The 1,153,433-nt window shown below is 44.5% G+C and overlaps 1 protein-coding gene across 1 annotated transcript; it reads left to right on the forward strand.

Moving 5' to 3' along the window:
• Positions 1-12,954: 12,954 nt before the first annotated feature.
• fstl5 (follistatin-like 5) lies at positions 12,955-737,520 on the forward strand. The gene is made up of 15 exons (XM_067992568.1): positions 12,955-13,304; positions 40,329-40,467; positions 65,755-65,788; positions 209,816-210,064; positions 374,544-374,740; positions 402,704-402,824; positions 564,409-564,575; positions 577,438-577,558; positions 593,064-593,225; positions 595,089-595,223; positions 640,826-640,944; positions 650,422-650,571; positions 668,203-668,310; positions 670,806-670,930; positions 735,576-737,520. Exons 2-15 carry the CDS (start codon positions 40,339-40,341, stop codon positions 736,276-736,278), a joined length of 2,520 nt encoding a protein of 839 aa, XP_067848669.1. The 5' UTR covers positions 12,955-13,304; positions 40,329-40,338; the 3' UTR covers positions 736,279-737,520.
• Positions 737,521-1,153,433: the final 415,913 nt, after the last annotated feature.

The following is a 1,153,433-nucleotide window of genomic DNA, read 5'->3' on the forward strand; positions in this document are numbered from 1 at the left end:
TATGTAAAGGTGGGAGAAGTAACTGAATGGGATGCCCCAGGGACCACTACTGTTTATAATTTATGTAAATGACTTTGATTCAGACATCAATACAAGGTGGTCAATTTTGCAGCTGGTACCAAACTAGGAGGGGCAGTAGAATCAGAGAAGACAGCTCAGAAATTACAGAATGAGTTGGACAAGAAACGTCAGTGAGCAGAACGATGGCAGGTGAAATTTAATTCAGACAACTGCAAATTACTGCACAGAGGAATAAAAAATAGTCGACACACACGGTGTTGAAATACCTAAGAATGAAGCTGGAAGAGACCTAGGAGTCCGAGTGGACTCAACACTAAACCTGCCCAACTGAAGCAGAGCAGCAATCAACAAAGTCAATAGAATGTTGAAAAATGTGGATAAAACAGTAGTTAGGCAGTAAGACAGAGGAAGTCATGTTCAAACTGTACAGTGCTCTGGTTGGACCATATCTTGAATATGCATCCAATTTTGGTGGCGCCTGATTCCTAGTGTCAAAGATCTGGGTTATGAGAAAAGACTGGAGAGACAAGAACTTTTCAGCCTGGAAAGGAGACATCTGAGAAATGATCTGACGGAGGTGTATAAGATAGTTAAAGGAATGAAAAAGTGAATCTTGAATATTACTTTAAATTAAATTGTGACAGTTGGACAAGGGGACACAGGTTCAAACTAGTAAAAGATAAATTTAGGATGATACAATCAAATTCCTCTTCACATAAGGTACGGAATGGATTTCCAGATTGAAGAGTGGGGGAAAAAACCTGAGAAATATTTAAGAAACAATTGGATGCTGCAATGGGGAAACTTTAGGATCTACCTGGATGGATGAAATTAGAAAGTTGAATGGCCTTTCTCATCCATAACTATCTTGTGATCTCATGGGTGGCTGAGATACAAAATTATAATACATTAAAAAATAACTGCAGCTAATATTCTAGGATGCTGAATGTGAAATTTATGAGGCTATAGAATTAAACACGTCATGCTCTGTTGGCCTGATTGACAGCAGATGAATGTGTCTGTTCTTAGTACGCAATTAGTTTAAAATAAATCTGCCCTATCTGCATGTTACAGAACATTTACATATGTAATTGTACATGCTTATTAAAAGGCTACAGTGAAATCAAGCTGTGAAGAAATGTTCTTACGTTATTTGTGCAGTTCAAATCACTGTTCCTTGGTGATCCAAAAAATAACAATGTTTGTTCCTTCAATTTTGTAGCCTCATAACATCATGAATGAAATATTGTTGTGTTTAAATTATAATCTACAAACTAATGTAAGAGAGGGATCATTCATAAAATATTATATTTGGGCATCCAGGGCTACTATATTGGAAGGAACTGAAACAGTGGGCATGATTTTTATTTGGAGCTGGGATGAGAGCAGCTGGGTAGATTTTCACGTGGGAAACCCGAAAGTGAAGTGAGTGTGTCAAAATCTGCGATCGCAACTCAATTGAAGGCAATTATTTTTGCTTTTGGGTTTCCCATGCATCAGCCAGCTAGATTGACAGGCTGGTTGCCTGTCAGGAGGGAGTGCAGTCGGGGATCGGAGAGGAGGGAGGGAGGGAGGGAGAGATCGCGGCCGTGGGGGGGTGGGCGGTGGAGATCGAGGGAGGGATCTTCAGATTGAGTCCAGACTCTTCAAATCAAGGCCGGGATCTTCAGATCAAGACTGGGATCTTCAGATCGAGGCTGGGATCTTCAGATTGAGGCCGGGATCTTCAAATCAAGGCCGGGATCTTCAGATCAAGGTCAGGATCTTCAAATCGAGGCTGGGATCTTCAGATTGAGGTTAGTATCTTCAAATCGAGGTCGGGATCTTCAAATCAAGGCAGGGATCTTCAGATTGAAGCCGGGATCTTCAGATCAAGGTCAGGCTCTTCAAATCAAGGTTGGGATCTTCAGATCGAGGCCAGGATCTTCAGATCGAGGACAGGATCTTCAGATCGAGGCCGGGATCTTCAGATCGAGGACAGGATCTTCAGATCGAGGCCGGGATCTTCAGATCGAGGCCGGGATCTTCAAATCAAGGTCAAGATCTTCAAATCAAGGTCAAGATCTTCAGATCGAGGTTGGGATCTTCAGATCGAGGTCAGGATCTTCAAATCAAGGTCGAGATCTTCAGATCAAGGTTGGGATCTTCAGATCGAGGTCAGGATCTTCAGTTGCAGATTGGACCCTGCAGCCGGGGACCGGAGAGGAGGGAGGGAGAAATCATGGGCCGTAAAGGACATGGGGAGGGGGAGCATGGAGGTCATTGGGGGGAGAGTGGAGGTCATTTGGGGGGAGCGTGGAGGACTTCGGATGCCGGGACGAGATTGGGGGAATGGATCTGATGCCAGGAGGAGATTGGAGGGGTGGCAGTGGAGGTCATCATTGGGGTGGGGGTGGGGGGAACCATGGAGAAGATTGCGGGCCAGAGATGATCAGCTCGGCAGAAGACTGGAGGTCGGGAGGAGTCAAGGAGTCATAGGTCTGGAGGAGCCGGTGGTCGGGAGGAGTCGGAAGTAAGGAGGGGATCTCCATCTGGGGTGTCTCCATTGGAGGGGGGGCTGCTGATCGTGGGGATCCGATTGCAGCAGGTAAGCTTGACGGGCCTGGAGGAAACATTCCTGCTCCTCCTGGCCCACAAGCAGTGCAATAAAGGTACCTGCTAAAGCAGCCCTTCTCACCTCTTTTCACCTGGCGAGATTCATGAGCCCTGGGAAAGCCAAACTGGAGCCGTAAAATTTAAAGCTGAGTAACATTAAACAAAAAAAACCCCACCTTAACTAACTCAAGTATGTAAATTGCCCCTTTAACGATCTGCACCCGGCATTAATTGGGGACGCAACGCCCGGGATTTGGCTGCGCACGCATCCAAACATGTCCACATTAAACCCGGAAGTCGGTGTGTTGGAGGCGGGTTGCAGTCGCGCTGGAAAAAGCTGAAATTTGAACCTCCCACCCACCCCCAACACACCCATTCTTGGGGATTAAAATTATCCCCAGTGCCCCAAGGCTTGCAATAGCAGTGGTTGATCAGGGTACTGAAAATGAGACACTATAGAATTTGCGCTCCCATGGGTTCTTTCCACAGTTTGATATATTTTTCCTAGGGATTGATGGACATATTGGCCTCATTTGTCAGTACCTCAGAGTTCTCACCTGCAGGTGAAATGGCATTGTATAATCCAATTATATCAACAGCTGGCCCTTTATGTGGTAGACTAATGCAAGCAGTCAAGACCAGTTTGATTAATGCCATGCAATGTTTAAAATGATTATATTTATCATGACAGTGGAGCTGAAATTTTTACAGGATTGCATTGCTTATGCATAATGCACAAGGAGCAATTTAACTGCAAGGAAGTCACAAAACAGTTTATAACATAAAAGGGGAAATTTTCCTCAGCCTTCACCCAGGCCTAAGCACAATCGAGGTGAAATTCAACGACCGCGGGGTTTCCCAGTTTCCCTACCTCTACCACCTTACTAGTGCCCCAAATTGGGGCACTAGGAAGACAAAAATTTGCTCCATTGTGCGTTTATTACATGGTATTGTGGGAGTGTTAGTGGTATTTTCAGGTCGAATTCCATATCTGTATGGAAAGTGCAAAGTGTGGCCTTGCTCATTTAAACATTAACTTAATTTTATCTCTTAAATATTTTCAAAAAACAGAATTCAGATGATAGGAAAGATGTTCCAGGATGTAGGTAGGGCAGAGCTAGGTTACAGGTACATTGTGTAGCAGTAGTGGGGAGTGGGGAGGGTCATGCAGTTGGACAATGCAGAGAGGTTGATCGTGGAGTGTGGAAGCACTGGGAGAGGGATGGTGTAGTGTGGTAATGGTGTAGTGGTCTTGAAATGTTGGAGGACTGGAATGTTGGTGATAGGGCATGGCAGCATTGGGGCGGGGGGGGGGTGGGTATGGGAGTATTGAGAGTAGACCCTGGGCGGTGGGAACAATGGGAAAGGTTTTATGGGCTGCTGCTGAGAAAAGTGCAATGGTAGGGGCAGGTTGTCAGTGGCGAGTGTGGGAAAAGGCATGGCTGCTTAGTGTTAGGTGGGCAATTAAAGGGAGCAGGGGGCAGAAAGAAATGGCACTAAGAGTGAGGGTGATAGCAGAGATGAGATGAGTGAAGGAGAATCTTTCTTCTCCCTGCCCCAGGAAGTTTAAAAAACGAAATAGATTTCCAGCAGTAAACAGAAAAACCTTTATTATTTAAATGGCAAACAGTGCTTATAGAAATGTTGCTTGCTGTTTAAATAACTGAGAGTCCCAGTTAATATAGGGAAATCCTTTATGGAATACACCTCCACATAAAGAAAAGCCACTTTTCCAGTAGTGACTGAGCACCAGTTTTAAGTTGCATAAGCAATTTTAGCACTTTTGAAAGCTTTCGCTGTTTTGAAAGTGCTAAAAGTGTTTAACCAACTTAAAGCCATTTCTTGGGCAAAACTGCGAATGCAGTTTTTCTATATACAGAGTTAGAATTCCGTAAAAAGGCTTCCCCACACGAGCTAGGGAACCCTCTGTTATTTCTTGGTACTGGTACTGGAGACCAGGAACTGAGACCTTGGATGAAGCATAAAGGTTGGAGATCTAGTTGGGGCGTCAGCTGCAAGGATTATTTGGTGGGGGGTTAGAGCGACAGCGGGGCTGGTAATAAAGAGAGCTGGGAGAGGCAACAGACCAAGTAGAGTACAGCATTACTCACCACCCACCTTGGAGATAGTAGCTGGGAAGATACAATCGATAGTATACTTACCATAGTTTAGGTATGATAGACAGGTATGACAGAAATAGTGTGATAGAAAAAGTGTGATGAAAGTAGACATGGCAGGAAAGTGTCACAGGAAGTTTGTACATTCATAAAACTTTTAAGGGAAGATTTTCTTGGGCTTGTGCCTAGATGCACTGGACGACCTGGGCACAGCGAATATTGGAAAATCGAGTGTATCAGAGTGCATACGTGTAAAGTAACCTACCAATTTTCCTTTCTTTAATTTAAATGGAAGGATTGCTTTATAGGTGTGTGCTCCAACCTGCCCAGTTTTTCAGTATTTCCTGCACTCAGGTGATCCAGTGCACCTGAGTGCAGGCCCAGACAAATCTTCCCTTTAATATAGATGATTGACAATAAATGAAACATTGTATAGAATGTACAAGCAATACAGATAGAGGGGCAATATAATCCTCACCACCCTGAAAATTATTTCCAAGCTCTTCTGAAGTTTGGAAAAATCCTATCAATAAAGATATCCATATTGTATAAAAATCAAAAAAATATAGTTTATTAACAATGCTTTTTTCATAATGATATGACAACATTGCCTACAACTGCTAATTCATTTTTAATTCCTGCAATAAAAAACAAATTATGTTAGATTGAATTAATTAAAGTGAGCTAACGCACTCTAAGAAATGGTTTGGATCATGGAAGAACCAAAACACACCTTTAGGTCTGCAATGACAGATTAACCTGCTTAAAATGTAATTTATATTAATTCTTTGTCACCCAAAGTAGCCCAAAATGGCTGTGCATTCTCATTAAAATTACATTAGATTTACTATTTTTAAAACTTGCTCAGGACAAGTGTACTATATAGAACAATGATTTCCCTGAAAAATGCCAATTTCGCAAAATTTAATCTCAGTATATTGTTTATTTCATTGGTATTTGTTGAAAATGAATTCCCATCTATTCTTTGGTATATGTGATCTATTGAAATATTTTATTAAAGATTTAATTCAACTGAACAGATTTCTAAAATATAAATCATCCTCCAATATCATCATAATTTTAATTTGGCTTATTTTTGGTTGACATATTAAACAATATGTACTTTAGCATAGTTAACATGCAATGGCAGTAGAAAGGCAGCAAATTAAGATTTTGGTGGATAAACTGCTAAAGATATTTATTTTATGTCTTGTAGCCTTGAAGAAAGATCAGCAGTAAAAAAAAACATATGCTGATGAAAAAATAGAAGCTGCACATCCTGAATACTTGAAGGCCATTTCACTGAGGTTAAGAAATTATTAGTTTTAAAATATTGTTGAAACACACTGTTGAACAACACAGCATAGAAATTATCTTGTCAGTAATTTTGTCAGCCTTTGTGATCCTTTGAAAATTACCCCAGCATACATGAGTTTTTCTTTCTGAAAACATGTTCTGAAAAAAAATGTAAACTGGGAACATTTAAAAGCGTTGACTCATCATGCTAAATAAATAAATACTTTGTAAGACAGAAACTACATGTGGTCAATTCCTCAGTGTTCAACGCGATGGCAATGGAGCTGGATTTTTGTAATAACAGTGTTTTTTGAAGAATTTCAAAGAAGCAATCTGGACAAGATCTTTGAAGCTGGCTAAAACCAGTTATTATGAAAATTATGGTGCGTTCACTGTCTTCCATCATACTAGGTACTCCAAGATCAGGCCATGTATTTTCGGTCCTGAAAAATGGTAAATAGATATTTCTTGGATTGGCAAGATATAGCTAGTGGAGTACCTCGGTGGTTTATTTTGGGGTCTCTCTTATTCTTGAATTATATAAATGTGACCATAGAGGAAAAAATATCAAAATTTGTTGATTATACTAAATTAGGGGCATGGCAAAATGTGATGAAGAATGCAGGAGACTACAGGAGGACATTTATAGGTCAAGGAACTGCACAGATATATTGCAAATGCCATTAATGAGGGTAAACATATAGTACATTTTGAGAAAAAACTGAGAATGGAAATATGCTCCAAATTGTTTAATATTCAATTGAGTGGAGGAACAGAGATCCTACCTGCCAAGCTAACACCATTGTGCAGCACCATCACCACAAGGACTGCAGCAGTTCAAGAAGAAGGCCCACCACCACATTCTCAGAAAATTTGGGGGTCCTCCACATGCTGAGAACAAATTTTTAAAAACTTAGAAAAATAGCAAAAGCTAACCAATGATATAGACTCCAAAAAACTGACTAGTCCCAAACCACTTTGAATATAAGCCCAATATGTGTGAAAATAAGTAATTACACTGAAAGTGCAGTGGGCCATAAGCTTTAATTTAAGCTGTGAGTATATTCAACATTCCTTTCCTCCTATTGGAGCAAAAAAATAGAAGTATATGAAAGCTTTAAGAGGGATACAATTGTTGAACACACAAGATTTGTTTTCCAGGGCATGCCCCCACCCCCCCCCCCCCCCAACCCCTGCCAGAAAACTTCAATCTTTAACACTTTATTGGTACTTTTTCCAATATTTTAGATTCTATAATCAACGTGGGCATCGATTTTTTTTAAATCTAAAAATAAGGAACCATTTCTCAAGCTTACTGAAGAATACTCCCTAATTGTCATTTGGGAATTCATTTCTTCATTTCTATGTTAAAATTTCTTTCTCCCATTGTCAGCAGATAACCTGGAGAAAAAAGATTGGTTAATTTCCAGTTTTGAAAAAAAAATTCCCCACTAGCAGATAGGGGATTTGAATCTCATTTTATTGATAATAGTCAGGGCTGCAAATTCAAAATTGTATACAATCCTTCCAAATGTAGCCTCTCTGCCCAGCAACAGCCGGTGATGCATTTTCAGGAGGGTGCCATATACGCTCCCTCAGAAAATTTGATTTGTTGCATTCTGGTTAATTTTAAACATTTTTTTCTTCATGATTGATGGATATTAGGCACTCTTGCCCTGTTACCAAAACAGTTCACAGAGATGCTCTTTCCCTACAACCAACCCCTACAGTTTACAGAGGTACTCTTCCTGTCCCGACCTCATTCATTCACAGAGGTACTCTCCCCCTCCAACACTCAACCTATTCACAGAGATACTCTCATCACCAATCCCACCAGTTTACAGAGGTACTCTCCCCCTCCAACACTCAATCTATTCACAGAGATACTCTCATCACCAATCCCACCAGTTTACAGAGACACTCTCCCCCTCCAACACTCAACCTATTCACAGAGATACTCTCATCACCAATCCCACCAGTTTACAGAGGTACTCTCCCCCTCCAACACTCAACCTATTCACAGAGATACTCTCATCACCAATCCCACCAGTTTACAGAGACACTCTCCCCCTCCAACACTCAATCTATTCACAGAGATACTCTCATCACCAATCCCACCAGTTTACAGAGACACTCTCCCCCTCCAACACTCAACCTATTCACAGAGATACTCTCATCACCAATCCCACCAGTTTACAGAGGTACTCTCCCCCTCCAACACCAACCAGTTCACAGAGATACTCTCATCACCAATCCCACCAGTTTACAGAGACACTCTCCCCCTCCAACACTCAATCTATTCACAGAGATACTCTCATCACCAATCCCACCAGTTCAAAGAGACACTGTCCCCCTCTGGCAGTCCCCCTGAGTATCTAACCATTTTCTCGTACCAATTCCACCAGTTCATGCTAATACTTGCTTCTCCTTCTTCCACCTCAACTCATGCTACAGCACGGAAATGGCCATAATCAAAGTCACAAATTACATTCTCTGTGACTATGACCATGGTGCGCTATCCCTCCTCATCCTTCTTGGCTTGTCTGCAGCCTTTGACACGATTGACAACACCATGCTCCTCCAAAGCCTCTCCTCCATTGTCTAGCTTAGTGGGACTGTCATCGCCTGGTTCCAATCTTATCTATCCAGTCATAGCCAGAGAATCTCCTGTAATAGCCTCCCTTCTCGCTTCTACACCATTACTTCCAGAGTCCATCGAGGATGGATCTTTGCCCCCTTCCTACTCTATTTCTCATCTCCATGCTGCCCCTCAGTGACATCATCCAAAGACATGGGACATGATTTTGACTCCGAGTCGGGAAGGGGGTGGGAGTGTCAAATTGCGGACGGGAAACCCGGAAGTACGGATTACCTGGATGTCCTTACGATTGTGATGTAAGGACGTCTTTTATTTTTTTTTGCCAGTTTGCCGTCCGACTAACCGGCCTGATTGACAGGCTGGTCTCAGTTGGATGGGAGACCAGCGAGGGAGAGGACATGTTCAGGCAAGTCTTCAGGTAAGTCTCTGTGTGTATGGAAGGGGGGGGGGGGTGGGCATGGGTTGACATGGGTAGACATGGGTGGGCATGGATAGGCAAGGGTTAGCATGGGGCATGGGTTGGCATGGGGGTCACGGGGGGAGTCAGTCAAAGGGGGGAGGGATCAAGGGTCAGTCATGGGGGGATGTCGGGATCGGCGGTCATCACGGGGGCCGGCAATTGTTAGGGGGGTATCTGGGGTCATTGCGGGGGTCCGCAATTGCTGGGGGGGTCGGGGATCATTGCGGGGGTCCACGTTCATTGGTGGGGGGGTCAGGAGTTATCACAGGGGTCCACGATCATTGTGGGGGGATCGAGGGTTGGTGGCGGGGGTCCGCGTTCATTGGGGGGATGGGGATCAGGGGTGCGGGTCCGCGATCGTTGGTGGGGGGGGGGGTCGCTGCAGGTTGGCTTGTTGGGCCTGGGGGAAGCATTCCTGCTCCTCTGGGCCCACAAGTTGTGTCTAGAAAGGCACCTACATGCTGTTTCGGGCCTTCCCGGCTCCTTTCACGTGGCGTGAAAGAGAAGGCCCGGGAATTCCGGTCTCATGGGTTTGATATCGGAAACTGCAAAATGAAGGCCCACAGCCTCCTTCAAAGGTTTTAATGCCCAACCCGCTTTCAGAGGAATCACCCTCTGCTGTCACTGTAAGAGAACAGAAGGCAATATTAAGCATCATCACAGATGTGTCATGTTGCAATGCGTATACTGAAGTGTTGAACATGCCAATCGTTGTTAATATCAATTCATGTTGTGTGTGATGAATGTTAAAGTTGTGTGACCAGACATTTGTGGGGGGCCAGTCTTGGCATCCCAACGGACAGGCTTTCGAGGGTGCGGCTGATCTGCAGGGCCCCCTGCTCCACGTCTGTGAGGACCATTATTTGTTGTGGCCCACCTCCAGTCCTCGCCCTCTCGTGTGCGTTTTGTGTTCTCCTCCTAGAAGGGGAGAAAGTACAGACATGTGAGTGAGTGATGTTGAAGTGGTCATCCGATGAATGCATTGGTTTGACCATGAAAGAGATGCATTGGAGGGTGAGTATGAGACAGAGACATCACATTGGATGAGGATTGGGGTGAGTGGTAGTGATGGGGTGACTAATGCGGAGGTGAGGAAGTGCTGAGGAAGTGCTGAGGAAGTGCACGTTAGTTGAGGATGAGGCTTAAATGGGTGTGAGGAGTGATGTGATGGGATAGTCTTGGCAGTGTAGAATGAGTTGGGGGGGTGGGGGGTTATGTGCACTACAGAATGCAGGAGAATCAGTAAGTTGCAGGAGAATCAGTAAGTGTACTCACTTTTGCTGACCTAGTTAGGTCAATGAAATGCTTCCTGCACTGGACCCAGGTGCGGCAGATGTTGCTACTGCTCGTGACCTCATCTGTCACCTTGAGCCAGGCCTTCTTGGTGGCAGAGGCAGGGCGCTTCCTCCTGTCGGCTGGGTAAAATAGTTTCCTCCTCCTCCTCACCCTGGCCAGTAGCAGCTGAAGTGAGGCATCACTGAATCTTGGAGCAGCCTTGCCCCTGTGCTGCTCCATTGGGTCTTCTTCCCATTTGCTCCAGCAAAACCCGTTGGAGCAATGGCCCTTTAAATCTAGACACTCCAGCTGACAGCCTGTTGTGTGGGTGCTCAGTCCACCCACTGTGCAGTTTTTGGACGGCAAACCCAGAAGCCATGTAACGGGCCACCAATTAACTTGCAGACGCATAGGAAACAGTAAGATTTTTGCAGTCGGGTGGTCGAGAGGGTGGTGGTGAGCTGCCTTCTTGAACTGCTGCAGTCCTTGTGGTGAAGGTTCTCCCACAGTGCTGTTAGGTAGGGAGTTCCAGGATTTTGAACCAAGCGATATATTTCCAAGTCGAGATGGTGTGTGACTTGGTGGGGAACGTGCAGTTGGTGTTGTTCCCATGTGCCAGCTGCCCTTGTCCCTCTCGATGGTAGAGGTCGCGGGTTTGGGAGGTGCTGTCGAAGAAGCCTTTGCGAGTTGCTGCAGTGCATCCTGTAGATGGTACACACTGCAGCCACAGTGTGCCGGTGGTGAAGGGAGTGAATGTTTCGGGTGGTGGATGGGGTACTGATCATGCTAGTCCAGGAGATCACATTGGCCCTGCTTTATGCTACAGGATACCTACCTATTGTACGAGGTGATCTCCGCCCCAGCCAGAAATAGGACCAGCTCTCTCTTGAAGGAATACAGTGAATCAGCATTCACCATATGAGCCAACAACCTGTTCCAGAGGTCCACTATTCTCTGGGAAAAGAAGAACCGCCTGCTTCTCTATAAAGACCCAGTTCGTTGAGCTTATCTGTGTAACTAAGGTGTTTCAACTGGGAATTAATCTTGTGGCCCTCCTCTGCACCCTTTCCAAAGCCCCAATATCCCCCACCACATGAGGAGACCGAAACTAGGCACATTATTCTAACTGCAGCTGAACCAAGGGTTTGTACAAGCACAAAATGGTACGTTTTGTTTTGTAGTAAATTGTCTTGAGGATACACCCTAGAACCCTATTCATTTTGGCTATAGCTTCACGGCATTGGTCATGAACCTTTAGAAACTGATGCACCAAAACATCCAGATCTCCTTCTTTCACCACTGGTTTTAATTCTTTTCCCTTTCGGTGTATGTATGTTTAACATTTGACCTGCCCATGTGCATAACACAACATTTTTTAAGTTAAATGTAATTTGCCAATCACGAGCCCAATCACCCAGCACATCAAAATTTGCTTGCAGTAGTCGAACATCCTCTACAGTCTTAACTCTCTCACATATATTGGTATTGTCTGCAAACTTGCAGATCATTCCCCCAACACCTACATCTAGATCATCAATGAAAGTAGTAAATAGCAAAGGTCCTAACACCGATCCCTGCAGAACACTGCTGGTAACTGGTCTACAAGCAGATCCAAATCCATTAACAATCAATGTCTGCCTATGGGCATTCAACCAATTCCCAATTCACCACATCAGATTATCACTAATTCCACATGATTCTATCTCGTAGAAAAGTCTCTTATGTGGTACCTTATCAAAAGCTTTCTGAAAGTCCAGGTAAATAGTGTCTACCATTTAATGCTGTCAGTTACACATCACCTTCAGGTTTGGTTATCTATGGTTATCAAGGTTGACAAAACATTAGAGAGGCCTTTGGAAAATCCATGATTGGCCAGTGGTACCCTGACGGCCTACCCCCCGCCCCCCCCCCCATACAATTTATTTTAAGTTCTTCTGCGTCCCAACAAGCAAAAGTGTCAAACTTGCGAGACATCTACTCTAGTTACAGGTTGCACCTTGTTGTTATACATGTAATACAAATTTGAAAATAGTGGTTTGAACTATTTACGGTGCACTTAAAGTGGGAGTTGTCATTTTGAAGAGGAAAAGAGGCACACTCATTACGATGGCGTGACAGTGACATTGTGAGCAAGGAATTGTGATAACGTTTCCACAAACCCGTGATCTAATGTAAGTCATGCAGTCTCAGAAGACATGAGCAAAGCTTTTTGTGTAACTTTTCAGGGCTCAGACATTATGCCATTTATTGTAGTTATTCAGTCAGCTCTAGCAAAATCATAGTAAGGATAAATGTTTTACGGTAAAAATGTGCCTACTTTAAGTGCATTTGTGTATGTGTATGATTTTGTGTTTGATAGGAAACCCTTCACACGCAATTGCCAGCCTGCAGGGCTCGGGTGGATGGACTCGGTGGAGAGGTCGCCTCGCCCCCGCCCCCCCGCCCCGCAGCAGGTGTAAGCGGAGCTCTGGGGACGCTATTGGCCGGGCTGCTGACTGTATGTAAATGAAGGATGGCGGGGCGGCGCGGCATCGCCGGGTGCCGGTGAGCGGCGCTGGGAGCTGTTCATTCACTCAGTGCTAGTTGTGCAAAAAAAAGCGCACAGAGAACTGAGGAGGAGCGCGTCCGTCTGCCTGAGCTCAGTGCACAGCCAGAGTGCACCGAACAGCAGGGATCAGCCAAGCCCTCTCCGACGCAACCAAACACACATTTCCAATACGGGATTATTACTACCATTCAGCAACCTTTACCTCCATTCCGGTTTCTTTCCCTTATTGACACGCTGAGCTTTCCCCCCTCCTCCCCACCTTGTTTTTAGCTAATTTTGTTTTAGGTTTGAGAAAGAAATTGAGTTCCCGCGTCTTTCTCTGTTTATTTTGAGGTGCTTGCGCTGAAAGCATAAATTGCATTGCTTCCCAACACCGCGGAGTGTGTCAAACAGGTAAGAAGATATATATATATATATATATAGGGGGAGGGGAGGGAGTACTAACTACTGAAGGTGAGATGTATTTGTCTGTTCGTGAACTGTTACATGAACGCAGTCTTTTTAAAGTACCCAGGCCTACAGATTTCGAAGAAAGAAGAAATAAAAGCAGCTAATGCTGAAAATACACAGGCGATCAACTGGCATCTGTAAAGAGAAAATACAGGTTTCAGATTGGGTAGTAGTTAAATTGAATAAATGCAGTGTTGTAACTACTGAAAAAAGCTTGCGAGTACTGTACTGTGGAAAGTAACAGCAGTGATGCCGTTGGTATAATTGAAATCTGTTCTTGTCACGTTGTGTAAGACTTATAGACCAATTTAAAAGAGATAAATCTGGGCAATTCGCGCAGCATTAGACTTGGGAAGAATACATTCTGCAGGTGTTGAGAGTTTGCCCGAGGCGGGCTCTTATGTACATTTAGAACCGATTTCAGATCGCGTGTTAATTGCTGTTCGGCGAAGGACAAGAGGATGTAAATTCTGGAAGATAGTTTGAAGCTTTTAATGGGCGCTTTCTCCTTGAATCATTGCAAGGTGCCCCAGAGTCAACAGCTGTCATTGAAACATTTCAGATTCAAGGCAATTCCGATTTTTTTTTTCCCCTCTCTGCTTTGGTTGCGCTCCGTTAAAAAATGGAGAAGTCTTAACTTGCACGGCATTGTAAGCGGTTGCAAATGCAGACAGTTGGCAGTGGGTTGATGCAGGGCAGCGTTTGGCAGCTGTGGGGAGCCTGGCTGTGTTATTGAGCGCTCTGGTGTGGGATGAAGTTCAGCCTAAATTTACATGTGAATCAGTTGAGCTTTTTATCCATTGACCCGATCTATCGAGAGAATATATTAAAAACCGACAAAGTGTCAGACTTTTCAATCTCCTTTGATGAGATTTACCATAACTCCCGCCGGTAATCCCCCTGGCTGTCACTTTACCCCATTTGGAGGTGGTTGCCGGGGGAATGTTCCTATTATTCGATATTTTTGCTTACAAATGAAGTACCTCAGCAATGTAACGCTTCAAAGTCATTTTTTAAAATTGCGATAATTATATAACAATGCGAAAGTTATTTTTTGAAGTAATTCATATGGAATATTAAAAGCTCCATCTCGAGGTTGTGCCAAAGACATGCTATAGTTACATCTACTTTAGTGCTCAGTGCTTAAAGAGTTTTACCTTTGGGGAGGGAATGCTTGCGAATCAAAATCGGTTGTTATGAACAAGGGGTATGCTTCTAACCAATGCGATCCAATCGGAACTTGTGTAAACAGGATTTGTTTTGTTAGCCATAAACCATTAGTGTTTCTGAAACAGTAAACTCCCATATCAGATCATTGACTAGGAATCGCCGATTTTTTTTACAAAAGATATATAAAACTGGAAATACCAACAATGTTCAGAATCACATTTATGTGCAGCGCGCTGTCCCCATGCCAAGTCCGATGTGGTGTGTGTGGGGGGGGGGGGGGAGGGGGAATGTGTGTGAGTGGGGGGGTCTGTGGGGGGAGGGGGGATGTGTGTGAGGGGTGGGTGTGGGGGGAGGGGGATGTGTGTGAGGGGTGGGTGTGGGGGGAGGGGGATGTGTGTGAGGGGTGGGTCTGTGGGGGAGGGGGGATGTGTGTGAGTGGTGGGTCTGTGGGGGAGGGGGGATGTGTGTGAGTGGGGGGGAGGGGGGGTGTGTGAGTGGTGGGTCTGTGGGGGGAGGGGGGATGTGTGTGGGGGGTGGGTGTGGGGGGAGGGGGATGTGTGTGAGGGGTGGGTCTGTGGGGGAGGGGGGATGTGTGTGAGTGGGGGGGAGGGGGGGTGTGTGAGTGGTGGGTCTGTGGGGGGAGGGGGGATGTGTGTGGGGGGTGGGTGTGGGGGGAGGGGGATGTGTGTGAGGGGTGGGTGTGGGGGGAGGGGGATGTGTGTGAGTGGTGGGTCTGTGGGGGGGAGGGGGGATGTGTGTGAGGGGTGGGTGTGGGGGGAGGGGGGATGTGTGTGAGGGGTGGGTGTGGGGGGGAGGGGGGATGTGTGTGAGGGGTGGGTGTGGGGGGAGGGGGATGTGTGTGAGGGGTGGGTGTGGGGGGAGGGGGATGTGTGTGAGGGGTGGGTGTGGGGGGGAGGGGGGATGTGTGTGAGGGGTGGGTGTGGGGGGAGGGGGGATGTGTGTGAGGGGTGGGTGTGGGGGGGAGGGGGGATGTGTGTGAGGGGTGGGTGTGGGGGGAAGGGGGATGTGTGTGAGGGGTGGGTGTGGGGGGAGGGGGATGTGTGTGAGGGGTGGGTGTGTGGGGGGAGGGGGATGTGTGTGAGGGGTGGGTGTGGGGGGAGGGGGATGTGTGTGAGGGGTGGGTCTGTGGGGGGAGGGGGGATGTGTGTGAGGGGTGGGTGTGGGGGGGAGGGGGATGTGTGTGAGGGGTGGGTGTGTGGGGGGAGGGGGATGTGTGTGAGGGGTGGGTGTGGGGGGAGGGGGATGTGTGTGAGGGGTGGGTGTGGGGGGAGGGGGGATGTGTGTGAGGGGTGGGTGTGGGGGGAGGGTGGATGTGTGTGAGGGGTGGGTCTGTGGGGGGAGGGGGGATGTGTGTGAGGGGTGGGTGTGGGGGGGAGGGGGATGTGTGTGAGTGGTGGGTGTGTGGGGAGAGGGGGATGTGTGTGAGTGGTGGGTGTGTGGGGGGAGGGGGGATGTGTGTGAGGGGTGGGTGTGGGGGGAGGGGGGATGTGTGTGAGGGGTGGGTGTGTGGGGGGAGGGGGGATGTGTGTGAGTGGTGGGTCTGTGGGGGGAGGGGGGATGTGTGTGAGGGGTGGGTGTGGGGGGAGGGGGGATCTGTGTGAGGGGTGGGTGTGTGGGGGGAGGGGGGATGTGTGTGAGTGGTGGGTCTGTGGGGGGAGGGGGGATGTGTGTGAGGGGTGGGTGTGGGGGGAGGGGGGATCTGTGTGAGGGGTGGGTGTGGGGGGGAGGGGGATGTGTGTGAGGGGTGGGTGTGTGGGGGGAGGGGGATGTGTGTGAGGGGTGGGTGTGGGGGGAGGGGGGATGTGTGTGAGGGGTGGGTGTGTGGGGGGAGGGGGATGTGTGTGAGGGGTGGGTGTGGGGGGAGGGGGGATGTGTGTGAGGGGTGGGTGTGGGGAGGAGGGGGGATGTGTGTGAGGGGTGGGTGTGGGGGGGAGGGGGGATGTGTGTGAGGGGTGGGTGTGGGGGGAGGGGGGATGTGTGTGAGTGGTGGGTCTGTTGGGTGGGGGGATGTGTGTGAGTGGTGGGTCTGTGGGGGGAGGGGGATGTGTGTGAGTGGTGGGTATGTGGGGGAGGGGGGATGTGTGTGAGTGGTGGGTCTGTGGGGGGAGGGGGATGTGTGTGAGGGGTGGGTGTGGGGGGAGGGGGATGTGTGTGAGTGGTGGGTATGTGGGGGAGGGGGGATGTGTGTGAGTGGTGGGTGTGGGGGGGAGGGGGGATGTGTGTGAGGGGTGGGTGTGGGGGGGGAGGGGGGATGTGTGTGAGGGGTGGGTGTGGGGGGAGGGGGGATGTGTGTGAGGGGTGGGTGTGGGGGGAGGGGGGATGTGTGTGAGTGGTGGGTCTGTGGGGGAGGGGGGATGTGTGTGAGTGGTGGGTCTGTGGGGGGAGGGGGATGTGTGTGAGTGGTGGGTATGTGGGGGAGGGGGGATGTGTGTGAGTGGTGGGTGTGTGGGGGGAGGGGGATGTGTGTGAGTGGTGGGTCTGTGGGGGGAGGGGGATGTGTGTGAGGGGTGGGTGTGTGGGGGAGGGGGATGTGTGTGAGGGGTGGGTGTGGGGGGAGGGGGAATGTGTGTGAGGGGTGGGTCTGTGGGGGGAGGGGGATGTGTGTGAGTGGTGGGTTTGTGGGGGGAGGGGGATGTGTGTGAGTGGTGGGTGTGTGGGGGGAGGGGGAATGTGTGTGAGGGGTGGGTGTGGGGGGGAGGGGGGATGTGTGTGAGGGGTGGGTGTGGGGGGAGGGGGAATGTGTGTGAGTGGTGGGTCTGTGGGGGGAGGGGGGATGTGTGTGAGTGGTGGGTGTGGGGGGGAGGGGGGATGTGTGTGAGGGGTGGGTGTGGGGGGGAGGGGGGATGTGTGTGAGGGGTGGGTGTGGGGGGAGGGGGATGTGTGTGAGTGGTGGGTCTGTGGGGGGAGGGGGATGTGTGTGAGTGATGGGTGTGGGGGGGAGGGGGAATGTGTGTGAGGGGTGGGTGTGGGGGGGAGGGGGGATGTGTGTGAGGGGTGGGTGTGGGGGGGAGGGGGGATGTGTGTGAGGGGTGGGTGTGGGGGGGAGGGGGGATGTGTGTGAGTGGTGGGTGTGGGGGGAGGGGGAATGTGTGTGAGTGGTGGGTCTGTGGGGGGAGGGGGATGTGTGTGAGTGATGGGTGTGGGGGGGAGGGGGAATGTGTGTGAGGGGTGGGTGTGGGGGGGAGGGGGGATGTGTGTGAGGGGTGGGTGTGGGGGGGAGGGGGGATGTGTGTGAGTGGTGGGTGTGGGGGGAGGGGGAATGTGTGTGAGTGGTGGGTCTGTGGGGGAGGGGGGATGTGTGTGAGTGGGGGGAGGGGGGATGTGTGTGGGGGGAGGGTGGGGTGTGTGTGTGTGGGGGGGGAGGGGGGATGTGTGTGAGTGGGGGGGAGGGGGGATGTGTGTGAGTGGGGGGAGGGGGGATGTGTGAGAGTTGGGGGGAGGGGGATGTGTGTGAGTGGGGGGGAGGGGGGATGTGTGTGAGTTGGGGGGGAGGGGGGATGTGTGTGTGGGGGGCAGGGGGGATGTGTGTGTGTGGGGGGAGGGTGGGGTGTGTGTGTGTGGGGGGGGAGGGAGTATGTGTGTGAGTTGGGGGGAGGGTGGGGGGATGTGTGTGAGTTGGGGGGGAGGGGGGATGTGTGTGAGTTGGGGGGGAGGGGGGATGTGTGTGAGTTGGGGGGGAGGGGGGATGTGTGTGAGTTGGGGGGAGGGTGGGGGGATGTGTGTGAGTTGGGGGGGAGGGGGGATGTGTGTGAGTTGGGGGGGAGGGGGGATGTGTGTGAGTTGGGGGGGAGGGGGGATGTGTGTGAGTTGGGGGGAGGGGGGATGTGTGTGAGTTGGGGGGGAGGGGGGATGGTGGTGGTTTTGGAGGATATTACTGGAGGTTATGATTGGGGTGTTTTTCTTTTGATATTGCCGATTACCCATCGATGGTGAAGTTACCCTAATTAGCTTGAAGATTTTCTTGGATTGAAACAGAATTTCAGTCCGCAGTCCCATTAAACGTGATTAATCAGTTATCATGCACAGTTTGAATTGTCTGACGTGTCACAGAATAATATGTTGTTAGTAGCTTCAGACCGTTCAAAGAACTCTGGTGATTTTATATGATTTTATATTGCAACTTAAATAATTTTATATCTCAAGTGTGAATTATGAATTGCCTCGAAAAAATAAACCAAAAATACATTTTTAAAATATGTTATGTGAGAATTTCAGAGGTAGGCGTGGAAACTCAGTTTGGCTTTAATGGCGCGGCCGTAAATTTCCACATTTTTTTACTAATCTGCAATGCCACTTGTTCTATTCAGACCATTTGAAAATGTTAAAACAAATGACAATATTTGACCACCAAAAAGTAAACCGCATCTGTTTTGTCTTTACTTATGAATTAAGAAGTGATTTAAGTAGAAATCTAGTCATATACTTGCAGTATAGTAATCGCACTGGTATAACTAGCTTTTTAAAATGAGCTTTCATGTTTGCTTTTGATTTTATTTTTGCAAAGAACTTAATACAGAGAATAAAAGATGAGTTGGAGTGTATTACATTCCCAGCCACCTATTATTATAATAAAAAGAAAAAAAAATGTAAATGTTAAAAATTGAAGCAAAACAGAAATGTTGGAAATACACAAAAAGGTTCATCAGCATCTTTAAAGAGAAAAATAGGTTAACGTTTAAGGTGTAGATGCTTAGAAGAAAGATATCTACTAATTTGCTTAATATGTTGATCATTCCCATTTGAGTTTGTATTTTGTGTAACCATTCCTATTTCTTGCCACTGACAACTTTATGTCTCCATTATGGTCACTCAGTTTGCCATGTCAATTCAGATTGCATGACAGAAGGAGGGAATTTTACTGAAAAATATGTGTGATCTTCTCATGTGACAGGAAGAGACCATTTTTTTTCTGAAAATGATTACATTGTCTCTTTCAGTAGAGTCACTGTGCTGTATATTGTGTAAATATTGACTGCAGTGAAGGACTGTGGCGATACACTGTTGACCTGAGGGTTTCACAAAGTGATTAACAGTGTTACAATGTCAGAGGCAAAAGGCTGAAGGCATTGATGCACAGTCAAGGTCACTTTTGTAACCCGTGGAGCAATGGCTTACCTTAGAGTGTTCTAATGGTATTTATTTTATTATATTGTTGAATTTAAATTTAAAATTAAAAAAATTAGCAGAGAACAAGGGCCAACAGATACAGAAAATGCGAAGAACGCAGGCTTCTGCAGTAACAATCCATGGGAGGATTATGCTCCAAAATTAAAGTGTTATTATTTGTGATGAATATTCAATAGTGTGCTATGCTGGAAGCTGCCTCCACCATCTCCCCAGAAATACATCAATAGTTAAGCACAGGCTAAAGATTATGTTTTTTCCACACTATTGGGAATAATTTCTGTTATAATGCCTGCTGACATCACTTACTGTATACTATTGCTCAGTAATAATATAAATAAATAGGAAATAGTGACAGCTATCAAACCAGTTGGGATTACCATTTCATAGAATAATGGGTAGCTCAGATGAAATTTAAATAGCATATATTAGAATCAATAACCCAGATCAGAGAGTGTCCCCAAGATAGTACCTAATTGAAAGGATCACATGACACTATAAATGATGAGTGGAAAGTTCAAGTACTTTCTAACAGCCATCTGAGGAGATAAAGCCTGGAAATATTACTTCTTGATATAGGCTATTATTCACAATACACACTGTTTCAGCTTTACGTGGAAAATTCTTCTTTCTGCTCAGTTTTTGTAGCAGCTATTTCACAGTGTATGCCAACTCTCATGTACTTGATGCATGATATTTACCCAAGAGGATTATAGGTTTATCAAGAAGTAATCTGCAACTGATTACCAGGAAATTGTTTGCCAGTAATAAATCAGTGTTTATGTCATCTGTTGCAAAACATTTCTTGTATGGTTTAAAATAAATGTTTTCTCCTGTATTTGTTAAATATAGATTTTTTAAAAATCAGAAATTTCTATCATGAACTAAAGTTGCTGGATGTTTAATGTGTTTTTCAGTGGTACAGATGATACTGTGAAAGCAATGTTTTCAGTTCTACAAATGCAATATAAATAGATCTGTAAATGGACAATGGACTGGTTTGTTAATCTAATTTATCAGTATTTATCAATATAATTTTTCTTCTTAGGCCACTAATCTTCTGTTATGTGATTTATTGTAAAGATGTATATGTTTGAAAGAAGCTTAAAATGCAGACAGATAAGGGCTTGCCTACTGCCCACAGTGCTTAAGGTCAATACATGCTGATTTTAAAGGATAGAAAGGTTAGCTCTAATGGGCTGAGATTCAACAGTTGACATGGTTGTGTGCGTGAAATCTCTCGGGAACTGAGAAACCAGCAGCAACAAGATCAGTTAACAAGACTACTAGAATGGCATTGATGTAAAGTGTATAGTCACATCTGACAGACCTAGACAGACCTATACATTGATAGATACAGGGAATATAGGTTTTGTAATACCTGCAGTGGTACTTTCTTTAAAGCAGGATCATGCTTATTGTAGATGTTGTCTGAATGTTTTGCACTGGCAAAGTATAAGATGCTGAACCGTTTATCTGTGCCATTAAGAAAATCTGTCAATACATTATGCTGGCTTTATGTCATTTGTTTTTGCACAGACTGTGTTTCTAATCTTGTAAACTGAAACCAATGCTGAAATTAGGCTCTTGAAATATTAGTGTATGAATGCTTAATGTGTTCATATGAAATTCTTTGGTTTCTATTTTCACAGAGGCATTAACCCATCTATTTTAAATGGGTTAGTGCTTTTGAGATGTTGAGCTTAAGATACACTGACAATTTCCTCTGTGTGCTCGGTGTAGTGAAATTTTAAACATGTTTACAAAGAACGCACTTATGTTTTTGCTCTACTTAGTGCACAGACAAAATGTTCCCCCATTCCTGATGCAGAGTATTGACAGCTTTACCTTGCTTCTAGCCATGCAATGTCTGAGAGTGTGTAATGTTTACTCCAGGTGTAAAGAATATAAAAATGTTTAATTACTCAATGTTGCCATCTTTCGTGTTTATGAGTACAAATGTTGCTACAAAAATTAAGCAGCAACCCATAAATCTACTTGTTATGGAAAATAATTATTGAAAAAATATAGGCCTGAATTTTCTGCCCATACCATCAGCAGATTTTTCGGTGAATCTGGGATGGGCTGGGCTGGAAAACTGCTCGTGAATGTGTTCCACCTTACTTTGTATTCATCCCATTTCCTTCTCCTGGGGCCTAGCACTGTGTACAATATGCCCACCCATATATGGACAGTTTATTGTAACAAGGTGCAAATTAGGGAAATACACCCACTGACATATTTCCCATGAATTGTGTCTTTAAAATGCTGGGTACAAGGATGTCTGTCATCCCAGGTGTTCAACATTGTAATGGCAGCGGAGGGGGTCAAAGATTTTTGTTTGCTGCTAGGGCCTGTGCAGTTGCGCACAAGGTGATGGATTGCACAGGCTGAAGAGCAGACCCAAAAATTTTAAAACATATTTGGTCCTTTTGCAGGCAACATAGAGGCTGTCTGTACCACTATGCTGTGGCAGGCTTCGAAGGCCTGCCACAATAAAACCCCACCCTAATCTGGAATGACTCCTCAGCAGAGTGCAGGGAGCTCACCTCCAATACTTAAATGACCCTGGGCTTGAAATTCAGCTAGGATCAAGGATGGATCTCTAGACAAAAATCCTGCTCTGCTGGAGATGCACATCAGTGGAACAGCAGGGGAAAATCCAGGAAAATTAATGGTTGTATCAAACAGAGTTTAAATTTATCTTAGATTAACCCAAACTTATTTTTTTATTGCATTTGCTTATTGTTACTCACATATATTTTGTATATTAGTCCCTTCTTTTTTCATTCTTTACTCCTATCCTCTGCTTAAGGTAGTGACTCTTAGGGTGGTTCTATGGACACTAGCTGCCTCTGGTACCTTTCCCTAATGATCATTCTCATTGTGTGATCCCAGATACTGAAAGGCTGTTTGGCTGTTTGACTATGGGAAATGTCACAGCTGAGCTTAATCATTCTCATCTGACGTCCACACATGCACACTTAGATTGAACAGAGATGAGCAGTGGGAACCCTGGCTGATTCATATCCCCATCCTAACTCAGGGGCACTCAGGCCATGTGTAATGCCATTTGCTGTTGCCTTAGTTGAAATCAGCTAACTCAACATGAGCCATGGATTGTAATCTGACTGACTCTTGGCTCACACTATCAGCACACTTACCACAGGTAGAATGTTCCTTTATTTAAGATTTTTTCCCAATGTGTAGTCACTATTATGCCTGTGGCTTTCATTTCAGCCGTAATTCTATGATTTTCTTTTCTTTCTTCCCACTCACACAGGTTTTCTAGTTTCTTTTCATCACTGAAATCAAGTTTTGTCTCTGACTTGCCCACATCTGTTGTTTACTTTTATCTTGTAGGATGTCAAGTGACATAATTGGAATAAATCTGTTTAGTAATGTATTGTGTTCATACTATATATCTGTATAACTTTTATTTTACTAAAATTGTTCCTTATGTTTTGCATTAAAACTGCTGAAAAGCTTATTTCCATTAGCCTCACCGTTATTTTGACAGCAAATTCTGGCCCAGAATTTTTAATGTAAAAAATTAGCTGCTCTGCCATGACATTGCACATGCAGAGTCAAGACCAATGTTAGTCTTCAAGTGAAGTGGAGTTAGAGGGCAGGGGATAATTGGAACAAGGCACACACGTAATTCAGTCCCATTTTTAAAAGCTTACATTATGTCCTTATATTTGTATCTACATTTTAAATTCCTATGTCCCCATTTATAATGGAAACTGCCTATGTAAACATGCTATAAGTGCACCCTCCATCAGCGGTGGCACTGCACTGAAGTGTAACTTTGACAAGGGTACAAGATCAGACACACTGTCAGATTTTCCTTTTCATTAACATCACCCCCATTCTTTCTAACCTATCTCTGCTGTCTTTATTTTTGTGCTTCTCTCTCTGTCTCTCATTTTTTTGTTCTGTATTTCTCTTTATCCTCTTCTGCTTCTCTCCCCTTAACTCTTTGTTCTTCTCTTTCTGTTTTTTTGTGGTGGTGAGTGGTAGGATGTTGTGTGGCAGAGAAAAGAGACATCAACAGCTGCAGGACACTTCCCATACCCTCCCCAATCATTTATGCTTCCCCACTCCCTCACTCCCATTGTGTCCCCTACCCCTTTGCCCTCCTACAATTGCTGGCTGCGCTCAGGGAAACCAACACTACAGAACGTATGCAACAAAAAAAATAAGTTACTTACCTGGATGTAGAGCAGGGAGGAGCAAGAATGCTCCTCCTGACCCCGCATTAAACCCACCTCCAGATCGCTGCTGGTCCCGTCCCCGAGATACCCGATCTCAAGGCTCCCTGGCCTCGACCCCCAATCTCCCTCCTCCTCGGCCATGACCTCCATGCTTCCTGATCTCTCTCACTTCCCGGCCTCCACTTCCAGGCTCCACGACTCCCAATCTCCTTCCCCTTGGCCCTGAGATCCCTGACCTAGTCCCTGATCCTGTGGGCTGCTGCCGGCTGATGCTTCCACCCCCCAGCTACCGATCGCTACCCCCCCTGAGGCCCACGATCCCCCCAAGGCCCGATGCCCCCCCCCCAAGGCCCGTAGTCCCCCCGCTCCCAAGACCCTCAATCCCCTCAAAGATGCACGATCTCCCCCGAGACCCATGACCCCTCTTTCGAGGCCATCACTTACCTGTGGGTTGCTGCCGTGTTAGCAGCGGCCTGAACTTCCATCATTTACTTTCTGAGTCTCCCCCCGCAGTGTTGTTCATATGGAAATGAATGGTGCTGCGAGAGGAAGCTACCACTCGTGTGCAGGGTAAGCAACCCTCGAGGATGTAGGCCAAGGTATTTATCATAGCTCCCCCATTGAAATCAATGCCATTTTCCTGCATTTAAGCCAGTTTTCATGCCATTGTCACTTAGACCTAAAAATAATGGCCTATGTGACCTGGCAGCAGTGTGATAATGACTTTATAATGCAATCACTGAATCATACTTTTACTTTTAAATGACGCTAAAAATAATTTTGAACTGCTAAAGAATTTGTTTCCTTTCAGAGTACCAATGATCTCAGAGCCAAAGATATAGCAAAGAAAGATGTGTCAGCAAAATACTTGAAGCTCAAGCAATGAAATTTTGTTATTCTGGGTAAAAATAAACATCCATAAAACACCAGAGAGTCATTTTCACCAACTGCTGTGCGTTTATCAGCCCTTTTAAAGTTCAAACTAAAACTAGCTTCAGAGAACATCATTTAACGGCTGTTCTGTATAAGCTTGCTTTTTTTTTAAAAACCCAGATTTAAATAGACCTTACTGCACCAATGAAATTTGCAATCACTCAGTGAATATAAAGTCAAATAGATGAAAGGCAGCACTACCAAGGCTCAACATTCCTGCTTTTATATTTTTTTCTATAATTGTAAAAAGTGAAGCAGCTTAATGAAAATTACAATCCAAAGTAGCTTTTAAAAAAAAATGAACCTGGTGATCAATTCGTTCAACTTCTAATGTAAACCTGTAGATTCTGGTTCTGCTTCAATATAATTCTGCATACGTAATTTTTTTAAAAAATCAAGTGCATATGAAGAGAAATGAAGATGGTTGTTATCGGTTCTCTTCCGTAAAACTAAATCCCCTTATTGACCATTGGCTGCGCCTCTTCTGATTCGCCACTATCCTTGCTGTGGCGTATTCAAATACGTTTTCCAGTAAAATTTGGCATCAATTTACCACTGGAGGATCAGGGCGCACAATGTTCTAACTAATGGCGTTCGTCGCCAAAATCGCTGTGCAGGAAAATCTGGCCCAATACCCGTCAACCTCCCAAAGCATTGCACATGGGGAATCAAGACAAAATGTAGTCTTCAGATGAAGCGCAGATGGATGATAGGGAATCACTGGATGAAGCCAAGCAGACATAATTTAGTCCCCATTTTAAAGTCATAAATTCTATCCTTAATTTTGTATTTCCGTAATAAATTTCTATGTCCACATTTATAATGGAAACTCTTTACGTAAACTTGTCACGCTGTAATTATACATTTTTCTTTCTCTCAACCCCCTTCTCTCTCTCAATCACCTTTCACCCTCTCAACCCCCATTTTCTCTCTCAATCCTATTTCTATCTCTCAATCCACCTTCTCTGTCTGAAACATATCTCTCTCACTCAACCTATGCTCTCTCTCAACTCCTATCTATCTCTTAACCTCCTCCATCTATCTTCTCTTTTAAACCCATTCTCTACCTCTTTCTTTCAACCCTCCCTCTCTTATTACCTTACTCACTCTGAAACCCTCTTTCTCTCAACCTCCTCACTCTCTTTCATCCCCCTCTGTCTCTCATGCTCTCGCTCCACCACTCTCTCTTCCAAACTCCTCTCTGTCCCTTGTCCCCCTCTCTCAACCCTCCCTCTCAACCCTACTCTCTACCCCTTCTCTCCACTCCTCCCCTTCTGTCCTCCCTTCATATCAGTTTTCCTCAAAGAGGCTTTGTTTGCTTTCAAAATCCAACTTCTGAAAAAAAATTGACCGTACATAGGCAAAACCTATAATAAATGTGGATGTAGAAATTTATAAAAGAAGAAAAGATGCAAAAACGTGACAACAGGAAGTCAAGTAGTACAGACAGGAAGCGTATACAGACGTGCGGTTTTTAATATGGATGTATAGATACATGTATAGTTAGTTCATAATTTTCTATTGGAAAGAAGGTTTCTCCAAGGCTGGGGTAATGCACTGAAGGAGAGTCTGCATGTCTGACATTAGTCTCTTTAGTTTTCAAAATTATTTATTAGATTCGAGCAGAACAGTAGGACCAACACTATCTTCCCATTAATTAAATAAAAGTTCATAATATCACTAAATATATTTATTTTAAAAATTATTGTGTATTTCTCAGAATTTTGGCATATAGCACTGTTCATAATTCCAAATTCAGGTCACCAGTTGTTTATTTTGAGTTCTGAAGGTAAATAATCTGGTCACTGGGGTATCTAGAATTATTGGCACATAATAGTAGCAGTTTTCATTTATTAACATCAAAAATATAGCTGGAAGAGTCACGATTCTCAGTAAAACAAATTGTAGGTGGTCCAGTACATATTCTCCTTTCATTAGAATTACATCTGAAGCTATTTAGCAGCCCACTTGAACCTAAAATGTTCTTCAGCAGGAAGAACATCATGTGGTGTAGGTCTCATTTGAGTATGATTACATGTTTCTTGTGATAGTGTTTGTGGTGGAGAATTAATGATAGAAAGATAAATCATCTAGTGTGATGCTTACTGTAAAATAAAAATTCAACAGAATTTTTAAAAACTGCACAATGAGAAACTGACATACAATGGGGTAGTAAAAGTTCATTGTATGTTAGCCTCTATTGTAAGAGGGTTGGAGCATAAGAATAAGGAGGTCTTGCTGCAATTATATAGGGCTCTGGTGAGACCACACCTGGAGTACTGTGTACAGTTTGGTCTCCTTACCCGAGGAAGGATATACTGGCTTTGGAGGGGATGCAATGAAGGTTCACCACATTGATTTCTGGGATGAGAGGGTTGTCCTATGAGGAGAGATTGAGTAGAATGGGCCTATATTCACTGGAGTTTAGAAGAATGAGAGGTGATTTCATTAAAACGTATAAAATTCTTAGAGGGCTTGACAGGGTAGATGCTGAGAGGCTGTTTGTCTTGGCTGGAGAGTCTAGAGCTAAGGGTTATAGTCTCAAGATAAATGGTCGCCATTTAGGACACAGACGAGGAAAAGTTTTTTCACTCAGAGGGTTGTGAATCTTTGGAATTCTCTACCCCAGAGGGCTGTGGATGCTCAGTCATTGAGTAGTCAAGGCTGAGATCGATAGATTATTGGACACTAAGAGAATCAAGGGATATGGGGATAGGGCGGGAAAGTGGAGTGGAGGTCGAAGATCAGCCATGATCTTATTGAATGGCGGAGCAGACTTGAGGGGCCGTATGGCCTACTCCTGTTCCTAGTTCTTAAGTTCTTATGCTGAAGTTTCTGCAGTTAGTATTAGTGAGTGGTTTAGTCAGTAATTAATTAGTACAATTAAACTTGTTATTTATGCTTTAATGATGGCACAGTAGAGAAGTGCACTGTCTGGTATGGTACTGAGCCACACATGTACAATTTTGTTGCTAGCATAGAGATCCTCTAATAGGGTCACCCACTCAACTATGTTAATTGTATGATTTATATCAGTTAGTGTTAATTGTATTCAGGTGTGGATATCAATTGGGGACTCTCTTGTATCCTTTTCATAGGAGAGCTTAGCTAGGGTGTGGTGTGTCTGTAAGGGGAATCTATGTGAATAAAGGCTTGGAAGCAACTAAAGACCAGGCTCTAGTATTCTATCCATCACCACATGGCTATCCAATTTTAACAAACTAAGCTACTTTGGTGGTGCCAATTATGGGGAATCGCCTATGTATTCTGACATGGCTCCATTACACGGAGGAGTGGCGAACAACTTCAAACGGGCTTGAGTGCCGCTCAGGAGTTTTTTTTTCAAAAAATATACTTTATTCATAAAATTTGCAGCAGTACATACAATACAGTTGTCATATCCCTTTCCAAACGTACACAGTACAGATTATACAATTTGCAGGTTACGTCAAGTACAGTTCAATGAACACATTGGACATAATTACAGCTCATGACACTCTAGGGTGTCTCATTGCATCATACTCAACACGGATTATTGCTTACAGATTCATTTCAGGTCCATTTCAGATTTATTACAGGTACATTACAGCAATTTGAATTTTACATTCTGCCCGAGGGGGTTTTTCCCTGATTGCAGCCCCTCGGTTTACAATGGCGGGAAGGCTCTAAACGGTTGCATTTCCCCACAGAGCCTTTGCGGCGGCCGCACCCATCCTCAGTGCGTCCCTCAGCACGTAGTCCTGGACCTTGGAATGTGCCAGTCTGCAACACTCGGTCGAGGACAGCTCCTTGTGCTGGAAAACCAGCAAGTTTCGGGCAGACCAAAGGGCGTCTTTCACCTAGTTGATGGTCTTCCAGCAGCAGCTGATGTCCGTCTCAGTGTGCGTCCCCGGGAACAGCCCATAGAGCACAGAATCCTGTGTTACGGAACTGCTCGGGACGAACCTGGACAGATACCACTGCATCTCTCTCCAGACCTTCTTTGCAAAGGCACATTCCAGAAGGAGATGGGTGACGGTCTCGTCTCCACCGCAGCCTCCTCTGGGACAGCGCGCGGTGGCGCTGAGAGCCCGGGAGTGCATGAAGGATCTGACGGGAAGGGCCCTTCTCACCACCAGCCAAGCTAGGTCTTGGTGCTTGTTTGAAAGCTCTGGCGATGAGGCGTTCTGCCAAATGACATTGACAGTCTGCTCGGGGAACCAACCGACAGGATCCACCATCTCCTTTTCTCGCAGGGTCTCGAGGACGTTACGTGCGGACCACTTGCTGATCGCCTTGTGGTCAAAGGTGTTTTTCTGCACAAACCTTTCCACGAAGGACAGGTGGGGCGGAACGGTCCAACTGGACGGAGCGTTCTGTGGCAGCGTGGCCAGGCCCATCCTTCTCAACACCGGGGACAGGTAGAACCTCAGCACGTAGTGACACTTTGTGTTTGCGTACTGAGGGTCTATGCACAGCTTGATGCAGCCGCACACAAAGGTGGCCATCAGGATGAGGGCCACGTTGGGCACGCCTTTCCCCCCTTTCTCTGGAGATTTGTACATCGTGACCCTGCGGACACGGTCCATTTTTGATCTCCATACAAAGTGGAAGATGGCTCGGGTGACTGTCGCGGCGCAGGAGCGAGGTATGGGCCAGACCTGCGCCACGTACAGCAACACCGAGAGCACCTCGCACCTGATGACCAGGTTCTTGCCCACGATCGAGAGAGATCGTCGATCCCACAGTCCCAGTTTCTGCTTAACCTTGGAAATACGCTCCTCCCAGTTTTTGGTGCACGCCCCGGCCCCCCCGAACCAGATCCCCAGCCCCTTCAGGTAATCCGACCTGACGGTGAAGGGGACAAAGGATCGGTCTGTCCAGTTCCCAAAGAACATGGCCTCACTCTTGCTACGATTTACCCTGGCCCCCGAGGCCAGTTCGAACTGGTCGCAGATGCTCATCAATCTGCGGACCGAGAGCTGATCCGAGCAAAAGACGGCGAAGTCATCCATGTACAGGGAGGCCTTGACCTGAGTGCCTCCGCTGCCTGGGATCGTCACCCCTCTTATGCCCGCATCCCTCCTGATGGACTCGGCAAAGGGTTCGATGAGTGCCGCCCAGGAGTTCCTCAACCCTGGGAATCATGCTCCAGGTTCAAATACTTGTATTCCCAGCTTGAAGCACAGTTTCCCACTATCAGCTTCCTGACTTGCTCTCAGGTCACAGTGGGGTATGTCCTCCACTGCAATATACTAGTTCCAGGATGCTCCCTGCAAATAGGCATCATCTGAATAGCCAAGCAGGGAGGGACATCCTACTCAACTGTCTCTATTTCAACAGTAAGTTTGATTGATCTAAGAAACATTTAATTTTTCCTTTTTCTTCAATAAAGAAGGAATATTTTGAATGTCAACTTGTGTGTCAGATTGGCTCAGTTTGAGTCAGAAAGTTGTGGGTTCCAAGCCCCACACCAGGAATTGAGCACATGATCTGGGCCAGTGGTTTTCATATTTTGTATATATTGGATCCCCAGTAAATATTAGCAGATTCCCAGGACACCCTGCCCCAATTTCCAAAATACAGTGTTAGCTACCTGAGGAAAATAGTGCATCACTTGAAGATTTAAAAAATATATATCATTATTGTACAGCAACAGAAATAATATGCTGGTGAATCAACAAACACAGAAAAATAAGGAATTCAGAATTTTTGAGCCATATGCTTTCAGTACGCGTATGCCCAGCCCCAGACAGACATAAATCTGATGATGTCATGGATCTCTTGGGATCTCCTTCCTGACCCCAGTTTGAAAACCTATGATCCAAGATGACACTCTAGTGCTGTATTCAGGGAATGCTGTATTATCAGAGGTGCCATTCTTTGGATGAGGCATTAAACTGCAGATATGTGTAAAAGGAGTGTGCCTAAGGTGGACAAAGCTTCTTTGCAGCTGCAGCTGCCACTTCTTCTGTTTGACCATGTTGGTTGACATGTCCTTTAAGAAAGGAAACCTGCAGTCCTTACCCGGTCTAGCCTATAAGTGACTTCAGTCCCACACCAAAGTGGTTGACTCTTAATTGTCCTCTGGAGTGGCCTCGTAAGCCACTCATTTATAGCTAGGGATGAGCAATAAATTCTGGTCTTGCCAGCAATGTCCACATCCTGAGAATGAATTTATAAAAAAGGCGGTTCAGGGTATTCTTCAGAAGGTGTAAAATTAGCTGCAGTGAAATCAGTGTGGGGCACTTGGGTTGGACATGCATGCGGAGCTGAAAGGTAGCACATTCAATTGGGACAGGCTCTGCAAAAATTTAGGGTCAATCTCACTTTAAGTCCAAAAATACAGTACCAGTACTGGGTTTGAAATTGACGTTACATCACAGCACCACCTACAAGTGTAACATGTACTGCCCCAAAATGCTGACATGTTGATTTTCCCATTGACAGAGCCCTGCATAGGCGTTCTCAATGCATTTTGAAGTGGAATATTGCAACCCGCTCAGTGATTGTAATATGTGATAGTTAGTGGCTAGAAGATTCCAAGGTCCATGCTCTGCTGCATGAAGTGTGGTGATTTGCCAGCCACCCATGGCTATTGATGTAGATCATGCCCCATGTTATGGGGCGGATTCATTTCTGTACTCAAGGAATGCAGCCCATACCTGTGTGGGTGCATCAGAGTTGTCCACACCATTGTGCTGGTGGAACGCAGCGTGGCACCCAACCTGTACAATAGGAGACTCCGAAGTCCGAAAAGGACCGATAAAGAAAACAAATTTTCCACTGCTTCTAAGGGAGAAAAACAGCATGTTGTTAAAGATAATTGATCTCTCAGCTAGAGTGGGATCTGTCGGGTCTAGGGAGAGCATAGTTTGTGGAAATCCCGGGGTAGTTTGGGGACTCTCCCAGACATGCCCCAAAATAGTCCTTCTGCCCATCCTCCCAAACAGAACTTAGATGGCTTTTTACATAGGCAGAAACCCTATGGATCTGGGTAGTGCATCAAATTGCACCCCTGTGTGATCAATCTGCCCAGTCTACTCCTTCCCTGACCCCTTGAATTTCGGGCCAATGATTGTTTTGTAAAGACTAGCAGATCATCTTATAATAAGCAGCAGAATTGTATTCCAGCACAATCTGTAACCTCATGGCCTGGCATGTTCCTCACTCTACCATTACCAACAAGCCAGGGAATCAACCCTGGTTCAATGAGGAGTGTAGAAGAGCATGCCAGGAGCAGCACCAGGCGTACCTAAAAATGAGGTGCCAACCTGGTGAAGCTACAACACAGGACTACATGCGTGCTAAACAGCGGAAGCAACATGCTATAGACAGAGCTAAGCGATTCCACAACAAACGGATCAGATCAAAACTCTGCAGTCCTGCCACACTCAGTCATGAATGGTGGTGGACAATTAAACAACTAACGGGAGGAGGAGGCTCTGTAAACATCCCCATCCTCAATGATGGCGGAGTCCAGCACGTGAGTGCAAAAGACAAGGCTGAATTGTTTGCAACCGTCTTCAGCCAGAAGTGCCGAGTGGATGATTCATCTCAGCATCCTCCCGATATCCCCACCATCACAGAAACCAGTCTTCAGCCAATTCGATTCACTCCACGTGATATCAAGAAACGGCTGAGTGCACTGGATACAGCAAAGGCTATGGGCCCCAACAACATCCCGCTGTAGTGCTGAAGACTTGTGCTCCAGAACTAGCCGCACCTCTAGCCAAACTGTTCCAATACAGCTACAACACTGGCATCTACCCGACAATGTGGAAAATTGCCCAGGTATGTCCTGACAACAAAAAGCAGGGCAAATCCAATCCGGCCAATTACCGCCCCATTACTCTTAATCATCAGCATAGTGATGGAAGGTGTCGTCGACAGTGCTATCAAGCGGCACTTACTCACCAATAACCTGCTCACCGATGCTCAGTTTGGGTTCTGTCAGGACCACTCAGCTCCAGACCTCATTACAACCTTGGTCCAAACATGGACAAAAGAGCTGAATTCCAGAGGTGAGGTGAGAGTGACTGCCCTTGACATCAAGGCAGCATTTGACCGAGTGTGGCACCAAGGAGTCCTAGTAAAATTGAAGTCAATGGGAATCAGAGGGAAAACTCTCCAGTGGGTGGAATCATACCTAGCACAAAAGAAGATGGTAGTGGTTATTGGAGGCCAATCATCTCAGCCCCAGGACATTGCTGCAGGACAATGGCAGCAAACACATGGGAACAACACCACCTGAACATTCCCCTGCAAGTCTCACACCATCCCGAATTGGAAATATATCGCCGTTCCTTCATCATCGCTGGGTCAAAATTCTGGAACTCCCTACCTAACAGCACTGTGGGAGTACCTTCAACACATGGACTGCAGCGGTTCAAGAAGGCAGCTCACCACCACCTTCTCAATGGCAATTAGGGATGGGCAATAAATGCTGGCCTTGCCAACGACGCCCACATCCCATGAACGAATAAAAAAAAAGTAAGTCGCAAGTATTATAAGAACAAGGTTGTTATGCCAAGTGACCTTACCAGGGACACTAACTTATCAGCATTGAGTGCAGGCCAGGGACCTGAGGACACTTAGAAGGGGGCCATGGGTCTGGCAGTACTGGGATGGTACTCTTGCCAGCTCACCTCCAACCTCGCCCTCTCCTACTGGTTCTCTTGTCCAGTTGCCTATTAAAGTATAACGTCTTTTCTTGAGAACTCGGGGTGATCCTCCCCCAATTGTCCTTTTGTGGTGTTAGTTGTACACTGTTGATTACTTTGGAGGGAGAGAAGACAATATTACAGGTTGTATGAGTGTTATGGAGACTTGCCTCATATGAGATCATGCATGGCATGATGATAAGAGGTGAAGATGCCTTTGTCCCTTTAAATGAAATGTCCTTGAAGACTAGTAGAAGTCCTTGTGGCTGGCAAAGTGATTTGAAAGAGTGGTTTTGAGTGTACTTCAGACAGTCTTTCTTGTCCCTCACTTCAGCCAGATGCACTGGAAAATCTGGGGGGTCTTCCAGCTGTTAACACCCCCAAGGCTATTGCTACTTCTGTCATCTTGCTGAAAAATGATGCCCTTTAAATGGCTGAAAGGCTGCATCAGAACTGTAATTTCCCTCCGTTCCAGTGAAGGATGGTTTTCTGATCTCCAAACAGTCCTGCGTGCTTAATAAGGATTGGGGAAGTAGATTGCGGTGGGTTAGTGACAATATTGCATTAGCGGGTGTTCAGAGCACCCACCGCAAACCCTCTTACGGGAGTAGAATGCAAGCCTAGAAATTTAAGTTGCTAAGTTAAATAGTGACTAAAATTTTTTTTTGAAAAACCATTTTGAGTGACTTGATTGATTTATTAACAAACCATGCTATCAGTATAGGAAAATTGAGTGTGAAATATGGACGTGGAAACTTACAGTGGGAAAGTTTGATTTAAATAAAGTATGACTGAAAACTGTGACAATAAGTAGGCAGGAAATGCATGCTGATATGGAAGGGGTGAAATTTGTTTTCAGCAGTAGTACAAAACGGTTGATAGCGAATCGGTAGCACGTTTTGCACTCTGTCGGATTTATCGGCCATTTTGTGCTTTTGCCCAAGACAAATTTCACATATTGGCACAGGTGCCTGCGGAACACATTCAAATAAATGTGACTTTGACCTGACCGCAGAAACTCTGTGGAGGTCAGGAGCTGACTATCAGAAGTCTGCTGAACTTCCAGGAACGTGACTAGCCTGAGAGTTTTTGGGCCCATTGACTTTGTGTTTATTGTGAGAGATATTTTTGACACCTTCAGACTTATCATATATGGAATATGTTCTGAAATATTTCTGTTTATAACACTAGTGAAATGAAATGCATAATTCTTTTTCAAAATGTGATTTTGATGGGGCATCTTCAAATCACTGATGGCACATTAATACTTCCCATAACATTCTGTGAGGAGGTCTCACCTCTCTGAAGAAGTAGTTATGTCTTTATCTGTTGGAGGTATATTTATGTACTTGTTGAAGTGAGGGTTGTTAATACAGACTGGAACATTTAATCATTGTGATTGTATCAAAACTCTTAGATAACAGGTGTAACATGCGAAAGATGAGGGGCGCTAATTTGGGCCGTGTCGTGCCCGTTGTTTCGGCGCTGCAAGGCCTTTCCGACATCCAAGATGGCGTCTTGGATGCGCACGCATGTTTTCTGCGTGATGTGCATGTAAAGTAGGGAGAAAATGGCTGCAATCAGTGTGCAACGCTGATTTAAAGTGATACACACCATTTTCGACTTTAACGCTCAACTCAACGCACAGTCTTATCCCCAACCATCTGAATGTGCCTTACAGTGCCTGAAGGACCCCCCACCAGCGCTATTTAAAGGGCCATGCAGGTGTTGCAGGTTAGTTGCTGGATTATTGCTTCTGGCTGCTGGATGAGTAGGAAGTGTTTTTTGAAGCTCCCTATACTTATTGAGAGTTCCTACACTACTTTTGAGAATGCTTTGGCAGGTATTGCCTTATGGATCGGAAAGTTACAATCCTGGTGGAACAACATTCCTGCCAACCGTGGGCGGTCTGCTAGGGCTCCCGCTGGGCATTGAGCATGAATGAGAGCATGCAGAGAGGCCATGCCCAGCAGGTCAAGCTGCAAGGAGACGGAGGACGAGGAGACTGAGCAGGAGGCCCTACCCATTGAGGGCCTTCCGGGATCAATTCTCTTACCTCAATATGACCAAGGAGGATTGCATCCGACGTCTGAGGTTCACCAAGGAAGCCGTCACCGAGATCTGTCAACTGGTGCGGCCACAACTGCAGCCCCAGAGCAGGTCAAGGACAGCATTGCCTGTGGCTGTGAAGGTGCAACATCTCGCAGTATGCAGAGCACTGCTGCAAAAGGGAAGTCACAGACCCACTGTACCACATGAGAAACAGGTTCATCACCTTCCCTCTCAACAGAGACAATCAGAACGAGCGAGCACGGGGTTCGCCCGCATTGCCGGCTTCCCCATGGTGCAGGGGGCCATGGACTGCACACATACTGCCCTGCTTGCCCTGCACATCAACTCGGCTGTCGTCATCAACCAAAAAGGGCTTCCACTCCCTCAACGTGCAGCTGGTGTGTGACCACACGCATCACATCTTGGAGGTCGATGCCCGCCACCCTGGGAGCAGTCACGATGCCTTCGTCATGCGGCAGTCCAACGTGCCAGCTGTCTTTCACCCGAATTGGCAAGTCAAAGGCTGGCTACTGGGTGACAACGGCTATCCCCTTACGACGTGGCTCATGACACTGGTCAGGAATCCATGCATATGTGCACAGCAGGTCTATAATGAGAGCCATGCTGCCACACGCAACATCGTGGAGCACACCATAGGTCTTCTCAAACAACGCTTCCGCCTAGACGGGTCTGGAGGAGCCCTGCAGTACTCCCCTGAGCGGGTGGGCAGATTTGTGGTGGTCTTCTGCATGCTGCACAACCTCGCCATCATGAGGGACCAGCCTTTACCACCAATGAATGCAGAAGATCCTGAGCCGGAGGTGGAGGAAGAAGAGGCTGAGGAGGAAGAGGCTGAGGAGCAGGAGGAGGAAGAGGCTGAGGAGGAGCAGGAGGAGGGGTTGGAGCCGGAAGAGGAGGTGGAGGAAGACGCAAGGGTGCAGCAGGAACCATACGCCTTGTCTGCAAGGGCTGTGGCTGCTCACCTGATCCGTGCCCGCTATCAATAATTGGAACTACATCCCCCAACTCCCCACCTTTCCCCTCCCACAAGACAATCAAATCACCCTCCATCTGATTACACATTGGTGTCCCTCTCAGCTCATTGTATAAATAAAAACCACCATCAAATGCAAATATAACAGAACTATTTACCCTTGTGCATTCCCTTCGTGCCTGTTGTTCATGTGTCTTTCCCTATCCTAGTGCTCCTACGAGGTGCTTCCCCAGTGGCTGGAGCATGGGCGGTGGGAGGCTGCTGGCCTTCAATGGAGGAACGGCCAGATGGCCTTGGAGGGTGACTTCGAGCAGCTCTGGGTCTGGAGGGCCCGGCTTCAGACTGCACCATCTCAGCATGGGCTGAAGCAGTCTGGCCTGGCTGGCCGAGAGGCAACAACAGGGGCATTGGCAGAATGGCAGGGGTGGGAGCAGGAATGCTGTGGTCCTGAGAGAGGACAGCAGGTCCGACTGCCATGGCGCCACTGCCACTCTCCCGGGTCGGTGCCTCAGCAATCCTGGTGATCAGCTGGAGAACAGATTGCTGGAGTGCTGTGATGCCCTGGAAGCCCTGTTCCACAGTGGTCCCCAGAGCCACGATAGCAGCAGTCTGAGTTTCCAAGGCAGCAGTCTGAGCTCCAAATGCAGCTGTCAGACCTTGGATGACAGATGCTGCAATGGATGCTGTGACATCAGTCATCAGACGCTGCATCATGGTGGGTTCCACAGGTGCGCTGATGGAGGTGACCACCCGTTCCATGTTGGAAAGGATGGACTCCAAGCTCTGCGCAAAGCCCTGTGCCAAGCTGGAGCTGGACTCCTCCATGCCCCTTCTCATTGTGCGCAGGCTTTCTGGCAGTTTTTCCAGTGCCCCAAGCATTTGTTGGTGAACGCCCATCAGCCATCTTCTGTAGCCTGGCCCATTGAAGTCCTCATCTGACTCCTCTGCAGCAGAACTAATGAGCGACTTCGCCCTCCGGCGAGCTGGTACCTGTGGTATCCGTTCCCCCCGCCCCGGCTCCTGCGCACTTGTGCTCGGTGTCTCACCACGTGCAGATCCCTCCTCTAACCTAACATCTAAAGGACGCGCAGTGTCAGTCTCTGAGCTGGTGGAAGCAAGTGTCAGATCGAGTGATGGTGTGGCTTCAGTGTCCTCCTCCTCCTCCTCCTCCTCCTCCTCCTCCTCAGGTGCTGCCACGTGTTCTTGGGTATCTGCAATGACAAAGAGAAACAGGTTGAGCTGTGAAGTGGGGAGAGGAGCAAATAAGAGGTGTGTGCTGATAGCATGCGCAGCTCGTGAGTCCGAAAAGATTATGGGAGGAGGGAGATGTGGAAAAGGAGAAGGAACATTAGATATACAGAGACCCCCTTCACCAGGACCTCCAGCGCGGCACGTTGTGACAGCTACAGTGACGGCCCGCCCAATGATCCGCAGCACCGTCTCCTCTGGGGGGGTGAGGACGTGCAGACATGCCCGTCCAGCCTCAGGTCTCTCCTGCTGCTGGGTGTTATATGCCACCTTCTCCTGCAAAACAGAGGACAGTGTGTCAGTGGGTGTCCTGCAAGGTGTGTGGGTGATGTGCCTGTCATGGTCGAATAGCTGCCAGTTTGTGTGACTTGTGAGTGGTGGTTGTGTGGCCTGCAAGTGTGGTACTATGTGCAGGTGAGATGCAGCATTGCTTATGGATGGGCAGTTTGTTGGTGCGTGGGTGACGGGAGGTGTCGTGCATAGAGTATTGGTACAGTTGATAGGATGTGCCACTTGACACTTGCATTCACTCACCTTGACCACTCAAGTCAAATCATTAAACTTCTTCCGGCACTGCACCCACGTGCATGGTGGAATGCTCCTAGCATTCAGCTCCTGTGCCAGGATGGACCCTTATCCAATTTTTCCCCCGGAGAGTGTAGCTCTGCTCCAATAATGCGCCTTAATCCCAGAACAACAGCCTCTACTGAGCGACTGTAGCACTTCAGTTCTCATTTTAGCCATTTTTGTAATCTACAAGATTGACAATTTGGTGTTGAATTATAGGTTGGAATTTGCTATAGGCTTGTGTACAGTAAGGCCTGGATCAAGACTGCCCTAGTTAATGTCACTTAGAAGATTTTCAACAAATCAGTTTGAGCTCTTTTCAACTTACCACCTGGTCATAAAACTGGCATTGCGGAATTGCCGGCCAATATCGAAACTGCCCGATTATACTTTCCACTGATTTCGAGTGGTTTACAATAATGAGTGGCTGATCCGTGAAGCCAGTTTTACGCCTGGACAGCAAGTTGAAAGTTTACCCCTGTTGACCTGTTGAATATAGAAACCGAATAAGGGATTTCTTCCCTGTTACTGATGTTTACTAATATAGCAATAATGCTAACATTTAATTTTTACCTATTGTATGTTACTTTCTCATCCTTTTTCTCCTCTTGAATGAGGGGGGAGTCAAATGATACATTTTCGGATTAATGTCATTATAGCTAAGTAATGCAAAACAAACAATGTAAAAAAACTGACCCTCTGATTTTCTGTTCCTGTGGAGAAATGACCTGTTTTCACACTTTGCCTCCCCTAAGATTGGGACTTTAGGTGGTAATCTGGAATAGAAATCGGACGTGTTCTATAATGGGCGGGTAATCCACTCCACCAGATTATCACCCATGTGGCTGTAAGTATTAAAAAATCAAAAGTTCAAAGACTTAATACCTTAATGTATGAGTGTCTGGAATATTAGGATATGGATTTGAGCTAAAATTATTCACACACTAAGGGGTAAATATTCGTATTCACACATGAGTGGTAATTTTGTGGGATGGATTGCCCGCCCATTATTGAACCTGTCTGATTTTCATTGCAGATTGCCGCCTGTGTGGTGAAGATGGAAATATACCCCTAGTGTGTGAATGATTTTAGCTCAAATCTATATCTTAATATTTCAGACACCACTGCTGAGCCGTTGGATTATCGATTTTTTTAAATACCTACAGCCCCAGTAAATCATGGAGCTGGAAAATTAAAGCAGCTGTATGAAAAAATCTTGAAATGCCTTTGAAGTTGAGTTTTTATTTGAGTCCTGATGGTGGAACACCTGAAACATCATACACTAATCTTTTCACCTCACAGATGCTGACTGTTCTACTGTGTACTTCCAGCGTTTTCTGTTCAGTTGCTGGTACTGTGGGATTATAGGACTATATAATCTCAGTTACCATAGTTGAATAAATTATGCAAATTAGGTACTGCAGAATAACACAAATTTAACCTTCATTGTGGTTTAAAATCACCAAAATGAAGTGCATATATTAGTACAATTGTTATAATAATTTCCATGATGTGGAGATGCCGGTGATGGACTGGGGTGTACAAATGTAAGGAATCTTACAACATCAGGTTATAGTCCAACAGTTTTATTTGAAAATCACAAGCTTTCGGAGGCTTTCTCCTTCGTCACACTCACCTGACGAAGGAGAAAGCCTCCGAAAGCTTGTGATTTTCAAATAAAACTGTTGGACTATAACCTGGTGTTGTAAGATTCCTTACAATAATAATTTCCAGCAGTGGACAGTGAATTAACAAATGTGTTTTGAATAAAGCAGAGACAATTTAAGGGACTGATACAGAATCTCTGCTTAATTATAATCCTGATGTGAAATTAAGAAATTAAAGTCAGACAGTTATTGTCCACATTTATTCCATAGAGCCTACTTTAATTACATTGTTGCTGATGTTTTAGATAGATGGTAACTTCATATCTGATTTTTGTGATCAAACTGTTTGAACGAATTGAATGGCTCATATTGATTCCCTTTTCTCATGGCAGGCATAGACCAATGATGACACTAGAGTGGTGGTCAGCACTTTTGTTGCTTAGCATTGTCTTCCTGAACACAGAGGGGTGGCCGACCAAAGAAGGATATGGGCCAAAACACTATCCACCATTAGTGCGATTGCGACATAAGGTATTGGCTGCATTCTGTTTATAGTAATCCTTCAAATGTACATTTTCCAGGCCAAAGTAAGCATATTATTTTAATTCCAAAAGAATATAAATATATCCTGAACTGATGATATTATTTCCCATCTTGTAGTAAATTAAGCTTTAATATCATAAACTGCACAATGGAGTAAATTGCACCTTAGTACAATAAGATAATAGATTGACATCCTTCTCATGTTTGCAGTAGCCATGGAACTCTACAAATGGTATTGATTCATTAAAAGGAGCAATTTTTCCATTATATTTTTAATTTAAAAGAAGGAAAGTTTGAGCAGGGCCCCTTTGCCACACCATGTATCATTTATACATTTATTTTCAAAGTATAGTACAGGCATCTAGTGGTTGTTTAATATTCATCTGAAGGAAAGCTATGGAATACATTGGACCAGAAATGGTGGGAGATTTTTTTTACTAAGTGCAATCACTTTGTAGCTGGCATGCTTGGCTTTGGTTCTTAAAAACAAATTCAACATGTCTATAAGTACTAATGCCAGTCATGGCTGCATGGGGGTAAATCCCATATACAAAAGCACACATACAAACTACAAAAACACGGAGGCCAGAAATATATATCCAACACCACACATTTACAAACATATGCAAGAAACAAAAAGGCGAGAAAAGATCAACATTAATGCCCATCTGATGGTGCAACCTCGTGCACAATACTCCACAACTGCTGAAGGAGGCAAAATTTTAGCAAATTTCCAAAGGCAATTATACCTGACTGTCCCAGTTGTCGGATTAAAGGGATTCTGCACTTATGGTACAGACATGGCCCGAAAGACATCAGAATTGTGAAGCTTCATTTTTCAACTTGAATGCACGAAACGGCTGTAGTTGTTTCATAAACTCACTTAAAGAGCTATTGGTTCTGAGAGGGGAGTGGTTTTGGGTCAATGGTTCAATGGTTTGAGGGCCTTTTTCTGATTAATTATCTGAGTTCAGAGTGCAGACTGACTGCATAATAAAATTAAATACTGAAAGGAACCACAAAGTACCAACCTTGTGTAGTATTGAATCCACTATAAGAAAGTGATAGAAACTGTGAACAGAACCAGGAACAGGAAGTGTGACAGTGTCAACAAGTTTAGTAAGACTATAAACAAATGGAATTGGTGTTTGAATAGTTATCCACAGAACAGCAATCAGCAGCTATGTTTTAATCAAATGCCTCTAGTCTCTAGAATTCCCTTCATAACCTACAAACAAATGAAAATGATGGTCAGGAAAATACCTACTGTACCATCCAGCCTGTCCCATACGGTTGTGATGCATCACAATACATACACTCCCCACCCCTCCCGGAGCCATGTAATCTCCTGGGAGAGGCGAAAAGACAGATAAATCCTAGGCCAATTAGGGGGAAAATAACTGGAAAATTCCTCTACGACTCTCTTAGCAATTGAAACTAGTCCAGGAGATCATATTGGTCCTGATTTATGTAACAGGATATCTACCTCTTGTATGAGGTAATCTCCACCCCAGCCAGAAACAGGTCTAGCTCTCGCTTGATGGAATACAATGAATCAGCGTTCATCACACGAGCCGTCAACCTGTTCCACAGGTCCACTATTCTCTGGTAAAAGAAGAACCGCCAGCATCCAACCTAGTTCTACTCTTACATAACTTATAAGCGTGACCCCTAACCTATTCAGTTGAAATAATTGGTCTACATAAACACAATCTAGTCCCTTCATTATTTCATAAACATTGATTAAATCATCCCTGAGTCTACGCTTCTCTAAAGTCTAGAGACCCAGCTCATTGAGCTTATTGGGGTAACTAATGTGTTTTAGACTGGGAATTAATCTTGGGGCCCTCCTCAGCATCCTTCCCAAAGCCTCAATATCTCCTACCATGTGAGGAGACCAAAATTGAACACAGTATTCTAACTGAGGCCTATCCAAGGTCTTGTACAATCCTAGTCTCAATTTTGAAAAAATTGCTGCTTGACAGGCCTAACTATTATGCTAGGGCTGAAGGAATACGATTCATGGGGGGGGAGGGGGGATCTCTATAAAGCGTAGGAAGCAAGCAGGAAACAAAGTGAATTATGGAAAGAAATGAGGAGATGGAAAATTACAGCAGGCAAAAAGTAGTAGTTTTCCAATAACGGAAGAAGCTAATTGTCAGAAGAATGGCATCAGTAACAAGGTCTTACATTAGCATAAATGGATGGAAGTGCCAAGGCTGAGGAAAGAGCACCCAATTGTTGAGCAGTAGAAACGTTTTGCTGCTCTCTCCCACTTAGAAACCCTTTAAGTTACCCCTCCCGATGAACTCACGAGCAAGATTTCGGCTCCATCCATCCTGATCAAGGTCATGGACCCCCCCCCCAAACCCCGAGCAAGATTTTGGCCCCCTTCTCCCTGAAGAACAAGATTTCGACTTTTTCCTTCTCCCACTCACTTGTAGAGGATATATCGGGACCCCCCCACTCCACTCCACAAAATGTAGAAGAAACAGACACAGATTGAGTCCAAGTAGCCTGCGAATACTACGAATCCCTGAAGCTCCAGTGGTAGTCCCACCATCTGAACAAAATAATCAGCAAAGTAAGATAGAAAACAAAACCAAAAGCTTCCATCCCCCATGTGATAAGCAAGTACCCCCACCTCCCCTTTCAGACCTAGACAGACCCAGGCTGATGTCCTACCCCCTGATCTCTCTCCCCCACAGCCCCAAACCCCAAACTCCTTCCCCCCAGCCCCCGATCTCCCATGCTCCCGACCCTCGTCCCCCGTGACTATAGGCCCCCCGACCCGATCCCACCTTGCCAGGGCCCCCATATCACAATTACCTGAGGGCCGCTGTGATAAACATAAGAGCATAAGAAATAGGAGCAGGAGTAGGCCAATCGGCCCTTCGAGCCTGCTCCGCCATTCAATAAGATCATGGCTGATCTGATCCTAACCTCAAATCTAAATTCATGTCCAATTTCCTGCCCGCTCCCCGTAAGCCCTAATTCCCTTTACTTGTAGGAAACTGTCTATTTCTGCTTTGAATTTATTCAATGATGTAGCTTCCACAGCTTCCTGGGGCAGCAAATTCCACAGACCTACTACCCTCTGAGTGAAGAAGTTTCCCCTCATCTCAGTTTTGAAAGAGCAGCCCCTTATTCTGAGACTATGCCCCCTAGTTCTAATTTCACCCATCCTTGGGAACATCCTCACCGCATCCACCCGATCAAGCCCCTTCACAATCTTATATGTTTCAATAAGATCGCCTCTCATTCTTCTGAACTCCAATGAGGAGAGTCCCAATCTACTCAACCTCTCCTCATATGTCCGCCCCCTCATCCCCGGAATTAACCGAGTGAACCTTCTTTGTACTGCCTCGAGAGCAAGTATGTCTTTTCTTAAGTATGGACACCAAAACTGTATGCAGTATTCCAGGTGCGGTCTCACCAATACCCTATATAACTGCAGCAATACCTCCCTGTTTTTATATTCTATCCCCCTAGCAATAAACGCCAACATTCCGTTGGCCTTCTTGATCACCTGCTGCACCTGCATACTAACTTTTTGATTTTCTTGCACTAGGACCCCCAGATCCCTTTGTACTGCAGTACTTTCCAGTCTCTTGCCATCAAGATAATAACTTGCTCTCTGGTTTTTCCTGCCAAAGTGCATAACCTCACATTTTCCAATATTTTATTGCATCTACCAAATCTCCGCCCACTCACCCAGCCTGTCTATATCCCCCTGCAGGTTTTTTATGTCCTCCTCACTCTCTACTTTCCCTCCCATCTTTGTGATAGTAGCAGCGGCCTGATTTTTCACCACTCCTCTCTAGTCTTTGCTGGCGGGCTGTTGTGCCATGCTGACTCTATTACAATGAGGTTCAAGGCCCAATTTCAGGAGCGCCTCAGACCTCACCATTCTGGCATATGGTATTCACCCTGCATATTTGAATTTCTTAGCAACTGAGTAGAAATAGAAAATTAGAGTAAATCAAAATTATTTAGTAAACAGTAACTAAAAAAGAATATCTACTGGGTTAACTATATATATAGATATGGCAAGATCAGAATCTGAAGTGATGTGTACGGCATGCATGATGTGGACCTGCCTGGACTTATATACCATGCAGGATGAATATATATGTATGAAATATATGAAGGTTGCACTTGAGCAGATAGATGTATAGCTTGAGAGTTAACGACACACACTCAGCAATATTCGGGAGGGAGCAAGTTTTCTGGAATTGAGGTCTTTAAAATGATAAAGGAATTCAATAAGGTAGATACAGAGAAACTATTTACCTGGTGGGGGAATCCAGGTGGTCTCTGCCTCCCTGTGGCAATGCATTGCATGCTACAACAACCATCTAAGTAAAGAAATTTCTCTTAACCTCTCTTAGTCTCATATTCATAACTTTGAATTTATAGGTCCTCATCACTGACTCCCCAATAGTCTTTCCCTAGTCACTCTTCATAATTTTAAAAACTTTTATTAATTCTCCTCATAGTCATCTCTGTCCTCGTAACTATAGTTTCCTATTCCTGGCCTCATCTTGGTGAATTTATGCCGTAAACTCTATGTTTTTCTATAATTAGACACCCAAAGTGGCACACAGTACTCTAACTGTGACTTAACCAATGTTTTGTATAAATTCATCATCACGAGTGCTAAATTGGGCCGTGTAGCGCCCGTTGTTTCGGCGTAACATTGCCCAATTTAGCGCCCGTGATGATGAACTTATACAAAACATCCGACATCCAAGATGGCGTCTTGGATACGCATGCACGTTTCCAGCGTGATGTGCGCCGGACGCCGTTTTGGTATAGGAATTAGTGCAGGTGCAGATAACGAACGCTGGAATCATGAAAAGTAGGGAGAAAATGGCTTCAATCAGTGTGCAACGCTGATTGATAACATTTTGGAACTTAATGCTCAACTCAACGCACAGTCTTAACTCTGACCATCTGAACGTGTCTTAGAGTGCCTGGAGGACCCCCCCACCAGCACTATTTAAAGGGATCATGCAGGATTTACAGGTTAGTGGCTGGATTATTGCTTCTGGCTGCTGCGACATTTATAACTGTTTCTGGAGGTCTCCTAGACTTGAATACTAGGACATGGGGACACAGCCTAACATTTAGAGCCCGGGCGTGCAGGAGTGAAGTTAGGAAATGCTTCTTCATGTAAAGGGTGGGAGACGTTTGGAACGCTCTTCTGCAGACAGCAGTTGATGTTAGCTCACTTGTGAATGTTAAATCTGAGATTGATAGATTTCTGTGAACCAAGGGATATATGGCTAAGGCGGGTATATGGAGGTCCACCATGATCTCACTGAATGGTGGAACAGGCTCGAGGGGCTAAATGCCACTGCCAGTTGCTGCCTCCTGATATGCGCCACCTTCTCCTACAAGAAAGCGGGACATGTGTCTGGGTGATGTGCCTGTCATGGTTGAATAGCTGTGTGTTGTGGGTGGGCGACTTGAAACAGTGGTAATGTGTAAGGGTGAGAGGAAGCATCTGATTGGAAGAGTTGTGTACTGATGGAAAGAGTTTGTTGGTATGTGGGGGATGGGGGTGTAGTGCGTGGTGCAGTTGGTAGGAGACACCACTTGGCAGTTGAGCTCACTCACCTTGACCACTCATGTCAAAGCATTGAACTTCTTCCTGCACTGCATTCATGTTCATGATGCTGTGCGCCTGGCATTGACTTCGTCCCCCGCTGCCTCCTACTGCCTTTTGGATGTATGTCTGGAGGGCCTTTTGCGCCCCCCCGCCCCCCCCGGGGGGGCGTGGATATAGGAGGTCCCTCCTTCTGTCCACCTCTTGTACCAAGGTCTCTAGTGCATCAGCAGAGAACCTTGGTGCATGCGCTTCTGCAGGCCTGGTACCAACTTAGATCGGCAGATTGGTGAGGTCTGGCGTGCAGATTGGAGGATGTGGGATTTAGTAGTGCGCAACCTTTATTCAATGTTTTAACATAACTCATCAGTGTGTAAACATAGGGAATGGGACCTGCATCTGTGTTTTACGTGTGCGATGCCTGATCTCCATTCAGACTCCGTGCAGACAGTAGACTGTTATTTTCAGCAAATAACAGGAACCAGCTACCTTTAAGAGAGTTCTAAGAAACATCCTCCCTTTAAGGATTGAGCCCCCCTCGGTGGTGGAAAGTGCGAGTTGCATTGATTCCACGTGCAAGGCCTGGAAAGGAAGGCTGATTGCAGGTGAGTCCACGGGCCGGCTGAAATTTGCATCCTGCCTGCACAAGGGTCATTGGGCGTGGGGTAATACCACATCACGCTACCTACGCCCAAAAACGGCCACTATCCAATTTTTTCCCCCCTTTTTGGACACTATATCCCGATCAATAAAACCCAAAATTCTATTCTGCTAACCTGTTTATGTTTTGAAGTTTTTTTACAGTCCTCCTCGCTGATTGCCACTCATAACTGTAACCTCTTCATATCTAATATGTTTTACAGTACTACAGGAAAGTTTTAAACATTGGAAAAGATTTGCCGACACGTTATTATTGGACAGATTCCTCCACACTTAAAATTGCACAAGTTGGTAAAAGTAAACAGAACAAATATTTCAATAATCCTGAAATAGCTTACTTTTAAGTACATTGGTCTTTACATTAACATATGGCCATGTCCCCCAGTGCCTTGGTAGATAAATGATGTGCTGAACCATACAGACCAGGAAGTCCCAGTTTTAATCCCCAGTCTGTAAGGAGTTGGTGGCAGTTGGGGCATTACTGTTGGCCCCAAGGTGAAGGAGGGTAAAATCAGCCTGGATTCCTGCTCTTGACTGCTAGCCCACAACCACATGTGTGTAGGCACCAGGTGAGGACACGATTGGACTTGGCTATAGTTGAATGGACCACTGACACTCACTGTCCAGGCCTACACATGGAGGATGGCCACTAGTGAGAGGTACTGCAGGGCTGTCAGCACCAGTGGAACCATACCCCAGCAAGAGTCAGAATCCTCAGGAGGGGACAAAAATGGGGGGGGAAAATGAGCAACGTCAGGTAAATAGCACGCATACGTATTGAAAGATAAGAACTGTGCCATTTAATGATCTTTTCTGTCGAGCAGGTGTTCCACTGAAACATCCCAGTAGATCTTAGTCTGGATTGTGGCCAGTAAATGGAAAAGAATCTGTAAGGTTTATTGGGACAATCGTCATCTCCTGAGGTATAACTAGATTATAAAGAAATAACCACGGAGAGTGCTTAGCAATCATAGTTGAAAGTAAATGATTTAGTGAAATGAGGTCCCAGGGATTTAGAGATAAGATTAAGACAGAAGCTGCTTGTCAGCTTCTTTCATCTGCTGCACTGATCAGCTCAGATGGGCCTCACTGCTGCAGTGTTTATCTCCCAGAGGAGCTATGAGCAACTGCCACACATAGTGCAGGTCCCATCATATCACTCTGTACTATTGCAGAATCTGTCTTTGTCTTCTGCTTCATAAGCATTCTGACAAGAAACTCTCTTGATCTAGGTCACGGGAAGATTTCTATCTCACATTTATATTTTGAGCTTGGTGTTCACAGCACACAGAGAGAGGGACACAATTATTCTGATAACATTGAAAAATAAAGTCATAACAGTGTAGTTGTATATTGTCTGTTTTCCTGTTATATAAATTAAATTACACACTATAATTTGTACAGTAACCTTTTCTTTGTTTCATTGATATTGTGATTTGACTTTGACCATTGAGTGCCATGCATAATTGCTTCTTATTGTTCTGGGGGGAACCATGGAATACATTTTTACTTGCCTCAGGAATCTTTAGCCTGCCCCTGGGATCTTCGCAGAGAATCTGATCTGTGGTAGTCTGGAGCAAGGTCTTTGCGCCAATCATCCACATGCGCCCCTCTTCTGGGGAGCTGAGCATGTGTTGGCAGTGGAAGAATGACGACAGAGGCCAGGAACACCATCTCCTACCTCATTATCATAGCTACACAGCCCTGAATGCTCTGCATTCTGTGGTTTGGCGCCTCAGTTATTCTGCTGTACATCGTACTCCTGAAATAAATTCCACTGGCTCCTCTCCATGTAGATAGAAAGAGGGAACAAATTAAGGAAATCAAAAGCAGCAACCAAAAAGAAACAAGACCTGGAGAAGATGCGGAAAATGAAAAACAGGGAAATACAAATATAAAATGGCAAAAAAGAAACAGGGAAACAGCAGAATATCATAAGGAAAAGGACTGTATAAAGAAAGAAGAAAACAAAAGTGCATAAAGAAATATAAAACATTCAATTTAATTGTGATGATACTTTTGGAGGTAGCTTTTGAAAATTTGAGCCAAAAGTTTTTACTTCACAGGTTTTTTATTTTTAGGAAAGCGGATGGGGATTTTGTTTTGCTACGTATAATTAACTGACCTAAGGCTCACACGTATGCTATATCTGCAATTACTTTTTGAGGTTTGAATTTCTGATGGCTTTTGTTATTTCCATTTACGTGTGCGATGCAGTTTTTAGCATCCAGTGGAGTTTAGGTGCTTTCGAAAAATTAGATCAGAGTACAGACCTGTCATGGTTCATTTTAAAATGAGATTCAGGAACATCTGCCAGGAGTGAGTGTTTCATCATCATCTTGTTCACTATCGAAGGGCTTTGGCAAATTGCACCTCTGTATGGCCTGTATAATCTCTTCTTATTCTTTGTATTAATACAGCAACCAAACGACTGTATTAAAACAGAAAACAGCTTTTGAGTGAACACTTCAAATTTTTACATAAGGGAAGGAACAGAATAAAGGTGTAAGATGAGTTTGGTATCATAGGAGAAAAAGATATTAGCACATTAGTTTCACTCAGAGATAAAATAGGCCCTGAAATTCCACATGGCTATTTGCCTCAATGTTGCTGTGCTGAGCCAGGACTTCTGCCCTACGATCCACTCCAGCATTGACCTTGCCATAAATCGCGGGTTCAGCTCATTTGCATACCACTGAATTTAGCTGAACGCAACTCTGTGTAACACGGGAATATTTTATTGGAGTGTTTGAAAATTTAAAGTGCAGCCTTTAAAAAGCCCAGGATGGCTTAAAATTTCAGCAGCAGGCTGGGGCAGGAGCAGTAAGAATTCAACTGTTTGCAAGACTGAGTGACTGTCAGGTAGCTCTAATAGATGACTAATAAGAACTTAGGAACAGGAATAGGCCATTCAGCCCCTCAAGCCTGTTCCACCACGTGAGATTTTGTAGCACTTTTAAAAAAAGACATCTTCTGCTGAAGAAACCGTCAGAGGCATCGAAAAAAGGGCCCAATGCATTGGATGGAGGCAGAAAAGGCCCTTGGCTCCCCTGGGAGGAAACCCCAGAGAAGTGTTGCACGAGCCATGTGGAGGGAGGTTCTCCGAACCTGGATGCCAACCGCGAGCAGGATGAGGCGAAACCGAGGGCCAGAAAGAGGGAAAACTGTGGGGAAGTGATTCGCAGCAGAAAACCAGAGTTGGGAGGAACTCTGATTCTACCAGTAACTCACCGAAATTGCCGAAAACCATTAGTAATACCGGTAACACAACCAACAGTAATACAATATCTCACTGATAGTCTATATGTAACTGGTAGTAATTGATATAACGCCCGATATTTAGTAGTAATCATATAACCCGCTGATATTCATCCTATAAGTACAGTCGGAATTCCCCCTGTTCTGCACAAGGTGTGGTCAGGTTCCCCAGTCAATCCAATTTTAACAGACCCCATTTCTCTCCCTATCTTCTTGGGCTCTAGTTTGGAGTTAGGTTCTGTGTGAAGATGACAACTTTGAACTGGGAACCTCAGTCAGAGCTGATCTGTACTTGGACTTCACACATCAAAACCGGCCATCACAAACCAACCTGAACCAAAGAGCAGTGTTTGGGGCACTTCTCACAGGGCACATCGTCCTAAACTCAGCTCAGCACTAACATTTCTAAATCAATTCCTGGGCTTGGACTCAATAAAGGATAGTTTTCATAGAATGATAGAAATTACAGCACAGGAGGAGGCTAATTTGTCCCTGGTGCCTGTGCCAGTACTGGCACTCTCACCTGTAACCTCATTCCCCCCAGATCTTTTATATTCCTCCTTTTCAAATACTTATCCCTTTTAATGAAGTTCTAGTCTCTGTCACCATAGCTACTTGTGATGAAGCATCCCATGGTTTCACAGCCCTCAGTTCACAACTTTCCTTCTCCTTTCCCCGTAGGTTCTTCCAGTGAGAATCCTCATTCTCCCTCATCTAGTTTCTCATTCGTCCACCAGTGAAACTACCTTTCACTGTTTACCGAGAGTAAAGTCCCCAAGTTTCATTCACCTCTTTACTGGGCTCTCTGCTCTCAACACCAAGCCTCCCTTTCCCCTGTCCGAGCCCCAATTCCCTGACCAGGAAGGTAGGGCCAGGAGGGTAGGGTTGCCAACCCTCCCAGATTGCTCAGGGGTCTCCCAGAATGGGGCATGAATCTCCCAAACTCCAATCTATGAGAGATCTGTGCCCCATTCTGGGAGACTCCTGAGCAATCTGGGTGGGATAGCATCCCTATCCGTCTATCCCATAAGGAAACAATTAAAATTTTAAAAACCTGCCTTGCTGGGCCTCTTCTGGCCTGATGATGTCATCGGTGCCTGATTTGCATATTTAAAGAGGACCTCGCCAACTTAGGGTGGGTGTCTTTGCCGACTGCAATTTAAAATTTTCGTCTCTTTCTTGTCTGGACTATGTTTCACTTTTTTGACCTTCCTCAGCTAAATTAGGTTATTTACCCTGGACAGACAGCTCCTACTCCTTTAGGATCACAGGGGTAGTAATTAGTCTCAGCTTGTTTTTGGGCCCAAACTCGGCCCTCCTTGAGCATCATGCGCCTAAACAGAGAGGCCCAAGGCCGGCCCGAAATTGGGCCTCAGGCCTCATCTAAATATTCCAGGCGAGCTACCGGTGCCTATCACACCTCCACAGACAACTTGCACTTCTCCAGGATTGAATTATATTTTTAAAAAAAGGATTTTCATACATGTTATTATCACGTATATTATGCTTACTGCTAGCAGCTGAGATTGTATTATTGGAATAGCTCATGGAGCTCTTGAGTGGGTATTTTGATTTTTGTGTTGAGAAATATACTTTTCTGAATTGTTCTACATGCACTTGCAAAGCCAACGTCCAGATTTAGGTTTCCACTGTATCTGCAGTATTGGGCTCGATATTACCAGGGCGGCGGGTTCGCGGCGAGGGGTGTATTGGGCGCGTGGGTAACGCACCCGGTGAAATCAGTCTGCCCCGCGCGCAATCGCAGGCTGATTGGATCCACTTACCTGGTCCTCCGGGTTCCCCGCTGCTGATCTGCGCGTCGGGCGGACTGCGCATGCGCAGTAAGCTCTGTCAGCTGGAGGTGCCCTATTTAAAGGGGCAGTCCTCCACTGACTGATGCTGCAAGAAATAGGAAAAATTACAGCATGGAGCAGCCCAGGGGGAAGGCTGCTCCCAGGTTTAATGATGCCTCACTCCAGGTCCTACTGGATGGGGTGAGGAGGAGGGGGAGGACAAAGATCTTCCCCCCGGCGGGCGGGAGGAAGCGGCCTGCCTCTGCCACCAAGAAGGCCTGGCTCAAGGTGACAGAGGAGGTCACCTGCACCACCAACATATCGCCCACCTGCATACAGTGCAGGAGGCGCTCCAATGACCTCAGTAGGTCAGCCAAAGTGAGTACACGTAGTCCTTCCCCTACACTCCGTCTGCCGCATCACTGCCTCCACCACACATCTCCTTCAGCACTGCCAACACTACTCTGTCACATCACCCCTCACACCCACTCAAACCTCATCCTCATCTTACCTGCACCTACTCACCTCGCCAGTACTCATCCCGCCACTACCACTCAACCCAATCCTCATACAATCTCATGGCTCTATCCCATACTCACCCTCTCGTGCATCTCTCTCATGGCCAGCCTCACTCAACCTGCCACCACCTGTGCTGCAGCCACAGGGCATGCATCACATATGTGCAGTAGGCAGCGTAAGGCAAATGTGTCGTGAGCATGAAGGGGATGCACAAGGGTGTTTCAGGGTTTGCCATGGGTGTTACCTATATTGAATTTCTGAACAACCCACATTACATAATATATTGGCAACACTACTGCCATGTCTTCGCGAATCCTCTCTGGTTTGTGCAATAATGCCCGCTCCTGAGGATCACTGTGAGGACCCACAACTGATGCCACCCATTGTGTCACTGCAGAGTGGGTGTAGGTGTATTTGCAGGGCTCTTCTGCGCAGACGACTGAGAGACATCGGCGATGTCCCCGGTTGCACCCTGGAAGGATGCGGAGGAGAGGTTGTTGAGGGCAGCGGTGACTTTGACAGCGACAGGTAAGAAGATGGTGCTCGGGCCAGCCAGGAGCAGCTCGGCATGAAAGAGGCTGCAGATGTCCACGACTACATGTCGAGTGAATCTAAGCCTCCGTGTGCACTGCTGCTCAGAGAGGTCCAGGAGGCTGAGCCTCGGTCTGTGGAACCTGTGGCGAGGGTAGTGCCCTCTGCGACGCATCTCTCTGTGGTAGCCCTCCCTCCTGCTGTACAGGTGGATGTGTCACAGTACTCTGTGGTCGAGCTCCACCTGTCAGAGGTGGACGGCGTGGATGGCGAGGCTGGTGATGCTGTTCGCCCTCCGAGGGGGTCATGACTGCAGCTACGGCAGCCCCCATTCGCAAGATGTACATCTGAGGGGGTCCGCAAGGTAGGTACATGTCTCCGGACCCCGGGGTAAGTGTGCAGGTTGGTGACTTTGACTGTCAGGAGGAGGGTGGTGGAGGCCAAACTTTGTCGCAAGTGACAGAGTGGCCTCCTGCAATGGGTGAGGGTCTCCCCCTCCCACCTGTCAAATGGACCTTTGCAGCTGCCACAGGCTGACAGCTGCAACATGTCCATTTGACGTGGGAGTGTTTCCCCCAGTGTGGGAAACAGTCCCAGTTTGTTCTAAAATCCCACATAATCCCTTAATCAGGTCAGTTAATGACCTGAAATACCTAAATAAATATTGTCAAGTGGCATCCCGCTGGCTTTAATTGCCTGCGGGATTCCCACCAACGGGGGCTGCGCGCGCACGCCGGCGCGTCAGCGGGGAACCCGGAAGTTGCCGTGTTTGGGGCGGGCTCCGGTCCAGCTCCGGGATTCTCCGATTTTGGAGCCTCCCCGCCAGGAACGCACCCGATAGCGGGTGCTAAAATAGAGCCCAATATCTCTCTCACACACACTGTACTTTATCTAAGGAAGGATATACTTGCCTTCGAGGCGGTGAGAGGGTTGTCCTATGAGGCAAGGTTGAGTCGAATGGGCCTATACTCTCTGGAGTTTAGAAGAATGATAGGTGATCTCATTGAAACATATAAGATTATGAGGGGGCTTGACAGGATAGATGTGGACAGGTTGTTTCTCATGGCTGGAGAGTCTAGAACAAGGGGAATAGTCACAGGATAAGGGGTCGGCCATTTAAGACTGAGATGAGGAGGAATTTTTTCACTCAGAGGGTTGTGAATGTTTGGAATTCTCTACCCCAGAGGGCTGTGGATGTTGAGTTGTTGAATATATTCAAGGCTGAGATAGACAGATTTGTGGACTCTAGTGGAAGCAAGGGAAATGGGGATCAGGCAGGAAAGTGGAGTTGAGGTCGAAGATCAGCCGTGATCTGATTGAATGGCAGAGCAGGCTCGAGGTGCCAGGTGGCCTACTCCTGCTCCTATTTCTTATGTTCTTATGGTCTTAGTAGAAAATCAAATTTTCAGAGACTCTGCTCCTGGTCTACAGTCCAGCTCTTTAGGAGAGAATTGGGTATGGAGGCCATGGTGCTTGATTCATGGCAGTTCCGATTTTGACCTGCATACCCAATCTTCACTCTCATTGAGTGAGATTCTGCACTGCCTGCTCATCTGTAAGGATGCTAGTCGTGTGGCAAGTTACTCAGCTGAGCATTAAAGGGATTTAGTTCTCACAGAAATCAGGAAGGGATTCCTCATCAAGGGAATGAGTGGGAGGAGGAATTCATTATTCAGTGAAGGGGTGGAAAGGAAATTGGAGTTGCAGTGGAACATCGGAACAGGAGTAGGCCATTCAGCCCCTTGAGTCTGTTCCACCATTCAATAAGATCATGGCTGATCCGTATCCTAACTTCATTTACCTGCACTGCCCCATATTCCTGAACAGCCTTGACGAGCAAAAATCTATCAATCTCCGATTTAAAATGATTAATTGAGCTAGCATCTACTGCTTCTTGTGGGAGAGAGTTCCACACTTCTACCACTCTTTGCGTGAAGACGCATTTCCTAACTTCCCTCCTGAATGGCCTTGTTCTGATTTTAAGGTTATGTTCCCCTTGTCCTAGACTCCCCCACCAGCGGAAAAAGTTTCTGTCTATCTACCCTATCAATTCCTTTCAAAATCCTAAAAACCTCAATCAAATGACCCCCAAACCTTGTAAACAGGGAATACAAGCCTAGTTTATGCAATCTCTGCCCATATTTAACCCTTGGAGCCCTGGCAACATTCTGGTGAATCTACACTGCACTCCTTCCAAGGCCAATACATCCTTTCTAAGGTGCGGGGCCCAGAACCGTACACAGTACTCCAGGTGTGGTCTAACCAGGGCTTTGTATAGCTGTAGCAAAACTTCCTGCCCTTTATATCCTAACCCTTATGATATAAAGGCTAACATTCCATTAGCCTTTTTGATTGTTTTTTTGTACCCGAACAGTACATTTCAGTGATCTGTGTACATGGGTCCCTAAATCTCTTTGGACCTCCACAGTTCCTAGCTTTTCACCATTTAAAAAATACTTGAATCGATCCCTTTTTGGTCCAAAATGGATGACCTCACACTTAACATCCGTTGAAATCCATCTGCCACAGTTTTGCCCACTCACTTAATCTATCAATGTCTCTTTGTAATTTTATGCTCTTGTCTACACTCCTCACTATGCCACCAATCTGTGTCATCGACACATTTGCTTATATTGCTCTCTATTGTTTTATCTAAGTCATTAATAAATATAGTGAATAGTTGAGGCCCCAGCACAGATCCTTGTGGGACATCACTAGTCACTTCCTTCCAATTCGAGTACAAACCCATTGGGCATGATTTAAACAGGGTGGCGGGAAGTCAGCGGTGGGGTGAATAGATGCATGAGAAACCCAGAAAAATTTTCTGCGCGTCAGTTCGAGTGATCGTGACTAAATTGAAGGTTCTTAATGTTACTTCCGGGTTTCACGTCTCCAAGCTGCGTAGCAGCGTACTGCACACCCGAATGACGTGCTGTGAACTAGAGTATTTAAAGGGCCATTGCAACCATGGATTTTGAAGGAAAAAGGAGGAAACTTCAGATATGCAACATCACAGGTCTAAGGCTGTACCCCGTTTTAGTGACTCCTCTCTTGAGTTGCTACTGGTCGGTGTGAGGAGCAGGAGGGAGATACTATACCTGGCTGACTGGAGGAAGCGCCCTGCTTCTGCCACCAAGAAGTCATGGCTGGAGGTGGCGGAGGAGTTTAGCACCAGGAGCATGGTGACAAGGTCATGGGTCAAGGTAATGCGGGAAGCGCTTTAATGACCTAACCAGGTCAGGAAAAGTAAGTACAGTTACTAATTCACCTACATCCTGTGGTGTACATTACCCCACTCTCACTCTATTTTGCCAAGTGTGCTCCATCACATCACTCCTCACACCACAGTGGTCTCATTATCAACTTACCTTCACTTTCTGTGCACTTCCTCACCTCCCCATTTATGAACCCACCACTCCCACTCAGCCCAATCCTGATGCAATGTGATGAATCTGTCTGATACTCACCCTCTAATGCATCTGTTTTATTGTCAGCCTCACCCAAAGCAATACATCCATCGGGTGAACACGTCACCTTCAGTCGTTCACATGTCTGTTCTTTCTTTCCTTGTAGGAGAAGAGAGCGCAAAATATACGGGAGAGTAGGACTGGAGGTGGGGCCACCACCAATAGTGGCCCTGACAGAGGCAGAGGAGGAGGCGTGGAGCTCAGCCGCATGATTGAATGCCGGGCTTTCAGCTGTGTGGAGACTGGCACCCCATAAACGTCTGGTGACAGAATTTTAACATCCTTCACACACGTCATCAGTTGATGTTATCAATGACTGACCTGTTGCACACCTCAGTATGCTCATTGCAAACTAACTTCTGTGAGGACTTTTTAATATTGCTTTATGTCCTCTTCCGGGACCTTCACGGGTGGATGACGAGGCATGTGCCATGGAAGAAGGTGGCTCCTCAGAGGAGCTCAATTCCTTTGAGGGTGCACCATCACATCACATGCAGCCATGCACCAGTGGTGGGTCCTGTTAGGCAGCGAGTTGGTTTGTCACCTGGTGATTCACCACTCACAAGTGAGCACAAGCAGACACTGGTGGCAGGGGCAGCTGTGGAGAGTCCGTGTCGGGGGGTCGTACTCGCCTTCAAGCTCTGCTCTGCTGGACCCAGACGATGAGCCCTGGGGGACATCATTGAGCGTGAGAATGATCGAGGTACAGCTCCACCTTTGCGAGGTAATGGAAAAGGTGTCACGCACACTCTCCACAATAGCGGAGAGGATAGAGGAGTCCAACTCCATCGCAAGTGGAATGGTGGCGCAGGTAAGTGTGGGAATGTCTTTGATGGAGAAAATGGCAACCTCCACTGAGCTTCAAGCATGGCTTTCAAATGAGTCCATGCAGGCCCTGAAAACGGCCGTGTGGCTTTGGATTCCAACATGTCTGCCGCCTTAAACAGGCAGACAGAAACTTTACATCTCCTCACCAGCCTGCTGGCCAGCAGAGTGGTAGGAGTGATGTTGCACCGGCCTGGGAGAGGGATGATGGCGAAAGGTGACATGGAAGTGGGCACTTCACTCAAAGCGCTTCCACGTCTCACCCATCGCCACTTCCTCAACCAGTACCCGCATTGCTGCCTCCTCTCCCAATGGCCAAGCCTGCCCTTGCACAGGTGCAAGTGGAGCAGTCTTTGGTGGCGCCCTTACGGGCTCCAAAACCCAGAGGTTGTAGGTCAAAAGGGCAGGGACCTGAGCAACCTGCCACTACCTCTGCTGAGGCCACAGGGGAAGCACCACGTAGAAGCACATTTGACTGAGTGTAGCACCAAGGAACCCTAGTAAAATTGAGGTCAGTGGGAATCGGGGAAAACTCTCGTGTGGCTGGAGTCATACTTAGCACAAAGGAAGATGGTAGTGGTTGTTGGAGGCCAATCATCTCAGCCCCAGGACATTGCTGCAGGGGTTCCTCAGGGCAGTGTCCTAGGCCCAACCATCTTTAACTGCTTCATCAATGACCTTCCTTCCATCATAAGTCAGAAATGGGGATGTTCGCTGATGATTGCACAGCGTTCAGTTCCATTCGCAACTCCTCAGATAATGATGCAGTCAGTGCCCGCATGCAGCAAGACCCGGACAACATCCAGGCTTGGGCTGATAAGTGGCAAGTAACATTCGCACCAGACAAGTGCCAGACAATGACCATCTCCAACAAGAGAGAGTCTAACCACCTCCCCTTGACATTCAACGGCATTACCATCGCCGAATCCCCCACCATCAACATCCTGGGGGTCACCACTGACCAGAAACTTAACTGGATCAGGCACATAAATACTGCGGCTACAAGAGCAGGTCAGAGGCTGGGTATTCTGCGGCGAGTGACTCACCTCCTGACTCCCCAAAGTCTTTCCACCATCTACAAGGCACAAGTCAGGAGTGTGATTGAATACTCTGTACTTGCCTGGATGAGTGCAGCTCCAACAACACTCAAGAAGCTCGACACCATCCAGGACAAATCAGCCCACTTGATTGGCACCCCATCCACCACCCTAAACATTCACTCCCTTCACCACTGGCGCACTGTGGCTGCAGTGTGTACCATCTACAGGATGCACTGCAGCAACTCGCCAAGGCTTCTTCGACAGCACCTCCCAAACCCGCGACCTCTACCATGTAGAAGGACCAGGACAGCAGGCACATGGGAACAACACCACCTGCACGTTCCCCACCAAGTCACACACCATCCCAACTTGGAAATATATCGCCGTTCCTTTGTCGTCACTGGATCAAAATCCTGGAACTCCCTTCCTAACAGCACTGTGGGAGAACCTTCACCACACGGACTGCAGTGGTTCAAGAAGGCAGCTCACCACCACCTTGTCAAGGGCAATTAGGGATGGGCAATAGATGCTGGCCTTGCCAGCGATACCCACATCCCATGAATGAATAAAAAAAGGAAAAGAAAGGCTAAGGTTTTGTAATCACCAGGGGTGTCTGACGGAATGTCATGTTTTTTATTTATATTTGTTTTTTGTTAAATACACATTAATTGTTTTAATTCTCACTACCACAGCAATATCTTGCCCATTTTTGAGTCCCTTTTGTGAAGTTTCATCATGTATGCCAAAACATGACGCCACTCATTGGGTACATTTGCATTGGTGTATGTGTGGTTGAAGGTCCTGTGTCGGTGGTGGTGGTTGTTCCAGGCGGTCTGAGTAGTTCACTATCTTCAGTTTGTAGATCTCATTATGAGAACCTTTTAGACATGAGTGACTCCCTGGCATCACGAGCAGCCATGTGCGTCGCTGCTCTGGCGATGGGTTCCCCATCTTTGTCCTCCTCCTCGTTGTTTTCTTGAATATTGCTGGCAGATGCGGATGCTTCATGAGCTCATTCGAGCTCCTCCACCTGTAACCCTCTCTGCTGAGCGATATTGTGCAGGACGCAACACACGACTATTATTCCGCAAACTCTCGCTTCTGAATACTGAAGGCCTCCCCCAGATCGATACAGGCACCTGAAGCTCATCTTCATCATTCCTATGGCTTGTTCAATGACAGATCTGATGGTGATGTGACTGTTGTTGTACTGCTGCTCTCTCACAGGTGTCATGAGACATGTCTGCAGGGGGTATCCCTTGTCTCCAAGGAGCCAGCCCTTAAGTCTGTCTTGTGTGTGGAAGAGCGCCGGGATGTTGGCCTCGCACAAAATGAAGGAATCATGGCAGCTGCCAGAGAATCTGGCACACACCTGCAGGAACCTCCACTGGTGGTTGCAAACCAGCTGCGCATTGATGGAGTGATAGCCCTTTTGGTTGATGAGCAGTCCTGGCTCATGTGTAGGTCCTCGGATTACTATGTGTGTGCAATCAAATGTGCCCTGCACCAGTGGGAAACCAGCCAGAGAGTGGAAACCCACTGCCCTCTCAGTCTGGTTGATGTCATCGATGGGGGAAGTTGACATCGTTGGATGCCCTGGCAATCAAGCCATCCGTGACCTGTTGTATACACTTATGTGCAAACGCCTGAGAGACCCTGGAAATGTAACCAGTGGCGCCCTGGAAGGATCCAGAGGAGAAGAAATTGAGGGCAGTGGTGACTTTAACTGCGCTGGGCATTGCGTGGCCACCAGGCCCAGCCGGGAGCAGCTCTGCATGAAGGAGCCTGCAGGTGTCTGCACCCATCTGATGACTCATTCTGAGCCTGCGTAGGCACTGCTCCTCAGAGAGGTCCAGAAAGCTCAGCCTCTGTACACCCTCTCACGTGGGTAGTTCCTCCTGCGACCTCGACCCATTCATTGGTCCCCTCTCCGCTCTTCTGCAGGTCCTCGTGGCGCACCTCTGTCTTGTGGAGCTGCAACTCCAAGAACTTTAAAAAAAAGGGGAGAAAAGGATAGACTGAGTAATTATAGGCCAGTCAGTCTAACCTCGGTGGTGGGCAAATTATTGGAATCAATTCTGAGGGACAGCATAAATCGTCATTTAGAAAGGCACGGGTTAATCAAGGACAGACAACATGGATTTGTTAAGGGAAGGTTGTGTCTGACTAACTTGATTGAATTTTTTGAGGAGGTAACAAGGATGGCAGATGAGGGTAACACATTTGATGTAGTCTACATGGATTTTCGCAAGGTTTATCTCAAGATCCCTCATGGCAGACTGGTCAAAAAAGTAAAAGCCCATGGGATCCAAGGGAAAGTGGCAAGTTGGATCCAAAATTGGCTCAGTGACAGGAAGCAAAGGGTAATGGCCGACGGGTGTTTTTGTGACTGGAGGCTGTTTCCAGGGGGGTTCCGCAAGGCTCAGTACTAGGTCCCTTGCTTTTTGTGGTATGTCTTAATGATTTGGACTTGAATGTAGGGGTCATGATCAAGAAGTTTGCAGATGATACAAAAATTGGTGTTGTTTTCTTTGGAACAAAGGAGACTGAGGGGAGATTTAATTGAGGTTTATAACGTTATGAGGGACCTAGATAGAGTAGATAGGGAGGACCTATTTCCCTTAGCGGAGGTGTCAGTGACCAGGGGTAATTGGTCAAAGGATTAGAGGGGAGCTGAGGAGAATTTTTTTCACCCAGAGGGTGGTGGGGGTCTGGAACTCACTGCCTGAAAGAGTGGTAGAGGCAGAAACCCTCAACTCATTTAAAAAGTACTTTGATGTGCACTTGAAGCGCTGTCACCTACAGGGCTATGGACCAAGTGCTGGAAAGTGGGATTAAGCTGGATCGCTCTTTTCGACCGGCACGGACATGATGGGCCAGATGGCCTTCTTCTGTGCCGTAACTTTCTATGATTCTATAACTGCACGCTGTGCCTGCCACGGATGTCGATGTGCCTCCTCCTGAGATGTACTCTTGAATAGATCCATTGCGCCCCCCGTCCTGATATTGTCAGTTTGAGGGGGTCCAAGAATTCTGAGTGTGAACAAAGAAATCTCAGTCTAAGCACAAAGAACTCCCAGCCAAAGGTTTGTCTGAGAGAACTGATTGCCCTGCTGCAAAAACTCACCTTTTATTCACATGTGTTAATCACTGGTTTAAAGGTCCAAATGAGGGTCGGCTGAAACTCGCCTCTGTTTCCATGGTGTTTTTCAAAGGCCAAGGGAGACACGTTCAGGGAAAGTTAAAATCATTTGTGGAACTCAATACACAAAACATTAATCCCCTTAACTGGTTTAAATGCCTAAATTGGCCCTTTAAATATCAGCCAGCACTTCCGGGTGTCAGAAGCGCACGCACATCCAAATGCGTCTGGGTCGAACTGTGTTGGGCATGTTGGAGCCGGGATGTGGTTCTGCTCCGATTACTTAGAATTTTCACTGTCCACCTGCGCCCAACCCACCCGTTCTTGGGGGTGAAAATTACCCCTATTATCCCAACTCTCTGTCTTCTACCGCCTATCCAATCTCTTAACCAGGTCAATAATTTGTCTTCAATTCCATGAGCTTTAATTTTAGCTAACAGTCTCTTATGTGGAACTTTATCGAATACCTTCTGGAAGTGCATATAAACTATGTCTCCTGCTTGCTATACTTACTTCCTCAGAAAATTCAATTAGGTTCATCAGATATGACCTACCCGTTACAAATCCATGTTGACTCTCTCTAATCAGCTTAAATTTCTCTAAGTGCTCAGTCACTCTGTCCTTAATTACAGATACCAAAGCTTCGCCACAACATATGTTAAACTAACAGGTTTATAATTTCCTGTTTTTTCTCTCTCTCTCATCTTGCTTAAATAATGGAGTTACATTTGCAATTTTCCGATCTAAGGGGACAATTCCTGAATCGAGAGAGCTTTGGAAGATATGGCTAAAGTATCTGCAATTTTTAAACCTATTTTAAAAGCCTAGGGAGGAAATCATCAAGTCCTGGGGATTTGTCAGTCTTTAGTGCCATTATTTTTTCTCACACTGTTTTCTTGCTAACGTTAACTTTAGTGAGTTCCAGTCCTTGATTCATTATTTGTTTCCCTGGAATGTCAGGGAATATCTTCTTCCTCTACTATGCAGACTGCCACAAAATAATTATTCAACAAGTCTGCCATTTCCCAATATTGCCCGTATCTGTCCATTTTCAAAGGGCCTACATTACCCTTGACTACCCTTTTTCTTCTAATATAATTGTAAACACTTTTTGTGTTAACCTTGATATCCCTCGCAAGTTGCACCTTTGTATGCTCTTTCCTTTAGTTTTATGTTATTTCTCACCTCTTTTGTAGACCATGGCTGTTCTATTTGGTAAGTAGAGCTCTTGCCCCTTAGGGGTATATACTGGTCCTGTATTAAGCTAAAGGCTTTTTTGAACACCTCCCACTGTTCATCTGTTGTTTTACCCAATAACAGTTTTGACTAGTTTGCTGTCGTCAGTCTTTGTCTCATCCCGTTAAAGTTAGCCTTACCAAAATTTAGTAATTGTGTTACGATTCACTTTTTCAAACCTAACATTGAATTCGATCATTTGATCACTGTTAGATAAATGTTTCCTTACTGTTAGATTATTAACTAAGTTTAACTGACTACCCTTAACTAAATTCTCTATGGCCTGCCCTCTTGTTGGTTCTCGAACATTTTGCTCCAGAAAACTATCTTGAACGCAGTCAAGAAATTCATTATCTTTCTGACTTGAGCTACTCTGCTCTTCCCAATCTATATGAAAATTAAAGTCTCCCATTAAAACAACTCTGCTTTTGCTACAAGTGTCTTTAATCTCTGAATTAATACATTCTGCCTGTTCATTGCTGCTATCAGGAGGTCTGTAGACAACTCCCATTACAGTTTTAAGTCCTGTCTTATTCCTCAATTCTAACCATAGAGTCTCCGCTGATTGCTTTCCCTTACCTATATCCTCTCTTACTAATGTTGTAATAGTATCTTTAATCAATAAGGCTACCCCATTTCCTTTTCCTCGAACAAGACTCTGCGCTGAGAGCAGAGTCTATGAAAATTTATTCTCATTGCCATAGTTATTTCTGTGTTTCCAGTATCTCCATTATTATTCCGAATCTGAGATTCCCTGAAGTCTTTTTCCATCTCTAAGATCACCCCTTCTCCATTCATAATTTTGAAATTCACCCATCACCCTAATTCAGCCTGATGTCAGCTTGAACTCTCCATGATCTCATTCTTTCTCTGGAGAGTCCTTCCCTTTGCTGTCTGTTTATATCTGTAACAATGTCAGTCCTACAGCAAGTTACTCAGCTGTGTAACTTGTAACTGACTAGAGATGGTCTTTCAAGAGAAGTGGTTTCTTTTTACAAGCTGCAATCTGAATAATTAATTGGCTTCTGAAATTGTTTGCTAGTCACTATAAAAGGTGAATTTTAAAGCATAAGTGTTTCTTAGAATCATACATCACAGAAGGAAGCCATTTGGCCTATTGTGTCTGTGCTGGCTCTTTGAAAGGGCTATCCGATTAGTTCCACTCCTCTGTTCTTTCCCCATAGCCCTGCAAATTTTTCCTTTTCAAGTTTCTATCAGAATACATGTTTGAAAATCAAACTGTGTAAGGGAACTGAATTAACATCATTAGACATACAGTGGATGATTTTCCTTTGTATTACTGCCTGAATACAAGCAGTCCTGGGGTAGAGAATCAAGGAAAATGGAGTAGGTAAGCCTCCTGAAAAATCCTTGACCCTTAAATTGTTGTCTGAGATTTTCCTCCATCTCCTCCACTTCCGTTGACAGCCTCCCGCCCATCGCCCACCTTGCTATATGTAAATAACAATGGGGGATGGGTAGCAGGGCTTAGGACTCTGGTGGATTTCTCTCTGTTTCTGCCTGTGCGCCACCAATGAAAGGGATAGCCAGAAAGGAAGAGGCAACAGAGAAACTGTAGCGACAGGGCGACTGTAGTGACAGGAAGACTGTAGCATCAGGAGCCAGGCAGCACTAATGGGGAGGCCAGCAGAATCGATGTTTTTATCACTTCAGATGCTTCCTGCTCCTGCTATTAAAGATTGCTTGCAGCAGGATTAGAATTCACTTTGGTTCTTTTGCACTTGTTGGCCAGGCAGTTGAACGCCAATACCTTTGAGTTCCTCCAGCAAGGGTAGTGCTGCGGCAGCATAGCAGTTCCCTCCCCCATAGTGGCGAATCCCAATGCAGAGTCCACCCTAGGTAATTAATTGACCCCACCCAGGGAAATGGCATGGGGCCATATCATGGTCGGACCAGTGGCACCACTTTTGACGGTTACCTTGCTCTTGATGAAAACGTCCCCCTCTCCTCACAATCATTAATATGGGGTGCTTCAGTGATTTTGGAGTTTGCCAATTCAAGTGTGCATGTTAAATCAACTCCCTCACACTGTTGAGGTCAGCCACTCAACCAAGCCAATTTCTCTCAATGATGCCATTAGTATAGTTTCTTAAACAAAAATATTCAAAGAATTAACTGGAAGACTGGAATGAAACATGAATTTTTAGCAAGGGACACCAATGATAGTTGTAATGGTATTTTATTCCCACCCTCAAATATCAGTTCAGTTCATCGGCTCTAATTTGATAAGTTAGAAAATTCTGTTGAGATGCACCTCCTCAGAGCAGCACAGTACCTTTTCATGTTGGTTTGTAATGCAATGGAAATGACAACTGGATGTGCTTTAGTTCATGCAGTCCTTCCAGGTGAAGGAGGAGTTTTGCAGATTGGGAAAAACCACTGGGAGGCTTAAGAAAGGGTGTTAAATTGTTCTTAAGACTGCTGATAGATTCAGGGAAATTTCTGTCTCAGTAATAATATGGGAATACAGTTACTAAACCATTAGACGTAGCTCTATTACTGCAGTATTAATCCTGCAGAACCAAAATAAACACTAATAGCACAATTTTAAATAAAACTTTTAAAATGTCTTCAATTTAGCCTGATCTGTATTTCCTTTTTCCTTCTAAATTCTCTTCTTCCCTATTCTTTATCAGTCCTACTTCTTATCATTTAAAACTTAATTTAATTCTTTTTCCAACTAGTGGAAATCTATTTTATCTGTTTTAACTTTTTCTTCCTTATTGTTTTAAAATTTGAAATCATTTGCCTAGCATATCAGTTTTGGAAGGGGAAACAACTTTGAAAAAATGTCATTTCCTTGGACCGAGTGTGACTTGAAAAGTTGGTTTCACTCCCAATTAAATGACAAAAATCTCAAGACTGATCAAATCATGTGGTGGATACAAGCAGGTCAATCTTTGATGTGTTTGTATGTGTTCAAACAGGAAGGAGGTGTTAACCAATGAGTATTCTAAAGTTTAACTATACATTTCTAACATGCAACAAAAATAAATGTAAAATGTAAAAGCTCTATATCCCTTCACAGTAGAAATTCCTTTTCATTTTTATATCCAGTAAGTAACATAAATAAATTAATAACTCCACAACTTGTAAAAAAAAATTTCACTTAATATACTTCCATTTATTTGTGCTATTTTTCTCTAATATTTTATTTTCTGTTTTATTACAGCAAGATGGAAGCTCAGAGAGCATAAGACTAAAAGGTAAGTCGTCAATTTACTCCTGAATTTCTGGATTTTAGTGACTTGTAAGCAGATTGAAATTTATGTATAAAATAGCTTCTTTGGCATCTGTGTGCTTCTTTTTCACTGCTGGAGGAAACAATTTTTGTTTCTAGGGAAATACTGATAATGGAATCACATCTGTTTCACTGTACAACAATAATGAAATCAATGTAAACGAAAATCAACCGGGTTTTATAACGGGCGGGAAATCCACTCTGCGAGTTTACTGCCTAAGCGGTGAAAGTGAAAATTACCCCCATTAGAGCATGTGGGAGTCTGTCCACTCTCAGATCTCAGATCTGAAGAATTACCATGTTAAAATTGTTCAATGAATACTTAAGTAATTCAGTATAGTTCAGTAGTTTCTGCTTTGGGCGCAATCGGGAAATCACAAATGTAAAATCTTCCATGAACCAGTGCAATTGGGCAGCGAAATATAATGTAATTGTTCCTTTTTTTTCCACTGAAAAGTATTCCATGATGTATTTAAGATTGATAAGTTGGTGCAATTTTACTAATACAGCTGAAAATGGATTTATCAGCAAAAATAAGCATTTTTAATAAGGGTGTCCAGTCCTCCACATGTGAGTAATCTGATTTAAAATCACTGAAAATGACTTTAAAGAACTATACTGAACCATTTAATAATGTCATTGGTATACGCTGGTCAGTTTCTTAGTAAAATAAATATTTTTTGATATGAAAAAGCTTTTAAAACACGCCTACTAGTGCCTGTACATCTAAGAAAATGCACACAATTTGAAGAGCCTTCCCGAACCAGCGCGATCGGCAGAATCTTGCAATTTCGACCTGGGAGCATGGCCAGTTTTGTGGGCAGGGCCTGAATCGGGTGAATTAAATCTTGAAAAATCTAAAAAATCACAGAAAATATGAATGTAAGTAGTTTTGGGCATAGCTCACTTACATTCATAATTCCCCAATCTTTTGTACTGGTTTGGCCAATTCCACCCAGATTGCACTGATATAACTAGTGGAAACAAACGGAAGCTTGACCCCCTTGTTTTTCTAAAATGGTGTTCTTCGATGGCACCTTGAGAGTTGCCTGTTTTTGTGAAGGGGATATAGCAAATTCCTGGCTGTTTTGTAGATGCCACTTCAAATCAAGTTGCCTGATCTCTGTTTAATTAGATTCACAACACCTGTTTTTCAGTTCCCTTCTTGCTATACCGCTATATACATCAAGGCTAATCAAGGACTCTGTGGGTTTATTTCTCATGTAAAAGCTTTTCATTGGGGACATGCGATCCAAGTTGTTTAAAATACTGCAGACAACTACTAAAGCTTTGTGAAATATTATAATCCAGATAAAATTTGCTGTTTGTTTTCATATTGATTTTGTTAATCCTATTTCTTAATAAACTTGACCTAGGAACTTTCTTTAAGTTCCTTAAAGAATTTACTGCAATTTTACAAATACAGTTAAAGTGCTTTAAAGAACTAAAAGCTGGTTCCCAGATTACGGTAATATATCCTTTCTGGGAGCAAGGGCACCTGGTAAGTAACAGTTTTTGTGGCACTGCACTGGGAAGTGTCGCTTAGTTGTCGCTTATATTGCATTTGCTGTCATGTAGTTGAAAAGCATTTCCCCATCTATTAAGCTCGAAAAGAAAAAAACATGTAGCTCCTGGCACTCACAGTGATTGCAAATCTGGAAATCGAGGACTGGCTTTCCATGATTTTCTGATCATTAACTCAAAATGGAGAACGCAAGGCAATCAGAAAAAACATACAATACTGGTGGCAATTTCTGGCAGGACTGAAACATTATTCAACTTTTCAGAGAGATTCTGAATAAAAGTCCTCAATTTAAATGTATTTATTTATGTAGAACTGTTTACTAACATAAGAAACTGTTGCAAAGATATTTTGTAAAGAAAGAAAGATTTAATTTAGTTAAAACATTTTTAAAGTTTTATATTTCTTGGTCCTCACTATTATTGTGCTGTCAATCCACAATGGAAATCGATGGAAGAGTGCCTATTTAATATCTTAGGCAAAGAACTGGTTCCACCCCCCCCCTCCCCCTACAAGACATGCAAAGATTTATTTATTTATGTACTTGTGGTATGTGAGAGAAACAAATTTATTTTCTACACCAGCTGTAGTGGGCAAAGAAGACACTATCGAGTTAATTTCCTGAGGGTCCTTACCTGCTGGTAGCACATAACAGAAAATCACAAATGTGAAGTTGCAATTTTCCAATATGTCACTGCCAGCATGCAAGGGTTTCTACTGCCAGTGTATACTTGGAAAATGACTTCCTATTTATTTCCCAGACACCAATTAAAAAACAGATACAATTTACAGCACAATAACAGGCCATTTGGCCCAACTAGTCTATGCCAGTGTTTAGGCTCCACAAGAGCCTCCACCCACCCACTTACTTCACTCTCTCTGACCACATCTCTTACAAATTGCTTTTCAAATTCATTCCATGGTGATGTGTTCCCTTGTCACTCTCACACCTCAGCAGACTTTATCTCCCATTGTAACAACACGACCTCCAAGTAAAGCCACTTGTAAGAAAATACGATTGCTCCGAATATAAATGAAGGATCCTGCTACTGAATATTTTTTCCAGGTTTATGTAAAATGTATACCATACATGTGATTGTATAAATTGTATGCAAAATTATTAGATTCCTGCCAGTGAGATGAATACATTTATTATTTTGTATCATAACATGATAATTTATTCACTTACTTTGATAACTTTCAATTGTCATTACCAATTCTACAAAGGAAAATGGATGGTTTTAGAAAGAATGAATAGCTAACCATTTATTTAACAGAACTGAAATTTGCCTTAAATCATGAAGAACTGAGTCCCAAAGTCATTGACAGTTGACAGTTGAATACGGTGCAGTTTCACTCAGCATAAAATGAGTCATTATTTGTTTGGAAAAAATGTGAACAATTTATCGATACAGATTTTTACTGGCAGATAGTTGGAGTGTAAAATATGTCTTTATTGTGTAGCATTAAGTGATTTTCAACAGCAAAATTAGCTCTAAGGAAAATCTAGTCTGAGGAATTAAACATCTAACTGTATGGTGGTTTGTTAAATCAATGGCAAAATGATTTTTTAAATTTTGATACCAAGTTTTTGAAATGAATAAAAGTAGTGGGGAATGGGCCTCTCACAATGGTTCAGAGGATGAATAAACTGCATGGTCTGGTACTGAGTCATACAGACCAGAATGGTAACAGATTTAATCCCTGATCTTTGCAAAGTAGTTATTCTCAGCCGTGGGGGACATTACAATTTACTTCAGTGCCTGTAGGTTAGGGAGTCTGAGCTCCCATTCATGATTGCGATCCAGTAATCCCTGCTGGAAAGGTCATCTGCAGATGATGATGGGAATAGGCTCAGCAGACTGTGTCCCTGACTCTGCCCCGCCCCCCCCCCCCCCAACCTCTCTCCACACATCATGGTCAAATAGCCTGCTGATGCTTATTGTTTAGGCTCACACATAAAAAGTGGCCACAGAGGGAAAGAAGAAAGAACGTGCATTTATATAGCACTTTTCCCATCCTCAGGACATCCCAAAGGACTTCACAGCACTTTTGAAGTGTAGCCACTGTTATAATGTAGGCAAACATAGTCGCCAATTTACACGCAGCAAGGTTCCACAAATAGCGGTAAGATAAATAACCAGATAATGTATTTTTTGTGGTATTTGTTGAGGGATAAATGTTGACCAGGACTTTAGGAGAACTCCCCTCCTCTTCTTCAAATAGTCTCTTGGGATCGTTTGTGTCCATCTGAGAGGACAGACATGGGGCTCGATTTTTGGACGTCTGAGCGGGTGGGTTCGTGGCGGGGGGGCACCGAAAATCGGGGATTCCCGGGGCGGGTCCAGAGCCTGGCACCAACCCGCCCATTTCTGGGTTCCCCAGTGACGCGCTTAGATGCACGCACAGCCCCCGCATGCGGGACTCCCGCCGGCAATTAAAGCCAGCGGGATCCCACTTAAGGCAATTAATGTGATAGTTCAGGTCGTTAGCAGACCTGATTTGTAGGATATTTTAGGAGGGGTGGGATTTTCAAGTCAACTGGGACCGTTTCCCGTACTGGGGGAAACACTCCCAGTTGAAATGGACGTGTTGCAGCCATCAGCCTGTGGCAGCTTCAAAGGTCCATTTGACAGTTGTGGGGGGAGACCCTCACTCATTGCAGGAGGCCACTCTGTCACTTTGGACAAAGTTTAGCCTCCACCATCCTCCTCCTAACAACAAAATTCACCAACTTGCACACTTACCCCGGTGTCCAGGCACATTTACCTACCTTGCGGACCCCCTCAAAGGTACAGCTTCTGGATGGGGGCCGCCGTAGCTTCAGTCATGACCTCCTCGGAGGACGAACAGCATCACCAGCCTCTCCGGCCATGCCGTCCATCTCTGACACGTGGAGCTCCACAACAGAGCGCTGTGACACATCCACCTGCACAGCAGGAGGGAGGGCAACCGCAGAGAGAGATGCGTCGCAGAGGGCACTACCCTCGCCACAGGGTCCACAGACCGAGGCTCAGCTTCCTGGACCTCTCTGAGCAGCAATGCACACGGAGGCTCAGAGTCATTCGACGTGTAGTCATGGACATCTGCAGCCTCCTTCATGCCGAGCTGCTCCCGGCTGGCCCGAGCACCATCTTCTTACCTGTCACTGTCAAAATCACCACTGCCCTCAACAACTTCTCCTCCGCATCCTTCTAGGGTGCCACCGGGGACATCGCCGACGTCTCTCAGTCGTCTGCACAAAAGAGCCCTGCAAATACACCTACACCCACTCTGCAGTGACACAATGGGTGTCATCAGTTGTGGGTCTTCATGGTGATCCTCAGGAAAGGGCATTATTGCACAAACCAGACAAGATTTTCTGGTTTGTGCAGTAGTGGTGATATCAATTTTTAATGATTTTTTGCAAAACAAAGGAAAATAAATCAAACATGACATTTTGTCTTTCACCCTTGTACATCCCCTTTGTGCTCACAAATCCTTCGCCATACGTTTACGGGAACCCCTACATGGTGCTACCCCTGTGGCTTCAGCAGAGGTAGTGGCAGGTTGCTCTTGTCCATGCCCTGACCGATGAGATGCTTTGGGCCGACGCCCTCTGGGTTTCAGTGCCCGTGAGGGCCCCTCCAAAGACTGCCCCACCTGCACCTGTGCAGGGGCAGACTTGACCACCTGGAGAGGGGGCAGCATTGTGGGTACTGGTTGAGAGGGGGGCAACGAGTGAGACGTGGGAGCGCTTTGAGTGGCGTCCCCACTTCCATGTCCCCTTTCACCATCATCCCTCTCCTGGCCCAGGCCCACATCACTCCTTCCACCCTGCTGGACGACAGTTTGGAGGACCTGTGCGAAGCCTTGGAAGGCCAGTTGTAAGGTATCTGTCAGCCTGTTTAAGGCGGCAGAATGTTGCTCACCCTGAATCCGAACGGCCGTTGTCAGGGCCTGAATGGGCTCATTGTTGAGCCGTGCTTGATGCTCGATGGAGGCTAGCCTTTCCTCCATCGCAGATATTCTGGCACCTACCCGCAACACTATCTCAGAGATGCCTTCACGTCCCTGTGACAGTATTCCACTCATGCAGGAGTTGGACTCCTCCATCCTCTGCGCGATTGTGGAGAGTGCGCGTGGCAACTGTTCCAGTACCTTTTTTTTTATTCGTTCATGGGTGTGGGCGTTGCTGGCGAGGCCAGCATTTATTGCCCATCCCTAATTGCCCTTGAGAAGGTGGTGGTGAGCCACCTTCTTGAACCGCTGTAGTGTGCTGCTGCCCCTCGATGACTTTCCTTTTCACGGCTGGCCCCCAGGGTTCAGCATCTGGGTCCAGCTGAGCAGCCCCTGGAGAAGAGTGCTCCCACTGACAGGGACTCTCCACGGCTGCCCCTGCCACCAGGGCCTGCTTGGACTCACGTGCGTGGTGACTCACCATGTGCAAGCCCAACTAAGTGAGGACGGGGACCCACCTTGGCGTGCGTATCTGTGCTGGTGGATGGTTGGCTCAGATGTGACGATGCACCCTCAGAGGCCGGCAGGTCCTCTGAGGAATCGCCCTCCGCAGTCACGGTGGTCGCAGATGGCCCTGCAAGAGAACAGAAAGCAATATTAAGCATGTGGACAGATGTTGAGGTGCTGTAGATGCCAAGTGATGCTAAGATCATTCGCTATCATGAGTGCTGAGTGTTAGCTTTCTGTCACCAGCCTCGACATCCGCCACGGACAGGCACTCCAGCGTCCAGCTTATTTCGAGTGCCTGCTGCTCTGCATCTGTAAAGGCCACCTGGTGTGGCGGGCCCCCTCCGGTCCTTGCCCTCTCCCGGGCATTCTGGCATCTCTTCTCCTATCAAGGGAAAACACATAGGAGTGATTGAGTGATGGTTGCATGTGACCTGCTGCATACATTGGTGTGGGTGGGGGTGAGCTTGAGGGAGATGGATGGGAGGGTGCATGTGAAACGTAGGCATGAGATTGTATGAGGATTGGGTTGCGTGGTAGTGTTCAAATGGGAACTGGGGCGTTTAGTACGTACAGGCAAGGTGAGGATGATAGTTGAGTGGATGTGAGGAGTGATGCGAGAGCGTTGTGGTGGCAGTGCAGTAGGAGTTGTATGGTGGTGGAGGTGATGTGGAAGACGAAGTGTGAGAGAATGCGTAAGTATACTCACTTTGGCTGACCTGATTAGGTCATTAAATCTCTTCCTGCACTGCACCCAGGTTCTGGACACATTGCCGCTGCTGGTGACCTCCTCGGCCACCTCCAGCCAGGCCTTCTTGGTGATGGAGGGAGGACACTTCCTCCCATCCAATAGGAAAAAGATTTCCCTCCTCCTCCTCATCCCATCGAGTAGCACCTGGAGTGAGGAGTCAGAGAACCTTGGAGCAGCCTTGCCTCTGGCCTGCTCCATGATCCTAAATTGGTTCTTTGCTGCAGGAGGAACATTGGAGGACTGCCCCTTTAAATAGGGCTCCTCCTGCTGACAGCCTGTGATGCGGGTGCGCAGTGCGCCCGCTGCGCAGGTCTAGAACGGGAAACCCGGAAGCCAAGGTGCCTTCAATTAGGCTGCGATTGCCTGTGGAACACCCCGAATTCACTGGGCGCGTTACCCACATGCCCAGTCGACCCCCTGCTGCCAACCCGCCTCCCTCCTAATATCGAGCCCATCATATCGGTTTAAAATTTCATTCAAAAGTCGGTACCTCCGTTGGTGCTGCACTTTCTCCACAGCATTGAAGTGTCAGCATAGATTTTGCTCAATCCTCTACTTCTAAGGTGAAGGTTTTACTAATGAGCCAAGGCTGATACTTGTACTGGAAAACTGTTGGTACCTTTTGATTCATACCTTGGGAGGAGTCAGTCAGATGATATTTTTAATAGATTCAGGCTATAGGATGAAAAAAGCCTCCTTATAATCCTAAAATCAAACTTATATTGGGCGTTAGGAACTAAAAGTTTTATATTCTTCTTTTTTCCTCCTCCAGATTTGAAAATTATTCTTCGTCTTCTGTGTTCTTTCAGTTTCCTCTATTTTATAACTAGCCTTGTGGAAATGTGTGAGATTTTTAGGGATTTACTTTCCTAGTTTTCTCTTCTCTTCTCTGGGAAAAAAAATCTTCCATTCAGCACCTTTCCCATGTTCCTTAATTAGTTTTTTCTCAATGATATGCTTTCATCTATTAAATATTTACCAAACTGTATAAATGCTTGACCAGCGCTTGATACTAAGGAACTTGAGCACTTTTTACTAGAATAGAGAAGATTAAGAGGACGTCTATTAGAGATGTTCAAAATTATGAAAAAGTTTGCTAAGTAAATAAGGAAACATTATTTCTAATGATTGAAGAGTCAGTAACGAGAGGGCATATGTTTAAAATCATCACCAAAAGAACAAAGAGGGAGGTTAGAAGAAGTTTCTTTTTATGTGGAGAACTACTAGGACATGAAATAATTTACCAGAGTGGTGCAAACAGAGTCCATAATAGCTTTTGAAAAGGAGCTGGATAAATATTGAAAAGAGTCAAATTTAAAAGAGTATGGAGATGGGACATGGGAATAGGACTAAAGAGATGACATAGGCATAATGGGCTGAATGGCCTGTAAAATACAGATTCTATGATTATTGTATTAATTTATACAGTATGTATTTCCTCCACAGTCCCAGTCTTTTAATTTTAAGGTTTCAGTCTTTGTTCACTGGTAACACTCTAGCCTCTGAGTCAGAAGGTCAAGGGTTCAAGTCTTATTCCAGAGAGTTGAGCACATCATCTAGGCTGACACTTGAGTGCGGTGCTGAGGGAGTGCTGCATTGTTGCAGGTGCCACCTTTCAGATAAGACATTAAACGAAGGTCCCATCTGTCCTCTCAGGTGGATGTAAAAGATCCAATGGCACTCTTCAAAGAGGAGCAGGGACTTCTCCCAGTGTCCTAGCTAACATTTATCTCTCAACCAACACCATCAAAAATAAATTATCTGGTCATTTATCTTGTTGCTGTTTGTGGGACCTTGCTGTGCACAAATCATCAGCTGTGTTTTTCTGTATTACAACAGTGACTACACTTCAAAAGTACTTTATTGGCAGTAAAGTGCTTTGAGATGTCCTCACATTGTAAAAAGGCTTTACAGGCTGATATTTTCTGCAGATTTTGTAAATTTCCAGCCTGTAGATAGTATAAATTACAAAATGTCACTAAAGATGACTATCGGTACGAGTATATCTACACTTTGGCCCTGATTTTATCTCCCCCTACCTGGCGGAAACCAGGTGGCAGTGGCAGTTACCACTCTTTTCTCACCCCGATCTGACCTCCTGCAATTTTAAATTGCAGACACCAAGGACACCCGCTCTAAGCCGATGGGGTCCTCCTTAGATAGCAGATCAGGTTCCGATGATGTCATCGGGGCCTGATCTGTTATTTTAACTGTAGGCCTGAGCGGGGGAGATATGATGGCTTCCCTATCAGTCCAAACATTCTGGGAGCTGGATCGTAGACCAGAAGAGGCCCAGGTAAGTAAGATTTAAAACTTTTTTTTAGGTTTCCTTGTAGGACAGGAAGAGCAGGAATGCTGCTGTAGACCTCACAAGTAAACCGTGGTCCTCCCTTGCCCTGGCATTCCCCATCTAACCAGATCTCTAACGCCCCCCTCCATCTCTATTTACTTGACTGCCGGGGACCGTTCCAGCGGGTCCCCGGTGGCAGTCTCCTGCCGCCCGAATTTCTGATCCCACCTGCTAGCCATGAAGTGATTTCAGCTGGGTTCGGCGGGAGTCAAAGTATTGTAATGGAGATGAGGTCCAGGAATTAAAACCTCTCTGGACCTCGATATGGAAGCTTGTTGCTCGCCCCGCACAGAGCAATCCCGCCCGTGATAAAATCGGGGCCTTTATTTTCATTGGCATCAATACCAATTTTCTAAAGTACTGTTCTGACTTTGTGTGAATATTTCAGTATGGCCCAGTTGGTAACACTGTCACCTCTCAGCAGGTTGCGGGTTTAAGCTGAATTCTAGTACGTGAAGACATAATCTAGGCTGATAATTAATTGCAGTACTGAGGAAAGGTCAGATGAACAGTCCTACCAATGAGTTGTTAAATGGAAGCCCTGTCTGCTTGTTCAAGTGGTTAAAAATCCCAGTACACAATTTCAAAGAAGAGCAGGGTGTGCTCTTGGCGTCCTGGCCAACATTCCTCCCTCAGTAAAGACCACCAAAATAGATTGGGGTAGATTTTGACTTTGTGCGATAGTGTAAAACGGGTTGGCAGCCCATTTTATATCTCTCCTGATTTTTATTTCCATTGACTTTGTTGACTAACCCATTGAGTGGTCATTCATTTTATCACCGTTTGTGGGATTTTGCTGCATGCAAAATGGCTGCCACTTTTGCCTGTGCAACAACAGTGACTTCACTTCTTAAAATTCATTCTACGTGAAGCTCTTTGGGATATGGGATACTTCAGAGAGATGTGATAAGCTGCTATATAAATGCAAGTCTTTCTTTTAAAGACTGAACATACTACTGTGTCTGCTTGGAGAACTAATTCCAGAGTCTTAGAGCAGACATATCATTGTTGTAACTATAGGTTTTATTGTTCGTTTCACTTATTTCATTTGTATGTTTATCATTTGTTTGGTGGAAGAATACAAACAGAGGCTCCTAGCATTTCATCACTGCTGTGAATGAACTCCTGAATTGAACAGAGCTGCATAATTCTCTGAAAGTCCGAGTGCAGGTAGATGAAGCTATAAAAAAAAAGGCCAACAATATTTCGGGTTTGACGAGTAGAGACATAGGGGGTTAAATTGGATAATCCCTGAAAATCAGCACGGGGATCATGTTACGCGATTAACTCGCGCCCGTTCACAGCGATGTAGGCAACACGTTACATTGGTGCTGCCCGCTGTTTTAAATGATTGCTGTGTGTAGCCAGCTCTACCTGCGCTGTTGATTGGCTGCACGCATCAGTGGGGGGCTCTGATATTGCGAGTGGCTCGCCCTTCTTAAAGGCGGAATGCACTCCTTAAAGGGGAGGTGCATGGTGGCTGCAGGAAGTGGTGGGAGTCGTTTCAAAACTGAATCTATGCTGTGATACTTTGAAGAACGGCTGCACCTGGGAGGGAACGTGCAGCAAGGTTCTCTAATGATGCACTGGAGGCCTAGGTGCAAGAGGTGGAGAGAAGGAGGGGCATCCTGTATCCACAGGGGGTAGGAAGCCCTCCAGTCATATGCTCAAGAGGCAGTGGGAGGAAGTAGCGGAGGAGGTAAATGCCAGGAGCATAGCTCCAAGAACGTGGATGCAGTGCAGGAAGAAGTTCAGTGATTTAACACGAGTTGTCAAAGTGAGTGAGTTCAAGCTTCAAGTGACATATTGTACCAACTGTAACACTTGCCTCATCCACTGGTCAATTCACTACACCCCCATCATCCAATAATCTTTTTCAGTCAGTACTCAACCGTTCATATCATATGCTTTATCTCACCCTCACACACTTAGCACTGTTGCAAGCTTCACACCCACAACTCACAGTTCACACACACTGGTAGCTATTCAACCATAACAGCCACATCACCGAAACATCTTGCAGGACACTCACTGGCACACTTCCCTCTTTCTTGCAGGAGAAGGTGGTGCATTACAGGAAGCAGCAAGTGGCAGTGGATCCATGGAACACGAACCTGCTACCCTCTCTCAGAATGACAGCATTCCTGTCCCAACCCTGCCATTGCACCAGTGCCGTTACTGTTGCTTGTCAGCCAGCCAGCCCACTCCTTGTAGAGTATTGAAACTTTATCAAAGTACAGGAAACCTCCAAAAACACTTACAAATGCACAAGTAGCCAGAAGAAATAAACCTGTAACTACTTCATTATCCCTTTAAATAGCGCGGATGGGGGGGTCCTTCTTGCCTTTAAGTCATGCTCAGCTGTGCGAGGTTAAGACAGTGCGTTGGATGGAGTGTGGAGTTCCAAAATAGCAGCATTGCCTTCAAATCAGCGTCGCACACTGATTCGTGTCATATTCTCCCTACTCTGCATGCTGCTGGTGCGCGCGCAAACCCCTTTACTAAGACAATGTCCTGAGCACTTCCCATCAGAAGAGTACACGTGCAACTTGGATCCCATTTTTGAGTTTTAGAACGGGTGCTACACGACTCAATTTCACCTCCATAGAGTACAAGTGCAAAGAGGAAATGATAAATTCGTACAAGGCAATGGTTAGGCCATAGTTAGTACCATGTGCATCCCATAACTGAAAGCCATAGAGAGCATACAGCATAGATTCATCTCCATAGATTCACAGCATAGATTCACAGAACGGTACGAAGGATGGTAAACCATAGTTATAAGGACAGACTTGGTACACTGGGACCATGTCCACTGGAGCAGAAAAGTCTAGGAGATGATTTAATAGAGGATTTTGAAATTATGAAGGGATTTGATAGGGTGAATAGGGAAAGGTTATTTCCTCTGATTGGGAAGTCAGTGATGAATTGTCATAATTTAAAATTGTCATTAAGCGAGAGAGGAGAAATTTATTTGTGCAGAATTGTTAGCGCACGGAATGCTTTGTCACAGGCAGTAGTTGAAGTAGAAACCATTACATCTTTTAAGGGAAAATCTCCACTGGGTTCACTCTCTTCTGCAAATACAGCCCACTACTCTCGAGAGCAAAGATAACTCCATTCACCTTTTCTCTATGACTGGCCAACTCCTTAAACCCCTTCCCCTCCCCACCTCTAACAGTAAGTGCAAAAAGCTTACGGATTTCTTTATCACCAAGGTAGAGAGCGTCTGTTCACCTGCCTCTTCTCCTTCCCCCTTCCCCTTGCTCACTAAGCCAATCTTACAGTCCCCCTCCACTATAGCCCTGAGCTCCTGTCTCTTTCTGTCTCTTTAATTTCTCCCCCATCTCCCCAATGTCCGCTCCATGCTCATTTCATCCATGAGGCCTACCTCCTGCTCCCTTAAACATATTCCCACTGAACCCCTATCTACATAACTTAACTCACTTTTCCCACGATCGAATAAACGGTTCCCTCTTCTCATGTACTATGCCCCTCCCTTTCAAAACCCCTGCCATCACTCACTCCTCAAAAAACGCTATGTTGACACTTCTGCCCTCACTAGCTACCATCCCCAGCTCCAGCCACCTTTTCCTCTCCATGGTCCTTGAACATGGTGTTGCCTCCCAGATCTGTAACCATCTCTTTCACGACTCCAATGAGGTTTCTGCCCTTCTGCCAGGACCAAAATTATCCTAATCAAAGTCAGGAATGACATTCCCCATGACTAAGACAATGGTGCATTATCCCTCCTCATCCTCCTCGACCTATCTACAGCCTTCAACACAGTCGATGTACCATCCTCCTCCAATGTCTCCTATGTTGTCCAACTTGGTGGGAATGCCTTCACTTGGTTCCACTCTTAACTATCCTACCATAGCCAGAACATCTCCAGCAACTGATTATCTTCCAATCCTTGCACCATTACCTCCGGATTCCCCCCAAGCCTCCTCCTCTCTTTTTTATATACTCATTCATGGAATGTGGGCATCGCTGGCAATGCCAGCATTTATTGCTCATCCCTAATTGCCCTTGAGAAGGTGGTGGTGAGCCGCCTTCTTGAACCGCTGCAGTCAGTGTGGTGAAGATTCTTCCACAGTGCTGTTAGGTAGGGAATTCCAGGATTTTGACCCAGCGACGATGAAGGGACAGCGAAATATTTTCAAGTCGGGATGGTGTGTGATTTGGAGGGGAACATGCAGGTGGTGTTGTTCCCATGTGCCTGCTGCGCTTGTCCTTCTAGGTGGTAGAGGTCGTGGGTTTGGGAGGTGCTGTCGAAGAAGCCTTGGCGAGTTGTTGCAGTGCATCGTGTTAGATGGTACACATTGCAGCCACAAGGGAGTGAATGTTTAAGGTGATGGATAGGGTGCCAATCAAGAGGACTGCTTTGTCCTGGATGATGTCGAGCTTCTTCAGTGTTGTTGGAGCTGCACTCATCCAGGCAAGTGGAGAGTATTCCATCACACTCCTGACTTGTGCCTTGTAGATGGTGGAAAGGCTTTGGGGAACAGGAGGTGAGTCACTCGCCGCAGAATACCCAGCCTCTGACCTGCTCTTGTAGCCACAGTATTTATATGGCTGGTCCAGTTAAGTTTCTGGTCAATGGTGACCCCCAGGATGTTGATGGTGAGGGATTTGGCGATGGTAATGCCATTGAAAGTCAAGGGAAGGTTGTTAGACACTCTCTTGTTGGAGGTGGTCATTTCCTGGCACTTGTGTGGCGCGAATGTTACTTGCCACTTATCAGCCCAAGCCTGAATGTTGTCCATGTCTTGCTGCATGTGGGCACAGACTGCTTTATTATCTGAGGGGTTGCAAATAGAACTGAACACTGTGCAGCCATCAGCGAACATCCCCATTTCTGACCTTATGATGGAGGGAAGGTCGTTGATGAAGCAGCTGAAGATGGTTGGGCCTAGGACACTACCCTGAGGCGCTCCTGCAGCAATGTCCTGGGGCTGAGATGATTGGCTCACCTCACCTCTGGAATTCAGCTCTTTTGTCCATGTTTGGACCAAGGCTGTAATGAGGTCTGGAGCCAAGTGGTCCTGGCGGAACCCAAACTGAGCATCGGTGAGCAGGTTATTGGTGAGTAGCACTGATTGCTTGATAGCACTGTCGATGACACCCACAGTCAGTTTGCTAATGATTGAGAGTAGAGAGTAATTGGCCGGATTGGATTTGTCCTGCTTTTCGTGGACAGAACATACCTGGGCAATTTTCCACATTGTCGGGTAGGTGCCAGTGTTGTAGCTGTACTGGAACTGCTTAGCTAGAGATGCGGCTAGTTCTGGAGCACCAGTCTTCAGCACTACAGCCAGGATGTTGTATCCAGTGCATTTAGCCTTTTCTTGATATCACGTGGAGTGAATAAAATTGGCTGAAGACTGGCTTCTGTGATGGTGGGGATCTTGGAAGGAGGCCGAGATGAATCATCCACTCAGCACTTCTGGCTGAAGATGGTTTCAAACTTCCTCATTTACATCTGGCCCTTGATGACATCATCTGCATTCATTGGGTGAGTTTCCATATGTTTGTCAATGATGGGCAGCTCTGTCTCTCCACCAGCTTTCTCGACCCCTTCACTGCCTTTGTGCTGTCGGACTAGTTGTCCAACAATTTTTTCCAGCTAAAATTGGGAAGACTGAAGCCATCAATTTTGGCCTTCTGCAATGACTCCATCCCCCTCCCAGGCCACCATCTCAGGTTGAACCAGACTGTTTGTAACTTCGGTATCCTATTTAAACATGCGAGGCACCGCATATCTGACTCCATATCTTCTCCATCACAAAAACTGCCAATTTCACTTGTGTAATATCGCCCAACTCCACCATACCTCAGCCATCCGTTGAAATTATCAAATATATCTTTATCATCTCTAAACTTTACTCCCATGCTCTCTTGGCCGGCTTCCCATCTATTCTAGGAAGTTTAATGACATAACCTTCCACCACCTACCACCCCGCCCCATCATCACACCACACCGCCTTCCCACAGCAATTGCAAATTGAACTGACTCTTTGTTACCCGATTGGATAATTCTTGACTGTTAGTAAAACAGCCTTTTTTTCCCATCTCTGATTTCTTTATGTGCCCCTATCATTTTTCTCCCGGCTTGCTCGCAGCAATGCCCAGAAGATTAATCTTCAATTCCTGAAGACTCCAGGACAATCTGAGGGTTTGCTACCCTACTCCCCCGCCACTGTACTCTCTGATCCTCTGAGATTGGTCTCTTGTGTTTTCTCTCCTCTCTTTGTGACATCATTTCTTTATATGCCCCTATGATTTTTCTCCCGGGTTGGTTGCAGTGGTCCCACACTGTGGAATTTCTTCCCTAAGCCCCTCAACCTCTCCACTTCCATTTCCTCCTTTAAGATGCTCCTTAAACTCAACTGGACCACCCACATAAATGCCATGGTTACTAGAGCAAGTCAGAGGCTGGTTATTTTGCAACGAGTGGCTCGCTTTCTGTCTTGCCAAAGCCTCTTCACTACCGACAAGGCACAAGTCTTGAGTGTGATGGAATACTCTCCACTTGCTTGAATGAGTGCAGCTGCAACAACACTCAAGAAGCTCGAAACCATTCAAGACAGAGCAGTGCACAGGATTGGCACCTCATCCACTGGCCTAAACATCTCCACCTCCAATTCTGATGTACCATGGCTACATGATGCATTGCAGCAACTCGCCAAGGCTCCTTCGGCAGCATCTCCCAAACCTGTAACCTCTACAACCTAGAAGGACATGGGCTGCAAGTGTATGGGAACATTATCACCTCCAGGTCCCCGTCCAAGTCAGACACTATCCTGAGTTGGACACATATCGTTTTACCATCATCGTTGCTGGGTCAAAATCGTGGAACTCCCTACGTAACAGCACTGTGGGAGCAACTTCACAATAACAATAACAACTTGCATTTATATAGTGCCTTTAATGTAGTAAAACATCCCAAGGCATTTCACAGGAGCGTTATCAAACAAAATTTGACACCAAGCCACATAAGCAGATATTAGGACAGGTAACCAAAACCTTAGCCAAAGAGGTAGGTTTTAAGGAGTGTCTTAAAGGAGGAGTGAGAGGTAGAGAGGCGGAGAGGGCTAGGGAGGGAATTCCATAGCATTGAACCTAGGCAGCTGAAGGCATGGCCGCCAATGGAGGTGCGATTAAAATTGGAGATGCGCAAGAGGCCAGAATTGGAGGAGCACAGAGATCTTGCAAGGTTGTAGGGCTGGAGGAGGTCACAAAGATAGGGAGGGGCAAGGCCAGGGAGGGATTTGAAAACAAGAATGAGAATTCACCACACAGACTGCAGCAGTTCAAGCAGAAGGCCTAAAATTACCTTCTCAGGGCAACTAGGGATGGGCAATAAATGCCGGCCTTGCCAGTGATGCCCGCATCTTGAGACTGAATTAAAAAAAGCCCACCTCTTTGGCCAAGCTTGCCAAGCTTTTGATCACCCCTGTAACCTCTCCTTTGGCTCTGCGTTTGTATTTCTCCCACCTCTGTGAAGCACCTTGGGATGTTTTTCTACATTAAAGGTGCAGTATAATTGCAAGTTGTTATTATTGTTGGAGATGATGAAATGAAATTTAGTTTGACTAAAAGCTGCCTCACTAATTTTAATCAACTTATACTGAAGCCCTTTAAACTGACTAGGTGCAAACGGAGTCTTTCATTTTTCAAAGATATGTGTGTTTACAGTGATGTACATGTGTTTTTGTCATATAAATAAGCCCCAGGATGCACAAACACGATATGATGCTTTGTAAAATATAAAAATACATTTGGGGGAAAAATTCGATAACGGTCGCTGTCGGGCGGGGGATGCGCTAGTAACCCGGCGCCCAATGGACCTTACACAGGCAGCACGTGAACTTCGTGCTGCCTGCTACTTACCATGATATCTCCGTCCAGCCAGCACAACCCTCGCTGCTGCGAGGCTGCACGAAGAATGAGGCAGTTGGAAATGGGGCGTGCACAGCGCACGTCATCAGCAGCCTGTTGCTCTTAAAGGTGCAGGTGCACATTTCAATTGGCAGGTACGGAGGTTACTTGGAGGAGGGAAAGATGGCCACGAGAATAGCAGGACCGGCACGAGAGAGGGCTCCATGCTTCTCTGATGATGCTCTGGAGGCTCTGGTGGATGGCGTGGATGAAAGGAGGGCCAACATGTACTGCAGGATGGCCGGAGACCCTCCAGACTACAGCTGCGCAGGCATTGGCAGGCTGTGGCGCAAGAAGTAAACGCCAGGAGCATTGCTGCATGCATGTGGGTGCAGTGCCGAAAGAAGTTCAATGATTTGACACGAGCGGTCAAGGTGAGTGAATGCAAGTGTCAAGTGGCACATCCTATCAACTGCACCCCTGCTCCATGCAACACACTCCCCGTCACAGACCTACCAACAAACACTGCCCATCCATACGCAATGCTTCACTCAGCATGCTGCATCTCACCTGCATATAGTACCACACTTGCAGGCCACACAACCACCACTCACAAGTCACACAAACTGGCTGCTATTCGACCATGACAGGCACATCACCCACACACCTTGCAGGACTCTCACTGACACACTGTCCTCTGTCTTGCAGGAGAAGGTGGTGCATAACAGCCGGCAGCAGGAGGGACCTGAGGGTGGACGGGCACGTTTGCACGTCCTCACCCCCCTAGAGGAGACAGTGCTTAGGATGATTGGACGTGCCATCACTGCAGTCGTCACAACATGCCACATTGGAGATCTCGATGAAGGGGGTCTCTGTATATCTAACGGTCCTTCTTTTTTTCCATATCTTCCTCCTCCCATAATCTTTTCTGACTCACGTGCTGCAGATGCTGTCAGCACGCACGTCTTACTTGCTCCTCTCCCCACTCCACAACTCAAACTGTTTCCCTTTGTCATTGCAGATACCCCAGAACACGTGGCGGCACCGACCGAGGAGGAGGAGGAGGACACTGAAGCCACACCATCACTCGATCTGACACTTGCTTCCACCAGCTCAGAGACTGACACTGCGCGTCCTTTAGATGTTAGGTTAGAGGAGGGATCTGCACGTGGTGAGACACCGAGCACAAGTGCACAGGAGCCGGGACGGGGGGAACGGATACCACAGGTGCCAGCTCGCCGGAGGGCGAAGTCGCTCACTAGTTCTGCTACAGAAGAGTCAAATAAGGACTTCGATGGGCCAGGTTACAGAAGACGGCTGATGGGCGTACACCAACAAATGCTTGGGGCACTGGAAAACCTGCCAGAAAGCCTGCGTACAATGAGAAGGGGCATGGAGGAGTCCAGCTCCAACAGGGCTTTGCGCAGAGCTTGGAGCCCATCCTTTCCAACATGGAACGGGTGGTCACCTCCATCAGCACACCTGTGGAACCCACCATGATGCAGCGTCTGATGGCCGATGTTACGGCATCCATTGCAGCATCTGCCATCCAAGGTCTGACTGCTGCATTTGGAGCTCAGACTGCTGCCTTGGAATCTCAGACTGCTGCTATCGTGGGTCTGGGGTCCACTGTGGAACAGGGCTTCCAGGGCATCACAGCACTCCAGCAATCCGTTCTCCAGCTGATCACCAGGATTGCTGAGGCGCCGCCCCGGGAGAGTGGCAGTGGCGCCATGGCAGTCGGACCTGCTGTCCTCTCTCAGGACCACAGCCTTCCTGCTCCCACCCCTGCCACTCCGCCATTGCCCCTGTTGTTGCCGCTCGGCCAGCCAGGCCAGACTGCTGCAGCCCATGCTGAGATGGTGCAGTCTGAAGCCAGGTCCTCCCGGCCCAGAGCTGCTCGAGGTCGTCCTCCAAGGCCATCTGGCCGTTCCTCCATTGAAGGCCAGCAGCCACCCATCACCCACATACCAGCCACTGGGGAAGCACCTCGTAGGAGCACTAGGATAGGTAAAGGCAAACGAACAACAGGCACGAAGGGAATGCACAAGGGTGAATAGTTCTGTTATGTTTGCATAATTTCATTTATTAATCCATAAATTAGAGTTTGATTTTGCATTTGGTGGTGGTTTTTATTCATGCAATGAGCTGAGAGGGACACCAATGTGTAATCAGATGGAGGGTGATTTTATTGTCTTGTGGGAGGGGAAAGGTGGGGAATGTAGGACTGTTGGTGAGTTGGAGGATGTAGTTCAAATTATTGATAGCAGGCACGGATCAGGCGAGCACTCAGAGCCCTTGCAGACAAGGCTTGTGGTTCCTGCTGCACCCTTGTGTCTTCCTCCACTTCTCCTTCCGGCTCCACCCCCTCCTCCTCCTCCTCCTCCTCAGGCTCTTCCTCCTCCTGCTTCTCCGCCTGTTCCTCCTCAGCCTTCTCCTCCTCCATCTCTGGCTCAGGGTCTTCTCCAATCATTGGTGGCAAAGGCTTGTCCCTCATGATAGCGAGGTTGTGCAGCATGCAGCAGATTCAATGTGTGTGGTCGCACACCAGCTGCACATTGAGGGAGTGGAAGCCCTTTCGGTTGACGAAGACAGCCGAGTTGATGCGTACAGTCAATGGCACTCTGCACCACGGGGAAGCCAACAACGCGGGTGAACCCCCGTGCTCGCTCGTTCTGCTTGTCTCCGTTGAGAGGGAAGGTGATGAACCTGTTCCTCATCTGGTACAGTGTGTCTGTGACCTCCCTTATGCAGCAGTGCACTGCATACTGCGAGATGTTGCACGTGTCGCCAGCAGAGGCCTGAAATGCTCTTGAGCCGTAGAAATTCAGTGCCACAGTGACCTTCACAGCCACAGGCAATGCTGTCCTCGCCCTGCTCTGAGGCTGCAGTTGTGGTCGCACCAGTTAACAGATCTCAGTGATGGCTTCCTTGGTGAACCTCAGGCAATCCTCCTTGGTCATGTTGAGGTAAGAGAATTGGACCCGGAAGGCCCTCATTGGGTAGGGCCTCCTGCTCAGTGCCCTGCGCCTCCTCGTCCTCCGTCTCCTCGCAGCTTGACCAGCTATGTGTGGCCTCTCTGCATGCTCCCAGTCGTGCTCAATGCCCAGCGGGAGCCCGAGCAGACCACCCATGGTTGGTAGGAATGTTGTTCCATCAGGGTTGTAACTGGCCGACCCATAAGGCAGTACCTCAAAAGCACTCTCAAATGTAGTCTAGGAGCGCTCAGTAAGAATAGGGAGCTTCAAAAAACACTTCCTACTCCACCAGCAGCCAGAAGCAATAATTCAGCAACTAACCTGCAACACCGACATGGCCCCTTTAAAAAGCGCTGGTAGGGGGTCCTTCAGGCACTGTAAGGCACATTCAGATGGTTGGGGTTAAGACTGTGCGTTGAGTTGAGCGTTAAGATCCAAAATAGTGTCTATCACTTTAAAATCAGTGTTTCAATTGCACATATTTTCTCCATACTTTACATGCTTCCAGCATTCGGTATTTGCGCCTGCGCTAACACCTATACCAAGATGGCATCTGGCGCATGTCACACTGGAAACGTGCGTGCGCATCCAAGACGCCATCTTGGATGTAGAGAGGCCATGCTACACAGCCCAATTTAGTGCCCATTAAGAGAGCGTTAAGTGTGTGATGGCAGCAGTGGTTTTGGGGGAATGCGTTAACTGATGACATTTTAAGCTTTTTTTATGAAAAGTGTTTAAATTGATCTCTTTAATTGCAGACTACAAATAGAAATAAACGTACTGCATACTAAAAATAATACTCTTAAATATTATTTTCATATGGCCATTCTTTTTGCAAAATAATTTGTTTGAAGTAATTTCTTTCTTTGGATCTGTGATTCTAACTTTAATGTTCAATAAATTTTAAATTGTGCTCATTTCTGCAAACTTTTCTTTTTTATTTTTGATCCATTGCTGGGCTTTCATCCTGTAATCTTTTATTTTTTGGCCACTGCAGGAAAGTGTTATGAATGAATGCATGCCATCAAAATCACTGCTGATATCAAACACATTACACTCTCCTAATGGACTTTACAAACCTTACAGAAGGCTTTATGGAGAGTTGATCTCATTAGTGTCCAAGTATCCTATCTGCTGTATTTTTCATATCAGTCTTTTCATTCTGTGGAAATACGTGAAGTTTCTTCTGTATCATATGCCCCCAAATTTCCATTGTTGTGCTGGAAGTGTACTGTGTAAATGTACACGTGCTCATTCACACACATGGAAGTGTACTGTGTAAATGTACACATGCTCATTCACACACATGGAAGTGTACTGTGTAAATGTACACATGCTCATTCACACACACGGAAGTGTACTGTGTAAATGTACACGTGCTCATTCACACACACGGAAGTGTACTGTGTAAATGTACACGTGCTCATTCACACACACGGAAGTGTACTGTGTAAATGTACACATGCTCATTCACACACATGAAAGTGTACTGTGTAAATGTACACATGCTCATTCACACACATGGAAGTGTACTGTGTAAATGTACACATGCTCATTCACACACATGGAAGTGTACTGTGTAAATGTACACATGCTCATTCACACACATGGAAGTGTACTGTGTAAATGTACACATGCTCATTCACACACACGGAAGTGTACTGTGTAAATGTACACGTGCTCATTCACACACATGGAAGTGTACTGTGTAAATGTACACATGCTCATTCACACACATGGAAGTGTACTGTGTAAATGTACACATGCTCATTCACACACATGGAAGTGTACTGTGTAAATGTACACATGCTCATTCACACACACGGAAGTGTACTGTGTAAATGTACACGTGCTCATTCACACACATGGAAGTGTACTGTGTAAATGTACACGTGCTCATTCACACACATGGAAGTGTACTGTGTAAATGTACACATGCTCATTCACACACATTGACGTGTACTGTGTAAATGTATTTTGGCAGGCCTTTGTCGTCTACCCCTAACTCTGTCCCACATGCACACACACACACACACACACACACACACTCCTTATTAGCACACACACATACTCCTCATTAGTGCACACACCCCTCATTACCACAAACACAATCCTCATAATACACACACCCCTCATTACCACAAACACAATCGTCATAACACACACCCCTCATTAACACACACACACACACTCTCCTCATTAACACACACACATTGTCCTCATTAACACACACACACAATCCCTCCTCATTAATGCACACACACGCTCCTTATTAACACACACACACAATCCTCATGAACACACACACTCCTCATTAACACACACACACAATCCCTCCTCATTAATGTACACACACGCTCCTTATTAACACACACACACAATCCTCATTAACACACACACTCCTCATTAACGCACACACACAATCCCTCATTAATCCACACACACACTCCTCATTAACACACATTCTCTCCTCATTAACACACACACACTCCTCATTAGCACACACACACAAACACAACTCATTAGTACACACACACACACACTCCTGATTAGTACACACACACACACACACACACTCTTGATTAGCACACACACACACACACACACACGCACACACTCTTGATTAGCACACACACACACACACACACGCACACACTCTTGATTAGCACACACACACACACACACACGCACACACTCTTGATTAGCACACACACACACACACACACACACACACATATACTCCTCATCAGCGCACACTGGGAATCTGTGGCATAAACTCTTGAGAGCAGGTTGACCAGCATAGAAAAATTGGAAATCACAGCATGGTAGGACAGCCTCCTCCAACTCAATGACTGCAAATAGGCACCTTCGTCTGTGTGCAAATGAAAGCCACCATTTTGATTATATATTGTTCCTGCTGCTGCAGAGAGCAAGTTGTAATTGTAGACATTGGTGCAGCTCAGGAAGATTGGCATTCAGATTTGCACCTATTTTTTCCTTTTCATCTAATAAAGGGAAACGGAACGTGTAGTATTAGTTATTTTTGTATTTAATAGAAAGGATGTTAAATTCAAATGAGAGAATTGTACAGCATGTATGCTGGTTTGCAGGTGACCATTTATGATTTGTCAGGTATTAGTTAATTAGCATTTAGATTTTTTTAGACAGATATTCAGATAGAAGATTAAAATAAAATATTTCTTACTGATTTTACAGACATGAATGGATTGTGATTCTATTAAAATTTCCTGCTTGAGGCAAGACAGAAACCTGCCGGTTAGATGGTCCAAAGTAACCGTTTGCTCCCCTGTCATTCACCAGTACTCATCAGATCACATCTAAAAGCCTAAAGGACTTTGATGTCAGGAAATGAATTTCTTCTGTAAATGGACAGATGTTAAACATATATTTTTGGCATAGACATTATTGGGTCTAAATTGGGCCATGTAGCGCCCGTTGTGTAGGCGCAATGCGGACTCCTAAGGACCCAAAATGGCATCCGGAATGCACGTGCACACTTCTGGCGTGATGTGCGCCAGACGCCATATTGGTAAAGGCCTTTGCGCACCCGTAGATATCGAACGCTGGCAGCGTATTAAATAGGGAGAAAATGCGGTAGATCAGTGTGTGACGCTGATTTAAAGGGATAAATGCGATTTTGGAACTCAACGCTAGATTAGTTGCTGGATTATTGCTTCTGGCTGCCGATGCATTTGTACCTTTCTTTAGAGGCCTCCTATACTTGAATACTAGGACTGAGGGACATAGCCTAAAAATTAGAGCCAGGACTTGCAGGAGTGAAGTTAGGAAACGCTTCTACACGCAAAGGGTGGTAGAAGTTTGGAATGTTGTTCCGCAAACGGCAGTTGATGCTAGCTCAATTGTTAATTTTAAATCTGAGATTGATAGATTTTTGTTAACCAAAGGTATTAAGGGATACCATGATCTCATTGAATGGTGGAACAGGCTCGAGGGGCTAAATGGCCTACTCCTGTTCCTATCTTCTTATGTTCCTTTAATAAAGTTTCAATACTCTACAGGGAGTGAGCTGGCCAGCTGACAGGCAACAGCAAGGGCACTGGTGGAGAGGCAGGGGTGGGACAGGAATGCTGTTATCCTGAGAGAGGACAGCAGGTTCATGTTCCATGGAGCCACTGCCACTTGCTGCCTCCAGTTATGCGCCACCTTCTCCTGCAAGTAAGTGGGACGTGTATCGGTGAGTGTCCTGCAAGATGTTTGGGTGATGTGGCTGTCATGGTTGAATAGCTTCCAGTTTGTGTGACCTGTGAGTTGTGGGTGTGCGGCTTGCAACAGTGGTAATGTGTGAGGGTGAGAAGAAGTGTCTGATGAGAAGAATCGAGTACTGATTGAAAGAGTTTGTTGGTAGGTGGGTGATGGGGTGTGTAGTGTGTGGAGCAGTGGATGTGGCTAATGGGGCAGTTGGTAGGAGATGCCACTTGACAGTTGACCTCACTCACCTTGACCACTTGTGTCAAAGCATTGAACTTCTTCCTGCACTGCATCCATGCGCTTGGCATTGACTTCGTCCCCTAGTGCCTTCCACTGCCTCAGGAGCATATGTCTGGAGGTCCCCCCCACCCCTGCGGATATAGGATCCCCCTCGTTTTGTCCACCTCTTGCACCAAGGCCTCTAGTGCATCAGCAGAGAACCTTGGTGCACGCTCACTCACATGCCTGATACAAACTCAGATCGGCAGATTGGTGGGGTCTGGTGTGCAGATTGGAGGATGTGGGATTTAGTAGTGTGCAACCTTTATTCAATGTTTTAACATAATTCAACAGTTTGTAAACATAGGGATGGGACCTGCAGTTTTGTTTTACGTGTGCGATGTCTGATCTCTGTTCAGACTCTGTGCGGACCCGTATCTTATATTTTGCAAATATCAGAATCCCGCAAACATTGAGCAGCCCAGTTGTTGCTCAGTAAAAATTCCAGAGGTCCCATCATCACCATGCTGCACTATATTGCAGCACAGATTCACTTCCCAATTGACTTCAACCACTTTCTTCAGCCACAGTGCACCTCCCCTTTAGGAGGTGCAGGCTGTCTTTTAGTGGTGCTGGCCACTCGCGATATCTGGGCCCCCTGCTGGTGAGCAGTCACTCAATAGTGCAGATAGAGCTGGCTGGATGCAGCAATCAGGTAAATCACCAGGCAGCACGGAATGTTACGTGCTGCCTGCATCTCAACGACTGGGTGAGGGTTAATCGCACGCCGTGACCCCCGAGCTCGGTTTTGGGGGTTATCCAATATAACCCCCTATGTTTTTTTGTGTTAGAACACTTCAGGCAAAATTTTGAATTAAAAAAAAAATCTCAATGCTGAAGTGCATACAGTATTTCAATGCTGTATTTGGTAGCACTGCAGATGTATGCTACATGCAGGATAACAGGAAGCTGGCAATGAAATACAAGACAGTAACTGAATTGAGAAGTTTAGGTGACATCATGAAACAAGCTATTTATTACTGAAGCTTGCTTGAGTTCCTTATGGAAGGATTGGAGACAGAGGGAGAGACTCACTGAACGATCGGAAGCAAAAGGAAAAATTCACTGAAGGCTTGGAGAGAGGGAAACCCACTAAAAAAAGGACAGCTTCTGTTGAATTTGTGAACCTTATTTTGTGAAGTGCTTTGGTGTTTGGTGAGATTGTTGATCCAATGAAGTTTTGCTTTTGTGAGCTAACAGTTGGTGAATTAGTTATTGTAATATTTATTGTCACATTAAGGTACCAATTATACTGAGTGTAACAATTTTTTGATCCGTCTGGTACCCAGCACCTAGGGTAAGGGGGGAGGTCTTTTGTTTACAACCAGGACATGTCTTTTCTAATCTCTGTTCTGCCTGTGTAACCCAATTTCCCTTTGTGTCCATTCCCATGCGCATTTTGGATACCACTCTGGACCTGGGCCCATTACTTCTATCTCCTTTTTCTTTTCTTGGTCCCTCTTGGGCCCTTCTCGACTGTCTCCTTTTCCTTCTGTCACCTAGCCATGCCATCTTCCATTGCTCCCCTCTCAGGTACTTTAGCCCCCCCAATCCCTACCCCAACCCATCACTACTCTGCTTTTCTACTCTACTGCCAATATGCCAGGATTGAATACCCCATGAATAAGCCCACAGCTACCCTTTGTGCTTCTTTTGGCATTCACGGAAGGGCCCATGGAGGTTTCTGTTTCTGCCTCCATCCTCCTTTTTATTGACCTTCTTGCCTACTGTGGCTAACCTCACTAACCTCCTTCTTGTCCCGTTCACTCCACCCATCTCTACCCCCTTGGATTCAATCACCGCGCTCTCCGCAATTCCCTCTAAAATGTATGTTCACTTGAGAACAAGTCCTATGCAGCTCAACCTTCCAGATGTCTCCCTTCTTTATCTCCCACCTCACAGTACAATGGTCTTGCTTTTAAGCTTCGGTAAAAGGTCATTATGTCACCCCTCTCATGACCTTCACTCTTTGTTTTACATTAGGTGTTATTAGCTCAACATACCAAGACTCAAAAAGGCTCCAGGGCATGATTTCAAGACATAACACAAACTATCTGATCTATTTATTTGTGTAGACAAGAATAAACATATAGATGTATCCATGAGAAGATTGGAACTATCCAAGGCTACTTTATATGATAATTATTTCCTTACAAATATTGTCTGTCAGCTACATTTGCAGGTTTTTTAATTCTAAGATTTAACTACAGATAATATAAAATGAAACTTAATATAAATTATTATTTTGTATAAAATAGTTTCTCTTACTATTTCTCAATCTTAATCTCTTAAAAATGTCACCTTCTTCCAAATCTCTTGCTTCTTCTTTGAAATTCTTCTTGCCTGTTCCCCCCTAAGTCACTTGCAGCTGCACTTTCAAACTTCCACAATACTTCTGAAGCCATCTGTTTCCTCAACAACTTCCTTACATCCAATTTTGATGCCCTTGTCTTCAGCAAAGTTTTTACTTTCTCCCATCCTGGTCATTCCCCTTGGTTTGACCCCCATCTTCACTCTCTCAAGTCCAAGGGGGTACAGACTTGTGCGTATGGCACACAACTGCTTTAGGCATTCATCACGCAATCTGGCTGGACCACACAAAGTACAGTTGAGCCTCGCTCTCCTCTGCCAGAACTAACCACGATTCCAGGATCATCCTGGCGGGCAAAGATAACTCCTGGCTTCTTTTCTCAATTACCAGCCATCTCCTTAAAGTCCTCTTCTCTGCCTCCTCCACCCTCACCTCCAACAACAAGTGCGAGAAGCTCCTGGACTTCTTTGTCACTACAATTGAGACAATCCATTCAGCTACCTCAGCTGTTTCCCCAGGCTCGCCCTTGCCCTAGCCTTGAATCTGCGTCTCTTTCTAGTTTCTCTCCTATCTCCCCTCATACCCTCCCTGAACTTATCTTGTCCATGAGACCCACCTCATGCTCCCTTCACCCCTTTGGCACTAAACTGCTAACCACCCAAATTACGTTCCTGGCCCCCATGCTGGCTGACATTGTAAATGGTTCTCTCTCCTCGTGTACTCACTCTTCTCAGGTACGGTTACCCTACCTTTCAAAACCATGATCATCACTCCCTTCCTCAAAAAAACCCACCGTCGACCACTCTGTCCATGCAAACTACTTCCCATCTCCAATATCCCTTTCCTTTCCAAAGTCTTTGAACATGCTTTGCCCTTCTCTCCTGTAACTCTATATTTGAAGCTTTCTAATCAGGTTTCCACCCCTGCCCCAGCACTGAAACAGCTCTAACCAAAATCACAAATGACAAATGACATCTTCTGTAATGGTGACCATTGTGCATTGTCCCTTCTTGACCTCTCTCCAGACATGCTTGACCACACCATCCTCTTCTAACACATCTCCTCCATTGTCCAGTTCAGTGAGATTGCCCTCACTTGGTTCCACTCTTATCTGTCTGATCATAGCCAGAGCAATGGCTTCTCTTCCCACCCCTGCACCAATACCTCCAGAGTCCACCAAGGACCTGTTTTTGGCCCCCTACTCTTCCGCATCTACAAGCTACCCCTTGGCAATATCATCCACAGACATGGGATCAGCTTCCTCATGTACACTGATGACATCCAGCTTTACCTCTCCACCACTTGTCTTAATTCTTCCATTGCCCCTGTGTTGTCAGATTGCTTGTCTTACATCCAGTCTTTGATAAGTCGCAATTTTCCCTAACTAAACATTGGGAAGACTGAAATAATCATTTTCGGCCATAAGTTCTGTATCTTTGCCACCATTTCCAACCCCCTTCTGGCCATTGTCCTAGAATGAGTAAGGCTGCTTGCAACTTCAGTGAGATTCTGACCCATATCCTCTCCATCACAGAGTCCTACATGCACTTCTGTAACCTTGCTTACCTCCACCCCTATGTAAGCCCATCTGCAGCTGAGACCCTCATCCATGCTTTGTCTGCTCCAAACTCAACTATTCCAATGCTATCCTGCCCGACCTCCTATCCTCCACCCTCTGTAAGCTTCAGCTCATCTAAAACTCTACTGTGCGTATTCTATCTTGCACCTATCACCTATGTTCTCGATGACCTACTTGTCCCCTAGCCCCTCAGATTTAAATTTCTTATCCTTGTGTTTAAATCCCATCACAGCCTTGCTCCGCCCTATCTCTGTAACCTCCACCAGCCCTAGAAACCCTCATCCTCCTGAATTCTCCGTTCTTCTGACTCTGGCCTCTTGTGCATCACCCCCGCCCCGTCCCCCATCCCCCCAAGTCCCTCCACCATTGGTGGTTGTGCCTTCAGTCACCGAGGCCTCAGACTCTGGAATTCGCTCCTTCAATCCCATCTTCTCCTCAACTCCCTCTCCTGTTTTAAGACCCCCCTTAAAACCCATTTCTTTGACCAAGCTTTTAGTCACCCTTCCTACTAACTCTTTCTTTGTCTATGATGTGGAGATGCCGGGATGGACTGGGGTTGACAATTGTAAACAATTTTACAACACCAAGTTATAGTCCAGCAATTTTATTTTAAATTCACAAGCTTTCAGAGGCTTCCTCCTTCCTCAGGTGAATGTTGTGGAAATGAGGAAGGAGGAAGCCTCCGAAAGCTTGTGAATTTAAAATAAAATTGCTGGACTATAACTTGGTGTTGTAAAATTGTTTACAATTTTCTTTGTCTAGGCATCCATTTTTGAATGATTAGGCCTCGGACAAGTGCCTTGGGATGATTTTCTACATTAAAGCTGCTAAATAAATGCATGTTTATGTTGTTAACACGTTCTACTTGAAGAAGAATCAACTTTGCTAAGTACCATTTCAACACCTCTCGGAAGATATAGATGGTTGTGCATGCCTCCAGCTCCTGTAGAAACCAGAGAAGACACCTTGAGGCGCTTGAAAATCTGGAAATAACTGGTTTGTGCCAGATGATATTTTAGTCTATAATACAGAGGAACAAAGTAATGATTCGAACCGAGAAGCCATGTTGAAGCAACGCCAGCAAAATGTTATCAAACTGAGCGAGGGTAAAATAAAGTTCAAGGAACAAGAAGTGAAATATATGGGTCATCAACTCATCAAAGATAGAATAAAACTAGTTCCTGCTAAAGTTGAAACATTGCTTAAAACATCTTCTCCTTCTGATGGAAAAGTGATCTGGAGGATTCTTGCCATGACTAATTATCTGCACCAATTTGCTGTAAAAGTTATCAGAGGTAACTTCTCCTCTTTCTGATTGACTGGAGAAAGAAGACTTTAATTGGGACTGATGTGGAGACATAGAATCATAGAATCATAGAATGGTTACAGCACAGAAGAAGGCCATTCAGTTCATCAAGCCCACGCCAGCTTTTTGTAAGAGCAATCCAGTTAGTCCCATTCCCTTAGCCCTGCAATTTTTCTCCCGTCACATATTTATCCAATTCCATTTTGAAAACCATGATTGAATCTGCTTCCACCATCCTTTCAGGCACCGTATTTCACATAACTATTTGCTGTGTAAAAAAGTTTTTCCTCATGTCTCCTTTAGTTCTTTTGCCAGTCACCTTAAATCTGTGTCCTCTGGTTCTTGACCCTTCAGCCAATGGGAAAAGTTTCTCTTTATTTACTTTATCTAAACACTTAATGATTTTGAACACGATAGAACCATGAGACGTGTTTGGGTGTGAGAAGTGTCTGGATCACTTTTCAAGCATCACTACTAAAATATTTTGACATCAGTAAGGATGTAGTTCTGTGATATGACACATCTGTAAGAGAGTGTGCCTCAGGTGTGAAGGTCAACCTATGGTTTATGCCTGTAGAGGGGGTGAAATTCAACTTTGGCTGGGTGCAAAATGGATGGTAGTGGATCTGTTTTACACACTGCCCGATTTTCCTTTCCACTGACTTTAATACAAAGCAAGTTGGGCAGAGTGTATAATGGGTGGACGATCCACTACTGCCTGTTTTGCACCTCTGCCAAAGTTGAATTTCACCCTCAAATCTCCAACTGAAACAGAGATAAATTATGTTCAGATTGAAAAAGAACTTTTAGCCATTCTTTTTGGTTTGCAGAAATTTGAGCAATATGATCTTAGAAAAAACATTGCCGTGGAAGGTGATCACAAACTGCTTGAAGCACCTAAAAGGCTTGAAATAATGATATTACATGTTCAAGAAGATAAATTTAATGTTTTTTACAAGTGAGGCAAGGACATATTTCTTGCTGCCATGCTGAACAGAATATATCCAGCTCACATGACCAGAAATGTTGACAACGAGGAAGTCATGCTGATTGTTGCATGTTTGGAAACAGAAAAAGAGATAGAAAACAGCAAGGTATTGCAGTACTTTCTAAGGATGGAATGACGGACATTCAATCAGCTATTAGAGTAGGTTAAGATTTCAAATTGTTGAAAATAATGGCCCAAAAATTTAGATAAGAACGGTGAGCCCATCGGCGCTCACCATTGTTAGCCAAGGAGCAAGTTCCGGCGTTCGCACATCCGCAGAGAAACGCAGAAATCCAGAACTTGCACTTCCTGGTTTGCCAGCGATATGACAGCTTCGAATTAAAGGTATATCGCCGGCTGAAATCAGTGAAATCATTGAACAATGCCAACTTGCTCATCTGCCCAGCTGGAAAGGAACTAATATTGCCACAAAACAGGTACACTTAAAAATACCAGGTCTATACTAAGTTTTAATAGTTCGATAAGTCTTAATGACTGCCAAACAACTAAAAATTAACTTTTAAAAATGCGGAGTCTCTTTACTCTTATTTTAATAGTTTCTGGTCGTTAAAAATAAAGTTAAATTAAAAAATTTAAAATTTGTTTTTTTACTTTTCCCTTCTGTCTCCTTTATTTAATTCGATTATTTTGTACCCTCTTTTTTTCGCTATCTATAACTGTTTTTACAATGATTTTAATGTTGTACCTTTCACTTCTTGGATTTTACGTTCCAGTTTGTAGAAACAGTTTTGCAGCTTGTCAAATCCGACTGGTCAAGGGAAGAGAGTGATCCCCTTGCTTCTCCTATGGGTCCTAGCTCTGCTGGAGCTAATGCTGGGCTCTTCTCCTCTTCCTATTAAAGGAAGTACACGTAGTTAGTGGGTTAGTATAAATCTGTGGAGCGACGAGCACTGTTGGTTTACTGCTCCGAGCAATTTCTGGACCATTACTCAGCAAAGGATGGCCTGACTCAAGAGAAGTGTCATTACAATTGCTTTGTATTTCATTATTAGAGATGAACACAGCACCCAGGATGAATTAATATTTAAAAGGAGATTGAGCGGTTTTACCTTTCTGTAAGAGAGAAGAGATGAAGCACTGAGTTCAATCAAACCGCATCAGATTCCAAGGTTGCCTTTAGAGACCTAGAGAAATGATTTATTGGTCTGTGATGTATGAGGACTACTTTAAAGAACACTGGTTAGGCTACTCAACGCTTGGTACATGAAGCATGCTCTGCCCATTTGCACCTGAATTTACAGTGAGGGCCCCATAACTGGTGTAGGATTCCAAATTGCATACTTAAGCAGCGTTATACCTGTTTTAGATGGGTGGGCTGCTCCTCCATTTACATGGCATCACGGAGGCCTTAAGCTTTAATGGGGCAGCCAAGAAGCCCATCCGATTTTCAACTGCTGGCCACCCATTTTTCAGGTGCAAAATGGGCAACTCTGAGTTTGAATTTCTCCTCCTTAGCCTAATATTGGTTATAGATGAGGAAGACCAGAAGAAATAGGTGAAGAGTGAATAGACATTGTAAGAGGCACAGGCCCAATTCGTACCTCCTCCATGAAGTATGACAGAGCTGTCTTTGAAGACCTGTGCTACAGGAGATTGAGGCTCTGCAGGAAACAATGATTGAACTATGCTAATTCCTGCAGCTAGATCTGGAGATGCAGTCAAGCAACAGCCACTCCCACCCCCCCCCAAAAATGTTAATGTAAGTGAAACAGACGGCCATAAAACCCCTCCCAAAAGTTTTTAGGCAGGAATTGGCCTGCTGCTCGTTCTACCTACAGAAACAAGCTTATGAGAGAACCCGATGACTAGGCCTGCTGAAGGAAAGCCTTTTTCTGCTTCCCTCAATTGGTTGGGTGAGATTGTGCATTTTTTCTGTACCTGGGCTGAAGTTGGTTAGGGAAGGAAATATCTATGTTGTTATAAATAAAGCTTGTTGAGTTGTTTTAGGAAAATCCACATTGACTTGCATTATTTGCATTGCACTCTTAAATTCTGAACCTTGTGTGAAGCTGGCTCTAACTGTATCCCTAATAAATAAACTTCCCGTCCTTACATGTATCGCAACATCAAATAGTTGACAGCTGCCTTGTTCCAACACCATAACACTTTCATCAATCTCAGCATGGATAATCAGCAGTAACCGTAGAGGCATGCTCAGGGCCATTGTGGTTTCCCCACAGTTCAAGACACAACAGATTGCACACATATGGGCATCTGAGCCCCAGCACATTATGCATGATTATATCCCAGGAGAAAGGGATTCTGTACAGGCATATAGTCTGTGAGCATGCATGCTTCCCTAGCAATTCATGTGTCAACTTGGCTCAGTGGTCATACTCTTGCTTATGAGCCTGAAAGCTGTGGGCTCAAGTTCCATTCTGAGCATATAATCTGGGCTGACACTTCAGCACACTGATTGGAGTGCTGCATTGCTGGACGTCCCATTTTTCGCATGGACGTAAAAGATCCCATGGGACTAGTCAAAGAACAGCAGGGGAGTTCTTCCAGTGTCCTGGCCAACATTTATCCCTCAACCAATATCTCCAAAACCAATTAACTTGTCATTTACCTCATTGCTGTTTGTGGGTCTTTGCTGTGTGCAAACTCAGTGATGCATTTGCCGATATAACAACAGTGGCTACACTTCCAAAGTAATTTGTTGACTGTGAAGTATTTTGGGATTTCCTGGGGCACTATATAAATGCAAGCTTTTTTCTTTCTTACATCTTGAGGCCAAGCATTGTTCCACAACTGTTTCCAAGAAGAGGACAGGTTGGTAGTCTAGGTCCTAGAGGATTCAGCTTTACTGTGCAACCATGGCTGGTGACAAATCCTAGAACAAGTACAATGAGGCTTATGTTGGATTATAGAGCAAGCCCTTGGTGTTTTGATACAATGCTTTCACAGAATAATGGCAGTGTCCTGTGACTTCAGAACATGGCAATTAAAAGAGGCATAGTCAAAAATGTTGAAGAGCAAGTGAAGATGAAAGTGTCATCTCCAGCAGAAGTGCTAGTATTTGGTGGGGGAGAGATTAGTGGTTCAGGGTCTGGTCAATGAGATCTTCAGCTGATTCATAGACATTCTCCTTTCAACAGGGAGATGAGTTACTTTTTCCTCTATCTAAAATATTGAGCCAAACCTTGCTGGAAAAATAACAATGTGTTAATGCCGCACGCCGTTATTAATGCTCAACTCGGCCAGCAAGTTCAGGGGATTAAGAGCTATGCCGTCAATTGTGAATCTCCAGAACTTGCTGGTTGATTTACGCCACTCCGCTGTTTGCTTCACAATAGTGATAATTTCAATATTATACTAAAGAAAGAAATATCTTGCATTATATAGCACCTTTCCTGACCGAAGGATGCCCCAAAATGCTTTGCAATTAATGAAGTACATTTGAAGTGTAGTAACTGTTGTAATGTAGGAAATGTGGCAGCCAATTTTTATACAGCAAGGTCCAAGTAATGAAACATCAACAAAATAAATGTCAAATGTTCTGTATTTAATGTTCTGCGTTTAATATCACCTCTGATAAACAGCACCTTTGACAGTTCAGCAGTCCCTCAGTATTACACTCAAGAATCGAGAATATGTGTTCAAATCTCTAGAGTGGGGCTTGAAGCTGTGATTTTCTGACTCAGAGGCAAGTGTTACCATTGAGCTAAGGTTGACACTACTTGAATACAATAACACTTTCTCATGCATCATAGTTGGTACAGCATGGGAGGAGGCCATTCAGCCCATCGTGCCTGTGCCGGCTCTTTGACAGAGCTATCCAATTAGTCCCATTTCCCTGCTTTTTCCCCATAGCTCTGTAAATTTTCCCCTTCAAGTCTTTATCCAATTCCCTTTTGAAAGTTACTATTGAATCTGCTTCCACCACCCTTTCAGGTGCATTCCAGACCATTACAACTTACTGCTTAAAAAAATGTTTCCTCTTGTCGCCTCTGGCTCTTTTGCCGATCACCTTAAATCTGTGTCCTCTGGTTACCAACCCTTCTGCCACTGGAAACAATTTCTCCTTATTTACTCTGTCAAAACCGTTAATGATTTTGAACACCTCTATCAAATCTCCCCTTAACGAGAACTGCTCTGCTCTAAGGAGAACAACCCCAGCTTCTCCAGTCTCTCCACATAACTGAAGTCCCACATCCCTGGTACCATTCTAGTCAATCTTTTCTGCACCCTTTCTAAGGCCTTTATAGCCGTCCTAATGTGTGGTGCCCAGAATTGAACATAATACTCCAGCTGAGGCCTAACCAGTGTTTTATAAAGGTTTAGCATAACTTCCTTGCTTTTGTACTCTATGCCTCTATTAATGAATTGTAAACAATTTTACAACACCAAGTTATAGTCCAACAAATTTATTTTAAATTAAATTCCACAAGCTTTCGGAGGCTTCCTCCTTCGTCGGGCGGATGGTGGAAATGATATTTTCGAATCCTTCGCATTTGAAAAACATAGAACAATGCCTGGTGATTACTGCCCGTTGCCAAGGCAATCACAGTGAGCAGACAGAAAGGTGTCATCTAAAAGGCCACTGAATATACACCCCCCCAAAAAAAAAGAGAGAGAAGGAAGACAGTCAATGACCCGTTATATTAAAAACAGATAACATTTGTTCGCTGGTGGGGTTACGTGTAGTGTGACATGAACCCAAGATCCCGGTTGAGGCCGTCCTCATGGGTGCGGAACTTGGCTATTAATTTCTGCTCGACGATTTTGCGTTGTCGTGTGTCTCGAAGGCCGCCTTGGAGTATGCTTACCCGAAGGTCGGTGGCTGAATGTCCATGACTGCTGAAGTGTTCCCCGACAGGGAGAGAACCCTCCTGTTTGGCGATTGTTGCGCGGTGTCCGTTCATCCGTTGTCGCAGCGTCTGCATGGTCTCTGCAGACGCTGCGACAACGGATGAACGGACACCGCGCAACAATCGCCAAACAGGAAGGTTCTCTCCCTGTCGGGGAACACTTCAGCAGTCATGGACATTCAGCCACCGACCTTCGGGTAAGCATACTCCAAGGCGGCCTTCGAGACACACGACAACGCAAAATCGTCGAGCAGAAATTAATAGCCAAGTTCCGCACCCATGAGGACGGCCTCAACCGGGATCTTGGGTTCATGTCACACTACACGTAACCCCACCAGCGAACAAATGTTATCTGTTTTTAATATAACGGGTCATTGACTGTCTTCCTTCTCTCTTTTTTTTTGGGGGGGTGTATATTCAGTGGCCTTTTAGATGACACCTTTCTGTCTGCTCACTGTGATTGCCTTGGCAACGGGCAGTAATCACCAGGCATTGTTCTATGTTTTTCAAATGCGAAGGATTCGAAAATATCATTTCCACCATCCGCCCGACGAAGGAGGAAGCCTCCGAAAGCTTGTGGAATTTAATTTAAAATAAATTTGTTGGACTATAACTTGGTGTTGTAAAATTGTTTACAATTGTCAACCCCAGTCCATCACCGGCATCTCCACATCATGTCTATTAATGAAGTCCAGGATCCCATGTACTTTTTTAACAGCCTTCTCAGGTTGTCTTGCCACCTTCAAAGATTTGTATATGTGCACCCCCAAGTCTCTCTGTTCCTGCACCCCCTTTAAAATTGTACCATTTAATTTATATTGCCTCTCCTCATTCTTCGCAAAATGCATCACTTCACACTTCTCTGTGTTAAATTTCATCTGCCATGTGTCTGTCCACTTCATTAGTTTGTCTATGTCCTCCTGAAGTCTGTTACTATCCTCCACATTGTTTGCTACATTTCCGAATTTAGTTTCATCTGCAAACATTGAAATTATACCCTATATACCCAAGTCCATGTCATTAATATATATCAAAAAGAGCAGTGGTCCTAATATTGATCTCTGGGGAACAACATTGTATACTTCCCTCCATTCTGAAAAACAACCGTTCACCACTACTATCTGTTTTCTATCCCCTAGTCAATTTTGTATCCATGCTGTCACTGTCCCTTTAATCCCATGGGCTTTCATTTTGCTAACAAGTCTATTATGTGGTAATTTATCAAATACCTTTTGAAAGTCCATATACACATCAACCGCAATACCCTTATCAACCCTATCTGTTATTTCATCAAAGAACTCAATCAAGTTAGTCAAACACGATTTTCCTTTAACAAATCCATGCTAACTTTAATTTATTAGCCCATACATTTCCAAGTGCCAATTTATTTTGTCCCGGATTATTGTCTCTAAAAGTTTCCCACCACTGACGTTAGGCTGACTGGCCTGTAATTGCCGGGTTTATCCCTCCTCTTTTTTGAACATGTATGTAACTTTTGCAATCCTCCAGTCCTCCAGCACCATCCCCATATCTAAGGTAATGTAGTCTAAGTAAATTAATATCTCTGATATTCATACATTCCTTTTTTCCCTCTTTTTCCTTAATGAAAGTATTACCACCACTATCTCAACGTGAGATATTTCCCTATTTTCCAGACTATTTAGATGACACAGTCAAACTCTTTCACTACCTTAGACCCCCACACATCTGAAATCTTTCTCTCTTCCTGTCTTATTGCATGTTCCATCTCCTACAATATAATGTCCCTCTGCATGTCTCGTCCTAACTCAGCCAACTTTTCAGTTAACTTTGTCACCGTCTTGCTCTGAACGTAACTGTTCAAAGATTCTCGAAACCAGTGTCTTCAGTCAAGCAAGATAGTGTTGACTTCAGATTCTTCTTCCATTCGACAGAAAAAAGGGGATTTTTGTTGGTGATATTTGTTGGTGACATTTTCAAAATAGCCAGGAGTGAGAATTTCTCTGGAAACATTTAAGTACCTTGCTAAAGATTACCTGTTCTTTCTAATGAAACCATAAGAACTTTTTTTAGAATACATTTACGATTCTGCTACACATAGTGATTAGAGGATTTTTTTAAAAGAAGCAACTTGCATTTCATTACATCGCTCAGAAATGGCACAAACTCAACATTCACCTGAACTACGGGAACAGACAGGGCCTTGGTTTAAGCAGGTGATTTTAAAATCCCATAACTCCAGTGCAGAGCTGCATTTGCAGGGAGTGCAGATCAGAAAATTTTGGCTATGATGTTATAATCCTATCTCCAATCTGTACTTCTTCAGAGCAATGATCTGTGTTGGGATCATGGATTGTAGAATTACCCCTAACATCTCATCGAAAGGATAATGCAGCATTCTGTCAGTACTACCCTGAAATATTAGCCGAGATAATGTTCTCAAATCCTGCAATAGGACTTGAACCCACAAACTTCTAACTCAGAGGCAAGATTGTTACCAACTGAGCCAAACTAACACGATTAGGTCAAGGTGGTTTGCCAAAATGTATGTTATATAATGAAACAATTACAGAATTAATAAGATTGTGTTGAAAGTGTCAGGATTAAGTGTTTCAGTCTGAAAATCAGAAAGTTGATAAAACTGACAAAGAGACTAGTAAAAGTATAACAGGAATATTGAATAAACTCAGAAGGCGCCTTTTGATATAATGTGAGAACCACTGCTTGAGGTGATAGTGAATACTTTATTGCAGTCTGAATTGCATGCATCATTCATCAACATGCGCTTTCCAATAATTTAGTGTAAAAGCAAATGCTGTCACTCAAAAGAAGACACAGTAAATTATTGTTATTAGCTGTTGTATGTTGCAGTGAACTATTTTAATGTGTTGATTTAAATATAGTAAACGTTACAGCTGTAATTACAATATAATTAACTGTGATAGATGTTAGGATAGTGTGAGAGGGAGAGAGAGATAAGCTAAAGAGGGCTAATTCTATATACTAGGTGAGTAACATTCTATGGAGTTGCATTAATCGAAGCATAATTGAAAGTTTATCAATATATTTACATAATACAAGAAGAGAACCAGGGCCCACAATGACACGATAGAATAAATCTATGGCAGTTCAGATTTTTTTTTAATTGTCTGGATGGAAGCACTGGATAAAAGCCTGCAGCAACGTAAAGTAGCAGCAGATTCCTGGAGGTACAGCAAGCATTGGTGGGTGTTGTGATATATGTTCTCTCCTCCAGCTTTTGTCAGAATGGTCATTGTAGTGATTTCTTACCACATGATTCCTTGTGCTTTCTCAAGACTTCATAATGGCTTCCACCTTATGGCTCTGGTGGCTCGCAAAGAAGGCCTCGGGAACATGGTGACAGAAAGAGGCGAGCGCAGAATTCTTCAAATACTGATGTGCAGATCCTCCTCAATTAAAATCAGACAGAGGAGAGACCATCTGCTAGGCTCGCAAGGAAAAAGGCCACCCAAAGCAGCCACCAGAGCCATGTGGTGGGAGATGGAAGTGGCGATATCGATTCAGCTGCTCGTTATACATCTCTCCCGATTTTCATTTCCATCAATGGTGGCTGAATCGATATCGCCCATTTTACACTATCACCCAAAGTCAAAATTACCTCCAACCCTTTCGCCCCCAGAACTGCGGACTAGTGCTGCAAGAAGTTTATTGAGCCACCAAGATAAGAGAATTGCAACCATCCCATTTTTACTTTGTAACATGGAACCTTCTTCACTGTTCACACTCACCTCCTAAAAGGAATGATAGGTCTTCATTCGCAGTGCACTGTGGTTCAATGGCTTTCTAACTCTGGTTCTGGATGGAACCATTAGATCTGCCATCCCACTGATCAGTAGCCACCCAGAACCAAGGCCCAGTACCCGTGGCATGGTTGGAGTGACTCATTTAATGCTTGTGCAAATGATGGAATGTGACGTTTATTGTTTTCATCCAATGTGTTGTGACTGGTTGAACTTTGTGTACTATTCCACTTTTAAAAGTTCTGTTTATCTTCTCTAATTTTTTTTTTATTCGTTCACGGGATGTGGGCGTCGCTGGCGAGGCCAGCATTTATTGTCCATCCCTAATTGCCCTCGAGAAGGTGGTGGTGAGCCGTCTTCTTGAACCGCTACAGTCCGTGTGGTGACGGTTCTCCCACATTGCTGTTAGGAAGGGAGTTCCAGGATTTTGACCCAGCGACAATGAAGGAATGGCGATATATTTCCAAGTCGGAATGGTGTGTGACTTGGAGGGGAACGTGCAGGTGGTGTTGTTCCCATGTGCCTGCTGCTCTTGTCCTTCTAGATGATAGAAGTCGCGGGTTTGGGAGCTGCTGTCGAAGAAGCCTTGGCGAGTTGCTGCAGTGCATCCTGTGGATGGTACACACTGCAGCCACAGTGCGCCGGTGGTGAAGGGAGTGAATGTTTAGGGTGGTGGATGGGGTGCCAATCAAGCGGGCTGCTTTATCTTGGATGGTGTCGAGCTTCTTGAGTGTTGTTGGAGCTGCACTCATCCAAGCAAGTGGAGAGTATTCCATCACACTCCTGACTTGTGCCTTGTAGTTGGTGGAAAGGCTTTGGGGAATCAGGAGGCGAGTCTCTCGCTGCAGAATACCCAGCCTCTGACCTGTTCTTGTAGCCACAGTATTTATATGGCTGGTCCAGATAAGTTTCTGGTCGATGGTGACCCCCAGGATGTTGATGGTGGGGGATTCGGCGATGGTAATGCCGTTGAATGTCAAGTGGAGGTGGTTAGACTCTCTCTTGTTGGAGATGGTCATTGTCTGGCACTTATCTGGCGCGAATGTTACTTGCCACTTATGAGCCCAAGCCTGGATGTTGTCCAGGTCTTGCTGCATGCGGGCTCGGACTGCTTCATTATTTGAGGGGTTGCAAATGGAACTGAACACTGTGCAGTCATCAGCGAACATCCCCATTTCTGACCTTATGATGGAGGGAAGGTCATTGATGAAGCAGCTGAAGATGGTTGGGCCTAGGACACTGCCCTGAGGAATTCCTGCAGCAATGTCCTGGGGCTGAGATGAGTGGCCTCCAACAACCACTACCATCTTCGTTTGTGCTAGGTATGACTCAAGCCACTGGAGAGTTTTCCCCCTGATTCCCATTGACTTCAATTTTACTAGGGCTCCTTGGTGCCACACTCGGTCAAATGCTGCCTTGATTTCAAGGGCAGTCACTCTCACCTCACCTCTGGAATTCAGCTCTTTTGTCCATGTTTGGACCAAGGCTGTAATGAGGTCTGGAGCCGAGTGGTCCTGGCGGAACCCAAACTGAGCATCGGTGAGCAGGTTATTGGTGAGTAAGTGCCACTTGATAGCACTGTCGACGACACCTTCCATCCCTTTGCTGATGATTGAGAGTAGACTGATGGGGCGGTAATTGGCCGGATTGGATTTGTCCTGCTTTTTCTGGACAGGACATACCTGGGCAATTTTCCACAGTGTCGGGTAGATGCCAGTATTGTAGCTGTCCTGGAACAGCTTGGCTAGAGGCGCAGCTAGTTCTGGAGCACAAGTCTTCAGCACTACAGCCGGGATGTTGTCGGGGCCCATAGCCTTTGCTGTATCCAGTGCACTCAGCCGTTTCTTGATATCACGTGGAGTGAATCGAATTGGCCGAAGACTGGCTTCCGTGATGGTGGGGATATCGGGAGGAGGCCGAGATGGATCAATCACTCGGCACTTCTGGCTGAAGATGGTTGCAAACGCTTCAGTCTTGTCTTTTGCACTCACGTGCTGGACTCCGCCGTCATTGAGGATGGGGATGTTTGCAGAGCCTCCTCCTCCCGTTAGTTGTTTAATTGTCCACCACCATTAAATTAAGCAATTAGTACATTGCTTAATTTAAAACATTCCCCCCTTCCCCCCCCCCAGTTTTTCCTCTCATTTCCTGAAAGTGCTGTCTTTTGCTGGGATACATGGGTGCTGTCAGTTTTGTACTATCTTTCTTCTAAGCTGAGCTTTGAGATGGACAGTTGGCAGGCGATTTGACATGATGCTGTTGTTTCTCAGAAAAGCAGCATTTACCAGATTGCCGGCTTAGCCCCTTGGAGGCCTACTCCAAGAACACATAGAAGGTGGGGCCAGGCTGCCCAGGCAGTTGCACAAGAAATACAGCCCACAGCGGCTCTTTCCCAGGACTCAGCGCTTATGAGACGAAGACTACCTCAATCCAAAGAGACTCTTGTACCCAAGCAACGGCCAGACAAACCTTGTGACACTGGGTCTCAGGTGGTACCCAGATGCAGCACCAGGATAGATATTAGAAAAGTACGTCAAGCCACCCAGATGAAACATGGTGATAAGAAGAAGGTTTGATCGCTTACTGTAAAATTAAAATGATGTTGCACATTGATTTAGCTTTGCAACTTGATAATATTGTGACTTGGGAGGTTTGTTCGGGGTGACGTATCATTTCTGTTGATGAATGCCAGAAAGATGATGTTGTACTTGGAATGACTGGAATTAGCAACAAAGTAGTGGAATTGTAGTGATAACATATTACAAAGACTTTCACATTGATCTGAGGAGAAAATATTACCAATGATTTTCCTACAAATGCTCCTGGCAGCAAACATCGAAGAGTCTTCTGTGTACTAATTCTCATGACAATGACCTCCAGGTTCATCAGCATCCTCAGTATCTGGGCCCACCTACAACTGCCATTCCCATGGACAGTCCTTTCTCAATTGCAAAGTTGTGAAGGACACAACAAGCAGCCATGATGCACAAGACCTTGTGGAAAGCATGGAGCAGAGCCCCTCCTGATCTATCAAGGCAGAGAAACCTTGCCTTCAGAACCCTAAGGTCCTCGCAATGACCACTCTAGTTGATGAAAGGGCCTTGTTGTAGGGAGGTTTTACTGATGAGTTTTTCACTTGAAATGGCCTCTTGAACCATGGAAGCAAGGGCTACACCTTGTCTCCCAGAAACCATCCCAACACTCCATTGTCTTCCCTAAATAGAGTTGGGAGGCTGGATTTCCTTGTGGTATACATGTCATGAAAACTCCGTGCAAATTTGGCATTGACATATGGGTCTCCTTGTAGCTGGTCACAGATAATTTTAATATTGAGTAAGTGGAATGCCTTTCCATTCAGGAATCCACAATAGGAGACCGCAGTGCAATGTGAGTGCCATCAATTTCTCCCTGAACTTTGGGTAAACTAGCAGTATGATAGAACTGAATATATGGGTCTTGCTACTGCTGAGAAATCATCCCAAAATGGATGAATTTCTTGGCCCTGTTGAATGTGATATTGGTGACTTGGCATAAATAAGAGTGCACTGCACCTTGGCTTCTGTTTTATAAATCTCAGATTGCAACGTGGAAGACACCTGTAACATAAGAGTTGAGAGCTGTGCTTACTTTGCCAGCGATGATCAAAGCTGGCAAACTAAAGACAAGGCTGAAGCATTTGCAACCATCTTCAGCCAGAATTGCCGAGTGGATGATCCATCTCGGCCTCCTCCCGCTATCCCCACCATCACAGAAGCCAGTCTTCGGCCAATTCGATTCATTCCACGCCTGAGTGCACTGGATACAACAAAGGCTATGGGCCCCGAAAACATCCCGGCTGTGGTGCTGAAGACTTGTGCTCCAGAACTAGCTGCGCCTCTAGCCAAGCTGTTCCAGTACAGCTACAACACTGGCATCTACCCAACAATGTGAAAAATTGCCCCAGGTATGTCCTGTCCAGAAAAAGCAGGACAAATCCAATCCGGCCAATTACCGCCCCATCAGTCTACTCTCAATCATCAGCAAAGAGATGGAAGGTGTCGTCGACAGTGCTATCAAGCGGCACTTACTCACCAATAACCTGCTCACCGATGCTCAGTTTGGGTTCTGCCAGGACCACTCGGCTCCAGACCTCATTACAGCCTTGGTCCAAATATGGACAAAAGAGCTGAATTCCAGAGGTGAGGTGAGAGTGACTGCCCTTGACATCAAGGCAGCATTTGACCGAGTGTGGCACCAAGGAGCCCTAGTAAAATGCAAGTCAATAGGAATCAGGGGGAAAACTCTCCAGTGGCTGGAGTCATACCTAGCACAAAGGAAGATGGTAGTGGTTGTTGGAGGCCAATCATCTCAGCCCCATGGCATTGCTGCAGGAGTTCCTCAGGGCAGTGTCCTAGGCCCAACCATCTTCAGCTGCTTCATCAATGACCTTCCCTCCATCATAAGGTCAGAAATGGGGATGTTCGCTGATGATTGCACAGTGTTCAGTTCCATTCACAACCCCTCAGATAATGAAGCAGTCCGAGCCTGCATGCAGCAAAACCTAGACAACATCCAGGCTTGGGCTCATAAGTGGCAAGTAACATTCGCGCCAGATAAGTGCCAGGCAATGACCATCTCCAATAATAGAGAGTCTAACCACCTCCCCTTGACATTCAACGGCATTACCATCGCCGAATCCCCCACCATCAACATCCTGGGGGTCACCATCGACCAGAAACTTATCTGGACCAGCCATATAAATACTGTGGCTACAAGAACAGGTCAGAGGCTGGGTATTCTGCAGCGAGAGACTCGCCTCCTGACTCCCCAAAGCCTTTCCACCAACTACAAGGCACAAGTCAGGAGTGTGATGAAATACTCTCCACTTGCCTGGATGAGTGCAGCTCCAACAACACTCAAGAAGCTCGACACCATCCAGGACAAGACAGCCCACTTGATTGGCACCCCATCCACCACCCTAAACATTCACTCCCTTCACCACTGGCGCACTGTGGCTGCAGTGTGTAGCATCCACAGGATGCACTGCAGCAACTCACCAAGGCTTCTTCGACAGCATCTCCCAAACCCGCGACCTCTACCACCTAGAAAGACAAGAGCAGCAGGCACATGGGAACAACACCACCTGCACGTTCCCCTCCAAGTCACACACCATCCCGACTTGGAAATATATCGCTGTTCCTTCATCGTCGCTGGGTCAAAATTCTGGAACTCCCTTCCTAACAGCACTGTGGGAGAACCTTCACCACACGGGCTGCAGCGGTTCAAGAAGACGGCTCACCACCACCTTCTCAAGGGCAGTTAGGGATGGGCAATAAATGCTGGCCTCGCCAGCGCGCCCACATCCCATGAACGAATAAAAAAAATAATCTGGGCTGCAGGTTGTCATTCAAAAGGTGGCATAACTTGTTCAGGGCTTCCTCAGTTAAGCAGTCATCGAAGGCTGAGCTCCTCACTTTGTCCCTCATAATATCTGGGTGCCTATATACACATTGTGGACGGTAATAGCAGGTTGGCCTCATCCTCCTTTGATGCGGACTCTCTCTCCTTTGTTCCCATCTGTTCTCCTATTCATCCTCCTCGTCCTCCTCGTTTAGAATAGCAAGCAATGGAACCCCATCGGGAAATCTGTGCTCCTCTGTGTAATGCCTTACTTTGGGCTTAATTCTGTCAGTTTGAAGCACACCTTAGTAAGTCCCCACAACAGGAATTCAGTTCCTCAAAATTGCAGGCAAATGTGAGTTTTGAGAAAAAGTATTCAATGTTGAAAATATCCTTAAATGGTTCACTTCTGCCGGTCAGGTCAGCTGTTGAGAAGGCTTCATTTCATTTATCTGCGTCTAACTTAGCCTGGTGGAAATGCTATCCAATGGAAGCGTATATCCTGGGAACTCTGACTCCCGAAACCAACCAACTAATTTCCAAGTGTGCACCAGTGAAGGGGTGGGATTAGCAACTGGCACCTCCCACTGGACTAGGGGATCTAGAAACAGGATGAACAATGGTGGAAATGGGTCCTGCTGAGAATTATCATCCTTCTAATTGTGTTATGTTGCCATTGCGCTCCTAACCCACTACTGAAAATGTGGATTTTTGGGCCCAGGAAGTTGACGTAAACTGTTAACCTGTGGCGCTAAAACGACATACAGAGGAAATTAAACTCCCAGTGTTCACAAATGCATTTTCTAGCTTGCGACACTGAATAAGAGTTTGGATTGGGCACTGTGGCTGATTTTTCCACTCCCTGGCTTAGACGTGCTGCTACTGATTGTAATACATCAACAGCTGCAGCTCACATCAACTAACTTAGCCCAGACCAGGAATTCAACCTGGGACTTTCTATTCTCTATGGCTTAGTACTACACCAACTGGCTCCTTTACCCAATAGGCTATCATAATGCATTTTTGAATTTCCATGTAATATTCAACTGCTACTCTTTTAGATTCTATTCCGAGGGTAGGATATATTGAGATAAAATAAACTGACATGTTCATATCAATTTATGCTATTTCACTAAAAATGTATTTCATAAGATACTATATAAATGCAAGTTCTTTCTTTCTTTGCAGAGCCATTGTCATGGCTATCCTCATATGGTTGATAAGCACACCAGAAAGTTACCAGAGGTGTCCATTCCTATTAGTGTTTGCATAATAATGAAGGACTAATAGTAAAGTGATAGTGCAAATTAAAGCCTGATAAGATTCCTGCCATGTACAATTATAGTAAAACTGCTTTAAAAGCATCCGTTTTATTTCTGTAGGTCAAAGTAAGAAGACATGGTAGCACATTATCATAAAGGGTGGATCCAGCTGTCTTATGTGATTAATCTTAATCTACTGTATGTCTCAGGTGATTGCTGTGCCAACAGTTTTGACCTCTGTGAGCTGGAGCAATTCTGATATATTTAAACTGGTGCTGTCTTTACAGCAGCTAGATATTTACCTGTTTTAATACTTACAGTTGCTGAAATGAAGGTTCTTTCTCTAACGTCCAATTATCCCACATTCTGGAAACAGAATATAGTTTGGACCATACACTTAGATTGAGTTACACTGAGTCTACAGCGCAGAAACAGGCCATTCGGCCCAACTGGCCTATGCTAGCATTTATGCTCCACATGAGCCTCCTCCCTCTCTACTTCATCTACCCCTATCAGCATATCCTTCTATTCCTTTCTCCTTCATGAGCTTCTCTAGCTTCTCCTTAAATGCTTCTATGCTATTTGCCTCAACTACCCCTTATGGTAGCGCGAAACACAAGAGGAGGCCCTAGGATGCTAGGGACCCACCAAAAAGATTAGTCATATCGAATCATCATAGAATCGTTACAGCACAGTAGGAAGCCATTCGGCCCATCGAGCCTATGCCGAGTCTTTGTAAGAGCAATCCAGTTAGTCCCATTCCCCCGCTCTTTCCTTGTAGCCCTGTATATTTTTTCCCTTCAAATATTTATCCAATTCCTTTTTGAAAGCCACGTTTGAATCTGCTTCCACACCCTTTAGGCAGCGCATTCCACATCATAACTACTCGCTGCGTAAAATGTTTTTCCTCATGTCGCCTTTGGTTCTTTTGCCAAACACCTTAAATCTGTGTCCTCTGGTTCTCGACCCTTCCGCCAATGGGAACAGTTTGTCTTTATTTACTTTATCTCAACCCTTCATGATTTTGAACACTTCTATCAAATCTCCTCTCAACCTTCTCTTCTCTAAGGAGAACAACCTCAACTTCTTCAGTCCATCCACGTAACTGAAGTCCCCCATCCCTGGAACCATTCTAGTAAATCTTTTCTGTACCCCCTCGAAGGCCTTCACATCTTTTCTAAAATGCGGTGCCCAGCACTGGACACAATACTCCAGTTGTGGCCGAAACAGTGTTTTGTAACTTCCTTGCTTTTGTACTCTATGCCTCTATTTATAAAGCCCAGGATCCCGTATGCTTTTTCAACCGCTTTCTTAACCTGTCCTGCCACCTTCAACAACCTGTGCAAATATACTCCCAGGTCTCTCTGTTCCTGCACCCCCTTTTGAATTGTACCATTTAGTTTATATTGCCTCTCCTCGTTCTTCCTGCCAAAATCTATCACTTCGCACTTCTCTGCATTAAATTTCATCTGCCATGCGTCCACCCATTTTACCAATCTGTCTATGTCCTCCTGAAGTCTATTGCTATCCTCCTCACTGTTTACTACACTTCCAAGTTTTGTGTTATCTGCAAATTTTGAAATTATGCCCTGTACTTCCAAGTCCAAGTCATTAATATATATCAAAAAAAGCAGTGGTCCTAGTACTGACCCCTGTGGAACACCACTGTACACCTCCCTCCAGTCTGACAAACAACCGTTCACTGCTACTCTCTGTTTCCTGTCAATTAGCCAATTTCGAATCCAAGCTGCCACTGCCCTTTTTATTCCATGGGCTTCAATTTTGCTGACAAGCCTATTATGCGGCACTTTATCAAACACCTTTTGTAGGTCCATATACACAACATCAACCGCATTGCCCTCATCAACTCTCTCTGTTACCTCATCAAAAAACTCAATCAAGTTAGTTAAACATGATTTGTCTTTAACAAATCCGTGCTGGCTTTCCCTAATTAATCCACACTTGTCCAAGTGACTAATAATTTTGTCCCTGATTATCATTTCTAAAAGCTTCCTCACCACCGACATTAAACTGACTGGCCTGTAGTTGCCAGGTTTATCCTTTTGCCCTTTTTTGAACAAGGGTGTAACATTTGCAATTCTCCAATCCTCTGGCACCACCCCCGTATCTAAGGAGGATTGGAAGATTATAACCAGCACCTCTACAATTTCCACCCTTACTTCCCCCAGCAATCTAGGATGCATCCCATCCAGACTGGGTGACTTATCTACTTTAAGTACAGCCAGCCTTTCTAGTACCTCCTCTTTATCAAATTTCACCCCATCCAGTATCTCAGCTACCTCACCTTTTACTTTGGCAGCATCTTCTTCCTTGGTAAAGGCAGATGCAAAGTACTCATTTAGTACCTCAGCCATTCCCTCTGCCTCCATGCGTGGACCTCCTTTTTGGTCCCTACTCAGCCCTACCCCTCCTCTTACGACCTGTTTACTATTTATATGCCCATAGAAGACTTTTGGATTCCCTTTTATGTTAGCTGCCAGTCTATTCTCATACTCTCTCTTTTCCCCTCATTTCCTTTTTCACTTCTCCTCTGTACTTTCTATATTCAACCTGGTTCTAACTTGTATTATCAACCTGACATCTGTCATACGCCCCCTTTTTCTGCTTCATTTTACTTTCTATCTCTTTCGTCAGCCAGGGAGCTCTGGCTTTGGTTGCCCTACCTTTCCCCCTCATGGGAGTATAGCTAGACCATACCCAAACTATCTCCTCTTTAAAGGCTGCCCATTGTTCGATTTACCCGGGCCAGATCTGTTCTCAACCCACTTAAATTGGCCCTCCTCCAATTAAGTATTTTTACTCTAGATTGCACCTTGTCCTTTTCTATAACTAATCTAAACCTTATGATACCATAATCACTAATCCCTAAATTATCCCCCTTTGTTACTTGCTCCACTTAACCCACCTCATTCCCCAGATCCAGTAATAGCTCCTTCCTCATTGGGCTGGAAACATACTGATCAAGAAAGTTCTCCTCAACACACTTCAAAAATTCCTCCCCCCTCTTTGCCCTTTAAACTATTACTATCCCAGCCCATATTAGGATAGTTGAAGTCCCCCATTGTCACTACTCTATAGTTCTTGCACCTCTCTGTAATTTCCCTGCAAATTTGCTGCCCTATACCCTTCCCACTAGATGGTGGCCTGTAGAATACACCTCGTGGCACCTCTATAGTTTCTTAATTCTAACCAAATAGATTCTGTCCTTGACCCTTCAAGGACATCCTCTCTCTCTAGCACTGCAGTATCCTCCTTAATCAATACTGCCACCTCCTTTTTTTCCTTCCCTATCTTCCCTGAACACCTTGTATCCAGGAATATTTAGTATCCATTCCTGCCCTTTTTTGAGCCAGGTCTCCGTTATCGCCACTACATCATATTCCCATATGGCTATTTGCGCCTGTAGCTCACCAATCTTATTTACCACACTTCGTGAGTTTACACACATGCACTCCGTACCTATCTTAGACCTTCTTGTATTCTCTCTCAGCCTGATCCCACCCAATACTGTATTATTTTTTACTCTATTGCTTTCTGTCTCACCCAATCCTCAGTGCACCTTGTTTCTCCTTTCTAATACTACATCCTGGTGCCCATCCCCCTGCCAATATAGTCTGCCAATATGAGTCTGCTATCCAGCCTGATATCTCTATTTGCCTACCTGGGTTTTATACTCTATGTAACAAAACACTGTACAGAATATTCTGTTTAAAATCACACTTTGTCCTAAAATTCTATGGGGGACTGATCCAAATTTTAAAAAAATAACACATTTTTCCTGATCTTTAGGAGTCTCGGGTGTTACCCTCTCCTGGACACCCCAACCCGGTGGTGTCCACTTGTATCAATCTGTAGTCCTCATCTCCCTCAGCGCTCAACGTTCTGGCCTCCAGTCCTATACCATGTCCCACCTGAGCACCACCAATTCCCTGTTGTCCCAGGGAATGTTCCAGTATATCATTGGTCTTGCATGGAGCTAGTGGAGGTTCTGTCTCTTGCAAGGCTGATTAGAAAATCCCCAAAACTGGTCTCTGCTGTTTTCTGGTGGGTTCTGCTGGAGTTACCATAGCATTGCACATGATAATGATTGTACTTCTAGTTTTATATTTAATCGTCATAATTGTACATCCTAACACTTTTGCAACAGCCTCATGAAACTAATCCTGAATCTTCAAGGATTCATGAACTACAAGCCCTCTTTCTTCCACTCAGTAGTATTGAGCACCCAGCCCTGCATGGTGTGTACATTCTTGGAATTGTCCCTGCCAAAATGCACCATGCTGTACTTGTCTATATTGAAAAACATCTGCCAGAAGCTGGCTCATTACCCCATTGTGTATAGATCCAACTGCAGACAATTTATTTCATTTAGGGTCCTAACTTTGGCATGTTTCTTCATCTCACCCATAACCTTGTATACTGTACCCTTGATATCTTCATCCAGATCGTTAAACTGATCCCTGTGTGACTCCACCAGTGATTGGCCCCACTCAGAAGTATTGCCATTAATAACTACCTTCTGCCTACATGAATGCAACAAATTCATTCTCCAATCCAACATCTGTCTACCAATCCCACAAGGCACAGACTTACTTAGTAGGCTTTTTGAAAATCTAGATATACATGCTGGGAATCTCCTCAGGGGTTCTCCTGATTGGTCACCAGAACTTCAGTGGAAGACCGGCTGAAATCCCAGATGAACCAAGGTTATCAATGATTCTCCGCCGAAGTTATGGTGGCTGAACTGGAAAACCGCCGAGGAAATTCCTGGCGACAATACGTACTGGGCTTCTACCATCCACCAGCTTTGGAACTTCCTCAAAAAATTCAATCAAGTTTCTGAGACAGGACCTACTTTTCCAGAAGCCATGCTGCGGTTCCCTAATAGGCCCATGCTCTTTCAAGATGATCGTACAACACATTTCTAATAACTTCTTCGAGCAACTTGCGGACAACTGAAGTCAAACCAACTGGTCTGTAGATTCTTGGTTCTGACTCACTACCTTTTTTAAATATAAGAACATAAGAAACAGAAACAGGAGTAGGCCATATGGCCCCTTGAGCCTGCTCCACCATTCAGTAAGATCATTGCTGATCTTTGACCTCAACTCCACTTTCCCACCCTATCCCCATATCCCTTGATTCCCTTAGAGTCCAAAAATCTATCGATCTCAGTCTTGAATATTGACTGAGTATCCACAGCCCTCTAGGGTAGAGAATTCCAAAGATTCACAACCCTCTGGGTGAAGAAATTTCTCCTCATCTCTGTCCTAAGACCTCTTATCCTGAGACTATGACCTCTAGTTCTAGACTCTCTAGCCAGGGGAAACAGCCTCTCAGCAACTACCCTGTCAAGCCCTCTCAGAATCTTACATGTTTCAATGAGATCACTTCTAATTCTTCTAAACTCCAGAGAGTATAGGCCCATTCCACAAAATCTCTCCTCAGAGGACAATTCTCTCATCCCAGGAATCAATCCGGTGAACCTTTGTTGCACCGCCTCTAAGGCATGAATATCCTTCCTTAGATCAGAAGATCAATACTGTACACAGTACTCCAGATTTGGTCTCACCAAAGCCCTGCACAATTGCAGCAAGATTTCCTTACTCTTATACTCCAACCTCCTTGCAATAAAGGCCAAAATACCATTTGCCTTCTAATTGCTTGCTGTACCTGCATGTTAACTTTCTGTGTTTCATGTACAACATAGAAACATAGAAAATAGGAGCAAGAGTAGGCCATTCGGCCCTTCGGGCCCGCTCCGCCATTCAAAATGTTCATAGCCAATCGTCTAACTCAGTACCCTGTTCCCGCTTTTTCCCCATATCCCTTGATCCCTTTAGCATTAAGAATTATATCTATCTCCTTCTTGAATACATCTAATGACTTGGCCTCCACTGCCTTCTGTGGTAGAGAATTCCATTGGTTCACCACCCTCTGAGTGAAGAAATTTCTCCTAATTTCGGTTCTAAATGGCATACCCCGTATCCTGAGACTGTGACCCCTGGTTCTGGACTCCCCAGCCATCGGGAACATCCTCCCTGCATCTAGTCTGTCTAGTCCTGTTAGAATTTTTTTTGTTTTGATGAGATCACCTCTCATTTTCTAAACTCTAGTGAATATAGGCCTAGTCGACCCAATCTCTCCTCATACATCAGTCCTGCCATCCCTGGAATCAGTCTGGTAAACCTTCATTGCACTCCCTCCATGGCAAGGACATCCTTCCTCAGATAAGGAGACCAGAACTGCACACAATACTCCAGATGTGGTCTCACTGAGGCCCTGTACAACTGCAGTAAGACATCACTGTTCCTGTACTCAAATCCTCTTGCAATGAAGGCCAACATACCATTCGCCTTCCTAACTGCTTGCTGCACCTGAATCATCGACTGGTGTATAAGGACACCGAGATCTCATTGCACCTCCCCTTTTCCCAATTTATCACCATTCAGATAATAATCTGCCTTTCTTTTTACAACCAAAGTGGATAACCTCACATTTATCCATGTTATACTGCATCTGCCATATTCTTGCCCACTCACCCAACTTGTCTAAATCACATTGGAGTCTCTTTGCATCCTCCTCACAGCTCACATTCCACCCCAGCTTTGTGTCGTCTGCAAACTTGCAAATGTTACAACGACACACGAGTCCCTCTGAACACCAACATTTTATAGTTTCTCACCATTTAAAAAGTATTCTGTTTCTCTGTTCTTCATACCAAATGAATAACCTCACATTTCCCAGATTATACTCCATCTGCCATTTTCTCGCCTACTCATTTAACCTATCTATATCCCTTTACAGACTCCTTGGGGCTGATTTTCGGATGGCCAAGCGGGTGCGTTGGGGGCGGAGGGGCTCCTAAAATGGCGGAAACCCGGAGTGGGTTCGGAGCAATTAAAGCCGGCGGGATGCTACTTTACATAGTTATTTAGATAGTTGAGGTACTTGACAGAACTCACTGAGTGGAGATTTTGGCAGGGGTGCAATTTTGAAGGATCCTCAATGTGTTTCCCGTGCTGCGGGAAACACTCCCTGTTGGAGCAGACGTGTTTCAGCCAGCAGCCAGTGGGAGATGCAAAGGATTATTTGACAGGTGGGGAGAAAACCTCATTTATTGCAGCAGGGCACTCTGTCACTTCAGACAAAGTTTTGGCTGCAAGACCTTTGTTTTTCCACTCAAAATTCTTAATTGATACCCTAAACTCTGCTGTGCAAACACATTTACCTACTTTGTGGACCCCCTCAAACTCACACTGTCAGGATGTGGGGCGCCATGGCTGCATTCATCACTTCATCCGAGGACGAGCAACATTACCAGCCTCGCCAGGCACGCCGTCCACCTCCGCCACGTGGAGCTCCACAACACAGTGCTGCGCCACAGGCACCTGCACAACAGCAGGGAGGGCAACAACAGAGAGAGCGACATCGCAGGAGGCACTACCCTCACCACAGGGTCTACGGACCGAGGCTCAGCTTCCTGGACCTCTCTGAGGAGCAGTGCATACGGAGCCTCAGAGTCAGTCGCCAGGTAGTCGCGGACATCGGCAGCCTCCTTCATGCCGAGCTGCTCCTGGCTGTCTCCGTATCGTTCCAGGGGGCCACCAGGGACATCGCCGGGGTCTCTCAGTCGTCTGTACACAAGTGCATAAGGCAGGTCACTGACAGCTTGTTTCGCAGGGCCTCGCACGATATCAACTTCCCGAAGGATGACCTCAGCCGGACGGAGAGGGCAGTGGGATTCCACGCTGTGGCTGGCTTCCCACGGGTGCAGGGTGTAATCAATTGCACCCATATAGCAATACGAGCACCTCCACACGAGCCAGGATTGTTCATCACCAGGAAGGGCTATCATTCCATCAACACTCAGCTCATCTGTGACCACCGCAAGAGATTCCTCCACGTGTGCGCCAGATACCCTGGCAGCTGCCACAATTCCTTCATCCTCCGGGAGTCCAACATCCCGTCCCTCTTCCAAGCACCGAACACCCTTAAGGGCTGGCTCCTCGGGGACAAGGGATACCCCCTGCACAACATGGCACAACAGAGAGGGATGCTGCTGGAGGAGGCCCCATCCACATTTGCAACCCATTTTGAGGAGGGGGACGAGGAGGAGGAGGACAAGGACGAGGAGGAGGAGGCAGAGGAGGAGGAGCAACCCATGGTCAGAACAGCGGCTCACCTGGCTGCTCGTGAGGCCAGGGAGTCACTGATGTGTGAACGGTTCTCCTAACATCAGACAGTGTGAAGAGTCCAGTCCTCACCACCTGGACAGAGGAGCGGCCACACCAGCCCCGTCCCCGGCCCCTGCAGAAAATAGTCGTGCAACTACACATACACCCACTGTAGAGTGACCCAATGGGTGGCATCAAGTGTGGGTGGTCAAGGTGAACCTCATGAAAGGGACCCATTACACAAGCCAGTCAAGAATGGCCAAGACGTGGCAGTAATGGTGACAACAATTTTATTTAATGTGCCATGAACAAAAATCAAATATAAATAAAAAACATGACAAACTGTCAAACACCCTTGTGCATCCCCTTTGTCCTCACAAAACCTTCGCCTTATGCTTACGAGTACTTCTACTTGGTGCTTCCCCTGTGGCTGCAGCAGAGGTAGTGGCAGGTTGCTCGTGTTCATGCCCTGACCGATTAGATGCTTTGGGCCCACGCCCTCTTGGTTTTGGAGCCCGTGAGGGCCTCTCCAAAGACTGCTCCACCTACACTTGTGCAGGGGCAGACTCGGCCACCTGGAGAGGAGGCAGCATTGCGGGTACTGGTTGAGAGAGGGGCAACGGGTGAGATGTGGGGGCGCTTTGAATGCTGTCCCCACTTCCATGTCCCCTTTCGCCATCATCCCTCTCCTGGGCCAGGCCCACATCACTCCTACCACCCTGCTGGACGACAGTTTGGAGGACATGTGTGAAGGCTTGTAAGGCCAGTGCCAAAGTATCTGCCTGCCTGTTTAAGGTGGCAGAAAGTTGCTCACCCTGCGTCTGAAGGGCCGTTGTCAGGGCCTCAGTGTACTCATTGGTGAGCTGTGCTTGAAGCTCCATGGAGGCTAGTCTTCCTTCCATTGCAGACATTCCTGTACTTATCCGCGACACTATCTCAGAGATCCCCTCACGTCCCTGTGACAGTATCTCAGAGATTCCATCTTGTACCTGTGCCACCATTCTACTCATGCAGGAGTTGGACTCCTCCATCCTCTGTGCGATTGTGGAGAGTGCGCGTGGCACCTGTTCCAGCACCTCGCAAATGTGCTGCTGCCCCTTGATCATTCTCCTTTTAAAGGATGGCCCCCAGGGTTCAGCATCTGTGTCCAGCTGAGCAGAGCCTGGAGAAGAGTGCTCCCACCGATGCGGACTCTCCACAGCTGCCCCTGCCACCAGTGTCTGCTTGTGCTCACATGCATGTGGTGACTCACCATGTGCAACCCCAACTTACTGCGGACAGGGACCCACCGAGGTGTGTGTATCTGCGCTGGTAGATGGCTTGCTCAGATGTGACGGTTCCCCCTCAGAGGCCAGCAGGTCCTCTGAGGAATCGCCCTCTGCCGTCACGGCGGTCGCTGAAGGCCCTGTAAGAGAACAGAAGGCAGTATTAAGCATGATGACAGATGTTGAGGTGCTGAAGGTGGCAAGGTATGTTAACATCATTTGCTATTGTGAGTGCTGAATGTTAAAGTTCTGTCACCAGCCGTTTGTTGGGTGGCAGTCTCGGTGTTCCCGTCGGACAGGCACTCGAGGGTGCGGCTTAGTTCCAGAACCTCCTGCTCCGCGTCCGTGAGGATGACCAGATGTTGTGGCCCCTCTCCGGTCTTCGCCCTCTCCCGTGCATTCGTGAGGCGTGAGTGAGGGATGGTGACGTGGCCAACCGCTGAATGCATTGGTTTGGTTGAGGCTGACCGTGAAAGAGATGCATTAGAGGATGAGCATGAGACAGAGCCATGAGATTGAATGAGGATTGGGTTGAGTGGTAGTGGTGGGATGAGTTCTGGGGAGGTGAGTAAGTGCAGGTAAGTTGAGGCTGAGGTTTGAGTGGGTGTGAGGAGTGATGTGATGGAGTAGTGTTGGCAGTGCAGAAGGAGTTGTGGGGTGGGGGCGGTGATGTGGCAGACGGAATTTAGGAGAATGAGTAAGTGTACTCACTTTGGCTGACCTAGTTAGGTCACTGAAGCATTTCCTGCACTGATCCATGTGCAGGAGACGTTGCTGCTCCTCCTCTGCCACCTCGGGCCAGGCCTTCTTGGTGGTGGAGGCAGGCCATTTCGTCCCGTCTGCTGGGTAGAAAATATCCCTCCTCCTCCTCATCCCATCCAGTAGGACCTGGAATGAGGCATCGGTAAATCTGAGAGCAGCCTTTCCCCTGGTCTGCTCCATTTTTTACTTTTGGTTGTTTGCTGCAGGAGCAGCATTGCAGGACTGCCCCTTTAAATAGGGCTCCTCCAGCTGACAGCCCATAATGCAGGTGCGCAGTCCGCCTGCTGCACAGTTTGACGACAGGAAACCCGGAAGCCACGGTAAGTGGCTTCAATTTACCTGCGATCGTGTGGGGAACGGACGGATTTTACTGGGCGGGTTACCCACGCGCCCAGTCGCCCCCCCCGGCTGCCAGCCCGCCTCCCTGGTAATATCGGGGTTTGTGTCCTCCTCACAGCTTATTTTCCCACCTAGCTTTGTATCGTCAGCAAAGTTGGATACATTAGACTCGGTCCCTTCATCTAAGTCATTAATATAGATTGTAAATAGCTGAGGCCCAAGCACTGATCCTTGCGGCACCCCACTAGTTACACCCTGCCAAACTGAAAATGACCCGTTTCTTCCAACTCTCTGTTTTCTGTCCGTTAACCAATTCTCTATCCACGTTAATGTATTACCCCCAACCCCATGAGCCCTTATCTTGTGAAACAACCTTTTGTGCGGCGCCTTATCGAATGCCTTTTGAAAATCCAAATATTGGCACCACCTGGGCCTCCCTTCATTCCCTGGGAACAATCCTAGACAATGTGAGCCACTGGTTCACATTATACAGCCACCATTTCTTTCAGCATCATAGAGTGAATACCTTTAGGGCGAGTAGCCTGATGTTAGCAAGGACTATTTCTGCATGCATTTCCATATATTCAATTTTAACATCAACTCTGTGCTGCAGCATTGGTAACTCAGAATAATCTTCAGTAATGAAGACTGATGCAAAGTAGCAATTTAAAACCTCAGCCATATCCTAGCTAAATCTGCCCTGCAGAATCGCTCAATGGCCCTACACAGTGTTTAATGGTCCTCTGATTCGTAACATAGCTGAAGAAAACCTTCCTAGCACTACCACACCTATCCACTATCCATTTCTCCATTGCCCTTTTAGCCAATCTGACAGCAGATTTTGATGCCCTCGGCTGCGTCCGATATCTAACCCTACTCTCGAGAGTTATTCACCTTGTACCTGGTAAAATATTTCCAATTTAGTACAATTTGTCTTTTGACATCACCATTTAGAGATCCTGGTGTTTTATTTACCATGTGCTCTTCTTTTGACCTGAAGGAAATAGATGACTTCTTTTTGTAAAAAATTGGATTTAAATTATTCAATTTTTTATCAATGCTGCAATTATCCCTGCCTAGTAGGATCCCACAGTCAACTTTACTGAAGCTGTAAATTTTCGTAAATTCAATCCTCTTATAATCTGACACTATTATCACATTTTCAGCAGCATTAGTGCTTGGCTGATCAAGTTGAATCTAATAACATTAAGGTCACTGTTGCCCAGGTGTTCTGCCACATGGATATTTGATACCGCATCTGGGTCACTACTGAAAATTAGGTCCAGTACACAATTTCCCTTCGTAGCTTTTCTAACATTTACAAATATTTCAGTCCTACTCCCATGTTTAGGACGTGCAAGATACAAATCATATCCCACTTGTAAGACTGATCTTGGATCACGCACAGCTTTGTTGTTTCTGAGATATCAGGTTAGCTTAGCAATAGGTTATAAATGGTATTCCACAACTCTTATCATGCATCTTTTACTTACAATTTTTTCAGCTGCTATGATAAAGTCCAGTTTCTGTGGGCGATTGATGATGCCTTTCATATTCAACTTTTATTGGCTATTGAAACTTTTGCTTAACAGTACTCTAATTGTATGGTTTTACTTTAAGGATGCTTTCATACACATACTTAAGTATGAAAACTTTAGTAACTAACTCTAGTTTCATATTGTCAGATATAGAAGTACTGGGCGGGTGGGCAGTTAAAATGTCCCTGGCCACTTACCCGCCGAAAAGCCGCACAGATCCAGTCATTTCTTATTTTAATGGATGCTTTTGGATAGGCGGCTAAGCTGCCCATCCAAAGCCAGCAGGGTCCTAATTCACATAAGCTAATTGGAGTCCGATGATGTCATTGGGCCCTGACAGCAATTTTAACTTCGGCCAGAATGAGAAATGTGAAGGCCAACGTCAAGAGAGTTGGGAAGCTGAAGAGGCTCTCTGGGTAAGTTTTTTTCATTTTTCTGTCTCCCACCCTGTCACGAGACTTGGCGGAGCCCTTTTCCCCACAGTTAACCTGAGTGCCGGTGGGCGGCCAAATGTCATCCGATTTTCCACAGACTGGCAGCTGCTACCCACCCACTTCCCTCCATTTCCAGGTGGGAGTAGATCATTGGTATGTTCATGAGGCTTGGTGGTTAAAATCATTGTGGTCTTACACTGCAACCCACGGGTGGGAAACTAACTAAAACCACCAGTTTTCCACCAGAAACCTGCTAACGGTTAAAATCCCCTCCATTGTACTTTTCTCTGTACAAATCTATACATGTATGCCTAGGATATGTTAAATATTAAAGAAATATTAATCACGGAAGTATGAAATAATTCATACCTAGACTACTGAAATCAGACGGGACCTGACATTACAGCTTGTACTATAATTACACTCATTTGCCCATAAATTGAGGTGCCCAGGGATAGTATTAACAGCTTAGTTTAAAAAAGCCATGTCATTGGAGTAATTAATCACTAAAGGAGATTTTTTATTAAAAAGCTTCCTTTGTACTTTTTAATGTTTTAAAAGAAGAGGATCAATTGAAGCAATTTTGGACATATAAAATTAAACAAACTTCCAGCAGGTACTCTGCTAGAATCAAATAGTTTAAACCTGTTCCTGCTGTGGCCAATCACAATGCAACAAATATTACAGGATATTCTGGTAAAAGGGCTAGTTTAGGAAATCAGTTTAAACCCAGTGCAACTATCCATTATTGAATTAACAAAGTAAGTACTTTAAGAAGAAGTAATGTTAGGATTTCCTATTTCTCATCTGCATGCTGCCCCTCGGCGGCATCATCCGAAAACACGATGTCAGGGTCTATATTGTACGCTGACGACACCCAGCTCTACCTCACCACTACCTCTCTCGACCCCGCCACTGTGTCTGATTTGTCACACTGCTTGTCTGACATCCAGTACTGGATGAGCAGAAATTTCCTCCAACTAAATATTGGGAAGACCAAAGCCATTGTCTTTGGTCCCTGCCACAAACTCTGTTGCCTAACCACCAACTCCATCCCTCTCCCTGGCCACTGTCTGAGGCTGGACCAGACGCTTTGCAATCTTGGCATCCTATTTGACTCAGAGACGAGCATCTGACCACATATTCGCTCCAACACTACCTACTTCCACTTCCGTAATATCGCCCGTCTCCGCCCCGTCTCAGCTCATCTGCTGCTGAAGCCCTCATTCATGCCTCTGTTACCTCTAGATTTAACTATTCCAATGCTCTCCTTGCCGGCCTCCCATCTTCTACCCTCCATAAACTTGAGCTCATCCAAAACTCTGCTGCCTGTATCTTAACTCGCACCAAGTCCCATTCACCTATCACCCCTGTGCTCGCTGACCTACATTCGCTCCCGGTCCGGCAATGCCTCGATTTTAAAACTCTCATCCTTGTTTTCAAATCCCTCCATGGACTCGCACCTTCCTATCTCTGTAATCTCCTCCAGCCCTGCAACCCTCTGAGATCTCTGTGCTCCTCCAATTCTGGCCTATTGCGCATCCCCGATTTTAATCGTTCCACCATTGGCAGCCGTGCCTTCAACTGCCTAGGCCCTGAGCTCTAGAATTCTCCCCTAAACGTTTCCGCCTCTCTAATTCTCTCTCTCCTTTAGGATGCTCCTTAAAACCTACCACTTTGACCAAGCTTTTGGTCACCTATCCTAATATCTCTTTATGTGGCTCGGTGACAAATTTTGTTTGATAATGCTTCTGTGAAGTGCCTTGGGACATTTTACTATGTTAAAGGTGCTATGTAAATGCAAGTTGTTGTTGTTGATTTTAATTGGTAAATAGTGAATCAAGGATTTTGGCCCCGATTTTAATTAGTGGAAACCGAGTAGGAGGGTAGTTAAAATAAGGTGAGTCACTTTCCCCCACTGATCCTACTTCCTCCCGCCGTGTCTCAATATTAACCTGTTCTTTTGAGCAGGTGAGCAGCGTACCCGCAGGAAGGAAGTGGGTTCCTACTTTAAATATGCAGATGGGTTCCAATGATGTCATCAGGACTCAATCTGCAATTTCAAGCTGAGACCTGAGCTGGAGGGGAGGGGGCTGGGGTGGGGGGTGGGTATGTGGGGGGTGGGCGGGGTGGTTGGACAGTTTTGGCTCCCCTGTCAGGCAAAACCTGCCTGGAGCTGGCTCTTGGGCCAGAAGAGGCCCAGAAGGCAACTTTTAAAGTTATATTTCAGGTTTCCTTGTTGGACATGAGGGGCAGGAGTGCTCCTCTGGGCCTCACAAGGAAGCCTTGGGCCTCCCTTGTCTCGGGCTCCCACACTCCTGGTCATGGCTAGATGCTTGCGCCCCCCCCTCCCCTCCACCTCCTGATACCTTCCGACAGCCTTCTCCCCCTCCTGACCCCTTCCGTTGGCCAGGTAGACATTCTGGCCTGGTGGCCTTGCCGGGTTCATCGTCCACTGCTGGGCGCTCCATACCTTTCTCACCTCTCCGGTAACATTGAGGATTTTGTCTCTTTCTAGTAAGTTTTTGTTTAGTGCAGTGCTAAGCACGTGTAATAGGTATCCCAATTATCTAAGTATATTTTGCCTAAATATGGTCTTATGGAACTCAGCTGGCAAGTTCTAAATAGTATTATCAACTGATATAAAGATTAAAGATGAATGCCTGGAATATCTGCAGGGCTTCCCCTGATCTCCCGTGGTAACTTTGGTAGAAGATCAGCGGAAACCCTGAAGGAAAGAGTAAATGGGGTTTACGCTGATCATCAGCCGACATTATGGCAGATGATTGAGAGAATTCCCATGGAAATTCTCCTGTGAGTTAATTATATTACTCATGGGCACATAAAGATCATAAGGTTGATTTTCCTGGCTGTGCACTTGGGGAACCTATTATTCCCTGGGTGCAAATATCAGGAAAAAGGGATCAGGATGGCTCTCTCTGCCCCTTTTTATGCTTCCCTAAAATTTCTGGGTGACAGAGCAATTAAATGAGGCATAGGAGAGGGAAGGGGTTTTGGCCTCCCATCTCATTTGGCGAAAGCATCCATAACTGGGTGCCCTGAAAAGATGGTGCCATGTTCTGCCCCTGAACTCTCACCAACTGGAAGGTCCACAGGGTCTCAAGGAAAGGCCGAAGAATTTTAGTTTAATGCATATTTTTCATTTTTAGCCCCACCCACTCCCCCAAGAAGGCTCAACCTCAAATGGAACCTTTGCTGCCGATCTTCATCAGTAGCCAGAAAGTTTCAATCATTGAGGCCTGAGAGGCAGTTGCAGACCGCTCTGCTTTGCAACTGCCTCTGATTTTCCAAAGCTGTGACTGACACAACCACTGCCAGGGCTCCCATGCCATTCAAATAGCTTGGGACAGGAAATACAGGTGATTCTAGTTCATTGCCTGTGGAAAATTTGACTCTCAAGTTACTGCCAATTAGAACGTAAGACTTTAAATTGGAATTAGAAAAAGCTATTCAGCCCATCCACTTAGGTCCTCATGCAGGATTGACAGAGACAATTTCTTCTCCACAAATTCCTTTAAGTTTCAGCTTTGCAACCATACTCCCGCCGGAACCAAAGACAATGATTTCCCGCAGCTGCTTGGCGGGTCATGGGAATAACGCCGTCGGATCGCTCGGTGTCAAGCTTGTATCATTATACATCCTGTTGTATCGGGAAATAGTTCTCCTTTCAAATGGTTCAGTTGCGCTTGCCTTCAGTGAATTAAGGGCAATCGATTTTATTAGTTAGCAACTGCAGGTGCAAAGAAGTCAATTTTCAAGGTGTAAATATAAAGAAAACTGCAAATTCTGAACATCTACAATAAAAACAGATAATATTGGAAATACACAGCAGGTCAGTCAGCATCTGTAAAGAGACAGGATAAAAAAAGAAAAAACTTACATTTATATAGTGCCTTTCATATTCTTAGGGCATTGCAAAGTGCTTTACAGCCATTGAAGTATTTTTGAAGTGCAGTCACTGTTGTTATTTAGGCAACACAGCAAGCCATTTGCACACAGCAAGATACCGCAAACAGCAAATGAAATGGTTAACCTGCTTTTTGATGATGCTGACTGAGGGATAAATGTTGGCCAAGTCAACTTTGCTGCTTTTCATCAAATAACGCCATGGGTTTCTTTATGTGCACCTGAACAGGCAGATGGGGCCTCAATTTAATGTCTTATCCTAAAAACTGCATCTCCAATAATCCAGTACTCCTTCCATACTGCACTGAAACACCAGCCTGGAGTATGTGCTCAAGTCCTGAGGTAGCCTTGGACCCAAATAGGGTGAAATTGGTCTTTGCCACTAGTGTGCAACGGGTTTATAGTGAATCGACAACCCGTTTTACATCGCGCCAGATTTTCTTTTCCATTGAAGTCAGTTGAAAAGAAAATTGGACACAGTTTAAAATGGGCTACCTATTCGCTATGAACCTGTTTCGCACTACTGGCGAAGATCACTTTCACCCCCAAGACAAGAATGAAAATTTACCACAATTGCTTTTAATTCCCCCAGTTTATTTCCCACACTCTGAGCATTGCAATACATGCGCTTTATCTTTTAATTATTTGTTTAACGCTACACATTTCCCCTTGATTTTTTTGTCCAAGCTCACATCTCATTTCTTTATCTCAATCCTTTCCCTGGTTTCAGCTGATTGATTTGATTTTCCTCCTCTGCTCCCTGTATTCCTTCTGCATGCTATCCTTTTTGATAAATTCTTCATTTGTATATTAACCTAATTTAATTCTACTTTCTCTTTCTGATTGTTTTTATTTCCCCTGCTCCCACTTCCTTCTTAGTTTAAAGGATTCTCCGCTTCTCTATTTATCCATTTTGCCAGTTCATTAGCTCCCTTCCAGCTCAGATGTAGTCCATTCTTGTAGAACGGCTCCTATCTTCCCCTGAACTAGTGCTAATGCCCCATAAAATGGCAATTGTGGACAAACACTGTAACCACGTGTTGAGTTGTCTAAACCGCCTATCCATCCTTATTCTTGTACGTGGCTGGGGGAGTAATCTGGAGATTATCACACTTGAGCTCCTAAACCTGCTTCCTTATCTGCCAAACTCCTCTTGCAGGATTTCAGGCCTTTTGTTTTCTATATCGTTGGATTCCACATAGACAAGGTGAATGGCTGCTCTCTCTCCCTTTCCCTAATCTATTCCAGTCTTCCCAAAATGTCCCTTATCCTAGCACCTGAGAGGTAACAAAAAATCCTGTACTGTTGGTCTGGAGTACAAAAGATAACGTCCACCCCTTTAACTATTGAGTCTCCTGTTCCTACTGCATTCATAACTGAATTGCTAAACTCCAACACCCCCCCCCCACCCCCCCGCCGCCCTCCCACCACTGCCACCCTTGAGCCATCTCATGTCTTCGGAGCCATTGTCATCCCTTTTGATGGTTCTTCCCAGAGCCCTCACCCTCCCCACAGGAAGCAGAGGTGACTATCCACAGGTCAGGGAAAGCGAGTAGGGACAGGCTAAAGCAGAAATGCCCAATGCCAATTATCATCTTCAGCAAGTTTCAAAATTTTTTGTTAAGTTAAAGTTAAGTTTTAAGTTAATATGCATTATCTACTTTTCATTTCAATTAAGTTACTCTTGTTCTTCCTTCCTCTTTTGCTCTGAATTCCCACTCTAGCCAAATGTCCGTTTTGGAAGTACTGTATTTACACTGTTCCCACCTCACTCTGTTACCAGCTCACTCCATGGTACATGCTCCATTCAAACTTGGAACGCAGAAAAGTTGAGATACTAGAGGTAATTTTCACCTAATTCACTGTGTGGGAAATGAGTGGGTGTAGGTCAACCGCCCGTTTTACATCCTGCCCGATTTTACTCTCCGTTGAAGTCATTAGAGAGTAAAATCGGACTGGGGGTAAAACAGACGGCTGACCCGAAGCCATCAGCTTCCTGCCGAGCGAGTTAGGTTAAAATTACCCCCACCATTTTGTTTTACTGATGTTTGATTCCTAAAAAGTATAAGATAAGATAAATATGCTGCGCACCAAGGGGTCGATTTTAATTTTAGGTGCATAATGGGCAGTTGGCAGGCACTCACCACCCACCCATTGTTACCACCATGAGGCCACAGCCATGTTGAGGCCTGAGCCTCATTTACATGCTGCCGGTGAACTGCGGGCACCAAACTGGCTCTCCAAGGTAGCTCGCCGGTTGGGGAGGGCGGGAAACCGGTCCGATCTTACTCCAGCCAAGAGTCGGAGCCTGGGAGTGGAAGGCAATCCCGTGGGGAAGGGGCATGCACTGGCCGGCAGTGGGTTGGAGTGTGATACACTGTATTTGCATTCTAGGAAGGAAATCATAAACATTTTTAATATTTCCCTATACTTGATTATTGAGCTGCATATCTCTCCTTTTTCTTTCCAGCAGTTAAAACGGAAATATTTAAATCCAGGTTTACTTTATCACATATGAATGGGGGAACAGTGGTAAATAGCTGTTATGTTAAAATTCGCCGTGATTAAGCACGTACCTTTCACACAAAAGAAAACAGGGCTGACATTAGTCTGCCAAAATTCCCACATGATTTTAATATTAACCTCACTGTATATCTGAAGAATATATTCAGCACATAACTGCCTGTTTAACAACTATATATAGGTCCTGTAAGGACAATATTTACTGTATGTGAGATATTAATGGAGATTTTCCTGGTCTGCACCCAGGCGCAATGGTTCACCTGGGCAGAGTGAAAATGGGAAAATCGGGCGGGTTATAGCACAGGCCTGTAAAGAAACCTGCCTAATTCTCTTCCATTTAAATTAACGGGTTGCATTCCGACTCCCTCGATTGTCCGATACTTACTGTGCCCATACAATCCAGTGTGCCTGGGCACAGATCTCCTCAAATAATGTGTATAATATACATTTATTAAAAATCAGTTATTGAAAATAGTAAAACAGTGAGTTTTAATAAGCAATGTGATAAAACTGAGGCCCTGAAAGTGAAGCCTGCTAAAAATGTGGGCCCTGAATTTAATGCTAATTTTTACAATGGTAGTATCTGCAAATACTTCAACAAAATAGGACAAAAAAGGGGCGACAAAATTGGTTGACTGTTGAATTAATCAAAATATCACACACTAATATTCTTTGATTTTATACTCACTGGTGTGCTTTTCAGAAAGAGGCAATTTAAACATTACCAACAGACTCATAGATTCATTATTATTTTTTCTTGGCTATATGAAGGCTATATAAACTAAAACGATGGTGAGGGAGGGGCTTCAGGTAAGGGTAAATTTATAAATCTAAAGAGAAAAGTCAAGACATAAAGCACTGTAGCGATTTGGATAAAGAAGAACAGAGTGTGTCAGGAAGGGACAGAGAGTTTAATGGTAATCTTGCATCAGTGAATAAGGTCAAATCAGAAAAAAATAGTAAAAAGTTAAAATTAAAGTTGCTTTATTTGAATGCATGAAGCTTTTGTAACAAGGTAGATGAATTAATGGCACAAGTAGAGATAAATGGTTTTGATCTACTAGCCATTACTGAGATGTGGTTGCAAGGTGACCAAGGTTGGGAACTAAATATTCCAGGGTACTTGAAGGAGGTGGGACAGCCCTGATAATAAAGGATGACATAAAGGCAGTAGTGAGAAGGGATCTTGGCTCAGATGATCAGGAAATAGAATCAGTATAGGTGGAGATAAGAAATAATAAGGGGCAGAAAACACTGGTGGGAGTAGTTTATAGGCCCCCAACAGTAGTTATATTGTTGGACAGAGTATTAATCAAGAAATAAGAGGAGCTTGTACCAAAGGTAATGCAATAATCATGGGGGACATTAATCTTCACATAGACTGGGCAAATCAAATTGGCAAAAGTAGTTTAGAAGACGAGTTCATGGAATGCATTCAAGACAGTTTCCTAGAAAAATACGTCGCCCCACCACCTTTTTAGTTTATATAGCCTTCATATAGCCAAGAAAAATAATCACGGAACAGACTATTTTAGACCTTGTCTTGTGTAATGAGAGAAAGTTAATTAGTAATCGCATAGTAAGGGATCCTCTGGGCAGAGTGATCATAATATGATAGAATTTCACCTTGAGTTTGAGAGTGACGTACTTAAGTCCGAAACTAGAGCCTTAAACTTAAACAAAGCCAATTACGTAGGTATGAAGGGCGAGTTGGCTAAAGTTGATTGAGAAATTAGATTAAAAGATGTGACGGTAGATAAGCAATGGCGAACATTTAAAGAAATATTTCATAATTCTCAACGTCGATACATTCCATTGAGGAATAAAAACTCCACGGGAAAAGAGGCTTATAATGTTGCGAGAAGAGTGGTAAGCCTCAGGATTGGGAGCGTTTTAGAAACAAGCAAAGGGTGACCAAAAAATTGATAAAGAGCGAGAAAATAGAATATGAGAGTGAACTAGCAAGAAATATAAAAACAGATTGTAAGAGCTTCTACAAGCATGTAAAAAGGAAGAGAGTAGCGAAAGTAAACATAGGTTTCTTAGAGGCTGAGACCAAATTATAATGGGGAATAAGGAAATGGCAGAGACGGAAAACAAATATTTTGTATTTGTCTTCACAGTAGAAGATGCAAAAAACTTACCAGAAATAGTGGGGAACCAAGGGTCGAATGAGAGTGAGGAACAGTATCTCTGTTATCTAAGCCCATCATGATTTTGACCACTTCTATTAAATCTCCTCTGAACCTTCTCTCCTCGAAGGAGAACAATTCCCGCTTCTCCAGTCTATCCACGTGGTTGAAGCCCCTCATCCCTGGAACCATTCTGGTAAATCTTTTCTGCACCCTCTCTAAGGCCTTCACATCCTTCATAAAGTGCGATGCGCAGAATTTTTTTTTTTTATTCGTTCACGGGATGTGGGCGTCGCTGGCAAGGCCGGCATTTATTGCCCATCCCTAATTGCCCTCGAGAAGGTGGTGGTGAGCCGCCTTCTTGAACCGCTGCAGTCCGTGTGGTGACGGTTCTCCCACAGTGCTGTTAGGAAGGGAGTTCCAGGATTTTGACCCAGCGACAATGAAGGAACGGCGATATATTTCTAAGTCGGGATGGTGTGTGACTTGGAGGGGAACGTGCAGGTGGTGTTGTTCCCATGCGCCTGCTGCCCTTGTCCTTCTAGGTGGTAGAGGTCGCGGGTTTGGGAGGTGCTGTCGAAGAAGCCTTGGCGAGTTGCTGCAGTGCATCCTGTGGATGGTGCACACTGCAGCCACAGTGCGCCGGTGGTGAAGGGAGTGAATGTTTAGGGTGGTGGATGGGGTGCCAATCAAGCGGGCTGCTTTATCTTGGATGGTGTCGAGCTTCTTGAGTGTTGTTGGAGCTGCACTCATCCAGGCAAGTGGAGAGTATTCCATCACACTCCTGACTTGTGCCTTGTAGATGGTGGAAAGGCTTTGGGGAGTCAGGAGGTGAGTCACTCGCCACAGAATACCCAGCCTCTGACCTGCTCTTGTAGCCACAGTATTTATGTGGCTGGTCCAGTTAAGTTTCTGGTCAATGGTGACGCCCAGGATGTTGATGGTGGGGGATTCGGCGATGGTAATGCCGTTGAATGTCAAGTGGAGGTGGTTAGACTCTCTCTTGTTGGAGATGGTCATTGCCTGGCACTTATCTGGCACGAATGTTACTTGCCACTTATGAGCCCAAGCCTGGATGTTGTCCAGGTCTTGCTGCATGCAGGTTCGGACTGCTTCATTATCTGAGGGGTTGCGAATGGAACTGAACACTGTGCAGTCATCAGCGAACATCCCCATTTCTGACGTTATGATGGAGGGAAGGTCATTGATGAAGCAGCTGAAGATGGTTGGGCCTAGGACACTGCCCTGAGGAACTCCTGCAGCAATGCCCTGGGGCTGAGATGATTGGCCTCCAACAACCACTACCATCTTCCTTTGTGCGAGGTATGACTCCAGCCACTGGAGAGTTTTCCCCCTGATTCCCATTGACTTCAATTTTACTAGGGCTCCTTGGTGCCACACTCGGTCAAATGCTGCCTTGATGTCAAGGGCAGTCACTCTCACCTCACCTCTGGAATTCAGCTCTTTTGTCCATGTTTGGACCAAGGCTGTAATGAGGTCTGGAGCCGAGTGGTCCTGGCGGAACCCAAACTGAGCATCGGTGAGCAGGTTATTGGTGAGTAAGTGCCACTTGATAGCACTGTCGACGACACCTTCCATCACTTTGCTGATGATTGAGAGTAGACTGATGGGGCGGTAATTGGCCGGATTGGATTTGTCCTGCTTTTTGTGGACAGGACATACCTGGGCAATTTTCCACAGTGTCGGGTAGATGCCAGTATTGTAGCTGTCCTGGAACAGCTTGGCTGGAGGCGCAGCTAGTTCTGGAGCACAAGTCTTCAGCACAACAGCCGGGATGTTGTCGGGGCCCATAGCCTTTGCTGTATCCAGTGCACTCAGCCGTTTCTTGATATCACGTGGAGTGAATCGAATTGGCCGAAGACTGGCTTCCGTGATGGTGGGGATATCGGGAGGAGGCCGAGATGGATTATCCACTCGGCACTTCTGGCTGAAGATGGTTGCAAACGCTTCAGCCTTGTCTTTTGCACTCACGTGCTGGACTCCGCCATCATTGAGAATGGGGATGTTTGCAGAGCCTCCTCCTCCCGTTAGTTGTTTAATTTTCCACCACCATTCACGACTCGATGTGGCAGGACTGCAGAGCTTTGATCTGATCCGTTGGTTGTGGAATCGCTTAGCTCTGTCTATAGCATGTTGCTTCCGCTGTTTAGCATGCATGTAGTCCTGAGTTGTAGCTTCACCAGGTTGGCACCTCATTTTCGGTACGCCTGGTGCTGCTCCTGGCATGCTCTTCTACACTCCTCATTGAACCAGGGTTGATCCCCTGGCTTGTTGGTAATGGTAGAGTGAGGAATATGCCGGGCCATGAGGTTACAGATTGTGCTGGAATACAATTCTGCTGCTGCTGATGGCCCACAGCGCCTCATGGATGCCCAGTTTTGAGCTGCTAGATCTGTTCTGAATCTATCCCATTTAGCACGGTGGTAGTGCCACACAACACGTTGGATGGTGTCCTCAGTGCCAAGACGGGATTTCATCTCCATGAGGACTGTGCGGTGTTCACTCCTACCAATACTGTCATGGACAGATGCATTTGCGACAGGTAGATTGGTGAGGACGAGGTCAAGTAAGTTTTTCCCTCGTGTTGGTTCGCTCACCACCTGCCGCAGGCCCAGTCTAGCAGCTATGTCCTTCAGGACTCGGCCAGCTCGGTCAGTAGTGGTGCTACCGAGCCACTAGAGTCATAGAGTCATAGAGTCATAGAGTCATACAGCACGGATAGAGGCCCTTCGGCCCATCGTGTCCGCGCCGGCCATCAGCCCTGTCTACTCTAATCCCATATTCCAGCATTTGGTCCGTAGCCTTGTATGCTATGGCATTTCAAGTGCTCATCCAAATGCTTCTTGAATGTTGTGAGGGTTCCTGCCTCCACAACCCTTTCAGGCAGTGAGTTCCAGACTCCAACCACCCTCTGGGTGAAAAAGTTCTTTCTCAAATCCCCTCTAAACCTCCCGCCTTTTACCTTGAATCTATGTCCCCTTGTTATAGAACCCTCAACGAAGGGAAAAAGCTCCTTAGTATCCATACTATCTGTGCCCCTCATAATTTTGTACACCTCAATCATGTCCCCCCTCAGCCTCCTCTGCTCCAAGGAAAACAAACCCAATCTCTTGGTGATGGACATTGAAGTCCCCCACCCAGAGTACATTTTGTGCCCTTGCTACCCTCAGTGCTTCCTCCAAGTGGTGTTCAACATGGAGGAGGACTGATTCATCAGCTGAGGGAGGACGGTAGGTGGTAATCAGCAGGAGGTTTCCTTGCCCATGTTTGCCCTGATGCCATGAGATTTCATGGGGTCCAGAGTCAATGTTGAGGACTCCCAGGGCCACTCCCTCCTGACTGTATATCACTGTACCGCCACCTCTGGTGGGTCTGTCCTGCCGGTGGGACAGGACATACCCAGGGATGGTGATGGAAGAGTCTGGGACGTTGGCTGAAAGATATGATTCTGTGAGTATGGCTATGTCAGGCTGTTGCTTGACTCGTCTGTGGGACAGCTCTCCCAATTTTGGCACAAGTCCCCAGATGTTAGTAAGGAGGACCTTGGTGTTTTGCCGTTGTCATGTCCGGTGCCTCGTGGTCCGATGCCGGGTGGTCCGTCCAGTTTTATTCTTATTATGACGACTTTTCGTAGTGAGATTTTACAACTGAGTGGCTTGCTAGGCCATTTCAGAGGGCAATTAAGAATCAACCACATTGCTGTGGGTCTGGAGTCACATATAGGCCAGACCGGGTAAGGGCGGCAGGCTTCCTTCCCTAAAGGACATTAGTGAACCAGATGGGTTTTTACGACAATCCGGTAGTTTCATGGCCATCATTGCTGATACTAGAATTTAAATTCGCCAGCTGCCGTGGCGGGATTTGAACTCATGACTCTGGATTTTCGTCCAGGCCTCTGGATTACTAGCCCAGTAACATAACCACTATGCTACCGTACCCTACACAACATTCCAGTTGTGGCTGAACCAGTGTTTTCTAAAGGTTCAACATAACTTCCTTCTTTTGTTCCCTGTGCCTCTGTTTATTGAGCCCAGGATCCCGTATGCTTTTTTAACCCCTTTCTCAACCTTTGAAGATTTGTGCATGTACACTCCCAGGTCTCTCTGATCCTGCACTCCCTTTAGATTTGTACCATTTAGTTTATATTGCGTCTCCTCGTTCTTCCTGCCAAAATATATCACTTCGCACTTCTCTGCATTAAATTTCTTTTGGCATGCGTCCGTCCATTCCACCAGCCTGTCCATGTCCTCTTGAATTCTATCACTATCGTCCTCACTGTTTACGACACTTCCAAGTTTTGTGTCATCTGCAAATTTTGAAATTGTGCCTTGTACATCCAAGTCCAAGTCATTAATATATATCAAAAAAAGCAGCGGTCCTAGTACTGACCTCTCGGGGACACCACTGTGTACCTTCCTCCAGTCCGAAAAACAACCGTTCACCACTACTCTCTGTTTCCTGTCAATTAGCCAATTTCATATCCATGCTGCCACTACTCCCTTTATATCATGGGCTTCAATTTTGCTGACAAGCTTGTTATGTGGCACTTTATCAAATGCCTTTTGTAAGTCCATATACACAACGTCAACTGCATTGCCCTCTCTGTTACCTCATCGAAAAACTCAATCAAGTTAGTTGAACACGATTTGCCTTTAACAAATCCGTGCTGGCTTTCCTTTATTAATCCACACTTGTCCAAGTGACTATTAATTTTGTCCCGGATTGTCGTTTGCAAAAGCTTCCTTATCACCGACGTTAAACTGACTCGCCTATAGTTGCTGGGTTTATCCTTACACCCTTTTTTGAACAAGGGTGTAACATTTGTAATTCTCCAGTCCTCTGACACCACCCCCATATCTAAGGAGGATTGGAAGATTATGGTCAGCACCTCTACAATTTCCACCCTTACTTCCCTCAGCAACCTTGGATACATCCCATCCAGACCGGGTGACTTTTTTTAGTGGTTCATGGGATGTGGGCGTCGCTGGCAAGGCTAGCATTTATTTCCCATCTCTAATTGCTCTTGAGAAGGTGGTGATGAGCTGCCTTCTTGAACCGCTGCAGTCCGTGTGGTGAAGATTTTCCCACTGTGCTGTTAGGTGGGGAGTTCCAGGATTTTGACCCAGCGACGATGAAGGAACGGTGATATACTTCCAAGTTGGATGGTGTGTGACTTGGAGGGGAACGTGCAGGTGGTGGTGATACAATGTGCCTGCTGCCCTTGTCCTTCTTGGTGGTAGAGGTCGCGGATTTGGGAGGTGCCGTCGAAGAAGCCTTGGCAAGTTGCTGCAGTGCATCTTGTGGATGGTACACACTGCAGCCACGTTGCGCCGGTGGTGAAGGGAGTGAATATTTAGGGTGGTGGATGGGGTGCCAATCAAGCGGGCTGCCTTGCCCTGGATGGTGTCGAGCTTCTTGAGTGTTGTTGGAGCTGCACTCATCCAGGCAAATGGAGAGTATTCCATCACACTCCTGACTTGTGCCTTGTAGATGGTGGAAAGGCTTTGGGGAGCCAGGAGGTGAGTCACTCACCACAGAATACCCATCCTCTGACCTGCTCTTGTAACCACAGTATTTATATGGCTGGTCCATTGAAGTTTCAGGTCAATGGTGACCCCCAGGATGTTGATGATGGGAGATTTGGCGATGGTAATGCCGGTGAATGTCAAGGGGAGATGGTTAGACTCTCTCTTGTTGGAGATGGTCATTGCCTGGCACTTGTTTGGCGCGAATATTACTTGCCACTTATCAGCCCAAGCCTGGATGTTGTCCAGGTCTTGCTGCATGCGGGCACGAATTGCTTCATTATCTGAGGGGTTGCGAATGCAACTGAACACTGTGCAATCATCAGCGAACATCCCCATTTCTGACCTTATGATGGAGGGAGGGTCATTGATGAAGCAGCTGAAGATGGTTAGGCCTAGGACACTGCCATGGGGAACGCCTGCAGCAGTGTCCTGGGGCTGAGATGATTGGCCTCCAACAACCACTACCATCTTTCTTTGTGCTAGGTATGACTCCAGCCATTTACTTATAAAGTTTAAGCATAGCCAGCCTTTCCAGCACTTCCTTTTTATAACACCGCTATCCTAGAACAGAGGGAGAGAGAAAACAGAGAACTCCAGCCTGTTAGCCTGACACAGTCATCGTAAAAATGCTGGAATCCATTATTAAGGATGTAGTAACGGGGCACTTAGAAAATCATGGTATGATTAGGGAGAGTCAGCATGGTTTTATGAAAGGGAAATCGTGTTTGACAAATCTATTAGAATTTTTTGAGGATATAACTAGCAGGGTAAATAAAGGGAAACCAGCGGACGTAGACTATTTGGATTTTCAAAAGGCATTCGATAAGGTGCCACATAAAAGGTTGTCACACAAGATAAGGGCTCATGGGGTTGGGGGTAATATATTAACGTGGATAGGGGGTTGGTTAACGGACAGAAAACAGAGAGTTGGAATAAACAGGTCTTTTTCTGGTTGGCAGTCTGTAACTAGTAGGGTGCTGCAAGGATCAGTGCTTGGGCCTCAGCTATTGACAATCTATATTAAGGACTTCGATGAAGGGACCGAGTGTAATGTATCCAAGCTTGCTGATACAAAGCTAGGTGGGAAAGTAAGCTGTGAGGAGGACACAGAGGGGGTATTTTTAAACCCCAAGAATGGGTGGGTTGGAGGCGGGTGGGAGTTGAAAATAGTTGTTCTTTTGGGTCGCAACCTCAAAGTTTTTGGTCTTTGCATTCCTAGTGGGAAGCTTGTACTTTTATGCGCCGACGTTAAACCCGGAAATAAAGCTGGGTTGTGGTCGCGACCCAAAAAACAACTATTTTCAACTCCCATCCGCGCCCAACCCACCCGTTCTTGGGGTTTAAAATCACCCCCAAGGAGTCTTCAAAGGGATATAGAGAGGTTAAGTCAATGGGCAAGAATTTGGCAGATGGAGTATAATTTGAGGAAATGTGAGGTTATTCACTTTGGTTGAAAGAATAGAAAAACAGAATATTTTTAAAATGTTACAAACTATTAAATGTTGGTGTTCAGAGGGATTTGGGTGTCCTCGTACATGAAACACAGAAAGTTAACATGCAGGTACAGCAAGCAATTAGGAAGGTAAATGGCATATTGGGTGTTGGAGTACAAGAGTGAGGAAGTCTTGCTGCAATTCTACAGGGCTTTGGTGAGACCACACCGAGAGCACTGTGTAGAGTTTTGGTCTCCTTACCTAAGGAAGGATATACTTGCCTCAGAGGCAGTGCAACAAAGGTTCACTAGATTGATTCCTGGGATGAGAGGGTTGTCCCATGAGGAGAGGTTGATTAGAATGGGCTTTTACTTTCTGGAGTCTGGAAGAATGAGAGGTGATCTCATTGAAACATATAAGATTCTGAGAGGGCTTGACAGTGTAGATGCTGAGAGGCTGTTTTCTCTGGCTGGAGAGTCTAGAACAAGGGGGCAAAGTCTAAGGATAGAGTGTCGGCCATTTAGGACTGAGATGAGGAGAAATCTCTTCATTCTGGGGGTTGCCAATCTTTGGAATTCTCTACCCCAGAGGGCTGTGAATGCTCAGTCGTTGAGTATATTCAAGGCTGAGATCGATAGATTTTTGGCCTCTAGGGGAATCAATGGGTATGGGGATTGGGTGGGAAAGTGGAGTTGAGGTCAAAGATCAGCCTCGAGGTGCTATGGCCAACTCCTGCTCCTATTTCTTATGTTCTTATGTTCTTAAACAATGTGTTTGGGGAACATATTTGCTCAAGCTAGGTTAGCCTAGCTTACAATGTTTATGGGAGGATTTTAACCCCCCTACGATAGGCGGGACATTGTTGGTGGGGGGTGATTAAATTTTTATAAAATGGGAAACTCGACCCCAACCCGCAGCAAACGCGCCTACTTCCGGTTTATCCAGGCCGGGTTTGGGGTCGGCTGTGTAACCCGTTCTGGAGAGGCAGGTCGGTAATTATAATATTTAAACGATGCTCTGTGCCTCAGATTTTGTCAGCGATTTGGCTGCTGGTCGAGTTTCCCAGGGCTCGGGAAACCCGGCAGCTAAAGGGCGCCGGGAGTTGCCAGATCGAGCAGGTAAGCACTTTTCCAGCACTGCTTGTGGCCCAGGAGGTGCAGGAGTGCTTCCCCTGGCCCCCCAAGCTCATCTTATGCTGCGACCTGCCTCCCCGCGCTCGACCGACCGTCCCTGCGATATCTTCCCCCCTGCACCTTTGTTCAGCCACTATTTGTGGCCCAAACAAGTGAAGGTGTGCATTGATGCTGCCAGTTGGTATAGAGAAGATGAAGTGTTTCCTGCACCAAACAGAAAGTGGCTTTGTGCTTCATACCAGAACTGTGGTGAGCCGGTGATGGTGTTTCTGGATTTTATTGGGTTTAACCCTAATTTTGGAAATCTCCTTTCAGGGGCAATTATAGGGTTTAATCAGGTATAGCCCTACAATCAGAAGACTATACTGTTTACTTAAATAATATGATTACTCTGCAAAGTATAACAAGGACTCCAAAGTCCTTGAAAGTGTTCTCACCTCCCAAATCCGTCTTTCCAACAACTAAATCTCTCCAATGAGGTTTTTTGCTGAACTCACACCACTGGAACGGTCCTAATCAAATGCACACATGACATCCTCGGTGACTGTGACCATGGTGCACATTCCCTCCTCGTCCTCCTCAACCTCTCTACAGCCTTTGACACGTTCACACCATCTTTATTAAACGTCTCTGCTTTGCTATCCAGCTCAGTGGGACAAATCTTGCTTGGTTCTACTCTTGCTTATCCAATAGTAGCCAAAGCATCTCCATCAATGATTTCTCTTCCTGCCCCTGCACTGTTACCTCTGGAGTTCCCCATGGATCATCCTTGGCCCCTCTCCTCTTCCTCATCTACACGCTGCCCCTTGGCAACATCATCTGCAGACATGGGGTCAACTTCTACACTGTAAACTGATGACACCCTGCTCTACCTCTCCACCACCTCTCTTGACACCTCTATTGTTTCTGTGTTGTCAAACTGCTTGTCCAATATCCAGTCTTGGAAGAGTCCTTCTTCAGTTAAACATTGGGAAGAATGGAGCCATCATCTTTGGGTCCTGTCACAAACTCAGTACTCTGGCCACTGATTGCATCCCCTCACCACCGTCACTGCCTTCTCTTGAACCCGACTGTTCACAGCCTTGGCATCCTGTTCAACTCCGAGGTGAGTCTCTGACCCCATATTCCTTCCATCACAAAGACTGTTTATTTCTTCCTCCATAATATCACCCACCTCCGCCAATACCTCAGCCCATTTTCTGCATGTGGGACCCTCGTCCATGACTTGGTCATCTCCAGACTCAACTATTCCAATGCTCTCCTGTGCATTCCCTGCCCTCTTCACCCTCACCATTGGCAGCCATGCCTTCGGCCACCGATGCCCTGCACTCTGGAAATCCCCCCCTAAACATCTCCGTCTCTCCATCTCCTCTTTTAAGACCTTCTTAAGACCCATCTCTTTGACCAAATTTTTAGTCATCCTCCTAATATCTCCTCCCTTGGCTTAGTGCCCATTTTTGTCCAATTGCGCTTCTGTGAAGTGCCTTGGGATGTTTTTCTACATTAAAAGAGCTATATAAATATAATTTGTTGTTGTTTTTAGATTTCATCAGTTAGTATTTATGACCGAACACTCACTATTTCTTTCATTGGCATTGAAATTGTGTAAGGATCAGCATCTGAACACTCATGTTCACATTAAATTCCTTTGGGCGCTGCTTTAATGGCTGTATTAAACCATTTAAAATAAATAACAATGCTTCTGTTAAAACAGTAGACAAAGGAATTCAATACAAATGTGTTGAACATTCTTATGCTAACCTTTGTACATTGTAATTTCAAGGCCTTTGTGTCCAGGGAGAGGTTTAACTGCGGATGATCACATCAACTTTGAAAGCAGACTAGTGTAGTTGATGGACTATATTCTAGGATGTAGATTTTTTTTCATTTGGTCCTTAGCAACGAATATTATGTTCAGTGTTTATGACTGGGTTACAAACAAAACTGTTCTGGTATTTTGACTAAAGAGGAGGAGCTGGAAACAGTTGGTTCTTGCAATGTGACAGTCAGATCTAAAGTTAGTTTGTAAAAGCTGCTTTTATACCAGTTTAGTGCTTTAGTACTACCACAGACTCCCAACATGCAGGCCTTGCTTAACCAGCAACAACATCAAAGGAAACTTGCTGTATTGGCTAAGCCGGGCATGCAGCAAGACCCATTAAAAATGTGTCTTCCCAGTCACTGGTTTTAGTGTGTTGCTGCCATGTACATGAGACTCACATGTCAGGAGTAGATGGCACTATTATGGTACCAAGCTAATATAAAAGCAACTAAATATTAAGCCTTCAGCAGCTCAGCACCAAAATTAGTATGTTCACTCTAGTGTTTCTGCAGACTAAAGAAAATGCAGGCCAAGTAGACATTTCTTACTGGAAGAGTGATGCAAGCTAAAGTCGTGTCCCCTGGAGTGAAGAACATCCCAGAAGACAACTACAATAGGTGGAGAATGTGCAATACACTATTGAGAAGGGACATATTAATTGAGTTTCTAAATTAGAAGAAATCACATCCGGTCAAAAGTTTGTCAATTTGCGATGTTTGGATTCATTTGGTATTTAGAAAACTCAGGGTAGTTGGTTCCAATTAATGCACCTTTGTATATTTGAACATAGTTCTGATTCAGTAAAATTGAAGCTACAATATAAAAAGACCAAAAGGGAATTTATATTTTTGAATATTTGAAAGGATCTGTTTCAAAGTAGAAATTGGTTTGTTTTCGGGTCCAAAATAGGTGACGCACTGCAAACGTGCGCCAGAAGCCAGAGGCCTCATTTTAATAGTAGAAGTGAGCTGCTGGCACCTGTAGAGCCTCCAGGGGCAGCTTGCCTGATGGCAGGAATCGGGAGGAGTGCTCTTGCTCCTCTCGGCAACACAGGAAGGTATATATATATAAAAAGATACCTCCTTGTAGCAGCCGCTTGTAAGGTAGCAGCAACCTAACTAAAACCTGAGCGGAGTAGAGCATGCTTGGCGCCTGCTTCGCTCATCGTTGACAACCTTTACAGACTGGCTCTTAACCAGCCATTAGAACCTTCATTATCATATGCATAGGGCCTAACAGTTGTTTAAGGCGGCCGCCTGGGATTCTTGAAATCATCTGAGGCCAATATGTACATATTTCATGCAGCTTGGGGCGCAGGTTATAGGCCTGCGAAATTGATCATTTTTGCCCCTGTTTTTCACCCAGAAAACAGGTGCAACGAGGAGCAATTTTTACCCCTATGGTTTCAATTTGGTTTCACCAGAGAATAATACAACAAAAGAACCACTAACAAAAGGATCTTATGAGAAAAGTAAAAAATATGTTTCACATGTGATAAGTACTTAATTACAGATTTTTTTTTGGTGGGGGGAGGGTTCCCTGCTGTTAATAACTGAAAACAGCACAACTATCAACAAAAAGTTGATTTTACACAGGGCAGAGGTTACTGCCAGACACTTCTCCTCTCTAGCATTGGTGCTGGAGTTATTGTTAGTATTCGGCAAAGAAAGAGGGCCAATTAAAAAATGCTTTTACTTAACTGAACCATGTTCAAGTGGTTTAATAATATGTGCCAGATGTACCCAACTTACTCTATAGGAACGACTCACCAACAATGAGAAGTTGTGCACACACGAGATTTCTGCGTGCGGGGTTGCTCCAAAGTCAGGAGTGGGACTCGGATGTTATTGCAAATACATGAACCTTACACTTCAGCAGTTAGTGCAAAGTTATTTTTGTGACTTTGCCAGCCTGGTTGTGCAGCTTCTCTATTTTCAGGGGAACATGGCTAGCAATGCCAAAACCATTGCTGGACCCCAGAATGTGGACCAAATGCTAAATACTATCGACAGCAAATATAAATAGCACACAGCTTGATTGGCACCCCATCCGCAACCTTAATCATTCACTCCCTCCGCCACCGGCGCACTGTGGCTGCAGTGTGTACCATCCACAAGATGCACTGCAGCAACTCCCCAAGGCTTCTTCGACAGCACCTCCCAAACCCGCAACCTCTACCACCTAGAAGGACAAGGGCAGCAGGCACATGGGAACAACACCACCTGCACGTTCCCCTCCAAGTCACACACCATCCCGAGCTGGAAATACATCGATGTTCCTTCAATGTCGCTGGGTCAAAATCCTGGAACTCCCTTCCTAACAGTTCTGTCGGAGAACCTTCACCACACGGACTGCAGCAGTTCAAGAAGGCAGCTCACCACCACCTTCTCAAGGGCAATTAGGGATGGACAATAAATTCTGGCCTTGCCTGCAACGCCCACATCCCATGAACGAATAAAAAAAACATCAGCAGCTGATTGCATCCGGATCCCATTTTAGGACCAGGCCTCGCTTTGGGCTTTGCTGACCTCCTGTCGAAGGATACAAATGGAAATGCTCTTCCAGGAGTATCTAATTGCCACTGTGACACTGGCATTTTCCCTGCATTAATGTCGTGAATGTGGCGGCATACAATGAGTTATACTTGTACCTGAGGCACTTCTCACTGTTTACATGTCAGCAGGACTGGGCTCCAGCTGTGCACTTCAATGATAATAACCAATGTACAAAATCAGGTGAAACAGAGGAAAAATTGGGCTGCACCTAGCTAACATACATGCCCATTATATACTGGCAGCAGTTGAATAAAATGGCCATCTCAACGCATAAAATTTGTGGACTGTACTTTTATGTACTTTAATCTATTTTGCAGCAAAATCATACAATAGTACTTCCCTCCAGCACTGCTAGTGGTAGACACATGAATATCCACCCACAAATCCAACCTGTGTCTCATCAACACTGTGATAAAGCTATCATTACACATGTACTGTAATTAGCTTAACTGAGCAGAAGTGGAAGTGCAGTCAAATTTCACACACAGTGAGGCAAATAAATCTTAAAGTAGACTACACAAGAATATTAATGAGCACCCACAGATGTTACAGAACTATGATACTAAAAATAATTACTTGAAGTGGAAAAATATATGACCTTTTTGTACGCTGCTTATTACTGGGATGTATATTTCCCATGGTGTATACTTGTTTCAGAAATGCTTGGGTACTTATCTTTTGGGACATCTTAAGGAATGAATGTAACTGTTAATTTTTTTCTTATTCCTATGGCAAAAAAGCTGATGTCTTATTCCAAAAGCCCATTTCCTTCATTCTTTCTATTCTACCATTTGTCTGTATATAATATATATATACAAAATCTTGAAAAATTGGTCAAATATATATCGGTCCACTGTGTTCTGCTCTAGGGCAGGTCGTAACTGAAAACAACAACAACAACTAACATTTATTTAAAGTAGTAAAATGTCCCAAGGTTCTTCACAGGGGAGCTATCAGACAAAATTTGACACCGAGCCGCATAAAGAGATATTAGGATAGATGGCCAAAAGTTTGGTCAAAGAGGTGGGGTTTTAAGGAACGACTTAAAGAAGGAGAGAGAGGTAGAGACGCAAAGAGTTTTAGAGAGCGAATTCCAAAACTTATTGCCTAGGCAGCTGAAGGCAAGGCCGCCTATGGTGGAGCGCAGGAAATCGGGGATGCACAAGAGTCCAGAATTGGAGGAGCGCAGAGATCGCGGAGGGTTTTAAAGCTGGAGGAGGTTACAGAGATAGGGAGGGGCAAGGCCATGGATTTGAACACAAGGATGAGATGCTGGACTACGAACCAATGCAAGGGGTGATGGGTGAGCAGGACTTGGTGCGCATTAGGATACGGGCAGCAGAGTTTTGGATGAGCTCAAGTTTACGGAGGGTGGTAGGTGGGAGGCCGGCCAGGAAAGCACTGGAATAGCCGAATCTAGAGGTAACAAAGGCATGGATGAGGGTTTCAGCAGCTGATGGGCTGAGGCGGGGCGGAGATGGGTAATATTGCGAAGGTGGAAGTAGGCGGTCTTGGTGATGGAGAGAATATGGGGTCGGAAGCTCAGCTCAGGGTCAGATAGGACACCAATGTTGCAAATAGTATGGTTCAGCCTCAGACAACGGTCAGGTAGAGAGATGGAGTCAGTGGCTAGGGAACGGAGTATGTGGCGGGGGACTGAATTTAACGGCAGGACCTCATTATAATTTTTTAATTCCGTTTTCTGCCTGGCAACCGGCCAGATTGACAGACTGGTCAGCTGTCGCATTGGAAAGCCTGCGGTCGAAGGCCGCAGCTGGGGACTGTTGGGGATGATCCCCTGCAATCGGCAAAGATCGCATGGCATGGTGGTGGGGGAGGGTTGGACCAGCAATCGGGAGGGAAGGAAGGATCACAGACTAAAGGGGGGGTCAGCAAAGATCGGGCATCATAAGAAGTGATTGGCAGATTGTGGGGCAGGAAGCTTGGGATCGCGGAGTTGGTGGGGTGCGGGGGGTTGGCCGATCGAAGCGACGAGGAGAGGCCGCGATTGGCAGAAGGTTTGCTTGAGGATCCGGGGAAGCACTCCTGCTCCTCCTGCCTCACAAGCAGTGCTATAAAAAGTACTTTCCTGCTTGATCCCACTGTTCCCATCTCCATTTAGCTGCCGAGTTTCCCGAGCCCTGTTTAAATCAGGTTCCCAAATGCACCTTGGGAGCCTGATTTAAATATTGGGGCAGAAATCACTCCCAAAATAATGATGAGCTCGACAGCGCTCTCCGTTGTTAGTGTCAAAATGGAGGTGCAAGTTCGCACATGCACAATGAAACGCAGAAATCCGGAACTTGCTCCTAGTGGTTCGCCAGCAATAGGACAGATTCGAATTAAAGGGACATCGCCCGCTACAATCAGGGAAATCATTGAAAAAATGCAAACTTGCTTATTTGCCCAGCTTGAAAGTAACGAATTACGCCACCAAACAGGTACGCTTAAAAATACAGGTCTAAACTAAGTTTTAACAGCGCAGTTAGTCTAAATGACTGCCAAACAACTAAAAATTAACTTTTTAAAATGTGGAGTCACAATACTCCTTATTTCAACAGTTTTTTTTTACTTTTCCCTTCTGTCTTTTTTATTTAATTCAATTATTTCTTACCCTCTCATTTTTCGCTGTCTATAACTTTTTACATTGAATTAAAATGTTGAACCTTTCACTTCCTGGTTTAACGTTGGAAGCCTGCAGAGACTGTGAACGTAACTGTCAAAAATGCTGCAATCTGATTGGTTGAGGGGAGAGATCGATCCTCCCACTTCTCCCAGGGTCCAAGCTTCGTCTGAACTCAAGCTGGACGTCAATCTATTACTCAGAGCAGGCGCCACTTGCCAGGGCTGTCTGGAGTGGGGCTCAAACCCTTCACTATATACACACACACAAAACTGAAAATATAGACAGGCCATAAAACAACCATCGCGGGTGTGAAGGTCAGCACTTTTTTCTACACTGGGATTCTGTTGCCCTGTCAAACACTTGAGTAATCTGATCCTGCTTCCATCAGCAAAAGTCAATATTTGCATTCTGTTAAATATGCATGCTATTAAGTGCTGGGAGAAAGGCTACTGTGATACCTAAAATTGCAATAAGTCACCCTGAATGAATGTTTTCTGTTTGTATTCACCAAGTGTAATGCTTTAAATCCTCTAGTGATACTAAGAAAACAGTGAAAATGGCATTATTGATGCATGCTACCCAGCTCAATTGGACAAGTTTCGCATTTGAATCGGCATCAACTAATACAGAGATTTACATCAGGTGCTGTCGAAAGCAAACATGAGAGGAATTCTTCAGAGCTTAAACACAAGCTGCATTATCAGTGACTCTTTTCAGAAAAAGCCCAAATCCTGCAACTCAGTGTAATATGTTCCTATGTTCCTAATAGATCCGTAGTAGAGGAATCTGAATTAACACCATCAGGGATTAATTCTGATAATACCAACATTTCTTACCCCAAGTCTATGTTAGGCTTGGGATTCATGATAAAACCCACCCCTCCCCCACATCTGAAAATAAGTTTTTTCTTATCAGTTTGCCAAATTAATAAGCAACTGGCGAGGAACTTGAAAAGAGAGGGGGAGGATCCAGTTGTCGTGGTCCATGTCGGCACCAATGACATAAGGGAATACCAAGCTAGGAACTAAATTAAAATGCAGGACCTCATAGGAGGTAACCTCAGGTTTACTACTCGAGCCATGTGCTAATTGGCATAGAGATAGGCAGATCAGAAAGGTGAATGTGTGGCTGAAAGAGTGGTGTGGGAAGGAGGGGTTCCATTTCATGGGTCTCTGGCACCAGTACTGAGACAGGAAAGAGCTGTACCACTGGGACAGGCTCCACCTGAACTGGAATGGGACCAGAGTCCTAATGGATAGGATAAATAGGGTGATGCATAAGGCTTTAAACTAGCAAGATGGGGGGAGGGATCTGATAACAATAACAACAGGTTAAAGATAAAAGAAACAGGAGATGAGCGTAAAGGTCAGACCAGAGTAAGGAATAAAGATAATAAACAGTCAAGGAACAGATACGGTTATAAAACAGAAGTATAAAAGAGCTGTTAAAAATAAAGTAAAAGGAACAACTATTAAAGATGAATTAAACTGCCTGTACAGCAATGTACACAGCGTCCAAAATAAAACAGGGGAACTGGAGGCAATAATCCGTAGCGATGAATCGGATGTAGTAGGAATAACTGAAACATGGCTACATAAAGAACAGGACTGGCAACTAAATATTGTAGGTTATAACATAATTAGAAAGGATAGGGAAGGAAGAGAGTGGGGTGGAGTAGCTGTACTAATTAGAGATAACAGAATGACAGTAGAAAAATGGGACATAACTAACAGAAGGATAGAAACAGAATCCATATGGATTGAAATAAAAGAAAAGAAGGGATTGATCATGCTAATAGGTATAGTACTGACCACCTAATAGTGGAAAAAGGTGGGGGAAGAAATATGTAAGCAAATATGTGAAATGAGTAAAGGACATAGAATAATAATCATGGGAGGTTTTAACTATCCCTAAATAAAGTGCCAAGAAGAGGTAAGTAAAGAGGTACAGGGAATGGAGTTTTTACAATGTGTGCAGGACTCCTTTCTTACCCAGCATGTAAAAAACTCAACAAGAGAGGAAGCACTGCTGGATCTAGTAATGGGAAATGAACCAGAACAGATAAAAGAAGTGTAGGGGAACATCTAGGCAATAGTGATCATGACATAAAAAGATTTAAGATAAAAATTGAGAAGGACATAAGCAAGACAAAGATCAAAGTAACAAATTGGAAAAAAGCTGATTTTCAGGGGTTGAGAATGGAACTAGGGAAAATAAACTGGGAAAATTACTGACAAAAAAAGAAATAGTACCGCAGTGGGAATCATTTTAAATGGTGATCAATAGAGTCCAGGAGAAATACATCCCACTAAAAAGCAAGAACAAATTAGCCAGTAATGACACACCATGGATGAATAAAGAAATAAGGACAAATTTGAAACTAAAGAAAAAGGCATACACTAAGTACATAGACAACAAAGGAGAGGATGACAAAAGGGAATACGAAAAGGTGAGGAAAGAAGTTAAAAAAACAATTAGGAAGGCAAAGAGAAACTACAAAATTAAATTATTAAGGAATATAAAAAGAAATAGTAAAGTATTCCACAGACACATAAACAACAAAAGAAAAATCAGGATAGGGACAGGCCACTAAGGGAAGCACAAGATAAACTCACAAGTAATGACAGAAAAATGGCAGAAATATTAAATATTTACCAGGAGACTAATAGGGTAGGCGTGACATTAGAAGAAGAAATCAAAAAAGATATAATGACATTTAATATAGAAATGGGGGGGATAATTGATAAACTAATCAAACTTAGAGAGGTTAAAACCCATGGTGCGGATGGATTGCATCCGCGCATATTATAAGAAGTTAGGGAAGAGATAGCAGAGACGCTATTAACATATATATAAAAATTCATTAGAAAAGGGAATAGTGCCAGAGGACTGGCGGGCAGGTAATGTAATTCCTATATTTAAAAAGGGAGATAGAACCAGCCCAGGGAACTATGGACCAATTAGCTTAACATCAGTGGTAGGAAAGATAATGGAATCCTTACTCAAAGGTGTAATAGAGAAATATCTAGAAACCGAAAATATAATAAAGAATAGTCATCATGGATTTCAAAAGGGAAAGTCATGCTTGACCAACCTTACTGAATTCTTTGAAGAAGTAACAGAAAGGGTAGACGGGGTAATGTGGTAGATATAATATATTTGGATTTTCAAAAGGCCTTTGATAGTAGGCACATAATTACGGTCAGAGCATGTGGAGTCAGGGGACAGGTAGCAGAATGGATAGCAAGCTGGCTCCAAAACAGAAAACAGAGAGTAGGGGTTAAAGATAGTTACTCAGACTGGTAAAGTGGTGTTCCACAAGGATCAGTGCTGAGACCATTGTTGTTCACCATTTACATAAATTATTTGGACTCGGGAATCGAAACTACAATTTCAAAATTTGCGGACGACACCAAATTAAGGGTATTATTAATACCAAGGAGGACTGCGACAAATTACGGGAAGACATTAATAAACTTACAGAATGGGTGTGTAATTGGCAAATGAATTTCAATATCGATAAGTGTGAGGTATTACAGTTTGGTAGGAAGAATAAGAGGGCCACATATTGCTTGGATAATATGAGTCTAAATGGGGTAGAGGAGCAGAGGGATCTGGGGGTACAGATACACAAATCACTAAATGTAGCGACGCAGGGTAATAAGGCCATAAAAAATGTAAATAAAGCACTGGGGTTCATTTCTAGTGCCACCATCACAACAGATGCGGCCTCACCTGCTGTGATTTCCAGCATTTTCTGTTTTTAGTTCAGATTTCCAGCATCTGCAGGATTTTGCTTTGACAGCATTCTCTGAAGTGGGAATGCAATATGGGAATTATCGCTGATCAGTAATGGTAGAAAGAGAATTCAGTTCCCCAGGCTGGCAGGAGGGATTCCATTGAACTGAACCAGTTTTCTCCACAAATCATAATTAATTGGAGGTTGTACATTCTGTCAAATGCTCTCTTGTAGTTGTGACTATATTGTTTAATTAAAACATTGTCAGGATTTATTACATCAATCATATAATTACTGTAATCGTCATTTGGTCACAGCACAATTTTATAAACTTAATTTATAGGGGCCAACTTTAACTCAGCACAATCGGTATTAATGGGCCTGTATTGGCCTCAGAACTGGGTTGGTAGACTCACCGCCCCTTTAACGCCGACTCTGGACGCCGCCTTTCTACAGGGGTCTACCACTGAGCGGACGAAGCACTCGCCAACCAGTGATAGGTCCTTTTAATATGCAAATCAGGGTCCTACGATATGTATAGGACCCCAGTGCCTATTTAGGATAAAACTGGGGTTCATGAGAGAACCAACACCCCACATTCGCCTTGATCAAAAAATAGATTTTCAACTAAGACTGGGATAATCCTGCAGTAAAAAGACTATAAAGTTAAAAATGAAAGGTTAATGTTTGTGCAGACAATCCTCCCATGTGTACCTATTGTTTTCAATTATATATGTTTTTAGATGCTGTTTAGAACTATTTATTTACTCCAGATGACTTTAACTGACCATAATAAATTATGCATTAGTGAGTTATTTCAAAATAAGCCTTACAGGTGTGATGAATTAATTTGTGGACTGTAGTTTACCTTTACTCTGGAATTATTTTTATTGTTTATAAGTCTCTTCAAAGGGCATAATTGTCTCACTAAGTAGAGTAATTTCTTGAAACCTTCAAAAACTCTTGTTGCCCTCGCTTTCCTGATGGTGCAAATTGCAGTCTGCTTAGCCATACAGACCAGCTTTGATTACTGGACTACGCTAAGCTGATCCCAGTTGGGGTCGCCATAGAGAAACAACAAATGATTCGGGAAAAGACAATGGTCCCCACTGAAAAGTGAGTGCATGTTGATTTCCAATGAGAACTAGTCGGGCTCAGCTGGCGACCCCCACCTCCTCCATTGCCAAATAGCCCACTGAAGACTCACTGGAGGCAAAATTTACGGCAGTAGCGCAAAACGGGCTCTTAGCGAATCGGCAGCCCATTTTATACCATGTCCAATTTTCCTTCCCACTCCCATTGTCTAATCGCACACATGAAAGGCGAGATACCACTACATAGATAAGGTACTGGAGGAAATATTGGACCTGTATTAAGCATGAGTCATAGCCTTTAGAAGAGGATCAGTCCCAGTATTATCCTGAATACATCAAACTACTCAGAAAATGACAATCATAATGAGGAGAAAGACTTTGGGCTCGATTTTAAAAGGGGACTGCGGGTGCATTGGGGGCGGTGGGGGAGGACAGCGAAGAAAATCATGATTTTCAGGAGCGGGCAGAAACCCCGGCTCCAACATGCCTAAGAATGCGTATGACCCAGAGTCATCTGGGTGCACGCGCCATTCCCGAACCTGAAAGTCAGGCTGGCAATTAAAGCCAGCAGGACGATATTTAAACAAGCAATTCAAGTACTTAAAGTACTTAAAGTACTTGAAATGTACATAAGTCTAATTAAGAGTGAAGGCAAACGATTTGTGAAACAAGCCATGGGGAATGAGTCGTGTTTCAGCCTGTCGCCATTTGGACATTTAAATCCCTGTTTGGCAGATGGGGATAAAAGATATTGCAGCAGGGCACTTAATTCTCTCAGGAAAAAAACTTTTGTCTGGGAGATCTTTGTGTTTAGATTGAAAATTCTTGGTTTCCACTCAGAATTGTTCTGTTTACACATATTTACCAACTTTTCAGACCCCCTCAAACTGACACCATCAGGATGGGGGGGCGCGATGGCTGCATTCACCACTACATCCGAGGACGAGCAACATCACCATCCTCGCCAGACACAGCGTGCACTTCCGCCACTTGTAGCTGCACAACACAGTGCTGTGCCACAGGCACCTGTACAAGAGCACAGAGGGGAACAACAGAGGGAGTGACGTCGCAGGAGGCACTACCCTCGTCAGAGGGTCTGCAGACCGAGGCTTAGCTTCCTGGACCTCTCTGAGGAGCAGTGCATATGGAGGCTGAGAGTGAGTCGCCAAGTGGTCACAGATATCTGCAGCCTCCTTCATGCTGAGCTGCTCCCGTCTTGGCCTGGCGGCATCTCCTTTCCCGTTGCAGTTAAAGTGACCACTGCCCTCAACTTCTTCACCTCCGGATCATTCCAAGGTGCCATCAGTGACCTCGCCAGGGTCTCTCTGTCGTCTGCCCACAAGTGCATAAGGCAGGTCACCGACGGCTTATTTCACAGAGCCTCACAATATGTCAACTTCCCCATGGACGACCTCAGCCAGACGGAGAGGGCAGTGGGATTCCACTCTGTGGCTGGCTTCCCACGTGTGCAATCAATTGCACGCGTATAGCAATCCGAGCACCTCCACATGAGCCAGGACTGTTCATCACCAGGAAGGGCTATCACTCAATCAACACTCAGCTCGTTTGTGACCACCGCAAAAGATTTCTTCACGTGTGCGCCAGATTCCCTGGCAGCTGCCATGATTCGTTCATTCAGAGGGAATCCAACATCCCGGGCCTCTTCCACGCACCAAACAGCCTTAAGGGCTGGCTCCTCGGGGACAAGGGATACCCCCTGCATACGTGGCTCATGTCACCTCTGAGGAACCCCATCAATGAGCAACAGCGTGGATACAATGACAGCCACATCGCCATCAGGCCTATAATTGAACATGCGATAGGACTGCTGAAGATGCAATTTCTGTGCCTCGATCGTTCTGGGGGAGCGCTTCGATACGCACTAGCGAGAGTGGGTTCTCAATATAGTAGTGTGTTGTGTCCTGCACACCATCGCGCAACAGAGAGGGCCTTGCCCTCATCCACCATCCACATCTGTCATCCACGTTGAGGAGGAGCAGGACGCGGAGGAGGAGGAGGAGGAGGAATCCATGGGCAGAGCAGTGGCTCAGCTGGCTGCTCGTGAGGCCAGGGTGTCATTCATATGTGAACAGTTCTCGTAAGATCAGGAAGTGAGAAGAGTCCAGTCCTCACACCACCTGGAAAGACCTGCGCCAAAACCAGCACCCCCCCCCCCCCCCCACTCCCCCCTGCACAAAACAGTCCTGCAACTACAGATACACCCACTGTAAAGTGACCCACTGGGTGGCATCAAGTGTCGTCTTTTATGATGAAGCACATGAAAGGGCGCTATCACAAAGCCAGTCAAGAATGAGCAAAACGTGGCAGTAGTGGTGACAATCATAACATTTAATGTGACTTTAACAAAAACCAAATACAAATGAAAAACATGACAGTCTGTCAGACACCCTTGTGTATCCCCTTCATGATAACAAATCCTTAGCCTTTCTCTTCCTACCGCTTCTACGTGGTGCATCCCCTGTGGCTGCAGCAGAGATAGTGGCAGGTTGCTCATGTCCATGGCCAGACTGCTTAGATGCTTTCAGCCTACGCCCTCTGGGTTTTGGAGCCCGTTAGGGCTCCTCCAAAGACTGCTCCACCTGCACCTGTGCAGGGGCAGATTCGGCCACCTGGAGAGGAGGCAGCATTGCGGCTACTGGTTGAGAGGGGTCAACGGGTGAGACGTGGGAGCGCTTTGAGTGGCCTCTCCACTTCCATGTCCCCTTTCGCCATCATTCCTCCCCTGGGCCTGGCCCACATCACTCTTACCACTCTGCTGGAGAACAGTTTGGAGAACATATGTGATGCCTTGGAAGCCTAGTTGTAAAGTTTCTGTCTGCCTGTTTAAGGCGGCAGAATGTTGTTCACTGTGAGTCCGAAGAGCCATTGTCAGGGCCTGAATAGATTCATTTGTAAGCCATGCTTGAAGCTCAATGGAGGCTAGCCTTCTCTCCATCGCAGATGTTCCTGCACTTACCTGCGACACTATCTCAGACATTTCCGCAGTTACCTGCGACACTATCCCAGACATTTCAGCCCCTGCCACCAGTCTCTGCTCATGCTTACTTGTGTGTGGTGACTCACTAGGTGCCAACCCAAATAACTGACTACTAGGACCCACCGAGGTGCGCTGGTGGACGGCTCGTTAAGATGTGACAGTGCGCCCTCAGAGACTGGCAGCTCCTCTGAGGAATCGCCCTCTCCCGTTACTGTGGTCATTGAACCGCCTGTAAGAGAACAGAAAGCAATATTAAGCACCATCACAGATGTGTCATTTTGCGATGAGCATACTGAGGTGTTGAACATGCCAAGCATTGTTAACATCAATTCATGCTGTTTGTGATGAATGTTAAAGTTGTGTCACCAGACGTTTGTGGGGCCTGTCTCGGCATCCCCGAAGGAGAGCCACTCGAGGGTGTGGCTGATCTCCAGGGCACCCTGCTCCACATCTGTGAGGACCACCATTTGTTGTGGCCCCCCTCCAGTCCTCGCCCTCTCGTGTGCATTTTGCGCTCTCTTCTCTTAGAAGGGGAGAAAGTACAGACGTATGAGTGAGTGATGGTGAGGTGACCAACTTTTTTTTTTATTCGTTCACGGGATGTGGGCGTCGCTGGCAAGGCCGGCATTTATTGCCCATCCCTAATTGCCCTCGAGAAGGTGGTGGTGAGCCGCCTTCTTGAACCGCTGCAGTCCGTGTGGTGACGGTTCTACCACAGTGCTGTTAGGAAGGGAGTTCCAGGATTTTGACCCAGCGACAATGAAGGAACGGCGATATATTTCCAAGTCGGGATGGTGTGTGACTTGGAGGGGAACGTGCAGGTGGTGTTGTTCCCATGCGCCTGCTGCCCTTGTCCTTCTAGGTGGTAGAGGTCGCGGGTTTGGGAGGTGCTGTCGAAGAAGCCTTGGCGAGTTGCTGCAGTGCATCCTGTGGATGGTGCACACTGCAGCCACAGTGCGCCGGTGGTGAAGGGAGTGAATGTTTAGGGTGGTGGATGGGGTGCCAATCAAGCGGGCTGCTTTATCTTGGATGGTGTCGAGCTTCTTGAGTGTTGTTGGAGCTGCACTCATCCAGGCAAGTGGAGAGTATTCCATCACACTCCTGACTTGTGCCTTGTAGATGGTGGAAAGGCTTTGGGGAGTCAGGAGGTGAGTCACTCGCCGCAGAATACCCAGCCTCTGACCTGCTCTCGTAGCCACAGTATTTATATGGCTGGTCCAGTTAAGTTTCTGGTCAAAGGTGACCCCCAGGATGTTGATGGTGGGGGATTCGGCGATGGTAATGCCGTTGAATGTCAAGGGGAGGTGGTCAGACTCTCTCTTGTTGGAGATGGTCATTGCCTGGCACTTATCTGGCGCGAACGTTACTTGCCACTTATCAGCCCAAGCCTGGATGTTGTCCAGGTCTTGCTGCATGCAGGCTCGGACTGCTTCATTATCTGAGGGGTTGCGAATGGAACTGAACACTGTGCAGTCATCAGCGAACATCCCCATTTCTGACCTTATGATGGAGGGAAGGTCATTGATGAAGCAGCTGAAGATGGTTGGGCCTAGGACACTGCCCTGAGGAACTCCTGCAGCAATGCCCTGGGGCTGAGATGATTGGCCTCCAACAACCACTACCATCTTCCTTTGTGCTAGGTATGACTCCAGCCACTGGAGAGTTTTCCCCCTGATTCCCATTGACTTCAATTTTACTAGGGCTCCTTGGTGCCACACTCGGTCAAATGCTGCCTTGATGTCAAGGGCAGTCACTCTCACCTCACCTCTGGAATTCAGCTCTTTTGTCCATGTTTGGACCAAGGCTGTAATGAGGTCTGGAGCCGAGTGGTCCTGACGGAACCCAAACTGAGCATCGGTGAGCAGGTTATTGGTGAGTAAGTGCCGCTTGATAGCACTGTCGATGACACCTTCCATCACTTTGCTGATGATTGAGAGTAGACTGATGGGGTGGTAATTGGCCGGATTGGATTTGTCCTGCTTTTTGTGGACAGGACATACCTGGGCAATTTTCCACATTGTCGGGTGGATGCCAGTGTTGTAGCTGTACTGGAACAGCTTGGCTAGAGGCGCAGCTAGTTCTGGAGCACAAGTCTTCAGCACTACAGCTGGGATGTTGTCAGGGCCCATAGCCTTTGCTGTATCCAGTGCACTCAGCCGTTTCTTGATATCACGTGGAGTGAATCGAATTGGCCGAAGACTGGCTTCCGTGATGGTGGGGATATCGGGAGGAGGCTGAGATGGATTATCCACTCGGCACTTCTGGCTGAATGCATTGCTTTGGGTGAGGCTGACCGTGAAAGAGGTGCATCAGAGGGTGAGTATGAGACAGAGCCATGACATTGGATGAGGATTGGGGTGAGTGTTAGTGGTGGGGTGACTAATGGGGAGGTGAGGAAGTGCTGAGGAAATGCAGTAAGTTGATAATGAGAATTAAGTGGCGTGTGGAGTGATGTGATGGAGTAGTCATGGCAATGCAGAATGAGTTGGGTGTGGGTGAGGATGATATGCACCATGGAATGCAGGAGAATCAGTAAGTGTACTCACTTTTGCTGACCTAGTTACGTCATTGAAATGCTCCCTGCACTGGACCCAGGTGTGGGATATGTTGCTGCTGCATGGTGACCTCCTGTGCCACCTCGAGCCAGGCCTTCTTGGTGGCAGAGGCAGGGCACTTCCTCCTATCAGCCGGGTAAAATAGTTCCCTCCTCCTCCTCACCCCGTGTGAAGTGAGGCATCGCTGAATCTTGGAGCAGCCTTGCACCTGGCTGCTCCATTGGGTCTTCTTGCTCTTTGCACCAGAAAAATCCATTGGAGCAATAGCCCTTTAAACCCAGATGCTCCAGCTGACAGCCTTCATGCAGGTGCACAGTCCACCCACTGCGTAGCTTTCGGTCGGCAAACCCGGAAACAAGATTAAGAAGCACCCATTAAGTTGCGATTGTGTGGGGAACGGTAAGTTTTTATTATTCGGGTTTGCCGAGCGCCCATTGAACCCCCCGCTGCCATCCCGCCGCCCTTTTAAAATCAAGCCCTTTATCACTGAAAAGAAATCCAAGTTTCAGGTGGAATTTATGGATATAAGAGCCGAAAATCCATGAAATATCCATGCATGCTGCCATAAGTTGATGAGTCAGCGGGAGGGTCCTTAATTTGATTAGGATGGTGGGTGCTATCACCCCAAGGAAGCCATCTGGGGCGCTCACTCGCCCAAGTCTGAAAATTGCAGTAGAACAGTGGCCTTCAGGGAAGAGAGGGGAGTGACAGAAAGAATTATCTAGTAGCCCCATTGGTCCCCTTTGCAAGAGGGCTGCATTTGATTATTTTTAAAAATCTCATCCTTTGTTTTCGGCGATCCCGTCCTTATTCTTGACCTGGAACCCCCTTTGGTGGCCTGGTCTCACCCATCCTGTTCCTATTGACTAAGAGACCAGGAACACAGAAACTCCTACTGTTGGGATACCACAACCGCTCTTACATCTCCATACAAGAACTGTGGATATCCCGATGTGAGGCCGGGATTCAGCATATCCTATTTCCGGCGCATCCGGCATACTCTCACTGGAATTACGTCAAGACTGCGTTGGAAGAGATGTCGATTTTCAGCCTCATAGGCAGTTGATATAGAGGTTTACGAGTTAAGTTATCTTCTCTCTTCCACAGTACATTGAATCAGGATCTGAAAATCCAAGTGAAGGTGAATGATGTCATGCTTACATGACATTGCCTACATCAGAAGTAATGAAATACTTAACAAACTTCTTCAAAAAAAGAGAAGCAAAGCAAGATGTCTTTCCTTTTTCCAGATTCATATTTCAAAAATCACAAAATGCAAATTGAAGAATTATTAGTTTTACTTTGCTGGCTGAGTACATTTATGTATGATGTGCTGGGGATTTGGTCCATAGTATTAATGATGGAGAGGAAGGACATCAGTGGATGATTGAATACTTCATAGATCACCTACTTTTTGAGTGTGTCCAACTGGAGGAACTGAAGATGATATGATCATTGACAGGCTTGGTACATGTACAGAAGGAGATGATGTTTGTTCAGGATTGTTAAGGATAGAGATTAAAATGTATCAGAAAATGGAGGTTTGTGATAAATGTCAGGTTCATAATTCAGTAGAGAACGAAACTGAATACAAAAAGTTCAGGAGAGAACTGCAAAAGGAAATATGAGGGGCAAAGTGAGTGTATGAGAATAGATTAGCAGGTAACATAAAATGGAACGCAAAATTCATTTATAAACCTATAAATAGTAAAAGGATAGTCAATGGAAGGATGGGGCTGATTAGAGACAAAACAGGGGATCTTGTCGAGGCAGAGGGCATGGCTGATGGCTGAGGTACTAAATGAGTACTTTGCACCATTCTTCACTAAACAAAAGGATGCTGCCAATATCACAGTAAAGGAGGAGATAGCAGAGAAATTGGATACGATAAAAATAGATAAAGGGAAGATACTTAAATGGTTGGCAGCGCTCAAAGTAGAAAAGTCACTTGTCCAGCTGGGATGCATTTTAGATTACTGAGGGAAGTAAGGGTGAAAATTACAGAGGCTCTGGCCACAATCTTCCAATCCTCCTTAGATATGGTGGTGTTGCCAAAGGATTGGAGGATTGCAAATGTTACACCTCTGTTCAAAAAAGGGGAGAGGGATAAACCCGGCAACTGCAGACCAGCCAGCCTAATGTCAGTGGTGGGGAAACTTTTAGAGACAGTCTGGGTCAAAATTAATTGGCACTTGGAAAAATATGGGTTAATAAAAGCCAGCATGGGTTAATGAAAGCCAGCATGGATTTGTTAAATGCAAATCGTGTTTGACTAACTTGATTGAGTTCTTTGAAGTAACGGAGAGGGTTGACGAGGGTAGTGCGGTTGATGTTGCGCATATTGACTTTCAAAATGCCTTTGATAAAGTACCACATAACAGACTTGTTAGCAAAATTGATGCCCATGAGAGTAAAGGGGCAGTGTCTGTGTCGATACGAAATTGGCTAAGGGACAGAAAGCAGAGGGTAGTGGTAAACGGTTGTTTTTCAGACTGAAGGGAAGTGTGCAGTGGCATCCCCCAGGGGTCGGTGTTAGGTCCACTGCTCTTTTTGATATATATTAATGACCTGGACTAGGGTATACAGGGTATAATTTCAAAATTTGCCGATGACACAAAACTCAGAAATGTAGTAAACAATGTGGAGGATAGTAACAGACTTCAGGAGGACATAGACAGACTGGTGAAATGGGCAGACACATGGCAGATGAAATTTAACGCACAGAAATGTGAAGTTGGCAGGAAGAATGAGGAGAGGCAATGTAACCTAAATGGTACAATTTTATAGGGGGTGCAGAAACTGAGAGACCTGGGAGTATATGTACACAAATCTTTGAAGGTGGCAGGACAAGTTGAGAAGGCTGTTAAAAAGGCTAACGGGATCCTGGGCTTTATAAATAGGGGCATAGAGTGCAAAAGCAAGAAAGCTATGCTAAACCTTCATAAAACACTGGTTAGGGCCCAGCTGGAGTATTGTGTCCAATTCTGGGCACCACATTTTAGGAAGGATGTCAAGACCTTAGAGATGGTGCAGAGGAGATTTACTGGAATGGTATCAGCGATGAAAGACTTAATTTACGTGGAGAGACTAGAGAAACTGGGGTTGTTCTCCTTAGAGCAGAGAATGTTAAGGAGATTTGATAGACATTTTCAAAATCATGAATGGTTCTGATGGAGTAAATAAGAAGAAACTGTTTCCAGTGGCAGAAGGGTTGGTAACCAGAGGACACAGCTTTGAGGTAATTAGCAAAAGAACCACAAGTGAGATGAGGAGTCATTTTTTTACACAGAGAATTGTTATGATCTGGAATGCACTGCCTGAAAGAATGGTGGAAGCAGATTCAATTATAACTTTCAAAAGAGAATTGGATGAATATTTGAAGGTGAAAAATTTGCAGGGCTATTGGGGAAAGAGCAGGGGAGTGGGATTGATTGGATAGCTCTTTCAAAGAGCTGGCACAGGCACGATGGGCCAAATGGAACTTGGAATGGACTTGGAAATATATCACCGTTCCTTCATCGTCGCTGGGGCAAAATCCTGGAACTCCCTTCCTAACAGCACTGTGGGAGAACCTTCACCACACGGACTGCAGTGATTCAAGAAGGCGGCTCACCACCACCTTCTCAAGGGCAATTAGGGATGGGCAATAAATGCTGGCCTCGCCAGCGACGCCCACATCCCATGAACGAATTTTTAAAAAAATGGCCTCCTTCTGTGCTCTATGATTCTATGATTTCACTACAGCATTGAAGATAAACCACAGAAGTAGAAAATTGAAGAGGGAAAGTCCTGAGAACAGCACTTCCTGGTTTGACTTTATAGAGGAAAGTGAGTATTGGAAGGAACATGCCACAGTTGGAACATTCTGGATGCATTCTTATAGCTGCAGCAACTGAACAGATTGCGTTTAAAAATATATCCGTAAAATAATCCTATCAGCGGCCTCCAAACAAGTTAATGGGATAGAAATTAGACCTTGTTGCGCTTATTTTATGAAATTGGGTCGGACAATTTTTTAGGCGCCCCTGGCAACTGTCTAAAACATATGTATATGAGGGTCCTAATGCTTGTTTTAGGACCCCCTCTGATAAATTGGGCAGCACAGATCGAAGATGGTGCCGGGCCTGTTCTACTGAGGATTCTTCTGCAGGCGGCCTAAACAAAAGGTCAGATTAAAAAAATATAATTTTAAACAACGATCTTGTGGAGCAAGGAGGAGCAGGAGTCCTCCCCTGACTCCAACTCCACAATATCCCAATCGCCCCCTTTCTTTCCGTTGCCACTCCAACCCTCCTCCCAGGGCTTACCTTTGGGCTGCTGCTGGTGAGCCAAGTGGCCCAAAATTGATCTATTTAAATGGGCGACATGCCTGTGAATGAGCGACTGGCACCAGCAAATCATCCAAATAATGTTAATGAGGCCCAAGGCCTGCAAGGAGCTGCTCCAAGCCCTGCAAGGAATCCTTGGGCCTCCCTCAGCCCCGGCCTTCCCTCTTCCTCCCACCACTGGCAGCTTTTTGGAGACCCTCCTCCCAGCACTAACCAAATGCCAGGGTCCGTTCCCTTGGGCTCCTGGTGGTGTTGGCCACCTGCCCGATTTCCTGCTCCCACCTGTCGGCTCTGATGTCATTCACTCCGTGTTTGGATGGGAGACAGTGCAAAAACAATTAAATGAGATGTGGGAGTTAAAATTGCCCAGGCTGAGGAGTCCGTGGAGGACTCCCAACTGTCCCACACTCAGCCCGCCCTGAACGCACCCGAGTTAAAATCGGGGTTATCAGCAGATTCACAGACATGCTAAATAATGTAAAGTTTTAGAACGGGTTTTTCTTATTTCTTATTGTTTAGACTAAAAGTAACAAATTTGTTATGCCCGAAGGGTTTTTATTGTGCTTGGCTCTATTTCATAACTTGGTAAATTGTCTTGCAAGGCAATGTACCACGTGAAAATATTCTTTTACATGCGGCACTTCTCTGCAGTAACTAAAAACTGGATTTAATTAATTTTATGCTCCACATCTGCATTTTCTAGCAGTGGTTAATGGGTCTTCTTTCCTCTGCTGAACCTATTGAATCTGTTATGTTCTCTAATCAGGCAGCTATTTACAGTTGGTTTGGCCAGAATTTCAAAGGCATGTTTAAGATGGATTTCTACTGCTGAATTTCAGGTCTTTGGGTAGGTCATTAGGGTATACTAGAATTTATTTAATTAATGGTGGCTACATCTAATCCATTGAAAGTGAACTAGGAAACTAATGTTTCCCACTTTTATTTCCTTATTAAGTGATACTATGAGCTCGATTTTCGGATGTCCGAGCCGGCGGGTTCATGGGGGGGAGGCTCCGAAAATCGGGGATTCCCAGGGCGGGTCCGGAGCCCGGCTCCAACCCGCCCACTTCCGGGTTCCCCAGTGACACGCTTAGATGCGCACGCATCCCCCGCATGCGGGACTCCCACTGGCAATTAAAGCCGGTGGGATCCCACTTAAACCATTAAGTAGATAGTTCAGGTTGTTTGCAGACCTGATTTGTAGGATATTTTAGGAGGGAATGGGACTTTCAACTCAACTGAGACTGTTTCCCGTACTGGGGGAAACACTCCCAGTTGAAATGGACATGTTGCAGCCATCAGCCTGTGGCAGCTGCAAAGGTCCATTTGACAGGTGGGGGGGGAGACCCTCACTCATTGCAGGAGGCCATTCTGTCACTTTGGACAAAGTTTGGCCTCCCCCACCCTCCTCCTAACAATAAAATTCACCAACTTGCACACTTACCCCGGTGTCCAGACACATTTACCTACCTTGCGGACCCCCTCAAATGTACATCTTCTGGATGGGGGCCGCCATAGCTGCAGTCATGACCTCCTCGGAGGACGAACAGCATCACCAGCCTCGCCAGCCACGCAGTCCACCTCTGACACGTGGAGCTCCACAACACAGTGCTGTGACACATCCACCTGCACAGCAGGAGGGAGGGCAATGGCAGAGAGAGATGCGTCGCAGAAGGCACTACCCTCGTCACAGGGTCTACAGACCGAGGCTCAGCTTCCTTGACCTCTCTAAGCAGCAGTGCACACGGAGGCTCAGAGTCACTCGACATGTATTCGTGGAAATCTGCAGCCTCCTTCATGCTGAGCTGCTCCCGGCTGGCCCGAGCACCATCTTCTTACCTGTCGCTGTCAAAGTCACCACTGCCCTCAACAACTTCTTCTCTGCATCCTTCCAGGGTGCCACCGGGGACATCGCCAATGTCTCTCAGTCGTCTGCACAACAGAGCCCTGCAAATACACCTACACCCACTCTGCAGTGACACAAAGGGTGGCATCAGGTGTGGGTCTTCATGGTGATCCTCAGGAAAGGGCATTATTGCACAAACCAGACAAGATTTGCAAAGACGTGGCAGTAGTGGTGCCAATATAATATGTGATGTGAGTTGATCAGAAATCAAATATAAGAAAAAACCATGACAAACCCTCAAACGCCCTTGTGCATCCCCTTCATGCTCACGACACATTTGCCTTACGCTTCCTACTACATATATGTGATGAATGCCCTGTGGCTGCAGCACAGGTAGTGGCAGTTTGAGTGAGGCTGGCCGTGAAAGAGCTGCATGAAGGGATGATTATGAGACGGACCCATGAGATTGTATGAGGATTGGGTTGAGTGGTAGTGGTGGGATGAGTATTGGCGAGGTGAGTAAGTGCAGATAAGATGAGGATGAACTTTGAGTGGGTGTGAGGAGTGATGTGATAGAGTAGTGTTGGCAGTGCAGAAGGAGATATGGAGTGGGGTGGTGATGTGGCAGACGGAGTGTAGGGGAACGTGTAAGTGTACTCACTTCGGCTGACCTACTTAGGTCATTGAAGCGCCTCCTGCACTGTATGCAGATGCGTGATACGTTGGTGGTGCTGGTGACCTCTGCCACCTCGAGCCAGGCCTTCGTGGTGGCAGAGGCAGGCCACTTCCTCCTGTCTGCCAGGGAGAAGATCTCTGTCCTCCTCCTCCTCACCCCATCCATTAGGACCTGGAGTGAGGCATCATTAAACCTGTGGTCCCCCTGGGCTGCTCCATGCTGTAATTTTGGCTCCTTTCTGCAGCATCAGTCAGTGGAAGACTGCACCTTTAAATAGGGCTCCTCCAGCTGACAGCCTATGATGCGGGTGCGCAGTCTGCCCGCTGAGCAGCTTTCCAGCGCGAAACTCGGAAGCCAAGTTAAGTGCCTTCAATTAGGCTGCGATCGCGTGCGTAACACCCCGAACTCACTGGGCGCGTCACCCACGCGCCCAGTCGACCCCCCACTGCCAGCCCGCTTCCCTCTTAATATCGAGCCCTATATGTAGTTGATGGCAGCTGCACTAAACTATTTGGTTTCTTTACATAGGGCAATCATCCATTTTCATTATTTTCTCAAAAGTACAAAACTACTCTGAGGAGGAGGGGTTAATGTTCAATTAAAACGTTTTTTACACCTACAAATAAAACTAAAATTTTATAATTTTTCTTTATGCATTGTAAATATACCAATATTAAATGTTGCAGACAGAAAAGAAAACCAAACTCTAAGTACAATGGGCACAGAACACTCAAAGGTTTCTACTGAAACCACACTGCAACTTGAGTTCAGGTAAACACCACATAGAGGAATTTTAACTCTTCCCCCGCGCCCCCCCTCCCTCCCGCCACCATCTTCCCCTCATCCCACCTGGCAGAAATCGGGCAGGGGCAGTTAAAATTGACCGGGCAAATTGCCCGTTCTGTCTCTGATCCAGTGCGATTTTAAAATGCCTGATTTTTCAGGCGTATGAGGCACCTGCCTGAGACAGTACATTTATGCAAATTGGGGTCCCATTATGTCAATAGGACCCTGACGCCATCTTAACCAAGAAGTCAGAGGAGCTGCCCTGACAGAAAGAACCTGGTCAGACCACTGAAGAGGCCCTGTCAGGTAAGATTAAAACTTTCCTTTGCGGAAAGAGAAGTGTAGGCTTCCCCTGCCCTCACTTCCCTCACTTTCTGAACTGCTGACCACTCCAGAAACCCCGTCATTCCTGTCCCCACACATACCTTGGGCTTGGAGAGGCCGCCCAACTTCCTGGCACTTGCTGCTGACTTACCAGCTGTTTTGGTTGGGAAATCGACCAGGGGCATGTTACTGAGGCCTCGCTGTTAAAATCGGCTGGGCCTCCCGCTGCTGCTTCCAGACTTGCCAGCCGCTCAATGGGCAGCTTTCCCATCCTGGAGTTAAAGTTCCCACCTATATAATCATAAGCACCTGTGACAGTCTAGCGGTTAAGTACTGATACCTCTTTGTATAACAGCCTGCTAATGGTACCGAGATATGTGGTTTGGCAATGAATAAAGGAGAGATTGATAACATTCAGAGGGATCCAGATCAGTTAGCTAAGGAATAGCTAAATGGATGTTATTGTAGATAATATAAGGTATGGAGAAACGTGAAATATAATAACACAATTGCTGGATTTCCATTAGCCAAGGTAGATAGAGAAAAGGATTTTTAATTTAATAATTTAACATCCACTGAAAGTATTGGATCAACGTGAAGCTGTCATCAACAGGGTTAATTGAATTCTAGGCTGCATCTTGAGAATCCTTGATAATAAGTCAAAGCAGGTTATATTAATCCTGTATAACTTATTGGTATGGCCATATCTGGCAAATTGTAAACAGTTACAAATACCTTACTTTCAAAGGGTTATCAATCCAATCGAAAGACTTCAAAAAGTAATGAGGTTGACTATGAGAGATTAACAGCTAAAGTTCTTCTCACTGGACAAAGGAAAATGGCTTTGATGGATGTAAGCAAGTTACTTAATTATGAGTGATGACAAAACTAAAGTATTAGCAAACCTTGAACGAGGTTAAAAGATTTTTTTCCATACAGCATAGTGGACATATGTGGGACGATTTTTCACTCCCTCTCTGCCTGATTGCAGGTATTTCTGGGGAGCCAATCCTGCCAATTTCCATCCATTCTGGAATTTTCTGCTGGAATTAAATGAATGTCAAATACGTCTACTCAATTTTGGGTAGTTGATAATGATGGCGTGATATCATACATGACAATTCCCACCACTGTCACTACAGTGGTGCTGGATGTGTTCGAAATTGTAACGCATGCCCAAAGGAATTCAATCTGCTGCAGGCGGATCAATTGAACTTCTGCACCCTGCAAAATGTTTGATTTTTTTTAAGAACTGGTCAGTCTCTTCGGCCCGTTCAGTTGGCAGCATGCCCTGCTCTCCTGCTTCAGGCGCCCACAACCTGCAGCAGCAATTTACACCCGGATTTTAACTTCCCCTGCCTGGTGGAAACCTGCCGGGTGTGTGGGGGACAGTTAAAATGAGGGCAGCGACTTAACCTCTCTGATCCCACTGAGTTACTTCCGTCTCAGAGTGTACAGATACAGAAACACCTCTAATTTGCATCATATTTTTTGGTTGCATTGCTAGCAAAAACCATGGGCATGATTTTGACTCGGAGCCGGGGTGTTGGGGGGGGATGACTTTTGGGCACGAAGCCGGAAGTAAAGTTGGCGGGTCGGAATGTGCGCTCACAACCTAATTGAATGATAAAAATTTTACTTCTGGGTTTCGCACCCAGCAGCCAGCCTAAATGACAGACTGGCTGGCCATTGGGCAGGAAGGCGTGCAGTAGCAGGCTGCAGCTGAGGCTAGGAGGGAGGGAGAGATTGTGGGCCCTGGAGAACATCGGGAGAGTGGGCCGTGGTGAAGATCGGGAGGGGGACATGGAGAAGATCGGGGTGGAGGTCATGGAGAAGAAAGGTGGGAGGCGGGCTGTGGGGAAGATTGGTGGGGGGGCGGCCGTGGAGAGGATCTAGGAGGGCCCATGGAGGGCACCAGGAGAGGAGTTTGTGATTGAAGGAAGGGAAGGGCCTCGGACATCGTAAGGGGGGTCGGACATGGAAGGGGGATGTCAGACATCGGGAGGTTGGTCATGGGGGTGGTGTTGGACACCGGGGGGGGAGGGTTGAACATGGGGGGGATCGGACGTGGGAAGGCGTATGACATCAGTGGGTGGTCAGCCGACTGGGGATGGGCGGGGGGGGGAGGTTCTGATCGCGGCAGATAAGCTTGTTGGGCCTGGAGGAAACACTGCTGCTCCTCCTGGCCCACAAGCAGTGCAATAAAGCCACTTGCCTTATGATCTGGCCCATCTCACCTCCTTTTCACTGGCAAGGTTCAGAAGGCCCGGCAATACCGCACTGGGGAAGTTAAATTTGATGTTGTGTTAAAATCAATTTTAAAAAAAGGTAGTTGGCCGTTTCTAATGACCTTAATTGCCCCGCCGGCACCAATTGGTGATTCGGCTCCGCACATGCATCCAAACCCGTCCATGTTAAACCCAGAAGTTGGCGCATTGGAGCCGGGTTGCGGTCGCGATCCAAAAAACGACAATTTTACCTCCCACCCGACTCCAACCCACCGTTCTTGGGAGTTAAAATTCCCCCCATTTGTCAGTAAATTAGATATCATCAAATTCAAGAAGTTGTGAGCTTTATATCACATTTCACAGTAATAAATGCTCATCTTTGTTTTAAAAATAACTCACTATTTGTTTCGTGGAAAAATATAGCTGATTACACTCTCAGTGTATTGTCACAGATTTATGTATTAGCCCTCGTCAGAATCCTTGAAAAGTATCCAATCATTTTTCTCTGCAAACCTATAGGTAATTAAAGTGCAACAGAAGCAAGTCAGCCAAGAAGATAAAAATAGAAATTGTTCTAGATTAATTTTACAGGATAAGTTTTCTCTTTAATTTTGACTGTTATGTCAAAAGTACAGTTTAGTTATGCGTGAATAACTTTCTCCATTCCTTGTGATAGGAAGAATTGCTTGAATGTACAGTAAATGTCATATGTTTAACGTGTTTCATAATTAAAATCAATGTTCCAGCAATGCAGCAACACACCGGGAATGTATTATTTCTTTATGATTTAGTATTAAAGATGTACATTTTATAAAAGTAATTCTATTCAGGTGTCCAGTTAATGGAATGAGTATGGAGGTTAAACAGTAGGGGATGTGGAATAGCTAGTTTATTTCGTTACTGAGGAGCATATCATAGTTTATGAGACACAAAGGCACCAATGAATTTTAAAATCTTTATTAGTGGAATAAAATGATAATTCCACTGCTCCCCATTGTATATCTGTTTACATGATAGAAAAGTATACTAAGGGTGTTTTTCCTTTGGGATTTTCAATTCTTTGAGGTAAATGTAATACTTTCCATGATCTCATTTGAAGCACGTCTCCTCTGTGGCTTAATTGTACACCATTCCATGTCTGATCATGGTGTAGGGACAGTGGGTTGGAGATGCATGGTTTGTTTTTTAGCAGATGAGCAAAATTAATTATGGGATTCATTTTCTTTACAACTGTTTCAGCAATTTTTTAAATAGTTATTGCAAACCAGAGCCAAATATTTTGAAGTATTCTTTCCACAAAATCATTGATTGGGAAAATAAGTTCCTGTCAGTTAAATGCCAGGAGTTATTCTTAATACTACACTGAGGTGGCCATTGTTATCTTCTCTGAAAGACCCAAAAGAGAGCCAGAAGGTTTACCTGATTTGCCACTGAGATGTTATTTGATGTCCACTTTGCAGCTCATGGTCCCAGCAAGATGCCAAATGTAATCTTTGGTGCTTCTTATGTGATATAAATAGTTGTCCATGTAAACGCTGGTTGTCAAAAATTGTCAAATTTATGCTGGTTTTATTTTTTAACTAAATACCAGCCCATAGTATGTACTATAAGGGGGAAAGACGTATGGCTTTGTTCTTGTGAATTAGATTCTAGTTAGCTTAAAATGTGCTAAGTGTAACTCTCTGGTTCTGTGTTTGTGCATTAAAGCAATATTACTTTGTAATCTAGCTTTTCAATGTAGAATTAGGAATTATTTTTTGAAGTTTGCATTGAAGTCAGATAAAATTCACCTGTCTTGTTTTGTATTGATAATACCTGAGTGATAAGCACGGAAGTGGCCTGGTGTTGGTTTCCATGCAATGTGCACTTAACTTCTCATAAGCATTTCATAGAATTGTCTTCATAATCATAGAATAATGTGTTCAATATTTTAAAAATCTAAGCCATTGGGATACATTTTCACCTTCACCATGTGGCTGGTAATCTGGAGGAGTGGATCACTCGCCCGTTATTTAACCTGCCTGATTTTCAATCCATTGATATCAATAAAAAAATCGGGCAGGTTCTACAATGGGCGGGCGGTCTCCTCCACCAGATTGCCGCCCATGTGGTGAAGACATGAAATGTATTCTGTTACTTCTTTGTTCACAATTGATTGTTGGTTCTCTCTTGTAAGAGAAAGTATCCTTACAAGAGAACAATCTACACAGTCTGGACATTCTCTTTCTCATTGTGAGCCTGTTAGAAGGCAGAAGCTCCGTAATGAATCCCTGTACTACATGATTCACAGTAAAGGAACCATATCAGAACAAAAGACATTGCGAGCATAGAGCTTATTGGAGTGTTCAGTCCCAAAATTCCTGGAGCCCACTCTGTTGTCACATGACCTTTGCCACCAGTCTGCTGCAGCCCTGACCCCAAATCTTGGGATTGGGGTCATTTGCCCGGAGTGGGTATCATATATAGTGCTCACTTGGTGTCTGCCCTGTTAGGTGCAAGGCATTTGTCAGCAACACTTTGCCGCTCCTTCGGTGTTAGCCGGTCCAGCTGCAGACTTTGAAAATAATTACAAATTGAAATTGACCGCTTTTCTCTTGATAATTAGTCACTTGGCAATTGAGTGCTGTTTGGAAACCAGGAATTACCACTTTTTAGTGCCCCACTTCCGCCAGGATCTGATCCCTGATGAGCAAATATACCTGTGTATCATGACAGGTGCACTTTGTGTTGGGGGCACAGGAGGTGGAACTGAAGATGACGTCATCCCACCAGTCTCGCATGGAGGAGGTGGGCACAAGAAGCATCTGCCCTCACTTCTGGCAGAATTTCACAACGGTAAACAAAAGAGATAGAGGTCCGACGGTACTGGGTCCTACCCGCCCGGTTTACGCCTGTCCCAACGACAAGAATTTTGGGCCTTTTATTCTTACTTGAAGGTTGAAAAAGGTAACAATTCCTTATTTTCTAGAGATGGAATGTTTCAAAGCGCTCTGCCACTAGTAGGGCCTTGCACACAGTGCAGATTATCGGAAAATTGCGGATGCACTGCCAGTGATTCTCCACCCATTGACATTAATGGACAGTAAACCAGTAAACAATTTTCCAATAAGCTACCTAATGTTTTTGGATGATGTCACCTTCAGTTCCACCTCCTGTGCCCCAACACAAAGTGCACCTGCGTTTGAAGCTCCACTGATTGCACCCTAGGGGCTGAAAATCCATGGATCATCAGGGGCATTCCTGCCTTAACTCTGATGGAAGTGTGCCGGAAGGACTGGAAATTAATCAAGGACTCGGATATGGTAGATAAGACCTTACACGGGAATTCCTGCTTGGTTTTGCGGGCTGGGACTTTTGCTTGTCCCAAGGCCAGTAGCATAGGAAGGGCAGGGCCTGAGGTCGAGACTCCCAATATTGGGAGTTACTGCATTCCTGACTTATTAGAGGACTGATTGATCATCAGCAGTTGCACAACTTATGCATGTTAGGCTGCCGATTGATAATTATGTGGGGCCACTTGGGGCCCAGGCCTGGATTATGGCCAGGTCCCCAAAGACAAGGCAACATTTTTTTTTGACACTTTTGAGGGGATCAAGGGGCACTTCACAATTCTTTACTCCTGCCAATGGCACTTCTGTTCTTGTCAAAGAATAACTGGAGTATTGTCAATTTTTAGTCGAAATATCCATCATTTCATTTTATTTTGTCACGTACACTAAGACAATGATGTATATTTTGACAGGAAGAGCATAGATATATCAACTGTACAGAATAGATTTTTGGGCTATGTATAGCTGTGGAGCTTACAATAGTAGTGAATGCATTAAGATAATAGTTTTATCAGTCTTAATCTAAATCAGGCAGGAAACACCTCAGATATTCACTGATCATGTCTTGCAATATTTAATTCTCCAATGTTCTGTTATTAGTTTGGCAATACGATGCAGATTCAAGACTTGGGTCAGAGTTCACCTCTGGCTGCAGTCGGACAACAATATATTCTACGAGATCTTTTCTGGGCTTCAGTTTGAATGTTCTCAGCAAAAGACTGCGCTAGTGTTGAGTGACCCGATGAGCTACGGTGGGGCTAGGCAGTATTGGTTATGAATGATGCCCTGTACCAAAAAACCTTAGGCTATATTTCATGCTTAATGGAAGAAAAGTTTCCCTTTATTATCCCCTCCAATTTAATGGCCATGAGTTAAAATGTCAGTAGGCGGCCATTTTCCTTTATTTTTAATCAATTCTCAATTCCTCGGTGCTAATGGCCAAATATCAGCCACTCTGGATACACCTCTCATAATACCAGTTTCACACTTCCAAGCAGCTAACAAACTGGTTAATCTGCAGAAATAGTGAAACGTTCCTTTACCACCTGGGGAGTGATAGGATTGAGAAAAACTGGTGAGGTGTTCGCAGAAAATTTTAAGAAAACTACATTTGCTGCCAAGGCCATGGAGATTCTAATATAAAGCATCACATGGAGACAGTGTACTCACAATGATAAATTAATGGATTTCCTGACTGTTAAATAACCCTTCTATCCATCAGATGCAAATAATGGACATGTATTGAAGTGTTTGCTGTAGTAGATTAAAAAACATCAGCATTATTTATTGAAATTGGAGATTTGTTTCAGTGCAAAGATGCAGCTTTATCCATTGTAGCTGTTAAAATTATTTTTAAATGAATGCAGCTTTATTCAGTACATTAGTTAACATTTTCATTCTTAAATTGCCAATGTGATATTTTAAATATATATACAATTGAAGATTGTTGCTAATATATCAGAATGGAGCAGATAATATTTGACCAATAATTTACAGTGATATCTGTGCAAAGTGTGGTTGTTTATTAGTATTTATGGGTAGCATGCCCCTTTTTAATTTTATAAAATCCAGCCATCAAATGAAAGTTTGGAGCTGTAACTGAGAGTTAATCAGGATTTCCAGTAGAATCACAAAAGTGTGTGTGATTTAATAAAATATTTTTCCTATCATAAAATTGTAAAGTATTTGGGATGCTAACCATACCAGAAAATCAAATACATTTGTCTATTTCTTTCTTATTAGCAGTACAGGTTCTTCCCCCACCCACTTTAGTGTTCTTGCTTCCTTTTCTGAACATACAGACATATATCAGGTCACGGCACCGTGGACTCCAGGAAGTAGATTTACAACTACATAACCTGTGCGGTAGTCTGGCTGAGCTTATCGCCCACCTGTTGTATAATCTCCTGATTTTCAGATTACCACCCAGGTGGTGAAGATGAAAATTTACCTGCTCATCTCTAAAACAAATGACCAAGAGAAGAGAAAGCAAAGAGGAATTAATCTGGAGATTCTGAAGGAGCAAAGATAATCAGAGTAGATTTTGAAGGACCAAGATGGGTGAAGAACTGAATAATTGCAAGTGAAGAAGAGTCAGAGGATTGCAGAGCTGGAGAATCTGGGAGCAAAAAAAAACATATAAATCTGTAGAATAACTGAGAAATTGTTACAAAATGAAATAGTAATATAAAGGAAAGGATAGAGTTGTGAATGGTTGTATAAGACGACAACAAGAAAAGCTATTTCACTTTACACGTTAGGGCTCGATTTTAAAATTCTCATCCTTGTTTTCAAATCTCGCCATGGCCTCGCCTCTCCCTATCTCTGTAACCTCCTCCAACCCTACAACCCTCCAACATCTCTGCGCTCCTCCAATTCCGGCCTCTTGCACATCCCCAATTTTAATCGCTCCACCATTGGTGGCTGTGCCTTCAGCTGCCTAGGCCCGAAGCTTTGGGATTCCCTCCCCAAAACCTCTCCGCCTCTCTACCTCTCTCTCCTCCTTTAAGATGCTCCTTAGAATCTATCTCTTTGACCAAGCATTTGGTCACCTGTCCTACGATCTCCTTATGTGGCTCAGTGTCAAATTTTGTTTGATAACGCTCCTATGAGTGTCTTTTGATTTTTTACTACAGTAAAGGCGCTATATGAATGCAAGTTGTTATTGTTGTAGGTGTAAACCACCAGGAACAGTAAGTATTTACCTCAAGGTAACATTTTTTTTTGAGAGGTGAGGCTAATTCATTGTTTAAATGATTTAGCTTCCATGAAACCGTAGAACTTCAATTTTAGCTACCAAGCTGTGAAGTGGGCTCGTTGAGTGACATAAGGAAAGGTGATACCTTTGGAACCTGCCCTCTTCTTACCATTGCTGTCAGTTCAAGTGATCTGTTTCCAGTCTTAGCTAAGTATTTACTGAAGGTAAATCTCCAGGAGTAGTCCACTCTGAAAACTCAGCTGATCATTTACCATGTTTGCTGCTACACGACATTGCTGCTGCAGGAAACCTTTCCAGTGCACATTTTCCTCTTGCTCCCAGTTTTGGGTTGAAGTTTAAAATCTGATGAGTCAGACGGTATTGGAGATGTGGTGGTATCCTATCAATGGATATTGGATACAGCTCTGGTTTTAAGATCTTGTTAATATTAATCTAACTTTACTGATTTTTAGAGCAGTAGTAGCTTTATTATGTAAGGCCCTGAAATTCCAGGGTCCCAAGCCTACTGCTGAAAGTGCAGCAGATTGGGGCCACCATCCACCGACAATTAAAGCCTTAGACTCCATCCCAAATTCTCGGGATGAAGAAACTTAAATAGGACAGCTGGCCTGCACCTGAAGGGGCATAACAGAGGCACCCATCCTGACTGACTTGAGAAAAATCTACCTGATGGTGCAGCTAGAGGCCCTGACTGGAACAAAGAGAAATAGCGTTTTCAAAAAAATTTCCCCCAAAGCGGCATGTTCAATAATTTGGGATTAATTAGCTTCGCCAGTGAACCATTTGGGTGCTTTCGAGGGCCTAATAATGGACCTACATCAGTTCTCAGTCTAGCGAAAGTGAATTGCCAGGGTAACCCAGTAAATGCTCTAGACACCCCCCCAAAGTTGTCAGTCGATTTAGGTAGGGCAGGCAGAAGACTTCTAACTGGAATTTGGTCATAGGATGCACAGGGTAGAAACCTGACAGACCTGGATTCCCACCCCCTAATTTGCAGACTCTCTTGAGTGTGAGCTGGCCCATTTCTGCTCTCCCACACCTCGAGAATTTCAGGGCCTAAGTGTGTACAGAAAACTTCACTCTCCATAACATCATGGTTGATTCAGCCAAAAGATATTGATCAGATTAAAGCCAGGTTGTTTATATTAGCTTAGAAGCAGGGCAAACAGTATCTGAAAGAAATGATCTTTGGAAGCTTCATTTAAACTTTATAGATCTAGACTATTAGCTCACCTTTCTTGGCACAAAATAACGTGCATGGAAAATTCATGGCACTAATGTGACCACGCAGTGAATTTAATAATGGATGAAGTAACAAAGATTGAGAAACAGAGTTAACGTTTCAGGTTGATGACCTTTTATTAGAAGTAGAAGTTGAAGATTTAACAGTTCTTAAGCAAGTATAGAGCCAGGCAAATAGGGGGAGGGAGGGGAGGGGAGGAAAGAACAAAAGGGAAGGTCTCTGATAGGGTGGAGGGCAGGAGTGATTAAATGACAAAAGCAATGATGGTGCAAGGCAAGGAGGGCGGTAATGGGACAAGTAAATGAACAAAAGATGGGTCTAGAGGAGCTGTAAATGGCAACATCAGAACCATTAACAGCACCTGCTGTCCGAAAAAATGGGAGCAGTAGTTATGATCTGAAGTTATTGAAATCAATGTTGAGAGCAGAAGATTGTAAAATGCCTAATCGAAAGATGAGGTGCTGTTCCTCGAGCTTCCATCAAGCTTCATTGGAACAGTGTAATAGGCCGAGGACAGAGAGGTCAAAGTGGGAGTGGAATGGCAAGCAACCAGAAGGTCAGGGTCACGCTTGCGGACTGAGTGGAGGTGTTCAGCAAAGCGATCACCCAATCTGCATTTGGTCTTCCCAATGCAGAGGAGACTGCATCATGAGCAGCGAATACAGTATACTAAATTAAAAGAAGTACAAGTAAATTGCTGTTTCACCTTGAAGGAGTGTTTGGGGTCCTGGATGGTGGGAAGGGAGGAGGTGAAAGGGCAGTGGTTGCATCTCCTGTGCTCACATAGGAAGTTGCTGTGGGGAGGAGACCGGATGTTGGGGATAATGGAAGAGTGGACCAGGGTGTCATAAGAACATAAGAAATAGGAGCAGGAGTAGGCCAATCGGCCCCTCGAGCCTGCTCCGCCATTCAATAAGATCATGGCTGATCTGATCCTAACCTCAAATCTAAATTCATGTCCAATGTCCTGCCCGCTCCCCGTAACCCCTAATTCCCTTTACTTCTAGGAAACTGTCTATTTCTGTTTTAAATTTATTTAATGATGTGGCTTCCACAGCTTCCTGGGGCAGCAAATTCCACAGACCTACCACCCTCTGAGTGAAGAAGTTTCTCCTCATCTCAGTTTTGAAAGAGCAGCCCCTTATTCTAAGATTATGCCCCCTAGTTCTAGTTTTACCCATCCTTGGGAACATCCTTTCCGCATCCACCCGATCAAGCCCCTTCACAATCTTATATGTTTCAATAAGATCGTCTCTCATTCTTCTGAACTCCAATGAGTAGAGTCCCAATCTACTCAACCTCTCCTCATATGTCCGCCCCCTCATCCCCGGAATTAACCAAGTGAACCTTCTTTGTACTGCCTCGAGAGCAAGTATGTCTTTTCTTAAGTATGGAGACCAAAACAGTATGCAGTATTCCAGGTGCGGTCTCACCAATACCTTATATAACTGCAGCAATACCTCCCTGTTTTTATATTCTATCCCCCTAGCAATAAAAGCCAACATTCCGTCGGCCTTCTTGATCACCTGCTGCACCTGCATACTTTGATTTTCAAATACTTTGATTTTCTTGCACGAGGACCCCCAGATCCCTTTGTACTGCAGTACTTTCCAGTTTCTCGGAGGGAACGGTCCCTTCAGAATGCTGAAAGGGGAGGGGAAGATGTGTTTGGTGGTAGGATCACGGTGGAGGTGGTGGAAATGGCGGAGGATGATACGTTGAATGTGGAGGCTGGTGGGGTGGAAGGTGAGGACAAGGGGGACCCTATCATGGTTCTGGGAAGGCGGGGAAGGGGTGAGAGCAGAAGTGCGGGAAATGGGATGAGCGCTGTCAAGGGCTCTGTCAACCACAGTGCAGAGGAATCCTTGGTTAAGGAAAAAGAAAGACCTATCAGAAGCACTGGTGTGGAAGATCACTGTGCATCATCAGAACAGGTGCAACAGAGATGAGAAACTGGGAGAAGGGAATAGATGGAGGAAGCAGGGTGGGAGGAAGTGTAATCAAGGTAGCTGTGGGAGTCGGTGGGCTTATAGTAAATATTGGTTGACAGCCTATCCCCAGAAATGGAGACTGAGAAGTCGAGGATGGGAAGAGCTGGAGATGAATCATGTGAAGGCAAGGGAAGGGTAGAAATTGGAAGCAAAGTTGATTACATTTTCCAGTTCGGGGCGAGAGCAGCAAATGGCACCGATACAGTCATCAATCGGAAAAAGAGGGGACCTGAATAGGACTGGAACAAAGAATATTCCATGCATCCCACAAAAAGGTAGGCATAGCTAGGATCCACACGGGTTCTCATAGCGACACCTTTTAATTGGAGGAAGTGAGTGGAGTGAACGGAGAAGTTATTCAATGTAAGAACAAGTTCAACCAGGCGGTGGAGGAGGATGGTGGTGGTTGGGGACTGGTTGGGTTTCCATTGAAGGAAGAAGTGGAGGGCCTGCAGTCCATCCTGGTGAAGGATGGAGGTGTAAAGGGACTGGACGTCCATGGTGAAAAGGAGACGGTTAGTGCTGGTGAACTGGAAACTGTTAAAGTGGTGGAGGGCGCCGGAAGAGGCGCGGATGTAGGTCGGAAGAGACTGGAAAAGGGAAGGAAAAATAGAGTTGAGATAGGAAGAACTAAGTTCCGTGGGGCGAGAACAGGCTGAAACGATGGGTCTACAGTCTTATCAGCCGTCTGCGGCATCTGGTAACAATGCATGTAACAACCTACCAAATCTCATGGGATCCAAGGTGAGGTAGCCAATTGGATACAAAGTTGGCTTGACAACAGAAGACAGAGGGTGGTTGTAGAGGGTTGTTTTTCAAACTGGATGCCTGTGTCCAGCGGTGTGCCTCAGGGATCGGTGCTGGGTCCGCTGTTATTTGTTTTTTATATTAATGATTTGGATGAGAATTTAGGAGGCATGGTTAGTAAGTTTGCAGATGACACCAAGATTGGTGGCATTGTGGACAGTGAAGAAGGTTATCTAGGATTGCAACGGGATCTTGATAAATTGGGCCAGTGGGCGGATGAATGGCAGATGGAGTTTAATTTAGATAAATGTGAGGTGATGCATTTTGGTAGATCGAATCGGGCCAGGACCTACTCCGTTAATGGTAGGGCGTTGGGGAGAGTTATAGAACAAAGAGATCTAGGAGTACAGATTCATAGCTCCTTGAAAGTGGAGTCACAGGTGGATAGGGTGGTGAAGAAGGCATTCAGCATGCTTGGTTTCATTGGTCAGAACATTAAATACAGGAGTTGGGATGTCTTGTTGAAGTTGTACAAGACATTAGTAAGGCCACACTTGGAATACTGTGTACAGTTCTGGTCACCCTATTATAGAAAGGATATTATTAAACTAGAAAGAGTGCAGAAAAGATTTACTAGGATGCTAGCGGGACTTGATGGTTTGACTTATAGGGAGAGGTTGGATAGACTGAGACTTTTTTCCCTGGAGAGTAGGAGGTTTAGGGGTGATCTTATTATCATAGAATCATAGAAGTTACAACATGGAAACAGGCCCTTCGGCCCAACATGTCCATGTCGCCCAGTTTATACCACTAAGCTAGTCCCAATTTCCTGCACTTGGCCCATATCCCTCGAAACCCATCTTACCCATGTAACTGTCCAAATGCTTTTTAAAAGACAAAATTGAACCCGCCTCTACTACTGCCTCTGGCAGCTCGTTCCAGACACTCACCACCCTTTGAGTGAAAAAATTGCCCCTCTGGACCCTTTTGTATCTCTCCCCTCTCACCTTAAATCTATGCCCCCTCGTTATAGACTCCCCTACCTTTGGGAAAAGATTTTGACTATCTACCGTATCTATGCCCCTCATTATTTTATAGACTTCTATAAGATCACCCCTAAACCTCCTACTCTCCAGGGAAAAAAGTCCCAGTCTGTCTAACCTCTCCCTATAAGTCAAACCATCAAGTCCCGGTAGCATCCTAGTAAATCTTTTCTGCACTCTTTCTAGTTTAATAATATCCTTTCTATAATAGGGTGACCAGAACTGTACACAGTACTCCAAGTGTGGCCTCACCAATGCCCTGTACAACTTCAACAAGACATCCCAACTCCTGCATTCAATGTTCTGACCAATGAAACCAAGCATGCCGAATGCCTTCTTCACCACCCTATCCACCTATGACTCCACTTTCAAGGAGCTATGAACCTGTACTCCTAGATCTCTTTGTTCTATAACTCTCCCCAACGCCCTACCATTAATGGAGTAGGTCCTGGCCCGATTCGATCTACCAAAATGCATCACCTCACATTTATCTAAATTAAACTCCATCTGCCATTCATCTGCCCACTGGCCCAATTTATCAAGATCCCGTTGCAATCCAAGATAACCTTCTTCACTGTCCACGATGCCACCAATCTTGGTGTCATCTGCAAACTTACTAACCATGCCTCCTAAGTTCTCATCCAAATCATTAATATAAATAACAAATAACAGCGGACCCAGCACCGATCCCTGAGGCACACCGCTGGAGACAGGCATCCAGTTTGAAAAACAACCCTCTACAACCACCCTCTGTCTTCTGTCGTCAAGCCAATTTTGTATCCAATTGGCTACCTCACCTTGGATCCCATGAGATTTAACCTTATGTAACAACCTACCATGCGGTACCTTGTCAAAGGCTTTGCTGAAGTCCATGTAGACCACGTCTACTGCACAGCCCTCATCTATCTTCTTGGTTACCCCTTCAAAAAACTCAATCAAATTCGTGAGACATGATTTTCCTCTCACAAAACCATGCTGACTGTTCCTAATTAGTCCCTGCCTCTCCAGATGCCTGTAGATCCTGTCCCTCAGAATACCCTCTAACAACTTACCCACTACAGGTGTCAGGCTCACCGGTCTGTAGTTCCCAGGCTTTTCCCTGCCGCCCTTCTTAAACAAAGGCACAACATTTGCTACCCTCCAATCTTCAGGCACCTCACCTGTAGCGGTGGATGATTCAAATATCTCTGCTAGGGGACCCGCAATTTCCTCCCTAACCTCCCATAACGTCCTGGGATACATTTCATCAGGTCCCGGAGATTTATCTACCTTGATGCGCGTTAAGACTTCCAGCACCTCCCTCTTTGTAATATGTACACTCCTCAAGACATCACTATTTATTTCCCCAAGTTCCCTAACATCCATGCCTTTCTCAACCGTAAATACCGATGTGAAATATTCATTCAGGATCTCACCCATCTCTTGTGGTTCCGCACATAGATGACCTTGTTGATCCTTAAGAGGCCCTACTCTCTCCCTAGTTACTCTTTTGCCCTTTATGTATTTGTAGAAGCTCTTTGGATTCTCCTTTGCCTTATCTGCCAAAGCAATCTCATGTCCCCTTTTTGCCCTCCTGATTTATCTCTTAACTCTACTCCGGCAATCTCTATACTCTTCAAGGGATCCACTTGATCCCAGCTGCCTATGCATGTCATATGCCTCCTTCTTCTTTTTGACTAGGGCCTCAATCTCCCGAGTAATCCAAGGTTCCCTACTTCTACCAGCCTTGCCCTTCACTTTATAAGGAATGTGCTTACCCTGAACCCTGGTTAACACACTTTTGAAAGCCTCCCACTTACCAGACGTCCCTTTGCCTGCCAACAGACTCTCCCAATCAACTTCTGAAAGTTCCTGTCTAATACCATCAAAATTGGCCTTTCCCCAATTTAGAATTTTAACTTTTGGGCCAGACCTATCCTTCTCCATAGCTATCTTAAAACTAATGGAATTATGATCACTGGTCCCAAAGTGATCCCTCACTAACACTTCTGTCACCTGCCCTTCCTTATTTCCCAAGAGGAGGTCAAGTTTTGCCCCCTCTCTAGTCGGGCCATCCACATACTGAATGAGAAATTCCTCCTGAATACACTCAACAAATTTCTCTCCATCCAAGCCCCTAATGCTATGGCTGTCCCAGTCAATGTTGGGAAAGTTAAAGTCCCCTACTATTACCACCCTATTTTTCTTGCAGCTGTCTGTAATCTCCTTACATATTTGCTCCTCAATTTCCCGTTGACTATTTGGGGGTCTGTAGTACAATCCTATCAAAGTGATCTCTCCCTTCTTATTTTTCAGTTCTACCCATATAGACTCAGTGGGCGAACCCTCGGATATATCCCCTCTCACTACTGCCGTGATGTTCTCCCTAATCAAGAAAGCAACTCCCCCTCCTCTCTTACCTCCTGCTCTATCTTTCCTATAGCATCTGTACGCTGGAACATTGAGCTGCCAGTCCTGCCCCTCCCTTAGCCATGTTTCAGTAATAGCTATAACATCCCAGTCCCATGTACCCATCCATGCCCTGAGTTCATCTGCCTTGCCCATCAGACTTCTTGCATTGAAATAAATGCAGTTTAATCTAGACTTCCCTTGGTCTTTGCCCTGCTTTCTCAGACCATCTGTCCGGTCATGTTCTGTACACTCTCCCTTCCTGCCTTTTGTTTCTGTCACCACTTTATTTCCCACTGACTTCCTGCATCGGTTCCCATCCCCCTGCCATATTAGTTTAAACCCTCCCCAACAGCACTAGAAAACACTCCCCCTGGGACATTGGTTCCAGTCCTGCCCAGATGCAGACCGTCCAATTTGTACTGGTCCCACCTCCCCCAGAACCGGTTCCAATGTCCCAGGAATTTGAATCCCTCCCTCTTGCACCATCTCTCAAGCCACGTATTCTTCCTAGCTATCCTGTCATTCCTACTCTGACTAGCCCGTGGCACTGGTAGCAATCCTGAGATTACTACCCTTGAGGTCCTACTCTTTAGTTTAACTCCTAACTCCCTAAATTCAGCTTGTAGGACCTCATCCTGTTTTTTACCTATATCGTTGGTGCCTATATGCACCACGACAACTGGCTGTTCACCCTCCCCCTCCAGAATGTCCTGAAGCCTCTCCGAGACATCCTTGACCCTTGCACCAGGGAGGCAACATACCATCCTGGAGTCTCGGTTGCGTCCGCAGAAACGCCTGTCTATTCCCCTTACAATCGAGTCCCCTATCACTTTAGCTCTGCCACTCTTTTTCCTGCCCTCCTGTGCAGCAGAGCCAGCCACGGTGCCATGAACCTGGCCACTGCCACCTTCCCCTGGTGAGCCATCTCCCCCAACAGTATCCAAAACGGTATACCTGTTTTGGAGGGAGATGACCGCAGGGGACCCCTGCACTGCCTTCCTACTCTTCCTCTGTCTGTTGGTCACCCATTCACTATCTCCCTCAGTAATTTTTATCTGCGGTGTGACCAACTCACTGAACGTGCTATCCACGACTTTCTCAGCATCGTGGATGCTCCAAAGTGAGTCCATCCGCAGCTCCAGAGCCGTCAAGCGGTCAAACAATAGCTGCAGCTGGACACACTTCCCGCAGGTGAAGGAATCAGGGATACAGGAAGGATCCCTGAATTCCCACATCCCACAAGAGGAACATGACACGGCTGTGGGATCTCCTGCCATGACTTAACCCTTAAGTTAGCTCGTCCCAATTGCCTGCACTTGGCCCATATCCCTCTATACCCATCTTACCCATGTAACTGTCCAAATGCGATTTGAGAACCTCTCATTCACTACTCACCTGACGAAGGAGATAATCTCCGAAAGCTTGTGATTTTAAAATAAAATTGTTGGACTATAACCTGGTGTTGTAAGATTCCTTACATTTGTCCACCCCAGTCCATCACTGGCATCTCCACATCATGACTAGCCACTAAGGCTTTTATTCCATTCTGGCAATCATGTGATTTAAAGAGAAAATGTAAGAATCAACTCTAGGGACGTAATTTTAACCCCCAAGAACAGGTGGGCTGGGGGCGGGTGCAGTGAAAATAACAAGATTTTGGAGCGGGACCTCAGCCCGGCTCCAATATGCCCACTTCCCGGTTTGAACCAGACGTGTTTGTATGCGCGTGTGCAACAGACACCTGAAAGCCCCGCTGACACTTAAAGCTGGTGGGCCGATATTTAAAGGGCCAATTAACACTGTTGAACTACTTAAGGCGATTAAATCTTTGTGTATTGAGCCAGACAAACCATTTTAACTTTCCCAGAATGTATCTCCTGTGGCCTCTGAATCACATGGAAATGAAGGCGAGTTGCAGCCGACCCTCATTTGGACCTTTAAACCAGTGATAGACACTTGTGAAGAAATGGTGAGCTTTGCAGAAGAGCACTCAGCTCTCTCAGACAAACCTTTGGCTGGGAATTCGTTGTGTTTAGACTGAGATTTCTTTGTTCAGACTGAGAATTTTTGTATTCAGACAAATTTACCTACATTCTGGATCCCTTCAAACTGACAACGTCTGGATGGGGGACACAATGGATCTATTCCACAGTACATCTGAGGAGGAGACATATCGCCATCCGTGGCAGACACAACGCTCAGTTCTTGGAGTTGCAGATTACACAAGACTGAGGTGCACCACAAAGACCTGGAGAAGAGCAGAGGGGACCAATTGAGGGGCCGAGGTTGCAGGAGGCACTACCCATGTGAGAGGGTGTACAGATGGAAGCTGAGCTTCCTGGACCTCTCTGAGGAGCAGTGCCTACGCAGGCTCAGATTGAGTTGTGAAGTGGTTGCAGACATCTGGAGGCTCTTTCATGCAGAGCTGCTCCCGGCTGGGCCTGGTGGCCACGCTTTGCCTGTCGCAATTAAAGTCACCACTGCCCTCAATTTCTTTGCCTCCGGATTCTTCCAGGGCGTTATCGGTGACATCTCCAGGGTCTCTCAGTTCTGTGCATATAAATGTATATGACAGGTGACGGATGGCTTGTTTGCCAGGGTAGTGAGAGGGCAGTGAGTTTCAACTCTCTGGCTGGCTTCCCATGGGTGCAGGGTGCAATTCATTGCACGCATATAGCAATCCGAGGACCACCACATGAGCCAGGACTGTTCATCAACCGATAGGGATATCACTCCATCAATGCACAGCTGGTTTGCGACCACCGGAGGAGATTTCTGCAGGTGTGTGCCAAATTCCCTGGCAGCTGCCACGATTCCTTCATTTTACGCAAATCCAACATCCCAGCCCTCTTCCACGCACAAGTAAGGGCTGGCTCCTTGGAGACAAGGGGTCCCCCTGCATACGTGGCTCATGACATCTGTGAGAAACCCCACCAACGAGGCACAGCAGCGATACAACGACAGTCACATCACCACCAGGTCTGTCGATCAACAAGCCATAGAAATGTTGAAGATATGCTTCAGGAGCCTGGATCGATCTGGGGGAGCCCTTCAGTACTCACCAATGTGGGTGTGCAGAATAATAGTCGTGTGTTGCGTCCTGCACAACATCGCTCAGCAGAGAGGGTTACAGGTGGAGGAGCTCGAATGCATCATGAAGCATCTGCATCTGCCAGCAACATTGAAGAAGATGATGATGAGAGGAGGAGGAGGAGGAGGACAAAGATGGGGAACCATATGGCTGCTCGTGATGCCAGGTAGTCACTCATATTTAATAGATTCTCATAAAGAGATCTGCAAACTGAAAATAGTGAACTACTCAGGCCGCCTAGAACAACAACCACCACCAATACACCCATTGTACACATGCCTAATGGGTGGTATCAAGTCTTGGCATTCATGATGAAGCACATGAAAGGGTGATTTCACAAGAGGGACTCAAGAATGGGCAAGATGTGGCAGTGGTGGTGATAATTATAACATTTAATGTGCATTTAACAAAAAACAAATATAAATGAAAAACATGACATTCTGTCAGATACCCTTACTCATACCCTTGGTCAATTACAAAACCTTAGCATTTCTCCTCATACCGCTTCTAAGTGATTCATCCCCTGTGGCTTCACCAGAGGTAGTCCAGGGTGCTCAGATTCATGCCCTGACTGATAAGATGCTTTTGGCCTACGACCTCTGGGTTTTGGAGCCCATGAGGGCCCTGCCAAAGACTGCTACACCTGCACCTGTGCAGACGCAGACTCGGCCATTGGGAGAGGAGGCAGCATTGAGGGTACTGGTTGAGGGGGGGGGCAACGGGTGAGACGTGGGTGCACTTTGAGTGGAGTCCCCACTTCCATGTCCCCTTTCGCCATCATCCCACTGCCGAGGAATTGAGCTCCTCTGAGGAATCGCCTTCTTCCATGACACTGGCCTCCTCATCAATCTGTGAAGGCTCTGGAAGAGAACATAAAGTGATATTAAAAAATCATCACAAATGTTAGTTTCAAATGAGCATATTGAGGTACGCAACAGGTCAATCATTGATAACACCAATTCATGATGTGTGTGAAGGATGTTAAAGTTCTGTCACTAGCCGTCCACGAGTTGCCAGTCTCGCCATCTCCAACAGCCAGGCATTCAACAATGCGATCGACTGATGTTCAACGCCTCCTTCTCCACATCTGTCAGGGATACTATTTGTGGTGGGACTCCTCCAGTCCTACTCCTCTCCTGTATATTTCATGCTCTCTTCTCCTACAAGGGGAGAAAGAACAGACATGTGAGTGAGTGAGGGTGATGTAGTCACCCGATGGATGCATTGCTTTGGGTGAGGTTGACAATGAAAGAGATGCATCAGAGGGTGAATATCAGACAGATTCATCACATTGCATCAGGATTGGGGTGAATCGCAGTGGTGGGTTCACAATTGGGAAGGTGAGGAAGTGCACAGAAAGTGAAGGTAAGTTGATGATGCGACTTAAGTGGGTGTGAGGAGTGATGTGATGGAGTAGGCTTGGCAAGACAGAGTGGGGGAGGGGCGGTATTGTACACCACAAGATGTAGGTGAATCAGTAACTGTACTCACTTTTCCTGACCTGGTTAGGTCATTAAATCGCTTCCTGCTTTGTACCCACGACCTTGCGACCGTGCTCCTGCTGCTGATCTCCTCTGCCACCTCCAGCCACGCCTTCTTGGTGGCAGAAGCAGGGCGCTTCCTCCTGTCAGCCGGGAAGCAGACTTCCCTCCTGCTCCTGATACCAGCCAGTAGCAACTCAAGGGAGGAGTCGCTAAAACGGGGTGCTGCCTTTGACCTAAGATGCTGCATTTTTCAATTTTCCTCATTTCTCCTTCAAAATCCATTGTTGTAATGGCCCTTTAAATACTCCAGTAGATAGCGTGTCATTCGGGTGTGCAGTACGCCCGCTGCGCAGCTTGGATACACGAAACCCGGAAATAAAATTAAGGGCCTTCAATTTAGTCACGATCGCTTGAGCCGATGCACAGAAAAGTTTTCCGGGTTTCCCACGTGACTACTCACCCATCCGCTGACTTCCCGCTGCAATGTTAAAATCATGCCCCATGTTTCAACAGACAAACAGAATCACAGAGAAGTTCCTGCATTTCTGTGGCGGAGTCTGAAAAAGAAAGTATCTTGTGCACAGTGCAGGAATGTTTGCATTTATATATAAAATAAGCTGCGAACAGCTTCATAAAATAGTTTATGCACACCATTGGTTTTATCATTATGGTAGGAGGTGATTTTTTTCAATTTATACAGTTGAAATTGTGATCACTACAAACTTAAGGAGAAATTTAACTTTGCCAATTGATGGGAAAGGAGTGGAGGAGCAGTTGCAATAGAGCAGCTCCATTTCCCAACCCTTTCTGGGATTTTAACACCGCTGGTTTTGGCGGTGAATAAGCCTCCTGTCGGACTCCGCCGGGAGCCTCATTAATAAATGACTTACATGGGAGACCAATAGCATTTTAACTCTCTCCTGAGTGTGGCACCCATCATGGCCACCCCGTCAGGTGAACCTGTCGGGAAGCTAGCGAGGCTGCTAAGGTAAGTAAAACAACTAACTTTTCTTTGTGGGGCCCGGAGGAGCAGGAGCGTATCTCCAGGCCCCATGAAGAAAGTCTGGGCCTCTGCTGGCCTCAGGTTCCCCCACCCTCCCCAGCCGTGAGATCCTGCAAACAACCCCACCACGCCCCCAGACTTACCTTGCTGCCGATGGCCTTCTTCCGATGATGGCGGGTGGCCTTCCGGCTGTTGGTTTTTGTCCTTTCCCACCGGCCAGCTGCCGCTTTCCACCAGAAACAGCCAAACAGCTGACCGGCGGGATTCACATGAGGTCCGGCAGTTCAAATCTGCCGACGTCCAACTCACACTTGTAGGGGTTTGGTGTCCGCTACCGCTGGGAGTCAAGATGGGCCTTACAATGTGTTTGTACTACGTTCCTGTGTGCATTATTATTACACAGGCATTATTCCTCCCACCTACTTGTGTGTTTATCAAAAAAAAAAAAAAAATGCAACTGACTGCAATAGTAATTTCTCTTCGACACTTGAGTGGGTTTAACAGCATCTCTGATGTCAGTACTGCTGTTTGAGATCCAATAAACTGCATGTGTCCACTGGTATTAATCTGCCAGTTTTTTTTCCCTGGGTTCAGATTGTGGATAAGAACCCACAAAACTCAATATCTGGATTGGAATAAAAGGTGTTGTTTGTTCTTCAAGATCAGAATCTCTGGAAATGAACTAGTTGGTTGGAAATGAAAACAATAGACTGCGATGCATCATCCAGTATATATGTAAATAAATAAGAACTGGCTAGAGAGCAAAGACAGAAGGAGACAGCAACGGTGGATTCTCTGTTGGAAACAAGATGAGATAATAAGGTGTGATGAAGCCGGTGGAAGCACATAAGCCACCAAAGTAATGATAAGAATTTTTTGAGATTTATTTGCTAAGATTATTGTAATTAACTGATCTTTTCAGCCAGTGTGTCCAATTATAATAAAGGAAACAAATCACGAAAGGTTAGCATACTGAGGAACTACTGGAGTGTTAGAGTGTGACATTGTTGGACGGCCTCTGCTGGGATGGATGCCCCAGGCTATTAATAACAGTAACAGTGCACATTTAGGCCAGATAGAGTGATGGCATCTATCAGAAATCAGCCCTGAAAACTCAGAAGCAAGGATTCAATAACTTCACTAATGAGCCGGTGAGCCAATAGAGTTTTTTGATTAAGAAGATAAAATAAAGGGAGCCGATTTTTCCCCTCACTGCCACCTCCCGCTTCTCCCGTACATTTGGGCACAAATCAGGCAGAACACACCTGAACCTTTCTGTGTTCGTGGCTAGAAACGAGAGGCCTGTAGCAGTAGTAAGCGCTGCCAGCAACTGTGCCTTCTGGGTGACGTTCAGTCAACGGCAGCCAGAAGGTCTCCAGCTCCAAAGATTCCATGGGATACCTAGAAAAGAAAGGCCTTTTCGATCATCCCTGGCCTTATTATCTCGGTTCCTCCGATCTCAAAATCTAAGACCCACTTCTTTTGGGTGAACCTCCATTTGGGTGCTTATCCGGTGTTACGACCGGAAAGTGAGGTTGGAAGGCATGTTACGTCTCAAGTCACAAGCTAACTTGCTGTCAGAATAATTTTTGATGGTTAGAATCATTGATCTACTGAACAAGTTGCCACTTAGTGCATTAAGCCCTGACACAGTTAAATCATTCATAAGAGAATTGGATCAATTCCTGATTTAGCAGAGAGTGAAAGTTTGACATAGGGTTTGGCATAGGTTTTAAGGAAAGGTCATGTTCATATCCAGATGTGGCGCCTGGATAATGGAACAAGATTGATGCCTATTTCTTCTGCTGAGTTCTTATAACTACAGATTGTATCAGGGGTTGGTGCTGGGTCCCCAACTCTTTACAATCTATATTAACGATTTGGAGGAGGGGACCGAGAGTAACATATCAAAGTTTGCAGATGATACAAAGATGGGAGGGAAAGTAGAGAGTGAGGAGGACATAAAAAACCTACAAGGGGATATAGACAGGCTGGGTGAGTGGGCGGAGATTTGGCAGATGCAATACAATATTGGAAAATGTGAGGTTATGCACTTTGGCAGGAAAAATCAGAGAGCAAGTTATTATCTTAATGGCGAGAAACTGGAAAGTACTGCAGTACAAAGGGGGTCCTAGTGCAAGAAAATCAAAAAGTTAGTATGCAGGTGCAGCAGGTGATCAAGAAGGCCAACGGAATGTTGGCTTTTATTGCTAGGGGGATAGAATATAAAAACAGGGAGGTATTGCTGCAGTTATATAAGGTATTGGTGAGACCGCACCTGGAATACTGCATACAGTTTTGGTGTCCATACTTAAGAAAAGACATACTTGCTCTCGAGGCAGTACAAAGAAGGTTCACTCGGTTAATCCCGGGGATGAGGGGGTAGACATATGAGGAGAGGTTGAGTAGATTGGGACTCTACTCATTGGAGTTCAGAAGAATGAGAGGCGATCTTATTGAAACATATAAGATTGTGAAGGGGCTTGATCGGGTGGATGCGGTAAGGATGTTCCCAAGGATGGGTGAAACTAGAACTAGGGGGCATAATCTTAGAATAAGGGGCTGCTCTTTCAAAACTGAGATGAGGAGAAACTTCTTCACTCAGAGGGTAGTAGGTCTGTGGAATTTGCTGCCCCAGGAAGCTGTGGAAGCTACATCATTAAATAAATTTAAAACAGAAATAGACAGTTTCCTAGAAGTAAAGGGAATTAGGGGTTACGGGGAGCGGGCAGGAAATTGGACATGAATTTAGATTTGAGGTTAGGATCAGATCAGCCATGATCTTATTGAATGGCGGAGCAGGCTCGAGGGGCCGATTGGCCTACTCCTGCTCCTATTTCTTATGTTCTTATGTTCTTATCAGAAACCTTTCATCCAGACACTCTCAAAATACCTGACTCATCACATTCCGCTCGTAATTTGCATTTCTGGGAGGATATTAAAACCCTGCGATATTTTATTTTCTATTCTGCTGTGAAACAAATTTATTTCAGTATCTCAATGAAAATAATAATGGAGTCTGCTTTCAGACTGTTGAGTGGAAGGTGGCCAGACGGAGAAGTCTACGTATCAAGATGCATGCACTTCCTGCTGAGGTGCGAGTGATATGTTCTCCTACACACACCACCTGTCAGTAAGCTAACCTTCAGATTGCCAACAGGTTTAGGGATATGCGTTTCTTCTTGGCCAATTAGTTTTATCTGTTTTCATATTGTGATACTAAAGGGTAGATTTATTAATTTGTGCTCCCGGTGACCATCCAGAATGGAAAATCCTGTGGAGCCTGACTGACCTCCGTGCCCAAACTCTTGATATGTGAGGCATTGCGCCAGGAGCACAAATTCATAAAATTTCGCTTTAAAAACAGTGGCGGCTGGTGACCTTTTGACAGCTGAGGCACAGATATACAAGCCTCACAAAGCCAGCATATTACCATGGTAATGGCCCCTTCCTGTGGAATCCTGCCGCCAACCTTAATTTTTAAAAATTTTATATTATAACAGAATATATTTTGAAGGAGTTCAAGTAAAGGCATTACTCAAAGGATGAATGAAAGAACTGTTCTCTTTGGATTCTCTTAATGTTAATTAAAGACAGTGTTATGTGCAGAAAGGTATAAATTGACAGAGGGGCCAGAACAACGGTATTAGATTCTGGCAACAAAATCCCATCCAATTTCATTGGCCATAATCCAACTCTGTGGCTCCGATTTTGGCAATTACCAATGAACGTGCAGTGTAAAAGGTAGTTCTGCACATCTGCATGCCCATAGCAACATCGACTTGCACACTCACACACAACATTTTAGGTGAGGCAGGGCCTCATTTGCCTCACCTGACGAGCTGCCTCTATTTAAAAATAAGCGTTATAATTGATGATGAACCTCTCAAACATCAGAGATGCTGTGATAATCTTAATCAACACCCAAAACACAATTTTGCATTAAAAGTATGGATCCCATCCTTTTCCCCAAAAAAGCTGTTGAGGCTAGGTTAGTTGAAAACTTAAAAACTGAGATTGATAGATTTTTTTTGGGCAAGAATAATAACGGTTATGGAACCAAGGCAGATAGATGGAGTTAAGATACAGATCAGCCATAATCTAATTGAATGGCGGAACAGGCTCGAGGGGCTGAATGGCCTGCTCCTGTTCCTATGTTCATATAATGTCTTGGAGGCGTTGACTTTTTGTACAAGTATGTCGTGTTTCTCCTTCTGCTATCATTGATTTTCAAAAAATACTGGCCCTGAAATTCCAAGGGGGGGAGTTCTACCAATCTCCTGCGGTAACTCTGATGGGAGACTGGTGGAACCCCCAGGGAAAGGCGTGCGCAGCCGTTTTCATAATGTACATATTTCCCTGGGGTTACCGCTAGTTTCCTGCTAGAGTTATCGTGGGAGACCAGTGGAGCGCCTGCGGAATTTCAGGCTCACTTTCCTTAGGCATTCTTGCCATAAATTGCACATGCTCTAATGTTTCAGTGGGTTAAGTTCCTGTGTAATTAAGGGTTCATAGGCTGCCTGTTGTGCATTCTTGATGTTGCATGCAATCAACCAGCAATTGCGTAATAAAGGGTGTTCTTTTATGGTTGTTAATGCTTTGTTTGCTCCAAAAAAGTAATTTCTAGCTGTATGTTTTTTAAAATTCATTCATGGGATGTGGGCGTCGCTGGCAAGGCCATCATTTATTGCCCATCCCTAATTGCCCTTGAGAAGGTGGTGGTGAGCCGCCTTCTTGAACTGCCTGCAGTCCTTGTGGTGAAGGTTCTCCCACATCGCTGTTAGGTAGGGAGTTCCAGGATTTTGACCCAGCGATGATGAAGGATCAGCGATATATTTCCAAGTCAGGATGGTGTGTGACTTGGAGGGGAACAGGCAGGTGGTGGTGTTCCCATGCGCCTGCTGCCCTTGTCCTTCTAGGTGGTAGAGGTCATGGGTTTGGGAGGTGCTGTCGAAGAAGCCTTGGCGAGTTGCTGCATTGAATCCTGTGGATGGTACACACTGCAGCCACAGTGCGTCGGTGTTGGAGGGAGTGAATGTTTAAGGTGGTGGATGGGGTGCCAATCAAGCGGGCTGCTTTGTCCTGGATGGTGTCGAGCTTCTTGAGTGTTGTTGGAGCTGCACTCATCCAGGCAAGTGGAGAGTATTCCATCACACTCCTGACTTGTGCCTTGTAGATGGTGGAAAGGCTTTGGGGAGTCAGGAGTTGAGTCACCCACCAAAGAGAACGTAAAAACATAAGAAATTGGAGCAGGAGTAGCTCATTTGGCCTCTCGAGCCTGCTCCGCCATTCAGTCAGATCATGGCTGATCTTCAACCTCAACTCCATTTTCCTGCCCGATCCCCAAATCCCTTGATTCCCCTACAGTCCAAAAATCTGTCTATCTGAGCTTTGAATATACTCAACGACTCAGCATCCACAGCCTTCTAGGGTAGAGAATTCCAAAGATTCACAACCCTCTGAGTGAAGAAATGCCTCCTCATCTCAATCTTAAATGGCCGACCATTAATCCTGCAACTGTGCCCTCTATTTCTAGACTCTCCAGCCAGGGCAAACAACCTCTCAGTCTCTACCCTGTCAAGCCCCCTCAGAATCTGATATGTTTCAATGAGATCACCTCTCATTCTTCTAAATTCCAGAGGGTATAGGCCCATTCTACTCAACCTCTCCTCATAGGACAAACCTCTCATCCCAGGAATTAATCTAGTGAACTTTTGTTGCACCGCCTCTAAGACAAGTATATCCTTCCTTAGATAAGGAGACCAAAACTGTAAGCAATACTCCAGGTGAGGTCTCACCAAAGCCCTGTACTATAGTAGCAAGGCTTACTTACTCTTGTACTCCAATCCCCTTGCAATAAAGGCCAACATGCCTTTTGCTTTCCTAATTGCTTGCCGTACCTGCATGCTAACTTTTTGTGTTTTTTGTACCAGGAATCCCAAATATCTCTGGATGCCAATATTTAATAGTTTCTCACCATTTAAAAAAATATTCTATTTTTCTATTCTTCCTACCAAAGTGTATAACCTCACATTTCTCCACATTATACTCCATCTGGTACCTTCATGCCCACTCACTTAACCTGTCTATATCCCTTTGCAGACTCTTTGTGTCCTCCTCACAGCTAATGCATCCAAGTCTTTAAATAGATTGTAAAAAGCTGAGACCCAAGCACCAATCCTTGCGGCACCTCACTAGTTACATCCTGCCAACCTGAAAATATCCTGTTTATCCCTACTCTGTTTTCTGTCCGTTAACTAATCCTCTATCCATGCTAATGTGTTATCCCCCAACCCCATGATCCCTTACCTTGCATAACAACCTTTTACATGGCACCTTATCGAATGTCATTTGAAAATCCAAATATACTACATCCACTGGTTTTCCTTTATTTACACTGCTAATTACATCCTCAAAAAACTCTAATAAATTTGTCAAACACGATTTCCCTTTCATAAAACCATGTTGACTCTGCCTAATAATTTTATGATGTTCTAAGTTACCACTTCCTTAATAATGGATTCCAGCATTTTCCCAATGACTGATGTCAGGCTAAGTGGCCTGTAGTTCCCGGTTTTCTTTCTCCCTCCTTTCTTGAATAGCGGGGTTACATTTACTACCTTCCAATCCACTGGGACCATTCTTGAATCTAGGGAATTTGTTGAGTATATTAAAATATTTCTTTAAAGGAGTACCCAGCCTCTGACCTGCTCTTGTAGCCACAGTATTTATGTGGCTGATCCAGTTATGTTTCTGGTCAGTGGTGACTCCTAGGATGTTGATGGTGGGGAATTAGGCGATTGTAATGCCATTGAATGTCAAGGGGAGGTGGTTAGACTCTCGCTTGTTGGAGATGGTCATTGCCTGGCACTTGTGTGGCGTGAATGTTACTTGCCACTTATCAGCCCAAGCCTGGATGTTGTCCAGGTCTTGTTGTATGCGGGCACGGACTGCTTCATTATCTGAGGGGTTGCGAATGGAACTGAACACTGTGCAATCATCAGCGAATGTCCCCACTTCTGACCTTATGATGGAGGGAAGGTCATTGATGAAGCAGCTGAAGATGGTTAGGCCTAGGACACTGTCCTGAGGAACTCCTGCAGCGATGTTCTGAGGCTGAGATGATTGGCCTCCAACAACAACTACCATCTTTCTTTGTGCTGGTTGTGTCTCTCAATCTTTCTGTATAACTCCATTAATGATGTATTCAATTTCTATTTCTTACCTTTTTTAAAGCCCCGGTTTTGCAATAAGACGGTAGCTAAATCAAAAGCAGAATACTGCGGATGCTGGGGGTAGCTAACATGTATTGGGTTAGAGGTGGATCAGGCAGGGAAAAGAGGACTGCTAGAACAAACATGGGTGAGGAACTGAGGCCAGTAGGGGTTTGGTGCATGAGAGGCAGTGGGTGGAGGGATTTTTAGGGATGGCAACATTGAAAGGGGGTGGGCCATTCAGCCCCTCAAGTCTGTTCTGCCATTCAGTTAGATCATGGCTGATTTGTACCTCAACTCCATTCACTCGCCTTTGCTCCATATCCCTTGATAGCCTTACTTAACAAAAATCTATCGATCTCAGTCTCAGAAAATTTCAATTGACCCAGCATCCACAGCCTTTTGGGGAGAGAGTTCCAGATTTCCACTATCCTTGTGTGAAAATGTACTTCCCGATTTCACTCCTAAATGTCCTAGCTCTAATTTTAAAATTATGTTCCCCCACCAGAGGAAATATTTTCCCTGAATCTACCCTATTGAATTCCTTTATCATTTTAAAGACCTTGATTAGATCATCCCTCAACCGTCTAAACTCAAGGGAATGCAAACCAAGTTTCTGCAACCTGTCCCCATAACTTACCCCTTAAGGCCTTGTATTATTCTTGTGATTCTGCACTATACCCCCTCCAAGACTATTCATTTTTCTTGAGGTTCGGTACTCAAAACTGAACACAATGCTTCAGATGGGGTCTGACCAAGGACCTGTACAACTGAAGCATCACTTCCTTAATTTTGTAATACATCCACCTTGAGATAAAGGCTAGCATTGCATTAGTTTTTTGATCAGCTCATATTTGACCAAGTGCTCAGACACTCTATGGTTGATTTTAACTCCTCCCACCTGGCAGAAACCTGCCCCAGGCTTCCCCCACCTGACAGAGTTTCACCTTCTGGAGCTCCGACATTGCACTGGGGATCGTTCTCCTGTGTCTCTGTTGGTGGCCTTCTGCCGGGCAGCCGTTTCCAGCTGTGGAGGGTCAGATGGCCTCCTGTCTTTCTCAGCCCCAGGCCGCACTGATCCTTCTCATATTTAAAATTGCCCGTATAAAAATCAAAAATAGGTGGGCTCCTCATTAGCCCACCAATACGACCCTGATGCAATTTTCAGGCTCCGCCCATTGGTACTTCATAAAAACAAGTAAGATAAACTTTTAAAATGATTTTTATGGACCGACAAATAGACCCACCCGTGATGTCAATCCCCTGGAATTGCTTTCCTCTTTTAACTTATCTGCACCAACTGAGCTCCATGCTGGAACCACGGGATATTTTGTCCGTTCCGATAGGTGATCTGCTCGAAACCGGTGATCAACTTATCGATGGTATGGAAATGAGGCCCGACCATGAGAGTTGGTCGGGACTTGGAACAATTCCATCTGAAGGGTGGCTGGCTTGCACTTCTCACCTCCAGCCTGACGGAATCATGAAAATCCACCCCAGTTTATATTTGTAGAGGAGCTGCAACTTTTGAGCAATCTGAACTGTTAGGTACTTGAAGTCCAAGGCAGTAAAGGAGAAAGAAAGAATTGCATTTATTTAGTGCCTTTCATGACCTCAGGACACCCCAAAGTGCTTTACAGCCAATAAAGTACTTTTGAAGTGTAGTCACTGTTGTAATGTAGGAAACACGGAGCCAATTTGCACACAGTGAGGTCCCACAAACAACAATGTGATAATGATCAGATTACCTGTTTTAGTGATGTTAGTTGAGGGATAAATATTGTCCAGGACACTGAGAAGAACTCCCCTGCTCTTCCACAAATAGTGCCATGAGATCTTTTACGTCCACCTGAGGGGGCATACGAGGCCTAGGTTTAACATCTTACCTGAAAGACAGCACCTCCAACAGTGCAGCACTCCCTCAGTATTGCGTTGGAGTGTCAGCCTAAATTTTGTGCTCAAGTCTCTGGAGTGGGACTATGAACCTACAACCTTTTGACTCAGAGGCACGAGTGCTACCAACTGAGCCACAGCTGACACTACAAGAAGGAAGTTTTAATACCCAGAAAAACAAGAGTGGTATTCTTGACTTTAGTTGAGGGTGTAAAACGGGCAATATTGATTCAGCCGCCCATTATATACCTCTCCTGATTTCCATTTCTATTGAAGGCAATGGGCTATCACTCAATGCCAAAATTATCCTCAAGGGGCCATAATTTCTGCCTTTGTATAACCAACTTTGCATCTTGACAGTTACTGTACTGCTTGACACAGGCCATGGCACTGGGAGGAAAACAAATAGTTTGGACACATACATATAATAAATTTTGTGCTTCTAATCTGCAACCTTGATTCCGTATATATATGAGTTGGCTTGTCACAGAAATTTTGTAATTGGGCAGTCCTGCTGCAATCCTCCAGATAAGTCAAAGGACTGAAAGATTGCTCTGTTGGTGATCACCAAAGATCTAGGCAGGAGTAAGGTCGAAACAGAGATGAAGGGATCACAGAACTCCAACTTCAATAGGACTCCTCTAAAAAACACATGCTAACATAATCTCCCAAGAAGTGGAAAAGTATTTTGACTATCACTGTGCAATCACATTAGTATGTATCCGATGTATGAAACTAAAAAAAAAAATCAACATTAATGGATTACCTTCCACCAATAAATCCATCCTATCCAGGTAAATTAATTTCATTAAATTATTCTTGACTTTAGTTGATAGTGTAAAACAGGCGAGGTACAGGTAAAATCTTTGCTTGAATTTTCTAAATGCTTCAACAGGAATATTAGTATGCATGAGGCCACTGCAGCAGTCTTCATATTATTGAGAATCCATTTTTCCAAGTGTTGGGATGGTATCCATGGCCAACATGTTTTCTTTTCCTTAATCTAATCATTTTTGAAAGTAACTGCAAGCAAGCTGACATTTTGGGGAAAACTTTCCTCTGCAATCCTGCCTGCTCCCCACTGCTGCACACTCCTTCCCCTCCCGCCATATGCAATTGTGGCCTGAGGTCCTACCTGATTCCCCTACTTCCTGCCACACCTACTGCTCTCCCCAGGGCTGCCATGTGGAGGTGGCAGTAAGCCCCAGAAGCAGTGTTCAATACCCAACTGGAGAGAGATGGTCTTTTGGCAGCCTTCTTTCCCTCCAGCCGGTCCTAGAGATTTAACCTACTGACGGCATTGGTCCCAGCCAAGATCACCTGTTTTAGTGGATGAGGGATAAATATTGGCCAGGACACAGGGGAGAACTCCCCTGCTCTTCTACGAATAGTGCCATGAGATCTTTTACGTCCACCTGATGACGGGAATCCCATCAGGAGCCTGTTGTGCATGTCTAATGAGCCCCAGTCCAGCAAAATGGACTGGGACTGGGATGGACATGAGAGCCAAGTGGAAGTTCTGCCTGCCAAAACTCTGCCTCAAAGAGGAAAATCCAGGCCTTTCTCTCTACCTCTTTCATTTCTAGACAGTTGAGGATTGTGATCTCTCTAACCATCTTGTGCCCATTTTGTAATAGAACCTTGTTCAGCTAACCTCCACCTAACTAAAGAATATGACCCAACCACTAAGTTTTTTGTCTTTGTACGGTGCTGACTAGATCTTCCTAAAAATAATCTTCATACCTATGTCGGCATTGCACATATGATTTTCCTTGGAGATATTCAACAACTTACTACATATCTTGAACTCAAAAGCAAGGAGCCAACTTCCATCAGCCAAATGCTTGGCAATAGTGAATATAAGTACTTTGATTAGCTTACTATCTTGCTCATTTTGCCAACAGTGTTCAAGAATGTACAATTATCATCTTTAAGATTTGTAAGATTTGGTTGTCTGCCATGATAATGGAGCTTAAATATTTGAAGCTATATTTGGTTAAATCATCATTTTTTATTTTGACAAGGTTTTACAGTTTGTAGACAAGCACGTATTTAGTCTTCTTCCACGCTGCAATTTTTGTTGGTTTTGTGCACTGTTGTCAACGGGTCATGGCATTTTCCTTTGATTCAGCCATGGGTACAGTGTAATTAGAAAATCTTACATTTGTCAGCAGCCTATCACTGTTATTGATCTCACTTAGGTGCTTGACTGTTGCCATGTGCATAATGTGTTCCAGGAACAAACTGAAGCAAAGGGAGGCAACCCTGCCACACATCAGCTGCTAGTCTGAACCAATCTGTCAGTTTGTCATCGATCTTCACTGCACTCTCTGTTCCCTTATTGATATTCTGGATGATGTTGATAAGCTTAACTGGGACATTAAAGTGTTATAAAGTTCTGAAGAGATCTCTGTGCAAAGCCTAATCAAATGCTTTTATATGGTCAATGCAAACATTAAGCAACTCTTTGACTTTTCACTAGACGAATTTGTCAGTTGATCGCAGAATAAGAACACCTGCTGAACAGTGTTTCAACTTGGTCTACAGACAGCTTGTTTTTCTGATTGTTGGAAATCAGTGCACGGTTTGAATCAACTGTCAGCAACCTCCGAGAATATCTCACTGTGTGATTGATAAAACTTATTATTCGCTGGTCTTCACATTCTTGTGTACTGAATTTTCTTTGAGGAGAACTTTATCTCTCGGTATCTTCTGAGAAATATTATGCATGATATCAAAAAAGCATTTCATCTCCCTCCATGGAAGTCCCCCCTTGTATGCCAGAGAAACATTGGATACCAGCAATAAAGCTGGTGTCCCTTGCACGCAGTGTTGCTAAAATAATAATGATGGAAAATGGGATGTCTGATGTCGCACCCTCATTACCGCACAATTTGGATTATGCCCGCCTATCGATTTCTTGCCCTGCCCACCCAACATCTGCCTGAAATCAGGCTGATTGGAAGTGGAAAATCACAGCTTTTATGTGCAAGTGAGAGTGAAGTTTTAAATGTTCCTTTATGTTCGGGTGTTCTTTTTGTGTGGAGGCCGAGGGATAAATTAAATGAAAAGAAATGGGCTCGATTTTGGCGTCGGGTTTCGGGCGGGTTTCCAGCGGGGGGGGCCCGGAAAATCCCGATATCCGGTCACGTGACCGGATCGCGACGAAATCCCGGCCACTTCCGGGTACCGCGCTGATGTGCGGGGCTGCGCGCGCAAGCCCCGCTGGTGGGAATCCCGCAGGCAATTAAAGCCAGCGGGGTTCCACTTGAGAGTACTTACCTTGCTTGTTGAGGTCAGTTAATGAGCTGAATCAGCTGTCAAAAGAGGAAGTGTGGGATTTTTGGTTCAAGGCAGTGCGCTTCACACACTGGGGGAAACAGTCTCTGTCCAACCAGGCGTGTTACAGCCAGCAGCCTGTGGCAGTTGCCAAGGTGCACTCCACGGGGGACAGCCCTCACCCACGCAGGAGGCCACCGCGTCACATAGGGCAACCCCTGCCCCACACCACCCCCCGCCAAGCCAGAGGACAGACCGACATGAAACCGCAGCCCCAGTCCGAGGAACCACCCACCTACCCTGCACAACCCCTCAGACCAACACCTGCCAGATGGGTGGTGTGTGGACACCCTCGGAGGACGAAGAGCATGACCAGCCCCAGCAGCCTCACAGTCCACGCCGTCCGCCGCAGAGACGTGGATCCCCCCAACACGGTGTTGTTGCACGCCCACCTGCACAGCAGGAGGGAGGGCTACCGCAGAGAGAGACGCATCGCAGAGGGCACTAGCCTCGCCACAGGGTCCACAGACCGAGGCGCAGCTCCCCGGACCTCTCCGAGCAGCAGTGCACAGGGAGGCGCAGATTCGCTCGACATCTAGTCGTGGAGATCTGCAGCCTCTTTCATGCCGAGCTGCTCCTGGCTGGCCCCAGCACCAACTGCTTACCTGTCGCTGGCAAAGTCACCACTGCCCTCCACACCTTCTCCTCCGCATCCTTCCAGGGTGCAGCCGGCTACACCGCCGATGTCTCTCAGTGGTCTGCGCGGACGAGCCCTGCAAATACACCTGCACCTACTCTGCAGTAACACGATGGGTGGCATCAGTGGTGGGTCCTCATAGTGATACCCAGGAGCGGGCATTATTGGACACAACGGACAGGATTCGCGGAGACATGGCAGTGGTGGTGTCAATATCATGTGTGCTGTTTGTTGCTCTGAAATTCAATATGGGTAACACCCATGACAAACCCTCAGACACCCTTGTGCACCCCCTTCATGCTGACGAGACGTTTGTCTTACGCTGCCTACTGCACATATGTGATGCATGCCCTGTGGCTGCAGCACAGGTGGTGACAGGTTGAGTGAGGCTGGCCGTGAGGGAGATGCACGAGAGGGTGAGTATGGGATGGAGCCATGAGATTGTATGAGGATTGGGTTGCGTGTTAGTGGAGGGGTGAGTACTGGCGAGGTGAGTAGGTGGAGGTAAGATGAGGATGGGGTGTGAGTGGGTATGAAGGGTGATGTGACAGAATAGTGTTGGCGGTGCCGAAGGAGATGTGGGGTGGGGGCAGTGTTGTGGCAGATGGAGTGTAGGGGAAAGACTACGTGTTCTCACTGCGGCTGACCTACTGCGGTCATTGGACCGCCTCCTGCACTGTATGCAGGTGGGCGATATGTTGGTGGCGCAGGTGACCCCCTCTGCCACCTCGAGCCAGGCCTTCTTTGTGGCAGAGGCAGACCGCTTCCTCCCGCCCGCCGGGGGGAAGATCTGTGTCCTCCCCCTCCTCTTCACCCCATCTGATGATACCTGGGGTGAGGCATCATTAAACTGGGAGCAGCCTTCCCCCTGGGCTGCTCCATGCTGCAATTTGTCCCATTGGTTGCAGCATCTGTCAGTGGAGGACTGCCCCTTTAACTAGAGAGCCTCCAGCTGACAGATCGTACTGCGCATGCGCAGCCCGACCGACGCGCAGGCCAGCGCCGTGGACCCCGGAGGAGCAGTTAATTGATTCCTATTAGTGTGTTGCCTGCTACGATCGCGCGGGCAACCCACTAATTTCGCCGAGCGTGTTGACCACGCTCCCGGAGGACCACCCGCTGGGAACCCGCAGGCCTGATAAATTCGAGCCCAATGTGTTTAATGACTTCCTGTTAACTATGGATAAAATTCTTCCTTACACTTCTCTGCTGCACCCTATCTTATTTTTATTGAGTTTTCAAGATTGTTAGTGAAAGCACTAATAATTTTGGAAGCGCACATTGAAGCAAATATGTGAGAAGCTGAATTTGACGCACCTTAGCCACTTAACAAGGTACCGCAGATTGCATTCTGTTTGTTGGAAAACAAGAGTTATGTGGGTTGTGATTTGGGCATTGATTGTGTTATGAAACATTTTTAAAAGGAGCAGCAATTAGTAAGCCAGCAACTGCAAACAAAAACATCAAACTAACAAAATAGGGAACAATACAGAGAACAAACAAAATCTGAAAAAAGTGAGTCGTGACTAAATTAAACAGATTTGATTTTGTAGCTGCTGGTAGCTGATTGGTTTTACCACCAAATTGCTGAAGAGTTGGTCCTAACCGTAACACTGTGGGTGAAATTCCTCTGTGCAGTAGAGCCAACGCAGGTACTAAATGGACAATTTTATGAATACATGTTCTTGACGCAGAACCTTGCATTGCCAAAGGCACATATCAAGACTTTGTGAGCATGCTCCCCCATGATTTTCTGTCTATTATGGATTTTGGAATGTTACCCTTAAGTGTACATTAATACGTACTCATTTTGTGCATTAGCAGTAAGGGAGCAATTTTTGCTCATGTTTTTAAAATTATTCAGAGGAATAATCTGGCTTAACACACAACAGCACATAGACCCAGTTCAGTTTTAAAGTTTTTAAGAAACTTGTTAAAAGCTTATTAAGGACCAGTTAATGGCAAATATGCAAGTTTACTGCTGGTTCCCCTGAAGCATAACTGGCGCTAATGACAATTACATTGAATTTGGGCAGTGAAGAGATTCAGCAGAGGTCCAGTGTGGAACACAGCAGGAGATATTGAATGGACTAATTTAACTGTTTCAGTCCATACACCAGCAGTGGGTCATCAGCTTGTCTTACTTTGCTGGACATGTTACAGGAGGAAAAGGAGAAGGGGCAGCAAAGGAGGAGCAAGTAGACAAACAACAGTTACCATGATCTCACTGAAACTGAAAGTACTGTGTGAGGAAGCTACAACTCACCAAGGAAGCTTGAGATGAATTGTGCCATCTCCTGGAACCAGATCTGCAGCAAGGAGTAACATCAGCACTATTGTGCCGGTACTGCTAAAAGTGACAATGGCACTCAACTTTTTTGCCACATGGTTCTTCAAGGCAAAATCAGGAGATTGGTAGGGGTCAACCAGTTTGAGGTTCACCGTTGCATTACCTAGGTCACAGGTGCCTTGTTTTGACACGCTGGTGACTGCATTCAATTCAGCATTAGATCACAGCAGGGAGGCACACAGGATTTCATGAAAGATGTGGCGTTTCCAGCTTACAGGACACCATCACTGCATCTATGTGGCAGTTGAACTACCCGTGCAACATTCCATTGCATTTGGTAACAGAAGAGATACCAGCCCAAATGGTCTGCATGTACTGGCAAAGAATATGCATGTTATTGCAAGATTTCAAGCAAATAAAAACAGAAAATGCTGGAAAACGCTCAGCAGGTCAGGCAGCATCTGTGGAGAGAGTGTGACCTGCTGAGTGTTTTTCAGCATTTTCTGTTTTTATTTCAGATTTCCAGCATCCACAGTGTTTTGCTTTTGTTCAAGATCTCAAGCAAGTACTTACAATGCCCATATCTAAGGGCAGCAAGGATTTTCCACTCATTCCAGTGTGACAGCAATTTGAACAGATGGCTCCTTGGAGGTATGGATTACTTGCTTGAAACATGATTCATGACGCCATTGTGAATCCCCATCCCTCTATGCTCAGCCCTCAGCAAAAAGTCTACTATGCAAAGCATACGGAACAGGCAACAACTTCACTGAGTAGACATTTAGCATGTTGAAACGACAGTTCTAATATTTGAACCATTCGCACAGAACTCCACAATATGCCCAGGAGAGAATTGGCAGAATGATAATGGTGTGCTTCATGTTGCTCAGCATAGCCAGAGAAAGAGTCACCCTCCTGTTTATGGATAAAGATCAGCAACAACCAATAGCACAGGAGAGAAGAGGGGGAAAATGATGACACAGGCAAGATGGGCCGAATGGCCTCCTTCTGTGCTGTAACATACTATGATACTATGAAGTTAGCCATTCCGCTGTGCTTTTGCCCGCTTAACGCTGCCGGAGACTGATTCTTCATTTCAGTCACTGGTCTGCTTGAGCACAGAACACTGCACTGCATAACATCTCTGAATTCTTCCCTAGTGTGCTATTAGGCACATGAATAATTGGCCTCTTTTGTATCTTGGAATCTGGACCTCAGAGCCTCAGTGTCATCAGCAGAAGCTTTCTTGAGGATGCTCCAATCCATGCCTGAGCTCTCGCCTGCAGGTGACATTGATGCTGATCAATGGCAGTCTGCGGAGCAGGGAGTCACTGCTGCATTACCACCCAACTGCAGGCTACTGCAGCTGGCATACTTCCAGCACGGTCAACAAGGTCACAAATGACTGGTGCACATGCTCTTGCTTATGAAGAATCCTCCATTGAAGACCAGAGAGATCTCCTGATATTTTGGCTGATATTCCTTCCTCAATCAACACCACCAAAGACAGATTAACTGGTCATTCATCTCATTGCTGTTTGTGGCATCTTTCTGTACTAAACCTGGTATTCACATTTGGCTACATGACAACAGTCACTGCATTTCAAAAGTAACTGAACTTATGTGAAATACTTTGAGACATTGAGAGATAAGGGATTATACAAATGCCTATGGCATTGGGCCTGCCCCACTCAGGATTTTTCAGCGGCCACTGCGGCTGGCAACTAAAGGTAAGTGTTTTGAAATAAACTTTTTAAAAAACTTTCATGTGGAGACAGAAGGAGCAAGAATGCTCCCTGACTCCACAGATCACCACCCCTCCTCCCCCACCCCATTGCTCATTCCAACTCCCCTTCACAGAACTTATCTTTGGGCCACTGCCAGAGATGCAAGCGGCCCGATATTCTTCTAAGTAAATGCATGAGCTGCCTGTGGAGGCGCGACATGTGTGGGCAGCTCACGCAAAATATTTTGATGAGGCCTGAGGCTGGCCTTTGACTCCCCATTGGGGTGAGCGCTGTATGCACAGTGCCAATTCTGGGGCCAAAAATGGGCCCAAACAAATTTTCACCCCGTGTCTTCTGCTGATGGCACTAAGAAGCAGCACGTAGATGAGGAAGAGGAGAGGTCCAAGGATAGATACTTGGGTGACTCCAGAGATAATGGTGCGGGCTGGGAAGAAAAGCCATTGCTGGAGTTTCTCTAGCTATGGTTGAATAGGTAAGAGTGGAAGCAAGCAAGGGCACTCCCAATGAGCAGGACAACAGAGGAGAGATGTTAGATGTTGGAGGAGGATGGTGTGGCGGACCATATCAAGGACTGCAGAGAGGTCAAACAGGATGAAGAGAGACAACACACCATGGTCACATTCACAGAGAATGTCGCTGATGACTTTGACTAGGGCCATTTCAGTGCCGAGGTGGTGCTGGAAACCTGATGGCTGAGGTTCAGGCATGGAGTTGCAGGAAAGATGGTCACGGGTTTGGAAGGCCACAAGTTCAAGGACTTTGAACAGGAAAGGGAGGTTGGAGATGGGGCAGTGGTTTGCAAGGACAGAATGATTGAGGGTGAATTTTTTGAGGATGGGGTGCTGACGGCAGTCTTGAAAAGGACTGGGACAGTATCTGAGGAGAGGGAATCATTTACAATGCAACTAGTATGGGGGCCAGCTGCAGAAGTATTGTGGCTAATGGAAGTTGGCAGCTTGAAAGTGCAATTGTAAGTGACTTGGTGCATGTTGGGGTACACCTGTCTGTCCAGCACTAGGGTAGGAGAGTGGAGCAAAGAGAATCAGACCCAACAGCCTTCTTTTTCATGCTGGCTCTTCTTTTAATCTTTGACTTTATTTCCTGGTACTATGCACATTTATATTTTTTCTATTTTTTATATTTTATCATTGCAGGGTGTTTGTGGTTAATGATCTGACTGGTACTAGTGGTTCTTCTGTGGTATTGTAAAAAATTTAAATTGTGATGTCCCCTCAGATTCCCTCATTGAACCCCACTCCTGTGTTCTCATGGACCCCTTACTGTACCCCATAAATGCTTCACTCTCGCCAGAGATCGATCAGTGTTCTCCCATTGACCTTCCATGCGGGGCTCTCACTTTGTCTCCATTGACCTTTCATTGTTCTCCGTAAATCCCTTACTGTCCCCCACAGACATGCCCAGAGCTTGGTGTGCTCAAGCTGTTACCAGGCTCTTGTGCGACATGATTGTTGGAGTTTTCTTATCTGGATGAACTAGCTGACCTTGCAGATGTTCTGTAGGCTCACAATCATCTTCCTGAGCAATATTGTGAACTAGAGGTGGGCAGCGGTACCTGTGGCACTGAACACAGTGAGTGAATTAGTTACTGGGGCCTAGGCTCCGAGCCTCAGATAGTTTGTATCGTGTGGCCACCAGCAGCGTGCAAGAAAACTGGCTTGGCAGGCGTACAAATAAAATTGGTTGAAAATATATCTGGAGTTACACCCCGAGGTAAGCACAGTGCACAACTGGACGAGCAATAGTCGCATTCTATTCTGATTGTCAGACCTGATTGGTCCTTGCTAACCATGTGAATGATAATACCACGTTGTTAGCACAAGTTAACCAGAAAAGAAAGAGGTACCCTACATTGTTACATTCAGACAGTCCTACAGACACAGAATTTTTTATTTGTAAGATGACTTAATAGACTGAAGGTAACATTTTGATTCTGAATTGGTTTGTGGAGAGATAGCTTGGCCTACATTTCTAGCTCTTGATTTGAACGGTCCTACCTATCATTAATACGTAAGGGTAGATTTTCTGAGTCCTCACACATGGAGAGATACCTTTAAAATCAGTGGACAGAAAATGGACCCATCATTTTACAGTGCATGCTCGCAGTGTGTGAAGTACTGTGCTCTATGTGGGAACTCAAAAAGTCTACCCTGTCAACAATTACAATAAGGGGGAAAGGAAAACTGTTGCAATTTTACCAGTTTTTTCCCTAAGACTGGAATTACAAAGCTAATAAAACAGGATAAAATTGCTTCAGTTTTGGGCACCACACCTCAGGAAAGATATATTGTCCTTGGTGGGGGTGCAGCACAGATTCACCAGAATGCTACCGGAATTTAAAGGGTTAACTTGTGAGGGCAGGTTGCATAAAGTTGGCTTGTACTCCCTTGAGTTTAGAAGATTGAGGGGTTATCTATTTGAAGTGTTTAAACTGATAAATGGATTTGATAGGATAGATACAGAAAAGCTATTTCCTTTGGTTGGGGAATACAGAAGGGGGCATAACCATAAATTTAGAGCTAGGCCAGTTAGGAGTGAAATCAGGAAGCCCTTTTTCACACAAAGGTTAGTGAAAATTGAAAACTCTCCCTCAGAAGATGCTGGGTCAATTGAAACTTTGAAGACTGAGATTGATACATTTTTGTTAGATACGGGTATCAAGGGATATAGAGCAAAGGCGGATAAATGGAGTTGAGATACAGATCAGCCATGATTTGAATGAATGGTGGGATGGGCTTGAGGGACTGAATTACTTGCTCTTGTTCCTATGTGCCTCATTATTCTACTCTTTTCAGCCTTGGTATGCTGCATCATATTGGCCGTAGCAATTTACCTTGCTTTCTCAGCATTTTTCAAAAAAATCAGCATGCCCAAAATTGCGGTGTTCCAATTTTAATTGAGGATTGTAATAAATTTTGTTCACTGGAGTTTCCTGAGAAAATAATGAATACTACACAGTTTGCTTTGAAGTTTATATACAATGGCACACAGAAATCATTCGCATGATGTTTTTTCTCTGCTTACCACCATGTGCTGTGGAACATCTGTTTGGACTGACAAGTAGCACCGGCACTGTTGCACTTTCTAGGCTTCAATCTGTCAGTTTGTTACTCACACTCACACTTTAACTTTAAGTGCTAACAACCTGGCTTACGATGGAGATGAATTTTATTGTTTGAAAATATCAGCGCGGAATATGGTGCGTCGCAAGGCTCCGAACCAAAACTGTTTGTTTTTCTACTTAATGTACTCTTTTGCACAACCATTGTTATCAGCGTCATGTTTGATGTTTACAAAACAAAGATTTAGGTATATCAGTGTGGCGGCTGCAAAACAAAATCAACTTTAATGTGTGCTAAAACCTTCCTGAGGACGGATTATAGATCACAAAGTACAGAATTGTCTGGATTCCATGTACATAATGTTTTGTAACAACATGCAAGAGACTATTGGAAAGCAATGTGTATTTTTTCATTCATGATCAAGACTTCCAATACTTCTATAAATCGTGTTTCTTCTGTGCAGGGAATAGAGATCAGTGAAATACTGTTCATAAAGAGATAGCAGGACTGATTTTATCTGTCTCTGCCCAGTGTTAACGGGGCGGTAGAAGCCTGAAAATGGCCTAGGGTCACTTGCCGCTCTGTTTATGCTGTCGCTCTGGCTGCTGCCATCTTGGGTAGGGTACTGAGAAGGGCAGCCAGAGGGCCCACCTGTTTCAGCTGGGAGGCCACTTTTAATATGCTGTACATTGGATCCTGAGTGCAATTGTGAGGTACAAATGGATGGAGCGTGTGGCACCTTAAGAAACTTTCATCTTTTGTTTTTGTGGGGCCAGGAGGAGCATTCCTGTACCTATTTGTCCCACAAAAATATTCCAGCCCGACTGCTGGACCATGTGCGTTTCCCCCCGGGTTACCTCCATACCCCCCACCACCCCCCCACAGGCTCCAACTGTCCACCAGTTTCGCAAATAAATTAGATTATGGGATTGTGCAGAAAAGACTGAAAAGGTTTGTGTTTAACGATAATACAGCATAATGATAGTGGTTGTTGCTATGTTGCTAGTCAATGTTAAATTGGCATTACAAGTGTGTGGTGCAGTAGGTTAGAATATAATCCATTCCTCTCAAGATTCTAAATCAGAATGGGATGAAAGTCTATGGGGGTAATTTTGACTTTGGGTGATAGTGTAAAACGGGCGATATCAATTCAGCCGCGAGTTAATACAACTTTCCCAATGGAAATGAAAATTAGGAGAGACGATTAACGGGCAGTTAAATCAATATCGTCCATTTTACACTATCGCCCAAAGTCAAAATTACTCCCTATCAGTCTAAAGGCACCATGTGAAATAACCAGGCAGCTTCAAGATATTTTCTAGTAGGCTGAGATCCATATCATCAAATTACTTACAGTCCTGAACTAATTGGTGCTAAATTGCCAAATTTGCTCAGGATAGGTGTAAGAATGGCTGGTGTGGGAAATGGAAGTTTATACTGATGCAGTGGAAGACACTCTTCTGAGGTATGGTTACAGGACATTCTAATGGCAAAGCAGTGGGAGCTGTAATTTGCATCTAGCATTTGTGTGAATGTTTGATGATGACATTGGGTGCCAAAGTAGAATTGTGGTCCATTCTTTAGCAGCAGCATTCATGCACAAAAATAGACGCTGTGGAAGTCATTTACAACATGCAATAAATATAATCGGTGATAGCACGGCATATAAAAGTCTATATATGAACATCACAGCAAATTCTGTTAACAAAAGGAGCTGCAGTCTGAAAAATGCTGCTTACTAAACTAATGAGAAGGAGAACATAGAAAAACGGACATGCTTGAGGACAGAAATTTACAATCTCTTAAAAATTTTTAGCTTTGTCTTTAAATGAATGCTTTTGATTGAGCTGCAGTTTGCAGAAATATATCAAAATATTGTGATTTTTATCATGATTAACTGAAGCTGCAAAGTGCGAAAACTGCTTTCTATGTTGCAGTTAGCTGTGTGTGTCAAGAACAAAATTATATTAATTGATCAACTGCTTACTGCATATGGCCCGAGGTGATGTAACATATAATTGCATTTTCCACATCATACAAACCCCAAAGATAATGACAAATCTGGTTCTTGTTACTTTTCAGCATACTATGGTCAGGATGGCCATTTTGGACCCTGCGAGAACAAGTATTGTGGGCTTGGCCGGCACTGTATTGCCAACAAGGAGACAGGACAAGCGGACTGTGCGTGCATGGAGCGCTGCAAGCCCAATTACAAGCCCGTGTGTGGCTCTGACGGTGAACTTTATGAAAACCACTGTGAACTTCATCGTGCCGCCTGCTTGAAGAAACAAAAAATTTCAATTGTCCATAATGAAGACTGCTTTTTCAAAGGTAAGAATCGAAATAATTAAATTGCGAGGTCATATTCCTTCTTTCATTTGAACAAAAAATTCCCCTTATGGCCTTTGATTTCAGTGGGTTTCAGAGATGAACAGTGAGAGTCAGAAGAAAAATCTGGTAATTAAAATAAATGAAAATGAATTAATTGTGAAGTGCTGTATGAAAATAATCGTTTATTTTTGTAAGATTGTATGAACATTTTCCGGGCCATGTTTCTGTATGTTTTGGCTTAGAGGAATTGTGAAGATTGCATTTATTATGAATGATAACCAATAAATTGGGTCACACAATGCAAAAGTGAATTAACAGATAATTTTATAGTTAGCTTATATAAGTATAGTATTTACTACATTGCATAGATAAACATAAACAACTTTGCTTTTTTGCCTGTGATTGGAAATAGATGTGAGATCTTAATTTCCTAAATTATTCATAAGGACCTTTAAAGTCAGTTTTTATTGTTAATTTAGTGTTAAAAATCCAGAAAAAAAAATAATTCTTGGGGTCCAAAAAAATTGGACCTAAAAAGCCAGGTAAATTCAGAATTTAAAAAAAAAATTTGAGCATCGCTAAACAAGAAAACAGTAAGTACAGTCAAACTAAATGACACCCCACAATTTTTTACACAATTCAAGAGTACCACATTTATGGGACTCACCATCAGACTCTCACTTAACCCCCAGATGTACTCCTGGCTAGCCTCCCATACTCCACCCACCGTGCACTTAATCCAAAACTCTGTTGCCTGTATCCCATTCCTCATCAAATGTCCCTCGCCCATCACTCCTGTCCTTGCTGGTCTGCATTAGCCCCCAGTCCCTCAATGCCACAAGCTTAAAATTCTCATCCTAGTGTTTAAATCCCTTCTTGGTCTCTCCCCCATACCCCCTTACCTCCTTCAGCCCAAGAACTTTCCATTCCTCTGACTATAGTCTCTTGTGGTGCTCCTCTTCCCTTTGCCCCACCATTGGTGATCATGCCTTCTGCCATCTAGAATCCATGCTCTCAAATTCCCTTCCCAAACCCCTCCACCTCGGCATCTCCCTCCTTTTTTAAGAACCTCCTGAAAAACCACCTCTTTGACCAAGCTTTTGGTCACCCCTGCCAGTAATTTCTTCTTGGGATCTGAGTCCATTTTTTTGATTACGCCTCTGTGAAGTGCATTAGGGTGGTTTTCCATGTTAAAGAACACTATATAAAGGCAAGTTATTGTTGTAGGTACTTTTTTTTAAAGTAAATGTAAAAAACTGAAGAACCTGCGCCTGAAGTTACATAGGCCATGATCCCAGTGGTTGCACCATAATTGTGCCCCTGGTATCCTCCCACCCTGACCTTCACTGGTGTTTTAAGGGGGCAGAGGAAGGTCGCCTCATTTTCATGGGGCCGGCAGGTGCAAGCCCTTCTTGAGATGCATCATTGGCACCCATCTGCCCCATGCCAGTGGAAATTTGGCTTGTCGTCCGCCTACGGGGAGTGGTTTTTCCCAGTCCGCTTCCGCCCCCCCCATCCCCGACGTTGGCAATGTTCAGAATGGCCCACAACCAGGGGGGCTAGTTCAGAATAAATTTTAAAAAGTTTTTTTCCCTCTTTGGGGTACAAGTCGCTTGTCAGGCCTGGATGCCAACATTGCTGCCCACGTGTGCTCTTAGAGAGGCTTGTATGACTCCTCTTGGACTGTACCAGGTCCCCAGTGAGCCCCAAGAACAGGAACTCCGAATTAGGGATTCCCTTCCCTGGCCCCTTCCTGGCCCATCATTTTCCAGATGGAAGGTCAGCCCCTTAAAAGGCAACCAGGAAATAACCATAACGACGAAGGCCCGACATAACCTGGTCTCCCTAATTTCCTTTCGGGTTTTGCCAGTCTCCCACTGAAGTTTTGGTGGAGGACCGTTAGAATCCCCCGTGGAATTTCAGGACCGCTATGTTTATTGTTTTGCCTTCAGCCACTCATTTGCCACTATGCTGGTAGGATAATAAAAACTGTTGGACATTATGCACAGGGGAACAGTTGCAATCTTGCTTTAGTAAACAATGCATATGACCTTGTATGACCTGAGCCAGTCTTTGATTGATGATCTCAGTCTTCTGGGGATTATCAGTGTGGTAACCGTGTCAATGCACTGGTGTCCTTACTTCATACTTAACTAGAAATGAAAGACTGACAATTGCTGTAGTAAATGCGATTTCCGTCGATCTTCCATCGAAGATATGGCGGCTGATCGGCAGAACCTCCAACGAAATTCTCGGTGATAGAACTCACAGCAGTACCTAAAAATGATCCAAATCCTCTTAAAAAAATCCAAATTGCATGGCCTTTATTTCTTTTCCTGGCGATGATTGGGTCCAGAGATGCATGCACATCATGTCAGTGACCTCAGCATGGTACGTACTGTACACAACATGACATCACAGATGTTCATTCACACATATCTCCAGACCAGTTTTTTCGCAAGAAAACAATGGGAAATTTTAGGGGTTGGGGTTTATCTCTTATTCGGGAGGAAATCTTTCTTTTTAACAATTTACCACCCAAAACAATCTGCAAATTTGTCAGTGGAAATTGGTAAAATCTGATTTTAAAGATCCCTAGGTATTTAAAAAAAATGTATACAATGTCAACTCAGTTATGTGGATGTTGAGTTTTATTTTAATATTTCATATTATTCAAGTAAACTAAACACTGTGAAATGATATTTCAACTTTTCTCTTTAAAAAAACACAAACGCGCATCTTTTTGTTGTCTGTAGCTCTTTCAGTTTTACTGTGGCGAAGATAAAGCCTTGCAGCTGACCTCGTAGCGACTCTTCCCAATTATTACTTCAATGCTGCAAACCTACTAGGTCCTTTGGTACTTAGAATAGAGAGCAGCTGCAATCTGCACACACCAGATGCCAATAGAGTTTACCAATTCCTTATTTCTCAACCCTAACAAATCACATCTGGGAGTTAAGATGATCGGCAGATTATCAGATAATCGTGTGTCAAAATAAGTAGGGAGTTGCCTATGTATTCTATCTTTGCTTTCCGTATTTTTGATTTTAATTTATTTGCCACATGAACAAACAATAGTTGGATTGCTATACATTTTTCACTATAGTCTTCAATTCTCAGACTATTGAGGTAGATTTTTATCCTCACTGCTCACTCTTTAATGGGCCTGCCTGATTTTTATTCCAATGGAACAAAAATCAGGCAGGTTTTATAATGGGTGGCTTTGCCAGATTACCACCCAGGTGGTGAAGACAAAAATCTACCAATTGTTTTCATGCAGCTACAGGAGTTGCTGTTCTGTAACTGTACTATGTGTCTTATAGGCTGCTCATATTTTTAAATCATCAAAACCCATAATCTTGATGATCTGCTTTCACTAATAATTTACATAGTGTATGTCACAATGAAAAGGTCATTGATGATTATTAGTTTATAGATGGAACAATCAAAGGTCACGACTTACCTCATTATGTTGCTTATTATGTGCTGATATCTGTGAAAACCCATTTCTTTGATGATGAATCTAATTGATTAACTACAATAGGGGTGATTTTCTGATTTTGTACTTCTAGTGAGGTTCCCTGCCAGGATTGTGAAGATAGAAAATTACCCCTAATAAACAAACTTATGATAAATGCAAGAAAAAAATCTATATATAAACTGAAGTATTCATAAAATAGAGGTATGACTTATAGCTTCTAACCTGATTTTACCGTAGACAGTGGATGATGACTAAACATTATTAATCATATGTAGTAACCTGGAGTTGTTGTTTGGTCATTCACCAATTTAGTTGGATTTACCTTTAGCAGAGACGGAAGGCACTAACATTTAGTTAATGTCACTGCTTTGCCTGATGCCAATACAGCTTAATGTTTACTCAGTGGGAGGTATCCTTCATGTAGCAAAACACATTGGGGTAGAAATTGCTCAAAGCGGTGAACCAACATTCCTTGCTGCTCCATAGATTTATACTAACCCACAAACTTACCGTGGTCTTTTTTGCGAGCACTTCCTCGAATAGGAAGCAGAGAAGAGCTCAGCGTCAGTTCAGATGAAACTAGGACCCTGGGAGAAGTGAGAGGATCAATCTCTCCCCTTGACCAATCAGATTGCAACATTTGTGACTGCTGCGTTCACTGTCTCTGCAGGCTTGGAGTGTTAAACCAGCAAGTGAAAGGTACAACATTTTAAATCAATACAAAAACAGTTGTAGACAGTGAAAAAAGACGGTAAGAAATAATTGAATTAAATAAAAAGACAGAAGGAAAAGTAAAAAAAATGTTTAATTTTTCAATCTTTTTTAATGTCCAAAAACTATTAAAATAAGGATTAATGAGCCTCCACATTTTTGAAAGTTAATTTTTAGTTGCTTGTTAGTCATTAAGACCTAACCGCGCTGTTCAAACTTAGTTTAGACCTGTATTTTTAAGTGTACCTGTTTGATGGTGTAATTAGTTACTTTCTTGCTGGGCAGATAAGTAAGAGCGCTGTTGAGCTCTCCGTTATTTCGCGAGCAATTTCTGTCCCATTATCGTACTCCCACCGTAACACAGCGAAAAGATGATAGATCTTGCTACTGTGGTGCATTGTCCAACAACCCTGGGAATATGGTCCCATTCCACCACTGTAAAACTGCGATCCCAGTGTCCTGAGGCACTTAGCGATGCCAGGCTCCCCAAGCAGAATCTAAAAGCAGTGGGGTCTCACTAAGACCTGTTTTAAGCAGGTCTTCCACATCACTGGTCTTAATGAGTTTTACATACGGCTTGCCGCCAGCTTCGTGAGACCTATGCCTGGGGAACCCAGCGTCACTAATGCTATATAAGAGCATGTGCTGTGGAAGGGGAGTACCATGCCTGCAGTCTTCCTCAATCCTCAGACTGCTCCTGAATCCATTAGTGTTGACTGTAACATTCAGTTGAAACTTTCTATTCCACATAATATAGAGATTAAAAGATGAAAGAAGAGATTTTCTTCTATGGGCATTGGCTGCTTACTTATGAGGAAGCAGTGCCACTGAAAGCGTGCCATAATGTGATTGGGATGCAAGTGAGGAACCATCCAATGTCACAGTTAGTCAGGCATTCATCTGCCTTAATGGTGCTATTGTTTCTGTTGTCCCAGTTTCCTTTGGAAATAGCAGCCTCCATATGCACCCGTAAAATGAGATTTGTTATCTCTATCTGTAGGTGCATGGGTATCGGAGAACCTCCAATGCAGCCAATGCCTAACCTTCCAGGCATCTCTCACTAGATCTCTTCTTCTTTCAAATACCTCAGATAGGTAGATTCCCATTGGGAAACCCATAGGTGCCAGTAATAGTGCCGAGGGTAAAAAAAAAATAATCAAAACAACTGTCACAAAAGCACCCGCAGAAAGGAAACAAAAAAAAAGAAAAGCAGGTTAAAATAACCTAAAAATATTTACCTTAACATTACTACGTCCTTCAAATGAACATTTATCTAATTCTCAGTCCCATAGAATCCTGAACACCTAGTTTTCAAAAGCATAATTATGAATGTCATGAATGCATGAACATTTCAAAATGATGTGCAGGGTATCACTTCCCACATTTTAATATTTTAATAAAGCTCCTGAAATGCACTTCAAACATGAATGGATGGAGACCCAGAATTATGAATCGACAACCTCTTTTGCCTGCCTGTTACAGCCCTTGAACTGATGCATACACGGTGTAATGGACTTGAAAATCACCTCCTGACTTTCACAAAATGTCCACGCATAAAACATCAACCCACCTCTTCACTTTTCAGATGTTGATGGACCTGTTGTGTATATGCAGCATTTTGTGTTTTTATTTCAGATCTCTAGCGCCTCCATTTTTTTTATTTGACTGGAAAGAAAAATTATATTAAAAAATAAGGCACACCATTCCATTTCATATATATCTTTATAAAAGCTATGAATACCATATACACTGTTAGAGCCAACTCCTTTGTTAAGGACATTGTCAAGAATTTTGTTATTCCTGATGCAATCATTCTGTAGAAATTAGGGCTGATTTTCCGCATTCATTGGGAACCTCACCTGCCCACACATATTGAGTAATTGTGAGCATACTGCCCTGATTTTCCTATCCATTGAAGTTAATGAACAAAAATTGTGGACAACATGCCCCGATTTCCCGATATGTGCAGCCAGAATCCACGCCGACAGCATAAACTCAGAAAATCAGCTCTTGTATGGCATTCTCCTGAACATTTTGAAACACCAAGAGACTACCCTTGGATAAGGAAACATCACCTAGATCGTGTGATGTTGGTACTTCTGTTTAACGGAGTTTGTAAGAGACTGTGGTTTGAGGAGTCACAAGAGTCTTACATTATTTTCATCACAATGCTTTCACTCTTAAAGTAATGTGATGCATTTCATTGTGATTTACATCATCATGTTGTCTGTTTAGAAACAAAATGAAAATAACATTTTCAAGAAGGTAGTGTCCCTTTAAGTGTTAGAAAATCGGCACTAAATAGAGCTTCGGGTGAAAAAAATTGTTATTTATTCCAAATGGTTAATAAATGGGTAACCTGCAGTAATCTTGTGCATACTTCAGCTTGGTCATATTCTGAATGCCCTTCCCTGTTTTTCATGGACAAATGGCTTATTGAAAAACAAGCAAAAAAGAATCAATTTGATGTGCTAGGATAGCTTGCCAAATGATTGTGGCTCAGAGTCGTCCTTTCTGCTGATTTCTGTGTCAAGATGTTTCAGGTTCAAGGATATCACTGATTTGAGTTACAGTGTGCAGTTTGTTCCATGGTTTCCTGTTGATATATAATTTCAGATGCCAATTGGTAATGCTAATGAAATTTAAAGAGGCCTGTGTTCAATCTGAAGATAATTTTTTTAAAGGTTATAATTTCAAAGAAAATTCTTTGTACTGCATCACCATCAGAATGGGAGTTTAGTTATTCTGTGGTGCTCCCATCTGGAAGCTGATGGTCAAATTAAATCTTCTATTTGGATTCAAGATTGATTAAGTAGTGGTCAATAGACGATTTCTCTTACATCTCTCAGCAAAGTTACAATCAACTTACTGCCAGTGAATATATATATTATACGTATATAACCAAGAAACAACAGCAGCTTTGCAACCCATTACCAATGAAAAGAAAGTGTACAATAAAAGCAAGTTCTAGCATTTAAGGCAGCATTGTGGTTATATTCTACAACAATAATTTGCATTTATATAGCACTTTTAACGTAGAAAAACATCTCAAAGTGCTTCAGAGGAGTGTAATCAGACAAAAATTCAGATCAAGCCAAAAACAGAAATATTAGGACAGTTGACTAAAAGCTTGGTCAGATAGGTAAGTTTTAAGAGTGTATTAAAGGAGGACAGAAAGATAGAGAGATGGAGAGGCAGAGAGGTTTTTGGAGGGAATTCCAGAGCTTAGGGCCTAGATGGCTGAAAGCATAGCTGCCAAGGGTGGGACAAAGGGCGGGGAGATGCACAAGAGGCCAGAGTTGGAGGAACACAGGAGTTTTCAGAAACAGGAATTAGAGAGAACGTGGGAAATGTTGGAGAGGTAGAGCTGGGTGTCATCAACGTACATGTAGATCCTGACGTCATGTCTTCAGATGATGTCACTGAGGGGAAACCTGTAGATGAGAAATAGGACGGGGCTAAGGATAGATCCTTGGGAGGCTCCAGAGGTGATGATGTGAGGGCGGGAAGAGAAGCCATTGCAAGAGATTCTCTGGCTATGAGTAGGTAGGTTAGAGTGGATCCAGGTGAGGGCAGTCCTACTGAGCTGGACAACAGAAGAGAGGCATTTGAGGAGGATGATGTGGTCAACTGTGTCAAAGGCTGCAGTCAGGTTGAGAAGGATGAGGAGAGATAATGCACCATGGTCACAGTCACAGAGGATATAATTTGTGACTTCGATTAGGGCTGTTTCAGTACTGAGGGAAAGGTGGAAATCTCTTTGGAGGGAGTTGCAGGAAAGATAGGGATGGATTTGGGAGGTGACAACGTGTTCAAGGACTTTGGAGAGGAAAGGAAGGTTGGAGATGGGGCAGTAGTTAGCAAGGATAGAGGGGTTAAGGGTAGGTTGTTTGAGGAGGGGGGTGATGTTGGATATTTGGAAGGGACCGGGCAAGTACCCGAGGAGAGGATAACCCTCCATACTATCAGCTAGCATGGAGGTCAGCAAGGGAAGTTGGGTGGTCAGCAGTTTAGTGGGAATCGGGTCAAGCGAGCAGGAGGTGGATCACATGGACAAGATGAGCTTGGAAAGAGAGATAGGAGCGAAACTGGAGAAAGGTGTGAGTTCAGGGATAGGGCACGGGGGAAGCTTGGCTTGGTGGGAAGGGGAAAGGAGGGATGCGGCAGTGGCAGCTGAATGGATGGTCTCAATCTAACTTACTAAATAGAAATCCTGTTCAATACCAAAGCCAATTACATTCCAGGAGAGATTTTTTTCACACAAATATTGTCAGTGGGTTTTAAAGCTACATTTATGTGGCCTCTGGACAAATATGTAGTTCTGTAAATAAGCAGACAGCGAGGATACCAAGTATTTATCTACAGATATCTGTGAAAGCCTCCCTTTCTTATATTAAAGCTTCTCAGAATCTAGTTGAGGTATGCTTAGCTTCAGATCAAATTGCAGAATTTAGTTCTGTGTATTCCCTTTGCAGAATTACTAATTCGGGCGCAACACTTAAATCTGCACACAGACCTTAAATTGTTCAATTTTCCTTAATGACAGCAGCACATGTTAGAAGGTTAATCTGCTGCACATTAAAGATTCAGTCATCTGTTAATTGTAGAACAGCCTGGTGTGATGACATCATCACTTCAGCAACTACACAGGAGCCCATGCCTTGCAGCAGCTAGTATTGAAAGGAAAATTAGCTATTGAAAACAATAGTGAAGCAAGCATCCCAATAGCTGAGAAGATACATGATCCTGTCACATGGGAAACACTGCATTGTATGATGTTAAAGAAATCAGATGTGGTAATGTCACCAAATTATTCACTCAGTCTAAGAAAAAATATTTTAAAAGGATTGAAAATCATTTATTTTTTTGAATACAGCATATGAGGCAATACTCTTGAGTTTGGCTACTTCACTGTTTATGAATTATGTGGTCAGACTCATTTGTGAAAATTTTAAAGATCTATAGGCCTGTAACTTTGTTGATCACCATCAACAACTTACATTTCTATGGTGCGCATTATGTACAGGATCTTAGGGAGGCTTTTGAAGGTAAGCAGTCGGTGGCAAGGTGAAGATGCTGATGGAATCTCAGAAGTGAGGGCCAACATGGTTGAAGGAGCACCCAGAGCTGGTGGAGTGTAGCGGACATCATCGCCATAAAATCAAATTGGAAACTATGATTTAGGGATAGTGCTGTTTGGCAAATTTTCTTTTTTCATCTCTGGTTTCTGATCTGTGTTCATTGCATCCTGACTGGTAACTTTAAACCATTTGAAAGCACATATATTTCACAGCCAACCTTAGCAAGTTTTATTTATAATTAACCCTGCCCTCATCCACCACATAAGTATAACAGAAGCCTCTCAGATGGAGCAAAAATTCTGTCTGAGACCCAACCATGTGTAAATAGCATTTTCATTTGGTGCAAGAAAGAGAAAGTAATTTGAAAATAGTTTTTGTATTGTGACATAAACTACTGAAGTCTAAAGTCGGATGTTATAATTTCAGTGTCACTGGATGTTATTTATCAAATATAATATGTACACAGCAATGCCTGCTTTTCGGAAGGGGTTTTCTAGCAGCCGTTTATGTCATTTTTCCGGTGAATCAAACTTACGACAGGAGATTGGGACAACCCTTGAGGAGATTCAGGGCCCAGCAGCCACAGTTCCTCAACTTCAGGTGGTTTTCACTTCTCACCAAAATCCTGGCTGTTACTGCTGAAATTCACCCTGTGGAGGAAGCCTGGTTATGAATGTCAGTCAGGAATGAGACTCAACCTCGGGGTCTAACATTACAGCTGCTGAGCTACTGCTCATAATTTACTCTTTGTCACAAAGAGTCCAATCAGTGATTAAGAAGAAATTAAATCTAACTGCTGTAAGGTTTTAGATGATCAGTTCAAGTCATTAGTATTAAGATAACTGTTCATGTGTCACTGTAAAACAATTATGGAAATGTTAAAAGTCCTGTTGTACATCAATGCACAAGAGAAAATATCCTTCACTTACAACTAATTTAATCACGTTTTATATGTTCATAATAAATTAAAATAAACATCAATTAAACATGTCCTGGGTTTTAAAGTTGCATTTCAGTTTATTCAAAATGGTGAACTACTATCAGGAGGAGATTTCAAGCACTGTTAGATTTCCTGAGGGCTGGTACTGATACTGCCCATGGAAGTACCTGTGGAATGGACCTGTATGGTTTCTTGACTAAGGAAGAGAGTGAGATAGGGGTTAGCAACTTGAGGCACTGCATAGGGAAAATGAAAGGAAGGGAGGGGAAAAGTTTTTTGTGTTTTTTCTATTTCTGTCTAAGTACATTTTTTCCACAGTATTTTTGTTTTGGTGCTGATGGAATGCTTTCACCTCAACTGATGATTTTCCCATTCACTTCAATAAACTTAAATGGTTAAAACAGATCATCTCTTGTTTTTTGACAGATTTACACAGCACACAGAGGATAAAATTCTGTTTATCTTTAGGGCATCAGGTTGAGGATTTCAGTGTAAGCAAGCACTAAAAAATCTATTCTTTGGTGATATGAAATTTATAAGTCATACCTACACGTAGGTTTTCATGACCCACAGAGCGGGGGCCATGATTTATGTATCAGTGGCAGTGATCTTTTGTCACTCAACTACCCGGTGTATTTGTGGCAGCATGGAACTTTTACACTCGTTTTTAACTCTGGCAAATTTTAACCAGTGCCTGGCGTATTTTTGCATCAGCTTATCAGAATTACAGAAGTAACACCTACTGCTTTGAATTTAATGGTGTACAGTGCCATATACTGAGCATTGATACTGTTCATTGAGAAAAGTACCTGAGACCCAAAGTAAGGGGATGGGGGCTGGAAAGTCTCTGGTGTAGCAGTAGGATATAAAATCCACTGCGGCTTAAAGGGGCAATGGCAGCACTGGAGGAACCAGAAAACGAGTGCCAAACTTCATGGAGGTCCTCGTAACGGAGATACAGAGCAGGAGGGCTGGTCCATTTGGGGTTGGAGACTTGAAACCTGTCAAGAATGTGGTATGCACTCATTGGAGGGAAGTGGCTGTGACAGTGAGTGGCACCTCCTTGAACTCCAAGACTTCAGTGCAGTGAAAAAATAAGTTTAACAACCTCACCAGAGCAGCTGCTCCCTCTGACCTTTCTTTGCAGTCTCTTTATGAGTGTGGTCCTCCTTCATTCATTACCCTCACAGTGCCAGAGAAGTCATAGCTGAAAGTGGAATCTAACAATGGGGAACTTAAAGGGGCAATTGGGAGCAGAGTCTCCATTGAAGTGAGCCCCTGGCTCCCAAACCTGGGAACTAAAGGAAGGATGCTGGATCAGCACCAGACATACAGAGGCACTGAAGATCATCTTAGTGTACCTGAGACAGATGGCTGGGGTAATAGTGAAGTCCAATGTCTTGGTTAATGCCAATATCTGAGAAATGTAAGGAATCTTACAACACCAGGTTATAGTCCCAACAATTTTATTTTAAAATCACAAGCTTTCGGAGATTATCTCCTTCGTCACTCACTACTCACCTGATGAAGGAGATAATCTCCGAAAGCTTGTGATTTTAAAATAAAATTGTTGGACTATAACCTGGTGTTGTAAGATTCCTTACATTTGTCCACCCCAGTCCATCACCGGCATCTCCACATAATATCTGAGAAGGATTTGATACAATGCAATGCGACCTAGAGTTGGTTGTGGCACCACAGATATCTGCCTCCATTCCCCAGACAGAAAGGCCACCAAACCAATCACTGCATCCAGAGTGGACACTCTGACCACTGGCCTTCAGGCTTGGGGGGCTGTTTGGAGAGAACAATGGAAAGCAGCTTCCAAGAGCTTCATGTCAACATCTCTCGGGATCTGTAGATATCTAATTAATACCTCCAGATCTGCTCTCTCACTGATCAGTGGTCACTCAGATTCTAGACCCAGCACAAATGGTGTGGCTGGATCCACCTTCATGATGCCATCCTTTTCCCAGATGACAGCTCAAGTGACCTTTTAGCCAGTTCCCTCAATGCTTGCTCCTCTTGATATCAGGATACAGGACCAGGCTGCCCGTGCATCTGTAAAGAAACAAAGAACTTGCATTTACATAGCACCTTTCATGATCTAAGTAGATCCCAAACACTTTACAACCAATTAAGTACTTTAGAAGTGCAGTCAATGTTGTAATGTTGGAAACGATGCAGCCAATTTTATGCACAGCAAGGTCCCACAAACAGCAATGTGATAACGACCAGATAATCTGCTTTTTTTTTAAGTTGTTGATTGAGGGATAAATATTGGTTAGGACACTGGGAAGTACTCTCCTGCACTTCTTCAAAATAGTGCCATGGAATCTTTTACGTCCACCAGAGAGAGTAAACGGGGCCTCAGTTTAGTGTCTCATCGAAAAGACGATAGTGGTGATACAACATGCTAAAGAATTGTTCCAGGATTCAGAAGCCCTGAGGCAAGGACCATTGCAGTCCCAAGAAGCTCATGACACTAGAATTACCAACAGAATTGTCAAACATCACACCATTAGACTACATGGTTCCAAATTTCCCTGGGAGTTCATTGGACTTCCACCATAACTTGGACAAGAGTCCAGTAGAATCCACTAGAAAAGGTCAGGAACTTAGCTGTGCTGGGTCACCATCGATTCTGAGATTTTTTTGGTTATCTTCATAAGAGGCCAAGCCTCCACCTGACCTTTACAAGGCATTGTGGCCAGGGGACTGTACCGGGGAGGTGGAAACTCCTGGGGGCAGAGACTCCCTGCACCAGGAGTTTCCACCTCCCCAGTACAGTCAGAACTGATGTAGGACTGCACGCTGGTACACCTAGTGTAATGAGGCCTACCAGCATCCAATGGGCACTGTTGGGCCTCACCAGGGAGTAGAAGATCCAGGCAAGGATTGGGGTGTGGACCCTGAAGAAAGCACTTTTTTATCCAGAATCTGAATCACCCCTTACACAGGAATCAAAGGGGAGATGGCTGGGGTTGCCAGTAGCTAAAGAGGTCAGGGCATCTCTTCCAATGGCAGGCAGGTGGGGGATTTTCTGGCTACATGGGGCAGGTGGGCGCTGGACATGTGCCTGTAGTGGAACGAGCACCCACCGGCTCCATGCAAGTTAGATGTCCTTCCGCTTACCCTGCAAAGTCCAGCAACATCAGTGCTGGAAAGCATTGGCGGGCACGATTCCAGCTTAACTACCAGGATCGCCTCCCTTGGATTTTAGGGGCCATGTGTTTATTCAGTAAATTCAAAGTGGAAGCTGTCATTCGAATAGATAGCTAAAAGGGATAAAAAGCATTTCAAATAGGAGCTGAACAACAGTCAGGCTAAAGTTAATTTTAGTAGCGCTGATGTGAAATTGTGTTACTGCTACAGTCTCCAGCATTAATGATGTTTACCATGTGCCATTGTATTATCTCCCCTATAAAGATGTCACATGATTTTTGCAATGTGCCACTGGGGAAGGGTCGGGGGTTATTTTAATGCTATCGTTAAAATGGCAGAAGTTTACATTTAAAAAATTTTTTTTAGAGATGCAATGTGGATTGTCCCATCATGTTTGAGGTGCCATGGTAGTAATGACGTACCACCATTCTCAGTTTAGAATATAATGCTCAGTAAAATATCTATTCCTGTCCCTGTTCCTGAGCAGGCTGCTCTTGTCCAGATGCTCATTTGTTTGTCAGACACAGGAGCTATCAGGGTTGAAGTTCCTCTACAACATGTCCTGCAATAGACCAAAGTCATTATTGTAGCATTTGTTTATGTAAGCCTACTCTGAAAAAGGTCAAATCCATATTATAGAGTAGAAATCACATTGTGCGATATTATTAACAAAATAACACATTGATATGAAATTCCTTTGTCTGCTATTTTAAAAGGTTAACCCATTTGTTTTATTGCATTCATCACTAATATAACACAGCATGAATTCAACTCAAATAATCTTCCCTGATGGACTATTTGTTCCTAAGGCTGAAATAATCTCACTGGAAACATCACTGCTGGAGTGTTGGACCTCTGCTACACTGTTGGAGAATGAGTTTGCACTCTGTGAATGACAGTAACAAATTCTTGGAATTAGTCACACTTCCTGAAAACTTAACATCACTGGGGGGAATAAACGGGAGACTCAGATGTACTGATAACACATATTAATAATACACAGAGAGAAGTAACAGTTACAGTGTGTAATATTTATTCATAGGAATGCTGAATGCTCTTTGTAGCTTTCAAAATATTCTGGTTTCATGTTTTGCAATTTTTTATTTCCAATATAAAACAGAATTTCTGGGGTATAGTAAGTTCGAATATTGTTTTTTTACCTCTGGGACTGAGTTTGAATGAAGGCTGGAAAAATGTCACTTCTCTCTGCTGGTTATAAGGGTTCTGAATAAAATGAGCTTTGACAGTCTCAATCCTTTTCCTAGTGGGCATGACACTCAAAAGAAAACTGCCCATAATTCAGCGCTAATTAGCACTGAATTGTCAGTCCCTCTATGAATAGCCACAACAATGACTGGTGTGAGTTATGGAAATGTCACATTGGTGCAGTTGGAGGTGGTCTTGCGGTTACCGTTAAGGTACATTGTTGTGGCAAAGTACTGAGACTTTCACTGTTGATCCAGCTTGTGTGATGCCTGACCTGGGACTGCCTTAATGCTGGCACTAATAGGTGCTGTGCAGCAACTTGCATTCATATAGTGCCTTTAGCATAGAAAAAGGTCCCAAAGTGCTTCAAAGAGGAGAAAACTAGCAGGCAGAAAGGTCAGGGGAGGTGACTGAAAGCTTGATCAAAGAGATGAGTTTTGAGAAGACTTTTAAAGGCGGGAAAAGAGTTGGAGGAGTTTGATGAGGGAGTTCAAAGGATAGTATTTAACTATAGTGAATAAGGGAATAAGGAATAAGGAAAATTTGTCTAAATAAATAAATATAAAAGGAGAGGAAATTGGAAACACGGTCATGAAACGCTGAACAATTCAGTATATTTAAACTCAACAGGACAAATCTTCAACTTGCCACTCAGGCATTAAACTGGAAATGAGAATCGAGCAGTTTCTATAACGAGCAGACAACTAATGATGCCATTTTTACACCTTGGCGACAAGTTGAAAATCTGCCCCAAAGTTTTAGATTATTCTTTATCTTTTTAATTTTTGTGCACATCTGTCCTGGTTATCTGAAAAACGTGAAAGAAATGTAGCAACAAACTTGAAAGGAATACTGATGTATTTGAATATTCAGATAGGGAAGATATACCTTCTGCATCTAAGTACCAGCGAGCTTGCAAAGCTTTATATTAAACTGTAGTGCAGTCAAACTAAACAGTATAGAGGCTGTTGTAACAGCTGTCGCCAACAAATGTTCACTCCAACATAAGGTCGTAGCTTTATTTTTTGTCTTATCAGACACACAGGAAATCAGTGACCACTTGTTTTATATATTTTTAAACTGATTCAGTCACAGCACAACTCAAAACCTTGAATTTCCTGTTAAACACTCATTTTTAATGTATAACTAACTGTTGGCATATGATCATGTGAAATAGGTAAAACTACAAAGGGAAAAATGATTTTCATGTAAAGTACATTAAGCATTGTACGTGCACTCTGTACAGCCCTTATATTGTATGCTATCATCCAAAACCTCAGCACAGCATGTACATCTATGATACAAAAAACGAAAATGCTAGAAATACTCAGCAAATCAGGCAGCATCTGTGGAGAAAGGAACAGAGTTAGCGTTTCAGGTCGATGGTGAACCTGAAAGGTTAACTCTGTTCCTTTCTCCACAGATGATGCCTGACTTGCTGAGTATTTCCAGCATTTTCTGTTTTTATTTCAGATTTCCGGCATCCGTAGTATTTTGCTTTTGATGTACATCAATGATCTGTGTTGGTTTCACATTTTTACATAAAAGAAGCTACACGTGCAGGACAGGGTTTGGAACTTTAAGGATCGCTGGTTAGGCTACTCAGTGTGGGTGGAGTGTCTGTTAAAAGAGGACGAAGTTCCCGCAACAATGTGCCCTGAAATTTGAAGTGGCTTTGATGAAGTCTTGGATCAAGCATTTTGCTGTTTGCATCATATAGGAGGCAGAAAGGTACCCAATTCCTTTCTGCCAGCCAGTCGTCCTACCTGTTGTTGCCCCATTCCCTCCCCATCGACTCTTCAGTTCTTCTTTGGCAAAGGCAGTGGAGGAGAGGTAAGTGTGGGAATATTTAAATGTAGTGGGACAATCAAAGGATGGATGGCTTACTTCCTGGCTAGTGGGGAGAGGGGGGAGAAAAACTTTGCTGTGCCAGTTTGTGGGGCAAGAATTTGGCTGTTGGCTTCGCTGCCCCATTTTCTATGAGGTACCACTGGACAGTTTGCCAGAGGAAAATCCAGCCCACTGTGTCTATTTCTTTTATAATAACATTTCTTATATTTATCAGGTATATCATGATTGTCCAACCAGCGGTTAATTTTCTTCTCTTTCATTGTTTAAGTGATAGAGGGCTTTAAAATTATGAAGGGGTTTGATAAGGTAGACGGAGAGAAGATATACCTTCTGCATCTAAGTACCAGCGAGCTTGCAAAGCTTTATATTAAACTGTAGTGAGGGAGACCAAAGATAGGGGCCATAAATATAAGATAGTCACGAATAAATCCAGTAGGGAATTCAGAGAAACTTCTTTACCCAGAGAGTGGTTAGAATGTGGAACTTGCTACCACAAGGAGTAGTTGAGGTGAATAGCATAGATGCATTTAAGGTGAAGCGAGATAAACACATGGGGAGAAAGGAATAGAAGGATTACAGCCTTGGTCCAAACATGGACAAAAGAGCTGAATTCCAGAGGTGAGGTGAGAGTGACTGCCCTTGACATCAAGGCAGCATTTGACCGAGTGTGGCACCAAGGAGCCCTAGTAAAATTAAAGTCAATGGGAATCAGGGGGAAAACTCTCCAGTGGCTGGAGTCATACCTAGCACAAAGGAAGATGGTAGTGGTTGTTGGAGGCCAATCATCTCAGCCCCAGGGCATTGCTGCAGGAGTTCCTCAGGGCAGTGTCCTAGGCCCAACCATCTTAAGCTGCTTCATCAATGACCTTCCCTCCATCATAAGGTCAGAAATGGGGATGTTCGCTGATGATTGCACAGTGTTCAGTTCCATTCGCAACCCCTCAAATAATGAAGCAGTCCGAATCCGCATGCAGCAAGAACTGGACAACATCCAGGCTTGGGCTCATAAGTGGCAAGTAACATTCGCGCCAGACAAGTGCCAGGCAATGACCATCTCCAACAAAAGAGAGTCTAACCACCTCCCCTTGACATTCAACGGCATTACCATCGCCGAATCCCCCACCATCAACATCCTGGGGGTCACCATTGACCAGAAACTTAACTGGACTAGCCATATAAATACTGTGGCTACAAGAGCAGGTCAGAGGCTGGGTATTCTGCGGCGAGTGACTCACCTCCTGACTCCCCAAAGCCTTTCCACCATCGACAAGGCACAAGTCAGGAGTGTGATGGAATACTCTCCACTTGCTTGGATGAGTGCAGCTCCAACAACACTCAAGAAGCTCGACACCATCCAGGACAAAGCAGCCCGCTTGATTGGCATTCCACCCACCACCCTAAACATTCACTCCCTTCACCACCGGCACACCGTGGCTGCAGTGTGTACCATCCACAGGATGCAGTGCAGCAACTCGCCAAGGCTTCTTTGATAGCACTTCCCAATCCCGCGACCTCTACCACCTAGAAGTACAAGGGCGACAGGCACATGGGAACAACACCACCTGCACGTTCCCCTCCAAGTCACACACCATCCCGACTTGGAAATATATCGCCGTTCCTTCATCGTCGCTGGGTCAAAATCCTGGAACTCCCTTCCTAACAGCACTGTGGGAGAACCGTCACCACACGGACTGCAGCGGTTCAAGAAGGCAGCTCACCACCACCTTCTCGAGGGCAATTAGGGATGGGCAATAAATGCTGGCCTCGCCAGCGACGCCCACATCCCATGAATGAATAATAAAAAAAAATATGTTGATAGGGCTAGACGATGTAGGGTTGGAGGAGGCTCGTGTGGAGCATAAACACTGGCATGGACCAGTTTGGCTGAATGCCCTGATTGGTGCTGTACATTCAATGTAAATCTATGTTTACTGTCTCTTTTTCTTCTTTCTAAGTGGGATGCAGGGAAAATAAAAGTAGACAGAACGACCAAAGAGCAATGGTATTAATGGAAGAGGTCAATAAACATATAAAAAAGAATTTAGGAGAAGGGAAAATATGCCAAAGGAATAAAGGGAGTGGAGGAAGAAATCCAAATTGATCAGTTATAAGCAAGGGAAAAACAGATAAAGGAATGAGGTGTTAGCTTGGATAAAAAACATCAACGGAACAGGATTAGCATTAAATACAAACTATAAAAAGATATTGTGCATATATAGCAATGCTCAGAGTGTGGGAAATAAATAGGCAAAATTAGAAACAGTTATATCACAGGAATATATGGCCAGAACTTTCCACTTTGGCAGGGGTGTAAAACAGGCAATATTGGATCGGTTGCCCATTATATACCCCATCCGATTTTCTGTTCCATTGAAGTCAATGGAAAGGAAAATCAGGCCAGGTGTATAACAGGCGGCCGATCTGCTACTGCCCGTTTTGAGCCCCAGGTGAAGTTGAAAGCTCCGCCCATAGATTTAATAGCATTCACAAAAACTGGGTTGCAAACTGGGTAGACGTGGAAAATAATTGTATGGGTTACTAATCCTATTTTTAGGAGGGACAGAATACGTAAGAAAGGAGGAGGTGTGGCAATATTGGTGAAGGAGGGAATACATCATGCTGTAGAGAGGATGGATGTACACAAAAAAGAGGCTCAGTCAGAGTCAGTATGGTTCGAGATAAAAGATAAAAGAGGACTTTTACATTTGTGGGTTTGTTTTTTATTCATTCATGGGATGTCATTGTCGCAGGAAAAGCTAGCATTTATCGCCCATCACTAATTGCCCCTGAGAAGGTGGTGGTGAGCAGCCTTCTTAAACCGCTGCAGTCCGTGTGGTGAAGGTTCTCCCACAGTGCTGTTTGGAAGGGAATTCCAGGATTTTGACCCAGTGACGATAAAGGAACGGCGACATATTTCCAAGTCGGAATGTTGTGTGACTTGGAGGGGAACATGCAGGTGGTGTTGTTCCCATGCGCCTGCTGCTCTTGTCCTTCTAGGTGGTAGAGGTCGCGGGTTTGGGAGGTGCTGTTGATGAAGCCTTGGCGAGGTGCTGCAGTGCATCTTGTGTGCCAGTGGTGGAGGGAGTGAATGTCTAGGGTGGTGGATGGGGTGCCAATCAAGTGGGCTGCTTTGTACAATAGACCCCCTAATTGTGGGAGTGAAATGGAAGAGGAAATCTGGAGACAAATCAGGGTGAAGAGAAGGAATAACAAAATTATTGTTCTAGGAGATTTTACTATCCACTCATTGATTGGTACAGAGGGGGGAAAAAGAGAAAAGGGAATGCAATTCCTAAAATGTGTGCAGGACCCCTTTCCTTAAGCAGTATCCCTACATGGGGATTTCTAGATCTAGTTATGAGTAATGAAATAGATCAGATAGATGAATTAAATGTGGCTGAGCACCTTGGGAGTAATGACCATAATATGATGAGATTTAAGGACCAAATAGAAAAGGAAAAAATTACTACATAAACATGGGTATCAGATTGCTATAGGGCTGATGTTAGATAGATTGGGGCCTAGAAATTGGTTTGTGCCAACCTGCTGATCCCTGCGCCAGATCGGGTAGGCCTGAGCCACACCCGATATTGGGACTCGGGCCTCATTTACATGGGACCGGCGAGCTGCAGCCACCTGCTGGGCCTACTCAGGCAGCTCGCCAGCGAAGAGGATTTCAATTTTGGGCTGCTGCGTTACGGGCATTTTTTTAAATTACCCTTTTGGTGGTGTCATCCTGTGGTCCCTTTAAGGTCCGCTGGTTAGGCTACATGGAGCCCAATTTTGCAAATGGGGCCTCAAGGTGGCGTTTGGCCCCCTATTTGCCCCCTATGATGATAATCCATTATTTTTGGAGTTACAAGTGTGATACTAATTCATTTTATCTGCTTGTTTCCTTTGATTTCTTTATTACAGTCCAGCTTCTATTTAAAGTCTCTATAATGATACTTGTGTTATATTGACTTATTTCACACAGTTTAATTAGTTGCCACTGTAATAATTCTGAAGAAGACAACAGAGACAGTACAGTTCCAATGCTCTTCTGGCTGGCCTCCCATCTTCCACCCTCCATAAACTTCAGCTCATCCAAAACCCTGCTGCCCGTATCTTAACTCACAACAAGTCCCGTTCACCCATCACCCCTGTGCTCGTTGACCTACACTGGCTCCCGGTCCGGCAACACCTCAATTTTAAAATTCTCATCCTTTTTTTCAAATCCCTCCGTGGCTTCGCCCCTCCCTATCCCTCCTCCAGCCCTACAATCCTCTGAGATTGCTGCGATCCTCAAATTCTGGCCTCTTGTGCATCCCCAATTTTAATCGCTCCACCTTTGGAGGTCGGCCTTCAGCTGCCTAGGCCCTAAGCTCTGGAATTTCCTCCCTAAACCTCTCTGCCTCTTTAAACCTATCTCTTTAACCAAGCTTTTGGTCATCTGTCTTAATATGTGGCTTGGTGTCATATTTTATTTGATAACCCTCCTGGGAAGCGTCTTGGGACGTTTTACTACGTTAAAGGCACTATATAAATGCAAGTTGTTGTTGTTGTTTGTTATGTAGAAAGATAAGGTACAAGCATTAAAATGTTATGCGACATTATTTAATGTGTTTGCTCAATAACATTGTTTGTTCAAACCCAATGGAGGCCATATTGGAAAATAATCCCGACCTGAGGCCTGTGACTTGCCATCATATTTAACAGTTTGTATTTATGTCCCTAAGGTGTCCAAATAATGCAAGACCTTCATGTTAATTGGTCAGTGTGACCCTCTACAGACATAGGTTATCATAGTTGTATCATTGGAAATAGTGCCAGCCACTTCGATAGCCTTTGCGGAAATAAATGTAGAGGCTTATCAGCAATGTGTCTCCTACTTTTAAACAAGCTGCAGTCATAGGGGACAACCAATGTGGTAAAGAATGTTTATCTCTGTACCTGATGTCATACGATATACCCTCAGGGAAAGTGCTTCCATAATTTTGGAACCAGGATTAGAATGCAGAGAAGACAGCTGCAGAAACACATTGTACAAGGTTAAATGGTTTTTGTCTTGATGTTAATGGATAGAATGGACTTGCATTTCTATTAGGAAAATGCAAACTTTGGTTGTAATTTGATAGGAGCTGGCATGAATGGCATGTAAAGTAGCAATGGCACGTGTCTTTTCTGCCAGGAGTTTTGGTAAAGTGCATTAAGGGTGGTTAGTATTTTATGTTCAGGATTTTCTTGCATTCATACTAATATCCTCTCTATGAATGAAACAAAAATTGCTCACCATGGAACTACGTAAGATGAGTCGCATTAACATATGTGTTCATTTTGGATTGGGTTAACAATTTCCTCATTTGAGCTGCAAATATTAAATGGATATTTGTACATGTTAAACAATTGACTCTTCTGAAGGCGCCCTCTGCCATGACTCTTTTATCTTGTGGTTAATATTTACATTCCATTCAAAGATACGTCATAACCTACAGTCTAATTTTTATAAACCTTTTGGAAAAATATGTAACTCAAATTATAGTATAGTATATTTGGAACTGTAATAAATTATAGTAAGACTTTGATACCTTTAGTCTACACATAGAATTACATTATGTTATCATTTAATGCAACATCTGATATAAAATTAAATAATAATAGGTTGAGTCTATTCTTTATGTGTCACCTAAAGTGCAACCTTCTTAAAACATGTTGTATGAAGTTCCACTATGCAAAGCAATTGGAGATTGGCACTACAGCAAACGTCTCAAGGAACTGATCGCACTCAAATCGTCAAGATAACTCACATAAGACTAATGCCTTACTGTGAAGAATTTGAGCCCTGATTGCTAAATTATGTTCTCTTTTCAAAATATACACATTGCCATGATTACACATTGTGCCATTTAAACCAGACAGTTGCACATTTGACAGCAAATTTTAGATTTTGAAATATTGTTTGGTGCAGCTACTTTAACCATAGCAGCATTTTTCTGCTTAGTAATATTGTGGTCTGCATTACTACATAGGTGACATTCATCTCACCTGTTAGATGGTATTCAGATAATATGAGTATAATGACGATGTTATTGAACTCTTGAGTTCCTTGTGTCATGGGCTTTAGTAACCCTCAGATATCCTGCAAAATAGATACATTCTTTGGAACTGTGTGGACATTAGCACAACTGAGAAGTACCACAATGATTTTCTTAATAATTGCATGTTATTTTTCTCAAAATGTTTCCCAATGACTTGTTATTAAACAGCCATGGAAATTTGCTGCTAATTTATTGGGACTGATTTCCCTTCAGCTGGCACTTATGTATTTTGCACTCTGCATTTCCATTTTTCTGCGTGAAAGGAAAATGAAGGAAAGAACTTGCTTTATTTAGCGCCTTTTACAACATTAGGGCTTTACAGCAAATTATGTACTTTTGAAGTGTAGCCACTGTCGTAATATAGAGAAGCACGGCAGCCAGTTTACGCACAGCAAGGTCCCACAAACAGCAATGAGATAATGACCAGATAATCTGTTTTTAGTGATAAATGTTGGCCGGGACATCAGCAGAATGCTCCTGCTCGTCTTCGAAAAGTGTCATGGGATCTTTTACGTCTACCTGAGAGGGCAGACTTTGCTTTATGTCTCATCCGAAAGAAATGTGGAACGAGAAATAAAAATTGCATTGTATTGTCAGCATTGTGCACTTACTGAAAAAATAATAGCTAGATGTTTTATTTTGTGTGTGTGTCTTCGTTGACACACTGCCTGATGTATGTCATATAAAGAAAATATAAGGACAAAAATCCCTTCTGGTGCACACCTGCTGTAACTACAGGTGTGAGAGAAAATATGCCAGAAGGGCTATAAGTTAGGCCAGGACCCAGATGTGCCAGGTCCTGGCCTAACGTTGAACTTCCTGCAAGCCTTATAAGGGGCAGAATCTCCGTCCACCTCTTACAAGACCAGCGGCATCAAGTGATGGGGCAGGAACGAGGACTCCCTACATTCGAAGTTGAGACTTCAGCTCTCAGAGGGACCTGGTGTATCATCAGTGGCAGTATACCAGATGGTATGTCAGTCATAGCAGGCTGCTAAATAGTGGCAGTGTGCCCCACCTGGGGTCTCAGATAGGATTGTAACCTGGACCCCCGAAGACAAAGTGGACAGTTTTTAAACAAATTATTTAAATGTGGCCCTTGTACAATGAGGGCCGTTTGGAGTAGTTCAAAATTCTTTCTGGGGGCACCGGTATCACTCCCTGGACTGGCAAGTTGCGCTGCACTTTGTAGTCTGTGGAGCAGGTGATCACCTTAGATATGCCCTTAAGGGCGTGGTGCTGGCACGCACTATTAGGATTTCAATAAAGGGACTAACCCCCCGTCCCTGTGAATTTTGGCAGCGTCATAGGCTGAAGTCGGAGGTGGGCGCATTCCGACATTAATTCCGGGAAGTGCCCCTCTGCAAATTTTCAGCCCCTATCTTTATTAGGCAGGACAAAGTATTATTCCTCTCTGTTGATTGAATACTCATAAAATAATACAAATTAGATTCTAACATGTTACTGGTGCACTGGAAATAGCATCTCACACCCACATCAAGAATAATTAGATCATTTTCACCCATATTTACAAAGCAAGTAAAAAAGTATAATTAAAATACTAGTATTAAAGCTGTTGAAATGTTAATTAAATTACAAAAAGGTCACAAGATAAGATAGATAGTATGAGGAGCTAGGACCCCCTAATTTACAACCAAGTAATGTTAACACATTGATTTTTCCCCACTCTCTTCCCAGTGAGATGCAAATCTTGTACATTACTGCTAATGACAAAGTGGGAGAATAGGGTGCATCATTTTTCAAACAGCTCAATTGCATTTGCGCTGTAAAATGTAGTGTGAACAAGATTCTGCAGCACTGTATAGAAAGCAGAATCCTCCCAGTGAATATGATTAAACTGAATCTGACACCAGACTGGGTCATACTTTCATGATGTTGCATTGGTTGAAGAAAAATCGGACGATCTTCATTCCTCATGGGGAGGTAGCATAACAAAGTTACAGGGTGATGAGAGGAAGGGAGCACTGAGGTCTTGGAGGCATGAGAAAGCACTTTAAATTAAAGTTAAGTTAAATTACGTTAAAATACGCAGCACAGTGGGTTCATTCTCTAGGCTAAAGAAGAACTGCACATATTGAGAAGAGGAAGCAACAGGGACTGGTTTCACTGTGAAGCCAGTTTTCAGCTTGACACGTTGGACCGAATTGATCCAATGAGCTCCTTAAGACCTTATGCAGACACTTACAAGCAACAGAGCTCAGCATGACAATTGACACTTGTTCAGAAAATGCCTCTTAGTGAGACAACCCAGTCTACTTCTTGGTGTGAAGACCTTACTGTTTAACCCTTAGAGCACTAGCGACTCGAGGGAATTCCAGGCTTCTTAGGACAGGTTTTATTTTAATAGAAAGATTTTGGCTCACACCAAGATAACAACAAAAACAATAATTTGTATTTATATAGCACCTTTAACATAATAAAACGTCCCAAGGCATTTCACAGGAACATTATCAAACAAAATTTGACACCAAGCTACATAAGGAGATATTAGGACAGGTGACCAACAGCATAGTCAAAGAGGTAGGTTATAAGGAGCATCTTAAAGGAGGAGAAAGAGGTAGACAGGCACTGACATAGACTCTAATGTTATAGTAATAATGCTTTGGGGGAGATTTTGAGGTCTCCTGCCCAGCAGAATTGGGGTGGTAGTGCCTCAAAAATCACAGGGAAGAACTTATTTCCCCATTGGCCCTCGGATCTTTTACCTGAGCCACTGGAAGAGGGAAACAGGATCTTGGTTTAACACCTCGTCCAAACAATGGAATCTCAGAGATTACAGCACTGCCACAGTACTTTACTGAAGTGTCAGCCTCGATCAGTAGTAATAATAAGCAGCAATAGTTATGAAAAAAATAACGCCCGGATGTCACTTTTTGCCAGGCAGCTTGTGAGGGATTTCAACACAAGGATGAGAATTTTAAATTTGAGACCGGGAGCCAATGTCGGTCTGCGAGGACGGGGATGATGGGCGAGCAGGACTTGGTGCATGATAAGATATGGGCTGCAGAGTTTTGGATGAGCTGAAGTTTATGCAGGGTGGAAAATGGGGTACCAGCCAAGAGATCATTGAAATAGTCAAATCTGGAGGTGACAAAGGCATGGATGTGGATTTCAGCGACAAATGCGCCTAGTTAGAGATGAAGGCGGCTGATGTTACGGAAGTGGAAGGAGGCGATGTTTACGATGGAGAGGATATGGAGCTGACCGCTCAGCTTGAAGTTGAACAGTCTGGTTCAGCCTGAGAGAGTAGCCAGGGAGGAGAATGGAATCGGTGGCAAGGGTGGAGTTTGTGAAGGGGGCCAAATGCAAGGGCTCTGGTCTTCCAAACATTTAACTGGAGGAAATTGCGATTTATTTTACATTTTAAAAAATTAGAAAATTTAAAATATCCTTTATTTTCAGATGTGAACCCTGATTTAACAGAATGAGTGAAAACATAGAAATCTAAACCTCAGAGGCACCAATGAGCTTTAAAGGTTTTTATGAGAATAAATATTTAATCCATATGACCTAAAACAGCACACTGGAGGGCTAGCACTAATATCATTGGACACTTCCTACATAACAACAGTGGCTACACTTCAAAGTACCTCATTGACTGTAAAGCACCTTGGAGCATCCTGAGGTCATGAAAGGCGTTATATTAAATGCAAGTTGTTTCTTTCTTCTGATGCACGTGCAGAGGTCTGAAAGGTCACTCTTGCACGCAGGCCCAAAAACATAGCGAAGAAAGGCTTAGTGGAAGAAAGCAAGCTTCAGAAAAGGAGCAAAATTGAAGCCCCAAATCTATAAGAGAATTTAGACCTTTAGGAACAAAACTTTAGGGAAAACGCTCCAGTGGCTGGAGTCATACCTAGCACAAAGGAAGATGGTAGTGGTTGTTGGAGGCCAATCATCTCAGCCCCAGGACATTGCTGCATGAGTTCCTCAGGGCAGTGTCCTAGGCCTAACCATCTTCAGCTGCTTCATCAATGACCCTCCCTCCATCATAAGGTCAGAAATGGGGATGTTCGCTGATGATTGCACAGTGTTCAGTTGCATTCGCAACCCCTCAGATAATGAAGCAATTCGTGCCCGCATGCAGCAAGACCTGGACAACATCCAGGCTTGGGCTGATAAGTGGCAAGTAACATTCGTGCCAGACAAGAGCCAGGCAATGACCATCTCCAACAAGAGAGAGTCTAACCTCCTCCCCTTGAATTCAACGGCATTACCATCGCCGAATCCCCCACCATCAACATCCTGGGGTCGCGATTGACCAGAAACTTAACTGGACCAGCCATATAAATACTGTGGCTACAAGAGTAGGTCAGAGGCTGGGTATTCTGCGGCAAATAACTCACCTCCTGACCCCCCCAAAGCCTTTCCAGCATCTACAAGACACAAATCAGGAGTGTGATGTAATACTCTCCACTTGCCTGGATGAGTACAGCTCCAACAGCACTCAAGAAGCTTGTCACAATCCAGGACAAAGCAGCTCGCTTGATTGGCACCCCATCCACCACCCTAAACATTCACTCCCTTCACCACCGGCACACTGTGGCTGCAGTGTGTACCATCCACAGGATGCACTGCAGCAACTCGCCAAGGCTTCTTCGACAGCACCTCCCAAACCCACGACCTCTACCACCTAAAAGGACAAGGGCAGCAGGCACATGGGAATAACACCACCTGCACGTTCCCCTCCAAGTCACACACCATCCCGACTTGGAAATATATCGCCATTCCTTCATCGTCGTTGGGTCAAAATCGTGGAACTCCCTACCTAACAGCACCGTGGGAGAACCTTCACCACACGGACTGCAGCGGTTCAAGAAGGCGGCTCACCACCACCTTCTCAAGGGCAATTAGGGATGGGCAATAAATGCTGGCCTCGCCAGCGACGCCCACATCCCGTGAACAAATTTAAAAAAACTTACTGGTTAGATTTTCAAATGGGAAATGGGCAAATTTATGGATAAGTTTAAATACTTTTGTTAATTATTTAAGTTTCATGCGTTTTTTATATTCTAAATGTTATTTTTTGGCTCCATATGGTTGGCTGATTAAGAAAAGAACATGGCTGCTAAAGAAATCAAATACAAAGTTTGAGCGATTTAATCTTTTTTGTGGTAGTTGCTGATACTAGATTTGGAATTTGAAAGAAAAAAGCATCTTAATTGCTTTTATTGTATTTTCTGGTTGTTGGTTGCTGACTTTTCCTACCTGTCTAATGACAGGCAGATATTTGTGCAAGTCAGCAAAATTAACTGACCAAATATTGTTTTTTTAGGTCATTCATTAAAATATGAGAGATAATTTCTTATGTAATGCACATATTTAACATATGACTTGCCATAGGCAAGACTTTAATTATATAGATAATACAAAACAATGCGTGCTGGATCGATAGTCATTTTAAACTCAGTAGGAAAAAGATTGTCCGAGTGAGAAAATTAAAAGTTCAAATGATAGTTGATTTACTATGAATGATCAACATATATAGCGTGCATTGTAATACAATACACTAATGTGCAGACACGTATAATTACAAACATTCAGGAAGGCTAACTATAGGATGATTAACATGAAGTAAAGTATGCACTACAGTAAGATAATTCATGTTAATTTGACATAACCATTTGATGAAATTTCACATCTAACTGTACAGAACAGAAATTTAGTTCAAGACATTGGAGTTTAATCAGCATAGATTTGCTGCAAGGTACAATTAGATTTTGGAGACTGATGAAGCAAAATTGTTCTGATTGCTGAATTGACCATATATGATTTTCATGAAAATTAGCTATTTCAAAGGGATGATAAATGCTGTCAAAAAATGACAATGACACATTGTCATACTGGAGACAAACAGAAATGACAGGAACTGTATTCCTTGACAGTGTTGTCAGGTTTGACCTGGACAATGTAATTTTAATGTGGGGTGACTCAATGTACTCATCAATTAACAAGAAAATAAAGGGGGCAGAATGACCTTGCATTTAGGCTTGGAAATGCAACCCTTTTGGAATTCTGGCTGTCTGTAAAATCACAGCATGTGGTAGAGCATAATTAGCTGGACTGTAGTGCACTCATTCATGAATATTTCTAGGAAAGTAGTGGGTCTTTCTTATGCAGAAGCCATCAGGGATAGGAAGCATTATTAGATGATAAAAAAGGAAGAATAAATTTTATGTTTTTTAAGGTTATTTGAAAAAGCGCTATATCTAACGAGCATTATTAAAATAATACGGTGCTATTTTAAAGACGTATCAATCTGAGCTGTGTTAGTCAAATGTAGTACATTGGCTTCTTCATGATTCAAATATAGATACTACCCTTCAGGACCACAGAGGTCCTTTAGTTAGTTGAGTCTGAGGAAGGAAGTTTTATAGCCCAGAAAGCTACAGTCTACACCATGTAATATATCTTAAACCTTATAAATATGTCAAAGAAACAACTGTATTGTTTTAAAGATGACAGAAAAGAGGATGGCACTGATGCACAGCATCAATGTTCTGCTCGAAACTACCACTTATTAGTGTGAGATGCAGATTAGATTCCTCCACTGTACTGAGTTCCTGATCTCATCTGTGCTCCTATGAAGAGGTGCCAAGTGGAGAACAAGTGCCTTCTCACATCTGGGGAGGAATGATATCATTAACCTCCCAGCAGGCTGCTTAAAGTGACTTTGATAAAAATCTTATAATAGTTAGCCCTTTTGTCCTTTTAGCTAGTCAATGCATGGCCCAGGGAGCCAAAGACTACTGGGGAGGAATTTAATGTTCCTTATAGTAGAGGATCAACAGATAGTGGTGCCAGTGAGGTGCCAGTGAGGAAGTCCAAGATAGAAAACTCACACAGTTGAAAAGAGAAGTCTTCAGGGAGATCTAATTGAGGTTTTCCAGATCATGAAGGGCACTGCCAAAACTGATTGAAGCAAATTGTACACTATTATGAAGGGTTCCAATATGAGGAAGAACAAGTTTAAAATTTCGAAGATAGGAGTAAGAGAGAAGTCAGTATAACATTTTCAGTCCATGAGCTGTGGAGTATACTATCATGGAAGGCTATTGAAGCTGATGGCATAAATGGGTTCAAGAGACAGATGCCCTTTCTGCAGAGAGAAGGGATTGAGGGATCTGATGAGAACATGGGTAGGTGGGGTTCATGTATCCAGAAGGGAAGGGCTTGTTGGGCTTAATGTTCCTAAAAAAATGTAAGGGTAGGTTTCCCTCTATCCTGCTTCCAAATAGTCAATTATGGGTGCATGCATAGAAAAAAAACGGCACTAGTGTTCTTCCCCTTTCTGCACCTGAATAACACTAACCCTGGACTTTCTGTGTGGCATTTCTGGTGTTTGTACCTACAGAGGGCACAGCATTGTAAATGACATGCAATTGGTGCCAAATGAGTCAGCACCAGATTTCCTCTAAAACTGCCAGCTGCAAATCAGAGGCCAATTGCCCCAGTAAAACCCTGGCACTACCGCTGCCTGAGCTACCCGTTTTGCTGCTACTTGTCTTAAAGTGACAGGCAGATATTCCAAAAAAGGGCTTCATCTTTGGTTTTCTGCATTTAAATGGTTTTGCTGCTGCAGGACTTGTTGCTGAATACAACTAGGCCCTGATTTTAGAATTAAGTAGCGAGTGCGTTGGGAGCGAGGGGGCTCCGAAAATTGGGGAAATCTTGAGCAGCTTTGGAACCCGGCTCCAACCCGCAGACATCCGGGTTCCCTACTGACACGTCTGGGTGTGCGCGCGCCTCACGAATGCGGAAGTCCCGCTGGCAATTAAAGCCGGTGGGATGATACTTAAGAGAGTTATTTAGATACTTGAAGTACTTAATTTTGAGCACATTGAGGCAGGGACCCGATTTTCAAACATTCTCAGCGTGTTTCCTGTGCTGTTGGAAACACTCCATGTTCTACCATGTTTCAGCCAGCAGCCAGTTGGACATTCAAATACTTGTTTGACAGATGGGGATAAAAGGTGAGTTATTGCAGCAGGGCACTCAGTACTTTCAGAGAAACTTTTGGCTGGGAGACCTTTGTGTTTTCACTGAAAATTCTTAGTTTCCACTCAGAATTCTTCTGTTCACACATACTTACCAACTTTTCGGACCACTTCATACTGACACCATCAGGATGGGGAGACCCCATGGCTGCATTCACCACTACATCCGAGGACGAGCAACATCACCAGCCTCGCCAGGCATGGCGTGCACTTCCACCACTTGCAGCTCCACAACACAGTGCTGCGCCACAGGGACCTGCACAAGAGCACAGTGGGGAACAAGGGAGAGAGCGACGTCGCAGGAGACACTACCTTGCCACAGGGTCTACAGACTGAGGCTCAGCTTCCTGGACCGTTCTGAGGAGCAGTGTATACGGAGGCTTAGAGTGGTTGCAGACATCTGCAGCCTCCTTCATGCCAAGCTGCTTCCGGCTGAGCCGAGCGGCATCTCATTACCCGTTGCAGCTAAAGTCACCACGGCCCTCAACTTCTTCGCCTCCGGATCATTCCAGGGTGCCACTGTTGACATCGCTGGGGTCTGTCAGTCTTCTGCACACAAGTGCATAAGGTGGGTCACGGACGGCTTGTTTCGCAGGGCCTCGCACTATGTCAACTTCCCCATGGATGACCTCAGCCAGACAGAGAGGGCAATGGGATTCCACTCTGTGGCTGGCTTCTCACGGTGCAGGGTGTAATCAATTGCACCCATATAGCAATACGAGCACCTTCACATGAGCCAGGACTGTTCATCAACAGGAAGGGCTATCACTCCATCAACACTCAGCTCATTTATGACCACTGCAAAAGATTCTTTCACGTGTGCGTCAGATTCCCTGGCAGCTGCCACGATTCCTTTATTCTGAGGGAATCCAACATCCCGCCCCTCTTCCACGCATCGAACACCCGTAAGGGCTGGCTCCTCGGGGACAAGGGATACCCCGTGCACATGTGGTTCATGACACCTCTCAGGAACCCCATCACCGAGCAACAGCGTCGATATAACTACAGCCATATCGCCACCAAGTCTACAATTGAGCATGCTATAGGGCTGCTCAAGATGCGCTCAGGTGCCTTGATCATTCTGGGGGAGTGCTTCAATACGCACCAGACAGAGTGGGACGCATTATAGTCGTGTGCTGTGCCCTGCACAACATGGCACAACAGAGAGGGGTGCCGCTTGAGGAGGCCCCATCCACATCTGCCATCCACATTGAGGAGGAGGAGGAGGGGGAGGAGGAGGAACTCATGGGCAGAGCAGCGGCTCACCTGGCTGCTCGTGAGGCCAGGGAGTCACTGATATGCGAACGGTTCTCCCAACATCAGAAAGTGTGAAGAGTCCAGTCCTCACACCACCTGGAAAGAGCAGCGCCCACACCAGGCCGCCCACCCCTCCCTGCACAAAACAGTCCTGTAACTACACATAGACCCACTGTAAAGTGACCCAATGGGCAGCATCAAATATCATCATTCATGGTGAAGCTCGTGAAAGGGCCCTGTCACAAAGCCAATCAAGAATGAGCAAGATGTGGCAGTAGTGGTTACAATCATAACATTTAATGTGAGTTTAACTAAAACCAAATATAAATGAAAAACGTGACAGTCTGTCAGATACCCTTGTGCATCCCCTTTTTGCACACAAATCCTTAGGCTTCCTCTTCCTACCCTTTCTACGTGGTGCATCCCCTGTGGCTGCAGCAGAGGTAGTGGCAGGTTGCTCATCTTCATGCCCTGACTGCTTAGATGCTTTCAGCCTGCGCCATCTGGGTTTTGGAGCCCATGAGGGCCCCTCCAAAGACGGCTCCACCTGCACCTGTGCAGGGGCAGACTTGGCCACCTGGAGAGGAGGCAGCATTGTGGGTACTAGTTGAGAGGGGGGCAATGGGTGAGATGTGGGAGCGCTTTGAGTGACGTCCCCACTTCCATGTCCCCTTTTGCCATCATCCCTCTCCTGGACCAGGCCCACATCACTTCTACCACTCTGCTGCAGAACAGTTTGGAGGACATGTATGAGGCCTTGGAAGCACAGTTATAAAGTATCTGTCAGCCTGTTTAAGGCGGCAGAATGTTATTCACCCTGAGGCCATTGTTAGGGCCTGAATGGATTCATTTGTGAGCCGTGCTTGAAGCTTAACAGAGGCTAGCCTTCTCTCCATCGCAGACATTCCTGCAGTTACCTGCGACACTAATTCAGACACTTGCTCACGTCCCTGTGACAGTATCTCAGAGATTCCCTCCCGTACCTGTGCCACCATTCCATTCATGCAGGAGTTGGTACTCCTCCATTCTCTGCGCAATTGTGGAGAGTGCATGTGGCACCTGTTCCAGTACCTCGCAAATGTGCTGCTGTCCCTCCAGCATTCTCCTTTTAAAGGATGGCCCCCGGGGTTCAGCATCTGCGTCCAGCTGAGCAGAGCCTGGAGAGGAGTGCTCCCACCGACACGGACTCTCCACAGCTGCCCCTGCCACCAGTGTCTGCTCGTGCTCATTTGTGTGTGGTGACTCACCGGGTGCCAACCCAACTAACTCACTACTAGGATCCACTGAGGGGTGAGTATCTACACTGGTGGATGGCTCACCAAGATGTGACAGTGCATCCTCAGAGTCCGGCAGGTCTTTTGAGGATTCGCCCTCCGCTGTCACTTCGGTCGTTGAAGGGCCTGTAAGAGAACAGAAGGCAATATTAAGCATCATCACAAATGTGTCATGTTGCGATGAGCATACTGAGGTGTTGAAGATGGCAAGGCATGTTAACATCAATTCATATTGTGTGTGATGAATGTTAAAAGTTGTGTCACCAGACGATTGTGAGGTGCCAGTCTCGCCATCCCCGACGGACAGGCACTCGAGGGTGCGGCTGATTTCCAGCGCCTCCTGCTCCGCGTCTGTGAGGACCAGTATTTGTTGTGGTTCCCCTCCAGCCCTCGCCGTCTCATGTGCATTTTGCGCTGTCTTCTCTAGAAGGGGAGAAAGAACAGATGTGTGAGTGAGTGATGGTGAAGTGGCCAACCGATTAATGCATTGGTTTGGGTGAGGCTGACCATGAAAGAGATGCATCAGAGGGTAAATATGAGACAGAGACATCACATTGGATCAGGATTGGGGTGAGTGGTAGTGGTGGGGTGAGTAATGGGGAGGTGAGGAAGTGCAGGTAAGTTGAGGATGAGCCTTAAGTGGGCGTGAGAAGTGATGTGATGGAGTAGTCTTAGCAATGCAAAATGAGTTGGGGGTGGGGGGCGGTGATGTGGAACACGGAATGTAGGAGATAAGTGTACTCACTTTTGCTGACCTAGTTAGGTCATTGAACCGCTTCCTGCACTGGATCCAGGTGCGGGAGATGTTGCTGCTGCTGCTGACCTCATCAGCCACCTCGAGCCAGGCCTTCTTGGTCGCAGAAGCAGGGCACTTCCTCCCGTCTGCGGGCTAAAAGACTTCCCTCCTCCTCCTCACCCCGTCCAGTAGCTGCTGCAGTGAGGCATCGCTGAACCTTGGAGCAGCCTTGAACCTGTGCTGCTGGATTGTGATTTCTGGGTCTTTGTTCCAGCAAAAGCCTTTGGAGCACTGGCTCCTTAAATAGAGCTCCTCCAGCTGACAGCCTGAGATGCGGGTGTGCAGTCCTCCCACTGCACAGTTTTCGGACAGAAAACTCGGAAGCCACGTTAAGTGGCACCAATTCACTTGCGATTGCGTGGGAAATGGACATATTTTATTAGTCGGGTTACCCACGCGCCCATTCACCCCCCCCCCCCCCCCCGCTGCCATCCTGCCTCCATTCTAAAATCAGGGCCCTAGTCTCAAACATAGTGATGTCTCCACATTCTCCTGAGGAAGGAGGAAGCCTCCGAAAGCTTGTGGATTTTAAAATAAAATTGTTGGACTGTAACTTGGTGTAGTAAAATTGTTTACAATTGTCAACCCCAGTCCATCACCGGCATCTCCACATCATAGTGATGGGGGCCATGTTTAGTACTATGTTCCTCCCTCCCCCTTTGTGATATGGTTTACTTGAAGGCAAATGAGGAGCAGCAACTACAAGCCCCCTTGGCAGCTACTGAGGAAATTTGCCTGCCTTTTCCTGAGCCACTAACAACAGTTTCCCTACCACAGACCAAGAATCATTCCTCCCTGTGATAGTACAAGTGTTCCATCCTGTCTTGAATAAAAAGAGAGGTCTCACAGTCAGACCAGTGCTCTTCTATTGCTGCACTGCTATTCTTCACTCCCACACTTGTTTTCTCTTTTTCTCCACATTCAAAATGCTGTCAATCCTGCCTGTTAGAGCAGCACAAGCATATTCACTAGGGAAGCTACGTTAAAATGAACAACATGCAAATTTCAGCTTCTGTCTGACAGAAATGGATTTCTATACTTTCAATTATTCAGAAGTAGCTGGCGTGATAAAACCCATGCTTTCATAAATACTCAAATGCACATAACTCAATCTGTTTCTCTCATGGGGCTTCTACTATACCTGTCCCTTAAATGCTGCTGCCTTTAAAGATCAAGAATTGCCAGCATTTCCTCTTCCCTTCCTGTGTCTGTATCATTATTAGAGCAAAGTCGATTTCCCTCTGTCCCTCTATAGTCGATTCCCCTGTTGATTTAGTAGAAAGCTGTTAATCCACCATTTCTAAATGAGACCTGATAGGAGGTTTGGGTGCTGAAGTGAAGGTGCTGACAGAATATCCTTCAGGTATGCTCCACTGCACCGGAGGAATGCTGGGAGAGTAAAATCAGCCCACTAATGATCTGAGGTAAGGAGTGGTAACGGTGATCGATTCTCAGCCAAAAGCTACTCTAATTTGGAGAAATCCATGTTGAAAAAATTCAATGTGTAACGCAATCAACATTTTCCACTCTTTTGCCTTCAAGAAAGAATAGAAAAAATTATTTGTTTCCTGAATTGATTTATTGCGGAATGAAACAAAACATTAAAAGGGTTATAGAATTAAATTGGCACATTGGGGATTGAAAGATCAAAGCAGGGGCATCCCTGAGTTGTACAACAGTGGCAGATGTTGATTAGAGATTAAAATGAAAAAGAAGAGAGAAATGTCAAAATAGTGAATAAAATGGGGACAAAGCCACTTGGAAAGACTAGCTAATAACCGTAATGATTTTATTTTAACTGGCTACATAATTCATTACACTTAATACTTTGTGAAATTCAACATGCAATTACATTTTAAATAGTTCATAAAAACATATATTTAGTGAAGTAATGGATCTGTACTGTATACACTACATTAGAGAAACACTACATTCATTGTGATTTTTTTAAATATATATTTGCTCTTGGGATGTGGGCAATGCTGGCAAAACCGCATTTTTTTCTGGATATTTTATTTTTGGTTGAGGATATTCTAAATAACTATTTTTGACTGACCAGAGGGTAGCTTATAGCTTTGCCATAAAACAATGCACGGGGGACAGATTTTCTTGTTCCCTAGCTTGGTTGCATTGCATTACTTGGGCACACACATCGACAAATCAGGCAGGGAGGGTTGCATGCCCTTGAGGGAGGTTGCTCGATTTTCCATCCAGCATTCCTCAGGTGCAAAAGAACATACCTGAAGGGTGTTCTGCCAGTATCTTCACTTCAGCACCCAAATACATGAGGGCTGTCTGGTTGAGTAATATCTCTTTCCCTCGCATACTGTGAGGGATCACCGGGCCTCCATTTAGCACCAGCCCAGCTGCCTTGACTGTGTAGAAGTTCACAACGTGGAGAATCACAGTGGCGAATACTTGTTCTACGAATTCATGAGGCGACACATTGAAGGCTCAGTTTTTTTTAACCAAGAAAAGCCAATTTCTTAAAAAATAGGTTTTAGGGTACATGAAGCAGTATTATGTCAGGACAATGTGCTGTAATACTGTGATGAATTCCAATTTTGTGGAAGGTGATATTTGGCATACAAAGGGAAGAAGGATCCATACTCCGGGTGAGAGAGAAGCACAGTTTTAACTTGAGGTATACAATGGGTGGGTGGCAGGGGGAGTGCCCTCGCCAGCTACCCATTGTTACCGTTGTAAGGCCTGATCCATTTTAAGGCCAGGGCCTCATTTATATGCAGCCGGTGAGTTGTGGGCACCATGCAAGCGACTCACTGCAGCTTGCTGGTTGTGGGAGAGTGGGATGTCGGCCAGCTCCCACGCTGTGCTGACCAACAGTCAGAGCATGGGAAGGTGATTCCTGGGAAGACCTCACATGGGCTGGCAGGGGGCCAGAATTTCTTCGTGGGCCCAGGAGAAGCATTCCAACTCCTCCTTCCCCCACCAAAAAAAGTTAAATTTCCTGGGCTGGTTTTGAAGCAGCCTCCAGCATTTCCTTTAAGGACCTCTGGTTAGGCCACTCAATGCCTGATACAAATGTACATCATGGAACCCCGATCTGAAATAAGCTGGAACTCTGGCCACCGCCATCTTGGGGAGGGCCCTGCATTGTCAATCAGTTTTTTTTTTATTCGTTCATGGGATGTGGGCGTCGCTGGCGAGGCCAGCATTTATTGCCCATCCCTAATTGCCCTTGAGAAGGTGGTGGTGAGCCGCCTTTTTGAACCGCTGCAGTCCGTGTGGTGAAGGTTCTCCCACAATGCTGTTAGGAAGGGAGTTCTAGGATTTTGACCCAGCGACGATGAAGGAACGGCGATATATTTCCAAGTCAGGATAGCGTGTGACTTGGAGGGGAACGTGCAGGTGGTGTTGTTCCCATGTGCCTGCTGCCCTTGTCCTTCTAGGTGGTAGAGATCGCGGGTTTGGAAGGTGCTGTCGATGAAGCCTTGGCGAGTTGCTGCAGTGCATCCTGTGGATGGTACACACTGCAGCCACAGTGCGTCGGTGGTGAAGGGAGTGAATGTTTAGGGTGGTGGATGGGGTGCCAATCAAGCGGGCTGCTTTGTCCTGGATGGTGTCGAGCTTCTTGAGTGTTGTTGGAGCTGCACTCATCCAGGCAAGTGGAGAGTATTCCATCACACTCCTGACTTGTGCCTTGTAGATGGTGGAAAGGCTTTGGGGAGTCAGGAGGTGAGTCACTCGCCACAGAATACCCAGCCTCTGACCTGCTTTTGTAGCCACAGTATTTCTCTGGCTGGTCCAGTTCAGTTTCTGGTCAATGGTGACCCCAGGATGTTGATGGTGGGGGATTCGGCGATGGTAATGCCGTTGAATGTCAAGGGGAGGTGGTTAGACTCCCTCTTGATGGAGATGGTCATTGCCTGGCACTTGTCTTGCATGAATGTTACTTGTCACTTATCAGCCCAAGCCTGAATGTTGTCCAGGTCTTGCTGCATGCGGGCACGGACTGCTTCATTATCTGCGGGGTTGTGAATGGAACTGAACACTGTGCAATCATCAGCGAACATCCCCATTTCTGACCTTATGATCAAGGGAAGGTCATTGATGAAGCAGCTGAAGATGGTTGGGCCTAGGACACTGCCCTGAGGAACTCCTGCAGCAATGTCCTGGGGCTGAGATGATTGACCTCCAACAACCTCTACCATCTTCCTTTGTGCTAGGTATGACTCCAGCCACTGGACAGTTTTCCCCCTGATTCCCATTGACTTCAATTTTACTAGAGCTCCTTGGTGCCACACTCGGTCAAATGCTGCCGTGATGTCAAGGGCAATTCCATAAGTTGGGGAAAACCAGGGGTCAAGCGTATAAATTATGCATGGGCAGTAACAGGTTAGATGTCAGGCAGTTCTTCTTTTCCCAGAGAATCGTAGGCCTGTGGAACGAGTTGTCAGCTTGTGTGGTGAATGGTGATTCACTGTATACCTTTATGAGAGAGCTGGTTCAGTTCCTGGCTGGGGCGGAAATCATGTCATACAAGAGGTAGGTGCAAGTAATACAAGTTACGGTCAATGTCGTATCCTGGACCAGATATGATCGCCTATGGGTATCGTAGAGAATTTTTTTCCCCTAATTTGCCATGGGTTTTTTATCTGATTTTTCATTTCTCCCAGGCGATTACATGGCACGTAGTGAATAGGGAGTGTTTTAGTCGTGATGCGTAAGGCATCACAACTATATGGGACAGTTGGTCAGAGTCAGAGGAATGGAGTGTTTGGGAGAAGGGGGGAGGGAGTTGTTGACTGGAGGAGTTTACAGAGAGAGGGAGAGGTGAGGCCATAAAGCGTTTTAAACCCAAAGATGAGAATTTTAAATTTGGGGCCCAATGTGGGTTGTACTCCACACACATCACGAGGGTTCCCTGCACTGCTTTCCCATTGTTTCTAACTTGAAAACCGTATATAGTGTTAACCTGAACACTCACTAGAACAAACTCTCACAAAAATCAAACCTCTTACTCACCTCACACAAGTATTAATTTTACCGGGAAAAAAAATCCTGTGCAATGGCACCTCAAGGCTGAACTCCCTCTGAGACTGAACTCTCGCTGAGACTAACCTCCACACTCTTCTGACATTTCACACTCCACTGGCCACGCGCAGCTTGAGGTCGAACTCTCACTACTCGGTTCCAATTTATACTGTTGAAATTTACACAAAAGCCCAACTGGCACAGGAAAAGCTGCCGATCAGAGAACAGCAGATCTCATTTTTTTTCTAACCAATTAATTACGTATTACCACCTCATACCGGCTCATAGTATTGAACAGATAAAATGAAGCAAATTAAAATAAATTTAAACTCAAAATACGTTAAAATATATTAATGAAAAGTTCAATACTTCAGTCTCAAATACTCCCACTGAGGCTGAACTCCACACTTTTTTGGCCTTTCATACTCCACTGGACTTTCACAGCTCAATATTGAATAGCTGAAGACTAAAGACGATGAATACTAATTCAGTTTAAGGATTCAAAGTTTCTGATTTATTAGAAAGTAAGGATGTGGACTTGGGTTGGTATGGGAAAAAGACGTTTTAACAGTCAAATCTTGTTCAGAAACAAGATCTAGATGATAGGACATGGTGGATGGGCTGAATGGGATCATAGCGTTGTGATTAGAACAGTTTTCCCTTATTCCTTCTTTCTTTTCTTGTTTTGAAATGATGCATCATTCACTTTAATATTTTCAGCTTCTCGAAAATACATATCTATGGTATGTCAGAGCATGTACCTATATTGTATATAGCTACTTTCAGTTGCACTAGTGTCTTCCTGGTTGCTGAAAAAATTATGTCATCAAATATGGTATTCTTTTCTACAATAAAATATTGATTGATATATTAAGCACACATATTACACATTACATTTTCACATTGGTCTAATAAAAGTTATTATCGTGAATACTGTGTACTCAACTTTTCAATTAGATAGCACTGTTTATTGATTTTATATGTATTACATGTGTGATTCAATTAGACTTCTATATAACAAACTGTCCAAGTCAGTTCATAGGCAATTCTGAATATCAAGCTGAAAAAAGTAGACATAAGTGGGGAGAAATTTAACTCATGACAGCCTATTTTGCACCTGAAAAACAGGGGCCAGCAGTTCAAAATTGGGGAGGCACCTCGGCCACCCCTTTGATGCACAAGGCCCATCTGATGTGATATTCGTGTGGGCCTGTAAATGGGTGAGCGGCCTGGCCACCTGAAACAGGCGCAAGACTGCTTAAATATGCAAATAGGGTTCCTATTGAATGGAATCTTTTTGTAATTTAGTCTAAGTGCATTCAAAGAGAATGTGTTTCTGATTTCACTACATGTAATAGCCAGAGCAGTATTTCTCCCATGTTTGGTACTTTTGGCAATCTAGTCTATACATTACGTCCAGAAAACAAAAGATTTTTTAGAATAAAAATAGAAACACTTCCCCCATGATACATACCTTACAAACTTTGTATATGGAAATTTTAATTTATGTTGTTTGTAAATACAATATTATTACTTGTCACGGATTACAAATTAACATGGTCAGATGGTGAAACAAATATGTCTTGTAGTAAAATATCACAATTTTATTTGATTGAATTTGGTCTTATGAATATCATGATATGCACTCAAAGACTTATAATGAAGTGGTTCTGATATTGAAATACATAACTTACTGTCAAGACTTAAAAGACAGAAGAACAATGGAATAGTTTCAGCACATGATCGGGAGAGGTAAGATTCACAGTTTATCATCAAACTTTTGTAAACTGATGTAGAATCGCCTCATTTAATTAAAGATGGAAGATTAAAATATGCTGAAGTCAAGATATTTTAATATCTTAATATTAGTTGGCACTGTATTCCTATAAATAGGCATCAGTTTTAATCCATGGAATGATTGCATCAATGAGCAGAATACCTTTCAGCAGTTGTTTACTACTTCTAAAAGTAATTGTGCAGCATAATATACATTTGTTAGGCATATCTTGCAAAAAGTGAATACTGGCTATTTTTTTTCTATTTTTCATCTTTTGTTTTCCTTTGTACACTGTCTTATACATTGTCTTCCAACTATGAAGCCATGATGGGAGATAAACTTCTACTTGACTGCTTTACAATTGGCTGGCAATTTTCCCCACCCCAACGTTATTCTAGCTCTTGAAGCCCAGTCTAAAACAAATGAAACTCAATTCAGTTTGAGTGACAAGCAGCTCTACTAAGTGACCATGCAATCTTCTGCTGGGCAGTCAGGCGGACCTACCAATTCGAATAATGGGCTGCAATTGAAAGGAATGGCACTTTTAAGTAAATATGAAATAGGAAGTTATTTTTCACAATAGAGAAAGCAAGTTGTGCAGCTTCAGAGACCAATGAAAAGCTATGTGGATGATAAATAACTCCTTTAAAGTTGAATATATAGAGCCGATTTTCTTGATCCTTGACCTGAGGAATGCACAGTTCCCCAAGGGGGGAGGGGTGGGTGGGCAGAAATTGTCATGTGCCTACTATAGTAGGTGCAGGCCTCTCTGAGGCATTTAACGGAGGTGTGAGGTGGTGCTCTTGACCTCCTATCTCATTTTCCGGATTGTAAGCACACTGGGCGCCTCAGCACAGGGGTGCTCTAAAACATGATGCTGCGACCCGCCACTGAACCCCTGCCATCTTTGGGGGTGACGTGGGATTCAAAATCTGCCCCCCGAACCTCGGTCCAGAAGGTCCAGATCTTTGAGGCTTGACACGCAGCTGCAATCCTAAGAGCCCTGCAACTGTATCTCAGTTTCCTGTCTCTTCTGCAACTACTAGGACCTGTCAGGGGTGGGCCAGCTCCAGGGTTGCCTCCCCGGTCATGTATATGGCCCAGGGCAGGAAATCTCAGCACTTTTAGGCCTGGACAGAAGCAGTACACTTTGGGGAGGTGGGGGGGATAGAGGGGAAATCTCCCGTTAAGAATTTTAAGTACAGCCAAGGTACAGTAAAAGTTGAGTCAATCTCATTCTCATTCCATGGAGAAAACATAACTACAGTACTTTTTGGAAGAACTCAGTCACTAGGCATGTTCATACACTCACAAGCACACCAATTGCTTGATATGTGGTATGCAAGAGTGTCTTTTACCTCAGTAATCCTCTTGAATCTCACACTTTCTTGTATATTTTTTCTGTCTATTTTTAGTTAATCAGTGTCACTGTTATGGTGCACACCACGACCTTCAAGAGGCAAATACTACGACTTGATAATTTTATACACAATTTTGGATTCTGATGATGGTCAGAATTGTGCTTTGGTTTGTTTTCTTTACCTTTCTTTTCAATGCATTGTTCAGTGCTCAGAGCAGTGATCTGTTAGTTCAGTGTTTTGTGGCATGTATTGAATTATCCAGACTTCGCATTTCGTAAAGTCCCCAGTGCTTTGAGCAATGACCTTATGGACTCTGAGCATGATCTTTTATGTGGTTTATTGAAATGGTATTCCCAAGTAAACTGATACAAGACACGTACCCAAGACCCTTTTGGTTCTATTTCCAGTGTAATAGGGATGAGCAAAAGGTTCAAATTTGACAGACACTTTTAAGGGAGGGAGGTGGTTACTGACAGCTGCTCTTTCTTTTTGCTGACATCTTCAAATAGGACTGCATCGACTAAAATAACTGTATTTCATAACATTTGTATTTTTTTGGGTTCAGCAGATAAGGATTTGGTAGCCTTCCATAAAGAAAAAAAAATTGCCAAAATCTTCAGTGCAGCACTATCTCATCAATAGCAGCACTACTTCAGCACGGAAAGGAATTAGTGGGAAGCACTTCTTTTTAAAAAAATCTTGTTTAACATGGGAATGAAGAACATAAGATACTTTTTGAAACCGCTCAGCCCTCATAAAACATGATGTGGAGATGCCGGTGATGGACTGGGGTTGACAATTGTAAACAATTTTACAACACCAAGTTATAGTCCAACAAATTTATTTTAAATTCCACAAGCTTTCGGAGACTTCCTCCTTCCTCAGGTGAATGGTGTGGAAATGAAATTTTCGAATCCTTCGCATTTGAAAATCACAGAACAATGCCTGGTGATTACTGCCCGTTGCCAGGCATTGTTCTGTGATTTTCAAATGCGAAGGATTCGAAAATTTCATTTCCACACCATTCACCTGAGGAAGGAGGAAGCCTCCGAAAGCTTGTGGAATTTAAAATAAATTTGTTGGACTATAACTTGGTGTTGTAAAATTGTTTACAACTCATAAAACATGGAATGGAATATGTTCAATTAAACTGCAAGGCTTTACTAGAGTTGTTATCTGTTGAATTCCATTCTTTTCGGCGCTCAAAGTTCTTGATATTTTGATGAGATAGTGCTGCACTGAAGATTTTGGCAATTTTTGGTCATTTGGACCTTTGAGGTCGTGCACCTATCTTTGCTGGAGGTGGAAACATTCTTTTTTTTACAGAGAATTACATAGGATGTACAGCACACAAATGGGCCTTTCGGCCCAATATTTCCATGCTGGTGTTTATGCTGCACACATGCCTCCTCCCTCCCTACTTCATCTAACCCTATCAGCATATCCTTCTATTCCTTTCTCCCCATGTGTTTATCTAGCTTCCTCTTAAATGCATCGATGCTAGTCACCTCAACTACTCCTTGTGGTACTGAGTTCCACATTCGAATCACTCTCTGGATAAAGAAGTTTCTCCTAAATTCCCAATTGGATTTATTAGTGACTATCTTATATTTATGGCCACTAGTTCTGGTCTCCCTCGCAAATGGATACATGTAATCTACGTCTACCCTATCAAACCCTTTCATAATCTTAAAGACCTCTATCTGGTCACCCCTCAGATTTCTCTTTCTAGAGAAAAGACCCCCAGCCTGCTCAAACTTTCCTGACAGGTATAACCTCTCAGTTCTGGTACCATCCGAGTTCTCCAGTGCCTCTATAATCCTTTTTTATAATAAGGAGAGCAGAACTGTTCACAGTACTCCAAGTGTGGTCTAACCAAGGTTCTGTACAAGTTCAACATAACTTCTCTGCTTTTCAATTCTATCCATCCAGAAATGAACCCCAGTGCTTGGTTTGCATTTTTTATGGCCTTATTAACCTGCATCACTACTTTTAGTGATTTGTGTATCTGTACCCCCAGATCCCTCTGAACCTCTATCCCATTTATACTCTTAGGCCCCGATATTACCAGGGAGGCGGGTTGGCAGCGAGGGGGTGACTGGGCGCGTGGATAACCCGCCCAAAAAAATCCGTCCGTTCCCCACGTGATCGCGGGTAAATTGAAGCCACTTAATCTGGCTTCCGGGTTTCCCGTCAGAAACCTGTGCAGCGGGCGGACTGCGCACCCGCATCACAGGCTGTCAGCTGGAGGAGCCCTATTTAAAGGGGCACTCCTCCAATGACTGATCCTGCAGCAAAGAACCACACAGCACCATGGAGCAGCCCAGGGGAAAGGCTGCCCCCAGGTTTCATGATGCCTCACTCCAGGTCTTACTGGATGGGGTGAGGAGGAGGTGGGAGATTTTCTACCTGGCGGACGGTAGGAAATGGCCTGCCTCTGCCACCAAGAAGGCGTGGCTCGAGGTGGCAGAGGAGGTCAGCAGCAGCAGCAACGTCTCCTGCACCTGGAAACAGTGCAGGAAGTTCTTCAATGACCTAACTAGGTCAGCCAAAGTGAGTACACTTACTCATTCTCCTACACACTGTCTTCCACATCACCACCCCCACTCGACAACTCCTTCTGCACTGCCAACATTACTCTATCACATCACTCCTCACACCCACTCAAAGCTCATCCTCAACTTACCTGCACTTACTCACCTCCCCAGTACTTATCTCATCACTACCACTCAACCCAATCCTCATACAATGTCATGGTTCTGTCTCATACTCACCCTCTGATGCATCTCTTTCACGGTCAGCCGCACCTAAACCAATGCATTCAGCGGTTGGCCACGTCACCATCCCTCACTCTTATAGGAGAAGAGAGCCCAGAATGCACGGGAGAGTGCAAAGACCGGAGGGGGCCCGCAACATCAGGTCGTCCTCACGACGCAGAGCAGGAGGCTCTCGAATTGAGCCGCATCCTCGAGTGTCTGTCCGTCGGGGATGCCGAGACTGCCACCCGACAAATGGTCGGTGACAGAATTTTAACATTCAGCACACATAATAGCAAATGATGTTAACATGCCTTGGCATCTTCACCACCTCAACATCTGTCATCATGCTTACTATTGCCTTCTGTTCTCTTACAGGGCCTTCAGCGACCGCCGTGATGGCGGAGGGCGATTCCTCAGAGGACCTGCCGATCTCTGAGGGGGCACCGTCACATCTGAGCAAGCCATCCACCAGCGCAGATGCACACATCTCGGTGGGTCCCCGTCCTCAATTAGTTGGGGTTGCACGTGGTGAGTCACACATGTGAGCACGAGCAGACACTGGTGGCAGGGACAGCAGTGGAGAGTCCGCCTTGGTGGGAGCACTCTTCTCCAGGCTCTGCTCAGCTGGACACAGATGCTGAACCCTGGGGGCCATCCTTTAAAAGGAGAATGATCGAGGGGCAGCAACACATTTGCGAGGTGCTGGAACAGGTGCCACGCGCACTCTCCACAATCGCGCAGAGGATGGAGGAGTCCAACTCCTGCATGAGTGGAATGGTGGCACAGGTACAGGAAGGGATCTCCGAGATACTGTCACAGGGACGTGAGGGCATCTCTGAGATAGTGTCGTGGGTAAGTGCGTGAATGTCTGCGATATGGAGGGAAGGCTAACCTCCATGGAGCTTCAAGCACGGCTCACCAATGAGTCTACTGAGGCCCTGACAACGGACCTTCGGACTCAGGGTGAGCAACTTTCTGCCGCCTTAATCAGGCACTAGCACTGTCCTTAAAAGGCTTCACACATGTCCTCCAAACTGTTGTTCAGCAGGGTGGTAGGAGTGATGTGGGCCTGGCCCAGGAGAGGGATGATGGCGAAAGGGGACATGGAAGTGGGGATGCCACTCAAAGTGCTCCCACGTCTCACCCGTTGCCCCCCTCTCAACCAGTACCCACAATGCTGCCTCCGCTTCAGGTGGTCGAGTCTGCCCCTGCACAGCTGCAGGTGGAGCAGTCTTTGGAGGGGCCCTCACGGGCCCCGAAATCCAGAGGGCGTCGGCCCAAAGCATCTAATCGGTCAGGGCATGAACAAGACCAACCTGCCACTACCTCTGCTGCAGCCACAGGGGAAGCACCACGTAGGAGTAGTAGGAAGCGTAAGGCAAAGGTTTTGTGAGAACAAAGGGGATGCACAAGGGTGTTTGACGCTTTGTCATGTTTTTTATTTATATTTGATTTTTGTTCAACTCACATCAAATATTATATTGTCACTATTACTGCCACGTCTTGGCCATTCTTGACTGGCTTGTGCAATAAGTCTCTTTCATGAGGTTCACCATGAACACCCACACTTGATGCCACCCACTGGGTCACCCTACAGTGGTTGTATGTGTAGTTGCAGGACTGTTTTGTGCAGGTGCCTGTGGCGCAGCACTGTGTTGTGGAGCTCCACGTGGCGGAGGCGGACGCGTGCCTCGTGAGGCTGTTGATGCTGCTTGTCCTCGGATGAAGTGATGAATGCAGCCATTGCGCCCCACCCCCCCATCCTGACAGTGTGAGTTTGAGGGGGTCCACAAAGTAGGTAAATGTGTTTGCACAGCAGAATTTAGGGTATAAATTAATAATTTGAGTGGAAAGACAAAGGTTTTGCAGCCAAAACTTTGTCTGAAGTGACAGAGTGCCCTGCTGCAATAAGTGAGGTTTTCCCCCCAACTGTCAAAAAATCCTTTGCATCTCCCACTGGCTGCTGGCTGAAACACGTCTGCTCCAACAGGGAGTGTTTCCCACAACACGGGAAACACGCTGAGGATCCTTCAAAATTGCACCCCTGCAAAAATCTCCAGTCAATGAGGTCTGTCAAGTACCTCAACTACCTAAATAAGTATCTAAATTATCATCCCGCCGGCTTTAATTGCCGGTGGGAGTCCCGCATGCGGGAGCTGCGCGCGCACCCGAACGCATCATTGGGGAACCTGGAAGTGAGCAGGTTGGAGCCGGGCTCTGAACCCGCTCTGGGATTCCACCATTTTAGGAGCCCCCCCGCCCCCAATGCACCCGCTCGGCCATCCGAAAATCGGCCCCTTATTATCCAAGCCGTATGTGGCCCCTTATTCTTCCTACCAAAATGTAATACTTTACACTTTTATTGAAATTCATTTGCCAATTACATGCCCATTCTGCAAGTTTATTAATGTCTTTCTGTATTTTGTCGCAGTCCTCCTCAGTATTAACTATACCCCCCAATTTGGTGTTGTCCGCAAATTTTGAAATTGTACTTCGAATTCCCGAGTGCAAATCGTTTATGTAAATGGTGAACAACAGTGATCCCAGCACCGATCCTTGTGGAACACCACTTCCCCCCTTTTGCCAGTCTGAGTAACTACCTTTAACCCCTACTCTCTGTTTTCTGTTTAGTAGCCAGCTTGCCAGCCATTCTGCTACTTATCCCCTGACTCCACATGCTCTGATCTTAGTCATGAGTCTACAATGTGATACCTTATCGAAGGCCTTTAGAAAATCCAAATATATTACATCTACTGCATAACCCTTGACCACCCTTTCTGTTACTTCTTCTAAGAATTCAGTAAAGTTGGTAAAGCATGACCTTGCCTTTTGAAATCTGTGCTGATTATTATATTTTCAATTTCTAGATGTTTTTCTATTACATCTTTGATTAAGGATTCCATTATTTTGCCTACCAGCGACGATAAGCTAATTGGTTTATAATTGGTTGTATCTCCCTTTTTAAATATAGCAATCACATTAGCTGTCTGCCAGTCTTCTAGCACTATTCCCTTTTTAATGAATTGTAATATATCTATAATAGTGCCTCTACTATCACTTCCCTAGCTTCTTTTAATATGCGCGGATGCAATCCATCTGGAACAGGGGTTTTATCCTCTCTAAGTTTGATTAATTTATCAATTATCTCCCTCCTTTCTATCTTAAATGTCCTTGTGTCTTTTTTGATCTCTTCTTCTAATGTCATGCCCACCATATTAGTCTTCCTGGTAAATACTGAGGCAAAGTAATTATTTAATATTTCTGCCATTTCGCGGTCATTACCTGTGAGTTCACCGTGTGTATCCCTTAGTGGCCCTATCCCTGGACTGATTCTTCTTTTGTTATTTATGTGTCTGTAGAATACTTTACTATTTCTTTTTATATTCCTTGATAATTTATTTTCGTCATTTCTCTTTGCTTTCCTAATTGTTTTTTAACTTCTTTCCTAACCTTTTCGTATTCCCTTTTGTCATCCTCTCCTTTGTTGTATATGTACTTAGTGTATGCATTTTTCTTTAGTTTCAACTTTGTCCTTATTTCTTTATTCATCCATGGTGTATCATTACTGGCGAGTTTGTTGTTGCTTTTTAGTGGGATATATTTCTCCTGGACTCTATTGATCACCGTTTTAAATGTTTCCCACTGCTGTTCTATTTCTTTGTTTGTCAGTAAATTTTTCCAGTTTATTTTCCCTAGTTCCAGTCATTCTCATCCCCTGAAAATCAGCTTTTTTCCAATTTATTACTTTGGTCTTTGTCTTGCTTATGTCCTTCTCAATGTTTATCTTCAACCGTATTATATTGTGATTGCTTTTTGTGTTTTAACAGTGCTCTACAGGTCAATCTTGGTAGTTGTCATCCTACATATTGTTGTCAATGGTGTGGTTTCTTACAGCATATTCTTGTTGTCAACTCATTCGATTGTTCCCAATGCAAAGTCAGTGGGGCCGATTTTGATGTGTCCGCTTTCTTTGGGCAGGCGGCGGATGCAGCGAGTTCGCCAACCACCCAGTAGAAGTGTTCGGAGGTCCGAACCATTTTCATTGTTCCGCCTCATTTGAATTCTGTCCGCGAGCTCCTCAGCAGCTTGCTGATCAGAAAGGGTGGGAAATCCCACAGCTTCTCCGCAGAGCCAGTCCAGATAGGTTAAAGGTAAGGAAGGTGATCATGGGGGAGGGCATTGGGGGGGGGTCAATTTTTATGTGGTCAGGAGGAGTAGCAGGCCCTTTAAGGATCAGTGATTAGGCTCCTCTGTGTGAATCTCCACGCATTGGCACTTTAAAATTGCACCAAGGTCCTATTGATACCACATGACACCGATTTGCTTGGGATAATAAGGCTTCTGCCTGTTTCCAGTGGGAACTTGGGTCGTCAATTTCAAAGCCAAAATGGTGGCGGTCCAGATGTCAGTGGGAATGGGGCAATAACTTGTGCACCCCTATTTTCAGCAGGTACCTGCTCTGTTTCTGCCCAAAAACAGGGATGTAAATCGTCACCCACTGTATTTTCATGTTGGCAGTTTTTGCTGGTTTATGGAAACTAGAATCATAGAATCATAGAATCATAGAAGTTTACAACATGGAAACAGGCCCTTCGGCCCAACATGTCCATGTCGCCCAGTTTATACCACTAAGCTAGTCCCAATTGCCTGCACTTGGCCCATATCCCTCTATACCCATCTTACCCATGTAACTGTCCAAATGCTTTTTAAAAGACAAAATTGTACCCGCCTCTACTACTGCCTCTGGCAGCTCATTCCAGACACTCACCACCCTTTGAGTGAAAGAATTGCCCCTCTGGACCCTTTTGTATCTCTCCCCACTCACCTTCAATCTATGCCCCCTCGTTATAGACTCCCCTACCTTTGGGAAAAGATTTTGACTATCTACCTTATCTATGCCCCTCATTATTTTATAGACTTCTATAAGATCACCCCTTAACCTCCTACTCTCCAGGGAAAAAAGTCCTAGTCTATCTAACCTCTCCCTATAAGTCAAACCATCAAGTCCCGCTAGCATCCTACTAAATCTTTTCTGCACTCTTTCTAGTTTAATAATATTCTTTCTATAATAGGGTGACCAGAACTGTACACAGTATTCCAAGTGTGGCCTTACTAATGTCTTGTACAACTTCAACAAGACATCCCAACTCCTGTATTCAATGTTCTGACCAATGAAACCAAGCATGCTGAATGCCTTCTTCACCACCCTATCCACCTGTGACTCCACTTTCAAGGAGTTATGAACCTGTACTTCTAGATCTCTTTGTTCTATAACTCTCCCCACGCCCTACCATTAATGGAGTAGGTCCTGGTCTGATTCGATCTACCAAAATGCATCACCTCACATTTATCTAAATTAAACTCCATCTGCCATTCATCGGCCCACTGGCCCAATTTATCAAGATCCCGTTGCAATCCTAGATAACCTTCTTCACTGTCCACAATGCCACCAATCTTGGTGTCATCTGCAAACTTACTAACCATTCCTCCTAAATTCTCATCCAAATCATTAATATAAATAACAAATAACAGCGGACCCAGCAGCAATCCCTGAGGCACACCGCTGGTCACAGGCCTCCAGTCTGAAAAACAACCCTCTACAACCACCCTCTGTCTTCTGTCGTCAAGCCAATTTTGTATCCAATTGGCTACCCCACCTTGGATCCCGTGAGATTTAACCTTACGTAACAACCTACCATGCGGTACCTTGTCAAAGGCTTTTCTAAAGTCCATGTAGACCACGTCTACTGCACAGCCCTCATCTATTAGACATTACCTCGACATTACCTAAACTCAGGATTCCTCGTGGCAATGTGCCAAAACATAAAACTACTCAAAATTCATCACAGATGAGCATTCAATTGATGATACCTGTGAGGCAGTCCTTATTGATGGCTGGTGTGGGAAATGGTGTTGGGGGTGGGGGGGAATAACACTAATTCAGCACAGGTGTTTTTCAGAGGTTGAAGGAATGGAAGGAGCAGAATAGAAGGAGCTTTATTCTGTATGTTGCCCTGCTGAGTCTGACCTGGGACCGCTTGACGCTGACAGTTGGTGCAGACAGTCAAAGAGCCATCTCTTCTTTGCCATTGATATTGCTCATTTTAATCGTACAGAAATCCCCAAGAAACATGAATTATTTAAAGAAAGTTCCCAAACTGGAGGAACCCTTTTAAGTCAGTCTGTTATACTTTCGTCCATATAGTTAAAAGACCCTTCGTCTTATGTTTGAATTTTAAAAATGTTTTGGTGCTTGGTCAAAACACATGCAGCATTTTTTGTTCTCAATGAAAATGTTTAAATTTTGCTCAGCTGGTGCATGAGAGGTGTTATGGATACTGAAAGTTCAAATTCTTATTTATAAATAGCAGAAACAATAGACTGACTTTCAATCGGTCAGCCTAGAAAAGGTTTAAAATGGTTACATCTAGAATAACAACAGTTTCATTGAAATAAATGTTTTAACATGGGAAATCCCCGCTGAACCAATCACACAGCTGATATTCATGTCACAACGCGACAGTCAGCTGGCGACATTTGGAGCTGAGCCTTCTTGAGAGGCCATCACTTTGATGAGCTCCATGTTATGATAGTGATCTGAAAGATTTATTACAGCAATGTGAAAATGTTGACCTTGGTATTATGGAGTCAGAAAAAAAGTACAGGGAATTTTAATTTAAAAAAAAATCAGTGTCCTAGTGTAACCTGTTGAAACACACAGATTTAATTTTTCATTTTTACAGATGAAGAGTGCCTTGCTGTACTGTCAAAAATTCTTTCATGTCTTTGGGACAAAAAGGAGCAATGTGGTTTAGCTTGATATTTGTTTGTCAAAATCTGTAGACTGCCCATATAAATATCTGAAGCATTGTGCTAAATTTCTGTCAGAATATTTCAATGTGATAAAGTGAGCCAGAGTATTGTATAACCAGAGTATGGGTTTGAAATGTCTTTTTCCTTGGAGTTCTGAGCCTGAATGAAGTATAGGCTAAGATTTCCCCTCTGCATGGGCTTTCCTGCTTGTCCGCTGCGAACTTCACAGGAGAAGCCGCAGAAATCCCCAAAAAATGGCTTAAATGGTATTTATGCCTTTTTTTTCTGGGGTCTCTGCGACTCTTCCGCCAAAGTTACACCGAATGATCGGGAGATGTCCTGCGGAAATTCACCCCCACAGTGCATTAGCAAGCTGATTCTTGAAGCAAAGGGTAGTTTTTCCCTGCAAAAGAAACCATCAGTGTTAGCAGCTTCATAGTATGACTATTAAAGTGTCATATCATGTGAGCCCTGAGACTATGCCGTGGGACATTGGACACTTAATTTTAGTACAAAGTATTTATTCTAAGTGGATTAATGCTGCTGCTAAAAAAACATGGGAAGGAATTTCAGACAAACACATTAGGTATTCATGCACTCATATCCCAAGGCATAATTTCAGGACTGTTCTGTACAAGTTCCACCTCAGTGATTAATTTTCTTCTTGTCTAGTATGGGAGACAGACTTGTACGCTGTTGTGCATTGTTCACCAGTACTTTTTGTACTGCACAATGAAGAGAATATTTCACTCTGCAAATTGGCTCTACAGATTTAATATTAGCATAATTGCTTGGATTTGTATTGTATACCATGAATGCACTTCTAGGATGGAAATTTTGTAGTGCTCCAATGGGAGCCCTCATGGTATCATGCCTCACTCTTTCCTGAGGAGGCCGTAACCCTCTTTCATTACCAGAATTGGATGGAGTGCTGGGCACAGCTAGATGAAGAAAAAGCATTTTATTGTGACACAGAAAAGCAGGTTATTAATCAGTGAAACCAAGCTACATCCCATGCTGAAAGCAATCTTATCAGCATCTAATTAGGCTTGTTCCAGTAAGCTCCACACTGCATAAGGAATCAAATAAATACTTCTGTTGCATACACAATAACCTCTTATATGACTTACAGACACCACTTGTAGCTGAGACTGCACATCGTTGAACCTGGCAACAATAACACTTACAGCTGTTGCCTCAAACTCATTCTCTTACTACTTGGTATTGATGAGCAAACCAAAGAGTGAAAAAGAGAAAGAGAGAACTCCGATGTCAATTCTTAAATATGAGGCCTGAGAGGGAAAGAGTGAATTTTAAAATTCTAATGCAATTATACTAGGTAGAGCAAGCACTATCAGGACAGACCCTTCCTCTTCCCCCCCCCCCCCTCACCCTCCAAGCTGGCTTCTTGCTCCCCCCAGTACCTTCCCCAAGTCCATTGCCATAGCAATTGAAGGGTGAAGGGGACTCAGAAGTGAAAATTCGATACTTTGTTGACTCAGGTGTCTTGGATCCAAAAACAATACGGGGGTGAAATTGGTCTTCAGTGATAGCGCAAGATGGGCAGCTGGTTATACACTGCTCGATTTTCTTTTCCAGTGGACGACAAGTATTTTTGAAGTGTAGTCACTGTTGTAATGTAGGAGACGCGGCAGGCAATTTGTGCACAGCAAGGTGCCGCAAAACAGCAACGTGATAATGACCAGATAATTTGTTTTAGTGATGTTGGTTGAGGGATAAATATTGGCCAGGACACCAGAGATCACTCCCCTGCTCTTCTTCAAAATAGTGCCATGGGATCTTTTACGTCCATCTGAGAGGGCAGACGGGGCGTCAGTTTAATATTTCATTCAAAAGATGGCACCTCCGACAGTGCAGCGCTCCCTCAATACTGCACTGGAGTGTCAACTTAGATTTTGTGCTCAAGTCCCTGGAATGGGACTTGAACCCACAGCTTGCTGACTCAGAGATGTGAGTGCTTCCACTAAGTCAAGGCTGATACCTAGTTAATGGTCAATCATGTCGGAGTGGGACTGGATTCACAAATTGGCCAGACCGGGTAAGGACAGCAGGTTTCCTTCCCCAAAGGACATTAGTCAACCAGTTGGGTTTTTAGGACAATCTGACAGCTTCACAGTCATTTTTACTGATACCAACCTTTTTAAATGAATGCAAATTCTCAACCTGCCATGGTGGGATTTGAACTCACATTTTCTGGATTATTAGTCCAGGCCTCTGGATGACTAGTCCAATAATGTAACTACAACGCAATCACACCCATAATTGACAACTGTGCCATTTTGAAATATTGGGGTTAATTTTAACTGTGGACACCTAGCAAAAATTTGGTGATGGCGGCCTGAAAATTGTGTTGGGTCACTTATAGTCCTGTTTACGTTAGTGCTGTCCATCTTGGTAGGGGTTTTAGATGATAAGCTAGATTGTCCACCTGTTTCAGCAGAAGACCACTTTTAATATACAAATAGGGGTCTTAAGATGTAAATATGGCCCCAATTGCAATTTTGAGGTACAAATGGACATAGTCTGTGCTGCAACGCTGCACCCATTTGTAGTGGCCTTGGTAGGTCAAGCCAGTGGTCCTTAAAGGGACCGTTGAAGGCTGCACAAAAAACCTCCAGAAGAAATTTTCGTCTTTTACTTTAGTGGGGCCAGGAGGAGCAGAAATACCTTCCTCAGCCTCCTTCAGGCCCGGAATGTCCCCAGCTCCATGTAGAAGCCGACTGGCTTTCCATCCTTTCGAACCAGGGAGCTCCACGGGAAGAGCCAGATTGGCATGCACAGAATGCCGGATTCATCCAAATGAGGCCTGTGCTTCAAAATGGCTCAGACTTCATGGCAACAAAAGCAGACATGCTCCACCTGCTGACTGCCTGTAGCACCAAATGTTAAAATCGGCCCCACTATGTTTCTTCAAATCTTGAAATTTATCCCATTGTCCAAGCTATTACAACAGTACTGTAAAGGGAACCAAAAATATATGCAGTAATGTGCCTGCTGAATATGCTAGACTATCACCAGAAAATCAAATGTTGTTATAGAATGTGTTTTATTTTGCAGTTGGGGGCTGTACATTAGTGTTTTGTTTTAGGATTTTTTTTCTCTCCCTCAATACACAGAAAGAAGCAGATCCGCTGAACCACTGCAGCTTCATTCAAATTCATAGAAATGCTACTGAGCACAACAGTGGCATTAATTACTTGGCCTTAATACATCGGCTTTAACCAATTACCATGCTACCAACATATTTGAAAGTGCCTGTGTGCTGCTTTTTTAAGTCTGAAATTACTATGCTTCTGTGGTGTTGGCTGCATTGTTATTGAGCACTGACATTTGCTGCTTTTCTTGAGCCCACTTACATTACTAGCTGGCCACATTTATAGTCACCTTGCCAATCATCACTCTCTCACACTGAGTGTTTGATTTGAATACCAATCTGCAATTTACAGTTGCTAGTCAGCTTGAGACTGCAATCGTAGAACACTGTTCAAATAGCTTTGTGATGGTACTTTGTATATGTTTTTGGAACCATGATGTAAGTTATATAATATTTTAACACCATTGGCAAGCAGAAACAAAATCCTATTCTCTTCCCATTGATAATTTGCAGATTTTAAACTTAACAGTCTACTGCACTCAGAAACGACAAGGACATCTGTTTCCATCAAATGTCACCCTAAGGATTTTTTCTTATGGTGTAAGGAATTCTTCCTAGTAGTATGGACAAAATTGCAAAGTGTTGGCTTAGGGAAGGAATGAGAAAAAGATCATGAAAGGAGGTTTTTATTTATTATTTAAGAATACATTTCTTCTTTTTCTCCCCATGATTTTTTTCTCCACTGATCTCCTTTGATCAAACCACATCTGTTAGGAAAGGCTGAGTGAGTGACTTTCTCCTGGTTTTCCACCAGTTATGCGTTGGCTAACATTCAGGTTGTGCATCAGATGCTACAATCTTCTGCTGCACCACCTTTAGACTACAATGTAGCCTGAACCAGTTTGAGACCAGTACCTGCGTTAGAGCAATGGACAGCCAGTAAAGCTGAGCTATGCTGCTACTCCAACATCTCCCTGGTCTGTCAAGCATTCTGGTTAGGCATGCACGAGCACAACCTTGCTCATCAGCATTCAAAGCTGGTTGCAGTTTCAATAATAACTCTTCTAATGTCAGCCCTTTGCTAACATTAAAAAGTTAAGGATGGAGTTTAAAAGTTTGCTTTACACTGCTTGCAGGAATACTCCAATCTGACAAAGATGAAGTGACGCAAGCCTACCTCTGCAACATGGCTTTGTAATGCGTGCCAAACTGCAGTACGCCATCAGTTTAGTAACTACACTCCCCAGTATAACTATGCTATAGTTTTTGCATCAGTGCGACCTGAAAACTGCATTGTATTGAGACAAAAGCTGTAATGTAACTGAGTCAAATTAACTTGGCGATTACTAAAGACTGGAAATCCTGAATGTTGTTCCTTAGAAGGAGAACATAAGAAATAGGAGCAGGAGTAGGCCATATGGTCCCTCGAGCCTGCTCCACCGTTCAATAAGATCATGGCTGATTTTCTACCTCAACTCCACTTTCCCGCCCTATCCCCATATCTTTTGATTCCCTTAGTATCCAAATATCCATCAATCTCAGTCTTGAAGACTGAGCATCCACAGCCCTCTAGGCTAGAGAATTCCAAAGATTCACAACCATAAGTGAAGAAATTTCTCCTCAGCTCAGTCTTAAATGGCCGACCCCATTGAGACTATGGTCACTAGTTCTAGACTCTCCAGCTAGGGGAAACAACCTCACTGCATCTACCATGTCAAAAACAGATAGCAAGAGTTTCTACAGTTATATAAAAAGAAAAAGGGTGGCTAAGGCAAATGTAGGTCCCTTAGAGGATGAGACTGGGAAATTAATGGTGGGAAACATGGAGATGGCAAAAATGCTGAACAAATATTTTGTTTCAGTCTTTACGGTAGAGGACACTAAGAATATCCCAACACTGGACAAACAGGGGGCTCTAGGGGGGGAGGAGCTAAATACGATTAAAATCACTAAGGAATTGGTACTCAGTAAATTAATGGGACTCAAGGCGGATAAATCCCCTGGACCTGAGGGAAGTGGCAGTAGGGATTGTGGATGCTTTGGTAATAATTTTCCAAAATTCTCTGGACTCGGCAAAGGTCCCGGCAGATTGGAAAACTGCCAATGTAACACCCTTATTCAAAAAGGGTAGTAGGCAGAAGGCTGGAAATTATAGACCAGTTAGCTTAACATCTGTGGTGGGTAAAATTTTGGAGTCTGTTATTAAGGAGACAGTAGCAGAACATTTGGATAAACATAATTTAATAGGACAAAGTCAGCATGGCTTTACAAAGGGGAAGTCGTGTCTGACAAATTTGCTTGAGTTCTTTGAGGATATAACGTACAGGGTGGATAAAGGGGAACCAGTGGATGTAGTGTATTTGGACTTCCAGAAGGCATTCGACAAGGTGCCACATAAAAGATTATTGCTCAAGATAAAGAATCACTGGATTGGGGGTAATATTCTGGCATGGGTGGAGGATTGGTTATCTAACAGGAAGCAGAGAGTTGGGATAAATGGTACATTCTCGGACTGGCAACCTGTAGCCAGTGGTGTTCCGCAGGGGTCGGTGCTGGGTCCCCAACTCTTTACAATCTATATTAACGATTTGGAGGAGGGGACCGAGTGTAACATATCAAAGTTTGCAGATGATACAAAGATGGGAGGGAAAGTAGAGAGTGAGGAGGACATAAAAAACCTACAAGGGTATATAGACAGGCTGGGTGAGTGGGTGGAGATTTGGCAGATGCAATACAATATTGGAAAATGTGAGGTTATGCACTTTGGCAGGAAAAATCGGAGAGCAAGTTATTATCTTAATGGCGAGAAACTGGAAAGTACTGCAGTACAAAGGGATCTGGGGGTCCTAGTGCAAGAAAATCAAAAGGTTAGTTTGCAGGTGCAGCAGGTGATCAAGAAGGCCAACGGAATGTTGGCTTTTATTGCTAGGGGGATAGAATATAAAAACAGGGAGGTATTGCTGCAGTTATATAAGGTATTGGTGAGACCGCACCTGGAATACTGCATACAGTTTTGGTCTCCATACTTAAGAAAAGACATACTTGCTCTCGAGGCAGTACAAAGAAGGTTCACTCGGTTAATCCCGGGGATGAGGGGGTGGACATATGAGGAGAGGTTGAGTAGATTGGGACTCTACTCATTGGAGTTCAGAAGAATGAGAGGCGATCTTATTGAAACATATAAGATTGTGAAGGGGCTTGATCGGGTGGATGCGGTAAGGATGTTCCCAAGGATGGGTGAAACTAGAACTAGGGGGCATAATCTTAGAATAAGGGGCTGCCCTTTCAAAACTGAGATGAGGAGAAACGTCTTCACTCAGAGGGTGGTAGGTCTGTGGAATTTGCTGCCCCAGGAAGCTGTGGAAGCTACATCATTAAATAAATTTAAAACAGAAATAGACAGTTTCCTAGAAGTAAAGGGAATTAGGGGTTACGGGGAGCGGGCAGGAAATTGGACATGAATTTAGATTTGAGGTTAGGATCAGATCAGCCATGATCTTATTGAATGGCAGAGCAGGCTCGAGGGGCCGATTGGCCTACTCCTGCTCCTATTTCTTATGTTCTTATGTTTCTGTAAGCCTTCTAAGAATTTTATACATTTTAATGAGATCACCTCTCATTCTTCTAAACTCCAGAGAATATAGGCCCATTCTACTCAATCTCTCCACTTTATCGAATGCCTTTTGAAAATCCAAATATACCACATCCACTGGTTCCCCCCTTATCTACCCTGATAGTTACACCCTCAAAAAATTCTTAATAGATTTGTCAAACACGATTTCCCTTTCATAAAACTGTGTTGACTCTGCCTAATCATATCATAATTTTCTAAGTGCCCTGTTACTATGCCCTAAATAATAGAATCGAGCATTTTCCCTACAACTGATGTTAGGCTAACTGGCCTTTGTTTAAATTTAAGACCTAGTTTCGGACTTAACTACATCACTCCTGCGCCAAGCCTGGATGAAATGTGTCCCGGGCTGCTAAGAGAAGCAAGGGAGGAAATAGCAGACGCTCTGACCATCATTTTCCAATCCTCCACAGCTACAGGCGTGGTGCTGGAAGATTGGAAGACTGCTAATGTTGTACCGTTGTTTAAAAAGAGAGAAAGAAATAGACCGAGTAATTATCAGCCAGTCAGTCCAACCTCGGTGGTGGGTAAATTATTGGAATCGATTCTGAGGGACAGCATAAATCGTCATTTAGAAAGGCACGGGTTAATCAAGGACAGTCAGCAAGGATTTGTTAAGAGAAGATCTTATCTGACTAACTTGATTGAATTTTTTGAGCAAGTAACAAGGAGGGTTGATGAGGGTAATGCATTTGATGTAGTCTACATGGATTTTGGCAAGGCTTTTGACAAGTTCCCACATGGTAGACTGGTCAAAAAAGTAAAAGCCCATGGAATCCAAGGGAAAGTGATTAGTTGGATCCAAAATTGGCTCAGTGGCAGGAAGCAAAGGGTAATGATTGATGGGGGGTTTGGGACTGGAAGGCTGTTTCCAGTGGGGTCCCACAAGGCTCACTACTAGGTCCCTTGCTTTTGGACTTGAATGTGGGGGGCTTGATCAAGAAGTTTGCAGATGATACAAAAATTGGCCGTGTGATTGATAGTGAGGAGGAAAGATGCAGTCTGCAGGAAGATATCAATGGACTGGTCAGGTGAACAGGAAAGTGGCAAATGGAATTCAATCCAGAGAAGTGTGAGGTAATGCATTTGGGGAGGACAAACAAGGCAAGGGAGTACACAATAAATGGGAGGCTACTGAGAGATGTAGAGGAACAAAGGAATCTTGGAGTACATGTCCACAGATCCCTGAAGGTAGTAGGGCAGGTAGATAAGGTGGTTAAAAAGGCATACAGGATACTTTCCTTTATTAGCCGAGGCATAGAATATAAGTGCAAGGAATCTTACAACACCAGGTTATAGTCCAACTGTTTTATTTGAAAATCACAAGCTTTCGGAGGCTTTCTCCTTCGTCAGGTGAGTGTGGGATTCGGATTCCATGGAATCCGAATCCCACACTCACCTGACGAAGGAGAAAGCCTCCGAAAGCTTGTGATTTTCAAATAAAACAGTTGGACTATAACCTGGTGTTGTAAGATTCCTTACATTTGTCAACCCCAGTCCATCACCGGCATCTCCACATCATAGAATATAAGAGCAGGGAGGTTATGCTACAACTGTATAAAACATTGGTTAGGCCACAGCTTGAGTACTGCATACAGTTCTGGTCACCACATTGTAGGAAAGATGTGATTGCACTCGAGAGGGTACAGAGGAGATTTACGAGGATGTTGCCAGGGCTTGAGAATTTTAGCTATGAGAAAAAATTGGATAGGCTGGGGTTGTTTACTTTGGAACAATGGAGGCTGAGGGGATATTTAATTGAGGTATATAAAATTATGACGGGATTAGATAGACTGGATAGGAAGGACCTATTTCCCTTAGCAGAGGGGTCAGTGACCAGGTGGCATAGATTTGAAGCAATTGTTAGAAGGATTAGAGGGGAGCTGAGGAGAATTTTTTTCACCCAGAGGGTGGTGGGGGGTTCTGGAAATCATTGCCTGAAAGGGTGATAGAGGCAGAAACCCTCAACTCATTTAAAAAGTACTTGGATGTGCACTTGAAGTACCGTAACCTACAGGGCTACAGACCAAGTGCTGGAAAGTGGGATTAAGCTGGATAGCTCTTTTTCGGCTGGCATGGACACGATGGGCCGAACGGCATGGCTTCCTTCTGTGCCATAACCTTCCATGATCACTCTCAAAGTTAATATGAAATTCTATCATATTATGATCACTGCCCCAGAGGATCCTTAACTATAAGATTACTATTTAACCCTGTCTCATTATACAATACTAGATTTAAAAAACCCGTTCCCTAGTTGGTTCCTCGACATATTGTTCTAGAAAACTGTCTCTAATGCATTCCATGAACTCACCCTCCAAATTACTTTTGCCAATTTTGTTTGCCCAGTCTATATGAAGATTAAAGTCCCCCATGATTATTGCATTACCCTTGTTACATGCTCCTCTAATTTCCTGATTTATACTCTGTCCAACACTATAACTACTGTTAGGGGACCTCGTGTTTCCTGCCCCTTGTTATTTTTTTAGCTTCACCCATACTGAGAATGCACAGCTCTCAACATCTTCATTTTTTTAAAGTCAGTAACTGGTGCTCGGTCGCATTCCATTATTTTTACAGTTCACATGATTGTCACTAACAAGGAACTAACGTAATGGAAGTTTTGCATGTGACTAACTTGATTACATATGTATGTAGCAACTTAAATATAGCCAAAACCATGCTGCCATAGCACTGTGAAAAACTAGAATGCAATGCATAATGTCATTGTCATTCTAGCATAAAAGACTGGTGAACTTGTCAATTACTGTTATACCTCAGATGGGATCCAATCCAACAGGAGTCAGCTGCTCAAGATATACTGTGATTTTTGCAGTCGTCACGGTTTTTAGATAGTAGGGGCTGTTCTACGTGGCCTCCTAAGAACCCAAAATGGCGTCTGGAATGCATGCGCATGTGACGTGTGCCGGACGCCATCTTGGTAAAGGCATTTGCGCACACGCAGATAATGAACGCCGGCAGCATGTAAAGTAAAGAGAATATGCGTTAGATCAGTGTGCAATGCTGATTTAAGGGGAAAAGGGACAGATACGATTTTGGAACTCAACGCTCCAGCAAACGCATTGTCTCAACCACGCACAGCTGAATAGGTCATAGACGGCCTGGAGGACTCCCCACCAGCGCTATTTAAAGGTATCGTGCAGATGTTGCAGATTAGTTGCTGGATTATTGCTTCTGGCTGTTGATGCATTCGTATGAGTTTGTTCAAGCTTCCTATACTTGGTGAAAGTTGCAATAGTAGAGAAAGTGGTCTGGCAGGTCCTGCATGATTATTGGTGGCATTTACAACAGTGTGCTGAACAAGATTTTTGGCACCCATGGGTGGTCTGCTCGGGCTCCTGCTGGGCATTGAACATGGCTAGGAGCATGCAGAGAGGCCAAGCAGATCAGGTCAAGCTGCGAGGAGAGGGAGGCGGAAGAGGAGGAGGAGGCGCAGGGCACTGAGCAGGAGGACATATCCTTCAGGGATCAATTCTCTTACCTCAACCTGAGCGAAGATCAGTGCATCCGACGGCTATGGTTCACGAAAAAGATCATGACGGAGATGTGTCAACTGCTGCAGCCACAACTGCAGCCTCAGAGCAGGGCAAGGACAGCATTGCCTGTGGCAGTCAAGGTAACCGTGGCACTGAACTTTTATGGCTCTGGATCCTTTCAGGTCGCTGCTGGTGATAAGGGAGGTCAATGAGGCACTGTACGAGCTGCGCAACAGATTCACAATGTTCCCGCTTGATAGAGAGAAGCAGAATGAGCGAGCGCAAGGGTTTGCTCGCATTGCGGGATTCCCCATTGTGCAGGGTGCTATTGACTGCGTGCATATTGCCATGTGTTCTCCACATCTGAACTGGGCCATATTCATGAACAGAAAGGGATTCCACTCCCTCAATGTGGAGCTGGTGTGCAACCACTTGCAGCGCATCATGCAGGTCAATGCGCACTATCCTGGCAGCAGTCATGATTCCTTCATCCTGCGGCAGTCCCCTATTCTATCTATATTTCAACCAGCGCGGCAAGTCAAAGGCTGGCTACTGGGCAACAAGGGTTATCCCCTCATGAAATAGCTCAAGAACGCACGCACACGTGCAGAGCAGGCCTATAATGAGAGCCAGGCGGCTACACGAAACATCATCAAGCACACCATAGGTGTCCTAAAGCAACGCTTCCACTGCCTGGGCCATTCTGGAGGAGCCCTGCAGTACTCAGCTGAGTGGGTGTCAAGATTTGTCATTGTATGCTTGAGGCTACACAACCTCGCCCTTATGGGAGGACAGCCCTTGCCACCACCTAACCAGCAAGACCCTGAGCCAGAGGCAGAGGAAGTGGAGGAAGAGGTGGAGGAGGAAGTGGAGGAAGAGGCAAGGAGGCAACAAGGTGCACAGGCCCTGTCTGCCAGAGCTCTGCGTGCTCACCTTATTAATGAGCGAAATCAGTAACCTGGATAACACCTCCCAAGTCACCAACAGTCCTACACTCCTCACCTTTCCTCTCCCACATGACCATCAACCGCCCTCCCTATGATTACACATTGCTTCCTCCCGCAGCTCATCGGTTAAATAAACACCACCACCAACTGCGACTTCAAATACAAATTTATAAACTTACTCATGAAATCATGTATACAGCATTACACTATTCATCCTTGTGCATTCCCTTAGTGCCTGTCGTTCGTGTGCCTTTACCTTTCCTTGTGCTTCTACGAGGTGCATCACCAGTGACTGGAGCATGGGTGGTAGAAGGCTGTTTACCTTCAATTGAGTGCAGATGGCCGTGGACGACAACCTTGAGCAGCTCTGGGCCTGGGAGGGCCCGGCTTCAGACTGCACCATCTTGGCCTGGCTGACTGTCAGGCAACAGCAAAGGCATTGGTGGAGTGGCAGGGGTGGGAGCAAGAATGCTGTCATCCTGAGAGAGGAAAGCAGGTTCTACTGCCATGGCGCCACTACCACTCGCATGGGGCAGCGCTTCAGCAATCCTGGTGATCAGCTGGAGAACAGATTGCTGGAGTGTTCTGAGGCCTTGGAAGCTCTGTTCCAAAGTGGTACCCAGAGCAACAACGCAGCAGTCTGAACTTCTAAAGCAGCAGTCTGAGCTCCAAATGAAGCATGCAGACCTTTGATGGCATCTGCTTGTGCTGCAGTGGAAGCTGTTTGTGCTACATTGGAAGCTGAGACACTGGTCATCAGAAGCTGCATCACGGTGGGTTCCACAGGTGCGCTGATAGAGGTGACCACCCGTTCCATGTTGAAAAGGATGGGCTCCAAGCTCTGCGCAAAGCCCTGTGCCAAGTTGGAGCTGGACTCCTCCATGCCCTTCTCATTGTGCGCAGGCTTTCTGGCAGTCTTTCCAGTGCCCCAAGCATTTGGTGGTTTACACCCATCAGCCATCTTCTGTAGCCTGGCCCTTCGAAGTCCTCATCTGACTCCCCTGTGGCAGAACTAATGAGCGACCTCGCCCTCCGGCAAGCTGGCACTTGTGGTATCCGTTCCCCCTACCCGGCTCCTGCACACTTGTCCTTGGTGTCTCACTACTTGCAGATCCCTCTTCTATCCTAGCCTATACGCTATGCGCACTGTCAGTATCTGTGCTGGTAGATGCGAGTGTCAGATCGAGTGACGGTGAGGCTTCTTTGTCACTCTCTTCCTCCTCCTCCCCCTCGGACGGTGCCGACTCCAGTTTTTGGGTATCTGCAATGACAAAGGGAGACGGGTTGAGTTATGGAACGGGGAGAGGAGGAAGTACCATCTGCAGCACGTGAGTCAGAAAAGGTTGTGGGATGAGGAAAATGTGGGAAACAAGAAGGAGGATTAGGTATGCAGAGACCCTCATCGTCGATACCTCTGGCACTGCCAGTGGCCATGGCCACAGTGATGGCCCGCCCAATGATCCCCAGCACAGTCTCCTCCATGGGGGTGAGGACGTGTAGGCGCGCCTGTCCTTCCCCGGGTCTTTCCTGCTGCTTGTTATTATGCGCCACCTTCTCCTGCAGGAAAGAGGGAAGTGTGTCAGTGAGTGTCCTGCAAGATGTTTGGGCGATGTGCCTGTCATGGTGTATGTGACCTGTGAGTTGTAGGTGTGTGGATTGCAAGAGTGGTACTATGTGAGGGTCAGATGCAGCATCAGAAGTGTAGCATTGCGTACGGATAGGAAACGTTTGTTGGTAGGTGGGTGACAGGAGGTGTTGTGTGTGGAGCAGTGGTGCAGTTGGTAGGATGTGCTACTTGACACTTGCATTCACTCACCTTGACTACTCGTGTCAAATCATTGAACTTTTTCCTGCATTGCGTCCACGTGCATGGTGCAATGCTCCTGGCTTTCATCTCCAGGGCCACTTCCTCACACTGCCTCTGCAGCTGGTGTCTGGAGGACCTCCTGCCAACCTGCGGGTACAGGATAGCGCACCATGCGTCCACCTCGTCCACCAAGGCCTCTAGTGCGTCACCGGAGAACCTCGGCGCACGCTCCCTCTCAGTTCCAGCCTTTCTGCTTGTCTTCCTCCACCAATTGCATTGACAGTGCAACTCCCCTTTAAGAGGTGCAAGCTGCCTTTAAGTATTGCTAGTCATGCCCCATATTGGGCCCCCTGCTGGTGCGTGCATTTATTCAACATCGCAGCTAGCGCTGACTGCTCACAGCAATCATGGAGATGAGCCAGCAGCATGAATCGCACCTGCTGCCTGCATCTCAATGACTGGGCGCAGGTTAATCGCGCACCGCACCTGGATTCGGGGGTTATCAAATTTAACACCCTAGAAGTTTAAGACTACTCTCGCATATACCTATCAAGTTATAAATAGCACATCAGGCTCAATTCCTGTTCAAGCAAACTAAGCGCAACTGTCCAGAAACACTATTACAGTGAATCACGCATAGAAAGCGTTCAGATTACTTTGTACAGAAACTGGTATAGAAGGCTTCAAATATAATTGTGCTACTGAGTTGTAAGATAAGATTGTAAATCTATGTTACATATCTGTAATTACTAATCGATCTCCAAAACATTGCAAGTCAGAGAATGTGATCACTCTCTTACCTGTCACTGCTGTCTTCATGTAGCTGTTTCACTCTCTCTTTTGCTTTCGTCTATCTCTTCTGCTGCTCGCCCCTGAACTCTTTTTGCTTCTCTCCCTCACTTCTTATGTATTCCTCTCTGTCTTTTTCCTTTGGGGGGAGGGTTGTTGTGGTGGAGCAAGGAGCCACCAATGGCTGAAGGCTGCATTTTACAGTTTAGGGTTGTGGGGGAAATGTGGCTCTCTGCAGATTCCTTCCCATTTCTTCCCCATTCACTCATGCTTTCCCTATTTGCTTGCTCCTAACTCATCTCCCACTCTTCACCATCCCACTTCTCCTTCCCCTTCCTTTCACTCCCCAAAGCCTTTCCACCATCTACAAGGCACAAGTCAGGAGTGTGATGGAATACTCTCCACTTGCCTGGATGAGTGCAGCTCCAACAACACTCAAGAAGCTCGACACCATCCAAGATAAAGCAGCCCGCTTGATTGGCACCCCATCCACCACCCTAAACATTCACTCCCTTCACCACCGGCGCACTGTGGCTGCAGTGTGTACCATCCACAGGATGCACTGCAGCAACTCGCCAAGGCTTCTTCGACAGCACCTCCCAAACCCGCGACCTCTACCACCTAGAAGGACAAGAGCAGCAGGCACATGGGAACAACACCACCTGCACGTTCCCCTCCAAGTCACACACCATCCCGACTTGGAAATATATCGCCGTTCCTTCATTGTCGCTGGGACAAAATCCTGGAACTCCCTTCCTAACAGCACTGTGGGAGAACCGTCACCACATGGACTGCAGCGGTTCAAGAAGGCGGCTCACCACCACCTTCTCAAGGGCAATTAGGGATGGGCAATAAATGCTGGCCTTGCCAGCGATGCCCACATCCTGCGAACTAATAAAAAAAAATTCTCATCACTACCTCTACCTCTTTTCCTTTGAACTACCCACTGAACACTGTAACTTACCCTCCCTCTTGCTCTGCTGTCACTCACCTCACCCTTAACCCCTACTCCCATTCAATCTCTCCAACAATGTGTGGTGAGAAGCCAGAGGCACCCTCATCCTTAACCACTTTCCCTCATCCCTTCCCATTCCTACCCTCCCTTCCCACTCTCCCCTCAAATAAGCTTTATTTGCTTTCAAAATTCAGCTTGTTTTTTTAATAAATCAAATTAGAATGAGAAAAGAAACTGTCTGTCTTTCTCACTATTCATGTCTTTGTCTCTTCCTGTGTCTCATAGGTGTTAGAAATATGAAATTTGTCTCACAGATATAAGCTATTAGCATTGAACTTGTCTAAAAATCAACAAAACACAGATGAAAAAAACAGTTGGCTTCAAAATTCAACTAGATATTTTGAAAATTGAAGTAACATAACCATGAAGAATGATTCACTTTACCTCACTCTCTCAGCTCTCTCTCTGAGCCCAGTCTTTATCTATCTCTCTCTCTCTCCTCTCTCACCCCTCTCACTCTGTCTCACCACAATCTTCCTCTCAGATGTAAACAATAATTAGCATTGACCTTTTCTAACTGTCAGCAAAACATAGATGAGATAATTGTTAGATTCTCAATTAAACTGTTGTTTTTTCACCTTTCCTCTCTGCCTCTCTCTTTCCTCCAGCTTAATACTTTTTCTGAGGTTTACAGAACCTACAGAAGATGTGCATTCAGAATACTGTCATTTCTTCTCTCTCTCTCACACACACACACACACAGTTCTGTTGTTTTTCAAACATCCAATATACATTTTACCTCATAGCTATTGAAATGTGTCCTCTTGCTTTTCTAAATTATTTGAAGAAAGGTTACTGAGTAGAAAGTGATAAAAACTAAAGAAGAATATTCCATGAGTATACCTGACTTCATGGTACTGACACATCTTGGGAAATTAGTCACACTGCACATGCTCAGACTGCACAATGCAAATTGAGTTCACAGAGTCACAGCTCTGGGCTAAACTGAGAGAGGCAGAGGCCTTCACGTAAATCTTTAATGAAAGTATTAAAAGATGCAAAACACAATTCAGTGGATAAATTCAATCATGGACAAATTTAATCATGTTATTGTGAAATATGCAATTTTTTAATGTTGTTTTAATCCTTAATGTGAACATTAAAAAGCCATTTTTCACTGCGCCTGCAGAGTGAAAACTGGGTTGTAGCACACCAAAAATCATTGTGCTGAACTTACTGCCCCGTAACCATTCCTGACATGCCTGCCCCTATTTCCAACCGGACCTCGAAGTGGACGGTTAGAGCGCCCGTCTGTTTCAGATGAGCGCTGCAATAAGGTATGTACATCCTATGATGTACATAGGATCCCGATGTAATTTTCAGGTACCAGTAGGTGGAGCATGTGCTGTGCACTCTCCACACATTGGTTCTTGGCACAGAATGGCCTAACCAGCAGTCCTTAAAGGGACCGCTGCAGCCTGCTCAAAAAGCTGCAAGGGTAAGTTTTTTTAAAAATATGTTTGTGGGGCCAGGAGAAACATAAATGCCCACCCAAAATCTTCCCAACTGCTTCATGTCCCTCTGCTATGATTGTCCCATCCCCTTTAACCTCTAACTTCCTGCTCGGCTTTGCAGAGTAGCCACCGGATTCCCTCCCCCTCCCTGACAGACCATTAAAATGCCTCAGGCCTGTGGTGGAGGCTATCTGGTGGGCGGTGCGATCACTCCACCTGAAGTCCACCCAAACTTATAATCAGCACCGTTTGAGCAATCTGCAGGAACCCAATGGCCATATTGTGCGTGTACAGGGTGATAAAATGATATAATATAGCAGCCATTGTGTGTCACACAGTGTGACACCTTTTACATTGAAGCGAACTATCACAGCATCACCTATAGGAGTTTCAGGTACTTATAAGAAGTTTTCAATAAAAATCAAAACACACAACCCACATACTGAGTTATATATAAAACAGATGTATTTGTTTATAACAATATTGTTTCTCTCAGGATTGTTTAGAGAGCTGCTTAATTGGTTTGATCAGAACAAGTACTGTACAGTGTTAAGATATGGTGAGACTTTGTGGTAATTTTCTGAGTGGGAGCTGGCAATGGGAAACCTGACCCGCCACCTGCACATCCTTGGAAATTTACCCCCACGTCCTGTTAAATTAGCATACAGTAAACACAAAGCGGGGTCTCACTGTGTACAATATCTAGACGCTGTATATACTTGATTGAATAACACACAACAAACAAAGTCACAAGTCTTTTATGTATAAAATACAAAGTGTGCCTAGGAACACAGAAATGCACAGTACCAGAAAAGACCATTGAAGTCCACATGGCTGGTCCCAAAAGCATTTAGGGAAGCACACAGATGGAGGAAACTTTCATCCTATCTGTATTAGCAGGATTTGAGCTCTATTCTCAGAAGTGAACATTTTTTTTCTAATCCATTGCACCATTCAGTTCCCATCCTCTGTTTTCCATTTGTATCATATCTCTGTTCAGCGTTTTCTTTAAAACAGGAATTTTAACCAAAAAAATATGAACTGAATCACATAGTTGGTGGATTATTTGGTGTTGCAGTATGATGAAATGACAGCATCATGGTGTCAATTAAGGTATGGAGGTCACAGGAGAACAGCCAGTCTTCTGGGATCTTGGTGGTTATGTTGGTCCTACTAGAAGGGTCTTAAAGTGTTCCAGAAAGTGAATGACTTCTTTGTGGCAGAGCTGGTGCTTGTGAATTGTTAATCATTTACTAGTAACAGGTGTTTTTAAGGGAATGTAAATTATCCATTTCCATAATTGGATTGTAATTCATCCCATAAAGAGAATTGTATCCAGCAGACATTGTTGGTCCCAGAGAAAGAATCATTATCGGGAGTGGAAGTTCCCATTCGCTATGTGTGTTTTATTCCCCCTTTGAGGAATAGAAAAGAATCATAGAAAACAAGTATGTTGTGAGTAAATGTTACTCTTTGATAAGGGATAATTTTTGCAACCTGAAGAGGATTTTACACCACTGGTGAACAGTTTATTTTTTGGTAACCTGTTATTTTGAAAGAAGTTGTGGTGCACTTTTACTCAAGTGCTAACTGAACTTTAATTCAATATTTCCAACCACAAAAATAACTGTTAGAAATTACAGTCCTGTGCACAATTTTACTTGAAATATGATTACAGAATGCAGATGGCTTTGCTGCTATTTATGTTTGTAGTGTCTAATCAGCAGATTCTATGAAATTTCCTGTTTTCATATATGCTACATCCAAATGGCAGTTTGTGGCCAAGGGGACCTTGCACCGTAAGCTTGACTTAAGTGAAATCCCGTCACAATCAACTGAGGTCCATCAACTGCCACAATAAATCATAGACCTTTTTAACATAACCCGTCAATATTTCAAAATTAATCAGATAATGGTTTTTGTTCAATTTATTTTTAAACTAAATGGGACCATTTTAAAAGTGGTGTTTTCCTGAAGGATAATTGATCATTGTCAAAATGGTACATTTTTAATATGTTTTTGTTTCCTGCATTCATCAATTGAATTTAGAATGGAGTTCCACAGCAAACTCTTGATTCTGTCCCTCTAGTCTAATGATTTATATTACAATGCAATAGCTCATCAGTCAGTCAGATTTAGGATATTGGCAGGTCAAAGTTGCATTAATAGCTAACAAATTATGAAAGTGATTTATATAGTGCATCAAGTAGTTTGTTTCATGTCATTTAAAAAAAATTGTTCTCAGGATGTGGGCATTGCTGGCAAGGCCGGAATTTAGTGTCCACCCCTAGTTGTCCTGAGAAGCTGGTGGTGGGCCTTTTCCTTGAACCTTGAATCTGCAATTCTTTTTAGCGGTTTCATACAATTGAGTGGCTTGCTAGGCCACTTCACAGGGCAGTTAAGAGATAATATTGTCGTGTTTCTCTGCACTTATTTTGGAGACTGTTCAAATAGTGGCCAAAGCGCAATATTTTGTTTTCAACTCACAACTATCAACACAACTGTTTTTTTTAAGTTTAATAGATCCAAAGTGTGCAAAACTACATATGCACTTTCAATGTGAAATGTCTGTCACTAAGGAAATCGAAGATTTCATTTTTTCTATTGTTGCTAAATTCAATTGGAAGGTTTGGATGATGACTACCCATATACACTCTTAATGATTTGCTATTATTCAAACTTCTTGGCACCAGAGAGAGTTTTCCTACTATGACACTGCCATTTGGCTTTTTAAAAACAATCTTCAGTGCTCATAAATAAAAATAAAAAAACTGCAAATGCTGGAAATCTGAAATAAAAACAGATGATGCTAGAAACACTCAGCAGATCAGTCAGCATCCATGAAGCAAACCCTTCATCAGAATTGGAATGCTCATAGATACTTTTGATGTGGAGATGCCGGTGATGGACTGGGGTTGACAATTGTAAACAATTTTACAACACCAAGTTATAGTCCAGCAATTTTATTTTAAATTCACAAGCTTTCGGAGGCTACCTCCTTCCTCAGGTGAACGATGTGAAAACTCTTCTATTTTTCACATCGTTCACCTGAGGAAGGAGGTAGCCTCCGAAAGCTTGTGAATTTAAAATAAAATTGCTGGACTATAACTTGGTGTTGTAAAATTGTTTACCATAGATACTTTGTTCAGGAACACAAGTGTCTATTCTCAGTGGCACAAAACCAGACATTCCAACTTGGATGGGAGTGACTCCAAAAGAAGCTGTTCACATAATTTTGACATATTTGAAATAGACTGGAACAGAATGCTAGTTAAGCCTTTGAGAATCCTGTTCGTGCTTTGCTACTAATTAATCCACAACATATGCAAATGATTCAGTGTATGTCTGAATCCATTTATTCACTGTATCTGGAAAAGTTCAGCAAGTGAGGCAGCACCTGTGGAGAAAGAAACAGAGTTAACGTTTCAGGTCAAAGACCTTTGATCTGAAATGTTAACTCTGTTTCTTTCTCCACAGATGCTGCCTCACTTGCTGAGCTTTTCCAGCATTTTCTGTTTTTATTTCAGATTTCCAGCATCCACGGTATTTAGCTTTTTATTCATTGTCTCTGTCTGACTCATCCACGTGGGGTCTTTACTTGCAGCGATGAACAAGACAGTGCTGGGTATTACTTTCCAGCCTAAGTCTTCTCTCTCTCAATTCTTTCCTCTCCAAACTCTTCTCACAACTGAACTATTTCCCAGCCTTTTATTCTTACAGGCTGGGAGTTATTGCTGATTGAAGGCAATTAAGGTCAGTGATTTCTTAAAGCTATACCACCTTTTATATAACTTCCTAAAGTGGTATCCCTATCTCGGATTAACATCCTACAACTTGCATATCGTCCCTCTCTCACTCTGTTACACTATCTGTCTATCTGCCTATCGATCTATCTGAATTGTGACTAACCACCTACTGCAAATAAAAAGAAAAATAACTGCAATTGCTGGAAATTTGAAATGAAAACAGAACATGCTAGAAACACACAGCAAGTCTGACAGCATTGGTAAAGAGAAAGCATTTTGAATATATACTCTTCTATTTTGGATAAAAACTCTTCTATTTTGGATAAAAACTCTTCTATTTTGGATAAAAACTCTTCTATTTTGGATATATACTCTTCTATTTTGTATATAAACTCTTTTATTTTGAATATATACTCTTCTATTTTGGATATATATTCTTCTATTTTGGATATAAACTCTTCTATTTTGGATATATACTCTTCTATTTTGGATATATACTCTTCTATTTTGAATATATACTCCTTTATTTTGGATATATACTCTTCTATTTTGGATATATACTCTTCTATTTTGGATATAAACTCTTCTATTTTGGATAAAAACTCTTTTATTTTGGATATATACTCTTTTATTTTGGATATATACTCTTCTATTTTGGATATATACTCTTCTATTTTGGATATAAACTCTTCTATTTTGGATAAAAACTCTTCTATTTTGAATATATACTCTTCTATTTTGAATATATACTCTTCTATTTTGGATATAAACTCTTCTATTTTGAATATATACTCTTCTATTTTGGATATAAACTCTTCTATTTTGGATATATACTCTTCTATTTTGGATATATATTCTTCTTTCCATTCAGAAGAAGGGTGTGAACCCAAAATGTTAACCTGTGTGCTCAGTTTAAAGATGCGGATGGACCTGCTGTGTGTTTCTAGCATGTTCTGTTTTTATCTATCCATCTAAAATTCTTTCCTTTAGCACGTGTACATGGGGCAAAGCAAAGAGTCACACACCAAAATGTCACACATCTACAATGTCCATCATACTTGCACCTGATTAACTCAAGTTTCATATTCATAAAAAAAACAAAAAAATCACAGTTGACTGAACAAAGATTACTGTATCAAATAAGATTGGACAAATAGGAAAAAATATCAATGAGCAACCACCAAAGAGCTGAAAAGCAAGCAGTCAAATTGTTCAAAATGTTTTTCAAATTGTTTTTGGTGGCCAGTTGCATTCCTCACTCAGACCAATATGTGCAGCTAAAAATAACAAACAAACACAAAGATCATACAATCCTGAAAAAATGAAATCACTGAACCTACCTATAGAGTTAGTCACTTAAAATTAGAAATGCTTCCACAAAATCTCCTCAACACAATCCTGCTCCTAGGGTTTCGGACTTGAGTTCTATGGCATACCCAGAGTTTATAAACTTCAAGTGGGCCCTGGGTAGAGGGGAGCTGTACCTTCAACTTACAAATTCAGTGCCTGAGAGACAGAAGTACATTGTAGGAGTTGTAGTTAACACTGCTTTTCCATTGAACTAGACTACTCAGAAACCATCATGGCAATCTGAGTCACATGACTAGCTGGCAGAAAATTAGAACAAGACAACCATGCAGCAATATTTTTTCAAAATTTTTAAACGTTAAAGCCATTAGATAAAAATTCTGAGCTAAAGCTGCTGTTTGGGTGAGGATTTTTTCATACCAATGAGGAGGAATGATGATTGTTTTAGGACCACAAGGGAATGTTTAATATGGACTTTCATGTTGGGAAAAGTCTCCCTGGTGCAGTGCTATGCCAACTAAGGATGGGCAAGAAATGCCAGCCTCGGCAGCAAAGCTCACATCCCGAGATGAGTAATAAAACAAATTGACTGTTAATATTCCTTACATTATAACAGTGACTACATTTCAAATGTACTTCACTGGTTGTGGACTGTTTTGGGATGTCCTGAAAATGTGAAGTGTGCTTATATAAATGCATGTTCTTTCTTGTTCCTTTTACTTTGGATGAAAGGATGTAATAATTTTAAATTTCATCCAGATCCTTGCATCATACCATTTCCTTACCCTGTCCCCCCCAAGCCTTTCATACCCTAGCTGTCCCCCCAGTGGTCAAACCTCTTTTGAACTTTAACAATTAAAGTTCCCCTGAAGCCTTCCCAGGTCACACATCCCCAGCTCCCCCTGCCACACACTCTCCTACTCCCACAACCTAGTCCCTCCAAGTTTTCCACTCTATCTAGTTACTCCCAGATAGCCTCTCCCCTGCAACAGATTAACTCCAACTCATTGCGAACAACACCAGAAGAGATTCATGAGTTATAGTAAACCAATGAAAACATACTACAAACGGAGAACGTAGATTATGGCCTAAACTTTCCACAAAACTGCCGGGTACGAGGTATCTCACCTGCCGTAAGTGCATATTGGAAAATCGTAGGTGTGCTGCTGTTGTGTACTCAGAAAATGTAAGGCTGTAACTATAGTGCTACATTATTTTACTCAGCCTTCATTAGAAGAAACTGCCTGTGTTTTAGAATATTTTAGCGGTCATTAATGGTACTGTGCACAACTGTCAGGGCGTCATTTATCTGCAGTGAAATTGACTTAACAGGTTGCTATTAGAGTGTAAAATGTTCTAGCAATTCTTAATGTGCTCACTTATTTTGAATAGTATGGTGTTATTTCCATTATCAAAAAATACACGTGAATTCCATCAACATCTTGGGAGCAATAATTCTAATTAATGAAAGGAATTATGCTTGGCAAATCCATACATTTAACACCCAATCAATAAGTTTCCAGAAACCTTTCTTAGAAATACTAAATAAAACAAATTGCTTTCAGTTGGGAGTTACATTATAGATTGTTGTTAAAGTAAATTATTCTGCCTAATGACTTGTTCAAAACTCTATTGCCGATTTCCTAGCCCTCACCAAGTCCCTCTCATCCATCACCCCTATCCTTGTTTATCTATATTATTTCCCAGTATCTCAGTGCCTCAAATTTAAAATTCTCATTCTCATGTTTAAATCCCTCCATGGTCTCACCCCTTTCTATTTCTGTGACCTCCACCAGTACGACAACTCTCCCAAACTCACTGTTCGTCTAACTCAGACCTCTTGTTCATTTTCCTTTCGTTTGCCTCACCATTGGGGGTGTGCCTTCAGCCACCTAGGCCCCAACTTCTGGAATATCCTCCATCTCTCTCTCCTCCTTTAAGACACTCCTTGAAACCCACTTCTTTTAGTCACCAATCCATATCTCTCCTTCTGTGGATCAGAATCCATTTTCCTTATGTTTCTGTGAAGCACCTCAGGACATTTTTTTACATTAAAGGCACTATATAAATGCAAGTTGTTAAGACAGAAAGAACACATTTACATATACATATATAGCACATTTCATAACCTCAGGATGTCCCAAAGCATTTCATAGTCAAAGAAGTACTTTTGCAGCGCAAGAATTTAAAACAGCCAATTCAAATTTTTCATGCTTCTGGGGGCTGTTCCATCAACTGCCATGGCTGCTGGAGTGCAAGAAATTTCAATTGACCAATTTTAGTGTACATATATTGCTACTGCCAAGAGTCCCACTATCCTCAATGCTTTGAGTCCAGGGGTTAAAGGTCAGGATAATCGGCCCCACTGTACCCAGGAGAATGCAGCGCCATGATATCTCTTACAATAATGAAAAATAATTCTTCAGAGACTTTTATAGAATTCTGGCTACACTTCTGATCATATGCCAATAAAATCTGCAATGGGTTCACACAAGTCATAAATTCCCTTTTATAATCCTTAATAAAAATAAACGTCATTATTTCTGACATGGAAAAGAAACAAAAAGTAAATTAAATATTTTTCATGCCACTTTCAATTTCTGTCTGTTTAATTTGACAGATGTTATGGTCCAGGCAGCATGTGATATAAGCAGTAGAATGCTGATCTCCCAAATTTGTAGTAGTGTAGTTTAGTCAATGTTACTCAGATATGCCTGCGATTGTATCATCAGTTCATAGCAGCCAGACCACTACACTACCATGAACTCTTTGTTCAGGCAACTTGATCCAAATCAATGATCCAAATCAACAAAGGGGAAAAACAGATCTAAGGCACGGAATTTCACAGGATTGCTGCTCACAACATTTTTTGTACATTGTAATTATGTTGAAGAGGAACAATAACAGAAGCTGAAAATAACATGTTGGGTATGTCCTGATCACATGCCAGTAAAACTAAAATGGGCTCAAAGATTACAAGTCACACAGTGCAATTGCTTTGATGAAACTGGAAAACCAGTTATAGCTTTACAGAAAGAGCGGGGACAGATTTAACAATCAGGAGTTCATTGTGCTTGTTACTTGTGCCACAAGCCACCACAAACGATTCTTTAATCGTTCCTCTCTCTTAGCTATCCTGGGGAGTCTGAGAACACTTCTGAATATGTCCTGTATTGAGGAGCCTCGCCCACTGGCCGCATATATCATATGGCAGGAAGGTGGTTTCCAAATATGTGCAGCTGGCTTTCTGTCACTTGAGCAAAGAAAGGGCCCACTTCCCTCTGTCTTGCTCCCAAATAGCAACCAAACAATGATTGCAGTGGGTGCTAAGCCTTTCTTTCCATTTTGCTTCTGAATGGTACAGTATGGATTTTCTGGTGTCTGCACCTGACAGTGGCTGAAGAGGGCATAGCAATGTAAATTACATGCAAATGAATGTCAGAGTTGTCTGGACTCAAAACTTCCTTTTGATAGCACTGGGTGCAGTTCAGGGACAATCTGCAGCCAGAAAAGCATGATTCCAGAGCTCCCATATAGTCGTTATCTGTGTTAAGGGACGGGCTGGTATTGCCACAAAAGGTCTTTATTTTTGGTTTCTTGCACTTTAAAAATGTTTTTTGCTGCTTCTGTACTTGTTGCAGAATGCTGCTTATTGTTTTACATATAGTGATGCAGGCAATGTTTAGTATTGTGCCCCTTGGCCCAGAAATTGCTGGAATGGCGCATCTAACGGTGAACAACGTGAATTGGACTTTTTTTCTCACTCTTCAGATCGCACTGTATTTGCGCCGTAAATTGTTGGGATTGCGAATTGATAACAGGTCATCTGGGACCTCCTCAATGTCATGCCCAATGATCTATCTCCTTAACTGATGAAACAAAAGGATAAAGAATCAGAACGAATGACAGAGAAGAAAATAGGTTAAATTTGAGTCAAATTAGAGACAGAAAGAGAGGGAAAGAAAGTGATTGGATTAAGAGAGAGAGAAAAGAGACAGAAAGGAAAAGTAAGGAAAAAATTAATAAGAACAAGCAGAAAAAGAGAACATTGTAATGCAGTGGTGTTTGAGAATTGCTGTATTGGTCGTTGAGAAGTTAATAATGAGTGAATGGCAGGGTAGATGTGCGAAATGTACAAACATTCTTACTCACAACGATGCCAACCTCTTTATCAGCTCTTTCCAAGGCAAATTGTAGGATCATCCGGACTGCTGCTTTGGGTGCTGCTGCCATCCCAGCCATGGCACAGCAGAAGAACAAACTCATTCACAGGGGGCGGAACCTTTAAGTAAACGCAAAAACCACTGTCATGCAAATCACAGCTTCTGACACATATATATTAATTGAAAAACTTAACCATTCTTCATCAGATAGTGTCCAAAGAGAAAAGTTTGAAAACCATTGGTCTGATCCAACCAGCACAGGCTGTTTTATTTTTAACTTGATTCCTGAGCGTGTTGGGTCCTCTGCATCCTCTTGTTTTCCAAACGGGGTTTCTCACTCAGTCCTGCTCTAATGACCCCGTCAGTGTGGCCAGGCATCAATCGTAGCTGTGCTGTAGAGATTTGAGGGCCGATCTTCCTCTCCACCGATCTTCCTTGGCACCAGTACAGTTAAAGTACTGTTACAGTCCCGTGAGAGAGCCAGAGGATTTTTTTGCAGGTAATGGAGTAAGGATTAAGGATTATTATGATCATGTTTCTAGAAAAAAATTAATGAATGCATCAACTCAATAAAAGTTACAAACTGATTATAATGGTACATCTTCATGAAGTAAAGATATTGTTGAGATTAACCTGTATCCCAGTTTTGTGGGTGTCTGTCACATACCTCTTACCTCAAGTGAAAACATTAGGGTCAATTTTCCTTTGCATTACATCCATGTTATCTATTTTTGGGGTGTAATCGAGAGGAAGAAGGGCCAGACATCTCTTGAAACCTGGTCTCTCCCTCATTTGCACTTCAGATGAACTTCCTGTCACAGGTAGGTCAGAGGCGAATCATAACACTTAACACAGGTATTCCAATCAATATTATATTTAAAACTAGAGGTGATGAAATTGGGGCCTGCACATTGATACCCGCTGCTGCCTCAGCTTACAACTCCTCTACAGAATCCCCGCACACCAGCTGAGCACAGATACCATGAGGGGCATGCCTCCTCCAGATTCATTATTGATTAGCGCTTCTTGTGCCTTGACAGGCCAGAGTGCTTCCTACAGCACAAAGCCAGCAAAGTGTCTTCGATCATCATCTGCTTCATATTTCATAACATCGCAATTGAAAGAGGCATCCATGTGGAACAGCTGCAGCACAACCCCTCAGAAGAGCAGCTGGAGGACAAGGTTAAGAGGCCTGAGAAATAGGAGGAACACACAACACAAACACCTTTGGCAGCTGCAAGAGCCATTTGGCAGACCTTGATACAGGACAACTTTCTCACAAGAACCCTTATCTTTTCGGGGCCTCTTTGCATCCTCCCATCCTCTGCAATGAATCAAAATTTCCAGTAAATGCATACGCACACTGCTTATCTGTCAGCTACACCACAACCTTTCGCTGTTCGTTTGTTTTGCAGCCTGACAAATGATACTTAAGGGGTGATTTTAACCCTGCCCACCCAGCAGAAACTGGGCAGCCAGTTAAAATCGCCAATGGGACTTACCCGCCAAGATCCTGTAGCCTTCCTACAGTTTCTGATTTTAACCTGCTCTTCTGAACAAAAGAGAGGGTCGCCTGCCATAAACTGGCAGAGTCCTTCTTTAAATATGCAGATCAGACTCTGATCACATCATTGGTGCTCGATTGCAATTTTAACTAGAAGCCTGCATGGCGTAACCATTGTGGTTTTCCCACAGGCCAAAGTAGCGGGAAGTGGAGTTGGGGCTAGAAGAGGCCCAAAAAGGTAAGTGTTTTTACTGTTTTTAACTTTTCATGTGGGACCAGGAGGCTCCGGGCCTAACAGAGAAAGTTTAGGCCTCCCCTGCCGCAGACTTCTTCCCTCCTCTGACCGAGAGGCCCCCCCGAACCCCCTCCCAGCCACTTCCTTGAGTCTCGGGGACTGTTCCTTCAGTTGCCAGCAGCAGTCTCCTACCAGCTGATATTTCACTTCTACCCCCGGCCAGCTGCCGCTTCCTGCTGAGTTTGGACAGCAAACTGATGGGACCTATGCAGATGAGGCCCGGGAGTCAAAATCTCCTGGGCCTGACTTTGCCAAAGTTGGAACGGTCTGTCGCCTGGATCGCCCCCCACCTGTCGCCTTGAGTTAAAATCGGGGCTTCAGTGTACATGCTGCAAAGAATGCACCACCATCATTTATTATACAATATGGATGAAGTGCCTCTGAAACAGGTGCCTGTCACCATGGTCATTCCCCTTCCTATTGTTTCTGTTGTGTTCGACTACCTAATCTGGTGTTTCTTCTCAGAGGTGGGAGCCTGTGCAATGGCTGGCAGTTGCCTGTCTGTGAGTGGCTCCTTGGATCTAGATGGTTCTTAAACTCTGTGAGTATGGTTCCAAGATAGGATTGCTTCACGCTGCTGCTCTTTCATTGGGGCCCTGTCTGCTTTCTGGCACCTGTGAAAACATTGGAGGGAGATAGGGGACAGGCATGGTATTGTCATCATGAGAGATAACAACATCATCCATTGTCAGGTCTGGCCTGCTCCTGCTCTCCATGCCAGCGTGTGCACTGATCTGTGGGCCAACGGAACATGTGGCAAGCCACTATTAGAGTCTCTCTGCATTCAATCAGACATACGAGAGGGGTAAACTGGCAGAGTATACAGATGTCTCTGGAACTGCCACTCTTTCTGTGGCTGACTACTAGCTCTTGATCCTGCCCATTAGAACCCCGTACTTGGTGCCATATGTCAAAAGCTCCCAGGCTAGTTCTCCCTTGATTCCGACATTCTCTCGTGATTGGAATGTATCCTTCTTTTGTAATCTGGGTCCCAGAGATCAGGATCCCCACCCTGCTCAGCTGTGTATGGAAATGACCTCACCTTCTGGCTAGGAACTTGCTCCTGGACCACCTCCATCTGCTCTTGCACACGTGCTCTGTAGATTATCTAGTGTGCTAAATCTTCCAGGGTTGATGGATCTGTGCTGGTGTAGGGCAGAGTGGATTGAGTGAAGGGGTTTTGTGTGATTTGCTTGGAGAGTCCATTTCTGCAGACGCAGAGGAAATGTGTCAGCAAGATGTCCTCATAAGAACATGTTGCCAAGCAAGCCTTGCCAAAGAGCTGACATAGAACTGCTGGTCTGTGAAAGCTTTCATGTCAGTGATTGTATCACTGAATAAGATGGGAAGTAAAGGAAGGATAAGTTCTGTTTAAACCCTAACTTTCTGGTTCTCTATCACCTGCTACCTCGTCTATATCCCTTCCTTGGATTTGGAAGGGTCTGTTTCTCAAAAAGGATCAAAGGATTCTAAGTGGTAGGGTCACCTTTAGTAGTCATCTTTTCCTAATTGATATGTGATGCACTCTGCTACAAAAGCAAAAGCATGCATTACTTAGCTGCCATTGGCAGCAGATTCTAATGGCACTCGTGTCAGGTGCTATCCGTAAGTATTGTAAAGACAGAAAGGTGTAGCATGCAGGTGCTAGTCATGGAAGAAGTTGGTATCTGATTGTCCTTTGCAGCTTTCTGCTGAAGAGAGAATCTTGAAAGTGCACAGTGCTGTGTAATGGGTTCACTGGAGAGAAACTGATGGAATATAAGAAGGAAGAGCTTGTGCTAATAACAGTTGGTACAATGCATAAATATAAGATGATATTACAGGTGCCAATCCTGCCCCCCCCAACCCCACCCCCCCGTCCCCCGGTGAGGCTGTTGAATTTTTACCAGCCCCGCAGTCATGTCATCTGAGCAGTGGTGCTGGCACCAGTGCTGTCCACCATCTCTTGTCATGCTATTTGCTCCATGACTTAGAGACTGTTGCAAGTTTGGGTCTTATCTTAAAAACTATCTCGAGTGCAGAGGTGCCAGTTACTCCAGTAAGTGGCCTGAACAGTTTAAGCTGAGTGTGTGCCCATATTACCGACCATCTAATTATATGATAATGTAAACAGAGGTATAACAATAGTATCCCCTTGTTATCTGAACTGAATATTCATGTCTTTTGTACATGTCCCCACATGCACCTCTCCAAACTTGTTGAAGGCAGACTGAGAAAACATTCGATAAAATGAGGCCAAGTATGAATTATTAAGCTACTTTGTTTCATAGCAAGTGAATGTAAAAAATAACGGCTATGTTCAGATTCACTTTGTTCAATCAATACAAATTATCTTTGTTATAATGCAAAATAATGTATTCGCTACATTTCCACACATCAGTGGCTCATCTTGTCTTAAACAAAATAACTTATGACTGCCCTCCTGTAGTCGAACCTTCTGAGTCTCGTGAAAGTTTGCCTTCTCAGCATTCTGTTTAGAAAACCTGATTGAGTGTTACTGTCCTTATTTTTATCTTCATGTGTTCATAACTAGAGTGGAAAGCTTATGTCATACAACCTTTGCCGAGCCCCCAACAAAATGAGTATGAGATAAGAACATAAGAAATAGGGGCAGGAATAGGCCATACGGCCCCTCAAGCCTGCTCCGTCATTCAGTAAGATCATGGCTGATCTTCAACCTCAACTCCACCTCCTGCCCGATTTGCATACCCCATTGATTCCCTTAGTGTCCAAAAATCTATTGATCTCAGCCGTGAATATATTCAACGACTGAGCATCCACAGCCCACGAGTAATTGAAACAGTCTAACAAATTGCTTATTGTTTTCATTTTTTGGAGGAATAAACTTCAATGCTTAGTTCTTTAGCATTTTAACTACCCTTTGTCTTTGCCTTTTTTAAAACTTGTGTGAACATTAGCTTTAAAACCCAGGGCTTTAAATTCACCTTTGGTGGTAGTGTAAAATAGGCGGTAGTGAATCAGCAGCCCATTTTGCACTCTGCCCAATTTTAGTAAATCAGGCGGGGTGCAGAACGAACTGCCGATTCATTATTGCTTATTTTGTGCTACTTCCCACAATGACTTTATACCTCCTAATGTTTAAATTAATACTTTTTTCCAAATCCTTTCTGTGGAAAAATGGTCAAAAATCCTTAAATGTGACAGAGACCCTATGGCCATGCTGGGGAAATAGAAAATCTCCTGAGATTCACTCCCTGCAGTAAGATTTTGATGAATGTCATTCTGCATGCAGAGGGCTCTGCTTCTTTCTGAACTGCTGCCAGACATCGCAGCCAACCACAAACAGTGCACCTCGAAGCTGAAACAGACCTTTAAAGCCTGTAGCAGTACACAAACTCTTCCTCCCAGGCATTACATACACCCGATCTCAGGCATTACGTAAGCCCAACCCCAGGCATTACGTACGCCCAAACCCAGGCATTACGTACGCCCGACCCCAGGCATTACGTACGCCCGATCCCAGGCATTACGTATGCCCAATCCCAGGCATTACGTACGCTCAATCCCAGGCATTACGTACGCCCAACCCCAGGCATTACGTACGCCCAATCCCAGGAATTACGTATGCCCAATCCCAGGCATTACGTACGCTCAATCCCAGGCATTACGTACGCCCAACCCCAGGCATTACGTACGCTCAATCCCAGGCATTACGTACGCCCAAACCCAGGCATTACGTACGCCCAATCCCAGGAATTACGTACGCCCAATCCCAGGCATTACGTACGCCCAACCCCAGGCATTACGTACGCCCAACCCCAGGAATTACGTACGCCCAACCCCAGGCATTACGTACGCCCAATCCCAGGCATTACGGATGCCCAACGCCAGGCATTACCTACGCCCAATCCCAGGCATTACGGATGCCCAACGCCAGGCATTGCAGATGCCCACAAAATGCAAGTGATCTAAACCAGGAAATACGAGTGGGGTGATGTCCATTGAAGTTGGTCACACTAGGCCAATGCACTGCCTGAGTTGAATTCAGGTAGAGAGAAGGAGGAAAATCAGTCTCATTATCATTTTGACAGGTCTCTTGCCAAATTAATCCAACTTCATGGCCAGCTGGAGGTTTTGTAGTGGATCATGACATCAGTAATGAGGACGCTGTTAAACCTTTGTTAACTCTTTCTCTGGAGCTTTAATAACGTTGCCAATTTTAGTAAAGCAAGAGCATCATGTGACGTGAAATTCTTGCACTATATTATTTTCACTTTGCATTATTTATTCTTTCAGTGCGATTACAGATGCGCAAACATTGCAACAAGCGTCATATGATTTGTGATATTTTGAGGCTCCAAAAATTGTTCTCGCTTGGTTGGAAAAATAATTTCAAACATTGAATCACAGACATGGTAGCTTTTTCTAAAAGTTGTTCTCATTCTGAGCTAATTGAGAGTTGTGTAAATGACTGACTCCAGACTATTCAGAAAGCCAGCTTTTGTCCAATATGTTTTACTACTGTTGCTGCCAGCTAATTATGGAGAAGAGGTACCAGGAGAAAAGTGATTTTGTTTTATCACTAGACATCAAAAAGCAGTGAGATGCACATAACTGACTGATGCCAACTACATTTTTTGCACATAGGAATTTAGACAGAAATACTCAATGCTGAAATGCCCTTTCAATGTTTGGCCATAGTGGAGCTTCTGATAGCACATTTGTTTTGAGAGCTAGCACTGCTTGATTATGTTGCCAGTATTCTCCAATTCATTTAGATGTCTATCTGCCCAAGGTTAAAAATGGGTGGATACCAAAATAAGTTGTAGGGTTTAATGTCTTATCTCCCCTATATATGATGAGGCCCGAAATGTATTCAATCTCAATGCTGTATGGTTTTTAAAGTGTTTGTACATCATTTACAGGAACTGAAGGCTCTCTTAATTTGATTCCTTTCTAAGTAGTAATTTGCAGATCAGCAGTTTTGAATACCATGGAGAAAGTAATTTGCTGAGTAATATCTTCTGATAATGTTTACATCAGTGTTCAGCAGAAATTCAGCAGCCCAGCAAGACTTTAATATAGTTAATTTGGTGAATGTAGCGCACAAAAGAACGACTAGGAACAAAAATGTTAAAACTGCAGTTTACCACAGGTTTCAGATTACCAAATGCTTTTTAGTTAGTATTGTCGTTGGCTTATCCTGCTGCTCTGCTACATAGGGTTGCCAACTCTGGTTGGATGTATTCCTGGAGGTTTGACCATGTGACATTATATCATATGACAGTTAATTGTGCATCATTTGATCATGTGGTATCTGCTTGCCTACAGTTTGCAAATGTTATTGCATTTACCTAATAAAGGTTGGGTCCCCTGTCTTTGCTTGCTTTTTTGCACTAGCAGCTGTCACGTAAGAAGTTTAGAGAATAGGGAGACTGCCCGTGAGCAGGTGAAGAAAGCATAGAGGCACGTACCATGAACGCAAAGTGCAATTCATCTTCCCTTTCGGGAGATTCCCGGAAAATCTGGGAGGGTTGTCAACCCTACTGAAGTGTCAACGTTCACTGTCCAGGCGCACACACAGAGGATAGGCATTAGATTAAGATACTAGGAGGAATGGTTGGCGCATGTGGGTCAGCATGTTTAAGAGGGGAAAACATTTCCAAGGGATGGGGGTAATAGTCAACAAGAATTTGTGTCTCTGATGTTATCAGTGCAAAGACAAACCCCTGCCACCAACTGAGATTAAATACACATTCAGTATATTTAAGAAATTATACACATGCACACACATGTGTAGAAAAGATGCAGTGAAAGGGGGGAAGCAAATGGAAAAAGCAACTGATTGGAATAGAAAAGATGCCACAAATACTTACTTAGAACCACTACTGCTGCAGCCAAAATATGAACAGCTATTATTTGGGAAGTTTTCTGTCCACTGATCACACAGGCTTCAGTGTAGCCTAACCTGCTACAGGATATCTTTCCCCGTTCAGTGCCTATTGGCCTGTATGCCTGCCTATCAAAGCTCTGTCTCTTAATGGTGCACTGGTGTTATCCATCAACGCGACTTACCTATTTTCTCCTGAGTTGCTCACAGCAATGCTCTGGAGATTAAGCTGTCATTTCGGGAGACTCCTGGACAATCTGGGAGGGTTAGCAACCTAGCTGCTACCTTATTTGCTTTTTACAAAGAGGTATCAATCAAGGTCAGAGCACAGTTTCCTTGGCACAAGAAGGTTGAACAATAGACACAGAACATTTGAATGAGTTTAAACCTCCCTCCCACTACAACTCTGAAATATCTCCCCACAGACTTGTAGTAACACTGGTGAAAATACATTAAAAATATACATTTTACCACACATTCCTTTAGGCTTGCAGCATCAAAAATACCAGAGACACCAGCTACACAAAACTATCTTCTCCATGTGTTGAAGCTAAACATACAAAGGCATATATGGAAGTTTGTTTGTTTTCAAGTGACAGATTATTATGATTTTACTTTGTTCAACTGGAACAAAATTCTAATTTGTTAAACAAGTCAAATTTTGGTGTAATTCTCAATGATTTGGACTTGCAGTTTGGTTTAATGCTCACTCCTACTGCAGAGTGAGAAGTGTTGTATGCAGGGAAGTAAAAAGGGGTAACATGAGGATAAATAAATAAAGTAAAATAAACAACCTAATAGTTAGTTGGCTTTCTTTAATAATTGTTAAGTGTACAAATGTCATCTTGGACCTGAGGCCTCGAAATTCGATAATGCTGCACCCATTTTACAGGCATAAAATGAGCACCAAAGCATCCAATGTGGGGGGCGACATGCGTGGGCACATTCCCCGCCGAAAGTGCGGCCCCGCAATATTGATATCAAAAGAGGCCTACAGGGCCCATGCCTAAAATAAGCGTTAGGCCGTTTGCATATGCAAATGAGGTACCTAACCTCTGTTTGATGTCTCCTTTACCAAACATGCTTTATCATATTCACAGATGGCACCGGGTTCGCTGCATTCAGGAAAACCAAGTCTACATGCGGCCTAACCAGCTGTCCTGAAAGGGACGGCTGCAGGCCGACACCAAAAAGAACCACTGGTTAGGCCACATTGACCCCTCTCCCAATCGCCGCCTCGACCCCACCTCATGATCACACCCCCTCTCCCAAATTCAAATGTTCTTCATTCGCGAGCTGCCTAAGATCACCCAGCAGGTGACCTGAAGGGGCAGCCTCACAATCTTCAATGCCCAGTTTTCACATGGGATCTTACTTCCGGTCAGAATCCTGGAAAAAAATGATGGAAGAACCGTTTTGACATCCCTCCCAAGTCCTTTACATACTATACAAATGTAACCCCACTATTTAAAAAAGGAGGGAGAGAAAAAACAGGGAATTACAGACCAGTTAGCCTAACATCAGTAGTGGGGAAAATGCTAGAGTCTATTATAAAGGATGTGAAAACAGAACACTAGGAGGGCATTAACGTGATTGGAAAAAGTCAGCATGGGTTTATGAAAGGGAAATCATGCTTAACAAATCTACTGGAGTTTTTTGAGGATGTAACTAGTAGAATAGATGGGGGAGAACCAGTGGATGTGGTGTACTTGGATTTTCAGAAGGCTTTTGATAAGGTCCCACACAAGAGGTTAGTGTGCAAAATTAAAGCACATGGGATTGGGAATATACTGGCATGGATTGAGAATTGGTTGACAGACAGGAAACAGAGAGTAGGAATAAACAGGCCTTTTTCCGGGTGGCAGTCAGTGACTAGTGGGGTACCGCAGGGATCAGTGCTTGGGCCCCAGCTATTGACAATATATATCAATGATTTGGATGAGGGAATGGAATGTAACATTTCCAAGTTTGCAGATGACACAAAGCTGGGGTGGAATGTGAGCTGTGAGGAGGATGCAAAGAGGCTCCAATGTGATTTAGACAAGTTGGGTGAGTGGGCAAGAACATGGCAGATGCAGTATAACGTGGATAAATGTGAGGTTATCCACTTTGATTGTAAAAACAGAAAGACAGATTATTATCTGAATGGTGATAGATTGGGAAAAGGGGAGGTGCAACGAGACCTGGGTGTCCTTGTACACCAGTTGCTGAAAGCGAGCATTCAGGTGCAGCAAGCAGTTAGGAAGGCGAATGGTATGTTGGCGTTCATTGCAAGAGGATTTGAGTACAGGAGCAGGGATGTCTTACTGCAGTTGTACAGGGCCTCGGTGAGACCACATCTGGAGTATTGTGTGCAGTTTTGTTCTCCTTATCTGAGGAATGATGTCCTTGCCATGGAGGGAGTGCAACAAAGGTTTACCAGACTGATTCCTGGGATGGCAGGATTAACGTATGAGGAGAGATTGGGTCGCCTAGGCCTCTATTCACTCGAGTTTAGAAGAATGAGAGGTGATCTCATCGAAACATATAAAATTCTAACAGGACTAGACAGACTAGATGCAGGGAGGATGTTCCCGATGGCTGGGGAGTCCAGAACCAGGGGTCACAGTCTCAGGATACGGGGTATGCCATTTAGAATGAGATGAGGAGAAATTTCTTCACTCAGAGGGTGGTGAACCTGTGAAATTCTCTACCACTGAAGGCAGTGGAGGCCAAGTCATTAAATATATTCAAGAAGGATATAGATATATTTCTTAATGCTAGAGGGATCAAGGGATATGGGGAAAAAGCGGGAACAGGGTACTGAGTTAGATGATCAGCCATGATCATTTTGAATGGCGGAGCAGGCCCGAAGGGCCGAATGGCCTACTCTTGCTCCTATTTTCTATGTTTCTCTATTTCTATTTTCCTGCCCACACTGTTTGTGTCCCAGGAAATGCTCACAGGCCGGGTGGACAACTAGTGTTAATGGGTTTCCAATTCTATTTCCTCTCCTTAATACCCCAGAAACTGGGTCACACAGGGCATTTTGGTAGAAGTAAATCAACCCTCTAGATTCTGTAATATGAAACACTTGGAGAAGTATGAATTAGTTGGGACCAATTAGTGCAGATTTCTAAAAGGCAAGTCGTGCTTGACCAATTTTATACAATTCTTTGAAGAAGTAACAGATAGGATAGATAAAGAGAATGTAGTGGATTTGGCTTATACAGATTTTCAAAAAACATTTGATAAGGTGCCACATAACAAACTTACGGCAAAGATAATGGTACATGGATTTAAGGGGAATGTGACCACGTGATTAAAAAATGGTTGGAGGGCAGAAAGCGAAGAGTAGGGATAAAAAGAAGTTTCTCAGAAAAAAACAACATGCCCTTATATAACGCCTTTTATAACCTCAGGATGTCCCAAAGCGCTTTACAGCCAATGAAGTAATTTTGAAGTGTAGTCACTGTTGTAATGTAGGAAACGTGGCAGCCAATTTGCACACAGCAAGGTCCCACAAACAGAAATGTGATAATGACCAGATAATCTGGTTCATTTTGTGGTGTTGGTTGAGAGATAAATATTGGCCAGGACACCAGGGTGGACTCCCCTGCTCATCTTCCAAATAGTGCCATGGGATCTTTTATGGCCACTTGAGAGGGCAGACAGGACCTCGGTTTAATGTCTCATCTGAAAGACGGCACCTCCAACAGTGCAGCACTCTCATGGGACTTGAACCCACAACCTTCTAACCTCAGAGGTGAGAGTGCTACCAACTGAACCACTGCTGATTCCCCAGACTAGAATGATGTCCTGAGTGATGTTCCACAGGGATCTGTTTTCTGGTCCCGCTTATTTACTGTATACAAAAATGATCTGAAATCACAAACTGAGAGAACCATGTCGAAATTTGCTAACGATGTCAAATTGGGAGTTAATTGTGACCAGGACTGTAAAAGACTGGAGGAGGGATAGATAGGCTAGCAGCATGGGCAGTTCAGTATTTAGAAATGTGAAGAAATATATTTTGAAAGTAAGAAAAAACAAAGGAAGTATACCTGAAATTGTAAGATTTTTATATTTCGTAGAGGAGCAGAGAGACGTTTGTGCTCAGATGCGCAAGTCATTAAAAGTGCCAGCGCAAGTAGATAAGGCCATAAAAGGGGCAGATGGATTCCTTGGTTTTGTATCCAAAGGCATAGAATAGAAAAGAAAAAAGGTAATGTTGAACTTTTACAAGACCTTAGGTGACAGTTGGAGTATTAGAAATGGTTTTGGAACCTCCAAGATATATCAAATAGAAAAAGTGCAGCATGGATTCAATTGAAGGTTATTGCGGGTGAGAGGTTATGGTTATGATTGGAGACTTGAGATGTTCAGGCTTGTTTCACTCGAGCGAGAAGGTTAAGGAGTGCCCTGATAGAGGTCTTCAGGACTTTAAAGGGTTATGGTCAGGTAAATAGTATATCTTGCTTCCACTGATCGCAAGATGCTAATGAAAGGATTCAAATTTAAGGTAAGCACACAAAAGGGGAAGTTAGAAAAGGTTTTTTTTACACTGAGGTTGGAATGTGGAAATCTTTGCCATGAGCTGTGAATAGTAAGAAGTACAGCAAGGCCACTTTAAAATAGTCCATAGATAAATCTAATTTTCCTTAAAAGTGCTTACCATGTGTGTGCCTTTTAAAATATGTATATGGAAAATGTATCTCTTATGTACAACAGCTGAACTGTTTTGCAGAGAATATTTTGATATCAAAAACACTATGCAATATTTGCTAACTTTCTTTAACATATTATGCCACAGCATTCAATTTATCCATTACAATCAATGGCAGAAAAAAAATGCTTGGGTTTTGTATTATCATCATAAATACATTCATGAATATTTCTTCTGGTCAGTATTTCTAGTGAAATCCTAAAGACATTAAAAGAATATGTTTGTGATTTCATTGGGTATACAGACTAGAGGAAATCTTCACAAACACATCTATGATGTTGCTAGAGCAGTTCTTCTCTCAATATTATTTAATGCTATAATGTATTGAGTTTATTTTCTTTAACTTTTTTCCTACACATTTCTCACAAATCAATAATAAGTGAATGTGAAATACAAATAGAGGCAATAAATAGGCAATTGTGCAGGTTAACCTTAAAGAATTGATTTTACAAGTAACGTTTGATGTAACATCCAAACATCAAACCAGCAGAATCCGTGTGTTATGTGTTGAAGAACAACTAAAAGAATCAATTTTCATGATGTTTCCAGCAAGATGGATATGCTGGAATGAAAATCAGCGATTCAGAGACCTGAAATCCTCTTTGCCAGCAAGCTCCCTGGGGACGCCCAGCAGACATCCGCAGCTCGCTGGTCTCATGTAAATGAGGCCCGAAGCCCAATATCGGGTGTGCCTCGGGCCTACCCGTCCCATCACAGGAATTGTTCCCATCGCCCAGTTCATGCTGGTAGGCTGGCAAACCAAGTTCTAGGCCACCATCTTTAGGAGGGAACATAAGAACATAAGAAATAGGAGCAGGAGTAGGCCATACAGCCCCTCGAGCCTGCTCCACCATTCAATAAGATCATGACTGATCTTCAACCTCAACTCCACTTTTCTGCCCGATCCCCATATTCCTTGATTTCCCTAGAGTCCAAAAATCTATCTATCTCAGCCTTGATCATGGGAAGGGAGGAATGGGAACGAAAAATGGGAAAAAAATCATCTGAAATGGTGTTGCTGCTTACTAGTGATCACAAAAGTTAGCCCAGCTCAAGAAGTACTTGTTTTCAAAATTACACCCATTCTCCCAGTACCAAAATTATGTTATGGATCCGATGATCTCATTTGTAAACCTGAAGAGTTGTGGTGCAAGATTTTTTTGAAGGGCAATATATTTGCCTTAAAATCAACTTAAATTCTGTTCGACATCCTCACTAGAAACAGAATTTGAGGGTAAACCATAAAATATTTTAAATGTGAAGTGTTTTTACCCTCAAACATCAATTAATATTACCGGATATATAACTTGATTGCTACAGCAAGATGCCAAGCGTACTATTGGTTAGTAAAATCAGCCTATTTTCTTTTAGAAAACAAGGAAAACTAAACTTGCATTTAAAAAATCAATCTCCAGTACAATATACAAAATCATTATTTATACAATGACAGTACTAAAATCCTTGGTACTTACAGTACTTAACAGATTTATGATGTCAGACATTTTTTTATATCAGATCAGTAGCTACAGGGTATTTGTTACAAACTGAGCATTGCAAACCTATCTAAAGGCTTCAATCAGCAGAACATGTGATTTGTGAGGTTAATTTTACAACGTAAACTAATGCAGTGCGTTGGATCTCTGGGGTCTGTACAACCAAGGAAAAAAAATCAAATTCCTGTTGTATAGTAGTTGTATAGTAGCTGTAGTTGTAAATTCATCAATCCTCGAAGATTTCAAATCTAACCCTGTCAGTAAATTACAGAAATGTCAGATACAGACATGGTTGAGATGATTTTCCATCGTTATGTATCATATTACTAGATGCATTAGAGTGATGTCTTAGGTCAGCACCTTGGTAATGGCTCATATTACTCATTTCAAACTGTAGGACACTGCATAACAATAAAAGATGAAGTGCCTAATAACAAAAGAGGAGGTATACAAAGATAACATAAGTGAAGGGCTGAATTTGATATTTGACATGGTTTTTCATGTCTTATGCACATAATTTCTGACAGAGAAAAATATGATTTCATCTTGAAGAAACTTACCTTGAGGCTCCAAAAAAAGAATATGGTGGGAGGTCCAAGTGCAGTGACAACTCTTGAATGGCTCCCACACAACAAGAAAAACTGCTACAATGGTGCAAGGAATGGAAGAGAATCTGCTTGATCAAAAAATGAAGACTTGTATTAATATAGCACCTTACTGTTTGCCTTGTGTTCATGTACAATAAATTACTTTGAACTTCAGTGACTGCTAGGAAATGCAGCAGCCATTTTGCACACAAGATCCCACAAACAGCAATGAGATGAATGCCTGGTTAATCTGTTTTTGGTGGTGTTGATTGAGGAAGGAATAATGGCCAGAATAGTGGGAGAGTGCCTTGCTCATCTTGGAATAGTACCATGGAATTTCAACATCATCTTGACACCAGCTGAAGAATGCTACCTCAAACAATGCAACACTCCCTGAAATAATACACAAGAGTAGTAGCCTAAATGATGTGCTCACATACTGGAGGCTTGAATCTATAACCATCTGACTCAGAGGTGAGGGCACTATCTCTTTTTTAAACAAAATTAAACTAAGGTGGTATCCTCGGTTTGGGAGGGAAAAATCAGCCAAGGTTCTTGCTCTTGATCACTGCCTAACACCTCTGTTGGAAAATGCATGTATGTAGCTGTCAGATAAGGATATGATTGTGTTTAGGTATTATGCCCTCAATAGCTTGTCAACACACTATCTCGGCTCACACATGAAGAATGGCCATTAGCACAAGGTACTGGACTGTGTTTAGTGTCCATAGACTAATTCCACAGCACTTTAGGAGAAAAGGGAATAACATTCCCGGAGCTTTCTCCCTAAACCCCTCCACCTTGCTGCTTCTCTCTCTGCCTTTATAAGCCTTCTCTAAATCCAACCTTTCAATCATGCTTTCAATCATGTAACTTATTTTTTTTATTACTGTTTGATGTTTGTTCCTCCACTGTGAAACAAAGAAAATCCTGCCCAAGATAAACAGAAAAGCTTAAGAGATTAAAAACAGCCTCAGCTACTAATTCCAAAACACATGGGCCCCGATATTAATACAGAGCCGGAATCTGAGCGGAGGGGTGGGTGATAGCGTGTGTGAAATGCGCATAACGCGATTGTCACCTCAGTGCTTTCAAGGGCCAGTGCACAGATGAAATTTAGAGGAGTTGGGTGAATTGGATTTGAGATTTATCAGTAGAAGTGGAATCAGGAAGGGAAAATGTGTGCCCCGATTTAATGAGGCGTCCCTTGCCATGCTGGTGGTTGTAGAAAGGGCTAGGAAGGAGGTGCTGTTCCCTAGTAATGGGATAAAAAACCTGCTAACATGGCGAAGAATGCATGACTAAAGGTGGCTGAAGAGGTGAGCAGCAGGAGTGTTGTGATGAGAATATGGGTCCAGTGCAGAAAGCCTTTTAATTACCTAATCAGGTCAGGAAAGGTGCGCAAAGATGCAGATTCACCGACATCCTGTGGTGCACCTTTTTTTATTCGTTCATGGTATGTGGGCGTTGCTGGCAAGGTCAGCATTTATTGCCCATTCCTAATTGCCCTTGAGAAGGTGGTGGTGAGCCGCCTTCTTGAACCACTGCAGTCCGTGTGGTGAAGGTTCTCCCACAGTGCTGTTAGGAAGGTAGTTCCAGGATTTTGACCCAGCGCCGATGAAGGAACGGCGATATATTTCCAAGTCGGGATGATGTGTGACTTGGAGGGGAACGTGCAGGTGGTGTTGTTCACATGTGCCTGCTGCCCTGGTCCTTCTAGGTGGTTGAGGTCGCGGGTTTGGGAAGTGCTGTCGAAGAAGCCTTGGTGAGTTGCTGCAGTGCATCTTGTAGCTGGTACAAACTGCAGCCACGGTGAACCAGTGGTGAATGGAGTGAATGTTTAGGGTGGTGGATGGGGTGCCAATCAAGCGGGCTGCCTGGATGGTGTTGAGCTTCTTGAGTGTTGTTTGAGCTGCACTTATCCAGGCAAGTGGAGAGTATTCCATCACACTCCTAATTTGTGCCTTGTAGATGGTGGAACGGCTTTGGGGAGTCAGGAGGTTAGTCACTCACCACAGAATACCCAGCCTCTGACCTGCTCTTGTAGCCACAGTATTTATATGGCTGGTCCAGTTAAGTTTCTGGTCAATGGTGACCCACAGGGATGTTGATGGTGGGGGATTCGGCGATGGTAATGCCGTTGAATGTCAAGGGGAGGTGGTTAGACTCTCTCTTGTTGGAGATGGTCATTGCCTGGCACTTTTGTTGCGCAAATGTTACTTGCCACTTATCAGCCCAAGCCTGGATGTTGTCCAGATCTTGCTGCATGCGGGCACGGACTGCTTCATTATCTGAGGGGTTGCAAATGGAACTGAACACCGTGCAATCACCAGCGAACACTCGGTCAAATGCTGCCTTGATGTCAAGAGCAGTCACTCTCAACTCACCTCTGGAATTCAGCTCTTTTGTCCATATTTGGACCAAGGCTGTAATGAGGTCTGGAGCCAAGTGGTCCTGGCGGAACCCAAAATGAGCATCGGCGTGCAGGTTATTGGTGAGTAAGTGCTGCTTGATAGCACTGTCGACGACACCTTCCATCACTTTGCTATTGATTGAGAGTAGACTGATGGGCGGTAATTGGCCAGATTGGATTTGTCCTTTTTGTGGACAGGACATACCTGGGCAATTTTCCACCTTGCCGGATAGATGCCAGTGTTGTTGATGTACTGGAACTGCTTGGCTAGAGGCGCGGCTAGTTCTGGAGCACAAGTCTTCAGCACTTCAGCCGGGGTGTTGTCGGGGCCCATAGCCTTTGCTGTATCCAGTGCACTCAGCCATTTCTTGATATTATGTGGAGTGAATCGAATTGGTTGAAGACTGGCTTCTGTGATGGTGGGGATATCGGGAGGAGGCTGAGACAGATCATCTACTCGGCACTTCTGGCTGAAGATGTTTGCAAACGCTTCAGCCTTGTCTTTTGCACTCACGTGCTGGACTCTGCCACCATTGAGGATGGGGATGTTTACAGAGCCTCCTCCTCCCGTTAGTGGTTTAATTGCCCCCCACCATTCACGACTGGATGTGGCAGGACTGCAGAGCTTTGATCTGATCCGTTGTTTGTGGAATTGCTTAGCTCTGTCTATAGCATGTTGCTTCTGCTGTTTAGCATGCATGTAGTCCTGTGTTGTAGCTTCACCAGGTTGGCACCTCATTTTTAGGTACGCCTGGCATGCTCTTCTACACTAGTCATTAAACCAGGGTTGATCCCGTAGCTTGTTGGTAATGGTAGAGTGAGGAATATGCCGGGTCATGAGGTCTACTCTGTCTTGTCAAGCGTACTCCATTCACATCACTCCTCACACCCACTTACGTTTCAGCATCACCCATAGTTCTGTTTAAATGCACTTCCTCACCTCCCCCTTCCTCCATCCACCACTGCCACTCACCACAATCCTTAAGTAATATGATCCCACCTCAGTCAGCTCCCCCAGTTCTCAACACATGCCAGCGACTCACGTGGTACATATGCCTGGTAGTCACCCTCACTGAATGCACAGCATCCATCAGATGCACACATGCCTTAATGACACTCATGGAGCTGTCGTGCCCCTTTGCAGGAGAAAAAAGCCTAAAATATGAGGGAGAGGGAGAGGACCGGAGGTGGACCACCACAGATTGTGGAGTTAACAACTGCAGAGCAAGAGGCCCTGGAGATAAGCGGGATGTCTGCGACCAGCTGACGTGACAACCTCAGCCTTTGGAAGCACTGCTCTTCCGAGCGGCCAAGGAAGCTGAGCCTCTGTCTGTAGACCCTGTTAGGTGGGTGGTGCCTCCTGTGACCTCGACCCCTCTGTTGCTCCCCTCTCTCTTGTCCACCTGCAGCTCCCTCCACAACAGGCCCTTGCTGCTGATGATGCTGATTGTCTTCCTTGTCCGAAGTCCAATCAAAAGCAGCCATGACACCACCCATCAATGATCTTCTCTGTGTGAACTCCTCCAAACTCTATAAGTAAGCCTCTCACAACAAGAACTCACAACATACCATTTCCCAGAGGGAATTGAGCAAGCAGCTGTGAGCACTGAGCCTTTACTCATATCGGGACTCCTGACCTTTAACCAACCCCATAAAGTTCCGTTCAATCTGGCCTCCGTTTCACTGGCAAGTTTCCCAAACCCCAGGAAACGTGTGCAGGAGGCGTTAATTTCAAATCTTTGCCAAGATCTTGTGAAAGGAGCCACATTTAAATATGATAATGACGGCCCCGCCTCTCCAGTTGCTCGGAAGCCCCGATATCCGCCATGGTAAAAACAGAAATGGGCGTGTGCGCAGTGGGTTACGGTCGGGTTTCACCAATCTGACGATTTAAACCCCCCCCCCCCCCAACGACAAGCGGGAGAGGGTCGGGGGCGGGGGGCGGAGTTAAACCATCAAAGTCGCAAAACCCCATATTGACCCCATGGAATAATTTCATAAATTTGCACTCCCAATGCAGAGCTCTACCCACTAAGAGTATGTAATGGGAATTCGGGTGTGTGTTGCCAATAATTTTCTGTCCATTAAAGCAAATAGATGGAAAATTATTGGATGGAATTCCTGATCAGCGCTACTGGTGGGCTAAACATCATGCCAGGTATGCAAATTTGTAAAGTTACTATTATCAGGGCTTATACTTGTTAATATTTCCCCAAGCCAGTGTAAACGTTTCCATTTCTAGAACTAGCCTCATAGTTTAGATACAAACATTGGGGGTGATTTTAGGGGGCAATTGCGGGGGCAGGGGTGCTCCAAAAATCACGGAAATCCCGTTCGGGTTCAGAAGCCGGCTCCAACCCGCCGACTTCTGAGTTTCCCAGGGACCCACCTGTGTGCGCACGGGCAACCCGAAAACGGAAGTCCAGCCAGCAATTAATGCCGGCGGGATGACAGTTTAAAAGCCAAATGTACCTCATTGAGGTACTTAAGGCACTTTACTTGTGACAGATGAAGTGATTAGAACAATTTTTAACTTACCTGGGCGGCTTGACCACTGCTTCTGATTCATGCCTGGTGAGAAACCAGACGTAAACGGCTGGATCAGGGAATAAGAAACTAAATAAATTAAATAAAAAAAACATAGACGGAAGTGAAAACACAAAATGAACCTACCTTTGCACCCTGCTCCGATGTCCAATGTCTCCCTCTCCGATGTCCCCCTCTTCATCCCCCGATGTCCCCCTCTTCACCCCCCGATGTCCTCCCGATGTCCCCCTCTTCATCCCCCGATGTCCCCCTCTTCACCCCCCGATGTCCTCCCGATGTCCCCCTCTTCAACCCCCGAAGTCCCCCTCTTCACCCCCCCGATGTCCCCCTCTTCACCCCCATGATGTCCTCCCGATGTCCCACTCCACCCCCCGATGTCCTCCCGAAGTCCCCCTCTTCACCCCCCCGATGTCCCCCTCTTCACCCCCATGATGTCCTCCCGATGTCCCACTCCACCCCCCGATGTCCTCCCGGTCTTCCCCCGATCTTCCACTCTCCCCCCCCCCGATCTTCCGTTCCAGCGCGGATGATGTCTCGCTCTCTCTCTTTCTCGCCCCCCCCCCACCCCCCGCGTTGCAGCTCCTGACGGCAGCCAGCCTGTCAATCAGGCTGACTGCCGAGCGGGAAACCCGGAGAGGACGTTAATCATCAGCAATCAACATGCAATCATGTCGGAAACGGTAAGTTTTGTTCATGTGGGTTTGCCACGTGCAACTTCATCCCCCGCTGCCAACCCGCCACCATTGTAAAATCACCCCCATTATAATATGAAACACATGCATTATATGATGAAATTAATATATCACACCCAGAAACATGCACATACAAAACAATGAAAGGCATAGAATATATAGTGAGATTAATTATTCTGATATTGCAATGTTGAAAGTAGAAAAATGTGAATTTTAAAGAGGAGATCTCTGAGGGGACTATCCCAGTTCTACTTGAGGTTGCACTGAAGATCAACATAAAAGGACTTTACAACTTGGCAACCAAAAGCATTTCTGTTCTAACTTTCATAGAAGTTTCTCTAAATTAAGAATCACAGTGCATTACTAAGCACTTGCGTAGGTAAAAAGAATAACCTTGTAAGTTTGTTATGCAAAATTTGATCTCTGCAGAACTTACTCATTTTTATGACTAGAATTCCCAAACCCAAACATTTGCTACACCTCTTAATCAGTCTGGATTCTGACAAATTTTGCATTGTACATGGTTTGTGGGTATGTGTGTCATCCACCAGTGGGGTCCATGCACTGCTGCATCTGCCTGTTAATAAATTAAGTGTTTACGTTTTGGTTCATAAATATGAGATACTTTATTTCCCAGATTGAAGTAATACATTTTGGCATTTAAATCATGCTGTAGGATAAAAGGTAAAATTGATTAATGCCTTTGTCTGAAATTCCTGTTTAAAATAAGTGGGTTACCATCTCTGCTAAAATAGTGGAGAGAGGAATTTCATTCATAGGGTGTTTATTTTTAACTGCTGGATGCTTGTCTGGGAAGCAATCCTGCCAGACAGAACAATCTCCGCACTCAAGATAATCTTATCTCACTCTGTTCCAGATCACAGGTTTGAATGATGTCACTGTGAAGCAGATCTTTTTGAATGTCAGTGCCACACAAGTGTCTATATATACCGCTGCACACAACTCTGATTGTGTAAGTTAGCTGGTGGGCTAACAGGGATTTGGGGACGCTGCAAGTAAAACGCTGGTTTGATTTATTAAATGCTAGGCAAAGCCCCTGTCGTGATATCAACATTCTGTGTTGTATTTGCACTGTACCTGCTGACACAAATACCAACAGCATTTGTGGAGTGATGCAAGTGGAGGAGCCACGGTTACTGTGCCCGTTTACATCGTTGTGGAGCGTGGACTGGAGAAGTTCCACATAAATGCACAGAAACACATGCATAGAGCATTATTTACCAATCTCTCTGACTGTCAGTGAATTTTGCCAGACAAGAGAGCTGGTGAGTCAGGAAACCATCTTCATCACTAAAAATAGAATAGGATACCACCTTAACATAATTTATAAAAAAAGTTAAATGTAACCTTTGGTGGAATTTATACTCAGCTCGTGCAGAGCTAAAATGATGCTCTTCAAGGTCATTTTTAAGGTGATCTTGTTTGCTCTGAAATCTTTTGACATCGCCAGCTTTATGCTGAAATAAAAGATGTAACACTGGTCCTGAGGAAGGGTCTTCAGGCCTGAAATGTCAGCTGACTGACTTCTGTTTCTCAACAGATGTTGCCTGACCTGCTGAGTATTTACAGCTTTTTCTATTGATCTTTACTGGTTTAAAACTGTTTACTGGTTTAGCTATGGTGCCTGCAAAACAAAAAAGGATTTTTGGCCTGAAATCGGTCCTTCCCTGGGTTTCCTTTGTAAATCAAATTTACCGTGTTTTTTTTTCTAGGGCAGAGCATGAAAGAAAAATATAAATGCATCAGTGCAGATTTCATGACTCCAGGCACACAGCATGCAGCCCCATTAACCTGGATGTTTGTGATCAGGGCTTTAATAATTGGTGACAGGACTTTCTTCTCAACTTGTCTGTGATGCAGCTGACAGCTGTGCTCTCATTTTTCTGCCTGATTGGATTCTAGACCTAGATGTTTTTTTTCCCCTCCCCACAATGTAGCTTGTTCATGTGGACATTCTCCACATTTGAGCCTCGTCACTGGCTCTCAACATGCCATTGGACTTTGTCTGTGTGTGTATCTGTGTGTGTGTGTCTGTGTTTGTGTGTGTATATCTGTGTGTGTATGTGTGTAGCAGAAACGCAGGTGAGTCTGATCGTGTCCTCCCCTGACACTAGCGGTACCAACTAATGCAGCACAGAATCTGGGATCAAATCTGGAACCTTCTTGGTCTGTATGGCTCCGTTTCACAATGGGCAGAAAACCTACCAAATGAGCTCTTCAGTGAGCTTCAGCAATGCAGTGTACTGACTACAATATTCTTAGGGCCATATTTTCTGTTGTGTGTTATTTTTTACAAAAAATGATGCCAGTACATTGGCGAGCAAGATTAATAGAAAGTTAGAATGGGCTCTTCTTTTGTTTTTACTACTACACTACTCCCATACTTAAAATTTGTTCACGGAAATTAGTAGGGAAACATTTGCTTATTAAGGGACTGTAAAGTCTTTGTTAAAGATCAATTGCAAGATACTGGAGCAGAATAGTGCAAGGAGGAAAAGAAAAGAATATTAAGTTCAGAATTCACATGCAGACTTATAAGTTTTTTGTAAGAAGAAAGGCAAGATTTTAATAACTATATAGTTTTCATCTAAAGTAAAGCTTACATTTTCTGATTGGAGCGTCTCTCCAGCAGGCTGGGACTTCCAGCTGTCAAGGAGATGTGCCCCTGACTCTGGTCGATTTTCCAGCCCCAGGTCAATTTTAAATTCATTCTCAGGATGTGGTATTGCTGACAAGGCCGGCATTTATTGTCCATCCCCAGTTGCCCTTGAGAAGGTGGTGGTGGGCCTTCTTCTTGAACCACTGCAGTCCATGTGGTGAAGGTGTTCTCACAATGCAGTTAGGCAGGGAGTTCCAGGATTTTGACCCAGCGACGATGAAGGAACGACGATATATGTCCAAGTCAGGATGGTGTGTGACTTGGAGTTTAAGATGATGGAGATGGGCTACGTGACCTCCGCCAGAGAGTTGTGCTGCACATAGGCCGAAAAATTGCTGTGGCACGCTTCGAAAGCCTACCATAGTGGGAGGAAGCAGGCACCATCCGAACTGCCTGAAAAATTTCAAAAAATGTATACTCTCTTCCTGGAACCTGTGCATGGCCACACTCTGAGAGTGCGTTGCACGAGTCCCTCTGCTCAAACAAAAAGCTCTGAGGTTCGCCTCTGCTGACCTTTGAATGCTGGATGCCAGGGATGAACAGCTCTTGTATCCAATGTTAAAAATGGGAAACTGGAAGGAAATACGTTTTCAGCCACTCACCTACATATGATCATGCAGATTTTTCACTGCAGGCCCAGACTTCGGCAAATGAAAGAGAGTCGGAAAGTAGCGGACGTGTCCCTGACCACTTTTCCAGCTCCAACCATCCAAGATGCCGGAAAACTAATGAGATGGTGGGGGCGGTGAAATTGGTCTTCGTCAGTAGCATGAAACGCGCTCACAGCAAATCAGCAACCCGTTTAACACGGTACCCGATTGCCTTTTCTACTGAAGTCATTGGAGACCAATTTCATCCTAGGGAGTCTAGGTCTCGGAGCACTCCTACTCCTCCAGCTCCACAGGAATGTTTCTTAAAAAAAATGTTCTTCAAAATCTACCTGTGGTTGGCAGCCATCAGGGCCGCTGAAGATTCCTGAGACAAATTTCTAAAAGGGGTCCTCAACAGGCATTATTTACTTATTCAAGAGGCCTAACACCTGTTTTAGGATCTGCCCAGTACCTAAAAAATGGGCCCCACAAACTTAGCAGTGGATACCAACGCCTGTGCATCTTGGGCACTGGTCATCCCACTGCAAAATTGGCGTCCGTTTTACTCCCGAAAAACGGACGCAACGCATACCAATTTCTACCACACTGTGTCCAAGCTGAAGTTGCATCCACCAGGATCCTCAGGTACTAACATGTATGAACTCAATTGCTAAATTTAAATCTGAGATAGATAGCTTTTTGGCAATCAAAGGTATTAAGGGATATGGGCCTAAGGCGGGTATATGGAGTTAGATCACAGATCAGCCATGATCTTATCAAATGGCGGAGCTGGCACGAGGGGCTGAATGGCCTACTCCTGTTCCTATGTTCCTATGTAACTACTAGGATAAATGTCTCTTGCATCTTTCAATCAGTAACTTTTGAAATCTGTGAAGCCATAATGCTGCACTGTCACATCTTAATGGTTAGCCCATTGTTCAAAATGGTAAGTACACCACACTAGACACCCAGGTGAGTTTGCCAATACCATACCACTTGTGAAAGTCCCAGAACAGACTCTCCAAGGTTGTTCCCTATCATACCATTCAACACAGCACTGATGAAGACATTGAAAAGGATGGATTACAATGCACAGCTTTGTCTCACATCTCTTTCGAGAGAGAAGTTGAATTAATCTCTCATCTACTGTTGCAGAGATCTTGGAGCTGGAGTACATACTTGGAATAAAGTTCAAAATTTGGCAATATAATTCCAAAGCTTTCAGCTTCTTCATGAGGCCATATAAGGCACTGAGTTGAAAGTCTTAGAAAAGTTAATGCAAAGCAAAGTAAGTGGTTTTCTCTTGAGCCTCAGGACACCATATAATCTTAGAAGAGCCACAATACATTCCACACGGATACGAAATCCAGCCTATTCTTTTTTGATTATTTCACGGGCTCCAAAGCATCTATCGTGTGTACTGTGACAACCCAAAGAACCACTTTAAGAGCCACTGATGTCAGCAAGATTCCAAGGTGGCTTTGGGCTCACTAGGATACCCATTCTTGTCGATATAAACGTCAACTGTGCTCTGGATCATCCAGAGTATGCATGCCTTAAGCAAAACTCTATCGCTCCGAAGGGTAGCTCAAAGGTATGGCACGGTTCTTAAAGATTAATACCATTGTTCCCAAAGAGCAGTTTTTGGGAATTTAGCTTGAATGCCATCCATTGTTGCTGCCTTACATTAAACAGGAATGCAGTGTGAAGTCACTTATTCCCATTGAACTAGAACATTAAGGCCTTCTATTTGTACATTGCACTCCACTGCCCCTTGCAGTCTCCATACAAATGGGTCTTTATTGCACAACCTATTGAATCAGACACCAACTTAGTATAGTGTTTTCTCCAGACCCCAATAATGTCCTCAAGGGTTTGTTGGAGAGCACCTGTCTTGGCAGCCCCCCAAAGGAACACTTTTGAACATGATTGATTGCAGATTTTAGTCAACAGAATAATGATTTAGGTTCATTTTTGTATAATTGTGTGGCCTTGCAGATGAATGCAATCTACTGATTCTGCTTCATCTCGCTAATAACCTTCCTGGCCTCCTTACCTTTTCAGTAATGTCCTAGGATCAATCTTCATGCAAGATAATGGGATCTACCCAGCATTACCTGTGCAATAAGTCCGTTGTGCTGGTGACTAATTGTCCTCTGTCTTGTGATGACCTCTGTCTTTTGCAAATAAGTGACGCAGAAAAGTCTTTAATATGTGGATCAGTCTCTCTGCTTCCAGGCACTGGATTAATTGTAATCTGGCAAATGCACCTGAGTGTGTAATCATAATTTGGGACAAAAATCTAAATTATATATAATTCTACCAGAGTAGAGAAATTAAAACTTAATTCAATGATTTGAACATAATTATGTTATTTAATTTTTTTTTGATGTTAAAAGATTAAAATTCAATTTGCATTTTGCATCTGTTATATATTTTTGTTCAAATTATATGTCAAGCCCATCTTTTTTGATCAACCCAACTACTCACGACCTCACCAGATCCCTCACTCCTTTTCTCTCAACCCTACCTATTTACTTTCTCAGTTTATTCCTCATTCCATTCTGTCTCCAGAAATATATCTATTTACCTCATGAACCTATTTATTTCGTTTCCTTCAATCCGGGAACTTATTCCAAAAGTCAAAAAAGTCCATCTGACTTCTCTTTGTAAAGTTTTAAAAAACTTATCCACATTCCAGAGACCAGATAACAGGATCAATTTTCCAACTTTGGGTTGTTGGCAGGGAGCAGTGCAGAGTGTAAATTGGACACCTGAATTTCCAATATACGCTTCTGGTGTGTGAGGCTCCCCACCAACACAGCAAAGTCAGAAAATTACCCCAAGAGCTATTGAGAAATAAATCTAGATGAGGAGAGTGCTGATACATCTAATAAAATCAACTATCTCTTTTGGATAGAAAGTAATTTTAAAATGTTAGTGCTCTACGGGTGATTTTGTTATCCAGCGCTCCCACAAGGGAGTGGCAATCGCAGGAAGTGAATCTCAGGACATCGCAGACACACCTTAAAATTAAGTTCCACTCCTTGCAAACACCATTTGCCTCTGGGCATGGCCGATTGTGGAATCACTCTTAATGTTCTTTTACTTCCAGCCCCAGGTGATGGGATGAAAGTCTCCTCCCTCTGCTGGCTGTAACAATGATAGAAGAAATTACTTTAAGCACTTTCTTCCCAGCTCCTGGTGGGTGTGGGGATATCTGTAATGTAACACTAGCTAGCCCTAAACTGACAATATCACTGAGATGCCACCACGATGGCAGACATGGAAATTGAAAATGTTATCCTGGTGCATTGGGCTGCTTTTCTGTGGTTCAGGTGAAGGCAAACTATTAGGGCAAAGCAGGGGGAGCGAGATTCTGTGTCAAATTTTGTTATATTTACCCTGCGAATACTCTGGATGCCGATATTGAAGAGTGCTTAGTTTCCCAGCATTAACATTCTTTCACTTCGTTCATTACGATGAACACAAAAATGCAAAGAAGGAAACTTGTCTGGAATAAATCTGTATTTAATCTCAGTAAGCAAAGAATCATGTTATTCTTGCAATATCACCAAATTGCATATCAAGACCAGCTACTTTACTTCAAATCAGGTTTGATTGTACTTAAGTAAGTTTCAAGACTTATGACAGGCCATACAGATGCTCTTGATTTTTAATTGAAGGTGGCGGGGGAGAGGGAATGCTGAGATAGCCAGCAAGGCCAGTGTCAGCAGTATAAAATAGCAAGTTTATTAACACTACTGTTATCTGGTGTTAGGATTTTTAGATCCTGTTAATTAAATCATTATATCAGCGTTGCTATAAGGGCTAATCTCTTCATCTGTGCTCCCAGCGGGGAAGCCATACTCAAAGGCAAGGTCGGAGATAGGGCTAATGTGGCTAATTCAAATATGCTTCACAAAATTGATTTGTAATATTTTAAATGAAATGAAAAGTATAATTGAAACAAAAAGCAAAATGCTGCAGATGTTGGAAATCTGAAATAAAAAACAGAAAATGCTAGAAATGCACAGCAGATCAGGCAGCATCTGTGGAGAGAGGAAGGTAGAATTAACAGCCCAGAATTACCTGGGAACTTGCACCTCTGGAATGGCACATCTTTGGGTTTGTTTTACGCCATAAATGTCTCAGGAAATTATGGTGTAAGTGAATTACGCCATTATTTGTGCCGTTCCATACCTTCCTGGGTCTTTTGTGCCACTCCGCCAAAACCCTCACTAAAACTATGCAAAATTGATCATCATACCTCTGCACCACCCGCCCCCCCCCCCAATTAAGTCAGTGCGATTGCACATTTCCTGGGATTTAAGCTGATTTTCTAACCGTAGCCACTTAGACTCAAAAATAATGGCATAGGTGAATGTGTTTAAATTCACGAGTTCAAAATAATTGATTCAAGTAAAATTAGATCTTTGCTCTTTCTTGATATTTTTAATTCTTAACTAAAACCCATCAAAACACTTCTTAGTATATTATGTGTGCAGATGTCATTGATGAAAGTAAGAGTGGGGGAGAAATCTGTTTAGGCTAATATTTGGGCCCAAAATGTTTGGCACACTCGCAGCTTGCAACTGAAGCCACAAGCTCATTCGAAATTGGACCTTGGTCTTACTCCGAATAAATCTGGTGAGCCGTGGGCGCCTGATGCGACTCCTGAGATAGCTCACCGGTTTCCTCTGAATCAATTTGGGCTGCTATGACACCGGCAGCAGACCTCAAGTAGAACCTGGGAGGCTGGGAGGCAAATGGGAAGAGGACCAGCGAGACCGGCAGCGGCCTGCAGTAGTGGGACGAATTGTATAATTCTTTCAAAGAGCCGGCACAGGCACGATGGGCCAAATGGTCTCCTTCTGTGCTGTGGGATTCTTTGATTCTAGTGCTGTGGAGCCTGAATGAGCAGTCCTGCCCCTCTTGGGTCCACATGAATGAAAGTTAAAAGGAAAAATCATACTTTTATGTTGGCAGCCTCCAGCAGCCTCTTTAAGGACCATTGGTTGGCCACAGAAGGAATTGGAAAAACTAAGCAGAGCATGCCTGGTGCATGGTCCACTCAGTTTCTGACCATTTTCGCAGAGGGGTCCTCAAACAGGCATTAGGCTTCTTGTTAGCAAATTCAAGGGGCCTAACGTCTGTTTAAGGCAGCTGCAAAGTCGAAATTGGACCATTTGTCCTTGTTTCACACCTGAAAAATGGGCAAAATTGTTTAATCTGAGACTTTTTAGGTAGCTTAAATTACAAATGTTATCTTTTAAATAAATTGTTAAAAAAGAAAATCGATAACTTAGAATATTGCTTAAAACTGAATACAACAGCTGAGTGTTTCCATAACTCAAACAGTTCTCTGCAAGTGATCAAGTGATTGATACATATATTAATGACTTGGACTTGGGTGTATAGGGCACAATTTCACACAAAACTTGGGAGTGTAGTAAACAGTGAGGAGGATAGTAATAACCTCCAAGAGGACATAGACAGGCTGGTGGAATAGGCGGACACATGGCAGATGAAATTTAACGCAGAGAAGTAAGAAGCGACACATTTTGGCAGGAAGACCGAGGAGTGGCAATATAAACTAAAGGGTACAATTCTAAAACGGTTGTTGGAACAGAGAGACATGGGGGTATATGTGTCCAAATCTTTGAAGGTGGCAGGACAGATTGAGAAAGCGGTTAAAAAGCATACGGGATCCTGGGCTTTATTAATAGAGGTATAGAGTACAAAAGCAAGGAAGTTATGTTGAACCTTTATGAAACACTGGTTCGGCCACAACTGGAGTATTGTGTCCAATTCTGGGCATCGCACTTTAGGAAGGATATGAAGGCGTTAGAGAGGGTGCAGACAAGATTTACTGGAATGGTTCCAGGGATGAGGGACTTCAGTTACATGGATAGACTGGAGAAGCTGGGGTTGTTCTCCTTAGAGCAAAGGAGGTTAAGAGAAGATTTGATAGAAGTGTTCAAAATCAAGAAGGGATTAGAAAAGGTAAATAAAGAAAAACTACAAACTACAAACTAAAATAAAAGCTCATGGTGTAGGGGGTAACATATTAGCAGGTTTAAAGGATTGGTTAGCTAACAGGAAACAGAGAGTAGACATAAATGGGTCATTTTCAGTTTGGCAAGATGTAACGAGTGGAGTGCCGCAGGGATCAGTGCTTGGGCCTCAACTATTTACAATCTATATCAATGACTTGGATGAAGGGACTGAATTTGCTAAATTTGCTGATGACACAAAGGTAGGTAGAAGCTTAAGTTGTGAAGAGGACATAAGAAGTCTGCAAAGGGATATAGATAGGTTAAGTGAGTGGGCAAAAATTTGGCAGATGGAGTATAATGTGGGAAAATGTGAACTTGCCCACTTTGGCAGGAGGAATAGAAAAGCAGTATATTATTTAAATGGAGAGAGATTGCAGAACTCTGAGGTACAGAGGGATCTGGGTGTCCTCGTCCATGAATCACAAAACGTTAGTATGCAGGTACAGCAAGTGATTAGGAAGGCAAATGGAATGTTGTCATTTATTGCAAGGGGAATGGAATATAAAAGTAGAGATGTTTTGCTACAGTTGTACAGGGTATTGGTGAGACCACATCTAGAATACTGTGTGTAGTTTTGCTTTCCTTATTTAAGAAAGGACATAATTGCTTTAGAGGCGGTTCAGAGAAGGTTCATGCGACTGATTCCTGGGAGGAGGGGGTTATCTTATGAGGAAAGGTTGGACAAGTTGGGCCTGTATACACTGGAGTTTAGAAGAATGAGAGGTGATCTTATTGAAATATATAAGATCCTGAAGGGACTAGAAGGATGCTGAGAGGATGTTTCCCCTTGTGGGAGATATTAGAATTAGGAGCCACAGTTGAAAAATAAGAAATCTCCCATTTAAGACGGAGATGAGGAGAAATTTTTTCTCTCAGAGGGTCGTGAGTCTGTGGAACTCCCTTCCCCAGGGTCATTGAATATTTTAAAGGCTGAGTTAGATGGATTCCTGATTAACAAGGGAGTCAAAGGTTACAGTAGGTAGACAGGAAAGTAGGGTTGAGTTCACAATCAGATCAGCCATGATCTTATCAAATGGCAGAGCAGGCTCAAGGGGCCAAATGGCCTAGTCCTGCTCTTAATTCGTATGTTCCTATGTAAGCTGTTCCCATTGGCGGAAGGGCTGAGATCCAGAGGGCACAGACTTAAGGTGATTGGGAAAAGAACCAAAGGCAACATGAGGAAATACTTTTTTATGCGGCGAGTACTTATGATCTGGAATGCACTGCCTGATAGGATGGTGGAAGCAGATTCAATCGTGGCTTTCAAAAAGGAATTGGATAAATACTTGAAGGGAAAAAATTTGCAAGGCTACGGGGAAAGAGCAGGGGAATGGGACAAACTGGATTACCCTTACTAAGGGCCGGCACGGGCTCAATGGGCTGAATGGCCTCCTTCTATGCTGTAACCATTCTACGATTCCATGATTCTAAGTTCAGAATAGTGCAAGGATTTGAAATTCAGAATTCTATGACTCAGATCATGTCAACATTGATCTGTTTAATTGATGAATATGGGGTGAGGAAGGCATTGGCTACGCTGCTTCTGAGGTCTCTGATTCACCATTACCCTCGCTGGAGCAAATTCAGATTACTTTTCCAGGAAAGTTTGGAGTATGTTCATAACGGGAAGATGGGGACACGGAATGGGGTAATTTACAGCACAAGTCACAGATCGTGCCATTTCAGGAAATTCTGGGTCAACGTTTCAGGTCGATGTCCTTTCATCAGAACAGTGGCCCAGAACTTGCTGGTAAAATAACGGCATGTTAAATGTGCATGCCATTACATGTGTGTAAAAAATCTAGCAATTTGTTGGCGTGGAAGAGATACGCCATGAGCTGCGAATCGCCACAGATTGCTGGTTCGATTTGCACCGCTTCGTCGTTAGCCTTGCACAAACAGGAGCTCGCCATTAACCTCCCCATGAGTGTCAAGAATTTGCTGGATTTGTGCTGTAAATACGAATTAAACCCGCCACAGAAAGTTAGGGCTGGTAATTCAGGGCGTAAGGACCCTTTAAATGAGGAGATTTATGTTCTGGCTTTGCCACTCAACCTCGGAGGCCCAGAAAGGGAACAATTGAAGCTATGGAATCTCACTCCTGCATGTAGTAAATTTTTCCGAGAGGTTGTTTAAATTTTAAATTTTAAATTTTAATTCTTTTCTTACTTTTCCATTCTCTCTTTTTCTCTCTCTCTCTCTTAATCCACTGTCTTTCTTTCCCTCTCTTCATTTCTCTTTCTGTATCCAATTGACATAGAAACATAGAAAATTTACGGCACAGGAAGCCATTCGGCCCATTGTGTCCATGCCGGTCGAACTAGCCTAATCCCAGTTTCCAGCACTTTCCGTAGCCTTGTAGTTTATGGAAATTCAAGTGCACATCCAAGTACTTTTTAAATGCGATGAGGGTTTCTGCCTCTACCACCCTTTCAGGCAGTGAGTTCCAGACCCCCACCACCCTCTGGGTGACAACATTTTTCCTCAGCTCCCCTCTAATCCTTCTACCAATTACTTAAAATCTATGCCCCCTGGTTATTGACCTCTCTGCTAGGGGAAATAGGTCTCCCTGCCCACTCTATCTAGGCCCCTCATAATTTTATACACCTCAATTAAAAAACCCCTCAGCCTCCTCTGCTCCAAAGAAAAACAATCCCAGCCTATCCAATCTTTCCTTGTAGCTAAAATTCTCCAGCCCTGGCAATATCCTCGTAAATCTCCTCTGTACCCTCTCTAGTGCATCACATCTTTCCTGTAATGTGGTGACCAGAAATGTACGCAGTACTCAACCTGTGGCCTAACTAATGTTTTATACAGTTCTAGCAAAGCCTCCCTGCTCTTATATTCAATGTCTCAGCTAATAAAGGAAAGTATCCCATATGCCTTCTTAACCACTTTATCTACCTGTCCTGCTACCTTCAGGGATCTGTGGACATGCACTCCAAGGTCCCTCTCTTCCATTACACCTCTCAGTATCCTCCCATTTATTGTGTATTCCCTTGCCTTGTTTGACCTCCCCAAATGCATTGTCTCTTACTTCTCCCAATTGAATTCCATTTGCCACTTTTCTGCCAACCTGACCAGTCCATTGATATCTTTCTGCAGTATATTGCTTTCCCCCTCACTATCAACCACACAGCCAATTTTTGTATCATCTGCAAACTTCTTAATCATGCCCCCTACATTTAAGTCTAAATTATTAATATAGACACAAAAAGCAAGAGACCTAGTACTGAGCCTTGCGAGACCCCACAGGAAACAGCCTTCCAGTCACAAAAACACCTGTCGACCCTTACCCTTTGCTTCCTGCCACTGAGCCAATTTTGGATCCAATTTGCCACTTTTCCATGGATCCCATGGGCTTTTACTTTTTTGACCAGTCTGCCATGTGGGACTTTATCAAAAGCCTTACTAAAATCCATGTAGACTACATCAAATGCACAGCCCTCATCAACCCTCCTCAAAACATTCAATCAAGTTAGTCAGACACAACCTTCCCTTGACAAATCGATGTTAACTGTCCTTGATTAATCCGTGCCTTTCTAAATGACGGTTTATACTGACCCTCAGAATTGATTCCAATAATTTGCCCACTACTGAGGTTAGACTGACTGGCCTGTAATTACAAGATCTATCCTTATCTCTCTTTTTAAACAACGGTACAATGTTAGCAGTCTTCCAATCCTCCGGCACCAGGCCTGTAGCCAGGGAGGATCGGAAAATGATGGTCAGAGCCTCCGTTATTTCCTCCCTTGCTTCTTTTAACAGCCTGGGATACATTTCATTCGGGCTGCTGATTTATCTACTTTTAAAGATGCTAAACCCCTTAATATTTCGTCTCTCACTATTTTTATCCCATCCAATATTTCACACTCCTCCTCCTTAACTACAATGTCTGCATCATCCCCCTCTTTTGTGAAGACCGACACAAAGCATTAAGAATCTTACCCACATCTTCCACCTCTACACATAGGTTATCTTTTTGGTCTCTAATAGGCCCAACTCTTTCCTTAGTTATCCTTTTGCTCTTTATGTATTTATAAAACATTTTTGTGTTTTCCTTAATTTTACTAGCTAATATTTTTTCATGCCCTCTCCTTGCTTTCCTAATTTCCTTTTTAATTTCACTCCTGCGCTTTCCATACTCTTCTAGGCATTGTGCAGTATTGAGCTCTTGGTGTCTGAATTTGACTAATTCGCTCTATTTCCTTCTCTGTCATTCACTCTTTCTTTCTCGATCCTTAAATTTCATTGGTTAAGGAGATAGACTATTTTTCCCGTCGTTCACTAAGGTCCCAGATGTCCAGTTATCAGCTCGCACTTCCAGCAATTTGCATCGCAAGAAGAATTGGAGGGGAAGGTGAGGAAAATATCCAACTCACGGCACTCACCATGAGATACCCAGCTCCAACAAATTCTGGGCTAAAAAAATTGAAGAGCAATACTAAACTCATGGTTGTACGGAAAGCAGAATTGACAATCAGTTTGACTGAAGGACTCAATCTGTGGATGCTTTCTTCAATCAACATGACAGTCTTTAAATTAGGATTCAACATACTCCTGTGAATCCATTATTATTTAAATATAGTCTCCAAATAGTGTGCAGTTTCATTTTAGCATTTGTTATCTCTAGTTTCGCACTCAAAATTTGGACAAATTCTTGTGAAATCTTGACAGTTACTCTGGTATCTGAGAAATGCCTTCTGGAAGACTGGAAGCAAGTCACAGCAAACTGGTAGAACAAGGACAAAGAATTAATTCTGTTCAAATTCTATAATTTGGATTTTTTTTTCCCCTTCATATTTCACAACATTTCGTCTGCAATGTGCCTTCTGGTAGTCTGACAACAGACGGAGTGCCAAGTTTGATAAATAGATTCCACTCTCAATTATGACAGTTTACATCTTTTTTCACAAAAAGGTCTATTCACAGTAACAGCAGTAAGCATTGCTTAGCATAAGCTGCAAGCAGTTGGCAGTGTGCTGAGGCAGGTGACAAAATGTAGGCAAGACGCTTTGTGGTAATCCATTTTTGATGAAAATTTTGACGATTTACTTATGAATCAAGCCAAAACCTAATGCTTTGTACCTGCTGAAATGGATGTAAATTTCTGAAATACAAAACAGTAAAATGTATCATTGATGTTATTATGTGTTTGTTTTAGTTGTCTTTGTTGTTTTAGTCCCCATTTTGAAAAAAAAAGCTATTTTTTAAAATCTCTGCTCAAATCATAATTCTTCAATGTTCAAATATATCTTACTGCTGCAAAATGAACTGGTCTCCATTTTTCCTATACTCCTTATGTGGAAGCACCTAACTTTATTTGGTTTCTCTCCCACTGTGTTAGAAATCCTACTTGTGAGCCCAGATCCTGAACAGATAGGTGGCAGCTACAGTTTGATGTGGAAAAATGCGAAGTTATACATTTGGGGATAAAAATTATAGAAAGCAATTTAGCACCTTAAATGATAGGACTTTAAATGGAGTGGAGTAACAGAGGGGACTTGATGTGTAAACAGGTCAATAAAGGTGGCAGTGATATCAGATAAGACCAGAAGGAAGGTCAACATAATCTGTGGTTTTGTACCTAGAGGCATAGGGGTAGAAATTTGTCAGGGCCTATTTAGTTAAACTGCACCAGGAGTCCTTTTATTGGTCGGACATTTGGCACAGTGAGCACCTACATTTCCGAAATTGACCTCTGGGCAAAGTGCAAAATTGGAAAATTACCCCCATTTTAGGAAGGATATAAAAGTGAAGGAAAAGCTGCAGGATGGATTCACTCGGGTGTTACCAGGTATGAGACATTACAGAGATTTGACAAGTTAGGGCTTTTTTCACTAGAGCTAAGGGGTGAGTTTTTCAAGATTATGAAGAATTAGGATCAGATGACTAGTGGTAGATTAGTGATAGGGTTCATTAATTAATTTAAAAGGGAATTAAATAGTTGCTTGAAAAAAAGGAACATTGAAAGGCAGGAGGAGTAAACAGAAGAGTGGGATTAGACAAGGTGGCTCATGTGGATAAAAATACTGGTGTGGACTTTATGGGCCAAATGGGCAGTTTCTGTGCTGTAACATTCTATGATTCAATCATTCTAACATTCTTGATCATGGACCAAAATGCACCATTGAGTCACTTTCAATGTGTACAGTTTCTTCTAAGTGCAACATGATTGGGAATTACAAAGAAGAATTTGTTTTACTGACATACGTATTTTTCTTTCCATTTTTCTCCAGTTTTTTTTATCCCTTTTCTCCTCCACTGAAAGTGTTGGATCCCTCACTGGGATACCACTTCACAGGTGGCAGCTGCCCTGTGGGTAATTTGCCCAGGAGACGATTATTCCTGACCGTGAATGCCAGCAGGCTATCCAAATGTAGTGGCCAATCCTGCCGAGCCCATCTTCATTCTCAACTGGCCACCAGATATACACACTTCCAGGAAGGGTCACTACATTTCAATCTAGAGTGGGAATGCTGGCCGATTTTCATTTACTGACCCTGGGACCTGATCTGTATTGCTCAGAGATTTTATCTCTGAGTGAGTAGAATGGTTAAGTGGTAAATGTTAACCCTTTTTTTGAGTTTGTAAAACATGGGCATAGGTTTTTTTTGACTGGCAGTTTGTTTCTCGCCTTACATTCTGATTATCATACTGGGCCTCTAGCCTTGTATGTCAACTTCTGATGTGCGACATTAGGAACAGTTTATTGCTCTTCCAATCATTTTGTGTTAATTAGATGTAAGGTGGCAGTAGATGCCTCCAACTCCAGATTGTCTGATTCTAGTAATGGAATGATGTTTAAGGCTGGAGTGTTATCTTCAGTGAGGCAGGACTCCAAGCATGCTGATTCCTGGCAATCAGGGATAAGATTTAATTTTAAAAAGTACTTACATTTATCTACTGGACCGATGTCTGGTCTGACGCTTACCACTGGGGATATGCATTGTTTAAAGCATTGGAACACACCGGTGGTTACTTTAAACATGTACATCCCAAACATATCCCTGAGATTGGAAACAAGGGCGTCAATTCCACAATGGGCCCCCACAAACATTATACACTGTATAATTTTCCATTATGATATACTGCCAAAATGTAAATGTCAAATACGGTGCAAGTATGGAAAAGACAGTGTTCTACGTAGAGTGTGTGAAGCGCCTTGGGACATTTTATTATATTAAAGATGCTATATAAATGCAAGTAGTTGTTGTTGTTGTTAGTCTTCTTCTTCTCCCAGAAACTCCTCTGCTTTATTAGACTAGCAAGGTTTGCAGTTGGCAGGCATATGACTAAAAATTGTTATGGTGGCATAGAAATGTGTGGCAAGTTACAAAAAAATTGACTTCCGTCTGCAGAAGAACTTCTGTTAAAAAAGGACGTGTGCATTTGAACCCTGAAATGTTTAAACTGGGCCAGCTGTGGATCACTTCAGGTTCCAAATTTGGCCCAAAGTTATGCCTCCCAGATACTAACATAGTATCTTTACTCCCGAAGGAGTACTAGTATGTGACGTTTACACTAGTGGAGATAGGAACCTTTCCATTTTTTTTAATGGTGCAAAAATGAAATATGGGCTAGAATTTCCCACTTTGGCAGAATCAGTCTGGAGACCTGCCTTGAATGATGCAAAATGGTTGCTGCAGGCACATTACAATGTAGCATAGCTGATGTCATAGAATCATAGAAAGGTTACAGCATGGGAGGAGGCCATTCGGCCCATTGAGTCCATGCCGGCTCTATGCAAGAGCAATCCGGCTCGTCCCATTCTCCCACCCTATCCCCATAGTTCTGCAATTTTTTTCCTTTCAAGTACTTATTCAGTTCCATTTTGAAAGCCATGATTGAATCTGCCTCCACCACCCTCTCTGCTAGTGCATTCCAGATCCTAACCACTCGCTGTGTAAAAAAGATTTTCCTCATGTTACCTTTGGTTCTTTTGCCAATCACCTTAAATCTGTGTCCTCTGGTTCTTGACCTTTCCGCCATTTGGAACAATTTCTCTCTATCTACTCTGTCTAGACCCTTCATGATTTTGAACACCTCTATCAAATCTCCTCTCAATTTTCTCTGTTCCAAGGAGAACAACCCCAGCTTCTCCAGTCTATCAATGTAACTAAAGTCCCTCATCCCTGGAATCATTCTCGTAAATCTTTTCTGCAATCTCTCTAAGGCCTTCACATCTTTCCTAAAGTGCGGTGCCCAGAACTGGACACAATACTCCAGTTGTGGCTGAACCAGTGTTTTATAAAGGTTCATCATGACTTCCTTGCTTTTGTACCCTATGCCTCTATTTATAAAGCCCAGGATCCCATAGGCTTTTTCAACCACTTTCTCAACCTGCCCAGCCACCTTCAAATATTTGGACACATATACCCCCAGGTCTCTCTGTTCCTGTACCCTTTTTAGAATTGTGCCCTTTAGTTTATATTGCCTCTCCTCGTTCTTCCTACTGAAATGTATCACTTTGCATTTGCCACGTGTCCGCCCATTCCACCAGCCTGTCTATATCCTCTTGAAGTCTATCACTTTCCTCCTCACTGCTCACTACACTTCCAAGTTTTGCTCATCTGCAAATTTTGAAATTGTGCCCTGTACACCAAGTCCAAGTTATTAATATGTATCAAGAAAAGCAGTGGTCCTAGTACCGACCCCTGGGGAACACTACTGTACACCTCCCTCCAGTCCGAGAAACTACTGCTCTCTGTTTCCTGTTTCTTAGCCAATTTTGTATCCATGCTGCTATTGCCCCTTTTATTCCATGGGCTTCAGTCTTGATGACAAGCTTATTATGTGGCACTTTATCAAAGGCCTTTTGAAAGTCCATATTCATCATATCAACCACATTGCCCTCATCGACCCTCTCTGTTACCTCATCAAAAAACTCAATCAAGTTAGTTAAACACGATTTGCCTTTAACAAATCAGTGCTGGCTTTCCCTAATGAATCCACACTTGTCCAAGTGACTGATAATTCTGTCCCGGATTATCGTTTCTAAAAGTTTCCCCACCACTGAGGTTTCCCCACCTGACTGGCCTGTAGTTGCTGGGTTTATCCTTACACCCTTTTTTGAACAAGGGTGTAACATTTGCAATTCTCCAGTGCTCTGGCACCACCCCCGTATCTAACGACGTTTGGAAAATTATAGCTGGTACGTCCGCTATTTCCACCCTTCCTTCCCTCAGCAACCTAGGATGCATCCCATCCGGACTAGGTGACTTATCTACTTCAAGTACAGCCAGCCTTTCTTGTACCTTCTCTTTATCAATTTTTAGCCCATCCAGTATCTCAACTATATCTTCCTTTACTGAGACTCTGACTGCATCTTCTTCCTTGGTAAAAACAGATGCAAAGTACTCATTTAGTACCTCGGCCATGCCCTCTGCCTCCATGAGTAGAACTCCTTTTTGGTGCCTAATCGGCCCTACCCCTCGTCTTACTACCCGTTTACTGTTTACAGGCCTATAGATGACGTTTGGATTCCCTTTTATGTTGGCCGCCAGTCTATTCTCATACTCTCTCTTTGCGCCTTTTATTTCCTTTTTCACTTCTCTGAACTTTTTATATTCAGCCTGGTTCTCAACTTGTGTTATCATCCTCACATCTGTCATATGCCCCTTTTTTCTGCTTCATCTTACTCTCTATCTCTTTTGTCATCCAGGGAGCCGTGGTTTTAGTTACTCTACCTTTCTTACTCGTGGGAATGTACGTAGACTGTGCCTGAACCATCTCCACCTTAAAGACAGCCCATTGTTCTATCACAGTTTTGCCTGCCAATCTTTGATTCCAAATCACCCAAATCAGATCTGTTCTCATCCCACTGAAATGGCCCTCCTCCAATTGAGTATTTTTACTTTAGAGTGGTCCATGTCTTTTTCCATATCTATTCTAAACCTTATGATATTATGATCGCTGTTCCCTAAATGTCCCCCCACTGACACTTGCTCCACTTGGCCCACCTCATTCTCCAGAACCAAGTCCAGCGATGCCTCCTTCCTTGTTGGGCCAGAAATGTACTGGTCAAGAAAGTTCTCCTAAACACACTTCAAAAATTCCTCCCCCTCTTTGCCCCTTATATTATTACTATCCCTGTCTACATTAGTTGAAGTCCCCCGTTATCACAACTCTATGGCTTTTGCACCTCTCTGTAATTTCCCAGCAAATTTGCTCCTCTATATCCTTCCCGCTAGTTGGTGGCCAGTAATGTAATGGCATCTCTATTGTTTCTTAACTCTAACCAAATTGATTATGTCCTTGACCCCTCCAGAACATACTCTCTCTCCAGCACTGCAACATTCTCCTTAATCAATACTGCCATCCCCCCTCCCTTCTTTCCTTCCCTATCTTTCCTGAACACCTTGTATTCAGGAATATTTAGTACCCAATCCTGCCCTTTTTTGAGCCAGGTCTTCGTTATTGTCACAACATCATATTCCCATGTGGCTAATTCAGCCTGCAGCTCTCCAACCTTATTTACCGTGCTGTGTGCGTTTACACAAATGCACTGTAAACCTATCTTAGACTTTCTTGTACTCTCTCTTAGTCTGATCCCACCTAATACTTATTACTATTTCTTACTCTAGTGCTATCTTTCTCTCCCAATCCTTTGTGCACCTTGTTTCTCCTTTCCAATGCTACATCCTGGTGCTCACCCCCCTGCCAAATTAGTTTAAATCCCCCCTACAGCACGAGTGAATTTCCCCAGAGGACATTGGTCAAAGCTCCGTTGAGGTGCAACACGTCCGGCCTTTACAGGTCCCACCTCCCCCAGAACTGGTCTCAATGCCCCAGGAATCGAAAGCCCTCCCTCCTGCACCATCTCTCCAGCCACGCATTCATCTCCTCTATCCTCCTATTTCTAGACTTGCTAGCGTGTGGCACTGGGAGTAATCCAGAGATTACTACCTTTGAGGTCCTGCTTCTTAATCCCTTTCCTAACTCCTTAAAATTTGCCTGCAGGACCTCATCCCTCTTTCTATCTATGTCGTTGGTCCTCCAGCACTGGCTGTTAAACAAATGTTGCCTCCAATCCACTCCAACCCAAAGTGTGCAGCATCCACCCGAACTATGGGCCTCTCCAGTCAGTGGGTGCCCAATATGACTCCCTAGTGGTGCAGATGCCTGCTGGCTGTATTAAAATGAGGCGACAACCCTTGATTCTGCCTACTCTGGCAGGTTCAGGAGCAGGTTCAGGTCAACGCTTATGCGAGGATGTTGCTGGCGGCGGGGAACCTGGCCTGACATCATCGCATATCAGGAAATCGCAGGCAATTTTCATTCTTTCTTTCAGTCTGTCCTCTGTATCTCAACTTTAGCTCAATTGGTAGCATGCTCAGCTCTGAGGCAGAAGGTCGTGGGTTCCATTGTCTGTCTATCATTGCAGGAAAATTACTAAAAGTGGAATAAAAACATGAACATTGTGAAAATGCACAAAAGTTGGGTTAAAGAAAGTAGGTTACGCTTTTTTGACCCTTCATCAAACTTTGCACCAGCAGTTCTGGCTCAGTGGTAGCACTCTTGCCTCGTGAGTCAAAAGGTAAAGGGTTCAAATCCCACTCCAGAGACTTGAGCACAAAATCCAGGCTGCCAATGTTGGAGATGCCATTTTTCACATGAGACATTAAACCGAGGCTCTGTTTGCCCTCTCAGGTGGATGTAAAAGATCCCATGGCACTATTTGAAGAAAAGCTGCGGAGTTCTTGCTGGTGTCCTGGCCAATTTTTATCTCTCAACCAACATCACTAAAACAGATTATTTAGTCATTATCTCATTGCTGTTTCTGTGATCTTGCTGTTTGGAAATTGGCTGCTGCATTTCCTACATTACAACAGTGGCTACACTTCAAAAGTACTTCATTGGCTGTAAAACGCTTTGAACATAAGAACACAAGAAATAGGAGCAGGAGTAGGCCATATGGCCCCTCGAGCCTGCACCGCCATTCAATAAGATCATGGCTGATCTTCTACCTCAACTCCACTTTCCCACCCTATCCTCTTGGGACGTCCTGAAGTCATGAAAGGTGCTATACAAATGCAAGTCTTTTTTTTCTTTCTTTGATGACAGGTTATGCTCCTCAAGTTAATGTGTTGTTCTCTTTCAAGTGCTGAATGACCTGTAGTGAATTTCCAGCATCTTCTGTTTTAATTTTAAATTTCCAGCATTAGTAGGTTTTTTTATCACTAGTAATTATTTAATTGTCTGAATGACAAAAGCCTGGTAATCACTGAAAGTAAGAATCTGTACAGTATTACTGCCTATCATTACTGTGTGGCTGACAGACAAGTGTACTAGCAGTGATAAGATCATTTGAGCAGAAAAAACATTGGTTTAGTTTGTAATGTGGCAAAGGAAATCCATCTGTCAACTGTAACTTGCAGGCATTCATCATCAAATCTGCAGACTTAGTATCAGCCTCGACTGTAGTTACAGAATGAAGAGAAACAGATATGAAGAATCTAGAACCAATGCATAATTGTGCTAGTTATAATGTCTGTGCAAATAATATATATTTGTATTTCTGCAGCATTGCCTACCTTTGCCTTTACCTCACCTAAACTTTAAAAACCCTTACCCATGCTTTTTTGACCTCCAGGCTTGACCTCTTTGATGCTTTCCTCACCGGCCTTCCTGACTCCTCACGATAAAAATTACAAGTCATTCGGAACTGTGCCACCCACATCCAGTCTGGCACTAAGTCCTGCTTGCCTATTACCCTTGTCCTCGGTGACCTCCACTGGCTTCCCATCCACCAACATATTAAATTCAAAATCCTCTTCCTTGTTTACAAAACCTTGTATGGCCTAGCTCTGCCGTACCTCTGTAACCTCATTCAGCCCTACGCATCAGACAGTCTCTCTGGTCTTCTGATGTTGCCCTCCTGTGAATAGCCCACCCCCCTCTGCTACACCTTTGGTGGTAGAGACTTCAACCATCTTGGCCCAACACTCTGGAACTCTCTGCCTAAACCTCTCTACCTTTCTCCCCATTTTTAACTGTGCTCTCAAAACTTATCTCTTTGCCCACACCTTCTGTTACCTCGCCAACCCTTCTGTTGCTGGGAATCTGGTTTTCCTCTAAAGTGCCTTCACTATTTAAAGGCGTATTTTAATTGCATTTTTTTGGTGATGGTGCTAATGTCATCCTACCTGGACACTACCTCACTTGGCATGAAGCAGCATCTAAGTTTACTCTAACCTGCAACCATTCGTCACCAGCTATTGAATGCGTAATATACTCAATTGTAGTCACAGAATCATCCAGGTATGATGGACTTAACATTAATGGATAATCACTGACATTTGCTTTCCCACCCCCACACCAAACAATGTTGTGCTAGCATTAAAAAAATTGTATTATCTTACTGTTGAGTGATTTCTGTTTAACTTAGTATGTGGATGTAGAAATCATCAAAACACAAACAGACACAATTAATGTGATAATGCTGTGAGGTTAGTTTGGCAAAATATATTATATTATAATTAATTAACTCAGGTATTGTGTACTACTGTCTGGTAAATATTTGACAAGGGGTTCATGAATTGTTTATTAAGAGGTTAGAATTATTCAATTTTAATTTAGTTGTTTATAATTTGAATAATTATAGCTTCATCTATGTCAGTAACAAATACTATGAACTATCTTTTAATGTCACTATATATATATATATATATATATATATATATGTACACACACAATGCATGTGCTATGTAAGAATCGTTGATTAGTCGCACATTAACTCTGGCTTAAATGCCTTAATGTAATTTTACATTTGGTGTTTGTTGGGGTAGTTTTCCAATCTCATCCTCCCATCAAGTCAGAGTATTATCCCTTATATACAGATCTTTATCTTTGACAGTTGCAGGCTAAGATTTACAAATGAATCCACTTCACAACACTACTAAACAAACTAACTTGCTTGCTTTATGAATGAATTCCCTATGGCTAGTAATTCTATCTACTGTACAGTAAGGATTTACCATACTCTTCTGCACATTTTTTATTTTTGTGACTTTGCTACTTCCTCTATATATTTGCTTATTTTACTGAGGAGTTGTTTACTTTTGTGTGTATTTTTTTCCAGTGAATGTCCCTAATTTTTTAAACCCTCAGTTTACGTGTTTTTCTGCACAGTATAGCCACAGCAAAACAGTAGACCATTTTGGATTCACTTTTTTAGTTATCCTTTTCCTCCAATATCATATTCCCATTCCATATGTCTTCACACATCATTACTACCCCTGAAGTTAATACGTGCATAGGTGGGCTAGTTGGACCAAAGGTCCTGCTTGAAGCTGTTACTATGTTACTGTGTAACCAACAGCGTGGGTAGACATCATGTTCCTAGTATTAATGTAGCTGACTGTTAGGACACATGTAAGAATGTTACATTTGACCATGCCTTCAATTTTACCTTTTTGTCTTTGGGGTAGGAGCATCTCATCTCTGCTCAGTGCCTCCTAATGTTGCAATATGAAGACCCATACTCATATATTCCAACCATTTGCATTTGACATGACAATCAGTGTTTCATAGACACTCAGGGCATGATTTTAACCCCAAGCCGGAAAGGGGGCCAGGGTCGGGGGGGGGGGGGTGTCAAATTGCGGACGGGAAACCGGGAAGTACGGATTTTCCAAACGTCCTTACGATTTTGACATACGGGCATCTTTTATTTTTTTTTGTTGGTTTGCCGTCCGACTGACCGGCCTGATTGAGAGGACGTGAGAAAGTAAGTCTTTGATTGTATGGGGTGGGGGGGGCATGGGTGGATATAGGCATGGATGGGCATGGGGGCATGGCTGGGCGTGGGGCTACTGATGGACATGCATGGGTATGGGGGCACCTATGGACATGGGTGGGCATGGGGGAACTGACTGGGGGGGGGTGGGGGTCAGTCATGGGGGGAGGAATCGGTAGTCAGTCATGGTGGGAGGGTCAGGATCGGGGGTCATCGATCATTGAAGGGGGGTTGGAGATCGGGGGGGGGAATCCGTGATCGTTGTGGGGGGTTTGGAGATGGGTGGGTGGGTCCACGATCGTTGGGGGGAGGGTCATTGCAGATAGGCTTGTTGGGCCTGGGGGAAGCACTTCTGCTCCTCCAAGCCCACAAGCTGTGCCAGAAAGAATCCTGGCCCTCAGGGGTTGAAATTGCAAAATCTGTAAAAATGGAGGCCCGCAGCCTCCTTGAAACAGTCGCCTGCTCCTCGTCTCGTCCCAATGAAAACCAGAAATGGGTGGGTTGGAGGTGTCTGAAATGGGTGCGATTTTCAATGCCCCCCCATCCCCAACCCACCCGCTTTTCTATGTTAAAATCATGCCCTCAGTCTTATCTCATTAAACTTAACAATACCCTTCAAATTATGTTTGTCTGTACGGATGCCTGCTTCAACCGATGTGGATGATGCAGAATGCTGAGATATACATAACAATCCTGCAGTTAGCAATTTCTTTTTATCTTGGTCTTGTGGCCTTATATATATATATATATATATATATATTTAAAAAAACAGATGGGAGAACCGTCACCACACGGACTGCAGCGGTTCAAGAAGGCGGCTCACCACCACCTTCTCAAGGGCAATTAGGGATGGGCAATAAATGCCGGCCTCGCCAGCGATGCCCACATCCCATGAACGAATAAAAAAAAACATGATAATCACTATATGTTATGCATATTGTTGTTCAAATGACAGTACCTGCTGCGTTTCACAACAGAATACAAGCAAAGCTTTGAATTTGATGACCATGAAAACCATTGCTATGTGTGGTTGTATCATTATACAAATCGGGAGTGTTATTGCCTCCACAAATGTTAGATTAATCCAGCCCCTGTATGACATCCTAACCTATGAAGTCTGTAATGGGCTTCTCATAGCAGGTAATGGGTTCAGTCTATGCCACAAGCCAGCATAGTGACATCTGTTGAAGGCCAACTTTTTCTGCGAAGAAATGAACAGTGTGCATTTCTTAAGGTGTAATTTTGCAGAAAAAAAGCAAGTATTTACATACTACCAGGCATAATAAAATTAAATACGGATTATCTTGCTAGCTGAAGGTAGATGAGTAGAGTGAGTACCTTTGCTCAATCAGTTCTGGTCTGTGTATTAGTATAATTGGTGAACAATCTTTGTCACTGCTATTTCCTTATCACATCGCTTAGAACTGTCTCAAAACACTTTATCTGCAATGAATGATGTTGAAGTGCAGTGGTGTAGGCACTGCATATTATGGAACTGCTGGTAAGTTTGCCTGTCCTTTCTAGCCTGTTGTAATACTGCAAAAACAACCTTATTGCCACTCTTTTGTGCTTCATTTACATCAAAGTACTGGCTACATTCAGGTTAATAATACCTTGTGTGAAACTATTCATACAAACATAGTTGACATCTGTAACCTCTTCACATAGGCATTGATACCGTTGCTGGGTCATTGGAACTCATACCCAGTATAGCAGTGTAAAATAATTGACAGTCGTACTCAACAATAACAGTGTGAAGTAATTGATAGCAAATCTTGATGCTTACCTTGGCACTTTTCTTTGAATTGGGTACCTTATTCCTCATATCCCTCCAACTGCAGAAGATTATTGAAACTGTGTCGTTCTCCCACATAATTGTCTCCCTTGCCTGCTAGACACTTTGTTTAGCTTTGAGATTCAGGTGGAGTCCCAAGATATGACAGAGGTTTTGAATGGATACTTTGCGTCAGTCTTCACTACAGATAACAATGCTGAGTTACCAATGATACATCGTAGGATTGTTGCTACAGTTGAAAATGTCAAAGTGGATATGGACATAGTCCTGGCTAGAGTAAATGATCTCAAAACAGATTAGGCTGCTGGCCCTGACATCCTTCACTCGAAGGTGCTCAAAGAAATGGGGGCTGTGCTCTACAAGCTCCTTGCTCATATATTTAACAGCTCGCCGGGGGTTGGAGATTGTTTCCATTTACTGAAGAGAGGCCCATGTGCTGCCTATATTTAAAAACGGTAGTAAGTCAGAACCAGAAAATTATAGGTTTATTAGATTTAACTTTGATTTTAAAATTCTAATCTTGTTTTCAAATCCCTCCATGGCTTCACTCCTCCCTATCTCTGTAACCTCCTCCAGCCCTACAGCCCTCTGAGATCTCTGTGCTCCTCCAATTCTTGCTTCTAGTGCATCTACAATTATAATTGCTCCACCTTTGGTGGCCGTGTCTTCAGCTGCCTAGGCCCTAAGCTCTGGAATTTCCTCCCTAAACGTATCTGCCTCACTACCTCTCTCTCCTTTAAGACCCTCTTCAAAACCTACCTCTTTGACCAAGCATTTGGTCACCTGTCCTGATATCTCCTGATGTGGCTCAGTATCAAATTTTGTTTGGTGATCGCTGCTGTGAAATGTCTTGGGACATTTTACTACATTAAAGATGCTATATAAATGCAAGTTGTTATTGTTATAGGCAAGTGGCTAGACAGGATTATTAAAGATGCACTATATGACCATCTTGACAGAGAAGAGGTTATTACAGCGTCTCAACATGGCTTCTAGAAAAGAAGGTCATGTTGTGCCAACCTGGTTGAATCTTTTGAGGAAGTCTAGATTGGTTGGTGTAGGTAGTCCAGTTAACATTGTGGGGCCTAAATTCAACATTGTTGTGCCTGCTTTACAGGTGTGATATTGCAGCATTGTGGAATCATCTGTCATATTCTGACATATCCTTGTTCCAAGTTATCAGAGATAGCATTATCAGAGATCTATGAATGAATAAGGGTCAATTTTCTGAGTATGCATAATTCTATGCTCTCTGTGAGGAGCCACATTCAATAGGAGCATGGGTCTGAGAATTTGGAGTACAGTATTGTACCATATCTTCAGCCTGGCTCCCTGCGAGCATGGAGTCTACATTGAAAAGGTGGGTTCATGGAATCACTGCTATGTACAATCTACAATTGTAAACAATTTTACAACACCAAGTTATAGTCCAGCAATTTTATTTTAAATTCACAAGCTTTCGGAGACTTCCTCCTTCCTCAGGTAAATGTTCATTAAATGTAAGGAACATTTACCTGAGGAAGGAGGAAGTCTCCGAAAGCTTGTGAATTTAAAATAAAATTGCTGGACTATAACTTGGTGTTGTAAAATTGTTTACAATTGTCAACCCCAGTCCATCACCGACATCTCCACATCATGACTACAATCTACAAGATTGGCCTTTTTTGTCACTGTCTTCTTTTCTTGAGAATAGGAGTAAAGTTGGAATATATCCCTGAATTCACTCATTGCAACAGTAAAAGGGCATGCAAATAGTACATAAACATTTCAAGAAGCAGATTCATCATACTTAACCATAATTGGTTGTTTTTCTGCGGAACAGCAATTTTTAGAAATCACTCTCATCTGTCAGAGACCCTGTGCTAAGCACTTAATCACTTCAAGAATTCTAATGAGTTAAAGTAAGAAGAATGAGAAGATACATTTTATAGATAAGCAGTCTGTCTCAGACTTGTCCATGAAGGAGCCTTGTCAATACAAAAAATGTTAATAGCTTCGATACGTGGGAATGATCTATCGGTAACTGCTTAACAATACTCACCACCACTTTTCTGCAGATCACCCCACATATTCCACATAAAAAAAAACATATTTGCATATTCTCAGTACCCTTTTGAAAAAAGTGCAAGAAACACATTTAAATGAACAAGCCATTAGGATCTCTTGCAGCATGTCTACTCATTATTGGCATCAGTGGGGACTTGTCTGCCTCAAGACTCAACTCAGTTTATCTTTACTTCTTCTGTCTGTGTTGAATATATTATTTTGATTAGCAGGAATATTCCAGTGGGGATAAACACTTGAATAAAATAATATGAGTGGCCAAATACTCAGGCTATTTTGAAGTCCAGTCTTAAAATATGACGTGCCAGTAAGAACTCTCATACTGTACGCCCATTCAACAGCAACTTACATTTATGTAATGTTATATAGTGCTCTTCATGTGAAAAGACATCTCAAAGCACTTACAAGGGGAAGGATGGACACTGAGCAGGAAATGAAAGAATTTTAAGGGTGGGAAGACTGAAGACAATATATCTATATGCTAGTGTTCATTAAGATCAATTTTGGAGAGCCAAGTTAAACATCAAAACGAAGTGCACAATGATACTTTCTCTTTTAATCTTTTAAATCATTCATTCTTTAACTTTTTTGGTCTATTTCCTTAGGTTTTAAGGTTCTAATTTTCTTTTCTCCTTCTTTTCCTTTAATTCTTCTGGTTTACTAAAGTTGGTGTTCTATTTTTCTTTTCATACACATATATAATTATGCAGTACCTTTCACAGCTGCAGGTCATTTCAAAGAACAGACAATTAATTACTTCTGAAATGTAATCACTGTTGTTTGGCAATTGTGGCAGCCAGTTTGTGATTGGCAACATCCCACAAGCAGAAAATAAAGTGAATGACCAGCTAATCTGCTTTGGTAGTGTTAGCTACGGGAGGAATATTGCCGAGGACACCACAAGAACTCCCCTGCTCTTCGAATAGTGCCATAAGATCTTTTAAGTCCATCTGAGCAGAGCAGACGGGGCCTCCGATAATGCAGCACTCTCTAAGTATGATAGTGAGGTGCTATTCGAGATTAAGAAGGTGAATTTCTGCAGGGGTTTTCCTGCTCTTGTGCTGTAACTTTGGCGGAAACCCCGGAAGTTCTGGTGGGTGGGAGAATCCCCGCAGAAATTGACCACTACAGCCTCAAATCCTGGAGTGGGGCAGGAGTGGTACCTCTGAGCCAAATGGGCAGAAAATCACAGACAATTTTCTGAAATCACTGATCATGAAATCACTTTTATAGGGCGCTGTCCCTTCCTCAGATGAGAAGCAGGAACGGGCGACAGCTAATTGGCAGCCCGTTTCACACCCTATACTCTTCTCCATTGAAGTGCATGAAAATGATGAAAATACACAGCAAGTGCATCAGCATCTGGAAAGATGGATCAACATTTCCGGGTGTAGAACCTTCATTACTACTATATGCTCTCGGGCCTGCTGCATATTTCCAGCACTTCCTATTTTTATTTCAAATTTCCAGCATTTGCAATTTTTTCTTCATACCTCTTAGCAAAAAAATAAGTTGAGTGTAATGCGGTGTTTCTGCTTTATAATCAGATCTACTTTCTCAATATGAGGTGATTCCACGGTCCTGCACTTACTGGGATTGAATCTTGGGAAATCGTGGGTGCGCAGCCTACGAGTTCCCGAGCTTCACTCCATCCGAGTGACAGTGCTCGCAGGAAGCACCAGAGCAGCAAATATAGGAAAATACAGCAAATTAGTTTTCTGATATTATTAATAAGTTTAGTAACTGAATTTTTATCCTTTTGTAAAAGTGTTTCAGTTGTTGGTCTGGTAACAGGAAGTCATTTCTGATGCAGTTGAGTGTTCCAGCAAAAACATCTCCAGTTAGGATCTTCAGATTAGAATTTCTGACTTCTGTTTCAGCCAGCTGAGTTGGTCACACTACACTGAACTTGAAGTATAGCTGTGTTGAGGTAGAAAAACCAGAAAAGACAGCAAATGGTAAAAGATCTGATTTGGTTATTGACCGGGTTCTGTAGCGTTCTGCATGTAAATAGTTTCAACAGAACAACGCTGGAGGTACTAAAGTGAAACTAGCAAGAATTGCAGGTTATACCTCTAGATCCTGAATATTATCATGAAAAAAAGAAAGAAAGAAACACTTACATTTATATAGCACCTTTCACAACCTCAGGACATCCCAAAGCGCTTTACAGCCAATTAAGTACTTTTGAAGTGTAGTCACTGTAGTAATGAAAGGAATCATGCGCACAGCAAGCTCTCACAAACAGCAATGAAATAAATGACCACATCATCTGTTGGTTGAGGGATAAATATTGATCAGGTCACCGGGGAAAACTCCACTGCTCTTCTTCGAATAGTGCTATGGGATCTTTTACGTCCACCCTGAGAGGGCCTCGGTTTAATGTCTCATCCAAAAGACAGCCCCACCAACATTGCAGCACTCTCTCAGTGCTGCACTGAAGTGTCACCCTAAATTATGTGCTCAAGTCTCTGGAGTGGGACTATAAACCCACAACCTTCTAACTCAGAAACAGGAGTGCTACCACTGAGCCACGGTTGACACTGTAGATACTGACAATTAATATACCTATGATTTGGAACTCTGAGAAAGAAAAGAGCAATTTGGAAGTTGTGCAATTGATTCAGACCTTCCTGCAGTTGAAGTATTTTTTTAAAACAAGCCTTCCATAAAATCATCTGAGCAACAGTTTATTAGATTGTCCTGACTCGCGTAGGCTTTGGCCGTTGATTACAAAAGCTGTTGCATGCCTGTTGTGCTTTCTAAATCTAGTGAAATCTTGGCATTGTCCATTGTTTTTGATGAATACTGGCATTGGATATTTCAAAGAGGAATTTCATGTTATTTTTTAAATAAGGATTACTTTGTTACAATGAATATTGGTAGTTGAATGCTCAGAAAGAATATCAGGGAGAAACTAGCACATGGAAGTTCCAACATTGGATCTCAAAAAAGAATTGATTAAAATGGATAACCACTTGAAGCAGTAACAGGTGGCATATCAACGTGATTCATGACTAACATTTACAACAGATAGCGCACAAATGTTAAGTACATAGAAATTGTTCTATTCTAATACTATCGTGTGGTCTCCTACTGATTCAGTGGCTGTCTGGATTCCATGTTATAACTAGATCATACATTAAATCGCAGCATGCTGTGATGTACACCCTTTTACTTACTGTAGATCCCTGATGGCCTCACTCATTATAACTTCAATGTATAATCGATTTGTGCCTTGTTTGGTCACATATACAGATGTACTGTTTCAAATGTATCATGCTATTATCCATCACAGGATACCCTTAAAACAAAAAGCAATATAATTTTGCGTTTTTTTTATATTTAGTTTTCACAAAATCCTCTATTATCCAAGGTTACTTACAGTAACAACAGGAACAAGCAGACCAGTAATCTTTCACGTCTGTTGTCCTATATATCACACATTGCCAGGGACAAGAGGTCAAGCTACAAATGGGCTGCAGCTCCTTCAGTTAAAGCCATTCTAAAATAATTGTCTTGACCGGGGAATTAGATTATTTAATAATCTTATTTACTATCTATTACTAAATAAGGTGCTTTAAAAAGCAAACAAACCAAAACAAATTTGATTTTTATAATATGCAGGATCAATTTCTTATTATAGGTTAAAAAATAAGATTCGGTGTAATAAAAAGCTGAGATTCCCAGAAAGTTTTCTGAAACAAAATCATGACCGAGTCAATTTAATCTCAATAACCCTATTTATATAAAATTGCTAGTGAGCGACTAGTTCATTATTGGCTATGCTGTCACTTAATTTTTCCTGAGATAGTGGTTGGATTGTGAAATGTTATGCTGCAGTGGCATAAGTAGAATTATTCTCTAGCTAAATGAGTATCTTAGGGAACATTACTGTATTAACAAAACAACACAGCAGGATTACTCGTATATTGATGAGGGGCATTTTAATCTAAATAATTGCTAGCCATATATTTGATTGGCCAACAAACTGTTTGTCATATATAAACAGAAAAAAAATTGTATTCTGATTGAAAGCATTAGAAAGTAATTGTGGTGAAAGGCCATAACTTATATTTACTGCGTACAGCCACTCATGCACTGAGCACAAAAATACCCGAACAGCTGCCAGAAATCCTCTCCCCCTATACTGATGAGGCAAGTGAACAAGTTCATTCTCATCAAATATCCTCTATTTCATCAGTGCTTTATTCAGCTGAAAAGCATCCTGTTGTCTTGTTTCATACGAGAGCTGTAACACTGAATTACCATGAAGATGCAAAAGTACTGTAGTTAGCAATCCTTCCTTTTGCTGAGGGAGTGCGCTTCAAGGCCAGAATCGCAATCCTGAAGCAGACAAAAGTTGCAGTGTGCACTATCAAAATATTAAATTATCAACTATCGAATAATATATGGGGACCACGCAAGGCTTTATAGATATGATGAAACAATACTGAATTGCCTGTTATCAATTATCTAATTCAACAGGGGTGAGAAGGAAGAAGACTGCTTTCCTGCTGTGATGCAACAGGGTTTTTAAAAATTATATCAGATTCCCATTAATTTTTTTGCCATAGGAAACAAGACTGCTATCTTGTCACCTACTAGGTGTTCTTCATGCTTTGCACTTTTGAATAATAGTCATTGTACTTCTGTCTCTGAATTGATTACATATTAAATCCAACAAGAGTTACAGTGCGTGAACCTTTGTATCAAGGGTAGATTTTATAAATTTGTTTTTTTTCAAAAGATTTGATCTCAGAATTTGGGTAGTGCTGCCAAGGTCACATTAATTGCCCATCCCCAGTTGCCCTGAGAAGTTTGTACAACTGAGTGGCTTGCTAGGCCACTTCAAGGAGCATTAAGAATCAACCACATAGTCTGGGACTAGAGTCATGTGTAAGCCAAACTAGGCAGATGTGGTAGGTTGGGTTTCTAACAGCTTTCATGGTCATTGTTTTCCATCTGTGCCAGCTCACAAATTACCAGGTTTATTCAATTCCACCGCTCTTATTATGGGAAAACTTGAACTCATAACCTCTGTGTTGTTAGTCTGTTAGGACTTGCATTTATACTTTCTTAGCCATCATAACAATTATACTACCATATGCTTTGCCAATGGGGAGTGCATGTTGGGAATTCAAGCACAGGAGTCAGCATGATGTGAATTGTGGGCCCGTTGACCTTGTGCCCGAATTTCTGATACGCCTTTCCAAAATTCTGCGGGGCCCACTGACCTCTGTGCTCAAATTCCTGATATGTGATCCCAGCAGGTGAATTTTGAAAAATCCACTCTTTAAAATATAGATCATAGTCGAGTGGCAATAATTGTTGTCAAGTTGATTTAATTATTTTCTGCCATCATTTGGAAATCTTCGCGATGGAAGCTTTGATTAACTTTTTAGAACTTAGTGCTCAAAGATACTCAGTGAAAACCATATGGAATCACTTTCTGTTTAGAACGTCACTGAAGAAAAACACTTAGATCTCGACTGATGGAAGAACAGATTCACTTCTTAGTTGCTCTGTCTGTTTGTTTATTGTGTTTAATCTTTTTTATATAAGCTACTAGAGTCAGTGCTCATCTGAGCTTTCTTCTCCTGTTCTTTCTAAGCTCCAAAAGTACTATTCTACATACTCTTCCTCTTATTGGCACCTCAACTGAGTTCAAATTTGGACTCACTGCAAGATCTCTAGGTGTCAGCCTTGGCACACTGGTACCACTTTAGTCTCTGAATCAGAAGATTCAAGCCCCATTTCATAGACTTGAGCACATAATTAAGGCTAACCCTTCATGCAGTGCTTTTGGATGAGACGTTAACAAGTCTGCTGCTTAGGTAGCCATATAAGATCCCATGGTACTATTTGCAGAAAAGCAGGGGAGTTCTCCTGGTATCCTGGCTAGCATTTACCCCTCAACCAACATCACCAAAAACAGATTACCTGGTCATTTATCTCACTGCTGTTTGTGGGACCTTAATGTGTGCAAATTGGCTGCCGTGTTTGTCTGCACTGCCACGTTGACTACACTTCAAATGTATTTCATTGGCTGTATGGTGCTTTGGCCGTCCTAAGACCTGAATGTTGCTACATAAACACAAGAACTTTCTTTTCCTGTTCTAACTCCCAGAGTATCAGAGCTGTGAACTCCTTACCTCCCTCAGTCTTTGCTTTGAGGTACAAGCTTGACATCACAGTATTACTACTTTCTGATCTATCCCATCTGTCCTTTTACTGTTTTCAACTTTTATTTTCTGCATTATGAGCCCTGTCTCTTCGCCATGGATTTTCAGATTTAAACATTGTAACAATACACTTTTAGTGAAGACAAAAAAGTCTTGTTTTTTAATTCAGAATTATTGGTGAATGTTTGCACTATGAACCTCTGAGGGTCCATTTTATAAATATGCTCTACTATTAATTTTAAATGGAAGGAAAGTTGTGGCACCACACCCACAATTTCCTGATATGTGCATCTGGTGGGTGAGGTTCTCCGCCAGTAACGCACATTAATAAAATTAGATCTCTAGCATTGCTTTTAAGAAGTGTTTTTTTTGTATAACATGTTGCATATTATTTTTGGTAAATGCAATGCGGTATAAATGCCATGGCATCAGCAATGGGAGCTGTGGTGGTATTAAAGAACGGGACTTCTGGTGTACACTGTCAAAGAGTTGAAAGGACACTGAGAATTAGTAATGCCTTAGCTTGGAGCATTAATATGTCATTGTTTGGCGTATTAGTGAAAACAGGCTTTTCACAGAAGCAGAGAGCACCAGGTAAATTATTGTGATAGGAGGGAGTATATGTTTGTGCACGTAATAGAATGAAGCCATATTTATGGTAAAGATGAGCTTTGGCAGAAAAAATGGATCAAAAGAAATAAAGGGATTGTGCAAGGAACCAGCTGAGAATTAATCATTCTATGATTTGGCACTCACCTGTTTGATAACAAATTGTAATTATTTTGAAAAAATAAATATGCCTATGATATTTACCAGTGATTATTTACTATTTCCAGCATTCTCCTTGGATCCAATGACCCATAAGTGTAAAGAACCCTGAACTACTTTCAGTACAGTGGGACCCACTTGATTACATAGCATCTGGACTTGAAAATTGGATATAATTATTTGGGCAAGTCGATTAAAAAAAAAGATGATAAACAAATTGAATAAAATGACTAACAAATTGAGCCACATATTGCTGTTTCCCAATGGTTTTTTTCATCAATGCAAATTAGCATCACTGGAGAAATTCTCATTCATACTGTAGGCAGTTGAATTGACAGTGATTGAAACTATTCAAATGAAAGGCTGCAGAAGATATTGATGCATATAAACAGATCATATAGATAAATATGTGGTTATGGTGAGCTGGAAATGAATCAGTTTCAGAGATTTATATGCAGTATGTAATGTATGCTAGGTGGGACCAATTACAAGCACTTTCACAATGTGATAAAGAGTTCACTAATTGTCCTCAGTTACAAGGACAGCCATGGATAGTCATAGAGCTAGCATTGTCACTTATAGATACAATACCTGCTGAAACTTTGGTGACAAAAATGAAGTACTTTTGTTTAGTTTTGGTTTGATGGCTGTCACTTTAAATTCATTCACGACCCAAGGGCTCCAAATTGTCGCAGGGTCAATTGAGCACGTGCAGGAGGTGGGACTTATCTATTAGAGTAACCTTAGACAGAAAAACGGAAAAATCTAGAGTAAGAATTCCTGATTTTAACCTAACCCTCCCAGCGAGAACCGTCTGGTTTTGGGTCGAATGCCTGATTTACGCCTGATTCTGTTAACTTCAATAGAGCATGAAATAGGGTGGGATGTAAATTTTTGCCAGGGAGACAGTAGAAAGGATATAAAGACATAACAATGCTCCTCCACCTTTATATCTGTATGTGTGCGTGAGACAGTGGGGTCGATGTTAACCTCCCCCCCCCCACCGACAACGGGTGGGAGAGGGTCAGTGAGGTGGGAATATTAAAAGCTTTAAGTCTCATAACGCGACCCCAACCTGCCATGTACTTGCCTGCTGCTGTTTTTAAGGCAGTGATTTGCATGCTATGTCTGTGTCCTACTCACAAGAGGCGGGACACTTCATTATAATATTTAAATCAGGTTCTCACAGTGCAGTTGGGAGCTTGATTTAAATTTAACGCTGGCCGGCTGGGTTTCCCAGGGCTCAGGAAGCCCAGCAACTAAATGGAGATGAGAACAGCCGGATCAAGCAGGTAAGTGTTTTCTAGCGCTGCTAGTGAGCCAGGAGGAGCAGGAGTGCATTCCCTGGACCCTCAAGCAATCCTTCAGCCGACCCCACCCCCTCCAAACTGACGATCCCAAGCCTTATGCCCCGCGATCTGCCGAACCCACCCCTTCTGCCCCACAATCTGCCAACACCCCACTTATGCCCCGCGATCCCTCCCTCCCTCCCAATTGCCATTCTGCCCCCCTGCCTCCTCATGCCCCGCGATCTTTGCCAATTGCTGGGGACCGTCCCCAATGACCCCAACTGTGGCCTTCTACCGCAGGCTTTCTCGCCCGGCAGCCAGCCAGCCTTCAATTTGGCTCGCTGCCAGGAGGGAAATGGGATTAAAAAATGATAATGTGGTCCTGCCATTAAATTCAGCAGGACCTCCCCATGCCCGGGATTTGTGGGTTTCCTGCCTCTCCGTAAATATCAGGGCCCGTGTCTTACTTTCCTGCCCCCTTCTGTCCAGAAAGAAATGCGTTATACTAAGAATTGGATTGAAACTGCCCAAACTAATTTCACGTAGAACCCTTAGAGGTAGCAAACACAGGAGACATTCATCAAGATCTAGAGGTGAAGGACTAATGTCTAACCCACTAGGCCACCCAGTTCTCCACTTGTTTACCTTCGTCTACGTTAAAATAGCACAAACAGGAAATCGTGTGAACAATAATACATGGGATAAAAACAGGAAATTCACCTCATAAAAGCTTAGTTTTCTCTTTGCCAAAATGAAGCAGTCCGAGCCCGCATGCAGCAAGACCTGGACAACATCCAGGCTTGGGCTCATAAGTGGCAAGTAACATTCGCACCAGACAAGTGCCAGGCAATGAACATCTCCAACAAGAGAGGGTCTAACCACCTCCCCTTGACATTCAATGGCATTACCATAGCCGAATCTTCCACCATCAACATCCTGGGGGTCACCATTGACCAGAAACTTAACTGGACCAGCCATATAAATACTGTGGCTACAAGAGCAGGTCAGAGGCTGGGTATTCTGCGGTGAGTGACTCACCTCCTGACTCCCCAAAGCCTTTCCACCATCTACAAGGCACAAGTCAGGAGTGTGATGGAATACTCTCCACTTGCCTGGATGAGTGCAGCTCCAACAACACTCAAGAAGCTCGACACCATCCAGGACAAAGCAGCCCGCTTGATTGGCACCCCATCCACCACCCTAAACATTCACTCCCTTCACCACCGGCGCACTGTGGCTGCAGTGTGTACCATCCACAGGATGCACTGCAGCAACTCGCCAAGGCTTCTTCGACAGCACCTCCCAAACCCATGACCTCTACCACCGAGAAGGACAAGGGCAGCAGGCACATGGGGACAACACCACCTGCACGTTCCCCTCCAAGTCACACACCATCCTGACTTGGAACTATATCGCCGTTCCTTCATGGTCGCTGGGTAAAAATCCTGGAACTCCCTTCCTAACAGCACTGTGGGAGAACCTTCACCACACGGACTGCAGCGGTTCAAGAAGGCGGCTCACCACCACCTTCTCAAGGGCAATCAGGGATGGGCAATAAATGCCGGCCTCGCCAGCGACGCCCACATCCCATTAACGAATAAAAAAAAGACTACTATTTCTAAAAGAACAAAGTAAAAAGTAACACACCAAACACAATCCAGTGCACCATTGCCACATTAGTTTATTTAATTGATCAGCATTAGCCGAATGTTAAATCCTATTTTGCTATGCTATTGCTAATTCTGACAATTATATGACCCTCTGGCACTGCACATGCATCACTCTGAATTATGGATGTGTATGGAGTATATGCAACATTTTTGCACTGGGAAATGGATCTTACTCCAAGGCTTGAGCCATAAGTGAAGAGATGGTATGAAGTTGATAGTGTGGTCCTGGTGCTCATGGGACATTGTACAGTAATACAAAGTCATCTTATTCACATTTCTTTACAGTGCTCCCAGTGTTTTGTGCATGACATTCTGAGATAGTTCCATGTGGGCTGGATTTTCAGCACCAGGTGCTGGTAAAATGCTGGTGGAGCATTCAAGGGACTCTTAATTGGGAGGGGGAAGGGCGAATTATATCATGAAGGACAGCGCCAGCAGCAAATGAGACTTTTAAGGCCGAGGGCAATCAATTGATGATAAGCTGGGCTTATTGGAAGATAACAGCCACCCAGGTACCCAACCCTCCCAGAATGACCGGGAGTCTCCCGAAATGGGGCATAGGTCTCCAGGGCGCTGCCTCTAGCAGCCCAGGAGAGCATTGGATTTTTATGGAGATTATTTAAGTGGCATTCATCGCTTTAAATTTCCCATTGCAGAGCATCTCGGGCCCCAGTTGGGAATTAGAGTTGTTGACATTCAAGGGAGGGTCTGAAATCGGGGGTGGGTGGGGGGGCTCTGAAATTGTGGGGTCCCCAGCATTAAGGGGCCCTCTGAAATTGGGAGGGGGGCTCTGAAATCGGGGGTGGTGCTCTGTAATTAGGGGGGCCTCAAATCAGGGGGGGCCTCAAATCGGGGGGGGGGCCTCTGAAATCGGGGAGAGGGGAGAGATGAAGATTGGGGAACGAGGGCTTGGGGAGCAAAGGAGAAAGGGAAGATTAGGGGACTAGGGGTCGGGAGATTTGGGCTCAACCAGGGGGTGGGAGAGAATAGGGTGGGGGTGGCCACCATCACTGTCTGCAGAGCTAGGAGCAGCAGTAACAACATGGAGTGGGAGCAGCACTCAGAGAGGAGCAGCCAGCAAAGTAGAAGGTCCAAGGGGGAAGGGAGGAAGTTTCTTGAACGGAGAGCTATTAGACCGTGGGACCCTTCACCACATGTGGCTATTGAGGCAGAGACTAAAATTTAAAAGGAAAGGGAAGGGGATAAATATCTGAAAAGGAGGAATATAAAAGGACCTGGGGATGTTACTGAAGAGGATGCCAGCACCGGTGGCTGAAGGCCTCCTCCTGTATCATTGTGTCATAATAGGTGCAGCACAGGAGGAGGCTATTCGGCCCATCATGCCTGTGCCGGCTCTTTGAAAGAGCTATCCAATTAGTCCCATTCCCCTGCAATTTCCCCATAGCCCTGTAAATTTTTTCCCTTCAAGTATTTATCCAATTTCCTTTTGAAAGTTACTAGTGGATCTGCTTCCACCACCCTTTCAGGCAGTGCATTCCAGATCATTACAACTCGCTGCGTAAAAAAATGTTTCCTCATGTCGCCTCTGGCTCTTTTGCCTATCACCTTAAATCTGTGTCCTCTGGTTACCGACCCTTCTGCCACTTGAAACGGTTTCTCCTTATTTGCTCTATCAAAACCATTCATTATTTTGAACACCTCTATCAAATCTCCTCTTGACCTTCCCTGCCCTAAGGAGAACAACCCCAGCTTCTCCAGTCTCCGTACATAACTGAAGTCCCTCATCCTTGGTACCATTCTTTTAAATCTCTTCTGCACCCTCTCTGAGGCTTTGACATCTTTCCTAAAGTGTGATGCCTAGAATTGAACAGAATACTCCAGCTGAGATCTAACCAGTGTTTTATAAAGGTTTAGCATAACTTCCTTGCTTTTGTACTGTTTGCCTCTATTAATAAAACCCAGGATCCCATATGATTATTTAACAGCCTTCTCAACTTGTTCTACCATCTTCAAAGATTTGTATACATACACCTCCAGGTCTCTCTGTTCCTGCACTCCCTTTAAAATTGTACCATTTAGTTTATATTGTCTCTCCTAATTCTTCCTATCGAAATGTATCACTTCGCACTTCTCTGCATTAAATTTGATCTGCCATGTGTCTGCCCATTTCACCAGTCTGTCTATGTCCTCCTGAAGTCTGTTACTATCCTCCACATTGTTTACTACGTTTTCGAGTTTTGTGTCATCTGCAAACTTTGAAATTATATCCTCTATACCCAAGTCCAGTTGATTAATATATATCAAAAAGAACAGTCCTAATGCTGACCCCTGGGGAACACCACTGTATATTTCTCTCCAGTCTGAAAAACAACCGTTAATCATTACTCTCTGCTTTCTGTCCCTTAGCCAATTTTGTACCCAAGCTGCCACTGTCCCTTTAATCAATTCTATTATGTGGTACTTTATCAAATGCCTTTTCAAAGTCCATATACACAACATCAATCACACTACCCTCATCAACCCTCTCCGTTACTTCATCAAAGAATTCAATCAAGTTAGTCAAACAGGATTTTCCTTTAACAAATCCTTTATTAGTCCACACTTTTCCAAGTGCAATTTAATTTTGTCCCTGATTATAGTCTCTAAAAGCTTCCCCACCATCGACGTTAGGCTGACTGGCCTGTAATTGCCAGGCTTATCACTCTCTCCTTTTTGAACAGGAGTGTAACATATGCAATCCTCCAGTCCTCCGCACCATCCGCATATCTAAGGAGGATTGGAAGATTGCGCCCAGAGCCACCGCAAACTCCACCCTTACTTCCCTCAGTAACCTAGTATGCATCCCACCTGGACTGGGTGACTTTTCTATTTTGAGTACTGCCAATCTTTTAAGTACGTCCTCTTCATCTATTTTTATCCTATCCAATATTGCTACCACCTCCTCCTTTACTGCGCAGTGCTGTAATTTCTCGGTTTCACCTGCTCACGGGTGGCCTCGTGGTTCTTGGAACTTCTCACATAACAGCTGCTGCCGCAAAACCACAAGCAAAAATACTCAAGTACAGGGGACCCAACCTTTATAAGGTAAATGCAATAACATTTGTAATAGTTATGTGATCAGGCATCACATGGTCAGATGTCATGTGGTCAGAACATCATGTGATCAAACTCTAGGAATGCCTCCAGCCAGAGTTGGCAGCCCTACAGCCACCCTGGAAAAAAATCAAAAATTTAAAATGTCTGCTTTGCAGCATCCATTTGCAATGGGCACTGATCAAGTGGAGCACTTCTTAAGCAATCCAGTCTCATGTTGGGGAGCCTGTGTCATTTGCATTAGAAAGGGCTCTTAGTGAGCCTTGCACACATTCACTGTGCAAGCTCAATGCACTGACTACATAGTCAGCACGATTTTTAGGATGTGGACTAGGCCTTGGAGTTGAACATGTGAAAATGCAAAGCACAGCAACTCTGCAGTTATTTTCAGCTATAACACATACTTAAATAAAACATGTATTAGTTCCCGTGATATCTGGTGCTGCTTACTTCAGTACTCCAAGGTCCTCTTTCCAGCTGAATTTGAAGACACAAGAAGCCATGGAAGTATTAATGTCATTCATAGACCGCTTGAGTTTCATAGTTAGGGTGTATCAGATCATTACAAGCATCAGATTCAATGCCAACCCTCTGATAGGTATTGGATCAGTCACAAAATACTAATGGACAATTATTAACAATATTCCAATCGCTCAGGATTTTTCTTTCTAGAATTCAGTGGCAAATCTAATCAATGCAGACAAGTGCAAATTGACTTGCTTTTCTGCTGCTTACATAGGTATTCAAGACAGATTATGTTCTAGATCCAGTCTTTTTCAAATTAAACAGAACAGATGGCCAACCTATACTGAAAAATGCACCTAAGTTTTATTGTCCATGATGCCACAATGCTGAGAGGTTTTCAAAAAGAAGTTTGCTTTTCTGAGGCATGAAGTTACAGTCTTACAAAGAGACAGATAAAATACCAATCTACAGAGACAAAATACCAATCGTTAAGAGCGAGTTTGAAATGACCTTCTAACGGGACATTGATATGGTTCAATTTAAAGTAGAATAATTTCCTGCCTACACTTTCATGGTATTGTTTGAATTGATTCCAAAATAGTCATTTGGAAAATGTTGTTAGTGTAAAGCATGCAGTGGTCTCTTCATTGACATTTATTCATTTTCTTCTCGGATGCAAAATAAAAATGTCCTGAACTCCCCAGTGGTTTTAGTAAATAAATGTATCACATAACCTGGTGCTGAACTGTACTAACCAGGAAAACAACCAGGTTAATCTCTGGTCTGTGCTCAATTTGCTTATCTCAGCCAGCCCAATGGGCAGGGTTCTGTAATTCACCTCAGTGTCTCAAGGTTAGAGTTGGGGAAAAGATGAGGCAGGCTTCATGCTACTGCTTACTATTCAATACTTGCCATCTGCTGGAAAGCGCACGTGTATGAATGTCAGTTAACGCTAGGATCTTGCTCAACCGTGACAGCCCTGTGATTGAATAGCCCACTAATGCTCACTATCCAGGCTCACACGTGAAGAATGGTAATGTGGGCAAGGTAAAGGAGGGCTGCTTACACCTGTTGAACCGTACACCAATATGAGTCACTGCTTTCAAGAGAGGAGGGGAGAAAGTGAAAAAATACAAAACCCTTTAGAAAATTACTAGCAATGGTCCAAATTTCCTATGCTCCTATACATATTTGTGGTGATGCAGTCCATTCACCCACCCACTAGTTACCCCCCCCTAACATTATCCCACTTCCTGGGTTTAGGGACATTTAAATGGTCTACACTATTTACAGCGCATCTAGAGTGCCTGCTTCAGGTGGGGTAAGAAAACTTGCTGCAGCATAAATGGGCTCTGCCATCGATTGCAGTGGGGAAACTGGCCTTTTAAATTTTAAATCCCATCCTTAAGGATCTAGCAAAGCTGAATGCCAGTAATGCACAGGTGTTCCTTGCACCCAACTTTGCTAGGGAGCAAGTAACAGAAAATTCATTGTGTGATGTATTTTTCTCATTTGCATATCATCATAATACCTCCGCCCGTATGTAGGTGGGTACATTACACGACCACCTTATAGAATCATACGTCAGGAATTTCCTTTGGACTTCGCCCGCTCTGCTGACGTAGCTTTGGCAGAAACCCTGTTTACCTGTGCAGATGGGATTTCTGCCGAACCTCTGCCACAATTTACGTATTACACAGAATGTACGGTACAGAAACAAGCCATTCAGACGAACTGGTCCACACAAGCCTCCTCCCAACCCCTCTTCATCTAACTCTATCAGCATAACCTTCTATTCCTTTCTCCCCATGTGGTTATCTAGCTTCCCCTTAAATGCATCTATGCTTTTCGCCTCAACTACTCCTTGTGGTAGCGAGTTCCACATTCTAACCACTCTCTGGATAAAGCAGTTTCACCTGAATTGTCTGTTGGATTTATTAGTGACTATCTTATATTTATGGCCCCTAGTTTTGGTCTCCCCCACAAGTGGAATTTTTAACCCCCTCATGATGGGCGAGAGAGAGTCGAGGGGGAGGTGGGTTAAATGACTAAAAATAGGAAACCTGACCGCCAACGCGCCTATTTCCGATTTGACCGCAGCGGGTTGGGGGGCGGCCGAGTAACCCGGTCGGGAGAGACAAGTCGGTAATTATAATATGTTAATGAGGCTGCGTTCCTCAGTTTTGGGCAGCTATTTAAATTTAACGGCCCCAATCCCCTGTCCTTTCTCCGTACCCTTTCCATTTTCTTTTACTTTTTCAAGTATTTATCCACTTTCCTTTTAAAATCCATTCTGAGTTCTTCTTCCACCATTGTTTCTGGTCGGACATTATATATTCAGTGGTGGAATCAGTACCCATTGTAAATGGAAATTTTGATTGCCAGAAAAAGGCGTAATTAGGTTCCTCAAAACACCATCCCCACCCAGATTATGTTTTTTTTACACCCCAAAGGCAAGAGGAAATTTAAGGGCTCGGGAAACTCGACAGCTGAAGGGAGGCGAGAACTGCCAGATCCAGCAGGTAAATGCTTTTCCAGCACTGCTTGTGGGTCAGGAGGAGCAGAAATGCTTCCCCATGGCCCCTCAGGCAAACCTGCAGGGACCTGCCTCCCTCCCCATGATCTCTCCCTCCCCGTGATCGTCCTAACCCCCTCAGCAATGTCTCCCCCAAGCGATGTCTGCCCCCCCTCGATCTCTCCCACCCTTCTCGCTGCTGTGCTCCAAGCATCCTCCCCACCCACTGACCCCCGATCTGTTTGATTGCCGAGGACCATCTCCCGCTGTGGCGTTCCTTCCTACCCAGCAGCGTTCAGCCTCTCAATTGGGCCGGCTGCCGGGCGGGAAACGGAGTAAAAATATTCTAATGAGGTCCCGCCGTTAAATTCGGAAGGACGTCAGCCTTCCTGCTATTTCCGGATTTTCCGGCTGCTGACATGCGGCCCCGCTCCCTCCCCGTCTCCAATTAAACATCAGGGCCATCTTCCCAAAGTCTACACTGTCGAACCTCTTCAGAATTTTTAACTTGAGCGGCGGTGGAACTCCAGGGAAGTTCACCCCCGTAGAAATTTACAGCGCAAAAGGAGGCCATTTCACCTGTGCTGGCAGGCTCGTAGAAAGAGCTATCCACTTAGCCCCATTCCCCTGCCCTTTCTCCGCACCCTTTCCATTTTCCTTTTCTTTTTAAATATTTATCCACTTTCCTTTTAAAATCCATTCTAGGCTCTGCTTCCACCACTGTTTCATATTCAGTGATGGAAACAGAACCCATTATAAATTGAAATGTTGATTGCCAGAAAAAGGCATAACCAGGTCCCCCAAAACACCATTCCCACCCTGATTATGTTTTTTTAACACCAAAAAGCAAGAGGAAATTTGTGACCCCTAGTTCAAGTAAATATGTTGCATGCTCAAGGGCAATTAGGGATGGGCAATAAATGCTGGCCTTGCCAGCGACGCCCACATCCCATGAACGAATTAAAAAATGTGTAGGACACACTATGCAAAGTAAATGTAAATAATCTCTGCTGAATATCGATGTGCAAACTAAGTTCCACCTGAAGATGATGTCATATATATATATATATAAATGAGGTCTCACTGCTGCTGAAATATTGACTACATGCAGCTTCCTGTTTTTATTATTGAGCTGACCGAGGAATGCATTGGATGGGTCTGTGATTAGTCAAGCACAGTAATTCAGGGATGCAAGAAAAGCTTGGATCAGTGATTATGTGTTAATGTTTCCTTTGGCCTTTAATTATGGTCTGACATAGTGATTTGATGCAACAGTGGACCTTTTGTCTACAGTGAAAGGTTGAGATCGCTCATGATGTGCGCAATAATTACGTGAATCACAGTCCCCTGCAATCCACTAGCTATCTGGCACCACTTACTGCAGACAAGCCTTTTGTAGCATTCATTATTTCCTTTTAAAAGACAGAATAAAATCTAGAGATCTGCTCATTGAAGACAGAATTGCACAATTATTATTCACAAAGAACATGCATTGACTTTCAAATTAATAAGTTAGTCTGCCTGTGCCAAACACATGAATTACAAATATCGAGCTACTGTACGTGCATTTTCAAAAAAAAATAATTAATACAGGTGGGAGGGAAGGACTTTTACTTATAATGCAGATTATAGAGTAGGTTTTCCGCTGCCTGCGGAATCGTCTTATAAACACTTGTGTGACATCTCACCATTTGCGAGGACTCGGAAAATTTACCCTTCAATGTCTTGAGGCACATGCGGCTGGAATTTCTGTAGGGGTTCTCTCTTGGAAGATTGTTGGAACTCCTGGTGAAATGCCATAAACAGCTGCTTATGGCAGGAGATCGAGAGAGTCCGGCCGAAATTCAGGGCCATGGAATGTCAGTGTTTGAAATGTTGTAGGATTACGATCTTTTGCCAAGTCGGAAACCCGATGGGGGCGAGATAAGGGTGGGTCACAGGGTTAACATCATGGCTTACATTCTAAAGTTTGCTTTCACGATGATAAAAATATTGAACGCCGCAATAACCTCAGTATTAAATTCCTCCACTTCATTTGAATGCAGAAGTAAGAGGGAAAAAAATGACATTTTAAAAACAAAACTCTTGAGGCAGATTTTCCTCTTTCCAGCATGGACATTAAATCATTGCTTGGTTGGAGCACATAGAGGAAAGTCAGGCGTGGGGGGGATTGCACACCTGTAAAAAGGCTGCCCGATTTTCCATCCATTTAAATGAATGAATCAAAAATCAGGTGGGCTCTCTTACAAGATCTTTCCCATACAATTTTCCTCTCTGTGTCAGCTATGGCTCAGTGGTAACATTGTTGCCTTTGAGTCAGAAGAAAATGGGTTCAAGTTCATCTCCAAAGACTTGAGCACGTAACCTAGGCTGACACTTCAGTGCTATACTGAGGGAGTGCTGCACTGTCGGAGGTGCCGTTCTTTTGGATGAGATATTAAACCGAGGCCCCGTCTGCCCTCTCAGATGGACTTTAAAGATCCCATGGCACTATTTCGAAGAAGAGCAGGGGAGTTCTTCCTGGTGTCCTGGCCAATATTTGTCCCTCAACTAACACCTATAACAGATTATCTACCATTATCACATTGCTGTTTTTGGGACCTTGCTGTGCGCAAATTGGCTACCGTGTTTCCTACATTACAATAGTGACTACACTTCAAAAGTACTTAATCAAAAGCAAAATACAGCGGATGCTGGAAATGTGAAATAAGTACTCAAAACTACTTAATTTGCTGTAAAGTGCTTTGGGACGTCCTGAGGTTGTGAAAGGCATTATGTAAATGCAAGTCTTTCTTTCTGTGCCCCACCCATGCAATTATTTAATGTCCAAGCACCAAAGAAGAAAATTTTTCCTTTGTTGTACAGTTTACATCTGAAACATTTCTGGGCAGCTCACTCAAAGACTGTCCAGTCCAATACTGTCCAGTCCTAATCTAACAGTGCACAATGCTGGGTTCCTGGTGGATCAAAATGAACTAAGTTCGTCAAACAGTTCCCCTTTGTAATGTCACGAGTGCTTCACTCCACTCCCCCAACATTAGCTCTTCAGCTCTCTTTTCTGTATCGCTTACCCTTGCTATTGGCAAACAAGAAACATTCTTATTAATGATATCATCTCTGCACAAGTCAATGTCCACCAACCTCATTACTGAGTTCCCTATTAGGGTAGCTGTTTCCTGCTCTTCCATAACCTGAACCAATTTGCCCTTTGATGTCACCATTACATTTACTTTTTCTCATTTTGGGTATCTAATCTGATCCACCAGATAAGCACTAGTGGCATTGCAAATAGGGACAAATTACATGGTGGTCTGAAGAATTAAAACCTTAATATAAAGGTATGGTGAGTCAGTTTAAAAATGTACGGCAAAGAGTGTAACAGTGGTGCAGTTTGGGTGCTTCTAGTATGTCTGTAGGAATGATTAGAATGAGTTACATGAATGTTTGTTAAGATTGTGTGTAGCTGCCCCAACACTCAGAGTCGTAAATGCACTGAGCCTTATAGACCTGTAGTTTTCAAACTTTTCTTTGGGGAGAAGCAGTGGACTTTATCTTACGTTGTTATTAATTGGTAGGGAGCGATCCTCCCTCTTGTCCATCCCAAAACAAAAAAAAATCTGATCAAAACTAGGACAATAACAGTCAGGTTACTTTCAAGCATGTTGTGTTAATTACATTTGAAAGTCAGTTGCATGGAATAATCCTCACACTTTCAGAAAAAATAACAATTAGATCTGGGGGTAAAGGAGTATTTGGTAAAGCTCCAAATTCACCTTACAACCAACTAGATCTCCCTCTTAATCATCCTAAAGCAGTTTTACTTTAAAGCTGTTATTGTATCAGCAATTAGAGACTGAGGTTGTACCAATTTCCACGTATGTGTAACAGGGTGCACCAAACCTTGAATTCACATAATTTAGTTTCCTCTCAGATTGTTTGAAAATGAGGAACTGTGCACATTTATGTTGTGTCGGCTGGAGTGGGAGTCTGGTCAACCTTGAAATTGGCATGAATCCGCCCCCCTCCTTTCCCTCAGCCAGTAGACTGAGACGGATAATAACGTCAGTGTGTCTATGGCTACACATGTTAAGCATTCCAGTTTCACACAAAACTTGGAGCGAAACTGTGTATGTACAGGCACAGATGTTCAGGCATACACACTGGTGCTAGTATATGTGAGTGAAGCATTGCTGTTTAAATGCCACTTCAGTCACCTCTGGACAGTATTTTTATACAGTCCAATAGCAGAATTGAAGAATTACCAGTACTAATATCGGGGATAATAACTGAAGGGAGTACATTTGTTATTTACCTTTTTGCACAATAGAGTTCAAATTAAGTTATACTTTTCATGCTGAATTTTCCACTGTCCTCCCATTTGAATTTAGGTTAAATAAGAATAGATTCATGCATACTGTTTTTTTACACTTCCCCAGTACTGAGTACATACTAAGGGGATTCTGAGCAGGGAACTGTGGAATATAGAATTCCACAGATGAGAAATTATGCCATAAGTGAGTTATCGAGGTCTTCCCACACGTGGAATAAATTCACAATTTCCCATTGATGTAAATACAGAAAAAATGAAAAAAAGTCTTGCACTAATGAGGGCTATCAAAGTGTGTAGGGTGCTTTAATATTTCTGAACTGTTTGTTACCTCTATATTGAATGATTGTCGGTCCATAGACAATCCTCTAAGTAGGGATGAAGAATTTAATTTACAGCATTGAGTTATGGAGTTATAGTGAGATTTCAACATTGTGACTTAATATGAAAACAAAAACAGTTAAGTACTTTAAAGTAAAGCCATTCTACAGAATTTATCTACAGGATTTTAATTGTGTGTAGTAGGATGAAGACCAATTTAAAATATTTAGTTTTCTTTATCTGAGTCAGACACTGAGTGAGCCATGCCTTTTCAAGAAGTTCCCATTCACTAAGAAACAGCTAAAAACAGCATGTGCATGAAGTTGAAATATGGGAGATGATTTTCACCTTCCAACTGCTCATTTGAAAAACGGACGTTTGTCAGTTGAAAATCGGACGGGATTGGGGGCACGTCTTGAGGTTCAAGACCTGCCTGATGAAATTTTCAAACAGGCCTGTAAATGTGTATGCAACTTGCCCACCTGCTTAAATATGTAAATTAAGTTTCTAAGCTGGCTGTCTGACTCTATTTGCAATTTTCAGGTACAAATGGGCGGAGTGTGCACCACTCATACTCTGCCCATTTGTAGCAGGCGGTGGGTGACCTGACCAGTGGTCCTTTAAGGGAAATAACCTGGTAGCTGCTCAAAAGAAAGCCCTGAATTTTTTTGGAAAAATTTTTGTGGGGCCAGGAGGTGCAAGAGTGCTCCTCGGCTCCAGAAAAATACTACAGCCTGCTCTTACCCTGTGCTGGACTTCTCCCCCAGGATTGGATCACCCCCACCTCCCCCGCAAAGGCCCGGCCTGCCGGCTGGCTCATCATGGGAGTTGGCTAATTTCCCACCCTCCCATATCTAGCGAGTTGCAGCGGGTTGTCCAATTGATTCCTGCTGCTCATTGGCGCCATTCGAATGAGGCCTCAACCAAAATGATTCAGGCCTGCTGATGCCGTCTTTGGGCAGATGCCTTGGCCAATCTGCTAATTTCACCCTTGATTTGGGCCAAAGATAAATTCCTCTCCCCATGAAGTTTCCAATACCATCTGATGGTTCTGAGATGTGGAGAAGAACTATTTTAATAAGTTACCATCAAAAAAATGTTGGTTTGATGCATGGTTTATGATAGAGAGAATTAAACTATAGGATTAGCTTTGGATTGCTCCAGCAAAGAGTTGCCATGGACATGATGGGCCAAATGGCTTCTTTCTGTGCTGTAAGCATAGATGGTTCTGTAGATTGCATTTAATTGACATTATACTTAATAAAATGGTACCTGTGCAGTACTAACTATTTTATTCTTTAATTTCTCTGTTAGAGATACTATCAGTACTGCCAGTGCTATATTCATAGAAAGTAAAATCACTACTGAAGAATATCAGAAACTTATTATATTGTCCTGTGTCCTGAACATTTGTCAAGATAGCTTTGGTTTCTAACTGTACATGATGAAGTAATTAATTTCTCTTGTCAGTCAACAAAGACTTAAAATTTGAAATTCTGAAAAGTTTAGATGCATTTATTATATTAGATAAAAAGGTGTAATTAAACTCTACTTTATCATGATGCTGGATATCTTTAATATTCCAAATGGAATGGAAATTACATTTTCATTTTTTCAAAATCACATAAGGCAAGATAACAAAAAAAAATCATCTTTTTTAGGACTGTGGTAATGCAATGCATTAGATAATCAAGTATTACAGTTTTCCAAGGCATTTATTGCACTGTATACACTTTTGCCATTTCCATTACTGAATGCTTATTTTAGATGCAACAAGTTGATTGACTGAATAATTTCTATTTTCCATTAAGTTAGGTAGAGTGTACTACAGTATAAAGCATACTGTACCTATGAAACTCAGTTGAGAGTTCGGATGATATCCTAAAATATGCAAGATAGAGAAACCTGAGCAATTCATGTTTCTGATCTGATCTGAACCATGAGATTAGATTATTGTTGTAAATTCAAATTTACGAGTGTTCGCTGCGGGAAGGATGCCTCACCCACCTGCGCCGTATATCAGAGATTCAGATGTGGCTGCCCACGGTTTTCCATCCATTCATTTTAATGGTCAGGCGATCATGAACAGAGGTGGTAAAATCTATAAAATAAAGAAAGACTTGCATTATATAGCGTCTTTCACGATCTCAGGACGCCCCAAAGCGCTTTACAAGCAATGAAGTACTTTTGAAGCGTAGTCACTGTTGCAATGTAGGAGACGTGGCAGTCAATTTGCACACAGCAAGGTCCCACAAATAGCAATGTGATGATGACCAGATAACCTGTTTTAGTGATGTTGGTTGAGGAGGGATAAATGTTGGCCAGGACACCGGGGAGAACTCCCGTACTCTTCTTCGAAAAATAGTGCCATGGGATCTTTTATGTTCGCCTGAGAAGGCAGACGGGGCCTCGATTTAATGTCTCATCTGAAAGATGTGCCTCCAACAATGCATCACTCCGTCAGTACTACACTGGAGTGTCAGCCTAGATTATGTGCTCAAGTCTCTGGAGTGGGACCTAAACTCAACCTACTGACTCAGAGGTGAGAGCGCTACCACTGAGCCACAGCTGACACCTGAAATGTACTGTCAGCACTCAAGGTTCCCTGCCGGCAGCAAGGACTCGTTAAATTGCTCCTTTGGTGTCATTTTCAACTTAGGTTTTTAGATGACAAAACATGTTACAAGAAAAATGTATCATTCCATTTTTGCAGTGCAGGTATTCTTCCATTGTTTTGGAAGACTATGTATGGGGAGTTAGTTGCTTTAAAGTTATCATAATGAGATTGATGGGCTGTGTCATGAAGAACCGCAACAAGTGTCACTTTTTAGTAACTCACGACTTACAGTATTCCCAATTACTATTGGTAATTACTTTTGATAGTGAAGTTATCGTTAATTAATTAGCATGCGTATATTATAGTGTTCTATGGGCCAGATGCCATGCTGAAATTCCCTCTAGTATTCTGGTAATGCTCTGAAGTCTCAGCTTCAAAATAATACTTCATGTGTGCCAATGGGGCATTTTCTATCCTCTTACCCTTAACCTGAGCCTGTCAGATTCTGCTTAAAAAGTTGTTGATTTAAAATAGTTGTTTCAATATCAAAACTTATACCTATGAAGGACTTGGTGGTTTTGACTGTGGCCTTTCACCTCTGAATCCTAGATTCAGAACTAACTCAACCTGATAGAATGAAAGTCTGCTGTATCTAGTGTCTGTAAGGTTCCTATGTGAAATGAGTTTGAGTCTCAAACCAATTCCTAGTAGGTACGAACCCACAACAGAAAACTGTCTAATTTGCAACTAAATTGGAAATCAGACTGTTTCAATATTTCACTACTGGTTACAGAAAAACAAAGTAGGTTGTCGACCCATCTCTTTGACGGAGAATAGTGTGTGACACAGAAAAGACTAAAAGTGAGGAAGAGAAAAGTTCAAATGTAAAGGGACAAAAAAAATCTGAAGAAATCAAGCATAATAAAAGCATAATTCTTGTAATGTGTGACAGGCGCCCTCAAAGCTTTTATATAGGTGCATGTAAAAGCAGAATAGAGTTGTTAATTTTAATATTTAGAGGGCTTGACAGGGTAGATGCTGAGAAACTGTTTCCCCTGGCTGGAGAGTCTAGAACTAGGGGTCATAGTCTTAAGATAAGAGGGCAGCCATTTCGGACCGAGATGAGGAAAAATTTCTTCACTCAGAGCATTGTGAATCTTTGGCATTCTCTATCCCAGAGGGCTGTGGACGCTCAGTCGTTCAGTATATTCAAGACTGAGATTGATGGATATTTAGACACTAAGGGAATCAAAGGATATGGGGATAGGACGGGAAAGTGGAGTTAAGGTAGAAGATCAGCCATGATCTTATTGAATGGCGCAGCGTGCTCGAGGGGCCGTATGGCCTACTCCTGCTTCTACTTCTTATGTTCTTATGTAATCATATTTATTCTAAAGTTATGCCAACAAGGTGTTATATTTACCTCCTTTCTTTAAAAATCAGTGAATTGTAGATTAATAACCAGCTACCAAAATCAAAATCAAAGGAACCCGAAGTTTTCAAAGTGCTTCCTGAGAATTTTATTAGCCGAGATTAAAAACTAGCAATCAATCATGACGCACCCATAATGATGATTTATTAGTATTTCTGAAGTATCTAACAAGCCACTTAATACAGTATCAGTGTTAGAGTTTGTATTGGTGTAGTCCTACTGTGCACAATTTTGGAGGGAAATGTTGCAGTGACAGAAGTAAAAGCCCCTTTTACCCACTAAGCCCTGTATGTGCTGGGAAACACTAACAGAGAAGCACAAGCACATTTTGGGTGAGGGAGAACCGTTTCCAAGTTTACAAAAAGGGTAATAAGCTGACATTCTGTCACTGAAAAGTGAATTTGGTGTCAGATACCAAGAGGACATCGCTGGAAGTTTGGCAGAGATTGCATGAATATTACAAAAAGGAGCAATGTGAGACATATATGGACATGAGTAAAGTGGTAGTTGTTAAAGATATATGAGACAGAGAGAGAGCGAGAGAGGAATTCGCATTACAGCCATCTGAGAGATCATCTGTATTCTAGAAACACATCCACTATCATCCCTATCACCTGCTGCCAAATCCACAAGGTCTTGTATTAACTGGGACAAAGGCAGAAATAATGGGCAGAGCTCTCAACTTCGGCAGGGGGGTAAAATGGGAAGCAGCAGATCGGCCAACCACTATACACCCCACCCAATTTTCCTTTCTCATCCGTTACTGCCCGTTTTATGCCCCTTCCACAGTTGAACGCTCTGGTGAATGTATCTGATCAACAGCACTCTGGATATCTTGCTGTTGCTCAATATTAATATGTTGAGGACCAGCCCACTCGCCTCTGTGTCCACCTGCTGGCACCACTGTTCAATGATATATTTCTTCCTATTACATGGTTTTCTATCTGTTACATATGCTAAGGATCCCATTACTATTCACATCAAGGAGGCCTATGAGTGATGTAATTTATCAGGCACAAATTGTAAATAAATGAAAAGAATCAATTGACAATAGTCTCTTTTAGCCATGTAAACAACCTTTCTGTATGATCATATGCCACTTGTCTCAGGAGCAGAAATCAAACTTTACCAAGTGAGGATATTTCCTAATATCTAAAAATATTTGTAAAGTATGGGAAATGCTCTTATTCTATTCTCCTGTACACAGTTGTAAGATCACTTTTCGACGATGATTAATGACAGCAATAAACGTTAGGTTCATCCCTATTCAATCACACAATATTACTTTCTCTCAGGAGTTCAACAATTGTTAATCATAGAAACCTTTGCTTTGAATTTCTGAGGGTTTTCCTATTTACGTTGTTCACCCGGGGTTTCCATGGATCTTCTCCCGAAGTTACAGCGGTTGACCTGGAGAACCCTAGTGGAAATTTAATCCCCTGATCCCTAAAGATATATGGCCAGAGGAAGAGAAGCATCACAGTAATTTTTAGTATGATGTAGCAATGCGTACAACCGGAGAGTGGAATGTTCTTGACTAGAGGTGGTTGGACACTCGTGTTTATCTGTGGTACAGTGGTATAATGTGGAGAAATTCAGCACCAGAACCTGAAAATAATTCAGAAAGCCATTCTTTTTGAACCTTTGAGGCTGTATGAAACATGCTGTGCATTTATCTGTAAAAGGTTTGTTCTACAGAGATATGGAATAGAAAGTGAGAATTCAGTAAAGAATGTGAAACAAGCACAGTTACTTAATTGCTTAATCTTCTGTCTTGTCTTTCTGATTAGTAAATCCATATAGAGTTTCAGTTGATTTTTCAATGCATGTCATGTGCATTGCACTAAATTTGTATCAGGCATGAACCATCACTAGGATACATCTGTAGATTAATGTTTAATATATTGCTTTCATATCTTAAATGTTTTATCATCTGAAACAGTTTAGGGATGCTTGGGGCAAAAAGTTATTCCCAATCTAGTTCATCTAAACAAAGATTTTTTCATCCCTCTTCTGCCTGAGGACTTCCCTGAGAACATACTTTTCTTCCTTCTATCCTGCTGAAAGATTGTTATGAATCTTATAACCCATCCATTTGCACCTAAACCAGTTTCTCTACTTGCCACCTCAGATTACTTCCACCTACCCAGAACACAGACCACTGACTTAAAATGGGTTGGAACATAAAATTATTTTTTCCCACAAGATACTGTAAATTATTTAAAACAAGAGAGATGTAGAATGACACAAACTGGTGATACATTGATGTTGTCATACCTACTCTACTATTTTTAATGTAACACAGTAACAAAAAAAAGAAAATTTTAAACTGGTGTGTCTCCTGCAGAAGAACCTTTCATGGCAGCCATCTGACAGCACTGAAGCTAATTTACGAAGCAGGCTGATCAAAGATCTGAGCTTACCTGAAAATTCCTGAATAATATCCAAAATAGCCAATAATTTAGACGCTTCCACGAAGGAAACAGAACAAGCTAAGGAAGAATTATGTTCCTTATCAGCCGAAAAGTATGTTGAATGCCTGCCTTTCACTATATGCAACCTGATAAAATGCAGTCTCAGGAAGTGTAAGTTTCAAAATCAAATGAGGTAGAAATTGGATCTCGTTGTACATGTTTTATGGGTTTAAAACAGGAACAATGAGGGACAATTTTGGCACCTACAGGACACCTGAAACATGTCCTACCGGATATTGAGTCGGGCCATTTTTCAGGCGTCCCTGGCTGTCGCCTAAACAGGCGTTAGGCCCCTCACGTATGTAAGTGAGGGGACTAATGCCTGTTTTAGGACCTATTCTCAAACTGACCATTGCCAAACTACACATTTCAGGCCCGAAAAATGGGCCTAAAGGAATTTACGCCCCAATGTTTTTGAAACTTCCATTTCCTTAGAAATGCAGCTTCATGGGTAGAAATGAAAGCAAAGTAGACAATGTTGCTGAACTTGGAATAATGATCCTCAAGGAGCCAACGAGTTGGTGATCTGTCAGGAAAATGAGACAGGATGGCCTGCTACACCCCATCCTACCTCGTTATCACGATTGTTCCTTATGTAGATGGAGCCACTCTACCTGCTGTCAGGATTTCCAGTGAAATCCCTGAGCAACGCAAATGAGATAGAGACCTGGTGTCATGGGTCTGCACACAATTTCTCCCCCCTTGGTTTGCACCCAGGAACTGAGCATTCTCTGAGCACACAGCTGAGGAAAATTAGCCTTACTATTTCCTAAGCATAGATGGTTGTCTACTTGCTACTGGGTGAGCCTGTAGTTGATTGAATGAAACCTTTACTTTGGCAGTCTGATGTCAACAAAATGTTTTCTGACATCCAACCATGTCTTCCTGAGCAAAGAGATTGCATTCAGCTGCTCGGTGACCTCATCTCACATCTTGTGATGTGGTGTGGGATTGGAATAGGATTGACAGTGATCCCAAAAATGGCTGTTCTCTTCAGTGCATCATTTACAATTAGATCCACCTTCTGTTTTGTAAAACGTGACTTGCTTAGTGTATTCTGTAAGTTAGCTATTTATCACAACTGTGGATGTCAGTTTTACCACTCGGAAACATGTGCTGGTCAGAGGCGTTATTATCAGTTTGTAAAATTGGTTAAAACGATGTCAAACCATTTTCTGGTTTGCCAATTTAATTTAATGTTTGGCATTAAAGGAGAAAATGTAGGCTTACGTTACCTTTTTGAAGATGCAGATGAATCTGAAGCAAACATCTGTTCACTGGGAAAATTTATCACCAAATGTAGCTTGTCATCCTGAAGGATGATAACTGCTCCCAGTACTCCCTGTTGGACTTTTTGAAGTTGTAGCTTTACTGATGCCTGTTATAGTGTATACATACTGTGCATGTCATTTTTAGCTGGTTTACAGTGAAACCTATTTAGAATGACTATCATTAGAACTTCACTCAGCTGCTGTTCATGGATTTCTGTGCAGTAACCTCTATGTATATATTGTGATGAAGTGTATATCCACTGCCGATATTACAGGGCACTTGGATCTTGGGGAGTGGAATGTGGCAGCCATCTGGGCTACAAATAGTGGTTATAGGTGTCCCTGATTAAGGACCATCATGATGGAGAGACATAGGTTCCATCAGTCACTGATGAGTTTGGAGAATTGTATTTTGTTTGGTGAATTTTTTTTTATTTGTTCATGGAATGTGGGCGTCGCTGGCGAGGCCAGCATTTATTGCCCTTCCCTTAATTGCCCTTTGAGAAGGTGGTGAGGCCACCTTCTTAACAACCGAATGGCTTGCTACGCTATCTCAGAGGGCGATTAAGAATCAACCACATTGCTGTGGGTCTGGAGTCACATATAGGCCAGACCGGGTAAGGACAGCAGGTTTCCTTCCCTAAAGGACATTAGTGAACCAGATGGGTTTTTACGACAATCCGATAGTTGCATGGCCACCATTACTGATACTAGTTTTTTTTTATTCCAGATTTTATTTAATTAATTGAATTTAAATTCCCCAGCTGCTATGGTGGGATTTGAATTCACGACTCCGGATTACTAGTCCAGTAACATAACCACTATGCTACCGTACCCATATAATCTACCAATAAAAGTGTGTAGGAGCGCTGAATTTCCTTCAGTTGACTGGATTGAATCGGTTTCAGGAACACAAAGGGGTAATACAAGTGCTCGCCACCCTGAGACAAGGGGCACTTGATCACAATATTAACCAGAATTCATATCTAAGTGAGAAGCATGTAATGTTCCCTTATTTCCAAACAATGGTAGGGAGCTACTTTGGGAGTCAGGGAAAGGAGCATAGCTGGTTTTGAGGTCTATGTCAAATTTACCCTTTTCTGCTGAGCTGTTGGCACAAAGATAGCCAACATTGCAGTGAGTTGAATGCCTGCAATTTTGTGGGGTCATTTCTATAATTATTCATAACTGCCTGTGTAGCTTTGGCCGCGTTGCACAGGTACTAGCAAAAAGGGAGGAGAAAAGCCATATTCTGCTCAATAAAGGAGGGAGAGAGAAAACAGGGAACTACAGGCCAGTTAGCCTGACATCAGTAGTCGGGAAAATGCTGGAATCCATTATTAAGGATGTGGTAACAGGGTACTTTAGAAAATCATAATATGATTAGGCAGAGTCAACATGGTTTTATGAAAGGGAAATCTTGTTTGACAAATCTATTAGAATTTTTTGAGGATGTAATTAGCAGGGTAGATAAAGGGGAACCAGTGGATGTGGTATATTTGGATTTTCAAAAGGCGTTCGATAAGGTGCCACACAAAAGGTTGTTACACAAGATCAGGGCTCAAGGGGTCGGGGGTAATATATTAGCATGGATCGAGGATTGGTTAACGGACAGAAAACAGGGAGTAGGAATAAACGGGTCATTTTCAGGTTGGCAGGCTGTAACTAGTGGGGTGCCGCAAGGATCAGTATTTTAATGACTTAGATGAAGGGACCGAGTGCAATGTATCCAAGTTTGCCGACGATACAAAGCTAGGTGGGAATTAAGCTGTGAGGAGGACACAAAGGGCTCAATTTTCAAATGGCAGTGGAATGGCAGCGGTGGGGGGAGGGGGGGTCAGTGGGCGCGCAGCAAACCCGGATAATAAAATCTTACCGCTCCCCATGCGATCGCGAGGTAATTGATGCTCATTAATCTTGTTTCTGGGTTTTGTGCCCAGCAGCCAGCCTGATTGACAGACTGGCTACCGACAAGAGCTGCAACGCCGAGGTAGGGGGGAGAGAAAGAGAGAGAGAGAGACGTCATCCTGCTCTGGAACAGAGAGTGGGTGGGGGGGACAAAGATCGGGAGGGGGTCAAAGATCGGGGGGAATAAAGGTGGGGGGCACAAAGATCGGGGTTGGACATTGGACATCATCGGGGGAACATCGGGAAACAACAGAGGGAGAGACATTGGAGATGAGACATCGGGGAGTGAGACATTGGGGAGTGAGACACCGGACATTGGAGCAGGGGGGTGTAGGTGAGATCGTTTGAAAGGTAGGTTTATTTATTTTTTTAATTTTGTGAAATGTTATTTTATTTAATTTATTTTGTTTATTTTTGCCTGATCCGGCCCTTCATGTCTGGTTTCACCCAGCGTGAATCTGAAGCCGTGGGAAAGCAGCCCAGGTAAGTTGAAAATCGTTGTAACTACCTATTATGTAACAAAGCACCTTAAGTACCTCAATGAGGTACATTTGCTTCTTTAATTATCAGCCCACCGGCTTTAATTGCCGGCGGGACTTCTGGATTCCAGAACTGCACGCACACAGATGTGTCTGAGTGAGATGCTGAAGTCGGCGAGTTGGAGCCGGCTTCCTTACCCGCTCGGGATTTTCCCGATTTTTGATGCCCCGTCACCAACGCACCCAGACTTCAATTTGAAAATCGAGCCCAAAGAGTCTGCAAAGGGATATAGGCAGGTTAAGTGGAGTGGGCAAGAAGGTGGCAGATGGAGTATAATGTGAGGAAATGTAAGGTTATTCATTTTGGTTGGAAGAATAGAAAAACAGATTTTTTTTTTAATATAATGTGAACTATTAAAAGTTGGTGTTCAGAGGGATTTGGGTATCCTTGTAAATGAAACACAGAAAGTTAACGTGCAGGTACAGCAAGCAATTAGGAAGGCAAATAGTATGTTGGCCTTTATTGTAAGGGGATTGGAGTACAAGAGTAAGGAAGTCTTGCTGCAATTCTACAGGGCTTTGGTGAGACCACATCTGGAGTACTGGGTACAGTTTTGGTCTCTTTACCTAAGGAAGGATATACTTTCCTTAGAGGCAGTGCAACAAAGGTTCACTAGATTGATTCCTGGGATGAGAGGGTTGTCCTATGAGGAGAGATTGAGTAGAATGGGCCTGTACTCTCTGGATTTAGAAGAATGAGAGGTGATCTCCTTGAAACATAGAAGATTCTGAGACGGCTTGAAAGGGCAGATGCTGAGAGGCTGTTTCCTCTGGCTGGAGAGTCTAGAACTAGGGATCATAGTCTCAGGCTAAGGGTTTGGCCATTTAGGACTGAGCTGAGGAGAAATTTCTTCACTCAGAGGGTTATGAATCTTTGGAATCCTCTACCCTAGAGGGCTGTGGGTGCTCAGATGTTGAGTATATTCAAGCCTGTGATCGATAGATTATTGGAGAGTCAAGAGATATGGGGTCAGGCGGGAAAATGGAGTGGAGTTCGAAGATCAGTCAGGTGACGAAGGGGATAATCTCCGAAAGCTTGTGATTTTAAAATAAAATTGTTGGACTATAACCTGGTGTTGTAAGATTCCTTACATTTGTCCACCCCAGTCCATCACCGGCATCTCCACATCATAAAATAATGTGTATGTGGTTTTCAGAGCATACACGTGGTGCTTTAATTCTGAAGCAATCAAATGTGACACAGGTGACTGGCCAGATGAACCGCAATGCTTTGTTCCAGTTGTGTGCATTCCAGTATTTTTATTATATAGCTTCATCACAGCTTATCTGTCTTTTGGATGAGACATTAAAGGCAGGATCAATCTGCCCTTTCAGCTGGGTGTTAATATGCCATTGCATTATTGGAAGAAGAGAATGGAGTTCTCCTAGTGCTTTGGCAAAATTCCTTCATCAACCAATACCAACAAAAACAGTTCAACTGATAAGTGGTTATTCATCTCATTTTCTGTTTGTGGGACTTCCTGTGCATAACTTGGTGCAGTTTGTAACTGCATAACAACAGTGACTGTACTTCAAAAGTAATTTACTGTTTGTGAAGCATTTTGGGATGTCCTGATAATTTGATAAGCCACTACTTAAATACAAGCTTGCTCTGTCATCTTAACATAGAAACATAGAAAATAGGAGGAAGAGTAGTCCATTCGGCCTTTTGGGCCTGCTCCGTCATTCAAAATGATCATGGCTGATTGTCTAACTCAGTACCCTGTTCCCGCTTTTTTCCCATATCCCTTGATTCCTCTAGCATTAAGAAATATATTTATCTCCTTCTTGAATATATTTAATGACTTGGCCTCCACTGCCTTCTGTGGTAGAGAATTCCACAGGTTCACCACCCTCTGAGTGAAGAAATTTCTCCTCATTTCGGTTATAAATGGCATACCCCGTATCCTGAGACTGTGACCCCTGGTTCTGGACTCCCCAGCCACCGGGAACATCCTCCGTCTAGTCCTGTTAGAATTTTATATGTTTCGATGAGATCACCTCTCATTCTTCTAAACTCTAGTGAATATAGGCCTAGTCGACCCAATCTCTCCTCATACATCAGTCCTGCCATCCCAGGAATCAGTAAACCTTCATTGCACTCCTTCTTCAAAGAAAGGATAAATTCTGGCTCTTAGGTGATATGGACTGGAACTTTCAATTTCAGCGGAAGTGTAAAATGGGCGACATTGGATTGGCTGCCCGTTATATGACACATGATTTTTTTTCCATTGAAGTAAATGCTCTATTGATAGAGTAAATGAGAAGAAACTGTTTCCACTGGCAGGAGGGTCGGTAACCAGGGACACAGATTTAAGATAATTAGCAAAAGAATTAGGGGGAGATGAGGAGAAATTTCTTTACACGGCGAGTTGTTATGATCTGGAATGCACGGCCAGAAAGGATGGTGGAAGCAGATTTAATAATAATTTTCAAAAGGCAATTGGATAAATACTTGAGGGGAAAAAATTTGCAGGGCTATGTGGAAAGAGCAGGGGAGTGGGACTAATTGGATAGCTCTTTCAAAGTGCCGGCCCGAATGAACTCCATCTGAACAGTATCATTCTATGATTGTCTTCTATAAGTCAATGGAAAGGAAAATCGGGTAGGATGTATAATGGGCGGCTAATTCGATATCACTTGTTCTACACCCCCACCGAAATTGAAAGTTATGCCCATGGGCTATTTGCTTCAACCATGGTCGATGACACCTATGCATAACTCCTTTACCCATCACAGCACATGAGTAACAATGCACATAGGTAGACCAGAGCTTTCATTGTGTAGATATTTGGAGGTTCAGATGTCTGAACTGGTTGTGCAGCGGGGGTGAGGGTTTGAATTTATTCCCAAGAAGGATGACAAATGATAATGTTGCACGATGCACAGTATTGTTATAGAGTGAAGTCTCTTCATGGACTTGGCTTTTGAATATTGAAATAATTTATTTCTGCCGATGAGGCAAGAATACTGTCATCTAGAAAGAGATCTACAGATGACGGAGGGATGGTAACTCCGATTTCTTAAATCCAGGTTTTAATTTTATTCAATGGAATAAGAGATGTGGAATTTAAGAGATTAGGAAGTAACTGTAGACAGGTCTCACCTTAACATTAGGGTGAGCAAGTGGCTGCCTTGTGGAAGGGGCCACAGAAAAAAAAGTAATTTTCATGAGTGATGTTCCACAGTAGGCATTGTCCGATGCCGGATAATCTTGGGTGTCGGAATATGCATCTGAACATTTCAAAACCCATCTGTAAAATATATTTTATTTTCATCACTGGAAGTTATCTGGATGTTATGTAATTCCTTATGGTGGGGTATACATCTCTTTACTTGTGGACTGGGGTGGGTAGGCTTCTGAGTTCTTTAATAATTTTAACAGTATAGGGTTAGCTTTTCATGTATGTTTCTGATTCTTATTGATCGAATGGTGTGGTAACTGGTGGTCTATGAGTAGAGATACATGCATGATTCCAGGTGGTCTACAGAAATTCACGTACTTGTCCAGAAAAATTGAGATAATGCGTTAGCTTAACAAACATCCAAACTTATGTGCTAATTCTCCGAAATGCTTGCTCCTGGTGCAAAGTCCTAGCCAGGGCACATGGTGAGAATTCAACCATGTGTTTTTCATGATTTTCCATGCATTAAATTTATGGAGAATAATTACTATATATATTTGTGTGTAGAGACTAGAAATTTATGTCCATGTTTGGAGATAAGAGCGGTGATGTGGGCATGTTATACTAGATTCATGAGCCCCGATATTTACGGTGAGGCCAGGAGGGAGCGGGGGTGACTGCCAACGGCCGGGAAACCTGGAAATACAAGAAACGCAGAGGTCCTGCTGAATTTAACGGCAGGACCTCATTTCATTTTTTTTTCCCCGTTTCCCGCTCGGCAGCCAGCCAGATTGAGAGGCTGGTCACTGCCGGGTGGGAATGCTTGCGGTACAAGGCCGTAGCCGGGGACCGGTGAGGTGGGAGGAGGTCGGAGGTGGGGAGAGATCAGGGGGTGGGGGGAGCGAAGATATCGCAGGGGGGAAGGAGATCCTGGGGGGGGGAAGAGATCGCAGAGGGAGAGATCGCGGGAAGGGACTGGAGATCGCTGGGTGGAGGCATCGCGGGGAGGGGATCTGGAGAGCGCAGGGACGGCGTCTGGAGATTGCGGGGAGGGGGTCGGCCGATTGCGGGGAGAGTGGCAGATCACGGCAGGTTAACTTAGGGGGCCAGGGGGAAGCACTTCTGCTCTTCCTGGCTCACAAGCACTGCTGGAAAGGCACTTACCTGCTGGACTCGGCAGTTCTCACCTCTCTTTAGCTGCTGGGTTCTTTGAGCCCTGGGAAACCCAGCCCGCAGCCGTTAATTCTACATGGTTGCTAAAATCTGAGGCACGCAGCCTCATTAACATATTAAAATTACTGACCCGCCTCTCAAGAGAAGGTTACTCACCCGACCCCCAACCTGCCCCGTTTAAACCGAAAGTAGGCGCGTTTGCGGCGGTTTGGGATAGGGTTTCACATTTTTAAGAATTTAACTTTCCTCCTCCTCCTGTCCCCATCCCATCCACCCTGCAGGGTTAAGATCCCCACCCCCACGGGTCTATTGTTAACCCCAACGGGTTTCGAGCAGGCGAGAGGCGAAAGGCGGGGCGAATGCAGAACGAACTCATAGGCCTAAGTTTGAGTCTCGGGTATTTTAACTATTGGGCCACAGCTGCAGACCACTGGTCAGCGGCCCACTCGAAAAGGGTGGAAAGTTCAGGCTGCCAGTGGCCGGTGTCTGGCACCAAAAAGGCAGGTCAGCAAGCAGGTAAGTCGCGGGGAGTGAGTCCGGAGCAGGGAAAGCTGCTCCTCCTGGTACCACAAAGGAAAGTTTTCCACTTACCTTGATGGGTCTCTTTGTCCTTCCTTTAGCTGCCAATCTTCTTCACCTGACGGGAAGGCATGGCTGCTTTCCTACTCAGGCCCTGATTAAAATCCAATTGGAGTCCCACTGACGTAATGATTTGCATAAATTTGAGGCTCTTGCCTGCTTTTGGCGGGTGCCTCAGCCACTTAACTGCAGTGAGCAGTTAAAACGGTGGCCGGGGAGATTCCAGTGTGAACGGGGGTGTTAAATTAGAATGCTCCATTTTAAGGGCCCCCCATCCCATTCCCACTGGGCATGGAGTGGGGTGGTGGCGGGGGGCAGGGGGCGGGGTGGGGGGGGTAAAGAGTGACCCCTCATATCTTCCCTCAGCTATTGGTCCTGGCAGGTTTTCCTCGTACTGAAGTAGTTTCACTGAAGATAGTGGTGCTACTAGCATTACCAAGCTGTTGCTCTGCTCCACCAGCGCTGCGACATTTAGCTGCAACTTTTTCTCCTGACTCCCACTGCTTATTTAATATGAAAGATAGAACAGCAGGATATCAAATTGAGAGAAGATTTACGATTAAAAGTAGAAGCCAGGACTTAAGCTGGGAGGGAGAGTTGCCTTTTAAAAGTCAAAACGCTGCAAGAGTTGAGCTGACAACGTGCTGATTGAAATGGGAAAGAATAGACAGAAAATGCATTTGTGGTGACATAGTGAGGATTTTGGTGGAAAGAAGCTTTGTAATATTGGCCCTCTTACACAAGAATCATTAGTGGAATTTTGCATATGGATCACCTTATGCACACGCACATATGATGCATGTAACGTATAGAGCTTTAGCAAGCGTATTAGCATCTTATAGAAAACTGTACCAGAAAATTTCATGTTTAACACCTCAGAAGCAGATCAGTATTCCATTACCAGGTTAGGCAGATCACTGATTTGATAGCTTCTTATTATTCAATATCAGTAACCACTACCATCTCTTGGGTGGGGAATTTTCCAAATGCAAGTTCTTACATTTGGCGTGACCGATTAGAGACATTAGCTGAACATTATTCATTTAATTGTAGCTCTATAAATCAGTGTAATGTGGTCTTCCAAAAAATACAAGAATACAGCTGTTTATTTGAAAGAAAAAAAAACGGGTGAGTGATTTTCAACAGAATTGATGCATGGAAGTTCACCTATCTCACTGACACATTAAGGAAGATAAATGCAACTTTACCCTGTTTTGAAGTACTTGAAGGAAATTGAATCTATCATCCATGCTGGCAGAAAATGAATTCTTCCGTACTTTCTTGGTGGATGTGCTTGAAGAAGCTGCTTTGATTATTTTGACAGAATAGAATTGGTGACAGCATGCCAAGAAATATCCAAAGACAGATTCTATGATAGCTTCGATACAATTGCTAGAAATGCATGTTTTGTAGGTGCTCAATGTGACTATGAAATGAACCTAGTCATATAGTTCTGATAGTGTAATCGGCCATCATTCTGGAGGCTTAAGAGTAGATTTTCCCATTTGTTACTTCTGATAAAAGAGCATAAAGTGGGAGTAACTGGTCACAGAAATAGGCGGAGATATGTTATGTGGGATTTCTGCCCATTTAGTGCCCCATCCAATTTTGGATTGAATTTTGTACTGGCACCAGAAGCGCCTGCCAGTTTGGAAAGTAGGAATTGCTAGGCAAAAAAAGGCCAAGGTCCATCTCGTTCACCTTCTGCCATCCTGGTAGTTGCATGATATAATGTTAATGGAGTTATTGACTTATCATAGCAATCAATCTCTATCAATTAGGCTACAACAGACCCAGATGTGATGCAAGGAAAACTCCCTGTGGTGAAGAGCTTTAGGGATAATAGTTCAAAGTCACCTGTTTCTCCCAAGCATGCTAGACTTATCATGTCATGTCTCAAATTACTCGTATACTACATCCCAAAATGTTCTTTTCTGAAAGAAACCTATCTAATTTGCATTTGAATGAATCAATACATTTGCAGTTTGTTAAATTAAACGTAATTACTATTAAATCTGCTACCACTACCTTTTCAGGTGGTGCATTCCAGATCATAACAACTCGCTATGTAAAAAAATGTCTCCTCATCAACCCCCTGGTTCTTTAGACATCCACACAGTTTCCCAGTATTCACTATTATAGAGCTCTCCGTTATCCACCCACTTATATAAAATTGGCATCCAGGGCTGCTGTGTACTGTGCTGTTTAAGAATGTGAATTTAAAGAGCCCTCTAGTAAGTTTTGTAGTAACACCTTGGGCTATTTCTGAACCTTTCTTTTTGCTTTTTTATTTCTTTCTTTCCTATTCCCATTTATTTTGTCAGGAGGCTTTATGCTAAGTGTTTTGATACTACCATTTTTTTGATATGTCCACAATACTGGTATAAGAGGAAGAAGATGAGGAGCAATGAAGGGATACCAGGCAGATTAGGCTGCACCAGAAGTGGACTCCATCTATCCTTCATTACCCTCAAAGCTGCAAAGCAGAATCTTGAAGAAATTTGTGAGAATCTATACCAAAAATGATATCAATGCAGTTTATCTGAATAAAAATGTCTCACCTTTGAAATATCTACAAGCACTTCGGGGACTTGTATTAATAATAATTGTTTTAAAAAATTGATCTGGTTGCAGAACAGATGTGATATTCATTGGTCATTGCTGCAAACAACTCAGGCTGAAATTCTTGTTTGCATTATTTTAGCGCGCTGGCTAACACACTTGCATTGAATTCCTTGTACATTATTTTAGTGCGCTGGCTAACACACTTGCATTGAATTCCTTGTACATTATTTTAGTGCGCTGGCTAACACACTTGCATTGAATTCCTTGTACATTATTTTAGTGCACTGGTTAACACACTTGCATTGAATTCCTTGTACATTATTTTAGTGCGCTGGCTAACACACTTGCATTGAATTCCTTGTACATTATTTTAGTGCACTGGTTAACACACTTGCATTGAATTCCTTGTACATTATTTTAGTGCACTGGTTAACACACTTGCATTGAATTCCTTGTACATTATTTTAGCGCGCTGGCTAACTTACTTGCATTGAATTCCTTGTACATTATTTTAGCGCGCTGGCTAACTTACTTGCATTGAATTCCTTGTACATTATTTTAGCGCGCTGGCTAACTTACTTGCATTGAATTCGTTGTACATTATTTTAGTGCACTGGTTAACACACTTGCATTGAATTCCTTGTACATTATTTTAGCGCGCTGGCTAACTTACTTGCATTGAATTCCTTGTACATTATTTTAGTGCACTGGTTAACACACTTGCATTGAATTCCTTGTACATTATTTTAGCGCGCTGGCTAACTTACTTGCATTGAATTCCTTGTACATTATTTTAGCGCGCTGGCTAACTTACTTGCATTGAATTCCTTGTACATTATTTTAGCGCGCTGGCTAACTTACTTGCATTGAATTCCTTGTACATTATTTTAGTGCACTGGTTAACACACTTGCATTGAATTCCTTGTACATTATTTTAGTGCGCTGGCTAACACACTTGCATTGAATTCCTTGTGCATTATTTTAGCACACTGGTTAACACACTCTCATCGAATTCCCATATGCATTATTTTAAGTTACTAACCTAAGCTTTTTAAAAGTTTCAACCTTTTATGTGTCATGTGAGAATTCTTTTTATATCATACCAAAACATCCTGATCGTCGGCATAGCTTTTAGTAGCTGTTGTGATTTTTATTTTGAATTGGTGATGTCCTTTGCAACCCACCATCTCTAATCTCCTGTCTCTTCTTGTTCCAGGTGACAAGTGCAAATTGATTGAATACAGCAAACTGAAAAACATGCTTCTGGACCTCCAGAATCAAAAATACATCCGACAACGAAATAAAAAAGAAAATGAAGACAAAATGTCTCTCAAGAAGTTTCTGGTGGATAACATGTTTGAATATTTCGATTCAAATGATGATGGGCTTGTAGACAGCAATGAACTGGCTCAGGTGGGTGGAAGAATCCATGAGAATGAAATCAATAATGGGTGTTGTGAATTCTTACTTTCAAGTGTAAATTCAAACAATTATAGCAGAAACTAGAGATTGTTCTCTTTATAGCTCTGTTATAAGTTTACTGGTTCAAAAGAACTCAATCTGACTCCCAACCGAGTGGTGAATCCCAGCAGTAAAATCTTACAGTCCCCACCACTTACACTGCCCATGCGAATCATGGTCAGCTGGGTATATCGGGCAGATAGCGCTAACCATTTGCCAGTAGCATAGGAGTCAATTACAAAGGCACTACTTAAAGCATGTTAAGCGCACCAGCTTTTTAAGGCAGTTCAGTAAGTTCTTAGCACCTCATTAACATATTTGTGTTTAAATCACTCTGTGGCAATTCTGTTTCTGTGTCTGTTTTGAGTCCATGATCTCTCTTATTGTTAACAATCACCCGTTCTGAACTAGAACATGGTTCAGTTACCGATAACAACTGCAGAGATTCGAGAAATCCTATCCCTCCTGCATTTCCTGCAGTTTACCAGCTCCCAATTCTTCAATCAGTAATTTAGGAACATTGGAAAACCCTCTTGGTTTAAATCCTGGACAAACTACCTTTTGATCCCTTTCCACGTTAAGTTTTGTTAGCAATAACCATGGGTACGGAATTGGAATTAATTCAGCCATTTGCTTCCTTCTCTGTTCCCGTTCTCTCTCAGTGTGTCTAAAAGACGATACACTGTCCGCCGCTTGTAGCAGGCTAATCGCATGGACTATAACTGCCATCCATCAGTTATTTTGGTCTCTATAACCCAAAAGTTTTATCTTGTTGCCATAAACACACTCCCCAAAAATCAGCTAGCAGTCAAAGCTGGCTGTACTGGGCACCTCTGGAACTATTCAGATTACTATTCACTATTACTATTCAGAATGTGGGTCTATTAATATAAGTACAATTGAGAATTATTGAAAGATTAAGCACATGATTTTAGCTGGGAGCTGGGAACCCAGCCCACCCCTAGATATTCACCTGGGGAACCCGGAAGCCAAATGAGAGTTGCAATTTGCCATCACAACTCAATTCCAGATGAGTTTTTGTGCTTCTGTGTTTCCAACGCACCAGGCAGCCAGAGTGACAGGATGGCTGCCTGGTGGAAGGGAAAGGAGCCGTAAATCAGAGAGGGGGATGGGAGGGAGAGAGAGAGATCGTGGGCCCTGAAACAAATCGGAGGTGGGGGGAGCTGGGTGGACGTGGACAACATGGGGTGGGCCTTGAAACATCGAAACATAGAAAATAGGAGCAAGAGTAGGCCATTCGGCCCTTTGGGCCTGCTCCGCCATTCAAGATGATCATGGATGATCGTCGAACTCAGTACCCTGTTCCCGCTTTTTCCCCATATCCCTTGATCCCTTTAGCATTAAGAAATATATCTATCTCCTTCTTCAATACATCTAATGACTTGGTCTCCACTGCCTTCTATGGTAGAGAATTCTACAGGTTCACCACCCTCTGAGTGAAGAAATTTCTCCTCATCTCGGTTCTAAATGGCATACCCCGTATCCTGAGACTGTGACCCCTGGTTCTGGACTCCCCAGCCATCGGGAACATCCTCCCTGCATCTAGTCTGTCTAGTCCTGTTAGAATTTTATATGTTTCGATGAGATCACCTCTCATTCTTCTAAACTCTATTGTATATAGGCCTTGTCGACCCAATCTCTCCTCGTACGTCAGTCCTGCCATCCCAGGAATCAGTCTGGTAAACCTTCGTTGCACTCCCTCCATGGCAAGGACATCCTTCCTCAGAAAAAGACTCCAAAACTGCACACAATATTCCAGATGTGGCCTCACCAAGGCCCTGTATAACTGCAGTATGACATCCGTGCTCCTGTACTCAAATCCTCTTGCAATGAAGGCCAACATACCATTCGCCTTCCTATCTGCTTGCTGCACCTGAATGCTTGCATTCAGCGACTGGTGTACAAGGACACCCAGGTCTCGTTGCACCTCCCCTTTTCCCAATCTATCACCATTCAGATAATAACCTGTCTTTCTGTTTTTACAACCAAAGTGGATAACCTCACATTTATCCACATTATACTGCATCTGCCATGTTCTTGCCCACTCATCCAACTTGTCCAAATCACATTGGAGCCTCTTTGCATCCTCCTCACAGCTCACATTCCACTCCAGCTTTGTGTCATCTGCAAACTTGGAAATGTTACATTTAGTTCCCTCATCCAAATCATTGATATATATTGTGAATAGCTGGGGCCCAAGCACTGATCCCTGCGCTACCCCACTAGTCACTGCCTGCCACCCGGAAAAAGACCTGTTTATTCCTACTCTCTGTTCCCTGTCTGTCAACCAATTCTCAATCCATGCCAGTATATCCCCCCCAATCCCATGTGCTTTAATTTTGCACACTAACCTCTTGTGTGGGACCTTATCAAAAGCCTTCTGAAAATCCAAATACACCACATTCACTGGTTCTCCCCTATCTTTTCTACTAGTTACATCCTCAAAAAACTCCAGTAGATTTATTAAGCATGATTTCCCTTTCATAAACCCATGCTGACTTTGTCCAATTCTGTTAATGTCCTCCAAGTGTTCTGTTATCACATCTTTTACAATAGACTAGCATTTTCCCCACTACTGATGTTAGTCTAACTGGTCTGTAATTCCCTGTTTTTTCTCTCCCTTTTTTAAATAGTGGGGTTACATTTGCCACCCTCCAATCTGTAGGAACTGTTCCAGAGTCTATAGAATTTTGGAAGATGATGACCAATGCATCCACTATTTCCAGGGCCACTTCCTTTAGTACACTGGGATGTAGATTATCAGGCCCTGGGGATTTGTCAGCCTTTAGCCCCATTAATTTTCCTAGCACTATTTTTTTACTAATACTGGTTTCCTTCAGTTCCTCCCTCTCACTAGACCCTTGGTTCCCTAACATTTCTGGCAGGTTATTTGTGTCCTCCTTTGTGAAGACAGAACCAAAGTATGTGTTTAATTGCTCTGCCATTTCTTTGTTCCCCATTATAATTTTCCCCATTTCTGACTGTAAGGGACCTACATTTGTCTTCACTAATCTTTTTCTCTTGACATATTTATAGAAGCTTTAACAGTCAGTTTTTATGTTCCCTGCTAGTTTACTCTCATACTCTATTTTTCCCCTCTTAATCAATCTCTTTGTCCTCCTTTGCTGAATTCTGAACTGCTCCCAATCCTCAGGCTTGCTGCTTTTTCTGGCAATTTTATATGCCTCCTCTTTGGATCTAATACCATCCCTAATTTCTTTTGTAAGCCATGGTTGAGCCACCTTTCCCGTTTTATTTTTGCTCCAGACAGGAATGTATAATTGTTGTAATTCCTGCACACGTTCTTTAAATATTAGCCATTGCCTATCCACCGTCATCCCTTTTAGTAAAGTTTCCCAATCTATCATAGCACCAGATACTTTCGTAATTTCCTTTATTTAGATTCAGGACCCTAGTTTCGGATTCAACTACTTCATTCTCTATCTTAATGAGGAATTCTATCATGTTATGGTCGCTCTTCCCTAAGGGACCCCGCACAACAAGATTGTTAATTAATCCTTTCTCATTGCACAATACCCAGTCTGGGATCGCCTGTTCTCTCGTTGGTTCCTCAATGCATTGGTCTGGAAAACCATCATGTACACACTCCAGGAGTTCCTTCCCCACAGTATTATTGCTAATTTGGTTTGACCAATCTATATGTAGATTAAAGTCACCCATGATTATAATTGTACCCTTTTTGCATGCGTCTCTAACTTCCTGTTTAATGCCCTCCTCTACATCTCCACTACTGTTTGGGGGCCTATAGAGAACCCCCAACAACGTTTTCTGCCCCTTGGTGTTTGTTAGCTCCAACCATACAGATTCCACATCGTGATTTTCCGAGCCAATATCCTTCCTCACTTTTGCATTGATTTCTTCCTTTACTAACAACACTACCCCACCTCCTTTCCCTTTTTGCCTGTCCTTCCTAAATATTGAATCCCCCTGGATGTTCAGTTCCCATCCATGGTCACCCTTCAGCCATGTCTTCGTAATCACAACTATATCATAACCGTTAATATCTCTCTGCGCTGTTAATTCATCCACCTTATTGCGAATTCTCCGCACATTTAGACACAATGACTTTTTAAAATTGCTAGTCATCTTAGTTTTATTTTGCGCTATGGCCCTATTTGTTTTTTGCCCTTGTTTTCTCTGCCTTCCACAATTGCTTCTTCCCTTTCTGTCTTTTGTTTGTATCCTTGTTTCGCCCTCCTCTGTCTCCCTGGCAGGTTCCCATCCCCCTGCCATTCTAGTTTAAACCTTCCCCTTGAAGATCAGTGGGTCCAGTATTTGGGGGGGGTGGAGGGCGGGGGGTCCAGCATCGGAAGATCGGGGGTCCAGCATAGGGTGGTGGGGTTTCCAGCATCGGAAGATTGGGGCGTGCACCATTATGGGGGGGTCCAGCATTGGAAGATTGGGTGTGTCCAGCATCGGGGGAGGGGTTCCAGCATTGGAGGGGGGTGGCGGGTCGGCCAATCGCAGAGTCATGTCGCGCCAGGTGAGCTTGTTGGGCCTGGAAGAAGCACTCCTGCTCCTCCTGGTCCACAAGCAGTGCATTGAAGGCACTCACCTCATGGATTCGGTCCTTCCCACCTACTTTCACCTGATGTGAATTGGAAGCAATGGGAAACCCCAACATAGAAACATAGAAACATAGAAAATAGGAGCAGGAGTAGGCCATTCGGCCCTTCAAGCCTGCTCCACCATTCAGTATGATCATGGCTGATTCTCTATCTCAATACCATATTCCTGCTCTCTCCCCATACCCCTTGATGCGTTTTGTGTCTAGAAATCTATCCAGCTCCTTCTTAAATATATTCAGTGATTTGGCCTCCACAGCCCTTTATGGCAGAGAATTCCACAGGTTCACCACCCTCTGAGTGAAGAAATTTCTCCTCATCTCAGTCCTAAATGTCCTACCCCGTATCCTGAGACTGTGACCCCTCGTTCTGGACCCCCCAGCCAGGGGAAACATCCTCCCTGTATCCAGTCTGTCTAGCCCTGTCAGAATTTTATACATTTCAATGAGATCCCCTCTCATTCTTTTAAACTCGAGTGAATACAGGCCTAGTCGACACAATCTCTCCTCATACGACAGTCCTGCCATCCCAGGAATCAGTCTGGTGAACCTTCGCTGCACTCCCTCTATGGCACACAATACTCCAGGTGTGGTCTCACCAAGGCCCTGTATAACTGCAGTAAGACATCTTTGCTCCTGTACTCAAATCCTCTTACAATGAAGGCAAACATACCATTTGCCTTCCTAACTGCTTGCTGCATCTGCATGTTTGCTTTCAGTGACTGGTGTACAAGGACACCCAGGTCCCTTTGTACATCAACCTTTCCCAATCTATCGCCATTTAAATAATCCTCTGCCTTTCTGTTTTTCCTTCCGAAATGGATAACTTCACATTAATCCATGTTGTACTGCATCTGCCATGTATTTGCCCACTCACTCAACTTGTCTAAATCGTCTTGAAGCCACTTTGCATCCTCCTCACAACTCACAATCTCACCTAGTTTTGTGTCGTCAGCAAACTTGGAAATATTACATTTGGTTCCCTCATCCAAATCATTGATATATATTGTGAATTGCTGGGGCCCAAGCACTGATCCCTGCGGTACCCCACTAGTCACCGCCTGCCACCCCGTAAAAGACCCATTTATTCCTACTCTCTGTTTCCTGTCTGTTAACCAATTTTGAATTCTGAAAGAGTGGTGGAAGCAGATTCAATAGTAACTTTCAAAATGGAATTGGATAAATACTTGAAGGGGAAACATTTGCAGGGCTATGGGGAAACGAGCAGTGGAGAGGGACAAATTGGATAGCTTTTTCAAAGAGCCGGCACAGGCACGATGGGCCAAATGGCCTCCTTTTGTGCTGTATCATTCTAAGAGTTGGTATTGAAAACCCCAAGAAGAAAAAATAGTACAGCATTGTGTTTCAAATAGTGCCAATTGGATGTAGATCGGTTCTAGGCGCTAGAGTCATTCAACATTTGCATCTTTTAACCGTGAATCATGAGAATATTGTGATGATTGAGGATGCATCAGGACTCATAAAACAATCTATAATGGTTAAGTACCAGGAGAGGGGAAGTTAATAAGCATTCTGAACTTTCAAACTGACCCCACCTACACAGTTATCAGCTAGGAAACTACCTCTAGCTGCAAAAGAACTTGTTAAGGAGAATATTAATGAGCTTGTCGATAGGACATTTCTGGCACCGGTTCGTGTCCCAACTGAATGGATATCTTCAACGATGGTGGTAATTAAAGGTATGTACAATCTACAGGGAGAAATACAGCAACTCACCAAGGTTACTTTGACAGCACCTCTCTATCCTGCAACCTTTACCACCGAGAAGAACAAAACCGCAATGTTGTGGAATCCATCATCTCCAAATTCCACTCCAAGTCACACACCATAGAATCATAGAAAGGTTACAGCATGGAAGGAGGCCATTCGGCCCAGTGAGTCCACGCCAACTCTATGCCAGAGCAATCCAGCTAGTCCCACTAGCATTTTCCCTACTACTGATGTTAGGCTAACCGATCTGTAGTTCCCTGTTTTCTCTCTCCCTCCTTTTTTACACAGGTAAGGTTAAAGTTGTTTTACTTTTGTAATACACAAAAAATTAAGTACATCAACTATTTCAGTGAGGTACATTTCCCCTTTAAGTATTGGCCCGCTGGCTTTAAGTGGGGGGGGCAGGACTTCCAGGTGTCTGTTGTGCGCGCATCCAAACGTGTCTGGGTCAAACCCGGAAGTGGGTGAGTTGGAGCCGATGCGGTCCCGCTCCAAAAAGCTATTGTTTTAACCTCCCGCCTGTCCCTAACCTTCCCGTTCTTGGGAGTTAAAATTACCCTGGGAGAGTCTACTTTTATAGCTTTTTCTTGTTCCAGCACAATATTGGTGCGGATGATGTAGAGATTGTGTAAGTGTTCTCAAAATATAATGGAGCGAAAGTTCCTCAGCTGTCTAGCGGAATCCCACAACAGCTGCACACTCTACCAGAACCCGGATACACTGCGTCCCAGCCTTACGTGGAGGTTTTTGTGGAGCCTTGTAAGGCGCGAACCCTCTTAGATCAGGAGGGAGGCCAGGCTGGTGCGTGTGCATCGGAGATACATGGCACTTTCCTGCCAGTACCTCCCACATCTTAGGATACACTTTGACCTGCATTTCCCTGAGGAGCAGTTGCAGCTTGATGAAGATGCAGCAAACAATTTTTTCTTGGCTGGAAGACACATTAGTGCCACACTAAGAAAGCAGTCCTTCTCTTGACTACCATATCTGGATGCTGCATAATGTTCCTGCGTAGATCTTCCCTGCTTCCCACGAGTATGACATCATCTACATATCCTTTCCTGTGTGCATCAATTGACACATTTCCCATTCATACCACCTCATCAAAGCCACTACCAAACTTTCCGACGAACACTGTCTGCATGTAGAACAATTTAGTGCTATGAAAATTTGAATCAAAACTCATAGTTTGTATGTGCCCAGCACTTCTTACCACCATCCCTGGTGCCAGTGTGTGGCATGTGAATTCTTAACCCTAATCTAATGTTCCTAGGAGCTACCTGAGTGGTATAAGAGTGTGAGGTGGCTGGCTGCTGTATGTCCTTATGAACCTCTTGGGACTGAGGTGGCCCTTGTCTCACAGCACCCAAGCCCTGAGCTGAACCTGCTACAGCCTGCATGGGCAGCCTGGCCCTGTGCACTTTCAGCCATGTGTACAAGCATCTGAGGAGGCTGGCTGGAGGATCCGCATATGCTGCAATTGAGAGAGAGTAGCACCTTTGTGCCCATTCCTGCCATGCTACTAGTACTGGGCACTGCCTTTATTTGGCTATTGACCTGCCGGAAAGCAGAACTAGTGGTACTAATGACATTAGTGAAGCCCTTTGAGGTTCATGTCTGTAAGCCAGCCTTAATTACTTAGAAGTCAGAAGAGATAACTCTGTCTAATGTTGTGCCCCAGGCTCTGTGGTAGCAATTTGACCATCTGTGGGGCGAAGCATACACTGTCCATATGGCATCTGTTGATAGGGCTTCTGCTGTAGATCTCCCTGGAGCTGCCACTCACCAGGATGGACTGCCATTCCACAGAGCTATCTATCGTGTACTGCACATGCTGGTAGTGGACACCCCTTGGCTTGCCATCTGCAGCACACTGTCTGACATGGCTCTCACTGCCTGAACATATGATTGATGCTTTGCAAGCATCCTCCTTCAAAACCAGTACCCGAGAGATCTGGATCTTCAGGCTCTTCAACTAAGGGGCAACATCTCTTGGCTCTCCGGTCAGCAATGTCTTCCTCCTCGTCTTCCACCCCCAACTGCTTCTCTTAGAAGAAAGAAATGATTTGCATTTATATAGTGCCATTCACGATCTTAGGAAACCCCAAAGCACTTCACAGCCAATAAATTACTTTTGAAGTGTAGTCACTGTTGCAATGTAGGGAAAGACGACAACCAATTTATGCACAGCAAGGTCCCACAAACAGCAATGAGATAAATGACCAATTAAACTGTTTTAATGACGTTGGTTGAGGGATAAATATTGGCCAGGAAACCGGGAGAACTCCTCAGATCTTCTTCGAATAGTACCATGGGATCTTTTACATCTGCCTGAGAATCATAGAATCATAGAATGGTTACAGCATGGAAGGAGGCCATTTGGCCCATTGAGTCCATGCCAGCTCTCTGCAAGAGCTATCCAGCTAGCCCCACTCCACTGCCCTTTCCCTGTAGCCCTGCAAATTTTTTTCCTGTCAAGTACTTATCCAATTGGCTTTTGAAAGCCATGATTGAATCTGCCTCCACCACTCTTTCAGGCAGTGCATTCCAAATTATAACCACTCGGCGTGTAAAAAAGTTTTTCCTCATGTCACCTTTGGTTCTTTTGCCAATCACCTTAAATCTATGTCCTCTGATCCTGTCCACCACTGGGAACAGTTTCTCTCTATCTACTCTGTCTAGACCCTTTATGATTTTGAATACCTCTTTCAAGGCTCCTCTCAACCTTCTCTGCTCTAAGGAGAATAACCCCAGCTTCTCCAGTCTATTCACGTAACTGAAGTCCTTCATTCCTGGAACCAATCTAGTAAATCTCTTCTGCACCCTCTCTAAGGCCTTCATATCCTTCCGAAAGTGCAGTGCCCAGAATTGGACACAATACTCCATTTGTGGCCGAACCAGTGTTTTATAAAGGTTCATCGTGACCTCCTTGCTTTTGTACTCTATGCCTCTATTTATAAAACCCAGCTTCCCATATGCTTTTTTAACCGCTTTCTAACCTGCCCTGCCACCTTCAACGATTTGTGCACAAATACCCCCAGAACTTCCTGAACCACTTTTAGAATTGTACCGTTTAGATTATATTGCCTCTCCTCGTTCTTCCTGCCAAAATGTATCACTTTGCACTTCTCTGCGTTAAATTTCATCTGCCATGTGCCTGCCCATTCCATCAGCCTGTCCACGTCCTCTTGAAGTCTATCATCCTCCTCACTGTTTACTACACTTCCAAGTTTTGTGTCATCTGCAAATTTTGAAACTGTGCTCTGTACACCCAAGTCCAAGTCACTAATATATATCAAGAAAAGCAGTGGTCCTAGTACCGACCCCTGGGATACACTCCCTCCAGTCCGATAAACAACCGTTCACCACTACTCTCTGTTTCCTGTCACTTAGCCAATTTTGTATCCATGCTGCCACTGCCCCTTTTATTCCATAGGCTTCAACCTTGATGACAAGCCTATTATGTGGCACTTTATTAAATGCCTTTTGGAAGTCCATATACAGTACATCAACCGTCTTGCCCTCATCAACCCGTTCTGTTACTTCATGAAAAAACTCAAATCAAGTTAGTTAAACACGATTTGCCTTTAACAAATCCGTCTTGGCTTTCCTTAATTAATCCACACTTGTTCAAGTGACTGTTAATTTTGTCCCGGATTATTGTTTCTAAAAGTTTCCCCACCACCGAGGTTAAACTGACTGGCCTGTAGCTGCTGGGTTTATCCTTACACCCTTTTTTGAACATGGATGTGACATTCGCAATTCTCCAGTCCTCTGGCACCTCCCCCCGTATCTAAGGATGATTGGAAGATTATGGCCAGTACCTCCGCAATTTCCACCCTGACTTCCCACAGCTACCTAGGATGCATCCCATCCAGACCAGGTGACTTATCTACTTTAAGTACAGCTAGCCTTTTAAACCTCCTCTTTAGCAATTTTTAGCCCATCCAGTATCTCAACTACCTCTTCTTTTACAGTGACTTTGGCAGCATCTTCTTCCTTGGTAAAGACAGATGCAAAGTACTCATTTAGTACCTCAGTCGTGCCCTCCGCCTCCATGCGTAATCTCTGTTTTGTCCTTAATCGGTCCCACCCCTCCTCTTACTACCCGTTTACTGTTTATATACCTATAGAAGACTTTTGGATTCCCTTTTATGTTGGCCGCCAGTCTATTCTCATACCCGCTCTTTGCCCCTCTTATTTTCTTTTTCACTTCTCCTCTGAACTTTCTATATTCAGCCTGGTTCTCCTTTGTATTATCAACCTGACATCTGTCATACGCCTCCCTTTTTCTGCTTCATCCTACTATCTATTTCTTTCATCATCCAGGGAGCTCTGGCTTTAGTTGCCCTACCTCTCCCACTCAGGAGGATGTACCTAGACTATACCCGAACCATCTCCTCTTTAAAGGCCAGTTCAATTACAGTTTTGCCTGCCAATTTTTGATGCCAATTTACCCGTGCCTGATCCGTTCTCATCCCATTGAAATTAGCCCTCCTCCAATTTAGTGTTTTTACTCTTGAATGCTACTTGTCCTTTTCCATAACTAATCTAAACCTTATGATACTGTAATCGCTATTCCCTAAATGTTCCCCCATTGACACTTGCTCCACTTGGCCCGCCTCATTCCCCAGAAGCAGCTCCAGCAATGCCTCCTTCCTCGTTGGGCTGGAAACGTACAGGTCAAAGAAGTTCTCCTGAACACACTTCAAAAATTCGCCCCCATCTTTACCCTTTACTCTATTACTATCCCAGTCTATTTTAGGATAGTTGAAGTCCCCCATTATCAGTACACTATGGCTCTTGCACCTTTCTGTCATTTCCCTGCAAATTTGTTCCTCTATATCCTTCCCACAAGTTGGTGGCCAATAGTTTAATGGCAATTCTATTGTTTCTTAACTCTAACCAAATAGATTCTGTCCATGACCCCTCCAGGACATCCTCTCTCTCCAGCACTGCAATATTCTCCTTAATCAATATTGCCATCCCCCCTCCTTTCTTCCCTTCCCTATCTTTCCTGAACATCTTGTATCCAGGAATATTTAGGACCCAATCCTGCCCTTTTTTGAGCCAGGTCTCCGTTATCGCCATGACATCATATTCCCATGTGGCTAATTGTGCCTGCAGTTCATCAACCTTATTTACTACGTTTCGTGCGTTTACACACATGCACTGTAAACCTATCGTAGACCTTCTTGTATTCTCTCTTAGTCTGATCCCACCTAATACCATGCTATTTCTTACTCTAGTGCTATCTGTCTCTCCCAATCCTTTGTGCACCTTGTTTCTCCTTTCCAATGCTACATCCTGGTGCCCATCCCCCTGCCAAATTAGTTTAAACCCTCCCCCACAGCACTAGTGAACCTCCCGGCAAGGACATAGGTCCCAGCACTGTTGCAGAGCAACCCGTACAGGTCCCACTTCCCCCAGAATTGGTCCCAATGCCCCAGGAATCTAAAGCCCTTCTTCTGACACCATCTCACCAGCCATACATTCATCTGCTCCATCCTCCTACTTCTATACTCACTAGCACGTGGCACCGGGAGTAATCCGGAGATTGCTACCTTTGAGGTCCTGCTTATTGATCTCTTTCCTATCTCCTTAAAATCTGCCTGCAGGACCTCATCCCTTTTTCTACCTATGTCATTGGTACTGATATGGACCACGCCTTCTGGTTGTTCACCCTCCCCCCTCAGAATGTTCTACAGCCGCTCAGTGACATCCTTGAACCTGGCACCAGAGAGGCAACATATCATCCTGGACTCATGTCTGCGGCCACAGAAACGCCTGTCTGTTCCCCTAACTATTGAATCCCCGATCACTATTGCTTATTGCTCTCCTGACCTTTCTACCGCCCACCTCCACCCCGTACAGATGGGCCATCCATGGTGCTGTGGACTTGGCTCTGGCTGCACTCCGCAGAGGAACCCTCTCCTTCGCTAGTATTCAGAACTGAATACTGGTTAGAGAGCGAGATGCACTCAGGGGACTCCTGCACTACCTGTCTGGTCCTCCTTGTCTGTCTGGCAGTCACCCAGTCCCTCTCTGCCTGCACTCTCTTAATCTGCGGGTGACCACCTCCTGAAACGTGCTATCCGCGTAGCTCTCAGCCTCGCGGATGCACTGCAGTGACGCCAGCTGTTGCTCAAGCTCCGAAACCCGGAGCTCGAGCTCCTCCAGCTGACAACACTTCCTGCACCTGTGGTTGTCCAGCACATAGGAAGCGGCCTGGAATTCCCACGTAGCACAGGATATGCATTTGGTGGGACTGAGGTGCACGGTCATGCCTCGATTTATTTATGAGCGACTAAACTTACCAGAAATAAACTCAAGACTTGTCCTATTTCTGGACGAAAAAAAAATTCACCAATCAGCTCCTTCCCGTGTGCTGATGTCACTTCAGGTGTTTTTTATCGACTTCGCCCCCCCCTCCCCCCGACTCCTCTTTATCCTCAGTCCCCGCTCCCCGCTCCGTGCTCCCCGCTCCGTGCTCCGTGCTCCCCGCTCCGTGCTCCCCGCTCCGTGCTCCCCGCTCCCCGCTCCGTGCTCCCCGCTCCGTGCTCCCCGCTCCCCGCTCCGTGCTCCCCGCTCCCCGCTCCGTGCTCCCCGCTCCGTGCTCCCCGCTCCATGCTCCCCGCTCCGTGCTCCGTGCTCCCCGCTCCCCGCTCCCCGCTCCGTGCTCCGTGCTCCCCACTCCGTGCTCCCCGCTCCCCGCTCCCCGCTCCCCGCTCCGTGCTCCCCGCTCCGTGCTCCGTGCTCCCCGCTCCGTGCTCCCCGCTCCCCGCTCCCCGCTCCGTGCTCCCCGCTCCGTGCTCCCCGCTCCGTGCTCCCCGCTCCGTGCTCCCCGCTCCGTGCTCCCCGCTCCGTGCTCCCCGCTCCCCGCTCCGTGCTCCCCACTCCGTGCTCCGTGCTCCGTGCTCCCCGCTCCCCGCTCCGTGCTCCCCACTCCGTGCTCCCCGCTCCGTGCTCCCCGCTCCGTGCTCCCCGCTCCGTGCTCCCCGCTCCCCGCTCCGTGCTCCCCACTCCGTGCTCCCCGCTCCGTGCTCCCCGCTCCGTGCTCCCCACTCCGTGCTCCCCGCTCCGTGCTCCCCGCTCCGTGCTCCCCGCTCCGTGCTCCCCGCTCCGTGCTCCGTGCTCCCCGCTCCGTGCTCCCCGCTCCCCGCTCCGTGCTCCCCACTCCGTGCTCCCCGCTCCGTGCTCCGTGCTCCGTGCTCCCCACTCCGTGCTCCCCGCTCCCCGCTCCGTGCTCCCCGCTCCGTGCTCCCCGCTCCGTGCTCCCCGCTCCGTGCTCCGTGCTCCGTGCTCCCCGCTCCGTGCTCCCCGCTCCCCGCTCCCCGCTCCGTGCTCCCCGCTCCCCGCTCCGTGCTCCCCGCTCCGTGCTCCGTGCTCCCCGCTCCGTGCTCCGTGCTCCCCGCTCCGTGCTCCCCGCTCCGTGCTCCGTGCTTCCCGCTCCGTGCTCCGTTCTCCCCGCTCCGTGCTCCCCGCTCCGTGCTCCGTGCTCCGTGCTCCCCGCTCCCCGCTCCGTGCTCCGTGCTCTGTGCTCCGTGCTCTGTGCTCCGTGCTCCGTGCTCCCCGCTCCGTGCTCCGTGCTCCGTGCTCCGTGCTCCCCGCTCCGTGCTCCCCGCTCCGTGCTCCGTGCTCCGTGCTCCGTGCTCCGTGCTCTGTGCTCCGTGCTCTGTGCTCCGTGCTCCGTGCTCTGTGCTCCGTGCTCCCCGCTCCCCGCTCCGTGCTCCCCGCTCCGTGCTCCCCGCTCCGTGCTCCCCGCTCCGTGCTCCGTGCTCCGTGCTCCCCGCTCCGTGCTCCCCGCTCCCCGCTCCCCGCTCCGTGCTCCCCGCTCCCCGCTCCGTGCTCCCCGCTCCGTGCTCCGTGCTCCCCGCTCCGTGCTCCCCGCTCCGTGCTCCCCGCTCCGTGCTCCCCGCTCCGTGCTCCCCGCTCCGTGCTCCGTGCTCCGTGCTCCCCGCTCCGTGCTCCCCGCTCCCCGCTCCCCGCTCCGTGCTCCCCGCTCCCCGCTCCGTGCTCCCCGCTCCGTGCTCCGTGCTCCCCGCTCCGTGCTCCCCGCTCCGTGCTCCCCGCTCCGTGCTCCCCGCTCCGTGCTCCGTGCTCCCCGCTCCGTGCTCCCCGCTCCGTGCTCCATGCTCCCCGCTCCGTGCTCCGTGCTCTGTGCTCCGTGCTCTGTGCTCCGTGCTCCGTGCTCCGTGCTCCCCGCTCCCCGCTCCGTGCTCCGTGCTCTGTGCTCCGTGCTCTGTGCTCCGTGCTCTGTGCTCCCCGCTCCGTGCTCCGTGCTCCCCAGTCCGTGCGCCCCGCTCCGTGCTCCCCGCTCCGTGCTCCCCGCTCCGTGCTCCGTGCTCCCCAGTCCGTGCGCCCCGCTCCGTGCGCCCCGCTCCGTGCTCCCCGCTCCGTGCTCCCTGCTCCGTGCTCCCCGCTCCGTGCTCCGTGCTCCCCGCTCCGTGCTCCCCGCTCTGTGCTCCCCGCTCCGTGCTCCGTGCTCCCCGCTCCGTGCTCCCCGCTCTGTGCTCCCCGCTCCGTGCTCCGTGCTCCCCAGTCCGTGCGCCCCGCTCCGTGCTCCCCGCTCCGTGCTCCCTGCTCCGTGCTCCCCGCTCCGTGCTCCGTGCTCCCTGCTCCGTGCTCCCCGCTCTGTGCTCCCCGCTCCGTGCTCCGTGCTCCCCGCTCCGTGCTCCCCGCTCCGTGCTTCCCGCTCCGTGCTCCCTGCTCCGTGCTCCCCGCTCCCCGCTCCGTGCTCCGTGCTCCCCGCTCCGTGCTCCCCGCTCCGTGCTCCGTGCTCCGTGCTTCCCGCTCCGTGCTCCGTGCTCCCCGCTCCCTGCTCCCCGCTCCGTGCTCCCCGCTCCGTGCTCCGTGCTCCGTGCTCCCCGCTCCCCGCTCCATGCTCCCCGCTCCGTGCTCCCCGCTCCGTGCTCCCCGCTCCGTGCTCCCCGCTCCGTGCTCCGTGCTCCGTGCTCCGTGCTCCCCGCTCCGTGCTCCGTGCTCCCCGCTCCGTGCTCCCCGCTCCGTGCTCCGTGCTCCCCGCTCCGTGCTCCCCGCTCCGTGCTCCGTGCTCCCCGCTCCGTGCTCCCCGCTCCGTGCTCCCCGCTCCCCGCTCCGTGCTCCGTGCTCCCCGCTCCGTGCTCCGTGCTCCGTGCTCCCCGCTCCGTGCTCCGTGCTCCCCGCTCTGTGCTCCCCGCTCCGTGCTCCGTGCTCCCCAGTCCGTGCGCCCCGCTCCGTGCTCCCCGCTCCGTGCTCCCCGCTCCGTGCTCCATGCTCCCCGCTCCGTGCTCCGTGCTCCCCGCTCCGTGCTCCGTGCTCCGTGCTCCCCGCTCCGTGCTCCGTGCTCCCCAATCCGTGCGCCCCGCTCCGTGCTCCCCGCTCCGTGCTCCCTGCTCCGTGCTCCCCGCTCCGTGCTCCGTGCTCCCCGCTCCGTGCTCCCCGCTCTGTGCACCCCGCTCCGTGCTCCGTGCTCCCCGCTCCGTGCTCCCCGCTCTGTGCTCCCCGCTCCGTGCTCCGTGCTCCCCGCTCCGTGCTCCCCGCTCTGTGCTCCCCGCTCCGTGCTCCGTGCTCCCCGCTCCGTGCTCCGTGCTCCCCGCTCCGTGCTCCCCACTCCGTGCTCCGTGCTCCCCGCTCTGTGCTCCCCGCTCCGTGCTCCGTGCTCCCCGCTCCGTGCTCCCCGCTCCGTGCTCCCCGCTCCGTGCTCCCCGCTCCGTGCTCCCCACTCCGTGCTCCCCGCTCCGTGCTCCGTGCTCCCCACTCCGTGCTCCCCGCTCCGTGCTCCCCGCTCCGTGCTCCGTGGTCCGTGCTCCCCACTCCGTGCTCCCCGCTCCGTGCTCCGTGCTCCGTGCTCCCCGCTCCGTGCTCCCCGCTCCGTGCTCCGTGCTCCCCGCTCCGTGCTCCCCGCTCCGTGCTCCGTGCTCCCCGCTCCCCCCCACTCCTCTTTATCCTCGGTCCCCGCTCCCCACTCCGTGCTCCCCACTCCGTGCTCCCCACTCCGTTCTCCCCACTCCGTTCTCCCCACTCCGTGCTCCCCGCTCCTCCCAACTCCTCTTTATCCTCGGTCCCCGCTCCCCACTCCGTGCTCCCCACTCCGTGCTCCCCGCCCCCCCCTCACTCCTCTTTATCCTCGGTCCCCGCTCCCCACTCCGTGCTCCCCACTCCGTGCTCCCCGCCCCCCCCTCACTCCTCTTTATCCTCGGTCCCCGCTCCCCACTCCGTGCTCCCCACTCCGTGCTCCCCGCCCCCCCCTCACTCCTCTTTATCCTCGCTCTCCGCTCCCCACTCCGTGCTCCCCGCTCCCCCTGGCTCCCTGCTCCCCGCTCCCCCACCCGCTCCTCGTTTTCCCCGCTCCCCACTCCCTGCCCCCCGCTCCGTGCTCCCTGCCCCCCGCTCCTCGTTATCCCCGCTCCCCACTCCCTGCTCCCCGCTCCGTGCTCCCCGCCCCCTCCGCTCCTCATTATCCCCGCTCCTCGCTTCCTGCTCCCCACTCCGTGCTCCCCGCTCCCTGCCCCCCCACTCCTCTTTATCCTCGGTCTCCCCTCCCCACTCCCTGCTCTCCGCTCCCTGTCGCTCGTCTTTATCCTCGGACCCCGCTCCCCACTCCGTGCTCCCCACTCCGTGCTCCCCACTCCGTGCTCCCCGCTCCCCGCTCCGTGCTCCCCGCTCCTTGCTCCCCACTCCATGCTCCCCGCTCCCCACTCCGTGCTCCCCACTCCGTGCTCCCCGCTCCCCACTCCGTGCTCCCCGCTCCCCGCACCCCCGTTCCTCTTTATCCTCGGTCCCCGCTCCCCACTCCTTGCTCCCCGCTCCTCCTTATCCTCGGTCCCCGTTCCCCACTCCCCGTCGCTCCTCTTTATCCCCACTCCCTGTTCCCCACTCCCTGTTCCTCGCCCCTCCTCTTGATCCCCTCTCCCCACTGCCCGTTCCCCGCTGCCCACTCCTCGCTCCCCATCGCTCCTCTTTATCCCCACTCCCCGTCGCTCCTCTTTATCCCCGTTCTCCGCTCCCTGCACCCCACTCCCTATTCCCCGCCGCTCCTCTTTATCCCCGTTCCCTGCTCCCCACTCCCCGCTCCCCGTCGCTCCTCTTTATTCCTGCTCCCTGTTTCCTGTTCCCTGTTCCCCGTCGCTCCTCTTTATCCCCACTCCCTGTTCCCCGCTCCCCACTCCCCGCTCCCCGCTCCCCACTCCCCATTCCCCGCCGCTCCTCTTTATCCCCGTTCCCCGCTCCCCGCTCCCCACTCCTGGTTCCCCGCTCCCCGTCGTTCCTCTTTATCCCTGCTCCCCGTGGCCCACTCCCCGCTCTCTGCTCCTGCCCCCCGCCGGTCCTCTTTTTCCCCGCTCTCCACTCTCTTCTCCCGCCGCCTGCTGTCCGCTCCCTGTCCTCTGCTCTCGCCCCCCGCCACTCCTCTATCCCCGCTCCCTGCTCTCTGCTTTAGCCCCAGCAGCTCCTTTTTATCCCTGCCATGGGCGCTCTGCTCTCGCCTCCGCTTTCGCACTGGTCTGGGTCCTCTAGCCCCCGCTGCTCCTCTTTATCTCCGCTCTCTGCTCTCGCCGCTGCTCTTGCGCTGGTCTGGGCCCTCTCGCCCCCCCCACCACTCCCCCCACCCCGTACCTCGTTATCTCCGATCTCCGTCTCCACTCTAGCCCCCGCTGCTCCTCTTTATCTCTGCTCTCTGCTCTCGCGCTAGTCTGGGGCCTCTCACCCCCACTGCTCCTCTTTATCCCCACTCTCTGCTCTCTGCTCTTGCGATCGCTCTTGCGCTGGTCTAAAGAGAGATGGGACCTTGATTTGACTTTGCATCCAAAAGGCGGCACCTCTAGAAGTGCATTACTCTCTCAGTACTGCACTCAGCCGAGATTATATGCTTAAGTTCATGAGTGGAGCTTGAACCCACAACCTTGTAAATCAGAGGTGAGATTGGTATCACTGATCCAAGGCTGACGTGATCCATAGATTTTATCTAGCACCATTAATGTAGTGCATTTATGCTGCAGTTAATACAAGCAAATTTCTATAATAGGGCAAAGTGGAGCTCTGCAAATGTATGTTTGAGCTGAAGCACAGAGCTCTGTTCACTAGCCCTCATCTGTTCATGAATCTTTGAAAATCAGCAAAGCGCTGACTCTCCTGTGAGCTCCTTTCTATCATTAAAAACTTAGCGGGCATGAAATTTCTCCATACATTAATTGTGGCAAAAAGGTTGATGCGGGTACAAAGTGACATTTGCCATTTGTACTCACAACAGCTTTTGTTGTTAACTTACCAACCAGAAGAATTTCAGCCATCTGCAAGGCACAAGTCAGGAGTGTGATGGAATACTCTCCACCTGCCCGGGTGGGTACAGCTCCAACACCACTCAAAAAGTTCGACACCATCCAGGACAAAGCAATCCACTTGATCAGCACCCCATCCACCACCTTAAACATCCACATCCTCCACCACCGGCGCACAGTGACTGCAGTGTGTACTATATAGAGGATGCACTGCCACAATTCACCAAAGCTTCTTCGGCAGCACCTCCCAAATCTGTGACCCCTACTGCCTAGAAAGACCAGGGCAGCAGGTGGATGGGAACATCATGATCTCCAAGTCACACACCATCCTTATTTGGAAATACATCACTTCATCGTTGCTGGGTGAAAATCCTGGAACTCCCTACCTAACAGCATTGTGGGAGTACCTTCACCACATGGACTGCAGCGGTTCAAGATTCTTAAGGGCATCAAGGGATGGGCAATAAATGCTGGCCTTGCCCCAGATTGCACCTCCTTTCACCCGGCACGCCAGCCTGGTGGATCCCAGACTGGGGCTGAGAAACCTCCCAGCCCAGAAATCCTCAGTCCGTAGCCATGCTCCCTCTGACATGGATGACCTTGTTTCGGGTGGGCTGAGGTTCCACCCCAAGGCCCCGCGGATACTGTCTGTAAAGGCCAGTGTATCCAGGCCCTGGCGTATTTCCCGAGGCTTCTGCCACTCTCACGCGTAACATACAGAGGGAGTGTGCCAGAAAGCCTGCAGAACTCAGGGCCAGTAAGTTTAGCTTTGTGATCTTTCATCCACTCAGTTTAACAATCCACCTGTGACATGCTCTGGCTTTTGGGGGTTAGCGACAATGCCTATGCTATTTAGATGAGAAATAAGCGGTGATACATGAAGTTTTTATGAAATCGAGCTGCTAACAGGTCTCAGTTTACTCACACGTTTTCTCTAGTCATGTCTTTAACCATTTTCTTGTTAACTTCTAAACCTCCAACCATGAAATGTTCTTATAATAGGATAGATTATCTTTTATGAATGCTATTAGCAGGGCAGTGTTCTGTGAAGAACTTTATACAGTTTCTCTGTTCTGATCCACATGTAAAAAAATTCCACAGTCTGTGGATAGGAAGGAATGCAAGACTGAACATAATGAAAATACTAAGGAGCTCAAGGGCTTTCAACGGCTCTGATCTATGTAGGCGATGCTTTAGAGACCCTATCTTCGCCTGGTTTATTTGAATTTGTCCTTTGATACCAACTATCTGATCTTTCTATTGTGTTGGCTCAACAAAAGTTTAATTGATTTTTTTTCTCATTTAAAAAAAAACTGAGTTCAAAGTAAACAATTTGTCAAAGTGAGACAAGATTTTAAAATGTTAATGGTTTTCACATCAAATGGTCTCATATTGTTTTTATTGCAGTCACCTTTATTTCTTCTTTTTAAAAGCACAAAACTAGTGAGTCTGATTTCTCGAAGCAAACCGTAGTAATCTGTTGCTAGTGGGTACTGTGCATATATATTTAGCAATGACTCAATTCATTAAAAAATCACAGCAGAAAGTCTTTTATTACCTAACAACAGCATTAGTGAAAAAGTCAATGTGTAACCTCTGACAATATATTTATTATTTGATTCACGTAATATGTAGCATTAATTTGCACTAGTATCCAGCAAGTATTGTATTTGATCTAAATGATTCGTATAGGGCAATTCTTGCCAGTTGTCTACTAATGATTAACAGTATCTGTAACGACCAATTATACTTACATTTATAGCACTATTTGACTGTGGGTTCCCTATACAGCCTATTGGAAAATGCATCCATTACTCCTGTCAGATCGTTGAATGCTGATGTTAATCACAGCTAGATGCTCAATGCTGGTAGTAACAGTGCATGTGTGAAAATGCTGTTCTGTTGAGATATACAACTAAAGCATCCATCTCGTAAAATGCAATCCACTGGTCACAATTAAAGGAATATTTCAGATTGCAAAAGAAAGTATCTTTGTGAGGAAATAGTAATCAGAATAATGTTTCTCATTTCATCCAATGGTATAAATGTTTTCTTTTACCAGTCAACTGCCATAAACCTTAGTGAGAATGCCATTTTTCTCGTTATCCAGCATGTTGATAATGATGGGCCATTGTCTTTGAGAACCTGGCAATTTCACTGGTTCTAATCTAATGACAGAACACATCTCTGTTATTGGATAGATTATCAAAGACATTTTCTGTTTAACAAAAGCTATTGAATCATTTTATCAAAATTGCTAGTAGTGTACAGGGTACAAGAAATATACAAAAATGTAATTTAAACAAGAATTGTACAAACAATTGTACTACAATTCATTTATATGCATAATTTTGAACATTTATATATTCTGATGGTAATTTACATACGTATTGAATCTATGTTTATGACCACTAAATCCTGATGCAGCATTTATGATTTACTAAGTCATTTTTGTTTCATAGTCTGTATTAAACAGAGATGATATTGTGTTTGAAAATAAAATATCTCTTCACATTTTAAGATTATAAATCTTGATGAAATAGTTTTGGGCTTAATCCAGTCCGTAAAAGTGGATTTACTAAATAATAATTAATGTCTCCAACTTAATAAAATCCATCTCTGGATTTACTAATGAATTAAATTAGATCTGCATACTTATTGACCACATTTACATTTGCCTTTGCTGTTGATAAATTGCTTCTTAGGAACACAGGAACAGGAGTAGGCCATTTAGCCCCTTGAGCCTGTTCCGCCATTCAGTGAGATCATGGCTGATCTGTAACCTAACTCCATATACCTTAGCCTCTTATCCCTTAATACTTATGGTTAACAAAAATCTATCAATCTCAGATTTAAAATTAACAATTGAGCTAGCATCAACTGCCATTTGCGGACGAGAGTTCCAAACTTCTACCACCCTTTGCGTGTCGAAGTGTTTCTGAATTTCATTCCTGAAGTCCTGGCTCTAATTTTTAGTGTATGTCCCCGAGTCTTAGACTGCCAACCAGCGGAAATAGTTTCTCTCTATCTACCCTATCAGTTCCCCTTAATACTTTGAAAACTTCAATCAAATCACCCCATAATCTTGTAAATTTCAAGTAATACAACCCTAGTTTGTTTAATTTCTCCTCGTAATTTAACCCTTGGAGTCCAGGTATCATTCTAGTAATCTGCATTGCGCTCCCTCCAATGCCAGTATATCTTTGCTAAGGTGTGGTGCCTAGAACTGAACACAGAGCTTTGTGTAGCTCTGGCATAACCTCTACCCCCTTGTATTCTAGTCCTCTAGATATAAAGGCCAGCATTCCGTTAGCCTTTTTGATTATTTTCTGTACCTTTCCATGACATTTTAATGATCTATGTACATGGACCCCTAAGTCTCTTTGGACCTCCACTGTTTTGAGCTTTTCACCATTTGGCAAGTACTCTGATCTATCCTTTTTAGACCCAAAGTGGATGAACTCACACTTGCCTACATTTGCCACAGTTTTGTCCATTCACTTAATCTATTAATATCTCTCTATAATTTTATGCTTCCAACTACACTGCTTACAATGCTGCCTATCTTTGTGTCATCAGCAAACTTGGATATGTGGCTCTCTATCCCATCATCTAAGTCATTAATAAATACAATGAATAGTTGAGGCCCCAACACAGATCCCTGTGGAACACCACTACATAAGAACGTAAGAAATAGGAGTAGAAGTAGGCCAGACGACCCCTTGAGCCTGCTCCGCCATTCAATAAGATCATGGCTGATCTTCGAACATAACTCCATTTTCCCGCTCAGTCCCCATATCCCTTGATTCCCTTAGAGTCCAAAAATCTATGGATCTCATTCTTGAATATACTCAATGACTGAGCATCCACAGACCTCTGGGGTAGAGAATTCCAAAGTTTCACAACCCTCTGAGTGAATAAATTCCTCTTCATCTCAGTCCTAAATATCCGACCCCTTATCCTGCGACTATGTCCCCTAGTTCTAGACTCTCCAGCCAGGGGAAACAGCCTCTCAGCATCTACCCTGTCAAGCTCTCTCAGAATAAGAACATAAGAACATAAGAAATTGGAGCAGGAGTAGGCCAATCGGCCCCTCGAGCTTGCTCCGCCATTCAATAAGATCATGGCTGATCTGATCCCAACCACAAATCTAAAGAACACAAGAAGTCGGAGCAGGACCCGGCCACATAGCCCCTGGGCCCTCTCCGCCACCCACAGGGCATTGACCGATCCGAACTCAGCTTCATGTCCAATTTCCTGCCCGCTCCCCATAACCCCTAATTCCCTTTACTTCTAGGAAACTGTCTATTTCTGTTTTAAATTTATCTAATGATGTAGCTTCCACAGCTTCCTGGGGCAGCAAATTCCACAGACCGACCACCCTCTGAGTGAAGAAGTTTCTCCTCATCTCAGTTTTGAAAGAGCAGCCCCTTATTCTAAGATTATGCCCCCTAGTTCTAGTTTCACCCATCTTTGGGAACATCCTTACTGCATCCACCCGATCAAGACCCTTCACAATCTTATATGTTTCTATAAGATCGCCTCTCATTCTTCTGAACTCCAATGAGTAGAGTCCCAATCTACTCAACCTCTCCTCATATGTCCGCCCCCTCATCCCCGGGATTAACCGAGTGAACCTTCTTTGTACTGCCTCGAGAGCAAGTATGTCTTTTCTTAAGTATGAAGACCAAAACTGTATGCAGTATTCCAGGTGCGGTCTCACCAATACCTTATATAACTGCAGCAATCTTTTATGTTTCTATGAGATCAGCTCTCATTCTTCTAAACTCCAGAGAGTACAGGCCCATTCTATTCAATCTCTACTCATAGGACAACCCTCTCATCCCAGGATCAATCCAGTGAATCTTCATTGCACCACCTCTAAGGCAAGTATATCCTTCCTTAGGTAAGGAGACCAAAACTGTGCACAGTACTTCAGGTGTGGACTCATCAAAACCCTGTACAATTGCAGCAAGACTTCCTTATTCTTGTACTCCAATCCCCTTGCTATAAAGGCCAACATATCATTTGCCTTCCTAATTACTCGCTGTACCTGCTTGTTAACTTTCTGTATTTTGTGTACAAGGACACCCAAATCCCTCTGAACACCAAAATTTAATAGTTTCTCAACATTTAAAAAATATTCTGTTTTTCTATTCTCCCTACCAAAGTGAATAACCTCACATTCCCCCACATTATACTCCAACTGCCCCCTTCTTGCCCACTCATTTAACCTGTCTGTATCCCTTTGCAGACTCTTTGCATCCTCTTCACAGCATACTTTCCCACCTAGCTTTGTATCATCAGCAAACTTGGATACATGAAACTCAGTCCCTTCATCTAAGCCATTAATACAGATTGTAAATAGCTGAGGCCCACTAGTCCTTGCGGCACCCCACTAGTTACAGCCTGCTAACCTGAAAATGACCCGTTTACTCCTTCTCTCTGTTTTCTGTCCGTTAACCAATCCTCTATCCATACTAAAATATCACCCCCAACCCCATATATCTCCCCCAACCCCATGAGCTCTTATCTTGTGTAACAACCTTTTGTGTGGCACATTATCGAATGCCTTTTGGAAATCCAAATACACTACATCCACTGGTTCCCCTTTATCTACCCTGCTAGTTACATCCTCAAAAAAACTCCAGTAGATTTGTCAAATACGTTTTCCCTTTCATAAAACCATGCTGGCTCTGCCTAATCATATTATGATTTTCTAAGTGCCCCATTACCAAGTCCTTAATAATAGATTCCAGCATTTTCCCGACTACTGATGTCAGGCTAATAGGCCTGTAGTTCCCTGTTTTCTCTCTCCCTCCTTTCTCGAATAGCGGGGTTACATTTGCTACCTTCCAATCTACTGGGACTGCTCTAGAATCTAGGGAATTTTGGAAGATCATAACCAATGCATGCACTATCTCTGCAGCCACCTCTTTTAGAACCCTTGGATGTAGGCCATCAGGTCCAGGGGATTTGTTGGCTTTTAGTCCCATTAATTTCAACAGCACTTTTTCTTTGCTAATATTAACGACATTAAGTTACTCAGACTCATTAGACCCTTGGTTCCCCACTATTTCTGGTATGTTTTTTGAGTCTACTACTGTGAAGACAGATACAAAATATTTGTTTAACGGCTCTGCCATATCCTTATTCCCCATTATAATTTCTCCTGTCTCTAAGGGACCCACATTTACTTTTGCTACTCTCTTCCTTTTTACATACTTGTAGAACCTCTTACAATCTGTTTTTATATTTCTTGCTGGTTTACTCTCATTCTATTTTCTCCCTCTTTATCAATTTTTTGGTCTTCTTTTGTTGAGTTCTAAAACTCTCCCAATTCTTAGCCTTACTATTCTTTTTGCCAGCATTATAAGCCTCTTCTTTTAACCTAATACTATCCTTAACAACTTTAGTTAGCCACGGATGGATCACTTTTCCCGTGGAGTTTTTAGTCCTCAGTGGAATGTATATTCGTTGAGAATTATGAAATATTTCTTTAAATGTTTGCCATTACTTATCTACCATCATAACTTTTAATCTAATTTCCCAATCAACCTTAGCCAACTTGCCCTCATTCCTATGTAATTGGCTTTGTTTAAGTTTAAGATTCTAGTTTTGGACTTAAAAACATTACTCTCGAACTCAATATGAAATTCCATCACATTATGATCACTTATCCACAGAGGATCCTTCACTATGAGATTACTAATTAACCCTGTCTCATTACACAAGACAAGTTCTAAAATAACCTGTTCCCGGGTTGGTTCCACGACATGTTGTTCTGCCTTGAATGCATTCCATGAACTCGCCCTCCGAACTACTTTTGCCAATTTGATTTGCCCAGTCTATATGAAGATTAACGTCCCCCATGGTTACTGCATTACCTTTGTTACAAACTCCTCTTATTTCTTGATTAATACTGTGTCCAACAGTATAATTACTGTTTGGCGGCCTATAAACTACTCCCACCAGCGTTTTCTTCCCCTTGTTATTTCTTATTTCCACCCATAATGATTCTATTTCCTGATTTCCAAGCCAAGATCCTTTCTCACTACTGCCTTTATGACATGCTTTACTATGGCCTTTTCCATTTTGACTGTCTTTTTGAAAAGTCAAGTACCCTGGAATATTTAGTTGTCAACCTTGGACACCTTGCAACGACGTCTTAGTAATGGCTACTAGATCAAACCCATTTATCTTTATTTGTGCCATTAATTTGTCTACCTTGTTACAAATGCTTCTTGCATTGAGATAATGCGCCTTTAATTTTAACTTTTTACTATTTTTCCCTGATTTGACCTTATTCACTGATGTACTACTATCGTTAAACTCTCTGTCCCTTCCTGTTACACTGCTTATCTTTTCCTTAATCGCTACACTGCTCTATTATCTTGACATTTCTCTTTAGATTAATAAATTTACCCTTACCTGAACCCTCCCTCCTACTTTTTAGTTTAAAGTCCTTTCTACCGCCCTAGACATTCGATTCGCTAGGACACTGGTCCCAGCCTGGTTTAAGTGGAGCCCATCCCAACGGAACAACTCTCTCTTTTCCCAGTATTGGTGCCAGTGCCCTATGAATTGAAACCCCTGTCTCCCACACCATTCTTTGAGGCCTGCATTTAACTCTCTGATCTGTTTGACCCCTGTGCCAATTTGCACATGGCTCAGATAATCATCCAGAAATTATTACCTTTGAGGTTCTGCCAGTCACACCTGCCAATTTGAATACCTAGCCATTATCCCTATTCTCTGTCTCTTGCTGCTCAGCCAATTCCTAACCAGGTCAATAATTTGCCCTCAGTTCCATGAGCTTCAACATTAGCTAACAGACTCTTATAAGAGACTTTATCAAATGTCTTCTGGAAGTCCATATAAACAACATCCATAGACATTCCCTTGTCCACTATTTTAGTCATCCCTTCAAAAAGTTCAATCAGGTTTGTCAGGCATACCCAACCTTTTACAAATCCATGCTGGCTCTCTCTGTTCAGCTGAATATTTTCAAGGTGTTCAGTCACTCTATCCTTAATTATAGACTCTAGTAATTTCTCGACAACAGATGTTAGGCTAACTGTCTGTAATTCCTTGGTTTCCCTCCCTCACCCTTCTAACAATTATATTAATTAATCAGCAACTATGAATATGATTTTGTAAATAATCTCATTCATCAATAAAGTTGATACAATTCATTAACAAACCACTAGTAGACATCGGATTATCAATCTGTATTTATTAAATCTAAAAAATAGTTATGCCAGAAATAAGTATCACACTCAACTCAGCTGTTACGCTTCTATTTTTCCCAAAGATTTAAATAACCAGGTGACCCTGTCTAGGCTTGTTCAGAAAGAGTGACTGTTTGGATGACTAGAGAGTTGCTGGTGCGTAAAAAAATCAAACTCAAGCATCAAGTGCGTTCAGGAGCAGTGAGGGAAGAAAATCAGAGGAAAAAGAATAAACAGCATTCATTATTCAATGTTTTTTGCAAGGAGAAATAATTTTATAAAGATGTATAAGTGTAAAAAATATGAACAGTTTTAACTACAATTTAGCATGTTTATATTTTAGGGAGTTTATATATTAAAACAGCAGTATTTGTTTAGCAAATAACAACTAAATATTAATAAACATAAAATATAAATTTCAATGAAATCATTATATTTTTGTTTTAACTTGTAAGGGATTCCAAAAATGTACCTTGGGATATTTATAACTGGGGTATAAATGCACTCCAGCCTACTGGGGTCTATCGGAGAGTTTTAGTGATAGGATTGTGAGTCGAACAGATTACTTTTAAGAAGAAAGAAAATAACAGTTGATAATGTTAATATAATAAAATCTGATGGTGATAGAAGGGGTGTAAAAGGAGACTTGTAAACTGACTGCGTCAATGAAAAATTACATGTCCAACAAAATGACTGCAGTAAAAAGAACATAGGTCTTATATGTAATAGAAGTAATTTAAAAACTTGGATGTGATATCTAGAGCCAAGGCAAAATGATTGTCTGTAAGAAAGTAACACAGATAGCATTACAGGGAGCTGGCAGAGCTGAATAGCAAATGTATGTTTCTTATGTTGAAGCTCCCTTAAATGATATTTGTCTGACTTTCTCAATGTCTTTTTCCCTGCTTCCAGAAATTACACTGACTACTTCATAGTCAATATTGCAGTAGAGTTGCATTTCTGCAATTTAAAAAAAAATGTGTTTCTTCCTTCTACAGTAATTTTGCATTCTGTGGGAATATGTGACTTACTCAGCTTGTAGCTTTTATGTGACGATAAGTAATAAGTCACTGTATTTTTGCTTTGCCAGGTGATTAAACAGGATAGGCTTGGAAAGGATCTCTCTCAGTGCTCATTATTTGATCTGCTGAAATATGATGACTACAATAGCGACAAGCATCTGACACAGGAGGAGTTCTACAGAGCATTTCGTAAGTTTAAAATTTTTTGGCTATCTTAGATGATCAGAATAAGTGTAAGTGAATGCTTATTACTTAACTAGATGCATTGTTTAGCCTACAGTGCAACACCCATGAGATATGGTTGTCACAGCAATATTTTCATTTCACATTAAAACGTGAAGCATGAGCTTTTTCCTTTATCCACATATCATGCCAATCAACAAACATTTCCCCAGTAAGCACTCTGTCAGCACTGAGCAGGAGGACTCAACTTACCAATTAACAGTATTCAAGCAGTCACAGCAGTGACAACAACGGGTCTTTGTTTGTTTTGTTGCTTTGGGATACTATCACAAGACTGATTCAGCGATCCCAGCTAATTCATACACTGGCAGAATGATGAGCTGGCCTTGCTGTGAGGCCAGTTATGAATATTATTTCTAAACACTCTCAAGCAGTTTGAGCCTTGCACAGGGAGTGAGATGAAGAGGGTCACAAAGTATTACAAGCTTGCTGAAAGGGCTGTAGTACAAAATTACAGGGATGCGGCTACTTAACGGTAAGTGGCTCATATTGAGATGAAAAATGTTGAAGGCTTTTTAAAGGCTCATAAACAATTTTGAAGGCACTCTAAAGAGAAGAAGTGATGGACGAGAATGAAAGAACAGAAAATCCAAAATGGAAGTACGAGACTGAGTATGTAGGCAAGTGGTGGAGCTGTGCTGCCTTCAATCCTGACCCCTGTGTGATGATTGGCAAAGTGATGTGAAGCTGCAGGAGGTAGGTACAAAGAGAGTTGCCCTATTTGGAACTTGAGGATACTCTCCCTAGAGGATACCAGTACAGCATGTCTAGCAGGAGGTGGCAGCCAGGCTGAAAGCTGTGTACAGTACCTGCACTATCCAGTAACAGGTGCAGGTGAAGGCAGCACACATCAAGGAACCTGATAAGGTAAGACAACCCAACAGTACCATGTGCCAGGTAGATTGCAAAAGATTTTATGCCACAAGTGTTGCCTATCAACCTATTCCAATTTACTGCTTACCAATGCTAGGCGTCACACAACCTTGTAGCCTTGTCATTGTACCTCATGCATGCCCATACTTCAGTAAGACACGTAGTCAATGAAACGTAAACGTGAGTTCCTAAGAGGCAGAGACAGGAGCAATTATAATGGAGAATAAGGAAATGTTTTGTATTTGTCTTCACAGTAGAAGTCACAAAAAAACACACCGGAAATAACGGGGAACCAAGGGTCTAATGAGAGTGAGGAACTTAAAGTAATTAATATTAGTAAAGGAAAAGTACTGGAGAAATTAATGGGACTAAAAGCTGACAAATCCCCTGGACTTGATGGACTACACCCTAGGGTTCTTTAAAAGGTGGCTGCAGAGACAGTGGATGCATTGATGTTGATCTTCCAGAATTCCCTAGATTCTAGAACGGTCCCTGTGGATTGGAAGGTAGCGAATGTAACCCCACTACTGAAGAAAGGAGGGAGAGAGAATACAGGGAACTATAGGCCAGTTAGCCTGACATCGGTAGTAGGGAAAATGCTAGAATCTATTATTAAGGACATAGTAACAGGGCACTTAGGAAATCATAATATGATGAGACAGAGTCAACACCATTTTATGAAAGGGAAATTGTGTTTGACAAATCTATGAGAGTTTATTGAGGATGTAACTAGCAGGGTAGATAAGGGGGAACGAGTGGATGTAGTATATTTGGATTTTCAAAAGGCATTCGATAAGATGCCACACAGGAGGTTGTTACACAAGATTAGGGTCCATGGGATTGGGGGTAATATATTAGCATAGATTGAGGATTGGTTAATGGATAGAAAACAGAGAGTAGGAATAAACGGGTCATTTTCAGGTTAGCAGGTTGTAACTAGTGGGATGCCGCAAGGATCAGTGCTTGGGCTTCAGCTGTTTACAATATATATCAATGACTTAGATGAGGGGACTGAGTGTAATGTATCCAAGTTTGCTGATGATGCAAAGCTAGGTGGGAAAATAAGCTGTGAGGAGGACACAAAGAGTCTGCAAAGGGATATAGACAGGTTAAGTGAGTGGGCGAATGGTATATAATTTGGGGAAATGTGAAATTATCCACTTTAGTAGGAAGAATAGAAAAGCAGAATATTTTTTAAAAGTTGAAAGACTAAGAAATGTTGGTATTCAGAGGGATTTGTGTGTCCTTGTACATGAACCACAGAAAGTTAACATGAGGGTACAGCAAGCAATTAGGTAGGCAAATGGTATGATAGTCTTTATTGCAAGGGGGTTGGAGTATAAGAGTGAGGATGTCCTGCTGCAATTATATAGGGCTCTGGTGAGATCACACCTGGAATACTGTGTACAGTTTTGGCCTCCTTACCGAAGGAAGGATATACTTCCCTTAGAGGCGGTGCAATGAAGGTTCACTAGATTGATTCCTGGGATGAGAGCTTTGTCCTATGAGGAGAGATTGAGTAGGATGGGCCTATATCCAATGGAGTATAGAAGAATGAGAGGTGATCTCATTGAAACAGATAAAATTCTGAGTGAGCTTGACAGGGTAGATGCTGAGAGGCTGTTTCCCCTGGCTGGAGAGTCTAGAACTAGTGGTCACTGTCTCAAGTTAAGGGGTCGGCCATTTAGGACCGAGATGAAGAAAAAATTCTTCACTTAGAGGGTTGTGAATCTTTTGGAATTCTCTACTTCAGAGGGCTGTGGATGCTCAGTCATTGAGTATATTCAAGACTGAGATCAATAGATTTTTGGACACTGAGGGAATCAAGGGACATGGGGATAGGGCAGGAAAGTGGAGTTGAGGTAGAAGATCAGCCATGATCTTATTGAATGGTGGAGCAGGCTCGAGGGGCCGTATGGCCTACTCCTGCTCTTATTACTTATGTTCTTATGTTTTTATGAAACATAAAGCTGAAAGTCTTGTCTCACTCACATCTTCCATGGATTTCACACATCAAAGCATTGAAACACAAACCTCGTCACTTACTGATACCAGGATGGGCTTCAGGTTGGACACATGACACTCATCAGTGGTCCAGCACATTGGACAATGCACCAGTGCAATGACATTAGGTAGCTACATCATGCTATGCTATTTGATTGGAAAGGAAACAAACAGTCACCTATTTGATCCATCTATGGATAGCAAATTAGCTGATATTGCAGTGCTAGACACTTTGGATCAAAAAAGGATAGAACAGGGTACTTTCTAAATGGTAAAAAGTTAAAAACAGTGGATGTCCAAAGGGACCTAGGGGTTCAGGTACATAGATCATTGAAGTGTCATGAACAGATGCAGAAAATAATCAAGAAGGCTAATGGAATGCTGGTCTTTTTATCGAGAGGACTAGAGTACAAGGGGGCAGAAGTTATGCTGCAGCTATACAAAACCCCAGTTAGACCACACCTGGAGTACTGTGAGCAGTTCTGGGCACTACACCTTCAGAAGGACATATTGGCCTTGGAGGGAGTGCAGCGTAGGTTTACTAGAATGATATCTGGACTTCAAGGGTTAAGTTACGAGGAGAGATTACACAAATTGGGGTTGTATTCTCTGGAGTTTCGAAGGTTAAGGGGTGATCTGATCGAAGTTTATAAGATATTAAGGAGAACGGATAGGGTGGATAGAGAGAAACTATTTCCGCTGGTTGGGGATTCTAGGAGTAGGGGGCACAGTCTAAAAATTAGAGCAAGACCTTTCAGGAGTGAGATTAGAAAACATTTCTGCTCGGCTCCTCTCAGCTGAGAGGAGCCGAGCGGAGGGAGCGTCCGATAAAAGGCGGGATTTCAGAGCGCTGAGAACAGCTGAGAGGAGCCGAGCCGAGCGGAGGGAGCGTCCGATTAAAGGCGGGATTTCAGAGCGCTGAGAACAGCTGAGAGGAGCCGAGCCGAGCGGAGGGAGCGTCCGATAAAAGGCGGGATTTCAGAGCGCTGAGAACAGCTGAGAGGAGCCGAGCCGAGCGGAGGGAGCGTCCGATTAAAGGCGGGATTTCAGAGCGCTGAGAACAGCTGAGAGGAGCCGAGCCGAGCGGAGGGAGCGTCCGATAAAAGGCGGGATTTCAGAGCGCTGAGAACAGCTGAGAGGAGCCGAGCCGAGCGGAGGGAGCGTCCGATAAAAGGCGGGATTTCAGAGCGCTGAGAACAGCTGAGAGGAGCCGAGCCGAGCGGAGGGAGCGTCCGATAAAAGGCGGGATTTCAGAGCGCTGAGAACAGCTGAGAGGAGCCGAGCGGAGGGAGCGTCCGATAAAAGGCGGGATTTCAGAGCGCTGAGAACAGCTGAGAGGAGCCGAGCCGAGCGGAGGGAGCGTCCGATTAAAGGCGGGATTTCAGAGCGCTGAGAACAGCTGAGAGGAGCCGAGCCGAGCGGAGCTGCGACCGAGTTCGAAGTGACGTCAGGAATCAGATCGGGACGCGACACAGGGGAGGCACCTGATTGGTGAGTAGGTTCAGGTGAGTATTTCTCCTTATCTACAGTAACTGAAGTAAAAGGAAAGGGAAGGTCTGCAGGTCTTATAGGAAGTAGCGTTTATTTTTTAGTGAATCAAGGTCCCTAGTGTAGTTAACATTCTCTAAATTGAGAACAATTTAAAGGAGTAAACTCCTTAAAGGGAGTGGTAAGTAGTTTTTCTTTCCTTTTTTTTTCTCTTGACATTGTAGTTGTTCTTAAGCTAATTTAAGGGTTAAGTCATGGCAGGAGATCCCAGCGCCGTGTCATGTTCCTCTTGTGGGATGTGGGAATTCAGGGCTCCTTCCTGTATCCCTGATTCCTTCACCTGCGGGAAGTGTGTCCAGCTGCAGCTATTGTTTGACCGCTTGACGGCTCTGGAGCTGCGGATGGACTCACTTTGGAGCATCCGCGATGCTGAGAAAGTCGTGGATAGCACGTTCAGTGAGTTGGTCACACCGCAGATAAAAATTACTGAGGGAGATAGTGAATGGGTGACCAACAGACAGAGGAAGAGTAGGAAGGCAGTGCAGGGGTCCCCTGCGGTCATCTCCCTCCAAAACAGGTATACCGTTTTGGATACTGTTGGCGGAGATGGCTCACCAGGGGAAGGTGGCAGTGGCCAGGTTCATGGCACCGTGGCTGGCTCTGCTGCACAGGAGGGCAGGAAAAAGAGTGGCAGAGCTATAGTGATAGGGGACTTGATTGTAAGGGGAATAGACAGGCGTTTCTGCGGACGCAACCGAGACTCCAGGATGGTATGTTGCCTCCCTGGTGCAAGGGTCAAGGATGTCTCGGAGCGGCTGCAGGACATTCTGGAGGGGGAGGGTGAACAGCCAGTTGTCGTGGTGCATATAGGCACCAACGATATAGGTAAAAAACAGGATGAGGTCCTACAAGCTGAATTTAGGGAGTTAGGAGTTAAACTAAAGAGTAGGACCTCAAAGGTAGTAATCTCAGGATTGCTACCAGTGCCACGGGTTAGTCAGAGTAGGAATGACAGGATAGCTAAGATGAATACGTGGCTTGAGAGATGGTGCAAGCTGGAGGGATTCAAATTCCTGGGCCATTGGAACCGGTTCTGGGGGAGGTGGGACCAGTACAAATTGGACGGTCTGCATCTGGGCAGGACTGGAACCAATGTCCTAGGGGGAGTGTTTGCCAGTGCTGTTGGGGAGGGTTTAAACTAATGTGGCAGGGGGATGGGAACCGATGCAGGAAGTCAGTGGGAAATAAAGTGGTGACAGAAACAAAAGGCAGTAAGGGAGAGTGTACAGAACATGACCGGACAGATGGTCTGAGAAAGCAGGGCAAAGACCAAGGGAAGTCTAGATTAAACTGCATTTATTTCAATGCAAGAAGTCTGATGGGCAAGGCAGATGAACTCAGGGCATGGATGGGTACATGGGACTGGGATGTTATAGCTATTACTGAAACATGGCTAAGGGAGGGGCAGGACTGGCAGCTCAATGTTCCAGGGTACAGATGCTATAGGAAAGATAGAGCAGGAGGTAAGAGAGGAGGGGGAGTTGCGTTCTTGATTAGGGAGAACATCACGGCAGTAGTGAGAGGGGATATATCCGAGGGTTCGCCCACTGAGTCCATATGGGTAGAACTGAAAAATAAGAAGGGAGAGATCACTTTGATAGGATTGTACTACAGACCCCCAAATAGTCAACGGGAAATTGAGGAGCAAATATGTAAGGAGATTACAGACAGCTGCAAGAAAAATAGGGTGGTAATAGTAGGGGACTTTAACTTTCCCAACATTGACTGGGACAGCCATAGCATTAGGGGCTTGGATGGAGAGAAATTTGTTGAGTGTATTCAGGAGGAATTTCTCATTCAGTATGTGGATGGCCCGACTAGAGAGGGGGCAAAACTTGACCTCCTCTTGGGAAATAAGGAAGGGCAGGTGACAGAAGTGTTAGTGAGGGATCACTTTGGGACCAGTGATCATAATTCCATTAGTTTTAAGATAGCTATGGAGAAGGATAGGTCTGGCCCAAAAGTTAAAATTCTAAATTGGGGAAAGGCCAATTTTGATGGTATTAGACAGGAACTTTCAGAAGTTGATTGGGAGAGTCTGTTGGCAGGCAAAGGGACGTCTGGTAAGTGGGAGGCTTTCAAAAGTGTGTTAACCAGGGTTCAGGGTAAGCACATTCCTTATAAAGTGAAGGGCAAGGCTGGTAGAAGTAGGGAACCTTGGATGACTCGGGAGATTGAGGCACTAGTCAAAAATAAGAAGGAGGCATATGACATGCATAGGCAGCTGGGATCAAGTGGATCCCTTGAAGAGTATAGAGATTGCCGGAGTAGAGTTAAGAGAGAAATCAGGAGGGCAAAAAGGGGATATGAGATTGCTTTGGCAGATCAGGCAAAGGTGAATCCAAAGAGCTTCTACAAATACATAAAGGGCAAAAGGGTAACTCGGGAGAGAGTAGGGCCTCTTAAGGATCAACAAGGTCATCTATGTGCGGAACCACAAGAGATGGGTGAGATCCTGAATGAATATTTCACATCGGTATTTACGGTTGAGAAAGGCATGGATGTTAGGGAACTTGGGGAAATAAATAGTGATGTCTTGAGGAGTGTACATATTACAGAGAGGGAGGTGCTGGAAGTCTTAACGCGCATCAAGGTAGATAAATCTCCGGGACCTGATGAAATGTATCCCAGGACGTTATGGGAGGTTAGGGAGGAAATTGCGGGTCCCCTAGCAGAGATATTTGAATCATCCACCGCTACAGGTGAGGTGCCTGAAGATTGGAGGGTAGCAAATGTTGTGCCTTTGTTTAAGAAGGGCGGCAGGGAAAAGCCTGGGAACTACAGACCAGTGAGCCTGACATCTGTAGTGGGTAAGTTGTTAGAGGGTATTCTGAGGGACAGAATCTACAGGCATTTGGAGAGGCAGGGACTAATTAAGAACAGTCAGCATGGTTTTGTGAGAGGAAAATCATGTCTCACGAATTTGATTGAGTTTTTTGAAGGGGTAACCAAGAAGATAGATGAGGGCTGTGCAGTAGACGTGGTCTACATGGACTTCAGCAAAGCATTTGACAAGGTACCGCATGGTAGGTTGTTACATAAGGTTAAATCTCATGGGATCCAAGGTGAGGTAGCCAATTGGATACAAAATTGGCTTGACGACAGAAGACAGAGGGTGGTTGTCGAGGGTTGTTTTTCAAACTGGATGCCTGTGTCCAGCGGTGTGCCTCAGGGATCGGTGCTGGGTCCGCTGTTATTTGTTATTTATATTAATGATTTGGATGAGAATTTAGGAGGCATGGTTAGTAAGTTTGCAGATGACACCAAGATTGGTGGCATTGTGGACAGTGAAGAAGGTTATCTAGGATTGCAACGGGATCTTGATAAATTGGGCCAGTGGGCCGATGAATGGCAGATGGAGTTTAATTTAGATAAATGTGAGGTGATGCATTTTGGTAGATCAAATCGGGCCAGGACCTACTCCGTTAATGGTAGGGCGTTGGGGAGAGTTATAGAACAAAGAGATCTAGGAGTACAGATTCATAGCTCCTTGAAAGTGGAGTCACAGGTGGATAGGGTGGTGAAGAAGGCATTCAGCATGCTTGGTTTCATTGGTCAGAACATTGAATGCAGGAGTTGGGATGTCTTGTTGAAGTTGTACAGGGCATTGGTGAGGCCACACTTGGAGTACTGTGTACAGTTCTGGTCACCCTATTATAGAAAGGATATTATTAAACTAGAAAGAGTGCAGAAAAGATTTACTAGGATGCTACCGGGACTTGATGGTTTGACTTACAGGGAGAGGTTAGACAGACTGGGACTTTATTCCCTGGAGAGTAGGAGGTTAAGGGGTGATCTTATAGAAGTCTATAAAATAATGAGGGGCATAGATAAGGTCGATAGTCAAAATCTGTTCCCAAAGGTAGGGGAGTCTATAACGAGGGGGCACAGATTTAAGGTGAGAGGGGAGAGATACAAAAGGATCCAGAGGGGCAATTTTTTCACTCAAAGGGTGGTGAGTGTCTGGAACGAGCTGCCAGAGGCAGTAGTAGAGGCGGGTACAATTTTGTCTTTTAAAAAGCATTTGGACAGTTACATGGGGAAGATGGGTATCGAGGGATATGGGCCAAGTGCAGGCAATTGGGACTAGCTTAGTGGTATAAACTGGGCGATATGGACATGTTGGGCCGAAGGGCCTGTTTCCATGTTGTAACTTCTATGATTCTATGATTCTATAACTCTCTTCCGCAAACGGCAATTGATACGAGCTCAATTGCTAAATTTAAATGTGAGATAGATAGCTTTTTGGCAACCAAAGGTATTAAGGGATATGGGAAAAGGCGGGTATATGGAATTAGATCACAGATCAACCATGATCTTATCAAATGGCGGAGCAGGCACGAGGGGCTGAATGGCCTACTCCTGTTCCTATGTTCCTATGTTCCTAGCCAGGAATAAACCACAGGCAGAACAGTTGAGGGCAGCCAGCTCTTTTCAAAGCCCAAGCTTCTCCATTCTTTCCTCATAATTCAGTTCTGTGACATTTGGGATCAGCTTTGTGGCTTTTCATTGTATTACTTTTAGCACTTGAATATTTCCCTTGTGTCTCCATGAGCAAACCTGGAAACAATATTCAAGGTGAGATCTGACCAGAGAGCTATAAGGTTTCAGCATACCATACTCCAGCTTATGCTCTCGTGACTTAGCAACTTAGGAGAACTTGCTTTGTTGATTGCACAGCGATTAGACATATTAACCCCTGAGTCTGCTAACCCCCCCAGATGGTTTTGAACATCCCTTATCTAATTCAATACCATTCAGACAGAACTTATATAATTTTCATAAGAATGGCTGGAACAGAATGTTACCTTTGGGAGATATGACGCATACCCTTGTGTTTATAAAGTAATGTATTGTTAAAATTACAATAGCACATTATATACTGCCAGTGCTTTTTAGATGATCGGTCTGAACCTTTAATAGATTTTGCATTCCTTTCTATTTTTGATTTATGCTCAATGCATATAGGAACAGTACAAAATAGGGAGTTTGCATTATCATCTCAGTCACATTTCTTGTCTCTCTCTGAACTGTCCTCCTTTGTTCCTCCTAAACTGCAAATATGCCATCCTTTACCATATTCCTCTTACAATCTCACTGTGTTGAAATCAAGAGTTGTCATATTGTCTCCCACTCTAATTCATTCCTTCACAAGGCCTTATAACTGTTGGGCCTATAAATTTGACCGTGCAGCATGCATTTTGCGGGTGCTAACTGGCCTACTAAGTCCCCGATATTTAAGCTCGCACATTTCCAGCGCCGCACGCCATATTGGGAAAGAAAAACAAATAGGCGTCCAGGCAGCATGCCTGAAACAGGCGTTAGGCAACTTTACATATGCAAATAAGGCACCTAACGCCTGTTTGAGGCCACCACTTCAAGACTGATATGCCCTGATGCAGCCAGCGCTGGCTGCATTCAGTAAAACCAGACCTTGGGACCGCCTGCGACCTGCAAGGTAAGTCTTTCAGGTTACTTACCTGAATGTGGAGCCCAGAGGTGCAGGACTGTTTCTCCTGACCCAACATTTTACGAAAGCCGGCTGCTGCTCCCTCCCTACCCGCCCCCCCTCACTCCAACAATTGCCACCGCTTCTGCCCCCCGCTCCCCCCACAGCCCCAGCCTTCCCTCCAAACCCCGATCCTCTGTCCCCTGGCCTACTCCTACACGATAAGAGTTTATCCCCAACCTAACAAGTATTGCTGTGGTACTTTTGAGTATTTCTTCTCTGATACTTTCAAACATTTTAGCCATTAATGGCTTTCTTACTGAAAATTCAATGTTCAAGAGTTTAGATTCGGAATCTTGCGTTGCCAAAATGAAGATACTTTCCTCTTTTCTTGCAGATTGTTCCATTTAGGGTCATTTTCGTCTTTACTTGAAAAGAGATAATACTTAATTTCCTTATAATTTGACGGAAGGTGTGGCTGTAAAATTTGCAATTTATGATAATGCATTTTTGTTCGTAGTAATGAAAGATTAGCAGCCTGTTGCCATCAGTAATGATACTTTAATGGTTCTCAAACAGCTAATGAGCCTTTAACCAAATAAAATTATCGAAGTTCATTAATGCAGCCAGAGTGTGGGCATTTTCTTTTTGAAAATTGCTCACGGGCTACGGAGCAAAGCGAGATTTAGCAATCAGGACCTACATGGGCTGGTGAACTGTGAGTTGCGGAAATGCAATGGCAATTTTGGTAGTGATGACAACAGCCATGAACTTGAAGACCCGGTGGAAGATGTGAATAAATTCCATGATTTAAAATAAAGGATTAAGGTAAGATACTATTATAACTGCACTGTAAAAGACATACAAAAGAGATGAAGGAAAGTGGTAGTTGATAAAGTGGCATGCAAAAAATACTGTATGAACACAGACCAATGTTAACAGAGTGCAACAACTCAGATAATAGAGGTGAAAATAGCAAGGTTGTGCAAAATAAATGACACATTCCATGGTGACAAGGAGAATGTACCGAAAGAAAATATTTCCATGGCCAAATCATCAAGGAGGCCAAAAACCCTCAGACCTATTCCGCTGCCATAGGAGCACTCCTGACCCTTCTGGCATATACGGGGCCAGAGCAGGGTGAGCCATTTTAAATATTTCTCGTGGGTGTCGGCGGCAGTATTTTCACATCTTGTGTTCCTGCTGGAGAGGGAGGAGGAAGATGTACCACTGGCAGGCCATCCAACGTGTTGTGTGGCACTACCACCATGCTAAATGGGAGATATTCAGAACTGATCTAACAGCTCAAAACTGGGCATCCAGGAGGCGCTGTGGGCCATCAGCAGCAGCAGATTTGTATTCCAGCACAATCTGTAACCTCATGGCCCGGCATATTCCTCACTCTACCATTACCAACAAGCCAGGGGATCAACCCTGGTTCAATGAGGAGTGCAGAAGAGCATGCCAGGAACAGCACCAGGCATACCTCAAATTGAGATGCCAACCTGGTGAAGCTACAACTCAGGACCACATGCACGCTAAACAGCGGAAGCAACATGCTATAGACAGAGCTAAGCGATTTCACAACCAACAGATCAGATCAAAGCTCTGCAGTCCTGCCACATCCAGTCGTGAATGGTGGTGGACAATTAAACAACTAACGGGAGGAGGATGCTCTGTAAACATCCTCATCCTCAATGATGGCAGAGTCCAGCACATGAGTGCAAAAGACAAGGCTGAAACGTTTGCAACCATCTTCAGCCAGAATTGCTGAGTAGATGATCCATCTCGGCCTCCTCCCATTATCCCCACCAACACAGAAGCCAGTCTTTATCCAATTCAATTCACTCCACGTGATATCAAGAAACAGCTGAGTGCACTGGATACAACAAAGGCTATGGGCCCCGACAACATCCCGGCTGTAGTGCTGAAGTCTTGTGCTCCAGAACTAGCCGCGCCTCCAGCCAAATTGTTCCAGTACAGCAACAACACTGGCATCTACCCGACAATGTGGAAAATTGCCCAGGTATGTCCTGTCCACAAAAAGCAGGACAAATCCAATCCGGCCAATTACCGTCCCATCAGTCTAACCTCAATCATCAGCAAAGTGATGGCAGGTGTCGTTGACAGTGCTATCAAGCAGCACTTACTCACCAATAACCTGCTCACTGATGCTCAGTTTGGGCTCCGCCAGGACCACTCGGCTCCAGACCTCATTACAGCCTTGGTCCAAACATGGACAAAAGAGCTGAATTCCAGAGGTGAGGTGAGAGTGACTGCCCTTGATATCAAGGCAGCATTTGACTGAGTGTGGCACCAAGGAGCCCTAGTAAAATTGAAGCCAATGGGAATCAGGGGGAAAACTCTCCAGTGGCTGGAGTCATACCTAGCACAAAGGAAGATGGTAGTGGTTGTTGGAGGCCAATCATCTCAGCCCCAGGACATTGCTGCAGCAGTTCCTCAGGGCAGTGTCCTAGGCCCGCCATCTTCAGCTGCTTCATCAATGACCTTCTCTCCATCATAAGGTCAGAAATGGGGATGTTTGCAACCCCTCAGATAATGAAGCAGTCCGAGCCCGCATGCAGCAAGACCTGGACATCATCCAGGCTTGGGCTGATAAGTGGCAGGTAACATTCGCCAGACAATTGCCAGGCAATGACCAGGTCAGAGGCTGGATATTCTGCGGCGAGTGACTCACCTCCTGACTCCCCAAAGTCTTTCCACCATCTACAAGGCACAAGTCAGGAGTGTGATGGAATACTCGCCACTTGCCTGGATGAGTGCAGCTCCAGCAACATTCAAGAAGCTCGACACCGTCCAGGACAAAGCTTCCCCATCCACCACCCTAAACATTCACTCCCTCCACCACCGGCGCACAGTGGCTGAAGTGTGTACCATCCACAGGATGCACTGCAGCAACTCGCCAAGGCTTCTTCGACAGCACCTCCCAAACCCACGACCTCTACCACCTAGAAGGACAAGGGCAACAGGCACATGGGAACAACATCACCTGCACGTTCCCCTCCAAGTCACACACCATCCCGAATTGGAAATATATCCCCGTTCCATAATCGTCGCTGGGTCAAAATCCTGGAACTCCCTACCTAACAGCACTGTGGGAGAACCTTCACCACACGGGCTGCAGCGGTTCAAGAAGGCAGATCACCACTACCTTCTCAAGGGCAATTAGGGATGGGCAATAAATGCTGGCCAGCGGGAGAGGTGTTGAAATCGTCAGTATGAGACTGGGTGTTGGAACAGTCAGTATGAGACTGGGTGTTGGAACAGTCAGTTTGAGAATGAGTGTTGGAACAGTCAGTATGAGACTGGGAGCGACAGTCAGAATGGGACTGGGAATTGTAACAGTCCGTGTGAGATGGGGGATTTGGAACAGTCAGTATGTGACTGGGAGTTGGAACAGTCAGTATGAGACTGGGTGTTGGAACAGTCAGTATGTGACTGGGAGTTGGAACAGTCAGTATGAGACTGGGTGTTGGAACAGTCGGTATGAGACTGGGCCTTGGAACAGTCGGTATGAGACTGGGCGTTGGAACAGTCGGTATGAGACTGGGTGTTGGAACAGTCAGAATAAACTGGGTGTTGGAACAGTCGGTATGAGACTGGGTGTTGGAACACTCAGTATGAAATGGGGGATTTGGAATAGTCGGTATGAGACTGGGTGTTGGAACAGTCAGAATGAGACTGAGGTGTTGGAACAGTCAGTATGAGACTGGGTGTTGGAACAGTCAGAATGAGACTGAGGTGTTGGAACAGTCAGTATGAGACTGGGTGTTGGAACAGTCAGAATGAGACTGAGGTGTTGGAACAGTCAGTATGAGACTGGGTGTTGGAACAGTCAGTATGTGACTGGGAGTTGGAACAGTCAGTATGTGACTGGGAGTTGGAACAGTCAGTATGTGACTGGGAGTTGGAACGGTCAGTATGTGACTGGGTGTTGGAACAGTCAGTATGTGACTGGGAGTTGGAACAGTCAGTATGTGACTGGGAGTTGGAACAATCCGTATGAGATGGGGTGTTGGAAAAGTCAATATGAGACTTGTTTTTTTACTTGTTCATGGGATGTGGGTGTTGCTGTTGTCCATGTCTTGGTGCATGCGGGCACGGACTGCTTCATTATCTGAGGGGTTGCGAATGGAACTGAACACTGTGCAATCATCAGCGAACAGCCCCATTTCTGACCTTATGATGGGGGGCAGGTCATTGATGAAGCAGCTGGGAGAATCTTCACCACACGGGCTGCAGCGGTTCAAGTAGGCGGATCACCACTACTTTCTTGAGGGCAATTAGGGATGGGCAATAAATGCTGGCCTCGCCAGCGACGCCCACATCCCATGAACGATTTTAAAAAATGAGACGGGAGAGGTGTTAAAATAGTCAGTATGAGATTGGGTGTTGGAACAGTCAGTTTGAGAATGAATGTTGGAACAGTCAGTATGAGACTGGGAGCGACAGTCAGAATGGGACTGCCCTGAGGAACTCCTGCAGTAATGTCCTGGGGCTGAGATGTTTGGCCTCCAACAACCACTACCATCTTCCTTTGTGCTAGGTATGACTCCAGCCACTGAAGAGCTTTCCCCCTGATTCCCATTGACTTCAATTTTGCTAGGGCTCCTTGATGTCGCACTCGGTCAAATGCTGCCTCGATGTCAAGGGCAGTCACTCTCACCTCACCTCTAGAATTCATCTCTTTTGTCCATGTTTGGACTAAGGCTGTAATGAGTTCTGGAACCGAGTGGTCCTGGCACAACTCAAACTGAGAGTTGGAATAGTCAGTATGAGACTGGGTGTTGGAACAGTCAGTATGAGATGGGGAATTTGGAATAGTCAGTATGAGGCTGAGGGTTTTAACAGTCAGTATGAGACTCGGATTTGGAACAGTCAGTTTCAGACTGGGTGTTTGAACAGTCAGTATGTGACTGAGTGTTGGAACAGTCAGTATGAGACTGGGTGTTGGAACAGTCACCGTGAGACTGGGTGTTGGAACAGTCAGTATGAGACTGGGTGTTGGAACAGTCGGTATGAGACTGGGTGTCGGAACAATCGGTATGGGACTGGGTGTTGGAACAGTCAGTATGAGACTGGGTGTTGGAACAGTCGGAATGGGACTGGGTGTTGGAACAGTCAGTATGAGACTGGGTGTTGGAACAGTCGGTATGAGACTGGGTGTTGGAACAGTCAGTATGAGACTGGGTGTTGGAACAGTCGGAATGGGACTGAGTGTTGGAACAGTCAGTATGAGACTGGGTGTTGGAACAGTCGGTATGAGACTGGGTGTTGGAACAGTCGGTATGAAACAGGGTGTTGGAACAGTCGGTATGAGACTGGGTGTTGGAACAGTCGGTATAAACTGGGTGTTGGAACAGTCGGTATGAGACTGGGTGTTGGAACACTCAGTATGAAATGGGGGATTTGGAATAGTCGGTATGAGACTGGGGCGTTGGAACAGTCGGTATGAGACTGTGCGTTGGAACAGTCGGTATGAGACTGTGCGTTGGAACAGTCGGTATGAGACTGGGCCTTGGAACAGTCGGTATGAGACTGGGCCTTGGAACAGTCGGTATGAGACTGGGCGTTGGAACAGTCGGTATGAGACTGGGTGTTGGAACAGTCAGAATAAACTGGGTGTTGGAACAGTCGGTATGAGACTGGGTGTTGGAACACTCAGTATGAAATGGGGGATTTGGAATAGTCGGTATGAGACTGGGTGTTGGAACAGTCAGAATGAGACTGGGTGTTGGAACAGTCAGAATGAGACTGGGTGTTGGAACAGTCAGAATGAGACTGAGGTGTTGGAACAGTCAGTATGAGACTGGGTGTTGGAACAGTCAGAATGAGACTGAGGTGTTGGAACAGTCAGTATGAGACTGGGTGTTGGAACAGTCAGAATGAGACTGAGGTGTTGGAACAGTCAGTATGAGACTGGGTGTTGGAACAGTCAGTATGAGACTGGGTGTTGGAACAGTCAGAATGAGACTGAGGTGTTGGAACAGTCAGTATGAGACTGGGTGTTGGAACAGTCAGTATGAGACTGGGTGTTGGAACAGTCAGAATGAGACTGGGTGTTGGAACAGTCAGAATGAGACTGGATGTTGGAACAGTCAGTATGAGACTGGGTGTTGGAACAGTCAGAATGAGACTGAGGTGTTGGAACAGTCAGTATGAGACTGGGTGTTGGAACAGTCAGAATGAGACTGAGGTGTTGGAACAGTCAGTATGAGACTGGGTGTTGGAACAGTCAGTATGAGACTGGGTGTTGGAACAGTCAGAATGAGACTGAGGTGTTGGAACAGTCAGTATGAGACTGGGTGTTGGAACAGTCAGTATGAGACTGGGTGTTGGAACAGTCAGAATGAGACTGGGTATTGGAACAGTCAGAATGAGACTGGGTGTTGGAACAGTCTGTGATTTTGATCTGTTGCTGGATTCACCTCTTTGAATCTACTGACGCAGTGACATTTAATCATTTTCAATACTGCGTCCTTATTGGTGGATTGTTGTCTGCTGAGTGCATGATTCTGCAAAGGTGTGATTAACCATAGTTGTGCCATGTACTGGGTATCCTGGAGAAGAATATCCATCTTACCTTCTCCTTCAGACAGCTGTGTCACATTTACTGAAACATCATGGGGATGAAATTGCTTTCCGGCATTAGTGTGAAACGGGCGATTGTGAATTGGACCCCGTTTTACACCTTTCCTGATTTTCTTTTCCATGAAAGTAAATCGGGTGCGGTGTAAATCGGAATGCCGATTCGTGATCGGACATTTTGCACTAACACCAAAGACTAATTTCACCCCCCATGTCCATCTCTCTTCCCTCATCTAGGAATCTTGAGCTCATTATTTTTACTTAAGAGGGAGCTTCCAGTGATACACTGATGGAATGATGGTCCTTCCTTTTAGAGATGCCATTGGATTGTTATGCTTGAATGGCTTTGTGCATACAGTCAATGATGCCATGTACCTAGGGGAAGCCCACCATTTTGGGAAAACTTTAGCTGTTTCTGCTTCAGATGTTACTGGCCACTGATGAAATGTTTGTCGGTGGATGCATACTGAAGCAGGACTTGGAATGGTGTATGGCAGAGCTGCTGACTCCTGCGATGTTCCCTGTGGATGCCTAGAAGGACCCAGTGGCAGTGGTGACTTTTATTGTTCCTATTAGTGTCATGTGGTGGTAGGCTGTCCATGAAAATCTTCTTGGAGCAGATGGCAGAGCTTAATCATGGCCTCCTGGCTGAGCCTGAACCTTGTTATGCACCAACCTTCCATGCTGCCATTGTAGCTGAGTCTGCTGTTTGGGTTACTACCTACTGCGAGTTGTTTGCATCCTATGCCCTCTGTGTTCCTTGGCCATCCTCTTCTCCTCCTTCTCCTGCTGCACTGCATGATACCTGGGAATGGCTGCTGTACTCTTGTCCAGGGGCAGAAATCTCTATTATTCACATCAAAGAAAGGAAAATATGGTCCTCAACGGTGCCACATGTTGAACTGAAAATGGGAGGGGTATAAAACCATCTCAACAGTGGAACAGTCAATTCAGAAAAAGAAAGTAAGAAACCTGATAATAAAAGGGAATATATATTACATTAAATCTGTGCGGGTCAAATCTATCTTAGGTGATCGCACAAAGCGAGACAAATTTCACCCCCTTTGAATGTTTTATTTTCCAAACTTAAAAATGGAACCATAGGTAATTTAGGCTGGCAATTCATTTGGTACAGGCATACATGGTCAGATAAATTTATTCCCAAAAATATGTATTCTGTTTGTTTAAGATACCATTAGGGGTACAGAATCTTCAGGCGAGACAGAGGGGGAGGTATAAGAGGAGGGGGGGTCGCAATATTAATTAAAGAATCAATTACTGCCATAAGGAGGGATGATATATTAGCAGGTTCCTCTAATGAGGCCATATGGGTGGAGCTTAAAAACAAAAAGGGGGCAAGCACTTTGATGGGAGTGTACTATAGGCCCCCAAACAGTGAGGGGGAGATAGAGGAACAGATATGTAGGCAAATCTCAGAAAATTGTGCAAATAATAGGGTAATAATAGTGGGGGATTTCAACTTCCCCAATATTAACTGGGATACTCAGAGTGTAAAAGGCTTAGAGGGTACAAAATTCTTAACGTGCATCCAGGAGAGCTTTTTGAGCCAGCATGTAGAAAGTCCTACAAGAGAGGGGACGGTACTGGACCTAATTCTAGGGAATGTGGCCGGCCAAGTGGAAGAAGTGCTAGTAGGTGAGCACTTTGGTGACAGTGACCATAATTCGGTGAGATTTAAGGTGGTCATGGAAAAGGACAGGGAGGGGCCGGAAATAAAGGTTCTAAATTGGGGGAAGGCCGATTTTAATAGGATAAGGCAGGATCTGGCCAAAATGGACTGGGATCAGCTGCTTGTAGGAAAATCCGCATCGGAGCAATGGGAGTCTTTCAGAAGGGAGATTGAGACCATACAATGGCAACATGTTCCCGTAAAGGTCAAGGGTGGTTCCAAGAACTCCAGGGAACCTTGGATGTCAGGGGATATACGAGAATGGATTAGGAAAAAAAGGAGGGCTTTTGGCAGATACAAAAGGCTAAAGATGGAGGAAGCCCTAGAGGAGTACAAAAAGTGCAGGGGGATACTTAAAAAAGAAATCAGGAGATCAAGGAGGGGCCATGAAATAACACTGGCGAGCAAAATAAAGGAAAATCCTAAGATGTTTTATAAGTATATTAAGGGTAAGAGGATGACTAGGGAAAAAATAGGGCCCATTAGGGACAAAAATGGCAATCTGTGTGTGGAGCTGGCAGATGTAGGAGGGGTTCTAAATGAATTTTTTGCATCTGTTTTCACTATGGAGAAGGACGATGTAGACATAGAAATACGGCAGGGGGACTGTGATATACTCGAACATATTAACATCGAGCGGGAGGAGGTATTGGCGGTTTTAGCAGGCCTAAAAATGGATAAATCCCCAGGCCCGGACGAAATGTATCCCAGGCTACTGTGTGAGGCAAAGGAGGAGATTGCGGGGGCTCTAACACATATATTCAGAACCTCTCTGGCCACAGGGGATGTGCCAGAGGACTGGAGAACCGCTAATGTAGTACCATTATTCAAGAAGGGGAGTAGGGAAAAACCGGGGAACTACAGGCCAGTGAGCCTAACATCAGTGGTAGGAAAATTATTGGAAAAAATTCTGAAGGACAAAATTAGTCTCCACTTGGAGAAGCAAGGATTAATCAGGGATAGTCAACATGGCTTTGTCAAGGGAAGATCATGTCTGACTAATTTGATTGAATTTTTTGAGGGGGTGACTAGGCGTGTGGATGAGGGTAACGCAGTGGATGTGGTATACATGGATTTCAGTAAGGCCTTCGATAAAGTCCCCCACAGGAGACTGGTCAAGAAGGTACGAGCCCATGGAATCCAGGGTGCCTTGGCACTTTGGATACAAAACTGGCTGAGTGGCAGAAGGCAGAGGGTGATGGTCGAAGGTTGTTTTTGTGACTGGAAGCCTGTGGCCAGTGGGGTACCACAGGGATCGGTGCTGGGTCCCTTGCTGTTTGTGGTCTACATTAACGACTTGGATATGAATGTAAAAGGTATGATGAGTAAGTTCGCTGATGATACAAAAATTGGTAGGGTGGTAAATAGCGAGGAGGATAGCCTCAGTCTGCAGGACGATATAGATGGGTTGGTCAGATGGGCGGAACAGTGGCAAATGGAATTTAACCCGAAAAAGTGCGAAGTGATGCACTTTGGAGGGACTAACAAGGCAAGGGAATACACAATGAATGGGAGGACCCTAGGCAAGACAGAGGGTCAGAGGGATCTTGGTGTGCAAGTTCACAGATCCCTGAAGGCGGCGGAACAGGTAGATAAGGTGGTAAAGAAGGCATATGGGATACTTGCCTTTATTAGCCGAGGCATAGAATATAAGAGCAAGGAGGTTATGATGGAGCTGTATAAAACACTGGTTAGGCCACAGCTGGAGTACTGTGTGCAGTTCTGGTCGCCACACTACAGGAAGGATGTGATCGCTTTGGAGAGGGTGCAGAGGAGATTCACCAGGATGTTACCAGGGCTGGAGCGCTTCAGCTATGATGAGAGACTGGGAAGATTGGGTTTGTTTTCCTTGGAGCAGAGGAGGCTGAGGGGGGACATGATTGAGGTGTACAAAATTATGAGGGGCACAGATAGGATGGATACTAAGGAGCTTTTTCCCTTCGTTGAGGGTTCTATAACAAGGGGGCATAGATTCAAGGTAAAAGGCGGGAGGTTTAGAGGGGATTTGAGAAAGAACTTTTTCACCCAGAGGGTGGTTGGAGTCTGGAACTCACTGCCTGAAAGGGTTGTGGAGGCAGGAACCCTCACAACATTCAAGAAGCATTTGGATGAGCACTTGAAATGCCATAGCATACAAGGCTACGGACCAAATGCTGGAATATGGGATTCGATTAGACAGGGCTTGATGGCCGGCATGGACACGATGGGCCGAAGGGCCTCTATCCGTGCTGTATAACTCTATGACTCTATGACTATGAGAATTGGGAAATACAAGTCAAATTACAATATAGTATGGTTTCCCACAACAAGATACTTTAGCTGGAAGGAAACAGAGAGTAAGTGCATGTCTTCTTTATTAGTAAGAAAAACTTTGGAACTAAGGCAATCAATCATATTACAATCTGTATACTGGATTAGCAGAATCACTGATTATTTTATATTTTTCATGCAGTTCCCCAGAACAAAATAATGATCGATCACATTTTTAAAAATCTCATTGATTTTTGATTTTGTTACTCGCTATTCCCTCATGGTTTTATAATGTGTCCATTTTCTAAGTCTGCTAGGTGTAGATAGAAATATAAAACTAATTGTGCAATTATACCCTGCTGCCATTAGTACTTTCTTCAATTCAACAATATTAAATCTGGGCTTCAAAGGTGACATTCATTCATCTAGCCTCTCTAATTAACTCATTGTAAGTGCTGATAAGTGACATCTGTTTTTATCTTAACAATACATATGCCACTGGTTTCCAGTACATGAATGTCTGTTTTTTGATTGCTGATTCCTCTTTGATTTGAATTGTTTAATTAAACAAGCAGGAGCAATTTGCTCCTCATGCATTATGCAAAAATGAATAATATTTATTACTCTCATCTTCCTTTCAAATGATCATGTTCTCCACCCCCCCTCCACGTCATATACAAAGGAGGTCCATGTGCAGATAAAATATGCTTGAAGGAAGCTTAATTGTGCCAACTCTTGGGCAAAATTTGAAAACTCAGAAAGCATAGCTACAGTGATTTAAAAGTGTAATAACGTCTTTTGAATGGAATCACTAGCCCCACATTTCCCATTTTGCTTTTAATTGGAAAGAAAAATAGATGTGTGTATCCTACAGCTATTTTTATTGTGTACAAATAAAAAAAAAGTTGGCCAAGTGCATACCATTTTGATTTCAATTTCCTTAGTACATCCTTGGCAGTGTGTCCACCTGTATAAAACCGCACAGAATTCGAATTACCCGTAAAATGTGAATATAATTAGAATGGAGAAACATCCCATTAAACTCACATGCTCAATTCCTAATTGATCTTCCTACAAAAGCAGTCCTCCCATTTAGCACAATTTCCTTTGCTGTTTCCCCCTTCTTTTGAACTGCTTTCACTCCGAACTCCTCCAACCCTTCTAACACTGAAAAGTAGCAAAATATGTATTTTGAATATAAGCTCTTAGCCCAAATCTAACAAAAAATGGTGAGGCCAGTGTTCCTGAGTAGTTCTGCCACTACACTGGCATAACCTGGGTGGGCAGGAAGAAGGTTGTGCAGGAAGCTGTTCTGCTGGCACCCTGCCACCTGATGCCACTTTCAAGATTTCTTGCTGGAAGTGATCTCAGGCATGTAATGTGTCAGCGCAAATATGGGTGGGCTCATTATATTAGGATGCAAGTAATGGGATAAAGTCCTACTACATATTACCCATTATTTGCACCCTGGCAATGCTGGGTGCCTGGAACCCTGATGTCCAGGGTTGTTATGAGGCACGGCAGAGGGGAGGTTAAAATTTAAATGGCCATTTTCACTAAACCAATCAATCGCAGGGCCATCAATTGCTTTGGTTAGGGAGAGACATTTTTGAACCTTTTAAAAAAATAATAATTTTCTTCAGCCAACACCGCTAGCCTTGCTACACTGCAGCAAGGTACTGCAGCAATTTACCTCCCTCATACCTAAGATAGGTACCCATAAATTGTCCCAGCACCTTCCCGTAATATGTAAATAACCCTGATCCTGCGAAATAGGCTGGGGTCAGGCGCTCAGGCAAAGGATGGGCAGAAATCCCACCCTGCTGAAGATCTGACACCATTGCGCCAAAGGGAAAAATCGCCCTAGTTTCCATTTTGACAATATGGATCACATGTTTTGTTAATGTGGTTAATAGTGGTTACTTGCAATTGAGGCAGCGACCAGACAGATTTAGACAAAACTGTTTACTTAACCGTGGTGATTACTTGTAAGTTTTGTAACATTCCTTGAAACTCATATATTTGGCTGTTACTCAGAAGTAGCTCACTGAGAAGTTTTAGTAACTCCTCATTCAGTTGTCGTTTGTAAATAGAAACTGGTGGGAGGTAGGTATTATTTCATGGTCCGCATGGTTTGTAGTCATAGGGATACATTGTCATCCTGTCACTGCTGGGAGTCCTCCTTAAGTCACTTTTAATCCATACCTAGAATTCCTCACTCTCTTTGAATTAGCAATAGTCTAACTGATATCAGACCTTCCCAATCTTGATGCTTCTCTCTTTCTAGTAGAAAATAGCTATTGCAAAAGTCATTTACAATCTGAAGTTTCATCTAACAATGATGGAGGATGCATTGCTTCAAGACATTTTGTATTTGTCTGTGGGGGAAAAAATCAATGCAATCTTTCCCAAGACACAATCTGGTGAAAAATAATAGTATCACTCACTGAATATCAAAAGAAGATTGTTGACCTTCATACTAAGTTAAGTGCCCCAGCCTTCAGTATGCAAGCCAAACTTTTGTAGATCTTTTTAATTGATTCAATTAAATTAACTTTCTTTGCCCTGTAAATATTTTACCAAATATAGTAGACAATAGAGGGGCCATTTGATCTAAATGAAACTATAGACACTTAATGATTGCTAATCATTTAAATGATAATATGTGATTGAGAGTAGAATCCCAAATGAAAGAAATAGAAATTGGAAGAACATTCCCTGCCACAGTACATACACAGATAATAGTTAAAACTGCTAGATTTGAACACCTTTAATGCCTTTATTGTGACGACACTATCAAGTAAAGTACATTCAAACAATAATTTTAAATATTATACCACATATGATAAGGGAACACGCATGCATGTAAATGGTGGTGGGGTGGGGCCTGGGTCCCCAATGGATTCTTCTTTCTGGCCTACTTACTGCCGCTTCCAGTACTTTTTGTTGCAGTTTAGCACTGCTGTGTTCGTTAACATAGGATAAGAAATTTATTGTTGCTCAATGGGGTGGTAAATTTAAATAATTTCCAACTTATATCTGATTGAATTTCTTAGCTTACCATTGGTGATAAATCAAAATGTTTTACAATGGGACAAGCAGTATTTACGGCTGAGCAGCCCATGTATTCGCTAAAATTTACTTAACTATTTAAAACTATCTTAATGCTCAACAGTTCACAAATACTCAATGGCCCTGAATTTCCTTTGGGTTAGGTGGAATTTCCTTTGGAGTGCCACTCTAAAAGGAGCATGAGAGGAGAGGCAGGGGAGGAAATGAGGTGAGACCTGGTAATGTGGGTCTGTACCTAGAAGATCACGACCCAGGAATTTCCTCTGGGTCTTGATTCCCTCAGCAAAATCATCCCTCTTATAAAGGGGATCGATTTCTACTTGAAGCTGAACTTACCGGCTTATTCTGAAAGCGGCTAACCAGTACTGCATTCCCCATACATCCTCCGTGAGCAGACGCTCAATATGCACTGATAGTTACCTGGGTGCCTGCCAGGAATATTTAAATTGCCTGACCCCGGTAACTCTAGAAGGGTCAGAATTGGAGGTTACTGGCAGAGTGTGATTCGCATTCCACCATAGTTACGATGGCCGATTGGGATTTAGGATTTCATCCCCAATATCTTTAAGCAACAGATGGATAATTAGCTGTCCGTGATCTTAATTAGGAAGTTAAAAACTAGAAAACAGAATAGGTTGGAAAGAAGTTACGGAACAAGGAAGGGAAGAAGACTAGATGAAGTAAAAAAAATCATACAGGAAGAATTAGAAACAAAGGATACTTGGGAAAAAAATTGGAATGGTCAGCAAAGACAAAAATAAATTATTGTTCTTGGTATCAATTGTAGTAGCAGCTTATCAAAGTATAAGTAAGAACCCTTAATAATTATACAGCAGTTTTACGGTAGACATTAGAGAGTATTTAAATAGTTAATTGATTTCTTCTCATTGGTACTCAGAATGAAGGCTGAATTTGTGAAATTTTGAATGGCATCTTTACAGTTTTGCTAAATGTGGGGAAGAGTCTTGAGATCTGAAAATTTGCCAACATATTTCCATTATTTAAAAAAAATGGTTAAGGGACCTATTGGGAAACGATACACTTCGCTAAGTTTAACATTGGTTATGGGGAAAATCTTTGAAATAATTTTGAGGGATTAATTGATTGAACGCTTGGAAAAGCATAACTTGTTAAATGACAGTCGAGAAGGGGAGATCATGCTACACTAATAACTTGCTGAAGTTATTCAAAGATTTTGGCCCGGAAATTGCTCACAAAATAACGGCGATGCTAACAGGGCTCACCGTTATTTCAGGGCAAATGGAAGAGCGCACATGTGCAGTCAAATGCAGAAATCCAGAAATTTGCCATTTGCCCTGCTCATTTGAAAGCGAGAAGGACAGCTCGCCAGCTGAATGCATGGACCAGCTAGAAACAAACTAACCTCTCTATAAAAAAGCTTTGCTGATTTTTTAGGTCTAAACTAACTTTTAACGGCATGGTAAGTCCTAATGACCGCCAAACAATCTCTTTGGCACTGAAAATTAACTTTTAAAAACGTGGAGTCTCATTTCTTCCGATTTTATTTGTTGTTGGACATTTATTAAAAAAAAAATGTTTAATTTAATTTTTAAAAACTTTTTCTGTCTGTCTCTTTTATCTCTTTTAATTTGTTATTTCTTGCCCTCTCTTTATTTTGCTTTCTTTAACTGATTTTACATTGAATTTACTGGTTCTGAATCTGCGCAGCTTGTCAAGGATGCTTCAAGCTAATTAGTTGAAGGGAGAGAGAGATCTTTTCCCCCAGGGGAGGATGCTGCACTTTTTGCAGCTCACCATTAGAGGAAGTTCCCGCACTAAAGCCCGTGAATAGTTTGTGGGTGAATTGATAACTAACGAACAGCAGGCGATGTTCGCTTGCCACTTAGCGCAATTTTCAGGCCAGTACTGACATGGTGAACAAAGATGATGGGGAAAAAGGTCGAGCTGGGAAGAGAGCAGGGCGGGGGTGGGATGGGGGATCTCGAAAGTATGGGTTTCCCGGATGTCCTTACGATTTTGACGTAAGGACGTCTTTCAGTTTTTTGCAGTAGGTTTCCTGCCCGACCGCCAGCCAGATTGACAGGCTGGCTGTCAGTCGGACGGGAGAGCAGCCAGCAGATAAGTCTTAGATTGGTGAGGGTGGAGGAGGTCGGGGGAGTGTTGGTCAATGGAGGAGATCGGACAGTGGGGTTGGCGGTCATCAAGGTTGGGCATCAGGGTCGGTCATCAAGGGCTCAGTCATGGGGGGGTCAGACATCGTGGGGGGGGTCAGTCATCAGGAATTTAACCATGGGGGTGTCGGAGCTCGTGAGTGGGGGGTCGGAGCTCATGGGAGGGGTCGATGATCATGGGGGGTGGTGGGGGTTGGTGATCGTGGGGTGCTCGGAGATCGTGGGGGTGTCGGAGATCGTGGGCGTGGTCAGAGTTTGTTGGGGGGGTGGTGGTCAGACATGGGGAGGGGGTCGGCCAAACCTGTGTATGGGATCATGGCAGGTAGGCTTGTTGGGCCGAGAGGAAACACTCCTGCTCTTCCTGGTCCACAAGCAGTGCAATAAAGGCACTTACCTGTTGATCCGGGCCTTCTCACCTCCTCTCACATGGTGTGAAGCAGAAGGCCTGGGAATCCCGACCCCCAAGAGTTAAAAACAAAATAACTGTCAAGATGGAGGCCCGCAGCCTCCTTAAAAGATTTCACTGACTGATCCGCCTCCCGAGAGCGGGTTGCTCGCTCGTCCCTCGACCCACCTCCGTTAAAACTGGAAGTGGGCGGGTTGGTGTCGGATTTTACTTTTTTATAATTTTTACCATCCCACCCGCCCCAACCCACCCATTCTTGGGGTTAAAATTTACCCCAGTCTAGTTAATATTTTATACTTGGTTTTCCTAAGGCTTTCAACAAGGTTACACATTGGCAATTAATAACTAAGGAGCCACAGAACAGGAGCTAAAGCATTATAGCTCCTTCGGTCAGTTTTCAAATTTGGCAGTCGTCAAACGCAGGCTTATCAATACACTCTTGGCAGAACTGACAGGTTTACTTCTGAAACTGAAAAATAGATGTTCAAAATTACGAGGGACTTTGATAAGGTAAAAAGGGAAAGGCTATTTCCACAAATCATTAAGTTCTTTTTAGGATTCTAAAGGGACTAGATAATGCAGCTATTTTACCTTGTCTAGAAGAGTAGAATCAGAGGACCACAGCCTGTGCTTGAAGGGGAGTAAATTCAAAACTAATCTGCGGAAACAATGGCCCCAATATTTACGGGGAGATGGGGAGGCCCAAAACGGCTGAAGAACCTGGCATGGTCGAGGAAGTGGAGGTCCTGCCGAACTTAACGGCAGGTCCTCATTATCATTTTTTCTTCCCTGGACGGTCCCTGGCAATAAGGAGGAGGGAAGGTCAGTGTTCGATGCTTGGCGGGGTGGGGTGTGGGTGGGTGGTGAGGTCAGTCGCAATTGCGGCATGGGGAAGTTGGCGATCGGGGCTGAGTGGTGGTGGGATCGGTCGCGATCAACTGGAGGGAGAGAAAGACTATCGGGGCTGGAAGGAGTGAAGTCGGCGATCACAGCAGGGTGGGAGAGAGAGAATGTGGTCAGCTGAATGGAGACCGAAGGCTTCCGTGAGGGGCCGGGGAGAACATTTTTTTGAGCAGCTGGCAGCTCCCGCCTCCCTTCCACAGCTGAGTTTCCCGACCCCTGGGAAACCCGTGCAACATCTGTAAAATTGAAATTGGCTGCCACAAAACCCCCTGCCGTAAAAATGGCAACGGGCGCGGGCACGGTGGGTTAGGGCCTCGTTCCCCGTTTTTCCATTTTTAACCCCCCACTAACCCTTTCCTGCCCGCCGTGAGGAGGTTAATATTGAGGCTAATATTTCAGTGAACAAGTGGTCAATCTATAGAACAAACTCCTCAGGGAGACAATGGAAGCAGTTAGTATTGATTAATTCAAATTGGAAATTTGATAGATTTATTTCAGAAAATAACATTTTGGAATACAGTATATGAGTAATTTGAGACATGACATGTGGTAAGTGTGGTATGTGCTTGGGATGAAAAAGGTGACTTTGGACCTATGATTTCCAAAGCTCTCCACTACTGCGATTTTCCTCGTGTTATTTCTGGGTCTGCTGTGCACTAATTGATAGAGATTGATTGCTATGATTAGTCAACAACTCCATAATCATTGCATGATGTGACTATCAGGATGGTATGAGGCGAACTAGATGGACGGTGGTCTTTTTGCATCAGCAAATCCTATGGTTCCTATCAACTAAAAGGCATAAATTTAAAATTTAAAATCATCACCAAAAGAATGAAGCGAGAAGTTAGGAGATTTTTTTTTCTACTGAGGGTTGTTAGGACATGGAATGCCCTAGCAGAAATAGAGGTGAAAGTATAATTCATAATAGCTTTAAAAGCGAAGTGGATAAATATTTGAAAAAGAAAAAAATGAAAAGGGTGTTGGGAAAGGGCAGGTGAACGCAACCAAGTGGGTACTCTTTCAGAGAGCCAACAACGGGGCGATGGGCCAAATGGCCTCTTCCGTCTGTAAAATTCCATGATTTTACATAGGAGTGGATTACAAAACCATGAGTGCACAATCCAAAAGAGAAAAGGGGCAATTATCTTCGTCAAAAATTCATGCAACAAGGGGGTAAATTTTCATCTTCACCACCTCGGCAGTAATCTGGCGAAGTGGATCTCCTGCCCGTTATAGAACCTGTCTCGTTTTCATTTAATTGATTTCAATGGGTGGATGATCCAATCCACCAGATTACCAACCAGACGTTGAAGGCAAACATTTATCCCAAGGTCTTACAAAGGTGAAAATAGATCACAGGATGGCTCCTTAGCATGCAATCAACACGACTTGGTTTACAAATTAGAGCCTACACCTGGGGGAGATGAAAATGGGGTCCGATGACTTGTAATCTTTGAATATATAAAATCTTAACAAAGTTCATGTGAAGGACTGGCAATTTTTTATCTCATGCAGGCTTACAAGTGAACGTTATATTGTTACTTGGCTTGCACACAACAGTGGAAATTGCTCACAAGCCCACTTGTAAACTATTTCATCATGCAGGCTGTATGGAAATAGTCTAATGCAAAATTTGACAGGTTAGATGCTCAGAGATTGTTTCCCCTGCTAGAGAGTCTAGAACTAGGGGGCATAGTCGCAGGATAAGGGGTCGGTCATTCAAGACTGAGATGAGGAGGAATTTCTTCACGCAAAGGGTTGTGAATCTTTGGAATTCTCTACCCCAGAGGGCTGTGGATGCTGAGTCATTGAATATATTCAAGGCTGAGATGGATAGATTTTTGGACTCTAGGGGAATCAAGGGATATGGGGATTGGGCGGGAATGTGGAGTTGAGGTTGAAGATCAGCCATGATCTGATTGCATGGTGGAGCAGGCTCGAGGGGCCGTATGGGCTACTCCTGTTCCTATTTCTTATGTTCTTAAAATGATTCAGAAGTTATGTATGCTTCAGACTTGTGAAATAGCCACCACAATTCAGTGATAAGTGAGATATTCGATAATGCTTTATTTTATAATTAATTACTGCAACCATAGTGAAATTCCCAATTTAGTATTTCTGCCTTTCAAATTGTTCATGTTTCATCACCGATTAAGAAGTGAGTTCAGTAAGTGAGGAATAAATTAATGTCTCTGAATGTTTCAAGGCTATAGAGCTCTTAGGTTTTGAAAATTATAATAGCAGTGTCAGAAATAACTTTACAAATACAGAGACCAACCAACCTGAAAGTCACAGGCATAAAATATGCAGTGCCTTTGTCAGTATTCATAACTTGATCAAAATAAATAATCAAATACTCCCTGATCTGAAGCACCAGGAATACTATGGATAATTGGGGGCAATTTTCAACTGTTGGCCCCCTGTTTCTCACCTGAAAAACAGTTGAAAATCAGGAGGGGGGAGCAGCACCATGGCTGCCCAAGGCCCACTTGATTGCATTATAGGTGGGCCTGTAAAGGGGCAAGCAGCACACCCACCTGTTCCTGGTGGGAAGTTACTTAAATATACTGGATGTGGAACCCCATTTGCAGTTTTCAGGTACAAATAGGCTAATTGTGCATCACGCACGCTCCACCCATTTGTGCCAGTTGTTGAGCGGCTTAGCTAGCTGTCATTAAAGGGACTGCTGGAGGCTGCTCATAAAAAGTCCAAGGAAACTTTTGCTTCTCCTCCCTCCACAGAAATACTAATACAAGCCCTTGCTCAACCCCCACCAAGAATGGCTCCTCCCCCCCCCCCCCCCACTCCAGAACTATGCTGCCAAGTCGTTCAGCATGTCAGCTGGCTGATTTCCTACCTTCCCACAACTGTCCGCTTGGCGCTTGCAGCTTGCCAGTGGCAACCAAAAGAGGCCCAAACCCAAAAATGTTTCAGGCCTCCATTAGCTGGCTTCGGGTGGGCGGCATGACTGATCTGCCAACTTCACACTTGTTTCGGGTTGAAGGCTAAAATCGGCCTACGGCATGTCTCCCCAAGAGGAGTTAATACTGAAGAACACTTCCGTTGCCTTGGTTACTATCAGGGTGATGTTGAAGAACTTGTGAAATCTGTAAATTTTTATATCATAGTATCTCAGGAGGTACAGCACAGGAGGAGACCATTTAGCCCATCATGCCTGTGCCGGCATTTTGAAAGAGCTATCCAATTAGTCCCATTTCCCTGTTCTTTCCCCATAGCCCTGTAATTTTTTTCCCTTCAAGTAGCTGTCCAATTCCCTTTTGAAAGTTACCATTGAATCTGCTTCCACCACCCCTTCAGACACTGCATTACAACTTCTACGTAAAAAAATGTTTCCTCATGTCGCCTCTGGCTCTTTTGCCAATCACCTTAATTCTGTGTCCTCTGGTTACCGACCCTCCTGCCACTGGAAACAATTTCTCCTTATTTACTGTATCAAAACCCTTCATGATCTTGAACACCTCTAATAAATCTCTCCTTAACCCGCTCTGTTTTCGTGAGAACAACCCCAGCTTCTCCAGTCTCTCCGCGTAATTGAAGTCCCTCATCCCTGGTATCATTCTAGTAAATCTCTTCTGCACCCTCTCTATGGCCTTGACATCCTTCCTAAAATGTGGTGCCCAGAATTAAACATAATACTCCAGCTGAGGCCTAACCAGTGTTTTATTAAGGTTTAGCATAACTTCCTTGCTTTTGTATTCTATGCCTCAATTAATAAAGTCCAGGATCCCATATGCTTTTTTAATAGCCTCCTCAACTTGTCCTGCCACTTTCAAAGATTTGTGTATGTTCACCCCCAGGTCGCTCTGTTCCTGCACCCCCTTTAAAATTGTATCATTTAGTTTATGTTGCCTCGCCTCATTCTTCCTTCCAAAATGCATTACTTCACACCTCTCTGCATTAAATTTGATCTGCCATGTGTCTGCCCATTTCACCAGTCTGTCTATATCCTCCTGAAGTCTGTTACTATCCTCCACATTATTTATTATATTTCTGAGTTTCGTGTCATCTGCAGACTTTGAAATTATGCCCTCTATATCCAAGTCCAGGTCATTAGTATATATCAAAAGGACTCACCTGACGAAGGAGGAAGCCTCCGAAAGCTTGTGATTTTAAACAAAGCTGTTGGACTATAACCTGGTGTTGTAAGACTCCTTACATATATCAAAAAGAGCAGCGGTCCTAATACTGACCCCTGGGAAACACCACTGTATAATTCCCTCCAGTCTGAAAAACAACCACTCACCACTACTCTCTGTTTCTATCTCCTAGCCAATTTTGTATCCACACTGCCACTGCCCCTTTAATCCCATGTGCTTTAATTTTGCTAACACGTCAATTTTGTGGTAATTTATCAAATGCCTTTTGAAAATCCATATACACAACATCAACTGCACTACCCTCATCAACCATCTCCGTTACTTCATCAAAGAACTCAATCAAGTTAGTCAAATACGATTTTCCCTTAACAAATCCATGCTGACTTTCATTTATTAGCCCATACTTTTCCAAGTGCCGATTAATTTTGTCCCAGATTATTGTCTCTAAGAGTTTCCCCACTCCGACGTTAGGCTGACTGGCCTGTAATTGCCGGGTTTATCCCTCTCCCCTTTTTTGAACAGGGGTGTAACATTTACAATCCTCCGGTCCTCTGGCACGTCCCCATATCAAAGGAGGATTGCGAAATTGTGGCCAGAGCCTCCATAATTTCCACCCTTACTTCCCTCAATAACCTAGGATGCATTCCATCTGGACCGGGTAACCTTTCTACTTTGAGTACTGCCAGTCTTTTAAGTACTTTCAATAATTTATTTTTATCCTATCCAATATCGCTACCTCCTCCTCCTTTACTGCCAATATCACTACTACATCCTCCTTTATATTTATCCGTGGTCTAATGTAAGCAAGAAATCTGTTGTACAGTGATTGACAGTATTTGTAACTCAGTTACTGACTGTTAAGTGGGCGGCCTCATGGGTGTGAATTGTTTTTCACTTGAAACTATTTGAAAATATTAACCTTGTGGGAGTGAAATTATCACTGACACCCTTAAAATTAATTCTTCTTTTCATTTTTTACTTCACTATATATCATATACAAGTGAAATAAAAAATAAGGCAGGCAAATTTTAATCATTAGCTTTAAAAAAAATTTGCAGGATAAAATGTGCAAACGGATAATTAGGTACAAACTCTGTTCTTGTCATTATTCCAAATCCTGTCAGAATAATTTTTGTTTGTCAAAGATATTGATAAGAAGTCAAATTTTAAACATGCCAGAAAATTAATTTAAAGCCTTTTTAAATGCTCAACATTCAGCTTGACTGGTTTTTACATTTAAAGTTCCAAACTAACAACATGAAATTTTTGCTGAAGATAAAAGTATACGTGCTTTTTTAAAAAATGAGCATAGAAAGTAAAAGTCAGTCTAAATATGTACCGTTCGGAAAATGAAACAAATATTTAATGAAAATAGTTATATGTTGAAGTACAGTCATCCAAAAGCTGTTGGCTGCTTGTGATTGTGTCTATTATTTTCATTTAGTCGTTAAAAAAAAGGAAAATTCCATAACGACGGTGAGTCAAGCATTTGTCAAATATCCAGAACATGAGGAAGGTTATGGTAACACCACTTGTGCCAGTTTGTTTTTTGGAAAGTTACTGTTTTGTCTTCTTTATTATGGGTCAAACCAATGGCTGACAAATCTAGCTGGACTTAGGAAGCTAGATAATTGTTGCCACTTTAGTACTGTAAAATATTGATTTCCTGCAAATACTCATAGGCAACCTTACAAGAAATCAGACAAATTTACAGGCAATTTGCAACCATAGGATTATGAAATAAGTTATTTGCCCAATACTTATAATAATGAGTTTCCGTCCATGTGCACCATTCACTGGATGGTAATACTATAGGAGTAAACTACATGGGGTAGAGTTTCTGCTTATTTCCATTAGTTTTGCGCCCAGATTCCAGGGCAATCGTCCGAAACAGCACATAAGAACGGGGAGTTTTAAATGTGAGTTGCATCCAAAGCCACTTACTTTAGGGTTTTCTGCCATCTTTTATGTTGGTTTAAGATTCAATTCAGGCGGATCAGGCTCCACCCACAAAACTGCCCACACCCCCAGGTCGACATTGATTCCACCGATTGCGATGGTCAGGGAAGGATCTTCAAATTGTGCTCATTATCTTAGGTACACAGGCATTAATAGGCACGTTTTAAAAGTTTTTACATATCAAAAAGTATTTAATTTGCTAAGAAACTGACTAGTGTATGCCAATGAAACTAGTAAATGGTTCAGTATAGTTTTTTTAAGTCATTTTCAGGGATTTGAAATCAGGTGGAGGACCAGACATTCTTATTAAAAATGCTTATTTTCTGTGAAAAAAACAATTTTCAGCTGTATTAATAAAATTGCACCAGGTTACCACTCTTAATTACATCAATTAATGTTTTTTAATACAAAGGAAAAAAAACGATTACGTTCTATTACGCTGCCCGATTGCGCTGGTTCGTGGAAGATTTTACATTTGTGATTGTACAAATGCATTTTAGCCGAAACTTGAACTGTAACCTAACTAGTGCAATTTCAAACGCATTTTAGGCACAATTTCTCGATTGCGCTCAAAACAGAAACTCTACCCCAATATATATAATTTTATAACCCCGGGAACTGAGTAATTCGTATTATATAACAAGATATATTCTGTATTGAATGTCCCATAACATGACATAAAATGTAAACTGAAAATGGCAGGACCCACGATGCAGTAGCTTCATAATTGCATTTAAAACAGGTTAGAAAACCTTTGGCCTTGAAATTACGTTGTAATTAGATGGTATAAAAGCACGTATCACAGTTGTTTGAAATTCCTTTCTGCTTTTTCAATGAAGGTAATATTGATTTTAGACAGGCTAATGCCTCCACTAAATTAACAGAGAGAAATTTCAGATGAACATATTAAGCATCTGTGTGTTAATACCCCACAGAATAATTTCAGGACGTTTATGTTTTATTAACTTTTGGGAGCTCCAGCCATATTAATATCCACTGGAAATGATGCATGAATATGTGTAAATAATGACAATAGTACATTTCAGCTGAGGAGAGCTAGACTGTTTTATAAGATACTGAGCCGGAATTTCCTCATAGCTGTTCCTGCTCCGCTACCGTAACTTCACTGGAAGTGCAGCGGAAAGCCCATTTACATGCATAAACTAGGTTCCACCACACCTCCAGCAGAGTTACAGCAGCGGAATGGGAGTGGGTCCGAGGAAATTCTGGCCAATGTCTTTTTTTAATCCTGCTTTTATTCTTAATACCACCAGCCAACTGCTAATAAAAGAACAGTCTAAAATGGTTATACAGTTACTAATACTATATTTTATAAATTTAGATTTAAAATTAAAATTAAATCTATGTAGTGCACTTAATCTAGAATGTAGATGTGTAGGTTCAGTAACTGGTTAAGCAAATACTGCAGCATACTGTAATATAATCAAAATCACTTCTTGCATTTATTTCTGAATCTGACAAGTCAGTTCATTTTTCCTATATAAAACATTCATTTAGAAATGTACTGTTCAGCATAGAAGAATGCAGTAAAATGTAAGAATCCTTTGATTAAATTACATATTTGTAACTCTGTCCTCTCTATGATTTTGTTAGTCCATCAGCACAGTTGAATAAGTGGACTACAGATTTTGACTGTTCATTTCTAATTTTTTTCTCCCACTTGCCACCTCCATGTGGTTGTCAAGCGGGCGGCCAGCCGGCGGAGCTTGCAGGCCAGCTGCTTGATAGTGCCGGCAGGAGGCCTGGTCCATTTTGAGGGCCAGGCCTCCTTAAAATACTGCCGGCGAGCATTGAGTGGAAAACAAGCATCCCATTGGATCAAGCCCGCCGCAACATCTGGGTCTGGAAAAAGGTAGGTCTGGGGAGGAGTCTTAGCAAGGGGGAAAACAGTGCAGCCGTGGCCCAGAGGCTCAGAAAAATAAATAAAAACTTACCCTCTTTGGCGGGACAGCCAGCTGAAATGTCGCATGCTTCGTCCAGTTGAGTCCTAAAATAGCAATTGGGGACCTATGTACAATACAGGACCCTGACTTTCATGTTAAAATGGCATACAGCCTGACTCAGGCGGCACTCCATCGGTCAGCGGTAGGTACTTGGGAAGGTAGCGCTGGCGGGAACGGGCCGTAAGTCATACCCCGCCATTTTCGGATGCGACTGCCATGTTTTCACCTGGCCTCAAAATCTCCCCCATGGTCTTCTAGCCAGGAGAGTCAGACAGCATGGATGTGAAATTCTGATGGCTGCTATTAATGTCAATCTGAGATGGAGGTGGAAATCAAATAAGCTGAGATGAGTGATGTCCGATTTCCCCTCTACTATAGAATATTTCAGTTTCAAGGCTGTCACTAAATACAGTTAGTAGTTTTTTGAATATTCCAGCTGACCGATTCCCCACATGTCCTCAGTCACCACAGGTTTCATTGGTGATGCATTATTGAAATATGGGTTCTGAATCCATTCTTCTGTTCTTGTGACATCTCACCTAGCTTTTAAGTATCACTTTATGGCCCATTAGAAGACGTCAAAAGCAGTTTAACTTTCAAGGACATGGCTAATGAACCAAGTGTTGGATGTTTTTGTAAATGTATTCACTCTTTAGGCACCCAATGCGTTATTCCTTCAGCAAGTGAAAAAGTAGGCCACCCATTCTTAGACATCTGCCAAGAATTCTTTTAAATCAGATTCCAGGGGCTGCAGGACTGTGCTCTATGGGGACTCGTCCTCTAATTTTCCCTCGTTCCTATTTGAAAGTGACGATTTAAAAGACACGATTGGCCAAATGACCTCCTTCTGTGCTGTAAATTTCTATGGATTCTATGATCATCTTCCACTCAGCAGTTCCTGATAACATGGTTTGGTTTGGGCCTCTCCTACCAGGGAAATCCCAAGTACAACCCTGCATCTTATCATTTTGTGCCACAGCAAATGTGGTCTAATATTTAACTTTTAAAAGTCATTTTCATGACAGCTCTTGTTAACACCTTATGCTGTATTTATTATCATAGCTGTGCTCGAATAAAACAAACGCATATAATGCAATTACATTCATATGATGTGCAGACCTGGGGCATGAAATTGCAACCTTGTGGTTAAGAGTGAAACGTATAAAGGCGCAGGGGCAGAAATTAGCCCTGTGCGGTAGCACAAAACGGGCGGAATCACGTGGGCTGCCTGTTATAGGCCCCACCCGATATTCAATTCCATAAAAGTCTATGGACCAGTATATTAGGCGCGGCTTTTCAGGGGGCGCTGATTCCGTTATACCCGTCTTGCACTAGCGCCCAAGCCGAGTTTCTACCCCAGAATGTCTGTTGTGCTGCATTGATTTACCAACACAGAGGAGGGGAGTATTAACTTTGGGCGATAATGTAAAAGGGATGATATTGATTCAGCCGCCTGTTATGCACATCTCCCGATTTTCATTTCCAAAGTCAACGGAAATGAAAATCGGAAGAGATGTATAACCTGCGATATCAATATTGCCCAATGTCAAGATTACCCCCAATATGTGACGGAGTGGCAGGTTATCAATTTATACTGCTTATTTCTGATCTCAGCTGAGCCACAGGAGAAGGCAGTAGCAGTAGAAAAGTACATGGGTGATTCTGCTCCCAGTGGGGAAAGTGCACCTGCAGGGAGCATGGGTTGGAGATACAGCTATAACATCGTAGCCCCGATTCTCCAACCCGAGATCCCTGTGAGTGCAGCTGCCCACTGGGATCACAGGAGCAAGGATGGCAAGCCAGCATAGGCTGTTTTTGCACATTTCCAGCAGACAATTGCAAGTCAGTACATTACTGATAGCAGTCTAAATGTAGATTGCCTGAGTACCTTTTAAATTGGTGAATGGTATATGACATTGATACGGAAGGGATGTAGGAAAGAAGAGAAAAACAAACATTGATGAAAGGGTAATTCAATGTCTGCAGCTACTTTGAAAAAAACTCAAGAGTTGATAGTACAAAAAGCTCCTCTGAAATGAAATTGAAATGAATTGTGGCATACTCAGTGGAATCTCTGGTAGACTTAAAAATATGTAGCACAAAACTCTGACTGAGTTGGTATTCTGACTCAAGATATATGAACTGAACATATTGTCAACAGCTTTAGGAATTTGACTGCCATGGTACAGTAATTCAGTGCAGTTGAAATTAATATTTATTAGCTACAATTTATTATGGGCACCTATGTGGTCTGTCACCCTTACCAATATTCTGTCCTTATACTCAGCTACAAAGATAGCTGCACTAAATAGCTACTCTTTTAAAGTTGACTTGTTGCCAGAATAATACCATACCTGACCTAGATATGCATCAGTGCAGTCCCCTGCAAACATTTTATTGAGCAACAAATTAATGTGTTGCCACTTATGGGGGAGTCCAAAACTAGGGGCCATAAATATAAGACAGTCACTAATAAATCCAATAAGGAATTCAGGAGAAACGTGTTTACTCAGAGAGTGATTAGAATGTGGAACTTGCTACCGTATGGAGTAATTGAGGCAAATAGCATAGATGCATTTCAGTGGAAGCTTGATAAATACATGAGGGAGAAAGGAACAGAAGGATATGTTGATAGGATGAGATGAAGTAAGGTGGGAGGAGGCTCGTGTGGAGCATAAACACTGCCATAGACCTGTTGGGCCGAATGGCTGGCTTCTGTGCTGTAAGTACTATGTAATACTATGGAATCCTATGTAAATAAGCAGTGAATACCTGGACATCATTTCGAATTACATTAAACAGAAATCACATCAGTAAGAATTTTCATGTTTTGCTTACTAGAGTCTAAGGTTTTCTTTATTTGTCTGAAGCATTTTAACTCATTATTAGCCAAATTCAATTACAAATTCAAAATGGTTGAAACCAAAATAATCAGATTTGTTGCCAGAAGTTTTACTGATATTATTTATACATTTCCTAATTACTCTTGTATCATTTTGAAGCCTGACCCTTGTTCATACTGTGAAAGTGTTCCTGGACCTTACTGAATGTATGAGAACTTAGGATGACCTGAAGACATCCAAGCACACATGGTCATTTTAACTTTTGGCAATAGTGTAAAATGGGCAATATTGGCTCAGCCACCCATTATACACCTGTTCTGATTTTCCTTTCCGTTGGCAGGAAATTGGACATGAATTTAGATTTGAGGTTAGGATTGACGAACCGGATTCTTTCCCCTCAGTCTGGTTCAGCAAGAACTGATTCGAGTACACCGTAAAGTTCAACACAACTTTAATAGCAGATCTTAGTCTGTAGCTTCAATTCAGATTCCTGAGAGAATCCGAACGATTCTAACAGAATAAGGAGACAAAGACAAAGACAAAAACTCATACCTTTATACAGATCGATAGGGGTTGGAACATCATTAACACAAGAGTCAACACCAATCATAAGCCGGGCACAGGTTGCCATGCGGGGTTACATTATTTCCGGCCAATCATAGATAATCCATGTGCTGACCATGTTGCTGTTAGACATCAAAGGGGATACTTCCTCACCTTCCAACTTGGAATGTTCTTCCCTGTTCCTTCTGTTCCTTATCTCCCAACCTGGAATGTCTTTCAACTTTGGCTAAGCTCGTTACCTATATTGATCTGCCATAAACATGGAGACATTCAGACCAGTCCTTGAATCACATCAAAGACCTATCACTGATAAGACAATGCAGGCCTGCTGACTAAGCAAACATATGGCCCAGCAGGAGGGCCAGGCCACCTGTATCAATCTCAGTTACTAACTAATTAACCCTTTCTAACCATTTTGCATTCTGCTTCTTTGCCACGTAGGCATTTTAATATTTTACCGAAAACTGACCACGTAGGGATTCTCATTATCAGATCAGCCATGATCTTATTGAATGGCGGAGCAGGCTTGAGGGGCCGATTGGCCTACTCCTGCTCCTATTTCTTATGTTCTTATGTTCTTATGTTCAACGGAAAAGAAAATCGGGCGAGGTGTAAAACAATTCAATATCTCCCGTTTTACAGTATTACCACAATTATCACTCCCCCACCCACTCAATCATCTCATTTTCATTGGCCACCACTTTGTCGCTACAAAACTGCTACTGTTTGAACAACCACAAAAAGGACCCAATAGGCAAACGTACAACTATAAATAAAATATGCAGTGGCAGCTCATTGAGTTTGAATAACCCATCACAACTCACTTGTGCATTTGCTGGGAGTGGATTGTCAGTTCAAGTTGCTGCGATTACACTTCAAAAATGGCTGTGAAGCACTTTGGGATGCCCTTCTACATAAGATGCTACATAAAGGCAAGTTCTTTCTATTATACCATTGATTTGCTGCTACGGATTCTATATTACTGTTGACCTGACTTTGGATTCAGCTGAAAGACTCTTCTGCCATATATGATGGGTAGCTGCCACAAAAAGAAAGTTCACTTATTTCACAAAGGTTGTGAAGCTTATTTTCAGTAGGAGTGGGATTCACAGTTCTTGAAAACCCTGGATGATTTCATTTCAAGACTAACTAGTAATGATTATGTCACAGAGCATATTTCACTGCATCCGTCATTTTGAATGGCATGCCTGTTTCAACTAAACAGCAGCTATAATAAATCTCATCTTTACCACATAAACCTCTGAAGAATATCAAAGAGAAGGGCCCTTATTATGAGACACAAGAGAGCTTCCCATATTTAAAACTTCAAAGTGTTCCCCTCTAATCCCTTGCTGTTATCATCTTATGACAGGGAATTAAGCATGAAGACAGTAACGAATGCCAGCTGGGAAGTCTGCAGCAAGTATTTCAAATGTAAAACTTTCACACAAAACCCTAGAGCTCATCTAAGAGTAAAATAGTGCTTATGTATTTAATTCTCAATTAGGAATGGTGGCCTGTCACATCTGAATGAGGCGGCATACATGGCATTAAGGAAATATTAATGCACCCCTACATTAATGCATAGTAAAACTAACTGTAATAAAAATAAATGTTAATGAATATCTTCACATGTTGTACACAGAGGATACTGAATTGCCTGGTAGTAATCTAATTGCAGTTCAAATAATGCTATGAGCTGTGAGAGGAAAATGTGAAGAAGCTCCAATATCACAGTCTGTCTCTCCCTGATTGCACTCTTTCTTTGTTCTGATCTCTCTCTTGCTTATCTCTCTGCGTGCTTATGTCTCTCTGTGATTTCTTCTGCCCATCTGTCTTTCCCGTAATCTCTGATACCCACCTTCCCTTCTCTTTCATTGTCCTCCATATCATCAATATCATTTTCTATCTCTCTGATGTCTCTGCTTGTTTGTCCCACATTCTCTCTGTGCTGTCTGCCCCTCCATGGTGTCTCCCATCCAATTTTCCCTGAGCTTTTACCCCATCGTATCATTAATTTTCTGTCTCTTTTTCTCCTCCTGTCTCTGTTTCCCCTATCACCCTCGCTTTCTTTCTCACCTCTCATTCCTTGGCCCTATCTTTCCCCTTGTTTCTCTCCCCCATCTCTTTCCAGTCTGTCCCTCTTACTGTGTCTCATGCCCCTCATGTCACCTGTGTCTCCCTCCCCCCCCACCTTCCTTATCTCTCCAACCCCCCTCCCTTTAATACATTTCTCACGCCGAAACTCCTTCCATGCCAACCACTCTCTGCAACAGGCCAGCGTCTGCCTAATATCTCTGTTTCCATAGCACAAGCAGGCCAGAATGACCAGAGGAGGTGACAGTAAAAAAAAATGTAAATGACCAATACAGGCAAACGAAGAGGAAGACAGGGGTGACAAGGGGCAGGAAATAGTCAGGAGCAGAGCCCTGCATTAGGTGGTGGAAACAATGATTGGGAGCGCTGCGAAGATTGTGGGGCAATGGAGGCAACAACAGCAGGACCAGGAGTGGCAGGGAAAGGCCGGGAGAGGAGGGGAGAGCTGAGATGGATGCACGAGCAGGGCCTTGGGCAGTGCAATTAGGAGCAGTTACAAAGCTGTATTAGTTGAATATTTCAGGTATCATCACTTATTTTCTGCACTTTATTTAGTTTATCAATGCTACATCTGTAGTCTCACTTATTTTTCCAAAGGGACTGTTCCATCACTCTGGTATAACCTTGTCCCATTATTGAGGTACAAGTGTAATTCCACTGCTTCTGTGATACAGGTCTTCCCTCATCCTATTTGAGTATCTTACTCTGACCCCACTATTCCCACCTCAGCATCTTTAACCTCTGGGAAAGAGTGATCATAATATGATAGAATTTCATATTGAATTTGAGAGTGACGTACTTAAGTCAGAAACGAGAGTCTTAAACTTAAATAACTCCAATTACATAGGTATGAGGGGTAAGTTGACCAAGGTAGATCTGGAAATTCGATTAAAGGGTATGATGGTTGATAAGCAATGGCAAACATTCAAAGAAATATTTCAATATTCTCAACAAATACACATTCCATTGAGAAATAAAAACTCCACGGGAAAAGTGATACATCTATGGCTAACTAAAGAAGTTAAGGATAGTATTAGATTAAAAGAAGAGGCTTATAATGTTGCCAAGAAGAGTAGTAAGCCTGAGGATTGGGAGAGTTTTATAAACCAGCAAAGGATGACCAAGAAATTGATATAAAGGGAGAAAATAGAATATGAAAGCAAACTTGCAAGAAATATAAAAACAGATTGTAAGAGCTTCTATAAATATGTAAAAAGGAAGAGAGTGGCAAAAGTAAACGTTGGTCTCTTAGGGGCTGAGACAGGAGAAATTATAAAGGGGAATAAGGAAATGGCAGAGACATTAAACAAATATTTTGTATCTGTCTTCACAGTAGAAGATGCAAAAAGCATACCAAAAATAGTGGGGAACCAAGGGGCTAATGAGAGTGATTAATATCAGTGATAATAATAATATCAATAACAATAAAGCAATTAATATCAGTAGAGAAAAACTACCTGAGAAACTAATGGAACTAAAAGCCGACAAATCCCCTGGACCTGCTGGCCTACATCCTAGGGTTCTAAAAGAGGTGGCTGCAGAGATAGTGGATGCATTGGTTATGATCTTCAAAAATTCCCTAGATTCTAGAACGGTCCCAGCGGATTGGAAGGTATCAAATGTAACACTACTATACAAGAAAGGAGGGAGAGAGAAAACCAGGAACTACAGGCCAGTTAGCCTGACATCAGTCTCTCCCTCCTTGCTGGAATCCATTATTAAGGAAGTGGTAACAGGGCGATTGGAACATCATAATATGATTAGGCAGACTCAACATGGTTTTATGAAAGGGAAATCGTTTTGACAAATTTATTAGAGTTTTTTGAGGATGTAACTCGCAGGGTAGATAAAGGGGAACCAGTGGATATAGTATATTTGGATCTTCAAAAGGCATTCGATAAGGTGCCTCATAAAACGTTGTTATGCAAGATAAGGTCTCAAGGGGTCGGGGATAATATATTAGCATGGATAGAGGATTGGTTAACGGACAGAAAACAGAGAGTAGGGATAAACAGGTCATTTTCAGGTTGGCAAGCTGTAACTGGTGGGGTATTGTAAGGATCAGTACTTGGGCCTCAGTTATTTACAATCCATATTAATGACTTAGATGAAGGGACCGAGTGCAATGTATCCAAGTTTGCTGACGATACAAAGCTAGGTGGGAAAGTAAGCTGTGAGGCAGACACAAAGAGTCTGCAAAGGGATATAGACAGGTGAGTGGACATGAAGGTAGCAGATGGAGTATAATGTGGGGAAATGTGAGGTTATTCACTTTGGTAGGAAGAATAGAAAAACAGAATTTTTTGAAATGGTGAGAAACTATTAAATGTTGGTGGCAGCATGGATACATAATTGGCTAAGTGAGAGGAAACAGAGAGTAGTGGTGAACAGTTGTTTCTTGCACTGGAGGAAGGTATACAGTGGTGTTCCCTAGGGGTCAGTACTAGGACCACTGCTTTTCTTGATATATATTAATGACTTGGACCCGGGTGTACAGGGCACAACTTCAAAATTTGCAGATGACATAAAACTTAGAAGTGTAGTGAACAGTGAGGAGGATACTGATAGATTTCAAGAGGACATAGACAGGCTGGTAAAAAGAGATGAAATGCGGCAGATGAAATTTGAAGCAGAGAAGTGCAAAGTGATACATTTTGGTAGGAAGAATGAGGAGAGGCAATGTAAACTAAAGGGTACAATTCTAAAGGGGGTGCAGGAACAGAGAGAAACCTGGGGGTATATGTGCACAAATCGCTGGCAGGGCAGGTTGAGAAAGCAGTTAAAAAAGCATACGGGATCCAGGGCTTTATAAATGGAGCCATAGAGTTTTTTGTTAATTCATTCATGGGATGTGGGCGTCGCTGGCAAGGCCAGCATTTATTGCCCATCCCTAATTGCCCTTGAGAAGGTGGTGATGAGCCGCCTTCTTGAACAGCTGCAGTCCGTGTGGTAAAGGTTCTCCCACAGTGCTTTTAGGTAGGGAATTCCAGGATGTTGACCCAGCGACGATGAAGGAACGGCGATATATTTCCATGTCAGGATGCTGTGTGACTTGGAGGGGAACGTGCAGGTGGTATTGTTCCCATGTTCCCTTTGTCCTTCTAGGTGGTAGAGGTCGCGGGTTTGAGAGGTGCTGTTGAAGAAGCCTTGGCGAGTTGCTGCAGTACATCCTGTGTATGGTACACACTGCAGCCACAGTGCGCCGGTGGTGAAGGGAATGAATGTTTAGGGTGGTGGATGGGGTGCCAGTCAAGCGGGCTGCTTTGTCCTGGATGGTGTCGAGCTTCTTGAGTGTTGTTGGAGCTGCACTCATCCAGGCAAGTGGAGAGTATTCTATCACACTCCTGACTTGTGCCTTGTAGATGGTGGAATGGCTTTGGGAAGTCAGGAGGTGAGTCACTCACCGCAGAATACCCAGCCTCTGAACTGCACTTGTAGCCACAGTATTTATATGGCTGGTCCAGTTAAGTTTCTGATCAATGGTGACCCTCAGGATGTTGATGGTGGTGGATTCGGCGATGGTAATGTCGTTGAATATCAAGGGGCGGTGGTTAGACTCTCTCTTGTTGGAGATGGTCATTGCCTGGCACTTGTCTGGCGTGAATGTTACTTGCCACATATCAGCCCAAGTCTGGATGTTGTCCAGGTCTTGCTGCATGCGGGCACGGACTGCTTCATTATCTGAGGGGTTGCGAATGGAAGTGAACACTGTGCAATCATCAGTGAACATCCCCATTTCTGACCTTATGATGGAGGGAAAGTCATTGATGAAGCAGCTGAAGATGGTTTTGCCTAGGACACTGCCCTGAGGAACTCCTGCAGCGATGTCCTGGGACTGAGATGATTGGTCTCCAACAACCACTGCCATCTTCCTTTGTGCTAGGTATTACCCCAGCCACTGGCGAGTTTTCCCCCGATTCCCATTGACTTCAATTTTACCAGGGCTCCTTGGTGCCACACTCAATCAAATGCTGTCTTGATGTCAAAGGCAGTCACTCTCACCTCATCTCTTGAATTCAGTTCTTTTGTCCATGTTTGGACCAAGGCTGTAACGAGGTCAGGAGCCGAGTGGCCCAAACTGAGCATCAGTGAGCAGCTTATTGATGAGTAAGTGCCGCTTGATAGCACTGTCGACGACACTTTCCATCACTTTGCTGATGATTGAGAGTAGACTGATGGGCTGGTAATTGACCGGATTGGATTTGTCCTGCTTTTTGTGGACAGGACATACCTGGGCAATTTTCTACATTGTCAAGTCGATGCCAGTGTTGTGGCTGTACTGGAACAGTTTGGCTAGAGGCGCGGCTAGTTCTGGAGCACAATTCTTCAGCACTACAGCCAGGATGTTGTCGGGGCCCATAGCCTTTGCTGTATCCAGTGCACTCAGCCGTTTCTTGATATCACGTGGAGTACAAAAGTAAGGAAGTCATTATAAAAAACATGTTCGACCACATCTGGTGTATTGTGTCCAATTCTGGGCACTGCACTTTTCGAAGGATGTGAAGGCTTAACGAGGGTGCAGAAATGATTTACTCGAATGGTTCCATAGATGAGGGATAGACGTGGATAGATGGGAGAAACTGGGTTTGTTCTCCTTAGAACAGAGATGGTTGAGAGGAGATTTGATGGGGGTGTTCAGAATCATGAGGGGTCTAGACAAAGTAGATCGAGAGAAGCTGTTCCCATTGGCAGAAGGGTCGAGAGCCACTGGACACTGATTTAAGGTGATTGGTAAAAGAACCAAAGGTGACATGAGGAATAACTTTTTTTCACAGCGAGTGGTTAGGATCTGGAATGCACTGTGTGAAAAGGTGCAGACAGATTCAATCGTGGCTTTCAAAAGGGAATTGGACAAGTACTTGAAGGGAAAGTATTTGCAGGGCTACGGGGAAAGGGGCGGGAGAGTGGGACTAGCTGAATTGCTCTTGCAGAGAGCCGGCACAGGCTCGATGGGCCAAATGGCCTCCTTCTGTGCTGTAACCATTCTATAATTCTATCTTGGTGTGGGGCAGGCTTGAAGGACCAACTGGTCTTGTCCTGCGCATCAAATTTGTTTGTATGTATGGTCTAAATAAAATCAGGCTTTTGAAAATACAGATCTTCTTTTGCAAAGTAAATTTTTGTCAAAACTAGCTGAACAAGTTCCTTTTTTCAAATATAAACATACAAGTTTTACCCAATCTCCCACTGTAGCTTCGACACAAGTTCGGTGAAAACCCCGGAGAAGTCGCGGCAAGACATCGGGAGAATATCCACAGAAATTACTGATGACAATGTATACTATTAGTAAAATAAATAAGTAGTGTTTCATTAAAAATAAACTACTGAGTAATATTATACTATATACTATGGGTTATAAGATTCTGCGTAAATTGCCAGCAAACTACCATTCCTCACAGTTCCAAATATAATCAATATAATATATTAAAGGGCTTGTTTTCATCTCTAGCCCTCCCGGTACAGAGCTTTATTTTAATGGGCAGAAAATGATGAAGCTGCAAATCAGGCTTGAGCCCAAATTCTCAATATTTTCTCCCAGCGCGACAGCTCTGCACCTAGAGCAGTAAAAAAAAATTGTCCTTAAAATGCTTGCATTTAAGTATATACTTGCTATACTTTTAGGTGTTAGCTGTGGCTATGATGGTAGCATCCTCACCTCTGAGTTAGAAAGTTGTGGGTTCATAGGCCCACTCTAGGGACTTGAGCATGAAATCTAGGCTCATACTCCAGTGCATTATTAAGGGAGTGCTGTACTGTCAGCGGTGCCATCTTTTCGGTGAAGTATTAAGTCAAGGCCCTGTCTGCCTTCTCAGGTGGACATAAAAGATCCCATGGCACTATTTGCAAGAGTTCTCTCCCTGGAGTGCTGGCCAATATTTATCCCTCAACCAACATCTAAAACAGATTATTTGGTCATTTGCCGCATTGCTGTTCGTGGGACCCTGCTGTGTGCAAATTAGCTGCTGTGTTTCCTACAGTACAATGATGACTGCACTTTATAAATAAATCATTGGCTGTAAAGTGCTTTGAATGTCCTGAGGTCATGAAAGGAGCTCTATAAATGCAAGTCCTTCTTTCTTTTTTTCCTGTCATGCTTTTTCCATCATGTCTGTCTACAATACCAGCCTCTCATGCTTATCTATTTATTATACTGGCCTCTTATCGAGTATCATCAACCTGCCGATTTGTAGTTTGTGCTGTTCTTCATAGCACCCGAGGCTGGTAAAAATCTTGTTTAAAGTACATACTGCACTTCTTAAGTCAGAAAATACTGTATAAACATACTATACGCTTTTAACAAGTAACAGCTCAGTACTGGGAAACCACTGTCCTAAAAGTTTGGGGGATGGAATTGATATATGTCTTCATTCTCTGCACTTTTCCCCCCAAAAGTACTGACGGGCCCTAACCCCTCAATATTATCATATGCCAAGCTCCCAACAATGATTCCAGAGCCCACCCACCACCCCCCAAACCCCTTAATGTTCTTGCACACCAAAAACACTCTCCCTGTCCTCTAGACGAAGGTCCACAGTACTCTGGCACCCTCTGATCACCACCCCCTGCTCCCAGATCCAGGCATCCCTTCAGTTAATGTTCCCGGACTTCTGCACAACCCTCCCAGTCATACCAAATGCTATTACCCCCTACTCCAATGCTCCCAGACTCCAGCACCCAGTTGACTGCCAAACCACACATCCACCTCTCATCGCTCCTCTACGACACCTTTTCCAATACTCTCAAACACTGGAAATCCCACTCGTCAATGTTCCCATCCTTCTGTACCCAGTACTACACACAACAATCATACTCCCCAATACTTCCACACACCAATATGCCCCACTCTTAAGGTTGCCACTTTTTGGTTTGCTAAAATAAGGACAGGACGTTCTTTAATAAGGTTTGTGAGGCTAAATATTCAACTTAACAAAGCAATATTAAATAATAGAATTTTCATTCTAGCCTCCTAAACTGCAATATGTGTAGTGGCTAGAGTACTCTTTTTAGAGGTGTATTTTTTGTTACTTTTTGCTGCTTGCAAAAAGTCCTTTCTTCCAAGGATGAATTCAGGGAACTCACTGCATTATTACTTGAAGTTGACTTTAACATAACTTGTCCTTGACAAGGTCAGTTGTTATCTTATTTCTCTCGTCCATCAATAGATTCTTCATCATGGAGAACACCCTTTCCACTGGAATGTTGCTCACAAGCACAGCTAGCACATGCCCCCCTAACTTCTGAAGAGCTGGACACTTGCGGTTGGGGAAGAAATTGACCCACTTGTGATCCATTAATTCTATGTCCTTGAGCTTTGGCATTACTTCACGCAGGACACAGAATTCTTTGTACAATGCTTCTCCATCTAGGTCTAGTACATTTGTGAGTTGAGTGCAAAGACCAAGGGCTGCAAAGTGTTTGAGCGAACTTTTATCGAAAGGGAACCATTTCTCCAAGTAGTCAATACTCCTCTTGTAGACCTTCAATGCATCTGACTTAAATGCAGTTTGAAGAGCGATTGGCAACTTCTTCAAATTCTAGTTCACTTTGAAACCCAAGAAGTTGTCTCACAGCCTGTTCTTTAAATTAGCTCCATCACCCTGTATACACTGTGACTTATGTTGCGTCACTTTCAAGATCTTTGATTGTTGTGTGAAAAGCATTCACGTAGCTGTGTAAATAGCATTCAGCAAGACATAGATCTCCATCGCTTGACAGCTCATGTTCAGATCAACGATGATGTCCCATATCAGTGCTTGGGTATTATCTTGTGAAATGAAGTACACTTTCATGGCTTTCCAGCATTTCAAAAGTCTCTTGGTAGCCACCTCACTGGATATGTTGCAGAAGATCTCTATATTCTTCCTCCATGAATTCAAAACATTCCTTGAGTTCTTTCACTTTCTTAGCAGAGCTTGAAAACTCGTTATAAATCTCGATTGTCAAACTTTCCACATCGTACTTCATCAGCTTACATCCATGCTTGGCTGGTTGATGGGCACATGGGCATTGCAGTTTGCTCGGAGCATGTTAGGATGTGATGCTTTCAAGTTGCAAAATACAGAATGATCTTACCCATAATTAACTGACGCATTTTCAGCCGCAAAGGCTCTAAGTTTTCCATCTTCAAGCCATTGTCATCTAAAATTGTGCATGTTTTGTTGCTTATAGCATCAGCTGTATCTTCAGAGTCTTTGTCAAAATCTAGCAAACCCTCTCTAACACTACTGGAAGTGGAAAAATATTGTACAACCAGTGGCCCTCATTTGTGGTTAAGGAAAATGGCTTACTGTTTTTGAGATGGTCCAACAGCGGCTCAACCGAATAGGGTGACAAAACATTTTCCATGAAGCTCTCACATTTTGCCCTCCCACAGTGAAATTTTGACTCAACTGAATCTGAAAGTACTTTAGCAGTCAGCTGCATCCTGCAATCAAGCAACGAGCAACTGTGATGATGCATGGTACTTCAGCAGCAATGACACTGGTCCCCTCAGGAATGTCTTTGGTTATGAAATAATTAGCCAAATTGCTGCTGAAATTCTTTGCTCTCATTGACATTTAATATATCTATGTATTTTTGTGCTTTCGCATAGCACCAACACCTTCATTTTTAATAGAAAAAGACATTGGATGTGTGGTGCATCGAGCCATTATGTGTTGCAATTCACTCTCCAAATTCAGGCTCTGATAGCCACTTATTCCTAAAGGAACAGGCCCTTTTCTGTTTCATCTTTTGAGGGTTTCAGACATTTTCTTTCCCTTTATGCTCAAGTGTTTCGGTGTTTTCTCCTCACTTGTGGTCATGTAACGTTAAATAACACTGTACCAAAAGGTGCCGTGCAGGACATTACTTTTCCAACATATTAACTATTAGTATTAATATCACTATTAGTATTATTTCAGGACCAGGGCCTCCCCCTACACACACAAAGGCTTTGTTAATATTAAACTTTATATTAATTTGCAACTCAAATTTAACTAATGTTTAATTGCTGAGGCATTACCAGCCTGCCTGGTATTATATAATGGTTTTTTTTAATGCCCAATTTATCAGTAAATAAACATCTCTCTTTCTCTCTCTCATAATACTTCCGTGCCCACGTATAATTTTGATATGCATATGCAAGAACATTCTAGTACCAATGAGAAAACAGGTGATAATGACAAATGAGAAATGAATTGACGTTATTCTTTAACAGCGCCCCTAACAGCAGGAATGTGCTTGAATGGGTAGTGTTTGCGGGCCATCTTCAATCTTGTAAGAAATGTCAAAACTATCACACACCAAGTTGCCAAATCTATCTATTTTATCCGAAAAACCGCAACTGAAACTGAAAGTCAGGATAAATGAGTCCCTACAAGGCTCGATCGGGACATGGGACTCAAGGCTCAAAGTCGGGACTGTTCAGATGAAATCAGGATGGGTGGCAACCCTGCCCACTCCAGCAGTCCCACACCTGAAGACTACCCTCCCAGCACTGCCGCACCCCAGTACTTCCACCATCACTTCCATATCACAAACTTTGCACTCCTGGTAGTTCCAATACCCAGGGTCTGCCCCCAGTACTCCCAGACCTAAGGACATCCTCCGTAAAAGGTCCCACTAACAGTAATGAGATAAATGGCCAATTAGACTGTTTTTGGTGTTATTGGTTACCAGGATAAATGTTGGCCAGCACACCAGGAGAACTCTCTAATTCAAGTACTACTATGGGATCTTTCATGTCCACCTGAATGGGCAGATTTCACATCCCATCTGAAAGTTGCCACCTCCAGAAATGCAATGTTTTCTCTATGCTTCATTGAAATGTCAGCCTAGATTATGGCTCAAGAGTCCCTGGAGTGGGTCAGAGGCGAGAGTGCTAACACTGATCAATGGGGAATCCAGTAGCGTATAAAAAATTACTGTACCTATTGTGTTTCATTTTAATATTTTATTTACTAATGAATGCAAATATTTGTCATTCTTTATGATGAGTTAGTGTACTGATCCGTGTTGCATGGACTGAAACAATATTACAACTGAAAATAGAATTGCATGATTATGTTAATGTGGGTATTCACACCATAAGAATATAAGAAAGAATGGAATAAGAAAAAGCCATTTTGACTGTTAAACCTGATACTTCCACACTATATGTAGAGTCTGTTCTATTATGGAAACTATCTAACCAGTTTAATCTACTGAGGAAAAGTTTCTCACTGCCCCTCAAAAATGGATCAAGCAAGACTTCAAAATAACCTTCATACATTATATCATACATCTTGCTTCTGATTTCATACATCTTTGACCAGTTGCATTCCCTGGCATGACTTTGCCAATCTCCCAGCAGCTCAGGAACCATTTTATTCCACACAGCATTTGATCATTTCTATCTGTATCTCCCATTCGTAACTGGATATTTATCAGGTTCCTTTTAAACAAATTAATCAACACAGCATTGCTATGTTGAGAAAAATTGCTATTAATCTCAAATCATGTTTTTATATTCATATCCTCTAGTTTTGCACTCATAATCCAAGTGAAACAGCATACTTGCATCTACATTATTCATTGCTCTCAACCTTTTAAAACCTGGATTATAACCCTCTTCAATCATTTGCCTCACAAAAAGTTCTGTAAGTCTCTATTTATAACTTGAAGAGGGGAGAATTTCCTCTCTATGTGTAGGGAAATCACAAATGCATTATTTATAACCCTCAAGTCCTGGAATTATTCCTTTGCTCTTCTCTGATTCCAAAACTGCACACAATATTCCACAATGGCCAAGAATTTCCTCGGACCTGCTCCCACTCCTCTGCCGTAAATGGGATTTCCACTGCACTTCCGGCAAATGAAGGCGGCGGAGCGGGAGGAGCTCCTGGTAATTATTCATAAATCTATTTTTGTAGCATATTATCAGATATAGCTCATGAATACATTTTAAATGGAGTTAAAGTAAAAGGATTGCGCAATTTACAAATGTGCTTCCACAACACAGTGCACATCAGTCTCATCAATGAATTCAAATTAACAAGCAAGCTAGGGTGCACAAGTTGTAAAAATGCTTTGAGATGCAGCTTCTGAGTTAAGCGAGATAATATTTCTGTGCCTCTGGTGATAGATAAGGTTCACAATGAAATTGTTTCTGGCAGTTCCGGTTTGGTCTCCAGTGTGGATGAAGCCAGAACACAGACTGACTCTAATTCATACGTCTCCTCTCTCAGATGTCTTGAGTTGAAATTATATGGAAATGGAAAAATCTGCCTATTACAATAGAGAGTGCTCTTCAGAGGTTTCAGTTTGGTGCAAGTACCATGGCCCTATAACTTATTTAGGAATACAGAGTACTTAATGTTGTCACCAGGTGCCAATGTGGGAAAAGTATTTACAGTACTGTCAAAACCCTCCAGAATGAGAAAAGTAACAAATCAAGTGGCAGTTGTTCTTTGTTACCTTCTGGTTTCCATTGAGCGTGAAGCAACTAATGTTACTTTTTTCTCTTATCTCAAGGGCATAGAGGTGAAGGAGAATTCGTTTGCAGGGTCTTTGAGGTAGTCTTGAGGAATTCACTACTTTTGTATTCGATTAATTTTTATTTACTGGATTTAATAGTAGAATTATAGTCTGCTGCAAGATACCAGGATTGACTGAAACATACAGTATTGTCGACATCAGTATTAAACTTGGTATGGGAATATAACTGCTCAGCAAGAAAGCACCATCTTGAAATGTACTGAAAGATTAATCCCCTAATTTCTGAGGCATTTGTTACTTCCTACTTACCTATAAATAAGACACAGATTCAATTGGAAAGGTTTCACTAGTATTGCTATGTTATCAACAGATTAACGTATTTGTTATTTCCATAATGAAGTTCACAAATTGCGTGCATACATTGCAAGATGAATTCAGTGGTGTGATTATTATCCTAATATGACAATAACATTATACTATCCATTATGAATACAGTCAGTCTCCTATCAGCCGATTTGATTGGAATCACTCTACGATCAAAATGAACTGTAGACTGTAAAGGGCTGTTAGGTATAGAAGATCGCCTCCTTAATGAGAAGGGTTAAAAATCTTCACTGGCCAAGGCAGCACCCAGCTGAGCAGAATGGAGAAGGGACTATGGGTTGCCACAGCAACTCTCAAATCCACTGTAGCAGAGGATTGTAGTTCATTAATGAAAATCTGCTTTTCTACTCACTGACCTAGTGCTTACAGCACACCCTGGACAGCCAATTTAAGGCACCATCTGTCGGCAGAAAACCCCAGCTGAGGCTGTGTGCATTTTAAGGGCAAAACTATTTTGCCTAGTAAATGTGTGCTTCACAAATTTGTCACCACAAGTTGCAGACAGTGATGTGGTTTTTTGTGGACCTGGGTTCACTAACCTAACTGTTATCATTGGATTCTAGCCAGAGGTTGTACTTTTGGGTCTTCTTTGCCTGTAATTTTGTTACAAATCCATATATTGTAATAATTTAGATTGGCTGAAGTAGGACAGTCACCTTGTTGTAAAACAAGCTGAAGGAGTTCAAATCCTGCAAGATTGGAGCCGAATGATTTCAATAGTATGTGTTTGATATGAAGAAGACTTTAACGCACAGAAATCTGAAATGAAAGCCCCGTTTTTAACCTAACCCACCCGGCAAGAATGGGGTAACAGCGGGTTGGATGTCCAATTTACTTCAATAGAGCGGAAAATTGGACGGCGTGTCAATCAGTCATCTGGCCTGAAGCTGCCCCGTTCTCGTCAGGTGATTTAGGTTAAAATTGGCACTTAGGTTAAAAATAATTTCCTGAGATGTGCTCCCTACAGTGCTGCTCCCCGCTAAGAGCACCGGATTGTGAAATTATCCATATATTGAAGATCTGAGCGTTAATCTTCACCTATTAGCTAAATCTGTTATTGAGGAAAAGATGGGGAGAGGAGGAAGAAATCATAAGGGGATTCAGTGAGTGGTTGTGAACCTATCTACATAATTTTTAGGAACTCTCCCGTCCCTTCTGCATTCTTTCCAACCGCCTATGTTTCACGCAAAGAACATTTTGAATTCGGTGTCTGCATACGCAGCCAAAACACAGCATTGCTCCCAGTTCCTCTCTTCAGTTCTGCTCCCAGCTTCTATCTCCTGTTGCTGCTGCTCTGAATGATTGAGTGCTGCTGCATTGTGGACAAGAAATCTCTTGAGATCAGGTGGCACTGCTGAAAAGGGAATCAAGGACAGTGCTGGAGAGGTGGGGGCTGTGAGCATGCTGAATGAGAGGGGAGGAGGAGAAGAAGAAAGAATGGGAAGTGCATCACATTTTCAACCCCCAAACCACTTATTTGGTAACAAATCTTCTTTTACATGAATAGATGGAAAAGGTTAATTAAATATTTTGTTTTATTCTTAGCAATTTAATTCTACCTCAGAAAGTCTCTGATAAGTTTTGCTTTGCTCAACAACTTAAATTTTATTTCCTTATACCATTTTCTATCAATTCCTCTTCCTGCAGCTTCTCTTTTGCCATTCAATCAAGTTTCCAGGACAGATCAGCTGTTTGATTTTCTGAAACATTTTTTTTTCTAATTTGCCTTACTCTTCAGTTGTCCTTAGTAACAGGTCGTTTCTCTGTTTACCTTTAGTTTAATATCTGGGCTTGTACTTTGTATGCAGCTCAGCATCTGCCTCCTGTTAAATAGTGACATTTTGTGGTGGTATACAAGGTTTCATTATAATAAGGTCAAAGTAACTGAATAGTTTATGGGATACCATCTCTGGCTTAGAAAAATTGAAAAGCATATTTTCATTTTAAGATCAATATGTTATGAAGAAAACCATAAAGGTCGCAAATCTGTATTTATAACAGAAGATAGGCATGGCACGATTTTGAAAGTTCTGTGGAATGCCCAAAGATTTATTTTTGTGACTGTTTCAAGTAAAACCAACAAGATTGTGCCCATTTGTATACAAACTAGTGAGAATTAATTACTTGTTGTTTAGCCATTATATCATAAACCCTATTTAAATCTTATTGTACAGTCCTTTTATGAGCAAAGCTTAAACTGATACATATATTGCCTCCATCAGAACAAGTCCTGTAACTAATTCGTACACACAGTACATCCAATTGTTACATTTTCCACATGATTATCATAATGGATGAAAAATTTGAAAAAGAGAAACATAAAAATGATATTTTAACAACTATCATTTAACAAGTTTATGGGGTAAATTGTCATCTTCGTCACCCAGGTGGTAATCTGGCAGAACAGATTCCCCACCCGTTTTACAACCTGCACATGATTTATTCCATTAAAATTGATGGAATAAAAATCGGGCAGGTCCTATAGCGGGCGGGCGATCCATTCTGTCAAATTACTACCCAGGTAGTGAAGACAAATGTAACGGATTGTCTGTAAAGGACAATTGTGCCAGAAAGTTGGTGGGTGGCAACTGTGGATCCCCTCTTCAAAAAAAGGAGACAACGATAAATTCAGGAAACTATAGGCCAGTTAGTCTTACTTCACATGTTCGTAAACTACTGGAGTCTATAATACTGGATGAAATTACAAAGCACTTGGAAAAATATGAGGCAATCAAGTGACACTCATCAGATCGGTCAGCGTCTATGATGTAAATGGGACCTCGATTGTCATTTTAGGTTGGAACTGCGACTAGTTCCACAGACGATGGAACCAAAGAAGCCAGCTAAAGGTAAGTGTCAAAATAATTTTGTGGGAGCAAGGGTGCTCTTCTTGGGCCCACAAAAATAATCTGGGCCACTGCTGCCCTGAGACCCCCAACCTCTGCGATCGCGACCCTGCCCACCCCCCAACCCCGCAACTTACCTTGCTTGTGGCTGCCGGGCCCCAATTTTGAGGCCTCAATTTGCAAGCTGCCCTGGGACGCCTGTCTGGCGTCCTTCAGCTCGCCTGCCAGATTTAAATCTCGGGGGCCTCTTCGCTGCCAGAATGGGCTGCTGACCAGTGTGCTTCATCGGTCAATCGCGCAAAAGTCAAAATAGATCCCAGCAAGTGAATGTATGATCAGAATCAAAACTCATTCACTTCATTTAAGTTGTGAGCATCTGGTTCTGATTGGCCCTAAGCTTAAAATGAGTGAGTTTTCCCTCACTAAACTGGACTCCTTCTCAGACCTAACAGGATTGACAATACATCTGCCCCTTTGACTACTTTCTGGCTGCAGGAAGTGGGAAGGCTGTCTCCACAATTTCTTCCCCATTCAGTGATTCGCCAGCGGACAATCAACCAAACTGCTTGGCTCATTAACACATGGATCTTCTTTTTTTGTCTCAGTGGCTTCAGCATATGGCTACAAACTTGCGTGAACTCACTTTAAATTTAAAACAAAATATTCAAACATAACTCATTCTCAAATCCTCTTTGTGGAAAATTGGTCAAAAATCCTGAAACCTGACAAGGGAGTAATATAAAAAAAATGTTGATGATACCAAACTGAGGGGTAAGGAGCAGGGGAGGAATGGTAAATTGTGATGAGAATTGTAAAATGACTGTGAGGGGACATCGATAGGTTAACAGAATGGAGGTAGCTGATGCAGTTTAATGTAAAAAAAATGTAAAGTAATACATTTTGGAAGTAAGAGGGAAAATGGAGTGGAAGAGCGGAGGACCCCTGGTGTATAGATAGATGGGTCATTAATGATGCCAGCACAGGTAGCTAAAGCTCTAATAAAAGCAAACAGCATCCTTAGTTTTGTATCTTGAGGCACAGGATACAAGAACAAGACTTTAGTTAAGCCCAAATTGGAGTAATGTGTGCGGTTTTGAGCACCTCATTACAGAAAGGATATAAAGGCAGTGGAAAAGGGTGCAGTGTATAGACTTAAGAAGGTAGAGATTTTTCATTTTAATTGAGGAAGTTAAGAGATAATGGGCGCTAAATTGGGCCGTGTAGCGCCCGTTGTTTCGGCGCTACGCGGCCTCTCGAACATCCAAGATAGCATCTTGGCTGCGCATGCACGTTTCCAGTGTGACGTGCGCCGGACGCGATCTTGGTATAGGAGTTAGCACAGGCGCAAATACCGAACACCGGAAGCATGTAAAGTAGGGAGAAAATGCATGCAATCAGTGTGCAACACTGATTTAAAGTGATGGACAACATTTTGGACCTTAACGCTCAACTCAACGCACAGTCTTAACCATGCACACCTGAACGTGTCTTAGAGCGCCTAAAGGACCCCCCACCAGCACTATTTAAAGGGACCATGCAGGATTTACAGGTTAGTTGCTGGATTATTGTTTCTGGCTGCTGGTGGAATAGGAAGTGTTTTTTGAAGCTCCCTATTCTTACTGAGAGTTCCGAGACTACATTTGAGAGTGGTTTGGCAGGTACTGCCTTACAGTTTGGAAAGTTACATCCGTGGTTGAACAACATTCCTGGCAACCGTGGGCGGTCTGCTAGGGCTCCCGCTGAGCATTGAGTATGACCTGGAGCATGCAGAGAGGCCACGCATAGCAGGTCAAGCTGTGAGGATAGGGAGGACGAGGAGGCACAGGGCACTGAGCGGGAGGCCGTATCCAATGAGGGCCTTCCGGGACCAATTCTCTTACCTCAACTTGACCCTGAAGAGGATTGCATCTGACGCCTGAGGTTCACCAAGGAAGCCGTGAACGAGATCTGTCAACTGGTGCAGCCACAACTGCAGCTGCAGCCTCAGAGCAGGTCAAGGATAGCATTGCCTGTGGCTGTGAAGGTCACCATGGCGCTGAATTTCTACGGCTCAGGATCGTGTCAGGCCTCTGCCGGCGACATGTGCAACATCTTGCATGAACATGTACCAGATGAGGAACATGTTCATCACCTTCCCTCTCAACGGAGACAAGCAGAATGAGCGAGCATCGGGGTTCACTCACATTGCTGGCTTCCCCATAGTGCAGGGTGCCATTGACTGCACGCACATTGCCCTGCGTGCCTCGCATATCAACTCGGCCGTCTTTGCCAACCGAAAGGGCTTCCACTCCCTGAACGTGCAGCTAGTGTACGACTACTCGCATCGAATCATGGAGGTCGATGCCCGTTATCCTGGGAGCAGTCACGACGCCTTCGTTATGCAGCAGTACCAGCTACCTTTCACCCAACTCGGCAAGTCAAAGGCTGGCTACTCCCAATTTTAATTTCCATGAAGTCAATGGAAAGGAAAATCGGGAAAGATGTATAACGGGTGGCTGAATTGATATCACCCATTTTACACTGTCGCCCAAAGTTAAAATTGCCCCCCATATTCCTTCAAACTTCACCCAATGAACTGGAGGAGATAAGAGATGTAAGCGTGGGGGAACATCTAAGCAATAGCGATCAAAACCTAATAAGGATTAAAATAATGATTGAGAAAGACATAAGTAAGACAAAGACCAAAGTAATAGATTAGACAAAAGCTAATTTTGAGGGGATGAAAATGGAACCAGGGAAGGTAAACTGCAAAAAAAAATTGACAGACAAAGGGATATGGAGATTGTATTGGAGGACTAGAGGATTAGAAATGTTACACCCCTGTTCAAAAAAGGGGAGAGGGATAAACCCAGCAATTACAGGCCAGCCTAACATCAGTGGTGGGGAAACCTTTAGAGACAATAATCTGGGACAAAATTAATTGGCACTTGGAAAAGTATGAGCTAATAAATGAAAGTCAGCATGGATTTGTTAAAGGAAAATCATATTTGACTAACTTGATTGAGTTCTTTGATGAAGTAACAGAGAGCGTTGATGAGGGTAATGTGGTTTATGTTGTGTATATGGACTTTCAAAAGGCGTTTGATAAAGTACCACACAATAGACTTGTTAGCAAAATTAAATCTCATGGGATTGAAGGGACAGTGGCAGCATGGGTACAAAATTGGCTAGGGGACAGAAAGCAGAGAGTAGTGTGAACGGTTGTTTTTCAGACTGGAAGGAATTATACAGTGGTGTTCCCCAGGGGTCAGTATTAGGACCATTGCTCTTTTTTATATATATTAATGACCTGGACTTGGATATGGAGGGTATTATTTCAAAGTTTGCAGATGACACAAAGCTCGGAAATGTAGTAAACAATGTGGAGGATAGTAACAGACTTCAGGAGGACATAGACAGACTGGTGAAATGGGCAGACACATGGCAAATGAAATTTAATGCAGAGAAGTGTGAAGTGATGCATTTTAGTAGGAAGAATGAGGAGAGGCAATATAAATTGAATGGTACAATTTTAAAGGGGGTGCAGGAACAGAGAGACCTGGGGTTGCACATAACAAATCTTTGAAGGTGACAGGTCAAGTTGAGAAGGCTGATACATAAACATTTGGGATCCTGGGGTTTATTAATAGAGGCAAAGAGTACAAAAGCAAAGAAATTATGCTAAACCTTTATAAAACACTGGTTAGGCCGTAGCTGGAGTATTTTGTTCAGTTCCGGGCAGCACACTTTAAGATCGATATCAAGGCCTTAGAGAGGATGCAGAGGAGATTTACTAGAATGGTACCATGGATGAGGGACTTCAGTTAATTGAAGAGACTGGAAAAGCTGGGATTGTTCTCCTTAGAACAGAGAAGGTTAAGGGAAGATTTGATAGAGGTGTTCAAAATCATGAATGGTTTTTACAGAGTAAATAAGGAGAAACTGTTTCCAGCGGCCGAATGACTGGTAACCAGAGGACACAGATTTAAGGTGTTCAGCAAAAGAGCCAGAGGCGACATGAGGAAACATGTTTTTACACAGTGAGTTGTAAAGATCTGGAATGCACTACCTAAAAGGATGGTGGATTCAATAGTAACTTTCAAAAGAGAATTGGACAGATACTTGAAGGGAAAAAGTTTGCAGGGCTATGGGGAAGGAACAGGGGTGTGGGAGTAATTAGGTAGTCCTTTCAAAGGCACGATGGGCCAAATGGCCTTCTCCAGTGCTGTACCTACTATGATACTATGAACAGCGGTGTGAAATATTTAAAATTGTGATCAGAAGTGTCCAGGAGAAATATATCCCTCTAGAAAACAAGAACAAACTAGCCAATAATAAAAGACCATGGATGAACAAAGAGATAAGGGTAAAATTGAAACTAAAGAAAAAGGCATACTCTAAGTACATAGACAATAAAGAAGAGGATGACAAAAGGGAATACAAAGAGGTTAGGAAAGAATTCAAAAAAAGGATAAGGAAAGCAAAGGGAACTACGAAATTAAATTATCAAGGAATATAAAAAGAAATAGTAAAGTATTCTACAGACACATAAATAACAAAAGAAAAATCAGGATAGGGATAGGGCCACTAAGGGATACACACGGTAAACTCACAGGTAATGACAGTGAAATGACAGAAATATTGAACAGTTACTTTGCCTCAGTATTTACCAGGGAGACTAAGAAGGTGGGCATGACATTAGAAGAGGAGATCAAAAAAGATATAAATCACCTTTTATTGGCTCATGAAATTAAAATCATGTTACCTTAGATGCACATGAACTAGATGAAAACATTTTTGAAATATTACAGTCGGCTTCTAGATATACCTTTTCTGTATCATAGATAACTCTTCTAGAACCTGGTCATTATTATGTTTTTTGAAGTCTTACTGTCGATGATATAAAAAATATTCAGTAACCTCTATAGAGTAACCAAAGATGTGCAAAGGAGGCCTTGCATGCTGTTGACTTTACAATACATCATCTCCAGAATTAGAGGCATTGCTGATTTGTGCATCACTGTGCATTGATATGCCTATTATTGATTAAGAATGCAATATTATTGCTTCTTCTAAACTGCAAATATATTGTAGTAACCAGAAAGGAACAGTATATTCTATTCAAATCCACCTGCCTCACAGAGCCATCCAAAGTTCAAAAGGGGATTACTGTCTAAAATCTACACACTTAGCAGTTCCGAGTGATTTTCTAATTAATTTCCAGAATTTAGGAGACCTGACATCATTATGGGTCATGTTAAAGCATAACAAGACATATTTCTACAGTAAAATCCAATAGAAAATCCTTTCATGTTTAGGGTCAGGAGATGGTAATGCAGAATGATGTTAAATTTGAAGGAAGTGCACAATACACTCATGCTTTGGATAAAATGCTTGTTTTGCCTAAGCAAGGGAGTCAGCTTCATGTTCATAGTATTTTGAAAAGGTAATTGCGCTAGTCACATTTTAAAAGATGCTGATATTGCATAACTTTTGTTCTTTGCTTGGATGACATGATTTTTAACTCTGTTCTGTGAAAAAAAATATAGAAGCTGCATTTTAAAATTGTAAACTCGAATATGACAAGCTCAATATGATTTTTTTTTATTTGTTCATGGGTTCTGGGCGTCGCTGGCAAGGCCAGCATTTATTGCCCATCTCTAATTGCCCTTGAGAAGGTGGTGGTGAGCTGCCTTCTTGAACCGCTGCAGTCCATGTGGTGAAGGTTCTCCCACAGTGCTGTTAGGAAGGGAGTTCCAGGATTTTGACCCAGTGACGACGAAGGAACGGTGATATATTTCCAAGTTCCGGATGGTGTGTGACTTGGAGGAAAACGTGCAGGTGGTGTTGCTCCCACGTGCCTGCTGCCCATGGGAGCAGGCAGATGGGAGCAACGGGTCACAGGTTTCGGAGGTGCCGTCAAAGAAGCCTTGACGAGTTGCTGCAGTGCATCCTGTGGATGGTACACACTGCAGTCACAGTGTTGGAGGGAGTGAATGTTTAGGGTGGTGGATGGGGTGCCAATCAAGCAGGCTGCTTTGTCCTGGATGGTGTCAAGCTAGTTGAGTGTTGTAGGAGCTGCACTCATCCAGGCAAGTGGAGAGTATTCCATCACACTTCTGACTTGTGCCTTGTAGATGGTGGAAAGGCTTTGGGGAGTCAGGAGGTGAGTCACTCACTGCAGAATACCCAGCCTCTGACCTGCTCTTATAGCCACAGTATTTATGTGGCTGGTTCAGTTAAGTTTCTGGTCAGTGGTGACCCCCAGGATGTTGGTGGGGGATTCGACGATGGTATTGCTGTTGAATGTCAAGGGGAGGTGGTTAGACTCTCTCTTGTTGGAGATGGTCATTGCCTTGCACTTGTCTGGCGCGAATGTTACTTGCCACTTATCGGCCCAAGCCTGGATGTTGTCCAGGTCTTGGTGCATGCGGGCACGGACTGCTTCATTATCTGAGGGGTTGCGAATGGAACTGAACACTGTGCAATCATCAGTGAACATCCCCATTTCTGACCTTATGATGGAGGGTAGGTCATTGATGAAGCAGCTGAAGATGGTTGAGCCTCGGACACTGCCCTGAGGAACTCCTGCAGTAATGCCCTGGGGCTGAGATGTTCGGCCTCCATCAACCACTACCATCTTCCTTTGTGCTGGGTATGACTCCAGCCACTGGAGAGTTTTCCCCCAATTCCCATTGACTTCAATTTTACTAGGGCTCCTTGGTGCCACACTCGGTCAAATGCTGCCTTGATGTCAAGGGCAATCACTCTCACCTCACCTCTGGAATTCAGCTCTTTAGTCCATGTTTGGACCAAGGCTGTAATGAGGTCTGGAGCCGAGTGGTCCTGACGGAACCCAAACTGAGCATCGGTGAGCAGGTTATTGATGAGTAAGTGCCGCTTGATAGCACTGTCGACGACACCTTCCATCACTTTGCTGGTGATTGAGAGTAGACTGATGGGGTGGTAATTGGCCGGATTGGATTTGTCCTGCTTTTTGTGGACAGGACATACCTGGGCAATTTTCCACATTGTCAGGTAGATGCCAGTGTTGTAGCTGTTATGGAACAGTTTGGCTAGAGGCGCAGCTAGTTCTGGAGCACAAGTCTTTAGCACTACAGCTGGGATGTTGTCAGGGCCCATGACCTTTGCTGTATCCAGTGCACTCAGCCGTTTCTTGATATCACGTGGAGTGAATCGAATTGGCTGAAGACTGTCTTTTGTGATGGTGGGGATATCGGGAGGAGGCTGAGACGGATCATCCACTCGGCACTTCTGGCTGAAGATGGTTGCAAAGGCTTCAGCCTTGTCTTTTGCACTCACGTGCTGGACTCTGCCATCATTGAGGTTGGGGATGTTTACAGAGCTTCCTCCTCCCGTTAGTTGCTTAACCGTCCACCACCATTCACGACTGGATGTGGCAGGACTGCAGAACTTTGATGTGATCCGTTGGTTGTGGAAACGCTTAGCTCTGTCTATAGTATGTTGCTTCCGCTGTTTAGCATGCATATAGTCCTGCATTGTAGCTTCACCAGGTTGTCACCTCATTTTTAATTACACCTGGTGCTGCTCCTGGCATGCTCTTCTACACTCCTCATTGAACCAGGATTGATCGCCTGGCTTGTGGCTAATGGTAGAGTGAGGAATATGCCAGGCCATGAGGTTACAGATTGTGCTCGAATACCATTCTGCTGCTGCTGATGGCCCACAGCACCTCATGGATGCCCAGTTTTGAGCTGCTAGATCTGTTCTGAATCTATCCCATTTGGCACGGTGGTAGTGCCACACAACATGCTGGATGGTGTCCACAGTGCGAAGACGGGACTTCGTCTCCACAAGGACTGTGCGGTGGTCACTCATAGAATCATAGAATCATAGAAGTTACAACATGGAAACAGGCCCTTCGGCCCAACATGTCCATGTCGCCCAGTTTATACCACTAAGCTAGTCCCAATTGCCTGCACTTGGCCCATATCCCTCTATACCCATCTTACCCATGTAACTGTCCAAATGCTTTTTAAAAGACAAAATTGTACCCGCCTCTACTACTGCCTCTGGCAGCTCGTTCCAGACACTCACCACCCTTTGAGTGAAAGAATTGCCCCTCTGGACCCTTTTGTATCTCTCCCCTCTCACCTTAAATCTATGCCCCCTCGTTATAGACTCCCCTACCTTTGGGAAAAGATTTTGACTATCGACCTTATCTATGCCCTTCATTATTTTATAGACTTCTATAAGATCACCCCTTAACCTCCTACTCTCCAGGGAAAAAAGTCTCAGTCTGTCTAACCTCTCCCTGTAAGTCAAACCATCAAGTCCCGGTAGCATCCTAGTAAATCTTTTCTGCACTCTTTCTAGTTTAATAATATCCTTTCTATAATAGGGTGACCAGAACTGTACACAGTACTCCAAGTGTGGCCTCACCAATGCCCTGTACAACTTCAACAAGACATCCCAACTCCTGCATTCAATGTTCTGACCAATGAAACCAAGCATGCCGAATGCCTTCTTCACCACCCTATCCACCTGTGACTCCACTTTCAAGGAGCTATGAATTTGTACTCCTAGATCTCTTTGTTCTATAACTCTCCCCAACGCCCTACCATTTACGGAGTAGGTCCTGGCCCGATTCGATCTACCAAAATGCATCACCTCACATTTATCTAAATTAAACTCCATCTGCCATTCATCGGCCCACTGGCCCAATTGATCAAGATCCCGTTGCAATCCCAGATAACCTTCTTCACTGTCCACAATGCCACCAATCTTGGTGTCATCTGCAAACTTACTAACCATGCCTCCTAAATTCTCATCCAAATCATTAATATAAATAACAAATAACAGCGGACCCAGCACCGATCCCTGAGGCACACCGCTGGACACAGGCCTCCAGTTTGAAAAACAACCCTCGACAACCACTGTCGTCAAGCCAATTTTGTATCCAATTGGCTACCTCACCTTGGATCCCATGAGATTTAACCTTATGTAACAACCTACCATGCGGTACCTTGTCAAATGCTTTGCTGAAGTCCATGTAGACCACGTCTACTGCACAGCCCTCATCTATCTTCTTGGTTACCCCTTCAAAAAACTCAATCAAATTCGTGAGACATGATTTTCCTCTCACAAAACCATGCTGACTGTTCCTAATTAGTCCCTGCCTCTCCAAATGCCTGTAGATCCTGTCCCTCAGAATACCCTCTAACAACTTACCCACTACAGATGTCAGGCTCACCGGTCTGTAGTTCCCAGGCTTTTCCCTGCCGCCCTTCTTAAACAAAGGCACAACATTTGCTACCCTCCAATCTTCAGGCACCTCACCTGTAGCGGTGGATGATTCAAATATCTCTGCTAGGGGACCCGCAATTTCCTCCCTAACCTCCCATAACGTCCTGGGATACATTTCATCAGGTCCCGGAGATTTATCTACCTTGATGCGCGTTAAGACTTCCAGCACCTCCCTCTCTGTAATATGTACACTCCTCAAGACATCACTATTTATTTCCCCAAGTTCCCTAACATCCATGCCTTTCTCAACCGTAAATACCGATGTGAAATATTCATTCAGGATCTCACCCATCTCTTGTGATACCAATACTGTTATGGACAGATGCATCTGCGACAGTTAGATTGGTGAGGACAAGGTCAAGTAGGTTTTTCCCTCGTGTTGGTTTGCTCATCACCTGCCGCATGCCCAGTCTGGCAGCTATGTCCTTCAGGACTCGGCCAGCTCGGTCAGTAGCGGTGCTACCGAGCCACTCTTGGTGATGGACATTGAAGTCCCCCACCCAGAGTATATTCTGTGCCCTTGCTTCCCTCAGTGCTTCCTCCAAGTGGTGTTCAACATGGAGGAGGACTAATTGATCAGCTGAGGGAGGACGGTAGGTGGTAATCAGCAGGAGGTTTCCTTGCCCATGTTTGACCTGATGCCATGAGATTTCATACGGTCCGGAGTCAATGTTGAGGACTCCCAGGGCCACTTCCTCCTGACTGTATATCACTGTACCGCCACCTCTGGTGGGTCTGTCCTGCCGGTGGGACAGGTCATACCCAGGGATGGTGATGGAAGAGTCTGGGTCGTTGGCTGAAAGGTATGATTCTGTGAGTATGGCTATGTCAGGCTGTTGCTTGACTAGTCTGTGGGACAGCTCTCCCAATTTTTGCACAAGTCCCCAGATGTTAGTGAGGAGGACTTTGCAGGGTCGACTGGGCTTAGTTTGCCTTTGTCGTGTCCGGTGCCTAGTTTTCCGATGCCAGGTGGTCCGTTCGGTTTTATTCTTATTATGACTTTTTGTAGCGAGATTGTACAACTGACTGGCTTGCTCGGCCATTTCAGAGGGCAATTAAAATCAACCACATTGCTGTGGGTCTGGAGTCACATATAGGCCAGACCGGGTAAGGACAGCAGGTTTCCTTCCCTAAAGGACATTCGTGAACCAGATGGGTTTTTACGACAATCCGGTAGTTTCATGGCCACCATTACTGATACTAGTATTTTAATTCCAGATTTTTTATTTAATTAATTGAATTTAAATTCCCCAGCTGCCGTGGCGGGATTTCAACTCATGACTCCAGATTATTAGTCCAGGCCTCAGGATTACTAGTCCAGTAACATAACCAATTTCAGAAAATGACGTTTGCTGAGCTTAACTGCATAACATTATATAAGTCATTAAAATTATATTAAACATCACATTCAAGCTATTATGTATATATACAGTAGTAAAGCTTATTTGTCTTGCTCATAATGGTTTCTAACACTGAGTGCTACTGGTTACTCGGAATGTTTTCACTTCCAATTTCTACCCATCCCTTGAAGGTACTGATTTGCCCTCCAGTACTTTGCATAAGTGGCCATTCTGCATGTGTGAACCTGGGTAGTGAATGTCACCACGCTATTTGTTCAGAGGGTTTATCAGAGCCAATTTGGATCCTGTTTTCACTCGAAGTACACACACAGGCACACTTTTCAGTGGGTTGACAATCTGCAGAAGAAAGACACTTGCATTTAAAAAGCGCCTTGGTATGTAGCTCCGAACCATCTCAAAGTGCTTCATGTACAATTAAATACTTTGAAATGCAGTGTCTTTTGTTATGTAGGCAAACTTTGTAATCATTTTTCACACAGCAAGATTGCAAAAATATGGTGAATGACACCAGGAGATCTTTTTGCTCTTTCCCAAATAGTGTCATGGGATCTTTAAGATCAACCTGTTCAAACAGACATTGCTTCTGTTCAACCTCTAACAACAACAACAACTTGCATTTATATAGCGCCTTTAATGTCGTAAAACGTCCCAAGGTGCTTTGCAGGAGCGTAATCAAACAAAATTTGACACTGAGCCACATAAGGGGATATTAGGACAGTGAGGTCAAAGAGGTAGGTTTTAAAGAACGTCTTAAAGGAGGAGAGAGAGGCGGAGAGGTTTAGGGAGGGAATTCTAGAGCTTAGGGCCTACGCAGCTGAAGGCACGGCCACCAAAGGTGGAGTGATAAAAAACCGTGGATGCGCAAGAGGCCAGAATTGGAGGAGCGCAGAGATAACAGTGCAGCATTCCCTTGGTACTGCGCTGGTGTGCCAGTTTAGATTATGACCACAGAATCCTTGTATGGGATTCAAACTCACAATCTTTTGGCTCAGAGGTAAGAGTGCTATGATCCTTTACTGGTTATTTCCCACTCCTTAGCCCGGGGCATTGAAGTGAATTGTGGCAGTTCCACACTTAACAACGCATTTCTCAATTGAGCCACCAGGGGCATGTTGCTTGGAATTGTAAATATAAATGGATTCAAATTTGTCAGTTTGCAATTTATTCAGCCAAATCCAGATTTGGATTCAGTCCAGATATGAATGCATTTGCCTCTAAAAAAATGTTACCCTACATGAACAGTGGAAAATGTTTCAAATTATTTGTTTAAATTGGCCGTATTAAAGCAGAGCTTCGGCCAATGAGACCCCAAATCAGGAATTTGAGTATGGAAGTCAGCGGGGTTTACAGATTTTCACTCCATTAATTCCTTACCTGTACTTCAGGTAATTCAGGACTATAACTTGGTGTTGTAAAATTGTTTACAATTGTCAACCCCAGTCCATCACCGGCATCTCCACATCAGTACTTCAGGTAGGCACAGCTCCATGCTGGAAACACAAATTCATAACAATTACTCCTTTTATATTTCACATGTTACTGCTGTTGCCAGATGGAAATGAGACACCAGCAAGTGTTCTTTTGTATTGCTTTTCTTTTTCAGCACTTCCAGTCATCTATCTGACTTCAACAAAAGCAAAATACTGCGGATGCTGGAAATCTGAAATAAAAACAGAAAATGTAGGAAACTCTCAGCAGGTCAGGCAGCATCTGTGGGGAGAGAAATAGAGTTAAGGCCCTGATATTTACGGGGAAGCGGGGAGGGTGTGGGAGAGCTTGGTAGCGCAGGGTAAACCCGGCAAAGCCAGGGACACAGAACTAATTTCTGATCAAGAGAGGGAGCAAGAGATCAGGGCTTATGGGAGGGAGGTCGCCAAATGCGGCAGGGGGAGAGAGAGACCGTGATTGGCAGAGGGGAAGCTGAAGGCTTCCTTGAGGGGCCGGGGGGAGCACTCCTGCTCCTCCTGGCCCAAAAGGAGTGCTGTAAAAAACACTTACCTTCTTTAGCCGTCAGCTCCACCTCCCTTTTACTGCCGGGTTTCCCAAGACCTGGGAAACCCGTCCAGCAACTGTTAAATTTAAATCAGGCTCCCAATTGCTCTGTGGGAGCCTGATTTAAATATGTTGATGTAGTGCCCGCCTCTCCAAGGCTTTCAAAGCCGTTCTGATGAAACATTATCAACCTGAAACGATAAAACTATGTTATTTTCTCCACAGATGCTGCCTGACTTGCTGAGTGTTTTCTAGCATTTTCTGTTTTCATCCATCTGACTTCAGAGGTTTCTACAATGACTTTGTCTCCGAGATGTTTTTCTCTGTGTTGATCTGGTGTTTGACCATCTATGCGATCCATTATTTTATTGGCATAAAGGTCAATCTGGCCAAGGCATCCACTTTCCTAATTATCTAGTGAGGATCTACCTGCTCACCCTTTGTCCACTAGTAGTACTTTTATATGGATTGTGGACATAAATATAGACCATTTGAATTTCTGATCTGAAGTTCAAACCGATCTGTATGCCCACTCTTCATAATTGCTATGCTGTTTGCTTCAGTATTAGATGCGGCTTTGTGCAGTATTTTAGAGAAGAAGGTAAACAATTATGAATATATTATTGGCCAAGTTGAACTGTTCTAAAAGATGAACCAAAAACTGAAGCCTCGCAAAGGTTAGATGTTTTGATAGAACCAAGACAGATCTGTACTTTCTCCAAAACAAAAGCAAAATATATGGATGCTGAAAATCTTAAATAAAAACAGAAAATGCTGGAGAAGCTCAGCAGGTCAGGCAGCATCTGTGGAGAAAGAAATAAAGTTAACGTTTCAGGTTGATGACCTTTCATCAGAACGGCTCTGATAAAAGATCATTGACTGGAAACGTTAACTCTGGAAAGTACCGCATTGCGTAGGGAGATTTCATGCCACCAATGTCAGACAGCCAATGCATGCTTCTGCTTTTCTAAGAGAAGGCGTGTGGCACGTAATAGGAACCTGAGCTGCATTACGAGTGGAGAGGACCCTCCAAATTCAGGGATGGGACTTGGGTGGAGAAGCAGGAGCTATGGCCCCAGCTTAGGGTTTTCATTGCACATATCACTCCTTTAAACAACATTCTTTTCAGTTACACTATCAATGACATCCAAACTTCCATAGACCGAGCTGCTCTATGCCAGCTGTTGGTGGGCTTACTTGACAATAAATTATTTTGTGGACATCTGGCTAACACTTTTCCTCTTTCTCTGTGTGGAGGTATGGCAGGAGAAGCCGTTGATCCTCATGGATATGGTAGAGTAGTGCTGATATTACTCGACTAGTAATCCAGAGGCCTGGATTAATTATCTGCCACAGCAGCTGGGGAATTAAAATTCAATTAATTAAATAAAATCTGGAATTAAAAAAAAATGAGTATCAGTAATAATGGTGGCCATGAAACTACCGGATTGTCTAAACAGCGGAAGCAACATGCTATAGAAAGAGCTAAGCAATTCCACAACAAACGGATCAGATCAAAGCTCTGCAGTCCTGCCATATCCAGTCGTGAATGATGGTGGACAATTAAACAACTAATGGGAGGAGGAGGCTCTGAAGACATCCCCATCCCCATCCTCAATGATGGCAGAGTCCAGCACGTGAGTGAAAAAGACAAGGCTGAAGCGTTTGCAACCATCTCAGCCTCCTCCCGATATCCCCACCATCACAGAAGCCAGTCTTCAGCCAATTCGATTCACTCCACGTGAGATCAAGAAACGGCTGAGTGAACTGGATACAGCAAAGTCTATGGGCCCTGACAACATCCCGGCTGTAGTGTTGAAGACTTGTGTTCCAGAACTAGCTGCGCCTCCAGCCAAGCTGTTCCAATACTGGCATCTACCCGACAATGTGGAAAATTGCCCAGGTATGTCCTGTCCACAAAAAGCAGGACAAATCCAATCCAGCCAATTACCGCCCCATCAGTCTACTCTCAATCATCAGCAAAGTGATGGAAGGTGGCGTCGACAGTGCTATCAAGCGGCACTTACTCACCAATAACCTGCTCACCGATGCTCAGTTTGGGTTCCGCCAGGACCACTCAGCTCCAGACCTCATTACAGCCTTGGTCCAAACATGGACAAAAGAGCTGAATTCCAGAGGTGAGGTGAGAGTGACTGCCCTTGACATCAAGGCAGCATTTGACCGAATGTGGCACCAAGGAGCCCTAGTAAAATTGAAGTCAATGAGAATCAGGGGGAAAACTTTCCAGTGGCTGGAGTCATACCCAGCACAAAGGAAGATGGTAGTGGTTGTTGGAGGCCAGTCATCTCAGCCCCAGGGCATTACTGCAGGAGTTCCTCAGGGCAGTGTCCTAGGCCCAACCATCTTCAGCTGCTTCATCAATGACCTTCCCTCCATCATAAGGTCAGAAATGGGGATGTTCGCTGATGATTGCACAGTGCTCAGTTCCATTCGCAACCCCTCAGATAATGAAGCAGTCTGTGCCCGTATGCAGCAAGACCTGGAAAACATCCAGGCTTGGGCTGATAAGTGGCAAGTAACATTCGCGCCAGACAAGTGCAAGGCAATGACCATCTCCAACAAGAGAGAGTCTAACCACCTACCCTTGACATTCAACAGCAATAACATCGCCGAATCCCCCACCATCAACATCCTAGGGGTCACTATTGACCAGAAACTTAACTGGATCAGCCATATAAATACAGTGGCAACAAGAGCAGGTCAGAGGCTGGGTATTCTGCAGCGAGTGACTCAACTCCTGACTCCCCAAAGCCTTTCCACTATCTACAAGGCACAAGTCAGGAGTGTGATGGAATACTCTCCATTTGCCTGGATGAGTGCAGCTCCAACAACACTCAAGAAGTTCGACACCATCCAGGACAAAGCAGCCCACTTGATTGGCACCCCATCCACCACCCTAAACATTCACTCCCTTCACCACCGGCGCACTGTGGCTGCAGTGTGTACCATCCACAGGATGCACTGCAGCAACTCGCCAAGGCTTCTTCGACAGCACTTCCCAAACCCGCGACCTCTACCACTTAGAAGGACAAGGGCAGCAGGCACATGGGAACAACACCACCTGCACGTTCCCCTCCAAGTCACACACCATCCCGACTTGGAAATATATTACCGTTCCTTCATTGTCGCTGGGTCAAAATCCTGGAATTCCCTTCCTAACAGCACTGTGGGAGAACCTTCACCACACGGACTGCAGCGGTTCAAGAAGGCAGCTTACCACCACCTTCTCAAAGGCAATCAGGGATGGGCAATAAATGCCGGGCTCGCCAGCAACGCCCACATCCCATGAAAGAATAAATAAAATGTCCTTTAGGGAAGGAAACCTGCCGTCCTTACCCGGTCTGACCTATACGTGACTCCAGTCTCACAGCAATGTGGTTGATTCTTAATCACCCTCTGAAATGGCCTACCAAGCCACTCAGTTGTACAATCTCGCTACAAAAGTCACAATAAGAATCATACCAGTTGGACCACCCACCATCGGACCACTAGGCACAAACCAAGTCTGCAAAGTCCTCCTCACTAACAGCTGGGGACTTGTGCCAAAATTGGGAGAGCTGTCCCACAGACTAGTCAAGCCACAGCCTGATATAGCCACACTCACAGAATCATACCTTTTAGTCCCAGACTCTTCCATCATCATCCCTGGGTATGTCCTGTCCCATCGGCAGGACAGATCAACCAGAGGTGGCGGTACAGTGATATACAGTCAGGAGGGAGTGGCCCTGGGAGTCCTCAACATTGACTCCAGATCTCATGGCATCAGGTCAAACATGGGCAAGGAAACCTCCTGCTGATGAATCAGTCCTCCTCCATGTTGAGCACCACTTGGAGGAAGCACTGGGGGGGGGACTTCAATGTCCATCACCAAGAGTGGCGTGGTAGCACCACTGCTGGCCGAGTCCTGAAGGACATAGCTGCCAGACTGGGCCTGCGGCACGTGGTGAGTGAACTAACATGAGGGGAAAAACCTACTTGACCTCGTCCTCACCAATCTACCTGTCGCAGATGCCTCTGTCCATGACAGTATTGGTAGGAGTGACCACCGCACAGTCCTTGTGGAGACGAAGTCCTGTCCTCACACTGAGGACAGCACCCATCGTGTTGTGTGGCACTACCACCGTGCTAAATGGGATATATTCAGATCTAACAGCTCAAAACTGGGCATTCATGAGGCGCTGTGGGCCATCAGCAGCAGCAGAATTGTATTCCAGCACAATCTGCAACCTCATGGCCCGGCATATTCCTCACTCTACCATTACCAACAAGCCAGAGGATCAACCCTGGTTCAATGAGGAGTGCAAAAGAGCATGCCAGGAGCAGCACCAGTCGTACCTAAAAATGAGGTGCCAACCTGGTGAAGCTACAACACAGGACTCCATGCTAAACAGTGGAAGCAACATGCCATAGACAGAGCTAAGTGTTTCCACAACCAATGGATCAGATCAAAGCTCTGCAGTCCTGCCACATCCAGTCGTGAATGGTGGTGGACAATTAAACAACTAATGCGAGGAGGAAGCTCTGTAAACATCCCCATCCTCAATGATGGCAGAATCCAGCACGAGTGCAAAAGACAAAGCTGAAGCGTTTGCAACCATCTTCAGCCAGAAGTGCCGAGTGGATGATCCATCTCAGCCTCCTCCCGTTATCCCCACCATCACAGAAGCCAGTCTTCAGCCAATTCGATTCACTCCATGTGATATCATGAAACGGCTGAGTGCACTGGATACAGCAAAGGCTATGAGCCCCGACAACATCCCCGCTGTAGTGCTGAAGACTTGTGCTCCAGAACTAGTCATGCTTCTAGCATCACTGTTCCAGTACTACTACAACACTGGCATCTACCCGACAATGTGAAAAATTGCCCAGTTATGTCCTGTCCATAAAAACCAGGACAAATCCAATCCAGCCAATTACCGCCCCATCGGTCTACTCTCAATCATCAGCAAAGTGATGGAAGGTGTGGTCGACAGTGCTATCAAGCAGCACTTACTCACCAATAACCTGCTCACCAATGCTCAGTTTGGGTTCCGCCAGGACCATTCGACTCCAGACCTCATTACAGCCTTGGTCCAAACATGGACTAAAGAGCTGAATTCCCGAGGTGAGGTGAGAGTGACTGCCTTTGATATCAAGGCAGCATATGACCAAGTGTGACATCAAGGAGCCCTAGTAAAATTGAAGTCAATGGGAATCAGGGGGAAAACTCTCCAGTGGCTGGAGTCATACCTAGCACAAAGGAAGATGGTAGTGGTTGTTGGAGGCCAATCATCTCAGCCCCAGGACATCGCTGCAGGAGTTCCTCAGGGCAGTGTCCTAGGCCCAACCATCTTCAGCTGCTTCATCAATGACCTTCCCTCAATTATAAGGTCAGAAATGGGGATGTTCGCTGATGATTGCAGTGTTCAGTTCCATTCGCAACCCCTCAAATAATGAAGCAGTCCGTGCCCGCATGCAGCAAGACCTGGACAACATCCAGGTTTGGGCTGATAAGTGGCAAGTAACTTTCGCGCCAGATAAGTGCCAGGCAATGACCATCTCCAACATGAGAGAGTCTAACCATCTCCCCTTGACATTCAATGGCATTACCATCGCCGAATCCCCCACCATCAACATTCTGGGGTTCACCATTGATCAGAAACTTAACTGGACCAGCCACATAAATACTGTGGCTACAAGAGCAGGTCAGAGGCGGGGTATTCTGTGGCGAGTGACTCACCTCCTGACTCCCCAAAGCCTTTCCATCATCTACAAGGCACAAGTCAGAAGTGTGATGGAATACTCTCCACTTGCCTGGATGAGTGCGGCTCCAACAACACTCAAGAAGTTCGACCCCATCCAGGACAAAGCAGCCTGCTTGATTGGCACCCCATCCACCACCCTAAACATTCACTCCTTTCACCACCGGCGCACAGTGGCTGCAGTGTGTGCTATCTACAGGATGCACTGCAGCAACTCGCCAGGGTTTCTTCAACAGCACCTCCCAGTCCCGCGCCCTCTATCACCTAGAAGTACAAGGGCGACAGGCAAATGGGAACAACACCACCTGCATGTTCCCCTCCAAGTCACACACCATCCCGACTTGGAAATATATCACCGTTCCTTCATTGTCACTTGAGTCAAAGTCCTGGAACTCCCTACCTAACTGCACTGTGGGAGAACCTTCACCATACGGACTGCAGTGGCTCCAGAAGTCGGCTCACCACCACCTTCTCATGGGCAATTAGGGATGGGCAATAAATGCTGGCCTTGCTAGTGATGTCCACATCCTATGAACGAATATAAAAAAAAATTTGGAATCTCCTAGCACCTGAAATGACACCCCAGCGCTCAATCCCACTGAACCTAGCACCAGCACAGGTCCATTCACCCTAGGGAGACTTAGTCAGTTTGAGGACAGAACAAATTGGTCCAGGAGGAGCAAGAAGAATCAGGCTGGAGGGGTGACCAGAGGTGAGGTATTCTGGACAGTTAACATGCCTTTAATATTCCTTTTTCCCAATTTGCAACACTGAAATATCAAGAGGTCTATCCAGTTGTAATATACATATATGCATTTTTTCATGCAGTGTCATTTTATATATGATGTTGTACAGCCATTTACTAGTCTATGTGGCAAATAATTATTAAAATGCTATATATCTAGTATTAATGTTAAATATCTGCCATAATATTTTGTTAAAAAATTAGTTACTTGGAGCTTGCCTTGAATACAGTTTTGGTAAAATACTTCGTAATTGGTAAATGGTTGCCCTAGATTTTTTTTTAATGTTTCTACGTGAGTTATTTGCAAGTCATTATACAATGACTGTTTACAAAATACATTCCAATATCTTTCTCCGACCCCCATTTTATACCACTAAAGATTTCTGAAAATATTACCAGGCAGCTGCTGTTATGAATAAAAAATCTCCCCAAGGCCTGTACATTTATTTTTATGTGTTCTACAGGTTATTTGCATGCCTATAGGCATGTAAGAATTTTGACACTGCTGCATAAGTGAATTCCCTGGATAATGCAAGTGTCTGATGACTTAAATTTTTGAAGTCCAATAGTTCTCTTGATTGCCATTCTAACTACCCTCTTGTGACTGTTCTAGAAGAGGTCAAAGTAATTTTAATCCATTTTGTTTGAAGTCTGTGAGTAGTAACAGAATACACTGCTGAAAATAATATACAGCAACAAGTTATGACAGAACTGTGAGGAATGAGTCCAGAGATATATGCCTAAATATGTCTGAGCACTCTTTTTGTGTTGAAGCTCGGTAAAGATCCCTCAATTTCATGACTATAATGCATGATGATTACAAATTTGAAATAAGAATAGAAGTCAGAGATACATTTGTTCGGCAGTAACCCTTTTGGAGGCTGTCCATTCGTTGAAAGGTTCCTCAGTGAATGTCCTTGGCATCTGGGCAACAAAATGTCAGACTTTATCCATCATAATTACAGTTACATGATGACCAAGCAGTCATGTACATATTTGTTCATATGATCTGTGGCCTTTACATTTAGTAATTTTCATGCTGATTTATCACAATGGACTAAATGACAATCTAGCCATTAAGACTAGTTTTGGCAATATTGATGCCAATTTGCAAATTCCAACATCAACTTAACATGACAATAAATCTTCCACGCTGGTGCAGCAAAAATATCAATGCAACCATTTTTGGGGTGGGCAACAGATCCAATTAACTTTAGTAATGCTGCAAATTCTAAACAGTTGCATGGTTCACACTGCTGGCACCAGGCCTTAAACTATCGCAGCAAACCAAAACATCTGTGGCCGTGGTAATTGTTACAACTGCAGCGCCCATCATTCTCTGAGGAGACAGGATGCAAGGGAATCTTTCTGCACATAAAGGTCTTCCCTATAAAAAGGTTCAATATGTCCCACACATCGGGTATGATTTTAACCTGGAAAAATGGGCGGGTTGGGGATGGGTGGGCAGTAACAATTGCAAAAATCTAAAACCCACCTCCAACCTACCTCCAACTCACCCATTTCTGGTTTTCAGGGGGGTGGGGTGAGGGGCGGGCAACCAACCCGCTCTCAGGAGGCGGGTCGGATATTAAAAGCTTTCAAGATGGCTGCTGGCCTCCATTTTCAATTGTAAACAATTTTACAACACCAAGTTATAGTCCAGCAATTTTATTTTAAATCCACATCATGACTCCATTTTCAAAGCTTTATTGATTTTAGCCCCTGGGTGCCGGGATCCCCGGCCTTCTAATTCACACCATGTGAGAGGAGGGGAGAAGGCCCAAAACTGCAGGTAAGTGCCTGTATTGCACAGGTGGTGGGCCTATAGGAGCTGGAGTGCTTCCCCCAAGCCCAACAAGCATTCCTGCAGCGACCCCCCCTCCACGATCTGCGACCCCCCCATGATCTCCGACCCCCCCACGATCTCCGACCCCCCCATGATCTTTGACCCTGCGATGACCCCCGACCCCGACGCCTCTGATGACTGACCCCCCCCCGTGACTGACTCCCTCCCCATGACTGACAGCCCCCCCGATGACTGATGACTGACCTTTCCTCATGACTGAGCCCCCGCCCCCCCCCCCGGTGACCGTGACCTCCGACCCCCCCACCCCCTATCTAACACTTACCTGATCACGTCCTCTTCCTTCCTTTCCTCCCGTCTGACTGAGAGCCAGCCTGCCAATCAGGCTGGCCTATTGGGTGGGAAACCGGAAAAAAAAACAACGACCTTACGTCAAAATCGTAAGAACGTCCGGGAAACCCGTACTTCCAGGTTTTCCGTCAGAAATTCCACTCCCCCCCGCCCCCTTCGTGGCTTCGGACCAAAATCATGCCCATCATATCCAAACCAATCAGATAACGATGCTCACTGAAGTTGAAGCTCTCGAGGGAGGCCTTGTCAGACGGAGGTGTGATGCTAGGAGCTGACTCAAAATGAACATAAGTGACTCCAACTGCCTATGTCTGTGAAAGTGACAGCAGTCATTAATTTTCTGGATACTGGGTCTTTCCAATCACCTGGAGGTGATTCACATGGTATTGGATATGTCCACCTGTATAGACAAAGTAACTGATGCACTGTTCTGAAAGACTGGAAAGCTCATTCATTTTCACAAAGTGCAGAGAAACAGTTAAAGGGACAGAAGCAATTTTATGCCTTTGCTGGGCTTCACTAGAGTATTGGGTATGGTTGACTGTATGGGGATATATGAAATAACACTGTATATCATCATAAGGTTTCCATTCCCCACTGCATGTGCTCCATGATATCCAGAAAAGTTCCCAGTAGTAAGTACACAAAACCCAGGGTCAAAATAGGATGTTGTTGTCCTTAGCCAGTCATGTTATTTACATCGAATTACATAGAATGGACAGCACAGAAACAGGCCAGTCAGCCCAACTGAACTGAAGAAGGGTGGGAGGAGGCTTCGCACAAGCCTCCTCCCACCCCTCTTCATTTAACCCTGTCAGCATATCCTTCTATTCCTTTCTCCCTCATGTTTATCTAGCTTCCCCTTAAATGTATCTATGCTAGTCACCTCAACTACTGCTTGTGGTAGCGAGTTCCACATTCTAACCATTCTCTGGGAAAAGAAATTTCTCCTAAATTCCCGATTGAATTTATTAATGACTATCTTATAGTTATGGTCCCTGGTTTAGGTCTGTCCCCAGTTGATTAGGACTAGCAACTGCAAGGAAGGTTTGTAGGGATCACGGCTATAGTGTAAATCCATAACTAATGATCTCATTACATCTGGTTAGAAAATAGACAATAAAGGAGTTTGGCAGTGCTTAATGGTATATACTTCAATGCAAGGAGTCGAGTGAATAAGGCAGATGAGCTGAGGGCACAGACAGACACGTGGAAGTATGATATCTTAATATTACTGAAACATGGCTTAAAGAGGGGCAGGAATGGCAGCTCAACATTCCTGGTTACAGGGTTTTCAGACGAGATAGAGAGGGGGATAAAAAAGGAGGGGGTGGTGGCAATATTGGTTAAAGAAACAATTACAGCTGTGAGGAGGGATGATATGATCGAAGGATCATCAAATGAGGCCATATAGGTTGGACTGAAGAATAAAAAAAAGGGGCAATCACACTACTGGGAGTGTACTATAGACCCCCAAACAGTCAGAGGGATTTAGAAGAGCAAATATGTAGGCAAATTTCTGAGAAGTGCAAAAACAATAGGGCAGTAATAGTAGGGGATTTCAACTACCCGAATATTGGGCCCGATGTTAGCAGGGCTGCGGGTTCTCGGCGGGGGGGCTATCGGGCGCGTGGGTAACGCGCCCGGTGAAATTAGTGGGTTTCCCGCGCGATCGTAGCAGACAAACCACTAATGGTATCCACTTACCTGCTCCTCCGGGATCCCCAATGCTGATCTGCGCGTTGGGCGGGCTGCGCATGCGCAGTAAGATCTGTCAGCTGGAGGCCCTCTATTTAAAGGGGCAGTCGTCCACTGACAGATGCTGCAACCAATAGCAAAAATCACAGCATGGAGCAGCCCAGGGGAAAGGCTGCTCCCAGTGAAATGATGCCTCACTCCAGGTATCAATACATGGGGTGAGGAGGAGGGGGAGGACAGAGATCTTCCACCCGGCGGGCGGGAGGAAGCGGCCCGCCTCTGCCACCAGGAAGGCCTGGCTCGAGGTGGCAGAGGAGGTCATCAGCACCACCAACATATCGCCCACCTGCATACAGTGCAGGAGGCGCTCCAATGACCTAAATAGGTCAGCCAAAGTGAGTACACGTAGACTTTTCCCGACACTCCGTCTGCCACAGCACTGCCCCCACCCCACATCTCCTTCGGCACTGCCAACACCACCCTGTCACATCACCCCTCACACCCACACAAACCTCATCCTCATCTTACCTGCACCTACTCACCTCGCCAGTACTCATCCCGCCACTACCACTCAACCCAATCCTCATACAATCTCATGGCTCTATCTCATACTCACCCTCTCATGCATCTCTTTCACGGTCAGCCTCACTCAACCTGCCACTACCTGTGCTGCAGCCACAGGGCATGCATCACATATGTGCAGTAGGCAGCGTAAGGCAAACGTGTCGTGAGCATGAAGGGGATGCACAAGGGTGTTTGAGGGTTCGTCATGGGTGTTACTTATATGGAATTTCAGAACAACTCACATTACACATTATATTGGCACCACTACTGCCATGTCTTCGCGGATCCTGTCTGGTTTGTGCAATAATGCCCGTTCCTGAGGATCACTATGAGGACCCACCACTGATGCCACCCATTGTGTCACTGCAGAGTGGGTGTAGGTGTATTTGCAGGGCTCTTTTGCGCAGACGACTGAGAGACATCGGCGATGTCCCCGGTGGCACCCTGGAAGGATGCGGAGGAAAGGTTGTTGAGGGCAGTGGTGACTTTGACAACGACAGGTAAGAAGATGGTGCTCGGGCCAGCCGGGAGCAGCTTTGCATAAAGGAGGCTGCAGATGTCCACGACTACATGTCGAGTGACTCTGAGCCTCTGTGTGCACTGCTGCTCAGAGAGGTCCAGGAAGCTGAGCCTCGGTCTGTGGACCCTGTGCGGAGGGTAGTGCCCTCTGCGACGCATCTCTCTCTGCGGTAGCCCTCCCTCCTGCTGTGCAGGTGGATGTGTCACAGCACTCTGTTGTGGAGCTCCACGTGTCAGAGGTGGACGGCGTGGATGGCGAGGCTGGTGATGCTGTTCGCCCTCCGAGGAGGTCATGACTGCAGCTACGGCGGCCCCCATCCGCAAGATGTACATCTGAGGGGGTCCGCAAGGTAGGTACATGTGTCTGGACACCGGGGTAAGTGTGCAAGTTGGTGAATTTTCTTGTCAGGAGGAGGGTGGTGGAGGCCAAACTTTGTCCCAAGTGACAGAGTGGCCTCCTGCAATGAGTGAGGGTCTCCCCCGCCACCTGTCAAATGGACCTTTGCAGCTGCCACAGGCTGATGGCTGCAACAGGTCCATTTGAACTGGGAGTATTTCCCCCAGTATGGGAAACAGTCCCAGTTTGCTCTAAAATCCCACCCCTCCTCACATAATCCCTTAATCAGGTCAGTTAATGACCTGAAATACCTAAATAAATACTTTCAATTGGCATCCCGCTGGCTTTAATTGCCTGCAGGATTCCCACCAGCGGGGGCTGCGCGCGCACACCGGCGCGTGAGCGGGGAACCCGGAAGTGCGCGGGTTCGAGGCGGGCTCCGGTCCCGCTCCGGGATTTCACGATTTTCGGGGCCCCCCCGCCAGGAACGCACCCGATAGCGGGTGCTTAAATGCTGCCCCATAATTCAGTTAGATTTAACATAGTTATGGAAAAGGACAAAGATAGAACAGGAGTAAACGTTTTCAACTGGAAAGAGGCCAATTTTACTGAGCTGAGAAGTGATTTAGCAAAAGTGGACTGGAAACAGCTACTTGAAGGTAAATTAGTGTCAGAGCAGTGGGAGGCATTCAAGGGAGAGATTGTAAGGTTTCAGAACAAACATGTCCCCACAAACAAAAACAGTGGGACTGCCAAATCAAGAGTCCCCTGGATGACAAGGAGCTTACAGGGTAAGAGACAGCAAAAAAGGGAAGCTTTCGTCAGTTACTGAGAGCTCAATACTGGCAGAAAGCCTAGAGGAGTATAAAAAGTGCAGGGGTGAAATTGAAAAGGAAATTAGGAAAAGCAAAGAGAGGGCATGAAAAAATACTGGCAAGTAAAATCTAGGAAAACCCAAAGATGTTTTATAAATACATAAAGAACAAGAGGATAACTAAGGAAAGAGTAGAGCCTATTAGAGACCAAAAAGGTAACCTATGTGTGGAGGCGGAAGATGTGGCTAAGGTTCTTAATGAATACTCTGCATCTGTCTTCACAAAAGAGGGGACGATGCAGAGATTGTAGTTAAGGAAGTGGAGTGTAAAATATTGGATGGGATAAACATAGTGAGAGAGAAAATATTATAGGGTTTAGCATCTTTGAAAGTAGATAAATCGCCACGCCCGGATGAAATGTATCCCAGGCTGTTAAAAGAAGCAAGGGAGGAAATAGCAGAGGCTCTGACCATCATTTTCCAATCCTCACTGGAGACAGGCATGGTGCCGGAGGATTGGAGGATGCTAATGTTGTACTGTTGTTTAAAAATGGAGAAAGAGCTCGACCAAGTAATTATAGGCCAGTCAGTCTAACCTCAGTGGTGGGCAAATTATTGGAATCAATTCTGATGGACAGCATAAATCGTCATTTAGAAAGGCACGGGTTAATCAAGGACAGTCAGCGTGGATTTGTTAAGGAACTAACTTGATTGAATTTTTTGAGGAGGTAACAAAGAGTGTCGATGAGGGTAACAGGTTTGATGTAGTCTACATGGATTTTAGCAAGACTTTTGACAAGATCCCACGTGGCAGACTGGTCAAAAAAGTAAAAGCCCATGGGATCCAGGGGCAAATAGCTAATTGGCTCAGTGGCAGGAAGCAAAGGGTAATGGTCAACGGGTGTTTTGTGACTGGAAGGCTGTTTCCAGTGGGGTTCCACAGGGCTCAGTACTAGGTCCCTTGCTTTTTGCGATATATATTAATGATTTGAACTTAAATGTAGGGGGCTTGATTAAGAAGTTTGCAGATGACACAAAAATTGGCCGAGTGGTTGATAGTGAGGAGGAAAGCTGTAGACTGCAGGAAGATATCAATGGACTGGTCAGGTGGGCAGAAAAGTGGTAAATGGAATTCAATCCGGAGAAGTGTGAGGTAATGCATTTGGGGAGGGCAAACAAGGCAAGGGAATACACAATAAATGGGAGGATACTGAGAGGTATAGAGGAACAAAGGGACCTTGGAGTACATGTCCACAGATCACTGAAGGTAGCAGGACAGGTAGATAAGGTGGTTAAAAAGGCATACGGATACTTTCCTTTATTAGCCGAGGCATAGAATATAAGAGCAGAGAGGTTATGCTGGAACTGTATAAAACATTGGTTAGGCCACAGCTTGAGTACTGTGTACCGTTCTGGTCACCATATTACAGGAAAGATGTGATTGCACTAGAGAGGGTACAGAGGAGATTTATGAGGATCTTGCCAGGGCTGGAGAATTTTAGCCATGAGAAAAGATTGGATAGGCTGGGGTTATTTTCTTTGGAACAAAGGTGGCTGAGGGGAGATTTAATTGAGATGTATAAAATTATGACTGGACTAGATAGAGTGGATAGGAAGAACCTATTCCCCTTAGCAGAGGGGTCAGTGACCAAGGGGCATAGATTTAAAGTAATTGGTAGAAAGATTAGAGGGGAGCTGAGGAGAATGTTTTTCACCCAGAAGGTGGTGGGGGTCTGGAACTCACTGCCTGAAAGGGTGATAAGAGGCAGAAGCTCTCAATTCATTTAAAAAGTACTTGGATGTGCACTTGAAGTGCCATAACCTACAGGGCTACGGAGCGAGTGCTAGAAAGTAGGATTAAGCTGGATAGCTCTTTTTCAGCAGGCATGGACACGATTGGCTGAATTGCCTCTTTCTGTGCCGTAACTTTCTATGATTCTATGATTCTATAACCCACAGTGGCCAGCAGAACACAAGCACAATCAGTAATATCACATTTATAACAGTAGCTTCCTGATGTTCAGTATACTGCCTGTTGTAGAACTGAGTGATACAGACCAGAAAGCTCCCAAGTTTGATCGCCTGTCTATGCTGTTGGCTCATCTCATTAGAATGCAGTAAGGGTGCTTACAGTTGGCCTCAGCATCCCAGCTGGGAAGTAGAAAAATCAGCCATGGTTCCCACTCTTGATTGCTATCTAGAACAACATGCATGCTTGGATATGGGTTAGGACAGGATCAGGATCTGGCCTGATGCTTCTTCAGTAAAGTATCAAAACATAGGCAATTGCATAGGCCTGTATTCCAGCTTAAGCCTTTAACAGAGGAGGGAAGTAAATTGGAGGAGAATTTTATTTGTATCAATTTTTTCTTACAATTACTAATTTCACCCCTGAATTTCTACAGATACACTCCAGACTTCCTGCTATAACTTCAAAGGGATATCAGCCAATCCCCTCCCCTGCCCCCTCGCCCCGCCATGGAGAAATGTTGTGAAGGGCTGAAAGAACCATTTAGGACATTCCCATGGGGTACCACTGATCACCCACCCACCCCCCAAAATTACAGCAGGAGATCAGAGGAATCCCCACGGAGATTCAGGGCTTTTATTTTTAACCTGCAACACACAGATGTAAAAAAGAACTTTGTCATGAAAAACCTCCGTTAAAATTTGGTTTCATTCTGAAAATATTGGGCCTGATTTTAGCAGGCCTGCGGGTTTCTGGCGGGTTGGGTTTCGGGTGCGTGGCCTCCGCGCCCGGTGAAATTAGTGGGTTGCCCGCGCGATCGTAGCAGGCAACACACTAATTGGAATCACTTACCTGCTCCTCCGGGCTCCGCGCTGCTGGTCTGTGCGTCGGGCGGGCTGCGCATGCGCAGTACGATCTGTCAGCTGGAGGCTCTCTACTTAAAGGGGCAGTCCTCCACTGACAGATGCTGCAACCAATGGAACAAATTGCAGCATGGAGCAGCCCAGGGGGAAGGCTGCTCCCAGTTTAATGATGCCTCACCCCAGGTATCATCAGATGGGGTGAGGAGGAGGGGGAGGACAGAGATCTTCCACCCGGCGGGCGGGAGGAAGCGGCCTGCCTCTGCCACCAAGAAGGCCTGGCTCGAGGTGGCAGAGGGGGTCACCTGCACCACCAACATATCGCCCACCTGCATACAGTGCAGGAGGCGCTCCAATGACCTCAGTAGGTCAGCCACAATGAGAACACGTAGTCTTTCCCCTATACTCCGTCTGCCACAACACTGCCCCCACCCCACATCTCCTTCGGCACCGCCAACACTACTCTGTCACATCACCCCTCATACCCACTCAAACCCCATCCTCATCTTACCTGCACCTACTCACCTCGCCAGTACTCACCCGCCACTAACACGCAACCCAATCCTCATACAATCTCATGGCTCTATCCCATACTCACCCTCTCGTGCATCTCTCTCACGGCCAGCCTCACTCAACCTGCCACCACCTGTGCTGCAGCCACAGGGCATGCATCGCACATGTGCAGTAGGCAGCGTACGGTAAACGTGTCGTGAGCATGAAGGGGATGCACAAGGGTGTTTGAGGGTTTGCCATGGGTGTTACCTATATTGAATTTCAGAGCAACAAACATCACACATTATATTGGCACCACCACTGCCATGTCTCCGCGAATCCTGTCTGTTGTGTCCAATAATGCCCGCTCCTGGGTATCACTATGAGGACCCACCACTGATGCCACCCATTGTGTTACTGCAGAGTAGGTGCAGGTGTATTTGCAGGGCTCTTCCGCGCAGACGACTGAGAGACATCGGCGGTGTACCCGGCTGCACCCTGGAAGGATGCGGAGGAGAAGTTGTGGAGGGCAGTGGTGACTTTGGCAGCGACAGGTAAGCTGATGGTGCTGGGGCCATCCAGGAGCAGCTCGGCATGAAAGAGCCTGCAGATCTCCACGACTACATGTCGAGTGAATCTGCGCCTCCATGTGCACTGCTGCTCAGAGAGGTCCGGGGAGCTGCGCCTCGGTCTGTGGACCCTGTGCGGAGGGTAGTGCCCTCTGCGACGCGTCTCTCTCTGCGGTAGCCCTCCCTCCTGCTGTACAGGTGGATGTGTCACAGCACTCTGTTGTGGAGCTCCACGTGTCAGAGGTGGACGGCGTGGACTGCGAGGCTGCTGGGGCTGGTCATGCTGTTCGTCCTCCGAGGATGTCAACACACCACCCATCTGGCAGGTGTTGGTCTGAGGGGTTGTGCAGGGTAGGTAGGTGGTTCCTCGCACTGGGGCTGCGGTTTCACGTCGGTCTGTCCTCTGGCTTGGCGGGGGGTGGTGGAGGGCAGGGGTTGCCCTACGTGACGCGGTGGCCTCCTGCGTGGTTGAGGGCTCTCCCACCCGCTCTGGAGTGCACCTTGGCAGCTGCCACAGGCTGCTGGCTGGAACACGACCGGTTGAAGGGAGACTGTTTCCCTCAGTGTGTGAAACTCACTGCCTTGAAGCTAAAATCCCACACTTCCTGTTTTGACAGCTGCTTCAGCTCATTTAATGACCTCAACAAGCAAGGTAAGTACAGTCAAGTGGAACCCCGCTGGCTTTAATTGCCTGCGGGATTCCCACCAGCGGGGCCTGCGCACACAGCCCCGCACGTCAGCGCGGCTCCCGGAAGTGGCCGGGATCTCGGCGCGATCCGGTCACGTGACTGGATGTCGGGATTTTCGGGGCCCCCCCTGCTGGAAACCCGCAGGAAACCCGACGCTAAAATCGAGCCCATTGAACCTGTATTTTTTACATTAAATCTGTTGACTAAGATAGTATACTTTCTTCCCAGATTAGCCTGTTGTGAATGACACGATCTTTATACATTAAGTTTCTTCCTCTGTTAGAGTCTCCAGAGTCCTCACAAAATGGTACGTCTGTGATACAACTAATTGTGAAGTAAATTGAGAAGAAGCTCTGTAATTTAAAGTCACGTTTCTAGTCAAATACATTGAATTCTTTTAAATAGCTTAAGTTAATTTGCAACTGATAAGTGTGTGACATTTTGTCAGTGCTGCAAATGAAAATTGGCTGTAGCAACTTTTCTTCAACATACTGTATTATAGCTTTTCCATTCATTTGGTAGGTTTAGCTGAGTGATATTGATTGACCTTTAAGAGAGAGAAACAATCACTTTTTTTTCCTTCTACAAGACCATTGGCTGTTGTAAGCCACATTCATTAAAGTGTGTTGTCATTTCAGAGAGGGAACAATGAGGCACACATTTTAATGAAATGACATTGCAGGCAAGTGAGGATTTCACAATGCATTTATGTTTTCAAAATGCATTGATCTTTTCATAACACACTAATGTTTTCACACACAAATTACTTCATCTCATTGTGAATTACACCATTGTGTTAGTTCTCTGTTGGTAAACTGTGCTAGGAACTTTTCAACAGCTGTGATTTCCCCTTGAAACTTGGTACAAGTGAGAATGACAGATGATTAGCAACATACCAATCGAAAACCTGTTTACACTTTTCAATATCTGTCAGTATTGTGCTGTGCTTCTGTTGATGGATGTTATAATTTTATGGAGACACAAAACCTGAATACGCAGTTGCTGTAAATGTCAGAGTTTTTTTTTGGCCCCTGTCCTTCCCTGTGGGCTATTGATTTGAGTCGTGATAACCTGTGACAGATCATTTACCCATGAAAATAGTCAGGCTTATTGTTCTTGTAGTCAGCGCCCCATGGTCTCCTGTGGTTTGATGGATGGAAATAAGAGATTTGGAGATTTACCAAGACAATGACAATTTCTGCTTCAAACAGAACCCATTGGCTCTGTTTAGAGATTAAAGGTTAATTGACAAAATATATCACCCTATGCAATGAAATGTAAATCTAAAAACATGGACACCTTAAGTTATTGCTGATTTTCTTTTTGCATATATTACCCAAAACATCAAAATAATCAAAAACAAATACGCTGAAAAAAATTACTGTGTTACATTATTATCTATCTATTTAATATTAAATTCAGTATGTGAGGTTCACGTTTCATTGAGAACTCATTATGGCATGTTCAGTGCATCTAATTTCCCAGGATGCATTAGTACTGTTCAATCAGCTGTACTGCTGGGGTGTTTTTCTTTAGCTCCTAGCACTTTCTGCCATTAGCTTTTCTTCCAATAATTTTGAAAATAAAGAAGGCAAATTTCAAAAGATATACTGAGATAAAATTTAAGCAATCTTACAACACCAGGTTATAACCTGACTATAACCTGGTGTTGTAAGATTCCTTACATTTGTCCACCCCAGTCCATCACTGGCATCTCCACATCGAGATAAAATTTATAATGAGTGTTTTTTTTTAAAAAAGAGACCATCTGCATGAGTAAGAAAAAAAAATGGGAGTAGATTTTCAACTTGTCACCTGGGTGTAAAACTGGAGAGACCACTCGTTATAGAAACCACCTGATTTTCATTTCCCCAATGTTTGACTGATATGAACATTTTTAAATGTATACAAAGGTATACCCTTAACACATGAACAGCATAGGACCTAATATGTACACTTAGCACTTTAATTTTATTAGCTCTTTTTTCAGTAGAGAAAGAACAGTCAGCTTGTTTATCTCTTGTTTGGAAAGAATTATATTTTTATGTATATATTAAAAATGATCCAGCACCAGTTTCACAAATTGTGACATCAAGCATCCACCAGAACACCCAGGAACTGATATGAATCAAAAATTGGGACAGATGCCACTCGTATCTTCAAGATTCCCTTTTGAGCCATGAAGACTCATTGTAGCATCCGCCAAGATATCCCACAAATTAGTCCATGGTGCGAGATGTTAGTAGTGCTTTAGACGAGTATGCCAATAACAGAATCAATTGTGAAAAGAAGTGCTAGAATTCTTTCAGAAATGCCGAGAACAAACACTCCAAAACTGGCCCTTATAAACCCATCCAGCATGTGATTGATGAAGACATTGAATCAGATCCATGACAATGAACAGCCTTGCCTCACTCCTATTTTGAGAGCGATAGGGTGAATGAGTATCAATTTGATTTGTCCTCAGATTTTGAAGCAGTGTACACACATATTTGGCCATATACTTCCAGCTTCATCATAGGGACCACATGAAAGACTTACAAAAATCAATGAAAGCAATTCAAATGTAAGTCAAATAAGCAGATTTGCACTGAGTCCTGCAACATTTTGCAATTTTGTCAATGGAAAGTAAAATCGGGCGGGATGTAAAACACGGGTTAAAACTACCCCCAAACTTATATTTTTTAGCCCACTGTGCAATAAATTTCATATAACCTCAAAATTACTCCCAATATTTGTATTATGATTTTTCTTTTCATTTTGGTGAATGTTTGTTAAGACCATGGAGTGTGAATTATAATATTGGTGGGTGATATCCTTTTGTAATAAAAAAAAGACTATAACCTAGCAAATATCCTCAACACTGATATTATTTAGTGGACAAAGGAGAAAACTATGTTTTTATATTTAACAGCTCTTTAACCTTTTTATTGTCTTGACCCAACATGATAACTTTTTCTCTTTCCCCTGATGTGGTTAGATATGCAGACTGACATTTGAATTGGGATTTATGAATACCTGTGCTTTGTTTATACTGTTTCTTTGGCCATAGTTTAGTTTAGTCTTCAAATACAATATTGCACTGTAGTAGTTGATATATACAATCTAAAGATACAAAATTTGTCATCTCAGAATATATTGAATTAGATACAGTCCCTGTGGAAGGGAAAGGGAGATTTGGTACACGGAGATGAAATCAACTGTAGGATGAAACCAGGCAGGTATGGGACTAGTGGCCCTTCTCATCCAGGATAGATAAACATGTAGGGGTCAAAAACCTTTGAGGGAGTACGCCCACCATAAGTGATGGGATGCTGCCACTGGTGGTCTCCAGCATTGACCCTGCCGCCATTTCCAGCATTGGGGGGGGAGTCACCACATTTACTGGCAGAACAGGCTCGAGGGGCTGAATGGCCTACTCCTGTTTGTATCTTCCTAAATCCTATATTTTGGGTACGTCCCCACACCAAGAGGAGCATCTGGGGCTCTCGCCACTTCCAACAGGCCGGAAGAAACAATGATTGCTCTTGTGCCCAGAAATATAGAAATGCTCCCAGCAGCCTCCTTTGCCAGGGGACTGCATTTAGTTTTTTAAAAAAAATAAATCCATTCACTTTTCCTTTGGGGATCCAGGCCATGTTCCTGCCTGGACCTCCTAGGTGGAGCCTACATGTGCATTTTGGCAGGCCGATATTCTTCTTCTCACTGTGCATCAGCTGCTATTCCTAACCAATCTGCTCCTCGGCTGGAAATGTGGGAACTCCCAGCATAGCGAGTCCCTGCCCTCACCCTTGCCCCCTCCTATGCCACTGGAGTTCAAGGGGCAGGAGGAGGCTTCACCTCTTGCAAGGCCCTGCAGAATCCCTGACATCACACCGGGGACTTGATATTTCTGGGTCCTGGCTTTTTTCCCAGCCCTTCTGTCACACTCCTGTTGGGATTGCAGGGGAAGTGTGACAGAAGGGCTGAGGATTTTCATCCCCTCACACTACTGCAAAGAGACAATAAATTGATTTGATCTGTTTTAACAGAAACTGCAAAAAAATAACTTTGTTGCCAGTGTATTAGCACAGAATTGCCTCTCTTATATTGCTTTTAGCTCCTGTGTGAATGGATTACTTACCTCCCTTCGGTCCACCATCGGTGGCTATGCCTTCAGCACGCCATGGAATTTCTATCCTCATCTTCTCTGCCTTACCACCTCCCTCCTTTAAGACCTCCTTAAAACCCACTCCTTTGACTGAGCTCTTGCTGATCCCTTCTAATCTTTCTGTTTTTAATCATGCATCTGTGAAGCGCTTTGGGATGTTTTTCTATATTAAAAGTACTACATTAATACAAGTTGTTGTTGTTGTTACTTGTAGATAATGGCCCTGGAATTTTGCAGGGGTTTTCCTGGTCTCCTGCCATAACTTTGGTGGGAGACCAGAGAATGGTGTAAACAGCTGATAATAGCCATTTATGCCATTACTTTAGGGGTTCTGCCGGTTTCCCACATAAGTTACAATGCGAAACTGGGAGAGCCTCTATGGAATTTCAGAGCCAATGAGGGTAACTTGACTTAATTTTGATAGGAGTAATGGTGTCATAGATTTATGCCAAAAGTGAGGGAAAAATCCTCCATCAGACAGTCAAAGTGACACTGTAACTGAAACCTCCAGTAATTATCGAGGACTCTGCTGTCAGACATTTTGGGAGATCACCAGCAGGTCAGAATTCAGTCATTATTGCTGATAGGAACAGCTTTGGAGGGATTTTGATGTTGTTTAGAACAGTGTAGATTTGTGAAAATGCAGAAACTATAAAATGCAACACAAGAAAGAAGAAAGAAAGAGAGAGAGAAAGAAAGAAACAACAAACTTGCATTTAGATATCAACTTTCAAATCCTCAGGAAGTCCCAAAGCACATTACAGCCAATTAATAATGTTTTGAAGTGCAGTCACTGTTGTTATGTAGACAAATACATCAGATAATTTGCATACAGTAAAGTCCCATAAATATCAATGAGATAAATGAGCAGTTAATGTATTTTTAGTGGTGTTGGTTGAGCAGTCAAAATTTTTTTTGATTTGTTCATGGGATGTGGGTGTCGCTGGCAAGGCCAGGATTTATTGCCCATCCCTAATTGCCCTTGAGAAGGTGGTGGTGAGCCGCCTTCTTAAACCGCTGCAGTCCGTGTAGGTGAAGGTTCTCCCACAGTGATGTTAGATAGGCAGTTACAGGATTTGACGCCGTGACGATGAAGGAATGGTAATATATTTCCAAGTTGGGATGGTGTGTGACTTGGAGGGTAACGTGCAGGTGGTGTTGTTCCCATGCGCCTGCTGCCCTTGTCCTTCTAGGTGGTAGAGGTCGCGGGTTTGGGAGGTGCTGTCGAAGAAGCCTTGGCGAGTTGCTGCAGTGCATCCTGTGGATGGTACACACTGCAGCCACAGTGCACCGGTGGTGAAGGGAGTGAATGTTTAGGGTGGTGGATGGGGTGCTAATCAAGCGGGCTGCTTTGTCCTGGGTGATGTCGAGCTTCTTGAGTATTGTTGGAGCTGCACTCATCCAGGCAAGTGGAGAGTATTCCATCACACTCCTGACTTGTGCCTTGTAGATGGTGGAAAGTCTTTGGGGAGTCAGGAGGTGAGGCACTCGCCGTAGAATACCCAGCCTCTGACCTGCTCTTGTAGCCGCAGCACGTGTGTGGATGGTCCAGTTAAGTTTCCAGTCAATGGTGATCCCCAGGATGTTGATGGTGGGGGATTTGGCGATGGTAATGCCGTTGAATGTCAAGAGGAGGTGGTTAGCCGCTCTCTTGTTGGAGATGGTCATTGCCTGGCACTTGTCTGGCGCGAATGTTACTTGCCACTTATCAGTCCCAGCCTGGATGTTGTCCAGGTCTTGCTGCATGCGGGCTCGGACTGCTTCATTATCTGCGTGGCTGCGAATGGAACTGAACACTGTGCAATCATCAGCGAACATCCCCATTTCTGACCTTATGATGGAGGGAAGGTTATTGATGAAGTAGAAGATGATTTTGCCTAGGACACTGCCTTGAGGAACTCCTGCAGCAATGTCCTGGGGCTGAGATGATTGGCCTCCAACAACCACTACCATCTTCCTTTGTGCTAGGTATGACTCCAGCCACTGGAGAGTTTTCCCCCTGATTCCCATTGACTTCAAGTTTACAAGAGCTCCTTGGTGCCACACTCGGTCAAATGTTGCCTTGATGTCAAAGGCAGTCACTCTCACCTCACCTCTGGAATTCAGCTTTTTTGTCCATGTTTGGACCAAGGCTGTAATGAGGTCTGGAGCTGAGTGATCCTGGCGAAATCCAAACTGAACATCAGTGAGCAGGTTATTGGTGAGTAAGTGCCGCTTGATAGCACTGTCGACGACACCTTCCATCACTTTGCTGATGATTGAGAGTAGACTGATGGGCGGTAATTGGCCGGATTAGATTTGTCTTGCTTTTTGTGGACAGGACATACCTGGGCAATTTTTCACATTGTCGGGTAGATGCCATTGTTGTAGCTGTACTGGAACAGTTTGGCTAGAGGTGCAGCTAGTTCTGGAGCACAAGCCTTCAGGACTACAGCCGGGATGTTGTCGGGGCCCATAGCCTTTGTTGTATCCAGTGCACTTAGCCGTTTCTTGATATCACATGGAGTGAATCGAATTGGCTGAAGACTGACTGCTGTGATGGTCGCGATATCGAGAGCACTTCTGGCTGAAGATGGTTGCAAACTCTTCAGCCTTGTCTTTTGCACTCACTTGCTGGGCTCTGCCATCATTGAGGATAGAGATGTTCTCGGAGCCTCCTCCTCCCATAATTTGTTTAATTGTCCACCACCATTCACAACTGGATGTGGCAGGACAGAAGAGCTTTGATCTGATCCATTGGTTGTGGAATCGCTTACCTCTATCTATAGCATGTTGCTTCCGCTGTTTAGCATGCATGTAGACCTGTGTTGTAGCTTCACCAGGTTGGCACCTCATTTTTAGGTATGCCTGGAGCTGCTCCTGGCATGCTCTTCCACACTCCTCAATGAACCAGGGTTGATTCCCTGGCTTGTTGGTAATGGTAGAGTGAGGAATAGGCCAGGTTACAGGTTATCTGAGGTTACAGATTGTACTGCAATACAATTCTGCTGCTGCTGATGGCCTACAGCACCTCATGGTTGCGCAGTTTTGGCCAGGTCACCAGGCGAACTCCCCTGCATCTAAAATTAATTACACTCGGTGTTGTTGAAGGAGCAGAGCTTTATTTTAGCAACAGAATAATATATTCTACATTACGTAGTACAATATATTCCTTATCAAACAGTGTATCATCCGACCAACATAAGCAATGTCACGGAATATCTACTAACAACGTAATAAAAATGATACATTTAGTGTACATTTCTTGTCCATCACACTTCAAGCATAACGTTTCAAAAACAAATAAAGAAACAAAGGCAAACATTTAAAATATACAAAGTGACCCAAAAATTGAAATTACCTGAATTGACACAATAGTTAAAATGTCTGTGACCCTTCAATGACCTCACCAATTACACTTAGAAATGAACGCCAATGTTCCGAACTGTAGCCAGAAGTATAATTGAACTCTGACCTCATCCAGTGTTTACTTAACAGCAATTAAACTTTGTAGCAAAGTTTGTAAAAGCAAACAGTTTCACCTAAGCAGCTAAAATAATACATTATTACATGTTATTTTAAGATGTGGAAATAAACTTATGATGAACTAAATGAAGACAGAATCAAACATACCTTTAAAATGAATAGCAAATAAAAAAGATTTAGCCCTTGAAATTGTATTATGTGGATGTTAGCACATGAACATTTATTGTGTTTACGTGAAATTTACATGAAAAAGAAGCTTTTTTAAGAGTGGCACGAACCCATTTAAAGCTAAGTGTTCACCATACTAATACTTCCTCAGTATAAATTCAAGGACTTGGATCTCTCAAGTTTATAATAGGGAAGTTAACAACAGTGCAACCATAAAATGCAATCTTTCCTAAGCCAAAAGTGTCATGGGAGGTAAGCCAGTATATACACAGAACAAAATGTTTCACAAATTTCAGGACCTAGTAATCCTGACTGCTTTTAAGAGTTCTTCAGAATAACAGCAATATATCAGGCCAATATGTGAACGCAGAGTTCAGAGGTTTACCCTTTAGATACTGAATTTCCTTTCATCTGTGAAGCACATCAATACTTTTTCCAAGATTGCAGCATGACACTCTGTAAAAACTATAATATTGAGTGTTAAATCAGTAAAAGTTTAGTGTCGTCATATCGTAGAGAACCGCGAGTGTTGCTGATTAGTCCATAAAAAGAAAGGCTTGCATTTATATAGTATTTATCATACCGCATGATACCATGGTTCCCATAGATGCCTTCAAGAATATATAAGGCAATCATTTTTTAATATTGTACTTTTATTTTTAGCATTCCATCACTTTTAGCGAATTTCCCCATTTAAAATAAAGTCTTCTGCACTCTGGTCCCAGCTCATTCTGCCTTTATTCCTGGCTTGACTTTGAACTGGGCTTCTCTGCCCAGTCAGATACCAGTGCAATTTGCCACCATCCTGGCCACCTGACCTGAATGGCTCCATGATATAGCTTCCCAGTACAAAGCTTCCAACCCAACTTTACTTCTCTCATTGCATGTTCACACTCTTCCCAATACTGCGATCGCGAGGTCAAGCAGTGTGTGAGATTTTGCAGTGGGTCTTCATTGACTTGACAATTCGATTTCTGTGCTCTTGCATATGGAGAAATGCATGGAAAATGTGAAATGCAAAAGGAGAGGGCTTGTCACTTTTAAATTACCAAAGATCCAATATTCCATGCAGAAAAGAAATTGCGAAAAAAACTTGTGAATCTGAACGTGTTTGTGAGTGTCAATTTATTTGATTGAACATGTTTGTGTGAACGTTGGTTTGTGAGTGTATGTGTGAATGTGTTTCTGTGCGTGTGAGTGTTCCGACCTTCTGTTTCCTCCTGTCTTACATTCTCTTCCAACCCAGACCCAGTCTCTGGGCCCCGACTTCCTTCGCACAGAGAAATTAGATCATTCCTGCAATATAACGGGGATGCCGATCTAGGGCTCGATTTTCGGGTGAAGGAGCAGGTGCGTTGTGGGTGGGGGGCTCCGAAAATCGCTGACATTCCAAGCGGGTTCGGAGCCCAGCTCCAACCCGTCGACTTCCGGGTGCCCCAGTTACGCGTCCAGGCGCGTGCGCGCCTCCCGAATGCGGAAGTCACATAGGCAATTAAAGCCGGCCGGATGATAATTTACATAGTTTGTCAGCTAGTTGAAGTACTTAAACTACTTGATTGACTCGACATTTTGGCAGGGGTGCAATTTCGAAGCATCCTCAGTGTGTTTCCCGTGCTGTGGGAAACACTCCCTGTTGCAACAGACGTGTTTCAGCCAGCAGCCGGTGGGAGATACAAAGGATTATTTGACAGGTGGGGAGAAAATGTCATTTATTGCAGCAGGGCACTCTGTCACTTCAGACAAAGTCTTGGCTGCAGGACCTTTGTGTTTTCACTCAAAATTCTTACTTTCCACCCAAAATTCTGCTTTTCGAACATATTTAACTACTTTGTGGACCCCCTCAAACTCACACCGTCAGGATGGGGGGCGCCATGGCTGCATTCATCACTTCATCCGAGGACGAGCATAATCACCAGCCCCACCAGGCACGGTGTCCATCTCCGCCACGTGAAGCTCCACAACACAGTGCTGCGCCACAGGAACCTGCACAAAAGCACAGATGGCAACAACAGAGAGAACAACGTCGCAAAAGGCACTACCTTCACAACAGGGTCCACAGACCGAGGCTCAGCTTCCTGGACCTCTCTGAGGAGCAGTGCATACGGAGGCTCAGAGTCAGTCGCCAGGTAGACGTAGACATCTGCAGCCTCCTTCATGCCGAGCTGCTCCCGGCTGGGCCGAGCAGCATCTCCTTACCTGTCGCTGTCAAAGTCACTACTGTCCTCAACTTCTTTGCCTCCAGATCATTCCAGAGTGTCACTGGGGACATCACGGGGTCTCTCAGTCATCTGCACACAAGTGCATAAGGCAGGTCACCGACAGCTTGTTTTGCAGGGCCTCACACATCAACATCCCCATGGACAACCTCAGCCAGACGGAGAGGGCAGTGGGATTCCACGCTGTGGCTGGCTTCCCACAGGTGCCGGGTGTAATTGATTGCACCCATATAGCAATACGAGCACCTCCACACGAGCCAGGACTGTTCATCAACAGGAAGGGCTATCACTCCATCAACACTCAACTCGTTTGTGACCACCGCAAGAGATTCCTTCACATGTGCGCCAGATACCCTGGCAGCTGCCACGATTCCTTCATCCTCCGGGAGTCCAACATCCCGTCCCTCTTCCACACACCCAACACCCGCAAGGGCTGGCTCCTCGGGGACAAGGGATACCCCCCCGGTACACGTGGCTCATGACACCTCTGAGGAACCCCACCACTGAGCAACAGCGTCAATAGAACGACAGCCAGATCGCTACCCGGTCTACAATTGAGCATGCTATAGGGCTGCTCAAGATGCGCTCAGGTGCCTTGGTCATTCTGGGGGAGTGCTTCAATACACACCAGACAGATTGGGACGCATTATAGTCGTGTGTTGTGCCCTACACAGCATGGCACAACAGAGAGGGGTGCCACTTGAGGAGGCCCCATCCACATGTGCCATCCACATTGAGGAGGAGGAGGCAGAGGAGGAGGAGGAGGAGCAAACCATAGGCAGAACAGCGGCTCATCTGGCTGCTCGTGAGGCCAGGGAGTCACTGATATGTGAAGGGTTCTCCTAACATCAGACAGTGTGAAGACTCCAGTCCTCACCATCTGGATAGAGCAGCGCCCACACCAGCCCCCCCCCCTCCCCCTGCACAAAACAGTCCTGCAACTACACATACACCCACTGTAGAGTGATCCAATAGGTGGCATCAAGTGTGGGCGTTCATGGTGAACCTCATGAAAGGGCCTTATTACAGAAGCCAGTCAAGACAGGCCAAGACGTGGCAGTAGTCATGACAATAATAATATTTAATGTAAGTTTAACAAAAATCAAATATAAATAAAAAACATGACCAACCGTCAAACACCCTTGTGCATCCCCTTCGTGCTTACAAAACCTTTGCCTTTCTCTTCCGACTACTTCCCTGTGGCTGCAGCAGAGGTAGTGGCAGGTTGCTCTTCTTCATGCCCTGGCCGATTAGATGCTTTGTGCCTACGCCCTCTGGGTTTTGGCACCGTGAGGTCCCCTCCAAAGACTGCTCCACCTGCACCTGTGCAGGGGCAGACTGGGCTACCTGGAGAGAAGGCATTGCAGGTACTGGTTGAGAGGGGGGCAACGGGTGAGAGGATGGGAGGACTTTGAGCAGGGAGAGAGAGGAAAGCATAACAGGAAGGGACAGAAGGTATGGAGTAATAGGTAAAGTGTTAAAAAAGGAAAAAGCAGGAACTAAGCATCACAAAACAGATTTGAAAGTTCTTTATCTGAATGCACGTAGCATTCGTAACAAAATGGACGAGTTAACGGCACAAATAACTACGTATGGGTATGATCTTGTGGCCATTACAGAAACATGGCTGCAGGGTGACAACGACTGGGAATTAAATATGCCAGGGTATTTAACAATCAGGAAGGACAGGCAGGAAGGAAGGGGAGGTGGGGTGGCTATGTTAATAAAGGAAGGAATCACTGTAATACAGATAAATGATATTGGGACAAAGCATCAAGATAATGAAACAGTTTGGGTGGAGATAAGGAATAATAAGGGGAAAAAAACATTAGTGGGCGTAGTATATAGGCCTCCTAATAGTTGCAACTCTGCTGGAAGAAGTATTAATCAGGAAATAGTCGGGGCATGTAATAAGGGAACAGCTATAATTATGGGGGACTTTAATTATCATATTAACTGGACAAATCAAATTGGGCAGAGCTGCCTTGAGGATGAGTTCATTGAGTGCATCAGGGATGGATTTCTTGAGCAGTATGTAACTGATCCTACAAGGGGGCAGGCAACCTTGGACCTGGTCCTGTGTAATGAGTCAGGATTAATTAATAATGTCCTAGTTAAGGATCCCCTTGGAACGAGCGACCACAACATGGTTGAATTCCATATCCAATTAGAGGGTGAGAAGGTTGATTCTCAAACAAGCGTACTGAGCTTGAATAAAGGAGACTATGATGGTATGAGAGCGGAATTGATTAAAGTGGACTGGGAAAATAGATTAAAGGGTAAGACGGTACATGAGCAGTGGTGTTCATTTAGGGAGTTATTTTACAACTTTCAAAATAAATATATTCCACTGAGGAAAAAAGGGTGTAAAAGAAATGACAGCCATCCGTGGCTAAGTAAAGAAATCAAGGATAGTATCCGACTAAAAACAAGGACATATAAGGTAGCCAAACTTAGTGGGAGGATAGAAGATTGGGAATTCTTCAAAAGACAGCAAAAAGTAACTAAAGGATTGATTAAGAAAGGGAAGTTAGATTATGAAAAGAAATTAGCAAAAAATATAAAAACAGATAGCAAGAGTTTCTATAGTTATATAAAAAGAAAAAGGGTGGCTAAGGCAAACGTAGGTCCCTTAGAGGATGAGACCGGGAAATTAATGGTGGGAAACATGGAGATGGCAAAAATGCTGAACAAATATTTTGTTTCAGTCTTTACAGTAGAGGACACTAAGAATATCCCAACACTGGACAAACAGGGGACTCTACGGGGGGAGGAGCTAAATACGATTAAAATCACTCAGGAGATGGTACTCAGTAAAATAATGGGACTCAAAGCGGATAAATCCCCTGGACCTGATGGCTTCCATCCTAGGGTCTTGAGGGAAGTGGCAGTAGGGATTGTGGATGCTTTGGTGATAGTTTTCCAAAATTCCCTGGACTCAGGAGAGGTCCCGGCAGATTGGAAAACTGCTAATGTAACACCGTTATTTAAAAAGGGTAGTAGGCAGAAGGCTGGAAATTATAGGCCAGTTAGCTTAACATCTGTGGTGGGTAAAATTTTGGAGTCTATTATGAAGGAGACAGTAACGGAACATTTAGATAAGCATAATTTAATAGGACAAAGTCAGCATGGCTTTATGAAGGGGAAGTCATGTCTGACAAATTTGCTTGAGTTCTTCGAGGATATAACGTATAGGGTGGATAAAGGGGAACCAGTGGACATAGTATATTTAGACTTCCAGAAGGCATTCGACAAGGTGCCACATAAAAGATTATTGCTCAAGATAAAAAATCACGGGATTGGGGGTAACATTCTGGCATGGGTGGAGGATTGGTTATCGAACAGGAAGCAGAGAGTTGGGATAAATGGTTCATTTTCGGACTGGCAACCAATAACCAGTGGTGTTCCACAGGGGTCGGTGCTGGGTCCCCAACTCTTTACAATCTATATTAACGATTTGGAGGAGGGGACCGAGTGCAACATATCAAAATTTGCAGATGATACAAAGATGGGAGGGAAAGTAGAGAGTGAGGAGGACATAAAAAACCTGCAGGGGAATATAGACAAGCTGGGTGAGTGGGCGGAGATTTGGCAGATGCAATATAATATTGGAAAATGTGAGGTTATGCACTTTGGCAGGAAAAATCAGAGAGCAAGTTATTTTCTTAATGGCGAGAGACTGGAAAGTACTGCAGTACAAAGGGATCTGGGGGTCCTAGTGCAAGAAAATCAAAAAGTTGGTATGCAGGTGCAGCAGGTGATCAAGAAAGCCAACAGAATGTAGGCTTTTATTGCTAGGGGGATAGAATATAAAAACAGGGAGGTATTGCTGCAGTTATATAGGGTATTGGTGAGACCGCACCTGGAATACTGCATACAGTTTTGGTCTCCATACTTAAGAAAAGACATACTTGCTCTCGAGGCAGTACAAAGAAGGTTCACTCGGTTAATCCCGGGGATGAGGGGGCGGACATATGAGGAGAGGTTGAGTCGATTGGGACTCTACTCATTGGAGTTCAGAAGAATGAGGGGCGATCTTATTGAAACATATAAGATTGTGAAGGGGCTTGATCGGGTGGATGCAGTAAGGATGTTCCCAAAGATGGGTGAAACTAGAACTAGGGGGCATAATCTTAGAATAAGGGGCTGCTCTTTCAAAACTGAGATGAGGAGAAACTTCTTCACTCAGAGGGTGGTAGGTCTGTGGAATTTGCTGCCCCAGGAAGCTGTGGAAGCTACATCATTAGATAAATTTAAAACAGAAATAGACAGTTTTCTAGAAGTAAAGGGAATTAGGGATTACGGGGAGCGGGCAGGAAATTGGACATGAAGCTGAGTTCGGATCGGTCAATGCCCTGTGGGTGGCGGAGAGGGCCCAGGGGCTGTGTGGCCGGGTCCTGCTCCTACTTCTTGTGTTCTTTAGATTTGTGGTTGGGATCAGATCAGCCAGGATCTTATTGAATGGCGGAGCAGGCTCGAGGGGCCGATTGGCCTACTCCTGCTCCAATTTCTTATGTTCTTATGAGTGGCGTCCCCACTTCCATGTCCCTTGTCGTCATCATCTCTCCCCTGGGCCAGGCCCACACCACTCCTACCACTCTGCTGGACGACAGTTTAGAGGACATGTGTGAAGCCTTATAAGGCCAGTGTTAGTGTATCTGCCTGCCTGTTTAAGGCGGCACAATGTTGTTCACCCTGAGTCCGAACGACCGTTGTCAGGGCCTGAATGGACTAATTTGTGAGCCGTGCTTGAAGCTTAATGAAGGCTAGCCTTCCCTCCATCACAGACATTCCCACATTTGCCTGCGACAGTTTGTCAGAGTTGCCGTCACGTCCCTGTGACACTATCTCAGAGATTCCCCCCTGTACCTGTGCCACCATTTCACTCATGCAGGAGTTGGACTCCTCCATCCTCTGCACTACTGTGGAGAGTGCACGTGGCACCTGTTCCAGCACCTTGCAAATGCGATGCTGCCCCTCCTTTTAAAGGCTGACCACCAGGGTTCAGCATCTGTATCCAGCTGAGCAGAGCCTGGAGAGGTGTGCTCCCACCGACACGGACTCTCCACAGCTGCCCCTGCCACCATGTGCGACCCCAACTAACTGCGGACAGGGACTCACCAAGGTGTGTGTATCTGCGCTGGTGGATGGCTCGCTCAGATGTGACGGTGCACGCTCAGAGACTGGTAGGTCCTCTGAGGAATTGCCCTCTGCACTCTCAGCGGTTGCTGAAGGCCCTGTAAGAGAACAGAAGGCAATATTAAGCGTCATCACAGATGTGTCGTATTGCGATGAGCATATTGAGGTGCTGAAGATGGCGAGGCATGTTAACATCAATTCATATTGTGTGCGCTGAATGTTAAAGTTCTGTCACTCGCCGTTTGTCGGGTGCCAGTCTCAGCGTCCCCGACGGACGGGACCTCGAGGGTGCAGCTCAGCTCCAGCACCTCCTGCTCCGTGTCTGTGAGGACGACGATCTGTTGCGGTCCCCCTCCGGTCCTCGCCTTCTCCCGTGCATTCTGGGCTCTCTTCTCCTATAAGGGGAGAAAGTACAGACGCGTGAGTGAGTGATGGTGACATGGCCAACCAATGAATGCATTGGTTTGGGTGCGGCTGACCATGAAAGAGATGCATCAGAGAGTGAGTACGAGACAGAGCCATGACATTGTATGAGGATTGGGTTGAGTGGTAGTGGTCGGGTGACTAATGGGGAGGTGAGGAAATGCTGAGGAAGTGCAGGTAAGTTGAGGATGAGCCTTAAATGGGTGTGAGGAGTGATGTGATAGAGTAGTGTTGGCAGTGCAGAATGAGTTGGAGGGTGGGGGCAGTGATGTGGAAGACGGAATGTAGGAGAATGAGTAAGTGTACTCACTTTGGCTGACCTAGTTAGGTAATTGAAGCGCTTCCTGCACTGGATCCAGGTGCGGGAGATGTTGCTGCTGCTGGTGACTCTGTCTGCAACCTCGAGCCAGGCCTTCTTGGTGGCAGAGGCAGGCCACTTCCTCCTGTCCGCTGGGTAGAAGACGTCCCTCCTCCTCCTTACCCCATCCAGTAGCACCTGGAGTGAGGCATCGCTATATCTAGGAGCAGCCTTTCCCCTCTGTTGCCCTCTGTTGCTCCATTGTGCTGTATGGGTGTTTGCTCCAGGAGCAGCCATTGGAGGACTGCCCCTTTAAATAGAGCTCCTCCAGTTGACAGCCTATGATGCGGGTGTGCAGTCCGCCCGCTGCGCAGCTTTCGGACGGCAAATCCAGAAGCCACGTTTAGTGGTTCCAATTGACCCGCGATCGGGAGGGCAACGGTCAGATTTTATTGGGTTGGTTACCATTGCGCCCAATCGCCCCCCGCCTCCCCGCTAATATTGGGGCCCTCGTCTCAGATCCCTGTGGTAGGTGAGCAGAAAAGGAGAGAAACACGTACATGTATGTACAGAGAGAAAGAGAGAGACTTACAGAGAGATGGGAACAGAAACTGTGTAAGATGCATGCTAAGAGATAGCAGGGAACATACAGGAGAGAGGTGGCAAAGGAAAGGAAAAGTTTACAAAAAGAGACAAAAGGAATGAGAAAAAGAGTCACAAGCAGAGAAAGCGGGGCCGATGTTTCCTCTGTGTGGTTTATGGTCGGCTGGCCAGTGGAGTACACCAATCGGCCGCCCAGTAGTACAACGGTAGGCCCTTTCTTTTTTGAGGGCCGAGTTTCATTAACATAGAGCCAGTGGATTATGGATAGAAAATGAGTGACCTGGTGGTAGGGGGCCAATTCCTAGCCACCAGAATATTGGGCAATCTGGCCAGCTTCTGCACTCAGAAAAAGGTGGGCCTGGAGCAGGTTCGTTCTTGGGAGGCGAGGACCCAGTTCAGCAGTGGCCTTGGTTTTTTTTTATGACACTCAGAGGAGCACTCCTGCTCCCCCCAGACTCACAAGAATAAATTAAAGCTGGGCTCCTCTTCGGCTAGACCACTAGCTCTGCTCAGTTGAGACTTAAAATAGCAGTCAGGGTCCTATATAGATCATAGTATCCAGATTTGCTTATTAAAATGGCCTACCACCTGCCTCAGGTGGGCAGTCCGGCCGTCCAGCGGTAGGCTCTTCGGAAGATAGCGTTAGCCACATCGTCGGTGGGCACGGGGCGGTAAATTGTACCCCACCGTTTTTGGGGTGCTACTGTCCCATTTCCACCCGGTGTGCAGCTGGAAAATCTCCCCCAATGTATGAGAGCCAAACATACAAAGAGAGAGGGAGTGTGATAGAAAGAATGAAAAATAAACAGAAAGAGAGAGAAAGAATTAGAGAGCACGAGTGAGTTGATAAGCAGTTACAGGATGAGGGAAGCATAATTCTTTTTGCCTGTGAGCAACATCCAGAATTTAATCAAGTATTTTATGTAGAAAGGAATGAGAGAAAGTTGTAAAACAAAACAAATATTTTTAGTAACAATTTATGAAAATAAGGTTTGATTTTCAGTCCCAGCACAGATGATTAGGAGTCAGCCATGGCTCAGTTGGTAGCACTCTCTCCTCAGAGTCAGAAGGTTGAGAGTTTAAGTCCTCACTCCAGAGATTTGAACACAAAAGTCTAGGCTGGCATTCCATTACTGAGGGAGTGCTGCGCTGTCAGAGTGCTGTCTTTCGGATGAGACATTAAACCGTGGTCCCATCTTCCCTCTCAGGTGGACATAAAACATCCCAAGGCACTATTTGGAAGAAGAGCAGGGGAGTTGTCCCCAGTGTCCTGGCCAATATTTACCCCTCAACCAACATCTTTAAAATAGATTATCAAGTCATTATCACATTGCTGTTTATGGAAGCTTGCTGTGCACAAATTGGCTGCTGCATTTCCTACATTACAACAGTGACTACACTTCAAAAGTACTTAAAACATAGATATAGAAAATAGGAGCAAGAGTAGGCCATTCGGCCCTTCGGCCCTGCTCCGCCATTCAAAATGATCATGGCTCAGTACTCAGTACTCTGTTCCCGCTTTTTCCCCATATCCCTTGATCCCTTTAGCATTAAGAAATATATTTATCTCCTTCTTGAATACATCTAATGACTTGGCCTACACTGTCTTCTGTGGTAGAGAATTCCATTGGTTCACCACCCTCTGAGTGAAGAAATTTCTTCTCATCTTGGTTCTTAATGGCATACCCCGTATCCTGAGACTGTGACCCCTGGTTCTGGACTCCCCAGCCATCGGGAACATCCTCCCTGCATCTAGTCTGTCTAGTCCTGTTAGAATTTTATAGGTTTTGATGAGATCACCTCTCATTCTTCTAAACCCAAGTGAATATAGGCCTCGTCGACCCAATCTCTCCTCATACGAAAGTCCTGCCATCCCAGGAATCAGTCTGGTAAACCTTTGTTGCACTCCCTCCATGGCAAGGACATACTTCCTCAGATAAGGAGACCAAAACTGCACACAATACTCCAGATGTGGTCTCACCAAGGCCCTGTATAACTGCAGTATGACATCCCTGCTCCAGTACTCAAATCCTCTTGCAATGAAGGCCAACATACCATTCGCCTTCCTAACTGCTTGCTGCACCTGAATGCTCGCTTTCAGCGACTGGTGTGCAAGGACACCCAGGTCTCATTGCACCTCCCCTTTTCCCAATCTATCACCATTCAGATAATAATCTGCCTTTCTGTTTTTACAACCAAAGTGGATAACCTCACATTTATCCACGTTATACTGCATCTGCCATGTTCTTGCCCACTCACCCAACTTGACTAAATCACATTGGAGTCTCTTTGCATCCTCCTCACAGCTCACATTCCACCCCAGCTTTGTGTCATCTGCAAACTTGGAAATGTTACATTTAGTTCCCTCATCCAAATCATTTACATATATTGTGAGTAGCTGGGGCCTAAGCACTGATCCCACAAGTCACTGCCTGCCACCTGGAAAAAGACCCGTTTATTCCTACTCTCTCTTTCCTGTCTATCAACCAATTCTCAATCCATGCCAGTATATTCCCCCCAATCTATGTATTGTAATTTTGCACACTAACCTCTTGTGTGGGACTTTATGAAAAGCCTTTTGAAAATCCAAATACACCACATCCACTGGTTCTCCCCTATCTATTCTACTAGTTACAGTCTCAAAAAACTCCAGTAGATTTGTTAAGCATGATTTTCCTTTCATAAACCTATGCTGTCTTTGTCCAATCCTGTTAATACCTTCCAAGTGTTCTGTTATCACATCTTTTATAATAGACTCTAGCATTTTCCCCACTACTGATGTTAGGCTAACTGGTCTGTAATTCCCTGTTGTTTTTCTCTCCCTCCTTTTTTAAATAGTGGGGTTACATTTGCCACCATCCAATCTGTAGAAACTGTTCCAGAGTCTATAGAATTTTGGAAGGTGGAATTCCTGCACACGTTCTTTAAATATTCGCCATTGCCTATCCACCGTCATCCCTTTTAGTAAAGTTCCCCAATCTATCATAGCCTAATCGCACCTCATACTTTCGTAATTTCCTTTATTTAGATTCAGGACCCTAGTTTCGGATTCAACTACTTCACTCTCCATCTTAATAAGGAATTCTATCATGTTGTGATCGCTCTTCCCTAAGGGACCCCGCACAACAAGATTGTTAATTAACCCGTTCTCATTACATAATACCCAGTCTAAGATTGCCTGTTCTCTAGTTGGTTCCTCAATGTATTGGTCTAGAAAACCATCACGTACACACTCCAGGAATTCCTCCCCCACAGTATTATTGCTAATTTGGTTTGACCAATCTATATGTATATTAAAGTCATCCATGATTATAGTTGTACCCTTCTTGCATCCATCTCTAATTTCCTGTTTAATGCCCTCCCCTACATCTCCACTACTGTTTGGGGGCCTATAGACAACCCCCACCAATGCATCCACTGTTTCCAGGGCTACTTCCTTTAGTACTCTGGGATGTAGATCAGGCCCTGGGGATTTGTCAGCCTTTAGCCCCATTAATTTCCCTAGCACTTTTTTTTTACTAATACTGGTTTCCTTCAGTTCCTCCCTCTCACTAGACCCTTGGTTCCCTAACATTTCTGGCAGGTTATTTGTGTCCTCCTTTGTGAAGTCAGAACCAAAGTATTTGTTTAATTGTTCTGCCACTTCTTTGTTCCCCATTATAATTTCCCCCATTTCTGACTGTAAGTGACCTATATTTGTCTTCAGTAATCTTTTTCTCTTGACATATTTATAGAAGCTTTTACAGTCAGTTTTTATGTTCCCTGCTAGTTTACTCTCGTACTCTATTTTTCCCCTCTTAATCAATCTTTTTGTCCTCCTTTGCTGAATTCTGAACTGCTCCTAATCCTCAGGCTTGCCGCTTTTTCTGACAATTTTATATGTCTCCTCTTTGGATCTAATACCATCCCTGATTTCTTTTGTAAGCCACGGTTGAGCCACCTTTCCAATTTTATTTTTGCGCCAGACAGGAATGAATAATTGTTGTGATTCCTGCACACGTTCTTTAAATATTCGCCATTGCCTATCCACCGTCATCCCTTTTAGTAAAGTTCCCCAATCTATCATAGCCTAATCGCACCTCATACTTTCGTAATTTCCTTTATTTAGATTCAGGACCCTAGTTTCGGATTCAACTACTTCACTCTCCATCTTAATAAGGAATTCTATCATGTTGTGATCGCTCTTCCCTAAGGGACCCCGCACAACAAGATTGTTAATTAATCCTTTCTCATTACACAATACCCAGTCTAAGATTGCCTGTTCTCTAGTTGGTTCCTCAATGTATTGGTCTAGAAAACCATCACGTACACACTCCAGGAATTCCTCCCCTACAGTATTATTGCTAATTTGGTTTGACCAATCTATATGTATATTAAAGTCATCCATGATTATAGTTGTACCCTTCTTGCATGCGTCTCTAATTTCCTGTTTAATGCCCTCCCCTACATCTCCACTACTGTTTGGGGGCCTATAGACAACCCCCACCAACATTTTCTGCCCCTTGGTGTTTCTTAGCTCCACCCATACAGATTTCACATCGTGATTTTCCGAGCCAATATCCTTCCTCGCTATTGCATTGATTTCCTCCTTTAGTAACAACACTACCCAGCCTCCTTTCCCTTTTTGCTTGTCCTTCCTAAATATTGAATACCCCGGATGTTCAGTTCCTATCCTTGGTCACCCTGCAGCCATGTCTCCGCAATCGCAACGCTATCATTACCGTTAATATCTACCTGTGCTGTATAGCGCTTTGGGTGGCCTGAGGTTGTGAAAGGTGCTATATGAATGCAAGTCTTTCTTTCTTTACTTTCAACCATGAAACAGTGTATTTGGGTGACACCCAACCCCCTTCCTTAATCTTACACCAACTGGCTGACTGCCGAATCCTCTGTAGCTTGCACTTAGATATCTTGTGGCTCCTTGAACTCTCAAAAGTTTGTACTGGAAGAGCGTCTTTTTCACGTTCCTGCTTTTTCTCCTTTGTTCCTGTTCTGCTGTTTCTGTAAGTACTTCAGTTACAGTTGGCTTTTCAGTGGCTTACTGAACAATAATGGGCTACTTTTTAGGGATTTCTAAAAACAAGTAATCTTGTGAGTTATTAAAAATTGTCCATGAAAAAAATTAACCAAAAATATAATTTAAAAAATCAAAAATATTTTTAAAAATCTGTAAGAAAAATAATGTGTTGTAAAATTTTGGGGGAAAAATACAATGGCTGTGCTCCTTTAAGTGCTATATCACAACGCTTCCGTTAAATTAATTCAAAACGGATTTTGATCACAAAAGAACTGGGAAAAATCCTGGAAATTGTGGCAGGTGTAATTTAAATGCTTTTATGTAAATTAGGGCACTTAATGAGGCATAATTTGTGGAAGCAATCTGAAGCATAAATGCAGGCAGCTGGAATGTCACAGGAAGAGGGATTTGGTTGAGAAACAGACCTGAGGCCTACTTGCCCAGTTTTCCAATCCCTATTTTACAATTCCTCAGCAGCACAACAATCAAGGAACATGGGCAATTTATATCCTATAATATATAATATCTATTCTGTGGATTGTTGTCAGGAATTTCTGTTTGGGAAAATAGATGCTCCTGATTGTAAGCAAAATGCATTAACTTCTGTATCAGAGGTGACAGCAGACGGAAGTCCTCTACAGTCTTCGCAATAGTGCTGGATTTTAGGAGTTCGAATAGTGCAGCTTCTAAATGAAAGCTTCTGTTGCACATTTCACATTTTAAGGTTTCAAACACAGCACTATTGAAAAGTTTATGGGCAGAATCTCAGTTTGCCAAGTGTCAGTGGACACTGTTGCTATTGGTTACAGTTTACGCTGTTCAGAGTTGTTAACAGAACTGCTGCCTTTCCCACTGTCAGTGTAACATGAATGCACCTTTAACTGTTATTCAGAAATGCCCTATTGTCCTCAAAAAGTAGTGCAGTCAAGCTTATTTGTGTTCAAGACAGAAGTAGTTTTTAAGCCAACAGCTTAAATACAATCAGATAACATGCACGGAATGTAAAGTAATCCTGTTATTAGAGTTAAAATAATGATCAGCAGCATAAATTATTGACAAGATACCGATAACTAATGGCTGCTGTGGCGCGATTTGCTGGTGTAATAATAGAATCTAATGAATCTCTTGAGATATTTTACTTAAGGAAGAAAGAAATTTGTGCATCTGTGATCATTAAAGTAACCAATGATATAGCAGCTTTATTAAATAAAATTACAGCATGTGGTAGTATCATCAAATATTTAATCACATTGTAATTAAATATGGTTTAAATATAAATTGCTTCCATAAAAAAAAAATCAACAACATTTAATAAAATATTATGTTTGGTTGTGTATTGGATTATCAACCAATCAGTGGTTAGCTGTTTATTACATAAATTACTTGAAATATACATGTACCATTAAAACTGAGCGATCGTAAAACATCCTGTTAATTAATGTTAACAGTTTAATTTGCAACCTGATTTTATGTCTCTGTCATATCTCAGGATATTTTTTACTGTTTTTCCGCAGGAAGGATTTGAAATTAAGAGTTACTCTTAATGTTGCCACGTATAAGCAAAATGTTATCTTAGAAGTTTCAAAAAAGGTCTTTAGATGAAAGGTGGTTAATATGTCAAATGGAAGTTGTTTACCCCAGAGACTAAATTATAAAGCAATTAATTAGCTTGTCTTGTAATCAAAGAACATCACACCCACGGGGGTGGGGGGGGGGGTGTGATTTAGCCCATTTTACACTATCATCCAAAGTCAAAATTACCCCAATTGCGTTTGAAAATCTTTGGTCTCTGTCTGTGAAGAGAGCAATAAAAAGAGAGAACAAGCAGAGAAGTTTCTTGGAACAGGAAGGCTGCAAGGGCAGCCAGCTTTTTAAACAGAGCTGTGCAAAGGTTTGGAAAGTCAGAAATGCTGGAGGATGCAAAATCCAAATGATTCTCCGGGTTCTACAGTCAAGGGAGGCTTGTACAGTACGTGTGAGTGGGGTGGAGGAAGTGCAGCTGGTCAAATGTACCCAAGGGCTCAGGGAAAGACAGACAAGAAGCTCAGGCCTCACCTTACAGACTGAACTTGTCCTGGGAGAGTTTTGAGTCACACAGAGGAACACAGCTGTTTGGGAAGCAGGTCTGCATTACACCTCATGCAGGAGTAAACAACCTTCTCAGGGAGTAGAACTGGGGGAGCACATCTTCATCACTTGGGCGGTAATCTGGTGGAGCGCATCGCCTGCCCATTGTACTACACATCCAAGTTTCTTTGCACTGAAATCAATGAAATGAAAATTGGACGGGTTCTATGAACAGGCAGGCAATCCGCTCTGCCAGATTACTGCTCAGGCTATGAAGACGAAAATCTACCCCAACATGTATTGTACAGAGAGTAGAAAACATATTTAAAAACAATTTTGATTGAAGGGTAAATGATGCTTAAGATATATGGGGGGGTCATTTTGACTTTGTGTGATAGTGTAAAATGGATAACAGTGAATCAGCAGCTCGTTTTACCTCTCTCCTGATTTTTATTTGCATTGACTTCAGCTGAAATAAAAATTGGGAGAGATGTAAAACGAGCTGGCGATTCGCTATCACCCGTTTTACATTATCGCACAAAGTCAAAATTACGCCCTTGGAGTTAATCATGTAACATCAGTGCATACCATTAAGTAATAGGACTCATTTTGAAAACATAAACACGATTTCAGTGTTACTATAGCTATGGGAGTTCTTGTAGTCAATATGAAAATCAGGTCCTAGGAACAGGAAAGTAGCAAATCCTGTTAATCTGTCAGACTTTGGACAATCATTTCCTCTGCCTGCTGCCGGGAAGCTGGTGATACATTATGGAATCTTTGGGAAAATAAGGAATTCCACAATTATAAAATCTGAGCTGCTCCAAGACTAGGCAATTGGGTAGGACCAGGAAGAAAACAGAGGCAAAGAGGGATTGAGGTGTGGAGAAAGGAAAGAGAGGTACAAGCATGAAGATTGGCAATGCACACGGGGTGCTTTATCTTTGTTGAAAAATTTCAATATATAACTTGCATAAAATGCATTTTGGACTTTGTACCCCTGGAATAGGGAATGGAAAAATCAGCCAGGCTTCCTGCTTCCAATCGTTAGCCAGTGATGCCTATTGGAAAGTGTGCTTGTAATAGACAGGTAAGAAGAGAACTGGCCTTAAATGGGATGATCGCCACAATCCGACAGTCCATTAACACCCGTTGTGTACACTCATCAGTGAAGAATGACTAGGTGGGCAGTGTACCAGAGGGCAACCAGTGTCCATACCCCAGCAAGAACCAGTGCTTTCACAAGAGGAAAGAGAAAATGGCCAAAAAGTGATTGTGTGGCTAAAGGAGAGATACAAATTGAAGATATTACCACATTTGGAGTGCTTAAATCTTACAAAAAGGGACTCCAGATTCCAAATGCTTCTATAACTGGCGTGTTGTCTTGGAGTTAGATTTTAAGTAGGAATGGCTTGCATTGCCTTACAGTTGCCCTTGTCCAGGAATTCTAATCAATGGCATATGCACTACTATTAAAGCTACTTAAAAAACTTATCCTCATAGGATGGAGGTATTGAGAAATCCACAAGCCTCAAATCACAAGGTATGCAGCGTCTCCCTTTTGTGGGCATTTGGGATCACCACTCTGGACATTCAGGTTTCAATAGATATCTCCGTTGCATTAGAAACTCTTTCTTTCCTTTATTTGATAAGGGGGTCTTCATAGGTTGTTCCCAGCCACTGAGAAGAGATCAAAGAATTACACCTTACAGAAAGTGCACTGACTTGGAAAACTTGAAGAAAGGGAACAAAACAATTTTTTAAAATTATGGTGAGGCTAAGGCTTCAAACAAGGCTCAGCGGGAGCTCTCATAAGTCACGAGGGGTTCTGGTGCACCTTAGTTCTCTACTTATATTACAACATTCCTTTTCTCCTCTCTTAAGTTGCCTGATAAGATTAGCGTGCCCTGTATCTGCCCAGAAACATAAACAGGTTACTATGAGCAAATTATCTCTCCTAATGTAGAGTCCTGAAATATCTAAAACCAGACAACTGTGAAGCTTATGTTATATAAGTGTCATGCTTGGCTCAGTGTTAACAGTCTCGTCCCTAAGTCAGAATGTCATGGGTTCAAGCCTCACTCTGGGACTTGAGCACATAATCTAGGCTGACACTTCAATGCAGTACTGAAGGAGTGCTGCATTGTCGAAGGTGCCATCTTTCAGTTGAGATGTTAAGCAGAGGCCCTTCCTGTCCTCACAGGTGAACATAAAAGCCCCCATGACACTACTTGAAGACAAATAGGGGGGTGTTCTCATCGTGTCCTGGCCAACATTTATCCCTCAACCAACGGCACTAAAACAGATTATCTGGTCATTTGTCTCATTGCTGCTTGTGGGACCTTGCTTGTGAGCAATTTGGCTGCTGCATTTGCCTAAATAACAACAGTGATTACACTTCAAAAGTAATTAATTGGATGGGATGTCCTGATGACGTGAAAGGCACTAAATAAACATAAGCTCGTTCTTCTACCAGCTGGAGACCTTGAGTTGTCAGCTAAAAATACTGATAAATTTGTCGAACCTAAATTAGTACAGCTGTAATGTAGTGCTTGAAGCATGATTTCTACTTCAGGTATTGAATGGCATTTTTCTAAGTGCTAGGGGGAAGAAATAACCACAATAGTAGGATAGGAAATCAGTGATGAGACTTAAATAGTGTGAAATAATCTTATCGACTCATTGTAGAAATAAGCAGGGTATGAGAGAGAAGCAGATTAGTGTTGTACATTGGATGTAGTAGGTAATCTAAAAATATGCCTGATGTACATTTTCTATCTCTGTAAATACGACTCTATGCATTTATCTATTTATTACACCTGTTTTGACAATGCTTCAGTGTAGAACACAAGGTTGATGCCAAAACAAAACATGGTTTAAGGGAATACAAAAAGTTCACAGTGCACAGCTATCATAACCCCTTTGGGGACAAATCATCCTAGTGTGATGTATGTGCCAAACCACTTAAACACAGCAAGCTACCCAATTACTACACTGTCAAACATTATTTTCCTATGGTACTCATGAGGATATACTGGTAAGAGCCAAAATTCGAGCCAGAATTCAGAGTTAATATGAAGCTGAATGGTACAGTGTGGTAAGGTTACATTTGCATTTCTCCAGGGAAAAATTCAGACCAACAATATTCTTAAGACTGAGTAAATTTTCCCCCGATAGCAATCTTAATCATTGAGATGTGATTTGGTACAGGGTTATTTTGAGTTGAACCAAACGGAGGCAGATTTGCTTTAGAATATGTCGGTGCTAAATGAGGCCATGTAGTGCCCGTTGTTTCAATACTACACGGCCTCTCCAACATCCAAGATTGCGCTTTGGCGTCACACGCACGTTTCCAGTGTGACGTGCACCGGATGCCATCTTGATATAGGAATTAGCGCAGACGCAAATACCAAATGCTGCAATCATGTAAAGTAGGGAGAAAATGGATACAATCAGTGTGCAACACTGATTTAAAGTGATAGACACCATTTTGGCACTTAACGCTCAACTCAACGCACAGTCTTAATCCCGACCATCTGAAGGTGATTTCAAGTGCCTGGAGGACCCCCCACAGCACTATTTAAAGGGACCATGCAAGATTTACAGGTTAGTGGCTGGATTATTGCTTCTGGCTGTCGAGACATTTGTAACTGTTTTTGGAGGTCTCTTATACTTCAATACTAGGACGCGGGGACATAGCCTAACATTTGAAGCCAGGACGTGCAGGAGTGAAGTTAGGTAATGCTTGTACATGCAAAGGGTGGGAGAAGTTTGGAACGCTGTTCTGCAAACAGCAGTTGATGTTAGCTCAATTGTGAATTCTAAATCTGAGTGATAGATTTTTGTGAACCAAGGGTATTAAGGGTTATGGGGCTAAGGCGGGTATATGGAGTTAGGTCACAGGTCCACCATGAACTCAGTGAATGGCGGAACAGGCTCGAGAGGCTAAATGCCACTGTCACCTGCTGCCTCCTGATATGTGCCACCTTCTCCTGCAAGAAAGCGGGACATGTGTCTCAGTGATGTGCCAATCATGGTTAAATAGCTGCCAATGTGTGTGGCCTGTGAGTTGTGGGTGTGCGGCTTGCAACAGTAGTAATGTGTAAGGGTGAGAAGAAGCATCTGATTGGAAGAGTTGAGTACTAATGGAAAGAGTTTGTTGGTATGTGGGTGATGGGGGTGTAGTGCGTGGAGCAGTGGATGCGGCTAGTGGTGTAGTTGATAGGAGATGCCACTTGACAGTTGACCCCACTCAAGTCAAAGCATTGAACTTCTTTCTGCACTGCATCCATGTTCATGATGCTGTGCGCCTGGCATTGACTTCATCCCCCGCTGCCTCCCACTGCCTTTTGGGTATATGTCTGGGGGGCCTCTTCCCCACCCCCCCCTGCGGATATAGGATGTCCCTCCTTCTGTCCAACCCTTGCACCAGGGCCTCTAGTGCATTAGCAGAGAACCTTGGTGCACGCATTCTCGCAGGCCTGGTACAAACTCAGATCGCCAGATTGGTGAGGTCTTGCATGCAGATCGGAGGATGTGGGTTTTAGTACTGCGCAACCTTTATTCAATGTTTTAACATAACTCATCAGCTTGTAAACATAGGGACAGGAGCTGCATCTTTGTCTTATGTGTGCATTTCTGATCTCAGTTTAGACTTCGTGCAGACAGCAGACTATTATTTTCAGCAAATAACAGGTACCACCTGCCTTTAAGAGATTTTTAAGAGTCAGCCTGCCTTTAAGAGATTGGGGCTCCCCCTGCTGGTGGAAAGTGCAAATTGCATTGAATCCTCATTCAATGCTGATTTGGAACAATGCTTGCATGTAAGTCTTCAGGCCTGACGAAAGTCTCGTCCTGCCTGCACAGGGGCCATTGGGTGCGGGGTAATATCGGATCACGCAACTCCCGCCCAATAATAGAACCTATCCAATTTTTTTCCCCCTGCATCTTTAATATTTTCCATGAGCCAAAAGTTGGTACTGTGACATGTTTATTCTATAATAATTAAAAATGTTTGCTAGTTGAATAACATGACTGCAGGTAATCTTACTTTAAATGTATTGGGAGGCATATTAAAGTGTACTCTGGTGAAAGGACATACGTTACAGTCACCACAAATAGGGGCCTCAGATTATCTGCATGCCATTTCCTATATGCTTTAAGGCATGTGCATTAAAATGTCAACTCATGCAAATGTGGATGCACATTTGTTTGTTTTCACTTTCTACTGCACTCGTAGATGAGCTTCATAAAAACCACCACTGGTTCCCTACCAAAATATTTTTGCCTGTTGTTTCTGGTTACATTGCGCTATAATTTCAGACCTGAATTATGCTGCTGGGTGTTTACTATAAGCCACCAAATAGTTGGAAGGAGATAGAGGAGCAAATTTGCAGGTAAATTTCAGAAAGATGCATGAATTGTGGAGTGGTGATAATGGGGGATTTCAATTATCCTAATATAGACTGGGAAAATAACAGTGTAAAGAGCAAAGAGAGGGAGGAATTCCTGTAATGTGTACAAGAGAACTTTCTTGATCAGTATGTTTCCAGCCCAATGAGGAAGGAAGCAGTGCTAGATCTGGTTCTGGGGAATGAAGTGGGGCAGGTGGAGCATGTTTCAGTGGGGAAGCATTTGGGAAACAGTGATCACAATGTCATTAGGTTTAGAGTAGTTATGGAAAAAGACAAGGAACAGTCAAAGGTGAAAATACTCAACTGGAGGAGGGCTAATTTCAGTGAGTTGAAAGGGGATCTGGCCCAGGTGGATTGGAATCAAAGATTGGCAGGTAAAACAGTAAATAAGCAATGGGAGGCCTTCAAAGAGAAGATAGTTCAGGTATAGACTAGACACATTCCCATGAGAGGGAAAGGAAGGGCATCCAAAGCTAGAGCTCCCTGGATGACTAAAGATATAGAGATTAAAATGAAACAGAAAAAGGGGGCTTATGATAAATGATAAATAATACAGTGGAGAACCAAACTGAATACAAAAATACAGAGGAGAACTGAAAAAGGAAATAAGAGGGGCAAGGAGAGTGTATGAGAATAGATTAGCAGGTAACATAAAAGGGAATGCAAAAGTCTTTCATAAACATATAAACAGTAAAACGGTAGTCAACGGAAGGGTGGGGCCGATTAGGGACCAAATAAGGTAATCTTCTTTTGGAGGCAGAGGCCATGACTGGTGTACAAAATGAGTACTTTGCATCTGTCTTCACTAAAGAAGAGGATACTGCCAATGTCACAGTAAAGGAGGAGGTAGTAGATAAATTGGAGAGGATAAAAATTAAAGAGGTGGTACTTAAAAGGTTGGCAGCACTCAAAGTAGAAAAGTCACCCAGTCCAGATGGGATGCATCCTAGGTTGCTGAGGGAAGTAAAGGTGGAAATAATGGAGGCTCTGGCCACAATTTTCTAATCCTCCTTAGATATGGGAGTGGTGCCAGTGAACTGGAGGATTGCAAATGTTGCACCCCTTTCAAAAAAGGGAGAGAGATGAACCTGGCAGCTACAGGCCAGTCAACCTAGTATCGATACTAAAGATACTTTTAGACTATAATCTGAGACAAAATCAATTGTCACTTGGAAAATTATGGGTTAATAAACGACAGCCAGTATGGATTTGTTAAAGGCAATCATGTTTGACTAACTTGATTGAGTTCTTTGATGAAGTAATTAAGAGAGTTCCTGAAGGTAGTGCGGTTGTTGTGTATATGGACTTTCAAAAGACGTTTGATAACCTACCACTTGTTAGAAAAATTGAAGCCTATGGGATTAAAGGGGCAGTGGCAGTATGGATGCAAAATTGGCTAAGAGACAGAAGGTACTGGTGAAAGGTTGTTTTTCAGATTGGAGGGAAGTATATAGTGGTGCCCCCCAGAGCTACCCTGCTTTTCTTCCAGTAATGGCATGGAATCTTTTACATTCATCTGAGAGGGCAGACAGGACCTCATTTTTTTGTCTCATCTGACAGATAGCACCTCCGACAGTGCAACATTCCCTCATTACTGCACTAGAGTGTCAACCTTAATTATGTGCTCAAGTCTCTGGAGTGAGACTTGAACCCACAATAAGCGAGAGTGCTACCTCTCAGCCAAGGCCGAGTAAAGTTCTGCCTGAAATTTCATTAAGTGACAGAAGTTTGTTTTAACAGCCCAGAACATGAAGCTGAATTGTTACTTTGCTGCTGTACTTTCTGAAAAAAATAAGGATAATCATAGTTTACATCAGCTATCAGGTGAAATGGGTTTGAATGAGAATTAGGATAAAACCTGATTGATCACCCCAATGGATACTGGTTTTATCACAATAGCATCTTGAAGATTAATAATCTTCCATAGGAAAGAAGGGTTATTATTAATGCACAGCTTGTTACTGCAGTATTTATATTTTGAACTTTTGCTGTGATGTTTAGAAGCAGAAAGGTAAAGATGAATTAATATCACTTACAGCACAAGCAAAGCTTTAACTACAGAGGCAGTTTGTTCCTTATGACCTGTTTCAGTTGAAGACCAAACTTTTGATGATGATCATGTGCAAATACTCACATTCAAACCTTTGAGTTATAATCTCTAATCAGAAACAGTTTTTGGCTCCTTATAGATTTAATCTAAACAATAACCTGCTATTGAGTTATTTCCTAGCCTTGTATAGCAATGCTGAATGGAGACACAATGGGGCAGAAATTGATCTAGACCCGTTTTCGGGCCTGAAATAGGCTGGGAGCCCCAGAGTCCTGAGGTTCACCTGAAATTTGCCCTTGGGTCTCATCAGCATATTGCCACTGAGCTGCAGATGCCAATCGGGTTTGGTCCGTCAATGAGGGAGGTTGTGGGGAGGGGAGAAGATTGGGAAGTGGTGATTGCAGGCTGGCCGCGGCCCTCAGCAATGCTGTGAAATTGAGAGGGGCATGCCTGCTCCCTCTGGCTCCACATAAAGGTAAGTTTAAAAGAAATGTACTTACCTTTTTAGTGGCAGCCTCCAGCAGTCCCTTTAAGGACCGCTGGTTAAGCCGTATTACGATCCAAAACATTGAGGGGAGCGCCTACTTTGCTCCGTGACGACGAATTTTATGGAAAGGTTCCTAAACAGGCATTAAGCTTCTCATTAACAAATTCAAGGAGCTCCGGGGATGCCTGAATATCACCCAGCCCATTATGGGGTCAATTGTATTGGCATTTCTCCACGAAATTGGTCCATTTGCCCCCGATTTTTGCCCAAAAAACAGGAATAACGAGGAACAAATTCTCCCCCAATGTATAAGAAAAATCATTAGGTGAGTGGTATTCTGGAGATCAAATGCTATAATACTGCTCAAAAATAGCTGTTAGTATAAAGCTTTGTAATGGTATTCATTTGTCTATGGAAACAATGTGAAATCAGTCAAATCTTAAAACACCATCTTAATCAATGTGTAGTTAATAATTCTGTTGGCTATTTGGGCTAACAGTCAATCCATATTGTGCTGTTAGTTTAACTTGAAGGTACTTAATGTAGGATTTGCTCACTATTAGTTTACTCCAAGAGTAAATTTGTATTTTGCAATTTGTAGGGAATTTCCTTTCTTTGTATGTAAACTGGGAAACATGACTTCATTAGAGAACGTGATACTTTGCAAATATAGGAGATAACTTGGAATTGCTCTGAATATCCACATGCTGGAAAGAGCAGAATAGTATTTGTAATTGCTGCAAAATAAACAACCAGCAAGAAGTTACAAATACACTTCATCACTGGTATGCTGTCCACAACTTCAAAGATAATTTTCATAAAAAGATTATAATTTTTGAAGTTTACCAGGTGATTGTAAACCTGTAATACACAAATCCATCTAGAACATAACCAGTTATTCTACACTGTTTCTCTGGTTGCTTCCTGTACTCCGTTCTATATCTAATCTTAGCTGTTAATTGTTGTTCACCACAGGTCTTCCTGAGTTGAATGTTACCAAAGTGAATGAAAGACTTTCAACATTTTAATGAAGCAATACTTGGCTTCTGATATTGGAAGCTCCTTCCTTCATTTTAGAAGTTCTTAATAGTGAGAAGAAGGTAATCCATTAAATACATTCATCTGTATCACAACTTAAAATCTCATTCCCGCAATCAAATTCAGACAGAATTGGAAAAAATAATGACAGGCAGTAGCACACGCATAATTGGAGCTGACAGTTTTCTATTTTATTTTTTTAACTGCTTCATTCCAACTAATATTTGGGACTAAGCAATACGAATAATAAAAAAAGCACATTTTTTATTTCATGCATGATATAGTGATTAGTGTTACATGAAAGGGAAAAGTTACTACACCCTACTGCAACACTAATTATTCAGAATAATGACCAAGAAACACAGCCTAGAAAAATAGATTGAAATAAAAGGGCTCAGCATAAAGGGCCCAAAGGGCTGATATCGTGGTATGAGTGCTAGGATGCGACCGCTCATAATCTCCAGCACTGACCTCACAAAAGCTCCTGGGGTCAAGGGATGGCACTTAATTTGAATAAAGCAGGCAGGCATTTGCATCACGAGGAGCACATCTTGGGCAACAGCTTCCCTGGGAGGCTGCAAACTTTCTAAGGGGACTAAGAAAAAGTCAAAAGTTGCTGACATCTTCCGAGGTCCAGACCATGTCCCAGGCCTAAACCCCAAGGCGGGCTATGTCTACAGTTGATTGTACTGGTATGCCTGGTCCCACTCAGCGTAACGGCTTGCTCTCTTCCAACAGGTTAGGGATGCAGGAACTCCCAACCTGGGTATCTCTGGCCCTCGCCATTCACTCTCATACGCAGCTGACGGAGGCTCACCCCCTAGTTATGCCTCACAGAAGCTCCTGGGAAGTCAAGGACCTGGTGAATCTGGTTCTCAGCCTAATTCGTGGCACTTCTAGCTCAGTTCCACCAGAGTTAAGATGGGAAGGGCTACAGATTTTCAGCCCCATAGTGTGTGGTAATTTGTTATTATATCATGTATGAAAATGAATTCTAATTCGCGACGTTTATTTAACATGCCAAACCTGCACTTTTAATGCAGTGAATCATGACACGACATTATCAGGTATCCACATGACCTGTGCACTGAGGTGAGTATTCCCCGTGTAAAGGAACGTGCTTGATTAACAGGACATTACCTAAAATCACTATAACCAAAAGACTTGTTTCAGAATGTGAGCAAGAGCAGGAGGGAGCAGTGCCATTTAACAGATTAGTCATCCAAGAAAAACACGCTTGACCCACATTTTACAGATGGAAGATTGGGCTCAGAGACACAACACATGGTGGAGGGGACATGGATCTGGCAGAAGGAAGGACTCAGATATGAGAAACATCAAAGGCAAAGGGAAGGTATCAGAAGTATAAAGGAGCAGTTAACAAAGTATAAGGTTAACAAAGGCATCAGAGCATAGAGTAATTGAAGGAGAGGGAGAGGGAATTGACCAAAAAGATGTGAGAGGATCAGCGTTGGAGACGGAGGAGGAGAAACTAACGAGGATAAAACTTAACTGCAACAGGGGGACAAACGGGCGGTAGTAGATCGGCCACCTGTTATATATCCTGCCCAGTTTTCCTTTCCAATGACTTCATCCACCCACCAAAGTTGAATTTTACCCCCAATCAGTCAATACCGTTCATTATCCATTTTTTACCCAATGAGTAAGAACCCACAGCACAGATGCTGACTTATGTTATTGTGCCAGCCAGAGGGTACTTGCATAATGATCCTAGATGGTATTGCATTGAGAGGTATTAATTAAAGAATTCTGCCAGGAACTTGGGTATGTAAATTTGTTGAGCTCTTGTTCCAATGGCACGTGCTCAGCAAAGTTAACATTGAGCTCTCTATATTTCATAAAGGTATTAGTCCTGACTTTTGAATTATTAATGTGAATGTGAAAAAGTTTACACCACTGGCACCACTTCTTATCTGCCCCCACCACTACCACTATTCCTGTATCTTATTGCACAGGTAAAGCAAAAAGTTACATTTCGGTGCCATTAAAAGCCTCAAATATCTTCTGCATTATCTTTGAGAATCATGCACCCAAGCACCCATCAGAACATTAGGAAAGTAGTGACTTTGCAACCTAAGCTGTTAGTGTGGTTTCTCAATTGAACAAAAAGTTGAAAGAAATCTCCAGTTGTAATACATAAAGTATATTTTATAAATGTTGATTGCAGTTGAAGACTATGTGGTAAACTGTTGGCTTTGAAGTTTCAGAAATAACTGAGATTGCGCAAGTAAACACTTGAGGTGGTGATTTTAACTCTATCTGCCTGGTGGGAACTTATCAACCATCTTCTTCTCCACAGTATTTTTTTAAATTTAAGGTCATAGCAATAATAAAAAAACAATATGACTGTTTCCAGGCTGTAAGATAAATTTTGCCATTTGAGTTGCACCGGCACACTGTGACTGCAGTGTGTACTATCTATAGGATGCACTGCAGCAACTCGCCAAGGCTTCTTCGACAGCACCTCCCAAACCCGCGATCTCTACCACCTAGAAGGACAAGGGCAGCAGGCACATGGGAACAACACCACCTGCACGTTCCCCTCCAAGTCACACACCATCCTAACTTGGGCATATATCGCTGTTCCTTCATCGCCGCTGGGTCAAAATCCTGGAACTCCCTACCTAACTGCACTGTGGGAGAACCGTCACCACACGGACTGCAGCGGTTCAAGGAGAAGGCCCACCATCAGCTTTTCAGGGCAGCTAGGGATGGACAATAAATGCTGGCATTGCCAGCGATGCCCACATTCTGAGAATGAATAAAATAAAAGAGATCTTGGGGTTAATTCACTTACTGCTCCATTCCTTTTCAGTTCCCACCATTTTAGTTAGGGCCTCTGAATGGGCAGCCCAGGTGCCTACCCGATTCAGGTGAGAGCCTATTTAAATACGCTGATTGGGGTCCTATTATGTTTTTCCTACATCACGCATCATACATTGATTGTAAGAGCAGACATTCAATTTGCTCTGAGGCCATTGCCTTTCTCACTCTTCAATCAGTGGTCAGAAGGTATGTGAGAGAGGGCTAAGTTGTCACCACCACTGATATCCTATCTGGCCTTGTAGAGAAAGTTCCTCCAATACTCAACTGGAAATCAGGGAACTCACCACGAGGGAAGAATTACCCTGGTCACTATGTGTCCCAATATTATCAATGAATTCAAAAAGAACGTGTTTATAGCTTTCCTACACATTTTGACCAAACTAACTCTATACACTCCCCTTCCCCATGTGAGCAGAGATTTGAATCTACCACCCCACAGTGCAACGGTTGGTATACCAACAAAATGTATTACTGGGGCTTCCAGAGTCTTACTCTTGGCCACTCTTCATCAGCAACCAATGGTGGGGATGTATTAAAATCAAATGGTAATTTGACAGTACAGTAACTCCTGCTGTATGTGTGTCTCTATGCTACACTAAAATATCTTGGGAGATATTTTGCCAATTTTATGCCAGCTTTGGCTAGGTGTTAGCCTGGTCTAGTTGGTGCCATTCTTGCCTCTGAATTAGAAGGTTGTGGGTTCAAGCCCTGCATCAGGATTTAGGTATACTCCAGTGAAATACCATGTGCATTCTCAGAAATACCATACTTCAGATGTAGTCTAACCAGGGCTTTGTATAGCTATAGCAAAACTTCCTCCCCTTTCTATTCTAGCCCCCTTGATAGAAAGGCTAACATTCCTTAAGCCTTTTTGATTATTTTTTGTACCTCACCACTACATTTTAGTGATGACTTACATGGACCCCTAAATCTCTTTGGATCTCCACAGTTCCTAGTTTTTCACCATATAAAAAATACGCGGATCTATCCTTTTATGGTCCAAAATGGACGACCTGTGTTGAAATCCATCCACCTTTCTGACTTGAGCTACTCTGCTCTTCCCAATCTATATGAAAATTAAAGTCTTCCATTAAAACAACTCTGCTTTTGCTTCAAGCCTCTCTAATCTCTGAATTAATACATTCTGTCACTTCATTGCTGTTATCAGGAGGCCTGTGAACAACTCCCATTACAGTTTTAAGTCCTCTCTTATCCCTCAATTCTAACCATAGAGTCTCTGCTGATTGCTTTCCCTTACCTATATCCTCTCTTGTTAATGTTGTAATAGTATCTCTAACTAATAAGGCTATCCCTCCTTCTCCTCTTCCAGTTTCCTTATCCTTTCTAAAAACCTTATAACCTGGAATATTTAACTCCCAATCATGATCAGCTTGTAGCCATGCCTCAGCAATGACCACATGTCATACCCTCTAAGCTCTATTTGAACCTATAATTCGCTCAATTTATTTCTTATTCTCCATGCGTTAGTATATAAAACTCTTATTTGGGCAAGAGACCCTAACCTGTCCTTCTGCCCTGATGCTGTCTTTCTCACACCATTTAACTTAATACGTTTCTTATTTATCACTCGTGTTGTAATTACTTTAGTTATTTTAGTATTCCCTTCACCTGGAGTATCTATGTCACTGTTTGTGACCTGGACTCTGCCCTTATCCCTTTTTTAAAATCTTTAAACTATCATTTTTACTATTGTTTCTGACAGAGCTCTCCCCTGCATTCATTAGTTTAAAGTCCTTTTTACCACCCTATTTATCCTTTCCGCTAGGACCTCGGTCCCAGCCCTGTTCGGGTGCAGCCTGTCCCAACAATATAGCTCCCTCCTGTCCCAGTACGTGTGCCAGTGTCCCATGACATCGAACTCCTCCTTCCCACACCACTCCAAGAGAGACAGATGGATAGGTGAATAGAATTGCCAAAAGAAACTGAGGAGCAGCATGCAACGGGAAAAGATGAGTTGCTACATCATTATTGGAAGGGGCATACAATAAGGGGAATTGCGTAGATCAGATTGTATAAAGTGAGTCCCGCTAAGCGGCAGGCGGTGTCCAACCTAAGGAAGCAGCCTGTATCTCCAAAAGATGGCCAATTCTTTTTTTATTAAAAGGTTCTTGTAACAGACACCTTTCCTATGGGACCAAAGAGGGAAATAGATGGGATCTCCGGCTGAGTTCTTGTGCCCAGATAGCTGGCAGGTGCCATTGTTTCCGGCAGCACGGGACAGGTGAGTGCCTGGGAGTGTCTGTAGTGGCGTGGGTGCTCACTGACTCCATGCAAATGAGATGTCTTCTTGCCAACCTCACAAACTCAGATGGGGTCAGCACTGGAGGGCAGCGATGGGTGCAATCTGCAAGTAAATGCCGGGATCTCAGCCTGTGATTTTCAGGGCCCCCCCCCATCCTTATCATCCAACTTATCATGATCAGTGCCACGGGAGATCGGCTAGTATTGCTCATTTTTGCATGAGGAGGCAGTCCTTTTATTGTGATTAGCTTGGCTTAACTTTGATTCTGAGGACAAAGCAGATCCTTGGCTCAGCCACGAACATCTCTGATTTTCCAATTTCTCTCCTCACCAGCAAATAATGAAGTAACATTGAAGAAATTGACGGTCCTGATTATCTCACTGGACTGCCTTGAGGAGAATCCTGGGTGCAAGCACCCTGTAATGAGAGACAAACAAAAGAGATGCAAGAAGAAAATGACAAATTTAAAACATTAGGGGGTGAAATTGGTCTCGGGTGGTTGTGCAAAACAGGTGATAGCGAATCAGCCACCCATTTTACGCCCCATCCGATACTGACTTCAATGGATAAGAAAATCAGGCGGAGTGTAAAACAGGCTGCTGATTCGCCGTCGCCCATTTTGTGCCCATTTGGCCCAAGACCAATCTCACCCACAATACTCTTTTTTATACAGCTCTCTGCTTCACGCAATTCTGAAAATGTCTTGGAATTGCCATTTTTTATAGTGACAGAAAATTGACTTTGGAATGTGAAATTTCATACATTGCCAGAATGCCCGTTCTGATTTTAGACTGAGATTATGGTCATTTATAAACTTTTTCTTTACTTTGCTTATAAAATGTTATGACAATTGAATAAGTTTAACCCTAAGTGGAATGGTTTTTTCTATTATTTATTTTCTTTCACCCACAAAGCAACAGTTTAATTGCTTTTCCTTATCTCTGACACATTTAAGTGCTTTAACTTTATTAAGGTGCACTTTCACATTAAGGCAGTAATTTGTTAGAATTATTCCCAAGTGTTTAATAGGAATCATTTGGGAGGTATGAGTTATGCTGTAAGTTGTTTGAGCAGCATCAAATAGTACAAGTGCAGTCTGCTCTTTAGCAGTGGAGCTGTTTAAAATACTGAGCGGAGTGGATAATGTGGATGCAAGCAATTTATTTAATTCGGATGGTGGGCATGGAATTAGAGGACATGGTATAAAACTAACATGCCTGAAGCAAGATTTGAGTTTAGAAGAATTTCTTTTTCCCCACTGAGTTGTGGAAAATTGGAATAGATTCCTAGATAAAACAAGTAATGTTCTATTGATTAATGGAATTAAAAGGAAAGAACTGAATGACTATCCAGTTAGGAATGGGATGAGGATTATAAGGATAAGTACAGATAAAGATGTCAAAGGAACATGATGGCTTCTGAGCTTCTGGACCCAGTGGAAATAACATGCCAATGAAGGCAAATGATTTAGGACATATATGTGGGATGTAAGGTTGAATAGAAATTCTGGAATTTTGTTCAACTCACTGTTGAAGAGGGGACAGAAACTATGAAGATCCTTATTCAGGAGCTGAAATGGGTTGGGTAAAGTTTATGACAGAGCCCATTTCTCCCCTGTAGTTGTTTTTTTCTCTCTGCTTTTCTTTCACTGTTCCATATATTTTTTTAAAAATTACTTATTCATTCATGGGATGTGGGCGTCACTGGCAAAGCCGGCATTTATTGCCCATCCCTAATTGCCCTTGAGAAGGTGGTGGTGAGTCACCTTCTTGAACCGCCGTAGTCCGTGTGGTGAAGGTTCTCCCACAGTGCTGTTAGGTAGGGAATTCCAGGATTTTGACCCAGCGATGATGAAGAAACGGCGATATATTTCCAAATCAGGATGGTGTGTGACTTGGAGGGGAATGTGCAGGTGGTGGTGTTCCCATGTGCCTGCTGTCCTTGTCCTTCTAGGTGGTAGAGGTCATAGGTTTGGGAGGTGCTGTCGATGCTGCACTCATTCAGGCAAGTGGAGAGTATTCCATCACACTCCTGATTTGTGCCTTGTAGATGGAGGAAAGGCTTTGGGGAGTCAGGAGGTGAGTCACTCACCGCAGAATACCCAACCCCTGACCTGCTCTTGTAGCCACAGTATTTATGTGGGTGGTCCAGTTAAGTTTCTGGTCAATGGTGACCCCCAGAATGTTGTTGGTGGGGGATTGGGAGTGGTAATGTTGTTGAATGTCATGGGGATGTGGTTAGACTCTCACTTGTTGGAGACCATTGTTCAACGTGGTTTTATGAAAGTAAACTAGCACGAAACATAAAAATTCATAGTGAATCTTTTATTTCCTTCTGTAAAAACGAAGGAGTACTTTGAACAAAAAGTGCTCCCCCAGACTTTCCTGTCACTTTAAGTAGTTTATGCAATTGCCTTTTGCTTAGTTTCCTTTTAGAGCACAAATATTTGTAGTAGTTCATTCTTCTGCAAGCATAATTTTCAATCAATTTTGTGCCACCAATTGCATTTTATTCTATTCTGAGCAATGTTCCTGCACGACTTTCTCACACAGTCTTGCTCTTATGTCTCTTCTGTCTTTGTCATTCCTTCTCCACTGTTGAGCTCTTTTTCCAGTCTCTATGTTTGTCACTGGTCTCAGGAGAGAGACAATCAGAAAGAAAAGAAACAGAGAAGCAGAGGATAGAGAAAATTATTTAGGATACATATTGGTATCTGCTGCTGGCCCTGTATATTTCATTTATTTTTCAGTAAACAAGAAGTGCTGTTGAGTATCATCTATGTTAATGCTAGTCTCCATTTTTATCTCTATTATTTGCCGCCTTTTTGCCAGATATAGTTTCCCCACCTAGACTCCTATTGCCAACATCCATTGCACTCTTTTTTAGATGCACTAGTAGCAGTTAAACTGATACTTCATTTAAAAGCACATAAGAACTTTAACCTCATAGTCCCTTGTACACATACACAGACTGCAATAAAACAGCTATGTAAGTACAACAAATTCCCCCAAATCGTAGAAAAATACAAAGGAGTGCATGGTTCAATTTCAAAATAATAATTTTTTATTTTTACAGCAGACATTATTTAGACCAGTCAGAAACATCTGCCTTTAAATAAGAAAACATAAATAGGACTGATTTTCCTGTCATCGACCTCCCCCCCCCACCTCACCGCGGCCTCCTTCACCTGGACACTAGTTCAGTGTAGCACACCTGAAGTGCATTCCATCTGAGCTAACCTGAGCCTGTCTATATTTGTGGTTTCAAGTCATTAGCCTAAGCCCAACATAACTAAGGTGCAGGTGCACCTCTTGGCAGGGACTTTTGCTTGGTAGAGGGGGCAGAAATGCAACCACTGCAGCAGATCTCACAATCCTACTGCAGCAGTAATGGCCGCTGTTGTAGAGGCTTTCTGACTGCTCTCCAAAAACAGCAGCCAGAAGGCTTCCAGTCCCAATTTCTGTCCGGGGAAGAAAAACACACTTATCTTGTGTACCTGAAAATTTCACTGGGATCTTATGCAGGTCATAGGATCATGATTTGCATGCCTTAATGAGGCACCCGATTAAAACAGGTGGACATACTGGTCTCCCATTTCCAGCAGATTCCCTAGTGGTCTAGAGGTTGAGATTTGGCACTTTCACCGCCATGGCCTAAGTTCAATTTCCAATCAGGGGGCTTGACAGGGTAGATGCTGAGAGGTTGTTTCCCCTGGCTGGAGAGTCTAGAACTAGGGGGGCATAGTCTCAGGATAAGGGTTGTCCATTTAAGACTGAGATGAGGAGGAATTTCTTCACTCAGAGGGTTGTGAATCTTTGGAATTCTCTACCCCAGAGGGCTGTGGAACCCAGTTGTTGTGTATATTCAAGACTGAGATCGATAGATTTTTGGACTCGAGGGGAATCAAGGGATATGGTGATCGGGCGGGAAAGTGGAGCTGAGATCGAAGATCAGCCATAACCTGATTGAATAGTGGAGCAGCCTCGAGGGGCCGTATGGCCTACTCATGCTCCTATTTCTTATGCTCTTAGGACCAGTTGGGTACAGGAATGTGGTGATAAGATCAACACCATGTTTTTTGTAGCACTACCGCCCTGTTCCCACTGGCGGAGACGGTGCAACTTGATGCCCTAGTCTTTGATAGTTAGCGTCAGCAGGCTGTTTGACTGCGGGGACATAATAGTCAGACCCTGTCCTCACCAAGTATCGACACACGTGTACTTCCAAAAGGAGTCACTGGACGCCAATGGGAACCAGCAGGCCTATTTTCCCTTCCCTACTAGAGTTACGCTAAAGCAAATTGGAGCACCCCTATTGCTGCCCCAAGTAAGATCAACAAACAGTGCAGAACAGTGTGAACCTGTGACCTAACTACTCTGTAGACCTAATCTTCTTATTGGCTAAGTGTGCTAAGCCATTGGGGAGCCTTCAAGTTATTATTCTGCAGGGGCCAAAAGTCTGCAGCTTTTCCAGTGCACCCCTGCCATGACAAAGAGGGCCGAAGGGGCAGTTTTCTTTCTTTCTGGCTCCCTTCCCCATCTTCCCCCCCAATAACTGATGAACTAATCCACAGTATGCAGCCATCTTCAGCGGGTGGGCAGTGTGGATGCACTGCTAATAGCATGGATGCCCACCCTCATATTTAAAATAAGAGGCCTCCTCCGATCCTGCAAATTTGGTAGGGTCAGTGCCGGGTGCATTTCGGTACTTACGACAGGATGCTTGGCCTGCAGATTTTCAGGCCCACTTTATTTAAGGAAGAATTAGTTAGCTACCTATGAGAGTGGGCACTTGAAGGGTATCAGTTTTTGAGACCAGGCAGATAACTTGCATAGTCTCTTCTGATCCTGTACCTTCCTATGTTCTTATTATTTACCATAGCTTGCCAGAGTTCTTTTCAGTATTCGTTCTTTATATTCATTCTTTTAATATTTAAGCTGTGTCTTTTTCTTCTCTTCCTTTTATGGTTGTTTATTTCAATCTAATGCCATCAATTCCATAGTCCTTCAAGCAGCTCAGGTAGAAGGACTGATGATCAGCATTCACGGTGGTGCTATTGTGTACATTCAAGGTCTTTAACCCATCTTGTATCAGTAATAATCAAATCTGGCCAGACATGATTCTTGTATTTTGTGTGTTCCTACTTTGAAGAAACTAGACCTTAATTTTTAAAAAAACAGGGTTAGGGAAATGTTCCTATTTTTGGTCCAGGCAAGATGACTTAATAGTGTTGATTTTAACTTCAAGTGGATAATGGGCAGGTGGTGGGTGGAGGTGACACAGGTGGGCACCCCAGTACTGCTCGCTGGTTGTGGGAGGAAGGGGAGAGGTGATCCCAGGAGTGCCTTGGATGGGCTGGCAGTGGGCTGGAATTTTTCTGTGGGTCCAAGAGAAGCATTCCTGCACCTCTTGGCCCTACTAAAAAATGAATTCAATATTTCCTGGGCTGTTTTCTGAGTTGCCTCCAGCAGTCCCTTTAAGGACCACTGATTAGGCCGCTCACTGCCTGGTACAAATAGGTGGAGCATGTGCAATCCATTGTACCTCAAAATTGAAATCGACATCATTGTAGGACCCCAATTTGCATATTACAAATGGCTTCCCACCTGAAACAGGCAGATACTCCAGCTCCCCATTTCAGAACCTACTCAAGATGGCAGTGGCCAGAACACCAGCGTAAACAGGGCAGTGATCCAAAGTCATTTTTGGGCGGAGCGAGTTAAAATTGGCTCTAATCTCTTTGACTCTACATCAAGTGAAATTTATTTTCAATCCATCTGATGGGGCATAAGTAACATGTTGTTTTTTGGTGTTATGGTTTGGAGTATTGTGGTAAGATATCTTTTTGCAAGACAATTCTGTCTGCTAGCCCACTCCCCAATTAATTTACCAGAGATTTCAGGTATTAAACTCGTCTAACTGTATATAAGGAAGTATTGTTATTTAAGTACAAATAAGCAAATGTTTAACACCTCTCCTCAAACTATTTTGATGGGATTGAGTCTGCTCAATTTGTCATAACTTGAATAATTCATTGTAAGACAGAACATCTTCACAATGACTGAAGAAAACAAATGTAACCTTGGCAGTCTAACAGTTTTAGACAAGACGAGGAATGTTCTTTAATTTTCTCAGGTAAAACGATAAAATTCATGGCCCAGAATTTCCTGCAACGGTGAGATTGGCAATGTACACTGTCAATTTTTTTGTTTTGCTTGCCGATCTTGCCATTGCTAACTTAATCCAAAATTTCCTGAGAAAGTAATTAGAAAATGTAGCAGCGAGCATAGCGGCGAATCAGAAGTGACGCAGCCAATGCTCAATTTAAAAACTTATTGTTATTTAGTATTTGTTAGATGAAACTCTCTGCCACAGTTCTGAACCAGAGTATCAGCTCGCAATAATGTGATCCTACCGTCAGACAGTTATCTAAATAAATGGTAAGATAGGAATCGAACAAAGAGTATAATATAAACCTCTTTACAAGTTCTACAGCTAAGGCTGTTGTCCTCTTATGAAAATTTGTATACTTTTACCCATTCCAATATGTAAGTGAGTTATTATAACACAAAGTACAAAATAAGTGATTTATTTTCCAGCAATAGTGCTAGAATATTCTCCTTGAATTATATGCAACCATGTTAAATGGAAGGGTAAGAGTGCTTCGATATCAACCGTCTTTATTTTAACAATACAGTATAATTATGCTACCAATACTAGTTCAACTAGCCACTGCCTTCTTAAAATAACATAATGGAGTAATATCACAGGGAATTATTGTCTTTCATCAAAAGTATGACCACTAATAAGAAGTTCTGACACTGCTGGTTAAACGTCACTAAACACTGTATAAGGATCATGGGGAACAAAATACAAGCAGATTTTTTAAAAAGGTATCTGTAGCTATTTTCCAAAAGTGCTAGAAATTTTGTGTTGCCTGCAAGTATGTTTTCAAATAATCCAAATAAATACAGCACTATCATGCATTCAGAAACTTCCATGAACAGTTTTTGAAAGCATTGTTGCCATTAAATACAGTTTAGTGTACTTCAGGACAAGGATATTAACCAGTCAGCTTTAAAATTCTAGGTAAGAATCAGAAAGTAGCAGATTAAAGTAAGGATGAGAGTGTTTGCCATTCATAAAAACAACAACTTGCATTTATATAGCGCCTTCAACATAGTAAAACATCCCAAGGCACTTCACAGGGGCGTTTTTAACTTACCTGGGCGGCTTGTCCACCGCTTCTGATTCACGCCTGGTGAAGCCAGCCATGAAGGGCCGGATCAGGGAAAAAGAAACTAAATAAAATAAATAAGAAACCATGCAAGGAAGTGAAAACACCAAAAGCATCTACCTTTGAAACCTGCTCCGATGTCCGATGTCTCCCGCTCCGATGTCCCCCTCTTCACCCTCCCGATGTACCCCCGACGTCCCCCTCTTCACCCTCCCAATCTTCTCCCGATGTCCCCCTCTTCACCCTCCCGATGTCCCCCCAATCTTCCCCAATGTCCCCCCGATCTTCCCCTCTCCCCCCCGATCACCCCCTCTCCCCCCGATCTTCTCCTCTCCCCCCACCCGATCTTCCCCTCTCCCCCCTGATCTTCCCCTCTCCGCCCCGATCATTGCCTCTCCCCCCCCCGATCTTCCTCTCCCCCCCCCAATCTTCCCCTCTCCACCCCCGATCATCCCCCTCCCCCTGATCTTCCGCTCTCCCCCTCCGATCTTCCCTTCTTCCCCTCGATCATCGCCTCTCTCCCCCGATCTTCCCCTCTCCCCCCGATCACCCCCTACCCCCCCGATCTTCCCCTCTCTCCTGATCTTCCCCTCTCCCCAATCATCCCCCTCCCCCCGATCTTCCCCACTCCCCCCCGATCTTCCCCACTCCCACCCCGATCTTCCCCTCTCCCCTCCGATCTTCCCCCCCCCCCCCCCGATCTTCCCCTCTCCCCTCCACCCCCACCACGGTCTTCCATTCCAGCGCTGGATGACGTCTGGCTTTCTCTCTTTCTCGCCCCCCTCCCCTGCCTCGCGTTGCAGCTCCTGATGGCAACCAGCCTGTCAATCAGGCTAGCTGCCGGGTGTGAAACCCGGAGAGGACATTAACCACAATCAATCAACATGCGATCGCAGAGGAAATGGTAAGTTTGGTTCATGTGGGTTTGCGATGTGTCCAATCTCCCCCGCCCCCCCCCCCCCGCTGCTATCCCGCCTCCCCGCTAATATCAGGGCCTTCAAGTGAAGTCTTAATGCATTTGTATATCCATCCACTGTTTATCTAGAATATTGTTGGAACATCACTAATTCACGAAAGTTCCTGATCCAGTCTATACACTCTTTCCATTATTTTGGCATTTTTATTACGGCAGCATGTTTCTGGCACATTTAGATCACCCAGTTTTTCTATTTTTTAAACTTAAAAAGATGACTTGAATTGGAAGTGTTTCATCTTTTGAAGCAATGATGAAAATTAATTTTTCATTAATGACAATTATTCACTTTTTAACTTCCATTTAGCTCTTAATGTGACTTTAAGCAATTGAATATCATTGATTTTAATGGGAGGCAGAGCTATGTTAATTAACTCTTCACTGTTTTGGCAAGGGAAATGGCAGAGCAGCTCAAAAGTCCCAGGAAATAATGTATTACTTACATCATGTCATAATTCGCCGTGATGCCATCGGGACCCGATCAGCAATTTTAGTTGGAGGCTTCAGCGGAGAAAGATTGATGGCTTCCCCATCAGGCCTAACCTGCCGGGAGTTGGGTCCTGGGCCAGAAGAGGCTCAGCAGGAAAATTCAAAAAAATTTAATTTTAAGTTTCCTTGTGGGCCAAGTGGAGCACAAGTGCTCCTCTGGACCTCCTTGTCCCTGGCTCGCCCCTCTCCCTGATCACCTCCAGACCACCCATCCCCCACCACCACCATTGTCCCCTCTATGCTGCGTGCATGTTATGTGCCATGCACGTCATATTCCATCCGCGCACCACACCAGTGCTCTCTGGTGGAGATGTTGCTGAGGTGATGTCAGCTACTTTGCAGCAAGGGCGGGAGTTAAAGTTAGGTTGGACGGGAACATTGTACTGCGGATGTCGGCGTCGAGTGATACAGCTGCTCAGACATCGGTGTCCACAAATAGATAGTGTAACAGTTTTTATATATATATATATATTAATTGAGAAAATAGTGTAATGGTGTAATAGTTTGCCGGGGGCTTTGGGAAAATAGTGTAATAGTTGGATGGGAACGTTGTACTGCAGATGTCGGCGTCTAGTGCGCGTCAGTAGTACAGCTGCTCAGAGTCTGGCCTCCACAAATAGTATACTATCCGATGGATGGATATATATATATATATATTCATTGGACAAATAGTGTAAATGTCTACATATATATATTAAAGAAATAGTGTAACAGTTTATATATAGAAGAAATAGTGTAAAAGTTTATATATATATATATATATACATATACATATACATTTCCATCCCTTCATGATATAATTGATTTGAGTTTCCAATCAGAAAACTTCAGCTCACGAGGATTCAGTAAAGATTCAGTGAGGAGATGCATTCAATTAAATGAAAGCTTTTCACCTCTAGTGCGAATTGTGGAGAACTGTTACTTTTGTCTAAAGACAAACATATTTGAAGCATTGGTAGCAAATAACATTGGAGGGAGTCTACGGTTAGTGCAATTAACAGTTTGTATCACCATCCTATTCGACGTTAGCTTCTGAAGTAAACTACAAATGAACCCAAATTACCTGGCATATTGTAATAGTCATTATCAGTTTTCATATTTCATATTTACAAATTAAGTAATTCTGACACAGATCATGTGTAATACTGTAATTAAAGATCCTTCTACAATTGTGCTAAAATAAACTTTCCAATCCCATTGGTACATTGTAATCAAAACAGTGAAGTTGATTTAAATTGTTTTATACAACTTCTATCAAAAAGCCCTCAGTTGCCTCTAGGATTGTCTCTTTTTATCTTTGTCCATTGCCTCCCTCAGTTCAGGTTCTTCATGACCAAACTGCTCCCTGCCTTACATAGAGGCAGCCAAAACTAATGAGACCTGCACGATGTACAGTTGTAATGCAATAATTTTTTAAACCCTGCTGAGGATTCAATGGGGGAGGGGAGCTTTAATTAAACTTTTCCCTATCCCCAAATTCGCACTGACTGATTTGACAGCTGTTTTGTATTTCTGACTCAATTTAAAAATTCTGATTGCACACGATTTATTTCTGTTTGAATCAGAGTCATTAAGCTGATTCAACAAAAAGCTGATTGGAATCGTTCCCATCAGATAATTTTTAATGAAATATAACGAAACTGGTCTGCTCAATCCGAGTGCAACTTAACAAACCCATTTCATAAATTATATAAATTTATCAGCCGATATAAACATCGGTGCACAAACCCAACTTCATTCCGTACATGGCTGAAAAAAATTAGAGGGAGCATTGCCCCCCCACCACTCTGAAATTTACCACAGATTTCAGGTATTAAACTTGTCTGACGAGAGCTCACATACACCGTACCAGCACCACCCCCCCCTTTAAATTGGGGCCCATGTTTCACCAGGACACTCACACTTCCCCAAAAGTGACCCAGTAATCATTATTCACCTGGTAACCTTGATGTTCCATTGACAGGTGTATCGCAATTGCAGCTGTGTTAGTAATTTTATTTAATTTTAATCTGAAAAATGTCTGGCCCGAATGCAGAGATAAAGTTGTATTGGTGAGACCGCACCTGGAATACTGCATACAGTTTTGGTGTCCATACTTAAGAAAAGACATACTTGCTCTCGAGGCAGTACAAAGAAGGTTCACTCGGTTAATCCCGGGGATGAGGGGGCGGACATATGAGGAGAGGTTGAGTAGATTGGGACTCTACTCATTGGAGTTCAGAAGAATGAGAGGCGATCTTATTGAAACATATAAGATTGTGAAGGGGCTTGATCGGGTGGATGCGGTAAGGATGTTCCCAAGGATGGGTGAAACTAGAACTAGGGGGCATAATCTTAGAATAAGGGGCTGCTCTTTCAAAACTGAGATGAGGAGAAACTTCTTCACTCAGAGGGTAGTAGGTCTGTGGAATTTGCTGCCCCAGGAAGCTGTGGAAGCTACATCATTAAATAAATTTAAAACAGAAATAGACAGTTTCCAAGAAGTAAAGGGAATTAGGGGTTACGGGGAGCGGGCAGGAAATTGAACATGAATTTAGATTTGTGGTTGGGATCAGATCAGCCATGATCTTATTGAATGGCGGAGCAGGCTCGAGGGGCCGATTGGCCTACTCCTGCTCCTATTTCTTATGTTCTTATGTTAAAGGATATGGTTTAACAATCCAAAGGAACCAGGGTCTAATCTGTTTTGTTTCATGAACACACTGGCTCTCTTAGCACAATTAATTATGGCCAAAGGCTCTTTTTGAAGCTGCAATGCATTCACAACAGGTAAAGAATGGATTGAAATAATTCAGGGATTAATAGTAAGCCTCTTGGATTGATTTATATATATACCCTAACAAAATACATCTTATTAGCAACACAAGAATTGTTGATCCTACACTAAACAGGGGACTAATGTAATAAAGCAATGCCTCAGCTAGCATTATAAATACATCTTCTGTTCCGGTATATCAAATGAAATTTAAAATCTCCTTAATATTGGAAACCTGGGAGCAACTTTTGATTCGGGTTACCATTTTCAGCTGCTTCATCAATGACCTTCCCTCCATCATAAGGTCAGAAATGGGGATAATTGCTGATGATTGCACAGGGTTCAGTTTCATTCACAACCTCTCAGATAATGAAGCAGTCCGAGCCCGCATGCAGCAAGACCTGGACAACATCCAGGCTTGGGCTGATGTGGCAAGTAACATTTGCGCCAGACAAGTGCCAGGCATTGACCATCTACAACAAGAGAGCATCTAACTATCTCCCCTTGACATTCAACGGCATTACCATTGCCGAATCCCCCACCATCAACATCCTGGGGTTCACCATTGTCCAGAAACTTAACTGGACCAGCCACATAAATACTGTGGCTACAAGAGCTGGGTGTTGTGTGGTGAGGGACTCACCTCCTGACTCCCTAAAGCCTTTCCACCATCTACAAGGCACAAGTCAGGAGTGTGATGGAATACTCTCCGCTTGCCTGGATGAGTGCAGCTCCAACAACACTCAAGAAGCTCAACACCATCCAGGACAAAGCAGCCCGCTTGATTGGCACCCCATCCTAAACATTCACTCCCTTCACCACCGGCGCATCGTGGCTGCAGTGTGTACCATCTACAGGATGCACTGCAACAACTCGCCAAGGCTTCTTCGACAGCACCTCCAAACCCACAACCTCTACCACCTAGAAGGACAAGAGCAGCAGGCACATGGGAACAACACCACCTGCACGTTCCCCTCCAAGTCACACACCATCCTGTCTTGGAAATATATCGCCGTTCCTTCATCGTCGGTGGGTCAAAATCCTGGTACTCCCTCCCTAACAGCACTGTGGAAGAACCTTCACCACACAGATTGCAGCGGTTCAAGAAGGCGGCTCACCACCACCTTCTCAAGGGCAATTAGAGATGGGCAATAAATGCTGGCCTTGCCAGCGACGCCCACATCCCATGAACAAATTTTTTAAAATCGCATTGCACGCCCAATGTCGCCGGTGGGACGCCTGATCGATTTTGGCGATCGGCCTCCATTATTATGAAATCAGCAAGTTGCTAATACTAAACGAGCGCTGACAGGCAGCTCACCAATCAGATAATCCACCAGCTCCACCATGGAGCAGAGCCAACAGGGACACCTTAAGTGTCAGCCTTGGCTCAGTGCAAGAACTGATTCCTCTGAGTCAGAAGGTTGTTGGTTCAAGTCCCACTCCAGAAACTTGAGTGCCAAATCTAGGCTGACACTTCTGTGCCGTACTGAGGGAGTGCTGCACAGTTGGAGATGCTGTCTTTTTGGATTATATGATAAACCGATGCCCCATCTACCCTCTTAAGTGGATGTAAAGATCCCATGGCACCATTTCGAAGAAGAGCAGAGGAGTTCTCCCTGGTGTTCTGAAAAATATTTATCCCTCAACCAACATCACTAAAACAGATTATCTGGTCATTATCACAATCCTGTTTGTGGACCTTGATATGCACCAATTGGCAACAGTGACTACACTTTACAAAGTGTATCATTAGCTGTAAAGTGCTTTGGGATGTCCTGAGATCGTGAAAGACGCTATATAAATAAAAATTCTTTCTTTTTAGTATCTAGTGAAGCATTGTGCTGGCAGCAGAACATGGCAGTTTCTGTTCTTATCGGCACGCTAAGCACTTCTTAAACAATATAAAGTCAGTTCACCAGCTCAGTGCTGGAAAACCAGATTTCTAAAGTATTCAAACTCCTGCAGGGAAGCATGAATGAAGAGTGATAACCTCCATTCTCCTGTGAGTTTATTTAGTGAGTGGCTAACTCAAACAGAGCAGTAAAGTCATGGGTTTAATCCCCAGTCTGTGCTAAATTAGCTAATCTCAATTTGGAACCTGGTGTGCATATATGGCTATTAGTTGAGGTCAGTCAGGCTTGGCTTTGATGCACCGTCTTGTCGAATAGCCTGTCAACACTCACTATCAAGTTTCACAAATGAATAAAGGTAATTTAGGAGAGGTACAGGAGTGCAACTGGCATCTGTGCGACATTACCCGACCAATAGGCTAGATCTTGCTGGAAAATTAACTGCCTGTTAACGACACACGCCATTATTAATGTGCAAATCAGTCAGCAAGTTCAGGGGATTAAGAGATACACCATGAGTTGAGAATTTCCAGAAATTGCTGGTCGATTTATGCTATTCTGCCGTTTGCTTCACCCTTGGCCTCCCCGTTATTTTTAAGAACTTGTTGGATTTGCATATTAAACTTGCCACAGAATGGTAAGTCTGGTAATTAAGAGCGTAAGTACCCTTTTAACGAAGTGTTAATTGATAATGCAGTGCCAAGCAACCTCTCTGGCCCAGAATGGGATTGATTTAAAGTGTACAATCTCATTGCTGCATGTAGTCAATTGTTGTTAGTGATTTTAAAAATGTCAAATTTTAAATTTCTACATTTTTTTTCTTACATTTCCTTTCTGTCTCTTTTTTCTCTCTCTCTTAGTCCAATTTTTCTTTATTTTCTCTTTATTTCTCTTTCTGTACCTGATTTGACTCTAATTCACCTTATTTCCTATTCCGTCATTCTTCTATTTCTTTCTCAATCCTTGAATCTCATTAGTTAAGGAGATACATTGTTGGTCCCAGATGCCCCATTGCCCTCGCCATGCCATTATCAGCTTGTACTTCCAACAAGTTACGGCGCAAACATTTTTGAGCTGAAGGGTGCAGGAAAAAGTCTAATTAATAACACACGCTGGTAGATTCCCTGCTTCAGCAAATTCCGGCCCAATGAGATCAACACCTTCAGGAGAAATGTGGAAGAATGAAGATATGCAGTAGTTAATGATGTGTTATTGCATCAATTCTATGAAATACTTTTTATATCCTGAAATTACATCATATTTGAGAAGAGATGGCATGCTGGATAAAACAATAATATCACAAGAATCAATTTGCAATCTCTGTAACAGCTGATATTTATCCTTGGTGTGATATAGTACAAGTAGAATTAATTATGAAGATCCGCAGGATATAAACCATATTCTGTTATGCTTTATCATCCATCTCCTGTTGGTAGTCCAGTCTGTGAGTTAAATTTTTGTTATTCAGTGTCTCACGTGAACATTATTTATTTATCTCTGGGGATAGGAGACATTCCTGTGCAGCCTCGGTAAATTCAAAAGTTTTCATAATTTGTAGTTGAAGTTTTTACCCGATTGGAACAGTAAAGAATGATACTTTAAAATCAGCGGTTTGGAAACTAATCGAGAGGATACTAGGTTGTGGTATAGCCCTATAATATCACTGATCACATTAATTTATTGAAGGGCGGGAAATGTGCGGCTGTTCCAGCGGAAGTCTGTCGGAACAGTCAGGAACTAGGCAATGACCTGGAAATGCCTAGGCACAGCTGGAACTGGGCACAGGTTTGTGCAGAAGATTCTGTGAAGGCTTTTTTGGGGGCAGATCCTCTGTCTATCCCAAACATGGCCATTGGCATAAGGGAGGGTGTGGGGTTGAGATCAGGGACTCCCTACATCAGAAGTTCCTGAGCCACACGCTGGGTCTTTGTGGGACCCAGCGTGTGGTCAGTGAAGGTTGTGTTCTGGTGAAGATTTGGGGTCTATTATTTTTCCTCTGAATTTTTTAATTGGCCCCCTTAGAAAGGATAGCATGACGGAGCAGTTATGAAATAGTTTCTGGGATGGGGAGGGGCCCAATGCCGCTCTTTCTGTGTGAGCTTTGACAGTGACAGTTGGCAGGCGATTGGACCATTGAACTTAAAACCAAGTCTGATCCTGCCCTCACCTGCTCCCCACACACGGAAGTAGAGTTTTCGCTTTGGGTGCAATCAAGAAATTGGTTAGATTACATTTCAAGTTTCCGCTCAAGTTTATTTGCATAATCACAAGTGTAAAATCTTCCAGGGCAGCGTAATAGAACGTAATCGTTTCTTTTTTTAAACATATTCCTTGATCTATTTAAGAGTGGTAACCTGATGCAGTTTTATTAATACAGCTGAAAATCAGTTTATCAACAAAAATAAGAACCCTTTTTAATAAGGGTGTCCAGTCCTCCACCTGTGACTAACCTGATTTAAAATCGCTCAAAATGACTTAAAAAAACTATACTGAACCTTTTAATAGTTTCATTGGTGTAAACTAGTCAGTTTCTTAGTAAATTAAAAAGTTTTTGATATGAAAAAACTTTTAAAACATACCTACTAGTGCCTATGCACCTACAAAAATGAGCACAATTTGAAGAGCCTTCCTGAACCAGTGCAATTGGTGGAATCTCGCAATTTTGACCTGGGGCTGTGGCCAGTTTTATGGTCAGGCCCTGATCCAGGCAAATTGAATCATGAACCAACATAAAAGATCACAGAAAACATGAATGTGAGTAGTTTTGGGTGTAGCTCACTTATGCTTAAAATTCCCCAATCTTTTGCGCTGGTTTGGCAGATTCCACCCGGATTGCACTGATTTAACTAACGGAAACAAATGGAAACTCAACCCCACGAACTTTCTAGCAGGAGTCACTGAATAGTGGTGATAGTGTTCAAGAGTCAGAGGTCCCCCCCTCCTTAGCCAAAGGACACTGAGGCCACAGTTGAAATGACTGAGACCAGCAGTCAAGCTGGGTCTATATGGCTCAGTTCCACACTGGCCAGTACATTTCCCAGTTGAGTCATCAGTGAAGTCTCACCTCCATAGTTAAAAATATAAATAAAATTCATAATATACACCAGTAATTTCCATGGGGTTTTCCCAATCTCCTGCTGTAACTTTAGTAGATGATTGATGGAAACCCCAGAGAAACAGTGTAAACGATAGAAAATCGGGAGAACCTCTGCGGAAATTCTCACCCAATATATGTGTGCGTGTGTAGATATCTTTATGTATATATTTAGTTTTTTATATAGATATACACATATAATTTATGTCATGCTTGCGATGGAAAAAGAAGGAAGGAACTTGTACTTATATGGCATCTTATCACATCCTCAGGACACCCCAAACACTGTTACAATTGGATAGCCATGTGGTGAAAGATAGAACACTAAAGTCTGGTCTTTAGTTGTTTCCAAGCCTTTGTTCACAGAGATTCCCCTTACACACACCCCACACCCAAGATAAGCTCTCATAGAAAAAGGATACATGAGTCTCCACTTGATACCTACCACCTGAATACAATTAACACTCATTGAATGAAATCATACAATGAACAAACACAGGAGCTAATTTGCATACAGCAAGGACCCACTATCAGGAAATGAGATAAATGACCAGGTAATCTGTTTTGATGGTTTGATTGAGGGATGAATATTAGCTTGGGGCTGATCAATGGACAATTGATCATGGGAAAAACCACTTGGTTTTGCACTATACTATTGACGCTACAGCAAGCACGACACTGTGGAAAGTAAGGGGGAGACCACTGTAGAAAGTAAAGGGAGTAAAAAAAATCTTTTAGAATCTTATAAATAACTGAGACAAGGAAAGGTTTTGGGCAGGGAGAAAGGCAGGCAAACAAATAAATACATTACTTACATCGTGAGCATAGTCATTGTGGAATATGGAGCAAAAAAAATTAGAATGTAAATAACTAAGATAAAGAGGTTTTCAGGAGGGAAGAGCAAAGCTACTTCAACCTTCAGCACGTTTTGTGAAATTATAAGTAAACTGTGGGGTAGATTTTCAACTTGCCACCTGCAAATCTGGCAGTTTATAAAACGGGTGGCAGGTTCACGCCCAGGCAGCAAGTTGAAAATCTACTCCACAAAATATCATATTTGTAAATCACTGGGGTCGAATTTCCCTGGCTGTTCCAGCAGACCCCTCCATAACTCCACCAGGATTCCGGTGGAACAGCTTGGAAGTGGGTCAGAACTGGGATACACCAGATTCCGATACAAACTAGCATCTCCTGCTTCGTCTCTGCCTGCCCCGCCCCTAACACAGACTGTGACGGGGTGTGGACTCCATACTTACAGGTTTCCGCTACTCCGGCGCACATGAGACCTGGGGCTCGATTTTCGCACCCCCGATCGGGTGCGTTCGTGGCGGGGGGGCTGCGAAAATCGGGGATTCCCGGGGCGGGTCGGGAGCCCGGATCCAACCAGCCCCATTTCCGGGTTCCCCACTGACACGCTCACATGCGCGCGCAGCCCCCACGTGTGGGATTCCCACTGGCAATTAAAGCCGGCGGGGTGCCTCTTAAAGTACTTAAACAGGTACGACAGGGTGTTTACAGACCTGATTGACCTGTTATTTTAGCAGGGATGGGATTTTGCAACTGACTGAGACTGTTTCCTTTACTAGGGGAAACACTCCCAGTTCAAATGGATGTGTTGCAGCCACCAGCCTGTGGCAGCTGCAAAGGTCCATTTGACAGGTTGGGTGGGGGGAGACCCTCACTCATTGCAGGAGGCCACTCTGTCATTTTGGACAAAGTTTGGCCTCCACCACCCTCCTCCTAACAACAAAATTCACCAACTTGCACACTTACCCCGGGGTCCAGACACATTTACCTACCTTGCGGACCCCCTCAGATGTACATCTTCCGGATGGGGGCTGCCGTAGCTGCAGTCATGACCTCCTCGGAGGACAAACAGCATCACCAGTCTCGCCGGCCACGCCGTCCACCTCTGACACGTGGAGCTCCACAACACCGTGCTGTGACACATCCACCTGCAAAGCAGGAGGAAGGGCTACCTCAGAGAGAGATGCATCGCAGAGGGCACTACCCTCGCCACAGGGTCCACAGACCGAGGCTCAGCTTCCTGGACCTCTCTGAACAGCAGTGCACACAGAGGCTCAGAGTCACTCGTCATGTAGTCGTGGACATCTGCAGCCTCCTTCATGCCAAGCTGCTCCCGGCTGGCCCGAGCACCATCACCACTGCCCTCAACAACTTCTCCTCCGCATCCTTCCAGGGTGTCACCGGGTACATCGCCGACGTCTCTCAGTCGTCTACACAAAAGAGCCCTGCAAATACACCTACACCCACTCTGCAGTGACACAATGTCAGTTGTGGGTCTTCATTATGATCCTCAGGAAAGGGCATTATTGCACAAACCAGACAAGATTCACAAAGACGTGGCAGTAGTGGTGCCAATATAATGTGAGTTGATCAGAAATTAAATAGAAGTAAAAACCATGACAAACCCTCAAACACCCTTGTGCATCCCCTTCATGCTCACGACACGTTTGCCTTACGCTTCCTACTGCACATATGTGATGCATGCCCTGTGGCTGCAGCACAGGTAGTGGCAGGTTGAGTGAGGCTGACCGTGAAAGAGATGCATGAGAGGGTGAGTATGAGATAGAGGCATGAGATTGTATGAGGATTGGGTTGAGTGGTAGTGGTGGGATGAGTACTGGCAAGGTGAGTAAGTGCAGGTAAGATGAGGATGAGGTTTGAGTGGGTGTGAGGGGTGATGTGACAGAGTAGTGTTGGCTGTGCAGAAGGAGATGTGGGGTGGGGGCGGTGATGTGGCAGACGGAGTGTAGGGGAATGAGTAAGTGTACTCACTTTGGCTGACCAACTTAGGTCATTGGAGCGCCTCCTGCACTGTATGCAGGTGCATGATATGTTGGTGGTGCAGGTGACCTCCTCTGCCACCTCGAGCCAGGCCTTCTTGGTGGCAGAGGCAGGCCACTTCCTCCTGCCCGCCGGGGGGAAGATCTCTATCCTCCCCTCCTCCTCACCCCATCCAATAAGAGCTGGAGTGAGGCATCATTAACCTGGGAGCAGCCTTCACCCTGGGCTGCTCCATGCTGTAATCTTTCCTATTTCTTGCAGCATTAGTCAGTGGAGGACTGTCCCTTTAAATAGGGCTCCTCCAGCTGACAGACCTTAATGCGCATGCGCAGTCCGCCCGATGCGCAGCTTAGCAGCGGGGAACCCGGAAGAACAAGTAAGTGGATCCAATCAGCCTGCAATTGCGTGCGGATCAGACTGATTTCACCCGGTGCATTACCCACGCGCCCAATCTACCCCCCCGCCGCGAACCCGCCGCCATGGTAATATCAGGCCCCTGGTGTGTGTCTGGAGGCTGGGATCCCCAGTGAGATGAAGTGTACAGGCTTCGAGAAGAGCACAAGTAAGTCTCACTGGGTAGGTCCAGACCAGGAAACATTGATAATGGAAAAAAAATTAGAAAATAAATTCTAGTGTCAGCCTCTCTGGGGGTAGGGCGAGGGGCGGGGCAACACCTCTCCTCAAGATAGCAGGTAGATGTCAACAGTGTAAGGCCAGCAGGCACCCAAGATACATCCATAGTGGTGCGGTCTCCGACCGGCCCCATGAAAATCAAGTGCCCTCCCACTGACCCCACATAATCTGGCAGGATCAACGCTGGAGGACGCCAGTGGGTGCAGCCCAGGTAACTGCTGGGATACCATCCTGTGTATATTTGGGTGCTCTGTCAGTAAGCAAGGTGTGTAAAATTTTTACCTCAAGTCATTTGAGTGGCATATCATTCAGTAAATTGACTGTATCGCAGCAATGAGTGAATCGCTGTTGCCTTTACCTGCAGCAAGACCATAGTAAACATCAGAAACTGCACAGCAGGGTGCAGACTACCCATGAGCAATATCACAGGAGTTCTTTTAGTTATGTTTAGCAAATACAGAATAGAAAGTTATTCCAAGTACTGATACGAACATACGAATTAAGAGCTGGAGTAGGCCATTCGGCCCCTTGAGCCTGCTGTGCCATTTGATAAAATCATGGCTGATCTGATTGTGACCTCAACCCTTCTTTCCCATCTACCTAGTATAACCTTTGACTCCTTTGTTAATCGAACTCAGCGTTAAAAATATTTAATGACCCTGCCTCCACCGCTCTCTGGGGAAGGGAGTTCCACAGACTCACGACCCTCTGAGAGAAAAAATTTCTCCTCATCTCCGTCTTAAATGGGAGACCCTTATTTTTAAACTGTGGCCCCTAGTTCCCCACAAGCAATTATGTCCTTTCTTAAATGAGGAGACCAAAACTACACACAGTATTCTAGAAGTGGTCTCACCGATGTCCTGTACAACTGTAGCAAAACATCTCTACTTTTATATTCCATTCACCTTGCAATAAATGACAACATTCCATTTGCCTTCCTAATCACTTGCTGTACCTGCATACTAACTTTTTGTGATTCATGTACTTGGACACCCAGATCCCTCTGTACCTCAGAGTTCTGCAATCTCTCTCCATTTAAATAATATACTGCTTTTCTATTCCTCCTGCCAAAGTGGACAAGTTCACATTTTCCCACATTATACTCCATCTGCCAAATTTTTGCCCACTCACTTAACCTATCTATATCCCTTTGCAGACTTCTTATGTCCTCTTCACAACTTACTTTCCTAAGACGGCGGGTTCGCGGCGGGGGGTAGATTGGGCGCGTGGGTAATGCACTGGGTGAAATCAGTCTGCTTCGCGCGCAATTACAGTCTGATTGGATCCACTTACCTGTTCTTCCGGGTTCCCCACTGCTGAGCTGCACGTCGGGCGGACTGCGCATGCGCATTAAGGTCTGTCAGCTGGAGGAGCCCTATTTAAAGGGACAGTCCTCCACTGACAAATGCTGCAAGAAATAGGAAAGATTACAGCATGGAGCAGCCCAGTGTAAAGGCTGCTCCCAGGTTAATGATGCCTCACTCCAGCTCTTATTGGATGGGGTGAGGAGGAGGGGAGGATAGAGATCTTCCCCCCGGCGGGCAGGAGGAAGTGGCCTGCCTCTGCCACCAAGAAGGCCTGGCTCGAGGTGGCAGAGGAGGTCACCTGCACCTTTGTTTCATAAGCAAATTTAGCAACCATACATTCGGTCCCTTCATCCAAGTCATTGATATAGATTGTAAATAGTTGAGGCCCAAGCACTGATCCCTGTGGCACTCCACTTGTTACATCTTGCCAATCTGAAAATGACCCATGTATGCCTACTCTCTGTTTCCTGTTAGCTAACCAATCCTTTATCTCTTTAAAGGGTTCAGATATCATCACTAATTGTGAGATTGAAGCTCAAGGAGTTTATAACAGTAATCTGAGATGAGATCAGGCTTCAAATCGTTGCTATGTAGGTGCTAATTTTATAGTTATGTATACTTTGGAGTGTGGGGTGCCATTACTCTGTTTGGGCCTGTTTTTTAACCAGCTGCAAATATCAAATACCAGTGCACTCTGTACCATTAATACATGAATAATTTAGAATTGTGATGCTATTGCTGAGCATTATATAGATGTAAATTGTTGTTGTATGTTGTGTTTATTGGCAGTTTTACTTTTCTACATAGGTAGCTTGCCTTACTGAAAATTCATTATTTTACCATAATGTGACAAATGGAATGTATAAAACTCAGCAATTGAAAACTTTCATCGTCTTTGTTAAAACAACTTAACTTTTGAGACTTCAATCATTTTCCTCACTCATCATCTCAACGGTGAAAAGCACTTCCAAACTTAAGTTGAGTGAGTATCCTAGAACCAAGCAGCTTTTGGTCTTTTGTTACAGAGAACAAGTTTTAAATATTTATCTTAGTTGCCTTTCACTTGTCTTCAGGTGGTTTGAAGACTTTAAGGTTGCCTTTTAATCAATTTAGTGAATGAAAGCCGGTATACTATTGGCATAAACATGCTGCCATCTGCATCATTCAAAATATAGTAAATGTACAAAATGGAAGGATCTGAACATTGTGAAGTATTATTTTAATATATATATTTAAAACAGATAACTTCTGAAGTGAAGTGTAGCATAAGTAAATCAAGAGGAAATTTTAGTAATTAGGTTAAGCAGGTTGTTTTCCAACTTGAAGTACTCCTAAGAGGACAGGTTGTGAGATATTGAGTTTCATCCCACATTTATATAAGCTAAGAAATATGGGGGCAATTGTTATTATTATGAAAATCTTACTTCAAGCAGGGAAATGGATAAAGTGCATGGGAATGTCAAATTACAAAACACAATGAAGCAAAAGAATTCTCGCTGGAGGTTAGGAAAATCTAACATCTCACTAGTTTGACCTACATACATAACAACATAAAAATGCATGGAGTGGGAAGGCCTTCCTTCCACACACTATGGACAATGTGCCTTGTTATTTCCACACACCATGTACTATCTGCCCTATCATAGCTTTGCAGTTCATTTAATCCCCCAAGACAATGTTCAATGAAAAACTCCCTAACCCCTAAAGATAATTGAACAAAACTCCTGAATAACTATCTAACCTTACAACATCCATTATTCATCCCTGGCCAATTTCTTTCTCAAGATGACATTTCCAACAGTTCCATAGCATGGTAGCATCACGTTCCATAAGGTGATTGATTATTTTTATCTATTTGTCCTTAAAATCATCAGTATTTATCCAACTCTTTGCCAGAGGAGTTCTTCACTGTAGCATTAATTACTTTTTTTGCAGGAAGAGAGAAAGGGGGAGAAAAACATACAGCTATAGCGCAAAATGGGCATTAGCGAATCGGCAGCCCGTTTTACACCCCGCCGCCCGATTTTCTTTTCCATTGACTTCATCATTTTGCGCTACCACCCAAGACCAATTTCACCCCCAAATAGTCAGAATCTGTTCCACATATCCACTGCACTCTGGGGGCAAAAGGTCTAATCTGAAGTCCCATTTGAGGCTTGTCAATTTATACTCAACAACTTCAGTTAATTGATCCATTTGTATTCACATTATCTATTCTTCTTGGAATCATAGAATCATAGAAAATTTACAGCACAGGAGGAGGCCATTCGGCCCATTGTGTCCGCGCTGGCCGAAAATGAGCCACCCAGCCTAATCCCACTTTCCAGCACTTGGTCCGTAGCCTTGTAGGTCACGGCACTTCAGGTGCATATCTAGGTACTTCTTAAATGAGTTGAGGGTTTCTGCCTCTACCACCCTTTCAGGCAGTGAGTTCCAGACCCCCAACACCCTGTGGGTGATTTTTTTTTCTCAGCTCCCCTCTAATCCTTCTACCAATCACTTTAAATTTTCTGCCCCCTAGTTATTGACCCCTCTGCTAAGGGAAATAAGTCCTTCCTATCCACTCTATCTAGGCCCCTAATAATTTTGTACACCTCAATCAAATCACCCCTCAGCCTCCTCTGTTCCAAAGAGAACAACCCCAGCCTATCAAATCTTTACTCATAACTAAAATTCTCCAGTCCTGGCAACATCCTCGTAAATCTCCTTTGTACCCTCTCCAGTGCAATTACATCCTTTCTGTAATGTGGTGACCAGAACTGTACAGAGTACTCAAGCTGTGGCCTAACCAGTGTTTTATACAGTTCCAGCAAAACCTCCCTTTTTTTATTTGTTCATGGGATGAGGGCGTCGCTGGCAAGGCCAGCATTTATTGCCCATCAATAATTGCCCTTGAGAAAGTGGTGGTGAGCCACATTTTGAACCGCTGCAGTCCGTGTGGTGAAGGTTCTCCCACAGTGCTGTCAGGTAGGGAGTTCCAGGATTTTGACCCAGCGACGATGAAGGAATGGCGATATATTTCCAAGTTGGGATGGTGTGTAACTTGGAGGGGAAGTTGCAGGTGGTGGTGTTCCCATGTGCCTGCTGCCCTTGTCCTTCTAGGTGGTAGAGGTCGCGGGTTCGGGAGGTGCTGTCGAAGAAGCCCTGGCGAGTTACTGCAGTGCATCCTGTGGATGGTATACACTGCAACACAGTGCGCCGGTGGTGAAGGGAGTGAATGTTTACGGTGGTGAATGGGGTGCCAATCAAGCGGGCTGCTTTGTCCTGGATGGTGTCGAGCTTCTTGAGTGTTGTTGGAGCTGCACTCATCCAGGCAAGTGGAGAATTCCATCACACTCTTGACTTGTGCATTGTAGATGGTGGAAAAGCTTTGGGGAGTCAGGAGGTGAGTCACTCGCCACAGAATACCCAGCCTCTGACCTGCTCTCGTAGCCACAGTATTTATATGGCTGGTCCAGTTAAGTTTCTGGTCAATGGTGACCCCCAGGATGTTGATGGTGGGGGATTCGGCGATGGTAATGCCGTTGAATGTCAAGGGGAGGTGGTTAGACTCTCTCGTGTTGGAGATGGTCATTGCCTGACACTTGTCTAGCGCGAATATTACTTGCCACTCGTCAGCCCAAGCCTGGATGTTGTCCAGGTCTTGCTGCATGCGGGCACGGACTGCTTCATTATCTGAGGGGTTGTGAATGGAACTGTTCCCTGCTCTTATATTCTATGCCTCGTCTAATAAAGGAAAGTATTCCATATGCCTTCTTAGCCGCCTTACCTACCTGTCCTGCTACCTTCAGGGATCTGTGGACATGCACTCCAAGGTTCCTCACTTCCTCTACACTTTTCAGTATCCTCTCATTTATTGTGTACTCCCTTGCCTTGTTTGCCCTCCCCAAATGCATTATCTCACACTTCCCTGGATTGAATTCCATTTGCCACTTTTCTGCCCACCTGACCAGTCCATTGATATCTTCCTGCAGTCTACAGCTTTCCTCCTCGCTATCAACCACTCGGCCAATTTTTGTATCATCTGCAAACTTCTTAATCATGCCCCCTACAGTTAAGTCCAAATCATTACTATATTTCACAAAAAGCAAGGGATCAAGTACTGAGCCCTGCGGAACCCCACTGGAAACAGCCTTCCAGTCTCAAAAGCACCCATCGACCATTCCCTTTGCTTCCTGCCACTGAGCCAATTTTGGATCCAACTTGTCACTCTCCCTTGGATCCCATGGGCTTGTACTTTTTTGACCCATGTGGGACCTTGTCAAAAGGCTTGCTAAAATCCATGTCGACTACATCAAATGCGCTACCCTCATCGACTCTCCTTGTTACCTCCTCAAAAAATTCAGTGAAGTTAGTCAGATACGACCTTCCCTTAACAAATCCATGCTGACTGAACTTGATTAATCCATGCCTTTCTAAATGATTGTTTAACCTGTCCCTCAGAATTGATTCCAATAATTTGCCCACCATCGAGGTTAGGCTGACTGGCCTGTAATTAATCGGTCTATCTCTTTCTCCCTTTTTAAGCAATGGTACAACATTAGCATCCTCCGATCCTCCAGCACCATGCCTGTAGCCAGGGAGGATTGGAAAATGATGGTCAGATCCTCCGCTATTTCCTCCCTTGCTTCTTTTAACAGCCTAGGATACATTTCATCCGGGCCTGGCGATTTATCTACTTTCAAAGATGCTAATCCCCTTAATACTTCCTCTGTCACTAAGTTTATCCCAACCAATATTTCATACTTCTCCTCCTTAACTACAATGTCTGCATCGTCCCCCTCTTTTGTGAAGACAGGCTCAAAGTATTCATTAAGAACCATACCCACGTCTTCCGCCTCCACACAGTTACCTTTTTGGTCTCTAATAGGCCCTACTCTTGCCTTAGTTATCCTCTTGCTCTTAATGTATTTATAAAACATCTTTGGGTTTTCCGGATTTTACTTGCCAATATTTTTCATGCCCACTCTTTGCTTTCCTAATTTCCTTTTTAATTTCACCCCTGCACTTTATACTCCTCTAGGCTTTCTGTAGTATTGAGCTCTCGGTGTCTGACATAAGCTTCCCTTTTTCTGCCTTATCTTAGCCTGTATGCTCCTTGACATCCAGGGGGCTCTAGATTTGAGAGTCCCACCCTTTTCCTTTGTGGGAACATGTTTACTCTGAACCTCTTGAATCTTCCCCTTGAATGCCTCCCACTGCTTTGACATTGATTTGCCTTCAACTCACTGTTTCCAGTCCACTTTTGCTAAATCACTCCTTGGCTCAGTAAAACTGGCCTTTCCCCAGTTTAGAACTTTTACTCTTGTTCTGTCTTTGTCCTTTTCCATAACTATGCTAAAACTAACTGAATTATGATCACTACCACCAAAATGATCTCCCACTGATACTCCTTCCACCTGCCCAGCCTCATTTCCGAAAACTAAATCCAAAACTGCTCCCTTTCTTTTACGTACTGGCTAAAAAAGTTATCCTGAATGCAGTGTAAGAAATTTGCGCCCTCTATACCCTTCACACTTTTTTTATTATTAACTAACAGTTAATAGTAGGGTAGTTGAAATCCCCTTCTATTACTGCCCTACTGTTTTTGCACTTCTCAGAAATGTGCCTACATATTTGCTCTTCTATCTCCCTCTGACTGTTTGGGGGTCCATAGTACATTCCCAGTAGTGTGACTGCTCCTTTTTTTGTTCCTTAGCTCAACCCATATGGCCTTATTTGATGATCCTTCTAACATATCATCCCTCCTCACAACTGTAATTGTTTCTTTAACCAAAATTGCCACCCTCCCTCCTTTTTTATCCCGTTTTCTATCTCGTCTGAAATCCCTGTAACCAGGAACATTAAATTGCCGTTCCTGCCCCTTTTTAAGCCATGTTTCTGTAATAGCTAAGATATCGTACTGCCACATGTCTATCTGTGCCCTCAGTTCATCTGCCTTATTCACTATACTCCTTGCATTGAGGTATATACCTTTAAGCACTGCCAAACTCCCTTGCTGTTTATTTTCTAACCTTTGTTTTCTCTGCTTCCTAAGTCACTTACTAATTTTCTGCCTTCTATCTCCAGTTCTGATTCTGTCCCATCTGAATCTACACAGGTTCCCATCCCCCTGCCAAGCTAGTTTAACCCTCCCCAGCGGCACTAGCAAACCTTCCCACAAGGATATTGGTCCCGGCCCTGTTGAGGTGCAACCCATCCGGCTTGTACAGGTTCCACCTCCCCTAGAACCGGTTCCAATGCCCCAGGTATCTAAAGCCCTCCCTCCTGCACCATCTCTCCACCCACGCATTCATCTGCTCTATCCTCCCATTTCTATACTCACTAACGCGTGGCACCGGGAGTAATCCTTGTGTAATCCTTTTAAGACATCTCTTGATGTCTTAGAAACGTGGATCATGTCATATCCAAATCTTTTTTTCTTCAACAAAAACAAATTCAGTTTCATAATTCTTTCCTCACAATTTAGAAACCGTCAAGTTTGCTCCAACTGTTGGCTCACCTTTCGAGCTATAGTTAGCACCTGAGTGGCCCTCAAGTACTAACTTAACTACAGTCCATAACTACTGGCCTACTTAAAACTGGATCCTTCATTAAGGGTGCCATTCGCATGTCTAGGTTATAGGTCACCGGCCATGATTCCTCTGGCTGTTCACCCAGCTTTTGAGCTATGGTTCACACCTCATAGAATGATACAGCACAAACCCATCGTGCCTGAGCTAGGTCTTTGAAAGAGCTATCCGATTAGTCCCATTCCCCTGCCCTTTCCCCATAGCCCTGCAAATTTTTCCTCTTTAAGTATTTATCCAATTCCATTTTGAAAGTTATTACTGAATTTGTTTCCACCACATTTCAGGCAGTGCAATCCAAATCGTAACGACTTGCTACGTAAAAAACTTTCTCCTCATCTCGCCTTTGGTTCTTTTGCCAATTACCTTAAATCTGTGTCTTCCGGTTACCGATCCTTCTGCCACTGGAAACAGTTTCTCCTTATTTACCATATCAAAATCCTTCATGATTTTGAAAACTTCTATCAAATCTCTTCTTAACCTCCTCTGCTGTAAAGAGAACAGCTCAAGCTTCTCCAGTCTCTCCACATAACTGAAGTCCCTCGTCCCTGGTACCACTCTCGTAAACTTCTTCTGCACCCTCTCTAAGGCCTTGACATCCTTCCTAAAGTGTGGTGCCCAGATATGGACACAATAATCCAGCTATGGCCTATCCAGTGATTAATAAATTGACTAATTTATTCGAGTTCTTTGAGGAAGTAACAAGCAACGTGAATAAAGGGGATCCTCTGAATGTGATGTATTTGGATTTACGTAAGGCATTTGACAAGGTGCCACATCAAAGGCTACTACACAAAATAAGAGCTCATGGTGTCGGGTGAAACATAATAGCACGGTTAAAGAATTGGTTAGCTGACAGGAAAAATATAGTAGGCATAAATGGGTCATTTTCAGGTTGTCAAGATGTAATGAGTGGAGTGCCGCAGGGATTAGTGCTTGAGCCTCAACTATTTACAATCTATATCAATGACTTGGATGAAGGGACCGAATGTATGGTTGCTAAATTTGCTGATGATGCAAAGGTAGGTAGGAAAGTAAGTTGTGGAGAGAACATAAGGGGCTCGATTTTCCCGCGAAATTGCGGGTGTGATGGGGGCGGGGGGGGGGGGGGGGCTCCGAAAATCGGGGAAATCCCGTTCAGGTTCGGAAGCCGGCTCCAACCCGCCGACTTCCGAGTTCCCCACGGACGCACCTGTGTGCGCGCGGGCGTCCCGAATCCGGAGTCCCGCCGGCAATTAAAGCCAGCGGGATGATAGTTAAAGAGTCAAATGTACCTCATTGAGGTACTAAAGGCACTTTCCTTGTGACAGATTAGGTAGTTGGAACGATTTTGAACTTACCTGGATGGCTTTCCCATGGCTTCTGATTCACCAGGTATGAAGGGCCGGATCAGGCAAAAAGAAACAAAATGAATTAAATAAAAAATCATTGCACAAAGTTAAAACACAAAATCAACCTACCTTTCCGCCCTGCTCCGATGTCTTCTTCTCCGATCTCCCCCTCTTCACCGCCCCCCCAATGATCCCCCAATCTCCCCCTCTTCATCCCCTCGATGTCCCCCCCGATCTCCTCCTCTTCACCCGTCCCGATCTTCCACTCTCCCCCGCCCCCCCCCCCCACCCCCGATCTTCCATTCCAGCACCGGATGACGTCTCGCGCTCTCTCTTTCTCCCCCCACCCCCGCCCCCTCGTGTTGCAGCTCCTGACAGCAGCCAGCCTTTTAATCAGGCTGGCAGCCGGGCGCAAAACCCAGAGAGCACGTTAATCACCATCAATTACGATGCGATCACGTCGGAAACGGTAAGTCTTATTTTTGCGGGTTTGCCATGCGCATATTCACCCCGTGCTGCCAACCCGCCACCATTGCAAGACTGAGCCCAGGGAGTCTGCAAAGGGATATAGATAGGTTAAGTGAGTGGGCAAAAATTTGTCATATGGGGTATAATGTGGGAAAATGTGAACTTGTTCACTGGCAGGAGGAATACAGAGGAATGGAGAGAGATTGCAGAACTCTGAGGTACAGAGGGATTTGGGTGTCCTAGTACATGAATCACAAAAGGTTATTATGCAGTTACAGCAAGTGATTAGGAAGGCAAGTGGAATGTTGTCATTTATTGCAAGGCGAATGGAATATAAAAGTAGAAATGTTTTGCTATAGGGCATTGGTGAGACCACATCTGGAATACTGTGTGCAGTTTTGGTTTTATTTAAGAAAGGACATAATTATTTTAGAGGTGGTTCAGAGAAGGTTCACTCGACTGATTCCTGGGATGAGGGGGTTATCTTATGAGGAAAGGTTGGACAAGTTGTGCCTGTATACATTGGAGTTTAGAAGACTGAGAGGGGATCTTATTAAAACATATAAGATCCTGAGGGGACTAGAAGGGGTAGATGCTGAGAGGATGTTTTCCCTTGCGGGAGAGACTAGAACTTGGGGCCACAATTTAAAAATAAGGGGTCTCCCATTTAAGACGGAGACGAGGAGAACTTTTTTCTCTCTGAGGGTCGTGAACGGTGGAGGCAGAGACATTGAATATTTTTAAGGCTGAGTTAGATAGATTCCTGATTAACAAGGGAGTCAAAGGTTATAGTAGGTAGATGGGAAAGTAGGGTTGAGGTCACAATCAGATCAGCCATGATCTTATCAAATGGCAGAGCAGGCTCAAGGGGTCCAATGGCCTACTCCTGCTCTTAGCAACCTAGGATGCATCCCATCCGGATCAGGCGACTTTTATACTTTGAGAACTCCCAACCTTTGAAGTACCTCCTCTTTATCTATTTTTATCCTATCCAATTTCTCTACTACCTCCTTTACTGTGATATTTGCAGCATCCTCTTCTTTAGTCAATTCTCATAAACTCTCTTTGCCCTTTTTATTTCCTTTTTCAGATCTCCTCTGTACTTTCTGTATTCAACTTGGTTCTCTTCTGTATTATGAACCTGACATTTATCATAAGCCTCTTTTTTCTGTTTCAGTTTAATCTCTTCCCTTTAATCATCCAGGGAGCTTTAGCTTTGGATTCCCTTCCTATCCCCCTCATGGGAATGTGTCTAGTCTGTACCTGAACTGTCGCCACTTTAAAGGCCTCCCATTGCTCATTTACTGTTTTACCTCGATGACCCTTGAGTACCAAACTGACCTACTTCTATGATTCTATAAGTGCAGGCAATTGGGACTAGGTTAGTGGTATAAACTGGGCGACATGGACATGTTGGGCCGAAGGGCCTGTTTCCATGTTGTAAACTTCTATGATTCTATAACGCAACCATCGTTGTCCTACTTTTCTGTCTTGCAGTGCCATGCTTTGGTCAAGGTGGCACAGCCAGTCCTCCAGTCATTCATACTTTTCATTATTCCTGTAACATCTTGATGAAATGATTGGGTTTTTATTGGAATCCCCAAACACCTGCAACTTTCTTTTTTCTCCAGTCCAAACCATGATGGTAATTCACTGAATAGCTTTTTTGCCAACCGAGCAGTTTCCATTGATGAAAGCTAAAATTCTGCTTGTGAAGGCTGAGCCATAATGCTGGGTCAGTTCCAAGTTCTTTGGTGAATTTGGTCAATGAGGTTGGATAGCCCAGGAAGGTTAGCTGCTCTGGCCTACTTCAATCAGCTCAGCAAAGCTGATTTGACATTGGGACAAGCTGAAGTGAGCATTCCTTCCTTTGGCTGCAAAAATGCAACTGGTAATCAGCAATGAGTCTTCCTTTGTTTATTCTGGAAGGGGGGAAGGGTGGTGGGAGGGATGTTAAATCTTGTATGGGTGGTGAGCTTCCTGCCTCAACAATGGTATATGGTAAACATAGCAGTTATTACACAGAGGCCAAAGGGCATGTTTTGTAAATCAGGGTAAGTTGGCATTATTTACCACCTGCTCTTAATTTCTTGTTGTAGGAATATGGCCAACTGTGAGCAGCCCATAACAGTACTCTCAGCATTTAATTTTGCAATTTATAATAAATAAGCAGAAATAAACAGTTGGAGTCTAGTCCTGTAAACAGCAGGACTCTAGCGACATGTTTTTTTTGAAATCCGGACTTCTCTTTTTTAAAAAAATAATATATCCAGCTCGAACCTACTGCCTTGGCCATGTGATAGCACCCACCTTACCTGCTGGTGGGAGGTATGCTCTCTGATTTTTGGAGGCAGTGAATTTAAAGAGCCAATTCTCCTGCTCCCCCTCCCCCCCAATCCCATCCCCCCCCAAGCCTGTGCTCCATGTCCAATGTTAAAATTGGATAACCATGTGGTGAAGGATAGAATACTAGAACCTGATCTTTAGTTACTTCCAAGCTTTTAGTCACAGAGTTTCCTCTTGCACACTCTTCACACCCCTGCCAAATGGAGATCCCAATTGAAGTTTAAAGTTTTGAGGAAGGGACCTAAAAATGTCCCCGGGAGCCTATGAATCTTCCCATCAACAGGGGTTCAGGGGCAGGCCACAGCGTCATCCTTTGTGGGTTGTGGCACCCAGCAAATATAAAAGGACAGAAAATGAGGCGGAAGGTCAGGAACGTCCCTCCACCTCATTACAATTGCACCTACCTCAAGTGCCACACTCCAGGAAACCCCGTAAATCCTGGGGGCAGCGTCAAAGGGGCAAATACTCGGTGATCCGAGCTTCTGCCCTTTTTTCCTGTCCCTTGCGCTTGGGAAACTGAGCGTTCCCCAGGTCAGGGGCCAGAAAAATCTGCCCTTAAAATAAATATTTTAAAAATAGTTCCCATCAGCCAGGGAGAAATACTGCAGGTAAAGACCATGACTGATTCCTACTATGAGTAAGGCCTTGTGCTTGCCCAAAAGGAAATACATCCCTATGTTTTAAAGAAAATTAACTTCCATTGGAGGCAGGATTTTTGCATCCAAGTTTCTGTGGAGAGTCACTGCTTATGTGGTGTATAGTTATTGCTCATGTCATCACATTGTAGCTTTGCAAATTGTTTCCCTGTTGTGAACATATCTTGTGATATGGTTCGCACAATTTTACAGCAACCATTTCATCATCATGAAGTTGAAATTGTGCTGTGCAATATTGAGATTAGTAGAGCATTAGTATAATAAAAGTCCTTGTGTACTATTTTAACAAAGGCATTAACCCTATAATGTTTTAAATTAAACGATTTAATAGCAATGTAGAAAATGTACTTACCCTAAGTCTTTTTAAAACACAGACTTTGCAGTTGCTTACTTCCCAGTGAGGAACAGTTTGAAGGTTAATCTGCTACACCCACTTTGTTACATTCATATAATAGCAAAATACAAACATATTTTGGTTTCTATTTACTGATAGAAAGCTTTTACCAAAGTGAATAGAAAACATAGAAAATAGGAGCAGGAGTAGGCCATTCAGCCCTTCGAGTCTGCTCCGCCATTCAATATGATCATGGCTGATCCTTTATCTCAATACCATATTCCCATTCTCTCCCCATACCCCTTGATGCCTTTTGTGTCTAGAAATCTGTCTAGCTCCTTCTTAAATATATTACTATTTATGATGGAAGTTTTCACAATTTTAAAATCAACATCTCCATTATAAGTAAAAAGCAAAATACTGCAGGTGGCAATTTGAACCATGAACAGAAAATGCTGTAAGTCAGAATGAGAGAGCTCTGGGATTATAGCAGTGGCTGGCTTCCCTTGTCTCCAGGGCATAATAGACTGCACTCATTTAGCTATCAGGACACCAGAGGACGAGCCACCATATTTTGTCAATAGGAAGGGCTTCCACTCCATCAATGTTCTACTGCTTTGCGATCACTGCCAGTGGATAATGCAAGTCTGCACCAATTTTGCTGGCAGCTGTCATGACGTCTTCATTCTGCAACACTCATCCATCCCCCCCACTTTTCCACCAATCGAGGAATGGCAGAGGATAGCTGCTAGGGGACAAGGAATCCCCCCTGCACACATGGCTGATGACACCCTTCCGCAATCTGAACAACACTGGTATAATGAGAGCCATGTGACCACCAGAAACATACCATTGGCACTTTGAAGCAACTGTTCAGGTGCCTTAATCGCTCTGGGTCCTCCCTACAATATGGCCCAGACAAAGTGGGCCACGTCATTCTCAAGTGTTCAACACTCCCACACATCTGTAGGAGAGCAGACTGCAGAAGGTGAGTGATTCCTTCAAAGCCCTTATCTATTCAGTCCACTAATCTGTCCAAGGTGGACACCTGTCTCTCCAAGCTGGAGCCCAGATCCTTCATGACAGCGCTTAAGTTTCCAGCAAAGCTGCAAAGTCTAACGTTGACGTTAAACTTGCTTTGCCTTTGGAAGTTGCAGTGTGATTTTAGATGACGCCTTAGGCTGGACTTTCCTCTCCGTGGCAGTGTTCTGGGAGAGCGGGACTTCCGCCTGCCCTTCCGACACAGTCGCAACCTTGATCCATATTCCTGGGTTGGGGGGTCATGAACCTCCATAGAAATTCCAGATTCTTATCTTTATAAGTAAATTAATCATTGTGTCCCATGAATAACAGGCAATTTTTTTTTTATTCGTTCACGGGATGTGGGCGTCGCTGGCGAGGCCGGCTTTTATTGCCCATCCCTAATTGCCCTTGAGAAGGTGGTGGTGAGCCGCCTTCTTGAACCGCTGCAGTCCGTGTGGTGACGGTTCTCCCACAGTGCTGTTAGGAAGGGAGTTCCAGGATTTTGACCCAGCGACAATGAAGGAACGACGATATATTTCCAAGTCGGGATGGTGTGTGACTTGGAGGGGAACGTGCAGGTGGTGTTGTTCCCATGTACCTGCTGCTCTAGTCCTTCTAGGTGGTAGAGGTCGCGGGTTTGGGAGGTGCTGTCGAAGAAGCCTTGGCGAGTTGCTGCAGTGCATCCTGTGGATGGTGCACACTGCAGCCACAGTGCGCCGGTGGTGAAGGGAGTGAATGTTTAGGGTGGTGGATGGGGTGCCAATCAAGCGGGCTGCTTTATCTTGGATGGTGTCGAGCTTCTTGAGTGTTGTTGGAGCTGCACTCATCCAGGCAAGTGGAGAGTATTCCATCACACTCCTGACTTGTGCCTTGTAGATGGTGGAAAGGCTTTGGGGAGTCAGGAGGTGAGTCACTCGCCACAGAATACCCAGCCTCTGACCTGCTCTAGTAGCGACAGTATTTATATGGCTGGTCCAGTTAAGTTTCTGGTCAATGGTGACCCCCAGGATGTTGATGGTGGGGGATTCGGCGATGGCAATGCCGTTGAATGTCAAGGGGAGGTGGTTAGACTCTCTTGTTGGAGATGGTCATTGCCTGGCACTTATCTGGCGCGAAAGTTACTTGCCACTTATGAGCCCAAGCCTGGATGTTGTCCAGGTCTTGCTGCATGCGGGCTCGGACTGCTTCATTATTTGAGGGGTTGCGAATGGAACTGAACACTGTGCAGTCATCAGCGAACATCCCCATTTCTGACCTTATGATGGAGGGAAGGTCATCGATGAAGCAGCTGAAGATGGTTGGGCCTAGGACACTGCCCTGAGGAACTCCTGCAGCAGTGTCCTGGGGCTGAGATGATTGGCCTCCAACAACCACTACCATCTTCCTTTGTGCTAGGTATGACTCCAGCCACTGGAGAGTTTTCCCCCTGATTCCCATTGACTTCAATTTTACGAGGGCTCCTTGGTGCCACACTCGGTCAAATGCTGCCTTGATGTCAAGGGCAGTCACTCTCACCTCACCTCTGGAATTCAGCTCTTTTGTCCATGTTTGGACCAGGGCTGTAATGAGGTCTGGAGCCGAGTGGTCCTGGCGGAACCCAAACTGAGCATCGGTGAGCAGGTTATTGGTGAGTAAGTGCCGCTTGATAGCACTGTCAACGACACCTTCCATCACTTTGCTGATGATTGAGAGCAGACTGATGGGGCGGTAATTGGTCGGATTGGATTTGTCCTGCTTTTTGTGGACAGGACATACCTGGGCAATTTTCCACATTGTCGGGTAGATGCCAGTGTTGTAGCTGTACTGGAACAGCTTGGCTCGAGGCGCAGCTAGTTCTGGTGCACACGTCTTCAGCACTACAGCTGGGATGTTGTCGGGGCCCATAGCCTTTGCTGTATCCAGTGCACTCAGCCGTTTCTTGATATCACATGGAGTGAATCGAATTGGCCGAAGACTGGCTTCCGTGATGGTGGGGATATCGGGAGGAGGCTGAGATGGATCATCCACTCGGCACTTCTGGCTGAAGATGGTTGCAAATGCTTCAGCCTTGTCTTTTGCACTCACGTGCTGGACTCCGCCATCATTGAGAATGGGGATGTTTGCAGAGCCTCCTCCTCCCGTTAGTTGTTTAATTGTCCACCACCATTCACGACTGGATGTGGCAGGACTGCAGAGCTTTGATCTGATCCGTTGGTTGTGGAATCGCTTAGCTCTGTCTATAGCATGTTGCTTCCGCTGTTTAGCATGCATGTAGTCCTGAGTTGTAGCTTCACCAGGTTGGCACCTCATTTTTAGGTACGCCTGGTGCTGCTCCTGGCATGCTCTTCTACACTCCTCATTGAACCAGGGTTGATCCCCTGGCTTGTTGGTAATGGTAGAGTGAGGAATATGCCGGGCCATGAGGTTACAGATTGTGCTCGAATACCATTCTGCTGCTGCTGATGGCCCACAGCGCCTCATGGATGCCCAGTTTTGAGCTGCTAGATCTGTTCTGAATCTATCCCATTTAGCACGGTGGTAGTGCCACACAACACGTTGGATGGTATCCTCAGGGTGAAGACGGGACTTCATCTCCACGAGGACTGTGCGGTGGTCACTCCTACCAATACTGTCATGGACAGATGCATTTGCGACAGGTAGATTGGTGAGGACGAGGTCAAGTAAGTTTTTCCCTCGTGTTGGTTCGCTCACCACCTGCCGCAGGCCCAGTCTAGCAGCTATGTCCTTCAGGACTCGGACAGCTCGGTCAGTGGTGGTGCTACCGAGCTATTCTTGGTGATGGACATTGAAGTCCCCCACCCAGAGTACATTTTGTGCCCTTGCTACCCTCAGTGCTTCCTCCAAGTGGTGCTCAACATGGAGGAGGACTGATTCATCAGCTGAGGGAGGGCGGTAGGTGGTGATCAGCAGGAGGTTTCCTTGCCCATGTTTGACCTGATGCCATGAGATTTCATGGGGTCTAGAGTCAATGTTGAGGACTCCCAGGGCCACTCCCTCCTAACTGTGTGTCACTGTACCGCCACCTCTGGTGGGCCTGTCCTGCCGGTGGGACAGGACATACCCAGGGATGGTGATGGAAGACTCTGGGACGTTAGCTGAAAGGTATGATTCTGTGAGTATGGCTATGTCAGGCTGTTGCTTGACTAGTCTGTGGGTCAGCTCTCCCAATTTTGGCACAAGTCCCCAGATGTTAGTAAGGAGGACCTTGCAGGGTCGACTGGGCGTGGTGTTTTGGCGTTGTCGTGTCCGGTGCCTAGTGATCCGATGCCAGGTGGTCCGTCCGGCTTTATTCTTATTATGACTTTTCGTAGCGAGATTTTACAACTGAGTGGCTTGCTGGGCCATTTCAGAGGGCAATTAAGAATCAACCACATTGCTGTGGGTCTGGAGTCACATGTAGGCCAGACTGGGTAAGGACAGTAGGTTTCCTTCCCTAAAGGACATTGGTGAACCAGATGGGTTTTTATGACAATCCTGTAGTTTCATGGCCATCATTACTGATACTAGTATTTTAATTCCAGATTTTTATTTAATTAATTGAATTTAATTAATTAATTGAATTTAAATTCGCCAGCTGCCGTTGCGGGATTTGAACTCATGACTCTGCATTTTAGTCCAGGCCTCTGGATTACTAGTCCAGTAACATAACCACTATGCTACCGTACCCATAGCATATCTGTGATAACCTTATCTTTGTTTTTACGTTTAATATTTTCAATATTTTTGATTAATGATTTGGTGAACTAAGCATAGTAAATGTTTCGTCCGATTCAGTCTCTCTCCAAGCTCAGGCTCTGGGCTCCAGCTTGGAGAGACAGGTGTCCACCTTGGACAGATTAGTGGACTGAATCGATAAGGGCTTTGAAGGAGTCACTCACCTTCTGCAGTCTGCTCTCCTCAGACTTGGCTCAGTTGGTCGCATTTTTGTCTCTAAGACAGAAGATTATGGGTTCAAGTGTCAATCTAAAACTTGAATACATAATCTAGGTTGGCACTTCAGTGTGCTGATGAAGAAGTGCTATTGTTTTGGAAGATCTGCCCTTTGGATGAGATGTTAAACTGAAGCCTTGTTCTGGTGGTTTAGCTGAATGTTAAAGATTTTATGGCACTATTCAAAGAAGAGTCGGATTCCTCCTGGGTAACATTCCTCCGTCTGCAAATATGGCCATAAAAAGATTAACTGGATATTCACCTCATTGCTGTTTGTGGGACCTTACTGTATGCAAAATGGCTGCTATGTCTACCCATAGGATTGCATCGGTAGTGTGAAGTGCTTTATGATATTTATGAGATGTAATTCTTTCTTCTTTAATGTATAAAAAAGAACAGGTTGATCTTTTGGTTTTAAGAATGAATGCAGAGAATTAAGGTGTGAATAAATGGATTTTTGATTATCTGATGCTATTTTCTACTACAACTGTCTAAAAGCAAGAATGTGAAAAAGTTAATTTGAAAACATTAAGTTTGTTTGGGACAAATGAATGCACAGTAACTTATGTCAAAATATTTTGCTTAGTGTATTTGAATATATAATGTGCTTATTAAAATGAATTTTTACATTAGCAGCATCAACTCACCAGCAAAATTAATTAACCTGCTGATTTCATACTTTTTTACTATTACAAAGTTACATTTTTTACAAAATGATATATTACTTTACATAATTAAATTATTTTAGCAATATATTATGTTGAGAGTGGGAATATAACTAAGTTACATTGCTAGTGGGATATATCTGGAATTTGCTGCAATTCTAAATATTTAACTGTGCTGGAAATACATGTGACAAGTAATTTTACCACTCCTTCACAGCTCAAAGTAAATCTGTATCAAAAGTAAAATGTTTTCACAAATGGTATTCGTCTATCAAAATGAAGAAAATGCCAAAGTGACCTTTTCTTCAAGTATTTAAAAGTTTCCTGCAATCTTTTTAAAGGTCTTTTTGATGTGTTATTGCAGTGGAACGTTTTAATTGTATGGACAGAGAATGTTAATTAATCTCATAAATAATATCACTGTTCCAGAGGTGGTTCAGCTGAGCCTGGCAGAAGATCAGAAAGTGAGTATCACCACGGCAACAGTGGGACAGAGTGCAGTCCTAACATGTTCAATTCAGGGAATCCTGAGGCCCCCAATAATTTGGAAACGTAACAACATTATCCTCAACAATTTGGATCTGGAAGATATCAGTGTAAGTAATAACTTCTTCTGTGGTAAATGTTTCTGTACTTTGTCTGTCAAACTTTGAATTTTCATTGCAAATTGTACTGCCCATTCAATCACAATTGTCTAACCAAGGAAAAGATTTCCTCTGTGCGCTATTGGGCCAATTTTACAAATGCATGTTCCTGGCACATTCCCCACAATTTTACACCCATTAATGGATGATTTGGTAATGTAGGTTCCCAGCAAGTGAGGCCCCCTGCTGGGAGTACAATTATGTAAAATCGGTATTTATGTGAAACAAAATTGTAAATCTGTTCTTTATAAATGGGTCTGCAATTTAATTACAGAGAAGATCTTCCCCTCAATTTAGATAAGTTGCTCATTTTTCCATGACCATTACAAATATGAAAAATACAATGTGGATTTGGCATGTCTTTTCCATCTTCTTGTTATATACAAGGTTATGATTGTAAATAACGTCACAAACGATTTCTCTAAAAAATATGAAGGATAAAAATTCTGGCTTTTAGAAATAGTTCCGCTAGTATGAAGTGGGTGAATGACAGCCAAAATTTGGCGTCCTAATGAGTCGCTGGGTGTTCCTTCCAATAAAGCACCATCTGAAATCATAGACCTGGTTGTTCCTTGCTCAAATGTGTGAGAGCCTCAATAGATATTCAAAAACTATGCAAATTATGACCAAATGTACAAAATTCCAGAGTTTAGGATACACACCAGTTATGCCCAGAGCATACCTATTGAATTAAGAACCAGTTATGTTCTTATCTGGATGCAAGATATTTCTTAAAGTTGGACTGCTCCAAACTGTTGAATTGAAATTGAAAGTTATGGGGGTTTAATTTTATTCAGTGCTACCCTATTACTAGATTTCATAGAAAATAATGAAGCAGTCCAAAGAGGGGATGCCAGGGAAATCAAATTGAACCCCAGTCACACTGCCCACAACCACCATAACCCGAGTATTCATCTCTATAGGACCACACATAGTAACCTGACAGTGTCGGAGGAGAACTGCCTTTGCAGGAAGGCAGTTACAGAGCTGTTACAAACAGACCTACATTGGCCGTTGGTCAATCAAGTCAGTACTGCCCTCAATATTTATCATCTGGCAACTTCCAGTGCACTACAGGGGACATCTGCAATATTAGCCTATTGCTGTAAATGAATATATCAAACAGGTCATTGATGTATTGTTTAGCTGAACAGGAAGTATAGTATGATAGAGCTGCCCAATTTCATCTCATTGCTAGGTTTTCCAAAGTGCAAGAGGCTGTTAATGAAAGCCACATGGCCATCAGTGGCCCTCGATATCTTTCCTTTGCTTACATGAACTGAAACTGGTTCCACTTGATCAGTGTACAGTTATAAACAATTTTACAACACCAAGTTATAGTCCAGTCCATCACCGGCATCTCCACATCGTGTACAGTTAGTCAGTGACGATCAACATCAGATCATGCAGGTCAATGCATATTTTCTAGGCAGCAGTCACAATGCTTTCATTCTAAGGCAATCATCTGAGCTGCCCTTATTTGAAGGCATAGGTGGACGGAAAGGGTAGCTCCTCCCACTGAAGGCTACTCTCTTCAAGCATAATGTGGGAAATTTTAACCCCTCCCCCCCCACCCAGTAGCAACTAGGCAGGCAGGCAGTTAGCAGAAGAGGCCCTGAAAGTAAGTTTATTTATCCTTTGTTTCCTTGTGGGGCCTGGCCCACATCCACTTATCTTGGTGCTGGAGGCCTTTCTTTCGGGTCGCCGATGGCGGCCACCTGCCACCCGAAATCCCACTCCCGCCCGCTGGCCAGGTAGTGCTTCCTATCAGGTTCAGGTGGGAGAGTAACACCAATCATGAGGTCCGGGAATCAAAATCTCCTGGGCCTCACTCTGCTCAGGGCCAGACAGCTTTCCGCCCACCACGGCCCCCAACTGTACCCTTCCTGCTCTTCATTAAAATCACCACTCCAGCAATGGCCATAAGCTGAGTGCAAATACAACAAGCCATCAGGATCATCATAGAGCATACCATTGGGATCTTGAAGCAGCATTTCGCATTCCTTGACAGATCAAGGAGTACCTAGCTTACAAGAGCGACTGATGCCACTGAATCCGAGAATGTATCTGCAGCAGACCTAAATTTATAACAGTTCAAGGAATAAAGTGGTGCCGCACATATTCCATACAGCCATTAGTCATTCCTGTAAGTCGACATGGTTAAGATTTCTAAATGGTGTAACCAATGTGAAATAAAAGCTCTAACTCAGTCTAGGGTTTCAGATAATAAACTGAGTTCAATTCTCAATCTACAAAATTATCTCAGTTAGTACATGGGCTGAAATGAGATGGGCTAAAAATTTATGCTTTTTCTGGATTAGTCTAAGCCATGATGTCATCTCACCAGGTTAGGGTAGATTAGACAATGCATCTATCACCTATAAACAGGTATAGTGGAACCACTACATCAGCCCTGTTAATTTAAGTCAAAAGGAATTTAATATTGATAAAAATTTTGTATTAAAATATCAGAATATATCAGGCCATGTTATGCTCGGACAGGAAATACTGGCGTTCCTGGGCCTGTAAAAGTGCCAGAGCAGAGGAGGCCAGGAAAATTGGCCCTTATTGGAGATGTAGCTTGTGCCATAGCAACCATCACCCCCTTCTTCCCCATTACATAGAATCCTTTTCATCTATTTTTAAATAAATAGGAGAAAGAGTTCATTAAACCATTTGATCGTCGCAAGTGATTTTACCAACTGAGCACTTTAGGGTCACTAACAAGTGTACTTGTGGTGGGTTATTTTAACCTAACCCATCCGGGATCAGGTCAGCCATTGGAACTTCACAAGAAACAGAATTTTGCAGTGGAGCTCTTAAAAAGAAGACAAAGATAACCAAATCTGTATGATGGTCTGGTGAGTGAGAAGTTTTGGTGTGATTGACAAGGACTCCAGCCAATTGGAAGAAACCACTGTAGCAACAATGTGGCCCCAATGTAGTTATTCAAATTAAATTTAGAGTGAGCCTACTAGTCCCCATCTGGATAAGCCTCATGGCCCAGCTGTGGGGCATGCACTACAGTTTGAGAACCGCAGTGAAAAATCATTCACTACACCTGTTAATAGACGGTCCAGAAACAGTTTTAAAATTCATTTTAGGTAAAACACGTTTTTATTACATAGTTAAGAATTTTGAGTTTTGTATTTAGATTATATTTGTATTCTGCTTTGTTACATTTAAGAATGTCAAATTTATTCTTAAATCCAGATTAATGACAGCAAATTATAATAATGGATTTTGCGACCTTACATTCCCTCCAACACATTGTTCATCTGATAAGTATTTTCAGAAGCAAATCTGTATTCTCTTTCATTCCCAAATACACCCGAGGTATTTGATCATTTGATTAACAGGAAAGATTTCCTTTAGATCTCACAGTTCAATCAAGACTACAAAATGTATTATGGAAGGAAAAAGAAAAAAAAACCTACTCACACATTTAGGTTGTAAATTGTAATTTAACCATTTAAATTTGTAATAATTGTCTTGTGATTGTGATAACTCACTATCTCACCTTCTTAATGTTTCAATCATTTCACTAATAATCTCTTGTGGCCATTTGAATGTTGAAAACCCTGGGGGAAGAATTGCTCTGTTTGCTGTGTGTGACAACTTCCTAAATGCATTCAAAACTAATACATTATGATTTCACTATAAAGAATGACCGCAGCAATTCTTCTCCTCTATTTTGTTGTTGATAGTGAAACAAGAATTGCTCTTCGATGGTTAAAAAAATGTTTGATTGTCATTTAATTATAAAATGTAGAGAGCATACCAGTTTATTAGAAACAACTACTAGATGAGACTGAGTAGCAATATGCTGAAGTTTAGAATAGGAACATAGGAACAAGAGTAGGCCATTCAGCACCTCGCGCCTGTTCCACCATTCAACGAGATCATGGCTGATCTAGGTCCTAACTCCATGCACTTGGTTCCATATCCCTAATACCCTTGACTAGCAAAAATCTATTGATCTCCGATTTAAAATTATTAATTGAGCTAGCATCTACTGCTTTTTGTGGGAGAGAGTTCCACAATACTACCAACCTTTGTGTGAAGAAGTGTTTCCTAACTTCTCTCCTGAATGGCCTGGCTCTGATTTTAAGGTTATGACTCCTTGTCCTAGACACCCCCACCAGCTGAAAAGATTTCTCTCTATCTACCCTATCATCGAGTTACATCGAAAGTACAGCTCAGAAACAGGCCATTCGGCCGAACTGTTCATTGCCGACGTTTATGCTCCACTCAAACCTCCTTCCTCCCTATTTCATCTAATCCTATCAGGATATCCTTCTATTCCTTTCTCCCTCATGTGCTTATCTAGCTTCCCCTTAAATGCATCTATGCTATTTGCCTCAACTTCTCCTTATGGTAGCGAGTTCCACATTCTTACCACTCTTTGGGTAAAAAAGTTTCTCCTGAATTCCCTATTGGATTTATTAGTGACTTTTATATTTCTGACCTCTAATTTTGGACTCCCCCACAAGTGGAAACATTTTCTCTACATCTACCCTATCAAACCCTATCATTGTCTTAAAGACCTCTAACAGGTCACCCCTCGGCCTTCTCTTTTCTTGGGAAAAGAGCCCCAGCCTGTTCAGCCTTTCCTGATCAGGATATCCTCTCAGTTCTGGTATTATCCTTGTGAATCTTTTTTGCACCCTCTCCCATTCCTCTATATCCTTTCTATAACATGGAGACCAGAACTGTATCAATTCCTTTCAAAATCCTAAAAACTTCAATCAAATCACCCTTAACCGTCTATATTCCAGGGAATGCAAGTCTACTTTATGTAATCTCTCCAGTGAGTAGCTCCAGTTTACATTAATTTAGTACTCTATATCAAATGTAGCAAATTTCAGGTCGTGTATTGGAATGCTATTGCGATCACGAGATCAAATCACAACTGCCAATCATACACGATGAACGTTTAATTGGCACAGGTATGTTTGTAATAAACTATGCAAACGCTCAATATACGGGATCTCTGGTTCAAACTCAGTCAGACTGTGTCTGACAGAAGGAGTTTTGACCACATTTTATAGTGATCTTATCATTTTGATGAATTTTTGAGCCAGTCTCAAGGCTACCACCATTCTGGAGGAAAATAGAAAAGAAAGGTGGGTAATAATAATTCAAATCCAATGGTGTGATAAGGATAAATGTGCGAATAAACAGTATTCTTATAGCGATAGTTATTGACACTAGCACTTATGGAAAAAAAATGTTTCAGTTGGCACCTTTCCAACTAGTTATCGAAATAACATTCTTATCCAGCAAAAACCACAGGCTGTACATGTATTAACATATAAACAGTCTGTGAAGCTATCCACAAAGGATTTGCGGATTTCCACAGACTGCCACTTCAGAAAATTTCCTGGGGGTAATCACTATTTCTGAAATTAAAGGATACATCTACCCCCATGAGCAGTCTGCTGCTGGCTTTCTAAAAGTATTTGCTGGTGAACGTATTGTTTTTACAAGTACCGCAGGGCCGTGACATTACAGCAGGGAAGAGCGTTCCTGACCTCCAATGACTAGTGCATTTTGTTCTCTCAGTCTGTTGATTATGTCAAGGAATAATTAGCTGTGTTACAGTGGGAGAATCATACTTTGCAGTCTCAGAGATAATTGTGTATTGATCGTGTTAATTTTAAGATTTAGAGGATCTAAAGGAGTAATGCTGAGTTTCTGACAAAACACAGAAAAAGGTTGGTGAAAAGAACGGAAGCATGGGGTACTTAAGGAAGTGATGGCAGAGTGGAGGGGAGCAGTACTGAGCGGTGTGCCCCAGAATTGGTGCCAGGACCCTACTGTTAGTAATTTACATCGGTGGCTCAGGTTGAAAACCTCAATTCAATTTGGTCAAATTCGAAGTTGACTCTAGGTTGGAGGGTGCAGGTAAATGTGATAGGCAGCCAAAGACCTAAAAAAAAGCCTTGATAAATTTACTGTTAGTTGACAAAGTACATAAGTAATGTCTTAACCAGCACTGGTATCATCATATTGCAGGAAAATTATCTACAATTTCATACAATTACAAAGAGAATGCAGTTTTTGAACTCCTGAATGAAAGAGGGTTGATTTTCTTCCTCCTCTTCCTCCCTCCTGCATCGGATGCTAGACAAGTACAGTGTCCAGGAGGTGCACTGCATCTTTGAAGATCACAGATTGCCCGGATGTCCTGCTCCCGGTCACTAGCACGGTCCGGCAGCACTGCAAGTGCAGCCCCATGCCCTGGCAGGGCCTTGCGCTAGAACCCGAGGGCAGAATTGGCCCCAGGCCTCGTGGCCTTCAGGCTGCCGCTGCTCCAAGGCCTGAAGATACTGTTAAAAGTTCAAGAATAACATCTCACCTGTTGTCAATTTCCTGTTTAGATTGTCCACGGGCCCCTTTCAGAACAAGCCCCACTGCCAGTTTTTCTGGGACACTCCTACGTTCCTATATAAACCCCCCCCCCCCCACCTCATTAATATCTGGATGCTGGGCCTGTACCTATTGCAGGAACAGACCTAGTAACACCCATAGAAGGAAGCCTTGCAAATCCCATAAAAGGTCTCCATTCGCTTTCCCTCTTTGCAGTGCTTGTCAACTGAGCAAATGGGGCACTCTCTCCTGACAACAAATTTCGGAGAAAACAGTTACATGTCGATTGTCGGGCAGGGGAATCTTTAATAGAATTCTCTGTTAACAGAATAAGGCCTATGGGATTTTCGACTTCACCGCCTGGGTAATAAGCATCTCCTGGGTGAAACGCAGGAAGGGAAATCCAGCAGCAAGGATCATGTGCCCGTAACTGAACCCACTGGATTTTCCTTCCATTAGAATTCGATTGCGATCCACCCCGACAGATTTTCCTTTCTGACTCGGCCCCAACAGTGCTTAACGCCCACACAGTAAAATCAAAAATCTATCCCATTGTTGGCCATGTCTGTAAAAACCTGAGCGATTTCTGTGTTAGTAGAAGGTGCCTTAGACAAATAAGCATTCACTTCAGAATCACCAATGGAAGAAGAGACTAAAAGCAGCCACTTATTGTCACATTTATTGACAGAAACCATTTGACTCAATTGTTCAAGTATAGTGTTGCCATCATGAAGCACTACTAAAACTCTGAAAACACTGCTGCAGGCAGTTAACTAAAGTGGCTCTGTCATCGTACATTGGCACTTCACCAGAGTTGAAAGTTACAATAGGCACCCTTTATGGAGATGTGTATTTGTTCCTTTTCTGTATTGCTGCTCACTTAGTAAGTGATATGTGAATCCAAACTAAAAGTTGATTTTCAGCTTTCCTTCCTATTCAGTAATGCCTGACATGCCCAGTTAAATTTTCACTGGCATAAACTTTGCAGGTTATATAAGTTCTCTTGAAAACAGCTTCCAGAATAGCTCTTGATGCTCACTGAAATTACAGTAGTGGTTGGCTTGACAGTAAACATTGAAAAAACAAGACATATCTTCAATGTGACAAAGAATTGACAGTCTGCAGTGAAGCAGTTTAAAAAGCTGACACCTCTTGTAACAGACCAGCAATTGCCTCACTTAAAATGACAGAGACGTAGACTGCTTACTTGGATAGTGTTCCAGAGCCAAATAGAATCTAGAAATTAAAATCTTTCCTTCAATGCAAAGGTCATCTACAAAACTTCCTGCAGTTCAGTTTTGCTCTGTGACAGAGAGCTGAGTCTTCACACAAAAGCTCAACTAATCAAATATGCAGTCATGCCTTTTTAGATCATATAAGAGCAGGGGTTCTGACCACTTCACCAACAAGATCGTGGTCTAGAGTTTTGGGCTCGCAGCACCTGCTTTTCGGGCACGAACTGGCGTACTAAGCTCGCAATATGGTGGGCAGGAAGCATGGCCACATTTTTGGCTGGAAGTGTCCCACTCATCATAATGGATAAGGTAAATGTGCTGGCGACAGGAACACATGTCAGGAACATTTAAACGCCAGTTTTAATTTATTTAAATTAGGGTCTGCGTGTCTTGCACGACCCTTTTTCGATTTTCGAACGCGCCAGCACTTCACTCACTGTGTGCTGAACTCCCGGCTTCCGATCCCCCCCGACTCGGCGACCGATCCCCTCGAGCCGGCTACCACTCTCCCCTGGCCACCGATCGTTCCCCCCGGCCTGAAGCTCGATCTCTCCCGGCGACCACCGGCCACCGATCGCTCCCATCTGGCCCGAGGCCCAATCACCCACCCTTCCTCACATGCCAGAGGGCTTCTGCATTGCCAGCAACAAGCCAATCTTCAATGGCGATTCACCGGCTGCTCTAGGCAGAACGCCAGCTCCATGGAAATGAGGTCCGATGCCCAATATCGGGGGTGCCTCGGACCTGACCAGTCAAACACAACGATTGTACCCTCCGCCCCCGCACATCCAAAAATGGGCGCACCTGAATTTCATGGCCATATATTCGTGCCAGTTTTATTAGGTTAGGAATATTCTCAGAAAACCTGCGGAAAAGGCAGTTAACACATGTATCTTTCTAAACTACCCATGGGAGACAATGACAGGGGAGTTTCAATCTACTTTATCCTCAATGGCAATGAGATTATGATTCAACGGGAGTAATTTTAACTCTGGGCGATAGTGTAAAGTGGGCGATATCGAAGTAGCTGCCCAGAAGACACCGCGGCCGATTTTCCTTTCCATTGAAGTCAATGTAAAGGGAGAATCGGGCAGGGGTAATAATGGCCGACCAATTCGATATTGGCCACTTTACACTATCGCCCGAAGTTAAAAATTACCAATGCGTTCTCCAGAATGAAAACAATGGAGACACTTGGTGGCTGCTGTTAGCTGCCTGAGGAACTTGAAAATCTTACATCTGCTTCCACTCCAAACCATCAGAAGTATCCAGTGAACAGATTTCCAAAGTCTTTAATAGTCTCAAATTTTAAAAGAGCTGCATATATAGGTTTTCTACTACTCCTGCTATAACACTTTCCATCACAGCCCCCTGCTATAACTTTCCTCCTTCAGTCACCTCGACCAGGTAGTCTGAGCTACAAACCCTTCCATGACTCTTGTCAATACTAATTCTCGATCAGTTGTTCCTCTGTGAGGTCGATTTATGTGCAAGATGGGATGTTAGCCTTGAACAGGCCAAATCCCCTATCAAGGTCAGATTGGTTTGAATGTCAACTGAGACTGGTCTCAACTGGCATGAAGCAAACCAATATGATTACTGCTGTTTCCAATAGAGCTACTCATTGGCCTGTAACTCATTGATGGTCTGTAACTGATTGATTTAGGTGACCCGAAAATTAGAACATCAAATATCTCCTAACCAAGTTGGAGATTTTTCCATACCTGAGGAGCTTATAATTTTAAGTTGTAGAGGTTAAAAAAAAGTGTGAAAGCTGGAAAAATGAAGTAAAACTGAAAATGCAGTGAGTATCCACAGCAGCTCGATCAGCACCTGAAAGAGAAAGTTAGGTTCCCATTTCAAGTCAGTATGTGTATAAGAAAATAAAGAGAGATATTAAGGCTTGGATTTTTGTCCTCTCACCATTTGTGAGTCGGGGGGTCGGGGGGGGGGGACTTCCACTTGACGGCCAAACCCCACTGTGACCCCAATCACTTTTCCTGGATCGGGGCCGAATACAAATGCAGGACAGTCTTATTTCTACTTTTCAGAGGCAGCCCGTCACTGCCGGAGTATAATGTTGTGGTGCTGCAGCGGGGCACTTGCTGCAGCAGCTCAAACGACAGATGGAGGTCTACGCCTGGATAATCCTCTGGGAATCCAACCATTCTTGGAAATTCCAACAGTGGTGCACCAAGGAAAATGGGAGGGGGGAACCTTGGAACTTTCAGCTAATTTCCTTTCCTTCCTGCCCCTGAACCACCGATGCACCGGAAGATGAGAAGACGGTGGGAGTGGAAAACCAGGAGGCGATGGGAGTGAACTGGGATAGTGGGAGGCCAAATGGCTAAGAGATTATCCTCCCCTCTGTCTCCCTAACCCTGCAAATGGCTCTGCCACAGATACTGAGCTCGTTAAAAGCCTTTTCTATATTTCATTCAAGGTTATTTAAGGAGCTTCAGTCCCCTTTAATGTTGGCCCGACCCATTTCCTATGCTGCAGCTCTGCAACTGTTTTCCTCCTCTGCAGAGAAGGGATCCTGCTGAAAGCTCACTTTGCAAATGTAATTGACGTGATGCAGGAAATTGGGTTGGGGTCTTGGTTGGGTTAAGCCTGCGAGAGGACATCTAGCTCTGACACATTTCTGGTGGGAAGAGGAAAATCCAGACCCAGAAGTTGAAATTTTCTAACTTCGGTTAATAGTCCATTACATCCATTAACCTCCTTGTGAAAACAATTAGTAGATATGAACTCAGGTAAAAGTGAGGCTAAAAACAGGCAAACAAAGAGTTCCCCAGGAACCTGATGGTTTCCACTCCAGGGTATTAAAAGAAATAGGTGAGGAAATTGCAGGTGCACTAATCATAATTTTCCAAAGCTCTCTAGATTCAAGAATTCTGCCTTTGGCTTGGAAAATTGCAAATGTTACTCCATTATTTAAGAAGGGAGGGAGAAACCAGCATACTTCACACATGTCAGTTTAACATAAATTGTGGGGAAATTACTGGGATCTATCATTAGAGACAGTGGCTGAACATTGGACAACAACAACAACAACTTGTATTTATATAGCACGTTTAACATAGTAAAACGTCCCAAGGCACTTCACAGGAGTGCTATCAGAAAAAATTTGACATCGAGCCACATAAGGAGATATTAGGACAGGTGACCAAAAGCTTGGTCAAAAAGGTAGGAGAGAAAGGTAGAGAGGCAGAGAGGCTATGGGAGGGAATTCCAGAGCATTGGGCCTAGATAGCTGAAGGCACGGCCGCCAATGTAGGGGCGAAGGAAATTGGGGATGCATAAGAAGCCAGAATTGGAGGAATGCAGAGTTCTTGGAGGGTTGTAGGGCAGAAGGAAGTTACAGAGATAGGGAGGGGCAAGGCCATGGAGGGATTTGAACACAAGAATGAGAATTTTAAGTATGAGTCATTGTTGGACCAGGAGCCAATGTAGGTCTGTGAGCACAGGGGTGATGGGTGAGCAGAACTAAGTGTGAGTCAGGGTACAGGCAGCAGAGTTTTGGATGAGCTGAAGTTTACGGATGGTGAAATATGGGAGGCCGGCCAGCAGAGCATTGGAAAAGTTGAGTCTGGACAGGTATCAGTTGATCAAAGATTTGTGAAGGGTAGGTTATGCCTGACTAACCTAGTTGAATTTTTTGAGGAACATGTTAGCTAGGGGAGTGTCTGTGGATGTTGTCTATCTGGACTTCCAGAAGGCATTTGGTAAGGTTCTACACAAGAGATTATTAGTAAAAATGAGATTTTTTTTTTAATGGTGAGTTTCTAGGAAATGTGGTTGAGCAGAGGGATTCAGGAGATCTGCACAAATCACTTAAATCTAGTGCACAAGTACAAAAATTAATCAAAAAGATTAATGGAATGTTGGCCTTTATCTCAAGGGGATTGTAATTCAAAAGTGAGGAAATGATGCTTCAGTTGTACAGAGTCTTGGTCAGACCCCATTTGGAGTACTGCGTTCAGTTTTGGGCATCGAGCCTCAGGAACGGTATACTGGCCTTGGAAGAAGTACAGCGCAGATACGCCAGAATTATACCAGGGCTTAAAGGGTTAAATTATGAGGACAGGATGCATAAACATGACTTGTATTCCCTTGAGTTTAAAAGGTTGAGAGGGAATCTAATCGAGGTACTTAACATAATTAGGGGATTTGATAGGGTAGATACAGAGAAACTATTTCCAGAACAAGCTGACATAATCTTAAAATTAGAGCTAGGCCATTTAGGAGTAAAATTAGGAAGCACTTTTTCACACAAACGGTAGTGGATATGTTGATTTTTCCCCCCCCAAAAGGCAGGGATGCTGGGTATTAGGTAAGGGTATCAAGGGATATGGAGCAAAGGTGGCTAAATGAAGTTGAAGTATAGATCAACCATGATTTAATAGGATGGCGGGACAGGCTCAAGGGGCTGAATGGCCTACTCATGTTCCTATGTTTCTATGTTCCAAATATTACATAAAAGTCTACAATCCTTATTGGCATACTTCAGATATGTACTGAAAGGAAAAGAAAATGGAGAAAAAAAAATATTCTTTAAAAGTGATTTTGTTATGAAATTAAATCCTTGTTAGTGAATGGCGGGGTAGTTACTTTTTCTTCACGATTTCTATTGATCTGAACAATAGATTTATATATTTCTTCTGCTGACGGCCTTGGACCTAGAAACTGTTTTAAAAAGAAAATCAAATAACAATAAAATAAAATATTTTTTTCCATGCCTGTGAATGATTTGCATCAAATACTGTCAGGCATTCACAGCTCTTTTGTTCTCTTCTGCATGTCTGTTCCAGTGATATATTTTTACCATACTGACCATTAAATATTTACTGCTCCTACTTGTCCTTTAAAATTGAAATGGAAATGATTACTGGTCTCATAGCAGCATTTATGAAAGCAGTAAAAGTATAGCATTGTTGAGCCTTTCTCAAAACTCTTTGGATTGTGTCGTTACCATTTTATTGTTATAATGAAAATAATTGCCCACGATATGTTGTTTAACTGTGATTTGCATGCTTAATAATAAAATCTCATGTGGTATTTTTCAAGTAACGTCACATCAAATTATATTAGTATTTTGCAGGGTTTTATTTGGTTTTACAAATATATGTACTATTGTAAAGGGTAAAAATGTGATGTTCATTTTAATTAAATAATTTCCATGAAAACTCTGATTTTACCCACAGGATTTTGGAGATGATGGCTCACTGTATATAACCAAGGTAATGACAACTCACATGGGAAACTATAGCTGTCATGCAGATGGCTATGAAAAGCTCTACCAGACTCATATCCTGCAAGTGAATGGTAAATATAATCTATCATTATAATTGCTAACAACTATTTCACATCCCATGGTATTACTCATAATTTTCTTTGAAATGTGCTTCTTTCTTCCTGTCTCTTTGTTTGTTTTGTACTCTCTTTTCTTTCTGTCTCCTTTTCTCCATTTTTCTGCTTGTCTTCCCCCTTTTCATTTTGCTCCATACAAAGGTTTAGTCAAGAGATGTTGGGGCCTAGAGCTGCAGCTGGCAGTCTGGAGCAGTGGAGCAAGGTTGGGGACAGGTTTTAATTGTGGTGGTATTAAGAACGATCATGGTTGCCGTATGCTATGGAAATTTTTTTTGGTAGAATGTGATTGGTCACTTTTATGACTGAACCAGTCAGAAATGTGTGTGGGGGAGGCAATTTTCAACTGCTGGATGCCTAATTCTCACCAGAAAAACAGACAGTATGCAGTTGAAAATCGACGAGGGGGCACCTCAGCCACCCCTTCATGCCTCATTTATAGTTTTGCCTGATGCAATTTTCAGGCAAACTTATAAATGAGTGAGGAGCCCGCCCACCTGTTTCCGGTGGAAGGTTGCTTAAATGTGCAAATCGTGGTCCTACGCCGGTTGTAGGACCCCGGCGTAGGACCACCCATTTATAGAATCATAGAGTCATACAGCACAGAAGGAGGACATTCGGCCCATCATGTCTGTGACGGCTCTTTGAAAGAGCTATCCAATTAATCCCACTCCCCCACTCTTTCCCCATAGCCCTGCAAATTTCTCCTTTTCATGTATATATCCAATTCCCTTTTGAAAGTTATTACTGAATCTGCTTCGATTTTCAGGTAGTGCATTCCAGATCATAACAACTCGCTGCGTAAAAAAAGTTCTCCTCATCTCCCCTTTGGCTTTTTTGCCATTTGCACCTGTCGTTGAGTAGTGTAACCAGCTGTCCTTAAAGAGATCACTGGAGGCCGCTCCAAAAATTTTCAATTATTATTTTCATGGAGCCCACAAAAAACTCTGACACATGCGAGGCCCCAGGATTGCCCTCACCCCACCCCGGACCTGACCTGCCAGCCAGCTCAGCATGGGAGCCGACCGATTTCCCGCTCTCCCACAACTGGCAAACGGCACCCACAGCTTACTGGTTCAGGCCTCCCCCCGTTGGCTTTAGGAGGGTGGCACGGCCGCTCCACTGACTTTGTGCCCATTTTGGAAGGAAGTCAAAGATCACCCATGTGGTTCTGGGATCTGAATGGTTGAAATGATGGTGATCTCTTGGATCTGATAGGTTGAAGTTCTGGGATGTGATTGGTCTAGAATCGTACATTTCTATATTGTTATAGGCAAAAATAACCCATTCAATTAAAGAGATTAAATTCTATTTACTGTATTAAAAATCTACTCTCAAATATTGGTTACTGCCTTTTTATTGATGCAACCATATATATGTCACAGCTGAATGTAGCCTCATGTAGTGCTTTGTTACCATCCTCTACTGATCATAACATGATCCTTTCACTAGCTTTGTATTTGAATAATTTAATTAATCGAATCTTTGAACGAAACCTTTTATTTGAAGACTGCATTGACATCGAAATCTGGTTATATTAAAAAGAATATGAAAGTTCCCATTTTGCAGACAATTCTGATTCCTGTTCTCTCAGAGAAACCTCTAATAACGATGAACTGAAATATGTTCTTTTTTTACTTCTGTCACATATGCATTTAGTTATTCTGTACATTTTTCTTTTGTACAATCACTAATCCCAGACACTTGTTGTGATTTGTCTCATTTAATCACAATATCTGTTCATTTATATTCCAAATGGTTCAGTTGTATTTCATTTTAAAAATATAATTATATTGAAAAATATATATATATATATAAAATGGAAATCATATTCCACCATGAATATCACAAAATTCTAAATAGCTTTGGCAAAATAATTAACACAAATTCTGAGCAACGAATGAACATTTCAAAGGCACAGGAAGTGGCCAGTAACCAGAGGTCAGTGTAATTATTTTTTGGAGTAATTAGACTGAGCCAACAGACAAGAGAAATGTACTTTAATGTGATTAATGAGGAGAGTATTCATCATTAAAATGAAAGGCAATTGTAGTGTGAATAATATTAATGGGAAATAAAGAAGACAAATACTTTCATTAAAAGCTCCAAACTAAATCGCAGTCTCAGTTATAGATAATGAACCCTTGTTTGGAGCTGCTTTATTACACAGGATCTCTGACATAAACAATTAATTTAAGTAAAGTAATGACCTACAGCAACATGTCCTCAAATTGATTGAATACCATAAACTAAATGTCCGGACTGAAACAATGGCCCAATATTGCAGGTCCCAAAAATATACTTGAATATGATTTTCAAAACATGCACTTCTATAGAAAATGTATCTTGCACATTTTGAAAAATGTTTTTCACAGTTTACTTAATTGGGTTAGTTTAAAAGTTTTTTTTTCTACAAGTTCACAGTTATTTTTCACTATTTATGGATGACCGAGGATGAGATTGACAAATTGTAACCGCACGTGCAGGCACACAGTAGCCACAGTTCTATTATCTTCTGGAACTAACATAAAGGGAAAAGCATTTGTCCCTGATTTGCAATCCAGTATAAAACTTGTTCTTTCCATTTTCATATTAATTTGTGTCACAGCGCAGAGTGTATACATTTTATTCCAGCACTGTTTGTCCTACTTGGCAATGTCTTTACTATGTTTACAAAAACTCTGTGAGGAAATGAGTCAGCTTCTGCAGCAAGTAAGTACATGGATCAGTTTTCCCACAATTTTAGTTATGTCTATAAAAGTTGAATTTATTTCAAGAATAAATGTTTGCCATTATTATTGGGCTCTTCTCCCATTTGGTTAGGCACACACTAAAGTACTTTTTGAATTTTGCTGTTCCCATGTTATATTTGCATTTTTTCACATCTCCACTTAGCAGTTAACAACTTCTTGTTGTACATTATTATTACTGCTGAAATGAGGTGCCACACATTGTAATAATAGCAGCAAGCTGATACTTCTAACATGATGGGGTAAATTTTAAAACCCAAGAGTGGGTGGGTTGGGAGCGGGTGGGGAATAAAAACACTTTGTTTTCAGAGCGGGACCGCATCCCACCTCTAACACGCCTGCTTCTGGGTTTAACCCAGACAGGTTTGTGTACGTGTGGAGAGCAGATACCAAGAAGTCCCGCCCCCACTTAAATCCAGTGGGCTGATACTTAAAAGCGCAATGTACCTCATTGAGATTCTTGAGGTAGTTAATATTTTGTGTATTGGAATAATAAAACAACTTTAACCTTACCTGTTCAGGTTTCCCATCGCTTCCCATTCATAGAGTCATAGAGTTATACAGCACGGATAGAGGCCCTTTGGCCCATCGTGTCCGCGCCGGCCATCAGCCCTGTCTACTCTAATCCCATATTCCAGCATTTGGTCCGTAGCCTTGTATGCTATGGCATTTCAAGTGCTCATCCAAATGCTTCTTGAATGTTGTGAGGGTTCCTGCCTCCACAACCCTTTCAGGCAGTGAGTTCCAGACTCCAACCACCCTCTGGGTGAAAAAGTTCTTTCTCAAATCCCCTCTAAACCTCCCGCCTTTTACCTTGAATCTATGTCCCCTTGTTATAGAAACCTCAACGAAGGGAAAAAGCTCCTGAGTATCCATCCTATCTGTGCCCCTCATAATTTTGTACACCTCAGTCATGTCCCCCCTCAGCCTCCTCTGCTCCAAGGAAAACAAACCCAATCTTCCCAGTCTCTCTTCATAGCTGAAGCGCTCCAGCCCTGGTAACATCCTGGTGAATCTCCTCTGCACCCTCTCCAAAGCGATCACATCCTTCCTGTAGTGTGGCGACCAGAACTGCACACAGTACTCCAGCTGTGGCCTAACCAGTGTTTTATACAGCTCCATCATAACCTCCTTGCTCTTATATATAGCCTCCGAAAGCTTGTGAATTTAAAATAAAATTGCTGGACTATAACTTGGTGTTGTAAAATTGTTTACACTTATATTCTATGCCTCGGCTAATAAAGGCAAGTATCCCATATGCCTTCTTTACCACCTTATCTACCTGTTCCGCCGCCTTCAGGGATCTGTGAACTTGCACACCAAGATCCCTCTGACCCTCTGTCTTGCCTAGGGTCCTCCCATTCATTGTGTATTCCCTTGCCTTGTTAGTCCCTCCAAGGTGCATCACCTCGCACTTTTCCGGGTTAAATTCCATTTGCCACTGTTCCGCCCATCTGACCAACCCATCTATATCGTCCTGCAGACTAAGGCTATCCTCCTCGCTATTTACCACCCTACCAATTTTTGTATCATCAGCGAACTTACTGATCATACCTTTTACATTCATATCCAAGTCATTAATGTAGACCACAAACAGCAAGGGACCCAGCACCGATCCCTGTGGTACCCCACTGGCCACAGGCTTCCAGTCACAAAAACAACCTTCGACCATCACCCTCTGCCTTCTGCCACTAAGCCAGTTTTGTATCCAAAGTGCCAAGGCACATCCCCTGTGGCCAGAGAGGTTCTGAATATATGTGTCAGAGCCCCCGCAATCTCCTCCTTTGCCTCACACAGTAGCCTGGGATACATTTCGTCCGGGCCTGGGGATTTATCCATTTTTAGGCCTGCTAAAACCGCCAATACCTCCTCCCGCTCGATGTTAATATGTTCGAGTATATCACAGTCCCCCTGCCGTATTTCTATGTCTACATCGTCCTTCTCCATAGTGAAAACAGATGCAAAAAATTCATTTAGAACCACTCCTACATCTGCCAGCTCCACACACAGATTGCCATTTTTGTCCCTAATGGGCCCTATTTTTTCCCTAGTCATCCTCTTACACTTAATATACTTATAAAACATCTTAGGATTTTCCTTTATTTTGCTCGCCAGTGTTATTTCATGGCCCCTCCTTGATCTCCTAATTTCTTTTTTAAGTATCCCCCTGCACTTTTTGTACTCCTCCAGGGCTTCCTCCGTCTTTAGCCTTTTGTATCTGCCAAAAGCCCTCCTTTTTTTCCTAATCCATTCTCGTATATCCCCTGACATCCAAGGTTCCCTGGAGTTCTTGGAACCACCCTTGACCTTTACGGGAACATGTTGCCATTGTATGGTCTCAATCTCCTTTCTGAAAGACTCCCATTGCTCCGATGCGGATTTTCCTACAAGCAGCTGATCCCAGTCCATTTTGGCCAGATCCTGCCTTATCCTATTAAAATCGGCCTTCCCCCAATTTAGAACCTTTATTTCCGGCCCCTCCCTGTCCTTTTCCATGACCACCTTAAATCTCACCAAATTATGGTCACTCTCACCAAAGTGCTCACCTACTAGCACTTCTTCCACTTGGCCGGCCACATTCCCTAGAATTAGGTCCAGTACCACCCCCTCTCTGTTCCTCTGCCCCCCGATCTGTTCCTCAACCCCCCGATCTGTTCCTCTACCCCCCATCTGTTCCTCTGCCCCCCCGATCTGTTCCTCAACCCCCCGATCTGTTCCTCTACCCCCCGATCTGTTCCTCTACCCCCCATCTGTTCCTCTGCCCCCCCGATCTGTTCCTCAACCCCCCGATCTGTTCCTCTATCCCCCGATCTGTTCCTCTACCCCCCGATCTGTTCCTCTACCCCCCGATCTGTTCCTCTACCCCCGATCTGTTCCTCTGCCCCCCGATCTATTCCTCTACCCCCCGATCTGTTCCTCTACCCCCCCGATCTGTTCCTCAACCCCCCGATCTGTTCCTCTACCCCCCGATCTGTTCCTCAACCCCCCGATCTGTTCCTCTGCCCCCACGATCTGTTCCTCTGCCCCCCCGATCTGTTCCTCAACCCCCCGATCTGTTCCTCTACCCCCCGATCTGTTCCTCAACCCCCCGATCTGTTCCTCTACCCCCCTCTACCCCCCATCTGTTCCTCTACCCCCCATCTGTTCCTCTGCCCCCCCGATCTGTTCCTCAACCCCCCGATCTGTTCCTCTACCGCCCGATCTGTTCCTCTACCGCCCGATCTGTTCCTCTGCCCCCCGATCTGTTCCTCTGCCCCCCGATCTATTCCTCTACCCCCCGATCTGTTCCTCTACCCCCCGATCTGTTCCTCTATCCCCCCATCTGTTCCTCTACTCCCGGATCTGTTCCTCTGCCCCCCCGATCTGTTCCTCTACCCCCCCGATCTGTTCCTCTACCCCCCGATCTGTTCCTCTATCCCCCCCCCCGATCTGTTCCTCTACCCCCCGATCTGTTCCTCTACCCCCCGATCTGTTCCTCTGCCCCCCCCGATCTGTTCCTCTGCCCCCCGATCTGTTCCTCTACCCCCCATCTGTTCCTCTATCCCCCCATCTGTTCCTCTACTCCCGGATCTGTTCCTCTGCCCCCCGATCTGTTCCTCTACCCCCCCGATCTGTTCCTCTACCCCCCGATCTGTTCCTCTGCCCCCCGATCTGTTCCTCTACCCCCCGATCTGTTCCTCTGCCCCCCGATCTGTTCCTCTACCCCCCGATCTGTTCCTCTATCCCCCCATCTGTTCCTCTACTCCCGGATCTGTTCCTCTGCCCCCCCGATCTGTTCCTCTACCCCCCCGATCTGTTCCTCTACCCCCCGATCTGTTCCTCTATCCCCCCCCCCGATCTGTTCCTCTACCCCCCGATCTGTTCCTCTGCCCCCCGATCTGTTCCTCTACCCCCCGATCTGTTCCTCTATCCCCCCATCTGTTCCTCTACTCCCGGATCTGTTCCTCTGCCCCCCCGATCTGTTCCTCTACCCCCCCGATCTGTTCCTCTACCCCCCGATCTGTTCCTCTATCCCCCCCCCCGATCTGTTCCTCTACCCCCCGATCTGTTCCTCTACCCCCCGATCTGTTCCTCTGCCCCCCCCGATCTGTTCCTCTGCCCCCCGATCTGTTCCTCTACCCCCCGATCTGTTCCTCTACCCCCCCTCGATCTGTTCCTCTACCCCCCGATCTGTTCCTCTACCCCCCGATCTGTTCCTCTACCCCCCGATCTGTTCCTCTACCCCCCCATCTGTTCCTCTACTCCCCGATCTGTTCCTCTACCCCCCCTCGATCTGTTCCTCTACCCCCCAATCTGTTCCTCTACCCCCCGATCTGTTCCTCTACCCCCCGATCTGTTCCTCTACCCCCCCATCTGTTCCTCTACCCCCCCCATCTGTTCCTCTACCCCCCGATCTGTTCCTCTACTCCCCGATCTGTTCCTCTACTCCCCGATCTGTTCCTCTACCCCCCCCATCTGTTCCTCTACCCCCCGATCTGTTCCTCTACTCCCCGATCTGTTCCTCTACCCCCCGATCTGTTCCTCTACCCCCCCGATCTGTTCCTCTACCCCCCCGATCTGTTCCTCTGCCCCCCGATCTGTTCCTCTACCCCCCGATCTGTTCCTCTGCCCCCCCGATCTGTTCCTCTACTCCCCGATCTGTTCCTCTGTCCCCCCATCTGTTCCTCTACCCCCCGATCTGTTCCTCTATCCCCCCCCCCGATCTGTTCCTCTGCCCCCCGATCTGTTCCTCTATCCCCCCCCCGATCTGTTCCTCTACCCCCCGATCTGTTCCTCTACTCCCCGATCTGTTCCTCTATCCCCCCCCCGATCTGTTCCTCTACCCCCCGATCTGTTCCTCTGCCCCCCGATCTGTTCCTCTGCCCCCCCCCCGATCTGTTCCTCTACCCCCCGATCTGTTCCTCTATCCCCCCCCCCGATCTGTTCCTCTACCCCCCGATCTGTTCCTCTGCCCCTCCCCGATCTGTTCCTCTACCCCCCGATCTGTTCCTCTGCCCCTCCCCGATCTGTTCCTCTACCCCCCGATCTGTTCCTCTGCCCCTCCCCGATCTGTTCCTCTACCCCCCGATCTGTTCCTCTGCCCCTCCCCGATCTGTTCCTCTACCCCCCGATCTGTTCCTCTGCCCCCCCCCCCCCCGATCTATTCCTCTGCCCCTCCCTGATCAGTTCCTCTACCCCCCGATCAGTTCCTCTGCACCCCCCTGATCTGTTCCTCTGCCCCCCGATCTGTTCCTCTGCCCCCCGATCTGTTCATCTACCCCCCGATCTGTTCATCTACCCCCCGATCTGTTCCTCTACCCCCCGATCTGTTCATCTACCCCCCGATCTGTTCATCTACCCCCGATCAGTTCCTCTACCACCCCCGATCTGTTCCTCTACCCCCCGATCTGTTCCTCTGCCCCCCCCCGATCTGTTCCTCTGCCCCTCCCTGATCAGTTCCTCTACCCCCCCATCTGTTCCTCTACCCCCCAATCTGTTCCTTGGCCCCCCCTGATCTGTTCCTTGACCCCCCCCCCGATCTGTTCCTTGGCCCCCCCCCCAATCTTCTCCCCGGCCCATGACCCCTCCTTCCCTCCCTCCGACCCCCGGCTGTGGCCTGCTGCAGCAGGCCTTCCTGCCTGACAGCTAGCCGGCCTGTCAATCAGGCTGACTGCCAGGCGCGAAACCCAGAAATGCAATTGATTGGCGATTGTGACCCACCCACTTACCTTCTGGGTTTCGCACTTGGAAATCTTTCCCCCCCCCCCGGCTCCCTTCCCGGCTCGCTGTTAAAATTTACCCAAATGTGTCTGACTGAGAGTTACTTTGTGCTTAGGCAAAAAAAATAGCAACACAGTTGAGAGCAGTGGTTATGTATCATGGTAGTGAAAATTAAGATTGAATGGCACCTCCTCAACATCACCAGCTCCTGAGGCCTTTCTACTCCTGTGGTTCCTGATCACCAGGCCATCTCTTGACCACTTCTTTGTATCCCTCACCACCCATATCCCCCTACCCTATTTCAATTGTTCACCGATTCAGACTGGCTTCCTGTCCAACCCTGAAATGAGCTTCTAACCCCATATTCTCTCTGTCACATAGACCTCTGACTCCCAATATCACCCTCCCTCCATCCTTACCTCTGCCTATCTGGTGCTGAAACCCTCATCAATGCTTTAGTCACCTCCAAATGTCACGATTCCAATGCTCTCCTGGCTGGCCTCCCATCCTCCACTCTCTGTAAACTTCATCTCACCAAAACTGTGCTTCCCGTATCCTATCCCTCACCATGTCCCATGTACCTATGACCTCCAGTCTTGCTGACCTACATTTGGCTCCCAATCTCCCAATGCCTTAAATTTAAAATTCTTATCCTTGTGTTTAAATACATTCATGGCCCTTCCCTCACTCTGTAACATCCTCCCCACAACAAAATTCTCCTTTCCTTTGACTCCAACCTCTTGTGCATTCCCCTTCCCTTCTCCCCACAATTGGTGGCTGTGCCTTCAACCACCCAGGCCCCATACTCTGGAATTCCCACCCTAAACCCCTCTTCCTCTTCTCTATCCTCCTCCCTCTCATCCTTTAAGACCCTTCTCAAAGCCCACCTCTTTGACCAAGTACCATTTTGGGATGTTTCTGGAGCTAGTGCCTGATGCCCCAGTCCTCCTTGTTGCCATGCTGGTACCACTGCTGATTCTTCATTGATATTTTCACCCTTTTACTCGTCTATGCAATCTTGACCATCAACCTGCGCTCTGAGGCCTCTATTTAGTGTGAAGTAATGGGTCATGCTGCAAACTACAATTATTCTGGAATTATTGGAGGGAGAATTGTATTGTAAGGTCACCTCTGCCGTGCTTCAAGATACCAGTGACATGATTGATCATTCTGGTTGCAGCCTGAGCTTTGTTATACCTGCACCCTGCTTCTGTCCATGGTTAGCACGAGTGTCCTGAGCTATGTCTACATTCTGTAGCCTTGATCTCCCTGCAGGTGTCCTTCCACTCTTCATTTTCCTTTAAATAAGAGTGTCACAAATGATTGTCTGAAAATGAATGCGTTGTAAGAGCTTCTGGGGAAGCAAGCAGTGGGCTGTATGATTTTATGATGGTCACGCATACTATGTTCACAATACAATTTAAAATAAAATCCCTTACCATTCATATAGGGCACAACGTTGTTCACAGGGACTTAAAAGACAACATAGGTGCAATTGATAAACCTCTGAACCCTGGAAAAGCCAGCAGACTTATACATTGGGGTGCCCTATCATGCTGCAGCTGGTAGCAGTTGGTCATCAGTAATGAAAATTATGTAGTCCTTGGCTGCTGAATAAAGCATTTGTGACCTCTTTGATACTTCTGTGGACAGCAAAATGTCTAAGACTGTAGATGTTCTCTGTGCCAGCTTGGAAGAAGGTGTGAACTCCACTGGCACTGCGTACGTGGGTGTTCTTAAAGGAAATGGCTCTAACATTGCATCTCCGGTAAATCTCAACTTCCTAAGGCAACCCTGTACTGACATTACCAAATAGAACGGTGAAACTTGACAGCAAACCTTGCATGCCACTTGACATCTTTGGCATCCCTCTCCTGACCTTGCTGTTCCTGGTCCTGTACATTGCTGATAAAGCACTGAATACAATCCCCATTATGTCATGTACTTAAAGTTTCTATTAAAATATACAGCAGTTTAACTTTAACTGAAGACTCCAGGTCACAGACTTCACCTTCAGCAGCAATACCAGTTATGTATGAGGACTCTCAAAGCTTCATATTATCTTTGGAATGTAGGGCGTTTCATCCAACTTAACAAGCTACTTGCCAGCAACAACTAACAACTATTTTGCAGATGTTTCGAGCACTACAGTGCTTAGAATAAAATTGCAGTCATGAAAAATTTCCTATGATGTGAGAAACAGGTAGGAGCTAACTGGCACACCTGTTTTTACTGGTCCATAATGCTTTGTAGTAATTTCTCAACACTGCATTAGTGTTGAAAAATTAAAGCACCAGAGAAAAAAACATCAACCAATATTTATTCCACGGGGTTGATTTTGCAAGTTCCTGCTGCCAGCTACATTCTGCCATTGTGTCCTCAATCTGTCCTCTCCCTGCCCCTCCCGCTCCCCCTCTCCCTCCCCAAGATCAGAGCTACATTTACCTCCTAACCAATGGGTGGAAAATCCAGCCTCAAAATATAGTAACTCAGTACAACTAGCTGCTCAGCAAATAACCGATAAAGCTCTCTCAGCCAAGCCAAATGTGTTTCAGTGACCAGCACACTGGGGCTGGAACTCAGAACATCCTGACTGCAAGTCAAGTCATTGTCCACTCAAGTTGCTAATTTTAACAAAAGTCAAATCAATTTAGGTTGTGAAAAAAAAACCTTCGTCTTTCTGTGACCTTCATTTGTACAAAGCTTGTTCATTACAGGGACCTGCCATCTGAATTATAATTAAAGATAAAATCTCCAATTAATTAGTTAAAAAACTAATTAGTTATCGTTTGCAAATGTCACCTTCCAATTGATTTCCAATGTAAAAATGTCAGCTGAGGTTGAATATGTCACTGTTCTGTCAATACTAATTCCTGACGAAGGAGAACTGCAAACTGATAATCATATAATGAAGTTATTGTAGTGTTCGTTCCTTAAGCATACTTATGGAGATGATGCCCTATTTTATTTTGTTGAAATTAGCTTTTAATTGGTTATAAAATTAAATTGAATTGCATAGTGCCGACAGTTAACGGTATAGACTCATTTTTGGTAGATTTCAAACATTCTGCTCATTATTGCTTGATTTCTGATCTTTTTTTGCCAAATTTTGTAAAGCACATTTCCAAAATAAAATATAACTTATGAACCAATATTTCTGTGTTCTTTAACATGACGTAGACTTGACTAATGAGTTGTGGAGTGTCAGAGGAAAGTGTTGGTGGTTAATTCATCTCCATTTAAGGCTGCTTCTAATATTCCTGCCCTTGAAAAAGGAGTGGAAAAGATTAGTGAAAAGTGAGAAAAAAATAATTTAACTTGTTAAGGACGTTGTTACAGGTCTTTAGTGGTAAGCCCATGCAGCATTCCACAGCTGAGAAGTGAGTATTTTCTTCCTCATCAACCCTGTCATTAGTGAGTTTAATAAAGCAGACAATTTCAAAGTATCACCACAGCAATGAGAGAAGTCAATAGTACAAAGAAGTTTTCCACTCAAGAGCACTGATGCAGCAGCTGTTAATGGGCATATTGCAGTGGAGTAGGAACAGGATACGGCAGTCCAGGAACACAGTGGGCATAAGAAGCTCACAGCAGGTGCCCCATGCTACGACAGAGTCAGCCACCTGGACTGACAGAGGAGCCGTACCCGATGGGGCTCAGGTCGATCATCTGGGCTATGAATGAGGTGTACCACCTGGTTCACAAACACTTACAGGGATAGTCAACCATCCATACTACACTAACAGTAGCAGAGAAGATTACAGTTGCCCTCAACTTTTATACCATGGAGACTTTCCAGCCTTCTGCAAACGCCATCTGAGGAGTCACCCGCTTTGCCAAGTACCACACCATTATAGAGGTGCCTGAAGCCCTGTATAATCATACCCTCTGTTACATATACCTCAGCCAGCATGAGCCACAGATTAGCTATTGCAGTGAGTTGTACAGGTGTACTAGAGCTCATTGCTCTGGAGATTCTTCTTTTCTTTCGAACGTGTTTATGATCATGGAACTATTATTTATCATCCTGTTCTTGCATAATAAAAACAAATGACAAGTTGATTTTCCGAATGCATACACTAGAGCGGAGCCTTGCCTGCCAGGAGTGCATTTTGAGAAATTGATGAGGGCATTCCCCATGCTTTTCTATACATTACGGTCGAGAAATCATGGGTTGATGTGTTGTGAAAGGTTTGGATAAGAACAACATGAACGATTCGGGGACGTGGGGGTTTAAGTTGTGAAGTTAGATTTACAGAACTGAACTTGTTTACATTGGTGAAAAGCTCTGCTCTGTGCCAGTTGTGCCCTTCGCAGGCCTATGTGTATTTATAGGTAATAGGAGAAATGTTAGCAAATGCTATAAAATATATACTTGCTCTCGAGGCAGTACAAAGAAGGTTCACTCGGTTAATCCCGGGGATGAGGGGGCGGTTGAGTAGATTGGGACTCTACTCAATGGAGTTCAGAAGAATGAGAGGCGATCTTATTGAAACATATAAGATTGTGAAGGGGCTTGATCGGGTGGATGCGGTAAGGATGTTCCCAAGGATGGGTGAAACTAGAACTAGGGGGCATAATCTTAGAATAAGGGGCTGCTCTTTCAAAACTGAGATGAGGAGAAACTTCTTCACTCAGAGGGTAGTAGGTCTGTGGAATTTGCTGCCCCAGGAAGCTGTGGAAGCCACATCATTAAATAAATTTAAAACAGAAATAGACAGTTTCCTAGAAGTAAAGGGAATTAGGGGTTACGGGGAGCGGGCAGGAAATTGGACATGAATTTAGATTTGAGGTTAGGATCAGGTCAGCCATCATCTTATTGAATGGCGGAGCAGGCTCGAGGGGCCGATTGGCCTACTCCTGCTCCTATTTCTTATGTTCTTATGTTCTTATATACTCAAAAGTACATTCACCTTAGAATTGTAGTACTGTTTTGAAAACATTGGAGTTTTAAGTGAAATAGTGATTCAGTGAGAATAGAGTAAGTAGAAATAAAACAAAACTATGTTCAACAAGGTAAAATACGTAAGAGCAACAGGAGATGAGGTGGCTGGTTAGGAATAGAGAAAGAAGAGAGCGGAGGAAGAGGAGATGAGAGAGTGATGGAGCAGATAGGAAAGAAGTACTTAGGTACTCGTGAAACTCCTATGCATTGCTCACAGTGATTTGGTGAATACGCTGTCATTTGTAGGATATGCTATTTTATAACGGCAAGAGCATTATATAGGAACATGTTGCGCAATGTATTATTTTGTTGCTACTGTGTATCCCTGTAAAGCCATAAGCTCTAATTGCTGTAAATAAAGACCTTCTGAGGTCTATAACAGGCTTGTCTTTTCCCCAAAGTCAGAAGAGCCAACAGGAAACAGCTGATTTTATTTCTCTTTTTTTAAAGATTATTTTGCATCTGTAACAAAACATGACACTTTGAAGTGTCCTCAAGTAAATTCTTCGGCCTGTTCAGATAAATAGATAGGGTAAAATTTCTACTAGCTCACTCCTTGCCTGCCAGGAATTTGTGGGCTGCACCCTTGCAATTTGCCAAGGGTGCAGCCCACAAATTTGTGGGCTCCACGCAACGAACGCAAAACTCTGTCTAGTTCGCCAAACTTGCTTCTGCAATTTCTGCAGCGGTTCTCCAGCAGAACGCCCAGAAATATGGCCATTTATGCCTTTTCTCCAGGGTCTCACTGATCTCCTGTCGAAACTACAGCCGGTGGTAATCATTTCTTGCTTCATAAAGCGTGAGTAAATCTGAACTTATCACTGATTGCAATTGTCCACCTTCTCATTGGTTTTATTTATCAAAAAATTTCAAAAAGACAAATACAACAAAACCTCGATCTGGACCCAGAGTAGACCATCTCAACTTGTTTCATATTAACCTGTACGTCATACAAGAGGTAGGTACCATGTAATGTATGTCGTGGACATAGTGATCTCTTGAACTAGTTTTGATCACCTTGGAAGGGGGGGAGGGAGGTTGGAGAGGAATCTTCCAGATTATTTTTCCCTCCCTAAGTGGCCTTGGGTTTTCCCTCTTTTTTATCTCTCCCAGAAGATTACATGAACCTGGGCATGTAGGGAATGTCTTGGCCGTGATGCATAAGACATCATGACTGTATGGGACTGGCTAGAGGGACCAACTGGTCTTTTCCTGTCTGGCATTTTCATATGTTCGTAATTCCTTTTCAGTCATGGATTCTGGTAGCAGTTTACTTTCTATATATATGTATGGCTCACGGATTCAGAGATCTTGGGATAGAAATTGTTATGTGTTAACGGGCACTGAACAGGCGCAAAGCAAATTTAACAATCTGAGCAAGCATTGGTCCCACTGCCAAATACTGCAGCGGTTCAAGAAGGTGGCTCACCACCACCTTCTCAAGGGCAACTAGGGATGGGCAATAAATGCCGGCCTCACCAGCGACGCCCACATCCCATGAACGAATAAAAAAAAATACATGGTGCCCATTTTTTTGGAATCGTGAGTAGACGTCTAAAACAGGCGTTAGGCTCCTTGAGTATGTTAATTAGAAGCCTAATGCCTGCAAAGGGACCCCTTTGAGAAATTAGTCACCGATGAGCGGGGCTTTAGCGGCCCCTGCGCTGCCAACCAAAGGTAAATACTTAGAATTTTAATTTTATGAAACACCTTCCTGTGGAGCCAAGAGAAGCAGGAGTGCTTCTCCGACTCCACAAGAGTCGTAATCATCCCCCTGCCGTAGTTCACTCCAACCACCTCCCCACCCCGGGACTTACCGTTGCTGGCAAGCCTTTTGGCCCGAAATTGACGTCTCTCGTCAAGCGAACTGCTGGTGGAGGCATGACCAGCACTGGCAGCTCGCCCCAATTATTCCGATGAAAATGGGCCCAGACTAATTTCTACCCCCTTGTGCATTACATTTTCACCATAATACCTCCATCCTCAATGGAGGTTGCAATAATTATCTTGATGTTGCCTTAGAATTTCTGCAGTACACTGACGTGTTATTTTTCTACTTCACATGCAGTTCCTCCAGTTATTAGGGTGTATCCAGAGAGTCAGGCTCGAGAACCAGGGGTGACTGCCAGTCTCAGGTGTCATGCTGAAGGCATTCCGAATCCCTTGATCACATGGTTGAAAAATGGCATTGATATTGTGCCCAAACTATCAAAACAGCTTACTCTGCAAGGTAATATGTTACATGTATCTATGAATATACTACAGAGACGTCTTTGTGCCAATCGATGTACAAAATATTTTGTTCTTGTAAATGTTGAAGAGATAGCTTAGTCTAGTACAGGTAACTGGAATCTTAAAAACATAATATAAAGCATACGATGCTGACTTAGAATATGTAAAATAGAAAATCTTGCGCTTAACTGTTGGCTTTTGTATATTGATCCAACAGAGAATTACAGTACAGTTTCATCTGCCTCCTTTTGTTGCTTGTTTGTTAAAAATTACAAAATTTTGAAGAGTCCCCATCCCACTTATGTCGATGGCCTTGTAGGGTCTCCACCCCAAAAAGGTCACCCTGGAAACTAAGCCTCACAGCCAGGGCTCGAAATATCTGGGTTCCGGCCAAGTTTGTGTCTGTTCTGTTGGACTCCTGCCGAACACACAAGAGTCCCCTGTAACGGTCGAGCAATTCCAGGGCCCCTTTCTCTTCCATACCCCATATGTTTCTGTCTCTGTCTCTCACTTTGTTACTTTTCTACAGGTTGGGTTTCCTCTCATTCTCACCACTTTCTTTTTCTATCCCTGTTCTTCTCCACTGCTTTGCATTTCATTTCTATTTTATGGAACTACCCGATGAAAATGATGGGACATACAAACATAGATAGATTTCATCCCCCAAAAAACTGACCTTTTCTCCCAAGAACCCATCATATGAATACACTTGTTATTTCTCCTCCACACAACATAGGATACTGTTTTAAAAAAATGTTGCATCCAAAAGAAACTAATTTTATAGCATCAACTTGTACCAAACATTATAACATGGAGTAATAGAAAGTGGGTTCACTCTGCTGATTATCCCAGAGGATGAACTCCAGATTTCAGCCATGCCACTGATCAGTTTCACGTTCAGCTTCCGTGTCCCCCTGCCCAGATAAGGCCCCCCAAAACTACCAGCAAAGACCAGGTGTGTGCACATCCAAGTCACGGCCTATATCCTGGGCCATCCACTGGACTCCGACTGAAGTTACGGTGGGAGTGGTTGAAAGGCCAACACATCCTCAGGGCCATATTTTCTTCTGTGTGTAAAGTTAAAGAAAAATTCTCATACTAAATTTCCATTCATCTATGATACTTTGGTAAAATAATTTTCTTTTAACTTTACACACAGAGGAAAATATCCTGGTATATTGTCCACTATTCTCTGCCTGCCCTGCCCCTTCAAAAAGTTTAAATGTTTCTATTACTATAATATTCATTTTAAAGAATGTAATGGGGGAAATAGGATAGTGAGTGATTTTCAGGTCATTTGGGTTAGTTGTTGATTTAATGTCCCAGGATATGAGTTTGGTTCATATGGTAACTTATCACTGAATCAGAGGTTTGTAGGTTCAAGCCCCACTCAAGGACTTGAGCACACAATCTAAGCAATCATGCCAATGTGCTGTGGTGTGAAGTGCTATAAGACATTAATAAATGAGACATTAAACCAAGGCCCTGTCTTTCTGTTCAGAGGGTCTGAAAAGTCTCAAAGCATGAATGAGAGAAGAGCAGGGAATCCTTCTAGTATCCTAGACAACAATCCTCCCTCAACTGATACTATCAGAAAAAATAAACAGATTAATTGATCGTTTATCTTGTGGGGCTGTGGGATCATGGAGTGTACACAACAGCTGCTGCAATTATCTACATAATAACAGTCGCTGCACCTGAAAATATTTCATTCTATGTCAAGTGTTTTGGAATATTTCTGCGATGTGATAAAGTGCAGCATTAATAAATACAAGTGTTCTTTTCTTAATCTGCTTGCCCATTTTCTATGATGGAAATGGTGAAAAAAAAGGGGATTTAACAAAATTATTTGTATTTTTAGCAAATGGAAGTGGAGTGCATATTAGTAATGTTCGCTATGAAGATACTGGAGCTTATACTTGCATTGCCAAGAATGATGCAGGAGTGGATGAAGATATCTCATCTCTTTTCGTGGAAGATTCAGCCAGAAAGACACGTATGTTAAACCTTTGGGAACATTTTTATCATTTGCTTGTTTTTTTTAATCAGCATGAATTTTGAATGCTTCCAAGAATGTGAAAGGATGCTGCGATACATGAGGTTCTTGCACAAAGTGAAGAGGAAAATCTGACCCTTATTCTGAAATATTAATATTATGAAGAAAGTTGACTCCTTGGAAAGTTTTACATGTGTTCATACAATGTTCCTATGAATAAAGACCTTTCATCTTGTCTTTGCAGGCCAAATGAGATTAATTAAGAGAAACATCATTTGAGAAATATATGTGATGTCAAGTTGGCTTTAAAATGTATTTATGTTCATTCGCTCAAAACAAAATGCAGAAGAAAACTCAAGAAGAACTCTATATTTAGGAGACTTTAAAATTGTTCGTTTACTAAAACAGTTACTATGAAAACCATAGGGTAAATTTTAATCCGCAAGAACGGGTAGGTTGGGAGCGGGTGGGGAGTAAAAATTCTCCATTTTCAGAACGGGTCCACATCCTGGCTCCTTCCAGGTTTGACCGCACACATGCTTCTGAAACCCGGAAGTCCTGCTGGCACTTAAAGCCGGCGGGACGATATTTAAAGGGCCAATTGAGGTACTTAAAGTGCTTAAACCTGTTAACTTTTTGTTTATTGACCTACACAAGCCATTTTAACTGCTCTTGAACGTGTCTCCCATGACCTCTGAAACAGGCCATGGAAACGGAGGCAAGTTGCAGCCGACCCTCATTTGGACCTTTAAACCAGTGATTGACACGTGAATAAAAGGTGAGTTTTTGCTGCAGGGCACTCAGTTCTCTCAGACAAACCTTTGGCTGGGAGTTCTTTGTGTTTAGACTGAGAGTTCTTTGTTCTCACTGAGAATTCTTGTGTTCAGACATATTTACCTACATTTTGGACCCCCTCAAACTGATAACATCTGGATGGGGGGGAGGGCGCAATGGATTTAATCAACAATACATCATCATCCGCGGCAGGCACAGTGTGCAGTTCTGTGAGGTGTAGGTACACGAGACAGAGGTGCGCCACAAGAACCTGCAGAAAAACAGAGAGGGGACCAACGGAGGGGCCAACATTGCAGGAGACACTACCCATGTGAGTGGGTCTACAGGCAGAGGCACAGCTTCCTGGACCTCTCTAAGGAGCAGTGTCTACGCAGGCTCAGATTGTGTTGCGAACTGGTTGCAGACATCTGCAGGCTCCTTCATGCAGAGCTGCTCCCAGCTGGGCCTGGTGGCCATGCAATGCCTATCGCAGTTAACGTTACCACTGCCCTCAATTTCTTTGCCTCTGGATCCTTCCAGGGTGCCACCAGTGACATCGCCAGGATCTTTCAGTCATCTGCACATAAGTGTATACGACAGGTCACAGGTGGCTGGTTTACCAGGGCATCCAACTACGTCAACTTCCCCTGTGATGACATCAGCCAGACTGAGAGGGCAGTGGGTTTCAACTCTCTGGCTGGTTTCCCATGGGTACAGGGCGCAATTGATTGCACATACATAGCAATCCAAGCACGTCCACATGAGCCAGGACTGTTCATCAACAGAAAGGGATATCACTCCATCAATGCGCAGCTGGTTTGCGACCACTGGAAAAGGTTTCTGCAGGTGTGTGCCAAATTCCCTAGTAGCTGCTATGATTCCTTCATTTTGCATGAATCTAACATCCTGGCCCTCTTCCACACACAAGACGAACTTAAGGGCTGTCTCCTTGGAGTCAAGGGATACCCACTGCAGACGTGGCTCATGACGCCTGTGAGAAGCCCCACCAACGAGGCACAGCAGCAGTACAATGGCTGTCCACATCATCACCAGGTCTGTCACTGAACAAGCCATTGGAGTGCTGAAGATGCGCTTCAGGTGCCTGGATCAATGTGGGGGAGCCCTTCAGTACTCACCCATAGTGCAGAATAATAGTCATGTGTTGCATCCCGTACAACATCACTCAAAAGAGAGGGTTACAGGTGGAGGAGCTCGAATGCGTTCATGAAGCATCCTCATCTGAAGGCAACATTGAAGAAGACAAAGAGGAGGAGGAGGAGGGGGACAAAGATGGGCAACCCATTGGCAGAGCAGCGGCATACATGGCTGCTCGTGACACCAGGGAGTCACTTTTATCTGATAGATTCTCATAAGGAGATCTGCAAATTGAAGATGGTGAACTACTCGGACTGCCTGGAACAACCACCACCACCACCACCAGCCACCCTCCTCCGCTTGCACAAAACAGTCCTCCAACCACACATACACCCATTGTAAATGTGCCCAATGGGTGGCATGAAGTCGTGGCATTGATGATGAAGCAAATGAAAGGGCGCTTTCACAAAAGGGACTCAAGAATGGATAAGATGTGGTAGTGGTGGTAGAATCATAGAAAATTTACGGCACAGAAGGAGACCATTCAGTCCATCATGTCCATGCCGGCCAAAAATGAGCCACCCAGCCTAATCCTACTTTCCAGCACTTGGTCTGTAGCCTTGTAGGTTACTGCACTTCAGCTGCACATCTAGGTACTTTTTAAATGTGGTGAGGGTTTCTGCCTCTACCACCCTTTCAGGCAGTGAGTTCCAGACCCCCACCACCTTCTGGGTGAAAACATTTTCCTCAGCTCCCCTCTAATCCTTCTACCAATCACTTTAAATCTATGCCCCCTAGTATTGACCTCTCTGCTAAGGGAAATAGGTCCTTCCTATCCACTCTATCTCGACCCTTTATAATTTTGTACACCTCAATTAAATCTCCCCTCAGCTCCCTCTGTTCCAAAGAGAACAACCCCAGCCTATCCAAGCTTTCCTCATAGATAAAATTCTCCAGTCCTGGCAACATCCTTGTAAATCTCCTCTGTACCATTTCTAGTGCAATTACATCCTTTCTGTAATGTGGTGACCAGAACTGTACGCAGTACTCAAACTGTGGCTTAACTAATGTTTTATACAGTTCCAGCATAACCTTCCTGCTCTGATATTCTATGCCTCGGCTAATAAAAGAAAGTATTCCACATGCCTTCTTAACCACCTTATCTACCTGTCCTGCTACCTTTAGGGATCTGTGGACGTGCGCTCCAAGGTCCCTCACTTCCTCTACACCTTTCAGTATCCTCCCATTTATTGTGTATTCCCTTGCCTTGTTTGCCCTCCCCAAATGCATTACCTCACACTTCTCCGGATTGAATTCCATTTGACACTTTTCTGCCCACCTGACCAGTCCATTGATATCTTCCTGCAGTCTACAGCTTTCCTCCTCACTATCAACCACTCAGCCAATTTTTGTATCATCTGCATACTTCTTAATCATTCCCCCTACATTTAAGTGAAAATCATTAATATATATCACAAAAAGCAAGGACCTAGTACTGAGCCCTGCGGAACCCCACTGGAAACAGCCTACCAGTCGCATAAACACCAGTCAACCATTACCCTTTGCTTCCTGCCAGTGAGCCAATTTTGGATCCAACTTGCCACTCTCCCTTGGATCCCTTGGGCTTGTACTTTTTTGACCAGTCTGCCACATGGGACCTTGTCAAAAGCCTTGCTAAAATAAATGTAGACTGCATCAAATGCACTACCCTCATCGACTGTCCTAGTTATCTCCTCAAAAAATTCAATCAAGTGAGTCAGACACGACCTTCCGTTAACAAATCCATGCTGACTGTCTTTGATTACTCTGAGCCTTTCGAAGTGATGGTTTATCCTGTCCCTCAGAATTGATTCCAATAACTTGCCCACCACCAAGGTGGTGACAATTATAACATTTAACGTGAATGTAAGCAAAAACAAATATAAATGAAAAGCATGACATTTAGTCAGACATTTAGTCAGATGATTACAAAACCTTCGCCTTCCTCTTCCTACTGCTTCTGTGGTGCATCCCCTGTGACTTGAGCAGAGGTAGTGGTAGGTTGCTCAGGTCCCTGCACTGACTGCTGAGATGCTCTCGGCCTACGCCCTCTGGGTTTTAGAGCCTGTGAGGGCCCCAACAAAGACTGCTCCACCTGCACCTGTGCAGGGGCAGACTTGGCCATCGGGAGAGGAGGCAGCTTTGTGGGTACTGGTTGAGGGGGAGGCAACGAGTGAGACATGGGAACGCTTTGAGTGGTGTCCCCACTTCCATACCCTTTTGCCATCATCCCTCTCCAGGGCCACAGTCACATCACTCCTACCACTCTGATGGACAACAGCTTGGAGCACATCTCTGAAGCATTGTAAGGCCATGGCTAAAGTATCTGTCTGCCTGTTTAAGATGGGAGAAAAGTTGGCATCCTGAGTCCGCACGGACGTTGGGATGGCCTGAATGGATTCATTTGTGAGCTACACTTGAAGCTCAGTGGAGGCTGCCATTCTTTCCATCGCAGACATTCCCACACTTTGCTGCACCACCATTCCACCATGCTCCATCCTCTCTGCTATTGTGGAATCATAGAATCATAAAAAGATTACAGCACGGAAGAAGGCCATTTGGCCCATTGAGTCCGCGCCGGCTCTATGCAAGAGCAATCCAGCTAGTCCCACTCCCCTGCCCTTTCCCCGTAGCCCTGCAAATTTTTTCCTTTCAAGTACTTATCCAATTCCCTTTTGAAGGCCATGATTGAATCTGTCTCCACCAACCCTTCAGGCAGTGCACTCCAGATCCTAACCAGTCACTCTGGAAAAAAGTTTTTCCTCATGTCAAAGAACCTTTGGTTCTTTTGCCAATGGGAACAGTTTCTCTCTATCTACTCTGTCTAGACCCTTCATGATTTTGAATACCTCTATCAAATCTCCTCACAACCATCTCTGTTCCAAGGAGAACAACCCCAGCTTCTCCAGTCTATCCACGTAACTTAAGTCCCTTATCCCTGGAATCATTCTAGTAAATCTCTTCTGCACCCTCTCTAAGGCCTTCACATCTTTCCTGAAGTGTGGTGCCCAGAACTGGACACAATACTCCAGTTGTGGTCAAACCAGTGTTTTATAAAGATTCATCATGACTTCCATACTTTTGTACTCTATTCCTCAATTTATAAAGCCCAGGATCCCGTATGCTTTTTTAACCACTTTCTCAACCTGCCCTGCCACCTTCAATGATTTGTGCACATATACCCCCAGATCTCTCTGTTCCTGTACCCCTTTTAGAGTTGTGCCCTCTAGTTTATATTGCCTCTCCTCGTTCTTCCTACCGAAATGTATCACTTCACATTTTGCTGCGTTAAATTTCATCTGCCATGTGTCCGCCCATGCCACCAGCCTGTCTATATCCTCTTGAAGTCTATCACTATCCTCCTCACTGTTTACTACCCTTCCAAGTTTTGTGTCGTCTGTATATTTTGAAATTGTGCCCTGTACACCCAAGCCCAAGTCATTAATATAAATCAAGAAAAGCAGTGGTCCCAGCGCCGACCCCTGGGGAACACCACTGTACACCTCCCTCCAGTCCGAAAAACAACCGTTCACCACTACTCTCTGTTTCCTGTCACTTAGTCAATTCTGCATCCATGTTGCTACTGCCCCCTTTTATGGAGAGTGTGCGTGGCATGTCTTCTAGTATCTTGCAAAGGTGCAGCTGTGCCTCTTTCATTCTCCTTCTCAACGATGGCCCCCAGGGTTCAGCATCTGCATCCAGCTGAGCAGAGCTTGGAGAGGAGTGCGCCCCCCCGACGTGGGCTCTCCACATATGCCCCTGCCACTAGTCTGGTCATGTTCACTTGTGAGTTGATGCATCACCTGGTGACTACCCAACTAACTATCTAACAGGACCCACCAAGATATGAGTATCTGCGCTGGTGCATGGCTGGATATGATGTGACGATGCGCCCTCAGAGGAATGGAGCTCCTCTGAGAAATCGCCTTCTTCCATGGCGCTTGCTACCTCATCAATCCATGAAGGCCCTGGAAGAGAGCATAAAGCAATATTAAGAATCATCGTAGAAGTTAGTTTGCAATGAGCATACTGAGGTGTGCAACAGGTCAATCATTGATAATATCAATTCATGATGTGTGTGAAGAATGTTAAAGTTCTGTCACCAGACGTTTGCAGGTGCCAGACCTGGCATCTCCGACGGCCAGACATTCGACTGTGCGGCTCAGCTCCAAGGCCTCCTCCTCCGCCTCTGTCAGGGGCACTATTTGTGGTGGCCCTCCCCCAGTCCTACTCCTCTCCCGCGCATTTTGCACTCTCTTCTACAAGGGAAGAAAGAACATTGTGAGTGAGGGTGATGTGGTCACCTGATGGATGCATTGCTTTGGGTGTAGGCTACCAATGAAAGAGATGCATCAGAGGGTGAGTATCAGACAGATTCATCACATTGCATCAGGACTGGGTTGAGTGGGAGTGGTGGGTTCACAAATGGGGATCTGAGGAAATGCACAGAAAGTGAAGGTAAGTTGATAATGAGACTTAAGTGGGTGGGAAAAGTGATGGCTTGACAGGACAGAGTGAGAGAGGGGGTAATGTACACCACAGGATGTAGGTGAATCAGTAACTGTACTAACTTTTCCTGACCTGGTTAGGTCCTTAAAACACTTCCTGCACTGCACCCACAGCCTTGAGAAGGTGCTCCTGCTGCTCAGCTCTTCTGCTACCTCTCATGTGCGTATTGACCCCCCCACACCCCCGCTGAGTTAATGTTAAATGTTAATGTGAAAATTTTTCCCCATATTATAATTGTGTCATATATATCACTTTTTTACATTTAAAAAAAATTGTTTTACCCTTGAGTATTCACTAATTGCAGTTCATCTCAGCATCAAACAATGGGGATGTTCGCTGATGATTGCACAGTGTTCAGTTCCATTCACAACCCCTCAGGTAATGAAGCAGTCTGTGCCCACATGCAGCAAGACCTGGACAACATCCAGGCTTGGGCTGATAAGTGGCAAGTAACATTCACGCCACACAAGTGCCAGGCAATGACCATCTCCAACAAGAGAGAGTCTAACCACCTCCCCTTGACATTCAACGGCATTACCATCGCCGAATCCCCCACCATCAACATCCTGGGAGTCACCATTGACCAGAAACTTAACTGGACCAGCCACATAAATACTGTAGCTACAAGAGCAGGTCAGAGGCTGGGTATTCTGTGGCGAGTGACTCACCTCCTGACTCCCCAAAGCCTTTCCACCATCTACAAGGCACAAGTTAGGAGTGTGATGGAATACTCTCCACTTGCCTGGATGAGTGCAGCTCCAACAACACTCAAGAAGCTGGACACCATCTAGGACAAAGCAGCCTGCTTGATTGGCACCCCATCCACCACCCTAAACATTCACTCCCTTCACCACCGGCGCACAGTAGCTGCAGTGTGTACCATCCACAGGATGCCCTGCAGCAGTTCGCCAAAGCTTCTTTGACATCACCTCCCAAACCCCCGATCTCTACCACCTAGAAGGACAAGGGCAGCAGGCACATGGGAACAACACCACCTGCACATTCCCCTCCAAGTCACACACCATCCCGACTTGGAAATATATCGCCGTTCCTTCAACGTCGCTGGGTCAAAATCTTGGAACTCCCTACCTTATAGCACTGTGGGAGAACCTTCACCACACGGACTGCAGTGGTTCAAGAAGGCGGCTCACCACCACCTTCTCAAGGGCAATTATTGATGGGCAATAAATGCTGGCCTCGCCAGCGATGCCCACATCCCATGAACAAATAAAAAAAAACTATGTGTAAAATTTAAAGAGAAATAATTTTACTGAACTATGAAAGGTTTATAATGACACTTCAGTTAGTTTTTAACTTTGCACAAAGAGCAAAATATATCACGAGTTCTTCATTCTTAAAGTAAAAGGGCAATGGTTTCAAGCAATTGAGTGATAAACTGAATTACCAAGCAAGCCTGTTACTTCAGATACCTGGATCTGAATATAATACAGACCAGTGGGATTCAAGTCTTTCTCTGGGCCAATTTTCAGTGGGGCAGTAGCAGTGTGAGTTAAAACCTTCTCACCCACTGCTCCAGAAATGAGCCACGGAGTATTTTAATTCCTGGGCCTCATTTAAATCGTGCTGGCTGACCACACCTGTTCTGGCCGGGAAATCAGCAAAAACTGACAGAAATTCACGCGCCAGGAAGCCGCGCACAGAAACCAGCCACTCCTGCTCCTCCTGACCCCACAAGGAAAGTAAAAAAAAAAGACCTTTTTGGGCCTCTTCTGGCCATGATTCTGTTCTCCGCTGGGTTGGTCAGGCGGGAAACACACTGGCTTCCCGCTTAGGCAGCCGAGTTAAAATTGCAGTCTGGACCCGACATTCATATGTGGAAAAGGACCCCGCCAGCTTTGGGCAGGTGGCCTTGTGCCTGCTCAGTTGACCAGGTTAAAATCAGGAACCGTCAACTTCTAGCGGCTCCAGGATGCGTAAGTAACCTCGGAGATTTTAACTGCCTACCAGCTTGGTTTCCGCCGGGCGGGTAGAGTTAAAATCGCACCCTTTGGTTTTTGATGGCTGTAAATGGGATGCTGCTGCTTTGTGCAAAGCAGCCCATTATTTGCTACTAAATGTCACTCAGTTATAAGTTTCAGCAAGTCCGCTGGGATGACTGGTGTTGCAAGTTGGCATGTCATATTGCTTCAATAGTAGGAGGTGCCCTTCGCTGGTTGAAGCACATTGTTGAGTAGAAAAAGCTTTACATTGACATTCCTCACCTTGACAATCATTAAAAGTAACCAAATATTTAAAATAAATAAAAGTCAGTGTTTTTTTCAGTAATGGTGAAGGACCAGAAATTCAAACTTACAGCCTGGCGGACTGTATATTGTGGACAGATAGAGCCATCATGTCAAATCCAATTTAGGTTGTAAATATCAGGAAATAGAAAAATCAGATTGTTTTGTTATATGTGCATCACCATGAGACAGTGGGCCTTTCAGGAATGTTGTTTATGATATTTTATAGTCTTGTTTGTGGGTTTCACAAAATGTATCTCCTTAAACAATGAAATTTAAGGATTGAGAAAGAAACAGAGGAACGACTGAGATAAAGAGTGAATTGAGTCAAATCAGGTACAGAAAGAGAAATAAAGTGAGGGAAAGAAAGATTGGATTAAGAGAAAGACAAAAGAGACAGAAAGGAAAAGTAAGAAAAAACTGTAAAAATTTATAATTGGACATTTTAAAAATCTCTAAGAACAATTTACCACCTGAAGGCTGCACCTGCATGTTTGCTTTCAGTGACTGGTGTACAAGGACACCCAGGTCCCTTTGTACATCAACATTTCCCAATCTATTACCATTTAAATAATACTCTGCCTTTCTGTTTTTCCTTCCGAAATGGATAACTTCACATTTATTCACATTATACTGCATCTGCCATGTATTTGCCCACTCACTCAACTTGTCTAAATCGCCTTGAAGCCTCCTTGCATCCTCCTCACAACTCACGATCCCACCTAGTTTTGTGTCATCAGCAAACTTGGAAATATTACATTTGGTTCCCTCATCCAAATCATTGATATATATTGTGAATAGCTGGTGCCCAAGCACTGATCCCTGCGGTACTCCACTAGTCACCACCTCCCACCCCGAGAAAGACCCATTTATTCCTACTCTCTGTTTCCTGTCTGTTAAGCAGTTTTCAATCAATGCCAGTATATTACCCCCAATCTCATGTGCTTTAATTTTGCACACTAACCTCTTATGTGGGACTTTATCAAAGGCCTTCTGAAAATCCAAATAAACTACATCCACTAGTTCTCCCTTATCTATTCTACCAATTACATTCTCAAAAAACTCCAGTAGGTTTGTCAAACACAATTTCCCTTTCATAAATCCGTGTTGACTTTGCCTAATCCCGTTGATATTTTCTAAGTGTCCTGTTATCACATCCTTTATAATAGACTCTAGCATTTTCCCTACTACTGATGTTAGACTAACTGGTCTGTAGTTCCCTGTTTTCTCTCTCCCTCCTCTGGAGGTGGGGTTACATTTGCCACCCTCCAATCTGCAGGAACTGTTCTATAATCTATAGAATTTTGGAAGATGCAACCAATGCATCCACTATTTCCATGGTTACCTCTTTTAGTACTAAAAATGTTTTTCGCTATTAATTACTAGACTTAGCTTTCTGTGGTGAGTTTAATGGGCAATTAATGTGTAAATCCAGCAGATTTGGGGAGGCTAAGGGGGAGATGCCGTTTGTGCGAAGCAAACGGTGGAGCGACATAAATTGACCAGTAAGCTCTGGAGATTTGCAACTCATGCTGTATCTCTGAATCCCTTGAATTTGGTGGCTGATTTGCAAATGAATAACAGCGTGCGTCGTTAATGAGCCGTTATTTTTCAAGCATGATCTGGCCCAATGCTAATGTATTATATATACCTATACAATACCTTGAGAATGTGGAGTTATTTGGATTGAGAGGTTATCATTCACTGTTTTGCCAAATGATGACTAAAGGGATCTGATATATCTTTAGAATTCTTCTAGGTTGAGTAAATAAACAAGAAAAAATAAACACTTAAGAACTTCCTTCAGGATCCTTGTTACAGCAACTTTAATTTGTTAATACCTTAACAAACATTTTTTTAATCATTTATTTTTTGTTAAAAATGGATGAAATTTGCTGTCTTAATTGTGTCCACAGAGCTAAGCCAGTTCAATATTCATTACATAGTCCAAAATTAGTTAAAGGGATATGAGGAAAGGGCAGGGAAATAGGATTAGAGTAGATAGCTCCAGTTAAAGAGCTGACACCAGCCCTGTGGCCTCCTTCTGTGCTATATATACCTATACAATACCAAAGGTATTAAGGGATATGGACCAAAGGCAGGTATATGGAGTTAGATCACAGATCAGCCTTGATCTTATCAAATGGCAGAGCAGGCACGAGGGGCTGAATGGCCTACTCCTGTTCCTATGTTCCTATCATTTCTTCAGTTCTGTGAAGGTGATGGAAATTTTTGTTGCCTCAATAACAAATTTACTTGTTGATTTCCCACCAACCCTCAATTTGCGAGCTGCTATGAATGCATGGGCAGCTTACCGCAATTATTTATTAAGGCCCAACCGTCAAAATGGTTCAGGTCTCCGAATTGTTTCATCAGGCGGTTGGTGGGTTCCCTCCCAATAAAGAGAGTCATATCAAAATTGGTTCCCATGTCCTTATAAAACTGTATGCGTGTATAGTTTGACATCAAAGATTTTGTTCAAATTTATGAAGTTAATCCACGTTAGCAACAGGCAAGTGTTATAAATACAAACACTATAAATGGGAGTCGATAAAAATAAAATCAATAGAATTCATTCAAAGCTTTTATGTTGTAAAACATAAAGACCGAGATTGAGTTTATTGCGAGCATAAACAACTAATTCACCTCCGTGACAATTATCGGTTCAGTACATGTGAAGGCATATTTTCCTCTTATCGTGCTTGGCCATAAAGGTTTGCCTGAGCAAATTTGGAGGAAATTTGGGCGGGAAGGCTCATAATGGAGTCCACTTGATTTTTTTTAACTTAAATGGACTGCAGATTGGGCAGGCTCCATTACAGGTATGCAAAGCTCCCCATCTGATTTTCCTCTGTGCGCCATGCCCAAGCAATCCTTTATGTCGAAGTGCAGCAAGAAGGTTAACTATCTGTGATGTTACCCAGTGAGGTTTGCTTGGGGGCCAGCATAGAAAAATTGTACTGTGATAAGAACAGTATTAGACAGTTGTTTTTGTTTGAAATTGTTTGTACATATAGATGCCCCATTCTGAGCACTGACCTCTTGGGGCTGGTTTTCATTGTAGGCGGACATTAGGCGGTTGGTGGCATAATGATTGGGACGCCCACCTAATGTCATCGGCAAGAGGCCTGAACTATTGTCATGGCCAGGCCTCAGTTAATTTGATAGTCGAGCTGTCTGTATGTTTCCAGTGCGGGCAGGCAGCTCACTCATGGATTGAAGGTGAGGGGGAATCCAGAAGCTTGTGGCTTCTCCACGGTGCAGAACCAGCAGGGTCATGTTGGTGGGGTGGGCAAGTGATAGTGGACAGATCAACAAAAACATAATTGCAGAGCCTTACCTGCAGTGCCTCCAGATGTCCCTTTAAGAACCACTGGTTAGGCTGCTCTTCGCACAGTTGTACTCGGCGTGACTGTCGCAACATTCGCTCTGCCCAGTGGAAGCCCAAAATTGCATCAGGATCCTCTGTTCATCAATTTGCACATATTAAGTAGGCTGCCAGAGACAGGCGGTAGCCTTATTAGCCCGTGCAAATCGGAGTCCAACGGCGTCAATAGCACTCCCATGAAATTTTGAAGTACCATGGGGCAGAATGGGCACCACGCATGCTCCACCCATTGGCAGTTAGTGTTGAGCAGCCCAACCAGTGTTCCTTAAAGGGACCGCTGCAGGCCACTCAGAAAAATGGGAGAAAAAAGGTTTGTAATGCTCCTTCTGGCCCCATGAAATTTCATCTCCCCCGATGCCCGACTCTCCAAATGCCTCCCCCGGAATCACTTCCAACCCCCCCCCCCCCCGCTCTCCCGGACTGGCTGAGCTCCATGGTGGAGCTGCCAGATTTCCAGCTACCTCTAATCAATGACCTGTTCTAAATATGTGGGCAGTTCGCTGACAGAATATCAATGAGGTCCAGCCATTAATATTGGTCAGGTCCCAGACCACTTTTATCGGGCGAGCGGGGGGCTCACTCTTGCCTTTGTCATTCTTGATGACCAATGGAAGCAGTTGCATGAAAATTTACCCCTAAAGTTATGAGAAGAGACTTTAGAGACCGGACTGTTTCCACTGGAGCAGTGAAGGCTAAGAAGAGATTTAATAGAGGTTTCTTAAAATTATGAAAGGTTTTGATAAGGTGAATAAGGAAAGACTATTTCCGGTGGTTGGGGAGTCAGTGATGAGTCATCAATATAAAATGGTAAATTTAAAATCAATTTTCAAAAGGCTTTTGATAAGATGCCACACAAGAGGCTGTTACACAAGATTAGAGCTTATGTGATGGGGGTAATATATTAGCATGGATTGAGGATTGGTTAATGGATAGAAAACAGAGAGTAGGAATAAACAGGTCATTTTCGGGTTGGCAGGTTGTAACTAGTGGGATGCCATAAGGATCAGTGCTTGGGCCTCAGTTGTTTACAATATATATCAATGACTTAGATGAGGGGATCGAGTGTAATGTATCCAAGTTTGCTGACGATACAAAGCTAAGTGGGAAAGTAAGCTGTGAGGAGGACACAAAGAGGCTGCAAAGGGATATAGACAGGTTAAGTGAGTGGGTGAAAAGATGGCAGATGGAGTATAATGTGGAAAAATGTGAAATTATTCACTTTGGTAGGAAGAATAGAAAAGCAGAATATTTTTTAAAAGGTGAAAGACTAAGAAATGTTGGTATTCAGAGGAATTTGTGTGTCCTTGTACACGAATCACAGAAAGTTAACATGCAGGTACAGCAAGCAATTAGGAAGGCAAACGGTATGTTAGCCTTTATTGAAAGAGGGTTGGAGTATAAGAGTAAGGAGGTCTTGCTGCAATTATATAGGGCTCTGGTGAGACCACACCTGGAGTACTGTGTTCAGTTTTGTTCTCCTTACCTAAGGAAGGATATACTTGCCTTAGAGGTGGTGCAACGAAGGTTCACTAGATTGATTCCTGGGATAAGAGTGTTGTCCTATGAGGAGAGATTGAGTAGAATGGGCCTATATTCTCTGGAGTTTAGAAGGATGAGAGGTGATCTCTTTGAAATGTATAAAATTCTTAGAGGGCTTGACAGGTTAAATTCTGAAACGCTGTTTCCCCTGGCTGGAGAGTTTAGACCTAGGGGTCATAGTCTCAAGATAAGGGGTCGGCCATTTAGGACCGAGATGAGGAAAAATTTCTTCACTTAGAGGGTTGTGAATCTTTGGAATTCTCTACCCCAGAGGACTGTGGATGCTCAGTTGTTGAGTATATTCAAGACTGAGATCGATAGATTTTTGGACTGGAAGGGAATCAAGGGTTATGGGCACTCTTCTCTCTAAGCTGTGCGCATGCGTGGTCGCGCAGCAGTCTGTTGCTTGCTGCGCACTTATTCCATCCGCGCACCCAACCTGGGCCACGAGGTGAGATCATCAGTCACGTCCAGGTGACTATAAATAAATGATCTTGTGCGTCTGGTGGATCTTCATATCCGGTGGAGCGGATGCACTGGAGTTTGGAATTGGTGCATGCCCTGGTCATCCTTGTGCTTTGTGTCTGCGGCTGCTCCTGGATCTGCTGCTCGTGCTCAGATCCGGCTCTGGCTCTGTATGCTCCCGTGACCGTGGAGAATCAGTTTGAGGTGGGTGTTTGGGGGTCAGGGGTGGGTGTCCCGGTTGTCGGGTGTGTAAACATCGAGGTCCTGTAGATCAAGATCCTTTCAGGTTCAATTCCCTCTCTGGCTGAGTTATCCAATAGTGGGGACACTACATTTACCTTCCATGTTACTGGACTAGGGAGGGGAGAAAGGTTCCGTATTTGCTCCAGACTTAAATCCAGTGATCCCTCTTGGAACGTGTATGTGCATTCAGATATGTTCATTTCTGAATTTCATCTGCGTTTGCCCCATGATCAAATAGTCATCGGCAAACACAGCACTGCGTAGGCCAGACCAGGGATTGGACCTCGGACCTAGTATGCATGGTTTGATTCCACGGCAGGAATGCAAATTAATAACTCAGCCATCGCTATACCCCATTTGTGCCATGTATCGGTGGCACTGGTGAAGTTGGAAGCACCAACAAGGCGAATGTTTCCAGTTGTATCTCAGGTGGCAGGGCCACCTCTGCCTGCAGCATTAACAAAAGTACACAGCCTTCACTGCCCCGGCTCATGTGTGAAGAATGGTCATTTGGATGAGGTACCAGAGGACAGCTAACACTCTCAGAGCTGGGCCTCGTTGTAAGTCACTAACTGAAGAAGAATAAAGGGAGAAAGGGCAATAAGTGGCAGATTGGCAGATTCCACAAGCAGGAGAACAGTGTGCGTCTGGATGCTTAGTTGTAAAGGTTTAGGTTTTAGCAATGGTGGTAGCAGTGGTTGTTTGCTTCCATCACAGTTAGGGGACATAATCACTGCTGAAACAATGACATTTGAATGTGTTGAAAAGCATCAGTAACTTCTGTACTGTGGTCTCAATAGGCAGATTCTGAGGTCAATTGGAGGCTAATTATTGAGGGAAGTTTCAGTACATTAGCAGAAAATCCCAGGCTCCTGCCCTTGAGAAGAGATAAGGTAATGATGGTCAGAAAACTTAGAAACATAGAAAATAGGAGCAAGAGTAGGCAATTCGGCCCTTCGGGCCTGCTCCGCCGTTCAAAATGATCATGGCTGATCGTCTAACTCAGTACCCTGTTCCTGCTTTTTCCCCATATCCCTTGATCCCTTTAACATTAAGAAATATATCTATCTCCTTCTTGAATACATCTAATGACTTGACCTCCACTGCCTTCTGTGGTAGAGAATTTCACAGGTTCACCACCTTCTGAGTGAAGAAATTTCTCCTCATCTCGGTTCTAAATGGCATACCCCGTATCCTGAGACTGTGACCCCTGGTTCTAGACTCCCCAGCCGTCGGGAACATCCTCCCTGCATCTAGTCTGTCTAGTCCTGTTAGAATTTTATATGTTTGGAAATGAAGGAAATGACTGGCTTTTCTCTTATACTTTTGACATAGCAAATGTGATGTCTGAAGTGTGACATCTCAAGTGTGACGCATTCATGCTAGATCCAAGACACATACTGTATATCAGGCACAGAGAAATTACTGATCTCATGAAAATAATGAACTCCAAGGCACATGTGTATCAGAATAGTTAACACGCCAATAGCCGTTTTAGTGGACAATTTCACCTTGTGCTTGAACAACCCCTGGCTTGGTAAAACCCCAGTGTACTTGCACCTCATTGCCTCATTATTTTTCAAATGTTTTATTTGCCAGTTCTGCCCCATTTAGACTGAGCTGAACCATCAAACCATATAGCTGCTCCACATGACTCTAACAGAGACACAGCCTTTATTTACACAATAGAAACATCCGAACCAGAGACAGTCACCCTCCTCATCATCTGGCCTGTCGTCTACAGACTCTGGGTCTCAATTAAGATGTCCCACTTCCTCTGGTGGCAGTGTTTACTTCTAAAATTTCTACAACCAGTTTTGTTTAATTAAAAATCCTTGACAGCTTGCCTTGTTGCAATTATCCATTATTTTGTACGTTTGTTCTGTTTGTTATATACCCCGAATAATGTTTTCTAAAAAGAAGTTCTATTCAGAGTAGTGATATTTTACGGTGGCGCACACACCCTTTATATTGGTGCACAAACCCAAATTCATCCCGCACATGGACGAAAAAAATTAGAGGGAACATTGGTTATGGAGATACGGCGGGAAAGTGGAGTTGAGGTCGAAGATCAGCCATGATCTTCTTGATGGTGGAGCAGGCTAGAGGGGCCGTATGGGCTACTCCTGCCCCTATTTCTTATGTTCTTATATTCTTATGTAAATAACAGAGTGAGTGAGGTTAGGACAAATTTCTTTATGCACAGAACTGTTGGAGCATGGAATACTTTGTGACAGGGAGCTGAGACCACTGCATTTTTTTAAGGGATGAGTAGATAAATGTTTGAAGCAGAGGAAGACTCAGGGCTATGGGATTAATTTAGGATTGTTTTAGCAAAAAGCCAGCACAGATAAAATGAGTTAAATGATTTTCTGTGTTGTATGCGGAATTTTAATTCCCAAGCCAGAAACTGGCAGGATATGCCAGCCGCCTTCTTGGAAGCTGCAGTGGGAGGCCCAGTCCATTTTACTGGTCTCATTAACATTTTGCCAGAGGCAGCTGACCGGCATTGGGCCTATGAGAATCAGGTGACCCAGAGGCTGGCAATCTGGTAAGTCATGGCCAGTTTGGAAGTGGAGGGAATTTGGAGTCCTATCTAAAGGTGGAATTTTAACTACCTTTGCCCGACAGAATCCGGCTGGAGTGGGAGTTAAATTTGATACACTTGCCTGCTTCTTTCCTGTCCCACGGTTATTTTCATAGGTGGCCGAGGCAGCTGCCTGACTCAGGCGGATGTTTCATAAATATTTGCAAATTGGGGTCGTATCACTTAGATAGGACCCTGAAGCTATTTTAACTGCCTGCTGTGTGGGGTGCCTGCCACAAATACCCCGCTCAATAAAACTCTGAGGAAATTCCCGGCCCATATTCCCAGTCTAACCATCAATTTAATTCTATGGCTCTCTTCACCATTGAAATTTAATAATATGATTTGCCAGGATCTTTTTCTATAAAACTATGCACAATGTGAAACCATTTTATATGTTTATGTGTGGGTGGATGGGGAGGAGGTTGAAATATTACAAACCAGCTGGGTACTCATCACTCATGTATCAGACACCACACATAGGACAACTGTTTTATAATAAGCTGACGCAAAGGTATTATTTGTATATTTCTATGCAGTGAAATACATTTGTAGTTATGTTTCCGAGGTACAAAGTTGCAAAGAGTTCTGAATCAAATAATTCAGAAATATTTGTATTTTTTGAACACTTATCTTGATCTAGAGTTGAAGCAGCATTGGTATGCAATGAAGTATCCACTTTGAATTAATGACATGGAAACCATAGAACTTATAAACTTCTTTCTTTATTTTATACAACATATTTATTGGAATTTTCCATTCGCAATAAATCAAAATAGAACCAAATACATTAGCACAAAAAAGTGAAACAGACTCTTGGATAAGCCAGACTATAGCCAATCAAAGCCCCTTTTTTGAAGTTCATCGCACATCTAAAATTGATGGTGGGAATCAGTAAGAAGAAGATAAAAGATTAGTGAATGATCTTAAATTTTGTTTTAAAGTTAGAAAAGGGTTTTAGAAAGGATAGATCAGATAGGGAAAAAAGCAAATTTCAAGTTAAAAATAGGACAGAACATGGTGAAATCCCACCGTGTGATATTAGCACACAGATGTTTCAGATGTTGGTATGGGAGATCAGGGGGATTTGGTGCTTGCCTCGCCCCACCCACCTGCTCCATTCCCACTCTGGGTTAAAATAAGGCTATAGCCTCTGCTTCAATCATTAACTCCAGTAGTGCATTCCATAATCTTGCAACCCTCTATATAAAAAAAGGTTTCTCCTGCCTCTGTCCAAAATGTCTTACATTTAATCTTATATCTATACCTCCTCATTCTAGACTTCTCAACCACTGGAAACAGTCTGGAGGTGAATTTCTGCCAAGGTTCTCCCACTCAGAAGTTATAGTGGTCAAACAGGAGAACCTCCTGTTCCTGTAAATTCACCACCTTTGTTTCTATCTACTCTGTCCTATCCCTTTATAATTTTGAACCTCTCCATCACCGTGCAATCTTCCCTGTTCTAACAAAAACAGCCCTCATTTTTCAAGTCCTTCTTCGTATTTGTATTTCCTCATACCAGGTAGCATCCTAGTGAATCTGCACTGTCCCCTCTCTGTTGGCTCAAAATCCTCCCTACAGTGTGGAGCCCAAAATGACACAAAGTGCTCCAAATGTGGTCCAACTAAGTTTTTACACAGATTCCCCATTATGTCTCCACTTTTATATTATATACCTCTTGCCATAAACCCAGTATTCCATTAGCTTTTTTATGGTCTTATCCACTTGAGGTGCTGCTTTAAATGCCTTGTGAACCTCAGCGTCCAAATCCCTCAGCTGTATCACTTCATCCAGTCTTCCCCCATTCAAAGCATTTTTTTACCAAAATGTACCACTTCACATTTACTGACACTCAATTCTTTTTGCCCATTCTACCATCTTATCCATAAACCATTACAGCTTTCTTAGGTCCTCGGAATTATTTACTATGTCTGACTCAGTTACTCACTGAACCACTGACAGAGTCTTAGAATGCCATATTCAGCAATGGTTTATTCAAATAATGTGTAATATTAGTTTGAGCTGGCGTATGGAGGAAAGGAATTATTATTTTACACAAGTGAATTACCTTCTATGTGGGCTGCAAATTATCACTCATACCACAGCATAATTTCCCCCTTTACTTTTTGTTCTGTGTCATACTGTACCTGTGAATAATCACTGCTCTTCCATTTTTACCCATGTACGAGTGAAAGGACAGACAACTTTTTGCGATTCACTTTTTGGGACTCACAGTATGACATGTACAAAGTTTTCTGTGGCTGCCCTAATAAATCAGTGGCTAAATGTACCTGATGTGCTTTTGAGCTACAGAGCTCAGGAAAGTCCCAGCAACAGAATTTAGGAAAAGCTCAAGTTTATGGAGGGTGGTGGATAGAAGGGCAATAAGGAGAGCGTGAGAGTCCGGAGTCGACAAAGGCATGTAGAAGGGTTTCAGCGGTTGAGGGGCTGACGCGGGCAATGTTGCGGAGTTGGACATTAGCAGGATGGATGATGGAAAGGATTTCTTTGGACCTGCTAGTAGTCAGCAAGCTTTTGAGCAATCAATTCTTACTGAAATTTTTATTTTGCCTGACAAATCTTATATAATTTCCTAGACATTAAGCTACACTGAGAAGCTAGAACTAGTTTGTGACTTTGATCTCAAGCCATTAATTCCTCTAATAGGAGGAGCAACTTCCATGAAAATATTGATTGTGTCCTTGAAATTTCTGTAAAATATTGATTTATTGCAATGTTGTGACTGAATTTATATTACTATTTCATCAAGCAAATATGTTCCCTATTCATTAACTAAATTGAATTGTGCAGCCAATACTCTCGTCCTAATAGCCTGTTCTTTGGACCCACTGAAAAAACAAATTTAAACTCAGGAATGTAACATGAAATGAAACAAAGCAATTCAGCCAATAAAGTCCGCTGTAACATGGGACGTGTGTTTTATCCAATCCATTAATGTCTTGAGCAAAGGTTATGCAACATTTCTCTCAAAGTTAAATCAAGCAAGACTCCAGAACATCTGTCCAATATTATATCCAACATTAGCAATCCTTCTCTGCTTGCCTTCCTTGAGTTGACATTTCCATTACACCAGCAGCTCAGAATCCATCATGTTGTTATATTTCTCTCCATAGCTAATTTTTAGTGAGAAAACTACGGTGGGGGCGTAACACTGGGGTATTGGATCGGCTGTCCGTTATACTGACTTCAGTGGAAAGGAAGATCGAGCAGAGTGTATAACGGGCGGCCAATCTTATACCGCTAATTTTGCAACCCTGCCAAAGTTGAAAGTCCTGTCCATAGACTATGTCCCACGTAGCCTCCAGTTACCTCTGTCCGTACTAATCCATATGAGCCTCTATCCCATTCCTGACTGGCTGTTTCTTAAAGCTGTTAATCTCACAGCCTTAGCTGCTTTATCTGGGAGTTCATTCCACATACTCATGACTCTGTGGGAAAAAGAGTTCCTTTCAATTTGAAGCCTTGTTTGAGACTTGCTAATGTCATACTCATGTCCTTTGCTTCTGGGATCAGAGTCCAGGTTAAATAGCCTGCTTGAATCTATATTAACTGTGCCTCTCAGGATTTTAAATGTCTGGATCATTTTCCCTCTCAGTCAGCTTTCTTTCTTCCAATGAAAACCAGTTTACTTCTATGAGACTCTTACTAGCAAGAGGTGGGTTATACAGAGGGTTATTTTTATACAGACTCGCTATCAGTCAGGAGCCAGAACAATGTACATTATAGTGGTAATTTTCTGACTTCATGCTGCTGGTGGGGAGCCTCATCTGACAGGACTGCATATCAGAAATTTGTATGTACGGTGTGCACACAGTTCTGTGATCATTCATTTTAATGTTGGAAAATCATGTGCAATGCACACTTGAATTTCAGATCTGCACAAATGACAGGCCTGGCTCCCCACTAGCAGTGAAAAGTTGTAAAACTGCCCCTTATACCTGAAGTAATTGCTTTTTTATCTCTTCTTGGGATGTGGGCAACACTGGCAAGACAACATTTATTGCCTATCACTGGTTGCCCTGTGGGCATCAACAGTCAATCACATATTATGGGACTGGAATTACATGTTGTCCAATTGGGTAGGGGAGCAGGTCCTTGCTTGAAACACATTAATGAACCTGTTGGGTGTTTACGACAATCTGGCAGCTTTCATGGTTATTTTCTGGTGCTAGCCCACAATTACCGGATTTATTGAATTCATTTTCAACAACTTGCAATGGTGGAATTTGTATATCAGAAAGTGCTCTGGTAATGTTCTATTGTAAATGAAAGTTCAATTTAATACAGTAAAATATTTATATAAGCAGATAGAACCATAGAAGTTTACATCACAGGAGGCCATTCAGCTCATCGTGTCTGTGCTGGCTCTTTGTTAGAGCAATCCAAATCAATTCCCACTAGACCTGTATCTTCCTCTGCTTCAAATATTTATCCACTTTTCCCTTAAAAACATGCATTGGTCTCTGCTTCAATGGGGCATATTTTCCAACTCCTGTACCTGGGACTATTGGATCACAGTGAACACTGGTAAAGAAGGAGAACACCTCTGTAAGGGAGCCCACCTGATATTCTACTGAGTTAAATTAACAAACGGAAAATCACTCCTCCCCACCAGTTTTCCTGTATTCACTCCACCCAGGAAGAAGAAAATTTGCCCAAATTATTCCCTGTTGTGAAGTACTCCATGCTCGAACAACCCACTGTATGAAGACAGTTCTCCTAAACTCTCTTCTCACTCTCATAGTAACTATTTTAAATTGATGACTCCCCTCTGACTCTCGAGAGGAAATAGTCTTTTCTGAATTCATCCGATCAAAGCACTTCTTAATTTTAAAAACCTCTATTAAATATCCTCTTAGTCTTCTCTGCTCCAGTAACTAAATCTAGCATGATGCATTTGTCAAAGTTTGACTTATTCATAAAACCTGAAAGTCATTTGGCCATTAAAGCTCCAGGGCATGATTTTAGCCCCTAAGATCGGGAGGGTTGGGGGCAGGGGGGCAATGAAAATCAATGATTTTCAGAGCGGGAACGGGTCCCAGCTCCTAGCCACCGACTTTCGCGTTCGACCCAGACGCATCTGAGTGTACGCACATTTGAGGAAACCAGAAGTCCCACCGGCAATTAAAGCCGGCCGGCTGATATTTAAAGTGACAATTACGAAAACTAGTTAAGGGGTTTAACTTTTAGTGTATTGAGGCAGGGAAACAATTTTAACTCTGCCTCAATGTGTTTCCCATGGCCTCTAAAAGACGCCATGGAAACAGAGGAGAGTTGCAGCCAGCAGGCATTTGGACCTTTAAACTATTAATTGACATGTGAAGAAAAGGTAAATTTTTCCAGCAGGGCAATCAGTTCTCTCATACAAACTTTTGGCTGGGAGTTCTTTGTGTTTAGACTGAGATTTCTTTGTTCAGACTCAGAATTCTTGCGTTCACACGTATTTACCTAAATTTTGGACCCCCACAAAGTGACACCATCAGGATGGGGAGAGTAATGGATTTATTCAGCAGTACTTCTGAGAAGGAGGCACATCACCATCCGCAGCAGGCACAGCTTGCAGTTCTGGGAGTTGGAGCTGCACAAGACATAGGTGCACCACAAAGATCTGCAGAAGAGTAGAGAGGGACCGAGGTCGCAGGAGGTACTACCCACGTGAGAGGGTGTACAGGGAGAGGCTGAGCTTCCTGGACCTCTCTGAGGAGCAGTGCCTATGAAGGCTTAGATTGAGCCACCAGGTGGTCGCAGACATCTGCAGGCTCCTTCATGCAGAGCTTCTCCCAACTGGGCCTGGTGGCCATGCATTGCCCGTCACAGTTAAAGTCACCACTGCCCTCAATTTCTTCGTCTCCAGATCCTTCCAGGGTACCACCGGTGATATCACCAGGGTTTCTCAGTTGTCTGCACGTAAGTGTATACAACAGGTCACAGATGGCTTGTTTGCCAGGGCATCCGACTACCTCAGCTTCCCCCATCGACGACATCAGCCAGACTGAGAGGGCAGTGGGTTTCCACTCTCTGACTGGCTTCCCACGGGTACAGGGTGCAATTGATTGCACTCACATACAATTCCGAAGATCTGCACATGAGCCTTGACTGTTCATCAACCAAAAGGGATATCACTCCATCAATGCGCAGCTGATTTGAAACCACTGGAAGAGGTTTCTGCAGGTGTGTGCCAAATTCCCTGGCAGCTGCCATGATTCTTTCACTCTACGCGAATCCAGCATCCCAGCCCTCTTCCACGCACAAAATAGTTAAGGGCTGACTCCTTGGAGACAAGGGATACCCCTTGCAGACGTAGCTCTTGACACCCCTGAGAAACCCCACCAGCGAGGCACAGTAGCGGTACAACAACAGCCACATTACCACCAGGTCTGTCATTGAACACACCATAGGACTGCTCAAGATGCGATTCAGGTGCCTGAATCGATCTGGGGCAGCCCAACAGTGCGCACCAGCAAAAGCGTGTAGAATAATAGTCGTCTGTCGCGTCCTACATAACATCGCTCAACAAAGAGGGTTACCGGTGGCTGAGGTCCCATGCGTTCACGAAGCATCCGCATCTTCCATCAACGTTGAGGAGGAGGAGGAGGATGGGCAACCCATCGGCAGAGCAGCGGCTCACCTGGCTGCTCGTGATGCCGGGGAGTCACTCATATCTGATAGATTCTCATAAGTAGATCTGCAAAGTGAAGATAGTCAAGTTCTCAGACCACCTGCAAGGACCGCCACCAACACCAGCCCACCCACCAGGTTGCACAAAACATTCCCACAACCACACATGCACCCATTGTAAATGCACCCAATGGGTGGTATCAAGTTTTGGCGTTCATGATGAAGCACATGCAAGGGCGCTTTCACTAAAAGGGACTCAAGAATAGACAAGACGTGGCAGTGGTGGTGAGAATTATAACATGTAATGTGAATGTAAGAAAAAACAAATATAAATGAAAAACATGACATTCCGCCAGACACCCTTGTGCATACTCTTGGTGATTACAAAACTTCAGCCTTCCTCTTTCTATCACTTCTACGTGGTGCATCCCCTGTGGCTTCAGCAGATGTAGTGGCAGGTTGCTCAGGTTCATGCCCTGACTGCTTAGATGGTCTTGGAGCCCGTGAGGACCCCTCCAAAGACTGCTCCACCTACACCTGTGCAGGGCTGACTCTGCCATCTGGAGAGGAGGCAGCATTGCGGGTACTGGTTGAGAGGGGAGCAACGGGTGAGACGTGGGAACACTTTGAGTGGAGTCCCCCTTTTGCCATCATCCATCTCTTGGGCCAGGCCCACATCACTCCTACCACTCTGCAGGACGAAAGCTTGGAGGACAAGTGTGATGCCTTGTAAGGGCACTTCTAATGTATGTCAGCCTGTTTAAGGTGGCAGAATGTTGTTCACCCTGAGTCCGCACGGCCGTTGCCAGGGCCTGAATGGACTCATTTGTGACCTGTGCATGAAGCACCGTGGAGGCTGTCATTCTCTCCATCGCAGACATTCCCACACGTACCTCCGCCAGCAGTCCACCAATGCTGGAGCTGGACTCTTCCATCCTCTGCGCTAATGTGGAGAGTGTGTGTGGCACCTCTTCCAGTATGTCACAAAGGTGCTGCTGTACTTCGATCATTCTCCTTTTCAACAATAGCCCCCAGGGTTCAGCATCTGTATCCGGCTGAGCAGAGCTTGTAGAGGAGTGCACCCCCGATGCGGACTCTCCACAGCTGCCCCTGTCACCAGTGTCTTCTCGTGCTCACTTGTGCGTGGTGACTCACCAGGTGACAACCCAACTAACTCTCTACTAGGACCCACCAAGGTGTGAGTATCTGCGTTGGTGCATGGCTCATTAAGATGTGATGGTGCACCCTCAGAGGCAGGGAGCTCCTCTGAGGAATCGCCCTCATCCTCTTCTTCACTCCTTGAAAGGCCTGGAAGAGAATATACAGCAATATTAAGAATCATCACAAAAGTAATGTTGCATTGAGCATACTGAGGTGCGCAACAGGTCATTCATGAATAACATCAATTCACATTGTGTGTGATGGATGTTAAAATTCTGTCACTGGACCTTTGTGGGATGCCAGTCCCAACATCCCCAATGGCCAGGCACTCCACCATTTGACTGAGTTACAAGGCCTCCTCCTCCGCCTCTGTGAGGGCCACTATTTGTGCTGGCCCCCCTCCAGTCCTCGTCCTCTTGCTTGCATTTTGCGCTGTCTTCTCCTACAAGGGGAGGAGGTACAGACGTGTGAGTGAGTGAGGATGACGGTGTCACCCGATGGATGCATGGCTTTTGGTGAGACTGACAATGAAAGAGATGCATCAGAGGGTGACCATCAGATGGATCACATTGCATCAGGATTGGGATGAGTGGGAGTGCTGGATGCACAAATGGGGAGGTGAGGAAGTGCACAGAAAGTGAAGGTAAGTTGACGATAAACCTTAGTGGGTGTGAGGAGTGATGCGATGGAGTAGGGCAGAGTGTGAGTCGGGGGGCGATGTGCAGCACAGAATGCAGGTGAATCAGTAACTGTGCTCACTTTTCTGGACTTGGTTAGGTCATTGAAGTGCTTCCTACACTGTACCCAAGTCCGGGAGATGTTGCCATTGTTGGTCACCTCCTCTGCCACCTCGAGCCAGGCCTTCTTGGTGGCAGAGGCAGGGCGCTTCCTCGTGTCTGCCGGGTATAGTGTGTCCCTCCTCCTCCTCACCCCGGCCAGTAGCACCTCAAGTGAGGAGTCACTGAACCTGAGTGCTGGCTTGTTCCTCTGCTGCTCCATGTCATTCAATTTCTTCTTTCTCCCACAAAAGCCATTCTTGCAATGGCCCTTTAAATAATCCAGCTCCCAGCACGTCATTCGGATGTGCAGTGCGCCTGCTGCACAGCTTGGAGACACAAAACCCGGAAGCCACATTAATGGTCTTCAATTACGTCGCGATCACTCGAGAAAAGGTAGGAAATTCTTTTTGCGTTTCCCACGAGCCCATTGATCTCCGCCCCCCGCTGCTGACATCCCACCGCCATGCTAAAATTCAAACTCTCCCATTATAGTGTCCAACTGCAGTTTGAGCATTCCAATGCAAAATATTCCAAATATCTTTCACTCTTTGAGTAAAGAAGTTCTTTGTAATTGTTTTTAATTTATTTTTCACCAATTGTCCTCTAGTTCTTGTCTCTGGGCTTACTTTAAAGTAATATTCTGATTTTCACATGATGTATAAGTGATTAATATTTTAATATTTTATATACCTCAATGATATTTCCACTTCACCTTCTTTCTAGTCTGTCGAGCTCAAGTTTTCCTAATCTTTCCTCATATCTCATCCCGTTTTCCCTTGAGATCAGGCTTGCTGTTCTTCTCTGTACTTTCTCCAAATGTATGTATGTGCTTTTTCTTGTTAAAATATTCCTTATACTGTAGTGAAAATTGATTTTTAGGTAAGCATTTAAGTCAAGTTTCATGGTTTATTGATACAAACTTTCCTCTGCGGTGTTGCATTGAGGCATTTGAGATTCTGATTTTTTTTTAGCACTCAACTTTTTCAATTTTCTTTTCCTCGCTCCGTTGACAGTAATTTACCTCAGTGCCACCTTCCTCCTATAGGGAGAAGGGCTAAATAGGCCAAGGCACAATTGAAGCAGTTGAAGAATCTGTATCATAGGAGTTAGAAGGATACTAATAGTGGGATCTAGCAGAGAAGAGATAAACTAAATATAAAGGGACCTAGATAGGTTGGAAAGGTGGGCAAATTAGTTGCAAATTGCATTTAATCTGGACAATTACAAGATCGTGAGACTGGGGAAGAGAAATAAACTGTGGTGGAGGTAGAAATGGGTCCATATTGTGCTCATTTTCTTCTTAGTCTTTTTTTCCTTTTAGAGTTTAATATATACAGCACTCAAGCAACCAGTTTCCCATCGTATATGTGACTTATTCCAGAGAGCAGCTATTTCTGAAATGGTGCATCAATGATCTATCCCTTGAAAACAGATAAACCGTATTGTGCTACCATTCACCCAGAACATTGTATGTTTTGGGGCTAGTGCTTAAAGCATGATGTGCGGTTTTCTTGCCATTAAGTAGATATATTTCTAATGCGGTGCCTTCTGCCTGCTGTCACAGGTTGTTCATATAACAAGCAGTAATGTGATCAGATTGCTGCTGGCTTGACAGGTTTATACTTATCATGAGCAAGTAGCCATCTCTTGCTTGGAACTTCAAATATAACTAAAAGCATTCAGAGTGTGATTTATTGCCTGCATTTCTCCCGACTGCTTCATGCACCTTTAATGGAATCAGTCTGTCTCATTTCTTACTTTATGTGCCTATTTACCTAATTCTTCTACGGCAATGGATGTTGCTGTTTTTAGGGTCCAGAGAAGAAACCACCAAATAAGAATACTTGTCGAATGAAACAATTTTCAACCTCTTCAAACATGGGTTCAGTCCATAATCTTTTTCCTTTCAGTCAGCTTCATTTCTGTATAGCAAGACGCATCGTGAAAATGAATGTTGTTTCTAGTATATGAAAGGTGGCAAGAATTGTGACTTCAGCATAGTTGTGTAAAAATGCAATTGGCAAGTAAGTGAACAGTTTTAAAACACAGAAAGACAGTGTTAGGGTGGTGCAGAGATGGACACTTTGCTTTTCTAAACATCAAAAATTAAAAATAACAAATCCTCAATCTCTACCTAGATTTCCAAAAGAGATATATTTTTCTCTTATATAATAGTGAGCCATTGCAAGGCTTTTGATGCCACTTCTCCACAGGCATTTGAAAATCTCCCCACTTTCTGATAGAAAGGATTTGTTCACACAGAGGAGGTAATTTTGACTTTGGGCGATAGTATAAAACGGGCGGTATCAGATCAGCCGCCTGTTATACATCTCTCCCAATTTTCATTTCCACAATAGCAGTATGTTTCCACAACCTCACACTGTACCTAAATGTATCCCACGCTAGTAATTCTACATTTTTCAGGACTACAGCTGCACTTGTGTAATTGTAAGCTCCTGGTTTCAGACTCGTCATCAAGGGAGATCAGGCACTTCCCTATGAGAAGGAAAGTAAAATCAGAGATCAAGTCATTCTGGGTCACTCTGATGCACCTCACTGTAGTAGACAGAAGCCTTGGAGCAGATGGATTGTCCATATTCTTAGTCAGGAAAGCAGAGTCGAGATTTTTTTTTGGAAAATCAAAAATGAATAAATAAATAAGAACATAGGAACAGGAATAGGCCATTCAGCCCCTCGAGCCTGTCCCGCCAGCCAATTAGATCATGACCGATCTGTATCTTAACTCCATCTACCTGCCTTGGTTCCATAACCCTTAATGCCCTTGCCTAGCAAAAATCTATCAATCTTACTTTTGATAACTTTAATAACATAATATAACTTTTTTTTTCTGTAAGCATTATGTGAGAAGTATAGACTTCAGGTGAAGCAGGGTTAGAGGTTGGGGCATAATTGCACCAGGATCTGCAGATGTAATTTAGTCCCCACTTTAAAGTCATACATTTTAACTTTAGAAACATAGAAGATAGGAGCAGGAGTAGGCCATTCGGCCCTTCAAGCCTGCTCCACCATTCAATATGATCATGGCTGATCCTCTATCTCAATACGTAATGAACTAGATTTAGTTAATAATGAGTAATGAACCAGATTTAGTTAATGGCTTAACTGTGCGTGAACATCTGTCCAATAGTGATCATAACATGATCGAGTTCAATGCAGTGTTTGAAAGGGAAAAAAGTGAGTCAGCTGCTAAGATTCTAGACTTGGGCAAGGCCGACTTCAATGGGATGAGAAAGAGACTGTCCACAGTAAACTGGGCAAATCTGTTAATGGGTAAAACGACTGATGATCAGTGGGAAATGTTTAAAGAAACATTTAACGTGATACAGAATCGGTTTATACCCCTGAGGGGCAAGAACTCTACTTGCCTAAAAAAACAGCCACGGACAACTAAAGAGGTAAGGGACAGTATAAGAAAGGGCATGCAAAAAGGCAAAAAATGGCACAGATCCTGGCGAATGGGAAAGATACAAAGATCAACAAAAGGTCACAAAACAGATAGTAGGAGCTACAAAAAGAGAGTATGAAAAGAAACTCGCAAGGGATATCAAAACCGATACGAAGAACTTTTATAGTTATATTAGGAAAAAGAGGGTGGTCAGGAGCAGTGTTGGCCCCTTAAAAACTGAAAGTGGGGATATTGTCATTGACAATGGGGAAATGGCGGACATGTTGAACAATTACTTTGCGTCAGTATTTACAGTCGAAAAAGAGGATAGCATGCTGGAAATCCGAAGAAAACTAATATTGAATCGGGGACAGGGACTCGATAAAATTAACATAAGTAAAGCAAAAGTAATGAAGAAAATAACAGCACTAAAGAGTGACAAATTCCCAGGACCAGATGGTTTCCATCCTAGGGTTTTAAAGGAGGTAGGTGAGCACATTGCCGATGCCTTAACTATAATCTTTCAAAGTTCTCTAGATTCAGGAACTGTCCCTCTAGATTGGAAAATTGCACATGTCACTCCGCTTTTTAAGAAAGGAGAGAGAAGGAAACCAAGGAATTATAGACCAGTTAGCCTAACATCTGTTGTGGGGAAAATGCTGGAGTCTATAATTAAGGGTAGGGTGACTGAACACCTCGAGAATTTTCAGTTAATCAGAGAGAGCCAGCATGGATTTGTGAAAGGTAGGTTGTGCCTGACAAACCTGATTGAATTTTTTGAAGAGGTGACTAAAGTAGTGGACAGGGGAATGTCAATGGATGTTATTTATACAGACTTCCAGAAGGCATTTGATAAGGTCCCACATAAGAGACTGTTAGCTAAGATAGAAGCCCATGGAATCGAGGGAAAAGTACGGACTTGGTTAGAAAGTTGGCTGAGCGAAAGGCGACAGAGAGTAGAGATAATGGGTAGGATGTGACTAGTGGAGCCCCGCAGGGATCTGTCTTGGGGCCTCAATTATTCACAATATTTATTAACGACTTAGATGAAGGCATAGAAAGTAGCATATCTAAGTTTGTTGATGACACAAAGATTGGTGGCATTATAAGCAGTGTAGATGAAAACATAAAATTACAAAACGAAATTGATAGATTAGCTGAATGGACAAAACTGTGGCAAATGGAATTCAATGTAGACAAGTGTGAGGTCATCCACTTTGGATCAAAAAAGGATAGAACAGGGTACTTCCTAAATGGTAAAAAATTAAAAAAGTGGATGTCAAAAGGGACTTAGGGGTTCAGGTACATCGATCATTGAAGTGTCATGAATAGGTACAGAAAATAATCAATACGGCTAATGGAATGCTGGCCTTTATATCTAGAGGACTAGAGTACAAGGGGGCAGAAGTTATGCTGCAGCTATACAAAACCCTGGTTAGACCGCACCTGGAGTACTGTGAGCAGTTCTGGGCACCGCACCTTCGGAAGGACATATTGGCCTTGCAGCGTAGGCTTACTAGAATGATACCCGGACTTCAAGGGTTAAGTTACAAGGAGAGATTACACAAATTGGGGTTGTATTCTCTGGAGTTTCGAAGGTTAAGGGGTGATCTGATCGAAGTTTATAAGATATTAAGGGGAACAGATAGGGTGGATCGAGAGAAACTATTTCCGCTGTTTGGGGATTCTAGGAGTAGGGGGCACAGTCTAAAAATTAGAGCCAGACCTTTCAGGAGCAAGATTAGAAAACATTTCTACACACAAAGGGTGGTAGAAGTTTGGAACTCTCTTCCGCAAACGGAAATTGATACTAGCTCAATTGCTAAATTTAAATGTGAGATGGATAGCTTTTTGGCAACCAAAGGTATTAAGGGATATGGGCCAAAGGCAGGTATATGTGGTTAGATCACAGATCAGCCATGATCTTATCAAATGGCAGAGCAGGCACGAGGGGCTGAATGGCCTACTCCTGTTCCTATGTTCCTATGTTCTTATGTTCCTAATACCATATTCCCTCTCTCTCCCCATACACCTTTTGTGTCTAGAAATCTATCTAGCTCCTTAAATATATTCAGTGAATTGGCCTCCACAGCCTTCTGTGGTAGAGAATTCCACAGATTCACCACCCTCTGAGTGAAGAAATTTCTCCTCATCTCAGTCCTAAATGTCCTACCCTGTTTCCTGAGACTGTGATCCCCTCGTTCTGAACCCCCCCAGCCAGGGGAAACGTCCTCCCTGCATCCAGTCTGTCTAGTCCTGTCAGAATTTTATACGTTTCAATGAGATCCCCTCTCATTCTTCTAAACTCGAGTGAATACAGGCCGATTCGACCCAATCTCTCCTCATACGACAGTCCTGCCATCCCAGGAATCAGTCTGGTGAACCTTCGCTGCACTCCCTCTATGGCAAGTATATCCTTTCTTAGGTAAGGAGACCAAAACTGCACACAATATTCCAGGTGTGGTCTCACCAAGGCCCTGAATAACTGCAGTAAGACATCCTTGCTCCTGTACTGAAACCCTCTTGCAATGAAGGCCAACATACCATTTGCCTTCCTAACTGCTTGCTGCACCTGCATGTTTGCTTTCAGTGACTGGTGTACAAGGACACCCAGGTCCCTTTGTACATCAACATTTCCCAATCTATCACCATTTAAGTAATACTCTGCCTTTCTGTTTTTCCTTCCGAAGTGGATAACTTCACATTTATCCACATTATACTGTATCTGCCATGTATTTGCCCACTCACTTTTCCAAATCGCCTTGAAGCCTCTTTGCATCCTCCTCACAACTCACGATCCCACCTAGTTTTGTGTCATCAGCAAACTTGGAAATATTACATTTGGTTCCCTCATCCAAATCATTGATATATATTGTGAAAAGCTGGGGCCCAAGCACTGATCCTTATTGTACCCCACTAGTCACTGCCTGCCGCCCCGAAAAGGACCCATTTATTCCTACTCTCTGTTTCTCTAAAAACTTTATTTTTGAATCTCCATTATAAATATCCTGGGGACGATTTTTGTCTCAATCCACCCCATTTATGCCTGTTCTTGATGTCTCCCTCCAATTGTGTGCCAGGTTATCCTGCAAGAAAGGTGGGAGTGGGTTCATTTGTGCCCCTGAAGATGTGTGAAGCTGAGAGGAAGAAGCAGCATGTGTGGGTAAAGGGAGAAATTCGTTGTGAGGGCCACAGCAGATAATGAATGTGTGACTACAAGCAGACACAGGTGTAGTAAAGTGTTGGTGATTGGAGGAGAGGCTTGTGAAGGGTGAAGGTAGGGTGGCGGGGGAGGGGGAGGAGGGAGCTATGCTAGTGCTTGGGCTAAAGTCTGTTTTTTACAAGGCTGAATAGTGAGTAAGAGAAATGTGAAGAGGAGTCTTCCTTTAGGCAATCCTGGTAAGGTCATTAAATGTTTTCCTGCATTGCAACCAGGTCAAGGGAACTATGTTCCTGGCATTCATCTGTCCAGCCATCTCTTTCTACTGTTGATGGCTAACTTGCAGGGGCATCTTTCGCTCACATCAAGCAAAGAGGACCTCCTCCCTGGTCCTCATTTGCTCCACTATAACCTCCATGGCAGAATCTGAAAATCGGGGAGAACTAATTGTAGTCATTCTCAGTAACGCACTGTTTATTCACCACCATTGAAAATTCCACCACCCCTTTAAGAGTTGTAGGTTGCCTTTAGGAAGCTGCAGGCCCGCCAGATTTCCCACTCTCCCAAATGGTTAACTACCTATAAGCAGTGCGATTAGCACTGGCAGTTTGCCTCCAATATTTAATTCAGGCCTGATCATAAGAATCGATTGGGACTCCCACTGGTGTCATCCCACTGATGCTTCATCTATTGCCCACCCTATTTGCAGCACAAATGAAAGTTGGCCTCCCTATGTCCACATTTAAGATGGAAAGTGCCTATGTAAACTTGTCACACTGTAATTACTTCCTTCTGCCAATGGGGCACTACAGCACAGCACTCCACATGGGGGAAGGGTGGAATTATAGTCCTGACAGAAAGTGTGCAGAGGTATAAGATTTTTTAATAAGATGTACATCATCATACATGATGAGTTAACTCACTTGGCAGCAAGCATACATTGGAAGGTAGCAGGCTCACTGACGTTCAATTTTCTATCTTTCAATGGCTAGAAAATTGTGGCGTCCCTCAGGAGTGCTGTGGAGCTCCCAGAGGAGCACTATTGCCCCTCTTGGCTCCACATGAAGACAAAATATAGGAAAAAGTACCTGTCTGTTGCTGGCCACTGATTAGTTCGCAGCCAATGCTGGAAAACCTGAGCACACCAGGCCCGCTGCCCAAATTCTGGAAAAGGTCCTTAAATGGGTGTAATGCCCCTTATTGACATATGCAAGGGGCCATGCGTTTGTTTAAGATGGCCGCCCAAAATACTGGAATATAGTCCAAGGCCAATATGGCCAATATGGCATCAGACTTATTTCAGGCATCCTAAGGGCACAGGACATAGCCTCCCAAAAATAGTCCTTTTTGCCTCCTTTTCTGCCTGAAAAACAGGGCAACAAGGACCAATTTCTCTCCCAGCAAATCATAAGCAATACTATATTCTCCTTAAACTAAAAATGTTACCTTGCATTTGTCTTTGTCCCTTCTATCTATGTATTAATGACTGTTATAATCATGATACATGACTTCTTGACAAATGCTATTTGAACTCTGCTGATATCTCTTCAAATCTTTGGGATCTCTGCTGCTGCTGTATCAAGTTATTTTTTGCATGGCAGTATCTGGACGTACATTCACAGAATCCATTTTTGAGATATTGATCCAACAGACATCAGGATGCTATCAGTCTGTTCCTGCTAATGTGGCAGTGATGATAAAATGCACTGTAGTTCTGGAGTTTCCCACCTGGTTTAAGTCACCCGGCAGTCAAATCAGCAGGTAGAAAACCTTTTGTTGAAAATAAATTAATATTTTGAAAAACTTGTTTCCAAAATTCCAAATTTGGAATTCATTCTATATCATTTAGAAGCTATTGCCATCATTTGCCATGCATCTCCATTGTATACTGGAGTGTTGTGAGGACATGTGATATACCTAAATGGAGTCATGTATTTGCTCTGAACCATTTTAGTAGCATTATGATTAGGCTGCTACCCTCAAGTGAGTAATTGTCAACAGAAAATTAAACCATTTCAAGTGTCAGTTTGGTTCAGTGCACTCTCACCTCTAAGTCAGATGGTTGTTTCTTTTAGCTCCACTCCAGGTCTTCAGTACATAATCTATTGTAAACAATTTTACAACACCAAGTTATAGTCCAGCAATTTTATTTTAAATTCACAAGCTTTCGGAGGCTTCCTCCTTCGTCAGGTAAATGTTCAGGAGCTCCTTGAAGTCTACGCATTTATACATCACAGAACAATACATGGTGTTTACAGACTGCCCCTGCAACTGCCCGTTGCCAAGGCAATCACCGTGTTCAGACAGAGAGGTGTCACCTGCAGAACCCCCGAATACACATTCAACAAAAAAACAAACAGGAAAAAAAACAGAGAGAGGCAGAAACATCCGGAAGGCAGAGAAAGCCAGCAAATGACCCATTATATTAAAAATAGATAACATTTGTTCACTGGTGGGGTAACGTGTAGCGTGACATGAACCCAAGATCCCGGTTGAGGCCGTCCTCATGGGTGCGGAACTTGGCTATCAATTTCTGCTCGACGATTTTGCGTTGTCGTGTGTCTCGAAGGCCGCCTTGGAGTACGCTTACCCGAAGGTCGGTGGATGAATGTCCATGACTGCTGAAGTGTTCCCCGACTGGGAGGGAACCCTCCTGTTTGGCGATTGTTGCGTGGTGTCCGTTCATCCGTTGTCGCAGCGTCTGCATGGTCTCGCCAATGTACCATGCTCTGGGGCATCCTTTCCTGCAACGTATGAGGTAGACAACGTTGGCCGAGTCACAGGAGTATGAACCATGCACCTGGTGGGTGGTGTCCTCTCGTGTGATGGTGGTATCTGTGTCGATGATCTGGCATGTCTTGCAGAGGTTACCGTGGCAGGGTTGTGTGGTGTCGTGGACGCTGTTCTCTTGAAAGCTAGGTAATTTGCTGCGAACGATGGTCTGTTTGAGGTTGGGTGGCTGTTTAAAGGCGAGTAGTGGAGGTGTGGGGATGGCCATAGCGAGGTGTTTGTCCTCATTGATGACATGTTGAAGGCTGCGGAGAACATGGCGTAGTTTCTCCGCTCCGGGGAAGTACTGGACGACAAAGGGTACTCTGTTGGTTGCGTCCCGTGTTGGTCTCCTGAGGAGGTCTATGCGATTTTTTGCTGTGGCCCGTTGGAACTGTCGATCGATGAGTCGAGCGTCATATCCCGTTCTTACTAGGGCGTCTTTCAGCGTCTGTAGGTGTCCATCGCGTTCCTCCTCGTCTGAGCAGACCCTGTGTATTCGCAGGGCCTGTCCATAGGGGATGGCCTCTTTGACGTGGTTAGGGTGGAAGCTGGAAAAGTGGAGCATCGTGAGGTTGTCCATGGGCTTGCGGTAGAGTGAGGTGCTGAGGTGCCCGTCTTTGATGGAGATTCGTGTGTCCAAGAAAGAAACTGATTCTGAGGAGTAGTCCATGGTGAGCTTGATGGTGGGATGGAACTTGTTGATGTTATCGTGTAGTCTCTTTAGTGATTCCTTGCCGTGGGTCCATAGAAAGAAAATGTCGTCGATGTATCTGGTGTATAGTGTTGGTTGGAGGTCTTGTGCAGTGAAGAAGTCCTGCTCGAACTTGTGCATGAAAATGTTGGCGTATTGGGGTGCGAATTTGGTCCCCATGGCTGTTCCGTGTGTTTGGGTAAAGAACTGGTTATCGAAGGTGAAGACATTGTGATCCAGGATGAAGCGGATGAGTTGTAGGATGGCTTCCGGAGATTGGCTGTTGTTGGTGTTGAGTATTGATGCTGTCGCAGCGATGCCGTCATCGTGGGGGATACTGGTGTATAGTGCCGAGACGTCCATCGTGGTGAGAAGTGTTCCTGTTTCAACTGGTCCGTGGGTACTGAGTTTTTGTAGGAAGTCTGTAGTGTCGCGACAGAAGCTGGGGGTTCCCTGTACGATGGGTTTCAGGATGCCCTCGATGTATCCAGAGAGGTTCTCACACAGGGTTCCGTTGCCTGATACGATGGGACGTCCGGGTGTGTTGGCTTTGTGTATCTTTGGGAGGCAGTAGAAGTCTCCCACGCGGGGATCACGTGGAATGAGAGTGCGTAGGATGCTTTGAAGGTCTGGATCGAAGGTCTTGATCAGTTTGTTGAGCTGGTGGGTGTGTTCTTTGGTCGGATCTGCGGGTAACCGTCTGTAGTGTTCCTGGTTGTCCAGTTGTCGGTATGCTTCTTTGCAATAGTCTGTTCTGTTCTGTATGACTATGGCTCCTCCTTTGTCCGCTGGTTTGATGACGATGTTGCGGTTGGTCTTGAGAGCGTTGATGGCGTTGCGTTGTGCTCGGGTGATATTCTGGACTGTCTTCTGAGTGCGGCTGATGAATCTGGCATTGACGCATTTCCTGACAGCTTGAGCATACATGTCCAGCTGAGGGCAGCGACCCTCCGGAGGAGTCCAGTTTGACTCTTTCCTCTTCGGTTGCTGTACCGCGGATCCCTCTGTCTGCTGTTCCGGATCGTCGATTGTCTCATTGGGTTCGCTGCTGAAATCTTGGGGTTTGTGGTAGAATTCCCGGAGCCTCATTCTCCTGATGAATTCCTCTGTGTCCGCCGCGAGACTAGTGGGATCCATTTTGGTAGTGGGGCAGAAATTGAGCCCTCGGCTGAGAACTTCGATTTCGTCTGCTTGAAGGGTGTGGTCGGATAAATTGACAATAGACTTCCCTGTGGTTGCAACCACAGGGAAGTCTATTGTCAATTTATCCGATCTATCAAGTGGCTTGATTTTTTTTTCCTGTTTGTTTTTTTGTTGAATGTGTATTCGTGGGTTCTGCAGGTGACACCTCTCTGTCTGAACACGGTGATTGCCTTGGCAACGGGCAGTTGCAGGGGCAGTCTGTAAACACCATGTATTGTTCTGTGATGTATAAATGCGTAGACTTCAAGGAGCTCCTGAACATTTACCTGACGAAGGAGGAAGCCTCCGAAAGCTTGTGAATTTAAAATAAAATTGCTGGACTATAACTTGGTGTTGTAAAATTGTTTACAATTGTCAACCCCAGTCCATCACCGGCATCTCCACATCATGACTACCATCGACACGTACATAATCTAGGCTGACACTTTGATGCAGTACTGTGAGAATTGTCGGATGTGCCAACTTCCAAATCAGATGTTAAACCTAGGGCCTGTCTGCCAGTTCAGGTGGATGTTAATGATCCCCTGACACTATCTCGAGAAGAGCAGGGCGTTTTCCTAGTGTTCTGGCCAACATTCATCCCTCAAACAACACCACCAAAACAGATTAATTGGTCATTGATCTCATTTGCTATTTGTGGGATCTTGCAGTGTGCACTTTGGCTACATTTGAAAAAGTAATTCATTGGTTATATTGAAATCAATGGAGTGAAAATCGGGTGAGTAGTCCGTTCTGCCACGTGGTGAAGACAGAAACCTACCCCATGGTTTCTACATCATCCACACCTCGATTCTCTTTGATGTAGTACTGATTAGAGTTGCTTTAGTTTGTGTATTAGACCTAAGGCTATGTTAAGAACAAGCCCTATACAAACAGGGGTGAAGAAAATCAACTGACCAAAAGTGGCTTGATTTTTTTTAAACAGACAGTTCTCTAAGTGAAATAAAAACAGAAAATACTGGAAACGCTCAGCAGGTCAGGCAGCATTTGTGGAGAGAGTATTGCTGAGTGTTTCTAGCATTTTCTGTTTTCATTTCAGCTTCCACAGTATTTTGCTTTTGTTTTGGTTCTCTGAGTGGTGTAGGATGAGGATAATATCTTATTTGTAAGCAGAGGTTAAACTTCTTCCAAAAATGAATTAGAATTGGAATTTATAATTTGCCATTAGGGATGAGAAAGAATCAGCCAGGATTCCAACTTTTGGATACTATCCACCAATCATTGCTGAAAAGTCCATGGGGGGTCATTTTCACTATTGGCGGGGGCGGGGGGGTGGGGGGGGGGGGGTGGAAAACTGGCAGTCGTGGATCAGCCACTCTATACATGACACCTGCTTTTCCTTTCCACTGATTTCAATCGGGCAGAGTGTATAACAGGTGGCCGATCCACCCGTATCATTTCTCCGCCCCTACCAAAAGTAAAATTATCCCCCATGTGTGGACATTATGGGCTCGATTTTTGCACCCCCGAGCGGGTGCGTTCGTGGCGGGGGGCCTGCGAAGATCGGGGATGCCTGGGGCGGGCCCCCAGTGTCGCGCTGACTTGTGCATGCAGCCCCCGCATGCGGGACTCACGCCGGCAATTAAAGCTGGCGGGGTGCCACTTAAGGTCGTTTACAGACCTGATTAACATGATATTTTAGGAGGGGTGGGATTTTCCAAACAACTGAGACTGTTTCCCGTACTGGGGGAAACACTCCCAGTTGAAATGGACGTGTTGCAGCCACCAGCCTGTGGCAGCTGCAAAGGTCCATTTGACAGGTGTGGGGGGGGGTGGTGTGGAGACCCTCACTCATTGCAGGTGGCCACCCTGTCACTTGGGACAAAGTTTGGCCTCCACCACCCTCCTCCTAACAATAAAATTCACCAACTTGCACACTTACCCCGGTGCCCAGACACATTTACCTACCTTGTGGACCCCCTCAGATGTACATCTTCCGGATGGGGGCCGCCGTAGCTGCAGTCATGACCTCCTCGGAGGACGAACAGCATCACCAGCCTCGCCGGCCAAGCCGTCCACCTCTGACACGTGGAGCTCCACAACACAGTGCTGTGACACATCCACCTGCGCAGCAGGACAGAGGGCAACGGCACAGAGAGATGCATCGCAGAGGTCACTACCCTCGCCGCAGGGTCCACAGGCCGAGGCTCAGCTTCCTGGACCTCTCCGAGCAGCAGTGCACTTGGAGGCTCAGAGTCACTCGACATGTAGTCGTGGACATCTGCAGCCTCCTTCATGCCGAGCTGCTCCTGGCTGGCCCGAGCACCATTTTCTTACCTGTCGCTGTCAAAGTCACCACTGCCCTCAACAACTTCTCCTCCGCATCCTTCCAGAGTGCCACCAGAGACATCGCCGACGTCGCTCAGTCATCTGCACAAAAGGGCCCTGCAAATACACCTACACCCACTCTGCAGTGACAGAATGGGTGTCATCAGTTGTGGGTCTTCATTGTGATCCTCAGGAAAGGGCATTATTGCACAAACCAGACAAGATTCGTAAAGACATGGCAGTAGTGGTGACAATATAATATGTAACGTGAGTTGGTCAGAAATTCAATATAAGTAAAAACCATGACAAACCCTCAAACACCCTTGTGCATCCCCTTCATGCTCACGACATGTTTACCTTACGCTTCCTACTGCACATATGTGATGCATGCCCTGTGGCTGCAGCACAGGTAGTGGCAGGTTGAGTGAGGCTGACCGTGAAAGAGATGCACGAGAGGGTGAGTATGAGATATAGCCATGAGATTGTATGAGGATTGGGTTGAGTGGTAGTGGTGGGATGAGTACTGGCGAGGTGAGTAAGTGCAGGTAAGATGAGGATGAGCTTTGAGTGGGTGTGAGGAGTGATGTGATAGAGTAGTGTTGGCAGTGCAGAAGGAGATGTGGGGTGGGGGCGGTGATGTGGCAGACGGAGTGTAGGGGAATGAGTAAGTGTACTCACTTCGGCTGACCTATTTAGGTCATTGAAGCGTCTCCTGCACTGTATGCAGGTGCGTGATATGTTGGTGGTGCAGGTGACCTCCTCTGCCACCTCGAGCCAGGCCTCCTTGGTGGCAGAGGCAGGCCACTTCCTCCCGCCCGCTGGGGGGAAGATCTCTGTCCTCCCCCTCCTCCTCACCCCATCCAATAATACCTGGAGTGAGGCATCATTAAACCTGGGAGCAGCCTTCCCTCTGGGCTGCTCCATGCTGTAATTTTTCCTATTTTCTGCAGCATCAGTCAGTGGGGGACTGCCCTTTTAAATAGGGCACCTCCAGCTGACAGCCTATGCTGCGCATGCGCAGTCCGCCCGCTGCGCAGATTTCCAGTGCGAAACCCAGAAGCACAGGTAAGTGGCTTCAATTAGCTTGCGATTGCATGCGGAGCACCCTGATTTCACTGGGCGCGTTACCCACGCGCCCAGTCGACCCCCCACTGCCCTCCTAATATCGGGCCCTATGAGTCCAATATTATTCTTTTCAACTGACAAAAGTAGAAAAGCTTGCTTTCCAATATCAGCAATCAGTGATGAAATTGTGGGGACATACAGGATTTAAATGTGCAGTGTGTGCAAATGTAATTTCTTGTTGGCATTGAAAAATTAGCAGCCAATCACAATACACATTCAGTTATGATCCTTCAGCACCCTCAGACACCTGAGGCAGTTAACCACCATAAATGACGTAAGGATTAATAATCCAGATGCAGAGTGTGCAATTGTTCGAAAAAATTTCCAGCTGACTAAAGGACAATTTATTGATGAGGCCCTGGAAGTGCCACTACACACCGTAATTTCATGGCAGAAGTACACTTCCGGCAGGAGGGGATTTGGCCCCAAGCATACAAGAAAGGCATAAAAGGTGCCAATACGTGACAGATGGAGTTGACACCGCTTTTGCCATTCAGAAGTCCCAGCAGGGCATCCAGAAGAAGGTGCATCAACAAGATAAGGTGTAAATATTATTGTAAAGCAGCAGCACAAGACATATCGGCATAGAAAGAAAATCAACAGTTGTAAAAGATATACACAAAAAACAAACTGTACTTTCGAGGGAAAATGTTGGCAGGGATTTAACAAGTAAGGTATTACATGTAAGGATAGCAGCATTATGCAAATTACATTATACATACCATGGTGCGAGAGTGAACGCTACTGATGTAAATTATGTGCTTCGTATGCCCTCTATACTCCTTTCCTCCTCCTTTCCACTGCAATATACCAACCAGTGGTGGCTATACCTAAGCTCTTGGGAGGCAACACTTCTGTAACACTCATTTCTTTCAGTACTGTGGGATACTTTGAAATATTCCCCTTTGTTAAGATCTGACTGACTTGGAGTAAAATATTCACTTTTCAGTGTGACTGTACAGCTGCACAATCCGGCAAGAGTACATCATCTAAAAAGGCCTTAACTAATTAAATTGGCCTTTTTGCTAACCTTTTTTGAAATTCTTTTTTGAGAGTATGAATGATTAGAGCCCATTACCCATTGGCACTTTCTCTCAACATACCAGCACAGTTTATTCATAGCTACCTTTTTTCTGAGAGTAGCAAATATAAGAATTGTGTGCCCTGGGTGAACTGGAATAGATTCAGCCGCGATGCCCTTTCATAATTCTCTAGTGGGAGTAATTTTATCTCTAGCATATCAACATTCCTTGTGAGGGTTATGCATAAAGAATGGACATTTAGATGAGATACAAATAAGCTTCTAATGCCCATGGACTTGTATCCTAGCCTGAGTTTCCACCTTCAGGAACGCAAGGGGTAAAACTGAGGATAAAATCAGGAAGATTTGAAAATTAAACCATCATTTCACCTTCCATTTGTAATTGAAATTTGTCTAATAGAGAGGCGATATTATTTGTATCAAACCAGGGCCGGAGAAAGTGTGTAAACAATTTGTATGACACAGCAATAAATAAGTAATTATTAAAATATTATCTGCTAGATTTGGGTGGGAGTCTTGGTGGACATGTAGGGGGTCATTTTCAATTTGAACACATATCGGACAGACAGAGGGCAGGGTCCCTGCTCCGCCCATTAGATGTAGTTAGCAGGAGGCCCAATCAATTTTCATGGTCGGGCCTCACTAACATTCAATTGGCAAGCTGCCAGGACTAATCACACTCCTTATAGGCAAATGTAAGGATTGCACAACACCAGGTTATAGTCCAACAGTGTTGGACTATAACCTGGTGTTGTGCAAGTCCTTACATTTGCCCACCCCAGTCCATCACCGGCATCTCCACATCATGGCTCCTTATAGGCAGCTTGCTTAGTGGGAGGGAGGGAAATCCATTGTGCAGTCGATTTTGATGGGCCTGCAACACCACCTTAAAGAGGAGGGGTGGAAGTGTTGGGTCTGAAAGGGAACAGAGATTTTTAGCAGCAGGAAAAATGTTGCAGCTCCTACAGCACCAAGGAGATCAAATATTGGAAGCCATTAAGGCTCAAAACACCCAAGCGACTGCAGTAAAAATGATTGCCAGACCTGCTTGCAGCTTTCTCTTACTGCAGCTAAAAATCCCCTGAAATACCAATGGTTTGTGGGTGGCTTCATGAACTAGAGATAGCAAGACAGATAAAGACAAAAATGGCATTGAGGTCTCAACTGTTTCATTTGATTCCGATTTGCATATGTTAACCTGTTTCCAGCAGGAGATCTGGCCATCGACATTGAGGTCCACTCAAAAATCAGAACGAGCAGACAGCCCCCAGTAAGTCAGTCAGTCAATTCTCCGAGCAATTTTGGTCGCACTTCTGCCCTGCTTTTAGGCATAAACGGAGCAAAAGAAAGATGAAAATCGACCCCCTAGTAATCAATATTAGGACATGATGTGATATCAGAATTGATTCAGTGGAACCTGTGTATGTCTGGAGTCCCTAAGACACTGCAGAAGTATTTTTTTGGATGCATAGAAGAGTATGAATTATTTGCAAACTGTAATTTAGATATAGCAAATGTTAATTTATTGCATATTACTTCTAAATGCATTCAAAGCCATTGATGTGTCCAGACCAGAGAATGTTGCAAATTACTTACAGTACACATCTACAACGAACTTTCAATCTTCCCATTATCATAGAAGTCTAATCTGTTGGAATTAATTCATGGAGAAATTAAAGAATAAGTTACCTGGCCTTTCATTTAGTTAGAGGATAAATATTTGGTTCTGTTGAGGGCTGTGGATGCTGAGTCATTGAGTATATTCAAGGCTGAGATCGATAGCTTTGATGGCTCCATCCTTGCTTGTTTTTCATCATTCTTGGCCTCACTATCACATCTGATCTCAAATAGAACTCCCACTTCTTGCCCATTGCTTGAGAAGCTGTGTTTTCTCTTTCTTGTCAAATACTTCCTTTCCTTCAACATCTCTTAACCCTCTCTAAAGTCTGTCCATCCAAGATTCAAATACAGCTGTAGTATTTGGAGAGGCTCTTTTATTAATAATCTTGTAATATTTTGGACTCCAGGGGAATCAAGGGAGATGGGGATCGGGCAGGAAAGGAGTTGAGGTCGATGGTCAGCCATGATCTTATTGAATGGCGGAGCAGGCTCGAGGGGCCGTATGGCCTACTCCTGCTCCTATTTCTTATGTTCTTATGTTGAATGCTCATCCTGCCAGAGTATGAAAATGATTAACATTACGGTGTTTTGCAAGTCATGAGACAGCATAATAATTAATGCTCTTAAAATTACTTGTATTATTGTCAGTACAATAAACTGTGAACTGTTACAGAATGAGAATAGCCAATGCTCCTCTACAGACATTTAACACAACGTCGCCATCTGGCCAGAGCATCATGTGGCACCTTTAAGCTAGTTTCATCAACTGCTATTTATTTAGCTGGATATGGTGGGCAAATAAACCTGTTGCCAGAGCCCAGAATATTAGTTTAACTCCAAACTTAAACACACAGCCAGTTTAGTCCATTTACTCTGAAGTATTTTTTAAATGAATGATCTATCTTTTCACTGCAGTAATTATAACTACAAATGTAATTAGTATTTCATTTCATTTGTCATTTAATTTATCAGCAAATTCCACCTATTTCATATTCTAATCTGAGGGAGATTACTGCAAGTAATTTCTGTGGGGGTGTGCCCAATGTCCAGTCATAACTTTGGCATTAAATCAGCAGAAACCCCATAGAAACGGTGTAGAGATCTTTACACCGTTTCTGCAGGGTTTCCGATGATCTTCTGCCAAAGTTACGTCGGAAGTTTGGGGAATTCTGTGGAAATTCTACCCCCTTGTTTTTTTTAATTTTTTGATGACACATTTTTCTTTACACCGCTCACAAATATAACCAGAAACTATTATCTTTGATGGCTCCATCCTTGCTTGTTTTTCATCATTCTTGGCCTCACTATCACATCTGATCTCAAATAGAACTCCCACTTCTTGCCCATTGCTTGAGAAGCTGTGTTTTCTCTTTCATGTCAAATACTTCCTTTCCTTCAACATCTCTTAACCCTCTCTAAAGTCTGTCCATCCAAGACTCAAATACAGCTGCTGTATTTGGAGAGGCTCTTTTATTAATAAAAAGCATGAGCAGGTGTTACTTTACTGTTAAAGGTAACTTACTGCAGTCAGCTGTAAACTGCTCATGGTATATTCAGCATCTATTCAGCATCTCCATCAACTAAGATTGACATTCCATATTTAATACATGGGAAGAACTTGGGGGTAGATCAGTGATCTATCACTCCATGGCACTGCACACACTGTGCCATTAAACTAACCATGATTCAGGTGCTTTAAGTTACATTTGCAACAACATTGTTGTAATTCAGATTTAATGTTGGCTAGCATAATTTTGGACCACTTTACAATATTCACAGATGATTCAACTTTCCTCAAAGAAATTGCAGGAAATGTGTTCGCATGTGGATAAAAGTTTTTGTGCTTTTGATCTTGTAATATTTTGAACAAAGTTCTTAGCAAGTTAGCAAAAGGGTAATGATAGATCTTCTTAAATTGTAACCATTCTCAAAGAGCCGTGATATTGAAAACAAAAACTATCATTTTTATCTGCTCTCTAGTGGCTTGAACTGTGGAATCTCAGCATCCTTTTTATTCTTTTTGAATTGTTTCCGCTGTTAGAAATGTATTGCAACTTCTTGTGAGAACTTCTTGCATGATTTCTTTTTGTATTTCTTATTAAAAGTTATCTTTGATATCTAATACTGTCATTTGTGGCATTTTGGCTTGTTCTTGAAATTAATATTTTTGCAGCTGTTTAATCATATTCTGGCTCTCTCTGTTTTCTTGATGCTGCAGTTGCAAACATACTGTGGCGAGAGGAAGGTACTGAAGCAAGTTCTTGTCTTGTTATGATTATGTACTTGTCATCTTTCTATTACTGGAGGATTTGTTAAAAATTTATTTATCATTAAAACTATTGTTATGAATGTTTTCTGCATCCAAACTTTTAAAGAAAATACTGTTAGTAAATAGTAAAATGCTCTTGGTACTTTTTTAGTAGCAAGTACATAACTGATGGTCATTAAAAGCAGAAGACCTGTAAAATTCTCAGGAGAATTTTTAATTTTTTTCAGCAGTTCTATATTTATTGTTCACCTAGGTCAGATTTAACCATTGTAAAGGCTATATATTGTACATGTTTCAAATGTAGTTTTCAATTAATCTTTAAACTAGTTTTATTTTTTTAAATGAAAGAAATGCACAGTAGGTCAGCCAGCCTCTGAAAGAGAATGTTCAGTTAATCTGGTAGGACCTTCATCAAAATGGTTCTGTTGGAGGTGCCATCTGAAATATTAACCAACCTTTCTCTTTCACATGCTGACTGACTTGCAATGCATTTGCAGCATTATTTGTTCTGATTTCAACTTCCTGCACTTGCCGTGTTTCCTTTTATCTCTTCAAACTTGCCTTCTTTGTTTTGTTTTTTGCTAGGATTGGGAGTAGGAAACATGTTCTATATATTTTATGAGGATGGAATCAAAGTGATTCAGCCAATAGAATGTGAGATTCAGAGACATATTAAACCTTCAGAGAAAATCCTAGGATATCAGGTGAGCACACTTGTGTAATTGCAGTCATTTTTGTTGATTTATTTGTATAGTACAAAAGGCAGTTGACAAAATGAGGGGATACCACCAGTTCTTGTAACTAATCATAACCCTGTTACAGATTACACCACAATATATGTTTGCTGTGTCTTCAAAAAATATCTACTGTGCCATGAAATGACTGTAATCGATATCTTCAAAATAACCACTTTCTAATGTTAGTCCCTTCTTGTTATAAGACTGTTTTTGCTAGGATGGTCCAGCAGCTGCAATGCTTTATTCTTTTCATAAATAGTCCTTTCAAAGTGATGTTTCCCGAAGCAAGAACTAAGTCACAATGTAAGTTTTAAAATTATATTCTATGGACTGGACTAATAAGATCGTTAAAATTCAGTTCCAAGACTGGACATTTTTAAAAATTCATTCTCAGGATGTGGCATCGTTGGCAGGACCAGCATTTATTGCCCATCTATAGTTGCCCTGAGAAGGTGGTTGTGGGCCATCTTCTTGAACCGCTGCCATTCTTGATATAACTGATTGGCATCCCAGGCCACTTCAAAGGGGGGTTAAAATTCAGTTGGTGTGGGACTGGAGTCACATATAGGCCAGACCGGGTAAGGACAGCAGGTTTCCTTCCCTAAAGGACACCAGTTAATCAGTTGGGTTTTTACGACAATCCGACAGATTCATGGGGCCCGATGTTAGCAGGGCTGTGGGTTCTCGGCGGGGGGGGCTATCGCGCCCGGTGAAATTAGTCAGCTCCCCGCGCGATTGTAGCATACAATCCACTAATTGGATTCACTTACCTGGTCCTCCGGGTTCCCCACTGCTGATCTGCGCGTCGGGCGGGCTGCGCATGCGCAGTAAGGTCTGTCAGCTGGAGGCGCTCTATTTAAAGGGGCAGTCCTCCACTGACAGATGCTGCAACAAACAGAAAAAAATCACAGCATGGAGCAGCCCAGGGGGAAGGCTGCTCCCAGTTTAATGATGCCTCACTCCAGGTATCAATACATGGGGTGAGGAGGAGGGGGAGGACAGAGATCTTCCTCCCGGCGGGCGGGAGGAAGCGACCTGCCTCTGCCACCAGGAAGGCCTGGCTCGAGGTGGCAGAGGAGGTCACCAGCACCACCAACATATTGCGCACCTGCATACAGTGCAGGAGGCGCTCCAATGACCTCAGTAGGTCAGCTGAAGTGAGTATACTTACTCTGCCCCCTACACTCCGTCTGCCACATCACCGCCCCCCAACCCACATCTCCTTCTGCACTGCCAACACTACTCTGTCACATCACCCCTCACACCCATTCAAACCTCATCCTCATCTTACCTGCACCTACTCACCTCGCCAGTACTCATCCCACCACTACCACTCAACCCAATCCTCATGCAATCTCATGGCTCTATCTCATACTCACCCTCTCGTGCATCTCTTTCACAGTCAGCCTCACTCAACCTGCCACTACCTGTGCTGCAGCCACAGGGCATGCATCACATATGTGCAGTAGGAAGCGTAAGGCAAATGTGTCGTGAGCATGAAGGGGATGCACAAGGGTGTTTGAGGGTTTGTCATGGTTGTTACTTATATTGAATTTCTGACCAACTCACATTACATATTATATTGGCACCACTACTGCCACGTCTTTGCGAATCTTGTCTGGTCTGTGCAATAATGCCCTTCCCTGAGGATCACAATGAAGACCCACAACTGATGCCACCCATTGTGTCACTGCAGAGTGGGTGTAGGTGTATTTCCAGGGCTCTTTTGTGCAGACGGCTGGGAGACATCGGCGATGTCCCCGGTTGCACCCTGGAAGGATGCAGAGGAGAGGTTGTTGAGGGCAGTGGTGACTTTGACAGCGACAGGCAAGAAGATGGTGCTCAGGCCAGCCGGGAGCAGCTTGGCATGAAGGAGGCTGCAGATGTCCACGACTACATGTCGAGTGACTCTGAGCCTCCGTGTGCACTGCTGCTCAGAGAGGTCCAGGAAGCTGAGCCTCGGTCTGTGGACCCTGTGGCGAGGGTAGTGCCCTCTGCGACGCATCTCTCTCTGCGGTAGCCCTCCCTCCTGCCGTGCAGGTGGATGTGTCACAGCACTGTGTTGTGGAGCTCCACGTGTCAGAGGTGGACGGCGTGGCCGGCGAGGCTGGTGATGCTGCTTGCCCTCCGAGGAGGTCATGACTGCAGCTACGGCGGCCCCCATCTGGAAGATGTACATTTGAGGGGGTCCGCAAAGTAGGTACATGTGTCTGGACACCGGGGTAAGTGTGCAAGTTGGTGAATTTGATTGTCAGGAGGAGGGTGGTGGAGGCCAAACTTTGTCCCAAGTGACAGAGTGGCCTCCTGCAATGAGTGAGGGTCTCCCCCCCCCCCACCCCCCCACCTGTCAAATGGACCTTTGCAGCTGCCACAGGCCGATGGCTGCAACACGTCCATTTGAACTTGGAGTGTTTCCCCCAGTGTGGGAAACAGTCCCAGGTTGCTGTAAAATCCCACCCCTCCTCACATAATCCCTTAATCAGGTCAGTTAATGACCTGAAATACCTAAATAAATACTTTCAAGTGGCATCCCGCCAGCTTTAATTGCCTGCGGGATTCCCACCAGCGGGGGCTGCACGCGCACGCCGACGGGTCAGCGGGGAACCCGGAAGTGCGCGGGTTCGGAGCGGGCTCAGGTCCCGCTCCGGGATTCTCCGATTTTCGGAGCCCCCCCGCCAGGAACGCACCCGATAGCGGGTGCTAAAATGACGCCCATTGCCACTTTTACTAATACCAACATTTTATTTCCAGATATTTTTTAAACTGAGTTCAAATTCTCAAACTGCCATGGTGGCATTTGAACTCACGCTCTCTGGATTATTAGTCCTGTAATATAATCACTGCAGTATCATACCCACTTCCAGAAATATTGTCATCTTGCACATCCTGCAAACTATTGACAAATTCTCGTTTCACTGTTTCAAACAGTTGCTTGACGATTATGTTGACTTGTACATCCTGGGTTGTCTATTGAGCATGTTTTTCTTGTTATCACAGATGTGTGCTTTGAGTATGAATTTTTCCAAGTCATAAGGGGCACCATATGGTTTGGCTTTTATAATCAAATCATCCTGCATGCTTCCAATCATCTGCTGTGATGTTTTTCCCATGCAAAAAACAATACAACGCTGATGATTTGATATTGGTAATTGCTAGTACTATAAACTGAATGTAGTGCTGTGATGCTGAATTTTTTAAGCTTTAAGCATGGAGTTTCAAAACAGTTAGGAGCCTGCTGTACCACACAGCTAGTAATGGTTTGATGCTGAACGTTTTAATCTTTAAGCATGGAGTTTAAAAACACTCAGGGCCTGGTGTGCCATCTTGACATTTCTATGAGAAAAAGAGTTGATTGTCTTGCTCGAATTTTTCAAGCATTTGAAATTTCACCAGCTGTCAGGGGCTGGTGAGCAGGGAAGCATGCACACATTTTGGAAGGGGTGCAGGCAAGGGCTACATGATTGATCCCAGAACTTAAGGGAATGGCATACGAGGAAAGATTGACTACCCTGGGTCTTTTCTCTCTTGAAAAAAGACTGAGAGAGGATATGATAGAGGTGTTTAAAATTATGAAAGATTTGGACAAATTGGGCTCGATTTTGCAGTGGTGGCAGGTTGGCAACGGGGTGGGGTATGAAGGTACGCGTGGCAAACCCAAAACTTACCATTTCCGACGCAATCACATGGTGATTGCTGATGATTAACTTCCTCTCCGGCTTTCGCGTCTGGCAGCTAGCCTGATTGACAGGCTGGCTGCCATCAGGAGCTACAACGTGAGGAGGGTGGGGGGAGAAAGAGAGAGAGCGAGACGTCATCCGGCGCTGGACTGGAAGACTAGGGTGGGGGGAGAGAGGAAAAGATCGGGGTGGGGGAGAAGGAAAGATCAGGGGGGAGGGGAAGATCGGGGGGGGAGAGGGGAAGATCCAGGGGGGGAGAGGGGAAGATCCAGGGGAAGAGAGGGGAAGATCGGGAGTACATCGGGGAAGATCAGGAGGACGTTGGGGGAAGATCGGGAGGGCACGAGGGAAGATCGGGGGGATCAGGGGGGTGAAGCGGGAGACATCGGACATCGGAGCAGGGTGCAAAGGTAGGTTCATTTAGTGTTTTCAATTCCGTCTATGGTTTTTTATTTAATTTATTTAGTTTCTTGTTCCCTGATCCGACCCTTTACGCCTGGTTTTACCAGGCGTGAATCAGAAGCAGTGGGCAAGCCACCCAGGTAAGTTAAAAATCGTTCTATGTACTTAATCTGTCACAGATAAAGCGCCTTAGGTGAGGTACATTTGGCTCTTTAACTGTCATCCCGCTGGCTTTAACACACCAACACACCCGCAATTGCCTCCTAAAATCACCCCCATTGGATCCAAGTAAGCTTTTCTGCCTTGTACAGAATTTAAGCACAAGGTATCATATTTACAAATTAAGGATAACAGAAGAAAATTGGAAAAGCAGGAGGAATCTTTTACAAAAAAGGCGGTAAGTATGTGGAACAGATTGCCGGTACGGGTGGTGGCACAACAAGCCTTAATGGATTTAAAGAAGGAACTAGACAGGTTCTTGTCAATAAATGTCCACAAAAAGCAGGACAAATCCAATCTGGCCAATTACCGCCCCATCAGTCTACTCTCAATCATCAGCAAAGTGATGGAAGGTGTCATCGACAGTGCTATCAAGCGGCACTGACTCACCAATAACCTGCTCACCGATGCTCAGTTTGGGTTCCGCCAGGACCACTCGGCTCCAGACCTCATTACAGCCTTGGTCCAAACATGGACAAAAGAGCTAAATTCCAGAGGTGAGGTGAGAGTGACTGCCCTTGACATCAAGGCAGCATTTGACCGAGTGTGGCACCAAGGAGCCCAAGTAAAATGGAAGTCAATGGGAATCAGGGGGAAAACCCTCCAGTGGCTGGAGTCATACCTAGCACAAAGGAAGATGGTAGTGGTTGTTGGAGGCCAATCATCTCAGCCCCAGGACATTGCTGCAGGAGTTCTTCAGGGCAGTGTCCTAGGCCCAACCATCTTCAGCTGCTTCATCAATGAACTTCCCTCCATCATAAGGTCAGAAATGGGGATGTCCGCTGATGATTGCGCAGTGTCCAGTTCCATTCGCAACCCCTTAAATAATGAAGCAGTCCGAGCCCGCATGCAGCAAGACCTGGACAACATCCAGTTTTGGGCTCATAAGTGGCAAGTAACATTTGCGCCAGACAAGTGCCAGGCAATGACCATCTCCAACAAGAGAGAGTCTAACCACCTCCCCTTGATATTCAACGGCATTACCATCGCCGAATCCCCCACCAGCGACACCCTGGGGGTCACCATTGACCAGAAACTTAACTGGACCAGCCATATAAATACTTTGGCTACAAGAGCAGGTCAGAGGCTGGGTATTCTGCGGCGAGTGACTCACCTCCTGACTTCCCAAAGCCTTTCTACCATCTACAAGGCACAAGTCAGGAGTGTGATGGAATACTCTCCACTTGCCTGGATGAGTGCAGCTCCAACAACACTCAAGAAGCTCGACACCATCCAGGACAAAGCAGCCTGCTTGATTGGCACCCCATCCACCACCCTAAACATTCATTCCCTTCACCACCGGCTGCAGTGTGTACCATCCACAGGATGCGGTGCAGCAACTTGCCAAGCTTTCTTCGACAGCACCTCCCAAACCCGCGACCTCTACCACCTAGAAGGACAAGAGCATCAGGCACATGGGAACAACACCACCTGCACGTTCCCCTCCAAGTCACACACCATCCCGACTTGGAAATATATTGCCGTTCCTTCATCGTCGCTGGGTCAAAATCCTGGAACTCCCTTCCTAACAGCACTGTGGGAGAACCTTCACCACACAGACTGCAGTGGTTCAAGAAGGCGGCTCACCACCACCTTCTCAAGGGCAATTAGGGATGGGCAATAAATGCTGGCTTTGCCCACGACGCCCACATCCCATGAATGAATAAAAAAAATGGTATTCAAGATTATTAGAAATGTACCGAGGAAATATTGTGGATAGGTGGGCTAGATGGACCAAAGATCCATCTAGCCCACCCAAACTGGAAGACTGGGGTGGGGTAAAGGGGAAGATTGGGGAGGGGTGAGGGGAATATTTGGAGGACCAAAATGTATGCATGTCTGCTCATGCATGTTTGGGTTTCCACTTTTCCAGATTCAGAATGATGCAAATAAGCAGTATAACCCTATTGCCAATTCACACCACTCTCAGAAATGTCCCTGATACTGCACCACTTGGAGAATTACTTCCTGCTGCTACATTTCTTATTCTCTTGATGTAACATGATTTTCATTGTGCATAGTTTATGGAATACATTTTCTAAGATTGATTTTTTTTAGATTAATATGCCACTGTGTGTCTCACATTTTCAAACTTTACTTGTGGTCATAACTTCACTAAGATTTATGGCACAATTTATATTTTACAATCTTATAAATGTTCTACAGTTTAAAAAGAAAAATCACTTGAAATGATTGAGGACACCTTTCCAAACTGCAGAATAAGAAATGGATTTGACAGTATCTCCCCCATATTATTAAGATGGCAACTGTGCAATTTTTCCCTGGTAGATAACTATTGACCGTGTAACTCGGATAACACATAGAACCTTTGCAAGAATCAGAAAACCTTTTGGATAATGCCTTTACTTAACTTTAAATATAAATTCAATTTTGATGCGTTGTCAGATTGTATCATGGTGCATTCTGTGATCTTTGTACATTTGATGTTTTGGAATTCATGCTTGCGCTTGTTCATTGTATCGTGTTTTCTCTTTAGTGACTTCATATTTAGTACGACAGTTATCTACTATTTGTTGGGTTCTTTAGGTCCAAGCTCTATCAGGAATAGAACTGCACAACTGATTCACGGGTGTTTAGCAATGAATTGAAAATGTTACTGGACTGATGGCATACAAAATTACTGACTTTAAAAAGAAAGAATAGGAATGATTGAAATCAAATATTGTTGTGTTGGGGTTATGAGACATACAAACCAGAAAAGTCTCAGGTTAAGTCACTGGCTTTGCTTATTTAGCCAGTGGCAATTGTATAATTTTCCAAGTGCACAGGTATAGACATCAGGGGGAGAATTTCGGCAGGGTTCTCCCAATCATTGTAATTTTGGCAGAAGATTAATGGAAACCCATATTAGCCATTTATGTCTTTATCTTGGAGTTTTCACTTCAACCCCCCCCCACCACCAACCATGGAAATTCCAGGCATAGAATACAATAGATTGGGCCCAGTTGTGATGCCCCCAACAGTCAAGCAGCCATTCAATACTTGCTGTGCAAGTTGGCTTAGGAAGAGTGTCTGCTTGGGCGTGGGCCGCCAGTAATCATGGAATTATACCCCACCATGAGCCACTACCCCCAGGAAAAGTGTGGTAATGGGATAAAAATGGGGAAAGGGCTTTTGAAAAATTTATAAAAGATTCAGGATATTACTACATTGTATACCTATAGATAATTGTACAGGGATGTGCATAGCATTCACATCAATAAGTATTGCAAAAGTGCATTCTTCATGCAGTTGTGTAAATGTCATTGTCTTATTGTGTTATTTTTGAGGTAGTAATGGATTTTGCCCTTGGCTGTGATGGAAAGGGTTTACAGATTTAATCTTAACAAAGCTCCACCAATCCACCTTTGAATATATAAAATAAGGCTCCAGATCCACCACCATGTGCTTTCAAAACATGTTGGTCTGATTTAATAAGGCTTCTTAAAGACATCTCAGCTGTTTCCTAAGGAAAATGTGTTAGTTTATTTTATTATTTTGATTATGCATACTTGGCGTTTAGATGTCCATCTCTTTAACCAACTTTGAGCTCTAAGGCTTTAGTATTGATATAGCACCGCAATGTATCAATTAAAAATATTTTTGGTAATGGTAACACCAATATTGAACATGAATATTAATAAACTGGTCTCAGTGTTAGATTATTCATTGGTAAAAAAATCAGAATATGGTGGAAATACACACTCTGGTGAACATTTGGTTGGGACCCTTCAATCAGAACTGATTTCATTTTTCTTTTTATCTCCACTATTAAATTATTCAACGTCCTCTCTGTTCTCCAGTGTTAATTATACGAAGAATAAGTAAACTCAAATCAATGCTCAGACTTTTTACACTATTTCTGCTGGTTTTATGATGCTAATGCATTAGCTGAGTGAGATAAAGAAAATTATACTAAGCTTTTCTAACTGGTTGACTAAACAAATGGTGGTACATTAGTCAATATATTTTCCTTATGTTGTTTAACTTTTTTGTGGTGTGCTTTCATTTCAAGCCACCATTTGCATTTAGCACTTAAAGTAGTAATGCTTCTTCTGCCTGAGAACATTGAAAATATTAATGGATCAATAACCCTGCCATGTAATTTCTTTCTACTGTGCATAAATATTGCACTTGTATCCTAGCAGGGTAATTTCAAACAACAACAATGTGGCTGAAAAAGAAATTCCTGCGTTTAGGATCAATTTTCAGCAGAATATAAAAATAAAAATGCAGGACACTAACTACATAGAATTACATAGAATTTACAGCACAGAAACAGGCCATTTGGCCCAACTGGTCTATGCCGGTGTTTAAGCTCCACACAAGCCTCCTCCCTCTCTTTTTCATCTAACTCAACCAAAAATGTAAACATACATTAAATAAGAGTAAAGATTTAAAGATCTAATTTTCAACTTAGTACATCAAATTCAAAATATAATTATATAAAAGTTAAGAAAATGTTTCAATTTAATCTACCCAGTTTTAAAATAAAACACCCAGAAAACCTTGACTGATAGCAAAGATCAGAATTTTTAGTCAATCCTTCGCCAGTAGATTATTAAAAGTCTTTGGTAATACAGATAGTTTTACATTTAAAAATATATATTGCTCCATTAATTATTAGAAAGAAAGAAAGAACTTGCACTTATATAGCGCCTTTCACAACCTCAGGACGTCTCAAAGCTCTTTACAGTTAATGAAGTACTTTTGAAGTGTAATCACTATTGTAATGTAGGCAACACAGCAGCGAATTTGCACACAGCAATATCCCACAAACAGCAATGAGATAATGACTAGATAATCTGTTTTAGTGTTGTTGTTTATGACTAAACTTAACAGAATTATGACCCAGCTTTGACCCCTCCCCCCGTAGGTTGTTAACAATTTAAATTAGAATACAAACGGTTTGTTAGTTTAACACGCATTAAATATGATATAAATTTTACAGTCATAAAATCTGCCCTCTTGGAAGAGCATAAAAATGTACCTGCTACCGTTTCTCTGCTGTCCAAGCACTTTCTAAACCTTATTATTTATTGTGTTTACCTTGATTTTCATGCAATCACATAGAAACTGAACCTAATTTCACCTCACAGCAGCATCATTTGGTTACTGATGATTTTTTCCCCGCATTGTTGCTTAGGATGAAGTCTGCCCCAAAGCTGAGGGTGAAGCAGTCCAGCGGTGCATTTGGGCAACTGCCGTGAACATCAAAGACAAGTACATCTATGTGACACAGCCAAACCTGAACAGAGTGCTGATTGTTGATATTCAGTCCCAGAAAGCAGTGCAGGTCTTTATTACTTCTTTTACATTGTTCGGTTAGTTAAGCTAAGCCATGGTGAATAAAAGTTGTTTTTGGCCTTTAAAACGTAAACATGGTTTACTTTACAGTACACATGTTTGCATAAAAATTAGTTGGATTAATTAATTATTTTTTCCCACCTGATTGGAAATTAATTATATTGATTTTGATAATCTTTAATTTAAAGGCTTTATAAAATGTAAGGTCGACGAACAACTTGGAATGTCACGTAAAGATGTCTTTTGAGTTTACCAAATAAGGTGTATGAATTTGCTTTTTCATATAAAATATTTGCAGAAACATACTGTAAATTTATAATGCTTAGTTTTGCATAATAATTATATTAATTAGTTTGCGTAGACACAATATTCTGTTGACAACTGCATTGCTTAAAAAATGCAAAAGGTATTATAATGAACTTTAACTTTCTTTTTATTTTTTTATTCCCTTTGAGGTATATTTAGTTTAAATACTGAGTGCTAATGATATCAGGGGGTTGAAATTCCCTTGTGCTTACTTTTAATGCATTTGGGTCAAATTCCTGTGTTTGCTAGTCTAACAAAGTTGTACAACCCATTTATTTTAAGTAGGTTAATAACATCATTAAAATAGCACTGTCACTTTTCAGGATTTCTGAATATGCCGCTTTGGGAGGATCTTGGTGTAATTTATGTTAAAAATTCTACTATTCAGTTAGATGTACCTCCCAAGAGGTTAAATTCACAGAACAGCAGAACTAGGAAATGTAGATTTGGATCCAGAGTGCTTGAGACAATGGGATTTAGTTTAGATATCCCATTGAGCTTCCAGACCCTTTGTCATTACCGTGACACATTCATTTGAACCCAGCATGAGTGTCTGCTGAGAATATACTTTTGGGAAGGAGGTAGCCAGTTTGTATGGCAGGCCTTCTGGCGAATCGCTAAGCAGGGAAGATTTTGGGGGGTCAGCCCATCCACTTCCTGTGATCAGAAGAGACAAAAAGGGGAGAAAAATCCATGTACGGGGTAAGTGAGTCCAGTTATAGAAAAGGAGCTTGGCCTAGCAATGGTGAACCCACTCATCTTAAATTCAGGACCGGTCAGAACCAGAAGGCTGTCCAGGAAAAGTTAAGTTAGCCCACCATGAAACATTTTTTAAAATTCATTTTCAGGATGTGGACGTTGCTGGCAATGCCAACAATAATTGCTCATCCCTAGTTGCCCTTGAGAAGGTGGTGGGCCTTCTTCTTGAACAGCTGCAGTCCTTGTGGTGAAGCTGCTGCCACAATACTGTTAGGTAGGGAGTTTGACCCAGCAACGATGAAGGAACGGCGATGATATGTCCAAGTCAGAATGGTGTGTGACATCTAACCTAGTTCTATGTTATGTAACTTTTACACATGTCCCCTGCTTCTCTCTAACCTATCTAAGCCAAATAGCTATCTACACGGACACAGCCAACTCGCATCATTATTTTAAATACCTCAATCAAATCTCCTCGAAGTCTACGTGAAAACACCCACCTCTCTAAACCTATTGTGATAACTAAGGACTTTTAAATTAGAGATAATTCTAGTGGCTCTCTTTGAACCTTTTCCAGGGCCTCTATTATTCACCATGTGACGGGACCAAAACTGGACACAGTACTCTAAATGAGGCCTAACCAAGACGTTGTACAAGGACACTATAGTGCTTTTTGTTTTCTATTGGATCGTCTTTGCAGCATATTCCAATATTCTAGCCTTTAACTATAGCCTCGCATCACTGGTTGTGAACTTTTAGAGACACATGCACTGTGATACCAAGGTCTCTTTCCTGCACAGTAGACTTTAGTTTGGAGTCCTGCATGGTATGCACATGCTTTGCATTAGCCCTACCCACATTATCTATATTAAATGTCATCTGCCAGGAGTGTATCCACTCCTCCATTGCATCTAGATCTGACTGCAGTCTTATTTTTTCTGTTCCGAGGTTCTAATACCAACACAAATCTTTGTGTCATCTGCAAACTAGCTAACAATTCCCGCAATGCCTTCATCCAGATCATTAATATCAATATTGAAGAGCAAAGATCCTAACACCAAACCCTGCGGGATTCCACTCATAACCAGTCTCCACACAGAACCACTACCAGGGGTGATGAGGAGAATTTTTATCACAATGCAAATGTTGTAATCTGGAATGCACTGCCTCTAAGGGTGGCCAAATGTAAGGAATCTTACAACACCAGGTTATAGTCCAACAGTTTTATTTGAAAATCACAAGCTTTCGGAGGCTTTCTCCTTCGTCAGGTGAAGTGCGGGATTCCTTGAACGTTACCGCATTTATATTCAGAGAACAATACCTGGTGATTACAGATAATCTTTCCAACTGCCCGTTAAACTAAACCCCCTGCCACTTTAAACTAAAGTGGCAGGGGGTTGGGAACCTGAGCAGGGAGAGAGAGGAAAGCGTAACAGGAAGGGACAGAAGGTATGGAGTAATAGGTAAAGTGTTAAAAAAGGAAAAAGCAGGAACTAAGCGTCACAAAACAGATTTGAAAGTTCTTTATCTGAATGCACGTAGCATTCGTAATAAAATGGACGAGTTAACGGCACAAATAACTACGTATGGGTATGATCTTGTGGCCATTACAGAAACATGGCTGCAGGGTGACAACGACTGGGAATTAAATATGCCAGGGTATTTAACAATCAGGAAGGACAGGCAGGAAGGAAGGGGAGGTGGGGTGGCTATGTTAATAAAGGAAGGAATCACTGTAATACAGAGAAATGATATTGGGACAAAGCATCAAGATAATGAAACAGTTTGGGTGGAGATAAGGAATAATAAGGGAAAAAAAACATTAGTGGGCGTAGTATATAGGCCTCCTAATAGTTGCAACTCTGCTGGAAGAAGTATTAATCAGGAGATAGTCGGGGCATGTAATAAGGGAACAGCCATAATTATGGGGGATTTTAATTATCATATTAACTGGACAAATCAAATTGGGCAGAGCAGCCTTGAGGACGAGTTCATTGAGTGCATCAGGGATGGATTTCTTGAGCAGTATGTAACTGATCCTACAAGGGGGCAGGCAACCTTGGACCTGGTCCTGTGTAATGAGTCAGGATTAATTAATAATGTCCTAGTTAAGGATCCCCTTGGAACGAGCGACCACAACATGGTTGAATTCCATATCCAATTAGAGGGTGAGAAGGTTGATTCTCAAACAAGCGTACTGAGCTTGAATAAAGGAGACTATGATGGTATGAGAGCGGAATTGATTAAAGTGGACTGGGAAAATAGATTAAAGGGTAAGACGGTACATGAGCAGTGGTGTTCATTTAGGGAGTTATTTTACAACTTTCAAAATAAATATATTCCACTGAGGAAAAAAGGGTGTAAAAGAAATGACAGCCATCCGTGGCTAAGTAAAGAAATCAAGGATAGTATCCGACTAAAAACAAGGACATATAAGGTAGCCAAACTTAGTGGGAGGATAGAAGATTGGGAATTCTTCAAAAGACAGCAAAAAGTAACTAAAGGATTGATTAAGAAAGGGAAGTTAGATTATGAAAAGAAATTAGCAAAAAATATAAAAACAGATAGCAAGAGTTTCTATAGTTATATAAAAAGAAAAAGGGTGGCTAAGGCAAACATAGGTCCCTTAGAGGATGAGACCGGGAAATTAATGGTGGGAAACATGGAGATGGCAAAAATGCTGAACAAATATTTTGTTTCAGTCTTTACAGTAGAGGACACTAAGAATATCCCAACACTGGACAAACAGGGGACTCTCGGGGGGGAGGAGCTAAATACGATTAAAATCACTCAGGAGATGGTACTCAGTAAAATAATGGGACTCAAAGCGGATAAATCCCCTGGACCTGATGGCTTCCATCCTAGGGTCTTGAGGGAAGTGGCAGTAGGGATTGTGGATGCTTTGGTGATAGTTTTCCAAAATTCCCTGGACTCAGGAGAGGTCCCGGCAGATTGGAAAACTGCTAATGTAACACCGTTATTTAAAAAGGGTAGTAGGCAGAAGGCTGGAAATTATAGGCCAGTTAGCTTAACATCTGTGGTGGGTAAAATTTTGGAGTCTATTATTAAGGAGACAGTAACGGAACATTTAGATAAGCATAATTTAATAGGACAAAGTCAGCATGGCTTTATGAAGGGGAAGTCATGTCTGACAAATTTGCTTGAGTTCTTCGAGGATATAACGTATAGGGTGGATAAAGGGGAACCAGTGGACATAGTGTATTTAGACTTCCAGAAGGCATTCGACAAGGTGCCACATAAAAGATTATTACTTAAGATAAAAAATCACGGGATTGGGGGTAATATTCTGGCATGGGTGGAGGATTGGTTATCGAACAGGAAGCAGAGAGTTGGGATAAATGGTTCATTTTCGGACTGGCAACCAGTAACCAGTGGTGTTCCACAGGGGTCGGTGCTGGGTCCCCAACTCTTTACAATCTATATTAACGATTTGGAGGAGGGGACCGAGTGCAACATATCAAAATTTGCAGATGATACAAAGATGGGAGGGAAAGTAGAGAGTGAGGAGGACATAAAAAACCTGCAAGGGGATATAGACAGGCTGGGTGAGTGGGCGGAGATTTGGCAGATGCAATATAATATTGGAAAATGTGAGGTTATGCACTTTGGCAGGAAAAATCAGAGAGCAAGTTATTTTCTTAATGGCGAGAGACTGGAAAGTACTGCAGTACAAAGGGATCTGGGGGTCCTAGTGCAAGAAAATCAAAAAGTTGGTATGCAGGTGCAGCAGGTGATCAAGAAAGCCAACGGAATGTTGGCTTTTATTGCTAGGGGGATAGAATATAAAAACAAGGAGGTATTGCTGCAGTTATATAAGGTATTGGTAAGACCGCACCTGGAATACTGCATACAGTTTTGGTCTCCATACTTAAGAAAAGACATACTTGCTCTCGAGGCAGTACAAAGAAGGTTCACTCGGTTAATCCCGGGGATGAGGGGGCGGACATATGAGGAGAGGTTGAGTAGATTGGGACTCTACTCATTGGAGTTCAGAAGAATGAGAGGCGATCTTATTGAAACATATAAGATTGTGAAGGGGCTTGATCGGGTGGATGCAGTAAGGATGTTCCCAAAGATGGGTGAAACTAGAACTAGGGGGCATAATCTTAGAATAAGGGGCTGCTCTTTCAAAACTGAGATGAGGAGAAACTTCTTCACTCAGAGGGTGGTAGGTCTGTGGAATTTGCTGCCCCAGGAAGCTGTGGAAGCTACATCATTAGATAAATTTAAAACAGAAATAGACAGTTTCCTAGAAGTAAAGGGAATTAGGGGTTATGGGGAGCGGGCAGGAAATTGGACATGAAGCTGAGTTCGGATCGGTCAATGCCCTGTGGGTGGCGGAGAGGGCCCAGGGGCTATGTGGCCGGGTCCTGCTCTGACTTCTTGTGTTCTTTAGATTTGTGGTTGGGATCAGATCAGCCATGATCTTATTGAATGGCGGAGCAGGCTCGAGGGGCCGATTGGCCTACTCCTGCTCCAATTTCTTATGTTCTTATGTTCTTATGCCCGTTGTCAAGGCAATCAAAGTGTTCAGACAGAGAGACTTTACATACAGGACCACCGAATATACAAACGGCCAGAACAAAAGACAGAGAGAGAAACATCCGAAAGGAAGAGAAAGAGAGAGAATGACCCGTTGTATTAAAAACAGATAACTTTTTTTCGCTGGTGGGGTTATCTGTTTTTAATACAATGGGTCATTCTCTCTCTTTCTCTTCCTTTCGGATGTTTCTCTCTCTCTCTCTCTGTCTTTTGTTCTGGCCGATTGTATATTCGGTGGTCCTGTATGTGAAGTCTCTCTGTCTGAACACTTTGATTGCCTTGACAACGGGCAGTTGGAAAGATTATCTGTAATCACCAGGCATTGTTCTCTGACTATAAATGCGGTAACGTTCAAGGAATCCCACACTTCACCTGACGAAGGAGAAAGCCTCCGAAAGCTTGTGATTTTCAAATAAAACTGTTGGACTATAACCTGGTGTAGTAAGATTCCTTACATTTGTCAAACCCAGTCCATCACCGGCATCTCCACATCATGTAAGGGTGGTGGAAGCAGATTCAATAGTAACTTTCAAAAGGGAATCGGATAAATACTTGAAAAGGAAAACTTTGCATGGAAAGAGCAAGGGAATGGGACTAATTAGATACCTCTTTCAAAGAGCCGGCACAGCCACAATGGGCTGAATGGCCTCCTTCTGTGCTGGATGGTTCTATGATTCTATGATTGTTACCAACCCTCTACCTATGAGAATGCAGCCAATTCTTTATCCATCCCATGATCTGCCTTCATTTCCAACAGGACCCTACCTTATAGTTAACTTATTGTGTGGCACTTTGTCAAACTGGGTTACCTTCATCCACCCACCTAGTAACCTTCTCAGAAAATTCAACCAGAAGCCATGTTGAGAGTCACTAATAACCTTCTGTCCAGGTGGTCATACAAAGTGAGGTAGAGTTTCCGCTTTAGGCGTAATCGGCAATTGGGCACAAATTGTGCCTGAAAATTACACCGGCTGGATCACATTTCAAGTTTCCGCAAAAATGCATTTGCATAATCACAAACATAAAATCTTCCTTGATCCAGCGCAATCCGGCAGCTTAACATAGCGTAATCATTTATCTTTTTCTCTTCGCAATAAAAATATTCACTGATGTATTTAAGCTGTTTTTAAGAGTGGTAACCTAGTGCAGTCTTATTAATACAGCTGAAAATGGTTTATCTCAAGAAATTAGCATTTTTAATAAGAATGAATTGTCCTCCACCTGTAAATAACCTGATTTTAAATCACTGAAAATGACTCATAAAACTATGCTGAACCATTTACTGCTTTCATTGGTGTACACCAGTCAGTTTCTTTGTACATATTTCTTAATATGTAAAAACATTTAAAATGTGCCTACTAGTGTCTGTGCGCCTAAGAAAACTAGTTTAATTTGAAGACCCTCCTTGAGCGGCTACAGGCGGGCACAATCGGCAGAAACTCGCCATCCTCATTATTTCGTTCAGGGGGCGTGGCCAGTTTTGTGGGCGAGGCCGGCTTCACCGCAATGATTTTTGAACCAGCGCAAAAGATTGCGGAAACTCGAATTACGCTGGACGTATACATAGAAATCACTTGATCTGTTGCGCTGATTTGACCGGATTGCACTGATAAGCACAATCTGGCGGAAATTCTACCCCAGTATCTCTAATGATCCCTTCTAGTAAATTGCCTCTGACCAAAGTCAAGCTAATGCGGCCATAATTTCCCAGTTCTGACTCACTGCTCTTTCTGAATATTGGTACAATATTAGCCTCCCACCAGTCCATTAGATGAATCCCTCACCCTAATTAGCTGTTTAACAAAAATATAAGCAAGTCATTTAGCACAGCTCCTATCTCTTGGACCACCATTGGGTGAATGCCATCATGACCTGCAGCCCTGTTTAATTTGAGGTCCCTTATTTTTTCCAGGAAACATCCATTTTGACATTTACAACTTTAGTGCCAACTGTACATTGCATTAATGGCAACTGAACATAGTCTAATGGAGTCAAGACTGATGCAAAGTAGCCATTTAAAACCTCTGCCATATGCTGTGTGTTCATCTGAATCTGCCCTGAGGAGTCCTTTAATGGCCCTCTACAGTCCTTTATCGTCCTCTGGCTCCTAACAGTTGTCCATTATTTCCTTCTCTATTTTCACCACTCTGATAGCAGCTTCTGTTATCAAATGGCATCCTCTGTGACTGTGACCATGATGTACTATCCCTCTTATTTTAACCTCTCTGCAGCCTTTGACATGGTCGGCCATACCTTCCTACTCTAATACCTCTCCTTCATTGTCCAGCTTTGTAGGACTGTCCTCGCTTACCTATGCAATCATAGCCACAGCATCTCCAGCAATGGCTTCTCTTCCTGCTCCCACACCATTACCTCTGAAGTCCCCAAGGATTTATCCTTGACCCCCTCCTATTCCTCATCTATATGTTGCCCCTTGATGACATCATCCAAAGACGTGGCATCAGGTTCCACATGTACCCCGACGACAACCAGCTCTATCTCTCCATCACCTTCCTTGACCCGTCCATTGCCTCTGTGTTGTCAGACTGTTTGTCTAACATCCAGTCCTGGATGAGCCGTAATTTCCTCCAGTTAAGCGTTGGCAAGACTGAAGTCATCACCTTCAGCCCCTGCCACAAATTCCATACCTTCACCACTGATTCCATCCCCCTGACTGGCCACTGTTTCAGGTTGAGCCAGACTGTTCACAACCTCGGCATTCTACTTGACGCCTACCAAAATTTCCTACCCGTATCCTCTCCATCGCAAAGATCACCTACCTCCACCTCCAGAACATCGGCCGTCTCTGCCCCTGCCTCAGCCCGTCTGCTGCCGAAACCTTCATCCGTGCTGCTGTGACCTCCAGACTCAACTATTCCAATACTCTCCTGGCCAGCCTCCCATCCTCCTCCCTCCATAAACTTCAGCTCATCCAAAACCCTGCTGCTCTTATCCTATCCCACACCAAGTTCCGCTCACCTATCACTCCAGTGCACGATAATTTACATGGCTCTCAGTCCACCAATGCCTCAAATTTAAAATTCTCATTTTTTTAAAAATCCCTTTATGGCCCTGCCCCTCTCTATCTTCACCCCCATTTTATTTTAGTCTGTATAAATATTTTAACTTAAGTCTAACATGACCTACTTTGGCTTTGTTCTATTATGCACCCCTCTTTTGACTCTAGGAACATACATGGCTTCCTTTTGCATCAGAATGGTTTTAAAGATACTCCACTTCTCTTCTATGTTTGTAATTTCCCCTTCCAATCCACTGATTCAAGTGCTTTGCCATTTTTGCAAATTTTAGCCCTACTAAAATCTGGAACCAGCATTAAATTCTTGGCAACTTTTGTTTAACTGATGAAATTGAATCAAATTATGTTGTGGTCATTGTTGCCCAGGTGTTCCCCAAATAGCCATCAGTATCACTACTAAAAAGAAAATCAAACCCCCGATTACCCCTAGTTACTTCACTAACATGTTGTATTAGAAATCAGTAATTTATAATGTCTACAGATCTTTCAGCTGACCTGCACTCACAGCTGGATGGCTCACCATTGGACTATTAAATGCCAAGGAAATTAAAATCCCCCGTTATACACACATTTCCCAATTCAAATGCTTTAGTAACTTGTGTCCAGAGTGCCTCAGCACAATGAGACCATTGACCGAATGTAGGTTAGTGTTTCACGGTTTAACATAGGTTTTCTTATTCATAAAGAAAAGGTTCCAAGTTCAGTAAGTGAGTTTTGATTGTAACAGTCACTTTGTACATTTACTTGCTGTCTGTAAAATAAAGCAGCTTAACAATTCATGCCTGGCCTCATCTCACTAAAGTGTTTTCAGTCCACGTACTGAAAGGTTGAAAAGGTGCATGTGAGGGCACATGTGAAAGAACCAATATCAAGTTCTGATCAAAAGGAGATACTGTTGTTACATCCCCAGGCTATGCAATGATAGATCTTGGGCAGTATGGGAACACATGAACTGACCAGCACCGCTGAACCTGAGTATCTATCTAAGGCTAGCAAAAAATTTGTAACAAGCACACAGGAATTTAATATGAATGTGTTAATCAGTGTGCAAAAATTAGCACACAGAAAAATTTCAACTCCCAGGAGAACTAGCTTTCAAGAGTTTCTGAACTGGACTCTGTGAGCGAGTTGAATTGATTTCAACAGAAGTAAAGTAAACAACATGGGGTGTTCCCACGACTGCGGCATTATAATTGTCCATGTTAATTCAGCTCACTTGCTCTGTTGGGATCAGTAAATCATCTAAGTTAGCTTCCCAATGTTGCCATTAGCAACAGTTATCCCCACCATCACGGAAGCCAGTCTTCGGCCAATTCGATTCACTCCACGTGATATCAAGAAACAGCTGAGTGCACTGGATACAGCAAAGGCTATGGGCCCCGACAACATCCCAGCTGTAGTGCTGAAGACTTGTGCTCCAGAACTAGCTGCGCCTCTCGCCAAGCTGTTCCAGTACAGCTACAACACTGGCATCCACCCGACAATGTGGAAAATTGCCCAGGTATGTCCTGTCCACAAAAAGCAGGACAAATCCAATCCGGCCAATTACCGCCCCATCAGTCTACTCTCAATCATCAGCAAAGTGATGGAAGGTGTCGTCGACAGTGCTATCAAGCGGCACTTACTCACCAATAACCTGCTCACCGATGCTCAGTTTGGGTTCCGCCAGGACCACTCGGCTCCAGACCTCATTACAGCCTTGGTCCAAACATGGACAAAAGAGCTGAATTCCAGAGGTGAGGTGAGAGTGACTGCCCTTGACATCAAGGCAGCATTTGACCGAGTGTGGCACCAAGGAGCCCTAGTAAAATTGAAGTCCATGGGAATCAGGGGGAAAACTCTCCAGTGGCTGGAGTCATACCTAGCACAAAGGAAGATGGTAGTGGTTGTTGGAGGCCAAGCATCTCAGCCCCAGGGCATTGCTGCAGGAGTTCCTCAGGGCAGTGTCCTAGGCCCAACCATCTTCAGCTGCTTCATCAATGACCTTCCCTCCATCATAAGGTCAGAAATGGGGATGTTCGCTGATGACTGCACAGTGTTCAGTTCCATTCGCAACCCCTCAGATAATGAAGCAGTCCGAGCCCGCATGCAGCAAGACCTGGACAACATCCAGGCTTGGGCTGATAAGTGGCAAGTAACATTCGCGCCAGATAAGTGCCAGGCAATGACCATCTCCAACAAGAGAGAGTCCAACCACCTCCCCTTGACATTCAACGGCATTACCATCGCCGAATCCCCCACCATCAACATCCTGGGAGTCACCATTGACCAGAAACTTAACTGGACCAGCCATATAAATACTGTGGCTACGAGAGCAGGTCAGAGGCTGGGTATTCTGCGGCGAGTGACTCACCTCCTGACTCCCCAAAGCCTTTCCACCATCTACAAGGCACAAGTCAGGAGTGTGATGGAATACTCTCCACTTGCCTGGATGAGTGCAGCTCCAACAACACTCAAGAAGCTCGACACCATCCAAGATAAAGCAGCCCGCTTGATTGGCACCCCATCCACCACCCTAAACATTCACTCCCTTCACCACCGGCGCACTGTGGCTGCAGTGTGCACCATCCACAGGATGCACTGCAGCAACTCGCCAAGGCTTCTTCGACAGCACCTCCCAAACCCGCGACCTCTACCACCTAGAAGGACAAGGGCAGCAGGCGCATGGGAACAACACCACCTGCACGTTCCCCTCCAAGTCACACACCATCCCGACTTGGAAATATATCGCCGTTCCTTCATTGTCGCTGGGTCAAAATCCTGGAACTCCCTTCCTAACAGCACTGTGGGAGAACCGTCACCACACGGACTGCAGCGGTTCAAGAAGGCGGCTCACCACCACCTTCTCGAGGGCAATTAGGGATGGGCAATAAATGCCGGCCTTGCCAGCGACGCCCACATCCCGTGAACGAATAAAAAAAAAAGAAAAACATTTGAAATATGTTTTGAAGAAGCTAATAGATCACCTATGGCATTGTCTGTAGCAAGGGAGTGTGTCCAGTGTGTTTCTTTCCTATTATCCTGGGATCTAATTGATCAGGTAATATCATGTGATTAACACGGACCAACCAGGAAGCCACGATATGAATATAAAGCTTAAAAAAATGATCAAGAAGTCATAATTCTTTTTCTGTTCCAATTTTCTATTTGATTTCCTTCCTTGCCCCTCATCTCTTAAAGGCAGTTACAGAAAGAGTAGACAAATGCAATGCAGCGGATGTGGTGTACATGGAATTTCAGAAGGCCTTTGATAAGGTGCCACAAAAGAGACTCATAACAAAGGTCAGGCCGCATGGAGTCAGTAGCTAGGAAGCAGAATTGATTGAAAGGTGGCTACAAAATAGAAAACAGAGGGTAGGATTCAAGGGACGTTTCTCGGACGAGCAGAAAGTAGGAAGTGGTGTCCCACAGGGATCCACACTGGGTCCACTGTTGATCACCATATAAGTAAATAATTTGGACTCCAAACTTGGAGGTTTGGTGTCAAAATTTGCAGATGATCCCAAACTGGAGAGTATAGCTAATAGTGTGACAGACTGCACCAAAATACAGGCAGACAAAATAGGCTTCCAAAGTGGGCAGATAAATGGCAAATGTAATTCAATATAGTTTGGTAAGAGGAATAAGGATGCCACTTATTCCTTTGAGGGTAAGAAATTAAATAAGAACATAAGAACATAAGAAATTGGAGCAGGAGTAGGCCAATCGGCCCCTCGAGCCTGCTCCGCCATTCAATAAGATCATGGCTGATCTGATCCCAACCACAAATCTAAAGAACACAAGAAGTAGGAGCAGGACCCGGCCACACAGCCCCTAGGCCCTCTCCGCCACCCACAGGGCATTGACCGATCCGAACTCAGCTTCATGTCCAATTTCCTGCCCGCTCCCCATAACCCCTAATTCCCTTTACTTCTAGGAAACTGTCTATTTCTGTTTTAAATTTATCTAATGATGTAGCTTCCACAGCTTCCTGGGGCAGCAAATTCCACAGACCTACCACCCTCTGAGTGAAGAAGTTTCTCCTCATCTCAGTTTTGAAAGAGCAGCCCCTTATTCTAAGATTATGCCCCCTAGTTCTAGTTTCACCCATCTTTGGGAACATCCTTACTGCATCCACCCGATCAAGACCCTTCACAATCTTATATGTTTCAATAAGATCGCCTCTCATTCTTCTGAACTCCAATGAGTAGAGTCCCAATCTACTCAACCTCTCCTCATATGTCCGCCCCCTCATCCCCGGGATTAACCGAGTGAACCTTCTTTGTACTGCCTCGAGAGCAAGTATGTCTTTTCTTAAGTATGGAGACCAAAACTGTATGCAGTATTCCAGGTGCGGTCTCACCAATACCCTATATAACTGCAGCAATACCTCCCTGTTTTTATATTCTATCCCCCTAGCAATAAAAGCCAACATTCCGTTGGCTTTCTTGATCACCTGCTGCACCTGCATACCAACTTTTTGATTTTCTTGCACTAGGACCCCCAGATCCCTTTGTACTGCAGTACTTTCCAGTCTCTCGCCATTAAGATAATAACTTGCTCTCTGATTTTTCCTGCCAAAGTGCATAACCTCACATTTTCCAATATTGTATTGCATCTGCCAAATCTCCGCCCACTCACCCAGCCTGTCTATATCCCCCTGCAGGTTTTTTATGTCCTCCTCACTCTCTACTTTCCCTCCCATCTTTGTATCATCTGCAAATTTTGATATGTTGCACTCGGTCCCCTCCTCCAAATCGTTAATATAGATTGTAAAGAGTTGGGGACCCAGCACCGACCCCTGTGGAACACCACTGGTTACTGGTTGCCAGTCCAAAAATGAACCATTTATCCCAACTCTCTGCTTCCTGTTCAATAACCAATCCTCCACCCATGCCAGAACGAGCAAAGAAATCTAGAAATTCAGATACATAAACCACTAAAATTACCAGCACAAGTTGATAAGGCCATAAAGAGTGCAAACAAATTACTGGGTTTCCTTTTTAGAGAAATGGAATACAAAACCAGGGAGGTGATGTTAAACTTATATCGAACCTTGGTTGGACCACACTTGGAGTACTGTGTGCAGTTCTGGTCTCATATTACAAAAAGGATATAGAAGCTCTGGAGAAGGTACAAATAAGATTAACAGGGATCTTAGGAGACTTGAGAGGATGCAACTGTCAGGAAAGACTGAGAAGACTGCAGTTCCATTCTCTGGAAAAGAGAAGACTAAGAGGAGATCTGATAGATGTCTTTAAAATTATGTAAGGGTTCAAATGGGTGGATGAAGAAAAGCTGTTTCCATTTGTGGGTGAGCTCAGAAATAAGGGGCATAAATATAAGATAGTCATTTACCAATCAGATATAGAATTTAGGAGGAATTTCTTCACACGAGAGTGGTGCGAATATGGAACTTGCTGCCACATGGGGTGGTTGAAGCAGATAGAATTGATGCATTTAGGGGAAGGCTTGATGCATTAGAAGGAATTAGAGGGATATGGGGGCAGGATGGGAAGTTGTAATTAGAATGGGAGGAGGCTCATGTGGCGTATAAATATCGGCATTGACCAATTGGGCCAAATGGCCTGTATCTATGCTGTAGATTCTGTGAAATTCTATGAATTCTATTTTGAAATAAACTCATGCTTTAATCCAGTAAACCTCAGTTGCACCACCTCTAAGGCAAGTATATCCTTCCTTTGATAAGGAGACCAAAACTGTGTGCAGCCTGGAGAATAGTGTTAGAGGGATTGATAACAATTAAAGGGATATGGATGGATTAATTACATACGCTATGGACTGGCAAATAGAATTTAATATGGATAAATCTAGTGCTATGCACATCGGTAGAGGAAATATGAAGCATGCACACATGCAGTTATTTAAAATTCACTGAAAGTATCTGGCCAATTTGAAACTGTTGTCAACAAAGCCAGGCAAGTATCTGAATGCATCTCAAATACATACATCGATATATAGATATATATATATATATATACACATATACACACACATACATACATATATATACACACACATACACACACATACATACATATATATACACACATACACACATGTATATACACACATACATGCATACATACACACACACATACATACATATACATGCAGTTTTAAACCTGGCTAACTCATTGGTGAGGCCACATTTGAAAAGCTGCGTATGGTTTAAGGACCTCTCTTTTCAAAAGGACATTCATGAATTGGAGAAGTTTCAAAGAAGTGTTGCAAAGATGATTTCAAACTATAAAGAGACTCTTACAGAACTGAGCTTGTTTTCATTGAGTAAAACATTATTGAAGAGGGTTTTAAATGTTTAGATAATGTAGATGAAAGGAGGCTGCTTTAATTTAAATAGATTGCAGAACTACAGTTCACAAGAGCAAAACTGACTAGGTTAAAGAAAAAAATGTTTGCTCAGAGTTTCATATGTGAGGAATTGGTTCCCAGTAGAAGTGGTTAGTGCTCCAAGATAGATGAGTATTTGCTGACGAACAGGATTGAAGGCTGTAAAGTTAAATGTGGACATGGATCAGCAAATATTCTGTGAATAGCTTTGGTTTCAGTGATGCTGGGATCATAGAAATCTCATCTGTGAAATTCAACTGGTCAGGGTTAAATAATGAAAATTGCAATGTCACTTGATAGTCTGGAGTTTTCAATAATTTACCTTCTGGGTTATGGAGATATTTCAGGGAGATTGGTGCCTTCTACTTGTTATCTATTTACTTCCCTTAAGAGATTAAAAGAAAAGCCCATGACAATAAAAATCTTGCATAGTCCATGGAAAGATGCAACATTGATCAACCAAATGGCCTTTTCTTATTACATTTCCTTATGTTCACATATAAGTAAAAAATAGTCTTTGTTAAATAAAAAGTAAACATTTTTTTCAGAATCAAGTATGATAAATCCGCATTAGAGATTTTTTTCTCCTTGAGTAGAAAATGTAGATAGAACACTAGGAATAATTGCATAATGAAATTGGAAGTTGGAAAATAGAAATAAAAACAAGGATCAGAATGAACGTTTTATAATCCTCCCACTGACTGAGATAAATAATCCATGTTCAGGGAGCTTATGACGGACATGAGAAGTAGAAGTTCCACTACGATGCTTCAAAGGCCTTAAAATTACCCTGTGTGTGTATTAGCATATAAATGCACAATATATTTGCACGCAGTTCCTTTCTCTGCTATTTTAACAGAGATGTTAACCCAAACAGGTTAATTTCTTTAATAAAACAGCAAAGAAATGCATGCAAATGCATTAGGCTAACGTTCACACAGCATAATTCCAAGTCCACAGGATTTTTTTTCAAAAAATGTCCATGATGCGATCAGAATTAGTATTTATATTTTTAAAAAAACATTTGTATAATATGGGACCTCTGAAGTGTGAAACAGAACTAAACCAGCAATTCAGTAAAACCAGCATTGTTCTGTAAAGTTAAATGAAGGAAAGCTGAGGAAGATTAACGCCCCCATAAGCCAGATATTGTCTTCAAATCGTTTTCTTCTAAAGCTGTTAATAATATTCCTGTGTGTGAATCGACATAGTAGGGAGGCTTTTTATGGAGAATGAACCATTAAGAGCAAATGTTCTTCCAGAACAGCAGGCAGTATTATTTTACAAATTATTTAATAAAGACAATTCATTCCAAATTTCTTCAAGAATTAATAGCTTTGGTTTTCCCTTCAAAATAAATGAGTATATCATACATAACAATGGCATTTTACATGGTCTATTTGTAAGCAATTGTCAGAATGTAATCACATTCAAATAATTACAGTAATAGAATGTGAACATTTTGCTCCTTGTTTTTTAAATAAATTAGTTTCTGAATTTCCATAACAATAAATTTCAATGTTCTTGTAACAATGATGAGATTAAAAATAGTCCAATTTTCAACAATTGAAGGCTGGCTTCCTTTTTGTTTAATTATTGATTTAATGTGGCAAACCAGTTTGTTGTGCTGAAGGTGCTGTTATTGCATTTAAAAATTTCCCATGCTGTGAAGTTACATCACTTCTACGTGCCATTGAGTTAATTTTTTAAAAAATGATTATTATTTGATTTGTTGAAGTTGCACAATGAGATATAAATACAAATGTATGTTAATTGCAATATTATGAACACTGTCCTTTCATTTCCAAGACCTGGGTACAATCCAGCCTAGACAAACAGCTGAACACTTTCCTCTCTCTGATTGCTGTTAAAGAGCCAATGTGAGACAGAAAAAATCTTTTTGAAGAATTGACTCATAGTTGACATGAAAACAAAAATAAGACAAAAGAAAAAATTTATACCTTTAAATATCATGTAAAGATAGAAATATTTGTAACTTTAATTATAAGAACATTAAGAATAGAGCAAACATAAATTGATCCACCAAGCCTGTTCCTTCCAAAGACCATGTACAATATACTCCAACGTGGGCTTTATCCCAAACGTACTGTTAAACTGCACCTGAAACTCCAAAGGTGAAACTTCAGACTATTTATCGATCCTTACATCTACATTTTCGACCTCCGTACGTGGAGACTTATGTCTTATTTTAGTTACAATTCCTGCATCGGCACAGAAATGACTATTTTGTTGAGCAAAAGTCAGTCCTCATTAAGAGCTGGCTGTTATACAAGGAAACAAAAATATCATAGTGGTACGTAGTCAAGGCTTGTGGAAGCACTCCAAATAGTGTTCTTGAGTGGTGTTGGCAGTCCCAGCTGGCCATTAGTGCACTACCTTAAGGAAAATGCTCATTAGTTCAGATTAGTTGTACTTAATTAACCAGCTGCTTTTAACATTGAGACATTGGAAAAACAAACCAATCCTTGGATCTCTGTAACTCGATGGGGAAAAAGTACTGTTCCTTCATCTAGTGTTGAATAATGCACTGTAACTATAATAACAAATTCCTCTCAGTTCTCTAGTAAGTTATAGATCTTGGAAATGATTAATAATTTATGGTTTGCACAACAGCACTTCATTTGATTCCATTCTCCTTTACAGGTTGTAGCCACTGATCCAGTTCCAGTGAAACTTCACTATGACAAATCACATGATCAAGTATGGGTTCTTAGCTGGGGTGATATGGAGAAAAACTCACCAACACTGCAGGTAAATATGTCCATTTCCAGCATCTAATTAGCTGTACTCCATTAACAATAAATTTAGCAATGATATTATAAATATTACAGATCAAAGTTTTGTGAACTCTGAATTTTAATAAGAGTGGTAGTACCAGCCAATGGAAAATTGCAGGTGAAGTTAATACATAGATATGGTACTACAATTTTATGGACCAATACAGATTTAGAGAAACATTTCATTAAATTTAAGAGTGAAATTAGTACTCTTACCTGCAGTGACTATGACACAATTATTTGAGTTTACAGTTAAAGCTGCCCATTGATTACTTGAGATCCAAGACCCAACATCCAACTGCTCTATAAATTTAAACCTGGCTTACACAATGACATGTAAATTTTGTCTCGCTCTCCCTTTTAGGTCCAACAAGAAATAAAGTAGAATGAGAGAATGTCTTGTAGACATGCTAACCCATGCACTAAGGTCACCCATGTCTCTTTGTAATCAGCACCAAGAAATCCTTATCACTCCAACAACAACAACAACAACAACAACAACGTGCATTTACATAGAGCCTTTAACGTAGTAAAACATCCCAAGGCACTTCATAGGAGCGTAATTAGATAAAAATTGACACCGAGCCAAAGAAGGAGACATTAGGACAGGTGACCAAATGCTTGGCAAAGAGGTAGGTTATAAGAAAAGTCACAAAGGAGGAGCGAGAGGTAGAGAGGCAAAGAAGTTTGGGGAGGGAATTCCAGAGCTTAGGGCCTAGCTGGCTGAAGGCACCACCGCCAATGATGGGGCAATAGATGTGAGGCTGCACACAAGGCCAGAGATGAAGGAACATAGGAGGAGGAGGTTACAGAGATAGGGAGCGGCGAGACCATGAAGGGATTTGAAAAGGATGATCAAAATTTTAAAATTGAGGCGTTGCTGAACCGGGATCCAATATTGGTCAGCGAGCACAGGGATGATGGGTGAACAGGATTTGCTGCGAATTAGGATATGGGCAGTTTTGAATGAGCTCAAGTGTATAGAGGGTGGAAGATGGGAGGCCGGCCAGGAGAGCATTGGAACAGTGAAGTCTGGAGGTAACAAAAGCATGAATGAGGGTTTGAGGAGCAGATGGGCTGAGACAGAGACGGAGACGGGCAATGTTACGGAGGTGGAAGTAAGCGGCCTTTGTGATAGAGAAGATATGGGGTCGGAAGCTCAGCTCAGGGTCAATTCGAACGCCGAAGTTGCGAACTGTCTAGTTCAACCTGAGACAATGTCCAGGAAGGGGGACGCAATCGATGGCTAGGGAATGAAGTTTGTGACTAGGGCCGAAGGCAATGGCTTCAATCTTCCCATTGTTTAACCGAGGAAATTTCTGCTCATCCAGGACTGGATGTTGGACAAGCAGTCTGACAAAACAGAGGTAGTGGAAGGATTGAGATAGATGGTTAAGCCTTAGAGCTGGGTATCATCAGCATACATGTGGAACCTGACATTGTGTCTTCGGTTGATGTCGCTGAGGGTCAGCAAATAGATGAAAAATAGGAAGGGGCCAAGGATAATCCTTGGGGGACACCAGATGTAATGGTGAGGGGGTGGGAAGAGAAGCCATTACAGGAGATTCCTAGTTTCCTTAATATTCCTATTCAACCCTAACCCAATACCACCAACATCAATACCATCTTATTTAGGATTTCTTAGCCATTATGTGACTTATCTCTTGCCGCGATTCACTAACAGACCCCTTATGTAAGATCCTCCCTCTGCATGGACAGAGTGTCACAGAAATTCTATTCTTGGAATAGAATTGAGTGGAAAGCAATCACACAGGGTCAGAAACAAGTAGTTTCCCAATACTTGTAATATGTCATTTTTCTTACCTTTGTAAGTGTTGGTTACTTTGTTAGAACAATATTCAGCTATTCCAATAGCTGTTGTGTCTCTCATAAATAATCTATATAGTGTTAAATGAAGATAAAAAATTTACTATTGCTTAATAGCATTAAATATACCTCAAAGATCAAACATCAATGAATTTTAAGTAATCATCCATGATATTCAAATAAAAATACTTTGTTAATAGTTATTATTGTTATACATTATCAGGAAGAGTCAAGATCATTAACTCTGCGATTATAGTACAGTGGGATAGTATATTGCAGCTTTATTATAAACTATCTAATCACATTTAATCAGCAAATAAAACAGAAAGAAATATAAAATACTATGACCTTTCACAATCAGCAACAAATTGCATTCCTTCTAAGTTGAATAACAAATTAAGTATACAATAATTCATCAGGAAAAATAAGTCTGCGGCCTTTTGAACAACAAGGATTGTTAAAATCTATTTGCTCAGTATTACTTCAATGGCTATTTTACAAAACACCCATTGAGCAAATATCTATGCACTATAATAAATGACACTAATTTTTGTGCTTACCACAATTGGTCATTTTAATAGCCTTCATATAATTTCACCTGTGTTGGGCAAATTTTCTATTTCATTTACTTTTTCTCTACAGGTAATTAATCAGGCCAGTGGGAGTGCAGCCCATCACACCATCCATACCCAACCAGTCGGCAAACAGTTTGACAGGGTGGATGATTTTTTCATTCCATCTACAACCCTCATCATTAATCACATCAGGTAGGTGTGTGGGTGTAAAACCCATAACAGGATCAATTTCACTCACAGCTTCGGCTTTCTGTGGGAGATGAAATAAAAGAGTCCCAAAGGTAGCAACAACAAATTTTACTATAGAGAGAAAGCTGTAAAGATTCTTGATTTTACTTTAACATCTCCCAGTTAATTAATATGCAGTTCAGTTGGCCTGAAATTCTTTGAAACTTTAGTGATTTTATTTATTAGTTCTTCTGTGTGATAGCAAAGGGGAACCTATGTAGTGGTATCAGTGGAAAATGCAATAGCAGGTAGCTGACGTGCTACCAAACTCAGGAGAAGAAGGAGGGGTAGGAGATACAATTTATCCAATGTGAGTTGTAGTGGATTTAAAACTTGCTCCTGCTCCAGATTCTACTTTTCCCCCTTGCTGATGAAAATGGATAAATATTGTCCTTCTGCCAAGCAGACCAACGTGCTGAGTTAGTCATCGTCCTCAGAATAACATTAGTGCACAGCAGCTGGTAATGGTATATATTAGTGTGCATGTAGTGTGTATGCTGTTTAAACTTTTAGCCTGTCACAAATCTGAAAATCCATTTGATTTCACAGCAGAATCCATATGTATCAGGTAATTTGGTGAAAATTTTTTTAAAATGTAATAATTATATCAAAGCAAATGGAGTCCTGCTCCAGGGAAGACAGATTATAAGCCATAATCGGGGTGGTTGAAGTTTTAAGTGTGGTGGTGGAAGTACGGTCACCTTATTTGTCAGGACAAGGGCAACACCAGAAAAAGGGAAATTCAGGAGGCGGGTTGGTTGTTCCAGACAAGAGGTTGTTACAAAAGATTAGGGCTCATGGGGTTGGGGGTAATATATTAGCAAGGATTGAGGATTGGTTAATGGACAGAAAACAGAGTAGGAATAAACGGGTCATTCTCAAGTTGGCAGGCTGTAACTAGTGGGATGCCGCAAGGATCAGTGCTTGGGCCTTAGCTGTTTACAATATATATCAATGACTTAGATGAAGGGACCGAGTGTAATGTATCCAAGTTTGCTGACGATACGAAGCTAGGTGGGAAAGTAAGCTGTGAGGAAGACGCAAAGAGGCTGCAAAGCGATATAGACAGCTAAAATGAGTGGGCAAGAAGTTGGCAAATGGAGTATAATGTGGGGAAATGTGAAATTATCCACTTTGGTAGGAAGAATAGAAAAGCAGAATAATTTTTAAAAGGTGAGCCACTAAGAAATGTTGGTATTCAGAGGGATTTGTGTGTCCTTGTACATGAATCATAGAAAGTTAACATGCAGGTACAGCAAGCAATTAGGAAGACAAATGGTATCTTAGCTTTTATTGCAAGGGGGTTGGAGTATAAGAGTAAGGAGGTCTTGCTGCAATTATATAGGGCTCTGGTGAGATCACACCAGGAGTACTGCGTACAGTTTTGATCTCCTTATCTAAGAAAGGATATACTTGCCTTAGAGGGGATGCAGTGAAGATTCACTAGATATGTTCCTGGGATGAGAGTGTTATCCAATGAGGAGAGAGTGAGTAAAATGGGCCTATTTTCTCTGGAGTTTAGAAATCTCATTGAAATGCATTAAATTCTTAGAGGGCTTGACAGGATAGATGCTGAGAGGCTGTTTCCCCTGGCTGGAGAGTCTAGGACTAGTGGTCACAGACTCAAGATAAGGGGTCAGCCATTTAAGATCGAGATGAGGAAAAGTTTCTTCACTCAGAGGGTTGCGAATCTTTGGAATTCTCTACCCTAGAGGGCTGTGGATGCTCAGTCGTTGAGTATCTTCAAGATTGAGATTGATGGATGTTTGGATACTAAGGGAATCAAGGGATATGGGGATAGGGTGGGAAAGTGGAGTTGAGGTGGATAATCAGCCATGATCTGATTGAATGGCGGAGCAGGCTGAAGGGACCGTATAGCCTACTCCTGCTCCTATTTCTTATATTCTTATCTGCCCTGAGGTAACTACTCCTAACGAATGATATCCAAAATCAGAAACCTGACAGCAGTTCATTTTTACTGACAGGTGAAAAATGTAAGTAGCATTAATGATCACTTGCTCCCAGGTAACACTCATGGGAAAAACAGAATGTCATGTCTTTGCAACTGTGGCATCATATTCTGTTAATCACTCTTAAAAAAGAACTCAGCGGGAGATTTACACTCGTGCTTAATTTTGTTCCCTGATTAATATGTAACTTTTGAATTGTGGCTGTAAAAAATCAAAGGGGATGATTTTGTCTGCAATATGTGTGTAGAGAAATCATAAATGAGTTTAGAAAGAAGATGCTTACAATTTTGTTACACATAATGTGCACAAATTAATAATCACGTTGCCGAATAATTCTAATCACACACTTACCTGCCTAGTCTCCCGTCTCTGTGCTTGGTAGCATATATATGTACTCAAATCTGTTCTCACCTAAAGCACCTAGGGGGCAAAATTGGGCCATATAGCACCCGTTATATAGGCGCTATGCAGACACCTAAGCCCCGAAGATGGCGTCTGAGATACGCATGCACACTTCCGGCATGAGCTGCACAGGCAGCTATCTTGGTAAAGGCGTTTGCGCACAAGCACCTAACGAACGCCGGCAGCATATAGAGTAGGGAGATTTTGACATAAATCAGTGTACAACGCTGATTTAAAAGGACTGCTGCTATTTTGGAACTCCTTGCTCCAGCCAACGCACTGTCTTAACCTCGCACAGCTGAACAGGTCTTAAACAGCATGGAGGACACCCCACCAGCGCTTTTTAAAGGGATCATGCAGGAGTTACAGGTTCGTTGCTGGATTATTTGTTCTGGTTGCTAATGCATTTGTACCTGTTTTTAGAGGTTTCTTATTCTTGAATAAAGTTTCAATGATCTACTGGGAGTGAGCTGGCTAGCTGACAGGCAACAGCAAGAGCACTGGCGGAGTGGCAGGGGTGGGACAGGAATGCTGTCATCCTGAGAGAGGACACAGGTTCATGTTCCATGGAGCCACTGCCACTTGCTGCCTTTTGTTATGCGCCATCGTCTCCTGCAAAAAAGCAGGACGTGTGTCAGTGAGTGTCCTGCAAGATGTTTGGATGATGTGACTGTCATGGTTGAATAGCTGCCAGTGTGTGTGACCTGTGAGTTGTGGGTGTACGGCTTGCCAGAGTGGTAATGTGTGAGGGTGAGATGAAGCATCTGATTGGAAGAGTTGAGAACTGATTGAAAGAGTTTGTTGGTCGATGGGTGATGGGGGGTACGGTGTGTGGAGCAGTGGATGCAGCTAGTGGTGCAGTTGGTAGGAGATGCCACTTGATAGCTTGTGTCAAATCATCTTGACCACTTGTGTCAAATCATTGAACTTCTTCCTGCACTGCATCCATGTTAGTGGTGCTACGCTCCTGGCATTGACTTCGTCCCCCACTGTCTCCCACGATCTCTTCAGCATATGTCCGGAGGGCCTCTTGCCCCCTTGCGGGTATAGGATGCCCCTCCTTCTGCCCACCTCTTACACCAAGGCCTTTAGTATATCAACAGAGAACCTTGGTACATGCTCGGTACAAACTCAGATCGGCATTTGATGGGGTCTGGTGTGCAGATTGGAGGATCTGGGATGTAGTTTTGCGAAACCTTTATTCAATATTTTAAAATAAAACAACAGTTTTTAAACATAAGGACGGGACCTGCATCTGTGTTTTACTTGTACAATTTCTGATCTCCGTTCAGACTCCGTTTAGATCCGTATCTTAAATTTTGGAAATAAAAGAGTCCCGCCAGCTTTGAGCTGCCAGTTGTTGCTCATTAAAAATTCCAGAGTTCCCATCATCACCATGCTTCACTATATTGCAGCACAGATTCACTTTATAACAAAAGGCAGCAAGTGGCAGTGGCTCCATGGACTTCCAGCACTTCCTGCAGCCACAGTGCACCTCCCCTTTAAGAGGTTCAGGCTGCCTTTAGTGGTGCCAGCCACTCCCGATATTGGGGCCCCCTGCTGATACGTGCCTCCACGCAAAAGTGCAGGTAGCGCTGGCTGCATGCTGCAATCATTGAAATCATCAGGCAGCATGAATGTTACGTGCTGCCTGCATCGCAACAATGCGGGTTAATCGGGCATCGCGATCCCAGCACCGGTTTTCAGGGTTTATCCAATATAACCCCCATGGTATTATCATGAGCATTGTGCAAGATTTTCTATGAAGCCAGATTAAAACTACTACTGCACTTTCATTTTCTTTTACTTCGATATAATGTATATGTTAAATTTAGGAAAGAAAAGATCTTTGTTTTATATTTGGGCACCAACAGCATTGTGGGTATGATTGAGCAGAAAGTTTATTTATGATTACAGATGGTAAAAATGTACAGCTGAATTAAAATCAGCAGCAAAAGTAATTGACGATGTAGTTAAAAATCTATAGTAGTCAATATTTTTGCCACGGGGTGACTAAGTCGATAGGATGGAATTGTCAGTTTGTTAGCTGCTAGGCTTTAAAAGCAACCTAAATCCAACTGGTTGGGACTAAAAGACTGGGTAACTTTCTACTCTTTACATCAAAGAGATATTTAAAATAGAGCTTGACAGTAGCAACTTGAGACGCCAGAATAAGTTCAGTGATCCCTTTGCTACCAGTGAACTGCCTCACTCAAAAGGAGTGCTTGTCAAAGAATCAGTGTTGTAGCCCTGTCTCTGATCGACACTCCCTTTGAGCAAGGTTCACTGCTAGGAGCACAGTATCACTGAATTTATCCTACCATTATTATGTCACCCACCATCTGCCCCACCTGTACTCCTTTGCCATGTATAATGCATTCTTGACAAGTTTTCGCAACTATATCCCAGACCATAAAAAAACTGTAAAAGTCTGTTGACTGCATTTGGCCACATTCGACATCTGGGGGGTGAAATTGGTCTCCTCCACCAGTAGTGCGAAACAGGCCCATAATGAATCAGCTGCCCATTTTACATCGGACCCAATTTTCATTTCCATTGACTTCATTAAAACCGGGCATGGTCTAAAACAGGCTGCCGATTCACTATGTGTCAGTTTTGCGCTTCTGGCGGAGGCCAAATTCATTCCTCTGATCACCTCAAGTCTGCCTTTCATTGATTGTGATGGCCTCCAGAGTTCACTGGGAGTGAGCTATATGGGAGTTAAGTTTTTATGGAGTTTTACAAAACTTGACAGTGTTTTGCCTATTTCATATTTGAACTGTTTGACCTACTTTAGTTTTGGAAAATTGTAGCAGTTTCTATTTTAGTATTGGTTAGTTTGATGGAATGATTTTGTGATTTGTATTGTTCTTGTCAAACACACCAGTTTTTGACCACACTTCATCAAGCAGGCCATAAATAAAGAAGATTGCCCCAAATGCACTTCCTTGTGGTATTAGTGTTGAGAAAAGACAACAAAGAAGTCAATTGCAAATACCTCTCTTAACTTTGCTAAAATTATGGTATGTTTTGATGGGTTTTTTTTAATCAGACGCAGACATGTGCAAGTATGTTTAATAACACAAAGATGAGAATATAGCACTTCCCCTGCAGCACAATGCTTGTCTGTTCATAACTCCTCCTGCAGTTAGTGAATCAGCATAGTAGCAGCATATATTGGCATAGTCCTGGATAATTTCGGATAACAACATGAGGTCAAAAACATAATGAGCATGAGCAGCAACAGCACACTCTTTGCCTTTTCTAATATTTTTGCAACTATTGACAGATAGGATTAACCCTAACTGATCTGGAGAGACATGTCCATAGTTAAATTTACAAACCTATAACCCATGGTGTGACACTGAAGATAGCTCATCATAAGGAACTGTTTCTATCTTGATTTATCCTTCGCCACCATTGTAGCCATCAGGTAAGTAGAAAGTTACCTGAGCCCCAGTGCTAGCTTCAAACTGCCTGTGACGAGACACAGGCAATAATCAGAAAAGAGAGTAGTGATAAGAATTTGTTGAAATTTGAAGTTGCAGCCAGTTTTAATGTAACTTCTTTCTACTGCTGATGGGGACTTTACAAATCAAATACTTTCAGCAACTGTTCCAGGATCTATGGCGCAGGGATTGCCAATTACTCAGATTTATTAAAAAAATAAGATATGGAAGATATGTTTCAAAAATTCAACTACATGAAGGAAATCACTGAGTGTCTGTGGAATTAGGAGAAGAGAACCAGGGAATGTGGTTAGAAGCTTAGAAAAATGTAACATGTACAACAACTTGCATTTATACAGCGCCTTTAATGTAATAAAATGTAGGGTAGTTTCTTTACACCTAGAATTCTGAATTCATTGAAGAAACAACCACTGACTGCAATGAATGCTGACTTCATTGAATTGTTAAAGAAGAAAAATGGACTGGTGGTGCAGGAGATTTAGGATTCTCCATTTTACCTCAGTCTAGGTTTGGATCTAGCAACATTCTTAACTAAAGCATGCAGCTCCTTTCCTCAGCTGCTTCATCAATGACCTTCCCTCCATCATAAGGTCTGAAATGGGGATACTCGCTGATGATTGCACAGTGTTCAGTTCCATTCGCAACCCCTCAAATAATGAAGCAGTTTGTGCCCACATGCAGCAAGACCTGGACAACATCCAGGCTTGGGCTGATAAGTGGCAACTAACATTTGCACCAGATAAGTGCCAGGCAATGACCATCTCCAACAAGAGAGAATCTAACCACCTCCCCTTGACATTCAACGGCATTACCATCGCCAAATCCCCCACCATCAACATCCTGGGGGTCACCATTGACCAGAAACTTAACTGGACCAGCCACATAAATACTGTGGCTACAAGAGCAGGTCACAGGCTGGGCATTCTGCGGTGAGTGACTCACCTCCTGATTCCCCAAAGCCTTTCCACCATCTACAAGGCACAAGTCAGGCGTGTGATGGAATACTGTCCGCTTGCCTGGATGAGTGCAGCTCCAACAACACTCAAGAAGCTCGACACAATCCAGGACAAAGCAGCCCACTTGATTAGCACCCCATTCATCACCCTAAACATTTACTCCCTCCACCACCGGCGCACAGTGGCTGCAGTGTGTACCATCCACAGGATGCACTGCAGCAACTCGCCAAGACTTCTTCGACAGCACCTCTCAAGCCCACGACCCCTACCACCTAGAAGGACAAGGGCAGCAGGTACATGGGAACAACACCACCTGTATGTTCCCCTCCAAGTCACACACCATCCCAACTTGGAAATATATCGCCGTTCCTTCATCGTCACTGGGTCAAAATCCTGGAACTCCCTTCCTATCAGCACTGTGGGAGAACCTTCACTACACGGACTGCAGTGGTTCAAGAAGGCGGCTCACCACCACCTTCTCAAGGGCAATTTGGGATGGGCAATAAATGCCAGCGACGCCCACATCCCATGAACGAATAAAAAAAAAATTTAGACTGGTTTCTGGCACTGTAAGAAACCCAGGTCAGCACTGCTCTGTCCAACCTATCAACCAAGCTTTTCCAACAATGGCAGAAAACAAGTTATTCGACCCAGTACTTGCTATTCCAAAATGCGTTGCCATGGTTATTGTCAGAGGCAGAACTATTTGCAGGCAATGTGAAGTGTCTTGGCTGGAATTAACTTCTCTTGAGGCAATAGACACAACATTCCACTACCATAACAAACACCTACCACCTCCCCATATCTCCCTTTATTTCTTAACAACCCATACTTAAGAAAACCTTCAGAATAATGCTGCATTGCTTAGAGAGAAAGGATATCAGACTGGAATTGGAATTAACCCTGGCATCCCAGGTCTTTAGCTTAGAATCTCTAGAAATCCCATTGAATATACAGCAAGAAACTGGGAAGGTGTTAATGTGAAAACTCTGCAGAGCATAATGTTCTAAAATATTACATTTCCTACAATTTTTGCATCTATATTCTACCTAGACAGTTGCATTGTTTGCATAAAACTGCCATCACAACTCCTGTGGACCCAGAAGAGCACTCCTGCTGAGTGTTTTTTTTAAAAGGAAACTTACCATTTGTTGCCGGCCGCCGACACTGAAGAATCCTGCACGGACAAATTTCTTGATGAGGTCTTTCAATAGGCCCCCAATTTACCTAATTAAGGGGCCTAATGCCAGTTTTAGGCGTCCACCACGGACGCCTAAAATAAGAGCGTCACGAATTTAGCAGTTGGACCGACGCCAGCGCACTTTGTGCGCAGGCAGTCCCACTGCTAAATTGGTATGCTTTGCACCCATTTTACGCCCAAAACATGGGTTCAGTGCATACCAATCTTTACCCAATAGCCTTCCTACAGATTGGGAGAATTGAAATATCTACCACCAGCATTTCTCGTTCCTACTGCCTGCCCACTTAGCAAATTTATTTCCCATTTTGGCATTCTTACTTTTTGGTATTTTCACATGGAAATGTGATTGAACCAGGATTGGCTGTCTTGATGGCAGGTCGCAAATCACTGTGTGTCACACCACTTTGTGATGGCTGCTGCTATGTCTATGGAAGAAATAATAAAGACCAGTCATGTCCACCAATTCTGTACACAGCAAACATCATGTGGCATTTTTGGCATAGTCCAGTGCATGGTTGAAAATCCACATTGCAGGTTAGTGATATGTGCAGACTGGACAGTGAGCTGAGATCAGAAGTGAATGAAAATCAATAGTAAGAAGTTTGGTTTAAGTCATTCAATGGCAGATTGGCTAGATGTGTAAATGAATATTGAAGTGTAAAATAGCCACTGTAAAATTCCATACTATGGAGAAAATTCCAGCACTGTGCATCCATTTCTTTCTGTTGTCTCACATCCCAAACCCCAAATGGCATTAACCAGATGGACAATGGATTGATAAACAGGTTATTATTGCAGAACTAGAGTGCAAAGGGTTAATTCTGCAAGGCTCCATTGTCAGTGCAGACCCTCACAAGACATGAGCACATGTGAACAATAGCTTCAAATCTCCAACCCCTACTCATTATAAGCGAGGCTTGCAAAATTACCCTTTAAGAGTGCAAACCTTAAGTGAAAATACAATGGGGTAGAAATTTGTCTTGGTGGGTAGAGGAAAACGGGCGGTACAGCATGGACTGCCTGTTATATGCCTCGCTCAATATTCAGCTCCACTGAAGTCAGTGGTATTGACTATTGGGCGTGGTGCAGAACAGGCGGCCGATTCAATACCCACTGTTCTGTGCTACCGCCTGAGATGAATTTCTAACCCGATTTGTTAGGGCAGCTGAGTGTATGATATTCATCATTAAACTCCAAACTAAGCTACTGAGAAATCCACACTGGTAAAGTTTCTTTTTTCTCAGTTTGGAACTCCCTATAGAGACACGTCCCACTTAGTTAAGTCCAGAGAGCTAAATGCAAGTTGGCAGTCTGCACAGGGATACTGTTGGAGTTTAACCAGCTAAAGCCACGCAGCCTACTAGCTCAGGGGACTGGTATGCTTTTTTAACCACTTTTTCAACCTGCCCTGCTACCTTCAACGATTTGTGCACATATACCCCCAGATCTCTCTGTTCCTGTACCCCTTTTAGATTTGTGCCCTCTAGTTTATATTGCCTCTCCTCGTTCTTCCTACCAAAATGTATCACTTAGCATTTTGCTGCGTTAAATTTAATTGCCGCGTGTCCTCCCATGCCACCAGTCCGTCTATATCCTCTTGAAGTCTATCGCTATCCTCCTCACTGTTTACTACCCTTCCGAGTTTTGTATCATCTGCATATTTTGAAATTGTGCCCTGGACACCCAAGTCCAAGTCATTAATAATGATTTAGTCCAAGCTGAAACCAGCATCGACCTGGACCTCCAGCTACCAATATGAGTCAATTGGGACAAATATCCTCCTATCTACCAACCAGTACCTTTGAGATCCCCTCTTAAATGGCACCCTCACTTGGGGGCACCTACCACCATATCCCTAAAATTGGCTCATTCTTCAAGATAGTCAGTAGAGTCCATTAGATCCCAAGGTGAGTCCTCCAACAACACCAGGTCATCTGAAAAAAGAAGCACGCAAATTCTTTTAGAGATGCCCAGAGCAGACACTGCAAGGGTGTACTTATGACATTATCCAATACATTGATGAGAACAGCAAAAATATTAATAAACTGTGAATTAACTCCTTTAAAAAGCAGCTTGGTAAGGATAGGATTGAATGTTGGAGAAATTTCAAACTCTCATCTTCTTGAAAGATTCACTTGTGGTTACTCACCCCATTCAGGAAAGTAAGTTAATTGCAGAAAATGCATGCAAGTAAAAATTGGACAAGGACTGTTTAAAGGAAAAGGCTCGATGGACATAATGTTGTTAGACTTGACTTAATTGTAGCACTTGTCCTCTGAATCAGAAGGGCATGGGTTCAAGCCCCACACCAGGGACTTGAGAATGTAATCTCGGTTGACACTTCAGTGCAGTACTGAGGGAGCACAGCACTGTCGGGGATGCTGTCTTCAGATGCAACATTAAACTGAGGCCTTATCTGCCCTCTCAGGTGGCTCTAAAAGATCCCATGGCACTTTTTCAAGAAGAGTAGGGGAGTTCTCCTAATATCCTGGCCAACATTTATCCTTCAACCAACACCACCAAAAACAGATTATCTGGTCATATATTTCATTGTTATTGTGGGACCTCGTTCTACGCAAATTGGCTGTTGCTTTTTCCAACATTACACCAGTAACTACACTTCAAAAGTACTTCATTGGCTGTGAACTTTGGGACATGAAAGATCGTGATAGGCAATAGGTAAATGCAAGTTCTTTCTATCTCATTCCATACTTGCTTGTGTTCTTAATAAACAATTAAGGGTTTACCTCCCATTAATTAAGCATAATGTCTTAACTGCCAGCAGAAATTAGTCTGGGTCTCATACTGAAATATGTCAATTTACCATCTGTGCAAATCAAGTGTTTCTCATGAGGAAACACGTTAGTTGTAAAGTTAAGCATAAACATCTAGCCCAAGCCAATAGGTTTGCGCAAATTTTCACTTAAAAAATAAAGTCAGTAATTGCAAGAAAAACACACAGCGAGAGTTTTGCCCCAATGAGGACAAGACTGCAGTTATTTTAATTTTAAAAATAAACATTTAGATGGTAGTAATGATTGGGTTCAACCAGCTTTAATAGTGCTACAAAACTAAATATGGGTAAAACAGAAGTGTATGTTGTTACTGCCCATCTGGTCTCAGAACTTTTAATTCCTGTGAGCACTCAGCAAAAATGCCACCCTCTGTTTAGGCCCTACAATGTCATAGGAAAACAGCGGACAGTTCAACAACTATATGGGTAATTTAAGTGCAGCGTAGGACTGATACCACAAGTATATGTGTGTGTGTTTATATATATATATATATATATATGTATAATATGTATTTGTGTGTGTGTTTTTAAGTAAAAATAAAGTCTGTAATTTGGTTCTCATGAGAATCACTTGATATTTACAGTTGGTAAATTGACATATTTCGGTATGAGATCCTAATTCCTGCTGGCAGTTAAGACATTGGGCTCTATTTTAGCACCTGCTACCGGGTGCGTTCCTGGCGGGGGGGCTCCAAAAATCGGAGAATCCCGGCACAGTACCAGAGCCCGCCCTGAACCCACGCACTTCCGGGTTCCCCGCTGACGCGCCTGCGTGCGCGCGCAGCCCCCGCTGGTGGGAATCCCGCAGGCAATTAAAGCCAGCGGGATGCCACTTGACAGTATTTATTTAGGTATTTCAGGTCATTAACTGACCTGATTAAAGGATTATGTGGGATTTTAGAACAAAGTGGGACTGTTTCCCACACTGGGGGAAACACTCCCAGGTCAAATGGACATGTTGCAGCTGTCAGCCTGTGGCAGCTGCAAAGGTCCATTTGACAGGTGGTGGGGGGGGAGACCCTCACCCATTGCAGGAGGCCACTCTGTCACTTGGGACAAAGTTTGGCCTCCACCACCCTCCTCCTGACAGTCAAAGTCACCAACCTGCACACTTACCCCGGGGTCCGGAGACATGTACCTACCTTGCGGACCCCCTCAGATGTACATCTTGCGGATGGGGGCCGCCGTAGCTGCAGTCATGACCTCCTCGGAGGGCAAACAGCATCACCAGCCTCACCAGCCTCGCCATCCACGCCGTCCACCCCTGACACATGGAGCTCCACAACAGAGTGCTGTGACACATCCACCTGCACAGCAGGAGGGAGGGCTACCGCAGAGAGAGATGCGTCGCAGAGGGCACTACCCTCGCCACAGGGGCCACAGACCGAGGATCAGCCTCCTGGACCTCTCTGAGCAGCAGTGCACACGGAGGCTCAGAGTCACTTGACATGTAGTCGTGGACATCTGCGGCCTCTTTCGTGCCGAGCTGCTCCTGGCTGGCCCGAGCACCATCTTCTTACCTGTCGCTGTCAAAGTCACCACTGCCCTCACCAACTTCTCCGCCGCATCCTTCCAGGGTGCAACCGGGCACATCGCCGATGTCTCTCAGTCGTCTGCGCAGAAGAGCCCTGCAAATACACCTACACCCACTCTGCAGTGACACAATGGGTGGCATCAGTTGTGGGTCCTCATAGTGATCCTCAGGAGCGGGCATTATTGCACAAACCAGACAGGATTTGCGAAGACATGGCAGTAGTGTTGCCAATATATTATGTAATGTGGGTTGTTCAGAAATTCAATATAAGTAACACCCATGACAAACCCTCAGACACCCTTGTGCATCCCCTTCATGCTCACGACACATTTGCCTTACGCTGCCTACTGCACATATGTGATGCATGCCCCTTGGCTGCAGCACAGGTAGTGGCAGGTTGAGTGAGGCTGGCCGTAAAAGAGATGCACGAGAGGGTGAGTATGAGAGAGAGCCATGAGATTGTATGAGGATTGGGTTGAGTGGTAGTGGTGGGATGAGTACTGGCGAGGTGAGTAGGTGCAGGTAAGATGAGGATGAGGTTTGAGTGGGTATGAGGGGTGATGTGACAGAGTTGTGTTGGCAGTGCTGAAGGAGATGTGGGGTGGGGACAGTGATGTGGCAGACGGAGTGTAGGGGAAGGACTACGTGTACTCACTTTGGCTGACCTACTGAGGTCATTGGAGCGCCTCCTGCACTGTATGCAGGTGGGCGATATGTTGGTTGCGCTGGTGACCTCCTCTGCCACCTCGAGCCAGGCCTTCCTGGTGGCAGAGGCAGGCCGCTTCCTCCCGCACGCCGGGAGGAGGATCTCTGTCCTCCCCCTCCTCCTCACCCCATGTATTGATACCTGGAGTGAGGCATCATAAAACTGGGAGCAGCCTTCCCCCTGGGCTGCACCATGCTGTAATTTTTGCTGTTTGTTGCAGCATCTGTCAGTGGAGGACTGCCCCTTTAAATAGAGCGCCTCCAGCTGACAGATCGTACTGCGCATGCGCAGCCCGCCCGAAGCGCAGATCAGCAGTGGGGAACCCGGAGGAGCAGGTAAGTGCATCTAATTAGTGGATTGGATGCTACAATCGCACGGGAAACTCACTAATTTCACCAGGCGCGTTATCCACGCGCCCGATAGCCCCCCGCTGAGAACCCACAGCCCTGCTAACATCAGGCCCATTATGGGGGCTAAATTGGGCCACGTAGCACCAGTTTTGTAGGCGCTACACGAATCCCCAAAAATGGCTTCCGACGTCATATTGGTAAAAGTGGTTGCACGCGCGCACCTAATGAACGCCAGCAGCGGTAGAGTAGGGAGAATATGATGTAAATCAGTGTGCAACGCTGATTTGAAGCAGCCGGCGGCATTTTTGAACTCCCCGCTCCAGCCAACGCACTGTCCTAACCTCGCACAGCTGAACAGGAGTTAAAAGGGCATGAAGGACCAGCATTATTTAAAGGGATCATGCAGTAGTTACAGGTTAGTTGCTGGATTAGTTATTCTGGCTGCTGGTACAATTGTGTGTGTTTGTGGAAGTTTCCTATACTTGGAGAAAGTTTCAATATTATATAAGAGAGTGGTCTGGGTGGTCGTGCAGTACTGTTAGTGTCATTTCAAAGAATGTGTTGAACAAGATTGCTTCCAGACATGGTTGGCCTGCAAGGGCTTCCTCTGGGAATTGAATATAGCTGGGAGCATGCAGAGAGGCCACGGAGAGCAGGCTAAGCTGCTCGAAGAGGAAGGAGGAGGAGAAGGTGCAGGCCATAATCCAACAAGGACCTTCAGCGACCAATTCTGTTATCTCAGCTTCAGCTGGGGGCTGTGGTTCACTAAAGAAGTCAAGACTGAGATTTATCAACTGCTCAGCCACAACTGCAGCTTCAGAACAGAGCAAGGACAGCATTGCCTGTGGCTGCCAAGGTAACCGTGGCGCTTAATTTTCACGGCTCTGGCTCCTTTCAGGCTGCTGCTGGAGATATAAGCAACATCTTGCAGTTTGTAGTGCACAGCTGTATGAGGGAGGTCACTGAGGCTCTGTACACACTCAGAAACAGATTCATCACATTCCCTCTTGCCAGAGACAAGCGGCATGAGTGAGCATGAGGGTTTGCTCGCATTGCAGGCTTCCCCATTGACTGCACGCATATTGCCATGCTTGCTCCACATCTGAACTCGGCCGTATTCATGAACAGAAAGGGATTCCACTCCCTCATTGTGCAACCACATGCAGCGCATCATGCAGGTCAATGCCCGCTATCCTGGCAGCAGACATGATTCCTTCATTCTGCGGCAGTCCAACGTGCCACCTATATTTCACGGCAAGTCCAAGGCTGGCTACTAGGCGACGAGGGTTATCCCCTCATGAAATGGCTCATGACTTCGGTCAGGAACCCACGCACACGTGCACAGCAGGCGTACAACGAGAAACATGCTACCACACTGAGCATCATAGAGCACACCATAGGCATCCTCAAGCAACGCTTCCGCTGCCTGGACCATTCTGGAGGAGCCCTGCTGAACTTAGCTGAGCGGGTATCAAGATTTGTGGTAGTATGCTGCATGCTGCACCACCTGGCCATTATGAGGGGACAGCCCTTGCCATTGCCTGTCAGGCGAGAACCTGAGTAAGAGGAGGAAGAGGCAGAGGAAGAGGCAAGGAAGCAACAAGGTAGACAGGCCCTGTCAGCCAGGGCTCTTTGTGATCAGGTTATTAATGAGCGATACCAGTAACCTCAACAACACCTCCCCATTCACCAACAGTCCCATACTCCTTACCTTTCCTCTCTCACATGACCATCAAATCATCCTCCTTATGATTACACATTCCTTCCTCCCTCAGCTCATTGCAGAAATGAAAACCAACACCAAATACAAATTCATAACCACATTTGTAGATTTACACATCAAATGATTCAAACAAACTGATACTATTCACCTTGAGCATTCCCTTAGTGCCTGTCTTCTGTGTGCCTTTACCTTTCCTAGTGGTCCTACGAGGCGTATCCCCAGTGGCTGGAGCATGGGTGGTGGAAGGCTGCTGACCTTTATTTGAGGAGATTGCAGATGGCCTTGGAGCATAACCTCGAGCAGCTCTGGGCTGGGGGGGTCTGGCTTCAGACTGCACCATCTCGGCCTGGACTGCAGCAGTCTAGGCTGGCTTGCTGACAGGCAACAGCAAGGGCACTGGCAGAGGTGGGAGCAGGAATGCTGTCATCCTGAGAGAGGACAGCAGGTTCGTCTTCCATGGCGCCACTGCCACTCTCCCGGGGCGGTGCCTCAGCAATCCTGGTGATCGGCTGGAGAACAGATTGCTGGAGTACTATGACGCCCTGGAAGCCCCGTTCCACAGTAGAACCCAGAGCCACGATAGCAGCAGTCTGAGCTTCCAAAGCAGCAGTCTGAGCTCCAAATTCAGCATGCAGACCATGGATGGCAGCTGTTTCTGCTGCAATGGAAGCTGAGACATCAGTCATCAGATGCTGCATCATGGTGGGCCCACAGGTGTGCTGATTGAGGTGACCACCCGTTCCATGTGGGGAAGGATGGGCTCCAGGATCTGCGCAAAGCCCTGTGCCAAGTTGGAGCTGGACTCCTCCATGGCCCTTGATATTGTGCACAGGCTTTCTGGCAGGCTTTCCAGTACACAAAGCATTTGGTTGTGTACACCCATCAGCCTTCTTCTGTAGCCTGGCCCATCGAAGTCCTTATCTGACTCCTCTGCAGCAGAACTAGTGCGCGACCTTGCCCTCCGGCGAGCTGGCACTTGTGGTATCCGTTCCCCCCGCCCCGGCTCCTGTGCACTTGTGCCCGGTGTCTCACCACGTGCAGATCCCTCCTCTATCCTGGCCTCTAAAGTACAGTCAGTGTCAGGTCTTTAAGCTGGTGGAAGCGAGTGTAAGATCGAGTGACGGTGTCTCTGCATCATCACTGTCATCCTCTGACTGTGCCGGTTCCAGGTCTTTCCTGCTGTCTGTTGTTGTGCGCCACCTTCTGCAAGAAAGAGGGAAGTGTGTCAGTAAGTATCCTGCAAGATGTTTGGGTGATGTGGCTGTCATGGTTGAATAGCTGCCAGTGTGTGTTGTGGGTGTGCAGCTTGCCAGAATGGTAATGTATGAGGGTGAAATGTAGCATCTGATTTGAAGAGTTGCATACTGATTGAAAGAGTTTGTTGGTAGGTGGGTGACGAGGGGTGTAGTGCGTGGAGCAGTGGATGAGGCTAGTGGTGCAGTTGATACGAGACTTGATGGTTGAACTCACTCACCTGACCACTCGTGTCAAATCATTGAACTTCTTCCTGCACTGCATCCATGTGGGTGGTGCGATGCTCCTGGCATTTACCTCATCTGCCACAGCCTCCCACTGCCTCTTCAGCATATGTCTGGAGGGTCTCCTGCCTCCTGCAGATAAAGGATGTCCCTCTTTCACCATGGCCTCTAGTGCACCATCCAAGAATCTTGGTGCATGCACTCTCGAAGCCACATTTAGTTGCCAAATGTTTTCCAGCTCATTTTGCAACCATAGTGCATCCCCCTTTTAAGAGGTGCAGGCTGCCTTTAAATAGTGTTAGCCACTCCCAATATCGGAGCCCCCTGCTGGTGCATGCAACCAATCAACAGCGCAGGGAGCGCTGGCTGCACGTAGCAATCATTGAAATCATTGTTACGTGCTACCTGCATCGCAACCAACGGGCACAGGTTAATCGTGCACCGCAAACCCAGTGCCCATTTCAGGGGTTAACCTATTTAACCCCCTACATATATATATAAATGCACACACACATACCTTTGCAGTGTAGTACAAGTTACCTAAGAGCAGCAGCTATTCGAAACGTTCATTTTTAAAACAGTAAAATCCATGCCAATCCAACAGAGATTTGAGGAAAAGTAAAATTGTGCTGGTAGATTTGGAATTTACACTGGCATTTTTGTGATTAATTTTGCTTTGCCTCTTGTTACATTAGGTTGCTCTTTTAAAGCTTTACCTATCATCACTATTTCAACTGGGGAATTTTTATGAACAGTTGTTGCAGTTTTCTAGTTATAAACATTTCAACTGCTGGCAAATACTGTTGTCTTAAATGCAAACAACACTGCAACATATTTTATAATGTATCCTTCTGGGGTATGTCTGCAGAACATAACAGCAGTCCTTTCAGTTTCAGATCGATATGTATCTGCATATTCTACGCTCTAGAGAGTGGCATAAGATTTGCAGTCAGATTCTCCACTTTTATGTTTAGCAAAAATATTTATAATCATTTATACATAGAAGAAAATTCCAAATCTTTATATAGTTTTCTGATGATTTCATGTCTTCCAAAATTATTTATTTTGATCTAAAAGAGTCAAGCATGCCTTTGCTATTTTCATCTCATTAACAAATGTCTTTTGAAGGTAAAGTACCACATAATAGACTTGTTAGCAAAATTAAAGCCCATAGGATTAAAGAGGCAGTGGCGGTGTGGATACAAAATTGGCTAAGGGACAGAATGCTGAGAGTAGTGGTGAAGGGTTGCTTTTCAGACTGGAGAGAAGTGTACACTGGTGTTTCCCAGGGGTCAGCAATAGGACCACTGCTCTTTTTGATATATATTAATAATCTGGACTTGGGTATAATTTCAAAGTTTGCAGATGACACGAAACTCGGAAATGTAGTAAACAATGTGGAGGATAGTAACAGACTTCAGGAGGATATAGACAAACTGGTGAAACGGGCAGACACATGGCAGATGAAATTTAACGCAGAGAAGTGTGAAGTGATATAAATTTTGGTAGGAAAAATGAGGAGAGGCAATATAAACTAAATGGTACAATTTTAAAGGGGGTGCAGGAACAGGGAGACCTGGGGTGCACAAATACAAATCTTTGAAGGTGACTGGACAAGTTGAGAAGGCTTTTACAAAAGCATATGGGATCCTGGGCTTTATTAATTGAGGCATAGAGTACAAAGGCAAGGAAGTTATGCTAAACTTTTATAAAACACTGGTTAGGCCTCAGCTGGAGTATTGTGTTCAATTCTCGGCACCACACTTTAGGAAGGATGTTAACGCCTTGGAGAGGATGTAGAAGAGATTTACCAGGCCCCAGGGAAGGGGAACTTCAGTTATGTGGAGAGATTGAAGAAGCTGGGGTCATTTGCCTTAGAACAGGGGAGATTTGCGAGAGCTGTTCAAAATCATGAACAGTTTTGATAGAGTAAATAAGGAGAAATTGTTTCCAGTGGCAGAAGAGTCGATAACCAGAGGACATAGATTTAAGGTGATCAGCAAAAGAGCCAGAAGCGACATGAGGAAACATTTTTTTTATGCAGCGAGATGTTATGAACTGGAATGCACTGCATGAAAGGGTGGTGGAAGCAGATTCAATAATAACTTTCAAAAGGGAATTGGATTAGTACTTGAAGGGAAAAAAATTTACAGGGCTATGGAGAAAGAGCAGCGGAATGGGATAGCTCTTTGAAAGAGCCGGCACAGGCATGATGTGCCGAATGGCCTCCTCCTATGCTATACCAACTATGATACTATGATACCTGTAAGGAACCCCACCAATGAGGCACAAGAGCGCTACAACCAGAACCACATGACCACCAGGTGTGCCATCGAGCAAGCTATTGGCATGTTGAAGATGCGTTTCAGGTGCCTGGATGGGTCTGGAGTCGCCCGTCAGTACTAGCAAGTGAAGGTGTCCAGAATCATAGTGGTATGCTGCTTCCTGCACAACATAGCGCAGCAGAGAGGCTGAGAGGTAGAGGAGGACGAAGGCGCTTATCAATTATCCTCTGATGGTGACAATATTGAAGAGGAGGATTACGAGGGTGAGCTCAAGGTGGAGGAATATGAAGATGGGGCACCCATTGCCGGACCAGCCGTGCACATGGCTGCCTGGGATGCCAGGGTTGCCCTCACCTCTCACAGGCTCTCTTAGTAACAGTGGCAAAAAAGAGTAATTGAAATACTCAGGCCAGCTGCTACAACCACCACCACCACCAATTATCCCCCTTTGCACAAAACTGTTCTTCAACTTTGCATATACCCTTTGCACATCCGCCCAATGGGTACCACCATGTTTTGGCATTCACCATGATGTAGATGAAAGGAGGACTCAGGACAATACGTGGGAATGGTTTTAATCAATAAATTTGATGTGCCGATATTTTAAAAAATGAAACTTCACAGCAGAACACTTCTTCAAACACCTTTGTGCATACTCTTGGTGAACTACAGTTTCTTGAACTTAAGCTTCCTACCACTTCTACATGGTACATCCCCTGTGGCTTCAGCAGAGGTGGAGGCACGTTGCTCAGATCCCTGCCCTGACTGCTAGGATGCTTTTGGCCTACGACTTCTGGGTTTTGAAGCCAATGAGGGCCCCGCCAAAGACTGCACCACCAACACCTGTGCAAAGACTTGGCCACTGGGAGACAAGGCAGCATTTCGGGTACTAATTGAGGGGGGAGGCAACGGGTGAGAAGTGTGAGCGCTTTGAGTGGAGTTCCCATTTCCATGTCCCCTTTTGCCATCATTTCTCTCCCAGACCAGCGCCACATCACTCCCATCTCCCTGCTGAACAGCAGCTTGGTTCAGATCAGTGACGCATTGTAAGGCCACGGATAAGGTATCTGTCATCTTATTGAAGGCGGAAGACATCTCCTGCACGGCCATGGTCATGGCCTGCATAGACTCATTTGAGAGCTATGCTTGAAGCTCCATGGGGGCAGCCACTCTCACCATTGCAGACATTCTCGCAATTACCTAGGACAACAATCCATTAGTGTTGGAATTGGATTCCTTCATCCTCTCTGCTATTGTGGAGAGTGAGTGTGGCATATTTTCCAGTACTTCGCAAAGTTGCAGCTGTACCTCAATCTCACGATGGCCCCCGGGGTTCAGCATCTGTGTCCAGCTGAGCAGAGCTTGGAGAGGAGTGGGCCCTCTGCTGCAGACTCTCCACAGCTGCCCCTGCCACCAGTGTCTGCTCATGCTCACTTGGTGAAAACCCAACTAACTAGCTAATAGGACTCTCTGAAGTGCAAGTATTTACAATGGTGCATGGCTGTATGTCCTGAACAGTGTGCCCTCAGAAGGAATGAGGTTCTCTGAGGAATCGTTGTCATGAATCTCCAATGATTGTTATTGTATGCGTAAAGGCCCTGGAAGGCAAAAGAAAGAGTTATGAATTTATCATGTCAAAATAACAATCTTGACAATCACCATACTCAGTTTCTAATAGTGCAGTCAGTCATTGATGAAATAAAGTTGTCATGTGTGTGAAAGATGTATAAATTCTGTCACCAGGCATCTTCCAGTTCCCGGTCTCTCCATCTCCGATTGAGATGTTATAATTTGGATAGCCAAGTGGTGAAGAATAGACTACTAGAGCCTGGTCTTCAGTTGTTTCCAAGCCTTTATTCACAGAGATTCCCCTTACACACACCCCACACCTTAGACAAAGCTCTCCTATAAAAAGGATAAGAGAGTCCCCAATTGCTACCCACCACCTGAATACAATTAACACTAATTGATATAAATCATACAATTAACAGATTTCCTTCTCTCTCTTTAAACAAAAAGAATCAATTTTTATATATACAATACAAACAAAAATTTCAAAATTCCAGAACTTCCATGCTCTTTACAACTTGTACTATTCAAAACATCACATTGTGAGGCCACCCTTCTCCAGGACCCCTAATAAGTTCTTTGTACATGTACTTCTTTTAGTAAAACAACCCGACAGTTGATAGCTTGAATCCACCCATTTAATTTTAGAGATTTCCTTTCTCTCCAGCATTTGTTTCAAGCCAGCGAGGTCAATCCGTAATCTTTTCTCACTCATTTTTTTCGTAGGACGAATGTTATCCCACAATGAACCATTGTCTGCATAAAATTCAAAGGGTATACTATCTTCAGTACTCTCATTGTACAGGATGTCACTCAAAATATTTGCCAGATGGAATCCCATACCCACTGCGTTGACAATCATAGAAAATTTACGGCACAGAAGGAGGCCATTCGGCCCATCATGTCCGTGCCGGCTGAGGAACGAGCCACCTAGCCTAATCCCACTTTCCCGCATTTGGTCCGTAGCCCTGCAGGTCACGGCTCTTCAGGTACACATCCAGGTATTTTTTAAATGAGTTAAGGGTTTCTGCCTCTATCACCCTCTCAGACAGTGAGTTCCAGACCCCCACCACCCTCTGGGTGAAAACATTTGTCCTCATTTCTGCTCTAATCCTTCTACCAATCACTTCAAATCAATGCCCCCTGGTTATTGGCCCCTCCGCTAAGGGAAATAGGTCCTTCCAGTCCATTCTATCTAGGCCCCTCATAATTTTGTACACCTCAATCAAATCACCCCTCAGCCTCCTCTGTTCCAAGGAAAACAACCTCAGCCTGTCCAATCTGTCATCATTACTAAAATGGTCCGGTCCTGGCAACATCCTCATAAATCTCCTCTGCACCCTCTCTCGTGCAATTACATCCTTCCTGTAATGCGGTGACCAGAAATGTGTGCAGTACTCAAGCTGTGGCCTAACTAGTGTGTTATACAGTTCCAGCATAACATCCCTGCTTTTATATTCTATGCCTCGGCTAGTAAAGGAAAGCATTCCATATGCCTCATTAACCACCTTATCTACCCATCCTGCTGCCTTCAGGGATCTGTAGACATGTGCTCCAAGGTCCCTCACTTCCTCTACACCTCTCAGTACCCTTCCATTTATTGTGTATTCCCTTGCCTTGTTTGCTCTCCCCAAATGCATTACCTCACACTTCTCCAGATTGAACTCCATTTGTCTCTTTTCTGCCCATCTAACCAGTCTATTGATATCTTCCTGCAGTCTACAGCTTTCCTCCCCACTATCAACCACACGGCCTATCTTTGTGTTATCGGCAAATTTCTTAGTCATGCCCCCTACGTTTAAGTCCAAATCGTTAATGTATACCACAAAAAGCAAAGGACCTAGTACTGAGCCCCTCAGATAATGAAGCAGTCGGTGCCCGCATGCAGCAAGACCTGGACAACATCTAGGCTTGGGCTGATAAGTGGCAAGTAACATTCGTACCAGACAGGTGCCAGGCAATGACCATCTTCAACAAGAGAGAGTCTAACCACCTCCCCTTGATATTCAACGGTATTACCATCACTGAATCCCCCACCATCAACATCCTGGGGATCACCACTGACCAGAAACTTAACTGGACCAGCCACATAAATACTGTGGCTACAAGAGCAAGTCAGAGGCTGGGTATTCTGCGGCGAGTGACTCACCTCCTGACTTCCCAAAGCCTTTCCACCATCAACAAGGCACAAGTCAGGAGTGTGATGGAATACTCTCCACTTGCCTGGATGAGTGCAGCTCCAACAACACTCAAGAAGCTCAACACCATCCAGAACAAAGCAGCCCACTTGATTGTCACCCCATCCACCACCCTAAACATTCACTCCCTTCACCACCGGCGCACCGTGGCTGCAGTGTGTGCCATCCACAAGATGCACTGCAGCAACTCGCCAAGGCTTCTTCGACAGCACCTCCCAAACACATGACGTCTACCACCTAAAAGGACAAGGGCAGCAGGCATATGAGAACAACACCACCTGCACGTTCCCCTCCAAGTCACACACCATCCTGACATGGAAATATATCGCCGTTCCTTCATTGTCGCTGGGTCCAAATCCTGGAACTCCCTACCTAACAGCACTTTGGGAGAACCTTCACCACACGGACTGCAGCAGTTCAAGAAGGCAGCTCACCACCACCTTCTCAAGGGCAATTAGGGATGGGCAATAAATGCTGGCCTTGCCAGCGATGCCCACATCCCATGAACGAATAAAAAGAAAAAGAGCCCTGCGGCACCCCACTGGAAACAGCCTCCAGTCGCAAAAACACCCGTCAACCATTACCCTTTGTTTCCTGCCACTGAGCCAATTTTGGATCCAATTTGCCACACTTCCTTGGATCCCATGGGCCTTTACTTTTTTGACCAATCTTCCATGTGGGACATTGTCAAAAGCCTTGCTAAAATCCGTGAAGACTACATCAATTGCGCTACCCTCATCAATCCTCTTTGTCACCTCCTGGAAAAATTCAATCAAGTTAGCCAGACAGGATTTCCCCTTAACTAATCTGTGCTGACTGTCCTTGATTAGTCCGTGTCTTTCACTTATTGATTATTGATTCCAATAATTTGCCCACCACCGAAGTTAGGCTGACTGGCCTGTAATTACTCAGTCTATCCTTCGCTCCCTTTTTAAACAACGGTACAACATTAGCAGTCCTCCAATCCTCCGGCACTACGCCTGTATCCAGTGAAGTTTGGAAAATGATTGTTAAAGCCTCCGTTATTTCCTACCTGGCTTCTTCTAACAGCCTGGGATACATTTCATCCGGCCCTGGTGATTTATCCACTTTCAAAGATGCTAATCCCCTTAATACTTCCTCTCTCACTACATTTATCCCATCTAATATTTCACACTCCTCCTTAACTTCAATCCCTGTATCATCCCTCTCCTTTGTGAAGACAGATGCAAAGTATTCGTTAAGAACCATACCCACGTCTTCAACCTCCACACACAGGTTACCTTTTTGGTCTCTAATAGGCCCTACTCTTTCCTTAGTTATCCTCTTGCTCTTAATGTATTTATAAAACATCTTTGGGTTTTCTTTGATTTTACCTGCTCATATTTTTTCATACCCTCTCTTTGCTTTCCTAATTTCATTTTTAACTTCACCCCTGCTATACTCCTCTAAGCTTTCAGTAGTATTAAGTTCCTGGTGTCTATCATAGGCTTTCTTTCTCTGCCTTATCTTACCCTGAATGCTTCTTGATATCCAAGGTGCTCTAGATTTGGCAACCCCTCCCTTTTTCTTTGTGGGAACATGTTTACCCTGAACCCCTTGACAAGAGCCAGTGTTTCAGCAGCCAGAATACTTTTAACAATCCTTTTTATTTTCTTAGCTTCCCAAGCTAAAGGACAACATTTCCCATTATCACCCATAAGAAACACTATGAAACCAGCTGCACTGGAATACCCATTAGGAAGATTAGCATGTGAAGCATCACTAAAGATAACTAGCTTCATTTTCTTTGGGTCACCTAAGGATGGGAACTTAAGCACACATTTATCTATATTTAATTTTTGTAATGTTTTATTTGCCCTCAAAACATTCACTACTATGGGGTGGTTCATTGAAGTATTTAACTCCAACACATCAAAACTAGCATCTGGTCTTGTCTGAGTGCACAACCAGTTCAACTTTGTAATTGCTTTGTCTCTTCTTTAGATAGAACATCACCTTTCTGTGATGACCTAGCATGATTCACCGGGATGGGAGCAACGCTCTCTAAATAGGTCTGTTGATTTAAAGTTATACCGGACCCACTCTGCTTAATATCTAAATCAATATATTTAAAAGCCCCACAGGCCTGACTCCCAATTTTAAATTCTCCTCTGATCTTATTAATAACGAATTTCTCAAATTCCACATTACCACCCCATAAGAAATCATCAACATGCGTCATAAAGATGCCTGAAAGTTTTCCGTTATGGTACCAATAAAACATTGTGGGATCTGCTTTAAGTTGAACACAACCTATTTTCAGCAAAATAAATCTCACCGAAAAATACCATACCCTGGAAGAATCATTCAAGCCATAGAAGCGTTTGTTTACTTTCTATAGTTTTCCTTCCACGTCTGCTGCATCTTTAGGTGGTTTCAGAAACACTTTTCCCTGAAAAGTATCACCCTGCAGAAATCCGGCTTTTATGTCAATTGACCTACACTCCCATGAAAATGTTGCCAAAAGAGCCAAAAAGATTTTTAAGACAACCTTTCCAGCAATGGGAGAATCTACTCGCACATCTGTATCACCCAGTTTCTCTTCAAAACCCCTAGCTACCAACCTCGCTTTAGCCTTATAAGTACCATCTGAAAGGACTTTTTCAGTACAAACCCATCTATGTGACATAGCTGATTGATCCTTATCTGTTACCTCAGAATAAACTTCAAATTCTTTCAAACTATCTAACTCCCTTTGTTTGGCTTCAAGTTTATTGGCTGCCACCAAAACTTCACGATCATGAGGACTTCTGCTTCTAGTTCTGTTACGTGATTGTTCTGTGTTCTTTGTTTTATTGTCTGATCTAGTAAAGCTATGACTTTTACTTCCACTTCTATGTCTGTAGGGACTACTACTATGAGATCTCCCTCTTTCATCTCTAATTCGTGATCATTTTCTGACATGAGATTCACTTCTGGACGTCCTATCACTACTTGTACTCTGCTTTCATACTCTGTACTCTTTTACCCCATTCTGACCTCGCTACATGGCCATCATCCTGAACATTCAACCAAAATTTAAACCTACCAGTAGCTTTGCCTGTACATCTCAAAATTGTTGCATCCCTCCATTCATTAGTCCTCTCTGGAACATATCCTTATCTGTTACCTCAGAATAAACTTCAAATTCTTTCAAACTATCTAACTCCCTTTGGCTTCAAGTTTATTGGCTGCCAGCAAAACTTCACGATCATGAGGACTTCTGCCTCTAGTTCTGTTACGTGACTGTTCTGTGTTCTTTGTTTTATTGTCTGATCTAGTAAAGCTATGACTTTTACTTCCACTTTGGGTAATTGTTCTGTGGATGTGATAGCTGTCATGTGTTTCTTGATCACTGACATTACCACTGTCAGCTCTTGATCTACCTCAGTCTATACCTCAGGAACCTCAAAAAAAACCATGAACATTAGAGGCACAAGGTGCCTCGTTTACTTCTGTCAACTGCTCAGAGTCCGAGATTTTATAATTAATTCCAATTAATCGTGAGGAATGAACCTTAACAGTTTGATTGCCATGTTGGACAATTACTGTCTTACCATCATGACTTATTACCATACCAGGGTCTTTCCATTCCCTATGACCCTTTCTTTTATAGTATACCAAATCTCCTGAATTGAATTCTGTCTAAGATGGTCTAATACGATGCCACAGTGCTCTACGAATTTTCTCTGATACCTCAGCCTTCATAAAAGTCTGTCTCCCGGCATGCATAGCATTTAAATGCTCAGAAAAAATGGCACTAATTGTGGTATCTTCTAAGCAGGAGGATTATCACAAAGAACAGAAGGTAATTTGAGATTGCGCTCATAGATTAGTTGGTAAGGATTATATCCTCCAACCATCTGAAGTGAATTCTTTACATGAACTGCCCATACTAGGGTATTTGACAATTTACACTCTGGTCGATCAGCCAAAATCTTATGCACCATGCACCATGCTATCAGTGCTATGATTCCTTATATTCATATTCTCACACATATCTCTGAACTCTGCGTTAGCGAATTCACCTCCATTTTCGGTCAAAAACTTTGCTGATGTCCCAAGTCTGGTCCCTATCCATTTTTCCATAATTTTATCCAGACTAACCTTCTTCTCCTTATTGTATATTAGTGTAGAAATACTAAATCTCATAGCCAGGTCAATAAAATGTAAGATGAAAACATTTCTGTCTTTGACCCATACCTTTAGATCCATGGCAACTACCTCGTTAAAGTCATGTGCTAATGGGTCACTTACAAATGGCATGGTGGTGTCCATCTATACTTCTTACAGATTTCACAATTCTCACTAATCTCTTCTATTAGCCTCATCAACTACACCTGCATCTTTTAGCAGGATCTTTAAACCATGACAAGTAGGGTGGGCAAATTGTCTACGTAACTTTAAGACAATTTGTTTTTTTTTCTCTCTTATCCTTATCACCTAATGCCATTAATACTTGCCTAACACACTGATGAGAAACATCAGGTTTTATTAAGGGGATACAATAATGCCCTGACTGAGTAAACTGCAAATCAACCGATTTCCCAAAAATGATTGCCTCATCGTGTTCCATGTCAAGTTTCATTTTTGCCTTTTTCATGAACAGTTTACCAAAAGTATAGGTATCTCAGATACATCCGTACTTATAAAATGGCTTACTGCAGCTATCTTACATGGAATTACCACTCTCTTGCGTGACCTCAAGGTGCTGTCATCTCCAAACCTAAAACATGTAGAACTTTTATATTCTTTAACCTTGCACCGATCCTCACTACTTATTGAATCAAGATAACATTTTAATCAATCTACCCCACATACAGTTGAAGCACATACACTAACACCGCACAATTAAAGGAATCTGTGACTATTACGTTCATCACAGGATTAAAACACCTTGTGACCAGTATAATCTGTTCATATTCATCATTATCTTCATCCTCATCTTCATCCTCTTCCTCATTATCTTCATTCTCTTCTCCAGAACTACTTTCTTCATACATCATTTCAAAGACGCTGCATCTTCGCTCTGGGCAATTCACCTCATAATGATACTTAGAGTCATATCTAAAGCATTTACTGATTTTTCCTTGGGCAATCCTGGGATTCATTTGCTTGTTATTACTGTCCCAATTTTGTCTTCTGTTGATATAACTTGATTTGCTGTACCTGCTTTCATCACCAATCAGATTATCTTTAATCTTTCCGTCATATTGACGCCTGCATCCGGCCTCTTGAAAATTTTGAAACCTGATCTGGCATTTAGTATCTGGAATACTTCAAAACCTGGTAACCATTTTCCAAAAACTGGATGCCAGTTAGGACCAGTTGCCTGTGCATATGAGATACCTTAGCACAATCTAGTAATTTAAACTCTAGTACCGATCCAGGGATTCCCAGTTTGAACTTTGTCAACCTTTTGTACAATTTGTTCATGTCCGTGATATACTCTTCCATTGACTGACCATCCATTTTCCGAAAGCTATCAAATGCTGGCCAGACCTCATGGGCACTTAAGAGGTCATCTTTCTTGTAGATTTGATCCAGAAATTCTGTTAGAAAGGTGAAACAGTCATCATTATCCAAAAGATCTGCATCCATCTCAGAAAATACCTTCTGATTTTGCTTCATTCAGGAAGTGACAATGCCAAGGCCATGTCTTGTTTTCTCTTTGGCAGAGTAGTAACCCGTGTCCACATATCAACCTCATTCTTCCACTGGTGATACGGTTCAAACTCTGAGAACATCGGTGGGAAATTGTACCTCGACAATTTAAACTTGCTTTATTCCATTTTCCACAAGGGCCACTAGGCTTTCAAATTTTTCTTTTTTTTATGTCCAAAAAAAACGTGGTTTCCAACTTCCACCTTTAGGCAACCATTCTCTGCTATCATGTTATAACTCGGACAACCATGTGATGAAGGATAGAACACTTGAGCCTGGTCTTCAGTTGTTTCCAAGCCTTTATTCACATAGCTTCCTTTTACCCACCCACAGCCTAGACAAAGCCCTCCTATAAAAAGAATACAGGAGACTCCCCAATTGATGCCCACCACCTGAGTACAATTAACACTAATTGATATAAATCATTAAATTAACAAGGAATGCAGATATGCCACTAATTTCCATGGCGTCCTCTTCTGCATCTGCCAGCTGGACTATTTGTGAAAGGCCACCTCCAGTCCTCACCCTCTGCCTTGTGTTTTGTGCTCTCTTCTCCTACAAGAGGCGAAAGGACAGACCTGTGAGTGACTGAAGGTGATGTATTTACCCGATGGATGCAGTGCATTTGGTGAGGATGGTTATGAGACAGATGCATAAGGATTGGGGTGAGTGGCAGCGGTGGATGGATACATGGGGAAGTGAGGAAGTGCACAGGAAGTGAAGAATGGGTGATGCAAAAATTTAAATGGGTGTGAGGAATGATGTGATGGAGTACGCTTGGCAAGACAGGGTGAGAGGGGGTGTTGTACACCACAGCATGTAAATGAATCAGCAACTGTACTCACTTTTCCTGACCTGGTTAGGTCATGAAAACACTTCCTGCATTGCAGCCAAGGTCTGGGCACCATGCTCCTGCTGCTCACCTCCTCAGCCACCTCCAGCTACGCCTTCATGGTGGCAGAACCAGGTTTCTTCCTCCCATCACTGGGGTAAATTATTTCCCTCCTGGTCCTCACTGCACCCAACAATACATCAAGGGAACCATCTGTGAACCTGGGCTCTGGTTTTGCTCTCTGTGAACCCATTGCTTCATTTCCTCCTTTCTCCTCCAAAATCCATTTTTGCATTGGCCCTTTAAATAGTGCGGGTGCTCAGTACGCCCACTGCGCAGCTTGGAGAAGCAAAACCAGGAAGCAAAAATAATTGGTTTTAATTAAGTTGCGATCGCAGATTCCGACGTGCTCACTTCACTTCCAGGTTTTCCACGTGAAAAATCTACCACCCCCCACTGCCCCACCCCCCTCCCCCCACCCCAATTCCACTCTCTTCCCGGCTCCAGGTAAAAATCATGTCCAAAGTCTGGAAATCTGAAATAAAAACAGAAAATGCTGAAAATTCTCACCAGGGTCAGTCAGCTTCTGAAAGAGAAGAGTTGGTTAAAGTTTCAGATGGAACCCTTCATCAGAACTCTGATAGAGCGTTGTAACCAAAATTATAACTTATCTTTCTCTTTCAGTCACTGATCAACCTGCTGTGTATTTCAAATGTGAGGAGTCTTACAACACCAGGTTATAGTCCAACAGCTTTATTTAAAATCACAAGCTTTCGGAGGCTTCCTCCTTCGTCAGGTCACCTGACAAAGGAGGAAGCCTCCGAAAGCTTGTGATTTTAAATAAAGCTGTTGGACTATAACCTGGTGTTGTAAGACTCCTTACATTTGTCCACCCCAGTCCATCACCGGCATCTCCACATCATGGCTGTGTATTTCAAGTATTGTCTTTTTTAAAGATTGATGTGTGTGTCCGCAAAATAGTTACAAAAAGGAATTTAAACTTAAAACATACAATGACTGGGGACATGGAAAAGGAAGATTTTCTATAGTTAATGTATATAACAGAGGTACTTTTGAAGGGGTTTAATGTATTTTTTTGTTAATGTAAGAATTTCAAGGCATCGAAGGGTACATTTTCTGAGTCCTCGTCTGCTGCCAGCACATATTGGATGCATTGCCCACCATTTCCCAATACGTTAAATAGAGGTGTTCACAATTACGAGGGGTTATGATAGAGTAAATAGGGAGAAACTGTTTTCACTGGCAGGAGGGTTGGTAAACAAAGGATACAGATTTAAAATAATTGGCAAAAGAACCAGAGGGGAGATGAGGAGAAATGTTTTCCTGCAGTGAGTTATTATGATCTGGAATGCACTGTATGAAAGGGTGGTGGAAGCAGATTCAATAGTAACTTTCAAAAGGTAATTGGAAATTGAAAAGAAAACATTTGCAGGGCTTTGGGCAAAGAGGAGGGGAGTGGAACTAATTGGATAGCTCTTTCAAAGAGCTGGCACAGGCACAATAGGCCGAATGGCCTCCTTCTGTGCTGTGAGATTCTATGATTCTACATGCTGACTGCAGGCTAGGACTCACAAAATCTGCCTTTAACTATATATTTTAAATAATTTTTTATTGCTGCTGTTTTTTTTTGAACGTGTATTCCCATCATTCAGCCAGTTTCACCGTAATATATTACATAACTGACAAAAATGGCTCATCCCATTCTTTGAAACATTTTTTGATGATTGTAGGTTTAAGGTCATATGTCAACACTTAGATTATCATTACAAATTATACAAAGCAGTTCAAGAAAAATGTCAGCTGCTTTCACAAACATGTGATTAAATTAAGAACTTGTTTTATACCAGAGCACGTTGAGTGTTTTAACAAAAGAATAATTAGGATTTTTCAAATCTGCTGCTCCTTTCAGCAAAAATAATGATCTGCTTATTATGAATCAATAAACAGTGGTATTTTACAGAGACACTGAGGGTGTGAATACACAACTGCAATTATTCAGAAGCATCAGTCGCTGGCAGGCTATTGATTTCCAGATTTAACCCAGTAGGAGATTACTTTCGGAAGCTGAAATGTATAATACCTTTAGGAAGCACTGGATGACAGTTAGCCATGGCTTCTGATTCTGATACAACTTTACCTGAAACATTTGTCATTCGTAATCACCAGAGATGATGTGTACTTTAAAGTAGGATATTCTCCCACTTGGCCATTTACTGCAAGTATCACCATAATAATGAGAATTTTGAACAGAAGTCAGATTTTTCAGCTGTAAAGTTGACCTTGTAGATCATGTGCTACGCTGTAGTTACAAAATTCCATTTGTAATCCTTTCTCACACTAGAAAGCCTGGCAGTTTCCCAAGAAACAGGTAGCTATGTACACACTGCTAAAATATAAGGGCAAATTCAGTGACCCCGCGCTCCTAGAAAAGAGCCAAGCTTGAAGGGAGCACCAATTGGAGAATTGGCAGTACAGAACCTGTGCTCCCTTTGAACAGTGCTCTTCACTGGGAGTGCATGATCACTGAGTTAACCCTATACTCCAAGAAAACAAACTTTAAACTTCATTTTGAATCTGTTTTATTTTTTCCTTTGAATAGATTCATATCTAATAAATTCATCCATTTTTTAATCAATAGTTTGTTAATGCAGCACAAAGTAAATTATTGCCTAGGTGAATGCTTTTATTCAGACTAGTTTAAGTATCCAAAATCTCATTCCAAGGTCAGAATCTCTTCATATCCTTTCATTAAATATATAAGTATACATACAAGCTTTTAATATTCACACAGCTCCAAGTGAATCATTAATCTGTCTTCCATGTGTATCAATTAACCAGAAGAGGGATAATTGCCCTGATTAAAGAGCTTTTAGAACATCAGGAACAAAGAAAGAACTTGTATTTACATGTCCCTGGGATGTCCCAAAATGTTTCACAGCCAATGAATTACTTTTGAAGTGTAGTCACCGTTGTTATGCAGGCAAATGTGGCAGCCAATTTGCACACAACAAGGTCCTACAACCAGAAAATGAGATAAATTACTAGTTAATGAGTAAAATCCATTAAATTACTTTAAAATATCATTAATCTGTAATTATCCCTGTGTTACTTTTATAATTCATAATTCATAAAGGTTGGTCTGATTATGTAACAGTTGCTCTTTAAGATAATCAGTGGTTTTCTTATGCATTTAGAAGCAGATCCATAAGTCTGTGTAGAGGTTAGTCCTGGTTAAAAGGAATCACTTTTATAGAAATCTGCTTTGCACATTTTATAGAGACTTGTATTAATAGAAAACAGTGAGCACTAATTGCAGGATTAATGTCAGGGTGGGGGGAAGTACTGAGTGGGATCCCCAGTGCTTGGTATTGGGATCACAACTATTTCTAATGTACATGAATAACCTGGATTCAGAAATTCAATGAAAATTGGTTAAATTTACAGTTGATACCAAATTAAGAGGGAGAGTTGATACTGGGGAGGCAACTCAAGAAATATAAAATGAATAGTGCAAAATATGTAATTGAGCAGAACAATGGCCGAGTGTAAAGCACTACGAATAAGAAGGAAACACATATGTGACGTACATACTCCATGAAGAATGTCAAAATAGTTTAGGATGAAGTTAAAAGAGATCTAGGAGTCTTAGTAGACTCAACGAGCCCAGCCAATATAGAGCAGCAATCAACAAACCAAGCGAATGATAAACTATGTAGTCAAAACAGTTAAATGCAAGTAAGAAGAAGCCATGTTCGAACTGTATTGTGTGCTGATCAGACCAAGCTTGAGTACTGCGTCCAGTTCTGGTCACTGAGAAACAAGGGAGATATTCAAACACTGGAGGCAGTTCAGAGAAGAGACACAAGGCTGATCCATATCTTCGGATGGCTAAGGTATAAGGAAAGATTAGAGCACCGTGAACTTTTCAGCTTCAATAGGAAGCAACTGAAAGGTGACCTTATAGAGATATATAAGACAGTAAACAATGTGGAATAGTTAAATCCAGACAATTACTTCAAATCAAGTTGTGAAATTAGGACAAGGGGCACAGTTCAAGCTAGTTAAAGGCAGATTTAAGACTGAAATCAGGAGGTTCTTCTTCACATAAAGAGTGATCAACTCATGAAATGAACTTCCAGAAAAAGTAGTGGAGATTGAAAACCCTGGAATTGTTTACAAAAGTTGGATGATGCAATTGGAGGGACTGTTGGAGTTTTTTGGATGTCTGAACTAAAATTGGCCAAATGTCCTTCCTCATCTGTATTTATCTTGTAATCTTATAAGCCATTTTTTTGTGGAAAATGTTCAGAAATAATCTAAAAGATATTCTTGCTAATGTGACCAATTATTCAGAATCAACTGTGTAAAGGTAAATATTACCTCACCAGTAATTCTGAATTAGCAGAAATTTTCTTTTCTGCATGGCTGCAAAAGAATCATAACATTGCAGGTGTGTATGACTGGTGATGAACTTTAGCATGAATGAAAGATCAGCTGGTACTGATTGTCAGAAATTCTGCTCATTTATAGGGTGGGAATAATCCTGAAATCTTGAACAGATTAATTCTGCAATGAGGTGTGCACCTGCCAAACGCCCAGCAATACCTCAGAGCTGTCATTTGTTTCTTTACTGCCACAAGATTATTTAATTGAATAATAAAATGATTCTTCTTTTCATCAAATAACTGCATGTAACCAATTGCTTATCATGCGTAATATTCTTTTCTCTAATTTAAATGAAAGTAAGTACAACATAGGTACATAGACATAACGTGTAGTAACCATTATTATCTTTGTTTTGTGCTTGTACTAATTTGTCTGAGAAGAAAATTCCAGCTAAATTTGGAGTTGGTTGGCAGTCAAAATAACTGATGGTATTGCATAAGTACTGCCTCACTCTGCATTTGGATAACATTGTCCCCTTTCATTGCTAGTGAAAAATATATTTTCCTCTACACTCATCTGGCACACACAGCAGCCATATTGGTGGTTCAGTGTTGTGAGAATCCTATACCTTGAGAATGAATGACATAGTTCTAGGAAAATTACACAGAACCTAGAATCACAGGCCCAGAAATTGGACTGCGCCCAAAATGGGGCACAATCTTCGTCAGCACACACCTATTGAGGATTACAGCAGGACCGTGGCAAATTGGTTCACTGGCCTCAATAGTATATTAGCCAGAGGCAGCTTAGCAGTCACAGTGGTGGGGCGGGGGCGGTGGGGGGGGGGGGTTGTGGGAGGGGGCAAGTAGTATCCAGCAGCAGCATGTAGTTTTAATGTGGATCATTCCTGCTTCTCCTGGCTCCACATTAAGGTAAGTATTTTTTTAAACTTACCTTTTTGGTGGCAGCCTCCAGGGGTCCCTTTAAGGACCGCTGGTTAGGCTACATGTTCCCACTTGGGTCCCAAAACAGGCATTAGGCCCTATATTAGCATATTCAAGGGGCCTAACAACTGTTTTGGGTGGCCGCCAGGAATGCCTCGAATCAACATGACATCGGACATGTTTCCAACACTGTTCGGGCGTGGGAGGTTGACCTCCAAAATTGGATCTCTTAGTACACGTTTTCCGCTAGGAAAACAGGTACAACAAGATCCAATTTCACCCCCGTAGATTACAGTACAGAAAGAGGCCATTTGGTCCAACAGGTCTATGCCGGTGTTTTTGCTCCACATAAGCCTCCTTCTGTTCCTTTCGACCTCATGTACTTATCTAGCTTCCCCTCAAATGCATCTATGCTATTTGCCTCAACCACTCCATGTGGTAGTGATTTCCACATTCTCACCACTCTCTGAGTAAAGAAGTTTCTCTTGAATTGCTTATTGGATTTATTAATGACTTTCTTATATTTATGACTTCTAGTTTTGGACTCCCCCACAAGTGGAAACATTTTCCTTACGTCTACCCTATCGAACCCTTTCATAATTTTAAAGATCTCATCAAGTCACCTCTCAGTCTTCTCTTTTCTAGAGAAAAGAGCCCCAGCCCGTTCAAATTAAATGGCACAAATACAGTGCATTCGGCCCATAAAGTCCATGCTAATGTTTTTTTTCCTACATGCACCATCTAGTCTAATCCAATTCTCCTGCTTGCTTCCTTTAATATTTGTCTTTTTGGAAGCAACTATCTGATTTCCTTTTAAAAGAATTTATGGACTCGATTTCACTAACCGTTTGCGGCAGAGAATTCCACATTCCAACTACTGGCTATGTTAAAAAAAGTTCTGACTTCCTCTTGAATTCTTTTTGTGATTATATTAAATATGTGCTGTCTCCTTCCTAATAGATAAAACTAAACTTGTGAAAATATGTGTAAAGTTCTCTGGTTTCACATTGGGCCGGATTTTGCTGTGAGCAGCAAACGAATGAACGGCTTAGACTTGCACTTGCCCATAGACTTTCTATGAGCTTTTGCACAGCAAGTTCCTGGAAATTAGAGATCCAAAAAGCACGACGCCCTCTACAGGACATCTGGGACCTGTGTGAACAGGGCAAGCAGCTGTGTATCTCCTTAACCAATCAGATTGAAGCATCGTTAATAACACCGCAGAGTCAGAACCAGGAAATGTAAGTTAGAATAGTGAATACAAGGTCAAATCAGGTACAGAAAGTAAAATAAAGTGAGGGTAAAAACGATTGAATTAAGAGACAGAGATAAACGAGGCAGAAAGGAAAGGTAAAAAAACATATTTAAATTTTTTTTCTAATGTCCAACAATAATTAAAATCTGAAGGAATGAGGCTCCACACTTGTAAAAGTTACTTTTCAATGCCAGAGAGTTGTTTGGCAGTAATTAAGACTTAACATGCCATTAAAAGAGTACTTAGACTTGAAATAACTTGACTTAACTTTTTTTGGTGAGTTTAGTCTGAATCTGTGACGTCAGTACAGGAATTTCAAGCTGTTCAATACATTTGAACGGGAAGCCAGACAGCAAGATGCCATTTTCAAGCAGCTTTTCGAGGAGCATCACATCTCGAACAGCAATTTCCGGATTTCTGCGTTTAACTACGCATGTGCAGTCGCCAGAAGTTACTGTCCGATTTGCACCTGAATAACAGTGAGCACTTTTAGCCTCACTGTTACTTTTACAGCAAAATCTGACCCAATATGTATTGGTATAAGCCTTTGTTCATTGGACCAAAGGTTGAAACAAGCCAGTGGATATACCAATGGTGTAACATTCTCTACTTTTAATGCAGTGCTGAAGATTAGAGTTTATAGAAGAGAGAATTCAGTTTTCTACCATTTTTAACTGGTAACAATGAATGATTGAATTAAAATAAGTCTCTGTACAACCTTTCCAGGCATGGTGAGTTCTGAAAACTCAGCAGCTTATGAGTGGAAGATGATTTACGGTCACATCTGTTTTTCATATGGTTTATTATCTTTTGAAATAAAATGTATTCTGTAATTATCATGTGCTCACACTTTCTTAATGAATCATCAGCTAGATTTGTGTTACGGTAAAGTAAAAATTGTAAATGCTGCTGCAGTATCTAATATTCCCCCCTTTCATGAACACCTGCTTTGCTTCCTGTAGGGTCTAACATGTCTGTGCGGTAAACTCACCTAGCACATTGACAGCCACTTACACGGCTGTCTCCAAGGCATCTTACCCTATCTGCTGTTCCCGCTGATAACAAGCTTCTTTTGACTATAGCACAGCAGTTATAAGTGTGCAATAAAAAAAGTAATATATAACCAACAATATACACAGTGCCGAGGCTCACCAGCAATGTCAAGGTTTGCAGCTTACATATCTCATATGGAAAAGAAATACTGCTATTTATATAATGGCATTACAAGCATAAAGTATAACAAGTATCCAGTATTTTGCCAGATTGAATGTATTACAAATAAACAATAAGCTATTATATGCAGACAGAAAGGTGCTTATGATCCAGTTCTGTATGCAACATGAATGATTTTATCATAACTGTCTACCTAAATTAAAAACAATTTGGGAAATGACAAGATTGTACTTATATCAAATTTGCATCATAAATAGATATTACTTTTTCTCGAGAGTATTGGTTTATTCCGCAATCTGCCACTCCTAACAAACAGGGTGTGGAATCTTGGGAAACTGTAGGTGGCAGCCTGTGATTTTCCATCCATTCATTTTAATCACAGTTGCGTACGTGCAATTTCCCAAGATGCACTTCCTACAAGCACTGCTCCCTGCTCCCAGATCACCTTTATATTTTCATTACCACTTTGGAAAACAAACAGCAAACCACACATCTCTTAAAAAAACACAGAAATTGCTGGAAACACTCGGCAGGTCAGGCAGCATCGGTGGAGAAAGGAAAAAAGTTAACCTTTCCGGTAAAATTGGGAAAGTTGTGAATCTTTGGAATTCTCTACCCCAGAGGGCTGTGGATGTTCAGTCGTTACGGATATTCAAGACTGAGATCGATAGATTCTTGGACACTAAGGGAATCAAGGGATATGGGGATAAGGCGGGAAAGTGGAGTTGAGGTAGATGATCAGCCATGATCTTATAGAATGGCGGAGCAGGCTCGAGGGGCCGTATGGCCTACTCCTGCTCCTATTTCTTATGTTCTTATGTTCTTAAAATGCTTCGTCAGAACTGGCAGCGACTGCCTGACCTGCTAAGTGTTTCCAGCATTTTCTGTTTTTTTGTTTCAGATTTCCAGCATCTGAGTATTTTGTTTTTTCTCTTTTAAAAAATATATATATATATATAAAATTTATTACCAACAGATTAAAGGGCGAGGAGTCCAGGGTTGCTGAAGAATGCATTAGGTTAGGGGAAAAACTATGCCTTAACTATTGGTGTCCAGGTGCAATTTCACCTTAGGGATGAATTTCCTCGGGGCTTCTCCCGATCTGCCACCGTAACATCAGCAAAACTTTGTCGGGACCCCGTTTCCGTGCATAAAAGGGCTTTCCCCCGAACCCCTGCCAAAGTTATGGTGGTGGAGTGGGAGAAGCCACAAAGAAATTCACCACCCCCAGTCTCCCTGTGTTCCTATTAAATAGCAAAAAAAAATCTTGAGAAACCTGTCCTCATTACAGTTGGATCCACCTTAACCCTTTTGCTGCACCACCAAAAACACTATGGCCCAGAAATTGCTGGAAAAATAATGGCGAGTTCATTATTAGTTTGTAAAAAATCCAGCAATTTGTGGTGAAGAAGAGATACGCCATGAGTTCTGATTCTCCACAGATTGCTGGACAAATTGCACCGCTCCACTGTTAGCCTCGACAAAACCGAAAAAATGATACCGGCTCGCTGTGAGCATCCTATTGTGTGTCGTGAAATTGATGGATTTACGTCATTAATACGAATTAATCTCGCCGCAGCCATTTAGAGTTGGTAATTAATGTCATTAGGATCCTGTTAATAATGTGATTTATGGTCCTGACATGCTACTCCACCTTGGAGGCCCAGAAAGGGAACAGTGAAACTGTGGAGTCTCACACCTGCAGGAAGAAAATTGTTCCTAGAGGTTTGTTAAATTTTTAATTTTTTCTTACTTTTCCTTTCTGTCACTTTTTTCTCTGTCTCTTTCTTTTTCTTACTTTATTTCTCTTTCTGTCTCTAATTTGACTCGAATTTAACTTATTTCCTTCTTTGTCATTCGCTTTTTTTCTTTCCCTATCTTTTTGTTTCATTGGTTAAGGAGATAGACTATTCAGGAGGTTCAGGAGGTCCCAGACGCCCTGTTGACCTCACCGCGTGTGATCAATTCACATTTCCAGCAATTTGCGGTGCACGAATAATACGATCTGAAGGGTGAGAGGCCGATTTTCAGATGGCGGAGCGGGTGTGTTGGGGGTGGAGGGGCTCCTAAAATTGTAGAAATCCAGAGCGGGTTCGGAGCCCGGCTCCAACCCGCTGACTTCCGGGTTCCCCAGTGACACGTTTGAGTGCGCGAGCACCTCCCGAATGCGGGCTCCCACCGGCAATTAAAGCCGGCGGGATGATGATTTACTACCCTGACGGATAGTTGAGGTACTTGAGAGACCTCATTGAGTGGCGATTTTGGCAGGGGTGCAATTTTGAAGGATCCTCAGTGTGTTTCCCGTGCTGTGGGAAACATTCCCTGTTGGAGCAGACGTGTTTCAGCCAGCAGCCAGTGGGAGATGCAAAGGATTATTTGGCAGGTGGGGGGACTCTGTCACTTCAGACAAAGTTTTGGCTGCAAGACCTTTCTGTTTTCACTCAAAATTCTTACTTTCCATCCAAAACTCTGCTGTGCAAACACATTTACCTACTTTGCGGATCCCCTCAAACTCACACCGTCAGGATAGGGGGACGCCATAGCTGCATTCATCACTTCATCCGAGGACGAGCAACATCACCAGCCTCGCCAGGCACGCCATCCGCCTCCGCCACGTGGAGCTCCACAACACAGTGCTGCGCCACAGGCACCTGCACAACAGCAGGGAGGGCAACAACAGAGAGAGTGACGTCGGAGGAGGCACTACCCTCGCCACAGGGTCTACAGACCGAGGCTCAGCTTCCTAGACCCCTCTGAGGAGCAGTGCATACGGAGGCTCAGAGTCAGTCGCCAGGTAGTCACAGATATCTGCAGCCTCCTTCATGCCGAGCTTCTCCCAGCTGGGCCGACCAGCATCTCCTTACCTGTCGCTGTCAAATTCACCACTGCCCTCAACTTCTTCCCCTCCGGGTCATTCTAGGGTGCCATTGGGGACATGGCCAGGGTCTCTCAGTTGTCTGCACACAAGTGCATAAGGCAGGTCACCAACGGCTTGTTTCGCAGGGCCTCGCATTACGTCAACTTCCCCATTGACGACCTCAGCCAGACGGAGAGGGCAGTGGGATTCCACTCTGTGGCTGGCTTCCCACGGGTGCAGGGTGTAATAAATTGCGCCCATATAGCAATACGAACACCTCCACACGCGCCAGGACTGTTCATCAACAGGAAGGGCTATCACTCCATCAACACTCAGCTCATTTGTGACCACCGCAAGAGATTCCTTCATGTGTGCGCCAGATATCCTGGCAGCTGCCACAATTCCTTCATCCTCCGGGAGTCCAACATCCTACCCCTCTTCCATGCACCGAACAGCCGCAAGGGCTGGCTCCTTGGGGACAAGAGATACCCCCTGCACATGTGGTTCACGACACCTCTGAGGAACCCCGCCGCTGAGCCACAGCGTCGATATAATGACAGTCACATCGCTACCAGGTCTACAGTTGAGCATGCTTCAGGTGCCTTGATCATTCTGGGGGAGTGCTTCAATATGCACCAGACAGAGTGGAATGCATTATAGTCGTGTCTTGTGCCCTGCACAACATGGCACAACTGAGAGGGGTGCCGCTGGAGGAGGCCCCATCCACATTTGCCACCCACATTTGCCAAATAAGCATGATGACAGGTGTTGCGGTGCTGAAGATGACGAGGCATATTAACATCAATTGATATTGTGTGCACTGAATGTTAAAAGTTCTGCACCAAACGTTTGTCGGGTGCCAGTCTCAGCGTCCCCGATGGACAGGCACTCGAGGGTGCGGCTCAGCTCCAGCGCCTCCTGCTCCGCATCTGTGAGCACGAGTACCTGTTGCGGCCCCCCTCCGGTCCTCGCCCTCTCCTGTGCATTCTGGGCCCTCTTCTCCTATAAGGGGAGAAAGTAGGGACGCGTGAATGAGTAATGGTGACGTGGCCAACCAATGAATGCATTGGTTTGGGTGCAGCTGACCGTGAAAGAGATGCATCAGATGGTGAGTATGAGACAGAGCCATGACATTGTATGAGGATTGGGTTGAGTGGTAGTGGTGGGGTGAGTACTGAGGAGGTGAAGAAGTGCAGGTAAGTTGAGGATGAGCTTTGAGTGGGTGTGAGGAGTGATGTGATAGAGTAGTGTTGGCAGTGCAGAATGAGTTGGGGGATGGGGGCGACGGAATGTAGGAGAATGAGTAAAGTGTACTCACTTTGGCTGACCTAGTTAGGTCATTGAAGTGCTTCCTGCACTGGACCTGCGGGACACGTTGCTGCTGCTGGTGACCTCCTCTGCCACCTCGAGCCAGGCCTTCTTGGTGGCAGAGGCAGGCCACTTCCTCCCGTCCGCTGGGTAAAAGACATCCCTCCTCCTCCTTACCCCATCCAGTAGCACCTGGACTGAGGCACCACTGAATCTAGGAGCAGCCTTTCCCCTGGGCTGCTCCATTGTCTTATTTGCTCCAGGAGCAGCCATTGGAGGAGTGCCACTTTAAATAGAGCTCCTCCAGCTGACAGCCTGTGATGCGGGTGCGCAGTCCATCCACTGCGCAGGTTTCCAACGGCACTCCTGGAAGCCACGTTAAGTGGCTCCAATTTACCCGTTATTGCAGGGGGAGCAGACGGATTTTACTGGGCGGGTTACCCACGTGCCCAATCACCCCCTCCTCCCCCCCGCTGCCATCCCGCCTCCCCGCTAATATCGCGGCCAAAATGTCCAATTCATGGTGCTCGCCATGAAATGGATTGCTCCAGCAATTTCTGGTCCAATTATTAAAAGGAGTGCATGAGAGGAGATAGGAAAGAACCTAGAGAAAGACACGGGTTCAGGGCTAGGGCAGGGGCGAGGTTTGGCTTGGCGAGGGAATACTTGGAAAAGAGACATTTTCAGGAATGTTATAAAGTTTCAGGTGAAATACAAATAAAAATACGTTCAGTAGATATTGGCCCTAGTCCCAGCAAAGAGCAACTGGTATCCTTGAGAGGTTTCTAAATTGCCATCTTTAAGCAAGAGATTTGGTGGACTGGAGAAGTGATTATTATTGATTTTCAGCATTGTGCATAATATTAGTTTTTGCAATTTTTTGCAGCCAGCGTAACTGTTTTTTCTGATCAGTCAACTTTAGTATGTCATCATACCACCAATGTATAAAGCGTTGCAAAAAAGATTTGCTAGCACATGGCTTGATTATTTATCCCCATCCCCTCCAGATATCTAGTCCTTCTGCTCCACAAGATATATCTTTTATCAGTGTTTCATCATTAACCAGTATGAAAGAAAACAAATTCACCAGTTACAGCATTAAACAGAAACTACTCTAGTCCAGCATTAAATGGCAGCATATTAGGAATCTCACTCAGAGGCCTCAACATAACTGATAACTGGTGCAGCAGGAAATGCTCTTTAGTGGTTGGGGCAGGGAAGACAGTCATGTATATTGTATGTAATCATATTATATCTGCACGTTCATTGTCCCTGAAATAGAAAATGTTTCATTTTCGCACACTAACATCCCTCACAGTGATGAGCAAAAAATTCACACCAAAAAGGGTAATCTTGTCCTTATCAAAAAAACGTTAAGATGGGAAACAGCCCTGAATGCAGCGTGGTTGTGTGCAGTACAACAGAGTGATAAGATGTAGGTTTGTGCCAGCAATCTTTAAGGCACTGTATTACTGATCTCAGTCACATTGCTATGGAAAAGTATTGAGCTGAGTGAATTCCCACAGAAAGAGAAGGCAAATCAGTTTTCAAGTATTTATTGTGCTCTTTGTAATATAGGTAATGTAGTCCACCCTCAATACACCAGCAGCTGGTTTCAGAGCAGGAAAGAGGAGAGGGAGTTGAATGGATGGTCACAATCTTAGTGAGAAAGACGTCCAGGCGCTCCTCACACTTGTTGGTGGTGAGCGTGGAGGGAGCAGGGAAAAGGGTTTAAGGAGACGGTAAAGAAAAGCTTGGGGGTATCTTAGCTGTTCAAGATGATCCTGGAGTAGTGAACGGTTTGAGCAGAGTGACATAAAGTGCGATAGCTATTCATGTTGTCCAGTCAGAGTGACGGATGGTTAAATCTTGGACTTGAGGGAGAAAATTTACGGACCATACCAGGGGGATCGACCAAGATGGGACAAAGACATAAAAGATGGACATGAGGTCGTGGTTGAGACAGCTGCAGAAAGATTGTGGTGAAAAGAGGTCCAAAGGTAAGGGAGTAGATATTCAGGAAGTGCAGTTATAAGTGACTTGGGAGAGAGTTTTTTCAGCGACGGACACAGAAGGAAGTGGGTTTGGAAGGAGGTGGGGGTCTGGGTGGTGAGGGATACAAGGAAGTGTTTGGAGATGGCCTTGTCTATGATAGAAACCATGGGAATAGAGAGGCCATAAGACCACAAGGTTGAGGGGGTGGCTGTGAATATGGGCAGGAGAGTTTATATGGAGGGAGAGGTTTAGGGAGGAGAGGAGGGCAGTGTTCAGAGGAGAGTGGGGAAGGGGAGCTGAAATGAAGATTGAAATCATCAAGGATGAGGAGTCACTCAGTGTAGAGGCTGTGGGAGAAAAGGGGGGAGGTTATCCCAGTGATAAACTTGAGATGGGGCTTGGAGGTATGGTAGACAAGGATTTTATAGATGAGGTGAGAGGTGTGGAACAAGGTGAAGTGCTCGAAGGAGGAGTAGCGGAGGGGAGACCAAGGTGTGATTTGGTAATAAGGGCCATACAGCCACCATGGCAGTTTGGGCAGGACAAGTGATGGAAATTATAGCCGGGGGGAAAGCTTCAGTAAAGGGCATGATGTCTCCACCAGTGAGCCAAGTTTCCATCAAAACCAAGATGTCAATGCCATCATCCACAAAAAGGTCATGGATGGCAAGGGCCTTGTTTGTGAGTGGACATTCAGAAGGAATATGCAGAGAGGGGAGGTGATTGTTGGTCCACTGGCAGAGTCCAAGGCAGCAACGATGGGTGGTATGAGCAGGACAGGAAGAAAGTTGGTGAGGTTAGCCCCCAGCAGGTGTGCTGATTGGATAGGTAGGCAAGATGCTGCAATTGGTATTTTACTGCTCATAAGGAAACAGTGATGGGTGCCTTGATGAACCTTTGGGAGAATAGCAAGAGAGGCACAGAGGGCACCTGTGGGCTTATATAATGAATTCAAGCCTGGAACTGCTGCAGGAGTGTAGGAAGGCAGAAGAATAGTGATGGTTTGGGGTAGGGATTGGGGGGAGGGCAAAATACCCAAGAGGGGAGAAATGAAAAGTGGCAGGACTGGATGACAGGAAAGGGAGCAGACAGGAGAGAAGGATCTGTGAGAGGGCAAGAGAGATAGAAGTAATGGGCTCAGGTTCAGAGCAGCAGCCAAAATGCCCATGCAAGTGGACACAGAGGGAATTCTCGTTACATAGAAATGGCAGAGATTAGAAGAGACATGCCCTGGATGTAAAAAGGGGACCTTCCCCCTTACTCCCGGTGCCTTGTGACAAATGAATCGAAAAATTTGTTAGACTCAGTACATTCAGTAACTTTATAGTACAATAAAGTGTTTTAAAATATTTAAACAATCAACTGTTAGTCCACCTCTGCAAAACTTCACTACATCAGCAACTTTACCAAACATTAAATTGCTCGCGAAGCAAGGTTCACAAATTCAAAAAATATTTTCTGTTTTTTACTGAGTCTCCCTCTGCAGGTTCAGTAGATAAAGGCACCTCAGACAATGCTTGGCTCTACCCTTTGCTCAGTGTGTATCTCTCCCTCTCTCCGTTGGTGTATATCTCTCCTTCAGTCAGTGTGTATCTCTCCCTCTCTCCATTGGTGTATATCTCTCCTTCGGTCAGTGTGTATCTCTCCCTCTCTCCGTTGGTGTATATCTCTCCTTCGGTCGGTGTGTATCTCTCCCTCTCTCCGTTGGTGTATATCTCTCCTTCGGTCAGTGTGTATCTCTCCCTCTCTCCATTGGTGTATATCTCTCCTTCGGTCAGTGTGTATCTCTCCCTCTCTCCGTTGGTGTATATCTCTCCTTCGGTCAGTGTGTATCTCTCCCTCTCTCCGTTGGTGTATATCTCTCCTTCGGTCGGTGTGTATCTCTCCCTCTCTCCGTTGGTGTATATCTCTCCTTCGGTCAGTGTGTATCTCTCCCTCTCTCCGTTGGTGTATATCTCTCCTTCGGTCGGTGTGTATCTCTCCCTCTCTCCGTTGGTGTATATCTCTCCTTCGGTCAGTGTGTATCTCTCTCCTTCAGTCAGTGTGTAGCTGAATCATAGAATCGTAGAAAGTTACGGCACAGAGGAGGCCATTCAGCCCATCGTGTATGCGCCAGCCGAAAAAGAGCTATCCAGCTTAATCCCACTTTCCAGCACTTGGTCCGTAGCCCTGTAGGTTACGGCACTTCAGGTGCACATCAAAGTACTTTTTAAATGAGTTGAGGGTTTCTGCCTCTACCACTCTTTCAGGCAGTGAGTTCCAGACACCCACCACCCTCTGGGTGAAAAGATTTGTCCTCAGCTCCCCTCTAATCCTTCTACCAATTACTTTAAATCTATGCCCCCTGGTCACTGACCCCTCTGCTAAGGGAAATAGGTCCTCCCTATCCACTGTGTCTAGTCCCGTCATAATTTTATACATCTCAATTAAATCTCCCCTCAGCCTCCGTTGTTTCAAAGAAAACAACTCCAGCCTATCCAATCTTTTCTCATAGCTAAAATTCTCCAGCCCTGGCAACATCCTCGTAAATCTCCTCTGTACCCTCTCTAGTGCAATCACATCTTTCCTGTAATGTAGTGACCAGAACTGTACACAGTACTCACGCTGTAGCCTAACCAATGTTTTGTACAGTTCTAGCATAACCTCCCTGCTCTTATATTTTATGCCTCGGCTAATAAAGGAAAGTATCCCGTATGCCTTTTTAACCACCTTATCTACTTGTCCTGCTACCTTCAGGGATCTGTGGACATGCACTCCAAGGTCCCTTTGTTCCTCTACTCCTCTCAGTATCCTCTCATTTATTGTGTACTCCCTTGCCTTGTTTGCCCTCCCCAAATACATTACCTCACACTTCTCTGGATTGAATTCCATTTACCACTTTTCTGCCTACCTGACCAGTCCATTGATATCTTCCTGCAGTCTACAGCTTTCCTCCTCACTACCAACCACACGGCCAATTTTTGTATCATCTGCAAACTTCTTCATCAAGCCCCCTACATTCAAGTCCAAATCATTAATATATATCACAAAAAGCAAGGGACCTAGTACTGAGCCTTGCGGAACCCCACTGGAAACAGCCTCCAGTCACAAAAACACCCGTCACCCATTACCCTTTGCTTCCTGTCACTGAGCCAATTTTGGATCCCACTTGCCACTTTCCCTTGGACCCCATGGGCTTTTACTTTTTTGACCATGTGGGACCTTGTCAAAAGCCTTGCTAAAATCCATGTAGAGTACATCAAACGCGATACCCTCATCAACACTCCTTGTTACCGCCTCAAAAAATTCAATCAAGTTAGTCAGACACGACCTTCCCTTAACAAATCCATGCTGACTGTACTTGATTAACCCATACCTTTCTAAATGACAATTCATGCTGTCCCTCAGAATTGATTCCAATAATTTGCCCACCACCGAGGTTAGACTGACTGGTCTATAATTACTCAGTCTATCTCTTTCTCCATTTTTAAACAACAGTACAACATTAGCAGTCCTCCAATCCTCCGGCTCTACGCCTGTAACCAGGGAGGATTGGTAAATGATGGTCAGAGCCTCTGCTATTTCCTCTCTTGCTTCTCTTAAGAGCCTAGGATACATTTCATCTGGGCCTGGCGATTTATCTACTTTCAAACTGGCCAAACTCTTTAATAGTTCCTCTCTCACTATGTTTATCCCATCTAATATTTCACACTCCCCCTCCTCCTTAACTCGAATCTCTTCATCATCCCCCTCTTTTGTGAAGACAGTCGCATAGTATTCATCATACCCACATCTTCCGCCTCTACACATGGGTTACCTGAATGAAGTGAAATGGGGTCAAATGAAGTGAAATGGGGTCAAATGAAGTCAAATGCTGTCTCTCATGGTCAGTGTGTATCTGTCCCTCGGTCAGTGTGTATCTCTGTCCCTCAATCAGTGTGTATCTCTCACTCCCATGGTCAATGTGTATCTCTACCTCAGTTGGTGTGTACCTCTCCCTCGGTTGGTGTGTATCTCTCAGTCAATGTGTATCTCTCTCATAGTCAGTGTATATCTCTCCCTCGGTTGTTGTGTATTTCTCCCTCAGTCGGTGTGTATTTCTTCCTCGGCTGGTGTGTATCTCTCTCTCTCGGTCGGTGTGTATCTCTCGTTCTCGGTCGGTGTGTATCTCTCCCTCAATCGGTGTGTATATCTCTTTCTCGGTCGGTGTGTATCTCTCCCTCGGTCGGTGTGTATCTCTAACTCTCGGTCGGTGTGTATCTCTCCCTCGGTCTATGTGTATCTCTCCCTCGGTCGGCGTGTATCTCTCCCTCGGTCGGTGTGTATCTCTCCCTCAGTCGGTGTGTATCTCTTTCCCTTGGTCGGTGTGTATCTCTTTCCCTCGGTCGGTGTGTATCTCTCCCTCGGTTGGCGTGTATCTCTCCCATGGTCGGCGTGTATCTCTCCCTCGGTCGGTGTGTATCTCTCCCTCGGTCTATGTGTATCTCTCCCTCGGTCGGCGTGTATCTCTCCCTCGGTCGGTGTGTATCTCTCCCTCGGTCGGCGTGTATCTCTCCCTCGGTCGGTGAGTATCTCTCCCTCAGTCGGTGTGTATCTCTTTCCCTTGGTCGGTGTGTATCTCTTTCCCTCGGTCGGTGTGTATCTCTCCCATGGTCGGTGTGTATCTCTTTCCCTCGGTCGGTGTGTATCTCTCCCTCGGTCGGCGTGTATCTCTCCCTCGGTCGGCGTGGATCTCTCCCTCGGTCGGCGTGTATCTCTCCCTCGGTCGGTGCATGTCTCTCATGGTCGGTGTGTATCTCTCCCTCAGTCGGTGTGTATCTCTTTCCCTTGGTCGGTGTGTATCTCTCCCTTGGTCGGTGTGTATCTCTTTCCCTTGGTCGGCGTGTATCTCTCCCTCGGTCGGTGAGTATCTCTCCCTCAGTCGGTGTGTATCTCTTTCCCTCGGTCGGTGTGTATCTCTCCCTTGGTCGGTGTGTATCTCTTTCCCTCGGTCGGTGTGTATCTCTCCCTCGGTCGGCGTGTATCTCTCCCTCGGTCGGCGTGTATCTCTCCCTCGGTCGGTGCATGTCTCTCATGGTCGGTGTGTATCTCTCCCTCAGTCGGTGTGTATCTCTTTCCCTCGGTCGGTGTGTATCTCTCCCTTGGTCGGTGTGTATCTCTTTCCCTCGGTCGGTGTGTATCTCTCCCTCGGTCGGCGTGTATCTCTCCCTCGGTCGGCGTGTATCTCTCCCTCGGTCGGTGCATGTCTCTCATGGTCGGTGTGTATCTCTCCCTCAGTCGGTGTGTATCTCTTTCCCTCGGTCGGTGTGTATCTCTTTCCCTCGGTCGGTGTGTATCTCTTTCCCTCGGTCGGTGTGTATCTCTCCCTCAGTCAACGTGTGTATTTCTCCCATGGTCGGTGTGTATCTCTCTTTCTCGGTCGGTGTGTATCTCTAACTCTCGGTCGGTGTGTATCTCTCCCTCGGTCTATGTGTATCTCTCCCTCAGTCGGCGTGTATCTCTCCCTCGGTCGGTGTGTATCTCTCCCTCAGTCAACGTGCATCTCTCCCTCGGTCAGTGTGTATCTCTCCCATGGCCTGTGTGTTTCTCTCCCATAGCCTGTGTGTATCTCTCCCTCGGTCAGTGTGTATCTCTCCCATGGCCTGTGTGTTTCTCTCCCATAGCCTGTGTGTATCTCTCCCTCGGTCAGTGTGTATCTCTCCCATGGCCTGTGTGTTTCTCTCCCATAGCCTGTGTGTATCTCTCCCCCGGTCAGTGTGTATCTCTCCCATGGCCTGTGTGTTTCTCTCCCATAGCCTGTGTGTATCTCTCCCCCGGTCAGTGTGCATCTCTCCCTCGGTCGGCGTGTATCTCTCCCTCGGTCGGTGTGTGTCTCTCATAGTCGGTGTGTATCTCTCCCTCGGTCGGTGTGTATCTCTCCCTCAGTCAACGTGTATCTCTCCCTCGGTCGGTGAGTATCTCTCCCACGGTCGGTGTGTATCTCTTTCCCTTGGTCGGTGTGTATCTCTTTCCCTTGGTCGGTGTGTATCTCTTTCCCTTGGTCGGTGTGTATCTCTCCCATGGTCGGTGTGTATCTCTCCCATGGTCGGTGTGTATCTCTCCCTCGGTCAGTGTGTATCCTTCCCCCTAAGTTGACGTGTTTCTCTCTCCCTCAATCAGTGTGTATCTCTCCATCGGTCAGTGTGTATCTCTCCCTCGGCCGGTGTGTGTCTCTCACAGTCGGTGTGTATCTCTCCCTCGGTCAGTGTGTATCTCTCCCATGACCTGTGTGTATCTCTCCCATGACCTGTGTGTATCTCTCCCATGGCCTGTGTGTATCTCTCCCTCGATCGGTGTGTGTCTCTCACAGTCGGTGTGTATCTCTTCTTTGGTCTGTGTGTTTCTCTCCTTCGTTTGGCTTGTATTTCTCCCTCGGCCTATGTGTATCTCTCCCTCGGTCGACATGTATCTCTCTCCCTTGGTCAGCATGTTTCTCTCCCTCGGTTAGTGTGCATCTCTCCCCCGGTCAGTGTGTATCTCTCCCCCGGTCGGTGTGTATCTCTCCCCTGGTTAGTATGTATCTCTCCCCTGGTTAATCTGTATCTCTCCCGGCCCGGTCAGTGTGTATCTCTCCTCCAGTCAGAGTGTATCTCTCCCCCGGTTAGTGTGTATCTCTCCCCCGGTTAGTGTGTATCTCTCCCTCGGTTGGTGTGTATCTCTCCTCCAGTCAGAGTGTATCTCTCCCCCGGTTAGTGTGTATCTCTCCCTCGGTTGGTGTGTATCTCTCCCCTGGTTAGTGTGTATCTCTCCCCCGGTTAGTGTGTATCTTTCCCTCGGTTAGTGTGTATCTCTCCCTCGGTTGGTGTGTATCTCTCCCCTGGTTAGTGTGTATCTCTCCCCTGGTTAGTGTGTATCTCTCCCCCGGTTAGTGTGTATCTTTCCCCCGGTTAGTGTGTATCTCTCCCCCGGTTAGTGTGTATCTCTCCCTCGGTTGGTGTGTATCTCTCCCTCGGTTGGTGTGTATCTCTCCCTCGGTTGGTGTGTATCTCTCCCCTGGTTAGTGTGTATCTCTCCCCCGGTTAGTGTGTATCTCTCCCCTAGTTAATGTGTATCTCTCCCTCAGTTGGTGTGTATCTCTCCCCCGGTTAGTGTGTATCTCTCCCCCGGTTAGTGTGTATCTCTCCCCCGGTTAGTGTGTATCTCTCCCTCGGTTAGTGTGTATCTCTCCCTCGGTTGGTGTGTATCTCTCCCCCGGTTAGTGTGTATCTCTCCCCCGGTTAGTGTGTATCTCTCCCCCGGTTAGTGTGTATCTCTCCCCTAGTTAATGTGTATCTCTCCCCCGGTTGGTGTGTATCTCTCCCCCGGTTAGTGTGTATCTCTCCCTCGGTTGGTGTGTATCTCTCCCCCGGTTAGTGTGTATCTCTCCCTCGGTTGGTGTGTATCTCTCCCCCGGTTAGTGTGTATCTCTCCCCCGGTTAATGTGTATCTCTCCCTCGGTTGGTGTGTATCTCTCCCCCGGTTAGTGTGTATCTTTCCCTCGGTTGGTGTGTATCTCTCCCCCGGTTAGTGTGTATCTCTCCCCCGGTTAGTGTGTATCTTTCCCTCGGTTGGTGTGTATCTCTCCCTCGTGTTGCTCTTTAACCTCTGGTTTAGTGAATTCTATTTAGCTGGGATCAACTGTTTCAAAGTTGAACTGAAATGAACAGAACTTAAAAAAAACAATGAAACAACAGATGTTATCTAAGCTTTATGAGCAGGAGTATTAAGCCTTAACAAAAGTGGTTGACCCTAGGTGCAGGGCTGTCTGTGACTGCTCAAGAGCTGCAAAGCGAACATTAATCTCTTTGTTGAAAGCCAGCTTCTCGTAAGAGTCAGGTTCAACTTGTGAGAAAAGGAAATAGAAATGTCAACATTGATTTTGATTACTTCTGACCAGATTCTGATTTCCCATCAGCCACTCCAAAATTCAGACGGTTCAAATCCTAAACAAAAGACAATACTTTGACTACGTGTCAGGGGGTTGGGGTAAGTAGGGGGAGGCCTCCCTTGACAGCCAGTAAACTGGATGTTTTGAGTTGCCCCCACGCCACTTGGTGACTATTGGGGAAATAGGTGTTGCTCGTATATAATGGTGGAGATCACCATGAAAATTTAAAGTAGGAAAGAGCAGGAAATACAATGTAGAAGTAATGTTTGTCAGTGATGGACTTTGGAGTCTGATACTTAAGAGGTGCACACATTTAAAGCACGCTGTAACCAAAATGACATTTTAAACACTTTGAGCAGTTTGGATTTCCTTTGGATTGTTCTATGTGCACACACTGCTGTATTTCTTCCAAACATGCAGACTGGAGATATCATTTAAATGGGACTAAAATTAATATTTTTGTGAAACTGAATCAGAATCAATTCTGATTTCAAATCTGTAAGCAACACTACTGCGAAACATTCACTTGCCGATACCTTCAAAAGTGTAGTCTGTCCCCGGTGGAATCATTTCGAACAAGATAATGATTTGTTGTTCTGATAGAAGTAGTGTGACACTGCAAATTATTGAGTACAACTACCTGTGCACGCGTCCCACCTAAAGTCCCACTGACAAAGCTTCTTCACATGGTGTTCCATCTCAAGTAACCACTGAGTAAGGATGGCTCAGTGACTTCAGAGTACTTGTTCAGCGCAGTAGGAGATATTTACACAGAGAAAAGATTTTGTTTGATTCCTGAGTAATCAGAGAGCTATCCCATTTGAAAGAAGTCTGAGAATGTTTCGTTTTAAGTCGCAGCTCTGATTTTTTAAACTTCCAAATAATGCAAAACAGGCAATCAGCAATAATGAAATAATAATTGTAACCTTTAATTATAATGACTTAAATGACAACTGGAAACAAAACAAAATCGCCATAGGATTTAGAGTTAAGTACAGTACACATCATAATTAATATGTATTCCCGCAATCAAGTTTGCTTTTTCAATGTTGCCTATCATTTATGCTTTGATTTATGCAGATTTTGAATTTAGCCTTGCACATCTTCAGAAGAACTTAACTCTTCTAAGTACTACATTTTGGCAAAGGTGCTAACTCCATCTATCTAAGATTTATCTTATAGTGCATAAAAGTCTTAAATAACAACTTCCACTTCGCTAAAGCATGCAAAGCAATAAATGACTCCTATGCTCATAAAATACATTAGCTGTCGGCTGAGGTGTTTAATCAAAGGCAAACTGCTATTGCAGGAGAGACTGATAAACAAAGTTATCGCTGTTTATATTGTATTTTAGTGAGACTTCGTGAGATAAATTTTAAAAGTTTATCTACATTACCATTCAATTACAAAGTAGCTATCTGAAATAGAGAATTCCAATTTCCAAATGACTGCCTTCAGGAAATTTTAAAAGAAAAAAGTTTTCATTTGCTGGTAAATTTTGCAGTAAAGCAGGCTATCCCAGACACCCAATAGATTTTTTGTAATATTAATGCTTATAAAAATATGAAATTATTGGAGGTTTTTTTATATATTGATTTAAATAATTCAATTTGAGCAGATTTACTGTCCACTTTGCTTCTTCTGGCCAAATTTTGTAATTTTGAGATATCTGATAGATGAAGATGTGGGGGTAGAATTTCCACTTTGGGCACAATCAGGAAATTGCACCCAAAACGTGCTTGAAATTGCACTGGTTAGGTTACAGTTCATGTTTCTGCTAAAATTCATTTGCATAATCACAAATGTAAAATCTTCCATGAACCAACGCAATCAGGCAGCATAATAGAATGTAATCGTTTATTTTTTGTCCATTAAAAAGTATTCCTTGGTGTATTTAAGAGTGGTAACTCTGTGCAGCTTTTTATTAATAGGTTTGTCAGCAGAAATAAGAGTGTCCAATCCTCCACCTATGAGTAAACTGATTTAAAATCATTGAAAATGACTTAAAAAAATTATACTGAACCATTTAATAGTTTCATTGGTGTGCACTAGTCAGTTTCTTGGTAAATTAAACATTTTTTGATATGAAACAACTTTAAAAACGTGCTTAAACGTGCCTGTGAGCTTAAGAAAATGAGTGCAATTTGAAGAGCCTTCCCGAACCACCACAATCGGTGGAATCTCGCAACTTCAACCTGGGGGGGGGGGGGCGTGGCCGGTTTTGTGGGCGGAGCCTGATCCAGGCTAATTGAATCTTGATCCAGCCTAAAAGATCGGGAAAAACTCTAAAGTAAGTGGTTTTGGGCCGAACTCACTTACGTTTTCAATTCTCCGATCTTTTGCGCTGGTTCAGCCGATTGCACTGGAACCTGGGCGCAAAACTAGCGGAAATCCTACCCCTGTGATGTTTGAAAGTGAAGGGTGTCAATGATTCTAAGTCACAATCTCAGGATTTTGTTACATAGTTATTGTAATGTGATTGAGTAATGGCATTAAAAAAATAAAGCAAATACATAAAGTATACAACAGATACATGTCCTTGTAGACATAAGGGAGCTGGTTTTGCCATTTTGCACTTGGTCATGAAATAATCACCTGGTTGGAGCGTAAAAAGAAAAATTGGCGGGGAATGTGACAAGGCTGTAACGGAGGCTGCCCAATTTCCTGCCCATTTAAATCAGGTGGGGTCCATTAGGGACTAACGATTTCCCCCTCCTGTATTTCCCACTGTACTTTCTGCCCCGCCAATTATTTAACAACCCAAGCACAAAAGAGAAAATTGTGTCCCAAGAAATCTGCAAAGACAAGGCTGAGTGGTGATGTGAAGTTAAGGATCTTGGAGGTCAATTGTAGCCATCCATCCTCCTAGATATACAGGGGTTGGGGGGGTAAAATACAATTTCACCGTGGGGGCATATCAGAGCATGGAGTGGTTGAAGATGAGGGAGGGGGAATTGAGCCAAAATATCAGTGAACGGTCAACAATGGAAATGGAGATGGAGAAATGAATGGGGGTGAAATTCAACTGCTGCAGGGGCGCAAAACAGGCAGTCATTGATCGACTGCCCATTGTACACCCCGTTATATGCCCTGTTATACACACTGTTATACACACTGTTATACACCCTGTTATACACCCCGTTATACACCCTGTTATACAACCCGTTATACGCCCTGTTATACACCCTGTTATACACCCCGTTATACACCCTGTTATACACCCTGTTATACACCCCGTTATACACCCCGTTATACACCCCGTTATACATACTGTTATACACCCCGTTATATGCGCTGTTATACACACTGTTATACACCCCATTATATGCCCTGTTATACACCCCGTTATACACACTGTTATACACCCCATTATACACCCCATTATACACACTGTTATACACCCCATTATATGCCCTGTTATACACCCCGTTATACACACTGTTATACACCCCATTATACACACCGTTATACACACTGTTATATGCCCCGTTATACACCCCGTTATACACCCCGTTATACACACCGTCAAACACCCCGTTATACACCCCGTTATACACCCCGTTATACACCCTGTTATACACCCCGTTATACACCCCGTTATACACACTGTTATACACCCCATTATACACCCCGTTATACACCCCGTTATACACCCCGTTATACACCCCGTTATACACACCGTTATACACCCCGTTATACACCCCGTTATACACCCCGTTATACACACTGTTATACACACTGTTATACACTCCATTATACACCCCATTTTACACACCGTTATACACCCCGTTATACACATTGTTATACACCCCATTATACACACTGTTATACACCCCATTTTACACCCGTTATATGCCCTGTTATACACCCCATTATACACACTGTTATACACCCCATCATACACCCCATCATACACCCCGTTACACACACCGTTATACACCCCGTTATACACCCCGTTATACACCCTGTTATACACCCCGTTATACACCCCGTTATACATACTGTTATACACCCCGTTATATGCGCTGTTATACACACTGTTATACACACTGTTATACACACTGTTATACACCCCATTATACACACCGTTATACACACTGTTATATGCCCCGTTATACACCCCGTTATACACCCCGTTATACACCCCGTTATACACCCTGTTATACACACTGTTATACACCCATTTATACACACTGTTATACACCCCGTTATACACCCCGTTATACACCCCGTTATACACACTGTTATACACCCATTTATACACACTGTTATACACCCCGTTATACACCCCATTATACACACTATTATACACCCCGTTATATGCCCTGTTATACACCCCGTTATACACCCCGTTATACACACTGTTATACACCCATTTATACACACTGTTATACACCCCGTTATACACCCCATTATACACCCTGTTATACACCCCGTTATACACCCCGTTATACATACTGTTATACACCCCGTTATACACCCCGTTATACATACTGTTATACACCCCGTTATATGCGCTGTTATACACACTGTTATACACACTGTTATACACCCCATTATATGCCCTGTTATACACCCCGTTATACACACTGTTATACACCCCATTATACACCCCATTATACACCCCATTATACACACTGTTATACACACTGTTATACACCCCATTATATGCCCTGTTATACACCCCGTTATACACACTGTTATACACCCCATTATACACACCATTATACACACCGTTATACACACTGTTATATGCCCCGTTATACACCCCGTTATACACCCCGTTATACACACCGTCAAACACCCCGTCATACACCCCGTTATACACCCCGTTATACACCCCGTTATACACCCCGTTATACACCCTGTTATACACCCCGTTATACACCCCGTTATACACACTGTTATACACCCCATTATACACCCCGTTATACACACCGTTATACACCCCGTTATACACACTGTTATACACCCCATTATACACTCCATTATACACCCCATTTTTCACACCGTTATACACCCCGTTATACACATTGTTATACACACTGTTATACACCCCGTTATATGCCCTGTTATACACCGTGTTATACACCCCGTTATACACACTGTTATACACCCATTTATACACACTGTTATACACCCCGTTATACACCCCATTATACACCCTGTTATACACCCCGTTATACACCCCGTTATACATACTGTTATACACCCCGTTATACACCCCGTTATACATACTGTTATACACCCCGTTATATGCGCTGTTATACACACTGTTATACACCCCATTATATGCCCTGTTATACACCCCGTTATACACACTGTTATACACCCCATTATACACCCCATTATACACACTGTTATACACACTGTTATACACCCCATTATATGCCCTGTTATACACCCCGTTATACACACTGTTATACACCCCATTATACACACCGTTATACACACTGTTATATGCCCCGTTATACACCCCGTTATACACACCGTCAAACACCCCGTTATACACCCTGTTATACACCCCGTTATACACCCCGTTATACACACTGTTATACACCCCATTATACACCCCGTTATACACACTGTTATACACCCCGTTATACACCCCGTTATACACCCCGTTATACACACTGTTATACACCCCATTATACACCCCGTTATACACACCGTTATACACCCCGTTATACACCCCGTTATACACACTGTTATGGACCCCATTATACACTCCATTATACACCCCATTTTACACACCGTTATACACCCCGTTATACACATTGTTATACACCCCATTATACACACTGTTATACACCCCATTTTACACCCGTTATATGCCCTGTTATACACCCCATTATACACACTGTTATACACCCCATCATACACCCCATCATACACCCCGTTACACACACCGTTATACACCCCGTTATACACCCCGTTATACACCCCGTTATACACCCTGTTATACACCCCGTTATACACCCCGTTATACATACTGTTATACACCCCGTTATATGCGCTGTTATACACACTGTTATACACACTGTTATACACACTGTTATACACCCCATTATACACACCGTTATACACACTGTTATATGCCCCGTTATACACCCCGTTATACACCCCGTTATACACCCTGTTATACACACTATTATACACCCATTTATACACCCCGTTATACACCCCGTTATACACCCCGTTATACACCCCGTTATACACCCCGTTATACACACTGTTATACACCCATTTATACACACTGTTATACACCCCGTTATACACCCCATTATACACACTGTTATACACCCCGTTATATGCCCTGTTATACACACTGTTTTATGCCCTGTTATACACACTGTTATATACCCTGTTATATGCCCTGTTATACACACTGTTATATGCCCTGTTATACACACTGTTTTATGCCCTGTTATACACACTGTTATATGCCCTGTTATAGGCCCTGTTATACACACTGTTATATGCCCTGTTATAGGCCCTGTTATACACACTGTTTTATGCCCTGTTATACACACTGTTATATGCCCTGTTATACACCCCATTTTACATCCCATCATACACCCCGTTATACACCCCTTTATACACACTGTTATACACCCCATTATACACACCGTTATACACCCCGCTATACACACTGTTATACACCCCATTATACACATTGTTATACACCCCATTATATAGACTGTTATTCACCCCGTTATACACCCCATTATACACATTGTTATTCACCCCATTATACACCCCATTATACACATTGTTATACACCCCGTTATATACCCCGTTATTCACCCCGTTATTCACCCCATTATACACCCCATTATACACATTGTTATACACCCCGTTATATACCCCGTTATACACCCCATTATACACATTGTTATACACCCCGTTATATACCCCGTTATTCACCCCGTTATTCACCCCGTTATTCACCCCATTATACACATTGTTATTCACCCCGTTATTCACCCCGTTATTCACCCCGTTATACACCCCATTATACACATTGTTATACACCCCGTTATATACCCCGTTATTCACCCCGTTATTCACCCCGTTATACACCCCGTTATACACCCCGTTATTCACCCCGTTATTCACCCTGTTATACACACCGTTATACACACAGCCCAATTTTCCTTTCCATCGACTTCAATATAAAGGAAAATCAGACAGGGTGTTTAACAGGCAGCCAATCTGCTACAAGCTGTTTTGCGCCCCCACTGAAGTTTGATTTTACTCCCACTGCCTGAATGACTTGAAGCAACGTCACAATCCGGAGCCAGCTGAACTTTTTTTGATACCGTAAAATGTGATCTGATAATACAAAAAGGTGAAGCCACTCAGACATGAAAGCAACTGGATGGAGTCTGTATGCTCATTTTTGATATACATATTTAAATTATAATGTAAAAAATAGTATTCAGAAAAAAATCCCTGGGTAGCTGATTATGATGGAAATGCATCCCTAATGATAGTAACTTACATATTGCTGTGACACTCATGAGATGGGTGTCCTCTGATGGTGTACATTTCATACATCATCACAAGTCACTGTGTATTCTATGAGGATGAATTTCTGTGGCGGTTCTCCCTCTCTTCCACTGTAACTTCGATTGAAGAGCTGCAGAAACCCTGGGAAAACAGTGTAAACAATTTTTTCTGCAGCTCTTGCGCTGAAATTACAGTAGATGACCAGGAGATCTCCCGTGGAAATTCACTCCCATATCAGGAGTTAAGGCACATAATGTAGACACAAGCCAATCACACCAGAAATTTCCAGTGTTCAATAGCAACAACAACAACTTGCATTTATATAGCGTTTTCAAACGTCTCCAGGTGCTTCACAGGAGCGTTATCAAACAAAATTTGACATCGAGCCACATGAGATATTAGGACAGGTGATCAAAAGCTTGGTCAAAGAGGTAGGTTTTAAGGAGCATTTTAAAGGAGGAGAGAGAGGTAGAGAAGTGGAGAGGTTTAGGGAGGGAATTCCAGAACTTAGGGCTAGGCAGCTGAAGGCTGTGGTGGAACGATTAAAATCGGGGATGCACAAGAGGCAAGAACTGGAGGAGCGCAGAGATCTCGGAGGGTTGTAGGGCTGGAGGAGATTACAGTGATATGGAGAGGCATGGCCATGGAGAGATTTGAAAACAAGGATGAGAATTTTAAAATCGAGGTGTTCCCGGACCGGGAGCCAATGTTGGTCAGCAAGCACAGGGGTGATGGGTGAACGGGACTTGGTGCGAGTTAGGATATGGGCAGCAGAGTTTTGGATGAGCTAAAGTTTATGGAGGATGGAAGATGGGAGGCCGGCCAGGAGAGCAATGGAATAGTCGAGTCTAGAGGTAACAAAGGCGTGGATGAGGCTATGTCCCCGCGTCCCAGTATTGAAGTCTAGGAGACCTCCAAAAACAGTTACAAATGTCTCGGCAGCCAGAGGCAATAATCCAGCCTCTAACCTGTAAATCCCCATGGTCCCTTTAAATAGCGTTGGCGGGGGACCTCCAGGCACTCTAAGACACGTTCAGATGGCCGAGGTTAAGACTGTGCATTGAGTTCAGCGTTAAGTCCCAAAATGGTGTCTATCACTTTAAATCAGCATTGCACACTGATTGAGGCCATTTTACATGATTCCAGCGTTCGTTATCTGCGCCTGCACAAACTCCTATACCAAGATGGCGTCTGGCGCACATCACGTAGGAAACGTGTGTGCACATCCAAGACGCCATCTCAGATGTCGGAGAGGTCATGTAGCGCTGAAACAATGGGCACTACATGGCCAAATTTAGCGCCCAAAGTGTCTGCAAAGGGATATAGACAGGTGAAGTGAGTGGGAAAGAAGGTGGCAGATGGAGTATAATGTGGGGAAATGTGAGGTATTCACTTTGGTAGGAAGAACAGAAAAACAGTATATTTTTTAAATGGTGAGAAACTATTAAATGTTGGTGTCCAAAGGGATTTAGGTGTCCTTGTACACGAAACACAGAAAGTTAATATGCAGGTACCACAAGCAATTAGGAAGGCAAATAGTACGTTGGCCTTTATTACAAGGGGGTTGGAGTAAAAGTGTAAGGAAGTCTTGCTGCAATTATATAAGGTCGGGTGAGACCACACTCGGAGTACTGTGTACAGTTTTGGTCTCCTTACCTAAGGAAGAATGTATTTGCCTTAGAGGGGGTGCAACGAAGGTTCACTAGATTGATTCCTGGGATGAGGGGAAATTATAATGGGGAACAAAGAAATGGCAGAACAATTAAACACATACTTTGGTTCTGTCTTCACAAAGGAGGACACAAATAACCTGCCAGAAATGTTGGGGAACCAAGGGTCTAGTGAGAGGGAGGAACTGAAGGAAACCAGTATTAGTAAAAAAATAGTGCTAGGGAAATTAATGGGGCGAAAGGCTGACAAATCCCCAGGGCCTGATAATCTACATCCCAGAGTACTAAAGGAAGTGGCCCTGGAAATAGTGGATGCATTGGTGATCATCTTCCAAGATTCTATAGACTCTGGAACGGTTCCTACAGATTGGAGGGTGGCAAATGTAACTCCACTATTTAAAAAAGGAGGGAGAGAAAAAACAGAGAATTACAGACCAGTTAGCCTTACATCAATAGTGGGGAAAATGCTAGAATCTGTTCTACAAGATGTGATAACAGAATACTTGGAAGGCATTAACGGGATTGGACAAAGTCAGCATGGGTTTATGAAAAGGAAATCATGCTTAACAAATCTGCTGGAGTTTTTTGAGGATGTAACTAGTCGAATAGATAGGGGAGAACCGGTGGATGTGGTGTATTTGGATTTTCAGAAGGCTTTTGATAAGGTCCCACACAAGAGGTTAGTGTGCAAAATTAAAGCACATGGGATTGGGGGGAATATACTGGCATGGATTGAGAATTGGTTGACAGACAGGAAACAGAGAGTAGGAATAAACGGGCCTTTTTCCTGGTGGCAGGCAGTGACTAGTGGGGTACCGCAGGGATCACTGCTTGAGCCTCAGCTATTCACAATATATATTAATGGATTGGATGAGGGAACTAAATGTAACATTTCCAAATTTGCAGACGACACAAAGCTGGGGTGGAATGTGAGCTGTGAGGAGGATGCAAAGAGGCTCCAATGTGATTTAGACAAGTTGGGTGAGTGGGCAAGAACATGGCACATGCAGTATAACGTGGATAAATGTGAGGTTATCCACTTTGGTTGTAAAAACAGAAAGACAGATTATTATCTGAATGGTGATAGATTGGTAAAGGGGAGGTGCAACGAGACCTGGGTGTCCTTGTACACCAGTCGCTGAAAGCGAGCATTCAGGTGCAGCAAGCAGTTAGGAAGGTGAATGGTATGTTGGCCTTCAATACAAGAGGATTTGAGTACAGGAGCAGGGATGTCTTACTGCAGTTATACAGGGCCTTGGTGAGACCACATCTGCAGTATTGTGTGCAGTTTTGTTCTCCTTATCTGAGAAAGGATGTCTTTGCCATGGAGGGAGTGCAACAAAGGTTTACCAGACTGATTCCTGGGATGGCAGGACTGACGTATGAGGAGAGATTGGGTCGACTAGGCCTATATTCACTAGAGTTTAGAAGAATGAGAGTTGATCTCTTCGAAACATATAAAATTCTAACAGAACTAGACAGACTAGATGCAGGGAGGATGTTCCCGAAGGCTGGGGAGTCCAGAACCAGGGGTCATAGTCTCAGGATACAGGGTATGCCATTTAGAACCGAGATGAGGAGAAATTTCTTCACTCAGAGGGTGGTGAATTCTCTACCACAGAAGGCAGTGGAGGCCAAGTCATTAGATGTATTCAAGAAGGAGATAGATATATTTCTTAATGCTAAAGGGATCAAGGGATATGGAGAAAAAGCGGGAACAGGGTACTGAGTTAGACGATCAGCCATGATCATTTTGAATGGCGGAGCAGGCCTGAAGGGCCGAATGGCCTACTCTTGCTCCTATTTTCTATGTTTCTATGTTTCTGTGAGAGGCTTGTCCAATGAGAAGAGATTGAGTAGAATGGGCTTATACTCTCTGGAGTTTAGAAGAACGGGAGGTGATCTCATTGAAACTTATAAGATTCTGAGAGGGCTTGACAGGGTAGATGCTGAGAGGTTGCATGCCCTGGCTGGAGAGTCTAGAACTAGGGGGCGTATTCTTAGGATAAGGGATCGGCCATTTAGTACTGAGATGGGGAGAAATTTCTTCACTCAGAGGGTTGTGAATCTTTGGAATTTTCTACCCCAGAAGGTTGTATGTATTCAATCGTTGATTACATTCAAGGCTAAGAGCGATCGATTTTTGGACTCAAAGGGAATCAAGGGATATGGGGATCGAGCGGGAAAGGTTGAAGATCAGCCATGATCTTATTGAATGGCGGAGCAGGCTCGAGGGGCGTTATGGCCTACTCCTGCTCCTATTTCTTATGTTCTTAGCGGCATTGCATTAATGCGTAATAAAACACAGTTGTTCTAAATGTCTTAACATTTTAGGGCCTTTTCATGTGATGGCCAGGGAGCTACAGAGTTGGATATTTTACAGGTTTCATTCGTTAACACCATGGGGGTTAAATTGGTTAACCCCCGAAAATGGGCGCTGGGATCGTGGTGCCCGATTAACCTGCGCCTGGTCGTTGAGATGCAGGTAGCACGCAGCCTGGTGATTTCAGTGATTGCTGTGAGCAGCCAGTGCTACCTGCGCTGTTGAGTGGCTGTATGGGACTCAGATATCGGGAGTGGCTAGCACCACTTAAAGGCAGCCTGCACCTCTTAAAGGGGAGGTGCACTATGGCTGCAGGAAGTGGTGGAAGTCAATGGTGAAGTGAATCTGTGGTGCAATATAATGAAGCATGGTGATAATGGGAACTCTGGAATTTTTAATGAGCAACAACTTGGCAACTCAAAGTTTGCGGGACTCTGATATTTTCAAAGTATAAGATACGGGTCTGAACGGAGTCTGAACAGAGATCAGAAATTGCGCACTTAAACACAGGTCCCGTCCTTATGTTTAAAAACTGTTGATTTATTTAAAAACATGGAACAAAGGTTGCTCACAACTATATCCCACATCCTCCAACCTGCACGCCAGATCCCACCAATCTGCCAATCTGAGTTTGCACTAGAGGCCTTAGTGCAAGAGGTGGACAGAAGGAGGGGCATCCTGTATCCGCAGTGGGGCAAGAGTCCCCCCCAAACATATGCTTTCGAAGCAGTGGGAGACAGTGGGGGAACGAGGTCAATGCCAGGAGCATAGCACCACGAACATGGATGCAGTTCAGTGCTTTGATATGAGTGGTCAAGATGCATGAGTTCAAGTTTCAAGAAGCATCTCCTACCAACTGCACCACTAGCCTCATCCACTGCTCCACGCACTACACCCCTCGTCACCCAACTACCAACAAACTCTTTCAATCAGTACTCAACTCTTCCAATCAGATTCTTCATCTCACCCTCACACATCACCACTGTTGCAAGCTGCATACCCACAACTCACAGGTCACACACACTGGCATCTATTCAACCATGACAGCCACATCACCCAAACAGCTTGCAGGACACTCACCGATACACGGCCCTCTTTCTTGCAGGAGAAGGTGGTGCATAACAGGAGGCAGCAAGTGGCAGTGGCTCCATAGAACATGAACCTGCTCTCCTCTCTCAGGATGACTGGCTGGCCCACCCCTGCGACTCTGCCAGTGCCCTTGCTGTTGTCTGTCAGCTAGCCAGCCCACTCCCTGTAGAGTATTAAAATTTTATTATTGGAACATAGGAAGATAGAAACAGGAGACAGCCATTTAGCCCCTCGAGCCTGTTCTGCCATTCAATGAGATCATGGCTGATCTGTGACCTAACTCCATATACCCGCCTTAGCCCCATTTCCCTTATTACCCTTGGTTCACAGAAATCTATCAGTCTCAGACTTAAAATTAACAATTGAGCTAGCATCAACTGCCATTTGCGGAAGAGAGTTCCAAACTTCTACCACCCTTTGCGTGTAGAAGCATTTCCTAACTTCACTCCTGAAAGTCTTGGCTCTAATTTTTAGGCCACGTCCCCTAGTCCTAGTATTCAAGTATAGGAGACCTCCAAAAATAGGTACAAATGCATCAGCAGCCAGAAGCAATAATCCATCAACTAACCTGTAACTCCTGCATGATCCCTTGAAATAGCGCTGGGAGGGGGGTGGTCCTTCCTGCCCTTGAACTCCTGTTCAGCTGTACGAGGTTAAGACCATGCGATGGCTGGAGTGTGGAGTTCCAATATAGCAGCAGTCCCTTTAAATCAGCTTGGCACACTGATTTGGGTCATAACCTCCCTCCTTTACATGCTGCCATTCGTTAGGTGCGCACGGGTAAACGCCTTTACCATTATGGCGTTCTGCACACGTCACATCGGAAGAGTGCACATACATCTCGGACGTCATTTTCGGGCTTAGGAGTCCGCGTAGTGCCTACACAACGGGCGCTATGCGGACCAATTTAGCCCCCATTATTTCACAATTGCAGTTTCTTAAGTACAAGTCAGTGCCCTTGTAATTATTTCTGCTTATTCAGGCATGTTTCCCTATTATCTATTCATTGTTGAAAATGCTGCAAATATTCAATGCTACTCTGTGTACCTCTATTTACAGGTTTGGATTTATTCTTCACAAAGGTGAACCAGCCCTTCACAAAATTGACCTTGAAGCTATGACATATATCAAGACCATCAGTTTGAAAGACTATAATTGCGTCCCACAGTCAGTTGCCTATACTCACCTAGGTGGATATTACTTTGTTCATTGCAATGCTGACAATACTGGAGCAACTGAACCACAGATCATAGTTGACAGTGTCACAGATTCTGTGATTGGATACAATGGTGATATAACAGGTGCTCCTTACATTTCTCCAGATGGACATTATTTGGTCAGTATAGATGATCAAAAGGGTCTCATGAGAGTCCAGTCCATCACCATCCAAGGGGAAATCCTACAATCCTTTGACATTCACACCAACCTTCACATCTCCGATGCCACCTTCCAACCTTCTTTCACTGAAGCCAACCAATACAATGTCTTTGCCAGCTCTGGAGTGCAAACGGATGTGCTCTTTGTGGAACTCTCCACAGGGAAAGTGAAGATGGTGAAGAGCCTGAAAGAACCCATGAAGACAGAAGAGTGGCCATGGAACAGTAAAAACCGAGTGATTGTGGACAGTGACCTGTTTGGCCAGTATCTGATGACACCATCCAAGGAATCTTTGTTTATTCTGGATGGAAGGCTTAATAAGTTAAATTGTGAGATCACTGAGGTGGAAAAAGGCAACACAATAATTTGGGTTGGTGAAGCATAAAACGATAAATTACTTATCTAACCCCTGGTATAAAGTTTTCCACTGCACTTAATCTGCAACTTACATTACACCAATTTTGTTCTATTATACGCTACGAAAGATACCTAATTAAATGTAAAACAAGTTTGCAGATGCAGGAACTTTCAATTGACATAACCATAGATAATAATTGGAATTTCCTAATTTGTTAGTGCTATTAACAACTAAGAGGTAGGTTATAACTGTTAATTTAAATTGTACAACAAGGCAGTTCTGTAGCTACTACATGTTTTAGCTATACAAAATCTAAAAGCTGCAGGGAATTATAGAAGACATACTAAAACCCATTTGCGTGTTTTGTCCCTCTTTTTCCATTTTTGCTTACATACAGAATTGACTTTTGCTTGTGGGTTCCAATTCAAAAATGCTCTTACTTAACATTTCAAATCCAGAATTGTAACACCAGAGTCATATTTTCTTTGTCAGCTTTTTTGTGCCTTGAAGGGATAAATTTCCAGGAAGCAGGTTAATTATTCCCATTGTGGCTACACATTACTTGTCACACTAGGAGAAAAAAAGCTGTTCAGAACCTTGTGTACCACTATTAATGCCGAAAGCAGATCTAAACAAGTACTGACTGATTCAGTGACACAATAGGTAGTGCTGTCTTCAATATTAGTTTATTGGTCATGGATAATGAAGCAACCAGTCCCTCTTCCTCAGTAGTCATACTGACACTAAACCAGCCTACATCAAACTGTTCACACATTTTCAGCAATGTAATGGAAATCTGTCAATCTGTAGTTAAATGTGTCAGAGGCAAATTGTGCCGTGTTCCAATAACGGCTGACGATATTTTTAGATTTCCTTTGAGTCTTTCTGGATTTACTTCTTAATCAACTAGTTATGTCTTGTGATCAGGATTTTATACCCATGATCATGTGTGTATATAGCAGCTGCTAGGGTCTGTGATTGTCAGCTATTAGTTGGGAAAATATGGTATGTGGGAAGAATCTGATTCTCTGCTCTACTACATTGTAGCTGACTGATAAACTGTTTAGGTTTGTAGTGACTAAAATGTTTCCCTTTTTTACCAGTAATGTTCTATCTTGTGGACATCTACAGTGTGAAATGTCTCTTACGTAAACGTCTGTCCGTCAAATATACATTTTTCTGTGTCATGTAATGGATTCCATAATTCGTGAATGTTGTATATGTAGAAATTTGCTTGACACTGGAGGCAAATAAAGATCTTACATTTTACATTTTGCTGTCTCAGTGATTCCGAATCTGCTGAAACCTTTGTGTAATATAACAACATTAATGGCAAGTGAACATTGGAATTGTTTCTGAAAGTATCATTGTACACATTTTTTGAGAGGCTCAAATTATTGATATTGATCCGCAGTACTGGACACCTGAAAATGCAGGCAATATACTATACGGACAGTGGCTGGAAGTTTCCTTGGAGCTGCTCCCACACCGCCACTAACTTTGCGGGAATTGGGGCGGAAACCCCGCTTACACATGTAACTTCCAGCGATGTTACGGCAGCGGAGCGGAAGCAGCTCCATGGAAATTCCCGGCCAGCGTTGTTAGGAGTTGGAAATTTACGGACTGATTTTCAGAAAGTAGCATTGCACAATTACAATTAGACTTACACCCATTCCTTTGTTTCAATTGCCAAGCATGGGACCTGTATTAGAATCCAGAAAAGATCAAAGGGATGAAAGTCTTTTTCAGAAAACAGTAAGGCTGCTAAGTGAAATAAATTTGAACAGTTTCAGCCACTATCCTAGTGAGTGGAAAACCAAAAATTGAAACTACCTACAATTCAGCACCAATTAGTAATAAATTGCCAGTCCTGCAAACAAGAATGGCTGGAATGTGAAATGAAAATATTACGTAATTTATAGGGTGCATTCTTCTGAGGTTTTGAGTCAAGTTACATTATTGGGGCCATGTAGAATAATGTTTTACCTTGCATTTAGGTTCTCAATACTTGACCTGGAAGCCATTGATGTCAAGGGTACAAATAGTATTCTATTCTCTACCTCATCATAACAAACACACTATTTGCCCCCAGAATACATTGTTAATAAGATTTTAGTAATCTGGAACAAATCGTGTGTAAGGAATGCACTTTCTGCCCACAAACCTTACTTCCAGTGGTCATGATTTTTGGTCACACTTTTCTGTCAACATTTCCCATTATAAATTGTTATGTCAACAGTGCCCATTCAATTTTGCTATGTCAACTGTCACAATGTAGTTGCAGGTTCTGGCTACTAGGTGAAGTGAGTTTCTGAAGTCTCTCATTCATCTTCACCACCATCTTATGTGTATATATATATCTATATATAGATAAATATATTCTATCAATTGACTGTGAACAACTACATGAGCAATTTAATATATATTATGAAAACAGAAAATGCTGGAGAAGCTCAGCAAGTCGAGCAGCATCTGTGGAGAAAGAAACAGAGTTAACATTTCAGGTCGAAGTTACTTTAATTTTTTTCGAATACACAAAAATATTTCATTATTTTTTAGCAAGCTGAAACAACTATAAGGAAAATAGCACTAGGTGAGCCCATGATTTTCTCAGAAATAACAAAAAAATGGGCTTTGGTGAAAAAGAAAAAATGAGTACAAGGATCTATTGATGGAGACTACCATGATTAAAACCTCCATGATGATCACAGGATTACATCAGATGAGGAAGGACAGCCTGCCCATCATAATCCATCCAGGAAGATTCTGCAGTCCCCGTCCCCCCCATTTCAGCATCCAATGGTTTCTTAAATGATTCCAGGGCTTTTGCCTCCACTACTCTTTCTGGAAGAGTAGATCACTTCCTGATATCAGTCTTAAATTTACCTTTCTTAATTTAGCTGGAACCCTGCAGCCTCGCCCTGCTCTCGCAATTTAAAGTGATATTCAGCATTTACCTTTTCTATTCCCTTAACTATTTTATATACCTCAATAAGATCACCTTTCAGTCATCTCCTGTAAAGGCTACAAAGCTCAAGGTTCTCTATTCTTTCCTCATAACTCAGTCCTATGACATTAGGGATCGGCATCATGGCTCTTCTCTGCACAGCTTCCAGTGCTTGAACGTTCTTCTGTTTCTCGATTATCCTGTGAAATGTTTTCCTAACTGCTGAAGGCACTGGCCAGGAATTTCCTCAGAGCTGCTTCTGCTCCATCAATATAACTTTCCTGGAAAAGGGGTTTCCGCTGCACTTCAAGTGAAGTTATGGCATCGGAGCGGGAGCAGCTCCAAGGAAATTCCCGGCAATGTAACAAATTTTTAGGACATAATTCTTTGGATAATCCCACCATCGTTCTCTCCATGATCCCAGCTCCATAAAGACTATTATGCTTCATAGAGTACTTGGTAGATTAAGCCCATATGGATCCATTATAACCCTCAATTGTTCTTAATGAGATATTTATCCATCTTAATCAAAGGAGCATTAATTACTTTAGCTGAGAAACTATTCCACATATCTTCTACTCTATAGGGGGAAATATTTTTTCCAATTAGAACAAGTCTTGGGTATAGATAAGAAATTGCCTGAAGGGTATAAAACAGTAGGTACTTGTTAAAGGAGTTACGTCAGGCTGGGAGAAAGTACTGAGATTTTTATATTCATTCTCGGGATGTGGGCGTCACTGGCAAGGCGAGCATTTACTCCCCATCCCTAGTTGCCCTGAGAAGGTGGTGATGGGCTACCTTCTTGAACCACTGTAGTGGTTTGATACAACGGAGTGACTTGCTAAGCCATTTCAGAGCTCAGTTAAGAGTCAACCACATTGGTGTTGTACTGGAGTCGCATATAGGCCAGACCGGGTAAGGGTGACAGGTTTCCTTCCCTAAAGGACATTTGTGAACCAGTTGGGTTTTTACGACAATCAGATAGCTTCATGATCTTTTACTGATGTCAGCTGTTTAGTTCCAGATTCTTTTTAAATTGAATTAAAATTCTCAGACTGACATGTTGGGATTTGAACTCACGTTCTACTGGATTATTAGTCTAGGTTTATGGATTATTAGTCCAGTAACATAACCACACCACCACCATGCCCTATGGGTGCCCTGTAATATTAAATTTGTTTTATTTAACTATGTGTAAAACAGAAAACACTTCTCCATTTCAACTCTGATGGAGACAATTTCCTATGTTCCATATTTACTATATCAGTGTTTTTCGGTTGGAAGTGAAACTAGTATCAAAATCCCATCCAAAGTAAGAGTAGAAATTGAATAAGACACTGGGGGTGAATTTCCACGGGAGTTCTCCCGCTCTCCTGCCATTACTTCAGTGGACGAGCCCTGGATTGATTAAATTAGTGGGTCATCACAAGAGATTTATGGCTAAAGTGACGGCTTGTGGGAACCAAACTTACCACCCGTTGTGGGCCCAAATAATTCTAATTATGAGGTGAATTTCCTCCTGGTCTCTCCTCCGCCACCGCTGTAGGTTCAGTGGAAACCCTGCGTATAAATCTGAGGATGATATTAAGTCAAGAAGGGCAGTCATATTGAAGCAGGCAGTTTAGAGGTTACAGAATGAGCGAGAAAAAATAGGTAAATGGACAGAACGATGGTAGATGAAATTTAATGCAAACAAAGTAAAGTACTGGACATTGGAAGGAAAAATGGACAACACACATACTCCATGAATGGGGGATAAAACTGAAAGAGACCTAGGAGTCTGAGTAGACTTGACGCCCAACATCACCAATCAAAACAGAGCAGCAATCAACAAAGCCAATAGAATGTCGAACCATATAGCTAAAACAGTAGAGTGCAAATCTGAAGAAGTCGTAATCAAACTGATTTCTACTGTCAGACCACAGCATCCAATTTATGCTCAGTGAAACACAAAGGAGATATTCAAGCATTGGAGATAAGAGAAGCACCACAAGGCTCCTTCATAGGGGTCAATTTTCAGATGGCCGAGCGGGTCCGTTCGTGGCGGGTGGGCTCCTAAAATTGGGGATTCCCAGAGCGGGTCCGGAGCCCGGCTCCAACCCGCCCACTTCCGGGTTCCCCGATGACGTGAATCGGCGCGCGCAGCCCCCGCATGCGGGACTCCCACCGGCAATCAAAGCCGGCGGGATCCAACTTAAGATCATTATCTGGGTTCTTGAGATCGTTTACAGACCTCATTAGTTGGAGATTTTAGGAGGATTCGGATTTTGGACTACCCAGAGCGTGTTTCCCATGCTTGGGGAAACATTCCTGTTTAACAGAGATGTTGCAGCCAGCAGCCAGTGGCAATTGCAAAGGTCCATTTAACAGGTGCGGGGTAAACCCTCATTCATTGCAGCAGGGCACTCTGTCACCTCAGACAAAGTTTTGCCTGCCACATCATTGTCTCCACACTCCAAATGATTAAATCATACCCTAAACTCTGCTGTCCAAACACATTTACCTACTTTGTGGACCCCCTTACACTCACACCGTCAGGATGGAGGGGGGGGTCCATTGCTACATTCATCACTCCATTGGAGGACGAGCAACATCACCAGCCTCGCCAGGCATGCCGTCCACCTCTGCCACGTGGAGCGACACAACACAGTGCTGCGCAACAGGCACCTGCACAAAGTAGTCGTGCAACTACACATACACCCACTGTAGGGTGACCCAATGGGTGGCATCAAGGAGAACCTCATGAAAGGGCATAATTGCACAAGCCAGTCAAGAATGGCCAAGACGTGGCAGTAGTGGTGACAATATAATATTTAATGTGAGTTGATCAGAAATCAAATAGAAGTAAAAACCATGTCAAACCCTCAAACACCCTTGTGCATCCCCTTCATGCTCACGACACGTTTGCCTTACGCTTCCTACTACACATACGTGATGAATGCCCTGTGGCTTCAGCACAGGTAGTGGCAGGTGGGGTGAGGCTGACCGTGAAAGAGATGCATGAGAGGGTGAGTATGAGACAGAGCCATGAGGTTGTATGAGGTTTGGGTTGAGTGGTAGTGGTGGGATGAGTACTGGCGAGGTGAGTAAGTGCAGGTAAGATGAGAATGAGCTTTGAGTGGATCTGAGGAGTGATGTGCTAGAGTAGTGTTGGCAGTGCAGAAGGAGATGTGGGGTGGGGGCGGTGATGTGGCAGATGGAGTGTAGGTGAATGAGTAAGTGTACTCACTTCGGCTGACCTACTTGAAGCGCCTCCTGCACTGTATGCAGGTGCGCAATATATTGGTGGTGCTGGTGACCTCCTCTGCCACCTCGAGCCAGGCCTTTGTGGTGGCAGAGGCAGGCCACTTCCTCCTGTCGGCCGGGGAGAAGATCTCTGTCCACCCCGTCCTCCTCACCCCATCCAGTAGGACCTGGAGTGAGGCATCATTAAAGTGAGCCTTCCCCCTGGGCTGCTCCATGCTGTAATTTTGGCTTCTTTCTGCAGCATCAGTCAGTGGAGGACTGCCCCTTTAAATAGGGCTCCTCCAGCTGACAGCCTATGATGCGGGTGCGCAGTCCGCCCGCTGCGTAGCTTTCCAGCGCGAAGCCCAGAAGCACAGGTAAGTGGCTTCAATTTACTTACAATCGCATGGGGAATCCACCGATTTTACTGGGCGGGTTACCCACGCACCCAGTCGACCCCCCGCTGGCAACGCGCCTCCCCTCCTAATATCGGGCCCATAGTGTTAAAGGTCTGAGTTATGAGCAAAGACTGGAGAGACTTGGGGGTAAATTTTAACGGGGAGCTGAGGAGAGGGTGGGTGGGGTGAAATCCTGACAGGAAACCCGGAATTACGGGTTTCCCGGACATTCTTACAATTTTGATGTAAGGATGTCTTTCAATTTTTTCTGTAGGTTTCCTGCCCGACAGGCCAGCCAGATTGACAGGTTGGCTGTCAGTCGGCCGGGAGAGCAGCCAGGGGAGTGGATGCCAGCAGTAAGTCTTAGATCGGTGGGAAAGGGGAGTGGGGGGATGGTCGTTCATCGAGGAGGGGTCTGTCATCGGGTGGAGTCATCGGGGTCAGCAGTCATTGGGGGATCATCAGGGGCTTAGTCATGGAGGGGTCGGACATCAGGGGGGTCGCACAGCGGGGGGGTCGGAGATCGTAGGGGGGTCGGAGATCGTGGGGAGGGGGTCGGAGATTTTGGCGGGAGTCGGACATGGGGAGGGGGTCGGCTGATCGTGTGCGTGGAATCGCGGCAGGTAAGCTTGTTGGGCCTGGAGAAAATGCTCCTGCTCCTCCTGGCCCACAAGCAGTGGAATAAAGACACTTACATGCTGAGCTGGGCTTTCTCGCCTCCTCTTACGTGGCGTGAAGCAGAAGACCTGGGAATCCCGGCCTCCCGGAGTTAAAAATAAAAAAACTATTAAAATGGAGGCCCACAGCCTCCTTCAAGGATTTCGCTGACCGACTCTCCTCCTGAGAGCAGGTTGGTCATCCGTCCCTCAACCCGCCTCCATTAAAACCGGAAGTGGGCGGGTTGGAGGCGGGTTTAGGTCGGGTTTCTCTTTCTTACAATTTTTACCTTCCCGCTCGCCCCCAACCCACCCATCCTTGGGGTTAAAATTCCACAAAGGTTCTACCAGTCTCCCTTTGGAACTTCTGCTTCCTAAATCTAAGGCAACAAACATAAGCAACTTGCCATGAGCCTTAGTTTTTTTTTACAGGCCACATGTGTGGAACTTTTATCAAATGCCTTCTGTAAATGAAAGAAAATTCTATGCAATGGATACCAATAATTTTGGGTAGCAAATTTGATTCCCACAAGCCTTCACTTTAGTCATAAATCTCTTGTGAGGGACCTTATAAAATACTTTTTGAAATGTGCATAATCATTTCAAGCACAGTCACAGCTTAAGCAATAGGTTGTAAACAGCCTTGTAATATTAAATTAATATTATTTAACTATGTGTAAAACAGAAAACACTTCTCCATTTCAAATCTGATGTCCTATATCCCATACTTACAATATCAGTGTTTTTCTGTTGTAAGTGAAACAAGCATCATTATCCCACCCAAAGTGAGAGTAGCAATCGAATAAGCCATTGGGGGTGAATTTCCACAAGAGTTCTCCCGCTCTCCTGCCATAACTTCTGTGGAAGAGCCATGGAAACTTGGAAAAATCATGTAAATAACATTTGCACCATTTTTCCAGCGTTTCTAGGCTCTTCCATCAAAGTTACGGCAGGTGAGTGGGAGAATCCCCACAAAAATTCACCCTCCATTAAATTGATCAAAATGATACATCATTTTAGGGAATATTTTGATGATTTTCAGTGTGTAAAAAAATGATACGGTAAGTTGTCCACTAATTTGATCTTATTTTTTATTAATATATAGGCCTTACTTCTAGTTTGGAGTATCATTACTAAATGGACATCATTTTCATACATGAATGCCGATTTAGAATAAAAGACAAACAGGAATACCCCATGTGATTTGAATGACCTACAATGCTAATAAGTAATTCACACTATAGTAGTTTACCATGACTTTTTGTCATTACTATATTCCATGATATGCCCACGGAAGTTTAGCTGAGATCGTCTACAATAGAAATGCTGATGGTTGATAGGCAGTTCTATAATTTTTTACTATGAATCCTGACATAGTTGCCTCTTAGATCAAGCTCCAGTGTTGTAATTTTCAAATATCCTACAATTGAGCTACAATCTGTGGTATATCATATCGTTCTCTAGCTACACAGTCAAGTTCCTAACCACAGTCAATGAGGCCTCCTGTCACTTGCTGCTGGTCCATGGAGCGGAGCACTGTCTGCGCTGTGATACATAAGAATGACAGCATCCCTTTTCTTGACCCAGCTAGGCTGCCCAATTTGATCTGTCAAAAAGTTAAATCTTCACAACATACTTAATTAAAAGAGCTTAGCCATTTGGAAATGTCCACAGTAACTTCTATATTAAGAAAGTAATTTCAGTGCTGTAAGGAAACTCCTTCTGGGCTTTTAATACAGCAGCTCACTGATGTGTGCTGCACTGCTATCATTTCTTTTACTACAATTTTCTGCAGAATACCACCAGTATTGTAGTTAAGCTAGGATATATGAAACACAAAGCTGTAAAACAATGGTGCTCATAATATCCCAGAGCTGCAGAAATGTCATGGTGAATGGAGGGCCAACGGCCAGTCAGTTGGGAATTTGAAAGTGACTTGGTGGAGAATTTTTTCCAGGGGCGGATACAGAAGGAAGTGAGGTTGGGAGGGGGAAGGGGGATGTGAGTGGAGAGAGATACAAGGAAGTGTTCAGAGATGGCTTTATCCAACTCCACTTAAAGCAGGCATCAGCACAGATACCTAGGGGTAAATTTTCATCTTTACCACCTAGGTATTAAGCATTATCTGGGCGGAGTGCAGAAAGGAAAGTCTGGTGGGAAGGATTGCATGTCCTAACAGAACCCGCCTGGTTTTCATTCCATTTAAACAAATGGAAAGATAATTGGGTGGGCTCTGTAACAGGGGTGCTATCCTCCCCACCTAAATTCCTTAGGAACATTAGGAACAGGAGTAGACTGTTCAGCCCCTCGAGCCTGCTCCACTATTCAATTAGATCATGGCTGATCTGCACCTCAACTCCATTTACCCACCTTATCCTTATCCCTTGATACCCTTACCTAACAAAAATCTATCTATCTCAGCCTTGAAATCTCCAATTGATCCAGCATCCATAGCCTTTTGGGGGAGAGAGTTCCAGATTTCCACTACCCTTTGTATGAAAAAGTGCTTAACGCCCAGGTGATAAGGATGAAAATCTACCCCACAGACTTCAGGAGAAGTAAATAGATATGTTCAAGAGGAATTACGGGATGTGATACCCAACAATGACAATGAAACGGTTGTGGTTGCTGATGGAGAGTAGAGTTCCATCATGCTGAATTATATGGCAATATAGATATTAGAGTGCCTGAAATGGCTTGTATAACGGTAGGGGCATATTTACGTTTCACTTGACTCATTGAGTACAACAATAGAAGGTGGTTTGAATAGTGTGGAGGGGTCCAAGATCCAGATAGACAATGGCATCTTCCACTTGAATAATGTTGTGGCACAACATTGTGGCCATTTACAGTGGATACCACAGTTACACTAACCATGAGCACGGTAAGGTAATTTCTCATAAAAGTTCTACAGTTACTGCTGCTATAGAGGTTTTGGAGTCCAAACTCAAAGGTGCAATCAGGACCGGCATCATCCTGGCTTATTAGTTATAGGCAGCCATGAGGAAAGGTTTCCGAGATCTTGGCTATCCAATATTCTATGCTTAGATAGGTCAGTAAACATGGTGAAGTGACCAAGAGAGCCTTGTGTGGACTAGTGTAGCAGTAGCAGTGGAGTACTTAAGGGTAGTGCACACACTGTCAACGTGGAGATTGTACACACAAGGTACACAAGGGTCAAGTGTACCAGAAAAGCACCAGTATATACACCAGAAGCCTTGCAACACTTAATAAATTGAATTCACTTTTAATAGATCTTGCAATCTATCATTCTTTCATTGTGCAAAAATAAGAAAGTATCTGTTGTCCAAAAAGTAAACCTCATGGAATGCATGCATTTCTCTGCAAAAACTAAACCAGTTATAAAAATGAAAATGAATAATGCCTAATTTCAGAACTCACTGAAAAAAACAGCAACAAACTCCTCAAACTCTTGTCTCCCTACCTGGAGTTGCTGATCTGCTGCTGCATCCTGTAACATCCTGCTCATCCCTGGGTTGCAGCTGCTCATGGGGGCTCTCTTCCATGTATGCAGTATGCCACTGTAATTTTGCAGATCTTCTGGCGGCACATTGGAAGCTGCTCTCACCCCCTCAACTGGCCCGGCACCCCAAATGCCTGCTCAGTGAAAGCCTTGGTTCACCCAGGTGTCTGGGTTTTAGATGTTCGCTGCTGAACACAGGGGTTGTGCAGAGTTGTCATCAGTCATGGCTGCAGCCATGTCCACAGGGTAGATTTTATGAATTTGCAATCCTAGGGCGGAGCTTCACTCGTGAGGAGTGCACTTCAGAAATTAAAATTAATGGACAGAATCCTGTAGGACCACTGAACTCCCTGCCCAGATTTCCGTTCAGTGCTCCATAAGTGTGAAGCATCAGAGTGAAGACAAAATTATTTTGTTTAAATTGAGAAAGGAATGGACAATATAAATGTAAGCATCAGAGGCACCAGAGGCAGAATTACAGTAGAGACGCAGCACATTAATGGAGAATGGTACTGTCACGATGGGTAGGGTTGGGACCTGAGAACCGCTATCTCATGTACTGCCCTATTGACTGCTATCTCTAGCCATAGAGAGGAGAGTCGTGCCTTAGGCTCGAGTATGGTTGATCACACCAATAAATAGATTAGCCTAAAGAATTAACTGTTTATTTAGCATCAAGTTTCTCCACATACATAAATCTCACTTCAGGTCACTTAGTTCAGCAAAGATAGGCACATAACAGAACAGTTTACATACAACAGCAATATAGCCAAAAAATATATCAGCTCACCAACACTTAATCTATCGTCCGCCAAGCAGTCAGCAATAGATCATCGGCCTGGGGTCATCAGCAGCTAAGAGTCATCAGCTCCTAAAGATCATCGGCCGAGTCTATCTCAGACGCATTCTAATTCGTAGCTATGTCCTATCATATCCTGCAAAGCAACCTCATTATTAAATGAGCCCAATCTTCTCTAAGCTGTGGTTTTCTTGCTTATTGGTTTAGCCCTGTTTTATTCCCTTATAAATTTACTCCCTCTACCATTATTCAAACCCACAAACTGTCTGCTTCTATAATCTAACCAGGCTAGGATTGGGGGAGATTCCGACTTCCCGTGATCTATATTTTCTTCTTGTCAATGTGGTTTTGTCCCTTTCCATAGAACCTGGCTAATTCTAAGTGGAGGGCCCCATTCTAGTCAAACAGTTGTCAGTTTCAAGAGGAAATGGCCAATTCTAAGAAGAGGCCCCATCCGGAGGCCCATGGCAGGGAAGCAGCCTGGACCCTAAAGGAAAAATAGTTATTTTGATAAAGATTATATTGGCCCACTTGCACTGGGGCCTGGGTAACCACCTCTCCAGCAGCATTTGCCAGGTGGGCATCAGATGTGTGCCTAGAGTGGTACAGGCACCTACCAACCTCATGTAAATTAGATGCCCTGCCATTGACCCCCTCAAACTCTGGCAGGTCAGTCCTGGAGAGCACTGGTATTCATGATCCCAGGGTAACCATTGGGATTGTGACCTTTGGCTTTTTGGAGCCAATAACTCCTAATAAAGCTCCTGCATTCTTCTCACGAGCCTGGCCAAAGCTTGCCCTCACAGCTCTCTGTTTTAAAACCTGACTGGCTTTGCCACCTTCGCCAGCCTGACTGCTGCCAGTGTCCCTGTCTCTTTTTTATTTTTATCTCGTGTTGTTCACAACCAGAAGGGACAGGGAATTCCCAACACAATGGTTGTGAGTATTTAATTGATTACTGTGACAGGCTAACAAATTGATTGATATTCACAGTCAATGGGGAAACAACATCAACACTAGCTCATTAGCATTAGTTTTATTTTGAATACCCATATTTAATCGCAAATTAGGGACCCTCCATTTGAAATTGGGCAGCACCTCCTCAGGACTTGGTCAAAAACAGAACTGAAAGAATATAATAAAAAATGGTACATTCGTTTGCTCGCTGCAATTGAGATTTTGACCCATTCAAATCCCTTAAGAAGGCTGATAGCACATCCCTGAATATCTGTTTTATTATGTGTAAATAATTAACGAGTATACATGAATTCACCAATGCTATAAAGGTTGATCTTATAATACTTCATAAAACACTTGGCACAGCTTAAAATTTGTTATTTATCTGTAAGATATATTGGGGGTGAAATTGGACAGGGCCGGCCTGGGGCACAGGGATGATCCTTGAGCCAAGGATGGGTAGGCCCGAGACACACGCGATATTGGGCCACGGCCTCGTTTAAATTAGACCAACGAGCTGCAGAGGCGTGCTGCACGTCTCCAGGCAGCTCGCCGGCAAAGCGGATGTAAATTTTGGCCACTGCATCGGTGGCAGCAGCCCTCAGGCAGATCCTGGGAAAGGGACCGAGAAGGAGGAAGGGCACTCAGGAGGGGAAGGGGGTGATCAGGGAAGAGAGAGGGTGACTGGGAATAGAGGGAAGGTGATCGGGAGAAGGCCAAGCGGGAGCCGGCAGTGGTCCTCGGGACTGCTATAGAGGACTCCTACTCCTCCCGGCACATTCAGGCATTTTTTAAAAATTTACCTTTTTGGTGACGGCCTCCAGTGGTTCCCATAAGGACCGCTGGTTAGGCCACTCCTAGACTTGGTTAACGCAGCAGGCCTGGCACCCTGCATCCAGGGTAGCTTAATTTCGGGAAGGACTTCTAAAATAGAAGTTAGGCCTGCTATTTGCATATCCAAAGGGCCCTGGACCCCTATACATCAGCCTTTACCAATATGGTGGGCAGTACACTTCCTGTGTGGAATGTGTGCACGTATGCCACCTACCATATTGGACACTTAGGTGCCCATGTGAAACAGGTGAGCACAATGAATTTCAAGGCCATTGGTTTTAAAATATTTAGAAATGCGATCACATTTGGTGCATCAATCTATTGCTAAATCACATCACTGTGTTTTATTAATATCCTGAGACATTGGTGCAATTGAATCATTTACATTTGTTGCTTCAAATTATAATTAAACTTTCACAATGTATTGAGCACATAAAAACTGCATTGTCCGATTAATTAACTATTGGGGCTGATTTTCCTGGCCTCCTCTACCTTGGTGCTGGTTAGAAGAAACGTCCCTGAATTGCAGTGCTTCTGTCCAGCCCGAGATGTGCAGCCTTGGGCTATTAACATGGCCTGGGAGCACCTCTGGCAGGGCCTACCACAGGACTTAGCCAGCTTGGTTAGCTATGGTACTAACTGTTATAAATGGATAGCCATGTGGTGAAGGATGAAATACTAAAGCCTGGTCTTTAGTGTTTCCAAGCCTTTATTCATAGAGATTCCCCTTACACACACACCATACCCTAGATAAGCTCTCCTATAAAAAGGATACCAGAGAGTCCTCAATTGATACCCACCACCTGAATACAATTAACACTCATTGATATAAATCACACAATCAACACTACCGAGGCACCCTTGGTGGCTGACACAGATGTCTCCCTACCCAGAGTACAAAGTGTGCCCATGCTTCCCTTAGAGCTTCCTCCAAGTGGTGATCAGAACAGAAGTAATGATTCACCAATTAACGGAGGAGGGGGTGGAAGGTGAAAGGTGTCTTTGTTTGACCTGAAGCCACGAGACTTCATGGGGTCAGGAGTCAATGTTGAGGACTGCCTGGGCTAAGCCTACTTGACTGTATATCATTGTTGCCCAACTCTGGTGGGTCTATCCTGACACGATATACTTAGGAATAGTCTGGGATGTTTGCTGGTAGATATGACTTTATGGCCAGAAAATTGTGTGGCTGTTCTGATGGTCTCCCACTGTAAATCTGGCAGGAATCCACTGAAACAGCTGCAAACACAGCTGGCACCCGAATACACCAAGTCCCGGCCTTAAGTGTGACTTTCTTGTATGGCCTTATGGCATGGACTCTCTAACTTGAGAATTCCTGCTTCCAGGCCCTCAGTCGAGAGCCAGTATATCCCTGGTACAGTTATGCCTGATCGATAATGGTGTAAGTGGGGGCCGTCTGGAGATCCAGGCCCTGGATTGGTGGAGGGGGGGTTTCCCATGGGGCCCAGGCACAGGGCACTATGGGGCAGCCAAATTCCTCTTCTGACCAGTCAGCTTACGACAACAACAACTTGCATTTATGGAGTACCTTTAATGTAGAAAAATGTTTCAAAGTAATTCACAGAGGTTTAATCAAAACGGATGGTGCCATTTTCAGGGCTCCGTGGAAGCGGGGGGCGGGGGGGGTGGTGGGGGGTGGCTGCTGGTCAGTGCCCCAGATGCACCTCCAAACCAGCAGAGGCATCACTCCAGGATGCCTCACCCCTGACCCCATAAACATCTCTCATGATTCTGTTCTGTAATAGTTGTTTTACTACGCCACGACAGAGGGCATGAAGAGTCAATCACATATTGTGAGACAGGACTCACATGAAGGCCAGACTGAGGAGGAGTGTTGGGTTACCTTTTCTGAAGGACATTAATCAGCCAGTTTTTACAGCGAGCCAGCTAGTCCATAAATTACCAGATTTTATTGAATTCCATTTCACAAATTACCATGGTGAGAGTTGAATCCACATCTTCTCGAGTTACAAGTCCAGGACTAAAACCACTACATTACTGTAGCCACACACCTTTATACTGCCACATATCGATTTTAACACCGCAACCCCTCACCCCGACGGATGGGAGAGGGTTGGGTGAGTGGTTAAAATATCAGGATCGGGCAACCCGACCCCATTCCCTCCATCATAAGGTCAGAAATGGGGATGTTCGCTGATGATTGCACAGTGTTCAGTTCCATTCGCAACCCCTCAGATAATGAAGCAGTCCATGCCCGCATGAAGCAAGACCTGGACAACATCCAGGCTTGGGCTCATAAGTGGCAAGTAACATTCGCGCCAGACAAGTGCCAGGCAATGACCATCTCCAACAAGAGAGAGTCTAACCAACTCCCCTTGACATTCAATGGCATTACCATCGCTGAATTCCCCCACCATCAACATCCTGGGGGTCACCATTGACCAGAAACTTAACTGGACCAGCCATATAAATACTGTGGCTACAAGAGCAGGTCAGAGGCTGGGTATTCTGTGGCGAGTGACTCACCTCCTGACTCCCCAAAGCCTTTCCACCATCTACAAGGCACAAGTCAGGAGTGTGATGGAATACTCTCTGCTTGCCTGGATGAGTGCAGCTCCAACAACACTCAAGAAGCTCGACACCATCCAAGACAAAGCAACCCGCTTGATTGACACCCCATTCACCACCCTAAACATTCACTCCCTTCACCACCGGCACACAGTGGCTGCAGTGTGTACCATCCACAGGATGCACTGCAGCAACTCGCCAAGGCTTCTTCGACAGCACCTCCCAAACCCACAACCTCTTCCACCTAGAAGGACAAGGGCAGCAGGCACATGGGAACAACACCACCTGCACGTTTCCCTCCAAGTCATACACCATCCCGACTTGGAAATATATCGCCGTTCCTTCATCGTCGCTGGGTCAAAATCCTGGAACTCCCTTCCTAACAGCACTGTGGGAGAACCGTCACCACACGGACGGCAGCGGTTCAAGAAGGCGGCTCACCACCACCTTCTCAAGGGCAATTAGGGATGGGCAATAAATGCCGGCCTCGCCAGCGACACCCACATCCCATGAACGAATAAATTAAAAAAAAACTCCCTACCTAACAGCACTGTGGGAGATCCTTCGCCAAATGGACTGCAGCGGTTCAAGAAGGCAGCTCACCACCACCTTCTCAAGGACAATTAGGGATGGGCAATAAATGCTGGCCTTGCCAGCGACACCCACATCCCATGAACGAATAAATAAACATCCCTGCCTCTTTTAATTTTAAAGTGCAGAAATCAGGCCATGGACGAGGCTCTTGCAAAAGGCAGTCGGGGGCCTAATTAACATACTAAAGTCCTGGCATGATGATATCATTGGCGCCTCAACTTTAATTTAATAGTAGATGAGGGGTTGCCCGACCTGTGGAATTCCTGGCAGCTGATCCGAGGCGGGAGCCAAGCTAAACGGCTCTTTTAGCACTCCTTGTGGGCCAGGAAGAGCAGGAGTGCTCCCCCTGCCCCTCAAGGAAGCCTTTGGCGTCTCCTTCGCTGATCGTGGCCTCTCTCTCCCTTCTGCCGTGATCGTAGACCTCCCCATCCCCCTCCTCAAACCCCGATCTCCCGCTCCCCCCCCCTCCCTTGATGACCGTCCCGAAGGATCCCCAAGCCTCCTGCCACTATTGTTCGGTCCCACCCACCGGCCAGACTGTCAATTGGGTGGGGCATGGAAAGGCCAGTCGATCTAGTATTGCTTGTTTTACACCCTCTCCTAAGTTGAAAGTTCCCTCCCACTCCCTGCCGATTTTAACTCTGGATGGGTTTTGGATGGGTGGGAATTGAAAACTCACCTGCTGCTACAGAAATCAGGCCCAGGCTATTTTAAGGCCTCATTAACTGGTTCACTTCTTACCATTTCCGGACGGGAAGTCGGTGGAAAATCGTGTGGCCCTGAGGCCGCCCATTGACACAAGGGAGGTGGCAGGATGGGGTTTGGGAAGGGAGGGAGGGGTATCTGGCCTGGATCTGCCCCCTCTCCCTATTAGGTAGCTCCAATATAAAAAATGTAAAAAAAGGGCTCCCTCCCCTCTGTAATTGCAATATTAAACTAGATGAAGCCCTCAGTAGCTACAATATAAAAATTATATGAAGGCTTCCCTTCTCAGCCCCATCTTTCCCCAGGCTCCGATTATTGGCTCATGATTCTGGGCAGAAGCACATTGGATGCGTAAATATCAGCAGCACTAAGGTGGGCAGCCATGCCTGGCTACATCCGAAGATGATGCCAAGGTCATGACCAGATGGGAGCGCAAGTTAATGGCTGCATTAAAGTCATATAATCACAGTACTGTCGGAGCCCACAGAGGCAGCTCTGAAACAGTGTCATATACATTTGTTCACATTTAATATATTTATTTATAAAAATCAAAACTACAGAATCAAAACTTATAAAAATATGTTTATTGAAATTTAAAATGAGGTTATAAGGCAACAAACAAGGTCCAACAGTAGGTGAAGGATGGGCAAGAACCTGATTATTTTTTAATTTTACTGGGGAGAGAAGAGGTTGAAAATTGACAAGAGCCTATAAACAAGAGAAAGAAATTAAATTCAAAATTAATGTTTCAAAAAACTGGAAAAAAAACGATAAAATTTAAATCTAAAATGAAGCAGGATAGTCCAACAGCCATCAATGTGAAATAATCGCTGGTCTGGGCAGTTTGGAGGCCAGAAAATCGTCCTTGATTGGCTTGCTGGTACCGGGAGTGATGGAAATACTGTTCTGGTGCAGCTTTTAAAAGGTTGCTGCCAGTTCAAGGGCAAAATCACCTTCCAACAAGTTGGCAGAGGACCAGCAGGCTGGGGGCTGTCATCAGCTGGGATGGCCCCAGATTTACCGATGTGTCTTTGGGTGTGCTGCTGGCAGAAAAATGGGCCAGGAAGGTTCATCTGATGGGTACTGAGGGCAGGAGGCTCCATAGGAGAGTGGAACAGGCTGTCTGGAGGGAGGTGGCAGGGGCAGTCAGTGCAAACACCACCCCCAGAACTGCCACACAATGCAGGAACAGGTTCAATGACCTTACAAGGGTCACTAAGATAATGCCGGAACAGGTTCAATAACCTTACAAGGGTCGCTAAGATATGTCAAGGCTCTGATGTCAATAAACATCCTCTACCAATCAGACAGTTTCACTCATCTCTTTACCAATCATACTCTTTCTTTTTCAGCATCTGGGTATCAGAGAAACAGCCAGTCACAAGGAATTAAACAGTCACCAGATGAGTCACTGAGCACTAGTGAGAATGAGGACCTGGTAGTGAAAGAGAGAGAGATTGCCATGGCTGAGGAGACTAAGGACTCAGAGTGGATTTGTCCCACTTAACTATCATATCAATCATATGCATGGAAATCATCTCCACTGCTTGCACAGTGCTCCCGAATCACCAAATCATTATTATTTTGAAGACTGGGCCCCTGAGGGTGGTCATTTCTCCCCATTGAACATATGAACATACTAAAAGATCAACTCATCCATCTAGCTTGTCCCATATAGTTGTGATGCCTTATGCTTCACTATACAGACACTCTCCAGCTACCCTGAGCCATGCAATCTCCTGGGAGAGATAAAAAAAAACAGATAAACACCCGAGCCAATTAGAGAAAAAAAATCTGGAAAATTCCTCTCTGATTTCTTTAGGTGATCGAAACTAGTCCAGGAGATCACATTGACCCTGAGTTACATAACAGGACACCTACCTCTTGTATGAGGTGATCTCTGCCCCAGCCAGAAATAAGACCAACTCTCGCTTGAAGGAATACAGTGAATCAGCGTTCACCGCACGAGCCAGTAACTTCTTCCACACATCCACTATTCTCTGGAAAAAGGCAAACAGCCTGACATCTAACCTAGTTCTGCCCTTCTATAACTTGTAGGCATGGCCCCTCGTCCTTCTTCACCTATCCAGTTGAAATAATTGGTCCACATAAACACAGTCTAGTCCCGTCATATTTTACAAACCTCAATCTAATCATCCCTGAGTCAATTCTATCTGGGATCTGGAAAACATCAGCTAAGATGTTATAAACTGGTAATAAATCTTGTGGCCCTCCTCTGCACCCTTTTGAGAGTCAATATCCCCCATCAGGTGAGAGGACCAAAACTGGACACAGTATTCGAACTGAGGCGTAACCAAGACTGTGTAGAAGGACAAAATGGTATGCTTTGCTCTGGGGCATCACTGGTCTCCAAGCAGATCCAAATCCATTGACAACCACTTTCTGCCTGAGGACATTCAGCCAATTCTCAATCCACCACAACAGATTACCACTAATTCCACAACATTCTATCTTTTAAAGTAGCCTCTTGTGAGGTACCTTATCAAAGGCTTTCTGGTAGTCACAATTTTGACAATGTCTACCAGGTTACCCTCATCCACTAACCTGGTGACTTCTTCAAAAAATGAATAAGACATAACCTTCTTTTCCAGAAGCCGTGTTGCGTGTCCCTGATGCTGCCTTTTTTGTCTAAGTGATCATAAAGAGCATCATTAATGATACCTTTGATCATCATACCCACTACCTATAGTTACCTGGCTCTGCCTTATCACCCTTTGGTGGATATCATCTGGGCTGGCACCCCGATCTATTTTAAGGTTCATTATTCTATCTAAGATGATATCCTCATCTATTTTAATATTAATAATCTTACCGTTAGCAGCATCACTTAACGCTGCAGTTGAGCATTGTCTTCAAGAGTGAAGACTGTTGCAAAGTACTCATTTAATATTTCTGCCACACACTGAACGTCCTTTCTAATCTGTCCTTGCGCATCTTTCAATGGCCCAATGCAGCCTTTAATGGTCCTCCTACTCTTAACAAAGCTGAAAAAGCTTTTCCCAATTATTACCACAGTTGTCTATCACCCTCTTTTCCATTAACCTTTTAGCTGACCAAAGAGCAGCCTTCATTTTCGTTAACTGTTCACAGTACTTGTCTTTGTTTTTCTGGGTATTATGCGCTTCTAATCTATAAAAAAAAATGGTTTTTGTCTTCTTTGCGAAAGTGAATTGCCTGATGTACGCAGTGACCAGTATAGACATTTCTTGTGAGTAATGCTGCTATTCATTGACAGAAACTAGAATGGCACATGAGATATGCTCCAGGTATTAACATGATAACGCTATATAACAAGAAAAAACAATCAGCTTGTGCCATCCTAAACAATTTATCATCTAGGCATCAAAAAGTCGATTTCCAGCTCAATTACTTCCCTGATTGGTTGTTTTTTTCTCTTCAATTCTCCAAAGAGTTGCACATTACCTTTGTTGCTATCTAAAACAAAGTTCATTATTTGATTCTTCATTTGCCACACGAATGATATAATGTGACTTAATTCATGTCAAATTGAATCCGATGATCGATCGATCGATCTATCTATCATAAATATTTAAAGTTTGTTTGTTTGTCAACGGTACTGGTAGATCCTTGATAAGCTCCCTTTAAGTTTCTTTGTTGGATGATTGATAAGAATCAGAAATCAGACTGGCCTTTTATGATGTGTCTGCAGCATATCCACCATTTTGTTATTGCCTCCAATTCAACAGCAGGTAACGAACTATAAATGTTTGTTATACAGTCTCCACCACTTATAGCAAGATCCAGAGAGGAGGAAAAACACATAAATCAACTTAAATATTAAATACTTTTGTTAAAAATATATTTTTTTAAATGCATCAGTTTCGTACTTCGCTCATACAATATCACAGGGATGATTCTTGAAACAGCTGTTTCTGCTCAAAATAAACAGAGCACTTAAGATGCTATAACCTGCAACTTTGAAATTGACGTTAATGTAAATCACTAATGGTTATCAGGTTTTGACTTGCTTTTTATGTTCAGGATTAGTTGTGTCCTCACCTAGTCGGGTTGAACAATTGATCTGTTCCAAATCCTCAGCCATTTTATTAAAGTTAGCCATTTTAAAATCTGGAATTAACTGTAGACTCTCAGTACCTTTGGTTTTGCTAGCCAATTGAATCATTATAATATTATGGTCATTGTTGCCCAGGTGAAAAGAAAGAAAGAACTTGGATTTATATAGTGCCTTTCACGACGTCCCAAAACGCTTTACAGCCAATTAAGTTTTTTTTTGAAGTGTAGGCACTGTTGTATATAAGAAACACAGCAGCCAATTTGCAAGGTCCCACAAACAGCAATGTGATAATGACCAGATAATCTTAATGATTGGCCAGGACTCCGGGGGAAGTCCCCAGCTCTTCTTCAAATAGTGCCACGGGATCTTTTACCTCCATCTGACAGGGCCTCGGTTTAATGTCTCAAGATGACACCTCCGACAGTGCAGCAGTCCCTCAGTACTGCACTGGATGATTAGCCTAGATTATGGGCTGAAGGCTCTGGAGTGGGACCTGAACCCACAACCTTCTAACTCAGAGATGAGCATGCTACCAAGTGAGCCATGGTGGAGAACGGCACTCGCCCTCTCTTCCACTCCCAGGTCTTCATTCTCACGAGTATTAAGCAACAGTTGTAGAAAGGGTCAATAAATTTTGTTGACACTTCCTGGTGAATGTTGTTGTTTCAAGCAAAATTAACTTGATCACATGGAGTTATGAGTTCATTTCTGTGTACTATAATTTTTTGGGAGTTGGATGATGGCAGGGCAATTGTAGACATCTGTATTACGAAGGACTTGGCAGAAGTCTTGGAAAGCGAGGAATTTTGTGAGCAAGTTTGGGGAGAGAACAGGCAAGTGTGATGTGATTTTAAATGGTGAGTCATCCTTTATCTATTGTAAGTTCTGGGCTCTTGTTTGCGCTCTCCTTGCTCTGCCTACTGATTCTCCTGTTCCACTACCTCTCCTTGTGTACCCTCCTTATGCTGTGAGGATGCTTAAGTATGACCTTCTTGATCTGTAGACCTGAGTAAGTGAATGTCTACGTGTAGGGGAGAGAAACCTGACTTTAAGCGCCTCCTATCTAAACACTTCCATGTTTTCATCCTCCTTCTCTACATAACATCAAAATAAAGAAATTCCCATTGAGAAATCCATGTCTATAGTGCAAAGCTGTTTGAGCAGAGATAAGTAAAAGTAGCAGCACCTAAAATGGTCTCCTCAAATTGGTATCCACTTCAGGGATGCCTTTACACTGCTGATATGATGGTGGTAATTATTTGGGGCGGAAAAGGAGCTTTAGAGTTCGCCACACCCACTGTCTAAATGTGGTGAATCTTGTGGCAGGTCTTAAAGGGAAGTGGGGAAGGAGAATTCGGGTGCAGTTTATCCACTGGTGGTTTGAGGTGTCAATCTTTAATAATGCATTTTCCTCTATTTAGGACCCCAAAATCCAGCAATCACACAAGTGGTAATTCAGAGGAAAATCCAGGCCAGGGACTCTGAAAATGTTCAAAGATTGTGCACAAAGCCACCCTGTGGCTAGGTTGTGTAATTAATGTATGTATTTACTTCCATACTTTTTTTTTATTCGTTCACGGGATGTGGGCGTCACTGGCGAGGCCGGCATTTATTGCCCATCCCTAATTGCCCTCGAGAAGGTGGTGGTGAGCCGCCTTCTTGAACCGCTGCAGTCCGTGTGGTGAAGGTTCTCCCACAGTGCTGTTAGGAAGGGAGTTCCAGGATTTTGACCCAGCGACAATGAAGGAACGGCGATATATTTCCAAGTCGGGATGGTGTGTGACTTGGAGGGGAAGGTGCAGGTGGTGTTGTTCCCATGTGCCTGCTGCTCTTGTCCTTCTAGGTGGTAGAGGTTGCTGGTTTGGGAGGTGCTGTCGAAGAAGCCTTGGGGAGTTGCTGCAGTGCATCCTGTGGATGGTACACACTGCAGCCACAGTGCGCTGGTGGTGAAGGGAGTGAATGTTTAGGGTGGTGGATGGGGTGCCAATCAAGCGGGCTGCTTTATCTTGGATGGTGTCGAGCTTCTTGAGTGTTGTTGGAGCTGCACTCATCCAAGCAAGTGGAGAATATTCCATCACACTCCTGACTTGTGCCTTGTAGATGGTGGAAAGGCTTTGGGGAGTCAGGAGGTGAGTCACTCGCCGCAGAATACCCAGCCTCTGACCTGCTCTTGTAGCCACAGTATTTATATGGCTGGTCCAGTTAAGTTTCTGGTCAATGGTGACCCCCAGGATGTTGATGGTGGGGGATTTGGCGATGGTAATGCCGTTGAATGTCAAGGGGAGGTGGTTAGACTCTCTCTTGTTGGAGATGGTCATTGCCTGGCACTTATCTGGCGCGAATGTTACTTGCCACTTATGAGCCCAAGCCTGGATGTTGTCCAGGTCTTGCTGCATGCGGGCTCGGACTGCTTCATTATTTGAGGGGTTGTGAATGGAACTGAACACTGTGCAGTCATCAGCGAACATCCCCATTTCTGACCTTATGATGGAGGGAAGGTCATTGATGAAGCAGCTGAAGATGGTTGGGCCTAGGACACTGCCCTGAGGAACTCCTGCAGCAATGTCCTGGGGCTGAGATGATTGGCCTCCAACAACCACTACCATCTTCCTTTGTGCTAGGTATGACTCCAGCCACTGGACAGTTTTCCCCCTGATTCCCATTGACTTCAATTTTACTAGGGCTCCTTGGTGCCACATTCGGTCAAATGCTGCCTTGATGTCAAGGGCAGTCACTCTCACCTCACCTCTGGAATTCAGCTCTTTTGTCCATGTTTGGACCAGGGCCGTAATGAGGTCTGGAGCCGAATGGTCTTGGCAGAACCCAATCTGAGCATCGGTGAGCAGGTTATTGGTGAGTAAGTGCCGCTTGATAGCACTGTCGACGACACCTTCCATCACTTTGCTGATGATTGAGAGTAGACTGATGGGGCGGTAATTGGCCGGATTGGATTTGTCCTGCTTTTTGTGGACAGGACATACCTGGGCAATTTTCCACATTGTCAGGTAGATGCCAGTGTTGTGGCTGTACTGGAACAGCTTGGCTAGAGGCGCAGCTAGTTCTGGAGCACAAGCCTTCAGCACTACAGCTGGGATGTTGTCGGGGCCCATAGCCTTTGCTGTATCCAGTGCACTCAGCCGTTTCTTGATATCACGTGGAGTGAATCGAATTGGCCGAAGACTGGCTTCCAGGACGGTGGGGATATCGGGAGGAGGCCGAGATGGATCATCCACTCGGCACTTCTGGCTGAAGATGGTTGCAAACGCTTCAGCCTTGTCTTTTGCACTCACGTGCTGGACTCCGCCATCATTGAGGATGGGGATGTTTGCAGAGCCTCTTCCTCCCGTTAGTTGTTTAATTGTCCACCACCATTCACGACTGGATGTGGCAAGACTGCAGAGCTTTGATCTGATCCGTTGGTTGTGGAATCGCTTAGCTCTGTCTATAGCATGTTGCTTCCGCTGTTTAGCATGCATGTAGTCCTGAATTGTAGCTTCACCAGGTTGGCACCTCGTTTTTAGGTACGCTTGGTGCTGCTCCTGGTATGCTCTTCTACACTCCTCATTGAACCAGGGTTGATCCCCTGGCTTGTTGGTAATGGTAGAGTGAGGAATATGCCGGGCCATGAGGTTACAGATTGTGCTGCTGCTGATGGCCCACAGCGCCTCATGGATGCTCAGTTTTGAGCTGCTCGATCTGTTCTGAATCTATCCCATTTAGCACGGTGGTTGTGCCACACAACATGTTGGATGGTGTCCTCAGTGCCAAGTACGGGACTTCATCTCCACAAGGACTGTGCGGTGGTCACTCCTACCAATACTGTCATGGACAGATGCATTTGCGACAGGTAGATTGGTGAGGACGAGGTCAAGTAAGTTTTTCCCTCGTGTTGGTTCGCTCACCACCTGCTGCAGTCCCAGTCTAGCAGCTATGTCCTTCAGGACTCGGCCAGCTGTGGTGCTACCGAGCCACTCTTGGTGATGGACATTGAAGTCCCCCACCCAGAGTACATTTTGTGCCCTTGCTACCCTCAGTGCTTCTCAACATGGAGGAGGACTGATTCATCAGCTGAGGGAGGACGGTAGGTGGTAATCAGCAGGAGGTTTCCTTGCCCATGTTTGACCTGATGCCATGAGATTTCATGGGGTCCAGAGTCAATGTTGAGGACTCCCAGGGCCACTCCCTCCTGACTGTATATCACTGTACCGCCACCTCTGGTGGGTCTGTCCTGCCGGTGGGACAGGACATACCCAGGGATGGTGATGGAAGAGTCTGGGACGTTGGCTGAAAGGTATGATTCTGTCAGTATGGCTATGTCAGGCTGCTGCTTGACTAGTCTGTGGGACAGCTCTCCCAATTTTGGCACAAGTCCCCAGATGTTAGTAAGGAGGACCTTGCAGGGTCGACTGGGCTTGGTTTGCTGTTGTCGTGTCTGGTGCCTCGTGGTCCGTCCGGTTTTATTCTTGTTATGGCTTTTCGCAGAGAGATTTTACAACTGAGTGGCTTGCTCGGCCATTTCAGAGGGCAATTAAGAATCAACCACATTGCTGTGGGTCTGGAGTCACATATAGGCCAGACCGGGTAAGGACAGCAGGTTTCCTTCCCTAAAGGGCATTAGCGAACCAGGTGGGTTTTTACGACAATCCGGTAGTTTCATGGCCATCATTACTGATACTAGTATTTTAATTCCAGATTTATTTAATTAATTGAATTTAAATTCACCAGCTGCCGTGGCGGGATTTGAACTCATGACTCTGGATTTTAGTCTAGGTTTCTGGATTATTAGTCCAGTAACATAACCACTATGCTACCGTACCCTTCAGTAACTAATATGGGAACTACTCTAGGCCCTAAAGCTGCCACTGATTATCTGTTTGAATTACATTAAGCTTAACACAGGCAACATTGCTTTCATCTTTCTCTCTTGCTTACTTTTCAGAATGGTATAAAATGCACATCTCTTTATTTTGCTGACCCCCAAGCTACTCTTCAGGGATTCTGCCTCTGTTAATGATATTGCCTTTGTGAATAATGTGCTTTAAAGCTGCTCAAAACCTTCTATTTCGAGCTTGCTTTTGATATTGTGGAAGTGCCATTGCTGTATTTTGCAAAATTCTGGCAAGTTCACCGTTACAAATTTAATGGTAGCTGAACAAAAGCACATTTATTTTACAGAGAGCAATGACAATGACAGGTATCTTTTTCTTGATATTTTTCCAGCTCTGGCAAGTCATGGGCACTGTATTAATACTTCCAGCCGCCATCTCTCATGCCTGCAGTCGCAGCCACTTATTGGAGGGGGGATTGGGAGAATGGAAATGAATCTCATATATTTAAAGCCCACAGGATTAAAGGGACAGTGGCAGCGAGAAATTGGCTCAGGGACTGAAAGCAGGGAGTAGTGGTGAACAGTTGTTTTTCAGACTGGAGGGAAGTATACAGTGGTGTTCCTCAAGGATCAGCATTCGGACCACTGCTCTTTTTAATATAAACTAATGACCTGGGTATAGAGGGTATAATTTCAAAGTTTGCAGATGACATAAAACTCAGGAATGTAGTAAGTAATGTGGAGGATAATAACAGACTTCAGGAGGGCATAGACAGACTGGTGAAATGGGCAGACACATGGCAGATGAAATTTAACGCAGAGAAGTGTGAAGTGATACATTTTGTGAGGAAGAATGAGGACAGACAATACAAACTAAATGGTACAATTTTAAAGAGGGTGCAGGAGCAGAGAGACCTGGAGGTGTATATACACAAATCTTTGAAGGTGGCAGGACAAGTTGAGAAGGCTGTTAAAAAAGCATATGGGATTCTGGGCTTTATTAATAGGGGCCTCAGCTGGAGTATTGTGTTCAATTCTGGACACAACACTTTCGGAAGGATGTCAAGGCCTTAGAGAGGGTGCAGAAAAGAATTACTAAAATGGTATCAGGGATGAGGGACTTCAGTTATGTGGAGAGACTGGAGAAGCTGGGGTTGTTCTCCTAAGAACAGAGAAGGTTAAGAGGAGATTTGATGGAGGTGTTCAAAATCATGAAGGGATTTGATAGAGCAAATAAGGAGAAACTGTTTCCAGTGGCAGAAGGATCGGTAACCAGCGAACACAGATTTAAGGTGATTGGCAAAAGAACCAGAGGCAACATGAGGAACCATATTTTACACAGGGTTGTAATGATCTGGAATGCACTGCCTGAAAGGGTGGTGGAAGCTGATTCAATAATAACTTTCAAAAGGGAATTGGATAAATACTTGAATGGAAAATATTTACAGGGCTATGGGGAAATAGCAGGGGAATGGGACTAATTGGATAGCTCTTTCAAAGAGCCGACACAGGCACGATGGGCCAAATGCCCTCCTTCTCCACTGTAACATAATATGATACTATGAATGGGCTGGACTGTCCACTTTCCAATGGTTAGTGGCAGGGTGGGATTTCTGAATGCCCTGGTGATAGGGAGCATTCAAGATGCCTAGGAAAATTATATCTAAACGATTCCACAACCAACGGATCAGATCAAAGCTCTGCAGTCCTGCCACATCCAGTCGTGAATGGTGGTGGACAATTAAACAACTAACGGGAGGAGAAAGCTCTGTAAACATCCCCATCCTCAATGACGGCAGAGGGCAGCACGTGAGTGCAAAAGACAAGGCTGAAGCATTTGCAACCATCTTCAGCCAGAAGTGCCGAGTGGATGATCCATCTCGGCCTCCTCCCGAAATCCCCACCATCACAGAAACCAGTCTTCAGCCAATTCAATTCACTCCACGTGATATCAAGAAACGGCTGAGTGCACTGGACACAGCGAAGGCTATGGGCCCCGACAACATCCCGGCTGTAGTGCTGAAGACTTGTGCTCCAGAACTAGCCAAACCGTTCCAGTACAGCTACAAAATTGGCATCTACCCGACAATGTGGAAAATTGCCCAGGTATGTCCTGTCCACAAAAAGCAGGACAAATCCAATCCGGCCAATTACCGCCCCATCAGTCTACTCTCAATCACCAGCAAAGTGATGGAAGGTGTCGTCGACAGTGCTATCAAGCGGCACTTACTCACTAATAACCTGCTCACCAATGCTCAGTTTGGGTTCCAGCAGGACCACTCAGCTCCAGACCTCATTACAGCCTTGGTCCAAACATGGACAAAAGAGCTGAATTCCAGAGGTGAGGTGAGAGTGACTGCCCTTGACATCAAGGCAGCATTTGACCGAGTGTGGCACCAAGGAGCCCTAGTAAAATTGAAGTCAATGGGAATCAGGGGAAAACACTCCGGTGGCTGGAGTCGTACCTAGCACAAAGGAAGATGGCAGTGGTTGTTGGAGACCAATCATCTCAGCCCCAGGACATTGCTGCAGGAGTCCCTCAGGGCAGTGTCCTAGGCCGAACCATCTTCAGCTGCTTCATCAATGACCTTCCCTCCATCATAAGGTCAGAAATGGGGATGTTCGCTGACAATTGCATAGTGTTCAGTTCCATTCGCAACCCATCAGATAATGAAGCAGTTCGTGCCCGCATGCAGCAAGACCTGGACAACATGCAGGCTTGGGCTGATAAGTGGCAAGTAACATTCGTGCCAGAAAGTGCCAGGCAATGACCATCTCCAACAAGAGAGAGTCTAACCACCTCCCCTTGACATTCAATGGCATTACCATCGCCGAATCCCCCACCATCAACATCCTGGGGGTCACCATTGACCAGAAACTTAACTGGATCAGCCACATAAATATTGTGACTACAAGAGCAGGTTAGAGGCTGGGTATTCTGCAGCAAGTGACTCACCTCCTGACTCCCCAAAGCCTTTCCACTATCTACAAGCCACAAGTCAGGAGTGTGATGGAATACTCTCCACTTGCCTGGATGAGTGCAGCTCCAACAACACTCAAGAAGCTCGACACCATCCAAGATAAAGCAGCCCGCTTGATTGGCACCCCATCCACCACCCTAAACATTCACTCCCTTCACCACCGGCACACTGTGGCTGCAGTGTGTACCATCCACAGGATGCACTGCAGCAACTCGCCAAGGCTTCTTCGACAGCACCTCCCAAACCCGCGACCTCTACCACCTGGAAGGACAAGGGCAACAGGCACATGGGAACAACACCACCTGCACATTCCCCTCCAAGTCACACACCATCCCGACTTGGAAATATATCGCCATCCCTTCATCATCACTGGGTCAAAATCCTGGAACTCCCTTCCTAACAGCACTGTGGGAGAACCTTCACCACACGGACTGCAGTGGTTCAAGAAGGCGGCTCACCACCACCTTCTCAAGGGCAATTAGGGATGGGCAATAAATGCTGGCCTTGCCAGCAATGCCCACATTCCATGAACGAATAAAAAAAAATCTGTTCATGTATTGGTGGATTTAGTCTGCTAAAAACTCAATATAAATCTTTATTATGGTTAAAAATTCATCAAAACACATCAGTGTTAATATATTCAATTATTTGAATGAGCTCATTTTTTTAAAGTAAGTGCTTTTTCCAGTAGCAGTACTGATTTTCTTCAACAAGCTGATAAGATAATCATTTCATAAAGCTCCTGGAGTAAAGCTGTTATTTTACCTCAGAATTTCAGGAACATAGCTGTTAGGTGATCAACATTATACGAACTGCAATAAGACCCCATCCCCCGAAGGAAAGGATTTAATGAGAAACTGTTTAAAGTCTCTAATATGTGATTGTGCAAACTGAATTTCTGCCAGTGGCTGAACTCAATGAGGTAGAAGTCAATGGAAATAAAAATCGGGAGAGATGTAAAACGGGCTGCTGATTCACTATCGCACAAAGTCAAAATCTACCCCAACCATTTAACTATTTCTAACTTTTTTTGTTTTTAAATAAAAGACATTGTAACCTAAGGCCTGCAATTCTGCTCTAGCACCACAGGAATGGAGAAGCCAGATTTCTGATTCCACTGACAGGAAAGTGTCTAACACATTCAGATTTCCCAGGGTAGAGCAAACTGCATATCTTTGGTGGGCACCAGTATCAATATAGCTTGTGTGTCCATTAGGTTGTGGGGAAGGCCACCAGAATGTGGCACTGGCCAGGCACTTGTGGGAAAAGTTGGCAGGTCCGGCTGATAACTGCAGAACAAATTTGAACTGGGCCCAATTAGAGGAAGGATGATTTCACTGGGACCAAATCTTTGTTTGTTGAGTGTTTCAGTTAGGGGCATAGCCACTGGTGGGCCTGCATGGGCCTCGGGCCATCTAATTAGCACCCAGGACCATCCAAAACTGAAGCTGTGTGAATGCCAACTTTAAGCAAATTTATTAACAGCGTTTTTTATTAAATCATGCCCCCTGAAGGCAGGAGCTCAAGTATCGGACAAATGGGCAATTTTTAAAGTAAGTAGCAGACTTTGCCAATAATTATTCCCGCTGCACGGGAAACAGGTGGCAACAGGTTGACTGCCCATTTTACACCCTGACCGATTTTCCTTTCCAGTGGCTTCAATTCAAAATTCTTCAAGTTTTGGAAGTGTTTGAAGTGGATTCTGAATTCAGTGCTGTCTTCAGTCTTGATGGAGTTATTCCTGGAAATAAAGGAGTACATATAATTTCGAACCACAAATTTCAACGACCGATTTATGTGCATTGTAAATTACACCGCCTTAACCTGGTTGTTTCTACACTGACTAAAATATCTGCAAATGTTGCCACTTTTTTTGAGTTTATAAACTCATTCCACACTTTTATGACTGGGGCTTACAGGCACTCTTCATTTCTGGAGATTTATAAAACAACTAAATCCCGAGTGACAGTGCCTTGAAATTGAACAGGCAATCGGTAAATGCTGGACTCCAAGTCTAGTGCGGGGAGCAAAGTACTAAAGCTTTATGATATTATACTTGAAGTGTTAGTGGAATTTACAGAATGCGGTGGGCAAACAACAATGGAGACTCAGTCCCTTCTCCAACAAATACAGGTGATATAGTTCTTTGTTTTAGCAGTAACTTTGAAACAAGTGACTGTGGTACTGAAGTGTTGTAAAGTGCAACTCTATCCATTACTGACTGCATTGATCTGATAGAGGATCTTAAAAGAGAGTTTAGATCCAAGAAATTCCTCCGAACTGCTCATGCTCCACCACCGTTATTTCACCAGTAGTGCGGTAGAAACCCCATTTATACATGTAAATGGTGTTTCGTTGCATTTCTGGCAAAGTAACACTGGTGGAGAGGGAGCAGCTCCAAGGAATTTCCTGGCATATGTGATTTAAGAAGCATTGAAGTGGATTGTTTCAGTCGGGTGCTGAAGTTAACTGATGAACTGATGGAGAAGTATGAAATTGAAAACTGGGATGTGGCATTGTGTCGGAAGAGAAAATTACCAAATTGGCTGGATGATTTTGTTTGTTACTTCTTCTTTGGAAAAGGGTGCATTTCAGTCAAGATTTGAGAGCAAAGTGGAACCATATTTTAGACTGCCAACTATCTGAATTGAAACAACCACTTTCAGAATGACACATAAGGTCTCATGAAAGCCACGGCGACATGCTTGCCAAAATCAGACACATTTAGCCATGAAGTCTCAAATCAGCATGTTCCATGTACAGTATTGATATGGATGAAGTTGAAGTTTCAGTTTTCAAAGGAAGCACAAATCACCTGTGGGGAAAAATTATCCAACACTAATAGAAGTTTTAGGTGATTACCACTGGGATATCTTTCCCTGTATGCGCAAACTTTTAACAATTTTGACCACGCTCTCAATGACCACTTGCACAGTAGAAAATCTCTTCTCCATCCCGAACAGGATTAAAACAACAGCGTGATTGTCAATGCTGACAAGTCACCTGAATATACACTCCTGTCGTTTGAAAGGGATCTGTGCAATTCTCTGGATTATGACTCTGTAATTGGCATATTAATAATAAACCCTGATGCCATCTCCTGCAGAAAGATTGAGTAGAGACGAGAGGACACTATTTAGGCAATGTAAGTAATTTACTGACTTTCATTTAATTTACTAATTTATGAAGAGATCATCCTCCGCCATTTCCGCCACCTCCAACGCAATCCCACCACCAAATATATTTTCCTCTCCCCTCCCTTTTCAGCATTCTGAAGGGAACGTTCCCTCCACGACACCCTGGTCCAATCTTCCATCACCCCCAACACCCGCTCTCCTCCCCACGGCACCATCACATGCGAGCACAGGAAATGCAACATCTGCCTCTTCACCTCCTCCCTTCCCACTGTCCAGGGCCCCAAACACTCCTTCCAGGTGAATCAGCGGTTTACTCATACTTCTTTCAATTTAGTATACTGTATTCGCCGCTGACGATGTGGTCTCCTCTACATTGGGGAGACCAAATGTAGATTGGGTGATCGCTTTGCTGAACACCTCTGGTCTGTCCGCAAGCGTGACCCTGACCTGCCGGTTGCTTGCCGTTTTAATTCCCCGTCCCAATCCCACTCTGACCTCTCTGTCCTTGGCCTTTTACACTGTTCCAATGAGACAGCAAGTGCAGGTAATGGTTCTGCTGTTGCCATTTACAGCTACTCCTGATATATCTTTTGTTTCTTAACTTGTCCCATTACCACCCTCCTTGCCTTGCACCATCATCCCTTTTGTCATTTAATCACTCCTGCCCTCCACCCTATCAGAGAGCTTTCTTTTTGTTCTTTCCTGCCCTCCCCTCCCTCCCCCACTTTCCCTGGCTCTGTGGAAAACTTGCTTAAAAACTTTAAGGGCGTTAAATTGGGCCATGTAGCATCCATTGTTTCAGTGCTACACGGCCTCACTGATATCCAAGATGGCGTCTTGGATGCGCATGCACGTTTCCTGTGTGATGTGCACCGGACGCCATCTTGGTATAAGAGTTAGCGCAGGCGCAGATAACGAATGTAAAGTAGGGAGAAAATGGCTTCAATCAGTGTGCAACGCTGATTTAAAGTGATAGACACCATTTTGGGACTTAACGCTCAACTCAACGCACAGTCTTAACCCCGTCCATCTGAACGTGTCTTAGAGTGCCTGGAGGACCCCCCCACCAGCGCTATTTAAAGGGACCATGCAGGATTTACAGGTTAGTGGCTGGATTATTGCTTCTGGTTGCCGAAACATTTGTAACTGTTTTTGGAGGTCTCCTAGACTTGAGTACTAGGACGCGGGGACATAGTCTAATATTTAGAACCAAGACGTGCAGAAGTGAAGTTAGGAAATGCAAAGGGTGAGAGATGATTGGAACGCTCTTCTGCAGACGACAGTTGAGGCTAGCTCACTTGCGAAAGTTAAATCTGAGATTGATAGATTTCTGTGAACTAAGGGTATTAAGGAATATGGGGCTAAGACAGGTATATGGAGTTAGGTCACAGGTCCACCATGATCTCATTGAATGGCGGAACAGGCTCGAGGGGCTAAATGCCACTGCCACTTGCTGCATCTTGTTATGCACCACCTTCTCCTGCAAGAAAGCGGGACGTGTGTCTGGGTGATGTACCTGTCATGGTTCAATAGCTGCCAGTGTGTGTGGCCTGTGAGTTGTGGGTGGGCGACTTGAAACAGTGGTAATGTGTAAAGGTGAGAGGAAGATTCTGATTGGAAGAGTTGAGTACTGATGGAAAGAGTTTATTGGTATGTGGGTGATGGGGGTGTGGTGTGTGGTGCAGTTGGTAGGAGACGCCACTTGACAGTTGACCTCACTCACCTTGACCACTCATGTCAAAGCATTGAACTGCTTTCTGCACTGCATCCGTGTTCATGATGCTGTGCGCCTGGCATTGACTTCGTCCCCCACTGCCTCCCACTGCCTTTTGGATATATGCCTGGAGGGCCTCTTGCTCCCCCCTGCAGATATAGGATATCCCTCCTTCTGACAACCTCTTGCACCTAAGGTCTGTAGTGCATCAGCAGAGAACCTTGGTGCATGCACTCTCACAGGCCTGGTACCAACTCAGATCGGCAGATTGGTGAGGTCTGGCGTGCAGGTTGGAGGATGTGGGATTTAGTAGTGCGCAACCTTTAGTCAATGTTTTAACATAACTCATCAGTGTGTAACCATAGGGATGGGACCTGCATCTGTGGTTTACGTGTGCGATGTCTGATCTCCGTTCAGACTCCGTGCAGACAGTAGACTGTTATTTTCAGCAAATAACAGGTACCAGCTACCTTTAAGAGATTTCTAAGAAAAAATCGTCCCTTTAAGAGATTGAGCTCCCTCTGGTGGTGGAAAGTGCAAATTGCATTGATTCCACTTGCAAGGCCTGGAAAGGAAGGCTGATTGCAGGTAAGTCCTTGAGTGGGTCCATACTTGCGTCCTGCCTGCGTAGGGTCCATCGGGCGCGGGGTACTAGCACATCGCGCTACCCCCGCCTGAAACGTACCCTTGTCCAATTATTTGCCCTAACTCTTTAACAACTTCCAGTTCTGACGAAAGGTCTTCGACCTGAAATGTTAGCTTTGTTTCTTTCTCCACAGATGCTGCCTGGCTTGCTGAGCTTCGCCAGCATTTTCTGTGTTTGTTTCAAATCTCCAGAATCCGCAGTATTTTGTTTTTGATACTAAATCAGTCAGCTAAAGAATGGCTAATTTCCTAGCAATCCCACTCCTCTTTGTGATGCTGGTGAATGCCCTGTTCCAGTCACGAATCGATTTCGATCGATTACGCTCTCTGATTGCGCTGATTCATGGGAGATTTTACATTTATGACAATGAGTTTGCGCAGAAACTTGAGCATAACTTCACTTCGGCAAAACCGATGCAGTGTCCAGCGCATTCTGGGCGCAATGTGTCGATTGCACCCCAAGTGGAAACTCCTTGCAAATATGTTCATGCTGGTTTGGTGATGTTTCTTGCTTGGCTTCTTTAAGTACATTTACTGCAGATTTATTTAGAATCTATTTTTTATCTACTTAAAACATGTTATATGGATGTACATGAGCTCTATTTGACGTATTCGGGCTTTTAATTGTTTAAAATTATTTGTGATGTAAATAATTTGCTGTGGCGTCCATAAGTGGGACGCAGTCAAATTATCCATTCCTAGCTATGCCATTGCTTCCGGGCCATGAAACCAGCCTGGTTCACACTAGTGGGTCTTAATTCTGCCAATGGATGGACTGTGGGTCTGCTTCTTGCAAGCGTACAGTACACTGGGTGGCACTGGAGGCAGGACTAGTGGGAATGCCAATGGGTGACAATATCCCACCGGACCTGTCTCCAGCCTGCAAGAGGATATATGCAACAGTTGCTTGCCCCTGCGCCCCACAGGAAATTCCAGTGTACCTTCCAAAAGAGTGGAGACCCAGCATAATTGAGCCCAGCCCCATTTCCGTCACCAAAGGTCATCGCCGATTCCAAATCCTCCAGTAAGTATGCAGATTTCCAGGCCATTGTTTTCAGCACATAAAAATGTTGTTACTGGTAGAATTGACTTCAAACAAACTCATATCTGAGTTTGGGCTTAGAATTCCAAACTTTCTATTAATTTCCATTGTACCAAATTCCTAATTGAAAGAAAGAACTTGATTTATATAGCACCTTTCACAACATCAGGACGTCCCAAAACGCTTTACAGCCAACAAAGTACTTTTGAAGTGTAGTCACTGTTGTAATGTAGGAAATGCTGCAGCCAATTTGTGCACAGCAAAACCCCATAAACAGCAATGAGATAATGACCAGATCATCTGTTTTTTAGTGATATTGGTTGAGGGATAAATATTGACCAGGACACTGGGGAAAACTCCCCTGCTCGTCTTTGAAATAGGACCATGGGATCTTTTATGTCCACCTGAGAGGACAGACGGGACTTTGGTTTAGTGTCTCATCCGAAAGATGGCACCTCCGACAGTATAGGATTCCCTCAGTACTGCACTGAGGAAGCATAAAATGCTAGCCAGTTATCTACGCTTGACTCACTACACTTCCATATTCACTGCAAATTTCATCTACAATTTTTGTTTAGAGTAAACTTGAATAGATGGTTAAATGGGTTATGGTACAAAGACTTTTTTTTTGCTTGTTCTTGCGATGTGGACAACAACAGTAAGCTAGTATTTATTGCTTTGAAGGCATTAAGTTTCAACCACATAGAGAGGGACTGGAGTCACAGGTAGGACAGACCAGGTAAGGGTGGCTGGTTCCCTTCCCTGAAGAACATTGGTGAACCAGTTGGACTTTTATGATAATCTAACAGTTTCATTGTCATTTGCTGTTGCTAGCCTACAAATCACCAGATTTATTACATTCAATTTCACAATTGTCATTGTGGGATTTGAACTCCTGACTACAGTGCAGCTAGCCCAGGATTAACACCACTAGGGTACTATACCCTAGACTAAAACCACTAGGGTACCATACCTTAGACTGGCAAGTTATCTGAAGTTTGTATAAACACTAGACCAGGGACAACATTTTCTGACAGTCTTGTTGCACACAGATAAAGATTCAACTAGAATCTTACCAGAAGCAATGAAAGTTTCAAGGCAACATAACATCCTACCTCAAAGAGAGCTCAACCATTAGGATTCTTGATCTGCCTACATGTTCCAAAGTTAAGGAAGGATAATGGAAGGATATCTTTAGAGTTAATTTGTGTTACTGTGCAAACAACAGCATGCATTAGCTAATGAAATGATATGTATCTCAAAATCCCTCTCTATTGTTTTATCTTTGTAGACTATGATTGATGATTATGATCACAATCTACATTGTTTTAGAAGCAAAATAGATTGCTTTGCCCCAGTGGATGTCCTAATTGGGCACTAAACATGATTTCCTTCCAGCCTGACCTGACAAGCTTACAATCTTCTTCATAAATCTATTGAGGGGGTTTGCTTACCTGGCTGTAAGTCTCAAATTCTGAATACAAGAATCTTGAGAGGTGAAATCTTGTTTTGCACTCAAGCTGACTTTACAACCAATGGAATTTCACCCCACTCCTGTCTACTTTCTAGCCCCATGTCTCAGAATGCAGTATTCCACTCCAGAGACTGATATTAAGAAAACATTATTGCTGCTCTCCCTTTTCCAAATTCTTCCTAATTGTCGTGGAACAAGCAGCCCTCTGAATTGGGAAGAAAGTACCATGAAGCTTCAATTATCTTTTTTTAATCTTACTTTCTGATCCTGGCATTTTCAGCATACAGATAACTAAATGCAGAATTCTTCATTCCTCCTACAAATCACAGATGGTACTTAGTCATCCTTTGGATTCTAAAACCTCCATCTGCATTTAATCTCAGTAACTAAATAATCATTCATTGTGCAAACTGTGGATAGAAAGGGGCATAAAGTGGATTTTACTATTGATGCATGTTGTATTATATAAGAGCCAACTCGCCTTTTGTTTCAAATATTTTAGTACTTACAGTGCTTTTATGAATCCTTTGATGCCTATGTTACATTATTGTATTTGCACATAAGATTTTATGGTAGGAAACAGCTCAGTAAAGAAATAAAATTACTCTCTATTCTGCAGAGCTATGCTGTTATGAGAGATCATTGTGGCTCCCACTAGTGAGAGAAATGTTTCTGATATTCATCCCTATCTGCATTGCACCAAGCACATTTCTTCTGTATTGTTCGCCTTGCCCCTGGAAGGCAAAACAAGTGTGAACCATGTATGCTGTGTTCCATAAAGCCATCAATGCGCTAACAAACTAGTTTCTAGGCCATGTCACTGTGTATTAGCCTCACATAGAAATAAGCATTGTATGAAATCAATAGAAGGAAGTGGATCTTAGCAAGAAGGTTAAGCTGTGCCCAAGACTCTAGTATTTCAGTGAATTCTTTCGCTTACATACGTTTGCTGGAAATTGTTAGACTACACACCAGTGCTCATTCTGTCTTTCCATCCCTGATATATATGAGAAATCACACAAGTAAAGTGTAAATCAGTCCTCACAGTGGAAGGAATGAAAACCATAACTTTTTTGGTGAAGGAAGATATCATTCCTGTGAGTGAATATATAGACAGAAGGTGAAGATGATCTGAAGCTGTGATTTTTCTCAGGGGTCCTTAGTGCAGTGAAAGTGTGAGACAGCAGTAAGCTGTGTCTGACAATTGACAGCATTCTTGAACCAAAATAAAAATAAGTAGCATGCAGTGTTACCTATTAAGGATATTTTTTGAGTAAAAGGTTTGATTCATTTCAAACATTCCCTCATTCTTTTTGTATTGAAACCTAAAGCAAATTATTTTGGAAAAGTTGTGCAATAGAGATCAAATGGGTGTTTTGAAAGTTGCAAAGGAAAGTTTCATACTCTGGGATTTTAGCAGTTGGTTGTATAGGAGTTTAAGATTATAATTGTTTAACATAATGACAAATGCATAGGGATTTTCCTATGCCATTATGCAAAACATAATGAGACAAAATGAAACTTGTCAGCTATGGCCTTTTAGTAAAACAACTGAACCACAGTGAAGCATTTGTTAAATAGATCAAAATAGATCATAGATCAAAGATTAGGAAGACAGCTCTCCAGATGACCTTGTGAGTAAGGGCCTTGATTGTTTTGTAACAGCACCTGCTCGTGTTGCCATCAGGTGAGTATGGGATTAGACCAAGCTGTTATGCCCTCTATGATTAAATAGCTGTTTAAGATCAAATATGAAAAAGGGCCACTGGTGTCTGGAATCTTAAGAAGTCAATACCTTCAGGAGAGGAGAAGAACTGAAGAAAATTGGCAGAAAAGAGAGGAAAGAAAGATCATGAGGAATTGTGTGACCAACCAATTACCTACACTTCTTGAAAAACACCCTGCAAGAACCACAAGAAATAGGCTCAGAAAGTATGCTGGGAAAAGACGGAAAAGAAATCAAAAAAGACATTTTGACATTTTCTAAAATGTATTCATAGCTTCTTTTATGAAAAAATATTAGATTGCCAAGAAATATTTTTATGGGTTTCCAACAAATAAATTAGTAAACAGAACACATCTGTACAAGTTGCTTCATCTACAAAAACTAAATATTTCATAAGATCGTGTCAGTTGTATTAGGATTGGACAGCCCTCGGTATCCAAGGGGTGATGGAGATAGATATACACTGAGACAATCAAAAAAAACAATGGGGCACACTTCTTTAGTGCTGTCTGCCCAATTTTCAGTCCATTTAAATTAATGGATGGAAAATCAAGCAATAACAACAGCAACTTGCATTTATATAGTGCCTTTAACGTAGTAAAACATCTCAAGGCGCTTCACAGGAGCGTTATCAAACAAAATTTGACACCAAGCCATAAGGAAATATTAGGACAGGTCACCAAAAGCTTGGTCAAAGACATAGGTTTTCAGGAGCGTCTTAAAGGAGCAGAGAGAGGGAGAGAATCCAAGAGCTTAGGACCTAGGGAACATAAAAACTGACTGTAAAAGCTTCTAGAAATATGTCAAGAGAAAAAGATTAGTGAAGACAAATGTAGGTCCCTTACAGTCAGAAATGGGGGAAATTACAATAGGGAACAAAGAAATGGCAGAACAATTAAACACATACTTTGGTTCTGTCTTCACAAAGGAGGACACAAATAACCTGCCAGAAATATTAGGGAACCAAGGGTCTAGTGAGAGGGAAGAACTGAAAGAAACCAGTATTAGTAAAAAAATAGTGCTAGGGAAATTAATGGGGCTAAAGGCTGACAAATCCCCAGGGCCTAATAATCTACATCCCTGAGTACTAAAGGAAGTGGCCCTGGAAATAGTGGATGCATTGGTGATCATCTTCCAAAATTCTATAGACTCTGGAACAGTTCCTACAGATTGGAGGGTGGCAAATGTAACCCCACTATTTAAAAAAGGAGGGAGAGAAAAAACAGAGAATTACAGACCAGTTAGCCTAACATCAGGAGTGGGGAAAATGATAGAGTCTATTATAAAAGATGTGATAACAGAACACTTGGAGGGCATTAACGGGATTGGACAAAGTCAGCATGGGTTTATGAAAGGGAAATCATGCTTAACAAATCTACTGGAGTTTTTTGAGGATGTGGTGTATTTGGATTTTCAGAAGGCTTTTGATAAGGTCCCACACAAGAGGTTAGTGTGCAAAATTAAAGCACATGGGATTGGGGGGAATATACTGGTATGGATTGAGAATTGGTCGACAGACAGGAAACAGAGAGTAGGAATAAACGGGTCTTTTTCCGTGTGGCAGGCAGTGACTAGTGGGGTACCGCAGGGATCAGTGCTTGAGCCCCAGCTATTCACAATATATATCAATGATTTGGATGAGGGAACTAAATGTACCATTTCCAAATTTGCAGACGACACAAAGCTGGGGTGGAATGTGAGCTGTGAGGAGGATGCAAAGAGGCTCCAACGTGATTTAGACAAGTTGGGTGAGTGGGCAAGAACATGGCAGATGCAGTATAACGTGGATAAATGTGAGGTTATCCACTTTGGTTGTAAAAACAGAAAGGCAGATTATTATCTGAATGTTAATAGGTTGGGAAAAGGGAAGGCGCAATGAGACCTGGGTGTCCTTGTACACCAGTCGCTGAAAGTGAGCATTCAGGTGCAGCAAGCAGTTAGGAAGGCAAATGGTATGTTGGCCTTCATTGCAAGAGGATTTGAGTACAGGAGCAGGGATGTCTTACTGCAGTTATACAGGGCCTTGGTGAGACCACATCTGGAGTATTGTGTGCAGTTTTGGGCTCCTTATCTGAGGAAGGATGTCCTTACCATGGAGGGAGTGCAACGAATGTTTACCAGACTGATTCCTGGGATGGCAGGACTGATGTATGAGGAGAGATTGGGTCGACTAGGCCTATGTTCACTAGAGTTTAGAAGAATGAGAGGTGATCTCATTGAAACATATAAAATTCTAACAGAACTAGACAGACTAGATGCAGGGAGAATGTTCCCGATGGCTGGGGAGTCCAGAACCAGGGGTCACAGTCTCAGGATACAGGGTATGCCATTTAGAACCAAGATGAGGAGAAATTTCTTTTCTCAGAGGGTGGTGAACCTGTGGAATTGTCTACCACAGAAGGCAGTGGAGGCCAAGTCATTAGATGTATTCAAGAAGGAGATAGATATATTTCTTAATGCTCAAGGGATATGGGGAAAAAGCGGGAACAGGGTACTGAGTTAGACGATCAGCCATGATCATTTTGAACGGTGGAGCAGGCCCGAATGGCCGAATGGCCTACTCTTGCTCCTATTTTCTATGTTTCTATGAAGGCATAGCCCACCAATGGTAGAGCGATGAAAATCGAGGATGTGCAAGGGGAGTGAATTGGAGGAGCGAAGAGATCTCAGAAGGTTGTTGGGCTGGTGGAGGTTACAGAGACAGGGATGAGCGAGGCCATGGAGGGATTTGAAAACAAGGATGAGAATTTTGAAATCGAGGCGTTGTCGGACCGGGAGTCAATGTAGTTCAGTGAGCTGAGGGGTGATAGGCGGACGGGACTTGGCGCAAGTTAGGATATGGGCAGCAGAGTTTTGGATGAGCTCATGTTTATGGAGGGTGCAAGGTGGGATGCCGGCCAGGAGAACATTGGAATAGTTGAGTCTAGAGGTAGCAAAGGCTAAGGGTTTCAACAGCTGCTGAGCGGAGACAAGGGTGGAGACAGGCAATGTTACGGAGGTGGAAGTAGGCAGTCTTGGTGATGGAGAGGATATGGGATCGGAAGCTCAGCTCAGGCTGCATTATGGGCATGCAGTCCTCACCACTCGATTTTTCTGTATGTATTCCACTCATCCGATGCTTTACGCCTCAGCCCGAAAGAGGATATTGTGCACCAATGTCTCCAATACTTCTGGGGCCTGAAACAGGGTGCCCTGTGTGTGAGGAGCCCCAGGCCAGGGTTGAAAAATGGAGATGTGGGGATTGGTGAATATTCTGGAATCTTGTTTGATTACTTTTAGGAATCAGTGAGTGTTTATGCAGAACTTTTCCTCAGCAAATTAAATAGATGGGGTAGAGTCCATGATGGGACAAACTGCACATAGTCTGTGGTAAGAGCAGGTCTAATGGCTTTTCCTCTTTCCATGTTTATGTTATTATTTTACATTCTTAAAATAAGTGGAGTGAGCAACAAGCTCTGTCACCACCAATCAGCAGAGGTACAAGGCTAGGTCCTGGAGTACTCCCAATCTCAATTCCTTCTGGCTCAGTTTGCAAACAGTTATCACAGAGGAACCATGAATGTATTTTGGAAGGAGAAGCCACCACATGGGCTGAGAGTTGGGATTGTACAGTAGGATAGCTCTCTAATTCAATAGCTATTCCTTGCTCTGCTGCTACCCTGCCCACACCACGCTTAGCTAAGCAAGGGTATTATAAGCAAATTCACTCTTTCTAAATAAATAAACTTGCTTGTGTTCATTACGACTACTTATGATTCTCTATCATTTGAACTTTGCTGTAATACAGAGCTGCTCCATAAGCTACATTGCCTGGAGGGTCACCATTTTTCATAATCACTCTGTAACTGTAGCAGCTACTTTGTACATAACTGTTTTTATTCAACTTAAGAACAGCCAATTTCAATTACCTTTAAATTAGGAGAGGTGAAGAATGAGTTACAGGGCGGAATAGCCCCCATGGCTTTAAGACTAAATTGTAGAATTCTGCAGATATATTCTGCCTTGAAGCAACCAGAATCACTTTGCTGAAAAACAGTGAGAAGGCAGAAAGCATCTCTGGCCTACTCTTGGAGTCACCACATATCTGAAATGTGGTAAAAGATTACAGAGCAGAAAGGAACACACCACACACAGATCCCGAAATAACAAAGACTTTGGCAGCTGGGTGCTGAGAAAAAGGTTTGTTTTCTTCTGGTGCTGTAACAGGGGTATTTTAATCAGCTCCTTTTACAGGATTGACTAATAAAGAAGTCACAATGGCATTTTCTGCAATGAACTCTACTTGGCATTATGAAGCATTTCTGTACCTGTAGCAACAAATATAATTTAAAACAAATCACTGCAGTGCAAAGGCTGAGCTTTGAATTTTGGATTACATAAGAACAGCAGAATTTTAGGAGCAGTAAGAGACAAACAGACTAATAAGCCTGCCACTTTTGATAAATCTCAACCATCCTGCCTGTCTTCTCATCATATCCCTCAATTCCTTCTCTGTCCATAAAAGCATCTAATTATCCCTCAAATTTGTTTATATTGCCATGAACATGAATTATACAACTCCTTGTTTAACTTGTGCTCGGGATTGAGGAAAGAATCTCTTTAAAGTGCAGCAGTAAGCAAATATAATTATTAATGTCTAGGTTTTAATAAGGAGCGGAACTAATGGTCGTAATTTTCGCCTTCAACAGCAACAATAACTTGCATTTATATAGCGCCTTTAATATAGTAAAACATCCCAAGATGCTTTACAGGAGCGTTATCAAACAATATTTGACACCGAGCCACATCAGGAAATATTAGGACAGGTGACCAAAAGCTTGGTCGAAGAGGTAGGTTTTAAGGAGCGTCTCAAAGGAGGAGAGAGAGGTCGAGAGGCGGAGAGGTCCATAGAGGGAATTCCAGAGCTTGGAGCCTAGGCAGCTGAAGGCACGGCCGCCAATGGTGATTAAAATTGGGGATGCGCAAGAGGCCAGAATTGGAGGAGCGCAGAGATCTCAGAGGATTGTAGGGCTGGAGGAGGTTACAGAAATAGGGAGGGGTGAGGCCATGGAGGGATTTGGAAACAAGGATAAGAACTTTTAAATCGAAGCGTTGCCAGACCGGGAGCCAACACAGGTCAGCGAGCACAGGGGTAATGGGTGAACAAGACTTGGTGTGAGTTAGGATATGGGCAGCAGAGTTTTGGATGAGCTCAAGTTTATGGAGGGTGGAAGATGGGAGGCCGGCCAGGAGAGCATTGGAATAGAATCATAGAATCATAGAAGTTTACAACATGGAAACAGGCCCTTCGGCCCAACATGTCCATGTCGCCCAGTTTATACCACTAAGCTAGTCCCAATTGCCTGCACTTGGCCCATATCCCTCTATACCCATCTTACCCATGTAACTGTCCAAATGCTTTTTAAAAGACAAAATTGTACCCGCCTCTACTACTGCCTCTGGCAGCTCGTTCCAGACACTCACCACCCTTTGAGTGAAAAAATTGCCCCTCTGGACCCTTTTGTATCTCTCCCCTCTCACCTTAAATCTATGTCCCCTCGTTATAGACTCCCCTACCTTTGGGAAAAGATTTTGACTATCTACCTTATCTATGCCCCTCATTATTTTATAGACTTGTATAAGATCACCCCTCAACCTCCTACTCTCCAGGGAAAAAAGTCCCAGTCTATCTAACCTCTCCCTATAAGTCAAACCATCAAGTCCTGGCAGCATCCTAGTAAATCTTTTCTGCACTCTTTCTAGTTTAATAATATCCTTTCTATAATAGGGTGACCAGAACTGTACACAGTACTCCAAGTGTGGCCTCACCAATGCCCTGTACAACTTCAACAAGACATCCCAACTCCTGCATTCAATGTTCTGACCAATGAAACCAAGCATGCCGAATGCCTTCTTCACCACCCTATCCACCTGTGACTCCACTTTCAAGGAGCTATGAACCTGTACTCCTAGATCTCTTTGTTCTATAACTCTCCCCAACACCCTACCATTAATGGAGTAGGTCCTGGCCCGATTCGATCTCCCAAAATGCATCACCTCACATTTATCTAAATTAAACTCCATCTGCCATTCATCGGCCCACTGGCCCAATTTATCAAGATCCCGTTGCAATCCTAGATAACCTTCTTCACTGTCCACGATGCCACCAATCTTGGTGTCATCTGCAAACTTACTAACCATGCCTCCTAAATTCTCATCCAAATCATTAATATAAATAACAAATAACAGCGGACCCAGCACCGATCCCTGAGGCACACCGCTGGTCACAGGCCTCCAATTTGAAAAACAACCCTCTACACCCACCCTCTGTCTTCTGTCGTCAAGCCAATGTTGTATCCAATTGGCTACCTCACCTTGGATCCCGTGAGATTTAACCTTATGTAACAACCTACCATGCGGTACCTTGTCAAAGGCTTTGCTAAAGTCCATGTAGACCACGTCTACTGCACAGCCCTCATCTATCTTCTTGGTTACCCCTTCAAAAAACTCAATCAAATTCGTGAGGCATGATTTTCCTCTCACAAAACCATGCTGACTGTTCCTAATCAGTCCCTGCCTCTCCAAATGCCCGTAGATCCTGTCTCTCAGAATAACCTCTAACAACTTACCCACTACAGATGTCAGGCTCACCGGTCTGTAGTTCCCAGGCTTTTCCCTGCCGCCCTTCTTAAACAAAGGCACAACATTTGCTACCCTCCAATCTTCAGGCACCTCACATGTAGCGGTGGATGATTCAAATATCTCTGCTCGGGGACCCGCAATTTCCTCCCTAACCTCCCATAACGTCCATAGTCAATGGAAATAAAAACCGGGCGGATTCTATAACAGGCTGGCGATGCACTCTGATATTTTACTGCCCAAAATGAAGGTGAAAATGAACCCCAATCAATTTCAGAGCCCAGAAGTTTTGCTCCCAATATCATACACAGCTGCAGCTCATACCATATCTACTAAAGCACCTTGACTAGTACTCTGTGACATATCCGGTCTTGTTGTTGTTAAACTCAATATAAGATATGATTTCTTTTACCCATATAGAATTTTTGAGTTTACATTAACTGTTTTGTTCTTTTTCGGCTGTAGGCTTGTATACAATTTTAGTAGTTAGCCCTCTGAGTCTTGTCAATAGACAAACTCCAGTCTGTTTTGATCATCATAAATGGATTAAACTTTAATTGGATACGATTAGTAATGAAAGATGAATCAAATTTTACAAAAAAACATTAGGCAGCATACATGCAATTACAAGCTAATTAAACGTCTACTAATGTAGATATATGTAAAGCCCACTGGATAGCCCTAGGTGCCATGGTAATACAATGAGGCATTGCTCCCTTCAGACTTCATTAAACCAGTTTATGATCCAAACTGATCCATGGCAGCACAACAAGAATCTAAATATATCTTATTATACAGTTATATAGCCTTCAATAATGTTGAGAAGAATTTAAATTTAATATTGAAATTTACAGTGAGGAACTGTTTACCAAATCAGTTGTTTTTTTTGTTCGTTCATGGGATGTGGGCGTCGCTGTCAAGACCAACATTTATTGCCCATCCCTAATTGCCCTTGAGATATATTGTTAATATATAGTTACAGAGAAATATTTATCAGTTTCTGTTTATCGGCCCAGATTTACCTGAAACTGCAGAACTGGGAAGTTAGGCCAAAATTCACTCCGAAATTCCCGTTGGCGAGTTATACCAAAATTTTTTGAGAATCTTATTAGCGTACACCGGAACATAAAGACTGGCGTAAAACAAGTGGAAATCACAAGAGGAAAGTGCCAAACTTACAGCCTATTCCTTCTTCAAGTTTCTCTTCGTGTATGAAAATTATAGGTTGAAATTACCAAAGCATCATTTATGCACATTAGACACAAAATATTTAAGAAAATGTAATCGTGGAAGTTTTTTCAAATCATTCTAATGCTATAAAGATCCATTCAGAGATACAGAAAATACATTTTAGGGCTCAGTGAGGAGAAATTTAAACAATTGCTAAAGAAAATCACTATAAAAAAATAAAAATAATTCTTTGGGTCGTGTTGTGCCTGAAATTTTAGATGTAAGTTTACAGCCTGTTCAGAACTGGGGTAGATTCAGGAAATTTGTGTGAGCTGCACTTTTTAATGGGGGTGGAGCTATGCTGCAGCCAGCATGTAGAATCATAGAATGATACAGCACAGAAGGAGGCCATTCAGCCCACTGTGCCTGTGCTGACTCTTTGAAAGAGCTATCCAATTAGCCCCAGTCCCCTGCTCTTTCTCCTTAGCCCTGCAAATTTTTCCTTTTCAAGTATAAATCCAATTCCCTTTTGAAAGTTACTATTGAATCAGCTTCCACCACTCTTTCAGGCAGTGCATTTCAGATCCTAACAACTTGCTGCGTAAAATATGTTTGTCTTCATGTCGCCTCTGGTTCTTTTGCCAATTATCTTAAATCTGGTTACTGATCCTTCTGCCACTGGAAACAGTTTCTCCTTATTTACTCTTATCAAAACCCATCATGATTTTGAACTCCTCTATCAAATCTTCCCTTAATCTCTGCGCTAAGGAGAACAACCCCAGTTTCTCTAGTCTTGCCATGTGACTGAAATCTTTAATCCTTGGTACCATTCTAGTAAATCTTCTCTGTAGCCTCTCTAAGGCCTTGACATCCTTGCTAAAGTGTGGCACCCAGAACTCGACACAATAGTCCAGCTGAGGCCTAGCCAGTGATTTATAAAAGCTTAGCCATAACTTAGTTGCTTTTGTACCCCAAGCCTCTATTTATAAAGCCAAGGATCCCGTATGCCTTTTAAACAGCCTTCTCAACTTGTCCTGCCACCTTCAAAGACTTGTGTACGTACACCCCCAGACCTCTCGGTTCCTGAACCACCTTTAAAGTTGTACCATTTAATTTATATTGCCTCTCCTCATTCTTCCTACCAAAATGAATCACTTTACACTTCTCTGCATTAAATTTCATTTGCCATGGTGTCTATGTCCTCCTGAAGTCTGTTACTATCCTCTTCACTGTTTACTACGTTTCCAGGTTTCGTGTCATCTGCGATCTTTGAAATTGTGCCCTGTATACCCAAGTCCAGGTCATTAATATATATCAAAAAGAGCAGTGGTCCCAACCCCAACCCCTGGGGGACGCCACTGAACACTTCCCTCCTGTATGAAAAGCAACCGTTAATCATTACTCTCTGCGTTCTGTCCATTAGCCAATTTTGTATCCACGCAGCCACTACCCCTTTAATCCCATGGTCTTCAATTTTGCTAACAAGTCTATTATGTGGTATTTTATCAAACGCCTTTTGAAAGTTAATATACACAACACCAACTGTTCTACCCTCAACAACCCTCTCCGTTACTTCATCAAGGAACTCAATCAAGTTAGTCAAACAATATTTGCCTTTAACAAATCTGTGTTGGCTTTCAGTTACTAACCCATATTTTTCCAAGTACCAATTAATTTTGCCCTGGATTATTGCCTCTGAAAGTTCCCCCACCACTGGTGTTAGGCTGACTGGCCTGTAGTTCCCGGGTAGTCTGTGAACGAATTCCCAATGTGAGTAATACCTCGAATTTGGAGCTATCTCGGCTCTGGGCAGGAAATTGTGTTGCAGTTTAAACCGCAGTCTATTTCAGTTGACATACTGGAAAGACAAAGGAAGAGGATAATTTCTCCTTGTCCCCTTCTAGTAGTGTTGGCCGCAAAGAGCTCCATTTTTCAGAGGAAGCTATTGAAATTTTACTGGTGCATGTGCACCAATAGAGGGAGGCCGATAGAACCATAGAACCATAGAAAAGATACAGCACAGAAGGGGGCCATTCGTCCCAGCGTGTCCGCGCCGGCTCGTAGAACAACCAGGTGCCCATTCTAATCCCACCTTCCAGCACCTGGTCTGTAGCCCTGCAGCTTACAGCACTTTAGGTGCAGGTCCAGGTGGTTATTAAAAGAGTTGAGGGTCCCTGCCTCTACCACCAATTCGGGCAGCAAATTTCATACACCCACCACCCTCTGGGTAAAAAAGTTTTTCCTCATGTCTCCTCTAATCCTTCCGCCAATCAACTTAAATCTATGTCCTCTAGTTCTTGAACTCTCCGCTAGGGGAAACAGGTACTTCCTGTCTACTCTATCTGGGCCCCTCATAATTCTGTACACTTCAATCAAGTCTCCCCTCAGCCTCCTCTGCTCCAAGGAAAACAACCCCAGCCTATCCAATCTCTCCTCAAAGCTGCAATTTTCAAGCCCTGGCAACATTCTTGTAAATCTTCTCTGCACTCTCTCCAGAGCAATTACGTCCTTCCTGTAATGTGGTGACCAGAACTGCGCACAATACTCCAGCTGTGGCCTAACCAGCGTTTTATACAGTTCCATCATTACATCCTTGCTTTTATATTCTATACCTTGGCTAATAACAGAGAGCATTCCGTATGCCTTCTTCACAACCTTATCTGTACTGCCACCTTCAGGGACTTGCGGACATACACTCCAAGGTTTCTCACTTCCTCTACCCCTCTCAATATATTCCCGTTTACTGCATATTCCCTTTGACTGTTTGCCCTCCCTAAGTGCATTACCTCACACTTCTCCGGGTTGCATTCAATTTGCCACTTTTCCGCCCACTCCACCAACCCATTGATATCTTCTTGGAGTCTACAGCTATCCTCTTCACTATCAACTGCATGGCCAATTTTTGTGTCGTCTGCAAATTTGCCAATCATGCCCCCTACATTCAAGTCCAAATCATTAATATATACCATAAACAGCAAGGGACCCAACACTGAGCCCCGTGGCACACCACTGGAAACGGATTTCTATTCACAAAGACATCCATCGACTTTTACCCTTTGTTTCCTGTTACTGAGCCAATTTTGGATCCAATTCGCCACATTTCCCTGTATCCCATAGGCTTTTACCTTTCTGACCAGTCTGCCACGTGGGACCTTATCAAATGTCTTACTAAAATCCATGTAGGCAACATCCACTGCACTACCCTCATCAATCCTCCTTGTCACTTCCTCAAAGAATTCAATCAGATTTGTAAGGCATGACCTTCCCTGAAGAAATCCATGCTGACTATCCCTGATTAAACCATGCCTTTCCAAGTGACAGTTTATCCTATCTCTCTGTATTGATTCTAATAGTTTGCCCACCACTGAGGTAAGACTGACCAGCCTATAATTGTTCAGCCTTTCCCTCATACCCTTTTTAAACAATGGTACTACATTTGCAGTCTTCCAGTCCTCCGGTACCTCCCCTGCATCTAGTGAGGATTGGAAAATGATCCTCAGAGCATCCGCTATTTCCTCCCAGGCTTCCTTCAATAGCCTAGGAAACAATCCATCCGGCCTGGTGACTTATCAACTTTCAAGAATTCCAGTCCCTCTAGTACTTCCTCTCTTGTTATGTTTACCTTATCCAATATTTCACACCTCTCCTCTTTAACTACTACGTCCGGATCATCCCTTTCCTTTGTGAATACGGAGACAAAATATTCATTTAAAACCCTACCCACATCCTCTGCTTCTACACACAAGTTACCCTTTTCATCCCTGATAGGTCCCACCTTTTCCTTAGCTATCCTCTTGTTCTTAATGTACTGATAAAACATCTTTGGGTTTTCTTTAATCTTACTAGCTAATATTTTTTCATGCCCTCTCTTTGCTTTCCTTATTTCCTTTTTTACGTCATCCCTGTACTTTCTATACTCCTCTAGGCTTTCTGCAGTATTTAGTTTTCTGTGACAGTCATAAGATTTCTTTTTCTGCTTTATCTTGCCCCATATACTTCTAGACAACCAGGGGGCTCTAAATTTGGCAGTGCCACCCTTTTTCTTTGAGGGGACGTGTCTGCATTGTACCCATAGAATTTCCCTTTTTAGCGCGTCCCACTGGCTTGCCACTGATTTCTCCTCAAGTAGTTGTGTCCAGTCCACTTCTGCCAAATCACCTCTTAGTTCTGTAAAATTTGCCTTCCCCAATTTAAAATGTTTACTCCTGATTTAACTCTGTCCTTTTCCATAATAATGCTAAAACTAACTGAATTGTGGTCACTATCTCCAATATGGTCACCCACTGTCACTTCACCCACTTGCCCATCTTCATTTCCCAGGACTAAATCTAGAATTGTATCCCCTCTTATTGGGCTTGTCACGTACTGGCTAAAACATTTCTCCTGGACACCAATCAAGAATTTTGCGCCCTCTGTGCCCCTCACATTGTTTGAATCCCAGTTGATGTTAGGGTAGTTGAAGTCCCCTACTATTATTGCCCTCTTAATTTTGCACTCAGAAATTTGCCTACATATTATTTCTTCTATCTCCCTTTCGCTATTCGGGGGTCTATAGTACACTCCTAGTAGTGTGATTGCCCCTTTTTTATTTCTTAGCTCAACCCATTTGGCCTCGATTGATGATCCATTTAGCATATCATCCCTTCTCACAACTGTAATTGATTCTTTAACCAATAATGCTACCCCCCCCTTCCTTTTTTATCACCTACTCTATCCTGCCTGAAAACTGTATATCCAGGGATATTGAGCTGCCAATTATCCCCCTCTTTAAGCCAGGTTTCTGTTATAGCAGTGATATCATGCTGTCATGTGTCTATCTGTGCCCCCTTCGCAACTGATGAACACTGACTACCTAGACAAGCTGCACAGGGCGCATACAAAGAGCTGGCTTCCGATGTAAATGCACAGCGCTTCCACAGGGTGTGCTGATGGAGGTGACCACCTGTTCCATGTTGGAAATGATGGGCTCCAAGCTCTGTGCAAAACCCTGCGCAAGTTGGAGCTGGACCCCTCCATGCCCCTTCTCATTGTGCACAGGCTTTCTGGCAGGCTTTCCAGTGCCCCAAGCATTTGTTGGTGTACGCCCATCAGCCGTCTTCTGTAGCCTGGCCCATCGAAGTCATCATCTGACTCCTCTGCAGCAGAACTTGTGAGCGACCTCACCCTCTGGCGAGCTGGTACCTGTGGTATCCGTTCCCCCCGCCCCGGCTCCTGCGCACTTGTGCTCGGTGTCTCATCACGTGCAGATCCCTCCTCTAACCTAGCCTCTAAAGGACGCGCAGTGTCAGTCTCTGAGCTGGTGGAAGCAAGTGTCAGATCGAGTGATGGTGTGGCTTCAGTGTCCTCCTCCTCCTCTTCCTCCTCCTCCTCCTCCTCGGATGCCACCACGTGTTCTTGGGTATCTGCAATGACAAAGGGAAACAGGTTGAGTTGTGGAGTGGAGAGAGGAGCAAATAAGAGGTGTGTGCTGACAGCATCTGCAGCACATGAGTCAGAAAAGATTATGGGAGGAGGGAGATGTGGAAAAGGAGAAGGAGCATTAGATATGCAGAGACCCCCTTCATTGGGACCTCCAGCGTGGCACGTTGTGACAGCTGCAGCGACGTCCCGCCCAATGATCCGAAGCACTGACTCCTCTGGAAGGTAAACATGCCCGTCCACCCTCAGGCCCCTCCTGCTGCCGGCTGTTATGCGCCACCTTCTCCTGCAAGACAGAGGACAGTGTGTCAGTGAGTGTCCTGCAAGGTGTTTGGATGATGTGCCTGTCATGGTCAAATAGCTGCCAGTTTGTGTAACCTGTGGGTGGTGGTTGTGTGGCCTGCATGTGTCATACTATGTGCGGGTGAGATGCAGCATGCCGAGTGCAGCATTGTGTATGGATGGGCAGTGTTTGTTGGTGGGTGGTTGGGTGACGGGGAGTGTGATGCGTGGAGCAGTGGTGCAATTGGTAGGATGTGCCACTTGACACTTGTATTCACTCACCTTGACCACCCGTGTCAAATCATTGAACTTCTTTCGGCACTGCACCCACATGCATGTTGCAATGCTCCTGGCATTGACTTCCTGCGTCACAGCCTGCCAATGCCTGCAGAGCTGCAGTCTGGAGGGTCTCCGGCCACTCTGCGGGTATGTGTTGGCCCTCCTTTCGTCCACCCTTTCCACCAGGGCCTCCAGAGCATCATCGGAGAAGTGTGAAGCCCTGTCTCATGCCGGTCCTGCTAACCTCGTGGTCATCTTTCCCTTCTCCAAGTAAGCTGGGTACCTGCCATTTGAAATGTGCACCTGCACCTTTAAGAGTTGCAGGCTGCTGATGACGTGCGCTGTGCATGCCCCATTTCCAACTTCCAGCTACCCGCGCTGCTGAAAGGCTGCACGGAGATATGGTAAGTAACAGGCAGCACGAGGTTCACATGCTGCCTGCGTAGCGGCCATCAGGCGCGGGGTACTAGTGCATCACGCTACCCCTGCCCGATAACGGCCCTTATCGAATTTTTTCCCCCTATATTCCTTAACCATGGCAACTAGACTAATGGTTATGAAGATATATCTTACAGGTGCAGGGTGCAGAAATGCTTTAGACCAGTGGTGCCCATTAATAAGACATTTCAAGATCAGCACTTTCATTTAAGAAACATGGCATTAAATCATAAAGATTCATTTTCACTAGAACAGTGAATAAAAGTTAAATAAAAGCATCACTAGGATCAATAGCCTAAGACTGCATGTATTCTGCTTTAATTAGTTACATGAATTAGATTTTATGTGCCTTGAAACTGATTTAATGACTGCTCCTCCTGGCTCCATAGCAATGAATTTTTTGCATTTTTTTAAAAACCACTTGCCTTTTGGTGAGTTTAATGTATTACTTTAAAATGTAACTATATTACGTCTATATACCCGGTCAGGCCCAGATCCTGGTCAGGCCCAAATCCTGCTATGCTCTGTGACATCGGATATATATGTAAGGGCCTAATGCCTGTTTTATGTCACCGTCAGGGGTATCTGAAAAATCGCCCGACCAAATACTGGGTCGGACATCTTTCAGGTGTCCTTTGGGCAAGGGACATTAGTCCCCAAAATTAGCCCAAGTTGCGCAATGAGGTTCAATTTCTACCTATAACAGTCTCATAGAAACCAACATCCACCTTAAAGAATATAAAAACCACATCAAAGAATGTATTAAAGGTTCCTTCAAAGATAGTATCAATAGCTATACCAAGAGTTCGAGCTAATTCCTTTTAATCTGACTCTGATTTCTTATGTCCCTGAGACATTTAAGGAAAAAGTGTCACATAAACCTAGAAATTATTTTGAGCAAAATTATTATACAAACCCTTAATATCAAATTAAATTCCTCCACGCGGATTGCAGTGGTTCAAGAAGATGGTGCACCATCGCATTCTCAAGGGCAAGTAAGGATGAGCAATAAATGCCGGGCTTGCCAGCGATGCCCACAATGAATTTTAAAAAATGTTTTTTAAGCAGAGGGCTTAACCCATTTCTAAAACTCCAAAATTTCATCTGGTTTTATTACAAAATGTATGGAAACAATTTCATACATTTTTAATTGCATATGGTGGGGAAGGACATCTGCATTTTTAAAAATTCGTTCATGGGATGTGGGCGTCGCTGGCGAGGCCAGCATTTATTGCCCATCCCTAATTGCCCTTGAGAAGGTGGTGGTGAGCCACCTTCTTGAACCGCTGCAGTCCGTCTGGTGAAAGTTCTCCCACAGTGCTGTTAGGAAGGGAGTTCCAGGATTTTGACCCAGCAACGATGAAGGAACGGCGATATATTTCCAAGTCGGGATGGTGTGTGACTTGGAGGGGAACGTGCAGGTGGTGTTGTTCCCATGTGCCTGCTGTTCTTGTCCTTCTAGGTGGTAGAGGTCGCAGGTTTGGGAGGTGCTGTCGAAGAAGCCTTGGCGAGTTGCTGCAGTGCATCCTGTGGATGGTACACACTGCAGCCACAGTGCGCCGGTGGTGAAGGGAGTGAATGTTTAGGGTGGTGGATGGGGTGCCAATCAAGCGGGCTGCTTTGTCCTGGATGGTGTCGAGCTTCTTGAGTGTTGTTGGAGCTGCACTCATCCAGGCAAGTGGAGAGTATTCCATCACACTCCTGACTTGTGTCTTGTAGATGGTGGAAAGGCTTTGGGGAGTCAGGAGGTGAGTCACTTGCCGTAGAATACCCAGCCTCTGACCTGCTCTTTAGCCACAGTATTTATATGGCTGGTGCAGTTAAGTTTCTGGTCAATGGTGACCCCCAGGATGTTGATGGTGGGGGATTCGGCGATGGTAATGCCGTTGAATGTCAAGGGGAGGTGGTTAGACTCTCTCTTGTTGGAGATGGTCATTGCCTGGCACTTGTCTGGCGCCGGAGATCAACTAGTATGCACTTACATTATAAATTCCTCTGTTCGCATTTATAATGGAAACTACCTATGTAAACTTGTCACATTGTAATTATACCCTAAAGGAACGGCAAGGATTTGAATTGATATAGCGCCTTTCACGACCTCAGGGCGTCCCAAAGCACTTTACAGCCATTGAAGTACTTTTGATGTGTAGTCATTGTTATGTAGGGAAACGCGGCAGTCAATTTGCGCACAGCAAGGTCCCATAAACAGCAATGAGATACATAACCAGATAATCTGTTTTGGTGATGTTGGTTGAAAGATCAATTTTGAACAGCACACCGGAGAACTCCCCTGCTTTTCTTTAAATAATACCATTGGATCTTTTACATACATGTGAAAGAGCAGACAGGACCTCGGTTTAATGTCTCATCCAAAAGACAATTCAGAATTCACCAGTGGTGGCACTGTAATGCCTCAGACTTGTGTCGCCCAGCTCCTCAGCCTATGTTGCAACCAATTGTACTTCTCTGCTTCCTAAATTGGCATAAACTTTATGATTTAATAATAAATAATATGAAATCAAAGTATTGTATATAAAAAGAACAGAATGTATGACCTTAAAATGTAACTCAATTATGTCTATGCACCTCGTAAGATTATATGTTACCTTCTAACTCTCCTTCATCTGAAGACTACACTTGTTGTTCTCTCCCTATGTGCAGTATCGCAGGAGATCAATTAATATATATATATATATATATATATACATAAATATAACTTATTAAAAATCTTTTATCTGTGCATACTTTCTGTCTGCACAACAGGAAGCACCCTGTTGTTCCATTTTTGTCAACCTTTTCCCATGTTAAGTTCCGATGTCCACATTTAATGTGGGCGTCGTCCATGTAAACTCAGCATTCTGTACAATTTGGCCAACAAGATTCCACATGTCAATCAAAATACTTTCTGAATCTTTTTCTTTGTCATTTTTCTCAGTAAATGCAATTTCTAATGTCCAATATAAGCTTTTAAACAAAATAGGAAAAAAGAATCAAAAATTTAAATATTTAATGATAACATGAATAAATTTAACCATTGATTTGTCTTTTATGTCTGCTAATGATTTCATTAAAGTTCTGACTTGAAGGCCTCAGGTTCTTCCAAAAGCCTGGGGTTGGACTTGATATTTTGGTCCAGAGCTTTGACTCCGTGATCTGAATTTGGATTACAAAGTCTGTGAATGTGCAATGTATCTAATTTTCTAGGATGTATCATTCAGTCAGCTGCATTCATGGAATCATAGAATTATAGAATGATACAGCACAGAAGGAGGCCATTCAACCCATTGTGCCTGTGCTGGTTCTTTGAAACAGCTATCCAATTAGTCCCACTTGCCTGCTCTTTCCACATATCCCTTCAAGTATTTATCCAATCCCCTTTTGAAAGCTATTATTGAATCTGCTTCCACTACCCTTTCAGGCAGTGCATTCCAGATCATAACAACTCGCTGTGTAAAAAAAATTTTCCTCATCTCCCTCTGGTTCTTTTGCCAATTATCTTAAATCTTTGTCCTCTGGTTACCAACCCTTCTGCCAGTGGAAACAGTTTCTCCTTATTTACTCTATCAAAAAGCTCCATGATTTTGAACACCTCTATTAAATCTCCCCTCAACCTCCTCTGCTCTAAGGAGAACAACCCCAGCTTCTCCAAACTCTCCCATTAACTGAAATCCTGCATCCCTGGAACCATTCTAGTAAATCTCCTCTGCACCCTCTCTGGGCCTTGACATCCTTCCTAAAGTATAGTGCCCAGAATTGGACATAATAGTCCAACTGGGGCCTAACCAGTGATTTATAAAGGGTTTAGCATAACTTCCTTGCTTTTGTACTCTATGCCTCTATTTATAAAGCCAGTGATTTTGTATGCTTTTCTAACAGCCGTCTCAACCTGTCCTGACACCTTCAAAGATTTGTGTACGTACACCCCCAGGACTTTCTGTTCCTGCACCCAGTTTAAAATTGTACCATTTAATTTAGAAACTAGGGAGATAATTGATGAACTAGTTAATTGATAAACTTAGAGAGGATAAAACTCCTGGTCCAGATGGATTACATCCGTGCATACTGAAAGAAATATTCATTAGAAAACAGTATAGTGCCAGAGGACTGCGGGACAGCTAATGTTATTCCTATATTTAAAAAAGAGCGATAAAATAAGTCTAGGGAACTATAGACCAGTTAGCTTAACGTCGGTGGTAGGAAAGATAATGGAATCTTCACTCAAAGATGTAATAGAAAAACATGTAGGGCTCAATTTTAAAAAGGGTGGTGGGATTGCAGCAGGGGTGGCGGGGGGGGGGGTCAACGGGCACGCGACAAACCTGAATAAAAAAAATTACCTTTCCCCACGCGATCGCGAGGTAGATGATGCTCATTAATCTTGTTTCTGGGTTTCGCAACTGGCAGCTAGCCAGATTGACAGGCTGGCTGTCGAAGGAACTGCAACACCAAGTGAGCAGAGAGTGGGAGGTAGGAGGGTCAAAGATCGGGGGGGGGGACAAAGATGGGAGGGACACAAAGATGGGGGGGAAATCGGACATCGTCGGGGGGGAGACATCGGGGGGTGAGACATCAGAGAAGAGACATCGGGGGATGAGACATCAGAGAAGAGGCCTCGGGGGGTGAGACATCGGGGGATGAGACATCAGAGAAGAGGCATCGGGGGATGAGACATCGGGGGGTGAGACATCGGGGGGTGAGACATCAGAGAAGAGGCATCGGGGGATGAGACATCAGAGAAGAGGCCTTGGGGGGTGAGACATTGGGGGGTGAGACATCAGAGAAGAGACATCGGGAGGGTGAGACATCGGACATCGGAGCGGGGGGTGCAGGTGGAGCGGGGGGGTGCAGGTGTCATCATTTGAAAGGTAGGTTTATTTATTTTTTAACTTTGTGAAATGTTATTTTATTTAATTTATTTTGTTCATTTTTGCCTGATCCGGCCCTACATGTCTGGTTTCACCAGGCGTGAATCTGAAGCCGTGGGAAAGCAGCCCAGGTACGTTGAAAAACGTTGTAACTACCTTCTATGTAACAAATAAAGCACCTTAAGTACCTCAATGAGGAACATTTGCTTCTTTAAATATCAGCCCGCTGACTTTAATTGCTGGTGGGACATCTGGATTTCAGAACCGCAAGTGCACACAGATATGTCTGTGTGAAACGCAGAAGTCGGCGGGTTGGAGCTCGGGATGTTACCGATTTTCGCTGCCCCCCTCCCCTGCTTTCATTTGAAAATTGAGCCCGTAGAAACTGAAAATATCTGTATCTTAACTCCATTTACCCGCCTTGGTTCCATATCCCTTAATACCTTTGCCTAACAAAAACCTAACAATCTCAGTTTTGAAATTTTCAATTGAACCAGCCTTAGCAGCTTTTTGAGAGAGAGAGTTCCAGATTTGCACTACCCTATGTGTGAAGAACTGCTTCCTGACATCACCCCTGAAGGGCCTAGCTCTAATGTTAAGGTTTTGCTCTGTTGTTTTGGACTACCCCATTAACCTCTCAAATCATCTTAAACAAATTTCTGAAGTGCAGTGCCCAGTAGTGAACGCAATACTCTGAATGGGGTCTAACCAAAGCTTTATGTAACTAACATAACGTTCACCCCTTTGTATTCCACCCCCCACCCCCCCCCCCACTTGAGATAAAGGCTAACATTCCATTAATGTTTTAATTATTTTTTGTACCTATCCACTAGCTTTTAGTGATTTCTGTACTTGGACCCCTAAATCTCTCTGCTCTTCCACAGTTTCTAGCTTCTCACCATTTAGAAACTACTCTGATCTATCTTTCTTAGGTCCAAAGTGGATGACCTCACAGTTCCCCACTTTGAACTCTATCTGCCACAGTTTTGCCCACTCACTTAATCTATCAATGTCCCTTTGTAACTTTCTGCTCCCAACTTTCTGCTCCCATCTGCACTATTTACTGTGCCACCTGACTTAGCATCTTCAGCGAACTTGGATTTATGGCTCTCTATTCCTTCATTTAAGTCATTTATAAATATAGTGAAAAGCTGAGGCCCGAGTACAGATACCTGGGGGACACCACTAATCACATCCTGCCAATTGGAGTACATACCCATTATCCCTACTCTCTGTCTCCTACCTACTAACCAATTCTCTACCAATGTCAATAGGTTGCCTCCAATTCCATATGTTCTCATTTTTGTTAGCAGTCTCTTATGTGGAACCTTATCAAATGGTTTCTGGAAGTCTGTATAAATAACATCCACAGACACTCCATTATCTACCACATTACTTACCTCCTCAAAAAATTCAACAAGGTTCATTAGACATGACTTACCCTTTACAAATCCATGCTGGCTCTCTCTGATCAGTTCATGGTTGTCCAAGTGCTCAGTCACTCTGTCCCCAAGAATAGATTCTAGTAACTGCCAGTAGTAGTCAAGGTGACCAATGAGCTCAACAGTTATACCTCTGGTTCCTTCCTAGCTACCACAGGAGACATCTACAGTATTGGCCAATTTGCTGTCCACAGATGTATGAAACAGATGACTGATGCATTGTTCAGCAGGGACAACACCTTCATCTCTCTTCCCACTGAACAAACTTAACACATTTATCCCATTTCATCTTACAGTTTGACTTTGCAAAGTGCAGGGGGTCACTGATGGGAACTATATGGCCATGTGTGCCCCTAAGTACAGTGTAATGGTTTGCATGAACAGAAAAGTTTCTACTCCATCGACGTGCAGCTGATCAGTTTCATTTTAAGGCAATCATCTACGTCAGGATTATTTGAAAGTGAAGGCAGACTGGAAGGACTGGTCCCCTGGGACCAAGGCTACTCCCTACACCCTAGCTAATGCCACCATTGTGGCAACCTTGGACTGCACCTTCCAGGATCATTATGGAGCACACCATTGGTATCTTGCTGCAGCACTTCAGATGCCTCAACAATTAGGGGGCTGCTTACTGTACAAGCTCATAAGGGTCTCCAAGGTCATCATTGTCTGCTTCAAGCTACACAACATATGAAAAAGAAGGGCAGGAAAAGACCAACTGGCCCATCCAGCCTGTCTTGTCCAGACATGGTGCAATCTTCGTAGACTAGCAGCCCACCCCATCTCTCTCTAGTCAAGCAATCTGCTGGTGGGGACAAAAAACAGAGAAAAAACTCTGGGAAACTTCTCTGCAAACCTCAGAAATAGCCAGGCAAGCTCCAGGAAACTGCAGTAGCAGATATCAATAGTCATAGCTAACCCACCTGACTTCTATAACTCAAAATGTCTTCCACTTGCAGGAATTTGTCCAGCTCTCTTTTGAAGGCCTGTATCAAATCCATACTCACTTACATTCTGGCAGAGATCAATGACTCTCTGATAAAAGAAGTATTTCTGGCAGCTGATATACATCTATGTTTTTGCATTTTGTACAGAAGTCTCCTAGTCCTCCCCCCTCCCTATCGAGCTCACATAATCTATTCACCTGAACAGAAACTATTACCTTCTTCATTTTAAAGACCCAAGTCGTTCCCCCAAAGTCTATGGTTCTCTAGTGAAAAAAGCTGAGTTCAATCCAAGCCCAATTCAATCCTGATAACTATGAGCTGTAAGACTAGGTATCATTCTGGTAACACTCCTCTGGAATTCTCTAAGGCCTTGGCATCCCTCACCATGTGATGGGATCAAAACTGGGCACAGTATTCTCAATGTGCCCTGCCAAGGGCTTATACAAGTAAAGTATTGTATTTCTAGTTTTCTACTTAACTGTTGTAGCTAAACTCCTTAATACCCCATTTGCTTTCTCTACAACCTCATGACACTGGTTACAAACCTTCAATATTTTGTGAACTACGACCATCAGGTCACACTCCTGATCTGAAGCTTTAAGCAGTTAACCTTCCATGGTGTACATGTGCCTGGAATTACCCCAGCCCAAATTCACCATGCTGCATTTAACCACATTGAAGGACATCTGCCACACATGTGTCCATTCCTCTAATGCATCTAGATCAGCCTGCAATGTATTTATTTTGTCTGAAGACCTCGCTCTTGCACACAATTGTGTCAAAAGCAAACTAATAAATGATTCCACAATTCCTTAATCCAAATCATTGATAAAGATGGTGAAGCACATGAGTTCAAACACAGAGTCCTGTAGGACTCCATTAAAGACCAGACCCCATGCGGAGCTGCTACCATTAATAATTACATGAATGCAACCAATTTATTATCCAATTTAAAGTCTGTTCTCCAATCTCATAGGACGCAACCTTCGGTGTGGCACTTCATCGAAGGCATTTGAAAATCAAGATGCAAAGGCGGTGAAATTGGTCTTCGGTGAAAGTGTAAAATGGGTGACCATGCATTGGCAGCCCGTTTTACACTGCACCTCATTTTCTTTTCCATTATATTCAATGATTAAGAAAATTGAACGCGGTGTAAAATAGGCTACTGATTCGCTATCATTTGATTCGTACTTTCACCGAAGCCAATTTCACCACCGCAGTATCAATGACGTTACCATCATCTGCCAACTTTGTGACCTCTTCAAAAAAGTTGACTAAGATGATGAGATAGGAACTCTGTTTCCAAAAGCTATATTGACATTCCCTAATAACTTCTGCCCATTCCAAATGATTGTACAATGCATTTCTAATAATTCCTTATAGCAACTTGCCTATAACTGAAGTCCAACTAACTGGCCTAGCAATCCCAATTTCTGACTCATGACTCTTCTTAAACATAAACACCACATGGGCCTCTCCCCAGTCCATTGGAACAATCTCAGACCTCAACAAGTTATAAAATATGTGAGCCAATAGCTGGCATAACACCGCCACCATTTCTTTTAGTACTGTTGGGTGAATACCATCAGGACTGATCTGCCTTATGAGCCCTAATCCTAACCAGGACTATTTCCACAGATTTTATTTTAGCATCACCTCCATCCATCAGCATAGGCAATTCGGCATCATCTTCAGTAGTGAAAGCAGATGAAAAGTAATCATCTAATACCTCAGCTACATCTTGGGACTCCATCCAAATCTGCCCTACAGAATCTCTTGAAAGCCCAATGAGGTCCTTGATCACTCTGTGACTCCTAACATTACTAAAACTATCACTGCTACACCTGTCCACAATCCTCTTTTTATATTGTTCTTTTGATCAATCGGATAGCAGATTTTGTTGCTTGCAAATAAGTCTTACACCTTTTCCTATTCTCTTGAGAGCTTTCTTTCTTATATCTAGTAAAATACTTCTGCTTTAGTCTTTGAACATCGCCATTAAGCCATTTTGGTTTTGCTTTACTATAAACCCTCCTTGAGTGAGCCTTTGGCTTAGTAGTAGCAGTCCCGCCACTGAGTCAGAAGGTGAAGTGTTCAAGCTCCACTCCAGACCACCCTGGCAAGCGGAGACTAGAACATGGTCTCTAAAATACTGGGTTGGCATCCAGCGGGATACTCGTGTCCGGACAAAGTGACCACTAGCTCAGTAGTGGTATTCCTGACCCAGAGTTAGAAAGGTTGGGTTTGGGACCCCAACCCTGACAAATGGAGACGAGAGTGTCAGCTCTGAATAAAGGGTTTCCATCCAGCAGGGGTACCTGTGTCTAATGGCTGCGTTACCCCCCACCCCCTATCGTAACAGGTAGGTGGACCATCTTGGTCAATTTCTTTGGATGCAGCAGTACTTGAAAGATAAAAACTGTGAGGAAGGCAACAGAAAACTACATAAGCACATAAGTGGCTGAAGAATCTCATGTGTGAGATTTAAGTTATGACCTGTCCTAGGGCAGAACACAATGGACGAACGGATACCTCCTTTTATTCCAAGGGACACGCATGGCTTCTTTGTCCATATGTTTTTAAAAGCACTCCATTTTTTGTCTATACTGCAGTTATGCCCACCTACTAGCATCCCTCAATCAACCTTATGCAAATCTTCTCTCATTTTTTCTCTCCTGTAATCTAGCACTAGCATTAAATTATCTGTAGCAGTATCTTGGCTCATCAACTTAAATCTGATGATGTTATGATCACTGTTGCCCAGATGTTCCCCCATAGGGAGGTCTGATACCAACTCAGGATAACGGCTAAGGATTAAGTCCAGTGAATGATTTTCCTTAGTATTTTCTCCAACACGATGTGCAAAGAAACAATTGTTAACAACACTCACAGATATTTCAGGCCTACACCTGTCAGTACGTGCCTGACCACTATTGGACCACTGAAATAAAATGCCCCATTACGCATGTTGTATTGAGCAGAGTGTTGTGTGCAGGTTTCAAACAGCAAGGTTGAGAGCAGGGCAGATAAACTGGAACAAGGTAACTACAGCACTGCACTGCTTCTGACAGAGCTGATGAGCAGGAAGGCTGAGATCTTTTTTCAACACAATAAAACCAGAGCTGAGATTATGGGACTGATATGGATTAAAGGATTAAAGCAAGTTTTGATAATTATTTGCACTGTACAGATAACAATCTGTTGCTGATCATACTGCTGCTGCAGTGTCAGCCTACAGTCCCATGAATTTTGCTCTAATTTGTGCCATCTATGGCAGCAGGTTTACCACTGTGGATGTGGGTTCCCTCCCCCACCTCCCTGATAAACAGGTCCCTCTTGCCCAATACACACAGCACACAAGCAAACCCATGGCCAATATTGAGAACTATTCCACTGTTCTCAAGCTTCATAGTTACTTCTCCCTTTAGTAAAAGACACAACAAAAAAAAGACTTCAGAGAAAACTGCCTTTGTGTTTGAAGATGCTGTTCTTTAATATTAATTGAAGTATAGTCATTCCAGTACCACAGGGACCATATGCCTTTTGAACTCAGTTTTCTTTCTTTGAGAAGATTAGCAACAATTTATGGTCTGCCATTCATCCACTGTAATTCATCAATTGAAGTGACACGATCCTTTGTAATCAATAATTGCATTGAATTGATCTATAATGGTATTAAACAGCTGACCTCACACAGATGTAAATGTTTGTAGTTTATAGCTGAAAAACAGTTTAAATGTTGTAGTGTAAAGCTGAAAAATTTGTCATCCAAACAAAAATAGCACTGTAACCAGCTAAAATTGTGCAGCTCGCCAGCATAGCGCTATAGTAAGCTTCAAACTGCTTTGTGCTGATAGTACCATCCTATTCAATGAGCTGGCAAATTACCAACAGCTGGAGTACTGCAGACCTGCCTGGCTCAGGTATGAGATTATGATAGAATCATAGAAATTTACGGCACAGAACGAGGCCATTCGGCCCATCGTGTGTGTGCCGGCTGAGAAAGAGCTATAATCTCACTTTTCAGCTCTTGGTCTGTAACCTTGTAGGTTACGGCACTTCAAGTGCATGTCCAAATACTTTTTAAATGCGATGAGGGTTTCTGCCTCAACCACCCTTTCAGGAAGCAAGTTCCAGACCCCCACCCCGCTCTGGGTGAAAAAATTTCTCCTCAACTCCTCTCTAATCCTTCTACTAATTACTTTAAATCTATGCCCCCTGGTTATTGAGCTCTCTGCTAAGGAAAATAGGTCATCCCTGTCCACTCTATCTAGGCCCCTAATAATTTTATATACCTCAATTAAATCTCCCCTCAGCCCCCTCTGTTCCAAAGAAAACAATCCCAGCCTATCCAATCTTTTCTCATAGCTAAAATCAAGCAGTCCTGGCAACATCCTCGTAAATCTGCTCTGTACCCTCTCTAGCGCAATCACATCTTTCCTGTAATGTGGTGACCAGAACCGTATGCAGTACTCAAGCTGTGGCCTAACTAGTGTTTTATACAGCTCTAGCATAACCTCCCTGCTCTTATATTCTATGCCTTGGCTAATAAAGGAAAGTATACCGTACGCCTTCTTAACCACCTTATCTACCTGTCCTGCTACCTTCAGGAATCTGTGGACATGCACTCCAAGGTCACTAAGTGGACACATTGTTGATTAATGACTAAAATCAGTGGGTAAATTTTATCCCCACGAATAGGTGAGTTGAGGGTGGGTGGGAAGGTAAAAATTGTAGAAGAGTAAAACCCGACCCCAACTCGACCACTTCCGGTTTTAATGGAGGCGAGTCGAGGGGCGGGTGACCAACCCGCTCTCAGGAGGAGGGTTGGTCAGTGAGATCATTTAAGGAGGCTGCGGGCCTCCATTTTAATAGGTTTTTTATTTTTAACTCTTGTGGGCTGGAATTCCCAGGCTTTCTGCTTCACATCATGTAAGAGTAGGCGAGAAGGCCCAGATCAGCAGGTGAGTGCCTTTATTGCACTGCTTGTGGGCCAGGAGGAGCAGGAGTGTTTCCTCCAAGCCCCAACAAGCCTACCTGCCATGATCCCACACAGGCAATCGACCAACATTCCCCCCCACACCCATGTCCTACCCCCCGCCCCACGATCTCTGACCCCCCCTTTGTCCGACCCCCCCATGATCTCTAAACCCGTCACGATCTCCAATCCCCCCATGTCCGACTCCACCACGATCTCTGACCCCCCCCCCCACAGTCTCCCGCCCACCCCCCACGATCCACGATCTCTGACCCCTCCCATGATCTTCAACCACCCCCCACCCCCCACGATCTCCGACACCTCCCTCCAACAATCCCCAATGCCCCCCCAGGAGCTCGGACCCCCCCCCACCCACCCCCCGCCGATGTCCGACCCCCCATGACTGAGCCTCACAGGGGTTCTGCCACTCATCCATCGTAACTTTGCTAAAAGAGTTGCGGAAACTCTAGGAAAATGGTGTAAACGCTGTTTATGCTCTTTCTCCTGGGTTTTAGGGTAGATGAGCAGGAGATCTCTGGAGAAATTCACCCCCAATATCTCTGAGAGGCAGCATATATATAGGAAATAAAAGGGGGATTAGGATAGAACCATGGGACATGCTGGAGGCATGCTGACAAGGAAGGCAAACCTATTGCAGGAATTATTCAACTACAGGCCAAGTTTAACCTCGGTGGTGGGGAAGCTTATAGAAATGTTAATCTCGGACAATATTAATAGTCACTTGGACAAGTATGGATTAATAAAGGAAAGCCAGCACAGATTTGTTAAAGGCAAATCGTGTTTAACTAACTTGATTAAGTTTTTTGATGAGGTAACAGAAAGGGTTGATGGGGGCAACGCGGTTGACGTTGTGTATATGAACTTTCAAAAGGCATTTGATTAAAGTGCCACATAACAGGCTTGTCAGAAAAATTGAATCCCATGGAATAAAAGGGGCAGTGGCAGCATGGATACGAAATTCCCCAGGGGTCGGTATTAGGACCAGTGCTTTTTTTGATATATATTAATGACTTGGACTTGTGTGTACAGGGCACAATTTTAAAATTTGCAGATGACACAAAACTTGGGAGTGTCGTAAACAGTGAGGAGGATAGTAATTGACTTCAGGAGGACATAGACAGGTGGAATGGGCGAATACATGGCAGATGAAATTTAAAGCAGAGAAGTGTGAAGTGATACATTTTGGAAGTAAGAATGAGGAAAGGCAATATGGTACAATTCTAAAAGGCGTGCAGGAACAGAAAGACCTAGGGGTATATGTGCACAAATCTTTGAAGGTGGCAGGACAGGTTGAGAAAGCGGTTAAAAAAGAATACGGGATCCTGAGCTTTATAAACACTGGCATAGAGTACAATAGCAAGGAAATTATGATGAACCTTTATAAAACACTCGTTCAGCCACATCTGGAGTATTGGGCTCTATTTTAGCACCTGCTATCGGGTGCGTTCCTGGTGGGGGAGCTCCGAAAATCGGAGAATCCCGGAGGGGGTCGGGAGCGCGGCTCCAACCCGCCCACTTCCGGGTCCCCACACACGTGCCGACGTGCACGCGCAGCCCCCGCATGTGGGACTCCCGCAGGCAATTAAAGCCGGCGGGGTGCCACTTAACAATATTTACTTAGGTATTTCAGGTCATTAACAGACCTGATTAAGGGAATATGTCAGGAGGGTGGGATTTTAGATACAACTGGGACTGTTTCCCATACTGGGGGAAACACTCCCAGTTGAAATGAACGTGTTGCAGCCATCAGCCTGTGGCAGCTGCAAAGTACCATTTGACAGGTGTAGGGGGAGACCCTCACTCATTGCAGGAGGCCACTCTGTCACTTGGGACAAAGTTTGGCCTCCACCACCCTCCTCCTGACAAGAAAATTCACCAACTTGCACACTTACCCCGGGGTCCAGACACATGTACCTACCTTGCGGACCCCCTCAAATGTACATCTTCCGGATGGGGACCGCCGTAGCTGCAATCATGACCTCCTCGGAGGGCGAACAGCATCACCAGCCTCGCCGGCCACGCCGTCCACCTCTGACATGTGGAGCTCCACAACACAGTGCTGTGACACATCCACCTGCACAGCAGGAGGGAGGGCAACCGCAGAGAGAGATGCGTCGCAGAGGGCACTACCCTCGCCACAGGGTCCACAGACCGAGGCTCAGCTTCCTGGACCTCTCTGAGCAGCAGTGCACACGGAGGCTAAGAGTCACTCGACATGTAGTCGTGGACATCTGCAGCCTCCTTCATGCCGAGCTGCTCCCGGTTGGCCCGAGCACCATCTTCTTACCTGTCGCTGTCAAAGTCACCACTGCCCTCAACAACTTCTCCTCCGCATCCTTCCAGCGTGCCACCGGGGACATCGCCGACGTCTCTCAGTCGTCTGCACAAAAGAGCCCTGCAAATACACCTACACCCACTCTGCAGTGACACAATGGGTGGCATCAGTTGTGGGTCTTCATTGTGATCCTCAGGAAAGGGCATTATTGCACAAACCAAACAAGATTCGCAAAGACGTGGCAGTAGTGGTGCCAATATAATATGTAATGTGAGTTGGTCAGAAATTCAATATAAGTAAAAACCATGACAAACCCTCAAACACCCTTGTGCATCCCCTTCATGCTCACGACACGTTTGTCTTACGCTGCCTACTGCACATATGTGATGCATGCGCTGTGGCTGCAGCACAGGTAGTGGCAGGTTGAGTGAGGCTGACTGTGAAAGAGATGCATGAGAGGGTGAGTGTGAGATAGAGCCATGAAATTGTATGAGGATTGGGTTGAGTGGTAGTGGTGGGATGAGTACTGGCGAGGTGAGTAAGTGCAGGTAAGATGAGGATGAGCTTTGAGTTGGTATGAGGGGTGATGTGACAGAGTAGTGTTGGCAGTGCAGAAGGAGATGTGGGGTGGGGGCGGTGATGTGGCAGACGGAGTGTAGGGGAATGAGTAAGTGTACTCACTTTGGCTGACCTACTTAGGTCATTGCAGCGCCTCCTGCTTTGTATGCAGGTGGGCAATATGTTGGTGGTGCAGGTGACCTCCTCTGCCAACTCGAGCCAGGCCTTCCTGGTGGCAGAGGCAGGCCGCTTCCCTCCGGCCCATCGGGGGGAAGATCTCTATCCTCCCCCTCCTCCTCACCCCATCCAATGATACCTGCAGTGAAGCATCATTAAACTGGGAGCGCCTTCCCCCTGGGCTGCTCCATGCTGTAATTTTTGCTATTTGTTGCAGCATCTGTCCGTGGAGGACTGCCCCTTTAAATAGAGCTCCTCCAGCTGACAGAGCTTACTGCGCATGCGCAGCCCGCCCAACGCGCAGATCAGCAGTGGGGAACCCGGAAGACCAGGTAAGTGGATCCAATTAGGCTGCGATCGCGCGGGGGTCAGACTGATTTCGCCGGGTGCATTACCCACGCGCCCAATAGCCCCCCTGCTGCGAACCCGCAGCCCTGGTAACATCGAGCCCATTGTGTCCAATTCTGGGCACCGCATTTCAGGAAGGATGTGAAGGCTTTAGTGAGGGTGCAGAAAAGATTTACTAGAATGGTTCCAGGGATGAGGGACTTGAGATATGTGGATAGACTGGAGAAGCTGGGGTTGTTCTCCTTAGAGCAGAGAAGGTTGACACGAGATTTGATAGACGTGTTCTAAATCATGACTGGTCTACATAAAGTAAATAAAGAGAAACTGTTCCCATTGATGAAAGGGTCGCAAACCAAAGGACACAGGTTTAAGGTGATGGGCAAAAGAACCAACGGTGATGTGAGGAAATCTTTTTTACGCAGCAAGTAGTTATGATCTGGAATGCATTGCCTGAAAGGGTGGAGGATGCAGATTCAATCATGGCTTTCAAAAAGGAATTGGATAAATATTTGAAGGGAAAAAATTTGCAGGGCTACAGGGAAAGAGCAGGGTAATGGGACTAACTGTATTGCTCTTACAAAGAGCCGGCACAGGCTCGATGAGCCGAATGACGTCCTTCTATGCTGTAACGATTCTATGATTCTATGCTGGCTACGTTGGTTCAGGAGTAGGAACATAGGAAAATACAGGACCATAAAAGACTCTGTATTCGATTTGGCTGGTACCAAAAGCTGGTATCACTCAATAACCCACTCTTTGAAATGTTTATCGAATTCTCCCTTAAATATTTCCACATTATCTGCCTCCACTCACTCCATGGGCAGTCCATTCCAAATGTTCACCATGCTCTGTGTAAAGTAGGTATATCTAAACTGCCCTTTCTAAGTTTGTGGCAATCGCAAACATATTTTCAGGGTTCAATTAACCTATTTTGTTAAGGATCTTAAGTACTTGAAAAATATCTCCCCTAAGCCATATCTTCTCCAGAGTAAATGATTCCAGGGTCTTCACTCACATCTCATAGCTCAAGGCCTAGAAATTGGATCACGCTGCACCCGTTTTAAAGTCATAAAATGGGTGCCTGAGTGTCCAATATGGCAGGCAGCATGCACATGCTCATTCTGTGCCAGAAGTGCATTGTCCGTCATGTTGGTTAGGGCTTCTCTGTAGCTGGCCAGTTCTTGCATCTGAAACGGGGGTTAGGCCCTTTGCATATGTAAATAGGGGGCCTAACGCTTGTTTGAGGCCCCCTTTGCAAAGTTTGATTGCGGCTGACCACAGCATATGTCGTTTCTTCAGGCGCTTAGCAGCCTTGAAGGCACCTCTGGAGCTGCCACCTGAAAGGTAAATTTTAACGTTTTTACTTACCTTATTGTGGAGCAGGGAGAAGCAGGAGAACTGCTGCTGGCCAACACTTGCCCCCCTCCCAATTGCCTAACCCTTCCCAGACTCTGTTGATGATCTCGGCCGGTGAGCTGCCTCTGGGCTGGCAGCCTCAGTTTTCCGGTCATAAAAAAGTGAAGCCGGTGGACTAATTTGCTGTGGTCCTGCCATTAGGTGCGTGCAATGGCGCCGCTCCAGAATCGCACCATAGGCCTCAATGTTTTAAGCTAGATATCAGTTTGGTTGCCACGTTCTGTATTGCCTGCACTGCCCAAATATCCTTGCTATGGTATGTCGATCAGAATTTTATACTGTTTTTCAGGTGTGGTCGTACCAGAGCCTGGTACAGACTTATCACCTACTGGGATTTGTGCTCCGTCTATCTTGCTGTACATCCCATGATCTGGTTATCTTCCCTTACAGCTGCTGCACAGTGCACTGTTGGTTTCAGTGGGTTTGCTCTTGACTTTGTGCGACAGCGTAAAACGGATGATAGCGAGTCGGTAGCCCGTTTTGCACCTCTCCTGACTTTTATTTCAATTGAGGACAATGGAAATAAAAATCGGGAGAGATGTGAAACAGGCTGCCGATTCGCTATCACCCGTTTACACTATCGCACAAAGTCAAGATCTACCCCAGTGTGTCCTGTCCTTTGTTATGTCCTGTAGCCTAGAGCTATTGGGGCTGATTTTTGCCTTCAGATCTAAATCGGTTCTGAATGATGCAAATCCTGCCTGAAAGGTCAAGTGCAAGTGGCACTCAGTGTAAACTCATTTGTATAATTATTCGCAGCAACAGCTGCAGACTCAGACAGGTCTGAGGAGGAGATAAATAGTGGGAAAGAAAAACTGTGTGTGAGTAAAATTTAAAGAGGTGGAAATAATTAAGGGGTTGTGTCACAATAGGGGGACAAAATTTTGGTTAGTCTCAAAAAGCATCTCAACCCCATGAACAACCTTCATCAAGATGAAGGAGAAGATAATTAAAAAGTGGTAGACAACAATGAAGGAAACGGGAATCCTGGGTGGAATAAGTCTGCAGACAAGTGACAGAGCAGACCAGCATCCCTTTCTTTTTATTTATTCATGGGATGTGGGTGTCGCTGGCAAGGCCGGCATTTATTACCCATACTAATTGCCCATAAGAAGGTGATGGTGAGCCACCTTCTTGAACTGTTGCAGTCCGTGTGGTGAAGGTTCTCCCACAGTGCTGTTAGGAAGGGAGTTCCAGGATTTTGACCCAGCAACGATGAAGGAACGGCGATATATTTCCAAGTCGAGATGGTGTGTGACTTGGAGGGGAACGTGCAGGTGGTGTTGTTCCCATGTGCCTGCTGCCCTTGTCCTTCTAGATGGTAGAGGTCGCGGGTTTGGGAGGTGCTGTCGAAGAAACTTTGGCGAGTTGCTTCAGTGCATCCTGTGGATGGTACACACTCCAGCTACGGTGTGCCGGTGGTGAAGGGAGTGAATGTTTAGGGTGGTGGATGGGGTCCCAATCAAGTGGGCTGCTTTGTCTTGGATGGTGTCGAGCTTCTTGAGTGTTGTTGGAGCTGCACTCATCCAGGCAAGTGGAGAGTATTCCATCACACTCCTGACTTTTTCCATTTTTGATGATTGCTGAAGCCGAGGGGGTGCTACAGGAGGTGCTTGCGAAGAGGGCTGACCTCTATGCCACTCCATTCCCATACCTCAGCATTGCAACATGCATACAGAGAGGTACAGCCAAATTCCAGGCCACAACTGACTGTTATTATCCTTCCATATGTCAGCACTGTGCTACACAGCTCTGCACCTGGCTGCCTGCTAACCCAGACTCTGAGGAGTCAGGTTGCCATGGTCATTGTCAAGTAGGTTTCCATGGCTTGCAGAAATGCTTGGTGGCATTTTGGCAGGCGCAGCCAATCAGGACTTACTGGCTTTGATCACTTAGTATGCCTTCTTTCATGTAATACCATGTGAAGCATGGCGTGCTGTGATTGGCGTGCTTCAGAAGAACCATTCAGCATAACAGGTCGGCATTCATATATTATAATGATGCCACAGTGGGTCTGCTAGCGCAGCTTCCACTGGGAAGAGGAGCCTCCCCCTGCATTATGTCTGTCGAAGTGTGGCCATTTCACCTCTCTCTGCAGATTCAGGAGTCTGGGTGCTGGTAGGAGGGTGAGAGAACCTTTTGGACAGTCTAATTTGCCTTGCACTACTCTGTAGGCCATTCTCTTCTGTTGGACACATTTGGAGGATTTCCAATGGGAAACCCATCGGTGCCAGTAAAGGGGACAAAAAAATAAATAATTAGAAACAACTGACACAAATTGCCGATAGTTTCCTGGGGGGGGGGGTCCTCCTGATCAGCCTGATGATAACTTTGGTGAAAGATCAGCAGAAACCCGGGAGAGACACGTAAATGGGTTTCTATCGATCTACTGTCAAAGTTACGATGGCCGGTCAGTAGAACCCCCAAGTGAATTACTGACGAAAGGCTGATTAAGGCCTAAGTGCCAGCAGGAAAAAAATACAAATAAATGAACAAAAATGGTCCAAAAATGAAGTCTGAAGGTCTTTTCCAGCAACCCCTGGATATTTTTCAGGGAATGCATTAGACTTGGCACCCAGCATGCCTGCAGGCCAGGAAATGGAGCTTGGGCCTTGCATGACCCCTTTTGCATAAGATAAAAAAGCCAACCCCCTGCTTCAGTCAGGATCTTCCAACACCCGCCCCAGGTCTGATTGGAAATTTAAACTGGGCGAAAAATAGATGGAAATTGGACGGAACTTATTTCCATCTAATTGTGTGGTATGTTCTACTCCAGGCATTGATGAGGTGTAATGGATATCAATATTGGCAGCGTTTAGCTCATACCCCCAGCAACTGAAATTCCTATCAGCCCAATCGCTGGTGGAAGTGCAGCGGAGAGGGCAGTAAATGCACAAATGCCTGAAGTCCTAGACTCCATCCCAAGTTGCGGGGACAATGCCAGTGGTACAGTCGGGGCAGGTCGCCAGTGCTTGCAAGGGTACTTCATTCTCATGTGCCCTGATCCACCAGCACATAGCAGAGTGGCCGGAAGCTGCTCTGGGATGAATTACCTTTCTACGTGAAGGTTTTAGGTGTTCTATGAGACCTCAGCTGGGTTCAGACCAGCTCTCAGCTCACAGGGACATAGGAACAGGAGTAGGCCATTTGGCACCTCGAGCCTGTTCCACCATTCAATGAGATCATGGCTGATCTGTGACCTAACTCCATAAACCCACCTTAGCCCCATATCCCTTAATACCTTTGGCTAACAAAAATCTATCAATCTCAGATTTAAAATTAATAATTGAGCTAGCATCAACTACCGTTTGCGGAAGAGCCTGTGAGAGTTCCATTGGGTCCTTATAAGGGCGTGCAGGGCAGAATTCCAGGGTCGCCCAGGCAGTCCTCCAGACATTCCACCTGTTGAGGGGGGCAGGCAGAAGATCCGCCCATTGCTCCCCCCAATGGAAAATGGCTTTCTGGTAGCAGAATCCTGCCAGAACCAGATTCTGCCCCATTTACCAACCCCCAATACAGAGAACCACTGGCATTCCAGCTTGGCCCTTATCAGAATTTCAGGGCTCCACTGTTAATTCCCTTCCCCATCTCATTACATGGCATTTGATCACATTAAATGCCAGTTGTCACTCTTCAACCCACCATCTCATATCCATATATCTTTACACTTTGCTTTCTCTGGTTTAGCCAATTTTCAGTCCACCTCAGAAACTTGCTTCCTATTCCATGCCTCCCTTCCTTATGAACTATTTGCTTGCGCATCATGATATCAAAAGCCTTGCTGAATCTAAGGGTTGATTTTCACTACCAGGCGGGAATGCAACCTTGCGAGCGAGTGTCCCGTCCAGGAGCGGCAGCAGGGAAGCTCGGCTGATTGTGACAGGTCTAGAGGGGAAGGAGGGTGCTAGCCATATTTTTCTCTTGGCATGGCACTGTTTTTTCCTGCCTGTCTAAGAAAACTCCTTGTTGTATAAATGTAATATGAATAGAGTAGTTTTCCAACCGATAGATAGCCCTATGACTATTGAGACACAATTCTGGCTTTGGGCCTGACTGTGCATAGGGGACAAATAATCAATTTCCTCTTTAGGAGAACAGCCTGACCTGACATCTAAATAAGTCGTGGGGCTTGGATAAACCTACTTTAAGCACTGCTTGTACCTTACTTGGATGATCCCTCATCAATAGAATTCAACTGAATAATATGTGCGGTATTTCTTTTTGATCAATCTTGTATAGTTTTATTAGTAATTTGAAGTAAAATTCTTTTGAATAACATCACTCTGATATTTTAATAATCTAAATTTAATAGTTTTACTTTTTGTGAATTAAGATTATATTGGCCTCAGCCCATTTAGTATTTTGTCCAGGGCGCTGATAAAATAATTGCACTGAAATGGAAGATCAGTTTGATTTATAAAAGTCTGTTGGAAACAGTATTAATTCCTGTTGACTTCCCAGATTACATACTGGACTAGAAATTGGATGGCACCCTGCCCATTTTTCGAGCCCTAAACGGGTGCCTAAGTCTCCAATATGGCAAGCAGGAAGCGCACACTTATTACGAGCCGGAAATACGCTGCCTGCCATATTGGCGTAGGCAACTCCATTGGCATCTTGAGCGCCCGTCGGAATTACGTTAAAAACTGAATATCTTATTTAAATTATGGTCCTGCACCTCTTGCAGGACTTATTTGCAATTTTAATATGCCCCAGCACATGACTCGCCACGTGCTGAACTTGCCCAGTAGCACATGGGACTAACCGGCAGGAAGGACCCCTCACCAACGCCTCTTATAGTGTTGTCCCAGGTAGCACATAATATTCTTGCTTTGAGTTCATTATAATGAGTCGGGCGTACAGCCAGTGCTACCCGCGTTATTCATTGGCTGCACACCTGTTTGGGGTGCCGGGTATCAGGTGTCTCTGACGCCACTTAAAGGCAGCCAACACCTATTAAAGGGGAGGTGCATTCTGGCTGCAGAAGGAAGGAAGCACTTCTCAACATATTTTTGGGTGCGATCGAATTTCTAAGCTACTATGCTGACAACAACAAAATGCAATGTGAATTCCTGACAAACCCTTATACTGAAAGGTTCTTCAGAAGCATCCCACTCACAGCATGTTATGCTTTACACAGCATGTTGGTATTCCAGGATGATCAAGAGCCAGTGATGCCTGTTTGGCCACACCGTCCACGATGCCATCAACCATATCTTTTGGTCCTGGCAAACCTTCCCGGAATTAACAGAGGGAACCTGCCTTCTCAAGATCTGGATCAGTAGAGGGGCAGATGCCAAGCTGTACCGTCTGCTGCAATGATACCTGTGGGTACTGTGCCGCATAGAGCTTGTACATGTGCAGGGGCAGTATTGTTCAGCTGTGGCCTGAAACTTGTCCACACTTTCTTGCAGCCATGCTGCAGTGCTGATTAATGGGACGGTGCTATGGAGTAACACAAGAGGGCAACTCTCCTCACAAGCATCTCATGCAGCACCACCTCAACTTCAGCAGCCGTCAAAGAGGAGGACAAATGCAAGGTTGTACCATCACTTGTCTGTAGACTCATGCTTGCACGTATGGGCGCTTTCCCCTCATCCTCTCTGCCACTTCTTAATTCCTTTACCCCTTCATCCTTGGCGAAGGTTGCTGACGGGTTGGACGAAGGTTGCTCACGGGTTGAGATGCCTTTTCATGCTCTTCATAAGCTTTCTAAATTTTTGTTCCTTTCCTTGTGACAGTCCTCTTTAATTGTCGCCATCCCTTTAAATTTGTCAACACACAATTTTCCTCTCTTACCGGTAATGTCTTCCCTTGACCCAGCTGAGTTTGCACCTGGAGTTGTGAATCATTAGGCAAATAAGGTTAGATCAGAAAATTGAGTGCTATTTACAGCTGTGATTCAGGCAGGTCTTAAAGCAGTGCAAGCCAAAGTAGAAGTAATAAACATCTGAAGATGAAATTGGCCCCTTTCTGTCCATAAAACTGTAGTCTTAAAGCATTCTTCATTGAAAAAATATTTACAAATGTGCAATCAAAGTTTAATAAACACTAATAAAATCATATCAAAATACACCATTGTACTACTTGTATATAACTTCAACCCAAGAAAAATCAGATAGGCTGCACTGTCCATTTTCCACCCCAAATACAGTGGTTATTTAATGAGTGTAGATTCCAATGGTAATTAATACATGTTTTTCCAAGGTAATTTTTACAATTTATTAACAATAAGCTATTAAGTACAAATATGTTTAATAAAGTGTGCTGTGCTGGACTTTCTGGCATCTTGGGAAAAAGAAAAGGAAAAGTCACAAAATTGCACATTTTCATGAAGAAACGTCCTTAGTTTCTACAGTTTTAAATCCATAAATAATGGTTGTCAGCAACACTGCAATTTCATCTGTTTTCTGCTATTATCTTCTTTCCTTATATACAAAAACACAATGCATAGAAAGTTACGGGATTTGCTCAAGAATCCTCACAGTGTGGAATTTCCTTTGCGGCTTTCAAAATCTAGTTATGATCTGTAAATCTAATCTCACGTACGTTTATGGTCCTGAATAATTTAACAGGAATATGAATGGTTTAGAGTCCTATACTAGGAAATTAATATTTTCCAAACAACTCACTCTAATCTGCTTCCCCATGCTGTTGGATACAGACCATGAAGCAGAGATATTATAAATGAAAGACTTTACACCTGGGCTGTCTGTGGCAAATGGGGCTGCAACTGCAAAGTCTTACGCATTGTTAGCTTTCTGAATCTGGGCCTGATCTCACCATTAATGGCACTATTTACTGAGATTCAATAACCACTCTTCCAGACTTAATAATGAAAGTGCTTCCAAGCACTGCCATCTACAGGTATGGGAGATGCCAGATTTGTCTGACTTTATGTATGTTTTGATAACTACTAGATAGACTAACAGAACTGAAAAAACAAAATCACAAGACAATTACAGATGAGAAAGGCCACTCAGCCCATTTGAATTCATCCATCCAGAGAGAGCCTAACGGTCCCCCATTGTAGCATCCAATTGTCTCTTAAATGATTCCTCCATTACTCCATCCAGAAATTTATTCCACGTCTTGATCACTCTTTATGTGAAGAAGAATTTTCCAATATCAGTCCTAATATTACCCTTCACTAGTTTGAACCCGTGTCGTCTAGTTCTACTCCTGCAGTTTAACTTTATACCCTGAACAATCTTGTATACGTCTATAAGGTCACCTCTCAATCATCTCCTTTCTAGGCTAAAAACCCAAATGTCTCCAGTTTTTCTTCGGAACTTATACTCTTGACAGGAGGGATCAGCCTCATGGCTCTTCTCTGCACTGCGGCTAACAGTTGAAAGTCTCTCTTGTTTTTTGGCAACCGGATCTGGATGCAGTATTCATGGCGTGGCCTAACCAAAGTGCTATAAAGTTTGATCACTACCTCCTTTAACTGATATTCTACCATTTTAGCTAAGTAGTTTGACATCCTATTGGCTTTTTTGACTGCTGCTCTGCATTGGTTGGACATGTTAAATGTCAACTCTACTAAGCCTCTTAGGTCCCTTTCAGCTTCACCCTTAGCTATTTCAACACCATACATGGAATACATACATATCCCATTTTTTCCTTCCTAATGAGCGACACTTTACACTTGTTTGCATTAAATTTCATTAACCATTGTTCTACCCACTTACATATCTTGTTCAATTCATATTGCAATTTCTGAGTTGTTTCTTCTGACTCCAGCCCCTCCTAGTTTGGTACATATAAAAATTTGATCACTTTGCATTGAGCTTCTGAATCCAGGTCATTGATGTAAATTAGAAACAGTAGTGGTGCCAGCAGTGAGCCCTGAGGCACCACGCTCAGCACCAACCCCCCACTTTGACATAACTTCTCTAAGAAAAATTTGTTGTTTCAGGCAGTTTCTTCTCCATTCCCAGGGTCTACCTTGCATCGCCATAGCTTTGAGTTTAATTATTAGCCTTTCACGTTGTCAAAAGCCTTTTGAAAGTCAAAGCACATCATCTCATAAGACTTGCAACAGTCCACTTGGGCTATCACTTCCTCAAAAAATTGAGGAGGTTGACCAGGCAAGATCTTTCTCTTCTGAACCCATGCTGAGTGCTGTTAACTCGGTTATTATTGTACAGATAACCCTCAACTTTACCCCTGATAATTGATTCCATTATTTTACATGGAATTGGCGTAAGACTAATGGGTCTGTAGTTGCCTGTATTTGTTTTGTCACCCTTTTTGATCATTGGCACCATATTACCCTGTTTCCAATCTATTGGTACCTCCCCAGTGCCCATAGACTCCCTCATAATGATTATCAGTATTTCACAAATCTCCTTCCTAGTCTCTCTTAGCACTCTAAGATAAATACCATTATTGCTGAGGATTTATTTGTTTTCAGCCAATTTAGCCTATCTAGGACTTGAATCTCATTTACAATAAAGTCAATGGCTGGGAATTTCCACAGAGCTGCTCTCATTCTGTCATTGTAACTTCACTGGGAATGTGGTAGAAATCCCATTTACACAAGTAAATAGATTTTCCAGCACACCTCTGGTGAAGTTACAATGGCAGAGTGGGAGCAGCTCTGTGGAAATTTCCAACAATTGATTTTACTTATGATATCTTTATTTGGGGAAGGCATTTTCCCTTGTGAATACTTTGAAGAAATAATCATTCAGAATATTTACTATTTTGTGCTCATCCTCAGCTTTGAACTTGTTTGCATCTTTTATGGTTTCAACCTTTTCTCTGACTGCTTTCTTGCTGTTGTGATACTGAAAGAATTTTTTGCTGTTATGCTTAGCCCCACTTGCAATGCCTTTTTCAAAGCTTCCCTTTGACTCTTCGATCATCCTTTTAATGTGTTTCTGCATTTACTTGAATTAATTCCAGTGATCACCTACTCCTTTCTCCAGAATTTCTACAGGCCATTGTTCCTCTTTATATCACTTTTAATTTATTTGTTAATCCATTTCAGGTCACATTTGTTTAATGTGAGCTTGCTGGTTTCAGGAATGTGTTTATTCTGCATACTCAGCATTATACTTTTAATGGTGTTCCATTTGTCTTCTACTGAGGTATCAGGGGGAAAACTCTCCAGCAGCTGGAATCATACCTAGCACAAAGGAAGATGGTGGCTTGTTGGAGGCCAATCATCTCAGCCCCAGGACTTCGCTGCAGGAGTTCCTCAGGGCAGTGTCCTAGGCCCAACCATCTTCAGCTGCTTCATCAATGACCTTCTCTCCATCATAAGGTCAAAAAGTTCACTGATGGTTGCACAGTATTCAGCTCCATCCGCAATTCCTCAGATAATGAAGCAGTCCGTGCCCGCATGTAGCAAGACCTGGACAGCATCCAGGCTTGGACTGATAGTGGCAAGTAACATTCATGCCACGCAAGTGCCAGGTAATAACCATCTCCACCAAGAAAGAATCCAACCACCCTATCTTGGCATTCAATGGCATTACCATCACCAAATGCTCCACCATCAACATCTTGGGGGTTGCCGTGGACTAGAAACTCAACTGGACCAGCCACATAAATGTCGTGGTTACTAGAGCAGGTCAGAAGCTGGGCATTCTGCGGTGAGTGACTCACCTCCTTACTTCCCAAAGCCTCTCCATCACCTACAAGGCACAAGTCAGGAGAGTGATGGAATACTCTCCACTTGTCTGGATGGGTACAGCTGTAACACTCAAGAAGCTCAACACTATCCGGGACAAAGCAGCCTGCTTGATTGGCAGCCCAACCATCACCTCAAAACATCCATTCCCTCCACCAGCAGCGCACCGTGGCTGCTGTGTACTACCTACAAGATGCACTGCAGCACCTCGCCATGACTTCTTCAACAGCACCTCCCAAACCCATGACCTCTACCATCTAGAAGGACAAGGCAGCAGGTGCATAGAAACACCATCAACTCCAGGTTCCCCTCCAAGTAACACACCATCCCGACTTGGACATATAATGCCGTTCTTTTATCGTCGTTGGGTCAAAATCCTGGAACTCCCTGCTTAGGTATTGTGGGAGTACCATCACCACATGGACTGCAGCGGTTTAAGAAGAAGGCTCACCACCACCTTCTCACGGGTAAAGAGGAATGGGCAATAAATGCTGGCCTTGCCAATGATGCCCACATCCCGAGAATGAATTTTTAAAAATGAATTGTTGAAAAAGCTCCTCCTGTATATTTGTTTTAGCTGCTCCCTCATTTTGATCATATTTAACATATGCCACTTTGATAACTGCAAATACTTCTTTAAAATTAATTTAGACAAAATAACCTTTAGAGTTGAAGAATTACGGGTTCAAAATTACTGCTGCAAATGTTTAAAATAAATGGATCAGCTCCTCTTAAAATAGAGAGAGGGGAATTTGTTATGAGCTTGTTGCCTATCACTGTCAGTAATTTCTATCCTTCTAAGTATTACTGTAAAAGTATTTTCTCAAACTAAGTTTCTTCAGGTGTTAAAGATATGAGAACTATTTTTGTTTCCAATCTTTGATTATTCACAGTACTACAAATTATAACCTTGTACAAAATCCAGAACCATTTTTGAACCAGTTATAGAATCTAAATGATAATGCAGTGCTGCTGCTGCTTGCACCTGATCTTCCATCAAATCAATAGCAGAAGGTTAGAGTGCAAGTGAGGGCATCCTCGGGATTTCTAATAAAACTAAAATTTTAATAGTGGAGTCTTAGAAATTACTGCTTGTTATCTAACTTTCACAGTTTTTACTTGCCCAGTGTTATTTTTGAAGCATTAACTCCATTGTGATTATTTTACTGCTTTGATCTATCAATTGATAAACTGTCATTGGAACCTATGCTGAGAAATTCTTGGATAAAGTTATCTAAGACCTACCTTACAACCGTTATAAGACTGCATTTGCTGAAAGAGTGAGTGCCACAAATAGTGTTCTGTTCTAAAATAATCAGCCAGCTTCCTTGAATAGGAGATGAACAAGGCTTTTGGGAGGGGGGAGCGATTTCCTCTGGTCCTCAGGGCCCCAAAATTCCTCAGGGCTTTTTGGGAGGTTGGAACACTGGCAGAGTGGAACTTGTAGCCACTGTGAAGTGTGCCACGGTCCCTGTGGGGTCAACTCATCTGCATAATAGTTGGTGGACCAGGAGTCCCAAGTAAAACAGGAGAAAAATGCTAGAGGGGTGGGGAGAAGAAACTTGTTGTGCAGGATTTAAAAGCCTGTAGCAACTTACAGTGGCAGCAGTTTCTGGGGGGCCATCAGGTTAAAGGTTTTTCCTCCAACTTTTATCAGCATGTTGAACTGCACTGAATTCTTACCAAAGTATTTTTGTGCTTATTGAAGACTTCTTTCACCACATGCAGTGGAGTGTTCAGGAGCAGAGTCACTTCATTGCAGCCTCATCATCTAATATGCTAGTAGCCCAGTCCATTTTCTAGCACTGAAAAGACGTAAGCACAGAGCATAAAAATTTTCAAACGAGGATGCGGCAGGAAAGATTGCTGGGGTTACAAAGAAGAAAGTAGGGAGTATTATAGAATCATAGAAAGTTAAGGCACAGAAGGAGGCCATTTGGCCCATCGTGTCCGTGCCGGCCGAAAAAGAGCTATCCAGCTTAATCCTACTTTCCAGCACTTGGTCTGTAGCCTTGTACGTTACGGCACTGCAGGTGCACATCCAAGTATTTTTTAAATGAGTTGAGTGTTTTTACTTCTACCACTCTTTCAGGCAGTGAGTTCCAGACCCCCACCACCCTCTGGGTGAAAAAAATTCCCCTTGGCTCCCTTCTCATCCTTCTACCAATTACTTTAAATCTATGCCCCCTGGTCACTGACCCCTCTGCTAAGGAAAATAGGTCCTCCCTATCCACTTTATCTAGCCCTGTCATAATTTTATACAGCTCAATTAAATCTCCCCTCAGCCTCCTTTGTTCCAATGAAAACAACCCCAGCCTATCCAATCTTTTCTCATAGCTAAAATTCTCCAGCCCTGGCAACATGCTCATAAATCTCCTCTGTACCCTGTAGGGAATTCCTTATTTTGTGAGATTCTTGGACACAGGACGAATAGTCAAGCAAAGAAAGTCACCCTCACGGTAGTTTCGGTAATCAAAAGTAATTATTTAATGATGTTATCATTCATACCAGCAACAATGAAGCAAAATCAAACCATACATATGACTTTCCTTTATAAAATCCCACTGTACACTTAATAATTCACTTATGTAATGACTTAACAATTCATACATAAATCAGGCAAGTCATTAACACATGTACAACCTTTAAACCAAGGATTTTGCTCATCGGGCCTGAAGTTGATCAGCTCTTCAGTGCTCGAGGTCCTCTTCTTCTTCTTGGATGAACTTCAACTGCAGTGTGCGTTCCTTGTGTCTGCCGGGTGGTGAAGAAGAGAAAAGGCTGTTCTCAAAGTTTTTTTATATTGTTTTACCAATAGGACGTAAGGTTGGGGAGGGTCATTCTTTTTGTCCAATCGCTCCCTGTTGCTATGCCTCAATCATTAACATACTTCAATGTTTGACAGTTTAAGCTTTGATCATGTGTCTGGAGAGCGTTTCATGTAGAAAAGACCATGTGCTCGAACGATGGGTTGTAAAAGGCCCCTTTACTGTCTTTGTTTATGGCCTTTCATGTACACAAGAACACAAGAACACAAGAAATTGGAGCAGGAGTAGGCCAATCGGCCCCTCGAGCCTGCTCCGCCATTCAATAAGATCATGGCTGATCTGATCCCAACCACAAATCTAAAGAACACAAGAAGTCGGAGCAGGACCCGGCCACATAGCCCCTGGGCCCTCTCCGCCACCCACAGGGCATTGACCGATCCGAACTCAGCTTCATGTCCAATTTCCTGCCCGCTCCCCATAACCCCTAATTCCCTTTACTTCTAGGAAACTGTCTATTTCTGTTTTAAATTTATCTAATGATGTAGCTTCCACAGCTTCCTGGGGCAGCAAATTCCACAGACCTACCACCCTCTGAGTGAAGAAGTTTCTCCTCATCTCAGTTTTGAAAGAGCAGCCCCTTATTCTAAGATTATGCCCCCTAGTTCTAGTTTCACCCATCTTTGGGAACATCCTTACTGCATCCACCCGATCAAGACCCTTCACAATCTTATATGTTTCAATAAGATCGCCTCTCATTCTTCTGAACTCCAATGAGTAGAGTCCCAATCTACTCAACCTCTCCTCATATGTCCGCCCCCTCATCCCCGGGATTAACCGAGTGAACCTTCTTTGTACTGCCTCGAGAGCAAGTATGTCTTTTCTTAAGTATGGAGACCAAAACTGTATGCAGTATTCCAGGTGCGGTCTCACCAATACCTTATATAACTGCAGCAATACCTCCTTGTTTTTATATTCTATCCCCCTAGCAATAAAAGCCAACATTCCGTTGGCTTTCTTGATCACCTGCTGCACCTGCATACCAACTTTTTGATTTTCTTGCACTAGGACCCCCAGATCCCTTTGTACTGCAGTACTTTCCAGTCTCTCGCCATTAAGAAAATAACTTGCTCTCTGATTTTTCCTGCCAAAGTGCATAACCTCACATTTTGCAATATTATATTGCATCTGCCAAATCTCCGCCCACTCACCCAGCCTGTCTATATACCCTTGCAGGTTTTTTATGTCCTCCTCACTCTCTACTTTCCCTCCCATCTTTGTATCATCTGCAAATTTTGATATGTTGCACTCGGTCCCCTCCTCCAAATCGTTAATATAGATTGTAAAGAGTTGGGGACCCAGCACCGACCCCTGTGGAACACCACTGGTTACTGGTTGCCAGTCCGAAAATGAACCATTTATCCCAACTCTCTGCTTCCTGTTCGATAACCAATCCTCCACCCATGCCAGAATATTACCCCCAATCCCGTGATTTTTTATCTTAAGTAATAAACTTTTATGTGGCACCTTGTCGAATGCCTTCTGGAAGTCTAAATACACTACGTCCACTGGTTCCCCTTTATCCACCCTATACGTTATATCCTCGAAGAACTCAAGCAAATTTGTCAGACATGACTTCCCCTTCATAAAGCCATGCTGACTTTGTCCTATTAAATTATGCTTATCTAAATGTTCCGTTACTGTCTCCTTAATAATAGACTCCAAAATTTTACCCACCACAGATGTTAAGCTAACTGGCCTATAATTTCCAGCCTTCTGCCTACTACCCTTTTTAAATAACGGTGTTACATTAGCAGTTTTCCAATCTGCCGGGACCTCTCCTGAGTCCAGGGAATTTTGGAAAACTATCACCAAAGCATCCACAATCCCTACTGCCACTTCCCTCAAGACCCTAGGATGGAAGCCATCAGGTCCAGGGGATTTATCCGCCTTGAGTCCCATTATTTTACTGAGTACCATCTCTTGAGTGATTTTAATCGTATTTAGCTCCTCCCCCCCCCGAGAGTCCCCTGTTTGTCCAGTGTTGGGATATTCTTAGTGTCCTCTACTGTAAAGACTGAAACAAAATATTTGTTCAGCATTTTTGCCATCTCCATGTTTCCCACCATTAATTTCCCGGTCTCATCCTCTAAGGGACCTATGTTTGCCTTAGCCACCCTTTTTCTTTTTATATAACTATAGAAACTCTTGCTATCTGTTTTTATATTTTTTGCTAATTTCTTTTCATAATCTAACTTCCCTTTCTTAATCAATCCTTTAGTTACTTTTTGCTGTCTTTTGAAGAATTCCCAATCTTCTATCCTCCCACTAAGTTTGGCTACCTTATATGTCCTTGTTTTTAGTCGGATACTATCCTTGATTTCTTTACTTAGCCACGGATGGCTGTCATTTCTTTTACACCCTTTTTTCCTCAGTGGAATATATTTATTTTGAAAGTTGTAAAATAACTCCCTAAATGAACACCACTGCTCATGTACCGTCTTACCCTTTAATCTATTTTCCCAGTCCACTTTAATCAATTCCGCTCTCATGCCATCATAGTCTCCTTTATTCAAGCTCAGTACGCTTGTTTGAGAATCAACCTTCTCACCCTCTAATTGGATATGGAATTCAACCATGTTGTGGTCGCTCGTTCCAAGGGGATCCTTAACTAGGACATTATTAATTAATCCTGACTCATTACACAGGACCAGGTCCAAGGTTGCCTGCCCCCTTGTAGGATCAGTTACATACTGCTCAAGAAATCCATCCCTGATGCACTCAATGAACTCATCCTCAAGGCTGCTCTGCCCAATTTGATTTGTCCAGTTAATATGATAATTAAAATCCCCCATAATTATGGCTGTTCCCTTATTACATGCCCCGACTATCTCCTGATTAATACTTCTTCCAGCAGAGTTGCAACTATTAGGAGGCCTATATACTACGCCCACTAATGTTTTTTTTCCCTTATTATTCCTTATCTCCACCCAAACTGTTTCATTATCTTGATGCTTTGTCCCAATATCATTTCTCTGTATTACAGTGATTCCTTCCTTTATTAACATAGCCACCCCACCTCCCCTTCCTTCCTGCCTGTCCTTCCTGATTGTTAAATACCCTGGCATATTTAATTCCCAGTCGTTGTCACCCTGCAGCCATGTTTCTGTAATGGCCACAAGATCATACCCATACGTAGTTATTTGTGCCGTTAACTCGTCCATTTTATTACGAATGCTACGTGCATTCAGATAAAGAACTTTCAAATCTGTTTTGTGACGCTTAGTTCCTGCTTTTTCCTTTTTTAACACTTTACCTATTACTCCATACCTTCTGTCCCTTCCTGTTACGCTTTCCTCTCTCTCCCTGCTCAGGTTCCCAACCCCCTGCCACTTTAGTTTAAACCCTCCCCAACAGCACTAGCAAACACTCCTCCTAGGACAGCGGTCCCGGCCCTGCCCAGGTGCAGACCGTCCGGTTTGTACTGTTCCCACCTCCCCCAGAACCGTTTCCAGTGTCCCAGGAATTTGAATCCCTCCCCCTTGCACCATTCCTCTAGCCACGTATTCATTTGAAATATCCTCCTATTTCTACTCTGACTAGCACGTGGCACTGGCAGCAATCCTGAGATTACTACCTTTGAGGTCCTATTTTTTAATTTACCTCCTAACTCCCTATATTCTGCTTTTAGGACCTCATCCCCTTTTTTACCTATATCGTTGGTGCCTATGTGCACCACGACAGCTGGCTGTTCGCCCTCCCCCTCCAAAATGTTCTGTAGCCGCTCCGAGACATCCTTGATCCTTGCACCAGGGAGGCAACACACCATCCTGGAGTCTCGGTTGCGGCCGCAGAAACGCCTGTCTATTCCCCTTACAATTGAGTCCCCTATCACTATAGCTCTGCCACTCTTTTTCCTCCCAGCCTGTGCAGCAGAGCTCCCCGTGGTGCCAGGAAGTTGGCTGCTGCTGCCTTCCCCTGATAAGTCATCCCCCCCAACAGCATCCAAAGTGGCATATCTGTTTGAGAGGGGGATGGACACAGGGGACCCCTGCACTACCTGCCTGCATCTCTTACTCTTCCTGGTGGTCACCCATTCACTTCCTGCCTGTATACCCTTTACCTGCGGTGTGACCAACTCGCTAAACGTGCTATCCACGAGTATATTTCTATGCCCAGACATTCTTAATGATCCTTACATCTCCGATTTTGATTCCTTCAAAGGCTTCCAATCCATTCCTTATCCCATTTGACCATATGCTAGGTGCAATACTATTTGATGTTTTACAAATCCCAGTTCTTTTGAACAGATTACCAGATAGGAATGAGAGGCCCATGCTTTTTCTTACACCTATCATTGCTTTCCTGATCCGAAGCCTTTGATGTATGTTCTTGTTGTCTTTTCTTACATTACCCCCTGCTGTGTTGAAAAGCTTATGCTTCCAAAAGCCAATGTGTTTTGGAAGCCTGACAATGCTTTAAGCTCAATATTATCCATCTAGCTTATTTATTTAAGAACATAAAAATAAGAACATAAGAAATAGGAGCAGGAGTAAGTCATACAGCCCCTCGAGCCTGCTCCACCATTCAATCAGGTCAAGGCTGACCTTTAAACTCTACTCCACTTTCCTGCCCAATCCCCATATCCTTTGATTCCTTTGGAGTCCAAAAATCTATCCATCTCAGCCTTGAATATATTCAATAACTCAGTATCCACAGCCCTCTGGGGTAGAGAATTCCAAAGATTCACAACCCTCTGTGTGAAGAAATTCCTCCTCATCTCAGTGTTGAATGGCCGACCCCATACCCTGTGACTGTGCCTTCTAGTCCTAGACTCGCTAGCTGAGGAAACAATCTCCCAGCATCTACTCTGTCAAGCCCCCTCATAATCTTTTATGTTTCAATGAGATCACCTCTCATTCTTCTAAACTCCAGAGAGTGTAGGCCCATTCTACTCAACCTTTCTTCATAGGACAACCCTCTCATCCCAGGAATTAATCTAGAGAACCTTTGTTGCACTGCCTCTAAGGCAAGTATATCCTTTCTTAGATAAGTAGACCAAAACTGTACACAGTACTCCCGGTGAGGTTTCACTAAAGCCCTGTGCAACTGTAGTAAGACTTCCCTACTCTTGTACTCCAAACCCCTTGCAACAAAGGCCAACATGCCATTTGCTTTCCTAATTGTCTGCTGTACCTGCATACTAACTTTTTGTGTTTCTTGTACAAGGACACCTAAGTTTCTCTGAACACCAACATTTAATAGTTTCTCACCATTCAACAAATATTCTGTTTTTCTATTCTTCATACCAAAGTGAATAAACTCACATTTCCCCACATTATACTCCATCTACCACCTTCTTGCCCACTCACATAATCTATCTATATCCCTTTGCAGACTCTTTGTGTCCTCCTCACAGCTTACTTTCCCACCTAGCTTTGTATCATCAGCAAACTTGGAAACATTACACTTGGTCTCTTCATCTAAGTCATTAATATAGAACGTAAATAGCTGAGGCCCAAGCACCCCACTAGTTACAGCTTGCCAACAGCCTGGGAATGACCCATTTATCCCTAATCTCTGTTTTCTGTCCTTTAACCAATCTTCTATCCATGCTAATATATTTGTCCCAACCCCATGAGCCCTTACCTTGTGTAACAACCTTTTATGTGGCACCTTATCGAGTGCCTTTTGAAAATCCAGATATACTACATCCACTGGTTCCCCTTTATCTACCCTGCTAGTTACATCCTCAAAAAACTCTAATAAATTTGTTGATTTCCCTTTCATAAAATCATGTTGAATCTGCCTAATCATGTTATAATTTTCTAAGTGCCCTGTTATCACTTCGTTAATAAAGGATTCCAGCATTTTCCCAATGACCGATGTCAGGCTAACTAGCCTGTAGTTCCATGTTTTCTCTCACCGCCTCCCCCCCCAACCTCCTTGAATAGCGGGGTAACATTACCTACCTTCTAATCCACTGGGACCATTCCAGAATCTAGAGAATTTTGGAAGATCATAACCAATGCATCCACTATCTCTGCAGCCACCTCTTTTAGAACCCTAGGATGTAGGCCATCAGGTCCAGGGGATTTGACGGCTATTAGTCCCCTTAGTTTGTCCAGTACTTTTTCTCTAGTGATATTCATTGTTTTAAGTTCCTCGCTCTCATTTACCCCTTTATTTAATAATCTAGATATCTATTCGCAGTACAATGGGTGCTAAATTGAGCTGTGTAGCGCCCACTGTTTCGGTGCTACACGGTCTCTCCGACATCCAAGGTGGCGTCTTGGATGTGCACGCACGTTTCGTGCGTGACGTGCGCCAGATGCCATTTTGGTAGAGGAGTTAGCACATGCACTAATACCGGACACTGGAAGCATGTAAAGTAGGGAGAAAATGGTTGCAATCAGTGTGCAAAGCTGATTTAAAGTGATACACACCATTTTCGACCTTAACGCCCAACTCAACGCACAGTCTTATCCCCGACCATCCAAACATTTTTTACAATGCCTGAAGGACCCCCCACCAGCGCTACTTAAAGGAGCCATGTAGGTGTTGCAGGTTAGTTGCTGGATTATTGCTTCTGGCTGCTGGATGAGTAGGAAGTGTTTTTTGAAGCTCCTATTCTTATTGAGAGTTCCTACACTATTGAAAGTGCTTTGGCAGGTACTGCCTTACGGGTCGGAAAGTTACAACCCTGGTGGAACAACATTCCTGCCAACCATGGGCGGTCTGATAGGGCTCCCGCTGGGCATTGAGCACGAATGGGAGCATGCAGAGAGGCCACGCCCAGCAGGTCAAGCTGCGAGGAGACGGAGGATAAGGAGGCGCAGGGCACTGAGCAGGAGGCCCTATCCAATGAGGGCCTTCCGGAATCAATTCTCTTACCTCAACATAAACGAGGAGGATTGCATCTGACGTCTGAGGTTCACCAAGGAAGCCGTCACCGAGACCTGTCAACTGGTGCGGCCACAACTGCAGCCTCAGAGCAGGGCGAGGACAGCATTGCCTGTGGCTGTGAAGGTCACCATGGCACTGAATTTCTACGGCTCAGGAGCATTTCAGGCCTCTGCTGGCGACATGTGCAACATCTCGCAGTATGCTGTGCACGGCTGCATAAGGGAGGTCACAGACACACTGTACCAGATGAGGAACAGGTTCATCAGCTTCCCTCTCAACAGAGACAATCAGAACGAGCGAGCGCGGGGGTTTGTCCGCATTGCCGGCTTCCCCATAGTGCAGGGTGCCATTGACTACACACATATTGCCCTGCATGCCCTGCACATCAACTCGGTTGTCTTCGTCAACCAAAAGGACTTCCACTCCCTCAACGTGCAGCTGGTGTGCGACCACACGCATCATATCTTGGAGGTCGATGCCCTCTACCTTGGGAGCAATCACGATGCCTTCGTCATGCGGCAATCCAATGTGCCAGCTATCTTTCATCTGACTCAGCAAGTCAAAGGCTGGTTACTGAGGGACAAGGGCTATCCCATCACGACATGGCTCATGACACCGGTCAGGAATCCACACACACTATATGCCTATAATGAGAGCCATGCTGCCACATGCAACATCGTGGAGCACACCATAGGCCTCCTCAAAAATGCTTCCGCTGTCTAGACGGGTCTGGAGGAGCCCTGCAGTACTCCCCTGAGCGGGTGGGCAGATTTGTGGTGGTCTTCTGCATGCTGCACAATCTCGCCATCATGAGGGATCAGCCTTTACCTCCAATGATTGCAGAAAATCATGAGCCAGAGGTGGAGGTGGAGGAGGCTGAGGAGGAAGAGATGGAGGAGCAGCAGGAGGAAGAGGCTGAAGAGAAGCAGGAGGAGGGGTTGGAGCCGGAAGAGGAGGTGGAGGAAGACACAAGGGTGCAGCAGGAACCACACGCCTTGTCTGAAAGGCTGCAGCAGTCTGGCCTCGCTGGCCGAGAGGCAACAACAGGGGCACTGGCGGAGTGGTAGGGGTGGGAGCAGGAATGCTGATGTCCTGAGAGAGGACAGCAGGTCCGACTGCCATGGCGCCACTGCCACTCTTCCCGGGCGGCGCCTCAGCAATCCTGGTGATCGGCTGGAGAACGGATTGCTGGAGTGCTGTGATGCCCTGGAAGCCCCGTTCGACAGTGGTCCCCAGAGCCATGATAGCAGCAGTCTGAGTTTCCAGGGCAGCAGTATGAGCTGCAAATATAGCAGTCAGACCTTGGATGGCAGATGTTTGTGTTGCAATGGATGTTGTGACATCAGTCATCAGACGCTGCATCATGGTGGGTTCCACAGGTGCGCTGTTGGAGGTGACCACCCGTTCCATGTTGGAAAGGATGGGCTCCAAGCTCTGCGCAAAGGCCTGCGCCAAGTTGGAGCTGGACTCCTCCATGACCCTTCTCATTGTGCGCAGGCTTTCTGGCAGGTTTTCCAGTGCCCCAAGCATTTGTTGGTGAACGCCCATCAGCCGTCTTCTGTAGCCTGGCCCATCAAAGTCCTCATCTGACTCCTCTGCAGCAGAACTAATGAGCGACTTCGCCCTCCGGCGAGCTGGTACCTGTGGTATCCGTTCCCCCCGCCCCGGCTCCTGCGCACTTATGCCCGGTGTCTCACCACGTGCAGATCCCTCCTCTAACCTAACATCTAAAGGACACGCAGTGTCAGTCTCTGAGCTGGTGGAAGCAAGTGTCAGATCGAGTGATGGTGTGGCTTCAGTGTCGTCCTCCTCCTCTTCCTCCTCCTCCTCCTCCTCGGGTGCCGCCACGTGTTTTTGGATATCTGCAATGACAAAGGAAATAGGTTGAGCTGTGGAGTGGGGAGAGGAGCAAGTAAGAGGTGTGTGCTGACAGCATGTGCAGCTCGTGAGTCAGAAAAGATTATGGGAGGAGGGAGATGTGGAAAAGGAGAAGGAGCTTTCGATATGCAGAGACCCCCTTAGCTGGGACCTCCAGCACGGCACATTGTGACGGCTGCAGCGATGGCCCGCCCAATTATCCGGAGCACCGTCTCCTCCAGGGGGAGATGTGCCCGTCCACCCTCAGGTCCCTCCTGCTGCCAGCTGTTATGCACCACCTTCTCCTGCAAGACAGAGGACAGTGTGTCAGTGAGTGCCCTGCAAGGTGTGTGGGTGATGTGCCCATTCATGGTCGAATAGCTGCCAGTTTGTGTTACTTGTGAGTGGTGGTTGTGTGGCCTGCAAGTGTGGTACTTGTGCGGGTGAGATGCAGCACTGCGTATGGATGGGCAGTGTTTGTTGGTGGGTGGGTGGGTAACGGGACACTTGTATTCACTCACTTTGACTACTCGTGTCGAATCATTAAACTTCTTCCGGCACTGCACCCACATGTGTGGTGCAAAGCTCCTAGCATTCGCCTTCTGCGCCACAGCCTGCCAATGCCTGCTCAGCTGTAGTCTGGAGGGTCTCCGGCCATCCTGCGGTTATACGCTTGCCCTCCTTTGGTCCATGCCTTCCACCAGGGCCTCCAGAGCATCGTCCGAGAATTATGGAGCCCTCTCTCTTGCCAGTGCAGCTATTCGCAATGCCATTCTCCCTTCTCGTACTTGGCTGTGTATCTGCCATTGGAAATGTGCCTGCACCTTTAAGTAGTGCAGGCTGCTGATGACGTGCGCTGAGCACGCCCCATTTGCAATTTCCTCATTCTCCGTGCAGCCTCTCAGCAGCGAGGGCTGCGCTTGCTGCACTGAGATTTCATGGTAATTAGCAGGCAGCGTGAAGTTCACGTGCTGCCTGTGTAGGGTCCGTCAGGAGCGGGGTGCGCTACCATCACCCAGAATGGACCCTTATCCAATTTTTCCCCCAATGATCCCAAAGCCCATATATCTCCAATGCCATCAGCGTCAGTAAGGGAAAAACAGGATTTGCGAGAACACAGTTTACCACATTACTGTGTTGGCAGGTTTACAAATGTCTTTGTTTAAAAGGGGTACTGTTAACCCTTTCCTTCAAATGTCTTTTGTTAAAGCGATTTTGAACCCCACAGCCCTCTCTAGTGCAATCACATCTTTCCTGTAATGTGGTGACCAGAACTGCACGCAGATTTCAAGCTGCGGCCGAACTAGTGTTTTATACAGTTCTAGCATAACCTCACTGCTCTTATATTCTACGCCTTGGCGAATAACGGAAAGTATCCCATACGTCTTCTTAACCACCTTATCGACCATTCCAGCTACCTTCAGGGATCTGTGGACATGCACTCTAAGGTCAATCTATTCATCTACACTTCTCAGTATCCTGCCATTTATTGTGTACTCCCTTGCCTTGTTTGCCTTCCCCAAATGCACTATCTCACACTTCTCCAGATTGAATTCTATTTGCCACTTTTCTGCCCATTTGCCCAGTCCATTGATATCTCCCTGCAGACTTTCCCCCTCACTATCAACCACACAGCCAATTTTTGTATCATCTATAAACTTCATAATCATGCCCCCCACATTTAAGACTAAACCATTGATGTATACCACAAAAAGCAAGGGACCTAATACTGAGCACTGTGAAACCTCACTGAAAACAGCCTTCCAGTCACAAAAACACCCGTCGACCATTACCCTTTGCTATTTTTAATAATTGGTTCATGGGATGTGGGCGTCGCTGGCAAGGCCAGCATTTATTGCCCATCCCTATTTGCCCTTGAGAAGGTGGTGGTGAGCCGCCTTCTTGAACCGCTGCAGTCCGTGTGGTGAAGGTTCTCCCACAGTGCTGTTAGGAAGGGAGTTCCAGGATTTTGACCCAGCGACGATGAAGGAACGGCGATATATTTCCAAGTCGAGATGGTGTGTGACTTGGAGGGGAACGTGCAGGTGGTGTTGTTCCCATGTGCCTGCTGCCCTTGTCCTTCTAGGTGGTAGAGGTTGCGGGTTTGGGAGGTGCTGTCGAAGAAGCCTTGGCGAGTTGCCTCAGTGCATCCTGTGGATGGTACACACTCCAGCTACGGTGTGCCGGTGGTGAAGGGAGTGAATGTTTAGGGTGGTGGATGGGGTCCCAATCAAGCGGGCTGCTTTGTCTTAGATGGTGTCGAGCTTCTTGAGTGTTGTTGGAGCTGCACTCATCCAGGCAAGAGGAGAGTATTCCATCACACTCTTGACTTGTGCCTTGTAGATGGTGGAAAGGCTTTGGGGAGTCAGGAGGTGAGTCACTCGCCGCAGAATACCCAGCCTCTGACCTGCTCTTGTAGCCACAGTATTTATATGGCTGGTCCAGTTAATGTTCTGGTCAATGGTGACCCGTAGGAGGCTGATGGTGGGGGGATTCGGCGATGGTAATGCCGTTGAATGTCAAGGGGAGTTGGTTATACTCTCTCTTGTTGGAGATGGTCATTGCCTGGCACTTGTCTGGCACGAATGTTACTTGCCACTTATGAGCCCAATCCTGGATGTTGTCCAGGTCTTGCTGCATGCGGGCACGAACTGCTTCATTATCTGAGGGGTTGCGAATGGAACTGAACACTGTACAGTCATCAGTGAACATCCCCATTTCTGACCTTATGATGGAGGGAAAGTCATTAATGAAGCAGCTGAAGATGGTTGGGCCTAGGACACTGCCCTGAGTAACTCCTGCAGCAATGCCCTGGGGCTGAGATGATTGGCCTCTGTGGAAGTGCATGAAGGGCTACTTGACCATATTAACTCTTTATTAATTCACTTAATTCACATAATAGACTAACACGCCACAAGTACACATAGAAGCACCATTGTGTAATTACTTTTGAGTTTCTCACGTTGATAATTAATTTTACTTAAACAAGTCGCTTAGCACAGCTTGTACAGTCTTTCCTCCCTTGAGATAAGGGATGTAGCTAGCTTCAGGAATAAATGGCCATATGGCCTTGAGACTAGCTACAGCCCTACTGATAATGAGAGACAGGAATGTGGGAAGAAAGCAGATGACTAACACTTTCTCAGACCTACTTCCAAGTTAACAAAATGGCTATGGGTGCTCGAGGGCGGGCTCACTATTTGATTGACCAACAACCTGAGCCATTAAAGAACGTATGTGTACGCCCATATTCTGTAACAAGTGGACGTTGTTTACTGAATTGTATAAACGTGAGCTGTTTCTTTAACTCGGCGAAGTTGCACCCTCAACCTTTGTTTGAGGTGTTCTTCCACTTGTATACAAGTTAACGTTCAATAAAGTTTCTCTTTGTACTACTTGTTTGGGTGTTAATGCATTTGTATAGTAATAAGTAATATTAAGTTTCGACACCTCCAACAACCACTACCATCTTCCTTTGTGCTAGGTATGAATCCAGCCACTGGAGAGTTTTCCCTTTGATTCCCATTGACTTCAATTTTACTAGGGCTCCTTGGTGCTACACTCAATCAAATGCTGCCTTGATGTCAAGGGCAGTCACTCTCACCTTACCTCTGGAATTCAGCTCTTTTGTCCATGCTTGGACCAAGGCTGTAATGAGATCTGGAGCCGAACGGTCCTGGTGGAACCCAAACTGAGCATCGGTGAGCAGATTATTGGTGAGTAAGTGCCGCTTGATAGCACTGTCAACGACACCTTCCATCACTTTGTTGATGATTGAGAGTAGACTGATGGGGTGGTAATTGCCCGGATTGGATTTGTCCTTTTTGTGGACAGGACATATCTGGGCAATTTTCCACATTGTTGGGTTCTTGTCGCTTGTTCATTGTCGCTTCCTGCCATTGAGCCAATTTTGGATCCAACCTGACACTTTCCCTTGGATCCCATGGGCTTTTACTTTTTTGACCAGTCTGCCATGTGCGACCTTGTCAAAAGCCTTGCTAAAATCCATGTAGACTACATCAAACACGTTACCCTCATCGACCCTCCTTGTTACCTCCTTAAAAAATTCAATCAAGTTAGACGGACATGACCTTCCCTTATCAAATCCATGCTGACTGTCCTTGATTAACCTCTGCCTTTCTAAATGATGATTTATGCTGTCCCTCAGAATTGATTCCAATAATTTGCCCACTATCGATGTTAGACTGACTGGCCTATAATTACTCGGTCTATCCCTTCCTCCCTTTTAAAACGACAATACAATATTAGCAGTCCTCCAATCCCCCGGCACCACACCCGTAGCCAGGGAGGATTGGAAAATGATGGTCAGAGCCTCCGCTATTTCCTCCCTTACTTCTCATAACAGCCTGGGATACATTTCATCCGGGCCTGGCGATTTATCTATTTTCAAAGATGCTAAACCCTTTAATACTTCCTCTCTCACTATGTTTATCCCATCCAATATTTCACACTCTTCCTCCTTAAGTATAATCTCTGCATCGTCCCCCTCTTTTGTGAAGACAGACGCAAAGTATTCGTTAATAACCTTAGCCACATCTTCTGCCTCCACACATAGGTTACTTACTTGATTTCTCATAGTCTCTACCCTTTCCTTAGTTATTCTCTTGCTCTTTATGTATTTGTAAAACATCTTTCGGTTTTCCTTGATTTTACTTGCCAGTATTTTTTCATGCTCACTCTTTGCTTTCCTAATTTCCTTTTTAATTTCACCCCTGCACTTTCTGTACTCCTCTCGACTTTCTGCCAGTATTGAGCTCTTGGTATCTGACATAAGCTTTCCATTTTTGCTGTCTCTTACCCTGTAAGCTCCTTGTCATCCAAGGGACTCTAGATTTGGCAGTTCCACTGTTTTTCCTTGTGGGGACATGTTTGTTCTGAACCCCTTGAATCTCTCCCTTGAATGCCTCCCACTGCTCTGACACTAATTTACCTTCAAGTAGCTGTTTCCAGTCCACTTTTGCTAAATCACTTCTCACCTTAGTAAAATTGGCCTTTCCCCAATTGAGAACCTTTTCTCCTGTTCTATCTTTGTCCTTTTCCATAACTATGCTCAATCTAACTAAATTATGATCACTACCACCAAAATTTCTCCCACTGATACCCCTCCCACCTGCCCAGCTTCATTCCCTGAAACTAAGTCCAGAACTGCATCCCCCCACCTCTTGTTGGGCTTGCTACGTACTGGCTAAAAAGTTCTCCTTAATGCAATTTAAGAATTCTGTGCTCTCTATACCTTTTATACCTATTGTATCCTAGTTAACATTAGGGTAGTTGAAATCCCCTACTATTACTGCCCTATTGTTTTTGCGCTTCTCATAAATTTGCCTACACATTTGCTCTTCTATCTCCCTCTGACTGTTTGGGAGTCTATAGTACACTCCCAGCAGTGTGATTGCCCCTGTTTTGTTCTTTAGCTTAATCCATAAGGCCTCATTTGATGATCCTTCTATCATATCATCCCTCCTCACAGCTGTAATTGTTTCTTTAACCAATATTACCACCCCCCCTCCTTTTTTGTCTCCCTCTCTATCTCGTCTGAAAACCCTGTAACCAGGAATGTTGAGCTGCCATTCCTGCCTCTCTTTAAGCCATATTTCAGTAATAGCTAAGATATCAAACGTCTACGTGTCTATCTGTGGAGTAGTCGGAATCATGTGGAAGGAGGTAGCAGTGGCACTGAGTGTCACCTTTCTCATCCTCAGGACATCACATGAGAGCCACAAAAAGTTCAGTGACCTGATAAGGACAGGCAAGGTGAGAGAACTGTTATCTCCCTCCTTTTCCCTTTGGCACCATGGGAGCCCCCTCCCCTGCTCACACACACTTATTGAATGGAATGATAAGCCTTCATTCACAATGTACTGTGGTTCAATGGCTCTCTAATTCTTCCACCTAGAACCAGCAACAAGAGAGATTGGAGTTGTAAGTAGGCACATTCATTGGATAGTAACAACGGGACCACATCATGGCTGGGATTCTCCACTGCTATCCTGCCAGAAATCAGGAAGTATACCAGCGACGAATGATGGAAAATGCAGGTGGTGAGGCTTTTGCCATCTCACTACCCCAGCTGTGATATCCCTATCCCTGCCCATACTGTACCACTGCTGCACGCTCCTTCTCCGCCTGCCGTATGCAGATGGCTGTGTGGGAGTGGGGGGGCCGAGGCCTGAGTCCTCAGTGGATTTACCTCCTGTCCACTCCATTTACTAGCATTCCCAGGTCTGCCATGAGGAAGATGGTGGTACACCATGGGATGCACTGCTAATGGCCCTGGGTTTCCCCAGTGGAAGGGGAAAAGTGCTTTGTAGTGACCTGCTTTTTCTCCAATCCAACCACCACTTAACTTACTTTGCAGGCCTTGGTCTCTGCCTGCTGGGATTATAAAAGGGGCGGATGAGCTGGAAGTTTTAATGGCCCAGAAACTGGACAGAAACCCAGTGGAAACAGATTCCGCCCCAATTTTCACTCCTGCCCTGAGTCTCCCAATACTCTTAAAATTGTGGAAATTTGGGGCCAGCTGTTAGTGATAACAGAAACATCGCAGGAATCTTCCTATGCCTGCTACTTCCATTGAAACTATAGAAATTTTCTAAAAGAAGCCATTTATAATTTAATTACAAAGGAAATATTTAGGATGATACTAACCAGAGCAGTAATGTCAATATTTTCACTAGCCACTTACGGTTGATTTTTTTGTATAAATATAATATTGGGATTATTAACATCACAGAAACATGGTAGTAAGCAGGCGATGGAGAGAAAGGGAGCTCAGACAGTAAGAATGCTATTAAAGATCTATTAACCAGAGCAAACCTTCTCCCTCCCTCTACCCCTTCCCCCTTCATTACCCCCGAGCAAATTTTGAGGGATTAAGAAGAGTTTCAGGAAGGACCAATTGAGAATTGAAATAAAAAATTAAACAATGCGTGTTATGCATTTATATACAAGAAATAACCTGTAGGTGGCTAGTGAAAATATTAACATTATTGACATCACTGAAATACAGGTGTGAGAAAAGGATAGACAAAAAAGGAGTTCAGAGGGTATGAAATGCTCTACAAAAATCGATTAAGCTGGGTGAAGGAATGGCACTATTGGAAATGGATGGGCTACCTTATACAAAGACAAAGAAAACAGTAGAGATCCTGCCGACCGGGAGAGGTATAAAAACAACAAAGGGATACAAAGAAAGTGATAAGAGCTGCAAAAAGGGAATACGAGAATTACCTTGTGAGGGATATCAAGGCCAACACTAAAGGTTTTTACAAGTATATTAAGAGAAAGGGGGTGGCTAAGAGTAATGTGGGCCCCTTAAATACAGACACAGGTGATATTATAATTGAAAATCAGGAAATGGCAGACTTACTGAATGGTTACTTTGTATCGAGCTTTGCAGTAAACGATGAAGATAAAGTACCAGAAATACAAGGAAAACTAAACATAAATCATGGGGAGGAACTAACTAGATTCAATATAAGCAAAATAAATGGTGATGGAAAAACTAATGAGATTAAAGATAGACGAATCTCCAGGACCCATTGGTTTCCACCCCAGGTTATTAAAAGAAGTAGGTGAGGAAATTGTTAATGTGTTAGTCATGTTCTTCCAAAACTCTCTCGATTCAGGAATTGTCCCCTTGGATTGGAAAACGGCCAATGTCAATCCATTATTTAAGAAGGGTGGGAGAGATAAATTAGGAAATTATAGGCCTATTAGTCTAATGTCAGTTGTGGGGAAGTTACTAGAATATGTTATTAGGGACAGAGTGACTGAGCATTTGGACAAATATGAGTTGATCAGAGAGAGCCAGCATGGATTCGTAAATGGTAAGATAGAGAGAGAAACTATTCGCTCTAGTAGGGGAGTCCAGATGAAGGAGACATAACCTTAAAATTAGAGCTAGGCCATTCAGGGGCGGTGTCGGAAAACACTTCTTCACAGAAAGGGTAGTGAAAGTCTTGAACTCTCTCCTTGATGCCAAGTCAATTGAAAATTTCCAAACTGAGATTGATCGATTTTTGTTAGGCAAGGGTACTAAGGGTTATGGAACTAAGGCGGATAGATAGAGTTGAGATACAGATCAGCCATGATCTAATAAAATAGTGGGTACTAAATATCCCTGGATACAAGATGTTCAGGAAAGGTGGGGAAGGAAAGAAAGGAGGGGGGTGGCAGTATTGATCAAGGAGAATATTACAGTGCTGGAGTGAAAGGATACTCTTGGCAGGTCAAGGACAGAATCTTTTTGATTGGAGTTAAGAAATAGTAGAGGTGCCATTACACTACTGGGTGTATTCTATAGGACACCAACTAGTGGGAACGATATAGAGGAGCAAATTTGCAGGGAAATTACAGAGGTGCAAGGACTATAGAGTAGTGATAATGGGGGACTTCAACTACCCTGATATGGACTGGGATGGTAATAGTGTAAACGGCAAAAAAGGGGAAGAATTGCTGAAGTGTATTCAGGAGAACTTTCTTGATCAGTATGTTTCCGGCCCAATGAGGAAGGAGGCTTTGCTGGATCTGGTTCTGAGGAATGAAGTGGGTCAAATGGAGTAAGTGTCAGTGAGGGAACATTTAGAGAACAGTAATCATAGTATCATAAGGTTTAGATTAGTTATGGAAAAAGACACAGAGCAATCCAAAGTAAAAATACTTAATTGGAGGAGGGCCAATTTCAGTGGGTTGAGAATGGGTCTGGCCCGAGTAAATTGGAATCAATGATTGGCAGGCAAAACTATAATTGAACAATGGGTGGCCTTTAAAGAAGTCTAGATACATTCCCACGAGAGGGAAAGGTAGGATGACCAAAGCCAGACCTTCCTGGATGATGAAAGAGATAGAGAGTGAGATGAAGCTGAAAAAGGGAGTATGACAGATGTCAGGTTGTTAATACAAGGGAGAACGAGGCTGAGTATAGAAAGTTCAGAGGGGAAATAAAAAAGGAAATAAGAGGGGCAAAGAGAGAGTATGAGAATAGACTGGCAGCTAACTGGAAGTGTAGTGAACAGTGAGGAGGATAGCAATAGACTTCAAGAGGATATAGACAGACTGGTGGAATGGGCGGACACGTGGCAGATGAAATTTAACACAAAAATGCGAAATGATACATTTCGGTAGGAAGAACGAGGAGAGGAAAGGGCACAATTCTAAAAGAGGTACAGGAACAGAGAGATTTGGGTGTTTATGTGCACAAATCGTTGAAAATGGCAAGGCAGGTTGAGAAAACGGTTAAAAAAGCATACGGGATCCTGGGCTTTATAACTAGAGGCATAGGGTACAAAAGCAAGGAAGTCATAATGCACCTTTATAAAACACTGGTTCAACCACAACTGGACTTTTGTGTCCAGTTCTGACCAGTGCACTTTAGGAAAGATGTGAAGGCCTTAGCGAGGGTGCAGCAAAGCTTTACTAGAGTGATTCCAGGGATGAGAGACTTTAGTCACGTGGATAGACTGGAGAAGCTGGGGTTGTTCTCCTTGGAACAGAGAAGGTTGAGAGGAGATTTGATAGAAGTATTCAAAATCATAAAGGGTCTGGACAGAATAGATAGAGAGAAACTGTTCCCATTGGCGGAAGGTCAAGAACCAGAGGACATAGATTTAAAGTGATTGGCAATAGAACCAAAGGTGACATGAGGGAAAACTTTTTCACGCAGTAGAGTGGTTAGGATCTGGAATGCACTGCCTGAGGGGGTGGTGGAGGCAGTTTCAATCGTGGCTTTCAAAAGGGAACTGGATAAGTACTTGAAAGGAAAAAATTTGCAGGGCTACGGGGATAGGGTGGAGGAGTGGGACTAGCTAAATTGCTCTTGCATAGCGTTGGCAAGGACGTGATGGTCCGAATGGCCTCATTCTGTGCTGTAACCTTTCTATGATTCTACGATTCTAATATAAAAGGGAATCCAAAAGTCTTCTATATGCATGTAAATTGTAAACGGGCAGTAAGAGCAGGGATGGGGCCGATTAGGGACCAAAAAGGGGATAAATGCATGGAGGGAGAGGGCATGGCAGAGGTACTAAATGAATACTTTGCATCTGTCTTTACCAAGGAAGAAGATATGGCCAAGTCACAGTAAAAGAGGAGGTAGTTGAGATACTGTATGGGATAAAAATTGATAAAGAGGAGGTACTAGATAGGCTGGCTGTACTTAAAATAGATAAGTCACCAGGTCCGGATGGGATGCAGCCTAGATTGCTGAGGGAAGTAAGGGTGGAAATTGCGGAGGTACTGGCCACAATCTTCCAATCCCCCTTAGAAACAGGGGTGGTGTCAGAGGACTGGAGAATTGCAAATGTTACACCCTTGTTCAAAAAAGGATGTAAAGATAAAGCCAGCAACTACAGGCCAGTCAGTTTAACCTCGGTGGTGGGGAAACTTTTAGAAACAATAATCTGGGAGAAAATTAACAGTCACTTGGACAAGTGTGGATTAAGAAGGGAAAGCCAACATGGCTTTGTTAAAGGCAAATAGTATTTGACTAAATTGATTGAGTTTTTTGATGAGTAACAGAGAGGGTTGATGAGGGCAATGCGGTTGATGTTGCATATATGGACTTCCAAAAGGCGTTTGATCAAGTGCCACATAATAGGCTTGTCATTAAAATTGAAGCCCATGGAAAACTAGAGGCAATGGCAACATTGATATGAAATTGGCTAAGTAATAGGAAACAGAGGGTAGTGGTGATTGGCTGTTTTTCAGACTGGAGGAAGGTATGCAGTGGTGTTCCCCAGGCGTTGGAACTGGGACCATTGCTTTTCTTGATATATATTAATGATTTGAACAAGGGTGTACAGGGCACAATTTCAAAATTTGCAGATGACACAAAACTTGGAAGTGTAGTAAACAGTGAGGAGGATAGTGATAGGCTTCAAGAGGACATAGACAGACTGGTGAAATGGGCGGACACATGGCAGATGAAATTTAATGCTGAGAAGTGTGAGGTGATACATTTTGGTAGGAAGAATAAAGAGAGGCAATAAAAACTAAAGAGTACAACTCTAAATGGGGTGCAGGAACATAGGGACCTGGGGGTATATGTACACAGGTCATTGAAGATGGCAGGACAGGTTGAGAAAGCGGTTAAGAAAGCATACGGGATCCTGGGCTTTATAAATAGAGGCATAAAAGCGAGGATGTTATGTTGAACCTTTATAAAACATTGGTTCGGCCACAATTGGAGTATGTGTCCAATTCTGGGCACTGCACTTTAGGAAGGATGTGAAGGCCTTAGAGAAGGTGCAGAAAAGATTTACTAGAATGGATCCAGGGATGAGGGACCTCAGTAACATGGATAGACTGGAAAAGCTGGGATTGTTCTCCTTAGAGCAGAGAAGGTTGAGAGGCGATGTGATAGAGTTGTTCAAAATCATGAAGGGTCTTGACAAAGTAAATAAAGAAAAACTGTTCCCACTATCAAAAGGGTCACGAACCAAAGGACACAGGTTTAAGGTGATGGGCAAAAGAACCAAAGGCGACATGAGGAAAAACATTTTTACACAGCGAGTGGTTAGGATCTGGAATGCACTGCTCGAGGGGGTGGTGGAAGCAGGGTCAATTGTGGCATGCAAAAAGGAATTAGATAGGTACCTGAAGGAAAAAAAAATTGCAGGACAATGGGGAAAGAGCGAGGGAGTGGATTTAGCTGGATTGCTCTTGCAGAGAGCCGACGCAGACTCGATGGGCCGAATGACCTCCTTCTGTGCTGCAACCATTCTACGATTCTATGATTCTAACAGGCTCGAGGGACTGAATATCCTACTCCTGTCCCTGTGTTCCTATGTATTGAAAAGATGGAGATAACAACATAAAGGTATTTCCCTTGTGCTTTGTTGACCAGAATTAAATACAATAGGTGAGATTTTAACCCAGGCCTCCCGGCGGGAGCAGAGCGGGTTGAAGTTGGGTTTGGGAATTTCCCGCACCGATCCTGAACTATTCACGCCACACGCCATTTTAACTGGTGATTTTTTTGCTTCAGGACAGCAGCTTACCCCAGACAAGTAGGGGCCTAATTACAAAGGCAAAGTCACAGTCCGATGACGTCAGTCCGATGTATAACACGATTATACCTGCAAGGTTGACCAAGGCCCACAAAGTTTTGGAGTTGTCAGCAAAAGTTGCCGGCAAGCTGGATAGGGCCAGACAATGTCCAGGTAAGTTTTAATTTTTTTAATTGTTTCTGTGAGTGTTCTTGTCGGCCAGAAGGATCAGGAGTGTTCCTCTTGGCCCAACAAGGAAATCTTGGGCCTCTTCTGCCCCGGGCTTCCCCCCATCCCCTCCCCCGGTCACGATTGTCCTGGCCCCTCTCTTTCTTCACTTTCTTTGTCGGAGAACCGTTCCCTTGGGTCCCTGGCAGCAGCCTCTATCCATTCGATTTCCTGCTCCTACCCGCTGAACTCTATGTCATCCCTGCCATCTTCAGGCGGGAGTCAGTGAGAGGACGTTAAAATAAGGTCTGGGAATTAAAACCGCCCGGGCCTCACAATCCAGAGGGCTAGACGGATCACTATCCGCTTCAGCCCCCGCACCTGGGATTCACACCCCAGGTTAAAATCGGGGCTAATATTCACTGAATAGAACACTATACAGATTGAACGTGATGGCCTCTGACTTATACTCTGCTGATTTAACAATATTGCTCAACAATATTGCTTTGTCAACTCCTGCTCTGCAATGACTGGACATGTTCAGTATTGAACCTATTATCACTCCGAGATCTCTTTCACTCGCAGATCTCTTTCAATCTCCCCTCTTGGCATTTTGACACCATTCATTGAGTAAGTATGTCCTCCAGTTTTCTTCCATTGTGTTAGACCTGGCACTTTTCTGTATTGAATTTATCTGCAATAATTCTGCCCACTTACAAGTTTTGTTTAGGTCCTTTTGTAGTTGCCCAGCTGCTCCCCTTAACTTAAGCATCCTCTGCTAATTTAACCATTCTGTCCTCACAGAACAATCAATGAACAGTCCACAACATGAACTGATGAACAAGTCACTTACCTCATTGCACAAGATGATGCAAACTGGTCTGGTGAGAGACTAAAAAATGTTGTAGTCAGAGGGATTTGGGTGTCCTTGTACACATATCGAAGAAAGTTAACATGCAGGTACAGCAAGCAATTAGGAAGTTAAATGGTATGTTAGTCTTTATTGCAAGGGGGTTGGAGTATAAGTGTAAGGAGGTCTTGCTGCAATTTTATAGGGCTCTGGTGAGACCACATCTGGAGTACTGTGTTCAGATTTGGTCTCCCTACCTAAGGAAGGATATACTTGCCTTAGAGGGGGTGCAACAAAATTTCACTAGATTGATTCTTGGGATGAGAGGGTTGTCCTATGAGGAGAGATTGACTAGAATGGGCCTATATTCTCTGGAGTTTAGAAGAATGAGAGGTGATCTCATTGAAACATATAAAATTCTTAGAGGGCTTGACAGGGTAGATGCTGAGAGGCTGTATACACTGGCTGGAGAGTCTAGAACTAGAGGTCATAGTCTCAGGATAAGGGGCCGGCCATTTAGCACTGAGATGAGGAAAAATTTCTTCACTCAGAGGGTTGTGAATCTTTGTAATTCTCTACCCCAGAGGGCTGTGGATGCTCAGTCTTTGAGTATATTCAAGACTGAGATCAATAGATTTTTGGACACTAAGGGAATCAAGGGATATGGGGACAGGACGGGAAAATGGAGTTGAGGTCAAAGATCAGCCGTGATCTTATTGAATGGTGGAGCAGGCTCGAGGTGCCCTATGGCCTACTCCTGCTCTTATTTCTTACGTTCTTATGTTGAAAATTCTCTCAGAAATGCGGCTGTTTATGATATTGAGGTCCACAATTCAAAGCATGATTAAAGCCAGTGTTGACACAGTTGAAACACACTAGTGACAGCCATCAATGGAGGGATTCAGAGACCCCTTAGCTGTGCAACAGTCTCCACACACAAAGTGCAGTGGCCACTGTCAAAACTCAACCTCCAATAGTGCTGTGTGTGCAGTACCATAGGAACAGATGAGGCTGCCTCTCAAGACAGCTCTAGTTCCTTGCCTGTATACGACTCTGGGCATGTTTGAGAAGATGCTCTTTAAGCATGAGATTTGGACAGATTATTCCTGACACACAGATAAGACTGCCTAGGTCTGCAATACATGTAGGTAGGCAGCCAGTGGAATCCCAAGCAGCTCCATGACTGCTGCTACAAGGACTCTGTAAAGTGTGCTTTGCGTTGTTGCATAGCATCCTCCATTCAAGAACAGTATTATTCACTTCATCGCTGTAGTAACAAAATATCATAGTAACAAAATATAAGTACCTTATTATTGCATTAACAGATATTTATTGTGCGGTATTCCAGCCAGATGCTCAGAATTTCATGACCAGCAAAGTAAAAGATCGTATTGAAAGTATTCTAGGTTCACCTATTGTTACAAAATTAATCATTTCACTATACAAATGAGCTCTGGACATTTTTCACATAATAAGAGTAATTTCGAGACCTTGGATTCAAGTAATCACTGTTTGGTTGCAATTGATCGTATATTAAAAGCCAAGGTCAAAAATAACAAACAGAGGTGCTAAACCTTAAAAATGTTTTGTGATATGTGGGAGATGACAATAAAATACCAAGAAAAACAAATTAAAAAGTGCTTCAAGGGATGTGAAAAATAAGAATATTCCGATGGGAAACATATGAACAAAAATAGGTCAGAGAGTCAAACTAAAGGCAGTTGAGAAAAACTAAAACGAGTATTTGGAGGAGAGAATAATGGAATATTGGGATATACATGAAATAATGAAGAAAAAGCTTGTATTAGATATAATCCCATTCACATCCTCAGGGTGTCCTAAAGAGCTTCAAAGGCAATAAAGTACTTTTGAAGTGTAGCCACTGTTGTGATATAGGCAAACTCGGCAGCCAATTTGTACACAGCAAGGTCCCACAAATAGCAGTGAGATAAATGACCAAAAATCTGTTTTGGTAGTATTATTTGAGAGCTAAATGTTGGCCAGGACACCAGGAGAACGCCTTGCTCTACTTCAAAAAGTGCCATGCAGTCTTTTACACCCACTTGAGCAGGCAGACAGGGCCTCAGTTTAATTGCTCATTCATAAAACAGCACCTCTGATAATGCAACATTCCTTCAGTATGACACTGAAATGTCAGCCTAGGTTCTGTCCTCAAGTCCTGCAGTGGAATTAAACCCACTACCTTCGGACTCAGAGGTAAGAAGGCTCCAACTGAGCCAAGGCGTTTGGTTAAAACTCAAAACAGGTTATATTAACCCTGTATAACGTATTTTAAAGCTACATTTAAGGTACATTGTGCAATCTTGGTATCTAGACAGTTAATAATGTTTAATAAAATAACCATTTGAGCCTAGCTCATCTCTCCTCCCTCCCCCTCGCTGCCTGCATTATCAGAAGCAAATAACAGAAGCCTAGGCAGGCTAGTCCTAGCTAAAATCTACACACAGAATCAGTAACAGGCAATATTCCTGGAACATTACTAAAAACTATCCAAAGTTTTCATGGAGTTCTTGTGTAGAACAAATTCATTGGATAAGAGTAACACTGTATGCTAAACAAGTTTGTGATGAGGAAGGACTAGTGAACGGGGAAACTGAAAAATACACAGCCAGAGATTCCTTCTTCTATTTGAGTTGCTATAAAATATATTGAAGAGTTAATAACATTTTTAATAAACCCAGCAAATCATGGTAGCTGTTGACAGTGCATTAATTGAGAAATCAGCATATCAGACCACACCCAACCACACCAACTAGTTACAGCTCTGATTCATAACAATTCAAAACATAAATGTATTGGGGCCTTCCATGACCCTTCCTGTGCACTCCCACCGTAATTCAGGGCAGGGGTGTGGGCACTTGAGATGTGCCAATAGAAGTGTGGGCACCTTCCACTGATATGCAAATTCTCCCCCTGACCCTGCAAAGTCTGGTGGAATCAATGATGGTAGCGTGTGTGGCTGAGGTGTAATTACATTTTCAGGTCCATACTGTTCAAGTGGCACCATAATGCTACATACTTATAGTGCACTACTTAAGCAATAGAAAAAAAAATACATTTTTTTAAGTAAGCAAATTAGTAATTCCACCAAATGTATTTTTTCTAAGAATTGCCCTTCTAGTAAAGACTATTCTGCAGTGTCTCCTTCCAGGGTCCCAATGCCCGACCTTATTTCTAGATATCTCTCGGCAGGAGCATAGCAGTCTATGCTTATTTCCCACTCCTTCTCTCTAGGACCTTTGAAGATTATGATATTCTCCTCACATCCTTCTTCAGGTTCCCTACAGCCTGACCTTATCTTCTTCTAATATATCTCTTGAGGTCCCCTGCCTCCCCATGGAGATTCATCACAGTCTGCCCTCCTACTCCCGAGTGTCACTTTGACTGCAATGATTGCTTGTTTCTTCCTGCAGTACCCTCCCCCCACCTCATTTCTCTCTTCATTAAATGTTGGAATGCCTATCCATTGGTTAGTATTTTGGTTTTGTTCGTTGAGCCCAAACAAACTTCGAAACTGACACCATTTCACCCATCCATGGCGTGAGGTGACCTACACTCACACCTAGATCTCATTTACTTCTCTGCTTCCAGTAGTTTTAAATGGAATTCTTAACGATAGATTCTTCCACATTTGAGGACCACACATGACTGTCTTAGATTTAACTATCTTGCACCAAATTTTAGGAGGGTCACATAAGATTAAGGTTACAGAACATGACACAGTAAAGTCATGCCTCAGATGTTCTCCAAGGCATAGAGATTCAGTGTTGTCTAAGGTAATGTGCAACACATTAAACCTTCGACATGGTGAATCACACTCTTGATGTGCTGAGAGGCACACAGGTCCAATGTTGCTGAGGGTTAATCAATGTGTTGATGAGCCTCAAGCTGAAATGCTGATTCACCAGATGAGCTTAGATAAATGGCCCAGAAGATATGGAAAATGCCTTTTCTTTTCCAAAAAATGAGAAAAGGATTAGCCGTGGCTCAATGGCAGCCCTCTCATCTCTGAGTCAGAAGTTGTGGGCTCAAGTCCCATTCCAGACACTTGAGCACAAAATCTGGGCTGACACTGAGGGAGTGCTGCACTATCAGAGGTGCCATCTTTAGGATGAGATGTTAAATCGAGGTCCTGTGAGCCCTCTCAGGTGGGTGTAAGAGATCCCAAGGCATTATTTCAAAGAAGAGCAGGGGAGCTCTCCCCAGTGTCCTGGCCGATGTTTATCCCTCAACTAAAATCACTAAAACAGATTATCTGATCATTATCACATTGCTGTTTGTCGGATCTTGCTATGTGCAAATTGGCTGCCATGTTTCCTACTTTACAACAGTGATTACATTTCAAAAGCACTTCATTGGCTGTAATGCACTTTGGGACATCCTGAGGTCATGAAAGGCGCTATATAAATGCTAGTTCTTTCTTTTTAAAATTTTGTCATCAAACCATCAAATGTTGCAATGATAGAAATCCAGATAACCTGGTTGAACTTGTGAGCCACAGTAGCAGTATACTGATGATCATTTGCACTGTTAATTAACAAGCAAAGCCTATATGCAAAATTACCAAATGGAAGTAATCATTTCAGTTAGTGCGCTTTATCATGAGGTTAAAGTTTCATAAAATTAGATCAATTCATTTCAGTTGCAGCCCACTTCTTCTAATTGCCTTTTTTTCTGACAGTTTCAAATCCCAAGAGAGTCAATAATTGTCACATCACAAGATAACTGTTTGCTTTTCCTGTCTGCTCTCGTACAACAATTGTGACAGCAACAGAATGTGGGCTAGTATAAGACAACAGTGAATTAACAATGTGCTGTGCAACACAGGATTTACGGAACACTCCATATTTATTGCCAGAGGCCTACACTTTTTAGTTGTCATCAAACATCCCTTATGAAGCTGATCTATCACTGACAAGTATGTAGCCTTCAGGAAGCCTGGCTTATAGGATACTTATAAGTTTTCATTCCAAGCTGTTGTCAAGTATAGATTACTTCTAAGATCCCATTCGTAATCTGTAAGATCACAATCATATACTGTGATTTGCTTAAAGACTAATAACATAGATTGGAAAATAAATTAGAGCCGTTTTTAACAAATTTCACAAAATGGATAAAAATATATTTATTTGTGATTGAACAGCTTTTAAGCAACATCCTGTCCTTATAAAACAGTGAAGACGATTAATAATTGTGTTTGCAAGTAACTTCAGCCAAAAGTGCCTCCTCCTGAGGACCCCACCATCATAGATATCAGTGTCCAGCCCATTCGGTACACTCCATTTGCCATTAAGAAGCAGCTGAATGCACTAGACACACAAAGGCTATGGAGCCTGATGTACCCTGGCTGCAGTGCTGAAGACTGTGCACTAGAGCTAGCTATTGTCTGAGCCAAGCTGTACCAGTAGAGCTATGAAATTGGCATCTACTCAACAATGTGAAAGATTGTACAGGTATGTCCTATCCAGAAAAACAGGACAAATCTAACCCGGACAATTATCGCTCTATTAGCTTCGTCTCAATCATCGAAAGTGATGGATCAGTATTAATCTCCTTGATCCAAACATAGATACAAGAGTTGAATGCTGGAGGAGAGATGAGATTAGCTACCCTCAGCATCAAGGCATCAACCGAGTATGACATCAAAGAGCCTAGCAAAACTGAAGACAAAGGGGGTCAAAGGGGAAATCCTCCAATGATTAGAGTCATACCTGATGCAATGGAAGATGGTTGTGGTTGTCAGAGAGCAGTCATCACAGTCTCAGCATATCACCTTGGGAGTTCCTCAGGGAAGCATCCTCGGCCCAATCATCTTCAGATGCTTCATTAATTACCTTCCTTCCATCATAATGTCAACAGTGGGGCTGTTCGCTGATGATTCCAGTGTTCAGCTCCATTAACAAAAATGAAGCAACCTATATCAACCTACAATAGGACCTGGATAACATCCAGAGTCGGGTTGACAAGTGGCAAATAGCATTCACACCACTTAAGTGTCAGGTAATGACTATCTCAAACAAAAGAAAGCCCAGCCATCTCCCCTGGACCTTCAATGGTAGCAAGAGTGCCCAGTCCCCCATCATTAATATTTTGAGGGTCACGATTAACCAGAAGGCCAACGGCTGGTGGTGAGCGAACCAACACAAGGGAAAAACCTACTTGACCTCATCCTCAGCAGTCCACCTGTCGCAGATGCACCTGTCCATGACAGTATTGGTAGGAGTGACTATCGCACAGTCCTTGTGGAGACGAAGTCCCATCTTCACACTGAGGACACCATCCAACGTGTTGTGTGGCACCACAACCATGCAAAATGGGATAGATTCAGAGCAGATCTAGCAGCTCAAAACTGGGCATCCATGAGACACTGTAGGCCATTCAGCAGCTGCAGAATTGTATTCCAGCACAATCTGGAACCTCATGGCCTGGCATATTCCTCACTCTGCCATTACCAACAAGCCAGGGGATCAACCCTGGTTCAATGAGGAATGTAGAAGAGCATGCCAGGAGCAGCACCAGGCGTACCTAAAAATGAGGAACCAATCTGGTGAAGCTACAACTCAGGATTACATGCATGCTAAACAGGGGAAGCAACATGTTATAGACAGAGCTAAACAATTCCACAACCAACGGATCAGATCAAAGTACTGCAGTCCTGCCACATCCAGTCGTGAATGGTGGTGGACAATTAAACAACTAACAGGAGGAGGAGACTCCGTGAACATCCCCATCCTCAATGATGGCAGAGTCCAGCACGTGAGTGCAAAAGACAAGGCTGAAGCGATTGCAACCATCTTCAGCCAGAAATGCCGAGTAGATGATCTATCTTAGCCTCCTCCCGATAACCCCACCATCACAGAAGCCAGTCTTCAGCCAATTCGATTTACTCCACGTGATATCAAGAAACAGCTGAGTGCACTGGATACAGCAAAGGCTATGGGCCCTAACAACATCCCAGCTGTAGTGCTGAAGACTTGTGCTCCAGAACTAGCCGCACCTCTAGCCAAGATGTTCCAGTACAGCTACAACAATGGCATCTACCTGACAATGTGAAAAATTGCCCAGGTATGTCCTGTCTACAATAAGCAGGACAAATCCAATCCGGCCAATTACCGCCCCATCAATCTACTCTCAATCATCAGCAAGGTGATGGAAGGTGTCGTCGACAGTGCTATCAAGCGGCACTTACTCACCAATAACCTGCACACTGATGCTCAGTTTGGGTTCCGCCAGGACCACTCAGTTCCAGACCTCATTACAGCCTTGGTCCAAACATGGACAAAAGAGCTGAATTCCAGAGGTGAGGTGAGAGTGACTACCCTTGACATCAAGGAAACATTTGACCGAGTGCGGCACCAAGGAGCCCTAGTAAAATGGAAGTCAATGGGAATCAGGGGGAAAACTCTTCAGTGGCTGAAGTCATACTCAAAGGAAGATGGTAATGGTCGTTGGAGGCCACTCATCTCAGCCCCAGGACATTGCTGCAGGAGTTTCTTAGGGCAATGTCCTAGGCCCAACCAGCTTCAGCTGCTTCATCAATGACCTTCCCTCAATCATGAGGTCAGAAATGGGGATGTTCGCTGATGATTGCACAGTGTTCAGTTCCATTCACAACCCCTCAGATAATGAAGCAGTCTGTGCCCGCATGCAGCAAGACCTGGACAACATCCAGACTTGGGCTGATAAGTGGCAAGTAACATCCGCGCCAGACAAGTGCCAGGCAATGGCCATCTCCAACAAGAGAGAGTCTAACCGCCCCTTGACATTCAACGGCATTACCATTGCCGAATCCCCCACCATCAACATCCTGCAGGTCACCATTGACCAGAATCTTAACTGGACCAACCACATAAGTGCTGTAGCTACAAGAGCAGGTCAGAGGCTGGGTATTCTGCAGTGAGTGACTCACCTCCTGACTCCCCAAAGCCTTTCCACCATCTACTAGGCACAAGTCAGGAGTGTGATGGAATACTCTCCACTTGCCTGGATAAGTGCAGCTCCAACAACACTCAAGAAGCTCGACACCATCCAGGACAAAGCAGCCTGCTTGATTGGCACCCCATCCACCACCCTAAACGTTCACTCCATTCACTACCGGCACACCTTGGCTGCAGTGTGTACCATCCACAGGATGCACTGCAGCAACTCGCCAAGGCTTCTTCAACAGCAACTCCCAAACCTGTGACCTCTACCACCTAGACGGACAAGGGCAGCAGGCACATGGAAACACCACCTGCACGTTCCCCTCCAAGTCACACACTATCCTGACTTGGAAATATATCGCCGTTCCTTCATCGTTGCTGGGTCAAAATCCTGGAACTCCCTACCTAATAGCACTGTGGGAGAGCCTTCACTACACGGACTGCAGCGGATCAAGAAGGCAGCTCACCACCACCTTCTCAAGGGCAATTAGGGATGGGCAATAAATGCTGGCATTGCCAGCAATGCCCACATCCCATGAATGAACAAAACCAAAAGTTGAACTGGACCAGCCATATCTAAAGCATGACTGCAATAGCAGGACAGAGTCTGGGCACACTGCAATGAGTGGTTCACCTCCTGACCCATCAAAGCTTCTTCACCATCTACAAAGGTCATCAGGAATGTAATGGAATACTCAACATTAGCCCAGACAGGTACTGCTCAAGAAGCTCGATACCATCCAGGACCGACCAGTTTACTTGATTGGTGCCCCTACCACTGGACTCAATATCCAAAGCCTCCATCACTGGCACTTTGTGACTGCAGAATGTACGATTTTTTTTGTATTCATTTTCGGGATGTGGGTGTTAATAGCAAAGTCGGCATTTTATTGTCCATTCCTAGTTGCCCTTGAGAAGATGGTGGTGGGCCTCCGTTGACTTCGGTTCTAGGGTGTAGGATACACTGCAGCTGCTCACCAAGCATCTCCTTCCCCTGTGATCTCTACCAACAAGAAAAACAAGAGCATCAATGTTGTGGAAACACCAGCACCTCCAAGTTCCCCTCCAAGGGGTAAATTGAAAGGTGGGTGATCCATTCTGCTGGATTAGTGCCCATGCAGTGAAGACAAAAACTTTCCCCCAAGTCACACATCATCCTTAAAATTCAGCCTTGCCCATGTCACCCACAATTTAAAAACTATTAATAAATCATGTTAGCAACTTACAGAATGTCCTTCTTTTATCGCATTCGCTATTGTTTCTTCACCTGATGTTTATGTTCTTATCATGATTAGTTCAGCCAACACTGCTTCAGGTGCATGACTTCATGAGAAAATCAGGATAAAACTAATTCATCCGAACACGATAATAAATGAGCTGACATTCAATCAGAGTATTTTTGAAACAGAATGTTGCATTTTTTTATCCGTTGGCCTCAGTGATCAAGGATAAAAGGTGAAACCCATGTGCTGTTAGAAGATTGCATGATACCATGGCCTAGAATTCCAAAGCCACACGGGAACTGCCAGGCCGAAACCAATGAGCAAGTTTTTGCAAAATCGGTCTTTTGGCGGCATCAGAATGCGACTGGCACGCTAAGGATGCTAGTCACACCCCAAGGGGCAGTGCACCAGTCAAGGAGAAGATGAAGGTCGGCTAGCAGGGATGTCAGGGCCAAAGGAACATGAGTCTGGGAGGAGGAGATCGGGAGGGGGGGGGCGAGCAGTGCGCAACAGTATCCCCCAGTTTTAATGTGGCGCCAGAAGGAGCACTCCTGCACCTTCTGGCACCACGTTGAAGTAAGTAACTTACTTTTTTGGTGACAGCCACTGGTTTGGCCGCTCTGTGCCTCAAGAAAAATGATTAAGCGTAAACCAATTTCTGCAATGGGCCTGAAATAGGCGTTAGGCTTCTATTTGCAAAGGCAATGGGCCTAACGCCTGTTTCAGGCAGGAGCCCTGGATGACTACAGGCCACCTTAATCACCTTAGGTTAATGAAAATTTGTTCAGTATTAACACAGTAAATGTTTTATGATTATAACCTATTTTCTTTTAAATGTAAAATATCTTCAGTTGCAAATGTTTCAAGATTTAAGTATGCCGCATGCCTGAAAAACGGGCGTCGCAGATCCAATTTCCAGGTCCATATGTTTTTCCTAACATGGCAAGTTTCAAAGGTACATTTTTATTAACAATGGAGTTTTGAGGGGTGATGACCCATTCTCTTCTCTTTAGAAGTCATTAATTTTCCTTACTACAAATTCATAACCTCTATTCTGTGTACTTATGCCAACGATCATGGTCTGTTCTGCACATAACAGACAAGCATCCATCTTGTAATGTTCCAACATTAGCACAAACATTTGGAAGGGCATATTTGAACAACCTTATAAATCTTTATGTCACTCCCAACCAATAGGGAATGACCTTCACAGATGTGAGAAGACATTATCAGATTCTATCTAGATGTTGATAGTCTGCAATTTCACAACAGCAAATGCTGCACATACTAAATGAATGCACAATCCCAAGGGGCTGCTGCAGGAATCTTTTTATTGTGAGGATGAAGAAAGGATATGAGTAAATTCAGCAATCCTTCCCCTCCCCTCACAAGCAGGAAGCCTCACTTGAGGGGAGCATGGTCCAGAGATAGGGCTACAACATTGTAGGGCTGATTCTCCGGCCCATGTTCCCTTCAAGTGAGTTTCCTATTAAAAATGCGAGATCGCTGAATTTAGCTTTTAATAGCATCTTATAATGATTTGCTTACGTTGATTTAGTGCAATCTAAAAGTCCAGGGAGAGAACAAAGGGATATGCTTAGACATAAAAACTTCCAGTTAATTTTATGAACGTAAAAATCAATAGGTTTCAGAAAGCTACATATTTTGATATGTATCAAATCTATTTCACCACGTAAGAATATATTTACGCACGCAAACGGATTTCTGCTGCACTTACGGTGAGATTTGGCTGCAAGGAAATAGTTTCTCCATTTGACTAAAGCTATGTTCCGAGAGGTAACAGAACAGTACACCAATGCACTCTGCTATTCATTTCCTCTTTTTTAAACAAACAGAAGGTATTGGAACAAAAGTAAAATACTGTGGATGCTGGAAATCTGATATAAAAACATAAAATGCTGGAAAACACTCAGCAGGTCAGACAGCATCTGTGGAGAGAGAAATAGAGTTAACAGCCCTGATATTAATGCAGGGGCAGGAATGGACCCCGGGGTGTGGGGGGCGGGGGGCGATAGAGGACGGCAAATGCGCAGCATTGTGGGACACATGTGAACGTGCGATTTCAACAAGTGTGCCTCATTATTATTTTACTTCCGGATTTTGCATCTCCAATGCTATAAGCAGGCGTGATGCAGATCTGCATGACACGATTTCACCTCACCTATTTAAAAGCCCAGTTCACAGATGCAGTGGAGGAGGATGCCTGGAGATTGAGGGTAAAGAATTTGAAGGTGAAAGTGAAGGGAAATGTATGCTAAGAGAGCAAAGGCTGCACCCAGGTTCACTGAGACATCCCTGGATGGTCTGCTAGGTGCAGTAAGGGCCAGGAATGAGGTTCTCTTTCCCAGCAATGGGAAAAAGAAACTGGCTGCCACCACAAAGAAGGCCTATCTGGAGGTGGCCCAAGAAGTGAGCAGCAGGAGCGTGACCATGAGGACTGGATCCAGTGTAGGAAGCGTTTCAACGACCTAAGCAGGTCAGGAAAGGTGAGCAAAGTTACAGATTTACCTACATCCTGTAGTTCACCCACTCTCACTCTGTCAAGCATACTCCATTCACAACACTCCTGGCACCCACTTCACTTTCAGCAGCACCTATAGTCCTGTTTCAATGCTCATCCCCATCTCCCCCTTCCCCCATCCACCACTACCAGTCACCAATCCTCATGTAAATAAGAATACCTCAGTCAGCTCCCCCAATTCTCAGCACATTTCCTCAAATGGCACTTTCAACACGTTCCTCAAATGTATGCCAGTGCCAATCATGATGCATCTGCCTGATTGTCACCCTCACTGAATACACTGTATCTATCGGATTCACACATACCTTACAGCCACTCATAGATCTGTCGTGCCACCCTTGCAGGAGAAGAGGACATAATGCCAGAGAGAGGGTGAGGACTGGAGGCGGAGACCGACAGATTGTACAGTTTTACCCGGTAGAAGTGGAGGCTTTGGAGATTAGTGGCATCTCTGAGCATCAGAGATGCCGAGATTAGTTGTGCATTGGAGCAGGGTGACAGCATTAATCTCTCAGACCCACATCTCCTACAAGACAAAGTCATCTTGAGTTGACTTCAGCACTTTATCAAATATGATCACTTTAACCATGTGCATTTCAACATTTATAAAGTCCCATGACTAAATCTTATTCATCTCTTCTCTCCTCCAGGGCCATCACGCGATGAAAACGGAGCACTACCCGGAGATGATGAGGCCTCCTCAGAGGAGCTCATTCCTGCTGAGGGCGCACCATCACGGGAGACATGCGTTGCAAGCACCATCGCAGATACAAGTACATTGGTGGGTTCTAGGAACATAGGAACAGGAGTAGGCCATTCAGCCCCTCGTGCCTGCTCCGCCATTTGATAAGATCATGGTTGATCTGTGATCTAACTCCATATACCTGCCTTTGGCCCATATCCCTTAATATCTTTGGTTGGCAAAAAGCTACCTATCTCAGATTTAAATTTAGCAATTGAGCTAGTATCAATTGCCGTTTGCGGAAGAGAGTTCCAAACTCATATGACCCTTTGTGTGTAGAAGTGTTTTCTAATCTCACTCCAGAAAGGTCTGGCTCTAATTTTTAGACTGTGCCCCCTAGTCCTAGAATCTCCAACCAGCGGAAATAGTTTCTCTCTATCCACCCTATCCGTTCCCCTTAATATCTTATAAACTTTGATCAGATCACCCCTTAACCTTCTAAACTCTAGAGAATACAACCCCAATTTGTGTAATCTCTCCTCGTAACTTAACCCTTGAAGTCCGGGTATCATTCCAGTAAACCTACACTGCGCTCCCTCCAAGGCTAATGTGTCCTTCGAAGGTGCGGTGCCCAGAACTGCTCACAATACTCCAGGTGCGGTCTAACCAGGGTTTTGAATAGCTGCAGCATAACTTCTGCCCCCTTGTACTCTTGTCCTCTAGATATAAAGGCCAGCATTCCATTAGCCTTCTTGATTATTTTCTGCACCTGTTCATGACACTTCAATGATCGATGTACCTGAACCCCTAAGTCCCTTTGGACATCCACTGTTTTTTTAACTTTTTACCATTTTTTTGGTCCAAAGTGGATGACCTCACATTTGCCTACATTGAATTCCATTTGCCACAGTTTTGTCCATTCACCTAATCTATCAATGTCCCTTTGTAATTTTATGTTTTCATCTCCACTGCTTACAATGCCACCAATCTTTGTGTCATCGGCAAACTTAGATATGAGACTTTCTATGCCTTCATCTAAGTCGTTAATAAATATTGTGAATAATTGAGGCCCCAAGACAGATCCCTGCGGGACTCCACTAGTCACATCCTGCCAATGTGAGTACCTACCCATTATCCCTACTCTCTGTCGCCTTTCGCTCAGCTAACTTCTTAACCAAGTCCGTACTTTTCCCTCGATTCCATGGGTTTCTATCTTAGCTAACAGTCTCTTATGTGGGACTTTATCAAATGCCTTCTGGAAGTCCATATAAATAGCATCCAATGACATTCCCCTGTCCACTACTTTAGTCACCTCTTCAAAAAATTCAATCAAGTTTGTCAGGCACGACCTACCTTTCACAAATCCATGCTGGCTCTCTCTGATTAACTGAAAATTTTCGAGGTGTTCAGTCACCCTATCCTTAATTATAGACTCCAGCATTTTCCCCACAACAGATGTTAGGCTTACTGGTCTATAATTCCTCGGTTTCCCTCTCTCTCCTTTCTTAAAAAGTGAAATGACATGTGCAATTTTCCAATCTAGAGGGATGGTTCCTGAATTTAGAGAACTTTGAAAGATTATAGTTAGGGCATTTGCAATGTGCTCACCTACTTCCTTTAAAACCCTGGGATGGAAACCATCTGGTCCTGGGGATTTGTCACTCTTTAGTGCTATTATTTTCTTCATTACTGTTGTTTTATTTATGTTAATTTTATTGAGCCTCTGTCTACGATTCAATATTAGTTTTCTTGGGATTTCTGGCATGCTATCCTCTTTTTTTCACTGTAAATACTGACGCAAAGTAATTATTCAACATGTCCGCCATTTCCCCATTGTCAATGACAATATCCCCACTTTCAGTTTTTAAGGGGCCAACACTGCTCCTGACCACCCTCTTTTTCCTAATATAACTATAAAAGTTCTTTGTATTGGTTTTGATATCTCTTGCAAGTTTCTTTTCATACTCCCTTTTTGTAGCTCTTACTATCTGTTTTGTGACCCTTTGTTGATCTTTGTATCTTTCCCATTCACCGGGATCTGTGCCATTTTTTGCCTTTTTGTATGCCCTTTCCTTATGTCTTATACTGTCCCTTACCTCTTTAGTTGTCCATGGCTTTTTTTTTGGCAAGTAGAGTTCTTGCCTCTCAGGGGTATAAACCGATTCTGTATCACATTAAATGTTTCTTTAAACATTTCCCACTGATCATAAGTCATTTTACCCGTTAACAGATTTGCCCAGTTTACTGTGGACAGTCTCTGTCTCATCCTATTGAAGTCGGCCTTACCCAAGTCTAGAATCTTAGCAGCTGATTCACTTTTTTCCCTTTCAAACACTACGTTGAACTCAATCATGTTATGATTGCTATTGGATAGATGTTCACACACAGTTAAGCTGTTAACTAAATCTGATTCTTTACTCATTACTAAATCTAGTATGGCTTGCCCCCTTGTTGCCTCTAGGACATACTGCTGTAGAAAACTATCCCGGACACACTCTTGAAATTCACTACCTTTCTGACAGTTGCAAGTCTGCTTTCCCCAATCTATGTGAAGGTTAAAGTCCCCCATTAAGACCACTATGCCTTTCTTACACGCTTGTCTAATCTCTGCATTTATACAATCTAGCACTTCAGAGCTGCTGCCAGGGGTCCTATACAAAACTCCCACTATAGTCTTAGATCCTTTCCTATTTCTCAATGCAACTCATAAGGTCTCTGTTGGCTGCTTACCTCTCGTTATATCCTTCTTTATCATTGAAGTGATTTCATCTCTAATCATTTAGGCTAGTACTGCCCCTCTTCCATTTTCCCCATCTCTCCTGTAGACCTTATAACCTGGTATATTTAGTTCCGAATCCTGACCATCCTGCAGCCATGTCTCAATAATAGCTATCATATCATACCCTCCAATTTGAATTTGAACCTGTAGATCATTTAATTTATTCCTTATACTCCGTGCATTTGTATATGGAACTCTTAGTTGGGCCAAACACCCGAGCCTGTCCTTCAGCTTTGATGCTGGCTTAATCACCTTACACCTTCTAGTTTTCACTTGATCTGTAGTGTCTAAAGTACACTTTCTTTCCGCTGCTCTACGCTTTTCCTTTTCACTTGTTCTTGAACAACTGTTTGTACTATTTTTATTGTAAATTTCCCCTGGGTCTTCCCCTCTCTTGCTGCTCTCAACTTTACTCTCTTCTGACTCCCCGTTCATGTTCCCATCCCCCTGCCACTCTAGTTTAAACCCTCCCCAACAGCAGCAACAAACCCCGCTGCGTGGATATTAGTCCCGGATCTGTTGAGGTGCATCCCGTCCGGCTTGTACAGGTCCCACCTTCCCCAGAATCGGTCCCAATTCCTCAGGAGTCTAAATCCCTCCCTCCTGCACCAACCCTCCAGCCACCCATTCATCTGGTCTATTCTCCTGTTCCTATACTCACTAGCACGTGGCACTGGGAGTAATCCTGAAATTACTACCCTTGAGGTCCTGCTTTTTAACTTATTTCCTAACTCCTTATATTCTGCTTGCAGGACCTCATCCCTCTTACCTATGCCGTTGGTACCGATATGGACCATGACTTCTGGCTGTTCACCCTCCCCCTTCAGAATGTCCTGCAGCCGCTCAGTGACATCCATGACCCTGGCACCAGGGAGGCAACATATCATCCTGGAATCACGTTTGTGGCCGCAGAAACACCTGTCTGCTCCCCTATCTATGGAATCCCCTATCACTATTGCTCTCTCGACCTTTCTTCTCCCCCGCCCCGTACAGCTGAGCCACCCATGGTGCTCGGGTCTTGGCTCTGGCTGTATTCCCCAGAGGAACCCTCTCCCCCACCAGTACCCAGAACTGAATACTGGTTGGAGAGTGAGATGCCCTCAGGGGACTCCTGCACCACCTGCCTGGTCCTCCTTGTCTGTCTGGCGGTCACCCAGTCCCTTTCTGCCTACACTCTCTTAATCTGCGGGGTGACCACCTCCTGAAACGTGCTATCCACGAAACTCTCAGCCTCGCGGATGCACTGCAGTGACGCCAGCTGCTGCTCAAGATCCAAAACCCGGAGCTCGAGCTCCCCAGCTGACGACACTTCCTGCACATGTGGTTGTCCAGGACACTGGCAGCGTCCTGGAGTTCCCACATGGCACAAGTCATGCATTCCACGGGTCTGAGCTGCCCTGCCATGCCTTAATTTATTCGATTAACTTAATCCAAGCAAAAACAAATTAAGCCTTAAATACAGTTATTTTTGGTTTTGTTACTCTAGTTAAGTAGTTTAAGGTTTTAATTTTAATGAGTTCCCAGTAGTTTTTCGCTTCTAGCTTTTAATTCAATTTTACCCAATTCCCTAACTCAGAGAAAAAAAAAACTGTAATATTCACCAGCCAATCACCTACCTGCTGTCCTGCAACGTCACTCCTTGTTTTTTCGCCAATTGCCTCTCTGCTGGGGTGAAGCCTGTAGCTCCGCTCCGAGTATAAGTAGTCCTTCGAGCCTGGGCCTTTAGTGGTACTCTGAGTCCTGCGCTCTCTCCCAGGTCCGCTTCCGCCTGTAGCTCCGCTCCGAGTATAAGTAGTCCTTCGAGCCTGGGCCTTTAGTAGTGCTCCGAGTCCTGCGCTCTCTCCCAGGTCCGCTCCCGCCTGTAGCTCTGCTCCGAGTGTAGGTAGTCCTTCGAGCCTGGGCCTTTAGTAGTGCTCCGAGTCCTGCGCTCTCTCCCAGGTCCACTCCCGCCTGTAGCTCCGCTCCGATTGTAGGTAGTCCTTCGAGCCTGGGCCTTTAGTAGTGCTCCGAGTCCTGCGCTTTCTCCCAGGTCCGCTCCCGCCTGTAGCTCTGCTCCGAGTATAGGTAGTCCTTCGAGCCTGGGCCTTTAGTGGTACTCCGAGTCCTGCGCTTTCTCCCAGGTCCACTCCCGCCTGTAGCTCCGCTCCGAGTGTAGGTAGTCCTTCGAGCCTGGGCCTTTAGTAGTGCTCCGAGTCCTGCGCTCTCTCCCAGGTCCGCTTCCGTCTGTAGCTCCGCTCCGAGTGACACACTCCCTCGCTCCCTCCCCGCCTCCTTGTAAATATCAGTGCCATCAGGTCGATATGGACAGAGAAACGTAGTGATAGAAATTCATCCCGGGGTTAGCGCAAAATGGGTGGAATTATGTCGGCCTGTTTTACGCCCGCTCGATATTCAGTTCCATGTAACTGAGACGTTGGCCCCGATATTGACACGAAGGTGGGTTCTGAGCAGGGTGGGGGAATTGTGCGCGTGAAACCTGGAAGAAACATTAGCGGCTCGGAATGTCCGATTTTAATTTGATTGCCTAATTAAATTTTTCCTTCCAGGTTTCGCGTCTTCAAGCTGTGACAGCGGGCGTGATGTGGACTGGCATGATGCGATCTCAAATCGACTATTTAAAAGGCCAATGTAAAATGGAATTTGTAGGAGCTAGGAGATTTTGTAAGGAGACAGTGAGAGTTAGTGAACATGGATTCAGGACGAGCAAGGCCAGCACCCAGATTTAATGATGCTTCCCTTGGCTTATTGCCGGGTGCAGTCAGGAGCAGGAGGGAGATAATTTTCCCCAGCAATAGGAGGAAGAAACCTACTGCTCTCACCAATAAAGTGTGGTTGGAAGTGCCTGAGAAGGTGAGCAGCAGGAGCTTTGTGCCCCGGTCTTGGCTGCATTGCAGGATGCGGTTTAATGACCTAACCAGGTCAGGAAAAGTGAGTACAGTAACTGATTCACCTACATCCTGTGGTGTACAACACCCTCTCACCCCTCACTCTGTCTTGCCAAGCATTCTCCATCACATCACTCCTCACACCCACTTAAGTTTCAACAGCAACCATCCTTCACTTTCTATGCACTTCCTCACCTCCCCATTTATCCATCCACCGCTGCCACTCACCCCAATCCTTATGCAATATGATACATCTGTCTGATAGTCATCCACTGGGTGAATGCATGACCCTCAGTCACTCACAGGTCTGTTCTTTCGGCCCTTGTAGGAGAAGAGAGCGCAAAACACAAGAGAGAAGGAGAGGACTGGAGGTGGCCCGCCACAAATTGTGCAGCTCACTGATGCAGAGGAAGTCGCCATGGAGATAAGTGGCACACCTGCGTCCCTGTCAATCGGAGATGGAGAGACTGGAAACTCGCAGATGCCTGGTGACAGAATTAAAAATATCTCTGACACACATGCTGACTTTATTTCATCAATGACTGAACTAGGAAAAGCCCGAGTATGGTGATTGTCAAGATTGTTACTTTGCCAGGACTAATTTATATCCATTTTCGTTGTCTTCCAGGGCCTTCATGCCTAGAGCAACGATGTGTAGACATGCCTGACGATGATTCCTCAGAGGACCTCGTTCTTTCTGAGGGTGCACCGTCACAGGACATACAGCCATGCACCAGTGCAAATACTTGCACTTCGGTGGGTCCTGTTAGACAGTTAGATGGGCTTTCACCTGGTGATTCACAATTCACAAGTGAGCACGAGCAGACACTGGTGCCAGGGACAGCTGTGGAGAGTCCATGTCAGTGGGCTCACTCCTCTCCAATCCCTGCTCAGCTGGACACAGATGCTGAACCCTGGGGGCCATCGTTGAGAATGAGAATGATTGAAGTACAGCAGCAACTTTGCGAGGTACTGACAGATGTGCCACACACAGTCTCCACAATAGCGGAGAGGATGGTGGAGTCCAGCTCCAACAATAGTGGATTGGTGTCACAGGTGATTGCGAGAATGTCTGCCATGGACATAATGGCCGCACCTGTGGAGCTTCAAGCACGGCTCTCAAATGAATCTATGCAGGCCATGACCATGGCCATGCAGGAGAGGTTTGCTGCCTTAAAGAAGATGACAGCTACCTTACCTGTGGCCTTACAACACGTCACTGATCTGCACCAAGCTGCTTCCCAGCAGACTGATAGGAGTGATGTGGCACTGGCATAGGAGAGGGATGATGGCGGAAGGGAACACAGAAGTGGGGATTCCATTCAAAGCACTCACACTTCTCCACCCGTTGTCCACCACCCCCTCCCCCCCCACCCCAGCCAGTACCCATGTAATGGGTTTTGTTTCCGGGGCTTATCGTAGGTCAGCCAGTTATGTTTTCCTGAGCTGCCCTGCCCGCTGTGCGGTTTCGAGTCGTTTTCCCCTTCCTGATTCTGAGCTCAGGACTTATCGAGTGGTAATAAGGTCAGACGAACAGACCAGTGGATTGGTGCAAGGAAAACCAATGTTTATTAATAAGAAAACTAAAACTACAAGGTAACCAGTATTATACAGAAGATAAAAGGATTCGCTATGGATGCAATACAGTCTTACACTTAACGGGGTGGAAGAAATGGACACATCGAGGGAAAATTCTAAAATCACAATTTTAGCAATATCCCTTTAACTCCCACCCTTACACCTAGCTAGGTTGTCTTGTGGCTGCCAGAAAAAAAAAATAATGCTCACCAGTGAAACGCCCACAGGGACTGGGTAGGCCTCAGAAGCTAGGCGGAGCTGGCACGGACTTAATGTAGTCTCATAAGGGTGGAGGGCTGCGAGGTGTTTGTTGCTGATCCAGGAGGGAACTAAACCTTGCTTTAAATCCTCCAGATTGCTGCGGCCCTCGCCCAGCAACCATGCCCCATACAGCACGCACACTTCATTCTGCGCCGCCTGGTCTGACGCATTCCGACCCTCCCTAATGAGCGCATTCACCGTCTCTGCATGCTTTTCTAGCTCCGCTATGATCTCCTTTAAGTGGAGAGTCATGGCCTGATCTTCGTGCAGTTCCGAACCCACCACCTTATTCACATCGATTAATATTTTCTTTAATTGTGTTTTTAAACCATTAATCTGGGTCTGCAGCTCGATGTCATCTAAGCTGTTGATGACAGAAGACCCCGTGTTAAAACCAGTTAAGACATCGTTAAAAGCACCCCTTCTTTGTCTCCCAATCCCGTCCAAAAGCTCGTGGGTGTATAGTCTGGTTCTGTCAACGTCTGAAAAATCAAACTGATAAAATTTACGGAACATATCTTTTAAGAGGGCTTGATACAACTGTGCGGTCTCTGTGGGGCACCACGCGGGTAGGTGTACCTCGGTGAGGTTTAAAATCACGGAGGCTACCACGTAGTGCACCCCTTGATACAGTGCCTGGTCTGTAGGTACTAGCACCAAGCCGTTCCCTGGTCCCATGGTGGTGGCGAGGCATCCCTTTACTATCATACGTGATGTCGCGGTCGTGGGCAGGGGCTGTCGGGGGCGGGTTACTAATTCAGTGGCATTAACTGAGATTGGGGAGTATGTGATCGCGCATGCCCCCAGGCGCGATTCCCAGTCCATCCCCCTCCCGTCATCTTGCCACTGGCTGCGGAAAATGATGGAAATGCCTGTGGGGCAGACCTTCTCTGAACCCCACATACAGACATAGATCCCCTGATCCGGTTCCCACCATTTGTCCCAGAACACACTTAACCCTCCCTGGGTCCCTGTGATGGTCCTGTGGGTGTTATTCCCTAACCTCTCCCACTCTACCCTGGGGTTCCCCATATCCTTACTTAATTTTCTAAGCCACCACCACCTATCCAGGGGAACGTTGCCTTTACATAACAAACATATTCCTTTTCCAACGGTGACGCTAATCCTTGGGGTGACAATTCGTATCCTCGGGCACTGGAGGGAGGTCTCCCCATATGAAAAACCGGTCTGGCTCGAGTACTGGGTCAAATTTGACCCCAGCCATCCGGGCCAGCTCCCCTCGTGAGTGTACAAGGCGATTTCATCCGCCTCGCGTAGGCCACTCCCATTGTGGGCTAGGGGCGCCGTTTTTCCGGAGCATCAGAAGATGTGGTGGTCCTTGGTGTCGCCCCTTCTCACGAGGCTCAGCCCAGACAGGGCGAGCAGGATCACGCCTCCGAACATTCCCTTTAATTCCCTGTGAAAGATAAAGAACATCTGGCCGGGCTCCCTATAGGCTGCCTGGCTCGGGTGAAGTGTGAGCGGGTCCCTCGACCTCGGCTCACGTAGACAACACTGGAACGGTTCCATCTTGAAATTACACTACGGTTCCACACCTTATAATTAACCTAAACATCTTAACTTAAAACTACAAACTTAACTGCTAAGGTTATATACATCCGCCGCCCGTCTCCGGTGTTGCTGGGGTACTACCCACTGTCCTTCCTTGAACAGCATGCCCTCTCTTATGGAGAGGGCTGCCTCGCCGTAAGGGCCTTCTATCCTCCTACCCTCGCTCACTGCGCTAGTGATGGTTTTCAGGACAGGGTCCTGGGCTTGGACTGTTTTAAGATCCGGGGCTAATGCTACCCCTAAGCTCCTCCGGGTCCCACCCCGCCTCTAACTGCCGCCACGGGCCCGGACCCATAGGGGTCCCAGAAAATGCCGGTGCGGGCACCCTCCTTGGCCAGCATGTCGGCTTGCTGGTTGCCCTGGCTGCGGGGTTCTGTGGAGGAGTGGGCCTTCACTTTGTGGATGAAGACCTCGCCTTCCTGCCCCACTGCTCTTTTAGTTCTTGCGTGAGGCTGTGGATCTTATCCATTAACCTAACCTCACTGCCTCTCGCCTCTCTGACCTGGTATTCCAGGTGTTCCATTCTACCTCTAGCACTACTTTTGAGCTCAGCGATCTGGTATTCCAGGCGCTCTACCTTTGCCTGGTGGTCCCATCTGCGCCCTTTCTTGGCTTATTGCCTGGAGCGCCGCTACCCCTTTCTCTTCTGCTGCTGTCTTTTCCTGCAACTCTCGGGTCAACTGCTTAATCTTGGCTGCTCGCGCTGCTACAGCACGGTCTAGTACTCAGACCTGCTTTTTAAAACACAAGAGCCAGACCGCCTGCTCGATACCCTTCTTATACTCTTTACTTGCTGTCCACTGGATGGCTGCATCTATGGGCGCTCAGCCTTTAACACATCGCCCACCCATTTTTTTGCGATATTTATCTTGCCGCACACATAGGTAGACAAGCTTTCCTCCATTGCGGATTCCTCCTCCGCACCACTGTCTGCCTTGTTACACACTTTCGCCTGAGCTCCTGCCTGACTCGCCATTTCTGTAAGGGGTTTTGTTTCCGGGGCTTATTGTAGGTCAGCCAGTTATGTTTTCCTGAGCTGCCCTGCCCGCTGTGCAGTTTCAAATCGCTTTCCCCTTCCTGATTCTGAGCACAGGACTTATCGAGTGGTAATAAGGTCAGACGAACAGACCAGTGGATTGGTGCAAGGAAAATCAATGTTTATTAATAAGAAAACTAAAACTACAAGGTAAACAGTATCATACAGAAGATAAAAGGAATCGCTATGGATGCAATACAGTCTTACACTTAACGGGGTGGAAGAAACAGACACATCGAGGGAAAATTCTAAAATCACAATTTTAGCAATACCCCTTTAACTCCCACCCTTACACCTAGCTAGGTTGTCTTGTGGCGGCCAGAAAAAAAATAATGCTCACCAGTGAAACAGATGAAAAAAACCTGGCCCCTGTGTCCTGCTGCTGCCTTCGACATGTGGTTGCGATGTTTACTGGACGGCCTTCCTTCTTGGTTGCTAGCAGGCAAGCAGGACGCCGGGCCAAGGCGAAGAGAAAGAGAGAGAGGTTCTGGGAGGCCCCAGTTATACCCTCCCGGTAACAGGTTATTTTCGCGCATCATCAGTTTGCTCCATTGTCCGATATGGGCGTGAAAACGTAAGACAAAAGGGGTCCCGATCTTGGCCCATTTACATTAATGGCCGGTACCTGTACTGATCTGTTCCATAACTGCTTTCTATTGTTCCGAATGTTCCTTAATGGGTCACCTTAGAATTGGGATTACTCCTGCTTGAATTTTGATTGTGTAGGACAGCAACATTGATGGCTTGCCTCAGGGCGTGAATGCAACTGCATTGTTCAAAGAGCCCTGTCTGAAACACGGAGCCTGCCAAGCTGTCAGAGAATCCAATTTCAAATGCTTCAGGCCCTTGGCCATGTGTCTGACCGCAGCCATTTTGAAAGACCCTGGATTTTTTAAAACACAGTCACACCAGGGTTTCTTTAATAACTCCAATAAATCTTCGGCGGGGGGGTGGGGGGGCGACATGTGAAATTTTGCGAATCCCTTCACCCAACATGCTGCCTCGTCTCCCGATCACCGATACTGCCCCTGTACAGGTGCAGGTGGCGTAGTCCTTCGCGGGATCTTCAGGGGCTCCAAAACCCAGAGGTCGTAGACCAAGAGCATCTCAGCAGTTAGAGCAGGGATCTGAGCAGTCTGACTCTACCTCTGCTGCAGCCACAGGGGATGCACCAAGTAGAAGTGGTAGGAAGTGTAAGAGAAAGCTATTGTAATTCACCAAGGGTATGCACATGGGTGTTTGACAAAATGTTATGTTGTTAAGTTTCCTTTTTTTATAACAGCACATGGTGTAATGATTTGCACCACTTCCCCATCTTGCCCATTATAGCATCCTGAGTGCCAACTCACCCCTTCAGTTGCTTCATGATGAATGTGAATACGTGACGGGACCTGTTGGGGGATTTGAAAGGGGTGTATGCTTGGTTAAAGGACTATTTTGTGCAAAGGGGGAGGGGTGGGGTGGGAGTGTTGGTAGGAGTGGGCCGGAGGATTTCATTCTTTATTTTTTCCACTGGCAGTCACCAGCTGAACCTTTGAGCTATTAGGGTGTCCCTTGCATCCCAGGGCAGCAATGTATGCGGCTAGTTTGGCGATGGGTGCCCCATCTTCATATTGCTTATCGTCCTCGTTCTTCTCATCCTCCTCCTCCTCTTCAATGTTTTCATCGTCAGAAGATGATTGGTGACGCCTTGGTTGTCCTCCAACTCTAATCCTTTCTGCTGCGCAATGTTGTGCGGGACACAGCACACCACTGTGATTCTGGACACCCTCGCTGGTGAGTACTGAAGAGCGTCTCCAGAACTATCCAGGCACCTGAAGCGCATCCTTAACATGCCGATAGCTCGCTCGATGACACACCTGGTGGCCATGTGGCTCTGGCTGTAGCGCTCTTGTGCCTCATTGGTGGGGTTCCTCACAGGTGTCATGAGCCAGGTTTGAAGGGGGTATCCCTTGTCTTCTATGAGCCCCAGCCGTAAAGTCTGTTTCCTGGTAGGAAGAGCTTTGGGATGTTGGATTGCCACAGTATAAAAGCATCATGATGGCTCCCAGGGGATCTGGCGGACACCTGCATGAACCTCTTCTTGTGGTTGCACATCAGCTGTGCATTGATAGAATGAAACCCCTTGCGGTTGATAAAAACTTCGGGTTCATATGGGGGTCATTGGATTGCCATGTGTCTGCAATCGATGGCAGCCTGCATCTGTGGGAAACCAGCCAGAGACACAAATCCAAATGCCCACTCATTCTGGCTATTGTCATCACAGGAGAAGTTGACATAAGTTGACACCCTGACAAACAACTCATCCGTTACCTGCTTTATACATTTATGTGCAGCCGACTGAGAAAACCTCAAGGTGTCTCCGGTAGTGCCCTGGATGGAGCCAGAGGCAAAGCAATTAAGAGCATCGATGACTTTGACAGCAACAGGCAATGCATGGCCACCAGGTCCAGCAGGGAGCAGGTCTTCTTGAAGGAGACTGCAGATGTCTGCAACCACCTGCCAGGCCAATCTGAACCTGCAGAAGCACTGCTCTTCAGATAGGTTGTGCATTCTGCGACCTCGGCCTCTCTGTTGCTCTCCAGATCTAAGTTGTTCAGGTTCCTGTTGTGCACCTCTCTCTTGTGCACCTGCAGACCCCACTACAGCAAGACATTGCTGCCGTGGATGACGATTGTCTTCCTCGTCCGATGTCCTCTCGAAAATATCCATGGTGTCCCCCATCCTGGTGCAGTCCATTTGAAATCCTTCAAACTTCTGAAACACGTCAATGACCACAAGAACTCTCTGTAAAATGTTTGCCAGAGGGAACTGAGAAAGCAGCTGTAAGCACTGAGCTTTTCCTCACATTGGGCAATCACAGCTTTAAACACCCCCATAAAGTGCCGCTCAATCTCGCCTCCGTTTCACTGGTGAGTTTCCCAAACCCCGGGAAACTCATGCTGGAGGCATTAAATTCAAATCCCTGTTGCAATCTCTTCAAATGCGTCACATTAGCATGTGATAGTGATCAGCCCGCATGTGATAATGATCAACCACCTCCGACGAGCAGGTTACTCGCATGCAGCCAAATGCGTCTCTGTTAAAAACAGAAATGGGCACGTTGGAGGCAGGTTGCGTCAGGTTTGAGAATTTTACAATTTTAACCTTTCCACCCACCCTGAACTCATGCATCCTTGGGAGTTAAAATTCCCCCTATTGGCCCCGATATTTACGGGGAGACAGGGAGGGGACGTGGGAATGCAGTCGTGTGGGGAAAACCTGCTAAGGCCCGGGATGTGGAGACCCTACTGAGCTTAACGGCAGGGCCTCATTAACATATTGTAGGGCCGCCTCCAGCCTGGCAGCTGGCCGAATTGACAGCCTGGCCAGCGGGCGGGAGGAAATGTTCGCGGCAGGAGGCCAGAGCTGGGGCCCCTTGGGGACGGTCCCCGCCAGTGAGAAAAGAGCATCAGCTCTGGGCCGTGATCGGGGTGGGGGGGGGGAGGCTGGTAATTGGGAGGGCAGGGGGAAGCTGAAGACTCCCTTGAGGGGCGTGGGGGGGTGCACTCCTGATCCGCCTTGCCCACAAGGAGTAACAACCTTACCTTGGGAAGCCAACAGCTCCCGCCTCAGAATTCCACAGGTTGGGCTTCCCCCTCACTTACGTCAATTAGGCCCCCAACAGTATTTTGCGGGAGCCTTGTCCATGGCTTGATTGCTGCACTTTAAAATTTAAAGGGGCGGGAATGGGGTCAGGTTGGGGTCGGGTTGCCTTATCCTGATAGCTGGATGTTTGAGGGCAGCCCTTCCTACAGATTTTAATAAGTTTCCTGCACATGTGCAATAAGCACAGTGAGTCAAAGGTGATTGGCTGAGAAGCGGGAACTCTGGCAAGGCAATGGCTCTTAAAGGAGTTTTTCTTGATGTGGCTAAAGTTTCTTCTGCAGTGATTGGTGAGTTAAGAAGATTGGAGAAGTGCACAATGGCAAATAATGGCTGGAAGCAGAGATGTGGGGGAGAACGTCCCCTTTTTGGTAATGATGCATTGGAAGTCCTGCTGCAGAAGAAGGGCACCCTTCCATGACAGCAGAGATACAAGCTGCCTAGACAGAGGTGACCAAGAGAGTGGTACAGTCTCCCAGGACCGTAGGACCTGGGGACAAATGCACAAGCAGATTTCAGGTGTCAGAAGAAGCGCAAGGTAAATGTACCAATATTTGGACTGACTTTTGGTGCATGGCATGCTCGGCAAAGTTAGAATTTGTAACCATGTGCACCCTCAGGGAACCAAGGAGATGACCTTTCACCCTTTTCACATGTGCTTTCATAGCAACAAAGCCATGGGACAGACTTTAGCCCTGATTTTAACCTAACCCACCTGGTGGGAACGGGACGGATTTGGGTCAGACCCACATTGTACATCCCACCCGATTTTACACTCCATTGACGTCAATCGCGGAGGGGGAGAGTCCAGGCCGGCAATGGCCCAGATTATTATTGTAGGGCCCAGAGAAGCACTGCTCCTCCTGGCCCCACAAAAATAATTTGAAACTTATCTTTTCAAGATCTCTACGGCTCTATTACCGGTGGAACTGGTCGGAGAGAGGACAGTTCAGACTTAAAATGGCAATCAAGGTCTTGTGTACATCCTAGGACCCTGATTTGCATATTAAAACAGGCCAGCTGCCTGGAACAGGCAGGCACTTTGGCCACCCAGCGGTAGGCCCCTGTAAAAGTGGCAGTGGGCGGAGCATCAGCGTTAACATGGCAGTAAATCTACCAACCCCATTTTGAGCCCGTTACCACCCCTTTAACACTGATTTCGGCAAGTTAAAATCAACCCCTGTCTGAGGATTAAGCAGTCAGTTCAGGAGTGTGTGGCAATTATGATGGGTGAGGTGAAGTGAGAAATGTGAATTGTGAGGTTAGAATGAAGGAAGCTGTTTTCGGGTTGTGCATGGTGGTGTGTTAGGGAGTTTAGGCACCCTCACTCAGAGTGTAGTGTGAAGGTATGGTAGTATAAGTGTTGCTGTAGGAGAATGACGGATGTGGTGGTGCCCAGGATGTACAGGGAGGAAAGGAGAGTGTGGTGGCAAGCTACCCTTGCCTGGTCTGATGAAGTGTTATCACTTCTTTTTGTACTGTTGATCAGTCCTGCTGTGAGGGAGTTTGAACTCAATGCCAGTGCCAGTGCCAGTGCCAGGTGCCTGCAGGCAGCTAGACTGATACTGGTGTCTGGCTTGGTGAAAGAGAGATCCAGGAGTGTGAGGGTCCTGTCTTGTACTTCTTGAAGGAGGAGTTGTCATCAGAGAAGCCAATTGTGCTTCTTCTGCCTGCTGCCTTGGCATGGTGCTTAATGGGCATAGCTGGCACCTCAGTGAGCATGGTGGTGCCAACTGGACTGATGCTGTGGTTGCGTGATGCCGTCAAGTGATTTGGTGAAAATTGCCAGAAAAACCACTTGTTGGCAGCTTACCCTTGCTGTCAGACTGTGTTTTGCTGCTGCCAGGAGACTGTAGAGTGTTATTATGGTTGTTCCTGGGGGTGGGTCAGCAACTTACACAGTCTGTACACTCAAATTACACCAGAGTTGCATCAACAATATTTTAATTAAATTACCCCAGAAAACTTGAGTGTAACTCCCTCTGCTGGTGAATGGCATTATGTTCTGGCTCAACCACGGTGTAATAATGGTGTAAATGACATTGAGGAAATTCAGGTCCTGCGTGCTACAGCCAGCCAATTTTCCACTGCAGGAAACTGATGAGCTGCAGCAGAGCGGCTGATTGGTGCTCACAGCTCATTGGAAAAATGTTATTGAGGCCCGAGCCTAAAAGCGGTTCAAGCCCCCCGACTGCCACATTTGGCAGGTGTCGCTGGCAACGAGCCCTTTTGGCTCTCAATAACCTCTCTTGTTAATGCATGGGCATTGGTGTAGTGATGTTCTCTGGTGACTTCGGCAGTCAAAGTGGGGTAATATCTGATTGGTCACATCCTCCTTTGACCCTGCCTTAATTTACTTTGCTCCTTTCTGCTCTCCTCTTCCTCCTCTATCAGAATTGTAAAAGGTGGTGGGGGGTCCCTATAGGGAAACCCGCTCTAGCAGATCAGTAGGTCCCAAAAGCAGAAAGGAAATCTGAAATGTGCAGGTGGACCTGAGAAATGAACAATAACGAGGCAGTGAGTATCTTTAAATGGGTCACTTCCATTGGTTGGGTCTTCTCCTGACAAGGTATGTTTCTTTTCTCTGTGTATAAGTTACATTGATGGAAATGATGCTTAATGGAGGCAGAGTGATGGGAACACTGATGACTTGTGCCATCCACCTCATTTGCATGCTGGCGAAGAACAGGTGAAGGAAATGGTCCCTTCCAGTCCGACTGGAAATTTTGGCAGAATGAATAAAGGGTGTAACCCTGATGTAAACGGGTCCCGCTCAAAAATGCAAACCTTAAGCTGGAGCTTCAGCCACATACCACTCCTATCTTATCAAATGGGTCATGGATTTTCAGCCCCAGAAGAAATTTAATGGGCCAGTAATTGCTCCGCCCAGCGTGACAAGGCTGTCTGCACATCCTGCAGACAAACACCACGAAAGTATTTACCTCGTGGTGTCCGACGTCCACTTGCTCCCTCTTCAATTTTTTAAAAATTCAGCGCTGTGAAATCAGCGCAGTTTCCTTCGTAGCGATAGAGACTGTGGGACTGGAAGCCCCGCCCACAGAATCTGTCAAGAAGGGAAGTCACACTCACAAGCAGGCAAGTGGAGGTCATTCATTTAAAGTAAACTTCTCTCTGTCAGTATGAATAAAAATTTAACATAATCTTATAAAATGCCAAGCAAATAATTTAGTTTAATGAAACTTACAGAAGTTAAAAGTAAAAAAAAAATTTAATTTTTAATTTTTTTTTAATAATCAAAAAATATTTAAAGAAGAGTAACATGTCAGTCCACATTTTTAAAATTTTAGTTGTTTCACAGTCATTAACAGTTATCGTGCTTTTAAAAAGTAGTGTAGAGCTGGTATTTTCCAGTGTATCTTTTGGTGGTATAAGTATCTTCGTTCCAGCTGGGCAGATGAGTAAGTTTACGAATGTTTTCTGATTTTATTGATTGTCGGGTAAGTGGCTCTTTAATTCGGACCTGTCAAACCACCGGCGATCCAATGGCAGTAAGTTTGTGATTTCTGGGTTTTAGTGCACACCTGCACATTCGTGAACTTGCTTCATTGATTCGCCGGCGGAGAGAGAGGACGCCATTAATGAACAGCATCCTAATGAGTAATTTCTGGACCAATGAGATTTAAACCTATGGCCATCTCAGTCAGGGTGTAAATGCTTTATAATAAAAAAAAATCACAGTTAACACAAAAAATAATTATATTTTATTAAATGGAAAGGAAGTATTTAGGTTGAAGTGCCTTTAACAGCTTTAACATTCTTCTTCATGCCTTTATAATTGTCTAAAACAAGTGTGAGCTGTTTTCTACAATGATTCTGTCTAAAAATAGTTTCACATATCAGTACTCCATGAAATATAGTGATTTGAACAAGCAGTGCTACATACTTATAATTATGGAGAGTGACAGGTAACACTGCAGCTAGGATACTGAATGGTTGGTGTGATTAATTCTGGTCATGAAAAGACATTTGTGAAAATTAATGTTACCTTGGTTGGGATTTTAGGTGACAGCCAATTATGTTATTTTCTGCTTGACTAACAACAGCAGGAAACATTTGTTATCCCGTTCCACACCTTTCTTTAAATTGACCACAGTTAGAACATTTTGAAGATAAACTTGTATCAAAATGGTAGGTACACCTTTATAATATTCACAAAATATGAATTCTGGATGTGTTTGACAAAATCCTTGTCATTTTGTTTGCACAATATATGTGTAAGTTTTGTAAAGCTGCTAAAAAGGGTACGAAATGTTGTAACTCAGATTACACTATCACCAATTAACAACTACAACTTGCTTATCTTTTATGATGAGCCATGCTCTAGTGCAGGAAATTAATGTAACACCAAGATTTTGTTTTGATACCTTCATGGTAGTAAGTGGAATATTGCAACACATTATTACTATATGAAGATTCACTCTGTCATTTGCCATGACAACAATGACAGTGGTAGCAATGTAAAGCAAAAATATTTGACTTTTACCTAATGGTCTCCTGGCTAACCTCCCATCCTCCATACTCTATAAACTTCAGCCCATCCAAAACTCTGCTGCCCATATCCTATCCCGCACCAACTCCTGTTCACCCATCACTCCTGTCCTTGCTGACCTACATTGGCTCCTGGTCTCCAATGCCTCCAATTTAAAATTCTCATCCTTGTGTTCAAATCCCTAAGGGCTCGTCTCTTTTTCTGTAACCTCCTCCAACATTACAACTCACTATTCCTCTGACACTGGTCACATGTGCATCCCTCCCTCCGATCGCCCTACCTGTGCCTTTAGCCACCTGGGCCTCAAGCTCTGGAAGTCATCCCTAAATCCCTCCACCTCGCCTCCTTTAAGACCCTTAAAACCCACCCCTTTGACTGAGCTTTTGGTCACCCCTAATATCTCCTTCTTTGTTGCGGCATCTATTTTTGTCTGATTATGCCTCTGTGAAGCACCTTGGGATGCTTTTCTATGTTAAAGGTCCTACATAAATATATATTGTTGTTGGTTTCATAGTATAATTTCTAATATAGTGTCTGGGCCAGCAGGTTTCTGCAAAAATTCCTGTTTATTTATTTTTTATTAAGAAACTGAGCTAAGGGACCATGATGCAGGAACTGACTAATATTGAAAAGTTTACAATTTAAGATCAATCAGAAAGCAGTGATTAGGTGAATCCAAGTTTGGTTCTTAAAAGTGTGAAGATCATAATTGGAAGGGAAGAACAGAAGACGAAAGTGCCAAGGAGCATTGATCATAATAGTATTGATAAAATAGAGAGTCAAAAAGGGTTGCGATGGACAGAGAGAGAGGAGAGCAAAAAATCTTGAAACCTGGAAGTGAGAGAGTGATTGCTTATCAGATGACAAACTTTTCCTTATATCCAATCCAACAATAACAATTTGCATTTATATAGCGCCTTTAATGTAGTAACATGACCCAAAGTGCCTCACAGAAGTGTTATCAAACAGAATTTGACACCGAGCCATGTAAGGAGATATTAGGACAGGTGACCAAAAGCTTTGTCAAAGAGGTAGGTTTTAAGGAGTGTGTTAAAGGAGGAGAGAGAGGGGGAGAGGTTTAGGGAGGGAATTACAGAGCTTAGGGCCTAGGTAGCTGATGGCATGGCCGCCAATGGTGGAGCCGTGAAAATCGGGGATGCGCGAGAGGCAAGAATTGGAGGGGCGCAGAGATCTCAGAGGATTGTAGGGCTGGAGGAGTTTACAGAGATAGTGAGGGGTGAGGCCATGGAGGGATTTGAAAACAAGGATGAGAATTTTAAAATCGAGGGCTTGCCAGATCACGAGCCAATGTAGGTCAGCGAGCACAGGGGTGATGGGTGAACAGGACTTGGTGCGAGTTAGGATACAGAGTTTTCGATGAGCTCAAGTTTCCGGAGGGGTAAGGTGGGAGACCAGCCAGGAGGGTAATGGAATAGTTGAATCTAGAGGTAACAAAGGCATTGATGAGGGTTTCAGCAGCAGATGAGCTGAAGCAGGGACAGAATTGGGCATTGTTATGCTCTTTGGGGCAAAGAATTCCAAAGTTTCACAACCCTCTGAGAGAAGAAATTTCTCCTCATTTCCGTCTTAAATGGGCGACCCCTTATTCTGAGACTATGCCCCCTAGTTCTAGATTCCCCTATGAGGGGAAACATCATCTCAGCATTTACCCTGTCAAGCCCCCTCAGAATCTTATATGTTTCAATAAGATCTCCTCTCATTCTTCTAAACTCCAGTGAGTATTGGCCCAACCTGCTCAATCTTTCCTCATAAGAAAACCCTTCCATACCCAGAATCAACCTAGTGAATCTTGTCTGAACCGCCTCCAATGCAAGTATATCCTTCCTTAAATAAGGGGACCAAAACTGTACGCAGTACTCCAGGTGTGGTCTCTCGAGCACCCTGTACAGTTGTAGCAAGACTTCCCTGCTTTTATACTCCATCCCCCTTGAAATAAAGGCCAATATTCCTTTTGCCTTCCCAATTACCTGCTGCACCTTTATGCTAACATTTTGTGTTTCATGTACGAGGACACCCAAATGCCTCTGTACCGCAGCAGTCTGTAGTCTTTCTCCATTTACATAATATTTTGCTTTTTTATTCTTCCTACCAAAGTGGATGACTTCACATTTTCCCACATTATACTCCAACTACCAAATTTTTGCCCACTCGCTTAACCTATCTATATCCCTTTGCAGACACTTTGTGTCCTCCTCACAACTTACTTTTCTACCTATCTTTGTATCATTAGCAAATTTGGCTACAGTACATTCGCTTCCTTCATCCAAGTCATTGACATGGATTGTAAATAGTTGAGGCCCCAGCACTGATCCCTGCGGCACCCCACTGGTTAAAGATTGCCATCCTGAAAATGACCCCTTTACCCCAACTCTCTGTTTTCTGTTAATTAGCCAATCCTCTATCCATGCTAATATATTATCCCCAACACCATGAGCTCTTACCTTGTGCAGTAATCTTTTATGTGGCATCTTATCGAATGCATTTTGGAAATCCAAATACACTACATCTACTGGTTCCCCTTTATCCACCCTGCTTGTTACTTCCTCAAAGAACTCTAATAAATTTGTCAAACACATAGGAACGTAGGAACAGGAGTAGGCCATTCAGCCCCTCGTGCCTGCTCCGCCATTTGATAAGATCATGGCTGATCTGTGATCTAACTCCATATACCTGCCTTTGGCCCATATCCCTTAATACCTTTGGTTGCCAAAAAGCTATCTATCTCAGATTTAAATTTAGCAATTGAGCTAGTATCAATTGCCATTTGCGGAAGAGAGTTCCAAACTTCTACAATCCTTTGTGTGTAGAAATGTTTTCTAATCTCGCTCCTGAAAGGTCTGGCTCTAATTTTTAGACTGTGCCCCCTACTCCTAGAATCCCCAAACAGCGGAAATAGTTTCTCCCTATCCACCCTATCTGTTCCCCTTAATATCTTATAAACTTCGATCAGATCACCCCTTAACCTTCGAAGCTCTAGAGAATACAACCCCAATTTGTGTAATCTCTCCTCGTAACTCAATCCTTGAAGTCCGGGTATCATTCTCGTAAACCTACGCTGCACTCCCTCCAAGGCCAATATGTCCTTCCGAAGGTGCGGTGCCCAGAACTGCTCATAGTACTCCAGGTGCGGTCTAACCAGGGTTTTGTATAGCTGCAGCATAACTTCTGCCCCCTTGTACTCTGGTCCTCTAGATATAAAGGTCAGCATTCCATTAGCCTTCTTGATTATTTTCTGCACCTGTTCATGACACTTCAATGATCTATGTACCTGAATCCCTAAGTCCCTTTGGACATCCACTGTTTTTAACTTTTTACCATTTAGAAAGTACCCTGTTCTATCCTTTTTTGATCACATTTGTCTACATTGAATTCCATTTGCCACACGATTTCCCTTTCATAAAACCATGTTGACTCTCCTTGATTTTATTTTGAGTCTCTAAATGTTCTGCTACTACTTCCTTAATAATTGATTCTAGCATTTTCCCAATGACAGATGTTAGGCTAATTGGCCTATAGTTACCAATCCGCTGGGACCTTTCCAGAATCTAGTGAATTTTGGAAGATTACAACCAATGCTTCCACTATCTCTGTAGCCACTTTTTTTAAGACCCTCGGATGCAAGCCATGGGGTCCAGAGGACTTGTCAGCCTGCAGACCCATTAGTTTACCTAATACTTTTTCTCTAGTGATAGTGATTGTTTTTAGACCCTCCCTCCCCTTTGCCCCTTGATTATCTACTATTATTGGTATGTTATTAGTGTCTTCTACTGTGAAGACAGGTACAAAATATCTGTTCAATCCCTCCGCCATTTCCTTGTTTTCCATTATTATTTCCTCAATCTCATCCTCTAAGGGACCTATACTTACTTTAGTTACTCTCTTCCTTTTTATATACTTGTAAAAGCTCTTACTGTCAGTTTTTATATTTCTTGCTTGTTTACTCTCATAATCTATTTTCTCCCTCTTTATTATTTTTTTTAGTCCACCTTTGCTGGTTTCTAAAGTTTTCCCAATCTTCGGGCTTACCACTAATCTTTGCCACGTTGTATGCCTTTTCTTTTAACTTGATACCATCCTTAACTTCCTTAGTTAGCCATGGTTGGTACATCCTTCTCGTGGACTCTTTCCTCCTTACTGGGATATATTTTTGTTGAGAGTCATAAAATATCTTTTTAAATATCTGCCACTGCTTATCCACCATCATACTTTCTAATCTGTTTTCCCAGTCCACTTTAGCCAATTCTGTCCTCATGCCATTGTAATTGCCCTTATTTAGGTTTAATACAGTAATTTCAGATCCAAGATCCTCACTCTCAAACTGGATGTGAAATTCTATCATATTATGATTACTGTTTCCTAATGGATCCTTTATTTGAGGTCATTAATTAATCCTGTCTCATTACCCATTACCCCAGATCTAAAATGGCCTGTTCCCTGCTTGGTTCCACAATGTATTATTCTAAGGAATAGTCCCGAATACACTCTATGAACTCATCCTCAGGGCTACTTTTGCCAATTTGATTTGTCTAATCTATATGAAAGTTAATATCGCCCATGATTATTGTGTTACCTTTTTTACAAGCCCCTTTTTCTTTAGCCACCACCACCAACCACGTTATACAGTAACAGGTGCTATAGCGATTTCCCTTCCCCCACCTGAGATGGGCGACCCAGTGAGCGCAGAACTACCGCTGAGAGCGTGCTACAGAAATAATAGTTCGCCCAATCCCAAAAGATCAGCCAGGGTTGTGGCAGAAGGATATAAGCGGGCACAAAGACTGCACAGCCAGCAATCCGGTGCGATTCCCACCAGAACATAAAATCTAGTCCAGGAGCTGCTGAGAGAAAAAGAAACATTTGGTACATTTACATTTTTAGGGCTTCACCAGATATCTTTTTCATGCCCAGTGTCAAAGACCATTGCCTTAAGTGAGGTCTGACTACCTACAAACTGGAGTGTGACTTTATACGCACAATATGTGGCAACATTACAATGCCCAGGGGTCGAGCAATAAAAAGAGCTCGTGAGAGACATGAAGAGTTGTTCTTTTGAAGAATTGAAAGAAACAAGATTTTCATTGCTCCTTTGAAGGGCATGGAGGTTATCAAGATCTAAGGATTAATCCCACTGAACACTGGATCACATTTATAAATACTTTATTGCATGTCAAAGTCAAAAAATAAAAATAGGGCAGCAGGGGTTAGGATTGGTGAATTTATCCTGGAGTAATTCAACTGCTGCACTGTGAGAGGACTGAAATTTGTGTCTACTGAGGAATGTGGAATGAACAAAGATGATGCCCAGGGGTGGGATCAATAACAAAACATAGGATAGAGTTGGATAATGAGTGACAGGGATATTTGATGAGAAGAAGGAATAGAGTAGAAGAAAGAATGCTGGAGAACGCTGATTTGATGGGGAAAGAGCTAGTAGAAGTTAAACCATCAACGACAGCACAAATAGAGCGATTTGAGCGAGAACTAGATAGCCATGAACATAGCTTTCTCAGAAGACATTATGAAGGAAATGCACAATGCCATATTTCATTAAGGGTTTTGGAGATATCCAAGGTGATGACAAATGAATCACCAAAATGTTCAACAGCAGAATTCCAGAAGTGTTCAGATTAGTCAATAAAATCACCACAGTTTTTGACTGTACAGTGAATATTTGATCACGTTTAAAAATACTTCATAGGTGTTGCTTCACAATATGCCCTAGATTTACATTTACTTGTAAATGAGAACAGAAAAAAAATTAAACGCAGTGTACTTCCGAGAAGATCAACTCATTTAAGTCAAAAATAAAAATATGCCAGCTAGGGAGTGGGAAAGGAGAGAGAATTAGGATTAGACTTGTAAGTGTGAGAAGAATCAGTGTTTCTTTTAATTTTTAGTTAAGTTGCATTTTAAATGTCTGTTTTCTTACATTTATAAAGCTATTCCTGATGTCTTATCACTGTCATGTGTTAGGTGTCAGCCTTGGCTCAGTGGGTAACACTCTCATCTCTACATCATGTCCCACTCTAGAGATTTAAACACAATTCAGACTGACACTTCAATGCAGTATTAAAGGAGTGTTGCGCTGGCGGAGGTGCTGTCTTTCAAATGAGATGTTAAATCAGACGCCTTGTCTGCCTTCTCAGATGGACGTTAAAGATCCACAGCACTATTTGAAGAAGAGCAGGAGAGTTTTGTCAGTGTCCTGGCCAATATTTATCTTTCAACCAACATCACTAAAAGAAAGGATTACTCGTTGCTGTTTGTGCGGCCTTGCTGTTTTCAAATTGACTGCCGCATTTTCCTCCATTACAACAGTGGCTACACTTCAAAGTGTCATGAGTTCAAATCCTGCCACTGCAGCTGGGGAATTTAAATTCAATTTAATGAAATCTGGAATAAAAAACTAGTATCAGTAATGGTGGCCATGAAACTACCGAATTGTCGTAAAAACCCATCTGGTTCACTAATGTCCTTTAGGGAAGGAAACCTGCCATCCTTACCCGGTCTGGCCTATATGTGACTCCAGACCCACAGCAATGTGGTTGATTCATAATCACTCTCTGAAATGGCTAAGCAAGCCACTCAGTTGTACAATCTCGCTACCGAAAGTCACAATAAGAATAAAACCGGACGGACCACCCGGCATTGGACCACTAGGCATCAGACACGACAAAGGCAAACCAAGCCCAGTCGACCCTGCAAAGTCCTCCTCACTAACATCTGGGGACTTGTGCCAAAATTGGGAGAGCTGTCCCACAGATGAGTCAAGCAACAGCCTGACATAGCCATACTCACAGGATCATACCTTTCAGCCAACGTCCCAGACTCTTCCATCACCATCCCTGGGTATGTCCTGTCCCATCGGCAGGACAGACCCACCAGTGGTGGTGGTACAGTGAAACAGTCAGGAGGAAGTGGCCCTGGGAGTCCTCAACATTGACTCCAGACCCCATGAAATCTCGTGATATCAGGTCAAACACGGGCAAGGAAACCTCCTGCTGATTACCACCTACCACCCTCCCTCAGCTGATGAACCAGTCTTCTTCCATGTTGAGCACCACTTGGAGGAAGCACTGAGGGTAGCAAGGGCACAGAATGTACTCTGGGTGGGGGACTTCAATGTCCATCACCAAGAGTGGCTCGGTAGCACCACTACTGACCGAGCTGGCCAAGCCCTGAAGGACATAGCTGCCAGACTGGGCCTACGGCAGGTGGTGAGCGAACCAACATGAGGGAAAAACCTGCTTGACCTCGTCCTCACCAATCTACCTGTCACAGATGCATCTCTCCATGATAGTATTGATAGGAGTGACCACCGCACAGTCCTTGTGGAGACAAAGTCCCAACTTCGCACTGAGGACACCATCCAACGTGTTGTGTGGTACTACCACCGTGCTAAATGGGATAGATTCAGAACAGATCTAGCAGCTCAAAATTGGGCACCCATGAGGCGCTGTGGGCCATCAGCAGCAGCAGAATTGTATTCCAGGACAATCTGTAATCTCATGGCCCGGCATATTCCTCACTCTACCATCACCAACAAGCCAGGGGATCAACCCTGGTTTAATGAGGAGTGTAAAAGAGCATGCCAGGAGCAGCACCAGGTGTACCTAAAAATGAGGTGCCAACTTGGTGAAGCGACAACACAGGGCTACATGCATGCTAAACAGCGGAAGCAACATGTTATAGACAGAGCTAAGCGATTCCACAACCAATGGATCAGATCAAAGCTCCGTAGTCCTGCCACATCCAGTCGTGAATGGTGGTGGACAGTTAAACAACAAACAGGAGGAGAAGGCTCTGTAAACATCCCCATCCTCAATGATGGCAGAGTCCAGCACGTGAGTGCAAAAGACAAGGCTGAAGCGTTTGCAACCATCTTCAGCCAGAAGTGCCGAGTGGATGATCCATCTCAGCCTCCTCCCGATATCCCCACCATCACAGAAGCCAGTCTTCAGCCAATTCGATTCACTCCACATGATATCAAGAAACGGCTGAGTGCACTGGATACAGCAAAGGCTATGGGCCCTGACAACATCCCGGCTGTAGTGCTGAAGGCTTGTGCTCCAGAACTAGCAGCACCTCTAGCCAAACTAGTACAGTTTCAGTACAGCTACAACACTGGCATCTACCCGACAATGTGGAAAATTGCCCAGGTATGTCCTGTCCACAAAAAGCAGGACAAATCCAATCCGGCCAATTACCGCCCCATCAGTCTACTCTCAATCATCAGCAAAGTGATGGAAGGTGTCGTCGACAGTGCTATCAAGCGGCACTTACTCACCAATAACCTGCTCACCGATGCTCAGTTTGGGTTCCGCCAGGACCACTCGGCTCCAGACCTCATTACAGCCTTGGTCCAAACATGGACAAAAGAGCTGAATTCCAGAGGTGAGGTGAGAGTGACTGCCCTTGACATCAAGGCAGCATTTGACTGAGTGTGGCACCAAGGAGCCCTAGTAAAATGGAAGTCAATGGGAATCAGGGGGAAAACTCTCCAGTGGCTGGAGTCATACCTAGCACAAGGGAAGATGGTAGTGGTTGTTGGAGGCCAATCATCTCAGCCCCAGGACATTGCTGCAGGAGTTCCTCAGGGCAGTGTCCTAGGCCCAACCATCTTCAGCTGCTTCATCAATGACCTTCCCTCCATCATAAGGTCAGAAATGGGGATGTTCGCTGATGACTGCACAGTGTTCAGTTCCATTCGCAACCCCTCAAATAATGAAGCAGTCCGAGCCCGCATGCAGCAAGACCTGGACAACATCCAGGCTTGGTCTCATAAGTGGCAAGTAACATTTGCGCCAGATAAGTGCCAGGCAATGACCATCTCCAACAAGAGAGAGTCTAACCACCTCCCCTTGACCTTCAACGGCATTACCATCGCCGAATCCCCCACCATCAACATCCTGGGGGTCACCATCGACCAGAAACTTAACTGGACCAGCCATATATATACTGTGGCTACGAGAGCAGGTCAGAGGCTGGGTATTCTGCGGCGAGTGACTCACCTCCTGACTCCCCAAAGCCTTTCCACCATCTACAAGGCACAGGTCAGGAGTGTGATGGAATACTCTCCACTTGCCTGGCTGAGTGCAGCTCCAACAACACTCAAGAAGCTCGACACCATCCAAGATAAAGCAGCCCGCTTGATTGGCACCCCATCCACCACCCTAAACATTCACTCCCTTCACCACCGGCGCACTGTGGCTGCAGTGTGTACCATCCACAGGATGCACTGCAGCAACTCGCCAAGGCTTCTTCGACAACACCTCCCAAACCCGCGACCTCTACCACCTAGAAGGACAAGAGCAGCAGGCACATGGGAACAACACCACCTGCACGTTCCCCTCCAAGTCACATACCATCCTGACTTGGAAATATATCGCCGTTCCTTCATTGTCGCTGGGTCAAAATCCTGGAACTCCCTTCCTAACAGCACTGTGGGAGAACCGTCACCACACGGACTGCAGCGGTTCAAGAAGGCGGCTCACCACCACCTTCTCGAGGGAAATTAGGGATGGGCAATAAATGCTGGCCTCGCCAGCGACGCCCACATCCCGTGAATGAATTAAAAAAAACATGGACTGCAGCGGTTGAAGAATTTGGCTCACCACCACCTTCTCAAGGGCAATTAGGGAAGGGCAATAAATGCTGGCCTCGCAATCGACGCCCACATCCCATGAACAAATAAAAAGGAAATTGGCTGTAAAGCATTTTGTGACGATCTGTAGTTGTGAAAAGCTGTATATAAATGCAAGTCCTTCGCTTTCCTTTCCTTTAGTATCTGTTGTGCAAGAAAACTTCGAAAACTTTGAAAATCAATTAGCAGAGGGAAACAGGAGCTGTCCCTGAATTTGTCAGCAGTCTGAAGTTTAACACTGTACTGAGATTAATATGCAGTAAAGCATTTTCCAATCTGTGCTCTTTGTTTCCTTTCAATTCTATCATTTAATCTTATTCGCTAATACATTATTTATTCTCTTTGAAGGATTTACTTCCTTTTATGATCTCTCAGTTTAACATGCATCCTGATTGTGTGCTTTATGGGGCATGTGCAGAACAATTAATATGAATTACTAACTGGTTCAGAGTAAAAGGCCCTTGGAAACATAAATGATCCCATTAACAGGGTCCTTACGCCATTAAATAGCAGCCCTAACTTTCTGTGGTGGGTTTAAATCGTTTTTACAGCACAAATGCAGCAATTTCTTGACACACATGGGGAGGTTGACAGTGAGCTCAGTTTTTGCGAGGTTAGCGGCAGCAACTTGTGACAATTCGCAACCCACGCCGTCTCTCTTCCTTGCCACAAATTGATGGGTTTTTTACTCATTAATAACGGCAAGCACCGTGAACTCGTTATTTTCCGAGCAAATTCTGCACTGTGATGAGCGCCATCGATGACTCACATGCGCACTTGGGCCCGGGGCATGTTGGGCCGTGCTGGCGCATTTTAGGTCACCAACTGCCCTCACTGCCTTTTGATAAAGGTGAGGACCGGAGGCTGGGCACCAAAAATACAGCTGATGCAGGTAGCCATAAGGGGATAGGCGAGCCCAGAGGAAGGGGAGAAGCAGGGCAAAGCGTGGGTAAGGGGAGAAGGAGGGGGGAGCCGGGGGGGGGAAACAGAAGTAGCGCGGAGAGCAGAAGCAGCGTGGGAGCAGGGGGAGAGGGAGCAGAAGCAACGCGGGAAGCAGAAGGAGGGTGCTAGGGGAGAAGCGGGGGGAGGGGAGCAGAAGCAGGGGGGAATGGGAGAAGCAAGGATGAGGGGAAGCAGAGGGGATGGGGAAGCAGAAGCAGCAGGGGAAGGGGAGAACCCGGAAAGAGCAGAGCATGGGGGGCGGTGGGAAGTTGGGGGGCAAGAGAGGGAGAACGTGATCCAGATGGGGAGATGGATCATGCTCTCCTCGTCCCCCGTTAGACCTCGATCACGCTCTTGAGCATGAACAGCAAGTGACATCATCGGACACAGTGTCACTATTCACTTTGTAATGTAAAATGTGACCCCCCTCCCCCCCACTTTCTACCCAATAAACCTGAAAACAATCCATGACCCCTACACAATGCCCCATCAATCACCTCAGCTCACTCCCAGAGTGTTTAGTTTGATGGAGTGATTAGTGACAGTGTGGGCACTTCTGGTTTTTGATCGACCCGTGACGTCCTCTTTCAGCGCATACCCCGGGCCACCTGACGACGTCACTCTCAGCGCACGCTAAAAAGCTACGGCTCCGCTAGTAACATCACTTCCACTGACATCACCCTCACCCGTTCTCATTGAATGAAATGCGCCTCACAAAACCAACCTTGCGGTTCAAATTATGTAAAATAGTCAATGCTGTAGATTTGTCAAATTCAGCCTCAGAGAAATGGCTACAGCCCCCCGTGTGATCTTGCAGTGCCCGTTCATAGGGTCACATGTTTGAAGGGGCCCACAAGTCAATTTCTGGGTTGGCCTGGCGTGGAGTGTTTTCAGAGACAAAACAAGGTGGGAGGCCTCGCTTCTCCAGCAGACAGGGGAGTTTTGTTGGAGTTTTTACAGATTATGCTGAAAGCACTCGCCAAAGTTCCACATAAGAGACTGTTAACAAAAATGAGAGCACATGGAATTGGAGGCAACCTATTGGCTTGGATAGGGAATTGGTTAGTAGGGATAATGGGTATGTACTCAAATTGGCAGGATGTAACTAGTGGTAACCCCCAGTGATCTGTACTGGGGCCATGGCTTTTCACTTTATTTATAAATAACTTGGATGAAGGAATAAAGAGCTGTGTATCTAAGTTTTGCTGATGACCCTAAGTTAGGTGGCACAGTAAGTAGTGTAGATGGGAGCAGAAAATTGCAAAGGGACATTGATAGATTAAGCGAGTGGGTAAAACTGTGGCAGATGGAGTTCAATGTGGGGGAAGAGTGAGGTCATCCACTTTGGACCTAAGAAAGATAGATCAGAGTATTTTGTAAATGGCGAGAAGCGAGGAAGTGTGGATGAGCAGAGAGATTTAGGGGTCCAAGTACAGAAATCACTAAAAGCTAGTGGACAGGTACAAAAAATAATTAAAAGTCAAATGAAATGCTAGTCTTTATCTCAAGGGGACTGGACTACAAAGGGGAGGACGTTCTGTTACAGCTGTACAGAGTTCTGGTTAGACCCCACACTGTATGGAGTACTACATACAGTTCTGGGCACCGCACCTCAGGAAGGATATATTGGCCTTGGAGGGGCTGCAGTGCAGATTCACCAAAATGACACCGGGGCTAAAAGGGTAAATTATAGCAATAGATTGCATAGACTAGGCTTGTATTCTCTTGAGTATAGAAGGTTATGGGGTGATCCAATTGGGTGTTTAAGATGATTAAAGGGTTTAATAGTGTAGATCGAGAGAAACTATTTCCTCTGGTGGGAGAGTCCAGAACAAAGGGGAATAACCTTGAAATTAGCGTTAGGCCATTCAGGGGTGATGTCAGAAAACAATTCTTCACACAAACTCTCCCCCACAAAAAGCTGTTGAGGCTGGGTCGATTAAAAATTTCAAGACTGAGATTGATAAGTTAGGCAAGGGTATTAAAGGATATGGAACCAAAGCGGGTAGATAGAGTTAAGATACAGATCAACCATGATCAACAACAACAACTTGCATATATATAGTGCCTTTAATGTAGTAAACGTCCGAAGGAGCTTGATAGGAGCAATTATCAAACAAAATTTGACACTGAACCACATAAGGAGATATCAGCACAGGTGACCAAAAGCTTGCTCAAAGAATTAGGTTTTAAGGAGTGTTTTAAAGGAGGAGAGAGAGGTAGAGAGGCGGAAAGATTTAGGGAGGGAATTCCAGACCTTAAGGCCTAAGTAGCTGAAGGCACGGCCGCCAATGGTGGAGCAATTAAAATCAGGGATACGGAAGAGGCAAGAATTGGAGGAGAGCAGAGATCTCAGAGGGTTGTAGGGCTGGGGGAGGTTACAGAGATAAGGAGGGGTGAGACCATGGAGGGATTTGAAAACAAGGATGAGAATTTTTAAATCGAGGAGTTTGCGGACCGGAAGCCAATGTAGGTCAGTGAGCATGGGGGTGATGGGTGAATGGGACTTGGTCTGAGTTACGAAAGGGGCACCAGAGTTTTGGATGAGCTCAAATTTATGGAGGGTGGAAGATGGGAGGCCGGTCAGGAGAGCGTTGGAGTAGTCCACTTTAGAGGTAACAAAGGCATAGATGAGGGTTTCAGCAGCAGATGAGCTGGGGCAGGAGCAGAGACAGGCGATGTTACAGAGGTAGAAGTAGGCGGTCTTGGTGATGGAGCGGATATGTGGTCAGAAGAAAATCTCAGTGTCAAATAGGACGCCATGGTTGCGAACGGTCTGGTTCAGCCTCGGACAATGGCCAGGGAGAGGGATGGAGTCAGTGGTTAGGGAACGGAGTTTGTGGTGGGGACTGAAGACAATGGTTTTGGTCTTCCCAATATTTATTTGGAGGAAATTTTTGCTTCGGACAAGCTGTGTGCTAAATCAGAGACAGAGGAGGGGTCGAGGGAGATGGTGGTGAGGTAGAGCTGGGTGTCATCAGCGAATATGTGGAACCTGACTATTTTTGGATGATGTCGCCAAGGTGCAGCATGTAGATGAGAAATAGGAGGGGGCCAAGGATAGATCCTTGGGGGATTCCAGAGGTAACGGTGTGGGACGGGGAAGAGAAGCCATTGCAGGTGATTCTCTGGCTATGACTGGATAGATAGGAATGGAAACAGGCGAGGGCAGTCCCACCCAGTTGGACGACGGAGGAGAGGCGATGGAGGAGGATGGTGTGGTCAACCATGTCAAATGCTGCAGACAGGTCGAGAAGGATGAGGAGGGATAGTTCACCACGGTCACAGTCACATTGGATGTAATTTGTGTCATTGATAAGGGCCATTTCAGTACAGTGGCAGGGGCGGAAATCTGATTGGAGGGATTCAAACATGGAGTTGCGGGAAAGACGGGCACCGATTTGGGAGGTGACAACACGTTGAAGGACTTTGGAAAAGAAAGGGAGGTTGGAGATGGGGCGGTAGTTTGCAAGGGTGAGTTTTTTGATGAAGGGGGTGATGACAGCAAGTTTAAAGGGGAGGGGGACAGTACCTGAGGAGAGGGAACCATTAACAATATCAGCTAACATGAGGGCCAGGAAGGGAAGTTGGGTGATCAGCAGTTTGGTGGGAATAGGGTTGAGGGAGCAGGAGATGGGCCTCATGGTCAAGATGAGCTCGGAGACGGCATGAGGGGAGATAGGAGAGAAACTAGAGAAAGATGCAAGTTCAGGGCTAGGGCGGGGGGAGCCATCCGGGAAGTTTGACTTGGAGGGCTAGTGGAAGAGAGGGAAGCCGCAGAGGCTGCTGAATGGATGGTCTCAATCTAAGTGACAAAGTAGCCCATGAACTCCTCGCACTTGTCGTTGGAGGTGAAGATGGAGGGGGCAGGGGAAAGGAGTCTAAGAAGACGGTTTGTAGTGAAGAAGAGAAGCCGGGGATTATCTTTGCATTCCAGGATGATGCTGGAATAGTGAACAGTTTTGGCAGAGGAGAGCAAGACCCGATAGTGCTTTATGTGATCCAGCCAGATCTGGCGATGAATAGCTAAACGCATTGTCTGCCATAAACATACAAGTTTGCGTCCCTTGGACTTAAGGGAGCAGAGATGAGGGGGAATGACCAGGGGGAACGACCAGGGTGACAGAGAGTAATGGCTTTAATGGGGACAAGCGCATCAAAGGTCAAGGTGAGGGTGTGATTGAGCAGATCGGTGGCTGCAGAAATGCCGTGGTGAATGGCGGAATGGCTCGATGATCTAACAGAACAGGCTCGAGGGGCTCAATGGCCTACTCCTAATCCTATGTTCCTATGGCAGTCCAGATGATCAATGTAGCCACCAGCCAAACATTGGGAGGAGGGCACAGCAGCTGTTGTCACTTCTGTAGTGGCAAAAGCTACTGCCCGCCCGTGTGTTTGAATTGAGCAATTCCACCCCCCCCACCACCCGCCCCCCGTTTGTTTGCTTCCAGTGGGTGCGCTGCCAGCAGAATGATCAGGGCCACAGAGGGTCATGGGAGGGAAATCATGGCAGAAATCGAGGTGGCTAACTCTGGGGCAGAGTTTAGGCTGAGGTGCCCTGCCACACTTCACTTGCCAGACAACCACCCAGAAGTGGGTGGCTTTCATAAGGAAAGTCCAGACCTTTATGTCAGAGGAAGTTGTGAACAGTCTGCTGCTCAGACCATACCTTGACTCTCTTGTGCAGTGCTGGTCAGTGAGGCACAAGGAAGCTACTGATGTGCTGTGGCTAATGCAGAGAAAAGTCACAAGGAGGATCGCTAGTATATGAGAAATCAACATAGATTCAAATGTAGGAATGATATCAAGAAATCACTCTTCACACAAAGAGGGATCAACACTTGATTCAAGGTGAGCCAAATGGCCTTGTTCATCCATTGTTATCTTGTGATCTCTTTTCCTTGAATGAAGAAGAGAAGGAGCAATGGAAGGAGGATCAGCAGCATTCATAGATACACATAACCCAACTGGCAGAGCCACTGTAGGAGTGAAGAGGAGGCATTGTGCAGTTTGTGTTCCCTGCAATTCCCAATAGCTCCTGCCTGTATTCCAAATTAGACAATCTGCAGCTGTGGACTAAAGGCATTGCTGCTGTCGTTTGGCCCCATACCTGTCCGCCATCGTCTCAACTCCAGGTTTGAACCTCTCCGGTCAGTTTTCGGCCCTGATCAAAGTCAGAAGTGACATCCTATGTGACTGTGGCCGTGATGCACTATCCCTTCTCATCATTATTTCAGTAGTTTTTAAACATAGTTAACCACACCATCCTTCTCCAACACCTCTCCTCCGTTGTCAAGCTGAATGGGAATGCCCTTGCTTTTTTCTACAATTACCTATCCAGGCATAGCTGGAGAATTCCCTGCAATGGCTTCTCTTCCCTACCCGCAACCCCCCCCACCCCCACCACCACCTTTATCTCTAGAGTCCCCCATGGATCTATCCTTGGCCCCATCCTATTTCTCATCTACATGCTGCCCCTTGGCGACAACATCTGAAGACATGACGTCATGTTCTATGTGTATACTGAAGACACTCAGCTCTACCTCACCACCACCACCACTCTCAACCCCTCCACTGCATCAGAGTTGTCAGACAGCTTGTCCAACATCCAGTTTTGGATGAACTGCAAATTCCTCCAATTAAACATTGGGAAGACCAAAGACATTGGGCTGAATTTTAAAACAGAGCCGGGAGGGAGGACTGGGGTGGGGGTGGGGGTGGGGGGTCAATTTGAGGTAGGGAAACCCATTAGTATGGACGTCCGGGAAACCCATTAGTATGGGTTTCCCGGACGTCCTTACGATTTTAACGTAAGGACTTCTTTTATTTTTTTGTTGGTTTCCTGTCCATCTGACCGGCTGATTGACAGGCTGGTCTCAGTCGAACGGGAGACCAGCCAGGAAGAGGATATCTTCATGTAAGTCTGCAGGTAAGTCTTTGTTTGTATGGATGGGAGGGGGGGGGCATGGGTGGGCAGGGGTGGGCAAGAGGCACAGGTGGGCAAGGGGTAATATTGGAGAGTAATATTGGGTGGGGCATAAAATTGGCATTCCACCTGATCCTGTGGGTTTCCTGCACGGCAAGTTAGGTTAAAATTACCCCCCCACCCCTGTGAATAATGGGAACACTACATTTAAAGAAGAAGGTTCTTTCTGTTGCTGAGAAAGTGAAAGTAATTATGATGCTGAATGGGCTGAAAGTTTCCCAGAATTCAATCACTAAACAGTTTGGTATAACACAGCTTCTTAAAATTTTTTTATTGTGCTGCACTATAATGTGTATATTGTAATGAAGCAAATGACATAAATACACTTTCAGTTATCCATAACAATTGTGTGACCATTTTTACAGTACTGGAATTGTAATCCAGTTTGCATTCCATTGTTAACTTCTTGCCAGTTTTCTTCTGTATTTACAAAAACATTTCATGGGGCCTAAATTCAACTGTTGCGCCCGTTTTACAAGGGCAACAATGACAAATTTAGCAGTGGGAAAACCCGATTTGCCTGTTGGCAGGGCCTTTTTTAGGTAGCCATGGCGATCACCTGAAATGAGCACAAGCGCCTCACTTGAGGCTCCTGCAACCATTTCTGGTTCCGTTCGCAAAATTAGTTTAAAATGGTCTGAGCCTATGCTGAGCATTGGGACTAAATGAGTTCATCAAAATATTTTATGTGCTTAAATTCACTTCTGAATATTTCTGATAACTGCAGCAATCCAGCATGAATTTGGCAGTGAACTGTGCACCCCAGTTTCAGGCCCAGATGAGTATCACTGTCTTAAGTGATTCATGCCAGTGTGACTTCAGAAAGTGGAATCAATTTTTAAATTCTGGTACTGTATTGTAAATCATCTTCCAATCCCCGAAAATGAATGCAGTGGCATAACAGTAAAAAGTAGAAGACAAGACAATATAGGTATCTCCATATTCCAAATGGGTTTCCAGGCAACTGGAGACTCTAGTAATGTGACATTAGGTTGAAAGGTATTTACTTATTAGTGTCACGATACTCATACCTACATCAGTAACATAATGCTACTCATGTATGATCTTCATTAAATTGATATTATTTACAGTGGTGGACTTTATATTGAGAGCTGTAATTTAAAGAGGGGAAATTTCCATTAATTTCTGGAGCTGGGAAGATGATTTGCAAAAAATAATGTCTAATATAAATGAAGGAGAAGTAACTTACTCTGATGTAAACTCTGAGATTGTATTATTCAGAATGATGAAACAGTCAGATCATATGAGCTGCACACATCACAGAAACCTTGGCTGATTGGAGTACAAGAACTGTCTGATCATTTGGATATGTTTTTGCTTTTTAGTAGGAACTGTGACTTTCATTTTGGAATTAAAAAAATATATACTTTCCCATTTTGAAAAATTCAATATGTGAACCAAGATTTTTTTTAGAGTAATGGTTGCGTCTTGGCCTTGGTTGTCTGGAAGATTTCCAGCCTAGATCTATCCTCACCTCCTGTCATCTGAGGAAGGTGTAAAGAAGCTTCCCTACGTGCTTATAATTACTGGAATGGCAGGTAACACTGGTGCCAAGATACTGAATACCAAAACTAGTGTGATTAATTTGAACTGTGAAGACTGTTGGAAATTACTGTTATCTTTGGGATTTTAGGTAACAGCTAATTGTGTTATTTTGTGCTCGACTGACTGCATTATCAACCATTTGTTATCTTGTTGCACCACTTTTTAAAATTTGACCATATTTAGAACCTCAAAGTTATTCTGTTACAAAGAAATGACACGACTGTAGACTAGCACTGTGTCATTTAATCATGCTGCTATCATCTTCAGTGATATTTAGCAAATCCAGTATAAATTATGGATTTTCTCTTTGCAGTCTATAGCATTAAGTGCACTGTGCTGCATACATTTACATAAGGCTGAATAAGGGATAAAGAATAATACGTTCCTGGCTATAATTAAAGTCTTGTTTTATTGATTGTGATGTTACTATTTCAATCTCATTGACTATTGCAAAAAAATCAAATTAGAAAGCAACTAATGAAGACTAAATGTAAAGACAGAAGGGAGGAGGTTAATGAGGAAAGGGAAATAAAAAGATCAGCAGTGTAGAACCAAAAAGGCAAGGAGGAAGAAAAACTACACCAAATTCTGATAAGATGGATTTGGGTGGTCTCTGAATGGGCACTTGTTAATGAGATCATGGATCTTGTCCTTGTACATTACTCTATAAAGTACTGGTGGAATCGTAATTGAAAGTTCAGTCTCAATGTGCAGATTATTACATTAAGTTACTGCAGCAAAATATGGATGCCTGGCCTAACTGACAGTTTATTGAGGGTCTGATTTTCATAATCACATTCTAAACAACGATTTATAAAAATGATTTGAAATGATTAAACCTCAATAATAGCGAACACCTTTCCAAATAAGACAAACTTATTGCTCTGCTTATCCTTTTTGGACATATTCACTGCGCTGAAAGGAGAATTATTTTGATTTCTATGTCCTCCGCTGCCTCCTTTAGAACCCTGCTAATTAAATAGCACCAAGCTGGCAGAAGGTTGTAATTGGCCTGAATTTCACAGATTGATGAGCTTCCCAGCAGTCAATCACCTCATGTTTGATATTCATTTATGTAGAGATCGATTATTGAAACAATGTGGTGATTATCTTGAAAAGCTTTCTGGCAGCTTGCAAGAAAGGAAGAGCTATTTGCTTTTAGTTCAAAGTGAGTGCGGGAGCTCGAAATTATTCTTGCCGATATTAACAGCTAAACTCTTAACATATTCAGAAGGCAGTTTTCTGTCAACTATTTTAACAAAGACAATAAAAATAAATGGGGTGACAGACTGAGGAATATCATTCAAACATCACTATCATCACCAATAGTAATTTATATGATCAGGCATCCCATCTACAAAAAATCCCTCCTAAGCCTATATTCATCATATGCGAACCAGCACAACTTGGGAGATTACTTAAATATGAAGATTTGGCAACAGTACCTCCATTTATTAATTTTACTTCAATATTATTTAGAACAAGGAAAATACATTTCATTGTTAAGCTTGTTCTTTAATAGCATCATTATCTATTACATCTACTCCTACTGCTTTTTTGTACTTTTTCTTCATTTCAAGAACCATTTCACAACTGCCATGACCTCCTTCAAATAGGCACCCAAGTCTGCATTTCATTTTAGATATATTCAACCAGTAAACCAAGAAATATTCATCGAGGCGAGATTACTCCCGTGTGATCGGGTGACTGCCTGGGCAACGAAAATGTGATTAAATATTAATACGATATTGTAAATTACACAAGTGGTTCGAAGGCTGACAGAAGTTACATCATCTCCATGTCTAACCCTCAAGAAAAGTAAATGTAAATTAAGTGGTATGTTTTCACTGAAAGAGCAGCAGGAGGTAATAATTTAATATCTGGGAGTTTTATTTTATTCTATTGCATTCTGGTGTGCAGACAACGAGATAATCATCAAGTTTAGAGTAAAACATGAGTGCCTGTGAATTAAAAGTGACAGGAAGGGAGAGAGACTTGGTACATACGAACATATGAAATTGATGGCCAAGAAAAGACCAGCTGGTCCATCAAGCCTGCCCCACACCATGATGGCTGGACTATCATGGCTAAACACTTCTTCCCTCCCCTCTGCCTCCCACCCACCCCCACAGCCATGTAGTCTCCTGGGAGAGGCAAAAAACAGAGAAAAAACCCAGGGCCAATAAGGGGAAAAAAATACTCTGGAAAATTCCTCTCCGTCCCCCTCAGGCGATCGAAACCTGTCCAGGAAATCACATGGACCAAGCGATATCTATAAAGACACTTATCTTCTATATGTTGCGATCTCTGCCCCAGTCAGGAACCAGTCCAGCTCCCTCTTGAAGGTATGTAGAGAGTCAGCACCCACAACACTTGCCGTCAATGTATTCCAGAGCCTCACAATTCTCTGGGAAAAGATGAACTGCCTAACATCCAGACTATTCCTGCTCTTACATAGTTTAAACTCATGTCCCCTGGTCTTCCCCAATCTGTTAAACTGGAATAATCTATCAATAGGGACGTTATCCAGCCCTTTAATTATTTTATAGACCTCTATCAGGTCACCTCTAAGTCTACGCTGCTCTAAAGTAATTGGACCAAGGTCCTCGAGCCTATCTGAGTAACTGAGGTTTTTTAAGCTAGGAATCATTCTTGTAACTTTTCCAAGGCCACTATATCACCCATCGTGTTGGGGGACCAAACCGGGCATTATACTCGAGATGCGGTCTGACCAGCAACCTGTTTAATGTCAAAATAAATCCTTTGATTTATACTGAATGGTTTTATTAATACAACCCAATACCTTGTTAGCTTTAGCTATAGTTTCTCTACATTGGTCATGAACCTTTAGAAAATCTGGGAAGTCTATTAGTGTTACCTACCCCAGTAAAACGACTGAATGGTTTATCTATTCTAACCCTTGGCTCAACTAGTTTAAATGCTCCCCAAAGGCTACCTCAAAATTCTTGGCAAATATCTGTGCACCCTGAAAATTAAGATAGAGGCCATCCCACCTAAAAAGCTTACCTTGCCACTGAAAAATTCCCCAGTTGTCCATAAAAGCAAGTCTCCCCCTCTTACATAGGTCCTTGAGCCACAGGTTGAGTCCGTTGATTCTGCTGTTCCTTTCTGCAGAACCTCATAGCACTGGAAGAAGGCCGGAGATGACAACCTTTGCTCCCTTATCCTTTAGTGCATGAACCAACTTCCTGTGGTTGTCCTGCAAGAGAAAGGACTTTCAATCCATCACATCATTTGTTCCCACATGCAATACCACTTTGGTTCCATCTTTCTCATCTTTCATGAGGTCATTCACTCTGTCGTGAACATCATTAACTTTGGATCCTGGAAACACATTACTGCACAGGACAAATCCTTACCTTTGCACACCTTGGTGTCAGTGTGCCAGACGATGACAAGTGGTCATTGACCATTCCTTAAAGGCTCAAGCTCATTGTCAGGTGGCTGTGGCCGAAACAAAGTATAAAGCCAAGGCCATGATACTAGAGTTATATATAATGCCGTGGTGAGACCTCATCTGGAAAATTGAGTTTCGTTTTAGTCCCCCCACCCCAAGGAGGATATTTTGCTTCTATGACATCTCTAGCCTAAATACATTGAGCTCTGAAGATGGATTTTGTGCCTTGGCTTTGGATTCACTGGAGAAGCGTAGACTGACTCAGGATCTAATTCAGGTATTTAAAATGATTAAGGGCATTAATAACATGCTGGCAGATAGATTGTTTGAGGTGATAGGTGATAGGGGTGGATCGAACTAGCTACCATCCATTTAAATTGAGAAAGCAAGGAGTGATGTTACATATATAGAAGTTTTACTTTTCTCAGAGGCCAATCAACATGTGGAAGAGAATTTCAAAGGTGATAGTAAGTACTGACTCTTTGCAATCTTTCAAGAAGGCATTAGAAGACGAAGAACATGCATTTATATAGCACCTTTCACAATCTTGGGACGGCCCAAAGCACTTTACAGCCAATGAAATATGTTTGAAGAGTAGTCAGTGTTGTAATGTAGGGAAACGCAACAGCCAATTTCTGCATAGCAAAGTCCTACAAACAGCAATGGGATAATGACTAGGCAATCTGCTTATTAGTGATGTTGGTTGAGGGATAAATATTGGCCAGGACACCAGCGAGAACTCCCCTGATCTTCTTTGAATAGTGCCATGGAATCTTTTATGCCCACCTGAGAGGGTAGACTGAGCCTCGATTTAATGTCTCATCCAAAAGACAGCACCTCCGACAGTGCAGCACTCCCTCAGTACTGCACTGGAATGTCAGTCCAGATTATGTGCTCAAGTCTCTGAAATGAGACTTGAACCCACGACCTTCTAACTCAGAGGTGAGAGTGCTACCACGGAGCCAAGACTAACACCCATGAGGCACATTTTTGGAAGATGTCAATAACACAGCAGAAGGATTTGGGTAATAAACAACAGGTTGGAGCCTCTTGAAGGTTGCCTGAGGACCTTTGAGGGGTCAATGAGGAATTTTTGACTAAAGATTCCTGAATTAGAAGGGCGGATTAATGCATGCACCTATGGAGCCAAATATGGGGTCCTTGGTAAAATTAAGTAGTTTCATTTAAGCATAGTATATTGTCATATGATTTGCTTTATTATTAATGTAGTGTGTAAACATTCAATGGATCTATTTTTTCATGCAGTTCTCTACTGTTTGTGTTTTAAAAGATCAGGAGAGGGTGCGGAGGGGCTCTGAATGTTCCTGAGCCCCAGGACTTCTCACCATTTTTTCCTCTCCCAGCAAGTTGGGGTGGGGGGTTGGGAGTCGGGGATGAATCCAGTGGAAAGGGTGAGCGCTATGGGCCTGATAGCCTTTTCTCATCCTGAGCACATTACATAACAACAAAAAGCCAGGCATAGTTTGTTTTCAACATTCAAGCTCCTGAGCTACAGTATGAGAAGAAAAGAAGACACAGGACTGTATTTAGGAGGGGCGCCATGTTTCCTTCAAAAGTGGAGGTAAAGGGGTTTGCAGTGGGGGCAATATTAATGCACTGCTACCAATGTGATTTTCTTTTTAAGAGGCAGTAAACATTAGGCTTGCGTATTTCATATAATGACAGCATCAAGTTACATTATTATTGTCTAGGCAGTCTACTAATCACACAAGAATATCTCTGCCTCAACAAACAGCATTTTTCATCTCGTTAACTGAGCAAATTCATAATAAAATTGCACCAACTTAGCCATGCACTGCCCAAATATCTTTCACATCACTCCTATCCCTCGCCAAATTATTCGGGTGCTCATGTATAGGAGGATGGTCTAGTTATTTAAGATGTGACTGTGATACATAGAAACAAGAAGGAATTATCAGTAGTCAAGAATATCCTATAGCTGATATCTATAGAATGCTCAGAACTAATCTGTATCCTTGCTGGATCAATCTCAAAAATGAGACTTTGTAACAATGAGCTAAAAATGAGGTAAAACATTAATTGCAGAAGGCAAAATCATGAAACAAAATGAGTGCAGCAGGCACAGAGTAAGCAACTTGAGAGTTTGGTAAGTGTGGGAGTTTGGTGAAGTGGGGAAGGAGGTGCTGCTTTGCCTTGCTTTTCCTAACTTTATCTGCAGAGCGGCGGCGGACCTGAGCAGCAGCCGACCAAGAACAAGGATAAAAGCAGCAGCAGACCTGCAACAAGAGAAAAGTGTGGTGTGACGTCACAGGTGAGGCAGGTAAGAGATTGGTAGTGACTGTGGGCTTAGTTTTAAGTTAACATATAGCATATAACTAAACTTTAAAAACTAAACTTAATTTAATTAAACAAATAAATTAAACAAGGTAAATAATTTGATTAACACTAAATTAATTAATTAAATAAATAAAATAATGTGAGAACAGGAGATGTGTTGCTGCTGCAATATGTGGGAGCTTGTGGACATTTTTGTCCAGGGCGACTACATCTGCGGTAAGTGTCTGCGGCTCGAGGAACTTCGGCTCCGAGTTGAGGAGCTGGAGTCTGAGCTGCGGACGTTGCGAGACATCAGGGAGGGAGAAAGTTACCTCGATCTTTTGCTCCAGGAGGCAGCCACACCCCTTAGATTAAATACTTTAGAATTGACAAGTGGTCAGGGACAGGAGGGTGTGACTGCGAGTGAGGCAGGTACGGGGATCCAGGAGGTAGTATTGCAGGAGCCTCAGTCCCTGCACTTGTCCAATAGTTTTTAGATTCTTGCAACCCTTGTGGACAAGTGCGGGGACTGCGGGGAGGATGAGCAAACTCACCATGGCACTGTGGTACAGGAAGCCGTTCAAGTTGGGGGGTAGTAAAAAGGAAGGTGGTTGTAGTAGGCAACAGTATAGTTAGGGGATAGACACTGTTCTCTGCAGCCAGGAGCATTGAGTCCCGAAGGCTATGTTGCCTACCCGGTGCCAGGGTTAAGAACATCTCCTCCGGACTGGAGAAGAACTTGGAGTGGGAGGGGGAGGATCCAGTGGTGATGGTCCTCGTAGGTACCAACGACATAGGTAGGACTAAGAAAAAGGTACTGCTGAGAGAGTTTGAGCAGCTAGGGACTAAATTAAAAAGCAGAACCACAAAGGTAATAATCTCTGGATTATTACCTAAGCCACGAGCAAATTGGCATAGGGTCAATAAGATCAGAGAGATGAATACATGGCTCAAAGATTGGTGTGGGAGAAGTGGGTTTCGATTCATGGGGCACTGGCACCAGTACTGGGGAAAGAGAGAGCTGTTCCGTTGGGACGGACTACACCTGAACCATGCTGGGATCAGAATTCTAGCGAATCGAATATCTAGGGAGGTAGATAGGGCTTTAAACGAAATAAGGAGGGGTAGGGTCCCAGTGGACAGAAATGTAGAATGCTAAAGATAAAAGACAAAGAAGCAGTGCAGGAAAGTGATTGGGGTAAGGATAACCAGATTCTGTCAGGAAGGGACAGAGCGTTCAAACAAAAGAGTGCACGAACAAATAGGGTCCGGGTAAGAAAAAATGGTAATAAGACAAATAGGGCCATAGTACAAAAAAATGTTAAGATATCTAAAAATGTTAAAAAGACAAATCTAAAGGCACTGTATCTGAATGCACAAAGCATTCGTAATAAGGTAGATGAATTAACAGCGCAAATAGATGTAAACAGATATGATATACTTGCAATTACAGAGACATGGCTGCAGGGTGACCAAGGCTGGAAGCTGAATATCCAAGGGTATTCCATATTTAGGAAGGACAGGCAAAAAGGAATATTTCACATCGGTATTTACGGAAGGACAGGCAAAAATGAATATTTCACATCAGTATTTACGGTTGAGAAAGGCATGGATGTTAGGGAACTTGGGGAAATAAATAGTGATGTCTTGAGGAGTGTACATATTACAGAGAGGGAGGTGCTGGAAGTCTTAACGCGCATCAAGGTAGATAAATCTCCAGGACCTGATGAAACGTATCCCAGGACGTTATGGGAGGTTAGGGAGGAAATTGCGGGTCCCCTAGCAGAGATATTTGATTCATCGACAGCTACAGGTGAGGTGCCTGAAGATTGGAGGGTAGCAAATGTTGTGCCTTTGTTTAAGAAGGGCGGCAGGGAAAAGCCTGGGAACTACAGACCGGTGAGCCTGACATCTGTAGTGGGTAAGTTGTTAGAGGGTATTCTGAGAGACAGGATCTACAGGCATTTGGAGAGGCAGGGACTGATTAGGAACAGTCAGCATGGTTTTGTGAGAGGAAAATCATGTCTCACGAATTTGATTGAGTTTTTTGAAGGGGTAACCAAGAAGATAGATGAGGGCTGTGCAGTAGACGTGGTCTACATGGACTTTAGCAAAGCCTTTGACAAGGTACCGCATGGTAGGTTGTTACATAAGGTTAAATCTCACGGGATCCAAGGTGAGGTAGCCAATTGGATACAAAATTGGCTTGACGACAGAAGACAGAGGGTGGTTGTAGAGGGTTGTTTTTCAAACTGGAGGCCTGTGACCAGCGGTGTGCCTCAGGGATCGGTGCTGGGTCTGCTGTTATTTGTTATTTATATTAATGATTTCGATGAGAATTTAGGAGGCATGGTTAGTAAGTTTGCAGATGACACCAAGATTGGTGGCATTGTGGACAGTGAAGAAGGTTATCTAGGATTGCAACGGGATCTTGATAAATTGGGCCAGTGGGCCGATGAATGGCAGATGGAGTTTAATTTAGATAAATGTGAGGTGATGCATTTTGGTAGATCGAATCGGACCAGGACCTACTCCGTTAATGGTAGGGCGTTGGGGAGAGTTATAGAACAAAGAGATCTAGGAGTACAGGTTCATAGCTCCTTGAAAGTGGAGTCACAGGTGGATAGGGTGGTGAAGAAGGCATTCAGCATGCTTGGTTTCATTGGTCAGAACATTGAATACAGGAGTTGGGATGTCTTATTGAAGTTGCACAAGACATTATTAAGGCCACACTTGGAATACTGTGTGCAGTTCTGGTCACCCTATTATAGAAAGGATATTATTAAACTAGAAAGAGTGCAGAAAAGATTTACTAGGATGCTACCGGGGCTTGATGGTTTGACTTATAGGGAGAGGTTGGATAGACTGAGACTTTTTTCCCTGGAGAGTAGGAGGTTTAGGGGTGATCTTATAGAAGTCTATAAAATAATGAGGGGCATAGATAAGGTAGATAGTCAAAATCTTTTCCCAAAGGTAGGGGAGTCTATAACGAGGGGGCATAGATTTAAGGTGAGAGGGGAGAGATACAAAAGGGTCCAGACGGGCAATTTTTTCACTCAAAGGGTGGTGAGTGTCTGGAACGAGCTGCCAGAGGCAGTAGTAGAGGCGGGTACAATTTTGTCTTTTAAAAAGCATTTGGACAGTTACATGGGTAAGATGGGTATAGAGGGATATGGGCCAAGTGCAGGCAATTGGGACTAGCTTAGTGGTATAAACTGGGCGACATGGACATGTTGGGCCGAAGGGCCTGTTTCCATGTTGTAAACTTCTATGATTCTATGATTCTATGAGGTGGGTTGGTGTTGTTAGTGAAGGATGAAATCAGAGCAATAGTGAGAGAGGATATTGGCTCAGAAAATCAAGATGTAAAATCAGTCTGGGTAGAGTTAAGAAGCACCAAGGGGCAGAAAACACTGGTGGGAGTTGTCTATAGGCCTCAAACAGTAGTGTTGTAATGTAAGGGATGGCATCAAACAGGAAATTAGAGATACATGTAACAAGGGTACTATGGTAAGCATAGGTGACTTTAATCTACATATAGACTGGTCAAACCAAATTAGCAATAATACTGTGGAGGATGAATTCCTGGAGTGTGTATGAGATGGTTTTTTAGACCAGTACGTTGAGGAGCCAACCAGGGAACAGGCTAACCTAGATTGGGTATTGTGCAATGAGAAGGGGTTAATTAATAATCTTGTTGTGCAGGGTCCTTTAGGGAAGAGTGACCATAACATGATAGAATTCTTCATTAAGATGGAAAGTGAAGTAGTCCAATCCGAAACTAGGGTCCTAAATCTAAACAAAGGAAACTACGAAGGTATGAGGAGTGAGTTGGCTATGATAGATTGGGGAGCTTCATTAAAAGGCATGATGGTGGATAGGCAATGGCTAACATTTAAGGAACGAATGCATGAATTGCAACAATTATACATTCCCCTCTGGCGCAAAAACACAAAAGGAAAAGTGGCCCAACTATGGCTAACAAAAGAAATTAAGGATAGTATTAGATCCAAAGAGGAGTCATATAAAGTTGCCAGAAAAAGTAGCAAGCCTGAGGATTGGGAACAGTTTAGAATTCAGCAAAAAAGGACCAAGAGATTGATTAAGAGGGGAAAAATAGAGTATGAGAGTAAACTTGCAAGGAACATAAAAGTGGACTGTAAAAGCTTCTACAAGTATGTAAAAAGAAAAAGATTAGTGAAGACAACTGTATGTCCCTTACAGTCAGAAATGGGAGAATTTATAATGGGGAACAAGGAAATGGCAGACCAATTAAACAAATACTTTGGTTCTGTCTTTATGGAAGAGGACACACATAACTTCCCAGAAATGCTAGGGAACCAAGGGACTTGTGAGAAGGAGGAATTAAAGGAAATTAGTATTAGTAAAAAAATAGTGATGGAGAAATTAATGGGACTGAAAGCCGATAAATCCCCAGGGCCTGATCATCTGCATCCCAGATTACTAAAAGAGGTCGCCATGGAAATAGTGGATGCATTAGTTGTCATCTTCCAAAATTCTATAGATTATGCAACATTTCCTGCAGACGGAGGGTGGCAAATGTAACCCCACTATTTAAAAAAAGAGGGAGATAGAAAACAGGTACCTATAGATCGGTTAGCCTAACATCAGTAGTAGGTAAAATGCTGGAGTCTATTATAAAGGATGTGATAACAGGACACTTAGAAAATATCAATGGGATTAGACAAAGTCAACATAGATTTATGAAAGGGAAATCATGTTTGACAAACCTACTGGAGTTTTTTGAGGATGTAACTGGTAGAATAGATAAGGGAGAACCAGTGGATGTGGTTTATTTGGATTTTCAGAAGGCCATTGATCAAGTCCCACATAAGAGGTTAGTGTGCAAAATTAAAGCACATGGCATTAGGAGTAATATACTGGCATGGATTGAAAATTGGTTAACAGACAGGAAACAGAGAGTAGGAATAAATGGGTCTTTTTTGGGGTGGCAGGCAGTGACTAGTGGGGTAACGGAGGGATCAGTGCTTGGGCCCCAGCTATTCACAATATATATCAATGATTTGGATGAGGGAACCAAATGTAATATTTCCAAGTTTGCTGACGACACAAAACTAGGTGGGATCATGAGTTGTGAGGAGGATGCAAAGAGGCTTCAAGGCGATTTAGACAAGTTGAGTGAGTGGGCAAATACATGGCAGATGCAGTATAATGTGGATAAATGTGAAGTTATCCACTTTGGAAGGAAAAACAGAAAGGCAGCGTATTATTTAAATGGTGATAGATTGGGAAATGTTGATGTACAAAGGGACCTGGATGTCCTTGTACACCAGTCACTGAAAGCAAACATGCAGGTGCAGCAAGCAGTTAGGAAGGCAAATGGTATGTTGGCCTTCATTGCAAGAGGGTTTGAGTACAGGAGCAAGGATGTCTTACTGCAGTTATACAGGGCCTTGGTGAGACCGCACCTGGAGTATTGTGTGCAGTTTTGGTCTCCTTACCTAAGAAAGGATGTACTTGCCATAGAGGGAGTGCAACGAAGGTTCACCAGACTGTTGTATGAGGAGAGATTGGGTCGACTCGGCCTGTATTCACTCGAGTTTAGAAGAATGAGAGGGGACCTCATTGAAACGTATAAAATTCTGACAGGGCTGGACAGACTGGATGCAGGGAGGATGTTTCCCCTGGCTGGGGTGTCCAGAACGAGGGGTCACAGTCTCAGGATTCGGGATAGGACATTTAGGACTGAGATGAGGAGAAATTTCTTCACTCTGAGGGTGGTGAACCTGTGGAATTCTCTACCACAGAAGGCTGTGGAGGCCAAGCCACTGAATATATTTAAGAAGGAGCTAAATAGATTTCTAGACACAAAAGGAATCAAGGGGTATGGGGAGAGAGCAGGAATATGGAATTGAGATAGAGGATCAGCCATGATCATATTGAATGCCGGAGCAGGCTCGAAGGGCCGAATGGCCTACTCCTGCTCCTATTTTCTATGTTTCTTTGTTTCTAAAATAACTCAACTTCAATCTCAGTAGAATAGTCTCCGACCCTGGCTTACTTAAGTCCAGTTCACATTGGTAGATGTCCTGGAATGATTGCTCGGAGTGGATGTATCAGTACGGAACAGTGGTAAAAACATTTCTCATAACTTAGGAAGAGTCTCTAACATTATATGATGAATAGTTTAATCAATATTTATGGCACTTTTCCCCTGTCTAGGAATTGATTAATTTACCAGTGAGGAATAGTCATTCCCTCATTACAGGAATGGTTCACGAAGGCACATCAAACTACAGCCAGTCACTCACCTGCTGTAATTTGCGATCACTACATGCATGCATGCTGCTGAGATTGAGCAGTGCAACATAGATTTGCACCCACAATTCTCCACAAGAGAAGGATTACTCTGGTTGTTATGTGTAGCAATATCAGAAATGCATTCAAAAAGAATACATAGCGAACAGAGCAATTATTTCCCTGCAGTGGGTTCCCAATCTCAAGACTGGGGTAAGGGCAAGCAGAAGCATGGTGCTTGCAATAAAGAAAGGGACTGAAAGTCAAGAAGTGAACTGGCTGACATCACTCAATTTCAGTCTCTAACCTTTGTGCTGTGGGGAATTAAAAATGAATGAAGTACTAACTGAAGAAAAATATAAATAAAAACAAATTCCTATAGATTTAAAATCAAAATATATCCTTTAATATACAATATTTAATACAATAGCAGCTGTATTACCTCTCAAGTTGCTTCTTTCTCAACTTCTTTGCCTTTCCTTGCTACTATTTGCTTGACTTGTTTTTTGCCCCATTGTTTCTTTCGCTGTGTTGTATTTCCATTTATTCTGCTTTTCTCTTTTTTTGCTTCAGTTTTTACTTGTTGTTCCTTCATTTCCTGAGTCCTAACTACCTTTGGTCTGAGTAAAGCTGCTCGTGCACTTGTACATAGCACAAAAAAATAGTCACTGTGTTTCATGGAGGAATGCCATCTTGGATATTTTTTCTGAGAATCTCAATGGTCATTTATATAGTTGCTATGGGACTTCGATTGGGCACTTCCAGGAATTCTTTACCCACACTTGCATTTGGCATGGAATTCAGCAAATGTCCATATAGAGATGGAATAATATAATCTCAATACATAATAAGTGTTTGTGTTGGAATTATGTGGATTTATTTGCTCAAATTACTTCAAACAAAAACAAACATTGGGCTTCTTAGCTTCATTGGGAGACAAGCATTTTGCAATATATTGAATTCATGCAGTGTCTGTAGAATGACCTACAACTGAAATAGTTCATGAGCTATTTCACTGAAAAATGTATGAGAGCTAAGTTACATAGAGTTACATCGGGCATGGTTTTTACTTGGAGCCGGGAAGAGAGTGGGCTGGTAGATTTCCGCGTGGGGAACCTGGAAGTGAAGTGAGCACGTCAGAATCTGCGATCGCAACTTAATTGAAGCCAATTATTTTTGCTTCTTGGTTTTGCATCTCCAAGCTGCACAGTGGGCGTACTGAGCACCCGCATGATGCAATCTGAAGTCCACTATTTAAAGGGCCAATGCAAAAATGGATTTTGGAGGACAAAGGTGGAAATAAAGGTATAGATTCCAAGAGAGAAAAGGCAGCACCCAGGCACTTGGATGCTTCACCTGAAATACTGCTGGGTGCAGTGAGGACCAGAAGGGAGGTAATTTACCCAAGTGATTGGAGGAAGGAACCTGGTTCTGCCACCAAGAAGGCATTGCTGGAGGTGGCAGAAAAGGTGAGCAGTGGGAGCATAGTGCCCAGGTCATGGCTGCAGTGCAGGAAGCAGTTTAATGACCTAACCAGTTCAGGAAAAGTGAGTACAGTTGCTGATTCACCCACATCCTGTGGTGTACAACAACCCCCCCTCCCCCTACTCTGTCTTGACAAGCCTACTCTATCACATCACTCCTCACACCCATTTAAGTTTCAGCAGCAACCATCCTTCACTTTCTGTGCACTTCCTCACCTCCCCATTTATGCACCCACCACTGCCACTCACCCAATCCTTATGCAATGTGATGCATCTGTCTGATAGTCACCCTTTGTTGCATCTGTCTGATAGTCACCCTCTGTTGCATCTGTCTGATAGTCACCCTCTGATGCATCTGTATGACAGTCAGCCTTACCCAATGCACTGCGTCCATTGGGTAAATATGTCACCTTCAGTCACTCACAGGTCTGTTCTTTCACCCCTTATAGGAGAAGAGAGCACAAAACACTTGGGAGAGGGAGAGTTCTGGAGGTGGACCTCCACACATAGTCCAGCTGTCAGATGCAGAGGGGGAGGCCATGTGGAGGTAAGTGAGACATCTGCATCCCTGTCCATCGGAGTTGGAAAGACTGGGAACCCGCAGATGTCTGGTGACAGAACTTAAACATCTTTCAAATACGTGATGACTTTATTTCATCAATGACTGAAATATTCCTCAAGGGTTGGTACTAGGACACTGCTTTTTTTGATACATATTAATGACTTGGACTTGGGTGTACAGGGCACAATTTCAAAATTTGCAGATGACACAAAACTGAGAAGTGTAGTAAACAGTGAGGAGGATAGTAATAGACTTCAAGAGGACATAGACAGGCCGGTGAAATGGGCGGACACATAGCAGATGAAATTTAACACTGAGAAGTGCGAGGTGATATATTTTGGTAGGAAGAACGAGGAGCGGCAATATAAACTAAAGGGTACAATTCTAAAGGGGGTGCAGGAACAGAGACCTGGGGCACAAATCTTTGAAGGTGGCAGGACAAGTTGAGAAAGTGGTTAAAAATGCATACGGGATCCTGGGCTTTATAAATAGAGGCATAGAGTACAAAAGCAAGGAAGTATTGTGTCCAATTCTGGACACCGCACTATAGGAAGGATGTGAAGGCCTTAGAGGGGGTGTAGAAAAGATTTACTAGAATGGTTCCAGGAATGAGGAACTTCAGTCACGTGGATAGACTGGAGAAGCTGGGGTTGTTCTCCTTAGAGCAGAGAAGGTTAAGAGGAGATTTGAAAGAAGTGTTCAAAGTCATGAAAGATGTAGATAAAGTAAATATAGAGAAACTGTTCCCATTGGCGGAAGGATTGAGAACAAGAGGACACAGATTTAAGGAGATTCGCAAAAGAACCATGGGTGACAGGAGGAAAAACTTTTTATGCAGTGAGTGGTTAGGATGTTTGAAAAGATGGTGGATACAGATTCAATCATGGCTTTCGAAAAGGAATTGGATAAATACTTGAAGGGAAAAAATTTGCAGGGCTATGGGGAAAGAGCAGGGAAATGGGACTAACTAGATTGCTCTTATAAAGAACCGGCACGGGCTCGATGGGCCAAATGGCCTCCTTCTGTGCTGTAGCCATTCTATGATTCATTCTATGAGAAATTTGAATATGGCGATTGGCAAGATTGTTACTTTGCCATGACTAATTCATATCACTTTCTGTTGTCTTCCAGGGACTTCATGCGTAGAAGAAGAATGTGGCGATATGGATGACATTGATTCCATAAAGGACCTCATTCTTTCTGAGGGTGGGTCATGTTAGCCAGTTAGTTGTGTTGTCACCTGGTGATTCACAATTCACAAGTGAGCACGAGCAGACACTGGTGGCAGGGGCAGTTGTGGAAAATTCACATCGGAAGGCACACACCTCTCCAAGCTCTGCTCAGCTGGACACAGATGCTGAACCCCAGGGGCCATCATAGAGAATGAGAATGTTTGAGATACAGCTGTGCCCCATGTGAGGAAATGGAAAATGTTGCATTGTTGTCACACGCAAGTGCAAGAATGTTGACAATGGAGAGAGTGGCCGCCTCCATGGAGCTTCAAGCATGGCTTTCAATTGAGTCTATGCAGGCCATGACCACGGCTGTGCAGGAGATGCCTTCAACAGGATGACAGATACTTTATCCGTGGCCTTACAACGTGTAACAGGTGTGCACCAAGCTACTGTTCAGTAGAGTGATGGGAGTGATGTGGCACTGGCCCAGGAGAGGGATGTTGGTGAAAGGGGACATGAAAGTTGGAGCTCCGCTCAAAGTGCTCCCACTTCTCACCCAAAGTCCCCCTCTCCCTGCCCCAACCCCTCAACCAGTACAGGAAATGCTGCCTCCTCTCCCGATGGCTGAGTCTGCCCCTGCACAGGTGCAGGTGGAGCAGTCGTGGACCGGCCCCTCATGGGCTCCAAAACCCAGAGGTCATAGGCCAAAAGCATTTCAGCAATCACAGCAGGGATCTGAGCAGCCTGCCTCTACCTCTGCCGAAGCATCAGGGGATGCACCATGTAGAAACTTTACGAAGTGTAAGTTCAAGCAATTGTAGTTCACCAAGGGCACAAGGGTGTTTGAAGATATGTTACGTTGTTAAGTTTCCTCTTTTTATATTGGCACATTAAATATATTGGTTAGCACCATCTCCACGTCTTGGCCATTATTGGGTCCCGAGTGTTAAGTTGCTCTTCCATTTGCTTCATGATGAATGCCAATACATACATCGGGCAGCTGTGAAGTGGGTGTTTGCGTGGTTGAAGAACTGTTTTGTGCAAAGGTGGGGGGTGGGGTTTGTGGTGGTGGTTGTGCCAGCTGGCCTGAGTATCTCAACGTCCCTCTTTTGTCACTGACCCCTCCACTGTCTCTGATTTGTCACACTGCTTGTCTGACATCCAGTACTGGATGAGCAAAAATTTCCTCCAAATAAATATTGGGAAGACTGAAGCCATTGTCTTCAGTCCCCGCCACAAACTCCGTTCCCTAGCCATTGACTCCATCCCTCTCCCTGGCAACTGTCTAAGGCTGAACCAGACCGTTCCTAAACTTGGCATCCTATTTGACCCTGACATGAGCCTCCCAACACACAACTGCTCCATCACCAAGACTGCCTACTTCCACCTCTGTAACGTCGCCTGTCTCCGACCCTGCCTCAGCTTATCTGCTTCTGAAACCCTTATCCATGCCATTGTTACCTTCGGACTTGACTATTCCAGTGCTCTCCTAGCCGGCCACCCATCTTCCACCCTCCATAATCTTGAACTCATCCAAAATTCTGCTGCCCATATCCTAACTCACACCAAGTCCCGTTCACCCACCACCTCCATGCTCACTGATCGACATTGGCTTCCGGTCTGGGAATGTCTCGATTTTAAAATTCACATTCTTATTTTCAAATCCTTCCATGGCCTCACCCCTCCCTATCTCTGTGATCTCCTCCAGCCTTAGAGTCCTCCGAGATCTTTGAGCTCCTCCATTGTTGGCATCTTGCACATCTCCGATTTCCATCGCTCCACCATTTGCGGCCGCTCCTTCATTCCCTAGTTCTGGAATTCTATCCGTAGACCTCTCTGCCTCTCTACCTCTCTCTCCTCTTTTAAGACGCTCCTTAAAACCCACCTCTTTGACCAAGCTTTTGGTCACCAGTAGTAATATCTCCTGATGTGGCTCAGTGTCAAATATTGTCTGATAACGGTCCTGTGAAGCGACTTGGGACGTTTTACTACGTTAAAGGCTATATAAATGCAAGTTGTTGCTGTTGGACGTGGAAGCTGGGAAACCACAATTGTATATGCCAAGCACAGATGAACCAACCATGTACATGCCTATTATATTAATAATCCCCTTTTATATATTTGGAGGAACTTTCAGCTTTGTGGAAAATAGGTGGTAGCAGCTCGGCTGCCTATTATTCACCCCACCCAATTTCCTTTCCATTGTCTTCCAGGCGCTACCTCTCATTTTGTGCTCCTGCCAAAGTTCAAAGTTCTGGTGAACATTCCTAAAAATAATCGCTGACCTTTTCTAATGCTGATTATTCTGAAGGACAGTAGAGTGGAAAGAACCAGATAATGTTCCTGATATTTCTCTTTGTAATGCCTGAACAACACTCAGTTTTCAAGCACTATAGAAGTAAAAGGGAATAGATACGCAGTACATTGGATCTTTGCCCCCTTTACATTCCCCAGGAATTCCTGGGCTTCCCCAGTGAGGCGTACCTAGTTCTGTGCCTACACCAAGCGCAGGGCAAGGGCAACCGCACGAGAGCGGACCCGAGCGGGAGGCCCAGAAACCACTCCCTATAAAAACAGCGATGAGGGCGGCCGTAGCGCGAGACAGTGGACCCGAGTGGGAGGCCCAGAAACCACTCCCTATAAAAACAGCGATGAGGATGGCAGTAGCGCGAGAGAGCGGACCCGAGTGGGAGGCCCAGGGACCACTCCCTATAAAAACAGCGATGAGGATGGCAGTAGCGCGAGAGAGCAGGACCGAGTGGGAGGCCCAGAAACCACTCCCTATAAAAACAGCGATGAGGGCGGCCGTAGCGCGAGAGAGCGGACCCGAGTGGGAGGCCCAGGGACCACTCCCTATAAAAACAGCGATGAGGGCGGCCGTAGCGCGAGAGAGCGGACCCGAGTGGGAGGCCCAGGGACCACTCCCTATAAAAACAGCGATGAGGATGGCCGTAGCGCGAGAGAGCAGACCCGAGTGGGAGGCCCAGGGACCACTCCCTATAAAAACAGCGATGAGGGCGGCCGTAGCGCGAGAGAGCAGACCCCAGTGGGAGGCCCAGGGACCACTCCCTATAAAAACAGCGATGAGGGTGACCGTAGCGCGAGAGAGCAGACCCGAGTGGGAGGCCCAGAAACCACTCCCTATAAGAGCGGAGGTGAGGACAGCAGTAGCGCGAGAGAGCGGACCCCAGCGGAAGGCCCAGGAACCCAGGAACTCCCGGTAAAATCAAGAACAAAAAAAAAATCAAGGAGTGACGACACACGACAGCAGGGAAGTGATTGGTTGATGAGTATTACCGTTTTTTTGCTCTCTAAGTTAGGGCAGTGGTTTAAATTAAGAGCCGGGCAACTTTAACTTGCTATTACTTTATTAAATTAATAACTTAAACTAAATCAACTAATTAGTAATAAAACTAACAATGTCAAGTGAATAAAAACTTTAACTAATTAAATACATAAAACAAGCTTAGTTTGGGTGGCAAGGCAGTTGGTGTAGAATCATAGAAATCACACAAAATTTACAGCATAGAAGGAGGCCATTCGGCCTATCATTTCTGTGCCGGCCGAAAATGAGCCACCCAGCCCAATCCCACTTTCCAGCACTTGGTCCGTAGCCTTGTAGGTTACAGTACTTCAGGTGCATATCCAAGTACTTTTTAAATGTGATGAGGGTTTCTGCCTCTACCACCCTTTCAGGCAGTGAGTTCCAGACCTCCACCACCCTCTGGGTGAAAACATTTCTCCTCAGCTCCCTCTAATCCTTCTACCAATCACTTTAAATCTATGCCCCCTGGTTATTGACCTCTCTGCTAAAGGAAATAGGTCCTTCCTTTCCACTCTATCTAGGCCCTTTATAATTTTGTTCACCTCAATTAAATCACCCCCCAGCCTCCTCTGCTCCAAAGAGAACAACCCCAGCCTACCCAATCTTTCGTTATAGCTAAAATTCTCAGTCCTGGTAACATCCTCGTAAATCTCCTCTGTACCCTCTCTAGTGCAATTACATCCTGCCTGTAATGTGGTGACCAGAACTGTACGCAGTACTCAAGCTGTGGTCTTACTAATGTTTTATATAGTTCTAGCATAACCTCACTGCTCTTATATTCTATGCCTCAGCTAATAAAGGAAAGTATCCCATATGCCTTCTTAACCACCTTATCTACCTGTCCTGCTGCCTTCAGGGATCTGTGGCCATGCACTCCAAGGTCCCTCACTTACTCAACACCTCTCAGTATCCTCCTATATATTGTGTATTCCCTTGCCTTGTTTGCCCTCCCCAAATACATTACCTTACACTTCTCCAGATTGAATTCCATTTGCCACTTTTCTGCCCATCTGCCCAGTCTATTGATATCTTCCTGCAGTCTATAGCTTTCCTCCTCACTATCAATCACACGGCCAATTTTTGTATCATCTGCAAATTTGTTAATCATGCCCCCTACATTGGTATATTAATATATACCACAAAAAGCAAGGGACCTAGTACTGAGCCCTGCCGAACCCTTCCAGTCACAAAAACACCCGTCAATCATCACCCTTTGCTTCCCGCCACTGAGCTAATTTTGGATCCAACTTGCCACTTTCCCTTGGATCCCATGGGCTTGTACATTTTTGACCAGTCTGCCATGTGGGACCTTATCAAAAGCCTTGCTAAAATCCATATAGACTACATCAAATGCACTACCCTCATCGACCCTTCTTGTTACCTCCTCAAAAAATTCAATCAAGTTTGTTCAACACGACCTTCCCTTAACAAATCCATACTTACTGTCCTTGATTAATCCATGCCTTTCTAAGTGACGGTTTATCCTATCCCTCAGAATTGTTTCCAATAATTTGCCCAACACAGAGGTTAGACTGACTGGCCTGTAATTACTCGGTCTATCCCTCACTCCCTTTTTAAACAATGGTAGAATGTTAGCAGTCCTCCAATCCTCCGACACCACACCAGTATCCAGTGTATCGTAACTGCAGCATGTGGGAGTTGGTGTAGACCAGTGAGATCCTGAACAACCACATCTGAAGTAAGTGTCTACAACTCGAGAAACTTTGGCTCAGAGTTGTTGAGCTGGAGTCCGAGCTGCAGACATTGTGATGCATCAGGGAGGGGGAAGAGTTATCTGGACACTTTGATCCAGGAGGCAGTCAGACCCCTTAGGTTATGTAGTAGCTTAGATTTGGTCAGTGATCAGGGACTGGAGGATGTGACCACGAGTCAGGCAGACTTGGGGATCCAGGATGCAGTGATGGAGGAGCCTCAGCCTTTGACCTTGTCCAACAGGTACGAGGTACCTGCTGCCTGTGTGGATGAGAACAAAGACTGCAGGAAGGATGGGCAATTTGACCACGGCACCATGATACAGGAGGCCATTCAAGAGGGAGGAGTAAAAAGGAATGTGGTAGTGGTAGGGGATAATATAATCAGGGGGATAGACACTGTTCTCTGCAGCCGCGACTGGGAGTCCCAAAGTCTATGTTGCCTGCCTGGTGCCAGGGTTAAGGACATCTCCTCATGACTGGAAAAGAACTTGTAGCAGAAGGGGGAAGATCCAGTTGCCATGGTCCACATAGGAACCAATGACATAGGTGGAATTAGGAATGAGGTTCTGCTGAGGGAGTTTGAGGAGCTAGGGTCCAAATTAATAAGCAGAACCTCAAAGGTAATAATCTCTGGATTAATACCTGAGCCGTGCGCAAATTGGAATAGGGTCAAACAGATTAGATAGTTAAATGCGTCGCTCAAAGAGTGGTGTGGGAGACGGGTTTCAATTCATGGGGCACTGGCACCAGTACTGGGAAAAGAGGAAGCTGTTCTGATGGGACGGGCTCCACTTAAACGAGGCTGGGACCAGTGTCCTGGCAAAACGAATAACTAGGCCAGTAGATAGGGCTTTAAACTAAAAAGTTGGGGGGAGCATTCAGGTAAGGGTAAATTTATAAATCTAAAGAGAAAAGTCAAGGCCATAGAGAAGTGTAGCGATTTGGGTAAAGATAAGCAGAGTGTATCCGGAAGGGACAGAAAGTTTAACGCAAGTAGTGCATCAGTGAATAAGGTCAAATCAGGGAAAAATAGTAAAAAGTTAAAATTAAAGGCTATTTTCTGAATGCATGAAGCATTCGTAACAAGATAGATGAATTAATGGCACAAATAGAGATAAATGGTTTTGATCTACTAGCCATTACTGAGAGGTGATTGCAAGGTGACCAAAGTTGGGAACTAAATATTTCTGAACATATGAACATACGAACATACGAATTAAAAGCAAGAGTAGGCCATTCGGCCCCTCAAGCCTGCTCTGCCATTTGATAAGATCATGTCTGATCTGATTGTGACCTCAATCCTACTTGCCCGTCTACTTACTATAACCTTTGACTCCCTTGTTAATCAGGAACTTGTCTAACTCAGCCTTAAAAATATTCAATGACCCTGCCTCCACCGATCTCTGGGGAAATGAGTTCCACAGATTCATGACCCTCTGAGAGAAAAAATTTCTCCTCATCTCCATCTTAAATGGGAGACCTGTTATTTTTAAACTGTGGTACAGGGTACTTGACTTTTCGAAAACACCGGCAGAATGGAAAATGAGGGGGGTAGCCATGATAATAAAGGATGACATAAAGACAGTGGTGAGAAAGGATCTTGGCTCAGAAGATCAGGAAGTAGAATCAGTATGGGTGGAGATAAGAAATAACAAAGGGCAGAAAACATTGGTGGGAGTAGTTTATAAGCTCCCTAACAGTAGTTCTGCTGTTGGACAGAGTATTAATCAAGAAATAAGAGGAGCTTATAACAAAGGTAATGCAATAATCATAGGTGACATTAATCTTCACATAGACTGGGCAAATCAAATTGGCAAAAATAGTTTGGAGGACGAGTTCATGGAATGCATTCGAGACAGTTTCCCAGAACAATATGTCATGGAACCAACCAGGCAACAGGCTATTTTAGATCTTGTCTTGTGTAATGAGACAAGGTTAATTAGTGATCTCATTGTAAGGGATCCTCTGGGCAAGAGTGATCATAATATGATATAATTTCACCTTGATTTTGAGAGCGACATACTTAAATGCAAAACTAGAGTCTTAAACTTAAACAAATCCAATTACATAGGTATGAGGGGTGAGTTGGCTAAGGTTGATTGGGAAATTAGATTAAGAGATATGATGATAGATATGCAATGGCAAACATTTAAAGAATTTTTTCAAAATTGTGAACAAATATACGTTCCATTGAGAAATAAAAACTCCATGGGAAAAGTGATCAATCCATGGCTAACTAATTTAGATTAAAAGAAACTTATAATGTTGCCAAGAAGAATGGTAAGCCTGAGGGTTGGGAGAGTTTTAGAAACCAGCAAAGGACCACCAAAAAATTGATGAAGAGGGAGTGAATAGAATTTGAGAGTAAACTAGCACGAAATATCAAAACAGATTGTAAGAGCTTCCACAAGTATGTAAAAAGGAAGAGATTAGTGAAAGTAAATGTGGGTCCCCTAGAGACAGAGACAGGAGAAATTATAATGGGGAATAAGGAAATGGCAGAGACGTTAAACAAATATTTGCATCTTTCTCCATGGAAGAAGACACAAAAAAACATACCAGTAATAGTGAGGAACCAAGGGTCCAATGAGAGTGAGGAACTTAAAGCAATTAAGATTAGTAAAGAAAAAGTACTGGAGAAAATAATGGAACTAAAGGCCAACAAATCCCCTGGACCTGATGGTTTATATCCTAGGGTTCTAAAAGAGGTGACTGCAGAGATAGTGGATGCATTGGTTGTGATCTTCTAAAATTCCCTAGATTCTAGAATGGTCCTAGTTGATTGGAGGGTAGCAAATGTAACCCTACTATTCAAAAAAGGAGGGAGAGAGAAAATAGGGAACTACAGGCCATTAACCTGACATCAATGGTTGGTAAAATGCTGAAATCTATTGTTAAGGACATGGTAACGAGACACTTAGAAAATTATAATATAAGCAGATATTATGAGTCAACGTGGTTTTATGAAAGGAAAATTGTGTTTCACAAACCTATTAGAGTTTTTTGAGGATATAACTAGCAGGGCAGATAAAGGGGAACCAGTGGATGTAGTATATCTGGATTTTCAAAAGGCATTCGAAAAGGTGCCACATAAAAGGTTGTTACAAAAGATAAGAGCTCATGGGGTTGTTGGGTGATATAGTAACATGGATAGAGGATTGGTTAACGGACAGAAAACAGAAGGTAGGAATAAACGGGTCATTCTCAGGTTGGCAGGCTGTAACTAGTGGGGTACTGCAAGGATCAGTGCTTGGGCCTCAGCTATTTACAATCTATATTAATGACTTAGATGAAGGGACCGAGTGTAATGTATCCAAGTTTGATGATGATGCAAAGCTAGGTGGGCAAGTAAGCTGTGAGGAGGACACAAAGGGCCCGATGTTACCAGGGCTGCGGGTTCTCGGCGGGGGGGGGGGGGGGGCTATCAGGCGCGTGGGTAACGCGCCCGGCGAAATCAGTCAGCCACTCGCGCGATCGTAGCCCAATTGGATCCACTTACCTGGTCCTCCGGGTTCCCCATTGCTGATCTGCGCGTCGGGCGGGCTGCGCATGCCCAGTAAGGTCTGTCAGCTGGAGGAGCTCTATTTAAAGGGGCAGTCCTCCACTGACAGATGCTGCAACAAACAGAAAAAATTACAGCATGGAGCAGCCCAGGGGGAAGGCTGCTCCCAGTTTAATGGTGCCTCACTCCAGGTATCAATACACGGGGTGAGGAGGAGGGGGAGGACAGAGATCTTCCCCCTGGCGAGCGGGAGGAAGCAGCCTGCCTCTGCCACTAAGAAGGCCTGGCTCGAGGTGGCAGAGGGGGTCACCTGCACCACCAACATATCGCCCACCTGCATACAATGCAGGAGGCGCTCCAATGACCTCAGTAGGTCAGCCGAAGTGAGTACACTTACTCTTTCTCCTACACTCCGTCTGCCACATCACCGCCCCCACCCCACATCTCCTTCTGCACTGCCAACACTACTCTGTCACATCACCCCTCATACCCACTCAAACCTCATCCTCATCTTACCTGCACCTACTCACCTCGCCAGTACTCATCCCGCCACTACCACTCAACCCAATCCTCATACAATCTCATGGCTTTATCTCATACTCACCCTCTCATGCATCTCTTTCACGGTCAGCCTCACTCAACCTGCCACTACCCGTGCTGCAGCCACAGGGCATGCATCACATATGTGCAGTAGGCAGCGTAAGGCAAACGTGTCGTGAGCATGAAGGGGATGCACAAGGGTGTTTCAGGGTTTGTCATGGGTGTTACTTATATTGAATTTCTGACCAACTTACATTACATATTATATTGGCACCACTACTGCCATGTCTTCGTGAATCTTGTCTGGTTTGTGCAATAATGCCCTTTCCTGAGGATCACTATGAAGACCCACAACTGATGCCACCCATTGGGCCCGATGTTACCAGGGGTGCGCGTTCTCGGCGGGTAGGCCAGCGGGCGCGGTGAAAACGCGCCCGGTGAAATTAGTGGGTTGCCCGCGCGATCGTAGCAGGCAACACACTAATTGGATCCACTTCCCTGCTCCTCCGGGTTCCCCGATGCTGATCTGCGCGTCGGGCGGGCTGCGCATGCGCAGTCAGATCTGTCAGCTGGAGGCGCTCTATTTAAAGGGGCAGTCCTCCACTGACAGATGCTGCCACAAACAGCAAAAATTACAGCATGGAGCAGCCCAGGGGGAAGGCTGCTCCCAGTTCAATAATGCCTCACCCCAGGTATCATTAGATGGGGTGAGGAGGAGGGGGAGGACAGAGATCTTCCCCCCGGCGGGCGGGAGGAAGCAGCCCACCTCTGCCACCAAGAAGGCCTGGCTCGAGGTGGCAGAGGGGGTCACCTGCGCCACCAACATATCGCCCACCTGCATACAGTGCAGGAGGCGCTCCAATGACCTCAGTAGGTCAGCCACAGTGAGAACACGTAGTCTTTCCCCTACACTCCGCCTGCCACAACACTGCCCCCACCCCACATCTCCTTCGGCACTGCCAATACTACTCTGTCACATGACCCCTCATACCCACTCAAACCTCATCCTCATCTTACCTGCACCTACTCACCTCGCGAGTACTCACCCCGCCACTACCACTCAACCCAATCCTCATACAATCTCATGGCTCTATCCCATACTCACCCTCTCGTGCATCTCTCTCACGGCCAGCCTCACTCAACCTGCCACCACCTGTGCTGCAGCCACAGGGCATGCATCACATATGTGCAGTAGGCAGCGTAAGGCAAACGTGTCGTGAGCATGAAGGGGATGTACAAGGGTGTTTGAGGGATTGTCATGGTTCTTACTTCTATTGAATTAAAGAACAACTCACATCACACATTACATTGGCACTACTACTGCCATGTCTTCGCGAATCCTGTCCGGTTTGTGCAATAATGCCCGCTCCTGGGTATCCCTATGTGGACCCACCACTGATGCCACCCCGTGTGTCACTGCAGAGTGGGTGTAGGTGTATTTGCAGGGCTCTTCCGCGCAGACGACTGAGAGACATCGGGGATGTCCCCGGTTGCAGCCTGGAAGGCTGTGGAGCAGAAGTTCGGGAGGGCAGTGGTGACTTTGACAGCGACAGGTAGGAAGATGGTGCACGGGCCAGCCAGGTGCAGCTCGGCATGAAAGAGGCTGCAGATGTCCACGGCTACATGTCGAGAAACTCTGAGCCTCCGTGTGCACTGCTGCTCAGAGAGGTCCAGGAGGCTGAGCCTCGGTCTGTGGAACGTGTGGCGAGGGTAGTGCCCTCTGCGACGCGTCTCTCTCTGCGGTAGCCCTTCCTCCTGCTGTACAGGTGGATGTGTCACAGCACTCTGTTGTGGAGCTCCACGTGTCAGAGGTGGACGGCGTGGATGGCGAGGCTGGTGAGGCTGGTGATGCTGTTTGCCCTCCGAGGAGGTCATGACTGCAGCTACGGCGGCCCCCATCCGCAAGGTAGGTACATGTCTCCGGACCCCGGGGTAAGTGTGCAGGTTGGTGACTTCGACCGTCAGGAGGAGGGTGGTGGAGGCCAAACTTTGTCCCAAGTGACAGAGCGGCCTCCTGCAATGGCTGAGGGTCTCCCCCCTCCCCGCCCCACCTGTCAAATGGACCTTTGCAGCTGCCACAGGCTGACGGCTGCAACACGTCCATTTCAACTGGGAGTGTTTCCCCCAGTGTGTGAAACAGTCCCATGTTTATCCAAAATCACACACAGTCCCTTAATCAGGTCAGTTAATGATCTGAACAACCAAAGTAAATACACTCAAGTGGCATCCCGCTGGCTTTAATTGCCTGCAGGATTCCCACCAGCGGGGGCTGCGCACGCACCCCCGCACGTCAGCGCGGAACCTGGAAGTGGGCGGGATCGAGGCGCGATCCGGTCCCGCTCCGGGATTTCGGGATTTTCGGGGCCCCCCCGCCGAGAACGCACCCGGTAGCGGGTGCTAAAATCGGGCCCATTGTGTCACTGCAGATTGGGTGTAGGTGTATTTGCAGGGCTCTTTTGTGCAGACGGCTAAGAGACGTCGGCAATGTCCCCGGTTGCACACTGGAAGGATGCGGAGGAGAAGTTGTTGAGATCAGTGGTGACTTTGACAGTGACAGGTAAGAAGATGGTGCTCGGGCCAGCCGGGAGCAGCTTGGCATGGAGGCTGCAGATGTCTACGACTACATGTCGAGCGACTCTGAGCCTCCGTGTGCACTGCTGCTCAGAGAGGTCCAGGAAGCTGAGCCTCGGTCTGTGGACCCTGTGGCGAGGGTAGTGCCCTCTGCGACGCATCTCTCTCTGCGGTAGCCCTCCCTCCTGCTGGACAGGTGGATGTGTCATAGCGCTCTGTTGTGGAGCTCCACGTGTCAGAGGTGGACGGCGTGGATGGCGAGGCTGGTGAGACTGGTGATGCTGTTCACCCTCCGAGGAGGTCATGACTGCAGCTACGGCGGCCCCCATCCGGAAGATGTACATCTGAGGGGGTCCGCAAGGTAGGTACATGTCTCTGGACCCCGGGGTAAGTGTGCAAGTTGGTGACTTTGATTGTCAGGAGGAGGGTGGTGGAGGCCAAACTTTGTCCCAAGTGACAGAGTGGCCTCCTGCAATGAGTGAGGGTCTCCCCCCACCACCTATCAAATGGACCTTTGCAGCTGCCACAGGCTGACAGCTGCAACAGGTCCATTTGAACTAGGAGTGTTTCCCCCAGTGTGGGAAACAGTCCCAGTTTGCTTTAAAATCCCACCCCTCCTCACATAATCCCTTAATCAGGTCAGTTAATGACCTGAACAAGCAAAGTAAATAGCTTCAAGTGGCATTCCGCTGGCTTTAATTGCCTGCGGGATTCCCACTGCGCGCGCACGCCGGCGCGTCAGTGGGGAACCCGGAAGTGCGCGGGTTCGAGGCGGGCTCCGGTCCCGCTCCGGGATTTCTCGATTTTTGGGGCCCCCCCGCCAGGAACGCACCCAATAGTGGGTGCTAAAATGATGCCCAAAGAGTCTGCAAAGGGATATAAGGTTAAGTGAGTGGGCAAGAAGGTGGCAGATGGAGTATAATGTGGGGAAATGTGAGGTTATTCGCTTTGGTAGGAAGAATAGAAAAAAAGATTTTTTAAATGTTGAGAAACTATAAAATGTTGGTGTACAGAGGGATTTGTGTGTCCTTGTACACGAAACACAGAAAGTTAACATGCAGGCACAGCAAACAATTAGGAAGGCAAATGGTACGTTGGCCTTTATTGCAAGGGGGTTGGAGTACAAGGGTAAGGAAGTATTGCTGCAATTGTACAGGTGAGACCAGACCTGGAGTACTGTGTACAGTCTTGGTCTCCTTATCCAGGGAAGGATATACTTGCCTTAGAGGCGGTGCTACGAAGGTTCACTAAATTGATTCCTGGGATGAGAGGGTTGTCCTATGAGGAGAGATTGAGTAGAATGGGCCTATACTCTCTGAAGTTTAGAAGAATGAGAGGTGATTTCATTGAAACATATAAGATTCTGAGGGGGCTTGACAGGGTAGATGCTGAGAGGCTGTTTACCCTGGCTGGAGAGTCTAGAACTTGGGGGCATAGTCTCAGGATAAGGGGTCGGCCATTTAGGACTGAGATGAGGAGGAATGTCTTGACTCAGAGGGTTGTGAATATTTGGAATTCTCTATCCTGGAGGGTTGTGGATGCTCAGTCGTTGTGTATATTCAAGACTTAGATTGATAGATTTTTGGACTCTAAGGGAATCAAGGGATATGGGGATAGGGCGGGAAAGTGGAGTTGAAGTCCAAGGTCTGCCATGATCTTATTGAATGGTGGAGCAGGCTCGAGGGGCCGTATGGCCTACTCCTAATCCTATTTGTTATGTTCTGATCATGGAAATGCGGTTTGACATTTCTGGCCCCTGTGCCTCTGCTTCCTTTTCGCGGGACTGAAGGGTGCCCATTTTGATAGGTGCCAAAAGAAGCTGGCATCAGGCCTTGCACTTGTTACCACCTCAGATCAGGGTGTCCAAGGGGTCCATGCAGCAAGGCAAGGGATGCCTGAGAAGGCAAATCATACTTTCTTTTGCAGCTTCCCCACAGATCTTCAAGTGTGGAGGCTTTTGAAGCTGTTACCCAGCAGCAACCATATGGCCTTAGGAATGTAGGAAGATAGGAACAGGAGTAGGCCATTTAGCCCCTCGAGCCTGTTCCGCCATTCAATGAGGTCATGGCTGATCTGCGATCTAATTCCATAGACCTGCCTTAGCCCCCTATCCCTTAATGCCTTTGGTTAACAAAAATCTATCAATCTCCGATTTAAAATTAACAACTGAACGAGCATCAACTGCCATTTGCAGAAGAGAGTTCGAAATTTCTACCACCCTTTGCGTGTAGAAGTAACTTCACTCCTGAAAGTCCTGGCTCTAATTTTTAGTCCCGAGCCCTAGACTCCCCAACCAGCGGAAATAGTATCTCTCTATCTACCCTATAAGTTCCCATTAATATCTTGAAAATTCGATCATATCACACCTTAATCTTCTAAATTCCAGGTATTACAACCTTAGTTTGTGCAATCGCTCCTCGTAATTTAACCCTTGGAGTCCAGGGGGGTGATTTTAACCCCAAGAACGGGTGGGTTGGGAGTTGAAAATAGTTGCTTTTTTGGGTCGCAACTGCAAAATTTTCGGACTTTGCATTCCCAATGGGAAGCCTGTACTTTTATGCGCCCAAGTTAAACTCGGAAATAAAGCCAGGTTGCGGTCGCGACCCAAAAAACAACTATTTTCAACTCCCACCGGCCCCCACCCCACCTATTCTTGGGGGTTAAAATCACTCTCCAGGTATCATTCTAGTAAATCTACGCTGCACTCCCTCCAAGACCAATATCTTCCTAAGGTGTGGTGTTCAGAACTAAACACAGGTGTGGACTAACCAGGGCTTTGTATAGCTGTAGCACAACTTCTACCCCTTTGTATTCTAGTCCTCTAGAAATAAAGGCCAGCATTCCATTAACCTTTTTGGTTATTTTCTGTACCTGTTCATGACATTTTAATGATCCATGTACATGGATCCCTAAGTCTCTTTGGACCTTCAACAGTTTCGAGCTTTTCACCATTTAGGAAGTACTCTGATCTATCATTTTTAGGTCCAAAATGGATGACCTCACACATGCCTACATTGAAATCCATTGCAACAGTTTTGCCCATTCACTTAACCTATTACTATCTCTCTGTAATTTTATGCTCCCGTCTTGAGGCCTGTGGTCAGTCACACAAGTCCAGGCCTCTCAAACCTGCAGCTGTGCCTGTGTATTGCCCCCATTTCCCAGTGCAAGGCCTTGTCAGGGGGTAAGCCTGCTCTTGGGGTATGATTGGGCCATGCAAATGACCTGACTCGCCAAATTTGGGTGTACTGAGGCCTGGACAGGCAGAGTGCACTTTGGTCATGATGTGCCTGCCCTGCGCTCGGGTTAAAGTGGGGAAGGAATATCAATGCCAGTGCATCTTCATTCAAATTATCATCCACAAATGGTGCCAAAGGAATAAAACAATAACAATATTTTTTAGAATAATGTTCAAAAGTTTCTATTTTTTAAAAACATTTTATTTTTAAAATCTATATAAGCAATGTTTTGAGGATTAATAGACCAATGATATGATCATTTGATTGACCCAGTGTAAATGCTGCCCGTCCGCTCTGTTGGATTGGATAGTTTGAGGAGAAAATCACATTGCTGTGCTATGTGACAGTCACATGATTTCCCTTGCAACAGTCAGATCATTCCAATGCTGATCGAACTTATTTAACATGGAAAAATAGCTACATAGTATAATAACATTCCTCGTTTTAATCTGTAGCAGATAATTTGAAATGCCAAATTAAAATAAAAGTATTTTTTGTCAAAAAGTAAAGTTTTGTGTTGAATCGCATATTGTAAATAGTAATCAAGGACATGCTGACAGCATTTCCCCCCAAGGTAATCAAGTGTCGTAGGTTGACTTAATCAAAACCGATAGAATTTCAACATGATCTTTCATCCTCATCCAAGCAGTTGGAATTCAACAGAGAAGACAAAATATGTGTCAGAATGCAGAGAGATGTAATAAGCGAAAGAAAAACAGTGAATGCTGGAAACCTGAAAAAGAACAGTACACAACATGCGAATCAGCATCTGATAGAAAAAGACAGGTTAACATTTCATGGTGGAACTCTTCATCAGACTTACTGCGTATTTACAGCATTTTCTGTTTTTATACTGACAGATGTGATGCTCAAGATATCATGCATGTTTCACAAAAAGACTGATCTGTAGCTAGACATATTAGTATTAAATATCATTGTATTTTACCCATTTTCTAAAACATGGTCGTGTTTCTTTTATTCTTTGGGTTTTTCTAAACAATGAAGATATTTAATGTATAGTGACTACTACTGTATCCATAATGTTATTGTTCCTGATCGACAAGGGAACAAATGGGATGCAATTTGTGGCTATGCAACATCACAAAACAAGTTTACTTTCGTACTCATGTAGTGCCGAGCTTAAAAATTGGATTTTAAATATATATAAAATATTTATTATATTAACCTCAGTAATTAATAGAACTCCCCACTTTTTAAAATGTGATTCATATTTTGATTCCCCTTTTCCTCTTTTTAGTTTACATGCAACTGCTGTTTTGCCCTTAAATCTTTAAATGAGCCCAGCTGACAGAACCCAGTGGGAGGTATTCCTAATTGCATTAAAAAGCATAGTTTTATTGAATATTACCTCTACCTCTTATGTTGGCTCAGCACCAAAAGCAATCATATTTTATATTAATATTTCAAGGGCAGAAGAAAATACAAAAGGAATGAAATAAGTTCTAAATTTATTGGCAAGTTTATAAATGGCAATCCCAGATAACATATTATATATCATCTGATCATATATCTTTGTGTCATCAGCAAATGTTATAATATTACTGGAAGTACCTTCTCTGTGACATTTATAAACAGCAGGTAGAGCATCTCCCTGCTGGTCACTCCCCCAGACATGTTCTTACCCATTTATCATTCTCTTCTCTATAGCCAATCTTGTTTCAATCCAGCACCTGATTTGCTATTAATTCCATGGATTTAATTCCATAATCTTAAACTTCATTAAAAGTCTCTAGTGTAAAACGTTAACAAGCTGCTTCTCAATAGCTTCAATAAATTATATCCATTTGATAGCCAGCATCTGCTAATTTAGTTTCTTGCTCAAAGAATTTCAGTAGATTAGTGAGGTATGACCTACTGCTTCTAAATCCATGCTAACTATTCTTTTTGACTTGGTGCACTTTAGATTAACATTGACAGCATCCCATAAAATGCTCTCAAGCATTTTTCCCACCTTAGATATTAAGCCAACTGATCAATAATTCTTGGTTTTGAGCTGTTTTCTTTATCCCTTTTTCTAAATAGCAGTATTATATTTTCTACCTTCCAGTTCCCAAATACAGCTCCTGTATTTTTGGAGTTCCAAAAAAAATGAACAAGAGAAGTGCACATTTCCTGTTCTTTGTGAATTGGAAGGTATATCTCACCTGGTCTTAGTACTTTGTAGATTTTTAGGGGTACCTTTTCCTCTTTTGGAAAGAGAAGTTTTCTTATATGGTTATTTTGATTTTTTAATAGATGTCAAAGTGCTCCTGGGGTCACAATTCATGGTGAATTTGTGAAACATGAATTTGATAGCAGTGACATCATAAAATCAGCCACATCATAAAATCAGCCAATCACAGCTCAACTGAAATAATACTGTTTTTAAGCACTAAACCTGAAACACTGATGAGAAAGTTTTAATCAAGCTGGCGAATGAGCAAAATTTGGTGGAAATGGCACAATATAGATTTCTTGAATCTGCAATCCTAACCAAATCCCAATGTCAGCGCTCCTAATTCAACACAGCTACCAATGTCAGCACTCCTTACCCAGTCCAACTCTTGTGATCAGCCCTCCTCACCTGACCCAGCTCCAGAAATCAGTCCTCCTCACACAACTTGACTTTTAATGATTGTTCAACTGCTCGACTGAATGAACCTGTCAGGTTGAGTCAGGAGGGTGGATATTGAAAATTGGATCAGGTAAGGAGTGGTAACGTTGTAAATTGAATTAATGCAGTCACATCAGCACTGTCCAGAAATGACTATTTTTCAACAATAACTGCAAGTTGTGCCAATTTTACCCTTCTTTCATGATTAACTCCCATTCTGAAAGGGAATTCAGAATACATTTTTGATTTCCCATTGAACAATATGCACAGTTTTTAACATAAGCCTTTATCAAGCAAGCTATTAACAAGCAATTGTTTGCTACTTAAGCAGATAGAAGAAAAGCTGACTTTTGGTCATCAGTTTAGTTATATCTTATTATACAATTTGAGCAGTACATACCCCTGAATTCTTTCAATTTCTGCTTTACTAATATCTAGTTGTGTTATAGATTTTTGAGCTAAAATGATTAGACCTAGAATTTGACCTATCTTTATTTGTGAAAACTATTGTAAAGAATCTATTTAATGTATATAACCTCTCTTTTTAATTTATCCTTTAAAGGACTGATCTTTAGCAAGTTCTCTATTACGTGTCTACCAAATGACAATTTATTTAACTTTCAATCCATTTTTTATTTGTTCTTAGGATGTGGGTGATGTTGGTAAGGCCACATTTATTTCTCATCCCTAGTTGCCCTGAGAAGGTGGTAGTGGGCCTTCTCCTTGAACCACTGCAGTCCTTGTGGTGATGATACTCTCACAATGGTGGTAGGTAGGGAATTACAGGATTTTGACTCAGAGATGAAAAAGGAGTGGTGATGTATGTCCAAGCCAGGTGGTGTATGACTTGGAAGGGAATTTGGAGGTGCTGATGTTCTCATGATATTACTGCTCCCGTTCATGGTGGTAGAGGCCATGGGGCTGGGATGTGCTATTGAAGTAAACTGGGGTCTATTTTGACGTTTCAGCCACCAACTGGCGAAGTTCGCTGGTAGGCCGCTTGTTCTGACAGCAAAGAGGCCCTCGCAACTTTGAGGCTACGGCCTCATTTAAATTTGGCAGGCAAGGAGCGGGACGCCAAACAGGAATCCTGATGCAGCTCGATGGATTGAGGCCTCAAGATTGGGCTGGGGCTCCTGCCAACAAGGTAAGTTGTTGGGGGGGGGGGGGGGGGGGTGGGGGGGGAATCACGATCACAGCGGTTGGAGGTCCTGAGGCAGCAGCGGACTAGATTATTTTTGTGGGGTCTGGACTCCTATACCTCTGAGACCCACAAAAATAATTCAATACATGCCTTTAGTGGGCTCCTTTGGTTTCATCGCCCGTGAAACTAGACGGAGCCTGCACTGCGCAGGCTCTAACCAGTTCCAATCTAAAATGACAATCAGGGTCCTATTTACGTCAGAGGATCCCAATTTCCATGTTAAAAAGGGCCTTTTGCCTGTATCAGGCTGGTGCTTTGGACACCCGGTGGTAGGCCACTTTTAAAATGGAGCCAGCTGCATCGCTGATATTTTAGGGGCGAGAAGGCTACCGACCCCATTTTGAGGCCATTACCAGACGAAGGTAGTCAAAATCGATACCCACTGTCCCCGCCCCCCCCCCCCCCCCGCAACTTTATCTTTCATAATAATTCTGCTTAGTCTTAGGTAATTTTTGACCTTCTTAGTCTGTCACCATGATCTTGGTCTTGATGTTTTGCACTGGGATATTATTTGGTGGGTTTTCCTCTTAATGCATCTATGCGTAAAGGATTGTCTGGCCACAGGATAATCAGGCAGGAAGAATTATATGCCCATAATGGAATCGCTCCAATTTTCTCACTATTAATTTAGCCTACTTTAATGTTAAATTAATGCAGATGAGAATTTCGGCCTTGAGTTCTTCTTCCCACTGCACTCATCCTCGAACTCATCTCATAGCTCCAAAGTCTGTCCTTCTAAAGTCATTTCTGGTGGGCTGCTAAATACTAAAGTCAGTTCAGTAGCTACCATATCAGAATGATACCGGGGCTTAGAAGATTAGGTTATGAGGACAGGTTGCATAAACGTGGCTTGCAGTCCCTTGAGTAGAGAAAATTAAAGGGTGATCTGATCAAGCTGTTTAAAATGTTAAAAGGATTTGATAGGGTAGATACTGATGGGGGAATCAAGAACGCAGGGACATAATCTTAAATTTAGAGGAACATAGGAACAGGAGCAGGTCATCTAGCCCCATTCAATTATATCATGGTTGATCTGTATCTCAACTCCATTTAACCCATTGGTTCCCTATCCCTTAATACCCTTATCGAACAAAAATCTATCAATCTCAGTTTTGAAATTTTCAATTGACCTAGCCTCAACAGCCTTTTGGGGGCAAGAGCTCCATATTTCCACTGCCCTTTCTGTGAAGAAGTGCTTCCTAACATCGCCCCTAAATGGCCTAGCTCTAATTTTAAGGTTATGCTCCATTGTTCTGGACACCCCCACCAGAGGAAATAGTTTCCCTCTATCTACCCTATCAAATCCTTTAATCAATTAGATCACCCCTTAATATTCCATACTCAAGGGAATACAAGCCTAGTTATGCAACCTGTCGCGATAATTTAACCCTTTTAGCCCCGGTATCATTCTGGTGAATCTGCGCTGCAGTCCCTCCAAGGCCAATATATCCTTCCTGAGGTGCGATACCCAGAACTGAACGGAGTACTCCAGATGGGATCTAACCAGAGCTCTATACAACCGTAGCATAACTTCCACCCCTTTGTATTCCAGCCCCCTTGAGATAAAGGCTATCATTCCATTAACTTTATAATTATTTTTTGTACCTGTCCACTAGCTTTTAGTGATTTCTGTACGTGGACCCTAAATCTCTCTTCTCCTCCACAGTTCCTCGCTTCTCACCATATAGAAAATATTCTGATCTATCTTTCTTACGCCTAAGTGGATGACCTCACTCTTCCCCACATTGAACTCCATCAACTATAGTTTTGCCCACTCACTTAATCTGTTAATATCCCTTTACAACTTTCTGCTTCCATCTACACTACTCACTGTTCCAACTAACTTAGTGTCGTCAGCAAACATGGATTTACGGCTCTCTATTCCTTCGTCTAAGTCATTTATAAATAAAGTGAAAAGCCGTGGCCCCAGTTACAGATACCTGGGGGACACCACTAGTCACATTCTGCCAATTTGAGTACATACCCATTATCCCTTCTCTCGTCTCCTACCTCTTAACCAATTCCCTACCCATATCAATAGGTTGCCTCCAATTCCATGCACTTTCATTTTTGCTAACTGCTTCTTCTAGAAGTCCATATAAATAACATCCATAGACACTCCCTTACCTACCATGTTAGTGAACTCCTCAAAAAATTCAAAACTTGGTTTGTTAGACATGACTTACCCTTTACAAATCAATGCTGGCTCTCTCTTATCAGTTCATATTTGTCTAAGTGCTCAGTCACCTTTTCCCTAATAACAGATTCTGGTAACTTCTCCACAACAGGCATTATATTAATAGATGTATTATTTCCTGGTTTATCTCTCCCACCCTTCTTAAATAATGGATTGACATTGGCAATTTTCCAATCCAAGGGGACAATTCCTGAATCATGAGAGTTTCGGAAGATCATGACTAAAGCATCTGCAATTTTCTCACTTCCTTCTTATAATAGCCGGGGGTAGAAACAATCAGGTCCTGGAGATTTGTCAATCCTCTGTCTCATTATTTTCTCCATTACCATTTTTTAAAAATTATATTAAATCTAGAAAGTACCTTCACTTGATTTATTTTTAGTTTTCCTCGTATCTCTGGTACTTTACCCTTTTCCTCTACTGTGAAGGCGGATACAAAGTATGGTACGGTATGGTAGCATAGTGGTCATGTTACTGGACTAGTAATCCAGAGGCCTGGACTAATAATCTCTGAGTTATGAGTTAAAATCCCGCCACGGCAGCTGGGGAATTTAAATTCAATTAATTAAATAAAATCTGGAAAAAAACTAGTATCAGTAATGGTGACCGTGAAACTACTGGATTGTTGTAAAAACCCATCTGGTTCACTAATGCCCTTACCCGGTCTGGCCCATATGTGACTCCAGACCCACAGCAATATGGCTGATTCTTAATTGCCCTCCGAAATAGCCTAGCAAGCCACTCAGTTGCATAATCTTGCTACAAAAGTCACTGCACAGACTGCAGTGATTCACCACCTTCTCAAGGGCAATTAGGAATGGGCAACAAATGCTGGCCTGCCAGTGATGCGCACATCCCATGAACGAATAATAAAAAAAACAATTATTTAGCACTCTGCCATTTCATTATTTTCAATTACAATATCACCTGCGTCTGTCTTTAAGGGGTCCACATTCCCCCATTCCCCTTAACCACCCTCTTTTTCTTAAAATACTTGTAAAATGTTTTAGCGTTATCCTTGATATCCCTCACAAGTTTTTTCTTGTATTCCCTTTTAGCAACTGCTACTGCTTTCTTTGTATCACTTTGCTGGTTTTTATGGTCCCGATATTAGCGGGGAGGCGGGATGGCAGCGTTGGAGGGAGGGGGGGGGGGGGCGATTGGGCGCGTGGGTAACCTGCCCAATAAAATCTGTCCGTTCCCCACGTGATCACGGGTAAATTGGAGCCACTTAACGTGGTTTCCGGGTTTGCCATCAGAAAGCTGCGCAGCGGGCAGACTGCGCACCCACATCACAGGCTGTCAGCTGGAGGAGCTCTATTTAAAGGGGCAGTCCTCCAAAGGCTGCTCCTGGAGCAAAAACCCAAACAGCACAATGGAGCAGCCCAGGGGAAAGGCTGCTCCTAGATATAGCGATGCCTCATTCCAGGTGCTACTGGATGGGGTGAGGAGGAGGAGGGATGTGTTCTACCCGGCGGAAGGGAGGAAGTGGCCTGCCTCTGCCACCAAGAAGGCCTGACTCGAGGTGGCAGAGGAGATCACCAGCAGCAGCATCGTCTCCCGCACCTGGATCCAGTGCAGGAAGCGCTTCAATGACCTAACTAGGTCAGCCAAAGTGAGTACACTTACTCATTCTCCTACGTTCCGTCTTCCACATCACTGCCCCCACCCCCCAACACATTCTGCACTGCCAACACTAAAACACTAATCTGTCACATTACTCCTCACACCCACTCAAACCTCATCCTCGACTTACGTGCACTTCCTCACCTCCCCAGTACTCATCCCACCACTACCACTCAACCCAATCCTCATACAATGCCATTGCTCTGTCTCATACTCACCCTCTGCATCTCTTTCACGGTCAGCCGCACCCAAACCAATGCATTCATTGGTTGGCCATGTCACCATCACTCCCTCACGTGTCCGTACTTTCTCCTCTTATAGGAGAAGAGAGCCCAGAATGCACAGGAGAGGGCGAGGACCGGAGGGGGGCCTCAACAGATAGTCAGCCTCACAGACGCGGAGCAGGAGGCGCTGGAGCTGAGCCGCACCCTCGAGTGCCTGTCCATCGGGGGCGCCGAGACTGGCACCCGACAAACGTCTGGTGACACAACTTTAACATTCAGCACATACAATATGAATTGATGTTAACATGCCTTGCCATCCTCAGCGCCTCAACATCTGTGATCATGCTTAATATTGCCTTCGGTTCTCTTATAGGGCCTTCAGTGACTGCTGTGACGGCGGAGGGCGATTCTTCAGAGGACCTGCCAGCCTCTGAGGGCACACAGTCACATCTGAGTGAGCCATCCACCAGTGCAGATACACACCTCGGTGGGTCCCAGTCCGCAGTTAGCTGGGGTCGCAAATGGTGAGTCACCACACATATGTGAGCACGAGCAGACACTGGTGGCAGGGGCAGCTGTGGAGAGTCCGCGTCGGTGGGAGCACTCGTCTCCAGACTCTGCTCAGCTGAACACAGATGCTGAACCCTGGGGGCCATCCTTTAAGAGGGGAATGATCGAGGGGCAGCAGCACATTTGCGAGGTGCTGGAACAGGTGCCACGCGCACTCTCCACAATTGCGCAGAGGATGGAGGAGTCCAACTCCTGCATGAGTGGAATAGTGGCACAGGTACGGGCGGGAATTTCTGAGATACTGTCACAGGGACGTGAGGGCATCTCTGAGATAGTGTAGGGGGTAAATGCAGGAATGTCTGCGATGGAGGGAAGGCTAGTTTCCATGGAGCTTCAAGCACAGCTCACAAATGAGTCCATTGAGACCCTGACAACGGCTGTTTGGACTCAGGTTGAACAACAGTCTGTTGCCTTAAACAGGCAGGCAGATACGCTAACACTGGCCTTACAAGGCTTCACACATGTCCTCCAAACTGTCGTCCAGCAGAGTAGTAGGAGTGGTGTGGGCCTGGCCTAGAGGAGGGATGATGGCGAAAGGGGACGTGGAAGTGGGGACAGCACTCAAAGCGCCCCCACGTCTCACCCATTGTCCCCCTCTCTCAATCAGTATCCACAATGCTGCCTCCTCTCCAGGTGGCTGAGTCTGCCCCTGCACAGGTGCAGGTGGAGCAGTCTTTGGAGGGGCCCTCACAGGCACCGAAACCCAGAGGGCGTCGGCCCAAAGCATCTAATCGGTCAGGGCATGACCAAGAGCAACCTGCCACTACCTCTGCTGCAGCCACAGGGGATGCACCATGTGGAAGTAGTCGGAAGCGAAAGGCGAAGGTTTTGTAAGCATGAAGGGGATGCACAAGGGTGTTTGACAGTTGGTCATGTTTTTTATTTATATTTGCTTTTAGTTAAATGCACATTAAATATTATTATTGTCACCACTACTGCCACATCTTGGCCATGCTTGACTGGCTTGTGTAATAAGTCCCTTTCATGAGGTTCACCATGAACACCCACACTTGATGCCACCCATTGGGTCACTCTACAGTGGGCGTATGTGTAATTGCAGGTCTGTTTTATGCAGGGGTGGGGGAGGGGGCTGGTGTGGGCGCTGCTCTATCCAGGTGATGAGGACTGGACTCTTCACACCGTCTGATGTTAGGAGAACCGTTCACATATCAGTGACTCGCTGGCCTCACGAGCAGTCAGGTGAGCCCCTGTTCTGCCCAAGGGTTGCTCCTGCTGCTCCTCCTCCGCCTCCCCCTCCTCCTCCTCCTCAGTGTGGGTGGCAGATGTGGATGGGGCCTCCTCAAGCGGCACCCTTCCCTGTTGTGCTTTCATGACTATAATGCGTCCCACTCTGTCTGGTGCGTATTGAAGCGCTCCCCCAGAATGATCAAGGCACCTGAAACGTATCTTGAGCAGCCCTATAGCATGCTCAGTTGTAGACCTGGTAGCGATCTGGCTGTCGTTATATAGATGCTGTTGCTCGTTGTTGGGTTCTTCAGAGATTTCATGAGCCACGTGTGCAGGGGGTATCCCTTGTCTCTGAGGAGTCAGCTCTTGCAGGTGTTCGGTGCGTGGAAGAGGGGCGGGATGTTGGACTCCCGGAGGATGAAGGAATTGTGGCAGCTGCCAGAGTATCTGGCGCACTCGTGAAGGAATCTCTTACGGTGGTCACAGATGAGCTGAGTGTTGATGGAGTGATAGCCCTTCCTGTTGATGAACAGTCCCGGCTCGTGTGGAGGTGCTCGTATTGCTATATGGGTGCAATCGACTACACCCTGCACCCGTGGGAAGCCAGCCACAGCGTGGAATCCCACTGCCCTCTCCGTCTGGCTGAGGTCGTCCATGGGGAAGTTGACGTAGTGCGAGGCCCTGCGAAACAAGCCATCGGTGACCTGCCTATGCACTTGTGTGCAGATGACTGAGAGACCCCGGCGATGTCCCTGGTGGCACCCTGGAATGAGCCAGAGGCGAATAAGTTGAGGGCAGTGGTGACTTTGACAGCGACAGGTAAGGAGATGCTGCTCGGGCCAGCCAGGAGCAGCTCGGCATGAAGGAGGCTTCAGATGTCTGCGACTACCTGGCGACTGACTCTGAGCCTCCGTATACACTGCTCCTCAGAGAGGTCCAGGAAGCTGAGCCTCGGTCCGTAGACCCTGTTGCGAGTGTAGTGCCTCCTGCGACATCGCTCTCACTGTTGTTGCCCTCCGTGCTCTTGTGCAGGTGCCTGTGGCGCAGCACTGTGTTGTGGAGCTCCAAGTGGCGGAGGTGGATGGCGTGCCTGGCGAGGCTGGCGATGTTGCTCGTCCTCAGATGAAGTGGTGAATGCAGCCATAGCGACTCCCATCCTGACGGTGTGAGTTTGAGAGGGTCAGTAAAGTAGTTAAATATGTTTGCACAGCGAAGTTTTGGGTGGAAAGTAAGAATGTTGAGTGAAAACACAAAGGTCTTGCAGCCAAACTTTGTCTGAAGTGACAGAGTGCCCTGCTGCAATAAATGAGGTTTTCTCCCCACCTGTCAAATAATCCTTTTCATCTCCCACTGGCTGCTGGCTGAAACACGTCTGTTGCAACAGGGAGTGTTTCCCACAGCACGGGAAACATGCTGAGGATACTTCAAAATTGCACACCTGCCAAGATGTCTAGTCAATCAAGTATTTCAACTACTTTATCTGTCAAACTATGTAAATCATCATCCCGCCGGCTTTAACTGCCAGTGGGACTCCTGCATTCGGGAGGCGCGCGCACGCCTGAGCCCGTCACTGGGGAACCCGGAAGTCGGCAGGTTGGAGCCGGGCTCCCAACCCGCTTCGGATTTCAGCGATTATTGGAGCCCCCCCCACCCCCAACGCACCTGCTCCATCATCTGAAAATCGGCCCCTATATCTCACCAAGTCTGCGGGATCTCCATTATTCTTTGCATTTGTGTAAGCCCTTGCTTTTAATTTTATACTATCTCTCACCTGTTGACCAAGGTTATTTAATTACAAATTGGAGCTCTTGCCCTTTAGGGGTATGTATAAGTCTTGTATTTTACCAAATATTTCTTTGGACAGCTCCCACTGTTCATCTGTAGTTTTACCCGTTAACTTTTTTAACCCTCTTTACAATGGTCAATTTCTGCTTCATCCCTTCAAAGTCAGCCTTACCTAAATTTAAAACCTTGGCTCTTGACTCACCTTTCTTCCTCTCTAATCTAATATTGAATTCTATCATATTATGGTCACTGTTAGCTAGGTGTTCTCTTACCATTAGATTGTTGACTTATCTAGTACTGGGGAAAGGTCCTACCTGAAAGGATAAATAGGCTGTAGAAAGGACTTTAAGACAATAAAGTGTGGGGGAGACTCAGACAGAAATAATAATATGAAAATATCCTCGAGATAAAAGAAAGGGCTGAGAACATAAGAACATAAGAACATAAGAAATTGGAGCAGGAGTAGGCCAATCGGCCCCTCGAGCCTGCTCCGCCATTCAATAAGATCATGGCTGATCTGATACCAACCACAAATCTAAAGAACACAAGAAGTCGGAGCAGGACCCGGCCACATAGCCCCTGGGCCCTCTCCGCCACCCACAGGGCATTGACCGATCCGAACTCAGCTTCATGTCCAATTTCCTGCCCGCTCCCCATAACCCCTAATTCCCTTTACTTCTAGGAAACTGTCTATTTCTGTTTTAAATTTATCTAATGATGTAGCTTCCACAGCTTCCTGGGGCAGCAAATTCCACAGACCTACCACCCTCTGAGTGAAGAAGTTTCTCCTCATCTCAGTTTTGAAAGAGCAGCCCCTTATTCTAAGATTATGCCCCCTAGTTCTAGTTTCACCCATCTTTGGGAACATCCTTACTGCATCAACCCGATCAAGCCCCTTCACAATCTTATATGTTTCAATAAGATCGCCTCTCATTCTTCTGAACTCCAATGAGTAGAGTCCCAATCTACTCAAACTCTCCTCATATGTCCGCCCCCTCATCCCCGGGATAACCGAGTGAACCTTCTTTGTACTGCCTCGAGAGCAAGTATGTCTTTTCTTAAGTATGGAGACCAAAACTGTATGCAGTATTCCAGGTGCGGTCTCACCAATACCTTATATAACTGCAGCAATACCTCCTTGTTTTTATATTCTATCCCCCTAGCAATAAAAGCCAACATTCCGTTGGCTTTCTTGATCACCTGCTGCACCTGCATACCAACGTTTTGATTTTCTTGCACTAGGACCCCCAGATCCCTTTGTACTGCAGTACTTTCCAGTCTCTCGCCATTAAGAAAATAACTTGCTCTCTGATTTTTCCTGCCAAAGTGCATAACCTCACATAAAGATAATATAAATACTTCAGGTTCAGAAAAAAATATACGAAATAATAAACACTAAATCTAGTACGGCCTATTCTCTTGTTGGTTCAAGAACATATTGTTCCAGAAAACTGTTCTGAATGCACTCAAGAAATTCACTGTCTCTCGGACTTGAGCTGTTCTGCTTCTCCCAGTCTATGTGAAAACTAAAGTCTCCCATTATAACCACTCTGCTTTTGCAACCTACTACTTCATCACTGCTATTAGGAGGTCTGTAGACAACTTCCACCAAAGTCTTGCATCTTTTACTAATCCTCAATTCTACCCTGAGTATTTCTACTGCCTGCTCACCCTTACTGATATCCCCTCTTTCTCATGCTGTAATAGTGTATTTTATCAATATTGCTACTCCTGCTCCTTTTCCAATTTCCCTGTCCTTTCTAAAGATCTTATACCTGGAATATTTATGTCCAATCATGCCTAGCTTGTAGCCAGGTCTCAGTGATGGCTACTACGTCAAACCTTTTAAGCTGCATTAGTGCTTCTCATTCGCATATTTTATTCCTTATGCTACATGCATTTGTGCATTTGTGTTTTTTTCCAGATTGTTTCTCATCGCTTCTGTTGTATTTTTATCTGTTATTATGTTATTATTTCCTATATTTTTTCTGAACCTGAAGTATTTATATTATTTTTATGTTCTCATCTCTTTTTCTTATCTCTAGGCTATTTTCATATTATTATTTCTGCCTGAGCCTCCCCCACACTTTGTTGGTTTAAAGTCCTTTCTACAGTCTTATTTATCCTTTCAGCTCAGATCTTTCCCCAGCCGGGTTTATGTGCTGCCCGTTCCAATGGTACAGCTCCTTCCTGTCCCAGTACTGGTCCTAGTGTCCAATGATATGGAACCCCTCTTTCCCACACCAATCTTTCAGCCACGCATTCACTTTCTTGATCTGCATGTCCCTATGCCAATTAGCATACAGCTTGGGTAATTATCCTGAGATAATTACTCTTGAGGTCCTGCTTTTTAATTTAGCTTCGAGCTCCTGATACTTTCTTAGCAGGACCTTGCCCTGTTTTTTCCTATGTCGTTTGTCACGATATAGACTTTGACAACTGGTTCTTCACCCTTCCTTTCCAAGTTTCTTTCCAGCCGCTTCAAGATACCTCTTACCTTGGCACAAGGTAGGCAACATACCCTTCAGGACTCCCAATCGTGACTTCAGAGGATGCTATCTTTCCCCTAATTATCGAATCCCCTATAACTACACTCTTTCTGTTCTGCTCCTCCCCTCCTGTTCCATGGTGCCTTGGTCAGCATTGTGGTGGCCCTTCCCATAGCCTTTCTCCTTATCCTCAAAAGACCGGTTTCCATGGTTCAACTAGATTCCCCATACGCTGTTGACTGACACTCACACACTCCTCTTCCTAAACCTGTATCTTTCTATGTGGTGTGACTGAGTTCTGGGGTAAAATATCCAGACATTACTACCCCACCCTTACGTGTCAGATTGTCTCTAACTCACAATCCAGCTCAACGACTCTGAGCCGGAGTGACTCAAGGCAGAGACATTTCCTACAGATGTAGTCATCCGGGACAGTTTTGTCTAATTTAATTTAATTCTAGAGCTAGGCCTTTTAGGAGGGAAATTAGAAAGTGCTTTTTCACACAAAGGGTAGTAGAAATTTGGAACTCTCTCCCCCAAAAGGTTGTGGATGCTGGGACAATTGGAGATTTTAAGACTGAGATTGATGTTAGGTAAGAGATATGGAGTGAAGGTGGGTAAATGGAGTTGAGGTACAGATCAGCCATGATCTAACTGAATGTCGGAGCAGACTTGAGGGGATGAATGGTCTACTCCTGTACCTATGTTCTTCACATGTTGTGCAAAAACAATTACTTACTTCATCTAAGGAATTACTTATATCACCTAGACCACCAGAATATTGAAATCCGCAGGATTAACGCCACTATTCCCTGCAACCTCTCTCACTTGCATATCTAGCCCTCTGTTTATCTTGAACTGACAATCAATAACAGTTGTCATTTATTATATTGTTGCCCTTATTATTAATTGCTACCCAGGTTGCTTGTTTCTCTTTCCACTTGTCCAATGGCAGTCATATCATCCCTTACCAATAATGCTGCTCTTCCGCCCAGTATCAATGAGGACTCTACTGCTATCTGAGGTCATTGAAAAAATATACAGGATATTTGACTTGAATGAGTGTGGATTTTTACATGGGGTGTACAGGAAGGAATTGACTTTGTAGATGGTTGAAGAGGTTTCTCAAGCACTAAGAAAAAAGAAAGAACTTGCATTTATATAACTTCTCTCACAACCTCAGGACATCCCAAAGCATTTCACAGCCAATAAAGCCAAATAACTTATACAAGAAAGACAGATTTCATATTTCCAGGTGAAAACTAGTAACTAGGATATATCTAAACCAGATCTGGAGGGTTTTGGGCTGGAGTATTGTGTCCAGTTCTGGGCACCGCACTTTAGGAAAGATGTGAAGGGCTTAGAGAGGGTGCACAAGAGATTTACAAGAATGATTCCAGGGATGGGGGACTTTAGTTACTTGGATAGACTGGAGAAGCTGGGGTTGTTCTCCTTGGAACGGAGAAGGTTAAGAGGAGATTTGATAGAGGTATTCAAAATCATAAAAGGTCTAGACGGAGTAGATAGAGAGAAACTGTTCCCATTGGCAGAAGGGTCAAGAGCTAGAGGACATAGATTTAAGGTGATTGGCAAAAGAACCAAAGGTGACATGAGGAAAAACTTTTTTTTTTAAACACAGCGAGTGATTGTGATCTGGAAAGCACTGCCTGAGGAGGTGGTGGACGTAGATTCAATCGTGGCTTTCAAAATGGAATTGGACAATGACTTGAATGGAAAAAATTTGCAGGGCTATGGGGATAGGGCGGAGAATGGGACTAGCGGGATTGCTCTTGCATAGAGCCGGCATGGACTCGATGGGCCCTCCTTCTGCACTGTAACCTTTCTATGATTTTATGATTCTACTATTGTAAGCATGGATAGGCCAATGACTGTAACTAGTCATCTGTAATATTTTTAAGAGCTCCATAAAGTGCTACTTTTGAACACTGGAGAATAACAAGTATTATTCAAATATTCAGAACAAAAGTGAGGCATGAATCCAATAGTTATAAAATCGTTTAACATCAGTGGTAGCAAAAATGCACAAGAGCATCTTATACTGAGTGGCTGTCAAGTGTAGACCCCATGAGGGATAGTTAGAATGGTTTTAATAGAAATAGGTCATGGCTCATGAATTTACTAAAGTTCTCCAAGGAGGGAACTCAATTAGCAGATGAAGGCTATCCAGTGGATGAAATTTATTTGTATTTTCAGAAGGTGTTGACAAATTTTCACACATGAGACATTTAAAGATGATTAAGGTTTCTGGAATTAGGGAAAATTAGTTACTGAATTGAAAATTGCCTTCGTAGTAGAAAAAAAGGTCTGATGAATAGGTTTGCATCTGTGGGGAGATTCCGGAATCCTGAGCTCTCCCCTGTTGTTTACATTAATTACAAATGTTATGGAGGAGAGTACTTCCACTATAACAGCATCATAAAATTTGCTGATGACACCAAACTATATGACCAGTAGACAAATATAAATGAGGCTAACAGCGTTTGTGCCCTCTCGCTACCATCTCAACCAGGGGAAACAGTCGATCACTATTTATCTTATCAAACACTTTACTTCTCAAGATTTTCTTCACAACTGTAACCCCTCATCCCTGGTAATGTCCTGGTGAATCTCTGTTGCATCTTCTCCATTGTTTTTATATCCTTCCTATAACGGAGTGCCCAAAACTATTCACAACATTCACAATACTGTGGCCTAACCAAGGCTTGTACAAGTTCAACATTAAGGCCCCGATATTAGCGGGGAGCTGGGTTGGCAGTCGGGGGATGGGGGGGGGGGGGGCGATTGTGCGCGTGGCAAACCCGCATGAACCAAACTTACCATTTCCGACGCGATCGCACGTTGATTGATAGTGGTTAATGTCCTCTCCGGGTTTCACACCCGGCAGCTAGCCTGATTGACAGACTGGCTGCCATCAGGAGCTGCAACATGAGGCGGGGGGGTGGGAAAGAGAGAGAGACAGACGTCATCCGGCACTGGACTGGAAGACCGGGGTGGGAGGGAGAGGAGAAGACCGGGGCTGGGGGGGAGGAGAGGGGCAGACAGGGGGGGGGGGAAGGAAAGATCGGGGGGGAGAGGAGAAGATTAGGGCAGGGAGAGGGGAAGACTGGGGTTGGGGGAGAGGGGAAGATTGGGGTTGGGGGAGAGGGGAAGATCGGGGACGGGGGGGAGAGGGGAAGACCGGGGGGGGGGGGGAGATCGGGGGATGATCGGGAGGATCAGATCGGGGGAAGATTGGGGGGACATCAGGAGGGTGAAGAGGGGGACATTGGGGGGACATCGGGGGAAGATCGGGAGGGTGAGATCGGGGTGACATTGGGGCGGGAGACATCGGACACGGAGCAGCTTTCAAAGGTAGGTGCATTTAGTGTTTTCCCTTCATTGCAAGTTTTTTTATTTAATTTCTTTAGTTTCTTGTTCCCTGATCGAGCCCTGGTTTCACCAGGCGTGAATCAGAAGCAGTGGGCAAGCCGCCCTGGTAAGTTAAAAATCTGTCTAATCACTTACTCTGTCACGGGTAAAGTGCCTTAAGTACTGAGGTACATTTGGCTCTTTGACTGTCATCCTGCTGGCTTTAATTGCTGGCTGGACTTCCGTTTTTGGGTCGCCCGCGCGCACACAGGTGGGTCCCTGGGAAACTCGGAAGCTGACAGATTGGAGCCGGCTTCTGAACTCGAATGGGATTTGCGCGATTTTCGGAGCCCCCCCGCCCTCAACGCACCCGCATTTGCTGCCTAAAATCACCCCCTAACTCTTTGCTTTTGCATTCTATGGCTCTGGATACAAAAACAAAAATTTTTGTTTATTTTTCCCTTATCTACTTGCGTTGCAACATTTAATGACCTGTGTATCTACACACTAAGGTCCCTCTGCTCCTTTATTCCACTTAAAATCTTACCATTTAAGGTGTATTCCCTTTATTTGTTCTTACTTTGAAATGTATTACTTCACCTTTTTCCACATTGAACTGCACCTGTAACCTATCTATCCACCTTGCTGGACAAACTATGTCCTTGAGCAGTCTTTGACAATCTACCACATAATTTGCCATACTTCCAGTTTGATTTAATTGGTAAATTTTCATATTTTTCCCACGATTCCTAAATCCAGATCATTTAAACGTATATAATAAATTAGAGCAGCGACAATAAAGACCCCTGTGGAACACCACTTGTTGGGATAGAAATAGGTATGCATTGTGCCCGTTTTTTGGGTGTAAAATGGACGCAAAGCATACCAATTTAGCAGCAAGATGGCCTGCATCCAATTTACACCAGCATTGGTCCCACTGCTAAATTCGCCCATATTTTTGGCGTCCAGGTAGACTCTTAAAACAGGCATCATGCCCCTGAATATATTAATGAGCAGCCTAATGCCTGTAGAATGACCCTTTCCAGAAATTGAGCTGCCCTGAACGCAGTGCCAAGCCAGCTGCCTTGAGGGAGGATAACCAGATCTACATGCAGCCTAACCAAAGGTCCTTAAAGGGACCGCTGGAGGCCACTACCAAAAAGGTAAATTTCTTTTAAAATTCTTACTTGAATGCGGAGCCAGGAGGAGCAGGTGAATCGGTCCCGAAGAATGTTGCTCACCCTGCTCAGCCCCCTCCCAAACCTTCTCCCCTCCTCCTGATTGCCTCCCCCCTCACAATTGTATCCTCCCCTCCCGATCGCCTACCCCCCGATCACCTCCTGTGCCCCCCTCTCAGGACCTACCTGAGAGCCGCTATGACATTGGCAGCGGCCCGAAGTTGATGTCCGCTTCGCTGGCGAGCTGACTGGAGAAGTGCAGCAGGCGTCCACAGTTCACCGATCTAATTTAAATGGGGCCCGAGGCCCAATTTCGATCAGACCTAACCTGATCCCACAGAGGGAATACTCTCTGTGCCCAAGTCACGGCGGTATGCCCACCATATCCTTCAATTCCAAGAAACTTTCTTTTACCTGCTCTCTAATCATCTCTTTATCCATGTGGCCATATTTCTGTTAATGACATATGCTACTACCAAGGCCCCTATACTCCAGATGGATGGCAGATCCAGTTTAATATACAAAAATATGAAATAAAGCATTTTGGAATTAAAAATAGGGAAAGGAAATGCATCTTAAGTGGTAAAATTTTAAATGGAGTCGTGGAACAGAGGGGCCTTAGTAAGGTACCACATTACAGACTTCCTATACAATCAATATAAATCACATCCATTTCATTCCCTGTACCTAGCTTCTCTGTTATTTCTTCAGACAAATTCTATAAGGTTGGTCAAGTATAATCTGCCTTTTAGAAATCCATGCTGACTGCTCTTAAGAGCTCATGTTTCTCCAAGTGCATAGTAATTTCGTCCCGTATTGTAGACTCAGTAGTTTACCAACAACTGAAGTAAGACTGGCTTGTAATTTCATGGATCAGCTATCTCCTTTTCTGAAGAGTGAAGTTATAATTTGCCATCCTCCAGTCCTCTGCAACAATTTTGCTTTCCACAGCATTTTGGAAAATTATAATTAGAACCTCTGCTATTTCTTCTCTAGTGTCCCTCAGGATCCTTGGGTGTAAACTATCAAGTCCTGGTAAGGAACTTCTTTAGTACCCCCTCTCTTTAAATAACTTACGCTAATTGTTCACCACCACCTCTTTGACCAACCTTTTTGTCATCTGTCCTGATGTCTCCTTCTTTGGCTGTGTCAATTTTTGTCTGATTATGCTCCTGTGAAGCACCTTGGAACATTTTACTACGTTACTATACCACTAGGGACACATCTAGAATGCCCCCAGAAAAAATATTAAATATGCTCCCAGCAGCCCTCTTTGTAAGGAAGCCACTTTAAAATAATTTTAAAGACTCAGAGATCCAGGCCAGGATGGCGGCCTGGGCCATAAGGTGAGATCCACCTTCGGCATTTGGTGGCAAGGTGCGTCTGGCATACTGCCACCAATGCTACACTGGGTCCCACTGAAAGCTGGGGATACAGGAACTGGTACAATAAAGGAAACTGGTTTTACACTGCAAATGATCTAGATTATAGAAAAGCTGAGAATACTAAATACTGAGTGATACAGTGTTCCATTTCACAGCATTGTATCATCACTTACACAAGTATACATAAAAAAACACAAAAGGAAAAACAGTCATTTGTTCAACTCTCCTTGCATATCTGAATGATCATTCTTTCAAAAGAACAAAGATTTTAAATATAATAATAGTTTTCAGAAGGAAATATATACCATGGCTTAAACATCATTGAAATTGGGAACATAATGAGAGGATAAAGTGATGACGTCTAAGCAATAATTGTACCCTTGGTGTTAGATTGTTGGAAGATATGTGTGTCTGATTATGACTGTGTCTAGGAAGTGATTATATAAACACACCCCATTTAGACAATGATAAAGGACAAAGTAAATATCAGGGATTTTACCTCAGCAGTGATTATTTTGGCATAAGATGAACATGATACATGGATTTCCCTCCCATTGATGGGTTAGTGGCAGAGCTGGATTACCACCTGCCAACGTGAATCCACCACTAACCCACTGCAATTTCCTTCAAATGCCCTCATTTTCTACGCAGGGTGGGTTTTGAGTGGTAATAACACTCCTGGTATGTTTACCGCTACTGGGAAGGAGAGAAATTCAGTTCTGGTGCAGCCTTTAAAAGGCTGCAGCCAATTAAAGAGCACCAACACATTGCTTCAAGAATGGCTGAAGCAGCAGCATTCTCAAGGATGTCAGCAGCTAGAAGGGCTTCCGGATTCTCAGGTACATCTCTGGAGGTCCTTTTGGCAGAACTCAGGCCCAGAAAAATAAGACTATTGGTCACTGAATGCAGTAAGGCCCATGGGAGGGTGGAGCAGGCTGCCTGGAGCTACCAGAGGGAATTAGTGTTGCCTCCAACGCCCCAAGAACTGCCACATAGTGAAGGAAAAGGGTTAAAGACCTCACAAAGGTATCTAAGGTAAGTCTAGGGACTCTTGCCAATTCACATCCTCTACCATTCAGACAGCATTTACTCACCTCTTTGCCTCTCATAATTTTTCTTTCTCAGCATCTGCTTGGGCACAAAGGTTGGTGAGTACAGAGTTGGGTGAATCTGGTAAATGGAGTGAATTGCAAACAGAGTGAGGACTTTTAAAATGGCAATTTGGTGACAGCAGGAATGCGGTACAGCGGGGAAGGAGGTGCTAAGTAATTTAAATCAACAGTAAATATGTAAATATGTATATGTGTGTATATATATATATATAAACATAAGTAGGTAGACTTTTAAGAAAAATGACAGGACAGCTGAGACCCATTGCCTGCAATTCCTGTGCTATGTGGGAATTCCAGCACGCTTCATGTGTCCTAGATAACTATGTGTGCAGGAAGTGCCTCCAGCTACTCAAACTCAAGCTCAAAGTTTCTGAACTTGAGGAGCGGCTGGGCTCACTGCAGGGCATACGGGAGGCTGAGAATTTCCTGGATCGCACATGCCAGGAGGTGGTCACCCCACAGCCACAGAGCGTTCAGGAGGATAATAAGTGGGTGGCCATCTGACAGGGTAGGAAGATGCAGGCAGTGCAGGAATCCTCCAGGGGTGTGGCGCTGTCAAATCGGTTTTCAGTTCTAAACACCAATGAGGGTGATGACACCTCGGGGGAATGCAATCTAGAGCACATCCATGGTACCGTGGGGTAAATGACTGCACAGGGGCGCATAGCAAAGTCTAGAAATGCAGTTGTCATCGGGGATTCAATAGTCAGGGGGATAGACAGGGTTTTCTGCAAATGCCGATGTAAATCTCGCATGGCGTGTTGCCTCCCTGGTGCCAGGGTGAAGGACATCACTGAACGGGTTAAGAACATTTTGCCGGGGGAATGGGAACAGCCAGAAGTCATGGTCCATGTTGGAACCAATGACGTAGGTAGGAAAATGGTTGAGGTCCTACAGAAGCAAGGGAGGAAATTAAAAAATAGGACCTCGAAGGTGGCAATCTCTGGATTACTCCCAGTGCCATGTGCTAGTGAGTGTAGGAGCAATAAGACAAGACAGGTTAACGTGTGGCTGGAGAAATGGTGCAGGAGGGAGGGCTTCAGATTCCTGGGGCATTGGGAACAGTTCTGGGGCAGGAGGGACCTGTACAAGATGGACTGGTTGCACCTCAACAGGGCTGGGACCAACATCCTTGCAGATAGATTAACTAGTGCTGTGGGGAAGGTTTAAACTAATTTGGCTAGGGAAAGGCATCAGGATGAAGCACTAGAGAGGAGATAAAAGGTACACAGAGGACTGGGAGAGACAAATAGCATTAGAATAAAGAATAGCTCAGAAATAGGAGGGATCAGACAGGGGAGAAATGCAAGGCAGACTAAGATGGGTTTGGAGTGCATGTGCGTAAATGCATGGAATGTGGTAATAAGGTTGGCGAACTGCAGGTACAAGTAGCCATGTGGGATTATGATAACAGAAATCTGGTTCAAACAAGGGGAGGAATGACAACCTAATATTCCTGGCTACAATGTGTTCAGGAAAGATAGGGAAGGAAAAAAAGGAGGGTGGGTGGCAGTATTGATCAAAGTTACTATTACAGCAGTAGAAAGGGATGATGTACTTATGGGTTCAAAGACAGAATCTATTTGATTAGAATTAAGTTACAATAGAGGAGCTATTACACTGCTGGATGTATACTATAGGCCACCAAATAGTGGGAAGGTGATAGAAGAACAAATTTGCAGGTAAATTTCAGAAAGGTGCAAGAACTATGGAGTGGTGATTATGGGGGGGCTTTAATTATCCTAATATAGACTGGGAAAATAACAATGTTAGGGGCAAAGAGGGGGAGGAATTCCTGAAATGTGTACAAGAGAACTTTCTTGATCAGTATGTTTTCAGCCCAATGAGGAAGGAAGCAGTGCTGGATCTAGTTCTGGGGAATGAAGTGGGGCAGGTGGAGCATGTTTCAATGGCGGAGGATTTGAAAACCAATGATCACCATATTATTAGGTTTAGAGTAGTTATGGAAAAGGACAAGGAAAAATCAAATGTGAAAATACTCAACTGGAGGAGGGCTAATTCCAGTAAGTTGAAAAGGAATTTTCCAGGTGCATTGGAATCAAAGATTGGCAAGTAAAACAATAAATAAGCAATGGGAGGCCTTTAAAGAAAACATAGTTCGGGTACAGAGTAGACACATTGTCACGGGGGAGAGAGGAAGGGCATCCAAAGCTAGGGCTCTCCAGATGACTAAAGATATTGAGATTAAAATGAAACAGAAAAAGGAGGCTTATGATAAATGTCAGGTTCATAATACAGTGGAGAACTAAACTGAATACAAAAAGTACAGAGGAGAACTGAAAAAGGAAATAAGAGGGGCAAGGAGAGTGTATGAGAATAGATTAGCGGGCAACATAAAAGGGAATGCAAAAGTCTTTTCTAAACATTTAAATAGTAAAAGAGTATTCGAAGGAAGGGTGGGACTGATTAGGGACCAAAAAGGTAATCTTCTTGTGGAGGCAGAGGGCATGGCGGAGGTACTAAATGAATACTTTGCATCTTCTTCACTAAAGAAGAGGACGCTGCCAATATCATAGTAAAAGAGAAATTAGGAGATCAAGGAGGGGCCATGAAATAACACTGGCGAGCAAAATAAAGGAAAATCCTAAGATGTTTTATAAGTATATTAAGGGTAAGAGGATGACTAGGGAAAAAATAGGGCCCATTAGGGACAAAAATGGCAATCTGTGTGTGGAGCCGGCAGATGTAGGAGGGGTTCTAAATGAATTTTTTGCATCTGTTTTCACTATGGAGAAGGACGATGTAGACATAGAAATACGGCAGGGGGACTGTGATATACTCGAACATATTAACATCGAGCGGGAGGAGGTATTGGCGGTTTTAGCAGGCCTAAAAATGGATAAATCCCCAGGCCCGGACGAAATGTATCCCAGGCTACTGTGTGAAGCAAAGGAGGAGATTGCGGGGGCTCTAACACATATATTCAGAACCTCTCTGGCCACAGGGGATGTGCCAGAGGACTGGAGAACCGCTAATGTAGTACCATTATTCAAGAAGGGGAGTAGGGAAAAACCGAGGAACTACAGGCCAGTGAGCCTAACATCAGTGGTAGGAAAATTATTGGAAAAAATTCTGAAGGACAAAATTAGTCTCCACTTGGAGAAGCAAGGATTAATCAGGGATAGTCAACATGGCTTTGTCAAGGGAAGATCATGTCTGACTAATTTGATTGAATTTTTTGAGGGGGTGACTCGGCGTGTGGATGAGGGTAACGCAGTGGATGTGGTATTCATGGATTTCAGTAAGGCCTTCGATAAAGTCCCGCACAGGAGACTGGTCAAGAAGGTACGAGCCCATGGAATCCAGGGTGCCTTGGCACTTTGGATACAAAACTGGCTTAGTGGCAGAAGGCAGAGGGTGATGGTCGAAGGTTGTTTTTGTGACTGGAAGCCTGTGGCCAGTGGGGTACCACAGGGATCGGTGCTGGGTCCCTTGCTGTTTGTGGTCTACATTAACGACTTGGATATGAATGTAAAAGGTATGATCAGTAAGTTCGCTGATGATACAAAAATTGGTAGGGTGGTAAATAGCGAGGAGGATAGCCTCAGTCTGCAGGACGATATAGATGGGTTGGTCAGATGGGCGGAACAGTGGCAAATGGAATTTAACCCGGAAAAGTGCGAGGTGATGCACTTTGGAGGGACTAACAAGGCAAGGGAATACACAATGAATGGGAGGACCCTAGGCAAGACAGAGGGTCAGAGGGACCTTGGTGTGCAAGTTCACAGATCCCTGAAGGCGGCGGAACAGGTAGATAAGGTGGTAAAGAAGGCATATGGGATACTTGCCTTTATTAGCCGAGGCATAGAATATAAGAGCAAGGAGGTTATGATGGAGCTGTATAAAACACTGGTTAGGCCACAGCTGGAGTACTGTGTGCAGTTCTGGTCGCCACACTACAGGAAGGATGTGATCGCTTTGGAGAGGGTGCAGAGGAGATTCACCAGGATGTTACCAGGGCTGGAGCGCTTCAGCTATGATGAGAGACTGGGAAGATTGGGTTTGTTTTCCTTGGAGCAGAGGAGGCTGAGGGGGGACATGATTGAGGTGTACAAAATTATGAGGGGCACAGATAGGATGGATACTAAGGAGCTTTTTCCCTTCGTTGAGGGTTCTATAACAAGGGGGCATCGATTCAAGGTAAAAGGCGGGAGGTTTAGAGGGGATTTGAGAAAGAACTTTTTCACCCAGAGGGTGGTTGGAGTCTGGAACTCACTGCCTGAAAGGGTTGTGGAGGCAGGAACCCTCACAACATTCAAGAAGCATTTGGATGAGCACTTGAAATGCCATAGCATACAAGGCTACGGACCAAATGCTGGAATATGGGATTAGATTAGACAGGGCTTGATGGCTGGCGCGGACACGATGGGCCGAAGGGCCTCTATCTGTGCTGTATGACTCTATGACTGTATGACTCTATGAAAAATTGGATAGGATTAAAATAGATAAAGAGGTAATTGAAAGGTTGGCAGCGCGCAAAGTAGAAAAGTCACCCGGTCCTGATGGGATGCATCCCAGGTTATTGAGGAGAGAAAGGGTGGAAATTACAGTGGCTCTGCCACAATCTTCCAATTCTCCTTAGATATAGGAGTGGTGCCAGAGGACTGCAGGATTGCAAATGTTAAACCCCTGTTTAAAAATGTGCAGTGGTGTCCTCCAGGGGCCGGTGTTGGAACCACTGCTCTTTTTGATATATAATAATGACCTGAACTTGGGTATACAGGGCATATTTTCAAAGTTTGCAGATGATACGAAACTCGGAAATGTATTAACAGTGAGGAGAATAGTAACAGACTTCAGGAGGGGATAGACAGATTGGTAAAATGGCAGACACATAGCAGATGAAATTTAATGCAGAGAAGTGTGAAATAATTCATTTTGGTAGGAAGAATGAGGAAGGCAATATAAACTAAATGGTACAATATTGAAGGGGGTGCAGGAACAGAGAGATCTGGGAGTATATGTACACAAGTCTTTGAAGGTGACAGGACAAGTTGAGAAGGCTGTTAAAAAATCTATCGAGATCCTTGGCTTTATAAATAGGGACATAGGCCCCAATATTACCAGGGAGGCAGGCTGGCAGCGGTGGGGGGAGGCGGGGGGTGCAGCTGGGTGCATGGGTAACCCGCCCAGTGAAATCGGTACATTCCCCACGCAATCGCAGATAAATTGAAGGCACTTACCGTGGCTTTCGGGTCTCCCGTCATCAACCTGCGCAATGGGCGGACTGCGCACCCACATCACGGGCTGTCAGCTGGAGGAGCCCTATTTAAAGGGGCAGTCCTCCAATGCTGCTCCTGCAGCAAACAACCAAAAGTACAGAATGGAGCAGACCAGGGGAAAGGCTGCTCCCAGATTTATCGATGCCTCATTCCAGGTCCTACTGGATGGGGTGAGGTGGAGGAGGGAGATTTTCCACCCAGCGAATGGGAGGAAGTGGCCTGTCTCTGCCACCAAGAAGGCCTGGCTCGAGGTGGCAGAGGAGGTCAGCAGCAGCAGCAATGTCTCCCGCACCTGGATCCAGTGCAGGAAGCGCTTCAACGACCTAACTAGGTCAGCTAAAGTGAGTAAACTTACTCATTCTCCTACACTCTGTCTTCCACATCACCGCCCCCACCTCACAACTCATTCTGCACTGCCAACACTACTCTATCACATCACTCTTCACACCCACTGAAACCTCATCCTCAACTTACATGCACTTCCTCACCTCCCCAGCACTCATCCCACCACGACCACTCAACCCAATCCTCATACAATGTGATGGTTCTGTCACATACTCACCCTCTGATGCATCTCTTTCACGGTCAGCCTCACCCAAACCAATGCATTCAGCGGTTGGCCACGTCACCATCCCTCACTCACACCCCTCTACTTTCTCCCCTTATACGAGAAGAGAGCCCAGAATGCACGGGAGAGGGCGAAGACTGGAGGAGGGCCACAACATCTGGTCGTCCTCAGGTTCGTGGAACAGGAAGCTCTTGAAGTGAGCCGCACCCTCGAGTGCCTGACAAATGGCTGGTGACAGAACTTTAACATTCAGCATTCACAATATCAATTGATGTTAACATGCCTTGCCATCTTCAGCACCTCAACATCTGTCATCATGCTTAATATTGCCTTCTGTTCTCTTACAGGGCCTTCAGCGACTGCTGTGATGGCGGAGGGCGATTCCTCAGAGGAGCTGCCGGCCTCTGAGGGGGCACCGTTACATCTGAGCAAATCATCCACCAGCGCAGATACACACACCTCGATGGGTCCCCGTCCTCAGTTAGTTGGGGTCGCACATGGTGAGTCACCACACACATGTGAGCACGAGCAGACACTGGTGACAGGGGCAGCTGTGGAGAGTCCGCATCGGCAGGAGCACTCCTCTCCAGGCTCTGCTCAGCTGGACACAGATGCTGAACCCTAGGGGCCATCCTTTAAAAGGAGAATGATGGAGGGGCAGCAACAAGTGCCACGCACACTCTCCACAATCACGCAGAGGAAGGAGGAGTCCAACTCCTGCATGAGTGGAATGGTGGCACAGGTAAAGGAGGGAATCTCTGAGATACTGTCACAGGGACATGAGGGCATCTCTGAGATAGTGTTGTGGGTAAGTGCGGGAATGTCTGCGATGGAGCGAAGGCTAGCCTCCATGGAGCTTGAAGCACGGCTCACCAATGAGTCCACTGAGGCCCTGACAACGGCCCTTCGGACTCAGGGTGAGCAACTATCTGCCGCCTTAAACAGACAGGCAGATACACTAACACTGGCCTTACATGGCTTCGCACATGTCCTCCAAACTGTCGTCCAACAGGGTGGTAGGAGTGATGTGGGCCTGGCCCAGGAGAGGGATGATGGCGAAAGGGGACATGGAAGTGGGGACGCCACTCAAAGCACTCCCATGTCTCACCTGTTGCCTCCCCTCTCAACCAGTACCCGCAATGCTGCCTCCTCTCCAGGTGGTCGAGTCTGCCCCTGCACAGGTGCAGGTGGAGCAGTCTTTGGAGGGGCCCTCACAGGCACCAAAACCCAGAGGGCGTAGGCACAAAGTATCTAATCGGTCAGGGCATGAACAAGAGCAACCTGCCACTACCTCTGCTGCAGCCACTGGGGAAGGACCACATAGGAGTAGTCGTAAGCGTAAGGCAAAGGTTTTGTGAGCACAAAGGGGATGTACAAGGGTGTGTGACGGTTGGTCATGTTTTTTATTTATATTTGATTTTTGTTAATAGCACATTAAATATTATTATTGTCACCACTACTGTCACGTCTTGGCCATTCTTGACTGGCTTGTGTAATAAATCCCTTTCATGAGGTTCACCATGAACGCCCACACTTGATACCACCCATTGGGTCACCCTACAGTGGGTGTATGTGTAGTTGCAGGACTGTTTTGTGCAGGTGCCTGTGGCGCAGCACTGTGTTGTGGAGCTCCACGTGGTGGAAGTGGACTCTGTGCCTGGCGAGGCTGGTGATGTTACTCGTCCTCGGATGAGTGATGAATGCAGCTGTGGCGCCCCCCCCATCCTGACGGTGTGAGTTTGAGGCGGCCCCTAAAGTAGGTAAATGTGTTTGCACAGCAGAGTTTAGGGTATAAATTAAGAATTTTGAGTGGAAAGACAAAGGTGTTGCAGCCAAAACTTTGTCTGAAGTGACAGAGTGCCCTGCTGCAATAAATGAGGTTTTCCCCCCAACTATCAAATAATCCTTTGCATCTCCCATTGGCTGCTGGCTGAAACACGTCTGCTCCAACAGGGTGTTTCCCAAAGCCTGGGAAACACGCTGAAGATCCTTCAAAATTGCACCCCTGCCAAAATCTCCAGTCAATGAGGTCTGTCAAGTACCTCAACTACCTAAATAACAATGTAAGTTATCATCCCACCGGCTTTAATTGCTGGTGGGAGTCCCGCACGTGTGAGCTGCGCGCGCACCCGACTGCGTCATTGGGGAACCTGGAAGTCAGAGGGTTGGAGCCGGGCTCTGAACCCGCTCCGGGATTCCACTATTTTAGAAGCCCCCCCTGCCCCCAACGCACCCGCTCGGCCATCCGAAAATCGGCCCCATAGAATACAAAAGCAAGGAAGTTACGCTAAACCTTTATAAAACACTAGTTAGGCCCCAACTGGTGTATTGTGGCCAATTCTGGGCACCACACATTAGGAAGGATGTCAAAGCCATAGAGAGGGTGCAGAGGAGATTTACTAGAATGGTACCAGGGATGAAATACTTCAGTTAAGTGGAGAGACTAGAGAAACTGGGGTGTTTCTCCTTAGAGGAGAGAAGGTTAAGGGGAGATCATCATAAAAGGTTTTGATAAAGTAAATAAGGAGAAACTGTTTCCAGTGGAAGACGGTTTAATAACCAGAGGACATAGATTTAAAGTAACTGGCAAAAGAACCAGAGGTGACATGAGGAAAATATTATTTACACATCGAGTTGTTATGATCTGGAATGCACTACCTGAGAAGGTGGAAGCAGATTCAATAACAACTTTCAAAAGGGAATTGGATAAATCCTTGAAGGGGAAAAATTTGCAGGGCTATGGGAAAATAGCAGAGGAGTGGGACTAATTGCATAGCTCTTTTAAAGAGCCAGCACAGGCAGGGTGGACTGAATGGCCTCCTTCTGTGCTGTATCATTCTATGATTCTATGATTCTATCTGTGTGTCAGGGGAACTCACTTCTGCAAAGAGCAACCTTTGTAAACACTCAAGCGCCTTCCTTACTCAAAACCACTCTGCCAACTCACATTGCTTTTCATAAAGGCGACAGCTAGTCTTCAACGACACCACTTAAATGCACTTCCACATCTCATCACCATGGGATGCACGCACTCATATAGGGAAAAGTGTCTATGTCACTAACATCTTATCATTGACTTTGCTCCTACAAGATGGCCTACAACCAACATCCCTAGTTTGCCTTGAGAAGGTGGTGGTGAGCCTTCTTGCCCATGTGGTGAAGGTATGCTGTTTGGTAGGGAGATCCTGTATTTTGTCTCACTGACAATGAAGGAATGATAATATATGTCCAAGTCAGGAGGGTGTATGACTTGGAGGGGAACTTGGAAGGTGATGGTGTTCCCATGCACCTGATCCCCTTGTCCTTCTAGTGGTGAAGGTTGCGGATTTGGAAAGTGCTGCCGAAGAAGCCTTGGTGACATGCTGCAGTATATCCTGTAGATAGTAGACACTGCAGTGGAGGGAGTGAATATTTAAGCCAGTGGATGGGATGCTGATCAAGAGGTCTTGAATGTTGTTGCAGCTGCATCCATTCAGGCAAGTGGAGAGTATTCCATCACACTCCTGACTTGTACCTTGTAGGTGGTGGAGAGGCTTTGGGAAGTCAGGAGATGAGTCACTCACCACACAGTAGCTAGCCTTTGACTTGCTGTAGTAACCATGGCATTTATGTGGCTGCTGTACTTGAGTTTCTGTCCATGGCAACCCCCAGGATGTTGATGTTGAGGGACTGGGTAATGGCGATGCCGTTGAATGTCGAGAGGGGAGGTGGTTAGGCTCTCTCTTGTTGGATATGGTCATTGCCTGGCACTTGTGAAGCACGAATGTTACTTACTGGTTATCAGCCCAAGTCTGGATGTTGTCCAGGACTTGTTGCATGCAGGCATGGAGTGCTTCATTATCTGAGCAATTTGAATGGAGTTGAACACTGCAATCATCAGCGAGCAGCCCCACTTCTGACCTTATGATTCAGGGTAGGTCATTGATGAAGCAGCTGAAGATAACTGGGCCTAGGATGCTGCCTTAAGGAGCTCCTGCAGCTATGTCTTCCTTGGTGCCAGATATGACTCCAGTCACGAGAGAGTTTTCCTTTGATCCCGATTGACTTCAGTTTTACCAGGGCTCCTTGGTGTCACACTCAGTCGAATGCTGTCAAGGGCAGTCATCTCACCTCTAGAATTCAGCTCTTGTGTCCATGTTTGGACAAAGGCTGTAATGAGGTCTGGAGCCTAGTGGTCCGAGTGAGCAGGTTATTGGTGAGTAAGTGCCACTTGGTAGCACAGTTGATGACTCCATCAATCCCATTGCTGATGATTGGGAGTTGGCTGATAGGATGGTAATTAGCCGTGTTGGATTTGTCCTGCCTTTGTGGACAGGACACACGTGGGCAATTTTCCACAGTGTCAGGAAGATGCCATTGTTGTCGTCGTACTGGAACAGCTTAACGAAGGGTGTGGATAATTCTGGAGCACAGGTCTTCAGTACTACAGCTGGGATATTTGCAGATAAAGAAGCCACAATGATGACTACCAAGGTACTTCCACTGTAGAATAGGCTGTCGGAATCACAGACACAACTGCTGACCCTTCTACACCAACTGAGTCATGGGGCCCGATATTAACAGGGCGGCGGGGGGGGCGATTGGGCGCGTGGGTAATGCGCCCGGTGAAATCAGTCTGCCCCGCGCACAATCGCAGGCTGATTGGATCCACTTACCTCTTGTTCCGGGATCCCCGCTGCTAAGCTGCGCGGCAGGCGGACTGCGCATGCGCAGTAAGGTCTGTCAGCAGGAGGAGCTCTATTTAAAGGGGCAGTCCTCCACTGACAGATGCTGCAAGAAATAGGAAAAATTACAGCATGGAGCAGCCCAGGAGGAAGGCTGCTCCCAGGTTTAATGATACCTCACTCCAGGTATCATTGGATGGGGTGAGGAGGAGGGGGAAGACAGAGATCTTCCCCCCGGCAGGCGGGAGGAAGCGGCCTGCCTCTGCCACCAAGAAGACCTGGCTCGAGGTGGCAGAGGAGGTCACCTGCACCACCAACATATCGCCCACCTGCATACAGTGCAGGAGGCGCTCCAATGACCTCAGTAGGTCAGTCAAAGTGAGTACACTTACTCTTTCCCCTACACTCCGTCTGCCACATCACCGCCCCCACCCCACATCTCCTTCTGTACTGCCAACACTACTCTGTCACATCACCCCTCACACCCACTCAAAGCTCATCCTCATCTTACCTGCACTTACTCACCTCGCCAGTACTCATCCCGCCACTACCACTCAACCCAATCCTCATACAATCTCATGGCTCTATCTCATACTCACCCTCTCATGCATCTCTTTCACGGTCAGCCTCACTCAACCTGCCACTACCTGTGCTGCAGCCACAGGCCATGCATCACATATGTGCAGTAGACAGCGTAAGACAAACATGTCGTGAGCATGAAGGGGATGCACAAGGGTGTTTGAGGGTTTGTCATGGTTTTTACTTATATTGAATTTCTGACCAACTCACGTTACATATTATATTGGCACCACTACTGCCAAGTCTTTGCGAATCTTGTCTGGTTTGTGCAATAATGCCCTTTCCTGAGGATCACAATGAAGACCCACACCTGATGCCACCCATTGTGTCACTGCAGAGTGGGTGTAGGTGTATTTGCAGGGCTCTTTTGTGCAGACGACTGAGAGACGTCGGCGATGTCCCCGGTGGCACCCTGGAAGGATGCGGAGGAGAAGTTGTTGAGTGCAGTGGTGACTTTGACAGCGACAGGTAAGAAGATGGTGCTCGGGTCAGCCGGGAGCAGCTCAGCATGAAGGAGGCTGCAGATGTCCACGACTACATGTCGAGCGACTCTGAGCCTCCGTGTGCACTGCTGCTCAGAGAGCTCCAGGAAGCTGAGCCTCGGTCTGTGGACCCTGTGGCGAGGGTAGTGCCCTCTGCGACGCATCTCTCTCTGTGGTTGCCCTCCCTCCTGCTGTGCAGGTGGATGTGTCACAGCACTGTGTTGTGGAGCTCCACATGTCAGAGGTGGACGGCGTGGCCGGCGAGGCTGGTGATGCTGTTCGCCCTCTGAGGAAGTCATGACTGCAGCTATGGCGGCCCCCATCTGGAAGATGTACATCTGAGGGGGTCCGCAAGGTAGGTACATGTCTCTGGACCCCGGGGTAAGTGTGCAAGTTGGTGACTTTGATTGTCAGGAGGAGGGTGGTGGAGGCCAAACTTTGTCCCAAGTGATAGAGTGGCCTCCTGCAATGAGTGAGGGTCTCCCCCCCGACCTGTCAAATGGACCTTTGCAGCTGCCACAGGCTGATGGCTGCAACACGTCCATTTGAACTGGGAGTGTTTCCCCCAGTACGGGAAACAGTCCCAGTTGTATGTAAAATCCCAACCCTCCTAAAATATCTCGTTAATCAGGTCTGTAAACGACCTGAAATACCAAAATAAATAGATTAAGTGGCACCCCGCCGGCTTAAATTGCCGGTGGGAGTCCCACATGCAGGGGCTGCGCGAGCATGTCAGCACGTCAGTGGGAAACCCGGAAGTGGGCGGGTTGGAGCCGGGCTCTCGACCTGCTCCGGGAATCCCTGATTTGCGGAGCCCCCCTGCCAGGAACGCACCCAATCGCGGGTGCTAAAATCGACCCCATGGTATCTTACTTGCGTAAGCACCAGCACAGAGGCATCTACTGGTGGGTCAGAAGGGCTGAAACACTGAACACCGGTAAGAATGAGAACCTGGGAGTCGAAGAGAGGGAGAGTGTTGTTCCTGCATAGAGGGTGGACAAACAGTCACCCTTGGATGACGAGCCTAGGGACCCAGATCACATCTTCAAAATAGCTTCAATCATATGCAGAGGCAGTGAAGGCAGTTTGCACACATATGGTTGAGATGATCGATAAGTGGGAGGAGTCTACAAACAACATCTGCAACACATTGCAGCAAGTTTCTCACAGCCTGCAGAACACCCTTGGAGGCTGTGACAGCCCAGGAAATTACTGCTATACTGAAGTCAATGGAAATAAAAATCGGGAGAGATGTAAAACAGGCTGCCAATTTGCTGTCACCCATTTTACACTATGGCATAAACTCAAAATTACCCCCAATGTGTCTATTGTAGAGTAGCCTTCTTTAAAGATAGCTATTGCTGTCAAAGCAATTTGAATTAATTATTAAAATGCTTAAAATTCAGTAGATTTTAATAATTCATATGTAACCAACATCTAATACATGTGAAAAAATGCTTTAAGCTAGTTCTTGCCGTCAATATAATTTTTTATTGATTGGCAAGCTTCAGTGTTCATGTTGTAGCAAAACAATTTTTTTTTTGTGTTAGTAAATGACAACTTGGTCCATAAATGTTTATTGATCCATTTACACACAGCATGGAAAAAAGCAGCTTGAATATATTGGATGTGGTGCAATGTTTGTGTAGTTTTAGTGTCTCGAAGATAATCTTATGGATTGACAGATGGGGCATTTTTAAGTGTTTGTTGAATCTGTAGTTCCTAGCATTATACACCACTGGAGCTTTTATCTATCTGTCGCACTTCAGTAACTTCTGAGGCTACATTTGAAATGATGTCTAGTTTCACTCGCTATTTGTTTTGAATCAAGCTCAGCTTCAGAAAGAATCTGAACTGATGTTTGTTTGAAACCGATGGTTGGAGTCAGTCTGAGATTACCCAGTTTTGGCATTAAATTGCTGAGATGATTAACCCCTACTGATAGCTTTGTGAATATGACCTCTTTGCTAATGTTGTGATCAGTAAGCTTTGTTGGGCGTAGATAGATTTAGGATGGATGTATTGGAATTTTTGGTAAGTATAATCGTAAACTGCAAACAGGGCAAGTGGAATTGTCTGTATGATGATACACATGCTCCCTCTGATCTTTTCCTCCTTCATGAGGATCACTGTATTCCGTAATAAAGAATATAATACTTGTGATTCGAATCATATTCAATCTGAATGTATTTGGCGAAATACATAAATCTTGTGTTCTTTTAAGAACAAAATGCAATAGAGCATCAAAGACCTTTTAGACAAGTGCCGATGAACAGTTCTGATGCTTGTATCCCTTCCTATCTGCTGTTACAATTGGTACACGCTGCTGTGCTTTATCTTTTCTTTGTCTGTAAAGACATTTTATGAGTCCCAGAAAAATATCTGATATGAGGAAAGTAGAATCTTTCAATATTGGGATGTTTGGTTGCATAGAGGGTCGAGTTAATGGTGAAATAATGCAGTTGGAAATTCAGTGTATTCAGGAACAGTGTAAACCTACCCTTCTGACGGTGGGATAAAACCTTCATAATAAATCATTGAGTTGTGATTCTGGCAAATATTCAAAATCTGAGCTTTCTCCTTTCTCTGGGAGCCGATGTTTACTCTCGCTCCCCTTTCAATTTGTTTGCCTGCTGATTTTTCATTTCTGTCAAATTCCATGTCAACATGTAGTTCTGAAATAATGCGGATGAATTTCCTTACTGTTACTGGCATATTTACCATTCAGGACTGGTGCAGGAAATTATTTTAGTGAGTAAATTTGGGTGGAAGCCGTTTCTGCTGCTTGCACACCTTTAAAATGCTTTCCCCGGTTTCCTCGTGCTATTTGAGCCATCCCGCAATCCGTTGAGAGCCCACTGGCCTCATTTGCCAATGTCAAAGTGAGAGGCATGGCAGCTCCGAGTTTCCTGGGTTTGCACAGTTATTGCATTCTGGTAAGTTAGACTGAGATATATGAGGCGCAGCAGCTGCCAGGATCACCTGATCAAGGCAGAAGAGAGAAGCTTGAGGCTGAAGAGTCGGGACACTTTGTACAGTGATTTCTGCAGCTTTAAAATGCATTTTCAACCCTCTTATTTTATATTTTTTTCTGTCAAGAGCTGCACTTGATTCTGACCGCCTCTCACAGGGTCAGCCAACTGGAGGATTTTCAGAACCCGCCCCCAAAAAACCCCATCCACGCGCCCTCTCCCCCCACCTCACCTGCAGTCAGGGCATCTCAGGAGCAGGTATGGCTTTCCCTTTGGGCATACTCTTTGCCATTATCATGGAGGAGGAGAGAAGCAGCACAGGATTAAGAAGAGACGGGTATCAGATGCAGCCCACCAGATATTATCCCCTCCCCCAAGTATAAGGGGGAAGAACAGGTCATGTTAGGGCCTCTCTGAGGAGCTCTGCATAAGAATAGTGCATGACACCAAAGGTGCAATAGGGCACCTCTGTGACCTGCTGCAGGAAGACCTGAAGCCATGCTCATTTACCCGCACTCTTCTCTCAGTGGCTATGAAGGTGACCATCACCCTCAGCTTCTATGGCACAGGGACATTTCAGGCACCTGTGCAACATCAACCAGACAGCAGTCTGGGCATGCATTTATCAGGTCACTGATATCCTTTACAGCTCTGCAGTCCTGCCACATCCAGTCGTGAATGGTGGTGGACAATTAAACAACTAACAGGAGGAGGAGGCTCTGCAAACATTCCCATCCTCAATGATGGCGGAGTCCAGCACATGAGTGCAAAAGACAAGGCTGAAGCGTTTACAACCATCTTCAGCCAGAAGTGCCAAGTGGATGATCCATCTCAGCCTCCTCCCGATATCCCCACCATCACAGAAGCCAGTCTTCAGCCAATTCGATTCACTCCACATGATAGCAAGAAACGGCTGAGTGCACTGGATACAGCAAAGGCTATGGGCCCCGACAACATCCCGGCTGTAGTACTGAAGACTTGTGCTCCAGAACGAGCTGCGCCTCCAGCAAGCTATTCCAGTACAGCTACAACACTGGCATCTACCCGACAATGTGGAAAATTGCCCAGGTATGTCTTGTCCACAAAAAGCAGGACAAATCTAATCCAGCCAATTATCGCCCCATCAGTCTACTCTCAATCATCAGCAAAGTGATGGAAGGTGTCGTCGACAGTGCTATCAAGCAGCACTTACTCACCAACAACCTGCTCACCGATGCTCAGTTTGGGTTCCACCAGGACCACTCAGCTCCAGACCTTATTACAGCCTTGGTCCAAACATGGACAAAAGAGCTGAATTCCAGAGGTGAGGTGAGCCAATCATCTCAGCCCCAGGGCATTTCTGCAGGAGTTCCTCAGGGCTGTGTCCTAGGCCCAACCATCTTCAGCTGCTTCATCAATGACCTTTCCTCCATCATAAAGTCAGAAATGGGGATGTTCGCTGATGATTGCACAGTGTTCAGTTCCATTTGCAACCCCTCAAATAATGAAGCAGTCTGAGCCCGCATGCAGCAAGACCTGGACAACATCCAGTTTTGGGCTCATAAGTGGCAAGTAACATTCGCGCCAGACAAGTGCCAGGCAATGATCATCTCCAACAAGAGAGAGTCTAACCACCTCCCCTTGACATTCAATGGCATTACCATCACCGAATCCCCCACCATCAACATCCTGGGGGGTCACCATTGACCAGAAACTTAACTGGACCAGCCATATAAATACTGTGGCTACAAGAGCAGGTCAGAGGCTGGGTATTCTGCGGCAAGTGACTCACCTCCTGACTCCCCAAAGCCTTTCCACCATCTACAAGGCACAGGTCAGGAGTGTGATGGAATACTCTCCACTTGCTTGGATGAGTGCAGCTCCAACAACACCCAAGAAGCTCGACACGATCCAGGACAAAGCAGCCCGCTTAATTGGCACCCCATCCACCACCCTAAACATTCACTCCATTCACCACCGGCACACTGTGGCTGCAATGTGTACCATCCCCAGGATGCACTGCAGCAACTCGCCAAAGCTTCTTCGACAGCACCTCCCAAACCTGCGACCTCTACCACCTAGAAGGACAAGAGCAGAAGGCACATGGGAACAACACCACCTGCACGTTCTCCTCCAAGTCACACACCATCCCGACTTGGAAATATATCGCCATTCCTTCATCGTCACTGGGTCAAAATCCTGGAACTCCCTTCCTAACAGCACTGTGGGAGAACCTTCACCACACGGACTGCAGCGGTTCAAGAAGACAGCCCACCACCACCTTCTCAAGGGCAATTAGGGATGGGCAATAAATGCTGGCCTCGCCAGCGACGCCCACATACCATGAACAAATAAAAAAAAATCAGCCCAATTTATAACTATTGGAATTTCAGCAAAGCAGAAGAGAGAAAAGGCCATACAGTTTTATGGGGTTGCTGGCTTTCAAAGATGAATATTTTCCACTGGCAAAGCCTGTGCAGTCACTCATTGGGGGCTGCAATATACAGGCCACAGCAGGTAGGATAAAAATGTTCACAAAAAAATTCCGCTGTATTTATTGGTAGCTTGGAGGCTTCTGGCACCCTTATGCAAAACTCAGTTCCCTATCTGGCCGGACTTCAGTTTTAATGAGTGGAAGCAGATTTCATGCAGTGAACTATTTCATGGCAGGTATCCTCATTAAACTGAAAATAACTCCTACCAGTTAGGAGATGGATTTCCGAACTTTTTTCTTTGTGGATGCATGCAGTGGAGCCTTGGGTCCGTATATAGGGGCAGATGTTCTCGTTTCTCTACCTGGATCTAGTGAATGACCTGGATTCAGCGTGTAGACGAAAATCGCCAGGGCCGATCACGTGCCTGTAAGAGACCACGGCCAATTTTCTGTCCATTTAAATGAAAAGCAGGAAAGTTGGGTGAGTTCCTTTAGGGGCATACGATCTTCCCTGCATAATTATCCTTTACAGCCAGACACTGGAAGGGGAAAATCGTTTCCATAAAGTTTAAATCCCAGATCCCATTAACTTGCGTGCATCTCAAGCTGCTATTATTAACAGGTCTCAGTGTTCCAAGATTTATTTACCAATGAGGCGACAATGCTAATAACAGCATAGAATTCGAACGGGGCAAACAAATACAAAATAAGTGAAAACTGATCATCCATGTGGGCTGAATTGCCAGGGCTCAGTCAACAGTATGAACAACCCTATGTTAGGAGGTATAGGGCTGGAGTTTGCTCCGCTATCACCTCCCCCAAAATCACCCAAAAGTAGCAAAAAATAAAAGTGAGGTTGTGAAATATAAAACAGAAGAATTCAAAAAAGGTTACAATGTTGCAGAAATCACTGTACACCCATTTTCCTGCTTCCTGCTACTGTCTCCACTGACCCTAGGGACTGCCAGAAGAAAGATGGCATTAGTCCCTTGAATAGCAGAGGTAAGCACCCAAAGTTGTTGCATGGAGGGACAAGGCCTAGTAGTGGCCTCCTCTCCCCCTATATAGGCCCCAAAAACATACCATTTTAGGCCTTGGTCTTGGCTGAGGCCTAAAAAAAATGCCACCTTTCCACTTCAGGGTTCTTCCGCCTCCTTTAATTAATTGCGACCTCTTCAGGTGCTGTAGTTGCAGTTTTGCTGCATCACTGCCTCAATTTTCCTATATGCCAGTGGCAGCCTCTCTCGTGGTGGTAGGGATTCTGCTGGGAGCCCACCCCGCATGCCAAATGAACTCTGACCCAGGTCAGGGTTAAGGCAGGGTCAAAGCGGCAGGCTATTCCGCCACTATTCCGCCAGCAAGAGCAGAAACTAGCCTGTATGTTCTTAATGTTTTTTATTGCTAATGCTGGGGAGCGCTTTGTAGTGAAAGTGCTGTTCCTAGCTTTTACTACTCCTTTGACAGGTTCTATGGGAGAAGGGAGAGAGGGAGTGGATATTACATTGAAAATACTCCCCCTTGTCTTCCAAGTGCCAATTCCTTTTCAGGAAACAAAATTAGTCGAGAAATATTTCCTCTGATCACTATTTGTAGTAAAATCATAAAGGCACTTTATATGGCAGCATTTACAATTTCACTACAGATAGCAGAGAGAATTTTCCTCCCAATTCATTAACAAACATCAAGTGGCTCATTTCCAGTTGTTACCCTCTTTCATTTGTGTAACATCTTGTATTCTGTGGGTGGTAAACTATCATGTGAAGAACCTAAAGTTGCATTCTAACAGTTGGACAGTATCTACACGGAATTATCACACAGTCACTGCCAAATAATCTTAATGCCCAGCGATAGCATAATTATACTTTAGTTGTCTGTAGTCTTATTAAGGAATGCATTACAATTATTTGATTATAATCCATTCACTTCATGCTGGCAGTGGTGAGGCTTCCATTGGTTGCACAAAATGGGAAAATTATCCCTCAAGTACAGGAAAATGCTAATTCCTATTACAGATAGGCAGCAATGGGTTTAATAATCTGTATATATAATGTATGTGTATGTGTGGCAGTTTAGTCAGACAATAAATAGATAAAAACAAAAGACAAGTGAGGCGGCTGTAAGATGAAGGTGTGTAAGCAGATTTTCCCGTTACTGTCACAACAAAGGGTTGTTAGTCCTTCAACAATAACTTCCCACGTGATTCAGGCTCGAGTGGTTATTCAACAACAAGCTTCAATATATTGACCCACAACAGTATTATAGTTATAATACAACTGTCTTCAGATTACATTGAATGACAAGCAATCAATAAAACCTGGTTCCTGCAGTCCCAAAACAATCAGACTTGTCCTCCGTGGATATGGATTTCCGACTGTCCTCTCAAGAGCTCTAACCTTTGGGAGGGAACATACCCTATCTTTATACTGTATGGTTGCTATGTTCCGTACATAAGCATCTCTGGCCTTATCCTCTAGTCATAAGTCACCCCACTGTGCTGACACCACATTAGCAACTCAAGATAAGCTGTTTTACATAATGTAACTAATGACCTCAACCTTCAACTCTGTTTACAAGCTGTTTGTCCCTCTGAGGAATGCGTAGGTCCTTGATACCACATCGCTTCTTTTGATGTAGACCACCTTCTAACATCAATGATATCCATTCCCTGGAATGTTGGCTTCATCCTCCCTGATGTTCTGCCTTTCTTTGATTTCACAGAGATGCTGAACCATGCCTTCCTTCACATTGCCCTCCTGCTAAATGTCTGGGGAGCTATGCTTTCCTTGATTTCACAGTGATGCTGAACCATGCCTTCCTTCACATTGCCCTCCTGCTAAATGTCTGGGGAGCTATGCGAGCTATGTGTAATGGGAAACTTGACTATTACTAGTTTTAAACCATATTCTCACATGGTGATATAATTGAATGTAAATGGAAGAAACCAGCATGAACATGGGAGACACAACTAAATCTGAAGCTGCTAACGTCCATTACCAGACCAGAGGAAGATGTTCCTGAAGTTTGCATTGAGCTTGGTTGAAGCAGTGTAGAGGGCCAAGGACAGAAAGTGAGGTTGGGAGGGAGGTTCTGTTGGCAAGCTCCAAGAAGAACAGAATCATGTTTGTGGACAGAATGGAGGTGTCTCACAAAGCAGATGCCCAATTGCATTTGGTCTCCCCAATGTAGATATTGCACAATGAGCAGTGAACATAGTATATCAGGAGTTTAATTTCCTGCAGTAGAGCACTGTGTAATGCTTTTGCATAAAATTTCTTTATGTGTTAATTAACAATCAGTAACCTGTTTAATTTAAATGGTTAAACAACTGAATTAAAATCGTGTAGAAAGGAATTTTATGTGAATCATAGAATCATAGAATGGTTTCAGCACAGAAGGAGGCCATTCGGCCCATCAATCTCGTGTAAGAGCAATCCAGTTAGTTCCATTCCCCTGCTCTTGCCCCATAGCCCTGCAAATTTTTTCTCTTCAAGTTTTTATCCAATTCCATTTTAAAAGCCACGATTGAATCTGCTTCCACCACCCTTTCAGGCATTGCATTCCAGATCATAAACAAAAAATTTTTTCTCATGTCGCCTTTGGTTCTTCTGCCAATCATCTTAAATCTGTGTCCTCTGGTTCTTGACCCTTCCGCCAATGAGAACAGTTTCTCTTTATTTACTTTATCGAAACCCTTCATGATTTTGAACACTTCTATCAAATCTCCTCTTCACCTTCTCTGCTCTAAGGAGAACAACCCCAGCTTCTCCAGTCTATCCACGTAACTGAAGTCCCTCATAGAAGCATAGAATCATAGAAATTTACAGGACAGAAGGAGGCCATTCAGCTCATCATGTCTGTGCCGGCCGATAAAGAACTATCATGCCTAATCCCACTTTCCAGCTCTAGGTCCGCAGCCTTGTAGGTTACGGAACTTGAAGTGCATATCCAAATACTTTTTAAATGTGATGAGGGTTTCTGCCTCTAGCACCCTTTTAGGCAGTGAGTTTCAGACCCCCACCACCCTCTGGGTGAAAAAAATTCTCCTCAACTCCCCTCTAGTCCTTCTACCAACTACTTCAAATCTATGCCCCCTGGTTATTGACTTCTCTGCTAAGGGAAATAGATCCTTCCTATCCACTCTATCTAGGCCCCTCATAATTTTATATACCTCAATTAAATCTCCCCTCAGCCTCCTCTGTTTCAAAGAAAACAACCCCAGCCTATCCGATCTTTCCTCATGGCTAAAATTCTCCAGTCCTGGCAACATCCTCGTAAATCTCCTCTATACCCTCTCTAGTGCAATCACATCTTTCCTGTAATGTGGTGACCAGAACTGTACACAGTACTCAAGCGGTGGCCTAACCAATGTATTATACAGTTCTAGCATAACCTCCCTGCTCTTATATTCTATGCCTCGGCTAATAAAGGAAAGTATCCCGTATGCCTTCTTAACCACCTTATCTACCTGTCCTGCTACCTTCAGGGATCTGTGGACATGTATTCCTGGGTCCCTCTCTTTCTCTACACCTCTCAGCGTCCGACCATTTATTGTGCATTGCTTTGCTTTGTTTGCCCTCCCCAAATGCATTACCTCACACTTCTCCAGATTGAATTCCATTTGCCACTTTTCTGCCCACCTGACCAGTCCATTGATATCTTCCTGCAGTTTTCAGCTTTCTTTCTCTGAATCAACCACACGGCCAATTTTTGTATCATCTGCAAATTTCTTAATCATGCCCAACTTTTAAGTCTAAATCATTAATATATACCACAAAAAGCAAGGGACCTAGTGCTGATCCCTGCGGAACCCTACTGGAAACAGCCTTCCAGTCACAAAAACACCAGTCGACCATTACCCTTTGCTTCCTGCCACAGATCCAATTTTGGATCCAACTTGCCACCTTCCCTTGGATCCCATGGGCTTTTACTTTTCTGACCAGTCTGCCATGTGGGACCTTGTCAAAAGCCTTGCTAAAATCCATATAGACTACATCAATTGCGCTACCCTCATCGACCCTCGTTGTTACCTCCTCAAAAAATTCAATCAAGTTAGTCAGACACAATCTTCCCTTAACAAATCCATGCTGACTGTCCTTGATTAATCCGTGCCTTTCTAAATGATGATTTATCCTGTCCCTCAGAATTTTTTCCAATAATTTGCCCATCACCAAGGTTAGGCTGACTGTCCTGTAATTACTCGGTCTATTCCTTGCTCCCTTTTTAAACAACGGTACAATGTGAGCAGTCCTTTGGCACCATGCCTGTAGCCAGTGAGGATTAGAAGATGATGGTCAGAGCCTCCGTTATTTCCTCCCTTGCTTCTTTTAACAGCCTGGGATTCATTTTGTACAGGCCTGTGATTTATCTAGTTTCAAGGATGCTAAACCCCTTAATACTTCCTCTCTCACTATGTTTATCACATCCAATATTTCACACTCCTCCTCCTTAACTACAATGTCTGCATCGTCCCCCTCTTTTGTGAAGACAGATGCAAAGTATTCATTAAGAACCATACCCACGTCTTCCGCCTCCACACACAGGGTCTCTATAGTAAACAATTTTACAACACCAAGTTATAGTCCAGCAATTTTATTTTAAATTCACAAGCTTTCGGAGGCTTCCTCCTTCCTCAGGTGAACGATGTGGAAATGAAATCCTCGAAATGAAGTCGCATTTATAATTCACAGAACAATGCTTGGTGAGTACAGACAGTTTTTTCAACTGCCCGTTGCCAAGGCAATCAGTGTGCAGACAGACAGGTGTTACCTGCCAGGTCTCACAGAATATACAAATCACCAAAAAAAACAACAAACAAAAAAAAACAGAGATAGAGAGGTAGAAACATAGAAAAGACAGCAACTGACCCATTATATTAAAAACAGATAACATTTGTTCGCTGGTGGGGTAACGTGTAGCGTGACATGAACCCAAGATCCCGGTTGAGGCCGTCCTCATGGGTGCGGAACTTGTCAATCAATTTCTGCTCGACGATTTTGCGTTGTCGTGTGTCTCGAAGGCCGCCTTGGAGTATGCTTACCCGAAGGTCGGTGGCTGAATGTCCTTGACTGCTGAAGTGTTCCCCGACTGGGAGGGAACCCTCCCAGTCGGGGAACATACAACTCGGATTATGCTGAGAGACTCTGCCGCCGTACCTCTCGCACACTCCGCAACCATCTCATACACCAACTCTACAGCAGACGCCACAACCTCGAAACCAAGATAGAGTCCATACTCTCAACCTGTACTCAGGACACAGCAGACCAGCTACGATATACCGCCAAACAGACGAGGCAACGGAACTACGCTGCCTACATGAAAACCAAGAGCAGGAAGCTTGAGAAACTCGGCATCACCACCAGCATCGACCAAGCTTCCCCTGGTACCACGGTTGCAACCACAGGGAAGTCTATCGTCAATTTGTCCGACCACACCCTTCAACCAGACGAAATCGAAGTTCTCAGCCGAGGGCTCAATTTCTGCCCCACTACCAAAATGGACCCCACTCGTCTCGCGGCAGACACAGAGGAATTCATCAGGAAAATGAGGCTCCGGGAATTCTACCACAAACCACAAAATTTCAGCAGCGAACCCAATGAGACAATCGACGATCCGGAACAGCAGACAGAGGGATCCGCGGTACAGCAACCGAAGAGGAAAGAGTCAAACTGGACTCCTCCAGAGGGTCGCTGCCCTCAGCTGGACATGTATGCTCAAGCTGTCAGGAAATGCGTCAATGCCAGATTCATCAGCCGCACTCAGAAGACAGTCCAGAATGTCACCCGAGCACAACGCAATGCCATCAACGCTCTCAAGACCAACCGCAACATCGTCATCAAACCAGCGGACAAAGGAGGAGCCATAGTCATACAGAACAGAACGGACTATTGCAAAGAAGCATACCGACAACTGGACAACCAGGAACACTACAGACGGTTACCCACAGACCCGACCAAAGAACACACCCACCAGCTCAACAAACTGATCAAGACCTTCGATCCAGACCTTCAAAGCATCCTACGCACTCTCATCCCACGTACTCCCCGCGTGGGAGACTTCTACTGCCTCCCAAAGATACACAAAGCCAACACACCCGGACGTCCTATCGTATCAGGCAACGGAACCCTGTGTGAGAACCTCTCTGGATACATCGAGGGCATCCTGAAACCCATCGTACAGGGAACCCCCAGCTTCTGTCGCGACACTACAGACTTCCTACAAAAACTCAGTACCCACGGACCAGTTGAACCAGGAACACTTCTCACCACGATGGACGTCTCGGCACTCTACACCAGTATCCCCCACGATGACGGCATCGCTGCGACAGCATCAATACTCAACACCAACAACAGCCAATCTCCGGACGCCATCCTACAACTCATCCGCTTCATCCTGGATCACAATGTCTTCACCTTCGATAACCAGTTCTTTACCCAAACACACGGAACAGCCATGGGGACCAAATTCGCACCCCAATACGCCAACATTTTCATGCACAAGTTCGAGCAGGACTTCTTCACTGCACAAGACCTCCAACCAACACTATACACCAGATACATCGACGACATTTTCTTTCTATGGACCCACGGCGAAGAATCACTGAAGAGACTACACGATAACATCAACAAGTTCCATCCCACCATCAAGCTCACCATGGACTACTCCTCAGAATCAGTTTCTTTCTTGGACACACGAATCTCCATCAAAGACGGGCACCTCAGCACCTCACTCTACCGCAAGCCCACGGACAACCTCACGATGCTCCACTTTTCCAGCTTCCACCCTAACCACGTCAAAGAGGCCATCCCCTATGGACAGGCCCTGCGAATACACAGGGTCTGCTCAGACGAGGAGGAACGCGATGGACACCTACAGACGCTGAAAGACGCCCTAGTAAGAACGGGATATGACGCTCGACTCATCGATCGACAGTTCCGACGGGCCACAGCAAAAAATCGCATAGACCTCCTCAGGAGACTAACACGGGACGCAACCAACAGAGTACCCTTTGTCGTCCAGTACTTCCCCGGAGCGGAGAAACTACGCCATGTTCTCCGCAGCCTTCAACATGTCATCAATGACGACAAACACTTCGCTATGGCCATCCCCACACCTCCACTACTCGCCTTTAAACAGCCACCCAACCTCAAACAGACCATCGTTCGCAGCAAATTACCTAGCTTTCAAGAGAACAGCGTCCACGACACCACACAACCCTGCCGCGGTAACCTCTGCAAGACATGCCAGATCATCGACACAGATACCACCATCACACGAGAGGACACCACCCACCAGGTGCATGGTTCATACTCCTGTGACTCGGCCAACGTTGTCTACCTCATACGTTGCAGGAAAGGATGCCCCAGAGCATGGTACATTGGCGAGACCATGCAGACACTGCGACAACGGATGAACGGACACCGCGCAACAATCGCCAAACAGGAGGGTTCCCTCCCAGTCGGGGAACACTTCAGTAGTCAAGGACATTCAGCCACCGACCTTCGGGTAAGCATACTCCAAGGCGGCCTTCGAGACACACGACAACGCAAAATCGTCGAGCAGAAATTGATTGCCAAGTTCCGCACCCATGAGGACGGCCTCAACCGGGATCTTGGGTTCATGTCACGCTACACGTTACCCCACCAGCGAACAAATGTTATCTGTTTTTAATATAACGGGTCAGTTGCTGTCATTTCTATGTTTCTACCTCTCTATCTCTGTTTTTTTTGTTTGTTGTTTTTTTTGGTGATTTGTATATTCTGTGAGACCTGGCAGGTAACACCTGTCTGTCTGCACACTGATTGCCTTGGCAACGGGCAGTTGAAAAAACTGTCTGTACTCACCAAGCATTGTTCTGTGAATTATAAATGCGACTTCATTTCGAGGATTTCATTTCCACATCGTTCACCTGAGGAAGGAGGAAGCCTCCGAAAGCTTGTGAATTTAAAATAAAATTGCTGGACTATAACTTGGTGTTGTAAAATTGTTTACAATTGTCAACCCCAGTCCATCACCGGCATCGCCACATCAGGGTCTCTATAGGCCATACTCTTTCCTTAGTTATCCTCTTGCTCTTTATGTATTTATGAAACATCTTTGGGTTTTCCTTGATTTTACTTGCCAATATTTTCTCATGCCCTCTCTTTGCTTTCCTAATTTCCTTTTTAATTTCAACCCTGCACTTTCTATGCTCCTCTAGGCTTTCTGCAGTATTGAGCTCTCGATATCTGACCTAAGCTTCACTTTTTTGCCTTATTCTACCCTGATGCTCCTTGACATCCAGGGGGCTCTAGATTTGAGAGTCCCACCTTTTTCTTTGTGGGAACATATTTGCTCTGAATCCTCATTATCTCCTCCTTGAATGCCTCCCACTGCTCTGACACTGATTTACTTTCAAGTAGCTGTTTCCAGTCCACTTTTGTTAAATCACACCTCAGCTTAGTAAATTTGGCCTTTCCAAATTGAGAACTTTTACTCCTGGTCTATCTTTGTCCTTTTCCGTAACTACGCTAAATCTAAGTGAATTATGATCACTACCACCAAAACGTGCCAGGCAATGACCATCTCCAACAAGAGAGAGTCTAACTACTTCCCCTTGACATTCAACGGCATTACCATCGCCCAATCCCCCACCATCAACATCCTGGGGGCCACCATTGACCAGAAACTTAACTGGACCTGCTCTTGTGGCCACATAAATACTGTGGCCACAAGAGCAGGTCAGAGGCTCAGTATTTTGTGGCAAGTGACTCACCTCCTGACTCCCCAAAGCCTTTCCATCATCTAGAAGGCCTAAGTCTGGAGTGTGATGGAATACTCTCCACTTGCCTGGATGAATGCAGCTCCAACAACACTCAAGAAGCTCGACACCATCTAGGACAAAGCAGCCCGCTTGATTGGCACCCCATCCACCACCCTAAACATTCACTCCCTTCACCTCTGGTGCACTGTGGCTTCAGTGTGTACCATCCCCAGGATGCACTGCAGCAACTCGCCAAGGTTTCTTCAACAGCACCTCCCAAACCCCCCGACCTCTACCACCTAGAAGGACAAGGGCAGCAGGCACATGGGAACAACACCACCTGCATGTTCACCTTCAAGTCACACACCATCCCGGCTTGGAAATATATCGCCGTTCCTTCATCGTTGCTGGGTCAAAATCCTGGAACTCCCTTCCTAACAGCACTGTGGGAGTAACTCACCACATGGACCGCAGCGGTTCAAGAAGGCGGCTCACCACCACCTTCTCAAGGGCAATTAGGGATGGGCAATAAATGCTGGCCTTGCCAGCGATGCCCACATCCCATGTAGGAATAAAAAAAAAATGCTTTCCCACTGATACCCTTTCCACCTGCCCAGCTTTATTCTCTAAAACTAAGTCCAGAATTGCCCCGTCTCTTGTTGGGCTTGCTATGTCCTGGCAAAAATCGTTCTCTTGAATGCAATTTAAGAATTCTGCATCCTCTAACCCAGTTAATATTAGGGTAGTTGAAATCCCCTACTATTACTGCCTTATTGTTCTTGCACTTCTCAGAAATTTGCCTACATATTTGCTGTTCTATCTCCCTCTGACTGTTTGGGGATCTATATTACACTCCCAGCAGTGTGATTACCCCTTTTTTGTTCTTCAGTTTAACCCATATGGCCTCATTTGATGATTCTTCTACGTATCATCCCTCCTCACAGCCGTAATTGTTCCTTTAACAAATATTGTGACCCCGCCTCCTTTTTTAACCCCTCTCTATCTCATCTGAAAATTCTGTAACCAGGAATGTTGAGCTGCCATTCCTGCCCCTCCTTTAGCCACATTTCAGTAATAGCTACGATGTCATAGTTCCACATGTCTATCTCAGCTCATCTGCTTTATTCACTGGACTCCTTGCATTGAAGTATATACCATTAAGCACTGCCAAACTCCTTTGTTGTCTATTTTCTAGCTTTTGTTTCCTCTGCCTTCCAGACGTGCTTACTAATTTTCTGCCTTTCATTTCCAGCTCTGCTTTTCTCACTTCTGAAGCCACACTCAGGTTCCCATCCCCCTGCCAAGCTAGTTTAACCCCTTGCCAACAGCACGAGCAAACCTCCCCGCGAGGATATTGGTCCCGGCCCTGTTGAGATGTAACCCGTCTGGCTTGTACAGGTCCCACCTCCCCCAGAACTGATCCCAATGCCCCAGGAATCTAAAGCCGTCCCTCCTGCACCATCTCGCCAGCCACACACACATTCATCTGCATTATCCTCCTATTTCTATACTCACTAGCACGTGGCACTGGGAGTTATCTGGAGATCACTACCTTTGAGGTGCTGTTATTAATCTCTTTCCTAGCTCCCTAAAATCTGTCAGCAGGACCTCATCCCTCTTTCTACCTGTGTCATTGGTACCGATATGGACCACGCCCTCTGGCTGTTCACCCTCCCCCCTCAGAATGTCCTGTAGCCACTCAGTGACATCTTTGACCCTAGCACCAGGGAGGCAACACACCATCCTGGAATCACGTCTGCAGCTGAAGAAAGGCCTGCCTGTTCCCCTAACTATTGAATCCCTTATCACTATTGCTTTCTTGACCTTCTTCCTCCCCTCCTGTACAGCTGAGCCATCCATGGTGCTGTGGACTTGGCTCTGGCTATACTCCCCAGAGGAACCATCGCCCTCACTAGTATACAGAACCAGTTAGAGAGTGAGATGCACTCGGGGGACTCCTGCACTACCTGCCTGGTCCTCATTGTCTGTCTGGTGGTTAACCTGCAGCTTAAGAGTGTGCAGTCATAGAGGGTCTGGGTGACCACCTCCTGAAACGTGCTATCCACGTATCTCTCAGCCTCGCGGATGCGCTGCAGTGATGCCAGCCGCTGCTCAAGGTCCGAGACCCAGAGCTCGAGCTCCTCCAGCTGACGACACTCCTGCACATGTGGATGTCCAGGACACGGGAAATGTGGCACATGGCACAGGATGTGCATTCAACGGGACTGAGGTGCCCTGCCATGCCTCGATTTATTAGACTACCAACTAAACTTACCAGAAATAAAATTAAGATTTGTCCCTGATCTGGACAAAAAAAACCCAAAACACTCACCAGCTACTCACCAAACAGCTCCTTCCCTTGGTGTTAGGTGATTTAGGTGTTTTTTTACCTCTCTCCCTGCTGCTCGCTCTCCTCTGCCACCGCTCTTGAGCCTTCGACTGCTGTCTCTTTAGTGGGCCGCTCCCTCTCCTCTCCCTCTCTTCATCCCTGGAACCATTCTAGTAAATCTTTTCTGCACCATCTCGAAGGCCTTCATGTCTTTCCTAAAGTGCGGTGCCCAGATTTGGACACAATACTCCAGCTTTGGCCGAACCAGTGTTTTATAAAAGTTCAACATAACTCCCTTGCTTTTGTACTCTATGCTTCTATTTATAAAGCCCAAGATCCCGTATGCTTTTTTAACCACTTTCTCAACCTATCCTGCTACCTTCAAAGATTTGTGCACATATACCCCCAAGTCTCTCTATTCCTGCACCCCCTTTAGAATTGTACCCTTTAGTTTACATTGCCTCTCCTCATACTTCCTGCCAAAATGTATCAATTCGCACTTCTCTGTGTTAAATTTCATCTGCCATGTGTCTGCCCATTCCACCAGCCTGTCTATGTCCTCTTGAAGTCTATTACTATCCTCCTCACTGTTTACTACACTTCCAAGTTTTGTGTCATCTGCAAATTTTGAAATTGTGCCCTGTACATCAAAAAAAGCAGTGATCCTCGTACTGCTTTTTTTGATGTACAGGGCACAATCACTGTACACCTCCCTCCAGTCCGAAAAACAACCGTTTACCACTACTCTCTGATTCCTGTCACTTATCCAATTTTGTATCCATGCTGCCTCTGCCCCTTTTATTCTTGGGCTTCAACTTTGCTGACAAGTCTATTATGTAGCACTTTATCAAACGCGTTTTGTAAGTCCATATACACAACATCAACCCTCTCTGTTACCTCATCAAAAAACTCAATCAAGTCAGTTGGACATAATTTGCCTTTAACAAATCCTTGCTGGCTTTCCTTTATTAATTCACACTTGTTCAAGTGACTGTTAATTTTGTCCCGGATCATCGTTTCTAAAAGCTTCCCCACCATCGAGCTTAAACGACTGGCCTGTAGTTGCTGGGTTTATCTTTACACCCTTTTTTGAACAAGGGTGTAACATTGCAATTCTCCAGTTCTCTGGCACCACCCCCATATCTAAGGATGATTGGAAGATTATGGCCAGCACCTCTGCAACTTCCATCCTTACTTCCCTCAGCAACCTAGGAATGCATCCCATTCGGACCGGGTGACTTATCAACTTTAAGTACAGCCAACCTTTCTAGTACCTCCTCTTCATCAATTTTTAGCCCATCCAGTATCTCAACTACCTCCTCTTTTACTGTGACTTTGGCAGCATCTTCTTCCTTGGTAAAGAGAGATACAAAGTACTCATTTAGTAACTCAGGCATGCCCTCTGCCTCCATGCGTCGATCTCCTTTTTGGCTCCTAATCAGCCCCATTCCTCCTCTTTATATGCCTATAGAAGACTTTTGGATTCCCTTTTATGTTAGCCACCAATGAATTTTCATACTCTCTCTTTGCCCCTTTTATTTCCTTTTTCACTTCCCCTCTGTACTTTTTATATTTAGCCTGGTTCTCACTTGTATTATCAATCTGACATCTGTCATACACCCCACTTTTCTGCTTCATCTTACTCTCTATCTCTTCTGTCATCCAGGGAGTTCTGGCTTTCGTTGCCCTTCCTTTCCTCATCATGGGAACGTACCTGGACTCTATCCGAACTATCTCCTCTTTAAAGGCCGCCCATTGTGTGATTACAGTTTTGTCTGCCAATCTTTGATTCCAATTTACTCGGGCCAGATCCGTTCTCAACCCCCTGAAATTGGCCCTCCTCCAATTAAGCATTTTTACTCAAGATTGCTCCTTGTTTTTTTCCATAAATAATCTAAACCTTATGAAATTATAATCACTGTTCCCTAAATGTTCCCCCACCTACACTTGCTCCAATGTATTAAGCAATGCGCTAACAGAGAAAATTACTCTCTTAGATTGGGAAATGTACATTGTCTCACATGGAGTGAGTGGGGCCTCTAACTATTATCTGGGAAAACAAGAATGGACAGCTGTTACCTCTGCTACAGATACATTGGAAAGTACCTGGGAAGACAAGCCAGTACCAGGCTGATGGAACAGTGAACAGACTCACCTCCTGACTCCCCAAAGCCTCTTCACCAAGTCAGGATTGTCATGGGATACTCCCCACTTACCTAGGTACATGTAGCTGCAACAACACCAAGAAATTCAACACCATCCAGGATAAAGCAGAACCCCATCCATCACCTTAAACATCCACTTCCTCCACCGCCGGCGCACCGTGGCTGCAATGTGTTCTATCTACAGGATGCACTCCAGCAAATCACCAAGGCTTCTACGACAGCACCTCCCAAACCCCAACCTCCACCACCTAGAAAGACAAGGGCAACAGATGCATGGGAACAACATCATCTCCAAGTTCCTCTCCAAGTCACACACCATCCTGACTTGGACATATATCATCGTTCCTTCATTGCTGTTGGGTCAAACTCCTGGAACTGCATTGTGGGAGTACCTTCAACACTTGGACTGCAGTGGTTCAAGATGAAGGCTCACCTCCACCTTCTCAAAGGCGACTAGAGATGGGTGCTGGCCTTACCAGAAACGCCCATATCCCGAGAATGATTAAAAAGAAAGGTATGTACCAGAGGTAACCGCCCCTCTGGAAAGCAGAAAGGGAAAAGTAGAGTTTGGTGCTTAAACATTCTATGTTCCTAAAGGTTTGTACTATATACCTGTGCTAGTCGTTGAACTTCATTGATCTATAAATTGTCAATATTAAGAGGTTCAGACGCCTATTATTTACCTGTAGTCAGTACTTGAATATTGACTGCAGCCTTCACATTTCTCTTGTTTTCTTTGATGGTAAATAACTGCATCCCTGGATCCCTTTGATTGCACATGTGTCTTTCAGTTCGTTTGCCCATAATGAGAATATTTTTTCAGAAAATGCTACCAAGCCAAGAGTGTGTAAGGCTTCTGTGAAATGAGGCTGAAGAATTTCACTAGCCTGCTCACCTGGAGTGAACTATTATATGTATCTGGTGAACTGGAAAGGCATTCACTTTCAGCTTGCATGTAACTCTGCTGGCTTTCTCCTTCCAATCCTTTATTGTTCCTTTCTCTGTTACCTCAAATCTTTTCAGCTTGCTGCAATTGTTTTCCTCTCCTTTGTCTATCTTTCTGTTGGTAATAAAATATTTTTTTTTTACTCTTTAGTAGGATTCATCGCCTCTCACTAAAATTCAATTAAGTAGTCATTTTTGCAAAGAAAAAAATAATGTAGACAAATTTGAAAAGGTCTCACTGACAAATTACTAACAGTACTACCTGCTGCCACATGCAAAACACTTGTTCAACCATACTTATTTCTGCAGGACATCTTTATCCCTTTTCCGTGTTAATCTTTACACGGTATGCCATTTTGTTCTTCACACATCCCTGGGCAGTCTGTGGAAAAGGATGTCTATAGAGATGATCCTGGTAGCTTCAGCCACAAAAGATATCTAGCTCCTAAAAACATTCATACTTCTTTTTTATTTGCTTATTGTATTCAACAACAGCAGCACAACATTATAGGCTTCAGAATTGCAACCTCACTGGGGAGGGAAGTGGGGCTTGAGATTCCTGTAAAACTACTGTGTGCTTTGTTGTTATCAGACTCTTTAGTGTTGAATTTCAACATAGTTACAGATCTGCTGATTTTTCAAAAATAGCCTTGGTGACCACACAGTGTTATCCACTGCACAAACTGCAGTTTTGGAAAAAGCTACAAAAAGACCACTGAACGGCAATGAGTAGGCCCCTAAGTTCCTTTACTGAAGCTACACCAGTACAAACACTAAAACTGACAGCAGTGTAAAATCCAAGGGTAACAGAGATGCCAAAGACCACAGACAACTTCGTTTACTGCCCTCAGTGAAACAAAGGTAATATCTGACAAATAAAATGCATCCTGTGTATACACTGATTAAGTTGCAAACTTTGTTTTAGCATTTGTTGTCTCCTTTTTTCAAGATATTTGTTGTTTTTTCCTTTCCTCTCATAAAAGGGAAATATTATTATAGAAAAGTGCAGTCAGCATAATGTATTTACCATCTTACAAACTATACCCCTGATTTTAACTCTGGGTAAGAGTTCAGCATGGGACCGGAAGAGCACATGGCAGGCCCGCTCCAACTCACCGACGTGAGGCCTGTGCCATTTTAACTTTTGGGCCTCATTAGAATAGTCCAGGCACAACTCCCACCGGAAAAGTCATAGAGGCCACCAGGTGAGAGTTGAAAATTGTGCCGCTGTGGAACCCAAAGAAACGGTCCGTGCAAATTGTAGTCGCAGTAAGAGGAAGGGGAGCCCGAGGCATGGGAGGCCCAAGAATTCCTTGTGGGCCTGGAGGAACTGCTCCTCTGGACCCACAAGGAAACCTTCAAAAAATTAAAAATTTTTACTTACCTGGGCCTCTTCTGGCCCTGAAGTCTTCTCATACATCTCAATGAGGCTCTCGTTTGGCTGGCCAAAACACGGCTGTAAAAATGGTGTGTGGTGTGAAGTGGATGTGGATCTGCTAATGACGTTGCTCCAATTTTAACCCCCCACACATCCCAGCCTCGTCAGGCACAGGGGGTTAAAATCAGGCCTTATGTTTTGCAGGGAAGGTTCTGTCAGTATAAATTGCTTAACCCACAGTGTCTAAAAGGAAGTACAATCAATATAAAGTACTCACCTTCTTGACCTGGATTTTCCTGGTGAAGTCCGTCCAATTTCAGGCTGTATAGAGGCAGCCTGCCAAAAGAAAATGGGTAGGGAGACTTCCGCCCCACAAATGGCTGCTCCAATTTTCCTCCACCAACCCCAGTATAATCCAGTTGCCCACCATGATCCTGCCTCCATTGTATATAGATGAAGGTGGAAAGGCATGGCTTATAAGTTCCCACTACTTCCTGTCTTTCCGCTGAATTTCCTGCCCCCAGAAAGCATAAGGGCTGGTTTTAGGACTAGAACGGTGCCCCAGAGATTTTGAAGACTGGAAGTGACTTCCATTATACTACAATAGTGAGTTATCAGGACTTAAAGATACTTGCTGCTATTTGTAAAGAATTTAGAAGTTGAATTTCCATGATCCGCCATTTACGCTGTGGTTTCCGTGGATCTTCCACTGAAATTACATCTGACAATCAAGAGAATCCCAGTGGTAATTCAGCCCCTTAAAGTCAGAATAAAATTCTAAACAAAATGGATTTCCCTCTTAGAATTCTATTGTTCCTAAGCTTTGAAAGTGGATGATAAGGACAGGGAAGAAGAAAAAAGGGAAGCTTGGAGAATCAGGTATCATTTAAGTAGGCACCAATCAAAACATTGGTACCAACTCTAGAGGGTCGACAGACTAAGGAGGTCATATATGGAATTCTCCCAAAGGCACCATGTGAAAAGGCTGCGGTTTCCTCCAGTGGCAGTCAGTGAATTATGCTCATTATTGGCACCAGACCTGAAGCCTCTTTCTACCATGTGTCCAGCTTTGCCACTGGCTGTAAATAACAACAGCTCTAAATTCTTATCCCACCAGATGTTTCCAGGCAGCCTCAGGTGGCATAAGTCACATGTCAATCAGCTGTGCAACACTGCATTAAACTGGTGATAGATGCCGTGTTCTGGCGGGCCATAGATTTCATATCTTTCTCCATGAGCCCACCAGAGCAGAGACAGTGAATTTTAGCGAGTGGCAGGAGCTCCCCAATTACAAGATGTCATTGATGCCACCGTTGTGGTATCGAAGGTCCTGACAGAAGACTCCCTAAACTTCACAACAGGAAAGATTTTCATTCTTTGAAAGCTTATGAGTAGTGCTAGCCACACTATGCTCCACGTGAATGCATGTTATCCTGGAAGCTGCCATGATTATTTTATTCTCTGACAAAGCAACCTACATTGTTCAGCTGGAGCAATGATTGGAGATCAGGGTTACCCACTTTAACCATGGCTGATGACAGCACATCATCTGGGGGCCAAGAGGGAGAACAGGTTCAGTGAAGCTTTCAGTGCTAACCATATCAATATTGAAAAGACCATTGGTATCCTGCAGTACCGCTCTGTTATCTGGATAGGGTGGGAGGAGCCCTCCACTATGACCCAGCAAGGATATCAAGAATTAGAGTGGCATGCTGCAGGTTGCATAATTTTGCAGTTGCAAAGGGATTGGGTCCTTTATCCAACTGTCACATTCATCTCTTCAGTTCCGCTGTGTAGACATTGATGGTCTGGAGATGAATCATATTTCCAACATTATTTCAGGATTTGCCTGGGTACTTGTGCCTTTGCTTAGCTTGACTAGCCTGGTGAGGTCATTGAATTGTTTCCGGCACCATATTGACATTTATAGGATAGTTGATGTGGCATGGATGCCTACATCATCTCCCTCCAGTCTAGCTGTACCTTTTATGGGGTTTCCCATCTTGGGTTCAAATAGCCTTGTCCTCCTTGCTTTATTCTTTGGGCAGAATACATTTAAAAAAAATCACAATTCCCTTTGTATAGAGATTCCCAATGTTGTCCGCAGCACCTCCAACAGCAACTCCATAGAGGTTTCCAAGAATCTTGGGGCTTTGGGGTCTTGAACGCAGCAGACACACCTGATGCTGATCCACCTTCTGCCATTCTTCTCTCACTGCACTCTTGTTCCGTCTTTGCCTCCTTTAATACTTGCAATGCCTTTTAATGCTAAAGCTAAACTGGATTTCTCTCCTCCCAGTGGCAGAAAACCATGTAGCAGTGAGATTCCTGCATTTAACCTGCTCTGAATATTTAATTACGGCTCCCCCAGGAAAATGCAGTCGATGAACAGCAGGATCACATGAATGGATATAAGTCCCACCCCGCTTTGTTTCCAAAAGGCCAAGGAAAGTCTAGCCCCTTCTGCCAAAGGGGAAGTACAGTTAGCATTAAGTACTCACCCTCTAGTGTCCCACAGAATTTGGCATGCTCAAAATCAGAAATCTATAAAGGTATATTACACCACTATATGAAAATTTATTAACAAACCTGTGATGTTAACTTGTGAAATAGTAGCATCATTTGTAAACACCACAAATATTAAAGCATGTGCGGGAAGAAATTATTTAAAGTGACTCGCCGCTGCTGTTAGCCCACAGCTCACTTCTTTTGGAACAAATTTAACATCCGCTAGCCAAACCGTGTGCTGCTCACTTGGATTGGTTGCCTTTTCTTCCTGAAGCAGTCCTCAGAGTTTTATGGTCTATACAGCACTAAACCACAGTTGGATTTTTTCTCTCAAAACCAATTGAAAGCCTGTATCCATTGCCTTTCAGTTTGCAACATGAATGATTCTGACCTTTGCATTCATGCAACTTGAAAAGGGTCATTTACACCTTTCGTTCTAAAGTTAGCATTCAAACTAAAAATATTTTGTCCAACGTTTCTAATGTACCATTACAGGAACCTCAAACTAAGCAAAGACAGCAACTTCTGCATTTATATGCTATAAAAAGATTAATTTTCCAAATTAAATATGAGGAAAAGCTGACAGGTAATAAAATCAATCTGCCAGTGACTATAATACAATAGAAATTTGAACATTAATGTCAATAAAAACCAACATTGTTCAATAAAGTCATGGTAGTCTAATACCTTTTCATAGGTATCACTCAAATACACAATTAAACATTCTACAGACAGCAAGAGGCCTCCTGCCTCAAACGTGCATGTCATCATTACCATCACTGCCTCATTGCTCAATTCCCATACTGCTTAATCAAAATTCAAGTGGAATTTCAATTATCTCCTCACTTATCTCAAAACACACAGTATTAATTCAGTCAGTCACAACAATATGTAAAATTATGACCTCCTTATCTACATTTGTTCCCCTTGCATTAACATTCATTGTTAAACCTCCTTCCACCCTTTAATTAATTAGTGCATACCTAATATTTATGCAACAAAGGCTAATTTAACAATTTGCACATCAATAGCAAAAACTTCAACATACAAAATTACTGACTGATTTGCAGCTGTTCAGTCACAATTGATTAAGTGACAGCAGGAGTCATTTTTATTTCCCCTTATTTGATTGGACAGTTCCATTTGCCCAGTCAGTCCTGTTATAGCCACACGAGTGCTAAAAGAACTGCTTCAGGCTCTGGACCTCGCAGTTATACCAAGAATGCATGTCACCATGACTTAACTAATACGTTGGCCCCGATATTTATGAGGAGGCGGGGTTGGGGGGGTGGGGGGTGTGTGATAGCGGGGAGGATACCCGGAAATCCCGGGGATACAGAGATGTTGCCAAATTTGACGCAGGACCTCATTATCATTTTTTTATTCGGTTTCCAGCCTGGCAGCCGGCCGGATTGATAGGCTGGTTGGCTGCCGGGTGGGAAAGCCTGCGGGATGGTCCCCGGCAATCGGGAAATATCGCAGGGCAGGAGTGGGGGAGTCTGAACTGCAATCGATAGGGAGGGAAAGATCATGGGGCAGAAGAGGCGGGGTTGGACTAGTAATTGGGAGGGAAGGAAAGATCACGGACAGAAGGCTCAGGATCACAGGTTTGGAGGTGGGGGGGGGGGTCAGTCGATCACAACAGCGAGGAGAGGCTGCGATCAGCAGAAAGTTTGCTTGAGGGCCTGGGAGGCATTCCTGTTAACTCCTGGCTCACAAGCAGTGCCCTAAAAAGCATTTAACTTCTTCAGCCAGCTACTCCCGTCTCCATTTAACTGCTGGATTTCCCGAAACCCTGGGAAACCCGGCCGGCAACCATTAAATTAAAATCAGGCTCCAAACTGCACTGTGGGAGCCTGATTTAAATATTATAATGAAGTGTCCCACCTGTCCAAGACGGGACACACGCATGGCATGATACCCGCTGCCGTAAAAATGGCGGCAAGCATGTGCACAGCAGGTTGGGATCATATTTCGCGCTTTTTAATTTTTACCCACCCTTGACCCTCTCCCACCCATTTTGAGGGGGTTAATATTCACCCCATTGTTACTGTTTCTTCGTTCTCTGAAGGAAATATTTCAATGCAATTTGTTCAACTTTTATTTCAATTATACAAGGAGGAAATTGTTCTGATTCAGAGCTGGGGATAATTAGCAATACAGAGATGAAAGGTGTAACATGTAAAGTAAATTTTTTCCCAATTTTCTTTGCTTCTCTTAAAACATGGGCCCCGATTTTCCTCTCCCTCCAAAGTGCATTGTGTCCGAAATAACCTGAACGTACCTGGTTTCTCGGCTTTAGGTAAGGGGCCTCATTACAGCTTTTCTATCTTAGTTGCATGGATGCTCCATGCTTGTGACTGCTCCAGGCACAAGCAGTCTCCTGTTCCTGGGGGATCCCAAGAAATCCCTGAGCAATGTAAAGACGCATAGTAAAGTCTGGCCCAGTACTGACGCATGTTGGAGCACAGTTCCAAGGATGACAACAGCCCTCTGGTACCTCACCCAAGAAACCGTTGTTTATGTTTGAATCTAGACAGATGTTAGTAACATCTGCTGAGATTTTCCCAATTGTCTGCCATAACTTGGGCAGAAGATTGGCAGAAAGGTGTAAACAACCATTTACGCTGTTTCTCTGGGGTTTCTGCCAATCCTCCACTGAAGATACCGTAGATCAGAAGCCCCCACAGATTTCAATACCCCCCCAGGGAGTATTGACAGGTTATTTGACTGTTGGTGTATCACTGCCAAGCCCAATCCTGTTCTCACTTGATGTTCACATATGCATATTTGCCAGAGGGAGATACCAGATAGTGATCAGGAATGGGAATCTTAGCTGATTTTTCCTCTCCCTATTCCAGAGACATTGAGCCCAACTTTAACACACACCTCTATGGCTGAGATGAGCTGATGCAGCATAGATCAGGGATTGACGTTGAGAAGTCTCTCACTGCCCCGGGATCCTCACTGACGCTCCAGTTGCAGGGCCTGGAGGCAAGCCATAGTGCCGTGTTTCAAGGAGTGCACTATAGCTCCAAATAAGCATGCTCCCAAGAAAACGAGGCAGGAGACTGGAACATATCCACCAACCTCATTTGTATGCTTGCAATGTCCCTGCGTCTACTGCAGGCACAGGCCCAACCCCGGCACCCCCCCCATAAAGTCCCAAGAGAATGTAAAAGAGGAAGAGACTTGGTGAAACTGGTCTCCATCCCTTTCTCCTGACCTTTGCACTGGTGAAATGGGCATCCCTGGGGTCAATTTATACAAAAAGGCTCAGTTCTGAATCTTAAAAATATCGTGCAGGGATTTCTCTGGTCTTCCGCTGTAACTTCGATGGGAAATTGGTGGAACCCCCCACTCCCCGGAGAAACAGCGTAAATAACCATTACAGCAGGAGATCAGGAAACTCACATTGAAATTCAGAGTCAAAGTGTTTGTTTCCTAATTGAACACATTTTCAAACTAAAAAGGATTCCTGTAAATCTCAATTCAAGCAGCACATTTTTTACACTGTTACATCTAACTTCCCAGTATGTGTGAGGCACAATAAATAGTTTGTGCTCGTAGCTAGCCAGATAATACTGATCGGTACATTTATTTTTGGATTGCTCAGATATAATCTATCCTTGAATGGATCCAAACACTTGGAATACATATGCATAGATGTGGAGAGAAAGTATTATTTGACCATATTAATCATGCTGCCACCACCTTGACTATTGATGTTACTTACACAGTTGATCACAAGATAGATATGGATGAGAGAGGCCATTTGGCCCCTTTTAGTTCATCCATTCTGAAAGAACCCGTGGTCTTTGCACCACGACATCCAACTGTTTCCGAAATGATTCCAGGGTTTTTGCCACCACTTTCCTGCTTGGAAACCCATTCTGTATCTTATCACTCTCTGTATGAAGAACTTCCTGATTATAGCTCTAAATTTGCTTTTCACTAGTTTGAGCTTGTGCCCCAATGTCCTATTGTCAAGATTGAAGTTTCAAATAATGCTGCAGATTTGCCTTTTGTATAGTGTTTATTATTTTATATACCTCGATGAGGTTCCCTATCCATCATCACCTTTCAAGGTGAAAAGCCCAAGGCCTGGATTCTCCTCCTATTGATGGGTTTGTGGCGGGGTAGACTTAACAGCCGCCAATATGAAACTGCTGCTAAGCCATTGCAATTTCCCACAGAACCCCTCATTAGCCATGCAGGGCAGTTTGGAGGCCAGGAAACCATCCTTCATTGGCTTACTGCCTCTGGGAGGGAGGGAAATACAAGTTTAACATAACTTATATGATTAAGGTGACACTCATCTTATGAAGCTGCTGTCCCTGAGGGTCTTACTTCTGTTAGCCTTTCTCTTACTACGTCAAGGGGTATTGAGTCCAAGTACGAAGCTCCTTAATGTGCTAGTATTGATGGGGGCTTTAAAGAAGTAGGCTCATTGTCACTCTCATAAGAGACAACAATATCTGTTGCCTCTCCTTGCAGTCCACAGGTGCTGGCATAGCTTTAGACGTACTGGTGCAACCCTTATAAGGCTGCAAGCAAGTAAAGTGTAACACCACTTTTCAAAAAGATGGCAGAAGGAACAGAAGCCTCAGAGATGTCAGCAGCTGGAAGGACCCCCAGATTTTCTGATGCATCCATGGCAGGCGTGAGGGTCAGGAGGGACAGTCTGATGGGCACTGAGGACAAGAAGCCCCATACAAGAGTAATGTAGTGACAGAGACAATCAGTGCAACCCGCATCACCCTGTGCCACACGGTGCAGAAAGAGGTTCAATTACCTCACAAGGGTGACGAAACTAAATCAAGGCTCTGGTGCATCCTCTACCATTCAGACAGACTTCATTCATCTCCTTATTTCTCATACTTTTTCTCTCTCGGCATTTGGGTGTCAGGAGAACTCACTTCTGCAAAGATCAACCTCTGCAAACGCTCAAGTACATTCTTTATTCCAGACCACCCTGCCTGCCACAAGGGCTGCAGATAGTCTTCAAGGACATCTCATTTAAAGGAACAATGCACCATTACATCTCACCATCATGAGATGCATACACAAGTATGGTGGAAAATGTCCATGCCACTCGCAAACCGTCAACATTGTTTTCCTCCCCTCCAAAAGATACAAGGCAGCAAGAGAAGGTACTAAGGACATTGATGGCTTTCACAGTGGCAGCAATCAATATTTCAATAGATGATTTGAGAGTCAGCCAAAACGCAACACTGTCACAAGGCTTCCGAGGCTTAATTAGGACTATTTTGGCTTGTTTTCATATCAACCAGTAGTAGTTCTAAAGCTAGGCCAGCACCAGTGGAATACAAGGAGAGGCAACAGATATTGTTGTCTCTCATTAGAGTGACAATGAGCCTACTTCTTTAAAGCCCGCTTCAATGCTAACACATTAAGGAGCTTCGCACTTGGACCCAACACCACTTGAAATGCTGAGAGAGAAAAAGTATGAGAAATAAGGAGATGAATGAAGTCTGTCTGAATGGTAGAGGATGCACCAGAGCCTTGATTTAGTTTCATCACCCTTGTGATGTAATTGAACCTCTTTCTGCACCGTGTGGCACAGGGTGATGCGGGTTGCACTGATTGTCTCTGTCACTACATTACTCTTGTATGGGGCTTCTTGTCCTCAGTGCCCATCAGACTGTCCCTTGTAAGAGAAAGTCTAACGGAAGAGACAGCAACTTCACGAGATGAGCGTCACCTTAATCATATGAGTTATGTTAAACTTGTACAGAACCTTGGTTAGACCACACTTGGAGTACTGTAAACAATTCTGGTCTCCATATTATAAAAAGGATATAGAGGCACTGGAGACGGTGCATAAAAGATTTAAGAACATAAGAACATAAGAAATAGGAGCAGGAGTAGGCCATACGGTCCCTCGAGCCTGCTCCGCCATTCAATAGAATCATGGCTGATCTTCGACCTCAAATCCACTTTCCCACCTGATCCCCATATCCCTTAGAGTCTAAAAATCTATCGATCTCAGTTTTGAATATACTCAATGACTGAGCATCCACAGCCCGCTAGGGTAGAGAATTCCAAAGATTCAAAACCCTCCGAGTCAAGAAATGCCTCCTCATTTCAGTCCTTAATATCCAACCACTTATCCTGAGACTATGCCCCCTAGTTCTAGACTCTCCAGCCAGAGGAAACAGCCCCTCAGCATCTACCCTGTCAAGCCCTCTCAGAATCTTATAAACTCCAGAGAGTATAGGCCCATCTTTCCTCATAGGACAACCCTCTCATCCCAGGAATCAATCTAGTGACCCTTCATTGCACCGCCTCTAAGGAAGTATATCCTTCCTTTGGTAAGGAGACCAAAACCATACACAGCACTCCAGGTATGGTCTCACCAAAGCCCTGTACCCCTTTTCAATAAAGGCCAACATACCAGTGGCCTTCCTAATTGCTTGCTGTATCTGCATGTTAACTCCCTATGTTTCGTGTACAAGGACACGAAAATCCCTCTGAACACCAACATTTAATAGTTTCTCAACATTTAAAAAATATTCTGTTTTTCTATTCTTCCTTCCAAAGTGAATAACCTCACATTTCCCCACATTATACTCCATCTGCCACCCTCTCGCCCACTCACTTAACCTGCCTATATCCCTTTGCAGACTCTTTGTGTCCTCCTCACAGCTTACTTTCCAACCTAGCATTGTATCGTCAGCAAACTTGGATACATTACACTCGGTCCCTTCATCTAAGTCATTAATATAGATTGTGAATAGCTGAGGCCCAAGCACTGATTCTTGCGGCATCCCACTAGTTACAGCCTGCAAACCTGAAAATGACCCATTTATTCCTACTCTGTTTCCTTTCCGTTAACAAATCCTCAATCCATACTCTTATATTACTCTCAACCCCATGAACCCTTATCTTATGCAACAACCTATGGTGTGTCATCTTATTGAATGCCTTTTGAAAATCCAAATATACTACATCCACTGATTCCCCTTTATCTACCTTGCTAGTTACATCCTGAAAAAATTTCAGTAGATTTGTCAAACACAATTTCCCTCTCTTAAAACCATTTCCTAGGATGATACCAGAATTGAGAGGTTATACCTATCAGGAAAAATTGAGCAGGCTGGGGCTCTTTTCTCTAGAAAAAAGAAGACTGAGGGGTGACTTGATAGAGGTCTTTAAGATTATGAAAGTGTTTGATAGGGTAGACATAAAGAAGATTTTTCCCCTTGTGGGGGAGACCAGAATTAGGGGCCATAAATATAAGATAGTCACTAATAAATCCAATAGGGAATTCAGGAGAAACTTCTTTATCCAGAGAGTGGTTAGAATGTGGCACTCACTACCACAAGGAGTAGTTGAGGTGACTAGCATAGATGCATTTAAGGGGAAGCTAGATAAACACATGAAGGAGAAAGGAATAGAAGGATATGCTGATAGGGTCTGTTTCTGTGCTGTGCATTCTATGTAATTAACCCTCGAAGGCTCCAACAAATGTATCAACCAAGTACCTCTCAACCTCCTGTCCTCATGGAGCACCATATAGAAGTAGGAGAATAGGAGCTTGAGCTGGTAAGAATTTATGCACAAGGGGTAGACATGGTGGTAAGAAGTAGTAATAGTAGTTAGTTTTTGAGGTTATTGTAATGATTTGGAAAATATTATACTGGAAAGTAAAAATGGATTAACTACATAAACTTCAGAATTCATTTTTCTGAATGTGCAACTTAGTAGAATGAGTTGATGAAATGTTAAGAGTGAGATTTCTAATACTGAGGCAAGTACAGATGCCTTTAGAATACAGGTACTAATGAGGCAGTTGTGTGGGGAGACCAGCCATGAGGAAAAGATTTTTATTTCTCTGTACAACTTCTTTTTATTGAAAGCCATTGACAATAATCAGCTGCCTCCTTTCCCTGGCTGTATGCTGATACTCTTACTCCACCTTTGCTTTTTCCAGTGCATCCTTCTCCGCTGTAGGAATGGAGTGCAATCTCCCTCTTCTTCATTGTCATCCTCTTCAGCTTCAGGAAGAAGTAATCTTTTCTGCATTGCAGAATATGCAGCATGTAGCAAGTTACAATCATTTGGACACTCTTGCTGCACTGTACTGCAAAGGTCCACGCACCTAACACGAGGCTTCAGAATGTCAGTGGTCTGCTTTATCACACTTCCCATGGGCCTCATCTTATTTGTTCTCTACCTCTGTCTGCAGATGCGACACTGGAGTCATTAGCCATGACTGCAGGGGATATCCCTGATCACCAGTCAACAATCCTGATACAATGGTTTGAGTTAACAGGACTGATATGGTGGATTGTCACGTGATAAAAATATCACTACAGCTTTCTGAGTTGCAGACCTTAACATACAAGATAAGGTGATTGGCAACACACAGTAGTTAAACATTCTCTTTCCTATTAATTAAATTAAGGGGGTTGTTGTATGTGGTTTTCAAGTTCATATGCGCTCCATCAATATTGCTCTCTGCATCTGGGAGAATTTTGGCAATCTATGAAATTGGACTCCTCACTCTCTTTGTTTCGCAGGTTCCATTGAGAAGGTTATGAACTGCAAGGTCCCCTGAATAGAGCATCAGTGACCTTCCTTATGGAGTAGTGAGCTGCTGCCTGACTAATATGACAAAGGTCACCTAAGGTTGACTGGAAAGATCTACTGGCAAAAAATTTCAATGAGCTGGTCACATTCACCACTACAGATAACGCTGTGGTCCTCATTGATGTAGGCAGCCAGCAATTGGCATAACTTCCCAATGCCTCTGGTGGTGAAGTGCAGCTTTCTAAGGCATTGACAGGCAGACAATTCTAAGTAAGACCTTCTAGGTATGTAAACCACGGGGAGTGGATAGCGACATGTTGGAAACAAACATCTTCTGTACTGTCTCACTCTAAGTTCCTCTAATCTGGCCTCTTCCATTTCTTCGTCCTCCTCTTCCCTTTCACAATGCAAAAAGAACAAAGAAAGACTTGCATTATATAGCGCCTTTCACAACCTCAGGACATCCTAAAGTGCTTTACAGCCAATAAAGTACTTTTGAAGTGTAGTCACTGTTGTAATGTAGGAAACACGGCAGCCAATTTGCACACAACAAGCTCCCACAAACAGCAATGTGACAATGACTAGATAATCTGTTTTAGTGGTGTTGGTGAGCGATAAATATTGGCCAGGACACCGGGGAGAACTCCCCTGCTCTACTTCGAATAGCGCCATGGGATCTTTTATGTCCACCTGAGAGAGCAGATGGGGCCTCGGTTTAACGTCTTATCTGAAAGACGCAGGATGAGAGAGATTCACATTGGGAAATTTCATTTCTCCAGTGCAAAATTTTAAATTTGTTCAGTACTCAATTTAATGTCAAGAGAACAGTTCAATGAAATCCAGAGCACAAAATAACAAGTTTACCAGAGAAGGGTTCCTCTGTAAATATCAACCACAGGGATGTCACAGTGGTCCTTATACTGCCATTTATATAGAGGTGGTATTTTCCAATATCAGATATGGGGTAAATATAAATGAAATTGTGGGGAGAGCTTGGTCACGCCTACCCAACCCTTTTTACATGCAGCAGAGTGACCCCAGGGCACACGGCTATTGGGATTGGTGGGGGGTTAAATTGGTTAACCCCCAAAACCTGGAGCAGGGGTTGTGGTCCACAAGTAACCCGTGAGATTCGTGCTGCCTGATAATCTGCATGATTGCTGTGAGGAGCCAGCACTACCACCGCTGTTGAGTGGCTGCACGCACCAGCAGGAGGCCCAATATGGGGCGTGGCCAGCACTACTTAAAGGTAGCCTGCATCTCTTAAAGGGGAGGTGCACTGTCAATTCAATCGGTGGTGGAAGAAAAATATAATGGCTGGACCTGCGGGAGAGCGTGTACCAAGGTTTTCGGATGACACACTACAGGCCTTGATGCATGAGGTGGAAGCACGGAGGGCCATCCTGTATCCGCAGGGTGGCAGGAGGCCCTCCAGACACCAGCTGTGGAGGCAGTGGGAGGAAATGGTGCTGGAAGTGAATGCCAGGAGCATTGCACCATGCACGTGGGTACAGTGCAGGAAAAGTTTCAATGATTTGACGCGAGTAGTCAAGGTGAATGAATTCAACTTTCAAGTGGGACATCCTACCAACTGCACCACTGCTCCACGCACGACACCCCCCCATCACCCACCTTTCCATCTGTACGCAACACTGCACTTCGGATGCTGCATCTCACCCGCACATAGTACCAATCTTGCAAGCCACACATACACAACTCACAGGTCACACACGCTGACAGCTATTTAACGATGACAGGCACATCACCCAAACGCCTTGCAGGACACTCACCGACACACTTCCCTCTGTCTTGCAGGGGTAGGTGGCGCATAACAGCTGGCAGCAGCAAAGACCTGGGGGAGGACAGGCAGCCTACACGTCCTCACCCCCATGGAGGAGACCGTGCTGGGGATCATTGGGCGGGCCGTCGCTGCGGCCATGGCCACTGGCGGTGCTGGAGGTATTGATGACGAGGGTCTCTGCATACCTAATCCTCCTTCTCATTTCCCACATCTCCCTCACCCCACAATCTTTTCTGACTCACGTACTACAGATGGTGTCAGCACGCAAGTCTTACTTTGTCCACCCCCGCTCCACAACTCAACCCGTCTCCCTTTGTCATTGCAGATACCCAAGAACTGAAGCCGGCACCGTCCGAGGTGGAGGAAGAGGAAGACAGTGACAATGAAGCAACACCATCACTTGATCTGACACTCGCAGCCACCAGCTCAGATACGAAGACTACATGTAGTGTAGAGGCTAGGATAGAAGAGGGATCTGCACGAGTTGAAACACCGGGCACAAGTGCGCAGGAGCCGGGGCGGGGGGAACAGGTACCGCAGGGGCCAGCTCACCGGAGGGCGAAGTCGCACAATAGTTCTGCCGCAGAGGAGTCAGATGAAGACTTCAATGGGCCAGGCTACAGAAGAAGGCTGATGGGCATACACAACCAAATGCTTGGAGCACTGGAAAGAAAGCTTGCGTGCAATGTCACGGGGCATGGAGGAGTCCACCTCGAACTTGGCACAGAGCTTTGCACAGAGCTTGGAGCCCATCCTTACCCACATGGAACGGGTGGTCACCTCCATCAGCACACCATGATGCAGCATCTGATGACCGATGTCACAGCTTCCATTGCAGCACAAACATCTGCCATCAAAGGTCTGACTGCTGTATTTGGAATTCAGACTGCTACTTTGGAAGCTCAGACTGCTGCTATCTTGGCTCTGGGTTCCACTGTAGAATGGAGCTTCCAGGACGTCACAGCACTCCAGCAATCCGTTCTCCAGCAGGTCACCAGGATTGCTGAGGCACCGCCCCAGGAGGGTGGCAGTGGTGCCATGACAGTGGAACCTGCTGTCCTCTCTCAGGAGGGCAACATTCCTGCACCTATCCCTGCCACTCCGCCAGTGCCCTTGCTGTTGCCTGTCAGCCAGCCAGGCCAGATTGCTGCAGTCCAGGCTGAGATGGTGCAGTCTGAAGCCGGGCCCTCTAGGCCCAGAGCTGCTCGAGGTTGTCCTCCACGGCCGTCTCCCACTCCTCAACTGAAGGTCAGCAGCCTCCCACCACCCACGCTTCAGTCACTGGTGATGCACCTTGTAGGAGCACTAGGAAAGGAAAAGACACACGAACGACAGGCACTAAGGGGATGCACAAGGGTGAATAGTGTAATGTTGTATACATGATTCATGTGTTAATTTATAAATTCATTTTTGAAGTCACATTTGGTGGTGATTTTTATTTATGCGATGAGCTGCAGGAGGAAGCAATGTATAATCATAAGGAGGACGATTGGATGAGCATGTGGGAGAGGAAAGTTGAGGAGTGTAGGGCTGTTGGTGATTTGGGAGGTCTCGATGAGGTTACTGATATCGCTCATTAATAAGGTGAGCGCTCAGATCCCTGGCAGACAGGGACTGTGCACCTTGTTGCACGCTGATCTACCACATATTCTCCCTACTTTACGTGTTGCTGGCATTCGTTATCTGTGCATGTGCAAATGCCTCTACCAAGATGGCGTCCAGCACACGTCATGCTAGAAATGTGCGCACGCATTCCGGGGGTCATTTTGGGTCCTTAGGAGGCCGCGTAGTGCCTACACAATGGGTGCTACGTGGCCCAATTTATAGCCTGTGGTCTTTGGAGAGGAGTATTTTGGTGCCCATTTCTTAGGGCAGGATTGCAGCGTTAAGCCGCACAATCGGATTGTACTCACTTTTGTGCTGCAAAACTGACTGAAAACAGACAGTATTTCAAAGAAAAATACAGTACTTTAGGCGGATTTTAACCCTGTCCTTTTAGCCTCTTCTACCCAGCAGAAATTGGAATCATAGAATTATAGAATGGTTACAGCAGGGAAGGAGGCCATTCAGCCTGTCGAGTCCATGCTGGCCCTCTCTAAGAGCAATCCAGCTAAACCAAATCCCCCGCCCTTTCCCCGTAGCCTTGCAATTTTTTCCCATCAAGTACTTATCCAATTCCTTTTTGAAAGCCATGATTGAATCTGCTTCCACCACCCCCTCAGGCAGTGCATGCCAGACCCTAACCATTCGCTGTGTAAAAAAGTTTTTCCTCGTGTTGCCTTTGGTTCTTTTTCCAATCACCTTAAATCTATGTCCTCTGGTTCTTGACCCTTCTGCCAATGGGAACAGTTTCTCTCTACCTACTCTGTCCAGACCCTCCATGATTTTGAATACCTCTATCAAATCTCCTCTCAACCTCTCTATTCTAAGGAGAACAACCCGAGTTTCTCCAGTATATACACGTAAGTTAAGCCCTTCATCCCTGGAACCATTTTAGTAAATCTCTTCTGCACCCTCTCTAAGGCCTTCACATCCTTCCTAACGTGCGGTGCCCAGAACTGGACACAATGCTCCAGTTCTTGCCGAGCCAGTGTTTTCTAAAGCTTCATCATAACTTCCTTGCTTTTGTACTCTATGTTTCTATTTATAAAGCGCAGGATCCCGTATGCTTCTTTAACCACTTTCTCAGCCTGCCCTGCTACCTTCAACGATTTGTGCACATATACCCCAGGTGTCTCTGTTCTTGCACCCACTTTGCGCAGGAGGACAGTTAAAATAGCCTGTGCAACTAACCCACATGATCCCCCTCCCTTCCTGTGGGTTGTGATCTTAACTTGCTCTACAGAGCAGGCAAGAGGGACACCTGCCGGAAGCCTGCAGGGTCTTCCTTTAAATATGCAGATCAGGTTCCAATGATGTCGTTGGGGACCGACTGCAATTGTGGCATTTTATGGAACTTTGATTTTTTTTAAAATGCATCATCTAAAGTCTAGCAATTTCAGTAATTTTCCAACATGCTGTTGACATTCTCTATTGGATGATTGAGCTGTAATGCATTCAATCAGTGAGACAACCATATCAGTAATAATAGACGGACTGACCTGTTGAGATTCGAGGACAACCACTTAATACAACATAGTCTCACTGTGTGTCATCTTTTGCCCTGTTGTGTAAAAAAAATCAACACTAATCGCATAATAGGTCTATTTGCCAATTATATAATGTGCTGCAGTTCAACCAGATGCTGTTAACAGGTTAAGTCATAAAGAACAGTTCAAGTGCACAGGAACAGGCAGGTATAAAAATATATGGAGGCGATTAAATTTAAAATCTGGTTTACTACTTTTTGCAGCCTTGTAGCGATCTGAGGCAGAAAATTCTGAGGACCTGGGATACAACATCGCCATTATCTGGGCAGGTGGTGCTGGAATTTGGGGTGAGGCCTAGTTATGGGCTTTTACTCTTTTTTCTGCCCATTAAAATTTTCCTGATTTGGGGGTGGTTGCATAATACACCTGGGCAAATGGGCAAATGGGGGATTGGTTACAAAACCAGTCTTATGGGAAACTAGCATATAAAAAAATCTCTGCATATTCCCCAGAACTTTCGGGTAGACTTATGCTGCAGCAATGTGCCATAGCAAATTACTGCCCTCCCCACACCTGAGCTGTGTACCACAGCTGTACCACCAATGGCGCTTGTCCAAAATATTTAAGTGTTCAACTCTGGGAAGCAGACTAGGGTCAGATGTGCATTTATGCAGCAGATGAAAATTCTGGCCAGCCCCAGTTCTACCCTCAAAAAGCCACCCAAAAACTTACAGGCATCTTTCTATTCATAAATAGAGGCAAAATCTCTGGAATCGTTCAAGAGGTAGGTAGATGCTCTGATGGGGGAATCATCAGTTTCTGTGAAAGAATGAGCTTAACGGGTCAAATGGCCTCCCTTCTCTGTACTGATCTTTGTGAATATGATCATCTGCTCTCATCCACACTCAGTAAATGCATAGTGAAATACATTACTTTCTTCACCATGCAGCAACGATGACTGTTGCAGAGGTATGGATGGCAAGGCAAAAAAAGGAATTGTTAACTTGGTCGAGTGACAAGCACAAACATTTTAGCAATAAAGTAAAAATGTGAGTAAAAAGTGGTGAAATAGAGGGAGGAATCTCAACCAGAAGGTTGTTGGAGCATGAAATGATTGGCCACAGGTAGAGATTGAGACCTTTGAATCTTTCAAGGGAAAATTCAATAAATATTTCAATATAGGAGGAAGATGCAGGGCTATAGGGAGAGAGTGGGGCAGTGAGACTGGGGGTAAAATTCATCCAACTAGCATCAATGGGGTTGAATTTCTGCATGGGTTCTCCCGATCATCCGCCATAATTTCAACGGAAACCCAGGGGAAGCGGCGTAAACACGTTTATGTTTTCCCCTGGGTTTCCACCAATCTTTTGCTAATATTATGGCGGGCAATTGGGAGAAACCCCATGGAAAATTCCAGGTGCAAGCGACTTTTGGTAGCCAAGATTTTAGAAAGGAAGGAAGCACAGAAGGAAGCCGTTCGGCCCATTGTGTCCATGCTGGCTCTTTGTTGGAGCAATCCAAATGTAATGGGGGTAAATTCAACTTCGGTAGAGGCACAAAATGGGTGGTAACGGATCGGCAGCCAGTTATACATCCTGCTCAATAATCATATCGATAAGGGGTGGCCGGCCAATCTGCTGCTGTCCATTTTGCAGCCCCACTGAAGTTGAATTTTGATAAAATTCTCCTAACCTCTCTCTTCACTCTCTTAGAAACAATTTTATATCGATTTTATATCGATGATCCTTCTTCACTTACTCCCAACTGGATGAAATTATCTTCCTCTATTTATTTTCTCAAAACCCTTCAAAAATTTAAAAACCTCAATTAAATTTCCTCAGCATTCTCTGCTACAGTGGAAATAGTTCCATTATTTCCACTCCATAACTATAGTTTCCCATCCCTGGTATCTCTGTACATCTACACTGTATGCTCTCTGTGGTTTTTATCTTCTTTTTATAATGTCGGTCCAAAAACTGCACTAAAACTATGGCCTGACCAATATTTTGTACAAATTCATCCTTAATTTACTCTTTCCTCTTGTGCTCTGCCCGTATTTACAACAACAACTACTACTTGCATTTATATATTGCCTTTAGTGTATAGAAACAGCCCAATGCACTTTCACAGAGGTGTTTTAGAGAGTAGGGGGTTAAGGATAGTTACTCAGACTGTCAAAAGGTGGGATGTGGTATCCCATCCACCACCATAAACATTCACTCCCTTCACTACCGGCACACCGTAGCTGCAGTGTGTACCGTCTACTGGATGTACTGTAGCAACTCCCCAAGGCTTCTTCGACAGCACCTCCCAAACCCGCGACCTCTACCATCTAGAAGGACAAGGGCAGCAGGCACATGGGAACAACACCACCTGCACGTTCCCCTCCAAGTCACACACCATCCCGACTTGGAAATATATCGCCGTTCCTTCATCATCGCGGGGTCAAAATTCTGGAACTCCCTACCTAAAAGCACTGTGGGAGAACCTTCACCACACGGACTGCAACGGTTCAAGGCGGCGGCTCACCACCACCTTCTCAAGGGCAATTAGGAATGGGCAATAAATGCTGGCCTTGCCAGCGATGCCCACACCCCGTGAACTAATAAAAAAAAAGTGGTGTTCCACAAGGACTGGTGCTGGGACCACTGTAGTTCACCATTTACATGAATGATTTGGACACAGGAGTCGGAAGTACAATTTCAAAATTTGCAGACGACACCAAATTAGGGGGTATTAATACTGAGGAGGACTGCGACAAAATACAGGAAGACATTAATAAACTTGCAGAATGGGCGTGTAATTGGCAAATGCATTTCAATATAGATAAGTGTAAAGTGGTGCATTTTGGTAGAAAGAATAAGCAGGCCACGTACTTCTGGATAATAAAACTCTAAATAGGGTAGAGGAGCAAAGGGATCTCGGGATACAGATACACACATCACTAAAAGTAGTGATGCAGGTTACTAAGGCCATAAAAAAAGCAAACCAAGCATTGGGGTTCATTTCTAGAGGAATAGAATTGAAAAGCAGAGAAGTTATGTAAAAGTTGTATCGAAGCTTGGTTAGACCACACTTGCAGTACTGTGCACAGTTCGCGACACAATTTTAACATGGCGGCAGGAAGTCAGTGGTGGGGTGAATGGTCGCGTGGGAAACCCAGAAAAATGTTCTGTGCGTCGGCTCAAGCAATCGCGCCTAAATTGAAGGCCCTTAATGTAACTTCTGGGTTGAAAGACGTGCTGTGAAGTGGAGTATTTAAAGGGCCATTGCAACCATGGATTTTGAGGAAGAAAGGAGGAATGTGGAGAGATGCAGCATCAAAGGAGTAAGGCAGCACCCCACATTAACGACTCTTCTCTTGAGTTGCTACTGGCTGGTGTGAGGAGCAGGAGGGACACACTGTACCCGGCTGATCGGAGGAAGCACCCTGCTTCTGCGACCAAGAAAGCTTGGCTGGAGGTAGCAAAGGAGCTGAGCAGCAGGAGCACCGTGGCAAGGATGTAGGTGCAGTGCATGAAGCGATTTAATGACCTAACCAGGTCAGGAAAAGTGAGTACAGTTACTGATTCACCTACATCCTGTGGTGTACAATACCCCTCTCCCCCCCACCCAACTCTGTCCTGCCAAGCCTACTCCATCACATCACTCCTCACACCCAGCTTAAGTCTCATTATCAACTTACCTTCACTTTCTGCATTTCCTCACCTCCCCATTTATGAACCCACCACTCCCACTCACTCCAATCCTGATGCAATGCGATGAATCTGTCTGATACTCACCCTCTGATGCATCTCTTTCATTGGTAGCCTCACCAAAAGCAATGCCTCCAACGGGTGACCACATCACCCTCACTCACACGTCTCTGCTTTCTCTCCTTATAGGAGAAGAAAGCGCAAAATGCCAGAGAGAGGAGTAGGACTGGAAGGGGGCCATCACAAATATTACCCCTGACAGAGGCAGAGGAGGAGGCCTTAGAGCTCAGCTGCACGGTTGAATGCCTGGCCATCAGAGATGGCGAGACTGACAACCCGCAAATGGCTGATGACAGAACTTAAACATCCTTCACACACATCATGAATTGATGTTATCAATGACTGACCTGTTGCACACCTCAGTATGATCATTGCAAACTAACATCTGCGATGATTGTTAATATTGATTTATATTCTCTTCTAGGGCCTTCAAGGATTGATGAGGAGGCAAGCGCCATGGAAGAAGGCGATTCCTCAGAGGAGCTCCATTCCTCTGAGGGCACACCATCACATCATATCCAGCCATGCACCAGTGCAGATACTGGCACTATGGTGGGTCCAGTTAGGCAAATGGTTGGGTGGTCACCTGGTGATTCATCACTCACAAGTGATCATGACCAGACACTAGTGGCAGGGGCAGATGAGGAGAGTCCACGTCGGGGGCGCACTCCTCTCCAAGCTCAGCTCAGCTAGATCCAGATGTTGAACCCCGGGGGCTATCGTTGAGAAGGAGAATGATAGAGGCACAGCTGCACCTTTGCGAGGTACTGGAAAATGTGCCCCGCACACTCTCCACAATAGCGGAGAGGATGGAGGAGTCCACCTCCAGCATTAGTGGAATGGTGGTGCAGGTAAGTGTGGGAATATCTGCGTTGGAGTGAATGGCAACCTCCATTGAGCTTCAAGCTCACAGATGAGTCCATTCAGTCTATGACAGCAGTCATGTGGACTCTGGGTGCCAACATGTCCGCCACCTTAAACAGGCAGACAGATACTTTGGTCGTGGCCTTAGAACGCTTCACAGATCAACTCCAAGCTGTCGTCCAGCAGGGTGGTAGGAGTGATGTGGCCCTGGCCCTGGAGAGGGATGATGGTGAAAGGGGACACGGAAGTGGGGACTCCACTGAAAGCGCTCCCATGGCTCACTCGTTCCCCCCTCTCAACCAGTGCTCACAATGCTGCCTGCTCTCCCGATGGCCAAGTCTGCCCCTGCACAGGTGCAGATGGAGCTTTGGTGGGGCCGTCATGGGCTCCAAAATCCAGAGGTCGTAGACCGAGAGCATCTCAGCAGTCAGGGCAGGGACCTGAGCAACCTGCGACTACCTCTGCTGAAGCCAAAGGGGATGCACCTCCTAGAAGTGGTAGGAAGAGGAAGACTAAGGTTTTCTAATCACCAATGGTTTGCACAAGGGTATCTGACAGAATGTTATGTTTTTCATTTATATTTGTTTTTTCTTACATGCACATTAAATGTTATAAATCTCACCACTGCTGCCACGTCTTGTCCATTCTTGAGTCCCTTTTTAGAAAGCGCCCTTTTATGTGTTTCATCATGAACGCCAAGACTTGATGCCACCCATTGGGCGCGTGTACAATTGTTGTATGTGTGGTTGAAGGACTGTTTTGTGCAAGCGGAGGGGGGCGGGGGCTGGTGTCGGTGGTGGTGGTGGTTGTTCCAGGCGGCCTGAGTAGTTCAGTATCTTCAGTTTGCGGATCTCCCTATGAGAACCTGTTAGATATGAGTGACTCCCTAGCATCACAAGCAGCCATGTGTGCTGCTGCTCTAATGATGGGTTGCCCATCTTCTCCTCCTCCTCCTCCTCCTCATTGTCTTCTTCAATGTTGCCTTCAGATGAGGATGCTTCATGAGCTCATTCAAGTTCCTCCACCTGTAACCTTCTCTGCTGAGCGATGTTGTGCAGGACGCAACACACGACTATTATTCTGCACACCCACGCTGGTGAGTACTGAAGGGCTCCCCCAGATCGATCCAGGCACCTGAAACGTATCTTCAGTATTCCTATAGTTTGTTCAGTGACAGACCTGGTTATGATGTGACTATCGTTGTACCGCTGGGGTGTTCACAGGTGTCATGAGCCATGTCTGCAGGGGGTATCCCTTGTCTCCAAAGAGCCAGCCCTTAAGCCTGTCTTGTGTGTGGAAGAGGGCTGGGATGTTGGACTCGCGCAAAATGAAGGAATCATGGCAGCTGCCAGGAAATTTGACACACACCTGCAGAAACCTCCTCCGGTGGACACAAACCAGCTGTGCATTGATGGAGTGATATCCCTTTTGGTTGATGAACAGTCCTGATTCATGTGGTGGTCCTCGGATTGCTACCTGTGTGCAATCAATTGCGCCCTGCACCCATGGGAAGCCACCGAGAGAGTTAAAACCCACTGCCTCTCAGTCTGGCTGATATCGTCGCAGGGGAAGTTGGCGTAGTCAAATGCCTTGGGCAAACAAGCCTTCCGTGACCAATCATACGCACTTATGTGCAGACGACTGAGAGACACTGGTGATGTCACTGGTGGCACCCTGGAAGGATCCGGAGGCGAAGAAATTGAGGCCTGTGGTTACATTGAGTGCGACGGGCAACGCGCAGCCACCTGGCCGAGCCCAGAGCAGCTCTGCATGATGGAGCGCGCAGATGTCTGTGACCACCTGGCAACTCAATCTGAGCCCTCGTAGGCTCTACTCCTCAGAGAGGTCCAGAAAGCTCAGCCTCTCCCTGTACACCCTCTCATGTGGGTAGTGCCTCCTGCCACCTCAGCCCCTCCGTTGGTCCCCTCTCTGCTCTTCTGCAGGTCCTTGTGACGCACCTCTGTCTAGTGGAGCTGCAACTCCCAGAACTGCACACTGTGCCTGCCATGGATGGTGCTGTGCCTCCTCCTCAGATGTACTGTTGATTAAATCCATTGCACCCCTCCCCCCAATCCAGATGTTGTCAGTTTGAGGGGGTCCACAATGTAGCTAAATATATCTGAACACAAGAATTCTGAGCGTGAACAAAGAAATCTCAGTCTAAACACAAATAACTCCCAGTCTGAGAGAACTGATTGCCCTGCTGCAAAAACTCACCTTTTATTCACATTGTGTCAATCACTGGTTTAAAGGTCCAAATGAGGGTCGGCTGCAACTTGCCTCCATTTCTGTGATGTGTTTCAAAGGCCACGGGAGACACGTTCAGGAGAAGTTAAAATGGTTTGTGTTACTCAATACACAAAAAGTTAACCGCATTAAGCGGTTTAAATTCTTAAACTGGCCCTTTAAATATTGGCTTTAAGTGCTGAAAACATAATATTTTCACTGCTCACCCGACCCCAACCCACCCGTCCTTGAGTGTTAAAATTGTTCTCCATATTATAAAAAGGATTTAGACGCCCTGTAGATGGTGCAAAATAGATACACAAGGATAATGCCAGAACTGAGAGGTTATACCTATCAGGAAAGATTGAATAGGCTGGGGCTCTTTTCTCTCGAAAAGAGAAGACTGAGGGGTGACCTGAAAGAGGTCTTTAAGATTATGAAATGTTTTGATAGGATAGACATAGAGAAGATGTTTCCACTTGTGGGGGAGACCAAAACTAAGGGCCATAAATGTAGAATCATAAAAAGGTTACAGCACTGAAGGAAGCCATTCGGCCCATCGAGTCCGCGTTGGCTCTATACACGAGCAATCCAGCTAGTCCCACTCCCCCGCCCTATCCCCGTAGCCCTGCACATTTTTTCATTTCAAGTACTTATCCAGTTCCCTTTTGAAAGCCATGATTGAATCTGCCTTCACCACTCCCTCGAGCAGTGCATTCCAGATCATAACCACTCGCTGTGTAAAAAAGTTTTTCCTCATGTCACCTTTGGTTCTTTTGCCAATCACCTTAAATCTATACCCTCTGGTTTTTGACCCTTCCACCAATAGGAACAGTTTCCTTCTATCTACTCTGACTAGACCCTTCATGATTTTGAATAACTCTATCAAATCTTCTCTCAACCTTCTCTGTTCCAAGGATAACAATCCCAGCTTCTCCAGTCTACCCATATAATTTAAGTCCCTCATCCCTGGAATCATTCTAGTAAATCTCCTCTGCACCCTCTCTAAGGCCTTCACATCCTTCCTAAAGTGTGGTGCCCAGAACTGGACACAATACTCCAGTTGTGGTCGAACCAGGGTTTTATAAAGGTTCATCATGACGTCCTTGCTTTTCCTTGCATTATAAGATAATCACTAATAATTCCAATAAGGAATTCAGAAGAAACTTCTTTATCCAGAGAGTGGTTAGAATGTGGAACTCGCTATCACAAGGAGTAGTTGAGGTGACTAGCATAGATGCATTTAAGGGGAAGCTAGATAAACACATGAGGGAGAAAGGAATAGAAGGATATGCTGATAGAGTTAGATGAAGAGAGGTGGGAGGAGACTTGTGTGGAGCATTAACACCGGCATGGACCAATTGGGACGAATGACTTGTTCCTGTGCTGTACATTCTACATAAATCTATGTAATAAAACAAAACGGATGTCTGGTAATTATTTATGAAACCCAAAATAGATTTGGCCATTTTTTAATGGATATTTCTTACCTGTACTCGCACTTTTGGCGTGTTGAGGTCACTACCGAGGAAGCTGTGCACTATTCTACAGCTACATGGTCAACTTGAAAAATATTAACCCCGCCTTCCTTTCTCCACAGATGCTGCCTGACCTGCTGAGTTTTTCCAGCATTTTCTGTTTCTATTTCAGATTTCCAGCATCTGCAATATTTTGCTTTTTCTAGCAGGTTTAAATATTGCCAATACCTAAGGCTCAAGACTTGTGGTGGGGTAAGGGTGGGGAATTGACAGATTTATCCTGCAGTACTTTGGAGCAGCTCTTTGGAAGGTAAGGCAAATACTTTTTCTCATGAGCTATTCTGTGCTGCCACTTTCCAAATCCAAAAGCAACTCCCTCTGTCATTTTCTATGGGGCCTAAAAATCAGCAAGGAGGCGCATCCCAGCACTTATGATGGGAGGCGCCTGCCACTGGCCCCGCCAAAGTGACAAAAAGTTCTCTTCGTTTCCATGACAATGGTGGGCACCGGGACCATTAAGGGCACCTCTCGGGTGCCTTTCCCCGGAGGCTGCAAACTGTAGCATAGTGATCCAGATGCAGGCTGCCCCTGGTAAAGATGAAGCTCCCCCTCATCTTTGCCCCCTTTACAGTGATTGCTTTAAAATGTGAAAAAAATAGCACCACCCATAAATCTTCAAGGATCCAGGGCATGATTCCAGCCTGGATCCTGAGGTGGGGTCCAATAGCATTGTTTGACAGCCTGGTACAACTGGTCTCACCACTATCGATGATGTGTCCAGCTGTTGGAAGGTTGGAGACATGGGAACTCCTGTTATTGGAAGTCTCTGCACTCGACCCTGCCCATTCCTTTGTTATTGACCTTGTAAAGGGTGGTCAGAGGCTCCACCTCTTACAAGGCCCAAAAAAACCTCCGACGTAGGTTTTGGACCCAGCATGTCCATGTCCTGGCCTAATTTCTGGTCCTTCTGGAGCACTCTTGCTAGAGTTATGGAAGGCAGTGGAATTTCAGCTCCGTACATACTTAGCATCAATAAACTGCTATTTGCTTAATGTACTTATTTCTGCAAAGAAATGAATGGAGAGGGTACAAAACATTCTGCAGGGGGAAAGGGAACAGCCAGAAGTCGTGGTCCATGTAGGTACCAACCACATAGGAAAGAAAAGGGATGAGGTCCTGCGGTCAAAGATTCAAGAGCTAGGGAGGAAGTTAAAAAGCAGGACCTCAAAGGTAGTAATCTCTGGATTACTCCCAGTGCCACACGCTAGTGAGTACAGAATTAGGAAGATAAGGCAGGTTAATGCAGCTGATGTTGTGTATATGGACTTTCAAAAGGCGTTTGGTAAAGTACCACATAATAGGCTTGTCAGCAAAATTGAAGCCCATAGAATAAACAGGGCAGTGACAGCATGGATACAAAATTGGCCAAGTGACAGGAGACAGACAGTAGTGGTGAACGGTTGTTTTTCGGACTGGAGGAAGGTGTACAATGGTGTTCCCCAGGGGTCATTACTAGGACCACTGCTTTTTTTGATATATATTAATGACTTGGACTTGGGTGTACAGGGCACAATTTCAAAATTTGCAGATGACACAAAACTTGGAAGTGTAATAAACAATGAGGAGGATAGTGATAGGCTTCAAGAGGACATAGGGCTGGTGGAATGGGCAGACAAATGGCTGATGAAATTTAACACAGAGAATTATGAAGTGATACATTTTGGCAGAAAGAATGAGGAGAAGTAATATAAACTAAACGGTACAATTCTAGAGGGGATGCAGGAACAGAGAAACCTGGAGGTATATCTGCACAAATCTTTGAAGGTGACAGGACAGGTTGAGAAAACGGTTAAAAAAGCATACGGGATCCTGGGCTTTATAACTGGAGGCAACTGGAGTATTGTGTCCAATTCTGGGCACCACACTTTAGGAAGGATGTGAAGGCCTTAGAGAAGGTGCAGAAAAGATTTACTAGAATGGTTCCAGGGATGAGGGGCTTCAGTTACTTGGATAGATTGCAGAAGCTGGGGTTGTTCTCCTTAAAGCAGAGAAGGTTGAGAGGAGATTTGATAGAAGTGTTCAAAATCATGAAGGGTTTAGATAAAGAAAATAAAGAGAAACTGTTCCTATTGGCAGAAGGTTCGAGAACCAGAGGACACAGATCTAAGGTCACTGGCAAGAGAACCAAAGGCGACAGGAGGAAAAGCTTTTTTACGCTGCGAGTTGTTATGATCTGGGTTGCGCTGCCTGAAAGGGTGGTGGAAGCAGATTAAATTGTGCCTTTCAAAAAGGAATTGGATAAATAGTTGAAGAGAAAAAAATTTCAAGGGGAAAGAGTGGAGGAATGGGACTAACTGGATTGCTCTTACGAATAGCCGGCACGGGCTCGAAGGGCCGAATGGCCTCTTTCTGTAACCATTCTATGATTCTAACTTCCGATGCTGGACGCCCCTGATCTTCTGATGCTGGATCACACCCCATCCGCCAATGTTGGACCTCCCCCCGATGCTGGACGCCCCCCCCGCCCCGAGAATCCCTACGTTGTCAGTTTTTGGTAAAATATTAAAATGCCTACGTGGCAAAGAAGCAGAATGCAAAATGGTTAGAAAGGGTTAATTAGTTAGTAACTGAGATTGGTACAGGTGGCCTGGCCTCCTGCTGGGCCATATGTTTGCGTAGTCAGCAGGTTTGCATGGTCTTATCAATGTAGAGTCTTTGATGTGATTCAACGACTGGTCTGAATGTCTCCATGTTTATGGCAGATCAATATAGGTAACGAGCTTAGCCAAAGTTGAAAGACATTCCAAGTTGGAAGGTGAGGAAGTATCCCCTTTGATGTCTAACAGCAACATGGTCAGCACATGGACGATCTATGATTGGCCGGCAATAATGTAACCTCGCATGGCAACCTGTGCCCGGCTTATGATTGGTGTTGACTCTTGTGTTAATGATGTTCCAACCCCTATCGATCTGTATAAAGGTATGAGTTTTTGTCTTTGTCTTTGTCTCCTTATTCTGTTAGAATCGTTCGGATTCTCTCAGGAATCTGAATTGAAGCTACAGACTAAGACCTGCTATTAAAGTTGTGATGAACTTTAAAATGTATTCGACTTCAGTTTTTACTGAACCAGACTGAGGGGAAAGAATCCAGATCGTCACCCCAACCGATGCTAGACCCCACCCCCACCACTGCCCGCTTGCTGGCCCCCCCCGATCTTATCCAAGACCCACAATATCGTCCACGACACCCCACCTCCCTGATCCCTCTGATTTCTTGCAGGGCCCAATATCTCTCTTTCCCTCCTGCCCCCATCTCTGATTCGCAGCTCTTGATTGATTGGCTACCTGGCGAGTGGAAAACCTGGAAGCACAAACACTCACCTTCAGTTGAGTTGCGATCACAGATTGCGATGCACTCATTTGGTTTCCCGGTTCCCCATGCGAATTCTAAAGACGGGCTGGGTTCTCAGCTCCCAGCTAAAAACATGCCCAAAGAAGCTTATTCCTCTGGTCGGGGAATCCAGAACAAGAGGGCATTATCTTAAAATTAGTGTTAGGCCAATCAGCAGTGAAATCAGGAAGCACTTTTTCATACGGAGGATAATTCTCTCCCCCAAAATGCTATGGACGCTTTGTCAATTGAAATTTTCAAGGCTGAGATTGATAGATTTTTATTAGGTAAGGATATTAAGTGTTATGGATCAAAGGCGGGTAAACAAAGTTGAGGTACAAATCAGCCATGATCCAACTGAATGGCGAAACAGCCTTGAGTTGTTGAATGGCCTACTTCTGTTCCTGTGTTCCTATATAGGAGATGGTATGTTGGACTCCTCCACACTGCCCAAACCACCTTCCAATATTATGTGCAAGGAGGCAAATGACTGCTCAGTGTCAGGATGATTTCATGTGATCCCGTGCTCGAAGGGAGTGGACCTTCGGAAATTGCAGGCACATAGCCCATAATTTTCTGTCCATTAAAATGAATGGAAGGAAAATCAGTGACTGTATGCCCATGATTTCCCAAGAATTGTCTGTGAGCGAATTCCAGATGGGAGGGCCAGATTTCTGTATCAACCCTTATGTTCCTGTTGCTGTACCAGCCTCTGTCTCAAAGCTGATCCACTGAGGTCAGAATCCCCGTGTGACTCAGGAGGGGCATTCAGCAACCCATACGCCTGCCCTGCATTAGTTGAACTTCTGCTCTTCCATTTTGTCTGCTATACTTTTAGCATCGATCCTTAGTATCTCACCCTGTGATTCTACAAGGACATCATTATCTTGGATTCAGCAGCCAACCTCACTCCTACCACACTTCACAGCTTAAGCATTTCATCGTGCCTTGCCTTTGTAGGATAAAGAGGAGTTCAGGCACAGGGAAGAAAGGCAGCTGTACTTGCACCTCATGCATCTGGTGCCCACTTGGATTTGGCCCTGGAACTATGTTTTGAAGCATTGGCACAGCTACTCGACCATGACTGCCTTTGCTGCCTCTACTTCACGAGGGAGGCTGTGACAGAGTTATGCCATCTACTGGAGCCTGACCTGCAGGCAAGGTTTCGTTCAGTAGCAGTCATGTGAAAGTCACCAGAGGATTGAACTTTTTGCCACTGGATTCTTTCAAGCCACCACTAGTAACATTTAGAACATTAGTCAGACTTCAGTCTATAGCATCAAGTAAGTGACAGAAGCCTTGTTTGCTAGGGGAAATACTTCTGTTACTTTTCCCATAGAAAGGAGGCAACAGAACAAAAGACTCAACACTTTTACCAGGTGCAGCTTGCCTAAAATGAATGGCCTCACTGAATGATCACATGTAACCATTAAGGTATATATCTTTTACAAATACAACTTTCCATTCGATGCATACATGCCCTGTGCTGCAACTTCACACTGATATTTAAGTCTTAACTTTGTACTCCTCCTTAAGTTGTGGAACTTTTTCTCACTTCTGTACAAGTTCCCCTTGCTTTTGAGACAGTATCCACCATGTCTGTGACCTAATCCCATGCATGCCTCATCCTCTGTATTAACAGGCACTGCCATTCACCACAAAAACGACTTTACATCATCCCATTACACAGTCTGCAAAGACTTGTGGTGCCTGGTTGCTAAAATGAGATTTTCCCATTTATCACTTGGTCATTCTCTACAGTTACGCTGTCCACAGCAGGATAAACAAACTTCTCAATATTTATACCAATCAACTGGCTCATGAGCTGCTTGAAAAGCAGTCACTATTTCAGGTACATTATGATTGACTGGTATTTTTTTGATGCCACCAATGAAATTGCATTCTCAGGAGCCATGGGTTTCAATTGGGTGTGTTCCTAAGATTTTGGTACTAGCCTGTTCATTTTGACTAAATATAGCCATTCATCCCGTTTCCCAGGAAAACAAGAATTTCAGCCCCTATGAATAGCAATCCAAGCCCAGGGAATTTCCTCAGAGCTGCTCTCGCTCCGCCACTAGAACTTCACCGGAAGTGTGGCTAAACCCCGTTTATGGTGTAAATGGGGTTTCCGTCGCACTTCCAGCAAAAGTACGGCAGTGGAAGAGGGCTGGCTCCAAGGAAATTCTAGGCCCAAGTGACCGCCAATGAGACAAATAAATTGCCTTTGGACCGGTACGAAAAGGGGGAAGGGGATTTTATGAGATAAAGTAGATCCTATCATTTTAACAGCCCCTTTGTGAATCTTTACCCTCCCTTGCTTTTCACAATTCTGGCTTTATCCTGATTACAACCCCAGTTTATAGAATGTACAAAACCCAATTTGAACTATTGTCCGAGGATTGTGCAAACAATTTCAATTTAATTTTGCACAAAGTTTTGTTCCTTGGAAAAATTCACAGCAAGATTTACAATAGGCTGGCTCAGCCTCAGTTTTGTGCATTCATTTATCACCTTTTTGTACCCACAAGATCATCACTGTTTTACATTACTTTTGGATAAACTGGGCCTTAAATAAACAAAGCACAGAGAACTAAAGATTGGCACTGGAATAAATATCCAAAGACTGTCATTTGACATGAAATAGGAATTGTTGCCTGCTGTTTCACTCACTCACTCACCAATGTCATTAATAAAGCAAAGCTCAAGGTCAGTAGAAGAGGAGACACTTGTTCCTTCATAAGTAAGTGTGTATTGTAGTTTTCCATCATTACTGATAAAGCATTTGGCATTGAACTACTAAAGTCAAAAGCGAAGTTTACAAGCCTCCTCAAACTGCATTTTGAGCATTCTAATATAATTCAGGCATTCCTGTGTCCTGCTCCCTTGCTTTTTTACCTGTTCAACTGTAAAAATAGTTTCATTAAGAAAATGCTATCAATGGATGGTACTTTATTTTTGCACACAGCCGATGTAATGTTATAACCTGATGCTTAAAGAGACATATGGCCAGTTAAGTGAAATCAATGGAGTGATTGTAGAATGAAAGGGCTTCTGCCTCCACATGCTATGAAAATATGAAACAGCTAGTTAACAGGCACTTGTACAGAACTGCTTACTGTGTGGAATATCTCATCCAAATGGGCTGACAGAAAATCTATTTATCCAAACTGAAAACCATTGCAGGAACAGGCCTTGCCTGGTTGCTGGTATTCATCTATTGATACAAGAGATAGGAATGAACCTTTTATGCTATTTTCCTTGGTTCAGTAGTTTTAATGAAGATGTAGATATGAATAAAAGGTGCAGCAATATCAGTAAAAATCACTAATGAGCTGATCATCCAAGTTTAATGCTGCTCTGAGAATTCATGTGCCTCCAAAAATGGATTAAGGAACATTGGCGAAACGTTCTGAGAAAGAGCCATGTTCTGATTGTTAAGGCTTTCTGAAAGGTGATTAATGATGAACCTGTCCATTGTTCTGCAGTTGCACAGGTAAATTGAAAAGTGGGTAATTTACTCCAGGTCAGACCTAGAATTACTAGGACAGATGTCCTGTCATTGCATTTGGATGTAAAGGAATGCCTGGGAAGATCAACTCGAGGTAAATTGGGTAGGGTGAAAAATTTGCCCCAGCAGGTATAAAGAATGGGAAGGCGCTGGAGCCTCTGGGAATTTAATTTTCCATTTATTCAGAGCAGAAAATCCCTAAGCTGCATACTGTTAGTTTTGAGTATGCACGAGGCAACCAGCCAGCACAAAGCAAGCTTGCACAGAAATAAACTTGAGGAAAAAAGCAGTAGTCAGACTGTTAAACATAAGAGCATAAGAACATAAGAAATAGGAGCAGGAGTAGGCCATATGGCCCCTCGAGCCTGCTCCGCCATTCAATCAGATCATGGCTGAACTTCAACCTCAACTCCACTTTCCTGCCCTATCCCCATGTCCTTTGTTTCCCTGAGTGAACAAAAATCCACCGATCTCAGTCTTGAATATACTCAATGAATGAGCATTCTCAGCCATCTGGGGTAGAGAATTCCAAAGATTCACAACCCTCCAAGTGAAGAAATTTCTCCTCATCTCAGTTCTAAATGGCCGGCCCCTTATCTTGAGACTATGACCACTAGTTCTTGACTCTCTAGCCAGGGGAAACAGGTTCTCAGCATCTATCCTGTCAAGCCCTCTAAGAATTTCATACGTTTCAATGAGATCACCTCTCATTCTTCTAAACTCCAGAGAATAAAGACCCATTCTACTCAATCTCTCCTTATAGGACAACCCTCTCATCTCAGGAATCAATCTAATGAACCTTTGTTGCACCCCCTCTAAGGCAAGTATATCCTTCCTTAGGTAAGGAGACCAAAACTGAACACAGTACTCCAGGTGTGATCTCACCAGCGCCCTATATAATTGCAGCAAGACCTCCTTACTCTTAGACACCAATCCCCTTGCAATAAAGGTTAACATTCCATTTGCCTTCCTAATTGCTTGCTGAACCTGCATGTTAACTTTTTCCATGGGTACGGTAGCATAGTGGTTATGTTACTGGACTAATAATCCAGAGGCCTGGATTAAAATCCAGAGTCATGAGTTCAAATCCTGCCACGGCAGCTGGCGAATTTAAATTCAATTAATTAAATAAAAATCTGGAATTAAAATACTAGTATCAGTAATGGTGGCCATAAAACTACCGGATTGTCGTAAAAACCCATCTGGTTCACTAATGTCCTTCAGGGAAGGAAACCTGCCGTCCTTACCCGGTCTGGCCTATATGTGACTCCAGATCCACAGCAATGTGGTTGATTCTTAATTGCCCTCTGAAATGGCCAAGCAAGCCACTCAGTTGTAAAATCTCGCTACGAAAAGTCAGAATAAGAATAAAACCGGACGGACCACCCGGCATCGGACCACTAGGCACCGGACACGACAACGGCAAAAAAACACCAAGCCCAGTCGACCCTGCAAGGTCCTCTTTACTAACATCTGGGGACTTGTGCCAAAATTGGGAGAGCTGTCCCACAGACGAGTCAAGCAACAGCCTGACATAGCCATACTCACAGAATAATATCTTTCAGCCAACGTCCCAGACTCTTCCATCACCATCCCTGGGTATGTCCTGTCCCACCGGCAGGACAGACCCACCAGAGGTGGCGGTACAGTGATATACAGTCAGGAGGGAGTGGCCCTGGGAGTCCTCAACATTGACTCTGGACCCCATGAAATCTCATGGCATCAGGTCAAACATGGGCAAGGAAACCTCCTGCTGATTACCACCTATCGCCCTCCCTCAGCTGATGAATCAGTCCTCCTCCATGTTGAGCACCACTTGGAGGAAGCACTGAGGGTAGCAAGGGCACAAAATGTACTCTGGGTGGGGGACTTCAATGTTCATCACCAAGAGTGGCTCGGTAGCACCACTACTGACCGAGCTGGCCGAGTCCTGAAGGACATAGCTGCTAGACTGGGCCTGCGGCAGGTGGTGAGCGAACCAACACGAGGGAAAAACTTACTTGACCTCGTCCTCACCAATCTACCTGTCGTAGATGCAGCTGTCCATGACAGTATTGGTAGGAGTGACCACCGCACAGTCCTTGTGGAGATGAAGTCCTGTCTTCGCACTGAGGACACCATCCAACGTGTTGTGTGGCACTACCACCGTGCTAAATGGGATAGGTTCAGAACAGATCTAGCAGCTCAAAACTGGGCATCCATGAGGCGCTGTGGGCCATCAGCAGCAGCAGAATTGTATTCCACCACAATCTGTAACCTCATGGCCCGGCATATTCCTCACTCTACCATTACCAACAAGCCAGGGGATCAACCCTGGTTCAATGAGGAGTGTAGAAGAGCATGCCAGGAGCAGCACCAGGCGTACCTAAAAATGAGGTACCAACCTGGTGAAGCTACAACTCAGGACTACATGCATGCTAAACAGCGGAAGCAACATGCTATAGACAGAGCTAAGCGATTCCACAACCAACGGATCAGATCAAAGCTCTGCAGTCCTGCCACATCCAGTCGTGAATGGTGGTGGACAATTAAACAACTAACGGGAGGAGGAGGCTCTGCAAACATCCTCATTCTCAATGATGGCGGAGTCCAGCACGTGAGTGCTAAAGACAAGGCTGAAGCGTTTGCAACCATCTTCAGTCAGAAGTGCCGAGTGGATGATCCATCTCAGCCTCCTCCCGATATCCCCACCATCACGGAAGCCAGTCTTCGGCCAATTCGATTCACTCCACGTGATATGAAGAAACGGCTGAGTGCACTGGATACAGCAAAGGCTATGGGCCCCGACAACATCCCAGCTGTAGTGCTGAAGACTTGTGCTCCAGAACTAGCTGCGCCTCTAGCCAAGCTGTTCCAGTACAGCTACAACACTGGCATCTACCAGACAATGTGGAAAATTGCCCAGGTATGTCCTGTCCACAAAAAGCAGGACAAATCCAATCCGGCCAATTACCGCCCCATCAGTCTACTCTCAATCATCAGCAAAGTGATGGAAGGTGTTGTCGACAGTGCTATCAAGCGGCACTTACTCACCAATAACCTGCTCACCGATGCTCAGTTTGGGTTCCGCCAGGACCACTCGGCTCCAGACCTCATTACAGCCTTGGTCCAAACATGGACAAAAGAGCTGAATTCCAGAGGTGAGGTGAGAGTGACTGCCCTTGACATCAAGGCAGCATTTGACCGAGTGTGGCACCAAGGAGCCCTAGTAAAATTGAAGTCCATGGGAATCAGGGGGAAAACTCTCCAGTGGCTGGAGTCATACCTAACACAAAGGAAGATGGTAGTGGTTGTTGGAGGCCAATCATCTCAGCCCCAGGGCATTGCTGCAGGAGTTCCTCAGGGCAGTGTCCTAGGCCCAACCATCTTCAGCTGCTTCATCAATGACCTTCCCTCCATCATAAGGTCAGATATGGGGATGTTCGCTGATGGCTGCACAGTGTTCAGTTCCATTCGCAACCCCTCAGATAATGAAGCAGTCCGAGCCCGCATGCAGCAAGACCTGGACAACATCCAGGCTTGGGCTCATAAGTGGCAAGTAACATTCGCGCCAGATAAATGCCAGGCAATGACCATCTCCAACAAGAGAGAGTCTAACCACCTCCCCTTGACATTCAATGGCATTACCATTGCCGAATCCCCCACCATCAACATCCTGGGGGTCACCATTGACCAGAAACTGAACTGGACCAGCCATATAAATACTGTGGCTACGAGAGCAGGTCAGAGGCTGGGTATTCTGCGGCGAGTGACTCACCTCCTGACTCCCCAAAGCTTTTCCACCATCTACAAGGCACAAGTCAGGAGTGTGATGGAATACTCTCCACTTGCCTGGATGAGTGCAGCTCCAACAACAATCAAGAAGCTCGATTGGCACCCCATCCACCACCCTAAACATTCACTCCCTTCACCACCGGCGCACTGTGGCTGCAGTGTGCACCATCCACAGGATGCACTGCAGCAACTCGCCAAGGCTTCTTCGACAGCACCTCCCAAACCTGCGACCTCTACCACCTAGAAGGACAAGAGCAGCAGGCGCATGGGAACAACACCACCTGCATGTTCCCCTCCAAGTCACACACCATCCCGACTTGGAAATATATCGCCGTTCCTTCATCGTCGCTGGGTCAAAATCCTGGAACTCCCTTCCTAACAGCACTGTGGGAGAACCGTCACCACACGGACTGCAGCGGTTCAAGAAGGCGGCTCACCACCACCTTCTCGAGGGCAATTAGGGATGGGCAATAAATGCTGGCCTCGTCAGCGACGCCCACATCCCATGAACGAATTTTTAAAAAAAATGTCCAAGGACACCCAAATCCCTCTGATTATCAACATTTCTTGGTCTCTCACCTTTTAAAAAATATTCTGCTTTTCTATTTTTCCTACCAAAGTGGATAATTTCACATTTCCCCACATTTTGCTCCATCTGCCACCTTCTCACCTACTCACTTAACCTGTCTATATCCCTTTGCAGCCTCCTTGTGTCCTCCTCACAGCTTACTTTCCCACCTAGCTTTGTATCATCAGCAAACTTGGATATATTACACTCGGTCCCCTCATCTAAGTCATTAATATAGACTGTAAACAGCTGAGACCCAAGCACTGATCCTTGCGGCACCCCACTAGTTACAACCTGCCAACCTGAAAATGACCCGTTTATTCCTACTCTCTGTTTTCTGTCTGTTAACCAATCCTCTAATCATGCTAAAATATTACCCCCAATCCCATGAGTCCTAATCTTGTGTAACAACCTTTTATGTGGCATCTTATCAAATGCCTTTTGAAAATCCAAAAACACTACATCCATTGGTTCTCCTTTATCTACCCTAATAGTTACATGCTCAAAAAACTCTAATAGATTTGTCAAACACGATTTCCCTTTCATAAAGCCTTGTTGACTCTGCCTAATCATATTATGATTTTCTAAGTTCCCTGTCACTCTGTCCTTAATAATAGACTTTAGCATTTTCCCTGATACTGATGTCAGACTAACTGGCCTATAGTTCCCCGCTTTCTCTCTCCTTCCTTTCTTGAATAGCAGGGTTACATTTGCTACCTTCCAATCCACAGGGACCGTTCTAGAATCTAGGGAATTCTGCAAGATTAAAACCAATGCATCCACTCTCTCTGCAGCCACCTCTTTTAAAACCCAAGGATGTAGACCATCAGGTCCAGGGGATTTGTCAGCTCTTAGTCCATTAATTTCTCCAGTACTTTTTCTTTACTAATCTTAATTGCTTTAAGTTCCTCACTTTCGTTAGACTCTTGGTTCCCCATTATTTCCGGGTTTTTTTGTGTATTCTATTGTGAAGACAGATACAAAATATTTGTTTAATATCTCTGCCATTTCCTTATTCCCCATTATAATTTCTCCTGTCTCAAACTCTAAGGGACCCACGTTTACTTTCACTAATCTCTTCCTTTTTACACATTTGTAGAAGCTCTTACAATCTGTTTTTATATTTCTTGCTAGTTTACTCTCATATTCAATTTATCAATTTCTTGGTCATCCTTTGTTAATTTCTAAAAACCCTCCCAACCCCCCTTAGGCTTACTGCTCTTTTTGTCAACATTGTAAGCCTTTTCTTTTAATCTAACACTATCCTTAACTTCTCTAGTTAGCCACGTTGGGATTATTTTTCCTGTGGGGTTTTTATTCTCCAAGGGAATGTAAATTCAGTGAGAATCAGGAATTATTTCTTTAAATGTTCGCCATTGCTTACTGTCATATCTTATAATCTAATTTACCAATCTAGGTGAATATATACAGTAGATGTCGGTTGGTGGGATAGTGCTTTTAAACGACAGAATTAGGAACAAGGAAATACAAATCTATGCTGACTTAACAGAGGAAAATAACTCAGAGAATTGAGATGATTCAATAAACTTTATTATGCTAAGATTCAGCTAAAACCATTTAATAGCATGTTTATTGCCTTTTTATTGATATTTACCAAATGATTTCACATTATTGCATCTATATGGATGCAATCTCATATGGTAAATATGTATTCCAAAATGGACACCAGCCATTTTTACTTCCAGATTTCAAGTTATCCCCATCGCTCCACCCCAACCGTGGTAGCTGAGCAGGGGGCAGACACAATATTAGTGGAAGGAAACCACGCCCATGTAGGCCTAACTCACGACTAAAAATCTCGGGGGTGAAATTGGACCTTGCTGCGCCCATTTTCTAGGCAGAAAACGGGTGCAAAGAGGTCCAATTTAGGGGGCCAACTTTCTGTGCCTGAATAGCGTTGGAAACACATCCAATGCCAGATTGGTTCAGGCGCTGTAGATGCATCCCTGGCAGCTACCTAAAACAAGAGTTCGGATTGCACAGCAGGATTATGAGATTTACGGCCTAACCAACGATCCTTAACGAGACCGCTGGAAGCCGCCACCGAAAAGGTAATTTTTTTAAAACTTACCTGAACGCGGAACTAGGAGTACTCCTCCTGGCTTCACATTAAAACCTCAGGTTGCCACCGGTCACCATTTACCCTTCCATCCCAATAGTCCCCCTCCACCTTTTTCCAGACTCACCTTAGGTCCTTGGCCGGCTCCCCCATGACTGATGAGCTGTCTCTGGGGCCACAACTGGCTCCTGCTGCTCACCAGTAATAAACAAATGAGGCCAGCAGACCAATTTTCCACGACCTCTTTAGGCTTGTCCAGCACGCGCTGAATCTGTTGCATCTGAAGCTACCTTATATCCTCATTTCATCCTCTACAACCTCCCCCAAATTGCACAAAAAGAGGATAGCCATTTGAATTCCCCACCCTGAATTTCCATAGGGTTCTCTCAATCTCCTGCTATAACTTTGGTGGGAAATTACCCCATAGAAACATCATAAATTTAGTGGTTCATATCATTTCTCCGGGGTTCATTTGATCTCCCTCCGAAGAATCCCAGTGAAAATTAAAGGCACCCATCTCTAGTTTCTTGATTGCAACAACGAAAATCTGGGGGAAGAAAACTCCAAAACTAAATTGCCACAGAAACCCTCTGCAGAATTCAGCTCTCCTAGACCCAAGGTTAAGGTCCACTTTCATTTATGCTCAAAATAAAAATACAGTTTGTGCCTGAACCTCAGAACTTATTATATGAGTGTACAGAACGCAGAGAGCATTTCCCGTGAGAATATCAGGGAATCACGCCTGCACTGATTTTCATCTCATTACCATTTCTCGTAATATTAAATGAAGCTGGAAGATCAGGAGAAATACTCTGGGTGAAGATCCAATAAAAGTGATCTCTGCCTGGTTTCCCGGTACCAGATTGCCTGTTCCTCTGCAGCATCATCAGACATAGTGACCGGAAAATTTACCTTAGAAGCTTTTCTGAGCATTTGGGGGTACATTTTACCAATTAGCACTTCTGAAGTGCATATTGGGATATTGGGCGTGGAAGGCAGCAGGACATGCGGCCCACATAATACTCTGTCCATTAACTCAATTTGTTGAGAAGGTCTGTACTGGGAGTGCTAAATTGTAAATTTTACCCCATTATCCTATAGCCAGATCTTACTCCAGGAGCTTCATTTGGTGATGGATTTGATCTAAATAGGATGAGCAATTTGCTACCATGTGAGCAATATCCTAGTTTATAATTTCCACACCGCCTGAGGAAGGGGAAAGCCCCCGAAAGCTTGTGGGATTAAAAATAAAATTGTTGGACTATAACTTGGTGTTGTAAAATTGTTTACACTAGTTTATAATGGCCAACACATGAACTAATGCACCCTTTTTCTTTTGTATTTTTCTATGGTCAATGTACCTGCATGAATCTTGTGTAGCATTTCTTTATGTAAGTTTTTTTGGACTTACAAGCTTACTGCCTTTGTAAACGATTCCATTTACTATTGTTAACTCCTCTCTACAGTTCTATTATTTTTACATGTCTGGAGAGCAATCTTGTTTTACTGGTGGCCATTGTGCTAATACTGTTTCTTTCAGGGTGCAAAGTGTCTCATTCTTCATTGTCTCCATTCTGACTAACTTGATCTTCTGATCAGACATTAGCATAGCCATAACAACCAAATCCATTTTGAATATCCTCATCGCTTGTTCAGTAGCTTTTGTATTCTGGCCCATTGCTCTTGATAATGCATCTAACTAGCTAAAATATTTTGTATCAAGAAACTGTGATAAAAATTTCTCATGAATTGGAAGCTTGAAATGCTCCTTTTTCATACCACTGTTTTAGTTTCTGAAGTGCAACCGAATTCACAATTTACTATCGCCTGGAATTTCTGCAGGGATTCTTCCAATCCCCCTGTAAGGGGTTTCTTTTTTTTACTGTTTCTCGGGCTTATAATAGGTCAGCCAGTTATGTTTTCCTGAGCTGCCCTGCCCGCAGTGCGGTTGCGAATCGCTTACCCCTTCCTGATTCTGAGCTGAGGACTTATCGAGTGGTAACAAAGACAGACAAACAGACCAGTGGATTGGTACAAGGAAAACCAATGTTTATTAATAAGAAAACTAAAACTACAAGGTAAACAGTATAATACAGAAGATAAAGAAATCGCTATGGATGTAATACAGTCTTACACTTATCGGGTTGAAAGAAACGGACACATCGAGGGAAAATTCTAAAATCACAAGTTTAGCAATATCCCTTAACCCCCAACCTTACACTTATGCTAGGTTGTCTTGTGGCAGCCAGAAAATTAATGCTCACCGGTGAAACAGATGAAAAGGCCTGGCCCCTGTGCCTGCTGCTGCCGTCGACATGTGGTTGCGAGGTTTACTGGATGGCTTCCTTCTTAGTTGCTAGCAGACAGACAGGACAGGGCCAAGAGGCGAAGAGAGCAGCTACTACCTACTACCCAGAAATATACTGGGCAGCTTCAGTTATACCCTCTTGGTAACAGGTTTTTTCATACCTTATCAGCTTGCTTCATTGTTTGATTTAAGCACGAAACGTAAGACAAAGGACCCCAACTCTGGCCCATTTACATTAATGGCCGTTTCCTGTATCGATCTGTATGCTAACTGCTTTACCATTGTTCCGAATGTACCTTGATGGTTCACCTTTTGTCCTGCGATCACTTCCTGCTCGAATTTTGATGTGTTGACCGGCCATGTTGATAGCTTGCCTCAGGGCTAGAAAGCAGCTGCATTGTTTAAAGAAATCTGTCTGAGACACGAAAACCTGCCAAGTTGTTGAGAATGCAATTTCAAATCTGCCGGTCCTTGGCCATGTGTCTGACTGCAGCCATTTTGAGAGACCTTGGATTTTTTAAAACAGTCACACCAGGGTTTCTTTAATAACTCCAATAAATCTTCGGGGTGGGGGGAACATGTGAAATTTTGCGAATCCCTTCACCCCACCGCAACTTTGATCGGTGGATACCCCGGGAAAGTGGCATAAACTACGCCATTCTCCGGGATATCCACTGATCTTCCATTGAAATTATGGCAGGAGCTCAGGGAATCCCTACAGAAATTTTACCCCCATTATTTTTGTCAACAATTACTAATGAGTTCACTCATTCTCTCAGTTCATCATTTACTTTATGATCAATAGTTTTGTCAGTTTGCAGCACACATGTGAATGAACTGTGCTGTTCATAAGTCAGTTTGTTTAGAATTGCAGTATCTCTCAAACGTGGTCATTATTAGGTACAGCACTAGAATGTGTCCTTAATCAAAATTGAAACATTTATAGATCTTTAGTGCTTTTTCACCAAGAGCAGGACCTCAAAGATGTTAATCTCTGAATTACTCCCAGTGCCATGTGCTAGTGAGTATAAGGACAGTAAGATAAAACAGGTTAACACGTCGCTGCAGAGATGGTGCAGGAGGGTGGGCTTCAGATTCCTGGGGCAATGGGACCAGTTCTGGAGCATAAGTGACCTGTACAAGGTGGACGGATTGCACCTCAACAGGACTGGGACAAATATCCTTGTGGGAAGGTTAACTAATACTGTGGGGGAGGATTTTAACTAATTTGGCAGGGGGAGGGTCACCGGGATGAAGCGATAGAGAGGAGAGACAATTGGGCTCAATTTTGCAATGGTGGCGGGTTGGCAGTGGGGGTGGGGGGTGAAGGTGTGTGTGGCAAACCCGCATGAACAAAACTTTCCGATGCGATCGCATGTTGATTGCTGATGATTATCGTGTTCTCCGGTTTTCGCGTCCGGCAGCCAGCCTGATAGACACGAGGGGGGGGAGAGAAAGAGAGAGAGCGAGATGTCCAGGGTGGGGAGAGAGTGGAAGATCCGGAAGGAGAATGGAAGATCGGGAGGGAGAGGGGAAGATTGGAGGGTGGGGTGGGGGAGAGGGGAAGATCGGGGGGGGGGGGAAGAGGTGAAGATCGGGGGGGAGGGGAAGATCAGGGGGGAGAGGGAAAGATCGGGGGGGGAAAGAGGGGAAGATTGGGGTGGGGAGAAGTGAAGATCGGGGGGGGAGAGAGGAAGATCGGGGGGGGGGAAGAGGTGAAGATCGGGGGGGAGGGGATGATCAGGGGGGAGAGGGGAAGATCGGGGGGGAAAGAGGGGAAGATCGGGGGGGAGAGAGGGGAAGATCGGGGGGGGGAGAGAGGAAGATCGGGGCGGGGAGAAGTGAAGATCGGGGGGAGGGGAAGATCGGGAGGGAGAGGGGAAGATCGGGGGGAGGGGAAGATCGGAGTGGGAGAGAGGGGAAGATCGGGGTGGGAGAGAGGGGAAGATTTGGGTGGGAGAGAGGGGAAGATCGGGGGGGAGAGAGGGGAAGATCGGGGTGGGGAGAGAGGGGAAGATCGGGGTGGGGAGAGGGGAAGATCGGGGTGGGGAGAAGGGAAGATCGGGGGGAAGGGGAAGATCGGGGGGAGAGGTAAGATCGGGAGGGAGAGGGGAGGATTGGGGGAGAGGAGAGAGGGGAAGATCGGGGGGGAGAGATGAAGATCGGGGGGAGGGGAAGATCGGGGGGGAGGGGAAGATCAGAAGGGCGTGGAGGGGTGAAGAGGGGGGCATCGGGAGAACATCGGGGGGGGAGTGAAGAGGGGGACATCGGCGAGGGAGACATTGGACATCGGAGCAGGGTGCAAAGGTAGGTTCATTTTGTGTTTTAATTTCCTTCTATGGTGTTTTATTTAATTTATTTAGTTTATTCTTCCCTGATCCGAACCTTCAAACCTGGTTTCACCAGGCGTGAATCAGAAGCGGTGGGCAAACCGTCCGGGTAAGTTAAAAATCGTTACAATCACTTAATCTGTCACAGGTAAAGTGCCTTAAGTACCTCAGTGAGGTACATTTGGCTCTTTAACTGTCATCCCACCGGCTTTAATTGCCGGCGGGACTTCTGTTTTCGGGCCGCCCGCGCACACACAGGTGGGTCCCTGGGAAACTCGGAAGTCAATGGATTGGAGCCGGCTTCCAAACCCGAACAGGATTTCCATGATTTTCAGAGCCCCCCCGCTCCTAACGCACCCGCAATTGCCCCCTAAAATTGAGCCCAATATGTACAGAGGACTGGAAGAGACAAACAGATTAGAATAAAGCGCAATTCAGAAATAGGAGGGATCAGACCAGGGAGAAATGCAAAGCAGACTAGGAGGGATTTGGAGTCCATGTCCGTAAATGCACAGAGCGTGGTAAATAATGTTGGTGAGCTGCAGGCACAAGTTGCCACATGGGATTATGATATAATGGCAATAATGGAGACCTGGCTCAACAAGGGGAGGAATGGGAACTTAATATTCCTGGCTATAAGGTATTCAGGAAAGATAGGGAAGGAAAAAAAGAAGCGTGGCAGTATTGATCAAAGATACTGTTACAGCACTGGAAAGGGATGATGTAGTTGAGGGTTCCAAGACAGAGTCTATGAGCGCTAAATTGGGCCGTGTAGTGCCTGTTCTTTCGGCGCTAAATTGGGCCGTGTAGCGCCCGTTCTTTCGGCGCTACAGGGCCTCTCCGACATCCAAGATGGCATCTTGGATGCGCATGCACGTTTCCAGCGTGACGTGCACCGGACGCCATCTTGGTATAAGAGTTAGCGCAGGCGCAGATAACGAACACTGGAATCATGTAAAGTAGGGAGAAAATGGCTTCAATCCGTGTGCAACACTGATTTAAAATGATAGACATCAATTTGGGGCTTAATGCTTAACTCAACGCATTGTCTTATCCCCGACCATCTGAACGTGTCTTAGAGTGCCTGGAGGACCCCCCCACCAGCACTATTTAAAGGGATCATGCAGGATTTACAGGTTGGTGGCTGGTTTATTGTTTCTGGCTGCCGAGTCATTTGTAACTGTTTTTGGAGGTCTCCTAGACTTGAATACTAGGACGCGGGGACATAGTCTAATATTTAGAGCCAGGACGTGCAGGAGTGAAGTTAGAAAATGCTTCTACACGCAAACGGTGGGAGACGTTTGGAGCACTCTTCTGCAGACGGCAGTTGATGCTAGCTCAATTGTGAATGTTAAATCTGAGATTGATAGATTTCTGTGAACTAAGGATATTAAGGAAAATGGGGCAAAGGTGGGTATATGGAGTTAGGTCACAGGTCCACCATGATCTCATTGAATGGTGGAACAGGCTCGAGGGGCTAAATGCCACGGCCACTTGCTGCCCCTTGTTATGCACCACCTTCTCCTGCAAGCAAGCGCGATGTGTGTCTGGGTGATGTGCCTGTCATGGTTGAACAGCTGCCAGTGTGTGTGGCCTGTGAGTTGTGGGTGGGCAGCTTGAAACAGTGGTAATGCGTAAGGGCGGGAGGAAGCATCTGATTGGCAGAGTTAAGAACTGATGGAAAGAGTTTGTTGGTATGTGGGGGATGGGGGTGTAGTGTGTGGTGCAGTTGGTAGGAGACACCACTTGACAGTTGACCTCTCTCACTTTGACCCCTCATGTCAAAGCATTGAACTTCTTCTTGCACTGCATCCATGTTCATGATGCTGTGCGCCTGGCATTGACTTCATCCCCTGCTGCCTCCCACTGCCTTTTGAGTATATGTCTGGAGGTCTTCTTGCACCCCCCCGCGGATATAGGATGTCCCTCCTTCTGTCCACCTCTTGCACCAAGGTCTCTCGTGCATCAGCAGAGAACCTTGGTGCACGCACTCTCATAGGACAGGTACCAACTCAGATTGGCAGTTTGGTGAGGTCTGGTGGAGGATGTGGGATTTAGTAGTGCGCAACCTTTATTCAATGTTTTAACATAACTCATCAGTGTGTAAACATAGGGATGGGACCTGCATCTGTGTTTTACATTTGTGATGTCTGATCTCTGTTCAGACTTCGTGCAGACTGTAGACTGTTATTTTCAGCAAATAACAGGTACCAGCTACCTTTAAGAGATTTCTAAGAAACATTCTCCCTTTAAGAGATTGACCGCCTCCTGGTGGTGGACAGTGCGTATTACATTGATTTCACGTGCAAGGCCTGGAATGGAGCACTGATTGCAGGTGAGTCCTCCTGCCTGCCGAAACTCACATCCTGCCTGCGCTGGGGTCATTGGGCGCGGAGTAATAGCACATCACGCTACTCACGCCCAAAAACAGCCCTTATCCAATGTTTCCCCCTATTTGTTTAGAATTAAGAGACAATAAAGGAGCTATTATGCTGCTGGATGCATACTTTAGGCCACCAAATAGTGGGAATGAGGTACAGGAACAAATTTGCAGGCAAATTGCAAAAAGATGCAAGAACTTTAGAGTACTATTATTGGGGTACTTCAATTATTCTAATATGGACTGGGAATATAACAGGGTAAAGGGCAAAGAGGAGGAGGAATTCCTCAAATATCTACAAGAGAACTTTCTTGATCAGTATGTTTCTAGCCCAACAAGGAAGGAAGCAGTTCTTGGTCCAGTTCTGGGTAATGAAATGGGGTAAGTGGAGTATGTTCCAGTGGGGGAGCATTTGGGAAAAAGTGATCACAATATCATTAGATTTAGAGTAGTTATGGAAAAGGACAAGGAAAAATCAAATGTGAAAATACTCAACTGGAGGAGGGCTAATTTCAGTAAGTTGAAAAGGGATTTGGCCCAGGTGCATTGGAATTAAAGATTCCAGGTAAAACAGTGATTGAGCAATGCGAGGCCTTTAAAGAAAACATGGTTCGGGTACAGATTAAACATATTCCCACGAGGGAGAGAGGAAGGGCATCCAAAGCTAGAGCTCCCTGGATGATAAAAGAGATGGAGATTCAAATGAAACAGAAAAAAGAGGCTTATGATAATTGTTAATTTCATAATACAGTAGAGAACCAAGCTGAATACAGAAAGTACAGAGGAGAACCAAAAAAAGGAAATAAGAGGGGCAAAGAGAGTTTATGAGAATAGATTAGTGGGCAACATAAAAGGGAACCCTAAACATATATAAACATATAAATTGTAAAAGGATAGTCAAAAGAAGGGTGGAGCCGATGAAGGACCAAAATGGAGACCTTCTTGTGGAGGCAGTGGACGTGGATGAGGTACTAAATGAGTACTTTGTATCTGTCTTCACTAAAGAAGAGGATACTGCCAATATCACAGTAATTAGGAGGTAGTAGAGAAATTGGATAGGATAAAAATAGATAAAGAGGAGGTACTTTAACGGTTGGCAGCGCTCAAAGTAGAAAAATCACCCGGTCCGGGTGCAATGCATCCTAGGTTGCTGAGGGAAGTAAGGGTGGAAATGGCAGAGGCTTTGGCAACAATATTTCAATCCTCCTTGGAGTGGTGTCAGAGGATGGGAGGATTGCAAATGTTACATCCCCATTCAAAAAGGGCAGAGGGATAAACCTGGCAACTACAGGCCAGTCAACCTTACGTCAGTAGTGGGGAAACTTTTAGTGACAATAAACCAGAATAAAATTAATTGAATAATATGGGTTAATAACTGAAAGCCAATGGATTTGTTAAAGGCAAATTGTGTTTGACTAACTTGATTGAGTTCTTTGATGAAGTAACGGAGAGGATTGATGAAGGTAATGCGGGTGATGTTGTGTATACGGACTTTCAAAAGGCGTTTGATAAAGTACCACATAATAAACTTGTTAGCAAAATTGAAGCCCGTGGGATAAAAGTGTCAGTGGCATCTTGGATATGAAACTGGCTAAGGGACAGAAAGCAGAGAGTAGTGGTCTAGGTTGTCTTTCAGACTGGAGGGGAGTATACAGTGGTGTCCCTCAGGGGTCAGTATTAGGACCACTGCTCTTTTTGATATATATTAATGACCTGGACTTGAGTATACAGGGCACAATTTTAAAGTTTGCGGATGACATGAAACTTGGAAATGTAGTAAACAGTGAGGAGGATAGTAACAGACTTCAGGAGGTTATAGGCAGACTGGGACACATGGCAGATGGAATTTAATGCAGAGAAGTGTGAAGTGATACATTTTGGTAGGATGAAAGAGCAGAGGCAATATAAATTAAATGGTACAATTTTAAAGGGGGTGCACGAAGAGAGGGACCTGGGCATCTCAAATCTTTGAAGGTGGCAGGACAAGTTGAGAAGGCTGTTAAAAAGGCAAATGGGATCCTTGGCTTTATTAATAGAGGCATAGAGTACAAAAGCAAATAAGTTATGCTAAACCTTTATAAAACACTGGTTGGGCCCCAGCTGAAGTATTGTGACCATTTCTGGGTACCACATTTTAGGAAAGATGTCAAGGTCTTAGAGAGGTCAGAGGACATTTGCTAGAATGGTACGAGGGATGCGGGACTTCAGTTATATGGAGAGACTAGAGAAGCTGGGATTGTTCACCTTAGAGCAAAGAAGGTTATGGGGGCATTTGATAGAGATGTTCAAAATCATGAAGGGTTCTGATAGAGTAAATAAGGAGAAACTGTTTCCAGTGATGGAAGGGTCGGTAACCAGAGGACACAGTTTTAAGGAGACTGGCAAAAGAGCCAGAGGCGAGATGAGGAAAAAAAATTACGCAGCAAGATGTTATGATCTGGAATGCACTACCTGAAAGGGTGGTGAAAGAAGATTCAACAGTAACTTTCAAAATGGAATTGGATAAATACTTGAAGGGGAAGAATTTGCAGAGCTATGGGGAAAGAGCAGGGCAGTGGGACTAACTGGATAGCTCTTTCAAAAAGCTAGCACAGGCATGATGGGCCAAATGGCATCCTTCTGTGCCGTACCATTCTCTGATTCTATGATTCTATTCCTACATTCCTAACATGTAGGAATATGGATGCTTTCATCTTTTTTACTTTTTTATCTGTTGCAATTCACCTGTTGCTTAAAACTTTTCTAATTTTCCGCAAAATTTCCAGTCATCTGAAGTCTGCGAGGTGGTTACAATATTTTTCATTGTTGCTGTGTGAAGCTCTTCTTTAACTTATTGTGATTCTTTTCTTTTTCTCTTCCTTTCTTTATGCCTTTTCATTGTTCATTTTGATACCCTTCTTATTTTGAATTTGTTTCAGAGTCCCCAGTAATCCAAGATTCAATGAAAAGTAATAACTTTATTTAGGTTTTAAAACTGAATTATATACAGTAACTCTCAAATTTGCTACAAACTTCAATTGCGAGGTCTGACATAGGAACAGGAGTGGGCATTTCAGCCCCCCAAATCTGTTCCGCCATTCAATTAGATCATGGCTGATCTGTATCTCAACTCCATTTACCCATCTTTGATCCATATCCCTTGATACCCTTACCTAACAAAAATCTATCAATCTCAGTCTTGAGAATTTGAATTGAACCAGCATCCACAGTCTTTTAGGGGAGCAAATTCTAGATTTGCACTATCCTTTGTGTGAAAAGGTACTTCCTGATTTCACTCCTGAACAGCCTAGCTCTAATTTAAAAATTATGCCCCCGTGTTCTGGATTCCCCCATCAGAGAAAATAGTTTTTCTGTATCTACCCTATCAAACCCCTCTATAATTTAAAAGACCTCAATTAGATTACCACTCAATCTTCTAAATTCAAGGGAGTACAAGCCAAGACTCATAATTTAATCCTTTAAGTCCTGGTATCATTTTGGTGAATTTGCACTGTATCCCCTCCAAGGCCAATATGTCCTTTCTGAGGTTCTGTACCCAAAGCTGAATGCAGCTTCTGTTTTCTATTTTCTTCTTTCTTAGGACTGTGGGCTAAGTAACTTATAGCATAAAACAATTTTTTTTAAAAAAAACTAAACTTAATTTCATAAATTAAACAAGGTTCAGCCTAAAAATAATTTGATTGGCATTGTAGTAATCAATTAAATAAATAAAATAGTTATGACAGGGATAGGAGATGTGTTGCAGCAGCAATATGTGGGAGCTACTGGATAGTTTTGTCCAGGGCGACTACATCTGCAGTAAGTGTCTGCAGCTTGAGGAACTTCAGCTCCGAGTTGAGGAGCTGGAGTCTGAGCTGCAGACATTGCGAGGCATCAGGGAGGGAGAAAGTTACCTGGACATTTTGTTCCAGGAGGCAGTCACCCCCCTTAGACTAAATACTGTAGAATTGGCACATGGTCAGGGACAGGAGGGTGTGACTGCGAGTGAGGCAGGTACGGGGATCCAGGAGGTAGCATTGCAGGAGCCTCAGCCTCTGCACTTGTCCAATAGATACGAGGTTCTTGCAGCCCTTGTGGACGGGTGCAGGGACTGCAGGGAGGATGAGCAAACTGGCCACGGCACCGTGGTTCAGGCGGCCATTCAAGTGGGGGGAGTAAGAAGGAATGTGGTTGTAGTAGGCGACAGTATAGTTAAAGGGATAGACACTGTTCTCTGTAGCCAGGAGTCCCGAAGGCTGTGTTGCCTACCCAGTGCCAGGGTTAAGTACATCTCCTCAGGGCTGGAGAGAAACTTGGAGTGGGAGGGGGAGGATCCAGTTGTCATGGTCCACATGGTACCTTTCCACCATCTACAAGGCACAAGTCAGGAGTGTGATGGAATACTCTCCACTTGCCTGGATGAGTGCAGCTCCAACAACACTCAAGAAGCTCGACACCATCCAGGACAAAGCAGCCCACTTGATTGGCTCCCCATCCACCACCCTAAACATTCACTCCTTTCACCACCGGCGCACAGTGGCTGCAGTGTGTACCATCCACAGGATGCACTGCAGCAACTCGCCAAGGCTTCTTTGACAGCACCTCCCAAACCCGCGACCTCTACCACCTAGAAGGACAAGAGCAGCAGGTACATGGGAACAACAGCACCTGCACGTTCCCCTCCAAGTCACACACCATCCCGACTTGGAAATATATCGCTGTTCCTTCATCGTCGCTGGGTCAAAATCCTAGAACTCCCTTCCTAACAGCACTGTGGGAGAACCTTCACCACACGGACTGCAGCGGTTCAAGAAGGCGGCTCACCACCACCTTCTCAAGGGCAATTAAGGATGGGCAATAAATGCCGGCCTCACCAGCTTTGCCCACATAGAATCATAGAATCATAGAGTCATAGAAGTTACAACATGGAAACAGGCCTTTCGGCCCAACATGTCCATGTCGCCCAGTTTATACCACTAAGCTAGTCCCAATTGCTTGCACTTGGCCCATATCCCTCTATACCCATCTTACCCATATAACTGTCCAAATGCTTTTTAAAAGACAAAATTGTACCCGCCTCTACCACTGCCTCTGGCAGCTCGTTCCAGACACTCACCACCCTTTGAGTGAAAAAATTGCCCCTCTGGACCCTTTTGTATCTCTCCCCTCTCACCTTAAATCTATGTCCCCTCGTTATAGACTCCCCTACCTTTGGGAAAAGATTTTGACTATCTACCTTATCTATGCCCCTCATTATTTTATAGACTTCTATAAGATCACCCCTTAACCTCCTACTCTCCAGGGAAAAAAGTCCCTATAAGTCAAACCATCAAGTCCCGGTAGCATCCTAGTAAATCTTTTCTGCACTCTTTCTAATTTAATAATATCCTTTCTATAATAGGGTGACCAGAACTGTACACAGTATTCCAAGTGTGGCCTTACAAATGTCTTGTACAACTTCAACAAGACATCCCAACTCCTGTATTCAATGTTCTGACCAATGAAACCAAACATGCCGAATAAAAAAAAACATAGGTAGGTCTAAGAAAGAGGTTCTGCTGAGGGAGTTTGAGCAGCTAGGAACTAAATTAAAAAGCAGAACCACAAAAGTGATAATCTCCGGATTATTACCTGAGCCACGAGCAAATTGACACAGGGTAAATCAGATCAAAGAGCTGAATACATGGCTCAAAGATTGGTGTGGGAGAAGTGGGTTTAAATTCATGGGGCACTGGCACCAGTACTGGGGAAAGAGGGAGCTGTTCCGTTGGAACGGGCTTCATCTGAACCATGCTGGGACCAGTGTTCTGGCAAACCAAATAACTAGGGCGGTAGAGAAGGCTTTAAACTAAATAAAGGGGGGGGAGGGCTGAGGTGGGGCAAAGTTTAGATTGATAAAGAGAAAAGACAAGGAAATAGTACAGGAAAGTGATGGGGGTAATGATAAACAGAGTGTGTCAGGAAGGGACAGAGCGTACGTTCATAAGAGTGCACTAGCAAATGGGGCCGGGGTAGAAAAGAATGGTAAAAAGACAAAATTAAAGGTTCTTTATCTGAATGCGCGCAGCATTCGTAATAAGAGAGATGAATTGATGGCACAAATAGAAACAAATGGGTATGATCTCGTGGCCATTACAGAGACATGGTTGCAAGGTGACCAAGATTGGGAGCTAAATATTCAGGGTTATTTAACATTTCGGAAGGATAGGAAAAAAGGCAAAGGTGGTGGGGTAGCTCTGTTAATAAACGATGAAATTGGTATAATAGTGAGAAATGATCTTGGCTCAGAAGATCAAGATGTCGAATTAATTTGGGTGGAGGTAAGAAATAGCAAGGGAAAGAAATCACTGGTGGGAGTAGTATATAGGCCCCCTAACAGTAGCTACACTGTAGGACAAAATATAAATCAGGATATAAGGGACTGCATGGTGTGCGGATATTACACAGTGTGCTGAGAGTTCGGTACGTGTGGGAGTTAGGTGAAGTGGGGGAAGGAGGTGCTGCTTTGCCTTGCTTTTCCTGCAGAGCGGTAGTGGACCTGAGAGCGGTGAGCGGCGGGAGAGAGCGAGACCAGAGCGGAGATATAAACAGCGCGGAGAGAGCGAGACCAGAGCTCACTCTGAGAGCGAGACTCTGAGACCAGCGGCAGTTCGGGGTGACGTCACCAGTCAGAAAGTGACGCGGCACAGGGGAGGCAGCTGATTGGTGAGTAGGTTCAGGTGAGTATTTCTACCTTTTTACTGTAAGTAAAGTAATAAGAAAGGGAAGATCTGCAGGTTTTATAGCAGATAGTGTTTTTTTTTTAGTGAACCTAGGTCCCTAGTATAGTTAACATTTTCTAATTTCAACGTAATTTAAAAGGGGTAACTCAGCTAAGGCAAGTCATGGCAGCAGACCTCGCACCCGTGATATGCTCCTCCTGCAAGATGTGGGAAGTCATGGACACTACCAGTGTCCCTGCCGACCATGTGTGCGGGAAGTGTGTCCACCTGCAGCTACTGACCGATCGTATCTCGGAGCTGGAGCTGCGGGTGGACTCACTGTGGAGCATCCGCGATGCAGAGAAACTCGTGGATAGCACGTTTAGCGAGTTGGTCACACCGCAGGTAAAGGGTATACAGGCAGGAAGTGAATGGGTGACCACCAGGAAGAGTAAGAGATGCAGGCAGGTAGTGCAGGGGTCCCCTGTGGCCATCCCCCTCTCAAACAGATATGCCACTTTGGATGCTGTTGGGGGGGATTACTTATCAGGGGAAGGCAGCAGCAGCCAACTTCCTGGCACCACGGGTAGCTCTGCTGCACAGGCTGGGAGGAAAAAGAGTGGCAGAGCTATAGTGATAGGGGACTCAATTGTAAGGGGAATAGACAGGCGTTTCTGCGGCCGCAACCGAGACTCCAGGATGGTGTGTTGCCTCCCTGGTGCAAGGATCAAGGATGTCTCGGAGCGGCTACAGAACATTTTGGAGGGGGAGGGCGAACAGCCAGCTGTCGTGGTGCACATAGGCACCAACGATATAGGTAAAAAAGGGGATGAGGTCCTAAAAGCAGAATATAGGGAGTTAGGAGGTAAATTAAAAAATAGGACCTCAAAGGTAGTAATCTCAGGATTGCTGCCAGTGCCACGTGCTAGTCAGAGTAGAAATAGGAGGATATTTCAAATGAATACGTGGCTAGAGGAATGGTGCAAGGGGGAGGGATTCAAATTCCTGGGACACTGGAAACGGTTCTGGGGGAGGTGGGACCAGTACAAACCGGACGGTCTGCACCTGGGCAGGGCCGGGACCGCTGTCCTAGGAGGAGTGTTTGCTAGTGCTGTTGGGGAGGGTTTAAACTAAAGTGGCAGGGGGTTGGGAACCTGAGCAGGGAGAGAGAGGAAAGCGTAACAGGAAGGGACAGAAGGTATGGAGTAATAGGTAAAGTGTTAAAAAAGGAAAAAGCAGGAACTAAGCGTCACAAAACAGATTTGAAAGTTCTTTATCTGAATGCACGTAGCATTCGTAATAAAATGGACGAGTTAACGGCACAAATAACTACGTATGGGTATGATCTTGTGGCCATTACAGAAACATGGCTGCAGGGTGACAACGACTGGGAATTAAATATGCCAGGGTATTTAACAATCAGGAAAGACAGGCAGGAAGGAAGGGGAGGTGGGGTGGCTATGTTAATAAAGGAAGGAATCACTGTAATACAGAGAAATGATATTGGGACAAAGCATCAAGATAATGAAACAGTTTGGGTGGAGATAAGGAATAATAAGGGGAAAAAAACATTAGTGGGCGTAGTATATAGGCCTCCTAATAGTTGCAACTCTGCTGGAAGAAGTATTAATCAGGAGATAGTCGGGGCATGTAATAAGGGAACAGCCATAATTATGGGGGATTTTAATTATCATATTAACTGGACAAATCAAATTGGGCAGAGCAGCCTTGAGGACGAGTTCATTGAGTGCATCAGGGATGGATTTCTTGAGCAGTATGTAACTGATCCTACAAGGGGGCAGGCAACCTTGGACCTGGTCCTGTGTAATGAGTCAGGATTAATTAATAATGTCCTAGTTAAGGATCCCCTTGGAACGAGCGACCACAACATGGTTGAATTCCATATCCAATTAGAGGGTGAGAAGGTTGATTCTCAAACAAGCGTACTGAGCTTGAATAAAGGAGACTATGATGGTATCAGAGCGGAATTGATTAAAGTGGACTGGGAAAATAGATTAAAGGGTAAGACGGTACATGAGCAGTGGTGTTCATTTAGGGAGTTATTTTACAACTTTCAAAATAAATATATTCCACTGAGGAAAAAAGGGTGTAAAAGAAATGACAGCCATCCGTGGCTAAGTAAAGAAATCAAGGATAGTATCCGACTAAAAACAAGGACATATAAGGTAGCCAAACTTAGTGGGAGGATAGAAGATTGGGAATTCTTCAAAAGACAGCAAAAAGTAACTAAAGGATTGATTAAGAAAGGGAAGTTAGATTATGAAAAGAAATTAGCAAAAAATATAAAAACAGATGGCAAGAGTTTCTATAGTTATATAAAAAGAAAAAGGGTGGCTAAGGCAAACATAGGTCCCTTAGAGGATGAGACCGGGAAATTAATGGTGGGAAACATGGAGATGGCAAAAATGCTGAACAAATATTTTGTTTCAGTCTTTACAGTAGAGGACACTAAGAATATCCCAACACTGGACAAACAGGGGACTCTCGGGGGGGAGGAGCTAAATACGATTAAAATCACTCAAGAGATGGTACTCAGTAAAATAATGGGACTCAAGGCGGATAAATCCCCTGGACCTGATGGCTTCCATCCTAGGGTCTTGAGGGAAGTGGCAGTAGGGATTGTGGATGCTTTGGTGATAGTTTTCCAAAATTCCCTGGACTCAGGAGAGGTCCCGGCAGATTGGAAAACTGCTAATGTAACACCGTTATTTAAAAAGGGTAGTAGGCAGAAGGCTGGAAATTATAGGCCAGTTAGCTTAACATCTGTGGTGGGTAAAATTTTAGAGTCTATTATTAAGGAGACAGTAACGGAACATTTAGATAAGCATAATTTAATAGGACAAAGTCAGCATGGCTTTATGAAGGGGAAGTCATGTCTGACAAATTTGCTTGAGTTCTTCGAGGATATAACGTATAGGGTGGATAAAGGGGAACCAGTGGACGTAGTGTATTTAGACTTCCAGAAGGCATTCGACAAGGTGCCACATAAAAGATTATTACTTAAGATAAAAAATCACGGGATTGGGGGTAATATTCTGGCATGGGTGGAGGATTGGTTATCGAACAGGAAGCAGAGAGTTGGGATAAATGGTTCATTTTCGGACTGGCAACCAGTAACCAGTGGTGTTCCACAGGGGTCGGTGCTGGGTCCCCAACTCTTTACAATCTATATTAACGATTTGGAGGAGGGGACCGAGTGCAACATATCAAAATTTGCAGATGATACAAAGATGGGAGGGAAAGTAGAGAGTGAGGAGGACATAAAAAACCTGCAAGGGGATATAGACAGGCTGGGTGAGTGGGCGGAGATTTGGCAGATGCAATATAATATTGGAAAATGTGAGGTTATGCACTTTGGCAGGAAAAATCAGAGAGCAAGTTATTTTCTTAATGGCGAGAGACTGGAAAGTACTGCAGTACAAAGGGATCTGGGGGTCCTAGTGCAAGAAAATCAAAAAGTTGGTATGCAGGTGCAGCAGGTGATCAAGAAAGCCAACGGAATGTTGGCTTTTATTGCTAGGGGGATAGAATATAAAAACAAGGAGGTATTGCTGCAGTTATATAAGGTATTGGTGAGACCGCACCTGGAATACTGCATACAGTTTTGGTCTCCATACTTAAGAAAAGACATACTTGCTCTCGAGGCAGTACAAAGAAGGTTCACTCGGTTAATCCCGGGGATGAGGGGGCGGACATATGAGGAGAGGTTGAGTAGATTGGGACTCTACTCATTGGAGTTCAGAAGAATGAGAGGCGATCTTATTGAAACATATAAGATTGTGAAGGGTCTTGATCGGGTGGATGCAGTAAGGATGTTCCCAAAGATGGGTGAAACTAGAACTAGGGGGCATAATCTTAGAATAAGGGGCTGCTCTTTCAAAACTGAGATGAGGAGAAACTTCTTCACTCAGAGGGTGGTAGGTCTGTGGAATTTGCTGCCCCAGGAAGCTGTGGAAGCTACATCATTAGATAAATTTAAAACAGAAATAGACAGTTTCCTAGAAGTAAAGGGAATTAGGGGTTATGGGGAGCGGGCAGGAAATTGGACATGAAGCTGAGTTCGGATCGGTCAATGCCCTGTGGGTGGCGGAGAGGGCCCAGGGGCTATGTGGCCGGGTCCTGCTCCGACTTCTTGTGTTCTTTAGATTTGTGGTTGGGATCAGATCAGCCATGATCTTATTGAATGGCGGAGCAGGCTCGAGGGGCCGATTGGCCTACTCCTGCTCCAATTTCTTATGTTCTTATGTTAAGGGGGGCTTGTGAAAAAGGTAATGCAATAATCATGGGCGATTTTAACTTTCACATAGATTGGACAAATCAAATTAGCAAAAATAGCACTGAGGAGGAGTTTATAGAGTGTATTAGGGACTGTTTCTTAGACCAATACGTCGGGGAACCAACCAGGGAACAGGCCATTTTGGATCTGGTAATGGGTAACGAAACAGGATTAATTAATGATCTCAAAGTAAAGGATCCCTTGGTAAGCAGTGATCATAACATGATAGAATTTCACATCCAGTTTGAGAGCGAGGATTTTGGGTCTGAAACTACTGTATTAAACTTAAATAAGGGCAATTATAAAGGAATGAGGGCGGAATTGGCTAAAGTGGACTGGGTAAACAGATTAGATGGTATGATGATGGATAAACAGTGGCAAACATTTAAAAAGATATTTTATGACTCGCAACAAAAATATATCCGTGTGAGAAGGAAAGACTCCACAAAAAGGGTGAACCAACCATGGCTAACTAAGGACGTCAAGGATGGTATCAGGTTAAAAGAAAAAGCATACAACATGGCAAAGATTACTGGTACGCCCAAAGATTTGGAAAACTTTAAAAAACAGCAAAGGATGACTAAAATAATAATAAAGAGGGAGAAAATAAATTATGAGAGTAAACTAGCAAGAAATATAAAAACTGACAGTAAAAGCTTCTACAAGTATATAAAAAGGAAGAGGGTAGCTAAAGTAAACACTGGTCCCTTAGAGGAAGAGACTGGGGAAACATCAGAACATAAGAAATAGGAGCAGGAGTAGGCCAATCGGCCCCTCGAGCCTGCTCCGCCATTCAATAAGATCATGGCTGATCTGATCCCAACCACAAATCTAAAGAACACAAGAAGTAGGAGCAGGACCCGGCCACACAGCCCCCGGGCCCTCTCCGCCACCCACAGGGCATTGACCGATCTGAACTCAGCTTCATGTCCAATTTCCTGTCCACTCCCCATAACCCCTAATTCCCTTTACTTCTAGAAAACTGTCCATTTCTGTTTTAAATTTATCTAATGATGTAGCTTCCACAGCTTCCTGGGGCAGCAAATTCCACAGACCTACCACCCTCTGAGTGAAGAAGTTTCTCCTCATCTCAGTTTTGAAAGAGCAGCCCCTTATTCTAAGATTATGCCCCCTAGTTCTAGTTTCACCCATCTTTGGGAACATCCTTACTGCATCAACCCGATCAAGCCCCTTCACAATCTTATATGTTTCAATAAGATCGCCTCTCATTCTTCTGAACTTCAATGAGTAGAGTCCCAATCTACTCAAACTCTCCTCATATGTCCACCCCCTCATCCCCGGGATTAACCGAGTGAACCTTCTTTGTACTGCCTCGAGAGCAAGTATGTCTTTTCTTAAGTGTGGACACCAAAACTGTATGCAGTATTCCAGGTGCGGTCTCACCAATACCTTATATAACTGCAGCAATACCTCCCTGTTTTTATATTCTACCCCCTAGCAATAAAAGCCAACATTCCGTTGGCCTTCTTGATCGCCGGCTGCACCTGCATACCAAATTTTTGATTTTCTTGCACTAGGACCCCCAGATCCCTTTGTACAATAATGGAAAACAAGGAAATGGCAGAGGAATTGAACAGATATTCTGTATCTGTCTTCACAGTAGAAGACACTAATAATATACCAATAATAGTAGAAAATCAAGGGGCAAAGGGGAGGGAGGAAGTAAAAACAATCACTATCATTAGAGAAAAAGTACTAGGTAAACTAATGGGTCTAAAGGCTGACAAGTCCCCTGGACCTGATGGCTTGCATCCGAGGGTCTTAAAGGAAGTGGCTACAGAGATAGTGGATGCATTGGTTGTAATCTTCCAGAATTCACTACATTCTGGAACGGTCCCAGCAGATTGGAAAACCGCAAACATAACACCCCTATTCAAGAAGGGAGTGAGACAGAAAGCAGGTGACTATAGATTAGTTAGCCTAACATCTGTCATTGGGAAAATGCTAGAATCCATTATTAAGGAAGTAGTAGCAGGACATTTGGAGACTCAATCAAGGAGAGTCAATGTGGTTTGATGAAGGGGAAATCATGTGGAACAAATTTATTAGAGTTCTTTGAGGAAATAATGCACAAGAGCTCATGGTGTTGGGCGTAATACACTGGCATGGATAGAGGATTGGCTAACTAACAGAAAACAAAGAGTCGGGATAAAAGGGTAATTTTCAAAATGGCAATCTGTAACTAGTGGGGTGCCACAGGGCTCAGTGCTGGGGCCTCAGCTATTTACAATATATATCAATGACTTGGATGAAGTGTGTCTTGTGGCCAAATTTGCTGATGATACAAAGATAGGTGGAAAAGCAAGTTGCGATGAGGACACAAAGTGTCTGCAAAGGGATATTTACAGATTAAGCGAATGGGCAAAAAATTGGCAGATGGAACATAATGTGGGAAAATGTGAAGTCATCCACTTTGGGAGGAAAAATAAAAAAGCAAAATATTATTTGAATGGAGAAATACTACAAAATGCTGCGGTACAGAGGGATCTGGGTGTCCTCATACATGAAACACAAAAAGTCAATATACAGGTGCAACAGGTAATCCGGAAGGCAAACGGAATATTGGCCTTTATTTCTAGGGGGATGGAGTATAAAAGCAGGGAAGTCATGCTACAACTGTACAGGGTGCTGGTGAGATCACACCTGGAGTACTGCGTACAGTTCTGGTGCCCTTATGTAAGGAAGGATATACTTGCATTGGAGGCGGTTCAGAGAAGGTTCACTAGGTTGAAGCTGGGTATGGAAGGGTTGTCTTATGAGGAAAGATTGAACAGGTTGGGTCTATACTCATTGGAGTTTAGAAGAATGAGAGGAGATCTTATTGAAACATACAAGATTCTGAGGGGACTCGATAGGGTAAATGCTGAGAGGATGTTATGCCTCATGGGGGAATCTAAAACTAGGGGGCATAGTCTCAGAATAAGGGGTCGCCCGTTTAGGATGGAAATGAGGAGGAATTTCTTCTCCCAGAGGGTCGTGAATCTTTGGAATTCTTTACCCCAAAAAGCTGTGGGAGGCTGAGTCATTGAATACATTCAAGGTTGAGTTAGACAAAGTTTTGATCAGCAAGGGAGTTAAAGGATAAGGGGAAAGGGCCGGAAAGTGGAGTTGTGGTAAAAATCAGATCAGCCATGATCTCATTAAATGGCGGAGCAGGCTCGATGGGCCGAATGGCCTATTCTTGCTCCTATCTCTTATGGTCTTATGGTCTTATGCAGTACTTCTAATGCGGTCTGACCAAGGGTCTGTACAACTGAAGCATCACTTCCTCATTTTGTATTCCAGCCCCTTTGAGATAAACAACAACATTCCATTTGCCTTTTTGATTTCTTATTGTGCCTGTACACTAGCTTTTAATAATGTGTGTACATGGACATCCAAATCCTTTCGTTCCTTCACAGCTCCTACTCTTGAGCCAGTAAGAAAATATTCTGACTTGTTTTTCTTGGATCCCAAGTGCATGACCAGATTGTCTCAAAGCGATTAGCTAACTGTAACGTTGATGGGTAGTGACTGTTAATGGAATGTTTCTAACTTACACACTCAAAGTGATGTGAAACAATGGGTGAAGTTAAAGGATTATGCATAAATACTAGTACACTATCATTACCATGATACTGTGTCTTCAGTTTGCTTTCTTTGAGACAATCGTGCTTAATTACGTATATCTGTAAGCTGCAAAAGGTTAGGTTCTTTCCAATGCACCTGTGTAACTCTCAGGTGGTATAGTATAACTTTTAAAAGTACAAAGAAAATCCCTGCCATTAGAGCTACCCTGAATTTAATACAAGCCTCTGTATCCCATGAAGCTAATACTTTGATGAAGCTCATGTGCAAAGGTGAGCTATTTTAGCTGTCATCCACCACTTTTGCACATACAGAAGCAAAAGAGAATCCTTATGGTGAGGCCTTCCGGGCCTCTCTAAAAATACTTTTTAAACTTTGGAACAGGTGAAGGCTTCACCAGTCGCGAGCGCCACAGGCGGCCATTAGAAGCTGTAAAGTTCAGTACATAGTATAAATTGCAGGTGATTATGGCAGCTAATGTACCTGCAATAATGAGTTGCCTGCTGCTACAGGAGTAGATAAAGATTGGAACCTTCACTCCAAATCAACGGAACAGCTAACTGTGAAATTGAACCAGTTTGTCATGGCTGAGGAAAGAAATGCTGCAGCCAGATGCATCACAAAATCTAACAAGTAATAAAAGAAAATCAAGCTTCACAAAGAATAATTTGTTAGAATTCATTCTGAACTCACACAAATAAAATGTTGATTCTTGTATTACTTAAAGACTTGATTAATCACAAATCTCACACCAATTGAAAATGCTAGCATGTGGTTTCACTGTAAGTCATATGAATGTGTTTCTTTAAAAGGCCTGCAAAACAACAGAACTGAAGCAGAAGTGTAACTGTGTCTCTGATGTCAGTGGTTGTTTTCTTCAGTTGACATATATATTAGTGATCAGCATCTGGAATTTCTGTGGAGGAGATCGGTGGAACCTGCAGAGAAATGGTGGAACCGGCTACAACTGGCCATTCACACTATTTTTCAGGAGTGCTGCCAATCTCCCAATGAAGTTATGGCAAGAGATCAGGAGAACCCTGTGGAAATTCTGCTTTTGGAGCTTGTTTCTGCTGAAGCACAGTTACAAAGAAACATCAGGACCAGAAAAGACCATTAGGCCAACCCTAGAGTTCAAAAACAGAATGCCCAGTTTACCAGCTGTATCCCTTAATTCATTCACTCGCTGAATGCTTGTCCACCTCCCTTATAATTATTGATGTTATTAGTTTCAACCGCCTTCTGGGTGGCCTATTCCAAGCATTCACCACCCTCTATGCAAAATAGTGATATCTGATCTATCTATTCACCTTCTCGCTTTAAAAGGGGTTTCCACCACACTCCCAACAAAGTGACAGCGGCGGAGCAGGAGAAGCTCTGAGGAAATTCCCAGGCTAGATGTATTTCCTTTAGGATAGCCTCGAACATCAGGACCAGAAAAGGCCATTAGGCCAGCCCTAGAGTTCAAAAACAGAACGCCCAATTTACCAGCTGGGTACTAGCATAGTGGTTATGTTACTAGACTAGTAATTCTAGCGGCCTGAACTACTAATTTATGAGTTCAAATCCTACCATGGCAGCTGGGGAATTTAAAATTTAATTAATCAAATTTTAAAAATCTGGAATAAAAAAAACTAGTATTCGTAATGGTGGCCATGAAACTACCAGATTGTTGTAAAAACTCATCTGGTTCACTCATGTCCTTTAGGGAAGGAAACCTTCTGGTCTTGGCCTATATGTGACTCCAGACCCACAGCAAAGTGATTGATTCTTAATTGCCCTCTGAAATGGCCCAGTAAGCCACTCAGTTGTAAAACCTCACCACGAAAAGTCATAATACGAATAAAACCTGGACGGACCACCCGGCATCGGACCACTAGGCACCGGACACGACAAATGCAAACCAAGCCCAGTTGACCCTGCAAAGTCCTCCTCACTAACATCTGGGGACTTGTGCTAAAAATGGGAGAGCTGTCCCACAGACTAGTCAAGCAACAGCCTGACATAGCCATACTCACAGAATCATACCTTTCAGCCAACGTCCAAGAATCTTCCATCACCATCCCTGGGGATGTCCTGTCCCACCGGTAGGACAGACTCACCAGAGGTAGTGGTACAGTGATAGACAGCCAGGAGGGAGTAGCCCTGGGAGTCCTCAACATTGACTCTGGACCCCATGAAATCTCATGGCACCAGGTCAAACATGGGCAAGGAAACCTCCTGCTGATTACTACCTACAGTCCTCCTCCATGTTGAACATCACCTGGAGGAAGCACTGAGGGTAGCAAATGCACAGAATGTACTCTGGGTGGGGGACTTCAATGTCCACCACCAAGAGTGGCTTGGTAGCACCACAGTTGGCCGAATCCTGAGGACATAGCTGCCAGACTGGGCCTGCCTGCAGGTGGGTGGTGAGGGAAAAACCTACTTGACCTCGTCCTCACCAATCTACCTGTCGCATATGTATCTGTCAATGACAGTATCGGTAGGAGTGACCACTGCACAGTCCTCGTGGAGGCGAAGTCCCTTCTTCACACTGCGGACAGCATCCAATGTGTTGTGTGGCACTATCACCGTGATAAATGGGATAGATTCAAACAGATCTAGCAGCTCAAAACTGGGCGTCCATGAGGCGCGGTGGGCCAGCAGCAGAATTGTATTCCAGCACAATCTGTAACCTCATGGCCCAGCATAGTCCTCACTCCACCATTACCAACAAGCCAAGGGATCAACCCTGGTTCAATGAGGAGTGTCGAAGAGCATGCCAGGAGCAGCACCAGGCATACCTAAAAATGAGGTGCCAACCTTGTGAAGCTACAACTCAGGACTACATGCATGCTAAACAGCGGAAGTAACATGCTATAGACAGAGGTAAGCGATTCCACAACCAACGGATCAGATCAAAGCTCTGCAGTCCTGCCACATCCAGTCGTGAATGGTGGTGGACAATTAAACAAATAACGGGAGGAGGAGGCTCTGTAAACATCCCCATCCTCAATGATGGCGGAGTCCAGCACGTGAGTGCAAAAGACAAGGCTGAAGTGTCTGCAACCATCTTCAGCCAGAAGTGCCGAGTAGATGATCCATCTCGGCCTCTTCCCGATATCCCCACCATCACAGAAGCCAGTCTTCAGCCAGTTCGTTTCACTCCACGTGATATCAAGAAACGGCTGAGTGCACTGGATAAAACAAAGGCTAAGGGCCCCGACAACATCCCGGCTGCAGTGCTGAAGACTTGTGCTCCAGAACTAGCCGCGCCTCTAGCCAAACTATTCCAATACAGCTACAACACTGGCATCTACCCGACAATGTGGAAAATTGGCCAGGTATGTCCTGTCCACAAAAAGCAGGACAAATCCAATCCAGCCAATTACCACTCAATCAGTCTACTCTCAATCATCAGCAAAATGATGGAATGTGTCGTTGACTGTGCTATCAAGTGGCACTTACTCACCAATAACCTGCTCACCGATGCTCAGTTTGGGTTCCGCCAGGACCACCCATCTCCAGACCTCATTACAGCCTTGGTCCAAACATGGACAAAATAGCTGAATTCCAGAGGTGAGGTGAGAGTAACTGCCCTTGACATCAAGGCAGCATTTGACCGAGTGTGGCACCAAGGAGCCCTAGTAAAATTGAAGACAATGGGAATCAGGGGGAAAACTCTCCAGTGGCTGGAGTCATACCTAGCACAAAGGAAGATGGTAGTGGTTGTTGGAGGCCAATCATCTCAGCCCCAGGCCATTGCTGCAGGAGTTCCTCAGGGCAGTGTCCTAGGCACAACCATCTTCAGCTGCTTCATCAACGACCTTCCCTCCATCATAAGGTCAGAAATGGGAATGTTCGCTGATGATTGCACAGTGTTCAGTTCCATTCACAACCCCTCAGATAATGAAGCAATCCATGCCTGCATGCAGCAAGACAACATCCAGGCTCGGGCTGATAAGTGGCAAGTAACGTTCGCGCCAGATAAGTGGCAGGCAATGACCATCTCCAACAAGAGAGAGTCTAACCACCTCCACTTGACATTCAACGGCATTACCATTGCCGAATCCCCTACCATCAACATCCTGGGGGTCACCATTGACCAGAAACTTAACTGGATCAGCCATATAAATGCTATGGATACAAAAGCAGGTCAGAGGCTGGGTATTCTGCAGTGAGTGACTCACCTCCTGACTCCCCAAAACCTTTCCACCATCTACAAGGCACAAGTCAGGAGTGTGATGGAATATTCTCCACTTGCCTGGATGAGTGCAGCTCCAACAACACTCAAGAAGCTCGACACCGTCCAGGACAAAGCAGCCCGCTTGATTGGCACCCCATCCACCACCCTAAACATTCACTCCCTTCACCACCGGCACACCGTGGCCGCAGTGTGTACCATCCACAGGATGCACTGCAGCAACTCTCCAAAGCTTCTTCGACAGCACCTCCCAAACCCACGACCTCCAACACCTAGAAGGACAAGGGTAGCAGGCACATGGGAACACCATCATCTGTCCAAGTCACACACCATCCCGACTTGGAAATATATCGCCGTTCCTTCATCGTCACTGGGTCAAAATCCTGGAACTCCCTTCCTAACAGCACTGTGGGAGAACCTTCACCACACATATTGCAGTGGATCAAGAAGGCGGCTCACCACCACCTTCTCAAGGGCAATTAGGGATGGGCAATAAATGCTGGCCTTGCCAGCGACGCCCACATCCCATGAATGAATAATAAAAAACATGTTACTTATCTCAGATGTCAGGCTGACTAGCCTGTAATTTCCAGCATAGGCTTTTTGTCCTTTTTAAAAAATGTGTGTTGAATTTTCTTCTCTTCAGTCCTTTGGTACAACTGTTCATTGATGTTAATGTGGCTGAACCTTCAAAAGTAAAAATTCAGCACACATTTTTAACTCATATTAAAATTGATATTAACAGATACTTTATTGATTGACTGAGTGGGTATTAAACATGCCAAGAATGAATTAAACTGTCACAATTTAATAGCTGCATCATACATTAATTTTATCTGCCTTGCAATCGTGAAATAGGAAACCTTGAAGTGATTGAAGCACTTGCTGAACTTTTTGAATTAATCAACTCTCTGTTCCCTACTCCAACAAAAAAAATGTGCTGTGCCATTCTTGATGGCCAAATTAAATTTGTATTTAAAAAATACGGAGCTTTATAAACTAGGATGCTCGTAGGTTCAATCCCTGGTCTGCGCTGAGTTAGCTTATTTTAATCAGGACAAACACGTAGGATCCTACAATTGTTCTCTGTGTCCCTGGACTAAGGAGGAGAGGAATCAGCCAATGTTTGCACTTCTGGTTGCTGTCTAATGTCACCCCCCCCCCCGCCACAGGAACATGCACGTGTGTGGATGTTGGATGAGAAGTGCACAAGGCTCAGGTGTGATGACCCATGTGATCGAATAGCCTGCTAGCTCTCACTGTCTAGGTGTATATATAAAGATTTCAGTGACAGCTGGTGACCCTTCAGAAAGGTGAGGCATATACTATGCATGCCTAACCAAGCCAGCTTGTTTCCATGACAACGGGCCCTTTACACATGCGCCTATGCGCTGTGGCACGGTCCAGGACACAAGCTGGTAATTTGCAGGCATTTACTGCCTTGAAAAACGCAAAGGCTTTTCTACATTATACTTCACTGTCGGCATTATCCATTTGCTTTATATTTGACACGATAATGATGACCATTTTGGTTTCATTCACAAACTTGTTATGAATTGTCTACTCTCATTTCCCCCTTTCTGGTATTGACTTGTTGGTGGAGGTTTTCATATGTGACGTATATCGGGCAGGCAGTGGGCGGGAGGTGCGATCCGCTCACCCAATGGGGTCAGCTAGGGACCTGTGCCATTTTCTAGGCCAGGTCTAATTTAAATGTAATTGGTGAGCTGCCAGTTCTAATCATATTCCCTATAGGTAGCTGATTGGGAACGCAGGAAATCTAGCAGGCAACCGATAGTTAAGGCAGCCTACAGCACCTTAAAGGGGAGATGCACTTTTTAAAGGTGGATTGTGGATGGCGATATTCTGGAGCAGAAGGCAACATCACTTCAACCAATGCCCCCAAATTCTCTGATGCAGTGGTGGAGGTGCTCATAGACCAAGTCAGCAGCAGGAAACAACTCCTCTTCCCTTCCGATGGGCCATGGGTGCACAGACCAATTTCTCAACGGTAATGGAGAGAGGTGGTAGAACAAGTAAAGGCCACGAGCATTGTTTCTGTTTTTCTTGCTGCAGTGCAAGAAAAATAAAATTGATGACCTCACCAGAATTGCCAAGGTAAGACTCCGGGGGAAATTTTAACCTAACCCGCCCAGCAGGAATGGGGCGGGTTCGAGCTGAATGCCCATTTTGCAACCTGCCCAATTTCATGCTTCCGCAGGTCAGTAGATATCAGGGGCAGTCATGCAATGGAAATGGAATATGTTTCCATCTATGAAGATGACAGCATTTCTGAATCCTCACAACCTCATCAACCCGAATCCACTTTGATGCCAGAAAGCCAGCTGGGCTACACTGTGCTGGTAGCTGCCAAGTTGCTGCAGTTTGCAGCCAGGCTATCTCAGGTCTGAGCTCCTAGAGGTCACCGACCACAAACATCTCAAGAGCCTTTGATTAAACTACATCAGTCTTCTAGCTTCCATGCTGCAGCCACTGGCAGAGTATCTTGTGGGAGCACTAGACTAGGTATGAGTGTACTTAAGACAGGTACTGTAGGCTTACACCAGGGTCGCTGTTTGCGGCATATTTCTGGTGCAACTGCGCTCTCCTGGTTCCATTCTTACCTATCCAGTTGTAGCCAGAGAATCACATGCTATGGCTTCTCTGCCTACTCCTGTACCACTACCTCTGGAGTCCCCCAAGGATATATCCCTGGCCCCCAACTATTTCTCAATTACATGCTGCCCCTTGGCAACATCATTCGAAAACACAATATCAGGTTCCATATGTACGCTGACGACATCCAGCTCTACCTCACCACCACCTCTCTCGACCCCTCCACTGTTTCTCATTTGTCACACTGCTTGTCCGACATCCTGCACTGGATGAGCAAACATTTCCTCCAACTAAGTATTGGGAAAATCAAAGACATTGCGTTCGGCCCCCACCACAAACTCCGTTCCCTAGCCACCGATTCCATCCCTCTCCCTGGCCTCATCTGACGCTACCCAGACCGTTTGCAACCTTGCCGTTCTATTTGACCCTGAGATGAGCTTCCGACCACTTATCTGCTCTATCACCAAGACCGCCTACCTCCACCTCCGTAACATCGCCTGTCTCCGACCCTGCCTCAGTTCATCTGCTGCTGAAACCCTCATCCATGCCATTGTTACCTCTAGACTTGACTATTCCAATGCTCTCCTGGCTGGCCTCCCATCTTCCACCCTCCATAAACTTGAATTCATCCAACTCTATTGCCCGCATCCTAACTCGCACCAAGTACCGCTCACCCATCACCCCTGTGCTCACTGACCTACATTGGCTGCCGGGCCGGGAATGCCTTAATTTTAAAATTCTCATTCTTGTTTTCACCCCTCCCTATCTCTGTAACCTCCTGCAGCCATACAACCTTTCAAGATCTCTGCCCTCCTCCAATTCTTGTCTCTTGCGCATTCCCAATTTTAATTGCTCCACCAAGGGCGGCCATGCCTTCAGCTGCCTTTGTCTCTAAGCTCTGGAATTCCATCCCTAAACCTCGCCGCATCTCTACCTCGTTCTCCTCCTTTTAGACGTTCCTTAAAATCTACCTCTTTGACCAAGCTTTTGGTCGCCTGCTTTATACATCTCATGTGGCCAGGTGTCAAATTTTGTTTGATAACGTTCCCATGAAGCGCCTTGGGACAATTCACTATTTTAAAGGCGCTATATAAATACAAGATTTTGTTGTTGCATAATCAGCGCAAGTAACTTTGTCTGGATGAAAAATAATGCAGAAGCCATTTTCGCTGGTTTTCTGCCATTAAATTGCTTCCCCTGAGTTCCCTTGCATTCTTTGACACTTCCAGCGGTCCACCCACCAAGTACCAAGTTCCCTCATTTAAATATATGGTAATGGTGACCAATGCGCTGCAGCTCCAAGTTTCCTGCTCTTCAATGAGTTGCTGCCGAAGAGCTTTGGCTGCAGGCAACTGTTGGAGCCCTCCTGCTTCCTCGCCATCCTCTATGTCATCAGTGTCCTCTCCCTCATTATGCTAAAGGTCCTCATCCAATGGTGACTCCATGCATTGTCTCCTTTGCAGAGCAAAGTTATGCAGCAAGCCAATATCATGCAGAGGAATCATTGCTTGAGGCTTGCTTGATGAAGGCTCTAGTAGAGTCATGGATCTGATTCTAGCAGTTCGGCTGCTGAGCATGTGTTCCTGAGAAGCATCATGAATGAAGTGTGCATGGGATAGCTCAAGTCGCCAAGCAGCCAGCCTCTCACTTGCTGCATAGTTATAAAGAGTGATTGGACAGAGGATGCTACAAGATAAAAGCTGCCAGGAAAGTGGGTATAGACCTGCAATATACACTAGTTGCACATTAATGGAATAGAAACCATTGCAATTCATAAAGGCAATGGAGTCATCTGAAGGAGACCACAGGATGACATGGCTACAGTCAATGACGCCCTGGATTTGGAGGAAGTCTGCAATTTGTGGGAACCCCAGAGTCCTATCCTGCTGCTTCCAGTTGTCCATGGGGTAAGTGATGAAAGTGTTTCCTCACCTGCTTAATGCAAGCATAAGCTGCAGACTGACTGATGTTACTGATATTCCGTGTGGCAGCCTGAAAGGAGCCAGAGGCAAAGAAGTTCAGGGCTGTAGTGAGCTTGACTCCAACGGGCGATGCTGTGCTAATTCTGTCAGTTGGTCACAGGTCTTGTTGCAGGAGGTGACACAACTCTGTGATCAGCCTGTCTAGAGAAGCACAGTCTCCTTATGCACTGCTCCTCAGTTATGTTGTCCTGGGCTTATATATTCTGCTGGAAAAGTGAAAATTCCCATGAGCATGCTTCCATCTATTTGTTCTCCCTGCAGCCACAGTTCTGTTTGTCCCTTCCTCCTGCTGCTGCTCCTCCTCCTCATCCTCCAGCCAGAGTGGACTTGCCAGAAGCACCCCATGAAGAAAAAAATGCCTTGTCAGAAGCCCATTAAGCAGTCAGAACATTCTACAGCCACTTGTAGCACTTTAAAATCATTTAAGTAGCAAAAAAACACAATGAAACACGAGCAAAATGTCTCTCAAAACTTCCCAGAGTTTTACCTGAGAGCTGTTAAGGATCCCTTTAAATATCACTAGAAATGGCCACCCAGGGTTTTTGAGCAGGATTAGGAACTGGGGCATTAGGGACAAGAAAATCACCCCCATTGTCATTTATTTAAATTCAGAGGTAAGGAGAAAATAGAACAAAGTAGATACCAGATACGGCAATAGTCAGTCAAACTGAAGGAGTCACGTAGCTGGTATTGATTGTTCCTCAATCCTTAATGCCAGTTTGGAGACCTTCTGACTTCATCACTATATAGACCTTGATGTAGCTGCAGCAACACCTATCCAACTATATTGATCCAGTCCCTGTACAAGAGTCAAGAGCAATATGATGGGTGGCTAACAAGAGTACATTGTCAGAACACTTAAATATAATTCCAAGAGACATTCAAACAAAACTGCAATCCCAGATTCATCTCGGGTGTCTCTCAATCAAAGTATCAGAGTTAGGCACGTTTAAATTGAAAACACTTAAATCTAGTTGCTGGTGCTGAACACACCTTGGGGATAATTTTGACTTTGTGCGACAGTATAAAACAGGTGATAGTGAGTCAGCAGCCCATTCTACGTCTCCCACCATTTTTATTTCCAAAAATCGGGGAGATGTAAAACGGGCAGCCGATTCGCTATTAACCGTTTTACACTATCACACAAAGTCAAAATCTACCCCCTTGAGTAAAATAAGTGTGACTTTACGAGGAGTACAGTGATAGGAGGACTATTGAACAAGCTTCTCAAATGGAAACTTAAGGCTAGCGTTGCTATACTGACATTTAACAAAAATAATGGCAAGTACTCCTGAGTGGAGTAAAATCTATGATTGTACAGGCATTTGAAATTAAAGGCAATCTGTTTCCCTATCAACTAAATTATTACTTATACTCAAAAAGAGGAGCCAGAAATTGGGCTGTATAGTGTCTGTTGTTTTGGCACTACACGGCCTCCCAAATGTCTAAGATGGCATCTGGGATGCGTGCACACGCTTCTAGCATGGCATACGCCGAACGCCAGCTTGGTAAAGGGTTTAGCGCATGTGCAGATAACGAACGCTGGCAGCATGTAAAATAAGGAGAATATGCGTTCAGTCTGCAACACTGATTTAAAGTGATAGACACCATTTTGGCACTTAACGCTCCACTCAACACACTGTCTTAACCACGACCAGCTAAACATGTCTTAGAGTGGCTGGAGGACACCCCATCAGCGCTATTTAAAGGGACCATGCAGGATTTACAGGTTAGTTGATGGATTATTGCTTTTGGCTGCTGATGCATTTGTATCTGTTTTTGGAGAATATAGAATATGAAAGTAAACTAACAAAAAATATCAAAACAGATTGTAAGAGCTTCTATAAGTATGTAAAAAGGAAGAGAGCAGCAAAAATAAACGGGGTCCCTTAGAGGCTGAGACAGGAGAAATTATAATGGGGAATAAGGAAATGGCAGAGTCGTTTAACAAATATTTTGTATCTGTCTTCACTGTAGAAAACACAAAAAACATACCAGTAATAGTGGGGAACCAAGGATCTAATGAGAGTGAGGAACCTAAAGTAATTAATATTAGTAAAGAAAAAGTACTGGAGAAATTAATGGGTTTAAATGCCAACTAATCCCCTGGACCTGATGGCCTACATCCTAGGGTTCTAAAAGAGGTGGCTGCAGAGATACTGGATGCATTAGTTGTGATCTTCCAAAATTCCCTAGATTTGAGAGCTGTCCCAATGGATTGGAAGGTAGCAAATGTAACACCTCTATTCAAGAAAGGAGGAAGAGAGAAAACAAGGAACTACAGACCAGTCAGCCTGACATTGGTCATCGGAAAAATGCTGTAATCCATTGTTAAGGAAGTGGTAACAGGGTACTTAGAAAATCATAATGTGATTAGGCTGGGTCAGCGTGGTTTTATGACAGGGAAATCGTGTTAGACAAATCTATTAAGAGTTTTTTGAGGATGTAACTAGCAGGGTAGATTAAGGGAAACCAATGGATGTAATGTATTTGGATTTCAAAAGGCAGTCAATAAGGTGCCACATAAAAGGTTGTTACACAAGATAAGGGCTCATGGGAATGGGGTAAATATATTAGTATGGATAGAGGATTGGTTAAAAGACAGAAAACAGAGAGTAGGAATAAACAGGTCATTTTCAGGTTGGTTGGCTGTAACTGTTGGGGTGCCACAAGGATCAGGGCTTGGGCCTCAGCAATGTACAATCTATATTAATGACTTAGATGAAGAGATTGAGTGTAAGGTATTCCAAGTTTGCTGACGATACAAAGCTAGGTGGGAAAGTAAGCTGTGAGGAGGATGCAAAGAATCTGCAGGGATATTGACAGGTTCAGTGAGTGGTCAAGAAGGTGACAGATGGAGTATAATGTGGGGAAATGTGAGGTTATTCACTTTGGTAGGAAGAATAGAAAAACAGAATATTTTTTAATTGGTGAGAAATTATTAAATGTCGGTGTTCAGAGGGATTTAGGTGTCCTTGTATACAAAACACAGACAGTTAACATGCAGGTACAGCAAGCAATTAGGAAGGCAAATGATTTTTTTGGCCTTTATTGCGAGGGGGTTGGAGTACAAGAGTAAGGAAGTCTTGCTGCAATTTCACAGGGCTTTGGTGAGACCACACCTGGAGTATTGTGTGCAGTTTTGGTCTCCTTACCTAAGGAAGGATATACTTGCCTTAGAGGTGGTGCAACGAAGGTTCACCAAATTGATTCCTAGGATGAGAGAGTTTTCCTATGAGGAAAGATTGAGTAGAATGGGCCTATACAGTCTGGAGTTTAGAAGAATGAGAGGTGATCTCATTGAAACATATAAGATTCTAAGAGGGCTTGACAGGGAAGATGCTGAGAGGATATTTCTCCTGGCTGGAGAGTCTAGAACTAGGGGACATAGTCTCAGGATAAGGGGTCGGACATTTAGGACTGAGATGAGGAGAAAATTCTTCACTCAGAGGGTCGTGAATATTTGGAATTCCCTACCGCAGAGGGCTGTGGATGCTCAGTCATTGAGTATATTCAAGACTGAGATCAATAGATTTTTGGACTCTAAGGGAATCAAGGCATATGTGGATCGGGTGGGAAAGTGGAGATGAGGTTGAAGTTCAGCCATGATCTTACTGAATGGCGGAGCAGGCTCAAGGGGCCGTATGGCCTACTCCTGCTCCTATTTCTTATGTTCTTATGTTTACAGGTGTAAAATGGATGGTTGGCAGTTCATAGAATCATGGAAGGTTACAGCACGGAAGGAGGCCATTCGGCCCATCAAGTCCATGCTGGCTCTATGCAAGAGCAATCCAGCTAGCCCTGCACATTTTTTAGTTTCAACTACTCATTCAGTTCCCTTTGGAAGGCCATGATTGAATCTGCCTCCACCACCCCCTCGGGCAGTGCATTCCAGATCATAACCACTCGCTGTGTAAAAAAAGTTTTTCCTCATGTCACCTTTGGTTCTTTTGTCAACCACCTTAAATCTATGCCCTCTGGTTCTTGACCCTTCCGCCAATGGGAACAGTTTCTCTCTATCCACTCTGTCTAGACCCTTCATGATTTTGAACACCTCTATCAAATCCCCTCTCAACCTTCTCTGTTCCAAGGAGAATAATCCCAGCTTCTCCAGTCTATCCATGCAATTTAAGTCCTTCATCCCTGGAACCATTCTAGTAAATTTCCTCTGCACCCTCTCCAAGGCCTTCACATCCTTCCTAAAGTGCAGTGCCCAGAACTGGACACAATACTCCAGTTGTGGCCGAACCAGTGTTTTATAAAGGTTCATTTCTCCTTCCTCAGGCAAGAACATTTGCCTGAGGAAGGAGAAAATCTCCGAAAGCTTGTGAATTTAAAATAAAATTGCTGGACTATAACTTGGTGTTGTAAAATTGTTTACAATTATAAAGGTTCGTCATGGCTTCTTTGCTTTTGTACTCTATGCCTCTATTTATAAAGCCCAGGACCCTGCATGCTTTTTTAACCGCTTTCTCAACCTGCCTTGCCACTTTCAACGATTTATGCACATACACCCCCAGATCCCTCTGTTCCTCAACCCCTTTTAGAATTATGCCCTCTAGTTTATATTGCCTCGCCTCATTTTTCCTACCAAAATGTATCACTTTGCATTTTTCTGCGTTAAATTTCATCTGCCACATGTTCGCCCATGACACTAGAGTATCTATATCGTCTTGAAGTCTATCATTATCCTCCTCACTGTTTACTACACTTCCAAGTTTTATGTCATCCGCAAATTTTGAAATTGTGCCCTGTACTCCCAAGTCCGACCCCTGGGGAACACCACTGCACACCTCCCTCCAGTCCGAAAAACAACCGCTCACCACTACTCTCTGTTTCCTGTCAATTAGCCAATTCTGTATCTATGTTGCTATTGCCCCCTTTATTCCATGGGCACAATCTTAATAGCAAACCTACCATGTGGCACTTTATCAAATGCTTTTTGAAAATCCATATACACCACATCAACTGCATTGCCCTCATCTACCCTCTCTGTTACCTCATCAAAAAACTCTATCAAGTTGGTTAAACACAATTTGCCTTTAACAAATCTGTGCTGGTTTTCCCTAATCAATCCACACTTGTCCAAGTGACTGTTAATTGTGTCCTGGATTATCGTTTCCAAAAATTTCCCCACCACCGAGGTTAAACTGACTGGCCTGTAGTTGCTGAGTTTATCCTTACACCGTTTTTTGAACAAGGGTGTAACATTTGCAATTCTCCAGTCCTCTGGCACCACCCCCGTATCTAAGGATGTTTGGAATATTGTGGCCAGGACCTCTGCAATTTCCCTTCTTACTTCCCTCAGCATCCTAGGATGCATCCCATCTGGACCAGGTGACTTATCTATTTTAAGCATGGCTAGCCTTTCTATTACCTCTTCTTTATCAACTTTTAGCCCATCCAGTATCTTAACTATATCTTCCTTTACTGAGACTCTGGCAGCATCTTCTCCCTTAGTAAAGACCGATGCAAAGTACTCATTTAATACCTCAGCCATGCCCACTACCTCCATGAGCAGATCTCCTTTATGGTCCCTAATCGGCCCCACCCCTCCTCTTACTACCCGTTTATTGTTAACATGTCTGTAGAAGACTTTTGGATTCCCTTTTATGTTGGTCACTGGTCTATTCTCATACTCTTTCTTTGCCCCTCTTATTTCCTTTTTCACTTCCCCTTTGAACTTTCTATATTCTGCCTGGTTTTCACTTATGTTATCAACCTGACACCTGTCATATGCCGCTTTTTTCTGCTTTATCTTATTCTCTATCTCCTTTGTCATCCAGGGAGCTCTGGCTTTAGTTGCCCTACCTTTCTCCCTCGTTGGAATGTACCTTGTCTGTACCCGAATCATCTCTTTAAAGGCTGCCCACTGTTCAATTACAGTTTTGCCTGCCAATCTAAGGTTCCAATTTACCCGGGCCAGATCTGTTCTCATCCCACTGAAATCGGCCCTGCTCCAATTGAGTATTTTTACTTTAGAGTGGTCAGAGTCCTTTTCCATAGCTATTCTAAACCTATGATCGCTGCTCCCTAAATGCTCTCCCCAGTTGAAAGTCTCTCCAATGTACACTTCAAAATCTCCTCAATAAGAGTTCCTGTCTGTTCTATAAAATCATTGACTGCTTTTGTTTTATTTACAATATTCAGAAAAGGTAGCCCTCTCAGTTTATTTTCATCACTTCCATTATAAATCAAGATATTCGAAATATATAATTGTAGAGGTTGAACAAAATGAGACGAAAAGTTGATCTGAGAAAATTTTCAAATTAAAGATTTGTGTTTTAACAAATTCTGATAAAAACATTTCTCATGGCTTTTAAACACACAAAAAATTGCAGAGTATTTAGCAAACCATTCTTTAGAGAATATAAGAAAAATGTCACAACAGAGTAAAATCTGAAGCTGCAATTAGTTATAAAGACTTAGGAATTATACACTCCTGAACATTTCGCATTTTTCACTGTCATGTTTATGTTTCCATTCATTCCAAAGGGACACACCACAGCTGATTTTACAAAAGCTAACAGCAGGAATGGAACAAATTTAAACTACCTTAGGATGTTAGCACATTTAAACTTCTTAGTTTTGGGAATAATCAAAATTCAGCCATCTAACTGTAACCTTGGATAATCTTTCCAATGGAAATAGATCTTCATGATTGTTGTCAGGTTTACATATTAAAAATCCATCCATCTATCTATCTATCCATCCATCTATCTCTATCTATCCTTTGTGCTGCTACTCACTAGATTATTTTCACATAAGAATGGTAATTTTTTCTTTTGGATGGTAGTGTAAAATGGTCAATATCGATTCAGCTGCCCTTTATACATGACTCCCAATTTTCATTGAAGTTAAAATTACCCCCAAGTACTCTCAACTTTGCCTCTAAAAATCAATTCCATTATATTAAAGATCTAAGATATTGATTGTGACATGCAGACTGGATTTATATCATACAGTTAGGTCTTGAATTCATTGATATAACTTATTAATGCATTTATTTAAAGTTATAGCTTGGGTTAACCTACAGCCTCTTAGGCCAGGGTTTTCAGCTTCATCGCTTGCCAGCCCAAGATTTTTTTGTCCAAAAAGTGAATAGTAAGATGGGCTGGCAGGTGCAGAAGCAGAAAGCCATGGCCTAATCATTTTCTGGTAATTTCAGCAAATTTCTTATGGGCAAAAAATTTTATTTATAAAATGCAACAAAATAATGTTCAAAACAAATCTCTCTGGAGGATAACAGCATGACCCTGACTTCATAGAAGTTTACTTAAAAAAATCGACATATGGACATTGTTTTCAATGTTATCACATTTGCTTTGAGATTACAAAATAAATAATTTTTAAAAAACTTTCAACCAGACACTTTCCCCTTCTTCAATTATTGATAGTGTAACTTGTATATTGTAGTAATGTATGGATATTTTTTAGTTTCGAGCTGCAATTCATGACATGTAGAAGTGCAGACCAAAGCGATTTATTTTAGGACATAATAAAGAAAAAGTACTAGTAGGTAATTTATCAAAGATCCTGGAGTGAATAAATAAGGTTAGAGATATAACTTTTAGAATTCTTTCTGAAATAAAATGATCAATTTGTACATTATGATTGATATATGTATTTGTTTTACTGTGTTAGAAGTCATCAAAATTCATAATGAAAAAAATAAACAGGTGCCACATGAGAACATTATTCTGCTGACACAAGGCAAAATAATTCATTATGCTCACTGATCAAAGGCCCAAGAGTAATTATTTTCTGTCGATAACTAGAAAACACTGCTATAACTGGGCCAAGTTCTTGTGAATGTCCCTCTTCAGATCTGCTATGCCTGATATAGAATCAATCATAAATAGGGAAAATAGCTGTTGTGGCAAGTAATTTGCTCAGATCTGCCCAGAAACCAGCATTTCCATTGCCTCTGGGACTTTTGATGCAAAATTGTGATACCTTTGTACAGGAACCAGGCTCCAGGCAGTCAGTACAGAGATTTATGGAATTTGCCCTATCATTTACCATTAGCACGAAAACCTTAGCTATCACCAACTTTATATTGTTGCAGCATTGAATTGTAGAATAGAGTTTTACAGCACAGAAGGAGGCCATTTGCCCATTGCATCTGTGCTGGCTCTTTGAAACAGCTATTCATTTAGTCCTGTTCCGCGGCCTTTTCAATTCTTCTTTTTCAAATATTTATCCACTTCCCTTTTAAAAGCTATTATGGATTTAACATCCACCACCGTTTCTGGTAGGGCATTCCATGTCCTAACAACCCCCTGTGTAAAAAAAAGATTCTCCTAACCTCCTTTTGGAGATGATCTTGGAGGGAAATTCAACTTTAGTGGAGGCACAAAACAAGCGGTATCGGTAGCAGCAGCCCGTTACACAGCCTCTTACACGTATGTAACTCAAGGTCCTATAACGTCACTAGTACCCCAGTGCCATCTTAACCTGGAAGAGAGGAAAGCGTAGGCTTGCCCCAGACACCCCTCCCCCCCCTTTACGGACTGCTGACTGCTCCAGAACCCAAGTCTCCAGCCCCCAGTCCCCGCACTTAACTTGGAGCTGGCAGCTGTCCTCTTCCCACCTATTTCCCTCCCATTTTGGGTTAATTAGGCCCGGCCGTTAAAATCGGCTGGGCTTCCCGATGCCATTCCCAGCTGCTTGCTAGACCGTTTCCATGTCCAGGAGTTAAAATTCCCACCTTTGGGGGAATTTCCACCTTAAACGCTTCCCTCGAGTTCCCTCACACTTTTTGAGCCCCTCAAATAATGAAGCAGTCCGAGCCCGCATGCAGCAAGACCTGGACAACATCCAGGCTTGGGCTGATAACTGGCAAGTAACATTCGCACCAGACAAGTGCCAGGCAATGACCATCTCCAACAAGAGAGTGTCTAACCACCTCCCCTTGACATTCAACGGCATTACCATCACCGAATCCCCCACCATCAACATCCTGGGGGTCACCATTGACCAGAAACTTATAACCAGCCATATAAATACTGTGGCTACAAGAGCAGGTCAGAGGCTGGGTATTCTGTGGCGAGTAACTCACCTCCTGACTCCCCAAAGCCTTTCCACCATCTTCAAGGCACAAGTCAGGAGTGTGATGGAATACTCTCCACTTGCCTGGATGAACGCAGCTCCAACAACACTCAAGAAGCTCGACACCATCCAGGACAAAGCAGCCCGCTTGATTGGCACCCCATCCACCACCCTAAACATTCACTCCCTTTACCACCGGCGCACAGTGGCTGCAGTGTACCATCTACAGGATGCACTGCAGAAACTCACCAACACTTCTTCGACAGCACCTCCCAAACCCGCAACCTCTACCACCTAGAAGGACAAGAGTAGCAGGTACATGGGAACAACAGCACCTGCACATTCCCCTCCAAGTCACACACCATCCCGACTTGGAAATATATCGCTGTTCCTTCATCGTCGCTGGGTCAAAATCCTGGAACTCCCTTCCTAACAGCACTGTGGGAGAACCTTCACCACACGGACTGCAGCGGTTCAAGAAGGCGGCTCACCACCACCTTCTCAAGGGCAATTAGGGATGGGCAATAAATGCCGGCCTTGCCAGCGACACCCACATCCCATTAAAAAATGTTTAAAAAATCCGTTCACCGAGTTCCGATTAACCTCATTTGCATACGTCAAAATTAGGGCCAGTGGCAGCTCTGAGTTTCTTGGCTTTACAAACATTCCAGACTCTTATGTCTCAGAAACTCCTCACTTCCACCTGTATCAGCTGATCCTGACAGCTGCAGCACCTCATGTACCTCTGTCTACATTACCCAGAGTGCTTTAGGAATGTAGAGCCAGGAAATTTGGAGCTGTCACTGGCCTTCATTTTGACATACGTAACTGAGAAATTGTTTTGTTTCCCATGATTTTTTTTTTGCCATTCTGCCTACAGACACCTGCACTTGCTTCTAACTGTTCATGATAGGATCAGATCACTGGCAGATTTTCACCCCCTTACTCCTACCTGCAGTGAGGGATTCTCAGGAGCAGCTATGGCGTTCCCTATGGGCATACCTTTGTATGCCAGTATCATGGAGGACGAGAAGAAGCACAGGATGGAGCAAAGGAGACACGTGCAGCATTTACTGAGACATCACAGTACATTTATCACTGATGTTTTTCTTCTGTACAACACAATCTACTTTTGACACCACAGCCTTAGCTCCATTGCCTGCACTTTCAAGTAAAGGGACAGGCCCTCAATCCACTACTCATCTTACAACATGACTACACTTCAGCCCTCTTTGCCCCTACGTGACTGCTGCTGTAATCATCATCGGAGTGAAGAGTTCAGCATCATTTAAGTGCACGCTTTTCTGTATGATTCTAACCTCCATCAATAACAAAGCATCGTAGTGAATTCCAAATTGGACACAATCTACCTACTCTTTCTTAACACCGTGCTTCCCCTAGGTCCCTACACATGTCTTTTTAAATTTATTCTCATGCTTCTTCTGGGTGCCACCTGAGGCCAGAGGTGGTTAGTTGCTCATGCCCTACAAAAGGCTCATGAGACTGAGGTGGCCCTCTCTCACGACAGCTTACTCCTGACAGGAAGCCACCTTTGGCTGCATCTCTGGAGCTTGCACCTGGCCACCTGCCATGTTCCACTAGCATGGTGCTCTGAGGGGGAAAGGCCAGAGCCTAGCAGGTACTACTGTCCTGAGAGATGGCAGTATTAGCCATCTCTCTAGCCATTGCAAATGCACTGGGCCCTGAACCTGTGGCCCCATTGCTAGTTATTCGATTCTGAAAGCTCTGAGACAGCAGCATGCATCGTGCTTGCTATCATCTGGATGCTGCGATGAAGGTTGCTCTCTATTTTCTTCCCTAATGCCAACAGAGCTGCGGTCTGTGCTCCTGATGAGGTGGAGGCACAGACTGGGTCACTTTACGCTGCTTAGCTGGGGATCTGCTGCAAATTGCAATGAAGCTGCCACTCGCTCCATTGGTTCCTGCAACAAAGACAAAGGTTTCAATATTAAACCCTCCTCCCCACCCCACCCCACCACAACGGGCGGGAGAGGGTCAGGAGGAGGGAGGTTTAAAAATGAAAAATCATGAATTGCGACCCCAACCCACTGCGTATGCGCCTACCGCCATTTTTATGGCCGTTAAATTCGGCAAGCCCTCCATGTCCCCAGGATTTCCGGGTTTCCCCCCTCGCAACCACGCTCCCCCGCCCACTCCTCGCCTCCCTGTAAATATCGGAGCCATAGGTTCTGTGATATTTCCGCAAATGAGAGCTGTATACTTGAGTGTCACACCTGTCAAATCCCCAGAGAATGAGCTCAGAGCCTGCACATAGATGTTATGTTCCTCAAACATCCTTCTTTTCAGGTGAGTACCCATGAGTTCTGGGTCCCACAACTCCAAAGCTATTTGACAGCCTTCACCTTAGCCTCCGCTAGGAAGGTAACACTTTCTCACCCACTTCCCACTCTTCTGCTTCCATGTGCTCTGTGAATCACTCAATGCCGCATCCTGACTGCAACTATCTAATTGTCCCGGGACGAAAGTATCTGATCTGGTGCCTGGGAGTGAGGAAGCAAGTGATGCAGGAGGCAGATTGGAGGGTGTTGAGGCAGAGGAACATGGGGCAGGAGATCTCTGGAGGAACTCAAGGAGGGGGATGCAGACCGCGGTCATCTCCCTCTTTATCATCATCCTCCTCGTCATCACAGTTGACAAGGAGGTAGTTGTGTCTCTAATCTTCCCCTGCCTCATTATCATCATTATCTTCCTCCTCCTGTGCCTCCTGTTGCTGGGGAGGGTAGAAACTAAAAATGGGTGTGCATTATCCTGTTGGGATTAAGAAGACAAAGAAGAGGATGCTACTTTACAGAAATGCTAAGGTGACAATGTAGATGTTTACTAACCTGGTGCCAGGAATATGCTGCTGACCTCGCCGTCTCCCACGGCAGGAGCAGAATGCCACCCCATGAGCTGCATGGCTTTCCTCTCATAGGTTGTAAGGGGTTTATGGGTAGAAATATCCCCCTCAGTGGTCTGCCTCTGACAAGCATTGTGCACCATTTTCTCTTACAAGAAGATTGAATAAAGGAGGGGAAGGCTAGCAGTTAAGGAGCATGTCTCAACTGGCATGGGAGAGCTGAGGTGAGAGATGTGGAGGATGAGCCTTTCAGATTAGAGGACAGAGTTTTAGTGTTGGGCATGTAAGTAATTGCTGTTAGGGCAGCTGACTAGCCATAATGCAAGATCCCAAGTTAGAATCCTCCTTAATCAGTGTGCATTGTGAAGGGTTAGTTGTCCAACTACTACTTTAAGAGAGTGAATAGTGTACTGGTGCCCAGGGTAGGCAAGGAAGAAAAAGAAGAGTGTGTTACTCAGTGAGATTGTTTAACTTCTTGTGGCACTGGTTGGCAGTGCTCTGGGTGAGAGAGTAGGCACTCAGTGCCAGTGCCACCTCACTCCAGTGGCACGAGTGACATTCCTGGCAGGCTTGCTGGCAGGGATATGCAGAAGCCTGTGCCTCCTGACTTCCATTTCCTCCAGGAGGACTGGGAGGTCTGAGTTGGTAAATGTCAGTGTTCCTCTCCTGCTGTGTTCCATGCCCTGCGGTTTTGTTTGACTGCTTGCTCCAAAGCCCTGGGTCTTGCTACAGGCATTCTTAAAAAGTATGATAAAAAATATTGATAAGACATGCAGTGAAGTTATCTGAGAGACAAGTGAGTGAGTCAAGCACAGGTCCTTCCTTATCTGGCTGTCCCCCAATCTGCTGCTGAATGAAGTGTGCAGGCTAAACTGTCTTTTTAAAGGCTGCGCAACAGTTTCCATGCACTGCAGCAGCTTACATCCATTTTACACAGGATTTATGCCAATGACAACTCCAATAGATATGCAAATAAGCTGACCCAGGAAATCTTCATTTAAATACCTTTCAAGACCACCGGCGGGCGCAAATCTTTTTTTAATGAAGTAACTGTAGCACAATTTGCTGCATGAAAATTCTCCGCCTTTGATTATAGGAAACTGCTCTCACCATCTTTACAGCCTGTGTAACTGCAATTGGATCGGTTTAAACGTTATCCCATTTGTACTCATCATGTAAATGCAAAATATCATTAGAACCTATTCGGAAGTGTTATAAATATTCAACAGCCTGTAAGGGATGAAGGGAACTGGGCCAGTTTGTGATTTCAGACTGACTAAATTGATTCTGGATTCAGCAGCAAGGCTGAATGTGAACGATATGAGCAATGTAATCTAATAATATAAAAAAGAAACACTTTGCAGGAATTTACAGCTGTAAATATTCATTTATTCATTTACCTGAAATGAGTGTAATGGGATTTCCACACGTTAAACCAAAACATTTACTTATCGGGTCTTTGCACAAGTGGAACTGATTGTATTACAGCAGTATGAAGGAGGCAGCCACATTCTCTGAAATGTTTATACTATGAAGCCCTGCAGATTCTCAATGTGATAAGGGTTATATGTGTGGGTAGACTATTTAAGTGACAATTTTGCTGGTTGCTCTATTTCCTCCCACTGTTAACTTTAAAGTGCTGTGAGAGTGGCAATGATTCAGACTCTATTCATGTGAGAGACTGTGGATTGCAGTGTCAGTGAATTGCTCATTGCAGTTAAAGATACGCTAGAGCTAGATCATCTCTTATGTCTACGGTTTGGTAAACATTCCCGTGCGTACTTTGAAAAAAAATGAGTGTTCACACTAAACAAATTGGGCAATAAGGTCGATTTTGCTAAGCTCTGCTCCCAGCAAAGAGCTTAGCTCGGGGCAAGAGAGGGTTGGAAAACTGAACCTTCGAGCCTGTTCACCAGGGTGTAATGTTATGTGTAATGTGTAACGAAATCCACAAAATTTCAGGAGAGGCTGCACCAATGACAAATACAAGCTCATGAAAGGTTTGAAAATTATGCAAAGGGAGGATTGGCAAATTGATGACGGCACCATGGTACAGGAGACCATTCAAGTGGGGGGAATGAAAAGGAAAGTGACAATGTTAGGGGATAGTATAATCAGGGGGTAGATACTGTTCTCTGCAGCCACATCCGGGAGTCCCGAAGGCTGTGTTGCCTGCCTGGTGCCAGGGTTAAGGACATCTCCTGGTGGCTACAGAAGAACTTGGAGGAGAAGGGGGAGAATCCAGTTGTCGTGATCCACGTAGAAACCACAACATAGGTAGAACTAGGAATGAGGTTCTGCTGAGGGAGTTTGAGGATCTCGGGTCCAAATTGAAATCCTCTCTGGATTACTACCTGTGCCACACACAAATTGGCATTGGGACAAACAGATTAGATGGTTAAATGCATGGCTGAAATAGTGGTGTGGGGAGCAGGGGTTTCAATTCATGGGTCACTGGCACCGGTACTGGGGAAAGAGGGAGCTGTTCTGTTGGGACGGGCTCCAGTTAAACTGGGCTGGGACCAGTGTCCTGGCGAATCGAACAACTAGGGTGGTAGATAGGGCTTTAAACTAATAAGAGGGGGAGAATGTTCTGATGAGGGTAAATTTATAAGTCCAATGAGAAAAGTCAAGGTTATAGAGCAGAGTAGCGATTTAGGTAAAAACAAGCAGAGTGTGACAGGAAGGGACAGAGAGTTTAACTAAGGTAATAGGGCATTAGTGACTAAGGTTACATCAAGGAAAAAAAGTATAAAGTTAAAATTAAAGGCGCTGTATCTGAATGCACAAAGCATTCGTAACAAGATAGAAGAATTAATGGCACAAATAGAGATAAATGGGTTTGATCTAGTAGCCATTATTGAGATGTGGTTGCAGGGTGACCAAGGTTGGGGACTAAATATTCCAGGGTACTTGGTTTTTAGAAACGATAGGCAAAATGGAAAAGGAGGGGGGAGATAGCCCTGACAATAAAGGATGACATAAAGGCAGTAGCGAGAAATGATCTTAGCTCCAAAAATCAGGATGTAGAATCAGTATGGGTGGAGCTAAGAAAAACAAGGGGCAGAAAACATTGGTGATAGTAGCTTATAGGCCCCCCAACAATAGTTATAGTGTTGGACAAAGCATCAATCAGGAAATAAGAGGAGCATGTAACAAAGGTAATAAAATAATCATGGGGGACTTTAATCTTCATACAGACTGGGCAAACCAAATTGGCAAAAGTAGTTTTGAGGACAAGTTCATGAAGTGCATTCGAGGCAGTTTTCTAAAACAATATTTTGAGGAACCAACTAGGGAACAGCTTATTTTAGATTGAATGTTGTGTAATGAGACAGGGTTAATTAGTAATCTTATAATTAAAGATCCTCTGGGCAGAGTGGTCATAATATGATAGAATTTCATATTGAGTTTGAGAGTGATGTAGTTAAGTCTGAAACTAGGGTCTTAAATTTAAACAAAGCCAATTATGTAGGTATGAGCGTGAGTTGACTAAGGTAGATTGGGAAATTAGATTAAAAGATATGATGGTAGATAAGCAATGGCGAACATTTAAAGGATTAATTCATAATTCTCAATGAATGTACATTCCTTTGAGGAATAAAAACTGCATGGGAAAAATGATCCATCCATGGCTAACTAGAGAAATTAAGGATAGTATTAGATTAAAAGACGAGGCTTACAATGTTGACAAAAAGAGTAGTAAGGCTGAGGATTAGAAAGGTTTTAGAAATTAGCAAAGGATGACCAAGAAATTGAATAAGAGGGAGAAAACTGCATATGAAAGTAAACTTGCAAGAAATATAAAAACAGACTGTAAGAGCTTCAACGAGTATGTAAAAAGGAAGAGAGTAGCAAAAGTAAATGTGGGTCCCCTAGAGACAGAGACAGGAGAAATTATAATGGGGAATAAGGAAACGGCAGAGACATTAAACAAATATTTGCATCTTTCTCCACGGAAGAAGACACAAAAAAAATACCAGTAATAGTGAGGAACCAAGGGTCCAATGAGAGTGAGGAACTTAAAGTAATTACGATTAGTAAAGAAAAAGTACTGGAGAAAATAATGGAACTAAAGGCCAACAAATCCCCTGGACCTGATGGCTTACATCCTAGGGTTTTAAAAGTGGCGGTTGCAGAGATAGTGGATGCATTGGTGTTGATCCTCCAGAATTCCCTAGATTCTAGAACAATCCCCGTGGATTGGAAGGTAGCAAATGTAACCCTGCTATTCAAGAAAGGAGGGAGAGAGTAAACAAGGAATTACAGGCCAGTTAGCCTGATATCAGTAATAGGGAAAATGCGAGAATCTATTACTAAGGACATAGTAACAGGGCACTTAGAGAATCAAAATATGATTAGGCAGAGTCAACACGGTTTTATGAAAGGGAAATCGTGTTTGTAACATGTATTAGAATTTTTGAGCATGTAATTATCAGGGTAGATAAGGGGGAAACCAGTGGATGTAGCCACATCTTCAGCCAGAAGTGCCAAGTGGATGATCCATCTCGGCCTCCTCCCAATATCCACAACATCACAGCAGACAATCTTCAGCCAATTTGATTCACTCCAAGTGATATCAAGAAATGGCTGAGTGCACTGGATACAACAAAGGCTATGGGCCCCGACAACATCCCGGCTGTAGTGCTGAAGACTGGTGCTCCAGAACTAGCCGCGCCTCTGGCCAACCTGTTCCAGTACAGCTACAACACTGGCATTTACCCGACAATGTGGAAAATTGCCCAGGTATGTCCTGTCCACAAAAAACAGGACAAATCCAATCCGGCCAATTACCGCCCCATCAGTCTACTCTCAATCATCAGCAAAGTGATGGAAGGTGTCGTCAACAATGCCATCAAGCGTCACTTACTCACCAATAACCTGCTCATCGATGCTCAGTTTGGGTTCTGCCAGGACCACTCGGCTCCAGACCTCATTACAGCCTTGGTCCAAACATGGGCAAAAGAGCTGAATTCCAGAGGTGAGGTGAGAATGACTGCCCTTGACATCAAGGCAGTATTTGACCGAGTGTGGCACCAAATAGCCTTAGTAAAATTGAAGTCAATGGGAATCAGGGGGAAAACTCTCCAGTGGCTGGAGTCATACATAGCACAAAGGAAGATGGTAGTGATAGTTGGAGGCCAATCATCTCATACACGCCTCATTAACCAGGGTTGATCCCCATGCTTGTTGGTAATGGTAGAGTGAGGACTATGCCGGGCCACGAGGTTACAGATTGTGCTGGAATACAATTCTGCTGCTGCTGATGGCCCACAGTGCCTCATGGATGCCCAGTTTTGAGCTGCTAGATCTATTCTGAATCTATCCCATTTAGCACGATGGTAGTGCCACACAACACGTTGGATGGTGTCCTCAGTGCGAAGACACAACTTCGTCTCCACAAGGACTGTGCGGTTGTCACTCCTGCCAGTACTGTCATGGACAGGTGGATTGGTGAGGACGAGGTCATCTAGGTTTTTCCCTCTTGTTGGTTCACTCACCACCTGCCACTGGCCCAGTCTGGCAGCTATGTCCTTCAGGACTCGGCTAGCTCGGTTAGTAGTGGTGATACCGAGCCACTCTTGGTGATGGACATTGAAGTCCCCCACCCAGAGTACTTCCTGTGCCCTTGCTACCCTCATAGCTTCCTGCAAGTGGTACTCAACAGGGAGGAGGACTGATTCATCAGCTGAGGGAGGGCGGTAGGTGGCGATCAGCAGGAGGTTTCCTTGCCCATGTTTGACCTGATGCCATGAGATTTCATGGGGTCCAGAGTCAATGTTGAGGACTCCCAGGACCACTCCCTCCTGACTGTATATCACTTCACCGCCACCTCTGGTGGGTCTGTCCTGCTGGTGGGATGGTGATGGAAGAGTCTGGGACTTTGGCTGAAAGGTATGATTCTGTGAGTATGGCTATGTCAGGCTGTTGCTTGACTAGTCTGTGGGACAGCTCTCCCAATTTTGACACAAGTCCCTAGACGTTAGTGAGGAGAACTTTGCATGGTCGACTGGGCTTGGTTTGCCTTTGTCGTGTCTGGTGCCTAGTGGTTCGATGCCGGGTGGTCTGTCCGGTTTTATTCTTATTATGATTTTTTGTAGCGAGATTGTACAACTGAATGAAATGTCCTAGCAAGCCAGAGGGCAATTAAGAATCAACTGCATTGTTGTGGGTCTGGAGGCATATATAGGATAGACCGGGTAAGGACGGCTGGTTTCCTTCTGTAAAAGGACATTAGTGAACTAGATGGGTTTTTATGACAATCTGGTAGTTTCATGGCCACCATTACTAATACTAGTTTTTTTAAATTCCAGATTTTATTTAATTAATTGAATTTAAATTCCCCAGCTGCCATTGCAGGATTCTGAACTTATGACTCTGGATTATTAGTCCAGGCCTCTTGGCTTACTAGTCCAGTAATATATCCACTACGCTGCCGTATCCTGAGAGATAGCAGCCTCAGGCAGGTCACCTCCAACTGTCACCACCCCACTGAGCCTAGATTTGTGTCCCCACTGATCAGTGGCATGGCTGGTTTAACAGTAGCTATCAGATTCTGAAAAGGCCTGATAGACAGCAGTTTGGATCTTGGCCACCAGAGTCTGGAAATCAGTGCACGAGCTGCCCTTCATTCTCTTCCCTATTGCCACCAGAGGTCCAGTCTGTGCCGCAGTGAAGGTGGAGGCACCAATTGGTCCCTGGACGTTTATTAGGTGGGGGTCCTTTGTAGTTTCCAGTGCAGATGGCACACACTCCATTGACATCAACAATGAAGAGAAAGCTTCCCTGATGTTGCTGAAAATAAGAGCGGCAGATCAAGAGTCACACTTGTCACAGTTGCCACACATCCGTGGAGACTGACCTCAATGCCTTCATGTGGGTATGATGTACTTCCTTCTTCTCAGGAGAGTACCCAGAAGTTCTGGGTCCCACATCTGAAGCCAATGGTCAGCCTTCTTCTCGCCTTCCATCGGAAAGATGGCATATCCTCACCCATTGCCTCTGACTCCCTCTGTTAATCACCCAGTGTCACATCCTCACTGACACTATCTAATTCCACCCACCTTCCTAGTTGAAAGTATCTGAACCAGTGCATAGTAGGGTGAAATCAAGGGTGAAATCAAGGGAGTTGTGGCAGAGGAACAAGATGCAGCGGATTTTTGCAGGAACTCATGGGTGGGCTTCAGTCTGACTTCTTCTCCCTCTTCATCATCTGCCTTCTTGTCTTTGACATCCTTATAATTCATGAGGAAGAAGTTCCATCTCCCTTCATCCTCTTCTTCATCATCAGCATCATCTTCCTCTTCATCAGCTTCCTCCTGCCGTACCTCCAACCATTCCCTTTTGCTGTGGTAGATCTGCAGGAAAAGAGGGTAGAAGTTGAGAGTGGGTGAATCATTACACCCTTGGGATTAAGGAGAAAGAGAAGGGAGTAGAAGCTTGTGGCTATGTGGTGCTTCACAGAGAAGCCACAGTAACAATGTAAGTGCTTAGTCACTAACCTGGTGTTGGCACTATGGCACCGGCACTATGTCCGCAACCATGCTGCCTCCCACAGCAAGAGCAACGTGCCTCCCAAGCTACATAGTCTGCCCTTTGTGGGAATAAGGTCTTTCAGGATTGGGAAGCCCTTTCCGGTGGCCTCTCATGATATTTTACGTCAGTTTGTTCTGCAAAACTTCAGAGACTTGAGCACATAATCTAGGCTAACACTTCAGTGCAGTACTGAGTGAGTGCTGCACAGTTCGCAGTGCCGTCTTTTGGATGAGACGTTAAACCGAGGTTCCATCTGCCGTCTCAGATGGATGTAATAGATCCTATGGCACTATTTTGAAGAAGAGCACGGAGTTCTCCCTGGTGTCCTGGCCAATATTTATCCCTCAACAAACTTCACTAAAACAGATTATCTGGTCTATGTATCATTGCTGTTTGTGGAACTTTACTGTGCACAAATTGGCTGCTATAGTTTCCTACAGTACAACAGTGACTACACTTCAAAAGTACTTAATTGACTGTACAGTGCTTTGGGATGTCCCGAGGTCATGAAAGGCGCTATATAAATGTAAGTCTTCCTTTCTTTTTACATGCCGATTCCCTGGCCTGCTGCTGCAATCTTCAGCCAGAACTGGCTGGGGGAAAATTCGATAAGGGTCTGTTTCAGGCAAGATGCAAGTTTGGACCCAAGGGAGCACTTACCTGCAATCAGCCTTCCTTTCCAGGCCTTGCATTGGAGTCAATGCAATTTGCACTTTCCACCACCAGAAGGAGCTCAATTTCTTAAAGGGCGGATGTTTCTTAGAAATCTCTTAAAGGTAGCTGGTACCTGTTATTTGCTGAAAATAAAAGTCTACTGTCTGTACGGAGTCTGAAGAGGGATCAGACATCACACACGTAAAAGACAGATGCAGGTCCCATCCCTATGTTTACACACTGATGAGTTATGTTAAAACATTGAATAAAGGTTGTGCACTACTAAATCCCACATCCTCCAATCTGCACACCAGACCTCACCAATCTGCCGATCTCAGTTGGTACCAGGCCTGCGACAGTGCATGCACCAAGGTTCTCTGCTGATGCACTAGAGACCGTAGATGCAAGGGGAGGACAGACATCCTATATCCGTGGTGGGCGGGGGGAAAGAGGATGTCCAGTCATATACTCAAATGCAGTGGGAGGCAGCGGGGGATGAAGTCAATGCCAGGCGCACAGCATCAGGAGCATGGATGCAGTGCAGGAAGAAGTTCAATGCTTTGACATGAGTGGGCAAGGTGAGTGAGGTCAACTGTCAAGTGGCATCTCCTACCAACTGCACACCCCATCACCCACATACCAATAAACTCTTTCCATCAGTACTCAACTCTTCGAGTCAGATGCTTCCACTCACCCTTACACATTACCATTGTTTCAAGCCGCCCATCCACAACTCACAGGCCGCACACACTGGCAGCTATTCAACCTTGACAGGCACATCACCCAGGTACACATCCCGCTTTCTTGAAGGAGAAGGTGGCGCATATCAAGAGGCAGCAAGTGGCCGTGGCATTTAGCCCCTCGAGCCTGTTCCACCATTCAATGAGATCATGATGAACCTGTGACCTAACTCATTATACCCCATATCCCTTAATACCATTGGTTCACAGAATCTCAGATTTAACATTCACAAGTGAGCTAGCATCAACTTCCGTCTCCAGAAGAGTGTTCCAAACGTTTCCCACCTTTTGTGTGTAGAAGCATTTTCTAACTTCACTCCTGCGCATCCTGGCTCTAAATGTTAGGCTATGTCCCCGCGTCCCAGTATTCAAGTGTAGGAAACCTCCAAAAACAGTTACAAATGTCTCGGCAGCTAGAGGCAATAATCCAGCCACTAACTTGTAAATCCTACATGGTCCCTTTAAATAGCGCTGGTGGGGAGTCCTCCAGGCATTCTAAGACATGTTCAGATGGTCGGGGTTAAGACCGTGCGTAGAGTTGAGCGTTAAGTCCCAAAATGGTGTCAATCACTTTAAATCAGCGTTGCACACTGATTGAAGCCATTTTCTCCCTACTTTACATGATTCCAGCGTTCGTTATCTGTGCTGCGCAAACTCCTATACCAAGATGGTGTCTGGCGCAGGTCACGCAGGAAACGTGTATGCGCATCCAAGACACTATCTTAGATGTCGGAGAGGCCGTGTAGCATTGAAACAACAGGTGCCACACGGCCCAATTTAGCGCCCGCTTTTTCAAGGCTGCCCTCAAATTTCCATGCATTACACAAGGGAGTCACAGTATGAGGAAAGAGTAGGATGGCTTATGATCACTTTTGAGTTCCTTGTATTAAAGGAGAATATGCACTTAGTATGTGCTCTGTTTTTCATGTAGATTATAGTCATAAAGGAAGGAGTGCACTTATTTTGTCCTCACTTATTCAATCAGATGGTGAAGACATGCCCGTTCATGCAGGACCAAAGTGGTTTAAAATTATTCCAACTCCTCTGCTTCCACAGCATTGGAATTATACTTCCCAAAACCCAGAATTTCGAGGTTTGTATGTCTTTCAAAAGTTGCAATGCTGCTTCCAAATAAAGATTTTGTGGCTGTAAGAGTGTGTTAAATAACCTGTTAGCTTTTACACTGCCAGTGTTTCTCATTTTCCGTCACTCTTCCATGAGGATAGTCTCCACTCAGGGAGAACCTTTACAGGGTGTAATCCACTTCATCGAAGTGGGACATTATGAAGTGACAAATACCAAATGTACTCTGCCACTTCTTCACACAAAGCCACATTGCTATCGGAATGGGTTGAGAAAACATCAGCTCCATTCCCCAGGATGGCTCTTAAAGGCACGAACCCCATCCAACACAGACAGCAAATAACTATTCAATGGAAATTTTCATGAGCAGCAATTTCATCTGTGATTGAAAAAAAAATTACATTATTGTCCCTGCACACTTTGTTAAATTATCCTGAATAATCACCATGTAATAGTCTATCCTAAAGTGTAATTTGATATTATGCTGACTAAATTAAGCATGTAAAACCTACCTTATTATAGATAGAATAGTAATGTTATGAATAATAGCTCAGTTTTTTTATAACTGTTGTAATAATGCGAGAAAATTAAAAATTTATTTTTAAAAACTTGATCAGTCCATTTATCCAATTTCCATTAAAGTGAGATTTAAAGAAGAAGTGGCAGAGTACATGTGGTATATCTCACTCTGATGAAGCGGATTACATCGTTTAAAGGTTCTCCCTGAGTGGGGACCATCCTCATAGAAGAAGGGTGAAGGAAAATGAAAAAGACTGGTAGTGTAACAACAAAGTAGTCTTTTTAACATGCACTTTTAGCCATGAAGATTTTTTCATAATCAGTTTCTGAGACGTTCCAGGCAATGCCTAATGTGCATAATTTCACTTCCTGGTGAATGGGAGAAGATCTCATGACCATAGTCTTCCTGGCTCAACCCTTGATAGATTATGAGAAACCACATGCTGACATATGTTTATCCTCAGACAACGATGACCCTTTGTGCACTTCCAGATTTCCAGTACTTATGGTGTTTCTTTGTATCCTACTTTAAACCCCAGGCTGAGGATCACAATGTGCTGAGAGTTTTGCGGATAGCACATTTCAGGAGATGGTCACCCCGCAGCTACAGAGTTCAGGAGGAAAGGGAATGGGTGGCCACCAGGCAGACTAGGAGGAGCAGGCAGGCAGTGCAGGAATCATCAGGGATTGTGGAACTCATACCAGGTTTTAGGTGGCATTGCTTCCACTGGGAGGGTGTGTTGGCTGGAACTTTTGGGATCAATTCCTAACACATCCCCAAAGCTTTATTTTGACATAGAGGGGTATGCAGAAGACTCACCCATTTGCTTGCTCTACTTTCCCTCAGTCCCATTTAGAGAGGAGCACTCCCTGCTGCATCAATTTTTCATTTCACAGAATAGTTATCTACAGCTCTGCTGAGTGAGACTGCTGAATTTGGGGCAGTTTTGTCCTGAGGACCCTTGGTTTCGAGAAACAGGATTGAGGTTCCCCCAAACTAATTTCAAGAAACCCTTATAAAGAAAGAATGAAAGACTTGCATTTATATAGTGCCTTCCACGACCTCAGAGTGACCCAAAGCGCTTTACAGCCAATGAAATAATTTTTTTTAAGTGCATTGTTATAATGCAGGAAACGCGGCAACCAATTCACGCACTGCAAGGTCCCATAAACAGCAATTTGATAATGACCAGATAATCTATAAGTACATAAGAACATAAAAAATAGAAGCAGGAGTAGACCATACAGCCCCTCGAGCCTGCTCCGCCATTCAATAAGATCATGGCTGTTCTTCTACTTCAACTCCACTTTCTTACCCGATCCCCATATCCCTTGATACCCCTGGAGTCAAAAATCTATCTATTTTAGCCTTGAATATATTCAATGACTCAGCATCCACAGCCGTCTGGGGTAGAAAATTCCAAAGATTCACAACCCTCTGAGTGAAGATATTCCTCCTCATCTCAGTCTTTAATGGCCAACCCCTTATCCTGTGACTATGCCCTCTAGTTCTAGACTCTCCAGCCAGGAGAAAAAAACTCTCAGCATCTACCCTGTCAAACTCCCTCAGAATCTTATGTGTTTCAATGAGATCACCGCTCATTCTTCTAAACTCCAGAGAGTATAGGCCCATTCTACTCAACCTCTCCTCATAGGACAATCATCTCATCCCAGAAATTAATCTAGTGAGCCTCTGTTGCACCACCTCCAAGGCAAATATATCCTTCCTTCGGGAAGGAGAACAAAACTGTACACAGTACTCCAGCTGTGGTCTCATCAAAGTCCTGTACAACTGTAGTAAGACATCCTTACTCTTGTACTCCAACCCTCTTACAATAAAGGCCAACATGCCATTTGCCTTCCTAATTGCCTGCTGTACCTGCATGGTAACTTTTTGTATTTCTTGTACGAGGACGCCCAAGTCTCTCTGGTCACCAACATTTAATTGTTTCTCACTGTTTAAAAAATATTCTGTTTTTCTATTCTTCGTACCAAAGTAAATAACCTCACATTTCCCCACATTGTAATCCATCTGCCACCTTCTTGCCCACTCACTTAACCTGTCTATATCCCTTTGCAGACTCTTTGTGTCCTCCTCACAGCTTACTTTCCCACCTAGCTTTGTATTGTCAGCAAACTTGGAATACGTTACACTCGGTCCCTTCATTTAAGTCATTAATCTAGATTGTACATTGCTGAGGCCAAGCACTGATCCTTGCGGCACCCCACTAGTTACAGCCTGCCAACCTGAAAATAACCTGTTTATTCCTACTCTCTGTTTTCTGTCCGTTAACCAATCCTCTATCCATGCTAGTTAGTATCTTACCCACTGCATCACCCAATTTTCTGCGTTACTTATTTGTAATAGATTATGGGTACCTTTTATCAAAGAACCATAGAATGGTTATAGCAAAGAAGGAGGCTATTCAGCCCATCGAGCCTGTGCCGGCCCTCTGCAAGAGAAAACCAGCTAGACCCACTCCCCCACCCTTTCCCCGTAGCCCTGCAATTTTTTTCCCTTCAAGTACTTGTCCAATTCCCTTTTGAAATACACAATTGAATCTGTCTCCACCACCCCCTCAGGCAGTGCATTCCAGGTCATAACCAATCTCTGTAAAAAAGTTTTCCTCATGTCGCCTTTGGTTCTTTTGCCAATCACCTTAAATCTATGTCCTCTGGTTCTTGACCCTTCTGTCAATGGGAACAATTTCTCTCTATCTACTCTGTCTAGACCCTTCATGATTTTGAACACATCTATCAAATCTCCTCTCAACCTTCTCTGTTCTAAGGAGAACAATCCCAGCTTCTCCAGTCTATCCACGTTACTGGAGTCCTTCATCCCTGGAATTATTCCAGTAAATCTTTTCTGCACCCTCTCTAAGGCATTCACATCCTTCCTAAAGTGCCCAGAATTGGACACAATACTCCAGTTGTGGCCGAACCAGTGTTTTATAAAGGTCCATCATAACTTCCTTGATTGTGATTAAGCAAAGTTCAGAACTGCTCTCTCGGGATTTTGGGTGTGAGGACATTGCCCTGCAGGAGTTTCTATCCATAATGGAGGGAAGATTATGCGCAGCACGTTGACCTCTGCACCCAAATTTCCAATGCACACTTCTGTCACATTAGGCTGGGAGCACTATTTGTAAAATCTACCCATACGTCATCTTCCAAACCCAACAATAAATTCCCACGAGGTGGATGGTTTTCTCCCACTTGTCCACCATAACTTTGGCGGAGGAGCCACAGCAACCCCAGGAAAATGAACCCCAGTGGAAATTCACTCCCAAAGAATAAAGAAAAATCTTATACTACATATACGTCCAGGGGTCATTTCAGTAGAAAGCCCTTCCCTTCTCCACACACATACACACCAGCAAAAATATTGCCATATGCGATTTGTGCTGTAAGCTACTAGCTCTGTTTACCCTGAGATGCGGACAAGCATTGCGAGGAGCCCTGAAGGGTTTCTGCAGTTTTCACTCTTCCTATCTGAGATGTTATTGAAATTGACTTTGACTTCACGAATGCTCATCCCAGTGGTAACAATCTGACTGGAGTAAATCTATTCCCTTGCTTTACACTGTTCAGATATCATGTGGAGAAAATTCAACATTAAACACATTTCCCAGCTTGAAATTAATTTGGACAAATTTACATTCTTTGATAGACTTAGCTGTCTGAATCATTTGTACAGCTTCTGACAAGAATCAATAAAAATCTTAAATCAACACACCCCATCACATTTCAAAGTATCACTTCAAACTGTCAAAAGGCATTGAAAAAAAGAGAAACCAGTGATTTCCTGCTGATTTTTCTGACTTTAATAATCTGGCCTTTGACCAAGGGCATGAGCTGGGAATTTGCGAGCAGCAGCCAATCTACAGAAATTTCCCTTTAATAGTCCTCAAGGTGTGCTTACTTAGACCACTTCTCCATAGGGAATAGCTGAGTTGTGGCCTCAAAGGAACATAGAAATATAGAAACATAGAAAATAGGAGCAAGAGTAGGCCATTCGGCCCTTCGGGCATCCTCCGCCATTCAAAATGATCATGGCTGATCCGTCTAACTCAATACCCTGTTCCCACTTTTTCCCCCTATCCCTTGATCCCTTTAGCATTAAGAAATATATCTATCTCCTTCTTGAATATATTTAATGACTTCTGTGGTAGAGAATTCCACAGGTTCACCACCCTCTGAGTGAAGAAATTTCTCCTCATCTCGGTTCTAAATGGCATACCCCGTATCCTGAGACTGTGACCCCTGGTTCTGGACTCCCCAGCCATTGGGAACATCCTCCCTGCATCTAGTCTGTCTGGTCCTGTTAGAATTTTATATGTTTTGATGAGATCAACTCTCATTCTTCTAAACTCTAGTGAATATAGGCCTAGTCGACCCAATCTCTCCTCATACGTCAGTCCTGCCATCCCAGGAATCAGTCTGGTAAACCTTTGTTGCACTCTCTCCATGGCAAGGACATCCTTCCTCAGATAAGGAGACCAAAACTGCACACAATACTCCAGATGTGGTCTCACCAAGACCCTTTATAACTGCAGACATCCCTGCTGCTGTACTCAAATCCCCTCAATGAAGGCCAACATACCATTCACCTTCCTAACTGCTTGCTGCACCTGAATGCTCGCTTTCAGCGACTGGTGTACAAGGACACCCAGGTCTCGTTGCACCTCCGCTTTTCCCAATCTATCACCATTCAGATAATAATCTGCCTTTCTGTTTTTACAACCAAAGTGGATAACCTCACATTTATCCACGTTATACTGCATCTGCCATGTTCTTGCCCACTCACCCAACTTGACTAAATCACATTGGAGCCTCTTTGCATCCTCCTCACAGCTCACATTCCACCCCAGCTTTGTGTCATCTGCAAACTTGGAAATGTTACATTTAGTTCCCTCATCCAAATCATTGATATATATTGTGACTAGTTGGGGCCCAATCACTGATCCCTGCGGTACCCCATTAGTCACTGCCTGCCACCCGGAAAAAGACCCATTTATTCCTACTCTCTGTTTCCTGTCTGTCAACCAATTCTCAATCCATACCAGTATATTCCCCCCAATCCCATGTGCTTTAATTTTGCACACTAACCTCTTGTGTGGGACCTTATCAAAAGCCTTCTGAAAATCCAAATACACCACATCGACTGGTTCTCCCCTATCTATTCTACTAGTTACATCCTCAAAAAACTCCAGTAGATTTGTTAAGCATGATTTCCCTTTCATAAACCCATGCTGACTTTGTCCAATCCCATTAATGCCCTCCAAGTGTTCTGTTATCACATCCTTTATAATAGACTCTAGCATTTTCCCCACTACTGATGTTAGGCTAACTGGTCTGTAATTCCCTGTTTTTTCTCTCCCTCCATTTTTAAATAGTGGAGTTACATTTGCCACCTTCCAATCTGTAGGAACTGTTCCAGAGTCTATAGAATTTTGGAAGATGATCACCAATGCATCCACTATTTCCAGGGCCCCTTCCTTTAATACTCTGGGATGTAGATTACCAGGCCCTAGGGATTTGTCAGCCTTTAGCCCCATTAATTTCCCTAGCACTATTTTTTTACTAATACTGGTTTCCTTCAGTTCCTCCCTCTCACTAGACCCTTGGTTCCGTAACATTTCTGGCAGGTTATTTGTGTCCTCTTTTACATAAGAACATAACATAAGAACATAAGAAATAGGAGCAGGAGTAGGCCAATCGGCCCCTCGAGCCTGCTCCGCCATTCAATAAGATCATGGCTGATCTGATCCTAATCTCAAATCTAAATTCATGTCCAATTTGTGAAGACAGAACCAAAGTATGTGTTTAATTGTTCTGCCATTTCTTTGTTCCCATTATAATTTCCCCCATTTCTGACTGTAAGAGATCTACATTTGTCTTCACTAATCTTTTTCTCTTGACATATTTATAGAAGATTTTACAGTCAGTTTTTATGTTCCCTGCTAGTTTACTCTCGTACTCTATTTTTCCTCTCTTAATCAATTTCTTTTTCCTCCTTTGCTGAATTCGGAACTGCTCCCAATCCTCAGGCTTGCCGCTTTTTCTGGCAATTTTATATATCTCCTCTTTGAATCTAATACTATCCCTAATTTCTTTTGTAAGCCATGGTTGAGCCACCTTTCCTGTTTTATTTTTGCGCCAGACAGGAATGAATAATTGTTGTAATTCCTGCACACATTCTTTAAATATTAGCCATTGCCTATCCACCGTCATCCCTTTTAGTAAAGTTCCCCAATCTATCATAGCCAACTCGCACCTCGTACTTTCGTAATTTCCTTCATTTAGATTCAAGACCCTAGTTTCGGATTCAACTACTTCACTCTCTATCTTAATGAGGAATTCTATTGTGTTATGGTCACTCTTCCCTAAGGGACCCTGCACAACAAGATTGTTAATTAATCCTTTCTCATTGCACAATACCCAGTCTAGAATTGCCTGTTCTCTAGTTGGTTCCTCAACATATTGGTCTAGAAAACCATCACCATCAGAAATTCCTCCCCCACAGTATTATTGCTAATTTGGTTTGACCAATCTATATGTAGATTAAAGTCACTCATGATTATAGTTGTACCCTTCTTGCATGCATCTCTAATTTCCTGTTTAATGCCCTCCCCTACATCTCGATTACTGTTTGGGGGCCTATAGACAACCCCCACCAACATTTTCTGCCCCTTGGTGTATCTTAGCTCCACCCATACAGATTCCACATCGTGATTTTCCGAGCCAATATCCTTCCTCGCTATTGCATGATTTCCTCCTTTACTAACAACACTACCCCACCTCCTTTCCCTTTTTGCCTGTCCTTCCTAAATATTGTATACCCCTGGATGTTCAATTCCCACCCTTGGTCACCATGCAGCCATGTCTCCGTAACCGCAACTATATCATAACCGTTAATATCTATCTGCGCTGTTAATTCATCTACCTTATTGCGAATGCTCCGTGCATTAAGACACAATGCCTTTAGACTTGTCTTTTTAAGATTGCTAGTCATCTTAGTTTTGTTTTGCACTATGGCCCGATTTGTTTTTTTGCCCTTGTTTTCTCTGCCTTCCACTATTGCTTCTTCCCTTTCTGTCTTTTGTTTCTATCCTTGTTTCCCCCTCCTCTGACTCCCTGCTCAGGTTCCCATCCCCCTGCCATTCTAGTTTAAATCTTCCCCAAAAGCACTAGCAAACACCCCCATGAGGACATTGGTCCCGGTCCTGTTCGGGTGTAACCCGTCCCGCTTGTACAGGTCCCACCTTCCCCAGAACTGGTCTCAATGTCCCAGGAATCTAAATCCCTTCATCCGACAACATCCCTGAGCCACGCATTCATCCGGTCTATTCTCCTATTCCTATACTCACTAGCACGTGGCACTGGTAGTGATCCTGAGATCATTACCTTTGAGGTCCTGCTTTTTAATTTATCTCCTAACTCCTTAAATTCACCTTGCAGGACCTCATCCCTTTTTTTAACCTATGTCGTTGGTACCAATATGGACCACGACTACTGGCTGTTCACCCTCCCCCTCCAGAATGCCCTGCAGCCACTCAGTGACATCCTTGACCCTAGCACCTGGGAGGCAACATACATCCTGGAGTCATACCATCCTTTCACTATTGCTGTCCCATTCTTTTTCCTCCCCTCCTGTGCAGCAGAGCCACCCGTGGTGCTACGAACTTGGCTCTTGCTGCTTTCCCCTGAGAAGCCATCTCCCCCAACAGTATCCAAAGCGGTATATGTGTTTGAGAGGGAGATGGCCCCAGGGGACTCCTGCTCTACCTGCCTAGTCCTTTTACTCTGCCTGGCGGTCACCCATTTCCTTTCTGCCTGCATAATCTTTACCTGCGGTGTGACCACCTCACTGAACATGCTAGCCACGATAATCTCAGCATCGCGGATGCTTCACAGTGAATCCACCCGCAGCTCCAGCTCCGAAATGTGGTTAGCCAGTCACTGCAGCTGGACACACTTCCTGCGCACATGGTCGCCAGGGACACCGGTAGTGTCCATGACTTCCCACATAGTGCAGGAGGAGCATATCACGGGTGCGAGCTGTGCTGCCATGGCTTGGCTTAGATTAAGCTCGTTAGTTACTCCCTGAAGGAGTTTACTCCTTTAAATTACTCTTAATTTAGAGAATGTTAACTACATCAGGGACCTTGATTCACTAGATAACAGGCCAGATCAACACAGCTCCATATCAGCAGCTCAACGGCATACGACACCAGGCTGCCAGTGGCAATGCTATAGGAGATCAACTAGTATTTTAACAAACTGGGGTTGATTTTAACCCCCAGTGGGTTTCGGGTGGGCAGGTGGTGGGTGACTCGCTGGTTTAAGTTTGAGACCAGGGCATTCTAACTCTTGGGCCTCATCTACATGCCCAAAACAGGCAGAAGGCAGCAGCAGGTTGGCAGGCAAGAGAGGGATTTTGGGAGGTCGAAGGCCGCTGGCCAGCACCAAAAGAAGGCTTGCCGGCAAGTAGGTAAGGGGAGGGGGTTTTGGGAAGGACTAACAGGAGGGAGGGGGGTACTCCTGTTCCTCCTAACTCCACAACGGAATGTTTTTCACTTACCTTGGAGGGCCTCCTAGGAGTTAGCACTGGCTGAATGAGCCTCTGAGTTAGAAGGTTGTGGCTTCAAGTCCCACTCCAGAAACTTGAGCACATAATCTAGCCTGACACTCCAGTGCAGTACTGAGGGAGTGCTGCACTGTTGGAGGTGCCATCTTTTGGATGAGATGTTAAACCAAGGCCATGCCTGCCCCTTCAGGTATACTTAAAAGATCCCATGGTAGTATTTGAAGAAGAGCAGGGGCATCCTCCCCAGTGTCCTGGCCAATATTTTTCCCACGACCAACATCAGTTAAAAACAGATTATCTGGTCGTTATTACATTGCTGTTTGTGAGACCTTTCCAACATTACAACAGTGAATACATTTCAAAAGTACTTCTTTGGCTGTAAAGTGCTTTGAAATGACCTGAGATCATATAAGGCACTATATAAATGCAAGTTCTTCTTCTCCTCATTCTTCCCGACAGCTGCCGATCCCTGCTTTCACCTGGTGGGGAAACCACGGCAGCTTCCCTGTTCAGGCCTTGGTTAAAATGCAATTGGGGTTCCATTTGATTTAGTAGGACCCGGTGTCCATAAATTCATGAGGTCCCTGCTTGATTTAGGCAGGTGCCTCAACCACCTGCAGAACCCTGAATACAATCTCAGGCGGCAGGAAAGGGGCGAGATCCAAGGGGTAACTAACCTTGTCAGTATTAATTACCCACCTGCCCAGTTTCTACCAGGTGGGTAGGGTTAAAATCGACCCCACTATTTCATTTTACTTTATAAAAATGGATCTTTGGCACGTCATGTATTAGTTCTTAATTTCCCCTGAACAAAAATGATGCAGTGTCACAGTGCCACAGAACAGTGAGACATGGATTCATGCCTGTGATTCTGCCAAATCCTGACCTCAGTTTGGTTACTGTGCAGGAAATAGGAAAAATTACAGCATGAAGCAGCGCAGGGGGAAGGCTGCTCCCAGGTTTAATGATGCCTCACTCCAGGTATTATTGGATGGGGTGAGGAGGAGGGGGAGGACAGAGATCTTCTCCCCGGCGGGCGGGAGGAAGTGGCCTGCCTCTGCCACCAAGAAGGCCTGGCTCGAGGTGGCAGAGGAGGTCACCTGCACCACCAACATATCGCCCACCTGCATACAGTGCAGGAGGCGCTCCAATGACATCAGTAGGTCAGCCACAGTGAGAACACGTAGTCTTTCCCCTACACACAGTCTGCCACAACACTGCCCCCACCCCACATCTCCTTCGGCACTGCCAACACTACTCTGTCACATCACCCCTCATACCCACTCAAACCCATCCCCATCTTACCTGCACCTACTCACCTCGCGAGTACTCATCCCGCCACTAACACGCGACCCAATCCTCATACAATCTCATGGCTCTATCCAATACTCACCCTCTCGTGCATCTCTCTCACGGCCAGCCTCACTCAACCTGTCACCATCTGTGCTGCAGCCACAGGGCATGCATCACATATGTGCAGTAGGCAGCGTAAGGCAAACGTGTCGTGAGCATGAAGGGGATGCACAAGGGTGTTTGAGGGTTTCTCACCTATATTGAATATCAGAACAACTCACAGCACACATTATATTGGCACCTCTACTGCCATGTCTTCGCGAATCTTGTCTGGTTTGTGCAATAATGCCCGCTCCTGTGTATCACTATGCGGACCCACAACTGATGCCACCCATTGTCACCGCAGAGTGGGTGTGGGTGTTTTTGCAGGGCTCTTCTGCGCAGACGACTGAGAGACATCGGCGACGTCCCCGGTTGCACCCTGGAAGGCTGCGGAGGAGAAGTTCGTGAGGGCAGTGGTGACTTTGACAGCGACAGGTAGGAAGATGGTGCTCGGGCCAGCCGGGAGCAGCTTGGCATGAAAGAGGCTGCAGATGTCCACGGCTACATGGCGAGTGACTCTGAGCCTCCGTGTGCACTGCTGCTCAGAGAGGTCCAGGAGGCTGAACCTCGGTCTGTGGACTCTGTGGCGAGGGTAGTGCCCTCTGCGAAGCATCTCTCTCTGCGGTAGCCCTCCCTCGTGCTGTACAGGTGGATGTGTCACAGCACTGTGTTCTGGAGCTCCACGTGTCAGAGGTGGACAGGGTGGATGGCGAGGCTGGTGAGGCTGGTGATGCTGTTCGCCCTCCGAGGAGGTCATGACTGCAGCTACGGCAGCCCCCATCCGCAAGATTTACATGTGAGGGGGTCCGCAAGGTAGGTACATGTCTCCGGACCCCGGGGTAAGTGTGCAGGTTGGTGACTTTGACCGTCAGGAGGAGGGTGGTGGAGGCCAAACTTTGTCCCAAGTGACAGAGCGGCCTCCTGCAATGGGTGAGGGTCTCCCCCCCGCCCCCCAACCTGTCAAATGGACCTTTGCAGCTGCCACAGGCTGACAGCTCAACACGTCCATTCGACCTGGGAGTGTTTCCCCCACTGTGTGAAACAGTCCCATGTTTATCCAAAATCACACACAGTCCCTTAATCAGGTCAGTTAATGACCTGAACAAGCAAAGTAAATACTCTCAAGTGGCATCCCGCTGGCTTTAATTGCCTGCGGGATTCCCACCAGCGGGGGCTGCGCGCGCACGCCGGCGCGTCAGTGTGGAACCCGGAAGTGGGCGGGATCGAGGCGCGATCCGGTCCCGCTGCTCCATTTCGGGATTTTCGAGGCCCCCCCGCCGAGAACGCACCCGAGAGCGGGTGCTAAAATCGGCCCCAAAAAGTCAATATACAGGTGCAGCAGGTAATCCAGAAGGCAAATGGAATATTGGCCTTTATTTCTAGGAGGAAGGAGCAAAAAAGCAGGGAAGTCATGCTTCAACTGTACAGGGTGCTGGTGAGACCACACCTGGAGTACTGCGTACAGTTCTGGTACCCTTATTTAAGGAAGGACATACTTGCATTGGAGGCAGTTCAGAGAAGGTTCACTAGGTTAATTCCGGGTATGGAAGGGTTGTTTCATGAGGAAAGATTGAACAGGTTGGGTCTATACTCATTGGAGTTTAGAAGAATGAGAGGAGATTTTATTGAAACATACAAGATTCTGAGGGGACTCGATAGGGTAGATGCTGAGAGGATGTTACCCCTCATGGGGGAATCTAAAACTAGGGGACATAGTCTCAGAATAAGGGGTCGCCGTTTAAGATGGAAATGAGGAGGAATTTCTTCTCCCAGAGGGTCATGAATCTTTGGAATTCTTTACCCCAAAAAGCTGTGGAGGCTGAGTCATTGAATACATTCAAGGCTGAGTTAGACAAATTTTTGATCAGCAAGGGAGTCAAAGGATAAGGGGAAAGGGCGGGAAAGTGGAGATGAGGTAAAAATCAGATCAGCGATGATCTCATTAAATGGCGGAGCAGGCTCGAGGGGCCGAATGGCCTACTTCTTCTCCTATCTCTTATGGTCTTATGGTCTCCACATAACTAAAGTCCCTCATCCCTGGCACCATTCTAGTAAATCTCTTCTGCACCCTCTCTAAGGCCTTGACATCTTTCCTAAAGTGTGGTGCCCAGAATTGAACACAATACTCCAGCTGAGGCTTAACCAGTGTTTTATAAACGTTTAGCATTACTTCCTTACTTTTGTACTCTATGCCTCTATTAATAAAGCTCAGGATCCCATATGTTTCTTTAACAGCCTTCTCAACTTGTCCTGCCACCTTCAAAGATTTGTGTATGTGCACTCCCAGGTCTCTCTGTTCCTGTACCCCCTTTAGTTTATATTGCCTCTCCTCATTCTTCCTACCAAAATGCATCACCTCATACTTCTCTGCGCTAAATTTCATCTACCATGGATCTGCCCATTTCACCAGTCTATATCCTTCTGAAGACTGTTACTATCCTCCACTTTGTTTACTATATTTCCGAGTTTCGTGTCATCTGCAAACTTTGAAATTATGCCCTCTATACCCAAGTCCAGGTCATTAATATATATCAAAAAGAGCAGTGGCCCTAATACTGACCCTTGGGGAACACCACTGTATCGTTCCCTCCAGTTTGAAAAACAACTGTTCATCACTACTCTCTGCTTTCTGTCCCATAGCCAATTTTGGATCTATGCTGACACTTTCCCTTTAATCCCATGGGCTTTAATTTTGCTAACAAGTCTATTTTGTGGCAATTTATCAAATGCCTTTTGAAAGTCCATATACACATCAACTACACCACCCTCATCAATCCTCTCCATTACTTCATCAAAGAACTTCATCAAGTTAGTCAAATACAATTTTTCTTTAACAAATCCGAGCTGACTTTCATTTATTAACCCATACTTTTCCAAGTGCCAATTAATTTTATCCTGGATTATTGTCTCTAAAAGTTTCTCCACCACCGACGTTCGGCTAGCTGGCCTGTAATTGCCGGGATTATCCCTCTCTCCTTTTTTGAACAGGCATGTGACATTTGCAATCCTCTAGTCCTTTAGTGGCATTCTCATATCTAAGGGCTATTGGAAGATTGTGGCCAGAGCTTCTGCAATTTCCACCCTTACTTCCCTCAGCAACCTCGGTTGCATCCCATCTGGACCGGGTGACTTTTTTACTTTGAGTACTGCCAATCTTTTAAGTACCTCCTATTTATCCATTTTTATCCTATCCAATATTGCTACTGCCTCCTCCTTTATAACTGCAATGGCAGCATCCTCTTCTCCAGTGAAGATGGATGCAAAGTATTCATTTAGTGTCACAGCCATGCCTTCTGCCTCCACAAGATCTCCTTTTTTGTCCCTGATTGGTCCCACGCTTCCTTTGTCTACCCTTCTACTACTTATATGTTTATAAAAGACTTTTGGGTTCTGTTTCATGTTAGCCGCTAATCTATTCTCATACTCTCCCATAGCCCCACTTATTCCCTTTTTTAGATCTCCTCTGTACTTTTTGTATTCAGCCTGGTTCTCTATTTTCCCAATATATATTGGGATGATTGAAGTCCCCCATTGAAACTACTCTATAGTTCTTACATCTGTCTGTAATTTGCCTGCAAATATTCTCCTCGATCTCCTTCCCGCTACTTGGTGGCCTATCGTATACATCCAGTAGCATAATAGCTCCTCCATTGTTTCTTATTTCTAACCAAATAGATTCTGTCTTTGACCCCAAAACTACATCATCCCTTTCCAGTGCTATAATAGTTTCTTTGATCATACTGCCACACTCCTCCCCCCTTCCTTTCCTTCCCTATCTTTCCTGAATACTTTGCAGCCAGGAATATTATGTACCCAATCCTCCCCTTCTTTGAGCCAGGTCTCTGTTATTGCCATTATATCATAGTCCCATGTGGTGACTTAAGCCTGCAGCTCACCAACATTATTTACCATACTACGTGCATTTACACACATGCACTCCAAACTCATCTTAGAAATGCTTGGTCAAAGAGTTAAGTTTTAAGGAGAGTCTTAATGGAGTAGAGTGAGGTGGAAAGGCAGAGGTTTAGGGAGGGAATTCCAGAGCTATAACTCATTTAAATCTGGCAGGGCGTCAAACAGGCGTCCCGATGCAGCTTGCCAGATTGAGGCCTTAAAACCATGCCAGTGCTATAATCAGCAAGATAAGTTGCGAAGAGGTGGGGTCACAATTGCGGAGGAGGGGGTCCTGGAGTGGCAGTGGCCCAGATTATTTCTGCAAGCCCTGGAGGAGCCCACTAAAATAATTTGACAGTTGCCTTTAGTGGGCCTCTTTGGTCCCATCGCCTATGGAACTGGTTGGAGTCTGCTGTGCACAAGCTCTGACCCTTCCAACCTAAAATGGCAATCATGGTCCTGTTCACATCATAAGACCCCAATTTTTATATTAAAAGGGGTCTATCGCTTGAAACAGACACCCAGTGGTAGGTCCCTTTCCAAGCGAAGCCGGCCCCATCGCCAGTGTTAACGGGGCAGCAAGGCTATCGGCTTATTTTGAGGTAGTTTCTGCTCCGTTAATGCCAGGTGAAGGCAGTCACACTCAACCCCATGGACTTTGTGATGGAGAGGATAGGGGGTTGGAAGCGGTCGAATAGGTCACTGATGTTGTGGACAGTCTTGTTCAACCTGAGACAGTGGCCAGGGACATGAATGGAATCAGAGGTGAGGGTACGGAGTTTGTAGCAGAGACCGAAGGTATGCCCAATGTTTAACTGGAGGAAATTATGGCTCATTCAAGCCTGGATGTTGGACAAGCAGTCTGACAACTCAAAGGGAGTGGCAAGGATGAGATTGGTGGTGGAGAGGTAGAACTGAAAGTCATTAGCTTACATATGGAAGCTGACCCCATGTCTTTGGATGATGTCACCAAGGGGCAGCATGTAAATGAGGAAAAGGAGGGTGCCAAGGATATATCCTAGGGTTATAGGCTTGTCATCAAGATTGAAGCCCATGGAATAAAAGGGGCAGTAGCAGCATGGATACAAAATTGGCTAAGTAACAGGAAGCAGAGAGTAGTGGTGAACGGTTGTTTCTCGGACTGGAGGGAGGTATACAGTGATGTTCCCCAGGGGTCGGTACTGGGACCATTGCTTTTCTTGATATATATTAATGGCATGGACTTGGGTGTACAGGGCACATTTTCCAAATTTACAGATGACACAAAACTTTGAAGTGTAGTGAACAGTGAGGAGGATAATGATAGACTTCAAGAGGATATAGACAGGCTGGTGGAATGGGCGGACACGTGGCAGATGAAATTTAACACAGAAAAATGCGAAGTGATACATTTCAGCAAGAATAATGAGGAGAGGCAATATAAACTAGAGGGCACAATTCTAAAAGGGGTACAGGAACAGAGAGATCTGGGGGTATATGTGCACAAATCGTTGAAAGTGGCAGGGCAGGTTGAGAAAGTGGTTAAAAAGCATACGGGATCCTGGGCTTTATAAATAGAGGCATAGAGTACAAAAGCAAGGAAGTCATGATGAACATTTATAAAACACTGGTTCAACACAACTGGAGTATTGTGTCCAGTTCTGGGCACTGCATTTTAGGAAAGATGTGAAGGCCTTAGAGAGGGTGCAGAAAAGATTTACGAGAATGATTCCAGGGATGAGGGACTTTGGTTACGTGGATAGACTGGAGAAGCTGGGGTTGTTCTCCTTGGAACAGCGAAGGTTGAGAGGAGATTTGATAGAGGTATTTAAAATCATGAAGGGTCTAGACAGAATAGATAGAGATAAACTGTTCCCATTGGCGGAAGGGTCAAGAACCAGAGGACATAGATTTAAGGTGATTGGCAAAAGAACCAAAGGTGACATGAGGAAAAACTTTTTTACGCCGCGAGTGGTTAGGATCTGGAATGCACTACCAGAGCGGGTGATGGGATAGATTCAATCATGGCTTTCAAAAGGGAACTGGATAAGTACTTGAAAGGAAAAAACTTGCAGGGTATGAGGATAGAACGGGGGAGTGGGACTAGCTGGATTGCTCTTCCATAGAGCCGGCACGGACTCGATGGGCCGAATAGCCTCCTTCCGTGCTGTAACCTTTCCATGATTCAATGATTTTATGATTCTACTCCAGAGATAACAGTGCGGGGTAGGAAGAGGAGCCATTGCTGGAGATGCTCAGGTTACAAGCAAATAAGTAAAAGTGGAACCAAGTGAGGGTAGTCCCACTGAGCTGGACAATCAAGGAGAAGTATTAAAGAAGGATGATATGGCCAACTGTGTCAAGAGAGGTCGAAAAGGACAAGGAGAGATTGTACACCACAGTCACAGTCATAGAGAATGTCATTTGTGACTTTGAGTAGGGCCGTTTTAGTTCTGTGTCAGGGGCAGAAATCTAATTGGAGAGATTCAAACATGGAGTTGCAGGAAAGATGGTCACAGATTTGGGAGGTGGCAACACAATTAAGGACTTCAGACAGGAAGGGGAGGATGGAGATGGGGCAATTGCTTCCAAGGGCAGAGGGGTCAAGGGTGGGTCTTTTGAGGAGGGGTTGATAGTGGTTTTGAAAAACAGGAGGACGGTACCGGAGAAGAGTGAACCATTTACAGTGTCAGCTAGCATGGGGGCTAGGAAGGGAAGTTTGGTGGTCAGCAGTTTTTACAGAAATGGGGTCAAGAGAGCAGATGGTGGGTCTTCTGGACAAGATGATCTCAAAGAGGGCATGAACGGAAATAATAAAGATATGGGTTCAGGCCTGGAGCAGTGAGGAGCCCTGGGGGAGTGGGCAAGGGGAAGGGGAGGATGCAACAGAGGTAGCTGAATGGATGGTATCAATCTTAGTGACAAAGAAATCCATCAGTCTCTTCCTCCTTTTACTCCTCTTCTCCTGTCTCCGACCTCCCCTCACAACCCTTTCCTCACTGCAGCATCAACTCCACATCAATCTGTAGCTTCTTCCCATCTTTCTCGAGCCCTCACCAAGCTCATCTCCTCCATCATACCCACCTCCTATTCTCTTAATCTCTTTCTGATCCAACTCCTGATCACACAACTACCTAGCTTTACCCCAATGTCTATTGTTATCATTAATAGTTTCCTTTGCACAGCCATTTTTCCCTTCCGTCCAAAGCTGTTCTCATAAACCCTTTCTGAAAACAGTCCATCCATAGTCCTCTCAATTACCACCAAACATCTAACCTTACTCTCCTCTCTAACATTCTGGAAGTGTCATTGCCATCTAGCTCTGTGCTTACATCGCCCACAATTCCCTATTCAAATCCAGTCGCCGACAGTGCAATCAAGCGGCACTTACTCACCAATAACCTGCTCACCGATGCTCAGTCTGGGTTCCGCCAGGACCACTCGGCTCCAGACCTCATTACAGCCTTGGTCCAAACATGGACAAAAGAGCTGAATTCCAGAGGTGAGGTGAGAGTGACTGCCCTTGACATCAAGGCAGCATTTGACCGAGTGTGGCACCAAGGAGCCCTAATAAAATTGAAGTCAATGGGAATCAGGGGGAAAACTCTCCAGTGGCTGGAGTCACACCTAGCACAAAGGAAGATGGCAGTGGTTGTTGGAGGCCAATCATCTCAGCCCCAGGACATTGCTGCAGGAGTTCCTCAGGGCAGTGTCCTTGGCCCAACCATCTTCAGCTGCTTCATCAATGACCTTCCCTCCATCATAAAGGTCAGAACTGGGGATGTTCGCTGATGATTGCATAGTGTTCAGTTCCATTTGCAACCCCTCAAATAATGAAGCAGTCCGAGCCCGCATGCAGCAAGACCTGGACAACATCCAGGCTTGGGCTGATAAATGGCAAGTAACATTTGGGCCAGACAAGTGCCAGGCAATGACCATCTCCAACAAGAGTCTAAACACTTCCCCTTGACATTCAATGGCATTACCATCGCCGAAAATCCCCCACCATCAACATCCTGGGGGTCACCATTGACCAGAAACTTAACTGGACCAGCCATATAAATACTGTGGCTACAAGAGCAGGTCAGAGACTGGGTATTCTGCGGCGAGTGACTCACCTCCTGACTCCCCAAAGCCTTTCTACCATCTACAAGGCACAAGTCAGGAGTGTGATGGAATACTCTCCACTTGCCTGGATGAGTGCAGCTCCAACAACACTCAAGAAGCTCGACACCATCTAGGACAAAGCAGCCTGCTTGATTGGCACCCCATCCACCACCCTAAATATTTACTCCCTTCGCCACCGGCGCACAGTGGCTGCAGTGTGTACCATCCACAGGATGCACTGCAGCAACTCGCCAAGGCTTCTTCAACAGCACCTCTCAAACCCGCGACCTCTACCATCTAGATGGACAAGGGCAGCAGGCACATGGGAACAACACCACCTGCACGTTCCCCTCCAAGTCACACACCATCCCGACTTGCAAATACATCGCCGAACCTTCATCGTCGCTGGGTCAAAATCCTGGAACTCCCTTCCTAACAGCACTGTGGGAGAAACTTCACCACACAGACTGCAACAGTTCAAGAAGGCGGCTCACCACCACCTTCTCAAGGGAAATTAGGGATGGGCAATAAATGCTGGCCTCGCCAGCAACGCCCACATCCCATGAATGAATAAAAAAAAAAATTACTTCAGTTGCCACTCTATCCACAGCACCAAGTCCAAAATTATTGGTCAAAATAATCAACATCCTTTGTGACTGTGGCTCCTCCCCTCCTTGACCCCTCCTTGACCTTTCCAAGACTTTCAGTATATTCAACTACTCCATCCTCCTCCGCTATCTCTCCTCCATGGTCCCTCTCTGTGGGCTCATCCTTGCTGATTCCAATCCTATCTGCCTCATTGTAGTCAGCACATTCTGCCCCCCATCCATTTTATCACTTTGGGAGTACTCCAAGGTTTCTTCGTCTCTTCTTTTTTCTCATTTACATGTTCCACCTCAGTGGCATAATCTGTAGGTATAGTTTCAGTTTCCACGTGTTCGCCGATGGCACCCAGCTCCATCTCCCCAGTACCATTCTCCATCACTCTCCCCGGCTGCTCATTTAGGCTGAACCAGATGGTGCACAATCTTGGTGTCCTTCAAACCGCATATCATATCCGTCACTAAGACATAGGAATATAGGAACATAGGAACAGGAGTAGGCCATTCAGCCCCTCGTGCCTGCTCCGCCATTTGATAAGATCTGTGATCTAACTCCATATACCTGCCTTTGGCCCATATCCCTTAATACCTTTGATTGCCAAAAAGCTATTTATCTCAGATTTAAATTTAGCAATTGAGCTAGTATCAATTGCCGTTTGTGGCACAATTTACCCATCTAACCTTTTACATCACCACCACTGACACTGAAATCCTGATCTATGCTTTTGTTAATTCCCGATGTTTCTCCAACTCCTGAGCTTCACCCTACATAAACTCCAATTTGTCCAAAACTCCACCACCCACATCCTGACCTGCACTAAGTCCCCTTGTGTCGTTTATGACCTCCTTTGGTTACCTGTCCTCAAAGCATTGCATTTAAAATTTTTGACCTCATTTATAAATTCCTCCATGACCTTGCCCTATGCTACCACTGCAATCTCCTCCAGCCCTAACTCCCAGCCCATTCCCTCAGTCATTTGACTTTGGCCTCCTGTACATCTCCTGTACATCTCCTGTCTCTCTGCTCCACTACTGGTGGCAGAGCTTATAGCCATATCAGCTTCCTCGCTTAACTCCCCTCCACGTTGCTATCTCTGTCCTCTCCTTTAAAAACCTCCCCGAAATCTATCTCTCTACCATGCTTTCGGCCATTTCTCCAAACTGTTATATTGTTGCTCAGTGTCCACTTTCTCCTCTGTGAAGCACCTTGGGCAGTTACTACATTAATGGTGCTATTTAATGCACGATGTTGCTATTTTAATATATCTATCTGCTTAAGGATATTGTGCAATTTTATGTTTCTAGCCTTAATATTTTGGATGAAAGTTGGTTTAATTAACATCAGGCTTCATCACTGAATATTTAAGCCAATAATACATCATGCAATAGTATTAACAACACACATCCGGAATAGTATATCATAGGCTTAAGCAACACTGGGTAGTATTACCTACTGTTATATATTAAAGGCCTGATTTTAACCCTCCATGCCTGATGAGAATGGGGCATGCTGGGGTTTAAAATTATGGCAGAGTACTTCCCTCCCAGTTAGCGCTGCACTTCCACCTATTTTAACTCCAGGGTTTCAGGAGGCGTGTGTGGCCCTTGCCACAGGCAAGTTAGAGCCTCATTAATATTCATAAGTCGGGGTCCAATTACGTCATTCGTGCCCCAACACTATTTTAACCCCAGGTCACGCAACTTGCGCACAGGAAAGATGATATCACAAGGATCCAGGGCCAGAAGACGCTCAGCACTGTAAATTTTAGTAAGTTGTTAATGGTTTGCTTGTGGGCCAGGAGAAGCATAAGCCCCAGGCTTCCCCTCCCCTGACTGCGATCACCTGCTAATCGCCCACCCTCTCCAATACTTACCTTAAGGGAACTGTCTCCAACGGCGCCCTCTTGCCGCTCAAAATCCCGTTTCCGCTTGCTGGACTTCTCATGATTCCCACTGGGATCGGGCAGGAGACTTTCCTGGAAAATTGTAATGAGACTTCTGAATATTAATGAGGCTCTTTCCTGCCTGCAGCGAGGGCCTCACATGCCTCCTGAAACCCTAGAGTTAAAATAGAGGCCGGTGGGCGTACCTGTGAAACCTGGGTAAAAATGGCCCAGGCCTTACGCTGGTGCGGCTGTGTGAGCTTGTCGATCCTCTCCCACCCCCCACCCCCTAAGCTGTACGCGTGGCCCAAGTTAAAATCAGGACTTAAGAGTAGAATGCGATGTAATACAAAACATAGCACAATCTGGATCAAAAGTTGATAGAAAACAGCATTGTGTGGGCGCATTATTTCAGGGAAAAGCTGAATCCTTTGACTTGTTCATTTCTTTTGAGGCACAAATGTTCCATGCAATTCTCAATCTATGCACATGTTTTGTATTGTGTTTCGTCTGAACACACTGAATTTACTGATGTGTAATATCTAAAAGTAGAACTGAAGAGTTAAATTGAAGAGATCTACAGAACCACATTACTGTGATGATATATAAATCACTGCATCTCAGATCAAAATAAAAGGATAGAAATTCTGGTCGGGGCGTGGAGTAGGACTGCAATTTGGGGCACAAACCAGATCTACTGGGCTTCTACCCCTCGCAACTTGCCCAGTTAATTGTGTTCCAGGGCGTGTGCGTTTCTTAGGCCTGCCCTCGTTACATCAATTGCCAGGTTTTGGGAGCTTGCCTGGGGGTGTTCCTGGGCTACCCTGGGAATTCTGCTTAGCTTGACATTGTTAGGCCAATGGAACCTATGCTTTCTGAGGTGTAGGTTCCTTTTTGCAGTTCCTTTCCCTGAGGAGAATTAAGAAATTCTTCTTTCTATTTTTTTTTTGGCCCAACAGAGGCCTCAGTGGGCCCTCTTGGAGTGGCAGGGCGCCACTTTGAGTTTCGCCTCATCAATGGGACATCCATCATGCTATTATAGGTGTGGGAGCCCACCACCAATAATTGCTGGGATTTGGGATAGGGTCAATGGCAGGGAAAAGCGATAGATGGAGGTCCTTGATCGTCACAAATCTGCCCCCTTAAAGGGGTCTGTGGAATTTTTAGGTTAAAATATTTAAATGTTGTTGCTTTTGTTTTGTTTTGGTTCAGAAATGCTGCTGCAGTCCTCTAAGAGTTAAATAGGAACTTGGTTTTGTTACTGTACTCATCAGTTTGAACCCCAGGGCTTCCTGATGCTAGGATCTGCCATCCTTGCGTATGATGAGGATTGTCAGTTCTCAGCGGGGTCACTAACTAGAATGGCTCAAAGAAACAGCATGTCATACCACTGGGGTGGATAGAGTGTCACTCTCTGCTGTGCCTCAGGGTCCAGCACAATTAATGTTAGCAGAACAAAAGAAAATAGGAAAGTACAGGACTGCAAATAGGTTCTGCAATCCAACTGACCCGACCCAAAAACTAATATCTCTCAATCACCCACTCCCTCCTTCTCACTCACCAGTCATCTCTACCCCTGGTTGTCTGGGTGACAGATAGCACCAGCAACAAGAACAACCCCTAGAATAGGCTGCAGACCAGAGGAGCAATGGTGAGAAAAATGTTTGTCAGGGCAAAGAGCACTGAAGGCAAGAACGACCACTGAATGGGCCGCAGTCCTACAATAGGCTGTGAAGCCTCTGATGTGGCTACCTTACTTATGTGGGCTTTAAGGATGACAAAAGCAGAAATGTCACTCAGGTGTAGTGAAGAAGCACTGTTGCAAGGTTTGAGTCAAGGCACATTGTTGAGACAGAATAGATGGAACTTTATTTTGCAGGCTGTACCTGACTTTGGAATGCTCATTGCTAACATTCAGTGCCAAAAGAAAATTTTCCATTCGCCAGCACAGTTAACACTCACCTTGATGTTTTCACAGTCACTAAGAAGTCCTTAATAAGCAATTTGTTTTTCCCCATTACTCTCCTTCCACACATTTCAGTCTATGATCTAAAATTGAATTAACAATAACAGCAGAAGTGAAGTCCATTACCACTTCTTGAGAATATTTTTCCTTGTCAATAAAATCTGCTAGTTCATTGAACGAAGGTACAGTAGCCTATCACTGTAACAGACCTTGATATATTGTGACCTCAGATATCTGGTAAGTGTTGTTTATGGCTCCCTCGTTAATAGGAAAAACACATAAAATATTTTCTCAATAACATAGCTCCTGCTCAAATACGACTTTTGTATGGCTCCCAAGGACCGCATTACAGAGATGGTCTGCTATATTTAAAGTGTGACCTTCGCATTTAAAGTGTGCATTAGGTATATACATACACATAATCATTCACTTCTTGCCTTATATTGAGCTTAAGTATTACTATTGATTTTTTAAAACCTACTGAATTGTAAAATGAGTACAAAATGCACATTGTGTTCTGTCATTCACAAAAATAAAAGTCACTGCTGATGAAATTCACCTTCGTGAATAATGTATGCTATGAACTGTACAGTATTTTTTCCACAATCATGGAAAAGCAGCCTTGCGTTCAGGTGATAAATGGTTTGTCTGTTGTTTGAAATAAGAACATTCACATGCCCCAGCTGCAGCTGAATTACTACAGAGTAATATTGGCATTAAAAGTGAATTTGAAAACAGTAAAAGCCTGGTTAGTTAGAAGATGTAATGTGATGATGATATATGATTATTGTGAAATGGGAATGTTAAATCATGGAATGGATGTCTGTTATTGTTACTTTGAGTGTGCTGTCCCAAAAAAGTGGCAAAAAGAGTGAAGAAAAAATAACTTTTCTTGTTTCTCGTTCCAATATTATATAGATTTCCTCAGAAAAATATTCAGTGTGGATTAAAATCACACTGAAATGGTTTCAGTCATTTTTTGCAATGAAGGTTTTGGTTATACAGGTCATTTAAAAGGAAATTGTAAACAGTTGCATCTTTTTGTAGCATGACAATGCAAGAGGTTACAAGAATTAGCAACATCAATGTTTGTACTTACCAGAGGCCTCTCTCCATCTTCATTTGAAATTGGAGATAGTGAATTCACAGTAGCACATGGGAATTTTACAGGGAATTCTCACAACAGAAGTGTTTAACAGCATTAAAAGATAATGGCCTATAAATTGCATCACGCAGCGCCCGTGCACAGACACCTAAAGCCCCAAAATGGCGGGCAGGAAGCGCTGCAACTTTCAGTCAGAAGTCTGCCACCTGCCATATTGGGTAAGGACAAACAAAAGGCGTCCTTTACCCACGCCTGAAGCAGGCGCTAGGCCTTTTCCATATGCTGGGAAACCAGCCTTAGGGATCACCTGCAACAAAGAAGGTAAGTAACTTACCTGAATGTGGAATCGGGAGGACATCCTGATCCCGATCATGGACCCCCCCTACCGACCTCCTCTCCTGGCACCCAATCGTGGACCCCCCCCAGCCTCTTCTCCCAATCTCCGATCGCCCATGCTCCCAGCCCCCCAAACCCCGCCTCTACAGGCCCCCCCGACCTGATCCCGACTGCAACGCTCCTCTCTAGTCTTTGCCGGTGAATTGTGCCACACCAACTCCATTGCAACGAGGTCTGAGGCCCGATGTCAAGGGCGCCTCACCACTGATTCCACCCCTTTCCCTGGCCACAGTCTCAGGTTGAACCAGACTGTTCGCAACTTCAACATCCTTTTTGACCTTGACCTGAGCTTCTGACTCCATATCCTCTTCGTCATAAAGACTGCCTAATTCCATAACATCACCCACCTCCGCCCCTGGCTCAGCCCACCTGCTGCTGAAACCCTCATCCAGACTTGTCACCACCAGACTTGGCTATTCCAATGCTCTCCTTGCTAACCTCCCATTCTCCAACCTCTTCATACTTTAGCTCATCCAAACCTCTGCTGCCCATATCCTATCACGCACCAACTTCTGCTCACCCATCACCTCTGTGCTCGCTGACCTACATAGGCTGCAGGTCCTCGAATGTGGCTAATTTAAAAATATCATGCTCATGTTTAAATTCCTTCATGGCTTCACCCCTCCCATTTTAGGTAACCTCCTCCAGCCCTACAACCCTCTGAGAACTCTGTGTTCCATCGATTCTGGCCTCATGTGCACTTTCCCCCTTCTTCAACCAACCATTGGTGGCCGTGCTATCAGCCATCTGGACCCTATGTTCTGGAATTCTCTTCCTAAACCTCTTTGCCTCTCCACTTCCCTCTCCTCCTTTAAAATCTTTCTTAAAGCCCACCTCCTTTACCAAGCTTTTAGTCACCCTTCTTAATGTCTCCTTCTTTAGCTCGGTATTCATTTTTGTCTGATTACACTTCTGTGAAGAGCCTTGGGATGTTTTCTATATTGAAATTGCTCTATAAATACAAGCTGTTGTTGCTGAATGGAAAAATCATGGGTTGCGTGCCCTGGAATTCATGATTCATGCTCCCGGCGGGCAAAGCTCCCTGCTGGGATTCCAATTATGTAAAATTGGCCCTAATCTGTAAAATGATCATTTTGTTGATTTTACTGGTAAAGTTTCACAGGACTGGGAACAGGCAAATGTAATATCTATATTCAAAAGGGTGACAAATCAGACCCAGGTAACTATAAGAGCATCAGCCTAACATCAATGACAGGATCTATTCTAAGAAGTAGGCTGAAAGGGTAGTTCTATAGAAATTGTTTAATATAAAAGGGTTGGCATTCCCAATGCACAGCCCTGGTCATCCATTGGAAATTCTCTTTACTTGTTCTTCCCAAGCATAAAAGTGGTGTTAGCATGGGTGTAAAAAAAAATGGGCCTAGTGGCTTAATGACATAACTGATGACTGCGTATTCACCTTCATTCACCGAGCATCATTGTAAACAAGTGTGCTTTGGCTTCAAGCCTTCATTAAAATTCTCCATTCAATTAACAGCCACCTCCATGTCCCCATTTATAACATTGTTCATTTTAGCTGAGAAGCTTCAGCTCACCTGCAGCACATTAGATTAATTGACTAAAAATCAATGCAGTCAATTGTGCCCATACATTGCATGGAAAATGTCATAAAATGTGTACCTGAATGATACATTTGTGCTTCCTTTATGTTTGGCTTGAATTAACCAGAACCATGTGCAGTTGTTCCGAGGAAGGTAGACTGAGATAATATGAATTTGGCATCCGTGGCATTGAGCATACATTATTATCTGGTTTGCTTTATCACAATCTAGCATTCATAATGTTAGCATCAGGTTTTGTGGTAATTAAATACTTGGTTCAAACACACTGGCTTAAAATCTGGCAAGAAGAAAAGCAAGGCCATAAGTAGATTCTTATTATTCAATCACACATTGCTGTAATCTGTATCCATTTTCTCTTTGTGTTCTATTATCAATGCACTGCAGCCACATAGATACTATTGATGCTTATGAATGCATTCAGCACACAATTAATTTGCATTGACGTGAGATGCAAGTTGTGTGAGGACACAAAATTAACTAGTTGAAGTCAGCAACCATTTAGCAATGAACTGGACATGGAAAGAGAAATCAAACAATATAAAGCATTCAGTGTTAATTAATGTGGGCCTTCCAGGGAGGACTAAATTTGTAACCAAACAATGAGTGGTACAATTTATTGGAGCTCCATTATTCATCTGTGGTATCTGCTCCTGTAAGATATCTTTCTGCTCTCTGATGGTATTAAGGACATTAATTGAAACCCTTTCAAGCTGTCTCAGCCCAGTCCCCAGTCTCAGATGCACAAAACTGCTTCTCAAATTTAACATCACACAAGCTGACATCGACTTGTCAATGTCACTCAGAAACATTACTTGGCAGTTTGGGGGGAGGGGGTGGATTTTGACCCCCACCTCTGCTGAAATTAGAGACTTACCCTTTGGCCTGCTGCCCCGATTTGGCCGAATGAAATTTTAAATTGCAAGCACCAAGCCTGAAGCCAGTGGGATCCTCGTTTAAATATGCAGATCGGGTCCCGATTATGTCATCAGGGCCCGACTGTAATCTTAACCCAGGCTTGTGTAAGGCTTGAGGGAAGTGCATTGAGGGCCAGAAGAGATAAGTTTTGATTAATTGTTTCTGTTCTGTAGCTTGCTAGTAATGCAGGATGCTCCATTGCCACCACAACATAACAAGAGGACTGTTTTTAACCTTCCATTGTGCCTTAAAGTAGCCACAATTGAGTTTGAAAGTACATTGTTCAGTCCATCAGAATGATGAATTTTCAAATAATGGTAGTCTCTCTAATCACTAATGGAAGAATCTGATCCTTATGCCTGATGGAATTTGTTGCACGGTCCGAAGATGATGGGGGTTAAATTGGTTAACCACTGAAAATGGGCGCTGGGATCGCGGTCCACGATTAACCCACGCCCGTTTGTTGCAATGCAGGCAGCACGGAACATTCGTGCTGTCTGCTATTTTACATGAATGCTGCGTGCAGCCAACGCTACCTGCGCTGTTGATTGCCTGCACGGACCAGCAGAGGGCCCGATATTGGGAGTGGCCAGCACTATTTATAAGCCGCCTGCACCTCTTAGAGGGGAGATGTACTGTGGCTGCAGGAAGTGCTGGAATTCATTTGGCAACCAGCTCTGTGTTGCAGGATTGTGAGGAATGGCTGCGCCTGCGAGAAAGCATACACCAAGGCTCTCTGACGGTGCACTACAGACTTTGGTGGAAGAGGTGGAGGCATGGAAGGGCATCCTTTATCTGTAGGAGGGCAGAAGGCCCTCCAGACATATGCTGATGAGGCAGTGGCAGGAAATCACACACGAGGTCAATACCAGGATCATAGCACTACGCACATGGATGCAGTGCAGGAAGAAGTTCAATGATTTGACACGAGTGGTCAAGGTGAATGAGTTCAATTGTCAAGTGGCATCTCCTACCAAATGCATCACTAGCCTCATCCACTGCTCCACGTATGACACCCCCCGTCACCCACCTACCAACAAACTCTTGCAATCAGTAGGCAACTCTTCAAATCAAATGCTTCCTCTCACCCTCACACATTATCACTCCTGCAAACTGCACATCCACAACTCACAGGTCATATACACTGGCAGCTATTCAACCGTGACAGCCACATCACCCAAACATCTTGCAGGACACTCACTGACACAATTCCTTCTTTCTTGCAGGAGAAGGTGGTGATAACAGGAGGCAGCAGGAAAGAACTGGGGGAGGACAGGCACACCTCACCCCCATGTAGGAAACAGTGCTGTCTATCATTGGACGGGCCGTCGCTGCGGCCGTGGCCACTGACGGTGCTGGAGGTATCGATGATGAGGGTCTCTGCATACCGAATCCTCCTTCTCGCTTCCCACGTCTCCCTCATCCCACAATCTTTTCTGACTCACGTGCTGCAGATGGTGTGATCACGCACATCTTACTTTCTCCTCTCCCCTCACCACAACTCAACCTGTGTCCCTTTGTCATTTCAGACACCCAAGAACTGGAACCTGCCCAATCAGAGGAGGCAGAGGAAGACAACAGTGATGATGAAGACATTCCATCACTCAATCTTACACTCGCAGCCACCAGCTCAGAGACTGACATTACGCAATGTTTAGAGGCTAGGAAAGAGGAGTCATCTGCATGTGATGAGACGCCAGGCACAAGTGCGCAGGAGCCAGGGCGGGGGGAACGGATACCGCAGGAGCCAGCTCGCCGGAGGGCTAGGTTGCACACTAGTTCTGCTGCAGAGGAGTCAGATGATGACTTCGATGGGCGTACACAACCAAATGCTTCGTGCACTAGAAAGCCTGCCAGATCACCTGGGCACAATGTCAAGGAGCATGGAGGAGTCCAACTCCAACTTGGCATAGGGCTTTGCGCAGAGCATGGAGCCCATGCTTTCCACATGGAACGGGTGGTCACTTCCATCAGCACATCTGTGAAACCCACTATGTGCAGCATCTGATGACCAATGTCACAGTTCCATTGCAGCACAAACATCTGACATCCAAGGTCTGACTGCTGCTTTGGAAGCTCAGACTGCTGCTATCGTGGCTCTGGGTTCCACTGCGGAACGGGGCTTCCAGGGTGTCACAGCACTCCAGCAATTTGTTCTCCAGCAGATCACCGGGATTGCTCCGGGAGAATGGCAGTGGCGCCATGGAAGATGAATCTGCTGTCCTTTCTCAGAATGACAGCATTCCTGTTCCCACCCCTGCCACTCCGCCAGTGCCCTTGCTGTTGCCTGTCAGCCAGCCGGTCCAGACTGCTGCAGCCCAAGTTGAGATGGTGCAGTCTGAAGCTGCCGGCCCAGAGCTGCTTGAGGTCGTCCTCCAAGGCCATCTGCAATCTCCTCAATTGAAGGTCAGCAACCTTCCACCTCCCATGCTCCAGCCACTGGGGATGCACCTCGTAGGAGCACTAAGATAGGTAAAGGCACACAAATGACAACTACACGTTGCATTTATATAGCGCCAAGGCGCTTCACAGGAGCATTATCAAACAAAATTTCATATTGAGCCACATAAAGAGGTATTAGGACAGATAACCTAAAGCTTTGTCAAAGAGGTAGGTTTTAAGGTGCGTCTTAAAGGAGAGGGAGAGAGGCAGAGAGGTTTAGGAAGGGAATTCCAGAGCTTAGGGCCTAGGCAGCTGAAAGCACTAGCTGAAGGCTGCCAGTGGTGGAGCGATTAAAATTGGGGATGCAAGAATTGGAGGAGTGCAGAGATTTCGGAGGGTTGTAGGGCTGGTGGAGGTTACAGAGATAAGGAGGGGTGAGGCCATGGAGGGATTTGAAAACAAGAATGAGAATTTTAAAATCGAGGCATTCCCGGACTGGGAGCCAATTTAGGTCAGCGAGCACAGGGGCGATGGGTGAATGGGACTTGTTGTGAGTTAGGATACAGGCAGCAGAGATTTGGATGAGCTAAAGTTTATGGAGGGTGCAATATGGGAGGCCAGCAAGAGACCATTGGAATAATCCTGTCTGGAAGTAACAAAGGCATGGATGAGGGTTTCAGCAACAGATGAGCGGAGGCAGGGGCATAGACGGGCGATATTACGGGGGTGGAAGTAGGCGGTCTTGGTGATGGAGTGGATACGTGGTCAGAAGCTCATCTCAGGGTCAAATAGGATGCCAACCATCTGGCTCAGCCTCAGACTGTGGCCAGGGAGAGGGATGGAGTCGGTAGCTAGGGAATGGACTTTGCAGTGGGGGCCAAAGGCAATGGTTTCGGTCTTCCCAATATTTAGTTGGAGAAAATTTTTGCTCATCCAGTACTGGATGCCAGACAAGCAATGTGACAAATGAGAGACAGTGGAGGGGTCGAGGGAGGTGGTTGCTAGGTATAGCTGGGTGTCGTCAGCATACATGGAATCTGATGTTGTGTTTTCGGATGATGTTGCCAAGGGGCAGCATGTGGATGAGAAATAGGAGGGGGCCAAGGATAGATCCTTGGATATATGGATAGATTCACACGAACGACAAGCACTAAAGGAATGTATAAGGGTGAATAGTATCAGTTTGTTTGTATCATTTGATGTGTAAATCTATAAATGTGGTTATGAATTTGTATTTGGAGTTAGTTTTCATTTCTGCAATGAGCTGAGGGAGGAAGGAATGTGTAATCATAAGGAGGACAATTTGATGGTCATGTGAGAGAGGAAAGGTAAGGAGTGTGGGACCGTTGGTTTATAGGGAGATGTCGTTGAGTTTACTGGCATCGTTCATTAATCATCTGATTATGCAGAGCCCTGGCAGACAGGACCAGTCAACCTTGTTGCTTCCCTGCCTCTTCCTCCACTTCCTGCTGCACTTCCTCCTCCTCCATCTCTTCCTTCTCTTCCTCCTCCTCTTCCGCTGCTTCTCGCTCAGGTTCTCGCCGGATAGGCAGTGGCAAGGGCTGTTCCCTCATAATGGTGAGGTTGTGCAGCATGCAGCATAAAACGAAAAATCTTGATACCCACTCAGCTCAGTACTGCAGGGCTCCTCCAGAGCGATCCAGGCAGCAGAAACTTTGCTTGAGGGTACCTTTGGTGTGCTCTATGATGTTCCATGTGGCAGCATGGCTCTTGTTTTACGCCTATTGTGCATGCGTTCCAGACCGGAGTCAAGAGCCACTACATGAGGGGATAACCCTTGTCGTCCAGTAGCCAGCCTTTGACTTGCCGTGCTGGTTGAAATATAGGTGGCATGTTGGACTGCCGCAGAATGAAGGAATCATAACTGCTGCCAGGATAGCGGGCACTGACATGCATAATACTTTGCTTGTGGTCGCACACCAGCTGCACATTGAGGGAGTGGAGTCCCTTATATCTCCAGCAGCAGCCTGAAAGGAGCCAGAGCCATAAAAATTAGGCTCCACTGTTACCTTGACAGCCACAGGCAATGCTGTCCTTGCCCTGCTCTGATGCTGCAGTTGTGGCTGCAGCAGTTGACAAATCTCAGTCACGGCCTCTCTAGTGAACCGCAGCCATCTGACGCACTGGTCGTCACTGAAGTTGAGGTAAGAGAATTGGTCCCTGAAGACTGTCCTTGGCGATGGCCTCCTGCTGAGTGCCCTGCTCCTCCTCCTCCTCCTCCTCCTCTTGCTCCTCCCTCTACTAGCAGCTTGTCTTGCTCTGCGTGGCCTCTCTTCATACTCCCAGTCATGTTCAATTCCCAGAGGAAGCCCTGTTAGGCCACCCATGTCTGGAAGCAACCTTGTTCAGCACACTATTTTAAATGACACTATCAGTACTGCAGGACCACCCATACCACACTCTGTATAATGTTGCAACTTTCTCCAAGTATAGGAAACTTCCACAAACACCCACAATTGTACCAGCAGCCAGAATAACTAATCCAGCAACTAACCTGTAACTCCTCATGATCCCTTTAAATAGTGCTGGTGGGGGGGTCCTTCATGCCCTTTAGCTCCTCTTTGGCTGAGTGAGGTTAGGACAGTGCATTGGCTGGAGCGGGGAGTTCAAAAATGCTGCCGGCTGCTTCAAATCAGTGTTGCACACTGATTTACATCATAATCTCACTGCTCTACATGCTTCCGGCATTCATTAGGTACCACCTTTATCAATATGGCATCTTATGCATGTCACCTCGGAAGTGTGCGCATGCATCTCAGATGCCATTTTCGGGGCTTAGGTGTCCATGTAGCATCTACAAAATGGCCCAATTTAGCCCGTGATGACTTTGATCTTCCTAGTGTTTAACTGGAGTAAATTGCAGCTCATCCAAGACTGGATATTGGACAAGCAGTCTAACAACACAGAGGCTGTGGAGGAGTTGAACGAGGTGGTGGAGAGGTACAACTGGGTGTTGTCAGCATACATCTGGAAGCTGACCCCATATCTTTGAATGACGGCACCAAGGAGCAGCATGTAGATGAGGAAGTGAAGGATGCTAAGTACAGAACCATGGGGAATTCCAGAGGTAATTATACGGGGGCAGGAAGATAAGTCATTCATTAATGAAGTCCCAGATAAAGTCCTTCACAACCATCGGTGTTGATTTTCTAGTGAACCCGTTCAGCGGTGGGTGGTGGGCAGTATGAGCCCATCACCCACCCAATAAACTTAATCAGTGGCTCCTCTGTGGAGCCGAGCTGGCAGATTCGTGTTAGAGGCAAGGGCCATGCAATAACGGGGGAGGCCGTGGTAGGTCCAACAGCAGGCAGGAAGATTTACATTCAAAAAATGCTTCCCTGGACCATTTTGGGAACGGCCTCCAGCACTCCCTTTAAGGACTGGTTACTTTACGTTCAGTCCCACTAGGTGGGACTTGCCCAGCACGTGCTCTGCACGTGGCATCGTGAAGATTGTATTGGGGTCCTATGTCCATCACAGGACTCCAATTTGCATAACTGAATGAGGTTCCTGCCTGTTTCGGGTGGAAGCGTTGGACGTCTATGTCACCTACCACAGCAAAATGGCGACAGGTCAGGCTTTGGCAGGTACGGGGCTTGGGGAGATATGGCAAATTTTGCTGAAGATTGTGAAAGACTGCAGGAGAACTTAGATAGGCAAATGGGCAGGTAGGCGGCAGATCCAGTTCAATGTAGAAAATGTGAAGCAATACAGTTTGGAAGTAAGAATAGGGAAAGAAAACATTTTAAGGTAAGATTTTAAATGGATTCCAGAAGCAAAGGAACATTCGCCCTCAGATAGGCAGGTCATTAAAAGTGGTAGCACAAATAAGTAAGTCCATAAAAAGGTAAATTAAATCCTTGGTTTTGTGTCTAGAGGAAGGGAATACCAAGCAAAGCAGCAATATTGAATTTATACAAAACCTTAGTTAAGCTGCAGTTGGAATATTGTGCATGGTTTTGAACATACCATTATGGGGAGGATATGAAAGCAATGGAAAAGGGGCAGTGTAGATTCACCAGGATGTTATGAGGAATTAAGGGTTACAGTTATGAAGAGCAACTTGAGAAGTTAGGGCCTTTTTCACTGGAGCTGAGAAGGTTAAGGGATGATCTGATCGAGGCCCTCAAGATTATCAAGAGTTATGATCAGGTGAGTAGTGATAGGTTTATTTTGCTGGTTGGTGAGATGGTAACAATGTAAGATAATCACAAAAAGAATTAGAAGGAAGACTAGTAAAAAATTCTTTACACAGAGGAATGTGAAATCTCTACCACAAACCATTTACGTACCCATTCGACTCCATGAGTGCAGTAACTATTTTTGGTCTGCTGAGCCAACTCCTGTTTCTGTTGTTCCCATTGGTTTTGTCGATCCTCATTACTCTACCATTGCAGCTACCCCTTGTGGCTTTACAGATGTCCCATCTCCTTTTAATGCCACTCCAAGTGTCTTTGCAATGCTCTCTCTCCTTTGCCAATGCTCCCTCTAACTTTGCCAATGTGGTACTGGCCGTCCAAATCTTTTGTTGCTTGGCCTGAGCTTGGGGGAGGACTTCTGTTTCAACTTTCCCTAGACCCTCTTACTTTGATATGAAAGAATGTCCAGTGTGGCCTCCTCCAAGGAAGTCAAAGGTCTGTAATTTATTAGCCTTTTTCCAGTTTGGATATGTGCCCTTCACTTTATGTGACCTCTTGTTGTGCAAGCAGAAAAGTAGTCTTGATATGCTGTAAGTTGAAAGAGCACATGCACAATGACAGACACGTGTCCAATCTGCAGACTAACCTGGGTGTTAGTAATTGGCCATGCCATGTGCACCTAAGTTGTGTTACAATGATTTGAGGTGTGATATCCTTGGAAGATGTGAGTGTGCCAAAGCATTCAACTGTTTGTTGTATCTTGATTGTGAGCCTTATTGAGATTTAGGTTTGCATGAGATACAGTGAAACAGCTGTCACTTTATGTGAGGGCTTGCCATGGGTGAATACTAAATGTGGAACAGGTTTACAGACAAAATTTTGAGGCATATAATCTTGGGCTATTTACCTGGCAAATGGTTGAATTGGGTAGTCTTACTTTGCCACATTCCTTAAAGTATGCTGTCCTGTTACGCTTCTGTTCCCAAATCTTGCGAATAGTGTACAGACCGTTGGATATGGCTGCAGGCATGGTGCACTCCTGCCCTCTGGGAAGGATATCATCGAGAATCAAACAGAACAATCCTCCTCACACCAATCTCATGCAGCAGAATATTCACTTTGCCAGCCATGAAACAGTGCTATGCCATTCCATAATTTGTTCACTGACTTCCTTTTGTATCAACATATTTGGTTTACTTTCACTTCATTTTTGTCTGGTGTTTCTCCTGCCCCAACCCCACCCCGCCACCCTCAACCCCCTTCCAGCCTTAGAAAACCCTGCCAGCGGGTTGAAATGCATTGTGAGATTTTTTTTTAAAACTCTAAGATTTTTTGGCCACCCTACGTATCCTTAGCCACCCTTAGCTTTAAGTGCCTACATTTGTTTAAAATTCAGTTGTACTACAATTTTCCAGGTCCCCACGACCCCAATTGGGGTAGCTCCCTGCACATGGCCAAAGCTGCACAGCAAATAAGCTGACCATGTAAAATCATGGACAGTCAGCTTGCCAGCAGCTAGCCTTTCCTGGGTCCACTTAGCAGGGACTAAATAATCTGATATGACCTGCTTCAGAACTTTGTAGAGCTGACTTTTATGTCCAGTTTCACAGCAGATGTGGAAGATGGAGTCAGGCAGTCAACAAGAGGAACAGACTGGTCCTCTCATACAGGTAAAGGGTTAATGATGGTGCAATAGACAATAGTAATATATCAGAGAGAGTTATTGTGAGTGGCACTGTATTTTAATGCACCTGTCAAAAAGATATCGATTGGGTTTTTATTCACGTTTCTCAAACACCATAGGACTAGAAATTGGACTTGCGCCCTAAACGAGCGGCAAGTTAGTGGAGTGATTGCTATGCACACTGATTTGTGTCAGAGGGAGGCCCTTGCCAAATTCGGAGCTAGCCTCATCTGCATTTAACCAGCGAGCTGTGGACACCGATTGAGCATCCCGATGCAGCTCGCCAGTTTGGAGGTCACCAATTTGAGCTGGCTGTAACCCCCTTAGCAGCCCTCAGGTAGGTCCTAGGAGGAGATGGGGAAGTGAATAGGAGGGGTGTGAGCATGGGCCGACAGAGGCCCACAATAGTACTGTGGGCTCAGGAGGAGCAGGAGTCCTCCTGCTGATTCCACAATCAAGTGAGTAAAATAGAAAAACTTACCTCCTCTTCGGCAGCCTCCTGCAGCCCCTTTAAGGACGGCTACTTAGGCCATCGTAGACCCAGAAAAACGAACCAGAGCATGTGCGGCACATTATCCACTCAGTTTTGCCCAGTTTGGCATCGGGGTCCTGAAACAGGTGTTAGGCCCCTGATTAGTATAATCAAGGAGCCTAATGACTGTTTTAGGTGGGCATTCTGGGCACTCGGAGGTCGCCGGCTGACAAATCAGCAGCCGATGCTGTTCCAGGAGGTGGGGAGGGGGATAATCGGGCACAAGATACCGCCACCTGAAATCAGTTCCTTTATTCTGATGTTGTACCCAGGAATCGGGCACAACACATATCCCCCTGGATTTATTAGACCTTATTGGCCAAACAGACTATTGTATGGGCTTGATTTTCTTTTGTAATGCATACAGTGAAAAATAATAAAAAGAAGAGTTTGTCTTTTTTAATAATTAGTTGGTACCTTGGTAAATGATTATTGTGTTGGTATTTGGCTCAAGTAAGTATTTTCATACTGTTTTGAATTTAATATTATAAATTTTGTGCCGTTGCTTACAGTTTGCACACTGCCATATTTTATGAGGCATCTTAGCTTCAGCATAATGAAAAGCTACAAGAATGTCAATTATATAAAGGACTCCTGTTCTTGATGGGATTAACACCCACAGATAGTGTAATGTTCTTTTTAAAAACAAAAATGTACTCAAAAATAATTACAAAAGAAAGAAGGAAGGGAACCCATGAAGCCTTAGCTTGCCAGCACATTCCTGACCATTGTTTCTCTGTTGAACAGAAAATATTGGTTCTGGTACCAACTTATTCTATTATATTATGCACATGCTACAGACTCTGCCCGTTACTACAGAGAAATTATATTAAATATAATTCCCAGGTATTCTCACTGTGCAGACCTAAACCTATTAAATTGGCTCCACTACCTTAAAAAAGTATAATCATCAGAATACAGAAGGTAAAACCTGCATATGCAGGAGCAATGTTAAACTGTTCCCTTTCTACACTTTATGAAAAGGTCGACTAATTGGCAGCTTTGTCATACTTTGTACAACAGGAACACTGTGGTGCATTCAGAATTTTCTGTTAGAAACACTTGCACGTATATCAGCTCTGCATCCCCTGTTGAGTCTCTCGGAGCGTAATGATACACTTTCAGAATGCATAATCAACGTGGTGAGAAATGCACTCATCTCTTGTACACTCTTTCAAAACAGTTGACCACAAGCTTTCTTTCCAAATATTTTTTTTCCTTTAAAAAATCTATAAAACCCAAGTGCATCCAATATCACTTCTGGGGAAGATCTTCTAATACCTCTCTCACACACCTGAACAAGAATGATAAAACTGGTCTGATAGCTGATTAACTTCTCATCTTTACCTTCCAACAACAATGCAATCGTCCATGTTACTCTCTAGTTTATTGATGCTATTATGGTCATTGCTCCTCTGAACTTCCCCCTCTTGTTCCTTATAAGCTGCAAATATACCATCCTCCATATTCTTCCTCCTGCCTGAAGTCCTTATATTGTTGATTTTATGAATTAATACTCCCAGCAGAGCTTAGTAAAATTTACTCATTTACTATTATCATGCGCTCTGGAGAATTAATATAATCCAACAACTGTAACTATTGCTTTTTTTCTAAGCTTCATTGTTGGTTAATTTGTAAGTAAATATTGTAGTCATGCATGTAATATATCCCCGTTTCAAAAGGATTGAAGATGAAATGGGAATCTCACAGAAATTCCAGTTTGCAATTTACCACAATTAGGTTCTTTGTTAGATCGAGACCATGTTAGCCTCGGTGAGGGCACAGCTCACAAGAAGTGGACTTCCTGTTTGTGAGAGATGGGAATTGAAATCCACTAGTGGAAAGCCCTGCACGACAGTTGAAACAGAAAACTGTTTGAAAAGTTTGAACCATAACAGCAACAGCCAAACGTAGGATCAGGTGGTAGGGTAAGACCAATCAGGCCTTTAATTTAAGATGGTGTTCCAACATGTAGAATTTCATTAGGCTCTAAATTCTAAGGAAAGGTTCACACCTTAAATGTTAATTTATCTTTTTTCTTTAAATACTGATTGATTTGATGCAAGTTTCCAATATTTTCTGTTTTTATTTGTAAAGAATGGAATCGTTTTATATTTACATAATAAATATGATTATGAACATCATGGCTAGTACATTATAACACTGAGGTTTGGATAAAAAGGGTATCCATTAGGTATAATTCATGGATGTAATAATACATTTTATATTTTAAAGTTAGGAAATAGGGACAAAATCAATAAACATACCGTGGGTTAAAGTGATGCAGCAAGTTGTTAGGGAAGCTGCAGCCTCATAGCACAGCCCAATCCCCTTTCTGTTTAAAAAGAGCAGTAGGCCTGTAAATGACTCAGCACGCTCCATATGGGCTTAAGTCAGATGAAATTGATGTTAGACAAATACTACATTTTATATACAGTAGCATTTTCAGCTTCTGCAATGTGGAGTCTATTTGGCAAAAATGTTTTCCACATCGGTCTACTCAAAATTAACTCTTTCAGTCACTAAATATTGTTTATTACCATAATTGGTTCTGGAATCCAATTTTTTGTTTCAATTAGAATTCTCCACTATAACAAAAAATAGTGCAAATGTAACATTTTTATTTGCAATCTAAATTTTCTTGTCTGTAAAAGATACAACTTTTACAAACAGTTATTAACATTATTAAGATTATCAAAGCTGAATTTCTAGTGACTTATGAAGGAAAGTATAGGAATTTAATTGCATTATGTCCCTTAGATTACATATTTATTTCAATTAAATGCCACATTACAGATAATAATGATTCAATAATTAATTCTTCCACAGTTTTTATGATTTTAATTCTCGTTGCTATGGAATTGGTATCTCTGTGTGAAGGCATTGGCCTTATCAATGAAGCTGCAACATTTTCCTTTGGATGTATTCATGAAAGTAGAAAAAATTCAAATAGTTCATTTACATAAAGATTTGTTCCCTTCGTTTAATCTTAGTCCCTTGTTTTCACATTATAATCATGGTAAATGAGGTCCTCATTTCTGATACCTTCATGCCTATGATGGGATAATGTCAGGGCCTGTTTGATAAAAATGAAGCATGTATAATTAAACAGGCTATTTTACAGGTTTTTCAGGATTGATTACTTTAATCCAATCTTCGTTCTATCTTCTTTAATACCTGTATACGACTTATTGTGTTGGTATCTCAGTTTATAAGCTTAGTGAAATTAGTATTGTAAATGCAAGACATACAGTTCAGCTGATTGATTGAGTGCTGTCCCTCAATTTACTCAAGGTAGTGGCATATTAGCCTCGGTGAGGGCACAGCTCACAAGAAGTGGACTTCCTGTTTGTGAGAGACGGGGATTGAAATCCACTCGTGGAAAGCCCTGCATTACAGTTGAAAGAGAAAACTGTTTTAAAAGTTTGAACCATTACAGTAGCAGGCAAACACAGGATCAGGTGGTAGGGTAAGACCAATCAGGCCTTTAATTTAAGATAGTGTTCTAACATAGTTGAATTTTGTTCTGTTAAAACTGGGTAAATACTGCACATTTTTAAAAATAGTTTACACCTAATACAATCCATAGTTACATAACAAAATTTCTCCCAGGCTTACATTGCATGGCAAGAGGAATACAGGTTATGTACACTGAGGGCATGCAATCTGCTGGAAGTTAATGAATATAGAGTGGAATCTCAACATAAGAATGAATAGTATTGGATGATGAGTGAATAAAGTCATTGATATGGAGTAGGAACAGAGTGTGAAAGTGAACAAAGCACTGGGGAGCCCTGAATTTTAAGGTACACAACTACTAGAGCAGAGAAAGAGTGATTGGAGAGGAAACTACATGGACTTGAATATAACTTTGGTGGGAGACTTTATAATAGAAACTTGTTTAGATGTTAATGGAGCTGGACCTTGTCAAATGTTTTGAACAAGTCCATGGAGATGACAGATGAATCACCAAATTGTTCAAAACCAGAATTCCAGATGCCAAATTTTGTAGCAACAGTGGAAGAGCCTTGCTAAAAACCATGCTATCAGCCACAGATTAGGCTTGAAAAGGTACCACGCCACAAAGACAAAGAAAGAACTCAGAACCATCTGAAAACTTCTTCAACACCTAAAGGACTTCTAATCAGCAGATGCCACACCCCTTCCGATGAGCATACAAATCCATACTGCTGGAGCAGCGAGGTAATTGGAATGTGTCACTATTAGCCCCCTTCTCTGACTTTGCTTCATATTTAGTTTACTAGCTATGAGCATCAACACTGCAGGTACAGTCCCCACCACTTATAGCGGGCATATTTGTAAGTGGGAAATTAGCAATCCATTCCCAACTCGGACAGCTATTTAAATACAGTACCAGCATGGAAAGGCCACCAGTTCCGGTGTTGACTCTTTAATATTTGGTAAGTTTCAGTTACTGTATTTCGTGCTTTGGTGGATTTGATGATGCTGGGAATGAAACTGACGCCTGGGACCGGCTTCCAACCTTTCAAAATGAAACAATCTCAGGGTTCCCTTCTTAAATCAGCTAAAAATAAGTGATTATTATTTGAGGCAGTATACGTCACGTAACTGGTTGTTATTTCACTGGATAAATTTGATTTTGCTTTTTTTGAACCTTCTATCCCTGTGAGCAGGATTAACCAGTGTGGTTTCAGCAGATTCTATATACAATGTTGATTTTGGGAGTTTGTAGGCACTTTAAATTGGCTACTGCACAGCACAGAAACAAAGACCTTTCATGATCTCAGGATGTCCCAAAGCACTTTACAGCCAATGAAGTACTTTTGAAGTGTAGTCACTGTAGTAATGTAGGAAACGTGGCAGCCTATTTGAGCACAGCAATGTGGCAATGACCAGAAGATCTGTTTTAGTGGTGTTGGTTGAGGGATAAATAATGGCCAAGACATTAGGGAGAACTTACCTGCTCTTCTTTGAAATAGTGCCATGGGATCTTTTACATTCATCTTTTACATTGGTTTAATGTCTCATTTGAAAGACGGCACTCCGACAGTCCAGCACTCTCTCAGTATTGCATTGAAGTGTCATAGAATCATAGAATGATACAACACAGAAGGAGGCCATTTGGCCCATCGTGCCCGTGCTGGCTCTTTGAAAGAGCTATCCAATTAGTCCCAGTCCCCTGCTCTTAACCCATAGCCCTATAAATTTTTCCCCTTCAAGTATTTATTCCCTTTTGAAAGTTATTATTGAATCTGCTTCCACCACCCTTTCAGGCAGTGTATTCCAGATCATAGCACTCACTGCGTTAAAAAATTCTCCTCATCCTGCCTCTGGTTCTTTTGCCAATTATTTTAAATTTGTGTCCTCTGGTTACATAGAATTACATAGAAATACATAGAATGTACAGCACAGAAGCAGGCCATTCAGCCCAACAGGTCCATGCCAGTGTTTATGCTCTACACGCGCCTCCTCCCTCCCTACTTCATCTAACTCTATCAGCATATCTTTCTTTTTCTTTCTCCCCATGTGTTTATCTAGCTTCCCCTTAAATGCATCTATGCTAGTCGCCTCAACTACTCCTTGTGGTAGCAAGTTCCACATTCTAACCACTCTCTGGGTTAAAAAGTTTCTCCTGAATGCCCTATTCGATTTATTAGTGACTGTCTTATATTCATAGCACCTAGTTCTGGTCTCCCCCGCAAGTAGAAATATCTTCTCCACATCTACCCTATCAAACCCTTTCATAATCTTAAAGACCTCTGGAGAAAAGAGCCCCAGCCTGCTCAGTCTTTCCTGATAGGTATAACCTCTCAGTTCTGGTATCATCCTAGTAAATCTGTATTGCACTTTCTCCATTGCCTCTTTATCCATTTTATAATATGGAGACCAGAAATGTTCACAATACTCCAAATGTGATCTAACCAAGGTTCTATACAAGTTTAACACAACTTCTCTGTTTTTCAATTCTATCCCTCTAGAAATGAACCCCAGTGCTTGGTTTGCTTTTTTTATGATCTTTTTAACCTGCGGCGCTACTTTTAGTAATTTGTGTATCTGTGCCCCCAGATCTCTCTGCTCCTCTACCACATTTAGACTCTTATTATCCAAGCAATATGTGGCCCCCTTATCCTTCCTACCAAAATGTAATACCTCACACTAATGTATATTGAAATTAATTTGCCAATTACACGCCCATTCTGCAAGTTTATTAATGTCTTCCTGTATATTTTGTCGCAGTCTTCCTTGGTATTAACGATACCCCCAATTTGGAGTCGTGCGCAAATTTTGAAATTGTACTTCCGACTCCTGTATCCAAATCATTCATGTAAATGGTGAACAACAGTGGTCCCAGCACCAATCCTTGTGGAACACCACTTCCCACCTTTTGACAGTCTGAGTAACTATCCTTAAACCCCTACTCTCTAAAACACCTCTGTGAAAGTGCGTTGGGATGTTTTTCTACACTAAAGGCAATATATAAATATAAATGCAAGTAGTAGTTGTTGTTGTAAATACAGACATGGAGCACAAGAGGAAAACGTAAATTAAGGATAAATTTGTACAAAATAATGGTGAGGCCAAAGTTTTTATGCAATTTTGGACCGACATTATAAAAAGATTAAAACCACAGAGAGCATACAGTGTAGATTTACTGAGATGATACCAGGGATGGGAAACTATAGTTATGGAGTGGAAATACTGGAACTATTTCCACTGTAGCAGAGAATGCTGAGGAGATTTAATTGAGGTTTTTAAATTTATGAAGGGTTTTGAGAAAATGAATAGGAGAAGATAATTTCATCCAGGTGGGAGGAAGTGAAGAAGGGACATCGATATAAAATCGATATAAAAGAGTGAAGGGAGAGGTTAGGAGAATTTTATCAAAATTCAACTTTGATGGGGCCACGAAATGGACAGTAGCAGATTGGCCGGCCACCCCTTATCTATATGATTATTGAGCAGGATGTATAACTGGCTGCCAATCTGTTACCAGCTGTTTTGTGCCTCTGCTGAAGTTGAATTTACCCCCATTACATTTGGACTGCTCCATTAAAAAGCCAGCAGCAATAGACATGATGGGCCGAACGGCTTCCTTCTGTGCTGGTTTTATGTTCCTAAAATCTTGGCTACCAAAAGACACTTTCACCTGGAATTTTCCATGGGGTTTTCTCCCAATTGCCCGCCATAATATTGGCGAAAGATTGGTGGAAACCCAGGGGGAAACATAAATGCGTTTACGCCGCTTCCCCTGGGTTTCCGTTGAAATTATGGCGGATGATCGGGAGAACCCATGCAGAAATTCTACCCCATTGATGCTAGTTGGATGAATTTTGCCCCCAGTCTCACTGCCCCACTCTCTCCCTATAGCCCTGCATCTTCCTCCTATATTGAAATATTTATTGAATTTTCCCTTAAAAGATTCAAAGGTCTCAATCTCTACCTGTGGCCAATCATTTCATGCTCCAACAACCTTCTGGTTGAGAGCTTCCTCCCTCTATTTCACCACTTTTTACTCACATTTTTACTTTTTTGCTCTGTTATCTCTTCCCTAACTTCTTTTAATATGCGTGGATGCAATCCATCCGGAACAAGGGTTTTATCCTCTCTAAGTTTGATTAGTTCATCAATTATCTCCCCCCTTTCTATCTTAAATGACTTTATATCTTTTTTGATCTCTTCTTCTAATGTCATGCCCACCATATTAGTCTGCCTGGTAGAAACTGAGGCAAAGTAATTATTTAATATTTCTGCCATTACACTGTCATTACCTGGGAGTTTATCCTGTGCTTCCCTTAGTGGCCTGTCCCTATCCTGATTTTTCTTTTGTTATTTATGTGTCTGTAGAATACTTTATTTCTTTTTATAGTCCTTGATAATTTAATTTTGTAGTTTCTCTTTGCTTTCCTAATTGTTTTTTTAACTTCTTTCCTCACTTTTTTGTATTCCCTTTTGTCATCCTCTCCTTTGTTGTATATGTACTTAGTGTATGCATTTTTCTTCAGTTTCAATTTTGCCCTTATTTCTTTATTCATCCATGGTGTGTCATTACTGGCAAGTTTGTTGTTGCTTTTTAGTGGGATATATTGATATGGACTTTATTGATCACCGTTTTAAATGTTTCCCACTGCTGTTCTTTTTCTTTGTTTATCAGTAAATTATTCCAGTTTACTTTCCCTAGTTTCATTCTCATTCCCTGAAAATCAACTTTTTCCATTTTATTACTTTGGCCTTTACTTATGTCCTTCTCAATCTTTATCTTAAACCTTATTATGTCGTGGTCGCTATTACCTAGATGTTCCCCAACGCTTACTTTTCTAATCTGTTCTGGTTCATTTCCCATTACTAAATCCAGCAGTGCTTCCTCTCTTGTTGGGCTTTCTACATACTGGATAAGAAAGGAGTCCTGCACACATTGTAAAAACTCCATTCCCTGTATATCTTTACTTACCTCTTCTTGCCAGTTTATTTGGGGGTAGATATAATCTCCCATGATTATTATTCTATGTCCTTTACTCATTTCACATATTTGCTAACATATTTCTTCCTTCACCTCCTATTTACTATTAGGTGGTCTGTAATATATCCCTATTAGCGTGATTGATCTCATCTTTTATTTCAATTCATTTGGATTCTATTTCTATCTTTCTGTCAGTTATCTCCTTTTTTTCTACTGCCATTATGTTATCTCTAATTGCTACAGCTACTCCACCCCCCATCTTCCTTCCCTATCCTTTCTGATTATGTTATAACCTGTAGTATTTAGTTGCTAGTCCTGTTCTTTATGTAGCCATGTTTCAGTTATTCATTGTCATGTTTCAGTTATACCAACCCTTCTGCCACTGGAAACAGTTTCTCCTTATTTAATCTATCAAAACCCTTCATGATTTTGAGCACATCTATTAGAGCTCGCCTTAACCATCTTTGCTCTAAAGATAAAAACCCCAGCTTCTCTAGTTTCTCCACGTAATTGAAGTTCCGCATTGCTGGTATCTTTCTAATAAATCTCCTCTGCACTCTCTGTAAGGCCGAGACAGAAGCCAGAAATGCCAAGTGGATTATCCATCTCAACCTCCTCCCAAGATTCCCACCATCACAGAAGCCAGTCTTCAGCTTACTTGACCTCGTCCTCACCAATCTACCTGTCGCAAATGCATCTATCCATGACAGTATTGGTAGGAGTGACCACCGCACAGTCCTCGTGGAGACGAAGTCCCGTCTTCGCACTGAGAACACCATCCAACGTGTTGTGTGGCACTACCACCGTGCTAAATGGGATAGATTCAGAACAGATCTAGCAGCTCAAAACTGAGCATCCATGAGGCGCTGTGGGCCATCAGCAGCAGCACAATTGTATTCCAGCACAATCTGTAACCTCACGGCCCGGCATATTCCTCACTCTACCATTACCAACAAGCCAAGGGATCAACCCTGGTTCAATGAGGAGTGTAGAAGAGCATGCCAGGAGCAGCACCAGGCTTACCTAAAAATGAGGTGCCAACCTGGTGAAGCTACAACTCAGGACTACATGCATGCTAAACAGCGGAAGCAACATGCTATAGACAGAGGTAAGCGATTCCACAACCAATGGATCAGATCAAAGCTCTGCAGTCCTGCCACATCCAGTCGTGAATGGTGGTGGACAATTAAACAACTAACGGGAGGAGGAGGCTCTGTAAATATCCCCATCCTCAATGATGGCGGAGTCCAGCATGTGAGTGCAAAAGACAAGGCTGAAGCGTTTGCAACCATTTTCATCCAGAAGTGCCAAGTGGATGAACCATCTCAGCCTCCTCCCAATATCCCCACCATCACAGAAGCCAGTCTTCAGCCAATTCGATTCACTCCACGTGAAATCAAAAAATGGCTGAGTGCACTAGATACAGCAAAGGCTATGAGCCCCGACAACATCCCGGCTGTAGTGCTGAAGACTTGTGCTCCAGAACTAGCTGCGCCTCTAACCAATCTGTTCCAGTACAGCTACAACACTGGTATCTACCCGACAATTTGGAAAATTGCCCAGGTATGTCCTGTCCACAAAAAGCAGGACAAATCCAATCCGGCCAATTACCACCCCATCAGTCTACTTTCAATCATCAGCAAAATGATGGAAGGTGTCGTCAACAGTGTTATCAAGCGGCACTTACTCACCAATAACCTGCTCACCGATGCTCAGTTTGGGTTCCGCCAGGACCACTCAGCTCCAGACCTCATTACAGCCTTGAGGTGAGGTGAGAGTGACTGCCCTTGGCATCAAGGAGTGTGGCACCAAGGAGCCCTAGTAAAATTGAATCAGGGGGAAAACGCTCCAGTGGCTGGAGTCATACCTAGCACAAAGGAAGATAGTAGTGTGTTGGAGGCCAATCATCTCAGCCCCAGGGCATTGCTGCAGGAGTTCCTCAGGGCTGTGTCTTAGGCCCAACCATCTCCAGCTGCTCCACCAATGACCTTCCCTCCATCATAAGGTCAGAAATGGGGATGTTCGCTGATGATTGCACACTGTTCAGTTCCATTCGCAACCCCTCAAATAATGAAGCAGTCCAAGCCCGCAAGCAGCAAGACCTGGACAACATCCAGGTTTGGGCTCATAAGTGGCAAGTAACATTCGCGCCAGACAAGTGCCCGGCAATTACCATCTCCAACAAGAGAGAGTCTAACCACCTCCCCTTCACATTCAACGGCATTAGCATCGCCGAGTCCCCCACCATCAACATCCTGGGGGTCACCATTGACCAGAAACTTAACAGGACGAGCCATATAAATACTGTGGCTACAAGAGCAGGTCAGAGGCTGGGTATTCTGCGCAAGTGATTCACCTCCTGACTCCCCAAAGCCTTTCCACCATCTACAAGGCACAAGTCAGGAGTGTGATGGAATACTCTCCACTTGTTTGGATGAGTGCAGCTCCAACAACACTCAAGAAGCTCGACACCATCCAAGATAAAGCAGCCCGCTTAATTGGCACCCCATCCAACACCCTAAACATTCACTCCCTTCACCACCGTCGCACCGTGGCTGCAGTGTGTACCATCCACAGGATGCACTGCAGCAACTCGCCAAGGCTTCTTCGACAGCACCTCCCAAACCCGCGACCTCTACCACTTAGAAGGACAAGAGCAGCAGGTACATGGGAACAACACCACCTGTCCAAGTCACACACCATCCCGATTTGGAAATATATCGCTGTTCCTTCATCGTCGCTGGCTCAAAATCTTGGAACTCCCTTCCTAACAGCACTGTGGAAGAACGTGGACCACGCGGACTGCAGCGGTTCAAGAAGGTGGCTCACCACCACCTTCTCAAGGGCAATTAGGGATGGGCAATAAATGCCGGCCTCGCCAGCGATGCCAACATCCCATGAACGAATAAAAAAAAACCAATTCAATTCACTCCATGTGATATCAAGAAATGGATGAGTGCAGTGGATACAGCAAAGGCTACGGGCCCCGACAACATCCCAGCTGTAGTAGTGAAGACTTGTGCTCCAGAACTAGCCACGCTTCTAGTCAAGCTGTTCCAGTACAGCTACAATACTGGCATCTACCCGACAATGTGGAAAATTGCCCAGGTATGTCTTGTCCACAAAAAGCAGAACAAATCTAATCCGGCCAATTACTGCCCCACCAGTCTATTCTCAATCATTGTTTCGAGGTAATTACAGCAAACTGAGATTAATCCAAACAGAAAGGTGCCCAGAAGTAATACAAAAAAATTGTCAGCTCTACAAAGTTGTGTCCAGCCTCTTTATTAGAGCACTATGTTGCTAAGAGGAAGCCAATTCAACTGCTTCACTGAATCAGTTAGATAAACCTAGGCCTCTTTAAGAAGGAAATAATTTACATGGACTGCTATGGGATTGATTCCTTATAGTGCACATCAAATTAAACTCTTGTCATTCAGTGACAGGATTGATAGGGAGGTAGTCAGAATTCCATTATAAAAATTGTCTGCTTCTTTACTGTTACTTTGCCTAGTCTACAGTAGTGATGCCCAACTGTGCTAAATGTGTCAAGCCTGACATTTACAGACTAAAAGTAGAAAGCTACATTTTTTTAAATGCCTAATAATAACAGTTTGCATTTATATAGCACCTTTAATGTAGAAAAGGGTCTCAAGATGCTTCACAAAGATGTAATCAGAGCCACTGAAGGATATATTAGGAGGAGAGGAAGGTGGAGAGGCAGAGGAGTCTGGAGGGAATTCCAGAATATGGGGCCTAGATACTTAAAGGAATGGCTGACAGTGATGGGCCGAAGGGAGGAAGGGATACACAAGAGGCCAGACAGAAGAATGGAGAGTTCGGGGAAGAGGAGTTTGTAGGGCTGGAGAAGGTTACAGGTATAGGAAGATGATGGGCAAGCAGGACTTGTGGGCTAGGATAGAGGCAGCAGAGCAGAAGTTTGTGGAGAGTAAAGGATGGAAGGCCAGTCAAGACAGCATTGGAATATTCAGGTCTGGTGGTGACAAATGCATGGATGTGGGTTTCCACAGCAGATGGACAAAGGGAGGAGCGGAAGCAGGCGATGTTGCAGAGGTGAAAGTAGCCGATCTTGGTGATGGCGGGGATATGGAGTTGGATCCTTAGCACAAGCTTCATTAAGAGTTCTGATTCTATCCATTTGGGAGCATGTTGGGGTGTGTTCTTGCTGCTCTGTAAATTCCAATGTGGCACAATGTAATCCCTGTGTACCTATAAAACCTGAGGCACAGCATCCTCCTGCAGGCACACAGTCACCTTAATGCTCTTAAAGCTGTCCTGCCTGACCTACACAGTCATTTAGGAGACTTTGTTTTTGGGCCCTTTTTTGTTTCTTTGCACTGCACTATTGTTCTATTAAGCTTATTTGGATTGGATCTTTTTTGTTCCTTGTTTTCTTCATTTGAATTTAACTTTTGCTCTCCTACCATTCAAGATATTTTTTCTAAGCTAGGCACTAGAGCCCCGTGGGTCTCATGTGTATTTCCTTGGAAATTCCCTTTGCCTTTAAAGAGCCAGAAAATGAAGTTTTATAGTCAACACAAGAGGCAGGTGTGCCTACATTGTAATAGGGCTCAGTGGATCTGTACCTACCCAAGGAGCTGCATACATAGACCGCCTCACAGTTGCTCAGGCATGTCTGAAGCACAGTGTCTTTGCTAATTATGCTTTACTGGGGAAACAGGTACAGAACTTTGCCATTTCCTGCAGCAGGACCTTCAAACTTCCTCTAAAACTGGTTCTATCCATGGCAGTGAAAGCGTTAGCCATCAAGACCGCTAGTAAAGGAAACCATTTTGTATGAAAAGAATCCGTTCTATGGTTAAAAATTTAAAATTAAAAGTCTACAAATGTAGTTGACAGTGTATGTCTGCACAGAGGACAAAAGCAGCCTGCTTTCTAGGTCAAGCTATACTTGTTTACATTTAGAGATGTAACCAACCATACTAATACATTCTATGCCTTGCTAACCCTAAACACCAGTATTTTCTGTTAACCTTCGGGACCACACGATGTCAGATGGTGATAGATGTTTAGAGAGCCAGGAATTTCTTGACAGAGTGATGAGAATTATTGCAAAGTTCATCAAGGTCACGTGAAATTATATAATTAGAAAGATTTAAAAATGGCAAAATTATAATGTGAGATTAGAAGATGAAGCAGAAAGAAGAGATCTGGAAGATTGAGCTCAACTGACTGTACTATGCTATCTGCTGCAGAACAGCATCACTGTGTGTTGGCTGTGAGTATGTAACATTTAACCCTTATTTCTGGTATATAGACATAGGACTGCAGCCTCTGTCTATACTATTACAAAAATACATTTCTAACAGAAAGTCACAACTTCCTTGAATCTTTATGCTGGAGGGTCGTTTCAGGGTGCCATGGGTGGTGGACATATACCTGATCAACCAGTATGCAGTGCAGAACTGGATACAGCAGGTGAATGAGGCATCATTTGCCAGAGTCAATGGCCTCAATCTTAACTCCACTCGCCTGTCGAAAATCAGGTCGGTGGGGCAGTTAAAATTAAGTGGGGGACATACTCACTCCTTTCCCACCCCAACCTGACCGACTGTAATTTTATATTGCAGGCGGCAAGGACACCCACCCCAAGCTGGCGGGGTCCTCTTTAGATATGCAGTTCAGGCTTTGATGACATCATCAGGGCCCCATCTGTGATTTCAACCTGAGGACTGACCAGGGAAGCAGTGCTCGCAGCTGGATCGAGGGCCAGAGGAGGCCCAGCAAGGTAAGTTTAAAATGTTTTTCTAAGTTTCCTTGTGGGCCAGGAGGGGCAGGACCTTGGGCCTCCCTTGCTTCCCCCCCGATCGTGATCACCTCTGGACCTGCCTCCCTCACCGTTTACCTGACTACCAGGGACCATTCCTAGCCAATCTTTATCCTACAACCAAAACCATCAAAAACAAATTAACTGCTGTGTGCACATTGGCTCCCACATTTGCTTACAAAACAACTGTAACTACATTTCAAAGGTAACTGATTGGCTGTGAAGCACTTTGGGATGTCCTGATGATGTGAAAGGTGCTATATAAATGTAAATTCTTTCTTTCTCGCTCACTCTCACTGTCTGCTTGAGAGTCACTAAAGAATTATTATTACAGTTGCATTGTGATTTGCTGCTTTTTTCAGTTAATAGTAATAAAATCCACTTATTCATGATCTCATTAGAAATTTGTTAATGTTAACAAAAGGCAGAATTCTTTGAAAATGAAGCAGTAATGTCATCTCAATTGTCCTTAATGTTTAACCTTAATGTAAACTTAAGGAAGCTATTTAACATGGACTGTGTGTGCGCAAGAACAGAGGATACAAGTATGAAATTAACAACCTCACAGGATACTAGAAAATATAACAATTCTTTTCCTCACCAAGTTAGGGTATGTGATGCAAAATCAGGTAATAATGTGAGAAACATGATTGAGGGTTAAAAAGGTAAGAACCTTGAAAACTGGATTTTAATATTATTATTGGATTAAGCCCAACTAATGTTGTGATATTGTATGATTTAGATTTTGTCGACTATACTACGCATGAGTTATTTTTACTGGGATTATTCATACTGAAACTTGTAATGGTGCTAACTGTAGTATAGATGTAGTTAAATAAAGTCATTGTTAGTGGTACATTGAGTTTTGTATCATGTACTCTTCCAAGTGAGAGTTAATAGTGAATCTTTGCAGTATTGCTTTATACTGCCACTGTCTGTGACAATTTTTTTAAGTGAGTCACTTTATGTGGGCTGACTCCTGGACCAAACAGTACCACATATAAAACCCTTGACATAAATGATAAATCCTAATCCAATTATCCCAGTGCATTCTCGATTCAATTCTTCCTACAATCAACATAAATGAAACCTTAACTAACCTCTGCCTCAAAGCCAGGAATCACATTCCCTGCCCTAACTGAAATGAATTGGATTGGATCAGTCAAAAATAGGCTCGTAGCAGACGGTTTTTCAACATTATCAGGATGTGAAGGAAGATAGTAGTTCTTGAATGAGTGCAGTTTAAAGGTAAACTCTATGTGATCGTGAAAAACCTGCTCTGTAAGGAGACTGCTCTTCAAGATTAGAAAAATCAACACTGAAGAGAAGAATTTATTATAGGAATTACACCGTTAAAAAATAATAATAATACAAAGTGGACATAATGGGGCCGATTTTCTGATATGCAGTGCTGATGGGTAGGGTTTCCCACCACCAACGTGTACTTTGAAAATTACCGTCACTGAAGAACCATGGTCTACTATAAAATATGGCCAGTATTTCCCACATCAACATTCCTGGTGAACGCAGGGATGACTACTAACAAATTGCACACCCCAGCCTGAAATGTTCTAATCATTAATTTTAAATGGAAAATCATGGACTCAGGGTGTAGAGTTTCCTAATTTGCACCCCCGGCATATAACAGGAGCACTGAAGTGGACAATCCCAGCCTATATATTAATCTGCATGATTTACAATGCTGAATGAAGCATTACACTAAATTCATGCACTAATTCTAATTTTACCATTCTATTTTTGCAAATTGGTACAAGTTATACTCCATCAACTGGTAGTGCTGTCAAATAATTTTGTCTTCCAACATCTTGACTTGGCTTTTACCATCATTTTGGAACTCTTCCTAAATCCTCTGCTTTATTACATCCTCCCCCACCTTCAAAAGCCTCTTCAAAACCTATCTTTTTGTCTATGCCTTCACTGCACCTACCTCTTCGCCCACTGCTTCTCAGTGTCTATTCCATAAACCCCCTTTTTCTATGAAGTGCCTTGGAAAATTTCACTATGTTGAAGGTACTATACAAGTTCAACGTTATTATTAAATCAATCACTGATAATTAAAAGAAAAGAATAAAAGGGGTGCTTCTGCGATCGAGCGCTCCTGATGCGGAGTGGCACTTGCAGCGAACAAGGCAGGAAATAGCAGGGCTGCAGCCTATAATATATTGTCCATTAAAGTTAATGGACAGAATAATTGGAAACTCCGCGCCTACAATTTCCCACTTGTGCTCCCTACAAATGCCAGCTCTTCACTAAAAGCACCCGATTGATGAATCAGCCTGATAGACCCCTTAACTTGTAATTATAAGAACATAAGAACATAAGAAATTGGAGCAGGAGTAGGCCAATCGGCCCCTCGAGCCTGCTCCGCCATTCAATAAGATCATGGCTGATCTGATCCCAACCACAAATCTAAAGAACACAAGAAGTCGGAGCAGGACCCGGCCACATAGCCCCTGGGCCCTCTCCGCCACCCACAGGGCATTGACCGATCCGAACTCAGCTTCATGTCCAATTTCCTGCCCGCTCCCCATAACCCCTAATTCCCTTTACTTCTAGGAAATATCCAAAAAATTTAGATTAGTGAGTCTATTCTATTTTTAATAGATTAGGCCTTGTGAGTTGGAATCATTTGCAATAATTCCAGACTCCAGGACCCTGATATTTACAGGGAGGCAGGGAGGGTGTGGGGGTGCTCAGTAACGTGACTAAAACCCGGCAAGGCTGGGGACACGGAGGTCCTACCCAACTTAACGGCAGGACCTCATTATAATTTGTTTCTTCTGTTTCCCGCCTGGCAGCTGGCCAAATTAACAGGCTGACCAGCTGATGGGAAGGAAAACCAATGGCAGGAGGCCGCAGCTGGGGACTCTTGGGGACGGTCCCGGCAATCGGGAGGGAGGGAGCCAGAGATCAGGGCTTGCTTGGGGATGCGGGGGGGGGGGGTTGGAAAGAGAGTGACAATCAGGAGGGAGGGAGCCAGAGATCGGGGCTTGGTGGGGGGAGGTCACCGATCGCGGGAGGGGGGAAAGAATGGCCGTGATCGGCAGAGGAGCGGCCCAAGTTTTCCTTGCAGGGCCGTGGGGAGCACGCCTGTTCCTCCTGGCCCACAAGGAGTGCTGTAAAAGCTACTTACCTTCTTGCGCTGGCAGCTCCTGCCTTCCTTTTGCTGCCTGGTTTCCGGTCCCCTCGGAAAGCCGGTCAGCAATAGCTAAATTTAAATCAGTCTCCCAATTGCATCGTGGGAGCCTAGTTTAAATATGTTAATGATCTCCAAAGGGGGACACTCGCACGGCTCGAAACACACCGCCATAAAAACGGCAACGTGGCAGATTGGGGAAGCATTCCCCGTTTTTTATTTTTAACACCCTCCACCCCAGCCCTCTCCCGCCCATCATGGGGGATTAATATTGAGGCCCAGAAATCTCTTCAGTTGATCAGGTGAATTAAAATTTCAGTACAGAAAAGTTCTTGCCACCATCTTCAGCAAGCTTCAGTACGCTGACGACTGTATAATTGTGGCTCACTCTGCCAGCCATCTTCAAACGATCTTGGACAGCTTTTTTGAAACTTACAACCTATTTAGACTCTCTATTAATGTTTCCAAAACTAAAGTACTTTATCAACCTGCATTTGGTACGTTGGCTTCTGCCCCAACAATAACCATCAATGGAATGATTCTAGAGAGTGTAGACTGCTTTGCATACCTTGGTAGCTATCTATCAAAGAATACGAACATCGATGAGGGGATTCAGCATCGCATTAACAATGCATCAGCGGCTTTTGGCCATCTAAGGATCTGTGTCTTCGATGAAAAGAACTGGATTCATTTACAAAGGTTATGATTTACAAATCTCTGTTTCTCTCAATCCTACTCTACAGCTCTGAATTTTGGGTTACTTACAGACCCTTGAGCACTTCCACCAAAGTTCCTTGCTCAAAATCCTTCAGATTCACTGGGATGATCATAAAACCAGTGATCCAGAAATTGCTAAAATAACAGTGAGCCCGACAGCACTCACCGTTATTAATGGAGAAATTGAAAAGCAAGTTCTGGCGTCCGCACATGCGCAGTTAAATCTGGAAATCCAGAACTTGCTCTTGCTGGTTCACCGGCAATATGATAGACTCACATTAAAGGGCGATCACCAGCTGGAATCAATGGACCAGCGTCAACTTGCTCTCCTGCATAGCTGGTAACTAAGTAATATCGTCACAAAAAAGGTATGATCAAAAATATCAGCTCTAAGCTGAGATTTAACAGTGCGGTAAGTCTTAATTACTGCCAAACAACCCCTCTGGCAAAATTAAATTTTAAAAATGTGGAGTGCAAAATAATTATGATTTTAAGAGCTGTTGGACATTTTTAATTTTTTTATTTTAATTTTTAAACTTTTTCTTTCTATCTCTTTTATCTCTATCTTTTAATTTGATATTTCTTACCCTCTCTTTATTTTGCTGTCTTTAACTGTTTTTACAAGGTTTTTAATTTAATTTTAAATTTTTTACTTTTCACTTCCTGGTTCTGACTCACTGGGGGTGATTTTGAATCCCAAGAATGGGTGGGTTGGGGGCGGGTGGGAGTTGAAAATAGTTGTTTTTTTGGGTCGCGATCGCAACTTGGCTTTATTTCCGGGTTTAACGTCAGCGCGTAAAAGTACAGGCTTCCGACGTTAAACCTGGAAATAAAGCCGGGTTGCGGTTGCGACCCAAAAAAACAACTATTTTCAACTCCCTCCCACCCCCAACCCACCCGTTCTTGGGTTCAAAATCACCCCCAGTGACCCTTCACGGCTTCTCAAAAATGCTGCAATCTTATTGGTCGGGGGGGAGAGAGCCATCCTCTCATCGCTCACATGGTCCTAGCTCCGCTGGAATTAACACTGGGACTCTTTTCAGCTTTGAATTAAAGGAACATCACGTAGTTTGTGGGTAAGAATAAATCTATTGAGCAGCGAGTGCTGTTTGTTCGCCGCTCAGAGCAATTTCTGGGCCAATGTGTTTGTCCTCTTAAAAAAAAACGGTTCTGCCAGTATTGAAGCTATGGTTATCAAAGCCCAACTTCACTGGTCTGGCCACATGTGCCGAATGGATGGCCTCCCAAAGCAACTACTTCATTCGGAACTGAGCTCCGGCCAAAGAAGCATTGGCAGCCAGAAAAAGAGATATAAATATTGTTTGAAATTCAACCTGAAGAAATGCAGTAATAGAATCGTAGAAAGGTTACAGCACAGAAGGAGGCCATTCGGCTCGTCAAGCCCATGCCGGTTCTCTGCAAGAGCAATCCAGCTAGTCCCACTCCCTCGCCCTTTCCCCGTGGTCCTGCAATTTTTTTCCCTTCAAGTACTTATCCAGTTCCCTTTTGAAAGCCACGATTGAATCTGCTTCCACCACCCTTTCAGGCAGTGTGTTCCAGATCATAACCACTCACTGCATAAAAAAGTTTTTCCTCGTGACGCCTTCGTTTTTTTTGCCAATCACCTTAAATCTGTCTCTCTGTCTCCCTCGGTTCTTGACCCTTCTGCCATTGACATCAATACATGGGAGGAATCCATCAAAGACCATAAATTGTGGCGATCCATATGCAGGCAGGGAGTTACTGAGTTTGAACAAGCTAGGATTGCCATAGAAGAAGAGAAACGTAGACAGAGAAAATAGTGTCAACCTGCTGCGACTACACCATCAACTGAGTTGTCTTTCCTATGTCAGATTTGTGGTAAAATATGTTTCTCTAGGATTTATTTACAAAACCATCTAAATGCTCACCAAAGACACGGCCAATATTAAAACTCATTTTTTTTATGCTGAGGAACAATCTTACTCGATTATCGAGGAATTGCCAAGACAGTTTTAAAAAAAGTTGTTAAAAATATTAGTTGTTAAAAGTTGTGACATATACATGTATATATGTATGCAATATTTCACTGAGAAATCTGTAAAAAGTACAGTACATGTACAAAATGTTGAAAATGTAATAAATTTGGAAATATTGATGTCTGCTCACATCTAAATGAATTCTTAGATTGTATTTAAAGGTCAGGATAATTTAAAATTGCCTTCTTGCTCAATAGCCCACACACACATTAAATTAAAAGGTTAGGTGACAAATTCTGTACTACAATTCACATTTGGAAAGTCAGGTCATCACTTTTAAAATACCAGAAGAATGATCACAGCAATTGTCATATACATAAAGAACAAAGTTTGGTGTACTGTGACACTAAAAGGATAGTTTACCCTGCAAAAGAGTTACATTTATAGGGCTGATTCTACGGTCGGGCGCTCCCATTGCTGAACAGCATTTGCATGGAGTGCTAGTCAGGAAATCGCAGGCCCACAATGTCTGATTTTCTGTCCCATTCATTTCAGTTAAGTTAAATCTTCCATAAATCATCTCCCACACAGGAAAAAGGATCGAGGTTGTGACAGAGTCAGGTCAGCTGGCAGAAATCCCACATGATCCTCCTCTGGTAGGATGAAGAAAATCTGGGTCATTAGGCTGTTAGTTGTTTCTGTCCCCTACTATTAAGTGCATGCCTGGTTGAGGGACTAGCGATGGTTGGAGGCTGCATTGCCAACTGGCTGGCTGCAGGGGATACAGACTGCCCAATTTTTGTATCTGCAATTGGGCCTGCATCAGTGATGGATTATCCTTTGCTGTAGTCACTGTGAGGCAGGCAATATGCTGGTACAGAAGTGCTACTGACACAAGTGCCTGTAACTGTAATCCAAGCCAGTTGAAGCTGGCCATGACTGTCCTTTGTGGTTGGACTCCAATTCCTTTGGAACAATACTGAAAGCATTGATGAGATACTCCTACTGCACTTACAACCTGACCTGAAAGTGTTGATATTGGGCGCAACCAGAACAAATATATCTCAAAAATCAACTGCCACATAATTCACCAGGAGCACATATTGGAAGTGTGGGCACACGCTGCCAATGATTTTCTAACCAACAAAGTGAATGTTTGGAAAATCGCAGGCAGTGAGCGCTCGAGTTTCCTTTATGTGCTCCTGGTTGGCAAGGCTCCCCACCAGGACCAAAATCATATAAATGATCACCTCAATGTCAAGGCTCACACATGCCGAATGGCCACTTAGATGAGATACCAGAGAACTGGCAGCATCTGAAAAACTGTACCCTGGTATGAGTCAGTGCTTTGGGGGCAGGAATGGGAGGAGAATACTGGAAACATTTATCAAAAAGAGGAAAGTGGAAAACAAAGAATACTAAAATGGCTGAGTTTTTTTTTGGAATCGCTTTCACTGTAAACATGTTTAGCAGTGGAACTCCTAGCATTGGAAATCTCCATCCCCTGGCCCAACTATCACATCCGCCACTGCCCTCGTGAGTAGCAGGCAGAGGCTCCATGTCTTACAAGGCCTACCAAAATCCCAACATTAGGCCAGTACTTGGTGTATCCGGATTACGGCCGAAGCTCCGACCCTTCTGGCACGCTCCGATCGGATTTATGGCAGGAGTGGGGCAGAGGGTCTGCTGATCTTTGACTCCTTCGGGCCGATTTTCGGATGGTGGAGCGGGTGTGTTGGGGGCGGGGGGGCTCCTAAAATGGCGGAATCCCGGAGCGGGTTCAGAGCCCAGTTCCAACTCGCTGACTTCCAGGTTCCCCAGTGACTCATTCGGGTGTCCGCGCAGCTCCCGAATGCAGGACTCCCATCGGCAATTAATGCCGTGGGATGCTGCTTTAGATAATTAGGTGGATAGTTGAGGTACTTGGCAGGGGTGCAATTTTGAAGGATCCTCAGTGCGTTTCCCTTGCTGTGGGAAAGACTCCCTGTTGGAGCAGACGTGTTTCAGCCAGCAGCCAGTGGGAGATGCAAAGGATTATTTGACAGGAGGGGGGAAAGCCTCATTTATTGCAGCAGGGCACTCTGTCACTTCAGACAAAGTTTTGGCTGCAACATCTTTGTCTTCCCACTCAAAATTCTTAATTTATACCCTAAACTCTGCTGTGCAAACACATTTACCTACTTTGTGGATCCTCTCAAACTTACACCGTCAGGATGGGGGGCACCATAGCTGCATTCATCACTTCATCCGAGGACGAGCAACATCACCAGCCTCGCCAGGCACTCCACCCACCTCCGCCACGTGGAGCTCCACAACACAGTGCTGTGCCACAGGCACCTGCACAAGAGTACGGAGGGCAACAACAGAGAGAGCGACGTCACAGGAAGCACTACCCTCGCCACAGGGTCTACAGACCGAGGCTCAGCTTCCTGGACCTCTCTGAGGAGCAGTGCATACTGAGGCTCAGAGTCAGTTGCCAGGTAGTCGCGGACATCTGCAGCCTCCTTCATGCCGAGCTGCTCCCGGCTGGCCCGAGCAGCATCTTCTTACCTGTCGCTATCAAAGTCACCACTGCCCTCAACTTCTTCCCCTCCGGATCCTTCCAGGGTGCCACCAGGGACATCGCCGGGGTCTCTCAGTCGTCTGCACACAAGTGCATAAGGCAGGTCACTGACAGCTTGTTTCGCAGGGCCTTGCACTACATCAACTTCCCCATGCACGACCTCAGCCAGACGGAGAGGGCAGTGGGATTCCACGCTGTGGCTGGCTTCCCACGGGTGCAGGGTGTAATTGATTGCACCCATATAGCAATACGAGCACCTCCACACGATCCAGGACTGTTCATCAACAGGAAGGGCTATCACTCCATCAACACTCAGCTCGTTTGTGACCACCGCAAGAGATTCCTCCACGTGTGCGCCAGATACCCTGGCAGCTGCCACGATTCCTTCATCTTCCGGAAATCCAACATTCCGCCCCTCTTGCATGCACCGAACACCCGTAAGGGCTGGCTCCTCGGGGACAAGGGATACCCCCTGCACACGTGGCTCATGACACCTCTCAGGAACCCAACCACCGAGCAACAGCGTCGATATAACGACAGCCACATCGCTATCAGGTCTACAATTGAGCATGCTGTAGGGCTGCTCAAAATGCACTTCAGGCGCCTTGATCATTCTGGGGGAACGCTTCAATATGCACCAGACAGAGTGGGACGCATTATAGTCGTCTGTTGTGCCCTGTTGTGCAGGGCACAACAGAGGAGGGTGCCGCTGGAGGAGGCCACATCCACATCTGCCACCCATATTGAGAAGGAGGAGGCAGAGGAGGAGGAGCAACCCAGGGGCAGAACAGCGGCTGACCCAGCTCCTCTTGAGGCCAGGGAGTCACTGAGATGTGAACGGTTCTCCTAACATCAGACAGTGTGAAGAGTCCAGTCCTCACACCACCTGGACAGAGCTGCGGCCACACCAGCCCCCTCTCCCACCCCCTGCACAAAATAGTTGTGCAACTACACATACACCCACTGTAGAGTGACCCAATGGGTGGCATCAAGTGTGGGTGTTCATGGTGAACCTCATGAAAGGGACTTATTACACAAGCCTGTCAAGAATGGCCAAGACGTGGCAGTAGTGGAGGCAATAATATTTAATGTGCCATAAATAAAAATCAAATATAAATGAAAAACATGACCAACTTTCAAACACCCTTGTGCATCCCCTTTGTGCTCACAAAACCTTCGCCTTACGCTTCCGGCTACTCCTACGTGGTGCCTCCCCTGTGGCTGCAGCAGAGGTAGTGGCAGGTTGCTCTTGTTCATGCCCTGACCGATTAGATGCTTTGGGCCTACGCCATCTGGGTTTCGGTACCGCTAAGGGCCCCTCCAAAGACTGCTCCACCTACACCTGTGCAGGGGCAGACTCGGCCACCTGGAGAGGAGGCAGCATTGCGGGTACTGGTTGAGAGGGGGGCAATGGGTGAGATGTGAGGGTGCTTTGAGTGGCGTCCCCACTTCCATGTCCCCTTTCGCCACCTTCCCTCCCCTGGGCCTGGCCCACACAATTCCTACCACTCTGCTGGATGACAGTTTGGAGGACATGTGTGAAGCCTTGTAAGGCCAGTGCCAGAGTATCTGCCTGCCTGTTTAAAGCGGCAGAATGTTGCTCACCCTGAGTCCGAAGGGCCGTTGTCAGGGCCTGAATGGACTCATTGGTGAGCCGTGCTTGAAGCTCCATGGAGGCTAGCCTTCCCTCCATCGCAGACATTCCCCCACTTAACCGCGACACTATCTCAGAGATGCCCTCACGTCCCTGTGACAGTATCTCAGAGATTCCCTTCTGTACCTGTGCCAACATTCCACTCATGCAGGAGTTGGACTCCTCCATCCTCTGTGCCATTGTGGAGAGTGCGCTTGGCACCTGTTCCAGCACCTCGCAAATGTGCTGCTGCCCCTCGATCATTCTCCTTTTAAAGGATGGCCCCCAAGGTTCTGCATCTGTGTCCAGCTGAGCAGAGCCTGGAGAAGAGTGCTCCCACCGACGTGGACTTTCCACAGCTGCCCCTGCCACCAGTGTCTGCTCGTGCTCACATGTGTGTGGTGACTCACCATGTGCGACCCCAACTAAGTGAGGACGGGGACCCACTGAGGTGTGTGTATCTGCGTTGGTGGATGACTCGCTCAGATGTGATGGTGCCCCCTCAGAGGCCGGCAGGTCCTCTGAGGAATCACCCTCTGCCATCACGGCGGTCACTGAAGACCCTGTAAGAGAACAGAAGGCAATATTAAGCATGATGACAGATGTTGAGGTGCTGAAGATGGCAAGGCATGTTAACATCTTTTGCTATTGTGAGTGCTGAATGTTAAAGTTCTGTCACCAGCCATTTGTCAGATGGCAGTCTCCCCGTCCCCGACGGACAGGCACTCGAAGGTGCGGAGTAGTTCCAGAACCTCCTGCTCTGCGTCTATGAGGACGACCTGATGTTGCAGCCCCCTCCGGTCTTCACCCTCTCCCGTGCATTCTTGGCTCTCTTGGGAGGAAGTAGAGAGGCGTGAGTGAGGGATGGTGACGTGGCCAACCATTGAATGCATTGGTTTGGGTGAGGCTGATCGTGAAAGAGAAGCATCAGAGGGTGAGTCTGAGACAGAGCCATGACATTGCATGAGGATTGGGTTGAGTGGGTAGTGGTGGTATGAGTACTGGGGAGGTGAGTAAGCGCAGGTAAGTTGAGGATAAGGTTTGAGTCAGTGTGAGGAGTGATGTGATGGAGTAGTGTTGGCAGTGCAGAAGGAGTTGTGGGGTGGGGGCGATGATGTGGAAGATGGAATGGAGGAGAATGAGTAAGTGCACTCACTTTGGCTGAGCTAGTTAGGTCATTGAAGAACTTCCTGCACTGTATCCATGTGTGGGAGACATTGCTGCTGCTGGTGACCTCCTCTGCCACCTCGAGCCAGGCCTTCTTGGTGGCAGAGACTGGCCACTTCCTCCCATCTGCCGGGTAGAAAATTTCCCTCCTCATCCTCACCCCATCCAGTAGAACCTGGAGTGAGGCATTGGTAAATCTGGGAGCAGCCTTTCCCTGGTCTGCTCCATTGTATAATTTTGGTTGTTTGCTGCAGGAGCAGCAATGAAGGACTGTCCCTTTAAATAGGGCTCCTCCAGCTGGCAGCCTGTGATGCGGGTGCACAGTCCACCCGCTGCGCAGGTTGACAACAGGAAACCCGGAAGCCACGGTAAGTGGCTTCAATTTACCCGCGATCGCGTGGGGAACGGACGGATTTTACTGGGTGGATTACCCACATGCCCAGTCGCCCCCCCCCCACCCCCCCCCTGCTGCCATCCAGCCTCCCTGGTAATATTGGGGCCCTTGATTCTCTTCAACTACAAAGTAGTCAATGCTTTAAAGAATTTAATAGCAAGGAAAATAATTCTGAAACAATGCAAAACAAAGAAAACATTTATAATATTTGATGGGATGCCATTGTAACAAAGGAAGCTCAGAGAATGACTAAAAGATTGTTAGAAAATAGAACTTCCTCCATTTACTGTCAAAAAAGAAGCTTCCACACTGACTCTAATGATCATTCAATGAATGACACTTTAATCATACCCTGTGCAGGATGCAGTGACAAATTTGGGTGCATACCTTCAAGTTACATGGTTATCAACCATAAGAAAAAAAATAGTTGCTTGTATAAAGGCATTGCTATATTTTTTATTCGCTATTTTTGAAAAGTCAGAAAAAAATCATATAAAGGAACAAAAAAAATCATAACATGCCATTGCCACAGGCATTATTGCCATTTCATTGCTTCCTATATTAGAATTAATGAGTTTAGAAATGTATTACTTACATTAGCTGGTGGTGTGGGACTCAAGCCATTCTGAAAGCACTTGCAGTTTTTGTTTGTTTGGTCTGTTTAATTAGATTTAAGCAGTTGGATAGCAAATTATGTGCAGCCAGTCTGATTGCCACTTAAATTCTAATGCTTGACCTGTTCCCAGCATCGTCTGGTGACAATTCATTGCAGCTCATTCCTCCTGCTGTCTCAAACATTGCGTGTAGCATTAAAAGTGATAGCACAAGAAAGTTCACTCTTCTCCCTCTTTATTTGTACTGTTAGTTTCATTACTGTTTAACATTTAAATGGATTTGTCAGCACTTTATGTTTTTGGTTGATCATTGTCACTTAGTTACTGTGTTAAGCCACTGTTTTAATAGCTTGTTACATGTGTGCCAGGAGCTGAGGACTTTGAGGGCCTTTTATACTACAGGCCTGGTCTTGAGAGAGCAATGCAAGAGTGTCGATCTCCCAAATTTGCAGGTCACCCCGCTGATCTGTCTGTGAATCAGTGGTGAAGTACATTCTAAAGGATGCTCATGTGCAGAATGCCTGTAACTAATCCAGGGAAGTGACTTGGTGCAGAGACTAATGTTGGTGAAAGTGTATTGGGCCACTGCATAATGTAGATATGGATAGGATTGTTATGCATTGGGTGGATGTGGCATTCCCCCCTTCATGCTCTTCTTCCTCCTCCAAGCAACATAAAAAGAGACGAATACCTGAACAGCTTCCTATCTTCCAATTTTAAATTTATGCAGTCAAAAATGTTGCTACCAATGTCCAGACAAAAATTGCAAATAACTGTCAAAAGCATACAAATATTTATAAATCCAGCTCTCAGAATTCAACAAGAGTCCATTTTTAGACGTGATTATGAGAAAAATCCAGCTGGTCCCCTTTAAGCAGTGACTTGCCATCTACACGGAACTAGCTTGACCTTCACGCTGAATATGTCTGGTAATAAGAACATGCCACATTTCCTTTGATAATATCTGGGAATCGTGCTTACACTCATTGGGGTCAATTTTTACTGCCTTCACCGTGCATTAATGGGGCGGTAATGGCCTTAAAATGGGGTCGGTAGTCTTATCGCCCCATTAACACTGGCAATACGCCGGTTCCATTTTGAAAGGGGCCTACCGTCAGGTGTCCAAAGTGTCCTCCTGGTTCAGGCAATAGGCCTTTTTTAATATGGAAATGGGGGTCCTATGATGTAAATAGGACTCCGATTGCCATTTTTGGTTGGAACTGGTGGGAGCCTGCTCAGTTCCTCGGGCAATGGAACTGAAGTGGCCCACTAAGCTAATTGTCCAATTATTTTTAAATAATCTCGGCTGCCACCACCCCAGGACCGCCACCCTCTGCAATCATGACCCTCCCCACCCCCCAAGCAATTTACTTTGCTGGTGGCCACCCTCGCCCGATTTTGAGGCCTCAATCCGATGAACTGAACCTGTTCGGTGCCCCCCCCAGCTCACCTATCTGATTTAAATGCAGCTGGGGCCTCAAAATCACAGGGGCCTCTTTGCCACCGGAATGGGCGGCTGACTAGCAGGTTCCACCACTCTGTCGCCCAAAAGTCAAAATATAATCCATTTCACCAGCATTACCATTAATTTGAATAATTAACCAAAGCTGTCACACATTTTGTATAAGAATACTTTAGGTTGGTCTAAAAGGCTGGCCAGAAGATTGCACACTGCACACAACTCCATATGTGCTCTCAATCCACAGAGCTCTGGACCAGGAATGCAAATTTTTAAATCTACCCTTAAATGTATACTTTAGCCATTTAACAGTTGCTCTCCATTGTAACAGTACCTACACTCCATCAGTTAACCTACTGTGGGGACAACAGGGCAAATGATCTAGACTAGCATCAAAAAACAGGAAAGCCGGAGAGAGTTCTCTCAAAGAGTTTCAGTAATCCACAGGTAACCCTGATTACTACACAAACAGCAACCTCTAGTCTATTGTCAGTATATAACACTACAATCAGGAGATTGGGGCCTAATTTCCTGGCCTCTACTTGACCATTCCACACTGCCGACCATGTTGAATGGATAATATACTCTAGCATTAACTCGAGTCAGCAATCTACCCCCCAGACTTGCCTGGCTAGTTGCTTTTGGAGACTTTTCCCTTGTGGACAGCTCTCCTTCCCTCACTTCCTGAATAAGCCATTCTATTGCATAATCATAAAAGTGGTCATTAGCACTATTGGTGCCTGCATTTTTCACAAGATTGGTTGTGTAAATTTCTGGTCTGTTCTCCCCCGCACAAAGAAATACAGGGATTTGGCGCGTGAAATTAATGGACAGAAAGTCCTGTGCAGCCTGCTGACCTCCCCACCTGAATTCCCAATATGTGCTCTCAATCCACAGAGCTCTGGACCAGGAATGCAAATTTTTAAATCTACCCTTAAATGTATACTTTAGCCATTTAACAGTTGCTCTCCATTGTAACAGTACCTACACTCCATCAGTTAACCTACTGTGGGGACAACAGGGCAAATGATCTACACTAGCATCAAAAAACAGGAAAGCAGGAGAGAGTTCTCTCAAAGAGTTTCAGTAATCCACAGGTAACCCTGATTACTACACAAACAGCAACCTCTAATCTATTGTCAGTATATAACATTACCATTCAGTTCCTTTTAGTAAAGAAAGAACTTGCATTTATATATTGCCTATCATGACCTCACAGTCAATGAAGTATTTTTGAAGTACAACCACTGCTGTAATATAGGGGAAAGAAACATGGAATGTTTAAAACATTTTGTCCCCATCAGATAAGTCTCTAGACCCTTATTTTGGAAATCAGTTATTTTTTAAAGTATCAGGGGAAATGATCTCAGACTTACCTGTGCTACAGGTCTCATTAATGTACTGCATCATTGTGCCACCTTTCATGTGTAGTTGTGTGGTTAAAAAGCAGTTGTCTGCATTCTAAAATTGAACTACAAAACATAGGTTGCAGGATTCTGGCATTAATAACATGCTTTTCTTAATATTTGCTGAAGCACCAAAAGTTCTGCTTGCACACCGCTTCTTAGATTCATGGTCCTTTTACTGAAAATAGTGATGGTTATAGTACTGAGCCCAAGAATCAAAGCAATCAGATTAGACCACAGTCTGGTTAGATGACAGCAAAATCAAACTTTGACTTTAAAACCTCAGGCCTGCTCCTTTAACCTTTTCAATGTCACAGGAGATTTTGCTTAACAATTATAGAGAGAAATTTCAGCATCAGTCATCGAAAAAGATCAGGCAAAACTTCACACCACTTTCATACTTTCAACAGAAAATATTCCTGAGAATGCAATTCATCTGTCACACAGTTTTATTTGAATTGAGGTATTACTCCAGTTCTATAAGGGCACCACTGAAGCCATTCCACCAGAAACAGATACATCAGAAGTGCAGATGAGTTCACCAGGACCCAAAGCCAGTTGGGGTAAAGAGTTAAGTATCAGCCAGGCCTTAAGCATCCATCAAGGGAAGTAGTCAGCGACACACATGGCCACGAGCAGCCATGGGTGGAAGTAGTAGACATCAATGAAGGCCTGGAGTGTTCTAGAGGCAGCTTTGTCTGAGATTATGAGCATTTTTCATGGATGCAGTCAGCATTGATTGAGGTTTCCAACCATCAGTGAACAGATGGTGCATTAATTGAAGGTTACACTGCATCTATGGTTTGATACTTTCAGTATTGTTAGAGTGGTGCAATGGAACAAAACTATATTACCCTGCCTGCTTGCACCACTTTCGAATCCAAAGAAAATTCTGTTCACTGGTCTGCGACTGCTGCTAAAATTTCCAGAATCAACTAATTGTGAGAGTCAAATCTTTTCTAACAGCAGATGCACAAAGTCACTGGGCAGAATTTCCTTCAGGCTCCTATGGTGGCACAACTTTGGCAGTTAGAATTTTAGTCCACCCATGCCAGTGCCTCCACCCTTTCCGATTGGTCAGGGTCATTATTATCATTATACAGAGGAGAACTGAAAAAGCAAATAAGAAGGGCAAAGAGTGTGTATGAGAATAAATTAGTGAGTAACATAAAATGGAACCCAAAATTTTTTATAAACATATAAATAGTATAAGGGTGGGGCTCATTAGAGACCAAAAAGGAGATCTTCTTGTGGAGGGCATGGATGAGATACTAAATGAGTACTTTGCATCTGTCTTCACTAAAGAAGAGGATGCTGCCAATGTCACAGTAAGGAGGAGGTAGTAGAGAAATTGGATCAGATAAAAATAGATAGAGGAGGTTAAAGGTTGGCAGTGCTCAAAGTAGAAAAGTCACCCGATCCAGATGGGATGCAATCCTGGGTTGCTCAGGAAAGTAAGGGTGGAAATTACAGAGGTTCTGGACACAATCTTCCAATCCTCCTTCGATATGGGAGTGGTGCCAGAGGACTGGAGGATTGCAAACATTACACCACTGTTCAAAAAAGGAGAGAGGGATAAACCCAGCAACTACAGGCCAGTCAGCCGAATGTCGGTGGTGGGGAAACTTTTAGAGACAATAATCAGGGACAAAATTAATTGGCACTTGGAAAAATATGGGTTAATAAATGAAGGCCAGCATGGATTTGTTAGAGGAAAATCGTGTTTGACTAATTTGATTGAATTCTTTGAAGTAACAGAAAGGGTTGATGAGGGTAGTGCGGTTGATGTTGTGTACATGGACTTTCAAAAGGGCTTTGATAAAGTATCACATAATAAACTTGTTAGCAAAATTGAAGACCATGGGATTAAAGGGACAGTGGCTGCATGGATATGAAATTAACTAAGGGACAGAAAGCGGACAGTAGTGGTGAACAGTTGTTTTTCAGACTGGAGGGAAGTATACAGTGGTGTCCCTCAGGGGTCAGTATTAAGACCACTGGTCTTTTTGATATATATTAATGACCTGGACTTGGGTATACAGGGCACAATTTCAAAGTTTGCGGATGACACAAAATTCAGAAATGTAATAAATAATGAGGAGGATTGTAATAGACTGTAATAGATTGTAATGGAGGACAAAGGCAGGCTGGTGAAATGGACAGACACATGGCAGATGAAATTTAACGCAAAGAAGAGGCAATGTAAACAAAATGGTACAATTTTAAAGAGGGTGCCGGTAATAGAGAGAGCTGCGGCTCAATTTTACAGGGAAATTGCGGGTGCGTTGGGGACTCCGAAAATCGGGGAAATACCGTTCGGGTTTGGAGCCCGGCTCCAACCCGCCGACTTCCGGGTTCTCCATTGACATGTCTGGGTGCGCACGCGCCTCCCGAATGCGGATCTCCCACCGGCAATTAAAGCTGGCGGGATGATACTTTACATAGTTATTCAGGTACGTTAATCATGGAATCATAGAAAATAGAAGCAGGAGTAGGCCATTCGGCCCTTCGGGCCTGCTCTGCCATTCAAAATGATCATGGCTGATCGTCTAACTCAGTACCCTGTTCCCGCTTTTTCCCCATATCCCTTGATCCCTTTAGCATTAAGAAATATATCTATCTCCTTCTTGAATATATTTGATGACTTAGCCTCCACTGCCTTCTGTGGTAGAGAATTCCACAGGTTCACCACCCTCTGAATGAAGAAATTTCTCCTCATCTCGGTTCTAAATGGCATACCCCGTATCCTGAGACTGTGACCCCTGGTTATGGATTCCCCAGCCATCGGGAACATCCTCCCTGCATCTAGTCTGTCTAGTCCTGTTAGAATTTTATATGTTTCGATGAGATCACCTTTCATTCTTTTTTTTTAATTCATTCATGGGATGTGGGCGTCGCTGGTGAGGCCTGCATTTATTGCCAATCTCTAATTACCCTTGAGAAGGTGGTGGTGAGCCGCCTTGAACCGCTGCAGTGCGTGTGGTGAAGGTTCTACCACAGTGCTGTTAGGAAGGGAGTTCCAGGATTTTGACCCAGCGATGATGAAAGAACGGCGATATATTTCCAAGTCGGGATGGTGTATGACTTGGAGGGGAACATGCAGGTGGTGTTGTTCCCATGTGTCTGCTGCTCTTGTCCTTCTAGATGGTAGAGGTCGCGGGTTTGGGAGGTGCTGTCGAAGAAGCCTTGGCGAGTTGCTGCAGTGCATCCTGTGGATGGTACACACTGCAGCCACTGTGCACCGGTGGTGAAGGGAGTGAATGTTTAGGGTGGTGGATGAGGTGCCAATCAAGCGGGCTGCATTGTCCTGGATGGTGTCGAGCTTCTTGAATGTTGGAGCTGCACTCATCCAGGCAAGTGGAGAGTATTCCATCATACTCCTGATTTGTGCCTTGTAGATGGTGGAAAGGCTTTGGGGAGTCAGGAGGCGAGTAACTCGCCGCAGAATACCCAGCCTCTGACCTGCTCTTGTAGCCACAGTATTTATGTGGCTAGTCCAGTTAAGTTACTGGTCAATGGTGACCCCCGGATGTTGATGGTGGGGGATTCAGGGATGGTAATGCCGTTGAATGTCAAGGGGAGGTCGTTAGACTCTCTTGTTGGAGGTGGTCATTGCCTGGCACTTGTGTGGCGCGAATGTTACTTACCACTTATCAGCCCAAGCCTGGATGTTGTCCAGGTCTTGCTGCATGTCGGCTCGAACTGCTTCATTATTTGAGGGGTTGCGAATGGAACTGCACACTGTGCAATCATCAGCGAGCATCCCCATTTCTGACCTTATGATGGAGGGAAGGTCATTGATGAAGCAGCTGAAGATGGTTGGGCCTGGGACACTGCCCTGAGGAACTCCTGCAGCAATATCCTGGGGCTGAGATGATTGGCCTCCAACAACAACGACCATCTTCCTTTGTGCTAGGTATGACTCCAGCCACTGGAGAGTTCTCCCCATGATTCCCATTGACTTCAGTTTTATTAGGGCTCCATGATGCCACACTCGGTCCAATGCTGCCTTGATGTCAAGGGCAGTCTCTCTCACTTCACCTCTGGAATTCAGCTCTTCTGTCCATGTTTGGACCAAGGCTGTAATGAGGTCTGGAGCTGAGTGGTCCTGGTGGAACTCAAACTGAGCATCGATCGGTGAGCAGGTTATTGGTGAGTAAGTGCCGCTTGACAGCACTGTCGACGACACCTTCCATCACTTTGCTAATGATTGAGAGTAGACTGATTGAGCGGTAATTGGCCAGATTGGATTTGTTCTGCTTTTTGTGGACAGGACATACCTGGCCAATTTTCCACATTGTCGGGTAGATGCCAGTATTGTAGCTGTACTGGAACAGTTTGGCTAGTGGTGCAGCTAGTTCTGGAGCACAAGTCTTCAGCACTACAGCCGGGATGTTGTCGGGGCAACATAGCCTTTGCTGTATCCAGTGCACTCAGCCGTTTCTTGATATCACGTGGAGTGAATCGAATTGGCTGAAGACTGGCTTCTGTGATGGTGGGGATATCGGGAGGAGGCCGAGATGGATCATCTACTCGACACTTCTGGCTGAAGATGGTTGCATATGCTTCAGCCTTGTCTTTTGCACTCACGTGCTGGACTCCGCCTTCATTGAGCATGGGGATGTATACAGAGCCTCCTCCTCCTGTTAGTTGTTTAATTGTCCACCAGCATTCACGACTGGATGTGGCAGGACTGCAGAGCTTTGATCTGATCCGTTGGTTGTGGAATCGCTTAACTCTTTCTATAGCTGTTTAGCATGCATGTAGTCCTGAGTTGTAGCTTCACCAGGTTGGCACCTCACTTTTAGGTACGCCTGGTGCTGCTCCTGGCATGCTGTTCTACACGCCTCATTAAACTCTAGTGAATACAAGCCTAGTCAACCCAATCTCTCCTCATACGTCAGTCCTGCCATCCCAGGAATCAGTCTGGTAAACCTTTGTTGCACTCGCTCCATGGAAAGGACATCCTTCCTCAGATAAAGAAACCAAAACTGCAAAATCCTCTTGCAATGAACGACAACATACCATTTGCCTTGCTAACTGCTTGCTGCACCTGATCAAGTACCTGAGGTACTTAATTTTCTCCAGGTTTTGGCAGGGGTGCGATTGTGAAGCATCATCAGCGTGTTTCCCGTGCTGGGGGAAACACTCCATTTTGCAACAGATGTGTTACAGCCAGCAGCCAGTGGGAGATTCAAATGCTTAATTGACAGGTGGAGATAAAAGATTACATATTGCAGCAGGGCACTCTGTTATTTCAGACAAAGTTTTGGCTGCAAGATCTTTGTGTTTGCACCGAAAATTCTTACTTTCCACTCAAAATTCTTCTGTTCACACATATTTAACTACTTTGCGGACCCCCTCAAACTCACACCGTCAGGATGTGGCGGGGGGGCGCCATGGCTGCATTCACCACTACATCCGAGGACGAGCAACATCACCAGTCTTGCCAGGCACGGCATCCACCTCCGCCACATGGAGCTCCACAACACAGTGCTGCGCCACAGGCACCTGCTCAAGAGCACGGAGGGCAACAACAGAGATGTCGCAGGAGGCACTACCCTTGCCACAGGGTCTACAGACCGAGGCTCAGCTTCCTGGACCTCACTGAGGAGCAATGCACACGGAGGCTCAGAGTCAGTCGCCAGGTGGTCGTGGACATCTGCAGCCTCCTTCATGCCGACCTGCTCCTGGCTGGGCCGAGCAGCATCTCCTTACCAGTCGCTGTCAAAGTCACCACTGCCCTCAACTTCTTCACCTCCGGATCATTACAGGGTGCCACCAGGGAAATCGTCGGGGTCTCTCAGTCATCTGCACACAAGTGCATAAGGCAGGTCACCGACAGTTTGTTTCGCAGGTCCTTGCAGTACGTCAACTTCCCCGTGGACGACCTCAGCCAGACTGAAAGTGCAATGGGATTCCACTCTGCAGCTGGTTTCCCATTGCACCCATATAGCAATCGGAGCACCTCCACATGAGCCAGGGCTGTTCATCAACAGGAAGGGCTATCAATCCATCAACACTCAGCTCATCTGTGACCACCGCAGGAAATTCCTTCACGTATGCGCCAAGTACCCTGGCAGCTGCCACGATTCCTTCATTCTGAGGGAATTCAACATCCCGCCCCTCTTCCACGCACCAAACATCCGTAAGGGCTGGCTCCTCGGGGACAAGGGATACCCCCTGCACATGTGGCTCATGACACCTCTGAGGAACCCCATCACCAAGCAACAGCGTCGAAATAAAGACAGCCACATCACCACCAGGTCTACAACTGAGCATGCTATAGGGCTGCTCAAAATGCACTTCAGGTGCCTTTATCATTCTAGGGGAGAAAGTGTGAAGAGTCCAGTCCTCACACCACCAGATAGAGCAGCAGCCACACCAGAACCCCCCCCCACCCCCCCGTCCTGGACAAAACAGTCCTGCAACCACACATATACCTACTGTGGAGTGACCCAATTGATGGCATCAAGTTTCGCCATTCATGTGAACCTCATGAAAAGGCGCTATTACAGAAGCCAGTCAAGAATGGCCAAGACGTGGCTGTAGTGGTGACAATAATAATATTTAATATGAGTTCAACAAAAAGCTAATATAAATAAAAAACATGACCAACCTTCAAACACCCTTGTGCATCCCCTTTGTGCTCACAAAACCTTTGCCTTTCTCTTCCGACTACTTCTACGTGGTGCATCCCCCGTGGCTTCAACAGAGGTAGTGGCAGTTTGCTCTTGTTCATGCCCTGACCGATTGGATGCTTTGTGCCTACGCCCTCTGGGTTTCGGTGTCTGTGAGGGCCCCTCCAAAGACTGCTCCACCTGCACCTGTGCAGAGGCAGACTCAACCACCTGGAGAGGAGGCAGCATTGCGGGTACTGGTTGAGAGCGGGGGGCAACGGGTGAGACGTGGGAGTGCTTTGAGTGGCGTCCCCACTTCCATGTCCCCTTTAGCCTTCATCCCTCCCCTGGGCAGGGCCCACACCACTCATACCGCTCTGCTGAACGACAATTTGGAGGACAAGTGTGAATCCTTGAAAGGCCAGTGCTAGTGTATCTGCCTGCCTGTTTAAAGCAGCAGAATATTGTTTATTGTGAGTTCGAATGGCCATTGTCAGGGCCCGAATGGACTCTTTTGTGAGCCGTGCTTGAAGCTCAATGGAGGCTAGCCTTCTCTCCATCGCAGACATTCCTGCACTTACCCATGACAGAATCTCAGAGAGTTGCTCATGTCCCTGTGACACTATCTCAGAGATGCCCTCGTGTCCCTGTGACAGTGGGCTCAATTTTACAATTGTGGCGGGTTGGCAGCGGGGGGCGCGGGGGGGGGTGAAGGTGCGCGTGGCAAACCCGCATGAACAAAACTTACCGTTTCTGACGCGATCGCATGGTGATTGCTGAAGTTTAACTTCCTCTCCGGCTTTCGGGCCCGGCAGCCAGACTGACTGACAGGCTGGCTGCCTTCAGGAGCTGCAACGCGAGTGGGGTGAGGAGGAGGGGTGGGCGAGAAAGAGAGAGAGCAAAATGTCATCCGGCGCTGGAATGGAAGATCGGGGTGGGGGGGGGGGGTGAAGAGTGGAAGATCGGGGGAGGGGGAAGATCGGGGGTGTGAGGGGAAGATCTGGAGGACATCGGGAGGGGTGAAGAGGGGGTCATACGGACATACGAATTAAGAGCAGGAGTAGGCCATTCGGCCCCTCGAGCCTGTTCTGCCATTTGATAAGATCATGGCTGATCTAATTGTGACCTCAATCCTACTTTCCCGTCTACCTACTACAACCTTTGACTCCCTTGTTAATCAGGAAACTAATTCAGCCTTAAAAATATTCAATGACCCTGCCTCCACCGCTCTCTGGGGAAGAGAGTTCCACAAACTCACGACCCTCTCCGAGAAAAAATTTCTCCTCATCTCCTTAAATGGGAGACCCTTATTTTTAAACTGTGGCCCCTAGTTCTAGTCTCTCCCGCAAGGGGAAACATCCTCTCAGCATCTACCCCTTCTAGTCCCCTCAAGATCTTATATGTTTCAATAAGATCACCTCTCATTCTTCTAAACTCCAATGTATACAGGCCCAACTTGTCCAACCTTTCCTCATAAGATAACCACCTCATCCCAGGAATCAGTCAAGTGAACCTTCCCTGAACCGCCTCCAAAGCAATTATGTCCTTTCTTAAATAAGGAGACCAAAACTGCACACAGTATCCTAGATGTGGTCTCACCAATGCCCTGCACAACTGTAGCAAAACATCTCTACTTTTATATTCCATTCACCTTGCAATAAATGACAACATTCCATTTGCCTTCCTAATCACTTGCTGTACCTGCATACTAACTTTTTGTGATTCATGTACTGGGACACCCAGATCCCTCTGTACCTCAGAGTTCTGCAATCTCTCTCCATTTAAATAATATACAGCTTTTCTATTCCTCCTGCCAGTGAACAAGTTCACATTTTCCCACATTATACTCCATCTGGCAAATTTTTGCCCACTCACTAACCTATCTATATCCCTTTGCAGACTCCTTATGTCCTCTTCACATCTTACTTTCCTACCTACCTTTGTGTCATCGGCAAATTTAACAACCATACATTCGGTCTCTTCATCCAAGTCATTGATCTAGATTGTAAATAGGTGAGGCCCCAGCACTGATCCCTGTGGCATTCCATTCGTTACATCTTGCCAACCTGAAAATGACCCATTTATGCCTACTCTCTGTTTCCTGTTAGCTAACCAATCCTTTATCCATGCTGATATGTTACCCCCTACACCATGAGCTCTTATTTTGTATTGTAGCCTTTGATGTGGCACCTTGTCAAAAGCCTTCTGGAAATCCAAGTACACCACATCCACAGGATCCCCTTTATCCACATTGCTTGTTACTTCCTCAAAGAACTCTAATAAATTAGTCAAACACGATTTCCCTTTCACAAAGTCGTGTTTACTCTGCCTGACTGCATTGAGATTTTCTAAATGCCCTGCTACAACCTCCTTATTAATAGATTCTAGCATTTTCCCTATGACAGATGTTAAGCTAACAGGCCTGTAGTTTCCTGCTTTCTGTCTCCCTCCTTTCTTGAATAGAAGAGTTACACTCGTTATTTTCCAATCTGATGGGACCCTTCCAGAGTCTCGGGAATTTTGGAAAATTAATACCAATGCATCTACTATCTCTGCAGCCACTTCTTTTAAGACCCTCGGATGAAGTCTGGGAACATCGGAGGGGTGAAAGGGGGAGATCGGAAGGACATCAGTGGGGGGGAAGAGGGGGAGATCGGAGAGGGAGACATCAGACATCGGAGCAGTGTACAAAGGTAGGTTCATTTTGTGTTTTAACTTCTATCTACGGTGTTTTATGTAATTTATTTAGTTTCTTGTTCCCTCATCTGGCCCTGGTTTCACCAGGCGTGAATCAGAAGGGGTGGGCAAGCCACCCATGTAAGTTAAAAATCGTTACAATTACTTCATCTGTCACGGGTAAAGTGCTTTAAGTATCTCTTCAACTGTCATCCCGCCGGCTTTAATTGCACACAGGTGGGTCCCTGGGAAACTCTGAAGTCGACGGGTTGGAGCTGGCTTCCGAAACCAAATGAGATTTATGTGATTTTCGGAGCCCCTCTGCCCCCAACACAATTGCTCCCTAAAATTGAGCCCAGTATCTCAGGCAGTTGCTCACATCCCTGTGACACCATCTCAGAGTTTCCCTCCCGTACCTGCGCCACCATTCCACTCGTGCAGGAGTTGGATTCCTCCATCCTCTGCACTATTGTGGACAGTGTGCGTGGCACCTGTTCCAGCACCTCACAAATGTGCTGCTGCCCCTCGATCATTCCCCTTTTAATGGATGGCCCCCAGGGTTCAGCATCCATGTCCAGTTGAGCAGAGCCTGGAGAGGAGCTCCCACCGATGCGGACTCTCCTCAGCTGCCCCTGCCACCAGTGTCTGCTCGTGCTCACGTGTGTAGTAACTCACCAGGTGTCAGCCCAACTAACTGAGGACTAGGACCCACCGAGGTGTGAGTATCTGAGCTGGTGGATGGCTCACTAAGATGTGACAGTGCACCCTCAGAGGCCGGCAGATCCTCTGAGGAATCGCCCTCTGCCGTCACAGCAGTCGCTGAAGGCCCTGTAAGAGAACAGAAGGCAATATTAAGCGTCATCACAGATGTGTCGTATTGCGATGAGCATACAGAGGTGCTGAAGTTGGCAAGGCATGTTAACATCAATTCATATTGTCTGTGCTGAATGTTAAAGTTGTGTCAGCAGACGTTTGTCGGGTGCCAGTCTTGGCGTCCCCGAGGGACATGCACTCGAAGGTTCGGCTGAGCTCCAGCACCTCCTACTCCGCCTCTGTGAGGACAACAATTTGTTGCGGCCCCCCTCCGGTCCTCGCTCTCTCCCGTGCGTTCTGAGCTTTCTTCTCCTATAAGGGGAGAAAGTACAGATACGTCATTGAGGGATGGTGATGTGGCCAACCGATGAATGCATTGGTTTGGGTGCGGCTGACTGTGAAAAAGATGTATCAGAGAGTGAGTATGAGACAGAGCCATGAAATTGTATGAGGATTGGGTTGAGTGGTAGTGGTCGGGTGAGTAATGGGGAGATGAGGAAGTGCTGAGGAAGTGCAGGTAAGTTGAGGATGAACCTTAAGTGGGTGTGGGGAGTGATGTGATAGAGTAGTGTTGGCAGTGCACAATGAATTGGGGGTTGGGGGTAGTGATGTGGAAGACGGAATGTAGGAGAATGAGTAAGTGTATTCACTTTGGCTGACCTTGTTAGGTCATTGAAGCGCTTCCTGCACTGGATCCAGGTGTAGGAGATGTTGCTGCCACTGGTGAACTCCTCTGCCACCTCGAGTCAGGCCTTCGTGGCAGAGGGAGGCCACTTCCTCCCGTCCGCCAGGTAGAACACATCCCTCTTCCTCCTCGCCCCATCCAGTAGCAACTGGAGTGAGGCATCGCTGAACCTTTGGAGCAGCCTTTCCCCTGTGCTGTTCCATTGTGATGTATGGGTGTTTGCTCCAGGACTAGCCGTTGGAGGACTTTTCCTCTAAATAGAGCTCGCCAGCTGACAGCCTGTAATGCGGGCGCGCAGTCCGCCCACTGCGCAGCTTTCGGACGGCAAACCCGGAAGCCATGTTAAGTGGCTCCAATTGACTCGCGATTGTGTGGAAAATGGACATCTTTTATTGGGCGGGTTACCCACGCGCCCAATCACCGCCCACCCACCTCCCCCCCCCCCCCCCCCACCTCCTCCGCCCCCCCCCCCCCCCCCCCCGCTGCTATCCTGCCTCCTCGCTAATATTGGGGCTCTGGGGTGTACGTACACAAATCTTTGAAGGTAGCAGGGTAAGTTGAGAAGGCTGTTAAAAAGGCATACAGGATCCTTGGCTTTATAAATAGAGGCATGGAGTACAAAAGCAAGGATGTTATGCAAAACACTTCACAAAACATTGGTTAGGCCCCAGTTGGAGTATGGCCAAACTCTTACGTGATGTGAAGCAGAAGGCTCGGGAATCCCGGTCCCCAGGAGTTAAAAATAAAAAACCTACTAAAATGGAGGCCCACAGCCTCCTCCTGAGAGCGGGTTGGTCGCCCACCCCTCAACCCGCCTCCGTCATAACCGGAAGTGGGTGGGTTGGGGTCGGGTTTTACTTTTTTAGGATTTTTACCTTCCCACCCACCCCCAATTCACCTGTCCATGGGGCTAAAATGTACCTATAGTACATTCATATGCAATTCGATGCTTAGAAGTGAATTTATGGAAGCTATTAAAGCAATCCATGCATGACTCCTGAGATTATTTTGATTAAAGTTATAAATATACAAAAAGGTTGCTTTGCTCTGTGTGGTGTTTTGTTTTTCAGATTAACATTAGTTACAAGAATTGTCATTAAGCAACCACACACTTCAAAAGGGAGTTTATAGATATTTGTGGATTTCATTATATGACAATGAACTCTGGATGACCTAATGATTTATGCAGCAATTGTGCAGTTATGAGCAGCAACTTACTGAGTTATTAGTCTTGTGTGCCTTGTGAGCGGCAATCTTAAATTGTCTGTAGGACCTCACAAGTCAATAAGAAGCCACTTGCAGAGCTGTGCCACCTGCTACAAGGAGTACACAGCCCACCTGCACTGCCTGTGACAGTCAAGTCCACCACCACCCTCTATTGCTGACCCTCCACCTACTTCCATTCTAGCATATGGAGTCTCAGCCAATGGGCAGCCCATTAATGTATCAAACTGCAATGGTCAGCATGGTCAGTACTTTCAACTCCATTCCCACTGACACATGCACAACTTAGACTACTGTGTGCCCAATGTCAATGCACTTCTACATTTGAGAAAGTACAGGGCAGCCCTGTGGGCATCCATGAGCAGGTTCCAGTTCTTCTTCTGCTACCACCACTTGATCCTTCTGTCCTACACACTGTGACTCATCTAATGCTACCACCTGAAGCTCACTCCAGGGTATGTAACTGCTTGCAATCACTGGCGAGAGCAAGGTGAGAGGTTCTGTCTTGTTCGGGGTCATCGGCAGTGTGGGCAAACTGCTCTTCCAGGCCTACAGTGATTAAAAAAAGGAACAAGTATTAGAATACTGACCCTAAATCATAGCTTCAGATAGATAGTGTGTATGATGTTTAGCTGTCTGTATGCATGTGTGGAAGTGAGTGAGATGGGGACAAGACATAAAAACTGGATGGTATTAGTCTTGAGCTTGGGGGAGATCAGCAGCTTAATCTCCCCTACTTACTCCATGCTTCTGTCTGCATGGATGTCCAGGGTGGGCTCCAAAGGAGTCAAGGACCTGTAGTTTCTGAGCCCACTTGCAGTGCATGCCTGTTCCCTTGTATTATATGCCATCTTGTCATGCAAGAAGGGAAGTTATTTTGAGAGATTGCAGGTTGAAGGACCGTATGCACAGTGACAGACCATCCTACAAGTCAATAACTGATCGTGCATCATGCATCAAGATTGTGTTACAATTATTTGATGTGTGAAACCTTTCAAAGCTGTCAGCATGCCAGGATTTTCATTTGTAATGTCTGCCTTACTGCGGATGGGTACAGGGAAAGCAGTGAAAAAGTTGTAAGTTTGTGTCAGAACTTGGCATGGCGTAGACGGACCACCTGGCATCAAACCACTCGGCACTGGACATGACAAAGGCAAACCAAGTCCAGTTGACCCTGCAAAGTCCTCCTCGCTAACATCTGGGGACGTGTGCCAAAATTGGGAGAGCTGTCCCACAGACTAATCAAGCAACTGCCTGTCATAGCCATACTCACAGAATCATACCTTCCAGCCAATGTCCCAGACTCCTCCATTTCCATCCCACTGGCAGGACAGACCCACTACAGGTGGCTGCACGGTGGTATACAGACAGGAGGGAGAGGTCCTGGGAGTCCTCAACATTGACTCCGGACCCCATGAAGTCTCATGGCATCAGGTCAAACATGGGCAAGGAAACCTCCTGCTGATCACCACCTACCACCCTCCCTCAGCTGATGAATCAGCCCTCCTCCATGTTGAGCACCACTTGAAGGAAGCACTGAGGGTAGCAAGGGCACAAAATGTACTCTGGGTGGGGGACTTCAATGTCCATCAACAAGCGTGGCTCAGTGACACCACTACTGACCGAGCTGGGTGAGCCCTGAAGGACACAGCTGCCAGACTGGGCCTACTTGACCTCGTCCTCGCCAATCTACCTGTCGAAGATGCAACTGTCCATGACAGTATGAGTAGGAGTGACCACCGCACAGTCCTTGTGGAGACAAAGGGGGAAAAATTGATTAAGGGTCCGTTCTGGGCGGTGGTGATGTGCGACCACCCCGCACCCGACGGACCCTACGCAGGCAGCATGTGAACTTCATGCTGCCTGCTACTTACCATGAAATCTCCATGCAGCAAGCGCAACCCTCACTGCTGAGAGGCTGCACGGAGAATGAGGAAGTTGGAAATGGGTCGTGCACAGCGCATGTCATCAGAAGCCTGCGCTACTTAACGTTGCAGGCACATTTCAAATGGTAGGTACACAGCTTACCTGCAGGAGGGAAAATGACCATGAGAGTAGCTGCACCGGCAAGAGAAAGGGCTCCACGCTTCTCCGATGATGCTCTCGAGGCCCTGGTGGAAGGCGTGGACCGAAGGAGGGCCAACATGTACCTGCAAGGTGGCCGGTGACCCTCCAGACTACAGCTGCGCAGGCACTGGCAGGCTTTGGCGCAGGAAGTGAACGCTCAGAGCATTGCACCACGCGCGTGGATGCAGTGCCGGAAGAAGTTCAATGATTTGACACGAGTGGTCAAGGTGAGTGAATACAAGTGTCAAGTGGCACATCCTATCAACTGCACCACTGCTCCACGCACGACACCTCCCGTCACCCACCCACCAACAAACACTGCCCATCCATATGCAATGCTGCACTCGGCATGCTGCATCTCACCCGCACATAGTACCACGCTTGCAGGCCACACAACCACCTCTCACAAGTCACACAAAGTGGTAGCTATGCGACCATGACAGGCACATCACCCACACACCTTGCAGGACACTCACTGACACACTGTCCTCTGTCTTGCAGGAGAAGGTGGCACATAACAGCCGGCAGCAGGAGGGACCTGAGGGTGGACAGGCACGTTTACACGTCCTCATCCCCCTAGAGGAGACAGTGCTTAGGATCATTGGGCGGACCTTCACTGCAGCCGTCACAACGTGCCACGCTGGAGGTCCTGGTGAAGGGGGTCTCTGCATATCTAATGCTCCTTCACTTTTTCCACATCACCCTCCTCCCATAATCTTTTCGGACTCACGTGCTGCAGATGCTGTCAGCACACACCTCTTACTTACTCCTCTCCCCACTTCACAACTCAACTTGTTTCCCTTTGTCATTGCAGATACCCAAGAACACGTGGCGGCATCCGAGGAGGAGGAGAAGGAGGACACTGAAGCCACACCATCACTCGATCTGACACTTGCTTCCACCAGCTCAGAGACTGACACTGCGTGTCCTTTAGATGTTAGGTTAGAGGAGGGATCTGCACGTGGTGAGACACTAAGCACAAGAGCACAGGAGCCGGGGCGGGGGGAACGGATACCACAGGAGCCAGCTCGCCGGAGGGTGAGGACACTCACTAGTTCTCTGCAGAGGAGTCAAATGAGGACTTCGATGGGCCAGGCAACAGAAGACGGCTGATGGGCGTACACCAACAAATGCTTGGGGCACTGGAAAACCAGCCAGACTGCTGCAGCCTATACTGAGATGGTGCAGTCTGAAGCCGGGCCCTCCAGGCCCAGAGCTGCTCGAGGTTATCCTCCAAGGCCATCAACACATTCCTCCATTGAAGGCCAGCAGCCTTCCACCACCCATGCTCCAGCCACTGGGGAAGCACCTCGTAGGAGCACTAGTATAGGTAAAGGCACACGAACAACAGGTTGGTGAGTTGGGGGATGTAGCTCAAATTATTGATAGCGGGCACGGATCAGGCGAGCACACACAGCCCTTGCAGACAAGGCGTGTAGTTTCTGCTGCACCCTTGCGTCTTCCTCCACTTCCTGTTCCAGCTCCAGCCCCTCTTCCTTCTCCTCCTCAGCCTCTCCCTCCTCCTCCTCCTCCGCCTCTTCCTCCTCAGCCTCCTCCTCCTCCACCTCTGGCTCAGGGACTTCTCCAATCATTGATGGCAAAGGCTTTTCCCTCATGATGGCGAGGTTGTGCAGCATGCAGCAGACCACCACAAATCTGCCCACCCGCTCAGGGGAGTACTGCAGGGCTCCTCCAGACTGGTCTAGGCAGCGGAAGCTTTTTTGAGGAGGCCTATGGTGCGCTCCATGATGTTGCATGTGGCAGCATGGCTCTCACTATAGGCCTGCTGTGCATATATGCGTGGGTTCCTGACCGGTGTCATGAGCCATGTTGTGAGGGGATAGCCGTTGTCGCCCAGTAGCCAGCCTTTGACTTGCCGAGTCGAGTGAAAGATAGCTGCCACGTTGAACTGCCGCATGACGAAGGCGTCGTGACTACTCCCAGGGTAGCGGGCATCGACCTCCATGATGCGATGCGTGTGGTCGCACACCAGCTGCACGTTGAGGGAGTGGAAGCCCTTTCGGTTGGCGAAGACTTCTAAGTTGATGTGCGGGGCACAAAGGGCAATATGTGTGTAGTCAATGGCACCCTGCACCATGGGGAAGCCAGCAACGCGGGTGAACCCCCACGCTCGCTCGTTCTGATTGTCTCTGTTGAGAGGGAAGGTGATGAACTTGTTCCTCGTGGTACAGTGTGTCTGTGACCTCCCTTATGCAGCAGTGCACAGCATACTGCGAGATGTTGCACGTGTCGCCAGCAGAGGCCTGAAATGCTCCTGAACTGTAGAAATTCAGTGCCACAGTGACCTTCACAGCCACAGGCAATGCTGTCCTCGCCCTGCTCTGAGGCTGCAGTTGTGGTCGCACCAGTTGACAGATCTCGGTGACTGCTTCCTTGGTGAATCTCAGGCAATCCTTGTCGGTCATGTTGAGGCAAGAGAATTGATTCCGGAAGGCCCTCATTGGGTGGGGCCTCCTGCTCAGTGCCCTGCGCCTCCTTGTCCTCCATTTCCTCACCGCTTGACCTGCTATGTGTGGCCTCTTTGCAAGCTCCCAGTCGTGCTCAATGCCCAGCGAAAGCTGTAGCAGACCGCCCATGGTTGTCAGGAATGTTGTTCAACCACAGTTGTAACTTTCCATCCTGTAAGGCAGTACCTGCCAAAGCACTTTCATAAGTAGTGCAGTAATCCAGCAACTAACCTGCAACACCTGTATGGCCCCTTTAAGTAGCGCTGATTGGGGATCCTTCAGGCACTGTAAGACAAGTTTAGATGGTCGGGGATAAGACTGTGCGTTGAGTTGAGTGTTAAGGTCGAAAATGGTGTGCATCACTTTAAATCAGCGTTGCACATTGATTGCATGCGTTTTCTCCCTACTTTACATGCTTTCAGCATTCGGTACTTGCGCCTGCGCGGACTCCTATACCAAGATGGCGCCTGGCGGACATCACGCTGGAAACGTGTGCCCATCCAAGACGCCATCTTGGATGTCGGAGAGGCCGTGTAGAGCTGAAACAACGGGTGATACATGGCCCAATTTAGGCCGCGAAGTTCCTTCTTCACACTGAGGACACCATCCAACGTGTAGTGTGGCACTACCACCGTGCTAAATGGGATAGATTCAGAACAGATCTAGCAGCTCAAAACGGCATCCATGAGGCATTGTGGGCCATCAGCAGCACCAAAATTGTATTGCAGCACAATCTGTAACCTCAAGGCCCGGCTATTCCTCACTCAACCATTACCAACAAGCCAGGGGATCAACCCTGGTTCAATGAGGAGTGTAGAAGAGCATGCCAGGAGCAGCACCAGGCGTACCTAAAAATGAGGTGCCAACCTGGTGAAGCTACAACTCAGGACTACATGCATGCTACACAGCGGAAGCAACATGCTATAGACAGAGGTAAGCGATTCCACAACCAATGGATCAGATCAAAGCTCTGCAGTCCTGCCACATCCAGTCGTGAATGGTGGTGGACAATTAAACAACTAACGGGAGGAGGAGGCTCTGTAAATATCCCCATCCTCAATGATGGCGGAGTCCAGCACGTGAGTGCAAAAGACAAGGCTGAAGCATTTGCAACCATCTTCAGCCAGAAGTGCCAAGTGGATGATCCATCTCAGCCTCCTCCCGATATCCCCACCATCACGGAAGCCAGTCTTCAGCCAATTCGATTCACTCCACGTGAAATCAAAAAATGGCTGAGTGCACTAGATACAGTAAAGGCTATGGGCCCCGACAACATCCCGGCTGTAGTGCTGAAGACTTGTGCTCCAGTACTAGCTGCGCCTCTAGCCAAACTGTTCCAGTACAGCTACAACACTGGCATCTACCCGACAATGTGGAAAATTGCCCAGGTATGTCCTGTCCACAAAAAGCAGGACAAATCCAATCCGGCCAATTACCGCCCCATCAGTCTACTCTCAATCATCAGCAAAGTGATGGAAGGTGTCGTCGAAAGTGCTATCAAGCGGCACTTACTCACCAATAACCTGCTCATCGAAGCTCAGTTTGGGTTCCGCCAGCACCACTCGGCTCCAGACCTCATTAAATCCTTGGTCCAAATATGGACAAAAGAGCTGAATTCCAGAGGTGAGGTGAAAGTGACTGCCCTTGGCATCAAGGCAGCATTTGACCGAGTGTGGCACCAAGGAGCCCTAGTAAAATTGAAGTCAACGTGAATCAGGGCAAAAACTCTCCAGCGACCTAGTACAAAGGAAGATGGTAGTGGTTGTTGGAGGCCAATCACCTCAGCCCCAGGACACTGCTGCAGGAGTTCCTTAGGGCAATGTCGCAGGCCCAACCATCTTCAGATGCTTCATCAATAATCTTCCCTCCATCATAAGGTCAGAAGGCAGGATGTTCACTGACGATTGCACAGTGTTCAGTTCTATTCGCAACCCCTCAGGTAATGAAGCAGTCCATGCCCGCATGCAGCAAGACCTGGACAACATCCAGCCTTGGGCTGATATGTGGCAAGTAACATTCGCGCCAGACAAGTGCCAGGCAATGACCATCTCCAACAAGAGAGAGTCTAAGCACCTCCCCTTGACATTCAACGGCATTACCATCGCCGAATACCCCACCATCAACATCCTGGGGATCACCATTGACCAGAAACTTAACTGGATCAGCCACATAAATACTGTGGCTACAAGAGCAGGTCAGAGGCTGGGTGTTCTGTGGCAAGTGACTCACCTCCTGACTCCCCAAAGCCATTCCACCATCTACAAGGCACAAGTCAGGAGTGTGACGGAATACTCTCCACTTGCCTGGATGAGTGCAGCTCCAACACTCAAGAAGCTCGACACCATCCAGGACAAAGCAGCACTTGATTGGCACCTCATCCACCACATTAAACATTCACTCCCTTCACCCCCGCGCACCGTGGCTGCAGTGTGTACCATCTACAGGATACACTGCAGCAACTCGCCAAGGCTTCTTCGACATCACCTCTACCATCTAGAAGGATAAGGGCAGCAGGCACATAGGAACAACACCACCTGCATGTTCCCCTCCAAGTCACACACCATCCTGACTTGGAAATATATCGCCATTTCGTCATCGTCACTGGGTCAAAATCCTGGAACTTCCTACCTAACAGCAATGTGGGAGAACCTTCACCACATGGCCTGCAGCAATTCAAGAAGATGGCTCACCACCACCTTCTCAAGGGCAATTAGGGATGGGCAATAAATGTTGGCCTTGCCAGCGACATCCACATCCCATGAACGAATAAAAAAAAGAGCAACGGATTGAAAGACAACGTTTTGTAACATGTACATTCGGGTATTTACATTGTAAATGATACAGTTGGATTGTATTACGATGACAGACTTCCTAAGATGTGCCATGTTCTTCTGCTTCCATTTCAGGTCCTATGGGGAAAATACGTATTGCTCGCACTGACTGTCACCTTATGGCAGGCACGCTGCACTGTTTTCCTCTGGGAAGGGTGTCCTGAACTGCCAAATAAGAGCCAATATTCCTTGCACCCACCTCATATAGCAACACTTTATCAGTCAGTCATTGCTCAGTTGGTAGCACACTCGCCTGAGTCAGAAAGTTGTGGGTTCAAATCGTACTTCAGAGACTTGAGGCACATATTCTAGGCTGACACTCTAGTGCAGTACTGAAGGAGGGCTGCAGTGTCAGAGGAGCCATTTTTTGGATGAGACGTTAAACCAAGACCCCATCTGCCCTTTCAGTTAGACATAAAAGATCCCAGAAGAAGAGCAGGGAAGTTCTCCCCCTGTGTCCTAGCCAATATTTAACACTCAACCAACATCACTAAAACAAATTATCTGGTCATTATCACATTGCTGTCTGTAGGAGCTGTGCACGAATTGGCTGCTGCATTTCCTACATTACAACGGTGACTACAATGAAAAAGTATTTCATTGGCTGCAAAGCGCTTTGCGACATCCTGAGGTCATGAAAAGCACTATATAAATGCAAGTTCTTTCTTTCTTATCAGATAGGGGTTTTGGTTGTCGTGTCACTCCATCAGACTCCTGGAGATTCCATTGTCTGTCTCTAAATTAGTCTTGTCATCGATTGTATTTTGCAAGCCATCTCTATTCCTCCTAAATGGAAAGGCTGAAAAATAAATTTGTACCCACATGCAGCCACTTACATTTAACAGATTCTTTTAATTTTGGCCTGCAGCCCTTAAGAGGTAGTGGGGGTTATATTGGTTAACTCCCGAAACGGGCACTGGGATCGCAGTGCACCATTAACTCACGCCCATTCATTGCGAAGCGGGCAGCACATAACATTCGTGCCACTTGATGATTTAAATGATTACAGTGTGCAGCCAGCACTACCTGCCCTGTTGATTGGCTGCACGCATCAGCAGTGGGCCCGATATCGCGAGTGGCTAGCAATACTTAAAGGCAGCCTGCACCTCTTAAAGAGGAGATGCACTGCGGCTGCAGGAGTGATGGAAGTCAATTCTGAAGTGTATCTGTGCTGCAATGTATTGAAGAATGGCTGCGTATGTGAGAGAATGTGCACCAAGGTTCTCGGATGATGCACCAGAGGCCTGGATGGAAGAGGTGGACAGAAAGTGGAGGCGTCCTTTTTTTTAATTCGTTCATGGGATGTGGGTGTCGCTGGCAAGGCCAGCATTTATTGCCCATCCCTAATTGCCCTTGAAAAGGTGGTGGTGAGCCGCCTTCTTGAACTGTTCCAGTCCGTGTGGTGAAGGTTCTCCCACAGTGCTGTTAGGCAGGGAGTTCCAGGATTTTGACCCAGTGACGATGAAGGAACGGCGATATATTTCCAAGTCGGGATGGTGTGTGACTTGGAGGGGAACATGCAGGTGGTGTTGTTCCCATGTGCCTGCTGCTCTTGTCCTTCTTGATGGTAGAGGTCGTGGGTTTGGGAGATGCTGTCGAATCCTATTTCTGCAGAGGGCCAAAAGACCCTCCAGGCATATGCTCAAGAAGCAGTGGGAGGAAGTAGCAGACGAGGTCAATGCTCGGAGCATAGCGCCAAGAACATGAATTCAGTGCATGAAGAAGTTCAATGATTTGACACGAGTGGTCAAGGTGCATGAGTTCAACTGTCAAGTGGCATATCTTAGCAACTGCACCATTAGCCTCATCCACTGCTCCATGGACTACACCCCCCCATCACCCACCTACCAACAAACTCTTTCAATCAGTACTTAACTCTTCAAGTCAGATGCTTGCTCTCACCCTCACACATTACCACTGTTGCAAGCTGCACACCCAGAACTCACAGTTCACACACAGGCAGCTGTTCAACCATGACAGCCAGTAAGAAAGAAATGGATGAGGACAGGTGCGCCTACATGTCCTAACTCCCACGGAGGAGGCAGAGCTGGCCCTCATTGGAAGGGGATCAATGAGGCCGTGGCCACTGGCGGTGCTGGAGGTATCGATGATGAGGTTCTCTGCATACCTAATCCTGCTTCGTGCTTCCCACTTCTCCCTCATCCCACAATCTTTTGTGACTCACATGCTGCAGATGTTGTAAGCTTGCACGTCTTACTTCCTCCTCTCCCCTCACCACAACTCAACCTGTATCCCTTTCTCATATCAGATACCCAAGAACTGGAACCTGCCCAGTTAGAGGAGGAAGAGGACAATGACAGTGATGATGCAGACACACAGTCACTTGATTTTACACTCGCATCCACCGGCTCAGAGATTGATATTGCGCATAGTTTAGAGGCTAGGTTGGAGGAGGGATCTGCATGTGCTGAGACACCGGGCACAACTGCGTAGCAGCCAGGGCAGGGGGAACGGATACTGCAGGTGCCAGCTCGCTGGAGGGCGAAGTCGCTCACTAGTTTTGCTTCAGAGGAGTCAGATAATAACTTTGATGGGCCAGGCTACAGAACAAGGCTGATGGGCGTACACAATCAAATGTGCACTGGAAAGCCTGCCAGAAAGCCTATGCACAATGTCAAGGAGAACAAAGGCGTCCAGCTCCAAATTGGCACAGGGCTTTGCGCAGAGCTTGGAGCCCATCCTTTCCAACATGGAACAGGTGGTCACCTCCATCAGCACATCCTGTGGAACCTACCATGATGCAACATCTGATGACTGATGTCACAGCTTCCATTGCAGCAGAAACATCTGCCATTCAAGGTCTGACTGTTGCATTTTGGAGCTCAGACTGTTGCCTTAGAAGCTCAGATTGTTGCTATCGTGGCTCTGGGTACCACTGTTCAAAGGATATTTCAGGTCATCACAGCAGTCCAGCAATCTGTTCTCCAACAGATCACCAGGATTGCTGAGGCATCATGAAAGACGAACCTGTCGTCCTCTCTCAGGATGACAGCATTCTTGCTCCCAGCCCTGCCACTCTGCCAGTGCCCTTACTGTTGCCTGTCAGCCAACCAGGCCAGACTGCTGCAGCCCTGATTGATATGGTGCAGACCTCTCAGCTCAGGGCTGCTCGAGGTCATCCTCCAAGACCATCTGCAGCCTCCTCAATTGAAGGTCAGCAACCTTCCACCACCCATGCTCCTGTCACTGGTGATGCACACCTCGTAGGAGCACTAGGAAAGGAAAAGGCACACGAACAACAGGAAGTCAGGGAATGCACAAGGGTGAATAGTATCACTTTGTTTGCCTCATTTCATGTGTTAATTTAAAAATGTGGATTTGAATTTGCATTTGTTGGTGCTTTTTATTTCTGCGATGAACTGCGGGAGGATGCAATGTACAATCATAAGGAGGATGATTTGATGGTCATATGGGAGAGTGTGTGACTGTTGGTGAATGGGGAGTTGTTGTTGAGTTTACTGGTATTGCTCATTAATAATCTGATCACACAGAGCCCTGGCAGACAGGGCCTGTCTACCTTGTAGCCTCCCTACCTCTTCCTCCACTTCCTGCTGCACTTCCTCCTCCTCCTCCTCCACTTCCTCCTCCGTCTCTTCTTCCTCCTCCTCCTCCTCCACCTCTTCTTCCTCTTCATCCTGCTCGGGTCCTAACCTGATAGGCAGTAGCAAGGGCTATTCCCTCTAAATGGTGAGGGTGTGCAGCAAGCAGCATACAATAAAAAATCTTGATACCCACTCAACTGAGTAGTGCAAGGCTCCTCCAGAGCGGTCCAGGCAGCAGACGCATTGCTTGAGGACGCCGATAATCGCTCTATGATGTTCCATGTGGCAGCATGGCTCTCGTTGTAGGCCTGGTGTGCACATGTACATGCGTTATGGACCAGGGTCATGAGCCATTTCATGAGGGGATAACCCTCATTGCCCAGTAGCCAGCCTTTGACTTGCAGTACTGATTGAAATATAGGTGGAACAGGGAACTGCCGCAGAATGAAGAAATTATGATTGCTGCCAGGATAGCGGACATTGACCTGCATGTGGTAACACACAAGCTCCACATTGAGGGAGTGGAATCCCTTTCTGTTCATGAACATGGCAGAGTTCAGATGTGGAGCATGCATGCCAATATGCGTGCAGTCAATGGCACCCCGCACCATGGGTAAGCCTGCAATGCGAGCAAACCCTCTTGCTTGTCTCCGTCAAGAGGGAATGAGGTGAATCTGTTTCTGAGTGTGTACAGAGCTTCTGTGACCTTCCTTATACAGCAGTGCACTGCAAACTGTGAGATATTGCTTACATCGCCAAGAGCAGCCTGAAAGGAGCCAGAGTCGTAAAAATTGAGCGCCACGGTTACCTTGACAGCCACAGGCAATGCTGTCCTTGCCCTGCTCTGAGGCTGCAGTTGTGGCTGCAGCAGTTGACAAATCTCAGTCACGGCCTCTTTAATGAACCGTAGCCGTCTGATGCACTGGTCGTCACTGAAGTTGAGGTAAGAGAATTGGTTCCTAAAGACCATCCTTGGATATGGCCTCCTGCTGAGTGCCCTGCTCCTCCTCCTCCTCCATCTTCTAGCAGCTTGTCCTGCTCTGTGTGGCCTCTCTTCATTCTCCCAGTCATGTTCAATTCCCAGAGGAAGCCCTAGCAGATCACCCATGTTTGAAAGCAACATTTTTCAGCACTTTATTTTAAATGCCGCTAACAGTATTGTAAGACCAGCCAGACCACTCTCCATAGAATATTGCAACTTTAGCCAAGTATAGGAAACTTCCAAAAACCAGCAGCCAGAAGAAATAATCCAGCAACTAACCTGTGACTCCTGTATGATCCCTTTAAATAGCGCTGGTGAGGGAATCCTTCATGCCGTTTAAGTCCTGTTCAGCTGTGTGAGGTTAAGACAGGGCGTTGGCTGGAGCGTGGAGTTCCAAAGTGACGCCGGCTGCTTCAAATCAGCATTGCACACTGATTCGTGTCATAATCTCCCTACTCTACATGCTGCCGGCGGTCGTTAGGTGCATGCGCGCAAACGCCTTTACCAAGATGGCGTCCTGTGCTCTTCACGTCGGAAGTGTGCGCGCACGCATCTCGGACGCCATTTTCAGGGCTGAGGTGCCTACAAAATGGGTGCTACATGGTCCAATTTCACCCCCCGATGATACAACGTATTTCTCACCCTCCCCTTTATTTATCACCCATTTACAGGCCCAATTTAGGATGGATGCTCATCTTGCATACTAAATGAAGGCCAACCTCACAAAATCTGGTGGGATTGGACCTTCCCAGTTTGTTTGGGTGAAAAATTTGCAGTGCTTTGGTGTTGCAGCTTCAGGTCGGCAACCAGAA

The sequence above is a fragment of the Heptranchias perlo genome, chromosome 1 (genome assembly GCF_035084215.1).
Source record: "Heptranchias perlo isolate sHepPer1 chromosome 1, sHepPer1.hap1, whole genome shotgun sequence".
Classification (NCBI taxonomy): domain Eukaryota; kingdom Metazoa; phylum Chordata; class Chondrichthyes; order Hexanchiformes; family Hexanchidae; genus Heptranchias; species Heptranchias perlo.

What these genes read in the sequence shown, in the direction of transcription:
- fstl5 (XM_067992568.1), top strand. Translation starts at nt 40,339, where the DNA reads ATGATGACACTAGAGTGGTGGTCAGCACTTTTGTTGCTTAGCATTGTC. An exon ending in ACAGCAATGAACTGGCTCAG is followed by an intron (nt 374,741 to 402,703) that starts GTGGGTGGAAGA and finishes TTGCTTTGCCAG; the next exon opens with GTGATTAAACAGGATAGGCT. An exon ending in AAAACAGCTTACTCTGCAAG is followed by an intron (nt 593,226 to 595,088) that starts GTAATATGTTAC and finishes TTGTATTTTTAG; the next exon opens with CAAATGGAAGTGGAGTGCAT.